This window comes from Leucoraja erinacea, chromosome 29, assembly GCF_028641065.1.
Source record: "Leucoraja erinacea ecotype New England chromosome 29, Leri_hhj_1, whole genome shotgun sequence".
Taxonomy (NCBI): domain Eukaryota; kingdom Metazoa; phylum Chordata; class Chondrichthyes; order Rajiformes; family Rajidae; genus Leucoraja; species Leucoraja erinaceus.
In genome coordinates, this window is record NC_073405.1 from 16,224,345 (window position 1) to 17,331,509 (window position 1,107,165).

A 1,107,165-nucleotide genomic window follows, 5' to 3' on the forward strand; every position below is an offset into this window, starting at 1 on the left:
AGTGAGAGCTAGATAGAGCTCTTAAACATAGCGGAGTCAGGGGATATGGTGAGAAGGCAGGAACGGGGTACTGAACGTGGTTGTTCAGCCATGATCACAGTGAATGGCAGTGCTGGCCTACTCCTGCACCTATGGTCCGTCTATTAAAAGGGTAATGGAGGAATATAAGAGAGGATCTGTTTAACATGGTATCATGTTCAGCATGGAAATTATGGGCTGAAGGGCCTGGTCCTTATTCTGTTTTATTCTGCCTGTGACCACTGAAGCTGCCGCCAACGTTCACCACCATCACAGCTGGTTCCAGACCAGGTCTACCGAACTGGCATAGGGACTGTTTCAATGCTGTGTGACTCTAATACACTGGGGAATAAAGCAAGAGATCAGACTTCACATCAGGGCTGTACCTTTCAGGGCCATGTGGCAATATTATATCCTGTGACTCTGCTTTTATTCACTTCAATGCCAGTGAGATACTTACCACCTCATTAAGATCTTGATGGTTACAATGATACCAAGGGGGTAGCCATGGGAATGACCTCATCAGACATTTTATTAACAATTTCCTCGACATTTTCCTTTTTACAATTTTTATTAATGAGGCCAGATAGAACAGAGTTTACGCGTTAATTGGAATGCAATTTTGATTACTTCACTGCAACCGGTATGGCTGTTATTAATCTGAAATATTCCTGCCTCATTAAATGTCAGAGCACAATTAATAAAATCATTGTTCATTTCTTTTTGTGGAAGGAAAGGAAAGCATGTGTATTTATACATTATACATTTATATGCACGTTATACATTTTCATGCACTTTTATCACCAGAGGTATAACACAGTTTATTCTCTTGGGCTACTATTTCATGAGGTTTATTTTGTTGGTCACACTTTGTTACCTTCTCCCACTGAGTTCACTCAGCGCTGCCTTGTTCAGCACAGGCAGATAGTTTGAACCAAAGATCCTATAGCGAGCAAGATAGATCACTCGATGAAAAAGACAAAGTACGGTCATGGGCAGATTCATGGGTAATTTTCGGCCCCGTTTCCATAACCGGCTTCCGTCTCCGCACCAAAGATCCCATAGGATACTAGTGCGGAGACGGAAGCCGGTTACGGAAACATCCTCGTAAAAATAAAAGTTATTTGGTAAAAATCTTCTCCTCATTTTCAGAATTTTAATTTATTAACACAAACTGTTCCCCGCAACGTTGATTACACTGCGAGTTGGGTCGGGTTGGGTCGGGTCGGGACGGGTTACTGAAGTGGATGGAAAAAAAGGCCCACGTTCCGTTCCGTTGCATACTACACGTCAGCCCATTTCATTTAGCCGGAGTGATCTATCTTGCTCCGCTATAGAATTTTTGGTTTGAACTCTTCAGCGCACTCCAAAATACATTAGAGTGCATTTGGCTGAATGACTGGTGGAATTGATCACTTTCAGAAAGGGTAGACACAAAGTGCTGGAGTAACTCAACGGGTCCCAGCATCCCGGGGGAAAAAGGATAGGTGATGCTTCACGTCGGGAGCTTTCTTCAGGTTGGGACTCTTCTTCTGAAGGAAGGTCCTGACCTGAAAAGTCTGAAGAAGTGGCCCTATCCTTTTTCTCCAGTGATGCTGCCTGACCCGGTGAGTTACTTCAGCACTTTCTGTCCATCTTTGGAATAAACCAGTCTCAGCAGTTCTATCTTTCTCACTACGTTCGGAAGGGAATTGGTGGCAAGGATTTCAGGGAACAGTTTGCAAGGCTTTCATCATGCCAGCAATGGTACCATAGGCCAAACAACTTACTTTTGAATTGCTCAATTTCATCTGCAAATTTTGTACACCCTATCCTTTCTCATGTAATCTCTGATGCGAAGTTTAAAGTAGGGTGCAGTTTTTGACTATTATAACACACATTAGCATTTACTAACAGTTCATCCCCTCAAACCACTTCATTAAAACAGGTCATCTGACTGAACATTAACAAAATGGTGTGTTGCAATAGAGTCAAACTCACACTGAACAACATAAAGTCGCAAGTCTTTATCAAAGGAGATGCACCTGCATTCTCAACAAAGGAAGGGTAGTTGAGGTTCTGGAAGGGCTAGGTTTGGATAAAGACTTCTTTCAAATGATTGGTATTTGAATCGGTTTAGGGTTGGGTGTACTGAGATTCAGTGACAAGCTTTGCTTAGCATGCTATCCAGGGAGAATGTCCATAAGTGATTACAATCAGACTGTTACAGCTACATCAAAAGTGCAGATGAAAGAAATAGCGTAAAGACCCCAACAAGGTGGATGGGGGGTGGGGATCGGGAATACATCTTTAGCTTATGAGAGGTCCATTCTAGAGTCTGATAACAACGGGGAAGAAGCTGTCCTTGAATCTGTGTACCACTTTCAGGCTTTTGTAGCTTTTGTCTGACAGGACCAGAGAGAAAAGGGAATGACTGGAGCATGAGTGGTCTTGTTTCATGTTTTATGTGTCATTCCTAACTATCACTGTATGTCATGTTGTCACTTGCAGGCAGAGCACCAAGGCAAATTCCTTGTATGTGAATATACTTGGCCAATAAACTAATTCATTCATTCATTCATTCATTCATGCATTCATTCATTCATTCATTCATGCATTCATTCATTCATTCATTCATTCATTCATTCATTCATTCATTCATGCATTCATTCATGCATTCATTCATTCATCCATTCTTTAATTGTGTTTAATGTCTGTGCCTTTTACCTGTCTTGGTAATCCAAGCACTTATCTACATGGTTTTTAAATGCTGTGAGAATATTTGCCTCCAGCCCCCCTCTGCATGAAAAGATTTCTCCTAGTATCCTCTGTCATTTTAAATTTTAATAATCAGTTCGACCCAGAGATGATACAGGGAAGAAGATACTTTGGTCACTAAGTCACAAAGTCACAGGGCGATACAGTGCAGAAACAAGTCCTTCAGACCACTAGGTCCACACTGACCATCGAGTACCCATGTATAATATTGGAACATTTATTCCATTGGCGATGAGTAAACAACTGAGAACCAGGCAGGTTAGCGCAGTGCAGGTTACAAGGCGATCAGGCGGAATGTTTCTAAATAACAAGGTTTTTTTTTAATAAGGTCAACTGGGAAAGTTATTTCCATTGTTTACTACATCAATAACTGGAGGATGAGGGACAACATTCTCCTGGGTCTCTTTTTGCTTTCACAGCAGTTTCATCTGAATACTTTTACCTTGTATCTCTGAATTGTCACAGTGTTGCATGGAAGAACCAGTGAATGATGCAGAAAGCCCCTGTGACAAGTCAGCCCCCCTCCCCCCATCCTTGTGCACATCATCGAGGTGGTGAAAGAAATATGTTGGGAATGTAGAAACAAGGAACTGCAGATTCTGGTTTAATGAAAAGACACACAGTGCTGGAGCAACTCAATGGGTCAGGCAGCATCTCTGGAGAACATGGATGAGAAGAATCAAATATGAAAATGTGACACACACGGCGACTGGAGGGGGCGGGAGCGTGCCCCGGGAGCAACTCAATGGATCCCGTCTAGGCAGCATCTACCAGAGCCGAGAGTAGATTACTGGGTGCCGGGCCCCCTTACTCGCGGGAATCAAATCGGTCCAATCGTTTAAGGGAATACTGATTCTACAGCATCCAAGCTGTAATCCCCTACACTTAACACAAGGGACAATTTACAACTATTACTGCAGCCAAATGAACCTACACACCTGAATATCTTTGGAGGGGAAAAAACGGGAGAGAACGTTGCCCCAGGCATCGTAGAGGGTTGACGAGTCCTGGCACTGTAAGGCAGCCCCTCTACCGCTCCCATTGCACCCCCCCCCCCCCTCCCCCCCAATACCCCATCCAAAAGGAGATAGAGATGAGGAATGAGATCAAGTGAGTCCCAGAGCTGCTATTTGTGTGGTGAGCCTTTGATAGTTTGTCCTGAGTCGCATTGGGCAGGCAGCACCCCATGCATTGGTGACATTTCAAGTCGGGACTGCAGCTTCTTTGTGTTTTCAGAAAGACATGATTAAACCCAGACCAACCCTGTTGCTAAAACGCACATCCCAACAATGTCAAATCCTTCACTGTTCCCATGAATGTGCAATCCCCAGGGTCAGTAAGCTGGCATCAGTAAGGGACATGGGACTAGAGGTGAGCAAAAACATGCTTCAGAAATATACGGCCGTCTCTACCTTTGTGATTGTTCAAATGAGAATGACTCATCCATAGGGAACTTTCATGGGCATTATTTCAATTCACTTTGTGTTCAATTTCAAAACACAAATTTACCAAATTCTGTAGCTTCATTTCATGTCCTTCCTTTTTGCTGAAACTTCACTTCAACCCAACTCTTTCTGCATTTCATTTCTCTCCGCCTGCTTTTGGCTATCTTGAGAATGTTTTTATTTTACTCTTAAAATGACACTGAATTATGTCATTCAGCCCATCGATTCCATCCCGATTCCCAAGGGAGCAGTCCCATTAGTGATATCCCTCCTCTTATTTCCCTGTTGCCCCTGCAACTTATTTTCCCTGACACACTCCCTTTTGATTATTTTTGCCATGAACCCATATTTACAGCGGCCAATTAACCTGAAGTTCACCAATGTGTTTGGAGTGTGGAGCACCCAGCGAAAACCCTTACTGTCTGTCACAGGGAGAATGTGCAAACTTCACACAGACAGCACTTGAGGTCGGGATTGAACTGAGATCTCTGGAGCTGTGAGACAACAACGTTAACTGATGCCTGCCTTTAAAGGGCCTGTCCCACTTGGGCGTCATTTGCTCGTCGTTTACGCGACATCCTAAAAATTGGTTGGCGTGTGGCTGGCGTGCATGACACGGGCATGGCGCATCGTGAGGCGTGGTGACCTACGCAGGAACACGCGGTAACGCCTGACACCCCAGGATTTTGGGATGCTCAAAATCCTCGCTCGCCACCTGCGTGACGTGCAAATGACGCCCAAGTGGGACAGGCCCTTAACTCCATCTGTTTGACTGCGACTGATCTGTACTACAGATCATTGGAAGGGTTTGCTTCCTTGTACACAAGAACAAACATTCTACGACAGTCATTGTGTGATCTGATGAACAGGAATGAGCTTCTATCCAAGCTCCTGGGAGTAAATATTTCCAGCATCTGATAATCAGACCTGGCTTCAGCACTTGTTTTGTTTAAACATCAATTAATGTGAAGCTAGCAGATTTATGCAGTATTGGGCTCGTTCCCCTGTGGCACGGATTTCTCTCAAATTAGGCTCATGTTGAAGATGTGAAGGAAGCTGGCAGGCTTCCAGCAGTGAACTGGCCTGGGGACATTGCCTGAAGGATGAATCTTTGGAAAAGGCCAAATCAAGGGATATGAGGAAATAGCAGGAACGGGGTACTGATTTAGGATGATTAGCCATGATCATATTGAATGTTGTGCTGGCTCGACGGGCCAAACGGCCTACTCCTGCACCTATTTTCTTTGTTTCTATGTTTCCATGTAATGTGTGAATCTCCCACACACATCTCCTTGTGAGCCCACAAAGAAACACACCATCCGAGTTGTGCAAGACGGATGAATCTGCATCTGCCTGAAATCTTCAAACAACAGCGATTCTTCAGTGACAGACATTTCTCAGGCTGCAACTCGTGAAGTGCAGCGTGACCTTCTGATGTTTGCTATCTGTAGGTGTTTGACCTCAATTTGCGAAGGCTTCTCAATTCGCTGGCATGTAAAGCAAAGATCAACCAATGCTGGAAATCTGAAGTAAAAGCAGAAAAGACTGTAAACATTCTGCTGCAGAAATAGGCCATTCATGTGTAACATAGGCTCAGCATGTCCGACTCGACTCCTGAAGTTTTGGTGCCATTGATGATAAGGGCCGTGAATTTATAAAGCTGTGCCTAACACGCTGTCATAACCACATCATTTGCTGAGTGTTGTATGATTCCTAATCGTGAAACTACTTCTGATCCAGAGCTTGGTGACACATTGTTGGTGGTTTGAGGGCAGCAGCAAACTGGCCGAGCCACTCAGCTTGGCTGTGGCCATCGGCAGAGAACGGGGTTCGATCCTGATCACAGGTGCTGTCTGTACGGAGTTTATATGTTCTCCCCGCGACTGCGTGGGCTTTCCCCAGGTGCTCCGGTTTCCTCCCACACTCTACAGAAGTAAAGGTTTGTAGTTCAATTGGCTTCGGTAAAAATTGTAAATAATCCCTAATGTGTGGGATAGTGCGGGATCGCTGGTCGGCGCAGACTCGATGGGCTGAAGGGCCTGTTTCCACTGTATCTCTACAACTAAAAAAAACTAAAACTAAATGCTTTTAATTGCACTTTGGTACAGGTGACAATGTTAAATCAAAACCTAAACTTTAAAAAAAAATTTAAATATTTTTATTAGAAGTGACGTACAATAATATAAGGCATGAATAAAATATTACATTTCATGTACAACTTCTTATTTTAGATTTAATAGTAGAAAGAAAAAAGGCAAGAAAAGCAAGAGAGAAAGTATTGTATAGCTTGAAAAAGAAAAACAGAGGGTGATGTGAACTAAGCAAAAAGAAAAAGAATAGGAGAGAGAAAAGAGAGAAGAAAAAAAAGAGAGAGAAATGGAAAGGGATATGCCTCCTTCATATCTTTACCCACCTCTCACCCGGTTCTGAAAGACTTAATTTTCAAGGTTGTGTTGCACCACATGCTTGTAATAGGTCGATAAATGGAGACCAAATCTTTAAGAATTGGTCTGATTTGCCTGATAGGACGAATTTCATATCTTCAAGGTGTAACATTTCCGACATGTTTGAGATCCACATTTTGAGTGTCGGCGTGGCTGCATTTTTCCAGAATCTCAACCTAAACTTGATTAACTTTCCAGCTCATCGTAACCAGGTAGGTTCCCAGTAGTTCTGGGAAGTGTGACAATCTCTGTCCTTGAGTGTCCCGGAGAGGCGAGGGTTAAAGTGTGTCATGGAGTACATCCTCCTCACATTGTGGTGGACGGCGAGATGGCAATGGCTCCCTCCACTGCTGCAGCTCACGCAACCTGCCCACAATTCGAGTGCTGCAGAGACCTGGCTCCCTGCCCGCTGGCATGAATGGCTGTGGGTGGCTTGAAAGGCACAGCAGCATCGACCAGAGGCAGGGCTGTGTGTGTGTGTGTGTGTGTGTGTGTGTGTGTGTGTGTGTGTGTGTGTGTGTGTGTGTGTGTGTGTGTGTGTGTGTGTGTGTGTGTGTGCGTGTGCGTGTGTGTGTGTGTGTGTGTGTGTGTGTGTGCGCGCGTGTGCGTGTGTGTGTGTGTGTGTGTGTGTGTGTGTGTGAGAACGCTGGCATCAGAAACAATTGAGATCGTAGGCCTGCGTGCCTTTGGCTATGTTGTAAATGAAACTAAGTGTTCCTATCGCTGGAACAGAAAGGATTTACAGCGGGAATAATGAATAATGAATGCGCCCTTTGAAGTTTCATTGCCTGGTTATTAATAGGAGGCAAGGTGGCAAATTGTTCCATATTTGCATTTCTGACCCACTTATATTCCAACACATTGGCTGGTAATAGTGTGTCACAGTTGGTGTATGAATCAACCACAAATCCTCTTTGCATTCTGCATCGTAAAGCTGGGAACAGGCTTCCAGCTCACCTCGAGAGTCCCCTTCCACTGTAGCTCCAGGCCAATCATCCTTTCAACATTATCTCAGAGAAGTAAAAGATGCTGAAAAACAGAAATGAAACTAAATCTGCTGGAAATATTCAACAGATCAGGCAGCGTCTAGTTAGAGTGAAGCAGAGTTAAGATTTCAGGCTTTTGACATTGTTTTTCTATCTATTAAGTTCCAGGATGTGGATGTTGCAAGCCGGAGATATACCTATTGTCCAGTCCTGAGTTAAAACGATGCAATTTTGTGACCTGCTGGGGTGAGTTGGACAGAAGTCACTACGTTAATATAGATATGAAGTCTGTTGTAGATCGAACAGGACTGTGGGGTTCCTTCCAGAAAAGGGCAGGATGACCAGTTTGGTTTTCACTGTAGTCTATCAGCCATGGACCCGTATTTACTGAGACCAGGTCATCTGGCAGGTCTTTTACAGTGAAGTTAAGGCCTTAAACTACCACAGTTGGTCCTGGACTCACCACCTCTGCAATGTAAAATCTTTCCAATGTTCCTAAAAAGCCAAAGCACTGCAAATGCCAGAGATATCTACTAAAAAGCAAGAGCCCTTGACTGCCAATCACCCCCCCCCCCCCCCCCCCCCCCCCCCCGGACACTTATTATTATTTATTCAAATCATTTGCTATGTTGCTCTTCCAGGGAGATGCTAAATGCATTTCGTTGTCTCTGTACTGTACGCTGACAATGACAATTAAAATTGAATCTGAATCTGAATCTGAATCTGAAATGCTCAGGATTTGGCTCAGGCCATTGTTCCCTCTTCAGAGGGTGTCCATTTTCTGTTCATCTGCAGCCACAGTGAGACAGTCCAGGTTTTGTATCAAGCCACTGAGTTTCAGAACCTCTGAGCGCCAGGGTCACTGAGTGCCATTGTCATTAATACCAGGGTCACTAGGATCACTCGGTACCAGGGTCACTGAGTACCAGAGTCACTGAGACTGAGTACCAGGATCACTCAGTACCACGGTTACTCATAGCTGGATCACTGAGTACCAGAGTCACTGAGTACCATTGTCACAGAGTATCATGGTTTCTGAGTAATAGGATCACAGTGCTCGGTCCACCGACTACTTGGGTCAGTTAAGTTCAGAGATACAGCATGGAAACAGGCCCTTCGGCCCACCGAGTCCGGGCGGACCATTGGTCAGCCATTCACACTGGTTCGATGTTGTCCCAAGTGCCCTACACAGGGGAAATTAACAAGTCAATTATCTTACAGACCCATCATTGATAACCTGGGTCACTCACTACCTGGGTCTCTAAGGTATTTTGTGAGACAAATGCAAAAGGAAAGTATACAGTAAATGACAGGACCCTCAGCAACATTGATGTTCATTGGAATCTGATGTGCCATAGCTTCTTGAAAGATGCAATGCGAGTGAACAAGGTTGTAAAGAAAACTCACAAACTGAATCAAATCAGACTGGCCTGAACTCTATGGCCATGGATTATAAATACATGAGATTCTGCTGACAAGTTACATGTAGCCTTGGGACACTGGCTCAGATGAATGTTTTGCTGGGACTGCCTGGTGTTTCCCACCAGTGCTGCATTCAGCAAGGGTTTGATCCCGACAGACATCGAGCCAGAATCAGACTGTGACCCTCATTATTTAACAGATGTTGAGGCACATTGTTGAGTTTCCCACGATAATTACAACAAAATGCTTGACCCTCCCATCCTCCAGCTCTTTGCCCTGCTGACTTTTTCTGCACAAGCCCCACACTGCCAGACTGATTGTCCTTTGTTTCCACAGGCAATGGCTGTGAATTTGTCTTGCTTCAACCCATCGATTACGCCTGTGTTTTGTGGCAGTGCCGGCAGCCAGCTGGGTTCACATACCAACAGTCACCCTGGGAGCTTGATTGCAGCTCTTTCATATTTGGATTCCCTTCAGCTCCAGATTATTCCCATCTGTTGCTCTCCTCAAAGGGCAACTGCTTACTGTTTGTATACATCATGTCCCATCTGACTGTAGCATCCAATGCATTCTATATGCACACTCACAGGCAGATATACATTTTAACACACTCCCATGCTCTCTCAATCTATACAAATTCTCCCTCTTTCTCTCTCATACACACATAATCACACTCACACACAGATACATCTACACACATTCACATTTAGACACATGCTCACACTCACCCGCGCACACACTGACTCATACAGCCATGCACACTCACACACACATACGCACACATTCACTACATATGCAATTCACACTTACACATGAAGCAATCCTAAAGTTAGTCCTGCACATGTCAGGCACATGTCATGGAAGATTGAGACAAGAGGTCGGTGGGACGGCTGAGCCTTGTTTGAATCCGCTGTGTTCTAGGATGAAGTCTGGGGAACCCTATGGTTACACTCACAGCTTTCATAAGGTGTGGAATGGTGTTGTGCTTCTGAGGACAGCCAGAATCCCTCTTGGTTGCTGGAGCTGTAACATTTTGTGACTTCAAAAAGGCTGTGAAACTCAATGCTCTGAGTTTCTCCAGCACTTCATCTTGTGTTGAGCTAAACCCAGTGAGAATAATACACACTGATTCTTTTTCCCACATAACTTTGCCTGCATTGATTTTCTGACCCTGGATTTATTTATAAGCAATAATCCACCAAGCATGACGAAAACAGACTTGCCTCAATGACATTTTACTAAATGAAAGAAATGTCATCCACTGGCTCTGATCCAAGCATTTATTCAGTTAACAATTTTATTTTATTTCTATAGAAACAAAATTGCCATTGAAAGTGAGGCAGAAATCTGGAACTCTCCTCTCAAACTGTGAATGCTCGGAGAACAAATGAAATGTTCAAGTCTATAATCAGTGGCTTTTCATTGAATAAAGGGATTAAAGTTGCAGCTAAAAGCAGGGTAGAGAGTTTTGAAATGAGAGCACTTTAGACTTACAGAGTGGAAACAGGTCCTTTGGCCCACCGAGTCCATGCTGACCAGCAATTACCCTGCACACTAGCACTACAGAAGCCAATTATCCTACAAACCTACAAATCTTCGGGATGTGAGAGGAAACTGGAACATCTGGAGAAAACCTATGGATGGGGGGGGGGGGGGGGGGGGGGGGGGGGAGGAGTGCTGAGAATTTGACTCTATACAAGCATCTTGTTCCAGTGACCAGGGTCTCAGCAAAATGAATGCAACACCCAGAGGAATTGAATCTCTCTCACTGAAGGGAATGACATTATTGCACCTCAATTAACTTGGGCCCCTGTCAGAATGGGGGCTGAGGCTGCTTTAACATGGCCACATTAAGTTGAAGTAATGTGTGGCCATTTGTGACGTCAGATTCACTGCTCAATGGAGAAGAAAGTGAAGGATTGTGATTCAACTATAAAAGCCTGCAGACTACTTGAGCATATTGTCTGTACCTTTAGAAAGTAGTCTCCCACCACCTCATCAGCACACACAGACCGCTGGCAACGCTGCCTTCAAAAAGCTATGTCTCCTTTTATAATGATGAATGAAAATAACCCAGCACCTGTGCCTCAATGAAATGGGATCTCTCATTATGAGCGGACTGATCTGGTGTTACTCGACTGCTGTACAATGCATCAGTCCACCTCTGCTGAGCAGCACACCACTCACTGTGCGACACAATCCTCTGCTTATTGTGAAATTTGAAGCTTATTCAAGCCCTTCCCTCGGTGAAACTTACAGACAACATAAATCCATTTTCAGTTGCAAAAAATTGAAAAAAATGGTAACGACTAAATGAAACTTCATCTTTGATGCAAACCCCAAATGATTCAGGGTTAAATTGAAGCTTTATTAAGCAGTAAAAATATAATATAACTGATATTTCAACACAAAAGCCCTTTAATTTTAGGAAAGATTTAACAGGATGGTAATTGCTGAAAGAAGCGGAATGATTCCCATTGCATGGATATTCCATGTCTCTCACTCTCTACCATTACATGATGCTTCCCCTGTGGTTGCTCCAGATAGCAGGGACAAAGGTCCCTTCCCAGCCCTCAGGAGGTGGAACTCCATGACTCCAGGCTGATCACACACTGAACTCCTCTCCTGGATTGAAGATAGACACATAAAGCTGGAGAAACTCAGCGGGGCAGGCAGCATCTCTGGAAAGAAGGAATGGGTGAAATTGATCGACCAAGCTTCTGATTTCCTGATTCCACCAGGAACCTGGCCTACTGGTGATAACAAGATACATGTTCCTGCATTGCTCAGTATTTCTCCACTTGTCACACCTGGACGCGAGTTCCACTGACCAGGCAAATCCGTCTCCTCCTAGATGGAACACGTTTCCAGAGAAAATGATGGAAGCGGCTACAATTATAACATTTGAAAGACATTTGGACAGGCTCACTCAAAGAAAAGGTGATGTGGGCAAAACACAGGTAAATGGGACTGGCTCAAGTAGGTACCCTCGGTAAACATGGGCGAGTTGGGCTGAAGGGCCTGTTTCCATGCTGTATAACTCAATGACTCAATACCAGGACACGGTGCCTTTATCACAGTTCCTTGCCTGTTTTAATGCTCCTTCTGGAAGAAAATGAATAACTGGAAATGCACTCCGTATTTAAAGATGGTGCACAGAAGGCAGTCCTTAATTTGTGACCATCTATTGTCTCAAAATGTTTCGACCATTTGTAATGTTAAGAGTGTGTCGCGGGTACTTTGTGGCTTGCCATTGTTTGTGCCGGCCCATTGTTTGCTAGGGTCGGATTTCACCTCAGTTTTCACGGGTATCTCTTGCACTGGGCTCCACTGTAGCACAATTATCTCCCCAGCCCCCCGCAAAACACACTTCAATGCAGCAAAACAGTGAATGGCACCCCGCGTCTTTATATTTTAGCTCGCAGTATCACAGACATCATTCTTAACGTGGTGTTCTGATGTCCCCCCCGGGGCTGTTAGTCGGCACTGCTGCTTCTCGCTGTTCTATCATTACAACATCTGACTGTGTATAGGAATGACATGTTTTGAATGTATGAAGGGAATTGATGCAGTTCTGGGTGAAAATATTTCCAGCACCACTCATCAATCCGTTGCCAAAAATATTCCCTACTCAAAATGGAAGGACCCTACACTGTAATCCAAGATTTAAAACTACAATACATGGGATAGCAACAGAATTTAAAAAAAGGTTTGCTGGAATTTGATTCAATTCTCGCTTTAATTTGTGAGCGGGTGTTGCTGTCAAGTGGCTCTGGGGTGATGGGGGGGGGGTGTGATAGCTAATTGACCTGTTCTGCTCAATACTTCCCCACACCAGCAGCAATCTGCCCTTATTAAATATTTAATGAGAGCCAGCCTCCCCACAGCTGTGGTTCTGCAGTCTCATCTTGCTCTGAAATGAGCTGCCTTGGTGTTTGTGTGATCTGCAGCATCGGGGCTTTCGCTGCAGGAGGTGCTACCATTTAGAGATGTAGCATTTTACCATTTTGGACATCGCATTTACCCAGCAACGAAAGCGCACCCAGTCTGACTTCTTCCTTCGCAGTGTGATCATAAAGGAATTGTTGGCTAATCACAGCAATGCGTTAACAGAGAGACTGCTTTATTGATACTGGTATTAGGTTATTAATGTCACAGGCAGAGATACAGTGAAAAACTATGATTGTTTTTTTATGTGTACAAATATATATATGTAATAAATGAAAAAGAAGTTCAGTGTACATATATATTATGAACTTGTTTTCATTTATTATGTATAATTTGCAGAGTACTATGCTTACATATTCTGTTATACTGATGCAAATAAGAATTTCATTGTTCGGGACAAGATAGAAAATGTCTTAAAACACTCTTGACACTTTATATTTAGTGTATTATGCAAGAAGATCATACTATATCCAAGTGCAATCATGAGTAGAGCAGGCAGTACAGAAAGAGAAAGGAAACAACGAGCAGAATGTAGCGTTGCAGCTACAGGGAAAGTGAAGATTTAAAAAAAGTGTAAGGGGCGCCACAAGGTAGATTGGAAGATCAGGAATACATTCTTAGCTTATGTGAGATGGACACAAAAATCTGGAGTAACCCAGCGGGACAGGAGCCATTCTTGGGTCTTGACCCAAAACGTCGCCCATCCCTTCTCCAGAGATGCTACCTGTCCCGATGACTTACCCCAGCTCTTTGTGTCCATCTTTGCTTTAAACCACCATCTGCAGTTCCTTCTTTCACACGTTTGTGAGGTCTGTTCAAGAGTCTGATAACAACAGGGAAGAATCTGTGCTTGTATTTAGTGGTTACATGCTTTCACATTGAACAATTCCCATTCAAAAGCACCTTGCAAGCAATTATGCTCTTGCAGTGGAATCACCATTGCAATATAGAACACACTGCAGCTACGAAGGCCATATAAACAGCAATAATGGCAGTTAATTTATTTAAGTGTTAAATGTTGTTTAAGTTAACTATTTATTGCTTATTGTCAATTTGTTTAAGTATTAAACTATTGGCCAGGAGACGAGGAAGAATGTACCCTTCTTCAAAGAGTATCTTGCTGCAACTTACAATCTTACTGTCACTCCTCCAACCACAGTACTGACAGTTCGAATCATGTCCTCACACCTGTAATCTCTCATAAATACCGGACTGTCAGCAAGCAAAAGATTGCAATTTCCCGTCACTGTCAGCTGCCCTGGCAGAATCCGAGCAGTAATTCAGTGATAAACAATCTAATCACATTTGTTTGGAAAGGTGTGAATGAGATTGATCTGTGAGCTGTTTCAGAGGACATCTGCCTTTGAGCTTCTCCAGAAAACAAAATTCAATTCTGGGGAAATCTGCATCCATTGTCAGTCAAGCCCAAGTCACAGGGAACACAAAAATGCATTGAATAATTGGACTGGAATTCAAACCCGTTTCCTCCTTGTTTTGCTGCACATTGTCTCATTCCACGTTTTTCCAATCTCTTCAGTGTCACGCTCGACCCTCGACCCTCCCCCCTCCCCCTCACCCCCACTCTCTTTATTCACTTCATCTCCCCAATGAAGGTGCGAATGTGGCACTGGACTTCACTCTGTGTGTCATCAAACGCTTCTGTTAGCACCATTGTGGTTGTGATATTAGCCTTCCAAATCTGCTGCAGTCTGTAAATGTTAGCAACATCATTAGCAAATAGAGCTGGCAACATGATTGCTTTTTTGGTTGTTAACTGCTGATTAATAGTGATTAAGTGCAACCTGTAGACGTATTTCTTTCCAATGTTCATTTAATGCAGCTATTAAATCCAGCTGGGTGACCTGAGGAATTGTGGACACTGTGGAGGACTGTGGGCTGTATAAGATTTGGACTTTACTTTTGAGATACAGAGTGAAAACAGGCCTTTTGGCCCATCGAGTCTGTGTCGACCACCAATCACCCCATCTACTTCATACTAGGGACAATTTACAATTTTTAACTGAAGCCAATTAACTAACAAACCTGTACCTCTTTGGAGAGTGCGAGGAAATAGGAGCACCCAGAGAAAACCAGTCACGGGGAGAACGTACAAACTCCATACAACAGCACCCGTTGTCAGGATCGAACCTGGGTATCTGATGCTGTAACAACTCTACCGTTACACCACTGTGTCACCCTAAGATGATGGGGGCTTGGGTGCTGTCCACTCAGAAGCTAGATCATGGACCTCAGCATGGACCCTTGCACCAGGAGGCTGCAATCTTGAGAGATTGTGCAAACTTGGCAGACATATCTGTCGCTTTGCCGTTTACAGCTCTTCAAACAAGCGCCCAGTTACTGTTGTAAAGGCAGCGCAGCGTAGATCCTCATCACCCTCTGGGTGGCAAACCCTTTCTTCACCTCCCTTGTAATCATTCCAAAACATATCCTAAATCTGTGTCCTATGATGACGGTGCCTTTGCAAAGGAAAACTGTTATTCTATCCGTGGTCCCCGACACTTCACAAAATTCAATGAATCTCACTCAGCCTTCCCACTTACCTATTAATAATATTGTGGGAATCCTTGGCTTATTTTGGGATGGATTTTATTGAAGGGAAATGCAGGAATGGAGTATTTGGGACTTTGGGCTGGAAGACATGGATGGATGGAAAGAATTGGCGTTGTCGTGACTCAGTCCCTTTGACGGTGATGCTTGGTCAGGAAGGCTGCTCTTTGTCCCCATCTGCTGAAGAGAGTCTGCTAGGATTACCTTGGCTTCCATCCACTTGTACTCATCCCTACAGGGGGTGTATTCTACACTGATACAACTCATCTGAATGGGGATTGGGAATTCACTGGCATCCAACTGCATGACTGAAGCTCTACAGTTTTCACAAGCAATGGCTCCAAGCATCCAGCTTTCATCATTGAGGGACTGTTGTTGGCTCCCAACTCCTCTCAGCGTTGCTTGGTTCTGCCAACCCTACTGTGCCCTTTAAGGTATTACACGCTTGCAATTCAATCCAGCAATGGCAACAATGTCCATGTTCACACAGAACATAGAATAGTACAGCACAGGAACGGGTTCTTTGGCCCACGATATTTGTGCTGAACGATGCCAAGTTAAACTGCCTGTATCTGCCTGTACATGATCCATAACCTTCTATTCCCTGCACTTTGACTTAAATGCCACTACTGTATCTGCCTCCACCACCACCTCTGACAATGCATTCCAAGCCCCCACCATTCACTGTGCACAAAAAACTTGCCCCTGTACGCTTCCATTAAACTTTCCCCTCTCACATTATAGCCTTGCCCTCTCATCTTGGCCATTTCAACCCACGGAAAAAGTTTCTGACTCTACCCTATCTATGCCCCTTGTGACTTTATATATTTCTACCAAACCTTCCCCCAACCCCTGATGTTCCAGTGAAAACATGTGGACATGGAGAGGATATTTCCAGTGGTGGGAGTGTCTTGGACCAGAGGGCACAACCTCAGAATAAAAGGACATACCTTTAGAATGGAAGAGGATGAATTATTGTAGCCAGAGGGTTGTGAATTTGTGGAATTCATTGCTACAGATGGCTATGAAGGCCAAGTAATCAGGTTTTTAAAAGTGGGTATAGTTGATAAGTTCTTGATTAATAAAGGCGTCAAAGATTATGGGGAGAAGGCACGAGAATATTGAGAGGGGAAAAATAGGTCAAACATAATCGAATGGCGGAGAAAACTCGATGTGCTGAATAGCTAATTCTACTCCTATGTCTTGTGGTCTTACATTTTACAAAACTGTCCGGTGATTGAAAATGCAATGTGAATTTCTTTTTAATACACTTACCTGCCAGATCTGCCATTTCAGACCTCAGCATCCATCAGGCTGTTTTTTGAGTTTAACCGGGATGATTAATCAGCATAATGAGCACCTTGGTAGAAGGCAACTTGTGCATCCATTAAGAACAAGGAAACACAAATACAGGTACAGACGATGAAGACAAACATTGGCAAAATTCATCAGCTTCGCTTATGTCGTTTCCATTCATGTATTTAATCAGTTCAGCACTGGAGACTTTATTTGGCTCTCACACCCTTCCGAAGCCTCATATCAGGGATCATATGTCATATCAGATCTGGATGTGGAGGTGGAGAGGGTGCAGCTCTCCAGAGGGTGATAAAAACTGCCCAGGGTATCATTGGACTCCCCCTGCCCCCTCTGGAGGACATTTACCACTCCAGATGCCGCAGCAGGACCTGTAATATCGTGAAAGACATTACACATCCTTGTCACCACCTTTTCACACTGCTGCCCTCAGGAAAAAGGTACAGGTCGCTAAAGTCACGCACTGCCAGACTCAAGAACAGCTTTTACCCATCAGCAATCTTGGAACTGAACTCTGTCTCGGGAGCGGGTTATGGGGAAGGAGGGTGGGGGGGGGAGACAGTGTTAATTTATGTACATGTGAATCCATGGGTGGGTTTGGGAAGGGAGGGAATGTAAAAAGTATGAGTATGTGAATGTTTTGAAGTTCTTTTAAATGGAGAGACACAGTAATCTCGTTGTATGTGACACATGCAATGACAATAAAGCATTCTGATTCTGATGAATGATTAATTGCAGGGCAAAAGGGTGGGATCATGGGAACATTTGACAAGGAGAAGGTGGTGAGGCAATTGAATGCGCCAGCAGAGTTTGTGATTAAACCAGCTGCCTTGGGAGCATTAAAAAACAAAGTTTAAAGGGGACCGAGCAGGAATATGCGATTGAGACCACTGTTTATATGGAGGATGACCATATAAGGCTCCTGAAGCAGAATAGTATAGAGAACTAGTCTAGGGAATGCAAACATCTACATATAAAGTATATTGATCAATTGCGGAATTTGATACGGATACTAAGAACACAAAAAATGTAATGGTCAGGAAAGGTGTGGTACAGAAATTCAATGCTAAAATTCCCCATAATCCGGCACAATCAGGAATTTGGTGGTGCAAAATAACAAATGTTCTGCATTGTTTATGTCATTCCTATTAATTCTTTTATTTACTTTTAAATCCCTAAGTGGTCTTGCCCCGTCCTACCTATCTGAGCTTCTTCACCCTTATTCGCCCTCCCGCTCTCTCAGGTCAGACGATCAGCTGCTCCTGATTGAGCCAAAGACTAAGCGGAAGCTCAGAGGGGACCGTGCCTTTGCTGTGTCGGCTCCGAGATTGTGGAATGAATTGCCTCTGCACGTTAAACAGGCCCCTTCTCTAGCTGTTTTTAAATCACTCCTGAAGACATATCTATTCTCCATGGCCTTTGTAGACCAGTGAGGTGTTGAATTGTTTATTAACTTTATTTGCTTGGTTTTGCTGCGTTGTTCGTACTTGTGTTTTATGTTTTTTTTTTTTAATTTATTGTTTGGATTTTTGTATGTAATTTATGCGCCTCGTGTTAGTTGTATGTTCTGTTGTTCTGCCTGTTTTATGATGTCTTGCTTGTTTTCTTTTTTCTGTACAGCACTTTGGTCAGCTTTGGTTGTTTTTAAGGTGCTTAACAAATAAAGTTATTATTATTATTATTATTATTAATAACTCAATACACCTTTCATCCACCTGCCTGCTGTTTTTGATGTTACACACTGAATATTCCAGTGAACTGGTTGAGCTTCAAAGGAGTGTGGGGGAAAAAAGGTCCTAATTTTAAAGGGGTGTGGGAAATTGAGCCCCAGATAGTTTAAAGAGAAAGGGGATGGTCGCAGTAAACATCGCCCATTGAATCTAAATACTGAACCATGTATGACTGAAAACTGTGGCCACCAGGTTCAAGAACAGCTTCTTCCCAGCAAACGTCAGGCTCTTGAACATTAACACTAACCACAGCAACTATGATCTCTTCTATGGACACTGACTGGTTGCACTACAGGCTTCAGTCTTTCCGCACTATTATGGTCACCTACTATAACGATTATCTCGTAACATGGTTATTTAGGATGCGGCAAGTAAAAATGTCATAGATCCATTGTCGGAGCACACGACAATTAAACGCTCGACTGCCTCACAAATTGGATTAACAAAACCACTCTGACCATTTTCCCCCCTAACACAGTCTAAAGAGTTTTCAACCCAAAACGTCACCCATTCCATCTCTCCAGAGATGCTGCCTATCCCGCTGAGAAACAACTCCAGCATTTTGTCTCTGTCTTCTGAACATATTGCATGTTGATCAATTCTTATCTTTCTATTTAACACCTAGGCTTTTATGCATGCCTTTGGAATCACCAGGGAACAGCAATAGAGCCCTTTGTTGAGATCAGAAACATATACTGGTCTATTGACACTGTGTCTCGGCAACCCATTTAATCATCGCTAATACACTTCTACTGTGTCAGTTTCAACCCTTAGTTGAAATTCTATTATAATCATGTCTTCCATCATAAACTGAATTGTTAATATTTTTCTAATCAAATATTTTGTCTTATTTTCTTACAAGTAATTTGTTATCTTCTATTGTGGCAGACCCCCACAATAATTTTGCTTGCACCTTTGTCGTACGAGTTCTCCAAACCTAGGTCCATCTCAGCAACATTAATAGTTTCACTCTTGCAGAGGGTTGGAATGTTTGCACACTGTCTCCAGAAAAGTGAGTGGTGGCTCAGTCATGTCGCCAATTGTCAGGAGAAGAGTAGCTTTAAGCAATCTTTGAGAGTATTAAGATAGACACAACATGCTTGTGTAACTCAGCGGGCCATGCAGCAGCTCTGGAGAGAAGGAATGGATGACATTTCGGGTTGAGACCCTTCTTCAGAAGTAAGCAATTAAAGAGAGAATTAAACTATGGTTATGGTCTTGTGACAGAGCTGCCGCTATTTTGAAAGCAGGACGTGAACCTGCTGTCAGGTGGATGTAGAAAGCAAATGACTGTTCAAGGAAGTTCTCCCTGGTGTACAGGACAATATTTGTGTCAATCAAGATGACTTGAACGGCAAATTCCCTTCCCAAAGGTCACCAGTGAACCAGCTGGATTTAAGTACCGGTAACTGGATTTAGATGTGGTGGGAGTTGAACTCATGACTCAGGATTGTGGGGGTGAGCCTTGGCATTACCAGCCCATAAATTAAACACTCTGCCAGCTCACTGTGACAAAGATGGACCATATCATGTGGTCGTCCCAATAAATTGAAAGGTTTCATTTCAAATGAAAAGTAATGTAAATAGCTCTTAGTGCTAATGGAATCAGTGGATTTGGGGAGAAAGCAGGAATGGAGTACTGATTTTGGATGATCAGCCATGATCACATTGAATGGCGGTGCTGGCTCGAAGGGGCAAACAGCCTACTTCTGCACCTATTTCCTATGTTTTTATATAATGAAATTATCTTGTTGTTAAGGAGCTCCAGTCAATAAACCCATCCTCACTCTCACCATTCCTCGAGCCATGTTGCTTTAGTAAAGGTGGAGAAATATCTGTGCAATGCCTTCCGACAAAGCTGCTTCAGTGGTTGTCGTGTTATTGTGTAATCCGCAATTCCAATGTGACTTGCATATACATAGTGCCTTTAACCTGGTATGAATGTCACAATGCAAGAAATGTGACTGAACTGCACGAGACCAGAAACTAGGCAATGTGTCAGAGGGAGTCAATGAGGCAGTTACAGGGAGAGTTATGGAGATAATTCATGCCTTGCAAAGGGAAGCTCATAAATACTGGAACATAATAAGGAATAACAGTGTTGTCCTTCAGAAACAGAAACCTATTTAATCCACTCCACAATTTTTTTTTCAAAATGACATTTATCGAATTCACAATTAATTTTAAAGTTTGTTTCTGTCCAAGTGACACCTTCCAGGTACAAAATACTTCAGAACAGTAGGAGCTACCATTAATATCACTGGCATAGCACAACAGTTAGCTTCACAAAATCAGGCGCGTTATTCCTCACAGTTAATAACAAAGTTACTCTATAAACAGTAATCATTCAGACAACCACAACCAGAAGAGGTGTTTGGAGCCAGCCTCCAATAAGTCAGCAAATGTCTATGTACACAACCATATATTTAAAAGGTGTGGGTTTCCAGGAGTGTGCCTGGGTTTAGCTTCCCAACACCAATGAGTTAGATTTAACCCTTTGTTTGCATTCTTCACCACCCGGTACTATGTTCGCCACCAACAACACCCATTAGACACTCAAATGGACACTCAATACTTTGTCTATCCAAATAGTCCATCTTGGCGAATAAACCCATTTCTCTTATTGTTGTCCTAACCCAGCATTGAAACCCAGTTACACCACCAACCAACCAACCCCCCCCCCCCCCCCCCCCCCCCCCCCCCCCCCCCCCATTCTGCTGCCCCACCCCATCCCTCCCACTATGTACCCTAGAATGAATAGCACTGAGGCCACGCAACCCTTCCTAAGGTCCAAGCAGAGGTCTAAGGGACAACTCTCCACTTCAGGAGAGCTGGCTTTACTGACTAATGCTTGAACATAAAACCGACCAGCCATCCTGTGCAATGTGAGCATCACTAAACATAAAGCAGGCTAATATTTTCAGAGTAAATATCAAGTAAACATTCTGTGTAGCTTTCGGAATAAGCCAGTGACATTCATAAAGATGGCTCTCGGTAGGTTTCTAGTCCTGATGATCAGGAATTTTACAGGAAGCCATTTCGTCAATGAATGGCCAATCTGAAAGAATCGAGGCGTCGTCTTAATTCTGTGCAGATTGGAAGAGATAAACAGCTGGTTCCTCATTTATCTGTCATCCTCATAACCGAGTCCATGCATTCCACCCCATCCAACCAGCAGCAAAAAGAGAGCACAATGGTGTCACTTGACTGAACGGCGCCTCCAGTTTCTCTGTTTGTGTCAATGGTGCTGGACACAAAGGTGGATCCGAGCGATGGCAAGATGCACCTTCAGTGGACCAGGCAGATTTGCAGGTGGCTGAGGATTGGTTCGACTAAATCAAACGCGTGAGAACATCACAGTACTGGCCTTGGAATGAGTTTTGCCACTTGGAATTGCTAAATTACATGGTGCAAAGTTCATATTTAACCTGCCAAAGAGCTAAACACTACAGACGGCAGCAATTGTCATTCCACATCCGGTTGGTGTGGGTGTTAACATAGACTCCAATAGTTAACATATTGCATCCCAATACATTGCTTGCATTTCAACATTGGACGACACCCGTCCTACATTAAGGCCGAATAACTTGTTCCCAGCGGATCTGTGTTATCCGTTTCATTTTTTTTAAAAACCATATCAGAGTGATCATTCGTGAGGAATAACACAATCATTCTTACATAAACTGAAGGTGGCTGCAAATACTCAGGGTTGTGCCACATCTGTAGTGAATTGTTACAATAATGACCTTTCAACAGGATTTGAACTGAAGCTTACTTGAATGTGAATTATGTTTCTCTCTTCTGAAGCAGCTTAAATTTCGAGGGAACAACCAGTATTAAATTCATTTGACACTTCCAGCACCAACAGGATTTTGATTTTGTTCTGGGTTCTAGATTAAGGTGTTGTGGAGCAAGGAAAGGGAGTCACTTTACTTGCTAATTTACAATCAATAATAGTGGTCATCAATAGATTCTAGCACCAAAGTATCCCTTATGTAACTAGACCATTAGCAAGGTCGCACCAAACATATTTTGTAAAGGTTGGCAGTATTTTGGCACAGACGCACCAGATCTTTCTCTCCACACGTATTCTGCAAAGTCCCACGGTTGACACAGAATGTTGACCAGTATATCAGGAAGTCACAATAAAACAAATTACACCATTGGGTGATCTACGTATTACACAACATTTCATTTCTTGTTTCCTCAACCATTGCTAATTTAAAAAACACATCTTAAACGCTGGGTGACAGATTCAAAAAGCCTGAAGTTTGATAAGAACAAAGTATCATGCGAGTTAAAGCAACCCATAGTATCCAGGCCTCTTAACTAATGAGCTGTGGGCCAGTTCTTGGGTCATGAAAGGTGCTATTAAATGCAACTCTTTCTAAACAATATCTCCAAAGGTTGACCTTGCTTTTGGACGTTTTATTTTGTTTGCAAGGGAAGTCAAACTGTAAAGAAACCAGTTTTGAAGGGGGCTGTGAATCATCATCTGGAAAGGTCTGACAGCAGGAACTCCATGGCAATAGTTCCTGTTAGGTTCAACTTGGGAACAAATGCATAGCCCAGATAACCAATTCTGAACGGTTTGGTACTGTGGCAAGTTATTGCTCCAAACGCATCACGAGTTATCACTCCTATCCAAGAGACCGGTCTAGTCTTTGAATCGCCGGTTGGCTTGAAGCTTCTTCAAGTAAGCATCCTGATCACCATCGGCGCTGCATTCACGTTCCCCAAGATACACGGTGTTGGGCTTTCTCCTAAGCGTCGAGTCCCGGCTGGAGCCAATGGTCAGCGTGTCCGAGTTGGCTTCGCTCCTCTCTGCTCCAGCGACATTGATGGTGGCAACACTGCAAAAACGCACGTCTTCCTGTTCAATGTCGCTGGCAGAAGAACTGGGAGAGTTGCTATTGTTTTGGGCTGATCGGTAATCTCTGTAGTCCCGATTCAGGTCATTGAGTTCGTAAGCCTCGTGGACATCCATGCTGCCCTGAGGGGACTTCCATTCCCAGGGCCCCCCACCGTTCCCAGATGAAACGTGGACAACCGGGTGGGCTCCGTGAGCGTCCACAGTAACGATGCTGGAGGAGTCGCGCTCGGAGGGGGACTTGTAGTGCGAGGAATCGGAGCTACTAGACCCATCGGAATGTTTTGGCGTGACGGTGATCATGCCTTGTTGCTTGGACATTGCAATGACCTGCATGATGCGGGGCTGGTTGTTGGGGCGGGGTGCTCCTCCCTTCTCCGCCATCAGCATCCACTTGGCCCGGGCTGAGTTACTCTTGGGGGAGGTGCTGGGGTTTCCTTGGGTCTCCTCTGGGATGTGGACCAGCTGGGAGGGTCCGGGCCTGGACTGGATCAGCACCCGGGCTCCGCTGCCTCTCTCCGAGTTCCTGGCCTGCACCGTGGGGTAGAGTGAGGAGGGGGCGGGCTCGTCCTGGTCAAAGCCCGCACCTCGCAGCTCCAGAGCCGTCCTCATCTGAGGCTGCGACTGACTGATGGAAGGGTCGTGGTCCAAGGACATGCCGTCAATCGACTTCTGCTTCCACTGGGAAATCAGCTGCTTGGACCGAGAGGCGTCCATGGAGACGTGGATGGTCATATGGCGACGGGCGGCCTCGTCCAGGTTCGGGGTGTTGACTCGGGGCAGGGTGTTGCTGAAGGTCACCATGTTCTCCTTCCCCATTGGGCTGCGCGGTGCCAGCAGTTCCACGTCAACGCTCGCCCGCTTCAGGCTGTTGAGGGAGTTCTTCTCTCGTTGCGCCAGCTGCTGTTCCAACCCATCGAGCCTGGGTTGTGGGTTCAGTTCGTCGGTGCTGAGGGATTTGCTCTGCTGGTAGACAGAGTCGTGGCGGAGGTGCGTCAGGGGCCTGAGCCCACTCTTGGGGGAAGGTCTGGTGGGAGAAGTGTCCTCCGATGCCTTGAAATTACCCACCGCATGGAACCCCTGTGAGGGCAAAATAAGGAAGAGCAATTACCAGTTTTCATGATCGAGAGTGACAACACAAATTTCAATTGAATATTTTAAAAAAATCTAAAAGTAATCCTTCTTCAAGTTGGGCAATAGAACATAGAGTACAGCACAGGAACAGGCCCTTCAACCCACAATGTTTGTACCGAACATGATGCCAAGTCAAACTGATCTCATCTCCCTGTACATGATCCATTTTTCTCAACTTCCTGCACTTCCATGTGCCTATCCAATAGCCTCGTAAATGCCATTATCGTATCTGCCTCCACCACCACCCCTGGCAACACATTCTAGGTTCCCACCACACTCTGTGTAAAAAAAACTTCCCTTGCACATCTACGTTAAACGTTCCCCCTCTCACCTTAAAGCTATGCCCTCTAGTGTTGGACATTTCTATCCTGGGTAAAAGGTTCCGACTGTCTACCCTATCTATGCTTCTCATGCATAGATACACACAATGTTAATGCCCACAATGTTAATGCCAGCCAGTGGAATCCTTTCCTGGAGCAATGATTGGAATCTTTCAGAATGTAACCATCCTCGTCTCTTCTTCCTCCCCACCATCCAAATGTCACAAACCTTTGACGTAAAGTTCCCAACCGACAGTCTGACGCTGAAGCAACTTATTGACCCCAATAGCCAGCGCGATCCCTATTACCAGCGGCTAAAGGAATTAGATTGATAGTCTTTGGAGGTTGGAAGAATGTGGGGTGATCTTATTGAAACATACAAGATCCTGCAGGAGCACGGCAGGACAGATGTTGAGGACTTTCTGCTGGTGGGAGAACGAGGTGATATTGTTACAAGATTGAGAGTGGTCATTTGAAACCGAGGTGCCTCATAAAAAAATTCTTACAGAAGGCAGAACATGTCTGGAATTCTCTACCCGAGAGGGTTGTGAAAGCCAGATCATTAGAATTATTTAAAGTGGAGGAAGATATATATTTTAGAAGACCAGGCAATAAAGGGCTCTGGCGAACAGGCACAGGAGAGGTGATGAGGCTTGGAACTGATTATATCGCCCAGTGGGACAGGCTTGAGGGGCTGACTGACCTATTCCTTTTAGACATGTTCCCACCTTGATTTATCATCCCATCAGTGCGTCCTTCTATTCAGGTCCTGGGACCGTTCTTCCAAGTCGATTAAAGCATTAAATGATGTGCTTACTCGGCAAAGTTTGTCTTATATTCCTTCAAGTGCAGAATTCCAGGGAGGTGAGATGAGTTCTTCAAAGAGTTTAAAATGGTGAAGGGATTCGACAAGGCAGAAAAAGAGATTATTTCCGCTCGTGAGCAAGTCACGAGGCATGATATTAAAGTTACAGCTGGACATTTTTGATAAGAAACCAGATTGTGAGTCTTCACTCTCGGCAGGAACGTGGCATCCTCTCCCCTGCATCCAGGAAGGCCGACACTGCTGAGATCTGTTGAGCGAGGTGGCGCCTAGATGGTTAAATGGAATTGAGACACAGAGCAGTCGTGATCTAAGGGAATATCAGAATAGCCTCTGCGGTCTAAACAACCTGCAGCTGTATGATCGCTGCAAAGGATTCTTCCTGAGAGTCTCACAGAGTGCACGCTTCTAATGAAGATCCGCAAATCCTTTTCAATAAGGAACTGCACTCATTCATAAGACACCCCGTACTTTTATGACTCCACTGATGTTTACAGAAGTGGGAGAACAAAGGTTTGGATGTCAAGTTATTATTATATTTACAGCTGTCAGGAGATCACGCATTCTTTCTCTAGTCCCATCTTAAAACATGGAGAAAGACTTGCTTCAGTAAACAGAGTATTGTTGTAACATTTGCTCAGCTATAATTATCTGAGAACGTTCATCGCTTGTCACAACCAGATGTATAATTAATGCCCATAGCCAGCACCGTGGTGGAGTGTTTCCCATGGGAACTGCTAGTTGACAGGCGTGTACATAGCCATGAATTATTTCATTCCAACTGCCTGTCACCTTGCTCCACGGCGCACCTTGGGAAGACGCAGCTCTTTGTTGGGCTGGTTTGTAATTGGACTTGTGCCTTGCAAGTCGGGTTTCAGCGAACAGGAATGGAGGTAAGAACATTAACCTGCAAAGCATCAGGCCCGCCATTAGGAAATAACCAGGCAGCAGATTTCTCTGCCAACCCTCTGCCGGAATAAGCTGCCGGAGAAGGTAGTTAAGGCAGGTGCTATCATAATGTATAAGAGGCATTTGGACAGGTACATAGATAGGATAAGTTTAGAGGAATATAGGTCAAGCGTGGGTAGCTTGGACCAGTGTAGATGGGGCGTGTTGGTCGCCGTGGGCAAGGTGGGTCAAAGGGCCCGTGTCCATGCTGTATGACGCTATGCCTCTGGGGGGCCGAGGGCCATGGGCCTCACATGGGTCAAATACAAGTTTCAACTGATCCTATTCCTGTTGGTTCAACACATGGACGAAATCCTCTCCTGTTCAATATTTCACCTTGCATTCGACCTGATCCAAGATTCCATTATTTATCTCCAATCAGCTCACGTTTTTCCACATACAAACCACCAACAAACTCAGCAAACATTCTGCACTAACATTTCAGATTTCAAATCGAACATAGACCAGTGAAGCATGGCAGCAGGCCACCCTGTCCACGCCGAACAGGGTGAAAAGAAAGCAAGCTTTAAAGTAACGTCAAGGTGACACGGTGGCGCTGCGGTGGAGTTGCTGCCTGACAGTAGCAATGTTACAAAATTTTGAGATTCTAAAAAATCAAGTCTGCAATTTATCCCATCAGATAAAGCATAACAATAAGTTTAATTTGACACCAAATTCACTTTCATATCTCAAGTATTAAAAAAGCTATGACCATTTTCATACTCGGAAATTAGCATCTTGTTCCCTATTGATTTTCAATTCCCATTTCTTAAGGAAAGATTAACATTTTTAAATAGCCTAAGTGTCAAAAGATTATTCACAAATAATTCACAATATAACATGATTTTTATATCTAATTTACATTAATTTATAGGCCAAATGGAAGGAATTTAGTGTTCAATTGCTGTAAATAAATGCCCATTTAAATCGGCTTTCTAGTGGGTTCATGTGGAACGCGCTGGTTTAGAACGTTGACATAGCGCTGGATTAGTGCCCTCAAATGCCGAGAAAAATACTGCGGGATATAAAAAGCCCAAAATGAACTATTCGTTATAGATAACTTGATATTCAGGGTTATATATATGCCCCATTTAATGTAAAAATAAGGTACATACCTTTAATTGTTTGCTTTATAAAACCCTGGGGCTGCGAGAGGTTGCGAAATCAGAGAGTAATTTTAAAACTATTATAACTATATTATCGAGGCCTATAAAACTAATAATACCTTTTGGGACCGGGTCTTGCAGCGATTTTTCGTTAATGATTTACTAGGCTGAACATGTGCGACTAGTACAGCCTAGTAAAAATCGCGTTTTAAACCCGCCCCCTCCAAACAGCGCCAAAATCGCGGCCATGGCTGAGGGCAGATTCCCAATGACGATTTAGGTAGGTTTTGTAACATACCTACTGACAGCACCAGAGAGCCTGGTTCAATTCTAACTATGGGTGCTGTCTGTACGGAATTTGTACATTCTGCCCATAATCGTGTAGGTTTTCTCCGGGCGCTCCGGTTTTCTCCCATATTCCAAGTGTGAAGGATAGAGCTCGTGCACGGGTGTTCGCTCGTTAGTGGGGACTTAGTGGGCCGAAGGACCCGTTTCCACGCTGAATCTCTAAACTAAATTCAACTAAAAGAGGATAGACAGGATCAAGGATGATAAAAGAGGATGGGTTTGAATCTGAAGAAGGGTCCCAACCGGAAACATTGCCTATCTATTTTCTCCAGCGATGCTGCTTGACCTGCTGAGTTATCCAGCATTTTAGGTCTATGGTATAAACCAGTTTCTGCAATTGCTTTTTATTAAACTAAAAGAGGGTCTGGGTAACTTGAATTCACACAGGAACCGATTGTCCACGTCTTTCTGGGGAGGATTTGTAACAACTCAATGAAGAAAACTCTCCCCTTATACAAGTACTAAATCTATTTGGCGGACACAAGATGCTGGAGTAACTCAGTGGGACAGGCAGCATCTCTGGATGGAAGGAATGGGTGACGTTTCGGTTCGAGACCCTTCTTCAGACCCGAAACTTCACCCATCCCTTCTCTCCAGAGACGCTGCCTGTCCCACTGAGTTACTACAGTATTTTGTGTCTACCTTCGATTTAAACCAGCATCTGCAGTTCTTTACGACACACTTTGTCCTAAATCCATTAGGTTGAAATAAGCTTCTTTGGACTCTCCTTGAGACGGCCTCTCAGTTTACACCCAGCTGAAGCCTGCTTGCACATCTTTCCTGTTCAAAGGGATAAATATCACTTTATCTAACCACAATTATATAAAGACCTATCTATGCAAGTGTTAAATATCTTTCCCCAAGTCCCTGGTCTTTACATGGAAGGATCCTGTGTGGAATAAACGTGGGCAAGGTCCTGTGGCATAAACCTATCATCAAGAGTAGTGTTTACAATGACCAGGACCAATGGTGCAATTGGAGGTGGCCCTTTGAAGGTGGGCATAATGTAATGGTAGACAAAAGTGCTGGAGAAACTCAGCGGGTGCAGCATCATCTATGGAGCGAAGGAAATAGGCAACGTTTCGGGTTCTAAAGCTTGCAAAAAAATGTCTATTGGTTCTAAAGCTTGCAAAAACAATGTCTATTGGTTCTAAAGCTTGCAAAAAATGTCTATTGGTTCTAAAATGCTTGCAAAAAATGTCTATTGAAAGGTTCTATTGAAAGGCACTACTTACTGCAAATGGTGGCTTGGGTGTTTTGGCTTGAAGTTGAAAGCACTACTTACTGCAAATGGTGGCTTGGGAGCTTTGGTTTGAAGTTGAAAGGCACTACTTACTGCAAATGGTAGCTTGGATGCAATGGCTTGAAGTTAAAAGGCATTACTTACTGCAAATGGTGGCTTGGATGCATTGGCTTGAAGTTAAAAGGCATTACTTACTGCAAATGGTGGCTTGGGTGCATTGGCTTGAAGTTGAAAGGCACCACTTACTGCAAATGGTGGCATGAAGTTGAAATGCACTACTTACTGCAAATGGTGGCATGGGTGCATTAGCTTGAAGTTGAAAGGCACTACTGTAAATGCACTTACTTCCTGTTTGTACTGTATATTGATTTTAGATAAAACACTACCACTTACGGCTGTGATTTTTGGCCATCTTAGTCCCCCCCCCCCCCCCCCCCCGCTGAGCAGGTGCAGAGAATTCTTCCCATCAATGAAAAATAAAAGTGTTATTAGTTTTTTTTTAAATGTTGAGAATCTCTCTCCTGTCAATCACTCAATGAAAGCCACAACTTTTCCGGTGTGGGGGGGGAGGGGTTATAAAACCTGGAAATGTGGGTGTGGCTCAGTGTCTGCAAGATGGACGAGGGAGAGGTCACGACTCGCTATCTTTAGTGGCTTTGCACCCTACTTCAAATGGTATGAAACTGCACTTGAATTTGGTGGCCTTATACCCTGCTGGAAATAGAATTTCATGGATTAGCCACGAGTCAACTACCAGCCGTGAGTGAGAGAGTTGCCAGCAAAACAGGCTTCATTGACTGAGACGCCAGCCCAAGAATCCATTTGCCGCACAATTTGCATACTAGCCCTCTGGAAACCAGTCTCTTCAACCCGCAGCACCCATACTAGCGCTCCAGAAACCCCCCCCAACTGGCCACCTATATTAGAATTGGTGGAGAGGTGGAATATTGCCTTGGATGACCAGCCCTCCTGTGTGATGCTGGGACCCAACGGGTCCCACTTAGTCTAGTAATACATAAAATTCGGAAGTGAAAGTTCCCCGACCTCTTTTGGTTTACATAAGTGCTTTTTTGTGATTCTATGTGATCTATAGTCCCAAATATAATTAGTAATATTAGAGTCTAATTTAAAAATATATATATTTTGGTATATATACCTGTATAGACTGAAATAGGTATAGTAATTGTGGTAGGAAGATCATTTTTATTGCATTTATTCTACCTAATAATGATATTTGTGTTTTCCAAAATTTAATCAGCGTATTAAGTATTTAATAAAGGTATGAAATTAGCGTTGAATAATGCTTTATTTCTAGTAATCTGAATACCCAAATATTTACATTTTTCTGTTGCGATTTTAAAGGGGAACTTCAATAATTGTGTAGGTTCTTGAGGTTTTAATGTCATGATTTCACTTTTATTCCAGTTTATTCTAAATCCAGAAAAAGACCCAAATTCCTCTATTAAGTTTAATAAATTTGGTATGCTCGTTTGTGACTTTGTAATATATAAAAATATATCGTCTGCATATAATGAGATTTTATTCTTTGAGTCCCTGGTATTATAGCCCTGAATATTCGGATGAATTCTTATACTTTCAGCCAGAGGTTCTATCATAAGGGCAAATAGCAGGGGTGGCAGTGCACAACCCTGCCTATTACGCCTTGATAGTTGACATTTTTGAGATAACATGTTATTAGTTAAAATTCTTGCCATCGGTTTATCATATAATAATTTTACCCATGTTATAAAATTCTCTCCCATATTAAATTTTTGTAGTACTTTATATAAGTATTGCCACTCTACCTGATCAAATGCTTTCTCTGCATCCAAAGAAATAATTGATATATCTTCTTCCTCTAGTTTATGCGAGTACATTATATTAAACAGGCGTCTCAGATTATTAAATGAGTATCTTTTGGGTATAAACCCCGTTTGATCAGGGTTTATCAATTTACTAATATATTTGCTTAATCTTCCTGCTAAAATCTTTGCAAAAATTTTCTGATCTGTATTTAAAAGTGATATAGCTCTGTACAAGCCCGGATCTTCTAAATCTTTATCTTTTTTTGGAATAAGCGTAATAGTTGATTCTGTTAGTGTTTCAGGTAGTTTGTTTTCTTTAAAAGCATGGGAGTATAAATTAAATAAATAAGGGGTCGTTATCTCATGAATTATTTTATAAAATTCATTATTAAAACCATCTGGTCCCGGTGTCTTACCATTTTTCAGCGATTTTATTGTTTCACCTATTTCTTTGATTGTAATTTGAGCTCCTAGTTCCGCTTGTTCCAAAAGGTCCAGTATTGTAAGATTACAGTTATCTAGAATTTTTTTTATTTTAATATCTTCTATTTTAATTTTAGATGTATATAAGTTTTGGCAAAATTGGGCAAATCTATTAATAATATCTTTAGGTAGTATTAGTAATTCACTTTTCTCCGATTTAATTTTGGTTATAGTATTATCCTTTTCTTGTTTTTCAATTGGCGAGCTAAAAGCTTATGTGGTTTGTCACCAAACTCAAAATGTTCCTGTTTTGTAATTTGGAATAGTCTTATTACTCTTGCCGATAAAATTCGATTAAGTTTAAATTTCAGTAATATTAACTTATTGTGTTTATCTGTCGTGGAATCTTTGGCATTATCCAACTCTAACTGTCTGATTTCTTGTTCTAACAACAATTGTTCCGTCTCATTCTTTTTATTTTGAAAACTTTGATATGAAATTATAATTCCTCTCATAAATGCCTTAAACGTTTCCCATAATAAAGAAGGCAAAGTACCTGGTATATCATTTGCATCGAAAAAAAGTTTCATTTGTTGTTTTAAATATTGATAGCCTTGCACGTCATTTAAAATATGTGTATTAAACCTCCAAAATTTTTTTTTACCCGGCATTCCCTCAAATTTTACTGAAAATGTCAATGGAGAGTGATCTGAGATACTACTAATGTGGTATGTTGGGTTGTTTGTATATGGCATTAATTTCATATCCACTAAAAAATAATCAATTCTTGAATAAGTTTTATGTACCGAAGAGTAAAACGAGTATTTAACTTAAGTATTGTGGGTTTAAAAAAATATATAAATTATGATGTTTATATGTGATATACCACGATTTTATATATATTTATGATATTTGACATGCAATGCATTTTTAATGTAATGTTGCCCCTTGTCTGGACCTTGAGTCCGTAATAAAGTATATTATTATTATTATTATTATTACAACATCATGTGCTGAGCAAAAATGGAAGGATTTTGTCACTGAGTATTGTTTAGAAAGGGTGGTGCTTCTGATTTTGCCTGCTAGCATTATGGTAATTTTTTTCTGTAAGTGCTCGCTGTCCAGTTAATGAAAATCTATCTCAAGAAACCCCACTCGATGCATCTCATGGATTCTGCAGAATCATCACCTGTCTTATTAATAAACAGTCAATTACCCAGGCTGGAACTAGGCTGTATTTAATCACAATATTTCAATACACATTTAACCCAATAAGGACCAAGCCACAGGCCTGCAAATGGCCCACTGGCAACAATATTGGGTCTTAGAGTGATTGTTTGATGCAACATCCTTATCCATTGCCACATTGCTCCCAAGCCCTGATCGTCAGTCACACATTCAGTCGCATTGTCTCACAATTCTCATTTTACTGGGCACACCTTGTGAAAAGATTCTCTCCTCACAGTGAGTGGTACATTTTCAGGGTCCGAAAAATCAGATTCAAGCATTTGTTCCTAGACATTGGCACTTAATCTAGACTGACATTTGAGGGTAGGACCAGTGGAGGTGTCCTCTTTCCGATGAGGCATTAAAATGAGGGGTTGATCTGTTTCTCCAAGGAAGACCCCATTGCATGGTCAGAAGGTTCAGGAACAAGGCTTGGGAACTGTTTGAGTCAACTGCATTACCCCTGATCAACAATTATGCCACTGTTAGTTAAAGATGCCAGGGAGAACTCACTGCCCGTTTCCCTAGTCATCAGAGCGTATACCCCAACATTGCTACATAATGCCTCAAACATCACTACATAACTATCTATCTGCTCATTTATCTTACTCTGACCGAAGAATCTGACTTGGACTGAAGAAGGATTTTGGCCCAAAATGTCACCTACTTCCCTTTCTCCAGAGATGCTGCTTGACCCGCTGAGTTACTCCATCATTTTGTGCCTACTTTCCCTGACAAGGGCACTCAATGGATGCCATGTTTCCATGGAACCATTGCCTGGGAAGCACTTTGGCCATTTGTTGTAATGAAAAGGACTGAATTAGAGCAACTAATTTTCCCCAGTGGGCCTTGGATCTCCAACAATGGGAGGCCTGTTTCCTAGAATGGGAAAAGTGAGGAGGACTTTCTTCTCGTTGTAATTAGTTCCCTATAGTACTGATGTCTACTCACCAGATATGCAGCGATCCCGGCCCCAATGATGAAGCCCACGTATACGTCCAGTGAGTGGCTTCTGTATTGGGTGATCTGGGTCAGGCCACAGATTCCAGCAGCAATCGCAAAGGCAAACACCAGAACTGGCTTCAGTAGCTTGGTACAGTCAGATATTGTAGAGTTAAAGTACATCTGAAAGAAAAGCATGGGAGATATCAAACTCTGTTATTCAATCAGATATTGCCGATCTATATATCAATTCTAATTCCCACATCTCCACACCTCTCAATCTTCAAAGCTCTAATATATCCAGTCTTCCAGGGTAGAGATTCCAGATGATGGCCATATTTTGTAGTAGAAATTGTTCCCTGATTTTTGTCCCCAATGAATTGGGGTTAACATTGCGACTTGTCATTCCCAATTTCCCAACCAGAAAACATAGTTTATTCACTGTATCAAATCCTTTGAAACAGGTTGTTCAGATAGGACAGGTTTGGAGGGGTATGGCCAAATGCAGGCAGCTGGGACAAGTGTAGCTGGGACATGTTGGCCGGTGTGGGGCATGTTGGCCGGTGTGGGGCATGTTGGCCGGTGTGGGGCATGTTGGCCGGTGTGGGCAAGCTGGGCCGAAGGGCCCGTTTCCACGCTATGACTCTATGAGATTTTCACTTAATGTCCAAATCTTGAAGGAAGTGGCGACGCTGGTGAATGGCTGCGGCTCGCCTGCAGTCCGTATGTTTTTACTTTTTTGTGGTTTTTTTTTGTTTTGTTCAGCTAAGTTTTTGGTTTTAGGTTGTGTTTATGTGTGTGGGGGGGGGGGGGGGGGTTGAAACAGGGCTTGCTGTCTCTCCCTTCGGGGGAATGCGTATCCCCCTTCTCTGCCTCCATCTGCACTGAGGCCTAATGGCGGAGCTGGCGACCTTGAGGCTCCGGAGGCAGCCTGTCAGGACTCGCCCTGGGCTCACTCCCATGGGGGCGGCCCGGCTCGGGGCTGGAACGGCGCTCCTGTGAGGGGCTGTGATGCTCCCATGAGGGGCTGTGATGCTCCCGTGAGGGGCTGTGACGTTCCCGTGGGGGCGGCCCAGCTCAAGGGTAACGGCGCTCCCGTGGGGGCGGCCTGGTGCGGGGCTGAGACGCTCACGTGAGAGTTACCCGGCTCGGGGCTGGAACGGTGCTCCGGTGGCTGAGGCGGCGTTCTGGCGGCGGCGGCCTGAGTCCGGGGTTTGGCCGCGGGCCAGTGGACGACCTCGTCAACAGCTTTGTCCGCTGGACTGGAGGGCAGCAGCTTTGACCACCCCGGGCCACGGTGTTTGAATCGGCCCGTTCGTGGAGCTCGGTGAGCCGCGGGACTGATTTTACCATCGCCCGGTGGGGTAACGCCTCAGCGCAGAGGGAGAGGGAGGGAAGAGACTGCAGCCCTAAGATGTTTTGCCTCCATCACAGTGAGGAGGTGCTTGGTGGACTCACTGTGGTGGATGTTGATTTGTGTTTACTGTCCGTTCTGTTGTTTATTATTGTATTATTGTATGTATGGCTGCAGGTAACGACATTTCGTTCAGACGGTAAGTTCTGAATGACAAATAAAGGATCCAAAGAAGATAACTTTACTCAATTTTTCTCTGAACCCCATTGAGAGATAGTGATATGGGGCTCCAGCCCAGGTAAGGCTTCACACCCAACACAGTAGTAGTGAGAGCAGATGTAAGAGATACTGTAGGTGTATGAGATCAAAGGGGTATGCTATCATTACAGCCCATGGGGTGGGGTGATCATCGATTGTCACATTGGATTCCATAACAGGAAGTTCTCAGGCCACCCTAAGGGTGTGCCAGTCTCTCCAAGCCAAAAGAACAGCGAAACACCTGGCAACATTTGTGACAAAGATTGGGATCAATGGGATTAAAATTTAAAAAGGGGAAAGACTGAAAAGACAGGGAACCAAGTCAACAGGGGCATGTGAGCAAGTACATCATGATCCAAAACAATGGAAGTGAACATAGTGTGATCCCACACAACAGGAGTGAGGGAACACTGGGATCCAGCACAAGAGGAATGATTTAAGACGTTGGAAAAGAAACTATAACAGGATTGTTATATTCCATCATTATATTATTATGACTGCACTGTGAAACACCAGATGCCCAATGAAATAGCCACTCCCTTGGTCCATGAGAGCCAAAGGGCAGAGAAACTCACCGAGATGTACACAGCGGCAAAGGCAGAGATTGTGGCGTGCTGGGATGGGAAGCTCTTCCTGTGAATAAGAGCACAGTGAAATGTTGAGCATCTTGAACAGTGATCTCACCCGCGTTCTCACCTAACCCACATACTGCCACATGCTGCTCCTCCAGTACAAAAAATGCAGATCAAGTGAGGTTTGAACAGTAGTATCTTGACCCCAGTGCTGGTGAACCCAGGGAATACATTAGTGTGAAAAGTGCTGGAGTAATTCAGTGTGTCAGGCAGCATCTCTGAAGAACATGGATAGGTGCAGTTTTGGGTCAGTCCATATGAAGAAGGTTCCTGGTCCGAAACATCGTCTATCCATGTTCTCCAGAGATGCTCTCTGACCTGCTGAGTTACTCTAGCACTTTGTGCCCTTTTGTGTAATCCAACATCAGCAGTTCCATGTTTCTACCAGGAAATACATTTATCAGTTTAGTTACGCCGTGGAGCCTTGAGATTTCTGACAACTAACGACAAAGATTTCTGAGCTTTGTGGAGCAGTGTGTTAGTGAGGGGACGTTTGTATTAGGATGCCAAAATCAATGGGTGGGAAGGGGAAACAATTGGCTACGAGATGCTGGAGACAGATATGATGGACAAAGGGGGAAGGAGCTTAGCCGACAGGGGTCCAAGGCTGAGGCCGTGCTGGTAAGATGGGAGTGTTGGGACACCAACACCCACATTTCTTCACAACAGGAGAGTTACACTGGGAATGGTGCCATCCTGTGCCCCCCCATGCACTAATTGGGTCAGACTCACAAGAAGAGTTCCTGACAAGCCAGAGGAGGCAGGATAAATTCCACGGCAAACCAAGCATGGAAAGCCCAGAGACACAAGAGACTGCAGATGGTGGAATCTCGAGTTAAAAAAAACAAAACCAAAACTGCTGGAAGAACTCAGCAGGTCAGGCAGCATCTGTGGAGGGAAATGGACAGACTTTGGGTTTGGGACCTTTCTTCAGATGGAAATTCAAGGCCAGTTTCACGTAATTTCACACACATCATTCCAATAAATCCAAGTGGTTCAGCACGTCTGAAGCAGACACGTAATGGATTGAACATTGTAACCTGATCAATTCCACCAACATCCCTCCTTCAGATCAATAAATATGAGAGCTTATCAAGCAATTCGGTTGTTATTCAATAGAAGTACTATTGGCGAATTGTAATCAGCATATAATGGCAAATTGTAATCAGATACATCCATATCCAAGGTGTGCATAATTCGTTCAAAAATAAATTTCACATTTTAAGGAATGAACACACAAACACAATGAAAGAATGGACCAGTTCCCACCTGGTCTAATCCATAACTGTGAGATAATGCTAACAGGCAGTCAGGCTGTCGATGAAACACCAACATACTGAGAGGGCCCAGACCAATTCAGACATAGTTAGAAGACTTAATTTCTCTATTACTACTGTATCCCCAATCTTCAACCCATTCACAATCACTGCTGTAAAGTCATCTCCCAAACCATTCAATGAACAATGCGACAATTTCCCTTAAAATAAAGATAAGCTTCGAGTTTATCCTTACTCCTCCGCAACTCCAGTCAGGGGTGTTTCTCACAACTGTAGTTTGTTGTGAAATGAACCTGTTATGATGGAGTGGATTCCTGGATGGTGCAGCTAAATGTTTCATTATATTTGTTACATTGACGGTGTAGAAAATAGGATTAATGTAGATGGGCAAAAAAGTCAGCATGGACATGGTGGACAAAAGGCTCAGCATTGACGTGAAAGGCCTGTTTCGGTGCTGTATAACTCTTATCTTTGTATATAATGGAGTACAAAAAGTCAGGAAAGGAGTTAAACTCAAATTTCACTGTACCTTAATTGGTACATGCGACATTAAACTGACCACACTGACAGCACTCAAGGTCAGGATAGAACCTGTGTCACTAGAGCAGGTGGGGGGGGGGGGGGGGGGTTGCAATGACTCTATTAGCATCACTGTGCCATCCACAGGGACGTCCATGGAAACAGAAGACCCTTTTCATGGAAGATAGGAGTAATTGGAAGAATTAGCACTCAGGGGGACAGGTTTAGTAAAAGGCTGATCCATTTCGTTGGAGTCTCGATCTTGTTGGAATGCAAGAAAGATTTCATTGTTATTGGCTCAAAGAGCGCTCGATAAAAAATCAATTATATTTAACTTGTACACGTCTCTTTCTCCAAGAACAAGAAGAATAGCCAGTGAGACTAACTGGCAGTGTACGCGGTAATTAAGCTGGTGGCTGGTGTGTACGCAAATGTAGTCATTCCTCTTCACTCTGACACAAAGTTGGGTCTCAATGCCAAGAGGCAAGAAGGAGAGCTGTGATCACTGCATCTCACCAGTCCTGTGGATCACACGGTTAGGAGCTTACAATCGACCCAAACAGCCTCAGAACGTAGGTGGCTGGGACAGTCAGTTGGGACACACTGAAGGGATAATCACTTGTATAGACAGTTTCAGCACACTCCGCCTCCCTCCCATCACTATACCCTCAAAGCCCTGACCTCCCCTTCAGATCTGCCAACATCAACCGCTCACTGAAATGGTACAAATGCCCTCTAGTCAGCCCATCTCCACCACCCCCACCCCCTTGCCCCTCCTCAAATGATTTATCACCTCTCCTATCCATGGTCAATACTCCACTATTCTGAAACAAGTGCCTTTACGTACCTTTACAAAGCAGATGAGGCAGATCAGATTTATGGAGAGGGGCAGAAGATGTTAGGCCTGTCAAGTGGGTGTTTTAGTAAAAATATGTTGTCCTTCTGACTCATGCCAAGTCCTTCTAACTTCTTATCCCAGCCCTAACACATGCCTGAGTGGCATCTTGATTTTTAAGTTCTCATCCTGGTGTTTAAGCCCCTCCATGGTCTCATGCCCATGAGGGACCGGGGGATGTGTATGGGATACGTGCCCTCGCAGAACAGTACAACATCAAATCTAATTATGACAAGTAATCGAAAGAACGGAGTTCAGATCCAGCTACTGCAATTTGATATGAACAAAAGCTGCTGTAAAAACCCAATCAGTCCCTTGGGAAGCAAGCACATTGTCATTATCTGATCAAATCTATATGCGACTCCACACGGACACAAAACGTGGTGCCTGCTGTCTTCCAAATGACTGAGGTGCATCAAACAGCTAGCCACTGATTTTGACAGAATGCTCAATGCCTCAATGAACGGACTGTTTTTATATTTCAACTAGACCAAGTGGGACGGTCCCTGCCAGACGGGACCCAAATTTTAGTGCTACCATGTACCGTTTTGGCGTAGATACAATCTCACGCATAGAGGCGCGCACACAGAGAAACACAGAGAAACAAGACAAGATTTTTAAAATAGTATATAGATGATGTGCCCTTAGCCCTTTGTACTTCCGGTGGCGCTGGTGCCAGCAGCCTCCACCTACAGCCCGGTATCTTTTTGTTTTTTTGTTTATTTAGTTATGTAAAAGTGTGTTTTTTTGTGTTTTTTTGGTGTCTTTATGTGGGGGAAGAGGGCACGGTGCGGGGGATACCGGAGCTCCAGCAGCGGCGCTGATGGACAGCGCTGGAACATCGCGGGGCTGGCGATGCCTTACCGGGGGTCGCCATCTGGAGCCGGAGCGCTGGACCTGCTGCCGACATCATGGAGCTGCGGTTGCAGAGCTCCCAACGCGGGCGGCGCTGATTACAACGCGGGGTCCTGCGACTCTGCCCGGCTCGGCCTGCGGGCTCGGGAGCTGCAGACTCCGGCAGCGGGAGGCGGCTGATCCAGGAGGTCTGGGCCGCTGAGGAGGAGGCTGTTCACCGTCGGGGTTCGGCGTCGGCGTCCCACCAGCCCGGCGTGAGGGCCTGAACATCGGGCCACCCGGGCCGGCGACTGCGGGTGCTCGGAAGGCCCCGACCACGGATGAACATGGAGGGGAGGCTGGCTGGACTATGGTGCCTTTCTCACCTTGGTGCCATATTTGTTATGTTGTGTTGTGGACTTTCTGTGTCTGTGCTTTTTTTAATTTAAATTTTAATTCAATTTCAATTTTATTTTTAATATGTTTTATTATTTATTTATTATTTATTTTTATTATTTCTTTGTGATTTTTTTTAATGATACTGCCTGTAAGGAAAATTCATTTCGTTGTCCCAAATTGGGACAATGACAATAAATTGAATACAATACAACAATACAATAGCATTCTAATTACTACATGTGATTGCTGTTATAACGGTATGTTGTATCGGTAACATTGACATTTTTTCCGTTTTATGCCAGGCTGTATGTAGCCTGTCCAATTGCTGTATGTGACCAAACACTTTGTGGGTGTATTGGTTAAAAAGGAATCACAAAGTGGCATTGATCCATTAGAAACAGAATATATTGATTTGTCTGTATAATTATTGTAAAGAGAACAGTTGCCTATTGTACCATGTCCATAAAAATATTAATTTTAAAAATCAATCAATGGACTGCTTGGGCTGTTCCCTGGGATGTGTTTGATATGCCGAGAAGCTTCATGTTGACTGCGATATAACCCACAGTTGCTTGATGGTCATATAAGGCTCTATGACAAACATAGAGGCTTGTACTCAAAGTTCAGCGCACAGCAGAAACAACCATTGGGAATTACCTTTTGTGACTATCCATAAGTTCATAGGTGAAAGGAGGAGAATGAGGCCATTCTGCCCATCAAGTCTACTCCGCCATTCAATCATGTATGATCTATGTTTCCCTCTCGGCCCCATTGCCCTGCCTTCTCCCCATAGCCCGACACCTGACAATGCCACCAGCAATACTGACGTTCACTGCACAACCGTGATCGATCACGGGTTGGTGGCACATAGGACCATTAAAATTGGGGGAATTAAAAGGATATGGGCTGTGCAATTCAGAGCACAGATACGGTTCTAATAACAGAATAATAATGTGCTGGGCTAACGAGACGAACAAGAATAGTGCGTTGCATGAATTCATTGATTGCATCACATCTACATAAGAAGGCAAGGGACCAGATCACTTTTCACAAGAGTTGATGATATGCTTCTAAAGAGACTGTAAGACATTATGGTAGTAGCATGTAGACAGAAACATACACAGGTTTCAGTCGAGCAGTGTGGGTCTTTTTGGTTTTACATAAGCACACTGCACACACATACTCACACACATACTCACGAGACGGATACATCACATGGCTCAAATTGCACCATCTGCTACTCGGTTCTTAAACGTACAGTTACCATTATATACAGAGACCATTAAACCATTCAGTAACAAAGGGGATGTTGAATGGGTTCCAACAATACCCAGGACCCTGGGTTACCTTGCGGACACGATGGCGTGTTGGTCCGGGCCAGAGCAGATGTCCTTGGTGATATAGGGGTCATGGTCACAGGAGATGCCATGCAGGGTGTAGTTGGGCTTGCACACCGTGAGGAAGAAGGGCGCGTGGTATCCAGTTGCCAGCTGAATGATGTCAGTAACCAGGGCCGTGGCACAGAGCCCAAATACATGAACACCTGGAAAACCAAAGTGACATTGTTAGAGAGGGTGACGGAGGCAGGTAGAGTCACAGCACAGAAACAGGCCCTTTGCCCCACCGACCATCAAGCAGCCGGTCACCTTAATCCTACCCCAGTCCCATTTCATTTTCCCCATTATCATTTCAACTCAACTTAAAGATTTAATCAATCACTTGCATACAATTTAGTTTAGTTTAGAGATACAGCATGGAAACAGGCCCTTTAACCCACCGAGTACACATCAACCTTTACAACAGGAAAGAATGTAATTGTTCTGGACCTAGTGCACATGACCATTTAATATTTTTGACTCTTGACCCCAACAGTGGATCAAAGGGAAAGGGTCAAAGAGCAACAGGGGCCATCAGAGAACACTTCACTGATGGCAGAGCCGTTGTCATGCAAGAGTAGGGATTCCTGGAGGCCTCATGCTCCCACTGGGCTTGACGAGAGAGGAAGATGAATCGAGGCCTCATCAGCTAACATCGGGGCCACCGAGGTGAACATTACCCAGTGATCCTGGAGAGCAGCAGGAGCAGGAGGGACAAGAGAGAAAAGGACTGAGTGCCCTGCCACCCATGCAGCTACTGCGGAGACTCAAGAGGTGGGATGTTGATAAGGACAGAGGGAAAGTGGAAGGTTTCAGCTCGGTTTTCCATCACTGATGGAAAATGATCCACCCAGAGATCACACTGGCACAAGAAGAGCTCAAATTAACCCTCAGCTCCTCCCAGGCCTGGACAAGATGTTTCACCTGCAATGATACTAGAGACTGAACATTTTAACGACTGAACATTTGCACGTTGGTTCCAAGGAGCCCTCGGTATTGAACTTGTCTCCCCATCCATCCTCATTGCCAGGCCCGGTGGTCACCTGGCTGAGATACCAGGGTGGGTCAGTCACTTAGAGGAAGCAGGGGAAAGACCTCAACCTCATAGGAAAGATGACAAATGCAGATTTTGAAATTCCAAAATGAAACAGGAGTTTTTGTAAACACTCAGTAGGTCAGGCGAATCTGTTCGGAGGAGGAGGAAAAACATAGAAATTAGGTGCAGGAGTAGGCCATTCGGCCCTTCGAGTCTGCACCGCCATTCAATATGATCATGGCTGATCATCCAACTCAGTATCCCTTACCTGCCTTCTCTCCATACCCTCTGATCCCCTTAGCCACAAAGGCCACTTCCCCTCTTAAATATAGCCAATGAACTAGCCTCAACTACCCTCTGTGGCAGAGAGTTCCAGAGATTCACCGCTCTCCGTGTGAAAAAAGTTTTTCTCATCTCGGTTTTAAAGGATTTCCCCCTTATCCTTAAGCTGTGACCCCTTGTCCTGGACTTCCCCAACATCGGGAACAATCTTCCTGCATCTAGCCTGTCCAACCCCTTAAGAATTTTGTATGTTTCTATAAGATCCCCTCTCAATCTTTTAAATTCTAGAGAGTATAAACCAAGTCTATCCAGTCTTTCTTCATAAGACAGTCCTGACATCCCAGGAATCAGTCTGGTGAACCTTCTCTGCACTCCCTCTATGGCAATAATGTCCTTCCTCAGATTTGGAAACCAAAACTGTACGCAATACTCCAGGTGTGGTCTCACCAAGACCCTGTACAACTGCAGTAGAACCTCCCTGCTCCTATACTCAAATCCTTTTGCTATGAAAGCTAACATACCATTTGCTTACTTCACTGCTTGCTGCACCTGCATGCCTACTTTCAATGACTGGTGTACCATGACACCCAGGTCTAGCTGCATCTCCCCTTTTCCTAATAGGCCACCATTTAGGTAGTCTGCTTTCCTGTTTTTGCCACCAAAATGGATAACCTCACAATCCACATTATTCATCTGCCAAACTTCGATTCTCACCCAGCCTGCAGTTCCCCTTGCAACACTCCTAGCACTTTCAATGACTGGTGTACCATGACACCCAGGTCTCGCTCATCCGCTTTTTAGATATTGCCCCCATTTAGAGCTGTATTCCCTCATCAAACTTGGGAGATCATTAATCTTATATTGTGCATCTGCCAAGATCCCACTCATATATATCCAAGTCACCTTGCAGTCCCAGCCTAGCATCCCACTAGTCACTGCCCGCCATTGTGGAAAGGACCCGTTTACTCCTACTCTTTGCTTCCTGTTTGCCAGCCAGTTCTCTATCCACATCAATACTGAACCCCCAATGCCGTGTGCTTTAAGTTTGTATACTAATCTCTTATGTGGGACCTTATCGAAAGCCTTCTGGAAGTCCAGATACACCACATCCACTGGTTCTCCCCTATCCACGCTACTAGTTACATCCTCGAAAAATTCTATAAGATTCGTCAGACATGATTTACCTTTCGTAAATCCATGCTGACTTTGTCCAATGATTTCACCACTTTCCAAATGTGCTGCTATCCCATCTTTAATAACTGACTCTAGCAGTTTCCCCACTACCGATGTCAGACTAACTGGTCTGTAATTCCCTGTTTTCTCTCTCCCTCCCTTCTTAAAAAGTGGGGTTACGTTTGCTACCCGCCAATCCTCAGGAACTACTCCAGAATCTAAAGAGTTTTGAAAGATTATTACTAATGCATCCACTATTTCTGGAGCTACTTCCTTAAGTACTCTGGGATGCAGCCTATCTGGCCCTGGGGATTTATCGGCCTTTAATCCATTTAACCAACACCACTTCCTGACTAACCTGGATTTCACTCAATTCCTCCATCTCCTTTGACCCGCGGTCCCCTGCTATTTCCGGCAGATTATTTATGTCTTCCTTAGTGAAGACGGAACCAGGAAGATGGGTGATGTATCTAAAGAAGGCTCAGTGAGCCAAAATGCCAACTCTTTCTATCTCCACAGATGCCACCGGACTTGCCGTGTATTTCTAGTACTTTCTGTTTTTATTCCATCTCAACTTAAATCGAGCAGGAAGTAGTTGTAGGGAAAAGATTCCAATAAAAGACGGTTGTCAAATCCCATCACCAGAAGTAAAGCATTTTAGGGAATGCCAATCCCAAACACTGATGGTTAAAAACTCCTACCCTTTAAGTTAATTATGGAGTATTAGCAGATCAGAGTCAGGCCATTCAGCCCATCAAGTACTGGCAGGATGATGCTCCCACCCTACCTCACCCATTGGAATATAGACAATAGGAGCAGGAGTAGGCCATTCAGCCCTTCAAGTCAGCACTGCCATTCAATGTGATCATGGCCGATTGTCCACAATCAATACCCCGTTCCTGCCTATCCCCCGACTCCGCTATCTTTAAGAACTGATATAATACCATTCATGGTACATCTCAGAGACACCCACTCTCCCCTGTATCTTAACCAGGTATTTTTGTCTCCTTCCCAGTTCTGATGAAGGGTCTGAAGTATTTACTCTGTTTCTCTTCCCTCAGATGCAGCCTGACCTGCTGAGCATTTGAATGTTTTTCTGTGTTTATGCTTGATTTTCAACATCTGTGTTTTTATTTCTATTTACCATTCCTCGTGATCTTATCCAGCTTTCCCTGAAACTTATTGATCCTCCAGTTTTCATTATTGATCTCAAGCAGCAAGTTACAAATGTACACTGGCATGAGGTTGGGAAGGCTGGGGATCGGATAAACCCCGGCGTTAAAGCACACCATTGTCCCATGACCACTCTTTTATCAGCACACTCCATGGAAATTTAACCGATCAAATTTGTGCTAATTAATGCTCAATATTGTGTTATAGACTCATCACAGTGAGAAGTTAATTAAACCCGTCAGAAACCATATCCCTTCAGGCTTTGGTGATCCCCAGAGGGCAATTGTGTTGCTTTAAATACTCAACACTGAATAGAAATGGCGATTCAATTATAAGCAGCACAAAGAATTTGAATTTGAAACCTGTTCCGACTCCTTTGGTTACGGATTTAGCTCTCTTTATCCGTTTTCTACAGGAAGAATTATTTATAGACGCAACTCTGCAACTCAGCAGCCAGATCTCTCTGGAGCACAGCGCCCAGATGGCATCAGGTTCAACACACAAAAACTTTCTTTGAAGTACGGGTTAAGGACACAGATGTTGCCTTTCACACTCATTACTATGCAACAAAAAAAAAATCAAAGGCAGGGATGACCTTTCATGTAACTGAATTTGAATTCAAGTCACAGTCAGCCAGAACAGGCTGCTGAAATCACCTCAAATGAAATACATTTCTAATCCATTCTGTTCTTAATTCAAACCAGGTTTCACAAGCATTAGCATCCTTCAAGCATGAGGATATGTCAGACTCCCACAGATATTTAAACAGGCCCTTTGGCCCATCACATCTGTGCTAATCAAAAATCACCCATTTACTTTATTCTTATTAAATAATACTCTCCCCCATTCTTATCTCATCCACAGATTTTACTCCTCACCTGCACTCAGGGCGACTGACCTAGCAAACTGCATTTCTACAGGATGTAGGAAGAAACCAAAGGAACCCACACACCACAGGGAGAACATACAAACCTACGAACGAACGCAGCAGAGGTCAGGATCGAACCTCGTTCACTGAGGCTGGGGGATGGGGAGAGGGGAGAAGGAGGGAGAGGGAGAGGGAGAGGGGTGGGGTAAGTGGGAGAGAAGTGGAAGAGTGGAGAGGGAGGGGTAGGGGAGTGGTGGAAGAGGGACAGAGGGGTAGGGGGAAGGGGGCGGAGGAAGAGAGGGAATGGGGTGGGGTAGAGAGGGAAGGGGGGGGGGGGGAGAGGGATGGGATGGGGTGGGAGGAGGGGGGGGGAGGGAGAGGGAGAGGGTGAGGAGAGGGAGATCGAGAGGGGGAGGAGAGGGGGGGGGGAGGGGGGAGGAGAGGGAAGGTGAGCGGAGAGAGGGGAGGGGAGGGGAGAGGTGTGGGGGGGGGGGGGGGGAGATGGGGTACCACCTCCAGTTTAAATTCCACTTGGAATATTTTGGAGGACCAAGAAACCAAGAACTAAGATGGTGGCTCTGTTGGCTTTGTCGTTATGCCCACAGTGGACATGACATGCCAGCTGCAGGTTGGCGTGAACACCCATTGTTTGCCCTGTTCCATCTCCCCCAGAGCTCGTACACAATTTTGAGGCAAACTCTGCATGGTACTACTGAAGCAGTGTTGCACTGCTTGCACTGGGCGGGCTTTGAATGAGAAGCCAACTAATCTGTACGGAGTTTGTACATTCTCCCCATGACCTGCGTGGTTTTTCTTCGAGATCTTCGGTTTCCTCCAACACTTCAAAGATGTACAGGTTTCTTGGTTAATTGGCTTGGTGTAAATGTAAAAAATTGTCCCTAGAGTGCGTAGGGTAGTGTTACTGTGCGGGGATCGCTTGTTGGTCAGTGCACATTCAGTGGGCCAAAGGGCCTGCTTTCCATGCTGTATCTCCAAACTAAACAAAAAAATTCTGTTGTCTCTCTCCCTCTCTCTCTCTCTCTCTCAGGGGATTCATGGTTCTGCATTAAATGAGACGTTTGTGATGTACAAGATGTCAGAGTTGTAAAGGAATGCTAGAGGGGCGAGTGCCTTTGCTGCCTGTCCTTGTTCGAGTGTCGGAAATGGTCCTTTGCCAGCCCAGTGTTCCAACGAACAAAGGCGATGAACGTTACAACCTGCGCTTGCTGCAGAGAACCTATACCGACTATTGCACAGGACAGGACATCTCCAAAACTGTCAACAGTGCCTACAGCCAGCTTCACTGTGGCATTACAGAAGGCTCCATCAATCTCACCACTGAAGTTGTTGATCCACGTCCACCATTCACTCTGTGATTCTGATGCCAAAATTCTCAAATTAGCTATTTTCAAATGTATATTTTTCCAACACAGGTGTCAGAGGTTATGGGGAGAAGGCAGGTGAATGGGGTTTGGGGGGAGAGATAGATTAGCCATGATTGAATGGTGGAGTAGACTTGATGGACCGAATGGCCTAATTCTACTATCACTATGATCTTATGAACACATTCATATCTCACCAATCCATTCCCTAGTGTTAAGTACAATCTGATCCACCACGCAGACCTTTGCCAAGGACTTTGTTGGATTGGGGATAAAGGTTTGCTGAAACTCTCCACTGTAGGACACTCTCATTGCATTAAACCCGGGCTTGTTGTCGGTTAATTGATGGGAATTGATTACTCTGGTCAGTCATCAACTTCAATCCCCGAACGATAGCCAGTGAGTGGGATGGAGCCTGGGCTTTCATGGTCTTATAATTCACGTCAAATGATGTATTGAGCAAGGTGCACAGCACTGCTGAACCTACCAACAAACCTTACTGTGCGACGCAGGAAGGAGTTGAAGTTGCAGCCCCCCGCATTAATGCTGCCTTCAGAACGCTCCTTGTTCTTCAGCTTTGACTGGCAGCAGTAGACAATCCCTTCACCAATCATAATCTGTGGTGGAAAAGCATGCAGCATAGGTGGGTTGAAAACAAACGACTGCAATATTAGTGACGCAGCATCGTTAAAAATAACTTTCTGTATGTATCATACGAACAAAACAACCACTTTGATGTGCACTGTGGTGGTGGGACTGGGTTGGGTCAGGAGGCCAGTTCTGAAGAAAACAGGAGAGATGGCAGAATGTTTCATTATGTCTGAACTTTATTGGCCTAAAGCTGTAGCTTCTCAACCTTCTTCATCCATGGCTGAAAATTGACCCAACAATTGGACTTATGGCTCATATTTTAAGATAAGCATTATACGAAAAAGGGTCTCGTCCCGAAATGTCACCCATCCGTCCTAGCCAGAGATGCTGCCTGACCAATTGAATTACTCCAGCACTTTGTGTCCATCTTCAGTATATACCAACATCTGTAGTTCCTTTCTAAACATTATGATAAATGAGTTCATCATTCTGTCAAAGTGATTCAAGTTTTTAAAAAAAAAATTGGCTTTGAGGCTTATTAATCACAAAATTAAAGCATGAATTAAAAGTCAAATTAATTAATTGACAACAAAATGAATGCACAAAATAATTATTTTAAAAACATTTTTGGCCCCCTACATGGCCCAGTTTTAATCCCTCATGGGCCAATTGTAGGCCGAAGCCAGAGGTTGGGAACCAGCGGGTAAAGCCTTGGCCCATGGTTGAAACCCCGGCATCTAATAGCGTTGGCAAACGGGGGAACATGCAGATTGCGTAGATGCGAATGTGAACAAGACGGAGATGCCAACAAGGGTTTTCCCAATCCCTGACATAACTCGAGAGGAAGATTCTCGAGTGGAAGATTTTCCCTGTCCCTCAGTGTTTGCCAGCACCGTGCTACAAGAGGACTCAGCCATGAGCAAGCCTGGGATTAATGGCACTTTCCCCTCGCTCAGTATTAATTAACACAGGTATGAGACAGACTTTGTAAAGTGCTCTTGGGTTTATAACTAAAACCCAGTAAACGGAGCTGATGCAGCCATGATTCAGTTGAATGGTAGACTAAGGAGAGTGGAGCTGAATGCTGCCATACCAATGTACGACCAAGCAGTACCTGTTGAGACTAGTCTGTCTGAGCTACTTACAGAGGCTGCTGGCCCAGCAAATGCCAGGCTGAGGAGCATGAGCAGCGGGATGAGTTCCTCACTGGGTTCCACATAGGGCATGCTGAGTGCTCGGTCATAGCACTGGAAGCCCACTTTAGCTGGTCTGAACAGGTCCGTCAGCTCCAGGAAGTAAAGAGTAACGATCGAAGAAGCCACAATGGGAAGCTGCAAGGTGAAGGTCAGATGCAAGTAATGTAATCTGAGACCACCCCCATCCCCATCCCCATCCCCCCCCTCTCCCCCCGCTGGCCCATATATCACTAAAACCCCCAAGACATCTCACATACCACTGATACTTTGCAACCCCATCCCATACATGCAGCACCATCAACCTTAATCAACCCATACTTCACCGACACCACCCCCCTTCCCCCACCACGTCCCATACAACAGCAACACCTCCCCCAACCACATCCCATGTTTCAGTGACAACTCTCCCCACCACTACTACTGCCCCAACAACACCTCATACAGGTGCACAACCTTTTATCCGAAAGCCTTGGGACCAGACACTTTTCGTAATTCAGAATTTTTCGGTTTTCGGAATGGAAGATTTTTAGCGTAGATTTTAACGGCTGGCTCAGTGGTAGAGTGCTCGGCTCGTATCCGTAAGGTCGCGAGTTTGCACCTTGATCCCTGCAGTTACTCGATCGCGAGTTTGAGTCTTCAATGTAGGTTTTTCTTGCAGAATAGGAGAGAATAGGGAGGGTTAGGCTGGGATCCTTCTCTGCGAGATGATCTTAGTGCGGGAGACAAGTGTAGGAGAGGTGTACTGAGAGTGTGGGCAGAACTTTGGAAGCGATTGCCCACCATTCTCAAAAGCCGCTGTGTCTTCCTGTCCCTCCAACTCCAGAGGAATCCGCTCCCCGATGGGCCGCTACGGCGACAAGTGGCAGTTCGCCCACAGCCCGAGCTGCGCCCCCTCATCCGCAACCCGGGTTCCTCTGGAGTTGGAGCGGGGCTGGGCTAGAGTTGTTGCTGGCTGTGAGTCTCTGGGATCTCCGTGCTTGCAGTGGGCCTGGAGGTCGGTGTCCCGATGAGGGGGCGCAGCTCGGGCTGTGGGCGAACTGTCACTTGTCGCTGTAGCGGCACATCGGGGAGCGGCTTCTGGTGGTCCTGACGTCTCTCAGCTCCTGTCCAGGGGGATGGCCGGAGACGTCAGGACCAACAGGAACCCGCTCCCTGATGCGCCGCTACAGCGACAAGTGGCAGTTCGCCCACAGCCCGAGCTGCGCCCCCTCATCCGCAACCCGGGTTCCTCTGGAGTTGGAGCGGGGCTGGGCTAGAGTTGCTGCTGGCTGTGAGTCTCTGGGATCTCCGTGCTTGCAGTCGGTGTCCCGTTGGTCCTGACGTCTCCGGTCACCTCCCTGGAATGGAGCTGAGACCGGGTACTGTACTGCCCTTGCCCCCTCCCTCTGCAACTGCAAACAACCCCACAGTTCCCAGTCTCAGCTCCTGTACAGGGGGGTGGCCGGAGACGTCACAGCCCGAGCCATCAGCTTCTGTCCCTACGGGGACAGTGGAGAGCGTGTTCCTCTGGAATTGGAGCGGGGCTGGGCTGCTGCTGGCTGTGGGTCTCTGGGTTCTCCGTGCTAGCAGTGGGCCTGCGGGTCGGTGTCCTGTTGGTCCTGACGTCTTCGGTGATTGGCACTGGCTCCGACGTGAAGACAGTGCAAAGCCCCCGCGCCGGTGCAATGAGCGGGGAGCTGGAGAGGGGAGGGAAGGGGTCACACACATGGCCGGGAAGCAGAGGGGTGTAGGTGGGGTGAAACTGAAGGGAGCGACAATTTGCTGCTGCCCGCTGAGTTAAAAAAGTTCCCACGCAAGACTCACGATACACTGTGTATCGTGAGTCTACCGTGGGAACTTTTTAACCTCAGCGGGCAGGCAGCAGAAGACTGTCAATTATTAACCCTCCCGCGCAATATACCCTCACCTTCTCTTTTATGAATGGGGCTTTAGTTCCCCTTTCTTCGAGGACCGACCGGAGGTTCCGCTGTCACCTCTGCGGGCCGCCCTCGGTGAACGTTTTCAAGGACCTTTCTTCAAGGACTGAAAAAATGTCGCTATTCGGAGGTTTTCGTTATTTGGATCTTCGGATAAAAGGTTGTGCACCTGTACATCTCTTCTGTATCGCCACGGCATATTGAACAGTGGAATTCCTCCGAGATGGCTGGTTTACATGCAATTAGTCTGAGCAAGCCTCACGCCCATTCAGTTGTTACCCCACGGTCATTGTGCAAATATGTTTCTCCTTAATCTTCGCAAGTGGAGAATTCCAACAAGCTTGGGTTTCTTATGTTAATATTTTAATGGTCTCGAGTCACAAAACTTTTATTTTCAAATGCAACATAACTATTTTGCCAAAATGCACGTGAAAGGAAATTTGCATTGGTCATAAAACATGGCAAGTTATTGATAAACCACGCTTCAACATTACAATGTGAATCTGTGCCTGCAATTTGCCATTCAACTCATTCTCATTCTCTCTGCTCGTTCAGGGTTATGATACAGAGCAGCAGGAGGGTGTGGATGCACCTGTGGGGTGGGGGGGAGAATAGGTTCAATCTTTATAAGATAAGACGTAAGAGCAGAATGAGGTCAGTTACCCATCGAGTCTGCTCCGCCATTCGATCACGGCTGATCTATTTTTCCCTCTCAACCCCTGCAGTCTCCCCGTAACCTTTGACACTCTTACTAATCAAGAACCTATCAATCTCCGCATTAAAAATACTCAAATACTTGGCCCCCTCGGGAGTCTATGGCAATGAATTCCAAAGATTCACCACCCTCTGGCTGAAGACATTTCTCCTCATCACCACACTAAAAGTAAATAATTTTATTCGGAAGTTGTTCCTTCTGTTCCTAAACTCTCCCTCGATTGTAAACCTCCTCTCCGCACCCACGCTATCTAAGCCTTTTATTATTCGTGGGTTTCAATGAGATTCCTCCCTCATCTCCTCTCCTTATGGTCGCCCACTCTTGAATATTCAGTGGTTCACAGTCTTCTTCCAATGACAATTTGCATTTGTATAGCACCCTCGAAATAAAGTGAATAATCCCCAGATATTTAACAGGAGGTAATGGTAACATTATGGTTAAAAGCAGCTGATGCAGGAGCCCAAGAACCCAGAGCAACTCCGGCACAGGCCAGGGTCCTCAGGAATCAGCAAGTGCTCGAGGTCTATTGCTCATGTCTGGTGACTTCCAGGGAGACATGGATATCGCAATGGAGACGCTTCAGTAGGCCTTGGGGTGGAAGACAGAACCAAGCACAACAGAAGCTTTTTGACTTTATTTCCTGAGAAATAGCAACATCTCAGCCTTGATAAACACAAAATGCTGGAGTATCTCATCAGGACAGGCAGCATCTCTGGAGAAAAGGAATGGGGGACGTTTCAGGTCGAGACCCTTCTTCACACTACCCATGTTCAAGACAACTCACACTCCCTTCGTCTTCAATTACTTCAATTTTCCAGGCCCCCACTCCCTCATCTTTACTAGCTTTTCGCAACTTCTCAGCCTTCTCAACCTGCTTTCCTCACTTTATACACAAGCCCACAAGAATATTGGAGTGGGTTCCTAGGCCTATTGGCTGCAGTTTCTCTTGAGCTTTCCCAGCATTAGCCCTACGATAGAATCTACCACCTCTACTGGGGAGAAGAGCAATGATGAGTCCATGCATCTCACTCACAGGGAAGGGCAGTGTCTCAGAGCACCCCACAAAGTTCACCTCATTCCATGACTGGAATCCCTTTCACAAACTGTTGCGAGTCTGTAATTGAGGGGAATGTTTTTAATAAAATTAATAGGGATCGAATCGGCTGGTCATCCATCAATGAATTCCTGTCAGCCAGGGCCAGGGAGCTAGGAGCCTTTGTACTCATTGCACGGCACAATTCCCTTCTCACGCAGCCACCCAATTTAACGTGCACCGTTAATTACTTCAGGTCAAGACCTACCCTCAGGCACATTCCTTGACTTATTTCCCAGCCATTCTCCAAAGGCTTTTCTGAGACACTGAGTCACAATTGTGAACCTAAAAATCTTCACAGAGAAAACTCTTATTGCCAGAGATAACTGTTCCATCAACACATATGTGGTACACACACACACACACACACAGTGGACTAATGTATCGCTCATGAATGCACACACACAATGGATCGTTGTACATCTCATACACAGAAACACACAACAGGGCGGAAGAGTGGCATAGACTTGCTGAGGCTTGATCCTGATCACGGGTGCTGTTTGTACGGAGTTTGTACATTCTTTGTGTGACCGCGAGGTTTTCTTTGGGTGCTCCGGTTTCCTTCTACATTCTAATGACTTGCAGGTTAATTGGTTTCTGTTATTTGTCCCAAGTGTGTACGATAGAACTAGTGTATCTCTCTACATCACCGTCTCTCGTTTCCCTTATCCCTAACCAGTCTGAAGAAGGGTCTTGACCCGAAACGTCACCCATTCCTTCTCTCCAGTGATGCTACCTGTCCTGCGGAGTTACTCCATCTTTTGTGTCTACCTTCGGTTTAAACTAGCATCTGCAGTTCCTTCTTAAACATTTTATTTTCCTTTGTTTTGTTGTTAACAATTTCTACATTTTCCCTGATCTCCATTCCCTTTGTCCTATTTTCACACCTCATACTTCCTAATCTAATGTATCTTTTCACACCTTACACTTCCTAATCTATATTTCTCCCTGTCCCCTGACATCAGTCCGATAAAGGGTCTCGACCCAAAACGTCACCCATTCCTTCTCTCCAGAGATGCTGCCTGTCCCACTGAGTTACCCCAGATTCTTGTGTCTATCGTCGGTTTAAACCAGCATCTGCAGTTCCTTCTTACATACTGTATCTCTCTCTCTCTCTCGTTCATTCCACTCACATAATTAAATGCAATGCAGTGGACTGGTAGCTCTCTCTCTTGCTCACACATGCATGCACACAAAGCAGTCCATTATTAATCAGACATTAATTAAGGAGATGCTTTCTGTAGGTTAAAGAAGGCTTGTTAATCTAAAGAGCACATCCCACAGATCCCATACAATGACCAGTTTCACACTGACAAAGCACTGAGATGTGATCTTAAATTCACCTGCAGAGTAGCTGCAGCTGCGTGCTTCTCTTTGAAATTCTCCCGTCTGAAAGCATCTTGCACCAAGATTGACAAATCAATGGAAAGTCTGTCAGCAGTTTTTGAACTGATGTACAATCCCACCGGGAAAAGTCCTGCAGAGCTGGTACTCCATTACCCGGCTATAAATGGAACTTCGGGAGATTGTTTTCCCTCTCCTGACACCCAGGGCAATCTGCGTTATTTATCGCTCGCTTGCCAATACTCTGCTCATCTCATCGCCCGCTACAGAGGAAACAATTTCTTACACAAATCTCTTTCATGAGCTTATTACTGGTGGGAAGTGCTGAGGTTCATTGATTTTCCACTGTAAAAGACAAGGGGAAAGCAGCATAATTCGGAGGTTGGAGGTGCTCTGCAGCCAATGAGGTAAGTTGTGGTGCAGTCACACTGTGAATGAAACAACCCCCACCAATGTCTGGTGCAGCAAACTCCTCAAAAAAATGCCAGCAAGGAAAAAACACGATCGGTTATTTTTAAAGCATTGGCCCTAAATGGCCATCGATATATTATAAATCTAACCTCTGTGAACTCAACAGGCCCGAGAGAACTTCATACTGAAGATGAAGGTGAGAGGGGAAAGAGGTTTAAAGGGACCCGAGGGTCAACATTTCACACAGAGTGAGAGGCGTATGTGGCACCAGCTGCCAGATGATGTGATAGAGGAGAGTATAATTACAACATATAAAAGTTACCAGGAAAGGTACATAGATAGGAGAGGTTTGGAGGGATATGGCTAAGCACAGGCAAGTGGGACTAGCTCTGTTAAGATAACTTGGTCAGCATGGGCGAGTTGGGCCGAAGGGCTGGCTTTCATGACTGTGTGTCTGCTCTATGACCATAACTGAGAGCAAGAGTGAATTTGAGAGGCTGCTATCCCAAGGCTGAATGTCAGTGGGCTAATTGGCCACTGTAAATCACCCTTTCGCATTGTGTAATGGCCGAAAGGGTCACTGGGAGTCCACGGACACGTGTGAAAGAGAATAAGATTCCAGGCGAGGTAGAATGGGACTGATGGGGTTGTTCCTCGTGGAAATGACAGCGGTCCAATGGGCTGAATTGGCTCCTACTACATTACGGTAGGAGCCAATGCCTAGGGGTGCTGCATGATTGGCAGCCCCGCCAACAGTCTGTCTGTTTTTTTGTCTATTTTTGTTATTTTTAGTGTGTTTAAAAAGTTTGTGTAAATGTTCCCCGGTTTGTTTTATGTGGGGGAAGGGGTGGGGGTCGGGGGAAACTTTTTTTCAATCTGTTACCCTGCCGATTGTTTTCGGGTCGTATCTCTGGTCGTTCTGTGGCCTAACATCGTGGAGCTCCGACTGACTTTGAGCCCCATCGCGGGGCGTGGACTTAACATCGGAGGCGATCCTTTCCCGAGATTGTTCCAACCGCGGCCTTCAGACTTTATCATCGAGAGCTCGCAGTCTTGGGTAGAGACTTTAGATGTTGGGCTGCTCCAACGACGCAGAAGGTTTGACCAGCTCCTACCCAGGGTGCGATCGCTTGGTGCGGGGAGCTGACATCCCCCCCTCCATGCGGGAGCTTGTTCACCCCAACACAGAGGGCCCAAACGCCGCCGGCTATGGGAGTCAAGATCGTCCCGTCAACGGAAGGCTTGAGGCCCTCAACCGCGGGAGAACAAGGAAGGGAAGAGATTGAACTTTTTTTTCGCCTTCCATCACAGTGAGGAATGTGGAGGAGTCACTGTGGTGGATGTTTATGTTAAAATGTATTTTGTGTGTTCCGTTGCTTTTTATTGGTATGACTGACTTGGCAAATTAAATTCCTCGTATGTTGCAAAACATACTTGGCTAATAAAGTATTATTGTATTGTAAGAAAAAATGTGGAGGGGAAAGGAACTGAAAGAAACGCGGAAATAAATTATGGATGGATGTTCCAAGTCAAGTGGCCAACAATTGGGCGGCACAGTGGCACAGGTGTAGAGTTGCTGCCTTACAGCGCCAGAGACCTGGGCTCAATCCTGACTATGGGTCTGTCTGTATAGAGTTTAAATGTTTTCCCTGTGACCGCGTAGGTTTTTCCCCGGGTGTTCGTGTTTCTCCCACACGCCAAAGACGTACAAATTTGTTGGATAATTGGCTTCTGGAAATTGTAAATTGTCTCTAATGTGTGGGATAGTGCTAGTGTACGGGGTGATCACTGGTCGGCATGGACTCGGTGGGCCAAAGTCCTGTTTCCATGTTGTATCTCTAAAGTCAAAAATTGCCATTACCCAGGCAGACCGATCTAATGTGTAGGAAAGAACAGCAGATGCTGGTTTAAATCAACGATAAGCACAAAATGGCAGAATAACTCAGCGGGGGGGGGGGAACGGGACAGGCAGCATCCCCGGAGTGAAGGACTGGGTAACGTCACCCATTCCTCTCTCCAGAGATGCTGCCTGACCTGCTGAGTTACTCCAGCATTTTGTGTCTATTTCAGACTGATGTAATAACTGGTTCCAGATGATGTTGCAGGTAGCCTTCACTTTGCATCTGTAACTTCAATCATCCAGTGAACCACTCAAAGGTCCCTTCAGGGGATCTGATGATCCCTGTCAGTCAATGTCCTCAGCCCACACAGCACAGTTACAGGTCTGAACAATGACTCCAGGATAGCATTCATCTCATCTACATTGAAACAAACACCTGCTCTTTATCCTCAGGCCCTTCATTAAACAGTATCAGCATGCTGCTCTATTTGACTAAAAATAAACAAATACTTAGCACTTCAGCAAGAGTTTGATAATTTAATACTGCATCTTTATAGTAGAAATTATACCAACACTTTAAATATTGATCTAAGTAAAAGTAAAGTAGAAAAATTTAGCTGAATGTAGAGGATTTTCTAAAATATAAGCAGAGCTTTGTTTTTTTATTTATTCATTTTTCATCATCAGGGGATCTCGGACAGGGCCAGGGTTCATTGCCCGAGGATAATTTCCCTTGAGGAGATGGTGGTGAGACACCTTCTTAAGCCCCTGATCTTGTTCTGGTGAATGTGGTCCCATAGTGTTGCTGGGGAGGGAGTTCCAGGATGAGACTCCATATAACCATATAACCATATAACAATTACAGCACGGAAACAGGCCATCTCGGCCCTACAAGTCCATGCCGAACAAATTTTTTTCCCCTTAGTCCCACCTGCCTGCACTCGTACCATAACCCTCCATTCCCTTCTCATCCATATGCCTATCCAATTTATTTTTAAATGATACCAATGAACCTGCCTCCACCACTTCCACTGGGAGCTCATTCCACACCGCCACCACTCTCTGCGTAAAGAAGTTCCCCCTCATATTACCCCTAAACTTCTGTCCCTTAATTCTGAAGTCATGTCCTCTTGTTTGAATCTTCCCTATTCTCAAAGGGAAAAGCTTGTCCACATCAACTCTGTCTATCCCTCTCATCATTTTAAAGACCTCTATCAGGTCCCCCCTTAACCTTCTGAAAGGATAATATGTCCGAGTTAGGACGACGTGCAACTCGGAGGGGAACCTGCAGCTGGTGGTGTCCCCATGCACCTGCTGCCAGTGTCCTTGGTGAAATCTGCTTTGTGAGGTGCTGACAGACTGGACGGGGTGAGAGTAAAATCAAAAAACAACTGCAGATGCTGGAAACCCAAAATAAAAAAAACAATAAAATGCTGGAATACCCAGCAGGTCAGGCTGCATCTGGGGAAAGAGAAATAGAGTCAATGTTTCAGGCCAAAGGCCTTTTGTCAGATCTGGGAAGGGGACAACAGAAGCTAGTTACAATACGGGGAGGATGAGGGAGGGAGTATGTCTCTGAATGGGAGAATATTCGCAGTGCACTTTGTAGATCTGTGCTGCATGGATGGAGATAGGGAAGATTGAAACATAGAAAATAGGTGCAGGAGGAGGCCATACGGCCCTTCGAGCCAGCACCGCCATTCATTGTGATCATCCCCAATCAATAACCCGTGACTGCCTTCTCCCCATATCCCTTAATCCCACTAGCCCCTGGAGCTCTATCTAACTCTCTCTTAAATCCATCCAATGATTTGGCCTCCACTGCCCTCTGTAGCAGGGAATTCCACAAATTCACAACTCCCTGGGTGAAAAAGTTTTTTGTCACCTCAGTCTTAAAGACTGTGGCCCCTGGTTCTGGACTCGCCCAACATTGGGAACATTTTTCCTGCATCTAGATGATGGAAACCACAGTTTTTTTTTTAGAGTTTTAGAGGCTTTTTAAAAGCAAGGGAATGAATTTTCTCCACAGCATACAAAGGGGCACACACACACGCACGCATGCACGGAAAAACTGTCTATAAACTGGATTTAAATAGGCAATGCATAGAGGGAACGGGCAAATGGGATTAAGATAAGATGGGTATCATGGTTGGCATGAATTAGGTGCATTGAGTATGTCCTTTACTCTGCCTGATTCTATCATTTGATAATTTCCACTATCCTTGTGTAATGCCCACTGTAAACAATGGAACCTGTGAGAAGAAGGGTTTCGGCACGAAACGTTGCCTATTTCCTTCACTCCATAGATGCTGCTGCACCCGCTGAGTTTCTCCAGCACTTTTGTGAACCTGTGAGAATATCTCTACCACACACAACCCTCATGCTGTGAATGTGAATGGTTCCTGAACTCTCTGCAAACTCAGACTAAGCTCAGTAATATGGTTCCATGCTAGTCTTCCCCCCATCCCCCCCCCCCCCCCCCCCCCACCCACAGAAGCTGTTGGTCCATTAGTCCCCCTGTCCTTTACCCTCTAACAACCTATAAGGAAGTGAATCTGACCTTTAATCCCACAATGGGCTGTTGACTCAGTGGGTGTTGGCTGAGCCACCTGCTCATCCCCAATTCCATTGATGTGAGTGACCCCGTGTACCGTCCCAGATTGACACATCTGCCTCTTTTGCCGACTGAACGAGTGGGTTATTACTGTCATCATTCACTGCCAGTGAGCCGTCCTCATTTGCGCTCAAGTAGTAGTTTTCAAACATCAATGCCCAGGGCCAGCTAATCTATCACCCATCTAATGGCCCTTATCATTCCCCCTCTGCCTGTGCATTGCCAGCTACTGGCCGCACACTAGCCTCTGAGCCTGAAGGCTGAGGATTCAAACACCCCACTCAGAACACCAAGCACAAGGTCTTGGCTGAAGATAGACACAAAATGCTGGAGTAACTCAGCGGGTCAGGCAGCATCACTGGAGAGAAGGAATGGGTGACTTTTGGTTATGGAGAGCCCTCCCCCTTCCTAGTTCTCCGACCAGTCTTACTGTCTCTGACTATATTTTACCTCTATTTGCTTTGTTGTTATCTTCTCCCAGCTAACAATGATCTAGTCTATATTTTCCTTGATAACCATTCCCTTTGTCCTGCTTTCACACCTTACACTTCCTTAGCGATGTATCTCCCTCTCCCCCGACATCAGTCTGAAGAAGGGTCTCGACCTGAAACGTCACCCATTGCTTCTCTCCAGAGATGCTGCCTATCCTGCAGACTCCAGCATTTTGTGTCTAGCTTCGGTTTAAACCAGCATCTGCAGTTCCTTCCTACATATGGGTATTACCCTCCCCACCATCAAAGGGATCTGTACGAAATGCCTCAAAATGGCAGCTAATATCATCGAAAACCCACATTTTGAGCTGCTCATTGCTAACATCAGAAAGATGGCACAGGAGCCCGAGAAATGTGCCTTCCATGTTTAAAAAAAAGCTTCTTCCCATCAACCATCAGGCTCTGAACCATATTGCAGAAAGCAAACCATAACTCTCTCTCTCAGCAACAGCCCATCATGGACTGTGGTGAGGGTGCATGATGTTCTTTGCTTTGTACTAATGGTCTGGTTACCTAGTACTACAGATAATTCATTATATTATTGATTATTGAATATTTGTGTTATTGTGCTAATGGTCCTGTCAATCTTGACTCAAATTAAACGTTGCAGCCTCGCGATAATCTCTTCAGTACCAAACTGTGAAGTACAATTGATGCCAAATAGGACTAGGCATCTTGCCAACTTGAGGATTATGAAGGGTCTCAACCCAAAACGTGATCCTTTTCCCTCAACATACGCTGCCCGGCCTGCTGAGTTTCTCCTGCACATTTTTGTTTTGCTTTATTAGGACTGTCATGTTTCCTAAGCTCCTGTGTGTCAGTTGTAGTTCAGCAGCTCGTGTTCTGCCCTCTGTGCTTGGAATCCATGGGTTCAGGTCCCTTTCCTGAAACTTTAGCTCCACCAGCACTAAGAGGATGCAACACTGTTGAAGCCGCCACCTTTCGGGTGACACATTAAACCATGGGCAGCATGGTGGTGCAGCGGTAGAGTTGCTGCCTGACAGCGCCAAAGACCCAGGTACGATACTGACGGCTGCTGTATGTACGGACTTTTGTACGTTCTCCCCATTGGGTTTCCCCCGAGTGCTCAAGTTTCCACCCACACTCCAAAGGTTTGTAGGATAATTGGCTTCGGTAAAAATTGTAAATTGTCCCCAATTTTAGTGTCAATGTAGGGGGATTGCGGATCGGCACGGACTTGGTGGGCCGAAGGGCCCGTTTCCGCGCTATATCTCTAAACTAAACCTCTTCAGGTGTGCACAGAAGATGCCACATTGCACTGTTTCAAAGAACAACATGGCCCTCGAACACTAAAACATCACTTACCTCTCAACCAATGTTGATGAAACTAATTATCTAATAATTGCAATTATGCTGTGCACCAAACGGTGTCGGGTGTTCCCCACATTACAAGAGTGGCGACACTTTGCTACACATAAACACTTAGTCCTGAGTTTGTGAATGGCACAGCATCAAGCCATCCCTTTCTTAGAGTGCCTGCTGCATATTAAGCAGGCTAGGTGTCGAGAATGAGAGCAGATTCGGTGCGTGCTTTGTGAGTGGCAAGTGGCAAGCTGGGCTGCTGGCGTGTGAAGGACTAGCCAGCCTCTGTAACGGCCAAGTGTAAACTAGAGAAGGGTATAATACTGGCACCATCTTCTCAGGTCCCTGATCCCAGCCCTGGGGCACATTATGCAGCCTGGACTCACCTCGACAAAGTAGAAACAGGGAAGCAAAGTCATGCTGTCTTTGGAGAGTTTCCTCTTCTGCCTTTCCTTCATAGAGATCATGCTGATGATTACGGTCAGTCCCACGGGAGCAGGGAGAAATCACATATCCCACTGCAGGAAGAGAAGAGGAGTTGCTTTAATACCATTCCAACTTTTCACCATTGATAATGCAGCTGCTCTGTGTAGAGTGCTGGGCATTCTGGAAAACTTTACTGAAAAGCAAACACCGTCGTTGCTGGAAGTCTACGACAAAAGCGGAAAATATGTGAAACAGCATCTGCGAAGAGGGAAACAGGTCGAACCTTTCAGATCAGTCACCTTCATTAACATAGCGCCAATGAAATGTTAACCGTTTCTCTCTCCACTAACACACAAGAGACTGTTTTTTGCACAAGATTTCAGTATCTGAAAAGTGTCAGATGAACTCAGCGAGTGGGTCAGGAAGCATCTACAGAATGAATGGGCAGACGACATCGAGTCGGGCCACTTCTTCAGACCCCGAGTTCCTCTAGCACTTTATTTTCTTGCTCTCTCTTCACAGAAGCTGCTTCTGCTGCTGACTATTTCCAGCAGGTTTTGTGGACTCTGTTGTAACTGTGCTAATCATTTGCACCATTGGTGACTCCTGCCGCAGAAGTAATCAAAGGCAGGAAGTAGCTACAAAACTTGTTTCACCAAGAAAAGAATAAAATCATCACTTATCTCAGTGGAGAAACAAACCACTAACTCCAACATAGGGTTTCAGAACATTACAATAACTTACATTTATATAACACCTTCAGCATAGAAGAGTTAGTCAGAGATATATGGCATGGAAAGAGGCTGTTTGGCCCAACTAGTCCATGCCAGCCCAGTTGGTTTTCAGGGCGATTCACATTTTTCTGTAACTGACCTTAAAAGCCTTCTTATCCATAGAACTGTCCAAATGTTTTTTGAAAATCCTAATTGTATCCACTTCTATAACTTCCTCTTGCAGCTCATTCCAGATACAGACTACTCTCTCAGTGAAAAGGTAGACCCTGAGTTCTCTCTTAATTTTACGCCCTCTAGTTTTAGAATCCTCTACCCAAGGAAAAAGGTGGCGAGGTGTCACTTTGTCTGGGAAAAAATCCCAGCCCTGCAACTCAAGCCCACGAATCCTGGCAAAAAGACCCAAGGTAATTCACAGAAAAACAACATTTGACGCAAAGCCACTCAAGCTACTGGTTCAGGTTTAAGAAGGGAATTCCTGAGCCGAGCGCCTTTGAAGCTGAAGCGCGACCAAGTTTGTTGGGACAAGGGAAATGGGGTTGACCGAGAAGATACTGTCAGAATCTCAGAGGGGGTGGGTTGGAGGAGATGGTTAGAGCCAGAGAGAGGAGAAGCCTCGGAAAGTACCAAAGGCAGGAATTTCTGACGAAATTGCTCAACCAGGAGTCAAGGATGGGGCTAGACACAAAAAGCTGGAGAAATGCAACAGGTCAGACTGCAATTCTGGAGAAAAGGAATAGGTGATATTTTGGGTCGAAACCCTTCACTGTTGGGCAATTAAGACAATGCAATTTTTGGCAGAGTCAATAGGTTTATGACTGGGCTGAAGTTTGCAAGAGGCACATACAGGAGCTCAGCGGGAGATGGGTACAGAGAAAACCCTTAGTGCACAGATTTGCTTTTATATAACATTTTTATAAACTTCATGGCATCATAAAGAATACACTACTGAACTACTTTTCCAAGTGTAACAATTTACCTTGAAATAGGAATAGATAGGGTAAATGCACAAAGTCTTTTACCCAGAGTAAGGGAATTAAGAACCATAGGACATAGGTTTAAAGTGAGGGGGGAAAGATTTAAAAAGAACCTGAGGGGCAACTTTGTTTACACACACGGTGGTAGGTATGTGGGTTGAGCTGCCAGATGGGTTAGTTAAGGCAGGTACTATCAAATTGTTTAAGGCATGTACAGTACACAGATAGGATAGATTTAGAGGGATATTGGCCAAACGCAGGTCGGTGGGACCAATCTGAAGAAAAGGGTCTTGACCAGAAATGTCACCTATTCCTTTTCTTCAGAGATGCTGCCTGACTGGCTGAGTTACTCCAGCATTTTATGTCTATGTTAGGTGGGACTAGTGTTGATGGGGCAAGTTATTCAGCGTGGGCAAGTTGGGCTGAAGGGTCTGTTTCCAAGGTGTACGACTCTATGACTCTAAATACAATGACTCGGACTGGATACCAGCACTTTCTCAGAACAGGCCACGTTACACACCGCCACCATTTGAGAAGGCAACAGTTTTATGTCTCGTCCAAAGGGACAGGACTGAACATCAAGCCTCTAGCTCAGAAGCAATAATGCTGCAGCCAAACCAAGGCTGAGACAGAGTGAGCAGATAGGCATCCAACTGCAATGTGCCCCGTCTACATTAACAATTCAACAGCAAGCCAGTCTGTTTCATCACCATGTTGGGCGATCCGCTCTGCCTGTTCCTGCTTTAGTCTCCTCTACTCGCAACTCCTACCCTTCATGTGAAGTCAACAGCCCTGCGCTCTGCTACGCTCCGCACTGCACCCCCAATTTCAATTTGCTTTGTTTTCAACAGGAGAAGCAATCTTTTATCTGAGATATAAGATATACGTTGTGACTGCTGGCACTGGATCACAGGGATGAAAACCAACTCTCCAAAGCTGCCGCTTTTATTAAAACTGATCTGCCTGCTGATCGCATCAGGCACTGTATTTGTTCAGCTCCAGGGTTGGTTGCTCCTTTAATTAATGAAGCTGCACATTTTCTGCAAAGGAAGCACTACATCAGACCAATATTCCAAGTTATTGTTTCTGGTCAGAATTCAATTTTAGTAATACAAAAAGTCATTGAAATTCACGATGATGTTAACAGCCCAAGCGAATGGGCTTTACAAAATGAAAGGCATACCACCTATATACTCCTCCCATCTCCAAGGTCCATTCTCAAGTTGATAGCATTACCCAACTGATCTAGGACTGCGATCTGATGAGATTCAAGTCCATGCTGATACTGACATGCATTGACTCACCATTGTAACAGAAGAGTGTGCACGTTTCTCAAGAGGGGTCCCGGCCTGAAACGCCACCTATCCATGTCCTCCAGAGATGTTACATGACCTACTGAGATACTTTAGCACTTTATGGGTATTTTTCCCCCAGAAGAGTGTGACAGATACTTCAGTGGGACATATCTAGACTAGTCATCTGAAGAAATGTGCCTCTTTGTGGAGGTGCGCAGCACTAATGGGATGGGAAATTGGTTCCACCGTGGCAGCTTGAGAAGTTACATTTTGTTTCGGAGACAAGTCTTGGAACGAAAGGCTGGACCTAGGAAAGGTGACCAGCAGTCAGGTGGAATTGCCTGAAGATTCACAGGTCATTGATATTTCAGGAACCCTCCCACCTTAGCGAACTGACCAACAGAGTCAAACCCAGTTCCATTAATCCATCACACCATCGACTCAGCAATTAGCTCTCCTGGTTTCAGACCAAACCCTGCCCCTCCACTTCATAGATATCAGGCCAAAGGTTTATTTCATTGCCCGCTGTATTTGGAGTTTTCTGGTCACCGAACAGCAGCAGGTATGGATTTTTTAGAAATACTGCGTGGAAATAGGCCCATCAGCCCACAGAGTCCGAGCCATCACATACGCTAGTTCTATCCTACACGCTAGGGACAATTTCTAGAGACCAATTAACCTACAAAACTGCAAGTCTTTGGAATGTAGGAGGGAACTGGATGTTTGGGCAGGTACTTGGAGAGGAAAGGAGCAGAGGAACACAGGCCTAATACAGGCAAGTAGGATTAGTGTGGATAGACATCAACATGGACATGGTCGAGGGATACCAGGAGGGTCCAATTCCGTCTGTCCCTTCTGCTTCAACCAACACACTCCTGTAAACTCCATGTTAGTGCCACTGGCCTCTTGCCCACCTCCCATCACCTGCCCCACTATTGATAACCATGCCTTCCACTCCCTTGATCTCAACACCCGCAATGTCCACACGTCACCTCTATTGCGTGGACGTTGCTCCTTGACATATATCTCTTTCATTCTCATCCTAATGCACAAGAACTTTGTTAATAGGAGTAGGAGGCCATTCAGCATTCGTGCCTGCCCCACCATTCAGTAAGATTAGAACTGATCTTTCTTACCTTAGTATGACTTTCCCGAACTAGTTCCCCGACTCTCGGTCTGAAGAAGGATCTCAACCCGAAATGTCACCTATTCCTTTTCTCCAGAGTTGTCCCGCTGAGTCACTCCAGCTTTTTGTGTCTATCTCAGGTTTAAACCAGCATCTGCAGATCCATCCTACACTAACTCCATGTCCTTTGATATTTAAAACTAATCGAGATCTTGTGCTGAACATTGGAGAATTTTTCTTGTCTTGAACATCTGAAGAATTCCAAAGAATCATTACCCTCTTCCCACCCCCAAAGGGGAAGAAACTTATTTTCCACACAACTCTTTTTTTGAGACTGTGATCCCTGGTTACAAATACCCAAGCCATGAGAAACAATATTCCAGAGTCTACGTGGTCAGGCCAGGTCATTGCATGTGTGGCAATTAGATCACAAGGGCCATTTTGCTATGGAAAAGGTGATGTATACATCCATACTGATAATTTTATCAGACACTATTTCTACGACAACATGGATGATTCTACACTACAGGGCATCTCCGGGTCATATGCACAGCCCATACATACACACAAGCATCTGGAAAAACGTTGGGATAGATTTACTAGCTGCATCAGAGCTACAGGCTTCTTCCACCCTGCAAGAACTTAGTTCACAGCTGTATTTCCGACTTACGGTTTTGGGACAGCACGGTGGTACAGCGGTAGAGTTGCTGCCCTACAGCGCCAGACATCCAGGCTCTAATCTTACCATGCGCGCTGTCGGTATGGATTTGTAGATTCCTCCTGTGACTGCATGGATTTTCTTTGGGTGCTCCGGATTCCTCCCACACTCCAAAGACGTACAGGTTTATAGGCTTCGGTAAAGGTTGTAAATTGTCCCTATTGCGTAGGATAATGTTAGTGTAAGGGGTGATCGCAGGACGGCGCTGACTCGGTGGGCTGGTGGGCCAAAGGGCCTGTTTCCTCACTGCGTCACACAATTAAAACTAAACAAACAGTTCCTAGGAAGGCAACCCTGCCATAACCCATGCAGGACCAGCAAAGGCAATACAACAATAGCCAGTCAGTGTCTGGAACAAATACCAAACTTTGCAACAATACTTGGACTCCAAACCAAAGCTTTAAAACAAGAAACTCTCCCTGTCACATACTCTTCTCTCTACCAACACTGCAGCAAGTGATCTGTGCAAAGAGAACCAAACATGTCAAAAAATGGAACAATAAGTTAGTTATCAGCATGACATTTAGGCTAGATTTCAAAATCCTCTTAATTTAGCCAGGATTGAATTTGTACCTTATTTTCATGAAATATATTATTTATTTCCTCAATAATATTTGCTCATCCTGTTCACATTGCCTTCAGAGTGCTGGAAGTTAACAACATTCCTGTCAACAGCCAAATGAAGATGTTCTAAGGCCTTCTCAGTGCCCCCAAGAGAATTCAGCCTCAACATCTGCTTTCCCATAGGACGTTGCTATTTACCATTTCAATCAACAGGCACAGAGAGTTTACCACTCAAGCATTATTTCCCCCAAGTCTTTCGGCAGAGGAAGGTTCTATAAAATGTGTTCTTGGATATTAGCTCCAATTCGTACTGGCTTCGATCATGCCACTGTGTCTACTGAGGACTCACAATGCAAGAATCAGATGTTTGGGCTTGCTTTGTGCCATAGCCTTAGTGCAGGGTGAATAATAAAAGGGGCACTGCTGGAAAATGACTAGGCTAACGCCAGAAATAAAGGCCGGCCGATGTTTTTACCCCACTCCAGTTACTCAGCCTTTGATAAAGTAGAGAGGAAGTGGTGTAATCTAACAATATTGTTGGTCACAAAAGCAAGAGCTTCTCCTGCCTCCAAGGTGAATATAAAAGATCCCACATACCACTGAGAAAATCCCAGTATCTTGGTCAATATGTTCCTATGGCCAACACTGCTAAACAAGATGGAGATGTTTCCTTGGTTGAAGGCACAAACCATGCTGTGGTGCAACATCTGCAAACTGTTTCTGCTGTAGAAATTCACTTTCAATAACTCCCTCAGATCCTTGTACCAAGAGTCAGTATCAGACCAACTTGGACAGTGAGATACAAGAGTTGGGACAACTTCCCGAAGCTCAGTTAAAGTGCATCTTGAGGAGGATTTTAAACAGGAGCAGAGCTAGGGAAGCTGGGATTTTGGGAGGCTTCACCACACATCATGGCCCAGGCAGCGCTACAAATGGACAGGTGAAAGGGGTGAGGCATTAAAGTGCTTGTGCCCTCTCCTGGTGCAGGCTGCTCTACACTGCCCTCATGAACATTGCTGCAGAGGCTCAATTACCCTCATTACCCTCCACCACACAACCAGCAAACATGCATGATCCGTCATAGAGTGATACAGTGTGGAAATAGGCCCTTGGGCCCAACTTGCCCACACCGGCCACTTATCCCGGATACACTAGTGCCACTCGCCCGCATTTGGTCCATATCCCTCCAAACCCGTCCTATCCGATGTACCTGTCTAACTGTATCTTAAATGTTGGGATAGTCCCTGCCTCAACTGTCTGTGGAAACAAGTTTGGGATCAACGACATGATCTTACTACCCCCTCTCACTGTAGGTGGCAAACCTTCACACACAAATAGAGGAAGCAGGTCAGCCAGTGAGGCTGTTCGACTTGTAGCCGCTTGCATCATTTGGTCACGGACGTTTGACAGCCATGGCCTGAGGGCTTTTCCAATTGTAGCAGCAACTCAGCAGAACAAATAACATCTACAGCACTGAGCTAATTGGCTTCTCCAGAACGCTGAGCTAATGAAGGAATGTTTTGCGCCTTGCGTTCTGCCTCATTACTCCATGCACATCAAGTGCACAAGAGGACGTCTTTACATGCAGCATAACAGCAAGGCAGAAATAACTCAGCAGCCTCCAGAAATTACAGTGATTCAAAGTTGCTGTGTGTAATATTAACCAAGCACATGGACAGGCTGAGGTTGAGCGTTACAGAGTAAGGCAGTGGCAATCGATTGCTTGGTGGACATTTATAATATCTTGCTGTCACTGCACTGAAAATGCTTTCTATTTATAACAAATCAATGTGTTCCCAGAGGTTAATGACAAGGAACTTCTACGACCCACTCCTGTCCATTCCGGTCCCATTCTCACCCCCAGCTTACTTCCAACTCAGTTCTCCCCGTAGCCAATGCCTACCAGTGGACTCCACTCCCACCGAAGATAGGCGCAAAATGCTGGAGTAACTCAGCCGGACTGGCAGCATCTCTGGAGAAAAGGAATGGGTGACGTTTCTTGTCGCTACCCTTCTTCAGGCCGAGAGACAGGGGAGAGGGAGACAGAGATATGGAAGGGTAAGGTGTGAAAATGAGAGATCAAAGGGGACAAAGGCCAATGAAAATCATCGTTAGCCGAGGGGAAGGTGACCACGAGGCATATCATCAGTAACATTTAATCAAGAGGGCAGTGAAACTTGTCGGAAAACGAGGATGGGGGAGGGATGGAGAACGAAGGAAAACAAGAGTTAGAGAAATCATTATTGCTTGAAGTTAGAGAAGTCAATATTGCTTGAAGGCCCCCCCCCCCCCCATTTACTCCGACCCCACCGTTGCCGATTTCTCGGGATTACCACTGCAAGGTAGGATGGTGAATATAAGATAATGAACAAGCCAGTGTTTGTGCAATCAAGTGACCAATTTAAAATCACAGTCCAAGATATTGGCAAGGCAACGTGGAGACAAGATCAGCTATGAACACAAGGAACCATGCAGCTTGGAAATAACCCCTTCTCCCTGCTTAACTGGTGTTCTCCCATTTTAACGCACCAGTGCCTCTTCCCTGCTGAATCAGTTTCCAAGTGACACGAGTGTTTAATTGGCCCATGTACTAGGGGCGGAACATTTAATTTCTTATTTCCTGCAGATTTGCAGGCACAGTAACGCCATAGCAACAACAAATAAATATATGATAAATAAGAGTACAATAAATTATCAGTTTTGTGAAATAATGAGACCTATGGATGAACAAAACATTCCAGTTCTCACACCCCCAGTCACATAAAAAAAAAAAATCAGGAAATACATTCCCTAAAAACTCATACTTAACAAGTTGCAAAAGCTAAAAGACCAGAGATAGTATCAGGCAGGAGCTGAAAAGGGAAGGCAGGTCAGGGAAGGTAGGTGAGAAGACATACTGGCATCTTTCTTCACCAGAATGAATGTACCCTCATAATCCAAGCCAGTTTAATTTCAGCAACAGTAAGAATGGTAGCAACCAATTTATGCACAGCAAGCTTCTACAAGCAGTATTATGCAGATTGGAAGAGCTGGTTTTTAGTTTGAAGCTGGATCTCATGACCCAAGTGGGTGGTGGAGACTGAGACTCACAATATTTACAAAGTATCCACGGGGGTCATGAACCACCAAGGAATAAAAGGTTATGGATATAGAGCTGGTGAGTGGGATTGGCAGTTGTTGGAGCAGAGGGCATGCCCAGTCCAATGTGACCTCCTGCTCTGCGTTTTGCAACCCCTGCATTCATTTTTCCGTATTATTTTGCCTTTGTTCCCACTCTACTTCCTTTACCCACTGACAAGACATCCTTGTTTGCAGCTTGTGTCCAAGGTCACCCCCCATGTTACCCTATCCGAGACAGTCTCCCCATCCCTGTAGGTTAACCAGTTTCCCTCATCTCCTTCCCAGTTCTGACAAAGGGTATTTGACCTGAAACATTAACTTGCTTTACTTCCCACAGATGCAGTCTGACCTGCTGAGTTTTTCCCAACTTTCTTTGTTTTTCCACACAAAAGGATACAATAACTCAGCAGGTCAGGCTGCAACTGTGGAGAACACGGATAGGTGACGTTGCAGTCTGAGGAAGGGTCTTGACCCGAAAGGATACCTGTCCATGGTCTCCAGAGACACTGCCTTACTTGCTGAGTTACTCCAGCACATCCAACACATAAGCAAATCCAACACAAATCGAATGGCCTCAGCCTGAGCGCAGTGCGAACAGATAGATACATCTCGGTGGTATCAATATGGCATCTGCTTGGACAAGATAACTGCCCTTTTTGGAAGAAAAAGAGAGTGCAGCAGGAGAAAGGAAATCAGGCAATTCCTGGCAACCTTCATGCTCTGAGCCACCCTGAAGTGTTTTACATCCAACGAGGCGCTCTTTGTTCTGTGTGCTGTGGAAAAGCTGCAAGCAGTTCATGCACAGCAAGATCCCACAAGCAGCAGTAATCAGCACCATTAAGCTGGATAAGGAGAAGATGCTCGGCTGGGCACAGAGAACTCCCCTGCTCTGACCTGTGATCTAAATGGTAGCGCTCATAAGGAGATTTCAAAACATCGCACGAGGGAATGTAACACGCATCCTTTTACATGAAGAAAGCCACAGACAATGCTGATCATACAAAATAAAGCAGCCAGCCAATGCTAAAACACACATGTGAGGTCCTTCAGAGCACCGAACAGCAGAAGACTCCTTTATAAGTGATGGTGGGGCCACAACTAGTCCATTAACATGTTGACATTGCAGTATTTCTCAACTAATAATCAGGACTCCATTAATTGTCACTTTACCTACAGACCCGAGTTATCCACTGCCTTCCCCAACTACAACCCTGAAGTGTTTAGATCCAATGAATGTGATCTTCATTCTCTCTCTCTCTCCATTCTTCCACATTCTGGCTTCCGCTTCCTTCAGCCAGTCCATCCCATCCCCCCCACCACATCATCCTTGCAGATGGTGTTCACAACATTGTAATTAAACCACACATCGCCAACTGCTCCCTGCCACGCGACTGTGGGAAGGAAACAGGGGAACACGATTTAAAATGAGCCACAGACTATAAAATGGGCAGCAGCACTCAGATCCTTCTCCTCCCGACAGACTCGCTTGGATTGAGTTCAGTGCCAATAGTGTTGGAGAGAGCTAACAATTACCCAACAATGATAACAATCAATGCAAAACCCACTCTGTCAATCTTCAAAGCTGCTGAAGCAGCTTTTGGCAATTCAAAGCTATTTTCTGAATCAACTCATTGGCAGTTGGGCGGAGTCCAAATGAAGTGATCTCAGTCCCAAGCAGAGGCCGAGCAGATGCAGCCACCTGTCAGCGATACACAACTCCCTCTCAGTGTTCATACTTCACCCCACTCTCAATAAATGCAAGCAGCTTTCAATTATTCAACACCAGGCGCGTTGGACTCAAGGCCCTTGGCATTCTTCTGAGCAGTTTTTCTATGTTCGAAACACCACTAGTAATCTTCATAGAGTCATACTGTTATAGTGATACAGTGTGGAAACAGGCCCTTCAGTCCAACTCGTCCACACCAGCTAACATGTTGCAGCTATACTAGTCCCACCTGCCAGCCTTTGGTCCATATCCCTCCAAACCTGTCCTATCCATGTGCCTGTCTAACTGCTTCTTAAATGGTAGGATAGTCCCTGCCTCAACTTCCTCCTCTGGCAGCTTGTTCCATAATCCCACCATCCTTTGTGTGAAATCTTTGTCCTGCTCATCTTTAGAAAAGGATCTTAAAACCAAATAAAAACCACAAAACTCATGGCCACAGTTCCGAGAATTCCCTTCTCGGGTATCCGCACTCTGCGAATGACTCGATTGTAATCGTGTATTGTCTTTCCGCTGACTGGTTAACAAAAGCTTTTCACTGCACCTCGGTTGTTATACTTGACAATAAACTCAACTCAACTGATAGTGCTGGTGGGCTCTCTTGTGTTCCAGGAGCTAGGAGCCAAACATTTATGTCAGGAACTCCTCTCCTCACAGCTCTGACCTCAAGGAGTGGCCGCAAGAGAGTAACTCTCCAGCAAAACAAGGGAATGAGCAACTGGGAGCATTGATATGGAATGAGATAGTGCCCGAATGAGGGGGATGGGGTGGCAGTGGCCTCCCAGAGGCAGAGGAACATGCCCAGGGTTCTAAACACTGAGGACGCAGGAGGAATCTTCTTGTGCAGGGGATACACGTGGCAGGAGGTAACTGGTCTGAGTCCAAGGGCAGGGGAGTCCTCGGAATGCCTGAACATTGGGATCCCCACACTGCATCCAAATACCCCCACTAGGGGGCGAGCGATAAAATCACAGTGATCACAGATTCCCCACGTCGGGGGTTGACATCCTGACCTCAGCATCACAGCACTGCGCAGCAAAGTTTCACAAGCTGCATCACATGCTGTGGCTCCAGAGGCTGAGTGCCCGAGAGCAGGGTTCAGTCACCCCGAGCTTGGCACTGAGGGCATTGCTGGCTTTGTGTGACCCTGTGCGAGGTTTTCAGAGGGCATGTGAGTGCGTGCATAACTGTGTTGCAGGGGGCAGTCTGCACCAACATCACTCCTGTGGGAAGTGTTGGTTAGAGGGTAGATCCTCGTGAACCCTGGGTGGGTGAAGGGGTTGTTGCCACTCTTTCTGTCAGTTTCCTACCCCCAGCTTTTCATCCTTCTGTGATCCAACGAACGCTTCTATTTCAGCAGAAATTCATCGAACATTTCTGGCCACAGTTCTGACAGAGAACCTAGTGAAACTACCGTGGGGGTGAGTGACTGGGACACTACTCTCTGTACAGAGCTTGTATGCTTTCCCTGTGATCTGCGTGGGTTTTCTCCAGGTGATTTGGTTTCCACCCACACTCCAAAGACATACAGGTTTGGTGGTTAATTGGCTTTGGTAAAATTGTAAATTGTCCCTAGTGTGTAGGATAGGATTAGTGTACGTGGATCGCTGGTCGACGTGGACCCGGTGGGGCTGTTTCCGCAATGTATCTCCAAACTAAACTATCTCCTGCTAGCTTACATCGCCTCTTCTCGTCCTCTCTACCAAAATGTACCATGTAACGGGTGATCGGTGGTCAGTATGGACTCGGTGGGACGATGGGCATGTTTCCATGCTGTACCTTTAAAACTGAAATTCGCATTGTTCACATCAAATTTCACCTGCCACTTATCCACCCGTGAACTCCATAATCATCCTCCTCTCCGTCACAAGCTTTGTGATTGCTGCAAATTCTGAACTGTGTCCTGGGCACTCTATCCACATCATCAATTTACATTGAAAAAAAATATTAACCCTAATACCAACCCCTGGAGAATTCTGCTCCATCCAGCAACCTTTTACCACCACTTCTATTTCCTGTAACTTAGCCATCGTTCTAACCTTAACTAACTTACTTATTATGGCACAGAATGTTCTGAAAGCCTTTTATTCCATGGCCTTCCATCTTATCAAAGGTCTGTTGGAAATCTATAGCAACCCGATTAACCAAATTATCCTCATCAGTCCTCTCCATTACTTCAATAAGTCTAATCAGTTTACCTATCAACAGTTTATTTGTGATTAATTTTAATCTGTAGGAGATTCAATTCATAACTCGTAACAAGATCAGAACTATTCCATTGCATAAATACTCCGGCTTCAAACTACAATCACCGACTTGGATCCACTATCATTCAATATAAACTATATCTGACACTCATAATTGCACTGTAATCTTGTATTATTTTCGGTTCATTCACACACCAGAATGTATCGACTTTGAAAAGGTGGTGGTGAGCCTCATTCATTCTTGAACCCAGCAGGCTTTCTGGTGAAGGTAAAACCCAGTGTTGTTGGGGAGGAAGTTCCCGGATGGAGTGACTGCATTTTTGGATTTGTCTTTGAACCTGTAGGTCTTCACAACAGATTGTGAAGGATCCCACAGAGCTATTGAGCAAGTTTCTAATTGCTGTACTGGCCACACCACTTTCATAGAACCCAGTTACCTTAGTCGCCCTTGCTCTCCCTCTCCATCCATCCATCCCATCCCCCTTCCCAGTTCTCTGACCAGTCTTACTTTCTTCGACTACATTTTATCTCTGTACCGCCCACTCCCCTGACATCAGTCTATAGAAGGGTCTCGACCCAAAACGTCACCCATTCCTTCTCTCCAGAGATGCTGCCTGTCCCACTGAGTTACTCCAGCATTTTGTGTCCATCTACCTTAGTCAATAGTCCATTGTGCTTTGTGGGACTTTTCTGTGGATATACAGTGTATTGATTGATCCATTTCCTACAACGCAGCATTGATATCACACCAGAAATACTTCATTGCCTGCAGAGTTCTTAGGGACACCCAATAGTCATGAAATGTTCAGTATTATAGCGTTCTTTATGTTGGCTTGGATCTCGGTGTAGTTTACTTTCTCCCCCCCCCCCCCCCCCCCCCCCATTCGTTTTGGCTTTTATTTGAGAATATTTCCTTGGTGCAATCTTCAAATGGATGTGCCAATGTGGTTTGGTGGCCATTTGTTATCACGGCCTCACTAGTCGAGATTAATGATCGGCAATTTCCTTCAGTCCCTGCAAAAAAAAAAAAAATCTCTCCTCAACAACAAACTGGAGAATCTCACTGACTCACAAGCAAAGAAGTTCACTGTGACAATAAAGCATTCATTCATTCACTCAATGTGAGGCAGCAGGTTATGGAGTCTGGATTTAGGAGGAGCAACCTCTCTATCCTCAAGATCACCTGAAGGACTACAAAGAAGTACATCCACTACATCCTCTCATAAAACAAGATATTTCAGCCCTGGTTTAGGCTGTAATCTGGTGTTACAAGTATATTGCCTAACCGAAACCTACTTGGAGACGGCTAGATAAACCAGCTCTCGAGAGGGATAACTTGGCAGCAAATTAACACTTGGGTTGACTGAGATTCTTTTAAAAGGGGATTAAAAGAAACATATTTTATATCTCCCAACTTCAGTATACCCAGAGCAACTTACAATCAATTAATACTTTCTGAAGTATGATGATAGTTGTATTGTAGGAAATGTATCTGGAATCTTGCAACAAACTCCCACAAAAGCAAAGTGAGTTTGGCCACAGCATCATCGCAGACACATAGACTCAAACCATGCTCAGAAACATAAATTATACATAACACAACGCAAGTTCTGCAAGGCAGTGAAATGAAAAGGACTGTGCATAAATTAAAGACATTAGTGCAAAATGCATTAATAAAACCAGTCTATGGAAGTGCATGAGGTGGTCTGTAGTGTTCTGCTGCAGAGGTAGTGTTATGGTTGGCCAGGTTGGTTCAAGAACCTGATACTTGTAGGAAAGAAGTTGTTCACACTGCAGGTAAGCTCTCTCATCAAATAAAACCATCTTTCATCCATGGAGTTTGCTGTTCAACAAACAGCCAGCGTCTCGAGTCAGCTTGTGTGCAAAGCGAATCCCCCTCCATTCTATTTCAGCTTTAATCTCTTCACACGGTGCCACATCAAGCCAGCGGGAGTCCATTTTGCATACATTTGCCAGTTTAGTGGCAGTTCTGTGCTGTGGATCTATGCTCAAGAGACCAGAGCTGCCAAACGTCATTTTGTACGGTAAACACAAACGTATCAATTGTCTTGGTGAGATTTGATCCCGGATTTTAGAAGACACGAGAAACCAGTACTCACTCCTTTACTTCTAGGTGGAGTTTAACCCATGACAGACTACAGACAATAGTGAACTAACACGTATGCCCAAGCATGAGAAGTGTGCGGAGAATTTTCACGGAATCACAGATCCCGCAACCTGACTTTCTCAGCCTTGAAAACACAGCCATTTTGGTACTATTGGGGTCTGGATAAACAAAAATATATTCTTACAAATTGCTCTCCTAATGCTAAAATCATATTCCTGCTTTAACAACCGCGGGACACAAGGGCCGCACTGCAAAGGAGCAGGTTTGAAAAACAGTCAGAATCACAGTTGTCAATTTGTGCGCCCAAAGTCCCGCAACAAAACTCTGCCCAAATCACATGTTTTGCTTGAAGTTGGGAGAGGATTAAATATTTCCGAAGAATGCCGTGTCACGAGTACCCGCTTGTGGGATGAGACAGAGTCTTAATGCACAGCTCATCCATAAGTCATCACAGCCAATGATGCAGCACCTTCAGTCTACACTCTCGGCTCAGGGACCAAGAATGCAAGTTTTGTTTTATTTCAAAATAGACTTTATTCAAGTAATAAATATATACAATACAGGAACCGTGTAAAAAAAAATACATCTGACATTTTCAGAGGCTATACAAGCATTCGATACCGTTAACACAAATTACACAAATTTATCCACCTCCGTTACCACTCATGTGGCCCACTGGCATGGAATCCTTTCCCTTATTTTTGAGGGGCGTCTACACTAGACCATGCCCCCTCCATGTCCAGCAGCGGAAGGACCTTAGAATGAAAGTTGAACCCACAGTGAAGTGACTCACGGGCAAGTGTGCTAACACAAAGCAACAGGATAGGAGAGATTTGTATGCAGTCTTGGTTGCTCCACTACAGGAAGGATGTTGTTCAGTTGGAAAGGGTTCAGAAAAAATCCATAAGGTGTATTAGTTTAGTTTACTATATTGTCATGTGTACTGAGGTATAGTGAAAAGATTTTTGTTGCATGCTGAGCAGTCAGCGGAATGACTGTACGTGATTACAATCAAGCTATCCACAGTGTGCTGCTGTTGGAGTAGAGGTTTAAAAGAGTGTAGCGATTGAATGAGTGATTGTAGATCCACTTCCGGGACCAGCACACACAGAGTCTCCTGGCTTGGGTGACATATTTGGCTGTTAACAGGACTTGAGTTAGAAGATGAGGCTGAATCGGCGGGGACTCTTTACCCTGGAGCTCAGTGCTGATGGGTAACCTTATGGACTTATACAAAATCAAGTGAGGGGGGGGGGGGGGGAAAACACAATTTAAATGAGACCCAAGGGATATTTTCTTCATGCAGAGGGTGTTGCGTACATGGAACTAGCTGCCAGAAGAGGCTGTAAAGGCAGGTACAATGGTGACATTTAAAAAACATTTAGATAGGTGTGTGGATAGGAAAGGTTTAAAGCGATATGGGTCAAATGCAGGCAAATGCCCATTTATTAAACCTGGTTGCCATGGACAAGTTGGGCTGAAGAACCCGTTTCCATGCAGTACGACTATATAACACGGACCAAAACCACCAGACTCAACCACAATCATAATGATCACCGTACACCCATTACCTTTACCTTAAGGGGATACAGACTGACCAAGCCACATGCAACTGGCACCCCAGGCAATGTGCACTTCACATTGCTTCAGATTCGCAAGAAATAAAAGGATTTACATTTCATGATCAGGGTCATGTTTCTGCGACCTACAAAGCTGAGCACAAGTAGAAAGATCTCCAAATCACAGTGAAAGATGGAAAAGGAAAATGTAGGCACAAGGAACAGTAGATCTTGCATAGAATATAGAGTGCTGGAGTAACTCAGCGAGTCATCAGGCAGCATTTCTGGAGGACATGGATAGTCAATGTTTGATTGTGACCAGTCTACAGACCTAGTCTGAAGATGTATAATAATATGACACATTTCCATTGGATGCCCCAAATATTTCACAGCAACACAGTGAAATATAAGGTACACAAAAATGCTGGAGAAACTCAGCGGGATACAAAGCATGTAAGCACATATAACACTGCAATGAGGTGACCCTCTTCCCCTTTATGGCAGGTGTACAGACACACTTTTGGCACTCCAAGTCAGCTTACTTTATCCACCGTCTACATCAAACGCTTTGATGTTCTAGAGGCCCAGTATGATAGCAAACTCATCTTTGTACTGGAGTGTCTTGGGGTCAAGTCCCACTCCACACAATTAAGCAGACTACTCCAGGCCAATGTGCTAATGTTACGATATGGGTAACACAGCAAGAGCCTACAAACAACAATAAAGTAACAGCTGAACTGCATGACCTTCTCTTTCTATTATGTTGACCGAGAGGTGAACAACTGGGAACCCCCTCCCCCACTTATATTTTAATTATAGCACAACAACCACAAAGCAAATGGAATTCCATTCATCTCAAATGATGGTGCCTCTGATGCTGCTGCATTCCCTCAGCCCTGCAAGGGAACGTCAGCATTCAGTTATGCTCAGTTTGCTGGGGTGGTAGTCAGTCCTGAACCAGAATGCCCATTGCAGAGGGCACCGTTCTTCAGACTGGAGCAGAGTGCCATCATCTGATCAAGTGGACAGAGAAGGTGTCAGGAGACTATATGAAGGGGGCAGAACTGAGGTCTCCTGTTCAGCATGCAGAAACCAGAACAAGAGAGAAAGTGCATAACCAACCATTGGTTGTGATATGGTCACACCTGAAGACAATCCAATAGAGATACAGTGAATGGCAGGTGCTGGAATCTTGAGCAAAGCACAAAGTACTGGAGTAACCCAGCAGGTCTGACAGCACTGTGTCTCCAATGGACAGACTCATTGAAATTTATGGTTTTAACTGCTATAATCTGAAGACACCAGCACATTACAACCGTATTATTTTTTCCTGACAAACACCATGTGGACAATAAGTGTCAACTGTGGAGAATTTACATTCTCCTTCATTTTGCTTGCAGAATCTACAGCTGGCTTTCAAACACTCACACTGACCGCTCTAGTCTGGGTATGTGAAGTGCTGGACAGTGCAGGGAGGGCGAGAAAGACTGGGGCCAGCTGTCGTGCAGAAGTGGGGCCAGAAGAAAAAAGGTGGTGTTGTTCCATCAGTAAATAAAAGCAATGATCCAGGCACAATCCGAACTCCCGTGTAATTGGTATTATTGCTGCTTCAGTTCAGTTGCACTGTATTAAAAGTCTAAAGTTGGGGCATTTCTCAACTGAAGTTCTTTAAATAACAGAAAATGTCAGATATTGTCATATAGAATAGTTTATTTATTGTCATTGTAACATGAACCATGTACAACGAAATTTAAAAATGTCAGCCAGTCAGTGCACCAGTCAAACATTTCTAAAAGCTAACGATACATACAAGGTAAAATATTAAAAAAAAGATAAACAACTAAAATAAATATCATGAAAATAGCACCCAACCCTACATCCTTCTGTCGATTTCACAGTGTACCACAGTCCCTTAGTATGTATCGCCCCTGCGTTCCTCGGCAGCTACATTTAGTGCCTTTATAGCAGTGGGGTAAAAACAGTTTTTAAGTCTGTTTGCCCTTGTCCTTGTAGATCTGTACCGTCTGCCTGACGACAACAGTTCAAACAGGGAGTATCCGGGGTGGGAAATGTCCTTTATAACGTACAACAACAACAAAAAGCAATCAACTGAAGCAAAGATAAAAAGCAAAAAGAAAACCCACACCATACGCAAACGCTTACAGGTAGACACAAAATGTAACTCAGCGGATCAAGCAGTACCTTCCTACACAGACACTTGCAGGCAATGATTTGGCAACGCACACACACGGTTGTCACTTGTAAGCGACTGAAGGAGATGCCTCGTTGCTTTTTTCTCGACTCGCCCCTGGCGAGGAGACTGTCGGTATCCCAGGGGCGCTTGGCCCCAAGACCACAGTCCTTCAGGCAATTAACACACGGGGACGCAATGCTCCCTCCGAATCGCATTGGCAACAGACATATCTAATCAAGTTCGACAAGACATGACAAGAATCAGGAACGGCGGCAGATTGGGAATGTTGGGATTCGTGCAAGCGAGTCTGCGCTGAAAAGCTTCCCCATTATAATGTCAGCAGAATCTCACTTCTGCCTTGCGTTAATTACCCGTAAACAAAGAATGGAGAAGGCTTCTCTTTATAACACAACGGCCTCAATACAAAGAAACTTCATTCAGCCTCCCCATCTCACTCCTGCCCTGTGTAAGTGGACATGTCCCAAGATTGGCATTGCAAAGAGCCGCTTACCTTTTTTTGGACGAGGAGGCGCAGAGGCGGGGAGGGTCGCTTTTCTGCAGTGTGCCTCTTCCCCTCTGCTCTGCAGACAGATGTTGGGAAGAAAATCCAACAGGGGGGGGGGAAAAGGGGTGTGTGCTCAGACCAGAGGCTGCCCGGCGACTGGGGCGGAGCTGCTGCGGGGAACCCAAGGCATTTCCAAAACCGACCCACCTGGGAGCTGGGGGCTAGAGCTTGCCGGCTTAACACCAATGCGCCTCGCACGCCCTGCTCACTGAGCCAGAGGGTGGCTCGCCGGCCGCTGGGCGAGTTAGCGGAGGGAAATCTCCGGGCTGGGGAGCGCCGTGCAGCCGAACAAAGGGAAGGGGGAAGGCGACAGCAGCAGCAGCAGCTTCCATCACATCCAGCGGGAGGTGGTGAGGGAAAGCACATCGGCCGGGTGCGCTGTCAGCACACGTGAGACACCTGCATGCAAACCACGGCTTCAACCTACAGCCCCAAGTCTCAGCACCGGCCCTCGGGGGCAGTCTCTACACATTGTGGCTCACTCCACGTCGAGCCATGCAGAGATGAGATCACTTTAACCGTTTCGTTGCCGCAGGGGGTTCAGGCTGCCCCCCCCCCTCTTTTCCAAACGCTCCCTGCCACAACCTTTCCATTAAATATATATACAGTCTGCATACAGATGCCCGATTCTATGTAACTGTTGTCGTGTGTGCTTCAGATGTTATGTATTTACCTGTAAATATAGAAACATAGAAAATAGATGCAGAAGTAGGCCATTCGGCCCTTCGAGCCAGCACCGCCATTCTATATGATCATGGTTGAGTACCCCGTTCCTGCTTTTTCCCCATAATCCCTTGATTCCGTTAGCCCTAAGAGCTATATCTAACAAAATACATTACACTTAACACATAAATACATAACATAACACTTAACATAACGCTGATATGTGTGTGTTGGTGAATGCAGTGAGCATGTATAGAAAGGTGCATTTTGCAGCACTAGCATAATCTCAGAATACCCTTACAGCAATGCTACATGGATGTGCAGTTACCGTTGTAATGTAAGTAATGGCATCATGTATGTGGATATACATGCACATTGGATCTCAAACGCACTTATACTCACACCTATGCATTGGTACATTAACAAATATATTTACACGTCCAGGCACAATGTCAAAAAAAAATCTCTGCTCCCCTGTGCTAATTGTTGGTGGAGTCCAGACGTGGACTTTCCATTTCTGCTGCAATGTGCAAAATGTGCCCACTTCAGCTAGGCAGCGAGTTAGTTTTGTGCGGGAAGGAACTACAGATGCAGGTTTATACCGAAGATAGACACAAAATATTAGAGCAACTCAGCGGGTCAGGCAGCATGTCTGGAGAAAATAAATAGGTCGAAATCCTTCCTCAGATTGGGAGTCGGGAGAGAACGGGTTCAAAAGGTACAGACTTACTCTGATTTGTTCTGTGCGTTTTCTCTCCCCCGACTCTGTTACTCCAGCATTTTGTGTCTTCCTACCACGTTAGTTGTATTGAGGTGAAGGTACATTCAATTTCTACAGGGCAAACTGATTGGCGTACACGCTTGAACGTAAAATCTCTCCCGAATCAGTGCAATCAAATAGCAGAATCGATAGTAATCGATTGGTGACTGAAGCACCACATTCTCAGGTCTCACAATGGAATTGTTGGGGAATGAACTCCTCCTCACGTGACAGATTCAACACCTCAGCTCCTGGCTATTCTTTAATTAGCTTCATTTGTTTGATTTGCTTTGCGTACCGTCAGCTGGTTAAAGCCACGCAGGTGTATCCTGCTCTCTGTCTCCCGGCAGAATTTCGGCTCATTTAAAATTGAAGTTCGGGTAATTGGTGGTGGTGTTGCTGCTACTGCTACAGCAGAAGAAGAAGAAGAACTCAGCAGGGTCGGCACCAGAAGCGACTGGTGATTAATGTAGTACTCGAATGAGCTTCTGGGCGCGGTGTGTTGGACGTCATTGGCATCGGAGCATTGCCATTCTACTCCAGATGTGTGTCAAGCCTCGCTAGTACGGGTTCCTTCAGATGGATGGACCCTTCAGCAAGCGTTAAGGAATGTGGCGGCCGAGGAATGAGTGTTTTTATAATCCCAGCTACCACATCGATAATGCTACAAACATTTACACTGACGATAGATACCTCTCCCTGATTAAAATGTATCTTTGTTTGCTTCGTTGTCAGCTTCCCAGAGCTAACATAGAAACATAGAAAATAGGTGCAGGAGTAGGCCATTCGGCCCTTCGAGCCTGCACCGCAATTCAATGTGATCATGGCTGATCATCCAACTCGGTATCCTGTACCTGCCTTCTCTCCGTACCCCCTGATCCATTTAGCCACAAGGGCCACATCTAACTCCCTCTTAAATATAGCCAATGAACTGGCCTCAACTACTTTCTGTGGCAGAGAATTCCACAGATTCACCACTCTCTGTGTAAAAAATGTTTTTCTCATCTCAGTCCTAAAAGACTTCCCCCTTATCCTTAAACTGTGACCCTAAAAAGCTTGTTCTGGACTTCCCCAACATCGGGAATAATCTTCCTGCATCTGGCCTGTCCAACCCCTTAAGAATTTTGTAAGTTTCTATAAGATCCCCCTTCAATCTTCTAAATTCTAGTGAGTACAAGCCGAGTCTATCCAGTCTTTCTTCATATGAAAGTCCTGACATCCCAGGAATCATTCTGGTACCAATGAACTATTCTACAATTTACTTGATCACCGTCCCCTTTGATGTCTCATTTTCACACCTTACCCTTCAATATACCTGTGTCTCCCTCTACCCTGACCCTCAGTCTGCAGAAGGGTCTTGACCCAAAAGGCCACCCATTCCTTCTCTCCAGAGATGCTGCCTGTCCCGCTGAGTTAATCCAGCATTTTGTCTATCTTCTGTGTAAATCAGTACCTGCAGTTCCTTCCTAAACATTTCCACTGCTTGGTTTCAACTAGCCCTGATACCACTTCAGTCTGAAGAAGTGTGCAGGAAGGAACTGCAGATGCTGGTTTAAACTGAAGATAGACACAAAAAGCGGGGCAGGCAGCATCTCTGGAAAGAAGAAATGGGTGATGTTTCGGGTTGAGACCCTTCTAAGTTCAGACTGGTTAGGGATAAGGGAAACTGGAGATATAGACGATGATGTAGAGAGATAAAGACCAATGAATAAAAGATATGCAAAAAAATAATGATGATAAAAGAAACAGGCCATTGTTAGCTGTTTGTTGGGTGAAAACGAGAAGGTTTTCACCCAACAAACTCCAGAGATGCTGCCTGTCCGGCTTAGTTACTCCAGCTTTTTGTATCCATCTTCAGTCTGAAGAAGGGTCCCAGCCCAAAACGTCATCTGTAGATTTACCCCCCACAGATGCTGCCTGACCCACTGAGTCCCTCCAGCAGTCCCCCCCCCCCCCCCCCCCCCCCCCCCTTCGGGATTCAAGGATCTGCAGCCTCTTGCGTCTCCTTGCACAACTATCTAGCTGGAAATCATGCATCAACTTTACTCTGTGATCAATACCATGACCAAATTAATCCATCTGTTACTTTTCTTTCTCTCAGGATTAACGTTGAAACTGTTATTTGCAAGACTAGACTTCCACATCAACTCCTCTATCTAGGACTGTCATTGCTGGCTTTATTCAAGCAGATCCCAACAATATCACAGATAAAGAACAGGTCATTCAAGTCAAGAATTAATTGCCATATGCACTATATAGTGAGGTAGAATGTCAAGGAAAAAATCCTGCTTGTAGCAGCCTTGCAGCAGCATCAGCCCATCACACTTCTCTGATTTCTAAACCTGAGACATTCCATTAATCCTACTCACTTAATTTTTCTCAAAATCCTCCAAATGTTCTCCTTCAGGTGTATATCCCAGTTTGGAAGATTGCTATTGAATCTGCGTCCAATTTTGAGACTGAAAAACCTGACTGATTAAAATAAAGCACATCACTTCACTTTTAAAATGCAATAACCTCCATTGATATTGGCCATTGTAATTTGTGCCAATACACTGTGCAAAACATTGTTTTGCTTACTGTCCAGGCAGATTGTACTATACTTGACTACAGGTAGTTCGACAGTGAAAATAGAGTGCAGGATATAGTGTAATTGCTGCAGAGAAAGTGCAGATAAAAAAAAGTGCAAGGGCCATGAAGAGGTAGAATGGAACATCCAGAATACATCCTTAGCATATGAAAGGTCTGTGCAAGATGGGAAAGAAGATCTTGTTATGGGATATGGACTGAACATGGCCAGTTGGGAATAGTGTAGATGGGGCATGTTGGTCGGCATGTGCAAGTTGGGCCGAAGGGACATTTTCCACACTTTCACTCTTGTTAAGGTTGCATTTGCATACGGTCCTTTCTTAAATGAGTTTGGGTTCATTCAAATGATTTGCTAAGTCAATTCACGAAGCATAAGCTTTCATCTAAACTATAGGATGAATATGAAAGAATTGTGGTTGAACTGTAGACAAGTTGAACCAAAACATCAAAAATAATGATTACCAAGTAGTCACCAAGCCTGCTGTGACGGTCCAAGAACATTGATGTTACCTGGATTCTTGCATTCACTGACATGCCCTGTCCTCTCCACTGCCTCTGCTCTCTGCAACTGGAAACATGCTTGTTTTCTCTGGCTATGATGAAAGATCACTAATCTGCACCATTCTCAATCTCAAATGTTAACTGTTTCTATCCCCACAGATGCTGCCTGACCTGCTGGGTTTCCAGGGTTTTCTTTTTTAGCAATAAATAATATTTTCTTTTATTAATAGGGGTAATTTGTCATAAAGTCAGTAAGGATATTCACGTGCAGAGGAAATTAAAATAATCATTAGAAACAATTTTTATTAACGCATTTAACCCAAGTCAATAATCTACATCTGTAACTGTTTTCCATCAATTACTATTCTTTGTTTAATGGTTATCCCTTGGTGTGCATAGTTCATTGATTTGGGACTTTAGCCTTTAGAGATACAGTGGAGAAACAGGCCCTTCGGCTCAACAAATCTCGGACGACCCTGTACACTAGCACTATCCTACATGCTGGAGATAATTTTACAATTTACCAAAGCCAATCAAGTACAATTTACAGCACCCATAGTCAGGATCGAACCTGAGTCTCTGACGCTGTAAGGGCAGCAACTCTACCACCGCACATAGTGTGATTGATTTGGTTTGTGGAGTTTGCTGTTGCAACAGGCGGGTGTAGATTTGGGATTAGACAGGAAGACAACAAACCCTGGGACTGGCTAAGAGGGAGGTTAGGGGCCTCTGGGAGTGACTGGGATGGTGGCAGGGCTCTGGAGGTGAGAACTAGTTGAATATATTGGCAAATTACCGTAGTGTTGATGCTGAGGATCGCAATTTCCACAAATGGCAATCCCGATAGATTTAATGATGAATCATGACCGAGGTATGATATACATTGATTTAGAAAAACAAATTATTCCCCTTTAAATGATACAGTTAAAATCTTACTCTTGTTTTTTGGATCTAACTGTGTTCAAATTGACTGCATGGCCCCCTGTGGTGATTATAATTTAGAAGTATTTCATTGGCTGTGAAGCACTTTTGTGATCATGAGGTTAAAATCGGCTTTGTTGGTCGGCGAGTGAAAGCATGAAGAGAAGGGATGTAAAAATGAATGAAATGGAACTGTAGTTAGACAGGCCCATCAGGGTTTATTTTAATCCTTAAATGAAACAGTGTTTCGTTGCCATTTAACTGTTAGACTGCTGTTTGAAGATGGTTCTCACAGTCGTGACTGCTGTACTCTTGCAGATGTGCAGACCAGCAGAATATCAATGTGCTCATTCAGCATGAAATTCTGCAGCAATTTTGTGCGCGTATGAATTTCAAGTTGGAATTTATAGTCCATTAATCCAGTCGGCCTCAGGCTTTCGAAATGTGAGGTGAGTAACAGCGTTTTGAACGTTGCAAGGTCTAGTGCTATAGTCTTTCATCCTGCAGACATCTCCAGTGCCCTGCTCTGCCCCCAGCTGTTCCTGGAATATCTTTCAGCATGACAGAGAGCAAGCTGTTTAGGGATGGCTGACTTGCGATTATTCTCTGGGAAGGAAAGGAGGCGATCAGAGTTGTGTCAGGAGGTGGTGGTGGGGGGGGGGGCTTAAATCTAGCCCACACCAGGGAGAGGAGAGGAATTGGGATGGTTTGGGGGAGGAGAGGCAAGCTGAGAGGCAGCTGATCTAGAAAAGTGCGGTTTAAATTTTTTATTTTCTCAGGTGAAACGGGCATTACTGGACAAGTTAGTGACTGTCGGCTCAATAAGAAGAATGCTGACCTGAGCGTTAATCCTTGTTATGTGCCCAGGTTGCATTGGGCTGCTGTGTGTTATAGTGGAGAGCTATTCATTTGGCTCAGACCACAGGTGGGATCAAGCCACTCAACTATGGGTAAAGGGTAACTACACAGATGGTTTGAGCACCACAGTAGAGCTGCTGCCTCTCTGCCTCCAAGACCCGGATTCAATCCTCGGGTGCTGTCTGAGTGGAGTTTGCCTGTTCTCCCTGTGACCGTGTGGATTTCCTCCAGGTGCTACGGCTACTTCCCACATGCTAAAAATGTGCGAGTTTGTAGGTTAAGTGGCCTTTATAACAAATTGATCCTGGATGTGTAGTGAGTGGATGAGAACGTGGGAATAGCAAGGAACCAATGTGAATGGGTGATGGATGGTCAGTGTGGACTTGGCGGGCCGAAGGGCCTGTTTCCAAGCTGTATCTTTAAAACGTAAAACTAGTTTAAAACTAAAACTTTGGTGATGCCATTTTGTTGATTTTCCACACAATTGGATGTTATTTATAATAATACCTAAACACAGTTTTTTAAAACTTGTTATCAAATGTTACAGTGTGGTAAATTATCAAGTAAACATGGTGAGTTTAAAAGGGAATTGGGAAATAGACACACGCACCAGGGCTTGGCTCCAGCAGCAAATCTACCCACGTTCCTGACCCCTGGGGTTCCAGACCCCAACCCCGGCTCTGACCCACACCCGATTAATTTCCGATTAATGAGAGATTTTGACACCAGACCATCAGACCAACAATTGAATATCGGGTTATCAGTTTTTATAGGAACAGATTCTTTGCTATTGTACTGACCTCCCCGCCATCAAAGAGATCTATAGGACGTGCTGCCTCAAAAAGGCAGCCAGCATCATCACTCAGACCATGTTCTCATGTCATTTCTGCCATCAGGAGGAAGGTATAGGAGTCTTAAATGCGTGACTCTAGGTTCAGGAACATTTTTGTTTTCAACAACCATCAGGTTATTGAACACTGCAAATACCAACTAAACTACCAACCAAGTACTGTCTTGGATGCGCTTGGGACTTAGGACTTTTGTTTTGTGCTAATATTTAAAAAAATATTGAATTTTCTTTTGTTTATTATGTTATTTATAAGCACTATATTTACAGTCCTATCATGCTCATGCAAGTAAGAATTTCAGTGTTCAGTTGTTGGTACATGTAGCAATTAAACACTTGACTCTTCACCCTTGGTAGATTTCAAAAGACAAAGTGGATGTTGCGGGTGGGGGAGAGAGTGGGAATATGGTGTTTGAAATGGTGGACTAACCATGACAGCATTGAATAGGGAAAAAGGCTCAAAGATCCAAACAGCTGTCTCCTGCTCCTTCTTCCTATTTTCCTATATTTACAACCTCAAGCCTGTGCAAGGGTTAAACCCAGCATAACAGCAGCACAATAAAAAACAGCATAGAGATTGGCTGCAGGGAGAAAGGCGAGGGGAGAAAGGGGATTTAATGAGGTCATTTTATGTTGTTAATAGTTTTTGCATGGTTTAAACTTGAACAGGTTCGGACTGCTCTTGGATGTTTGAAAAGCGACCCGTCCGTGCTAGGAGAGGCACTGATCGGGACTGCATTCTGCTGAGCGATGCCAGGGCACTGGGACCTGGATCCAAGTGCAACACGGCATCTTACACATCACCCACAGTAACCTGGTGATCTGGGGCAAAGGTATAGTTAGCTCAGGGCAAGTAAAGATGTTTCCTATCCTCTTAATATAAATTAGCATCAACACAAAACATCAGTTTAGTTTAGTTTAGTTTAGTTTAGTTTAGTTTAGTTTAGTTTAGTTTAGTTTAGAGATATAACACAGAAACAGGCCTTTCAGCCCACCAAGACCACACTGACCATCGAGCCCTGTGCACTAGCACAGTCCTACACACTAAGGTCAATTTACATTTTTTACCAAAGCCAATTAGCCTACAAACCTGTAGGTTATTGGAGTGTAGGAGGAAACCAGAGCACCCAGAGAAAACCCATGCAGTCACAAGGAGAATGTACAAACTCCAAGCAGACAGCATCTGTAGATAGGATTGATCCCGAGTCTCTGGGGCTGTAAGGCAGCAAGTCTACCACTGCACCCCTGTGGCACCTTCAAGTTTTCTTGACTATTTCCCCTAGTGTTTTACAAAGTAAACGCAGCAGACAATAACAGAAGGAGAAGACTTGTCTTGCCAGCCATTTACTGTAAGAAATTTCCTGGTGTGAAGAGCAGGGATGGGGGGAGGGGGAGGGGAGAAAGAGGATGGACTGGATCGTACAGTGAAGGACTCCGCAGAGGGTGTGGGGTCACATACGGGCAGACCAGGTGAACTTCACCTTTCTCTGGCAAATGACTAACACCAGGGCAAAGAAGACCAGGAATGTCCACACTGACAACTGTGCTCATATGGTATCATATGATGCAGTCAGTGGGCACCAGCGTGGGTAACGCCCCAGGTTTGGGTTAAACTCCCTTGTTGGGGTTCACCACACAGAGGTAGAATATTGGGAGGAAGCTCACAATAAGACGCAGTGGAGGGAACGTTGTGCCTGACCTTTGTCACAGTAATGTTGAGAGGGGGTGACACAATGGCAAGGGTGGTTGGTGGGGGTGGGGGTGGTGATTGTGGGGAAAAACACTTTGATCAAAGATCATTCTTTGAAACATACTGAGATGCAGATTAAATTAAGGAAAAGTCAGTGGGTAATAGCATAAAATGAAACGCACTACTAATTAGTGGCTTATGCACCGTCTTTTTATGGTGCACAGTTTGAATGATAATTAGCTGGTAGACATCGGCAGAAGAAGTGATAAATGAGAATGACTTGTGTGAGGCAGCAGTGATGAGTGGAGTCTCCCAGGGATGTTTCCGAGCCTCAGTCCCCATTAACGAGAGGAGAGATGAGAGCTGCACCGGCGTATCAGGAGGCGGTGCGGAATTATGTGGAAGCGTTCAAACAGATGTGCAGGAATGCAGCATCCAACCTTCCTCTCACTTGTTATCTGCTGGTGCAAGCGGTCTGCATTGGTGACCCATCAGTGATAATGTACACATGCTGTGAAACAGTGTCACCATAATTACAAGTAAACCCTGGTGCGATGATTTAAAACAAATCGCTGCCAATAGGCGGGCCTTGCCCAGTTCTCGTTGCCATCAGAGAGTAAGGACCAGCCCTTCTTCTCGAAGCGTAACGCCCACAGGATGAATGTCCCTCTCCTCTGCGATGAACAAAGGGGTCTCAGCATTCTGACCCAGAGATGAGGATCAAACGTTTCCAAGGCAGGAAGGTGCATGAATGGTAGAGGGAGAGGCCCGTGCTGGTGTCTTGATGTTCGTGGCTGCAGTAAATGGAGCTCTGTTCCTGCTGTCAGTCCACAGCTTTGAGCTCCTGGATCTACTTTGATTCCATCCTATTGAGCACGATGGCTTGCCACACAACACCAGATTCACAATGATTTTTCTTCAGGCCACTTCAAAAGATTGTAAAGGGTAACCATGCCAATTCTTAGGGCGGACAAAGCAAGAATAGCAGATCTTTCCTCTGAAAACCATTGAGTCTGTCCAAAGTAAGCGTTGTCTGCGGAGGGCACTCAGCATCGCCAAGGACTGCTCTCACCCCAACCATGGACTGTTTACCCTCCTACCATCCGGGTGGCGCTACAGGTCTCTCCGTTGCCGAACCAGCAGGTCGAGGAACAGCTTCTTCCCGGCGGCTGTCACTCTACTCAACAACGTACCTCGGTGACTGCCAATCACCACCCCCCCCCCGGACACTTATTATTATTTATTCAAATCATTTGCTATGTCGCTCTTCCAGGGAGTTGCTAAATGCATTTCGTTGTCTCTGCACTGTACACTGACAATGACAATTAAAATTGAATCTGAATCTGAATCTGAATCTGAGTTTAGAGCATTTCCAGCACCTTTAAGGACACTTTACCCAATACAGAATTGTTTTAGGCCCATTTTTAATTCTCAAGCTGTTATAATGGGACTTGAATCAATGTTTCCCGACTTGTTAGCCCTGTAACAACACTGCAGCAGAAAGGCACAAAATGCAGCATAACTCAGCCTATCAAGCAGTATCCACAGAGAACATGTATATGTAATGGGTCAGGACCCTTCTTGAGACAGCAGTGTTTTATATGTAATAAATTATATTTATTTGATTTGAATATAAAATACTGATGCCAGCTCCAATGATGCACACAATACCTGGCCGTTCATTGCATCCTAGCCAGGTTCACATCATTTAACCTGTGCAAACACCAAGGACAATTCTAGCAGCATCATACATCAGACCACTACCAGCATCTTACATCCATCTCCCTGACCTCCTGCAAATCCTTTTACACCATAAGTTTGAGTTGTAAATCTTCTTGATATTTTCAAATGACGCCACCCCCACCCATTCTCACCTTCCTCCACTCTCACTACAAGCTTTAGAGATTTCTCCTGCCTTCTGACCCTTATGCTGATATTAATCCGCTTACCATCAAAGGCTGTGCTAGGAGCCCTGGGTTCTTCATTCCCTCAACTTCTCCATCTCTTCCCCTCTCTATTCCATTTATAACCTGCTTTGATCCAGCATTTTCCCATTCGCATCAAATGCCCTCTACGTGGCTTATGGACAATTGTTTTTTTTTATTGCAAGTGCTCATTAAATGCCTCGACGTGTTGTGTTGTGTTAAAGATATTATTTAGTGGCATGTTGTCACAACAGATTCCAGTACTCCAAACAGACCAGATTGGTCCATTGTATTTGATAATGAGGAAGGTTAAGCAGATGGAATTTAATTGAATGCCACAGGAATATATATTCTTTAATTAGAGTGTTGCAAATCACTGTCTACCTGCCACATCCAACACACAAGTTTCTAAACAGATTTTGCTTGCTTTTACGCAGCAGTGCTTTGTTGCTCAGTGAGAAACATGGATGTCTAGATTAATTCGAGGCAGGAATTCTCCAAACAACCCATAGAATGCACATCAATACCAAATAAATAAACTTGTTACTCAGATGCTGTCACGCATTCCAGAATAGATATTCTCAGCACTACAATAAATTGAAGGTTCCATCCCCATGTGCACAGTAAACCATTGTGAATGCCACTATTTTCCCCAGAAAGACACGTCGCGGATGTTTGGGCTCATTTTCAACTGACACCAATGGCTGCAATGATAAAACACGTACCGCATTTGTTAATCTCTCTCCTTACAGACGAATAGCGGTCTGATGCTCGACCCATCTTAGCCGCTTAAGTTGCGGTTTCTACGGTCTGCAACTAAAACCAATTCTCTCCATAAACACAACCCTCCAAGCATCAGTTACTGAGAGCCCAGTGGTGCGGTGGGTGTCTTAGTGGACTAGTAATCCTGAGCTCCTTGATAAAGTCATAAACGCACAGTCATACAGCATGGAAGCAGCCCTTCAGCCCACCGAGTTCGCACCAGTATTACACACTTACACTAATCGTTCATTACATCCTGTTTTTTATTCTCCCCACATTCCCATCAGCTCTCTCCAGGTTCTCCCACCCACCCGCACATGAGGGACAATTTACAGTGGGGAGTTATAGAATTCAATTGTTGAAGTCTTCCAATTGCTGGAAAGCTGGTACCCAGTAAAGACCAGCACAACAAAACGTTTTATTTGGTTATGACAAAACAGGCTGGTAGATGATTGTTGGGTGAGGGTACAGGTGCTCCACCAGGTTATGAGTGCCCGACTTATGTAGAGCCCTAGATGTGAGCAAGAGTTTGGGAGATCAGCGGGTTGGACATGGTGGCTGCTGTGGGGCTGCAGGCATCTTCTGCTGCTCGGGTACTCAGTTTGCAGCTGTATTTCCGTTCTGTTTATGGACTGGCTGTGGGCAGAACCCTGCAGTGACCTGGGGAGAGCCTGGGCTGACAACCACAGACGAAAGGGATAGACCATTGAGGGATATGCTACCCTAAGCCGTGACCTTCTTGTGAAGGACTACAGCCGTAAACCCATTGACTCTATCTCTTGAAACTGACAATCAGAGGTCCCAGCACAGGGCCCTACGTTTTCCCCAAGTGTTTTGTCAGAGAGAAGTAAATTACTTTTCTCTTGAATTATTAACTGAATAGCCAACAAGAGAATCCATCCAACTAATAAAGGAAACCAAAATGTTAGCTATTTAATCAAGCAGACATTTATTTGTTTTTATCACAATAAATAGGATTCAAAGCTTATCTCCATCCCAGTTGTTCTCATATTAAACACCAAGATCACTTTCAATCACCCTCACTGGGGCTGGTATTTTCTATCTCATAATTATTGCTGCTCCAGTGAGTTTATGCAAATATCCATGCCTCTGGGCTTTTCCCCATTAAATCATACAGCTGCACTGGGTCCCCTGAGAACTCAGGCCCTACGCCACTCAATGCTCCAGACAGTACCTGCAGCTTAAATGGTGTGTGTGTGTGTGTGTGTGTGTGTGTGTGTGTGTGTGTGTGTGTGTGTGTGTGTGTGTGTGTGTGTGTGTGTGTGTGTGTGTGTGTGTGTGTGTGTGTGTGTGTGTGTGTGTGTGTGTGTGTGTGTGTGTGAGTGTGTGAATGTACATGTGTGTGTGAGCGTATATGCATAGGTGTTTGTGTATGTGTGTCTGTGGGTCCATGTGCGTTGGTGTGTATATGTGTGCATGTGTCTGCGTGCATATATTTTCCTGTATGAGTTTGTGTACGCACGTGTGTATGCATGTGCATACATGTGTGTATGTGTACCTTTTTGTGTAGGATAGCATGTTTGTGCAGGTGCTAGTGTTTTCTGTGTGCGTGCAAGTATTGTGTGTCTGTGCATATGAGTGAATGAGCCAGGCATGTGCATTTGCATTCATGAGTCTGTTGCCACCTTTCTGCGCATACATGTGAGGTATATACATGAGGTATGTGTAAAGGGAGATGCATACACATGAATGTGTTCCATGTGTATGTTTAAATCTCATAGTGTGTGTGGGGTGAGTGTGTACACGTGTGTTTGTGGTGCGTGGGCTGATATCGAGGGAGCAGCATTGCCACTAGTCTGATGGTCGAGTGGTTTGCTCCCTTGTTGTAGAGTTTTTCTCTCAATCCTGCGCATGTTACTTCCTGCAGATTTATTTTTTTCATGAGCAATAATTGCATTGAATGCTAGATTTAAAATGCAAACTCAACCTCCAGCCATTTATTCTCTCTGCAGTGTGTGCACCCACTGCACACTTTAAGCATATAATATTTTTGTTGTGCTACAAACTGGAAATTAAAACAAACAAAATCTGAAATAATTGAATGTCGGAAAAGAGGTCACTTAATTCCATGTGCAGTGGTCTACCTTCTGAGTGGACAACTTGCCGCTCAGGTCCAATTCAACTCTTTCCCTTAGGTTAAGAATACCCCACCCGGGAATAAAGGTTGTGACTATCAACTTATCCATGTCCCTCGTAATTTTATAAACTTCTACAAGGTCACTCTTTATAACAGAATGAGGTGCTGTTGAGATAATGATGTACTGCACATGACAGCTCCTTCTGGAGGTGATTGTGAAAGAGGTGATTATATCAGGAATCTTATAACCAAGGGGAAAAAATTGCTCCTTAAGTCTGGGTGTCGGGGCTTTCAAACTCCTGTATCTCCTGGCTGAAAGAAAAGGGTATGGTCAGGGTGGTAGTTGTTCTTTACGACACTTCCCTGAAGCAGTGCACCATGAATATGGACTGGATGGAGAGTTGACGAGACTGTGAACTGATTGGGTTGTGTTGACCACTCTCTACAGGTTCAGGCAGTCAAGAGCAGAGCAGTTGCCACCTCAGTGTTAATGTACGGGGAACGCTGGTCGATGCAGACTCGGTGGGTTGAAGGCCCTGTTGCTGCGCTGTATCTCTAAAATAACTAAAAATCAGGTTGAGAAGCATCCCATCAAAATACCTTCTACTGCACATCGGTAGAGATTCGAGGGAATCCTTGTGGACATGCCAAACGTGTGGAACTTGAAGCTGACCACCATCTCTACAGCAGTTCTGTTGATGAGGACGGGATTGTGTTCTCCCCTTTCCTTTCCCTCAGTCAACAACCAACTCTTCCATCTTGCTGAGTAGCTCAGTGGGTAGAGCCGGTGCCTCACAGCTCCAGCAACCCGGGCTCAATGCTGACCTCCTGCACGCTCTGCGTCAATTTTGCATGTTCTCTTAATGATAGAAAACAAAGAAACATAGCAAATAGGTGCAGGAGTAGGCCATTCAGCCCTTCAAGCCTGCACCACCATTCAATATGATCATGGCTGATCATCCAACTCAGTATCCCGTACCTGCCTTCTCTCCATACCCCCTGATCCCTTTAGCCACAAGGACCACATCTAACTCCCTCTTAAATATAGCCAATGAACTGGCCTCAACTACCTTCTGTGGCAGAGAGTTCCAGAGATTTACCACTCTGGAATGATTGCCTGGGCTTCCCCAGTGTGCTCTGGTTTCCTCCCACATCTGAAAGACATGCAGGTTGTTAGGCTAATTGACTGCTCTAAATAATAATAATAATAATAATAATAATACATTTTATTTGCGGGCGCCTTTCAAAGTCTCAAGGACACCTTACAGAAATTAATAAGAGTGAAAAAACATATAATCAGAGTAAAATAAATAATAAGGACATCACCAATACACAAATTAAAGACAGAATTCGCTCCAAAGACAAAAAAAAAATCAAAAATACAATGAGAAGAGAGAGCAGCGGCAGCTAAACCGCGCCTGCGTACACTCTCCCTTCCGGCAGCCATCTTGGACACAAACTAAAATATTCACTTACACACAAAAAAACAATCATCCCCCCACAATGGATACCACTGTGGGGGAAGGCACAATGTCCAGTCCCCTTCCCCAGTTCTCCCAAAGTCAGGCCTATTGAGGCCTCCGCTATTGCCTGTACGGAGGCCTGATGTTCCTGGCCGTTCTGGCCGGGTGCTGTTGCCCCGGCGTCGGGAGAGTCCACTCAGCGGCTGGGCCACCTGGAACGGCCACTTCCTAACTGGGGACCGCGGCTTCCGAAGCCGACAAGGCCGCGCCGGTTTGGAGCTCCCAGGCTCCCGATGTTAAAGTCGGCGCCGCCCGCTCCGCTCCGCAGACCCGCAGCCCGGAGGTGTTGATCTCGGTGGTCACAGCTCACCGGAGCTCCAGCGCGTCGATACAGCGCGGCGACCCAGGCTCCGCGATAGCGCTCCAGCGCTGTGCCGCCACCGAAGCCGAGGTGCTGGGCGGTCCCCGCCAGGAAACGGCGCTCCACGCCCGCTGGTAGGCCACGAGGACACTTCGACGGGGCAGCCCGGAGAAAAAGCTGCCTCACCGACCAGGTAGGGACCTAGAAATATAATTACCCTCTTCTCCCTGCATTAAAAAGTCTATTTCTCCCACAGACAAAGCACAGGACTCACTAAAACTACAAAAAAAAGTGAATTAAACGGACGTTTGCTGGTTAGCAGCCGTTCCCCAAGATGGCTCCTCCTCCAAATGACTCCAAGTGTGTTGGTGAGCGGTAGAATCATGAGAGAGTTGCTGGGGAATGCGGGGAGAATGAGGTAGGATTAATGTCGGATTAGTGTGAATGGGTAGTAGACAGTCATCATCGACTCGGAGGGCTGAAGGGCCTGATTGTACATGCCATTGATTCTTAAAGGATTGCCTCCATTATGAACAGTGGAAAGTAGAGTAGGCACAGAGCTGCAAGCTGTGTGCAGTGAACGAGTTAACAAGGAACATGTCACAATGAATGAACGAGACTTGTAATTGTCTGAGACCTGTTCTGTGGGCTCTGATATATTCATTGTTTCCTTCCATCTTATGACTATCAATTAATCTGGATGGCTGGAAGATAAATTGAATGACACACAAGAACAGGCAACAAGCACAAAATGTTATTAAGAAACAAAGAGAATAAAGGAAGCCAGCGCAGCAATAACCCAGCAGTGATAATGGCCTGCGATTTCACCCGGCTTTCAAATTCAGTTGGGTCTCATGCTAACCAACCCAATGGAGTCACAGTTGATTTATCTTCCACAGACTCTATCACTTCTGTTTCCCACTTTGGAAAGGTTCACAGACTGTATGAACTCGAGATATTTTGTGGAGGTGTATTGCCTCTGAGTAATTCTGCTGTTGAATACTCTCTTCCTACATCCAGAGAATTCTAGCAATACATCAGCACCAGACCCTCGGAACAAGAAACAGCACAGAAAGAGGCCATTCAGCCCTTTGATCCCACTCTGCTGTTCAATGGCTGACTTTCCCATTCTGCTGATCTGTTCTAATGACGACACACTTGTGGATTCAGAAGTCTTCCTTTTCCTCAACTGTGCCTTTTGTTCAACTATAGTTGTCACCGCTCTTAAGTACATCTCCCATTATTTCTAATGCTTTTACTCTCACTCCATCCACTGCAAACTATGCCAATGATTGGGTTCCCTTGGTATTCACCTCCCACCCCACTGGCCCCAATATTCAACAGACCATCTTTCATCGTTTCCAACACCTCCCATGGATTTCACCGCCAGATATTTCTTCCTTCCACTAACATTTCATCATTCCAATGGGTCTGTCCCCTCTGTAATTCCCTCGGTTGCCCTTCCATCTCCATCAAGCAACCTCCTTCCCATGGCACCTTATAATGCAACTGCAGGACTTGTAACACCTGCCTCTTCAATTCCTACCACCCCCAGAGACACAAACAACCCTTCCAGGTGAAACTTCCAATTCACTGGAACCTCTCTAATCTATTGCCCATGTGATGTTCTCCTTTTGCATTGGAAAACTAAGCCTTGAGGCCAGCCCACAAGTGAGCCGAAGCTTTGAATACCCTGTCACTTTAATTCTCTACACCACTCTCACTTCTGTCCTCAACCTCCTACAATGGTCTAAAGGTGCCCAATGTAAGCTCAAGGGACATCTTCCAACCAAGTAAGTTACAAACTTTGACACTTAAAATTTAATTTAATGACTGCAGGTAACCCATTTATTTTGTCTTCATATGGCTGAACCTATCGGCTTTGATTTCTCACTATTTTCCCTTCTTTCTCCAACTGCTGACCTTTAAAGAAATTGGTGCCTTGTCAAGTTCGGGCTGCAACCTATCACGGATATTCTCTCTAACATTCCCTCAACTAGAAGTGTTGACCCTACTCCTCTCAACATAGACGCTACCTGACCTACTGAATGTCCTAGAGTCATACAGCATGGAAACAGGCCCTTCATCCCAACTTGCCCATGACAACCAACATACCTCATCTACACTACTAGCCCCACCTGCCTCCGTTAGGCCCATATCTCTGTAAACCTATCCTATCCTTGTAACCATCTAAAGGTTTCTAAATATTGTGATAGTACTCGCCTCAACTACCTCCTCCAGCAGCTCATTCCACACACCCACCACCCTTTGTGTAAAAAACCCTCAGCTTCCTAAAAATCTGTCCCCTCTCACTTCCACTATTCTCTGTGCTTGCTTTGGGTTTGCACAATCTGCAGTTTTGTGTTGCTGTTTATACCATCTCACTTTTGTTTTTGATCAGTCATCCATCTTCACTGATAAATCATCCTCAATCCCAGAGCTTGTTTGTAACAAACAGCCCTGTGTCCAGTCCCCGATCAATTGTTTTATGAAAATCCTCATGCAAGCACACCCACTAGTTCTCAACATCTATCTCGCTAATTGCATCCTTAAGAAGCTCAATTTGATTGTCAAACTTAGGTTTCCCTCCATAATATTGTCGATTCTGCCTAGTTTATACTATTTTCCACATGGATTTTTTTTGCTCAGCATTTTGCTGACACCACTGATCTGACGAATTGTCCTTAGTTTCCTTTCCTTCATTTCTGATGCTGCAATGTCACTTCTCATTTGTCGGGGATATAGATTCATAGAGAGATGTAGCACGGAAACGGACTCTTTGACTTACGGAGGCTGCACCAACAGTCGATCAACTGTTGCACAAATCGTACTTTAATCCCATTATTCAAACTTTCTGCAAATGCTCATTGCTCATAAACCCCCCCCTGATTTTACCACTCACCCACATAATAGGATCAATTTACAGAGACTTATTAGTCCACCAACATGCAGATCTTTGGGATGTGGGACTAAATCAGAGCAGCTAGAGGAAACTCATGTGGTTTCAGGGAGAACAGTAAAAATCCACAGGCAGCACCAGAGGTCAGACATCATGGGCCAAAGGTCCTGTTCCTGTGCTATACTGTTCCATGTTCTATGTTGGGATTAAACCCAGGACTCTGGCACTGTGAGGCTGTAGCTCTATCTGAAACATCAATCCTACCTCCCCCTCTGCAGAGGCTGCCTGACCTGCTGTGTGTTTTCCTAACATTTATTTACCTGGACACAATATTTTCTTTTATCACGATTTCATACCTGACAGTTCGATGGAGGACTCTAACTTCTGTTTAATGAACAGCTTAATAGCTATTTAAGCCACTTATTCTACTGGATAATAACACTCAATATTACAGTGGGTGCTTGCTTGAATTCCGAGCTCAAGCACAGTGCTGGGACAAGGAAGTCTGTTGAGAAATTTGATTGTTTCAGCATTGCTCAGAATGGAGGGAATCTGTGAGAGAAACTTTATCACCCAGAGAGTGGTGAGTGTCTGAACACACTGCTGTAGACAATGGTGAAAGCAGTGTTGCCAACAGCATTTAAGAAGTACCCAAACAAACATTTGAATCACCCAGGCTTTAGACGTTAGAGATAAAGCATGGAAACAGGACCTTCGGCCCATCAAGTCCACTCCTATCAGCGATCGACCCATACACTAGCACTATCCTACACACTAAGGACAATTTACAATTTACAGAAGCCAATTAATCTACAGCCTGCTCATCTTTGGAATGTGAGAGGAAACCGGAGCACCCGGAAAAAATCCATAAGGTCACAGGGAGAACGTACAAACTCCGTACAGGCAGCACCCATAGTCAGGATTGAACCCGGGTCTCTAGTGCTGTAAGGCAACTCTACCGCTGCATCACTGTATGACCCAACACAGGCATAGAACCATGTGGCAGAGGATAGGATTAATATGGATGGGAGCACACTAGTTGGAATGACATGGTAGGCCGGATGGCCTGTTTATTTGCTCCATAATTCGATGCCCCTTGGTTCCATGACTGCATCAATCTAAAAGGGTTGCTTTTATAAAAGCTGCTGGGGTTGGCTCAGAACATTTCCCAGTCCATGGGGTTTGCCTTTGTTGTGTCATTGCTGCTGGAATGTAATTAAAGTGGCCGGCTGAGGAGATACACGGGAGATGATGGTCTGACAGCGTTGCGCTCCTTCAGCACGGGACGGGACTGCTCAGCCTCTGTCGTGTTCTGTGGGACGGATGAACAGATGACCTTCTCCCCCAGAGCTGACACTATTTCACAGAGCTAGCCCGAGCAGCACAGCACAATCATCACTCCGGATTCAAACCCTGGACCTTAAATGGGCCGGTGAGCTTTCGACCAAAGATCTTAGACCACGTCGCCAGTTCATTGTGAGACGAGATGGGAGAGGGCTGTTGGTCGGTGAGGGCACGGTGAAAGGTGCATGGATTGAGACACAACCCCAGCCTCACTGGGGACATGGGAGGTGGCGTCAGAGTTAAATTAACCCCGCGATGCAGCTTTGAAGAGAGAACTTCTTCACAGCTCAGCCTGCTGGCCCCATCAATCACCACGGTCGCTGTGACAAATTACATGTCAGAGTTTTGTGAGCCGTACACTTTGATAGTTGGCCGTGGCATTTAAAGCCGTTTGCAAAGCTCCCAGCTCTGTGCAGACGGAGAAAGCCTGAAACTACTGGGATACAGCACCCTGCACAGGACCTCAATTTACAACATGTTCTTTCGCTCTCCACATAAAGCAAAGACCTTACCTGGTGCAATGGTTTTATAATTACGGATCTGTATCCCAACCCGCTGTTCAGTGCAGTGAATGGTAGAGAGGGGAACATATGCCGGCAGGGTAATCTACTTTGGAATTCATGAGCGGGGAATGGCAATGGAACACAGCAGCACTGAGGCAAGACGATTAATCGTCAATGCATTAAAAAATAGCACAAAGTACCCGATAGAGCAATAGCTAACAGTTGCCTGTGATTTGGAATAGCATCATATCCTGAGATTATATGGAAACACTTGCTCAGTTGGGCATTGATAGCAATCAGGTGGGAAGATATCACCCAGGAAGGAAAGGGTGAAACGATGGTGTGGACAGGTCAGGTCAGGACAGGTCGAGTTTATTGTCATTTGCACAAGTACAGTGAGTTAGGAATGTAATGAAAATCTTGCTTGCAGCAGCATCACAGAATTGAACAAACACAAAATATACATACATCACACTTCTACACAAGGCATTGAAAAGAAAAAGACTGCAAAATACAAGACCGTCATGGAAAACAATTAGAAAACAAATCATTAAAAACCAGGATGCTGTGAGTAGATTTAGAAGCGGAATTGGAGGCTTCGGTCTTGGTTCAGCGGTAGAATCTCGGCTCTGGTTAGTAGTAGTAGCCCACTTCAGAGATGCAATATTATACACAGATGCTTCAGTGTGGGGGTACTCCATTGTTACCTGTTGGATGTAAAATAAGGAGCTCACATGCATTGTAAGTTCCCATGTCCTCTATAGAGAAGATCGGAGAGGTTCTCCTCGTTTCCTAGTGCAGTTTTTCTTCCTCAAAATACTATTTACTTTAGAAATACAGCATAGAAACAGTACCTTCGACCCACTGAGTCTCGCATACACTAGCACTATCCTAGACACTAGAGACAATGTACAATGAACCTACAAACCTGCGCGCCTTTAAAGTGTGGGAGGAAACCGGATTGCCCGGAGAAAATCCACGCGGTCCTGGGAAGAACATACAAACTCCGTACAGGATCGAACCCGTGTCTCTGGCGCTGTAAGGCAGCTCTACTGCTGTGCCACTGTGCCGCCCTACTCCTTGAAATAGATTGTCTCACAGCGGTGTGTGTGATTTTTCTGCGCTCTGGCTGACGAAAGCATTCCCTACATCACAACATCAGCTGCACAGCAAGAGAATTTCCCCGGCTTTGAAACTGAGAAGGTCTGTTTAAGAAGGTGCTAGATCAATGCCGAATCTTGAACTTGTTTTGCAATTAATAACCGTGGATCTGACTGCAGCCTGCACAGGCAAGTGCTCTTCATTCTGGGCTATCTGCGTGAAACGATGGGCTCTGGAATAAGCTCCTTGCCTGTGATTACAATTAATGAATATGGCAATTAGAGATTTTGTGCACCCTGCCAGAGGGATAACATGCTCATTGTATAACAAACTAATGGTTAAGGCAGAGGAGCGGTCTATCCTTTAGCCAGTATATTGGTTCCGATAGAGGCAAGGGTGACTTTTGATTTTTTTTGGGGGGGGAGGTAATTAACAGACTGAGGTTTGTGGTGTCATGCTAAGTGAGCAAGTAAATCTTGACTTTGACTGATTTAATGTTGAAAAGGTGCAACGGGAGAAAGGACCAACACACACACACATACTCATGAAGTCGCTCACACACACATAAATGCTCACACTCACACATTCTCATTGTCACTCTCCCACCCACATACACGCTCACACTCACACATCCACACACATTCTCCAAAAGTCACTCTCACACACACACACAGAAACTCACACATTCTCACATTTTCCAAAAGCCAAACACATACACACAAAGAAACACACAATAACAGATGGGTACATGGAAAGGAAAAGTTTATGGGACAAATGCAGGCAAAGGGACTAGCTCAGATACAGTCTGAGGAAGGGTCTCGACCCGAAACATCACCCATTCCTTGTCTCCAGAGAAGCTGCCTGTCCCACTGAGTTACTCCAGCATTCTGTGTCTAGCTCACATACAAAACCTGGTTGCCATGGATGAACTAGGCTGCAGGGGCCGTTCCTGTGTTGTATGACTGTGACTCTGAACATCAAAAGCAAGAGCGTTTGACGGCATGGCACCTGTATTCGATGCAGTTTCGAAGGAAGAGGGGGGACCTCATTGAAACTTACCGAATAGTGAAGGGCTTGGAGAGAGTGGATGTGGAGAGGATGTTTCTATTAGTGGGAGAGTCTTAGACTAGAGGTCATAGCCTGAGAATTAAAGGATTTTCTTTTAGGAAGAAGCTGAGGTGGAATTTCTTTAGTTAGAGGGCGGTGAATCTGTGGAATTCTTTGCCACAGAAGACTGTGGAGGCTGTCAGTGGATTTTTTTTCAAAGCAGAGATAGATAGATCCTTGATTAGTGCAGGTGTCAGGGGTTATGGGGAGAAGGCAGGAGAATGGGGTTAGGAGCGAGATATATTAATTAGCCACGATTCAATGGTAGATTAGATGATGGGCCAAATGGCCTAATTCTGCTCCTATCACATGACCTTATGAGGACATGGGGTTAAGGTGAGAGGAAGGAGTTTGAAAGATCAGAGAGGAAAGGTTTTTTTACACAGAGAGTGCATAATACTGTATCTCAAAATGCACTGCTGGAGGAGGTGGCGGAATCAAATGCAATCGCTACAACTAAGAGATAGTGAGACGGGTACTTGAATTGGCAATGCATAGGAGGATACAGAACATTGGAATTATACAGAAGGTAGACCAAGATGTCAGCGTGGATATAATGGGCCATTTCTATACTGTATGATTCTGTGACTCAATTCAAAGGGCTAAACTCTTCCACCAATTCTTCGGCAATCTTTGCAAAATTCACGTTAGACTGGCCGGGACAACTGCCTGTAAGAAAGGCAACATATAACTTTATGTAGGCCTTAAGGCCAAAGACAAGCTAATCATTAAACATTCACTACGGATCCTTCCTAATTGTGTAGGATATTATCCACTGAACAATCCTGCAGGACCGTCACAACATGTGTTCGCCACCTCTAATGATGTGTATGAATCTAATGCGTGTCAAACTCAGCAATAATTAGCTTCACAGGAATCCTCAATTTGAAGGAAACCTACTGTATGGTACTGAGATAAGTCAATTGGATCAATTGAAATATCAAAAGTTAGAGATGACAATTTAATCCCGGGTGTTTTATGTTTCAGCAACATTTATCCCATGCTAATTCCTTGCGATCGCACCCGCTGTCCTTTCCCCAGAAGTATTAGAGTTTGTCCAATTATTTAATTAAAGTAGGTGGTCCCCATGTCAGCACAACTCTTGATTCCTAGAACTGTGAAATCTAAACCCCACTGTAATTCAATAATCCAACTTCCCCCACCCTAGTTGTCTTGCTGGTGTCACTGTTTACATCCCTTCATTATCACCTCTTCCACAGCCAACAATGGACCATTGTGGACTCCACCTTTCTTGAGTCATCGGTGCTGGCTGTGATTTGTTCTGTACCTTTTCATACCTCTCGTTTCCCTCTCCCCAGTCTCTTAGTCTGAAGAAGGGTCTTGAGCCGAAACATCACCTATTCCTTTTCTCCAGAGATGCTGCCTGTCCCGCTGAGCCACACCAGCATTTTGTGTCTATCTTGGGTGGAAACCAGCATCTGCAGTTACTTCCTCCATACTGAGATGGGGCTTGGCATTTTATACAGCAGTTGACTGCTGGGAGTCAGTGAGCAGCATATCTCCTCCAGTGTCTGACTCCGCATGAGCTTTGACCTGGTGCAGTGTCTGAGAGGAAAAATTGTAGACTGTGCGATCGTTTCATTGAACGCCTTTGCTCAGTCCGATTGGACCTACCTCCCAGATTTGTCCTATATCTCTCTACATCACCATCTATATCTCTTGTTTCCCTTTCTCCTGACTCTAGTCTGCATCAGGGTCTCGACCCGAAACATCACCCATTCCTTCTTTCCAGAGATGCTGTCAGTGCCGCTGAGTTACTCCAGCACCTTGTGTCAATCTTAGGACAGTAGGTTTTCTCTTTGATGAATATTTGTGAACCAGATGGGGTTTTTACAATGATACAATCATTTTATTGTCACCATTACTGAAACGACTTCATATATTCCAGATGTTTGAGTTAACTGCATTTAAATTCTCCAGTTGCCGTGGTGGTTTTGATTTTTTTTTTGCCCAGAGCAGAGGTCCATGTTTCTGGGTTTCTTCTCGTCTGGTAATGAGACCACCATGTTACCATGTTACCAGGCACGATATCCCATAATCATGTGTATCTTTCAAACACATCTGATCTCTACATTTACAGCTACGACTAGGCGATATTGTCAACGCAAGACAGCACTACACTCTTTGAGAGCGGGCCTGGTACAAACCTTCATTTTTATGAGACATTGACATTAGCATGTGCATCCAATCACAGAGATGTGGGCCTTGTAATGCCACAGTGAGAGTGTAAGTTGGCAAGTCTGCAAAAATTCTTCCTCATTAGCGAAAACAGATCTTGCTGTAAATCACAATAGTCCTGGAACCATTAGCATTTATCCTTTAAAGTGGAAACACGTCCAGAAATTGTGAAATGTGGACGTTGTGGACTCAGAGAGCCATAGATTATTCAGAACAGTAGAGGAGGACATTCGACCTATCACTCTCATGCTGGTCAAAATATCTCCCCGACCGAATCTTATCCTCTCGCGTCAGGTCTGAGGCTCCACAGGTCATGATCTTCAAGTACTTATCCAGGTACTGATCTAACATCATGAGGGTTCCTGTCTTTATTGCCCGATTAGACAGTGAGTTGCAGGCACTCGCCATCCTCTAGCTGAGTGTAGTTTTCCTCATCTCTCCACCAATAATTTAAAAACCACAACTCTGGTTTTTGACAGCTCTGTCAAGAGGAATCAGTTCTTTGTATTGGACCCTCCTCATTTTTTACACCTCAATTGTTTCCCTTCAGCCACTTTTATTTGAAGAAAAATAATCCCAGTCCCTTCACTCTTTCCGCATATCTGCAGTTTTCCAGTCCCGACAACGTACTCGTAAATTATCCCTGCACCCTCTCGAGCGTGATCCTATCTTTCCTGCGGTGTCTTGACCAGAACTATAGACAGAGCTCAAGTTGTGGGTATAACTGGTGATGCACACAATTCTCCCAGCTCTTGTTCTTTATGCTTTAGCTAAAACAAAGTAACCCATTTACCTTTTTAAGCGCATCCTTAATTTCTCCTATTAACTATAAGGATGTATTCACATACATTCTAGATTCCTTTATTGCTCATGATCACTCAATATCCTCTCATCATTTACTGTACTCCTGCTAATCCTGTCGTAAACCCTCTGAATGAGTCACGTCACACATCCCTGGAATAAATTCCATTTGCCATGATGGTCCAATCAATCAGCCCATCAATATCTTCCTGCAGTTTAAAGCTTTCTGCCAACAACAACATGCGCAAATGCCTTTACTAAGCTGCCTAGATTTACAGTAGATCTAAATCATAAATCAATAGCGCAAAAAGCAGAGCACTGAGTAGTGCTTGTGGTGGAATCTCACTGGTAACCCTCTGCTTCTTGACACAGTTTTGGTTCCTATTTTTCTCCCTCCTTTAGTTTCCAGAGGGATTTTAATCATCTGACCAGCCTGCCATAAGGTTCATAAATGCATAGGTTATAGGAGCATAATTAGACCATTCGGCCCATCCAGCCTACTCTGCTTTCTATCATGGCTGATCAATCTATCCCTCTCAACCCCATCCTCATGCCTTCTTCCCATAACCCCTGACACCCATATTAATCAATAATCTGTCAATCTCCGCCTTAAAAATATCTGTTAACATCATACATTAACCCAATTATTCCTGGCATCATTCTGGTAAACCTCCTCTGGACCGTCTCCAAAGGCAGCACATCCTTCTTCACAAAATTCCAAATGTGGCCTGACCAGTGCCTTATAAGCTCCTTGTGAAACCCCTTGCTGCAACCCATGCAGTCTCTGCCTCACATGGAAAGACTGTTTGGGTCCTTGGATGGAGTCGAGGGGGGAGGTGAAGGGAGAGGTGTTGCATCTCCTGCGGTTGCAGGGGAAAGTACCTGGGGATGGGGTGGTTTGGTGGGAAGGGACAGGTTGACCAGGGAGTTTTGGAGGGAACGGTCTCTGCGAACCCCATCCACTCTATTCCCACCTGCTTGCGTTTGGCCCATTACCATCTAAGTCCATCCTATCCATTTACCTGTGTAAATATGGTTTAAATGTGATAGTGCCTGCCTCTCCTACCTCCACTGGCAGCTCATTCCATAAACATATCTCCCTTTGTTAAAAAAATAAATTACCTGTCAGGTTCCTGCTAAATCTTTGTCCCTCACCTTACACCTCTACCCTCTGTGTTCTAGCTCCCGACTCTGGGTAAAAGACTCTGTGCATTTACTCTATCTATTCTATTGGTAGCTTAATTGGCCATTGCCAATTGCCCCTAGTGTGTAAAAACTGGGGGGGGGGGGGGATTAATGATAATTTGTGGAGAATCATTTGTGGCCATCACCGATATTGGGCAACTTAACGATGAAGATAAAAAAGAGCTGGTGGAACTCAACGGGTCAGACAGCATTTGTGGATGGAAATGGAAAGATGACTTTTTTGTTGACTTTGGTATATTTTTTGATTTTTGTTTTTTGATGACTTTGGTATATGGACACACTGATCTGTTTTGATCTGTTTTGTGGTCAATGCCTACTATGTTCTGTTGTGCTGAAGCAAAGCAAGAATTTCATTGTCCTATCAGGGACACATGACAATAAACTCACTTGAACTTGAACTTGAACTTTGTTCGGGACCTTTCGTCATATCTTCAGTCCCAACCTGATGCACCGTCTGTCTATTTCCCTTCACAGTTGCTGCCTGACCCATCGAGAATCTCCAGTATTTTGGATTTTGCTCAAGATTCCAGCAGCTGCAGTTTCTTGTGTCTCTTGCTGATGGAGGTAATTTGGCCTGAACCCATCAGTGGGATAAAAGTAGGTGGACAGAACCCCTGTAAAAATGATCAGTATTGAGCAAACAATAGAAATAAAATAGAATAAATATAAGCACTACAAATAGTATACAAGAAGAATCTACTGAAAATGAGTGTACATGGTACTGAAAATATTCTTAACTCTCTACTCTTGGTCTTTCACTGACTTTCACCTCCCCGACTCTGAACATAATTTACTCCAGCAAGCACTCGGCTGCACAACTCTCTATCTGAACAAGTGATCACCTCTGTCCACTCTTTCATGCAGAAACTACAGATTCCGGTTTACAAAAATATATATGCATGGTGCTGGAATAATTTGGCAGGGTAGGCGGCATCCTGGAGACATCGATAGGTGACGTTTCAGCTTGACCTTTCTTCAGACTGAACATGCAAAGGTGACGTTTTGGGTTGGGACCCTTCTTGAGAGTGAAGAGGTATTTTGGGTCATTTTTCAGAGTTTCATGTACATATTCTCACATGGTGGGCCAATGGGCCTGTTTCCCTGTTGTATTTCTAAAACTAAAAAAACACTTCAAATGAGGATCTCACTAAAGCCTTGCATAACCTCTTACTCACTTGAAAACAAATGTTATTGTTCTCTTGGCTTCTAAATGATATGTTTATTGGTAACGGCCATGAATCTGCTTCATGAAGTCCTACACTCATCCCATAAAGTTCAACTTACTCAGAACAGATTCTTCTACTGATAAGATTAAGTTGCACCAATTGCAAAATTTGATCAGGTACTCCTGTGCAGGTTGTACTTTGGCTTGCCAGAACGTTTCATGATATCAGGCTGACTCACAATGACAAAATCGGTCAGGAGATGCCTATACCGACCAAGCACATGCCCAATATAAACAGGAGATCATCGCTCCAAACTATGACAGCCACAGAACAGTCTCTGCCAGAGACACGTTGAATTTTGCTGTTTTTATCTCGATCAACGATATTAGGAACATCTTTGGAACTGACTACACTCACATGTCCCATCCAGAGTGACCATGACCAACATGGGAGGATTTCTCCAACACTTTGCTGCTACAATGCCCATTCCATGGGGCTTCAGATGATGACACTACCAGCACCTTCTCAGTAATGCTAGTGGACATGACTGGTCACACAAGGTGTGTCTGGATATGCCCATCTACAAAGACAAGCTCCCGGAGAGACCTCAGAGGTAGCACATCGCACCTGGACTCCCATCAACAATGCTCAATCCACAAGCTTAGGGTTTGCAAGGCTGTCAATACTGAGTCAACACAGCACCAGAGACCCGGGTTCGATCCTGACCTTGTGTGCAGTTTACGTGAATTTTCTGCGTGGGATTCCTTCCACAACCCGAAGACACGTGGGTCTTTATAGGCCAATTGGCCTCTGTAAATTGTTACTAGTGTGTAGGGAGTGGATGAGTGGATGAAGGCCCGTTTCTATGTTGTATCTCAAAACCGAACTAAACTAGAATGAGGTAGGCTTCGTTCTGAGGAAGACATTTGTTTGTGCTCTTGTGCCTAAGCTGTTCTCCTGGAGGTCAGACGCATGTCAGTCCTCCGTGCCACAGGATATTTCCAAGCATGCTCAGCCGTTCCTATATTGGTCTCACGATTTATTGCTCCCTGCAGCATCAGAGAGGTCATCCGGGCACCACACTTGTGAAGAAAAGATTTTGTCTCCAAAACAAAATGCTGGAGGCCAGGCAGCATCTGTGGAGAGAGAAGGAGAGAAAACATTTCCAGTCAGGATTGTTCTTTAGACACAGTTCTCAGACTTGCTCATGGTTCCAGCATCTGCAGTATCTTGTGCATCAAGTGCTTTTGTCTTCTTTGAAATAAAAACATCAGGTCAGGTCTCAGATCTGAAACAGAGATGCTGCCTGATACGAGGAATATTCTCAGCATCTTTACTATTTTATTTCCAGCACCTACAGTGCAGAGCTTTCCATTTCAATTGCATCAGTGAGTAAATGGAAGGGCATGGGACGTGTGTCTTTAAGGGCTAACATATGGTTGCTGCTCACAAAAATGTTGTGACTTTGACTGCTCTCCGTCAAAGATGCCAGGCCCCACCTTGAGTGCTTGTTTCGGATTGCAATCATCAGGAGATTATTAGTCAGGAGATGCCCATTTCTACGATGCCAAAATAAATAGGAGCTCACAGCTCCACACTCTGGCAGGCACAGAACAGTCTCTGCCAGGGACACCATTGCCCTGGTTCAAATGTCTTTCTGACCAAATTTGCAATTTCAGAAGAGTCCTGACCGAAAACGTCATCTATTCATTTCTTCCATAGATTTTGCCCGACCCACTGAGTTCCTCCAGAACTTTGTGATTAGCTCGAGATTCCAGCATCTTTTGTGTCTCCCTCTTGCCTTTTTAAACACAAGTATTAAAAGCAACCACATTTAAATTCAGCAAAAAAATCGGCGACAATCCAATTTCTGGCCATTGTTCATGGAAACCAAAGATTTGCTTCTCTCAAGCATTAAAGTCAGTTCAATCAATTGAATAAAGTCAATTTACATTTTCATCCCAGATGGGCAATTTGCATTCTTTTTTTCCCCTCAGCAATGCAATGAGCCAAATGAATTCATATTTCCTCGTATTAAACATAATTGCAAGGGCTATTTCCTGAACTGATGCATTGCAGAAATTCTAGTGGAGCTGGCTATAATATTTGCATGTAATGAACAAAAGTATGCCTCTTTACGCCCCAGATGAAGTCACGGTAATTTAATTAAATTATGAATGAATAGGCCCAAGGACATTTTATCAGTCATCCTCAAACTAAATGCAAAATAGCAGAGAAAAATTCAAAACATGGAGACACTTGAAAAGTTGCAAATTAATGACTGAAGACGATGTAAATTGGACTTCCGCTGTGTAGTCTGCAGAATTATTGATCCCACTGTTTCTTTCAACCTAAAGGCAGAGTACGTTTTTTTAACCTGGTTATTGGGGTTACAGTAAATTCAAAACACATTGCAATTAAAACTCCAGACCAATTTTATGAGGCAATGATTAGCTGTTTAAGGCTTTGAAATGAACATCTGGAAAAACCTATTTTCCTATTCTTCCAAAATGTATCTAACTTTCAAATTATATTATGGCACAGAAGGAAGCCATGTACCCACCATGTCTGTGCCTGCTTCCAGTAGAACAATGCCAAGTGTTCTTTTCCCCATCTTATTTCCTTGTAACTTCTCTCCCTCACATGCCCATTGTTTGCCAGTTACCTACTCAAGGCGTACATTGCAACAACTGGCATCACATCTTCATGGGAAGAAACTGGAGCACCCGGGGGAAATATAGTGCCGTGAAGAGAACGTGCAGACTCCACAGAGACAGGACCTTAAAGCAACATTGAACCTGGATTGGCGAAACTGTGAGGCAGCTGCATCAATACCTGCGCCACTGTGTGATCCTGTGAGCTTTAATTCCTCAGAAGCTGAGGTCGGACGCAATTATTAAGAAGGAAATAAGCTAGGAATGTCCGCATTTGGGGCCATTGCCAAGCGAAGAAGATCCAGTATCTATCGACCAGTTCAGGTTTTCAACCGCGCTTTGCCTCCACACTTACTGAAGGACATGGAAGAAAAATAGTTTTAATGAGTGGTGGGGGGGGGTCTGGAACTCATCGTTTGATGGGGTGGTGGTATAGCGGGATGAACACTTGAAGAACCATAATCAGTAGGGCAATGGACCAAGAGTATATAAAATGTATATTGCGAGGCAGTAAACAGTCAGAACCTTTTTCCCAGAATGGAAGTGTCTATCACTACAAGGTACAGCTATAAGGTGAGAGTGAGAAAGTTTAATGGAGATATGCAGGGCAACTTAAATTTTTTTTAAACATTTTTTTAGTGTGGAGTGTAGGGGGGTAGGGTGTAGGGGGGACTGGAACACATTGCCAGGGATGGTAGTGGAGGCAGATACAATCGTGGTGCATAAGAGGGTTTTAGATAGGCGCATAAAAGTGCAGGCAAATGAGATCAGTTAAAGATGACATCACGGTCGGCAAAAACATTGTGGACCGAAGGGGCCATCCCCGTGCTCTACTGTTCTGCATTCTACAATCTAGTGCATGTCCTTCTTTGGCTGCTATTAACATGATGGGATGAATGGCCTCCCACTGTAACCTATCTTCCTCAGATTTTATGTTGTAGAATGTGAATAATCAAGGAAACTGAAACTCATCTTGCAGTGTGAATGAAAGGTAAATCGGTGACTACTGCATACCAGATCACGAGATACCATTCACCGGTGGGCGGCGCGACTCTCGTCAGCAGCGGCCTCTGCAGTCTGTCCGCGGTTTATTATTTTCTGTCTGTGTTTTAATGTAGTTTTTGTTATTTTTTGTTGGGGTGTGTGTGTGTGGGAGGGGGGGGAAACTTTTTAAATCTCTCCCTGCACTGGAGACCCGACCTTTTTTTTCGTCGGGTTTCCGTTGTCGTTGGGGCCGCAACGAGGAGCGGCCTCCAACAGGAAGAAGCCGGGGACTCTGGTGCTACGACTCACCATCGCCGTCGTGGGGCTGGCCGAGTCCGGAGCGGGTGGAGCGGTGGAGGAGCGCTGATGCTGCTGCTGCTGCTGCTGCTACCGGAGAGTAGGAGGCTCCAACGGCAGGTCTGTGGACGGCGGCACCGGGAGCCCGCGGGTCCCTGGAGGGAGACCGCTTTTCAGGGCTCTCGCAACGGCGACTTCCCCCGCCCGAGTTGCGGGGTTGAAGAGCTCCTGGAGCGGGGCCTTTACAGCACCACGCCGCGAGGCTTGGAATGGCCTCGGGACTCTGCGAGCGCACGCCGGGGGCTCTAACAGCAAGACCCGGTGTGCGACCTCGCATCACCCGGCGTGGCTTTAATGGCCGCGGGACAATCGCCATCGCCAGCCGGGGGCTTTGACTTTGACTCTGACATCGTGGGGGGGGGAGAGTGCAGTGGAGAGATAAGTGTTTTTGGCCTTCCATCACAATGATGTGATGGATGTTTATGTAAATTATGTTGTGTTGTTGTGTCTTGGGTCTATTTGTTTGTAATGTATGGCTGCAGAAACGGCATTTCGTTTGGACCTCAAGGGGTCCAAATGACAATTAAATGTATCTTCTTCTTCTTCTTCTACAGGAGGTGGTTGTTCAAGGACGCATATACAAAACCATGGGAAACCTGATAATAATGGTGGTTTGGTTTAGTTTAGCTTAATTTAATTTAAAGAGATACAGCTAGAAAACAGGCCTTTCAGCTTACCGAGTCTGTGCCATGCAATAGTTCTGTGTTAACCCAGCTTTGCATCCTACACACTGGGGGCAATTTACAAAGACCAATTAACCTACAAACCTGCACATACTTGGGATGTGAGAGGAGACAGAAACACCAGGTGAAAACCCACAGTCACATGGAGAATGTACAAACTCCATGCGGACAGCACCCATAGTCAGGATCAAACCTGGGTCACTGGCTCTGTAAGGCAGCAACTCTACCGCTGCGCCACCCATTATTACAGCAGATCACTGGAGAAATTAAAGTGAGTATTGAATTGAAGGAAGAGATTTGTAAAGTTGTAATTCAAGCACTAAACTTGTGGATTGAGGAACATTTTTCAGAATTCAGCAAAGAATGACCAAGAGATTGATAAAGAAAGGGAAAATAGAATATAGAATTAAATTAGGGAGAAATTCAGAACCAGGGCTACATGTACAAAAAGTAAAGATGAGCAAGTGAATATATGAGCTTCTATAGACAGGCAGAGAAATATATAATGAGGAATAAAGAAATGGCAGAGGAATTAAGCAAATACTTTCACAGAAGGCATTAAAATCCTTCTTGTACTATTGGAGAACTAAAAGTCCAGTGCAAAGAGGACGTAACATAAATTGTTTTTAATAGAGAAATGCTATCAGAGAAGACAATGAGCCAGGAATTTGATAAATCCCAAGAATAAAATGATGTAAATCTCAGAGCTTTGAGGGATGGTTCTGAAGACATTGATCAAACACTCCGATTATCCCACCACTCGCCACATCTTCCCATCTCCCCCCATGTCTGCCTTCCGCAGAGACCGCTCCCTCCATAACTCCCTTGTCAATTCTTTCCTTCCTTCCCGTACCAACCCTCCCTGGGCACTTTCCCTTGCAACCGCAAGAAATGCAACACTTGTCCCTTTACCTCCCCCCTCGACTCCATTCAAGGACCCAAGCAGTCGTTCCAGGTGCGACAGAGGTTTACCTGCATCTCCTCCAACCTCATCTATTGCATCCGCTGCTCTAGATGTCAGCAGATCTATATCGGTGAGACCAAGCGGAGGTTGGGCGATCGTTTCACCGAACACCTCCGCTCGGTCCGCAATAACCAACCTGACCTCCCGGTGGCTCAACACTTCAACTCCTCCTCCGACTCCGTATCCGACCTCTCTGTCCTGGGTCTCCTCCATGGCCAGAGTGAGCAACACCGGAAATTGGAGGAACAGCACCTCATATTCCGCTTGGGGAGTCTGCATCCTGGGGGCATGAACATTGAATTCTCCCAATTTTGTCAGCCCTTGCTGTCTCCTCCCCTTCCTCAGCCCTCCCGCTGTCTCCTCCCATCTCCCAGCCTTCGAGCTCCTCCTCCTTTTTCCTTTCTTCTCCCCACCCCCCACCCCCGATCAGTCTGAAGAAGGGTTTCGGCCCGAAACGTTGCCTTTTTCCTTCGCTCCATAGATGCTGCAGCACCCGCTGAGTTTCTCCAGCTTTTTTGTGTACCTCATAATTTGATTCACTGGCACCAGTCTAATCAAAGTGAAACTTACAAAATTCTTAAGGGGTTGGACAGGCTGGATGCAGGAAGATTGTTCCCGATGTTAGGGAAGTCCAGGACAAGGGGTCACAGCTTAAGGATAAAGGGGAAATCCTTTAAAACCGAGATGAGAAGAACTTTTTTCACGCAGAGAGTGGTGAATCCCTGGAACTCTCTGCCACAGAGGGTAGTTGAGGCCAGTTCATTGGCTATATTTAAGAGGGAGTTAGATGTGGCCCTTGTGGCTAAGGGGATCAGGGGGTATGGAGAGAATGCAGGTACGGGATACTGAGTTGGATGATCAGCCATGATCATATTGAATGGCGGTGCAGGCTCGAAGGGCCGAATGGCCTACTCCTGCACCTAATTTCTATGTTTCTATGTTTCTATGAAACTGGTCCTTGATAAATTGCTCCCTCTGGCTGTTCAGCAGATGAACTGCAGACAAACGGCAGACAGAGTGCAGTTCCTTAAGTCGCCCAAGTGGGACAGCCCCTTAATGGATTAAAAGTATTATATATGAATGCACGAAGTATAAGAAATAAAGTGGATGAGCTTGAGGCTCAGTTAGAAATTGGCAAGTATGATGTTGTGGGAATTACAGAGTCATGGCTGCAAGAGGACCAGGGCTGGGAACTGAATATTCAAGGGTATACGTCCTATCAAAAAGATGGACAGGTGGGCAGAGGTGGTGGGGTAGCTCTGTTGGTGAGGAATGAAATTCAGTTCCTTGCGAGGGGTGACATAGAATCAGGAGATGTAGAGTCAGTATGGATAGAACTGAGGAATTGTAAGGGTAAAGAGACCCTAATGGGAGTTATCTACAGGCCCCCAAACAGTAGCCTGGATATAGGCTATAAGTTGAATCAAGAGTTAAAATTGGCATGTTGTAAAGATGATGTTACAGTTGTTATTGGAGATTTCAACATGCCGGTGGACTGGGAAAATCAGGTTGGTACTGGACCCCAAGAAAGAGAGTTTGTGGGGTGCCTCCGGATGGATTCTTAGAGCAGCTTGTATTGGAGTCTACCAGGGAGAAGGCAATTCTGGAATTAGTGTTATGTAATGAACCAGATTTGATAAGGGAACTCAAGGTAAATTAGGTAGTTAGGAGGTAGTGACCATATGATAAATTTTAATCTACAATTTGAGAGGGAGAAGGGAAAATCAGAAGTGTCAGTATTACAGTTGAACAAAGGGGACTATGGAGCCATGAGGGAGGAGTTGGCCAAAGTTGACTGGAAAGGTACCCGAGCAGGGACGACAGTGGAACAACAATGGCAGGTATTCCTGGGAATAATACAGAGGATGCCGGATCAGTTCATTCCAATGAGGAAGAAAGATTCAACCGCAGTCTGTGGATTTCACCATCGAAGAACTCGTAGTCTTGGGTAGTGACCGATGGAACAACAATGGCAGGTATTCCTGGGAATAATACAGAAGGTGCAGGATCAGTTCATTCCAATGAGGAAGAAAGATTCAACCGCAGTCTGTGGATTTCACCATCGAAGAATTCGCAGTCTCGGGTAGTGACTGATGTCGGGAAGCTCCAAGTGGCACAGGAGGTTTTGATTAGCCCCGACCCGGGGTCCGATCGCCCTGCACGGGAGAGCCGAGATTGCCCCCCCCCTGCCCCCCTCCCCCCCCCCCCGATGCAGGAGCTTGATCGCCCCGACACGAGGACCCAAACGCTGCCAGCTACGGGAGCCAGGATCGATCCCGTCAATGGAAGGCACGAGGCCCGCGCTGGAGAACAAAGAAGGGAAGAGATTGAACTTTTTATTTTCGCCTTCCATCACAGTGAGGAATGTGGAGGAGTCACTGTGGTCGATGTTTATGTTAAAATGTATTTTGTGTATCTTGTTGCTTTTTATTGGTATGACTGTATGGCAAATCGAATTCCTCGTATGTTACAAAACATACTTGGCCAATCATACTATGATTATGATGATTTTGTATACCTCTATAAGATCTCCCCTCATCCTCCTAGGCTCCATGGAATAGAGACCCAGCCTACTCAACCTCTTCTTATAGCCAGTTTGTCGACTGGTTGGGTCTTTCCCTAATACCCACTGCATTTTCAGCATATAAGCAAGTAAAGGCAATCCTTTAAATAATTATTTGAAAGTGCCACTGCAGGCACAGTGCTAATGCCTGATGGGCAGGGTTTTGGAAATCTACCCATTGACCTTTGAATATCAGTGGTATGACCTTAGGGTGATTTTTGAAAAGCGCAGCTTGTTGTTTTTGAAGCAGAGATGTTGGACATAGAGGAGCTGTGCCAGTGCAGAGATACTAACTGATGCTGTTAGAAGCTGGAAGCCTGTCACAGTCTCCCACATGGGCATCTCTGATCACACAACTCAGATGGGAATTCATGGCCTGCTATATAAAGCTACCAAAGCCTAAAACCATTCCTTAACAGCACAGTGAGTAGAGACAAATAGCTCAATGAAAGATATTGAGACAGGGTTTCATTTAAAAATCATTCTGCAGGCATCAATTTTTAATGAAATGCTCACCTTCAACATTGAGAAGGCAAATGAAATACCATAGATCTGAGGCCAATTAAATATCACAGATTGCAACGAGTCAGTCAGCGAGAGCAAAATGAGCAATCAGGCGCTCATCTCCCAGGAGCAGGGCGAGAGGTTACAGGAACGAGAAGACAAATGAGCCCTTACCGGAGGCTAACTCTGAACTATACACCTCCCGCTTCATTCATTGAGCGGTTACTTCAGTGATTAGGTTCTACCGGGTTTGCCCTGTTGTTCGGTCAGACATGAACCTTCACACACGTTATGGTCGGGTGAGTGTCAGTTCACACAAAGTGACCGCTGCATGACCAGCATCACACGTCCTCCAGTCTGCCCCGTGTTTGACCATGTCAGCAGGTGTCCTGTGTGTCAAAGGATTACTCTTATCAAGCATAACACAAATGATAAAACGCAAGGACTGTCCCGTCATCGCCATCGCTGGGTAGATCCCTCAAGGGGAGTAAGCTTTTCATTGTCAATAAAGCATTAAGCTTTCTCTTTGTCAACCCAAGTCGGCGAGATTACCCTCTCCAACTCATTAAAACCAGCTGAGTAATTGTAGAATACTTCAGGCAACCCGAGTTACAAGGAAAGTTTTACATTATTTATTCCAGTATACATTGTCCTTCCCAAACAGCCCTTGAGAACAGATGTGTGGAATACCTTGTCTATAAGTTTGGTGATAGAAGATTCAATTGCAACTACGAATGGCCTAATTCTACTACAAAATTGCAAGAATCAAGAATCTGGAGAGAGCAAGGGCAATGGTTCAAGGGCAAATGTTTTATTGTCACTTGCACAGTTAATTTTTTTTTGCGTACAGTTCGGTAACAAACATGCTGTACATAGGCACAATCATACTTAAATGCAAGAGTGCAAGTTAATAGATTACATGGAGTACACAAGAGTTGCTACATTTCTGGAGCTATACTGTACCCTTCAAATTCAGAGTTGTTAAAAATGTTAAGTCTTAACTTGGTTATAAAGGCATGGGACTAATTGGAGCGCAATTCAAAGATTAGTAGTATGCTACACTGGTGTCTTTTCTAAAAGCCTTTGAAATTAATGACATGTTTACAACATGTTTCAGCAGTAAGAGACCCATCATGTCCTTAGCCCTGCTCTGCCATCTTTTATTTCAGCACCATTTTCCTGGACTGACCCCATATAGCCTTAATTCGACTAGTATCCAAAATCCTTCAATCTCTGTCTTAAACGTACTCCACAGCCCACTGGGAGAGAGAACTCCAAATATTTACCATCCTCTGGCTGAAGATATGTCACTTCATCTGTCCTTAATGACCACCCCTTATAATGAGTCAGTGACCCCCAGGTCTAGAGGAGGGAACAATCAGCTCTGCATCAGCTCTTCCAAACCCCAGGGGGAAGTGCTTGACACAATACATTAGCTCCATTCGATTACCCTCCCCCACCCCCCTCCCCATTTCTCCTCTTCATGAAAACCTAATGCATTTCCCTTGTAGTATTTTCCCCTTTTTGTTCTATATTTTCTAAGCCCACCTTTGTCAGTTACTAACCCACATGGTGGTAACTCATGTTCTTTATCGTTTTCTGGTGGAAGAGATATTGTCCTAATTCCCCATTTGTGTGATTCAAAAATAGCTGCTGCCGTCTGATTAATTCTTTCAGCTCCGCTTAGGGGTTGGAACAGGGAGATTCCTTTATGTTACAGTGACAGATGGCAAGTTGTATTTTGAGATAAATATTTGGATTACAATATATTTCGAGAGGGCATTGCAACTTTACTGCCTTGCAACCAGCATAGGAAGAAGTGGAGAGCGTGAAGATGGCGTGTATTGAAATCCTCAGAATGTATTCAACTCAATGCGTCTTAATGTTGTTACAAAGTTCTTCCTGAAGTAAAGCACCTTTAACCCAATCAGGTTGGTGGGGTAATTGGCCATTGGAAATTGACCTTAATTTATATAATATTGGGGCCAGGGTGGGTGTAGCGGTAGAAATTCAATGATATTGTTATGGAGAATGAAAACAAATGAGATTGATGCAGCATTAGTTTAAATGTGTAGGAAGAAACTGCACATCGCTAGTCGGCGTGGAGTCCGTGGGCCGAAGGGCCTGTTTCCACGCTCTATCTCTAAACTAAACCCAAACCCTACTTCAACAATGGAACTCTGTGGCCCATCTCTTACATTACTGCGGATTAGTTTATTTTATCTTCTAATAATGTATAATGGTTTTTTGTGTTGATGCTGCTGCGAGCGAGATTTTTCATTGTACTTGTATCTTGCTGTACTTGTGTAACAGACAAAATAAACTTAAAGTTAAGTTCTTTGGAAACTATTTTCATGACAATTTGCGTGCATATTTGTTTGCTCAAATATTATTTTTCCAGTGCAAAACTCTCCCAAATGGTAACAGCAGTGTTGTGAATGTGCAAAGCAAAGCACTCAGTGCTGCGGCAGGTGACCCAAACTCCAACAGCTGAAGGACAGGCTTCAGCCCATAGGAGCGGACGGAGTGGGGACAGGGTTTGGTTTGAACTGCAGGTTTTCCCAGAGTGCAGGCATTCATGGACTTCCAGAGGTCACTGTGTCAACTGCCTGTCCCACGTGCCTGCCAGGACTCTATCTATCTCAGCTAAGATCATTTCTCATTGCACTAATCCCATTCTTCATCAACAAAACCACATAACCATGTTTTCTATCCTACTTATTCTTATAAAATATCAAAAATCTGGGAAAATTTAGTTGCCGGCCTTGGACAACTTGAAATCATATTTTATAACGGCTATCAGAATAATTACTTATTTTTGCCATCGATTGATCAAAGTAAATACTTGGTTCATTGAGATACAATGCAACTACTTTTAACGTGTGTAGGAAGGAACTGCAGATGCTGGTTTAAATCAAAGATAGACACAAAAACCTGGAGTAACTCAGCGGGTCAGACAGCATCTCTGGAACAAATAGGTGACTTTTTGGGTTTTCCCAACTCTGATTTTACTTTTTATTGAGCCCTTATGTGTGTACACTCTGCCCTTCCTCGACACACTCTGGTTTCATTACCCATTTCAGTTCCTTGCACTATTGCATTGCCCTTTACTAGTGACGTTAAGTTTTACCCAACGTTTCCTTCCCCATCCTCTATTTAGTTTAAAGCCTTAGCAACGACCTTCATAATTTGATTCACTGGCACCCTCTGGCTGTTCAGCAGATGAACTGCAGGCACATAGTATGGGAACTTAGGAAGATGGGAGACAAAAATGCTGGAGAAACTCAGCTGGTGAGGCAGCATTTATGGAGCGAAGGAAATAGGCATCGTTTCGGGCTGAAACCCTTCTTTAGACTTCAGGTAGAGTGTTGGCATTAAACAACAGGGTCAGTTTAGAAGGGCAGCACTTACCTTCACAGAGCCAGGAGACAGAGCCCAGAGAAGATGCAGCATTCAAGAGTTGACATGTTGGGGAGGCTGCAGAGTGGGCAGGTATAATCATGTTGGCTTTTGTACCAAGTTTACTAGTTCAGCAACTCATTAGTTTAAGTGGATGGACTTTAAATTCAATATGCGAAGTGGTGTTTGCAGTGAAACAGAGTCCTTCATTAAATTAATATTACTTATTTGAAAATTAGCTTTATTTAAGGGTATTTGGTGGCCGGAGAGATCGGTCTTGTGGGTTGATCGTTCTAATCAACCTGGGGCGTCTTAGACCCTGCCTGGGTCAGTGGCAACTGTGTATCCAGTGCAGCCATGGACATTACGGCACTGGAGTTGTGGATGGATTCACTATGGAGCATCCTCCATGCTAATATGTACTTGGATAATGTTTTAATGTAGGCAGGTAGATAAAGGAGTCTTGTAGCGGCACCTAGTGGTGGCGCGAGGCAATGGGAACCCTCGCTATTGGCTGGTGCCGTCACGTGATCGCAGGTGTGTTTTTGCAGGTTTTTGGTTCCTCAGTTAGTCGAGCTCCACTTGTGTAGCAGGAGCTGGCCTGGTGTAGGTTTTGGTTGGAACCCAGCACAAGGTTTTGTTATACTTCTTTTGTTTGTCGTTTACAAATAAAGATTTATTTTACTCAACCTGCTCGTCTCGCCAAAGTCTTATATACGCACAATAAGAATTCTTATACACACAGAGCTGCTGGGTTAAATAGTTCAGCAGATGCCAATATCAGATCTGTGGGTTAAATAGTTCATCTGCAGTGAAGTAACAACATATCTGCCTGGGATGAGATTAATGAAAGGAATGTGCATATGAATTTCCAGAAGCAATCATGTGGTAGACAGAGACCTTCCAAATGTTACAAATCAGGAAATGGTTGAAAGTTCACAAGTGAACTGAAAGGCAAGACGAATCCAGGAAGCAGACTGTAATAAATACTTGTTATTTAGCTCAATTGCCATTTAATGAAGGACAAGAGTGTTTGGTTATACATAAAACCTTGCCGAGCATTCACCACTTGGGCATGAACATAGGCTTCCTCCCCACAACCAAGCTCTCCCCAGTCTCAGTAGTGGTGCTACACCAGGCCAAGAATATGGTGTAGTAGCATCAAGCACATTGTTTTTTGCTTCTTAGCTTCATGACGTAGGGTCCAAGGTCCTGGCACTTACATCTTGTGCACTCAGGGCTATCAGCCAAGGATGAATTTTTAGGAAAATATCATTGATATTTTGAAATATATATTGGAGTTACTTATGATATATACACATGAAATTAATATTTTATGGGTGAGAATTTGCTGAACATGTAATTATGATAGCACAACATTAAAAATGCACATAGGCATTAATCTAAGTAGGATAGGATTTACAGAATATTTTACAGTGAGACATTTGTAAATGTATTAAATGAATGTTAATGTAAACCATTTCTTATAGCTATCACTGGGGAAGGCTCCACCACTGGAGGAGAGTGAATCATGGACAGCAAACCTGGTGTTTCTACTCAGCTCTATCAGTCCATCATTCTCCCCCTCTCCTGATTCCACCCATCACCTTCCAACCATAACTCACCCCGTCCTTCTCACCTCTTTATGACTGGCTATCTCCCCTCTACACCCGCAGTCCAGGTGCAAGGTCTTGACCCGAGCCGTCACCCGTCTCTCTGCCTCCACAGTTCCTTAGCAGATTGTTTTCTGCTTGCAGAAGAAGGAAGATGATTAGCAAAAAGAATTAATAGTGAATGGGGGAAAAAGTCTTCATTCTGTGAGAGTTTGCGAACTGGGATTTACTGACAATGGGAGTAGTGTGCCATTCAGTCGGTACTTAAAGAGGAAACCTTTGTGGGGCTATGGACAGATGATAATGCGGTGGGACTGGCTCGATCACTCTCACATAGGCACAGCCAGTTTTGATGGGCCAAATGGCCTTAGTCCATGCTATGACCTTTCGGTCATTCTCACATGGAGAAGGCGGAGTTAATAAAGCACAGAAAGAGACAAGGAACAGCAGGTGCGAGTTGACAAAAAAATACGCAAAGTGCTGGTGTAACTCATGCGACAGAGTGTCGCAGCTGTAGAGTTGACACAGCGCCAGAGACCTGGTTTCGATCCTTACTACTGGTGCTATCTGTATGGAGTTTATACGTTTTCAATGTGACCATGTGGGTTTTCTCCAGGTACTCCGGTTTCCTCCCACATTCCAAAGACGTACAGGTTTCTAATTTAATTGGCTTCTGTAAATTATCCCTAGTGTGTAGGAGAGAACTAATGTAGGAGTAATCATTAGTTGGTGCAGTCTCCGTAGGCCAAGGGGTCTTTTTCTACATTGTATCTCTAATCTAAACTAAACTAAACTATCTCTGGAGAACATGGATAAGTGACGTTTCAGTTTGGGACAGCAGTCATGTGCCACGGAACATCAGATGTATTTTTGAAGGACAATACGAGAAACATATTTAAGACTTACTCGATTCTTCTAGTTCTCTGAGATCCCAATATCTTGAATCAGTAAACATCCCTCAAACAAATTCTTTCAAAAAAGCACTAATTACAGCTGACTGGTTCACAGGCATTTAAAATAATTAAATCTCTCCCCGATTGTCCGATAACAGATTAACATCATCTAATCTGCGGGGCTCAATGAAAGTGTTAAAGTATGAAAAGAAGTTCAATTTCAGTTTGATATTGAGGTGCTTTTATGGAGATTTCTTTTGACGATGAATTCCTTTTGACACTCTTTATCAGACATTGTTACCCCCTTTTCTGCACAGGTGAACTGAAATATTCTCAAGCATGAGAGCTAGCAAATATCTTACTTGAAACTAAAACTTCAGAAAAATTATTAAGAACCAAATCAATTCAAAGAATGCAAGATAAACACAAACATCTGGAGTAACTCAGTGGGTCAGACAACATCTCTGGAGAAAAGATATGGGTAATATTTCGGGTCAAGACCCTTCCCACTCAAAGAATGCAAGGGCTCGTTTTGGAAATCCTACCATGTATTTCTTGTTTTGTCTCAGGCTGACAGTTCGCCTGAGATCCATAACTGGAAAAGTTTGGAGTATAATCAATAATGTGGTTCCGGGGCAATCAGTGGGTTCACAGTTATGCTGCTATTCATTCTTTCCATAGATCTATCTCAGAATTGCCAATTTTTATTGCAAGTCATCTGCATGTGGTATTGGCTCAGTATTTTTTTTCTCTCCCTCTATTAAAACACCCTCCCGTACTATACTTAACACATTACAATTATTTGTCACTCTCAAATATCCACAACAACGCTGGCCTCCTGTATCACAAATATTCCCTTCATCCTGTCCATCCCTCTCCGCACCTTCTCTCCAACTTAAAACTAACTTTCTTTCACTCCTTCACAGTTCTGTCAAAGGGTCTGACCGGAAACCTTAACTCTGCTTCTCTTTCCACAGATAGGGCCTGCAATTGATTGCAACAGAGAATAAAGTATTGAGAACCGCAACAACATTGTCATAAAGTGAGCTGCTGATGTTGAAAACATTGAGTTATCATCATCATCATGGTTGAAAACATTAGGGACGCAGTGGTGTTGCTTTCCGACGGGCACGGTGACGGACTCACCACACATCTCTGTCCTCCATGCAGTTGGCGAGCTCCTCTTTTGTCTCTACACATGCGTCCTCACATCAACGTCTTCAGCATTGCCTTGATTGGCCGTCGCGGGTCACGACTTCCATGGGTGGGTTCCCACAGCACAACCTTGTCTGGGTGGCGGCGGCAGTGACCAGCGAGCCTCATCCTTCTCCACCTGATCTTCTCGGTCAGTGGTCGATTCTCCCCATCGAGCAGTGCAGTGGCGATGTGGTCCCTCCAACTGACATGTTGTACCTTTCTGAGCATTCGGGTGTAGGTACCATCGAGAGACTTGGACAGTGCTGTAGTTGCATGGAAGATTCTTTAACATTGAGTTATAGAGCATATGAACATTCTCTTTGATCCACTGCCGTGTCAAGGCTGAACGTTGACAATCATATGACTCCTCTCTGGTTGAGTGAATACAATGTAGAGCTGTAAGTTAAACTCTGACATTAAAGTGCTTAAAAACAAATATATGGGGCACAAATCACAATTTGAAATTCTTGAAATGCCTCATTCCACCCTGTCCTGCAGCAAGCAGCATGCTTTCCTCTCCTGCGTGGCCTGTATCTGACCTGGCCCCCACCCAGTCTTGCAGCCTAGGGCCCAGTTAGATTATCTCCTCCAACATTTGGCTTTCCATCCAGAGTCTCCATCGCTGAGTTGTCCAATTATGTGATCACTGTTGATTTACTGGCAACCTGCTAATAGATCAACGAGTGGAAAAACAAGGCAACACCCATCCCAAGGTTACAAATGTAAATAAACACTCTGATAGAAGATTTAACGTAAGCTTGCAAAAGATTCCAGAGATTCTCAATCAAATCAGCTGAAGCATCTTGTAAAGTATGTGAAAGTATGTTCGAGAATCCTTTCATCTACTTTTTAATTTGCCGACTGCATCTTGCCAGAAATGTTATCCCACACTCACTGAAATCACAAAAGCTTGAATCCCTGCTGTCCCATTCCAAAGAGTGACCAGCTCCCATTTTGTTTTAGTTTAGTTTAGTTTAATTTATTATCATGTGTACCAAGGTGCATTGGAAAGCTTTTGTTGCATGCTGACCAGTCAGCGGAAAGACTATACATGATTATAATCGAGCCGTCTACAGTGTACAGATACATGGTAAAGGGAATAATGTTTAATGTATGATAAAGTCCAGTAAAATCCGATTAAAGATAGTCCGGGGGTTTCCAATGAGGTATATAGTATCTCGTTGTGGATAGGATGATTCAGTTGCCTGCTAACAGCTGGGAAGAAACAGTCCCTGAATCTGGAGGTGTGCGTTTTCACACTTCTGCATCTCTTGCCTGATGGGAGAGGGGAGAAGAGAGAGACTTATCCGTGATTATGCTGAATTACGTTGTGACTTTATACAAAACAGACTGGAATTTTGGCGTGATTTTCCTTTTGCAAACTAATAAATTAAATGACTTAGCTGCAACCAACAAAACAGATCACTGTACTGAATACTCCTCTAATGGTCACTGCACCTAATTGCTGAACAAAAGATAAGGAATGTGATGGCTGGGAATTGAACCCAGGTCAATAGCTAGGAAGGCAGCTCCACTCACTGTTACAACACCATCATTCACCCGGCACCTACTCCTAACCCACAGCTCAGTAAATCTGCTCCTGCTCCAAAGCTTCTTCACACTAGCACTGGAGAATAAAATATTTGTGCACAAATCTAGGTTGGCAGCGAAAATAAAGCAAGCAATCAAAGGAACAATGTGTCAGCCCAATGATCAGTCCAATCAATGGAACATTAGTCCTCTGGGGATTCCTTTCACTCCGTCGTTGGGTTAGCTGCTTTTACCAGCTGATTTTTTATCAACAAAAATAAATGTAATTAATTATTGCAAGAATAATTTATACGATACAAAATAATACCAAACAAACCCACCAGCATAATAAAAAACCACACAATTATCTAATCAAATATTCTTAAATGTCAAATACACTCTTAAACAACTACCGGTGTATAACCATCCTTATTAAGGAAGCATTCCATCCCCCGCGATGCCCAGCGGTCCCGGAAATCACCCAGGGCGCCTGTGGACAGCGCACAGTCCATCTCTAAAACCACCCGGGTGCGGACGTCACCCCGGAAAAGGGGCAGGCAGCTGGCTCGGGCAAAGCCTTCTTCTGCCTGATGCCGTGACTTGCAAATGGCCAACTTGGCCAGGTCCCTTTACCAGCTGATGGGCAACTACCCAAACCTCAACTGGAGCGACCCACCGCTGTTGTCTGAAACTACACGGCCTTATTCTGAGCAGATGATCCCAGTTGCTCTTCTGGCACTTGAACAAAGAGCTGCTTGCTCTGGGGAAGTGGATGTTAGAGTGGGGTAGGTTGCCATTTGTCAACCATTGGCCATTGGAAAATCAGTCTGTGAAATTAAACTGTTGCCAAGTGCAACTAAAGCCTGGTGCTGATCCAGCACAGGCCCATGGTCAACTGAACAGGAGAAGACAGAGCTAATTACCCATGGATCAGATCAAGGCTGCCCTGGCCATTCACAAAATGGCAGAGTTGTAGATGTAGCCCAGTCTATCCCACAGATAAGACTTCCCACCATTGATACCATCTATGCTTCATGTTGCCTCGGAAAAGCACCCAGCATAATCAAATACTTTAGCCACCCCACTCATTCCTTCTTCTCCCTGCTCCTGTCTGGCAGAAGATAGACACAAAAAGCTGGAGTAACTCAGCAGGACAGGCAGCATCTCTGGAGAGAAGGAATGGTTGACGTTCTGGGTTGTGACCCATCTTCAGACAGGCAAAAGATACAGAAGCTTAAATGTGTGCACTACCAGATTCAGGAACAACTATTTTACTTCTGTTATCAGGCTTCTGAATGGACCTTCCATAAGCTAGGGTATTGTCCAATGCATTTAGCCCATTGGACTTGGACTTTGTCTATTGAACTGATGAGCTACATTGTGTTACAATGCTGAGAGCTACATCTGCACTCTATATCGTCCCTTTTGCTCTACCTATTGTACGAGTATGAATTGATTGTATTTATGTATTTATCTTGTTTCAGGCGACAATAATAAGCCAATACAACTACCATATGAACAGCATTTTTTTGTTGCTTTTACAGGTTCTTTCAGCATGAGAGCAACATGAAGGCTGTTATTTGCATCGTGCATGTTTCCAAACTTTGTTCAAACTGACACGTTATTCTCAACGTTATACTTCATGTAACACAGTCAATTCATTGCCCTTCACAAGGTGCAAAGCTGATCCGCAACTGTATCAGAGAGGCACTCAATCGCTGTGCTGAGTAGGTGGGTTGCCTGGTGTAATAGGTGGGTTGAGATCCATAACTGCACTGTCCTCAATCTGAACTCTTCGCAATGCAATATAAACATCAATGTATTTGCATCAAAATTGAAAAGACTGATTTCAGAGGGGTGATTTTGATCAGATCAACAGAGAGAGGGACAAAGAATTCCACTGCCCACTTTTAGTCCGAGAAGTTGATGAATGGTTCCTGGTGATTTTATTTCAAGCTCTCCTTGAGAAAGAAAGAATTCAAAATATCCAAGTACCCAATATCTGCAGCCGTTTGTTTCAATGAATCCCTTGGGCTCAGTTTATAGTTTGGCTCAATGTCATCAATCCTTTAACCTGCTTTAATGACTTTCACCAAGTTTTACAGATGTACTGCAGAAAGCAGGATGCATCACACCTTGGTATTGCAACTGCTCTGCCCGAGATCACAAGAGATTTCTGAGAGTTGTGAATGCAGCCCAGTCCATCACACAAATCAGCCTCCCACCACCCCCATCAACTCCATCTACACCACACTGCCTCGGAAAAGGGCAACATAATCAAGGACCATGCAGCACAGTCACTTTCCCCCGCTCTCCCATCAGACAGAAGATACAAGTGGTTAAAAGCACATACCACTAGAACCCCATTATTATCAGACTCCTGAATGGATCTCTCATAATCTAAGGTTGAATTCCCAGCCTTCAAATATCCCACATTACGGCCCTTGCATCTTTTTATCCGCATTTCCTCTATTGTCGTTCCACTTTATTGTTTTATTTTCTCTGTTGCACTGCCTGATGTACTCATGTATGAATCGACAGGATAGCAAGCAAAACAAAGTTTGTGGGACAATAATAAACCAATAACTGTTTTTATGACATAGGGACCAACAAAGTTCTTTGGAGCTCTTGAGAGAGGGGTTGAGGAGGATATTTAAGAAGATGAGGTGGGAGGGGAGTTGTCATGTAAGATGATTGTATCCCATTGTATTTGAGCATACATGTGCCTGAGCAATATATATGTATGTGTGTGTGTGTGCATAAGTATGTGAGTGTGTGTGTGCATAAGTAAGTATGTGAGTGTGTGTCTGTGTGCACTATGTGTATGCAGCGCACTAAGTGTGTACATGTGCCCGTTGTTTGTGCATGTGTGTAACAGTGGGCAGCCGGTATATTCGATGGATCTGAAGGGGATTATGAAGTCTATTCTGTCATGATGACAGTGGCTCCAACTTTCCCTTTGGTAAAATCCGGGGCCCAGACCAAGAGTTTCCAACAGTCTCCCTGGCTGGGGGTGGGGAAGTACCTGAAGAATCATGGTGCTGCTTAAGCCCGAGCCTGAGAACCTATCTGGCTCCGGACGCAATCTGAACCTGACCCGTCTTAAAAGCAGCGTCTGTGAGGTACTTTGGCCCATCAACAGCAGCCGATCGTCTAGGAATAATCTCAAGGCCTAGAGAAGGTATGAAGAATGGTTACTGGGATGCTACAAGAGATGTGGGAGTTTAGCTATCTGGAGACCGGAAACATTGGAAAAGATGGGATTATTCCTTATAAAGAAAGTTGAGGGTGATTTATTAGGATTTCTCAAATCCATGAAGGGGTTTGTAGAATAAATTATCAACTCTAAGCGATAAACTATTTCTGCTGGCATTAAGATTGGTAACCAGAAAGCTGGACATGAGATAATACCTCAAGGAGCACAGAGAGGAAACAGGAAGAAATTCCCAGCACACCGCAGTGATCTAGAACGCAGGCCCAGGAAATGTTTGACTCAGATTCAATAGCAAACATTAGAAGAAAAGATGATATTAATTTGAAAGGGTCATTTACCAGGCCTCTGGAGAATGGCCAAATGAATGAAATGATTTGGTGAGGTCAATCAAGGAGCCAATGCAGGGATGATCAGTTGAATGGGCTCTTTCCATGTCTTGTTGATTCTGTTTTTACCATGCGGTAATAATGGTGCCACAGCATTTAAATGTAATCTCCAGATTACAATCATTTAATGTGTATATAGGTTACTGTGCATATAGTCATTTAATGTGTATATAGGTTACAGTGAAGGGTAGAAACTGAAACTAGTTTTTTTTACTGAGTGATAATGATGTAGTTCTGCAGTGAAGATGCAATATGAGCTCTGATAAAAACACACACGCACGCACGCACACGCACACACACACATGTTAGAAACATAGAAACATAGAAAATAGGTGCAGGAGTAGGCCATTCGGCCCTTCGAGCCTGCACCGCCATTCAATATGATCATGGCTGATCATCCAACTCAGTATCCCGTACCTGCCTTCTCTCCATACCCTGTGATCCCCTTAGCCACATCTAACTCCCTCTTAAATATAGCCAATGAACTGGCCTCGACTACCCCCTGCGGCAGAGAGTTCCAGAGAGAACATGGAGAACATGGATAGGTGATGTTTTGGGTCGAGTCTGAAGACGGATTCCAATCCAAAATGTCACATATCCATCTTCTCCAGAGAAGCTGCCTGACCCACTGAGTTACTCCAGCACTTTGTGTCCTTTTTTTTTGTAAACCAGCATCTGCAGCTCCTTTCATCTACATGAGCTCTGTTATACCTTGGTGGCTTTGTAGCCTTGGGCCTGATGAGATTACCCGCCCCATTCAATGGTTTTGCAAACTTCTCCAACCCATGTTTTGGGAGACTTGTCTATCAATATGATTACAGATGATTGACGGCCTCCTGAATATCGGGTCATCTCAGTTTGGGGAAGAAAACCAATCATAGTTACTGCCTGCCTTAAGGCACACGTAAACAAACTATTTGAAGCATTTTCACATGTTCACTTTACAGGAATAAAAACCCTGGCTGACAGCCAGGTGAGCACAGATACTCAGCAGCACCGTATCTGGGCAAGCGAGGTGAGTTTGGAATCATTTTCCTTTATACTTATTGTTTTTTGACGTATTTTGTATAAACTGTGCACGTCATCGGCGTGTGTTAAATTTTGTTTCATTCTGGGTTAATCATTCTCGTTTCAATCTTTAGCGTTAATCCTCCTCATTTTAATATCAGTGTTTAAGTGAAATTGTTCTCATTGTTAATTCCTTTATTCTGACACTCGAACAGACTGGCTTCCCAAGCCAATACATGCTGTACAATAGTCAGATTGGGCAGGGGATGCTCAGTCATGCAGACTAGGGTTAGTTTGGGAGGTGGTAGGTTGTACAGCCTTTAGCGCCAGTTTCTGTGCACTGCCAGCGTGTGCACTCATGGGTCCCTATGCCATCCTGAATGCTCCTTCTATATTTTGAGTCATCCTTGGCCAAGAATTTCCAGGAGTGAGTGGGGATAGAAAAACAAGTACATTTTCTCAAGATGACTTTGAGATAACCTTGAATCTGTTCCCCTGTCCACCTAGTATCTCTTGCAGAGGTCGGAAAGAGTGTCCGTGCCTGCATTAGTAGTCGGGTGTCAGACATGTGAACAATGTGATCTACTCATAGGAGTCAACTGAATGTAATTGTGGCCTCAATGTCGGTGATGTTAGCTGGGAGAGCTCACTGACAATGGTAGCTTATCCTGCCAGTGGATTTGGAGGATCTTGTGAAGGCAGCGATTGTCGACCTTCTTCTGTGTCTCGAGGTGCCTTGGTTGTCCATGTCACAGAAAGGTATAGGAGGGCAGGGCCTCGTAGACTATATATTTGGTGGTGGGACCGAGGTTCTCAATCATCAAGCACTCCTTCCTTCAGAGAGCTAAAGGCTGTGTTGGTGCAGCACTGAATGCAATAATCCATTTCATTGACAATGTCAGTCCGCGCAGAAAGATGGCTCCCCAGAGTGTGGGGAACAGTCTCTCTTTCTCACCCCAGCCACACTACCAGTGCCAGTTGCATCCAATTACCAGGAGAACTGGCCATGATCAAAGGATTGACGAGGAATCACTATTGGGGAGGCGAAAATCATTGGAGCTATTATTGTGCTATATCTATGGATTAAATAAAAATTATCAAATAAATGTTTAGAGCGCTTCTGCTGATATAGCAGAGCTGCTAATAAGTGATGATGTGAGGCTGCGGGCTGTACACGGTGTATTTGGTTAAAAAAAAGAAAATCAAAGTTTGAGTTTCTATCCTTCAATCTAGTGATTATATTTAAGTGGTGTAGTAGTAATAAAACTCTGATTATTAATAACCTATTTTCTGTTATTTGCACTTTATCAATTTATTTATTCATGTGTGTATATATTTATATTATGGTATATGGGTACACTTATCTGTTCTGTAGTAAATGCCTACTATGTTCTGTGTGCTGAAGCAAAGCAAGAATTTCATTGTCCTATACAGGGACACATGACGATAAACTCACTTGAACTTGAACTAACACCGTAGAATGGTACAAAGAGAAAGAACCAAGTAATTAAGGAGCAGAACTGATGGAGACACTGCAACAGTGTAAAACAACTGTTGCACTCCTTTCGTATACCTCTTTATCCTTTCGTTTCAGAGCCATCACGAGGCGTTATTTGATCAGGCTTCAGATACTTCAGGATGAGGCCTTACCTGCTCATAGCCTATGTCCTGATGGTTGTCTCTGCTTCCACAACCACCCCGAGCCCGAATGAAGAATGGGAAGCCTGGAAGACCATGTACGGGAAGACATACAGTAGTAAGGTAAGATAATGGAAAATAAATTCCAGTGGGAAAGATCTAACCAGAAGATTTCCAATAATGCAGCACTTCACTTATCCACCTATCGTTGCGCTTACATCGCCAGAACTTGCATTTATATCGCAACTTTCATGCCCCAGGATATTCCAATGCATTCTACAAATTAAAACCTCTTACACTTGCAGAGCTAAGGGAGGCCATATTCATCCAGGTCTGGAGAATGATCCCTTGATGAAGAAGGACATTGAAAATGCTTTTGGCTCCTTACGGCAGTAGTTGAATTTGCTCAAGCCAATAACTTTAGTTTATCCAAAGGCTTCCCATCCATATGGCCATGAGAGTTTAATATGTGTGTGGAATGTCTCAGGATTTGTCCTGTCTCAACCATTCCTCAGTGCCTCTGAGGTGAAGCTTCACGTCCCAATCAATAACTAGAGCACACACTCCAGAGAGTTTCACCCCAGTAGGTCTGTATTGTCGTAGCTGTTCATTAAGTTTCAATCCAAGTTTGTCATCTCAGGAGCATATAAAGAGGGGGCTCTCCTTTGCTAACATTTATCCTTCAACCAATACTCTTGTAACACTCTGAAGAAGGGTCTCAACCTGAAAGGCCACCCATTCCTTCACTCCAGAGATGCTGCCTGTCCCTCTGAGCTACGCCAGCTACTTGTGTCAATCTTGTCATTGGGTTTGATGCTGTCGGTTGGACATCTCTTTGGGAAAGTTGGCCACAACTTCCCAACTTCCCAACTGTACAGCAATGCAACATTCAAAAGAACTTCATTGACACTTGGGAGCATTTTAAGGACACAATCAACATCATGAAAATATTTACTTTGCATGCACCTGCCATTCATTATGCAAACTTCCTCCAGTAATTTATCACTGTTCTGTGTTCAGAAAGTAGAGTCTCTCAGGCAAAAAATATGGCTCAACAACAAGAAGAAAATCCAGGACCACAATGACAAGCAAGAAAATTCAACTTTCACAATGGTCATGAATAGTTTCGGTGATTTGGTGAGTGAAATATATCAGCCTCTCGGTTATGGTACTGGGCTAATGGTTGAGGGATGTAAGTTTAACTCTTCTATGATTAATTAATTAAATGGGATTTCATGAAAATTGGTAATTGAACAATTAGCCTAGAAACGTACAAAATCACCAGGAACGGTTTTTTAAAGAAGAAACTTGATGCCACAATCCTGGTCTGGGCTATATATTAATCTATCAGATTATATATTGTTGCTTCTTAATGGTTTCAGAGCAATTAATGGTGGGCGATGAATGCAGGGCACTGTTCAGGTCCTGACAAATGATACGTTTGTTGTAACTGAATCACATAATCATATAGCACGGAAACATACCCTTTGGCCCATTGAGTTCATGCTAACCACCTATTTACACTAATCCCATTTTATTTTTCCCACAAACCCATCAACTCCAACCAGATTCTCCCTCTCAGTGGCCGATTTACCTGCCAACCTGCTCGTCTTTGGGTTGTGTGAGGAACACCCGGACGAAACTCACACGGTCACAGGAAGAACGTGCAAACTCTGCACGTACAGCACTGGGTCGTGATTGAGCCCAGGTCAATGGAACTGTGTTGTACTGCAGCAAAATAGAAAAGCATTAACCAAGTGTGTCCTTGTTTCTCTCTCTTCAGACGGAAAAGGAGTTTGCAGAATCATCGCACACTTATCCCAGTCAAGCGATGCCAGTGAATAACCAAACCGGAGAGGCACAAGTGAGGACAAAGTCACGGAATGCCGGTCGCCTCCCATTGAGTGTGGACTGGCGCAAGGCTGGCTACGTTACCCAACCAAAGTACCAGGTACCAACTTTACACCTGCCATTGTTTCACATTCAGTGAGGGCTTGTCAGCCAACAATGCTCAGTCCCTGGTTACACAAAAAAGCTGGAGAAACTCAGCGGGTGCAGCAGCATTTATGGAGCGAAGGAAATAGGCAATGTTTCGGGCCGAAACCCAAGGGTTTCGGCCCGAAACGTTGCCTATTTCCTTCGCTCCATAGATGCTGCTGCACCCGCTGAGTTTCTCCAGCTTTTTTGTGTAACCTTCGATTCTCCAGCATCTGCAGTTCCTTCTTAAACAATGCTCTGTCCCTGTCCTCTTGAGTAGGAGGGAACTCTTCCAATTCACTGGGCAACATTACACCCATAATCAAAGCCACCAGAGTACATCAGAACTGCCCCCTCCATCGACTCCTTTAAGTCTAGACTTAAAACGTATTTCTACTCACAAGCGTTTGTTGAGGTCCTCTGAGGGAGCGCTGTATGTATGTATGTATGTATTTATGTATGTATTGTTAGATCTATGTACCACTGTATGTAGCATGTTAGTACCTGCACGGATGTAAAGCACTTTGGTCAATGAGAGTTGTTTTTAAATGTGCTATAGAAATAAAATTTGACTTGACTTGACTTGACAGCAGTGGTTCAGTAATCTGATTGCTGTTTATGAGAAATCGGTATTGGTTTAATATTGTCATGTTGTACCGAAACAATGTAAAACCTTGTGAGTGCAGCTTCCCTCTACACTTATATATTTCACTCGAGAATATTGACAACAGGTGGTCAGCAAGTAATAGTCACGATGTGCCATTTGCAGTGTTGGGTGCAATTCTTGGAATTCCTGACTCAGCATAATTGTGGGAATGCCTTCATTAGTCAGACCACACTGCCATCTCACTTCCGCATTAAACTTCAAATGCCCATTTCACCAGTCTGATAAAATCTACTCTGTCTTCTTCACCTCTTTTGTATCATCCACCACTTTAAAAAAGTGTAGTTTGCACCTTCAAAGCTTGTTCATTAACATAGATTAAAACAAAAGATCAAACACTGATCCATGGAGAGGAACACCCTTATTCACTTTCCTCCAGTTCAAACGTCAACCATTCATCATGACCCTCTGTTATCTGTTGATGAGGCAACTTCATACCCATGCTACAATGAACAGATAGAGTAGACAGTCGGAACCTTTTTACCAGCGTGGAAATGTCAAAGACTAAAGGGCACAGCTTTAAGTCAGAAGGTGAAAAGTTTAGAGGAGCTGTGCCTGAAATGCACTGCCAGAGTGTTGTGGATGCAGATATGATAGTGGTGTTTAATAGGTTTTAAGATAGGCACATGAATATACAGTAAATAGTATACCTGTACACCTGCAAGCAGAGGAGATTAGTATAACTTGGCATAATGTTCGGCACGGACCATTATTCCTTTACTGCACAGTTCTTTATTCTGTCACTATCCTTTTTATAGCATGTTCCAACTTCCACTGATGCCAACTTATGGAAAGATTATGGAAGTCCATGTACACTACATCCATTGCATTACCTTCATCAGTTATCTCTGTCACTACATCAAAAAAATCATCCAATTTGCTCACAGGAATTTTCCCTGAAGAAATCCTTGCAGGTTAACCCGCTTGGGTGAGGTTTTCCCAACACTCATCCAGGACAAGATTAAAATCACTGACCTGTAGTTGCAGGCTAATTTTTATTCTAATTGTTTAGTACAAGAGAGCAACCTTCCCCACTGTCCAGTCCTCTGGCATCTACCCCGAGTCCTCTAGAGGTTCACATTGTATCTATTCTTCTCTTATCAACCTAACCGCTTCTTCCTCATGTATAGGAAGGAACTGAAGGTGCTGGTTTACACCGAAGATAGACACAAAATGCTGGAGTAACTCAGCGGGGCAGGCAGCATATCCGGATAGAAGGAATGGGTGACGTTTCGAGTTGAGACCCTTCTACAGGCTAACTGAGTCACCCATTCCTTCGACCCAGAGATGCTGCCTGCCCCCCTTCTTCCTTATTTTGGCTTGGGATGGATGCAGTGTGTAAAATGTCCGACAGGGCTTCCAGCTATCAGTTCTCTTGAAGCTTGTGACTCCCCACTGTGTTTCAGCAGGACTCTAGAGCTACAGTGTTCACTTCTTCCCCACCAGGGTCAATGTGGCAGCTGCTGGGCCTTCAGCACGACTGGTGTGCTCGAGGGGCAGCTCTTTAAGAAGACAGGCAAGCTGATCCACTTGAGTGAGCAGAACCTGGTCGACTGCGCAAAGCATGGCGGAGCCTTCGGTTGCAGTGGTGGCTGGCCTTTGAATGCCTTTAAATACATCAAGAAGAACGGTGGAATCGAAGCTTCATCAACCTACCCCTACACGGCCAAAGTATGTCTGCATTCCCAATTCATACATTGGCATTCACTGCATAAAGGGCCTACTATTGTGCTGCATGAGTCTATAACAACAACTCGTTTTAAATACAGGTAGTTCTGCTATAACGCTCCAGTTGCATTCTCAAGAAACCTCGTGTTAAAGGAAACTGCGATTAAAAAAAATTAGAGGATAAGAGGTTAGATGCAGAGAGCTTCAGATTCACAATAACAAGGTCATTTCTTCCATAGGATTTTCAGTCTTTTTAATAGCTATAAGTTTATTCTTGTTGCTGCAAGCTAAAATATTCAATGCTGTTTGTTACATTGTTTAATAGAGTATTGTTGAACAGGTGACGTTGAAAGCAATTGCTGGTTAATTTCTACGGCTGCCTGTGTTATAGAGTCATGGAAATAAGCCCTTCGGCCCAACTTGCCTATGCCGACCAAGATGCCCCATGCACACTGGTCCCACATTCCAGCATTTGACATACTCTTCTAAACCTTTACTTTGTTCTCTAGAGGCAATTGTGTCTTATTACTGCAGAGACAATAGACAATAGACAATAGGTGCAGGAGGAGACCAACTTTCCACTCATCTACCCACCAGAGGCAGTGTCTAAAATTAGACAATAGACAATAGATGCAAGTGTAGGCCATTCGGCCCTTCGAGCCAGCACCGCCATTCAATGTGATCATGGCTGATCATCTCCAATCAGTTCCCCGTTCCTGCCTTGTCCCCATATCCCCTGACTCCGCTATTTTTAAGAGCCCTATCTAGCTCTCTCTTGAAAGCATCCAGAGAACCTGCCTCCACTGCCCTCTGAGGCAGAGAATTCCACAGAGAGGATACATGGAGTTTTTTTTTCCCCCAAGATAAAAACAAGACAGTTTTTGTTTGATGTCAATTTTTGAAATAACTTTTAGGTGGTTCTGTAGTTCCCAATAGAAATTGTATTACAACCAATTCAGCCTGTGAATACAAAATATATTTCTAATTTATCATCAGTCTGAAGAAGGGTCCCAACCCTAAAAATTACCTATTCCTTCGCTCCATAGATGCTGCCTCACCCGCTGATTTATCAATCTCATTTTATACAATTTCACGATTACAAAAACATACATTGTAGCAGAACTACCTGATTTAGTCTGAAAAAGGGTTTCGGCCCGAAACGTTGCCTATTTCCTTCGCTCCATAGATGCTGCTGCACCCGCTGAGTTTCTCCAGCTTTTTTGTGTACCTGATTCAGATGTTGATGATGTGTTTAACAAGTCCAGGGAATGAATAGTGTTCAATTGTTTATCTGCTATCCATTGTATTGTACACCCAACTGGAATAAATATATAATCGATTAAACACGCAAGCGTTAACTGCTTGCATATTTAAGGAACATGATCAGATCTATGTGCAGACATATGTGCTGCCGACAATAACTTACAGCCACAGTCACATGGGGAAATATGACAGGCAGGGCAGGATACCAACTATCTGCTTGAGTGGGGTGAGCGTAATTTTCAGTTATGCCAGAGCTAGGGTTGCTACCCCTTTGCTGGGGGTGCTGGGTTGTGGCATCCCATGCAATACTTAATGGGACTCCCTCTATCAGCTCAGGGATTAACCGTGTTAAGCAGCCACCTGCATGGAAGCAGAGGGAAGTGACCATCTCAGGGAGAAGGTTGGGGGTATTTCAGGGATCCAGAGTCAATCCCCTCCTCACAGCCACTGGTGGCAATTTCTCCTCCGATTGTCATCCCTTCACCCAACAGTACAGGAGCAGATTGGCATTGGTGTCTGTGGGAGCTTGCTGGCTACAACTGGCTGCTGTGTTTTCCACATCGCAGCAGGCCAGCTCTTCAAAAGTTAGCCCAGTAGGTGTAAATAAGAGATCACATAGTGCAGTGAGATTCCCAAGAGCTGCTTAGCATAACCTGACAGGGAAGTTCAGTCTTAGGTTGAGTTTCATAACCACAGATAGTACCTCCAACACTCTAGCATGTGGAATTTGCCTGCCTGGCACTCACGACCCCATAACTGAGTACAAGTGTATCTCTGAGCCGCATGCACCCAACACAAGGGCCGGTCATTCGATGTCGGTAAATTCCCACCTGTCTCTCTTTCACACAGGACAATGCATCTTGCAAATACTCAGAATCGAAGAGTGTGACTTCCATCAAAGAATACAAGTTACTTCCCTATGGTGACGAAGAGGAGCTGACCAGAGCAGTGGCCGAGGTTGGGCCCATAGCGGTGGTGATTGATGCAGACTTGAAATCCTGGCAGTTCTACAACGCAGGTGAGGAGGAACACTCTGAACAACACCCAACTCAAGCCTTCACATTGCAAAGCCCCAGTCGGGTTTTACCAGTTTGCAGGAATGTAGCATGTTGGGCTGTGGCAGCGGTGGGGAGAATACTTGACCAAATGACCATTCTATGATCCCGTCAGGGAGGCCTTGGCTGATGCAGGCGGTGGAGGCAGCGGTTCCTTCGAGCCGCAAGGCAGAACGAGTGACCCCTCACAGCAGCGAGCTGTTAACCAGGTGATGGTGGTCAGCCCAGCACTCTGCAATCAGCAACAGCAAAGACCACAGAAGAGTAGGAGACATTACACGAGGGAAGACACAAAGCGCTGGAGTAACTCAGCGGGTCAGGCAGCATCTCTGCAGAACATGGATAGGTGATGTTTCAATTAGTTTGTAGTGGGGAGGGGGGGTGAAAGAAAGCTGGAAGAAAGGAGGGGGGGGGGGGGGGGGGGGGGGGGGGGAGAGTGGTTTGAGGCAGAAAAAACCCTGGCAAGTGATAGGTGGATATAGGTGATGGGGGGGGTTGATTGGTAGATGGTGGGACAGGCCTGAAATGAAGAGAGAAAAAAGTGAGATAAGAATAGGTGAGAATTGTGAAGCAAGAGGAAGGAATATGTGGAAGGGGATGTGGAGGGGGAGGGGGCAGGGACAGGGGAAGGGAGAAAATGGGCGTGAATCCAGGTGGAGCACAGGGAAGAGAGGAGGGAGTGGAGGAAGGGAAGGATTTTCTTTTAGGTTAGTTACCTAAAATTGGAATAAATAATGTTCAGACCATGAGGTAGTGTGGTGCTATTCTTCTAGTTTGCATGTGGCCTCGCTCCGACCTTGCTCAGGCAAAGGAGGAGGCCCAGGGCAGATAGATCAGTTTGGGGATGGGAAAGGGAGTGGTTACTAACTGGGGATTCCTTGGGTGAATCCCAGGAATGTGACCACAAACCCCCAGACAGTGGCGGCACGGTGGCGCAGCTGTAGAGTTGCTGCCTTACAGCACTTGCAGCACCGGAGACCCGGGTTCGATCCTTGACTACGAGAGCTCTCTGTACAAAGTTTGTACGTTCTCCCCGTGACCGCGTGGGTTTTCTCTGAGATCTTCAGTTTTCTCCCACACTGCCAAGGCGTACAGGTTTGTAGGTTCATTGACATAAATATAAAATTGTCCCTAGTGCGTGTAGTGTTACTGTGCAGGTATCATTGGTTAGTGAGGACTCGATGGGCCGAAGGGCATGTTTCCGCTCTGTATCTCCAAACTAAACTAAACTAAACATTCAGGGAATGGGGGTTTTCCCCTCCTCCACCATAAATGAGGCTCGCACCAGGGTCTCTTCCATACCCCGCAACACTGCTCTCTCTCCCCATCCCCGCACTCACAACAAGGGCCGAGTCCCCCTAGTCCTCACCTTTCACCCCACCAGCCGTCACATACAAAAAGTAATCCTCCGTCAGTTTCGCCACCTCCAACGTGACCCCACTACTCGCCACATCTTCCCATCTCCCCCCATATCTGCCTTCCGCAAAGACCGCTCCCTCCATAACTCCCTTGTTTCTGTAGTGGGCTTTCCCTTGCAAAAGAGATGTCCCTTACCTGTGTTCAAGGGGTTCCAGGTGGGGGTTTACCTGCATCTCTTCCAACCTCATCTATTGGGTCCGCTGCTCTAGATGTCAGCAGATCTATATCGGTGAGACCAAGCGGAGGTTGGGCGATCGTTTCGCCGAACACCTCCGCTCGGTCCGCAATAACCAAGCTGACCTCCCGGTGGCTCAGCACTTCAACTCCCCCTCCCACTCCGCCTCCGACCTCTCTGTCCTGGGTCTCCTCCATGGCCACAGCGAGCAGCACCGGAAATTGGAGGAACAGCACCTCATATTCCGTTTGGGGAGTCTGCACCCCGGGGGCATGAACTTCGAATTCTCCCAATTTTGTTAGTCCTTGCTGTCTCCTCCCCTTCCTCAGCCCCCCTGCTGTCTCCTCCCATCCCCCAGCCTTCTGGCTACTCCTCCTTTGTCCTTTCTTGTCCCCGCCCAACCCCGCCCCCGATCAGTCTGAAGGGGTTTCGGCCCGGTTGCCCATGCTCCATAGAGTGGCTGCACCCGCTGAGTTTTCTCCAGCTTTTTTGGTAACTAAACTAAACAGCTGTGTGGGGGCAAGCGACTGACGTCACAACGGCCTCTGCAGTCTGTCTGTTTTTTTTTGTTTTTTTTGGTCGTTGAGGGTATAGTTTGTAGTGGGCTTTTAAAAGTGTCTGTGTGGGGGGTGGGTGGGGGGAACATTTAAATCTCTTCCTTGCACGGAGACCCGACCTTTTCTCTGTCGGGTCTCCGTTGTCGTTGGGGCCTGGCGCCATGGAGTGGCCTCCAACCGGAACGACCTGGGGGCTCAAGTCATGGAGCCTGCGGAGCTGCGGACCTACCATCGTGGAGATGGCCAGCTTCGGAGCGTGGAGAGTTCGGAGCATGAAGAGCTGCGGTGGCGCGCGGCTGTGACCCGACTCCGGTGGATGGTAACACCGGGAGCTCGCGGGTCCCCAGTGGGAGACCGCTTGGCAACGGCGACTTCTCCCGCTCGAATTGCGGGGTTGAGAGTGACCTGGAGCAGGGCCTTATATCGCCCGGCGCGGCTTTAAATGGCCGCAGACTTGCTAGCGCCCGCCGGGGCCTCCAACATCAAGATCCGGGGCACGGCCTTACATCGCCCGGCGTGGCTTTAAATGGCCGTGGGACTTGCTAGCACCCGCCGGGGGCTTTGACTTTGACATCGGGAGAAGAATGGAGAGCAGGGGAGAGACAAGACTTTGCCTTTCATCACAGTGAGGAGGAGATTCACTGTGATGGATGTGTGTGTAAATTGTGTTGGTGTGTGTCTTGGTTCTTTTCTTGTATGGCTGCAGAAACCAAATTCAAATGACAAATAAATGGCATTGTATTGTATTGTTGAATGTAAGCAAGGCAGGCAAGAAAGAGCAAGGAATGGTTGGGAATGTAAAGTAAGATAGATGCCAGATGAGAACGGATTTACTTTCCTGATGTTCAGTTCCATTCTCATCTTTAAGAATTCCCCCTTGTATTCTGAGGAGCAGAAGGGGAGACTTTGACCAGGATCTCACGCACTTTGATCTCTGACTTGGATTCTACCTATGTAATGCGGCACTCTGTCTCCCTCTCTGATTCTTCCAGTTTGTGTAGGAAAGAACTGCAGATGCTGGTTTAAATCAAAGTTAGACACAAAATGCTGGAGTAACTTAGCGGGACAGGCAGCATCTCTGGAGAGAAGGAATGGGTGACGTTTCGGGTCGAGACCCTTCTTCCAGTTTGGTATTTTTGGAAATCAGATTAATTTGTGTTCCGCTTCTGAACCCAATTCACTTGTAATTTGATCGCAGCACCAAGCCCAGAGGAACTGCTGCTCATTGCCCCACCGGGACAATGGTACCAAGTGTGTAGCACATGTTTTACGATGAAAACCTTCCTCCATTCATCCTAAGCAAGCAACAAACTGCCCAAGGAACTCAGCATCAATAGAGGCAAAGGGATAGTTGACACTTCAGGTCGAGATTCTGCAATCAACCTTTGGGACAAAAGTGGCATGATCAAATTTTCAGAAGCAAAAGAATAGGAAGCTGGGAATATGAGACGGCTATTCTGTCCATTGCTGCTGTCCCACTATTCATGATCTGTATCTAACTTCCCACTTTGATCACATAACCCTTATTATAATTGCTAAACTGGTAAAGCTTTTAACTGTCATACGCCTACTATCTCCATCATGTAACTTACCAACAACCTCCATCCCACATCTGCCCAATACCTCCATCACCTTTACATCCCTGGTCCCCGCTCCACCATCCCAATTCTAATGACCTTCAATCTGAAGCATGAACACTTTTTCTCCTTCTACTGCCTGACTTGCTAACTGGTGCCAGTTGTTTTCTCTAAATACTTGAAAGACCAAGCTAGAATACCTCTTCATCTGAATTTACAACATTACAAGGCTTTGTGGGCGGAGTTCACGTTTGCTTCCTTCTAACAATATGTTTCATTTGCAGGTGTACATTTCGATAGCAATTGCAGATCAAACTCCTTTAACCATGCTGTCCTGGTCGTGGGCTATGGTTCTACAAATGGAACCGATTACTACATTGTTAAAAACAGGTAGGTTAAATGCCCGGTAAAATCGAATAGCTCTCTGGAGATTTCTTTGGCAAAGCAGAGGGATATTCCCAGGGGCTGTACGAGAACATTCTCAGGCAAAAACTGTCTGGAAACGATCAAAGAAAGCGCAATTAGAATGCCAAAGCTCCAGTCTATTTGGAGATTCTCTCTATTGTCCAAGTCAATAATTATCTCTTCAACTGTCATTACTAAAATGCATGGTAGCTACATACAGCACTGTGGGAGGCCACTAGTGGGCTGCGGTGCGGGACCAGGCTTCCCGTGTGACGGGGACCCAATGGGTCACACTTGGTCTAATCATTACTAAAATGCATGGTAGCTACATACGGCACTGTGGGAGGCCATTAGCACTGAATGAAAGCAAGCACATAAAGCAGAAGAGATACTTGAAAATAAAATGGCAACCAGTTCTTCCGTGCCCATCCCAGCAATCAGGAGGAGGAATTATGAAGTTGTTCACAGATTATAACAGCAATCATCTCTAGCTATTACTACACACACAGCACGTGCAGAGAGGAGATAACCAAGTGCCAATTATGAAGAGAGCGTGTACCAAAGTCACTTGCTCCTCCCAAGTATCGCTCCTCCGTGTAAGTGTTTCTCCCAATCTTCACTTACCACCCATTACTCATTACTCGATTTCAAAATGATTTTGACAAAGAATCATTCCAAACTGATTCCCTCATCTCCGGCAATCCTCTCAGGCAGTCTGAAGTTATGTCACATTGTGACCGAGTGCTGTTCAGATAATGAGGCAGTCAAAACTCAAGGATGGAATTATCTTATTAACTTGGGCAAACCTCCAGAACATTTACTCTCAAACTTAAAGATCCTTTCACTCCTATCACCACACATATTAAAAGTTAAGGCAAGAACAGAAGAGACATTATCAGATGCATATAATCATCCATATTTCTGTTTTTTTTACTTTTAAAAGTAATTTCCTGGGCAATTTTTTACTATTTGTGTTCAAAATATTGTTATAAGGTCGTTACTCAAGAAAACAAAAGAAAAATCCTGTCCAAATCAACAGCAATTATATAGTATATGCATTCGAAGTTAGACACAACATTGCTGGAGTAACTCAGCGGGACAGGCAGCATCTCTGGAGAGAATGAATGGGTGACTTTTTTGGGTCGAGACCTTTCTTCAGACTGATGTATATCAGTCCTGTACATCAGTACACTGTACTGATGTACATGAGTTGTACTTCAGACAGACATCACATAGTATATACATTCTGTTGACTCCCCCATCTCCACACCTCTGCCCAACTGAATCTGCACGATGTTCAGAGGAAGTGCTCAGCTCTGCAGATCGCCCAGCCATGAAACAGGGTTCTATCTGGGGTAATACACAGGGTCTCAGCCTCTCCCCCTCCCCTGACCACCACCCCGAGGGTCCACGGTGGCGAAGTTGCTCTCCTTTCTTTCCATTTGCTCCATCTTACTGATTATGTTCTTATTGCAGCTGGGGACAGAGATGGGGCCAGTCCGGCTACATCCTGATGTCCCGGGGAAGGAACAACCACTGTGGAATCGCAAGCTATCCCATATTTGCTCTGATCTAAGTGCCCATGTTTCCGGAGATTCAAACGTAACAGCTGTGGCAACTTTTAATTCAGCTTTTATTATAGATTGTGATTGTGATTGATCTACTTTCATTGCACAAAATCGTAGTCGTTTAGTCACAAGAATGTGCTTTTAATCAATAAAACTTCCGAAGGCTGTCAAACTATCTTGCCTGTGCAGTTATTTACATTGCAAACCAGCCGAACTGACAAAGAGAGTAAGGTTTATTTTCAGCAGCAGAGTACATGGGGAAGGAATTAGTAAAACGAGGAAATATCTATGGTTACACAAAAAAGCTGGAGAAACTCAGCGGGTGCAGCAGCATCTATGGAGCGAAGGAAATAGGCAACGTTTCGGGCCGCAACCCTTCTTCAGACCTTCTTCAGGAAATATCTATTGTGGGGCAGGACCAAATAACTTTAAAATGGCTATTATGCTTCTTTGTATTAAATGTTGCTCACAGCAGGCTGCTGGGGTATGATTAGCACGCCAGAATGCATTAATAGAAAGGGAAAAAACGGAACCAAGAGTTGCATTCTATAATGGACCATGGGGGGTGGGGGGGGGGGGGGGGGGATGGTCTCTGTCGGTGCCAATTGTCTCCTATAACATAGATAGGTGACATTTTGGGTTAAGACTTCTTCAGACTCAGTCTGGGACTAGGCCCTGAATCCATGTGAGTTGATGGCAAGCCTGCTGGTGGCTGCAATAGTGGGAAGAATTGGTGAAGTCAATGGTCGTGACCCGCAGGCTGCCGGAGTGCATGTGAGATGGCACATGTGGCCTGGAAGTGGCCGAGGACACTGTGTGGGCTGGCAGTTGCAGTAGTGGGTCCAGCCTGAAGTGATCGGGGAGGCAATGTGGGTCGGGGGTGGTGTTGCCAGCCATCAGTAGGTCCGTCCACTGTAACTAAAATCAGTTTTAAAGAGGTCAGTTGAAACAAGGGTTTACTGTATCATGGATTGGAAGGACAGGGAGGAGAGTGCACCAATCTTCACAATGACGCCCCCTACCTGTGATTTTATGGAACAAACGAGGATTTAATTCACAAACATGGCACTGCTGCCCACAGCATTATACCTCAACATTTTAAGAAGCTTTTGATTCACAAAGAAGAGATGTTCTAAATTGCGGACACTGTGCCTCGATAGGAACTCTTTAGATAAACGCTCCAAGTCTACACATCTACTCCTTCAGACTGTAGATGCTAGTAAAACTAAGTTACCAGCAGGAAGATGCATAGATTCAGAGGGGCCAGTGTCACTCCTTGGACCACAGGCGTGCAGAGATGGTCGGGCTCCACTCACTGGGTTGGCCATTGTCAACAAAATCCTTTGCTGCCACTTGTACAAAGTACACTGCTCTGGATCGCAGACCACTCAGAGTGTAGTTGGTGAGATTGTTGATCTCAATCTGTGGGACATAAAAGGAAGAATTAATCCAAAGTCCAAAGGCAATGTGGACACCAAGAAATAGGATATTGCTCGACGGTTTTAGTGTGGTTTAGTTTATTGTCGCTTGTACAGTGAAAAGATTTTGTTGCCAGCTAACCAGTCAGTAGAAAGTCAAAACATGATTACAATCGAGCCATTTACGGTGTATAGAAACATGATAAGGCAATAAGGTTTAGTGCAAGGTAAAGCCAGCAAAGTTGTATCAAAGTTGTATCAAGGATAGTCTGAGTGTCACTAATGAGGTAGATAGTAGTTCAGCACTGCTCTCTGATTGTTCTAGGATGATCGGTTGCCTGATAACAGATGGGAAGAAACGGTCCCTGAATCTGGAGGTGTGTGTTTTCACACTTCTATACTTTGCCTGATGGGAGAGGGGAGAAGAGGGAGTGGACAGGGAACATTCACTCTTGTTTATGCTGCTGGCCTCACTGAGGTAGCATGAGGTCAATGAGGCATTGAGTCAATAGAAGGAAGCAGGGTCTCAAACCCAAAACGTCACATATTCCTTTTCTCCAGAGATTGGACCTGTCCTGCTGAGTTATTCCAGCACTTTGTGTCTATCTTCAAGAGATGGGAGGTTGATTTGTGTCTGAAGTTTAAGTCTGAAGAAGGGCCCTGACCCGAAACGTCACCTATCCATGTTCTCCAGAGATGCTGCCTGGCCCACTAAGTTAATCCAGCACTTTGTGTCTTTTTATGTACACCAGTTCTACATCTGTAATTAACAGCTGATACAAAAGGGCATGGAGAAAGGTGATAGTTTGTACAATCATACGAGGTAAAGGTAGAATGGATAGAGTATTATGCTAAGTGGAATGGATAGAGTATTATGCAAAGTAGAAATGTCAGGTACTAGAAAGCATTAGTTTAAGGTGCAAGGGGAAAGTTTAAAGAAGATGTGTAAAATAGGTTTGTTTTAATGCAGTGGTTGGTTGGTGCCTGCTGCTCGAGCAGGGTGGGAGAGGAAGTGGTGGAAGCAAACACGATTATATTACTTAAGGGGCATTTAGCAGGCCACAAGAACATGCGGGGAATGGAAGAATTTGGAACATATGCGGGCAGTTGAAATAAGTTTAATTTGGCAATGTGATCGGGACAAGCATTGTGGGCCAAAGAGCCTGTTCCTGTGCAGTGCTCTAGGTGTAGGAAGGAACTGCAGATGCTGGTTTAAACCGAAGTTAGACACAAAAAGCTGGAGTAATTCCGTGGGAAATGTAGCATCTCTGGAGAGAAGGAATGGGTGATGTTTCAGGTCGAGACCCTTCTTCTTCAGGCTCTGAAGAAGGGTCTTGACCCGAAACGTCACCCATTCCTTCTCTCCAGAGATGCTGCCTGTGTCACTGACTTACTCCAGCTTTTTGTGTCTTTCTTCAGCACTGTTCTATGTTCTATATTTTATGAGACCATTCCCACACTATGTCGAGGGCCCACCGCAGATCGATGTGTGAAACCTAATCATTGTGGTATCCAAAAGTCAAAAGGAGTCAAGAACGGGTGGGGGTGATACTAATTAGACTGGCAGAGGGAGGTGGAAGCCTGGCGCAACAGTTAAAACTGATCCCTTGAGGTCGGGAACTGTGCAGGTCAAGTATCAGAGGGAAACCAAGTCAAGCAACTGTTGGTGAATGGGGTTGGGTCTATGCCTGTGGCTGGTGCAGTTGGATGAAATAGTCACTGATAACCTGCATGGTGTCCTCCAACTGCGCTTTGCTCAATCCTCTTCTTGCTCTATCCTACACACGATGGCCAATTTACTGAGGCCAATTAACCTACAAATCCGCACGTTGAGATGTGGGAGGAAACGGGTGCACCCGGAATAAATCCACATGGTCACAAAGAGAATGTGCAAACTCCACATAGACAGTACCCGACGTCAGGATCAAACCTAGAACTCTGTCGCTGTCAGGCAGTAGCTCGACTACTGCACTACTGTGCCACCCTGACATCCCTCTAAAGATGACAGAAAACATTGCTTTTACCATTCTGGGTCTGTTGGATCCTGCTTGCCAGTATCTTATGATATATTTCAGTGTGAATAGCTGTGGATTGGGCCAGGTTGCAGGAGGCTTCCATTGGAGCAGCAGCTTCTTACGTTGGTTGGGTACTGGAGAAAGGCTGACATCAGCCGGCGGGTCCGGTTTAACTGGAGGAGAGAGACACATTTAGGATTCTTGACAAAAGCCATGTCCTTCGATTTATACCCTGCTAAATGTAAATAAATCTTTTCTTCAGAGTGTCAACTGACTGGTTTATGTACATTGGCTTACGTAGCAATTTGTGGCTTTTTTACATACACACAAAACATGGATGTTACCGGCCATGCTGGAGGCCCTGACTGCTCTCCCTAATCAACATAAATGTCTCTAATGCAAGCATGAAACTTTCCAACCAGCTGGGGAATCCTGATATCCCAGGAGTGAATTATGTCCCACCCATCATATCACATTTTCTCATATTGCCTTTCGACACAAGAGCCATTCAACCCATCAGGTCTATGCTGGCTCTCAGAGGTGCCGCATCAGTCCTCTTCAAACAGTTGTTTCCCTGTAACTGATTTTCTCTCACATGTACACCAACTTTCCACTCATCTACCCACCAGAGGCAGTGTCTAAAATTAGACAATAGACAATAGATGCAAGTGTAGGCCATTCAGCCCTTCGAGCCAGCACCGCCATTCAATGTGATCATGGCTGATCATCTCCAATCAGTTCCCCGGTCCTGCCTTCTCCCCATATCCCCTGACTCCGCTATTTTTAAGAGCCCTATCTAGCTCTCTCTTGAAAGCATCCAGAGAACCTGCCTCCACCGCCCTCTGAGGCAGAGAACTCCACAGACTCACCACTCTCTGTGAGAAAAAGTGTTTCCTCGTCTCCGTTCTAAATGGCTTACTTCTTATTCTTAAACTGTGGCCCCTGGTTCTGGACTCCCCCAATATCGGGAACATGTTTCCTGCCTCTAGCGTGTCCAAGCCCTTAACAATCTTATATGTTTCAAAATTAATCATGTGGTATCGTTTCCCAAAACTGGAACAATAGATTTTTAACACATATGTGTTTGCTTGCGAAACTTGTGCCACATGGGTCAATATCTATATGTTTTGACACTGGAATAGATTGACTCTGCCACGTACTTATCTTCTCCACAATGAATTCTTTAATGGTGGATCGGGATCCCAGGGGGTTTGTTGCTGTCACTATCACCTTGTAGGGAATCTTCGAAAATAGTTTGATGTCCTTTATTGTACAGTTGCCCCGCAGCGGCCCGGCACTCGAGCAGGTTTTAACAACTTCTGTTCCATAACTTTCAGAAATATGGGAATGTTATTGTGCAAAATAGAACGAGAGAGAATGTTTAATTGTCATATGCGTCAGGAAACTTACAATTAAATTCTTACTTACTGTGGCGTTACAGGCACATTATTGTGACAACAGACAACACACACACACACACACACACACACACACACACACACACACACACACACACACACACACACACACACACACACACACACACACACACACACACAAACTAACACACACACATACACAAACACACACACACACACACACACACCTAACACACACCTAACACACACACACACACAAACTAACACACACACACACAACTAACACACATAAACAACTAACACACACACACATGATCTTGAATAATGACCTACCATCAGAGTTCGGCCATTGGACACTGTGCTCTGATTGGACTCACGATCACTTCCCTGGAGGTATTCCCAGCATCCTTTACAGCATCCTGTTTTTCCCGTGTTCCAACAATTCCCTCCATAAATAAGTTTCCCTTTCACCTCCCTCCTGCCAAGGACAGTTCTAAATTGATCATCCAGAAATGACCAGGTGGAGTGGATGTGGAGATCATGCTTCCAGTAGTGGGAAAGACCAGAGGGCACAACCTCAGAATAAAAGGACAAACCTTTGGAATGGAGCTGAGGAGTGAAGGCCAAGTCATTGGGTATTTTTAAAGTGAAGATTGATACGTTCTTGGTTAGTAATTGGTTAGGTCACAGGAGGAGGCAGGGCAATGGGGTTGAGAAGAAAAAATAGATAAGCCATGTTTGAATGCAGAGTAGACTCGATGGGCCGAATGGCCTAATTTTGCCCCTATGTCTTAATGGGCTAATTCTACCCCCATCTCTCACACACAAACAGATGTTCCCTGATTTGTTGTAAATCTATCACCTGTATGTGGTGTTAATCTCAGTGGGGAGGTTGGTCGGCTTCTCCAGATTCCAGGTGCAGACCACGTTCAATGGGTATCTGACTGACCAACAGCTGAGTTGGGGTTTTCCTGGGACATCTGCAAATAAGAATGAGGAAAATTGAGACGAGGAATGGTAGTGACCCAAATCCATCTCTGTGATCAGTAATTCAGAATCAGTGGTAGTACTGTAAACAGATTCAGAATCAGTAACAGATTGTAGGACCTTCTCCATTCACATAGGTTTAATTTACAACTTTTTATGGCAAACCGTCGACTCTTTAGGATATTGTCCTCAAAGTATGAAGGCACCATTCACTGTGACGTGCCTCTCTTTGCTTGCACTGTACAAAATAGCCATGGTGTATTTCACCCAGCTTGTTCCCTAGATCCACCGCTGTGACTATCTGAGATCATCCTACTGAAGTCTGAGGTCATCCGGCTCGGCCCCTCGGACTCCATAAAAACGATAGCAGGCAGCCTTGGAAGCCTTACCCCATTACTCAAACCTCACGTCAAAAACCTTGGTGTGATATTTGACTCCGCATTGAAATTTGACAAACAAGTCAATGCCGTGGTAAAAGCTAGCTTCTTCCAGCTTCGGATGATAGCTAAAATAAAATGGTTCCTCCAATTTGACGACCTCGAAAAGATCATCCACTCATTTATCTCCTCCCGCCTTGATTACCCCAACTCCCTTTACACTGGCATCAGCCAATCATCCTTGTCTGGCCTGCAATTGGTCCAAAACGAGACTCCTAACAGGCACCCGAAAAAGGGACCACATCACCCCGATTCTGGCCTCTCTCCGTTGGCTCCCAGTGCGGTTCAGAATCAATTTCAAGCTCCTCCTTTATGTATACAAAGCCCTTAACGGGCTTGCCCCAACCTACATCCAAAATCTGCTAACCCACCATACTACCTCCAGGTCCCTCAGGTCGGCCAACTTGGGGCTACTAACCATCCCGCGGTCTAGGCATAAGCTCAGGGGCGACCGCGCTTTTGCGGTTGCAGGACCTAGACTATGGAACAGCATCCCTGTTCCCATCAGAACTGCCCCCTCCATCGACTCTTTTAAGTCTAGACTTAAAACTCATTTCTACTCACAAGCCTTTCTTGAGGTCCTGTGAGGGAGCACTGTATGTATGTATTTATGTATGTATTGTTGATCTATGTACCACTGTATGGAGCACGTTAGTACCTGCACGGATGTAAAGCACTGGTCACCGAGAGTTGTTTTTAAATGTGCTATAGAAATAAAATTGACTTGACTTGACTATCGACCCTATCTATGCCCCTGATGATTTTATAAACCTCTGTAAATTCAATCCTCGGTCTCCTTTGTTCCAGCGAAAGCACTCAGCCCAGCCAACTCAAACACCCCTGTCCCAGCAACATGCTTGTGCGTTTTTCTACATGCTCTCCAGTTTAGTCACGTTGTGTCTATTGTGGGGCGACCAGAACTGCAGACAATATTCTAGGTAAGGTCTCACCCCCATCCTATACAGCTGTAACACGACAGTCCAACTTTTGTCTAGAAGGAACTGCACATGCTGATTTAAACCAAAGATAGACACAAAATGCTGTAGTAACTCAGTGGAACAGTCAGCATATCTGGAGAGAAGGAATGGGTGAAGTTTCGGGTTGAGACCCTTCTTCAGACCCTACTTTTCAACTTTTGTATTCAATCCCCTGTCTCATGACGGCAAATAATCTGTGTACATTCTTCATTACATTGTCTACCTGTGTCATCCCTTTCAGAGATCTGCTCTGTTCTGCAACACTCACCAGGCCCCAGTCATTTCCTACATATGTTCTGGCCCAATTTAATCTCCCAAAACACATCACTTTGCATTCGCCAGAGTTAAATTCCATCTGTCATTCCTTTGCTTGTTTTCCTAGTTGATCTAGAAACTGTTGTAACCCTAGACACCCTTCTTCACTGCCCAGCAAACCACCAATATGGTGCCTTCTGCAAACGTACATATTATCCTACTACCAACCTCCTGACTCCTTCCACAAAGGCAATTTTGTATCCAACTAGCTAATTCATCCTGGATCCCTTGTGATCTCACCTTCCAGACCAGTCTACCATGCAGGACCCTATCACAAGCCTTGCTGAAGTCCATGTAGACACCATCCACCACCCTGCCCTCATCAATCTGCTTTGTTACCTCCTCACAAAACTCAATCAAATTTATGAGACATGACTCCCACAAACGAAGTCCTGACTATACCTAATGAACCCTTTCGAAATGTCAATAAATCTTTTCCTCTTAATCTCCTCCAGCAATGTATTCACCAATGTTAGGTTCACCATCCTGTATTATTAAGGGTTTGGATATGAAAGAGGCAGGAAACATGTTCCCGATGTTGGGGGAGTCCAGAACCTGGGGCCACAATTTAAGAATAAGGTGTAAGCCATTTAGAACGGAGATGAGAAAATACTTTTTCACACGGAGAGTTGTGAGTCTGCGTAATTCTCTGCCTCAGATGGCGGTTCTCTGGATGCTTTCAAGCGAGAGTTAGATAGAGCTCTTAAAGATAGCGGAGTCAAGGGATATGGGGGGAAGTGTAAGGGTGAGCTTTACCAATTGACATTGTTGAGGTTGTGTAAATCGGTGAGCTATAAATTGAGGTGTACATTAAGATATATATTTTGAGTGGGTGTAAGTTGACTGTCAATGTTGCATATCCTGATGTTGTTGAAAGCGGTTCTCTCCATGTATATGAAGATGTCATAGAGCTATAGTTATATAGCATGAAAACAAGCCCTTCAGCCCAATTTGCCCAAGCTGACAAACATGCCCCATCTACACTTGTCCCATCGGCCTGCGTTTGGCCCATAACCTTCGAAACCTATCCTATCCATGAAACTGTCCAAAGTTGTTTTAAACAACGTGATAAAACCCGACTCAATTATCTCCTCTGGCAGCTTGTTCTATACACCCATCACCCTTTGTATTAAAAAGTTGTCCCTCAAGTTCCTATTAAATATTGCCCCCCTCACCTTAAAAGATTCTGTGCATCTACTCTATGTAATCCGCTTCTTACATCTCGATAAGATCATTCCTCATCCTCCAGTGCTCCTAGAAATAAAAATCCTAGCCTGTTTAACCTCCCCCTAGAACAGGCCCTCAAGTCCTGGAAACATCCTCATAAATCCTCTCTGTACCCTTTCCAGATGAACAATACCTTTCCTATAACAGAGTAACCAAAACTGAACACAATATGCCAAATGTGGCCTGAACAGTGTCTTGAGTAATTGTAACTTATCCTCCGTCCTGTTATACTCAATACTCTGATGAAAGTCAATGTGCCAAAAGCCTTCTTCACCACCCTATCTACCTGTGATGTCACTTTCTAAGAACTATGTATCTGCACTTCTAGATCCCTCTTCTCTACACACTCCCCAAAGTCCTAAGATATAGTGCATCTAAAAGAAGGACAGTTTGGCAAATGGTGTTCCACTGAATGTACTTACATCCCAGTAGCAAAAAGATTCTGCTGTAAGTGTTGCCTGTCTCCACGCTGTGGCAGCTGTACTCCCCTTCCTTGGATGGATGAGCACTGAAGATGGCGAGGTCGTTTCCAGTCAGATGAACCTCTGTGGTCTCATTGATCTGCGAGTTGTTCAGCCTCCACTCTGCCGCTTCACTGGCTGAGACGTTGCAACTCAGAGTGATGTTCCTCCCAATCTCCCCATAGTACGTGACAGCACCTTTAAATTCAACCAGGAAACACCACCAGCTTCAATGACAATCAATAATTAATGCATGTAAATCAAAAGTAAATCTGCATATAATGGAAATCTGAAATAAAAACAAAATCTGCTGAAACAAAAACAGGCCAGGCCACGTCTGTGGGAAGAGAGAAAGGATTAATGTTGTAGGTCGAAGATATGAAATTACATTCTTGCTATGTCGTCACAAAATGAGGAGGCTGATAGCGTTTGCATGGATGTAGGTAAAATGGGCATGGATCATTTTCTTTTCTTATTGAGTCTACATAAAGTATCAATCATTCATTCATCCATTCATTCATTCATTCATACATGCATTCATTCATTCATTCGAAAGGAACATAGAACATAGAATAGTACAGGACAGGAACAGGCCCTTCAGACCACAACATCCATGTTGAACCTAATGCCAAGTTATACTAACCTCCCCAGCCTGCATGAAATGCATATCTCTCCATTCCCTGCACATCTATGTGCCCATCTAAAAGCCTCTTACTATAAGATATCCAATCATCTTGTGTACAGACTGTCCAGTCTTCCTTTCTGGGAACAAGAACGGAAAATAATCTGCGACTACATTACCTACACCCATGCCGATGTTGAAAGTCCTCCTTGGTTCTCTACAGCATAGCAATAATGCACAAGCCATGAAGCATGCAACATTTCTGGTGTGCATGTTGGACGTATTAAACGGGTGCAGATAATTACTCACCAGCCATGATGTGTTGACCCTCTTTTGCACCACTGGTATTTAGCAGCACCATCACAGCACAAACGATGATGGGTAGCTCCATTTACAGCTTGGAGACCTATATGTGGATCAGCAGCCGAAAGATCCAAGTCACCAAATTAGCACAAGTAATACATTGTGGCAATCACCTGCACACCACTATTATGCTCTAGGGAGGTTGTAAGGTCGAGTATAGCCACTACTATAGTGAGGCGAATGGAACAAAGTTCCTCTGATCAGAGAGACCAGTGACAGAGTGTGGTACAAATGAATCGCATTGCCAGAGGCAGCTGAAAAACTGTTCTCAGTTCTAAAACCTAGTTGGCGTGGACGGATCTGGCCGAAGGTCCTGTATTTGTGCTGTATGACTCCATGAGCTGATCTTGCTGACATACACTGCCTCCTACTCTACCAGCTCCTCAGTTATAAAATCCTTGCCTTTATTTTCTGGATACAGCATCGTCTCACCCTCCCACCACAGTCTCTGTAGCCTGCTCCAGCCCCTCAAACCTTCAAGGTACATGCATCCTTGCCACTGTGGTTCTGTGCATTCCCAAGTGTAACCTCTCCACAACAGCAGACTTAACGCATTGACATTCCACAACTCAACCCCTCGATTTATTCACACACTCATATTAATGGTATTCCTTAAATTCTATCCCTTTATCCAAACCTTTGTAAATTTCCTCTGATATCCTCTTTTGCAGCTCAGTGTCAAATAATGGCACTTTGTTTCGGTATTGCAACTTGTGTGTTGTAAGGATGCTCTTAGCAAAACTGAATGGTATTAGTTAAGTTCTTAGTGAAAATGAGCAAACAGCATAAGCTGTCCTGACTTTCATATTGATGTCTGATGGCAGGGATGTTGGGGAGGAAATGTTACAATCACTTTTGTGGTATCCCGCTCTGATACATCTCTGAAGAGTAGTCAGGCTTCATTCGCCACCTAATTATTATTGGCAATGTTGGCAATGAAAGGCCAAATCAAACATTTCCTAGCAAGCACATTAAAGGGCCTGTCCCATTGTACGAGGTAATTCAAGAGTTCTCCCCTGATTCGAGCTTGTGTAATGTACGTAGCGGGTACGTAGGGGCTCGTACAAGTAAAAAGCAACAATTTTTTTCATCACGAGTATTTTTTTACTCGTGGACATTTTTCGCAGTGTTGATAAAACGTCACGAGTTTACCGGATTTCCCGAGTACCTACCGTTACTTGTACGAGCCGCTACGTGACATCCACGAGCTCCTGCGTACCCGCTACGTACATTGCACGAGCTCGAATCAGGGGAGAACTCTTGAATTACCTCGTACAGTGGGACAGTCCCTTAACTGCCAAGAAATTGTTAGTAATCTGGGAGGCTGTTTCTTCCTAAAAAAGATTTGTTGAATTGATTGTCTACCATTTTAGGTGCAGATAATTTACTACATTTACGTAGCCACATTGCACTGCCACAAGAGCTCACAATATTATTATTTATTGTCATGAGTGCAGAAATACTAGTATACAGCTGAGCACATTGTTAAACATATAGAAATACACTGAACATACCATATCCATTTGTACTGACTGGCTTAAGTAGTCTGAAGAATAAGCGCAGAGAAAACAATGTGCACCACTTGCTATAATCTGGAACAAGAAAAAATCCTTTCCAACTCACATCACTGCATCGTATCCCTGCACTAACTTCAATTCAACAAAACTCTCCAACATTTTCAGGGGAAGTAACACCTTCAATATTGCAGCTGCAAAGCTCAATTGTATTGAAATGTTTTAAACCATAAACTAGTCGGATCGCATTGTTTTACTTGTTCTTTAGAGTATACTTCATCTCCTCAATGCTTCAACTTCTTTTCAATGCTTAACTAATTGGAAAATTCAATTGCAAAAGCAAATACTTACTCTTTCAGGGAAAGGATTGGAAAAAGGAAAGTTTGCTGCAATTCTGCCCTTTATCCACTGTAAAAGGTTGAGTTCAAAATGCAGAATCAACCTAATTTTACTTGACAATTATTGACAAATTCCTAAGTAATTACAATGATTTTGTTTCCTTATTTAGTTTGTGATTAACCGGAACTCGAAAGAGGGAGCACATTACGCCAATTTTGGCCTCCCTTCACTGGCTCCCAGTGCACTTTCGAGTTCATTTTAAAATTCTTTTATTTGTTTTTAAATCATTGAATGGCCTCGCCCCGCCTTACCTCTCTGAGCTGCTCCACCTATATGCTCCTACCCGGTGCCTCAGGTCAGCGGATCAGCTGCTCCTTGAGGTACCAAGGTCTAAGCGGAAGCTCAGAGGGGATAGAGCCTTTTCTGTTGCTGCCCCGGCACTCTGGAACACCTTGCCGCTGCAGATCAGACAGGCCCCTTCACTGTCCATCTTTAAATCCTCCCTAAAAACTCACTTTTATTCACTGGCTTTCGACACTGGCTGAGACATTGTTCCTGTTTTAGTGCTTTTAATGTCTTTTAATTTTTACTGTTTTTATAGTCCTGTCGTCTTAATGGTTTTAGTAGTTTGTAATAACTTTTTGTTGACTTCCCATGTACAGCACTTTGTGGTAACTGATGTTGTCTAAAAGCGCTTTATAAATAAAGTTATTATTATTATTATTATTATTATTATTAACCATTGGAGTTTGCCTGGAAATTTACTGTGGCTTAATCTCTACTTTTACATAAACAGCTGTAAATTACTTCCTTAAGAAATAAACTCCACCTGAATAAATCGGCCCATCAAGTTCACCATTCAATCATGGCTGATCTATCTTTCCCTCCCAACCCCATTCTCCTGCTTTCCCCCTATAACCCGTGGCACAGTGGCGCAGCGGTAGAGTTGTGGCCTCACAGCATTTACAGTTCCAGAGACCCGGGTTCGATCCCGTCTATGGGTGCTTGTCTGTACGGAGTATGTACGTTCTCCACGTGACTGCATGGGTTTTCTCCGAGATCTTCGGTTTCCTCACACACTCCAAAGATGTACAGGTTTGTAGGGTTAATAGGCTTGGTGTCAATGTAAATTATCCGTAGTCTGTGTTGGGATCATGTCAATGTGTGGGGATTGCTGGTCAGCGTGGACTCGGTGGGCCGAAAGACCTGTTTCCGCGCTGTATCTCTAAATAAACTAAACTAAATAACCCTTGACACCCTTACTAATCAAGAATCTGTCAATCTCCACCTTGGAAAATATCCATTGACTTAGTCTCCACAAACGCCTGGGCTGAATTTAAATCTTCTGGGCCAGTCTATCATAATGGGCTTTGTCAAATATTTTACTAAAGTCCATGTAGGCAACATCCACCCCTCCTACCCTCATCAATCATCATTGTCACTTTCTCAAAAATCTCAATCAGATTTGTGGGAGTGGACCTCGTCGGCACAAAGTCATGCTGACTATCCCTAATAAATCCATGCCTTTCATGTGCGAATCAAGCCAGTTCGTAAGAATCTTCTCCAATAATTTCCCCGCTATTAATGCAATATTTTCCTCCCATCTCACCATCACCCACCTCCTCTTCTTTGGTGAATATCTATGCGTAGAACATTTTGTGTCTCACCTACTTTCTCTGGCTCCCGGCATAAATTCTCTCTTTCGTCCTTTTTATCCCTCCTAATCTCTCATTTGACTTTTAAATTTCGTTGTACCATGTGCAATGACAATAAAGAGATTCATTCATCCATTCATTAATTCATTCATTCATTTAAATCCTTTCCTAATTCCTTTGATATCACACAAGAGCCCTGGGTGATTTCACCTCCCTAATCCTTGCATATGCTTTCTTTTTCTTTTTGACTAATGATATCTTTGTCAGCAAAGGTTTCCAAACTTTGCCATCCTTGCCTTCCATCCTCACCGGAACATGCTTGCCTTGAACTCTAACCAAACTCCCACACGTCAATTGTAGATTTACCTCTAACAGTCACTCCCAAATTACTTTCTCCAGTTCCAGCCTAACACTGTAATTGGCTATACTCAATTTAACAATTTCACCTAAGGTCCAGTCTTATCCTTATCCATAACTATCTTAAAATGTATGGAATTATGGTCACTGTTCCCAAAATGCTCACTTCTGAAACTGATCACTGGCCTAGCTCATTCTCCAATGTAAGCTCAAATTTAGCCCCATCCCTAGTTAGATTGTCTATATGTTGTTTCAAGAAATCCTCTTATCTACACCTAACAAATTCTAGCCCATCTAATCCCCTGCACTAAAATCAGTAGTCAGGTTGGCTTTACGTCTTTCCATGAAATGTCTGCATATCTGATCTTCTAGCTCCTGCTGGCTATCGGGTTGGTCAATAGTATAATCTACTATTGCATCTACTGTATGCCCATATGGCCTTACTGGACGAGGCCTCAAAGATGTTCTCTCTTAGTGTAGCCACAACATGATCTTGGAACTAATGCTCCTAATCTGAGGAAAGACATTCTTGCCATAGAGGCAGTACAGAGAAGGTTCACCAGACTGATTCCTGGGATGTCAGGACTTTCATATGAAGAAAGACTGGATAGACTTGGTTTGTACTCTCTAGAATTTAGAAGATTGAGGGGGGATCTTATAGAAACTTACAAAATTCTTAAGAGGTTGGACAGGCTAGATGCAGGAAGATTGTTCCCAATGTTGGGGAAGTCCAGAACAAGGGGTCACAGTTTAAGGATAAGGGGGGAATCATTTAGGACCGAGATGGGGAAAACATTTTACACACAGAGAGTGGTGAATCTCTGGAATTCTCTGCCACAGAAGGCAGTTGAGGCCAGTTCATTGGCTATATTTAAGAGGGAGTTAGATGTGGCCCTTGTGGCTAAAGGGATCAGGGGGTATGGAGAGAAGACAGGTACAGGATACTGAATTGGATGATCAGCCATGATCATATTGAATGGCAGTGCAGGCTCGAAGGGCCGAATGGCCTACTCCTGCACCTATTTTCTATGTTTCTATGTTTCTAACTCCTACAATTCTACAGCCCTCTCTATCATTTCTGAAACAAATGTGCTCTAGAATGTTGACTGCCAGTCCTGTCCTTCTTTCAACCAAATTTCTGTCATGGTGACAATATCTAAGTTCCATGTACTAATCCATGCTCTAAGCTCCTCTGTTTTACATGTTAGACTCCTTATTTTAAAATAAAAACATAAAATAAATTCAGACTATCAGTCCTACTGTATTCATTATGTTGGTCCTGCCTGTTCTTTCTATTTGATTTAATTGATTTAACCTCTAACTTCCCCTCAATCTGTCCGTCTGCTGACTGACTGTTCAGGTGCAATCCCCCCCTCTCCTATACTTATTTAAACCCTCCTGAGTAGCACTAGCAAACTTCCCTGCAAGGATATTGGTACACCTCCAGTTAAGGTGCAACCCATCCATGTGCAGGTCTCACCTGCCCTGGAACTTAGAGATCACAATATCTGAAGCCGTTTCTTCCACACCAGAAGGTTAGCTAAACACTGTACATCTGAACAATGTTCATACTTCTTGCCCCTAGCAGGGTGTAATCCTGAGATTACAAACAGTCTTGTTTGTAACTTTCTATCCAACTCCCTAAATTTCTTTTGCAGGACCTCATCTCTCTTCCTGCTAATATTATTAGTGCCAATATGGATGCTGATCTCTGCTTGCTCACCTACCTACACCTCTTATAATATCCAGTGCCTGCTTTGAGGCATCCTTAACCATGGCATCAGGGATGCAACACACCACCCTGGATTCTGGCTCATAACCACAGAAACACCACTGTGCCTCTGATTACAGAGTCACTATCACTATCGATCATCTAGACCTTGACTTTCTCAGTCGCTGCCTCAAAAAGGCTGGCATCAAAGACCGACACCATCCTGGCCACACACTCATCTCCCTGCTACCTTCAGGTAGAAGGTACGGGAGCCTGAAGACTGCAACAACCAGGTTCAGGAATAGCTACTTCCCCACAGCCATCAAGCTATTAAACCTGGCTCGGACAAAACTCTGATTATTAATAACCACTTTCTGTTATTTGCACTTTACCAGTTTATTTATTCATGTGTGTATATATTTATATCATGGTATATGGACACATTTATCTGTTTTGTAGTAAATGCCTACTATTTTCTGTGTGCTTAAGCAAAGCAAGAATTTCATTGTCCTATACAGGGACACATGACAATAAACTCACTTGAACTTGAACTTGAACCAGTTGCAGTGCCACTGATGTGGCTGCTGCCATTGCTTTCCTCTGAGAGGCCACCCCCCAACAGTACCCTAAATGGTACACTTTATAGAGAGTGGATTGAGACAGAACACTCCTGCACTACCTGCTTGCCCCTCCTGATAGTCACTCATCTATCCTATCAGGCACAGATATCGTGAAAGGTTGATGGATGCAAAATCACACAGTTTCCAAAACTACATATGCCAATCCCACGATTCTCAATATTCTTCATGGTCAGCCATATTTTGCATTTGTCATTCGCTTTCAATCTAGATTTCAACTTGAAGATCTGATTCCTGTTGGCAGTTTATTTGGCGCACAATGGCTTATGCCTTCTTCGTTCTTTTATTGAGTTGCTTGTCTACATTCCAAGGTGCCGTACAAGTCTGATCATCCTTTCAACACCAACTTCTATGCCTGAGCCCTCTGTAACATGAGATCTGTGCTGGCTGTGTTATTTCACCACATGTGACATCTTGCTCTGCCCAGAGCTGTGAAGGTTGTTGGTGAGATCACACTTGCGAGCCCAAATTTCACCAGATCACAGCACAGTGGCACAGTGGGCCAGTTGCTGCCTTACAATGCCAGAATCCAGGGTTCGATCCTGACTATGGGTGTTGTCTAGATTTTAGATCTAGATTTTTCACGAGTGATTTTAAGTCTGTACAATGGTAGGGGAAAGGGGGCAAGAAATGGGAGGCGGAGAACAGAAGTGGTCAAATGACAAAGGTGACCATGGTGCAAAACAATGTGTGGTGATAATGGGGCAAGCAGATAAACAAAAAGGTGAACAGAGAACAAGTGGAAAATCATTTTATTGCTTTGCAATTGAAAGGCCTTTGATGTGAATCCCACCAGAAACAGAGGCACAACCATTCAGAACTGTAATTGTTTATTCAGAGAAAATGGGTGCAGTTAGTCAAAGGGATGTTGATAACATCTTCAAATGAAAGCAACAACAAATTGCCTTGTTGATACAGACATTTCCTGTTTTCCATGAGGTATCTGGGGAACAGAATTTTCATGCTCCTTAACAGTTTCAGGATCAATGACAGTATTTACAACATGACAAAGGAGCATCTTTGGTTTTTAACGTTGTGAATTGTGTAGTGGACTAATCTGAAATTTTAGTACAGGTCACTCTCATCGAAGTCCTTGCATATCATTTATGTACTGTGGAAAAATGTGCAATGATTCATGAATGTATTTATTAGGTGTATTTCAAATTTGAGCAGCATTAGGAAGTCATTATATAACTTCATTCTCTACTTCCCAACAGAGCTGCTGACATAGTGAAGAATTAGTTTGTACTATAATTTTAACCTGTATTTAGCAAAAGATGCCGCCTTGTCTAAAGATTTGAATCTTGGACCGAGAACTATTGCACTCAGGCTCCATAGAAGTCGCTAACTATAGCGTATTAAAGTGGCAACAGAGCATTTTGATGGCTAGCATTTGCCCTAACACCCTCTTCTAAGGGTAGCATCCCTCACATGGAGATGCGTGGATGCTAAGCTGGAAAAGGGGACAGGTTCCTATCCTTTAAAGATATTAGTGAACCATTTGGGTTCTTGTGACAATCTAATCCTTATCTGGTGTTTATTATGCAGTTAGATTCTAAATGACCCAAAAACATTACATTCAATTTACATTACATTCAGGTTGCCAATGTGGGATTTGAACGAAGGGATTTGTTTTCCCACGATATAGGTCATAAAAATAATCGAATTGGAGGATGTGGATGATCAATCGATCCTGACACTAGATAAGGCCAGGAATTATCTGAACTTCATTAAATATCATTGACTGGCAGCAAATTTGTTGTTTTGCGGGAGTGGTGGGAAGTCCCAGGTTGGGGTGAGAGACCTTGGGTTATGGAGATCAAAATGAAGGTGATGGATCATAGTTGGGACAAGAGATCATAGGAAAGGGAGCAGGTCACAGGATGGTTGGAGATGCAAAACTAGGGAGGACATTGAAATAGTTCACATGAGTGCATATATACTGGATCAAAACATAAGAAATAAGATCAGGAGTGGCCCTTAAGGCCTTTGTACCTGCACTGCCGATTTGATCTATGGCCTCAGCTCTACTTTTCTCGTAACTTTATACCGCTGTAGTCAATAAAACATTGATTGTATATCGTACAATCCGTGATCTCAGTCTCCAAGGCCAACATAGAAGATCCTTCTTGAGGGTGAACACTTGGAAAATGTCCAGCCCTGATAGTGCACCTAACCACATTCTTAAAACCTGGATGTATATTTTCAACCTTTCACTACTACTAAAGGACATCCATAACACAATCCATTCCAACATAGCCGAAGAAGAGCAATGTGACAATTACCAACTACTGATATTCACATCCATTGTGTAACAATGCTTCAAGAGGTTGGTTACAATGTAAATCAATTCCCAGCTGATGACGTGGAACTACATCAATATACTGTACCTACTGCCACTACAGCTCAATATTGGGTGCGATCTCGCCGGCTCTCCATTCTGCGCTGGATTACTTAGACAGTTGGAACATATATAATAGGCTGTTGTCACAAGTACCGAGTTTCCCACCATCGAAGGGATCTACAGGAAGCGCGACATCAAGAAGGCAGTTATTATCATCAAAGACACACACCACCTTGGCCACGCTCTCTTATCACTTGTACGGGAGCCTGAGAATCATTACCTCCAAATTCAAGAGCAGCTTAATCTCATCAGCCATCAAGTTCTTGAACTATCCTGCTCAACCAAAACCATAGCCCTACCTTAGCAACCAACCACCAAAGACATTGCGCTATTATGATTGCTACATTTTCTTTGGTTTTTGTACTAATATGGTCTAGTTTACGTAGAATAACTGATCATTTATTGCATATTTATTTATTTATTTTTTGCTGTTGTATTTAATGTACCTGTAAAGCTGCAGCAAATAAAGAATGTAATTGTTCTGGTTCATAGCTGCTGCTTATAACAAATAAGCACTTTTGTCTCTTTACTCTTGACACATCCAAGCAACATTTGCGCTCCTGGCATTATGCATGAGCACAACTGGAAGATAAAATGGCATGTTCATGGCTATTATATGTTTGGCTTGGAAAGTGTTTTCTAAACATATTTACTTTTATACACAAGACTCGTAACATCCCTCAGAACGCTGTTCATAAAGTCAATCACTCGAAAAGCCATCATTAAAGTTGTAGAAAAGACAACAACCATGTGACGCATCACAAAATTTCACAAGGAGCAATAAACTGAGTTTGCAGTTGCTATTTTGATGTTTTACATATTTCACCTGAAAGCTAAAGCAGGCAGGGCCTAAAAGGTGTCAGATGTGAGTTAGCAATGCACTTGGGTCAGGATGAGAGAGCAAGGGATGAGCCTGGATACTGAGAACAACAATCTGTGATAACCTGAGGGTCTGGAAGACACAAAGATAATCATCATCAAGGATTTTCCAGTTCCTGGAGCTCACAGGAGCCTCACTTTCACAATGTTTATGTATGGAATAGGAGGCGAGGCAGGAGTAATAGAAGGAGCAGGAATTGAGACCTGGCCTTCTGTTTGATGGCATTCAAAAGGTGCTTCCACTTGTAAGGATTACCAGTCCTGAGGACGATAAATAAAAGAACCAGCAATAATTCTGTAAGACATTCAGCAGAAACTTCTTCACCCAGAAAACGAATGATCCATGGAACTCACTACTCTTGGGGGCTAATGCAAATGGCATTTTAATGGAAGATACAAGAATGGAATAAAAAATAGATGGGTCAGGAGGAAGTGGAGGAGAATTGTGCAGAGTGTAGACAATGTTTGTAGCAGTTGGAGCAAATCTGTTAATTTGGATCTGGAATGAACTATGCAATTCAACGCTTGCCTTTTCCACCTTCATTTAATTCAGTTTAGTCTGGAGATACAGCACGGAAGCAGGCCCTTCGGCCCACAGAGTCCTTACCGACCAGCGATCCCCGCACATTAACACTGTACTACACACACTGGGGACAATTCTTTTTTTTAAATGAAACCCAGTTTCATTCTCCCATTGAAATTCTCCAATGTCTATTGTGTGTCTTGACTAAATATACCTTAACCGGCCTAATATTATTGTCCAATGGACACCAGCTTGCTACCTCAAGGATATTTTCGCCTTTAGTGTTTGGATGTGGAAGGGAAAAAAAAGAGTACCATTAATTGATTAGCATGAAGTATTTCCACTTTATTGTTTTGGGCTCCATATTATTATACTCTCAGTATGGGCCTACATCACCCATATTATTATACATCAGCATGGGCCAACTCACCCAACACACTGGTTTCAATTTCCCATGTTGGCCATTCAAGAAGATAGGCTCCATGCCACAGATCCTCTTTCCCTATTTCCCTTTAAATTGCTGTGTCCTTAACTTGAAAAATTAGAAGATAAAATGTACTAAATAGTTTTAACTGTGTCATTGTGAGCAATAAACAGCTCATTATCAATAAAATACTGAGACGTCTTAAAAAGCATCACAGGACTTGCTCATGATATTTGTGCATTTTTAAAATCTGAAGTAATACGTTTTGAACATCTTCATCCATTCGGCCCTGGAAAAAAAGGAAGCACAACAAATCAGCTCACTAAATCTCAACTTGCAGGTAGAAGTTCAAAGTAAAATCTCTCACACACAACCACAAACAAAGTTTTGGCAACAAACAGATGCTGGCTTACAAATAAGACATAAAGTTGCGGAGCAACTCAGTAAGTCAGGTGGCTTCACGGGAGAACATGGATAACTAACATTTCAGGTCAGGAGACTTTGTCAGACAAAAAAAGATTTGTCAGATATTCCCCGCAATTTTGAACATTATCAAGGGCTAGCAACTCATCGTGGCTCCGGAGTGTTTTTTCTTTCATCCAAGCTAGCTATGCATATCATTTGGACGTATGAAGTTATGAAGCTTTTGGAATTGCCATGTTACAAACAAAGCATTATTTACAGTCTGCTATCACAGGGGGAAGAAAATCCCTCGGCATAACTCAGTAGGAAAAATGCATTTTTCCCTGTGCCGTGGCCGATAAATATCCTTCAGCAATGGGGAAAAACTAAATAAAATCATTTTTCTTTGTAATTTGCAACAATTTTCTATGTTAAATTTCTACAATAGGAGTATTTGCAGTTATTTTTCTTTCTGAACCAGCACAGTCAGGATATTTATTCAACAATAAGACATCAGTTAGCCCTTGGAACAATTTTTCCAACTTCTTAAACTGCAGTTAGAAGCAATAGAAAATGATATTGGGAATTCATCATGGTCATCATTATTCACCTTCCAGGGGCCCACCCCATCTGACCAGTCAGAGTCAAAGCCTGTCAGGATGGAATAAACCATAAATCAGTAATAATTAGCATTGGAGGCTATCTGCTTCCAGTGGAGACTAAATCCCTGAAAGAGTTATGTTACAAAAGAACCATTCTAACAAATGTAATTCTGATTCTCAATCAATGTATCATGTAACTCCAGGTCAAACTGAGCTCCTTACCTGAACAGCATAAAGGAGATGTGATCTGTAAATGGTTACAATAGCTCTATGGTCACCCTCCACCTGCTGTCAAGAGAAAGAGTTTTATTGGCCCAGACAATTATATTTTACAACTAATTGGTTGAGAAGATCCGTATGTGACTAAAATTTATTGCTCGTCCTTAAAAGCTGGCTGGGAGACAAAAGAGTTCCGCACGTCTTGAAAAGGTGATCATTCTACCCCCAGGAGGCAGTGGAAGCAGCTGTTATTGATTAGTTCAAATACAATTAATTCATATTCATGCCAGAAAATAATCTTTTACAATAGAGTTCAGGGATAATTTGAGATATGAAGAGTGTAAGAAATTTAGGAGTATTAGGTCGCCTAAAGCCTCCCATTACTGAAATTTTTCCTCAGTTCCATAGAACAATAAGCCAGTTCAGTATTCCGATAAATGCAAGGAATCATGGGGTTTGTCAAAGGTCATTTGGGGGAAATAAAGCAAGGGGGGTGCCAGGTAGCGGGAGAGCGGGATGTAACAGCGAGAGAGGGGGCAGATGCGAGTGGGAGTCAGGAGGAGAGGCTGGACCAGCGGAGAGACGGTGAGAGAAGGTGAACGACGTGCATGGAGACAAGAGAGGGTTTTCAGTTAGACAGACAGAGTCAGATCCTCACAGATATGAAGGCACAAGCGACTGCAGGTCTCGATGGTGGAATCTTGAGCAAAACACAAAGTGCTGGAGAAACTCAACAGGTCAGGCAACATCTGCGGAAGGAACGGATAATGTTCGGGTATGCGCCTGTCTTCAGATGGGATCTTGCTCAGTCTGAAGAAGGGCCCCAACCCAAAACACCACCTGTGCATTCCCTCCACAGATGCTGCCTAACCCGCTGAGACCCTCCAGCTCTTAGTGTTTTTCTCACAGATGAGTTTAGTTTAACATTCCCCAGGGAGTGCCGGGGTTTGCATGTTGGTTGCGGAGGAGGGCAATGTCCCCCAGTCCCTCCCTCCAGTCCGGGGCTGGGCGATGGGAGGGGGGGGGGGGGGGGGGGGGGGGGGGGTGCGGGTGGAGGGATTGTCCTAGCGCTTCATGCTAGAGTTCTTGCGGAGACGGGTGAAGCCGCGATAGCGAGTTCCTCTCTCCCCATCTCTCGCCCCACCACCTCGCCTTTACAGGCGGCACTATTTTATGAACATTAATTCGATCTTATTTCTATCTCACTTCACAAACCCACCCTCTGGAATTCCGCAGAGCCTCCCCGGCAGCGTTGGAGGACTCTCTCTCTCTATCTGTCTCTCTCTCTTACTCTCTCGAGTTTAATCAATATTTGATAGGGTAATCGTAGGGTACCCCGTTTATTACCGTGTAGGAAGGAACTGCAGATGCTGGTTTACACCAAAGGTGGACACAACGTGCTGGAGTAACTCAGCAGGATCGGCAGCATCTTTGGAAAAAAGGAATCGGTGACGTTTCGGGTCAAGACCCTTCTCCAGAGATGTTACCTGACCCGCTGAGTTACTGCAGCATTTTGTGTGTATCCCCGTTGATGACTGATCCCTTTCTGTATACTTTGACAGCCTTCCACTGCAATCTCTGTGTTGTGTGCAAACTTACTAACCAACCCGCCAATGATCCTACTTGGCACCCTGAGGGAGTTCCGCGACCGCTGGGCACCGAGGGGGGTTGAATGTATCCTGGACAAGGATTGTAACATAGTTGTTTAGCAGTTGCTTAGCATATTTGTTCGTCTTGTATTATGGTTGTATTTTGTTTTATTGTATTGTAAATACTATTTTAATATTTGAATAAATATTTTTGATTAAAATAAAAATAAAAAATTTAAATGTTCCTACTTGGATGTTGGAGATACATTAGCAAAGATTGGTTGTTATGAATAACCAGGGGCCTGCCCTTTACCAGTGAAATTAGGAAGCAACTCCTTTCAGAGCAGGTGGGGAAAATTCTGAATTATTTCTCCGAATAGGCAAAAGTACTTGGTCAAATGTAACTACCAATTCTGAGAATGTTTGACTTTGTTAGTCGAGGGAATCAAGGGACCTGGAACACGAGTGAACAAACTTCACATGCAGATTAGCCATCGTGGAATTGAATGGTCACTTCCATTTCTCTTTAATTCTATGCATGACCACCAATGTTAGACCTCCTATGTCCCTGCACCATTGTTACTTTCTTCCATCCCCCAGAGTGGCGGAATGAATCACTTACTGCCAGCTGCTGCTGCAGCAGTTTGATCTGCCTCTGCAAGGATTCAGCATGCTGTTGGTTGTATGTGGAGACTGGTTTGGGAGGTAGCACAGCAGCGCTGGCCCGTTCCGACAGGCTGTTCAAAGCCTCCTTCAATTTGGACACCTCTTTCGAAAGTTCTATTATCTACAAAAACAAATATAACAGACAACCATAACATGATTCTAGCCTGGAAGACTGCATTCCTACTGGGATCATTCTGATTAATTCATCTCTCTCTCTCTCTCTCTCACCCAATTTTAGATTCACACCGGCCTAATGGGAATGGGGTTAAAAAAATGAGGCAAATGATTTTGGTAATGGCTGTTCCTATTAATAGCGATAGCACACTATTCATTATAGCAAAAACATAGATGTATATATTGAAGACAAAGAGAATAATATTATGGAAAAAAAATCATAAACTGACTTTGCTTATATCAAAGAACATTCATAAATTAAGTAATGGAAAATTTACTGAGGATTAAAAATTACATAAATATAGGAAATGACCTGGACTAAATCAGGGGATGATCACATAACAATCCCATGTGCCTGCCTGCAAAATGTAGCACATCATCAGATTAACAAATGCAATTTTAAAACCACAGTAGTTGGTTGCCAGTGGTAACACGGAACATTAATGATTCAATGATTAATGTGCAGGAATTTAAATACTACCACTGCGGAATTTAAATATGAATTATTAATTAAGTTTGGACTAGATAACCAACCCAATAATGATGGTAACTACCAGATTGTTGTAAAAGCACATCTTAGTGAAGGTAGGCAAAAATGCTGGAGAAACTCAGCGTCTATGGAAAGAAAGAATAGGTGACGTTTCGGGTCGAGACCCTTCTTCAGACTAGTTCACCAATGTCCTTCAGCGATGGAAATTAACCACGCTTACCCAGTGTTGCTTTTATGTGACTCCAGGTCAGGTAGTGTACTAGAATCTGTAAACCTGAATAGCTGGTCAGGCAGTAAGAGTTCAAATCTGACTTTGACATGTTAATAAATTGAAATCTTTGAACCAGACAATGTGCAGAATTGATTCACCAGGATGTTCCCAACACTGGGAAGGTTTAGCTATTGAGAGATGTTGGCTAAGCTGGGAGTTGCTTTCTTTGTTGGAAGAAGAGAGATTTAACGATCAGAGCCCCCCTCCGCCGCATGTGTGCCGAGGATTTTTCCCGTCGATGAAAATTGACAGAGATATTAATGTTTTTACGAAATTCCCCATTCTCTCTGCTGCCCCTGCTGGAGGGAGGGGGAGGGACTATAAAACCAGGAAGTGGTGTGCCTCAATCAGTCTCTGCAAGTGGTGTGCCTCAGTCAGAGCTCTGAATGACACTGGCAAATGTCTACAGCACTGTGAGTACCCTTAATTTGGTTTGAAAATGAAAATATGGTTAAAGGTAAAAAAAACACTGCCTGCAAATGGTTGTTTGGGTTTGGGTTGAAGTAAAAAGACACTCTCCCCCCCCCCCCCCCCTCTCCCCCCCCCCCCCCCCCCCCCCCCCCCCACCCACCCCCCCCCTCTCCCCCCCCCACCGCCCCCCCTCTCCTCCTCTACCCCCCCCTCTCCTCTACCCCCCTCACCTCTCTCCCTCCTCTCCTCTCCCCCCCCCCTCTCCCCCCTCTTCTCCCCTCTCCTCCTCTCTCCTCCCCCCTCCCCCCCTCCCCTCCCCCCCCCTCCTCCCCCCCCCCCCCTCTCCTCCTCCCCCCCCTCCTCTCTCCCCCCCCTCCCCCCCCTCCTCTCTCTCTCCCCCCCCCTTTCTACCCCTCCTCCCCCTCCATCCCCTCCCCCACTGTCCCTCCCCTAACCCCCCCCCCCCTCCTCCACACACCCCTACCCCCTTCCCTCCACCCTCCCTCCCCCCTGCTCCCCACCTCTCCCCACCCCTCATCTCTCCCCACCCCTCATCTCCCACCCCCATCTCAGCCCCCCTCTCTCCCCCCCCCCCCCCCCCCCCCTCTCTCTCTCTCTCCCCCTCCTCCCCTCCATTAGCGTGAGTGCGGGGGGGGGGGGGGGGTAGTTAGTGTGTGACGCTGCATGCCGCCTCCCCCCCCCCCCCCCCCCCCCCCCCCCACACCGCATGTTGGGGGAACAGAGGTCTGCACTTGGTCTAGTAATTTATATAATTCACCCAACAGTGGGGTTGCTGGAACTCACTATGTAAATAGAGGTGTAGATGCAAATCTCTCATAATACTACAAGGCAATTTGATGAACATTGAAAGTGCTACAACCTTACAAGGAAAAGACTGTTAGCTGAGACTTGGACACGGTTAAAGAACTCTTAGATGAATGGGCACAAGCGGCTCCTCCTGTGCAGTAAAGTTCTACTGTCCTATGTGTGGAAGAAGCTATTCCACAATATTGTTTAAAATGTGATAACCATTTCAAACTTCTTACTTTTAAATGATGGCATTACAGAAACATGGCAATGCAGACTGAGACATGAAAACAAAATCCACAACAGCTAAAACCGAGAGACCTGCAAAATTTTTCAATACCTTCTTATCCTTTTCTTTAACAATGGCAGCAGAGTCCTCGATGAGTTTATGCAATTTGATGATCTTCGTTGACTCAGATTTTAAGTCATGGAGTTGTTTATTCACTGCAGCTACCTGCTCCTCCGCCGCGTGTTTCTCACTCTTCATGAAGAGTGCTTGTCTCTGCACCTGGAACACCTCCGTGCAGGTCTTCTCATGCTTCTTGGTCAGATCATTTAATTTAATTACCAAAGAATTTACCTCGGCCTTCAGGGAGCACATGACCTTCTCATGCTCTTCTTTTTGAATGGTTTGTCCTTTAATTAGCTGCAGTTCCTCCTGCTGTTGGGACATCTCTTTATCCTTTAATGCCAGTTGCTCTTTCAGCTTATTTGCACTATGGAGGGATTTCTCAAGTGATTCCTTTGTCTTCTCGTGTTCACTCTTTGACACTGAATTCTTCCTTTGGTGATCTAGCTCATTTTGCAACCTTGCGATTTCTTGCTGGACATCACTGCGTTTCGCTTCTAAATCGGAGAACCGTTTCTGGGCTTCTCCGAGTGATCTACTTAACGTCTCCTTCACTTCATCGTACTCTTCTTTTGGAACATGTGTGGAGTGAACTAACCCGAGTTCTTCAACTTTATTTTTGTATTCTGCTTGAAGGTCTCTGCACTTTTCTTGCAATTCTACCTGGGCTTTCTTCAGGCCTTCGAGCTGCTCTTCAACGTCTCTGGATGATTTTGTGTCATCTTCAGTGGTCTTCCCAAAATGGCTTCTCCGCAGCTCCTCGAGTTCATCTTCTGCTTTGTTATATTTTTCTGTCAGCGAGGAATTCTCTTTAGAAATTTCTTCAAGTGAGATACTGAGTGAAATCTTCATTTCATCATATTCTTTCAAAGGAACACTGTCAGACAGAGTCGTCCCCATTTCGCACAATTTTTCCTCCAATACTTTTACTTTCTTTTCCTCCTGTCCTTTTGCTTCAAGTGCTTGTAGAAGCTTTATTTTAACATTCTCTAGTTCATGCCCATGGATAGATTTTGCACCGTCTGTGTTCATTGCACCTTCATTTCGTACCATTGAAAGGATTCCTAGTTGCATCCGCTCTTCGAGCTGATGAATCTCTGTCATTGCTATCTCGTATTTATCTTGAGTTTCTTTCAATTTTCTTTTGAGATCTTGAATATCGTGGCTTCCAATTTCTGCCATGTCTTTCAATTCTGAGGTCAGAGATTTGGATGAACCCTCTGCCTTTGCATCTATTTTGGCCTTGAACTCTTCAAGAATGTCTTGCAGTCTCTGAACTTCTTCCTCATGTTCCATTTTTAATTGCTCATATGCTTCCACTGGGACTAACCTTCCAGAGGTTGCTGAATTAACTCTCTCTAAAATTTTAACCTGCGGCCCTTCGTACCGTTCCTTCAACTTCTCAAAGTCTGCTCGTAATGAATCATAGAGAAGTACTGGAATAAAATCAAGGCTTTCTGAAGAATCCCTCTCATTTGCTCCTTTCTCCAAATGTTCCAACTCCTGAAAGAAAAGTTGCAAAATCGAATGTGCTGAATACTGGCTGGAACAAGTTAGGTAGATGAATGATTTTATTTAATCCCTTTTACACATTGGAAACATTACCACTGATGTGCCTATCCAAAGCAGTTCAAGAGACAAATCAAGAGTATTTAACTTGTCATATACTGACAATGGGACAATGAAATTCTTACTTAACAGGTCTGTAATACAGTACACATGGATAATACATAATAAAGAAAATTGAATAAATTAAGACAATAGACAATAGGTGCAGGAGTAGGCCATTTGAGCCATTCAATGTGATCATGGCTGATCATCCCCAATCAGTACCCCATTCCTGCCTTCTCCCCATATCCCCTGACTCTGCTATCTTTAAGCGTCCCATCTAGCTCTCCCTTGAAAGTGTCCAGAGAACCGGTCTCAGGCAGAGAATTCCACAGATTCACAACTCTTTGTTAATAACTCCAATGCTGGTGTAAAAAAAAATCCCACATCCTTAGTGCAACCAAAGACAATGCATAGTTCATAGGTTAGTATAGTGTCACGTCAGATGGTTGTGGGGAAGAAGATATCCTTGAACTTGGTGATCCCAGGGTTTAGAATTCTATGACCTTTTTCCTGATGGTAGATACAACTGCAACGGGATACAATTATCAATGGGAACTTCATAAAGGAATTGTGTTGATGCAGAATGGGGATCACATTCTCACCCAGACAGCTAGTTTGGTTCTTAGGAGTAGATTAGATTAACATTCTTCATTAATGGGCGTGCAAGTCTCTGGCAAAACCAGCCATTCAATTCTACAGCCTTCAGAAAGTACTCACTGTTTCACTGCCTATTATCACAGCAACACACTTTGAATTTAATTTAAATCCCCACACTGTCATAATGTTCCTTGTTCTCCCTTAGTTCCAGTTCTCTTGAATCTGGCTCACTAACATACCACCCAATATCTAGCTCACTAACATACCACGTCCCATCACCCCAAGTTAAACATAGTGCCTTCCCTCAACATCCCACATCCCTAACAGCCATAATCTCTTCTATCTCATCAACCATTAAGCTATCGAGAAGATAGACATGAAATGCTGGAGTAACTCAGTGAGTCATGAGCAGCATCTCTGCACAAAATGGATAGGTGAAGCTTCAGAATTTTTCAAGCTATTGAACTACACTGCACAATCCTAACCACAACCCTAACTCGACCTAGAATGGACTCTGTTTAGATTGCATGACGTACTTCAGTTTGCATTATTATGGTCTATTTACTTGGTATTTGCTGATCATTTATAGTATTATTGATTATTGTATATTTATTTGTTGAATTGTGGTGTTAATATGTCTGTGAAGGTGTACCAAGTAAGAATTTCATTATTCTGTTCCCTGTACATAGGCAAATTAAACACTGTTGACCCGGACAAATATGATGAGCAGACCCCACACTGCATTCTTTACAATCTACCCCCAACCTACAGGCAAATATTAGAATTATAAACCTGATAATAAGTATAATTTCCTCAATCATTTACTTACTAATGATCCAAACCTGTAAGCCACCAGCCATTGTACAAAGTACAGTGTGAATGGCGTGTAAATGTAGTGAGCTGAGGAAATAAGTACAGGCAGGAAAGGGACATCTCCCTCTGTTTCGTATTCACTTCAAGCAGAAAGTACTTGATTAAACCGGTGTAAATTAGGAAAAGGTAATAAAATATTGAAATGCAGACAAACTAAGAGTACTTGACCTTCATAAATAAACTAGTTTAAATGTTATCAAATACATTTGAGTGCATAAATCAAGGTCAATTGGAATGTCTGGGAAAGTGATTTGTTGGATACAATATGTGGAATTTGCTGGAGGTCAGGAAGAACTTCATCAAAACTCGATGTACTCTCCTGAGGTCTGGACAGCAGATTTTACAAGTGTTATTTGGATTAGTGGATCCAGAGGCAATCACAACTTTAGGTGATAATAATAACCTGGGTTTGAGTATTGGGCAGGAAAAAGTATGCAACTATGAATCAGGTGAGTTTGAAATCCAGGATGTGGTGACATATGAGCCTCAGTCTTTGACCAAGTCCAATAGGTACAAAGTATTTGTTGCCAGTATAGATATAAAAAAAGATGGGATGTTGGTATGCAAGACCATTCGGGATAGGGAAGTGAAAAGGAACATGGCAGTGGTATGTGAGTGCAGTGAAGGAGAGGGACATGATTCTCTGTGCTGACAGTGTGAGACCTGAGGGCTGTGCTGTCCACCCAATGCTGGGGTTAAGGACATTTCCTCAGGGCTGGGGGAACAAGAATTGGGAAGGCGAGTTGGCAGGGTCCGCTGAGAGCAGCAACATTGGAGCATTAATAAGAAGGTAATGCAGAGAAACTATGAAGGACCTAGTCAAGCAGAACCATAAAAGTAATAAGCAAGGATTGTTTACTGAGCAACATGCAAACGGCCATGAGGGCAGACAACACAACACAACACTAAAAGGGTGATATGATAAAAGGAGGTTTAGATTCATGGGACACTGGCATCAGTACCGGGGAAGTGAGTTGTTCTGATGAGGTTGGGACAATTTGCTGGCAAATTGAATAACTTGGGCTATTGATAGGTTCTAACTGGTTTCAAGAAAGGGATGTGGGAAAGGAGAGAGGTTCAGATGAGGGAAAAAATAGTTCTGATGTGTTGTGGATCCAAGCAGTGATCCAAGAAAATTAGCATGAAGGAACAGCATATTTAGGAAGGCAAATGGGATATTGGCAAGGGGCTTGGGAGAATATGGAATTCTTGATGCAGTTGTGCTGGTCTTTGAAGGAAGCACCCCTGGAGAATTGTACACATTTTTTGGTCTCATTTAAGGAAGAATTCACTTGCCTTAGAAGCATAGGGTCACTTGGTTTATTGACCCCCCATGGCAGAAGCATCCATGTCGCGGGGCTGGAAACTGGAAGTATCCTGAGCTAATTCTGCTACCATCATCATCTAATGCGACAAGTGATGGCTTCCACTGATTGTTGCCGGAAGCCTGTGTCCTTTTTAGGACAGACGATGACAGCGAGGTCAACATTTGTAACAAGATGGACTCGAAAAGAAGAAGAGTGGATTTATTTCTGATTTGTAGGACATGTGATTTTGGGAATGTAGGAGTTGTCTCATTCTTATAAACTCTCCAAAACATAAAAATAAAAGGTAATTTCATTAATAACCTTAAGGTTCTGATGGGGTTTGACAACATTAATACTAGGAGGATAGGTCCCTTGGTGGGGGAAGCCAGTAACAGAAGATGTTCTCAGGATAAATACATAGCATTTATGAATGAAGATTTGTTTTTGAATTTGCCATCCAAAAGAACTATGGATGGTGAGTCATTAAAAAATTATTCCAAGATTCTGCTAATCATCAATATTTTTGAAATGTAGTTGCTACCATAATTATAACAAGGCATTCCTTAACTCTTCCTCTGATCCTCTCACCCCCATTATGAGGTCAATAGCAAGAATCACCATCTAAATGCTCGTTACCTGGAGTTTTATTTGCAGCTCCTGATTTTCTGTTGTGAGACTCTCTACTTGGCTCTGCAGAGTTGCAACCCATTCCTCACTGGGATGGTCAAGACTACTTTCTGAAAATAGATTCTCAGTTCCTAAAAGAATGGAATAACAGTAAGCAATTGAATGGAAATGTTTAAAGGGTTGTATTACAGCAAAATTGCAACAAAATGAATGCTAAGAATGGTCATTCATCGGAAAGCAGCTGAATACTGATGGCAATCTATCCCGACAGCACCCGAGATCAGGATTGAACCCATGTCTTTGGCACTGTGCAGCACGGTTCTACCCGCTGTGTCGCTGTGCTGCTCAGGGATTAGTTCATAGGAAAATGATGGGAATTAGATTGTTCAAGAGTGAGAATATGGTGGATAAATAAATACATTTAAAATATTCATTTATATAGTTAAATAAAATTGACCGCTCGGAACAAATGGATAATATGGTAACTCTGTCAACAATTTTGTGTATTTTCAAAACTCCTAGAGGTGTTTTATTGGAGTAAAAATAAATCCAAAAAACTAATTGCATTCAAAAAGATGGTTTACCTGTAAAACTGGAGAGCATTTCATCCTCATCCGTTAAGTCATTCTCATGATGTTTGCCCTGCAAAAATTAGGAAACTGCTTAAATATACAAGGGACGTCTACTTTAATCTCAGCGTCTCAACTAATTCTCTCCTCGCCCAAATTAACTGATCAGACTAACTGGTTATTCCTTCTCTCCAGAGATGCTGCCTGTCCCGTTGAGTTACTCTAGCTTTTTGTGTCTATCTTTGGTTTTAAACCAGCATCTGCAGTTCCTTCCTACACAACTGGTTATTTATCTCACTTCTGTTTCTGGAAATCTTCTGGGCTGTAATATACTGTATTAGTATATTACTAATATGACTAATACTAATTGAGATTAGTATACAAACTTAAAGCAAATGGCATTGGGGGTTCAGTATTGATGTGGATAGAGAACTGGCTGGCAAACAGGAAGCAAAGAGTAGGAGTAAACGGGTCCTTTTCACAATGGCAGGCAGTGACTAGTGGGGTACCGCAAGGCTCAGTACTGGGACCCCAGCTATTTACAATATATATTAATGATCTGGATGAGGGAATTGAAGGCAATATCTCCAAGTTTGCGGATGACACTAAGCTGGGGGGCAGTGTTAGGTGTGAGGAGGATGCTAGGAGACTGCAAGGTGACTTGGATAGGCTGGGTGAGTGGGCAAATGTTTGGCAGATGCAGTATAATGTGGATAAATGTAAGGTTATCCATTTTGGTGGCAAAAACGGGAAAGCAGATTATTATCTAAATGGTGGCCGATTGGGAAAGGGGGAGATGCAGCGAGACCTGGGTGTCATGGTACACCAGTCATTGAAGGTAGGCATGCAGGTGCAGCAGGCAGTAAAGAAAGCGAATGGTATGTTGGCTTTCATAGCAAGAGGATTTGAGTATAGGAGCAGGGAGGTTCTACTGCAGTTGTACAGGGTCTTGGTGAGACCACACCTGGAGTATTGCGTGCAGTTTTGGTCTCCAAATCTGAGGAAGGACATTATTGCCATAGAGGGAGTGCAGAGAAGGTTCACCAGACTGATTCCTGGGATGTCAGGACTGTCTTATGAAGAAAGACTGGATAGACTTGGTTTATACTCTCTAGAATTTAGGAGATTGAGAGGGGATCTTATAGAAACTTACAAAATTCTTAAGGGGTTGGACAGGTTAGATGCAGGAAGATTGTTCCCGATGTTGGGGAAGTCCAGGACAAGGGGTCACAGCTTAAGGATAAGGGGGAAATCCTTTAGAACCGAGATGAGGAGAACCTTTTTCACACAGAGAGTGGTGAATCTCTGGAACTCTCTGCCACAGAGGGTAGTTGAGGCCAGTTCATTGGCTATATTTAAGAGGGAGTTAGATGTGGCCCTTGTGGTCAAGGGGATCAGAGGGTATGGAGAGAAGGCAGGTACGGGATACTGAGTTGGATGATCAGCCATGATCATTTTGAATGGCGGTGCAGGCTCGAAGGGCCGAATGGCCTACTCCTGCACCTAATTTCTGTTCCTATGTTTCTATGTTTCTATATGTTCTTAACAACAGTGGCTGCTCTTCAAAAGTATTCCATAGATTTTAGAGTTCCAAGGAGACATTGTGGAAAATAATGTGAATAAAGGTATTAGGAAAAAGCAAGATTACTTGGATAGCTCTTTCAAAAGCCTATTTCAAAGTCCAAGAGGTAGTCACAAAAGTTCCAGGAGCATGTGAACAGTAGAGGACACAGCTCTCAGATAGGAAGCTGGAGGTATTTCTGGGACAAATGCCCATTTAAACAATAGTCTGATTTTCTATTCTTCCTATCATGTTTCCTGACATTATATTCTATCAAACTTAATTTTTGTCCACTCAAGCTGAGAGATCATAATTTTGACTTTAAATACAAGGTTGCCAAAACACAGGTCCATTTTGTGACTCATTGAGTGCGAATGTGGGGATCCCTTTGTAAACTCATTGTATCCTCCTTACTGTGCCATGACTCCAAGACACTCCAATGTTAATGTAAAATATCTTTCTAAATGGACCGTTTACCTCATGCAAAGAAAGTTTGCCGTGCAGAATTTCAACCTGCTTGGTAACGTCTTGACGTTGTTGCTCTTTCTCAGATAGCTTGTTTGTGAGCTCCTGTACCTATTAACATTAGCATTGATTATGGAGAGACAAATACATTAGATTGTGCCTAACATAGAAAACATCATATAAGCTTGCTTCTTCAGAGTTGTAATATCACCACAGAATGTCAACTAACTTCAATGACTCAAATATTGAACCTGAATTTCCATCAGATCCTCCAAATCTCTTGCAATAATAAGGGACCCACTGATATTTGGAGATCAAGTCCTTGCATTCGATTAACGAAGGCTATCCAACAAATCAAGATATCGATTAAGAATATTGATTAAGAATATTGATCAATTTAGGATTTAATGGGATCACTAATAAGACAAAGCCCTTTTCAGTAGATAGTTTAGTAATTGAAGGATTGATGTGTTTTATCAAATACATAAATACATGATTCCGATGGTGTGCAGGTTCGCTGCTGTTTGTTTTGTCACAAATTCAATGTAGACTGCAATCACAATCTTAAAAGGTACACACACATTCCTGATATAATTTGGAAATATAGTATTCTCTGTTCATTTGGACTCAGTAATCGGCATACAACACCATTGGTAAATGTATTTGTGCAAGCAAATTTGAATTACCAATTGATCGGAATTAAAACATTTTGTATCAACAAAATGACTATGGCAAGTAATACTGTTGATTCGTTATATCCAACAGCTAAAAATCATTAAAACATAGATGATCATACCTGATTCTCAAGTTGATGAACTCCACTGTCTTTCGCAATCAGCACCTTCTGGAAATAGAAAAGATTCATGATTATTTTCTCTTTTGTGTAGAATCAGTCATGCATCAAAGCACAAAGAATGCCAGCACTCAGTTCAATTGTTAAACCACACAATTACCAGTGAACTTTATTGCCTGCCATCACAGTGAGAAATGTGGAATCCACTGTGGTGGATGTTTATGTTGCCTTTTATGGGGTTGTGTATCTTGTTGCTTTTCACTTAGTAAGGCTGTATGGTAACTCAAATTTCATGTGACAATAAACTGACCTTGAAAAATGGAAATGTACGGCTGTCAGAACTGCTAACTCTAAAAAATGAAGTTTTGAAGTCAAACAGAAGCATTATAGAGCACATTCAGTAATTCAAATGCATATGAGTAACTCCAGCCTCCATTTTTGTTTTTGTTTTTTTTTGCACTTTATCAGTTTATTTATCAGAGTAACTCCGGCCTCCATTTAAACGTGAATTCGCACATATGTGAGAAATGGCTCAGCTGTAGATCTTGAACTTGCACTTCTGAACTGCAGTTTCAGGATTCTTGGCTGGAGACAGCAAAAGTGAATAATGAAGGTAAAGTGGTTTGGACTGAGAGATGACAATGATCTGAGTAGCTCAGTAGAGTTTTGATGAAACAAAGACGCTCAGGTATTGTTGCATCTTCCCTTTACCAATCTATCACTGTTTAATAACGTCTTGCTATTTCTTGCAACCAAAGTGACTAACTTCACATTTATCCATGGTAAACTGCATCTGTCACACATTTGCTCATCACTTGATTTGTCTGAATCACAAGAACCATTTTGAATTTCTTCACGTCACATTCCCATCTAGTTTTGTACCTTTGGAACTTCAGAGATGTTATATTTAGTTCCCTTATCCAAATCATTGATCTATTTTGATCTATTAGATCTCTCCACTCCTTTAGGGCATACCTTGAAACCCACCTCTCTGACCCAATACTTGATCACATCACCTTATGTGGCTCAGTATCATTTCCTTTGTCTTACTGCAAACCCATGAAATAATGTGAGACATTTTCAGTTCATTGCTCCTCAATGTTGTTTTAAATTGCAAGTAGTTAGAATCTCCAAAGCAGAGCCGAAAGATTAGTAAAATGGGAACAAATTGTAATTGTCAAAAATGAACGCAATATATATGTGAAAACAAATAAAATGGTAGGTGGAAGAGTCTAACTGGATACATTTTTGAAAGGCTGGAATGATGTTCCAAATGCCTTCTTCTATACTACAAATTACAATGATTCTCCAGTCCAGATTTAAAATTTTCTGGCAATACATAATTTGGATTCCAAGTTGGACTCACTAATAGTTCAGTAGGATAATGTTAAAATGAAGTAGGAATCAATCAGTTGTCAATGTAACAGATGTTTGCATCTCTAGCAATATTGAGGGGCAGGTTGGCAATTAGACCACAAGGTATTATGTAGATTATCTTTATTATGCAAACTGAACAAGAAACTCTTAGAGAGTTAAGTAAGCTTTTGTCGGATTTTGTTGATACTTTCCAAAAGAGGACAGCATTTCTTTACTATAGACCAGAGGTAGCTGAACTAATGCAAGTTGTACACAGTCCACACAGTAAGAGACAAAAGGAATTACCTCCCGCTGGCACTTGTCCACCAGCTGCTCCAGGTTGCTAATTGTTTGTAGCAGGTCCTGCCGCTCTTCTTGAAGCTGGAATACCTCCTCACTTAACTTCTGGTCATTCTGTGAAACCAACAGAACAAGTTAAAGGTGGTTAATGTGCAATGGACTTTGTTGCTCTGCAATTGCTTCCCTTGTTATAGAGACTTACAGCATGCAAACAGGCCCCTTGGCCCAACTTGCTCACACCGTGTACATCCCATCTAAATTAGTCCCATTTGCCTGCGTTTGGCCCATTTGTGCTATTGAGTATGGCCACACTAAACAGGTTTGTTGGGCTCTCATACACAACAGGCCAATGTGCATTGTCCTGGTGCAGGATATTGTGAATGTACGGTAGTCCTGTGAGATGCCACCTCTACAAGATGCATTAATGACCATGTGTACCCACAGAATCTGAAGAGTCGGTCAGAGTCAGTTTGTAGACCTATTTTAAGGGGGAAAAATTACAAACACTTTGTTGTCTCTGCATCTTCCCGATTCTTTGTTTATTCTCATTTACTTTTATTCTGTGTTTCCTTTTTAACAAAGTTTATATTAAAATATTTAAAGAATTTGTGTTGATGTAGCACCAGAGTTTGTAATTGACAGATTTTGTAGCACCAAAGAAATTGTAGTTTCTGTTAACTGTTGCAATGTAGGAAAGCAAGGCAGCCAGTTGCACACAGGAATTTTCCACCAACAACAAATATACAAATGACGAGATGTTGGCCACGATATGTTCTCTGCTTTACCTCCTCTTCACTTCAGCATTTTAAACAATCTTGAAGTAAACATCCGATAGGAAAGAAAACACTGCCAGATGCAACACTCACTCAGTCCTGCACTGAGCAACAGTTTACTTAACTCTTAGAGTGTGGGTTCACTTGGTTGATCTGGGATGGAAGTGAATAATTAATGACTGGAGTTTTGACTGACTTTGTTGGACAAACGACTATAATTTTTCGTCACTCTAAAATAAAAATGATGAGCTCACCTTTGGTGTGAGTGTTTCCGTGGAAGAATAGGATGGGCTCGTTGATTCACCAGTGGAGAGAAATTCACAGGATTCCGTAGGGCTCTGTAAACAGCAGAATAAGAAATATTTCAGTTTGAAACTTAAACTAAAATGTTCAATCCTGAAGACCTTGCAGGAAAAGGAGCAGGTGAATCGTGTTGGATGGTTTTTCTTTCAATATTATTTCACAGAATTACTTCTTCATTGGAACTTATGAAGAAGCACCAAGGCCTTGGCTTGGCAGATGGTAAGAAAGGCCTTCCCTATCAAACCCTTCATATACAGTTGAAGTCTCAATCCCACCATATGCTGCCCTCCGGGGCACCTATCTCCTTCTAGATTGTGTGCTGGAAGCCCGAGGCCTGGAAAGAGATTAAATTACCTTTGTTCACATTCAAGCAGGGCAGAATTGACTATTATAATAGACATGTATGGTACCAGTAATCAACACAGTTTTGAGAACTAGTAGAAATTGAGAAATCACCATTGTTCCTCCCACCCCCACTTCTTGTTTGATGGCATTCACAAATATTGCAGAATGATCAATTCCTTGGTCATTTCTATACATTATTATGACAGCAAGTACTTCCAGTAGACTCTTTACTATGGGCATAATCACAGTGAAACCTGGTATTGTTCTCAGTTAATGTATACAAGGGTGTGGTTCACATATGCATGCTGATGAAGAATGAACCAGAACCTTGTCTATGTTTTTCACTGCTAGACTAAGGTAATATAAGTTCACTCAGTGTTAGCTCAATGCTACGGAATATTACACTTGTCCAGGTCTCCACCAGCCCATTCACCACACACAAGGATTGAGTCTGAGATCTGGGTCTTATTGTTCTGCACAGATTCTTGATCCAATAGCCAAGAACAACAACTGCATGAGATTCATTCTCAAGAATCATTAAGCACACATGTCTAAAATTTCCATCAGAGATATCACTGGGAGATTAGAATAACCCCCCTGGAGAAACAATTTGGTCACTTATGGCTTATGCAGAGGGCTTTCCACCCATCTAATGCTAAACGTTATTGGCTAAGATCGAGCCCTTGAGAATTTATCGTGTTAACTTACTCTCCTTCCATACAATCTAACTGATAATGAATTTTGGATGTACTGAAGGTACATTTTTCTATTGAACATAAAGTCACCCTTTAGGTTGGTACATACCATAATTACCAATCCCTCTGCTTCCTGCAACAGACCAAGTGCTGCTTTGCTACAGTTGATGTTGATTACTTACTAGAGTGGATTCCAGTTACCTGAGTAGACGGGGTGCTTGGTGGCAAGGGGGCTTGCCTCTTTCGGGGACTTGTAGTTTTCTCTTTTGCTAAAACCTGTAGAATTTGAGAATTAATCAGATGAAAGAAACCACCAGATAAGTAATATAACCAAATCTTAGGGTTGGAGGAAGATAGTAAGCATAAAGAGTGAAGATAAAGGACATTTATGTGCAGACAGACAGTAATGGTTGAAGCTCAGAGACATACAGCTGATACGAGGGTGGAATGGAATCTGGAGAAAAAGGGGACTCTTTACAAGCATGAGGTGCTGGGAAAAATCCTAGACACTTTCAGTATGGAAATAGTTATGGAGGAGAGGAAAGATTACCCTCCAGCCAATGCTTAGCCCATGTCTGGTCACTTCCACCTTCCCCACCTTGCCACAAGAAAATATTGCAGGAGATGAATGGCACTCTATGACCACGTTGAACAATAAATTCCAACCCTACATTTGAATCTTAGTTGTACATAGAGGCAGCAATCATTCAGTAACTCGGGTTTTTGAGATTAAAGCTGCTTTCTATGGTACTGAAACCTGCACTTCCTTGATTTCATTTTGGGCAGAGGTGGGCAATGTAAAGAGAGCACACCCAGTGTGGTTCTGATCATGCCATGGGATTCATGAAAATCAGAAGCCGAGTTCCTTTACCTGATGTTGCCTCCTCCTCAATTCCGGTTCGGCTAAAACACAAATTAAAAACAGAAATAAGATCCATGCAAGGTGGAAAATTATGCAATATCTCATAATGAATATTACACAGGAACCGTATGGTGGCAATCATTTTCTGCGGCTGGTGCCTTGGATAGTAGGATCCACATACGCCCCACTTATATTTGTATTTCCAAATTATTTATGCCATCACGGCAGGGTAACATATGGACAGAACTTCTTTCCAACATAGCAGCAAAAATATATAATGAAGATGTTTTGATGTTCCCATGGTACATTTTATACTCTACAATTGACTTACCTCTCTATAATCTCTGGTCAGACCTAGACTAATGTTCTCTCTCTCTCCTGGTGCCTAAAGATCTCCATTATCACACATCACTAATCATTCCTGGCATGGATGATGTCTTTATTTGAGCAACACAATAAGTATTTTCATTTCTATCACAATGGGACCATCAGATTTGTTATTCAAGCTCAATGTGATTTACAGTATATCTTTGTGATTGTGAATTAGGTCTTTACACAAATTCTGACCAGTTTCAAATTTAGCTTCAAAGCAGGAAATTTAGCTTTAGCTATAAGGAACCAAAGGAAAACATTTGTAGTGACCATCTCTCCCTTTGAAAGGACAAATTTAATCTGAATAATTTCTCTTGACATCATGCCTCACCATCTCTCCCCACTGTTTCCTCCTCACCTCCACCACCACCCCTCACCTCTCCACAAGACTACCCTGATTGATCACTATGCAACTGCTGGATCACTATGCAAGACTCAGTTGCCACCTTGGTGACTGCATGAAGAAGATGGTGGGAATAAAATAGTCCATGGAATTGCATCCAACACTGAAAAGGGGATGGAAATTGGTGGGAATGGGAGTGGGGTTTGGGTGGCATTGTGGTTGAGCCTAGAAGAAAATGGATGGTTAGACAAAAAACTTTAGCATGTTAAAAGGAAGCCAATATCTCAGCAACGGAATGCAGTTTTTCTAATGCAAATGTAGTCAATAATGAATTGTGTACACAACACAAAAAAAATGCTATTTATGCTTAAAATAGCTTTTAAAAGTTACTGCAGATGTGGAATTGCCCATCCTATCTCCATACCCCATAAGACTCGTGTATTGGATCAACTCATTGACTGTTAAATATATCCATTTGGAATGAGGAATGGAGGTGGAAGAAACTTATTCTGTAGCAATTGGAGGAGAAAATGAAGGGAACCTTTTTGAAGAGGAAAGGGTACTGTGCCTGAGAGAACACGGCCTACCATTATTCCAGTAGTTCCTGTGAAGTGCAGCATGAAGGAGTTGCAGGATTTCTGGATTTCCAGTCACCATACTGTAGTGTACAGCATCATGACCCAACGCATCCACTAGGCTGACATTAGCTCCACTCCTGACAAGAACATTGACCGTCTCCACACTGTTGTTTTCGCAGGCTAGCATCAAAGCTGTTCTGCGTTTAGAAAAGACAAGAGAAAATGAGCCTCATTGTTGGCAGTGAGAAAACCCTAAATATCATCCTGCATGGTATTTGAAGGAATATTCTCCTCAAGGTTCAAGATGTTAATGGTCATACATTTTCATGCTTGCATTTCTGTTGCTTCACCAAATCATGTGATGGTTTAGTCCTGCCATCATAAAGAATGAAGAAAGGATTTTCTGAAACATAATGCAGTTCATATGAGTTTATAACGAGTTATTCTAGGACAAACCCGTCTTATTCTATTGAACAATAATATGAAAGACAAGCACTGCAATAGATGGGGCAACTTCAGAAGTTCACTGCAGGAACAATGCCTCAGTTACAGAGCTGTCGATATTTGGACAGACTCATGAGTCAGATAGCAATGCGAACTGGGCAGATTTCCTTCAAGAAATAATAGAGTTTGATTCAATTGAGACTGTCGATAGTCACCAACATTTGCTATCTTGATTCTGAATTTAGGCAGGTTCAGAGCCTGCCAGTACTAGTGACATAGCTCTCCATGAGACACTAAAGAGAGGGAAGAATGTGGAATGAGAAAAAACATACTTGTTTGAAATGCACATTTTCTTGTCCTGTTTCAAGAGAAGCCCCACTCGTCACTGTCACTGCCTGCTTCAATCCAATTTATCCATAAAAGTACCAGAATGGCTCTTTTAGTAACTAAACAAAAATTAGGTGAGATTTATCTCACAAGACCTTGATTTTTAAATGTTCATACTTGTATTTAAAACTTCATTGCTCCCTCAGACTGTTTCCTATGACAAAATCATCACTCCTGCAGGACTAATTTGGATGGATCCACCATTTTCTTCAATCCGCTATCAGTAGCAATGCCTTCAGCTGCCTTGGTTCTTCACTACACTTCTCCTCAAAGCTCATTTTTTGCACCCTTGTGATTTGAAAAATAATTAAGCTACACTGCCATGAAGCCCCTTGAGTCCATTTTATAATGTGAAAAAAACAAGATTTTAAAAGTTGGTTTTGGTGACTGCAATAATAGTACCAGTTGCAGAGAGTTACCGCATGTCCTGAGAACATAACGCGTTATTGATGCAATGTTTTACTTCCTTTCTACTTACCACACTCTGCTCCCCTGCCTGTTGGCATACAGTTTCTGAGGTGACACACACAACTCACCTTCCCTGCTTGTCCCTGCTGTTGACATCTCCACCTCTCATTATCAGACATCTGCACATCTCGTAGTTGCTCATCTGTGCAGCCAGCACCAATGGAGTGCAGCCATCCTGCAGTGATGGAAAAGGGGTGAGAAAGTATACAACACCTATCATCAAATACTCTCCCCATGTTCCCGATAGGCTCCCATTCAGAGGCGATAGATCTGAATGCCAGTAATACCCTTGAGCTGGTAGACGCCAGCGACTGAGATCTTGCTCACGCAACTTTAACTCCAAAGACACAGCTGGTAGAGCTGTTGCTTCACAATTCCAACCACCTAGATTTCATCCTGACCCCCAGTGCTGTCTATGTGGTGTTTGCACATTCTCCCTGAGAATGCGTGGGTCTTTCTGGCTGCTCCAATTTCCTCCACATCCTAAAGATATGTGGAATGGTAATTTAGTTGGTACTGTAAATTGCCCTTAGTGTGTCTGTGATTGAAAATAGAACATAGAACAGTACAGAAAAGGGCCTTTCAGCACACAATGTCTCTACCAAACACAATGCCAAATTAAACTAATTAGTTAGTGGCACTAACGTCTGTGGTGATGAAGTGCTTTGAGAGGTTGGTTATGGTGCACATCAACTCCTACCTCGACAAGAACCTTGACCAACTACAGTTCGCATACCGCCACAACAGGTCAATGGTAGATGCAATTTTACTGGCTCTCCACTCCGCACTGGACCACTTGGACAATAAAAACACCTACATCAGGCTGTTGTTTATAGACTACAGCTCGGCATTTAATACCATCATCCCTTCCAAGCTGGTTACCAAGCTCACGGAACTGGGCCTCTGCGCATCCCTCTGCAATTGGACTCTCGACTTCCTCATCCACAGACCACAGTCTGTTCGAATTGGAGGAACCACTTCATCCTCAGTAACAATTAGTACGGGAGCACCTCAAGGCTGTGTGCTCAGCCCCCTGCTCACTCTATACCCATGACTGCGTAGCCAGTCATAGTGCGAACTCCATCATCAAGTTCGCTGATGACACCACTATGGCTGGATGAATCACAGGTGGGGATGAGTCAGTGTATAGAAGTGAGATTGACCGACTGACCAAATGGTGCCAGCACAACAACCTGGCTCTCGACATCAGTAAGACCAAGGAACTGGTTGTGGACTTTAGTAGGGGAAGGATGAGGACCCACAATCCTGTTTATATCAATGGGACGATGGTGGAGAAGGTCAATAACTTCAAATTCCTTCAATATATCAGAAGATCTTTCCTGGACCCAGCACACCGATGCAATTGAAAAGAAGGCACATCAGCGACTCTACTTCCTGAGAAAATTACAGAGATTCAGCATGTCGAAAATAATTCTCCTAAACTTCTACAGGTGCATGGTAGAGAGCATTCTGCCTGGTTCGGCAACTTGAACGTCCACAAGCGAAAAAGACTACAAAAAGTTGTGACCACTGCCCAGTCCATCCTGGCTTTGACCTCCCCACCGGCAAAGGGATCTATCTTAGTCGCTGCCTCAAAAAGGCAGCCAAAATCATCAAGGTCCCGCACCATCCTGGCCACATACTTATATCACCACTGCCATCAGGAAGAAGGTACAGGAGCCTGAAGACTGTAACGTCCAGGTTCAGGAACAGCTTCTTCCCCACAGCCATCAGGCTATTAAACACAACAAATAAGCTTTGAGCTCTGAACTGCAAAAGACTATTATTATTTGTTATTTGCACTACATTTGTTATTTATTTAGCTTTTTTCTTTTTTCCCCCATTATATACAATGTTTACATATTCTGTTGTGCTGCAGCAAGTAAGAAAGACATATGACAATAAAACACTCTTGACTCTTTTGACTCTTGCTTGAAATCCATATCCCTCCATTCCCTGCATATCCACAGCTCCCTGAAAGTGGCAACACAAGTGAGTAGGGTGACAGGACTCTTAGGAGAATTAACGTACAGAGGAAACTTGGGATGCAAGTCCATAGCTCCCTGAAAAATGGCAACACAAGTAAGTAGGATGGTAAGGAAGGCATACAGCATGATTGCCTTCGTTGGTCAGGGCATTGAATATAAAAGTTAAAAGCTATGTTGCTGCTTTATAAACTTTTGGTTAGGCCATGTTTAGAGCACGATGTGCAATCTCGGTTGTCCCATTACAATGCTTAATGGGCAATAATGGACATTTAGACGTGCACCCAGATGGGATCAGTTTAAATTGGCAACATAGTCAGCACAGACATCATGGGTCGAAGGATTATTCTTGTGCTATATTGTTCTATGTTCTATATTTTTACCTTCCTGTTATGTCGGGAAGTACAATTTTTTGAAAGCCCCACAATCTCCCAAAGGATGTGATTGGAAAAGGAGTTGTCAAAGTGGAGCAATTAGTCGCAATTCTTGGAAGAATCTAAATGAAAGCCTGCCAGGTCCTCTGCGTTTGGGCGCCCTTGTAATGCATTCAGCGGACTATCTGGGAAGTGGGCTTCATTTTTTGATCAGGACCCCTCATTGCCAAGACCTGGTCAGCTCTTCTATTTACTGTGGAAGCCTCTATATTGTTCATATTACATTCCTCTCTACACTATTTCTTGCACACAGATTCAAGTATTTAATTCCTCCCGGAACCATTTAAAAATGCGCAACAAACCAAACTAAGTTCAGCTTCACATTGTGTCTTTCAATAAACCTGCAAAGAGTAGGATAGAAATATTACTTACATCATCATAAACATTTATAGGGCCCTTGAAATCACACAGGGTCTGAACACAGGAAAAATTTCCACTTAGAGCTGCAAAAAAAGAGAAAAATTATGCAATATGCAAATGCACAAGTTAAACTTAACATTAAAGGTACACAACATTTTGTGTGTACCTTCGATTTTCCAGCATCTGCAGTTCCTTCTTAAACTTAACATTAACATGAACTATGTATAGGAAGGAGTTGCAGATGCCGAGAGTATGAGTCGAGGGCAAACTCGCCAGAACACGCGGATTAGGTCGGCCAAATGGGACAGGCCCTTTAGTTAGGTTGAGTGTTTTCTGAAGAGTCCCCAAACCTGTCGCATGGTCACTGCACCATGCTGTCATTCCATAGGTTCATTGTCAACACCACACGTCAGGCAGAAGGAAGAGATGGCAACTTTGAGAAACACTGACCTGCATAATGTAGTGCAATCCTGCCCATACAGTCAACTGCATTTACTGGGCATTTTTCCTAAAGAAAGAAAGAAAGATTTAGATTTATGGTTTTCCAGCCAATTAAGCATTTCTGACATTTTGCCATTGCTGTGCTGCAGAGAAAATCCCTTTATTCTCCGCGTTTCTTCCTCCTCTTTGTCCTTAAAACAAGCCACTATACTAAATATTCTCAACTCACACAAAAAAATGATCAACCTGAAATGTTAAGTTTGTTTCTCTCTCCATTGATACTCCTCGACCCGATGAATATTACCTACATTGTCTTTCTTATTAATTTAAGTGTTAACAATGGGCTCAGCCTAATGCCCCCTGCTGATTTCCAATCCTTCTTGATCCACCTGAAACATGTGAAGTATTGCCAGCAGGGATTTGCAAGCTGGTTGTGGTGTTTACCTGGGAGCTCCTGAACAGCATAAAGATTATCACAGGATAACCATACCTGTAGAAGTCTCTTCACACACTGATGGTGCCCGTGTTTTGTTGCCAAATGTAAAGCATTCATTCCTAGGTTGCAATCAGACACACACGTCAGATAATTCTTGTTCCCAAAAAACAATAACAACGGAAATATATGGGATTCCATTCATCCAGTATGATATTTTCATACACTACTAAACATGCAATAAATTCCTGAGTGCCATTTCAACACAGTCATTAATCTGTTTATTCAACACAATTCTTTAAGACCATAACAACCTGCTGAGGCGAAATAATTTCCTTTGATGCCTTTGTATTTATCTTAAATCTGGGTTCTTTTGCTACTGACCTTCCTGTCAGTACAAGTACTCTCTCATTAAAAAAAAACTTCCCATAATTAAAAAAAAAAATTCAATAAATTGTCATTGACTCATCGATGCTCTATGGATCATGAATATGGTTTGGTTGTATTACTATATCCTTAGCTCAGAATGCCGACACCAAAAGTGCTCCTGACTCATAAAACCAAGCTCTGAGGCTGGGTGCAAGCTTGGATCTCCTCAGACTTTCGTCCTCAGCAAATCGTCAGTTTTTGCAATTGAAAACACGGACTCCTTATTGTTTAGCCAAACTGCTGCTTAGGATTTCAGTGGGTACCTGATGTTCACATATACTGTAAAGTGCAAAAGCACCAAGCAATAGTCAGAACTAAGGAAGAATTAATAATGGCTCTTTCTATGTTAACACAAAGACTTAGTGAACTGAATTTCCACCAGGAATCTCCTGATCATCCACTAAAACTAGTGCAATGCCCTCCGAGACCTATAGCCCCATTCTGCTGGAAAACGGTCTTCCCTTAGAATGCAAGGCTATGACAGGTATACCTGAGCCATCCAGTGCAGTGACATCCACTCCATGGGCCAAGAAAACTTCCAGACAATCCACATGACCCTTTATTGCAGCCAGGTGATATCTGAGGGGCAAATGGACACAGCTCTTGAATTAATGGTGGAGGAACAGAGTACAGCAGCATGCTAATCATTTATTAAAAACAACTGGTTGGGCCACAACTATGTTCAGTTCTGATTAACATACTTCAAATAATCCATGGGGAAATTTCAGAGGAAATTGGCCAACTTGGTACCATGATGACATCTTTAGCCATGTGATGAGACTGGGGAGCTGGGATTAGGCTCTTTAGGGATAAGGAAGCCTCTAATAGTCTTCAGGATTATGAGGGATATTGATTGGGCAAATATTGTAATTAAGATGTAAATTAAACTAAATTTTGGATGCGATGTACGACACAGCCGTCATTATATTGCAAGTATAATGCAAATGTTTGTTGTGAACTTCTTCTCCACTGTTTCCACTGGCAGGAGCCTGGAGATTAGAGGTTAAATGGTAAAAAGTATGAGTGGCAATTGACGAGAAGTATTTTACTGTGGTGAATTCCTGTAATTTAGAATACATCATCTCAGAGGTTGGTACAAATAGATTTAATGGTAACTTACAAAAGAATAATGAGATTGGGAAAGAGTAGGAAAGTGGGACTAATTAGAGCCGGCATTATTGATGAATGGGCATCTCGTATGCTGCTTGATTCAAAAAAGTGCTTGGGATTGCTTGGATCAAAGGGTTACAGTTGGCAACGGCTTGACTTTGAGTAACTTACAAAACAAACCAAGTGGAGATCACCACTTGGAATCTTACACAGCAGTATTGCAATGCGTAATGCTGGTCTTCAGCTTGTACGAAAATCTAAAATATCTTAGAAACATATGTTTTATTTTAACTATGCAAACTTATTTTATTAACTTATTTGAATATTTGTCAAGCATGCTCCTATCTTTCCCTGCTTTCCTGTGAATTGCACGAGCAATTGCAATTCTATGTAGACTGCTTCCTTATGTAAATGTGACAGTGATTGAATATTGATGATTATCAAAGTCGAACAAGAAATAAATGGGCTAATTACATTTAGGGAAATGACAAACTATTAAACATTTATCTCAGAATCATTTTCTTGCACATGCTATGGATTTTCAGACCATTGCTAGAGTTTCCAAATACATCTTTGACAGGTGTTCGGTGTTGGCGTCAAAAGAGTGTTCATTTTTAATAATAAAGGCTTCATGACCTGTAATGTTAACTCTGTTTCTCCCCCCATCCTTGGTATCTGCAACATTATATGTTCTTGATGAGAATGAAATTGGTAAGTTCAGTTTCTTTTCCTAATAGTGATAGCAAAAAGCTTGCTACCCACCCAACACCTGTTGCCCTATTTTGTTCAACTGAATGCATAATAATTATCCTACAGTTTTAAAATATGTCTCTCCAAATGCAGGAAGTTTCAAACTCACGCTGACTGTCCCTCAATGTCGAGCTTTGTCGTGAGCAGGGTCCTTTTATTGAGGAGCGAGGCCACTTTCTCTGCATCGCAGGCCGCCACGGCCTGTAGTAGTTTCTCATCATATTTACTCCAGTCCTGGCTCTGAAAAGACAAGAGGCCCATTAAATGAACACTTGAATATATATATTACCTTGTACAACATCAAACATTCCAGAGCACTTTAGAAACTTATTTGCTCCTGTAATTCAGGAATTGCAGCAGCACATTTGTGTATAATAATTTTCCACACAGAAGATCCTGATCCTGAAACAGATCCTGACACCCCAAGAGAAGAATGCAGCTAATTAACCCAGGACTAACATAGAACTTATTCCATAGTTCTATCCAGCATGTTTCTGCATTGGTTAGTTCTCATAACTCAGAATGTAGAACTTGCAACCACAGCAGGGTGTAACAAATGGCAATGCTAATTTAGCCCCCACATCTAATATATTATTATTTCTGGGTACCTGACTATTGTATGGATGACTTAGACAGGATACCGAAAAATCCTCAGAGGGCAGTGGCACTGCGGTAGAGTTGCTACCTTACAGTGCCAGAGACCCGGGTTCGATCCTGATTACGGGTGCTGTCTGTGCGGAGTTTGTACGTTCTCCCTGTGACTGCATGGGTTGTCTCCGAGTGCTCTGGTTTCTTTCCCATGCAGGTTTGTAGGTTAATTGGCTTCCGTAAATTGAAAATTGTCCCCAGTGTTTAGGACTAGTATTAGTATACGGTGTGATCGCTAGTCGGTACAGACTCGCTGGTCCAAAGGGCCTGTTTCTGCACTGTATCTCTAAAGTACAGTCAAGAGTAAAGAAAATGTAAATATTATACCTGAAAGGGGGACCTCAGTTATATAGAGATCCTGGAAAAGATGGGATAGTTCTTAAAGCAGAGAAGATGAAGGGGAGTAAAAATAAAAAATGCTGGAAACATTCTGTAGGTTGGGCAGCATCTGTGTAAAGAATTCTGATGACGGATCTTCAGCCTGAAACATTTTTCTCTTACCAAAGATGCTGTCCCATCTGCTGAAAGTTTTTTCTTTCATTCCTATTTTTTTTTCGGTCAGACTCTCATCATCTGCAATTTTCATTTCAAGACGAAGTCGAGATTGGAAAGAGGTGTTCACTGCAATCAGGGGTAGGTCATTCCATATTTTTAATTTATCTTTTAACAGTGCCAATTTCCTGCACTACTACCATATCCCTTGATTCTTTTAAGATTCAATAAAAATCTATGAACTTCTTTTCTGATTATAATCTGCCCTGCTCTGGGTTATGGAATTCAAAAGATTCACTACCTGTGTAATGAAATGTCTTCTTCTCTCTGTGCTGAATAGTCATCTGTAACTAGGAGATACTCCAACTCAGAATCTACAATGTTTACTCCCCTAAAGAATACTCCATGTGTCCATGCTTTTGGTGTCCATGACTTCATGTAAGAGATCACTGAACGTCTTGCAGCAATGGATCCAGATATTCAGTGCTGGCAAGAGGGCTTTCAAAAGTGAGATGGCAAGAGTACATGGGGAGCATGTTCCTGTTAGGATGAAGGACAAGGCTGGCAAGTTTAGGCAACCTTCGTTGACGAGAAATATTGAGGCTCTGGTCAAGAAAGAAGAGGTATACGTCAGATGTAGGCAGTGAGGATCAAGCGAATTTCTCTGCGAGTATAATAAGTGTCGGAGTAAGCTTAAGATAGTAGTCAGGATGGCAACAAGAGGACAGTAAATGGAGCAGGTAGGCAAGGTAAAGGGAAATCCAAATAAATGATACAGGTATGTTAAGAGTAAAAGTGTGGCTTTGGAGAAAATACGTCCTTAGAAATCAGCATGGCCATTTTTATGGAACTGCAAGCGATGGAAGAGATATTAAATTAATACTTATTGCTCGTTTTTACTGACGAGAAGATCCCAAGGAATCGAGGCATAGGAGCGTGATGTCTCAGATCATATTCAAATTACCAAAGTGGAAGTTTAGGTAGTTTTAAAGCAAATTAAGATGGATAAATCCTGAAGGGCAGACCAAAATCATCTTCATATATTGTGGGAAGTTAGGGATGAAATTACAAAGGCCCTTGAAGAGATATTTGCATCATTGCTAGCCACAGGTGAAATTGCATAAGACTGAGGATGATTAACATTGTATCATTTATTAAGAAGGACAGCAAGGACAAGCCAGGAACCCATTGGTCGGTGAGCCCGACATCAGTGGTGGGTAAATTGTTGGAGGAGATTCTGAGGGACAGGATTTACCAGCAATTGGAAAGCCATATAGTAATTAGTGATAGTCTTTGTGGCTTTGAGCATGGGAAATAGTGTCTTACAAATCATTTTTGAAGGGGTCACAAAGAAGATTGATGAGGGCAATGCAGTGGATGTTGCCAAAGTGGACTTTAACAAGGCTTTTGGCAAGGTCCCACATTGTGGGGTTGTTTTTAAGATTAGATCGCGTGGAATCCAAGGCAATTTAGCCAATTAGATTCAAAACTGACTTGGAGGAAGGAATCAAAGAGTAATTGTGGAGGAGGAACTGCAGATGCTGGTTTATACCAAAGATAGACATAAATTGCTGGAGTAGCTCAGCGGATCAGGCAGCATCTCTGAAGAAAAGGAATAGGTGACGTTTCAGGTCGGAACCGTTCTTCAGACTGTGATGTTTCGGGTCGGAAACCTTCTTCTGTCCAACCCAAAATGTCACCTATTCCTTTTCTCCAGAGATGCAGCCGGACCCACTGAGTTACTCCAGCATGTTGTGTCTATCTTCGGAAATTGTGAAGAGTTGTTTTTTTGATTGGAAGTAAGATTATCTAAGTTTGCAACCAGATCTAGATCACTTGGGAAGAAGGTAAACCAAGGAATGGCAAATGGAATTTAATGCTGATGAATGTGAGGTTCTGCACTGTCAAAGCAAGGCTGGATTAACACAGTAAATGGTTCAATACAGGACATTGTTAGAGTGACCTGGGGGTACACGTGCATGGTTCTCTAAAAGTAAGGCAGACAATGTGGTGAAGAAGGTGTTTAGCACGCTTGCCTTCATGGAAAGCGAATTGAGTATAAAAGTTGGGACATCATCATGCAGTTGCACAAGTCATTGGTGAGATCACACTTGGAGAACTGTATGCAGTTCTGGTCGCCCCACTGCATGGGGTTAGGAGGGAGAGATAGATCAGCCATGATTTAATGGCGGAGTAGACTTGATGGGCCAAATGGCCTAATTCTACTCCTATATCTTATGACTTTATGACCTCATGCAGGAACCCAGTCACTAAATTGGAAAGATTGCAGAAGAGATTCACCAGGAGGTTATCTGGGCTTGCAAGCTTGAATTATAGGGAGCGGTTGGATGGACAGGGGATTTTCTTCTTTAGAGCGCAGCAATGACCTTATTGAAGTGCCTAAAAACATGAGTAACATGAATAAAGTGAACACACACAATCCTTTTCCAGGGTAGAAGATTCTGAATTGCAAGGGCATAGCTTTAAATGAGAGGAGAGCGATTTGAGGGGGACCTTTGGGGAGACCTATCTACTTTGAGGATATTCTGCATCTGAAGTGACTGGTCAGAATAAGCTGTAGAACCAGACAGAGTTATGAGTTAAAAAAAACACTTGGACAGAAATATGGATGGGAAGAGTTTAGAGGCTTATGGACTAAGTACAAGCAAATGGTTCCACCCAAATATGCCAACTTGGTTGGCACGGATGATTTGGGCTGTCAGGCCTGTATCTGTGCTGTACAGCTCTGCGACTCTATTCTGCATCACCTAGTGCAATCTGACCAAAATCCTCGGTTATCTCAGGGAAGAATTTGGCAGTTAATACTTGTACATTAAAGGATTTACTCCTCAAAAGGCTAGTATTATACTTTACTTGTTTTACATATAAAAAATAATTCCACCACGGAATAAAAGCTCATTATTAATAGCATTTGTACTCTACATATCATATACTGGAGATTATTTGTTCTCTGGCTATCCCCACTCTCAGCATCCACTCATCCCCTAGAACCCCAGGTAAAAGTCACACCTTGTACAAAATTGAATACACATTCAGCAGAACAAAGCTGAGCTTTAAAGGCAATGGCTTGGATTAATGCAGTGCAGCATCCGTGCTCTGTACACAGGTATGGCTGCATGCAGCAAGGGGAATGTGGAGGATGAATATATATACATATATATACACATATTACATATGTATATATATATATAAAAGAGAGAGAGAGAGAGAATGAGAGAGAGAGTGAGAAAGCAAACATACTGACAGAGAGGCAGCACAGAGACAGATGCGTTTCATAACCAATCGCAGACACTTGACTGCCATGCAGCTTCAGTGGATGTTGCCCCCACAGCCTTCCTCAGATAGCGTTCGGCTGCTGCTCCTCTTCCCCAGCTAGAGTCAGTCCTGCAGCACAGCCGAGGCTCTCCTTCACGAATGTCCATGCCTCCATTTCCCCAGCACTGCAAGCACACTGCAGTTTACTGCAGAATCTGGTCTCTAATCTATTCCGTCCGCAAGCTGGGAGATCACAGCTAGCTTGCAGGATAGCATACAACGTCGCAGGACGAGCTATCCTGTGTCTGGCTCCTAACAGCAGCTTGCGATTCTCAGGGTCATCAATCAACCACTCTGCATTTAAATACAGCGCCAGAAATTTATGCAGAGCTGCAATCAGCAGTCAATAAACGGCCGTCAGCTTGCCTGCCTGCTTGCTCACAGGACAGTTGGTAGTTGCAGGGCGTCACTCTGACTTTACACCTCTCACACGTAAACCTTGTGTGATTTATGTAATCAGTTTGTCACCTAGATACAGAGAACAGTGTAGCATAGGAACTGGCCCTTCAGACCATCGTGTCCATGCCAAACATAACGAGAAATTAAACTAATCTCTGCTGAATGTTTGAATGCACAGCCAGACTCCAGGCATGTCAGGTCTTCCTGCAGCCACAGGATGAATCCAATTCCATCAGCTAACACCTTGGATGAGAGACCTATAAATCTCTCCCGCCCTTGTGCTCCCCAAACCTACATCCGAGACACCTCACAAGCTCTTCACCACTTCAAAAACTTCCAATTCTTTGGCCCCCCCATCACTTCATCTTTACCATGGATGTCCAGTCCCTTGTACACAAAAACTCAGCGGGTGCAGCAGCATCTATGGATTGAAGGAAATAGGCAACGTTTCGGACCGAAACCTTTCTTCAGACTTCACCCTTAATACATCCATTCCCCATCCGGAATGCCTCCAGGTCCACCATTTCTTCCTAGAACAGAGACCCAAACAGTTCCCCTCAACTAACATTCTCCTTCACCTGGCTGCACTTTTTCAAATTTCTTTTGATTCCTCTCACTTTCTTCCCGTCAAATGTATAGTCATGGGTACTCGCACGGGCCCCAGCAATGCCTGCCTTTTCGATTGCTACATTGAATACACCGAGTTACAAATGTACCCCAGCACCATTCTCCAACTCGTTCTCTGCTACATCAATGACTGCTTTGAGGATGTCTCCTGCACCATGCGCAACTCTATCTCTATGCTCCCCTCTACTCCATCTTTGAGGAAGGTCCCCCTAGTCCTCACCTTTCAGCTAATCCTCCGTCAAACACCCCCCATATTGTCCCCCGGGCACTTTCCCTTTGCAACCGCAAGAGATGCAACACTTGTCCCTTTACCTCCCCCATCTCTTTTACTCCCCTCGTCCGCTGCTCTAGATGTCAGCAGATCTATATAGGTGAGACCAAGCGGAGGTTGGGCGATACTCCATTCAACTCCCCCTCCCACTCCCGCCTCCGACCTCTCTGTCTGAAGAGCAGGGTCCCAAGCTAAAAATTCATGTCCTTCTATTTCCTCTCATAGATGCTGCTTGGCCTGCTGAGTCCTTCGGCATTTTGGCTTTTGCTCAAGTTTCCATCATCTACGGTCATTTATGTCTCCATCAGTCAGGAAAATCTAGTAGGATTCCCAACACGCCCTTCCAGCAGCCCAAGTCAGCAAGGCACTCAGTCTGACACGGGAGGTGCAGAGAGAGGGCTAATGGGATTGCTTGCTTGGGAGTTTATCAAATACATATTTTGAAAACATTCCCTTTCAATACAGAGGTAATAAATGACACCATGTTTCAAACAAGGCATCGCCAGAGCTATCATGCCCAGAATTATTCAGAGAAACACAGTGTAACATTTTTCATTCCAAATTCATTGAAACAATAGACAGCAACAGCCCAACTAACAATATGCACAAAGTCCTTTTTTTAATTTCACCAGGCTGCTGATTCATTACTTCCCAATCTACACTGGCAGCCAAGGTTTATTTACCCTCACCCATTACTCACTGCCATCATGTTATGGTCAGGTGCCTACCATTATCAGACAGGCTCTTTTGAGGGCTCCCTCTCGTTCATGATGGCAGCATCTCGACAATAAGAAAAGCACAGAAAACAAATGCGAGCGAGTCACAAAACATTGGTGACGGCTAAACTGGTTTCCAAACCTCTCCCTGGAATCTTTGTTCTATTATTGCACGATCCAATCCAACTACCACCTCCCCCAACCCACACCTTCAGCTCTCTGGCGAAGAATACTGCTCTAATTTTAGGATAGCTTATTTTCAGTTCCTCCTCCATCTCTCACTCTATAGTTGGAAGATTTCAAAATGTCAGCAAATGTGGGGGAAAAAAAGTAAATTACCTGCATAAGATCAATTGCAAATTATAAACTCATCATTTATTCAATATTTCTGAAATGCGTGTCAAAACCAAGGATAAAATGCCACCATCTCTTTTAACTGACCCATCTCCCTCTATCTGCCCACTTTGAGGAGATTTTTCCCTGGTTAAAAGTAATCTGCCTCAGTGGAGCACGTCATTTCAGTGTGAGTGGGCTTAAGGAACTTAAGAAGTTACTTACCATGGCAGTCAGAACTATGTTCCTTTCATGTCCAGCAAAGCAAGGGTGAGCACACAGTTTACAGTAAGAGATTGAAAATAGATGTCCCCCACTATCACACAGTTCTACACTAGTCAGCTGCCGGTTGGGCTGGATTCAGTCTGTTCAATTTTTTAACATTATACTGAACATCCTGAAAAAGAGAAGTAGATTCTTGCTCCGCTCCAGCTAGTTTGTTCTCACAGGTAATTGAACATCACTATTCAAAGAGGCAGACTTTTCACAAGGAGTTTTCTTTCAAAGTTCCCCTATTGTTTGGAGAGGGGGAACCAAGGTGTCACCTGTGTAATGATGTAATACCGGATTAGGAGCTGCCTATTCCGCCCCTCAAATGCAATGCATTATTCATTTAGATCCACAGTTCTCAACCTCTTTGAATGAGATCTCCACTTGTTTACACATCAGTGATCCCCTCCCTAGCAAAAATATAACCACCAGATAACGTCACAGCCTGCACCTTTTAAGAAGCTGGGCCAATCCCAACAAACTGCTGGAGTAATTTAGCAGGACAGGCAGCATCTCTGGAGAGAAGGAATGAGTGAACTATCGAGTCCAGACCTTTCTTCAGAGTGAAAGTCAGGGGAAAGGGAAATGAAAGACATAGACAGTGATGTAGAGAGATATAGAACAAGTGAATGAAAGATATGCAAAGTTGATAGCCCTATTACTGGGGCCTAGATAGACACAAAGTGCTGGAGTAACTCAACGGGTCAGGCAGCATCTCAGGGGAAAATGTATAGGTGACGCTTTGAGTCCGGTCCCTTCTTTAGACTGAAGAAGGGTCCCAACCGGAAACGTCACCTTGCCATTTTCTCCAGAAAAGCTGCCTGACCTGCTAAGATACTTCAGCACTATGTGTCTATGTTTCGTGTAAACCAGCATCTGCAGTTCCTGGTTATTTCTATTGCTGGGGCATGCCATGCAAATGTTTATCTATTTTCGCATTTTAGTTTAGTTTAAATTAGAGATACAGCATGGACACAGGCCCTTCAGTCCGCAACTATCAGCAATCCCTGAACACCAGCACTATCCTGCACAAACTAGGGACAATTTACAATTTTTACTGAGCCAATTAACCTACAAACCTGTGCGTCTTCGAAGTGTCGGAGGAAACTGGAGCACCCGGAGAAAACCCACACGGTCACGGGGAAAATGTACAAACTCCGTACAGACAGCACCTGTAGTCAGGTTTAAACCTGGGTCTCTGCCGCTGTGCCACCGACTTTCTTAGATAGCTTTGATATTATTAAATCCTCACAAATCCATTGACAGAAAAGTGAAAACAAGCGATACTACAAATGCTGGAATCTGGAGCAAATAAAATGTGCTGCTGCTGGAACTCAGTGGGTTGAGAAGCACACGTGCATGTAAAGGGATGGTCAATGATTCGGGTTGAGACCATGTATCAGGGTCTTACTATCAACCATGTGAACAAACTGGCACTGAAAGATTGTCTGTGGAGATGGAGGACTTTTTTGAAATATACAATGTGTGTTGTGTATGAACACCAATTGTGAGAGGGAACAGGGAGTTCAGATTTAATGTGCACCATTGTTCCTGTGTAGTAAACATGTTACACAGCGCATACATCAAATGCCATATATTTTTCTCCATTATTTATCCTTTCCTCTCCAACTCCACCCCATTGCCAAACACATTTCCATAGAGAAAGGACAGGAATTATAGCCATTGCACTCCCTTCCACTCAACCTCACCTCCAAAGACCAAGCAACCATCATGTATCCATGCTTGAACTACACCCACAGCAGACAACAGATTACATTCAACCAACCTCAAATTTCCACTTCTAATGGAGATTAATAATTAGGAAACTTGCATATTTGACTTCTTAAATATAGGTAAGGTACCCCAGATCTCAGGAAACCTGCCAACAACAGGAAGGTGAGAAAAGCAGTGTAGCAACACTGACCTTCCTTCCTTGATACTTTGCTTCTCTTCCCATGATTTGTTCTTAACCCAAAGGTTACTGATTCTGCAACAGCCCCACCATCAGCTGGTTGCGATTTCTCTTTGGCTGCTTCTTCTCCAATCCCACAATAATTTTGCCCTTCTGCGTTCTCTGCTCTGCAGCAGAGGTTTTCCATCACACACCTTCATTCCCAACTGCTAGCCAAACCAAAAGGGGGAAAAGGATAGGCAACCAAGCCCTCATTCTGATGGGCAGCTTTGCATGTAGCAGCATCAAGCTGTGTGTAAAGCCAGGGTATAAAACTGTACGTGTCTCCACATATCGGTTCAACCCATGCCTGGTGTTGCGAAAGATGCCCCTGGCCTTGTTGCTGCACAACGTTCTCTGGTGTCCTGTACCTTCTTGTACGATTCATTCAAAGCTCTGCTCACTCTTCCCAATTCCAGCCGACATTGGGCTCAAAAGCCACATAAAACCAACAACAAACAGATAATGGTGATCGCTGGGATCAGTAAATCCATCTCACTCCTTCTGGTAACCCCACATAGCCAGCAGCTTTCAGACAACAGCCGAAAAATGTAAGAGCATCTATGGGCTGTTCCTATCATTAACACTATTAATCTAGTGCTTTTCCTGTAAGGGTGAGGAACCGTTTTCAGTTACAATTAGAAAGTAAACAGAGTTTGGAAGAAACTAAGCTGCTGAATAACCTAGTGGTGAGTTGAAGTGGAAGCATAATTGAAACTGAAAAGCAATGGAAGGCAATGAATTATTAATTATGAGCATTGAGTCATTCACAAAATTCTTCCAGTCATCACATTACCATTGAGACTGAGAAACCAAATTACATTCCTACCTGAGCCCTGCCGAGGGATGATTTGTATTGTGTGCTCTGAGTAGAGTATAAGTGATGCTACCTGATATGAAGAGATAGCAAACTTCCTCCTTTGATGGCCATTAATGCTCTATATATGCCAATGAGACTCTTAAGGTTGAAGTTAAACCCTCCATATTTGTGTAAGATTAATAACACTAGGGCAGGAGGCCATTTTGGTACCAAATACAAACAAATTATAGAATGGGAACAGGGCACGGTAGATACTGGTTTACAAAAAAGGATGCAAAATGCTGGAGTAACTCTGCAGGTCACACAGCATCCCTAGAGAACACGGATAGGTGACATTTCAGGTTGGGACCCTTCAGGTGACATTTCAGGTTGGGAACCTTCAATCTAAAACAGCTACTCCAATTGTTATTTGCCCCACCTACTTTCATTATTATAGTAAAACCGTTCTTGTCCAATTTTATAAGACCCCTCCAATCCTGACTTTACATCCTAATCCTACCATCAGAACCATCTAACCCCAATCCCACACCTGATGCCTCCTTGCCCTGATCCTACAGTCAGAAACCTCCCTTCCTAGAATCACTGAAATAATAAAGAAACCAATGCCAAGGTCCTCTCCTTGGGCAATTTCCCACGCATTGAGGTCCTAATTACACTCAGATAGCTCTGTTGGGCAGGTTGCACCATTCACAAGCCCAAGACCAGAATCCCAAGACAGACACTCCAAAAGAAGCTTGATCGTGATAAGTGATTACCTGATGGACAGAGGAAAACATTTAAGGATGACTCAAGTCTCTTTGAAAAAGTGCAATGTCCCCACAGAGCCTTGGAAGTGCCTGGACAATAATCTCTCAAAGTGGAGAAGGAGCACTTGGGATGGCATTCAGAACTTGAAGTTCATGCATCAGGAATACATAGGAGTCCCATTTATATGACATAAAACACCAACTCCCAAGTTATCTGCACACCTGCTTCACCATGCATTTGTCACAGCCCGAGAATCTACTTCCCATAGGTGTGCACTTAGCGAATCTCATCTGAAGCTTTAGATGGACTAATGATGTGGAAGTCACAGATTAGTAAGGCGGGATGGGGATATTGCACAGGAAATCAGCAAGTTTCCCATTTCTGATTTTCATGGACCCAAGTAATCTATGCTTGGGTATCTGGTAAGGACTGGATAAACCCCTAAAGATGTCATTCACAGTTAACGAGCCCACCAACAGGGCATATAGGGTACAAAGTGAAAGGTTAGCTGGTATCAGTGTCTTTAGTGTATAACTAGTGAATATTGGAAAGGGATGAAAATACTATTAATCGGAAAACAATTTACTCTATCAACATTAGATTTCCAGCTAACCTCTGGTGAAGGTGAGAAAGTAAAAATTAAAATACATTCATTTATTCATAAAAAGGCAGCAGACAGTAAGCTGGTGTCATCAGGGCAGCTTATGTTCCCTCTGCAGTTTCTATGGAAGCGGTTTAAAGTGTCACATTTAACCCTCTTTCAATTTGCATCTTCTGTATCAACAGATGGTGAGCTGAGGAAATAAACACTCACCTCACTTTTCTTGAATTTCGCTTTTAAACTTTTCATTTTTTTGAGTGTTTTAGTCCAACTCCTGCCTCTCTTTGGGATATTACGAGCTGGAAACTGTGGAAAATAAAACATACATCAGTAACCCAGCTGGTCAGAGATCAGAAGCTGTACAGATTGCATTTCAATAACAGTTGAACGCAAATTCCATGTCCTTGTTTAAATGGACAGTGATTACTTTAATGTACATGGTAGGAGTGGTCAATCACCCCATTAATATATGTGAGGGATTAGTTATTTTATAATCACATTAATGTGCAGGAGGCACAAATAACTCTAATATACATACAGAATCAATTTGTCTGCAATATACACATGGAATTTATTGGTCATTTTCTATTCTTTATTTTCAATACTGCATAAATATGTTCTAATATACATTAAGATATAAGCTACTTAGCATTGCTTGTAACATTAATAAGGGTATGTGCTCATCCCAAGAAGACACATGAGCCAGAGTGATTGCTATTAATTGATGCAGTGGTTCTTATTAATGCAATGAGTGTAGATGTTCGGATTAACTGCAATGTCATCCACATTCACTCTCTCCACAGTTGAATGGCTTGCTGACACTCACTGCATGCCACAGTTGTGTAACCTCCCAAAATGTACTGCCCTCTGAGTTTGGATACGATGCCTAAAAATAATTGCTTAATCTCAACTAATAGCCACTCAGGAAAATTGATTGGCATGATGCCCACTACTCATACTTAATCTCACGTGGGCTGTTTCTGCTGCTACACTTACTTCCATTGGCTTTGAATTGGCACTCAAAGCAAGGCCCTACTGCTACATCTGCCAACCTCAACTAGGCCACAAGCATTGCCCTAGAAACACAATAGGCATTCTTATTCAAGACCTTGCAGCATTTTAATAGTTTAATATAGGCTAGTTGGATATTGTATTAAATCTACTAGTTTTCTGTAGTAACAAAATCAGAAAATGCTGGAAGCACCCAGCTGGTCCGGAAGCATCTGTGAAAGGAGAAACAGAGTTAATTTTTCCATGTCAAATACCCTTTGTCAGGTCAGAGCTGAATTTCTTCAAGGTTGGTTTTCAAGGTTTCTAAGATGATTGGAATTCATTGGGAGTCATTGCAACCTGTGAAACAGTAATGTCCTAGCGCCGGGGAATTCTTACGGAGACGCGGTGTCCGGGACTTGCAGTGAAGCCGCGATAGAGAGTTCCTCTCTCCCCATCCCTCTCCCCATCTCTCCCCATCCCTCTTCCCGCCGCCTCGCCTTTACCCACAGCCAGGTGTCGCTCGGTAGAAAGGAACTGCAAATGCTGGTTTACACCGAAGGTAGACACAATGTGCTGGAGTAACTCAGCAGGATAGGTAGCATCTTTGGGGAAAAGGAAAAGGTGACATTTCGGGTCGAGACCCTTCTCCGGAGATGTTGCCTGACCCGCTGAGTTATTGCAGCATTTTGTGTGTACCCGCGTTGATGACTGATGCTCAGCTTTCGCCAGCACCGAGGGGGTTAACCGACAGCCACTGGATAAAGCGAGAGGTGCAGCTGACGTTCCCCGGCCCGTCGGGGAACTGGTTCCTCGGCAGTTGGAGCAGAATTGAGCTGGAGTTAGCCCTTTTTCCCTGCACTGTCTGTAAGCCTGGGGTCGCCACTGCTCCGGGCCGGTGTCCCATCAGTCCACAGTCACCCCAGACATCTCCGGCCGCCCTCAGACAGGGATGGGACACTCGGGAGGGGACGGCGACGATAGTGAGACTCAGCTCACAAATCTGCCTCCTGAGGTTATGTAAGCGAGGGGTGCATGGTTCGCCCCTGTATAATAACCCTGTATAACCCGGGAGGGCAGCCCGAGTGAGAATGGAACCCAAACACCCAGGCCGAGAGGGACTGGACCGTGATTCATTTGATTGTCACTGCTGAGATTTCTGCATGAACCAGTGGAGAAGGGAGAACTAGTGTCGCCAACTCCAGTAGCAATTCAACAGCGCTTGCAGCGCCGGATACCTGGTTCAATCCAGACTACGGATGAAACGCAGATCTGTATACACGCAGCAATTCAGCTGCCGAGAATATTTATTTCCAGTGACCCATGACCTGCGCATGCACAGTCAGAATACTGAACTCGCTTATTAGATTCCAGTTCGCATCACCATGTCAAAATAAGGAAAAACAGACTTTGAAAGCATTGTATTTACATAGCATCAGTCAATAATTCACTTCACTTTTTGAAATTTGGAAACATAACAATTTGTGCACAGACAGCTCCCATAAAACAGCAATGTGTTAATTAGCCAGTAATCTGTTTAGATAATGCTATTTGTTCGTCAGATCTCCAATGTTAATATCTCTGCTGATCTTCAAAATAGTCCACTGGGATCTTTTTTGTCTATACGAGAGAATAGACGTGGCCTCACTTCATCTGAAAATGACCCTTGACAAATTCTGCATTAAAGTGTCAGCCTTGTTTTTTGTACTCAGTTCCCTGGAATGTGATAATCTTCTGACAGTGCTATTCCTGAGCCACAGTTTAGTTTAGATTCCAGCATCAACTCATAACAATAATTTTTAATTACACACATCATCTCTGAAATTTGAGATGCAAGACATTGGATTAAAAAAAATCCCAATTCAAATAATATCACCAAAGCAAATTTAATTGCTTCAGGCTATGGAAGCGTGCCAATATCTTTTTCACAAATTTCCTAAACAGCCAATTATTCTTATTGGCACTGAATAGCTACTGGCAATATTGCAGGTAACTCCTACCTGTAGTCCAATACGCAATGCCTCCTTTATGAAACTTGATAACAGCTGGCATTTGTATGACTTCCTCAACAAGGGTGCATCTTTTAACTGTTGTATTTTGTCTGTATGCTGTGGAACTGCAACTGTGAGCATGTTGCTTCATGTCGCTTCATGTAGCCTGATACCCCCCCGATTGAATGACAAATAAAGGACCAATGAAGAGCAACTGTTTGCACTCTAAATATGGCTGTGTGAACCAATGAACTGAAGCTGTGGGTGAGCTCAACAACAAGGAGCCTAGAGTTACATTGCTTTGCTCCAGCCCTGGGAAACAATGGAAATCAATTTATACATTCACAAGCAACAGGTTCTGGATTCCAAAACAGCCATAGCAAAGTTCAACTACCACTTTCTGGATTAATTTGATAACAATTTTCAGCAACTTCCATGACATTAAATCACCTCATCTCTACAACCTCTTTCAGTGCTAAACCATAAAACATTTCTTCCTTCCATTTCAGGCATAACCCCCTTTCACTCATTCCACCCTCACCCGCCTATCCTTTCCGTTAAAATATTTAATAAAACTTTTTATCCAAGGTTCAAGTCGCCTAATACATAATCACCTAAGTTATTAATCTCAGATATAAAATAAGAACACCTCTACAACCCACCTTGCACCCATGGCATAATTTCACTTTGCTGGTGGACTTGCAGATTAATTATATAATAATTTGGACGGGGCATCTTGGCTGCCATGGACAAGTTGGGCTGAAGGGCCAAGTTTCATTGCTGTAGGACAGCAAGACTCAATTTTATTAAAGATGCCTGCTTGTGAATCCTGGGCAAGTTTTCCACATACACCAATTTGTATTGTTGTTATGTTCTCTAAATCCCATAATTCAGAGAACTTTTACCAGTGCTCTTCATTATGAAGAGCACTGGTAAAAGTTCTCTGAATTATACAATTAGACGCATAGAAAACTCTTCAGCCTAACTTGCCCATGCCGACCAACATGCCGCATCTTCACTAGTCCCACCTGCCCATGTTTAACCCATATTCCAATCATTTTTTCCTATCCATGTACTGTACCTGTTCAAAAGTGTGTCAAATGTTGTTATTGTCCTGCCTCAACTACTTCCTCCGGCAGCTCATTCCATATACGGCATTTACCAGCCTGTGTGAAAAAGCTGACCCTCGGGTTCCTATTAAATCTTTCCTCTCTCACCTTAAATCTATATCATCTGCTTCTGGGTAAAATACTGTGTGCACTCACCATACCTATTTCCCCTCATGATGTTATACACCTTCTATAAGATCACCTAGCCTGCCTAACCTCTCCCTAAAGCTCAGGCCCTCTAAAACTGGCAATATTCTTGTAAATCTTGTTCAAGAAGGAACTGCTTGTTCAAGAAGGAACTGCAGATCTGGAAAATCAAAGGTACACAAAAATGCTGGAGAAACTCAGCGGGTGCAGCAGCATCTATGGAGCGAAGGAAATAGGTGACGTTTCGGGCCAAAACCCTTCTTCAGACTGATTCTTGTAAATCTTCCCAGCTTCACATCGTGCCCATAGCAGGGTGACCAAAATTGAGCACAATACTGCAAATGCAGCCTCACCAACACTGCTTACACCGTCCCCTCATCCTTTAACATCTTGCTTGGATTCATGTATAATCAAGCTTTAATCCAATTGTACATGTTTCTGCACTCAATTCACTTTATATCAAGCCACTGAAACAACTTGGAATATTATTCTACAATTGATATACTATTTGACAGATTTACAGAAGCTTTAGTCCCCATTTAGAACTATTCAATAAACTCAGAAAAAAAGTATTCAAAACACTTTATTTGCTTGTAAAATACATTTCTTTAAACAACTCATTTAGAACGCACATTAGTAATTGCAAGTGATAATAATTGAAATGCTTACATTAAATGCCAGGAGCACATAAATGTGTGGGTTTATAACCTGTTATATTCAGGCTATTGCAGTTTATGAAAAACAGTCCAAAACGTGAAGGAAGAATTTCACTCACTCACGTACTGTTTAAATCCTTTAAAAAAAGGGACTGTTTTAATTTATTGTAATGATACCCACAATAGCACAACTGCCCCAATGACCCTGGTCTCCCAGTACTGGACTATGACTGGGGTAGCTCCGCCAAGCACAATGTCCATTCTTTTTGCGCGACTCTTGCCTATTCTAATCCCAGACTATATAGTCGGTGCATGCCAAATTGCTGCACTGTCCCTAGATGGATAGTGATCCATTTGCTGCTGTGTGCATGCTCCTCCTACAGCCTATTTCTGTCCTGTACTGATCCGTAGCCGCCTCCTTTGCTTGCCTGTTCTTGTCCTCAGTTGGGGGTCTGCTGAGCCCCATCTAGCCTGTGGCTTCCTAAGGGGCAGACTTGACTTTTTGTTCCTATCACGGATTGTGACTTGTTCCTATCACAGATTGTGGAATGCTCCTCTCGGACCACAGATTGGAGCCCGTTCCTGTCAAAGATTGTGGCCTGTTCCTGTCACTGATTGTATCCTGTTCCTATCACAAACTGTGGTCTGTTCCTATTAGATTGTAGTCTGTTCCTATTCAGCCTATATTCCTCTTGTTCCTACGATAGGCCACAGATCAGGTAGATGCACAGAGTTTCTTGCCCAGAGGAGGTGAATCGAGGACCAGTGGGCATAGGGTTAAGGTGTAGGGGGAATTATTTAATAAGCATCTGAGGGGTAACCTTTTCACACATAGGGTGGTGGGGGTATGGAACAAGTTGCCAGGAGAGGTAGTTGAGACAATAGACAATAAACAATAGGTGGAGTAGGCCATTCGTCCCTTCGAGCCAGCACTGCCATTCAATGTGATCATGGCTGATCATCCCCAATCAGTACCCCGTTCCTGCCTTCTCCCCATATTCCGACTCCGCTATTTTTAAGAGCCCTATCTAGCTCTCTCTTGAAAGCATCCAGAGAACCTGCCTCCACCGCCCTCCGAGGCAGAGAATTCCACAGACTCACCACTCTCTGTGAGAAAAAATGTTCCCTCGGCTCCGTTCTAAATGGCTTACTCCTTATTCTTAAACTGTGGCCCCTGGTTCTGGACTCCCCCATCATCGGGAACATGAGGCAGGGACTATCCCAACGTTTAAGAAATAGTTTGATAGGGACATTGGATAAGACATGTTTGGGGGGATATGGACCAAACTCAGGCAGGTGGGACTAGAGAAGCTGGGACATGCTGGTCTGTGTGGGCAAGTTGGGCCGAAGGGCCAGTTTCCACGCTGTTAGACTGTGGATCTGCCCCAGTCCTGCTCATTCTCCAGGGGCTCGACATCTCGCCGCTCCTGCACTGGTTGGGGCGGCGCGTGCGGAGCCCGAGTGACGCAATGAAGCCCGTGTGTGCTTCGGTGATGTCATCGAGGACCGTGCGTGCTCCCGTGACGTCAGCGTGGACCGTGCGTGCTCCCGTGACGTCAACGCGGCCGTGCGTGTGTTTGCGTCGCCCTCGGCCTCGGTGTCTGCGCCTCCTCAGGTCCGCCTCTCGCTGCTGCCTTTCCCCCGCCATGTCAGTCAACTACGCGGCGGGACTGTCACCCTACGAGCACAAGGGGAAGTGCGGTCTACCCGAGGTAAGGAAGCGCAGGTGGCGCAGCTACCCAGCTTGAGTTGAGTAGGAGCGGTGTCGAGTAGCTGGCCCAGGCCCCAATGCCCCGGGCCCCACTCTCGGCTCGTCCCAGCCAGGATCATTGTTGATGTCTCTGTGTAGTAGAATCAGTGTCTTGGATGAGCTGCGACGTGTGGAGATCGGTGCATGTTGATAAGCTTGGGGATGTGGGCATCACTAACTATTAACGTGCACACAGGTAGAAGGTAAATGATAACAAACACAAAATGCTGGAGTAGCTCAGCTGGTCAGGCTGCATCTGTGGAGGGTGCTGCTGTCTGGAAAATTCCCACCACAAATACTAGCTGACCCGGTGAGTTACTGAATATTCCAACATCTACAGTTCCTTGTGTTTCGGTTGTGCTAAAAAGATGTTGAAAGAGATCACGTTACACTGTCTGGGTTATTGTGTGATATTGGTAGAATAACTCCTAGGATAAGAAAGGTTGCTCTATGAGACGAGGTTGGATGGAAAGAAATTAAAACCGAAAATGCAGAATATAAAACTGAACTGTTAGAAAGAACGTGTGGAACGAAAAATGGTCAACGTTTTGATTCTGTGACTAAACGTTGCAGATCCAGAAAAAAGGTCAAAGCGCTGAAAGTTGGGCTGTTTTTCTTTCCACAGACGCTACGTTCCTTGCTGAGTTTTTCCAGCATTTCTGTTTTGATTTCAGTTTATCAGTATCTGTACTATTGTCATGACTTTTGGGGGATAAGGAGGACTTGTTTTGTCGGATGTTTAAATACATTAGAGGTATTCTTAGTAAAATGTATAGAATATGACTATAGATGGGCATTTACCCTGACTGGAGAGGCAAACAGGGCAAAAGAAGACACAAGGAACTGCGAATGCTGGAATCTTATGTAGAACACAAAGTGCTGGTGGAACTGAAGAAGGATTCCGACCTGAAACGTCACCTATTCTTGTCGTCTGGAGGTGCTTCTCCGTGGATTGTCACCTTGTCGTGGTGGAGAAGCTTGTGTGGACCTGAGATCCTGAGAGCGATGCCATCTGGAGCTATGATCCTGGTTGGGCCACCCATGGCGGTAAGGTCGAAGGGGGAGGTCTCTGACAAAGAGCAATCCAACCAAGACCTCAACGATGGAGCAGGCGGAGGACAATGGCTGACCTTAGTGGAGCGTCACAACGGCTGGGAAGGCGGATGAAGGCTGCAGCAAAAAAAGGGTCTATGGTCGTCTTGGACTCCATGCCACTGGATCCTGACCCAGATCTGTCAAGGACCGTGGGGTGGCTGTCTGTGCTCTAGTCTGCCCACGTTAAACAAAGTCATGCACAGGTGTCCTCCATATAGAGAATAGCACCCTAGAGACACCCATGGTCAGCCAATCAATCAATCAATCAATCAGATTTATTCATCACATACACAATAACGTGCAGTCAAATGAACTTGCCAGCAGCGGGACAATAAAAAAAAGCACACAATAAAAATTTAACACAAACATCCACCACAGCGTTCTTCACTGTGGTGGAAGGCACAAAGTACAGTCAGTCCTCCTCCATTTTCCCCCGTGGTCGGGGCCATAACCTCCGCAGTCGGCGCTGCGGGCGGCCAGATGTACAGGCCCTCTCGTCTGGAAGGTAAGTCCCGAATCGGTGCTTTCCTACCGGAGACCGCGGCTTCAGGATGACGTAGGCCGCAGGCAGGCGATCGGAGCTCTTCTCCAGGGATTCCCGGCGAGGGATCCTGCTCTAGATGATAAGTAAGTAAGTCCCCACCGTTCCAGTGGCTAGAAGCTCAGCAGACCGCGGCTTCAAGGTGTTGTAGGCCGCGGGCCGGCAGGTCGGAGCTCTTCTCCTACGGGGGTCCCCAACGAGGGAACAATGACTGAATGGGGCGTAAGAAGGAGGTGCTGCCTGACCCAGCATTTTGTGTTGTATATTGGAGAATGATCTTTATATAAAGAACTAGCCATGTTCTTATTTAATGGGGAAACACGCTCAAAGGCTGATACAGTCTTGAGCAAATGAACAAAGTGCTGGAGAAATAAGAAACAGGAGAATGCTGGAATTGAGCAAAACACAAAGTGCTTGAGGAAGATAGCGAGTCAGGGAGCATCTGCAGAGGGAATGGACAGGTGATGTTTGGGTTCGAGACCCTTCTTCAAACTGAAAGTTGAAAACTCTTTGGTGGCAGAACAATAAAAAGGGTCTCAACCCAAAACCTGTTCCTCTTCTCCAGAGATGCTGACTGACCCGCTACTCCAGCTTTTTATGTCTATTTTCAGTAAAAATGAAAAGTTGATTTAAGTTCCAGAAAGGGTGTGGGTGGTGTCTTTGGTTGATAGACAGTACAGAGGGAATACGAAAGGAAGAAGCCATGGTTACTATGATGATAAGATGTTGATGAAGTAATCTGTTGATTGGTTAAGAGGACAATACATAGAGCTGTAGGATATACCCAGCATGCCAAGCAAGCTGCGCAATAGGAGAGGAAAAATCTGAATCAATATTATAGACTGTCACACAATAAATACTGGACATTTCCTATAGCATTGCACTTTATATATTTTGTGTGCCTGTTTGTTTTCTCTCTCTCTAACTGATCTCATTAAGCTTTCAACCAAATGTCACCTTCAGCAGTTCATCACCATTGCAATCCTGATCAGAGATTCCCTTTGTCACGTATATCCCTGTGCCACCCTCTCTGCAACCACAAACCACAATCACTTTTCCAGTTGTGATGAAAGTTCGTCACCTTCAAACATCGACTCTGTTTCTTCCTCCATAGACTTGCTTAATATTTCCAGCACTTTCTGTTTTTTCTGCAGATTCCCAGCATCTGCGTTTTTATTATTTTCATCTTCAGTACAGGAATTAAGTGACATTCCAGAGTTGAACTGGCATCATTGAGCAACAACTGATCCAAATTGACATTTACCATGGTTTTATCTTCACAATAACCTGGAGCGGTTGTTAAAGCAGGTGCTATTTCAAAGCCACTTGATTAAGTTTCGAAATTAAACCAAATTGTACTCTTAACATTGCAGAATTTTGATTCCCCTGAGGAGTTAGAGAGGAAAGTGTTGGAGCTGGCTGATTTGGTACAAAATGCCTCGTACTTGGTTGTGCACACTGGAGCAGGGATCAGCACATCCTCAGGAATTCCTGACTTCAGGTACTTTGCCTTGGTCTACAAAACTCATTTTGAACAGTGTCCTGCATTTGCATGTTCCACCTTCATGTTATATCCGTCTAAAATATGAAATATCAGGCATGTTCTGTTTTCTGATTGCCAACAATTCTCTCCAGATCAGACACGTGCCATGAGAAATTATTCAGGGTAGGCAGTCAGTCGGCTTTTAAAATAAATCTTAAACCGCGCATGCGCAGATGTTCTCTCTGTAAAAATAAAGAATAAAAATAAAGAAAGTAACAATTCAATTTGCCCAAGGCTTCCAAATCTCCTTCATTCTGAATTACTGAATGGGTGGGGGTGGAAGGTGACGGCAGGTGGCGAGATGGTGGGGAAAAATGGGAGCACGCCGGGACAAGTTGAATCAGTTGTGATCTTATTGAATGACAATACTAGTTCAAGGGTCCAATTGGGGGGAGAGTTCCTTTCACAGCGTGTGATGAGTCTGGCCAGGGGTAAAGTTGAAGGGAAGGCAGGAGCGTTGAGAAGCAGTACACAGTCCACGCTGCAAAGGCAGGATTTCAGCTGCCTTTAGCTCTGCTTGAAATTGACAGCTTGAAGCAGCGTCCGTGGCACGTCAGCTGCACACACATTCCCGTATTACATGTACTGCACATGAAAGGCACGGAAAATTATATTTTCTCTTAGATCGATATCTTAGGCATAATTCTCCCTTGCCTTTACTATTTATATATAATAATTATCATTTTATAATTTTAGTCGGGGTAGGCAGTGCCTACCTTGCCTACCCTGACGGCATGTGCCTGCTCCAGATGTCTGGAGGTTCAGTGAATCACTCCAAGATAATTTGTGCAGTCCGCTCCTGATGCTAAATAATAAGATGCAAAGCACTAGGCAACAGTAAATCTGCATGCACTTTGAAATGTACTGAAACCTGCATCCCTCCCTCACCGACAAAACGGCTGGCATACCTGACGTCCATGTTAGGCTCATGGCCACACCTTCAACTTGGAGAAAGTGAGAGTAGTTGTGGAGGGTGAGGATAAGTTCCCCCAGATGGAGAAGAATGTTAGTTGAGGGAAATAGATTGGGTCTTTGTTCAAGAAAGAACTGGAAGGCCATGAGACCTTCCTGGTGGAGGATGGAGGTGTTAGGGGACGGGATGTTCATGGTAAAGATGAGGAAATGGGGCCCTAGAAATGGAAAGATTGAAGAGTTGTTAGAAATGTGAGGTGTCTGGGATCTGGGTTGGAAAGGACTAGAAGGAGAGGATGCTTGGAGTTCTTGGAAATGAGCTCTGTGGGGAAGACAAAATCAAAATTAATGGGTCGTGAATCTGGTGGAGAATAAAGTGATGTTGAGATCTACTGCGCGTCCGGGTGAGTGAGGCCCGGAGCTGCAGGAGATACAGAGCAAGGACCTGCGTGTGTCGACACATGGTGGAGACTGTAGAACGCATTGCATGGGAGGAGAACTATTGTGAGAAGTGGTGGATTGAGTACAGGTACCTGAAATCCTGGTTGGGTCCAACAGGGAGGCTGCGAACTTTAACATTTGTGTTTTTCCATTCAGGTCTAGAAATGTGCCTTTTGTTTAGAGCACTTTATTTTTTAATGGAAAACATACAGTCATTTACGCATTGTTGTATTATCATATTTTGAAACTATTGCTTAAGTGTTACACACTTGCCGTTCCTCATTTGCGTTTTGTGATCAGTGCAGAGCCATTAAATGTGAACCACGAAGCAGATACATTTATTGGTTTACCACTTTTCGATCTGATCAAAATGCAAGATCTGTTTGCAGGCCACCATTCCTCAGCACGCCTGTAATGACACACTTTACCTGAGTGGCATAGGTTTTGGCTCTCATAGAATAACTATATTGAGTCGTACAGTACGGAAACAGGCCCTATGGCCCAACTCGTTCATGCCAACCAAAAGGCCCCACATCTGATAACAAATACTCAAAATCCCTGCTGCCGTTGCTATTAAACCAAATGTAAAGTGTCAGTGAATAAATAAAATGCAATGAACAAGCAAACGTTGAACAATAGATTACATTAGCTAATTTGTTGACGCTATGTTTTGGGTGTATTACACTTCAGTACTTGTGGATCCCACAGGAAGCTTCAACGTGCAGCCTTGTGAGCCTCATTTGTAAACTATTGAATGGTGTTGTTGACAGGGGACCACGTGGAGTGTGGACGATGGAAGAACAGGGCCTGGAACCCAAATTTGATACCACTTTCGAGGAAGCCAAGCCTTCCAAGACGCACATGGCACTGGTGGCGCTTCAGAGGGTTGGCATTGTGAAGTATGTTATCAGTCAGAACGTGGATGGGCTTCATGTCCGGTCAGGTTTACCAAGGTAGGCATTTTATAGTTTCTGTAGCCAATGCAAATGTTCATTTTGCTGATTTAGTGTCTCACCTGTTTGTCATAATAGCACTGGTAAATATTGTTGTATATATGGATCTAGGTACATTTGCTGACAAGTGGCACAAATGTTATTTGCCAGACAATGGCCATCTTGTGACCAAGAGTTGCTAGACCTTGCTTGCATTAAATGAAATTACCATAGCTAAGCCCCCACTAATAACGTTCCGAGTCTTAAGTCCGAGTAATCCTTTCAAAGATCACTTACCAATAGCCTGTCACCACCCAGTTTAGGTTTCACAGGGACATAGAAATTACAACACAGACATAATCATTTGGCATCTGTTAAGATTTACACAGATCTTCTCCAAGACCTCGTAAGCTCATTCATATCACTTTATTCCTTGCCCAGCTTCCCATTAAAATAGTTTGTTATCTGCCTCAGGAACTTCATTTGATAACAGGTTCCACAAAGCTGGTGCATTTATCGATCATTGTCTAGTATTCATGATTTTGATCACTTCCAAGAGCAGACATATTTCTTAAATCCACCCTATTAAATCACATCATCTTAATGACTTCAATAAAACACCTCAGCCTCTCAGTGAAATAGTCAAAAGTGCTTGTTGCTTCCTAAATATTATCACCTTTCACATTAATTGTATTTTTCTCATTTCTGCAATAAAGATATTATTTCTCAATATTTTTGTGATATAGGGATCATAGCTGTTCAGGGCTCTAAAATATAATTTTCCCAATGATTTATATATTCACGTAACTTTTCTACATTCAAATTCTATTCTCCCGCAATAGTGGTTCGCAAACTTTCCCTACTGCTTCTCACCTTCCAGATTCATCAGATAAGCATCAACCCACATCAGCATTTTTACATTCAATGTGTGTTAACTATTTTAATTGCTAGTGTTGAAAGGAGGCTTTGAAAACACCTTGTCATTTCATCTGTCCAAATGATAACTTGATACCATGACGGAATTTGGAATAGCATATCTTTTCTAGGTTGTCAAGCATACAAATGAGGTAGTGGTGTTGTTTTGTTATTGCCATGTATACCAAGATACAGTGAAAAGCTTTGATGTGTGTGCTATCCATGCAAATTGTGCCACGTATGCGAATATTCATACTATACACTAGATAATGCAAAACAGATGGAAGCAGTACAGAATATAGTGTTCCATCTACAAAGAAAGTGCTTGGGGTCATGACATAATAGAATGGGAGCAGCAATGAGTCCAAAACCTTTTGTCATTTGGATAAAAAATGTTCCTCAACTGAGACGAGGAATTTGGGATAAACGACTGGACCTAGAACGTGTTCAGAATGTGGTACATGGTAGCATATGGAGTAAATTGAGTAATATGCTAACGACATATTTAAGGCCAGCTCATACATTAGGGAGAAAGGTTTCACATGACAAAAGGAAATAAAGTGGTTTATGGAGTGTAAACTCTGTGTACTAGCTGGGAATTGTTCTGAGCAGTAAATTCTGACATTACTATGTGATTGCCAATGCGTTTGCACATTTTCATTAAGTTGCTATTTGCAGGGACAGACTTTCAGAGCTCCATGGCAATATGTTTGTGGAAGAATGCACCAAGTGCGGCAAGTAAGTTTTCTACATTTTGTATCGCTCAATCCTGCATCGCATGCATAAATTAAGTGAATTGTTTGTTTTCCCCTTGTCTTTATTTAAGGTTTTTTTCCAGAGACTGAAAATCTATTACGCTATCGGAACTTAATCATAAGCAGTTTGTAAATGTATTGTGCGTCTCACTGGACATACTGCGCAATAGCTTTATTTGTGAAAGAAAAAATGGGTAAAATATTATGATTTTCCAATGTTTGACTGTAGTACATTGAAGAGTATATTGTGGGATCTTTTGTTTTCAAGGGAAATGATGGGTTTAAATTGTGCACATCCTTAAATGATGAACTGTTGCTACTGCACATAATTAGTATTTGGGTTAGCTACTTGCTCCTATTTACTGATCTGACGCAGACATTCATTTAAACAGGTGGCATTCTCAGTGATATTGAGGACTTGCCAATTTAATATCTCTGCAGCCTCTGGAATGTAGTGGTCACCATTCCATATTTTACCAACAGCTTTTTTTTCATTGTCCACCTTGGGTTGGGGCTTGTTCTCACCTCGTTTTGTGTTCATCAAATAATTGCCAAACTACCTGCATATTAGCTATTCAAAAATACACCGCATGGCCCACAAAGAATCTGTCCTTAGGAATCACCCTTTCTCATCTAGTTGCTATTCTGTGGCAACATCATCTGTCAATGTGGGCTCATTATCCACATATATTCTGCAACGGCTAACTCTTAACAACGGAGAACAATTGAAATAGATAACATTCTATTTAAGGTGCAGTGACTGAGTGCTGAGGTCCAGTTGTTATCAATGTATCTCAATGATTGAGATTACCAATTTAGGCTTGTATGTTTGAATTACTTCCTTAAACCCTACTGCCACCTCCATAGATTTGTCGTAAGTCAGTATGGCTGTGATCAGCGTACAGGTGAAACTCCATGCTTGTTTATTTTCAATGAACAGGTGTAGATGAAAAATAGGGAGTCAAAGTTAAGCTCTTTATGGCCATTGGTGGAAAATGGTATAGCAGTGAGAAGATAATTGATTATCATTGATTTTCTGGCTATAACAGAATAATGATAACGGGCAGACACAAGAGACTGCAGATGCTGGAATCTTGAGTAAAAAACAAGGTGCTGGAGGAACTCAGCAGGCCAGGCAGCACTGTGGAGGGGAATGGACATCCGACATTTCAGGTTGGGACCCTTCTTCAGACGGAATCATAGCTGGCAGTCGGTGTTCCCAAACCTGACAATCTAACCTCAGCAGACTGAGTTGAATTTTGGGATCCCGGGCACCACAAGAGTAATTGCAGGTTCTGTGATTGTATGCAAAATGGAACATCTATGTAGATTCTCATCAAAGAGCAGGGGAAAGCAACAAAACCATTTCCCATCGTGCAGCAACAATTTCTACGGACATTCCCAAAAACTGGAAGAAAAATCTTTCAATCTGGTACCCACTCCATCAGTAAGACTGCCGGTTTTCACCTATCAACATTGCTCATGTCAACCGTTCCCTTTTCTACTGTACTACCATAGCTCTTTTCTTTGCCTCGGTTAACTCCTATCCTTCACGGTTCCAACTGCTGTTTTCCCTTACTCTGTTTGCAGCAGAATAACCTCCTTATATTATATTGCACCAGCGCAACTGTGCTAATTAGCATGCATTGACTCTTAGTTAGTTGAAGTCTCAATTTTAAAATTCTATTCCTTGTTTTGAAACATCTTTATGACTTTGCAGTGTACCTTTATAATTTCCTGTGGCCCCTTAAATCTGTCTTTGTAACACTGGTCCCTCATTTGATGAACCAATTGCCTAAATCTCTGGGACTTCCAATGCCTCCAAATCATTCCCACATTGAGGGGACTAAAACTGAGCGCATTATTCGAGCTCAGTCTAGAGTAGTTTAGCATGATTTGCCCAATCTGGCCTTAACTGTTAAAGCCTAGAATTGGCTGTGTCTTTTTAACAATTTTCTCAACCTGCCCTACAGCTCACAATGACTCCTATACCCAAACCATATAACAATTACAGCACGGAAACAGGCCATCTCGACCCTTCTAGCCCGTGCCGAAAACATTCCCCTTGACCTTCTGTTTCTCCAGTCCATTTAGCACAGCACCCATAACTCTATCTTGCCTCTCCTCAATCCTTCTACCAAATTGCATCATCTCTCATTTCTCCACAATAATCTTCATTTACCTTACATCTACGCGTTCTATAATGATTGGTATCTTATGCAATTTATCACTATCCTTCTCGAATTCACATTACCGCCAAGAACGAAGATCTTTTGTGCACCCCCTGTTTTATCTGATCTGAAAGTAAGGTTATGTTAAAATGACAAAATGTACAGTTTATATGCAGTCGGATAAAATTACATTTGAAGAACATAGGCTACCCCACATATTTATTTTATCTTTCATTTGAATCTAACTTCCCTGTATCTTAACTCCATTTACATTGATATATTCTTGTTATTTAAGATTATTCAGTTTTCAATCATTCAACCTCTAACTTAATCATGCATAAGATTTGATATTTCCATTCACCTTTGTATTAAGAAGTGATGATGTAGTCTTGATTGGCCCAGCCCAAACTTGTGAATCTGCACACTTAGATTAGATTTCTTCAATGGATGTAGATTTTCTCTCCCTTTCAAGAATTATTTAATCAGAGTAATTTAATCCATTTAGAGCTGGTATAGATTTTTTGAGAAGTAACATGCCCAAGATGTTTGTTCATGGAATTATCACTTGCTTTACAATCCCATTGAATGGCAGATGGAAAGAGAAATGATGTCTGATGATTTGAGAACTAGTGTTAATATAAGTAACTTATTAACGTTTCCCTCACTGCTTTTCCATTATAGACAGTATGTTCGAGATTCAGTAGTAGGCACCATGGGACTAAAAGCAACAGGCCGCTTGTGTGATGTTAAAAAGGCCAGAGGTCTTCGAGCATGCAGGTATGAGGTCCTTGTGTGCTGTTTGTTACAGGTGGCATTTTCAAACTTTATTGTAGAACATTAACCATAGCCTTTCATAGCTCTGTCATTGCACATGATGACTTTGAGTGTTCAAACACATTTAATATATCCGCAGTAAAAGAACAATGATATTACTTACTATACACCGCAAGGCTCCTGAGGGAAGTAGGAGTCAGAGGGCAGGCACAAAGGAGGGCAATAAAATAACTTGTCAATGCCACCAAATGGAGCAGTCACTGGCTGTGGCTGAAGAGAAAAGATGCTGTCTGGGCTGCCACGTGACCATCTAGAGGCTAATCATAAGACACACACCCAGGGATGATCACCCTGCGGTGGGCCCGCCTCGACTGAGGGTGTCTCGTGATAAAAGACCAAAACACCCAGTGACGTTGAGGTACACAACTGAAGATGTGTCTGATTGGTAGCAAAATCACCTAGTGGTCATCCCCAAGAATGTCAATCGTAGTGAAAAACCTTTGGGTTTGTAACATCCAGTTCTACTAATCAATCTGTAATGTTACAGTTAGTGATATCATTTTGTTTTTCCTTTATAATTATGTCCCTGAAGACGTTTAATTTATGGCGCGAGAGTTATATATAGATACCATCCGGTCTCTGGTAACTAACAAAAAGAGCATATCATGAACTGGATTGAACAGTGAATATCAGCTAGCTAATAGATCAAAAGGGGAATCGTGGTCTACTGATCCAGCATTCCATTTGTCTTTCTAGCAGGAGCTGCCAGATGATGATCAGGAGTGGGTACTCTATTCCTGCTGCTTGTGATTTTTAATCAGTGTTTAAAAATAAACCTGGTGGGGATATTTTCTATTTGAATGCTCGGCCTCGCTCAGGTGCATTAAATCTTTTGCTTAGTCATTCATGGGAAATAGAAATTGCCGATGATGTCAACATTTATTGTTTATCCCTTATTCTCCCTGCATGGTGGAAGCACATTTATGTTGTTTGGTCTGAAAAGTGAACTGAGCAAGTTGTTCAAGAAGGAACTGCAGGTGCTGGAAGATCGAAGGTTGGCTTTTAGCCAAATTTAGTTTAGTTTAGAGACACAGCGTAGAAACAGGCCCTTTGGCCCACCGAGTCCGCACAGACCAGCGAGCCCCGCACATAAACAGTATCCTACACACACTAGATACAATTAACACTTATACCAAGCAGTCACGGGGAGAACGTACAAACTCCGTACAGGTAGCACCTGTAGTCGGGATCGAACCCAGGTCCCCAGTGCTGTAAGGCAGCAACTCTACTGCTGCATGCATTTCTTTATTTCATAGCAAAGTAATGATGCAATGCAGCCATCATGGTCAAACTTAATCTTCACAGTTAAATGCATGCACATATCTTTGCCAAGTAACCCAAATAAACAATTCTTCCCATGCCTTCATAAATGTGGGGCCATCTTGATTTATACCCGCTTCCAACAGGCTTCTTGAGTCTAACTCCTCACTGCATCAATAAATTTGGCCGTTTCATCTTAAAATAAATCTCTTTTCTGTCTTTCTATTTTCCTTGTCTCATTTCCTATGTTTTGGCTTCATTCCTAAATCTTCCACTCAGTCCGAAAGTAAGGTATGCCAATTAGCCTTTGAGAGCCTCAATAGAATATCTCTCTGACACAATGAATCAATAGAAATGATTCATCAGTGCGACAGAGTAGTTAAGTTACTGGGCAAACAATTCAAAGTACAAGATTGTGGATCCAAAAATGAGTTCAAATCCCATCACCACAACTGTCGCAGTGAAAATAACAGCTTGCTGTAAAAAGCCATTGTATTCACTAGGAAACCAAATATGCTCCACTTCATCAGATCTGGTCTACAAGGGACTTTAGAGCCATGGCAACCCGATTGACTCTCAACTGCTCTCAGCATCAGTTTGGCAAACCCCCCTAGTTCAAGGTGTAATTTAAATGCTGATCTTTGTCACAAAAACTCACATTCTATGAATAAACTATGAAATGAGTGTACATTTATGTTTGTCTCAGATCTTTTGAGGATGTGACTAAAATAATAGGTGTGGGGTAACAGTACATGTGTTATATTGGATTTTCAGGATGTTTTCACTTGGGCCGTACATAAGCCACATCTATTGCCACTAATAATCTATTAGTCATATCCTCAAAAGGTCAATCAGGATGGTAGGAGCATATAGAAATTGGGTTAATGTACTGACATTGATTCTGTATTGGTTATTAAACCGAAAATAAAGGGTAGAAATAAATGGATCAATCTCGGGTTGGCAGGCTTTGACTCGTAGTCTACTTGGGCCCCAGTATTTCCTAATCTACATCTGATTTGGCTGAGGGAGTCAAATGTCATATTTCAAAGTAGTTGGTAATCCTAATCTAGGTAGGATTGTGTGTGATATAAAGAGGCTGTGCTGGTATATGGACAAACTGCTTGAAGGGGCAAAGACACGACGGATTGAATATTACAGAAATAAAAGTGAATTTATTCACTTAAGTGCACACAACAGTAAAATAATGTTTTTATTAAATGCTGAAGAATTGAGTTGTGCTGTTGTTTAAAGGGACCTAGTGGTATTTGTACATAGATTGCTGAGGGCCAACTGCAGCAACTAGCGAGTTAGGTGTCATATGTTAAAGAAATCTTACTGCCATTGTATAGGGCCTCAGTGAGACCACACCTAGAGCGAGTGTGTACAGTTTTAGTCTCCTTATCTGGAGCCTGAAGGACTGTAGAAATGTAGTCAGTACAGAGATCAATAGATTTCTGGGCATTATGGGAATCAAGGGTTATGGGAATATTGCTGGAAATGGCATGTATAGAAGATCAGATGAAAAGCAGAGCAGGCTCAAAAAAATCCAGATCTATCTTGCTTGAATTTTTTTACATTATTGTATTTCATAATTGTGTGCACATGCAATATTTGAGAGAAACTTAGATGAATTGGGACAGCATAAAATAATTCAAATTATATTTGTACAGTTTAATAAGGTGGGGAATTAGTAACATTACTAAGATTGGTATGTTATATTTTAATCACACATTAAATTCTTTGAAAATGCCTTCTTTGTTACATGGTTTCCATTTTTGCATCAGAATGTGTGACCTTGACCATGCTGCAGTAGTGGTGGAACAGATAAAAGCCAAGAGGATAAAAAAAATGTGAAATTAGTATCTTAATGCAAGAGAAACTACTAAATATTTCTGGTTGCCAAAACTCATGGGAGTTGTAGGATTTTCATGCAAATTTGATGCACATAATTGGTTGTAGACTTCCTGCTGGTTCACATTCTCGTATGCAGTATAACTTTGCATCAGTGTTTCAGATATGCATATTTCTGTATGTATGCCACTGCAGGAGAAAAGCTGTAGAATAATACAAACTCATAACTCTGCAGCTACTTAACTTTGACGGCGCAAGGTTCATTAAAGTGAACTTCCAAGCAGCCTTTTAGTGATGATGGGTTGGGGATGCAAGCTCAGCACCAATGAGTGATGGACAGAGTGTTAACGAGACCACATACATGATGTACACTGATAATCACCATTGATATTTTAGTGACCCAATTTTGGGAATGGTTAAGAGATTATGCCTCTAATTTATAATTAAAACACAAGAGCATTTTGACAGTTTACCAAGTTATGTATCATTGGCAATATGACCCCCATCCTATCTTGCCTGTTACCTTGAAAATATATAATTAAGAAGCAATATGAAGTTCAGGAATTCTGAGAAAAGGATTTTGCTGGTAAATGCCATGGCTTCCACACATTATCAAACCCAAACCATTAAATTTAACTAAGTGTTGACTCAGCAATGGCTTTGTTGGACACTTGTGCTCAGTCCGTCAAGGTCTTTGGGGAGTTAACAGTCGCTAGCTCACCTTCCCATTCCCATACTATACACTGGGTCTCCTCCATTGCGGAGGCCATGCACAAACTGGAGAAACAGCACCTCAGATTCCTCTTGGGTAGATTACAACCCAATGGGATGAACATTGAATTTTCAACTTTTAAGTAACTAACCCATAACAGGCTCCTTCTCCCTCCCCATTCTCCCCAAAGAACCTCCCCCCTTTTCTAAAACTCCTTCCCCATCCACTTGCACCGTTTATAATGGATACACAATTAATAACTTTCCTATCCCCAAGCTTAACAATTCGCAATTCTTTATCCTTTTGGCTCACACCTGTCTCTACATCTCATTTGTGCAACAATCTGCCTGTCAAATACCCCTCATCTGTTTACCTATTACCACCCATGCTCTGTCCTGCCCCATATCTCTCAGCTTTCCTTCTTGCTCCCCCGCCACGCCATTAGTCTTAAAAAAAGCTTCTGACTCAAAACATCATCTATCCATTTTTTTCCAGGGATGCTGCCTGACCCGTTGAGTTATTCCAGCATTTTCTGTCTATTGCGAGGGATTATTTAATGGATAGCCAAGTGCGGCTTGATATCCCCAGCCTGGTTTTGCATGACCCCATCAAATGGACACGCCATAAAATATGCCCCCCCCCCATAAATACGTGTCAACGTGCCTCGCTAGCGAGCACCTTTAAAGCCACAAATCGTGGGCAGATTATTGACGTTGTGTGGGTCTTAAGTTCAAAAAGCATTAATTTTCCTAAACGATATTGTGATTGGAAAGACTCTTCAATCCTCACAGATTAATTTCTCAAATTCCTACAATTGTGGCGAAACTGAAAAGTGCAATAAGTAATATAACCTTGTTCCTATGCTTATAAAGCACGTTACTAAAATTTATTAACACAATCAATTATTGACTGGTAAGTAATGGTCAAAGTACACTCTTAAATTAAAAACATCTGCTAAGTATGCAAATGCATACATGTTTCATTCCTAATGCAAAACTGTCAGTAACAGAGACCTCATGCCAGAGTTGGCGTGTCTATTCCAAAGATCCGTAAACTATAATTCAACTTAACCAATTAATTCAGTGAATATATTATTTGACTTATGACTGTTAGTTTCTATTACAGAACAGCTACAATATTTATGCATTCTTTGATTTGCAGTATTGGAAAGGTCAGAGTGTAAGTGTAGGAAGATGTTTTCAGAATATTGCATAAACTGACTATTCAAAATTTTGAATCTAGAGGAAAATTGCAAGATACCATTTTGGACTGGGAAGATGCATTACCTGACAGGGACCTCAGTTTGGCAGATGAAGCCTGCAGGTATGTTTAAAACCATTCAGTCGGTATATGCTTTCAAAAGTTTCAAAGGTCTTTTACTGTCACGTGTACTAATTAAGGGACAGTGATATGTAAATTACCATACAGCCATACTAAAAAAAAAATCAACAAGACGCACAGCTACAAAAAAGTTAACATTAACATTGACCACAGGGGATTCCCCACATTCCTCACTGTGCTGGAAGGCAATAAAGTCCAATCTTCTTCCTCTTTATTCTCCCACGGTCGGGGCAGTCAAACCATCCGTTGGTGCGATCAAAGCTCCCGCAGTCGGTGGTCGAAGCCCCTGCGTCGATGCGATCAAAGCTCCCGCGTCGGGGAGGTAGAAGCTTCTGCGGCTTGGAGCTCCTGAAGTTGGTCTCTAAACAGAGACAGCGAGCTCCTCGATGTTGAAGTCCACAGACTCCTGCGGTTGGAGCTCCGAGGTCGATTCCACCCACCCCCCACATAAAAAAAGCTAAAGAACACTAAAAACATACATTTAACACATATTATTAAAACAACAAAGAAGGAAGGGACAGACAGACAGTTGGCATGGTAGTGGCATCGGTGAGAAAATATCCAGAGTCATTGAGTCAAACAGGTCCTTTGACCCAGCAGGTCCATATTGACCATCAAGCACCCATCTGCATTAATCCAACTTCATTCCCTCCATATTTCCATCAACTCCCCCAGATTCTACCGGTCACTTACAAACTCTCCCTATAGCTCACACCCTCTAGTCCTGGCAACATTCTCGTAAATCTTCTCTGAACCTTTTCAAGCTTGGCAATTTCTTTCCTATTCCACGGTGCCCAGAACTGAACACAATATTCTAAATGAGGTCTCACCAACGTCTTATACAACTGCAACATGACCTCCCAACTTCTATACTCAATACTCTGACTGATGAAGGCCAATGTGCCAAAGGCCTTTCTACCACTTTATCTACCAGTGACTCGACCTTCAAAGAACCATGCACCTGCACTCCTATATCCCTCTGCTCTACAAAACTCCTCAGAGGCCTACCATTCACTGCGTGGGTCCTGCCCTTGTTAGACGTCCCAAAATGCAACACCTTGCATTTCTCTGTATTAAATTCCATCAACCATTCCTCAGCCCACCTGGCCAATCGATCAAGAATCTGCTGCAATCTTTCACAACCATCTTCACTATCTGCAAAACCACCCACTTTTGTATCATCAGCAAACTTGCTAATCTTGCCCTGTATGTTCTCATCCAAATCATTAATGTAGATGACAAACAGTAAAGTGCCCAGCACCAAACCCTGAGGCACACCACTAGTCACAGGCCTCCAGTCCAAGAAGCAACCTGCCACCATCACCCTTTGCTTCCTTCCATGCAACCAATTTGCTATCCAATGCAAATAATCAAATGCCTAATAATTTATTTTTACACAGCAAAATCTTTCAAAAGCACCTTCTGCTAGTGTCTTCCTGTAATAGCCCTACCCATGTCATCCTTTTACCTCTCCATCACGAAGCCTGTGCACAACTTAGTCTCCACCACCTGTGCTCTTCACCCATTCCCAAAGTGCTTTCTTGAAGCAATGATGTGTTTATGCTGTATGGGTCTATATAATCTGGAAGTATATATTATGAATTGGTTTATGTTTGTTGCATGTTGAATGTTTGTTGCATGTATGAAGATACAGTGGGGGAAAAACATAATTTACATACTATCCAGGAAAAACATGAGAAATTAAACAGAGTGCAGAATAGACAGATAAAGTGCTGATTTTTTTTAAATGCAAGGGCTGCTACGGTGGAATGGAAGATTGCGAATTCATCCTTGATATATGAGAGGTCCAGTCTGATAACAGTAGGGAAGAAACTGTTCTTGAATCTGGTGCTACCTATTTGCAAGCACTTGTATCTTCTGCCTGACAGAAGAGGGATGAAGAGAGAGTGACTAGATTGTGAGTGACTTGATTATGTTGGCCACTTTCCTGAGGCAACATGAAGTGTCAGTGGCTTGGTTTGTGATGGACAGGGTTGTGTCACAACTCTCTGCAGTTTCTTGTGGTGTTGGGTAGAGCAGTTGCCAAGCCAACCTAGACTGCATCTGGAAGGATGTAGAAATTGGTAAGAGTAATCAGAAACAGGTTGAAAATCTTTAGCCTAGAAAGTAAGCACTAAAATTATGAAAACACAATGTGAATGAATGGATGGTATATGTTATTTTAAATGTATGTTTTCTGTTGTTATTTTAGTCTGAGCGTCACCATTTATATTTTAGTTATATACAAGCTATGAGGAATTCTAACCATCACCTGCAGAAACAATTTTTCATTTGTTTTCTCCAACCCCACAGGAAATCTGATATGGCCATCACATTGGGGAGCTCTCTTCAAATCAAACCGAGTGGAAATCTGCCATTTAATACAAAAAAGAAAGGAGGAAAGTTGGTTATTGTTAATCTTCAAGCCACCAAGCTGGTAAGTATGATTGGAGCTTGAGCTTTTGTTCAATTTTCTGCTTTTTATTTTTTTTAATTTTCATTCATTTTTCATTAGTGCTTTGAGCAGTCACTTAATGTCAAATTCTTGTGAAGAGATGCACTGACTTTTAATCTCTTAAGTACAGGGTGTTGAGAACCTTTCCAGGTAATGTTGCTGGAAAGGAGCAATGTGCATGCCATTTTAGTTTCTATTGGTGACATCTGTATTGTTCCAGAAGTTGAAAATAGATTTTTCCATTTGGAGTCCATCCATTTGTAGATGTTCTGAAATCCAACAGATGGTCTTGATGAAATCACGGTGATGCCAATTCAATGATATTTTTAATTACTTCTTCAGAAAGATCTATATATCTTTTCATATAAATGCATGTATCGTTTTTCTAACGCATATTCTGGGTTTTTTCCCACACTGAGGCACTATTTACAATTTTACCAAGCCAATTAAAATACAAACCTGTACGTCTGAGAAAACCCATGCAGATTACGGGGAGAATGTATAAACTCCCAGAGCACTCGTAGTCGGGATCGAACCGGCGTCCTGGGCGCTGTAAGCAGCAATATCTACCGCTGCGTCACCGTGCCGCATCCCAAAACTGCCCCAAGTGGTCTCGCCAATAATTTGAAACATGCTAATTAGTATAATGTGGGGTATGTGGCAACTGATTTACACACAGGTGTCTTTAAAATACAGTTTTGACCAAACATTGTGTTCTGCTGAAGTTTAACAGTGAATATTGGTCAGAATATTGATGTCCCGGAGATGCTGTCTCCACGGATGTTGTCTATCACTCAAGTTCATTATTTCTTCCATAGACCCCCCCCCCCCCATTCATTGTGTATTCCATAGTTTGATTGGTGCTGCAAAAATGCATCTCCTCACATTCATCGGGATTAATTTCCACCTGACATTTCTCTGCCCGTCTTATCAACTGAACAAAATTATTCTGCAGATGAAGCTTCCCTCCTCGCTATCAACATTTCAATCTTTGTGTCATCTATCAGCTTAATCAGTGGAATGATGAGTAAGTTCAGATCACATGAAGGTTGGGCTGGAATCTGCTCCACATCTCCATGCACTACCCTTTATTATTTATCAAAATCACTTAAATCAGATGCCTTTCTATTCTCATATTCACTTGGTTTGTTTTTACATCTTTTCTGACCTTTCTATATTCTGTTGAAACTGGCCTACGCTATTAATCTGACAGCAATCATATATTTCCTTTTTTGTTCATTTCACTATAATGCAAATCCGTTATTAACCCATTGAAGTTGACACACTTTGACAAATATTTTGCACTCTTTGCCATATTTAAATGAATCCATACAATAATATGATCACTTAAATGTTACTTCTCTTGTAAACAATGAGGAGAATAGTTTTAATGGTCATTGGTTATTCCACTTCAACCCATACTCAATGTGTTTTTATTATATTCCTCCTTATGTCCCCAGGATCGATATGCAGATCTCCGAATATTTGGCTTTGTTGATGAAGTTATTACTAAATTAATGAAACGGCTCGGTGTTGAAATACCTAAATGGGAAGGACCCCTGGTAGTGGAGACAGCAGAACCAATCAAGGAGGAGATAGAGAACCATCTTTCAGAGAAAGAAGATCTGGACAATAAACCCAAAATCGAGATCAAGCAGCAAAATGGAGACGCTGAAGAAGAGGGAACGAGTGGCCTGAAATCAATAGCGTCCCTCTCCTCAAAATCCAATGGCTGCTTCAAACAAGATTGCCAAGATGTAGACTGTAGTAATTTCGAGGCTAAACGTATCAAGTTCGAGCCGGTCATGGTGTGACACGTCACTATGTGCAATACCTTTGGGCAATTTTCTTCTCGCAAACATTGCTTAATTGTGACTACCGTATATCCCGGTGACGAAGACGCACCTGCGTCGAAGACGTACCGCCATTTTGAGTTGCTAAATTTTGAAAAAAAAACATTTGCCGTGGTGGCAGCCATTTGCATTTGCGTATTGTTTTGCATTCCGTATTGTTTTCATATAAAACAAAGATAATGTATATACCGGTAATAAAAAAAATACAGCGTTTGGAATAAATGAACATTGTATTGTGCACGAGACAAAGATTACAAAAAGGAAAAACATTCTAATCTTCAAATCTGAAAAATTCACTACTATCATCCGAATGTTCAAAACATGATAATTCATCAGGGTCATCACTGCTGTTCGAAATATCACTATCATCAAATAAAATGTCGTCTTCTGAGCCATCATTACTGATGCCACATTTATCAAAAGCTTTGACGACAATTTTAGTCTTAACACGGTTCCACGATTTTAAAACCCACTGGCACGCCTGAGCAATGTTTGGTCTTTTCATACGACCTGTTGGTGTTAGATCATGATCTGTGCTCCTCATCCACTGATTCCATTCCTCTTTCATAAACGATTTAAAGGGTTTGTTGATGGATACGTCCAAAGGCTGAAGTTAGCAAGTTAACCCACCGGAGATCACTGCAAGTTTCGACATCACTCTTTACCCTTTCTTTAGTAGCCGTAGTTAGGTGAGTGCGAAACTGGTCCCACACAAGTAGGGATGTTTTTTTAAGAAGGCCCTCGGGACGCCTTGACCAGACCTTATCCAACCATAGCTTCGTTCCATCCCCATCCATCCATCACTTTGGATGCACGTGGATAACAATCCCAGGTGGAATTTTGTCTTTTGGTATGGTTTTCCTCTTAAAAATAAGTAGTGGTAATTTAGTCCCATCCGTAAAACATGATAGCACTGCAGTGCAGTGGCTTTTCTCGTGTCCTGATGTCTTTATAGTTACGGATTTGGAGCCTTTGATATCCACTGTCCTATTTGAAACCACATCAAACGTTAACGACACCTCATTCATGTTTCCAATTTGTCCCAGTTCATAGTCAGTCTCTTTGCTTGCATTGATTACATAGCTATGAAATAATCTTCAGGCATTTTTTGAGCGATTCTTGTTTTAGTTCTCAGTGAAAGTCCATTTCTCTTCATAAATCTATAGCACCAACTTGACGTGCCATGAAAATCATCCAGAACTTATGCTGCTGCCCTCAACTTTGAATCGTTCATAATAGTTTTTGTTGACATTGATCTGCCCGCATATCACTTCTCAACTATCCAATTCTTCATTTCTTCCTCGAGTTCTGGCCAATTTGCTGCAGAACAATGCAGGTTATGTTTAATTCTTATCGCAGACTTCAACAGGTCCTCTTGCATCCTCCAATAACGTGTCATTTTCTTAGTTGCCGGTGGTCCAAAATGTTTCTCTGCAGCCCTGTTGCCATGTTCTTTCGCCTATTTAATAACTTGCAACGTAGCCAATGATGTAAGAATGCCTTTTTTTTGGAGACGGCATAATTTGGGCAGTGTTAAACAATTTAAACAGAATTACAGAGCTACATAAACCCAAGTGTTTGAAGTGGCGAACATCAATCGCATGTTGTCGCTTCCCCTTCAAAACAAATTATTGGCTTACCGTATAGTATCAAAATGCTTCCTATAAGCCTATGAACAACCTAACCTTCGGCCTCCAACGGGCAGGTAATTTTTCAGGCCTTATTTTAGGGTAAAAGGTAGCGTCTTCGATGCCGGTATACATTTCGATGCCGACATACATTTAAATATTTTTGATCTCTTTATAAACTGGATTTTTCATCCAAACTCCAACAAATCGGACTTTTTGTCTTCTGTATACCTTTCTTTAAGCAGGTATAATTTGGACTCTTAACTTAAAGGGTCCTGTTTAATTGTAGCTCTGAAGAAAACCTCCTGAAACTCTCGACACAGAGACATTATTCAGTCCATAATGAAAGCAGGATACAGTTGTTCTCCATTAATTTCTCATTGTGCAGAGCAGAAGTTGGGCCGGAGAGCCTGTTTCCATGCTGTACATCGCCGTGACTCTAAATACCAAGTGGACTTGGAATTAAGAATGCACGTGTTTAATATCTTTCTATCTTAAGTTAGATCACTGTTTTACTCTGCCCCAACGATGTTTGTCATGCATTTCTCAAACTCTTTATAATGCTGTATAAACAAGTGGAGTCGTTTTGCGAAGTTGAAATATGTTTTTTACTCATTCACAGAAAGTTGGCAAGGCTGGTTAAAAACATGAATACATTTTTTTCTGTTACGATGTTGCTGCTGAATATGAAGACCAAAGGTGGTGCCCTTTGTAATTTGCAGCGCCCAAATGTTCAGCCAGTTGTCCTTAGATCACTGAGGTCAATTGAGGTCATTTTTAGTCTAATAATCTGAAAATTATCCCATCAAGTGTAATCAGGCGACAATGGTTTTTGTATGTATTTTTTCCTTCACAGACGTAGCACAGTTGGAATTAAAACCGGTAATTATATATCCATTAGTCAATCTGCTATGATTGATGAATAATGCTACATTTACGTAACAGCTAATTATGTCAAAATGTCTCAAAGGGTTCCTCGCATCAGAGTGCAGTGATTATTGTGCAGCCGAAGGTTAACTAACACTGATTGCTTTGCCAAATAACTGAATCTTGTAATGCTAAAGCATTAAGTAGTAAGCAAACTTTAATGTCTGCAATACAGATGAACAAATTGTGATTGTATTGGTCTTGGGTCCCTGTAACATGGTAACACGAAATCATGATATCAGATTTATTCCACTGACAGCATCATTGCTGGTGGTTTCAAAATAGGTTGTGGCAAAGATAGAGAGCGTGCAGAAGAGATTCACCTGGATGTTGCCTGGAATAGAGGGCTGAAATTACAAGGTGGGATAGATTATGGTGGATTTATTCTTACTGGAACATTGGAGGCTGAGGGAAGCTCTTAAGTTTATAAAATCCAAAGCGAGGCATAGCATTGATAGCAGCTTTTTTTTTTAGAACAGGGAAGTCCAGAACAAGAAGGCACAGTTTTTAGGTGGGGGCCGAAATTTAAAGGAGACCTGAGTGGTTCTTAGTGGCTGGTAGTTATCCACTCAAGTTGCCAGAGGAGGTGGTGGAGGGGAATGCAATTACAATGCTTAAAAGGCATTTGGAGATACTTAGAAAGGAAAGAAGTTGAGGATGTGAGTCTGAATCCAGCAAATGGAATTAGTGTAGATATGCATCACGCTCAGCATGGGCAGAGTGGGCCGAAAGGGCCATTTCTATGCTGTACAAGTCTGTGGGCACATAATCCACATTGGCATTCCATTGCAGCACTAAACCATGCTGTTGCTTGAAGTAGAACCTTTAGAATTAGCTTTTAATTCAAGCCCCTCGATTAAAGAGCAGAGGAAGTCTCCCTTGTGTCTTGCTAATGTTTATTCATTCGCCAGCATTAAAGATGTAAATTATCTGCACAGTTTAACATGGGAGATTGCTGTGAAGAACACGTCAGTTACATATCTAATAAACAGCCATGACTTCACTTTACAGATACATAATTGGCTGGAAAAATACATTGACGTCTAACGGCTGTCAAAGGTGTTCTATAAAAACAGCGTTTTTCTCTTGAGAACTCGGAGAAGTTTTGATAAAATCATTCGACTTTAAAAAAACGTATTAAATAAAATTATTGAGTATAAGCGCACAAGCTACAGATTTTGTTTTAAATATTCCATACTCCCGCTATTCTATTTGTCTCATGTTGGCCTTTCAATACACCTATTTCTTTTAAAAGCAGTTGAGTATTGTTTCTTATGTGTTTACTGTGGTACCATGTTTCCAATCTTATCATTCTGTGGGTAAAGAAAATTCTCTATCTACCTCTATTGAATATATTGCCACATGCCTTATGTTAATCACAAGATTCTCCCACAAATGGAAACAGTTTTTGTAAAGAGAGTGAAGCATAGCTACAGTATTTTAAGCATGAATCTCCTTATCTTAAGTGTCGAGGTGCTCACCTTGGGGTGGCACAGTGGCACAGCGGTAGAGTTGATGCCTTACAGCGCTTACAGGGCCAGAGACCCGGGTGCGATCCCGACTACGGGTGCTGTCTGTACAGAGTTTGTATGTTCTCCACGTGACTTGCCTGGATTTTCTCCGAGATCTTCGGCTTCCTCCCACACTCCAAAGAAGTACAGATTCGTAGGTTAATTGGCTTGGTGTACATGTAAATTGTCCCTATTGTGTGTAGGATAGTATTAATGTTTGGGATCGCTGTTCGGTGCATACACAGTAGGCTGAAGGGCCTGTTTCCGCACTGTATCTCTGAAGCTAAAAACAAAATCCTTTTGATACTGATATACTTTGGTGAGATGTTCTTTGATTAATTTCTGACGATAGCACAACTATTGCTTCTAACATTGAAAGATCATTTTTAACTCGATGGACTACAGCCACAGCTGGCTACATGGAGGGCATGAATGATTTCACAACATGCCCCACTTTCACTGCTTTGGCGCTCTCTTAACTGCTCAATATTTTCAACATTTTGCATTGTCTGACATGTCCAACACCAGCAGTAGTTTTGCTTTTACTGTAGTCCCAACAATGGAAAAAAATCAGAAATTGGAGGCAGTGGGTTAAGAAGCATCACGTGATGCCTTTGTTACAAATTGTTTTGCTTCTGATAAATATTCATTTGTTAATGTATTATTTCTTTACTATATGCTATTTAACGTATATGACTAATACTTCATAGGATTCCTATGCCTTATAGCACTGGAGCCTTTGTATCTTCCACTTGTCAGGAGAGGGAATAACTGGAGTGAAAATGTTGATGTGAAAATCATTCTGTTGGCTGCAGCGTGTAGTGTAGATGCAGCCATTGGTGAGGGGTTGGGTCTGTGTGATGGACTGGGCTACATCCACTACTCTGCAAATTCTTCCGGACCTGGGCAGAAGTTTTTCCATGCCAAGCTGTGATGCAACACAATACTATGCTTTCTACAGCGCATCTGTAGAAGTTGGTAAGTGTTGTTGTAGACATGCCGACCTTCCTGAAATTGCAGATTGTGTGTTTTTTAGCCGTAGCTTCGAAACAGTTGGTGCAGAATAAGTTGTTGGTGACATTTACTCTCTCGACAATTTCCATATCAGCGTCGATGATGTTGATTGGGGACATGTACTCCACCACACTTCCTGAAGTCAATAACCAGTCCCGTTATCTTTGCCCACGTTGAGGAAGAGTAGTTGGCTTGACACCATCACTAAACCCTCTATCTCCTTCCTGTACTTCAACTCGACATTATTTGAGATCTGTCCCACTGCAGCGGTATCTCCAAACATAAATGGAGTTAGAGAAGAATTTGGCCACTGTCGTGAGTGTATAGGGAGTTGAGTAAAGGGCTCAAAATGCATCCTTGTTGGGCAATGATGAGTATTGTGTATTATGCAGGATGTTTTGTTGCCTTTTCTTACTGACTTTGATCTGTGGGTCAGGAAGTCAAGGATCCAATGGCAGGGGTGCCAATTTCTAAGTCCAGGTGTTTGGAGATATGTTTGGACAGAATAATGAGGTTGAAGGTGCAGCTAGAGTCAATAAGTAGGAGTCTGATGCAAGTGTCCTTGTTGCTTATCGATGTTCCTAGGATGAATGTAGGGCCAGGGTTACGGCGCCTGCTGTGGACCTGTTGCTACAGGAGACAAACTGCAGTGGATCGAGGCTGGCTGGGAGGTTGGAGTTAATGCGCACCATAACTGGGCGGCACTGTGGCACAGAAGTAGAGTTACTGCATTTTAGCATTTACAGTGCCAGAGACCCAAGTTCGATCCCGACTACAGGAGCTGTCTATGGTATTTGTACGTTCTCCCCGTGACTGTGTGGGTTTTCTCTGAAATCTTCGGTTTCCTCCCATACTCCAAAGATGTACAAGTTTGTAGGTTAATTGGCGTGGTACAAGTGTAAAATTGTGCCTAGTGTGTGTAGAATGGTGTTAAAGTGCGAGGATCACTGGTCGGTGCAGACTCTGTGGGCAGAAGGGTCTGTTTCCGTGCTGTATGTCTAAACTAAACTGCCCGCACAAAGCAGTTTGTGGCGGAGGATGTCAGTGCCACTGGACGGTGGTCATTTAGACAAGCTGCCTTACTTTGGCCCAGATATTATAGTGGTCGTCTTAAAACAGGTGGGGATCTGAGAATGAAGCAGTGAGAGATTAAAGATGTCTATGAATACTCCTGCCTTCTTGTCAGTACAGGGCCAGAGAACATGGCCAGAATGTACAAAATTCACTATGTAAGTTGTGAGTCATCCTGGAACTCATTTGCTGAATGACTTAATTGCAAATGCTCCAATAAATCATGAACAACATGTGTTTTGATTGATTACTGCACGGGTGCAGAGTGACTGAACTTCCACAGCTCTGCAAAGGAGTGGGGCTGCCAGCTCAAGAAAACAGTACACCAAGGTAAAACCAAAAGAGGAAGTTTAAATAAGACATTAAGAGCTTAATATGGTAGAAAGTCAGGAGATATAAGAAATATAGAGGTAAAATTAAACAAGAAATTAAGAAAGTGGGGAACATATAAAACAAATAAATTCAAAAATGCTCCAGGATTACATCGTGCAAGAGGATAACAAAGGAAAGGGTATGGCTTATTTGGAATTTAGTGATACAGCATGGAAACAGGCTCTTTGGGCCATCGAGTCCACACTGACCATTGATCACCCGTACACTAGTAATGTTCTCCCACTTTTGCATCCTACACACTAGGAGCCATTTACAGAGGCCAATTAACCTGCAAACCTGCACATCTTTGGAATGTGGGAGGAAAACGGAGACTGGAGAAAACCCACGCAGTCACAGGAAGAGCATACAAACTCCACAAAGACAGCACCCGCAGTCAGGATCAAACTAATCTCTGGAGCTGTGAGACAGCAGCTCTACCATTGCACCACCATGCTGCTTATTGGGGGACCAAAACTAATTTCTATATGGAGGCAGAGAAAGTAGGTAATAGTGTTAATAAATATTTTCCACCATGTAATATTATGAGTTGATGGGGTATATGTATAACTATTATATTTCAGTGTTGCACTCCCAATTGTTTTCATTACAACATCGTTGTGATTGTACACTGCTTGAAGACTCAGTAAAATAATGCAAATGAGATTTCACATGCTGTTTGATTAGATTCCTTTGTAAACCTGTCTGATAACATGCATTTTATGTTATATTTTCCTGTCCTCACATTTAATGAAGAATTGTCCTTGTACCTGTACTGAAGAAGGATCACCTGCCTTTGATAGCAGAGTGCCAGGCACAACTTCTGCCTTGCTGTGGGTTGGTCACCAAGGGTATATTTCTACTCAGTCTCTGGTTACTCCATTCTAAACAATTTTAATTTGATCTGTCAACTCGCACCTTATTCCAGTAGTTTCCCTTATCATGCCTTCTTACCTACTTGAGATTTGTGAGCCCAATTGCTGCTTTTTGTGATCATAAACTTGCAGATGCTGTACGTCTGTAATTAAATCAGAAAATGTTGGAAGTACCGTACAGGAAGCCAGCATCTGAAAACAGAATGGATAGTTGACATCGATGACCCTTAAACGGGAAAGATCTTTCAATATGTTTTTGACTTGGAATGTTAGCCATTTCCTTTTTCATGCATGCTGTCAGACCTGCTAACTGTTTCCAACACCTATTTGTTTTATATCCCTTTGGTGATCTGTTTTTACTGCTTCCAACTATGTGATCTCACACCGTTTGGTATTGTGGTAGCAATGCCTTAGCAGATACCTACCACAGGGCATGTCAGTATCAAGTGTAAATTGTGCATTACATCTCTGAAAAACAAAAAACAATCTATTTTTTGGAAATCTGATACAAAAAAATAGAAAATACTGCAAACGTTCAGTTGGTCAGACTGCTTCTGTAGAGTGAGGAGCAGAGTTAAAGTTTCAGGTCAAAGATCCTTCAGACTCGCATACTAAGTCTATATCTATTTTCACATATGCTCTACATTTTTGTTAATGTGGCTATAAAGCTCTAGTCCTTAATGTTACAACTGGAGCCCTTCTTCAGACCCAATCTGTTCTTGCCCACATAATGGTCAACCTTCTTGAGCGACTGATGATGATACTTCTATAATGCTATTGCGGAAAGCATGATCTGCAATTTGGAGGGGAAATTAAGCGTATACTCAGCTGCACCAAAACAGTTATTGCTTTGATTTTGCGTGTTTCCTGGTGTTTTAATTGATTTTGGTTTAGGCGATCGAGATACCTGTTGGATCTCATAGGTTCCAGCCTTCCCATCTATCTGCTGTTCTTGCCCGACATGCTGGTAAAGGTTGCAGGTTTGAAGATGTTGTTGGAATTCCATTCATGGGAAAATGCAGCACATTGTGTAGAAGAAGAGTCAAGACAGGAATCAAGAGTGTTTAATTGTCTTGTGCAACAGAACAATGAAATGTTTCCATGCTGCAGCTTTGCAGGTACATTAGTGCAGCAATACAACATATAAACATACAACATGCAAGCTTCTGTGACGTTTGCCTGTACGGCTATAAACACTGCATTAATTCATTGCATATAAATACTTTTGAGAGGCTTTAGATTGGTATTGTAGCTTTCTTTAATACAACCCATTTGGCGTATTTATTAAGTGACACAATATTACAAGATTATTAGAAGATAATCTGTTAATTGTGCTCTTTCAAAGAGCTCAACATTCTGCTTTCTCCCCTGGCTAATTTTCTTCACTCTGATTAAATTGCCTAAATTGTCAACTCAAATTAAGTTGTTAGTTGTTACTGACAAATCGTTTCATATTAATATGCTTTTGCTCCTCTGTTAATGTCCCTTAACAACTGCCTCTGAATAATCTTGTAACATTTTCAATTAAAACTGTGTTCCTCATATGCATTATTTACAGACACTACCTATCTACTCGACAGTATCCCATGCACAAGATGCTGATCTTTACTGCTACTTAACACTAATATTAACAAAAGCAAAGATCAATAGGCTTTCAGATATGAAGGGAAACAAGGTAAAACAAAGTGTTGGGCAAGACTGGTGCAGGAAAGCAGCATTGCTATATAAGCTCAGCTATCACCTAGTTGAAAGGTGGAACGGTTTATGAGGCTGAAGGTTCTAGGCCTGCTTCTATCTTTAATGTTAAACGCAAACGCTGGGCGGGGAGTGAAAGAAAACAACCAACACATCGACAGAAAGTATTTAAAAGTGATTGATGATCAGCGCTGCAAAATGATTTATTTGAATTTATGTGGAGCAATGATCACAGGGGTTTGCATGCGACATCTTTTTTCCCCACAGTGTAAACAGTGAGAGAGAAAAACCCCACAAATTACACATGTTGCTCAAATGTTCCTTCCAATTATGTCTATTTTACAATTATAATAGACATGTAAAATTCACATATTGGACTTATGCATACAACTGTAAAATGGTTCCAATTAATATTCTACGGTGGTTCCACTTACAAATAGTCAAACATAGCATTAAATGAAAGTGATCAGACTTCCTGTTATACATAATAACTGTTATGCAGGTACAGCAGGCATTGAAGAATGCTAATTGCATGTTGGCCTTCATATCGAGAGGATTTGAGTATAGGAGAAAAGAGATCCTTCTGCGGTTGTACAGTACCCTAGTGAGACCACATCTGCAGTTTTGTGTGCAATTTTGGTCTCCTAATTTGAGGAAGGACATCCTTGCTATTGAGACAGTGCAGCATAGGTTCACAAGGTTAATGGTTGGACTGTCATGTGAGGAAAGATTGGAAAGACTGGGCTTGCATTCACTGGAATTTAGAAGGATAAGAGGGGATCTTATTGAAACTTATACAATTATGAAAGGACTAGACAAGCTAGATGCAGGAAAAATGTTCCCAATGTTGGGGGAGTCCAGAACCAGGGGCCACAGTCTGAGAATAAAGGGGAGGCCATTTAAAACTGAGATGAGAAAAAACCTTTTCACCCAGACAGTTGTGAATTTGTGGCATTCTCAGCCACAGAAGGCAGTAGAGGCCAATTCATTGGATGAATTTAAAAGAGAGCTAGATAGAGCTCCAGGGGCTAGTGGAATCAAGGGATATGGGGAGAAAGCAGGCACGGGTTATGATCAGCCATGATCGCAAAAAATGGCGGTGCTGGCTCAAAGGGCCAAATGGCCTCCTCCTGCACCTATTTTCTATGTTTATGTTTCATCATTAGTTTAAGTAAATAGCATTAAAGCATCGGTGAGCATATGTATTGTGACTTACCAAGTAAGTTTGCCTTTTTTTTTAACAAACATCATTAGAGCTTTATTCTTATCATGAAAGTGATGCAAAGATGCTCATAACTCCTGCAGGTCCTTGCAATTCTGATTAATAGCTGGTTTCACAATGTAAATGAATCATGAAATTATTTGAATTAGACAACAATGTTATTCATTCAAGGAATTGAGAATTTGTAGCAGCTTCCAATTGATAACACTGATAACCAAATGTCACAGGTATTTGGACCATGGGTCCCCTGGAAGTAACATACGCATTATTAGATTGAAGACATTAACCACAAACTAGTAGATCTTGGTTGGAAAACAAACTTGTATGAGAGAGTTCAACTTTAATTTTTATTCTGGGATTGGAGCATCGCACATGTTATGGTCTTGTCTTTAATCGCATTCACTGAAGGAAAATCTCACTCTCCTGTTTCTGTGGCTGCGATTCCGCTGACATGAAACTTCCAAACCTGGTTCATATAGGATTCTTCTATTGCAGGAATCTCAGCCAGGTTTGCGCAGAGGCCCCAAGAATGAAAGGTTATTTCCTGAGAAACTGCATACCCCAAGTCATTCAGACTGATCAGAAAATTAGGAAATCCTTCGCAATCCAGTCCAACTGATTGAGTGGTATTTTACCATCTATATTGGGTAAGGGCAAAGGTATTATAGTCAGTATCAAGAGTTTATTTGGATAATGATGTTAGAATTAGGAAGTTCATACATCAGGTATGAATGTGACTACCATACAAAGGTATTGGACCTCAGAAAGAAAAAGCAAGCTCAACTCTCATCTTCGCCCTCCCAAAAGTTTTCTTTCTCATCTCAGTCCTAAATGGCCTATCCCTTAGTCTTAAACCATGACCCCTGGTTCTGGACTCCCCCAACATTGGGAACATTTTTCCTGCATCTACCCTGTCCAATTCTCTAAGAATTTTGTGTTTCTATAAAGTGTCCTCTCATCCTTCTAAATTCCAATGAATTTAGGATCCTTTGTTTGCCTCACAACTCCAGCGACCGAGGTTTAATCCTGACCCTAATGCTGTTTGAGTGGAATTTAAATGTTCACTCTCCTACCACATAGGTTTCTCCTGGAAGCTTCACTTTCCTCCCAGATCCCAGAGGCAAGTGGGTCGGGAGGTTAACTAGCCATTGGATATTGCCTCTAGTCTATGACATCTGGATGGTGGCCAGGGCCAGGTCAGTAAGGGCAGAATTGCCTTGTTCCTTTCCCCCACCTGCGCTACCCTGCAGTAGCAGTAACATCTGAAGCTAGATCCTAATCATTGAGAAACAGAAGACCTCCTCCACCCCCGGAATGCTTTAACTTCAAACTGAGCCATGCCTGCCGGTTTACTAGCCTTCAAAACGCAGGCTTTGAAAATGACCACAAATGAAATGTATTAATAAAAAACTGAAAATGAAACGGTTATTAGACTAAAAAGCTTTAAAACAATGAAATACATTTGAATTGCCAATTCATTAAATCATATAGAATATTTGAAAAATATCCATCTTCGGAGCGGCGATCCTTCATTGCCATGAATGGAATGACCGGGTCTAATCGATCGTGGGTTTAACGCTTGGATTTCCTGGTATAACTGCTAGCAATTCAAAGTTGGAGCTCTCGTGACTCTCAGATGTAATGTATATTGTCGCTCCGGTCCTCCCCACTCTGTTGTTGTGCACTGCTGTTTGAAAAATGACCTTATCCTTGATTTTGCCCATGGCTGACAACTTTGTTTGAAATCCAACAACATTCACTTTCAACTTCTCCTTCAGCTTTTTCAAAGCCTAAGAGGTTTAGTTGTTTGAGAAGCTTCCTCACAAAATGCTGTCAGTGCAAATTAGGTTATGATTACACCTCATGTCCTCCATTTGTCGCAAAATTAAGTTTGGCTTGCACGAGGCTCTGGCCAGTGTTGAGGTGGTGACACAGTGACCTCTTTGTCGTTAAGTGGATAGCTCTGCATTCCAACATATACAGTACTTGTATTTATATTTCTCACTTAACCAGCAACAGATTAGTTGCAATGCACTTTACAGAATTCAGTATCAAAACAGATATTGAGGCAGTTTGTTCGCTTGTGGAGGAGAACAGATTGAACCAGTGGGGCATCAGTTGAATGTTGAAATTTCCCATCGATTCAATCCGTAACCACAAGTTAAGTTTGGCCACTTGGACAAGGCCAGGTGGATAATTGTGGGATGCTACTTCAAATCCAAGGTGGTTATCTCCCTGGATGCTGAAGGATTCCATAGGTTTGCTTCATCATTTGGTTCCCTGGATTTAATCCACCACATCTTTGGTCTTTTGATTCCCGAGGTGGACCAGCCCTAAGAATGAGAAATGATACCTGTGTTTTCATGTATGGATGGGCAGTATGGTACATAGTAAGATCAGGAACTTAACGTAAATTATATTGCTCCACAAACACTACAGCCTGTAAAATGGTCACATAAACATCAACAGCCATGGTCATATTGAATGGCGGTGCAGGCTCGAAGGGCCGAATGGCCTACTCCTGCACCTATTTTCAATGTTTCTATGTAACAGTACGAGTCTGCAGTGAGCTTCAATTGTATAAAATATTGGGTCAGGTCTCAGCTGAAGTATTGCATGTGGTTCTGGTCCCCATGTCATAGGAAGGAGGTGCTGGCACTGGAAAGATTTATGGACGGGGAAAGAGATTTAGAGGGGATATGAAGAGTTCTTGTTCACTCAGAGAATGGTGAGCGTGTGAATTGGAATGCTGGAGTGGGTGGAAGCTGAGTCACTACTGCATTTAAGTAATTTAAGTATATAAGCTAAATACTTAAATGTATATCATTGTATATGTATATAATAAATAAATGTATATAATTATATATAAAAGTATATGTATCTAGATACTTAAATGCATTTAAGTATCTAGAGGAGGCTGTGAATCGCCTGGGCATAGAGGGCTATGGACCGCATGCTGGGCAATGGGGAGGTGCCCACTGGAGGAGTGTGAGCTGGGACTGATGGCCCGTTTCCATGCTGCACGATGCTACAATTCTATAAGTATGTACAATTTATCACTGCTCTGCTGAAGGAAAACCTTAAATCTTAAGCGACCGTCGCCCTGTAATCTCCCCTGACCCAGTTAACTATGGAAAGTAAATTAAGAACTCAAGCATTGCTGGTATGAGCCCCATGGCTCCCATTTAAACCCACAACTGCTCGGCGACAGAGTGTGTGAGTACACCGGAGCTCCGGCATCTCACCTGGTCATGGAGATAGTAACGGGCAGTTGCCTTGTGTTGTCGGGCGGGCGGATGCGCCGGACACAGGTGACTTTCAGCACCAGGTCGCGGACAGCGGCCCGGAACTCTCTTCTCATCAGGCAGTAGAGGACGGGGTTGAGGCAGCTGTTACTGTGGGCCAGGCAGACAGTCACGGGGAAGACGTAGGCCTGGGTGTTGTAAAAGGCCACGCTGAAGTGGACCACATTCAACTTGATGAAGGCACTCCAGAGCGTGATGGCTTGGTTAGGCAACCAACTAATGAAGAAAGTCAGCACCAAGATGGTGACGGATTTGGTGACCCTGGAGGTTCTCTTTGGGTTGTTGCCGCTCATTTCTTGGCTGTTGATGAAACGGAGCAGCAGGAGATAAGAGGCGGAGATGACGACCAGGGGCAGGATGAATCCGACCAACACTTTGAGCGCCTGGTAGAGCCCGAACCAAAACTGGGGGTTGTTGTGGAGTTCCGGGAACTTGGTGATGCAGAGCTCTTCGCCGGGGAGTACGATGGTGGTGGAGTAGGTGGCCTGGGGGAGGGTGGCCACGCTCGCCACCGCCCAGATGAAGAAGCAAGTCAACCAGTCCCAGTGTGGCGAGGAGCGCGTCTTCATCTTCAGCGACTGCGACACCGAGCTGTAGCGGGTGATACTCATGACGGCCAGGAAGAAGACGCTGGCGTACATGCTCATCACGGTCACCGAACTCACCACCTTACACATGACTCTGCCGAAGGGCCAACTGAAGTCCATGGCCGTGTCCACCGCCCAGAAAGGCAGCGTCAACACGAACTGGATGTCGGTCACGGCCAAGCCCATGACCAAGATGGTCATGGTGGACTTCTTCTTGTTGCCCTGCAGGAGATAGAGGACCAGCAGGTTGCCCACCAGACCCAAGGCGCACACCACGGCGTACACGATGGAGATCAGGATCCTGATCAGTTTAGATCCGTCATTCTGCACCTCGGTGCCGTGGAAAATGAGAGAATTCAGCAACTCTTCCAGACACTGGTAAGTTTTGTTCAGCGCAAGGGGCACTCCGTCTTCGTCCCAGTAGCAGTCTCGGTCAGACATGTCGGCCTCTCTCTGTCCCGTCACCTCGCCGCCGGCAGGCAGCGGCTGAAGGGGGGCGACTGGGAGCGCCAGCGAGTGTCGGGGTCTCTCTATGCCCCCTGGCCCCCAGGCCAATGACTCTTCCCCCCCCCCCCCCCCCCTTACTCCTGGAACTGTCTTCCAGTCACCCGTCCCAGGTCCCCCTCTCCCTGACCACCTTCTCCCCGAATCACCCTCCCCCAGACCCCCCTCTCTCAGACCCCCTCTCTCCCCCAAATCACCCTCTCCCCGCTGTTCCCCCACTCCCCAGGTCCCCTCTCTACCCACGTCTTTCTCTCCCCCCCGATCCTTCTCTCCCGAGACTTCTCCTGCCTCACCCCAGTCCCCGCTCAAGTCCCACGATTCCTCTCAACCCCCCACGATCGGTCTGAAGTCCGGCGATCCTTCTCTCGCCCGCTGCCCCCTCTTTCCCGCCCCTGCTCTCTCTGCCGCGCTAAGATCCTCTATCTCTCTCTAACAACACACTCCCATTCCACTCCCGGTCCCAGTCCCTCTCTCGGGTTCTTTATCTCGGCGATTCCTCTCCCTCCCCCCTTTCCGGATTTCCCCTTCTCCCCTTCTGATCCCTCTGCCACCCCTCCTCCCTCCTGCTATCTCACTCGCCCCTGTTGCACTCTCCCCGATTCTACTGCTCCCTTCCTTCTATACCCCCCCTCCTGAAATCTAACCCACTCTCTGACCTTATCTCTCTTTCTCTCTCTCCCTCCCTCCCTCCCTCCCGATGTCTCCTCTCTCACCGGCTGAACAAGTTGGTCCCTTCGCGCCCGTGTTCACCGCTTCCTCGCCTCTTGTTGTATCGGATGAAGAGCGATCGTCCGGCTCTTAAACCAAGTACGTCACCGACACCAACCCGGTGCTGGGCTGAAACGGTGCCCGTGGAGCGGAGCTGGGAAGCCTCGAACCGAAGCCGAGCTTGGGCTGGGTCGAGTCTGCACACAACCCGGTCACTTTCTGGTCATGCCAACGCTGCCTGTGCAAAGCCAGCGATGTCATTAATGGTTTCACCAGAGTGCAAGAGGATGCTGCCTTCATCTGTTGAATGTCCTCTCAATTTACACCCCAGTCAACGATCTCTACAACCAGTGATATATGTAGTTTGCAGCCCATTTTCAAGGTGGGGTTACAAGAGACTGCTGATACTGGAATCTTGAGCAAGAAAACAAAGTGCTGGAGGAACTCAGCGGGTCAGGAATCACGTGTGGAGGGGAATAGACGGACGACCCATCCGGGTGGGAACATTTGTCATTATGAGGGAGTGAAGAGGAGAGCTGATAGGGAGAGATGACGGAAAAGGGTGGGTGAGCAGCTGGCAAGTGATTGGTAAGAAGCGGTTGGACCACGGTAACGGAGGCTGGAGGTGATAAGTGGAGGACAAAATGGTGCAAATGGTGAAATCTGGTAAGAAAGGGGAGTGGGTTGAGTTGAGGAATTAAGGGGCCGCAGCTGCGTGCAGGGATGAATTATCCAGTTTCAAGTGATACACCTCTATCCCTTTCTCCTTGCTCTATTTTCACCTCTAGTTTTTATCACTTACACCACCCATCTGCCAATCATGCACCTCTCTCCCCCTTGCCTGTTTCCCCATTCACTTGCGGGGCTTGGCCCCACCTTCTTTCTCATCCTTTCTCCCCCCTACTCCATCACACTGAAGAAGGGCCTGATGTGAAAAATTGTCTGTCCATTCCATCCACAAATGCTGCCCCACCTACCGAGTTCCTCCAGCCTTTGTGTTTGATCAAAATCCTCAAACCACCCTGTATAACCCTATACTCAGCCCAATCTCAGCCCCAAGCTACTTTGGACTTTATATCAGGGTGGCACTATCTATTTTGGCTTGCACTATTATTGTCTGGTTATCTAATATAGCTGATAATTTGTTGTATTATCAGGGTGACGGAGGAACTGAAGGAAATCCACATTAGGCAGGAAATGGTGTTGGGTAGACAGGTGGGACTGAATGCTGATAAATCCCCAGGGCCTGATGGTCTGCATCCAAGGGTACTTAAAGAAGTGGCTCTAGAAATCATGGATGCATTGGTGATAATTTTCAATGTTCTATAAATTCAGGATCAGTTCCTGTGGATTGGAGGGTAGCTAATGTTATCCCACTTTTTAGGAAAGGCAGGAGAGAGAAAACAGGGAATTATAGACCAGTTAGCCTGACATCGGTGGTGGGGAAGATGCTGGAGTCAATTATAAAAGATGAAATAGCGGCACATATGGATTGCAGTAACAGGATCGGTCCGAGTCAGCATGGGTTTACGAAGGGGAAATCATGCTTGACTATTCTTTGGGAATTTTTTGAGGATGTAAAGGGCCTGTCCCACTTACGCGTCCTTGGCTCGCAAATTACACAACCTCGTGGTCGCTTGAGGCATGCAGGCACCATATGGCCGCACGGGGCCAGTCCCACTTAGAAGCACGGAGGGGTATGGAGTAGTGCGTGACATTGCGCGGGACTCCGAAATTCTTGCAGTGAACAAAATCTTTGCGCGCCAACGGCCTGTCGTGAAACTGCCAGCCAAAGTGAGACGGGCCCAAGACCTTGGCGCGACGCAACGTCTCACCTTCAACAGCAGCAGAAGCAGGCAAACGATCGCCGAACACGGCTTGGGGCTCACGGCCGTTGCGGTCCGGATCCGCCCCCACTTCTACTCCCGGAGCGGGGTCAAGAAAATTGAAGATAGACACAAAATGCTGGAGTAACTCAGCGGGACCGGCAGCATCTCTGGAGAGAAGCAATGGGTGACGTTACGGGTCAAGACCCTTCTTTTCAGACTGAAGAAGAGTCTCGACACGAAACATAACCCATAGCTTCTCTCCAGAGATGCTGCCAGTCCCACTGAGTTAATCAAGCTTTGTGTCCATCTTCAAATGACACCACGCGCGCACGCATGTAATCGCGCCCGACCTTCGCTCGACCTTCTCAGTTCAACGCGACCACAAGGTCGTGTAATTTGCGTACCAAAGACACGTAAGTGGGACAGGCCCTTACCTAGGAAAATGGACAAGGGAGAGCCAGTGGATGTACCCTTGCCTGTTTCCCCATTCACTTGCGAGGCTTGGCCCCACCTTCTTTCTCATCCTTTCTGCCCCCTACTCCATCACACTGAAGAAGGGCCTGATGTGAAAAATTGTCTGTCCATGGATTTTCAGAAAGCATTTGATAAGGTCCCAGATAGCAGATTCGTGGGCAAAATTAGGGCACATGGTATTGAGGGTAGAGTGCTGACATGGATAGAAAATTGGTTGGCAGACAGGAAACAAAGAGCAGGGATTAACGGATCCCTTTCAGAATGGCAGGCGTGACTAGTGGGGTTGCAAGGCTAGGTGCTGGGACCGCAGCTATTTACAATATACATCAATGATTTAGATGAAGGGATTCAAAGTAACATTAGCAAATTTGCAGATGACACAAAGCTGGGTGGCAGTGTGAACTGTAAAGAGGATGCTATGAGAATGCAGGGTGACTTGGACAGGTTGGGTGAGTGGGCAGATGCATGGCAGATGCTGTTTAATGTGGATAAATGTGAGGTGATACACTTTGGTAGCAAAAACAGGAAGGCAGATAACTATCTAAATGGTGTCAAGTTGGGAAAAGGGGATGTACAACGGGATCTGGGGGTCCTTATTCATCAGTCAATGAAAGTAAGCATGCAGGTGCAGCAGGCAGTGAAGAAAGCGAATGGCATGTTGGCCTTTATAACAAGAGGAGCTGAGTATAGGAGCAAAGAGGCCTTTCTGCAGTTGTATATGGCCCGAGTGAGACCACACTGGAGTATTTTGTGCTGTTTTGGAACCCTTATTTGAGGAACGACATTCTTGCTATTGAGGGAGTGCAGTGTAAGTTAATTCCCGGGATGGAGGGACTGTCATATGCTGAGAGAATGGAGGGCTGGGCTTGTATACTCTGGAGTTTAGAAGGATGAGAGGGCATCTTATTGAAACATATAAGATTATTAAGGGTTTGGACACGCTAGAGGCAGGAAACATGTTCCCGCTGTTGGGGGAGTCCAGAACTAGGGGCCACAGTTTAAGAATAAGGGGAAAGCCATTTAGAGACGAGGACACATTTTTTCTCACAGAGGGTTGTGAGCCTGTGGAATTCTCTGCCTCGGAGGGCAGTGGAGGCCGGTTCTCTGGATAATTTCAATAGAGAGCTCGATAGGGCTGTTAAAGATAGCGGAGTCATGGGATATGGGGAGAAGGTAGGAACGGGGGTACTGATTGGGGATGATCAGCCATGATCACATTGAATGGCGGTGCTGGCTTGAAGGGCCGAATGGCCTACTCCTGCACCTATTGTCTATTGTATTAGTATATATTTGTTTGTTATGTTGCATTGATGTGCCAGCAGAAAGTGAGAACATCATTGTTCCAGCTGACTGCATATGATAATTAAAGATTCGTGATTCTTGTCTCTTCTCTCCCAAACCCATCTTCCACCCAAGATGAGTGCAATAGGTGCGTAGAAAAATGCACACCTTCGGATGTCCTATCCTGACATAGACATTTATTATTCACCACTCATCAAAATCATTTTTAATTTTTAACATTTTTTAATTAACAGCATAGAAAAATATTTTTACTGTAGACTACTTCATTAAGAAGACTCACGACAAGCTCATCAAGGGTACTGTGGAAAGAGCTCTTAGCCCAGAATTGATTCAATAAAGGCCAAGTTCAACAAGTTGCCAATGGGTGTTCCTTTGGAAAGTTTTTTAGTTTTAGAAAAACTATGTGTTATGCAAGATACCAATATTCTGTGGTTAGGTTGAGTTGGTCAAGTTATTCTGAAGTTGAACAATTCATCAACAGCTGACAATTTCTCCTGTGATTTGTGCTCTCAGATCCAAAGATTTTTTTAAGGCAAAGTTTCAAGGCTGGTGATGGAAACACTCACACTTGGACCAGTTGAGTAAAAGGCGCTTACATACTTTATATGCCCAGTATGGCGTTGGGTCAGAACTTTGCTCATGGGTTAAAATGTGACCACTTCTAGAGGGGCATGTTAACACATGGATTATACTAATGCATGCACATCCTTTATGTGTTTCAGGAACAGGGGTGAACCTCGTGCCCCTTCCCTGCTTCCCATCACCACTCACTCCCCAGTGAGGATGAAAAAGAATGAAAAAGTTTAAAGATATCTCTGGGAAGACCCTAAACAACCCTGACAACCACCTTTTCCAGCGAGATAAATGTTGATGTGAAGCAGTGAAGTGGTGTAATGAGAAAATGTTACAGGTTTTCCATTTTATATTCTCTATTCATAGCATCAACCGAAACCGCAATTTTAATAATAAACGTGCGTTATCATTTTAATGCAATGCTTCCATTTAATGTTTAAAATTGAAAGTAATTTCATGCAGTCTCAATCGCACATATTTTTAACTTGGCACATAATATCAGTAAATTCATGGCATTATTCAGACAAGGTTTCCACATGCGGGCAGTCTTGCAACACCTTTCTGCCATGCACTAACAATGATTGGAAATCATTGTTGATTCTAACACTATGATGTTATGGCAAACTCTACAGGTTCGAATATTTCAGAAGATCTGTCTCAATGGAAAGACTTTGCCCCCAGAGTACATTCCATGTTCCTGTCAACTGGAACTCATTTGAGTACTTAAAGCATTGTGACGTTCAATCAGCAGGAGACAATGTATTATAGTGCCCTCCATAATGTTTGGGATAAAGACCCATCATTTATTTATTTGCCTTTGTACTCCACAATTTGAGATTTGTAATAGAAAAAAAATCACACGTGGTTAAAGTGCACATTGTCAGATTTGAATGAAGACCATTTTTATACATTTTGGTTTCACCATGTAGAAATTATAGCAGTGTTTATACATAGTCCCCCCATTTCAGGGCACCTGAAAATACCCTTTAAAAAATACCCTTTAATAAAATCTGACAATGTGCACTTTAACCACCTGTTTTTTTTCTATTACAAATCGCAAATTGTGGAGTACAGAGGCAAATAAATAAATGATGGCACTGTATATGTTCTTACAAAAATACAGGAACAGATTATGCCCGCCAATGAGTTCAATAACCAGATGACAATAACGCACTCTTGATTCCTGACACAGGCAACTGCCTTGGTTCCATGTCTCACCATTTCACATGCCACTGTAAGAAGGTCAAAGTGTTCTGTGGTGGACAATGTAATAAGAAGGAACTTTGCTTTGTACATCTACAATGCATCTTAAATCACTTGCTTTTCAGTCAATAAAGTTTAGATTCTCTTGGTACATGACTAACAATTTGTTCACCATATTGATGTAGATTAACTACTGGAGGGCTGGAGTAACTCAATGGGTCAGGCAACAACTTTGGAAACCATGGTCAGGTGACCTTTGGGAACTTTGTCTTCTTGCGTATGGCGTGCACAGCCTAAAGTTGTAGACCAAGGGTAGACATCCAGGCCAGGACAGCATCAGTTACTGGGTGGATGGTTTTGATGCCACCAGAGAAAAGCGTCAGTGAGTAGTCATTCATGACGTGTGGGATGGTCTGGATGTCCGCAGTCACAAGCAGGGCTGCCTGTCAACCCCCACTTATGCAGGTGATGGGCTGTTCTTGTATGGAGGGTGTGGATTCTGTTCCGGATTAGCCATTGCTTGCGATGGAGGTCAAAACCCAGTGGTATCACTGTGGGGTCTGTGATGGCTTCTCCGTTGTTGGTGTTGGCATCTTTCCAGGCTCTGCGCCACTCAGACTTGGAGTTAAAGTCTTCCAGGGATTTAACGGAAGACCGGAAGGGTTTGCGGGACTTCAGGCGCATGTTGGGCAGATTGTTCAAGTCGGCATGGAGGGGAAGATTAGGGTTAGCCTCGATGATGCACCAATCTATCCACATCCTCTCCCTTCAGCGTATGCGGGATATGACAGGGAGGTACTGCAAAGGCGTTGACTTAATCATCCCTGTGATGACCTGCATTGTAGTGTTAAGGACTGTGTCGTTTGGTGTGGCAGCTATTAGCACAAGCTGTTGAGCAAATCTTGGCTGTTGAGTAGCCATGGACTAAGCTTGCGTTACGGAGGGTGTGTGCATTGGATCCCCAGCTGTCGCCTGCAAGTTTCCTGATGATGTGCAAGTTTCCCTTGCTTTCAGTTTATCAGCCACCCTATTCAGGTGTTCACGATAGGTCCAGGGTGACTCCGAGGTACTTAGTGAACTCTTCATTTTTCATTGGCTTACCACAAAAGGACACTTTACGTTTCTGATCAAAATTCTTCTTCAGACCCTTGAAATCTCAAGGGAAACATCATCTATCCATGTTCTCCAAAGATGCTGTCTGATTCCACTTTGTGTCATTTTGTTGTAATCCAGCATCTGCAATTTCTTGTTTTTACTTCTATAGATTAATATGTAATCGGATCTTAATTGAGTTTTATAACACAGAAGCAGGTCCTGCAGGGGCGACACGCACACCCCCATCCACATCAACGAGGGAGGTGGAACGTGTTTCCAGCTTCAGGTTCCTGGGGGTCAACATCTCCGATGACCTCTCTTGGACCCACAATACCTCAACTCTGGTCAAGAAGGCTCACCAGCGTCTCTTCTTCCTGAGGAGACTGAAGAAGGTCCATCTGTCTCCTCAGATTCTGGTGAACATCTACCGCTGCACCATCGAGAGCATCCTTACCAACTGTATGGTATGGCAATCGCTCTGTCTCCGACCGGAAAGCACTGCAGAGGGCGGTGAAAATTGCCCAAAGCATCACCGGTTCCTCGCTCCCCTCCATTGAGTCTGTCCAAAGCAAGCGCTGTCTGCGAAGGGCGCTCAGCATCGCCAAGGACTGCTCTCACCCCAACCATGGACTATTTACCCTCCTACCATCCGGGAGGCGCTACAGGTCTCTCCGTTGCCGGACCAGCAGGTCCAGGAACAGCTTCTTCCCTGCGGCTGTCACACTACTCAACAATGTACCTCGGTGACTGCCAATCACCCCCCCCCTCCCCCCCCCCCCCGGACACTCCTCCCACAGGAAAAACACTATGACTGTATGCATGTAAATAGATTTATTTATTGAAATCATATTCTATGTCGCTCTTCCAGGGAGATGCAAACTGCATTTCGTTGTCTCTGTACTGTACACTGACAATGACAATTAAAGCTGAATCGGAATCTGAATCTGCAGTCCACTGATTCAATGATTACCATCTATACTCATTCAATTTATCAGCATTTTGTCATGGCCTCTAAATCGTGGTGTTTCAAGTGCTCATCCAGGTACATTACATTTTGCAAGAGTACCTCCATCACCCCAGGCTGTGAATTCCAGATTCCAACCACACTCTAGGTGAATAAAACCCTCCTCAGGTCCCCAAATTTGAATGCAGATATAAAGGAAAATGTCCCCAAAATACAGAGGCAGCATGAAGTGGAGATGGAGTTAATGGAATGGAGGTTAGTTTGTGTGACGGACAGGGCGGTGTCCACAACTCTCTGCATATGATACGACATGATACAATAGAACTTTATTTATCCCAGGAGGGATATGTCTGCCAACAGTCATAAAATACAACAAAATACACAAAAGATGAAATTAAAGTGACGAGTGCAGTCCAGTATTGTGGATGTACAAAGATTGAGGTGGCGGGGGAAGGTAGGGGGGTGGGAGGTGGAAGGGGGGAGTTAGTCTACCCCATGACAGAAGAGGGAGTTGTATAGTTTGATAGCCAGAGGGGGAAAGGATCTCCTGTGGTGTCCTGTGCTGTATCTTGGTGTAACCAGTTTGTTGCTGAAGGTGCTCCTCCGATTTGGAGGGGGTGAGCTGTATTGGAGGGGGTGACCTGTATTGTCCAAGATGCTCCACAGTTTGAGGAGCATCTTCCCCCCCAAGACCACATCCCATGAATCCAACTCCATTCCCAGGACGGAGCAAGCCTTCCTGATGAGCTTTTTAATTCTGTTGGCATCCACGGCCTTCGCCCTTCTACCTTGCACACAACACTGGCCACCACTGATTGATAGAACATCTGCAGCATCTTACTGTTAGACGTTGAAAGACGCATTTAATAGTTCTTAAATGTTTGGAACTGAACTTTGCCAGTATTAACAACTTCTCTGTTACATATGAAGGTGAGTCAAGGCCTTTCACAGGATCAAAAGTTGCTGGGGGTTGTTGGCAGGGGAGACAAATTATTTTGTTAATGGGGTAGCTTTCAAAGAGTCCCCTAAGGCACAAGAGTGGTTAACAGCATAAGATTAGAACAGTCAATAACACTCTCCTTGTTAGTCTACAGTTTGCAATCTGTAATGACCACTTGAGAACATAAGTAACACTGACATCTCAGTACAGCCCTGGGGCAATGTATTATACCAAAGGTTCTGATCTTTGGATAAGATGTCAAACTGGGACCTTCTGCTGTGGCTGACAAACCGATGTTACCTACATAATGAGAAGAATGTTCTCCTGGTCACTCTCTGGAATCGCTGCCCTCAGGAAATTCTAATTTAGCTGATTATCGCCATTTGGGCAGTTTTACTGCATATAAAATGGTTACTATAACTGCAGCAACCATAAATGTTTCATATAATTATTGCAAAATTATACGACTTTATGAATGGAAACACCCTGATGGATAAAGACTAGAAGCGTTTTGTTCAATTCTAAACTTGTCATTAATTTTTCAAAGTGCACTGTTTCCTATCCACAACCATCAACTCCTGTCTGCTGAAAGCTAAAGCTGGCACTAATGGGAAGTCACATTGCCAGTGGCTAGTCACTATCTATCTATCTATCTATCTTATATATTACTAAAACTCTGTTCTTGACCGGTTTTGGCGATCTGTGCTGCAATTTCCGAGAGAACGTCGCCACCTACGGACGACATTTTTGGCCACCTCGCTCAGAGCCCCCCTCCGCCGTATGTGTGCCGAGGATTTTTCCCGTCGATGAAATATGACAGAGATATTAATGATTTTACAAAATTCTCCATTCTCCCTGCTGCCCCCACTGGCAGCAGGGGGAGGGACTATAAAACCAGGAAGTGGTGTGCCTCATTCAGTCTCTTCAAGATGGAGGAAGGCAGAGGGTCACATTTCTCTGAGCTGTGAATAACACTGAACATATGTATACTCAAATGTAAGTGCCCTTAGTGGTTGAAGTGGGCGCATGTGCGCATGTGCGGAGCTCTTCTAGTGTGTGCGCATGCGCAGGACATTTCTAGAGTGTGCGCATGCACAGGACATTTCCGGAGTGTGCGCATGTGCGAAGTATTTCGGGCGGGAAAAGCCTGCAGAATCAGCCATGTTTGCCAGACGTTTCTGAGTTTGTGTATTGCAGAAATAAGTTGCTTAAAGCTTAAATAAAGTTAAGTTAATTACAAGTATTGAAAGTTTCATTTATCTCACAACAATTTAAGCAACTTATCTTCAGAAGTGAAACAGTCCGACTTGGGATGGAGAAGCTACTGAAACCACAACGCTTGGATCTGGATCCCAACTCACCTGCTGGTGCAAAGAATTGGAAGCACTGGCTTCGCATACTAAATAACTTCTTTGATGAGTGCAGCAATGATGCACCAGACAAACACAAAACATTAATAAGCTTTGTCTCTTCTGATGTATATGATTACATAGAGGAATGTACAACTTATGATTCTGCTATTGATGTACTAAGCAAACTCTTCGTTAAGACACCCAACATGATATTCTCTTGACACCTCCTTGCTACTCGGAAACAAAAACCTGGTGAGTCACTTGATGAATTTTTACAAGAACTTCAAAGACTTAGTAAAGACTGTGCCTTCAAAGCAGTTACGGCTGATCAATATCGACAGGAAGTTATTCGAGTGTCTTTTATCAATGGTTTGGCATCGCCTTTAATACGACAGAGACTATTAGAACACAAAACCTTGGATTTACAGTCAGCTTACAATCAAGCTTACTCTTTAGACTTGGCTCAGAAAAATTCAGATGCTTATGGCTCATCTAATGTGTATTCTGCTGCAACTACTACAAAAGAATTTCACCCACGTACTAATATGGAGCAAACGGAAACAATTTCTACTGATAAAGGTGCCCTTGCTGCAGCATATAATTATTCAAAAAGGAACTGTTACTTTTGCGGGGGTAATATTCATAAGAGAGAGACATGTCCTGCTCGAGAGGCAACTTGTAATAGTTGTGGCAAGAAGGGACATTATTCTAGAGTATGCAAGTCCAAAGCAACAACTAAAAGTGTGACTGCTGCCATATACACACCTTCTTTATGTGCAATTACAGCTGCATTTCCTCAGAGCTTGTCTCATGCAGCTACAAAGGTATCCATTAATGGCCATACACTTAATGTATTACTTGATTCTGGCAGTTCAGAAAGTTTTATAAGTGAACAAGTTGTGTCCCGACTAAATCTAACTATAATTCCTTCAAATAGAGAAATCTCGATGGCTCTGACAACTCTCAATACTCAAATTATAGGATCTTGTATTGTAGACTTTATTCTGAACAAAACTAGCTATAAATCTGTGTGTCTTGGTATTTTGAAAAAATTGTGTAGCGATATAATTCTAGGTCAGGATTTCCAGAAACTGCACAGATCACTTCTGAAATAATGTATGAAGGATCTATGCCTGATCTTGTATTGTCAAAGCCACCCGTATTGTGTGGTTTTTGTGCTGCATCTGTTGAATGTCCTTCATTATTCACTAATTTATCCTCCAAGTGCAAACCAATTGCTACAAAATCAAGACATTTTAGTAAAGATGATAGGAACTTTAGCAACACAGAAGTAACTAATCTTTTACAAGAGGGGATTATAGAACGCAGTTCTTCCCCTTGGAGGGCACAAGTTGTCGTGGTTAAGGACCCCTTGGAGAGACATAGAAAGAGACTCTGCATTGATTACTCTCAAACTATAAACCAGTTCACGGAGCTTGATGCATATCCATTACCTCGAATAGAAGAGATTATCAATACATTAGCTAAGTATAAGATATTCTCTACTTTTGACTTAAAAAGTGCTTACTATCAAATTCCTCTGAAGGAATCAGAGAAGAAATACACTGCGTTTGAAGCAAATGGGAAATTATATCACTACTGCAGAGTTCCTTTTGGGGTAACTAATGGCGTGGCTGTTTTTCAGAGAGAGATGGACAAACTTGTTGAACAGGAAAACCTTAAAGATACTTTCCCTTATCTTGATAATATAACTATTGCAGGAAAAGACCAAACTGAACATGATGAAAATGTACAATGGTTTTTAGATGTTGTACATTCTAAAAATCTAACATTAAATGAGGCTAAGTCAATAACATCAGTATCATCAATTAATATTCTTGGTTATTGGGTTGGAAATGATATAATCAAGCCTGATCCAGAAAGACTCCGCCCACTCCAAGAGATACCTGTTCCAGCAACATTAAACTCTCTACGAAGGGTTCTTGGGATGTTTGCATATTATGCTAAATGGATACCAAATTTTTCTGACAAAATTCAACCTTTGATTAGAGCGAAATCTTTCCCCCTTGACTCTACAGCAATTGGTGCCTTTACTTCTTTAAAGAAACAATTGGAATCTGCGACATTGCACGCCATCGATGAGGATCTCCCCTTTGTTGTTGAATGTGATGCCTCTGATTTAGCAGTATCAGCTACATTAAATCAAGGAGGACGACCAGTGGCTTTCATGTCTCGTACTCTCCAAGGTAGTGAATTGCACTACCCATTCGTCGAAAAGGAAGCTACAGCAATTATTGAAGCAGTGAGGAAATGGAGTCATTTCCTTGCTCGCCAGTACTTCACTTTGATAACAGATCAGCGTTCAGTGGCTTTTATGCTGGATAATCGGAAACGAACGAAGATTAAAAATAGTAAAATTCATGAATGGAGGATTGAATTATCCGCATATAGTTATTCAATTGAGTACCGCCCTGGTAAGGATAATGTTGCTCCGGACACATTAACTCGAGCATTTTGTGCCTCTGTTCATTCTTCTGCACTCACTGATCTTCACAATGGGCTGTGTCATCCTGGAGTCACTCGTTTGTTACACTATGTTCGTTCCAAAAATTTACCTTTCTCTACAGAAGATGTGAAGATGACGTGTGCTTCATGTAGAATCTGTGCTGAATTAAAACCAAGGTTCTTCCGTCCTGAAGAAGGAAGATTGATCAAAGCTACTCAACCTATGGAACGTTTGAGTATTGACTTCAAAGGGCCTTTACCATCCTCCTCTCAAAATGTTTATATACTTACCTTAGTTGACGAATATTCGAGGTTTCCATTTGCCTTTCCTTGTCCAAATATTTCAGCTGCTACGGTTATCAAATGTTTAGATCAACTGTTTTCATTCTGTGGATTTCCAAGTTACATACATTCTGATAGGGGCACCTCATTCATGTCAAAAGATTTAAAGGACTACCTTTCTAAGAGAGGAATTGCAACAAGTAAAACAACACCATATCATCCTATTGGAAATGGTCAGGTTGAGAGGTATAACGGAATCATTTGGAAAGCAGTGAAACTGGCTTTAAAGTCGAATGATATACCAGATCAGCAGTGGGAATGTGTTCTACCAGATGCATTACACTCCATCAGATCTCTACTGTCAACTGCTACCAATACTACTCCACACGAACGGTTCTTTAACTTCAAACGGCGTTCTTCTAGTGGTACTTCTCTGCCATCATGGTTGACTAGCCCTGGGCCTGTGTTGCTTCGTCGGTATGTCCGATTAAATAAGAATGAACCTTTTGTTGATGAAGTTGAACTGACTGATGTCAACCCTTCTTATGCAACTATCAAGTATCGGGATGGACGTCAGTCAACTGTCTCACTTCGTGACCTTGCACCATGTCCATCTTCTCCATCAGCTCCGTCACTTCCTGATAACACTAATCGAGAACTTCCTCCAACACTTCCAGCATCCTCTATGGAAACTTCTACAAGAAATTCTAAAATTGAAAATCTAAATAGCAATATGAGTGAAGTTGATGACCAAGCAATATATCTACCCTCAGCTATTGAAACACCGGTATCTCCTGCGAAGTATTTCGGGCGGGAAAAGCCTGCAGAATCAGCCATGTTTGCCAGACGTTTCTGAGTTTGTGTATTGCAGAAATAAGTTGCTTAAAGCTTAAATAAAGTTAAGTTAATTACAAGTAGTGAAAGTTTCATTTATCTCACAACAGTGGTTCTAAAATGCTTGCAAAAAAATGTATTTTGGTTCTAAAGCTTGCAAAAAAAGTCTATTGGTTCTAAAGCTTTCAAAAAATGTCTATTGGTTCTAAAGCTTGCAAAAAATGTCTATTGGTTCTAAAGTTTGCAAAAAAGTCTATTGGTTCTAAAGCTGCTTGTCAAAAAAAAGTGTCTATTGGTTCTAAAGCTTGCAAAAAAAAAGTCTATTGGTTCTAAAGCTTGCAAAAAAATGTCTATTGGTTCTAAAGCTTGCAAAAAGTGTCTCTATTGGTTCTAAAGCTTGCAAAAAAATGTCTATTGGTTCTAAAGCTTGCAAAAAATGTCTATTGGTTCTAAAATGCTTGCAAAAAATGTCTATTGAAAGGTTCTATTGAAAGGCACTACTTACTGCAAATGGTGGCTTGGGAGCTTTGGTTTGAAGTTGAAAGGCATTATTACTGCAAATGGTGGCTTGGTTGCTTTGGCTTGAAGTTGAAATGCACTACTTACTGCAAATGGTGGCTTGGGAGCTGTGGCTTGAAGTTGAAAGGAACTTACTGCAAATGGTGGCTTGGTTGAAAGGCACTAAGTTGCAAATGGTGGCTTGGGGGCTTTGGCTTGAAATTGAAAGGCACGATCACTGCAAATGGTGGCTTGGTTATTGGCTTGGGTGTGGGCACCACTTACTGCAAATGGTGGCATGAAGTTGAAATGCACTACTTACTGCAAATGGTGGCTTGGGTGCATTGGCTTGAAGTTGAAAGGCACCACTGTAAATGCACTTACTTCATGTTTGCACTGTATATTGATTTTATATAAAACGCTACCACTTACGGCTGTGATTTTTGGCCATCTTAGTCCCCCCTCCGCTGAGCAGGTGCAGAGAATTCTTCCCATCAATGAAAAATAAAAGTGTTATTAGTTTTTTAAAAAATGTTGAGAATCTCTCTCCTGTCAATCACTCAATGAAAGCCACAACTTTTCCGGTGTGGGTGGGGAGGGGTTATAAAACCCGGAAATGTGGGTGTGGCTCAGTGTCTGCAAGATGGAGGAGGGAGAGGTCACGACTCGCTGTCTTTAGTGGCTTTGCACCCTACTTCAAATGGTATGAAACTGCACTTGAATTTGGTGGCCTTATACCCTGCTGGAAATAGAATTTCAAGGATTAGCCATGAGTCAACTACCAGCCGTGAGTGAGAGAGTTGCCAGCAAAACAGGCTTGATTGACTGAGACGCCAGCCCAAGAATCCATTTGCCGCACAATTTGCATACTAGCCCTCTGGAAACCAGTCCCTTCAACCCACAACGCCCATACTAGCGCTCCAGAAAGCCCCCCCCCCAACTGGCCACCAATATTAGAATTGGTGGAGAGGTGGAATATTGCCTTGGATGACCAGCCCTCCTGTGTGATGCTGGGACCCAACGGGTCCCACTTAGTCTAGTATTCCAACTAAATGCTTATCCTCCACCTGTTTATGCTGAAGTTCTTCCAACAACCTTATGAACAAGTTAGTGAAAACCAAGAAAATAACTCCAGATGCTGGAAATCTAAAGTAAAAGCAGAAACTATTGGAAATATGTTGCAGGCCAGGCCACTTCTGTCGGTTGAAGAACAGAGTCAACATCTCAGATGGAAAATCTTGCATCAAACTGTTCTGCCTGTTTGTCCTGAAACATTAGCGCTGTTTTTCTTTTGTCAGATGTTAGCTGACCTGCAGAGTACTTCCACCATTTTCGGATGTCATTTTACTCTCATTAAAAAATCACCAGTGGTCCCCAGTTGGGATGGTTTGTGGCCTTTCTTATGTTCTGCAACCTCGCTGCACTCTTTCACCAAGCCAAACATTTCCAGTCTCCTCCAGGATCCACCCTCACTAACTGTACTTGTCCTGTCCCCTGTCATGTCACTGAAACTGAAACTGCCTCCAGTGTTCCCCAGGGCTCTGTCATTACTGCCTTCCATTCACCAGCTTCGTCCTTGCCTGTCAGGGCATCATGCCTAACTGTTGGATCAGCTTTGACATTGGTGCGCTTGGGTTCACCGTTGACCACAGTTTGAAGTCTCAAACAGACTCACCCAAACTCAAAAGCTGCAGCAAACATGGAATTAGTGAGGGTGAATCTGGCAGCTTCCTTTGTTTACTTAAAAAATATGTTTCATTCATCACATTTAGAGGAAATGCAATCAGTGCCTGTCTTTCTGTATATTCATTGTGTACAGCCTCCCCTACCACCAACTTTATTGATACTTCACACTGCCTTGGGTAAGTAGTCAACTTAATCAAGGATCACTCATACCTCAGTCATTCTCTCTTCACTCTCCCGCCAAGAAGCAAAAACAAAAGCTTGAAGGCAAGTACTGCTAGATTCAAGAATAGACTCTTCCGCGCTGTTTCTTAGCAACAATTACTATTTTACAACAAATGTATCACATGATGATGCTGAGCTCAAACTCGTTATCACATCTTCACTGTTCTTGTCACATCCTGAGTTCCACAGTGAATTCCATGCATTGGAGCATAAGTCCTGAAGTCACGGTAACATTGACCGTCTCAAAGCGATTCAGCCTTAAATCTAGTCTTTCATCTCATGTCCATTCTCTTCCTCACTTTTTCCAAGGCTCTTCTGGTGCCCTCCACAACTGTGATGGATTCAAGGTGTCCTGCCACCTACCTGCTCATCTTCAACAAGAGCATGTAATCCCTCTCCGCCTCCATCCGACACCTGGATGGCCTCTGCTTCTTCTTTGCTTCTTCCCTAATTCACCCCTCCAGCACCACGATTAAATTTGATGTCTGATGTATAACCCCATAAACTCCCAAAGCTATTTCTTGTCACGGGACTCCATGCAACTGGAGGAGTGTCAATGGTTAACGGTGAATGGTGGGTGTTTAAGACTGATGTAGGGTGGGGGGGGGGGAGAAGAAAGGAGAAAGGAAGAGGAGGAGCCAGAGGGCTGAGGGAGAGCTGAGAAGGGGAGGAGACAGCAAGGGCTACCGGAAATTGGAGGCCAATGTTTATGCCGCTAGGGTGCAAACTGCCCAAGCGGAATATGAGGTGCTGCTCCTCCAATTTGAATGGGGGGTAGTTGGAGTGGTTAAAAACAAAATGGTGGACATGTGAGATGCACATATCAGTTGTTGATAATGTAAATAAAAGAGAAGGTTGAAGTATTCAGAGGACCAGGCAGCATCAGTGGGGCGAGAAAGGCAGGGACTACATTTATTGTCTCATGGATAGGCAACCCTACTGAAAAATCAACACTCCCTCAATATTGCATTGAAGAATCAGGTCAGACTGTAGGTTTGAGAGTCTGGTATCTCTCGGGTGACCCCACAACCTTCTGAGTCAGTAAATTCACCATGAAGCCACAGTTGACCATTGACCTTGGGACCTTCCCAGTTATGTGGGAAATTTTCTCTTCGGCCTCTTAAAAAAATAAGAGAGTTCATCTTATTTCCAATGGAACCCACCCCGTTAAATCTTAAATCAATTCAACCAAGAAATTAATCTTTTTCAGATTCTGAGATTTTAAAGACTGTCAGATGCCCAGGAACCATTAGAAGCAGCAACAGTGAGAAGATTTCACAAGCCATAAAAATGATGAGTATTGTAATAGATTAGTTTCATCCATTAATAGTTTTATCTCTCTCAGGAGGAAATGGGAGTCTTAAAACCACTCCATGAAATCTTTTAATTATGATACAGAAAGGTTCAGTTCAAAGTATAAATTGCAGTGAGTTCTGTGATAAAATAACATATCATTTTCATCAACTAATCAGGCCATCCAGCTCAGGTAGTGTATTCTGTTTCATGTAAAACCTCTCTTGCTTAACTTCAGCTAAACGTACATTCATTGAGTCATACAGCACATCAACCATGCATTTAAACTAATCCTACATTAATCCCATGTTTTAAATCCTTCCCACATTGCCATCAAATTCCCCCAGGTTTTACCACTGTCCTCCACAATGGTAATGGTAATGGTAATGTACAATAGTCAAATAGTCTACCAACTCACGTTAAGGGAAACTGGAGCACTCGGAGAAAGCCAATGTGGTTACAGAGCGCACGTTCAAATTCTACACAGACAGCACCCGACGTCTGGATTGAACCTGGTTCATTTGTGGCTGTGAAACTGAAGGCAGCATGCATCCTGTATGTAACTCATATCCCTCTTTAAAAAAAGCCATTAGTACAAAGGATGTGTTTAAGAAGGAACTGCAGATGCTGGAAAATAGAAGGTACACAAAAAAATGCGTACCTTGCTGCGGGTGCAGCAGCATCTATGGAGCGAAGGAGACAGGCAACGTTTCGGGCCGAAACCCTTCTTCAGACTCAACAGACAAAGGGTGTAATTGGAAAACAAGTACATGGCAGTGCAAGAGGTGGTCTGCAGTGTTCTGTTGCCAAAGTAGGATTAGGGTTGTGTAGGCCAGGACAAGAACTGATACTTAATGTTTCATCTCACCTCAGAGCCCGAGTAAGATAATTTTGTGAATAAATCACAAATGGGTAAATGGTTTCATCTGCCACCTTTTCTCAGCACCTCGCACCAAGTGGCACAGTGGCACAGCGGTAGAGTTGTTGCCTCACAGCGCCAGGGACCCGGGTTCAATCCTGACCACGGGTACTCTGGTTTCCTCCCACACTCCAAAGACATACAGGTTTATAGGTTAATTGGCTTTGGTAAGAATTGTATCCTAGTGTGTAGGATAGTGCTAGTGTACGGGGTGATTGCCAGTCAGCGCAGACTGGGTGGCCGAAGGGCCTGCTTCTGTGCTGAATCGCTAAACTAACCTAAAGCTTAGGAAAGTTCCAAAAAAACATCTGGCTGAGTTTTGAGTGCTTCAGGTCAAACTGGCATGTGTTGCCCCATATTAGGATTCCACTACACATTTTCCAGCACAATGCAACTCCCATCCCCACCCCCATTGTGAGTGTGGGACACTATTCACCACTGGAAGCATGAGCTTGTCCTCTTGCTGTGGATCTTCATATCATTAACTGTAAAGTGTCAGGGCTCATAGATAAGATAGATACTCAGAATATATTTCCCTAGATGGAAAAAAAATCAAATACTTGAAGGCATAGCTTTAAGGTGAGAGCAGCAAAGTTTAAACTAAAACAAAACAGAGGGTTGTGAATACGTGGAGTGGCACACATAGGTTAGTGAGTTAGGACTTTTACACAGGCATATGGATATGCAGGGAATGGAGGGATGTTGGTTATGTGCAGGTAGATAAGTGATGGTCATGACAGACATTGTGGGCCGAAGGGCCTGGCCTTTTGCTGTACTGTTCTGTTTTATGTTTTATCCCTAGAACCTTGAGAATGAAGCCAAGGTCTTTGTTTAAGGAAGTGAAGCGTGAATTTATAGAATGAACTGACACTGAACACACGTTTCTGCAGTTCATATTTATTTTAGAAACTAATTCATTCCATCATGGAAGGGAATGGAGATGCCACGTTTCAATGCAATTTCTCTGTCATTGAGAGCCGCCACTGACACTGAGCACTGACACCGCGCAGCCAGGGGTAGAGTTGCCGGGGTTGGAGCTCCAACCGGCGTTTCCCGCGGCCGGACGGAGCCCCCAGCTCCGCGGCTCCAAATCCAGCGACGCTCCGCAATGTTGTGTGTCGGCGGCCACAGCGTTCCGGAGCTTGCCGCACGGCGACCCGGTAAGGCATTGCCCGCTCCCCGCTGGTATCCCAGCGCTGCGATGCTGCCGACTCCCGACATTCCCAGAGCTGGGACGTCCGGCCGCGGGCCGCGCTGGATTTGGAGCGCCTCGCAGCCAGGGGTAGAGTTGCCGGGGTCGGAGCTACAACCGGCGCCGCCCGCGGCCGGACGGAGCCCCCAGCTCCGCGAGGTTGGGAGTCGCCGACCAGGTAGGTAGGGGACTAAGAATTAAAGTTTCCCCCTTCACCCCGACTCCACCACCACCACATAAAATCCCTCCAAACTAACTAACTAACATTTATGCAATGATTCTCCCGGTCACCCGGGAGGAGGCAGCAGCTCCAGACTTTTCAAGCCGCCCGCGCTACCTACCTAATCTACGCTAAAAATCTTCCATTCTGAAATCCGAAAATGTCCGAAATCCGACAAGTGTCTGGTCCCAAGGCTTTCGGATAAAAGGTTGTGCACCTGTACCTGTACATGTTCTCGCTGTAGAGGAATTACATCAGGGTAAATCAGTTCAAGAATAAAAATAAAGAATCAACTGTCTGTTTTGGCCTTCATGAATTGAATTAAGAATCATATTCTTGTGATATTTAATAGATTACAATATGCAAACTAATCCACAACAGAGCACTTGCTCTTCAAGTAAAGGCAATGTCATTCTAAAACATATTTGTGCAAAGAAATAATGTTATCTTGTATTCATAATAAATGAGTGATAAATGTTTTATTTGCCAGGAGTGGAGAGGGTTGAGGAGACTAGTAATTATCTGGAAGCTACCAAATGCGTTGGGGCCACAAAGAACTGCAGATGCTGTTTACGAATAAAAAAATGAAGTGCCGGAGTAATTCGACATGTCAGGCAGCATTTCATGGGTAGGTGACTTTTCAGGTCGGGACCTTTTTTCAAACTGGTTGCCCAAATGTATTGAGAGGCACACTGGCGCAGCGATAAAGCTGCTGACTTACAGCACCAGAGACCTGGGTTCAATCCTGACTACGGGTTCTGGCTGTACGGAGTTTGTACATTTTCCCTGTGACCACGTGGGTTTTCTCAGGGTGCTCTGACTTCCTCCCACACTCCAAACACCTACAGGTTTATAGGTTGATAGGGTTCAGTAAAATTGCAAATTGTCCCGAGTGTGTGGGATAGTTTTGTTTAGTTTAGAGATACAGCGCGGAAGCAGGCCCTTCGGCCCACCGAGTCCACATCAACCAGCGATCCCCGCACATTAACACTACCATACGCACACTAGGGCCAATTTTACACTTATACCAAGCCAATTAGCCGACAAATCTGTACATCTTTGGAGTGTGGGAGGAAACCGAAGATGTCGAAAACCCACGCAGGTCACGGGGAGAACGTATTGACAGCATCCGTAGTCGGGATCGAACCAGGGTCTCGATACAAGCTCTGTAAGGCAGCAACTCTACCGCTGCACAACCGCGCTGATAGTGTTACTGTACAGGGTGATCACTGGTCGGCAGGGACTTGGTGGGCTGAAGGGCCTGTTTCAGCACTGTATCTCTAAAGTCTAAAAAAGTCTAAAGTGTTTTCGGAAAAAATGCTTGACACGTAGAATGGATTTGATTGAGCGACACAGGATGAATTGTACCAGGAGATCCCACAGCAATAAAATACCTTTTACACCTGGGATTTTATTGCCATTGGCGCTACAGGAGAGTAGATGACATTGCAGGACTGTGCAAGGGGATTCACACCTAGCCCATAGCATTAGTCTTTGGCTTGTGATTTCTGGACAAGTTCTCTGAGCAGAATCTTTCACCTGAGTGAACAGCTAATTAACTTCCACAATTGCTTTAACTTTAATAATCCAGCTTCCTTGTTAGGCTTTAGTTTAGTTTAGAGATACAGCAATGGATAAAGGCCCTTCAGCCACCAAGTGTATGCCGTATGCCGACCATCGATCACCCGTTCACACCAGCTCTATGTTATTCCACTTTTTCATCCACTTTTTCATACACATTAGGGGCAATTTTACAAAGATCAATTACCGTACAAACCCACCCGTCTTTGGCATGCAGGGAGAAGAAACTGAAGCGAAACCTTGTGAAACAGTCACATGGAGAATGTGCAAACTCCACACAGACAGCACCCGAGGTCAGGATCGAACCTGTGTCTCTGGCAGGTGGTGGAGGCAGCAAACCTTGGATGGAAACCAAAGTTGAAAGATTGATCAGAGATGAAAAGAAAGCTTATGACAGGTACAGCCAACCAGAGGCGGGTGAGGAATATTGAGGGTATAGAAGAAAACTTAAGGAGAGAAAAAAGTTGCCATGAAACATGCTGAGCAAATAAGAATAAGGAAAATCCCAAGGAATTCTTTAAGAATATCAGGAACAAGATGGTAGCCAGGGAAACAATGGGACAAAGTGGTAATCAATGTGTGGAGGCAATCCTAAATATATACTCCTCATCTGTACTCGCCAAGGAGAAAGATGCAGAAAACAGTGAAGGAAGGGGTTTGTGAAAAATCGGAGGCATGTCAGTATTAAGAGGTTCAAGGCATTAGAGGCCATGGAATGTATAAGGGCAGATAAATCCCCAGGGTAGGATGAGAGGAGAAAGCTGGAGGCAACGCACGTACGCAGGATGATGAAGAAGGTGTATGGCAAGCTTGCCTTCATAGGTTGAGGCAAAGAATATAACAATAGGGACGTTATGTTGCAACTTTACAAGGCATTGGTTACACCTCACTTGGAGCGTCATGTACAGTTCTGATTACACACTGTAGGAGGGATTTGATTGTGCTGGACATGGTGCAGAGGAGATTCTGAATTGGAGGGCTTTATTTACAGGGAGATTGGGTAGGCTGGGCTTGTTTTCCCTGGAGTGAAGGAGGTTGGGGACTGCCTGATAAAGGTATATAGATAGAGGTATATAAATTTCTAAGAGACACAGATAGAGTGGGTAGTCATATTTTTTCCCCCCATAGTTAGGCAATCAAAGACAAGAGGGCAAAGGCCTAAGGTGAAGGGAAGGAATTTTAAAGAGTATTTGAGGGAAAGCTTTTCTCTACACAGAGAGTGGTTGATATCCGGATCATGCTGTCAGAGGAAGTAGTGGAATCAGATTCAATAACTACATTTAAGAGGCATTTAAACGGTGATGTAAATAGGTAAGGCATGTGAGAGTACAGTTCTTATGTGGGCAAATGGGATCAGTGTGAATGAGCAGAATGGTTAGCAAGGATATGATGGGCCAAAGGGCCTGTTTTTATGCAGTACTACTCCATGAGTCTGTAAATGGGGAAGCAGGCACAAGGGGCTGAATGGCCTACTCTTGCATCTATTTCTAACACTCTAATGTTCTGAAGTGTTTTGACAAGTATCAAATAAAATCATTCACAGTATGAAACACAAATCCCTGTAACTTATTAATCTCATAAATACCAGTCCAATGGTGATTTATAGTTAGGCAGCTAAGATAGACTAATACAAATGGAATTATTTCCAGAATAAAATACTGAGGCTATTTGACACAGATCAAAACTAAAAGTACAATATCTAACATAAATAAAGATGGCATGAGACCATAAGGGATTAGAATAACATTTTCTAGAAATAGATTGCTTACATGTCAAGTTTTCCAACAACAAGGGCTGTGGGCACTTTGTGATGTATACAAGGGCTACATAGTCAAGTCCATAGAGTCCAGATGTCAGCTCAGAACTGGACTTGAATGAGGAAATAAATTCCAGCTTAGTTTATTGTCACGTTTGTCAGGTAACAGTGAAAAGCTTTTTTGTTGTGTGCTAACCAGTCAGCAGAAAGACAATACATGATTACAATAGATCCATATACAGCGTATAGATACATGATAAGGGAATAACGTTTAGTGCAGGGTAAAGCCAGCAAAGTCCGGTGAAGGATAGTCCGAGGGACATCAAAGAGGTAGATAGTAGTTCAGCACTGCTCTCTGGTTGTGGTTGGATGATTCAGTTGCCTGATAACTGCTGGGAAGAAACTGTCGCTGAAACTGGTGGTGTGCGTCTTCACACTTCTATACCTTTTGCATGATTAGAGAAAGGGGAGAAGAGGGAGTAGCCAGGGTGTGACTGATCCTCGATTCTGTTGCTGGCTTTGCTGAGGCAGCGTGAGGTATAAATGGAATCGATAGAAGGGAGGTTGGTTTGCGTAATGGCCTGGGCTGTGACCACAATTCGCTGCAATTTCATAAGGCCCTGGATGGAGCCGTTCACAAACCAAGCTGTGATGCATCCTGATAAAATAGTTAATGCAACAGATAACAAGACTTTTCCAGGACCTATTCAAATGGTGAACCTCTACCCCATCACTCAGAGCTGGCCAGCCCAGGATAACAGTGACGATTCAGGGGCAATCAAGTGTGCTGCTTCCAACTCGATGCTAACTAAGAACTAACTCGAACTAGGGTTCTAACTCAATAATGTCCAGCTTTGTTATTAGAGCTTCCTTCATCCAATGAAATGAGGATGTTCCATCACTCTCCACGGAGGCTACGAGGAATCAGTTGCCACAGAATACACAACTCTTGACCAATTTGTTTCATCCACATGATCATAAAACACGTTGATCTATGTTGACCTAGGACTTTGATGTAAGGGGATTTGGTGTTGGTGATAGGAAAGTGATTCGATTCATTTTAGTTGAAGCTGGACTTTATCAGGCACTAGACGGTCACAAATTTTACTCTGCACTGAACTGGTGTAAACTTCAATGCTTAGAATATCATGATGCGATATATAGGATGGCATCTAACATTAAGCAGCATGGACATGGCATCCAGCAAAAACTACAAATGCTTACAAGTCCAATGGAAAATAGTCATTCACTTAGCTGGAGAAAACAAACAACAAAACTTGTTTTTTTCAATTAAAATAAGATGTAAGTGAACAGCCTAAAAATAGATTCCTTAAAAAATGCAGAAACAGTTGATTTGTTGCTGCCCTGCTGCTGATTATACATTTGTGCATCACTGACCTGCATTACTCCAAATCTGCACAGCTATTCCCCAGCCACCTCCTCCATCCTTATCCTTGGCAACCACTTGAAATCAAACCACATTGCTTGTCACTTTGGAGTCACGTTATAACTCAAGCCGAGTTTTACATCACATTTCATGGCCATATCTAATTCCGTTTATCCCCCACCCCTCATATCGTGCTGAACCTGTCTCCATCTGAACATTTTTGCAGGAGAAATCATTATCCATATTTTGGTAACATCTGGACACTTTTCTAACCATCTGCCCCTCCTCCCCCATTCTACTCTTCTTAAGGTTAAAGTCACCCAAAACATTGCCCGTCCAAACTCACCTCAAATTCCAAGCATGCACTGCACCTCTTATTAGCTAACCACAATCACCTGATTAAACAAAGGCGGGATTTCAGAACATTTTTCCCCAGGTTGGAAGAATCAAATACAATACAATACAATACAATACAATTTATTTGTTATCATTTGAATCTCATTGAGGTTCAAACGAAATTTGGTTTCTGCAGTCATACACACAAGAAAAAGAACCAAGACACAACACAATTTACACAAACATCCATCACTCTTCACTATGATGGAAGGCAAAGTTTTATCTCTCCCCTGCACTACTCATTCTCCTCCCGATGTCAGAGCCAAAGCCCACGGCGGCCGATGGTAAGTGGCCCGCGGCCATTAAAGCCGCGCTGGGCGATGCATGGACTGGAGGATATCGTTTTAAGGTGACTGAGTCCAAGTTTTTTTTAAATAAATATTTTTATTAGAAGCAATGTACAGTAGCATAAACCGTGTATAACATAATAAATTTTGTGTACAACTTCTTGTTTTAAATTTAACAATAGAAAAGTAACAGAAGCATAAAAGAGAAGGAAAGAGAAAGTTAAGTAAAGTAGTGATATTGATAGTACGTGAAAGAATAGATATAAAGGACTGGAGCAAAGTTTAAAGAAGATGTGCAAGGCAACATTTTTACACAGAGGGTGGTACGTGCATGGAAGATATTGCCAGGGTTGGAGGTTGAGGCGGGTAAGACAGCGGCATTTGAGGCACATGAAATGAATATGCAGGGAATGGAGGGACATTGATCATGCGCGAGTAGATAAGAGATGGTCATAGCGTCATGGTCAGCGTGGGCATGTCGGCCAATGGGTCTGTTCTTGTGCTGCACTGTTCTCTGTTCCTCACGGGTTCAACACCTCCCCATCTCTGTAACGTCCTCTGGTCCTGTAACACATACCTGCACTCATCTCACTTTACCCTGTTGAGCATCTCCTGATTTAATTACTCCAACCATCACGTGTCAAAGCACAAAATAGCCAAATTCTCTTCTTAAACCCCTGAACATAGCTGCTTTGTATCCTTATGCCCCTGTCCCACTTTGGAAACCTGAACGGAAACCTCTGGAGACTTTGCGCCCCACCCAAGATTTCCGTGCGGTTCCCGGAGGTTGCAGGTGGTTGCCGGAGGTTGCAGGTACTGGAAGCAGGTAGGGAGACGGACATAAACCTCCGGGAACCGCACGGAATCTTTGGGTGGGGCGTAAAGTCTCCAGCGGGTTCCGTTCAGGTTTCCGAAGTGGGACAGGGGCATAAAGCTCACACGCTCTTCAACCAACCTGCAGACTAGCGATCTGTCGAATCTTCTCTGGTTATACCCCTCAGGAGGAGATGGGATTATTTAATTGTGTTATCAGCGCTGCAAAATACATTGTTATTTTATTTATTAAATGTTCAATACATCGCACTTTACTCAGCCAATCTTGGATTTATCTACTGGATCAGATGAACGGAGAAACTGTAGGAAACGCTAAATGAACCAAATTACATTGATCAGCCCTGAATTGTTTTCTATTATCTTCGCAGCTTAACCGAGTGCTTATTGAATAAAATGGCACATGGGTGGAAAGTGACAGGTATGGACAAAGGTCCATCGTATCGTATGGGAGTGGTTGGGAATTTGGATATTTACTGTAATTGTGAGCATTCTAAGAGAGCATGTTCGTCAGAAGACGCAAGTCGCTCAGTGACAACAATATAACCAGGTGCTTGTATTCATGTTAGTCCCTACACTCTCCAGAGCATCTGAGGTACCCACTGACCTCTGGGGGCATGCATCACTGCGGAGGAGACATCGCCTAAGGTGCATTGTCTGCATCCACCTTGCTGAGCTTGGAATGCGCTGCTCCTCTACGGCAGAGTGCCTTGCTGTTCCCAACTTCGCATCACCTTTTTCACTGGTGATGAGTTTGACACCTTGTTCACTGAGACGGAAACTGAGTATCCCCCAGCGTCTCCAATCTTTGCACATCCCCAATCCTTTCTACTCGTCACTTTAATTTCATGTTTCATGTGTTTTGGGTTTTTGGATTTTTATGACTGTTGGCAGATCAATTTCCCTCCTGGGATACATAAAGTTCTATCGTATGCATGAGACAGCAGCTGAGAACTCGACTTACCATGGCCATGCGAGTACCTGAGCTGGGGAAAGCCTCAGTGTGCAGCTACACGATACGTCTGATTGATGGAGATCCTGGATGAAGTATGTACTTAAATTATAATTATTGAACTAATATTATTATGCACAAGATTACCTTACATTCCCTACCGACTTTAAATCCAGGTGTGAGTGCAGTAAGTGGGACAACATTGAATGTAGACACCATCCCCCCCCCATTTCCCCTTGTAATGTGCGCATTGCACTCCAATCCTAAGTTGTCTCCAAACCTCCAGGTGTAAGAGATGCAGAGACATGAACGGTTCCCACTGGTTGTTGTTGTTGTTCGACTCTGATGTCCTGTGACAAACAAATTATTGCCGATAAATTCGTTGTCACAGCAGCCAACGAAATGATGCTGAGCAACTGAGAGTAGAACTAAGGAAGCCCACTCTGTGGGTTACCCTGCCTGCCCAGAAACCTTGTTTTCCCCCAGCAAGAGCATTCCCCACCTCTCCTCCCCACCTCTCCTCCCCGATTCAATGCATCCAAAAGTTGTCTCCAGCAAACCCTTCAATCTCACTGGTCGAATAAATGTTGGCTCATATTTACTCTGAGAATAATCACGCCTCACTGACCTTGATTCCCTGAAACTGCTATCTAAAGTGTCATAAATCAAACTATGTTTTGCCAGGATGCCCCAGAGTATTCTGCAGCTCTCTACTCATTCTACACATTGCTCACATTTTCCACTGAACTTTCCTGGTGTCTTCAACAACTTTTCCATCTCCAGAAGGACCCAATGTCTGAACACATCTCTTGCTGGAAGGCATTGAGATGGACCACGGCCATCAGAGACATCATAGACAGCAATGGGAGCAGAGAGGGGGCAAGGGAATTATTACTGAAAACCTATCCAACCTTAATTAATGTCCAAGTTCCAAAAGCTCCACCAGAAAGGTCGTAGACCACAGGTTAACTGTGTCTTTCCACAGCAGGCACGTGCCGTCAGTGTAGGCAAGGTAGGCAGTGACTACCCCGACTAAAATTATAAAATGATCATTATTAAATATGAATAGTAAAGGCACGGGAGAATGATGCTTATCTAAGAGGTCGATCTCTTAGGTAGGCATCATTCGCCGTGCCTTTCATACGCAGTACATGTAATACGCGAAAGTGAGTGCAGCTGATGTGCTGTCAATGCTGCTTCAAGCTGCCAATGAAAAGGGGAGCTGAAGGCAGCTGAAATTCTGCCTTTACACCATGGACTGCATACTGCACATTCGCAGCAGCCCACAGCGCATGCCCAGCACAAGTTTTTTGGCGTGTTTTTCAAACATGAATTGTCATAATCTTATGTTATCTTATCTTAAGAAATCAAGAAACAAGAATGGAGTAGGTATACAAATAATGTGGTAAGTAGATTTATTTGAGCTATTGAGTTCCTTTCACAGCGTGCGGGGAGTCTGGACAGGGGTAAAGTTGTCGGGAGGGCAGGAGCATTGAGAAGGATGGGGTCAGGGATCATGCCATCAACTAGCTCAAGAGCGGGTCAGCGGGCGATGGATAACAGGACAGCAGGCAGTGGAGCTTACTCCTGTGTCAGCGCGAGTAACCTCAATTGGTCCCTTTTTCGTGCTGACACAGGAGTAAGCTCCACCGCCCGCTGTGATGTTATCCATCACCTGCTGAAAGCTCCGCTCTATGATCTTTGCTCTTGAGCTGGTCCCCTCACTGTTCAGATGGAGAGCAGTGCTAGAGGTGAGCGGGCCGGCAGAAGGCACTGGGGTCCAAGCAGTCGCTTGCAGCCACCCGAGCTACTTCCCTCCCCGGCCACAATGCGGTGGCTCCACACCCGGAGCGCTGCGGCAGCGGTGAGTGAGTGGGTTACTGTCATGATCTCCGACCCCCTCCTTCTCAACACTCCTGCCCTCCCCGCAACCTTACCCCTGGCCAGACTCTCCACATGTTGCGAAAGTATCTCCTCCCCCAATTGGACCCTTGAACTAGTATTGTCATTCAATAAGATGACAACTGATTCAACTTGTCCCGGTGTGCTTCCGTTTTTCCCACCATCTCTCCACCTGCCGTCACCTTCCACCCCCCACCCATTCAGTAATTCAGAATGAAGGAGATTTGGAATCCTTGCGCAAATTGAATCGTTACTTTCTTTATTTTAATTTTTTTATTTTTACGGAGAGAACAATCTGCGCACGCACGGTTTAAGATTTTTTTTAAAGCCGACTGACTGCCTACCCTGAGTAATTACTCGCGGCACGTGCCTGATCCACAAAGACTGGTGAGGGCCTGGAACCCACTGCCAGGGGTGGTGGTGGAGGCAGATTTCATAGTGGTGTTTAAGTGGCAAAGTGGCACAGCGGTAGAGACCCAGGTTCGATCCTGACCTTGGGTGCTGTCCATAGAGAGTTTGCACGTTCTTCCTGTAACCACATGGGTTTTCTCCGATGCTCAGGTTTCCTCACATATTCTAAAGACACGGGGGTTCGTAGGTTAATTAGCTTCTGTAAATTGTTTCTAGTGTGGAGGATAGAACTAGTGTACGGGGTTCAGTGGCCGGCACGGCTTCATGGTTTCATGGTAATTGCCACTGGAGCTACCTTTCTTAATTCCAGATTAGTTTAACCTGCCCTCCTTGGATGACATATACAAGGCCCGATGCTTGCGCAGGGCCATAAATATCAAGAAGGACACATCCCACCCTGCCAACCACATTTTTACTCTGCTACCCTCCGGGAGGCGATTCAGGTCTCTGCAGGCTCGTACTGGTAGACTAAAAAATAGTTTCTACCATTGTGCGATAAAAGAGCTTAACTCCAATAGTGAACACTGGGAAGCAAGAAGTAACTTCGAGGAATACCGCTAAATTCTTTTAATCTCTTTTAAAAATGTATTTACATTCTACTATTAACTATACATATGTGCATTGGTGTCGTGTTGTATTTCTTTTAACGGAGGAGAAGCAAATGGAATTTTGTTGCTCAGTTTTGTGCAATGACAATAAACATATTCTATTCTATATCTATTCTATTAATTACCAATTTAAATTCCGGAGCCAACTCAGTTAGATTGATCAGGACTGACCTCTGGTTTACTCAGCCAGTAACATAACCAGCGGACTACTGTTTTTGTGCCTAGAGCCACATCACAAAGAGCAAATGACTGCAGTACATCTCTGAGGTGTTTGGATGTCATTGCAGATAACATTGTGTAAATGCCTGAGTTATTAATGTCAGTAGCCGCAGGTGGCTGGTCTTTGTCACTGACAAATATCAGAATGATACTGTGCTCTTTTACCCTTTCCAAGTAGGATATATCTCCTGCTCATCCAAATGTCAGAGCATCTTGATTCATTCTCCATTAAACGTGTTATGTGAATCAAAGTTAATGTAGACTTCAGTTATTTAACTGAAATAAACAGTGTCGAACTTTGAAATCATGGCACAAAACTAACTTTCACTGCCAGCAAGGCATGCCGTTTCCTCCAATGAATACAGGAAAAGATAAAAAGGTCTAAATGAAAGTTAACATTCACATTAGCATTTCTGACTCTGTCTCAACATACTCAGCCATGCAAGGCAGATTTCTGCTTGCAACAATATAAATTAAAGCTCAAAAGTCGCATGTAATGGCCCTTGGGGAACAATCTCAGTGGAGCTTGGAGTGGGTGGTTTTTCTCATCATTTGAAGGGATGGGGTTTAACGTCAGGGCAGCTACAGAACTGGCTGGGTGCTGATCAAACACTCCTGACAGAGTGAGCCAACTTACCAATGAGTGCTTTCGCAAGCATTTAACTGCTAGAATTTAACAGGGAAGCTGGGACTAGAGGCGAAGACAAGGTCATCCACGAAGAGCCTGCTCCTGAGCCTGTTCAATGAACAATGGATTCAACATTTACCAAGAGTATAATCAAAGAGGTATTTGACAGGAGGTGGTCACAAAATGCTGGAGTAACCCAGCGGGACAGGCAGCATCTCTGGAGAGAAGGAATGGATGAGGTTTCGGGTCGAGACCCTTCTTCAGACTGAGAGTCGGAGGAGAGGAAAACTAGAGATATGGAAGGGTTTCAAAGGGAATGTAAGGTGTGCCTGTGGGACAATCTCTGAGCCTACTCTCATGCTCCAACTTGTTCTCTCAATGGAGGTCAAGGTCATGTTGATTCTCTACATCTCGGCTACTGGATCATTCCAGGCGGCCACAGTACATCTCTGCCTCATTTCCCAATCTGTTGCTCAACACAGAATTATAGAGGACACCAAAGGAAAGGCTTTCACCTTTCTCAGGATCACGGAGGAGAAAGAGCATCTCAAGCATTGGTGTTACCAATGTTAATGGCTTCCCATTGCTCCGACCATTAGCTGCACTCCTTTCCAAAGGCCACTGATGAGGAACTAGGACCTCATCACCAACAGAAAATGTTTTCATTCCCTGAACGTCCAGCTGGTTGTGGATCATAAGAAGATCTTGAGGATGAATACCATGTTCTCATGACAAGTACCTCCATGGTGAGTTCCCTCTGCTGGACAGATTCAGCAAGGTGTACCTGGGAACTGTCTTCTGGTGAATGCAGGTAGGTGTCGAGACTTCACCATTGCCCCTGCCCAACAGACCGATGATAGCATCTGGCCTTGGAGGAAGAGTAGCAAGGAGATCCATTGGCTCAAGCCCAGGATGCAGAACCAAGTGACTAGCTGGAGAAAGAGGTGCAGGAAGACAATGAAGACTATACCAAAGGTCATCCCTGGCTTTACACAATAAAGGATCTATCTATCTATCTACACCATCAACCCCGTCTCTCAGATCAGCGGAGGTAGCAACCATTGCCTATTTGAGAACGTTGGGCTTTCCGACAAGAGATACTTGTCAAAGTCATTGACCCAAGGCTGAAAGTGGGCTGTGATCCAGTGAGAGCAAGGGGATGAATGTTGGCCGGGGTCTCTGTGTGATGTTGGAGGGGAGGTGGTGGGCGAGGGGGTTGGGAGGCGGGTTAAGTTGTTGAATTATGGTCGGTGACCATAAGAGAGTGTTGAAGGGAGGGGATGAATGGCAGGCAGTGACCCTGTGAAGAGGTGGGTAAGGTGAATGAATGTGAACTGGTTGATGTGAAGCAGCTCTCTATTCAGAGGTGATGCCAGCCATGCAGATGGCATTATCAATTGGTCAGTCATAGAGTCATAGAGTCATACAACATGGAAACAAGCCCTTCTGCCAAATTGCCCACATCAACCAAAATCTCCCATTTACACTTGTCCCACCTGCCTGCGTTTGGCCCATATCCCTCCAAACCTGTCCTATCCATGTACCTGTCTAATTGTTTCTTAAATGTTACCTCAACTACCTCCTCTGGCAGCTCGTTCCATATGCCCATCAGCCTTTGTGTGAATAAAGTTACCCCTCAGATTCCTATTAAATCTTTTCCCTTTTGACCTTAACCCCATGTCCTCTGGTTCTTGGTCAATGGTCCCTTCAACTTTCACACTTCCCCGAGGGAGGAGCAAAAGTAGAAAGCAGCACCAAGAACGGTGCATCTCACAGCACTGGGCAGCCCAAGGAACTCTAGAACAGGCCCCACTACCTCCTGTCGGAGCAAAGGCTGCAATTTCGCAGCTTTGGCCCCCGTGGCACATGTTGTCGACACCTTCGTGAAAGTGGAGTGAAAACAAAGACCAAACTCGTGAAAATTCCCTTTGCAAAGGATGTCAGAGTTATCAAGGTGAATGGCATCTTCTGCAGCTGTACACCCAAGCCTGCAAGGCCCAATTATCAGAGCTGGGAGCACGGCGTCTAATCTAAATTTCCAATTGAAATTTGTTTGGATAAATATGAATTGTTAACGTGCTGACTTATTAAATTTGAGGGTGAATCCAAGATCAACCAACGACTGCCTCAAACCCCTTTTAGTATGTGGAGGTATGGGGTATCACTTACAAATGCACCCTACATCCATTGTGCATTCTGCAAAAAAGGGCCACAAGGATCCAGGGACCTTAAATGGGAGGCCACCATTGACTCCACAGTCAAAAAGGCCCAACAAAGGATGTACTTCCTGCGGCAGCTCAGAAAACACAATCTGCCACATGCAATGATGGTCTAGTTTTATACTGCCATCATAGAGTCTGTCCTCACCTCCATCATGGTCTGGTTTGGCTCAGCCACCAAGGATGATTTGATCAGCCGAGAAGGTTGTTGGCTGCAACTTTCCACCCATCGACGAACAGTACACGGCAAGAGCCAGGAAGAGAGTGGGCAAGATCATCTCTGACCTCTCTCACCCTGGCCACAAACTCTTTGAAGTTTTTCCCTGTGGAAGGCGACTTCAGAATGTCAAAGCCGCCACAGCCAGACATAAAAACTGTTTTTTTTCCACGATCAGTAGTCCTACTCAACAGCCAAAAGTCTGCAGCCTCTTTGTGCTGTGGTATTTAATTTCATTCTTCACATGTTTAAATTATAATGTTTAATTTTTAATAATCTACTGTATATCGTGTTGTTACTTGCAAGCAAAGCACCAAGGCAAATTCCTTGTATGTATACTTGATTTGAGAATTAAGGGACAAAAGTTTAGGGGCAACATGAGGGGGAACTTCTTTACTCAGAGTGTGGTAGCTGTGTGGAATGAGCTTCCAGTGGAAGTGGTGAAGGCAGGTTCATTTTTATCATTTAAAAATAATTTGGATAGGTATATGGATGTGAAAGGAATGGAGGGTTATGGTCTGAGTGCAGGTAGATGGGACTAGGTGAGAATAAGTGTTCGGCACAGACTAGAAGGGCCGAGATAGCCTGATTCCATGCTGTAATTGTTATATGGTTATACATATATGGCTAATAAAATGTATTCAATTCAATTTATTCAATACTCATTAAAAGCTTTTTTGACCACCTTATTCACCTGCGACTTGACCTTCAAGGAACCATGCACCTGCACTCCTAGATCCCACTGCTCTACAACACTATCCAGAGGCCTACCATTTACTGTGTAGGTCCTGCCCTTGTTTGACGTCCCAAAATGGACCACCTCACACTTCTCTGTATTAAATTCCATCAACCATTCCTCCACCCACCTGGCCAATCGATTCAGATCTTGCTGCAATCTTTCACACCTATCTTCACTTTTTGCAAGACCACTCACTTTTGTATCATCAGCAAACTTGCCAATCTTGCCCTGTATGTTCTCATCCAAATCATTGATGTAGATGACAAACAGTAACGGGCCCTGCACCGAACCCTGAGGCAGACCACTCGTCACCAGCCTCCAGTCCAAAATGCAACCTTCCACCCTCTACTTCATTCCATGCAGCCAATTTGATATCCATTCAGCTACGTCTCCTTGGATCCCATGCATCCTAACCTTCCAGAGCAGCCCTCTGTGAGAAAGTGGTCTTGTTACACACACACAGCGGTGCATCAGATCAAAGCAGCAGCCGGCAAACATCTCTGCAAACTCAGCAGGTCAAAGCACTTTTCTTGTCCTTTCTCCACCGTGCCGTGCAGCTTCACCTTAATGGATGGCTTGCAATTCCAATAAGTCTTTACATGGGTCTATTGTTGCCTGCAGCTACTGAAGAGATTATTACAACACCCTCAGATTAATTTTAAGCATGACCAAATTTCATTCAATAACATTGCAAACTGTACAGCAACAGGAGGAGTCATTAGCCTGTCCTTCCTATGGGAGTATAGGAAGAAACTGCAGATGCCAGTTTAAGACATAAAATGCTTGAGTAACTCAGTGGGACAGGCAGCACCTCTGGATAGGCGGAATGGGTGATGTTTCGGGTCAAAGGTTTCAAAGGTCTTTAGTTGTCACGTGTGCTAATTAAGGTACAGCGATTTGCAAATTACAATACAGCCATACTAAAAAAGCAACAAGACACACAACTACATAAATGTTAACATCAACATCCACCACAGTGGATTCCCCACATCCCTCACTGTAATGGAAGGCAATAAAGTCTAATCTTCTTCCCTCATTTTTCCCCCGCAGTCGGGAAGTCGAACCGGAGGAGGCCCAGGACAGAAAGGTCAATATGGGAATTGGAGGGGGAGTTAAAGTGCAGAGATGCTGCCTGTCCCACTGAGTTACTCCAGTATTTTGTGTCTATCTTCCTATGGGAGTGTTGATTCACCTGCGTAGATATGTATTTTTAAATTGAAACTTGCATCTTCGCAAAAAATTCTTTAATTCTACACCTGCTTGAAAGACCGGACTTCTAGAATTAAGCACAGCTTCTTCCCCGGACTGGCATCTGAAGTCCTAAACCACCGGGAGGTCACACTTGCCTGACCGAACGGGTTTCGGCCCGAAACGAAACGCCCAATTTCCTTCGCTCACCGATATAGATGCTGCTGACATCTAGAGAGTTTCTCCATAGCTTTTTTGTGTAGAGATTCTAATCTCTTGGAACACTGCCTTCCTGGGAATTGGAGGGGGGGTACTGCCATATATGGGATTGGAGGGGGGTTAAAGTGCTTATGTTTACTCTTAATTTGTACCTCACTTCCTTTGGGAGTCATTTCACCTTCACATATGTTTTTTTTTTAATTGCTTGCAGGTTGCACCAAAAAATTCTTTAATTCGACCCTGCTTGTGGGCTTCCAGAATTAAGCACAGCTTCTTGATGGCATCGACTCCTAAACCAATCGTTTGGTCACACTGCATTCCTGGAGGTACTGCCTATTATATTTGTTCTTTCATTCTTTGCACCATTTCATATCTCTAGTTTCTCTCTCCAATGATTCTCAGTCTGAAGAATGCTCTCGAACTGAAGCGCTTATTTTCTCCAGAAATGCTGTCTGACCTTCTGAGTTAGTGCAGCACTTTGTGTCTATCTGCACCGTTTTTGCATTCATCATTGTGCTTATAGTTGTATCTTTCATTATCGTGTATACAATGTACTCAGAGAGCTTCATGCGAACAAGGAATTTCATTGCACCCTGGTGTATAGCAATAACTAATCTGAATTAGAATTAGATGAGTACTGCATGTGAACTCCAAGGTATTATTGATTTTCTGCAATTAATCTTATAAGAAGACAGCAATTATAGTTACCTCTGACTTCCTAATAGAGGCTTCAGAAATCCCTGAATGCTTTTTTAAATTCCGCAGTTGCCACAGACGAATTTGCCCCAGATCTATAGATGGTGAATCTGATAACCTAACCTCCGCACTGCCCCCACCCCTGTACTTAGTGAAGCTCATAAGTTCTAGGGGCAGAATTAGGGCATTCAGACCATCAAGTCTACTCCACCAATTAATCTTGTCTGATCTATATTTCCCTCTTAACCCCATTCTCCTGCCTTCTCCCCATTAACCACAATCTCACTGAGAGCTGGCCCTACAATTTCTCCATAAATTATATATTTTAACCCATGAATCTGCCTTCTAATGCGTTTGCCTCATCCTTCATTCCTTTATTCTCTCTCCCCGACTCTCCATCTGAAGAAAGGTCTCGACCTGAAACGTCACCTGTTCATTTTTTCCAGAGATGCTGCCTGACCAGCTGAATTACTCCAGCATGTTGTGCCTTTCTTCCTTCATTTGAAGTTTTGTTAATGGATCAATCATCCCCAGCAGTCAAGGACAAATCGGCCCTGAGGGAATGCTGTTCAAATGCCACTGGCTGAGCAAATTGCAGACAAGCACGCAAGGGTGCTATTTCCTACCTTAGAATACCGTCAGTATTGAGCAACTGGGCTTTGCTGTCAAGATGCAGTAAGCAAATTGAATTCTCTGGCCTGTGGCTGCTGGAAATACTCACACACTCCACTGGGTAATGCAATGGTAATGCATTTCAGCAACAAATTCCTGACATCCTGGGAGGACTCTAGAGAGTGCAGCAGCAAGACGCACAGAACAGGAAGTTGGTTCAGAAACATAGCCCCAGGCTTCACAACGAGTGCAGGCCATAAAGCATTTTGGATGTGGAATTTTTTTGCCGATGCTCGAACAGGTCTCAAAACAAATATACTTTAAAATTTGGTTTGAAATATGAAATCACAGAAAACAGCATTGAGGTGCAGGTATCAGAGCTCCTGTGTCTGGAGCTCCTGAGTTCCATCAGCCCAGGTTCAATCAGGTGTTAGACATTAACGGGGGGGGTATATTATCCCTGGTGTGTGTGGACAAGTGGTAGAATCAGCAGGGTGGAGGGGGGAAGGGAGTTGATGGGAATGAAAGGAAAATTAAATCCTGTGTCTGGAGCTCCTGAGTTTGCCATCAGCCCAGGTTCAATCCTAACCTCGAGTGCTATCTGTGTGGAGATTGCATGCTCTCGCTGTGACCACGTAGGTTTCCCCCAGGAGCTCCAGTTTCCTCCCTCATCCCAAAGATGTGCAGGTTGGGACATTAACTGGGGGGTTTATATTATCCCTGGTGTGTGGATAAATGGTCGAATCAGCAGGGTGGAGGGGGGAAGGGAGTTGATGGGAATGAAAGGAAAATTAAATTAATGAAAATAACGTGCTGTAATTCGATATGACGTTATGGCTCCATAGAGACACAGGGTAGTCATTTGGTCAGATCGAACCTCCTTTGATTGCACGAGCTGTGTGGGCATGTGTGTGAAAATCCCAAACTCAGGAGTTGGCTACAGGTTCTGGGCAGGAAGCAGGTGGTCACTCACATCCCTGAGGGGGTGAGGTAGGATCGGACCTGCCATGGAGATCGGGGTAATGGGGCTGTTCAGCCAGGAGTGGGGGAGAGGGGATCGAGGAGAACAGGGTCATGGTGGACGGGAAGGAATGGAGGTGGTCAACCCCATCAATACTGAACTTCTCTACCTCTTCCAATCCACTATAACCCTGGCTGAACCAAAGAAGCAGAAGCTGAGGGAGTTAACATACTTCATGAAATCAACGCCATCCATACTGATTTCAGTAGGTTTTTTACTCACCTGCGTATGCAGAGCTTTGAGGCCATGTTGTGCTGGACCTTCCACAGATACCCCCAGGAGAGGCTGGTGGGACTTAACCCACATAGCATTCCAGGCAAGAACCAGGAGTGCGATCAGAGAATATCTCCACATAGAACATTGTAACGTATATATGCAGATGCTGGTTTAAACCGAAGATAGACACAAAATGCTACAGTAACTCAGCGGGACAGGGATCATAGAAACATAGAAACATAGAAAATAGGTGCAGGGGTAGGCCATTTGGCCCTTCGAGCTAGCACCGCCATTCAATACGATCATGGCTGATCATCCTAAATCAGTACCCCGTTCCAACTTTTTCCCCATATCCCTTGATTCCCTTAGCCATAAGAGCTAGATCTAACTCTCTCTTGAAAACATCCAGTGAATTGGCCTCCACTGCCTTCTGTGGCAGAGAATTCCACAGATTCACAACTCTCTGGGTGAAAAGGTTTTTCCTCATCTCAGTCCTAAATGGCCTACCCCTTATTCTTAAACTGTGACCCCTGGTTCTAGACCAGTGGTTCCCAACGTGGGGCGTACGCCCCACAGGGGGGAAATTTGATTTTTAAGGGGGGCAATTGAGCGCGACTGAGGAGGTCTGGGTCCAAATTTTCGATTTTGTTTTTTTTGGATTTTCCATCAGGTAAACATATGTAGTTTATGTTTCAGATGTTATTTTGAGTAAATAATTTTTTTGGGGTAAAAAAGGTCTTTATTGTGTAGTTATTACATAATCACCGCGCCATCGCTCTTCATGCACGTCGCACGAAGCGCGCGAGGTCATGGGCGAACCTTATTTATTGAATTGGATTTAGAAATGCGATTCAAAGAGCTTTTGCTAAGTTACCCTTATAATATCTATTTCCTCTGTTTTCTCTCAAAGGAAAGCAAGGGGGGGGGCATCAGGATTTTAGAGGTGATTAGGTGGGGCATGGCCAAAAAAAGGTTGGGAACCACTGTTCTAGACTCTCCCAACATCGGGAACATCCCTGTTGTGGTATCAGGTCTGGGTAGGACTTACACTGGGACTGCTCATCCATACATCACCATTAGTGTACTTTATGTTGGACATGGCTACATGTGAAGTTTGCTTCACTCCAGGTTAGGCTAATTTTCTATCACACTGTGCCAACGGCAAACGGTCCCAGCAAAGTGTGAAACACCCGGTTGCTCCAGTCCTTTCACTTGGTTTTCCTGAGTAATACAGTCCCCCTGGCCTGCAGGACGAGAGCAAGAAGCAGACCCTTGCCCTGCCCACTGCTCACCTGTAGGTTGACATCCCTAATGTTCGGAGTCGGCAAAACCCTTATCATAAACCTGTATCTATGGATGGTGACAGTCGGTTAAAACCATTATATATTATTTCAGACACAAGTTAGGGCTGCACGGTGGCGCAGCGGTAGAGTTGCTGCCTTCCAACGCTTACAGCGCCAGAGACCCAGGTTCGACCCTGACTACGGGTGCTGTCTGTACAGAGGTACATTCGCCCCATGAACGCGTGGGTTTTCTCCGAGATCTTCGGTTTCCTCCCACGCTCCAAACACGTGTCCCTAGTGTGCGTAGGATAGTGTTAATGTGCGGGGAGTCGCTGGTCGGTGTGGACTCGGTGGGCCGAAGGCCTGTTTCCGCACTGTATCTCTAAACTAAACTGCAGATGCTGGTCTATAAAAACCTACCTAAAGTGCTGGAGTAGCTCAGTGGGTCCTGCAGCATCGTTGAAGAGCATGGATAGACAGGGGTGGAAATCTCGGGGGGGACGTGGGCGTGTCTCCTCCATGTTCTCAGAGGTGGGGGACGATCCCCCCACATGTTCCCATCTGACCGTGCGCTGCGGTGTTGCAGCCGCATGCATGGTCAGCTAGCTCAGACTCTGAAAAGAATTAGACTTTGAAAAGAAAAGACTCTGAAAATGTCATCCTTTGTTAATGATAAACTCTCATCCATTCCATATTTGTAAAGTATTGCGTCAGGTTTAATGAGGAGTGTACTGCAGAACGATTCGAGTCGTTCATCACTTCATTCCTCTGACTCACGTAAACGATGTATTAACTCTCACTGTTAACTGCGACATCAATATGCATTCCTTAATCCTTAGTAACTATAATTGTGTGAACTGACCCTGATTCAAGTATGACGTGTTCCTTTGAATAAAATTAATGGGAGAAGTTATTAAAACTGTCTGATGTGGGTACAATTATCATTTGAACTTTGGAGGTAGACAAATGCTGGAGGAACTCAGTGTGAATGATGGCGGCAGCTGAAGTTGTGAAAAAGGAATTGCAACACCTTCGGTCAGATGAAGTCTTCAAGAACATGTTTGCATCTGCTGAGCGAAAAGTGGAGGATTTGGGCCTCGACCTTTTTGTTGAACGCCATCAGAAAACGTGTACAAAGTACAGTAGTGGAACACCACTATAGTATGTTGCCCAGTCCAGTGGAGATCTGTGGCGAGTAGAATATTTTCGAGTCACAGACTCTGCTATGCACAATTTACATGAATACTTCACATCCACAGACCTGGTGGAACAAAATCAACTCGCCTCAATGCTTCTAAAGGGTGTCTTTCACCAGGATTTGGTAAACAGGTATGCTGAACATTACACTGAACTAAATAAGACACTGCTCCATGAACTTGACTTTTTCAGGGAACAGTTCCCACGGTCAACTATTGAGGAGTACAGACAGCTTTTCAAAGGGATGTCTCCAGAAATACGACAGATGTTCCCTCAAGTTGAGACACTGTTAAGACTTGTTCTGACATCCGCAGCCAGTTCATGCGAGGCAGAACGATCGCCCAGTGCACGACGTCGCATTAAAACATGGCTTCACAACACCATGTCTCAGGAGAGGCTGAACAATCTCGTGATCGGCAATGTGCACAAGGAGCGGCGATCAAACGTGGATTCTCGCATCATAGCTGAGGACTTTGTAAACAATCATTCAGATTCCAGATGGCACGTATTTGGAAGGTTTCACTTGGCATAAATATAACGCCATTGTCAATGAACGGAATAACCAAGGTTACATAATGGGTGGAACTAAATACCAGTGTTGCTAAATAAAGTGTTATACTACTAAGTGTTATTAATACTAATAAAGTGTTGCTAAATACCAATTCTTGTAAATCAAATTTTCATTGCAACCCTTTTTACATGTTTCTAACATTTTATGAGGGCAATGAAACCCTAGAATATGAATTTGTATGAACTACATTGCTAATTTCTTTATTAGAGAAATCCATAATTTAATTTTTTTAACTTGGGTCTCATTTATCTTAATGAATGTTGTAATCAGATACAGGCGTTACATGAAGGAATTGACAAAAATTGAGTACAATGTGAATTCAGATTGTGTCTTGAAGTTCTGAATGTATGATTTCCATCATGAATCATTTCCAAATAGAGGGAGGGAATCTCCACCTGTAGATCGAATTGAATTGAATTGAATTGAATTTCCTTCATTGTTATTCAAACAAGTTTGAACAAAATTCCGTGCATGACAGTAACAAAACACACAATCAAATCTACTTAACCTTACCCGCTGCCTCGGGGATATAAAGCGCTGGATGGCCCAGAACTTCCTCCAACTAAATGAGAGTAAGTCTGAGATCATCCTTCTCGGCCCCTCGGACTCAATCAAAATGATAGCAGGCAGTCTTGGAAGCCTTACCCCACTATTCAAACCTCACTTCAAAAACCTTGGCGTGATATTTGACTCAGCACAGAAATTGGACAAACAAGTCAATGCCATGGTTAAAGCTAGCTTCTTTCAGCTTCGGACGATAGCTAAAATAAAACAATTCCTCCACTTTGATGACCTCGAAAAGATCATCCACACATTTATCTCCTCCCGCCTAGATTACTGCAACTCTCTTTACACTGGCAACAGCCAATCTTCCCTGTCCCGCCTGCAACTGGTCCAAAACGCCGCAGCGAGACTCCTGACGGGCACCCGAAAAAGGGACCACATCATCCCGATCCTCACCTCTCTCCACTGGCTCCCTGTGGGGTTCTGTATACATTTCAAGACCCTCCTCTATGTCTACAAAGCCCTCAATGGGCTTGCCCCCTCCTACATTAAAAGTCTTCTCACCCACCACTCCACCTCCAGGTCCCTCAGATCGGCCGACTTGGGGCTGCTGAATATCCCGCGGTCTAGGCATAAGCTCAGGGGCGACCGTGCCTTTGTGGTTGCAGCTCCTAGACTGTGGAACAGCATCCCCCTTCCCATCAGAACTGCCCCCTCCTTCGACTAAGTCAAGACTAAAAATGTATCTATACTCCCAAGTCTTTCCTGACGTCCACTGAGCGAGGGCTATATGTATATATATATGTAGTTTGTTTGTTTATACTATTCTTATAACAAATGTAAAGCACTTTGGCCAACGAGAGTTGTTTTTTTAAATGTGCTATATAAATAAATGTGACTTGACTTGACACAAACACCCATCACAGTGAATCTCCTCCAGACATCTCCTCACTGTGATGGAAGGCAAATGGCCTTATCTCTTCCCTGCTTCTTCTCGTCAGGCAGTCAAACTGTTGCATCGAGGTGATCGAGGCTCTTGATGTTGAAGCCCCCGCCGGGCGATGGTAGATGTTACCTCTCCCTTCATATTACAGAGACCAAATGCTTTCTTCAGATTAAAAAGCAATTTTATTAACTAATTGACACCCTGTATTTTTACAGCTGGCAATTGGGGAAAAAAATGTTTAATACACCCAAGAATACAAAGTTTTAGGTTGTATAATGCAGATCATTTATATATTGCTTGGTTTTAATAGTTTAATGGTTTGGTTTCCATACAACAGCTTGAAAATGTCCTGTCCTATATTATGTTGTCCAGCATGTTGTCCAATGTATTTTAAACCTGTGGTACAGATCCGCACTAGTTAACTCATTCTAACGGCCCCATAGTACAAGCGTCCATGTCGCGGGGCTGGAAACTGGAAGAGTCCTGAGCTAATTAATGCACACAGGGCCCACAGCTGAAGCCCCCGAAGCCTCGCGTTTGTGTGTGAGTGTGCGCAAGCGTGTGCACGTGCATGTGCGCGTGCGTGTGCGCGTGTGCGCGTGCGCGCGCGGCCACCAAGAAATTGTGTCCCCCCCCCCCCCCCATGTTTTGATAGCAATTTCCGTGCCTGTTGCAACGTTTCAGGTCGGGACCCTTCATCAGAAATATTCTCTCATTTGTATTCAGAACTTCAGTGAAGATCACTGGGATCCGCATTGCGTTCCCCAGTGCACGCCCTACCCCACTGCAACACACCCTGACCTCCTGCTCCGCACCCCCCCGTCCCCCACTCCACATGGAAAGAGTATCCCATCTCGCTCCTGGAGAGACCAGGGGCCCAGAATAGCCCGGAGAGCGAGAGATTGGATAAGGCTTTCAGCAGGTCCTAGAGTCACATAGTCGTAGATTCATTGAATCATACAGAATGGAAACAGGCCCTTTGGTCCAACTTGCCCATGCCAACCAACATGCCCCACCTGCTTGCTTTTGGCCCATATCCCTCTAAACCTACCCTGTCCATTTTCTTGTTTAAATGTTTCTTAAGCGTTGCTGTTCTTAATACTTTTCAGTTATTTAACTTTGATATGATTTTTCAGTCTGCCTCAGACGTTGCCGTCCCTTCATCTAATTAAAGGCATTGATGTGTTCCTTCACTTGCTTTTGTCATTCTGCATCCGTTCTTTGTTTGTCAATTCTTTTCATTTGTTTTTCTGGCGAAGTAAAGAGCATCGCTTATAATTCATACCTTTGCCAATGATGCTCGGTTCTTAATGTCGAAACATTATCTTGGATGAAACATTTACCTTTTTTATGTCACCCACAGGATCAACACACTATGAAACTAATCAATAAGATAAGTGAAATATTATCGACATTTTCCAACCATCTCCGATACATACAACGCACGCAGGCTGAGATTCATAGAATTATTTTTATTTTTAGTTGGATGATGTGACTATTTCTTGAAATTAGTAATGATGTGTTAATGCCAAGTCCTTGTAGATTCATTAAGAATTTACGCGCTTGAATAGTTTACAACAGACACTGGAAAAACAAAATACGTTACTGCCTTGCATTCAAATGCCAAGATTAATCAGCTCCTTGAATCCATTCCATGACACCAATTTAGAGTTATGGAATCATAGAGTCACATAGCGCAGAAACAGGCCGTTCGGCCCAACTCATCCATGCCAAGCAATATGCCCATTTAGGACAGTTCCATTTGCCCACATTTCACCCATATCCCTCTCAACTTTCCTGTCCAAATTATGTATGTTAATTTCTGTTAATTATGTTAATAGATGTATTATTTTTTAAAATTATTTGGGGCTATTTCAGTATTAGAAGTAGAATAATAATATTGTATATTTTGTTAATAATATGTATGTCCGTAACGTCTACTGGGTAACAGTGATCCCTGTCCTCCTGCATACTTCTGAGATCCAACATCAGCAGCAAGCACCTTGCGACACTGAGGACAGGGATAAACCTCCAGAAAACGCTGGAAATGCCTCCAGATTCATAGGAGTGATAAGTGAACCAATTATACTTTCCTCTCTCACACCAACATCCACAGCATGGAGACCCATGCTACACACAGTCCAATCCTTTGGGCAGATAATGTTATTTGCAGGCCTGTCACCTGAGGCAGCTGAGAAGGCTGTGGAGGCCACGTCAGTGGATATATTTAAGGCAGAGATAGATAGAATCTTAATTAGTACGGGTGTCAGAGGTTATGGGGAGATGGCAGGAGAATGGGGTTAGATGGGAGAGATAGATCAGCCATAATGGAATGGCGGAGTAGACTTGATGGGACGAATGGCCTAATACTATTCCTATCCCTTATGACCTTATAAGGCACTCAGGAAACGCTCTCTCAGAGAAAGAGATGACCAGGAAGGAAGCAGAAAGATTTGTGGATGTGCTTCACACATTAAACCATTGAGCTCCCCAAGAAGTTTGGTTTCTGCTCTATAGTCCAGCATCTGTAGACGTATGTGTCTTTGTACAAATTTCAACTGTAGTAGACTATAAGACTATAAGACACAGGTGGAATTAGGTTATTGAGTCCACTCCACCATTCGACCATGCCTCGTCTATTTTTCCCTCTCAACCGCATGCTCCTGCCTTCTCCTCCTAACCATTGACAACCTTACTAATCAAGAAAATACCCGAATGCCTTGGCCTCCACAGCCGACTGTGACAATTAATTCCACAGATTCACCACTCCTTGGCTGAAGAAATTCCTCCTCATCTCCATTCTAAATGTACATTATTTTATTTGGAGATTGTGCCCTCTGGTTCTAGACTCCTGCTTCTTGACATAATTTGCAGAAATACTATTTCTATTCTTGGCAGCTAACAGTCTCTAGTATTTGGAGGTGGTTTCAGGATGAACATACCTGATTTCAAATGTATTTATATTTTAGTTTGAAGGACAATGAGCTAGAACAACCTGCCCAGGTGGTGGAGATGGAGACCACCACAGTTAAGAAATAACTAGACAAGCACTTGAATCAGCAAGGTACAATAGGCTACAACCCAAGCGTTGATAAATTGGGGCAGCCCGGTGGCGCAGGAGTAGAGTTGCTATCTTACAGCACCAGAGACCCTGGTTCGATCCTGACAATGGATGCTGTCTGTACGGAGTTTGTACTTTCTCCCCCTGACGTGTGTGTGTTTTCTCCAGGATGCTCCGGTTCTCTCCCACATTCCAAAGACGTACAGGTTTGTAGGTTAATTGGCTTGGCATAATTAAGTTGTCCCTAGTGTGTGTAGGATAGTGTTAATGTGTGTGGATCACTGGTTGGCACGGATTTGTTGGTCCGAAGGGCCTGTTTCCACGCTGTATCTCTCAACTAAACTACACTAAATGTGGTTAATTTTAATGGAGTATATCTCACTGACTCTATGATCAAAGGATGAAAATTGGCAAAATATTCAGCTCTTGAGTCTATGAGATGCTTCTCTCTGATGCCTGCTATTTTTCCTTTGAAATTTCCAGGTTATGTCAATGAGCTTGAATGCTAATTATTCCCTTTTAAATTGAAATAGGAGGGGGAATAGGGGTGACAGCATTGCTTATATTGCTGCTGCCTCTCAGCACCAGAGACCTGGGCTAGATCCTGATCTTGGATGCTGTCTGTGAGGGGTTTGCATGTTTTCCCTGTGACTGCATGGGTTTCCACTGGGTGCCCTGGTTTCCTCCCGCATCCCAAAGACATGTGGCTCTGTGGGTTAATTGGCCTCTATAAATTACCCCTGGTGTGTAGGGAGTGGATGAGAAAGTGAGATAACATAGAATAGTACAAACGGGTACGATGGTTAGCGTGGGCTCAGTTGGTTAAAAGACCTGTTTCCATGCTATATCTCTCAAACTAAACTACTGTAAATATCAGGGACTAGATTTATATCCTAGTCAATATCGTCTTCTGGTACTTTACTATAGCCCCGGTATCCACAGGGTGTCAGCTATTACACAAGCGAAGTGAGTGAGAAATGAATGAAGGTGACAGAAGCAGCAAAGATGGCAAATCCATTGAGCAACCTGGAGGTAGAATGAGTCTGATCAATCACAATCAGCCCCAGTAACTTCAATGTGCAGACTTGAAGCAATGAGATTCCTGTTCACACCAACCAAGATAAAATCTGCTGCAGTAGATCATTGGGTACAGCTCAGTCTCTACAAGGCTACTTTGGGAATCTTGGTTTTTCATGACGAAACATGAGAACCCTTCAGATAGAAACAAAATGCTGGAGTAACTCAGCGCGACGGGCAGCATCTCTAGAGAGAAGGAATGGGTGATGTTTCAGGTCGAGACCCTTCTTCAGACTGATGTCAGGGACGAAGGAGGTACATAGATAAGGAAGTGTAGAATGTGAAAACAGGACAAAGGGAATGGAGTAGGGGATAGAGTCTTTACAAGAAGCTATCTAGACTTCACTTCTTCCCACCCTGCATCCTGCAAATACTCTATCCCCTTCATCTAGTTCCTCCGTTTAGGCTGCATCTGCGCCCAGGATGAGGTGGTTCCATACCAGGACATTAGAGACGTCCTCATTCTTTAGGGAGCAGAGGCTCCCCTCTTCCATCATAGATGAGGCCCTCACTAGGGTATCCTCGATATCGTACAACTCCGCTCTTGCTCCCCCACCCCCTAGTCCCCCTAGTCCTCACCTTCCACCCCATCAGTTGTCGCATACAGCACATAATCCTCCAACATATTTGCCACCTCCAATGGGATCCCACCACTAGCCACATCTTCCCATCTCCATCCCTTTCCGCATTAGCGGAGACCGTTCCCTCCGCAACTCCCTGGTCAACCCGTCCCTTCCCACCCAAACCACCCCCTCCCCAGGTACTTTCCCCTGCAACCGCAGGAGATGCAACATCTGTCCCTATACCTCTCCCCTCGACTCCATAAGGACCCCAACAGTCTTTACAGGTGTGGCAGAGGTTCACCTGCACCTCCTCCAACCTCATCTACTGTATCTGTTGTGCCGGGTGTGGACATCTATATATCGGCAAGACCAAGCGCAGGCTCAACGATGGTTTCGCTGAACACCTCCGCTCAGTCCGTCTAAACCTACTGATCTCCCGGTTGGTTAACATTTTAATTCCCCCTCCCATTTCCACACTGACCTTCTCCCAACTAACAATGATCTATTCTACATTTTCCTTGAACCTCATTCCCTATGTCCTGTTTTCACACCTTACACTTCCTTATCTATACACTTCCTTATCTACGTACCTCCCTCTCCCCTGACATCATTCTGAAGAAGGGTCTTGGCCCGATACATCACCCATTCCTTCTCTCCAGAGATGCTGCCTGTCCCGCTAATCTACTCCAGCGTTTTGTGTCTAGAATGGATGGAGATGTTCCTCAGGATAAATAACATTGAGTATGAGCCTGTATGAGTGTGAGAGGGTTCCTACTCAAAATGAAGCCATGCAAGAGTGTATGGAAGCTCTTCTACTACCAGAGGCAGCCCAGTTGTATTTGCCACTTTGGCAAACCTCCTGCCACAGTTCAGGGGAAACAATACTTTATTTAATGGGGTGGTGGATCTCAGGATTATTTTAATCCAGCACCATCAGAGATCACAGGAAGCTTTACATTTGGAATCTAAACCTCTTCAGAAGGTAAGTGTAGTGACTCCTCGTCTTGTGTGCTGGTCCAAGAAGAAAATCTCATCTTACCAATTACAAATATTCTTTCCTCATTGCAGCCCTTGCTTTTATTTTGCCTGCATTTTCTCTGTAGCTGCAACACCATACTCTGCACGATGATCCCTATCGTGTTTCGCACTACCTGTTGTCCTCATGGATGGTATGTTTGTATTCATGCATGGTACCATTGGCCTCGACAACATGCAAAATGTTTTCACTGTATCTCAGTACAAGTGACAATAATAAACTGATAACTAATATCAAATGTCAGGCTAAACCATTAATACAGTGCCACAGACCCAGGTTCGATCCTGACTACAGATGCTGTCCGTACGGACTTTGTACATTCTCCCTGTGACTGAGTGGGTTTTCTCTGGGTGCTCCAGTGTTCTCCCACATTCCAAATGTGTGTAGGTTAATTAGCTCCTGTAAATTGTCCCTAGTGTGTAGGATAGAATGAGTGTAAGGGTGATTGCTGATTGGCATGGATATTGTGGGCCGAAGGGTCGATTTCAACGCTGTATCTCTAAGTTCCATAAGTAACTCCATTTAATAACTGCAATTAGAGTATTTGGGCATTGTTGGCATGCAAGCAGTTACTTGTATTTTTGTCCATAGACAAAGATCTTGAACACCTAGCCAGCAAGTGTACCATCTGCCTGGCCAGAGATCACACTTTGGTGAATCACTACAAGTATGGCAATGTCCCACAAGGTCTCTGCAGTAAGTACTACTTGGCAAAATATGCACCAACTCGCTGGTGTTAGTGGACAGCCACTCAATATGGATTGAGGCAAAGCATCAGAGGCACGCGTCACCACTCAACTCCCTGTAGAGGAGGCCAAATCGATTTTTACGACACGTGCTCTATTATACCGAACGATGGTGTGTCATGTCAGCCATTGCAATTTGAACAGTTTTGTGTTACGAATTGCGATCAAACACCTTGTCTCATCTTCTTATTCTACCAGTGTCAAGCAAAATAAAAAGATCAGGATGTAGATTGAAAGAGAAACTGAACAAGCGAAACATTCAAGCAGGTTGAGTCATGCCATGAAGCATCACCTCAGCGATATTCTTCTCATTACAGATTATGACAGGAAAACTTGCAGAAAAGCTTACATTTTGATGAATCACAGCATGCCTGGTTCAACTGAATCTGAAAGATAAAAGAGAAGCAGTTGAAATAAAGCAAACATTAGGACATGGGCTATAGAGGACACACGTTCAAATTACACGAGAAGGTTCATGTGCTGAGGCTACCATGAGTAGATAAAGTATTGTGTACCTCATGCAGGTAAACAGTTCCAAGAATAATGTCGGAAGGGTAAAATAATCATTTAGAGGGGATCCTAGTGCAAGTTTGTGAGTATTAGTGGTCTTGATCTTAGTTCAAGTTTATGAGTTTCATTGAATCCAGTGATTGTTGGAGAAGAATTGATGGCCAAGAAGAGTTGAACACTGGGACCTTCAATAAGCCCAGAGATGTACCTGTTGCGTCTACACAAGTAACACTTGTACAGTTACAAATGTTGGATAATTAAAACCCAATTAACAAGTTAAAGTGGTAAATTTAGAAATATTGCTGAAGTAGTTTCACTCATTCTTTTCTGTGAAGGAAAGAAAGTGGAGTTGTTTAAGTAAGCATAACATTGCCACATATCTGACCATGTGGGGTTTGTTCTGTACAATCTGCACAATTTGAGAAGAATCTTGAATAAAACAGACTCATTTTCAGAACTCCATACTTCCCAAATATTACTCTGTACACTGCACACAGTTGACACAGACCAACAACCCATGGGAACATGTGCATTTTAACCAACAGGCTAATCGTGGCCGACAGCACTACAACACTAAGAGATCAAAGATCAAGGTTAAAATAACAAGACTTGCAAAAATTGCAATCACAAACCAGAATAAACCTATCCAAAGATAGCTTTGTAAAATTATTGTCAGTGCGGTAACAGTTTTTTAAAATTGGAAAGTAAATACAATACAATAATACTTTTACAATACAATAATACAGGTATGTTTTGCAACATACGAGGAATTTAATTTGCCAAGTCAATCATAGAAATAAAAAGCAACGGAACACACATAATACATTTTAACATAAACATCCATCACAGTGACTCCTCCACATTCCTCACTGTGATGGAAGGCGAAAAAAAGTTCAATCTCTTCCCTTCTTTGTTCTCCCGCGGTCGGGGGGCATTGAGCCCTCCGTTGACGGGCCGATCTTGACTCCCATAGCCGGCGGCGTTTGGGCCCACCGGGTCGGGGTGATCAGCTCCTGCAATGGGGGGATGTCAGCTCCCCGCGCCAAGCGATCGGACCCCGGGTCGGGGCTGGTCGAAACCTTCTGCGTTGTCGGTGCTCCCGACATCAACGGCCTCTCCCGAGACTGCAAGCTCTCGATGGTAACGTCCGCAGGCCAAGGTTGGAGCGATCCCAGGCAAGGGATCAGCTCCGATGTTAAGTCCACGCCCCACGATGGGGCTCAAAGAGGCCTCCAGCTCCAGGATGTTAGGCCGCAGAACGACTGGAGATACGACCCGAAAACAATCGCACCTCCGGCAGAGTAAAGGGCCTGTCCCACTTGGTCGTCATTTCCACGACTTCATTTACACGTCACGACACATGACGCACGCACGTGGTGAGGCGTGGTGGCGTAGGCAGTGACGCGCGGTCGCACGCGGCGCCCCAGAATTTTGGGTTTCACAAAATGGGACGCGCAAATGACACCCAAGTGGGACAGGGCCCTTAAGAGATTGAAAAAAAAGTTTCCCCCGACCCTTTCCCCTCCCCCCATATAAAACAAATCGAACAACATTTACGCAAACTTTTTAAATACACTAAAAATAACAAAAAAAGACGAAAAAACAGACTGTTGGCAGGGCTGCCAATCATGCAGCGCCCCTGGTGGTATCCTTAAGTATTTATTTTTGCAAAGACAACCTTTTATTGTGGACTCCTGCTATGTGACAATATCATCAAAATAACAAGCCCAGAGACTCTGATGTGTTGAGTTTTCTCTCCAGACATTTATAAATGTGACTGTCAAGGGAAATGTGTAGGAAAGAACTGCAATGCTGGTTTAAATCGAAGGTAGATACAAAATGTTGGAGTAACTCAGTGGGACAGGCAACATCTCTGTAGAGAAGGAATGGGTGACGTTTCGGGTCGCGACCCTTCTTCAGTTTGTCAAGGGAAATATTCGCTGACAAGTTTTAGATTGTTGTGAACCATCAAAGCATTGTTATTGTGCTAATGGGTGGACTTCAAACATTCTCAAAATTGGACAAAGAGTTGGAAATGGTACTTCAAAAGGGAGGATTGTGTCAATGAGCTTGTCATGGTGTGATGTTTGGTTTCTCAGTAACGAGAAGGAGAGGCAACTTGCAAACAGCCATTAAGATGACAGCCTCCGTGGTCGCTCCATTCGGCCCATCAAGTCTGCTCCGCCATTCAATCATGGCTGATCCATCTCTCCCTCCTAACCCATTCTCCTGCCTTCTCCCCACAACCCCTGACACCTGTACTAATCAAGAATCTATCTTTGCCTTAAAAATATCCATTGACTTCATTGACTTGGGCCTCCACAGCCTCTGTGGCAAAGAATTCCACAGGTTCACCACCCTCTGACTAAAGAAATCCCCCCTTGTCTCCTTCCTATAGGAACGTCCTTTAATTCTGAGGCTATGACCTCTAAAGTTCATAGTGGAAACATCCTCTCCACATCCACTCTATCCAAGCCTTTCCCTATTCGGTAAGTTTCAATGATCCCCCCCCCCCCATCCTAAACTCCAGAGAGTACAGGCACAGTGACGTCAAACTCTCGTGTGAGTCTGTTTAAAATCACCCAGAGTTAAAGAACATGTATAGAACATTGGATACTGTTGGGGAGAGGAGAGCAGCAGCAACACCACCACCCGGTTTAGCTCAGTGGGGTAGGATGAATAGTGAGGGAAGACATTAGTTAGAGGGACAGACGGGAGATTTTGTGGAAGCTAACACGACTCCTGGATGGTGTGTTGCCACCCTGGTGCCAGGGTCCAGGATGTCTCAGAGCAATAGCAGAACATTCTCAAGTGGGAGGGTGAGCAACCAGAAGTTGTTGTGCATGTTGGCACAAATGGCTTAGTTGGGAAGAGTGTTGTGGTCCCGCAGAGTGAATATAGGGAGTTAGTAATGTCCGGATAACTCCTGGTGCCACGTGCCAATGATGATAGGAATAGGAAAATAAGGCAGATGAATGCGTGGCTGCGGAGTTGGTGCAGGGGGCATGCATTCAGATTCTCATACTGCTCGGATCTCTTCTGGGCCAGAAGTTATCTGTACAAGAAGGATGGGGTGCACCTTGAACTGGAGGGTAGGTTTGCGAGCGCTATTCCATCCTCCCCCCCGCCTCGTTACTACATTGGAACCCATCCCCCTAGCTTGGCAGGGGATGGGATCCAATGTAGGAGTGCGCAAAGGTGAGAGGCTGGAAGTCAGTGCCGAAGTCAATGACAGCAAGTTCAATAGACAGAGTAGGCAGGTGCACCGCAGGGAGCAAGAAAAGACAGTTGGGTTAAATGTCATTTATTTCAATGCTGAGGCCTGACAGGTAAGATGGATGAACTCAGTGTGTGGATAAGTACTTGCGACTGGGACATCATAGCCAAGACGTATCCTGCAGGCAGATGGAGATGTGGGTGAAAGAGGAGGGGAGTTCTGTATTGATTAAGGAGAACATCCTTAACCTCCATGACAGGCACAGTGTGGCTGGAGTGTCCATCATCCACAATATACACAGTCACTCGCCCAGGCTGCTCTGACAGCGTTTCTCAAGCTTGTGACCGTTACCACCTAGAAAGACAAGGCATGGAAACACCGTATCCTGCAGCACCTCCTCTCATTCACACACCTTACGGATTTGGAAATATACCATCAGCCCTTTATTGTCACTGGGTCTAAATCCTGGGGCTCCCCAATAGTGCTGTGGGAGTAACTTCAGAATTTTAGACTGTAGACTTTAGAGATGAAGCATAGAGGGAAGAAGATTGGACTTTATTGCCTTCCATCACAGTGCAGAATGTGGGGCATCTGCTGTGGTGGATGTTTATGCTAACTTTTATGTAGCTGTGTGTCTTGTTGCTTTTTTTTAGTATGGCCAAATGGTTATTCTAATATCACTGGACCTTAATTGGTACACATGACAATAAAAGACCTTTAAAATCTCTTCAGCCCACTAAGACCAGCGATCACCGCGTATACCTTGTACTATCCTACACACTAGGGACAATTTACAATTTTACCTAAGCCAATTAACTACAAACATGTACATCTTTGGAGTGTGGGAGAAAACTGGTGGCACCAAGAGGAACTCCACGTGGTCACAAGGAGAACATATAAACTCCATAAAGACAGCACCTTTAGTCAAGATCGGACCTGTAAGGCAGCATCTCTACTGCTGCGCCACCGTGCCGTGAAGAATAAATGCAGCCTCCAAGAAAACCGTTCAATACCAACGTCTCATAGCAATCAGTCTTATATAATTGTACCAAAGCTCAGTCCTGTAACTGTGGTGGCACAGTTACGTAGCAGTTGGTGCTGCTACCGCATAATAGAAGTGAGCCAGCTTCAATCTGATATCTAGTGCTGTCTGTGTGCAGTTTGCACAATCTTCCTGTGAATGTGCTAGTTTCCTATGGGCGCTCCAGTTTCCTTCCACATCCCAAAGATGTGTGGGTCGTTTGGTTAACTGGCCCCTGTAAATTGTCCCTAGTGTGTAGGTGAGTGGGAATGTCTGGAGGAAGCTGATGAGAATTAAAACATTGAATTAATGTAGAATTAATATAAATAGGTGGTGATAGTTGGCACAGATTTAGTGGGTTGAAGGGACTTCTTCCATGCTGGGCCCCTCAATGACTCTCTAAAGAAAACGATGTTGTTGCATTTATTTGTCTCGTTGACAGTAACTGTCTAAAAACTCTGCTGCACCGATGATTTCAGTTTCTAATGTAAGCTAGAGCTCGTTAAGGAATAAATTAGCAAGTTTAACTATTATTAAATCATGAGGCTAATGTCACTGCCCCTTGTGTTTATCTTTGCACAAAACTCATTTTACCTGTTACCAAATTCTTAAAGTCATAAATTAAATATGATATTTCGGTAAGTGTGTCTCCATCAACACTGCCTTGGAGGCTACATTCATACTTTAATCATCCTACCTTCATTGGCTTTGTAGATGATAGAATATATTAATTTAGTTTATTTCTTTAAAGACCAGAAGCCAGCCATTATATAATGAGGGCATTGGAGATTATTGCAGGCTTCATCAACCGGGAGTAGGAATAACTTCTGTATGTCCTGTAAGTCATATCCATTTCTCTACTGGGTTAGAGAAGATTGCTGAAGATTTGTTCCATCATCACATTGGCTTTTGGACTGCAAGGCATTGGTGTGGGTAGGATAATGACCGGGTATTGGGTGGGATGAATAACCGGGTGTTGGGCGGGTCTGTGGGGCTGGGTGGGAGTTGACTCATTCCGAGTTCCCTCGCACCATCCGATCAGGTCTCTTAGACTCTCTCGCACTCACACTGACTCCTGCACTCTTCAGTCCTCACTCAGACGCCCTCCCTCCTTTTTCATTCCCCCTCTTCCTCTCATTACTCAACCAGCCTGTCCCTCACTCCTTACTTGGCACCTTCCTGCTCAGTACGCCAGGGGTTGAGCTGCAGACCGACCTTTCAATTGATGCCATTTCCTGAGGCTCGCTTCCTTCCCTCCTGCAGCACGGACAACTTTCCACAGCTGGCTTTGCAATTCAAGAACAGACTGTTCTATTTCTTCTTAATATTATGGGACAGTGGGGTGATAATTATCCCACCGCTCTCTAGTAACAAGTTAGCAATTACACCACTGTTGTTGGACGAATCACAGATGGTGATGCCAGAGAATAGAAGTGAGATTGACCGATTGACCAAATGGTGCCAGCACAACAACCTGGCTCTCAACATCAGTAAAACCAAGGAACTGATTGTGGACTTTGGTAGGGGAAGGATGAGAACCCACAATCAATGGGACCATGGTGGAGAGGGTCAAAAACTTCAAATTCCTGGGCGTGCATATTTCCGAAGATCTTTCCTGGACCCAGCACAACGATGCAATTATAAAGAAAGCACATCAGCGACTCTACTTCCTGAGAAGATTACAGAGATTTGGCATGTCAAAGTGGATTCTCCTGATCTTCTCTGGGTGCACAGTAGAGAGCATACTGGTTTGTTGCTTCGTGGCCTGGTTCGGCAACTTGAATGCCCAGGAGCAGAAAAGACTGCAAAACGTTGTGACCACTGCCCAGTCCATCACCGGCTTTGACCTCCCCAACATCAAAGGGATCCATCGAAGTCGCTGCCTCAAAAAGGCAGCCAACATCATCAAAGACCCACACCATCCTGGCCACACACTCATTTCACCATTGCCATCGGGAAGAAGGTAAAGGAGCCTGAAATATGTAACGTCCAGGTTCAGGAACAGTTTCTTCCCTATAACCATCAGCCTATTAAACACGACAACAAATAAGCTCTGAACTGCAACAGACTATTATAATTATTGCACTATATTTGTTATTTATTGAGTATGTGTGCATGGGTATACTTTTTTCTTCTCCCGTTATGGACTATGTTCACATATTCTGTTGTGCTGCAGCAAGTAAGAATTTCATTGTCCTATCTGGACCATATGACAATAAAACACCCTCGACTTGACTCTTGATTTACCCACACAATCCAACTTCAACCGTCATGAGACTCCCACAATTACAATCCATTCACATCCTATTGGTAAATGGAAGGCAATTTGATGCTGAACTCTGTAAATATAGATTAGCATGCATGTGTTCTCATTAATCCCCCTTCTCCTCATCAGAAGCATTTTTTCAACATTTCACTTTAAAATTGAAGAACTCATCCAAAGTATCTTAATATAGGACATAGTTGTGCCCTTCGGCCCACAATGTTTGTGCCAAACATGATGGCAAGCTAAACTGGTCTCATCTGCCTGTACATGACCCATATCTCACTATTCCTTGCACTGCCATGAAAGCCTTTTAAACACCACTGCCGTATCTACCTTTACCACCACCCCAGGCAAGGTGTTCCTGGTCCCCATCACTCTCCATGTAGAAAATAGGCTGAGGGGCCCCACTCTTGTTCCCAATTCCTACATTGGTAGTCATTGTTCCATGGCTTTCTTATTTTATAATCTGCACAAAAACAATCTAAAGATTCATGTTCCAACTATTCCAGTTTGTTGGATGGTGCCTATTAAATAGCCAGACGCCTAGGACTGAATCGAAGGCTCAACAATTTATTTCTCATACTCCAATTACTGTACCATAAGCAGCAGTTACAGGTAACCGATCGATGTTCAGTAGGACACTGCAAAGCTGAGTGACCTCTGCAGAGTGACAAAATTACAAAACCTGGTGTCTTGTGAATGTGTTCCTCTGTATTAGTTGCTTGGTCGTTTAGACAGAAAAAAAGCCTGGTATAGTGTGATTCTTGACATCAATATAAGATTTGAAGTAATCCACAATACTCTAATTCCTCACCAATCAATGTTGACAAACAAAAATTAAATCACATCGTATCAAATGTTTCCAAAAATCTCTGCAATCATTTCACACAATGATATTGCTGAAAAGTGCAAAGAAATCATTCTGTGCCGGGAACAACCTGACACAAAGCCGTTAGGATTAACTTGTCTTGGCAGTGGCCCAAAGAAGTTCCTACTGTTGTTGATCACCTGAACATACAACAAAAAAAACAACAGTTTCCCTGTATCCCAGTACACGACAATAATAAATCAATACCAATATATTAATTTATTCTCAGACAGAGATGGGTTGGCACAGCAGTAGAGTTACTGCCTTACAGTGCTTGCATCGCCGAGTACCCGGGTTCCATCCCCACTATGGGTGCAAACGGATTTTGTACGGTCTCGCTGTGACCGGGTGTGTTTTCTACGAGATTTTCGGTTTCCTCCCACACTTCAAAAATGTACAGGTTTGTAAGATAATTGGCTTGGTATAAATGTAAATTGTTCCTCGTGTGTGTAGGGTAGTGTAAGTGTGCAGGGGTCGCTGGCCGGTGCGGACTTGTCTGGGCCGAAGGGCCTATTTCCGCGCTATATCTCTAAACTAAATTAAACTACGAGAGGATTGCCGAATGATCTTAATGGAGTGCAAATCTGGGTTATGAGCTGAAGTGAATAGGGACGTATTTACCATCAGAGCATTCCTGCCAGCTGAATGTTTGCGGGATAGGAAGGAGACTGCAGCTGATATGGGAACAGGCAAGGGAGATCATCCCATCATAACAGAAGGAGCCTTGCAATATTTTTAATTCTACCCCCATATGATGAGTGAATGACTAGAAGACCAAAAGGAAAAGTGATGGCAAGAGCTAAATCTGAGAATTGTTCCCCCTCCCCTCCCCCCTCCAATCCCCCTATTACCCCCAGGGGGTGAAAGGCCCTTGATTAGGAAGCGAGATTAGCCTTGACCTGCAGAGGGAAGAGGGAGTTCTCAAAGTTATCAGAGGAAATAGTTAAATGTGGGAGATAAAACTAGAATTAACTAAGTGTCAACATCAAAGAGATATGATATCTGTTAAATAAAAGTCTGCCGTTGCAAATATTTATGGAATAACGACAGATCTGGGAACCAAATCAAAAATTTGGAGTCATTGAGTCGCACATCACAGAGGCAGGCTCTTCTGTGTCGGTGCTGCTGAGAAGTATCAGCAGTACAAACCCAGCATCGAGCTCTCATCCTATAACCTGCCATGTCATGGCACTTCAAGGACATCAAAATTATTCTTCAATGTTGTGAGATGTATCTGCCTACACCACTTCCTCAGGGAATGTGTTCCAGATTTCAATCACTTTGGGTGAAAACATTTCCTCCACTAATCTCTTCTTATTTTCAAGTACCTTAACTTGAACATTCTTTCTGGTCATGGACACCTCTCCCAAGGCTAAATGTTACTAACTGCCTACTCTATCAATGCCCCTCATACTTTTACATACCCTCTATCAGCTATTACTGCTCTAAAAAATGAAACACAGCCTATCCCCAGCTTGTAACTGCAAGGCTAGATCTCAGGTAATAACCTGGGAAATCCCTTCTGTACCAGTGCAATCATTCTCAAAGTGGGGGGTAGGGGGGGGGGCTGCCACCAAGTGCAGCGGCAGGTAGTAGATCAGAATGTTCAGTGAACTTTTGTAAACTTGTTGGTGCACATGTACTGCCCAGGTGAGGTCTACTGTACAATTTTACCGGGTGTATGCAAAACAAAGCATTTCATGGTATCTAGTTACTTGTGCAATTATGTTTCATTAAATCATTGCTCAGCTATAAATCCTGTCCAGCACGGATGAATTAGTCCGATAGACCCGTTTCTGTACCGTATGACTCCATGACTCTAGCCTGTCCTGTACTTCTCCTGTTGGTATCACTTGAATGCACTTCCTCCTCCCCTTGCCTATCGATTGCCCACGTATCCCCACGCATGGGCATCTCAATCCTTTCACAGCGTGTATCTATGAAGTAACAGCATGTGGTGGTCCACAAATCTTCAATGTTTAAAAGGTCTGTGTTATCCAAAAATGTTGGGAACCACTTACCACAGTGAGAAAGTCTAAAGGTTGTGTTCTTGGCCTTCCAACAATCACGTTGTTTTGTGCAACACCAATCATCGGAGTGTTTCCCATTACATTGCCGATCATTTTATAATTAGATACGATGGTGGCATTTAAGACTCTTTTGGATAGGCATATGAGTACGCAGGGAATGGAGGGATAGGAATCATATGAAGGCAGAAGAGATTAGTTTAACTTATCATCATGTTTCACATAGACATCGCAGGCTGAAGGGCCTGATCTAGTGCTGTACTTGTCCATGTTGCCTTTGAACTCATTTTTAACGAGTGACTCAATGCCTCATGGTCAAGGGCATTCACTCTTACTCACCTCTGGAATTCGGCTTCAATTCCCAATAAATAATATATGGCACTGAGGCTAAAATGTGATGAATATCATTTTCCAGTTTCTATCGCCTGGTAGGAGGAAGAAGTTAATGCTTTAAAAAAGAATCAAGAATATAGTTTTAAAGAACTGCGGAATTTTAATGATTTACATTCAAGCCGATTGCGACACTGAAATAGTTTAAAGAAGGCCTAAAAGTAAATTCTAAAGTTAATTAATCAATTGTTTTCTTTGGAAAGTCACATTTATGGCAAAGTGACAAAAATCACAATTACACATGACAAAGCATGGTGAGGTACAGGTCGATAGCCTGGGAGATAGTATCGGTGAGATGGGAGTGGATGGTGGGGAAGGAGTTACGTGGGGCTGGTGGAGTGAATGATGAAGGGAGGTGATGGATTATGAGGTAGGAATGGAATAGTCGGTATACGGAAGTGGATATTGAGATTGGACACTGACAAGAATCTGGGGGGAAGCGGTGGATAGGATGGAGAGGGTGGATAGGGGAGTGGAGGTGAATAGGGGAGTGGAGGTGGGTGGGGGGGGATGGGGTGGATAGGGGGTGGGTTTGGGGTAATTGGGGACAAGAGAGTGAATAGGAAGGAGGGAGTGGATTAGAGAAAATGTTGGATGCGAGGATGAGGCTATGAGTTGGGGGAGTGAGGGAGAGGATGAGGGATGGGTGATGAGAGAAGGTGATTTAAGCCATGAGAGGTATGGATGTTGGATGAAGCTGAGGTGGTAGCGGACTGAGCTGGGAAGATCATGAATGATACTTTGATCATGAATCCGTGGAGAAGAAAAGTCAGGGCAATGAGATAGTTACAAGTAAAACACACAACTTAATCAGCGATTACTACATTGGAGGCAGCCCGTGCGCTTGTATTAAAAATGAGCAAGCAGTGGTGAAGGTGCTATCCCTCCTTACTCAGAGGGCCACCATGGAAGTGGAGAATTAAGCACCAAAAGTTAAGGATGGAATGAAATCATTGGAAGTGGCTGGGACAGGAAAACATGAAGCTCAATCTTACAGGTCAGAGGAAAGAGAGCACGAGAGAGGCCAATCAGTATGGCAACACTGTCACAGAATGATTTACAGTTCTCACACAGCTGACCTTGTCTCTATATCAAGAATGAGCAACTACAAGATCACTTAAAATCACACAATGTACCCCGCACACGAGATGTGATCAGCTCATTTGATCGCCTTGATAAGCTTAGAGATTAGTTATAGTACTGATATGAAGCTGAGATTGACACATTAATGTCATTACGACTAACGTTTACTTTTTTTTAAAATTTAAATATATAAATTGTGGCTATACAAAACCAAGAAATGGAAGGTCAACACATATATTTGGACTGCAAAATGGTTATTATGAAAATGTGAGGCTGTAAATATTGGAATATATTCTGATGGAAAGACTTAAATCTCAAAACCCAATCAGCCAAATTTAAATATCAATTAATATGACATTCCCCATAATTCAAAACCCACTACATTTCATCTCCATGGTTAGCGGTCTTTTCAGAAGAGCTCCGTTTAGTCCAGAGTGAATGCCCATGTTCTGTACTGTGCTCTTCAGGGTCGAGATCTTCAAGGATGGTAATGTCCTTGGGAGTGGTGCCATTCCTGAGCAAAGCGTCAGATGCGCCAAGAGAGAGACTTCCAAAGACCCCAGTGAGTTCATTGTCATTCACAGTTTGGACTTGTTCGCTGACCATGCCAGTATTCTCCAAAGTGAGCTGGTCTGTACGTTCCTCCTTCTTCCCTGCTGAAATGTCATGCTGAGGCTTGGCCAACATATGAAGCACACGGGTCGACTCCACATTGTGCAGAGACCTAGAAAATACTGTAAGGCAAATCCAATTTTTGGTTATCTGTACATGCAGGAAGAATTATAGTCAGTTTTATTACCAAATGAAAACTAGACAGGATGGATTGTGGAGTTTGTTAATGCTCCAAAATAGTTTACTGTTCACTATTGTTCATTTGATGAGTGATTTAGCTATTTAGAAGCCACCACATTCTCTATCACCGGCAATTGCTTTGGTTAGAAGCAAGCACGCAGGTGAGTTCAGATTTAATGCTTAAGGGCCTGCCCACTAGCATACGCCTGCATGCGGCAAGCGCAACCAATCCAGAAGCGGGAACCGCGTGGAGGTCGAGTGAGTGACGTACGGCGTCGAGGCGGCACGGAATTTTTAAACATGGTCAGTTTTTCGGAGCCCCGCGCGATGTCGGGACCAGCTCCGCACAACTCCATCGAGGCCATATGGCTCAAGCGACCACGTTAGGTCGCGCTTGCCGCATGCAGGCACACGCTGGTGGGACCAGCTCTTTAGGTCGCGCTTGCCGCATGGAGTCGCATGCTCGTGGGACAGGCCCTCTATTCCAGAAGTTTGGTTTAGTTCCCTTGGAACACAATTTTGCACAACATTGAGGGACTGCTGCAATATCAGTGGTGCCATATTCTGGATGAGCTTTAACTGAGGCTCCTTCATGAACATTAAAAATATCCATTGACCGAGTGGTTGGACGAGCAGTGAAGATGTCCCCAGTGTCCTGACCAATATTTACTTCCGCAACCAACATCACTAAAACACATCAATTTTTTCAACTAAATGAACAAATCATTAGACTGCTGTGGGACTTTTCCATGCACACATTGTTGACAGAATTTCTCATTACAGTAATCACTGTGCTTCAACCGATTCTTAATTGGCTCTAAAGAACTTTAGTACATTCAAAGCTGATGAATGGATTGTTTAAGTATGAGCTTTCATTCTTGTCATCTGTGGACGTTATCTAAGGTCAATTTAACTGCGTTTGCCAGATGGAATGTTAGTTTTTGATTTCAGTTCAAATTAATCTGCATTGATTTCAGTTTTCTGAAGACAGATGAGATAAAAATGCTCCTGCAGTTTCAAAATCTGTGAAACGTCAAAAAGATCAGTCGCTATCTTGTGCTGCTTTCTGTCATATTGGCGTCTGAAGACTTTCTTTCCCAAATGTATTTTGATTGTTTCTTTTCTTGTGACCTTTGTCCAATGCTCAGCCTAACTTTGCAGATATATCTTCTACCCTTCTACACCGTAAAATGCTCACATCATCGGCTGAGTGAATAAATAAATTTTGATTGAAGAATCTTTCTGCAGCCCAACATCAGTGCATGATGTTGGAGTGTTAACCAAATCAACCAGTGCTGACTTAGTGTGGGTACTGTTACTCACCTCGTATCGGAGTGAAGTCACCTTCATTTGCACCCTTATTGGAGCTGAAGGAGCTGAAGCTGGGGAATATGACCAGACTGAAGGACAACACCAGCACCTGGAGAGAGAAAAGATCCAAATTCATGGTTGGCATAGGGGGAAGGCCCAATGGTTTCATTATTCCTTGTTGGAAGGGGGACTCTGAACGCACTAATATCTCCACTGCCCCTTCCCATCCACCACATCCCTTCCTCTAGCATCAACATTTGCAACTTTTCTATCCTTATCTTCCACCTTTTGCCTTTTTAACTCTGGCCTTTGTCCGAACAATCTGCCTATCAACCCCCCCCCCTCCCCCCTCAACTGTATCCATCTATCACTTTCCAGACTTTGTCTTGCCCCTCCTCTCTTCCAGTTCAGTTTTCTCTCCCTCCCCCCAACACGATCAGTCTGAAGAAGGGTCCAAACCCAAAACGTCACCTATCCATATTCTCCAGAGATGCTACCTAACTTGCTGAGTCACTCCAGCTCTTGGATCTTTGTTCATAAACTAGAATCTGCAGTTCCTTGGCTTTAAAGGACATTGCCTTTGTTACAAGAGCAGGAAGAATGACCAGAATTAGTGAATGCCACTTTGTTTTTACTCTCCTCAGCTAAATAAGTTAATTCCATGATAACTCAGTACACCGTGGGTGACCATCTTTCAGGTGAGATCGTATCAAGGTTGCACCTGCCAATGGACATAGCACGCCTTAAAGAAATGAGACTCCGACTAATAGATAAATATGACCAATTCTTAAGGAGTTGGTCTCCTTTCATCGACTTTTTGGAATCATGTGATGCAGCAGTACCGTAAAGATTGCTGATTTCAGTTCATGCCGTGGATAGATCTACATCTCCGAATAAAGATTTGAAAATGTCTCTTTTAAGGGGCCTTCTCTCCTATTTCTACTTTCCACTTTTCCTTTTTTTTTATATACACACTTCACGTTTTTCTATTCTCAACCATCTATTTTTCCTCTTTTTCCCCTTTCTATTGTTTTCTTTTTCTTGACTTGCTTACTTCCTTCCCAAAACATAAAACTAGAGGTTGTACATAGAATGGATTACGGTATGACATAGTTGGCACCTAAAATTAGGTTCCACTGTACTGTTTTGTACTGTATTAACTTCTAATAAAATAAACAAAAACAAAAAAAAAGTTGCACCTGCCTTTCGTAGACATACAGTGCCATGGTAGTGTATTTGGAAAAAACAGGGAAGTTCTCACCCATTGTCATGACCAATATTAATTTCACCAAGCAATGTTACATAAAACTGATACAAAGAATTGGGAAATTCTTTTTAGAATGTATGAGGTTGGGATTGGGGAGGAATATTGTTGTTGGTTGCATGTATAACAATAAAAATAACAGAAAGATCACCTTGATGAATCTTGCTGCAAGCATATTTGGTATTTCCCAGTGATTTAACCTGAAATCCCAATAATATCAGGATCACCACCTTTCACCTAGTTTGTGAATTGAATAGTTTTAAGCTTGTGTTCCAGTACATGACAAGGTGTGAAAATCTATTCATATTATATGTGTGCATGCAGCATTTTCCTCATTGCATCCTCACTGCATTTTGTGGATTATAAGTACGGTGTACTGAGCTATCAAGGAATTAGTTCCTTTAGATGAGGAAAGTAAAAACAAAAGTGGAACTCATTAATTCTGGTCCTTAACAAAGGCAATGTCCTATATAGTCATGCAGAACCAAGGAACAGCAGATGTTAGATTACAAAAAAAAAGACTTTTTTGGGTGAAGGGCAGTATATTTTGGGGATTTTCTAACAATCTGCTCACACTTGGTTTGTTGGTTTTCTGAAGGATGAGTCTGATGCTTGGCATAAATTCTTCAGAAACCAGACTGGGTTGAGCTGGAATATACAGAATCTCACTGCTACGTGTACAGACCTGTCGACGAAGTGTTGCTGGTCATTTCACCCAAAGTTCAGTAGCAGAGTCAGCTCTAGAGGCTTGAGGGGCGAGGAGGTTTTGGAGGTAGGTGATGGGATCTCTTAAGAGCGAAGGCCACTCAGCTTATTGCAAGACATGTATGTATGGGCCATCATAATTGTAAGTGGAAAAAACGATTGCAGGGGACAGTATTTCCAAGCATGCTGCTTGTTAACGTGGGTGTACAATTAATACAAGTGTTAATTGAACACAGAGACTAATTGAATGCATCATGGGCCTAGTATTTGCCATGCACGCACCAAAAGTTGAATTCACAAGAGAGTGTGAGGTATAAGGCACTTTCATTCCTTAATTCTTATTGATGTTATCTTGCTTTGTCAGCACAGAGATCTTCCATCTTCAAATACCCCATAAAGCAACATGTTCGCTGACTTCTATTAACTGGCTCTTTCCCCCTTTCACCCTTTGTCTTCATCATTAATTCCTCAGACAAATGAATTTTCCTTCTAACACTGCTTTCATGCAAGTGACATCAGCTGGCAGCTCACTGCAAGGGCTATCTTCTTTTTTTAATATTCAATCCCCGCCTATAAATATGGTTAATCGCCCTGTTGTTTGGTATTCTGGGTGTTAAAAATTACACTAACAGACAACTTGTTTTTACAGATTAACATTCCTTGCCATCGCACATTTGTGGTGATTTAACATTCAGTTGCTCATCCCTCTTATCTTACTTGTACCTATTTTACTATACTCATGTATGGTATGGTTTGGCTGGAGTTTTATACTTGACAACAACAAACCGATTCCAATTCCATCCAAGCAGCTCATTAATCTTTACCAGACTCAGATTTCTACTTCCATGTGATCATCGTCTGGAAGTCACCTCAATTGGGACACAGACATGCCGCAGTGAGACGATCCTGATATATTATTGGGATTTCAGGTTAAATTACAGGAAATACCAAATATAGTTACAGCAAGATTCATCTAGCTGCATGTAGAGCTTTTAGTAGCAATGGCCTCTAACAAATTGCAGGTAAATTACAGGTAAGTGTGGCAACTCACTGACCCCAGCTGGTCCACTTACATCTATTGCAAATGTAGTTTACAGTTAATGACTAATCAGCCACAATAATCATAAAGCAGGCTGGCGCGAAGGGCCGAATGGCCTACTCCTGCACTTATTTTCCATGTATCTAGGCGTTGTGTCAGGGTGAAATTGAACATAGGCCAGTTCATTAAAGAACTGGGATCTCATGCGTTATGGGACAAGCCCACTGTTCACTCCATTGGGATAAATGGAACTGAATATTGAACAGAGGCTATTAATGTCCCCAATGCAGTTCCTCCTGTCTACACCAGCCATGTCTAATTTCACCCACCCTATAATCAACACACCAAAAGATGACTCTTCACGTGCACATGTTGTGAAAACAGGACTGTTGAAGTAATATGTCTGTCCATTTACCATAATGCATGTGCTTGTCTGCGCAGTCTTGCCTGTAGAGTGCATGACCAAGGCTTGGAGTTTTCTCAGCTGCTGCAGCAATGTCCTGTGGGAAGCAAGCAGTGTTTGAGATATTTGCATACTTTATTTAATCCTAATCCTTTTACAAATGATTAATGTTTCAGACTTTCAGGAACATGCTATGCCAGGGCAACATCAGCACTTACTGTACTGCCCAAGGGCAATGATTAACCTGTGCCTTAACCAGTAATCAACAACGCAACCCCACTGAGTTTTCTACACCCCCTGGGGTAAAGACACACACTCCACAATACAACCAGATATTTACATTATTTTTAACAAGCTGCTGTGATCAGTCCTTTTATTTTTTTTCCATTATTTCTCCAAAGATACAAACTTCCTAGTATTCTAAGTTCTATTCAGACATCACTTTAGCGAGGGTGACACTGACTCCTGAATCCTGCAGACATGCAAGTTAAAATTCTCACCCCTTCAGTTTAAATCCCTTGCTAATCTCTCACCTACCGACCTACATTTCCACCTGTAAACGCCTCTGCTAAATGTTCGAAATTCAGCAATGCTACCCACTTCTTTGATATTTTCATTAGACACAATGTGTTACAGTGTCGAGTTTTCTCCCAAAAATATTATTGCCCCAAGGCTTACAAATCCTTTAAGATCCTTCTTATAATCATAATCATGATTTATTAGCCAAGTATGTTTTGCGACATACGAGGAACTTGGTTTGCCATACAGTCATACCAAAAAAGCAACAAGACACACAACTACATAAAAATTTGCCATAAACATCCACCACAGTGACTCCTCCACATTCCCCACGGTGATGGAAGGCAATAAAGTCTTATCTTCTTTCCTCCTGTACTCCCACGGTCGGGGGAGTCGAACCATCCGCAGCCGGCGATCGAGCTCCCACATCGGGGCGGTCGAAACTCCTGCGGCTTGGAGTCCCCGAAGTCCGTCTCTAACCAGGGACCACGAGTTCCACGATGTTAAAATCCGCAGCTCCCGCAGGTTGAAGCACCAAAGGCTGAACACAGGCAAAGGGATCGCCCGCTCCAAGATGTTAAAATCCGCAGGCTCCGCGGTTTTGGAGCTCTAGAAGTCCCAAACAAGGGGCCGCCAACTCCACAATGTTAGGCCGCAGTGCGGACGGAGATACGAAGGTTTAACCCAACCCACCACCCCCCCACAAATACAAAACTAAAGATAAACTAAAACATACATTTTACAGCAAACTAAAAACACAAAGCAGGAAACAGACGAAAACAGATTGTTGGTGAGGCAGCCATCGTGCTTTCACTAGATGCTATCACCAATAACTTCAAGCTTTGATGTCCAAGCTCCCGTATCTTCCCCCATAAGGTAGAAGAGAGCAAAGAGAATGGCTAAGGTGGCAGGCATTCTTGACGATATTTCCATCCTTCCTGATACAATGCACCATGAAGATGGACTGGATGGAAGGAAGTGTGCATGTGATGCGCAAGACAGTGTTCACCACTCTCTGCAGGTTCAGGCAGTGTTCACCACTCTCTGCAGGTTCAGGCACACAAGAGCAGAGCAGTTGCCACACCAGGCTGAGATGCATCCCATCAGAAAACTTTCTATAGCACAACAGGTTACCTTACATTTCTTGGGAAATGGAATGATGGAGGTTTCCTTGAAGCAGATGAGGACAATAGGCTGCTGAAATGGGAGGTTGAAGATGTCTGTGAAGACTGGGGCCAGTTGATTGGCACCTGATTTCAGAAATCACTCATGAGCTCTAGCTGGATCAGTTGCTTTCCGAGAATTCACCCTCATGAAAACAGATCTGACCTGCTACCTACATGTACGCACAAAGCCAGTGGAGGATGGAGCTATGTGCCTTTGTGGAACTTTGTTTGCCTGTTCAAAAGGAATGTAAAAGGCATTGAGCTCAATAGGGGAGAGATAGATTTTGCCAGAGACTGTCCCCAATTTCATCTTATAGCCTGTGATGATATTCAGGCCCTGTCATGGTCACCTGGCATCTGCTTGATTGAATTGAGTGTCTAGCTTGTTTTGGAATGTTATTTTAGCATCCCTGACAGCCTTGTTTGGTCTCTTGTACAGTACTGGCTCATCCTTCTTGAAAGTCTTGGGGATCTGGCAGAGACTTTAAATCTACTAAAGTGCTATAATGGAATGACCAGTGAATCCCTCTGGTCATACAAAGCTTGAGGTTGGGATAAGCCCTAATTGCCTTGGTCGGAACACAGTCGTCAATGCATTTGTTGATGAAACCATCAATGCTAATGTACCACAGACTAAAGTAAAATACATTTAGCAGGATGGCTACTCACGTATTTTGCTTCTCCAAATGGATGACCTTCCTCTGTAGCTCATGGTTCTGGGCCGTGCAAGCAGCCATCCTGAAGGTGAAAAAAACATTTAGTGGTTCCGAAGTAGTATTGGGTCTACAAATTCAAACACACTGCCATCTCCTTGATCAGACACCGGGTATTGGGCATTTTAAATTACACCTGTATACCTGATGCCGGATCAGGTCCTCAGAGCACTGAATGTTCTTATTCAGACACTGAGCTCTGGGACTTCTAGCCTAGAAACAACCTTCTGCTGGGTATACTTTAAACAGGGAGGTTTAAGGCACTCTGTGGTTTTCTTTTGTCACCTATCCTAATTGGTATTTCTTTTTCACTCTGATAACTCCCTCTGAGAGACCTTGGAAGGTTTTACTCAATGACCACCATATGAACACTGTACAGCTAATCTGCTGTAATACAATAGTTGCTTCCTTAAGAAATCTCATATTATAGAAATTTGCTGTGTCAATGGGGCAAGGGGGTTATAGTCTTGCGTCATTCAAACTCGCAATAACAACTATTTTTCTTGAAGATTTTTAATAACCGTACATTTATTTTTGTTACTGCAAGTTAATAATACAAATAGTTTAATTGAGGTTTGTTGCACAAGTGCCATTAAAAATGATTGCTTGTCAATTTCAATGATTACTTGCAGTGAAACTGGCAGCTGTGTTCTGAAGAGACAATGCTTTCTATGGAAACTGTTTTTCCCCCAAGACAACTAAGACAGCTTTTCTTCTGTTTGTCAGTTTCCAAATTAACTTTTAAGTGGTTCTCTGGTTCATGCTCCGAATTGCGTCATAACCAATTCAGTCCACATAATACAACGTTTCCTAATTCATCAGTTACGTTGAACTACCTCTATAAATGTTCCTGTTATTTCCCACTGAAACCACAATCACATTCGAGAGTCAAATTTGTTTGCTCAGTTCCTAAATTCTGCATGCCCTGCACCCTCCTAAAGCCCCACTAAGCTGGTACAGGGATTATCTCTTGTGCCACCACATGTGCAATAGGTCCCGAGGTTAGTTGCTGTCTCGTGGCTCCAACAAACAGGGTTCCATCCTGAGCAGCATTTGCACATTCTCCCTGTGACTACGTGGGTTGACCAAGGATGCTCCAGATTCCCACCACTCATTCCAAAGTAGTGTGGGTTGGTAGGTTAACTGCCTATCATTGCACCAAGTGTGTGGATGAGTGATAGAATCTGGGGGAATTGATGGGAATTTGGGAAAAGGATTAGTGTAGGATTAGTCCAACTCAATGCTTGGTGCTGGCATGGACTAAAGGGCCTGTTCCACGAGCATGCGACCAAACCGGAAGCGGGGGCCGCGCGGTGGTCGAATGAGTGACGTGAAGTTTGAGCGAAGACCGCGGGAAGTTCGTGCGTGACGTACGGCGTCAAGACGCTGCGTATGTCCGTCGAGGCGGTGCGTATGTCCGTCGAGGCGGTGCGTACAGCCTCAATGTGGCTGCGGGCCGGCAGGCCGTTGCCGCGCGGAATTTTTGAACACTGTAGGTTTCCTGGAGCCCCGCGCGATGTTGGGACCAGCTCCGCACGACTCCACACGGTTCCGGCGATCGAAGTGGGACCGGCCCCGCGAGGCCGTACGGCTCACGCGACCACGTTAGGTCGCGCTTGCCACATGCTCGTGGGACAGGCCCTTAAGTCAGCTGAACGGTTTATTTCTGTGCTGTAGGACTTTATGATATCCCTCACCTGTTTTCTAAGCCATCGATATACTGCTTTTTCTTCTTGCGACTCTCCTGAGCAGACTGTTTATTCCGGATCTTTCTCCTGATCTTCTTCAAAACCCGTTCTTCTTGCTAGAGTGGGGCAAGAGCTCAACTTGTCAACCTGTCTGTCATAGCTTGATTCAAATACAGCTCAGAAGCTGAAGTAGAGGAGGATGAAAAACGGGTGGGGGTGAGGGAGAGAGATAGGGAGAAAGAGAACGAGTTGGATAAAGTAAAAAAGAGGAATGTGCGAGGGAAAGAGAAATAGTGAATATTGGAGAGACTGTGCATGAGAGGTAGAAATAGAAAATGAGAGTGAGATTTTTAAAAAACGGCTCCAAATGTTTGAACCAGAATGTGGCAACTCATCTAATGGCTCAGCTAGAAGGAGCTGTTATTTTATGCAGCAATCATCACGTGCTATTCCTGGCCATCCTTCATCACGACTCAGGTAGTTTCAACTCAGAAAATGAATCAGAATATGCTCAGAATGGAACAATGGCAACCCAGTGCAGTTACAATGAGACCTCTGGTGTTTCCATTGGGATTCAGGTCATGGTGGAAAATGTCATTGGTCTCCTGAAGATGGGATTCCATTGCCTGTGTCAGGCTGAAGGGAAGGGAAGGGAAGGAGATCCTATTGTACATGCAGAGTTTTTATGGTCTGCAGTTTGACATATCTCATGAGATCATGATGTCATTACTGAGGCAATCATGCAATGAGTACCTCAGCAGAAAAATGCTAGGGAAGATATTTACAACCAGGTTAAACGTACGCTGCACAATGAAAATTGTCTGAAGAGCCGGCAGTCAGTTCTGCACGGAAAGGTCTCAGTCTCAGTAGAGAGTCCTTTTAAATAGCCAGAGTAGCACAAAACCAGCATGGTTACTCCTTCTTCACAGGAGACTGTTTTCAGTGTGTGGCATTGAGCAGGGACAAGCTGAAATGGTCATTATGCAAGTATTACCATTGACAAGTCATCAGTGTTAACACAGATAATGTATCGTCCAATATTGTTATCATTTCCCCAGGAAATTATATCTGGCAAAATTCAACAGATAGAATAGATACTTGAGTATGTAACAGCCTTTGTCATCCAACTTCAAGGTCTGTATCTGAAGAAAACAACAAAGACCACTCCAATAACAAAACTCTCTTCACCCCACCCCCAAACATACAATTGTAATAGTGAGGAAATAGTTACAGGAATGGATCACAATGAATGATTACGCTTCGGAATTATACCAGTCAATACTGGAGGAAAATACAGATAGGGTGAGACTCGAAACAACTGGTATCCGCCCTGTTGCAAGCTATCAAGTCACATCTAGAAGCACAGACTTCCTTCCAATGACAAACTGAGGGAAATGCCATACTTGCCAGGGCAACCTTGGCCTGCCCTTCTCACATCCCTCACCGCAGATTGCTCTCTTGTTCGCCTATCATACAAGTCCCACAGGTTTCAATACTTTAGTTGCTTCCACCTCTAATCACATCTTCTAACACCTACTGATACTTCTTGTCCCTCCATTCTCCCCAATGCCTCTTTCAGTGCTGGAAAAGCCATGGTGGAAGGGAGTCATAGTTTTCCCTAAAACTAATACTGAAAAGTCAGGGGATCGAGTCACCATCTGAAAAATGAGGAGAGGCATTATTGGTTAAGCCAGATCATTATCCAAAACATGAAGTCACCTTCCCCTTCGAGATGATGGGGGATGTGTCATTGAAGTTTGGTTTACACTCTTGCCTAGTCATCTGCAGTGAATCATCAGAGCCAGCTACACAACCGAGGCAGGAAATTCATGTTAATAAGAGCAGATGGACCCTGTTTAGCCCATACTACTCACGCCAGCCCATCTGCCCTCCTGGTCCCATCATTGACATTTTACCTCAATAATATTCCGTTTTTGACGTTCAAGCTCTCCAGCATCAGCAGGACTTTTGGGAGTGTTCCGCATTCCCATGACACTTTGTGGCTCCACCACCAAAGAGCCAAGCTTTAATTCTGTATCTCCTTCTGGACTCTAACCCCCGGAGAAAATAGTTTATCTCCTTCATCCAACCAACACCTCTCCAATCGCTCAAATATTCAAGATAATCATCCCGCCTCGAATAACTCCACCTCCAAAGCCGCCTAATCTTTCTTGAGATGTAGTGTTGGGACTGAATGTTGTGCTGCACATAAATTATACATGCAACATAAATCCACCCCTTCGGTCCTTGAGATAAAGGAAATAGTTTTGAGAATCACTAGCCATGCATTGACTCACTCCCATTAATAACGTACGTGCTCTTGTTGGAATCCACTCAGTCTCCACAGCAAAGTATTGATATACCTTAGTCAACGGCAGCTGGGATGGAAGAGTGGTCCCTTCTTTCAACAGTAACTTCTTCTCATCTTCGTTGAGCACCAGCTCCCGGGCATAGAATGGCTGTGGTGGGTTCTGCAAAGAAACAGGAGAAAGTAAGGGGCGTCTAGGATGTCAGGGATGCCTCAGTTTTGAGGTGGGACTGGATAGGCATGACTAGTTTGCCTCAGAGTGGAGGTAGCTGTGGAGTGACTCAATTGGAGAAAGCTAATTTATGAGTGTCTGACTCTAGAGGGTATAGTTTTAAGGTGAAGGGCAGAAGGTTAAGAATGGATCTGAGGAATAATATTTCCACTCTTCTTGAGATCATCTGTTGCCAACCCTATTTTGTTCTGGCCTTTTTTCCTTCTTTCAGTCTGAAGAAGTGTTCTGACCCAAAACGTCACCTATTTCATTTCTCTAGAGATGCTGCATGACCCGCTGAGTTACTCCAGCGTTTTGTGTGTATCACCTGAGCTTTAATTTGATAATTTATCTGAAAAATAACACCTCATGCTGACAGCAGTCCCACAGTACTGCACTGTCCCATCAGCCTGAAACATGTGCTCAAACTGAATGCATTGGCTCAGAATTAGAGTGAGATGTTCACTAGTGATAACTCCTTCCAAAGGCTTTAACAAGAGAGTAGGAACATTGTCAATATATCTTATTAGGAGTTAATGCTCGCTGCATCACTAATTACACGTCTGTTTAAATTAGAACATGTATCAATATATTTATGTAGCAGGTATTTAACAATGTACTGATTAAGAATACATTTGGATTCAAACTGGCCTGGTTTGCAGTTGAAGTTTGTGAAAAAGTTTTGTAGTTATAATAGTAGCATGCAGCACAGGAGAACATTCAGCCCATCGTGCCTGCGCAAATTCTATGCAAAATTAATCCCTCGGACATATTCCACACATTCCGACATACATTAAATCTGTAACATCAAAATTAATTTCTCACTCAACCTCATCTTAAAACTAAATACGCCATGTAATGCAAAGTAAAGCAATACTGCACTCTTCAGGATAGAACATTCATTTGAAGCAACATGTTGACATGGGACACCCACAGACTCACCTTCTCCGACATGTTTGAGAGCAGTAGGTCCTTGACAGTGAGTGTGAGGAAATTGTTCGTAGCAGGCTGTGTTGGAATGTTACGTGCTCCTTCCTCAAGCGCCTCAGTATTCCAGTCACCTGACAGAATAAATAAAGCATTTACATTGGGATCTCAGTATCAGTTAGTGTCTGTGAATGCACAACGCAAATACAGCAGAACAAGCTAAAAAAAGTCTTTAAATGCAGCAAGGGTTGTCACAGAAGCATTATTATACTTTAAGTATTCATTCCTTTCACCACCAGTTCACAGTGGCTGTAGTGTGCACCAGCTACATAATGCAGTGTAATTACTCGCACAAGCCACTCCAGCAACATCTCCCAAACCTGCTATTCTCCCCTCAAGAAGGGCAAGGACAGCAGGTTCATGGATACGCCGCCAGCTCCCAGGTTGCGCACCATTTTGATTTGGAAATACGTCACTGGACTTTCATCATCACTTGATTTCATTCCTTCCACTGGGCGAGTACCTTCACCAGAAGTACCGCAGTAGTTGAAGGTGGCAGATCAGCACCAGTTTCTCAAGGAAAGTTACAGGTGGCAATAAATGCTGCGTTGGCCAGCAAACCCAGAAATGAATATATTTTAAAATGACATTGAGCACTGACTAAAGGTTTTGACAGAGTGGCAGATGTTACATAGAAATTAGGTGCAGGAGTAAGCCATTCGGCCCTTCGAGCCTGCACCGCCATTCAAAATGATCATGGCTGATCATCCAACTCAGTATCCTGTACCTGCCTTCTCTCCATACCCCCTGATCCCTTTAGCCACAAGGGCCACTAATTCCCTCTTAAATATAGCCAATGAACTGGCCTCAACTACCTTCTGTGGTAGAGAATTCCACAGATTCACCACTCTCTGTCTGAAAAATGTTTTCCTCTAAAATGTTAAAAGTGATGGAGGTGGGGAAGCAAGAGGAGTTAGGTTAGGAATGCCAGAGCAAGGCCAATCCTCAAATTCCAGATTATTTTAACATCCCAAAACCTCTCGGTCTCTGTTATGAATGACTAAGCTCCCACAGCTCTCCAGGTAGAATATTTCAAAAATACAGCAGCCTTTGAGTGAAGGAATTTCTCTCATCCCCTAGTTCAAGATTCCTCGGCATGCGAAAACATCCTCTCCACACCTGTACTGTGGAGCATCCTAAGAATTTTGTACATTTCAAAGTCATAGCTCATTGATCGAAATTAAAGAACAGAGGAACGAGAATTGATCTAGTCGACCTCTCCTCATTTGACACAGCTACCATTCCCGACTGACTCTGTCTCATACATCTCATCAGCAGAAGTCATATCTGAGGGTAAATTCTTGGAAAGTAACCGTCTCAGATGGTGTCCCTTGATGGATTCTGAAATTGTGCACCAATCAAAAGGCCACAGCCTTCATGGACATCTTCAATCTCCCACTTCAAGCACTCACGTTACCCATCTGTTTCAAGTGTAGCTTGCCCTCTTTGCCCCCTACATGAGCTGCGCCGCAGGTTCGTAAACTTTAATTCCCTTATAGGTGTTTTACTGGTGTTTCTCACACAGATATTCAAAAAAACCCAACACTCAATAAATCAATCTTTTATAGTACCTTTAAGTATTAATTACTATGTGGGCCCACACACTCACTCACACAAGCCGGCAACATTAAAAACAAAACAAGAATAACCCCACGTTGCAGGCCTGGTCGAAGCTGGAGAGCGTCGCGGCCAAATACAGTGGAAGCCGACAAGTGCACAGTGCAGAAGCTCACAAGATGGCGGGGAGTTGGCTGACCAGAGAGGACCCCATGTGGCAGAAATCTTCCTTCTCCCTCGTTGTCTCCAGGGCTCAGCTAACCGCTGCTCTCACTCTCCTCGTAATCACAAAGTCCAAACAACGACAGTCTTTAATCTACACCTCCGAGTTGAAGGGGTAGCAATTAGCCTAGGCTTCTTCTGGACTTCTTCTGGACTTCTCTCTCTCTCCTGGACTTCGATTACCCACAATTCCCAGCTCCCGCGCCCCAAACCAATCACCACACAGGAAAAATGATCTAACTCATTAACAACAAATCAAAATGCAGGACACATATTCACAGCAAAACTTATATAAATCTCTTAATGAGAAAAGCTAATATGAAGTTACACAGGGCTACACAAGGAAACCACCATCCTTCCAGTCCCCAAGCAGAGTAAAGTGACTATCTCAATGACTACCTCTGAGTATCTCTAACATCAATTATAATGAAGTGCTTTCAAAGATTGGTAATGACCCACAACTGTGCCAGCTTTTTGGACCATCTAGACACTCACAATTTGGATAAGGAAAAATATGTCTCAGGAGAATGCCACTTCCCATGCGCTACAGGCAGTACTCCATCCCCTTGACACTTTGACCGTGTTTGAGTACAAACATTGGCACATCATGTTGCAGCTGTACAAGTTATTGGTGAGACCACATTTGGAGGACGGTGTGCAGTTCGTTATTGTTGTGTTCACACTAAATCACCCAGATACTTCCAGAGTTAAAAGGCAGCTTACCACAGTTAATAGAGAAATCCACATCTGGGTATGTCACATCTGGAACTCCTGGACAAGGGTCTGGGCAGCAGGACACTGGGCCAGGATAAAAAGGCAGTTCCCCGTGGAAACTCTCGAAGTCTCGGGGGCTGTTGAATGGCTGCTGCGGGCTGTCCAACTGATCAGACAGCTGGTCTTCAGATATCCCACTGTCACTGCCAGCCGAGGACCAGAGCGGGGAGGAAGGGACAGCTTCTGCCAGAATGGAGGACAGGATCTCTTCATTACTTCTCCCATTGTGAATCTGCGGCAGAGTAAGGAGCTTGAGGTAAGAGACGAGATTAGTCACCTTGAGAGGTCCATTAACAGTTTGCTTCAGGTTATGTTTTGTGAAAGGGAAATGACCTGCATTTGAATATTCTGCATGTATGGGGTAAACCAGGTTACTTAGCTGTGTGTATGCGTGCGCATGTGTGTGTGAAGTTACCCACATTATAATATTCCATGAATGTGAGATGACGTAGGATAGAACACTTGTTGATATAAAAGCAGAAAATGCTGTTAATACTCAACAGGTCAGGCCACATCTGTGAGAAGAGAAGCAGAATTAGCATTTTGCATTGAAGACTTTTTATTTTTAATTTCCAAAATCTGCAGTTTTATTTTAAATTTTCACTAGAATGCTTCATTGGTGCAGTAACACAGGTTACAATGTGAGTGTGGGAGAGATAACCAGGCGCAGGATGCTCTGTGTGACCCGAATGACCCTGGGTTATGGTGTACTGTGTGCGGAGTGACCCTTGAGGTATGGTGCACCTGCATAACTGCAGTTACCCGGAGCTATAACCTGCAGTTACAATGTTACTTCGTAACCCTTGCTTTCCCTCTCTCTTCATCCCCCCCCCCCCACTTCTCCGACCAGTCTTGCTGTCTCAGACTACATTTTATCTTGGTTTGCTTTGTTGTTACCTTCTCCCAGCTAAAAATGTTCTATCTATTCTACATTTTTCCTTGATCTCAATTTCCCTTTGCCCTGTTTTCACACCTCCTTATCTATCTATCTCGTTCGCCCCTGAATCAGTCTGAAGAAGGGTCTTGACCCAAAATGTCACCCATTCCTTCTCTCCAGAGATGATCACTGTCCCGCTGAGTTACTGTAGCATTTTGTGTCTATCTTTGGTTTAAACCAGCATCTACATATATACGTTACAATGTTCTATGTGGAGATATGACATTACAATTCTCCTTACACTGGGCTGTGCCATCTCCCAGCACTCTGTACTCTCCCTGCCATTTGCGTGGAAGTTTTCATTGCGAAGAATCCCATCCTGCTGGTCAAAGAGTAGATCCAGGAGCTCCACGCTGTCCAGTCGATGGGTCAAGCATTCTCCTGGCACCTGGTGGAGGAAAATGCAGAAACTGTAATCCCATAGTGAAGGTAGGGACCCAAACGTCAAGCCAAGATAATATATATAGGTGATCAATAACAGCCATAATTAAAGGATATGTTATATTAACCATCAATACAAATAAGAACAAGCTCTCAAACTGCTTCCAAATGTAATTTATAGATGATAATCTGCTTTGAAAGTTATAGGCTGTGGGCCAAGGAGCTATTCCAGTGTTTCATGACCCAAGTCACAGAATTACATGAAATTTTCACATATTGTGTAAAAATATATATATAAATCACCCCTAAAACTCGTCATGAACAAGACTTGCACATTTTTATTAAATTAGAGAAAAACCGGAAAAATGTATCTGTATGGACTTTAATTAATTTAATTGCACCCTTTATAATGTGAAGAAATGAGATTTGGAGGCTGTACATTCACTCACTCACTCATTCACTCACTCATCACTCATTCATTCATTCACTCACTCACTCATTCACTCACTCACTCACTCACTCACTCATTCATTCATTCATGAAGTTGAGGGCCTAAACTATATGTATCAATAACAAGGTAAATTAAACATTTTCACTAATGTTGTAGAATAATAAGTCTTAATCATCTAATCTCGGAGCTGCCTGCGATAACTTACTGGGAAAAGGTGCTCTAATCGTGGGGCCTATGTATTTAACATAGTGAAGCCGCAGTCTCAATTAAAAAGCGTCCGATTCGTGAATGCGGAGCCGCGGATTTTCTCCGGGGGCGGGGGGGGGTTGTACATAGTGCCGTCCGTAGCGGCCGTTTCCAAGAAAACGGAGGAATATATCTATCTGGAATATATATAGGTATATATATATAGGTATAATAATATATTATATTATATAATAATATATTATATTATTGTATTATTAGACCTATATTACTATCTGGAATATATATAGGTATAATGATATATAGTTTAAATGGACTGCAACACGGAAAAAGGCTGCCCATCGTGTAATATGGGCATTGGCCATTAGATGGCGCTTACTTTCCCAATCTCATTTTCTAATTAGTTTAATTAATTAATGTGCAAATTTCGGCAATGACGAGTTATGACTTCCTTCTCAATTATATTTCATCTAAATCTGTGGAAAATTTCATGTAGTTTGGTGACTTAGGTCACGAAAACTGATTTCTAGACACATTTTTGATGCTCGGCCCACAGCCTATTAGAGGAGCTGCATAAATAAACACTGCTGTCTGTAAAAGGACCAGGCTGTTGTTCACAGCAGGAGACCATTTCAGCGAAATGCTTTGGAATCTGACAAAGAAATTACTTGGAGAACTAGCACTCACAATGCTGTGCGACAAGAGTGTTACCTTGGGAGTCTGTGGTTTGTCCTCAGCTGCAGTTAGAATACCAATGCAAACTACCATGCAAGCATGCTTTCTGTAAAGACAGGTACTTACACTACTGAGTCTGACATCAGCAATATTGATGAAATTTAAAAAAAAGGCATTTTAATATTCATAGTTGGTATTGTCAGTTAGGATGTATTCCCAATGTAAATATATAATTTAATTAAACCATTTGTCCTTACCCAAAATATTCAGGTGAACCAGACATTGAAACTACTGAAAATGTTTTAAATTAAGTGTTTACATCCACACCTCTGGTCTTCACATGGGTCATTCAAAGTCACAACAGTAAGTAAAAAAGATTTACAAGGATTTAAGTCTCAAATAGCATAATGACTGTAGCTGGTAGATTTCTCTCTCACTAACAAGTCTCTGGGCTTGTATATTTAACCCTACTTCAAGTGAAGTACTGAAGAACTGTTCAACCTAATCTGTGCCAGCTTTTGGCTGAGATATTGAAACAAATTCCTCTCTGGCAGGTGTACAAGTTCCGGGAGCACTAATCACAAAGAGCAAGGAAATCTGCCTGGTGTCCTGAACAATATTTATCCCTCATTTTATTTCACTAACAAAGCAATGGCCACTTGACATTGTGGGGATTCTCCACAAAGTCAAGTTATTGCTTTACCAAAGCAAATGTGTTTCAGAAGTAATTTATTGGTTGTAAAGTACTTTAGGATAGAGCTGTTGAGATTGCAGAAAATAATTGTACGATTCCTGTAAATGGGTGATTTGTGGTCAGTACAGTCTCGGTGGGCCAAAGGGCCTGTCCCCGTGCTATACCTTTCGCTGATTCCATAATTCAATTAATCTGATTTTATTTAATAATAGGTAGCGTGGCACTTTATTCCATCTGCAAGTAATTCAGATATAATACGTGCATTGGTTATAATGCGAGATAGGAAAAATTATTTGGGAGTCAAGGAAATGGCAAAGAAATTAGCTATTTAGTGCCTGCCTTAATAAAAGAGGAAACAAAAACATCTAGAAGTGGGGTATAAGACCAGGCCTGAGAGAATATGAAATAACATAGAATGTCGAACATAGAAAAGGACAGCACAGGAGCAGGCCCTGTGGTCTGATAAATATGCTGCATGTTTTTGACCTTGTAACTAGCAAAATAGATAAGGGGACCAGAACTCACCATGTATTTAGATTTTCAGAAGGTCTTCAATTAAGTGCCACACTACTTGCTATTACTTAAAATGAGTCATAAGATCATAAGTGACAGGAGCAAAATTAGGCCATTCGGCCCATTTCATCTACTCCATCGTTCAATCATGGCTGATCTATCTTTCACTCCTAACCCCATTCACTCCTTCTCCCCATAACGTCTGACACCTGTACTAATCAAGAATCTGTCTATGTCTGCTTAAATATATCCACTGATTTTGCCTCCACAACCTCTGTGGCAAAGAATTCCACAGATTTACCACCCTCTGACAAAAGAAATTCCTCCACATCTTCTAAAAGAATGTCCTTTAATCCTGAGGCTATGACCTCTAGTCCTAGACTCTCCCACTAATGGAAACATCCACTCCATATCCACTCTATCTAAGCCTTTCACTATTCTATACGTTTCAATGAGGTCCCCCCTCATTCTTCTAAACTCCAGCGAATATAGGCCGATTGCTGTCAAACGCTCATCCTATGTTAACTTACTCATTCCTGCGATCATTCTTCTAAACCTCCTCTGGATCCTCTCCAGAGCCAGCACATCCTTCCTCAGATATGGTGTCCAGAATTGCTCACAATATTCCAATGTGTCCTGACCAGCACCTTATAGAGGCTCAGCATCACATACCTGTTTTTGTATACAAGCACTCTCAAAATAAATGCTAACATTTGCATTGTCGTGCCCACTGTCCATGCTGACCATCAATCACCCCATTACATAAATCCTATACTGGATTAAGCTAATTTTTATTATCCTTGCATTCTCACCAACTCTTCCCAATTCCACCACTTCAGTCTGGGAACAATTTGAAGTGACCTACATGTCTTTGGAATGTAAAAGGAAACTGGTGTACCTGGGGAAAACCCATGCTGTTACTTTTGGGCAACTTTTAACAGATGGTACACATATGGTACAAGCTGCTGGAAGAAGTGGTTGAGGCCAGCGCAATAACAATATTTAAAAGAGATTTGGGCAGGTACATAGATAGGAAAGGTTCAGAGGTATTTGTGTCAACACATGCAAATGAGACTAGTTTAGTGGATATGTAGGTTGGTATGGCTCCATGCCTTTGAACCTACTACAGACCTTCCTATTTTTTTACTTTCCATCTGTCTCTAATTTAAAACTCACTTGTCTTTTTACTTTTACAGTTCTGATAAATATTCCCTGACCTGTAACATTAACCCTGCTTCTCTCTTCACAAATTCTGCCTGACCTGGTGAATGCTTTCAGCATTGCATGGTTTTGTTTAAAGCTTGGTCAAGGATTGCAATAGTTTTCATTCGAGATATCCATACTAAGTATTTTCATAGATTGTCCAAATAAAATCATCTGTGGTAACAGGTTGGACTATGTCACACAAAACAGGATTTTGTGGAACAGCATTGCACAGAGCATTTTGTGGAATGTGTATATTTTTTATTTAATGTGAATGCCTTTTTCAATATAATTCAGATTTTTTTTTTGTCCAAGTTCCAATATTATTATTATTATAACAATTATATTTCCCTGAAAGGCATATTTAGTCTTTTAAATGCGTTAATAGAAAATTATAATACTGCGGAGCGAAAGACCAGACTTAAATTAATCATGTTAAAATCAGCCAAACCAAAAGACGGAGAAATTTGCATAAATCTGAATATATTTGTGTCCGATTAGAATAGATTTACAGTATGTGTGACTAAACATGCAACCTAACCAATTCAGAGAAGCATGATAGAAAATGTGTTGCAGTAATTGTTGATGACACAAATTATTTGTAAATTACAATACAATAAGACTTTATTAGCCATGTATGTATTGCAACATGTGAGGAATTTCAATTGCCAAGTCAGTCATGCAAATAGAAAGCAACAGAACATAAAAAACATTTTAATATAAACATCCACCAAAGTGACTTCTCCACATTCCCCACTGTGATGTGATCTCAGCCCCTCCCATGTTGAGCGATCGGACCCCGGATCGGGGCTGGTCGAACCTCTGCGTCATTGGAGCTCCCGACTCTGCGAGCTCTCAATGGTACAATCTGCAGGCGGCGGTTGAAGCGACCCCAGGCAAGGGATCGGTTCTGATGGTAGTCCACGCCCCGCAGTGGGGTTCAAAGTCAGTCCCGAGAAGGCCTCTGGCTCCACGATGTTAGGCCGCAGAGTGACCGGAGATACGACCCGGATAACAATCGCATTTCCGGCAAGGTTTGAGACTTGAAAAAAAGTTTCCCCCGACTCCCTCCCCCCACATAAAACAAACCAGAGAACATTTACACAAACTTTAAAAACACACTAAAAATAACAGTAAAAGACAAAACAGACATGCTTTGTTAAGTCCAGATAATGAGAAATATACAAGAGAAATACATCTAGCCTCAAAAACAGACGGATTGTTGGTGAGGCTGCCAATCGCGCAGTGCCCCTGATGGTACCTGGTAGTACCTGGATATACTCAGTTATCATTCCAGTCAAAATTATTCTGGCTAAACATAAATTAGGGAAAGATATTCAAATAGAACAGGATGTTAAATAAAAAATGTACCGATGAAAGCCACTAATAAAAAAGCTTAAGTACTAAATTAATCTTCAAATATGTAATTGTTTTTCTTTTTACGTTTATTTTGTTACAAAATGGAGAAAAGGCGTATTGTGCCCATGCAGTTGCCTAATAATCATAACAATGTTTCAAGCATTCTGATCTGAAAAGCAGACAGAGAAAAGAACAGTTTAAGGTCTTGGGACACAATGATTGATGAAGAGAAAAACAATGTAAGTGTTGGTTCCGACAACATGAGGAACTCTTCAAGAAAAGCCACCCATATTAAATTTGAATTAAGAGACAAGATGTATTTCTCTTGTATATTTCTCATTGTGTGGACAAAGCATGTCCCAGCCGATTGCCTACTTTTGGTGTGTAGTCAATGGTATTTTGTACAGCAAAACCCCATAAACAGTCAATAATTACTAAATGATGGTCTGAAGATGGATCCCAAACCAAAACATTTGTCTGCACACAAACATTCACAAACATTGCCTGACCCGCTAAGTTCCTCCCGCACTTTCTGCTTTCCTCAAGATGTCAACATCTGTAATTTCTTGTGCCTCCGAGTTATGTTCTTGTTGGAAGATAAACACTGGCTAGGATAATTCCCTGCTCTATTTTAAAGTAATTCTATGAAATCTTTTGTATCCTCAAAGGTTAGATTGAGTCTTGGTTTAACATCTTGCATTGAAATTCATTCACAAAGCTTCAGGAAAAGTTATTGAAGAACCAAGAATAAAAAGTTCTGGGTGTCTTTTTACCAATCTGAAAATTCTCAGCTTAAATCACCTAATTCATCTGAGAAACAGGATTCTTATTCTCTCTCAGAACAATCAAGTTTCACTAACTCGGGTTCTCCTAAAACTGTGCCACTTTAAGCGTCAACAAGCAAACAGCATTCATGGTCCCCAATGCAATCAGTGGCCTGATTTCATTGAGGGAACAGTGCAACAGTAAAACAGGAAATTATAGACCAGTTAGCCCGACATCGGTGGTGTGGAAGATGCTGGAGTCAATCGTAAAAGATTAAATAGAGTCACATTTGGATAGCAGTAATAGGATCGGTCCGAGTCAGTATGGATTTACGAAGGGGAAATTATGCTAGAATTTATCTGGAATTTTTTAAGGATGTAACTAGGAAAATGGACAAGGGAGAGTCAGTGGATGTAGTGTACCTGGACTTTCAGAAAGCATTTGATAAGGTCCCACATAGGAGATAGAGGGCAAAATTAGGGCACATGGTATTGGGGGTAGAGTGCTGACATAGATAGAAAATTGGTTGGCAGACAGAAAACAAGGAGTGGGGATTAATGGGTCCCTTTCAGAATGGCAGGCAGTGATTAGTGTGGCACCGCAAGGCTCGGTGCTGGGACCGCAGCTATTTACAATATACATCAATGATTTAGATGAAGGGATTCAAAGTAATGTTATTTTTCAAAGTAACAGGAAGGCAGATTACTATCTAAATGGTGTCAAGTTGCGAAAAGGGGAAGTACAACGGGATCTCGGGGTCCTTGTCCATCAGTTATTAAAAGTAAGCATGCAGGTACAGCAGACAGTGAAGAAAGCAAATGGCATGTTGGCCTTTAATCAATAGTGTTTTATTATTACTGTTTAATGTTTTATGTCTCATTCCTAACTGTCACAATGTCGCTGTTACTTGCGGGCGGAGCACCAAGGCAAATTCCTTGGCCAATAAACGTATTTATTCATTCATTGATTCATTCATTTATAACAAGAGGAGTTGAGTATAGGAACAAAGAGGTCCTTCTGCAGTTGTATAGAGCCCTAGTGAGACCACACTTGGAATATTGTGTGCAATTTTGGTCCCCTAATTTGAGGAAGTACATTCTTGCTATTGAGGGAGTGCAGCGTAGGTTTACAAGGTTAATTCCCAGGGATGGCGGGACTGTCATATGCTGAGAGAATGGAGCAGCTGGGCTTATATACTCTGGAGTTTCGAAGGATGAGAGGCAACCTTATTGGAACATATAAGATTATTAAGGGTTTGGACACGCTAGAGGCAGGAAACATGTTCCCGAAGTTGGGGGTCCAGAACCAGAGGCCATAGTTTAAGAATAAGGGTTAAGCAATTTAGAACAGAGACGAGGAAATACTTTTTCTCACAGAGAGTTGTGAATCTGTGGAATTCTCTTCCTCCGAGGGCGGTGGAGGCCGGTTCTCTGGATACTTTCAAGAGAGAGCTAGATAGGGCGCTTAAAGATAGCGGAGTCAGGGGATATGGGGAGAAGGCAGGAATGGAGTGTTGATTGGGGATGATCACATTGAATGGTGGTGCTGGCTCGAAGGGCCGAATGGCCTACTCCTACACCTATTGTCTATTGGCTGAATCTGTGTGTGTTGGCTGCTTTGCCCAATGAAATCAGGATTACTTTTCCCTCTCAGCTGCTCATTGGGGGGGTCACGAACTCTATACTCAAGGAGAAAAGACCACATACTTATCCTTCAATCCATCAGAGCAGGTGGGTAAGGCATGGTACTTGCCGAAAGTCTAAACTTCTTCAAAATACAGGTATTCTTTGTCTTCCAACAGCCACCACCGCTGTAACCCGGAAAGGTCTCTTTGAGCCCTCAAACTAAGAATATGCCTCCTTCGGCCATTTTCTTCATCAGCCTGTCCAGGTCCTTGTAACCCCTTTAGCATTCTCCCACTTCCCTCCCATCAATGCAGCATCCATTCACATCGTAGCAATATTTCCCAGTGGCCGGAGTGTTTTCTACATGATGGCATGTTCTTTTGCCAGCTGGCTGTAAAAGCTGCACTCACAGTGCCACATGTACATCTACATAGTGCTGAGAACCTATCAATAGGGGACCTAATAATTGTGGAGTTGGTGGAGAACTGTGGGAGAGACAAAGGATCAGTTAGTGGGGTGCAGTTCATAGGAGAAATAAGGTAATGATAAGAGAGCACTGAGAATTTTCAAAGGAATGGAGAAACAAGGTTTGATGCAAGTAAAATTCTGATGTTTCTAAATACAGTCTGGTTAGTGGAATTTACTATCTGCAGGTGAAAAGCAGGTTTGTTTAAGAAAAAACTGTAGATGCTCGTAAATCGAAGGTAGACACAAAATGCTGGAGTAACTCAGTGGGTGAGTTACTCAGTGGGTGAGTTACTCAGTGGGTGAGTTACTCAGTGGGTGAGTTACTCCAGCATTTTGTGTCTACCGGTGAAAAGCAGCCTACAGATTAAGTCAATTGTCAGACAATAAAAGACCAAAGACCATTATACAATGCCAATGGAACCACTGACTAATTGTAGCTATCAATCTTTTATCAGTCAGATACAAAAGACTGGGAATAATGTGAGAATAAACCCAAAGTATTGAAAGTAGAAACTGATCCTTTTGCTCACTTGCACCAGAGTAGCAGCAATGGCGCTGGTCACTGCCACCGCCACCCGGAAATGCCAGCAAACAAGGTTGTGCTGTGGGAACCCACCCATGGAAGACGCGACCCGGAACAGCTTATGAGGATGATGCTGAAGATGTTGATGGAAGACGCATGTGTAGAGACAAAAGAGGAGCTTTCCAGCTGAATGGAGGACAGAGATGTGTGGTGCGTCCGTCACCGTGCCCATCGGAAACCAGCACCACTGCGTCACTACAAAGGAAACTGGCCATTGTTAGCTGTGTGCTTGGTGAAAACGAGTTGATTGATGATTTAGCAGCAGCAGTAGTATGCCATAGTTTAATCAGCGAGACTGAATTTTGGAAGCAATCTATGATATAAATCCCCAACCATATTACGTGCTTAGGTGAGAAAGAATAGGGGGGGCAGGGGGTGTAAGTAGGGGGATATTTTTTCTAGGATAGTTACCTAAAACTGGATAATTCAATGCTCATACCATGCTGGATCTCCCAGATGCTGATCATTTTAAATCCACATTCCAATAATGAGCTTTATGTCCTAGGCTCCCTCCATTGCCAGAGTGAGGCCACACACAAACTGAGGGATAGCACCTCATATTCAGCTGGGGCAGCTTACAACCTTAGGTAAGAACACATGTGAGGTAAAGATAGAAGAGATGCAAATTGTGAAACCAGAGGAAGGGGAGGGGTAATGGGTGTGAGTCCAGGTGGGACACAGGGAAGATGGGGAGGGAAAGAGGGTGGGAAGGAAGTGTGGGCAGAGGTTTTTGTTCAGCTAAAATTGGAGAATCCAATGTTCATACCGTCAGACAGCAAGCTATCCAAGCAGAATACAGGTGCTGTTCCTCCAATCTGTGTGTGGCCTCACTCTGGCAATGAAGGAGGCCCAGGACACAAAAGTTATTATGGGAATGGGAAGGAGAGTTATAATGATTAGCAACCGGGAGATCCAGCAGGCCTTGGTGGAACGTATTTGGATACCTGAATGGATTGGCCTTATGCATCTCTTTTCTGCATTTATTTCTGAGAATAAAGCTGGATTCTTTTGATGCTTATATACAACTATACCACGGTATGTTAGAGGTTTTTACACCGGTTCAGAAGAAGCATGCTTGTCTCAAACAGATGTTGGGAGTTCAACCCCTCCGGTGTCTGGACACAAGCACCTAGTGCAATGCAGATGCTCCAGTGCTGTACTAAGAACACAGGATAATAGGGACAGGAGTAGGCTGCTCGACCCATCAAACCTCAAATTTCAATATGATCATGGCTGACCTACCTCAGGCCTCAACTCATCCTCTGCACCAGTTCACAATCCCTAGATCTTTCAAAATTAAACCCAGGTTACAAACACCGAGGTGTACGAAGGAACTGCAGATCCTGATTTAAACCGATGATAGACATAAAAATCTGGAGTAACTCAGCGGGGCAGACAGCATCTCTGGAGAGAAGGAATGGGTGACATTTTGGGTCGAGACACTTCTTCAGAATAGTCATTCGCCACCCTCTGACCAAATAAATTCCTCCTCATCTCCTTCCTAAAGGAACGCCCTATTATTCTGAGCCTATGACCTCTGGTCGTGAAAACATCCTCTCCACATCCACTCAAACCATTCACTAGGCCTTTCACTACTCGGTAGGTCTCTATGAGGTGCCCCCTCATCCTTCTAAAATGGGGATATCAGTCCAATATTCCAAATAAATTCAATGCTTTCCCTAAATGTAAAAAATCCACTTAAAGAATCTGAAAAGGGAAGTATTCCCCTTATGTTTTGGTTACATGTATCTCCCCCCTCCCTCTGTGACTATATAAGATGTCCATGCTATTATCATACTGGTGCCTAAAGGACTTGGCTGTTTGTAAATTACCTGCCATGTTTTCCAAAAAATATATCATATTTCATTTACTGTGAACACTTTGTCTCATGTTGAGATTGTTAAGTCTTAAATTAAAACAAAAAAATATCTCAAAAGAATACAATTTATGAATAAATACACTTTAAAATGTCAGGGTATATAAAAGGTTTCAATCTACCACCCTGAACTGTGCTTTAATCTCGGTGTGAACTTTGGCCTGCTTTAGCGTTTAGTGTTGAAACAGATCTGATAAACAAATGATAAAATCAGATCTTTTAATTTCAAAAGGTATTTAAATTGAAATAAACTTACCCTCCCTGTGACCAGTGTCATTTTCGGAAATGTAATAATATGGAGTTCCTCGGTCCTTCTGCGTTTTGGAAGTTTTTTCTCCTCCACTCACCGATTCACCCTCGCTCTTCCTTTGATTTGAGCTGTGACTAAGTTGAAGTCCAACCAGGGAAAAATAGCTCCAAGTATTGCAACATCAGCTGCCCTTACGATTGGCTGGAAAGGGACTGTTATCTGAACCGAGTGTCATGGGAAGGCAGTGATTGATTGCTGGATATCACACAGATTGTTGAGAATGCCAGGGTGTCACGCAGTAAGTGCCAATTACCCAATAAATAGGGGAGGAGAAAAGGGCCTCACAAAGCTATGCTTTTACGTAAATCAAAGTACCATATTGAAATCTGAGATGAACTTTAGACCATGATCTCAACCCACTGAAGAAAGTGCATGTTTCTTTACTTGCTTGAATAATTGATCACAACAGCAGTACACAAGCATGTTTTATTAGATAATTGTAGATATGAGGACTCTCAAATTCTTTAGCAATGGAAATATATTGTTAAACTCGAGAAGTAGAACAGACCAATGTGTATTTTGCACATGGCCATATCAATAAAAAAATTGATTAGGAAAAAGTCTGAGGCATTCTTTTTGTGTTGTTTTTAGTTTTAGAGATACAGCATAGAAATAGTTGCCTTGGCCCACCGAATCCACATCAGCATTGATTACTCATTCACACTAGTTCTATGTATCCCACTTTCCCATCCACTTACTAAACAAAAGGGCCAATTAACAACAAACCAGTATGTCTTTGTAATATGGGAGGAAACCAGAGCACCTGGAGGAAACCCGCGCAGTCACAGGGAGAGCATGTAAACTCCACACAGACGTAACCCAAAGTCAGGATCGAGCCCAGGTCTCAGGTGCTGTGAAGTAGCAGCTCTAGCTGCTTTATTGAGTGCAATAAAACCAGCTTTTTGCAAATAAACATGTACAAAGTCCTTTCCAACAGATTGGGGAACACAGCTGAGTGTCAGATAATGATGCAAGGCATGAGGGCTGAGACCATGGAGGAAGTAGGTCCTCTGAATGGGGTGGCAATTGGAAGAGAAGTGGATTTGGATTTCAGTGGGTGAGGGATTTGGTGATAAACTGATGAAGATGATGAACAATCAGGTTCGATACTAGCTAACCCAAGCCGTCTTTACTGCCTCAGAATTTTGTCAATAATTTTTATACCACTGATATTGGACTGTACTTTCTTGCTGTTTGTGGTGCAACATTGGTAATCTTCAAGTACTCATTCACAGCAGTAAAGTCACGGTGAATGCCATAATTTAGATCATTTGAGAAGGTGATGAGTCATCTGCCTGAACTGTTACAGTCTATGAGATAGTACCTCCCAGCCCCCAACATTGCTGAAGGCTTGAGAGCTTCAGTAAGCCATCCACATGACAATGAAAGAAGAGCAATGAATCTCCAAGAAAACCTTGAGGTGATGTTATTCCAATATACCTGCTTCTTCCGTCTTTTGAGATGAAAGAGGTTGCAGGTTTGGGAAATATTTGTAAAGAATCTTACTAAGTTCTTGCAGTGCAAATTGTGAATGATACACCCCACAGCCATGTTGCACCACTGAGGGGCAAATTAATGGTTCAAGTGATGGATGAAATGCAAAACAAGTGGGTTATTTTATCTTGACTGAGGTTGAGTCTCTTGTGTGCCGTTGGAGAGCATATGCAGACAAATACAAAATTATCACAGATCATTCCTTTTGTTCTTTTCTCCTCTCCCAATATACCCTCATCCTCTCAGACTGTTTAAAACCTGCTACACCTCCAACCTTTTCACATTCTGATACAAATGAAATGAAAATGAAAATGATTCAATTTATTGTCATTCTGATACAAATCATTGATCTGAAAGGGAGACACCCTTGATCTGAAAGATTAATTCAGTTTCTCTTGTCACAATGCTGCCTGACCTTCTGAGTGATTTCAACCTTTTAATCAAATATTTCAGTAAACTCTTGAAGTGCCTTGTTGGCGATAGAAAGGTTTGAGGAAGTCAGGAGGTGAATGAATAGGATACTGAACGACTCAAGAATCCACAGTATCAATGTGAAAAATAAGGGGAAGATATAAAATTAAGCTAGTAGTGCACAAGGGTCAATCAATGTCAGAGGGATTTTGAATAGGTATTTGTCATCAGAAGTATCTTTAATAAAATTTGCACCAAACCAAGGAATAGAAAAATGGAGTCAAAGGATCTGGGAATCATTCTCAATAGTTAACGTCATACAGTATGGAAATAAGCTTAAGAAGGAACTGCAGATGCTGGAGAATCGAAGGTTACACAAAAAAGCTGGAGAAACTCAGCGGGTGCAGCAGCATCTATGGAGCGAAGGAAGAAGGGTTTCGGCCCGAAACGTTGCCTATTTCCGTCGCTCCATAGATGCTGCTGCACCCGCTGAGTTTCTCCAGCTTTTTTGTGTAACCATGGAAATAAGCTCGTCGACCCAACTTGCCCACATCGACCAACATGCCTCAACTACCTCCTCTGGCTGCTCGTTCCATACACCCACCACTCTTAGTGTGAAAAGGTTACTCCTCAGATTCCTATAAAATCTTTCCCCCTCACCTTAAAACATTCTTACGTTGGATCAATGGTTGGGTCATTCATTTTAGTTTAAAAGGAAATGTGCATTTAAATCAATCCTTGGAAATTCAAAGCCATCCTCTCTGACCAGCTCTTTCAACATTGCCCTGTTATCTTCAAAAGTTTATTTACTCTAATCTTAAAAGATGTAATGAGCTGTGTCTCAATCTGTGTCCAGGATAAACTGTTCTATGTTCGATTGACTCCCTGCACAAAGACCCCTACCAACCACCGTTGGTTTTAAATGAATGATCCCTTCAACTGATTTCCCCAATCAGAGGAATTACCCTGATTCTGTCAGAGTTCATCTATCTATCTATCCATCTACCCATCCATCTTACTAAAACTCTCATCCTGTTTGTTTGTTTGTATGTGTGCGCATGAGATCCCAAAACCCCGACAAAATGGTACACGATGGCGCTACATGTTTTGGCCCACCTTACTCACCATTGTCCTGTGATGTAAATCAAACAAGTTTTGTTCAGATGGTATATTTTAAACTTATTGACATTTTAAACATTACAAAAATCACTTTTCAAAGCACTTTTCCACTTGACCTGCCTGTCAGCCGCGTTCGATATCACAATGATTTCACAATGGAATCCCGAATCCCATTAAAAAATTACGATTTTCAGAAAATCTCAGTTTTAATCAAATTCATTAACAGCTAACATTTTAAAGAAAAAGCGCGCTTTTCATTGAGAATTTAATTTTTTTAAAACGATTTTCATTGTTGGGGTTGGAATGGGGGAGAGGTTTCATTTAAAAAAAAACATTGTGATTTTCATTGTGGGGGTTGTGACAGAGGGGAGGTGAGGAATGTGGGAGCAGGGGATAGAGGGAGAGGAGGGGAGTGGGGGGGGAGGAGGGGGGATAGAGGGAAAGGAGGCAGTGGGGGAGGTGAGGAGGGAGAGTGGGATGGGGGGGAGGTGAGGAGTGGGGGAGCTGGGAGATAGAGAAGAGGGGTGTAGGGAGGGGAGAAGGGTTATGGAGGGAGGGTGGGAGTGACTGAGGGTACGGGAAAGGAGAGGGAGGGAGAAGTGAGGAAGGGTGGGGAGGGGAGAAGGAGAGGAGAAAGAAGAGGGAGGGTGAAGAGGAGGGGGAAGGAGTGTTGGGGATTGAGGGGAAATGGAGGATATGGGTAGGAATAGGGATGGCGAGGCGCAGTTGGGGGAGGGTTGCCGTGACACGCATCACAACGGGGATCTCTGGCGTCACAATTGGAACCCGTCAGCCGTGCCTGCGCAGTTGGGGGCTATGGGTCAGTGGTGGAATATTGCCTTGGGGGACAGGCCCAACGGGTCTGCACCTGGTCTCGTAGTTTCTTAAAAATACAATGAAAGCTCATCTTCTTTTTCCACAATATTGAGGAAATACCCTTTCTCTAGTAATTCAAAATCTGCTTACTTCAATTGATAGTTCCTTTAGTAGATATTTTCTTTTGCTATGTTACTTAATTTGCTTTGCTTAGAATGGTAGATAATTAAATTTAATTGCTGCAACAGCAAGATTTTGAAGTACAAAATAAATTGTATCTATCAATGAATGTTTGCTTAAGCCGTTCCTCACAATTACTCCTTATTTAATCCTTGGTAATTTCAAACACCCTAAAACATTTTTTTTTAATTGTCGCCACTGCTTAATGAAGAAAAAGATGGCAACCAATTTACTCACAGCAAGTACTCATGCATACCAATGAAATAAATAACCAAGGAGTTTGTTATGGTGGATGAGAGAAGAATATTAGGAAGGAATTCAGAAACAACCCAACTGTTCTTCTTCAGATTGCTGCATGGGATTTCAGGCATTTACTTGAATGAGCAAGAGCTTTATGGGCCTGTCCCACTTAGGTGACTTTTTAGGCGACTGCAGGAGACTATGCAGTCGCCACATGGTCGCCACATGTTCGTGGGTAGTTGCCGGGGAGTCGTCTTCATGGTCGCGAGGAGTTCCCGCATTCTGGGAACTAGTTGCGGCCTCATTATGGTCGTTGGAAATTTTCCAACATGTTGAAAAATTAGCGACAACAAGAATGAAGTCGCCATGGAGAGTAGCGAGAATTCTCGTGCCATAGGTGGGTCGCCAGGAGGTCCTAGTGGGTTGCCAGGAGGTCAAAAGTTCTCGTAGGTTGTAGCCGGTGCTGACCTGTGAATTTCATTGGCTCTGAAGAAGGGTTTCGGCCCGAAACGTTGCCTATTTCCTTCGCTCCATAGATGCTGCTGCACCTGCTGAGTTTCTCCAGCTTTTTTGTGTAACCTTCGATTATCCAGCATCTGCAGTTCCTTCTTAAACAATTTCATTGGCTCATTGGGGGACAAAAACCGTAAGCAGTAGTTTTCAGAACCACAGATAACCGACCGGCAATGTTAATGTCTGCCGAGCTTCACAGCTGTGTATCTCTTTAACCACCCCTCTTCCCCCCCCCCCCCCCCCCCCCCTTCTTTCACCCCCCCCCCCCCCCCCTTTCTCCCCTCCCCCCCCACCATCCCCCTCTTTTAAAGGATTTACCGTACACTGGGGAAAAAAACGTATGCTGTAGTTATCGACCGGTAATGTTAAATGTCCGCCGAACTTCACAGCCGTGTATCTTTGGCTTCTTAAAAGTTGTCTCCACCCCTTCTACCTCCTTCTTCTCCATTCTCTCTTCTTCTCCCCCCACCCCTCTTTTAAAGGACTTACCATATATGTGTGTTTGTATCACCTTGGCTTTGCATCGTGCGAATTTCACTCAGACAGCGCTCCCCCTGCTTGCCCTGTCACTTGTAACAGGCCCTTGCCCTGTGTAACAGGCTGGTGAAGATAGCGATGTGTGTGTGTGTGTCCACTCTGGCAGTCGCCATTCCAGTTGCCAGTTTTTCATGTGACTGCCGGCAACATGACAGTCGCCAGCAGTCACCTGAAAAATCGCCCATGGGGACAGGCCCATTAGCATCCTACCCAAAGGCTGCCTGTTATAATGTATGACACTCTCAAACCCTGCTAGATTAAATGATCAGTCAAGATCATGTGCCTACTCACAATGCATCTACAAACATCTGACTCACTGGGAAGTCTGCCATTGTTAAAGGAGGGGCTGCTTATCTTCTACATTTAATAATCATAATTTAAATTAAATATCAACTCTCAATGTATCATCTTCTATGTCACCTGCTGTTGCAATCCTACATACCACAATGAATTATGAACACAAGATCACCAGAGCTGGCCTTAAGCCAATTGGACCAATTGCTCCCAATTAGGCCCCGCGCCTAAGGGGGCCCCGCGCCTAGAGAAGAGTAATCTACTCTCTGCTTATCAAGTACACACAACAACACATAGCAATACATATGTAACACCACATTGCAGGTTCTACAGAAATTCTGTAAATATGAGTAAAAGACTAAGGCACATCGGCAGAACATATTTGAGTGGCAGTAAGAAGAGGAGTGTAGCCAAGGCAAAGAAAGCCAAAGCAGAAAAGGAGAAAGGTGCATTAGATAAGTATTTCAACAACACTATCTCAGAAAATGCAGAAGAGCAAGTAGAAACAAAAAACACAGTGAAGATGATGACACCGAAGGAAGCCAGTCTGAAGAAGTTATGTAAGGCAATAAAAGTGGGAATTTATATACTGAAAGTGAGATCGGCCATTTCGAAAGTGTTGAATTTGACAAACAAGGAAACTCGCCTGTTGATATGACTGCTGGTGCCTCTGAGGCAAGGGAGAACGGGAATTCAAAATTTGCCAGTTTTGTAGAATTAACAGATGATCCTGCAACAAGGCCAGAAATTATAAGTCAGAGTGTTTAGGGACTATTTAGTGAAAAAAGGACCACCTACAATTATAGTAGATTTTTTTCCCCAAGAGAGTGGATCATGTTTTTCAAAATTTCACTGCAAAAGAAAACTGCCAAATGGTGAAATTGTAGATCATCCATCTGTATCGTGATGAAATCTTGTTACTACTGCAAGCTTTTTAATAATAACGCAGCAAGTGCACTTGCAAATTGTGGTTTTAATAACTGGCCGAACATTCATCCAAGACTAGCTGAGCATGAGAACTCAAAAAAGCATTTGCAAGCTATGCTCAGTTGCTGTGAACTGCAGCAAAGATTATCTGCTGAAAAAACTATTGATGAAGTGGTAGAAAAGCTAATCAGACAAGAACCAAAACGCTGGCATCAAGTTTTTGAGCGACTGGTAACCACTGTACAGTTCCTGGCAGAAAGAAATTTGCCATTCCGGGGATCTGAAGAACACATAGGAACACCACATAATGGAAATTTACTTGGTGTTATTGAGTTGCTAGGAAAGTTTGCTCCAGTAATGCAAGATCTGTGAAAAATCCAGAATATGGAAATACATGATCATTATTTAGGAAAAAGAATCCAGAATGGGCTTTTTAAGATAATGGGTCAAGCTGTTCTACAGGAAATCATTTTACGAATCAAGGCTGTTAAGTACTTTGCAGTAATTCTCGACTGTACTCCTGACATCAGTCATCAGGATCAAATGTCGATGGTAGTTAGAAATGTAGCTGATGGTGTACAATCAAATGCTCCAGCAGTAGTATATGAAAATTTCATCAAGTTTTTAGTGGTGGAAAGACACAGGTGAAAATGTGTGCAATACCCTTCTACATGAACTTGAAACATTAGGGCTGAATGTTGAAAATATCCGTGGACAAGGGTATGATAATGGTGCCAATATGAAGTGACACGCCTCAGGTGTGCAGGCACGACTTCTACAGAAGAATTCAAGAGCATTCTTTACACCATGCGCATGTCACAACTATAACCTAGTTCTGGGAGACATGGCCAAGAAATGTCCAGATGCAATGACTTTCTTTGGAACTCTGCAGTGTATTTACACCCTTTTTACATCACCTACTAAAAGATGGACTGTTTTTAGAAAACATGTGACAGATGTGTCTGTAAAACCTCTCTATGAAACACGATGGGAATGTAGAATAGAAAGTGCCAAAGATGTACGGTACCAAGCTGCTGAAGTTTGTAATGCACTAGAAGAGTTAGCAGAAAACACTGATGATGCTCAAGCAAATAGCGATGCTGAATCGTTAGTCAGTCAAATGAGATATTACAAGTTTCTGGCCTCACTAGTTTTCTAGGAACTTCAGAGTGACACTATGGATGTTGCTACAGGGCTTTCTTCATTTCAAAAGCTTTGTAACTGGTTAAAGACATACAGGGAAAAAGGTTTTGATGAAGCCTTGATTGACGTTAGTGAATTTGCCAAAGACCTAGATGCTGAGCCTGTATTCAAGACTCAGAGTAAGCGATTACGCGAAAATAGAAAATTATTTGATTATAAATCTGCAGATGAACCTTTGCCAGATCCCAAAACAGCCTTCAAAGTACAATGTTTTAATCAAGTGGTAGATAGAGCACTGCAAACACTTGAGCCACGGTTTGAACGCAATTATGTCCATTGAATCTGAAATTAGCATGAGTTTAAACTTAGACACAATTCTTAAAGACTTTGCAGAGAAAAAAGCAAGAAAGATAACTTTCTCATAATAAAAGGCAATAATAATATGACTCATTTATAGTTTATGAATTTGCCAATTTGCCAATTTAATAGAAATCCAAAAAAGATCATTTGTTTCCAACAATGCACTTAAATTCTGAATTTTATTTTTCTGAAAATAAAATAAATTAATATTTTTAATAAATCATTTCACAGTATGGGAGGATGGGAGGGTACCAGACAGTTGAAACTGAGCTGTTGCTCATAAACACCACTCAACTTTCAATATATGTCTGGATTTACCAGCTTCTGGAGAGAAACGGTCAAATGTAAAAAATATATATATTTGGTTTAAGCGAGCTCTCGTGGGGAAAGTTGGAAAGAGTCAACTTGGGAGGGAAACCAAGTAGTTAAATCATAAAATCCGTGGTTTTATAGCAAATCTTCCACTCAAATAGGTCTGCAGTAATCAAAGCCCAAAAGGGTAGGATGAGGCTGAAGCCCAAAATTTAATGCCTGGACTGGTTTTTCGCCAATGTTTATTGGTTTTCCAGGATCTAGTTAATTAAATTACTTTTTTTTCATTTCACAGTCAATAGAACAAGTGGTATTGTAACTATGTACTTTTCAGAGGTGATCTACACATTTTGTTTGTTGCACCTCCTAGGGCCGGCCCTGCAAGCAGATGCCTTTAATTTAAGGGAACTAAGCTTCTCACCTAACTACTAAGCTTAGAAATTGCTCCACATTATTTTCTTTCAATGTGGGTCACCCCATTATTGTTTGCGATTGGTTCATTGAAAGAGCAATCACAATTCTGAGAATCACCGAACAGATTTGTCAGTTTCCCTCCATAATGCTATGGAACTGATATTGTTGGTTTCTGTGTGATTTTCCCCATTGAGTGCTTGTACATTCTTGATGCTCTCAGCAGGTACAAACTTAAAGGAACAAAGCACAACACACGTAAAATTCCCCTATAGGGGTTGCGTTGTTGCTGAATGAATGGACAATGGTGAGAGTCTCTCAAGGGGTTAGAGAGATCTGCACAGGTTGGTGAAGAATATTGCGCACAGGAGGCAAGCGACATTGACTTTAGTTTAGTTGAGTTTATTGTCAAATGTACTGAGGTACAGTGTTAAAGGCCTGTCCCACTTGTGCCTCATTTGCTCGTCACGCAGATGGCGCGCGAAGATTTTGTACATCTCAAAATCCCGGGGCGCCGCGCGCAACCGCACGTCACTGCCTACGTCACCACGCACCATGCGCGCATCACGTGCACGTCACGACGTAAATTATGTCACCTAAATGACGCCCAAGTGGGACAGGCCCTTAAATCTTTTGTTGCTTGACTTCTTTCAGGACTTGAGTGCAGTCTGTACTTGGAAAAACATGCAATGCAGATAAATGCCTGAACCCACTTTGTTCAGTACTGTGGCTGAAGAAAACTAGGTGAAATCTCTCCTCAAGCATGGAATTTGCATATCTTGGATTTATGGCACAGACTTTAATGCAAAATTAATCTACTACAGATTAACCTGATATTAAACCACAAAGCATATTTTATGTTGTTATGTGAATGAACTTGTAGCCCCTGTTCTGGTGCAAGCCATGGTTTCTGTCAAATCACAAAACACCTTTACTAATATTATGCACCAACCATATTAAAAACAAATAATTACACTAATCCTACACTAAATTCATTTTTTTAAATTCTCACAGCTCTTCACTTGCCTGTTGAAAACTGAAGAGGTTTATTGCCTTCCAGCTGAAATATTAAGTAGTATTAATATTAACCTAACATTTTAATGAATTATGTAGCTGGACCATTAATTTTTCTTTGCATTTCCACAGTTCTAAGTAAAACGAATGATCATTCTCTTGTCTATGTTGAAATATGTTTACCACATTTTTCCCTATTTTATGAATCTATTTTGATTTAATACTTTCAACCTCAATATTTACAACGCCATCAAACTTTCAAGTCTTTGACAGGTTTGAATATATGGCTCTCGATCCACTAATGAAAGCAGTGAATAGTTGAACCCAATACATCCCCCAGAGGGCCACCTTTATAATATACTGCCAATGTGAGTACCTGCCCATAAACCCTATTCTTTACCTTCAGTTGTTCACATAATCTCCCAAGTCAGGTCAATATTGCACGCTACAGTGCCCCCCATAATGTTTGGGATAAAGACCCATCATTTATTTATTTGTTAAAGAAGAAACTGCAGATGCTGGAAAATCGAGTACACAAAAATGCTGGAGAAACTCAGCGGGTGCAGCGGCATCTATGGAGCGAAGGAAATAGGCAACGTTTCAGGCCGAAACCCCTCTTCAGATTGATTTATTTGCCTCTGTACTCCATAATTTGACATTTGTAATAGAAAAAAAATCACATGTGGTTAAAGTGCATTGTCAGATTTTAATAATTCCATTTTTATACATTTTGGATTCCCCATGTAGAAATTGCAGCAGTGTTTATACATAGTCCCCCATTTCAGGGCACCATAATGTTTGGGACACAGCAATGTCATGTAAATGAAAGTAGTCATGTTTAGTATTTTCTTGCATATCCTCTCATCTGTCCACAAGACCTTTTTCCAGACTGTGGTTGCCCTTTTAAGTACTTCTTGGCAAACTAAGCTGGCCATCCTATTTTTGCGGCTAACCAGTGGTTTGCATCTTGCCGTGTGGGATCTGTATTTCTGTTCATGAGGTCTTCTGCAGACAATGGTCATTGACAAATCCACACCTGAAGAGTGTTTCTGATCTGTCGGACAGGTGTTTAGGGATTTTTCTTTTTAATAGAGAGAATTCTTCTGTTATCAGTTGTGGAGGTCTTCCTTGGCCTGCCAGTTCCTTTGCGATTAGTAAGCCCACCAGTGCTCTTTCATTTTTATGTATAAAAATAGCCTTTATTAAAATCTGACAATGTGCACTTTAACCACATGTGATTTTTTCTATCACAAATCTCAAACTGTGGAGTACAGAGGCAAATAAATAAATGATGGGCCTTTGTCCCAAACATTATGGAGGACACTGTGAACCCATGAGACCGGATGAGGGTCTACATTGAATGACTTCTAGAAACCCATGGACATATCCATTTAGTCACTTCATCTTTACAAACATCTGCTGCCTCTGATTAAAATATTCGAGATGGTCAAACATCCTATCCTTAATTGTTTTTTTGTTTTTTTTTAATTTTTATTAGAAGTCGGTAAGTTACAATACTACACAACACATATGTCTTAATACATTTTTTGTACCGCTTCATTTTTTGAGCTTTAAGAAAAAGATAGAAGTAAAGAAAGTAAAGAAAGTGCGCAAGAGTCGTGAAGGTGCAGGAGAGTGTTGAGAAAAGAAAGCCCCTTAGAAAAGAAGTTAGAGAAGGAAGTAAAGAAAGAAAGAAAGGAGACCCTAGAAAAGAAGGAAAAAGAAAGGAGAAACAATCGCTCTATTATAACATTAAACTCCACAGAAAGGGGACTACCAACCAAGACTGTTTTTGTTGTTTTTTTTGTTTTGTTTTTTTACGCCCCGTTGCCAGATCCTGGTACCTTTTATTTATTTATTTATTTATTTGTTTGTTTTTTAAATTACTATTGCACCTTATGCTTGTAATAGTTCCAAAAACGTAGACCACATCTTTTGGAAGTGGTCTGGTTTGCCTGCTAAGAGGAATCTCATCTCTTCCAGCTGTAGTGTTTCAAACATATTTGATATCCACATTTTTATTGTTGGTGTAGGCGCATTTTTCCAGAATTTAAGTATGAGCTTTTTTTCCCATTATTAGCCCGTAATTGAGTAAATTCTTCTGAAACACGTTTAGTTCAGGGTTACCTTCCGATATTCCAAAAATAATCCATTCTGGTTTTGGTACCAGTTTTATTTTAATTAATTTTGTAAAGATGTCAAATATTTCATTCCAGAATTTTTGTATTTTTGTACAAAAAACAAAAGAATGCGCTATGGTAGCTTCTTGACACAGGCATTTATCACAGATGGGTGAGACATTAGGGAAGAGTTTATTTATTTTAGTTTTTGAATAATATAGTCTATGTAATGTTTTGAATTGGATGAGAGTATGTCGTACGTTGATCGAACATTTATGCACCTGTAATAAGTGATTATCCCAGCTCTCTTTTGAAATGTTTATAGCTAATTCTTGTTCCCAGTCTCTTCTAATTCCATCAGTTGTGGGTATTTCTATATTTAAGATGATGTTATATAAGTACGATATTAGATTAGCTGATTCCGCCTTTGTCTTCATTGCTTCATCCAGTAAGTCTGTAGGCATATTATGATAGTCTTTTGTGTATTTTTTCAGATAATCACGAATTTGAAGATATTTAAAATATTGATTATTTTTCAAATTATATTTCAGTTGTAGTTGTTGAAATGATAGTAATTTTCCCAATTCATACAGATCTCCGAGCATTTTGATTCCCATTCTTTCCCATTGTATAAATGATTTGTCTATAATTGATGGTTTAAACAATGGATTATTAACTATTGGTATTAAAAGAGATAGGTTTCTTAATTTTAGATTCTGTTTTATTTGTTTCCATGTTCTAATTGTGCTATGTATAATTGGATTTTTATTATAATTTTTGTTATTCAGATGTATTGGTGAGAGGAGAGTCGCTCCTATATTACACGGAGAGCAGTCCTCTCTTTCCATTACAATCCAGTCCACCTGCTGGGCAGAATTGTCCAGCAGGTGAATCATATTTTTAATATTTACTGCCCAATTATAATACATAAAGTTAGGGAGCGCTAGACCACCCAACTCTTTTCGTTTATTAAGGTGTGCTCTTTGTATTCTATAAAATATATAAAATTTGTAATGTCTGAGTCCAATTTTTTGAAAAACTTTTTTGGGAGATATATAGGTATTGATTGAAATAGGTATAGGATTTGTGGTAAAAAGATCATTTTTATAGCGTTTATTCTGCTATTTTATCCTTAATTGTAACCATTAGTAATTCCCCAAGAACAAATTGCAGGATAACTGAGCTATACTTGCTTCATTCACTCAATAAGAAGAGATCATCACCAGGCACATGACAAGAAATAATTCACTCTTCCATTCGCTCGTTTGGAACAGACATTGCATCAAACACTGTCTGCTGCTAAAGCTGATTCATGTTTGGAGGGCCCTGCATATCCAATAGCTGAAAAGTATAGTTACCAGCTGAAAATATAAATTTCTTTCAAAATGGAACAGTTACACTACAAGTATAAGAGACACAAGAGCAACTGTTGAGCAAAATGGACAGACAATGTTTTGGTTTCATAATCATAATCACACTTTATTAGCCAAGTATGTTTTGCAATATACGAGATGATACAACTGCTGATGGTAGTAGCATAATGAATTCTGAAGTGTATAAACACATCCTATCTGCTCACATTCAAACAAATGCCTCAAAACTCATTGGCTGGCGGTTCATTCTACAGCAAGACAATGATCCCAAACATACTGCTAAAGCAACAAAGGAATTTCTCAAAGCTAAAAATTGGTTAATTCTTGAGTGGCCAAGTCAACCACCCGATCTGAACCCAATTGAGCATGCCTTTTATATAAGGAAGAGAAAACTAAAGGGGACTAGCCCCCAAAACAAGCATAAGCTAAAGATGGCCGCAATACAGGCCTGGCAGAGCATCACCAGAGAGGACACCCAGCAACTGGTGATGTTCATGAATCGCAGACTTCAAGTTGTCATTGCATGCAAAGGATATGCAACAAAGTACTAAACATGACTATTTTCATTGACATGACATTGTTGTGTCCCAAACATTATGGTGCCCTGAAATGGGGGGTCGATGTATAAACACTGCTGTAATTTCTACATGGCGAAACGAAATTGTATAAAAATTGCCTTATTTAAATCTGACAATGTGCACTTCAACCACATGTGATTTTTTTTCTATTACAAATCTCAAATTGTGGAGTACAGAGGCAAATAAATAAATGATTGGTCTTTGTCCCAAACATTATGTAGGGCACTGTAAATACGACCTTGTGGAACTAATCAAAGCAAAGAAGAAGAATTCTCCCTGCTGAGGAACCCCACGTAGTCACAGGAAGAATGTGCAAACTCCACACAGACAGCACTGTTGGCTGCACCACCATTTATAAAGCAGCAAATCGAATCACTAAAATTGAATGTAAACATCAAGAATAATCATAAAACCATGTAAATGATTTTACCTTAATTGGCCGTAAACTAGTGAACGTCATTGTCACTAAATTATCTAACACCTAAGACTTTATGTTCATCTATTCCCCAACTGCGAGCAACATGTTGGGGATACTATTTGAGGATTCCTGTTGACACAATTTGGTAATACTTCCCTGAAAATTGTGGAGACAACGTTTTCCAATTCTCACCATCAGCAAGGACCATAATCTATCTAAAGGGCCTTAAGAAGCAAAAGTCCTGGGAAAATTGCATCATCAGTTAGTATCGTATGTCTAATGGTAGGCTCTGCCTATCATCATAAGGGAGTTCAGAACTGAGAATAACACAAACTCCCTGCAGTGTCCTCGACTGGCCCATCCCACAGGCTGGGTAATTTGAGCGACACAGCAGTGAGAGTTGGAAGTTTTGGAAAAAAAAGGTCCAATGTCCAAAAACCAGCTCAATAAAATCAACAGAGGCTGTAAACTAGTCGTTTATGATTAACCAATCTGAGCATGATGTCATTCTAAAACTGTCCAAAGAATGCCAAACCTGGTATTAAAATGTAAAAAAAATTAATTAATTTTGCCAGAAAGAAAATTTTTGGTTTAATTTCAAACAAATTTCTCAGGGTAAGTAAAGCCATTCAATATAGAACTGACAAAAGATTTTCAACCTGAATTATTAACCCCATTTCTCTTTCTGCAGACACTGCCTGATCTATAGTATATTTTATTGAATTTATATGTTAGACTTGTCCCCTTATCGAAATCATAGATATTGATAATGAACAACTTGGGACCCAGCAGTGATCCCTGCAACTCTTAATCAGATATAGCCACCCAACCCAAAAATGACCTTTACAGCCAGTAATCTTATGAAGCATGGATACAAAGAGCTCATGGGGTTAAATTGGTGGAGAAAATATTAATGAACAGAAAATCGACAATAGGATTTAATGAAGCAATTTCAGTTTGCCACAGCAAACAAGAGTAAAACATAATACTTGCCTCTCATAATTTGATATATGAATGTAAATGTATGGAACAACGTTGGTGCACTAGTTCATTAAATTAAAAAAATAAATATCCAAATAGTAGCAAGCAATTGGGAAAGCAATCATGACCTTTCCTGCAATGAGTCATGAGTACCAAAATATGTAAGTCTCATAGAAGAGAATTGGTAAGACTTCATTGGAACGCCATGTAAAATACTCTCCATATGTAAAGGAAGATATGGTTGCATTGGAGTTAGTACACTGTAAGTTTACTCAATTGATTCCTGGAATGAAGGGTTCATCCTCAGGTGGTGTTTAAGTATACTTAATGTAACTTAGAAAAATGGGCTATGATCTTACTGAGTAATGAATCTGAGAGGGGTAGACAGGGTAGATGCTCAAACCCTGTTTTCTTTAACTCAAGAGTCTTTGGAATTTTCTACCTCAGTGGGCTGTCAATGTTTAATCATGAAGGACATGTAGTCTTATTATAATGCGATCATTGTGATAGTTGCAATCCTAAGTCATCTTGTGTAATAGAAAATTGCATTATAAAAACAATTATGTCAATGGGAAAAGGGGGTTAGGGGCTGGAAAGGTTCAGACTTGCAATAGCAAATTGATAGCCCTGTCCCATGGTAAGAGTTCATTCCAAGAGCTCTCCCGAGTTAAAAAAAAAATCAAACTTGTGGTAAGCACGGAGAATGAACGTAGCGAGTACGTCAGAGCTAGGGGACGTCTCTTAGCGTCTCGTAACGCTAACGGCAGGTGCTCGGGAAGACTCGCTAATGGCAGGTAAGCACGGGAAGACTCGTGAAGATTTTTCAACATGTTGAAAAATGTCCATGAGAGCCCTGAGTACTGACGAGTGGCCATTACTGTAAATCTCCGAGTTCGAATCAGGGCAAACTCGGGAGAGCTCTTGGAATGAACTCGTACCGTGGGACAGGGCTTTTACTTTCCTGCAGGATTTTCAAAAATAAAGCTATAAATAGCCGTAAGTTTATGTTTGTTACTGCAAGCTAAAAATACTAAAACCTGTCTGTTACAATGTTGAATGCTGAGATAACTAGGTTTTTGGGCACTTAAGGAGATCAGACGATATTGAAACAAGCCAGAAAGTAAAGAAGACCACCCATGATCTCACTGAATTATGGAACTGCTCAAAGGGCTGGAAGACCTCTTTCTACTTCTATTTCCTATATTCTAATTTTACATCCAAGCTCATTCATTGATTGCCAGAAAACTCTGCAAGGTGTTATCCTTTCCATAAGCCCCCAGTTCCTGTTTATAAGAGTCATTTACACATGAGATGTAAGTAACATTTTCCATTTCATTTGAGCATTTTAATTATGCTGGCTATTAGGAGCCATAAAAATTCCCATGTCCTTTATAATGGGAAAATATGGCTAGGAAACTTTAAAAGATTTTAAAGTTTTGTTTATCAAGAGAGTACAAGTCTGAGGATGGCTGAGCTGGTCAACACTGCTCTGGTCAGATGATATTTTAAATACAGCGTCCTATTTCAAATATCATAAACAAGGGGAACATTCAAGTGCAAGAGGCAGTACAGAGAGCAGCTGAGCAAGGGTTTGAATGAGGAAAACAGAGCCAAAATGCAAGCTATTCCAGTAAAGTCTGAGGGCTGACCTTTATGAATAAAGTACACCCACTTAACAACTTTTGACACCTGAAGTATATTTAATGTGCAGGTACTGCATAATTTAAGGATATAAGCCAGAGAATTGCCTTCAATAATTGTTAATAAATTATATGGTATTAATTAATTTGGAATACCATTTTAAACATTTAGGAAGAGGACAACATACATGAAGCCATGGAGTATAAAAGCAAGGATGTGATGCTGAAACATTATAGAACTGGACCAAACCATCCTCATGTAGAGTATTTTGTCCAATGTTGGTCACCTAATTCCACAAAGTTTTGGAGAGGAGATTTACAAGAAAGGCGAGCAGCAGTCAGGAATAGGATTGTGGAATCGGATTTTTTCCCACCATAGAGCTTTAATCATTTGAATGTTTATATGTTAAGCAAAATTCCCATTCTATCTATGTCCCATTTAAAACAATACAGGCCTATCAATCTGTACAACGTTCATTACACTTTATTCCATTGTAGATCCCCATGCATTTACTTTCAATTGGATTCACAGCTTCAAGGGTCATCCTGTGCTTTCAAAACTGGCCACCAGATGGTACTATTGAGTCTTCTCCAGTCAACCTCTCTTGCATGTGCACTTTGGCAGCTGGAAAGAAGAAGTTTGGGTTAAGTGTCACATGATCAAGTGCACAATAACGCATTCCTCTAAATTAATTTCCCCTGCAACAAACCTTTGGTTTCATCCTTGGCAAAAAGCTCCCAATGAGCCAATGAACCACAATGCAAGTGTTTTAGTTCTGAAGTTTGAAAGGTATTCAATTTTTGATATTCTTTTAATGGGCTATTCTTTGGAAAATGAACCAAAATGTTACACACGTGACCAGATGGCATCACATAAAGTAATGCATTAAATAATTATTGTGAGAGGTTAATCTTATTCATTGCTATTTTCCTACCTACAAAACTAAATGCATGTCTGCTAAAGATAAGAACATTCAATTTTTTTTTAATTCACAAAGTTTGTAAGGGCCATTCTTTGGAAAGTGAACCAAATTTCACACACGTGACCAGATGTCGTCACGTCATAAAGTAAGACATTAAAAATTTATTGTAAGAGATTAATCTTATTAATTGCTATTTTCCTACCTATCGGACCATAAGGCATGTCTGCTAAAGATATGAACATCATGAGTTTGTAAGATAAAACTGAGTTATCAAAAAAATGCTTCAGTGTGAGATCACACACGTGACCGGCCATATATGATCTCTGACCCTAAACAAACATTATCAGCGTAACATAAAAATTTAACTTGATAAACTTCGAAAAACATATGAATTATATATACAGTACAAAACAATATACCTGTAATGCTTTAAGAATTAAAAGAGATGTATTCCACAATTTTTCATATTTTTGGTCACACATGTGACTAAGAATGGGCCGAATTTGTTTGCATTCCTCTCAGGCCAGAAAAAAAAAGATCTGGAGTGGGCCACTTTCTTCCTGGAGCCTGCACCTCCCCCCACTTTCAAGATTAGATTAGTTTAGTTTAGATTAAATTAGAGACACAGCAGGCAAACCGCCCTTTCGGCCGACCGAATCCACTCCAACCATCAATCACCCGTTCAAGCTAGTTCTATGTTATCTTACTTTCTCATCCACTCCCTACACACTAGGGCCAATTTGCAGAGACCAATTAACCTACAACGCGCATGTATTTGTGGGAGGAAACCAGAGCACTCAGAGGAAACCCATGCGGTTACAGGGAGAACATGAAAAAAATCCACACAGATAGCAACCAAGGTGAGGATCGAACCTGGGTCTCTGGCACTGTGAGGCAACAGCTCTACCAGCTGCACCACTGTGCTGCCCCAGATTTAGTTCTATCCCAATAGCCCTTCTAGTATAAATGTCTCTTAATTTCTGTCTTGAATATATTCTATTATGCTTCCACAGGCTTCTAAGGTACAAAATGTCTGTCAACCTTCAGTAGACTGTCAACCTTCAAAGACTGTCAACCTTCAGTAAGAAACTCCCTGTTTCTGAGTAATGTTCACTGTCTCTCCCTCTAGTCTGAAAAAGAGGTATAACCCAAGGCGTTATCTGTCTTTTTCACTCCGTGGATGCTGCCTAGCGTGCGGTTCCTCTAGCACTTTGGCCATAGCAAAGGATATCTCAGAGGAAATATTACAAATCCTTTTCCTGTATTCTACCCATCTTCCACAGCAACCAACACCTTCAGTCATCTTCCAAAGCATTTCCCCATCACATTCCAAAACAATACTCACACAATACTATAGCAAAACAATACTTACTCATTTGCTCCAGTAACCTGCTTGCAAATCTAAGAACCCCAATCCCTTCCATGAAGCAATCCCTTCCCTGAAGCATTCAGACTTCATCTCTGGATGTATTGGCCTCTCTTATGCCCGCTGTTAGGTTCAATGCTGTTGCCAAGAATGGGGATTGATCGGTTTTCTTTTTGCTTTTAGTAGTGGCATCTGAATGAAAGTCCATGAAGAACATAAGATGTATTGAAAGAGTTGCCCTCTAAAGTGCTACGTAACTGAAAGCAACATCACACTGAGCTGGAGAAGGACAAACCCTTCATAGATTGCAGCACTAGAGATATTTCACCAGGTGAAAGATCAATACAAGACAGATCCAAATCTCAACCCAAAACATGTAGTGCCGCTGGCAGGACAAACAGACCGACTGTATAAGGTGAAGATAAGACTCAATATTTTTTAACAACTTGATATTTGATAGCAGATGGTGCCAGAAACAAGGCGAATCATTGTGTGCAGCCTCAGAAGTATATTTTACACTACAGTGATTACACTCTTATTTATGTATAATTGTACTTATGTTTAGTATGATTTTACTGGATTATGTACGAAATATTTCACTGCACCTTGATAGGCAAAACAATAAAAGTACATATTGAATTACTGAATCAAATTTTCTATTCCTATTTCAGCCAAACATCTTCTTTTCTCCAAAAATAAGATACTGGAGGACCTTGTTTATTGCACATGATTCCAGCATCTGCAATCTCTTGTGTCTCCACCTTGCTTTCTCTGACCGCTGAGACCCCATTCCCAGCTCCACAAGTAACTGGCCCTCCTGCTCACGTCCACAGCAACCCAAACCTCTCCCATCTCCCAAACAGCCATCACCCTACCCATAACAACGAGGCATAACCTTTAACATAGCAACCAGTCACCACCTCCTCCCACAGCAACCAAGCACCAACCCTTCCCATAGTATTCAGGCACCATCTCTGCCATGGTAACTGACCCACCCCTGTTACTTCCACAGCAAGCAGGACCTTGCCCATATCCTAACAGCACCACTCTTCTCATAGCAATCAGACACCTTTGCTACGATAGCATTCAGACATCTCCTCTGCCATAGCAACCAGTCACATACAACAAATAAACCTGACATTTTCGCCACCTCCAATGTGATCCCACCACTTGCCACATCTTCCCATCTCCTCCCGTTTGCTTTCCGCAGAGACCGCTCCCTCCCTGGATTGTCCCTTCCCACCAGAACCACCCCCTCTACGGGCACTTTCCCTTGTAACCGCACGAAATGCTACATTTGTCGCTTTACCTCCCCCCTTGACTACATTCAAGGACCCAAACAGTCTTTTCAGGAGCGTCAGAGGTTCACCTGCACCTCCTCCACTCTCATCTATTGCATCCGCTGCTCTAGATGTCAGCTGCTGTACCATCAGCGAGACCAAGCATAGGCTTGGCGATCGCTTCGCCGAACACTTCCGCTCGGTTTGCAATAACCAACCTGATCTTCTGGTGGCTCAGCACTTCAACTCCCCCTCCCATTCTAAATCCGACCTTTCTATCCCGGGCCTCCTCCATGGCCAGAGTGAGGACCACCGTAAATTGGAGGAGCAGCACCTCATATTTTGCTTGGGCAATTTGCATCCCAGCAGTATGAACATTGACTTCTCTAATTTAAGGCAGTCCTTACTTTCTCCTCCCCTTCTCAGCTCTCCCTCAGCCGTTTGGCTCCACCTCTTCCTTTCTTCCTCCCGCCCCACATCAGTCTGACGAAGGGTTTCGACACAAAACGTTGCTTATTTCCTACGCTCCATAGATGCTGCCTCACCCGCTGAGTTTCTCAAGCATTTTTGTCTACCTTCGATTTTCCAGCATCTGCAGTTCCTTCTTAAACATTAGGCACCAATCCTTTCATGGTAACAAAGTACTCCACCTCCCATAGTAACAAGACACCACCACCTCCAATAGCAACCAGGCACCACCTGTAACACAGCAAACCAGACACCACCCCCTCCCATGGTAACCAGACACCAACCCTACCCATAGCAACTAGGTACCATCTCTACCATAGTAACTAGACACCACCCCTCCCATAGTAACCAGAAACCACCCCTACCCATAGCAACATGGCATCACCTTTACCATAACAACCAGACACCACCCCTCCCACAGACACCAGGTACCACCCCCTCCCATGGAAATCAGAATCTCCCTTGCCTATCAATTTCCCGCAGTAACCAGGCTCATGCTCCGCCCCGTCGTCTCCCATGGCAACAGCGGTCTAGGCTCTTCGCCTGCCTTGACAGGCCGCCATGAAAGCCCCGTCGCCCCGGAAGCAGTTGACGGCGCTGCTCCTGATCTTCCCTCCGTGTGTCGGAGTCGCTACCGCCAGTGAGATTCAAATGTGAGTGAGTGAGACGGCCGGCGGATCGAACAGGGGACGAGCAGAGAAGGCTGAGAGCACACAGCGACCATGTTCGCCAAGCGGAAGGCAGTGTTGCCTGCTCTGACCATCACCACCACGGTCGGGGAAGGACTGTCCCCCACCAGAGAGGACACTGCCGAGTAAGTGGGGGCCGGGACGGGTGACTGTAGAGCGAGGGAGGAAGGGAGGAAGTAAGGAAGGGGAGACCTGGAGAGCGAGTGGGGTAGGGAATTTTTAAGCGAATGGGGGTGGGGAGGGGAGGGGACCGGAGGGGGTTGGGATGAAAGGGATGGGGGGGGGTTGTTTGGAGGGGTTTGGGTGAGAGGCGAGGACTGGCGGGATTGTGGTGAGAGAGGGGGGACAGGAGGGGTTGTGGGGTGGGGGGACTGGTGGGGTTGGGGTTTATGGGGGGGGGCTTGAGGGGTTGGGGTTAGAGCGAAGGAACTTAAAGGGTTGGGTGAGGGCGAGGGGTTGGGGTGAAAGGGGGGTGAGGGGTTGGGGTGAAAGAGGGGGGTGAGGGGTGAGAGGGGGGCGAAGTTTTGGGGTGAGGGGGGAGATAATAGGGCAGGGCGAGGGGCTGTGGTGAGAGAGGGGAGTTTGGGGTCAGAGTGGTGTGGAATGGGAGGGGTTAGGGTTAGAGAGGAGGAACTGGAGGGGTTGATGTGAGGGTGGGAAGTGGAGGACTCTGGGGGAGGGGGGAAGAACCAGTGGGATCTGGGTGGGAAGGGAGGACGAACTGGAGGGGTCTGAGTGTGGTGGGGAGGGGATGAGAGAACGGGAGGAGGTAGGAAGGGGAGGGTGAGAGCCAGGAGGGTTTGGGGGGGAAACTAGAGATCAAAGGATGGAGGGGGCCCAAGGACTGGGCATGGCAATTGGGTGATCTCCCTGCTGCCTGCACTCCATTGCAGTTTGAGCCAATTCAGCAGTATGTGAATTTTCCTTGATTCTTACCTCTAAATTTCATAGAAGTTTCTCCAAAGAGACCCATGCAAATTGTGTTTATGTGGGTCCATTAACTTTGCAGCAGTGTTTTCAAACAAATAAACATTGGCATTGAATCATATTTGTGGTGCAGATGAGTAAAAGCTTACAGGAGAGACTCGTATTGCTGATGGCTGCCATTTGGCGAGAAATAGAAAGAGGCCAATAATGTATTCTTGGAGGATAAAGTGGAAAGGTTGTTTATGGAGGGAATTTCAGAGCTTTGGACCTTGGACTCTTTGAATCACTTCCCTCTGGAAGGCGACTCTGGATTGTCAAAGCTGCCACAGCCAGACATAAAAACAGTTTTATCCACGAGTAGTTGCTCTACTCAACAGCCAAAAATCTGTAGCCTCCCTTTGATCTGGTATTTTGTTGGTTCACATGCTTGATCAATGGTGTTTTATCATTAACGTCTTATTATTATTACTGTTTAGTGCTTTCTGAGTCATTCGTAACTGTCACTGTATGTCATGTTGTTACTTGTGGGCGAGCACCAAGGCAAATTCCTTGTATGTGAATACTTGGCCAATAAACTTACTTACTTAGTGAAAGGCACAGCTCGGGGATGGAGTTATTAAAATCTTGCTTGTGCTGGATCGAGAATAGCGATAAGCAAATATATTTTGGAGCATTGTAGTTTCAGAATAGGTACAATGGTAAGGAAGGGTGAGATTATGAATAGATTTGAAAATATGCAAATGTTAAAACTGAGGCATGAGCATATTCTGGTCATTGAATGTAGGGGTTTTGATGATTTGGATTCATAAAGTAGGATGTAGGCAGCAGAGTTTTGAAAGAAGCCCCCCCCCCCCCCCCCCCCCCCCCCCCCCCCCCCCCCCCCGTTAAGAGATTAGAACTAGCATGCGGATGAATTGAGTGATGTTATGTAAGTGCTGACAGGTGTTTGTCAATGGCTGTGCATTGGTAATGTAAAACAAAGGTATGGGTGACATATCCATAGTAGATACAGTACCCTCCATAATGTTTGGGGCAAAGGCCCATCATTTATTTATTTTCCTCTGTACTCCACCATGTGAGATTTGCAATAGAAAAAACCACATGTGGTTAAAGTGCACATTGCAGATTTTATTAAAGACCATTTTTATACATTTTGGTTTCACCATGTAAAAATTACAACTGTGTTTATACATAGTCCTCCCCATTTCAGGGCATCATAATGTTTGGGACACATGGCTTCACAGGCATTTGTAATTGCTCAGATGTATTTAATTGCCTCCTTAATGCTGGTATAAGAGAGCTCTCAGCACCTAGTCTTTCCTCCAATCTTTCCATCACCTTTGGAAACTTTTATTGTTGTTTATCAACACGAGGACCAAAGTTGTGCCAATTAAAGTCAAAGAAGCCATTATGAGACTGAGAAACAAGAATAAAACTGTTAGAGACATCAGCCGAACCTTAGGCTTAACAAAGTTAACTGTTAGGAACATCATTAAGAAGAAAGAGAGATCTGGTGAGCTTACTAATCGCAAAGAAACTAGCAGGCCAAAGAAGACCGCCACAGCATATGACAGAAAAATTAGCTCTGTACTAAAGAAATATAATAAAAATCCCCAAACACATGTCCAACAGATCAGAAACACTCTTCAGGAGTGAGATGTGGATTTTTCAAAGACCACTGTCCGCAGAAGACTTCATGAACAAAAATACAGAGGCTACACTGCAAGATGCAAACCACTGGATAGCCGCAAAAATAGGACAGCCAGGTTACAGTTTGCCAAGAAGTACTTAAAAGAGAAAGCACAGTTCTGGAAAAAGGTCTTGTGGACATATGAGACGAAGATTAACATATCAGAGAGATGGCAAGACCAAAGTACGGAGGAGAGAAGGAACCATCCAAGATCCAAAACATACCACCTCTTCTGTGAAACAGGGTGGTGGGGTGTTATGGCTTGGGCATGTATGGCTGCTGAAGGTACTGGCTTACTTATCTTCATTGATGATACATCAGCTGAAGGTATTAGCATAATGAATTCTGAAGTGTATGGACACATCCTATCTGCCCAAGTTCAAACAAATGCCACAAAATGCATTGGCTGGCGGTTCATTCTACAGCAAGACAATGATCCCAAACTTACTGCTAAAGCAACAAAGGGGTTTTTCAAAGCTAAAAAAATGTCAATTCTTGAGTGGCCAAGTCAATCATACGACCTGAACCCAATTGAGCATGTCTTTTATATGCTGAAGAGAAAACTGAAGGGTTCTAGCCCCCAAAACAAGCATAAGCTAAAGATGGTTGCAATACAGGCCTGGCAGACCATCACCAGAGAAGACATCCAGCAACTGGTGATGTCCATGAATTACAGACTTCAAGCAATCATTGCATGCAAAGGATATGCAACAAAATACTAAACATGACTACTTTCATTTACATGACATTGCTATGTCCCAAGCATTATGGTGCCCTGAAATGGGGGTCTATGTATAAACACTGCTGTAATTTCTACATGGGGAAACCAAAATGTATAAAAATGGCCCTTATTAAAATCTGACAATGTGTACTTTAACCACATGTGATTTTATTTCTATTACAAATCTCAAATTGTGGAGTACAGAGGCGAATCAATAGATGATGGGTCTTTGTCCCAAACATTATGGAGGGCACTGTATTTTGCTTTGAGCTGGGGGAGGTATGGAGTCAGTGACTAGGGAATGGAGTTTGTGATGGGAATCAAAAATGGTAATTTTGTTTAATTTGTGAAAACTTCTATAATTTTCCTTTCTGAGAATCTGACAACTTAAAAATAATTAAGGAGCTGAGAGAGATGATCTCTTGACCACCGAATACTAGTGCCATGTGGAAAGTGACATGCTTTTATGTGAAATAGAAAGAGACTAAGGGGATCTACTTGAAAATAAATGGTGATATGAATGATAGAGGTGAGTGTAATCCTATTCAGTTGATTAACAGTGGTGGGAAGATGTCTGAGTTTTTGTCAAAGACTGCAGACTGGTTGATAAGGTTTAGGAGAAGTTGGTTGCCTTTGTCACATTGTACAGGATCCCATAAGTAATCTTGATGAGAGGTTTTGATTCTGGGCCAAGAGCAGAAATGTTTTAGTTCTGTTGTTTGTCCATTTGAATGAACTTCAATGTAACCAAAAGTGTTCCTGAAAAGTAGAAACATGATGAAACTAGATAATCTGTGATTAAAAGTAACCAATACTGGAGTGAAGGTTTTTACTGGGGTGATCTTTGAATGCCTTCACATGAAGAAACAGTACATTCCGAGGTTTGACTACATCTTTGTTAATCTTGAACTGTTATCTCTTGGTGAGACATCTAATTGCAGCAAGTAGATACAAGGAACTGCAGGTGCTGGTTTACAAAAAAAGGCACAATGGTGGATTAACAGTGGGTCAGGCAGTATCTCTGGAGAATATCGATAAGCGACATTTTGGGTCAGAACCCTTCTTCAGACCCGTATGAAGAAGGGTCCCCACCCAAAAAAGCACCTAGCCATGTTCTCCAGAGATGCTGCCCGACCCGCTGAGTTACTCTTGCACTTTGTGTCTTTTTTTAAAAACTGCAACTAGGCTTGTTGTTTTTACATCTCTTATGCAGACAAGAAATAAATATGAAATTATTCTTCTCAACATTTTGAGTTCAATCGTATTAGCATTTGCATTGGCCGATGTTAGTTGAGGAATGGTTCATTGTTATTGAACAGTCTGTTGAAATATTGTAGTTTTGAAGAAGTGAGGCAAAACCTTCCTCCACCTCAATAGAAGTATTACAGCAATAGAAGCATTACAGCATTGTTTCAGATTGGTTTAGTGATTGTATTCTTGCCTCAAAGACAGAATGTTGCAGGTTCAAGTGCTTTTCCAGACCTTGGCCAGTGGACGACATTTCAGTGCAGTGCGTTTGACATGTATGCTGCCACACAAGTGAGAAGTTAATAGCAAATAAGGACACAAAGTCCTGGAATAACTCAACAGATCAGGCAGTATCCGTGAAGAATATCGATGGGTGATGTTTTGGGTCAAGACCCTTCTTCAGACTGATGGCAGGGGGAGGGGGGTGGGGGAGAAGAAACCTGGAAAAGAGGAAAGGCAGGACAAAGCATGGCAGGTAATGGGTCGACACAGGCAAGATTTTTTTTTGACGGGCAGATGGTTAGAGCAAAAAAACAAAGATGATAACAGTAGGTGTGAGGCATGTTTCAAGGGTTATGGATTGTGAAGCCAGGTGAAGGAAAGTAGGGTATGCGGAGAGGGGTGGGGTGGTTGGAGAGGAGAAATAGCTGGGAGTCCAGGTGGAGCACAAGAGAGGGAAAGGGAAGGGTGGATGAGAGGGAAGTGAATGGGGGAGGAGGTTAGAGGTTACCTAAAATTGGAGAATCCAGCTATTCATATTATTGGGTTATAAGCTACCCAAGCAGAATATGGGATGCTAGCAGATTTTTTCCTATTTTTGACACTATTCTGAAGTGATCAGACAATTGCAAGATACTATAATTAATATCTGCGGACCAAAATCAGACTTAATTGTGCAATCATATCATTATATGTGATATACAATTGTTAAATTGTTTAGTGTTTGCCCATAGAGTGACAGTTCTGAAGCAAGGCTTACACAATCCTTTCGGATGTCCTCTAAAGAGTTGTGTAAATTCAACGTCCTTCTTTTCACTTATTACTGTAGATCAAAAATTGTTTTGGTGGGATTGTCACTGAGCTGCAAAGTTTACGGACATTAAATGACTTGATGCTGCTGCTGTCGTCTAGAAGCACTTGGAGGAATATGATTTCCACTTTCTATTTGAGCTAACCAATTTGAATTATAAAGAAAATCAAAAATCTGCAGATGCTGCGAAACTGGAATTAAAAACAAAAAATGCTGGAACCGTCCAGGAGGTCGGGCAGCATCTGTGGGAAGAGAAACAGTTAATGTTTCAATCTTATTCTATCATCTTATCCTTTGACATTTTACTGTATCTGTAGGATTAGTATTTGTTTAAAAAAAGTTTCTTGATGATTAGCATGGACTCAATGAGCCGAAAGGCTGGTTTGTGTGCAGTAATATTCTCATGCTCTCTGATGTGTCTAAGACTTTGTACATTTGGAAGTCCTTCGCCTGGATAATCCCGATCTTTATCTGTATTCTTTCATGAAAACTGGGTTTATAATCATTTGCCTCCATTTCATTTGTTTGTTCCCTGTCTTTTCAAAGAGCATCGGTTATCTGTCCCTGTCTTTTCAAAGAGCATCGGGAATCTGTAACTCAGTGGATAGAAAACTTCATATTTAAAAGTACATAATAAACATTTGATATATGATTCTCTGCAAGGCTACAGATGCATGTGGAAGCATGGTTAGTCTGAATAGTTTTTTATGGCCGTTAAAGACTTGATGGGCTGAATACGTTCCTATGTCGTACAACTATTTTTGTATTTATATTGGCCCTATTGAAGTTTTTTTCTCCACAATCAAAATTCTGTTGATTATTTTTCAGAAGGTTTTTTGTGCAAAGCTATTTTTGTTAATGCTTAGCAACAGTTTTTGCTGCATGTGCAGTTGATACCAGCCTGCCAATTCTTGTCACGATGATCCACACGTTTTCCAAGATTTTTTTGTTTCTCGTGAATGTTTATAAACAAAGAAATTCGTCCTTTTTTGTCAGCCTTATCGTACTCCCCAGTATGTTACATTCCCTTTGTTGCTTTGAGCAGTGATTTATTGAAGTCTGTAAACAGTGAACATTTCAAATTAAAATTGTTTTAGTTTTATGCATTTATCTGGTCTGGGCGTTGACCATCAATGTCTAAATGCTAGTTCCTCCTTTTGATTTTGTAACACAAATACTGTTTGGAAATTAAAAAAAAAACTTTTATGACTGAATATAAAAGGCTCCAATTCAGCAGGGTAGTTAGCTTCTATCCTTGGTCAGTGTTTATCCTCAATTAGTGCTTCTACTTCAGGTAATCTTGGTCATCATCACATCACTGTGGGTGCTAACTCTGTAGAATTTGACTTTTTTCATTACATTAACAACTGCAAAAATCAAAATTAATTCATTGGACAAAATGATTTAATCTCAGATTAAAGTTATGCATCACGGAAATGGGCCCTTTAGCACACCATATCCATACCAAACCAATTGCACCTATGCACATTAGGTCAGTAGCTTTTAATGCCATGAAAAGATAAATATCTGTCTAGATGCCTTAAGTGCACATTTGGCAGGGTACTCCAGATATCAACCACTTTATTTTTTTTTTAACTTTTCCATCTGAACATCCTCTCTCTCTTGCCTTAAACTGATGCCATTCAACCTCTTATTTTGAATATGGGAGGAAAAATTATGCTATCAACCCTATCTATTCCTCTCATAATCTTATATGCTTCTCGGGTTACCCCTCGATCCCCTTCCCTCCAATAAGCCCAGCCTATTAAATCTTGCCTTATCATTAAAGCTATCCAATCTAGGCAAAATCATGATGAATCTCTCCAGCAGAATTAAATCCTTCCCTTGAAATAGTGACCAGAACTGTACACAATACTTTGTGTGCTGCCAAACCAATGTTTTGTAAAGTAATAACATGATGTCCCTTCCGTCTTATCTATTTGGTTCTTATTTTGATTATACTTCAAGTTTGTTGTCACTCCTCTTGTTCTGGGTCACCTTCACTTTTAGCTTGATGAAACCTGAAAGCTCTTGGAATGTTTTGTTGTTAAAGCTGCTACAATAAAAAGCTGATAATCTGGCACCATCGGGACATTATTAATACTGGGCGTAGATTTTCCAGAGTATTGGATGTTACTTGTTTCATTACACAAATGGGCAATTTTACTTTGCATTTGTTTTACACAATAGTATTTTCCAGTGAATTTTAAAATTATAGGAAGCATAAGAGCACTCCCAATCCTGGTTACAAACCTACCCACCTTCCAAACCCCAACACCAATTCTGGCCCCTCACTCGTCACTGTAAATTGCTCCTAGTGTATAGATGAGTGGTAGGATCTGGGGATTGTTTATATGGGAACATTAAAATGGCTTTGAGTATAGTTAGCTAAAATGTATGCTTGAAGGTCAGCACATACTCACTGGACAGCAAGGTTTGTTTCCATTCTATATCTCTCTGACTTTCTGCTACAAAGAACTTTGGATGAATATTAGGATAAGAATTGGAAGAGATTTTGATGTAATGACTGGATGAGGGATGTAAGGAAGATGTTTGAAATGGCTTTGTTTGAGACATTGTGTGGAAAGCCAACACTATAAACTAAACTCAAGTGCCCATGATTATTCAGAATTCATATTGAGGATAGGAGAGAAGTGAAATTGCAGGAGAGAAAATAGCATGATCTGTGATTTTGATTGAAGTTGCCAATAGATTACTCACCACTGAGGCTATGTGAGGGAAGGAGGAAGGAACTGGATCACTTTCATGTATTTGGGGTAAATGCAAAATGTAAAACGTAATTTAACTTTTTCAGTCTAAATTAATCTTTTGACAGATGATGAGTTCCGTCTATTCTCTGTACATCTGTTGCTATATTGTCATTTGCCAATCACGCATCCAATGTGACATGTGGAGTAATGCTGGACCATAAATTGTCCAAGAAAAGGTGAGGTGACACATTCTCTCCATTCTCCAATATTCTTCATCAGATCTTTTAAAAACTTTTCTGGCATGTAATCTTAACACCATGCTTCGGTCATCTAACGATTAAAAAATTGGAGGAAAGTGAGGGAGTCAGCCATGTCAAAGACTGCACATCATTTTATTACCGACGAAGAGGGATAGATTTGTAATTGGTGACTTTGGATCAGAGTTATGTTAATTACATGGCAGGGATGGAAACCTAAAAGGTTTGGGTTTCTGTGTAAAATCAATCACCACAGCAAGTTTGAGGATGCAGGCGAGAATGAATCAGTAAGTTGGATTTTTGTGTGTAAAGACTGCCTCAAGTGTTGTATCTTTGAGAGGAAGTTGAGTGAGGGAGTCAGCAGTATTTTAAAGAAACAACTCTAACAATTTATGTGACGAAGACAATAGAACGTGAATGACCAGAGGTGAAGAGTTGGATCGTCGAGATAGGATTAATATAGTATGGCAGGGATCTTGTGAATAAAATGAGCTTGAAGAGAATATAATGGGAGATAAAATGTTAACCTATGAGCAGAGTCAGAACCTTTTGGTCAAATCGCCTATGAGTTCCTCGAATTTGTTGGCGTGGAAGGAGAAAATGTTCAAAGAGAATTTGCAGTTCAGTTATTTTTGTTTTTTGTCAGTTACCAACTTTTAACGAGTTCTGTGCTAAGATTATACTCGAGTGCCGATCTAAATTACCAATTAATGGTAACTCATCTCAAACAATACAGTGCAGGGCAGGCGAGTCATTGACTGAGATGGTAATCTCCTACTGACATTTACACTGAGTTCCCCTGTTTACCCAATGCATGGGGTTTTCCAGTGCTGAATGTTTTGAGCAGTCATTAGCTAGAGACAGTGGGATTTTTCATGATGACTTTGGCACCACTGTAGAGTTGCTGCATTACTGAGCCAGAGACCCAGGTTTGTTCCTGACTACGAGTACTGTCTATACGGGGTTTGTATGTTCTCCATGTGCCGGCTTGGGTTTTCTCCGGGTGCTCCAGTTTCCACCCACATTCCAAAGACTAGCAGGTTTGTAGGTTAATTGGCTTGTGTAAATTGCCCATAGTGTGTAGGATGTGAAACTGGGATAATATAGAACTAGTGTACGGATGATCATTGGTCAGTGCGGACTGGATCGTTTGAAGGGCCTGTTTCAACACTGTATCTCTAAACTAAACTATTTCCTTTCCTCGCCTGTAAATCATTTGTCTGTCAAAGCTTGGAATTAAATATCTGTTTCAAAATTCTGATGTCAGGTATGTGAAGGATGTGGCCTGCATGGGCGGAAATCACTTTTAAATCATTTGGGGGGGGGGGAAACACACAATGAGGCCTGACATCTGGGACGGGTTGGCAACCTACAGCCCACGGGCCGGATTCAGCCCGTAACCCGAAATCATCCGGTCCGCAGGCTTCTTTTTCAATTCGTTTTCGCGAACTGTAGTCAGTCCCGGGGCACGTAGGCGACCTGGGTGCTACAGCCAGACCTGGGTCAAGCGAGCTGACCTGGGAACTACAGCCAGACCTGGGGAAAGCGAGCTGACCTGGGAACTACAGCCAGACCTGGGGAAAGCGAGCTGACCTGGGAACTGCAGCCAGTCCCGGGGCACGCAGGCGACCTGGGCGCTACAGCCAGTCCCGGGGCAGGCGACCTGACCTGACCTGGGCTTGCAAGCGACCTGGGAACTACAGATCCTTTGGCCCACCATGTCCGCGCCAACCATCAATCACCCCACACACTCGCACCATCTGACACACTTGGGACAATTTACAATTTACCAAAGCACTTAACCTACAAAACTGCACGTCTTTGGAGTGTGGGGTAAGCGAGCCGACCTGGTTCAGTCTTAGAAAGATTAATGCAAATGCTTCTCAATTGACCAGTGATATCTCACTATCTTACACAAGTTGCAACCTATGTGACAAACCAAATTATATTTTGTTTGCTCCAAATTATTTGTGAAATGTTGCCTTCGCTTTGGCTCTCTTTCACCACATTATTGTCAGTCCTTTTGTGGCCACGGTTGCAAATGCTGATGCAGAGAAAGATATTCAACAAGATGATTTGAATCGGTCTTCTGGTGATTATACCAGACCAATTTCTGAGAAGCGTGTTCATCAGTGGTCAAAAGACAGGAAAGTTATTTTGTCTGTGAAGTGTCACAATTCTCCCCCCCCCCCCCCCATCTGCCTTTTCCAGAGCCCTGCAAATTATCTTCAACATACTTGCCCAGCTCCCTTGTCTGCAGTAGATTCCATTCACCCCATATGCTAGAGGGGCTTAAATTTCGTCAGTGTTTGATTTGTGATTCGCAGTTGGGATTCTATTATGTTTGTGTCAAATAGACTCCACTGCCTCTCAATAAAAGGAGCAGTGAGGAAACTACCATCCCATAGGTGTGGCTGAATCTATGGCAAATTCTAAACATGCCTACTCCATCAAGCATTGAGTGCTAAATAAATGCAAGTAGGAACCTCAACTGAATGAATGTCAATTTTATTAGAAAGCAAAAAGCAGTTGCAAATAATATTAAAAAAACTATAGTGGAAACACCCATCAAGTCAGGCAATATCTCTGGAAAGAAAAAATGTTTTTGTTTCAGGTCAGAGATGTAATGGTGTATTCAAATTAAACACTTCAAAATGGATTATTAACTAGTCTCTCACTGCACAATAAATCTATCCATGGACAGCCATAATTTCACCAGCCTTTTTTCCTTCAATAACTTAGTATAGCATTTTGCAATTTGAAATTCTCCCAGAATCTAGTACATGATCCTTGGTTTAAATTTTCACTTTTCACTCATTGAGGTTTAATGTTTCATCTTTTAGTTAAAACTCACACATCATAATCTCAACATCATGATGGCTTTCATAAATGTAGGAGGAAATTGTTTTTCAAAAGAAATCCTCACCCAGAAACTTGCTATCAGATTATTACTAATTATTGTGTTGTATAATTGGTGCTCCACTCCCCTTCCTGCTGGACATATACAGGAAGAGATGTATCAGCAGAGCCATCTCCATCATTAAAGACCCTTACCACCCATCGCATGACATTTTCTCCATCCTGCCATCTGGGAAGAGGTACAGGAGCATTAGCTGCAAAACCAGCAGGATGCTCCTCAGCTTCTTCCCACAGGCTATAAGACTGCTAAATGGACTTTGCCCCCTGCCAAGTATCGCGCACAAACCCCCAACCTGGACACACTGCAGCAGAGCCACTGTTGTGCCGCTGCCGGTCGGAACGCCTGTTGAATGTTTAGTAGAGTGTTAAATTTGTTCATGATACATGTATTTTTTATTTCTATTTATTTTTCATGCACACTGAATGGACACTGGTTGAGAAACGTTTTTTTGTTTCCTCTGGGTATGCGAATACTCAGGAAATGACAATAAAGATATACAATACAATATACAATACAATACAATACAATAACCACAAATGGCCAATACTGTTTTAAGAAAGGAAGTGCTGCAATTGTACAAAAGAACATTGCTATTACAAGACTACTTGACTAATATGAGCATCGAAAATTCCTATTTTAAAAGATTATTGATTTCAAATGACCGTATAAACAAATGACCAAATTAAACAAGTGTGCAAGCCAGAAGGTTGTTCAATGATAAATGAGGAGAAAAAAAAAGTTCATACACAAATTGGCATGGACAATAAATACCAACATCACTAATGATACCTTTATCCTGTGAATTTATTTTTTAACAAAGTAAACCAGTGTACTTTTTGACAAATTGTCTTGTGAAACTACAATTGAGAAATATTAAAAATGGGTTTGAGAGCTAAACATTATGGGGAATAGGTTATTGAGCTGTTTGCAGAGAAGGTAAGTAATTTTCTAAAATTACAATTGCCACAAAAAGGTGTGTACAAATTTTCCTTTTCAGCAAACAGGCTTGTCGATAAATATAGATGTGCTTAACTTGTTTGCCTTTAACAAGATAGCAATTTCCTGTGCCTAGTGTGTACTGGTAAGATAACACTGACGTGCAATACGGTTTGAAGAGTAGACTCAGAATGAACTATGGCTAATGTAGATCTAAAAAAATTGGTTTCAGAAAAAGGAAGTTCAGTAAATACAGTGGCTTGTTAAGTGACCATTGGAATAAATTGGCCACTTCAAAGGCACCCGAGTATGGCTTTGGTTATAACTTGATGTCGTCCTGCACTACAACATATATTTACCTCGGGGTCTATGATGGAATTTATTGGTCCCGGAAGAAACAATTCCAGCTTTGAATTATCATCTTGAAAGTAAAGGACTGAACATGAAAAGATGAAATGAATCACTTTCCTCCATGGCAAACAAGCTCTTGACCATATAAAACAAGCATTCTCCCTTGTTTGAGGAGTTAAATCTAAATCATGACTGAATTCTATAACCAGTGGGTGGGTTGAGGCAAATTTTGGTACTGATTTGAAGAGTGGATATGTGAAATTTGTCGGCTACTCAGGACCAAGCAGGATCATTATTTTAATGGACAAAGTTATTTTGTGTTCTAGAGCTAACCTAGAAGCCCTACAAAAGAAGTTGGAAGAACTTGAACTTGATGAGCAGCAGAAAAATAGACTTGAAGCCTTTCTTACACAGAAGGCCAAAGTTGGTGAATTGAAAGATGATGACTTTGATAAGATCTGTGAGTTGGGTGCTGGTAACGGTGGTGTTGTCACCAAAGTACGTCATAAGCCATCGGGACTTATCATGGCAAGAAAGGTAAGCTATTATTACCAGAATATGTAGCTGCAACTTAGAATTCAGAACTTTGACAAAAAAATCAAGCATTGCCATGCCTAAGCACAGAAGGAAGTTTCAAAACTGGCACAAATTAAGTTATTTGATAACATTGACCTCAACAAATTATTTGAATGAATCTTGTTCTCTGTCTAATGAAATAATTGTATCGGAAACAATATGGTGCCATTTACATTATCCCAGCAAATATTCTTTAAGCGGCTCACTATATTGCACGCTGCATCAGAGTTGGGAAAATGGAATGCAAGCCAGTGAGTGTTTTGCCACAAATGGAAAATAAAGTGCCCTCTTAAATGTTTGGAACAAAGACCCATAATTTATTTATTTGCCTCTGTGCTCCACAATTTGAGATTTGTAATAGAAAAAAATCACATGTGTTTAAAGTGCACATTGTCAGATTTTAACAAAGGTCATTTTTATACATTTTAGTTCCTCCATGTAGAAATTACAGCAGTGTTGATACATACTTCCCCCTCATTTGTTTGGGACAGCAATGTCATGTAAATGAAAGTACAATGTTGCATATCTGCATGCAATGACTGCTTGAAGTCTGCGATACATGGACATCATCAGTTGCTGGGTGTCTTCTCTGGTGATGCTCTGCCAGGCCTGTATCACAGCCATCTTCAGCGTATGCTTCTTTTAGGAGCCAGTCCCCTTCAGTTTTCTCTTTAGCATATAAAAGGCATGTTCAATTGGGTTCAGGTCATGTGATTGACTTGGCCACTCAAGAATTTACCAATTTTTAGCTTTGAAAAACTCCTTTGTTGCTTTAGCGGTATGTTTGGGATCATTGTCTTGCTGTAGAATGAACCGTCGGACAATGAGTTTTAAGGCATTTGTTTGAACTTGAGCAGATAGGATGTGTCTATACACTTCAGAATTCATTATGCTACTACCATCAGCAATTTTATCATCAATGAAGATAAGTGAGCCAGTACCCTCAGCAGCCATACATGCCCAGGCCATAACACCTCCACCACCGTGTTTCACAAATGAGGTGGTATGCTTTGGATCTTGGGCAGTTCCCTCTCTCCTCCATACTTTGCTCTTGTATCACTCTGATATGTTAATCTTCGTATCATCTGTCCACAAGATCTTGTTCCAGAACTGTGGTTGCACTTTTGGGTACTTCTTGGCAAACTGTAACCTGACCATCCTATTTTTGTGGCTAACCGCTGGTTTACATCTTGCAGTGTAGCCTCTGTATATCAGTTTATGGGGTATTCTGCGGACAGTGGTCATTGACAAATCCACCTGGTCTGTCGGACAGGCGTTTGGGGAGTTTTCTTTATTATAGCGAGAATTCTTCTGTGGAGGTCTTCCTTGGCCTGCCAGTCCCTTTGCGATTAGGTAAGCTCACCAATGCTCTCTTTCTTCTTAATGATGTTCCAACTGTTGATTTTGGTAAGCCTAAGGTTTGTCTCAAACAGTTTTATTCCTGTTTCTCAGTCCCATAATCTCTTATTTGTCTTTCATTGGCACAACTTCGGTCCTCATGTTGATCAACAGCAAAAATGTTTCCAAAGGTGCTGGAAATACTGCAGGAAAGACTCGGTGCTGGGAGCTTTCTTATACCTGCATTAAGGAGGCAATTAAACATGCCTGATTAATTACATACGCCTGTAAAGACATGTGTCCCAAACATTATGGTGTCCCGAAATGGGGGGGGACTATGTATAAACACAGCTGTAATTTCTACATGATGAAACCAAAATGTATAAAATGGCCTTTAATAAAATCTGACAATGTGCACTTTAACCACATGTGACTTTTTTCTAATCCATATCTCAAATTGTGAGTACAGATGCAAATAAATAAAAGATGTCTTTGTCCCAAACGTTATGGAGAGCACTGTGGATCAGAAATCTGAAAAAATGTGAAATATAGCCAGGAATCTGGTTTTTAGAAAAATTGTAAAAGTCAGTATGATTCAAATGCAAAATATTATAGAAACCTTTAAAAATCTATAAATTCAGGTGATCATCAGAATCTTATTTTCCATTTCTCTAGCTTATTCACTTGGAAATAAAGCCTGCCATTCGCAATCAGATCATCAGAGAACTCCAGGTCCTTCACGAATGTAACTCTCCGTATATTGTGGGTTTCTATGGGGCATTTTACAGTGATGGTGAAATCAGTATATGCATGGAGCACATGGTAAGTGTTAAATGGGTAAATAGTCTTGGTGGATTTTTCCATTTAAAGTTTCAATATTGGAGTAAATGTATTGGCCTTTTCAGGGTATAAACCAGAGAGCTATTTAAAGGCTTTTTGAAAGGGGATGGAAGAATGTTTATAAACCCAGCTTGTATATTTATTTAATTCATTTTCCAGGATGTGGGTAGTGGGTAGGTTATGGATTTAGGAAATCCTGTTGAAGTGGCCTAGACAAGTAATTCCTGCACATTTTACAGACAGTTTGCAATTAAGTGGGCCACCTTATTTGTACGGATTTGAGTTTATAGAGTGTTGCTGGAGCTGCATGCAATCAAACAGTTGGAGAATATTATTTTGTGCTCCTGATTTATGCTTTGATGATAAATAATGCCTCCTGATTTACAATGCTAGAGAGGTGTGAAGTACGAGGTGAGTCAGTTTGTAGGATATGCAGTCTCTGACCTGCTTCTGTGTAAACTAAATATAAACATTTTTTATTCTGCTTAAATATAAAGGCTTATTATTCTGTTTAAATCAATTCTTTATCAAGGTAATGGATGCTTATACTTAAATGTATTTGAAAATCTTAACGTATTGTCAATGTTATGACTGTTCAATCTATGTTGATTTTCATCTTGTGTTTCTTTTTCTTGTGGATCAAGTCTTATTTTCAATGATAGACATAAAATGCTGGATTAACTCAGCGGGTCGAGCAACATCTCTAGAGAAAATGGATTGGTGATGTTTTGGGTTGGGTCCCTTCTTCAGACTCTTGTTTTCAATCTCTGTATTCTCTACTTGTGATTCATCAATCCTAATTGCACTATAAAGGGCATTTAACCCAATAATGTGTAAGACAAACCATTTATCTAATGAAAGATTCTTGTCTGCCTGCAGACATCAACTTTTCACAGTTTGCCCCCCTGTTGCTATAAGCTTTTTCCTGCGGATTTTATGATATGGATGACATAATCCCGTACTTTATTTTGATATCTGGCAGTTCTGTTGTGGACAATGTAATGTGCTGATCAGTCCAAGTGAAAATAGCTGCAAAGGCTGGAAATTTGAAATAAAACCTAAAGGTGCTGTTAATACTCAGTTTTGAAAAAAAGTTTATGATCTGAAACAGTAATTCTGTTTCTCTCTCTGTGGATGCTGTATTTTTGTTTCTCTTTTAGATCTGATTTTTTGAGTTTGATGATTCAGTACACTGAATGTATCCTAGTAAACATAGATTAGGTATGTGAGATTGCAGTGAAGGGATCTGAGTCAGTTTAAAAATACACCATGGAAACAGGCCCTTCAGCACACTGAGTCCATGCTGATTATCGATCAGCAGTTCATACATGTACTGATCGACTCGCAACATTTTGCAAGCAAAAAAAAGGCTTGTTATTGCCTTCCCTAAGCGTCCTGTTGGGCAGCCAAACATCTTGGGTCCAAGTCCATAATTCTCTGAAAGCATACGGAATGCTTGCCTTCATAATAATAATAATAATAATGTTTATTTATATAGCACTTTTCAACAAAACCAATATTTGAACCAAAGTGCTTTACAGAGATTGATTAAATTAATTGAACAGATCAAATGTCAATAAATCCATACAAAACAAAAAAGAGAAAGAGAAAAAGAAAAAGAAAAAAAAAGAAAGAAAAAAAGACACAGAACAGTACACTATAGAAATCAACATGAAACGTCCCCCCACAGCAGAATTCACTGTGAGGGAAGGCACTAAAAATATCCAGTTCTCCCCCTCATAGTCCACCCGAGGTCGGGGCCTATATCTGGTCTCCTCAGCCAACCCGGTGTTTTCAGGCCCTCTTGCCGTTCATTGGTCGAAGCATTGAGTATAAGAGTCGGGAGGTTGTGGTGCAGCTTTATAAGACTTTGGTTAGGCCATCTTTTGAGTATTGCACGCAGTTCTGGTAGTCCCAATACAGGAAGAATATGGAGACTTTGGAAAGGGTGCAGCGGAGGTTTACCAGAATAATGCATGATGTAGATTGTGGATGATCAACCATGATCACATTGAATGGCGGTGCTGGCTCAAAGGGGCGAATGGCCTACTCCTGCACCTATTGTCTATTGCCTAGAAGGTATTAGCTACTAGGAGAGGTTGGACATTTTTGGATTTTCTTTCCCTGGATCGCCAGAGTATAAAAAAAAATATGAGAGGCATAGAGTGGGAAGCAGCACTGTATCTATACCTTAGCATTTATACCTTATGTTCCTGCAGTTTTCTAATACTCTAGTTGTCTGGTATCTCTCTGCTGCTGTTTCTCCAAGAATGTCTGCATTGGAGATGGCAACACACAGCATTTCAGTTATAGTGCTGAAGCTCTGTCAACCATGTTCTGTTAGAAGCAGAACATGTATCGGAAAGGTTTAGAGGGGCCAAAAGTGGGTAAATTTGACTAACTTAGATGGGGCATCTTGGTTGGTATGGATGAGTTGGGACAAAGGGCCTGTTACCCTTGAGATCCACAACTCAGAACCTTGTCCTTGGCTAATTCTTTTCACTCTGATATCAGGGGAGCATTGGACACAAAGTTTATAGGATCAGGCAATATCCAGGCTAAAGACTTTCACTCCAGAACTAGCTGTTCCTATTGCCAAGCTCTTCAGTACATTATACATTCAGTATTTTATATATAAGTAATGTCTACAAACCTTTGCTGCTTGATGTAATAAGTGCCTGATCCCAGTTGATAGTGGCTATCACAAGGGGAGGTATTTGCCTAAAGTAAAGGAGAGTGGAAAGGGTTTAAAACCACATTTATTCTTGGTGTAGGATTGCATTTTCACGCTTGAAAAAGGCCGGAAAATAGAAAAGACTGAAAGCCAGTTCTGCCAAGATTAAATAATTGGAGAGGCTGCCATCTAGAGGTGTATAAGCATGTAAAGCAGCATTTTTTCACGATCAGACATTGTGGGAGAGGTTTGTGTAGGAAGGAACTACAGTTGCTGGTTTAAACCAAAGATAGACACAAAAAGCTGGAGTAACTCAGGGGGATAGGCAGCATCCAAGATGCGGACTCTTGTACATCAGTGAGACCAAACGGAGATTGGGAGATCGTTTCGCTAAATACCTTTGCTCAGTCCGCCTGAACCTACCTGATCTCCCGATTGCTAAATACTTTAATTCTCCTTCCCATTCCCACTCTGATCTTTCTGTCCTAGGTCTCCTCCATTGTCACTGAGGCTAAACACAATTGGAGGAACAGTATCTCATATTTCGCTTGAGCGGCTTACAGCCCAGTGGTATGAATATTGATTTCACTAACTTCAAGTAACCCTGGCATTCCCCCTCTCTCTCAAACCCTCCCTACCCAAGTTACACCAGCTTCTCGTTTTCACCCAACAAACAGCTAACAATGGCCTGTTTCCTTTATCATTGTTACTTTTTTGCATATCTTTCATTAATTGTTCTCTATATCTCTCTCTACATCATTGTCTATATCTCTCGTTTCCCTTTTCCCTAACTAGTCTGAAGAAGGGCCTCGACCCGAAACGTCACCCATTCCTTCCCTCTAGAGATACTGCCTGTCCTGCGGAGTTAACCATATAACCATATAACAATTACAGCACGGAAACAGGCCATCTCGGCCCTACAAATCCGTGCCGAACAACTTTCTTCCCTTAGTCCCACCTGCCTGCACTCGTACCATAACCTTCCATTCCCTTCTCATCCATATGCCTATCCAATTTATTTTTAAATTATACCAACGACCTTGCCTCCACCACTTCCACTGGAAGTTTATTCCACATCGCCACCACTCTCTGAGTAAAGAAGTTCCCCCTCATGTTACCCCTAAACTTCTGTCCCTTAATTCTCTAGTTACTCCAGCTTTTTGTGTCAATTGAGGGATAGGTTGATCTTTTTGTGTACTTTTGTCATAGGAATCCCATGAACCTTTGTCACATTTATCCTGGTGTACTGTTGTGATAAATAGTTAATTGTACTGATCTCTGGTCCTGTCTATGCTGTTGCTGTCTTGCTGTTATTTGTTTTTTTTTAATATTGCAAACCAAGATTGGAGTTCTACCTTACATTTCTTTTAAGCTTACAATTGTTGTCAAGGCAATTTTAAGCAATGATTTCAAATATAGAATCTTTTTTCCTCCCTTAGAATTATTTTGCAAAGTAGCATTATTCCATATGAGCTGCTAACAACTAAGTCAGTGGTGCTCACAATTTGTGAAACTGTAAACCGAAAGAGAGAGAGCCACGTGTGTGCATAAATGCACGCCTTTGTTAATTGATTTATAGGATGTATTTTATAACTTTGCCATCATTTTGATGTATGGCTAACTTTCTAAAACCTAAGCTCCGTTAATTTGGATTCTATGCTTGAGATAGCAATTTGAAAAGATTTGTTGTGTGGAGAAAAGTAGATTTTGTCAGTTGCTTTCAATCCTTGATTTTTCAAATTAAGTAATTGAATTATCACCAAATATGTTTGCCTCCACTACTGAACTCAGAAGAAAATAGTTTCCATCCCTCTTTAAAGATCCGCTTTTCTCTTTGCATTTCATATTTTACTTTGCGTTCGGTATGCTTGAGTTTGTACATACCTGTTGAATGGTAACACCCACCCACTTGGAATGTACCTGAATGTAGTAGAATTATAATTGTTATTTGAATTGATGCCCTGGTGTTGGCAGTGTATTATGGGAAATGTAGTATAAATGCTCTAATCACAAACAGCACCGAAATAATCCCGCCGAGTCCCCACTGACCATCAATCTCCTATGTTTGCACTATTCTGCCCAAGCCTATTTTCCTTGCATTCCCATCAACTCCCCACCCATCCACAGATTTTATCCAATACCTACATACAGGGAGCAATTTACAGTGGCAGATTAAACTACCAATCCACATGATTTTGTGGTGTGGGCAGGAACTGGAGCACCTCGAAGAAACAATACGATCAGAGTGTGCAGACAGTAAATGTTTCATTCCAATACAGAAATTAGTTCTTTAAGAGCCATAAACTGTATATTAAATAGCCACGCACTGCTTGAGCAGAGATCTGAGTATCTCCGCTCTAAGGGTTGGAACGTGACATTGCATTGTTGAATTAACATTTGAGTTGCACATGAAACAAATGTAGCATTGTATGTGAATATTCTTGTAGAACTCGCCATCTCAACAAGGTCTCAGCACATAAAGTAACTTTCTTTACAAGGATAATATCAGCACTAGGTAACATCTTTTCCAATAAAGAATAACATTACTGTACATACTTGGCAAACCCCAGTTTGTCAAGCTGAATGCTGTTCAAGTTGTTTAGAATGAGCATTCTTCTTGGTTAATTTAATTTAGATATGTAGATTGTTAATAGCAATTAGAAAGAACCAGTTTAACAATTTGCCATTTTAACCCTTTAAATTCATTAGATTTCTTTACAGAATAATTGCCATAGTCCCTTTTACTTGAGTGCACTTTGTCTTTAACAAATCTTTTATAGCTCTCCATTTTCAATCCAGTTTTCAGTATCTATTAATCTACATGGTTAAACCAAAATGTATAAAAATGGCCTTTATTAAATTGTGTCAAGTTGGGAAAAGGGGAAGTACAATGGGATCTGGGGGTCCTTGTTCATCAGTCAATGAAAGTAAGCAAAGGTACACAAAAATGCTGGAGAAACTCAGCGGGTGCAGCAGCATCTATGGAGCGAAGGAAATGGGTAACGTTTCGGGCCGAAACCCTTCTTCAGAATGAAAGTAAGCATGCAGGTACAGCAGGCAGTGAAGAAAGCGAATGGCATGTTGGCCTTCATGACAAGAGGAGTTGAGTATAGGAGCTAAGAGGTCCTTCTGCAGTTGTACAGGGCCCTAGTGAGACCGCACCTCGAGTATTGTGTGCAGTTTTGGTCTCCTAATTTGAGGAAGGACATTCTTGCTATTGAGGGAGTGCAGCATAGGTTTACAAGGTTAATTCCCGGGATGGCGGGACTGTCATAAGCTGAGAGAATGGAGCGGCTGGGCTTGTATACTCTGGAATTTAGAAGGATGAGAGGGGTTTTATTGAAACATATAAGATTACAAAGGGTTTGGACATGCTAGAGGCAGGAACCATGTTCCCGATGTTGGGGGAGTCCAGAACCAGTGGCCACAGTTTAAGAATAAGGGGTAAGCCATTTAGAATGGAGATGAGGAAACCACACAGAGAGTTGTGAGTGTGGAATTCTCTGCCTCAGAGGGTGGTGGAGGCCGGTTCTCTGGATACTTACAGGAGTGAGCTAGATAGGGCTCTTAAAGATAGCGGAGTCAGGGGATATGGGGAGAAGGCAGGAACGGGGTACTGATTGGGGATGATCATCCATGATCACATTGAATGGCGGTGCTGGCTCATAGGGCCGAATGGCCTACACCTGCACCTATTGTCTATTGTTGCTTGTGGTGTTCCAGGGAGTTACACAAATAGTAAAGACAAGTGGAAAATTAACATTGAAGCATTGCATGATTGGGAACTAACATGGGTCAGCGAGGATGGCAGATGGGTGACTGGGCTTCGGTGTCAATTTGAAAACCAGCAGAATGTTGGATAACCTTAAGTTTATTGCATTAGAATTAGGTGATCAATGTGGAGGGCTTTTAATAATCTGGAGGCTCAGAATATATGATTAGTGTTTCACCGATAGATGAACTTGGGCAAGGGAAGAGTTGGACAAGATTGAGGGTATGAAGATACGAGGTCCAAAACACAATGTGTGGTCAAATATGAGACCAAGGCTGCGAACCTTCTGATATTCCTGGCATCATTCTGAAACTGAGCGATGAACACTTGCTAAAAGCGACTGATTTTAGTTTAGAGAGAGAGAGAGCTTGGGAGCAGGCCCTTTGGCCCACTGAATCCACGCTGACCATCGATCATCTGCTCACACTAGTTCTATGTTGTCTGACTTTCTCATCTGCTCCCTACATACGAGTGGGGGAATTTAGAGGCCAATTAACCTACAAACCCGCACTTCTTTGGAATGTTGGAGGAAACCAGAGCATCCGAAGGCAACCATAGCGCCTGGGGAAAAAAAATTCACGTGATCACTGGGCAAACGTGCAAACTCCACACACTTAGCACAAGAAGTTAGGATCAAAACCTGTCTCAGCTGCTGTGAGGCACCAGTTCTGCCAGCTGCGCCACTGTGCTGCCCTTATATCCTTAAGTTTATTGCAGTGAAATTAGACTGGAGGGATCAGACAGTTGATAGTTTCTCAGTATTTAGTAAGGCAAAGGAAAGCTGTTTTCTAAATCATTTGATTTTTCTTCTTTCCATGTCTTGTTCAGGATGGTGGTTCTCTGGACCAGGTGCTGAAAGAAGCGAGGAGAATTCCAGAGGAAATCTTAGGAAAAGTCAGCATAGCAGTAAGTAATATGGAGTTAGAAGTATGATATGACCTGATATGTATTTAAAGTGAGAAACTATCTAATTCTAATCTATAATACATTGAAATTTGCTTTCTTTAACATGAAAAAATTGACATTTTGCCTAATGATTAGCTTCCAAATAAACAACTTTCTCTTTACGTAATAATAGCTGGTTTAAGATTTCTCTGAAAATACAAGTTATTTTGTTGCCCTTCATTCTTCTGCGCTATAGACCTTTCTCTGTAATCCTATGCACCTTTTAAACAAACCTCTGGAGCGTGAGATGAATGAAGCTTTATATATAGAATTCTTCACCTCTGACCAGAGTAGAGCACCTGCTCCACTTGGAGATGATGAGATAGGCATTTTGCTGTGGTGTATTTCTATCTTGTCACCTGAGTATGGACCATTTAATGGAAGCTATCTGTTTTGTGGACATCAGCAGGTTCCTGATTTTTTTTCAACGGGTCGGGCAGCATCCCTGAAGGACATGGATAGGCAACCTGGCTGAAGAAGGGTCCCGACTGGAACGTTTCCTATCCATGTCCTCCACAGTTGCTACCTGACCCGCTGAGTTACTCTAACACTGTGTTCTGCGCAAGATTCCAGGATCTGCAGTTCCTTGTGTCACTAAGGGCTATCTATCTATAGCTTCTATTTCCAACCAGTTTACATGGAGCTGCTCCAACCTTTCTTACGTACTTCAGGAACTAACTAAAGTAAATTTAAACCAGTATAAATTGTTAACACTCAGTGTCGCAGTGACTCAGTTCCACACTGCTGACTATATTTAGACAACGTGATCAGAATTATAAATTTGATTTTGAAATAAATAACTCGGTATAATATTTGATGTTGTGCTTATCTTCAGATCTGTAGCAAACATTTCTTGTTCGTTACACATTAAAGTTGCTTAATTTGCTTTAGTATACACTCTACTGTGGTACATGCAGTTGGGTCTTTTACAGCTTTGAAATGAGGATAACTGGCAATAATAAATGTTATGGTGGGTGCTGGGGGTTGTTATCTATTCCTTGCACTGTCCCTTCTTGATGCACCTGCTAGCTTAAGCTACTGTCTTCTTGAACAATGGTTTAAACATTGAAATATCGCATTTTCTGATTTCATCCTGGTTTAACAACTTGAATACAGTTACAATGAGTTGAGTGTAACCTACAGAATGTGGAATAAACTGGTGACTAGCTAGAATTTGTGGTAAACAATTCTGTGGCCTTGTATCCAAAGACTGTCCCTTTTGGGTGTTCCCAGAAAAGGGCTGCAATCGATAAAATGTTAAAGAGTTTGTACTTCAGAGCTTTTATGTTTTAGGATAAATTCCAGAATACAGATTTCCTGATAGTTATGCGTGGAAGTAAATATTCTTTTGCAACAAAGAATGAATACCAAATTTAATCCTACATCAATTATTTACAACTATCTTAGTAATAATCAATTTTCATCTGTTAAAATGTGAAGAATTTACATTATCATGAATTTCCAGGAAAATATCTTATTACTAAAATAATAAACCACCCGAATAGACCCATCATCAAACTTGTTCAGTGTCCCAATATGAAATCTGTGTGAATTCCATTTTTTTTTTTAAAGTACCAAGCTATCAGGTTTGTGGAAAAAACCCATAAATAAGCATGACAGAAACTCTACGATGTAATCCCCCATTCTAATGCTCGTAGTTCATGAAACATTGAGTTTCACTCTGAACACTGGAATTTTTTGGAATACATTCCCTTGTTTTGTCATTCAGTTAAATGGTTTATTGTACTATAGCCATGATAAAAAAAACTTTGAAAATTATAATAATAACATGTTGTTGTCCTCCTGCAAAAAATGTGAATTTTGGAATATTTCTGAAGATTGGTAATTGAACACTTTTCTGTTTTTAATTCCCATGTTTTATTGTTACATGGATATCTCTTATACTTTCCTAGTTATAATTTGCACCAGCATTAGCTGGTATTTTGCATGACTGAAAGGGAGGGTAAATAAAGTCGAGGGGAGTGATGGTGGCAGAAGCTGACCAAAGGGAGACTGAAATGCTCCTCCTGACTCCAGCAACCAGATCTGATGGACCTTTATGGGTAGCTGGTTTGCCTTCGTCTCTCCTGAAAAGGAGAACATATGAATAATATAAGGGGAAAAGTGACTGTGGATTAAGGACTGATTATCAGTTATCACTGTTGCTTGTCGGAAGAAATGTTGTTCATATCTGCTACCGGGTTGGTTTCAAGGGGGAAATGGAGGAGGACTGGCCAAATTTTGTGTCTTCCACCACAGTGATGAATGCTGTGGTGGATGTTTGTGTTCAATTTTTATTTTGTTTTTGTGTTCTTTATTGTACCGCTGCTGGCAAATTCATTTCACTTGTACTTTATGTGCAATTGACGAATAAAACTGATTTTATTCACAGTGGAAGTGGTGGAGGCAGGTTCGTTGGTATCATTTAAAAATAAATTGGATAGGCATATGGATGAGAAGGGAATGGAGGGTTATGGTATGAGTGCAGGCAGGTGGGACTAAGGGAAAAAAGTTGTTCGGCACGGACTTGTGGGGCCGAGATGGCCTGTTTCCGTGCTGTAATTGTTATATGGTTATATGATTGATCGATTGATTGATTGATTGTACTAAACTAAAAGGGCTTGAAAGGTTCTCACGTTTTTAGACCAAATAAAAACATGTCGTTTTAGATACTTCTGTAGTACTTTAACCAAGATGGTATGAACGTGAACTGATATTTACAGTTGCTTTTAATGACATTTTGTTCCGCAGGTCCTAAGAGGATTGGCATATTTAAGAGAGAAGCATCAAATCATGCACAGAGGTGAGACGGAGAGGAGATCGGAAACAGATGGCTTAATTTTTTTTCATGTTTGTTCATGTTACTTTATGAAATTGGGAGCAAAGTACGGTGCAAGTTTTAACAGATGTAGTAAACCTCTAGAATTCAGGCATGTCACAGCCATCATTGTGTAGTCCACTATGTGAGATATTCAATAATGCGGGGATAAAGCACACCAGCTGACTGGTTCCTTAATTATTTTTTATTTTTTGGTGCTTGTACTCTGGTAGACATTTTAAATGCCTGCAGGAACAGCTGAGGGAGAAGTTTTAAAACGGTTCCATTGAGAGCCAAGATGGTGGGTGGGGGAGTTTGTCACGGAAACTTTTTTTTTTTCCCCCAAGAGTAGATGGGAAGCATTGAATGTAACCGTTGTCTCTCCCTTGACCTATTAATTCTATAATTCTGGCACATAGAAATTTGATGGATTCAGCCTGAATGGTGGGTGGTCAGAGCTGCCCTCTGATCTTTAGACTATGCATGTCACGCTAAGGGCCAGGAGGATCCATTTGATGTTGAAGAAGCTAACAGATGATACAAAGAACACTTAGATTACCGCAGCTGCAAAGGGTAGCAGAATGATTCAAAGCCTTGGTTGGTTTAATGAGTTTTTTCAATGCAGAAAGAGAAAACATTAACCTTCATCTTGACATTGTTAATCAAGGTCCCTCAGCTCCTCCCTATTTATCCATATCCTCAGTTATCTGTCAAACCACCACCGACATTCAACCTTGTATGCAATATCATTTTTGTCCCTCCTATTTAAAATTATCAATATCCTCCACCAATTCATCAGCCTAATGAACTCTATGCCGGTACTTTCTCACTCTGATCTCTTTGCCCACAAAGGGATGAAGACAGAGAACCAGAGGTGGCTCTCCAGCAACCAGCCAAATAACACCTGCAGGCGAGATGGTTGTGGCTATCTCTGAAATCATGGCCAATTTATGTTCAGACTCTCGGCTCTCTGGAAAAAAAATCTATTTTGTCTAGCAATGTTGCATACAATATTCAGCTCGTCTGCTGTGGATATTAGTATCAAGTGGAAAATGATTGTGCATAATGGAAACCTTAACTTTGCTATCCCAGAATCGTTACTCTCCGCATTCGTGCAAAATTTATGGCAGGATGATAATTCCTTAATAGGAAGTCACATACTCACCGTCACATGGCACATACCTGTACTAGAATTCAGCAGTAAAATTCCTTGGACATGAGTAGGGCTGATAAGACAGATGAATGACTATTATGTGCATCTCTCTCATCACTTGAACAAGAACAAACATGTGGAGATGTTTGTGATGGAGAATCCTCCATGCTGTATAAGAGGAAGCTGAGGTCCAACAGGTTACCGCTAGTAGGAATGCAAAGAATTATGTACTGTGCTGCTACAGTGTGAGCCATATTTTATCCAACTGAGCAACACCAGAAGTGGCAACCAAAAGCACTTTACAAAGATGGCTTGGCCCATGTTTATGGAACCCAACTGCATGGAGTATGAAAGTGTGGCAATCCAACATGTGCATTTAGGCTGTTCCCCAAGTTACAGATTATGACTAACATTTCAAATATCATAAGGCCTCCAACAACATAGGTGGGCAGTTATATGCTTGGTAGTACATTGACAGCAGTATAGTGCAGAAATGCCAAGAAAGGGATTGGATTGAGGGCATGTGGAAAAGGAGTTGCAATCAAAAAGCTTCCTCCTTTGTTTTCCCCTCTTCCCCATCACCCAAACCATCTGCAAAACCAGTCAGGGACCTGCATGCTGACCAATATTCCAATGAGCAATTCTGCTTTTATACCACTGCAAATGAAGCAACATAACTACATACATTGCGGCTCCCCACGGCACCAAAGTGCAGAAGACATGTCAAGCATGTCTTCAATTGTAGCACGGATCTGAGCAACCTCCCTCTGTTCAAGCTACAGAATGGGGTATTCATTGCTATTCCAGGTTGTACATACTGCTCCAATTTGTTTGAACGTTGTACCTCTGAGTAAATGTAATGAATGGCAGCTAGCTGAAAGAGTGTAATTGCCTAACCTGGCTTTTATCTCTTAAGATCATGTCTGATCTATCTCCATATCTCGGATTTGCCTTAATGTCCAGATACCTATCGGACTGTATTTTCAATAAGCACAATAAGTCTCCATGGCCCTGAGGTAAACATTCAAAGGTTTGCCATCCTCTAAGTGAAGAAATGTCTCCCATCTCTGCCGAAACTGACCTATCCCTATAATTCTGAAATCTCCCCCCCTCCTCCCGGTCCATCCATCCTAGATTCCTCAGCCAGTAAAAATGCAAGCCCTGCACTTAGCTTAGCTTTACTAATTTTGTATTTTTTTAGTGAGTTCTCACATTCTTGTAATTTAAGAATTCAGTCCCAGTCTGTTTCTCCATACAGAAAAACAGTCTATTGTGCTCTCTCTCTGGCAAGTACATTTTTTATTTAAGGAGACCAAAACTGTACAGGTGTAGTCTTGCCAAGGCTCGATGTAATTGCAAAAACACTTCCTTGTATTCAAACCCTCCAGTAAGAAAGACTAAGTTACCACTAAAAAATAAACTGCTGGAAGAACTCCAATGGGTCAGCAGCAGGAAAATGAACAACATTTTAGGTCGGGGACCCTTTTTCAGAAGATTTAATGTATCAGAAAGAGTGATGAGCTGCAGGATAAAGGTATCATTCTGATTGCACCGCAATCTTGTGGTTGGAAACCAGCTAAATATTGATGGAACCCTTTCCAATTCAAAACCCCTCCAGGACAAACCCCTCCAGGTTTTCTTTATTGCCATGAGTGCAATCAGTGGCAACTCCCCTCCACCCACCTCGGGAACTGGTCACACACCTGAAAGACCCTTGTTTCCGAGTGCCTAAAAGGTGGATAATTGATTATAATGCCAGCCCTTAAACAAGTGGTGGTCATCTGTGTGAGACGATAAAATCCCACAAATTCCTCCACTAAAGTACAGTACTTAAGATGGCGTTCACTCCAGCAGCTGCTGATAGCCTAATTCCACCTATGAAACTGACATTTCAGCGTAGTGAACTAGCCATCCCATTTCTTGTACACTCCATGCACAGGCTATGTCCTCGTATCTCTCTATCATGAGATGCTTCCGTGTAGTTGCAGGTGGGCATGGAGATGTCTATGGTTTAGTTTTAGTTTAGTTTCCGAGACCACACCGACCAGCGATCCCCGCACATTAACCCTATCCTATTTATATTTATACTAAACCTGTACGTCTTTGGAGTGTGGGAGGAAACCAAAGATCCCGGAGAAAACTCAAGCAGTCACGGAGAGAACGTACAAACTCCATACAGTACTGCACCCATTGTTGGGATCTAACCCGAGTCTCTAAGGTAGCAACTCTCCGCTGCACCACTGTGCCGCACTGTGCATGAAGCTCCTGTGCTTGATCTTCCCTTTCCACCTCTGGATCTCGCGGTGTTGCTCCATGAGCATTAAACTAACTGCAGAAGATGTGGACAGGTTCAAAAATCTTGTAACTACATAACAAAGTTGATGTTTGCACTAATTCTCTGAAAACTTAGCCAAATGAAGATGCAATACTGCTGTGCAGTAAATCTTTCTTGGACTCGATCCAGATATTAACCATAAAACTGCAGTGTTTGTCAGGTTGAATTATCAACTCAGTTGATGTTCAGCTCCATTCTGCTCCTGCATTAGTTTCAAAGACAAGTTTCATGGAACTCAGAAACAAGTACACCCTGGCACTCAGTACTGTTAAATTCATTTTAATAACCAATTTTTAATTGAAACTTATCTCTCCCATGGGAGAGTTTCTTGATGCTGTCAGCAGCTTTGCACAGGAGCACATTTTTCCCTTTGAATTTCAACGTCCTGCTGCAAAGTACTTGCTCTCTGGTTAAGTTACTGCCTCTTGAGTGGGAGGGGGAAAAAAAGGGAAATTGGAAAGTTTTTAACCATAAATTAAATGGATCTACAATTACATCTGTGATTTGTCAAAACAAAAAGTGAGTTTTGGAGAATCATCTGGTTGTTAAGATTGAACATCTTACCACAGATGGACAATGGAAGGCAAATAAGTATTTTCAAACAAGGGAGAAGCACTGTGAGATGAGATTTGGTAAATAACGTTGGGAGCTGGCACAAATGTAAAAATTGTGCCACATTTTGTTTAGTAAAGGTCTACCATTCTGTCATATTCATAAGGCTGGTGGTGAAATATTTCAGGCGGTTAAATATTTGATATTTTGTGATTCTGAAGCAATGGCCACACCTACATGATTGGAGTGATAGATGCTTTTTGGGGGGGGGGGGGAAGCTAAAAAACAATTGAAAATCGCCAGGATTGTGTTTCTGGATGGAGACTCTTCCTAAATTTTGCTATTGATGTGTGAGAGAGAGAGAGAGAGATAGAGAGAGGAAAGGGAAAAACGGCTTTTCTATACTTTGTATCCTCCCATGAATAATTGAGAACATGCTGTTACAAAACTGATTACAACTGAACTGATTTTTGATAATTAAGCTTGTGTTAATGTGCCTTTACTCTGAAATTGTGATTTAAGACAAGATTATTCCTGGAAAACAATCTGGTTTGATGGAGGAGGGAAAGATAAAGCACATCCTTGCAGAATAAGTTCTAAGGACATTTTAAAACTAGGCTGTTTGCTAGCGTTTAGGTCTGTGTGTGATGGTGACCATTATTACCTGTAATCGGCCACTGGACTCACTGCTGTGTGGTACTCCCTATTAATATAGACTAATTTGGGTGATCTTGATTCTAGTATTTAGAGCGCAGGAGAAAGAGTACTTATTTTTCTATGCACTTATGCAAACGAGTTCTCTTTGGCATCATGTTCTTAACCAGATATGTACAGTGCCCTCCATAATGTTTGGGACAAAGACCCATCATTTATTTATTTGCCTCTGTATTCCACAATTTGAGATTTGTAATAGAAAAAAATCACATGTGGTTAAAGTGCACATTGTCAGATTTTAATAAAGGCCATTTTTATACATTTTGGTTTTACCATGTAGAAATTACAGCAGTGTTTATACATAGTCCCCCATTTCAGGGCACCATAATGTTTGGGACACATGCCTTCACAGGTGTTTGTAATTGCTCAGGTGTGTTTAATTGCCTCCTTAATGCAGGTATTCCATCACCTTTGGAAACTTATATTGCTGTTTACCAACATGAGGACCAAAGTTGTGCCATTGAAAGTCAAAGAAGCCATTATGAGACTGAGAAACATGAATAAAACTGTTAGATACATCAGCCAAACCTTAGGTTTACCAAAATCAACTGTTTGGAACATCATTAAGAAGAAATAGAGCACTGATCATCTTGCTAATCGCAAAGGGACTGGCAGCCCAAGGAAGATCTCCACAGCTGATGACAGAAGAATTCTCTCTATAATATAGAAAAATCCCCAAACACTTGTCCGACAGATCAGAAACACTCTTCAGTAGTCGGGTATGGATTTGTCAATGACCACTGTCTGCAGAAGACCTCATGAACAGAAATACAGAGGCTACACTGCAAGATGCAAACCACTGGTTAGTTGCAAAAATAGGATGGCCAGGTTACAGTTTGCCAAGAAGTACTTAAAAGAGCAACCACAGTCTGGAAAAAGGTCTTGTGGACAGATGAGATGGATTAACTTATATGTTATTGGCAAGAGCAAAGTATGGAGAAGAGAAGGAACTGCCCAAGATCCAAAGCATACCACCTCATCTGTGAAACACGGTGGTGGGGGTGTTATGGGCTGGGCATGTATGGCTGCTGTAGGAACTAGCGTACTTATGTTCATTGATGATACAACTGCTGATAATAGTAACATATTGAATTTGGAAGTGTATAGACACATCCTATCTGCTCAAGGTCAAAATTAATTGGCTGGCAATTCATTCTACAGCAAGACAATGATCCCAAACATACTGCTGAAGCAACAAAGGAGTTTTTCAAAGCTTAAAAATTGGTCAATTCTTGAGTGGCCAAGTCAATCACCCGATCTGAAACCAATTGAGCATGCCTTTTATATGCTGAAGAGAAAACTGAAGAGGACTAGCCCCCAAAACAAGCATAAGCAAAATATGGCGGCAATACAGGCCTGGCAGAGCATCACCAGAGAGGACACCCAGCAACTGGTGATGTCCATGAATCACAGACTTCAAGCACTCATCGCATACAAAGGATATGCAACAAAATATTAAACATGACTACTTTCATTTACATTACATTGCTGTGTCCCAAACATTATGGTGCCCTGAGATGGGGGGACTATGTATAAACACTGCTTTAATTTCTACATTGTGAAACCAAAATGTATAAAAATGGCCTTTATTAAAATCTGACAATGTGCACTTTAACCACATGTGATTTTTTTTAATTTTTTTTCTTTCCTATTTCAGATCTCAAATTGTGGACTACAGAAGCAAATAAATAAATGTCGGGTCTTTGTCCCAAACATTATGGAGGGCACTCCATAATTGATAAATATATGTGCATAAATACACTGTCTCCTTTATGCTTTGCATACCATAAATTCAGTGTTTGTGAAGCTTAAGTTATTGGAACTCTTTTCAAGAGCCCTTCTGTACTTCACCGGATCATACTGTTTACTTTTACCGCATTTGTCTATCACAAAAGATTTTCCTGGAATTGCATCAAACCAATTTTTTGTGAGTGTTAAATTTTCCATATATTTTGCAATAATCCATTGCGATTTCCACTTCAATTCGATCATTGTAACTCTACAAGTTTTAAGAAATATCAGCTGACAATTTAAAATGCATGAAAAAGTAAATGCAGGTCAAGGTAAGATTTATCAAATTAAAATTGTCATCTGAATTGATATTAGGAAGCATTTTTGATGCACCTATCATTAAATAGTTTACAACTCTATATCGAGACACATATGAAAAGTGGCAGGATAGGTGTTTGGCCACAGCCAGCATGTACAAGTGACACTGCAGAGAGGGGTGCTTTAAAAAATACTAAAGTACTACAGAAACTCTAAATGAAACTCTCTCATCATGCGGAAACCAACTAACTACTACAAAATAATCTCCTCATTTCCTAGGTGGGTCTCACAGTATTTCTAGCAAATGTAAAAATATTTTCAGCAAACCATTGAAGGCAGAAGAGATTAATCTTGGCAACAAGGCCTTGCATCTTCCAACAACCATCTAATAAGCAGCTAGTTTTCCCTTTTGTTAATGTCTTATACATCTGTGAAAGGTGGCAGAAGTATCAGACAATACAAGAATAGTTAATAGATAGATAGATGGATCCTTTATTGTCATTCAGACCTTTTGGTCTGAATGAAATTATGTTGCCTGCAGTCATACACAGTCATACACAGATTCAATAATAAGAAAACATACATGTTCTTTATGATCATTTCCTATGAGCAGAATTTTTTCCCTCCAATAAATTTAAAGCTTTTTTAGAACATTGTATGGCTACAAGTGAGTCATACAGTTATGGTGCTTCATGTAAAACAGACTTGATCGACCTAATATTTTTTTTCCTGGCTCAATTTTTATCTGTTGCATTAGTTTTCACAAGTGAAGTGATTGCTCAATCATGAGCAAAGGGAAGTCTGTGTGTAAGTAGCAATGTAGTAAGTAAGATATTCAGAGGATTTAACTTTTTACCTAATATTAATATGCTCAAAGGTGAGGTTTCCTATGTTAAAATAAATAAATGAATAATCAATTTTAAAAATGGGCACTGAGGAGGTTGCAGTGTATCGAAATGCTTGCACTGTTTGTATTCCCTGAATTATGTTGTCATCTATTTCAGATGTGAAACCATCCAACATTTTGGTTAATTCTCGTGGTGAGATAAAGCTCTGTGATTTTGGAGTAAGTGGTCAGCTTATTGACTCGATGGCAAACTCCTTTGTGGGAACTCGATCTTACATGTCTGTAAGTCTTTTGTTCATTTTTCCAGCTTTGCACAATTTTTTTTAAATGACTAGCCATTTATGAACAAGGGAAACTAACTGATAATATCAAACTCCTGCTTAAGATGTGGCCATTTGTGCGATGCATGTATAAGAAACATGTATCCTCCTAAAATGCTGTGGTTATTCAAGCTGTATTCTAGCTAGGTTAGCAGTGTAGCAAGATTGTGGTCTCTTATTTTAGAATTGCTTTGCCAAGAGAACTAGTTTGTTTACATTCTTCATGTTTTTTTAGACAGGAAAACATGGTACCAACCAATAGGTTCTGAGCTATTTTAAATTTCAGTTTCATTCTTACTATGAGGCCACTGGAGTTCTCTGTGGACTGAATTTTATTGATCATTTGCTCTCAACACAGCCGTAACCTTCATAATGAATCAAAGGTAATAGTACTGGTTCTCATCATGTTCTTTGCAATCAAAGCTCACTGGTGGCCCAGAAATAGTCTATGTGTAACCATTCCTCAACGTATTATTAGCCTGAAGAAGATCCTGACCCGAAATGTCATCTGTCCATTCTCTCCACAGTTACTGCTGCCCCGTTGAGTTCCTCCAGCACTTTATTTTTTTTGTTCAGGGTTCCAGGATCTGTAGTTTCATTTGTCCCAACACACGACCAACATTGAGTCTGAAGGCTAATTTACAGGAAGCAAAATCACCTTGTTACCCTCTTCTAAAGAAACATATTGCTAAAACATATCACTTTAAAGCACATTCAAACTTTTTCTAAAATGTTTTGGCTGTGACGGTGCAGTAATGAAATGGGGGGAACAATGATGGCCCTCTAACATTAAATTGTTTGGCCTTTGTACTAAATCATCTTCCTCCTCTTAGATTGCGCCTCTTAAATAATAGACGTATTTATATTTTGGCCCATTATGTAATTCAGTTATGATAACTATATACTTTTTCTTTCTTTGATTTAGAAAACAGGTTTGAAATGAATACATCTTAGTTAAAACTTATCAGTGGTTCATTTTAAAAAGGATAATTTTTATCCTTGACCAGTCGGGACCTAGAACAATGTGGCTAATGCTTAATCAACCTTGGGAATGGATTGGAAAGCCATTCTGTTTGGGGGCATTTCTGATTTAATAACAATTGCTGGTCTTGTTAAAAATGTCCACATCCATGAACACAGTTAGAAAGGTTTAAGTTGGTTATCTATTTATGATATAAATAGCTCTACTATACACTTTGTTTCCTGTTACTTGCAGCCAGAGAGACTCCAAGGTACCCATTATTCTGTGCAGTCTGATATCTGGAGTATGGGCCTTTCCTTGGTGGAGATGGCAATTGGAAGATATCCTATACCCCCACCTGATATGAGGGAGCTGGAGGCCATCTTTCAGTGCCAATCAATGGAAGGAGCAGGACGAGAGCAGCATAGCACATCACCCAGATCAAGGGCTCAAGGACGCCCCGTCAGTGGTAAGTACCAGTCAACTCTCCTGCTTAATGGTTTCCACAATATAATTCCATTTATTGATTGGTTTGTGCACATTTGTTAAAATGTTAATACAAGGAACTGCAAATGCTGGAAGTTTGAGCAAAACAGTGCTGGAGTAACTCAGTGGTTGACTGAGTTACCCCAGCACCTGTGTTTTGCTTGTTAAAATGTTGCTCTTTGCTTTGTGCAATTGCTATAATAAGCCTGCACAATAATCTCTTTGATTGCTGTGCTATGTTTAGCAATCCCAAAGAAAGTTCTTCATTTTAGGATTTGGAGGTAGTTTTTCTGTTCACTGTGCCCTTGCAGAGAACATAGAATCTTCCCAACCCCTTCACTGGTTACCTGCATTCTGACTTGCGTCAGGAAGGTACATTATCGTTAATGTAAAACAATTTTTTTTTTGAGGAAAAGCCATTTTCTTCCCCTAACTGTTTTCTTTTGCTGGCTTTCCAGTGCCAGAAACAGACAATATTGCAGGTAGCCACATTATAGGAAACTGTCGATACAACACAGCAACATTTTTGAGTTGCGTGAAAATGCAAGAAAGAAAACGCTTATTCGCTTTCCGGGCTTTATTCCCATCTTCTACTTTGATGTCGTTGTCCAAGTATGTAGCTACTTTTTAAAGAAAAACGTTGAAAGAAAGGTAACTGCTGATATGCTCAACAGGTCTAGAAAACAAGGACAATTGGGCCACATATTCAAAGAGTGGTGATACGGATATGCAGCGAGGAATCTGGCAGTAGGATCGTCAGTCACAATTCAGATCATTGATATGAAACACAATTTTGTATCAGCGTCTCTCCCTACAAATGCTGCCTAACCTGCGAAGTATTTACTTCATATTTTGTTTTTGTAGGTGTCCAGGATTTGCCTAGAAACAGCTGTAGTAATTGGTTCACAGATCTGCTCTTGCAAAATAGAATCATTGGTATTTGGGCTGATTTGTTCCCTTTCTATTATGCAGGGCATGGAATGGACAGTCGACCAGCTATGGCTATTTTTGAACTTCTGGATTATATCGTTAATGAGGTTTGTACTTGTTTTTAGTAATGACATTTTGTCAAATCTTATCAAATTTGTAAAATAAAGGATAAATATTGCATGATCAATAATTTATATGAAACATATAATTATTTTTATATATGGGGGAAAAAAATATATTAAAAAATGTGCCAGGTTAGAATTCTGCTTTCATACCCTGCCTGACATAGCCATATGGTGATGTATTTGGAGAATTAGAGATCTTTCCCACTGCATAATTAGAAACATTCCAGGTATGAAACATCATTTGCCTTTACTGCCAAAGCTGATATCTTGCAGTTCTGCAGATCAGCACCTTGAACAGAGCAAATCTTGGCAGAAAATTAACATTTTTGTAAATAGCTAGATTTAGTTTGATATTATTGTCACGTGATCAAATACCATAAAAAGCTTGTTCTGTTTGTTGTCCAGTCAAATCACACAATTCATGAGTACAATAGAATCTCCTCTAGAACAGCACACAGAGTTCCCATGTTCCAGCACCATCTTGCAACTTCCAAGTCTCTGAAAAGTCCAATTCACTAAGTCTGAGACGATATGCGATTTCTTATATTCTCATCTTATGGCCTAGTGCCCTGGCAGCACTGGATCGATGAATCGGAGGTCAGCCAGGCATTGCGAGATGCAGTTGGCTTGTTCTGCCGCCACTCTGTACAACTGTCACAGGCTGCACTCGATCCACTTTCTCACATGGCTGCTGCAGGGCTTCCCACAGCCACCTCAGCCACCAATCACACTGCAAATACGCCATCAGCAATCGCCCCTCCACTTCCGTGTATTACAGCCACCATGCTCCAAGTCCCAATGTATTCATGAAACTTTAGCGCCCACTCAGAGGATGCGGGATTTGTGAGCAATTCACAGCCGCTGACCTTCCCCATCACCTTTCACTATTGCCTGCCATCTTGAATTGGCTCCGTTAAGTTTCCCAGTGCCTTTAGGATTTGGATTCCTCTTCTCTCTTCCTTGCACCCTCAATAATGCTGAGAAATCCTGGCACAACTGGCAATACTGAATTCCATGTGGCATCCAACAGTGGATTGTCAGCAACTATTACTTAGCTGGTTCTAGACAAGGTGATAGAGGTCTGGGATCCACGTGCCTACAAACAGTTAAACACGGGGAACAGCTAGTGTTCAATTCATGTAGTAAACTCGAGGTGTTAGTGCATGTAAACACATCCAAACTTTTTCAATATTTTTAAGGCAGAGCTAGCCATTCTTGATAAGGGGCGAAAGGTCATTGGGGAAGATGGGAATGTGGTGTTTCGGATACATTCAGATCAGTCGTGATCTTATTCACTGGTAAAGTGGGTGTAAGGGGGCAAATAGCCACTCCTGCCTCATTTCATTTGTTTGTAACATACTCCATTATTCTTATTCTAAGATTATAACCCAGTGAATAAAAATCTGGAAATGCCTATTTAAAACTGTTTTTGCGTGACTGTTAATTCAAAGCTATAAGTTGAGACGGAATGCAAATATTGCTTTTCACCAACAATTTAGAGGTTGTCCAAAGTAACAGGGTCTAGAGGGGAACAAGGCCACTTAAATATATGACTTGAGTGAGTACTGGTGCGATTCAGACATGAACTAATTTGCTAAACTGCAGGTTTTTGTCTATCTGCCTGCTAAGTGTATTGAGTGGAAATGGCTGAAGCTGCTCACACTTCGCTACTTTTTCTTCCAGCCTCCTCCTAAACTCCCCATTGGTGTATTTTCACAGGAATTTCAGGAGTTTGTAAATAAATGGTAAGTAACTGCATCACAAGCCTGTGTTTTACAATTATCGGGCAGAAAGTGGCTAACAAAGCTAGTGGATCTCTTAAATGTACAAATTGCAAAAGGTACAATTCCTTACGGAGGTCCCACCCCATGTCTTGTTCACTAGATTCAATTCAATTCATTAAAAACCAGCTTGCAACAATTTAATTATAAAAATTGCTAGGTCTGATGTTTGACTCGGAATTAACTTAGTAAGTTGGTCATGTTTAACATCTAAACTTGTTTTCACAAAGGACAAACGTAAAATGGATGGTACTTTCTGTCTGTGCTCAGGACTTCACAGCTATGGAAGGCACTTTAAGGTGTCACCAACCTGATATCCATTCCTGCTTAGATAGACATGATGTAACCATTCCTGCTTACCAGCTAGCTTATCAGAACTGCCACCTGGGAATGCAGCATTTGGCAGTTTGATTAATTTTAGTACATTGCAATTTCTCAGTGTTTGGGCTTTGTGGAGCTGTTCAGAATTGCATGGGACTTGATGAGGTGAATAGGGGATTAATTATCTTTGTTGACTGAGTCGGTAGAGGGCATAATTTATCCAACAAAAAAAAAACCATGGTCAACTTTACAAGGTTGGTTTTATGGCAATGAGCTGGCTAAACAGTGTTAGGCCTCAAATATTTAAGGGGATTTGGAATGTCTGAGTCTGATGGGGAACTTATAAGTGAGATACTTTATGAAGTTTTGAGGTGGTTTTAAGTTTATGATGAATTTATAATATCTGTGTTCATTCAAAGGTGGGAAGGTTATACAGACAGTATGATGTGAATATTGGTGCTCGGTGAAAGGTTTAATGGTGCTTTTATAACCAACAGTTATTACTATGTTTTTTTCCATTAAAAAAAAAAAAAGCCACCTAGCATGGCAAAGCTCTGTAATTTAGAGTTTCCATTCACCATATTTCACTGGAGAGTTGTTCTGGGAGCAATTTTCTTTTTTAGATGTACGGTGTAGGATGACAGGCATTTTTTTGTAAGCTCTCAATTGCCTTAGATATATAAATTACTCTTGACTGTTATTAGATACAGTTAGGACAACCTATGATGTTTCAATAGCCTAATATAATCTTGCTTTGGCTTTTTCCATTTAAAATCATGTGAATGATGTTTTCATCACTGATTTTTTGGGAACATATGTTACCAAGGAGTTAAATCTGGGCATTATGTTCGGGACATCTATTACAAAATATTTTGTCGACCTGATATTTGTGGCTGAAATTTTCTAGTTTAAGCCGCTATTAAATTGGACTTTCATTTTCACCATAACACGTTAATAATGTTGGTTGTTTGATTAAATTCAATGAGCGTACGTGCACTTTTAGTATTGAGATTTCATGGAAATGCTCAAAATTATATGGGGCTTCGATGAGGTGAATGAGGCATAACTATTATTTTTGGTTAATAAATTGTTGATAGAGGGCATTTATCTGAAAGAGAAGTACTTGAAGCTAGAGGGCAATTTTTTTTGAAAGAAGACTGTTAGCAGGTTTTCTTGAGAGGCATTTGCTGTGCTAAGTCATAGGTAGACAAAAATGCTGGAGAAACTCAGCAGGTGAGGCAGCATCTATGGAGCAAAGGAAATAGGCAAAGTTTCGGGTCGAATCCCTTCTTCAGACCCAAAACGTTGCCTATTTCCTTCGCTCCATGGATGTTACCTCACCCGCTGAGTTTCTCCAGCGTTTTTGTCTACCTTCGATTTTCCAGCATCTGCAGTTCATTCTTAAACAACTGCTAAGTCATAACCACTTTTTAAAAATAAATATTTAAAAGGAAAATTATTATAAGGTGCAAGCTGCAATTTAACTTATCTGCCATTTTCTTGTGTGTAATTTTCCATTCTTGGCCTCCGAATCCTACACTTGCCTTGGCTATCTTAGTCTCTCGCTGCTGGTTGTTCAAGATAATTGCAGTTCCCATCTTGTATGCCTTTGAAATGTCTCCATTTATGTTTTGCCCAATGAAGAAGCAACATCTTAGACTTATAGACTTTTCACACTAGTGTTGTCTTCACCCTTGCTATTCATTATTTTCAATCAAACCTATTTCACGTTGCTGTCCATTGTATCTACATCGCAACTTGGTACCTCGCCTTGTGATTAACAAATCTAATATGCCATCTATTCCTTTTTGCCTATTCTTCTAAAATCGTAAATTGTTCTGGAATATTGAGTTCCCAGCGCTCATTGCCCTGCAACCATGCCTCTAACAGCTAATAGATCATGCTTGTATGTTACTGTTTGTGTTGTTCAGTCATCTATCTTGTTGCAAATGCAGAATGAGCATTCAGATAAAGAGCCTTTTTTTTTTAGTTTTTATGCTAATTATTACTTCAAAGTTTACTTTCTGCTCTTCTTGACATTTGGATTTTCATTTTGTTTGTCTCTCTCTCTCATTTAGTAATGATTGATTAAACTCGACATCACTAGAACCCAAGGCACTATAACCCCGATTGTGCAGTTCTCCAGAACATTGGTCCCCACATGGTGAAGCCCACGCCAAAGGAACAGTTCCTGCAGCTGCCATGCCCATGAATTGCAACCCATTTCACCCACACCAAGCAATGGACCTATTTTGTTTCCTGCTAGGGGCCACTTTTTATTTGTTGCTAGCATCCCCAGCAGTTTACTAATTTAGGGACTTGAATCACCTCATTTTTTTTAACAATGTAAGAAATCTGCAGCTCATCAAGTCTAGAAGGTCTGAAACATAGAAACATAGAAAATAGGTGCAGGAGTAGGCCATTCGGCCCTTCGAGCCTGCACCGCCATTCAATATGATCATGGCTGATCATCCAACTCGGTATCCTGTACCCGCCTTCTCTCCATACCCCCTGATCCCTTTAGTCACAAGGGCCACATCTAACTCCCTCTTAAATATAACCAATGAACTGGCCTCAACTACCTTCTGTGGCAGAGAATTCCAGAGATTCACCACTCTCTGTGTGAAAAATGTTTTCCTCATCTCGGTCCTAAAAGATTTCCCCCTTTATCCTTAAACTGTGACCCCTTGTTCTGGACTTCCCCAACATCGGGAACAATCTTCCTGCATCTAGCCTGTCCAGGGTAGGGTCTCGACCCAAAACGTCACCTATTCCTTTTCTAGAGAGGCTGCCCGACCCGCTAAGTAACTCCAACATTTTGTGTCTACCCCCGCTCATCAACTCTATGCTGATTGCGCATCTTCATGATTAGAGTTAAATTGGAGGGGTGGATTGGAGTTAATTTAATAAGTTTTTTTTCCTCGCCACCACCACCCTACCCCCACATCCCCACTCTGTAAATGATCACTTTGCGCATGTTGCAAACACGGTGGCTCTTCAAGATTGCTGCCGGATATATTTAATAAGAATTTCCTGGCTTCCATTCGGTGTATTGAGATATTGGTAGTTTTAAACAGCTCATTGGAAACTAACTATTGTGTAATTATCATTTTAATATTGACATTCATACTTTTAAATAAGTAATTGTGCGAAATCTGTTGCATAGTTTTCATTTTGAATGCCATTTTGTTTATAAGCAGACTGTCATGCAAGTTTTGCAGATTTACCACTGCTTGTGAAGTTGTTACATCAAAAGAAAACTTTGGTGAATGTAATTAACTGTATGCTTTCAGTTATTACAGTGCAAGTGTACAACTGGTCACCGAGATATAAAAGCTGGAAATATTCAGCGGGTCAGGCTTATGTTAAACCAGCTGCTGTTTCAGGTTGCTGACTTTTCATCAGAATGGTCATAGCTAGGAGTCTATGTTTTCTTGCTGCCGAATAATGAATTAAATTGTGTGTTATTTTATTTTTAATTGTAGTTTATTCAAGAATCCAGCAGAACGAGCAGATTTGAAACTACTTACGGTATGTCGGCATCAGCACCTTCATTTACTCCAAATTCATTTATTTATGGACTCATTGGGGTCTTTTAACATGGTTGCAATGGCACCTGTCATTATTCAATTAAAGATGTCACGAGCTAAAAATGATAGCAACTTGCATCATGATGTCTCGTTTTGGAGATGGGTTATAACATGTAGTATGGGGTGGGGGGATAAATATTGACTGCAAAAAGTTTGGCGAGGGAAGTTTTTGATTGTGTTCCACTGTTACTGCTTTCATGCAGGATTTTCTATTGATGTAAATGATGGCCACATTTCCTTACCTAATAGTAAACATTTTGGGGCTATGCAGTTATTGTGTGCAAGGTCTAATTCAGTGTTGCTTTTGTAAATCAGTTATGCCGCATTTGACCAGGTTCTATTTCTGTGTTAAATGGGTGGTAGTCTTTCATACAGTTAAGATGCAATCATGGCCTATCTTCACTTCTGTGGTGAATCATGTACGATGAGTTTACAAAGACATGTATTGCTCATTTCATCAACACAAGCACTTCACAGATCAAGGTTCTGCTCCTGAGAACATCCTTTTTCTATAGTTGCCCTTATCGCATCACTCTACTTGCTATAATTCTTTTATTTCATTAAAGCTTGACATTTTCTTGCTTATTCACAGAGCCACATGTTCATTAAGCGATCTGAGGTAGAGGAGGTGGATTTTGCTGGCTGGTTGTGTAAAACCATGGGGCTGAACCAGCCCAGCACCCCGACACGCATCGCAGCGTGAGCAGCAACAGAGAGCCGCCGCCCTCCTTCCCCCAGAACTCCCATTCATCTCTGCTGATGTCAACCACTACTGTCGTGCCTGTGGCGTAAAAAGGACTCTCCCTGCACTCAGAAACCGCATGAGGAGGTTTGCATTCAGGCAGCATTGGCACTTCTTTCAAAAGAACCTTTGTCTTTCTTTAGCTGGTTAATTCTTAGTTGGTCATGGGTGTTGATATTAATGGTGACGGTGATTTATACCTGCTCGCAACTTAATAGAAATCTGTCATCCAAAGTACAAAATTCTTTGTCAATGAGTTCCATTAGTTCTCAAATCAGCTCATTTCAAAATATTGCATCACTGCATCTATCATTGAATGATTTTAATGGAATTGAGTGTGTTTGATAGTTTTTTTTCTTAATCACAGTAGTGCCATGTGGAATTGTCTTCATAGTGGAATGCAGCTTGAAGCAGCATATTCAGAATTTGTTCAGGATATAGCTCTTGGGTATTGGCTAGGTGCCAGACAAAGTAGGAGTATTCATGAACAGATTTATTCCAGGTGTTCTTATATATGATGTCCCAGAGCTTCTGAATTACTTTTTAAAACTGAATGGTATCTTAAACTAGTTGAAGTTTTCAATTATGGTCATTTTTCTTATACAATATTTATTATAGCATTCGGCCAGTGATCAAGCAAGTGATTTAAATCCCTATTTTTTTTTTTCTTGAATTTCTTCCAAAGATAGTTTAAGTTAACTAGAATTAGGGGCTTATCCTTTACAAACAACCAATACTTGCATATAATATGTTAAAGGTGTTTATACTTTACAAATAAAAGCAGAGTTAATCAGATTTCCTGTACAGATTTCCTGTACAGATTAGTGGTGTTTCACTGGAACAAATGTATGTTTTGAGAGCCAATTTAAATGATTTGCCAAAATACTGTCCTGACTAATAATATACAATTAATATTCTTTAAATTTAGTTATAGATCCTTGTTGGTTATAGGTAGGTGACAGTATGTTTTTTAAAGTCTTTACGAGCACAGATGCCTCAAAGTAATGAACCAGGCGAGATGGAGGGCGTCCTTTTATTTGTTTAGTTCGAGGTGTGGCGTAGAAGACTTAATTCTGCATGTTATAAATTGAAGGTGTTGCATTCAGATTACATATTTCATTTAGCATTTTTGATACCTTTCAAAATGCCAACAGGGCTAGGAAATGTATTCGCAACTCAAACTAAAGGGCAGAGAAATGTACTTGTGTTTGAATTGGAATTGTTTCAACAAATGAAGGCTTGCCCACAGATGATACAAAAGGTTTCGAAACACTATCAATGAGCTTGAGTAATATGAAGAATTGGTTGAAAAATATTCCCAAAGGAAATAACATTTTGGAATAAAATAGGTACAGTTTAACAACTTCCTCGGTCTTTAAATGGGCACTGTCCTTCAGACCATACATCAATATTAAGATTTGTTACTTTGAGGGAATGATGTTTAAATTAATCATCTAAAGGAAGACACACTTTTCTTTTTAAATCCAGCTTGGCCTCTGAGGTGTAAATTGTAATGTCTTAGTTTGTTTTGTTTTAAAGCAAAAGATTTTACCATTATTTCCTTTCTCAGGTCCACTCTTTAGTTCATGTTTATTAAATGTTTAATTTTGCTGCTTCTCTGCTAGACATGGCTTGTTTGCTGGGTAAGAGCTTGTTTCTGATGAATAATGGTTTGGTCTTTGCAAGCATTGGCTTTCTAAATATTCTTAATATTGCAGGTAAAATATGTTCACAATGCTCCCCCCCCCCCCCCCCCCCTCACCATATCCAATAATATTCATGTTCCTGAGAGATTATCCTGTCTTTTTGTTATCAAGCTTCATGGAGTCTTACAGTTTCAGTCACTGTATTCAGTGAAACGTTCTGTAATGACGAAATCTAGTTCATATGTGAGGTATGCTTTTGGTAGAGTTTATTACAGCTTAGAGTTGGGTTGTGGTGGTGTGGAGTTTGGTTCAAGGATGTTATTCACAACTCCATGGCCTATTAACTAACCTATTATTGTGGTTACGATATAAGCTTCTGCATAGCAACTAAGCCTTCAACTTCACCATCTAACCACTCCAACAGCCAGTCTACCAATCAAAGCAACGCACGTGATTGCCAACATCTACAGGAAAAGTTAAATGATAAATATCGATGAAGTATTTCCTTGAATAATCATGCCATGATTCCCAAAACCCATTTGTTTTCTGGATTGCACCTTCCACTGAACGTAATATACAGCCAGTCTGATTCTTTCGTATTTTCCATTAGAACACATCCAGTTCAGAATCATGAAATATAATGAGGACGTTATGAGACAAAAAGAGCAAAGTTGGTGTTGTATTTTACATACTAAAAACAACTATTGAAATAATTAGGTGAGGATTCAGAGGTTTTTTTGCCTCTGGCTTGCTTAATATTTTTGACACAGCCATGTTTTTGACACAAACTGCACCCCGAATGTACTTCTAAGGGAATGCGAATCCATTTTAAGTGCCTGGGGGAATAAAAATTAATTTAATTTAAGAAAATACATGTGAAACCAGTTTATTACACTGAGGCGTCGAAGGTAAAAGAAACGCACTGTGATTAGAATGATGGAGTCGATTTTTGTGTTGGGATCTCAGTTGTCTGTGTTGTGCTCCTGTATTGTCAATGGATTGTATATGCCTATGCCTTTAAATAAATAAAAATACATGTAAGCTGTTGTTGTTAAGGCACTTGTGCATATTGGTGTATGTCACTATTATCAGGTTTATGATGTTGGTCTGATGCACTTGTTCCCTTTTGTGAAGCCTGCCGGCATTTTGTGCTACTGGTTGTGTTACACTCTTCAACAAAGAAAGTACTTTTGCAATGTGTAAAATAAATCTGGCTTATTACAAGAAAAATCACCAATAGCACAAGGACTGTACTGATTGTTTTGAGCTTTTTTTTTTTTAAATTGCAAAATAAATTGTGAACTGAATGTATAATTTAATCAACTGTTGCAAAAACTTATTAAAACTGAAGTGGCAATTGTTTTGTGTGAATTAGAACCAATGTACCATTTTGTCTGAATTATGTGTACCAAGGAGAAAGAGCTTTTCCCTTTTACTGAAGACCAGCACAGACTTTGTTTTATAATGGACTGCTTCCAATGAGAATAGCCGGGTTTGCTGGAACTGATGTGCTTGATCGTAAAATGAAAGTGGCATGTTCACTTAAAATATTCTGTCGGCGCATATTTTTAACTCGGAAAGAAAACATTGTAAATAAATGGCACTTTATAATACATTTAATTGTTCTATTGTACAAAATCCTGATTAACAATGGTTAGCAGCCATTCTAGTTAAACTTGCACTCAAGCTTTTAATTGTTACATCTTTCCACACTGCACTTTATTATCTAAGTGAGGTGTTAAGATTTCCAGAGAAGAGACGGGAAGAGAGCCTAACCTGTCCCTTGAGAGAATACACTATATTATAATTCCAGATTGCCCGACCTGCGCTGTTCTTAAGACAGTTTGGTAAGCAATCCTGCACCTCCCACAAACTGAAATTTGAATGTTGTGGATGAGTTAAGGAGTAATTATCATGTGCTCAAGTTCCATTGAAAGGATATGTGGGATTCTAAATATGCTCTCTGAATTTCTTTAGTACAGGTAGTTCAGCTATAATGTAATAGTTGCATTCCTACAAAACCTAATATGAGAGAAAATAGGGTTATAAAAACAATTGCATCATAGGGGGAAAGGGGGTGGTTACGGATTAGAGTCTGACTTGCAATAACGGTTCTTTTTCCCTACAGGATTTTCAAAAAAATAAAGGCTTTTTAATAACTAAGCTTATTTTTGTTACTGCAAGCTAAAATACTAAAGACTGTATAATATGTTGTTTGATAGCATCAAGTGTAAATGGAAGTGATTGCTTGTCGATTTCAATGGCCTCCTGTAGTGAAAGATGCAGTTGTGTTTTTCAGAGATAATGGTGTCCAATTACTACAGGAAGACGATAACCAATTCATCACTTGCATGATATCAAGTTTCCGCCTGTGGAAACACGAATAATAGGAGAACTACCTGTAGGCAGGAAACCTTAAATATTACTTTTCAATCCTTTGCAATCAAAAAATAATCCTTTTATTTTAACCTTTTCCCAAATAAATACAACTTGTCTTTTTAATGCTTTGTTTATGATTTTGTTTCAAGGTTATGAATACTAATCTTAAGGCAGCAGCAGCTCTAACAGTACAGACTGTTATCTCACTTGCTGGAATTGGAATCAAACCCACATTCCTTACTGGAGGGGAAGAGCTTATTTGCAAATTTTAATCAAAATCTATTTTATGTGGCAAAACATATCATGCATTTGGGTAAAGCCATAATATTCTAAGAATCCTCCAATCAAAATGAATGGGGACTGGTAGAATCCTATCAATGTTTTCTAAGTGATTAAAAAAAATCCAAATATTGTGTCAGAATTTCAACTGCTCCCGTGATTTGGAGTCTATAGTTGTGATCATTAAATTTGACCTTTTTCTAGTTTGTCACTGCCCCAGATTACTAACTTCACAACTCCTAGTTGCATATATTGTGTGCTACAATTGTAATGTCGTGGAATTGTACAGCTTGTGATGTTCAGAACGTGCAAAATTGACTTAAAATTGGCTGAATTATTTTAGAACTGTTCTTTATTGTCACACAACTTGAGATGTGTTCAGCAGCAGGAAGAAGCCACCTTTGGTGCTTTGTATCGAGATCGTCAACCACATTCCAAATAGTTAATTTCTGCCTCCCATTGCTATAATTATATGAGGGCTTTAATGCTTCACAGAATATTTGGTGGTAATATGGTAGTTGTGGTAATGTTTGGTTCAAACTGTGACTTCTGCACAAATCAGTCATTCTCAGACAAAACTGTATCATTAGTAATGACTGGGAAAACTGGCAGAGGGTAAACTTTTGGAAGATCAAGGAGAGGTAGAAGAAGAGTTTTCAGCAAGAACTCATTCTACATGTGGTTTAATATCCCGCTAATGCTTTGAGATCCAAGTAGCAGCATGCATGATTGATCACATCATTAGTGACTGTCATATTGGCCATGGATTCCATCCAGGCTGAAGGAATGCACAGCATCACTGTTTGCTGGCTGGGGTTAAAGTTTGTAAAGCTTGGAAACAATCCCCTCAGCTGACCATGTCTGTGCCAACCTTGTCATTCACAGCAATCCCATTTTCTCATTTTAGGATCATATCCTTCTATGCCTTGGATAGACACAAAAAGCTGGAGTAACTCAGTGGGACAGGCAACATTTTGATGCAGCAGTTCCGAGTCTGTTGTCACTTATCTGAAATGCTCCCTTTAGTTTAGTTTAGAGATACAGCACGTATACAGGCCATTTGGCCCACAAAGTCTGCGCCAACCACCGATCCACAGAGAAGGAATGGGTGACGTTTCGGGTCGAGACCCTTCTTCAGACTTGCCTGTTTAAGTATTTGTATAAGTGTCTCTGAAACATAATAATTGTATCAAATTCCTACGCCACATTTTGGCTATTAGACAATTTCTGTGCCCTTTTTAAATTCCTCCCTTTACACTTAAAACAATGCCACCTTGTTTTTGATACCCTTACCAGGAAATAGATTCTGACTACCTATCCCACCTTATAGAAAAACAAAGTGCTGAAGGAAACCGGCAAGTCAGGCTGCATCTGGGGAGGAGTGTTTCGAGGCAAGACCCTTCTTCAGTCTGCAGGATAGGAATAGGGCGAATACTTTATTGTCACATGTGACTAGGCACAGTGATATTCTTTGCTTGCATGCACATTGTATACAAATAGCGGCCACCTATGGCATTGACAAAGTTACAAAGCACGCTGGCTCCCTTTGTCCCAGCGGTTCACCCCCGCCGGACCCTGAAAGGTCCAGACCCAAAATTTCAGGTGCTTGATAAGTCTGTGCACCATGATGTCATAATGCAACTGTTCTAATGAACAGGTATTCTCAGATGCAGCTGGATAATCTGCATTTTCTGTTCATAATTCGGATTTCCATCAGTAGGATTTTGCTAACCTACATATTAGTGTTTTCACTTAAATACAGGGACAAAAAGAGATTGCATTTGCATAATACTTCAGGCCTAGACAACACAATTAAGTACATAGCCAACCACGTGGTTTTGAAAAGTAAGCTGAAGAAGGGTCTTGACCCGAAATGTCACCATTCCTTCTCCAGAGCTGCTGCCTGTTCTGCTGAGTTACTCCAGTCTGTGTGGTTCTGAAATGTCATTGTGGCACTTCTTTGTGGGGTTCCTGTTTTTGATCGTCATTTCTTCACGCAGGAAACTTGCTTAATCTATTGTAGAATAAGAGAAGTCGAAGAGGAAATTTGCTCTATCTATTCTTGTTTTTCAAAACTTAAATTAACAGGATTGAGTGAAGTCAAGTGTTTGTGGTTTGTTTAGCAGTGCAACTGGTCTACGAAACAATATTATTTCACTCGCTCTTGTCTTGACCTAATTTAAAAAATGACATTTCCAACCTTGCTTTCTATTTTTTCCTTGCATTTCCCATCCAAGCACTTGTCCAAATGCTTTCCAAAACATTGTAATTTTATCTGCAGGCAGACACAAAATATCTGCCATCTCTTGCAATTTGTTCCAAATATGTTTACCAACCACAGTGTGAAAACTTGCCCCTCAGATCTCTCAACAGTCAATAGATAGAAGCTGTTTGCTGGAGAGTAACTAAAGGACACAGACAGAAGATAATTGGCCAAAAAGAACCAAAGGGCTGAGGAGAAGTAATTTTATGAGACACGTTGTCATGATCTGGGATTCATTGCTTGTAAAATCACTGGGTGTAGATTCAGCAGGGAATTGGATGTACCCTTACAATGGAAAAACACTAAAAATATGCATGGCATTCGGGGAATATGGCAGGATTAATACTAATTAATGTCACTAACAGATGCAGACATGGGCACAGTGGGCTGAATGGACTCGTGCTTGGTGGCAAAGCTGAGCATTTGCAGATTTTGGTTTTTGTTGCCAAGGCACTGTTAAGTCAGCCATGAGCATCTACCATCTGTGTTTGAACTATGAGGGAAATATTGTATTTGCAAAACATTTGGTTGTAATTTAACACCGATCCTCTGAAACAATGATAGATTGAACACGTGCATAGAATCCTTTCACGCCTGTAGAATTTGTCCACACAAAATGTTTTCATTTGATCTAGTACTTGAAGGGGGAAGGGTGCACAGGTGAGGTGGTGGGGACTAAATGCTTTCAATGCTAAATGCTAAACTAATAAGACGACAGAAGTTAAGACAAACAAGCGATATTTGAACATCTTTCTCTTTCTTAAACTAGCTGTTGTTTCTGATGAACACAAGACTACACTCACAAATAGCTACTGCTTCCTAGTAGCACCACAACTTTCAGTAAAACAGACTATAACTCCCCCACTGGAGAGACACAGAGCTGCAGCAATTATTTTGTGTTCCAATTGATGTGTGGATATCACTGAAGTATTGAAAGAGGCACCTTAAAAAATAGTATGGTGTAAAAAGTAGTAATTAAGATTACAAAAAGATTTTCACTGTACCTCGGCACACGTGACAATAAACTAAACAAAACTAAAAGATGAAAACATTAGAAGAACTTCATGATTTATCTCCAGTGTTTGAAGAGGTGAGTATTGACATAATGAACTCTGCTTATAGTCTTCCATAATTCCAATAATTCTTGAACAGTTCCTGCAATTGGAGGGCAACTAATGTGATCACACTTATTTAACGAGGAAGGGAAAGGGAACACAGGAAGCTACCTGCTTTTACTCCTGCATCAGCACTGGAGAAAATACGTAATTCTGTAAACAAAAATGTTTTGTTTACAGAAGCACTTAGAAAACAATGGCATGACTGAGCAGAATCAGCATCAATGCATGAAATTGAAATCACATTTGTGATCTATTGGAGTTCTTTGAAGATTTATTTAGTGCAGTAGATCAGGGGGTTCCAGTGGATGTGGTGTATTTGGACTATGAGAGGCTTTGAAAAGGTCTCACTTAGACGATTGGCGAACAAGATTGCAACACATATTTCCAGGCAAGTATTCCATCAGATATCGGTCTTGTTAAAGCTCTGTATAATTGAAACTAAATGTCAAATTCACTTATGATATAAGGTAATAAAATCCATGTATTAATTTTCTTCTAATTATCTATGCAACCTGCATGTTAACTTCTAGTGTCCAGGACACCCAGCACTGAATACCAACACTTCTCTCCATTTAAACAAAATCTAATTTTTGCTTCTCTATAAATTATATGTTTGCTTTTCTGAGCTAATGTCCTTTCTCCATTCAGTATCACAGGTACAATTAAAGGACCAAGTGCTGGAATAACTCAACGGGTGAGGCAACATCTCCGGAGAACATGGATAGGTGACATTTTGTAGAAAGGTCCCGGCCTGAAACATCACCTTTCCAGGTTCTCCGTTGATGCTGCCTGACCCGCTGAGTTTCTCTGGCACTTTGTGTCCTTTTGTGTTAACCAGCATCTGCAGTTCCTTGTTTCCACGGCCACCATCGCCTTTTTTCCATTTCTCCAACATCTTCTAACATCTTGTACCTGCATGCTTATTGAAAGTAAACATGCAGGTACAGTAAGCAGTGAAGAAAGCTAATGGCATGTTGGCCGTCATAACAAGAGGATTTGAGTATAGGAGTAAAGAGGCCCTTCTGCAGTTGTACAGGGCCTGGTGAGACCACATTTGGAGTATTGTGTGCAGTTTTGGTCTCCTAATTTGAGGAAGGACATCCTTGCTATTGAGGCATTGCAGCGTAGGTTCACAAGGTTAATCCCCGGGATGGCGGGACTGTCATATGAGGAAAGATTGGAAAGACTGGGCTTGTATTCACTGGAATTTAGAAGGATGAGAGGGTATCTTCTAGAAACATAAAATTATAAAAGGACTGGACAAGCTGGATGCAGGAAAAATGTTCCCAATGTTGGGGGCGTCCAGAAGCTGGGGCCACAGTCTAAGAATAAAGACAAGGCCATTTAAAACGGAGATGAGAAACTTTTTCACCCAGAGAGTTGTGAATTTGTGGAATTCTCTGCCTCAGAAGGCAGTAGAGCCAATTCACTGGATCAATTTAAAAGAGAGTTAGATTGAGCTCTCAGAGCTAGCGGAATCAAGGGATATGGGGAGAAGGCAGGCACGGGTTACTGATTGTGGATGATCAGCCATGATCACATTGAATGGTGGTGCTGGCTCGAAGGGCCAAATGGCCTCCTGCACATATTTTCCATGTTTATGTTTCATGACGTGCCCCTGAAGATCTGCTTGCCGACCTTGGTTGCTACGGAGCAATATCCTCGTGAGGGCCTGGAGATTGTACCCAGTCACACATGAACCTACTCTATGCCAATTCCACTTAACTTAAATTGTAGAAGTCTTAATATTACTGTTAATATGACATATTTTGCTCAGTAAATAGATTACAGTGCGATTGAACACCATAAGACAGAAGCCCATAAAATCCAGCACTACAGTGTGTGAGATAGTGACGTGGCATCTGACGCATATGTTTGAGGGTGTGAAAGCTGCCAGACACATAAATTTGCAGATAGTGGTTAATCAATATACAATGCTGATGTGATGCTACTGGGCTCAGCATTCAAGTTTATACCATCTTTTAACCACGTTAAACTGTTGGAAAGATTCTTTGCTAGCTCTATGTAAAGGGATGGTTAACATATTTTCAAGTTGGTCACTGATGATTCCACAAAGACGTGGTGCTTTCTATTGTTCTTTAAAATTATTAAAGTCTGCAACGAGTGATAGAGTAATGCAGCATGGTAACAGGCACCTCAGCCCGACTTGCCCATGCCGACCAAGACGTCCCATCCAAGCTTGTCCCACATCCCCGTTTTTGGCCAATGTCCCTCTAAACCTTTCCTATCCATGTTCCTGTTCAAATGTATTTTAAATGTTGTTAAAGAACCTGCCTTAACTATCTCGTCTGGCAGCACATTCCCTATATCCACCAACCTTTGTGTGGAAAAAGTTGGCCCTTGGCTTCCTATTAAATCATTCCCCTCTCACCTTAAACCTATGTCCTCTGGGTTCTTGATTCCCCTTGACACCCCTATATATTCCCCTCATGATGTTATACAGCTCTATAAGATCACCCCTTGGCATGCTGCACTCCAAGGAATAAAGTCTGATGTGGCAAGTTCGAAAGAATATTTCTTCACAAGTAAGTTTGTATTCCCAGACAGTAAATCTGAGCCATAAAGCCCAGAATAACTAGTAGAGAGTTGAGGGAAAGAGTTGGATGGAGAAGTTCAAGAAGGGAAGGATTCTCAGCAGAAACTCGTACCCATCCTGTCTTTCATGGTGCGGTTATCCACCACGAATCTCAACAAAGAACACTGTGTGAGAGACATATTTACTTCAGGATGGGTAACATCATTGAAATCTGATCCAACCGAAGACCTCGGACTAAAAAGTAACTAACTAAACTAAAATTGACAGCAAGGCAAGAACGATTTAAAGTGAAACTATTTGCAATCTAGAATTTTAATGCAAATGTCTCCTGTCAAAAAGAGGTAAAAGTCTTCACCTGCATTCAGGTTGATACCTCTTTTTATTCTCGGTGCAGTTTACATTCCGCCCCCCCCCCCCCCCCCCCCCCCCCCCAAGCCTATGTACGCGAGGGGCAAACGTAACTGGCTGACCAGGTAATGAGAGAGTGACTTCACGGACTCCATGGTCATTGTTTTGGGGGACTTTAACAAGGCTAACCACAGCCGCGATCTTCCAAAGTACAGACTTCATGTTACCTGCCCCACCAGAGGGCAGAGAACACTCGATCACTGTTACACTTCAATCAAGAACGCATATAACTCGGTTCCCTGGATGGCTCTGGGTCTCTCTGATCATTGTTTAACCTCATTCCAACCCACTGGCAGAAACAAAAATCTGCTAAGTCTGTGGTCAGAACAATGAAAAGGTGGACAAGCGAGGGCATTGAAAACCTACAGTCCTGCTTTGACTGCACTGATTGGAACATAGAAACATAGAAAATAGGTGTAGGAGTAGGCCATTCGGCCCTTCGAGCCTGCACCGCATTCAATATGATCAGGGCTGATCATCCAACTCAGTATCCTGTACCTGCCTTCTCTCAAGGGGTCATTAACGCCTCTTGGTGCTTGTGATAACTGGCCTGCTTTCAACTCCAATTCCCCAGGTTGCCGTGGTACTCAGGTTTGTTATACTCATCTCTCAGATCCCTTTTGCGTTTATTCAAAATGGCCAGAGGCAACAACAGGCAAGACTTTAATCATACATCATCACTATTGGTATTTGTTTGTTATTGTTACATGTATCAAATTACACTGAGAAGCTTTGTTTTGCATACTATCCAGGGAAATCTTACCATACATGAGTACAACAGGTAGCACAAAAGAGTAGATAATGAGTTCAGAATATAGTTTTACTGCTACAGAGAATGTGAAGATTAAAAATGTGCAAGAGCCACAACGAGGTAGAATGGGAATTCATCCCTAGCACTTGAGACATCAAATCAAGAGTTTGATAATAATGAGGAAGAAGCTGTACTTGAATCTGGTGGTACATCCTTTTATAGAGGAGAGATGAGATTGGGGTTTAAGTGGTCCTTAATTATGTTGGCTGCTTTGCTGAGGCAGCGTGAAGCGTGGATAAAGTTCATGGGGAAGTGGGGGGGGGTGGTTTCTGTAATGCACTGCACTGCGCTGTGCTCATAACTCTACAATTTAATGAGCAACTTGATAATGGATGCGGTGTCTGGATTTCCCAAAGGCTTTTGACAAGGTGCCACTTTAGAGATAGTATACATGGTTTTGAGGGAATTATATGGGTATAGATAGAGGAATGGTAGAATCAAAGGATAAAGGATCATTTATATGGATCAATGTTGGGGTCTCATCTTTATTAGTAGTTTAGATTTAGATAGAAGGGAATACGTGCATTGTAGGCAAATATGGGGATGATTGGTGGGAAAACAAGCTGCAAGTAGAATGCAAGGAATCTGCAGTGCCTTTGGTTCAGCCTGCCTTTGCCCCACAAATATTTCATGCATTGATAAATGTTTTCAATCCTTTCTTTCACCAGTCCAGACTCCTGCCACCTACATCTGTGAGACTTTGGATGCCCTCTGCTGCATCAAGTTTCTAATTCCCTGGTCATAACTGGTTCCTCTTCACTGTGGATATACAATCTCTCTACATCCATCTCACATCAAAAAAGTCTGAAGGCCTTCAGTTTCTTTCTTGAACAGAAGTCCGGAACAGAAGAAAAATTTGGTTTCCTCCCACACTCCAAAGACGTACAGGTTTGTAGGTTAATTGGCTGGATATAAATGTAAAAATTGTCCCTACTGTAGGATAATGTTAATGTGCGGGGATCGCTGGTCGGTGCGGACTCAGTGGACCGAAGGACATGTTTCCGCGCTGTATCTCTAAACTAGACTCTTTTTCCCAGTACATCAATTACTTCATTGAGCTTCTTTCTGCACATACTGAACACAAAGATTTCATAACTTCTGCTGCCATTTTTCCCTTGCCCTCACCTTCACATGGTAGATCCATGACACTTCCCCTTGCTTTCTAGATCTCTCTGCCTTCATCCCTGAGGACAAGTTAGCCACAAACATCCACGCATTCCTACAGCGCTTTCAAATATACTTCCTCATATCTATCTATCTATCTATCTATCTATCTATCTATCATATCTATCTATCTATCTGTCTATCTGTCTATCTAACTTGCAATCACCAAGTTTCATTCAAATTGATGTTATATTTTACAAGTTATTGACATTTTAAACTTTACAAAAAACAGTTCCACTTGCCCTGCCCGTCAGCCACATTAAATTATATCACAGTGGGATTCTGAATCTCATTTACATTTAAAAAATCGCGATTTTCAAAATGCTTCAGTTTTCATTAACAGCTAACATTGTGTTTAGGTTATTTTAAAGAAAAAACACAATTTTAATTGAGAATTATTTTTTTTAAATCGCGATTTTCATTGTGGGGGCGTGGGATAGGGAGGAAGTTCCATTTTTAAAAAACTTCGCAATTTTCATTGTGGGGTGGTAGGATATGGGGGGGAAGTTTCATTAAAATAAACATTGCGGTTTTCATTGTGGGGGGTGGGATAGGGGGAAGTGAGGTGGGATAGGGGGATGGAGAGGAGGGAGAGGGGAAAGGGAGGGTAGGGAGGGGGAAGTGCGGGAGGTGAGATGGGAGAGTGGGGATAAGGCGGGGATAGAGGCAGAGGAGTGGGGGAGGTAGGGAGTTGGGGATGGAGGGAGAGGAGGGCAGTGGGGGAGGTGAGGAGGGAGAGTGGGGGTGGAATAGGGGGAGGTGAGGAGTGGGGGAGCAGGGGGATAGAGGGATGGGCGGGGGGCATGGAGGGGGTAGTGAGGGGTTATGGAGGGAGGGAGGGAATGACTGAGGGTGGAGAGAAGGAGAGGGAGGGAGTGGGGGATGGGAGGAGGCAAGAGGGAGGGTGAAGAGGAGGGGGAGGGAGTGCTGAGGGTGAATGGAGGATGGGGTAGGAAGAGGGATGGTGAGGTAATAGAGGAGGGGAGGGCGAAGGAGGGGGTGAGGGAAGGAAGTAGAGGAGGGTTGGGGAGTGAGAGGATAAAGGAGGAGGGTAATAGTGGACTGAAGAGTGAGATGTGTTCACATTGATCATATATTTCACAGGTTATTGCCATTTTGAACTTTAAAAACGTCGTAGTCGCACTCCCACTTGCCGGCCGCTCCTACACAGTTGAGGGAAGGTTGCCGTGACTCGCATGACAACGGGGATTTCTGGTGTCACAGCGGGAACCCGTCAGCCGTGCCTGCACAGTTGGGGGCTATGGTTCAGTGGTGGAATATTGCCTTGGTGACAGACCCAACGGGTCCGCACCTGGTCTAGTAGGTATATCAAAGCGTGTTACTGCTTGCTGAGGTTTTATTTGTTCCCTTCTCTGGTATATCTGAGTTTGGCCAGTAAGCTGATTTCGGATACTGCAGAATACTGGACCATCTCCCTCTACCCATCTCTCCCAGGTGCAAAAGCTGTTGAAGTTCAGGTCCTTGACCACAAAGCTGTCAAGCAATGATCAACAAATTTCAAGAGAAAATTAATTTATTGTAATGTTCTACTTGTGACCTTCTGGCCAAGTGAAAATATTATGGTTGATTGTAACACAGGTATTGTGGGAAATGGGCCAGACATAAGCCATCTATCTCATCTCTTATTACAAATGTTCACATTGTTATGGTGAGCATGTTCCACCCTCCTAACCAGGTCTACCGATGCCACAAGTGTCAATCAGGTGATGGGTGGGATGGTGGGGGTTGGACTGGGGCAAGGAAATATGGTGAGGTAAATTTATAAGTCTATCGATTGTCTTTGTGCTGGTTAGGCATTTCTGTAAGTTACACTAAAGCAAGTGTTGCACTGTGAAATCCTGATATTGGATGTGTGTTCAATGCTATTAATAAACTGTGCACGAGCAAATATATTTAACAGAAGTATCCAGAAAAGCATTGGAGAATATCGAACATGATTACCCAGAAGATAGACACAAAAAGCTGAAATAACTTAGCGGGACAGGCAGCGTCTCGGGAGAGAAGGAATAGGTAACATTTCGGGTCGAGACCCTTCTTCAGACTGGTTAGGGATAAGGGAAACGAGGGATATAGACGGTGATGTGGAGAGATGAAAGACCAAAGGAATGAAAGATATGCAAAAAAAGTAAGCTGTTTGTAGGGTGAAAGGAAGGAAGAATAAAGAAAAAATGGCAGGAAGAATAAAGGGAGGCAATGTCGAATGAAAGATACCAGTCGGAAAGGAGTGCAGGAGAAAAGGAGGCTGGGCAAGTGGGAGACTGGTTATGAAAGTGGTTAATAAACTATACACAATTTGGCTTCATTGATACAGCACAGGGTGTTGTTTATATTCCACACATTCTTTATGCTCTCACCCCATTTCAAATAGCCAGTTCAGCAAATTCTTCTGTTCCTTTCCCCTATGTACTTATCTACTGTAGCTTTTTTTCAAACACTGTTTGTCTTAACTGTACCACACAACAACAATTTCCACATTCCATCTACTTTCTAACAAAATCTTAAGGAATATATCACATTTATAACATGGCTACTGAACAACTTTATAATCTGAAAATAATGAAGTATTCTTTACACATAGCATATGAAAGCTATTCTTTACACATAGCATATGAAAGCAGAGAAACAAAAGGCCTACAGACCCTTTGAGCCTGCTTTGCCATCAAATTGGGTCAAGGCTGATCTGATTGCAACCTAATGTCTACACTCCTGCCTATCCCCAGTAATCTTTCACCCACTTACTTATCAAGAACCTGTTATGGCTGTCTTAAAAAAAATTCAAATGCTCTGGTTCCAACACTTTTGAGTCTTGCAAACCTTAGAAAAATATTTACTTTAATTGTCTTAAATTATAGACCCCTTTCTTTTAACCAGTGACCCCTAACTTCTGTTTTTTTGCACACGTGGAAACACCCTTTTCACATCATCCTATAAGACTGGTCAGAATCTTGCGTTTCAATCAGGTTGCCTCTCCTAACTCCTGCGGATACGAGCCTATCCTATCCAACCTTTTGACATAAGACAATTGACTCATTCCAGATATTAATTGAATGTTTCCAATGGAGTTATATTCCTCCGTAAATAAGACCAACACAGTACCTTACTACCCCTCTCACTAATGCCCTAAAAGGAAGCATAACCACCCTCCTCTTGTACTCGATTCTCCTTGCAATGAACAATAATATTGTGAGCTTTTAGAATTTCTTGCTGTATCTTTTGGTCTCCTAATCTGAGGAAAGACATTCTTGCCATAGAGGGAGTACAGAGAAGGTTCACCAGACTGATTCCTGGGATGTCAGGACTTTCATATGAAGAAAGACTGGATAGACTCGGCTTGTACTCGCTAGAATTTAGAAGATTGAGGGGGGATCTTATAGAAACTTACAAAATTCTTAAGGGGTTGGACAGGCTAGATGCAAGAAGATTGTTCCCGATGTTGGGGAAGTCCAGAACAAGGGGTCACAGTTTAAGAATAAGGGGGAAATCTTTTAGGACCGAGATGAGAAAAACATTTTTCACACAGAGAGTGGTGAATCTCTGGAATTCTCTGCCACAGAAGGTAGTTGAGACCAGTTCATTGGCTATATTTAAGAGGCAGGTAGATGTGGCCCTTGTGGCTAAAGGGATCAGGGGGTATGGAGAGAAGGCAGGTACAGGATACCGAGTTGGATGATCAGCCATGATCATATTGAATGGCGGTGCAGGCTCGAAGGGCCGAATGGCCTACTCCTGCACCTATTTTCTATGTTTCTATCTATAATCCAGCCTTAGCAAATCGACGCCAGGTCACCTGGGTGTAAAGGATCCCACAGCAACATCTCACCACTTAGATAAGATCATTTTTTATTTTATATGCAAAATTTTTTTCCATGCAAAATTGCTAACTCTACATTTTGCACATTATCTCCTTTTGGCAGATCTTTGCACACTCACTTAATCTAGAGCTTTTTATTTCCTTTTTATGTCTACTTCACAACTTATTCTTCCACTTTTGTGTCATCAGCATTGTTTTCCACCAGAAAAAAACCCCTCCGAGACTCAGATGTTTTCTTTTCCCCAATCATCTTTGATGTGGTGTCTTATCAAGTGCCTCTGAGAATCGTACGGTACATTCACCAATTCTGCTTTATTTCATCCTTTTACATGCACATTACCTTTTTAAAAGAACTGCAATAAGCTGACAACACATGTTTTCCCTATCACAAAGCAATGTTGACTCTGCCTGATCAGTTTGAATTTCTTTAAAATCTTTAGTAATAGCCAAATAGCTGAATTCCCTACAACAAATATGTAGCTATTTCGTTTTTTCAAGAAATGTTGATTTTGGGACCTGAATTTATGTAGAGTGTGTATATATTTGAATGTTGTCTTATAAAACCTTTACATAATCGATACACATTTCTAATTTTAAAAATGGACGATTTTCAACGTTTTTTCCTCCTTTCCCTATGCCCAGTGTACATCTTTGGCCTCTCCATTTTAGACGTGTTTTAAAAAAAACTTTGCAGAGCTTGGCTTTCTTCTTTCGTTCTAAGCTAGCAAAAAAATCGGCCAGTGTTGGAATTTAAAAAAAAAATCTATTTCAGTTTATGTTCCTTGATTTGGTACTATAGTCACATGTACAGAAAAACAGTGAAAAACTTTGGTTTGCACGCTATCCATTTAGGTTTTTAACATTGCCATTTGAAATATTACCACAGAAATATGTTAGTCTCTCAGAACAAAAATAATTAGCAGCAGATATTGCCATTAAATCTGACTTATCTGTACACTTTTGCAAACTCCAAAATAATTTAGCCATGCATGGCCTGCAGATGTCAGTCTTGATTCAGTGATGGCACTCATATCAGAAGATTATGTGAACAAGAACTACTGCAGAGGCTTGAGCATAAAATCTGGCACGATGCCTCATATAAGGGTGTGCTACACTAGTGATATTAGTAGGGTGTTCCAAAGATAGTCAAAGCTGGGTATTAAGATCAAATGGAACTATTTTGGAAAAATAGGTAGAGTTGGTGTCATAAGTAATTTTTAGCTCTGCATTGTTATTATCGTATAGCTATTTGTGCAAATTGGTTGTCACATAAACTACATCAAAGAAGGGCCTAGAATTCAAAAGTAATTTATTGTCAAAAATGTGTTTTGCAACATCCTATGGTCACAAAATATTATTTAGAAATGCAAGTCCTCTCAGTTATTTTACTATGGTGGGGGTATTGTTTACTTCACATTAATCAAATATATGAGGCAACAGAGATAAGATTTTCCTTATAACAGGACTATGTAACGCTTTCAAATTTTAAATGTAAATGTTGTAGAATAAACCAAGACATCTTTCAAGGAGATCCGAGGCAAAGTGCCGATCCCAACCATCTTCAGTTGCTTCATCAATGACCTACTAGCCTGTCTCACCCCTCCCTCTCTCCTCTTTATACCAGCTATCATCCTTTAATACTCTCAGTGCTGATGCAGGGATCCAAAGTGAAATGTTTACCTTGTATTTGCCTCCACAGATGCTGTTTGACCCACAAATTCTCTCGGCAGTCTGTTTTTTGCTCTATTTGACTACCTTCGACATACAATGGCAATATCATCGCTAATTTCCCTCCCATCGACATTCTGGGGGGCCTATTCTCTCCAGAAACGTGACAAGACCAAGCATAAATACTGTGGCAACAATAGCAGATCATAGCCAGGTATTTGAAGGCGATTGTCTCATCTCCTCAAAGGCTTTCCATCATCTACAAGACATTTCAGGCATGTGATGAAATGCTGCCAGAATAAAAGGAGCACTAACAACACTCAAGAAGCTCTGATAATAAAGCCTGCTTGTTTCACAATTGATCTAACACCCCGACTATTCATTCTATCCACCATCAGTGATGCTATAGGGTCATGGCATAGCACCATATACAAAATCAGTTGCCATGATTCACCTAGGATTCTCACAACCTCTACCAGCCACCAAAACAAAGGCAGCAAATGCATGGAAACATTTTTACTTGTATGTTGCACAACGGCCATTCATCCTCACTGGTACATAACTCTGAATCTCCCTGTGTCGTAGGTGTTGCTTCACCAGAAGGACTGTAGTGGTTTAAGAAAATGCACTTTGCAAAGGCAATTCAGAATGGGCAATTAACGCAGGCCCTGTCAGCGACACCACATCCTGAAAAATAATTAACAAAATGGTAGTATCTTTTCATTTATCGCCATGGGTACATGCGAATGACACAATTTGGGGTTATCATTTTTAACAACATACACTTTGGTTATATATTAACAGGTATATTGGTTGTATTTTGTGTATAATTTCCCTGATAAGATATAAATAATTAAAATATGTGACTTAGATAATACAATTTAAAAATAAATATTTTATGCACTGGGCATCAGACATTCTCAGCATTTCAGGCTCACTTTGCCCTTTCACAAGGGCCAAGGACATTTTATGCTTGCAATTTCTGACAATTGACTGAGTTGGGACAGGTGCATCTCCAGAGACCAGTATATCAATGAAATGATGTTAACTGAAATTAGTATAGTCTAAGCCAGGGGTCAGAGTTATGCTTGCAAAAACACTCCCTCGTGCTGATTAGATAAGCTTGTATTAATCCTGCAAATTCCATCCTATGGAAATGCAATGCTACTAATCCTTTTCAAGTTGCATTGATGAAGGATTGGGAGATTTCAAATGTGTATGCACAAAGCAATTCTTCACTAAATTAAGGAATGAGAGAGAAGAACCTCTCAACACAATCGTCACCTGATTACCACCTTACTCACTACTGTAAGCAATCACTCCTGCCACCAGCAAGATAGCATAGCTGCAGTACATACCATTTAGACAATACACTGCAGTAACTCAATGGCGGCTTCAAAAGCATTATTTGCACCTAGGACAAACACAACAGGCACATATCTGCTTTGATAGCTCTCCATAAACTTGCATTTGATTTAAAGATGCATGTATTTTTTAATTTATTAATAACATGCAGATCAGCTCAATCTTTTCCCAACTCTGCTGGTTATCACTGACCTGTACTTTCAGCAATCCAGCAAAACAACCCAAACTGGACATCTCATTTATGTTGGAATCAGGAATCAGCTGATAACATAAAATAGTAAAGAAAGTGGATGCATTCTCTATATACAGTAGTTCCTAAAGAATGGGTTGGAATGTGGGAGTGAGAATGCTTCACATAAATTCAGCAATAGATAAGTGAAGATAGCTGCAGAAAATATCACAGCAGTTAGTACTGTAAGGTAATTATTCCCTCTCAAACCAACTATTGCATAGCAATACTGCTTTCATCTGAATAAAATTTCAGTCCGACACACATAACAATCTGTTAGCCTTTCATTCATCAAAGTCCATGGTGTTGTTGTGAAAATCTGAAAGTACCAGTGATTGTTTATTATGGTGATTTTTTTTTCCATTATATTTGTATTTTCAGAATCACATAGCAAAACTTTAAACAGAAATGTCTTGATTTTATTTGGCATCTTTCATGTCTTTTGAGGTTATTTCGACTACGGGTGCTGTCTGGACGGAGTTGGTTCATTCTTCCCGTGACCGCGTGGGTTTTCTCCAAGAACTTCGGTTTCCTCACGCACTCGGGATGTACAGGTTTGTAGGTTAATTGGCTTGGTAGAAATGAAAATCGTCCCTAGTGTGTGTAAGATAGTGTTAATGTGCGGGGATCGCTGGTCGGTGCGGACTCAGTGGGTCGAAGGGCCTGTTTCCGCACTGTATCTCTAAATTAAACTAAATGTTGCAATTTTTTAAGTGTATAAGATCATGAGAGGAATAGATTGGGTAGATGCACAGAGTCTCTTTGCCCAGAATAGGTGAATCGAGGACCAGAGGACATAAATTTAAGGTGAAGGGGAAAAGATTTAATAGAAATCCGAGGGGTAATCTTTTCACACAAAGTTGCCAGAGGAGGTAGTTGAGGCTAGGACTATCCCAACATTTATGAAACAGTACATGGATAGGACAGGTTTGGAGGGATATGGACCAAATGCAGGTCGGACTAGTGTAGCTGGGACTTGTTGGCCTGTTTCCACACTGTATCACTCTGACTCTATGACCTTACACATAGATAAACTTAACACTGAGTTAAGATTGAAAAGTCTTCCAAATCCATTTGAGTTTTCTGTATGAGAAAAGAGTCAGTAGACTAAGCATATAGTGTTTAGAATTTATTAGAATGGATGATGATCTTATTGAAATATTCAAATTTCTTGTCGGCTTTTTCAGGATGCAAGGAGGGCGCGCCTTGTTGGGTAGTCTAGAGCCAGGGTTAGTCTAGAGCCAGGGGTCGCAGACTCGGAGCAAAACACAAAGCGTTGGAGGACCCTTCCTCAGACTCCAGCACTTTATTTTATTCAAAATACCAGCACCTTCAGCTTCTTGGGTCGTCGCAGATTCAGAATAATGGGTCACCAATTTTTGACTGAGTTGAAAATAAATGTCTTCACTCATAGGATGAAGAGATCCCAGAGGCAGTGAAGGCTTGATTATGGCATATATTGAAAACTGAGATTGATTAAACTAGAAATGAGAGGAAATGGGGATAGTTGAGCACATTAGAGTTGCAGTAAATTCACCATATTCGTACTGAATTGTAGAGCGGGGCAAATGGCCAGGTGACCTATTCTTAATTTTAATATCCTGATATGATTCAGAAGCACACACACAGAAAACTCAAATTGCAAATTATTTATGTTTTTTTTTTCCCTTGATAAAATAAAAGTCTTATGTTTACCTTGTTACTATAAAGACATGGCATCCCAAAAGTGTTTTCTACCAATTGAAGTAATGTTTTGCTGAAGTACAGAAATCAAATTCTTTGTGCCATGATCCCATGAGATCATTCATGCCGGCTGAGATAGTAAACTGCTCTGTGCTTTAACATCTCATCCACATGACAATATTTCTAATAGAATGGGACAGAACTATTTTGCTCCTGTAGTGGAGTGTCAGCCTAGGTTTAATGCTCAAGTCCCTGGACCCCATAACTTTGTACCTCGGAGACAACCAAGGATGAATAGTTTATTTATTGTAATGTGACAGTTAATGGTGATACCAAGTTGTTCCAATATCTCCCAAAATAATTTAGAGCCATGTGATTTATTTTAAATACACCATGCATAATAATCTAAGGTAGATAGAAATGCTGGAGAAACTCAGTGGGTGAGGCAGCATCTATGGAGCGAAGGAAAAGGTGACGTTTTGGGTCAAGACCCTTCTTCAGACTGATGTGGGGGCGGGAAGAAGAGGCGGAAACATAGGCTGTGGGAGAGCTGGGAAGGGGAGGGGAAAGAGGGAGAAAGCAAGGACTACTTGAAATTGGAGAAGTCAATGTTCATACGGCTGGGGTGTAAACCACCCAAATGAAATATGAGGTGCTGCTCCTCCAATTTACAGTGGGCCTCACTCTGGCCATGGAGGAGGCCCAGGACAGAAAGGTCAGATTCGGAATGGGAGGGGGAGTTGAAGTGCTGAGCCACCGGGAGATGCAATAGATGAGGTTGCGAACTGAGCGAAGGTGTTGGGCGAAGCGATCGCCAAGCCTACGCTTGGTCTCACCGATGTAGAGCAGCAGACACCTAGATCAGTAGATGCAATAGATGAGGTTGGAGGAGGTGCAGGTGAACCTCTGTCGCACCTGGAAAGACTGCTTAGGTCCTTCGATGGAGTCAAGGGGGGAGGTAAAGCGACAAGTGTAGCATTTCCTGTGGTTGCAAGGGAAAGTACCGGGGAGGGGGGTGTTTTGGGTGGGAAGGGGCGCATTGATCAGGGAGTTACGGAGGGAGCGGTCTCTGTGGAAAGCCGAAATGGGAGGAGATGGGAAGATTTGGCCAGTGGTGGGATCCCGTTGGAGGTGGCGAAAATGTTGGAAGATTATCTGTTGTATGTGACGGCTGGTAGGGTGGAAGTTAAGGACAAGCGGGACTATGCACCTTGTTACGAGTGGGGGGGGGGGGGGAGATGGGGGTGAGAGCAGAGTTACGGGGTATAGAAGAGACCCTGGTGAGAGCCTCATCTACAATCGAATGTAGCCTCATTTACATTCCCTAAAGAATGAGGATATCTCCGATGCCCTGGTTTGGAACACCTCATCCTGGGTGCAGATGCAGCTAAACGGGAGAATTGGGAGTAGGGGATGGAGTCCTTGCAGGAAGCAGGGTGGGAAGAAGTGTAGTCCAGATAGCCATGGGAGTCAGTGGGTTTATAGATGTCGGTCAGTAGTCTGTTACCTGCGATGGAGATAGTGAGGTCTAGAAACGGTAGGGAGATGTTGGAAATGGTCCAGGTGAATTTGAGTGCCGGATGGAAGTTAGTGGTGGAATGGATGAAGTCAGTGAGTTCTGTATGGGTGCTGGAGGTAGCACCAATGCAGTCGTCAATGTAGCGGAGGTAGAGTTCGGGGATAAAGCCACGGTACGCCTCGAACAAGGATTGTTCAACATACCCTACAAAGAGGCAGGCATAGCTGGGGCCCTTGCACGTGCTTATAGCTACGCCTTGGATTTGGAGGAAATGGGAGGCATCAAACAAAAAGTTCTTGAGGGTAAGGACCAGCTCCGCTAGGTGGAGAAGAGTATCGGTGGATGGGGATTGGTTGGTTCTGCGGTCGAGGAAGAAACGGAGGGCTTTAAGACCCTCCTGGTGGGGGGTGGAGATGTAGAGTGACTGGACATCCATGGTGAAGATGAGGGAATGGGGGCCTAGAAAATGGAAGTCATGGAGGAGACGAAGAGCATGTGAGGTGTCTTGGACATAGGTAGGGAGGTATTTAACCAGGGGGGATAGGATAGAGTTGAGGTATGTGGAAATAGGTTCGACACAAACAAGCAGAAACAATGGTTCTCTATATCTAATATGATTCAATCAAATTGAAAAGTAATATAAAAGCAGCAAAGTCCCTTTTCAAAATAAAATCCTAAGAACATTTATTTAACTAATAAACAGTTATTGCGCGGTCTATTGTTTCATTGTTCACCAGTATTGAAGATCAGGAGTTGCAGGACAGTGAGCAGTGATTGGATTGAGGAGCAGACCTGCAGCCAATTTCCTAGTAAGGCGTTCAATCGTAAACTCAAATTGGCTGCATAACTGTTCCTCATTCTGTTCCTAATCAGATCAAAACTCAGTTAGTGATTAAGGACGTGATACAGATGGTCTCAAAACTTCTGGATTGGAATAGATAGAAAAATCTGCCAGAGTGCACATCCCTGACTACTGTCCTGCAACCCTTGGAAAATCCTAAGAGATTATACTGATTTAAAGAATAAAAGTGTGCCCTGGGAAGAATAGGTCCCCTTAAAGATCAGCATGGCCATCTTTATTATAACCACATGAGATGGGGGAGATACTTAATGAAAACATCTCATCCATTTTTTCCTGATAAGGGGGGCATGAAAGCTAAAGAAATGAAACATAGTAGTTGCGATCAGAAATGAATTACCAAAGAGCAGGTTTCGGCAGTTTTTAAGTGCACTGAGGTGGGTAAATCCCCACAGCCTGTCCAAGTACATCCTTGGAATTTGTGGGAATCGATGGAGGACATTGCAGAGACCCATGCAGATATACCGCATCATCCTTAACCACAGATTAAGTTCCGGGATACTGGAGGGTAGTTAATGTTGTACCATTATTTAAGAAGGGCAGCAAGGACAAGCCAGAAAACTACAGGCCAGTAAACCTGGCATACGTGGTGTGAACATTGTTAGAGGCAATTCTGATGGATAGGATTTACCAGGATATAGATAGTCACAGACTGATTAGGGATAGTCAGCATGGAAAATTGTGCCTCACAAATCTGATAAGAGTTTTTTGAGTAAGTCACAAAGAGGATTGAAGAGGGCAGGGCAGTGGACATTGTCTTTGTGGACTTCGACAAGAGCTTTGACAAGGTTCTGCAAGGGAGGCTTGATTAGATTGCATGGAATCTGATGTGATGGGGCTACCCACTGAATGAGCTAATTCAAGAGTTCTCCCGATTTTCCCCCAATTCGAACTCTGAGAATTACGGTGATGGCCACTCTTAGGTACTCGGGGCTCACGTGGACATGTTGAAAAATCTTCACAAGTCTTCCCGAGCTTAACTTCCGCGTTTCCCGAGTACCTGCCGTTAGTGTTATGAGCCGCTAAGAGACGTCCTGAGCTCCGACGTACCCGCTCCGTACATTCTACGTGCTTACCACGAATTTGATTATATATATTTTTTAACTCGGGAGAGCTCTTGAATTAGCTCATACAGTGGGACAGCCCCTTGAGCTAGCCAATTGGATTGAAAATGAACAAAGAAAGAGTCAATGGGTAGTTGTAGAGGGTTGTTTTTCCAATTTGAGGCCTGTGACTAATGATATGCCATAGTGGCCGGTGTTGGGTCCCATGCTATTTGTTACATACATTAACGATTTGGGTGATAATGTAATTAACATTCTTAGTAAATTTGCAAATGACACCAAAATATATGGCATAGTCGACAGTGAGAAAGGTTGTCTAAGTTTACAGCATGCTCTAGATCAGTTGGGAAAGTGGGACAAGTAATGACAAATGGAATACGAGTTGTTGCTCTTTTAGTATGTCAAACCAGGATAGGACTTAAACAGTAAATGATGGAGCATTGCAAATTGTTGCAGAACAGAGATCTGGGACATTAGGTGCATGTTTCACTAAAGGTTGTGAGTCAAGTGGACAGTATGGTGAAAAGGTGTTTGGCACGCTTGCCTTCATTAAGTTGGACGAGCAATCTAACTTTCCGCAAGACCTATACATGTAAAGTGTGCAATAACAGATCCAATTTCTATGGTGTAATAGTTAGCATATCTAACAGTGCCGAGCCTGGCTTAACCAAGGGAAGAGTCTGGAGCTGTTGGGCCAAAGCAGGTTGAACTTATCCATATGGTGTTTCGGCCAAATGGTATCTGGAGTATTGTTGTCAGCTCTATCCGCTAAGACTCAAGCAATCAATTAGAATCGGATGTCCAATGTCAAAGTAAAAACAGAAAGCGCTAGAAACACTCAGCAACCTAGACAGCATCTGTGGAAAGAGAAACAGTGATAACATTTCAGGTCAAAGATCCTTGATCAAAAACAATGCCTGGAGTCCAAGGTTTGGGTTATGACTGGAGAACTATGGGTTTTTTTTATCAATCTGAATAGAAAACATCTCATATACGATAGTTTGTGGGACGCAATAGGTTAATATCCATTAAATTACAAAACAATATAGCTGAAATTAGACTAGTGTACTGGTATCAACCATAAATTGCATTTACAAAATTGAACAGATGAGTCACAGAAATGTAATATAAAGTAGAATTTTCTGATGCAAAAATTTGGAAAGGACTGTGCAGAATAGTGGAAATAAAATCACAGAATTATTTAAGATTCAGCAATTATAGGTGTGAACTGTTTATCTAGATGGATGAGTTGTGATTTCATGCAAGTATCTTGTGAAGAGCAAGACCTTTTGTTCTTGCTTCAGCATGTTCAAACAAAAACTACAACCACCCATTTAATAATGGTATAATTCATGTATCATTTTGAATCTTCTGATTAAAATCTGTGAGATGCAATTGGACAACCCCAATAATAAACCTTGCAGCCAACACAGTGTCCCACTGGTTACCCCTTTGTTTAAAATGATATTTTACCAAATATCACAGTCTAGCCCCAAGAAGGGAGTCATGACATTTTAGATGTTGGGAAAGCTGTGGGTCACAGCAGGGAGACCCATTATTGCACCTGCAACAACACACAAGAAAATCAAATGTATTTTGAGATAAATTGATTCTAGTTTACTTAGTAAAGGGAGAGGCTAGGACCACGACAACGGGAAGGATACTTTACAGCTTTAAGAGTGAGGGTGGGTGTTGAGGGGGGGGGAGGGTGAGGGGGGACACTTGAGACCCTTATTATAGAAAAAAGGAGATAGTAATGATTTGGGATGCGAAGCTGTTCAGTTTATTGGTTCACTGCATTTTGTTTTGTAAAGAGAACATCATGCTGAGGAAGTAGGACCCTGAGACTCGGAGGGAGGGCACAAGACCGCTTTAAGAGGGGGGAGGGCCTGGGGAACCAGGAAGGGAGTGAGTTACATACGGGCTATTGGCAGATAGTAACAGTGAGAGGGAGGGAGTGAGTGTGGGTGACACATCTAACCTGGGCCTGAACACAACCAGACTCGAGACCACCAGGTACCTGCTCAGCCTTCGCTTCTACCTTACCAAGGCCGCCTGAACGCCTCAGACCCGAGGTAATAACGACGTTTAAAGCGTGTTGTGATGCGGAAATCGGCGCACCAGCCGGCTTCTCGCTACCTACTGTACTCTATACTGTACATTTGCTTACGTTTCGCCCCCCGACTGACCGTGGTGGGGGAACGCGCAGGCGCGACGCGGCGGTTGCCGGGAGCTGTAGTTCTGCGGCTGCCGTACGGTTGCCTGGCAGCGCGGAGCAATGGACTGCAGCCCCCATAATCCAAAGCGCCGAGAGGAAGTGATGGGAGGCGCGCATGCGACGCTGTGCAACCAAACCTATTAGCCGGCCAGGGTTGCGCGTGCGACAGGGCTATTGGCCAATGAGGAGCCAAGGATCGGATTGAATGTGACGTAGGTGGTAAGAGGCGGGACAAGTGTCCAATGAAGTGTGGTTGAGTCAGCAAGAGGGCGAGCGCCTTCAAAGACCCTAATGTTAAAGGGAAGGTGGGCTTAGACTACATGACGCTGTAACAATCGCTCAACAACGCAAGTTCCTGTACCTTTACGAGTTAAATGGCGTTAATTTTCCCTTTTTTTTAATGATTGACTAATTGGTGTGTTGTTGGGCCACTTTTATTTTTGCCTTCAGATGGCAGCAATATAATGAAAGTCAAAAAAGGAAGAAGCTTCTGGGTCTTTCTCAGCCTCCCCGACCTCCTCGTGTCCACGGTCATGGTGTCATCAAATCTTGCCGATAATTTGCTCCACTTTTCATTAACACCGTAAACGTTTGGCACTGAATGCAGGCCATGTCCTTGTCGGCCAAGGTGACATCTCAAGGAGGGACCAATTTTATTCCCAGATATAAATAATTACATTTATTCAAAGTATTATTTATTCAAAGAATTCCTTGGGGCTAATGTCAACTGGTCGGTGTGTTTATTGGGGTTGTCAGGAAACACCAACTAAAATGGAACCTTATGTAATATTCCCTGGCTGTTTAAATTTCAGGTGCAGATTAGTTCACGCTTGCTGCAGGCCAGAGAGAACCTATTTATTGAATACTTGCTTCCTGGTTTGAGATGTTGAAATTGTAGTGGTGTAGTTTGCTGACTTCTGTGTTTAACATGAACACATTTATGAAGAATTGATCTACAACAAAACTTTGGTGTATATTGAGAGACTTATTCCAAGTGAAATTCAAGAGAAAATTCAAGATTTTGGATTTTAAAAAAAAGAACATTTTGCAAACTAATAAATGGCACCAAATGTGTTGTATTTTCTAATCAGTATATCCGAGTGAATACCTGTTTGGTATGCTGCTGTTAGTGTTGTAGTTACCTTCATTTTTTTTTTAAAGTGTGATGATTTGTGAATAATTGTATCAATCTTTTATGGGAAAGAGGAGCATGCACAATGTTGTTTTAGAATTTACAAAACGATGATGTGGGGTTCGATTAGTAATTTACTGATTTGCTTAGAGAAACCATAACCACATGAAAGAAAATATATTCCTTATAAATGCTGGCCTAATAGAGTACAAAACTAAACACTGAGGATACTGAGTTGCATAGATTCCAGCAGGAACTGGTGGGGAGATAACAAGAATAATTCCTAAATGGGTATTTTGTTTACAATGATGAGTTTACAAATTTGCGGATTATCATATTAAATAAGTGAAATGTTTGGGAAATGGAGGGTTTTTTAAGCAGTAAGAAGAAATTATTTGAATATAGTTTGGAATGTGTTACTATTTTGCTTGCTTTAAACTGTTAAGCAGGTTAGAAATGTGTCTTTAGATAGTTCATCTTTTTGGCATGAGTATATCCCTGCTCATTAAGAAAGGTATTGATAAAAAGATTAAATCAAATGTATATTCATAGTTTCAATTCTTTTGCATTTCAATTGAAGTCAAATATAAACTGGTTTAGCTTGGATGGGCGTAGTGCTCTTGTATTGTTTGCGATTCCGTGTGGGGGTTGGGATAATTGGGACGGAGAGGAGTTAAATATACTGCTTAACAAAAATACTAATTATGTTTGAGTAACCAACTCACTCAGTCACAAGGCCATGTGATATTTTGCCTACCGTGGGCAAGATAGCGGAGTTATAACTCATGTGAATAAACTCTGCTGGGTATTTTTGTTTATCAACTGTGTGCCGTGTAAACTGGAAGATGGGATCTGTATCGCAACAAGATAATTTTACAACCGACTTTCTTGTAAAATTGCAAATATACAATTTACCATCATCTTTCTTGGGTATGAATATTGGATTGTACTTTCACCCCGGATTTTGCATGCCTCGTACGCCTTACATGGTTTCTAACTGGTTGTTTTTTTTAATATGATTTAACGCGCTCGCCCCATGGTAGCGGAGTTATAACTCATGTGAATAAACTCTGCTGGGTATTTTTGTTTATCAACTGTGTGCCGTGTAAACTGGAAGATGGGATCTGTATCGCAACAAGATAATTTTACAACCGACTTTCTTGTAAAATTGCAAATATACAATTTACCATCATCTTTCTTGGGTATGAATATTGGATTGTACTTTCACCCCGGATTTTGCATGCCTCGTACGCCTTGCATGGTTTCTAACTGGTTGTTTTTTTTAATATGATTTAACGCGCTCGCCCCATGGTGCACTTGCCCCCCAGTTGCTGAAGTCACTTCCCACGATGACTAGTCAAACTAGTGGCTCATTTTAGTATATATAATTTTCGTCCTCTGGTTTAACAACTCCTTTCCCCGAAAACGTCCTTCATGACGTCCATAGCATATCCTACCTATAGTTGTCAATACTCCCACCGAATCATTAATATTAGAGATGATTGTTACTCTTCAGCACTCATCATAGTAACTCGATCTGAACCGTGGTTCAATCGGGAAAAGCTGACAGCATCCTGTTTGTATGCGATAGCTGCCTGACCTTTGGCCTTGACTCCCTGACAGAAGTGGCTTCCTGCTGCATTTCTGTTGATAACTGGCCACGTTCTGTGATAAAATTGCTGCCGCTGATCTTGGATACCGGCGCCAACGTGTTGCTGACGATGTAATAACGAAGGGGAGCACTGACCATACGCTGTGCTGTGCCTTAAAAATAAAACTCTGCTGCCGGGTCAACCACTTCAGGTTCTGTCAATCTTTAATGAAGCTAAACTACGATAAAGGGCAAGTAGACTTTTCTTCACGTTAAAATGTTCCACTTGAGCGAGGCTTCCAGTCTGTGGCTTTTGACCAGCTGAGAACTTTATGTTTAGTGACGCGCCCAAATCCACCCACAGATATAGAGATTGATACTATGTGTTGTAAACATTCACAATAACTCACTCTGGTCAGCAGGGAATATTGAAATAATTACGCAATGTTGCAATAGGGGAGTTGATATTTGAGAAAAAAATATCCACAAGTCTGTACTCTGGGGTGTTATATATAGCTTACATTCTCAATCATCTGGCAGAAACATGCAGGGTTTGAAACACAGCTCATTGACCTGGAAGTGGGATGCAGACTGGTTGGTATTAGCAGTAAAATATGGCTCTTTTAATATTAATTATTCCAAAATTTGGACATCAGTTTTGCAGTATTTTACTAGCAGAAGACATTGTCAGTAGTTGATCTTAAGTAGTGTTGTAATATCACTGCCCCTGTATTTAAATGAATAGTTCTTCTTAATTTAAGTATAACATTAACATTTTCAATAAGCTCCAGAAACCGCTACACAGAGTATTAAACACAGATTTATTACTTGCTTTATCAGCAGTAACATCCACTCGGACTGAAGCCGGTATTTAGAAATAAGTAAGTTGAATAGACATAATTTCACACATGGGTCATCTTGGTCTCCCAACTTGGGTTGCAGTCCTTCAGTGACAATTTAATATTTATAAAGGGCCTTTTTATGTAATAAAATATCCAAAGATCCTTCAAAGGAGTCTGGTCAAGCAACAGAAATATATGGTAGACACAATGGACTACAGCTGCTGGTTTACAAAAATATATAATAAACAGATAAAGTGCTGGATTACTCAAGGAATCAAACAGCATCCCTGGAGGTTATGAATAAGATAAGTTTGGGACCCTTTCATTAATATTAGAGATGATTGACCCTGATTGGAGTAGGGGGGAAAGTTGGAAGAGAGGGAGGAGCAGTGTACCTCAACCCCTCTTCCAGCATTTTCCTCGCTATAGGATCTTTGTTCCTCACTACTGCAATCAGTCTGAATACGGGTCTCAACCCAAAACATCACCTATTAATGTCCCCCAGAGATTCTACTTGACCTGCTGAGTTAGTCCAGAATTTTGTGTCTTTTCAAAAAATAAATATGCAAGGGCTGGTCACCAAAATGGTCAAAGAGGCCAGTTTCCAGGCGCATCCCAAGAGAAATTCCAAAGCATTGGTTCTGAACTGAAAAACTAGGAGCCTATTTTGGATAAAGGAAATTGGGATTGCATTAAATTACAGGGCCTGATTTAAAACGGGTGATCTTAAAATTGACTATTTCAGATGGAGGCATGTTATTTATGTAAACCTGGTTGAGAGGAATCCTTCCTAGGTTTTGCATTCATAAATAAATTTCTTGGAATATTCAAAAAAGCTTCATTTGCAACATATTGTTGAATGTATCAGACCATTTCCACTAATGATGTCTAAAACCATAAAAAAAATGCCAAATTGCTGCTAAATGCAGCAAGTCATTAAATCTTGATATATTTCTGACCTAATTTTGAATAAATGTAAATATTTTGCATTAGACAATCTTAGTTGAATCCTTGGATTATCTTTGGAATATTCCACAATGGTAGCTGATTTGTGCAGTCGTGTTTGTTCGGAATCTCTCTCTAGGTTAACCCTGATTTTGAACCACCTGCCTTCGTTCAAGATGAAGAAGAACAAAATCATTAAGATCCAATTTAATGGCATCAGTTCTTCTCAATATCATTAGTAGATGTCTGTATTAAATGCTAACTGATGGGTCACAATGCTGAGAACTATATTGTGTCATCTCTGTCTTCCCCTTGCTCTATCTATTGTACTTGAGTTTGACTTGATTGTATTCACAATGCCCTCCATAATGTTTGGGACAAAGACCCATCATTTATTTATTTGCCTCTGTACTCCACAATTTGAGATTTGTAGTAGAAAAAAATCACATGTGGTTAAAGTGCATATTGCCAGATTTTATTAGAGTATTTTTATACATTTTGGTTTCACCATGTAGAAATTACTACTGTGTTTATACATAGCCCTCCAAATTCAAGGCACCATAATGTTTGGGACACATGACTTCACAGGTGTTTGTAGTTGCTCCAGTGTGTTTAATTGCCTCCTTAATGCAGGTATATGAGAGCTCTCAGCACCCAGTCTTTCCTCCAGTCTTTCCGTCACCTTTGGAAACTTTTATTGCTGTTTATCAATATGAGGACCAAGGTTATGCCAATGAAAGTCAAATAAGCCATTGTGAGACTGAGAAACAATAAAACTGTTAGACGTCAGCCAAACGTTAGGCTTACCAAAATCAACTGTTTGGAACATCGTTAAGAAGAAAGCGAGCACCGATTATCTTACTAAACGCAAAGGGACTGGCAGGCCAAGGAAGCATTCCACAGCTGTTGACAGAAGAATTATTTCCATAGTAAGAAAAATCCCCTAACACCTATCTGACAGATCAGAAACACTCTGATCATGAGTCAGGTTTGGATTTGTCAATGACCACTGTCCGCAGAAGACTTCATGAACAGAAATACAGAGACTACATTGCAAGATGTAACAAAGGAGTTTTCAAAGCTAAACAATGGTCAATTCTTGAGTGGCCAAGTCAATCACCCGATCTGAACCCAATTGAGCGTGCCTTTTATATGCTGAAGAAAAAATTGAAGGGGACTATCCCCCAAAACAAGCATAAGCTAAAGATGGCTGCAATACAGGCCTGGCAGAGCATCACCAGAGAAAACACCCAGCAAATGGTGATGTGCATGAATCACAGACTTCAAGCAGTCATTGCATGTAAAGGATATGCAACAAAATACTAAACATGACTATTTTCATTTACATGACATTGCTGTGTCCTGAACATTATGGTGCTCTGAAATGGGGGAACTATGTATAAACACTGCTGTATTTTCTACATGATGAAACCAAAATGTATAAAAATGGCCTTTAATAAAATCTGACAATGTGCACTTTAACCACATGTGATTTAAAAAAAAAAAATTTCTATCTCAAATCTCAAATTGTGGAGTACAGAGGCAAATAAATAAATGACCATTTTTTGTCCCAAACATTATGGAGGCACTGTATGTATAGTATATCTGATCTGTTTAGATAGCATGCAAAACTGTTTCACGGTACCTAGGTAATAATAAGCGGTGACAATGATAAACCTAAACATATACTTTCAGGCTAGAAATAATATAAGAAGTGTGAGAGAAACCAGGATGCACAAATTAGTAGTTAATCAAAACTATCTATTAACATGCCTATGGTTTAAAAGATGTTCTCACTTTTCTCGACCTATCTTTGAATGTTGACCAGATGCTGTCAGGCACATGCAATTATGGGTAGGAAAGAACTGCAGATACAGGTTTAAATCAAAGGTAGACACAAAATGCCGGAGTAACTTAGCGGGTTTCTCCAGAGAGGCTTTTCTCCAGAGATGCTGCCTGTCCCGCTGAGTTACTCCAGCATTTTGTGTCTACATGGAATAATGTGATTGGCTCTTCATTTATTTAAGAGCAAAGAGGTACAGTTTAGATACAGGCCATTCTGCCACGCCAGGTATTAATTGCCCATTTTCACAAATCCTAAAATAATAAAAACAATTATTGTCTGCACATTCCCATTAATTTTACCATTCACCTACACACTAGGCTCAATTTGCAGTGGCCAACTAATCCAATCATCCACAAAGGTTTAGTGGCATTTTTTTTAACATTGAGAAACATCCCTTCTATGTCTTAATCAGACAAAAATGGATGCAAGAATGGATTGACTGAGCTTATATTCACTGGAATTTGGAAGGATGAGAGGGCATCTTATAGAAACATATAAAATTATTAAGGGGTTGGACAGGCTAGAAGCAGGACAAATGTTCCCCATTGTTGGGGGGGGGGGTCCAGTTTAAGAATTTAGTTTAAGAATTTAGGACTGAGATGAGGAAAAACCTGTTCACCCAGAGAGTTGTGAATCTGGAATTCTCTGCCATAGAAGGCAGTGGAGGCTAATTCACAGGTATTCAAGAGAGAGTTGGATATAGCTCTTAGAGCTCATGGAATCATAGAATATGTGGAAAAAGCAGGAACAGGGTACTATTTTCTGGATGATCAACCATGATCATATTGAATGGCGATGCTGGCTCAAAGGGCCGAATGGCTTACACCTGCACCTATTTTCTATGTTTCTATTAGGTAGGATAATCAAAATTTTATTTAAAAGGACATGTTTTAAGAAGCTAAGATAGGTAGTGGGATTTCAAGCTCACATGGTAGAAGCCATATATGCCAAAGGTAAAATGAAACTATGGCGAAAGGGAACAAAGACACAGGAACAGAATTGGCCCCTTGAGCTAGCACTGCCATTCAATAAGATAACAGACAACCTAAATGTAAAATTATGCATTCCTGCCTACCCCCAGTAATCTTAAACACCCTTGTTTATTGAGATCCAATTTAACATTGCATTAAAAATATTCAAAGATTCTGCTTCCATTTCTCTTGAGGAATAGTGTTTCAAAAACGCTTAACCCTCAGAGAAAATCCCTTCTCTGTCGTAATTGAGTGATGCCTTATCAAATGGTGTCCTCCAGTTCGAAATACTCCCACAAGATGAAACATCAAGATCACCAAACCCCCAAAGATAGTCAGCTTTCAGTCTTTCAAACTTCAGTGAATACGTATTTTGCAAATCACACTAGCATAATTAGATCATTCTGCATTCATTCACAATTTAATATTCTAAAATAGGTGCCAAGTGGTTAATTTTGCATGTTCCCATAGAATATTCAATTTTCCAGATCTATGACTGCTCAGCGGATCTATCTAAATCTTTTTGCAGCTTCCTTATGATCTCTTCACAACATAATACTTACCTTTGTGTCATCAGCATATATAGCATTTATACCTGCGTGCCTTCATTCGATTCATTGATATAAATTTAATCCCTCTGGCAGACCATTTGTGACATCTCCCCAACTACAAGGCATTCTTGCAACTCATCAATATAATTCGTCCCTTGAACTTTATCTTCTGCAATAATCTTTGATGTGGCATCTCATCAAATGCCTTCTGGAAATCTTAAGTCTGATACATTCACTGGTTCCTCTTTATCAATGGTTTGTTATTTCTTCAAATAGCCTACAATTATTCAATCATGATTTATTTTTCATAAACCCATGTTGACTATCTAATGACCTTAATTTTTTTCTAAGTGCTGTGTTAGAACACCTTTCATTATGTATGTTACAGGGAAAATTGCGTTCATTATTTTCATTACCTCTAACTTTGCTAATGTATTCATAGATTTGTACTCTATATTCCTTGTTATTATAGACGGTTTATCAATTCCCATATTAATAACATTTGTTCCAGCCGTATGTTGATTCCATGATTTGCTTTCCTTAACCAAAGTTTCTATTATTTTCTTACCATGAATGTAAATATGATGGTGGGTCGGTAATTCCCTAGGCACATTCTGTGTCCTTTCTTAAATATAATTTTTAAATTGGCTCTCTGCCAGTTGTCTGGTGCCTCATCTTTTTCTAAAAAAGTATTACATGTGTTTAGCCGTGCCTCCACTGTCTCCCTTCAATTCTTGTAAAAAAATCATGGTTCAGGTCCATTTGAACCAATGGTTTTATTCATTTTAAGTCTGATTAGACCAATCTAAGGTTTCCCCATCTACTTTAAATACAGTAATTTCAATACTGTATTAACTCATTATGCAATGTCACTTTTTCCCCATATAAACACGCACAATTATTTCTTTTCTGCCATTTCCCCGTTGAAAGGGCTAACTGCAAATGAGACACTAAGTTCATTGGTGAACCAGGTGCCAACCTATCTCAGTCAATAAAAAAGAATAGCGGATCAGTAATATGATATGGGACTAACACATCATATTGTGTTAGATTATTTGTGTATGGAAAGTTAATTTAGCAGAGCATTGGATAGTTGAGTCTCAAGGTGACAGATAATAGTGAACACTTACAAAGGGGCTGGGGTTGAGGAGGATGTGTATGTTTTTGCTAAAGATTCTACGGGATTGGATGATGAAATGTGGTTGAATAAAGTGTTGATATTTGACAATGAATGGGGAGGAGATTAAAGCAGTGGTAGCGTTATCAAGATTGTGGTTGAGGCCAAATATTAGTCTTCCTAATACTTAATTGGAAGAAAATGTGACTCCAATGACCAGTCTGACTGGATAGAAACATTGGGTGAGTTAAAGCTGTTGAGCATGAACCAATGATTGGATGAGATGCCAGTAGACAGCATAAAGTGGAAGCTGAGGATGTATCATGAGAGAATATTTTGGATAATGATGTTTGGATGGGAATGGAAGTAGCAAGCTATTGCCTGATGAATTACTGCCTACTTTTATGTAAGAATGGAACCAAGTAATGGCAGCCCCCCTGAACACAGTAGCGGAGAGAATGGTGTCAAATATTGAAGAGTGGAAATATGAAATACAGCATCAATATCAAAGACCAGGCTAGTAGTTAAATCAACTTGGCAAAGAAAGAAGCTACCACTGACTTGTGGGAAAGATTACATAGGTTTCAGTTTGGGTAAGGCCGGGAAGGGATATTTGGACATCAACTGTCTGGGAATGAAGTTAAGATGACAACAGGTGAGGTCTCATAGGCTAATCAGGTTTCATTTCAAAACACGGAGCTTAAGTTGTCCGATTTAAATCTTGGAAAGAATATAAGTGGTTGGAAGATATTATGAAAATTAGCACTGATGTTTTTAAAAAAAAGATAGCATTTTTGGTTAACTAAGTGATATGGAATTCATTTTACTGCACCTTCGGGTGCATGTGACGAATACAATTGACTTTGGCTTTGGAGATGTATAGTAAATGCAAAAAGCCAATTATTCAAGGTAAATCTTTATGTTCCGCCCAAAGAAGGAATGATGCTAATATTAGATATTGAGTCATTCCACCAATGTTCCATCATTATTAGGTCGTGTCTCGGAATGTCCTCTGGAAATCACAATGCATATTGTCTGCATTCCCCAACAATGGAGTGTTTCACTAAATGTTATGCACTTCATTTTATTTTAGCCCTAGCAACAAGCAGCTGTAACTTGTCCGTAGGTATAATCTGAGCACCATGGGGATTATTGTTGGTGTGCCTCAGATCAACCCCCTGTGCAGCTATCAGTAGAATCATGAAAATTACAATTATCAAATATTTCTATTTTTGAGTTATTATTGAGAAATTGGCCTTGTGGTTAATTGTAATGTTTTGTGTAGGATTAAGCTATGCGAATGCCCCAGATTCAATTGCTAGCCAACAGGGAGTGATATATCCCATCTAGACTACTACACTTGGCTGCAGTGACCCAGGACTGGGGAGGGGATAAAATGCATTCAAGCACCCATGGACGCACTGTGCATGATTAACATCCAATATAAAGAGTGATGAACAAAAGCAAAGCATGGCAGCTCCCATTTCCCACCCCCCTACCAACTTTGCCACAATTGTGGAAGGCATAGAAATAATTTAATACATAATTTAAGTAAATCAATGTCAGATGAAATGATCCACAAAAACAGATGAGTTAACATTTCTCCTGTACCTGCTGTGGAAACCAAACAACCTGCCTAAAGAAACCTGATTTTCCAATGAATCAAATATACCTGGAAAGACATAAAAACAAAGATGATGTTTTGAGAGTTAAGGGGAATGCAATATGAAATGAAAGTCAGGGCTAAGAACTGACTTTCAATAACCTGATAGCAGTCTTCCTTGAGAATGTGGGACTGATTATCTTTTTGAAGAGCCAAATGTGCAGAGATTTGTTAATGATTCAAATTTAAGCTATACCATTTTCCCAAAACTAGTAGCAAAGTAGTACCTGGGAAAGAAATGATACAAAATGTTTCTTGGTCCTCCAAAATATTCCAAATGGAATTTAAACTGGAGGTGGTGAAGGGAGGGCTTAAGCCAGAAAGGGTTATTGGGAAGAAAGAGCTACTTTAAATTTAGTTGCATCTGGTTGGGTAACTATAGTTTGGGTGGAGATTATTCCATGTTTTAATTGTGCGGGAGAAGAACGAATTGCTGTATACATCTGTCTTTGTAGCTGGGATCACAAATTGGATCGAATGCTCTCGTCTGCTCCTAATTGGTTTGGGTTTGGTGTAGGTCTTGTAGTCTATGTCGAGCTGACCATTTAACATTTTGTAAAAACAGGTCAAACGGTGAGCTTCACGTCTGTCTTGGAGAGGGTTCCACACCAGAGAATTCAGAAGTTTGGTGGCACTCGCTTCGCTCTCATAGGTGTTAGTAACAAATAGAGCTACCTGTCTTTGGACACGTTCGATGGAAGAAATGTTTTTATTTGTGTATGGGTCCCATGCTGCAACTGCGTAGTCCAAATGAGGTCTAATGAGGGTGAAGTATAGCTTCTCCTTGACAGAAGTTGAACAATGATGAAAGTTGCGCCTCAGAAAGTTTAGGACACCTGTTGCTTTCACCGTTGCATGCTGAATCTGACCATTCCAACGCAGATCATTCCGCAATTTGATGCCAAGATACTTGGTTTGTTTGGATTCTTCAAGGGTGGTACCAAGTACATTGTAAGATGTTTCGCCTGGATTCCTCTTTCTGGTGACACGCATAGTTTCACATTTGGAAGGGTTGAACAGCATGCCTCATTGTTGTGACCACTCAACCATAGTATCGAGATCCTTTTGGAGAGCATCTTCATCATCAGCTGACTTAATTGGACGGTACAGCAAACAATCATCAGCGAAAAGTCTGGTCATACTTGTTAAATGTTAACCCCAGTCCTGCAAAATAACGGGTACTAAGAAAATACCAAAGCATTTAATTTCTCAAAATTTGTCAATCGAACGTCATTATGTGGATTAGCGCAATCTATTTTAAGATACTGATAGGTTTCATGTAATAATTGCAAGAAATCACACTTCATTTTATATTCATATACAGTGCCCTCCATAATGTTTGGGACAAAGACCCATCATTTATTTATTTACCTCTGCTCCACAATCTGAGATTTGTAATAGAAAAAAAATCACATGTGGTTAAAATGCACATTGTCAGATTTTAATAAAGACCATTTTTATACATTTTGATTTCACCATGTAAAAATTACAGCAGTGTTTATACATAGTCCCCCTCATTTCAGGGCACCATAATCTTTGGGACACAGCAATGTCATGTACATGAAAGTAGTCATGTTTAGTATTTTGTTGCATATCCTTTACATGCAATGACTGCTTGAAGTCTGTGATTCATGGGCATCACCAGTTGCTGGGTGTCTTCTCTGGTGATGCTCTGCCAGGCCTGTATTGCAGCCATCTTAGCTAATGCTTGTTTTGGGGGCTAGTCCCCTTCAGTTTTCTATTCAGCATATAAAAGGCATGCTCAATTGGGTTCAGATCAGGCGATTGACTTGGCCACTCAAGAATTGACCATTTTTTTAAGCTGTGAAAAACTCTGTTGCTTTAGCAGTATGTTTGGGATCACTGTCTTGCTGTGGAATGAACCACCGGCCAATGAGTTTTGAGGCATTTGTTTGAACTTTAGCAGATAGGATGTGTCTATATACTTCAGAATTTATTATGCTATTACCATCAGCAGCTGTATCGTCAATGAAGATAAGTGAGCCTGTTCTTCAGCAGCCATACATGCCCAGCCCATACCCCCCCCCCCCCCCCACCATAGTGTGGTGGTATGCTTTGGATCTTGAGGTAGTATGCTTTGGATCTTGGGCAGTTCCTTCTCTCCTCCATACCTTGCTCTTGCCATAATTGTGATATAAGATGATCTTCGTCTTATCTGTCCACAAACCTTTTTCCAGAACTGTTGTTGCTCTTTTAAGTACTTCTTAGCAAACTGTAACCTGGCCATCCTATTTTTGTGGCTAACCAGTGGTTTGCATCTTGCAGTGTAGCCTCTGTATTTCTGTTCATGAAGTCTGCTGTGAACTGTGGTCATTGATAAATCCACACCTGACTCCTGAAGAGTGTTTCTGATATGTCAGACAGGTGTTTGGGGATTTTTCTTTATTATAGAGAGAATTCTTCTTTCATCCGCTGTGGAGGTCTTCCTTGGCCTGCCAGTCCCTTTGTGATTAGTAAGCTCACCAGTGCACTTTATTTTTAATGATGTTCCAAACGGTTGGTTTTGGTAAGCCTTAGGTTTGGCTGATGTCTCTAACAGTTTTATTCTTGTCTCATAATGGCTTCTTTGACTTCATTGGGACAACTTTGGTTCTCATGTTCTTCTTCTTATCGAGTCCACACACAAGATTGGAAGTTGTTCAGCCCCAGAGCTGAACACACTTCTCGGCATCTGCATACAATGGTGTCTGTCTTTCGCTTCTTGTGCGTGGTGGTGGAAAGATTGGTGAAAACAGGGCCGCAACATGAATGGTCTTTCCTTGACCCCGGTCCTCTTGTTGATAAACAGCAACGGAAAGTTTCCAAAGGTGATGGAAAGACTGGAGAAAAGACTAGGTGCTGAGAGCTCTCTTATACCTGCATTAAGGAGGCAATTAAACACACCTGAACAATTACAAACACCTGTGAAGCCATGTATTCCAAACATTATGGTGCCCTGAAAAGAGGTATAAACACAGTACAGGTAGTAATTTCTACATGGTGAAACCAAAAGGTATAAAAATAGCCTTTATTAAAATCTGACAATGTGCACTTTAACCACACATGTTACATGTTACAAAGGTCACATGTGACCTTTTTTCTATTATAAATCTCAAATTGTGGAGTACAGAGGCAAATAAATAAATAAATGATGGGTCGTTGTCCCAAATATTATGGAGGGCACTGTACATTTTAGATTATGAAGGCTAAACAATGCTGTATGGTCCTGACCTGTGCTTTGAAAATTGCCATCTTTGCATTTGACAAATCACTTAATTCTGAATATCTTGAGGTTTTGCATACTTAAGAAAGTTTGAGTATAGTCCTACATCAACAGTAGAATTATAGATTTTGGATTTCCTACATATATGCTCCTGTCCGAGTGAAACATCATAATGTCTCCATGTTGCAGTGAGTTATGTTAACAGCATCCTTAATCTTTCATGCCATTCATTTTTTTTTCCTTGTTAAAATTTATTGTATTTATAAAGATGTATAAATTAACGTTTCCTTGTACAGGTACTTAAAACTGTTCTTGGGATAACTGAAGGTCATTGCTAAGACAATGAGAGAAACCAAGCCTGTAGTAATTTAGAAATAATAATAATTAACCTGTGATCCTGAAGTCATTTTATACATCTTTCTAGTTACATCAGATATCTGGGCTAATTTAAGAGTTAATGATTACATAGTCATGATAGTGTTCTACAAATTTGATCAATAATTGTAAGATTATGTCTTCCTATAAATGTTTTCAGGCAACTATAATTGCTACTTACCTTAGAGTTTTATTTCAAGAAACTCAACACTGAGGTGGATGTGAGGTGGATTCATGATTTTACAAGGATAGAAGAATTGAAATTAAGAAAAAAAAGTTGTGTGTGAGATGGAATAGATAGTGCAAGTGGATTGAAACCATAATTGTCTGATGCACCACATTTACAAAAGATAAATATTAACGGCAGGGGAAAAATCATCAAATGTCAAAACCACACAATCTATGCAAGTCTCACTTGTGTCTGGCTGAATTAGTGACTCCTATTAATTTTAGTACAATCTAACCTTTCAACTATAATGGTGAAATAAGCATTGTTTAAGCACACCCAAGTCACCCTTCGGAAGATCTGTGCTCAGAGACTACAGGGACTAATCCATTTAAGGTATTATTATTAAAAGGCTGATTTTTTTTCTTTCTTTACCCTCTATTGTTAATGGAACTGGAATCAATTCAATTTGGAAAGAGAGAGCATCCATCTTTACAATTTCGGGCAAATGAGCTAAAATGTTCTTTTGGAACGATCCAAACGATATTATTTGACACGGTTCCCAAACTTCAAAAACTCTACTTGAGACACAAACGCAGGTTGATCAATGGCAAGCAAAATGTATATGTTTGCAATTTTGTTGCCTCCCTGTTAGGTTGAATCTGATGATGCTCAAACCTTCACTTATTCAACAATTGCTAGCATTTGCTATAGGGAAGAAGCAAGTGAGTGTGGCCAATTGAATTGCTAGCCCAGTGATGGGCTTAATAGCTCCCCTGTACTATGTAATTGAATATCTAAATGTAAGACTATCGTACCACTTGTAGAAATAGTTAGCACCACTGCATTCTACTTGTGGCCTATGGAAGTACCTTGAACGTTTGATAATCATTAACAAGAATTTGAGCTACATTTTTTCTCCACTAATATTTCAGTTCTTGCAGCCTCTTACTCAGGGACTGCAGTCTGTATAATGGCCTATTCACTTAATGTATTAGAAATAACATACTGTAAAGAATTAGATACCTGCTTTTAAAAGCAGATTAGTCCAGTGCCCTCCCCTCTTCAACCCTAAAAGGGAAACAATTGACGTATAATCTTTGTTAAAAGATCACGCTGCTTCTTTTGAAGCAGTAACTCACAAGCTAGACTGGTCTTCAAATTCAGTTGCAGAAGGCATTTAAAGCATATTGATATACCAGATTGGATAAACGTTCAATTGAAACCCTCTGTGCCCTTGTGGGTAAATGTAAAAAAAAACCCAGATGCTATGTGGGGGAAGGGTGTTCTCTAATTATTCTGGACAAATTATATCCCTCAATCAGCACTTAAAAGCTATGATAATCACTTTGCTATTTATGGGACACTGCTCTGTGACAAGCAGCTGATTTGTTGTACAGCAAATGGGAGATTGCATAGTTTCACAAGTTGCAAGAATGAACTGAGGTTCACTGTGGAATCAATGATTCTTTTTCGTATCCATGGCCAGCAATGCCCATATTCCTTAATTTAATTCCCATCCCCAGTTCTTCTTTATGAAAATGATTGACAGCTGTTTACTTAATCCTATATAGGCTTTATTGGTGAAGGTTCTCCCAATGTGCTTTTATTGTAGGGCATCTCAGGATTTTGAATCTGTGTGGTGAAAGAACAGTGCCATAGATTATAAAAACTGCGTGAGGGAGGTACTATCAAAGGCGCAACTTGTAGTCACAGTATAAAGGTAGTGGATGACAGAGTTAACTAGACTGTTTCATCGTGGATGGAATTCAGCTTCTTAAGTGATGCTGGAGCTTCACTCCATTTGGATAACAGTTGCAGTCAAGAAATGATGAGACATCTATCACTTTCCTGACTGATGCCTTTAATTAATCATGTAGCCTTAGAAGTCATTAGGTGGTTCTTCACCACGGGATATCCAGCCTCCGACCAGATCAGTTAGCCACAGTTTTAATATGCTTGGTCAAAGGGGAGCGCTGTCATATTGGTTGTTGTGGCAGAGCAGCAGGGCATGGTTATGTGAATGGCAAAGCCATTGAGTGCCAATAGGCAATGGTTACATTTTCTTGTTGGAAAAGCTTGGCACACAAAACATGAATTATGCTTGTTACTTATCAACATGCAATTGTGTCCGAAGCAAGGTCTTAAAAGTTCGGGAAGAATGTAGAAAGATTTTGCAAACCAAAGGCTGAAGCTTGCTGTTCATTTGCCCTGCATTCTCATAATAATTCACAGTAATAATTCTATAATGTATACAACACCAGATTCAGTCTTTTTTCAGATTTTGATTAATAGAAAGTTGGAGACATTTCATAGATGTGCGATATCTCTCTTGCACAGGTTCCCTGGTAGCTGAGTCATCTCCTATAACTCCTTCCTCCTTCTCACCATTCATGAATACTAAGTTGCTCTCTCGTACAGTGGACCAGTTCTTGTTAAACTGTTGTGGATGAGGTGGAATCAGATTTTGAAATGTCACAAGACAGCAGATCCTGTGAATCTTTGCTGGTTTTATTTGAAAAATCAAAAACGTTTACTATTTTTTTAAATCTTTTGTGCAAAATGTCTATCCAATTTTTTTTTTGTTGTAACAAACCATGCAATTGCACAAACCTATAAATGCCAATAGGAAATAAGCTGCATCTGATAAAACTGATATGTAATTACTCTAGATGTTCTCACGACTGTAAATTTCCAGTCAACTTTTGTTCTAGAATAGGCCACACCCCCTCCCAAATGTTTTGAATGCTTCCATTGGCCTGAACTTGGTGCCACCTATAAATTCATAAAAAAGCAAATATATTTCTCACCACAGGAATAAGACTGCAGACCCAACAAGGCCATTCCTTTTTGATATTAGTGTATTGCTCAATCCACTCTTTGTGCCAAAGTACGCCCTATTGCCTCTTCAATCCATTTGAGGTATTTACTTTAAGTTCATGACTTTGGATTCTTGCTGCACAAGCCCTTATTGTACATCTTTAATCTAATATTACTCAAAATATTTTAATTGATTAGCTGTCTACAGAAATGGATATAAAAGGGAGACAGCTTTTGAAGAATAGAGGATCCCAACCATACGGCATGTTAATCACTCAATTTCCATAGAATGTCCCTTTAGATGGTAGAATTGGAAAAACACACTGGCAAAAAGCTGCTGAGTGGTATAATCTCCCTCACCGTATATCATAGTATCCTTTTGTTTTCATTTGCCCTTGCTGTTCATGCAATTTGCTTGGAAGCAATTGCTTTCTGATGAATGGATAGTTTTTTGTTTTCTTTGTTTCTTTGCCTCTTTGTTTTCCCCCCGAGTATTATGCAAGTCTTTTTTTTGGTATGCACAGATGAGAAAGCCTTGAGGAAAGTGTCTAGAGAAAGCCTTGAGGAAAGTGTCTAGTGGCTCTAGACATGATGAAAGATAAGAAGACCTTCAATTTTTTAATTCACAGCAACTAGGCGCAGACAATATATGTGGGCTTATTCATGGCCGTCTTGTCCCCGTAATAAATGTTGACAATTTAAAATGCAGATAACTAATATTTAGTTTCCAATTATAATTTGGCTACCCAGAAAAGTTAGTTTCAAAATATAAGGCTTTTAATTGCGAACATCCAACAGTCAATTGGAGTAGCCATTACCAGCCAGTAGTCACCATATGATGATGTCACTGTTAGTTGACGGCATCTGAGTTAATTAAAGAGCTCTTATTTTGCTTTAAGCAACGAATAGATGTTATACAGAACATGCTCCATTTAATGTTCAAGAAGGAACTGCAGATGCTGGAAGATCGAAGGTACACAAAATTGCTGGAGAAACTCAGCGGGTGCAGCAGCATCTATGGAGCGAAGGAAATAGTCTTCCTTCGCTCCATAGATGCTGCTGCACCCGCTGAGTTTCTCCAGCAATTTTGTGTACCTTATGCTCCATTTAATTACCACTGGAAGGTTGTTTTTATGGAGTCTCCCAACTTTTTTTAGTAAAGACAAAAATGCCCGATGTTGATAGCAGCAATTTCCCTGTGTGACATCAGCTGTTGGATCTTCATAAACAATGTTGGTTTTGGAACTTGATGCTATGCGGACAAAATGAGTTGCAGCTGGTAGCTGTGTCACGCAGGGACATTCTGTATGTGCATAATACAAGCTTAGATTTTATCTTTTTAAAATTCAAAACTGGATACAGAATAAACTTTATGAGCATTTAGATTCAATTTTATTTGAGGCATTAAGATTCTCATTTATGGGACACACGGTGCTGGAGTAACTCGGCGGGTCAGGCAACATCTCTGGAGAGCATGTTCTCCAGACCTGCTGCCTGACCATCCATGTTCTCCAAAGATGCTGCCTGACCCACTGAGTTACTCAAACACTTTGTGTCCATTTGTGTATTAACCATCATCTGCACTTTTTGTTTCTCATTTGTGGGAATTGGATCAGTACATGATAGAGCGTACAGTCTACAGATGTGCACATTGAAGGTGTAATGATTATTAGGTGATGAATATGCTGCTGATTATGTGGATGTTCTATTCCTGGATAGATGATTTATTAATGTTGTTACCCATTGCTGCCATTTGAATGGACAGTATTCTATGGGTTAATCAGCAATTTGAATGTTTTGGAGCTGTGAATCGGGCGATAAGTTTGGTGGGTGACCAGTTGGCTTTTGGACCTTAAGAAGCAACTGAAGTCTTTGCTTGGCTTGGCTTTGCTTGGCTTAGCTGGCCACAAACCTCCACCAGCTTATGCAGAGCACCAATTGACTGACTACTTCAAGCTCAGATGTTTTTCAGTTATTATGGAAAAGCCATTTCCCAGCTTTCTTAGCTTTATATTTTGTTAAAATAGCTCAGTGCTTGTTAACTGTATGCTTGGGGCATGTTGCCAATGATTTTTATGGACATTGATATAATCCAAGTTTTGTGATATCTAATTAAATTTATGAATAGAATAAAGAACAGGAGTATGATTTCAAAATGAGTCCTTTTAATTTTAAGCATCCAATTGTTCCCCAAGAATTCAAGGAGGATCTTGATATCAAATCACTAAACTTTACTTATTTAAAAGTAATGGGCATGTCCCAGTTAGGCGATTTTTTGGCGACTGCCGGCGATTGTCAAGTCATAGCAGGTCGCTGAAAAAACGGCGACTGGAACAGCGACTGTCACGCACACATACACACATCGCTTCCTTCACCAGCCAGTTATGCAGGAGGGGGACAGGGCAAGCGAGTGGAGAGCTGTCTGAATGAAATTCACATAGTGCAAAGCCAATGTGATACAGACACACACCACGATGAATAGGAAGGTTGGTGCTGCAATTAAGACGGTGAAAGCACAGTGTATGAGAAGGGTCTCTTAAGTCCTTTAAAAGAGGGGAGGGAGAAGGAATGGAAATAACTTTTAAGAAGCCAGAGATACATGGCTGTGAAGCTCGGTGGACATTATCATTACCGGTCGGTTATCCCTGGTTCTGAAAACTACTGTTTTTTGTTTTTTTTCCCCAATGAGCCAATGAAATTCACCGGTCAGCACTGGCTACAACCTACGAGAACCTACGACCTCCTGGCGACCCACTACCGCTGCACCTACGGCACGAGAATTCTCGCTACTCTCCATGGCATCGAAATTCTGGTCAGAATGAAGCCGCGACTCATTCTGAGAATGCGGGAATTAATCACCACCATGCAGGCGACATCTCGGCAACCTCCGGCGACCTTGCGGCGACCTAATAGTCTTCTGTAGTCGCCTACGAAGTCGCGTACATTTTTGTGTAGGAAGAGTCTCAACCTGAAACGTCACCAATTCCTTCTCTCCAGAGATGCTTCCTGTCCTGCTGGGTTACTCCAGCCTTTTTTGTTACATATTTGTTATATAAGCTACTGGAGCTGAGTGGGCCAGGCAATTCTTGAAGAAGGCTTCTAACCCAAAATGTCGTCTGTGTATATCCCTCAACAGATGCTGCCTAACTCATTAAGTTCCTCAGCGTTTTGATTTTGCACATGATTCCATCACCTGCAGTCTTTTGCATCATCTGCATTGCATATTTATTTTCTGATGGTTGTGATTTCCCAAATAATTATTCCCACTCAGACTTTTTTCTCTCTCCTTCTGAGTAGACCATATTTTTTATTGGAGTCTTAACAAACACATCTCATAATTTTCCTCAAAGCAGCCCACTGTGTGATTGTTGACTTTAACTTGTTATTTCTTCTATTTTCTTCTCAATTCTTTCTGTGAACTGACAGTATAATCTCTTCTATTTTGAAGACTTACCATGTTATTTTCCCAGTGGAAAATTGAGGCAGTTTTCTCATTCATTTTTGCCTCTTTAGTTTATCTGTGCCATTTTATTCTTTAGTGCTTTTTATTTTCTGATTTTTTTTTGCTCTGTATAACCTGGTCCTTCAACTGTGATGAAACCTGTTTTCGACACCCTACCCCCCCCCCCTCTCCACCCCATTTACATTTTTACTGCCTCACAGTGAGGAGGCAACATTTTAGATACATTGATCTTTGCTTGTTTTTCTCTCCCTACTGCTCTCTATTTTGTTCTGTTCTATAAAGAGACTTGTTTATCTTTCTAACCAGATGAAGGGTCTACACCCTGTTAAAGCTGATGCTAATAGAACTGTTTATTTACTGTGTCAGCTGGGCCCACCACTGTTTGAGTTAGGCTGGGCTAGAGACTCTCAGCCTGGGCCTGGTTTGGGCTCAGGTCCCATAGGTAAAAACATTTGTATGTGACTCTCATTGACAGCCATACACTGTCCCTCTTGGCACTAGATCAGCTTGTTTTTAAATTAGATACTAAGCAACTCGTCATTCTCGAGAGGTAAACTATTTTTCCTATTTAGGCTGTTTACTTTACACTTGCGTGCTAACTGGCAGATACCCTTTATAAAGTATTGTGTAAATCTAGCTACCAAATAGGCAACGGTTATTTGTTTGATGGTAACAAGGGCATGGGCAGAAATCCTGGAGGGGAGGGGGGGGGGGATCCCCATGTTTTGAGAGGTGGGGGACAATCACCCCCCCCCCATGATTTGTGAAACATGTTGCAGCAAAACCAAAGTCGAGTCGTAGCCACAACGCCACCACAGCCTCTGAAGTCAGCCAGCTCCATGATGGTATGTCCACAGGCTCTGCGATCAGAGCCCTCAAGGTCGATTCCTGTTGGAGGCCGCCAGCTCTTAGAATCTAGCAGCCCGGGACTAGCTGCAGTTCCTAGGTCGGCTCGACTGCCTGGGACTGGCTGTAGCGGCCAGGTCGGCTCACTTGCCCCAGGCCTGGCTGTAACGCCCAGGTCGCCTGCATACACTGGGACTAGCTGTAGCGCCCTGGTCAGCTCGCCTGCCCTGGTGGTTCGCATGTACCACCTCTAATTTCATCTACTGCATCCCGTGTTCCCAATGTGGGCTCCTGTACAACAGCGAGACCAGGCGTAGACTTGGCAACCATTTTGCTGGACACTTATTCTTGGTCTGCTGAGGCCTACGGGATCTCCCGATTGCCAAACATTTCAACTCCCCTTCCCATTCACAAACTGTGCCTTTGTGTCCTGGGCCTCCTCATTGCCATAGTGAGGCCATACGCAAATTGGAGGAGCCCTCCTTGGAGGTACAACACCTCATATCTAGCTTGAGTAGCTTATAGACGAGTGGTATGAATGTTGAATTATCTCATTTCAAGTAACTGCTACCTACCTTTTCCCCCTCCTCCCAAGTCCCCTCCCTCCACACTAGTCGTTTAACCAGTTCTGCAGTTCACTACATTGTATCCCGATTTAGATCACACCTTCCCTAGCCAACAATGGGCTTGCCAAGGCACCACCCTGCCTGAGGTAATTTGTGGCCTGCCCTGATTGGTCCTGTTTTTTTCTCGCCTCGAGCTCTTCGCTTCACTTCCTCATCTTCCCACCTCCTACTTTCAGTTTGAAGAAGGGCCCCGATCCAAAACCTTATCTATCCTTTTTTCCTGAGAAGCTGGCTTGCCTGCCAGGCTACTCCAGAACTTTATGTCTGTCTGACACTGAGTCAACGGGATTTGCAGACAGTTGGGCAAAGTTTGATCTGCGCCTGTTTTATTGACAGCATTGTGATATTTGCCTCGGGGTCAATTTGTGACATTTTTTAAAAACATCTCGTATTTCCAAAGGACAAGTAGACATATTTTCTTTAGATTATCCAGGTCCCACAAAAACTCATTGAGGTGAATAAGTTATTTATTTCAAGAGGGAATTCTGATGTTGGGACTCGCTGCTCTTCAAAATGTCTTGATCATCTTTGTTCTTCAAATAAAATAAACACTTCCCTTTCTATTTGTATATGAGGATACATGCAGATCCTGTTGTCACAACTGCCATCAAGGTCAGAACAGGTACATCTGGTCACAATTTAAGAGAAGCTTAAATGAACCAGCTGCATTGCAACAACTAATGTTGTGCAGTAAGTATCAGAGTGCTTTTGGCCATGTGCGTGCACATAAGGACTGAAATATTTTCCTGATTCCACACTCAATGTCAGTGTAGAACCCTTGATCTTTTCTAGTAGGATTTCTAGAGCAAACTTAATTTTTATAGTCCTTCTCGTTCCACACCTCTTATCATAAAGATGAGCTGCAGTGTTCTGGGGCATCGGTGAGTCTAAGTTTCCTTAAAAGTCATTATTTTCCTACTTAGGCAATTATTGTTGTAAGTTTGCTGTTGTTGAGTCTCTGGCCAGGAGTTTCCCATCCAACACCATTGCAGAAGCACCAACACTGGTTAATAAACGAATTATAAAATTTATGGGTATATATACGATCCCGAAGTATTACAACTGGGCCATAAGGAGCCATTACATTGGAACCAGCTGTTTTGCAATGCAAATAGGTTGTAAATTGAAATGTCATGAGAGGCAGATGTGTTACCCAGAACCACAGCACAGGAACAGACCTTTTGACGCACAATGTTCATGCCGAATATCTTAAACTAATCTCTGCTTTTAGCATGTGATTCATATCCCTCCATATCCATGTGCCTATCCTAAAACCTCTTAAATGCCACTCAATGCCCTGACTGATAAGGGCAGACGTACCATATGCCTTCTTCACCACTCTATCTACTTGTGATGCCACTTATAGGGAACTGTGGACTCAGACCCCAAGATCCCTCTGTTCATCATTGCTGTTCTCTTAAATATATACTTCCCCTTTGCATTTGACCTCCCAAAGTTTAACACCTTGTACTTGTTCAGATTAAACTCCATTTGCCATTTATTTTTCCATTACATGTGGCTGACGTATATCCCACTGAAAATCTTCCTCACTCTCCAACTTTGTCCAATTCCGCCAACTTTGTTGCCTGGAAATTGATTAACCAATTCAACCCTTACTAACTAACCCACATTTGCATTCACGTTGTTTAGATGTATCAAGAACAACAGAGGTCTTGGCAAAGATGCGTAACTTCACTGGGTCACAGACCTCCAGCTAGAATAATACCCTCCCATCAAAATCCTCTGTCTTCAGTCAGTAAGCCAGTTCTGAATCTAAATGACCAAATCACCATGGATCCCATGAATCTTAATCTTCTGGATCAGACAACCATGAGGTACTTTATCAAGTGCCTTAAAACCCATCTAGACAACTTCCACTGCCCAACCTCATCGAACACCTTTGTCACCTCCACAAAAAATTCAATTGTTCATAGGACATGAGCTACCACGGTCAAAGCATTAGTGCTGACGATAAAATAAATGTCGGAGATGAAAGCCCTCCATGATTTTGGATAATGCGAGTGGTGTTGTAACTAAGCCATTTAATGATTCAGGTAAATCATAACCAGTATTGGATTTGGAAGCATTCCAATAAAGTTAGGTGGATCTGACAGTCTAAAGCCCAAACCACCTACAGTACAAAAAGTGAGAGATGCTGTGAATAGCAGGGCGGTCAAACCTGTCTGATTTTCCGGTTCTCATTGTAATGTAGAGTGGTGTGTTTTCTATAATTGTCAGACTGCAACAATCTTAACCTACCCACCCCTCAACACTCATTAACTGTTTATTGCTGATTTACCAAAGTTATGAGCCTATCTTTTCTACTAAAAGAAAACTTGGCAAACAATAGATAGAATTTGCATACTTCCTAAGGACGTGCGCCATTTTGGCCCATCGGGCCTATGATGGAACTAGTCCCACGTGTAAAGCACATACACGCGACTCATCGACAACCTTGCACAATCCTTCTACAATGTGACCAATAGGTAGGTATGGCATCTGTGTTTGAGTTGGAAGATTGTCAATTATGTTCTACTGTCAACACTTAAAAGATATACCTCAGACTGGAATGTAAGTGCAATACTAAAGGAACATTGCACTTATAATGTCTTGTCAATATGATGTTAGTCTTAAAACCATCAGCCCCAAGCACAATTTTGGAGAAGTATGAAGTTAGAATCATAGAGCAATACAGATGGGAATAGGCTCTTCGATCCATCTGACCATTCGGCATTTATTTTAACACTGGCTCTACTTTAACCCATTTGATTCTCTTATTAATTCTCTAATTTGATGGAAGCCCATATGGTCACAAGGTGAATGTGCAAACTGCACAGACTCCCATCTGTCATGGTTCACATTTTTGTATAACCTCAAATATTGGTGAACCTAGATCCTCTTTTTGCTGCAGTACAGAAAGTTTATAGTCTGTGACACCATATAGTCTGCTCCTGCTGAGGACATAGCCCGTCTGCCCAGCACATTTGTGTCTTGTATTACATTTTTCAATAATCACCATTAGAAAATCAAATCACTGACTAATTAATTAATTCGAACAAAGCAAATGTTTTGTGAATTTTTTGCCAGGTTATAATTGGTGTTCAACTAGATATAGACATATTATTTGTTTGGAATAGAGATTTTCATATTTGATTGCTTGAAAATTGTGATGTCAATAAAATTATTGAGCAAAGGCTCCATTGTTAGATCCCTAGGATACTTTGAGTTTTATAATCAAAGCGATGGCAGCTATGATTTGAGCATCCTGCCCAAATCAGATTAAACAAAAAAAACACCTAAAATTCTTCAAATTGGTGAACATGACTCCAGCTAATATTGTGTAAGAATGAACTGCAGATGCTGGTTTAAACCGAAGATAGACACCCTTTCCTCCTCTCCTAAGATGCTGCCTGTCCTGCTGAGTTACTCCAGCTTTTAGTGTCTATCTCCAGCTAATATTGTATTAGGTTGTAATTTCGTTGAGATAGGTTTCCATTATGCCCCCTTTTTACCAGGATCGAATATCATCTGATATTTATTCCTTCACTAAATACCATCTTCAGACAAAATGCCAAAAGGAAGAAGCTTTTCTGTAAAGTGTCCAGGTATGTGGCACACAATGCACAAACATACATACGAGACAGGAGTATCAAGGGTTGCAGTGAAAAGGTGGATAAATGAGTGACTGCACCTGAGATAAATGGCTTACTTGTGTTCCTTCCATAGTTGGCTGGTCATTGACATCGATAAATCATTCCAGTCATTGCAATAATTACACCATATTATCTTTAAAATGAACAATGTTACAAAGCAATGTTGGAGCAGACACTGAGGCCATCACTAAATTAATTTGAACCATTTTTGAATTCTGATTCTACATTAACTATCTTTTGTTGGATTATACAAGGTCCACAAAGTGTTCATATACAAACTCTGAACACTTTCTCAGAGCTGTTGCAATGAGCTTCTTCCTTTTCTTTTCCAGCCCCTCTGTGACCCTTTCAAACAGGACCTTTTTAATATATACTAGACCAGGGGGGACCCGTTGGGTCCCGTCCCTTCAACGTGCGGTTGCGGGGTGGGGGCCGGCCTGCAGCGTCACACACACACTAACCACCCCCACACACCCCTTGATATTATATTAATATTACTCATTGGCTCCTTTTACCCCATCCCTGCCCTATCTTGAGGGGCAGAGAGAAAGAGAGAGGGAGAGGGGGGTGATGGAGAGGGGGAGATGGAGGAGAGGGGGGAAGGTGGAGAGGGGAGGGAGGGGGGAAGGTGGAGAGGGGGGGAGAGGGTGTGGGGGAGAGAGGGGGGGAGAGAGAGGGGAGAGGGCAGACTTGAACTCGGTGGTTCTCGGGACCAGTGAAGCCCTCGGAAGCCCAACCAAATTACTGCGTGTTCAGCGGCTTCAATCCAGAGCCCTGGGCTGGAGGGCGGCAGTGCTGCGGGTGGGGCGCTGCGGACAATCGGCCGAGTGCGAGTGGGGGGGTAGGGGTGGGGGGGTTACGTAACTCGCAGCTCATGGAAAACAGTGGCCAGCAGGCTGCGCGTTAAACTCGGCGCAGTTGGCCGCGAGGAGAGGAGCCGTTGTGACGTTATCAACTTGGGCAACCTTAATATTTTTTTTTACATGTCAGTTTGGTGATAAATTTTAGTAAATATCTCGGGAAATAATCGACCAAATTTATAGATGATTGGATTTTTGAAATCATAAGGAAAATTTCTACCAGAAGATGTAAACATTTCACTATTATTGTAACGTCAGCAGCTGGGCAGCGGTCAAATTTTTTAAAAAAGGTCAAATTGGTCAACAATTTTAATAGAAAAGTCAGGAAAATAATGTACCAAAGGTACAGAGGAGTGGATTTCTAAACTCGCAAGGAAATTCTCTACTGAAATATGTAAACATTTTCCCGTTTCGGCGTCTGGTTTTCGAGGAGATACGTTTCACATGCAAGATGACACACACACACACACACACACACACACACACACACACACACACACGCACACACGCACGCGCACACACACACTTTAATAGATATATGATATGATATGATTGCATATCATCTCACATTGCTGGAAGCAAAGAAAGAAGATTCTGAGTGAAGAAAAAACTTTCTCCTGAGCCCATATCCTTTATTCCAGACTCCATGCAAGGGGAAAAAAACTATTTTCACAAATCCTGTTCAAGCTTTGCATAAATCAATGTGATTACACATTGTGATTACACATTGATTATAGATATTTTGTCTGAACTAAAATGCATCTCCAAATGGTGTGTTTCCACTTTTGAAATGTTGTCAATTTCAACTCTTCCTTTATTCCTCCGACCATGCTTGTCACATATAATGAACGCAAATGGTTCTGCTTGTATGTCTGACTATTTACAGTTTTTATAAGCTGCGGCAATACCTTGAGCCTCTATTGGCATTTTGTATCTCATCATATCAGATTTAGGTCCCCTTTACCCCACATAGAAAACATTGTTGGGTCTTTTTTCCCATGCTACATTCTGAACATGTTACATGCAAATTTGTTGCTGCTTGTTTCCTGTTTCACAAGGGCCTGTTATTTTCCTGATTTCTACCCAGCCCTCTGGAGTTTTCTACTGAAGGTTCTTTGTCCAGCTTTCTTACCTCCCCCATGCATGTCATCTTCCTCAAGGTCTTCAATGTTTGAGGAGTGCTATATATAAATGATTTTGAGCTGTAGAGAAAATATTAAAGTGTCTGCTTGATCTTGGAATAGCTGCAATAAAAATTGGAAATATGAACTTGACTAAGAGGAGGCAGTTCCCAATTTATGTGAAACCTTTAAAATAATGCTAATTTGGATTTATTGTACACAATTATCATAAAGTCCAAGGTAGACAAAAATGCATCTATGGAGCGAAGGAAAGAGCCAACGTTTCGGGCCGAAACCCTTCTTCAGAGGAGCTATAGTACAAGGTTATATTGCAGTTATGCAGATTTCCAGTTGGACCCCATCTATGTTGATATTGTAAACAGCTCTGAGCCACACACCTCGGGAAGAATAAATTGACCTTGGAGAAGATGGAATGCAGTGCAGATTGACCAGAATAGTACAAAAACTACAAGGATTCAATCACGTTGACTTGTTGCATAAATCATATTTGTATACACTTGAATGAAGAGTGATCCAAAATAATTAAATGACTTGATATTCTAGATAATGAGAAACTATTTCTTCTGGTGGGATAGTCCAGAACAAGGAGAATAATCTCAAAATAAAACAAAACTGTTCCTTGATGGAATCATGGAAATCTATACTATTTCACCTGTTGTGCCTATGCCAGCTAAAGTAAAAGCTATTGAAACTAATCCCACTGTTTGTCCCCAGGTCATGTGCTTATTATCCAAGTGCCTTACAAATACTTCTGTGTGTACTTGTTTTTAAGAGTGTTAGACCTCACTATTCATTGGATGAAAATATCTAATGCCTCTAAATCCATTCATCCTTGTTTTTTAACTTTGCTGCCAAGGAAAGTAGAACTGTCCTTTGCACTTTGAGACCTCTCATAATTTTATACCCATCAATTAAATTCCTCTCTAGCTCCTCTATTTCACGAAAACAAACAATGCCACCCTGGTAAATCTTACCTCGTAACCAAACTTCTCCAGCCCTAACAACATGTCGATCTTCTTTGAACCCTCTGTAGAGCGGGAATGCACTCTAGTTGCAGCCTAACTGTAGTTTCTTAGATCTTTCTGTTTTTGTATTGTGATTTGGCCAATCCTGTGCTGCCTTAACAATAAGCCGGGGTGACAACAACTTTTTCACACAGAATAATGGGATTTAATAACTCTTTCCAAATGCTAAGACCAACTGGAAAAGTTTTAAACATCGAGATCGATAGATCATTGTTAAATAAGAGTTTAAGAAACCTAGACTAGTGAAATGAATTAAGATGGAGCTAAACAATGATCTAATTGGGGATCTTCACGATATTGAATGGCTTGTTCCATTTTTAATTTTTACAGTGTCCACCTGTCTCCCATTCTCATCTTTCTCCTGAAGACATTATCAACTGGTAGGGATCAGCGGCAGATACATTGTGGAGGGCAATGTAGCCAACATCCTCTTCTAAAGAAATGTAAACTCTCATTGTTTCCTTAAAGTAACTTATCACTTTTGCAAGCATTTGTTCGATTCCTCTTTGTAACTAATTATTTGTTTTACCACATTTTCAGAACATTAATCCAGGATCATAATGCTCTCAGTAAAAATGTTTTTCCCCTTCATATTCTGCAATCTGTGGTTATTGATCTGTTTCTCACTGGATAACAAAACATTTCAAAATCTTGCACTTTTCCATTAAATCTTCCCTCAGCATCTCTTATACGAGGAGAATATTTGGCCTCTCCATTTCACTGAAATTCTCAACACTGGTGACCTGGTATATCTCTTTCATTCATTCTAAAGCATTGACCTTTTTCTTCCCACAATCCTCTGAACTGGATAGCCAAGGGTAAACAAAGTTGTTATAAATTTGTTTCTTTGGATTCCATAAGCCTTTTTCACGGCTTTCTGGATATTCAGTCACTTACAGAAGATGTTTTGTAAGCATACCCTGAAATGAATCCTCTTTCAAATTTTATTATTTAGTCTTGTATCATTCTTTCTCCCAAAATTAATGACTTTACTGTTCGTGTACCTTTTGGAAATTTTGCCTCAAAGAATTGGGATGTCTCTCCACATTGACAGGATTGAATCTAGTGCTTTGCATTACAATGATGAACTACAGTTTAGTGCATTTCTGTTGCACATGATCAATGGTTCAATGGTTTCTCTATTGTCATGTGTACCAGGTACAGTGCATTTTTGCATTCAGCTCAGCTAGACTATCCCCGTACATAAGCACATTCACCGCAGTCAGTACAGTATGCACAGAACTGCCCACTGAGTATATATGCAAGATCCATTTTACAGTTCCTGCTGCAGCTGGCCATAAAGACCCGTTGCAGTTGTCGCCTCCATCAAGTCGTCCCTCTCTTTGCACGGCCATTCAATTGTCTGAACAGTCCCCTTGCATCACTTCTGATTTCAAGGTTAAATTGAAGTGCTTTATTAAACAGTGAAAGTCAAATAAAATACAGAGATTTCAACACAAATACCCATTAATTTTAGGAAAAATTTACACAATGGTAATTTGTGAAAGAAGCTTATGTAACACTGAATGATTCCTCATTGTATGTATATTCCATGTCTTTAACTCTCTAGCACTACACCATGTTTCTCCTGTGGTTTCACCAGGCAGCTGGAATGGACATCCCTTCCTGGCCCTCAGGCGGTGGAAGCTGACATCCAGGCTCATCTCACATTGTGAGCTCCTCACTTGGAATGATCAGCTTCCGATTTCTACATTCCAGCAGGAAGGTTGCTGCCATGTGCAACTAGCTATAGGGTACGGGTGATGGACTGGGCTACATGCACTATTTTCTGCAGATAGTGCTGTTGCCAAACCAAGCTCAGATGGATTCTGAAAGGATGCTTTCTATGGTACATCAGTAGAAGTTAGAAAGAGTCATTGAAGGCATTCTGAACCCCCTTTAGTCTTGTTATTGGTGTTGGTATTGGTTCATTATTGTCACGCAGATCGAGATACGTGGCTGTCCAGTCAACTCATCCTATATAAGAATATAATCAAGCCACACACAACTACAACAGGAAATGTAAAGAGAAAAATACCAGTGTGTGGGATGTAGTGTTACAGCATCATAGCATTGCAGTTACAAAGAAAAAGTGCAATGTCTGCAATGAGATAGTTTGGAAGATCGGGACTACACCCTAGCTTAAGGGAGGGCCATTCAGTGGTCTGGTAACAGTGGAGAATACATTTTTTTCTGAATCTGGTGGTGCGCGGATTCAAGCTTTTGTATTTTCTGCCCGACCTAAGAGAAGAGGGAATGACCAAGGTGAAAATGGCCTTTGATTATGTTGGCTGCTTCCCCGAGGCAGTGTAAAGTGTAGATGGAATCGATGAGGGGGAGGCTGTTCTGTGTGATGAGATGCATGGCTGGGAACTGCCCATAGAGCACACAACCCTGTGTTGTACAGTTGCTTGAGGAGAACTATAAGGGCCACTGCTTCTCCTTCTGGACCTTGGCAAAGGCACAATCTGCAAGGTGATGGTTAATTGTCCCATCTGTACCACATCCTCTTCAAGGGCAGCATTAGACAGGGTTGAGGCCTCAAATGTGCATGGTGGATTTGACCATCTCACTGCCAGCCAAGCAAGTTCTTAAATACTTTTTTGACACTGAGTTCTGGTGATGAAGCATTCTGTCAAATAACATTGACAGTCTGCTCTGAGATTCATCACACAGGATCCACCATCTCCTTTGCCACAGAGCCTCGAGAACATGCCATGCCAATTACTGCCTGGTAGACTTGTGTTGTTTTCTGCAGGAATGTTTCCACAAAGGACAAGTGGTGCAGCAGAACCCAACCCTGCAATATCACCATCAGTGGTGATATATTTGCATTGCAGTCACATTAAGTGCTGGAACTCTGATATAACAAAATTCAATTGGTGATCTTTTTCTAGGACAAGCCATTTACCAATGAGATTTTTTTTTAAAGCACTTTTAAAGTTCCTCTTTGAGAACAAATGAATCTCTCGAACAATTTGCTCTTCACAAGTCTTTTCCAGCTTTGATTTGTTTTCACTGGTTATTTTCTAAATGCCAAATAATTTTAATGCCTCAAGATGGTCCCCTTATCCAACAGTAAACCAAGAAACCTTTGATAGTTGTATTTATGTCCCTCTCCATTTTAGAACAGATTTTAATAAATTAACTTTGCTTTTCAAACGCACATTGTTTGTCTATATATTTCCTGGGAATTCCCGTCTGATGAAGGACATATGTTTCTCTTGTGTTTCTTCTTATGGCTGAGTTTGAGTTGTGGTGCTGCCTTGCCTTTGGGGGGTTTTGTGTCTCCCATGTGACTTGCATAAGCAGTGGAAATGGAATCAAATATTAATTTAACCAAACATGATATTGTTTGATCACAAGTCCCTCTAACTTGTAATTTATGACTTGTCCTTTATAACATTCAGTGCTATAGCTGTTGCACAAAATGAGTTTCAGCTTTATCTTTCACTATTTCAATCGTGAAAAGAATGAGGAGAAAATGTAACTGATATCCCTGCTTCATCACTTCACTCTCAAATCCAGAAATGTTTAATGAAACTGGTATTCAGTGTTTGCACAGAACGGTCAAAGATCTTTCTAATTCTCAAAGAGAATTGGAAGTAGGCTGACTTCAATAGGGTGTAAAACAAACCACCAATTTATTTGTCAATTTTATGTTACTGATCAACAAATTTCACACCCACTGTGTTTAATGCAATATGAATATAATGCAAATAACTAATTTGTTCCTTCTGTTGAAACTTATTTACAATGTTTAAGAATTCCTGTTTAATGGGGGATAAAGTACCATAAATACTTTATTTTTATTAATTTAATGGGTTTGAACAATGATTTTGAAAAGTTAGAAGACTTAACATAAAAGACGTCAGTGTTACCGTCGAAAAAGTACTGAAGGTACTATCGTGTATGAAGGTAGACAAATCGCCAGGCCCTGATCAGATATATCCAAGGACATTGTGGGAAACTAGAGAGGAAATTTACACGTCGTCCTTAAATACAGGAGAGGTGCTGAAAGACTGGAGGGTGGCAAATGTTTTTGCCTCTATTCAAAAACAACTGCAGGGAAATTGCTGGGAACTATAGGCTTAACATCTGTGGTTGGAAAGTTACTAGAGAGTATTCTAAGGGAATGGGTTATACTGGCATTTGGATGGGCAAAGGCTGATTAGAGATAATCAGCATCGCTTTGTACATGGGAGGTCGTGTCTCACAAACCTGAGTTTTTTGAAGATATGACCAAAAAGTTTGATGAGGGCAGAGCTGTAGATGATGTATCAATCGACAAGGTTTCACATGATAGGCTGCTCTGGAAAGGAGAGAGAGCTGAATGGATAACAAATTGGCTTCATGGAACGAAGCAGAGGATGATGGTGGAAGGTTGCTTCTCGGACTGGAGGCCTGTGACTAGTGGCGTGCCTCAGGGTTCAGTGCTGGGCCCATTACTGTTTGTCATCTGCATCAATGATTTGGATGAGAACATACAGGACAAGATTAGCATGTTTGCTGATGATACAAAAGTGGGTGGTTTTGCAGATAGTGAAGATGGTTGTGAAAGATTGCAGCAGGATCTCGATCGATTGGCCAGGTGGAATGATTAATGGAATTTAAAATAGAGAAATGTGCGGTGTTACATTTTGGGATGTCTAACAAGGGAAGGACCTACACGGTGAATAGTAGGCATCTGGGGAGTGTTGTAGAGTGCAGGTGCATGGTTCCTTGAAGGTCGAGTTGCAGGTAGATATGGTGGTCAAAAAGGCTTTTGGCATTCATCAGTCAGAGCATTGAGTATCGGTTGGGAGGTCATGTTGCAGTTTTATAAGACGTTGGTAAGACCGCATTTAGTGTATTGTGTTCAGTTCTGGGCACCATGTTATAGGAAAGATATTGCCAAGCATGAAAGGGTTCAGAGAAGATTTGAGCTACAGGGAGAGATTGAGTAGGCTGGGTCTCTATTCCTTGGAGCACAGGAGGATGAGGGGTGATCTTGTAGAGGTGTATAAAATCATGAGAGGAATAGATCGGGTAGATGCACAGAATCTCTTGCCCAGAGTAAGGGAATCGAGGACCAGTAGACATTGGTACATGGTGAAGGGGAAAAGATTTAATAGGAATCTGAGGGGTGACTTTTTAACGCAAGGGTGGTGGGTGTATGGAACAAGCTGCCAGAGGAGTTGAGGCTGGGATTATCCCAATGCTTAAGAAGCAGTTAGACGGGTACATGGATAGGACAGATTTGGAGGGATATGCACCAAGCGTAGGCAGGTGGGACAAGTATAGCTGGGATGTGTTGGCCGATATGGGCAAGTTGAGCAGAAAGGCCTGTTTCCACACTGTATCACTCTATGACTTCTATTCATATAAAGCCGTTTACAATCTCTGGATTTGTTTCACCTTTCCAGACTATGAGATACTTTTAAAGTAACCGTAGTGTAACAAATATGTCAGTTGCTATGTACACAAACATCAATGTATTAATAATACCAGCTGATCAGTTTTAGTGATAGAACAATAAATTGGAGAATTCTGCTCCTTTGTGAAAGTGCACCATTGGATTTCTTGCATCCACCTGGCACAGCACTAGTTTAATGTCTCATGAAACACCAGTTTTCAATGGTTTAGAACTCCCTCAGAATTTAATTAAAGAGTCAGTTTAGATTATGCAATCTGGTCAGTGATCTAACACTATTATTCCTGCAATTTTAGTTTTGTTATTTTGTGATGTGTCCTGGATTAGAATGATTATTATGACAGGTGTGAAATTTATGGCAGTGGTGCAACAAAATTACAGGCTGGTAATTTATAACATGAACATCCTCCTGACAACGTGTTGTTTCTGTTTGGGTCGCAATAAAGGGCGGTAGAGGTGGAGTGGAAAAAGGAGCTGTGTTGGATCAGAAAGGAAGACGATATTCCCCCAATCCCATTCTCAAGTCTCCAAATGTTTAAAGCACTTTTAGGCATGAAGTATATGCAGGAAACGATGAATTTTCTCTTCACTATTTACGGAATATGAAACATAGAAACACAGAAAATAGGTGCAGGAATAGGCCATTCGGCCCTTCGAGCCTGCACCGCCATTCAATATGATCATGGCTGATCATCCGACTCAGTATCCTGTACTTGCCTTCTCTCCATACCCACTGATCCCTTTAGCCACAAGGGCCACATCTAACTCCCTCTTAAATATAGCCAATGAACTGGCCACAACTACCTTCTGTGGCAGATAATTCCAGAGATTCACCACTCTCTGTGTGAAAAATGTTTTTCTCATCTCGACGAAGATGGCTATGGTAAAGAAGGAACTGTAGGACAACTGCCTGTAGCATACAACCGGCAACATGGTGCCGTAGTTCTCAAAGCAGGTTGATCCAAGAACTGAGCTTGCTGGAAAAGTCCTCATTGCGGTGACACTTCTCCTTTAAAAGATGGGGGCGGTCGGAAAAAAGACAGTTGAGCTTTCTCACACTTTAACCACAGCGGTGAGGGAATTGCAAGGAGGGGCTAAGTTAAGTAGCACCAATTGCTTATACTGGTTTATTTTTGGGCATGAGCCCACCCTACTTGTTGCTGAGGAAATATATATTTTTAAACCCTGAGCATCGTCATTATTCGGCGCCAGTGTTTCTACTCTGACAAATCTGGTCAAACAGTTGATCATCTTTGCGCTTCAGGTCATGTTGTAACTATAGCAATGTTTCTGGATGATTTTGAACCAGCCCACCGATCAATAACAACCTTGGCAGCCAGCAGCAAGCTAGTGCTTGCCACTTTAACCCACGGTGCAATTTTTGAGTAAACTGTCTGTCTTCCCACAACTACTCACAAGATTATACACATCTTAAAAATAACTTCCAGTTGAGACAGAATGGGGCTCTCTATGTTTTTTGAAAAAATGTTTTGGACTTCAGCATGGGATTGTAGTTTTGTTTAGTTTTAGTTGTGAAAGAGAAGGAAGGCTTCCTTGTGCTGAAGGGTGTTTCTGTGTGCTTGACTGGGAGGAGTCACTGAGCTTCGTCAGTAAAATAATCCTAAATTAACCCCAGTGGAGATACAATCATTAACACGCAAGGTGCTGGCTGGGAGGAGTTACTGAACCTTGTAGTGCAAGGAACCTGAACTGGCACCAGAAAAAAAGGTCGTCCTTTTTCCTCTTGGATGCCTGCGAAGTTTTGTGATGTTTTTGGTTAACGTCAATTTGTGTCTGTTAATTTAGCTTCCTCGCACTGCCAGGTAAAATTAAACTCCTCTGGCTGGTTCACGATGATGTCTTCGTCCATGTTGTTGAAACAGAAATATTACAAAAAATACCACTGCAAAAGCCAGCAGGGAAAACGAAATGTCAGTCGTAAAATGTGAGTAGTTCTGTTTTTACATTTCTTTGCTCTCGAATGTTACTTCCTACTCCAATCACGTCAGGTGACCGATTCTAGACAGTTTCTCAGTGTTGCTCTCGAATCAACCAAGAATAGGTCTGCAATTCGTGTTTTGACTTTGCATTTCTGTTCCGTCCCTCTCAGCCGACTATTTGAAGGAGCACCACGGTGAGAGTTTCCTGTTCACGATCCTTTCCACTGATCATGATGAGCCATTCCCTCACATTGGTGCCCCAGTCCTGCCCATTTTCTACTATTGTGTCGTAATATTTTCGTACACTTGAACATTTCAAAAACTTTGAGCCGCTGTCAACTAGCTTTTGTCATGGAGCTATAAATGTGCATGTTTATATAGCAGGTGGATATGTTTTGTTTGGATTATGCATACACTGGACTGAAAAGATTTTTCTTTCAGCATCATAATATGTTAAACATAATGTTGAACTTGCCATCAGTTTAGAGGAATCTTCTTGATGTGTTGATTATTGACCTTGTATGGTTGGCTATTTTTCAAATGGAACTCGTTTTTAACAGCAAAAGATGTCTTACAAACGCATTAATCCTGTTTCTACACAGAACAGGGCACCGTGACCTTACTGGCAGTGTGACAGTGGTTTTGGTGAGCATGTTTGGTGCTGGTGTATTTTTTCCTGAGCTTTTAATTAAATTGTCATTAAACTGCAAAGAGATCCAGTGAATAATTGGTGTGGAACTAAGCCAAAACCACACGGTTGAGGAAGAGGAATCGTTAGGATCCCCTCTCTAGATGTTCATTTACTGACTGACTGTGGATTTGGGTGAAGGCATCTTTCTGACATCTCCCCCACAGCAAGTCTGCTAAAGGATGGACAATACTCATATTGGTCGTAGAGCATGGGTTGCTCCAGTGAAAATGGTTTAGTTATTGCTGTTACTTCAGAGTGCTGTTGAGCAACCATGTTAACTGCAGTAAAGGCTCCAAACTTTTCTTTCACCTCCTTCTTCCCCCACCCCCACACGGATAATTTGACTACACCAGGCAGTTAAACCAGGAACTTCATCTGCCAGAAAAAACTGAAACACACCCCTTTTCAGAAACAGTACAGCAACTGCCACTTAATGCAAAAGACCCAAGTAGAAATGACAAGTTAAATATAGAGAAGGCAGTGAATAAATGTATGGATTAAAAGCAATGTGGCTGATAGGGTGGGGTTACAGATACTAAGGGGTGATACCATTGACACGCAATGCTGAATTATGGCATATTGCAACACTAATGCATTTGCATTCTTTTGTGTTATCAACTCATTATAAACACAGTGTACTTTATCCCTTGATATATTCCTAAAACAGTATGGCTTGTAAAGTAAGTCTGACCTCCGTGTGTTTTGTTTTGAGCATTCAGACTTGCATTGCATGGCAATTATTGTTTTCTACAGTAAGTCTGCCAGATGCTAATGATCATCTCTCCATTTTGGTCTGTTTTAAAAGAACAAAACTGTAACTACTTTTAAAGATGGTAAATCAACCATATTTACAATCTTGAAAAAATATACTTTGTAGATGTCACCAAACTTTTCACCATCAATTGGAACTGTGTGACGGAACAGTTGCCACGATGATGTTGTACCCTTCTGGTTAATTTGCACGCTGCAAAATTCCGCAAATGCCAATGAAGTCAATTAATTGTTGAGTGCCAAGTAAATATCAGCCGGAACGTTTAAAAAAAAATTCCCCTGCTCAAATCGTGTACTACTCATCTGAAATGCACCTGAGCATCTTTTACTTCCACTGGAGAGAGCACACTTGCCTTTCCAAGTTATCATACGTGAAAGGCAACGTGGCACTCCCTTAGTATTGCAATGAAAATGTCAGTTTCAACTATGTACTGAAGTCTCAAGTGATTGGACTTGACTACTTTTGAAACCTGGAGAGACGAGAGGCACTGAATATCAGTTGACTTTTGAACGTTGTTTGCCTATTTTGGTGCAGTGAGCTTCTCTTATTTTGAATTGGGGAGGAAAAAATATTGTTTAATTTTCTACTACAATGTGGGCCAAATCAATTCTGTACTCATCCAGTATCCTGCTGGGCCATCAATATCTCAGTAGCATAAATTCTTCTATTTTGTGATTAGGTATGAGAAGTTTAACTGTCCAGAAAGGTCATCCTGTCCTGAAGAAGTGGGGGCAATTATTTTGTGCAACTGAGGAGGGCAAGAATGGGAGACAACCACCTGATATAACTCGCAATGTGCTTTCAGAATTGTGTTACCTTGAGCTACCTGATGTGCCATTCCAGATTTTTTGCCACAGCGTATTGGTGGCCCGTTTCCATAGCAACCATAAATATCAGCATTTAAATGACTATGCTCAGACTGATTTACTTCAGTTTTATGAACCTATTTGTTTTTCAGCTTGGCTTCATTTGCTTTTTACAGCATTGGGTGCATTCTCATTTGTGTCTGTGAATTCTCTCCCCTCCCCCACCGCCCACTCACTTGCTGGAGTTCTGGCAATCCCCTCCTGCATAATGCTTGACCTGCCAATTAACTACATGCACATCTGATCTTCGCCCACTAAGTCAATGAAATTGCTGGGACACGGGTAGGGCTATATTACACATTCTTAGTTGTCTTCGGGAAGATGGTGGTGGGCCTCAGTCTTGGATCACATAATTGTTGGGAACAATAAGAGTGGTTTTGGAGAACCTGCATGGCTTATTAGGCCACGTGACTGGCCATAGAATCATGGAGACATTCAGCAGAAAGAGACTCTTCAGTCCAGAGTCCCTGCCGACTATATCAACCATGCACGTGCATTAGGTTCAGGTTTGCTATTGTCCCATGTAGTTTTAGTATTGTCAGCTATAAGAGCTGCTGCCTCGCCACCAGAGACACAGGTTCAATCCTGATCTCTGTGTTGACTGTGTGGAGTTTGCATGGTCTGCCTGTAACTGCATGGGTTTCCTCCGGGTGCTCTGGTTTCCCCCCAAATCTCAAAGACGTGCGGTTTGTAGGTTAATTGGCCTCTGTAAATTACCCTCATGTAAATAGTTTGTAGGGAGTGGATGGAAAAAGTGGAACTACTGTGAATGGGTGATTGATGGTGGCTGTGGATGGTGGGCCAAAGGGCCTGTTTCCAGCTGTATCTCTAAACTAAACTAAATCGAGGTACAGTGAAAAGCTTTGTTTTGCATGCTGTCCAATCATATCAGGTAATACTATACATAAATACTGCCAAGTCAAACTCCAGTACAATAGGTAGGGCAAAGCGAGAGTGCAGAATATAGTTCTCAGCATTGTAGCACATCAGTTCCTACATCAATCCCATCCCATGTTTAATTCTCCGCTCATTGTCATTTACTCACCACGTATTCTACAATTCACCCTTGTACTATGAGCAATTTGTAGTGGCCAATAATCTATGGGATGTGGGAACACTTGGAGGAAACCGACAGTCACGGGGTGAATGTGCAAACTCCACACAGATAGCACCTGAGCTCAGGATTGAACTGGATCTCCAGGCAAGAACTCTTCTAGTTGTGCCACATTGCTGCACAGTTAAGGGAGCTCCCATGCTAATGTGAGGATGAGGTCCTATATGGGCCTGGCTGAATAAGGACTTCTATTAAGAATGAACCATGTGGAATTTTCTTTAACAACAATCTGACAAGTTAAACAAGCTTTCTGCCTCTAGGCATTTTAAACCAAATTCAAATAGCAACATTCAATATTCAAACCATCCTCCTATTCTCTGGATTATGAGTCCAGGCAGATTTATTAGTAATCAATATGTACCATACATAGTTTGACAAAAATCTTTCTGAAAAAAACAGATACTTTGCCTATTATTCTAAACTCCAAGCATTTTGCTGTCTTCAAACCATAAAGACAGTAAAGATTCAACACACACTATTAATAACTGCACACATACATTTACCCGTGTTCAAGATTGTCTTCAAATGTCTTCACATTTCTTTGAAATCTGTGCTGTTACCTGGAGCGTTCCAGCCAATGCATTCGCCAATGGAATGATTGCCTCTTGTGTACAGTAATTCTTCAAATTATGCTTTATCAATTTGTAACTCTTTGAACCATTGACTCTGGGTAGGCATCTGGTTCAGTTTTACTAGCAGTGCGCCACTCTCTGTGATTAGGACGACAGATAGCACAATGGGCTAAGAGTTCGGCTGGCGACCGGAAGGTAGCCGGTTCAAATCCCGCTTGGAGTGCATACTGTCGTTGTGTCCTTGGGCAAGACACTTCACCCACCTTTGCCTGTAATGGAATGTTACGGCGGCAGGCGCGGGCACACCGCGACGCCCTGTGTCTCCCTTTCAAGGGAGATGCTAAAAATGCATTTTGTTGTCTCTGTACTGTACACTGACAATGACAATAAATTGAATCATTTCATTTCATTTATTTTTACAATGAAGAAAAATACCTCCAATGCCATTCACCCAGCCTTTTTGAGTCATGACATTTTGCTTGGCAAAACATTTTCCTGGATGCATTCCTGACATAAATTGAGAAAATACTTTCATAGGAGGGTAATTGTAGACTTGCATCTGCTATATTAACCAAGTGCAGTAAGATTTTATCAGGGATCTAATGAAATGTGCTTCATCACCTGCCCCATGATTCAGAAGGCTGAAGGTTTGTGTTTCACCTGAGAGATTGCATAATTCTGACTTACACCTTGGATGAGATGTTGGTCCAAGGTTTGGGCTGCTTCTGCGGTAGACAAAAGATTCCATTGCACCATTATTAAGAACAGGATAATTCTCCCCAATATCCTGGATAATATGAACCCCTCCACCAGCATTATTAAAATAGATTATGTAATTATGAAATTATCTATAATAGTGTGAGCTTATTTTGCACAAATGAGTGCAGAATTTCCCACATTACAAAAGTGACTATACTTTATTATTTCATGGGTAGATGCTAAATCTATCTGTAAATCATGAAAAGCATTGTATAAATGTAAATCTTACTTTATTTCTCACACTTGCCGCCAGATTTTGTCTTGGTTGTTTTCAATGTAGCACTTCTCATAAAATGAGATTGGTCCGAACATTAATGTTAATGACATTCTATTGCTGCAGCATTCAAGGCTGGTGTTTGTTTATTCTTTATGTCATAGATAGAACCATTTGAGTCAAGGATGTTTTATTGTCATACGTAACGAAACGGAACAATACAATTCTTACTTGCAGCAGCACAACAGGTTTACAAACCTGTTGTGAGTCTGGAGTGCACCTTGTTTTCCTAACAACTGGATTGGTGAGGGGAGGAGGCACCGCATTTCAGCGATTTACAGTGAACCAAACAACTTGACGCATGAATGGTTAAGCTGAACTACTATGATTAGGATAAAAGTGTTTAAAAAAATATATAGTAAAAACACTCCAAACGTCATGTTAAGAAGATACGTAATTCAATTCTTAATTGTTGTCCATTTCCTGTGGTTCAATTTAAAATAATCATTGGGAGGTAATGGGCTCATATATAATTGGGCAAGTTAGACACAAAATGCTGGAGAAACTCAGTGGAACAGACAGCATCAATGGAGAGAAGGAATGGGTGACGTTTTAGGTCAAGACCCTTCTTCGGACAGAGTCAGGTGAGAGGGAAACTAGAGATATGGAAGGGTTTCAAAGAGAATGTAAAGTGTGAAAACAATAGATCAAAGCAGACGATGATCAAGGAAATATAGAATGATTCATTGTTGGTTGAGGGGAAGGTGATATCGAGGCATACAAATAGTAAAAATAATCAGGAGGACAGTGAAACTAGTCAGTGAACTAGGGGCAAACTGTGCTAAAATGCCACAAACTGAAAACCATATGGCATCCTTGCAGGTGTGACCTCTAACAATGAGGCAAAAAGATTATAATCCAATAGTTTTGCAGTTACAGGCCAACCACAATTAAATCAAACATTTACAAAACATTTAGACAGTTACATGGACGGATTTAAAGGGAAATGGGCCAAATACACGTAGATGGAACTAGTATAGAAGGGACATGTTGGCCGGTGTGGGCAAGATGGGCCAAAGGGCCTGTTTCCATACTGTAAGACTTGTATTTGTGTGTAATGGATTGTAATGTACAGTCGGGAAGTATGATGGAAACATATTCAATGGTAATTTTCAGAGGTTTGGATAGAAGTCATAGAGGATCATTTCGTAAGGTCGTTGGTGGAATAAGTGACTGAATCTAAACACCAAGCAATGACATAATTTTAGAATGATCTTCTTCGATCGCCTCATTATTTTCCCCCCTTGCTATCACTGTGACTTTCCTGCCCCACCAAGTTTGGATCTCTGCACTGTTACAGGTCAGGGCTATTGTGCATCCCTATTCTATGGTGTTCTAACATTAATCATTCTGAGTCAGGTTTCTGGGTGCCATAGGATTCCTATGGTCAAATCCAATGCTTTTCAACTTTTTAAGGCCTTCCTTAAAAGTTACGTCTTTGATTATTTGTTATTTCCCCTAACATCTCCTTGTATGGGGCATTTTGCTATGTATAAATATTGTTCAGCTCCTGTTGTAGAATATTTTTTGAGTAATAGCTTAATTCCAGGTGACATTTTCTCTTGATTTTTGAAATATTTTGGCCTGGTGTTTGTGTCTTATAAGCAAAAGGTATTTCAAGCAATGTGACGTCAAACCAGGAAGCTGTGCAATGTTTCTCCAACTCTGGTCAAAGGGCATTGCCATGGTGCTGTGGAAAGATAGGGATGATTATTAGTTGCACCAGCCCTAGAGGTCGAGAAATTAAAGATTTATCTCTTGAACACTGCAGAAAGCAAGCCAGAAACAAAATCAGAAGCAAAAAAATGTGTTTTTGTCAAAAGCTTTAGTTTATTTCAGGTCCCCCCCCCCCCCCCCCCCCCCCTTTTTGAGTGTTTGACTAATGTATAGCCCATACATGCCAACTAGCATTTTGGAGACCAGTGGGGTGAATGTGGATGGATTTTCTAGCTGGCTCACCACTATCCCACAGCTGAGCCACATTTTCAAGGACTGGGGGGCAGGTTGAGCAGCACTGAACAGACTCTTTCACTCAATGAGTCAGTGAGGCAGGCTGGCAGTTAATCTTCCCACGCCCACTCACTCTCCCATCACAGCTATGTCTCTGATCCCCTCCCACTGCTTGTAACCCGACATGCTCGTTTCTGACTTGGGAACAAAGAGTTCTCAGGAATGGAACCCTGTCGTTAGCTTGGGACATCCTGTAAAATATTACAGGTGCAGGGCTGCAAAGTGAAAGGATAGTTGTGGACACATGGTCAAGTTAAAAGTTAGGAACGAAAGCCCCACTGATAAGTTCTCATTAACCATTAAATTGGGACAGGAGATGTAAACTACCAAATCAGGCTTAAAAAACACAAAAATCTCTTCAATCATCTTGAAGTCCATATATTGACTCGTATTTGGTATTAAGCAATTAGGGGGTATTGCAGTTGGAGGGTTTGGGGGGATTTTTTCTGCATCATAGTGAAAACACTTTCCACCCTTGGAGACATAATGTTATAAAATGCCACAACTCTTCCATGCTGACCAATATGCCCATCTAAGCTAGTCCCTTTTGCCCACTTTAGGCCTATTTCCTTCGAACCCTTTCCCCTCTCTGTATCAGTCTAAATGCCTTTTAATGTTATTATTGTACTTGCGTCAATTACTTTCTCTAGCAGCTTGCTCCATATGTACGGCATTCTCTGAAGAAGGTGCCCCTCGGGACGCTTTAAAATTATTCCCCCCTCACTTCAAATCTATGCACTCTCATTTTTGATACCTCTTCCCTGGGGGTAAAAATACTGCATTATCTATGTTTAGTTTAGTTTATTGTCACGTGTGTTGAGGCACAGTGAAAAGCTTTTGTTGCCAGTCAACAGAAACACAAAGCATGATTACAATTGAGCCATTTACAGTGTGTAGCCCCTCATGATTTTGTACACCTCTATAAGGTTACCCCTTGGTCTCCCGTGCTCCAAGGAATAAACACCTAACCTGCCCAACGTGGTTGATGACTCATCAGATTAGGAAAAGGGGAGGTGCAACGAGACCTCGGTGTCATTGTACATCAGTCATTGAAAGTAAGCATGCAGGTACAGCAGGCAATGAAGAATGCAAATGGCATGTGGGCCTTCATAACATGAGGAGTTGAGTATAGGAGCAAAGAGGTCCTTCTGCAGTTGTACAGGGCCCTAGTGGGACCACACCTGGAGTATTGTGTGCAGTTTTGGTCTCCAAATTTGAGGAAGGACATTCTTGCTATTGAGGGAGGGTAGCGTAGGTTCACAAGGTTAATTCCCGGGATGGTGGACTGTCATATGTTGATAGAATGGAGCAGCTGGGCTTGTATACTCTGGAATTTAGAAGGATGAGAGGATATCTTATTAAAACATATAAGATTATTAAGGGTTTGGATCCGATAAAGGCAGGAAACATGTTCAGAGAGTCCAGAACCAGGGGTCACAGTTTACGAATAAGGGGTCGGCCATTTATAACGGAGATGAAGAAAAGTGGAGGCCAATTCACTGGATGTTTTCAAGAGATAGTCAGATAGAGCTCTTAAGAATGTGGCTCTTAAGAACATGGTACTAATTTTAGATGATCAACCATGATCATATTGAATGGCGGTGCTGGCTCAAAGGGCCAAATGGCCTACTCCTGCATCTATTTTCTATGTCTTCGTGTTCTGGTAGTGCTTTTGTAAATCTTCTTTGCACCCTTTCCAGTTTAATGACGTATTTCCGAGTACTGGCTCATCAATGTCATACAACTGAAACATAATGTCCCAGCTCCTGTCCTAGATTCCACTACTGATGAATACCAGCCTGCCACCACCTTCACTACCCAGTTTACCTGTGACACCACTTTCAGGGAAGTATGTGCTTGTACATTGTGGTCCCTCTGCTCTACGATACTCCCCAAAGCCCACAAGATTCACAAGGATGTTGGCGGTATTGGAGGGCTTGAGTTGTAAGAAGAGTAGATAGACTGGAACTCTTTTCAATGGAGCTGAAGGGGGACCTTGTAGAGGTGCAGCCAGGGACGCTAGTGCAGTTTGGGCACAGATTCATGGGTAGTAAAGGATTTCTCACAAATGGGTTTGATGGAGATTTAGACAAAAAGTATGAGCATTTCATGAACTGGATTGAAAGACAACTGTAAAAATTATAGTTTCTTTATTTATGGGTATAGTTAATTTTGGGGGAAGGAATGAACTACCGAAATGGGTACTTGTGTTTCTGAATGTGCCAAGGAAAATCTCAGATGTTTTGTGCAGTCGAGCAAACAATAGAATAATTGATTGCCTGTACAGAGATGTGTACCCTTGTGCAGAAGTATGACTTTTTACATGGAGTGCCCTCCATATTGTTTTGAACAAAGACCCATCATTTATTTATTTGGCTCTCTACTCCACAATTTGAGGTTTGTAATAGAAAAAAAATCACATGTGGTTAAAGTGCACATTGTCACATTTTAATAAAGGCCATTTTTATACATTTTGTTTAAATTTATGCATAATGTCCCAAACATTATGGAGGACACTGTAATTACAACCAATCTAATTTTATCGCCAAATGTGCTTCAATGGTCAGCATAGATCAGCCATGATCATATTGTAAGGCAAGGCTGGTTTGACAGGCCTGGTGACCTACCCTTGCTATTTTCTTGTGTTCTAGTAATTTCAATGAGTAGGCCAACTGATGAGCCCAAAGGCAGCGTGAACTAAACATGTAATGTTCAATAAATCGCATCAGTTTGGCAACATGACAAATGTATGCAGAACTGTTCCTCTGTTATACTAATATCATCGCTCGTCCCCTGCCTCTCAAGCTCTTCCCCAGACCTCTCTCCTTCCTTTGCCACTGATTGAACTTCTGTGTTGTTCTGAACCAGAGATTTTCTGTGCAATCACCCCTTCATTCTTGGATGTCAGCATCAAGATGAAGTAAATTCTCCTTTATCCAACATTTTACATCCGGAATTCTCATGCAATCAAAAAATTGTAAGAATATTAAGCTTTTGAATTTGACTCTCAAAAGTTCTGCTGAGCCTGATGAAAGTATCCAGAACACAGTGAATAAATTGCACCATCCTTTTCACATAGAGAATTAAGTGATTTTTAGTTCAACAGCACAGCCCATGTTGGGCTATGCGTGAAAGTCTATGCATAGCCTACACAAGATTGTTTTATTGCTATGAAAATAGGCTCCAACTCTGAATTGTATATCGAGTGTTGTGTAAAAAAAATGTTTACGTTAATTCTGTTTTATGAGAAAGGTTAATGCAGCTGAACACACAGTGTGCTGGACCAGCTCAACGGGACATACAGCATCTTCAGGAGAACATGGAGAGGCAATGTTTCATGTTTTGACCATTCGTCAGTGATTGGAAAGGAGGAGGGGGGAGGGGGGGGGCGGGATGCTGGAAGAGAGGAGGGGCAGGACAAATCCTGGCAAGTAATAGGCCGACATAGGTGAGGAGAGTTATTTGGTAGGCAGATGGTTGGACAAAAACCAGAGATGAAAAAACAGAAGGTGTGAGACAACAGGATTGAAGAGTTGACAGTTGTGAAGCTAAAGGAAGGGATGTAGGTGGGAGGCGAGAATTGGGTGTGGGTCCAGGTGGGGCATGAGGAGGGAGGGGACGTTAAATGGAAAGGGGGAGGGTTATATTAGGTAATGCAGGTGCAGGTTGAAAACAGCAACATCCTCTTTGAAGGCTTGGCACTTCACTTAATGATTATGATTTATTTGCTGTATTTAACATTGATAAAACATAGAATCGTACAACATTTAAAAGGATAAGGAGAAGACATGTAGTTTGACAATTTTAGTTGAAGATTTGTGTGTGATGTATAATATTTTTTGGAACACCTCTCGTGCAACTAGCACCATCCCAGTGTTCCCCATGGATACCAGACATCATGCAGTGAACATGCAGTACCTTTCTTAAAATTTTCCTCCACTTTCTCAAATCACCCAGTCCTTTCATAAGGCCTCTGCCCCCAAATGGTTGGATGAAAGTGGACCCCCCCATGACTTCAAATGAAGGTGGATTCAAGGAAAATAGACACACTGCTAGAGTAACGGCAAGAATGGCAGCCTTTCTGGAGTACATGGATAGATGATACTTCAGGTCGGGACCCAGAACATCCATGTTCTCCAGAGATGCTGCCCGATATCCTGAGGTACTCCAGCACTTTGTGTCCTTTTTTTAGCATGAAGGTGGCTTGGTTCATTTAAGAAAAAATCAAACAGCCTTCAGTACCCGAGATGTTTAATGCAAGGCCTTTCTTTGGGGAAAGTTCAATTAAAGAATTTCCACAGTTGAGAAATTGAGTATTTTACAAAAAATGAAGAAATCTTTGATAAGAATCTCAGAAGGTTAAAAGAAGAAACTCCTTTGCATTTTTGACGTAAAATATATTTGGAAAATGGTAACAGGAGATTTATACATGTTAGTAAAGATGTAGCTGAATCGGGGGTGTAGCAGAGTCCGTGCCAAATGGCCCAGTCAGGGTGTGTCGGATGCCAATCCCTCTTTTAAAATATTTGATTGCTACACCCCACCCAGTGTTCAGGGTCTGGTGTGATTCACTGAGTCAGTTTTATTTTCTCTGTAATATCTTTTCTCCATGAGCCACTGATCTTGCAAACTCTGGGCTCGAACCCAAGCATGGTCAAACATATTTTGTGGTCTTACACACCTGGAGTATGGTCTCCATGGTAACAGTAGTCTTTCAGCACCTCGCCCAAAAATGCATGCCTTCTGTTCGCAGTTTACCTGTACCATAGCCAAACTTGCCCATGTCGCTCTACGTAATAGTCTAGATAACAATCAGGTGAAGGGACCTGGCTGTTTTTGTTGTTTTTCTCATTAAACAAAAATTGAAATTATTTATTTTAATGTCCATCTTTTTAAATTGCACAACATGAGACCCAAGTCACAATAGTTCACAATTCGGTCTGCTGATTAAAGTCAGATTGGTGTTCTACAGTGGTCACTGATAGGTCATAATGCTTGATCCAGATCATATCCAGTGAGCACTATAAAATCCCTGCATGTGACAAGATCAGATTCAGCTGGGAATGCCTCTTTTATTTGAATGGGATCAATGATTCACACTTGAATGAGATGACAGAGATGTAGGATAATAATGCAAAGTGATACCCATGTGGCATTGCCTGAAATAATGCATCTTAAGTTTAGCAAGTGTGTGACAGCATGTATCCCACAAGCCCAAATGCCACTGTCTCTGCGAAGTCACTTTCAACAATCACACCAGTGCCCATGGGTTCACTGGGTCCCACTCTATCAAAACCTCCTATTTGAAATCCTTATCGTATTGTTCAGACCCCTCCTTGGACCCATTTCTTGCTATCTTTGTGACCATCTTCAGCTTCACAACCTACCGCAGAACTCTGCAATCAGGCCACCTTTGTCACTCCTACATTCAGTTTCCAAATCAGTTTGTGATTACAATGCAGGCTTGAAAGCTTTTCACTGTACCTCAGTACACATGACAATAAACTAAACTCAACTTGAGGAGGAGGCCATTTACCCCATTAAGTCCATGCCATTTCTCAGTGGAGCAATCCCACTAGTCCTATTGCCCCTCTTTATTTCGTGGAGCCCTGCAAATTCTCTCTCAGATGCCCAACAACTCCCTTTTGATTCTTTTGCCACTTATTTACATTAAGGAGCTATTTACAGTAGACAATAAACTCACTAATACAACTTTGGGATGTAGGAAGGAACCAGAGCCCTCAGCGAAATTCTACGTGGCCAAATGCAGAGCGTGCATGCTCTGTGCCGATGCCAGTCCAGGTGGGAACTAAGATCCTGGAGCCTGAGGCAACAGTGCTGATTGCCGTACCATGTGGTGTAAGCCTTGCTATTCAACTACCCCAACTCTCTCCCATCCTCCTTCCTCCCCTCTTGGAGGACATTGCTTAAAACCCCTATCTTTCATTTAGCCCCTTCCAGTGTCTTCTGTTGCGATTTATTGTCCTTGTATTCTGTTTATGCTCTGGTGAAATTTCTTGAACGTTTTGTTACATTGGATGTAACTATTGTAGTAGTGAGCAAATATAACATTAATGACGACAATAAAGAGAATCGGGAAGTAGCGGCGCTGTGAAACGGCTGCGGCTCGCCTGCAGTCTGCCTGTTTTTACTTTTTTGTTTTGTTCAGTTAAACGTTTGGTTATTAGGTTGTGTTATGTGTGGGGGGGGTGAAACAGGGCTTTCTGTCTCTCCCTTCGGGGGAATGCGACTTTCTTGTCGTATCCCCCTTCTCTTCCCCCATCTGAGCTGAGGCCTAATGGCGGAGCTGGCGGCCTCCAACCTGCGACCGACCTCGAGGATCTGGAGGTAGAGCCAGCCAGGACCTACCAACGCGAGGCTGGCCGTCTCCGAGCTGCGGCGGCGTTCGGGCAGCGGCTCGACTCGGCGCTCCGGTGAGGGTGGACGGCACGGGGCTGGAAGGCGCTCCCGTGTGGGCGGCCCAGTGCGGGGCTGGAAGGCGCTCCCGTGGGGGCGGCCCGGTGCGGGGCTGGAAGGCGCTCCCGTGGGGGCGGCCCGGCTCCCGGCTGGAAGGCGCTCCCGTGGGGGCGGCCCGGTGCGGGGCTGAGACGCTCCCGTGTGGGCGGCCCGGTGCGGGGCGGAGACGGTGCTCCGGCGGCTGAGGCGGCGTTCTGGCGGCGGCGACCTGAATCCGGGGCTCGGCCGCGGGCCAGTGGATGACATCGTCGGGAGCTCGCGGGTCACAGGTTGATGCCCTGTTTTCCGGAGCTCCCGTGGCAACAACTGTGTCCGCTGGACTGGAGGGCGGCAGCTTCGACCACCCCCGGGCCGCGGAGCTTGAACCGCGGGACTGACTTACCATCGCCCGGTGGGGTATCGCCTCAGCGCAGAGGGAGAAGAGGAGGGAAGAGACAGCAACCCTAAGACTTTTGCCTCCATCACAGTGAGGAGGTGCTTGGTGAACTCACTGTGGTAGATGTTAATTTGTGTTTATTGTGTGTTGTTTATTATTACATGTATGGCTGCAGGTAACGATATTTCGTTCAGACCGGAAGGTCTGAATGACAAATAAAGGATTCAATAAACCAGACAAAATGCTGGAGTAAATCAGCAGGTGAGGCAGCATCCCCGGAGAAAAGAAATGGGCGACGCTTTGGTCCGAGACCCTTTTCTGCAGAGATGCTGCCTCACCTGCTGAGTTACTCCAGCATTTTGTGTCTACCATCGATTTTAACAAGCATCTGCAGTTCATTCTTACACAATCTGTTTGAAGAAAGTTCTCGACTCGAAACAGCACCACATTCTCCAGAAATGCTGCCTGACTGACTGAGTTACTCCATTACTTTGTATCCTATCTGGAACTCATACTTGGTCTGTGCTTGCAAAGATGCTACATACATGTAAGCCTTTATTTCTTGATAAATAGAATTTTGCTTTGTCATATTTTTTTTTCATGAACCAAAACATAAAATAACCTATTTCTAATTGGCAAAGGAAAATTCGTTTGCAAAACACTGTATAAGCTTTGATTTTCCTTAAACTGTCAAAAGATTATTATTGAAATCGGCAACAGTGGAATGTTTTCATTAAACACTGTCATCACAGCATGTAACTTCAGTGGAATTGCAGCCCTTTGAGAATTTTGATAGCCTTCCTGTAGCAATTAAATATGTATGTAAACATGGAGTGAACTAATGAATCATTGTATGAAGTTGCCATAAATTGTACTAGCAGTTATCTGCAAATAAAAGTGTCTTTAGCAGACAGAGAAAAAGGCAGGCACATTGTGTTATCAATCATCTTTCCTGTAGAGCATCACTTAAACCTATGGCTATTTGGAGCAGACGGTGTCCGATCCCCTCCCAATGAAGCTGGCCAATCTTGGCCTGTGTAACCATTCTATATTATTGCTTTTAGTCACAATGATTCCGATTTAAGGAAGTTCTGGAAGGGGAGCTAGTGAGAATCAGATTGTTTCCACTCCTTATTCCCACTTTATGACTCTTGCTTCTCGCACTAATGTGTACATGCTTATTTTGTTGAAAAGCTGAGGATGATTGGATGCACACCATGTGGTTACTATAACGGCATCAGATAACATAGATGATGTTGTATTGAGACTTAAGACACTGAGCTGTGCTTGAAGTTATCACCTTTGGAAGAGCAGCAGGGAAAATTGGAGGATGGAGGTTGGGGGGAGGGTACTATCAGGGGCTGTAGAGCGTTTTTGAAAGTGGGAGGGTGGGGGGCTGAGTAATCACTGATCACTGGGACTTTTTGAAATTTGGCAGGGACTTTTTAAAATTTGATGTATTCAAATCATCTTTTAGTGCATTGTAGAAGTATGATTTTAATGTTTTTTGTTTGAAATATTTTTAAAATAATGTAGGGCCTACATGAAAGATAGGAGCAGGTGATTATTATTTTTGTTATACTGGGGGATAATAATAAAGTGGGGGATAATAATGCAGGCTACCTTGCAGGCGACCTCAAAATGTGGGGGATATATCTCCCATTCCCCACCCCGGATCGACGCCTGTGCCTTCCACGGTACAGAACATTTGACAAAAAAACATTTAAATGTGTTATAATTTCAAGTGCTATTTTTTTTGTTTGTATTTGGAAAAAGGGACAAGAAATAATCATAACTTTTACTGATTTTGCAAAGTCATACAAATTATGTTTTGCTCGAGGGAAACAAATCAGAGTATTTTCAAAGTATGCGTTCTCCTTTTGATGTATATTTCATTTTGATTTGAATTTAGAATCATCAAACCATGACATTAATACAGGGGGGTGTATGTTTGTGGAAACGTTACTTTTTTTAAAGTAAGACTTTAGAGAAATCACTGAGTCTCTTGCCCAGAGTAGGTGAATCGAGGACCAGAGGACAGATTTAAGGTGAAGGGGAAAAGATTTCATAACTTTTTCCACACAAAGGGTGGTGGGTGTATGGAACAAGCTGCCAGAGGAGGTAGTTGAGGCAGGGACTATCCCAACATTTAAGAAACAGTTAGACTGATACATGGATATGACAGGTTTGGCAGGATATGGACCAAAAGCAGTTAGTATAGCTGGGACATGTTGGCGGGTGTGGGCAAGTTGGGCCGAAGGGACAGTTTTCACACTGTATCACTCTATGACAACATTATACCTCCACCATGCATGAATGATTCAAAATCAAGTGGTCGAGTTTTAATGCCAAATATTAAAGCATAGAAACATAGAAAATAGGTGCAGGAATAGGCCATTCGCACCTTCAAGCCAGCACTGCCATTCAATATGATCATGGCTATTTATCTAAAATCAGTACCCCTTTCCTGTTTTTTCCACCTTTCCCTTGATTTTGCTAGCCCTTAGAGCTAAATGTAACTCTCTCTTGAAAACATCCAATGAATTGGCCTCCACTACCTTCTATGGCAGAGAATTCCACAGTTTCACAACTCTGGGTGAAGTTTGTCCTCATCTCAGTCCTAAATGGCCTACCCCTTATTCTTAAATTGTGACCCCTAGTTCTGGACTCCCCCAACATTGGAAATATTTTTCCTGCAGTTACAGTAAGTGAAAGTCTAGCAGGCAAGCAGGATGCTTTCTCCAGCCACCCCCATTTGAAGGCCACTATCTTCCACCGCCTCTACCCAGTGCTTGGTACCTATTTCCAGCAGCCACTAGTTGTCCTCCAGGATGCACCGAGCCGCATCCATGCCGGTCACCTGGGCAAATTTGGCGCAGAGACTCTTCACGGCAGCGGCGCAACGCTTCCGACGCCTCTGATGCTCGGGACTCTTGCACTGAGGCTGCTCTATTATTATTATCTTTCTGCCATTTAGTTCCTATTTTAGTGGAAGTGTTGGCAGTATGGGGTTGCACTGTTATAGTTGAAACAAAAGTTCCAGAGAGCTCAGATTTGTAGTTAAGGGCGAACTTCTCAGTAAGTTGTTTACTTTAATATTCCATAAACTTGAGCGCTGTTACAGCCTTTAGACCTTTCATATGTCATTTTTATTTATGATCGTACGATATTTCAAAATTAATTTCAAAACAAATTTTTATATATCAATCATTTGTGACATTGAAATGGAAAAAGGTGAAGGTATAAAATAACACGGCACCATTATTCATATATTCTTATGCAACATAGGAGTTCTTTTGTCCTATTGCGTCTATGCCGACTCTCAGAATAGTCCCATCATTCCCATTCTCCCACTTATTTACTTGCAACCTATTTTCTTTAACATGTCCAGAAATTCCACCCTGAATCTGCTACCACGCAGCTACCACCAGGAGTAATTTACAGTAGTCATTTAACCAAGCAACCAGCATTTTTTTCGGATGTCGGGAAAAGTCAGAACACTTGGGGAAACCCCAAGAAGTCACAGAGATAACGTGCAGACTCCACAAAGACAACATTGAAGATCATAATCGATTACACTGTTGTACCACTGTGCTGCCAAGAACAAAGAAATCACCCCAATGTCCTGAATTACTTAACAAAATATATTATCTGTCACTAATCAGACTGCTATATATGAGCATTGGTTATTTACATTTCCTACATCACCATAGTGATCACATTAAAATATGTTCTGTGCAAGAAGGAACTCCAGATGCTGTTTTAAACCGAAGATAGACGCAAAAAGCTGGAGTAACTCAGCGGGACAGGCAGCATCTCTGGAGAGAAGGAATGGGTGATGTTTCGGGTCGAGACCCTTCTTCAGAGCAGTGAGAGAAGATGTTGCAGAACTCATCGGAGAGAGGAGGAGAACTTCTTCAAAGTAGACATAGATGTTCTCATCGGTTGTCAACCCCTTGGGGATCCCAAGGCCGAGTTGCTGTAGAAATTAGTTACTAAAGAAAGTTCTTTCAAGCTCTGAGAACAAAGGGCAATATGATGTGCCACAAGCTTCCTCACCGATACCACATCTGTTCTGAAACTGTAGGATGAAATTTTTATGACAAAATATGGTGGAAGGATTTCTCCACCTAGCCCATGAGAGGAATTGAAGTCGGAAAATATTTGTGGAATTAAGAGCTGGATCACTTGAGTTGGGATTTTCAGCTCTCTTTCAGCAGACTGTACGTCATCACATATAAAGAAAAACAAACCTGAAAGCTTTGTGCCTTAATGCGTGGAGCATTTGTAATAAGGCGGATGAATTGAATGAGCCATTAGTAGTTAAGGGATATGATATAGTTGGAATTACAGAGACATGGCTCCAGGGTGACCAAGGCTGGGAGCTAAACATGTAGCGGTATTCAATATTCAGGAATTTAATGCAGCAGTAAGGACAGACATTAGCTTGGATGCGGTAGAATCGGTATGGGTAGATTTGCAAAATAGTCAAGGGCAGAAAACACTTGTTACAGACTACCAAACAGCAGTAGAGAGGTTGGGGTTAGCATCAAGCAGGAAATTAGGGATGAATGTAGCAAAGGTACCGCAGTTATCATGGGTGAATTTAATCTACATATAGATTGGGCCAACCAAATTGGTAACAGCGTGAGGAGGAGGATTTCCTGGACTGTATACAGGATGTTTTTTTATGCCAATATGTAGAGGAACCGACTAGAGGGCAGACCATCCTAGACTGGGTATTATGTGATGAGGAAGGATTAGTTAGCAATCTTGATGTGCAGAGCCCCCTGGGTAACTGACCATAATATGGTGGAATTCTGCATTAGGATGGAGAGTGTCACGGTTAATTCAGAGACTAGGGTCCTGAACAAAGAAAGAAGACTCTGAAGATATGAGACGGGAATTGGCTAGGATAGACTGGCAAATTATATTTAAAGGGTTGACGGTGGAGATGCAATAGCAAAGATTTAAAGACCGCATGGATGAAATCCAAAAATTGCTCATCCTGTCTGGTAAGGCGGCTCAACCGTGGCTAACGAGGGGAATCAAGGATAGTGTTAAATCCAAGGAAGAGGCATATAAATTGGCCGGAGGAAACAGCAAGCCGGAGTACTGGGAGAAATTTGGAATTCAACAGAGGGGGTCAAAGGGGTTAATTAAGAGGGGGGGAAAAGATCATGAAAGAAAGTTTGCGGGGAATATAAAAACTGCGGGGAAAGCTTCTTTAGGTATGTAAAAGGAAAAGATTAGTGAAGACAAATGTAGGCCCCTTATAATCAGACAGCTGAATTTATAATGGGAAAACAAGGAAATGGCAGAAGAGTTAAACGAGTACTTTGGTTCTGTCTTCACTAAGGATGACACAAACAATCTCCCAGAAATACTAGGGGACCGAGGATCTAGTGGGAGGGAGGAACTGAAGGGAATCTACATTAGTCAGGAAATGGTGGTGGGACTAAAGGCAGATACATCCCCAGGGCCTGATGGCCTGCATCCCAGAGTACTCAAGGAAGTGACCCAGGATATCGTGGATGCATTGGTGATCATTTTCCAATGTTCTCTCGATTCTGGATCAGTTCCTGTGGACTGGAGGGTAGCGAATGTAACTCCACTTTTTGGAAAGTAGTGACAGGATCGCAAGGATTTATGAAGGGGAAATCATGCTGCTTGACTAATCTTCTGGAATTTTTTGAGGATATGACAAGCAGAATGGATAAGGGAGAGCCAGTGGATGTGGTGTATCTGGACTTTCAACAAGCCTTTGACAAGGTCCCACACAAGCGATTAGTGTGCAAAATTAGAGCACATGGTATTGGGAGTAGGGTATTGACATGGATAGAGAACTTGTTGGCAGACAGCAAACAAAGAGTAGGAATTAACGGGTCCTTTTCAGAATGGCAGGTAGTGATTAGTGGGATGCCACAAGACTCGGTGCTGGGACCCCAGTTATATATATTAACGATTTAGACTAGAGAATTAAATGTAACATCTCCAAGTTTGCGGATGACACAAAGCTGGGTGCCAGTGTGAGCTGCGAGGAGGCTGCAAGGTGACTTGGATAGGTTGGGTGGGATGGCAGATGCAGTATAATGTGGGTAAATGTGAGGTTATCCACTTTGGTGGCAAGAACAGGAAAGCAGATTATTATCTGAATGGTGCCAGATTAGGCAAAGGGTAGGTGCAAAAAGACCTGGGTGTGCTTGTACATCAGTCAAGCAGGAAGGTACAGCAGGCAGTGAAGAAAGCTAATGGCATGTTGGCCTTCATTGCGAGAGGGTTTGAGTTTAGGTACAAGGAGGTCATACTGTAGTTGTGCAGGGCCCTGGTGAGACTGCTCCTGGAGTATTATGTGCAATTTTGGTATACTAATTTGAGGAAGGACATTATTGCTATTGAGGGGGTGCAGCGTGGGTTCACCAGGTTAATTCCCAGGATGGCAGGACTGACATATGATGAAAGAATGGGTTGACTGGGTTTGTATTCACTGGTATTTAGAAGGATGAGAGGGAATCTTATAGATACATATAACATTCTTAAAGGATTGGACAGGCTAGATGCAGGAAAAATGTTCCCGATGTTGGGGGAGGCCAGAACCAGGGGTCACAGTTTAGGAATAAGGGGTAGGCCATTTAGGACTGAGATGATGACAAACTTTCTTCACCCAGAGAGTTGTGAATCTGTGGAATTCTCTGCCACAGAAGGCAGTGGAGGCCAATTCACTGGATTTTTTCAAGAGGGTTAGATTTGGCTCTTAGGGCTAAAGGAATCAAGGGATATGGGGGGGAAAAACAGGAGCAGGGTATTGATTTTAGATGATCAGCCATGATCATATTGAATGGTGGTGCTGGCTTGAAGGGCCAAATGGCATACTCTTGCACCTATTTTGTCTGTGTTTCTATTTATGTGTTGCAGACTGGATCAGATATGACTTTGAACAGCTTTTACTGAATTACTTGCTGAGCTTTCTGCTGCTGTTGTGGGTAGGAGAGAATAACGGTGGTTGGGAAATCGGCGCACTCTAATAATATTAGCACACCTCAGAGCTGCCCAAATTTCTGGAATGTAACTTATTTCCTTTTGTATTTGCACGCATAAATATAAACACTGACGTAAAGCCTAGAAAGTTCTGACACAAAATGTAACGTTGATAATTGCACTCAGCTTTTTTTATTTCATTTTGTCTCTATTTAACAAATTTGTTGAATAAACATCCTCATTATAATTGCTTTGATTCAGGGGAAAGAGTCCAATGTTCAAATTACAATTATTCAGTAACCACATGAATTTTTTTTAGGCATAGCAAAAAATAGACCCATGTTCCCATTGTTTTATGGGTGTTTTTGAATATGTTAGGGTAACCCCCAATAACCTTCTTTCCACCTGTACCAGGGACGTGTGGTCAGGAGGGGCAGGGGAGGCAGAGCCTCGCCTGTCATACTCCCAATGAAAATAACTGTTAAGAAAAGTAAAGAATAATAATAATAAAATAAAAATAAATATAAAGATTTTTCTACTGATCTGTTATAAATGTCATTTCTATATGAATCATTTTTTATAGTCAAAATCGCCAAATTTGCACAGCTCCGCTTCAAATACAGGAAGAGATGAGAGGTGAGGCAGCAACGAGCTGAGCCTCCCCTCTGCGCAACCCCTCAGAAACTGAATGGAGCACGAGCAATAAGCGTGTGCCTGTTACTATCTCTCTGTATGTCACCAATGTAATGTTTGTAGACCCCTTCATCACATGTCCTCGCCTTCCATAGTCCAGGCAGCTTATTTCACGTATAAATATATTAAATTTAGGCTCGCTGGTCTCGTCATAAAACTGCAATGAAAAAGCACCAGGTGAGGCAACGATCACATCTGCCTCACTGAGGGGGCGTATCTTGAGGCCAGTGGAGGGAAAGCGAGCGTCAATTGCGTAGGCTCAGCCCACGTAATTGACTCTACCTCACTCGCCCTCCACGTTAGCTAGCTTCAGCAGCGGCGGTGCAGCACTGGATTCCACCACTGCCAGCGCTGACTTTCCAGCCACAGGCGGCGTTGACTGGTAGGTTGATTCGCTGATTTGTAGCGGCCGATTCAGAGGCTCTGGGCCCCAATTGGGCCCCGCACCTACGGGGCTCCCGTGCTGGAATAATGTACTCTCGGCTCGGGTAGATCTACCCCGGGTGGAGGGGAGAGAGAGTGGTGGAGAGAGAGTAGAGGGGTGGAGGGGGAAGCAAGGGGTAGACGGGGAGGGGGTGTGAGGGGGAATGGAGAAGGGGGAGAGGGGGAGGTGGGTTGTTCCTTCACGGTCCCGGGGCAACGCTCCCGCCCCTCCAGTCGCCGTGTTTCACGCACACAGCCCCGGCTCCAACACTCTCTCCCCCCCGGGGAGACGCGGTGATCAATACAGGGAGGGCCGGGTCACTGATACTAGCCATGCCTCCCCAACCATTGACCTCACCACACATCACTGACCTGTACCACACATAGACTCGACTCCCCTTCCACTGACATTCCTTCCTCTAGCTTCACGATTTGCAACTCTTCAATCCTTTGGCTTGCACTTTACAAAAAAATCAGGTCTTTGTCCAACCATCTACCTAGCAACACCCCACCCCCTCCCCCACCCACCCAGCTGCATTCACCTATTACCAGCTCTTTCCTTGGGCTTTTGATTCCTGCTTTTGTTTACGACCATTTTTTGTAGAATTCGGCTGAAGTTGACAAAAAATCTGGGTGCACATGGTCTGGCAAAATTTGACAACATTTTGGCTGTAATATCCTAATTCTGCCACAGGACGTTTACTCCACAACATAAATGATATCTGTCACAAAATGCATTTCTTGAAGGAATTACAGAAAGCAGTAACATGAGGGGCAAGTAATCGGTGTATGTTCCAAAATCAAAGTTGGTCTTGGAGAACCCACCATAGACAAGGCACTAGAGGCTGTGTAGACCTGGTTGTCCACGTCCCTACCATTTGTACACTTTATTTCTGTGGCTACTCCATGACTGGATCAAATCCAACTTTAAAGAAGCAGTTTTATTTTTACATTGATCAAAAAATCTGCCTTAACCTGTCTCCCAGGACATGGAGTTCTGAGCAATTAAAATGTTCTGAAGTGGGGGTGGGGCAGGGGGAGTGGGGAAGAGAAGGAAGGAGGATGTGAAAGCTGAATTAAACTGTAAATTGGGGAACTTGCATTAAGTTTGCACACTGATCTGAGGGTCCTGAATTGGGCTTGTGAACCCAAATTAGATTGTTATTCTGAGAAGATTTGATTCTGAGAAGATTTGATTGAACCAGAACGTTGCCAGTCGCCATGATAGATATTGAGAAGGAGTAAAGTGGGCAGGATAATGGAGATCATAGCCAGTGCAGTGTTTATTTAATGTGGCAGTGTTAAAAAAAAATCCTGCTTTGTGCTTATTTTTATAGTGAGATTATTGAGGTGTGTAAGGAAGTGATTTTTTTTTTGGTTGGTTACTGAACAAACTTTTCACGAGTTCTCTGAAAGTTGTGCAGGCTACGGGGAAGTGGGAGGGTTAAAATATGCTGGTGGCTTCTCAGTTCATTATATGCCAAGTCTCATTACGTATTTCAATGGTTAGCATTGGGATCACAGCACCAGGGCGTGGATGATTAGCACAAACTGGAAAAGCAGCTCCTTTGGTATTTCAACTGGCACTTTTCTGAAACCAGCATGTGTTTATATTAAATATAAGAAGATATTATTTATGTTAAAAGACTGAGAATAAAAACTTTTACCATCTCTTTTTTTTAATGTATTGTCATCTAAGCAATGATTTATATAGCACCGAAGATAGACACAAGAAGCTGTAGTAACTCAGCAGGACAGGCAGTATCTCTGGAGAGAAGGAATGGGTGACGTTTTTCGGGTTGAAACCCTCCTTCTGACTCGAGACTTCAGTCTCGACCCGAAACGTAACAGCTCCTCCTTTCCAGAGATGCTGCCTGTCCCGCTGTGTTATTCAAGCTTTATGTGTCTATCTTCTGTTTAAACCAGCATCTGCAGTTCCTTCCTACACATTTACATTGTAGCCTTTGCTAATCCAAAGATGCTTTACAGCTATTACTCCTGGAAAAAATTGTCTTCAGACAATTTGATTAATCTACATGAAACCAAGGAAGAACTGGAAGCACTGGATACACAAAAGGCTTTGAGATGCACTGTAGAGCAGACTACAAATCCAGCCTAGCTATTCCAGAACAGTTACTAAACTAAACTGAGATGTCTCCAATAATGTCGGAAATTGGCCAGACATGTCTTGTTCACACAATGGACAAATTCACTATTTATCACCAAACCAGCCTACTCTCACTCATCAGCAAAGTGAAGGTAGATGTTGTTAATAGTGCTCTTAAGTGGCACTTGCTGATCAATGCCCAGTTTGGGATTTGCCATGACCACTTGGCTCCAGACTTCAGCTCAGCCCTGGAATCACAGAACTGAATTTCAGAGGTGAGATCATGGTCATGCAAAGTACCACTGCAACCGTGCAGGAACCATCCATGCGGAATCCTACAATTTAGATCCTAATGTTTTGGGATATGACATTCCTTCGTCTCATTAGTTTGCCTTAGTTTAATGAATGTCCACCACTATTAGTTTTAGTTCAGTGATAAAGTGTGGAAACAGGCCCTTCGGCTTACCGAGTCCACACCGACCAGCAGTCCTCGCATTCTCACACTGTCCTGCACACACTGGGGACAATTTACAGTTTTAACAAAGCCAATTAACCTACAAACCTGTATGTCTTTGGAGTGTGGGAGGAAACCAGAGTTCCCGGAGAAAACCCACACAGGTCACGGGGAGAACGTTCAAACTCCAAACAGACAGCACCTACAGTCAGGATCGAACCCTTTTCTTTGGGGCTGTAAGGCAGCATCTCTACCGCTGTGCCACTGTGCCATCCTTCTGCCGTTCTGGCACATCAAACCAATCAAGTCTCCGAAATTAAATTAGAATTCGCACTCTTCTGTCTCAGAGATTGTTACCTACTGAACCTGCATATTGGACATAAAACATTTGAACAATACAGCACAGGAACAAGGCCTTCTGCCCGCCATGTCCGCACTAACCAAGATGCCCATCTAAACTATCCCATCTTCCTGCACAAGATATGCCTACTCGCTGCCGATCCATGTGTCTGTCCAAACGCTTCTTAAACTTAGCTATTATATCTGGTTTAGCTACTTCCTCTGGCAAGGTGTCCAGCACCCACCAACTTCCATGTAAAAGAAAACTGGCCTTATAAATATTATTTGAACTTTCCCCTCTCCTCTCCATTAAGCTATGCCCTCTAGCATTTGAGGGCATTCTGGCGAAAAAGACTCTAGCTGTTTGCACATTGAATGCTCTGTAATTTTATGTAACTCCAGCAGATTGCCCCTCAGTCCGCTCATCGGTATCGTTAAAATAATCAATAATTAGATTTTAGCTGAAACAATGCCCAAATCTGGGCAAAATCAAAGATCCTATAACGGAGCAAGATAGACCACTCCTGCTAAATGTAATGGGCTGACGTGTAGTACGCAACAGAAGGTGAGCATTTTTTTCATCCAATTCCGTAACCGGACCCGACCCGACCCGACTCGCAGTGTAATCAACGTTGCGGGGGAACAGTTTGTGTTAATAAATTTAAATTCTGAAAATGAGGAGAAGATTTTTACCAAAGAACTTTTATTTTTACGAGGATGTTTCCGTAACCGGCTTCCGTCTCCGCACTATTATCCTATGGGATCTTTGGTGCGGAGACGGTAGCCGGTTACGGAAACGGGGCCGAAAATTACCCATGAATCCGCCCATGACTGTACTACATCTTTTTCGTCGTGGACTATCTTGCTCGCTATAGGATCTTTGGGCAAAACACTAAGGATACATAGGTAGAGAAAAATGCTGGAGAAACTCAGCGGGTGAGGCAGCATCTATGGAGCTTCTCCAGCATTTTTGTCTACCTTTGATTTTTCAGCATCTGCAGTTCCTTCTTAAACATTTTAACGAATCTATAGTTGAAAGGTTCAGAGAAAATTTTAAAGCTGTTCAAAATTATGAAGTGTATTGACAAAGCAAATTGAGGGACATATATTTTCTGTGGCTGGCAGACCATCTTTCTTCACTCCAAGGGGTATGATGACCTGGAAGATCCTGCCTGAAGGGAAAGTGGAGTTAGATTTGTTTGGAAACTGATTCTTCTCATACCCGTACTAATCACGAATCACTAACTATGACACCCGTACTAATCACGAATCTATCTAACTCTGCCTTAAATATATTCACTGACTTTACCCCCACTAACAAAGAGTGGGGCAAATTGACCTTTTAAAGTTTTGGGACAGACATGATGGACTGAATGTCCTCCTATCTTGTAAGACTCTGGGACTAGGCTGTAAATCAGATGCTACATCTCAGCGCACTGACACCAATACCACGAACAATGTACTCTGTTCTTCAAAGAATCGGTACTATATTTGGTAAATATTCCTCCGTTGAGATATCTTTTCACATTAAATATGGTATACAAATGAAAACTGTAACAATTCTAAAAGCCTCCAGAGATTAAATTCAGCTTCTAAATAAAAGCTTGTAACAATGATGTCAATGCCCCCAACGATATCTGTGGAGAGCTCAACACCTTGAATTCAAGAAAAAAATGAAATTTAAAACTCCAGTCATCCCAACCATTTTAGTATAAATTTTAAGTGTAAAACAAAATCTGGAATCACTGACAGGACTTTGTTTTCCATCCATTTCCAAAATGCTACATCCCCAATGGACATTTGCTATCAGAGGCTCAAGGGCATAAAGAGTCAGAACAGCAACTTATTATATTCATGAATAAGTGCTACATTTTGTATTAATGTGACCTAGAATCAGGAAACCAGATTACATAAATTCAAGAAGGGGGCTGGTGTCATGCAGGAGCATTTCACAAAGCTGCATCCAAAGGATCTGAGCAGTTTTGCTTTTTGAATTGAGCCTGCCTTAAATCTTTAAACATGCGCCACTAAGCATTTTTTGCAGAAAAAGTAAATTAACCACTCAAATGGTTTTCACCAGTGGCGGACTGGCCGATGGCAAGTGGGCCCCTGATGAAGTGGGCCCCCTATATCAAGTGGGCCCCTGATGAAGTGGGCCCCCTCTGTCTCCTGGCAACCAATATTTTTAAACCCAGTCCGCCACTGGTTTTCACTCATCTTAGAGTCTCGATTTGGATACCATCCCCTCAATATTAATTTAAACAACACAACGTTCCAGGCGCCATCTAATACCAATTGAATAGGTGACCAAAAGCTTTGAGAGATTTGGGGAGTATCTTTAAAAAGGAATGTGCGTTATGTCATGTTAAATTATATCGTGTATTGTGTTCTTTTTATTTGTATGGCTGTATGGTAATTCAAATCTCACTGTACCAATTGGCGCATGTGACACTCTCTTATAGGTTTAAGGAAGGAATTACTGAATCCAAGGCCTTTTCAGCTAATGATATGGCCATTAATGTTGGAATAGTGAAAACTTATGGTTGCCCAAAAGCCTGGATTTCATTTGGACCATTGAGGAATAAAGACAAAGCCCCAATTCCTGTTGATCCGTTAGTTTCCTACCCTCAATCGAAACTAAGGCAACAGGAATATATACAGCCTAATAAAACTACAAACAATGATATTGGAAACGATTGATGGATGTGGATATATCCAAGCACAAACCAGCCTTTGAATAGTCAAGTCAAGTTTATTGTCAGGAGGACAGGCAGCATCTCTGAGAGAAGGAATGGATGACGTTTCAGGTCGAGACCCTTCTTCAGACAGAGTCAGGGGAGACGGAAATTTGAGATATCGAATGGTTAGGTGTGCAAAAATGACAGCAACTCTGGGCTTAAACCTGGTTGTTGAGCTGGAGGGGAGCAGTGAGAGAAGATGTTTCTCAGAACGTTTGTCGGAGAGAGGAGGAGGCATACCTTGAGGAGATCTTGTAACGCAGCAGACAAAATGTGTAGGAAGGAATTGCAGAAGCTGGTTTACCCCGAAGATACACAAAATGATGGATTTTGTCTGCTCCACTGTGAAATCTGGGGGACTGTAGTTTTCCAATGTCGAGGTAGCAGTAGGGTTGTGCAGGTTGGTTCAAGAACCTGGTATCGTACAAAAGTAATATCCAGCAGAGAAAGTCATGTGGCCCATCAAGATTGTGCTATCTTTTGAAAGGTCAGGCCAATTCCTTCACAGTATCTACATCACTGATAAGCCCAACATATATTGCCCATCCCCAATTGCTGTGTGGTTGAACTGGTCACTTCAATAAATAGGTTAAGTATCCAGCACATCACTATGGATTCACAGTCCTGCCACTTTACTCCTCTCCCTCTTTACTTCCATCAAAAGAATGAAGTTTTCTTTTTACAACAATCCATCCGTTTAATTGACCTGTGTGTTGAATCTAGATTTTTCTTGCTGCTTTGGTCAGTTCATTGAATTAAAATTCCCTAGTTGTCAGAGTTATACTTGAACACATCTCCACATTATTAATTTGCTTAAATAATATTTAGACTACTGTAACCATGCTTCCCATAACCAGACAAACTGCTGCTTTTCATGGGGGAATTGGATGTGTGCATGTAAGTTACTATTGAATCTGCTCCCACCACCATTTCAGACAAGTGAATTCTAGTTATGTTGCCAAGTATTTTGTTTCTATGTCCTCCAGTTGCTCGCCGCTCTGTCAATGGAAAGTTTGGCCTAGCTGTAGCAAGAGGGTGTGGAAGCTCATTAGAAAAGTATATTTGTTCTTTACATTCTTTTCTTTATATTTTCTTTATACATCTGCAGAATTTGCATTGATCTTATTATGCAGAGGAAGCTTTACTCTTGATCTTAGTGCAAATAGAACGGATTCTTTCATCGAGCAACAGAAGGTTGTGTGAGTAACAGAAAGGAGTACCAGAAACACAAGCTATTATTTCCTTCTCAATTATTTGCTGTAAGGAAAGTTCAATTTGTAAGCTTAGATAACTCGAGTTAATCTCATTTCTCTTGGAAGGTCCCTTGTCTTCTACACCCAATAGCTCCCAATTTGATCTCCAGTCTTGGGGTACAGTACCACAAAACCCACGAGCTGTCACAGTAAGCAATGACAAACTACTGAAGGCTGCATTACTAAAAGCCCAACACCGTCTCACTGGATGCAAACCCTGCAGAAGGTCTCAAAACTGATTGAAAGGAATCTCCTGACCGACATCCTTCCTTGACCTCACCATCTCCATCGCAGGTGATAGACTCCTGACCGACATCCCTTGACTCCATACTATCCCCCTTGGTCAAATCCCTTCCTACCTATGTTCAAGACACCTCAGATACTCCCTGCCGTCCTCCACGCATTCCACTCTCTAGGCCCTCACCCCCTCATCTTCACCATGGACGTCCAGTCACTCTACACCTCCATCCCCCACCAGGATGGCCTCAAAGCCTTCCGGTTCTTCCTCGACCAGAGGAGCAACCTATACCCAGCCACTGACACTCTCCTCCGCCTAGCGGAGCTTGTCCTTACCCTCAATAACTTCACGTTTGACTCCTCCCATTTCCTCCAAACACAAGGCGTAGCTATGGGCACACGCATGGGCCCCAGCTACGCCTGCCTCTTTGTCGGGCACGTCGAACAATCTTTGTTCAATACGTACCAGGGCCCCATCCCCGACCTCTACCTCCGTTACATCGACGATTGCTTTGGGGCCACCTCCTGCACCCACACACAACTGACTGACTTCATCCACTTCACCACCAACTTCCATGCGGCACTAAAATACACCTGGACTATTTCCGACACTTCCCTACCACTCCTTGACCTCACCATCTCCATCGCAGGTGATAGACTCCTGACCGACATACATTTTTGTGTACAATTGAAAGGAATCTTAATTCATTTTGCAATTTAAATCAGAAAGCCATTCAGCCCCTTCAGTGTGCTCAATCATTTAACCAGATCATGATCTGCTCCATAAATCAATTTGTCCACCTTTGTTGGAAATCACTTAATACCTCAGACAAACAAAATTCTAATGATCACAGATTATCCACTGCTGAAATATTTGGAAAAGATTTCCAGTTTTCCATTATAGTTTGTGTGAAAATTTGTTTCCTGATTTGCTTCATAAGCATGCTTTTCTTATAGCACTTTTTTTGCCTAGTAAATGAAGATTCAGATTCATGCAGCCAATATTAACAAGAGAGGCTTTCAGGTAAACACATGAATATGCAGAGAATTGAGAGATATGGATCATTTGTGAATTTGCGCCCACCACCTTCCCTGGAAACTACACTTGAAGTGGCTTTTAAGTGCACAAGTTTAGGCCTTCATCAATAACAGCTTATTATCTGAGACCAGCAGTGATATGTAAGGAAATTGCCATTCTGATCCTATACCAGGTCAAACTTGGCCCAGAGTCGACAAAACCATGATTTCTAGACCTGTTGTAAAAAGCAAACAGAAGGTAAACATATTTTAAATTATGTTGCCTCACTATTTCTTTTGCAAGTGCTTTTAATTAACTTTAAATTCTTTGAATTATTATTTTTTATTTTTCTGAAGATGCTTCGCTGATAAAGCCCCACCTCTAGCTTTGGATTGCACTGGGGGAATCACTGCACCTGCTCACCCACAGTCCAGTCACCTCTCTGATCGCGCCACTGGATGTGTGGGTTTGGTGCTCCAGTGAGCTGGCCCTTTCTCATCTGACGCAGCAAAGTGTAGGCTCCAGCGATCCTATGGGGTAAAACGATCCATCCTTCTGCAGACTTTCACGCATGCCTGCTTGTACACTGATTGCTGAGCCATATTGTGAAGCAAACCGTTTTGCATTCCACCGCAAATGTTTATTCTATATAATTATTGGGAGTAACGAGGTTACTGGGGATGTACTTTATGTTGAAGCGATCGTGCAGAAACCTAATGGATATTGAAAATCCACATTGATACAGTAAATGAGGAAAGGCTGTTTCTTCAGGCAGAAGTGTCAATTATTGCGTCCTCAGTAATTGGCAAAAAAGTTGTGATAGATCAGAAAATCTTAATTTGTACATTCAGTTACGATCTGGAATCCGCTGCCTGAAAAGTTGGCAGAAACGAAGTCAGCAGCACTTAAAAGCAAAAGCAACATGTTGAATGGCTTTGGATAAACAGCAGGGGAGTGGAGCTAATCAGTGGCTCTTTCAAAGAGCTAACACATGCAATGCATGGAATGGCCTCATTCTGTCCTGCAGGGATGTGTAATTGAGATCGTGAAGGAGACTTTTCCTTGTTATTCAGGATGCTTTTACTGGGAGACATTAGAACAGAACATGGCCCAGCATGCAGCACAACTGCCTGATTCACTCCCCTGGCAGATGTGATGGGAGTGGGGCCTGCTCGAGCAGTCCTGAATTTAGACACCACCCTTTAATTCCCCTGAGGCACAATTTCTAAATGAAAACCTATATATGTGCTATTGTCATGGGTACATCTTGCTCATTATGTTTATGACAAATTACATACAGAAATGTGGGTAAAGTCACCAAAGCCAAAGGATTGAGTTTGCTAACCCTGGCCCATCCCCTAGTTTATGAAGTAGGCAGGACTTTGGGAAGCAACCACTTGTCACAGAGTCATACATCATGAATAAAGACCCTTTGGCCCAAGTAAGCTTATCCCAATTGCAGCATTTGACTTGTATCTCTCTATATATTTCCTGTCCATACACTGTCCAAATGTTTGTGTAAAGTCTTGCATGTATTTAGGATATCCCAATATCCATCTCTGAAACACAACACCTGATTATTTCAGCACATTAGAGCATCTTACTCTATAAAATGTGGCTGTCAGATTTCCTGCTTTACAACTGTGCCTGTGATCAAAATACTTAATTGATCAAAATGAAGTAATCTGGGAAATTGTGATGTTTAAAATGAACGTTCTTTGGGATCAATTAACACAGAAATAGGTCTTCAGCCAACTTGTCCATGCCGACCAAGATGCCCCATCCATGCCTGGCCCATATCACTCTCACTCTTCTATCCATGTATCTATCCAAATGTCTTTTTACATGTTGTTATTGTACCTGCCTCATCTACTTCATCTGGCAACTTGTTCCATGTACCCACTGCCGCCTGTGTCAAAAAATTTCCCTTGTGATGGAAATTAAATTTCTCCAATTTCAGCTGAAATATGGCCCCTAATATTCGATTTCCCCTAACCTGGGAAAAAGACTGCATTTGCCCTTTCTATTCCCCTCATGATTTTATACACCTTTATAAGATCACCCTCGGTCTCCTGCGCTCCAAGGAAAAGGCTTAGCCTGCCCAACCTCTCACTATAGTTCAGGTCCTCGAGTCTTGGCAACATCCTTGTAAATCTTCTCTGCACTCTTTGTAGCTTTCCTACAGCAGGGTGACCAATACTGAAGTACTCCCAAGTGCAGTCTCACTAACATCTTGTACAGCTACATCATAATATCCCAACTTCTCTACTTCACTCTCCAACTGATGAAGGTCAACGTGTCAAAAGCTTTCTTCAGCACCCTCTGTACGAGTGACACCACTTTCAGGGAACTATGCGCCAGTACACCTAGGTCCCTTGTCCTACAACACTCCCCAAGGTCCGACCATTCATTATGAAGGCCCTATCCTAGTTTGACTTCCAAAAATGCAGCACCTCGCACTCATCTGAAGTAAGCTCCATCATCAGCTCACTGCCCAGCGATCAAGATCCTGCTGTAATTTCTGTAACCATCTTCACTATCTACAATACCGGACATTTCAAAGAGTTTACCAGCCAATGAAGTACTCATTAAATTGTCAGCATTGTTTATAATGTAGTCAAAAGTGCCAACTTTTCATTGTGCAAGATCCGACAAATACTATTTCATGAATAATTTGTTCTCTTAATATTAATTGAGGGATAAATATTGGCCATATTATTGAGAGAGTCCCTGTTTTCAGAAAATGCCACGGCAACTTAGTCATACATCACATACAATGTTGTTTCATGTATCTTGTGGTATTTCGTGGATCGTGTGTGTTTCATGAATCTTGTTTCGTGCATCTTGTGTTTTATGACTGTTGGCAAATCAATTTCCCTCCTGGATTAAATAAGGTTCTATCGTATCGTATAATGTCAGCCAACAGTATGAGTGTGCATGAGGGGTTTGGGGGATGTAGTTTACACACTGCATCAACTGTGGTGCAGTTATCAATGTATGCCTGTTGGTCCTTGATGATGCTGGCTGCCTTTTTGAGACTGTTTCTCCAGTGGTGGGAAGGTCAATACCTGTGATGGACTGGGCATGTTCACCACTTTATATTAACTCCTTCGTTCCTGGGCGTTCAAGTTACTGAACCAGGTCGTGGTGGAAACAGTCAAAATGCTCTCTACCGTGCAGCTGTAGAAATTCAAAGGAGCATTTCTTGAATGAGAGTAACTTCCCTCTGCTCATTCAGAGGAGCCTCAAGTTAGTTCACAGGAAATTGGTGATATTAAAACAGAAATGCTTGAAATACTCAAGGAGCGAGAAATAAGATGACCTTTCGTGGTAATTGTAAGTAAGTTAATGTTTAAAGTGATATGGCAGGTTGCTTTTGGTAATTGTCCCGACTCATTGCATTGTGCGATTACCCAAGCAAAAAGAGAATGATATCCCTGAATTGCATTTTCTATATTATGGGTTTGGAAAAAAATCCAAAAATTGTAGATACCAATATCTGAAATAAAACAAAAAATATCAATGTTCTAATTCCATAACCCTTCATCGGATGTTGCTGGATTTGATGAAGAATCGTCAACATGACACATTCTATTTTTCTCCCCATAAAGCTGTGGAGGCCAGGTCAATGGATATTTTTAAGAGAGAGATCGATAGATTCTTGATTAGTACTGGTGTCAGGTGTAATGGGGAGAAAGCAGGAGAATGAGGTTAGGATGGAGAGATAGATCAGCCATGGTTGAATGGCGGAGTAGACTCGATGGGCCGGCTGGCCTAATTCTGCTCCTGTCACGTGACCTTATGATAAATGCTGCCTAGCCTGTTGAAGATTGTTGGTGTTTTCTGTGAATCCTTCTCTATTGTATGTATTTATTTTGAGCTGGACTAGTCGTGTGGTTCTCGCTGAGTGACTCAATGACTGAGGTAGTGAGCATTGATTTATTTTAAAATTCAAGATATGGGTGAGTTAGCAAAATAAGGCTCCTTGTCCATGCCAAATTGCCCAAGCATTTGGATATAACACGGTGTTTGCCAGGTAATTCTGTTCAGTATCCAGCATCACTTAGTTTTATTGAAGCCTTGTGTGAGCCAACATGGCACGTTTCCTTCCCCAAAACAACGTCCATGGATCATGTGGATCTTTTACGACAACATAACATTGATGTGGTCACTTATTGACTACAGCTTTCTATATATTTCTTTCCCTAAACATTTTAATTGAGTTCTCAACTCAAGCTGCCATGGTGAGATTTGAATTTGGTTTCTTGGATGACTGGTCCAGACTCCCAAAGTGATTCCACTTGTTTAATGCTGCAAGGATACTTGCAACCATTCAAGGATTGTTGGAGCTAATCTTTCTCCAATCTACGAAGGCAAGTCCACAGAGTTGCTGGCAGCCGGCTGAACCAACACTTGGTTGACTTCTTGGATATGATGATTGGGTGCACTGCTTGGTGATCTACTCATGGACTGCCATTTACAGCAGGCCGCATGTAATTGGGGTGTTTGCTAAGGAGCATCTGACATTTATTAATCATTTATGTAACATGTAATCCGAATCAATTTGAAATAGGTATTAATTATATGGCAAAAATGATATGATGTGCTTATCCGTGTAGGTACCAAGATACAAGATACAAGATACATTTAATTGTCATTTGGACCCCTTGAGGTCCAAACGAAATGCCGTTTCTGCAGCCATACATTACAAACAAATAGACCCAAGACACAACAACACAACATAATTTACATAAACATCCATCACATCATTGTGATGGAAGGCCAAAAACACTTATCTCTCCACTGCACTCTCCCCCCCCACGATGTCAGAGTCAAAGTCAAAGCCCCCGGCTGGCGATGGCGATTGTCCCGCGGCCATTAAAGCCACGCCGGGTGATGCGAGGTCGCACACCGGGTCTTGCTGTTAGAGCCCCCGGCGTGCGCTCGCAGAGTCCCGCGGCCATTCCAAGCCGCGCGGGGCGGTGATGTCAGGCCCCGCTCCAGGAGCTCTTCAACCCCGCAACTCGGGCGGGGGAAGTCGCCGTTGCGAGAGCCCTGAAAAGCGGTCTCCCTCCAGGGATCCGCGGGCTCCCGGTGCCACCGTCCACAGACCTGCCGTTGGAGCCTCCGACTATCCGGTAGCAGCAGCAGCAGCAGCAGCATCAGCGCTCCTCCACCGCTCCACCCGCTACCAGCAAGGCACCCCCTGGCCTCCACTATGTTCCTTCTACTGCTGCCTTCCTTCTTTCCAACAAACCTTTCAACTTGATGCTCCTTTCAGCGTGCATCATCGTGCTGAGGACACAAGTAAAATGTTGAGCAAATTATACAAAAAAAAATGTGGCTTGCTTTACCAGTTGTCTATCTGGCATCAGATACCAACCATCGTGTGCTCTTTTCAATTGAGGATCAGCTGAAACCAAATGACTTGCAGGACGCCTGGAAACCACCCACTCTTTCCTGTCCACCTGAGATGGATAACTCCCCTTGTGGGTACAGAGGTGAAACCTAAAAATGGGTCAAGTTCCTGTTAACTATATTTCTAGCAACTGCAACCCTGTATTAATCCAAACTGATTTATAATGGAAAAAGCATGATTTCATTCAAAGAATGGAAGTTTTGATAGAGGCTTGTTTTTCCAACAAGAGCCCACTCATTTCCAAGAAGGAGCTGAATTTTGATTTAAAACCTACATGTCTTTGATCAAGGAAATAAAAATGACAGAGAATGTAATGATGATTAATCTGTCAGTAATCTGCATTGGGCAGATGAAGCTTGTGGGTGTCATGATAAAATTAAGAGGTTACTGCCTGAATGAGAGTGCCTTCTGCCTTAGTCATAGAAACAAGCCAGAAAGGTAACTCGTGCAATAAATTATATCCTAAAACACCAAGCGCACATACTCACATAATGTTGGGGAGGATTTTCACTGACAGTTGAATCTCGCAAAAATCAGCAGGGGATGTTTTATACTTTTTCTACAGTTGGCAAACAGCAACAGTGCTCCTGATATGACACAAGAACAAGGCGCCTCTTTCCTCCAACATACAATATATAGTAAAGTCATAAAGTAAAAAAAGGCAGAAGTTTGCAGCTATTATACAAAGTATTGAGCACCAAATCCTCAGCCAACTCTCCTGCTCCATTTGAAGAAGTGCTGCAATGTTTTTCTTTCTGATGAAACATTGCAACAACGCTGTGATGGAAATAGGCTCTTTGCTATTGCTAGTCTTTATTTATCCATAAAATCAGCATTACTGAGTACAAATTATCTACCTTAGTGCTTCTCAACTTCTTTCCTCGCCTGATAAAAGCAAGATATGTGGATACTCAGCAACTCAAAAGCAATGCCTTCTGGTGTCATTTTCCTAAATAAAAAGAAGTCACAATCACAAACGGCAGCTTTACTTACTGCACAAAATGTGACGTTCTTACTTGTAAAAACACTTAAATACAAAATGTTCAAGTTGTTATTATAAAGTTGCAAAACATATTTGTGTGTAGATGGTGGAAAGACTTTGGACAGAGGCGACCCACTTGTGAATGGTCTGTCTTGTAATCACAGAATGTTTGGCTGCTCCAGTTAAGTTTTTGCAGTGACCCCCAATATTGATGATGGGGATGCCGCAAAGGTAATGCTACTGGAAGTCGAGCTTAGATGTTCTGACTCTCTTATGGGAGATGGTCATTGTCTGGAACTTTGGTAACTTCAATATTACTTGCCTCATATTGGGTCTGCTTCATTTGTTGAGTCGTAAACGCAATTAAGCGTTGTGTAATCAAAAGCAAACTAATTTGACGATGAAAGTTGGTTAGTTGATGAAGCAGCTGATGTTAATTGGGTCCAAGCCATTGCCCTGTGGAACTAAAGGTCCCTTGAGTCAGATGATTTTTAAAGCCACTACCATCTGTCCAAGCTTGTGAAAATGCTCAGCCAGCGAGGAGAGTATCCTTTTTGATTCCCACTGACTTCAGTTTTACCAAGACACCACATTCAGTCAAATGTTGTTGACCTCACTGGCAGTCCCCACTTTGTCCCTAAGGTTTGGCTTTTTGCTCTATAACTTTATTACGACACAATAGAACATTATTTCTAATAAGGGGGGGGGGGGGGGGAGTCAGTCTCGGTCTACCCCACGACAGAAGGGGGGGGGGGAAGGGAGAGTTGTACAGTTTGATAGCCACAGGGAAGAAGGATCTCCTGTGGCGTTCTGTCCTGCATCTTGGTGGAACCAGTCTGTTGCTGAAGGTACTCCTCAGGTTGACCAGTGTGTCATGGAGGGGGTGTATTGTCCAGAATGCTCTGCAGTTTGAGAAGCATCCTCCCCTCCAAGGCCATCTCCCATGAATCCAACTCCGTCCACTAGCCTTCCTTAGGAGTTTGTTAATCCCATTGGCGAGCGAGGCCTTTGCCCTGCTGCTCCAGCACACGGCAGCGAAGAAGATGGCGCTGGCTACCACCGATTGGTAGAACACCTGCAGCATCTTACTACAGATGCTGACGGAACGGGGCCTTCTCAAAATCTACAGCCGGCTCTGTCCCTTCTTGTTCAGGGCCTCAGCGTTCCTGGACCAGTCCAGTTTACTGTCCAAGTTCACCCCAAGGTATTTGTAACTCCTGGTAAACAGCACATCCACACCATTGATGGAGACAGGGGTGTTCCTCTCCTCCTAAAGCCCACCATTAACTCCTTAGACTTGTCGGTGTTGAGTTGCAGGTGATTCAGCCCACACCATTTAACAACGTCGTTGACTACACTGCTGTATTCAGCTACCCTCCCCTCACTGATGCAGCCCACAATTGCAGAGTCATTTGAAAACCTCTGCAGATGGCAGGAGTCCAAGTCCGAGGTGTATATGGTGAACAGGAAGGGAGAGAGGACCATCCCCTGTGGGGCCCCTGTGTTGCTCACGACCATGTTCTGTAGTCATGTGACATGGCTCATTAAGGCATGTGCTCATGACAATACCCAAACTGAGCATGTGTTTGGTTGTGTCACTCAATTGCGCAGACAACAATACCTTCCTTACTTTGTGGCTGATTGAGATTTGTTCTGCTTTCCACGAACAGGATGTATGGGAACAGTCTTATGCAGAGTTGGCTAGCTGCCAGTATTTTAACCTTACTGGAATAGATTGCATGTGTCTTGGATACAAGTCTTGAACACAAGGACGTGGTCCCATTGCATTCATTGTATCCAATGAGCTCAGCTACCATACTTCTTGGTCACATAGAATAATTCATACTCTTTGAACATTGGCTTCTGTGATTTTTTTTTTTTTTGGTTTCCCAAAGGAATTACAGGTGGAAATTACTACTTTGACTGGTGATGACTGCAAATCTTTTAGCAGTGCCATTCTAGGTGTTAGCATTATTGAAGATTGATATAATTTTGGCGCCTTCTTTTGCTGTTTGGGGGGGGAGAGGTCCTTGGGTTGAGATCAGGTTATAATTGTTTACCCGAGCAGTTTACTAATGAGCATAGTTTACTTACTCGAAGGTATTAGTGAACCAGTTAGACCTGATCTATGCAAAAAGACACAGAGTGCTGGAGTAACTCTAACTCAGCAGGTCAGGCAGCATCTCTGGAGAAGATGAATAGGTGTCATTTTGGGTCGAGATTCTTTTTCAGGCTAATTCTGTGAAAGGAGGGGTGGGAGGAAGAAAGCTGGAAAAGGAAAGAGTCAGGTCTAGGTGTGGTCTGTAATCAACACAGGCGAGGGCAGATGGTTGGAACAAATGCAAGAGATAAGAACAGTATGTGCGACACAGGTTTGAGGAGTTGCAGATTGTGAAGGGGGCGGAATGTAGCAGGGAGTGGGAAGAAAAAGGTGGGAGCCCAGGTGGGGCCTGAGAGGGAGGGGGTGGGGGAGAAAAGGGGGGAATGTTTAGTTAGAGGTTATCTAAACCTGGAGAATTCAGCATTCATACCACGGGGTTGTAAGGTACCCAAGCAGAATACGAGGTGCTGTTCCTCCGGTTTCCCTGTGGCCTTACACTGGCAATAGTGAGGCCCAGGACAGAAATGTGAGTGTGCAAATGGAAATGAGAGTTAAAATGGTTAGCAACCGGGGGATCCAGTAGGACTTGATTGTCCAAACACAAGTGTTTTCAGCAAAACGGTCGCCGAGGCTATGTTTGGTTTCATCGATGTACAGGTGGCCACGTCAGGAACACCGGATGCAGTAGATGAGGTTAGAAGGTATGCACGCAAACTTTTGTCTCACCTGGAACGTCCTGGATGGAGGTGAGGGAGGAGATATAGGGACAGGTGTTACTTCTGCAGTTGCAGGGGGTGGTTTGGGTGGGAAGGAATGAGTGAACCCAGGAGTTAAGGGAGTGGTCTCTGCGGGAAGGGGTGGAGATGGGAAGATGTGACTGGTGGTGAGATCAGTTGGAGGTGACGGAATGTCAGAGGATGATGTTTTGAATGCAGAGCCATGTGGGGTGAAAGATGAGGACCAGGGTAACTCTCTCCTTGTTCCGTCTGGGGGAACAAAAGCAGAACTACGGAACACAGAGGAGATGCGTGTGAGGAATCCACAGTTACTAAAGGGGAAAGTCAAGTCAAGTCAAGTTTATTTGTCACATACACATACGAGATGTGCAGTGAAATGAAAGTGGCAATGCTCGCGGACTTTTGTGCAAAAGACAAACAACCAAACAACCAAACAAACTATAAACACAATCATAACACACATATTATTTTACATAATAAATAATGGAAGGAAAAACGTTCAGTAGAGTTAATCCCTGGTGAGATAGACGTTTACAGTCCGAATGGCCTCTGGGAAGAAACTCCTTCTCAACCTCTCCGTTCTCACCACATGGCAACGGAGGCGTTTCCCTGACCGTAGCAGCTGGAACAGTCCGTTGCAGGGGTGGAAGGGGTCTCTCATGATATTGTTGGCTCTGGAGTTGCACCTCCTGATGTATAGTTCCTGCAGGGGGGCAAGTGAAGTTCCCATAGTGCGTTCAGCCGAACGCACTACTCTCTGCAGAGCCTTCTTGTCTTTGGCAGAGCAATTCCCAAACCAGATGGTAATGTTCCCGGACAAGATGCTTTCCACCGCCGCTGCGTAGAAGCACTGGAGGATCCTCGGAGACACTCTGAATTTCCTCAATTGCCTGAGGTGGTAAAGGCGCTGCCTTGCCTTACTCACGAGTGCTGAGGCGTGTGATGCCCATGTCATATCCTCGGAGATGTGGACTCCCAGATATTTAAAGCAGTTCACCCTATCCACAGTATCCCCATTTATCCTCAATGGAGTGTACGTCCTCGGATGATGTGCCCTCCTAAAGTCCACGATCAGCTCCTTCGTTTTTTTGATGTTCAAGAGGAGGCTGTTATCCTGGCACCAGAGTGCTAGACCAGCCACCTCCTCCTGGTAGGCCTTCTCGTCGTTGTCTGAGATCAGGCCCACCACCACAGTGTAATCAGCAAACTTAATTAATGAGTTGGAGCTGAATCTAGCCACACAGTCATGTGGGTACAGGGAGTACAATAGGGGGCTGAGGACGCAACCCTGGGGCGATCCTGTGCTCAGGGTGAGGGACTTCGATGTATTCCCTCCCATCTTGACCAACTGGGGCCTGGCGGTGAGAAAGTCCAGGACCCAGGCACACAGGGAGGTGTTGAGCCCCAATTCCATTAGCTTCCCGGCCAGTCTGGTGGGGACTATCGTGTTGAAGGCTGAACTGTAGTCTATGAACAGCATCCTCACGTAGCCCCCCTTCTGGCTGTCCAGATGGGAGAGAGCGGTGTGCAAGACCTGGGAGACCGCATCGTCCGTGGACCTGTTCGGACGGTATGCGAACTGCAACGGGTCCATGTTCCGAGGGAGGAAGGCGCAGATGTGTTTCTTCACCAGCCTCTCAAAGCATTTCACGACTACCGAGGTAAGGGCCACCGGACGGTAGTCATTCAGACAGGCTGGGGAGGCATTTTTTGGTACCGGTACAATGATGGATTTTTTGAAGCAGGCAGGGACCACAATTACTAAAGAAAGAGGCCATCTTGCATGTCCTAGAATGGAAAGCCTCATCTTGGGAGCTGATGCAATGGAGATGAAGATATTGTGAGTAGAGAACAGTGTCAGCAAGAGGCAGGGTGGGAGGAAGTTAGTCCAGGTAAACTGTGGGTGTCGGTAGTTTTATGATAGCCATCAGTCGATAGTCTGTTCCCTGTTATGGAGACAGAGAGATTATGAAAGGTGAGAGAGTTGTCTGAGGTAGGCGAGGAGAATTTGAGGGCAGGGTGAAAGTTAGTGATGAAGTTAATGAAATCCATGAGTCATACACAGATGCAGGAGGCCACCTAGATGCAGCCGTCTATGTGGCGGAGAAAGATTTGGGGGATAGGGCCAGTGTATGCCTGAAACAAAGACTGTTCAACGCAATCGACATAAAGGCAGGCATAGCTGGGGACAGTTTGGTCACTTTTGGTGATACCAGTTTTCTATTCTCATTGGTAAATACTGCTCCCGTATTCAGGTTGACAAGACTTGTCGGCTCATGAAAAAACTGAAACATTGAGTCTGCATTTTGTTGTGTGAGTGACTGAAAACAGACCGCAGATATTATCCTCCAAAAACGCACACTGAAACAATGGCAGGAAGAACCCCAGAGGCAGAGGCCTGAAATTATACAGTGTACCACCCCGAGGGTGGAAGTTGACTCATTGTGTGCTGCATTCTAAAGTAAAACTAAAAAGAAGTGGAAATATCTATACTGCCACAGCTAACATTCAATTTAAAATCAACATGATCTTCATTCTCTCTTTTGATCCTGTAGTTGTAAACAGCAAACATCGGGGGAATAACTGATCACCCCCGCCCCTCAGTTTTCCTGTTGCATCCCATAGATACTCTTCTTTAAATACTTGTCAGTTGAGTTTTATTAAAAGATATACTATATCTCACAGTCTCCCTGTGACTGTGTGGATTTCCTGTGTGGATTTGCTCCGGTTTCTCCCATGTCCCAAAGATGTGCGGGTTTGTAAGTTAATTGGCCTCTGTAAAATTGCCCCTTATGTTTGCGGAGTGGATGAGAAATTGGGATAACATAGAACTAGCATGAATGGGTGGCCGGTGGGCCGAAGACCCTGTTTCCAAACCTCATCTTTAAAGGTAGCTCTTCTAATTACCAGGAGCCAACACGCACTTTCACAATTAATTGTTGGGGTAACGTGCCGCAAGCAAGTCTGATGTTTCAGGTCTGTCCCTCGGTTGTATGACTAATTTGATCAGTTCAAAAGGCAATGAAGAATTGGCCACAGAAGGCTGACTTGCTGGATGAGCCCCAAATTTTGAGTCAGATTGGGCACGGAAATGGTGCTTGGTTCAGGTTGAGCACAGCTGGCTCTGTACTTTATCATGCTTAAAAACACCAACTACATCTCAGCAAGTCTTTTTTCTCTACATGCAGGGAGGAGTGCTGCATGCTGCATGCCTGGGATAGGATTCTATGGATAGTTGCCCCGTGGCAAGAACTGGGGAGAAAAAAAGAGAAGTCCTTGGGTTCAGTTCAAGTTAGAATTGTTTACCTGAGCTGTGTACTAATAGGATAGACCAGGTACTATCCCTAAGAGGCATTGTGAAAAGTTAGGCCTTAATTATATAAAAAGAGACAAAGTGCCAGAGTAACTCAGCAGGTCACACAGCATCTCTGGAGAACATGGATAGTTAACGTTTCTGGTCAAAAAATGTGCCATATCTCATTAAAATTGGCAAGTTGATGATATTTTACATTAATAACATTCTCTGCAGGAGCAATCCTTTTTTCGTTTGTATGCTGGCATTGAGCTTCAGAAGTAGAGATCGACACTTTAGGACCAGTTGAAAACTTCCAATGGAAAGTGCTGTTGTGAAGATTCCCTTTTAAAAGGGAAAGAACAATGGCCTCCTCTCTCCTCTCAATGGTCACCAACCACAGGTGGAGTGAAAAAATTGATTGGCGGTTAGGGAGAGTCACTTTTGAAAGTTTATAACTTGCAAACTTCAAAAATGCGAGTAACTAAGTTTGGCGACCTCACCAAAACATCCACAAGGGAATGTGTTGGTTTATATATTTTGATTAGCTTCACAATTACAAGATCATTTAATGTGATGCATCAGCTACATAAGCAAACCACCATATATTCCAATCCGCCTGGTAATAATCAGATTAGGTATCAATACTTTGGATTTCCATGGATGACGTTGGCTAGTGAACAACCTCCTGAGGTTTAGTTCCTCTCAGCATTTTACATCATACTGTTGCTGTTATAAACTCTGATTATACATCGCCTGCAAGCTCCTGCCCCCAGTTTTTAAGGAACATACTGAATTTTGTGCTTCAAACTGTGTCTAATGGATGAAAATTGATGACATTTATGAATATTATCATAAATATTAATACTGTGAACCCAGGTTGTAGAGGATTCTCAAGAAATCTTATTGGATTATTGGCCAATTCAATTCAATTCAATTCAACTTTAATGTCATCGCACAAATACAAGTATCAGTACAACGAAATGCAGTTTTGCGTCAGTCCGTAGTAGTTGTACATAAAGAGAAAAAAACAAGAAAAAAAAATAGAAAGAGAGAAGATACAGAATAATCAGGAAATACAGAATGATTAAACAAAGGGGGACGGAGGGACCAGAGAAATCTATCGTCGGGACTCCGAGTTCAGCAGTGTGATTGTGTTGTTATAGGAGCTTTTCCTCATCCTGCTGGTACGTGACCTGAGGCTCCTGTACCGCCTCCCTGATGGGAGGAGGGCAAACAGTCCATGGTTGGGGTGTGAGGGGTCTTTGATGATCTTCCCAGCCCGTCTCAGACACCGTTTTCGGTGGAGGGCATCCATGGCAGGGAGTGGGGCACCGATGATGTGCTGCGCGGTTTTCACCACCCGTTGTAGTGCTTTCCTGTCCGCAGCAGTGCAGCTGCTGTACCATACCGTGAAGCAGGTGGTCAGGATACTCTCTATGGTACAGCGGTAAAAGTTGGTCAGGATCTGGGGGGACAGGTGGGCTTTCTTGAGCCTCCTAAGGAAGTAAAGGCGCTGCTGTGCCTTTTTGATCAGCTTGGAGGTGTTGAGGGACCAGGACAAGTCCTCCGAGATATGCACTCCGAGGAATTTATAGCTGGAGACCTCAGTCCCGTTGATATGGATGGCGGTATGACTGCCTCCTCTGGTCTGCCTGAAGTCGACAATAATCTCCTTCGTCTTTTTGGAGTTGAGGATGAGGTTATTGTCGGCACACCAGGTGGTCAGGTGCTGGATCTCATCCCTGTAGGCTGACTCATCGTTGTCGCTGATCAGTCCTACTACCAGTACCAGCAATTAATGCCTCACTGGTGTTGGTTGTTAATATTTGATCCACACAAAGGGAATTCTGCAAAACCTTTTAGGATAGTTTTAGCAGGAAGAAAGTATTGGCACTTGGGAGAATTCCAGAGCGTCCGTGCTAGGTTGAGAGATCTGTGCACTTCAGTGGCCCAGCCCTGAGCATAGCATCCCATCACGTATTTTAAATATTTCACTTGTGTTGGATTTAATGTTAGCTTCACATTATACATTTGCGTTTGTTTGGGATTGAACATTCTCCTGCCATCTTTGGGTCAATGAGAATGAACAATCAATTTGCAATAATAACATGCATTGTGTGACTTCCAAATATTTCAAACCATCCAGTTGTATCATTTTTAGTGCCACTAAATATGTCCACAATAAGCTCTCCTGAACAGACTCAGCGGGATGATCAGATGGTTGGTTCAAGAGATGTTGGCTTACATTAGTGTTGGGAAGGACACCAGGAGATGTTAAAAACAAAACAGTCCGCTGGAGGAACTCAGCAGGCCTGGAAGTACCTGTGGAGGGAAATGGAAAGTCAAGGCTTCGGGTTGAGATCCTTCATCAGGACAGCCCAGATTTATGTTATTTTTTGTTTTATTTTTTAGCATTTTAGTTGCTCCAGATTCCAGCATCTGCAGTCTCTTGTGAATCCAGGAGATTTATTTACTTAACTTTTTCAGTAGTTCAAAGGGACGTATCCAGGAGTTAATGGGGCCTCCATTTAATGTCTCATCCAAAAGGCAGTAAAATGATTCTGTAAAGTTCCAATGTTAACAGTTTTGAAAAAAAAATTAGCTTTCATGCAACTGGGAAAGTCCAATCAATTTCCCCAAGGTCAATTCAATACTTAATTCAATACTTAAATTCCACATGCCAGAGCAATGCTGCTATCTAGGAAAAATAATAACTTGTAATATGCATTGTTGCACTGTTGCTAATAAGTTGTGGAACGTGTTCACCTCGGTGCCCACTGAAGTAATCTCAGCAAAATTCAATCTTGCCCTTTACTATTGGAAGAAAGTAACAGAAAGAGTACGGAGGAAAGTGCAAAATAATGGAGCAAATCCAAAAGAATATTCTGTTCTGGGTCACTGGAGACAACTTGTGTAGCTCCGCAAATAATCTTGTCAATGAGTGTGTACTTCATGTGCAGTGAGTAACTAAAAAAGGTGGCCTCGAACAGCCCAGTGCATAATGTTTGAGAAAATGGTGTGGTGAGTAGCAAGATCTATCCATTCATGGGCTGTGATTCAGAACTACTCCCACCCTATAATCAGATGCGATTTTGGTTCAGGACCACTTTTGTCCATTAAAAGAATGATTTTCAGAGAGTAATTAAAAAAACCTGAGCTTGCATTTTCAGCCAAAATCACAATTAGCAAATGCTGCTAATCAAATGTCAAGGTTTGATCTTTTAAAAAGAACCTCAACAATGGTGAAGCCCAGTACATAAGGGCTGAAGATAAGGCTGAAGATTCTGCAACCATGTTGGGCCTTTCATGTAGAGTGGTTAGTCCACCTCGCTTTTTTCCTGAATCCCCATGAGACGAGATACCAGTCTTCCACCAACTCACTTCATGTGCTGTCAATAAACAACTGGGAACCCTGAATGTACTAAATGTTATCATACGGTAACAACACCCTGGTTATAATAGGTTGTAAATGCTCTGTCCAAGACCATAAGAAACTGCCTAGAGTATGGATGTAGCCCAGGCCATCACACAAACCAGCCTCACCCCCTACCCGCCCCCCCCTTCCCCACCATCAACTCCATCTAAACTGCCCTAACTTGGAAAAGCAGCCAGCTTAATTAAGGATTATTTACACTCCAGCCTTTCCCCCTTTTTCCATCTCCCATCAGGCAGAAGATATAAAAGCTTGAAAACATGAACCAACAGGGGCAGCTTCTTCCCCGCTGTTATCAGACAACTGAAAGGATCTCCCATAAACTCACGGTGTAGTCACAATCTCCCACCCTACCTCATCGTAGCCTTTGCCCTTTTTTTCCCTACACAAGTTTCTCTGTAATTGTAACGGTATAACACCGTAACACTATATATTGCACTCTGGTATATTTCACTTTGCACTACTTGTACTTGTTTAATGGCTTGATTATGCTTGTGTTTAATGTGATTTGACTGGATAGCATGCAAACAAATGTTTCCACTGTATCTCTGTGCACATGATAAGAATATACCAACACTGAATGCATGATTCCCAGTACCAGTGAAATTCTAGCCAGTCAGTTCCAGCACAAATACAACACGAGCATATACCTAGAATGTGGAAAATTGCTCATATAAATTCCCTTTACCAAACAATAAAAATCGATAATTTCAAATTGGTTAATTAATCCCAATCAGTCTACCTCAGTTACCAAGTGATAAGATATCAATGGCAATGCAATCAAGCAACTTATTAACCCACCGATGGCCAGTTTGGATTTTATCTCATCACAGTCTTTATCCAAACATGGGCCAAAGAGCTGAATTCTAGAAACGAGGCAATAGTGACTGCCTTTGATATTTAAGGCAGCATTTAAGTTGATTTTGCATCAAGTATCTTGGTCGAAAATTGCCCTTGCCCCAGGAGTTTCTCAAAGCCTTGTCCAACCATCTCCATCTGTTCCATCAATGAAAGGCCTTCCATTCGTAAGTTCTCAAGTGAGGTTGTTCACTGATGAATGCACCCTGGCTCTTCCTTAAGTTTCTTTGACAACGATAACAAACTTGTGACATTTACCATCAAATAAGACGAGGGTGGCAGGTGTATGGAAGTGCCTGCAGGTTCCTCCCCTATTCTGACTTAGAAATAAATTGCACTTTCGTCATTGAGTTGAATTCCTGGAACAACCCAACACCCTTGATGATGGAAATACCTTAACCAGAAGAAATGCAACAATTCCAGAAAGTGACTCACCATTACCTTAAAGACAATTAGGGATGGACTATAACACTAGCCATGCAAATGATGTTCACATCCTAGAAATGTATTTACTTTATGCATGGAAATAAAACAGCAGATACAGTAAATCTGAAATTTGAAAGAGAAATTGCTACAATTTTTCAGCAAGTCAAGCAGCAACTGAGGAGAGAGAAAGAGTTAAGTTTGCTGATCTCTCATCAGAAACTCGTGTTGCTTTCTTTCCCCTTTCATTTAATAAAAAACATCTTCCGAGATCTTGATGTTTCAAAGCATTCACAACCAACAAAGTACTTCTTAAGTCCAGTTGCTGTTGAAATGCAGAAAGTATTTATGCAGAACAAGCTTCCACAAAAAGGTGTGATAATGGCTTTTAATGGCGGTGACTGGCCAGAGATCAGGGCGAGCTCACTGAATCTTCTTTGAAATCATATGAAATCATACTGATGGATTTTGTTAATATTCACCATCAAAAATAGGACCTTATCTTAATGTTTTATCTAAAGATTTGTCATCGAGTGAGAATCAGTCTCACAATGCTACACTCGTGTTTGGCTGCAACTCTCAAGGTTCAAGGTCTTTTGGTGTCATGTACCAATTAAGGTACAGTGATATTTGATTTACCATACAGCCATACTTAAAAAACTGTAGCCTTCTGATTCAGCGGGATTTCTCCACTCAGCCATAGCTGGAATGTGATATTGAGAGAACAGATGGCAGTCTTTTAGTCATCTCTCCTAATATTTGTACAGTATCTTGACTTTGTACAAGTATCTTTGACTTGACTGTGAGTCAGGATGTTTGACAAAATGGTAAAGAAAAGTGCCATCTAAATGCACGTTATAGTAACAATCGCTAATCAAGTTGGCACAATAACTATTTTACTGGAAGCGTGCGTTTACACCACTGGCATTATATTTAACCCACTAGAATTGTGACTCACTATCATTTGCTGCGTCTTGGATGTAGAACACCAGCTGATTATATTCACAAAACAGGAACATGTATATTTGCTTAGGCAGAAGTAGGCCTTTGACTGAATATCACACGCATAACTGTTGGAAAATGGGATTTCTGAAGAGCCTGCATCGGATATGATTGCTCTACACACACACAGCGGTAGCACAGTTCAAATCATTGTTTGCAAAATAGTGTCTTGGAGCGAGAGAAAATGGAAATGGGCTCTTCAGCCCAACTAGTTAATGCTAACCAAGTTCCTTAACCAAGCTAGTCCCACCTTCCTGTGCCTGGCCCATATCCCTCCAAATTTTTCCTATCCATGTACCTGTCCAAGTGTCTTATAAATGTTATAATTCTACCTCTATCATTTTCTATGGTGGCTAATTCCAGATAAGCATCGCCTACTGTGTGATAAAGATGCTGTTCAGGTCCCTTTTTAAAGCAGTTAATGACATCCATTCCATAGAAGGGCAACAAGAACTGTACACAGGACTTCAAATATGGTCATAACAACAACTTGTACAGCTGTAACACAATGTCCAAACTCCTGATCTCTTTAACCTGGCCGATGAAGGCAAGCAGGCTAAACACCATGTTTAAGAAGGAACTGCAGATGCTGGAAAATCTTAAGGTAGACAAAAGTGCTGGAGAAACTCAGCGGGTGCAGCAGCATCTATGGAGCGAAGGAAATAGGCAACGTCTCGGGCCGAAACCCTTCTTCAGACTTCTGTACTAAACACCTTCTTCACCACACTGTCCACTTGTGTCACCATTTTCAAAGAACTATTTACCTATCCCCCACACCCCACTCCATCCGCCCAGGTCTGTCTGTTCCACACTAAGCAAGGCTCTATAAGTTACTGTACAAGTCCTGCCCTGGTTTGTTTTGCCAAAATGCATTTATCTGATTCCTCTGCCATCGCTCGGCCAACTAGCTCAGTTGAACAAGATACCATTATAATCTTAGACAACCACCTGCACTATCCACTACAGCACTACGACTTTAGATTCATCCACAAACTAACCATGCCACCCACATTCACATCAAAATTGTTAATATGGCTAATGGACTCAGCACCGATCCCTGTGGCAAACTACTTGTTACACACCGCCAGCCTGTTCCTGACTCTTTTGAGTGCATGCTGCTCACCAGTTATAATGTGTGCTGTAGTGAGGTGGTCCCTGGAGAGAACACCACAATCAAAGTAAAGCCTCTGTCAGTAGGACATTAAAGGCTGATCACAGACACAAACTGCCATTAAAGGATATATAGCATGAAATATTTAGTAGGCTCTAATGGACATAATTAGGGGGCTTTTATGATTTCCATTACTGTAGCTAAAAGCAAAAGCTGCTTCAGAGTAGGCTCAACGGAGATTTATTTTGAAAGTCAGCAATTTTCTGTCTTAGTTAAACTGAAACGTTCTTCCAGCTGAAAGAAAGCAATCTGCATTCTGGCCTCTCCAGAGGGATTTTTGTTTGTTTAATTCTGCCAACCAGTGGCGCAGCCCAGGACCCAGAGGAACTGACTAAATAAAGTCATGACGATCTTGGCTTGCAGGATTCAGTTCCATGCTGGACAACTGGGTCATGAGGAGAACCTCCCGGATTGACACAGGTTGAGTTTTGTGATTTAAAAGGGCTACCCCGCAGCACTTGTGTACCAAATAAACTTCAGCTGCACCCCAAGAGGAAAAGCTACGTGTGCCCCCAACGTGGATTTACCAACTTTGTCACCAAAGTTATTTTTGACCCACAACTGAGTTGGATGTAATTAATGTAAATGCAACAGGGAGGAGCTCTTCACAACTGGAATTGGACTGATGGGCATTGTCCATATTTTGATGATGCTGCATTTTCTTTAGCACTTTGGCATCCAAATTGGCTCGGCAAAAAGGTGGTCTTGAGAGCAATGGCTAATGTAATGCAAGAAGTGGATCGATTTGTGCATGAGCTCTCCGAGGTAGCAATGAAATGAACAATCAAGTTATCTGTTAGAGGTTTGGTTGATAAATGAATGGAATTCAGAGCCAAAGGAAGATTCCTTGCTCATGTTCAAAAATTGCCACGTAACTTTCTTGTGTGTCGACCCAAGAGGACGGTGATGCCCTGGGAGATTTGCAGGTCCGCTGGGCACCGCGGGGTGTGGAATGCATCGTTAATAAGGATGGTGAAATAGTTGTTGAAGAGTGTTTGATATTTTGATATTTGATATTTAAGTATATTTGTTTAGGCCAGTGATGGCTGTAGTTGGTACAGGTCCGTTAGAAACGGATATCTTGGAGAATATAAATTGCACCTTAAATCCACCCCAGTGTCTCGATTTGTATTTGTACATTATGACTCCAATGAAAAATACCATCTAATTATTATGTATTTGCACGTATTGTAAACCAAGCGACATTCTTTGTGACTAAATGAAGCTGGCAGAACCCACTCATACACCTGAGGTAGGGTGGCGCAGTGGCAAATAGGATAGAACTAGATCATTGGTTGGCACGTCCTCATTATTCAGGGAACGGGGGTTCCCCTCCTCCACCATAAATGAGGCTCGCATCAGGGTCTCTTCCATACCCCGCAACACTGCTCTCTCTCCCCATCCCCCCACTCAAATTCCACACCAGGACATCTGAAACTGCTCCACGGATGAGGCGTTCCACACCAGGACATCTGAAATGTCCTCATTATTCAGGGAACGGGGGTTCCCCTCCACCACCATAAATGAGGCTCGCACCAGGGTCTCTTCCATACCCCGCAACACTGCTCCCTCTCCCCATCCCCCCACTCGCAACAAGGGCCGAGTCCCCCTAGTCCTCACCTTTCACCCCACCAGCCGTCACATACAAAAAGTAATCCTTCGTCAGTTTCGCCACCTCCAACGTGACCCCACCACTCGCCACATCTTCCCATCTCCCCCCATATCTGCCTTCCGCAAAGACCGCTCCCTCCATAACTCCCTTGTCAATTCTTCCCTTCCCTCTCGTACCACCCCCTCCCCGGGCACTTTCCCTTGCAACCGCAAGAGATGCAACACTTGTCCCTTTACCTCCCCCCTCGACTCCGTTCAAGGACCCAAGCAATCGTTCCAGGTGCGACAGAGGTTTACCTGCATCTCTTCCAACCTCATCTATTGCGTCCGCTGCTCCAGATGTCAGCAGATCTATATCGGTGAGACCAAGCGTAGGTTGGGCGATCGTTTCGCCGAACACCTCCGCTCGGTCCGCAATAACCAAGCTGACCTCCCGGTGGCTCAGCACTTCAACTCCCCCTCCCACTCCGTCTCCGATCTCTCTGTCCTGGGTCTCCTCCATGGCCACAGCGAGCAGCACCGGAAATTGGAGGAACAGCACCTCATATTCCGTTTGGGGAGTCTGCATCCTGGGAGCATGAACATCGAATTCTCCCAATTTTGTTAGTCCTTGCTGTCTCCTCCCCTTCCTCAGCCCCCCTGCTGTCTCCTCCCATCCCCCAGCCTTCGGGCTCCTCCTCCTTTGTCCTTTCTTGTCCCCGCCCACCCCCGCCCCCGATCAGTCTGAAGAAGGGTTTCGGCCCGAAACGTTGCCTATTTCCTTCGCTCCATAGATGCTGCTGCACCCGCTGAGTTTCTCCAGCTTTTTTGTGTACCTTCATTGGTTGGCACGTTCAGTGGGAGGAAGTGCCTGTTTCCAAGCTGAGTCTCTAAACTAGACAAAACTAAACCAAAGTACATTATTTGTTCTGCACTACAGCTATAAGTGGATTATCCCTGACATCTGAATGTATTTGTTGACAGTACAGTTCAGAAGTAATCAAAAAGTGTCTAATGATGATGTGATAGGTTGGCAAACACTAGGGTGTTTGGCAAAGAACTGATTACTGTTGCAACGCAGCCAGACGTCACACCATAGAGGGTGGACCAGTCTGACAGCTTCGAGCACAAAGGGTGCCATGATGCAGGACGTGCAGCTGGTGGACTGTTGCTGCTAGGAATGGCACCTCGCTTCAGCGATCTGTTTGTTGCAATCCACCATCTATCCTCCTTCGAGATGCGATGAGACGGATATCTTATAAATACACATTGGATCCCTGCCAGTACCCAGAGAAGCAATCTCATACCTCCTCTTCTTCCCTGTTGGTGATGGAATGTGTCAGAAAATGTCTTACAAAGTTGGGTTGACGACACGGGGTCTTAAAATAAGCAGCCAGCATTAGGACATCGATGCTCATTGTGATGTGTATCTTTAAAGTAATACCTCACAAAATGTTGCAAACTTGAAATGTTGCAAATATATGCATACATTCATGTGAGCTTGTACACACACGCACACACACACACACCTATATATACATACACACACACACACACACACACACACACACACACACATCTATATACACACACACATACACATATATATATATATATATATTTATATACATATATGTTTGTGTGTCCTTCTGTCCACCTGTCAATCTCCTTCTGTGACTGAGCTTGAACGGTGTAACATTTAATAGATTGAACCCGCGTTTTGTTTTCAGTTGTGTGCACTGGGTTGCTGAGTGCGAGGCTGTGCCTATTGACTGGTCCCACCGCCATTGACCGGCAGTAACCTCCAGCCAGGGGGAGGAGCGCCGGATCTCTGGTGGCATTGGGTATGTGAGCGATGTGGCTTGCCTGGTGTAACTGAATGTGGCTAGGGGCCTCAATACTGGCCATGTTGGTCTGGGACAGGACACTGACATTGACTTGATCTTTCCAATGAATTTGGAATATTTGTGGAGACGGAATTAGTGGTATTTTTCTTTCACCATGAGATGCCTATATTATCTCTGATCTGAGAAGATAGAGGAGGGCAAGGAACGCTATTGCCCAACAGACCAATGATTTTATGCCAGGAACTGTGGTCTTGATCTTCAAATGTCTTTTCAATCAACCAAAAGCTGTGTGGACACATTTAGGATTGTGAAAAGTCTCATCATTAATGTCTGCCTTAGTAGAAGGTGGCTATTGAGTTGTCTATATTTTCCTGCATCTCACCGTCAACTTTTATTGTCAGCGAGCAATGTGGTGTAGGTTGGGAGAAGATCTTGTGTCTGTTGGATGTTGAGTGTAAGGCCGTATGCTTTAGTGAGAGCATCAATGATAATTGACGTGGAGCTACCGATAATACCAGTCTGCATATAACCACATCAGTATAACTATTCCAGTATCGGTATATGTTTTTCTTTAAGGGGAAAGGAATATTTTTCAAAGTGCCAGCCTGCTCTCTTTATTCTGAAATCTGGGTCTACATGTGCCTGCTTTTATTTTGTCTGCGCTAGAACAGACATAGCGTCATAGAGTACTGCAGAGTGAAAGAGGACCTTCGCTCACTCAGACCTTGACCGTCATCCATTAGTTTACATGGACCCCATTTTTATATTCTCCTTACAATCTCATCAATTCCCTACTCAACCCTGATTCCACCACTCACCTACATCTCAAACAATTTTACCAAAGCCAAATAACCCAGTCACCTGCATGTCTTTTGGATGAGGCTCTCTGATGCTGTGAGGCACTAGCTCTACTAGCTTCACCATTGTACCACCGAATCAAAGATCAGTGGACTCACTCCCATCATGGAATGCACCCATTAGCCTTCAAGAAATGGACAATTTTTGACAGGCTTCACCAGGAGAGTTTCCAGAGTTAAGTAGAATAAGTAACTGGCTAAAAAATTAGGTTTCTGATTTGTTGATGGTCTGGTTTCCATCCAAAGTTTCTCTTGTCCAGACTCTGGCAAGGTATAGGGGCAGCACAGTGGCGTAGCGGTAGAGTTGCTGCCTTACCGTGCAAGAGACCCGAGTTTGATCCTGACTACGGGTGCTGTCTGTACAGAGTTTGTACATTCTCCCTACGACCGTGTGGGTTTTCTCCGGGTTCTCTGGTTTCCTCCCACATTCCAAAGATATGCAGGTTTTTAATTGACTTCTGTAAATTATCCCTAGTGTGTTGGACAGAACTAGTGTCTGGGTGATTGCTGTTCGGTACAGACTAGGAGGGCCGAAAGGCCTGTTTCCACTCTGGATGGTTATTGACTTAAAATGAAGCTCTCTGAGGGTCTATGATCCCAGGGTAGCTGAGAAGGTTCGACTGTTAAAGATTAACTTTAGAATGAAACCCATTTCTCTATTACAGGCCTAAACTTGTATTGTAGTGAGGTGATGAGTATAATCACAGAAAATTCCACACCTCGTATATTTATTCCCATTTGAAGCCTATGGGGAAAATAATCTGTAGCCACATTGCTTTAAATGAATATCTTTTTTTTTAATGGTTTATGTTGTCGGGCTATTATATTTATTTATGATACAACTTTAATAAGCTGAACATCTAGTAAAGCCGAGTTCTGATTAACTATATAAGCTACCTGAGACACTCACCGTCTGTGCACTGACATCCTTGTTTGCTTTTCCAATAAGAAGTTGTCACTGGATTGGTCTCAGTGTCTCTGTTTAGAAGCCACCTGCCTGGCTGTCAGAAAGCCACAGGAAAACTGACTGTTCGAGAAGGCAAGGGGATACACTGTGAGCTGCTTCTGCCATTTAATCTGCCTGTGTCCTGATGCATAATATGAGCATTCCCAGGTGTCGGGGAAACGTTGCAGTGGTTTTTTTAAGCACAGGAGTTTGTATTTCTTAATTGCCAGCAGTGCAAAAACAAGTTGGTCCCTAAAGCACCACATCATCAGGTGCGTGTGGCAGCAGGTGGGAGCGTATGGCCTGGCAGCTTTAGTACATTGGAGGGCATTGGATGACACCACGCACCACAAAATCAAAGGGTGGGCAGTTCCGGGCTCCTCTGATGTGTGACACGGGCTTATTTTTGGTGTATACCTTTTGATTGGGAACAGGAGACTAAATGGTGACATTTACAAGAGAAATCCCAGCGTCTAATTACCTGGGGTTTCTCAAGGAAGATGGAGGCCTTGGTAAACTGACCTGTTGCAAACTATCAGAAATGAAAAAAAGATTTGAAAATCAATTATGGACAAAGAAGAACGAGATCATTGCAACTATTAAATAAGTTCATGATATTTTACTTTTAATGCATTTTATTAAAAAAAAACTATTTTCATCTGGGACTAGTACCGATAGTCTAGGGAGTCATCTTGATGCAGGCTCAGGATTCATCTTCTTCTTGTGTATGGCGTGCACAGCCTAAAGTTGTAGGACAACTTGTTCTATTTGATCTTACTTGATTGTGCACGCCAGGTTGATTGCATTCATCGAAACAGGGCGGACCACGTGAAGGTTGCAATCTCCCACCCCAGGATCATCTGAACAGTAGCGGCATCTCATGGCAGATGATGCAGCAAGATGATTCTTGATGATTATATACAAAGTACATTGAACATGAGATTTTTACTGCAAGAACACTCTCAAATTACACTAGACATATAAAAATCATGTTTGTGAACTAAATATTCTTAGTATATTGCTATTATTTTACTATTGGATATCCCAGGCACTGATGCAATTTCAAGGTTATCTTTTTTAATATTTATCAAATGCTTGGGTACAATATATAAATCCCCAGAGAATGTGTGAGCAGCACAGCACAGTGATGCAGTTAGTTAGAGTCACCGTGCCAGCGACCTAGATTTAATCCTGACACTGGGTGTTGTCTGTAGAGTTTGTGTGTTCTCCCCACAACAGTGTGAGTTCCCCCAAAACTCAATTGGCCTCTGTTCTGCTGTTGGGTGATAGAATCTGGGATGTTGATGAAGTTATGGGGAGAATATAACAATGGGATTAATGCAAATAGATGGTCAATGCAGGCTTCGTGGATCAAAGGGTCTATTTCCGTGCAGTATCTTTTGATGACTCTTTAAAGCAAAAGGACTTTGCCATTGAAAATGTGTCAAGAAAGTGTAGCTCAAATGTCTCCAGATTCCACTACAAGATAAAACCATTACATTCCTGAATAATGCCTGATGCTCTGCTTCCCCCGTGAGTGGTTATTTAAGTCCTACTGAATAAAATCAGCCAACCCTTATACCCTGCATTGAGGTTAGTTTAAAGACAAAAGCTGAAATAAGCAACACATTGGCACAGTGGCTATCTCCCAGCTCCAGTAACCTGGGTTTCAGCTGACTTCCTGCACTGTGGAGTTTGCATGTTCTGTGATTGTATGGGCTTCCTTAAGATGTTTTGGTTCTTCCTACATACCAAAGACAATATAGGTTAAGAAGTTCATTGGCTACTTATGACGTCAGAGAGTAATAGAATCTGGAGGGAGGAATTGATGGAAATGTGAGAATAAAAAAGTGCTTATAGTACAATTAAAAAAAGGGTTTAGTGTAAATAAATACTTGATGGTACGCACAGTTTCAGTGGATGAAGGGCCTGTTCGTTCTTTGTGACTATGACTTCTATAACTTTAAAAATACACATCACAAAATACTTCCTGAATAAATGAAACCAACTGTTCTTTTTTCAAAAGGCCTAATTCCACATTTCAGCAGAGCTAGTTTGGCAGGTCTTACTATTTTGTAACCAAAAATAATTAAAATGAAAATGACATCTTTAATGGGAGTGAGTGTGTGCAATGGAGTACACTGGTGGTCAATACTCTTGGAAGTTTAATTCTCCCGGTAGTCCCTGAGACTTCCCTAATGTACTACTGGTTCTGTAGTACACATTATACTTGCACCCTCATTTGTGGCACTGATGATTTATTGCAAGCCAATATTTTGTGGAACATCTCAAATATGGTGCTGTTCTGCTTGAGTGCAGAGATGTTGAAGGGTATTCAAAACAATGATAGGGAGAAACCATTTCCGCAAGTAGGAATCTAATAACCAGTGACTGTCGTTATGTAGGATACCATGAAGTTTAATTACCACGATGCTCTGACCGGGAAGAAAGGAGGAAGCAGATTCAACAATAATATTAAAAGGGGAATTGAATATCCACCCACAACTATATTGATATTGGTTTATTAGTGTCACATGTACAGAGATACAGTGGCAAGTGTAGTTTTCATGCTACCCAGTCAAATTATACCATGCATGAATACAATCAAGCTATAAACACGAACAACAGGTAGTGCAAATAGAAAATGACCAGACTGCATATTATGATGTTTTTGCTTTACAGTTACAGAAAAAATGCAGGTTCTGAAATGGGACAAGGTGGGGGATTAGGACTACACCTTAGCTAATGTTCAGTAGTTTGATAACAGTGGAGAAGTTACTCCTAAATCTGATGACACATGGTTACCAGTTTTTATATCTTCTGCCCAATGGTAGAGGGGAGAAGTGGCAATGACCAGGCTGAAAATGGTCTCTGCAAGGTAAAGAACAGATGCAGTCGATGTGGGGAAGGCTGCTTTGTGTGATGCACTGGGCTACGTCCACAATTCTTTGCAATTTCTTGTAGTCTTGGGTAGAGTTGTTTCCAAACCAAGCGTTGATGCATCCTGATAGGATACTATCCACAGTGCATTGGTGACATCGGTTAGAGTCTTAGGACTATGTATTGTATTTTAGGACTATGGAATGTATTGTAGGACTATGGGAAAAGAACAAGGAGAACGGAACTCATTGAAAGTTCCTTAAAGATCAAACAATGTGGTATGGTTCAACCAATCGTATTGCTTTAACGCCGTCATCTTTTAAGGTTTGTGTTTGTTATCATCTGCCCTCTCATTTGCGATATGGAAATAGAAAATTCCAGAAGCAGTGGACAAAGATGCTTGGAATAAACTACACCAAACATTTTGGAGTTTCTTGGGTCTCCTGTATGTCAGTTTGTAAATATATAGAGCAACAGACTTTATTAAAGGTTAAAACCTTTATAGTGGCTTCGAGGAAACATCAAAATCAACAATGAACAAAGATATTGAGTTACCATAAGATAGTTATATCCTGTCAAAACAGTGTTATCGTGGCAGGTATGTGTGTGAAAAGAATACTTGGAGTATGTACATTGATGAATAAGGCTAGATTACTAGTCCCACAGTGCAAGTAAGTTTGTCATGTCTCATTTAGTAATGTAATAGACAAGCTACAAAACCATTTCAAATCTTGCCATGGGAAATTAAGTCATAAGTTGAAACCTATATTCTGAAATCAAAAGAGATAATTTATAATTACATAGTCATTTAAAAAAAAAATCTGTAATAACATTACAACTTCAGCACATTCTTGAATGGTATGGTGTAAGATAAGATTGTGTGTAGTCTACCAGCTGAACATATTTAGTTCAAGTTTCTCAGTAGGGTCATTCCAACATAAACAGACATACAATGGAAATGGCCCCGAATTACTGAGGCATTATAATCAACATAGAATGTTAGGACAAACACAGCATACTGATCAACGATAGGAACTCCAATGTCGAGACCAGATCTAGTAGGTTAGATTTATTGCCGTGTACACCAAGGTGCAATGAAATTCCTTGTTTGCATGAAGCTCACAGAGTACGCAGTATGTGAACAATAATGATAAATATGATAATGAGCTCAAGCAGCAGAATGATGCATAGATCGTTGTGCAAGTTGTGCAAAAGAATACTAAAATACTGTAATGGAATAACCAATTGAGGTAAAGCACATGGCAGCACCTCTGGGAAGACAGTGTGAAAGGTGATTAGTTTGGGAGTCTAACAGCAATGGGGAAGAACCGGTTCTTAAGTCTAGATGTCAAGGCTTTCAAGCTTCTGGATTTTCTCCCAGAAGGTAAAAAAGATAAAAAGGAATGACCAGGGTGGCAGTTATCCTCAAAGATACTTCCAGCTTTCCTAATTCAATGCAACATGAAGATAAACTGCATGGAGGGAAGTGATGAGCCTAATGGATTGGGCTGTGTTCACCACTCTCTGAAGGCACTCTCTTTAGGTGGTCAAGAGCAGAGCAGATACCATACCAGGCTAAGATGCACACATTAGAATACCTTCTGTAGCATATCTGTGGAAGTTGGAGAGAATCTTCTCAGATGCCGAGGAAACTAAATACACTGAATACATTTTCTTCATCACTGCATGGACCCAGTAAATTTGCTGAGGATATGAATGCCAAGGAACTTGAAGTTGTCAACCATCTGAGCAGCAGCGCAGTTGATGAGAACAGGGTTGTATTCACCTCCTGACCCCCTGGTTTCTATAGGTTAACAATCAACTCTTTCATCTCAGAAAAACCTAAGCCAGGTAGTAGCACTGCTACTATTGTAATGAGAGTCAACACCAGCGTACAAGATGTTGCAACTGGAGAAAGAATGACACATAACCAGTATATGCAGGGCAAGACAGAATAATGGCTGAAGTAATGTTAGTCAAGCTGCCTCCCAAAGGAAGAAAATCAATTAGAGTGGAAAACCCATAGCAATCTGAGGAGTGCATTTTAAATATCAAAAATGCTACTAAATTAAACAACGATTTCAAGGTTAAATAAAATATAATAATCAAGATGCTATTATGAGACAAGCTGCTCCATTAAGGGAAGGACACATATGATAAGAAGTTTAGGAAAGAGCTGTTAATACTATAGACCTTAAAGTTAAGAACATATTCTGGCAAGACTTGGGAATATTAATTCTGTTGGAGTTTATGGTCTTCCTTAGGGTCACAAGGCAAGGCTGCCACTTTTGGTGATTAAAGAGGTATATGGTATAGAAGAAGTCCTTTGCCCCATGCATATTTGATTGGGGAAGACATGGGTGGAGGGGTTTAGAATGTGTTGGAAACATATATTTAATAAGAATACATCATGCCAACTGGAGGAATGTCTGGCTGCGTAACGATTTATTCACAGGGATAAAAGTGAAAAAGCCCATGCAGGAAATTAGATGCCAAACCAATCTATTATAAGTTGAGATTTATACCTTGTGCAATGAAGGTATAGGTAACAGAATAGTGCAGAACTGGTGACAAGGTACTGGAGAAAGAATCACAGAGTGATTGGCGATAGAATTCTGGTGATACCCAGGAGTGATAAAACTATCCATCTTTGTGGAGATAATAAAATCTGAAGAAGAGTCCCGACCCGAAACGTTGTCTGTCCATTCCCTCCATAGATGCTGCCTGACCCCCCTGAGTTCTTCCACCAGTTTGTTTTTTGCTCAAGATTGAAAAGTAACCCCAATTAAATTGATTTACGATTTATACACTCAATTGGAAGGGTGAAGGTTTTCATTCAATTAAGTCCACTTAAGCTATGTCCAGTTTAATGTTGACGAAGAAAGTCAACACTGCATGACCAAACTATCCACAGAGGATTGTCTTTGTAATCCAAGCTAGTGTTCAAGATAAAATCATTACCTACATTTGGACATATGTTAAATCAGTTTTATGTCCCCTTTTTGTTTGGTAAAAAAAGCAGTATAGTATAGTAACTACAGGGTCTGTTGCTCTAAGGCTCATTAAAGATTGTGTCAAGCGAGCAACTGCTCTCCAAGCAATAAAAAGTTGTATAGATTATTCCAATGAAGATTTGCACACTATTCTTTGAGTGGCTTATGTCAGTGTCTATACAGCACAATAAACTTCATCAGCGGGCAATGAACCAGACACCACATAATTATCATGGGCTAAAATATGGCCTCCTCTTGTGAATGGAAATTCATTCTCCACCATCAGTGTATGCATAGCACAAGATGTTAACTGCACATGTTACCACATCATGCATTTAGCCCAAGAGAGATATAAAATGCTTGAGTAACTCAACAGGACATGCAACATGTGTTTAAGAGGGAACTGTAGATGCTGGAGAATCGAAGGTTACACAGAAAAGCTGGAGAAACTCAGCGGGTGCAGCAGCATCTATGGAGCGAAGGAAATAGGCAACGTTTCGGGCCGAAACCCTTCTTCAGACCCTTCTTCATGCAACATCTCTGGAGAGTAGGAATAGGTGGCGTTTCGGGTCAAGATCCTTCTTCAGACCCATTTAGCCCAGACATGTTTCTATCCCATGATATAATGCAATAATGTACACTGCACAATTTATGCTGGCCTGGCTTCCCTCAGGGATGGGTTAGCTAAAGTACAACTTGTAGAGTCATGCATCACAGAAACAGGCCTATGGCATCCTTTTACAACAATCCAATGCTTATTCTTCCCATGTTCCCATCAAATCTCCCTAGAGTCTACCAGCCAACTGGACAAGGGGCAGCAATTTACAGTGGTCATTTAACCAACCAAATCCGCACATCCTTGTGATGTGGGAGGAAACTTGCAATGTGGATTTTTCGGCCTAATACCAGAGTGTGAGGTGCTGCCATGTCTTCAGACAGAGAGTGAAATCAAATAAAGCTCTGAAGCAGCAGAATCAGCAAACCCTATATTTGGCCAAACCCCTGGGGAGCTTTATGGCCCTGTCCCACGGTACGAGTTCATTCCAAGAGCTCTCCCGAGTTTAAAAAAAATCAAACTCATGGTAAGCACGGAGAATGAACGTAGCGGGTACTTCGAAGCTTGAGGACATCTCTTAGCGGCTCGTAATGCTAACGGCAGGTACTCAAGAAAACTCGCTAACGGCAGGTAAGCTCAGGAAGACACGTGAAGATTTTCCAACATGTTCAAAAATGTCCACGAGAGCGCCGAGTACCGACGAGTGACCATTACCGTAAATCTCAGAGTTCGAATCAGGGCAAACTCAGGAGAGCTCTTGGAATGAACTCGTAACGTGGGACAGGGCCATTAGGCGCAATATTATCTGGGTGAAGAGTTGGACCTTGATTTGGAAACGCTCATTGCCTGGAATTTATGTGCTGGAAGTTGCTTGTTACTCATTGCCTCATGAGAAAGTGTTGACAAGATCCTGTTGCCTGAGTCTGCTTGTTATATGATTCACAGGCACTGCCCAGATGAACTCCAGCAGTAATATCCTGGACTACAGCTCCCTGGCAGCGTATTGGATTAATTTCCTATGTTTTTTAGATAATTGATAACATTGCCATTTATACTATAAGTAACACCGGCTTGTTGACTTAATGGTGTTCCAAGCATTAGGTTAGTGTTATCCGCAGTTGCTGTCCTATGTTCCAGGCAGATCTACCTCTTGCTTGGCCATGTTTCCATGGAAGTTGTCAAACCTCTATTATCTTCTAGTCCTTATTTGGAACCTGGGTAATAATATTTGGCCGTATATTGGAAAATGTCACACTTCAGCTTGATTCAACACAGAGCGAGTGCGTGTGCTTATATTTTCTTATTATAGAAGGAAGTATTGCAATGAACATGATGATGGAATAAATACTAGCTCTTTGGACCTAGGTTCATTTGTACCAAAGATCACCAATGTTTCACGGAATGGCAAGCATGAGCAATAACAAAACCTTCACAGAGGAAATAGGGGATGCCTTCCAAGGTTGGAACTGAGGCATGATTTTTGGAGAGTTAAGGGCCTGTCCCACGAGCATGCGACTGCATGCGGCAAGCGCGACCTAATGTGGCCTTTTGAGCCGTACGGCCTCGCAGGGCCGGTCTCACTTCGATCGCCGGAGCCATATGGAGTTGTGCGGAGCTGGTCCCGACATCGCGCGGGACTCCGGAAAACTGACAGTGTTAAAAAATTCTGCTCGGCAACGGCCTGCCGGCCCACAGCCGCATTGAGGCCGTATGCACCGCCTCAACGGGCATACGCAGCGTCTTGACGCCGTACGCAGCACCTTGACGCCATACGTTACGCGCGAACTTCCCGCGGACTTCGCTCGAACTTCACATCACTCACTTGACCTCCGTGCAGCCCCTGCTTCTGGTTTGGTCGAGCTCGCCACATGCAGTCGCATGCTGGTGGGACCGGCCCTGCACGGAGGTCACTCGACCTCCACGCGACCCCCGCTTCCGGTTTGGTCGCGCTTGCCGCATGCAGTCCCATGCTCGTGGGACAGGCCCTTTAGCTGTTGACAATGGATGCCTAAAATTAGGAAAGAAGAGTGGCCACCAAAGTTTAGATGATCGACCATTAGACATTGATTAGAAATAAGTGGCACTGCTCAGCTTTTTGTTTTAACTTCTACATTGTGACTGCAGCTCATTTGAACTCCACAGCCAGCTAATTTATTTGCAACGTGTTGAATACCACTGGACCACAGTGAGAGTCATCTACGATTTCCTGCACATAATTTCCCAATCACTACGAGAATCACTCAAACCTGTCTAATCAAATGCACGCGATAGTAAAACCAACTGAAGTACTTTGGGTTGTAATAAATGAAGACTAGATTTTGTTGCCAAGACCTCCGCCCCAAATTTCGCACTCTGGTTACCAAGGTGATGCCGGGCAAAGATCAACAACTGCAACACTATATTGGAGAAATAAGGTAGCAAAGTATGACAAAAAGGAATCTGTACCAGGGTAATAAGTAACTATATCCTTTTACTGATTTATTATTGTCACGTTTTCAGAGATACAGTGAAAACTTTCTTTGTGTGCTTTCCAGGCAAGTTATACCACACAGCAAAGGTCATGCAAGAGAGCAAAATAAGCAGTGCAGAATATAGCGTTACAGCTACAGAGTAAATGTAGATAAAAGCAATGCAAGAGCCACAATAAAGTAGACTGAGAGATCAGGAATTCATCTTTAGTATATGAAAGGTCCGTACAAGTGTCTGATAATGGCGGGGACAGAAACTGGTGGTGAATATGGTGATACTTGCTTTCAGGTTTTATTTTTTTCTGCCATATGTTGAGTGGGAGAAGAGAAAATAACCAGGGCGCCAGTGGACCCTGATTAGCACAGTTGTAAATAACTTTAGAAGATATTGCAGTAAAACCTTCCATGGAGAAGCATGGTTTTGGAATGATCCTCCAGTCTTCCTGATCTAGTGCTTTGGAAACAGGTTACCTTCTTGGCAGGCCGACCTCCTCATTCTACCTCCGCATTTGACTCCATCCTCATTCTACTCTCAGCAGACTCGAGGCTATCCAAAACACCAGTACTTGCGTCCCAATTCACTCTAATCCATTTATATGTTCACCTTCAAATTTAACATTCTCATTTTATTTCCCCCGCCCCCCAAGTTTTGGAAAGTATCACCCCCTATTGTACCTTTTGTAATTATCTCCATCCCTGTAACTACCACTAAATGCCTGCATTCCTCCAGTCCTTGAATTTAATCAGTCAGCCTGGGAGGCTGTGTCTGCATCTGTGGAAATTGTTCTCCAAACCTCACCACCTTTCCCTTTGTCATTTCACTTTTTAATGTGATATAATGATGGGCATCATTGAACACAATGAACATCTTTGCCAAGCCTTTGCTCTCCTAGTCTTGGCTGGGTTTCAGGTTGTGCTTGCTAAACTTCCTATGGACATTTAACCATGTTAAAGAAACATTGGCGCTGCCTTGTAGCTCTGGTGATCCTGCCCCCTTCAGTGTTTCTGGGCAGAGTCTGCATTTTTAAAATATTTCAAAATAGACTTTATTCAAGTAATAAATATATACAATACGTGAACCATGCGAAAAATTCATCCGACATTTTCGGAGGCTATACAAATTGTTCAATACAGTGTAAACATTTTTCAAATTTCACAAATCTGTCCCCCACGCGTGCCGCTCATGTGGCCCCCTGGCGTGGGATACCTTCCCTTATTTTGAGGGGCGTCTCCACCATACCGTGCCCCCCATGTCCAGCAGCGGAAGGACCCTAGACTGTGGCCCTCCCCCCACCGAGCCTTGGCGTTGGCTGCACCAAGCTTCAGTGCGTCCCTCAGCACGTACTACCGTCTGCATGTTCTCCCAAACCACATAGTTTCCCCCCAGAAGCACCAGTTTCCTTCCTCTTTCCTAAGATGTACTGGGCGTTAGGGTTAAGTACCTGTCCTCTAAGTGGTAGGAGATTTAAGGTGGGGTGATGAGTGTTTGAAAGAGAATGGATTGCAGGCAAATAAATGAGGGACGGTGGTTGATGGATTGCTTTGAGAGCCAGCACAATGGACTTAATAGCCTCCTATGTCACAGGAAAATGTGAGAGAAATAGATAATATGAGAGCATGTTGGTTATTAAAAGCTCAGGAGTTTTACAAAATGTGTCCATTATCTTCCACTCAGAAAAATACATTAAACTCACCAAATAACTTCAGTAAAAAGTATTAGTCAATTATTAAAATCTTGTTCCCCATTTCTCATTCTGCTGAAAGTACTTTTTATTACATCATACAACATTGCACAAAATAATACATTTTTCCTCTGCAGCCATTAGGTATTTAGATATTTTAAAAGTACCGGTATATCCTTTTTTTTTAACTGTGGGTGTTGCTGGTAACACCAGGTTTTATTGCCATTCATTGAATCCCCCCTGAGAAAGTGGTGGCGAGTCATCTTCTTGAACTGCAGCAGCTCTTATGGTGAAGGTAATTCACCATGGTGCAGGGTTGGGAGTTCCAGGAATTACAGGTAGTGACAATGAAAGCCTGACAATATATTTCCAGGAGAAACTCATCAGGACAGGCAGCATATACGTTTTGGGTCGAGACCCTTCTCCACGAAACATCACCCATTCCTTCTCTCCAGAGATGTTGCCTGTCCTGCTGAGTTACTCCAACATTTTGTGTCTATCTTTGGTTTAAACCAGCATCTGCAGTTCCTTCCTATATATTTCCAGGTCAGGATTGTCCATGACATGGAGGGAAACCTGCAGATGGTGAGTTCCTTAGCATCTGAAGGCTTTGTTCCCAATGGTGCTGGACACCCAAGATTGAGAAGTGCTCTCAGAGTAATCTAGGCAGGTAGGCAGTGAATGTTGTAGATGGTGCACACTGCCATTCAGTGCAAACATACATTTTCCCACAAGGACAAAAATTAATTGGAACAACTAGAAATGATAAACAAACTTTTAGATGCTGGAAATCTGAAATATAATGTAGGAATGAGACAATAATAGGAATGAGGAATAATGTCTGGAAAGTGAAAGGTAAGACTGGTATTTTGGCAGTTTGGACTCTGGCAGAATTTTGACATACAACCAAAACATTAACAATTACATTTTACAAATCTGCTGTGATTAGTATTTGCTAATTGATTAATCAAATCACATTGGTGTCCTGTGTATTTTTGGGGAGTCTGTAATGACAGTCCATAATGTCCATACATTGGTGAGACCGCATTTAGAATATTGTGGTCAGTTCTGGGCACCATGTTATAGGAAAGATATTGAAAAGATTTACGAGGATGTTGCCAGGACTAGGGGGTGTGAGCTATGGGGAGAGGTTGAGTAGGCTGTGTCTCTATTCCATGGAGCGTAGGAGGATGAGGGGAGATCTTATAGAAGTATACAAAATCATGAGAGGAATATATCGGGTAGATGCCCAGAGTCTTTTGCCCAGAGTATGGGGAATCGAGGTCCAGAAGACATAGGTTCAAGGTGAAGGGGAAAAGATTTAATAGGAATCAGAGGGGTAACTTTTTCATACAAAGGGTGGTGGGTGTATGGAACAAGCTGCCAGAGGAGGTAGTTGAGGCTGGGACTATCCCATCGTTTAAGAAACAGGTGGACAGGTACATGGGTAGGACAGGTTTGGAGGGTTATGGACCAAGCACAGGCAAGTGGGACTAGGGTAGCTGGGACATGTTGGCCGCTTGGCGAGTTGGGCCGAAGGGCCTGGTTCCACACTGTATTATTCTATGACTATGACTGGGAGCAATGAATGCATATTTTTTCATTGGGAGGAGAATGTGGCCAGGCTCAGCCTTAATCTCTGACATTGCAGACAAATATTTTCCTGAAACTTATGGGAAGAGACAAAAAAAACATCCAGCATTTCTCTCAACTTCACCCTGCAATTTAATCCATCTATTAAAGTGATGTATAACAAGGTTAAGTGTCGCTGCCAATCGTTGAGCTGTTACCTCGTCCCTCATCCACATACCCAAGCCTGTGTGGGTCCGATCTCCTGACAAGGGCAGGCTCGACGCAGTACAGAACCTGTCCCTCTCTTGTTTATATTACACTTAATTTTGTAATGCCATTCCCTCAGCTCATGTTACATTGCTCGCTTTATTGCAAAGATTAACAGTGTAGCTGACACGTTAATGGGTTGCATTCTTAAATATTTTACATCTTGGCATTCCTGACAATGTGGAAAAACTGCCAACGGCAATCTCGGAGTAAATCATCAGAATATTTTTTGCAGCAGTTGTGATTTGCAACGCGATCTTAAAGCATGAACAGTATTAGCGGAGATTTCCTGAGTTAAATCACTGGGGCAAAAGGCCTCTAAAGATGTCCTATTTTGAACCATATTTTATGCCCCTGTTCAGTTTCTTCCCCTCCATTACCAAGCCTCCGAACAGTCCTTCCACAAGCTAAGGCTCTGTCCAATTCACCTCTATCCCATTGAGGACATTGGTCTGAGGAAATGAATGCGCTACAATGTGCTACACTGCTGAGAAATATATTCTGCACTCTGTGTCTTCCCCTTTGCTCTATTGTATTGGAATTTGAACTGTTTGTATTTATGTATGGCATATCTGATCTGTTTGACTGCATGCAAATCAAAGCTTTTCACTGTACCTCGATACATGTGACGATAATAAACCTAAACCAGTAATCTCAGAACCATCTCCACCCATGTTGGCACTTGAGAGCAGGAGAAGTAGAACTAACTCAAGTTCCATCTTCAAGCTACAGATTTTCAATGCACTGAGGATTTCTCTTTTCTTCAGATGTGACATGTGGGGTCATGATGATTTACACAGACGCAAGATAGCAAGATGATCAGATGGTCTTTTTCCTGGCTTGACCAAGCAAGAAATTAATCATTTGTCATACTTGTGGGATGCTGTTGTGTGGAGAAAAAAAATAGCGGTGTTGTTTACTTCCACTTAAGTAATTGGGTCAAAGTAATTCAGTTCTGAAGGTATTCAGGACTTTACTGAGATATAGGAAACCATAGTATAGAAATGTTTTTAAATTTGGTTATATAAGATTATAACAGTCTGGCCTGTATACGCCAGTGAAAGAAATGATGGCTTTAGATTATTTTTTTAGAATCATAGAAAATTTACAACACAGAGAGAAATCCTTTCAACCCATTTTTTGTCCACCGGATGAAAGGACGGTCGCCTGTAATTGAAATCCACCTGCAGGTGAGAAATGTGGCAAATAGTCATTTAGCGCCAGACCAATTTAAACAAAGAAATGTTAGCGAGACAGAAAACTGGAGAAAAAGAATAGGTGACATTTTGGGTCGAGACCCTTGTTCAGAACCCGTCAGAAGGGTCTCGACCTGAAATGTCACGTATTCCTTTTCTCCAGAGATGCTGTCTGACCCGCTGAGTTACTCCAGGTTTTTGATTCTATCTTCGGTTTAAATCAGCAGCTGCAGTTCCTTCCTACACAAATGTTAGCGAGAGTTGATTGGATTTAAAAAACAGTCCACTTGCTGAGCAGTTGCTGCTGATATTTTGCAGCAGGCATGCATACATAGTTGCCTTGAGATTAAATTTCATGTCACTGTATTTTTCAGCATTATGGGATTAAAAATTGACTTTTTTATTGTCAGGGTGAAAGCAATAACCACCATTTCTGGAACTTGTCATGCAACTTTTAAAAACAGGGATTACCGTAAGATTAGTATAACATTTCTGTTGATGGTTAGGATGGACTCAGACTGAAAGGCCTGTTTCCATGCTGATTGATTCTATTACCACTAAATTATTGTGCCATGGTACTGGATTAGTACTAATAAGTCCATTAACTTACCTTTCATCTTTCGACTGACACCCCCGCACCTCTGCACCAATTGTTCGTCCCATTTCACAATGTTGCTGCTGCCTCTCCGATTCTGCTAGCTCGTCCTCTAAACAAGTCACCTCCGATTCTCCCCTCTCCAATATGGCTTCCATTCCTCACCCGCTGACTCCTAACCCAACCAGCAAGCATGCTTATGGATCCCCATCCTCAACAAAACCCCCACCCACCTGAACCTGCCCTCTGTCTCGGTTGGATCATTCTCATACACAACAATTTGGGTGGCACAGTGGCGTAGTGGGTGAGTTGCTGCCTTACAGAACCAAAGACCCGAGTTTGATCCTGACTAAGGGTGCTGACTATACGGAGTTAGTACGTCCTCCCCATGTCCTGCGTGGGTTTTCTCTGAGATCTCTGGTACGTGCAGGTTTGTAGTTTAATTGGCTTCAGTAAAATTGTAAAATTGTCCCTAATGTGTGTAAAATAGTGTAAGTGTGGGGGATTGCTAGTCGGTGCAAACTTGGTAGGCCGAAGGGCCTGTTTCCACGGTGTGTCTCTAAACTGAAGTAAACTAATTTGTAACAGCCATTTGACTCCCCCAGAATTAGCAATGGAGGTCCCTCCAACAAGATCATCATTAGCACTCGTCACCAATACTACGCACCATTGTGTATGCATGCGATCTTTTAGGCAATTTACGTGCTTAAAATAGATTTCTTCTTCGGCTAACCTTCTGGCTACATCTTTCAATGTTGCATGCATTCCTGTCTATTCGCACCCCTCCGAATCTCCTTGGTTTTTGCTTAGATAGACAAAAATGCTGGAGAAACTCAGCGGGTGAGGCAGCATCTATGGAGCGAAGGAATAGGTGACGTTTCGGGTCAAGACCCTTCTTCAGACCTTATGTACAATCCGTGAAACACTGTGGGTTGTTTACACTGCATTATGTAAATGCAAGTTCTTGTTGAGAATTTCTTTCAAAAGTGGCCTTCACAGAAATATACTGCGTGCTGTTAGTGAATGTGAATACTTTCTGACTTTGTTATGTCACACTTTCACTGATCCAAGGCAAGCCCAAGCTACATTACTCCACAGTGTTCAGTACTATAAACCTCACTTCCACTGTGAATTGCCCACTGTGTGGAGGTGAGTGAACAATCAGGAGGTCCGAAGCAGAGGGGACAGTAGGCAGAATAAAGTGGGATTAGTGAAGATGGGTGCTGCTTGATGATTGGTACAGAATTGGTGGGCTGAAGGGCCTGTTTCCATATTTCCTGTAGCTATTCAATGGGATCATGGCTGATCTTTGGCCTCAATTTTCCTGCCAGATCCCCATGCCCCTCGATGTCCCTCATAACTCAAAGATCTACCACAACTTTGAATGTACTGACTGAGTTATATTTCACTGCACCAAGGTACAATGTGACATAAAATATAATTGAGTCAGTATCCAATTTACTGTAGGGTAGAGAATTCCAAACGTTAACAATCTTCTCCAAGAGAATAATTCTCTCATCATTTCCGAATTAAATGCCTGGCCCAGGGGTGGGGAACCTGCGGCCTTAAGTCCGTATGCGGCCTTCTAAGCCATTAAGTGCGGCCTTTTGAATGAATCCAAATTTTGTCGAATAAATCTTTATTATTATTAATATGTTTTTGTTCATTTTATTATTTTTATTTTAATCTTAAAATGAACGTATTTAAAATACCAAAGAGTAAAAGAAGATTCAACAAAATAATCCTCCCCGACTGACGGCCACAATTAAAACATTAGTAAGTCAAGTCATGAGGGCTATTTTAACAAAATAATGTACATTTTGAAGTATATCTAATTGAAGTTTCTTGGATGCGGCCTTATTAGATTTCAGCGAACTTAATGCGGCCTTCCACAATGTAAAGGTTCCCCACCCCTGGCCTGAGACTGTGGCTCTTGGTGTTGGATGCCATCTACCTGTGAAAGCTTGCTTACAGCACTAACAGCATTAAGCCACATCTCAATCTGCCAAACTGTGATTAGCAAATAATGGGTACCTTATCTTCTGAATTCAAGAGGGCAGGGGAGGCAAGATTTTAATATCTTAGGAAGAGAAGGAACAGCAGGCAAATCGAGCCCTTCTCCTTTAGACTATGGGTTGTGCATGGTGTACATCAGCTATGGCTCAGTGCTTGCACTCTCACCCTAGTCAGAAGCTTGTTGGAAGGATAACATAGTGCATTACTGAGGAAATGTTTACTTCAGGAGTTAAACCAAGGTGTTCTCAGATGGACATAACTTATCTTCTACACCAAGACTCTATGGGGGAGGGTGACAGTCTAGGGTCCTTCCGTTGCTGGATATGGGGGGCAGGATGTGGTGGAGACAGTACTCAAAATAAGGGAAGGCATTTCACGCCAGTGGGCCACATGAGTGGCAAGGGTGTTGGGTAAAATTGTGATTTAGCTAAACAGTGTGTGACAAAATTTTTTGCACGGTTCCTGTATTGTATATATTTATTAATTGAATAAAGTCTATTTTGAAATGTAAATAACTTATCTTCTAGGCAATAATTTGAGGAAGAGTTGATGCATTATCCCTGGTGTGATATCTCTGTGGCAAAACCACTTTCAAAATCAAAGGGCAGATATCTGATTGTCATTTGCCGTTTGTGGGAGCTCGCTGAGTAGAATCGACATGTGCATGAGCATATGTTATAGCACTGACCAAAGTCCATTGTTGCCGAGGGTTCTCTCTATTATAAATTCAACAAGATGGTGAATTTTGTAAAGAGACATTCATAAGGAATTTCATCCACCAAGGGCATGCACTTACTGGATAGTGATCCAGGCAGGACCCATGGCTGATGAATCCATTCCACACCACCACCTTCCCCAGCATGGAAAGAGATCAAAAATGAAATTATTTGCAGTTAACTCTTGTCCCAATTTAGTTTTGGATTGTGTACGAACGAACTGCAGATGCTGGTTTACTCCGAAGATAGACACAGAATGCTGGAGTAACTCAGAAAAGGAATGGGTGACGTTTCGGATCGAGACCCTACTTCAGACCCGAAAAAGAGTCTCGACCCGAAACGTCACCCATTCCTTCTCTCCCGAGATGCAGCTGATTTGCTCCAGTATTTTGTGTCCATCTTAGTTTTGGATTGATGTATGCATATAGCAGATTTAATTTAATCGAAAGGGACGTCTACAATGCTACATTAACACTGCTTGGGTTTAAAGCAGCCTAGAGGAGAGGATGAAAGCCCCCATCCTCCGGCAGCCTTCAAACCTACTCTGCAACTTCCTGTCACTGGTGACGACATACCCAGGGGATGGGACCACAAAATCACCAATCACCAAAACTTTCCATTCCCTTGCTGCTCCATCAGCTACTCAGAGACCACAGATCAGCGACCAGGCATTGGTGAAAATTAGTCAGCAGTGAAGAAGAACACCTTCTTAGTGGTGTTTAATGTCATCAAATTTTCCATGACTCTACACATCAGGGCTTTTTTAAACAGAGGTTGACACCAATTGAAGAGGTTAATATTAGAACAGGCAATTGAAGAGAGAGCTTAAGGTGCCATCAGAAAATGATTTAAACATCTAATTGAGGGCCAGCCATTTTGGGTTAAGGGTTTCTTGCATTATCCAAAGTTGCATGTGATCAATCAAATGTCATAAAATATTATAATAGGCAGCTCTGTAGAGGGAAGAAGAAAGATTTAAGGAGGAAATGACAAAACGAGTATGTGGACAACAAAAGGTAGGCTATCAGAGGTAGAGCAACAACTTGACTCCTACACCAGCAATAATGAACTCCAAGCTTGGCCAACAGAGACCAAAATCCGCAAACCTGACTGTTCTGGCAGACCCATCGTTTCTGCTTGTTCGTGTCCTACCGAACTTGTTTCCACATGCCTCAACTCTATCCTATCCCCCCTGGTTAAATCCCTCCCTACCTATGTCCAAGACACCTCACACGCTCTTCGTCTCCTCCATAACTTCCATTTTCCAGGCCCCCATTCCCTCATCTTCACCATGGATGTCCAGTCACTCGACACTTCCATCCCCCACCAGGAGGGTCTTAAATCCTTCCGTTACTTCCTCGACCGCAGAACTAACCAATCCCCGTCTACCGATACTATCCTCGGCCTAGCGGAGCTGGTCCTTACCCTCAATAACCTTTCGTTTGACTCCTCCCATTTCCTCCAAATCCAAGGCGTAGCTACGGGCACGCGCATGGGCCCCAGCTAAGCCTGCCTCTTTGTAGGGTATGTCGAACAATCCATGTTCGAGGCGTACCGTGGACCTATCCCCGAACCCTACCTCCGCTACATCGACGACTGCATTGGTGCTACCTCCTGCACCCATGCAGAACTCACTCACTTCATCCAGTTCACCACTAACTTCCATCCGGTACTCAAATTCATCTGGATAATTTCCGACATCTCCCTACCGTTTCTAGACCTCACTATCTCCATCGCAGGTAACAGACTACTAACCGACATCTACTACAAACCCACTGAATCCCATGGCTATCTAGACTACTCTTCTTACCACCCTGCTTCCTGTAAGGACTCTATCCCCTACTCCCAATTCCACCGTCTACGCCGCATCTGCACCCAGGATGAGGTATTCCACACCAGGGCATTGGAGATGTCCTCATTCTTTAGGGAATGGGGGTTCCCCTCTTTGACTATAGATGAGGCTCTCACCAGGGTCTCTTCTATACCCCATAACTCTGCTCTCACTCCCCATCCCCCCACTCATAACAAGGGCAGAGTCCCGCTTGTCCTCACCTTCCGCCCTACCAGCCGTCATATACAACAGATAATCCTCCGTCATTTTCGCCACCTCCAACGGGATCCTCACCACTAGCCACATCTTCCCATCTACTCCCCTTTCTGCTTTCCGCAGAGACCGCTCCCTCCGTAACTCCCTGGTCAATTCATCCCTTCCCACCCAAACCACCCCTCCCCTAGCACTTTCCCTTGCAACCACATCAAATGCTACACTTGTCGCATTACCTCCCCCCCTTGACTCCATCCTAAACAGTCTTTCCAGGTGCGACAGAGGTTCACCTGCGCCTCCTCCAACCTAATCTATTGCATTCGCTGCTCTAGGTATCAGCTGCTCTACATCAGTGATTTGCTCCAGGCTTGGCGATCACTTCGCCCAACACCTCCGCTCAGTTCACAATAATCAACCTGATCTCCCGGTGGCTCAGCACTTCAACTCCCCTTCCCATTCTGAATCCGACCTATCTGTCCTGGGCCTCCACCATGGCCAGAGTGAGTCCCACCGTAAATTGGAGGAGCAGCACCTCATATTTCGCTTGGGCAGTCTACACCCCAGTGGTATGAAAATTGAGTTCTCCAATTTCAGGTAGTCCTTGCTTTCTCTCTTTCCCCTCCCCTTCCCAGCTCTCCCACTGCCTCCGCCTCTTCCTTTCTTCTTCCCGCCCCCCCCCCCCCCCCCCCCCCCCTCCCACATCAGTCTGAAGAAGAGTCTCGACCTGAATCGTCAACTATTCCTTCGCTCCATTGATGCTGCCTCACCCGCTGAATTTCTCCAGCATTTTTATCTACATTTGATTTTTCCAGCATCTGTAGTTGAGAAAAACAAGCTAGTTTACACTTACTTGAAAATGTGACAGTCCTGAGGACATCCAGGCTGCTTCACAGTTATTTTCACTGGTTTATTTTGAAGTGCAAGATCTTGTAAACAACAACATAAATCCTCAACTAAGCTTGTGGGCTCTGGTCACGTCATAAACCCATGATATGCAGCGAGGAAATCAAACATATTTGCATTGTTAAGAATACAAAGTTTGTATCTTCACCCCGTGACCACGTGGGTTTTCTCCGAGACCTTCGGTTTCCTCCCACACTCCAAAGACATACAAGTTTGTAGATTCATTGGCTTGGCATAAGTGTAAATTGTCCCTAGTGTGTGTGTAGGATAGTGCTAGTGTGCAGGGATCGCTGGTCGGTGTGGACTCCTTAGGCCGAAAGGCCTGTTTCCGCGCTGGATCTCTAAAACTAAAAAACTAAAACTAAATTTAGGCAGGTAACCAGACGCTTCATAGGCTGCATCTTAACACATGCCGTAAGTGAGCAAGCTCAGTTGTCCTTCTCTCCTCATGTCCTTCAACCGATTGTGCCGGAACATTTGACCGACGGTTGCAAGGTTGTTACTACAGTAACGATGACAGTGGCTTTAAGGCTTGCTTAGGTTCAGTGCTTCAGCTAATTAGGAACCAGCATTTCCAATCATGGAAAATTATAATCATTTCTTGCTGTCATTTTCAAAAATCATTGATAACATCAGTTTGACCTAAGGAGAAACAGGTGACCTGCCCAGAATCATTCTCTGATATAATCCTCATATCAATATATATAAAATCTGATTTTATCAATCTAGATGGAGCTGTGGCAGTGGTGTTGTCAGTTAAAATGACAGTAACATTCTACTTGCTAGGTGGAAGGTATTTGAGTTGGTTACCCCTGAGCAACTAAGAGCCCCATTTAGATGCTTAAATCACCAGTCTGATGATATCATTCAAACCAGCTTCTATTTTAACTTTGCATCATTGTTTAATGTCAGACTAGCCAAGATCAGTCAGTGCACAAGGAACAACAGTAAACTAAAGAAATTTGTTTTTTGTTCAGAAAGGTTTCTTTGTGGTCAGGTGAAGCAGGATTGTCCATTCACTGCCTGGACCTGACTCCACCAAACTTCCAATGGCTTCCAGGCTTGCCTGTCTCTGAAGAAAGGCCTCGACCTGAAACGTCACCCTTTCCTTTACACCAGAGATGCTGCCTGTCCCGCTGAGTTACTCCAGCATTTTGTGTCCATCTTTGGTGTAAACCAACATCTGCAACTCCTTCCTACACATTTCCTCTGCATTATTCCTGATGGATTCGGCCGAGATCTGGCTCCACCTCTTGGGGCCTAGGAAATAGTGGCCAAAGTATATTGGCAAGTTGGGGCAGGGCTGCACTTGCAATCCCCCACAGTCAAGTTTAAAGCAAAGCTCAATACATTAGAGCATCGGAAAGAAACATTTCAATAATGATTATGTGTTATATTTCTCCTTTGAATGGAAATTGTTTTTTCTCGTCTCTGTTCTTCACTTCAATTTAAATAGTATACAGGTCCGCCACTGATTTTACGGCACCTCCTTTTAACCCGGATAAAATTATGAGATGTGAAATCCCCCCTGGAAGTCCCACTGCAAATGTGCCACCGAGGCCGGGTGAGGCAGCTCATCTCTACCTCATCGGGACTTCCGTGGCCGATCGGTGGGTGAAATTTGCCCCCTGTAGTTGGGGGACTTGATCTGCCAGAGCCGACAGCTGCGTTTGCATAGACGACTTCTGAGGCCGACTTTGCATGACGATAATTCGGCGCCCAGGGCAGACTGTTCAGGTACCGTTTGACTCCTATCGGAGGTTGTGACCTCTGTTGGTCTAACAAAATGGATAATTCAGAAAGGCTCTAGAAGCAAAGGTACCGGAAACTCTGTGATGGACCTATACTAAATTTACTTTACATTTCTGGGGAAAAAGGTGGAAAGATTATCCCAATTATCATATTTCCCTGTTCGGTTCTGGATGTGCAAAGGTTTGTGGAACCATCTGGACAACCTGCCATGGGCCTAAATGTAGCTTAATAAAAACAGGCAATGCGAGAAATACTCAGCAAGTCCGGCAGCATCTATGGGGAAAGAAACAGTCAAAGATTTAGGTCGAAGACTTTGACCTGAAACATTATTTGTATTTCACTTTTCACTGTCTGACCCGCTGAGCATTTCCACTATGTTGTGTTTTATTTTTAATTTCCAGCATCTGTAGTCTTTTGATTTTCTAAATCTGGGTTAACTCTAAAAGGACACCAGGTACTACATCAATAAAAAACGCACCTTCTTCTTCCTTGGCCCATTTCAAGGCTTGAGAGGTTTTAGTATTGTTTGGGAGGCTGCGTAAATGCAGTTTCCCGCGTGAGTAACCTGCCTCACGTTGTCTTAATTTAATTATTTAAACTGAAGATACATAGATAGGACAGGTTTGGAGGGATATGGAACAAATGCTGGCAGGCGGGACTAGTGTAGCTGGGACATGTTGGCCGCTGTGGGCAAGTTGGGCCAAAGGGCCTGTTTCCACGCTGTATCACTCTATGACTCTATGAAGCATTTTAAACATACCTTGAGGTACAGTACAAGTTGCTTGGATGCTGCAACAGTGCAGTGCTAAACCTGAAGGAGAGTACGGTTTGTATCCCAATGACTGACTGTTCGACTGTTTGAAGCGGCGTTTCAGAATAGCAGGAGTAACAAAAAAAAACAAAGTGCTGGAGGAACTCAGCGGATCAGGCTGCATCTGTGGAGGAGAATGGACAGATGATGTTTCAGGTCAGGATCATTCATCTGACCGATTCGCTTATCAAATAATTTCAACATAGGAGCTATCTTAAACTACGAACAAGCGACTGATATTAAGAGACCCATGTAGTAGTGACTGAAGTCAGGAATTCACCTCACTAGGATCCCCTCTGGCAGTGATCAGAGTAAAGTCATCATCCATTGTGGTCTGGTTGTTTTGAAACATGCTGTGCCACTGCTGTCAAGTAACTAAATGATGTGATCACTGACATGGTGCCGATGGCACAGTATAGGAGCAGAGAACAGTTAAAGCTGCTCTTTCAGGGCACAAACCCGGACGGACATCCTTTGTTATCTTCACACATAAAGCACATTTTTTTTAACGGCTGTAATCACATCTCGCTGCAACCGCTACAACCTCCAATAAGCTTTGAACTACATGGACTATTATTGCTATTATTGCACCATTATTGTTTGTTTTTGGGTGTGTGTGTGAGCGTATATATATATATTAAGTCTGAAGAAGGGTCTCGACCTAAAACGTCACCCATTCCTTCTCTCCAGAGATGCTGCCCGTCCCGCTGAGTCGCTCCAGTATTTTATGTCTACCTCTATGATTGATATATATGTGTATTTGCAAGTACGTGTATATATACACACACACTGAACTTTTTTTTTCTCTTTAGAAATTAGGTGCAGGAGTAGGCCATTCGGCCCTTCGAGCCTGCACCGCCATTCAATATGATCATGGCTGATCATCCAACTCAGTATCCCGTACCTGCCTTCTCTCCATACCCCCTGATCCCCTTAGCCACAAGGGCCACATCTAACTCCCTCTTAAATATAGCCAATGAACTGGCCTCAACTACCCTCTGTGGCAGAGAGTTCCAGAGATTCACCACTCTCTGTGTGAAAAACGTTCTTCTCATCTCGGTTTTAAAGGATTTCCCCCTTATCCTTAAGCTGTGACCCCTTGTCCTGGACTTCCCTAACATTGGGAACAATCTTCCTGCATCTAGCCTGTCCAACCCCTTAAGAATTTTGTAAGTTTCTATAAGATCCCCTCTCGATCTCCTAAATTCTAGAAAGTATAAACCAAGTCTATCCAGTCTTTCTTCATAAGACAGTCCTGACATCCCAGGAATCAGTCTGGTGAACCGTCTCTGCACTCCCTCTATGGCAATAATGTCCTTCCTCAGATTTGGAGACCAAAACTGTACGCAATACTCCAGGTGTGGTCTCACCAAGACCCTGTACTACTGCAGTAGAACCTCCCTGCTCCTATACTCAAATCCTTTTGCAATGAAAGCTAACATACCATTCGCTTTCTTTACTGCCTGCTGCACCTGCATGCCTACCTTCAATGACTGGTGTACCATGACACCCAGGTCTCGCTGCATCTCCCCCTTTCCCAATCGGCCACCATTTAGATAATAGTCTGCTTTCCCGTTTTTGCCACCAAAATGGATAACCTCACATTTATCCACATTATACTGCATCTGCCAAACATTTGCCCACTCACCCAGCCTATCCAAGTCACCTTGCAGTCTCCTAGCATCCTCCTCACAGCTAACACTTTAGTTTATTGTATTGTTTACAGTGTAATATGTTCACACATTCTATTGTACAAGTAAGAATTTTATTGTTCTACCTGGACATATGACAATAAAACACTCTTGACTCCCTTGACTTGCCCATCTTCATTTTGTGTGACTAAAATGAACTTTTAGTTCAGTTCAGCTTTCTCTGAAATGGTCAGAGTTTAGCTTTCACTGCTGAACCAGAGAAGCAGGTTCTTCTGGTTCCTGTTTTCACCAAAAAAGCTACAAACCCCAACACGCCTGTGACAAGATAAATCCCTGTCCCTTTGCATCTTTTCTATGTCTTTATCTTGTCACATCTGCTCTGATGATGCCACCATTCACAATGGTGCTTCTGATATGTCTTCAGTCCTCAGCTGCGTCTTTCCCTCCAACGTAGTAAACATTTCCCATGCTTCTATCTCTTCCCATCTAATTTCACCCAGAACAAGCAAAGGGTTCCCTTGTCTTCACCTTCAATAGACAATAGACAATAGGTGCAGGAGTAGGCCATTCGGCCCTTCGAGCCAGCACCGCCATTCAATGTGACCATGGCTGATCATCCCTAATCAGTACCCCGTTCCTGCCTTCTCCCCATATCCCCTGACTCCGCTATTTTTAAGAGCCCTATCTAGCTCTCTCTTGAAAGCATCCAGAGAACCTGCCTCCACCACTCTCTGAGGCAGAGAATTCTACAGACTCACCACTCTCTTGTGGGAAAAAGTGTTTCCTCATCTCCGTTCTAAATGGCTTACTACTTATTCTTCAACTGTGGCCCCTGGTTCTGGACTCCCCCAACATCGGGAACATGTTTCCTGCCTCTAGCGTGTCCAAGCCCTTAACAATCATATGGGTGTCATGGTACACCAGTCATTGAAAGTAGGCATGCAGGTGCAGCAGGTTGTGAAGAAAGCGAATGGTATGTTAGCTTTCATAGCAAAATGATTTGAGTATAGGAGGAGGGAGGTTCTACTGCAGTTGTACAGGGTCTTGGTGAGACCACAACTGGAGTATTGCGTACAGATTTGGTCTCCAAATCTGAGGAAGGACATTATTGATGTAGAGGGAGTGCAGAGAAGGTTCACCACACTGATTCCTGGGGTGTCAGGACTGTCTTATGAAGAAAGACTGGATAGACTTGGTTTATACTCTCTAGAATTTAGGAGATTGAGAGGGATCTTATAGAAACTTACATAATTCTTAAGGGGTTGGACAGGCTAGATGCAGGAAGATTGTTCCCGATGTTGGGGAAGTCCAGGACAAGGGGTCACAGCTTAAAGATAAGCGGGAAATCCTTTAAAACCGAGATGAGAAAAACTTTTTTCACACAGAGAGTGGTGAATCTCTGGAACTCTCGGCCACAGAGGGTAGTCGAGGCCAGTTCATTGGCTATATTTAAGAGGGAGTGAGATCTGGCCCTTGTGGCTAAGGGGATCAGAGGGTATGGAGAGAAGGCAGGTACGGGATACTGAGTTGGATGATCAGCCATGATCATATTGAATGGCGGTGCAGGCTCGAAGGGCCGAATGGCCTACTCCTGCACCTAATTTCTATGTTTCTATATATGTTTCAATGAGATACCCTCTCATCCTTCTAAACTCCAGAGTGTACAAGCCCAGCTGCTCCATTCCCTCAGCATATGACAGTCCCACCATCCCGGGAATTAACCTTGTAGTCTTCTTTGTAGTAACCTTATCTTCACCTTCAATCCACCATGTCTTCGTTGGGGAAACTATGCAGATTGGGTGGACACGTTGTGCAACACCACCTTTCAGTTGTAAGTGCGAATCCCGAATTACAGTTCTCTATCATTTTAATGCTTCATCCACTCCCTCTCTGATCTCTCTGCCTTCAGCTTTGTTTTTTTTTCCGAACTTGAGGAGTGGCGCCCTGTCTTCTGACCTGGCATCCACAGCCTTCCAGATCCCACATTGAGATCAACCATTTTAGATAATCAGCTTCCAGTTTTTGCTTTTTACATTTCCACTATCCAGGTTTTTTTTGTCAGATAATTTCACAGAATTATTCTGTTTCAACGATTTATACCTCCTCTGGGTTAATTAACCTTTTGTTATTCACAAAATCCCTTTATCACCCTCCTTCTCTCTGCACAATCGTCCTATTGATATTTAATCTCTCCCTGTTTTCCATGCTATCACAGACCTTCTTTTGTGCTCCCTCTTCCCCTCCCCTTGCGTCTTCATATCAAAACTTGTATTATCCTTAGGTCTTCCCGGCTCTGATGAAAGGTCATTGACCTTAAACATAGCTCTGTTTCTCTCATTGCCGAGGCTGCATGGCCCCTGGGGAATAGGTCCAGCATTTTATGTTTCATTTCATATTCCCAGCAGATTTCTAGCTTTTGGGCAATTTCATGTGATTAGCAAATTTCCAGATATAATGTGAAGAAATGTCTTCATACAGTGAAGACACACGAGACAGCAGAAGCTGGAATCTTCAACAAACTGTTGTCTGCAGGTCCTTGTTTCTACATCTGCATGTTGGGTTGCGACCCTTCTTCAGAAGGCCAATCCTCCACGGATGCTGCCTGGCCCATTAAATTCCTCCAGCAATTTGTTATTTTGTTCTTAGAACAATGGGTTATTGTGAATGCATTGTTTGAAATGGTGATAGAATTCGATTCAATAGAATCATTGAAAGAGAATTGAATAAATATTGGAAGGGCAAATTGCATTGTAATGGGGATAGATTGCTGATGTGGGCCCATTGGACGGAATAAGCTTCTCCTTTGCTATATCTCTCTATGATTGTACTTGTTCAGGTTTACCAAATGGCTGCACCATAACTGACCACTTATTGTTGCGAGTGAGGGGTTCTGTCACAATATGTCTCCCATTCGTGTCCTCCTGAGATGCTGCCTGATCCGCTGAGGCTCTGAGACCAGCACTGTGTGTCTTTACTCATTGTTGTTGCTCTATCAACTACCATGATGTAGTAGTAGGATTTGACCATGAGGTGACTCTGTGGAGCAACTTTCTGAAGACCCTCTGCACTATTGTGGATACATAAACAGCTCGTTGAGGCTGTTAAATGCAGTATATTGTGCGCTAAAGAACAACAAAAGAAGATTTGTATAATCATTGGTCCATTTTAAGGTCACAAAATGAAATGTTTAGCAGAATTTTCAAACTGCCCACTACTGCACAGCTTTAGTCACCAGATTGCACATGGGAGGTGATTATGGTGGAAGAGGAGAGCAGAGATCTGCTTGAATGTTGCCATCATTGCAAAATTGTGGCAGTGAGGGTAGATTGCCGGCTAGTTGGTTTCCGTTAGAATGGTGGAAGCTGGAAAAAAATTAACTGAGGTATATAAAATGAAGAGCGCTTAGAGAGAGAGTAACGAGGAACACGCTGTTTCCTGGAGAAGAGTCAAAAACCAGGGACACAGAGTGAAAATAATTTGTGGAAAAATTAGAGGGAAGATTGTTTTCATGCAGAAAGTGGTAGGAATACAAACCCTCACCACCTTAAAAAGGACTTGGATGTTTAATTAAAGACCCATACAGGGCTACAGACCAAGTTGTGAGAGTAGATTGCACAGCTCTGCCTTGATCAACACAGACACGATGGGCTGAATAGCCTCTCACTGTGTCTTGTCTCAGCAGGCAGATAAACCATATGACTGGTCGTCCCCAGTGGAAGGACGATTATTTTCTAATACAGGAATCATAACCATCACAATCTAGCCAGGTAACTGCCTTCACCGACTGGCAGGTTTGAGGGGTGGGGTGAGGAGGCATGCGGCAGGATTGAAATCAAATGCACCATTGGCATCAGCTGCAAGGCTCCAGAGTGTTTCAGGTGGGCTATGGTTCCAGATTCCTCTAATCTCTTGCTTCTTTAAGGTGTGCATGTTAACTGGATTCAGAGATTGCAACTCCTTAGTGCTGGTATCTGCTCTAAAGCTTTTTATTCTTCAGTACTGTGTTTTGTGACACATATCAACATGTCAGTGTTGACGACTGCTTTGGAGCCACCTCCTGCACCTACACACAACTGACTGACTTCATCCACGTCACCACCAACTTCCATCCGGCACTCCAATACACCTGGACCATTTCCGACACTTCCCTACCATTCCTTGACCTCACCATCTCCATCGCAGGGGACAGACTTCTGACCGACATACACTACAAACCAACTGACTCACATGGCTATCTGGACTACACGTCTTCCCACCCTGCCCCCTGTAAAGACTCCATCCCCTACTCCCAATTCCTCCGCCTACGCCGCATCTGTTCCCAGGATGAGACATTCCATACCAGGGCATCGGAAATGTCCTCGTTCTTCAGGGAACGGGGATTCCCCTCCGCCACCATAGATGAGGCTCGCACCAGGGTCTCATCCATACCACGCAACACTGCTCTCTCTCCCCATCCCCGCTCTCGCAACAAGGGCAGAGTCCCCCTGGTCCTCACCTTTCACCCCACCAGCCGGCAAATACAACACATAATCCTCCGCCATTTCCGCCACCTCCAACGTGACCCCACCACTCGCCACATCTTCCCATCTCCCACCATGTCTGCCTTCCGCAAAGACCGCTCCCTCCACAACTCCCTTGTCAATTCTTCCCTTCCCTCCCGTACCACCTCCTCCCCAGGCACTTTCCGTTGCAACCGCAAGAAATGCAACACCTGTCCCTTCACCTCCCCCCTCGACTCCATTCAAGGACCCAAGCAGTCGTTCCAGGTGCGACAAAGGTTCACCTGTATCTCCTCCAACCTCATCTACTGCATCCGCTGCTCTAGATGTCAGCTGATCTACATCGGGGAGACTAAGCGTAGGTTGGGCGATCGTTTCGCCGAACACCTCCGCTCAGTCCGCAATAACCTACCTGAACTCCCGGTGGCTCAGCACCAACTCTCCCTCCCATTCCCAATCCGACCTCTCTGTCCTGGGTCTCCTCCATTGCCAGAGTGAGCAACACCGGAAATTGGAGGAACAGCACATCGTATTCCGCCTGGGCAGCTTGCATCCTGATGGCATTAACGTTGAATTCTCCCAATTTTGCTAGCCCTTGCTGTCTCCTCCCCTTCCTTAACCCTCGAGCTGTCTCCTCCCATCCCCCCGCCCTCGGGCCCCTCCTCCTCCCTTTTTCCTTCCTTCTCCCCCCCCCCCCCACCCCCCATCAGTCTGAAGAAGGGTTTTGGCCTGAAACTTCGCCTATTTCCTTCGCTCCATAGATGCTGCTGCACCCGCTGAGTTTCTCCAGCAATTTTGTGTACCTTCGATCTTCCAGCATCTGCAGTTCCTTCTTGAACAACATGTCAGTGTCATTTGAAGCTCACAGGTTCTGAAGAATTTGAAGGAGCAATCCTGGTGGTAGTTATTTGCAATAACAGCTCTCGAGAGGCACCTCAACAATTCCCAGAATTATGTTATCTATCTCAGCCTTCTGCTTTATCTGGTATTATTTCTATGAAGTTGGGCTCTTTGGAACAGGTGCAGCACTGTAGCATGCCAAAGGTCTGCTATCTAGGTTTTAGACAAGGCTCGGTTCATAGCAATAGAGCACTTGATTGAGAAGGTAGACAAAAATGCTGGAGAAACTCAGCGGGTGAGGCAGCATCGATGGAGCGAAGGAAATAGGCAACGTTTCGGGCCGAAACCCTTCTTCAGACTGATGTGAGGGTGGGAGGGGCGGGAAGAAGACAGGAAGAGGAGGAGCCAGTGGACTGAGGGAGAGCTGAGAAGGCGAGGAGAAAGTAAGGACTACCTGAAATTAGAGAAGTCAATGTTCATACCGCTGGGGTGCAAACTGCCCAAGCGAAATATGAGGTGGTGCTCCTCCAATTTACGGTGGTCCTCACTCTGGCCATGGAAGAGGCCATGTGCTTAATTTAGAAATGTTCAGGTTGCCATCTTTGATCTGGAAATATTAACCTGCTTTCCCAGATGATGTAAAAGATCCCAAAAGTTACAAGAGTAGGGAAGTTCTTCCTGGTTACCAGGCCAACATAATTTGGGAAAAGGAACATTATTTGTTTTTTATCACAGTGCTGTTTGTGTGACCAACTTCTGTGCAGAGGAGCCGAGTTCTTCACAACCATGTGTTCACTCCACAATTAATTCATTATCTGTTAAGCATGTTGACATTTTATGTTAAAAGCACTGTATGATTGCATGTCATATAGATATTAATACTTTATTAATGTTTGTAACATTGCATATGATCACAATTCTGCTGCTAATTTTTTTTCTAATTTCTCTCTCTTCCAGACTTTTGTCCATGAAAATGGCCAATGGAGTAGATGGCCCTATAGGTATCCCATTCCCTGATCACAGCAGTGAGATTCTCAGTTGTCTTAATGAGCAGAGGAACTATGGTTATCTCTGTGACGTTATCATCATTGTGGACGGTCAGGAATTTCGGACCCATCGATCGGTCCTTGCGGCCTGCAGTCAGTACTTCAAGAAGCTTTTCACACTGGGAGCTATTGTGGACCAACAGAATATTTACGAAATAGACTTTGTCTCGGCAGAAGCGCTTTCCGCACTCTTGGAATTTGCGTACACGGCAACCCTGACTATAAGCACTTCGAATGTAAATGAGATTTTAAATGCAGCAAGACTACTGGAGATCCAATGTGTGAGCAACGTCTGCCATGATCTCCTTGTATCGAATGCCCTGACCAGCAAGGAGATGGCAGATTACGTAGATCAAATTGATCAGCAAAACCTCCTTCGAGCAAAAGAATATCTAGAGTACTTCCAAAGCAGTCCAGCAAATGGACATGTTGACGGCCAATGGGCAGGTCTAGAACTGAAAGACTTTCCAAGAGTGCACTTTAAAAACGGAGTTAGTGAGGAGCTGGGGCATAAGCCTGAAGGAGCCTACGATGAAATGACGGAAAATGAGCAGCCAACGGAAATGGTGGACAAACCGGTGGCGTGGCTCAAGAGAGAGGATGTCACCGGCCCTTCATTTTCCCCCTCACAGAATGGAGACTATGGTGAGTTCCATGTTCCGGAGGAAGAAGGGCTTCTGGATCACCCAGCTATGCATCCAAACTTCACGCCTGCTGAAGAGGTAAAACCGGAGCTCATCAACGAAGACGACGAGGCCCTTTCCTCCAGAGCCATCCTCGAGCAGATCATAAACTCGGTTGATGAAACATACGACACCAAGAACTTGCCAAAAGATGAGAATGAACTTGAATCATACTTGAATTATTCCCTCGCGGTTGAAGGCTACTCCTCCTGGTCTAAAAAAGGCGAGAAGAAAGTGAGAGCAAAGGCATTCCAGAAGTGTCCGATCTGTGAGAAGGTGATTCAGGGAGCTGGGAAACTGCCACGTCACATCAGGACTCACACAGGAGAAAAACCATACGAGTGTAACATATGCAGTGTCCGCTTCACAAGGTATTGCTTTAAGAATTTGTTCTTAAACTTGGTGTTTTTTTTCCCTTCATCTCCTCGTGTGGTTTATGATAATTGAAAGCAGGAACCTTGCCACTTTTAATCTCTCATTAATCTAAACATCGAGACAATTTCCCAGACTAACTGGCTGAGGTTACACACTTCACTACTTCAATGGGAAGCTGATCACTGGGTCAGCTTAGTAAGAGCATTAAAAACAGAAGCAGGAGGGGGGTCATTTGGCCCCTTAGGCCCGCTGTGCTATTCAATAAGATCTTTTACCTCAGCGCCAATATCCCGCATTGACACTATATCCTTTGAATCCCTTAATGCCTAAATGTGGCTTGATCTTAGTTTTGAATATGCTCAGTGACAGACCATCCATAGCACTCCTGCATAGTACATTTCAAAGATTCACCACACTCTCGTGAAGAAACTTCTCAACTACATCCTGGATGATCAATCCCTTATTTTCCAATTATGCATTAAAAGTTTGCTTTCTACATTCCAGCCAGAAGAAACGTCAACTTCATATCTATCCTGTTGAGTCCAACAGGAAGTTTGATTGTTTCAATGAGATCACCTCTCATTCATCTAAACTCAGAAGAGAAGGGGGAAGGTGTGGACAAATGGGACTAGCTTGATTGGCCTGGATGAGTTGGATTGAAGAACATGTTGTCCATGGTATATGACGCTGTAGGTCCAGTTTGCTTAATCCTTTTCCCATACGACAATCCTGTTATCCCAGGAAATAATCAATTAATCTGGACAACTACTGCATTCCTTCTATTGCAAGTCTTTGGAGCGACACGCTGGCACAGCGGTAGAGTTGCTATTTTACAGTTCTGGAGACCCAGGTTTAATCCTCACTATGGGTGCTTTGTGTACGTAGTTTGTACGTTCTCCCTGTGACCGCATGGGTTTTCTCCGGGTGCTCTTTCTTTCTTTCCTCCCACATCCCAAAGATGCAGGTTAACTGGCTACTGTAAACTGTCCCTCGTGTGTAGGATAGAACTAGTGAATGGGTCATTGCTGGTCGGGGCGCTGTTTCCATGCTGTGTCTTTAAACTAAACTAAACTTTTCACCCTTAATGATCTCTCAGATTTCCACACTGTATTCCTTCTGTCATATTCTTGCCCATTTACTTAATCGGTCAATATCCCCCACCTCCCCCTAAACCCAAAGCTGCTCATGACTGACATTCCATCCCATTTCATGCTCTTAGCAAACTTGGATATATTACACTTGATCGCATCATATAGCTTATGAACATTCGCACCCAACTAGTCACAGCCTCCCAATTCGAAAATGATCCAGTTACACACTCGATTTCCTGTAGAAATAATCAATCAGCAGTCTATACCCACAAATACGTATATGCTTTAATTTTGTGCAATGAAATTGATTTATTATTCTCACGTATATACTTTTAAAAAATGTGTTTACATGTTATCCAGCCAAAACAAATGATACTATGCATGAGTACAAACATGTACAACATGACTAACACAGAAAAAAACCCAGAGTGCAGAACATAGTGTTAAAGCAGTTTGTGTTAAAGTTACAGAGAAAATGTCCGAGGTCCACACAGAGATGGGTTAGATGATCGGGACTACACACTAGGTTAGGGGAGAACCTTCCATCTGTTAGAACGTGCTTTCAAGCATTTGTATCTTCTGCCCAACGAGAGATATGGGACGAGGGAATGACCGTGGTGAATATGGTCCTTGATTATGCTGGCTTTCCCCAAGGCAGCTTGAAGGGTACATGGACTGGATGGTTGGGAGGCTGGTTTATGTGATGGACTGGGTCACATCCATAACAATCTGCTATTTCTTACAGTCTTGGGCAGAAATGTTGCCAAGCCAGGCTGTGATGCTTTCTATGAGACATCTGTAGATGTTGGCAAGTTATTGGAAACATCTGTAGTCGGAAAGTTATTAGAGAGTGTTCTGAGGGATAGGTTATACAGACATTTGGATGGACAACGGCTGATTAGGGATAGTCAGCATGGTTTTGTACATGGGAGGTCGAATCTCATAAATTTGATTGATTTTTTTGAAGATGTGACCATAAAAATCGATGAGGGCAGAGCTGTAAATGTTGTGTACATGGATTTCAGTAAGGCATTTGACAAGGTTCTGCATGGTAGGTTGCTCTGGAAGGTTAGATCGCATGGGATCCAAGGAGAGATAGCTGAATGGATAGCAAATTGGTTCCATGGAAGGAAGCAGAGGGTGATGGTGGAAGGTTGCTTCTTGGATTGGAAGCCTGTGACTAGGGGTGTGCCTCAGGGTTCGGTACTGGGCCCGTTAGTTTGTCATCTTATCTACATCAATGATTGGGATGAGAACATACAGGGCAAGATTAGCAAGTTTGCTGATGATACAAAAGTGAGTGGTTTTGCAGATAGTGAAGATGGTTGCGAAAGATTGCAGCAGAATCTGGATTGATTGGCCAGGTGGGCTGAGGAATGGTTGATGAAATTTAATTGGTGAGGTGTTGCATTTTGGGACGTCTAACAAGGGCAGGACCTGCACAATAAATGGCAGGCCTCTGGGGAGTGTTGTAGAGCAGAGGGATCTAGGAGTACAGGTGCATGGTTCCTTGAAGGTCATTGCAGGTAGATAAGGTGGTCAAAAAGGCTTTTGGCACCTTGGCCATCAGTCAGAGTATTGAGTATAGACGTTGGGAGGTCATGTTGCAGTTGTATAAGACAATGGTGAGACCGCATTTAGAATATTGTGTTCAGTTCTGGGAACCATGTTATAGGGAAGATATTGTCAAGCTTGAAAAGGTTCAGAAAAGGTTTACGAGGATGTTGCCAGGACTAAATGGTGCGCGCTATAGGGAGTGGTTGAGTAGGCTGGGTCTCTATTACTTGGAGGATGAGGGGTGATCTTAGAGAGGTGTACAAAATCATGTGAGGAATAGATCGGGTAGACGCACAGAATCTCTTGCCCAGAGCAGGGAAATTGAAGACATAGGGTTCAAGGTGAGGGGGAAAAGATTTAGTCGGAATCCGAGGGGTCACTTTTTCACACAGAATTGTGGGTGTATGGAACAAGCTGCCATAAGAGGTAGTTGAGTCTGGGACTAATCCCATTGTTTAAGAAGCAGTTGGACAGGTATATGGACCAGGCGCAGACAGGTGGGATTAGTACAGCTGGGACATGTTGGCCAGTGTGGGCAAGTGGGATGAAGGGCCTGTTTCCACACTATCACTCTATGACTCTACATGCCGAACTTCCAAAGCCTTCTGAGGAAGTAGAGGCAGTGGTTTGATATCATCGTGGTAGATTCAATGTGTGTGGACAAGTTGTTGGTGATATTTAGGCCTAGGACCCTGAAGTTCCAAACCAGCTCTATTTCATCACTGGTGATTAGGGCCAATTAACTTGCACCTTCATCTTGCTGACCTTGAGGGAGTCATTGATGTGTTGACACCATGTTACTAAGTTCTCTAATACCTTCCTGTATCAGTCCTCTCATTGTTCAAGATCTGGACCACGACTGTGGTGTTATCTGTGAATATGTAGGAGTTATAGACAATAGATAATGGGTTCAGGAGTAGGCCATTCGGCCCTTCGAGCCAGCACCGCCATTCAATGTGATCATGGCTGATCATCCCCAATCAGTACCCCGTTCCTGCCTCCTCCCCATATCCCCTGACTCTGCTATCTTTAAGAGCGGAGTCAGAAGCAGAGCGGAACAGAATTTGGCTGATTGGTCATCAGTGCATAGGAAGCATAGTAAGGGACTGAGAACACATCACTGCAGAGCACTGTTGTTGAGAATTATCCTGGATATTGTCTATAATCTCTCACGGCACCATTTCAAAGGCCTTATACAAATCCACAAACGCAATATAAATTATTAGCTCTTATCTGCCCCACTAGATACAACCTCACAAAACTCTACCAGATTTGTCAAAGATGGTATCCCTTTCATTAATTTGCACTACACTAATCTTTCCCAAGTATCTTGTTACCTAATGGATTACGGCATCTTCCTGCAACTGATGTCAGGCTAACTGATCCATAGTTCCCTGTTTCTGCTCTCCTTTCTTAAATAATAGTTACATTTGCTGCCCTTCTAATCTTATGGGATCTATGGAATTTTGAAAGGATTCATCCACTCATCATCATCACTTGAAACGAGTATGACTGTCCTCTCATGGAGGATGCCTGTGCGTGACTTTGTTTAACGTGGGGAGACTGGTGCACAGACAGCCACCACACGGTCCTTGACAGATCTGCTTCAGATTCCAGTGGCATGGAGTCCTAGATGACCGGGGACCCGTTTCTGCTGCAGACCTCATCCGCCTTCCCAGTCGTTGTGACGCTCCACCAAAGTCAGCCATCATCCTCGGCCTGTTCCACCGTTGATAGTACATCCACTATCCCCATGGCCACCAGTGCCTTAAATCCCGAACAAAGTACTGGAGGAACTCTGTGGGTCAGGCAGCATCTGTGGAGGGAAGGAAGAAGGATCCTGATCCATTCCTTCCTTTCACACGTGCTGCCTGACCTGCTGAGTTCATCTGGCACTTTGTTTATTTCACATTATTATCCAGATCATTTATAACACAGGTCCCAGCACCGATCCTTGAGGAATAAGTCACAGACCTCTAATCAGAGAAATGCCCCTCCACAGCTACCCTCTGTTTTCTATGACCAAGTCAATCTTAAATCCAACATCAACCCGCCATAGGCGTAATCATCTGGACCGGCCTTCCATGAACCCCTCTTAAACAAAAGAACAGAATTGGCTTTCTCCAATCTTTTTGGACCTTGCCTGTGGGATCTTGGTCACCCCCCCCCCCCCCCCCCCCCCAACCAAGCAATCCCCCTTGCGTCCTCAATCATGGGATTCCATTAGCCCTGGGGACCTCCTTTAGACGTCACTCAACATCATATGGGCATGTACCCGTCCCTGATCTCATCTAGCCCTGGGTAAGACCTATCCACCTTATGCTCTTCAGGAGGACAGATCCATGTGGTCAAGAGGAGCTGGAGCTCGACACATTTCCTACAAATGTAGTCATCAGCAACACTTGGCCCTCTCTCATCCCCCACATTTCACAGGGGAAACATATCACTCCACTGACTGTCATTACTACACCTTTAGTAACTAGTGGATTAAAAGAAAATGAAAGACATTTAACTGCAGATGCTGGTTTACAAAAAAAGACACAAAGTGCTAGAGTAACTCATCAGATCAGGCAATATCTCTGGTGAATGTGGGTGTGATGTTTCAGGTTGGACCCTTCTTAAAAATGATTGTGGTTGAGTGGGAGAGGTGGGGGACGGGTAAAGAAACCTGGAAGAGAGATGGGGCAGGACAAAGCATGGGGAAAAGCCTCTGACTATTCATCTTATCTAAGCTGCTCATGATTTTGTACACCTCTATAAGGTCATCACTCAGCTTCCTTAGCTTCAAAGAAAATACTCCTGGCCTAACCAGTCTCTCCTCATAACTCAAGCCCTCCAGCCCCGCTAACATCCTACATCCTACCCTCCGACTGCAAATGTTCGTGGCCAGATCGTGGAAGACGAGGATCATTGTCTATACCTCAGAAGACACTTACAAGTGAAGGCAGCACAGCTTTTGGTTAACTGAGGAATATATTTTTTGAAGATCCAGTCCTTAAACCTGGCACAAAATCCGTTGTCTTTCGATCAGCAGATACCTCTGCCCTCCTTGGATTTCAGTCTGAAATGTCGCCAATCCACATTCTCCAGAGATGCTGCCTGATCTGTTGAGTTACCCCAGCACTCTGTTTGTTTGCTTTTTGTTGGCAAGTTTCCACTTTCAGATCAGAACTGATATTAACGGCTGTGGATTAAAAATGATCTCTCAAACTATGATGATGGGTACTTCAGGGGGAAGCTGAAATAAAGCAGCAACTCGGATCTTTGGCTGAGAATATTTACAATGGAATCAGCCTTGTCTTTTGCTTCAAGTACGCATAATTTACTTCTTTGGGCCACTTTTTAAGACCCCTCCTTTATTTGTTACGTTGAATATGATGTTCTGTGCATGTTCATGTTATGTTGCCTGCCTATTTCCTGGATTTATCACGCCATTTTGACCTTATCTCTTATGGTTCATGTGGATGCCATGTTGAGTGTGCTTTCTGCAACAGATTAGTCCAAGACCAAAAGTGAAATACCTGTTGAGTCGTTTCCCATCGGACAACATGAATTGATTTCTCCTCTTTGCTTAAAGTGAAAATGGATGAGGTCTTCAGAATTTGTTGCCTTTTCAGTCATCCCAGAATTATTGAAATGTCTGCAGAAAACGACTCCACTAACATTGTTCTTTCAATCTTAACTCCATCCTGTATTGGGACCTTTCTGTCATTCCCTTGCCTAATGTCTGACCTTGGCTCTCTAGACTACGAATGGGTTAGCGGGTGACTTGTTTTGTGATTCACCATTATGTGACCTGTACTGTGTCCATGTTGTTTAAGAAGCTTCCGTTGTGGAAGGACAATTATTGCCAATGTTGTGGACCGGACGGACCTTCTCATTCATCCAAATATTGTGTACTATTGAAAATCAAAATGCTGCAATGCTAGAAACCTGAAGAAAATGCTGGAAATTCTCAGTGGGTTGGGATGCTTCTGGAGAGAGAGGAACAAAATGTCAGTTTTGACAAAGGGTCTTCAACCTGAATGTTAACTCTATTTCTCTCTCCACAATTGCTGACTGACTTGCTGAGTGTTTCCAGCATTTTCTTGAATCATTGAATCACATTGATAATGGTCGCAATGGAGGATTCACAGTCAAGACTTTCTGGGGAATTGCTCATTCAATGCATTAATTGGGAGCAGAACTGAATGAGAATATCATTACTAGTGTTAGCATTCTACCGAAAATAAACTTTTAACTGGCACGGAGGCATGCCAGTAAAGCTGCTGCCTTACAGCACCAGAGACCCGAATTAGATCCTGACCACGGGTGATAGTTGCATGTCTGTACGGAGTTTGTACATTCTTCCTGTGACCTGCATTGGTTTTCTCCGGGACCTCCGGTTCCCACCCACACTGCAAAGATGTACAAATTTGTAGATTAATTGGCTTGGTATAATAATAAATTGTCCCTAGGATAGCGTCAGTGTGTGGAGATTGCTGGTCGGTGCGGACTCGGTGGGTCGAAGGGCCTGTTTCCGCTCTTTCTCTAAACCTCATCTTATTTTCATAAATCAGTGAAGCATGTGTCATATTATCGGAATATCTTAGAATTCTTACAATCATGCCTAAACTATATATCTTTGAATGAAAATTACATGATCTTTAACATACCTGGGAGGAGGGGGGGGATAGAGAGCATTGCTATCTCCATTGATCAATCTCTACTCTGAGTGACGGTCCCATTCAGTTCAATTCAAGATTTTTAGCTGTAATATGCAGGCAATAACGGTATTCAGATTATTATGGAATGAGTGGAATAAGTCATGTTTTCTCATGCTTGTATTATTTTGTATAGTGTGGTCTTCATCTGATGAATAGATTTGCTCTTATTGGCGTGCTTCTTGTCAGATTTGTTGTGGTAAACATAAGCTGCGTGAGGTCTAATGAAAGTGGCAACAATCAGAAAACTGTCTCGCACAACCCCAGAGAAGTTGCTGATTCCCGTTAGTGTTTATAACCAGCAGTCGGAGTGGAGATGGATTTGGAGCAGTTGGTTTTATGGTGTGTTGTCCTACACTGATCAAGGGATTATGTTGCATTCTACTGCTCATACTGGAGGGAATTCGAGTATGGTTTGAAGAGAACTGGTACTTCACAAGATAATTTTTTCCCTAAATGTCCCATTGAAGACAAACTGGACAACTCCTCCCCCTTCTGTCGTGGGGTAGACTGAGACTGACTCCCCTCCCCCTGACCCCAATCTTTGCACATCCCAATCCTTTCCACTCGTCACTTTAATTTCATCTTTATGTATTTTGTGTTTTTATGACTGTTGGCAGATCAATTTCCCTCCTGGGATGAATAAAGTTGTATCTTATCGTAAGACACGTAGCCAAGAGTAAGCAGTAACGTCACCCATTCCTTGTCTCCAGAGATGCTGACTGTCCCCGCTGAGTTACTCCAGCTTTTTGGGTCTATCTGAGATTTAGCAGTGTTGTACATAGAGAGAGAGCATGGAAACAGGCCCTTTGCCCACCGAGTCCATGCCGACCTTCGATCATTAATTCTATAGGAGGAAACTGGAGCACTCAGGGGAAACCCACGTATCACAGGAAGAAAGTGCAAACTCCACATAGACAGCACCCAAGATCAGGATCGGACACAGGTCTCTGGCACTGTGAGTCGGCAGCTCTACCAGCTGCACCACCGAACCGCCATTTACTGGTAAATTAGAACATTTTCGTGGGCACCGATTTCACCAAACAAGTTGAGCAATAAAATTTAATGAATTAAATAGTTTTTTTTTCTGGAGCTTTATTGAAGACAAACTGTACAACTCCTCCCCCTTCTGGAGACTCAATTGTTTATTCAACATGATGCCCAGAACCAGAAATCCAGCAAAATGAAAGAAATGATCTAAAGAATATTTCTAATGTTGTCACACCAACAGCTGAACTTTTGAGTCAAGACAATGTGGGAGTAAGGATCTTAGGCAGGAATGTGTGACCGGTTTGGTAACATAACACAATGTTTACTCCCATGTGTTGAGAAAACGTGCCTATTAGAGGGTAGAGTGGGTGGAGACGAGGAACAAGCCATTGTATTGTTCAACCGTGTTTGCAGAAGTCATTGGACTACAGTCAACTGTAAAATGTTACTGAGAATGGGCTATGTACAAATGGCTTAGATTAATTATCTCTACCCACAGGCGTCTCCAGAAATTCATTTGGATCTGCAGCTTCTATTTATCCTGACAGCTTGAGTTTTCATTTACATGTGAAGAGAGTTCCTGACTTAACTGTGCTGATCTGCCAGTGTGTTGCCTGTGAACTGGTAGCTGACTGCATGCTGCATTTCTCCAGGAGACTTTACGTTGCTTAAAAAAATCTTCAGCCCACATAGTCTCCACCAACCATTAAACACCCACTTTTCCACAAATTCTACCCCAACCTGTTTTATTCTCCGCACATTCCCATTAATGCCTCCCTTCCCTCAAATTCTATTAGCCATCTGCACACTGCAAGGAAATGAAAGTGACTAATTAATCTAACCAACCCACATGTTTATTGGGATGTGGGAGGAAAGCCGGGAAATTGGGCTGACTCCATACAGAGTGGACCCGAGTCAGGATTGAACACTGGTCACTGGAGCTGTGAGGCAGCAGCTCCAGTAATTCTCAAACTGGCAAACATTTTTAAAGGGCCAGATAAAACTTAAAAGCCTGAGATCAAGAATATTCAGGTCAAGTGGAAGAAATATGGGCAGAGATCTTGCTTACTGTGCTGTTGGAGGCTTTGCACAAGCAGTCAATTGTAGTTTCAGTAATTTAGTTTTTAGAGATAGAGCATGGAAATAGGCTGTTCGGCCCACTAAGTCCAAGCCAACCATCGATCACCCATTGACGCTAGTTCTACCTTACACATTAGGGGCAATTTTACAGAGGCTAATTAACCTACAATCCCGTACATCTTTGGGATGTGGGAGGAATCGCATGTGTCATAGGTAAAATGTGCAAAATCGGCACAACAGCACCCAAGGTCTGGTTTGAACCTGGATCTTTGGTGCTGTGAGGCACTAGCTCTATCAGCTGCACCACTGTAATGTTCTGTGTGAACTTGTTGTCAGAATACCTCTCCCCATTCACACATTGAGATGGTGGTCCCATCTCAACTTTGCCCTTCTACTCTGAATATTAGTTATTGTCTATTAAAATAATTTTCTTAAATCATTATTATCTGGAATTTCTGGTATTTTATCAAACTTTTATTAATGTGATGTCGTCCTTTAACGGGCCCAACAAACTTTATTGTTCAGAAAAGCCGCAGAATTTAATCATCTCATGTAACATGCCTCAACTCTGATGCTGAGTCTGCGGAATTGGGTTAAAGGGAAGACTGAAGCCCATCTTCATGGTGTAAAGTAGGAGTAAATGGATCAAATGAAACTTGTCAAATAGATAGTCCAGAGATTTGATCACTTTCTTTTAGGTTTGTGTTGAAAACTCTTTGCTTTTCTAACCTTTCTGTTTTGTTACACAGACAGGACAAGTTGAAAGTTCACATGAGGAAGCACACGGGAGAGAAGCCCTACTTGTGTATTGAGTGCGGGGCTGCATTTGCGCATAACTACGACCTGAAGAATCACATGCGCGTCCACACAGGCCTCCGCCCCTACCAGTGCGACTCCTGCTTCAAGACCTTCGTGCGCTCAGACCACCTGCACAGGCACCTTAAAAAGGATGGCTGCAATGGCACCCCCTCCACACGAGGGCGCAAGCCTCGGGTGAGGGACACCAGCGGCCTTGTGTCCGAAGGATCAAACGATCCTGGTTGCGGAGAGGGCACCCTGGAAGAGGGCGCCAACACAAGCATGGAGTTGGAAGAAAACAGCAACCCGCCGCACTTTGACAACCAACCTGAAGAAAATTGTTCCAAGGTTTTGGTGAATGAAGAGTCTGAGAGGCTGAATGTAAATGAGGATTTATTTGCGGAAAGCAAAAGCCAATTGTGTGAAAGCTAAACCAAATGATGGTAACAGGAAGATGGGTGGGACGGGCAAGGTAAAGGGGCACAAATCTTCTTCTATTAGTAGTTCCTCATCCTTTTTAAACGAAAATGGGCAAGAAGGATATTTTTTTTTACTTTAATTCAGAAATAGCTTAGTAGAACAGTGCTAGACCTCTTGTTTTACAGTTTAGACAAAGGAAATCACTGCTAGAATCTTAAGTGGGAGTTGATCTATGCTACACTCTTCAAGCACTGGTTACTGCTGAGTATTGATCCATGGTACAAAGTGAGATGCTTGCTGACTGTCAGTGCAAATTCTGTTAATTGATAAATGTATCAGCGACGAAGGCTAATACAGGTACTTATCTCGACAATGCCATAGGTTCCCAGTATTAGCATTGGTCAACTTCTAATATTAATCAACTAGAAAGTAACGTTAAATTATGATTTTTAAAAAATTCATAGTTTGGTGTAAGTAACTCTTTTTAATGTTCAAATGTATGACTATACAGTACAAACACAGGACAGGAACAGCAGTAACGAGAACAATGATGGTGAAATAAGTTTCTTAAGAATTTTTAAAAGAAAATGTAGCTTTTTGTTTCAAAAGTCAGGTTCCAAGTCATTTTTATTTTTAAAACAAAAACCTTTTGCTAATTTTGCAAACTGTTTGAAATCTAAGAATTTAGTCATTTTTAAAAGAGCGTTTACTGAATGTATGGTGTGTGTGACAGTAGCGAATTTGAAAGGATTCGGGAGTGAGATGGTATGGGAAGGGCTTATACCTTTTCAGGTGAGCAATAAATTTGGAAGGCCTAGCACTTTTATACAGAGGGTTCCACCATACATGGATCAGGACCCTTTGTAAAAATGTTTACAAGAGATATCCCTAATCAATCAAATATGGAGAAAGGGAAAGGGTGAGAAAACTACTAATTCTATTTTGTAACATAATAATTATATAGACCCTCTAAGCTCATTGCACTTATAGCCGAGAGCTTAATTTGGGCTGGGTCATACAAAGCCCTCGCCCAGTGTTGATCAGTTTGGTCCATATGAGAAAGGAGGAAACAATAGTGAGATTGCAAAGTGACTTTAAGAAATCAGGTTTTATTTAAGTTTAAGGCAGAAAATGTACATTTTATGGTTTTCCCTCTTTAAAATCATGAGATACTGAGAAATCCTAAAGGCCCAATGTGTTATGAAAAAATATATTTAATCCCAATTCATCATTAATATTCACATGGATTTTGCTTTCAACTAACTGAAGTTAGCCACACAATACACTTGCCTGGACTGACATCCCTCAAACAATTTTGGTTTTGTCAGAATGCACCCAGCCAAGAAAAGGTGAAGACCATTGTTGAAGTTTGATTGTGACCCTCCAAGATGAAACATATTTCTGTAATGACTACTCAAATTCTCGTAAAACAATTTACTACCAAGTACAATGCCAAAGGTAGCCAAACACACCCTACAAAAGTATTTCATATCATCCTAGCACAGTTGGATTAGGAGAGTTTACTGACCCTTTATTGAAAGTTGAGTTTTAACGATAAGTGGGCATTTAGAAGGGGAGAGTTCGAACAAGATTTTTACAATTATATTGTAATTAAACCCTTAACTTTCAATAATAGAGCTTATAATGGGAGGAAAGCTTCCAATCTCTATTGAGTAATCAACTGAATGACCTCTTCATCTGCCTGGTATTTTGATTGTTTAGCTGTGGCACCAAACCTGCTGTAGTAGGGCTATTTCCCTTCGAATCATATCTAGTCTCATACGGCGAACTGAAGCAACATTGGGTGTATCGTTCTGGCTACCAAGTCCTAGTGTGGGTTTGTAAATAATATGTATTTCACTTAATGAGATTTTATTTAATGGATTGACCTTTACTTTTTGATAGTGAACTTGTGGGGCAGGTTGTGTATTTCAGCACTGTATGAAAAAGGAGGTGTTAGAGCTTAGAGGGAAAAGAGTGTTAGACACCACTACAGGCAATCTTTACCACATTCCTTCCTTTTGCACTAAAACAGATTTCAGTGTGCAGTAGCAGGCACAGCTAGCTGCAGAATATGCCTTCTGCATGCATTTCTGGTTAGTGAATAGTCCAGCAAGGTCAAAATACCAAGTCAAAGCTCAATTTTATGTTGGGTTCAGAATATTTTGTCATTTTCATACACGGCATAGACGCTCTCCAATACGCTATCTTTGGGAGTTGTATAAAATGTGTTTGAACAAGGTGTGTGCTATGAACGGGGTTGGTAGCTCTCTTTATATTTAAATTTTTGTTTTAAAATATGGTTTCTCAGTTATAGGGAAACTACTTTGGAATTTTTTCAAAAAAATAGATGCATATTTTATGCAGGAATGTGGTACATTTGAGGGTGTTCAAATTAAAAGGCCCGTTATGTAATTGTAATCTTCCATTTATCCCAATGAGCAGTGATGAATTGTCATATAAATCATAGACTAACATTGTATTTGGAATTCTCATGAAACACAGCATCAGTTTTTCTTTCTTTTGTACTTGTGGAGGTCTAGAAATGTATGCACCATTAAACTGGACTTGCTGAGTAGCTATAACTTGAAGTCAGGATGAGAGGCATATCCTTTGCAGATACTTGTGCCCCTTGGCCTTAGTAGATTTTAAATGAGCAGAGAGTTTAGTGGATAGCCACATAAATGGGGGTAATTAAATACAAATGTACATATAATATATTAAACCTCTCCTTTTCTACTTTCCTTGACCTAATCCATCCAATCTCTATCCCTGTGGAGCTATGTCAAATCACTGGATTATTATAAACTGTTCCGCCTGCTTTCCTTCCTGTTCTGGCAATTTGTTTTATTTGATCTTGATTTTATTATGCTCTCCTATCATAACCATCCCCTTGGTGCGTTCAACCTACTGAAGCCATACACTAACATTTAAATTGTCGGTTGAACTTTTTGTTTCTTGATAACGGAAGGAAACCAAAAATTGGGTTTCTGGTGCTGTTGAATCCCAGGTTGTGAATGGCTTTTCCTCTTTAAGCACAAGACGTGTATCCTGAGGAAGATCTACATATACCAGACACCTAGCTGTTGCATCCACTTTTGCTTAAATGAAGTTGGGGTGTTTACCTTCTCCACTGTGTGTGGTGATGGATTCCAGTGTGTTGAGGAAGACTCCGCCAATCTCAGTCCCAAATCAAAACCATCTTTCATTAGTTGGAACATGGGTCTCACTTCAAACACTGTAACTGCATAGACTTAACATAAACAAAAAATTCTGGCAACTAAAAGTGATGGTAATGACGAAAAGATTTATTTAGAGAAATGGAATCGTACAGACTGAAAAAGGCTCTTTAACCACTGTGTGGAATCCACACTGACCACCAAACAACCATATACCCGGATCCTACATGAGTCCCATCCTATTCACCTCACATTCCCACTATTTCTCAGCCCCAGATTCTAACAGTCGCCAATACGCTAGGGACAACTTGCAGCAACCAATTAACCTAGCACTCCCCTCATCTTTGGACTGTGCAAGGAAACAAGAACGCCTTGGAGACACCCACGTGGTGACAGGGAGAACATGCAAACTCCCTGCAGACAGCACCTAAGGTCAGATTTGAACCAGGGCAGCTGAAAAAAACGAATTGAGGCAGCGGCTCTGGTGGCTGCAGATTCTACTTCCTCCTCTCCCTAAATATGTAATAAATAATTAGATTCACCTATACATTGCAGGAGCTATTTCATCCAAGTATCTATCATTAAATCACATTTACCCCAGCCAACTCATTTGATTTGCAGACCATGAGATGAACTTTCAGATATCTGTTGATCAGCTAGCACCGCACTTGTAGCAGATGCTGTGACAGGCAACTGCCTCAGTCTGTCTTGGTGCTTCTTTGGGTATAGGGTCACCAAATTGGCCAAGCATGCTTTGGAGAGTTTCTTCATACCAACTACCACAAACTGGCCAAACAGATCGTCTCAACTTGCATTGTATAGCACCTTTCATGTGGTAATCTATCCCCACCCCAGCACACCCATGCGTTTTGTAACCAGACAAAATTTGATTGTAGATTATTTGGAGAGATGTTAGGATACTAAGACATTAGGATACATGAACAAGGCTTGACTAATATGTTCAGTTTTGCTCTCTGACTCCTTGAACATTTTAAGGATGTGATAAAGGTGGAGATACATCATAATGCTCAATGATAACAATAAATAAAATTACTCAAGAAAATGAAAAATGCACACTTTTTATCGTTAATCCCATGAGACGTAAGAATAGTTTTGAAAAGTTGACGGCCCTATTTCAAAAATGGGTGGATACAAGTCAGGGCAGTGCCAATTACAATTGGGCTCCCGGGGGCTGGAACCCACAAGTCTGTGCTGGAGGAAGTGACGAATGATGATCATGTGGTATCCACCAGTGCTAATATCACATGATCCTGAATACATCCCCTTCAGCTAAATGTGGTCAGGATTGCTTTACCAGCACATGCAGCCGCTTTCGGTTTAAACATTTTAAATCTATGCCAATTCATTTGATCAGATGGCTGAACAAGGCTTGCCCAGGCTTTGGGAAAACTGAGTTTGATGTCACTTTATATTTGATCAGCATCAGATGGGAGATTGCCTCCTCCAGGGTATTTGAATGTTTCTCTCCAGAATCAGATTGGCTCCAACTCCAGAGTTATATTTCACCTTTAAAATTAAGCTGTAGTGTAAACATGCTCCATAACTATTAAAAGCCTCTGTTTTGGCATAGTTTCAGCTGTGGTTCCTTGGAAGATCACTAATGAACCCGTTTAGCAGTTGTAAGTAGTTGCTAGGTTTTATTTACTGGCGCCACATGAATAGTAATTCAGAAAACATTTCTGTTGAGGAATTTTTATTATTTCTAATGAGTTTTAGATGGATTAACGAAAACATTTTTTTGCACACTGTTAAGCTAACCTTTTCCCAATCCTGGTTTACCATATTGTACACTGATAACGACTGACATTTAATAACCTTTAACAATGTTTGATTTGTTAGAATCCAGAAACTGAAACATTACAAGCTATTTCCAAGTATTTTATACTAACATTGGCACAATACATTGGAAATATTATAGGGTTGATCTCCCCCTGTTGGTCACTAAAAGCACCAAGTGTTGCTTCATACTCCCTAACACCAAGTGAAAGAATGAGGTTGATTTGATCACAAAATAGCAATTAATATAATTAATTTCTGTTTCAATTCTGAAAATAGTCTAATCTTTTAAAATGTTGTACATTTTACCCAATCCTGGGAATTGAATCTTGCCCCTCCACTTCATATCCCAATGTAATCAAACGTTGGAAATGCTACCACAGTTTAAAATTAATATCTTATTCCTTATCACGTTCATTTAGAATCTCCCTCCAGCCTGAAATGTTTTCTTTGACATACAGTGACATGAGAATTTGCAATCACAAGAAATACTGTCTAGTGTATTGATATCATATTTTACAATGAATACATTTAATTCACATTGACAGTTTATCATTTGGAAGTTTCACTGAAAAATCAGCTTGAATGATCTGAAAAAACCAAATGGGGCATTTTGCAGGGGGTGCAACAAAACTGACTACACGTGAAAAGTGGACAGGCTATTAGGAATGATTAGAAAATCTTAGTGTTTGCAGTCTAAAGTCACAATAAAACGCATAATAAATAAATCACTAAATAGAAAATGCTGAAAACATCCTGCAGGTCAGACAACATCCATGGAACCATGTTTCAGATCCAGGACCCATCGTCGGAACAATTTCATCATTTAGCAGTAGAAACTGATGAGTCGTCATTTTATTTTTGACCAGAAAATAAAGCTATTAGCTCAGAATGATAATGTTTTGTAAGATCCTGTCTGAAGCAATGTGAGAGGTAGAAACTACTGAGAGATTTTGAGATACAGTTGGATGCAACACCAGGAGAGTCAATGTATTTGGAAAATGATCTTTATTGGGATTGATGGCATTGCTGCACCTCCTGTGTTTAAAGTTTCTCAGCCTTCCTAAATGTTATTTAACATCTGAGAAAGTGTGGAAGCTACACGGGATTAAAAAAAAATTAACTGTTGTGTTTCATGAGTTTCCCTTTATTCCAAAATCCAAGCAAAGGAGCTTAGTTGTAAGGTGGCATGGTGTGCGTAATACATTGCCAAAGCACCGAGGGAACATTCCATACTTTGTGTGCATCGAATCTGAAGCTGGGTATAGGGAAAAAGATAATATAAAAATTGCACTTTGGGCTATTGGTAAATCATGTTGTAAATAAAACCACTAAATTAATCAGCATAGTCCAAAATACATAGTTTTTTTTATACTGAAAAATCCAAAGAAATTGAGAACTGTTATGCATCTATTGTACACTTTGAAATTTCCTGCCCATTATTTTGTTTCCAGTTTTAAGTTTCATATCTTTCATTTGACTGCTGCACAACCTTATAAATTTTACAACAAAGAAATCCAACAGGCAACATTTAAATTATAAAATACACAAGCAAAATAGGGAGCATGTGAAGATTACAGGATTTTACTCTACACAATTGGCAGCTTGGGAATGTTTGGAGACTTGTATTTATAATAATGCGCTTTGGAATAAAAGCAGGGCTTTGGGAATCTGTGGAAACTGTTTCTGTCAGTTCTTGAAGCTAATTTTGTGAGAATCATTCTGATGAGTGAAATTCTGAATTATCTGTAATATATTTTTGATTTTAAAGTTTTTTTTTACCTTGATGAATGATGTTATTTACCATATTCATTAGCATAATATTTAATCCTTTCAAAAGCAGAATATTGCGTTTATGTTGGACTTTCTGCGTTTCCTCTGTGGGGGACCCTCCTGCATCTTACCTTCCCCTCCTCCCAACATAAATTCCCCAATCTCTCTGCCAACTTCCCACTCCCCCCTCCCTAAAATAATGCAGCAGGATTAACAAAACTGGACACACAACCTTGGACAGAATCCCATGATCTGACCGCACTGTTCTGTGGCTCCCAATAGCTTATACCTAGCAAGACCACGGAATATCTCAGAAGGCTTCTATGTGGAACAGAAAAACAACCAACAGAAGTCTGTTGAAGTCTGTAAGAATTACCTTAAAGGCAATTAATTTAAAGCTAGAAAGAAATTCACAAGCATGGCTGGATAATGCTGACCTGATTCTTGTGTTGGCAGCTCTGTGAATTTTTCTTAAATCTCTTGAAATACCTTGTAGACATGTATAAGAGAAGGGAGTGTGTGGTACAGCGTCTGTTTGGAGACTGGAAACAGACATATGACCCAGCAGTTCTGTCAGCACCACTACCTTTTGTAGTTATGCAGGAGGAAGGGTGGACCCTGGCTCTGAGTATGAGTCTGTTTGAGAATGTCTGTCCACAATCCAACATATATCCCAAGCTGTTTAAGAAGCAACTTTTTGGCATTTTATGTGATCTGTGATGTCAGTGTTAGTGATCAGATGCTGAATATGTTTCACATTCCTGTTTCTTTCCTATTTTAACATGGGCCTATGTTAAATTACTACAAATGGATTAACGCCTCTGCTAAAGACATAGAAGAAAGGAGTGATGTATGAATGCATAAAATCTTTGTCCCCAAGAATCTCATTCCCATTCTACAGTCATAGTTGCCCTCTCTGGCATTGCTACCTGCTGCCCTGGTTGTCTGCATAAATACCTTTCTTGTTCAAGTATCAAATATAAAACAACAAAGTTCTGAATTTGAAATTAAATAACTGGGATTTTTAAATTATTTTTAAACTCTTCAACATGCTAGATTCTAGAGACTGTATCTGCCCTTTCTATTTTGTTTCTCCAATGTCATTTGGAGCTCAAGTACTGGAAAGAAAACCAGGTCAAGTAGATCCCAAAGCCTTGTGTTTGCTTGCTGTGGCTGAATGATGCAATGCCTTACTGTTATCATTGTGTAATGACATGCTGTACTGTAATAGACGATGGGTATTTTCTCAGGTTCTATCATAGGGTGGGATCCAAGGTTTGAAATTTGCTCGAGAAATTTTGATGAGCATCCCATTATCGCCCTCTCCTCCACCACCCTCCCTAAAACCGCCCATCAAAATAACTCCTGCACGACAAGAACTGTCTGCAACTATATTTATTTTATTAATTTGGTTACTCCGATTACCAATCCTGCATCTCATCTTTTAAAAAAATATATGATTTAAAAAAAATAATAATTCTGTCATAGAGCTTAAAGAAATATTCCTTGGGTGTAGCCTGAAAGTGTAAAGTTTTTTATTTAAATACGTTGAATGTCTTTTTTTAAGTTACTCCAAATTTAGTATGAAAATAAAAGCTGTATTCTGTATATTGTGATAATATGAGTACGAACTGTGTAATTACTTTTTCTGATTTGTTTGGGATGTTGCTCCAGGCCATTCTCTTTCCTCTCTCCTCTCTTTCTCTCTCCCTCTCTCTCCCTCTCCCCCTCACTCTCTCCCCTCACTCTCTCCCCTCACTCTCTCCCCTCACTCTCTCCCCCCTCTCTCTCCCCGCTCTCTCGCGCTCTCTCTCTCTCGTAACACGTTTCACATTTCTAGTTGCTAGAATCACACAGCAAAATTTGCTGCACTTTGAGTTCAAATGTGAACACTGCATGATTAAAAACATTTTTCCTTCTGTCTGGTGAATCTGATACTTTCCATTCACAACCTACAGTGATCAGTCCCTGAAGACTGGAAATACATATTAAGACCCCTTCCCTTGGTTCTTCCTGCCTCCTGTTTGTACTATTGTCTCCTTCTGGATTAACTGTGTACATGTCCGTGCCCTGCATTAGAGCCTTGATGTAACCTTTGGGTGGTCATTAAGTCCCAGTCTAATTCTATTCATAATGAGGGAACTACTTGCTGTAAATTAGGTTCTCTACAACTCTGCCTTCCTGACACTTCCTCGCCAAATTCCTCACCACCAGCAGAGCAGCCAATGTGGACTCTAAGCCATTGTTTCTTTGCTGATTGTTGGCATCACAATAGCACTGAAACGTGGGGGGTTCCCATTCATTTACCTCAGCCAACTTGCTGCAAATTTCCCGTCTCTTCTCATTTAGCAAGTGATGTGTTGGTGCCAGGCTGATGGCATCAGCATAATGGAGCGAACAGTGACACGGATGCTGGAAGTCATGGACCCAAGCTGATCAAGATCCCCTGTTGTAAATGGAGGTGTCTATCTGCTGGGACATTGGTTCGATGAGGCAGCCACATGATCGTTCATCTGTTCACACAGGAGAGTGTTAACACCAGTCTGAAGATATGCAAATGTACAGTTTTTCAGTTACCTACAATCCATTGAAATGTTCCTATTTTTTACCAGTTTCACTCGATTATTCATTCATTTATTGCAATATCTGTTTCACCCCCTAGTTTTCACTTACTGTCTCTGGAGAACAGACATAAGGGATTAGTTTAATTTGGGTTTGTGTTCAGCACTGACATTGTAGGCCTGTGTTGCACTTAGTTATGTAAACAGTAACTGCACTCTACTCCCCTCTTGTGGCTATTTTGCAGATTTAAGTTGATTCACCAGTGTCCCAGCAGATACACAACCCCCCCTTCCCCTGACTCTCAGTCTGAAGAAGGGTCTCAACCTGAAACGTCACCCATTCCTTCTCGCCAGAGATGCTGCCTGTCCCACTGAGTTACTCCAGCATTTTGTGTCTATCTTCGGTTTAAACCAGCATCTGCAATTCCTACAGACTTATATTGAGCAGTGAGTGCTGATAAAAGTAGTCTTTTATTGGCATGTTATATGGTGGCTGTATGGTAAAGCAGCCATCCCTTGAGCCAGGAACTCATTTACATCCTAAGTTCTTCCTGGACCAAGGTGGGAATGGAAGACAGAAAGGAAAGGTGGATTCTTTAATGGAGACTGCGAGGTTGTGGTGGGTCAGGTTGGTTGAGTCTGGGATTTAAGGGGAGCATTGATGATAGAAGCACAGGATCGGAGTTGGTGTGGGTGGGGGTGAGTGCTGTCACTGATTAGGTGAAGGGGCTGTCAGTCTGGGCTTTTGGGAGACTTGAATTAGAGTAAATGATCAGAAGCTTACTTGGGTGCAGGGACCAAGGCTTTCTTGGGGCTTCTGGCAGTTTAAGGCAAAATTGAGTCAATGAGGGTTCAGTTGAATGCAGGGAATAGATTCTGGGCCAATTGGAGGATTGAAGTGTGAGATTTGTTGTGATCCCAATCCAGCATTAAACAATGAAAACATCCTGGAAACAGCAAAGATAGTCACCCTTAAGCAACATGATCCAATCTCCCTGGAGACTTCCTCCAAGGAGCGTCGCACTAGATGTGCCATCACTCAATGTACATCTGACTCTGACATTGCATCAGAGAGGCAGGCACAACTCATGCCAGGAAATGCCTGGTCACATTTTTAGTGTGCCGCATGAATGACCGTCACTCCGTTGTAATTCCAACCAAAGCTTGTCTTTCGAATGGGTAGACTGCAAACTGCATGAATAAACTTTACACCCTGAAATAAACCACCAGCAGCACATCATCTTATTCCCAAGCTGCCGTCCATCACTATGAGAAACGTGAAAATTAGACTTACAGCTACCCCCATCTGACATTCCATTACACCCACAAACTTCAGCACAGATCACTGCCTCTTCCTGATCCATTGGTGCTAACATTAATCATCCCATTGCCCAAGCTTCAAGTACTAACTGCACAGGCATAGAGTTGAATTGGGACTTGCAGTGTCTCTCTAGTTAAATTCCCTTGTCGAGCATGAATCTACATGGGTTAGTAGAGACAAAGAAAAAACAAAGTGCATGGTCCTGATTTGCAGTGGATTTCACAGTCACTTTGCTGTTTAAACATTTGCTTCCCTTCAATTAATGGATTGCCTTCATCTTGATACTGCTGAATGGGGCTTGATACTACTGGTGGGGCACATAACGAGTCTAGCCCGGATGTTTGATCACGGGCCAACATCTACGTGTGCAAACGGGCCAGCAGCAGCCATTGAGGGAGGGAGGGGACGTGGGGGCTTGTCCAGCTTTCCTGTACCTAATGGAAAATGTGAAATTATGTCTCCCAAAAGCTGATGTCAATGATTCGGGTGGGAGCGAGAACTGAATATCTCAGATAATCATAAACTCTCAAGAAACATTTTATGTAATCCTTCAAAGAAATCTAATACAGATTTGTGAAGGCAATTAGAATGGATGAACATTGGCATTTTTTTAAATTTCCGTCATGAGGCTGACAAGTTTTTATGTATATTTTTAATTCATCCTTAAAATGTTTAATTCCTAGTTGCTTTTGCTGGCATTCAGTGCTCCCCAGTTCAGTGGTTCCTGTCTGATTGACTCCAAGCCATCAAGGTGCCGAGGGTGTAACAGAGGAAACTGAATCCCTGCAGACAGGGTCAAAGGCTCATTAACAGGCACCGAGCAGATTTCAAACCCATTCATAAAGAAATATAATGTTTTCACTCCTCTTCAGGGTTAGTTTTGCAAAGCAATCAAGGCTCAATGTTACTTTTTGAAGATTTGTACTGTAACTTGTTAAATGAAATGTTTTTTTTGCACTAATAGATGACTTGAGTTTCCTCAAGCTGTGGTTGTGTGATTTTTAAAAAAATGTTTTGATCTTGTGTGGCTCCCACTTTTAGTTCATGTTTTGAAATGTTCCAGATTGTGCTGAAGTAATTGGGTTAATCTGCTTTTCCTGTCGTCCTTGTGTGATTGAATATTACATATTACAACACGAGGGACATTCAACCCATTGTCCAGGCCAGCTCCCGACAGTACAATCCCATCAACTCTATTCCCTCTCCCCTTACTTCCCTGGAAGCCTGCAGTTAATACTTCCTTGCTTTCTCATCAACTCTCATTGATTCTTTTGTCACTGACCTACTATGCGATAGGTTGCAGTGACCGACATAACTTTGGGATGTAGACGAAAGTGGAGCACCCAGGGAAGTGCATGGTGCAAATTCCTGTAAGATAACAACTGATATCAGATCGCTGGAGCTGTAAAGCAGCAGCACTAACTGCAGTGCCGCAGCACCACTCTGCTTCCAGCACATTCTCCCAACATTTACAGCAATATCCAAGAAATCAGCAAGGATTTTGCTAGTCAGTGGACACAGATCATTAGCAACCATGCAAACTTTAAAAAAAAAACTAAAAATAGGCTTTATTCTAGAAATAAATATATACCATACATCTTCTATACTATTACTAAAACTCTCATATTGACCACTTCCGGTTTGCTTTTGAAAAGAATCTGCACAAAAACGGTGCCCTTTATCGCTAGGGTTTTTTCGCCACCTTACTCACCATTCTCCTCTCCTCCAAGCACACCAAGTTTTATTCAGATCGGTGGAAGATTACAAAGGTTATGAAGGTTTAAAAAATCGTGAGATCAGCAGATTGGTATTCTCGCCTGTCAGTCACCATGCAGGTCATGCCCCTTCCGGCACCCGCTGGAGAATAAAGCCCCGGAGGCGGGGCTGAGTCCACAAGTGCTGAGTGGAGTCTGGAAAGTCTCTGTGTGGTCGGGAGGTGCTGTATTGTGTCGGGAAAGTCGCTGTGTGGTCGGGATGTGCTGTGTGGTGTCGGGAAAGTCGCTGTGTGGAGTCGGGAAAGTCGCTGTGTGGTGCCGCAGCCGGTGGCCGCTGAGTGGAGTCTTCCCCCCTCCCCCTGCAAACCCCCCCTTCTCACCTCCCCCCCCCTCCCCAAACGCCACCCCAGCCCCCTACAATGCCACCCTACCCCCCCATGACACCCCACTCCCACCAATGCCACCCCCGCAACTTTTTCAGTCTTCAATGGTCCAAATTTGGTCTTAACTAATTTTTTTCCTCTTTACATACCTAAAGAAGCTTTTACTATCCTCCTTTATTATCAGAACTGAACAAGGAGGAGGACACAAATGCAGGCTCAGACACAGGGCAGATCAGCCTTCAGAGTTTAATCGGTCCAAGTCGGTGCACAGGTAAGCAAAATAGAGGCAACAGTACAATCTAGGAGCAGGCAAAAAACAGAGGTCGAAAAAACAGGCAATGGTCGAGGTCACAAGATTTCTAGAGCTGGAACGAGGTGATACCAAATAGCATACACAACAAACTGGCAATGAGAACTAAAACACAAAGGGCTTAAATACAGACTAGCAGGGGATAATGAGACACAGGTGAAACACATCAGGGCGGGGCCAATAATCACATGAGGGTAAACGACCTGACAGGAAATGGGACCTGAAACAAGAGGAGATGCGAGACACCAAAATAAAACAAGAATGCACACTCTAATACTAAAAAACAATAAGAAACAGAAACTAGATCAAACCCGAGACCTGACATTTATATTCTTGGTTAGCTTACCTTCGTACCTCAACTTTTCTCCCCGTATTGCCTTCTCAGTTATCTTCTGTTGCTCTTTAAAAGTTTCATCTTTGTTGCTCATCTTTGCTATGTTATACTTCTCTTTTATTTATACTGTCCCTGACTTCCCTTGTCAGCCACGGTCGCCCCTTACTCCCCTTGGAATCTTTCTTCCTCTTTGGAATGAACTGATCCTGCACTTTCTGATTTATTCCCAGAAATACCTGCCACTGTCATCCCTTCTAGGGTCTCTTTCCAGTAAACTTTGGCCAGCTCCTCCCTCGTGGTTTCATAGACCCCTTTGTTCAATTGTAATACTGACACTTCCGATTTTCTCTTCTCCCTCTCAAATTGTAGATTAAAACTTGTTATATTTTGGTCACTACCTCCTAATGGCTCCTTTACCTTGAGTTCCCTTATCAAATCAGGTTCATTACACAACACTAAATCCAGAATTGCCTTCTCCCTGGTAGGCTCCAGTAAAAGCTGCTCTAAGAATCCATCACGGAGGCACTCCACAAACTCCCTTTCTTGGGGGCCAGTACCAACCTGATTTTCCCAGTCTACTTGCATGTTGAAATTTCCCATAACAACCGTAGTATTACCTTTGCGACATGCCAATTTTAACTCTTGATTCAACCTGCACCCTATATCCAGGTTACTGTTTGGGGGGCTGTAGATAACTCCCATAAGGGTCTTTATACCCTTACAATTCCTGCTCTATCCATACTGACTCTACATCTCCTAATTCTACGTCCCCCAGCGCAAGGGCCTGAATTTCATTCCACACCAACTGAGCTACCCCACCCCCTCTGCCCACCTGTCTGTCTTTCCAATAGGACGTATACCCTTGAATATTCAGTTCCCAGCCCTGGTCTTCTTGCAGCCATGTCTCTGTAATTCCTACAACATCATACTTGCCAATTTCTAAATGAGCCTCAAGCTCATCCACTTTATTTCTTATATTTCATGCATTCATATACAACACTTTAACTTTGGTATTCACCTCCCCTCTCACACCGGTCACTATTGGCCCTGACCTGACTCTCTTATCCCTTCTCGAACTTTCCTTCCCAATAATTCGGGTGTCTTTTGTAACTTTTCCTGTACACACTTCCCCTTTAACTCCCATCTTTATACTCCCAATTTGTCAAGCCCTCCCCCCCCACTATTCAGTTTAAACCCACGCGTGTAGCACTAGCAAACCTGCCTGCCAGAACGTTGGCTCCCGTCCAGTTAAGGTGTAACCCGTCCCTTTTGTACAGGTCACCCCGACCCAGAAGAGATCCCAATGGTCTATAAATCTAAATCTTTGCTCTCTGCAACAGCCCCCCCAGCCACACATTCATCCTTGTTCCTGCCCTCACCAGCACAAGGTACTGGAAGCAATCCAGGAGTCCTGTATCCAATCTGGCAATCTGAGAAGTCCTGCTTTTCAGTCTTCTTCCTTATGCCCCTGTCCCACTTAGGAAACCTGAACGGAAACCTCTGGATACTTTGCACCCCACCCAAGGTTTCCGTGCAGTTCCCGGAGGTTTTTGTCAGTCTCCCTACCTGCTTCCACTACCTGCAACCTCCGGGAACCGCACGGAAACCTTGGGTGGGGCGCAAAGTCTCCAGAGGATTCCGTTCAGGTTTCCTAAGTGGGACAGGGGCATAACTCTCTAAACTCACGTTGTAGAACCTCCTTCCTCTTCTTCCTGATGTTATTTGTGCCCATGTGCACAACTACTTCTGGCTGTTCTCCTTCCCTCTCGAGGATGTTCTGAAGTTGGTTTGTGATATCTTGAACCCTGGCACCAGGGAGGCAACAGACCATCCTTGAGTCTCGCCTGCCGCCACAGAATCTCCAGTCCACACCTCGGACAGTGGTGTCACCCATCACTATAGCTCTGCCTGACGTCGGTCTCGCCAGACGAGCCTCATCGCTAGGATTGGAGCCATCAACCTGTCCGCCACTTGGACTGGAGGTGTCATCTGCTCCGACAGCTCCCAAAGGGTGTACCTGTTTTCATTTGGCACAGCCACTGGGGTCTCCTGCATCCCACGGTTACTCCCCTTTCTCCCAGTCACCCACCTTCGCTCTTCCTGTATCCTTGGCGTGACTACCTCGCATTCATTCAGGAACTGCACCTGGACACAATTTCTGCAGGTGCAGTCTCCAGAAGCTCCAGCTGTGTCCCTGACTTCCCACATCCTGCAGCAAACACACTGCACCAACATGCCTGCCATTTCTTCAGTGGACAAAAATCACAAATTTCGATCAAGTGTAGCCTCCTTGCCTCAGCCTCCTCGCCGAAGACTTGAGCTAAAAATTCGCATTTTGTCTCAGGGCACTTCCCTCGACAAGGCCACTACCCAACAGGCTGCTCCCCTAGAGCAAAACGTGCTTATATTGACTGATTAATTGCCTAATTTGCCAATTTACCAATTGGCGAATTAAATTCCACAGCCAATCCCTGCCCTCCTTCACCTGCCGCTCCGCTGCCGACTAGGACCGGGTCTTGGCGCTCTTTATAAACGGTCTTTCCCTGTCACTCACCTTCTTTCTCATGGACTTTCAAGCCAATAGTCTATTTTCTCTGCTTCCCCTTGCTGCTTCTCCGAGCTCCGCTTAAGGTCAACAAAGCTCGGGCAGACCAAAGAATGTCACTCACCGATTCAGTCGATGACCTTCCAGCAGCACTTGATGTCAGTCTCTGAATGCGTCCCTGGTAACAGTCCGTAAATCACAGAGTCCTCCGTGACAGAGCAGTTCAGAATAAATCGTGACAGGGACCCTGGCAAACAACTCCAGACTCTCTTTGCAAATCCACACTCTGAGAAGAGGTGGGCAACCATCTCCTCTCCATAGCAGCCATCCTGAGGGCAGTGTGTGGTGGTAGTGAGGATCTGACAGTGCAGGAAGGATCTGATTGGGAGGGCTCCCCTCACCGCCAGCCAAGTCAGGTCTTGGTGCTTGTTGGTGAGTTCTGGCGATGAGGCATTTCGCCAGACAAGCTGGGCTGTCTGCTCTGGGAACCATGTCACGGGATCCATGGAGGCATTTCCGACATTCCGTGCTGACCACCGCCTGATGGACTTGTGGTCAAAGGTTTTGGACCAAAGAACCTTTCCACTAACGACAGATGGTGTGGCTATGTCCAGCTGACTGGCACATTGCGTGGCAACTGCGCCAGGCCCATCCTTCGCAACACCGGGAACAGGTAGAACCTCAGCAGGTAATGACACTTGGTGCCCACATGCTTTGGCTCTACGCTCCGCCAGATGCAGCCACACATGAAGGTGGCCATCCATCAGGGTGAGGGCGACGTTGGGCACGCTTTTACCCCCGTTGTCAGCCGACTTGTGCATTGTGGCCCATCGCACCGTCCATCCATGATCACCGGACGGCCTGGGTGATCCCTGTGGCGTAGGAGGGGGGTATGGATCACACTTGCGCCAAGTACAGCAGCCCTGAGAGCACCTCACACCAGATGACCAAATGTTTTCCTTGTTGTATAGAAGGAGCATTGCTTCCACAGCTCCCATTTCATCCCCACCTTGGCTGTCTCCTCCAGCCTATTCTTGCCACATACCTCAAGCCCCCCGAACCAGTTCCCCAGCACCTTCAAGAAGTCGGGCTTGATGGTGAAGGGCTCTTCCTGCAGTTCACCCTGGCTCCCGTGGCCAACTCAAACTGGTCACAGACGCTAATCAATCTGCGGACCGACCCTGGATCCGAGCAGAAGATGGCGACATCGTCCATGTAAAGGGAATGCCTCCACTGCCTGTCAATGTCACTCCTCTTATGCTCACATCCTTCTTGATGCTCGGCAAAATGTTCTATGCAACAGACGAGCAAGACGGGGGAGAGAAAGCAACCCTGCCTGACTCCAGGGTTACACAGAAAAGCTGGAGAAACTCAGCGGGTGCAGCAGCATCTATGGAGCGAAGGAAATAGGCAACGTTTCGGGCCGAAACCCTTCTTCAGACTGATCAGGGGTGGGGGTGGGTGGGGACAAGAAAGGGAAAGGAGGAGTAGCCGGAAGGCTGGAGGGTGGGAGGAGACAGCAGGGGAGCTGAGGAAGGGGAGGAGACAGCAAGGACTAACAGAATTGGGAGAAGTCGATGTTCATGCCCCCGGGATGCAGACTCCCCAAACGGAATATGAGGTGCTGTTCCTCCAATTTCCGGTGCTGCTCGCTGTGGCCATGGAGGAGACCCAGGACAGAGAGGTCGGAGATGGAGTGGGAGGGGGAGTTGAAGTGCTGAGCCACCGGGAGGTCAGCTTGGTTATTGCGGACCGAGCGGAGGTGTTCGGCGAAACGATCGCCCAACCTCCGCTTGGTCTCACCGATATAGATCTGCTGACATCTAGAGCAGCGGACGCAATAGATGAGGTTGGAAGAGATGCAGGTAAACCTCTGTCGCACCTGGAACGATTGCTTGGGTCCCTGAAAGGAGTTGAGGGGGGAGGTAGCCTACCCTACCTCCCCCCTCAACTCCTTTCAGGGACCCAAGCAATCGTTCCAGGTGCGACAGAGGTTTACCTGCATCTCTTCCAACCTCATCTATTGCGTCCGCTGCTCTAGATGTCAGCAGATCTATATCGGTGAGACCAAGCGGAGGTTGGGCGATCGTTTCGCCGAACACCTCCGCTCGGTCCGCAATAACCAAGCTGACCTCCCGGTGGCTCAGCACTTCAACTCCCCCTCCCACTCCATCTCCGACCTCTCTGTCCTGGGTCTCCTCCATGGCCACAGCGAGCAGCACCGGAAATTGGAGGAACAGCACCTCATATTCCGTTTGGGGAGTCTGCATCCCGGGGGCATGAACATCGACTTCTCCCAATTCTGTTAGTCCTTGCTGTCTCCTCCCCTTCCTCAGCTCCCCTGCTGTCTCCTCCCACCCTCCAGCCTTCCGGCTACTCCTCCTTTTCCCTTTCTTGTCCCCACCCACCCCCACCCCTGATCAGTCTGAAGAAGGGTTTCGGCCCGAAACGTTGCCTATTTCCTTCGCTCCATAGATGCTGCTGCACCCGCTGAGTTTCTCCAGCTTTTCTGTGTAACCTTCGATTCTCCAGCATCTGCAGTTCCCTCTTTAAAACTGCCTGACTCCAGACCTGACAGGGAAAGCTGTCTGATTCCCACCTATTGATTTGGACTGCACTACAGATATTGACCTCTTTGGATCGTTTACCTGGTCGTGGTGAAGAGGGTTGCATGACCCCATGATTCCAAGAGCGATGCCGTCGGAAGCACCAGCTTCTGGTAGGACCACCCATGGCGGTAAGGTCGAGGATGAGGGTCCAGACTAAGAACAATCCAACCTACAAGACCTCAAGGGCAGAGCTGGCGGATGAAGGTTTCTTGAACTAAACGGCTGTGAAGGCTGCAACAGATCTATCAGCTCCAATCGTCTTGGTTCCCTTACTATTGGAATTAGTTGATTGATTTGTGAAGGACCGTGTGCTTCTTGGAGTGCAACATCAAGTACACGTTAAACAAACACACACACAGGCGCCTTCATTCTGTGAGCTGCAAAGCCAGGATTGGACTCATAAGCCACCTGAGAGTCCATAAAAGCAACAGAACGTAAACCATCATCCTCGACCTCGAGGGATAGCCACGACGACGACAGATATCGTGTAGAGCAGTTGGATCCAATTCCTGATTCCTTCCCCAAAGCCCATTTTGGAGAGCACGTCCCTCATGTACGTCTGCGCTATCCTGTCAAAGGCCTTCTCCTGGTCCACGGCAACCCTCCCCCAACTGAGCCTCGCCATCACGGCAACCCTCCCCCAACTGTACCTCGCCATTCTCTCTTCCTACCCCATCCTCGTCCATTCCCCCTCATCCCCAGCACTCCCTCCCCTTCCTCTTCACCCTCCGTCTACTTTCCCCTGTCCTCCTCCTCTCCCCCCTCCCTCACCTCTCCCCTCCTCTCTTTTACCCTACCCTCAGTCACTCCCCCCCATAACCCATAACCCTTCCCTACCCCCTTCTCTCCTTCTATTCCCCCACTCTCCCTCCTCACTTCCCCCACTTTCCCCTCCCTCTTCCCTCGATACCCCCAGCCTCCCTTCTCACCTCCCTAGGATCTCGATGTAAACCACCACCGACCCTTTTTTCTCCAGCAGGGCGGCGATGAAGTTCTACTCGAGGCAGGGGCTGTCGTGGGGGGGGGCAAACGTTCTGGGGAAGGGGGAGGGCTTGAGGTGGGGGCTGTCTTGGTGGGTGAGCGTCCTGTAGCGGGGGAGGGCTTGAGGAGGGGGCAGTAGGGGGGGGGGCGAGTGTCCTGGAGCCGGGGAAGGCAGAGGGCTTGAGATGGGGGCTGTGGGGGAGAGCGAGCGTCCTGGAGCAAGGGGAGGGGGAGGGGGAGGGAGAGGCCGAGTGTACCTGACATGGCCTCTCCCCGCCCCCGGTCCACGCACCGTCTCCGACCCCAGCCCAGGGCTCGGGGGGGGGGTCTGGACCAATCGCTGACAAGTCCCACCCCCCGGCAACGTCATATCCGTTATTTGACTTTTCGGTTGAGCAGCATTCGGTTCGTTGGTTTGTAGGCGACGCCGCCTTTCGGGTAGGTTGCGTTTCGGCAGAGCGGCCATTCGGTGAGTTTGCTTTTAGGCGACACGGCCTTTCGGTTAGCTGGGTGTTGGGCGTCCCGCCCTTTCAATTAGTCTGCATTTAGGCGTCCCACCCTTTCGGTTATTTGGCGTATCGGCTTTGTTTCCATTTGGTTATTTGGCTTCCACTTCTTTGCTTCGGCTTCTCGTCCATCAGCGCCACATCCGCTGCTCACGGGGATAATAGCATTGAAAGCAGCACTATAGTCGATGAACAGGAGTCTGACTTATGTGTCCTTATCTAGGTGTTCCTGAGATTATTATAGGACCAGAGATGGTATCAGCCATGGACCTGTTGTAGCGGTGGGCAAACTGCAGTGGATCAAGGCTGCTTGGTAGGCTGGAGTTTATTTGTGATGTTGAGGTACACAACTGAAGACGTGTCTGATTGGTATCAAAATCAAAATCAAACCAGTGACCGCTACGAAAGGGCAGCTGACAACCAGGGAAAGATCTAGTGACGGCCTGGAGAGACTGCTAACCGGAGGGAATAGACCCCACCGGGGCTAGCATGGGCTAGCTCCTCATACCAATAGGATCCATCGCTAATCAGCGTTTTGGATCCACCCTTATATTGCTACGGAAGGAATCGACTATGAATAAGAGAACTTGCACAGCAATTGACAGAGCAGCAGCCCTGGCAGGACATAAGCTACGAAGCTGCATCTGTGGCTGGGAAAAGATAACATCAGAGAAGGGACTCAAGATCCACCAGGGCAGGGAAAAGTGCCTGGGAGAGCTTGGTGTGGGGCCTGGCATTGACCATTGCCTTCTAAGAGGTAGGCCAAATCAGGCCAGGGTGAAGCCCAGTGGCAGGTTAACCACCACAGTCCACAGGGTTTCAGCACCCCAGGCGAAGCTCTACCAAGTACTGTCCCTGTCAACGGTAGAGAGGAAGATGGAAGGAAAAAAGGAGAATGAAGCAGTCACTGGCTGTGGCTGAAGAGAAAAGATGCTGTCTGGGCTGCCACGTGACCATCTAGAGGCTAACCATAAGACACACACCCAGGGCTGATCACCCTGCGGTGGGCCTGCCACGACTGAGGGAGTCCTGTGATAAAAGGCCGAAACACCCAGTGATGTTGAGGTACACAACTGAAGATGTGTCTGATTGGTAGCAAAATCACCTAGTGGTCACCCCCAAGAATACCGGGTGTCAGTTTTGGTGAAGAACCTTAGGGATTGTAACATTCAGTCCTACTAATTAATATGTGTCATAATCATCCTCTCGAAGCATTCCATCTTATGTGAAATTCTCTCCCCAAGAGAACTGTGGAGGCTCAGTTACTCAGCATTTTTAAAATAGTAATAAAGAGCTCTTTAGATATTAAGGGAATCAATGGATATGGGGTTAGTGCAGTAAAGTGCTGCTGAGCGAAAAGGTCAGTCATGAATTTATTGAATGGCGAGACAGCCACGAAAGACTGAATGATCTCTTCCTATTTCTATTTCCACTTCTTGTCATATTCGGAGATGAGAGAACATTAGCAGTCTGCCGATTGCTGTGGTGCACAACAAATTATGAGACGAGGCATTGATCAAAGTCTACACTGCTTGGAATAATTTGGAGGCTGAGAAGTTCTGGGTTGCAGTGGCCTTTGCAAAGAGTAGAACTCTCCAAGTTTATGTTTATGGCTGTAACTCTCTCCAGAGAAGGTGACAGTTCTCACAACCCCTTCTTTCCCTCTTTCTTGGAGTCACCAGGCCATAATTGCTTACCCGGGTCTCTGGCGCCGTGAGGCAGCAGCTCCCCCAGCTGTGCTACGATACCATCTAGAATATTTATCTTTCAATCAACATCAAAACCAATTATATGCTCATTGTTATATTTCTGTTTGTCAAACATGCTCCATACAAGTTGGTTGTTGTGTTTTTTATATCACATTGTTATGTTCTTATATCACATTTTTGCAGCATCCCAGGTTTACAAAAGACACCCTATAACTGGGAAATATTCTAATGAAGCCAGGGAGACTGGCAAGATTGTTGTGACTTTGGAAGAAGAAACCAATAAAGTTATAAATATAATCACTAAGCAAAGAGGTAGATAATTGGTAAATTACCTCAAGAGAATAGAATTGGATGGATTGCAACTGTGCCCATTGAAATGTTGGGGAAGTGTAGCACATAGGCACAGAAGCGTATCAGGAAAATAAATCAAACTAGAGGACATACAGACAGCTGATGTTGTTCCTATTATTAAAATAGGTACTAGAACAACCCAGAGAACTACATATGTTAATTCAACAACACTGGTGGGGTCAAGGAAAGAACGTTCACATCGCCGCCCTGTTTCCATCAGTCTTTACACCACTACACACAAGAACCGCAAGACGCCATTGTATGCGAATGCTGAGAAGTGTGTTCAGCTCTGGCTGAACAATTTCTAATCTTGTAGAACTCAAGAAGTAGACTCAATAAGAAGAACAACACTGGTGGAAAGGTTAAGGGAATCTTTACTTTAAAATATAATAGAAAAACATTTGGGGAAAATAAACAATGAACCAAATTGTAGAAGAATCAAAGCTAAGACGAGGGTAAGGAGGATGTAGATATATCTTTAGTTTAGTTTATTGTCACGTGTACTGAGGTATAGTTAAAAGCATTTGTTGCGTGCTAACCAGTCAGCGATAGGCCAAAACACATATTGTTCATGTGTACTGAGGTACAGTTTTCCTAAAAGCATTTGTTGCGTGCTAACCAATACAATACAATACAAATTTATTATCATTTGCGATGAGAACAAAACATGATTGTTTCCACAGCCATAGAAACAGAGACACTGTACAGATACATAATTATAACAGGAATCAAGTGAGCCATTGATAGAAGTTTCTCTAAAATGATGCCTTTAGAATTTATTTGAAAGTCCATTGAACCCCCACGGGCGATGGTGACACGGTTGCCGGGTGAGGTCCCGAACCCCGTGACACCGGGATCATGGGGAGCTGGAGTTTTGATCTCTGTCACAGTCCACCAACCTACTGAAAGTCGAGTCGCACTGGAGTCTTGGTGGTCAGAACAGCCTTCCCGTTTCACTTGGTTTCCACTTCTGGGATACAAATTGTCCAATTATTTATTTCTAAATTTACTTGCCAATAATCTGCAGACAAAAAACTAAATTGGATTTCCCCCCCCTGCAGATTTAAAAATCATTAAAAACTGACCTTAGTCAAAAAATCAGTATATGTCCGCTGAGCAAACTCCAATAGTGAGTTCCTAACTTGGTTTACATACAAATTGTCCAATTATTTTTTTCTAAATTTGCTTGCCAATAATCCAAGCAACTTAAGCAGATCTTCTGATCAATGATGGCAACAATGGGATTTATCTAGATTGGGATTTATCTAGTTTCCTTCTTCCAGGTCACCTGGTTTTGGCTGGATGCAGTACATATATACTGTAATGTACAATGTTTCTGGATTGAGCAGTACATGGCTGATGGACAAGGTTTTAACAGTTTGAACGGATTTAATAATCCCACTTTACTGATGTGCCTTCAGTATGACATCTCATCAAACCATCACTGGTTCTGTGCATTTGCCAGTCTCATTGAGCTCAAATCCCTGGAAAAGAGCTAAAACCAACAATCTCCTGTCTTTCAAATACTCCATTCTCTTCTCCCTCGCATATCCTCCATTATAAATATAGGAAATAAGAATAGGACCACACCTGAAGTATTGTGTGCAGTTTTGGTCCCCTAATTTGAGGAAAGACATTATTGTTATAGAGGGAGTTTACAAGGTTAATTGTACAAGGTACAAGTATGGCGGGACTGTCATATACTGAGAGAATGGAACGGCTGGGTTCATATACTCTGGAATTTAGAAGGATGAGAGGGATTCTTATTGAAACATATAAGATTATTAAGGGTTTGGACACGCTAGAGGCAGGAAATATGTTCCCGATGTTGGGGGAGTCCAGAACCAGGGGCCACTGTTTAAGAATAACGGGTAAGCCATTTAAAACGGAGATGAGGAAATACTTTTTCACACAGACAGTTGTGAGTCTGTGGCATTCTCTGCCTCAGAGAGCGTAGGCTGTGGGCTGAGGAGCTTTTTCGTACAAGTTTGTGACCCAACTCACGGAATTACCTGAATATTTAACATGTTGTGTAAAAATATTATATAAATCATACCTGAAACTCATCAAGACCAAAACCTGCACATTTTTTTTAAATATGGGAAAAACTTCCAATTTTCCGAGTAGTAATTGTCCAATCAATGCCCGTTTGACATTGAGGTCGGATGCAAATTGACCAATCCCGCACTTTGTTTTATGGTCACTAGACAGCTAGGACCCTGGGATCATGTCTGCCTTCTCATTACATCAAAACAATAACAGGGTTTCGAAGGAATAAAGGTAATGCTAACCTTGTTGATAATTTTGTTTTTCAATTGATTTATCTTTATAAAGTTATTATGTGAACTGTTAAATAAAAATGATAAATAACAAATGTAGACCTCGGGTTACGATTAGGGTTAGGGTCAGTCGGTTATTCAGTCAGTAGGTCGAGCTTGTCGGTAGGCCAATGGATGCTGTGGAGGATCGGTCTGGTCATCGGGCCACCGGTGGGTGGTGAGAGTGGCTGGTCCGCCGGTGGGTGGTGAGTGGTAGGCCGGGCTGAGCCGCCAGTGGATGCTGCAAGTGGTCGGATGGACGGTGGGTGCTGCGAGTGGTCAGTCGGGTTGTCGGTAGACCGGAGTTGCAGCGAGTGAGCGGGCGGACTTACGGAGCCGGCGCTATGGGGGTGCTGAAGGCGGCCCTGGCAGCGTGCAGGGCAGTTCTGCTCCCCACCATCATCACCACGATGTTCCAGAAGGGCATGCTGGCCGAGGTGGACGCGCTGCGGGGCCACACGTACGGAACCCGCAGCCGGTCCCAAAACGGCTCCAGTTCCAGCCGTGGGCAGCTCTGGAAGGGGGATGAGTTAGGCATTTTGCTGTCAGTGGAAGGTGCCTTAGCCTTCCCCCAGCCTGACACTGCCCCAGTCCCACTATGGCTGTGACCCCCCACTCTGCACACTGGCAGTCAGTGGGGTTCAGTAAATGGGGGAACCCAGAGGAACTGCCCTCACCCATTAATTAGGCTGGTTCAGGAGCCGGACCTCTGCGGCAGTCTCATTCAAAACACACACTCACAATTATATTCATTATATTATTTTTATATAATATAATTATACGTCATTATATATGATTACAGTCATATTCACAAATCATATATATATATATATATATATATATATATATGTTCTGGTATAATAATATATTATAGGAAATATAACACGGAAATAGGCTCCCCATGGTGTAATATGGGCATTGGACACTAGATGGCGCTTATATTTTCGATCTCATTTTCTAACTAGTTTAATTAATTAATGTGAAACTTTTGGCACTGACGAGTTATGACTTCCTTCTCAATTATATTTTATCTAAATCTGTGCAAAATCTCATGTAGTTTTGAGACATGGGTCACGAAAGTTGATTTCTAGACACATTTTTGATGCTCGGCCCACAGCCTAGCAGTGGAGGCCGGTTCTCTGGGTACTTTCAAGAGAGAGCAACATAGGGCTCTTAAAGATAGCGGAGTCAGGGGATATGGGCAGAAGGCAGGAACGGGGTACTGATTGGGGATGATCAGCCATGATCACATTGAATGGCGGTGCTGGCTCGAAGGGCTGAATGGTCTACTCCTGCACCTATTGTCTATTGTCTATCAGTCCCTATAACCTGCTCTGCCATTGAATAGGATCATGGTTGATCTCCTACCTTAAAACATTTTCCTGCCCTGTACTCAAACCTCCTTTAACATCCTGAATTTGATTTTAGTAATTGAATGAATTCAAAATACAGTCTCCACCAAACTGCAAGGTAGAGAATTCCAAAGATTCATGACACTCTGAGGGAAATTTCTCATTTCGATCTAGCATGTCTTGAACCTGTTCTGGTATTAGATTATTTAACAGGGAAAGATCATCCGTACATCTACCTGCCAAGGCCTCTAAGAATTTTGTGTGCTTCAATGAAGCCACCCTTAATTTTACTATTAAGGCTTGGACTACTAAATTCCTCTTCATATAACAAGCTTGTCATCCAAAGAACTATGATGGTGAACTAATACTGAACCCATTTTATAAACTTCCTTGGGAAAGGAGACCAAAATTGTCATTATTACCTGTCCATCTCCAAAATGTATGCACAAGTGATTCAGGGTCCCATCTATTTAATGCTCTTATCTTCTATTCGCTCTCCCGAGTGTCATGTTGATTTAGTCTTTCATCAGGCATACCCTTTGCCAGTCACCTGGCAGTTGGAGCACTTTCTGTCCAATTTGAGGATCTTTAACCGCACGGTGCTTCCCAGTTAGCGCCATCCCTCCCCCTCATGAAGCCACTGGGGAGAAGGCGCATCATGTTAGTCGGTCATGTTCAGCCCCTATGTCAACATTAGCGTGGCACGCTGTAGTTGCAGGCCTCCGGCCGCCCGGGGACGCTCCCCTCCCCTCCCCGTTACTGGGCGGCGCTGCGACCACGGATAGACTCCCCGGGCATAGCGGCTGGCTGGCCGGCAACCTACACATGAAAAAACCGTAAGAGAACGATTTAACATTTAAATCCGCTCCCTGCTCTCGCTCATCCGCAATGTTCCCCAAAATTAAAGCTCCCCATCCCGCGCTCAGAAAGTTCGGGCGACTAGGTCACTGTGGGGCCTGCCAGCGTCCTGGCGCCGCTCCTGACAGGAGGTGCGAGGTTCTCGGATCTCCGACTGCTTTTGCTGCTCCGACGTCAGTGTAAATTCTGCTGATGGTTCCAGAGGGCCAGCAAGGGCTTATAATATCGCAGTCACGGTAGAGTTGCTGCCTTACAGCAAAATGCAGCACTGGAGACCCGGGTTCGATCCCGACTACGGGTGCTGCCTGTACGGAGTTTGTACCTTCTACCCGAAATCTTCGGTTCCCTCCCACATTCCAAAGACGTACAGGTTTGTAGGTTAATTGGCTTGTAAACATTGTCTGATATAAAAGGCCTCCGGAAAATAACTCCGCCCGCCAACCCGTTCCACTGCTACCGTAATAAAAAATGTCTGTCTTTTCGCCATCCTCACATTTTTTTACAGTTGTTATTGAAATTATCATCCTCCAGTCACATCGTGTGCATATTTCATTATGATATTGGAGTTTTGGTGTAACTTCCATCGCCTGATACTCAGATGACTGCCCATGAGCAATTTTACAGAACGGATGTGAAACTAAGTGGATAGATTTCTCCAGGTCCCATCTGGACAATGTCGGCGGGAATACGGGTCGGTACCTTACTGAGAAAAAGGTCAAATCAAACTTGTTCTCGGGTACCTATTGACTAATGTATTGAATCTTGTGTGAGCTCTTGTGCACCGAGCTTGAAGAGAAGTGGGCAGTTAAATGGTCTTTAAGAAGGAACTGCAGATGCTGGAAAATCGAAGGTTAGACAAATGTGCTGGAGAAACTCAGCGGGTGCAGCAGCATCTATGGGGCGAAGGAAATAGGCAAGCCTTCTTTAGACTGATGAGGGGTGGTCGTCTGAAGAAGGGTTTCAGCCTGAAACGTTGCCTATTGCCTTCGCTCCATAGATGCTGCTGCACCCGCTGAGTTTCTCCAGCACTTTTGTCTACCTTAAATGGTCTTGTCTGGCTACCATGGTTAGTGGACAGTTGTGCTGACACCTTCAAAAAAAGTGACGCGAAAGACTAAGCACCTGTAAAATAATTGACCTCAGTAAAGTATTATTTTGAAGACAAATTTGTGAGTTAATTGGTTTGAATATTTGTACTATAAATGTATCAGGCAATAATTTATCAAAAAGTAAAATAAACCTTGCAGATGCTGGACATTAAATTAAAACTAAATGAAAATAGTGGAGGTATTCGTCAGATCTGTGTGGAGTCAAACACAAAATTAATGTTTAAGGTTCACAAAAAAGCTGGAGAAACTCAGCGGGTGCAGCAGCATCTATGGAGTGATGGAAATAGGCAACGTTTCGGCCGAAACCCTTCTTCAGATGTTTAAGGTTGATGACATTTATCTGTTCACATCAAGGCCTGTTGCGAGACCAGGCAGGTAGAGCGAAATTATTTTTATTAACGAAACAACACACAAACTACACATGTACTTGGCCAGCAATAAACGATCTAAGTTCCTGTCGTTGTGAGGAGCACTAGCTACTGAACATACTGAAAAGCCCGCGAAAGAACCCCCAGCCACATGACAGTCCCGACCAATGATGAGGGTTCTGAATACCCAGCTTCACCACTAGATGAAGAAAACGAGCGGGAGTCCGAATACGGGGGCCAGACCGCGTGGACACAGGGAGAACAGGCACAACAGGCAAAGGCGGCGGGAGGGCCGGCGGTCGACCTCTACGACTGGGCTGGGCCACCAACGGTCGACATCGAGGTGGGCTGGCTTAAGGCGGGCCACCGAACCAACCTCCTGTCGGCCCCCGACATCCAGAACGAAAATCACGGCGCCAGGTTGCAACACCCGGAAAGGACCCTTGTAAGGGCGCTGCAGCTGAGACCGGTGTGAGTCCCTGCAAAGAAAAACAAATTGGTAGTCTTTGAGGGCAGGTGGGACATAGGAAGGGGCAACCTCATGGCGAGAGGTCGGGGCTGGAGCCAGATTGCCCACTTGCTCACGGAGGTGCGCCAGCACAGACAAAGAGGGTTCCTGCTGCTCCCGTCCCGCTGGGATAAAATCGCCGGGTACTTTAAGCGGGGAGCCATAAATCAACTCTTGGCCAAATCTTCCTTCTGGGCCGTGCGGAGTCCCAGCAAACCCCACGGCAATTCGTCCAACCAATCAGACCCCGTGAGCCGTGCCTTCAAGGAGGACTTCAGGTGCCAGTGGAAACGCTCTACCATGCCAGGATGACGCACCATAGTGTGGTGCAGCTGAGCGCCGAGCAGCTGGGCCATGGCCGACCACTAGGCACTGAGGAGATGTCGGCGGGAACGCCGAAACGAGCATCCCAGTGGGCAGTGAGAGCTCGTGCATGTCGCGGCAGAGGTGTCAGGAAGTGGAATGGCCTCAGGCCACCGCGTGAAATGGTCCACAATGGTGAGCAGGTGGATGACACCTCGGGACGGCGGTAGGGAACCCACAAGGTCGACGTGGATGTGGTCGAATCGGTGCTGAGGGTCGACAAAATCCTGCAGAGGCGCGCGCACGTGGTGCTGGACCTTCGAAGTCTGGCAGGGGATGCAGGCCCTGGCCCAGGCACCGACCTGCTTGCGGAGGCCATGCCAGACGAACTTGGCCACCACCAACGCAGTAGTTGCATGGATAGAAGGGTGGGCTAAGCCGTGGACTGAATCGAAAATGCGACGTCGCCAAACAGTAGGGACGATAGGTCAGGGTTGCCTCATGGAGACATCACAGAGGACAGTAACACCCGAGGGCCCTAGTGCGACATCCTCCAGTATCAAACCCGAAACGGCGGTGCGATAGGGAAGCATCTCATCTCCGTCCTGTTGCGCAGCGGCCAGGACAGAATAGTCAATCCCCAGAGCTAAAGTCAGAACAGCATTAATGGCAGGGCGAGATAAGGCGTCAGCGACCTGGTTATGCTTACCCCCCACGTGCTGGATACAGGTGGTGAACTCCAATAGGAAAGCCAAATGCCGTTGTTGGCGTGCTGACCGGGGATCAGACACTTTCGCAAAGGCGAAAGTGAGGGGCTTGTAGTCGGTGAAGGCCGTGAAGGGTCTGCCCTCCAGGAAATACCGGAAATGCCGGACAGCCAAGTTGAAGGCCAGGAGCTCGCGGTCAAACGCCCTGTAATTCAGCTTGGGGGGGGTGCAGGTGCCGGCTGAAAAAGGCCAGTGGCTTCCAGCGACCGTCAATGAACTGTTCAAGGACCCCCCCAACGGTGGTGTCAGAAGCGTCTACGGTGAGGGCAGTAGGGACAGTAGCCCGCGTATGAACGAGCATAGTGGCATTGGCCAGTGCCTCCTTGGCCCCGTCAAACGCGGCCGTGGTTTCCGCATCCGAAACCAGGTCCCGCTGTTTGCTTGCCAGACACTGGAACAAAGGTCACATAACCTGGGCCGCCGCTGGGACAAAACGATGATAAACATTAATCATGCCCATGAACTCTTGAAACCCTTTCACTGTGGCTGGCCGGGGAAACTGCCGAATAGCCTCCACCCGGTTGCGCCCTGTTGGGTAAAATGATGGCTGAGAAATGAAATGGAGTCAAGGCCGAACTGGCATTTGGCGGGATTAATAGCAAGGCCATGGTCCCTGAGGTGCTCCTGGCGGGAGCGACTGGCGACCAGAATGTTATCGAGATAGATGAACAAAAATACGAATCCCCGGGCGACCATGTCCATAAGCCGCTGAAAGGCTTGGACGGCATTTTGGAGGCCAAATGGCATCAGCAACCATTCGTACAGTCCAAAAGGAGTAATAATGGCGGTCTTAGGCACATCATCGGGGTGGACAGGGATCTGGTGGTATCCTCGCACCAGATCAATTTTAGAAAAATATTTAGCCCCGTCCAAATGGGCTGTGAAATCCTGTATGTGCGGGACAATAGACAATAGACAATATGTGCAGGAGTAGGCCATTTGGCCCTTCGAACTAGCACTGCCATACAATGTGATCATGGCTGATCATCCCCAATCAGTACCCCGTTCCTGCCTTCTCCCAGGGACGGGGTAGCAGTCAGCAGTTGTGGCGTTGTTGAGGCGGCGGTAGTCCCCGCACGGTCTCTGCCCGCCGGACGACTTGGGGACCATTTGGAGTGGGGAGGCCCATGGGCTGTCGGAGCGCCGCACAATACTCATCTCCATGCACTGGAATTCCTCCTTGGCAAGCCGCAGCTTGTCAGGCGGGAGCCTGGCGCCCGTGCATGGAGCTAAGGGCCGGTGGTGGGGATGTGGTGCATGACACCGTGTCTGGGGTTGGCCAATTTAAACCGGGGGGTCAGGATTTCAGGGAATTCGGCCAGAATTTGAGCGTACGCATCGTCCGCGTCTGACAAGGCTGGTGACCATAAGTCGTCTGTACTGATGAGCGAAAATTATTTCGCTGATGGACGGTCACCAGCCTTGTCTGCTTTTCGAGCAGGCATTCCTCGAGCAGATGCCCGACGATATCCACCTGCTCCTCGCCGGTAGCGACTTCGCCGACTCCCTGCAACTCGCCGAGCGAGCGGTACAGACGGCTTGCAGTCACCAAGGCCGTCCATGTGGCGGGATCGCGGCAGCTGAGCCCGAAAGTACGCAGCAGCAGTGCCTTGAGGCCCTCATACTTATTGTCAGCAGGTGGATGTTGAAGGTAAGGAAGCAATCGGGCGGCGATTTCTTGGTTCAGCGCACCGGCCACATAGAAATATTTAGTCGAATCCGCGACAATTTGCCGAATTTGAAATTGGGCCTCGGTGTGTTGAAACGCACATGAGGTTGCACTGCCCAGAAAACGGGTAGTTTTAGCCAAACGGCATTTTGCTGGGCCGGGTTGGTGTCGAGTTTCTCGGCGGTGTTCATAATAATGAATCTGAGAAACTTTCGGATCGATGGAGTCACCAATGTAGCGACACCAGGCAGGTAGAGCAAAATGTTCTTTAGTAACGAAACAACACCTGAACTACATGTGTACTTGGTCAGGAATAAACGATCTAAGATCCTGTCGTCATGAGGAGCACTAGCTACTGAACATACTGTAAAGCCCGCGAACAAACCCCCGGTCACGTGACAGTCCCGACCAATGACGAGGGTTCTGAATACCCAGCTTCACCACTAGGTGCCGCTACAACCCATTCCTTCTCTCCAGAGATGCTGCCTGTCCTGCTGAGTTACTCCAGCTTTATGTGTCTATTTCCAGGAATGATGTCTGACCTATTTGATTGACTTTTTAATATTTGGTTTTTATATTAAATTTCAGATTGTTTGATGTTTATACATTTGTGCAACTCAGTTTGATTTGGTGAAAAGGTTTAATTATTTACTTTTTTTTATGAAAACATGATTGTGGTGGGACATAATCGTATTCCATTAGTTATACTTTGCAGCAGGGCCAATCTGGTGCCAAGAACTGCAGTTCTTCGAATTCCAATCAATCAATAACATTTCGCACAAAGCATCTGAATTCTGAAATACATCGCATTTCACATATACGGGATTCCCTAAAGCATTTCACACTAAATTAATTATTTCTGCACAGAAGTCAGTCTTTGTTGATGTCAGTCAGCTCCTCCGCTTCAGAATTTTGGCTAACCTGAGATAGCACCTGTGACAATGTAGTATACATTAATATCAGTCGTGATCAAAGAATAACACTAAACCCATGTTGGAAGTTCATGGGTTGAAGGTCTATCCTAGGACTTGAACACAAAATCTCAGCTGACAGCTGAATGAAATAGCTGAACAGAAAAAAACTGCTTAGCACTGTTGGATGTACATGGTAATAGTTCTCCTTGTGTTTCAGCCAACTACAGTGAAACGATTAACTACTAGTTAATTTTATTGCTGATTTGTGGTATCATTCATATCTTTCCCTGTAAATGAGGCCATTTAAATATGAATTAACTCTATATTGACAACAAGGTGTCTGCCAATTATTTGAAAGTATGCTTAACAGCCTATTGTGTAAACACAAATGTTAAGAGCAGAGAATGGATTCATGTATGGCAGTAATTATCCTATAATTTCCACGCTGGTCGGCAGTTGCTGTTAACATTTCCATGAAATAATTGCGCAGTTATTATTTTGAAAGACAATATGTGCACACACATTACACATTTGATTCTGGTAGTTTTTAGTTCATTTTAATATTTTGCGCATCTTAACATAAATTGTGGAGCATTTTCTCTTTCTGCTTTCAAGGTATATCCATGCTAACATTATGTAAGAATACACAGATCTCCAATTTTAAAAAAAGTGCTTTAAGTCAAGTGGTGCCTTTCGACACTTCTCAAAACATTTCAAGCTTTATTTTCTAATGGTGATATTTGTTGAACCCTGAATTATCCCCAGCCCATTTTCCAATAGTGCTAAGAGATTTTTAGTACTTGTCTGAATGGGCAATTATCAGCTCATTATCATCATGAAGGCAGCAGCTATGACAATTTATCCCTCCAAAAATATTGAAGTGTTAATTAACTTGCATAATATCACATCCAGTGACACGATTGTGTGAAATACTGAGCTACCTTAATGCAATGGTGTGCTGTATAAACAGTACTGCAATCTCAAGTGGTGCCTTTCAGAACTTCCCAAGGTACTTCTAGCCAAGTCACCATTTATTGAAGTGTTAATATTGTAAGAACTGTCACAGCTAATTTGCTCATAGCTTGTCCGTAAATATTAAAATTCTGACTAGATAACCTGTTTTCGTGATCCTAATTAAGAAATAAATGTTAGCAATGATATGAGAGATGATCACCTGCTCTTTAAAATAATGCCATTAAGTCTTTCACTTTCACATAAGTACCATTAGGCAGAGTGCGAGCTCTGTTTGTGAAAGAGTTAATTACTATTATCGGTTGCTGTCATATTTAAGCTTTCCTGTTGTAAAAAGGCAATTGCTATTGCATTGTGGGACACTTGGCCGAATATCATGGCAAGGTTTTTTTTAGCTGAGTTGAATAGTTTAATCAGATAAGAAGGGGCCGGTGGGGTACAGCTAAGGCCATTGGAACCAAAGATCTTTGATTGGAATGGCTAGCTTTTGGCAGAGATTGAAAAACAACTCCATATTTGGAGGTGGCTGATGTTTCCTGGGACATTACCTCATGCAATTGATACTGAGTCTGGGGGTATATTAACCACGGTTTTCTGGTATTTCTTTGTGTGTTGCTGGAGAACTCAGACGCACACTGTTGCCTCTGGGTCTCTAAAATCACACCCATCCGACGTTAGAATTAAAGCTTTGAATGGTCTTAACTGTTGTCTTTGTCTGTTTCTAAGTGAACTTTTTCAATTGATGTCTCATTCCCTCCTGAAGTATTAGCCTAGATTTGTGTACTCCAGAGCAGGTTTGGGTGGTGTTGATTTTAATGGTGGATTAATCCTTTGTGTCTTTCTGTATGATTATACCATTTTAATCTTTTTTACTCGCTCCTTACTGCCTTTTGATTTGTTCTTCAATGTTGACATGGTTTGCTCTTTTCCATTAACTCTGCTGGTGCATTTGACAATCAAAACTGTTCTCTGGCTGACTATCCCGAATCGCTTACATTTATTCACTGGATGTAGTGACTCTGTGTGTTTTCACTGAGTATTCTAGATGGCAACATGTGCCTACTTACATCTATCTGAACAAGTAATCATGCTCTTGGAGTAAAACACACTGATAGTCCTTGATATTTGTGCATTAAAAAGATATTATTATTGTGCCATTTAAAATCTTTAAATGCATCAAAACACTTTACAGCCATTGTAGTACTTCGAAAGTGCAGTCACTTTACAGTGGAGAAAATTATCTATTATACCTGCGAGTGGACAGGCTTTTGTGTGCCATCATTACTGAGCTAAATGGAATAGATTAAGGATGGATACTGTAGCTCTAAACTAGGTATTCATGAGAGATTGAGGAATGAGAGGAATGGAAGTACCAAACTATAAAGAAGAGTCAGTGCAACACAAGGCAAGAGAAAGAGAGAGTTGAGGAGTTATAGATAGATAGTGAAAAGAATAATAACACACTGGAATACTTTTGAGAGGAAATTTCAGACAGCATAGTCTAAAACGGCTGAAAAGTGTTCTGGCTATTGTGATAAGTCTGGAAGAAGTTGCAGACCTGGAATAGATCAAACTATTGAAGAAATTTGAAGAGAAGGACAAGGATTTTGAATTTAATTAATTGGAAAAACATCTAAAAGAGAAATATGCTTGTACAAGACCTGCTTGTTTCCCACAATTTTGGAATATGTTTTTTCAATAGTGTGTGACATAATAACCCAAGAAAATTGATAACAATGTAGCTGGCAATTAATATTTCTGTAATGAAAGGGTTGTTGTTGGAACAGAGGAGGATACAAGTAGTCTTGAAATAGAGTTAATATAGCTAGGGATGAAGTGTGATCCAGAACAAGGGATCACAGTTTAAGGATAAGAGGGAAGTCTTTTAGGACCGAGATGAGAAAATCATTTTTTACACAGAGAGTGGTGAATCTGTGGAATTCTCTGCCACAGAAGGTAGTTGAGGCCAGTTCATTGGCTATATTTAAGAGGGAGTTAGATGTGGCCCTTATGGCTAAAGGGATCAGGGGGTATGGAGAGAAGGCAGGTATGGGATACTGAGTTGGACGATCAGCCATGATCATATTGAATGGCGGTGCAGGCTCGAAGGGCCGAATGGCCTACTCCTGTACTTATTTTCTATGTTTCTATGTGATGACTCAATCATGCACAGTTTATTTTGTAATGTGAGTAAAAAATTAGATGAAGATAAATGCTCATGCCAAGGGAGTATATAGTTTGTTGTAAGTGATGATAACTTTTGTAAGTTTGTGAAGAAGTTGTGATTTATCAAACCTTGTCTCTATTCTAATGACTTTTCCTCAAAATTCCATAAGAGAGTAATAGATTGAATAATTCGGGTACGGGATATTCAGTAACTTGAAAAACTTTCAGACTCTTCTAGCTCATTGATGTATTTAAAAGGAACTATAATTTCTCATGATATATGTCTCAACACCCTATGGAGATTGCAGTGAATCTCTTTTTCAACTTTCCTATAGCTCAGACATTATTTCCAAAGCTGTGTTTCCAAAATGGATATAATATTCAAATTGCGATTAGTTCAAAATTAGCCTGCATCAGATTTAGGAGCAGGTGTTGCCATATGGCTACTCAAGCCTCAAAGATCATGGCTGATGCGACCTGTGAGTTTACCTCCAATGTCCTGCTCAATCCAAAATATAAATAGTCATGTTCATAAATCTATTTCAGCATTCAATATGCTTGATGACTAATTATTTCCAATGAGAATTACAAAGAATTACAGTCATCAAACATATTGAATGCCAAGTTCCCTCTCACAGGAAAAAAAATAACAAAGCATTCAACCTGTCAGCCCCGAAGCAAATTCTAAGTTTCAAAAAGTCACCTCGCATTCCTCTAAAGTTAAGAGTTAAAGGACCATTATGCATAACCATTCAATTTCTTCATCCTGTGGATCAATCTACTGAGCTTTTATTGTGTGCCCATTAAGACTAGTATATTGTGTTGATATTTTGGGTGTGTTCTCACCAAAGCCTTGTAATTATAGCAAGACTTCATTACTCATACTCAAGACCAATTGCAATAAAGGCCACCATTCCATATGCCTTTTTAATTGCTTGCTTTACCTGCATGTTAACTTTCTTAGTTTCTTGCCAAAAACACCCAGATTCCTGTAAATATCAATATTAAATTATCTTTGCATCGTTTAAACAAATATAATTTCGCTTTTGTAGTTGACTTACTAATTTATTGAAGCTAATATTTAATTTATTCTACTACTAGTTTTCCAATTTTTGAATTATTTAACTGAATCTTAATGCTTTGGCATCTGTTCTCCTCTTTAGTGTACATCCCATGATTCTTACCAAAATATTTTCTGCATTAAATTTCAACTTATTTCTACGAAGTAATTGTCCTCTTACATTTTGACACTAATTTTATTATACAAATTTTGATTTTGTCTTTTATGTACCAGTCCCCAATGCCGATCCCAATGAGATACCTGTAGGTTTGTATTTCCTGGTTAAAATTGTAATTTATTCTTGTTCTGTTTATCAGCCAATAATTAATTTTCTATTAATATTGTCATATTTTGTTTACCCCAAAAACTTCTAATGGTGCCTTATAAAACACTTTTCAAATGTGTTTTGTGTTCGATACATTTACCTTAGTTTGTTAAAGTATGCTACTTATTCTTCCTTGCTAGATTCTCAAATGTCTGTGTGTTGCTTTTTAAAATATCTTCTATGTGATTACGGGTGATTTACTGGAAGAGTCATTGATTTTTATGAAATAAGATAAAAGCTAATGAATATTCTCAAAAACTATGGTGTAACCTATGGTACATCTGATCCATTTACTTCATCTTGATCATATTAACTTTATTCTTCTTTCGTGTCCATCTTGCTACAAATGTTGACCTTGCTGTCATCGTTCGTCCTAAAAAGGACGCAAGCATCTGGCGACAATCAGTGGAAGCCATCACTTGTCCCAGTAGATGATGGTGGTAGCAGAATTAGCTCAGGATACTTTCAGTTTCCAGCCCCACGACGTGGACGCTTCTGCTATGGGGCCATATTAACTTCAGGCTCTAATTTCTCTGTCGACTTTTTTATCATAAAATTCTGGGTCAACTTTATATGTTTAATTATATCTCTGGCACTGTCCTGCATATTATTCAGTCCAGGATGTTAATGTTTGCTTCTATTGCTATTTGCATATTTTTGTACTGCCTGTGGACTTTGAGAGTTTCTGCTGTGCAGGTTATTTTGTAAACTCAATCTTGATTTTGTTCAGAGCTCCTAATATCTCTTTCAATAAACAGTTTTCAGAATGGATGCCTCAATGTCTTCAGATCAAGAGATTCCATCTGGTGCAGAAGAACATGTGGAAGTTGAAGTATCTGTTTTCCAGATAGAAAGAGAAGAACCAGAGGATACAATCATACGAATTAGACTGGGTAATCGTTTACGACAACGAAGACGTCGTCAGCGTCTTCGTGCTTCTAGAAGTGAAGCAGAGAGAGTGGAACCATCACAAAATCAATGTCCATTACAGGATACTGCAAATGAAATGGAACAACGTGAAACTAATTCAGAGATTTTGCAGTTGAACCAAGGGGGACAACTCGAAAGCCTTCCTAACAGTAACAATGCTGAGTCTTCCACTGTTGAGGATACAGCTGATCAACTGGAAAAAAATAGAGAGACTATCGATTTACATGATTTTGAGCGAATTCTGAGGCGTCGAGAGAGTGTACGCTTGAGCCAGAGAAGGCGGCGAGAACGTCTTCGTAACTTGAGTCATAGTCTAGAATCTTCTGATCCACTTGCAAGATGTCGAGTGAGTGTAAAGTTATGTGAACAATGGAGCAAAAATTTTAAATCTGTAATCATACAGTGCTGATTTAGGTTCAGTTTGTGTAAAATATGTAATACAACTTGTTTCCAGAACATCTTGCAGGTAATTTTGACTTTGGGTGATGATTGTACGAAATGTGCAATGGACAGCTGAACTGATGGGCCTTGTACAGTGTTACTCAAATGCAAATGTATTCTCTCCCATAAATATGATCGAATTTTTGTTTCACATTTTACTATAATGATTTTCTCTCTTGAATATTATTGTGGGCCTTACCTCTACGAGTATCATCACGCAAACAGGAAATCCCACTTTCATCTGCCACTGGACCCAGTTCTCTCAGCAATTTTCTCAATCATTTCCCCAAATTATACCATCAAAAAATGGAGTTGCATACTGGACAAAAATGATTAAACATATAAACTGGATGTCCACAAATCTTTTAATATATTTATAAAAATCAACTATTGATCCATAAGTAAATGTTAAAATATTAAGTTTCTACCAAGGCAGTCTTTGAGGCTCGTGCTATAAAATGTTTATAATTCCGGATTCCCAAGAACTTGAACAGCAAAGAACAACAAATTTGATAAATGAGACTGTGGCCACTGCACGTGTCCTTAACAGTCTCTTCTAGATGTCTGCATTTGTTCGGTTTCACGATGAAACCTGCCCCCAATTGAAGTTGTTCTCGAAATGAACGGAGACATCCACAACTGCATCTGCTCCATCTTTGACGATGACAGCATCCAGTATCCATGTACCCCTGGCCCCGTTGAGTACTCACTGTTCTTAGAACACGGTGAGTCCTGCAGATCTGGCTTCCACACATACAAGGTTCAATTCCTTGTAACGACGAAGATCCTTGGGTTTTACACAGCCAGGCATCTTCGCCAACATCAATGTCTACGCATTATGTTCAAGGTGGGGTTATGGAGGGTGGGACGCGGGTTCGGCAGTGACCACACGAACACTCGCAGTAGGGTGAACTTGCGTGATATTTATTTACAAAGGTAAGAAAGTCCAGGACTACATAGGGGCGCTGTCCCTCACCATCAGAGTGCACATGTGATGACGCTGGCGATCTTGGGGTTGTCCCAACAGCTTGAGAGGAGAGGAGGCTTCCCACACTCACACACGGAGCCGTGTGGAAGCGAGTGACGGGAGGAATGCACTGCAGGGTCTGAAGGCACGAGGTCAAGGGGTCGGACTAATGGAGAACGCTGCTGAACAACCCAACCTTCCTGCTCCTATTTATAGAGGATCAGGGACAAAAAAACAGAGAGCTGCCATGTCAAACACTGGCTAACCCCGGATATATTCCAGGGTCAGCTTTGGTCTCACACCAGGAAGGATGTCAAGAATGGGAAGCCAGAATGGGTGAAAGGTCTCAGTCATGCGTAGACTCTCAGGCCATTTATATTGAGGGGGGAGGGGGGGGGGGAGAGAGAGAGAGAGTAGGAGACTGACAGCATGTTCACAATCCTGTGGTGGAACAAACAAGGAGAAGTTCCAAGAGACGTACAACATGACCCTCGGTGATCACAGAGGCAATTGGCAGAGAGTGGAGAGACAGCACTTCAGGAGACCCTTCACAAAGAGGGCTGGGCCTTGCACTGAAGGGGAAACTTTGTAAAAGTATGCGAGGAAGGGCAAGGCAAGAGGGAAGATAGACACAAAATGCTGGAGTAAGGCAGCATCTCTGGAGAAAATGACTGGGTGACGTATCGTTTCGAATCGGGACCCTTCTTCAGAGATGCTGCCTGATCCACTGAGTTACTAAAGCATTTTGTTTCTATTTTCGGTATTAGACAAGCATCTGCAGTCCCTACACAAGGTAAAAGATAAGAGGGTGCTCATTCAAATAGACGGGCTAGGCTCAATGGGCCAAATGGCCGCCATCCACTGCATCCATCAACCCCAGCAGCAATATTAGTGCCAACCATACCTCCGTGCATGTCAACATCTCCAGTGCAACACAACCCCTCTTACCCAACACCACCCTCCCGCCCCAATACCCCTCTTCCCCCCCCCCCACCACGGCGTACCCCACCCACCCGGGGCGTTCTGCCCTCCCCCGGGTCATGAGTACCCTGTCTCACTGACCCTGAGCTCCGCTCCTGGGGCAGTCCTGCCGTCACCCCGTCCATATACACGCCCGGAAACAGCGATATACGGAGCGGGCTCAGGTGCCCGATAACCAGTACCTCAGTGACCTGTCGCCCGGATTACCCGGTAACCGGTTCCCCTGATATCTGGTACCCGGTGTCCCAGGTAGGTGGGGGATATATCCCCTCGCACTTTTGTGGGGGATATATTCCCCCATTTTTTGAGGTGGGGGATAGCCTGTTTTATTATCCCCTAGTTTTTGGAGGTCGAGCAATAATAAAATAATAATCTCCAGCACCTATCTCTCATGTAAGCTCTACATTATCTTAAAAATACTTCAAACAAAAAATATTTAAATCATACTTCTACAATGCAATAAAACATAATTTTAATACATCAAATTTCAAAAATTCCTCTCCCACACCCTCCCCCCGCTGGGTCACATCGCTCCCTCGCCAGGTACCCCCGAGGCCGGTGATCAGTGATCGCCCTGCCCCTGCATTTTCAAAAATGCACCGCGGCCCCTGCAACTTCTACTGGGGGCGAGTTTCATCGAAAAATAGATCAAAACAGACATCTAGAAGACTAATGATTCTTGTTAATCAATGATTATAGAGTAGAAAATTGCTCCCCAAACATTGTACATAAATGTAATTTCCTTTTGACAGCCCCTCTCTCTATTTTTCACCCTTTGTCTTACTTTATGTAGCCTTGTCTTATCTTCTCAGTCATGCTGTATTTTGGAGTGTCTCCAAATGCACCCTTGCCTGAAAGCACCTGATTAGAGCTGAATCTTGAGTACTCATCACAATATTCCCTTTTAATTGAAGTAATCATTGAAAGCACATACATAGAATTGTAAATCAATCAACAGCAACCTATAAAAATTATTGATTACTTTTAAATGGCGATTGAGATTTTGTTCTTGATGCTGAACTTTTTAGTTGTGTGAGGTTAATGTTGAACTGCAAAGGGTTAGCTTTTGCTTTAAGTCAGCATTGAACGCTTCGCCGTTAGCTAACTTTGTCTGCCTTGTATGCATATATTGCAGACATGTTCCTGTGAATAGGGCATCCATTGTGATTTATAGCTTTGGTTTAGCTTAAAGAAGGAAAATGTGTAATCTGCATCACTTTCTCAGTAATGCATTGATTCCTGTTAGCCCGTTTAAACCCTGATTCTTCTGAAATGGGTAACTAAAAGCCTATATAAATATCACATTTCAAAACATTGAAGTCCTATTCAACCTACAGTTTGAAAATGATCGGGGTAAGTAGCTTCGTGTGGTACATATGTAGCTCAGGAACAATTAGTTAATCAGTTACTGAGTCCATCTGTGTCACCAGATGTAGTTGCAAAATATCTTTGTCCCAAGCCACCATTACCAATACGACCACAATGCCTGGGTAATAGCAGATTTTAAATAATCACTCTTTATTATTTTTTCTCATATTGATATTGTGTCGGGATAAAATAGCATTCCTGCATCCTTCATATTCCTCAAATGTTTGAAGTCTTTGACACTACATGGGATTGATTTTTTTACTCCGACCCAAATGAACAACTATTCAGATCCCGTTCAAATACATGAACTCTTCTAGTTGTAAATATGATATAAATGGCATATCAACAAAAATAAATAATAGAATGTATGTAATTTAAAAACAAATGCTATAAAATCTTATGACCAAGAGGGTCAAATGGGTAAAAGGGCTGTTTCAATCCCTCTGTACACATACTGGGTTACACATTCTCCTGACCTAAATAAAAAGTGTTAAATCAACACTGCATAGATATCCTTCCTGTCTATCCCTGCATGGTTAATGATTTTTCAGTGCTCCGGCTTCATTGAATCCCCAAGGAACTGTTTCACTATATTTTCCTTTGATTAAGCCATTTAAACACAAAGTTTTATGTCAAAACGATGCAGTCAACACAACAAAAATATACATTACAGCATCTGTCAAGCATCCTTGTGACCCCAAATTGATTAATGCGCACAAGATTATCAACTGCTGATTTAAGCTGCAGGGCCAGTAGGTATGCTATATTATTTTTGGGGAGGCAGGTTGCTGAATTCTTAACCCAGGGAAATGGATTTCTGTGACATATATCTATCACTAATAGCATTGTGGTTATGCACATTTTTTTGGGATCAAAACATAATTAACAAGGCAAGCATTCATTGCCTATCTCTAAATGTCCCGGGAATAGTTGGTAAGCCCCGCCTTGAACTACCACAATTCCCTCTGGTGAAGTTACTCTTTTGTGTTGATGGATAAGAAATTCCAATATTTGGAGCTAGCGACGATGAAGTAACTGATTATGTTTCCAAGTCAGGATAGTGTGCAATGTTGAGTTTGTTGCCAAGCACTTGAATCATTGTTCTTCTTGCATGGACTTGCATCCTAATGCAAGTCCCTTCAAGTCAGGTAGATGCAATTGGAGAAACCCAGGTGAGTGAGTATTACAATGTTTTTTTATTATACCACTAGGATATAATGGCAACCACTGTTAACTGATGGAGAAAGGAATTAACATTTAGGATGGTCGATGGGATATCAATAAGTGGACTGCTTTGTCCAGAATAGTGTTGAGCTGCTTGAGTGCTGGAGCTGCACACATCCATTAGTGGGGAGTATTCTGTCACACTCCTGACTTGTGCTTTATTGATGAAAAGGCTTTAGAATGTCAGGAGGTGGGTCATTTGCAGTAGGATGCTCAACTTCTGTGATCTTCTGAGCCAGTGTTTCTATAGATAAGATGAATTCCATGTCAATCGTGAACATATACGGTATTGATGGTGAGAGATCTGGTAATTTAAACATATGTCAAAGGTAGATTCTCTTGTTGGAGACCGTCGTTATCTAAAACTGATGTTATAAAAATGTTATTTGCCAATTACCAGCTCATATCTTCATGGTGTCGAGGTTGAGCTACATTCAGATGTGGATTGTTTCACTTTTTGATGAGATTAAACTGCCAAACCAGGAACACATACATGCACACATTTCTGCAACTAATTAGGATTGAAAGATGAACTCAAAGTGAAGCCAATAGAACTCTAGCTGTTTTAAAAGGAGGAATTTCTGTCAACTATGGAAGTTGGGTTCCTGGTAATGGGAATTATTAATATACATCCATACACTGGTAAGTCCAACACTTGAGAGATTTACTGTTTGGTTGATTGAGAGGTAATAATATTCAGTCACAGTATGGAGATTGCATCGCTTTGAGATGATCCTGAAGCTGCTTTCAGGGGGCATTACAGCTACGACTCTGACATGTAACTGGTTGTTTCCAAGTGTGAATATCTGCAAAACCCATAACGGGGTCTTAAAAGGCACAGTTATCAGCTTTGATATGTGCCATGATGTATGTTCCCAAAGCTCACCTTTGGAATGAAGAGATAGCACTCTCCTCAGGGGATTCTTTGGTTTGAAATCTTATGTAATTTGTCCAGATGAGCTGCACTACTGCCTTACATAAAAAATGATTAATTGAACGAATGACCAATGAGACAAGAGATGTGACTCGTATGCCACAGCTTAATCCAAGACAACCTCTACCTGGGAGTCAGAGACTTGCACTTATTATAATAGACATGAGAGATTTACTGTCAATGTTTTCCAGCTGTGAACAATGTAGATGAGTGTTGGTTGATAGTTACCTGCCAGAGACCTATTTACCTGGTGCTATTGTTCTTTCAAATTCTAATGTATACAAATGGTGCACTAAATAATGTTTGCATCCAGATGTCAATGGGCATTTCCGTAGTGGTACCTTGCTGCAAGGTTGAGGCTATAATGGCTTAGCCAATACTGAAAGCATTTGTTTTTAATGGTTGAAAGTAAGTTACCGAAGATCAAAGGATGAGTTTGATGAGGTGAAGGAAGACTGGCAGATGTAGATCAATGCCTGGAGAATTGGGTCAGGATGGCTAGCCAGGTGAGTGGCCAGAGGATTAGAAGAGATCCTTAAAAATAATTGGAATCAGGAGAGGGGGGGCTGGGAAGGTGATATTGAAGGTATCAGTACCTTCAGGTTTCCTTCGTTTGGATTTGCATATCAATCCTTTTGATAATGAAAACAGGAAGGCAGATTACTATCTAAATGGCGTCAAGTTGGGAAAAGGGGAAGTACAACGGGACCTGGGGGGTCCTTGTTCATCAGTCTATGAAAGTAAGCAGGTACACAAACATGCTGGAGAAACTCAGCGGGTGCAGCAGCATCTATGGAACGAAGGAAATAGGTAATGTTTTGGGCCAAAACCCTTCTTCAGTAAGCATGCAGGGCAGTGAAGAAAGCAAATGGCATGTTGGCCTTTATAACAAGAGGAGTCGAGTATAGGAGCAAAGAGGTCCTTCTGCAGTTGTACAGGGCCCTAGTGAGACCACACCTGGAGTATTGTGTGCAGTTTTGGTCCCCTAATTTGAGGAAGGACATTCTTGCTATTGAGGGAGTGCAGTGTAGGTTTACAAGGTTAATTCCCAGGATGGCGGGGCTGTCATATGCTGAGAGAATGGAACGGCTGGGCTTCTACACTCTGGAGTTTAGAAGGATGAGAGGGGATCTTATTGAAACATATAAGATTGTTAAGGGTTTGGAGACGCTAGAGGCAGGAAACATGTTCCCGATGTTGGGGAAGTCCAGAACTAGGGGCCACAGTTTAAGAATAAGGGGTAAGCCATTTAGAACAGAGTTGTGAGTCTGTGGAATTCTCTGCCTCAGAGGGCAGTGGAGCCCAGTTTTCTGGATACTTTTAAGAGAGAGCTAAATAGGGCTCTTAAAGATAGCGGAGTCAGGGGATATGGGGAGAAGGCAGGAACAGGGTACTGATTGGGGATGATCAGCGGTGCTGGCTCGAAGGGCCGAATGGCCTTCTCCTGCACCTATTGTCTATTGAAAAATTGGACATTTCATAGGACTCATCAAGAATAGTGATCCACTTTTTAGGTTAAAAAATTGTGTAATTGGTAAAGACACTTAAGAATTTAGAGAATAGCTTCCTATGCCAAAACAAGAAACAAGTTTTTCTGCAATCTAACAGATGGTGAATTAACTGTATTGTACAAAATGATTTTATTTATCTTGTGAGTCATGGAGAAACCAAATTATTATGGTACAAATACTGTAATTAATGGCTCATCTGATATGTACACTCAGTCATAGAGCACAGAAACAGGCCAAGTCAACCTTTGGATTTTGATAGAAACAAACTTATTTGTGTGCAGCTACAATAGTTTATATCCCATTTTAAAATCAAATTCTCATTCACATAATGAAAATTACTCATTTTCAGTAAAATAGGAAATTTAAGGATAAATTGGGAAAACACATATTAAAAGTAATTTTATATTCCACTGAATATTTAAAAAATAAAATATTGGCCCAATGTAAAGTAGAGTTGATGTAAGACGTTATCATTATAATGCTACTGCGATGGTAAATACGTAGGAAACTTTTATAGCAAATATATCATATAATTTTATACTGAAATGAATAGTTAATTCAAAGCAATCTTTAGTTTAGTCAAATTTAAATATCAATTTCAGATTAAGTGTAATTAGATTCTGGGTTAATGAAATCAGATTGACCAATTAAATCCTCTTTCAAAGTCATACATCCTACCCTAGTTTTATCTTCTGATTTTATTGAATTTGTGATTAAGTTCTGAGGGATCCAATATCATTAGCTGGAAGTTCAAGTTTACATTGAGAACCGACGTACCAGAAATACCAGTAAAGGACGACCATGCTGTCTGAAGAAGGGTCCTGAACCAAAACAGAATAAAGTTCTTACTTGCAGCAGCACAACATACTGAATAGGTAACATATATAAACTAACAGAAAAAAAACTATGATGATAAAAAACCCAAGTGTGCAAAAACAAAAAAAACTGCAACCCAGGCAGTTTAGTTCACAGTTTAATTTAAGTTCATAGTGAATTGGCATTCATAACCTGCTCGATATTGGGAAGAAGCTGTTCCTGAACGTGGACGTTACCATTTTCAGACTCCTATACCTTCTTCCCAATGACAGGAATGAAAAGAGCGTGGTATGGGTCCACGATGACATTGGCTGCCTTTTTTTGAGAGAGCGCCTCTAATAGATGCCTTCGAGGGTGGGATGTTGCCTGACCCGCTGACTTTCTCCACTCACCATCACTCTTGCCTATTTTTTGTTGTTGTAGTAAACCAGCAACTGTAGTTTTTTGTGTCGCCACACGGTCCTTGTCCGATGGGTGCACCGAAACAGTGCGCGTGACCTCACAACCCCGTCTCGCGGTTCTCCTTTAAACCGCCGCGATCGTTGGCAACCGGTGCACGTGCACGAGCGCCGCCGCCACCACCTGATTGGCTCCTCGGCCGGCGGGGAATGAGTCTGCGCGGGGCTCACTTGGGGAGCAGGTTCTCAGGGAAGAGACGGGAACCAAAAATGGCGGAACAAAGCGCGGCCAAGGTAACAGGGTCAGCGTGCTCACGCAGTTGTCGGTGTCGGAGCAGAGCCAGCGGTCACATCTTGAGGGTAGCAGGGATTTGAATGAGTTCCGGTTTTCATTTAAAAAAAAATATATAGTATTCTACCTGAAGGTGCTTCGGGCTGAGCGTCCCTCATCCCGTTACTGAGCATGCTCAGAACCGGTTCTTTTTCTGTTCTTAAATTTCCCGCCAAAGTCTCTTCCCCAGTTGTTTTGGGGAGGGGTGAAAAAAAGAAAGAGGCCGTCGTCTTCCTGAGGGGGAGAATTACCTATGTGTCAATGCAGTGCACAATGGGGTATTGCAATGTTGGAAACACGACAATCCGTTCGCCAACAGCAAAACTCCGGAAATCCGGCACACTCTGGGTGGTGCCCTAATAGCCGCTCATCCGCAATATTGGGTGTTATTCGATATCATTACCCCAAAACGTTTTTAATTCACAAGAGTATCACAATTTATCTGTGAATTCCGTAAGTTTAAAGGGGGCGTGGGCACCTGAGACCCGGTACATTAAATGAGAGCCCGTGGGAATTGATGCTCCGGCAAGTCGGGTCGGGGCGAAGAGTACGGCAAACATCTAGTGAACCGGATGCTGTTGGGAATTCTGAACGGTTGGGTAGGATATTCTCCGAGTTTTCGAATACAGCTCTGAGATTTTTCTGAAAATATCAGACACTGTTTTATGTTCAGTATCAGAGTAAGTTCCAAACATAATTATAGTTGAGAAATAAAACATTAATTGAGCGTGACTTTACCATGTCGCTTAATAATTTTAAACGTTATTTTGCATCCATTTGATGAATCTTAATGTAAAGTTTTATTCAAACAACGTTTAAGTTGCGGTCCTTCAAACTCACTGTAAACTACACTCAGGGAATAGCCTAAAATGACTGTTGTGGAAAAATGGAGCAATTATGACTGCGTTAGTTTCGAATCTATAGTACCACAAGCGAACACCTAGTGTAAATGTCCAAAGTTTGTAAAAATATGTATTTCATTAAATATTTTACATTAGCGTCATACAATACAATCCTTGCTGACCTGATTTTATAATTGAAATAGTCCAATCTGCGTGCATTTTGCCAATGTCCCTCTAAACAATTCCGATCAATGTACTTGTCTAAATATTTTTTAAAGATTGCCATAGTAGTTGCCTCTGACACCTTGTTCTATTATGCACTAGCCTTTATATGATGAGATTACCCCTCAAGTCTCTTTTAAATCTCTTTCCTTTCACCTTAAAACTATGCCCTCTAGTTTTGGTCTCCACTCTGGGAGAAAGATTGTCCTTATCTATGCCCCTCATAATTTTGTAAACTTTAAAGGTCATCACTCAGCCTCCTGTGTTCCAGGGGAGAGTCCAGCCTCTCCTTACAATGCAAGTCCATGAGTCCTGGTGAATTTTATTTTTACCCTTTTCAGCTTGATGACACCCTTCTTAATACAGGGCAATCAGAAATGCAGACAAGGCTCCAAATGTGGTCGTGCAGCTGTATTATAAAATCCACAATCCTTCACTCAATACTCTTGCCAACAAAGGCCATTTTCAAGAAACAGTGGACCTGTACTTCCTGTTCTCACTATTGTACAATATTCTCCAGGCACCTACCATTTATTCTGCCAGTCCTATCTCACTCTTGTCAGAGTTAAAATTCCATCTGATTCCTTGGCCTGTTGCTCCAGTTGATCCAGATCCTCATGTTAATTTTGATGGCCTTCCCTGTTGTTTACTATACCACCAATTTTGGAGTCATCTGCAAATGTACTAACCATGTTAGTATACAAAACATTAATACAAATATCAAACAACATAGGACCCAGCACAGATCACTGTGGCACACCATTGGTGACAAGCCTCCAATCAGGAAAACAACACTTCACAAGCACCCTCTGACTCCATCCACATTTAATTTTGAAACCAATTGTGAATTGTTCTCTTCACCACAACTCGCTTCCAGAGACCCCAGTGGCCTTTCCAGATGAGACAAAGGTTTACGTGCACTTCTAACTGTGCCTGCTGCATTCAGTGCTCCTAATGTGGCCTTCTTTACATTAGCGAGAAGAAGTGTAGTCTAGGCAACTGTTTCACAAAACACTTGCACTCTGTCCATAAAGTAGACTGAAACTCCCTGTTGCAAACCATTTTAGCTTAATTTTAGCACATTCCCATACCCACTCCTCTGTCGTGAGTTTCCTCCATTGCCAGAGTGATGCCACACGCAAACTGGAAGAACCGCACTTCATATTCAGCCTGGAAACTTACCGCCCAACATTATGAACATTGAATTTTCTAATTTCAAGTAATTCCCCCACACCCCATATCTTTAATCCTTATTTTCTCCCATTCCCCCTTAGGTGTGCGCATACCTCTCACTATTTACCATCATCTCAATCACCCATAGATGTGATGTCCCATAGGAATGAGCTAATGCATTTGGGAAGGTGCAAAGAAGGGAGAATTTGCAATAAATATTGACCAATATGGAAGAGCAGATGTAACTTGAATATCTACAGATCCTTAAAGTGGCAGTAAAATGATTAAAATATTATATGTATGGGATGCTTTCAGCCATTAGCTTAGATAGCAAGAGCTAGCACAAAATCAGTAGGCTGATTGGCCTCTTTTGTGTAATGTAGATATATGGAAGGAGTTAAGCTAGAGTAGCAGATAGACCACAACTCGAATACAATGTAACATTCTGGTCACTTCCGGAAATATTTCGTAGCTTTGGATAAGCAGAGGAGAGGAGATGTTAGGCAGAGGAAATTTATGAGATGTTGCCAGTGCAGAAAAAAAAGCTTTAGGTAAGATTAGATAAGCTAGGGTTGTTTTATTTTTCCTTCAAGAGGTTTGAGGGCCATGATACGATACGATAGAACTTTATTTATCCCAGGAGGGAAATTGATCTACCAACAGTCATAAAACACAAAATACATGAAACATGAAAGTAAAGTGATGAGTGGAAAGGATTGGGGAAGGGAGTCAGTCCACCCCACGACAGAAGGGGGAGGAGTTGTATGGTTTGATAGCCACAGGGAAGAAGGATCTCCTGTGATGTTCTGTACTGCATCTTGGTGGACCCAGTCTGTTGCTAAAGGTACACCTCAGGTTGTCCACTGTGTCATGGAAGGGGTGAGATTTATTGTCCAAGATGCTCTGCAGTTTGAGGAGCATCCTCCCCTCCAAGACCAAGTCCCATGAATCCAACTCCACCCCCAGGATGGAGCCAGCCTTCTTCATGAATTTGTTAAACCTATTGCCGTCTGCGGTCTTCACACTGCTGCCCCAGAACACGACAGCGAAGAAGATGGCACTTTCTACCTGCAGAACATCTGCAGCAGCTCACTGCCATGTCCGAGACATAGTTCTGTAGCCTGACATATTGTGTTCGTCCAGTGAGGTAGCTGGTCATCCAGGATACCGATGGGGCGTCCACTCGCATCTTCGTCGGTTTGCTCCTGAGCAGTGCAGGCTTAAAAGCACTTAGTAGATAAATCTAAAATTATGAGGACCTTGGTGTAGTAATTAACTAAAGATAATCAACCTCAAAATCACGGGTATCTTGTTAGGTTTTGATGCCTTTTGCAAATCATCAAATGTTTGGGGATTTTTTTAAATTAATGCCATCTAAGCCTTTGGTTGAAACCATTTACTTACATGCCATCTCTTGTTTGTATATTTTATTTTGCAATTTCAATGTGCTAATAATCAGAACATCTTAAATAGCCATATTAATAATCTTGTTTATTCTTTTTGTCCCTGCCTGCAAAAAAGAACATGATCCTGGGCTTTAGGATATCTGAGCTTCAAGCACTTCTAAGGTTTGCAGGACGTAACAAAAGTGGGCTGAAACATGAATTGGTATCACGGGCATTACAGCTCTTAAGGACTAGCTGCTCAGCGGAGATTTTAAAGAAGATCCAAGATTTACATGCTCAACGGAACGGTTTAACGCCAACAAATGCACAGAGTCAACAGCTTCTATCTGCACCAACGTTTCCTTTGCATTCTTCAGAAGCAGCCCTAAATGCAAGAACATCAGTTCCAATTTGCCACACAGGAAAAGATGATACAAAATCTAAAGTGAGATTAACAAAATTGCCTTTCTACGAAATATTAGATGATCTCATGAAACCTACAGATCTAGGTAGGTTAATGTTTTATTAGATTTTGAACAGGCACATGATGGGTGGATGACTTCCGGTGTTTTACATTTTGTCTGATTTGCAAGTATGACATTCTGCATGCCAACTTGCATTTGATTAAAAAATAAACTGCCACAAAATCAGAATGTTGTATTAAATTTTTGATCTTTTTGATCTAATAAAACTTTTTTTGGGTTGTATTTCTAAATTTGCTTTAGGAGTGCCCAAAAGAGTGCTTGGATTAACTGGGAGATGACTGATTATTTTCAAAATTAACTCTTAACAAAATATCTGAGTTGTGTCGGTACATAAAAATGACTCATTTTAAAATGTCAAAATCCTTTTATTTTCATACTGTGAACCTGTTAATTTAATTCGTGGTTTAAATAAATGTTTCCCTCTATCAAAACAGTTTGCAATTTTACATTTTCATTCTTTTGCTCCTTACTAAAGGTGTTGATTCTTATCAGCTTTGAGATTTGATCAATACTGTGTCTTAATTTTTTTTAGGCTGCTTATATTTGCTAATTACTAGTTATTGTCAAGTCCATAATGGTGTAGGAAACTTCAATGTGGTCATCTGTTAAGTCTCAGCTAGTTAATACTTTGACTGGTGAATGAATAATGCACGATAAATAGTGGTGCAAGATGCTATAATGACTCTGTTTCCAAGCTCTTACAGTCATTTAGAGAAGATATTCCTCCTCACCACAGTCTTAAAATGGGCAACATCTCCTGAGGCAATGCTGTCTTGTAAATTCTCCCACCAGATAAAACATTCTCTGAATCCATCTGTCACGTCTCCTCAGATTCTGTGTGCATCATTATCTTGTTGGTGAAGAGCATAAACCTGTTGGGGAAACTTTAAAATAACAATTCAAGATGTTCGACCAAGCACGCCTAGCAGCAAGTTTGTATTCAAAGTGTAGTTACTTCTCTGAATGGTGTGAATAATTCCAGCATAGTTCTCCAAACTTTGAGATTAATTCTTGCTGACTCTTAGGAATCCCTGGTCCATGACCATTCTGTCTGGTGAAGGAGCATTTCAGATGGTATTGATAAACTCAAGTTCATGCATTAGGAATACAAAGAAGCTCTATGTAAACATCAGAAGGAATATACAACCCCACAAATTAGCCATTCACTACTCCACCATGGACCAGTCTTTTTTTTCCCCACATTGCATTTCAGGAAAGCCATCTTAGATGCAATGTGCCAGAGTAACTCAGCAGATCGGGCAGCATTTCTGAGCAACTGAGTTACTCAGACTGAAAAAAGGTTTCCAACCTGAAATGTCACCTATCATTGCTCTCCAGAGATGCTGCCTGGCCAGCTGAATGACACCAGCACTTTGACCTTTTGTGTAAGCCGGCATCTACACTTCCTTGTTTCTACTATCCATCTTGGGTGGAAAGAAATGGAATGTTATGCCAATTGTGCAATTTAAATTAGGGCTGTAGCCGAAATAACGAGTCAATTTTTAAAATATGTATAAAAATCTAATTCCCTTAAATAAGATGCTGAATGTATTTCTTTTCTATTTGACTTATCAACTGCCATATTTCATATTTGGCTTTATCTTGAAATCTCTCAAGTTCATGTTCATGTTTTTTTAATAAGAATAAAATCTGAGAGGCAAACCATGACAGGGGTGGTATTTAAAAAAAAAACAAAAAAAAACAAAACAACCCATGCTGGTCATTTTAAGCCGTGTGAAATTGCAGTTAATGCCAGGGGAAGACCTGCATGCACAAGTACTTCAATGGAGATAAGAGACTGCAGGCGTTGGAATTAGGAGCAAAAAATAATCTGCTGCAGGAAGTCAGTGCTTCAGCATAATTTGTGAAGAGAAACGGACAGGTAACATTTAGAATCCTGAGCACGGATGCTGTCTCACCCATTGAGTTCCTCCAGCAGTTTTTTTACTCAAGTACACCAACGAGCACAGGCGTGTCACTATAGAACTGTCATAAGGGATAGGAGTAGAATTAGGCTATTCGGCCCATCAAATCTACTCCGCCATTCATTCGTGGCTGATCTATCTCTCCCTCCTCTCACCATTCTCCTGCCTTCTCCCCAGAACCTCTGACATTTGTACTAATCAAGAATCTATATCTCTGCCTTAACAATATTCACTGATGGCCTCCACAGCCTTCTGTGGCAAAAAATTCCACAGATTCACCACCCTATGACTAAATACATTTCTCCTCATCTCCTTCCTAAAAGAATGTCTTTAATTCTGAGGCTATGACATCTAGTCCCAGACTCCCACTAGCGGAAACATCCTCTCCACATCCACTCTATCCAAGCCTTTCACTATTCTGTGTGTTTCAATGAGGTCCCTCATTCTTCTAAACTCCAGCGAGTACAGGCCCAGTGCCGACAAATGCTCATCATAGGTTAACCGGAAACCCTGGATGAACAAGGAGGTTCAGGATCTGCTAAGGGCACGCAACAACGCCTTTAAATCCAGGGACACTTCTGCCTACAGTGCGGCCAGGTTGAACCTGAACAAAGGCATAAAAAAGGTCAAAGACATCCACAGGCAAAGGGTGGAAGACCACTTCAATACCGCAGACACCAGAAGCATGTGGCAGGGTGTTGGGGACATCACTGAATACAAGAGCAGCCCCGCCTGCCCGCACGGTGATATCACATTGGCCAACAAACTAAACACCTTCTTTGTCCGCTTCGAAACTGGCAACACCACCAGGAGTGGAATAACCCCGGCCATGGCGGAGGGACAGGCCTTAACACTGAGCACTCAGGAGGTACAGTGCGCTCTGCGTAGGATCAATCCACGCAAGGCTGCAGGCCCGGATGGAGTCCAAGGAAGGGTACTAAAGGACTGTGCTGTACAGCTGGCGGAGGTATTCATGAGAATCTTCAATCTGTCTCTATCTCTGGCAACGGTCCCCAAGTGCCTGAAAACAGCCACCATAGTGCTGGTGCCGAAAAAGTCTAAAGTCACCAACCTGAACGACTACCGCCCGGATGCCCTAACTCCAATCCCAATGAAGTGCTTCGAAAGGCTGGTCCTCTCCCACATCAAACCCAGCATCACTGCCTCACTGGACTCTCATCAATTTGCATACAGGGCAAATAGATCAACAGAGGATGCCATCTCTCTGGCTCTTCACACTGTCCTGACTCACCTGAACAGACAGGGCACGTACGTGAGGATCTCTCCATTGACTATAGCTCTGCATTCAATACGGTCATTCCCACCAAGCTCACCACCAAACTCCATCAGCTAGGCCTCAGCTCGCCGATATGCGATTGGATTCTGAATTTTCTGACGGAGCGACCGCAGGCAGTGAGACCTGTCCTCCACTATCACCCTGAGCACCGGCACACCACAGGGCTGTGTACTAAGCCCCATGCTCTACTCCCTCTTCACTCACGACTGTTCATGCATTCGACAGCAACACCATCGTGAAGTTTGCAGACGACACAACAGTGATTGGGCTGATCACCAACGGTGATGAAACAAAATACAGTGCGGAGGTGCAGAACCTGGCGGACTGGTGCGCACGTAACAACTTGTCACTAAACACCTCCAAGACCAAGGAGCTGATTATTGACTTCAGGAGGTCCCATAATGGAGAATACGCCCCAATCTCCATTTACGGGGAAAGTGTGGAGAGAGTGTCCAGCTTTAAGTTTCTGGGCACTCACATTTCTGAGGACCTCACATGGTCCACCAACACCGCTGCGCTGGTCAGGAAGGCACAGCAATGACTGTTCTTCCTGAGGACATTAAAAAAGACTGGTCTGCCCCAACAGCTGCTGACAACGTTCTACAGCTGCACCACAGAGAGCATATTAACGTATGGCATCTCTGTGTGGTATCTCAGCTGCACGGAGGCGGAGAGGAGAGCTCTTCAACGCGTCGTCCACAGAGCGCAGAGGATCATTGGGACACAGCTACCAGCCTTGGAGGGCATCTACCACACACGGTGCCTCAGGAAGGCCGTCGGCATCCATAAAGACTCCTCACACCCTTGTAACGGACTGTTAGAACTACTTCCCTCCGGCAGACGTTACAAGGCCTTCTACGCCCGAACCTCCAGACTCAGAAACAGCTTTATTCCCAGAGCTATAGCAGCTCTGAACCGGCCCTGCTGAGTGCCCCCCATCCCCCCTGGACTGTCTCCCTCGGTTGGTCATGTCACACAGCTTATTTATTTATTTTACTTTTCTTTTACATCGATTGGAAGCTGCATACTAAATCTCGTTGCACTGACGTGCACTGACAATAAAGGATATTATTATTATTATTATTATTATTATTATTCATTCCTGGGATCATTCTTGTAAACCTCCTCTCTAGAGCCAGCTCATCCTTCTTCAGATATGGTGCCCAAAATTGCTCACAATATTCCAAATGTGGCCTTACCAGCGCCTTATTGAGCCTCAACATTATACAGGTGCACAACCTTTTATCCGAAAGCCTTGGGACCAGACACTTCTCAGATTTCGGAATTTTTCGGATTTCCGAATGGAAGATTTTTAGCGTAGATCAGGTAGGTAGCGCGGGCGGCTTGAAAAGTCTGGAGCGGCTGCCTCCTCCCCGGAGACCGGGGAATCATTTTAAATCATTGCTTAAATGTTAGTCAGTTAGTTTGGAGGGATTTTATGTGGTGGGGGGGGGTGAAGGGGGAAACTTTAATTCTTAGTCCCCTACCTGGTCGGAGAGGCGGGGAGCGGGCAATGCCTTACCGGGTCGGCGTGCAGTAAGCTCCGGAGCACTGTGGCCGCAGACTCCCAACATCGCGGAGCTGCGGGCGTCCGGCCGCGGGCCGCGCCGGTTGGAGCTCCGACCCCGGCAACTCTACCACTGGCTGCGCGGCGCTCCAAATCCAGCGCCGCCCGCGGCCGGATGCCGCAGCCACAGCTCCGCGATGTTGGGAGTCGGCGGCGTCGCAGCGCTGGGATACCAACGGGGAGCGGGCAATGCCTTACCGGGTCACCGTGCGGTAAGCTCCGGAGCGCTGTGGCTGCCGACACACAACATCGCGGGGCTACGGGCGTCCGGCCGCGGGCCAAGCTGGATTTGGAGCGCCGCGCAGCCAGGGGTAGAGTTGCCGGGGTCGGAGCTACAACCGGCGCAGCCCGCAGCCCCCAGCTCCGCGATGTTGGGAGTCGGTGGCCACAGCGCTCCGGAGCTTACTGCACGGCGACCCCGTAAGGCATTTTCCGCCCCCGGCCTCTCCGACCAGGTAGGGGACTAAGAATTAAAGTTTCCCCCTTCACATAAAAGCCCTCCAAACTAACTGACTAACATTTAAGCAATGATTTACAGATGTTTAAGGGTCTCCCTGGTCTCCGGGGAGGAGGCAGCCCCTACAGCAGTACAGACCTGGGTTGACCGCGGGTCGTTTCGGGTCAAGTTTGGCGCCAAACGCGAGCTTTGGTGTGCAGACGACATCCTGGAAAAAATGTCTGGTTTTCGGAGCTTTTCGGTTTCCGGAATTCTGGATAAAAGGTTGTGCACCTGTATTTGTGTCTCTGTTTTTGTATATAAGCCGTCTTAAATTGAGTTTGCTTTCTTTACTACCGATTCGACTTACCAATTACCTTTTTGGGAATCCTGTACCAGCACTCCCATGCCTTTGCACCTCCAATTTCTGGATTCTCACCCCATTTAGAAAATAGTCTAACGGAAGATCTGGAAAACAGTCAGGGTCAGCCTGATTGACCTATATTGACAGTAGGGGGGATTGGTAAGAAAGATGCACCCTGCTTCCTTTCTTTGGCTGCCAACATACACCTCTCTACTTTTGAGGCTGCTTCTTTTATTTTAAGATTTGGGGTTTCCTTAGAATTCATGGGAACATAACACTATGTCAGCAATGCTATGCTCAATGCACCGTGTGTAGCAAGTGGCTGAACAGGGCAGAATTGAACATCATGTGGCAGGTGGTGCGTTGTAGGTTACTGTTCAAAGGGGTATCTGTTCGTCAGGGTTTTGGAACTGCATGAAACTTCATAAGGCCACATGCAGCTCCTGAACCACAGATTGTTATTTCCAGAGTTGGTTGTAATTTATCAGCTGATCTGTACATTTAGTCATCTGTTTGAACATCTCCATTTAAATTTGTTAGGTCACAATTCACAATCCAGGATATGCTGGTTACAGTTTAAGCTTTTTTGAGGTTTTTGTAAAGAGGTTTTGTTTCAATCATTTTCAAGTAATCATCTAAAATATTAGTAGAGGTTGGTTTTATGTAAATTCTGATTTTATGTAAGGAGTTTTGCAACAGTGCAGAAATAACTTAAATGGGTTTGTTTTTTACAATTATTGGCAACTGCGGTCGAACGGACTAGAGGAAGCAGCTGATTGGCTTATATCCCGGGTAAGGCTTTATTGTATTCGGATAAGGGGGAGAATGAGGGCCAGGGCAGTTTACTGTTCTGGATGTCAGATGTGGGAGGTCATGGAGTCTGAGTGCCCTCCTGACGTCCACATCTGCGCCAGGTGCGTCGAGATGGGGCTCCTAAGGGACCGTGTTAGGAACCTGGAACAGCAACTCGATGACCTCTGTCTGCTCAGGGAGAGCGAGGAGGAGGTCATAGAAAGGAGTTATAGGGAGGTGGTCACTCCAAGACCACGGGAGACAGAAAACTGGGTCACAGTTAGGAAGGGCAACGGGCAGAGGCAGGGACTGGTGAGTACCCCGGTGGCTGTACACCTTGAAAATAAGTACTCATGTTTGAGTAAGGGTGGGGGAGACAGCCTACCTGGGGGCAGCGACAGCGGCCGGGCCTCTGGCACAAAGACCAGTCCTGTTGCTCAGAAGGGTAAGGAAAAGAAGAGGAGGGCAATTGTAATAGGGGACTCTATAGTCAGGGGGTCAGATAGGCGATTCTGTGGACGCAGACAGGAGACCCGGATGGTAGTTTGCCTCCCTGGTGCCAGGGTCAGGGATGTGTCTGAACGTGTCCAAGAAATCCTGAAATGGGAGGGAGAGGAGCCTGAGGTTGTGGTACATATAGGTACCAACGACATAGGTAAAAAAAGAGAAGAGGTCCTGAAAGAAGAATTTAGGGAGTTAGGTAGAGAGTTAAGGAGAAGGACTGCAAAGGTAACAATCTCAGGATTACTCCCTGTGCCACGCGACAGTGAGAGTAGGAATGGAGCGAGGTGGAGGATAAATGAGTGGATGAGGGACTGGTGCAGTAGGTATGGATTCAAGTTTCTGGATCATTGGGACCTCTTTTGGGGAAGGTGCGACCTGTACAGAAAGGACGGGTTGCACTTGAACTCGAGGGGGACCAATATCCTGGCGGGGAGATTTGCAAAGGCTACTGGGGAGACTTTAAACTAGTATGGTTGGGGGGAGGGACTCAAATTGGGAAAGCTAGCAGTCAGTGTGTGAGGCAGGAGGCAGAGAATGGTAGCACTCTGACTCAAAATGTAGGGGAGAGAGAAGAAAAAGACAATAAACAGAGAATAAGAGAGGGTGGGTTTCTTAAATGTGTATATTTTAATGCTAGGAGCATTGTAAGAAAGGTGGATGAACTTAGAGCCTGGATTGACACTTGGAAGTATGATGTTGTGGCGATCAGTGAAACATGGTTGCAGGAGGGCTGTGATTGGAAACTAAATATTCCAGGATTTTGTTGCTTCAGGTGTGATAGAATTGGAGGGGCAAGAGGTGGAGGTGTTGCATTGCTTATCAGGGAAGATATTACAGCAGTGCTTTGGCAGGATAGATTAGAGGGCTCGTCTAGGGAGGCTATTTGGGTGGAACTGAGAAATGGGAAAGGGGTAGCAACACTTATAGGGGTGTATTATAGACCGCCAAATGGGGAGCGAGTATTGGAAGAGCAAATATGTAAGGAGATCGCAGATATTAGTAGTAAGCACAAGGTAGTGATTGTGGGAGATTTCAATTTTCCACACATAGACTGGGAAACAAATTCTGTAAATGGGCTGGATGGGTTGGAGTTTGTAAAATGTGTGCAGGATAGTTTTTTGCAGCAATACATAGAAGTACCTACTAGAGAAGGGGCGGTGCTGGACCTCCTGTTAGGAAATGAGACGGGTCAGATGGCAGAGGTATGCGTTGGGGAACAGTTCGGGACCAGTGATCACAATACCATTAGTTTCAATATAATTATGGAGAGGGTCAGAACTGGACCTAGGGTTGAGGTTTTTTTTATTGGAGAAAGGCTAACTTTGAGGAGATGCGAAAGGATTTAAAAGGAGTAAATTGGGTTTTATGGGAAAGATGTGGAAGAGAAATGGAGTACATTTAAAGGTGAAATTTTAAGAGTACAGAATCTTTATGTCCCTGTTCGGTTGAAAGGAAATAATAAAAATTGGAAAGAGCCATGGTTTTCAAGGGAAATTGGACACTTGGTTTGGAAAAAGAGAGAGATAATAATTATAGGCAGCATGGAGTAAATGAGGTGCTTGAGGAGTATAAAGAATGTAAAAAGAATCTTAAGAAAGAAATTAGAAAAGCTAAAAGAAGATATGAGGTTGCTTTGGCAAGTAAGGTGAAAGTAAATCCAAAGGGTTTCTACAGCTATATTAATAGCAAAAGGATAACGAGGGATAAAATTGGTCCATTAGAGAGTCAGAGTGGACAGCTATCTGCAGAGCCAAAAGAGGTGGGGGAGATATTGAACAATTTATTTTCTTTGGTATTCACCAAGGAGAAGGATATTGAATTATGTGAGGTATGGGAAACAAGTAGAGTAGCTATGGAAACTATGAGATTCAAAAAAGAGGAAGTACTGACACTTTTGAGAAATATAAAAGTGGATAAGTCTCAAGGTCCGGACAGGATATTCCCTAGGACATTGAGGGAAGTTAGTGTAGAAATAGCAGGGGCTATGACAGAAGTATTTCAAATGTCATTAGAAACGGGAATAGTACCGGAGGATTGGCGTACTGCGCATGCTGTTCCATTGTTTAAAAAGGGGTCTAAGAGTAAACCTAGCAATTATAGACCTGTTAGTTTGACGTCAGTGGTGGGCAAATTAATGGAAAGGATACTTAGAGATAATATATATAAGCATCTGGATAAACAGGAACAGTCAACATGGATTTGTGCCTGGAAGGTCATGTTTGACTAATCTTCTTGAATTTTTTGAAGAGGTTACTCGGGAAATTGATGAGGGTAAAGCAGTGGATGTTGTATATATGAACTTCAGTAACGCCTTTGACAAGGTTCCTCATGGAAGGTTGGTTAAGAAGGTTCAATGGTTGGGTATTAATGGTGGAGTAGCAAGATAGATTCAACAGTGGCTGAATGGGAGATGCCAGAAAGTAATGGTGGATGTTTGTTTGTCAGGTTGGAGGCCAGTGACTAGTGGGGTGCCACAGGGATCTGTGTTGGGTCCACTGTTGTTTGTCATGTACATCAATGATCTGGATGATGGTGTGGTAAATTGGATTAGTAAATATGCAGATGATACTAAGATAGGTGGGGTTGTGGATAATGAAGTAGATTTTCAAAGTCTCCAGAGAGATTTATGCCAGTTGGAAGAGTGGGCTGAAAGATGGCAGATGGAGTTTAATGCTGATAAGTGTGAGGTGCTACATCTTGGCAGGACAAATCAAAATAGGACCTACATGGTAAATGGTAGGGAATTGAAGAATGCAGGTGAACAGAGGGATCTGGGAATAACTGTGCACAGTTCCCTGAAAGTGGAATCTCATGTAGATAGGGTGGTAAAGAAAGCTTTTGGTGTATTGGCCTTTATAAATCAGAGCATTGAGTATAGAAGTTGGGATGTAATGTTAAAATTGTACAAGGCATTGGTGAGGCCAATTCTGGAGTATGGTGTACAATTTTGGTCGCCTAATTAGAGGAAGGATGTCAACAAAATAGAGAGAGTACAGAGGAGATTTACTAGAATGTTGCCTGGGTTTCAGCAACTAAGTTACAGAGAAAGGTTGAACAAGTTAGGGCTTTATTCTTTGGAGCGCAGAAGGCTAAGGGGGGACTTGATAGAGGTCTTTAAAATGATGAGAGGGATAGACAGAGTTGATGTGGATAAGCTTTTCCCAATGAGAGTAGGGAAGATTCAAACAAGGGGACATGACTTGAGAATTAAGGGACAGAAGTTTAGGGGTAACATGAGGGGGAACTTCTTTACTCAGAGAGTGGTGGCTGTGTGGAATGTGCTTCCAGTGAAGGTGATGGAGGCAGGTTCGTTTTTATCATTTAAAAATAAATTGGATAGTTATGTGGACAGGAAAGGAATGGTGGGTTATGGTCTGAGCGCAGGTATATGGGACATGGGGAGAATACGTGTTCGGCACGGACTAGAAGGGTCGAGATGGCCTGTTTCCGTGCTGTAATTGTTATATGGTTATATGTAGCAGTCACCAAAGTATAATCTCAGTGGTTGCCGCCATAGCCAGCAAGATCATGGTTCTGCAGGCAGGACTATAGGGCCTGTCCCACTGCGGTGACCTAATTTGCGAGTTTAGAAGAGTTTGCGCTCGACTCAAACTCGCAGCATGGTCAACACGTGGTCCTAGTAGGTCACTGTAACTCTCCTTCATGCTTGAGGGAAGTTCCCGCCTACTTGCGGTCTCAGTATGGTTGAGAAAAAAAATTTCAGCGTGCTGAAAAATTTTCCACGAGTAAAAAGTGGTCGGCATGGTTCTTTTGAACTCGTACTGCAGTGGAGTGGGGTCGCTAGGCAGTCGAGGTAGCCGTAGGCAATCTCCTTTGCTGACTGGCCATTTTAATTGGCTTATTGGAGTTTTCAGAACCAAGGAAACCGACTGGTAATGTTAAATACGCGCTAAACTTTCTCTCTCCCCCCCCCCCCCCCCCCCCCCCCCCCCCCCGCGCTCTCTGATGGACTTACCGTACACTGTCCCAGCCGTCTTTAACCTTCCTGAACCATGTGTATAGGGAGCAGTAATAGTAATTTGAAAAATGACACGAGACACTGTTGTTGAAAAGCATTCTTTTGAAAGACATGTCACCAATTATTTCCTGTCCATCTCCAAAATAAAAAATGATTCTAAATTCATGCAGGTTATCAATGTTCAGCAGGTCCGTTTAGTACCATCCTCTTGTATTTACATCAAGTACAGGAAAGTAACAGCAACAGAGAGCTTCGGCACTTAGCAGGCATGATTTTACATTCATTGATTTTAATTTTGAGAAAAGTGTTCAGGGGTATTAGCTATAAGGAGAGATTGAACAGACTTGGATTGTTTTCTCCAGATCATTAGTGGCTGACAGGAAATCTGGTAGAATTATATAAAGTTCTGGAAGTTTAAAGGAGATGTGTGGGGCAGGTTTTTTTAAATTTTACACAGAGTATGGTGGGTGCCTGGAATGTCCAGAGTGGAGGCTGATCTGATAATGGCATTTAAGAGGCTTTTAGATAGGCACATGTAGATGTAGGGTATGGAGGGATATGTGCAGGGAGATCAGATTAGTTTATCTTGGCATAGTGTTTGGCACAGACATTGTGGGCTGTAGGTTTCTATGTTCTACAGTGCCGTCCATAATGTTTGGGACAAAGACCCATCATTTATGTATTTGCCTCAACTCCACAATTTGAGATTTGTAATAGAAAAAAAAAAATAACATGTGGTTCAAGTGCACATTGTCAGATTTTAATAAAGGCAATTTTGATTAACTTTGTTTTCACCATGTAGAAATTACAGCAGTGTTTATACATAGTGTGTGTCCCCCCCCCCCCCCCCCCCCCCCCCCCCCCCCCCCCCCCCATTTCAGGGCACCATAATGTTTGGGGCACAGCAATGTCATGTAAATGAAAGTAGTCATAGAAACATAGAAAATAGGCAGGAAGAGGCCATTCGACCCTTCGAGCCAGCACCGCCATTCATTGTGATCATGGCTGATCGTCCCCAATCAATAACCCGTGCCTGCCTGTTTAGTATTTTGTTACATATCCTTTGCATACAATGACTGCTTGAAGTCTGTGATTCGTGGACATCGCCAGTAGCTGGATGTTGTCCCTGTTGATGGTCTGCCAGCCTGTATTGCCGCCATCTTCAGCTTATGCTTGTTTTGGGGGCTAGTCCCCTTCAGTTTTCTCTTCAGCATATAAAAGGCATGCTCAATTGGGTTTAGATCGGGTGATTGACTTAGCCACTCAAGAAATGACCATTTTTTAGCTTTGAAAAATTCCTTTGTTGCTTTAACAGTATGTTTGGGATCATTGTCTTCCTGTGGAATGAACTGCCGGCCAATGAGTTTTGAGACATTTGTTTGAACTTGAGCGGATAGGATGTGTCTATACACTTCAGAATTCATTGTGCTACCATCAACAGTTGTATCATCAATGAAGATAAATGAGCCGGTACCTTCAGCAGCCATACATGCCCAAGCCATAACACCCCCACCACCGTGTTTCACAGACGAGGTGATATGCCAGGGGTCGGCAACCTTGTTCCTCATTGGGGCCAAGGACGCATGTTTGTGAGCAGATGGCGGGCCACATCTATTACGTGTACACATGGATCCCGCCCCAGATGGCAGGCATCAAATCACGTGTTTACATAGATCCTACCCCTTCGAGGACACCACCCGGAGCACTAGCCCCTTGTTACAGGCGCTCACGAACATGGCGCACCTACGGACCATTGCCTTGGCTCTGTTCCTGAAGACGGAAGCTCAAATATTCACACTCACTCGTCCCCGGCCTATTGACAACCCCGATCCTAACAGTGAAGCCCAGACACAGAAGGTGCGCGGCCGTGCCGGCGGCTTTATGCAGGATGTGGTACAGTAGGAGCACGGCGGTCGGCCCTCAGGGCTGCTCAGCAGCTCCACCGTTGCGGTCGTCAACGCATGCGTCCTTGCGTCACCGCGTCTCAGGCCCGGGTGGTACCGGAGATTACGGAAGTCTGCAGGTTGGATAATTACTGGGGGAAAATCCGCCTGCGGGCCGGATGATTTCAGGTTACGGGCCTCATTCCGCCCAGGCGCCGCAGGTTGCCGACCCCTGTATATTGCTTTGGATCGTGGGCAGTTCCTTCTGTCCTCCATTCTTTGCTCTTGCCATCACTCTGATATAAATTAATCTTTGTCTTATCTGTCCACAAGATCATTTTCCAGAACTGTGGTTGCTCTTTTAAGTACTTCTTGGCAAACTGTAACCTGGCCATCCTATTTTTGCAGCTAACCAGTGGTTTGCATCTTGCAGTGTAGCCTCTGAATTTCTGTTCATGAAGTCTTCTGCGGACTGTGGTCATTGACAAATCCACACCTGACTCCTGAAGAATGTTTCTGATCTGTCAGACAGGTGTTTGGGTTTTTTTCTTTATTATAGAGAGAATTTTTGTGTCATCAGCTGTGGAGGTCTTCCTTGGCCTGCCAGTCCCTTTGCGATTAGTAAGCTCACCCGTGCTCTCTTTCTTCTTAATGATGTTCCATACAGTTGATTTTGGTAAGCCTAAGGTTTGGCTGATGTCTCTTAACAGTTTTATTCTTGTTTCTCAGTCTCATAATGACTTCTTTGACTTTCATTGGCACAACTTTGGTCCTCGTGTTCACAAACAGCAATAAATGTTTCCAAAGGTGATGGAAAGACTAGGTGCTGGGAGCTCTCTTATACCTGCATTAAGGAGGCAATTAAACACACCTGAGCAATTACAAACACCTATGAAGCCATGTCCCAAACATTATGGTGCCCTGAAATGGGGGGGGGGAGAACTACTATGTATAAACACCGCTGTTTGCAAACACGGATGCAAAAACTACATGGTGAAACCAAAATATATTAAAAATGGCCTTTATTAAAATCTGACCATGTGCACTTTAACCACATGTGATTTTTTTCTATTACAAATCTCAAATTGTGGAGTACAGAGGCAAATAAATAAATGATGGGTCTTTGTCCCAAACATTATGGAGGGCACTGTAAATACATAGAAATGTGAATAGGCATTCAGACCTTCAAGCCTGTCCTAACATTCAATAATATTTGATACAAAAGTGGGCAGAGAAATGGGAGATGGCATTTAATCCAAGCAAGTTGCACTTTGGAAGGTCAAATGTAAGGGAAAATATACTATTAATGGCATGACCCTCACTCAATAGCATTGATACACAGAGGGATCTTGAGATTCAAGTCCACATCTTCCTGAAAGTGGCAACACGGCTAGATAGAGTGGTAAAGAAAGCTTTAATTGGCTGTAGCATTGAGTGTTTGAGTCAGGATGTCATGATGCAGCTTTATAGGAATTTGGTTAGGCCAATATTGCGTGCAGTTCTGATTGCCCCCTTACAGGAAGGATATGGAGGCTTTGGAAAGGGTGCAGAAGAAATTTACCATAATATTGCCTGGTTCAGGGGGTATTAGGTACAGGAGTTGGACAAACTTAGATTATTTTCTCTAGAATGTCAGTGATTGTGGGGAGATCTGATAAAATTATGAAATTTATAGATAGGGTAGACAGAAACCTTTTTCCAATATGGGAAAACCAAATACTAGAAGGCATTAAGTTAAGGTAAGAGGGGCAATTATTTTACACAGAGAGTGGTGATTGCCTGGAATGCGCTGCCTGTTTTAGTGGTTGAGTCGGATATGATTGTGGCATTTAAGAGGCTTTTGGATAGACATATAGATAGGCAGGCAATAAAGGGTCATTGATTACGCTCATGTAGATAAGAGATGATTTTGGTATCATGTTCTGAACAGCATTTTGGGCGGAAAGGCCTGTTGTTGTGCTGTAGTGTTCTACGTAAGATTTGATTGATCTGAAAATAACTTCCTTCCCATCTACTTGTGGCTAACTTTCCTCAAAGGCTTTCTTCTTCAAAGAACAATGTTAGCAGAGTTCCAATGGCCCACAGTCTTCTAGAAGAAAACATTTCTCCTTGTTTAGTTTAAATAAGCACCCTCTTATTTTTTTAATAGTAATTCTCCCACAATATATTTCCACATCACATGTTAAGACTCCTTCAGGAACCTATGCATTTAAATCAAATCCCTCCTACTTATCAGAATCATACTGTATTCGCCAAGTATGTTTTGCAACATATGAGGAATTTCATTTGCCAGGTCAGTCATACAAATAAAAAGCAACAGATCACCTAAAAACACATTTTAACATGAACACCCACCACAGTGACTCCGACACATTCCTCACTGTGATGGAAGGCGAAATAAAGTTCAAGTCCCTTCCCTTAGTTCTTCCTCGGTCGTGGACATCGAGCCCCCATTGACGGGACGATCTTGACTCCCGCCGCTGGCGGCATTCGGGCCGTCCGCGTCGAGGCGATCAGCTCCCCTGCGCCGGGCGATCGAACCTCGTGTCGGGGCTGGTCGAACCTTCCGCGGGGTTGGAGCTTCCCGACTAGCCTCTCCTGAGACTGTCAGCTTGATGGTAAAGTCCGTGATGGTCGCGATGGGAGCGATCCCAGGCAAGGGATCAGCTCCGATGTTAAGTCCGCACCCCGCAATAGGGCAAAGTCAGTCCGAGGAGGCTTCCAGCTCCGTCGATGGAAGTCCGCTGAGCGCCCGGAGAATGTGATCCAAAAATTAATCACATATCCAGCGAGGTAAGAACCTGAAACAAAGGTTTCTCCCGATCCCCTCCCCCCTTCCCCATAAAACAAACTGAACAACATTAAAACAAACGTTTAACACACTAAAAATAACAAAAAGAATGAAAAAACTAACAGACTGCCGGCAGGGCAGCCATCGCCCCGGCGCCCCTGGTGGTATTATCTAAGCTCTGGCAAATATATGTTGAGTGTTTAATTTTTTGCCATGAGATAACCTGCACATTCCTGGTATTAGTCTTGTAAACCTTCTAAATTTGTTGATGCAGTCCATTAAAAATGAAAAAAATACTGTTGATTATAGGAACTTCTGAAGTTATGAATAACCTGACTTTTGGAAATTTGATATTACATAAATTTGCCTATACATTTTTAAATAGTAATAATGTTATTCATTAATGATGGGATATAATATATAGCATTAGTTAATTTTGAGTAGATGTAGTGATTATTTGAAAGTGAAAGAAAGATTAAATGTACATAAAAACATGCAATATGGGTTATTGTAGAAAATAAGTTGTGGAGAAATTAACTCACAAACAGTTCTCAGGAATTGAAACCTTGTGTAATTATGTGTCTAACTAGATGTAATCTCATCAATGTTCTATATATCTGAGGTACAACGTTTTGTATTCAATTCCGCTAGCAATAAATCATAACATTCTATTTAGCCATTATAATTACTTGCTGTAACATTTTATCAGACTTTTATGAATCATGCACTAGGATACCCAGATTCCTCTGTCTGGTAGACAGTCATACTTCATTTAGAAAGGATATTTTTTTGGCAAAATGGACAATCTCATATTTTCTATCATGGTTCATTAGCAATATCTTTGCTCCCTCAGTTATCCCATTGCTATTTCTTTGTCCTGTGGTCTTGTGATCTATTTATAACAATCTCCTTTTGCTGATGATACAAATTAGGTACTTTATCCAACTCAATTACATATATTTTTGTCACTTTTTACATTTTGCCAACCAGAAAAAAGACATTTCTATTTCCTGTTAGCCAATTCATCTTCCATCCCTCCACTGTCACTTCCTGTACCATGCATTTTTATTTTCTACAATCATCCTTCATATTGAACCTTATCAAATACTTTCTGGAAATCTATAAATAATAAAAATAATAATAAATAACAGGTTTCCCTTTATCACTGCACCTGTTACTTTTTCAGCGAATTCCGACATTTTGATCAAACAATCGTTGATTTTCTCTGATTTTTGTAACAAAAATAGTGAACATTAGTATAATGACTTTAAATTTTTCTCAGTGACAAATGTTAAGCTAACTGGCATGCACTTTCTGTTTTCTGTCTCCCATTTTGAATATATTTACATTTACAATTTTGAAATCTCCTAGAATCTTCCCTATGTCTAGAGTGTTTTGTAAAATTTAAAATGTAGATTTTTTTGAATTAATTAAATTAACAAATTGTGGACTGGATCCAAATCGGGTTTAATCTAGCGTAACTTCAGTTGTAGGAAATGGATGGTAGACACAAAATGCTGGAGTAACTCAGCGGGACAGGCAGCATCTCTGGAGAGAAGGAATGGATGACGTTTCGAGTAAAGACCCTTCTTCAGACTGATCAGTCTGAAACAAGGGAGACGGATGCTGCCTGCACCGCTGAGTTACTCCAGCATTTTGTGTCTACCTTTGATTTAAACCAGCATCTGCAGTTCTTTCCTACACATTTTGTTGGAAATGGATGCTCCATACTAGGACTTTGATGAATCTAAAGTTTAAGCCTAATGGGATTGACAGCTGCGGAGACTGCTCATGGAGTTTGAAACCTCTGCACTCCCATGAATGTTGTATTTTTAAATTCACTGATCTCAATATCCCTTTGAAAATACATTGGTATGAATACATTTGGCAGCATCTCCTGTGAATCCCCATCTTTTATTTGATAAGTTAAGAGTGTGATGGATTATAAGAATGATTTAATGCAGCTCCATCTCCAGTGATCCACTTGCTGATGGCACAATAACATTTATTGGCATTTCTGATTGATTACAATGTATTTTATTTCAAATCGTACACATATTTAAACAATATCTCTGAACAAATTTGATTAATTTTAACAATGAAGTGCTTTTTAACAACCTCAATTCTAATTCTAATAACTATAAGTGGCCTATTTTAAAATATAATTTTATGTCCTTGTATAATTTATAGGATGTCTGAAATGGTGCATGCATCTTTACTTTAGATCTTTAGACTTTAAGGATACAGCATTGAAGCGGGCCGTGAGGCCCACTGATCAGTGAACCCCCCGTGCACTAGCACTATCCTACACACTAGCGACAATTTATAATTTTACCGAAACCAAATTTTGATAAAACTTGAGGAAATTGGCATTCTGTTGTTTCTTTTGAAAATAACTAGAATCCATTTTGGCTAACAATGTATATACAAATGAATGCTAGATAATCCATCCAATCATGCCCTTTTTTTAGCTTTGATTGCTGTATGAAATAATTTAATTACTGTTTATTTTTCTTAAGTCCCAACTAGCAGTGAGAGAATTCAGGAGAATCAGTTCAGTTTTACATTAACTGAGAAGCAGAGAGAACAGATTATTGCTGGGTAAGTAGAAAAGTTTCCAGATCTGTATATTTTTCAAATTGCCTCTTGTTACCATGTGCAAGTATAGAGTCATATGGTGCGGAAACAAGCCCTTCGGCCCAACTTTCCCACACTGACTAACATGTCCCATCTACGCTAGTCTTACCTGCCTGCATTTGGCCCTTATCCCTAAATATATTTTCAAAATGAATTCTCTCTCTGGCATCAGCCACTTCACTCCTCTCTGACCTCTTTCTCCTGATGCCCCTCTCATTCTGACCTATTTCCACATCCTCCTCCTTTTTCTCTGTTCCTCTGACCCCTTCATGTGCCACCCTCTGTCCTCTTCACCTCCCCCACTTACACAACCTCTCTCTTTGACCCTTTCACCTGCCTTCCCCCTTCTGCCCCTTCCTCTTGCTACGACTCCCTTTCATACTAACCCATTCTCACAGAATCTCTTTCCACAGCCCCTCTCTCTCTTTCTGATACCTTCTCCCAGCCTGTCTCTCTCACTGATCCTTTCCCTTACCCCCTCTCCTCTCTTAATTCTGCATCCCTCTCCCCCTCCCAGAACGCCCCGTGACCCCCTCCCTCTTGGTCCTGCTCCTCCTTCCTATCTGGGCTCCTCTCTCCCACACTGCATTCACATTCATTCTCTGCCTGACTGCCAATTGTCCCCTAATCCCCCCCCGCCCCCCCCCGCTTCAGCTGTTGAGCTCCATCCTAGTTGACCTCCATTTTAAAAAAAAGGAATCTGGAAATCAATCAAATTATGGTAACTTGCGAAGTAATGAGTCATAATTAAGATAATATAGTTACAGTGACTCACTACTCATTGTTAAGACTCTTAGGTATAGGTATGTTTAAGAAAGAACTGCAGATGCTGGAAAAGTCGAGTGTAGACAAAAATGCTGGAGAAATTCAGCGGGTGAGGCAGCATCTATGGAGTGAAGGAATAGGTGACGTTTCGGGTCGAGACCCTTCTTCAGACTGATGTGGGGTTGGGGGGGGCAGGAAGAAGAAAGGAAAAGGCAGAGACATTGGACTGTGGGAGAGCTGGGAAGGGGAGGGGAAGGAGGGAGAAAGCAAGGACTACCTGAAATTGGAGAAGTCAATGTTCATACCGCTGGAGTGTAAACTACCCATGCGAAATATGAGGTGCTGCTCCTCCAATTTGTGGTAGGACTCACTCTGGCCATGGAGGAGGCCCAAGACAGAAAGGTCAGATTCGGAATTGGAGGGGGAGTTGAAGTGCTGACCCACCGGGAGATCAGCTTGGTTAATGCGAACTATGCGGTGGTGTTGGGCGAACGATTCGCCAAGCCTGCCCTTGGTCTCACCGATGTAGAGCAGTTGACAGCTAGAGCACCAGATGCAATAGATGAGGTTGGAGGTGGTACAGGTGAACCTCCGCTACATTGACGACTGCATTGGTGCTACCTCCTGTACCTATGCAGACCTCACTGACTTCATCCATTTCACCACTAACTTCCATCCGGCACTCAAATTCACCTGGACCATTTCTAGACCTCACTATCTCCATCGCAGGTAACAGACTACTAACCATATAACCATATTACAGCACGGAAACAGGCCATCTCGACCCTTCTAGTCCGTGCCGAACACATAATCTCCCCTAGTCCCATATACCTGCGCTCAGACCATAACCCTCCATTCCCTTCCCATCCATATAACTACCAATTTATTTTTAAATTATAAAAACGAACCTGCCTCCACCACCTTCACTGGAAGCTCATTCCACACAGCTACCACTCTCTGAGTAAAGAAGTTCCCCCTCATGTTACCCCTAAACTTCAGTCCCTTAATTCTCATGTCATGTCCCCTTGTTTGAATCTTCCCTACTCTCAGTGGACTGAGCGACATCTACTACAAACTCACTGACTCCCATGGCTATCTGGACTACACTTCTTCCCACCCTGCTTCCTTTAAGGACTCTATCCCCTACTCCCAATTCTTCCGTCTACGCCACATCTGCACCCAGGATGAGGTGTTCCAAACCAGGGCATCGGCGATGTCCTCATTCAATAGGGAACGGGGATTCCCCTCTTCGACTATAGATGAGGCTGTCACCAGGTCTCTTCTATATCCTGTAACTCCACTCTCACTCCCCATCCCCCCCCACTCGCAACAAGGGCAGAGTCTCCCTTGTCTTCACCTTCCACCCTACCAGCCGTCACATTTAACAGATAATCCTCTGATATTTTCGCCACATCCAACGGGATCCCACCACTGGCCACATCTTCCCATCTCCCCTTTCGGCTTTCCGCAGAGACCGCTCCCTCCGTAACTCCCTGGTCAATTCGTCCCTTCCCTCCCAAACCACCCCCTCCCCGGTACTTTACCGTGCAACCGCAGGAAATGCTACACTTGCCGCTTTACCTCACCCTTTGACTCCATCCAAGGACCTAAGCAGTCTTTCCAGGTGAGGCAGAGTTTCACCTGCACCTCCTCCAACCTTATCTATTGCATCCGCTGCTCCAGGTGTCAATTGCTCCACATCGGTGAGACCAAGCGCAGGCTGGGTGATCGGTTCGCCCATTACCTCCGCACAGTTCGCAATAACCAACCTGATCTCCCGGTGGGTCAGCATTTCAACTCCCCCTCCCATTCCAAATCTGACCTTTCTGTCCTGGGCCTCCTCCATGGCCAGAGTGAGTCCCACCGCAAATTGGAGTAGCAGCACCTCATATTTTGCTTGGGTAGTTTACACCCCAGCGGTATGAACATTGACTTCTCCAATTTCAGGTAGTCCTTGCTTTCTCCCTCCTTCCCCTCCCCTTCCCAGCTCTCCCATCAGCCCACTGTCTCCGCCTCTTCCTTTCTTCTTCCTGCCCCCATCCCCACATCAGTCTGAAGAAGGGTGTCGATCCGAAACATCACCTATTTCTTCGCTCCATAGATGCTGCCTCACCCGCTGAGTTTCTCCAGCATTTCTGTCTACCTTGGGTATGGGTATTATCTGCCCCAACTTGGAATCAATCTTTCTTTCCAAATGTTGCTTTCTATTGGCAAATTTGAATTTTGCAAAGAACTTGTCTCTCTTGCTATGGAGTGTACTTTAATTATCAATTTATTTTACAGTTAAGGTAAAGCATTGAACTTGCAGCTGTTGCCATGATATAAAATAAAATATTGCTTCATCTGCACTAGTTTTATCTGCACTGGTTTAATGCAGCCATGTTCAAGGTCATAATCTTAAATGAATTGCACAATTGCTCTGGCAATATTTAGTTTACCAAGGTACAGTGAAACACTTTTGTTGCATGCTATCCAGCCAGCAGAAAGTCTGAGAGACCTGCGACAGACACCTCTGCTGATTATCGCTTGTATAAAATGAATGCAAGTGAGTGAATCATACACAGTTGGTAACTTAAACTATTGCCTTGTATATTATTTGCTTCTTTGAGATGAACTCTGTATGCAGAAATAAATAGGCTGTTTCTTGCAATAATGAGTGCAATTTATTTAAAAAAACACTTTAACACAAACTTAATTTTTTTTCTCTCTCCAGGTGCTCTAAGAATGGTGTGCAGTCAGTTCAACTTCAGTTAAGGTAAGTAATACACAATTTCCAGAACATAGCTTGGAATTGCAAGGAAATCCAAAATATAGCAAAAAATAATACTAGATATAGGAGCCCTGCTCTCTTTTTTAAGGCGCACATGGCATCTTAAGGTATCTCGACAATTGGAATGATGATGGCCTTTGAGCATATATTTTGTTTAATTTAATGTTAGTTTTAAATGCAAAACACCTGTCTAAAATCTTTTGAAATTTGGATTAGCTTTGGGTTTTGATATTAAGGCAGGAATAGCAGCAAGTTCTCTGGTCAAATAGCATTTGTGGAAAGAAATAGATTTGACATTTCAAACATCTTTCATCTAAGCATTTTCTGCACTTTTCTGTTTGCATTTAAGATTTCCAGCATTTGTAAGTTTGCATAACACCTTGACATAAGAATAGAATTATTTAATTTTGGAGGGCAGTTGTGTATTTCAGCCAAGATAATTTTCAAAATGATTGAGAGATTAATTCTAAGAATCAGATCATCTAAAGCATGATGACTCTAACTCTACTGAATGTTTTTCCTTCCATTATTTATTATGTAAAATAATATGTGTGTTATGATTGTGTTTATAATTTGTTTGGTTGTTTTGTTGTTTGTCTTTTGCACAAAAGTCCGCGAGCATTGCCACTTTCATTTCACTGCACATCTCATATGTGTATGTGACAAATAAACTTGACTTGACTTGATGAACTGCGCATCCCCTTGTGTACAGAACTAGGATTTTTTGAATAGGTTGAATTCATAATTCATCTTCAGAAATATTTGAGTGAATAAATTGTCAAACTGTAGAACCACGATTCCAAGGGCAATGGTAGAAACAAGAATTCATTTAAATGCAAATAATATATTTAACTTGGTAAATTTTGTGTTAAGTAAACGGAGAAGTAAAATATTGTGGGCTGAGCATATAACTTCAGCACCATCACTGGGACTTCTTTCCTTTCTGTCTCTGTTTCAGACCAATTGATAAAGATTTGTTTATATGGTTAGCCAGCAACATTACATTATTAGGCTTCCAGGCCGATAGAGGGAAACTCTTCTTGGACTGAAAATATGCTACCATTTTTTGGGGGTAGTGTAAATTGGTCTCAGATTTGTGCTATAATTTCACAGATGAGTCAACGTTCCATCTCCAATAGAACTAAAACGGTGGAATCAACTGAATTTGTTGTAATAATGTTTCAATTGTTAGAAATTATCATGGTACAACTGTAGAAGACGTCGGTGAGACCATATTTGGAGTATTGTTTGAAATAGAACAAAGATAACTATTTGATCTGCGTCCAAGATGAGGTGTTCCATACCAGGACATCCAAGATGTCTGCATTCTTCTGGGAATGGGGCTTCCCCCCTTCTACCATAGATGTGGCCCTCACACTTGTGTCCTCGGCATCCCGTAGCTCCACTCTTGCTCCCCCTCCCCCCCAAAAAAAATGTTACTTGGTAACCAGTGGTAAGGCATGGGCTTGTCAAGTATAAAATGTGCTTGCAGTTTTGTCTTCTAATCGATATATTTATCTTGTTGATTATGATTCCGGAGAAAACGGGTCATCATACTAACATACCGTATTTCCCAGCAGCGAAGATGCACCCCCAATTTAAGTTGGTAAATTTTAAAAAAAGGATGGCGGGACAGGATCAAGGATTTGGTTTAGTCCGGGGGGGGAAACAGCGCCTGCGTGACCCGGGACTGGCTGCAGTTCCCAGATTCCAGCGTCCCCGGGACAAGCTGCAGTTCCCAGGTCGCCTGCGTGCCCCGGGACTGGCTGTAGCGCCCATGTCGCCTGCGATCCCCGGGTCTAGCTGCAGTTTTCAGGTCTCGTGCGAGCCCCGGGACTAGCTACAATTCCCAAGTCACCTGCCCGGGGACTGGCTGTAGCGCCCAGGTCGCCTGCGAACCCCGGGTCTAGCTGCAGTTCCCAGGTTGCCAGCCAGCCCTGGCACTAGCTGCAGCTCCCATGTCCCCTGCGAGCCCCGGCTCTAGCTGCAGTTCCCAGGTCGCCTGCCCCGGGACTAGGAAAGAGAGAGAGAGAGCGACGTCAGCCTTCTGCCCAGTAGCTACCCGCCAACAACCACCTCCACTGGTTGCGCCTGTGCCGAAGGACACCGTGGCTGGCTGGCGGACCGGCAGAAGGCGCTGAGGTGACGACCGGTTCCGCTGTCCGGTCCTGGCACCCGAGCTATTTCCCTCTCTGGCCACAAAGTGGTGGCTCCGTGCCCGGAGCGCCGCGGCAGCGGTGAGTGAGCGAGTTTCTGGCATGATCCCCGACCCCCTCCTCTTCTCACCGCAACTTTACCCCTGGCGGTCCAGCCAATTTGTGCAGCCTGGGCCGTGCTGACCTGAGCCAGACTTCCCACACGCCGTGAAAGGATCACTCCCCCCCCCCCCCCCCCCCCCCCCCCCCAGGAGCGCTGTCCTCTTACAGCCGCTTCCCATCAGCTGCCAGCAATGAGGGATAGACTTGGCTGAGGGATAGCCAAGTCTATCTTTCTTGGCTAACAATCTAACCTTCGGCCTCCAAGACGCAGGTAAATTTTCGTGCCTTATTTTTGGGTAAAAAATAGCGTCTTCATTGCCTGGAAATATGGTAATTTGAATCCTAGCAAAGATGGAACTAATTGAAACAGCACCATGTGTCACCTGACAGCAGCGTCAAAGTGTGCTGAAGGGTAAAGTTAATAATTAATGCTCTTGAACAAAGGCATGATAGTAAAATCTGTTGTAAGGTTTTTTCTTAAGTAACAATGAAAATATATTACTTTGTTTTTAAGGATATGTCACACAGATACAGAATTTATGCAGGAAGACCAGTATCCTCCCTATCTGTCAGTAAAAGTAAACTCAAGAGTGTGTCCTTTCACGGTAAGCTATTGTCATCTTCTTGCACGGGAGAAAAGAGAATTTCACAAATGGCAGTGGAACTTTAACAAAGTAATATTGTTTGACATTGCAAGTCTGTTTACTTTATATAAGTAATCAAATAAAAAACATTCTGCCACTAACTGGAATGAAATCTAACAGATTCTGAAATAAAGTCATAGCCAGGTTATAACTGTACCTTAAGATGCTATCTTCCCTCTACTTTTTTAGTTCATATTTATCCCCTGGATTTCTTCAGTATGTAGCCAGGCAATTTTACACACTTTCACTCCCTCCTCTGCCACTAAAGGATGGTGCAATATGTACCATCAACAAAATGCACTGCAACTACATCTGAAGGCTCCAAGCACTTTCCAAACTTGCATCCTCAAATACCTGGAAGAGCAAGAGCAGTGGGTGCCTGGGAAGCCACCACCTCATCGAAGCTCCCGATGAGCTCCATGGGAACGTCCAAGAGAGGACATGGCGGTGGGTGGCCGAGGACGAACCCCGGTCGGTGAGGGAGCCAGAAATTGGATGGGCCCCGCGGAGGGTGTCGGAGGTCGGTTGAGGATGCGCCGTGGAGAACAAAGGTGGGCTTGGCCTGGGGGAGCTGCCAAGAACAAAGGGGGACCTGTCGAGAACAAAGCGGGACCTGGGGTAGGGGGGCTGCCAAGAAGAAGGAGGGACCTTTTGTTTGAAACAACATTTGATTGTACAGACATTGAAGGTGCATAAGTCATGTTTTTTTAAATCTTCCAATGTATCAAAATTGAATAGAAATCGATGGTCTTGGTAAGGAACCTGAGTTTTCCATTAATGTTTATCATCAATGGAGTGCGAATGGATGAATTCTAATATTACAATAAAAAGTGCTTATGGACTATTACTCATCAAAATAAATCTGTTGAAGCAACTTGATAACTCAAAGCTCAGTGTTAGGCATAATTGAGATGAGGGATGAAAAGTCTGTTAAAATGTCATAAACATGTATTGCAGACTGAAAGACAATAAGACAAATGTGAATCAAAAGAAGAAGTACAGAAGGAAAGCTGAGGAAGGAAAGAGAATTGGAAATGGAATTTAGAAAATTCAATGGATAATTTGCATGTTCTTTCATCGTTATGAAAGGAATCAGGGTTGTATTACTGAGAAACAACGCAGGTGAATCTTTAAACCATCAAAACCTGTAGGCTCATGCATGAAAAATTATGGAGTCGGTGAGATATCAAGTGAATACCTACATTGTGGAACTCTGACCGAGCAAGAATCAGTGCCTGGCGAAGAGAGAAGTAGTAAAAATGAAACCGTAGAAGTTGTAATTAAAATGCATGAGTATGTTATCCAGACAATAATTTGCAAATAGTGGCTGGACTGTTTAATTTTGTAACTATATGCTACTTCCTTAAAATATTGCTTTAGAGGGTTATTATACACAATTAAATAAAAGTAAGTCATTGGGGTTATTTCTAGCAACTAGGATTGTAATCATAATTGTCATGATAACAAATTATCAGACGGTTTTAACTTTCTGATGTTATTTGCTATAAACTATTGTTATTTTCAGTACGTAGTATATTGTAGAGTTTTTATGGTAGGGAGAAAAGATACAATTACTGGAAATGATGGTATAGGAGATGAAATCATTGATTCTCGGCTACTGTTGATTATATTCTAAGTTTGACAGTAGAATTGAACTTGCTGGGTTTGTAAACAGATGCTGCTTATTGATCTAAGTTATGGGTATGAGAAAGAGAAACTTTTCTCTGGTGACAAATAAGGTTTACATTGCTACTGCTAATGAGAATCATAATCCTGGTGCCAGACCCCACCACCCTCCCTCCCCCAAACATGCAAATAGTTATGGTACTTGGTTTTGTTTTGCAAGTGCTTAGAAAAGGGAAGCCAACGCAGTCAGACAAAACTGCCATTTTATCTATGATTGGTGAATGCTGATCTGATCAACTGGATCTGTTACAAGTCAGAAGTGCCGCCATCAAGAACATTCTCCCCACACGTTCCTACCACAGTGTGGACTGCGACACAGACCACTCCTTGGTGTGTTAAAAGATCAGGCTGCAACTGCAGATTGGCTATAGCATGTTAGCCAATTAGAATGCTTAATAATTATAACCCCGCCTAATTATAACATTCATGGTGTAAGATCCTACCCACTGTCTACCAGTACGAGTAGCAGTGTGAACGTGTGCTTAGTAGTTAATGACCTGAACAATAAAGATGCTTGTGCTTCAACCTGTGTGAGTTTGAGCTCTTTACATGGTGTCAGAAGTGGGATTACTTGCGATACATCCCAATATGGACTTGGCGCAGCATGCTTGCAGACCTCTTTCAATGGCGATGTCATGCCGGTATCCTACGCCTACGCCTCGCACACACTAACGGCTACTGAGCAGCGTTATGCACAGATAGAGAAAGAACTGCTTACCATAGCTTATGCCTGCTATAAATTCAAAGTTTCGGAAAAACTTTTACGGTAGAGACTGATCATCAGCCGCCGTTGGTCACCATCCTGAGCAAACCGATCCATGCTGCCCCAGCAAGACTTCAACGCATGATGATGCAGCTACAATGGTTCGATTTTCGCATTGTCTACAAAAAAGGTAAAGACATGCACATCGCAGACACTTTATCTCGAGCACCGCGAACAACACCCATTCGTACAAGACCAATTCTCCATTCTCAAAGTTTTGTACGTTCCAACTGACCGCTTGCGCCGCCTCGCCGAACACACCGCTGCTGACAAAACCTCCCAGCTGCTAACTTCAATCATCAAAGGCAGATGGCCAAACAAACAGTCCAACACTCCTTTTGAACTATGAGCCTACTTCCTTGTAAGTGACGAACTTGTACTACAGGGCGGAGTGATAGTAAAGGGTCACAAGATGGTCATGCCCCCTTATTTGCGAAACGAGTTCTACGAGGAGATCCACGGTGGCCACCCAGGCATGGAAGCCACCCTACAGCATGCAAAAGAAATGACCTATTGGCCCGGAATGACCAAGTACATTCGGGAAAAAACAGAATCATGCGCGATCTGTAACAGACAGGCACCAGTCTCTGCTGTCCCAACCTGCTCCTTCTCTATTCGTTTGAATTCGATTTTCTGCCATCCATCTCCTCAGAAATAGTCGTTCAGAAGCTCCGACAATACTTTTCCGTACATGGCATTCCAGCTCGCCTTCAGACCGACAACGGAACACAATTCACCAGCCAAAAGTTTAAAAACTTTGCAAAACGGTGGAACTTTCAACATGTTACCAGCAGCCCAAAATACACAAAGTCTAACGGACTTGCCGAACGCGCTGTTCGGAGCGCCAAACAACTCATGGAATGCTCCTATCTGGCGAAATCTGATGTCTACCTAGACCTGTTGAACTTGGGAAATATTGCGAGAGACAATGTTTTAGACTCTCCAGCCCAGCGCCTGATGTCCCGCTGAACGCGACCTCCACTGCCCGTGACACAGGATCACTTGAAGCCCAAAGTTTTCAGCCCTGTTGTAGTTCAAAAACGCGTGCAATCCAGTCGAGACGCGCAGAAACATGCTTACGATAAAACCAGCAAACCACTTAAGCCACTCATCCAAGGCCAAGTGGTCCGACTACAGACAGACAAAGGACATACCAAACTGGGGTACGTCCATGGCCCCGCAAAGGAACCACGTTCCTACTGGTCGATGTCGGTGGTACCATCTACAGACGCAACCGTCAACATCTCCTTCCAGTGAAGGAACGACGCCCGGCGCACCAGGGTCCTGATGCATCTCCACTCAATTTTAAAGTGATCGCTGTTCCAGCACGTTGCAGCACCTGCAGCTGCTACTCCCGCATTCTCCCCGCATAGGTCTGTTCCCCCTTCCCTTTTTGTAACCGGTTCACCGTTGCCTCCGCGACGGTCTTCCCCGACGGTGTCTCCCCAAAGTCTCCTGGGCTCACCGAAACGCGTCCTCACTTTTCGGAAGAAAAGGTTGATGAGGCAGCTCCTTACCGTACGAGGACCGGGCGGGTTAGCAGGCCACCTGTTAGATATGGCGATTATGTTTAACCCCATTATTAATTAGATGTGGCAATTTGCATTTAACAATTTATTTACTCAATGTAGTGATAACGCTTTATCTACTTTTCATTTATAGAAGAAGAGATGTAGATTGGCTATAGCATGTTAGTAATGCTTAGTAATTATAACATTCATAGTGTAAGATCCTACCCACTGTCTACCAGTATGAGTAGCAGTGTGAACGTGTGATGAGCTGCTTAGTAGTTAATGACCTGAACAATAAAGATGCTTGTGTTTCAACCTGTGTGAGTTTGAGCTCTTTACAGCAACCAACGAGGTTCTACCGTTCCAAGAAGCAGGAACCCTGCATCGATGTCAGCAAGATGCCCCGTCCTGACCTCGCGCAACAGTTTGCAGAGGCATTTGAGAGAGAACTTGGCACCTCGTGTCCTGGAGACTCTGCAACAGAGAAGTGGGAAATTCTGCGGAACACCACGCACCGCACAGCCTTGGCTAGCTTTGAGAAGAAGACCTCGAAGACACACGACTGGTTTGAGGACAAGTCGACAGAGATGACTCCCGTCATCGACCGTCCTAGCCGAGTGCAAGCAGTCAGCTAACGCGAAGAACCAGCAGAGCCTCAGGTCTGCAGCAGCAAGGTTTAGCAGACTGCCAGGCGTTGCGCCATTGACTACTGGACACAGCTTAGTGAGGACATCCATACGGCCGCCATAATAGGGAACATCAGGGGAATGTACGATGGCATTAAGAAGGTACTAGGATCAGTCCAGCCCCCCTCAAATCCTCCACTGGGGAAGTAATCACTGACGAATGCCAGCAGATGGAGAGATGGGTGTAACACTACTCTGACCTCTACTCGAGAGAGAACACTGTATCCCCCTCAACCCTTGATGCCATCAAGTGCCTGTGCACGTTGGATGAGTTAGACACAGAACCGACGGTAGACGAGCTCAGCAAGGCCATTGACAGCCTGGCCTCAGGCAAGGCCCCAAGCAGCGATGGGATTCCCCCTGACCTGATCAAGCATTGCAAGACTACCTAACTGCTTCCTTTGTATGAAGTCCTCTGCCAGTGCTGGCAAGAAGGAGCTGTACCACAGTCATGACCGAGGGGAGCCAACTACTGTGCATGCTCGTTAGCTGAAAGTGTGCAGCTATCTTTTTGAGGAGCAAACACTTTTTTCCCACGCTATTCATTTTATTAAGTTAGTTCTCTCCTGTCCAGGTCTCTGATCATTAATGCCGTCTTCTTGAAGGATTGTTTATATTGTTGAATTAGAAAATAGGATGATCCATTTTAGTTTAGGTTTTCCCCCTTCTCCCTCGCCTTCATCCTTAGGAACAAACGTATAAGACACTGTCTCAATAATTTGAGAAAGTATTACATGACATACAGTCTGGCTTCAAAACCTAGAAGCAATTTGAATGTCAATTGTTTAATAATTTTGATTGGCTTTGAATTTTATTGCCAGATATTTAATCCTCTGTATTTTTCATTTAAGAGTTACTTTTCATCAAATAAGCCTGGAGTAGAACCAAAAAGACCATGTCGGCCCATTGATGTTACACCTCTTCTCAATTTGACATCTCGTGGAGCTAACTACTTAAATGTGTTTTGGGGCCATTTTACTACGGTATGATTACACACTATGTATCCATTTAGAATTAGTACTTTGCTTATAGTACTATCAAACCCTTAGTACTATAAGTGATACTTTGCCTTATTCATAGATTCATAGAAAATAGGTGCAGGAGTAGGCCATTCGGCCCTTCGAGCCTACACCACCATTCAATATGATCATGGCTGATCATCCCTCAGTATCCCGTATCCGCCTTCCCTCCATACCCCCGATCCCTTTAGCCATAAGGGCCACATCTAACTCCCTCTTAAATATAGCCAATGAACTGGCCTCAACTAGCTTCTGTGTCAGAGAGTTCCAGAGATTCACCACTCTGTGTGAAAAATGCTTTTCTCATCTCGGTCCCAAAGGATTTCCCCTTTATCCTTAAACTGTGACCCCTTGTCCTGGACTTCCCCAACATCGGGAACAGTCTTCCTGCATCTAGCCTGTCCAACCCCTTAAGAATTTTGTACGTTTCTATAAGATCCCCCCTCAATCTCCTAAATTCTAGCGAGTACAAGCCGAGTCTATCCAGTCTTTCTTCATAAGACAGTCCTGACATCCCAGGAATCAGTCTGGTGAACCTTCTCTGCACTCCCTCTATGGCAAGAATGTCCTTCCTCAGATTTGGAGACCAAAAGTGTACACAATACTCCAGGTGTGGTCTCACCAAGACCCTGTACAACTGCAGTACAACCTCCTTGCTCCTATACTCAAATCCTTTTGCTATGAATGCTAACATACCATTCGCTTTCTTCACTGCCTGCTGCACCTGCATGCCCACTTTCAATGACTGGTGTACCATGACACCCAGGTCTCGTTGCATCTCCCCTTTTCCTAATCGGCCACCATTTAGATAATAGTCTACTTTCCTTTTTTTGCCACCAAAGTGGATAACCTCACATTTATCCACATTATACTGCATCTGCCATGCATTTGCCCACTCACCCAGCCTATCGAAGTCACCTTGCAACCTCCTAGCATCCTCCTCACAGCTAACACTGCCCCCCAGCTTCATGTCATCCGCAAACTTGGAGATGTTGCATTCAATTCCCTCGTCCAAATCATTAATATATATTGTAAATAGCTGGGGTCCCAGCACTGAGCCTTGCGGTACCCCACTAGTCATTGCCTGCCATTCTAAAAAGGACCCGTTCACTCCTACTCTTTGCTTCCTGTTTGGCAGCCAGTTCTCTATCCACATCAATACTGAACCCCCTATACCGTGTGCTTTTAGTTTGTATACTAATCTCTTATGTGGGACCTTGTCGAAAGCCTTCTGAAAGTCCAGATATAACACATCCACTGGTTCTCCCTTATCCACTCTACTTGTTACATCCTCGAAAAATTCTATAAGATTCGTCAGACATGATTTACCTTTCGTAAATCCATGCTGACTTTGTCCAATGATTTCACCACTTTCCAAACGTGCTGCTATCCCATCTTTAATAACTGACTCTAGCAGTTTCCCCCACTACCGATGTTAGACTAACTGGTCTGTAATTCCGTTTTCTCTCTCCCTCCCTTTTTAAATGTAGGAACAACATTTGCATTTGATTGAAGGAGGTTTGTAACAGTTAGGGACTAATTCCATCCTTTATTTCTTTTAGCGATATTCTATGGTATTACACCTTGTAAGGCAGCACAGAGTAGCAGAATTACTGCACAAACTTCAAGCAAATGAGACTAGAGCCTCTGAAATTTCCAGGGAATTAAGTAAGTACTTAAGTAAGTCACAATATACCAGGTTTACAAATTGTTGATTTAAGCTATATTGAAACTTGATTGTGTTAGAAGGTTTTTTTTAACTGGGAGTACTGCTGCAATAAATTATCAGTTTGTTAGTTTAAGCCAGGATAATTACAGTTTGGAGTGTGGTTTTGGTAAAAATAAATTATCCTGTTTTTCATTAAAGTTCGCAAAAAGCTTCGATTGGAACCTGATAATGATGTGACCACAACTGGCCTTCGTGTCTCTCTTATGTGTAGCGTAAGTATTCCTTCCTGTGATAACATCTTTTAAAACTAGTAAAAGATTTCTACGCATTAAAATCATTCTTATAATTTTAAACACTGGAGACAAAATATTAAACAATTAGATTTTTCTAATTAAAATCTAAATATTTTCTCATTATATAAACAACATTTGTAACAATTAACAGCAGTGCTAGACCTATTCCTAGGGAAGTGGATGTAGTGGTTCAAAAATGTTTTATTGAATCTTACATGTGTTTTGAACAAGAACCCCGTTTCTAATCTTGTTAATTTTGTTGCTAACAGCTTGGCAAGATACGCCTATCGGTGCCCTGCCGTGGTATTACCTGCACACATTTGCAGTGTTTTGATGCAGCCCTTTATATTCAGATGAATGAAAAAAAACCCACTTGGATGTGTCCTGTGTGTGACAAGCCAGCTCCTTATGAACTGTTATTTGTAGATCAGTGAGTATCGTTTGCAGATTTATAGTGCTGTTTTTAATGCTATTGTTGATGTGACTATGGTTTCACACTGGTTATTTGATTGGACTAGCTGATGAAATGGATAAACCAAGTTTTCCCTCCACCTCCCCTCCGCAAAAAAAGAGTATGTTAACACTTCTATGTGCATCTTCTCATTGTCCAAACAGACTGTACCTCTTGCGTGACCAGCTTCAGGTCGGGAGGCAGTTGGACAAAGCATCTCTAACCCAACAGCACCAGGTGGGACTTTTGTGGCTTTATTTTCCACAAGCACTGATTTAGTGGGGACTTGTCAGGAAGAGCGAATCAGTGGAAATCTGGGAAGCAGTGGTTCAAGCTGCATTACATTCAACTCAGTTGAAGTGAAGCTTCTGCTGTATGTGGTCATCCGTTTATCATGATCTATCTCACTGCATCCTTATTGAAAATCCAACAGAAATACTAGAAAAAAGGAAAGACCAAAGTACATTATTAATGGAAATTGGACACGATCCTTTAAAGGTCTGCCAATTTTTCTCCCTCTGATTCATTCCACCAAGGTATCCAGTTTGACGAATTCCTAACATTTTTAACTCTGCATCGCTTGAACCTATAATTTATGGAGCATTGCTGCGAAAGTAACTAACATACTCGTGGCTCATGGGGTAAAAGGAATACCGAAATGTATATCCATTAATTGCAGCATTGTTTAATTTTCCTTTCTTTCACTTAAGAGGTATTCATCCAGGGATTAATCATTTTACCGTGATTTTTTTGTCAGTTTTATAAATATTCATCTGTTTTGTGCATGAGTGTGAAAAAAATATTTAATCTATGTCCTTCTCCAGAATATTGAAATCCTTGTGAGTCACCTGCAAACTTGCTGCTTATTGTCTATGCTGGATAAACTGAAAATGGTATTTTATAGGGCTAAACCTTTTTACTTTATTAATACAGTGTTTGGACGGCTGGCAGAATTTATTAATTATAAAGTTGTTGCTCCTGAAAAAATTATGAATCATCTCTGCTTTCGTACAATGATATTATTCTTCCAATGTTGTTTACTAGGTAAACAGAAGTTTTGGAGATTTTGAAACAATGACTATGAACTCAGAGCCCTGTTTAACTTGGGAAGAATGACTGTAGCTTGTTCCAGAGTTCCACCATTATCTGAGAAAAGAACCACTTCCAGGCATTTAACATGATTTTACATTTTATCTCTGGATATCCATTATCTGAAAAGAACCACTTCCATGTGTCTAACAATTTTAGATTTGATCTCTTGATCTCCCGAGCTGCTTAGTTCAAACAAACACTTGTCTGCAACTACATCAGGGCTGAATAAAAAAACCCGAAGAATATTGTTGTATAAATAATGAATATGCAGACCAATGCAGAAACTGAATGATGCATCTTACCCGAAAGAGGTATTCTAAAGCTTCGTAACCCTCTGAGCAAAGTAACCTCATCATATTTGCCCTTTTTCTAAAACTGAGCTCACCTGGCCTAAATTTATAAACCACGAGAAACTGTCCCCTTGCATCCACCCTTTCAAGCCATCTAATATTTGTTTAATGTTTCGATGCAATTGCCTCTACTAAACTCGAGAATACTGATTCTTTCCTCGTATAAACCTGCTTAAATCAGTTTAGTGAATGTTCTCCTCTTTATTTTTGCCAAGTATCCTTTCTTAGGTAAGGAGACTAAAGCTGTACACAATACTCCTTGTGTGGTTTCAACAAGCATAGAGTCTTAATTGTTATACGACTTTATTCTTGTATTAAAATACTCTTGTAATAATATTGCTATTGTACCAAAATAGGTAAGCTCGTAATTTTCACAGTGTATTCCATCTGCCATGTTCTGATCCACCAACTCTACTTGTCCACAACCCCTTGAAGTCTCTTTACAATCTCGTCTGTCACTAAATTAAACTGGTTTCATATTGTCAGCCAACTTGGAAATATAATGTTTTGTTCCTCTCAGTCAAATCATTGATATTGAAAGCTGAGATTAATTATAGCTTGCCAAACTTGGAAAACGTCATTTATTCCCATCCTTTGTTATTTGTCTAATAGCCAGAACTCAAACAGATTATTAGCATCAATTCCAAGTGGTCTAACTTGGCTCAACAAACTCATTTTTGTGACCATATTGTGTAACTTCCAAAAGTCCAAAAAAACACATTCACTTGCTCCCCTTTATCTGTTCTTCCTCTCAAAACCCCTGCAGATTGGTCAATGTGATTTATCTTTGTGCTCAGTTCGATTCTGCTTTCCTAGCTATTTCCTTACTATATCATTGATTTATTTGCCATTGTGCCACCATCTAGGGTGGTTCTATTTTCTTATTGAAACGAATCATTACCAAGAATAATGATTGAAGATTTGTTTTTTATCTGTAAAGTGCAATTTTCCCATGTATATTGGGCATATGCCTGACTAGCCTGAACGGTATACATAGGATCCAGGTAAAGGTAAGGAGGTCATTGGAGGGTTGAATAGGTACAATATTCACCAGACATGTATCGTCATTAAATTGAACCTGGTCAGCCACCCTTGTTATCCTTGTTGTTGTTGTAGTGGTTTGATATAGGTAAGTGAATCAATTTTAGAGAACACTGGATTGTGTTGGGTCTGGAGTTGCATCCTAGCTGGCCAACTAAGGATGTAAATTTCTTTATATGAAACACATTAGTGCACTTGATTACTTTTTATAACAGTACATGGATTTTATGTTCATGGTTACTGATTTTTTTTTTTTTAATTTCTGATTTGTTCAATTATACATTGCACAAAAATGGTGATGGGGGAGGAGACCCTCGTCTTTCTCACCAGTCCCACATCATTTCAGTGTCAAAGGTAGACACAAATGCTGGCGTAACTCAGCGGGACATGCAGCATCTCTGGAGAGAAGGAATGAGTGACGTTTCGGGTCGAGACCCTTCCTACTCATTTCAGTGTCAATTGTATCATAAAATGTAGATGTTATAGCTCACCAGAAACCTATGTGATCTCCAAGAAGAGGAAAAAAAGTAGCTAAAACTTAAGCCCTATTCTGGTGATGTGGTGGAGAAAGCAGACAAATTTATTTTGACCCCTCCCATTCAGACTTTGAAATAACTTCCAGTAATCTTTAGAAATAAAGAAATTCAGCTGCTGATTTACAAAAAAAAATCACAAAGTGCTGAAGTAACTCTGGTTCAGGCAGCATCTCTGGAGAACATGGATAGTTGATTTTTCTGGTCTGTCGTTACCCTTCGTCAGACAGAATGTAGGAGGTGGGAAAGAAAGCTGGAAGAAAGTGAAGGGCAGGGCAAAGCCTGCCAGATAGTACGTGGATCTATTACCTGAAACGCTTTGTCCTGGCTCGACTCTCTTCCAGCTTTCATTCCAACCCTCTGCAATCTGTCTGAGGTAGGGTCCCGTCCTAAGACATCACCTATCCATGTTCTCAAGAAATGCTGCTCTGTCCGCTGAGCTATTTCAACACTTTGTGCCTTTTTTCCCCCCCAGTAATCTCTCTCATCCCAATCTTGTCATTTTGTCTCTGGATTGCCAGCCCAGCCTTCCAGGTTGCTACCAATATATTTGATAATTGTAGCATTATTTTTATTCTGATTGATGGTGATGATGATGGTTTTCATTTGACTTTTGTAACTCCAATCTGAGCATTTCAAAAGATGGAAGTCAATATAGAATATGACTTGGTGATGATCAGTTACAATTTTATATAATTGAGGAAAGAGCAACATTTTACATAGTGCAAAACTAAGTAGTAATTGTTTGAAGACAAAAAAGACCACAGATGCTAGAATCTTGAGTAAAAAAACTACAGGAGGGATTCAGAAAATCTGGCAGCATTCCGAAGAAGCGTCCTGACTAGAAATGTCATGTGTCTATTTTTCTACACACATGCTATCTGGACCACTATGTTCTTCCATCTGTTTTGATATTACATGTAATCGTTCAAAACAGTTTTTAATTAAAAAATTCTGTTGAAAATGTCACTATTTCATTTGACTTGCCCTGCCTTGTTCAGGGTATGGAGTGATCTATGTCGCAAAGAGATGAGTCTGCATATGCTTTTTACTTTTCTAATTGCATCCTCAGAATGGCAGCACCTGTACCTGGCATCATTCTAAAAATTGTGCACCTTGTTATGTGCCCGGTCATGATTTTTTTTTAACCACTTTACTCTCTCGTCAAAGTAGAGTTGAGATGATGGCAATGATAGCTTTAATATGTTTTTATTTCTCAGGCTGTTTTTAGATATATTGAAAGAGTGTGAAGATGCTACCGAGGTTCAGTTTAAGGATGATGGTAGCTGGTCTCCAATAAAGCCAGATAAGCAGCCACAGAAGAATTTTGGACACAAATATTCAATAGTGGAATTAGAAGGTTTGTTTGTTTTTTTTTTAAACAAATGAGCACACACTGAGTATGCTTCGGTTATCTCGTTCAGCTGCCTATTGTGTAGGACCTAATGACATTCCAAAATGAAAAGTTGTGATTTTGACACGGAAGCCAATCTTTGTCATCCTCATGAATCCAATATTTTTTTTTTGTTTCTCTATTATAAGCAAGATCTTCACACTAGGACAAGGAGTTGTGACCCGTGCTGCAGAATCAACCAGTTTAGAAAGTAAATTGAACATGTAAAGTGAACATAAGGATTTTCAGTTGATGGCTTCATTTTTAGAATTTGGTAAATTCACTCACATTCATCACATTCTGAAAAGGATCAGCACTGAAGCATTATAACAACCACCTTTCATGTCACGAAGTTTCAAAGGGCACTTCACAGGAGCATTATCAACAAATGTTCAAAGACTATTGAATCTTCATCCAGCACCCTTTCTGGCAATGAATCCCAAATTCTAACCATTCATGACGTTTTTAAAGGTACAATTTCTCAATATCATGCCACATTAGCTAATCTTGCATTTCTGCCTTCTGACATTAAACTGTTAAATGAGTGATTCATAGTTTTAATGCTATACCAAAATTGATAATTGATCATGTCTGGAAATAAGGGCAGCATGGAGGCACGGCGCCATGGAGGCACAGCAGCAGTGTTGCCGCCTTACAGCGCCGGAGACCCGGGTTCGTTCCCGACTACAGGTGCTGTCTGTACGGAGTCATTGTGACCTCGTGGATTTACCCAGAGATCTTCGGTTTCCTCTCCCATTCCAAAGACGTACAAGTTTGTAGGGTAATTGGCTTGGTATAAGTGTAAATTGTCCCTAATGTGTGTAGTTAATGTGCGGCGATCGCTAGTCCGTGCGGACTCGGTGGGCTGAAGGGCCTGTTTCCGCGCTGTATCTCCAAAATAAAACCTTTTTGTTGGTTGCTGGGCTTCCACTTTATATAGGATACTAGAATAAAGATATTTCTCCTGTTAAATATTTATATCATGATTTCTTTAAGGAAGACTTTGCAGAGACATGTATGCAAAACTCCACATGACCTTGCTTCTATATTTGTAACTTTTTTATTCTAAGAACCCAACATTCTTTCAATTATAGTCATTAGTTGATCCAAAATATTCCTCACCATTGGTAGCTGCCTTGAACTGCCTAAGATTCTTCTTACCAACTTCTCTAATCAAGATTTTGAGTACCAGTTTTAAATGTTTCCTCTTTTGATTTTATTTCAATTATACTATGACTTTGGTTCACTGAAGTGCCCTTGTGGTAGAATTGTATAATATTGTTATTCATCAGATCCTATCTGTTCTATTTAATTATTAAAAATAAAGATGTATCTAAAACACTGCAAGATACAATGCATATTACAAGAAGCAGCATCGGTAAGGCTGAACTCAGTCTGAAATTGAAATCCAAGTTGTTGAGCAAGATTCACAATTGATACTGTCAGAAACCTGGGTTGGAATGACATTCCTTGGGAATCCAATTGAAGACAGTCTCTAGGCTGCATTAACAGTGCTGCAATCCTCTTCTTAGTTTAATTTAGAGATACAACGTAGGAACAGGACCTTCTACCCACTCCATCTATCACTGGTTCCATGTTCTCCCACTTTTTACATCCTACACACGAGGGGCAATTTACAGAAACCAATTAACCTAAAAACCTGTATGTCCTTAGGATGTGGGAAAAAAATAGAGCATCCGGAGGAAGGCTACATGGTCATAGGGAGAATGTACAAACTCCATACAGTCAGCATCCCTAGTCAGGATCTAACCTAGGTCTGTGGCGCGCTGAGGCTGCAACTCTACTGCCACCTGTGTAATGTGTAATGGTGATTTTGAGAAATCACAAAGCAGGAAAGGGAACTCATTTGTTAAAGCTAATGTTTCAGATCCATGTGTATACATATTACAATGTTCCATTGTCAGAATTTCAAGGCTTAATGGCTCTCATATTGCATATGTGTTAAGTCGAGTGGAAGCTCACCAGTTTGCCACCTTTCACCCTCTATGCTAATTTGAACGATTTACTCTGGAAATTGAATTCTTTATTCACATTATTTTGTATGTGGCTGACTAGTTTTCAATTGTGAATTTTACAGACTCCAATAATCAGTTTGGTAATCCTGCGAATGGCAAGAGTGACATGGACGTTATTGACCTGACTGTAGACTGTTAATGGGGAGGATTGGCTTTCCAAAAACAAATGTTGCTGTGGATGTTGGAGAGAGTGCACCAAGCGTGCAGGACACATTGTGGAAATATCCATCGAAAGAAGTCTACCTCTCGCATTGTAGGCATTAATTTCTCTTGGCTCTCCAGCCACGTCTACCTCTTGAAAGGATTGGCACAGTAAAAGAAGACAGATAATCTGTTTGGAGAAATGCTGCTCTTCAAGAGTGCATTCTTATCGACGTGAAGAAACAATGGATTAGTTTTAAACTGTGTGGAGAAGTAAGGACAACACATCGTAGTAGGGTTGTTTTTAAACTCTGCTCATGACTCCTGAATGGGTATAGATACCTAACCACATCCTTGTTCTTGGAGTGCAGCATATAGAAACAAATCAAAGCAAGTAAAAATTGTAAAATAAAACTGGCCTCTTGTTTATTGCTTTTACTTTTTGATTTCTAAGCGAGCGCCCATTGTCAAGCAAGCCAGAGTTTATATGCTGATTTTAGGAGTAAAACATCTTGGAGTTCTTCATCTTACTGTTTGATTCAAAACACCTAGCAAGTATATTGTTAGTACTGCTTGAAGCTGAAGTACCTGTAGGCAAACAGTGTTAATCACAATTCTCTTTTATGTGCTTAAGTTTAAGGAGGTAGCTTGGAGAAGTAGGTTGGCTGAGGTGTAGAATAACACACTAAGAAATATGGTAGGTCTCCAGTAAAAATATGAAACAGCTATAAGCCCCGTTCTCAAGGTGGGAAAATTCTTGAGAGAGAGTGATGTTTTGCATTTGTACATCTCCAAGCAGTTAAGAAAATGGAAGGACTGGAATATGGCTGCTTCCTCTATTGCTAATGCTAGAAAGATAGTAATATAAAAATAAATGCTACAAAGAATATCCAAATTCAAAGATTGGCTGTTCAATCCATTTAACTTTTCCTGATTGAGGTGCCAACACAGATGTTCTATGAGCTTGTCCCATGTACGTGACTTTGTCGGCGACTGCCGGCACCCATCATAGGGCGTTGCGGGTCGACGAAAATGTTCAACGTGTTGTAAATTCAGCAGTGACCCGAACAAGATACGACTCTTCGGGCGACTACTCACGACCATACAGGCTTCACCCCACGACATGTCGCCAGGGTGTCACCAGCATGGTCGTGAGTAGTCTTCTCGGTCGCCCAAAGGGTCGTACCTTATTCTGGTCGCCGTTGAATTTTCAACATGTTGAAAATTTTCGGCGACCTGCAACGACCTATTACGGGTGCCGGCAGTCGCCGAAAAAGTTGCGTAAGTGGGAAAGACCCTTAATTGTTTTGTTTTTTCCAGAGTGGTATTCCTTAGCAACTATACTGTGCCCTGATTTATTTTTTTTCCTATCTTCTGTCTTTTGTTTTTAGACCTGTGGTCACACACGCCCCCCCCCCCTCCCCCCCATTACCACCTGTCGAGTTAAGTGTCTCAACATTTAGAATTTACCAGTGCATTTCCTTTACTCTACCACCATGAATCATTATATAGTTAAATGGGAAAACAACCCATTTCTTCTTTTCTCCCTTGGACAGGGAAAATTCCTGATTTTTGGAATCCAAATATACATTCTAATGCAAGATTGGCTTGAACCTAATAGAGCGTGGTACTAGCTACTGATGTACCAATGGTTTATGGTTATTATTCCTTTACATTAATATGAATTTATTGCTGTATAAAGTTGTACATATTACATAGTTTATTTAGTTTATTTTTAATGCTTAAGTTAGTCATTATGTTACAATTCAGGTTTCCAATTTACCAAAATCAGATGTATTTGAGCACTAGTCGATCTTGAGGATCTTTGATGTTTCAGGCGCATCACTGATTCCAATAGTTTGCAATTACTGTGATGTGAAATGGTTGAACATTTTTAACAATTAATAAATTTCCCTAACTGCTGAAAAATGATCCTGGCAAATTTAGATTTACTGCATAAAGATTTAAGATAAATTATATACATTCAAATTATTTTTTGCTTGTCCCAGATTCTACATATGACACTTTTTCTGGTGGAAGCATAAATCACTTTAGATGTGTTTTTTACTTTCACAGAAAAAGGTTTCATGTCATCTGATTATTAAAATGACAATATTGATGAGCAAATTTAGTTTGCAATACCCATGGTATTGTTCCATGATTTCCATGTGATATCAGTGTCTCTGCTATGGTCTCTGACATTAAATTAAAGATTTGCATCACTAACACTACTGGCTAAAGTTTTTATTTTTGCTTAGAAAAATTGGACGGTCTCGGTGGAAAGTAGGCTGAATTAAAAAGAACTAATATTGAACGTTTGTGAATGTTGAAATTAGACAGCTAATCAAAGCATTATTTTTTAATTAGCCAATGTACTTTTATTGAAATCCCTGCTGCAAAACAAAATTACTCTAGAGAAGTTATCAAGGTAAATCCAAAGTACAGCAAATTAAAACACGTTTCATAATCAACACTTCCAAGAAATTCCACAATTGGAAAATTTGAAAGTTTGTTGCGACATTGAGTAAAGAAAGTTCTGGAGGTTGTCGTTCACCTGTTACATGTACTTTTCAACTGCATACAATATACAATGAGACCAAGCAACATTGCAAAATCTGAAATCTTCTACCAATTCTTGTGGACTTTTTAACATTCGGCTCAAATAATTATTTGGAAAAACAACTACAGCTGAACTTCAATACTCTGCAATCTGATTGTTCTGAAATCCCAGTAGTTGGGGAACTGGTTTACCAAGACCACAGTTCCTGCGCTTCCTTTCACGCCCAAGGCTATGGTTACCGCACTCCTTTTACATTTATTATACTGCTCTGTACATCCTTTTTTAAAATAGTGAATTTATAGTGTGATAGAGAATTAATTCAAATAACATCGAATAGTGTGGAAAATCTGCTAGTCCTGAGTGTGTTGGATTAATGGAGTTTTACTGTAGATCTTTTTTTTTAATTTAATAGAACATTGTTTAATGGGTTACATCAACCAAATGCACTTTGATCTCCAAATTAAACAAATGCTGCCTTACCCATAGAGTTCTTCTAGCATTTTGTGTTTTTCCTCAAAATTCCAGCATCTGCAGTCTCTAATGTCTCTGTTTATGGATGGACTATGGACCGGGTTGTGCTTTGTCCAGACTGCTGCGCACACTTACCCCACTGAGATGATATTCAGACCCCTTTACTTTTTCCACATTTTGTTACGTTACAACTTTATTCTAAAATTGATTTTTTTTAAATCATCAATCTATGCACAATTTGAAAAAAGCGAAAACAGGTGTTTAGAAATTTTTGCAAGATAATTAAAAAGAAATAACTGAAATATTACATTTACATAAGTATTCAGACCCTTTTCTCAGTACTTTTTTGAGGCAGCGATTACAGCCTCAAGTCTTCTTGGGTATGACGCTACAAGCTTAGCACACCTGTATTTGGGTAATTTCTCCCATTCTTCACTGCAGATCCTCTCAAGCTCTGTCAGGTTGGATGGGGAGTTTAGATGCGCAGCTATTTTCAGGTCCCTCCAGAATGTTCAATCGGGTTCAAGTCCGGGCTCAGGCTGGGCCACTCAAGGACAATCACAGACTTGTCGAGAAGCCCCTCGTGCGTTGTCTTGGCTGTGTGCTTAAGGTTGTTGTCCTTTTGGAAGGTGAACCTCCGCCCCAGTCAGAGGTCTAGAAAGCTCTGGAGCAGGTTTTCATCAAGGATCTCTCTGTACTTTGCTCCGTTCATCTTTCCCTCGATCCTGACTAGTCTCCCAGTTCCTGCTTCTGAATAACATCCCCACAGCATGATGCTTCTACCACCATGCTTCACCGTAGGTATGGTATTAGCCAGGTGATGAGCGGTGCCTGATTTTCCACCAGACGTGACGCTTGGCATTCAGGCCAAAGAGCTCAATCTTGGTTTCATCAGACCAGAGAATCTTGCTTCTCATGGTCTGAGATTCCTTTAGGTGCCTTTTGGCAAACTCCAAGCGGGCTGTCATGTGCCTTTTACTGAGAGGTGGCTTCCATCTGGCCACTCTACCGTAAAGGCCTGATTGGTGGAGTGCTGCAGATATAGTTGTCCTTCTGGAAGGTTCGCCCACCTCCACAGAGGAACTCTGGAGTTCTGTCAGAGTGACCATCATGTTCTTGGTCACCTCCCTGACCCAGGCCCTTCCCCGATTGTTTAGTTTGACTGGGCAGCCAGCTCTATGAAGAGTCCTGGGGTGGTTCCAAAGTTTGTCCATTTAAGAATAACGGAGGCCACTGTGCTTTTCTGCAATGCTGCAGAAATTGTTTTATACCCTTCCCCAGATCTGTGTCTCGTCACAATCCTATCACAGAGGATTATGGACCATTCCTTTGTCTTCATGGCTTGGTTTTAGCTCTGACATGCACGGTCAACTGTGAGACCTTATATAGACAGGTCTATATTTGTGCTATACCAAATCATGTCCAATCATTTTAATTTACCACTGGTGGACTCTACTTGATTGAAGTAGAATCATCTCAAGGATAATCAATGGAAACAGGGTGAACCTAAGCTCAATTTTGAGTGTCATAGCAAAGGGTCTGAATACTTATGTAAATGTGATATTTCAGTTATTTATTTTTAATTACTTTGTAAACATTTCTAAATGCCTGTTTTTACTTCTGGGCTTTGTGTGTAGATTAATGATAAAATATAATTTAATCCATCTTAAAATAAGGCTGGAACAAATGTGGAAAAGGTGAAGGGGTCTGAATGCACTGCAGATGTCCTGGTGGATGCAGCAGTCTGTGACTAAACTTTAGGTAAGGGATCCTGATGTACTGTCTCTAGCCCATGCTATTCAAACTACTTTTCAAAATATCTAAGTATTTATGAGTTTGAATTTTTATTTTTAATACATTCATTTAAACTATATATATATATTTCAAAATAAAGTAAAATATTGTGGGGGGGAGGTAAAGGATTACTATAGCTACCTTTTCCATGCAACTCAGTGCCCTATTGAAATGAATGGAGTCACGTGAGTTATATTGAGTGGCTGAATGCAGTGATCTCCATAATGTTTGGGACAAAGACCCGTCATTTATTTATTTGCCTCTGTACAATTTGAGATTTGTAATAGAAAAAATCACGTGGTTAAAGTGCACATTGTCAGATTTTATGAAAAGGACATTTGTCACAAATCTCAAATTGTGGAGTACAGAGGCAAATCAACAAATTATGGGTCTTGTTCCAAACATTATGGAGGGCACTGTATGTTACCTATCCATTCAGCTCCACACATCTGAGCTGCACCTGACCCAGAGCAGTGTTCATCAGCAGAGAGGAGATTTTTAAAAATGGCTTCAATTCTCCAATGTACTGTATACGTACCTTCTGTAATGCAGTGACCCAGTGTGAGTCACCTGCGAAAGGTGAGTACATTCCACTCTATTGCTCAAGATTCCAACATCTGCAGTTTCTTGTATCTCCCTGTATTTGCTGCCAACACTTGCATCTGCGACCAAATAAAAACACATTTCTAAGAACAACTGGCTTTTCATTACTTTGTGTGATTCTACACAGTGGGGTTCAGTTGCATTGTGACATTATATTCATGCCCTAACTTGTTCTCCTGCGGCCTAGAGTTTAGATTACATAACTATTCCGGTTAGTGCTATGCATTTGACAATGTACTTGCAAATGAGTGGAATGTGATCATGGATCAAATTACACTTGTCTATACAGTTCAAGGAAAATTAGGCTTAACCTTAATTGAGCATTCTCAGAACAACATTGGAGAAGGGTTTCGGCCCGAAACGTCACCTATTTCCTTCTCTCCATAGATGCTGCTGCACCCGCTGAGTTTCGCCAGCATTTTTGTGTACCTCAGAACAACATTGTCTTGTTGTGCACCTCCTTACTAAACTAACTCCCAAACCTGCTATTTATCCTTCAGACAACCCCGCACCTTACTCAACCAGGCCTCTGTCCCAGAGAGCACGTTTTGTCCCAGGAAAATTATAACAAAGGTGATTTTTAACAATTGTAACTCAAAGCATTGGAAGGGAATGGTAAAGATGTTTTCTTTATTTCTAGAAGGTCTTTGGAAAATTGCAGGCAGAATGTTGATTGAGCAAATATGACCTTCAAATTTGAATGCTTCTACCTCATAATAAATCAGTTTAATGTGCGCATCACACAAATATACCTTGCATTCAAGTTGAGTAAAGATCTCTAGATTCCATCATTTATGGGTGAAGATTGTTGAACGGATCTGTCGTGAGTAAGCTATGAACTCAGTTGTACAACATAAAAGAAGAAACACTGGCCAAACTGCTCCCTGTGCGATTAGCATTGAATAAATGATATCAAATAAGGAGAGCGGGGTAGGGGGTGAGGGGTGAGAGATGGGGAGAGAGATGTGGGGGGGAGGAGGGAGGGATGGGGGAGGGGGGAAAGAGTGGGGAGGGAGGAGGAGAGAGGGTAGTGGGAGTGATGGAAGGGGTGGGGGGAGCGAGGGAAGGGGTGGGGTAGAGAGGGAAAGGGAAAGGGTGGGGGGAGAGGGGATAGGAGAGGGGGGAGAGAGTGGGAGAGAAGTGGAGAGTGGGAGGGAGGGGTAGCGGGAGTGGTAGAAGAGGACAGAGGGGGAAGGGTTGGGGGGGAGAGAGTGGAAGGGAGGGGAAGAGATGGGTGGGGGTGGGAGAGGCGTGGGGTAAGGGGGGTAGAAGTGGAAGAGTGGGGAGGGAGGGGTAGGGGGAGTGGTGAAAGAGGGATAGACGGGTAGGGGGAAGGGGGTGGTGGTAGAGTGGGAAGGGGGTGGTGGTAGTAGAGGGAAGGGGGGTGGGGGAGAGGAGAGAGATGGGTGGCAGAAGGAGAGGGGTGAGGAGAGGGAAACAAAAACATAGAAATTAAGTGCAGGAGTAGGCCATTCGGCCCTTCTAGCCTGCACCGCCATTTAATATGATCATAGCTGATCATCCAGCTCAGTATCCTGTACCTGCCTTCTCTCCATAACCCCTGATCCCTTTAGCCACAAGGGCCACATCTAACTCCCTCTTAAATATAGCCAATGAACTGGCCTCAACTACCTTCTGTGGCAGAGAGTTCCAGAGACTCACCAATATCTGTGTGAAAAATGTTTTCCTCATCTCAGTACTAAAGGATTTCCCCTTTATCCTTAAACTGTGTCCCGCCTGTCCTGGACTTCCCCAACATCGGGAACAATCTTCCTGCATCAGACAAATGCAATTCTGGACTTTTCTCTTCACAAGCAAAGTCAGAATGATGGTTAGTGAAGAATTCGAATAATCGCTGAGCGTTCAGATGCTGCGCGCATATCCTGCACCAAAGGGGGGGTGGGGGGGGGGGAGCGTTGTGTCGTCACACACAAAGATCCTGTAGTGGAGAGCTCTGCTATAAGATCTTTGGTCACATACTAAGCACGCGCCTCCACAAACAGATGAGCGTCTTCTTGAATGGAGAGCGCGTGGCCGCCTCCACAAACAGTCACACACACTGTGGACCCGCCCCCACAAAAAATATTGTGTGAGGAAGGGGAGGACGAGGGTGGAGAGGGAGGGGGGGGAAGAGAGGATGGGGGAGAGAGGTGGAAGAGTGGGGAGGGGTTGGAGCGGGCGTGCATGAGTCGAGAGAAGAGAGAAGGGCAGAGAGAGAGAGAGAGGCTTGTACAACAACAAAAAAGCTGCATAAACTCAGCGGGTGCAGCAGCATCTATGGACTGAAGGAAAAGGGCAACGTTTTTGACCGAAACCCTTCTTCCGGGTTTTCGGCCAAAAACGTTGACCATTCAATTCGCTCCATAGATGCTGCCGCACCCGCTGAGTTTATCCAGCTTTTTTTTATGTCTACCTTCGATTTTCCAGCATCTGTAGTTCCTTCTTAAAGACAAAGACTGCACGGTAAGGGAATGAGGAGGGAGAGGGGGAAGAGTGTGGAGGGAGGGGGAGAGTGGTAGGGTGGAAGAGGGACAGGGGGAGGGGTGGAAGAGGGACAGGGGAGGGGGAAAGAGGAAGGGGGGGAAGAGAAGTGGAAGAGTGGGGATGGAGGGAGGGGGAGAGGGGTAGCAGGAGTGGTGGAAGAGGGACAGGGGGAGTGGTGGAAGAGGGGACAGAGGGGAAGGGGTGGGGGAGAGGGGAAGGGAGGGGGAGACAGGGGTGGAGGAGGGAGGAGACGGGTGGTAAGGGGAGAGGGGAGGGGTAGGGGGAGAGGGGAGGGAGGGGAAGGGGGAGTGGGGGAAGGGAGGGAAGGGGGAGAGGGAAGGGTGTGGGGGGAGAGGGAAGGGGGGGGGTAGAGAGGGATGGGAGAGGGGGTGAGGAGAGGGGGGGAGGATAGAAGGAGGAGAGAGAGAGAAGTGGAAGAATGGGCAGGGAGGGGAGGGGTAGCGGGAGTGGTGGAAGAGGGACGGGGGAGTGGTGGAAGAGGGACAGGGGTAGGGGAAGGGGTGTGACAGGGAAGGGTAGAAAGAGGGGTGAGGGAGGGAGAGGGGTGGGGTAAGAGGAGAGAAGTGGGAGAGTGGGGAGGAAGGGGTAGAGAGACTGGTGGAAGAGGGACAGAGTGGTAGGGGAAGGGGGTGGGGTAGAGAGGGAAGGGGGGTGGGGGAGAGAGAGAGATGGGTGGCAGAGGGAGAGGGGTGAGGAGAGGGACACATAGAAACATAGAAATTAAGTGCAGGAGTAGGCCATTTGGCCCTTCGAGTCTGCACCGCCATTCAATATGATCACGGCTGATCATCCAACTCAGTATCCCGTACCTGCCTTCTCTCCATACCCCCTGATCCCTTTAGCCACAAGGGCCACATCTAACTCTTAAATATAGCCAATGAACTGGCCTCAACTACCTTCTGTGGCAGAGAATTCCAGAGACTCACCACTATCTGTGTGAAAAATGTTTTCCTCATCTCAGTACTAAAGGATTTCCCCTTCAAGAGTCAAGAGTCAAGAGTATATTTAATTGTCATTTGGACCCCTGGAGGTCCAAATGAAATGCCGTTTCTGCAGCCATACATTACACACAAATAGACCCCAGACACAACATAATTACATTTTACATAAACATCCATCACATAGCTGTGATGGAAGGCCAAATAAACTTATCTCTCCACTGCACTCTCTCCCCCCCCGATGTCAGAGTCCCTTTATCCTTAAACTGTGTCCCGCTTGTCCTGGACTTCCCCAACATCTGGAACAATCTTCCTGCATCAGACAAATGCAATTCAGGACTTTTCTCTTCACAAGCAAAGTCAGAATGACAGTTAGTGAAGAATTTGAATAATCACTGAGCGTTCTCTATGGCAACAATGTATTTGAGCATTGGGCATTGTGACATCACACGATGGAACGTTCACCATGGGCTGGGCTCCTGCAAAGGCATATGTAAATGAATCCATTCCGATTGGACATATGTGAACATCGGGCATTGTGACATCACACGATGGAACGTTCACCAGGGGCTGGGGCAGGTGCTGCTTCTATGGGTGAGAAGCCAGTTTATTTTTGAAATATTGTGGTGGGGGGGGGGTGAAGGATTTGATTAAAAAAGTGTACTTAAACACGACGAAATGTAATGAGGAGCGGATACTTAGAAAGAAAAGTGAAATCTCTACCGAAATGGAAAATATGTCGGCGATTCTGCGTCCGGTTTCGGAGTTGCGGGGAATCAAAGGAAGAAACGCGGCCGGAAGCCGTACATGCAAATGGATCCATTCCGATTGGACGTCTGCGAGCGTCGGGCATCGCGATTGGACGTCCGCGAGCATCGGGCATTGTGACATCGCACGGCGGGAACGAATCGAAAGGCAGGAAGGGCGCCGTACGGCAGGCGGTCGGATGGGGCGAGAGTTTTATATATATACTAGACCAAGTGCAGACCCGTTGGGTCTTCTCCCCCAATGGTGTGATCCCCCAACCCAATATTCCACCATGCACCCGTCTCCTCCAATGGAACTGAAGCCGTTCTCAAAAGTAAGATTCCTGCACTGCCCTGCCTCCCTCAGCAGTAGATTAAAAAAAAATCCAATGGCACCTACCCTGCCTGCTGCAGCAGTGAAAAGTTCAGAGTGTTCCTGTCTAGCAACTTTGTTTCGAAGTGTGTTGGAAGCTGACATGTAAATGGAGAAGCCAGTTTATTTTTGAAAAACTTGGGGGTGGGGGGGGGGGGAGAAGGATTTGATTAAAAACGTGTACTTCAACATGGCGAAATGTAATGAGGAGCGGACACTTAGAAAGAAAAGCGAAATCTCTACCGAAATGGAAAAGATCTCGGAGATTGAGCGTCTGGATTGGGCGTGGCAATGAATCAAAGGAAGAAATGCAGCCGGCAGCCGTACATGCAAATGGATCCATTCCGATTGGACATCTGCGAGCATCGGCCATTCCGATTGGACATCTGCGAGTATCGGGCACGAATCAAAAGGCAGAATAGCCCCAGAGTTTTATAGAATCCGGACGGCAGCCGGATGGATAGCCCCAGAGTTTTATATTTTCATAATACATTTTATGATATAATAGATAATAGATAGATAGATAGATAATAGATAGATTGCACATCCATGCTCTGCACCTTTCAGACTTCAACAATCTGGTCGTTAGGTTTATCTAGCTCCATCTTAAGTCTTATTTTGCCTTGTATCATCTCTTCAACATCCACCACAGACCTCTCCATAGATTTCCCTTTTGTTCTCCCCTTCCTCAACTCTTGAATCATTATGTCTAAACTTTTTCCAGCTCTGATGAAAGTTCAACACCATTTCCCTATCCACTGATTTTTCTTACCTGTTAAACATTTCTACATCTTTGTTTTGATTATCACTGAAAGAAAGAATTGTTAGTTCCCAAACATTGAATAGTTACAAGATAAAAGGTGGTTATTTAAACTGTGCATAGGAATTTCTTCTTGCAGAGGGTGGGGAATCACGGAAACTTTCAGTTCCAGAGGGACAGTCACATAGCAAGGAAATAGGCCCCGTCGGCCCACTCTCCATGCTGGATTTCCAAGCAACCCCTTGTACTCATCTTACTCTAATCTTTCTTTATTCTCCATGCACTCTTCTCCTCGTACTCCTATCAACTTCCTCTAAATTGTACCACCCATTGAGACCAGAGGCAATTTACAAGGGCCAATTTGGTATATGTAAATAAACTGAAATGTGCAGACTCCGCAATAGACACCACCCGGTCAGGATCAAACCTGGGTCGCTGTTACCGTGAGGCACAGCTCTACTAGCTATGCTATTGTGCCACCATGCCTTAGCTTTGAAAATTATTGGCCATATTTAAAGAGGGGGTAGATAAAAAAAATTTTAATTGGAAAAGTGGGGAACTGCGTAGAAGCGGCATTGGGGCCAATGCAGATAGTCATCATTGAATGGTAAAAGAGGCTGTTCTATTTTTACATGTTCTTATGAATCGTAAGTCGTGAATAAAAGTCTTTCAAGTTTAATTTAAGGTGTCCTATAGAAACATAGAAAATAGGTGCAGGAGTAGGCCATCGGCCCTTCGAGCCTGCACCGCCATTCAATATGATCATGGCTGATCATCCAACCTGCCTTCTCTCCATACCCCCTGATCCCTTTAGCCACAAGGGCCACATCTAACTCCCTATCTTTTCTAATTTTCAATATTTTTTAACATTTTAAACTTAGAGGGTTTAAATGCCCTGGTATTGGAGTCATACTGGGAGTTATTAATGTATTTATTATATATTATCTAGGTGTATTGTGATACAAGGGCCTATTATGATGCGGCAAGTAAGAATGTCATTGTGTGTAGGAAGGAACTGCAAATGCTGGTTTAAACCGAAGATAGACACAACATTCTCCAGAGATGCTGCCTGTCCCGCTGAGTTAATACTGAATTTTGTGTCTATCTTCAGTAAGAATGTTATTGTTCCGTTGTCGGTGGGGTGCAGCATGCCCTCCCCGGCGCTAGTTGGCGATATGTCCGGGAGTTCAGCGCTGAGGGCGGATCACGTGACGCAGCTGCGGCTGGTAAAAAGCCGGAAGTTGCTGTCAGAAGTCCTTTCTTCATCCGCCCGTCCTGCGAGGCGGATAGAAGCCGGAGTCTCAGCGCGAAACAAAATCCACCTCCATCCGGCAAGATGGTGAGTTGATGTCGGCCGTCCAGACTTGGGATGAACTCGCCTCGTCACCTTCAGTCTTTCCACCGGGATATTGACGGTCGATGCACTTACGGTTGCCACGTCCACCCGCCCGCCGACACGGGCCACTGGCGCGGGACAATGGGCGCCAGTACGGGGCTGACGGCCTACCCTGCGCCGCCGGCCCGCTTTCCCGTTCCGTGTTGTCGCCGGCTGCGACTACGGTGCCGGCTGGAGGAGCGGGGCCGGTGGGTGCGGTCGTGCGTCACTGGGAGGCCTCTACCCCTGACGCAGCCGCACTGCCGCCCAGGTTGGGGGGGGGGGGGTCTCGGGAGCGCGCTCGGTGTCGGTAACGGCGCCGCTCGCCACGTGGAGCGCGCCCCCGTGCCGCAGTCGGCGCAAATCTCGCAGTGTTTGTTCCCTTGTGACGGGGAGGGAGAAGGAGGAGGGGGGGGGCGACCGGCGTTTCCCCGCCCTCCCCGCACTGCGGCCGCCTGATGCTTCGGGCTGCGACACCCACTTTGACTTTGCTTTAAGTCTGAGTCACCCTCCCTTCCGCTCGTAGGATTGATTGCAGCATCTAATGCCAGTAACCGGGCCGGGTTATGTAAACCTGCAGTCGATCGCGTGTGAAATATATATTGACCGGCAGTCCCGGATTTAATCCTAAGGATCAATTATGGTGCGTTTTACCATGAACCTGTAATGTTTATTATCAGAGAGGCTCGCATAATATTGTGTTTGACCTTTTTAAGATGTGGTCTGAGCAATTCTGATTCCGATTGTGGATAAAACACAAAACGGACAAATTAAAGTGCGTTTTGCCATGGACCTGTATTGATTGTTTCGGAGAGGCTCTCAGAATATTGTGTTTGATGTTTTTTATAATATGAACTTTCAGCAATTCTGATTCCGATTGTGTATAAAACACAATGTACGCGAGAGCCATTGCAAATTTCCAATTGGACGAGGTATTGGGAAAATGAATAAGGGTTTAGGAATCTGATTTGGATTGTGTCTAACCATCCGTAGAGTATGGTTAGACACAATCTGCTGAAGGGTTGATAGGAATTTGTATTTTGGTCTCTGTCTTTGGGAATGCAGCTAGTAAAATTCTGGGTGTTTATTTTCTCATCCTTCAGGTGAACTTCACAGTAGACCAGATCCGTGCGATCATGGACAAAAAGTCCAACATCCGTAACATGTCTGTGATTGCACACGTTGATCATGGCAAGTCTACCCTCACCGACTCCCTAGTATCAAAGGCTGGAATCATTGCCTCCTCGCGTGCTGGTGAAACCAGATTCACGGACACGCGCAAGGATGAACAAGAAAGATGCATCACCATTAAGTCCACGTAAGTAATTTGGATTTTGGTTATTTGTTTTTTCTTAAACTCGTAGTTTATGACCAAAAACCGAAGCTGAAGCCCTTTTTCAGTTGCATTCCCCTTTCCAGTTTTTTGTGTGTCAGATCCTGGAAGCTGGATCATGACCTTGCGATCTCTGGGGGAACATTGTTCTCCTGTTTTATCCTTGTGGCATTGTACTTGCCAATTCTACTCCACAAAGAATTTGTAGTAATCATCAAAATTGATTCAGATGGGGATCAAGCCACAGGCCTCTTTGTCTCCATTTTGCTGCATAATTGCTGCTGTCATTTTGCAAAATAGATGACAACATTGCTGTGTTAATAGAGAATCTAACAATTGTGATTTTGTCTTGTTCAGTGCTATCTCCCTATTTTACGAGCTCAAAGAACAAGATTTGGCTTTCATTAAGCAGAGCAAGGATGGCAGTGGCTTTCTTATCAACCTGATTGACTCTCCTGGACATGTTGACTTCTCCTCTGAAGTGACGGCTGCTCTGCGTGTAACTGATGGTGCTTTGGTTGTGGTGGACTGTGTTTCTGGTAAGTGCTGCATGTGACATTTTGTTACTTTGAACATCTGTGGGGTTGAGGCATTCGGACAAGAAATAAGTAAAAAGTAAGCTTGTCAAGTATGTTTAAGAAGGAACTGCAGATGCTGGAAAATCGACGATAGTCAAAAATGCTGGAGAAACTCAGCGGGTGAGGCAGCATCTATGGAGCGAAGGGAATGGGCAACGTTTTGGGCCGAAACCCTTCTTTCTCAGCCCTTCTTTCTCAAGTATGTTTATGGTTATGTTTGAGCATTTATCTTCTGTGAGCATGGGATGCAATATGACCGTGACTTCTGATGATTCTCTGGTAGCTGAAACCCACAATTGAATTTGAAATGTAGGTGCACTCATCCTTTAGTGTTAATTGCAATGGAATAATTTCAAACTTGCGATAGTGTAGCTGATTTCAAAGCCAACCTTCAGCGGGTAAGAATTTAAGCCTGTGATTAAGTTGCCATTGCTTCTTGTTCCCCAGGGGTTTGTGTTCAGACTGAAACTGTGCTCCGTCAAGCAATCGCTGAACGTATCAAGCCTGTGCTGATGATGAACAAAATGGACCGTGCCTTGCTGGAGCTACAGCTTATCCCTGAGGAGCTTTACCAGACCTTCCAGCGCATTGTGGAAAATGTCAATGTCATCATCTCCACCTATGGTGAAGATGAGAGTGGTCCCATGGGTAACATCATGGTAAGAGTAATTTAGATGGTATTGTGAGATTTTTACTCATCTATAATGACTGCCTCGTGGTTATCGCCATTCATAAAAGACAAATGTAATCATGCACTATTCCAGTTCTGCATGCATAAATGGGATAAAAGGACTATAATTAACAGCTAACATGTGATGGCCTTTAATCCATTCCTCTTTAAAGCATCCAATTCATTGTAGTTTTTACCTAATCATTCCCTTGTTGTCCAATAAATCTATCAAAGATTACAATACCAGAACAGGCCTACAACCTTTGTGCCAACCATGATGGCAGGGCCATCTCTTATCCATGTCCCTCTAATCCCTGCATATTAATAAGTCTCTCCAAAAGCCTCTGAAACTCCCCTATCGTATCTATATCAATTGCTTCATCTGTGAGCTTGCTACTGCCATTATTGGTGTTCAGGGGACATTTTGTATTCCTGTATTCTGCAGAAAAGCAGCGTAGGTGCTCTAACCTGAATTTTTCTTACAAAAGCTATTATGAAATGGATAGTCAATTGAGCTGGTTTGAACCTTTCACATCAATCTTCCACTCCTGTTCTCGCTGTTTGTTCTACAAATGTAAAATTTTGAAGAGCTTAGCTGCTGAATATTGTAGTCTTGTCTACATTCTCCTTCCTAGCTGGGGGCAAAATAAATTGTAGCATTGCTCTGGGTTGGGAGTTGGCACTTTTTTGTGCCTGTTGTAGTTTTGCAGAGTTGTACATAGTTCCTACACCATAGTACCATTCCCATCATCTGACTTGTTATAAGCAAGTACATTCTACCACTGCAATTTGTATTGCAATTCTTCCAGCGCACGTCCATGTAATCTTTTCCCATCTGCACTAATCACATTTGTCATGCACTGGGTCAATATCTTTACCCCATGCCTATTTCAGTATTAGCTAAATATCTATTTATCACAATGATTGTCTCTGGCCTGTGGCAGCGTTCCACTCTGCTTAAAAATAAAATCTGTCTTTCTCAAATCCATTTTTAAAACTTCTTCATACCAATGTTCTCTTGCCCTTTGATGACTTTGTCATCAACATGATAACTGTCCTATCAGTGCCTCATCTGTCACTAAATTATTCTGACATATCCCATATCTTTTAGGTGGAACCAATTTGTGGAACAGTTGGTTTTGGTTCTGGTCTTCATGGATGGGCCTTCACCCTAAAGCAGTTTGCAGAAATGTATGTTGCCAAATTTTCTGCCAAGGGTGAGGCTGCCCTCTCTCCAGATGAGCATGCCAAGAAAGTAGAAGACATGATGAAAAAACTGTGGGGTGACAGGTGAGCTTGTGCAATTATTATTGAATGTTAAAAGCACAGTGCAAAGCTTAGTGTCTTGATGGTGTCATGATGTTGGAACTGAAGGGTCCTGTTGCTTACTTATCCTGTTGAATACTTTAGATGCTGTCTCTGTTCATTTTGGGTTCTTGTCTGCATTTTACATCGGTATTTATTTTGGTTTGTCTCACAGAAACCTATGTAAAGCCTTGGCTGAGATGTTGCAGTTTCTGTTTTCCATTGCCACCTTTTAGCCAAGGTCATTCATTAGAGAGACTTCAATGCTATGGCCGTTATCTGGTCAGCTCAATAAAACTAAAGGAAAAAAACATTTATTGGTTTTTAAAACTGAATGCATTCCTTTGGTAGGGGAATTATTTCTGAAAGCTGTATGGGCATCTGTTCTGGATGGGCTGTACTACAGATTGCATTTTCTTTATATTCCAGATATTTTGATCCAGCTGCTGGTAAATTTAGCAAGACTGCTAACAATGCTGATGGCAAGAAGTTGCCTAGAACATTCTGTCAGCTTATCTTGGATCCCATCTTCAAGGTAAGATTGGAAACCAGAGCATTGGACAAACTAAGCTTGCATTGAGCTGTGTGTGATGACTTGCTTTTTCTTCACTTTGACCTGACTGTTCAGTGATGATAACAAATGTCTGAAGCTCAATTTTATTCTTCAGAAGTTTTGTAGCCGACACAATAAAGCAGATTGAATCTATAAGTATTGAAGCTGACACTGCACTGGTTCTTTTTAAGAGCATAATACCAATTTCAAGTAACAATGGGTGTTTTCTTCTAGGTCTTCGATGCAATTATGAATTTCAAGAAGGAAGAAACTGAAAAATTGATTCAGAAGCTTGACATTAAGCTGGACACTGAAGATAAGACCAAAGAGGGGAAACCTCTATTAAAGGCAAGTAGCTCTTCCTGTGAAGGGATTTTTGATGGCAGACTGAAGTTTATGGAACTCTTATTTAGTTTCAATTTGAGTGTGATCTTATAATTTGTGCCCATAGCAAAAGTTATTAACTTTGGGTGGTGTCTTCCTATCTTTGGGTTTAGTTTAGTGATGAAATCGGTTTCATCTTCTTAAAAAATTGGAACATGTTTATTGCCTGCTGGATTTTAAAGTGTTATCTTGTGCAGGCTGTGATGCGTCGCTGGTTGCCCGCAGGAGAGGCTCTCCTACAGATGATCACCATTCACCTTCCATCACCTGTCACTGCACAGAGATATCGTTGCGACCTTCTGTATGAGGGACCTCCTGATGATGAGGCTGCCATGGGTAAGACAAATATAGTTGCCAAAGCTGTCCCGGTGTTGTCCATTACCAAGTGGTCATATGTAAATTGTCTATGAGTGGTTTTATGGTCATATGGGAACTAATTAATATTTTAAGTGGTGTGCTGTCCAATTCTGAAACTCTTTATGCTAAGAATCCAAATTACACCAGGACCATGGGTTTCCAGGAGTTGAAGCCTAGTCTATTGGGTATCTATCTTGGTTGGTGGGGGGGGGGTTTACCTGTGAATTTGTATGTAAAAGATAACCTGGTGTCATCATTCAGTTCTATATTTGGAAAAGCTCTCTGCAGTGGGTGTCAAGGAGGAAAGTTTGAAGTTGGCAATTTTGATTGTTTAGATGATGGAGGAATTGAACTTTCTCTTTGAAGGTATCAAGAACTGTGATGCAAAGGCCCCCCTGATGATGTACATCTCCAAGATGGTGCCCACAACTGACAAGGGTAGATTCTATGCCTTTGGTCGTGTCTTCTCTGGTGTTGTCTCTACTGGTCTGAAGGTCAGAATCATGGGACCTAACTACACTCCAGGCAAGAAGGAAGACCTTTACTTGAAGCCAATCCAAAGGTTGGTCATTTCAGGTCTCCTGTTTGTGATGAAACTATGGTTCACTATTTTTTTGCTTCTAAAGCTGGCTTATATTAATTGCTGATGTTAAAGGCAACCTATCATTAGATAAGACTCTTTAAAACTTGCTGTAAGAGGTTGGGTTTAACTAGGGTAACAGACACATTTGAGTCTGGAAATGTAGCTATTCCAGTGTATAATAATTTTATTTCATATTTCTGAAAGAACCATACTGATGATGGGTCGTTATGTGGAACCTATTGAGGATGTGCCTTGTGGAAACATTGTTGGGCTTGTTGGTGTTGATCAATACCTAGTGAAGACTGGTACCATTACCACTTACGACCAAGCTCACAACTTGAGAGTGATGAAATTCAGCGTCAGTCCTGTTGTGCGTGTTGCTGTTGAAGCCAAGAACCCAGCTGATCTGCCCAAATTGGTTGAAGGTTTGAAACGTCTTGCCAAGTCTGATCCAATGGTGCAGGTAGGTCCTTTGCATGATTTAGTTTTTGTTCAGAAATAATTTCAATATACTAAGCCTTTCCCTGTCTCTTCAGTGTATCATTGAAGAATCTGGTGAACACATCATTGCTGGCGCTGGTGAACTTCATTTAGAAATCTGCCTAAAAGATCTTGAAGAAGACCATGCTTGCATTCCCATTAAGGTAAGACATGTGGGTTAAAGTTGTAGCAGGTGATCCTGATTTGCTTATTCTGGCCTCCCTGTAAAATATACTTTCATTTTCCAATAGAAATCTGATCCCGTTGTTTCTTACCGTGAGACAGTTACTGAGGAGTCCCACGTGATGTGTTTATCAAAGTCTCCCAACAAGCACAATCGACTGTATATGAAGGCACGGCCATTATCTGAGGGCCTACCAGAAGACATAGATAAGGGTGATGTAGCTTCCCGCCAAGAGCTCAAACAGCGAGCCAGGTATCTTGTTGAGAAATTTGAATGGGATGTCACCGAGGCTCGTAAGATCTGGTGTTTTGGACCTGATGGCACTGGTCCAAATATGCTGGTTGATGTGACTAAGGGAGTCCAGTATCTAAATGAAATAAAGGACAGCGTTGTTGCTGGATTTCAGTGGGCAACCAAAGAGGTGAGCTTATTTCAGACTTGTATGTGCAAAGTTGTAAATTTCTTTATATTGGGCAAGCAGAACTTTGCTCTTCTTTGGGATGAGGGGGGAAATGAATGGTGGGAGTTATGTGAATGGCATGTTTTGAACTTCATGGGTTTTAATAAAATGTAAGGGTATGAGTTCTAACCCTATTTAACTAGTTGTGCTTTTGTTTTGTGCAAGCAAGCTAAAGTGTAACGTTTTCCATTCTTAGGGTGCACTTTGTGATGAAAACATGCGAGGAGTACGATTTGACATTCACGATGTGACCCTACATGCTGATGCTATCCACCGTGGTGGTGGTCAGATCATCCCCACTGCCAGGAGGTGTCTGTATGCCTGTGTACTGACTGCCCAGCCAAGACTCATGGAGCCTGTCTATCTGGTTGAGATTCAGGTAGGTTTGACAATCTTGTGTTGAGGATGATGAATCAAGTGCGGTGCAATTGGAGATCATTGTGACTTGGAGATAACTTTTTTTAATATTCATGATTCCCTGGGAATTGCAACGGTGGGCTTGATACTCAATAGGAAATTATGCCTATTACAGTGTTAAATTTGTTAATATCATCTAGACTGTTGATATCATCATCTCCCTCGTCCTACATGAAAACTGCATGTTCCTCGTCTAGCTGTTGAGATTATCTCCATTTGTATTTTCAATATTGTACAGTATAGTGAAATTCTAAGTGTATTGATTCTTTTCTTTGCAGTGTCCTGAGCAGGTGGTCGGTGGTATCTATGGTGTACTGAACAGGAAACGTGGTCACGTGTTTGAAGAATCCCATGTTGCTGGCACACCCATGTTTGTTGTTAAGGCCTACCTTCCTGTAAATGAATCATTTGGTAAGTTTTTTTGTCGACCTGAAGGCATTGTAAAATCGATAATGGGATGCCTGTGGGAGCCTCACATTTTGTGATCTACTTGAACATTTTTCTTTTTCCATGGTCATTTGTCATTGTTCCTAGCTGCATCACTGTCCTCTGGGGCCCCTTCTGTGTCACTTGTTGAGGTTTGCTCAATTTTGGGGAGCTGTTTGCTAATAATGACAAATGGATAATTGTATAATATGCTGCACTGGATCTGATAAAAGAAATTAAACTGAGTATGGCGGTACTGGTTTCTGCTTTAACGATGCATTTAATTTTGAATGCTGAGTGTCTAAAACAAATTAACTTGTGCTTATTTCCTGCACAGGTTTCACCGCTGACCTGAGATCCAACACAGGGGGGCAGGCATTTCCACAATGTGTCTTTGACCACTGGCAAGTCCTACCTGGTGATCCATTTGATGCCACCACCCGCCCATTCCAGGTTGTGGCTGAAACACGTAAGCGCAAAGGTTTGAAAGAAGGCATCCCAGCTCTGGACAACTTCTTGGATAAATTGTAAATTTCAACTACACATCATTGAAAATCTGACCAACACACGCCATTGGGTGGCTTTTTGAACTAATTAGTGAAGTTAACATTGCCAGATTAGATATGGTGGTGTATTGTATTGTACTCTTGCAATAAGATTCACTTTAAACAAAAAATGGACATCATAATGGTATAAATTAAAAGAATGTTTACCTCATATTTGGGTTCTTCATTGCATTGCTGTGTCAAAAATCATCTTGTGCCATGCTAGCTATATACTTGTTTATTACTCTTCTTTTCAGACGGTAACAGCTTGTTGCCTGGTCTGATATTTATTCAGTGCTTGGAATATTAAACTCAGTGCTTTCAGTTGGAGTGTTCCAATTCAGTCTACATTTTGAACACGAAACACTATGCCAGTGTGTATGGTATGCACAGCAAGTTTATGCAGCAGTGGATTACACAAAATTGAAGGTCATACTCATCAGTTTACAGGCTGGAGGCTAGTGTTGTTTGTAGCACCATGGAAGTGAGTTTGACTGTCATTAACATTGTGGAAGATAAAGATGCAATACATTGTATTGGTGGTATGTAAACAATAAACTTTGATATAATTTCAGTGACCTACTTAATAGTCAGCTTTGCCCAACTTTCATATCTACATTGTCCAGCTGTTCTATCTAGTTTTCCCATTTAGCTTGTGAACCATTTAAATGTGCTGCTAATATCTATACAATTTATTTTGATGTAACACTTATTCTACTGCTGTTCATTTCTGTTTTGTTTCCTTCCTCAAAACTCACCCCTACGTTTAATATTTTGGATTAGTTTACTAGTCCTGCTTTTACTGTTCTCAGCATGTGTTGCAATTTTCTTTTCACTTTAAGCTTGCGTTATTCTCGAGTTTCCAAGTATGAAATTTGAGTTTAATTTTAATGGGGTGCTTTCAACTCCGGGGCAGTAGATTTTCTTTTAGTTGGCAATACTGTCTACGTTCAATCTTTAAGCCAGATGAGTTCAAGTGCCTAACAACAAATCATAAGTGATTCAAGGGTTGCTGCACTGTTGGACAAGGTATTAATGAGTGACGCTGTGGAAATTGGGGAACTTTTACTTCAATTAATTGTCTATCACTGTTAGTGGGAACTTGCTGTGTATAAATTGGCTACCATGTTTCCTAAATTAGTGTTTCATTGGCTAAATCCTTTTGACCTATGTGGAGATGAGAAATTATATAAATGGAAGTTCTAAAGAAAATTAAAACATTTATGGCATTTATATTTATGGAAAGTCTTAATTTTTCTTTCAGTAAGATTTACTTGTATTGAAGTCAGTAGGCTGGGTTTTTGCAATTAACCAGGTGGGCTCCTATCCGGATCCCAGTCTCTTAACAGGAGTGTGCAATCATTCAAACTCTCATATTACATGTTGTTACTGGGTGTGAATGTAGAACATTTGTGGATGGAGTGCAAGAGGATTACCAGTGCGATTCCAATCAAATCTTAATTTAGATAATTCACAACATAGATATAAACTAGACAAAGCAAATGCAGCTGTTTCCAACTTCTTGCCTTTCAGAATGGGGTCCACTCTTCAGCCCTCAGTGTTATCAACATCATTACACAAGCATTCTTTTATGACATTCCAAGGAGATTATTCCCTGTTTGCTCTGGTTTACTTATCAATCCTTGCTAACGCCCACTTCCACAATCTCTGCCTTGCAGGAATTGTCTTGCCTTTCCTTTTCCCTATTACCCACTCCACATAAACAGAAATTTGTAATTTTGGGCAATAATTGCAGCACTGTTACTATCCTGGAAAAACAATTGTGTAACTGCTGATTATTGATATCAATAGTTTCTCTAATCTCTTGCACCCTTCTGATAAAGCATAATAAACTTCTAGGCACATTGTACCCTGAAAAGTGAAACTAAGCTAAGTGCTGCAAAAGTATGTTCTGTTTTTAATAATTTACCAGTCACAATTCGGTACTTGCTAGGATGATGGTTCCCTTCATCAGAAGCAACTGAGTATTAACAGCATTTGCTGTTTACAATGTACATGTCTGGACTTAAGAGACAGACTTGCTGAACTCGATTAAGTCCAACATTTCTGTCTTGCCTGGTGGTAGCATTTGGTTTCTTATGTTTGCACCCCCCCTCTTCTCTCCTCCCCTCTTCCACATGACCATCCTTTTGTGATTTAATTTGTCTTGAACAAAGGTAATTGGAGGTATTATGAACCTGTTTTAGATCTTTTTTTGGGGGAGAGGGTTTGTTCTTTCATGAATGTACATCAGTAAATACATCATTTACTGATTATTACTCATTACCTCGAGGGAAGATGTGAGGCATTGTTTTGAACTGCATTCTCGTGGCAGAAGCATTATAAAAATGTGTTGGGGCTTGATTCCATGGCATAGCAATGTTGAGAATGATGACCTGCAAGGGTGATGGTTCCCTTTGTCTGCTGGCTTTAAGCATGGGATTTGTTGGTGGTACTGAAACTGGAATGCTGTACATGGTGCTCAAATGTTAGGAGTGGTTGTTTAAGGTGAAGGATGGGGGTGTGAATTAAGCAGGAGGCTTGGTGCTTGATTGAGTTGAGGCAAGTGAAGAATTTTCTGTTACATTTTAAGAGCGGCATGGTTTGGGCCAGTCAAGATTAAGTGCTAGGATTAAAGAGGATGATGTCCAATAGCCACAGGATGTGAATATTTGAAGGTAGCAAGATGCTGATGAAGCAAGATGCTGATTAAAACAAAGCAACCCTACAATTTTTGAGGAAATAATTTTGACAGGATAATAAATGTAGATTTGGAAAGGTTTCAAGAGGTTTGTAATTAAGTGTAGGATGGGAATGTGTTTTAAAACTGAACAGTTGGAGGGTAATTTCTTGAAATGGGAAGAAGTGGTAGGCGCATGTGCTGTATTGTGTTCACGTGGAGGTGACTGCTGCGGGTGAAGTGAATGAATTGTAGCCCACAAAAGATTTTACCAGAGTGATTGAAGCGGGGATCATGTTAACGTTACAGAAATGATGTCAATGTTTAACATTAAGATTAAGTTTAACATTAACATTAAGATAGCTGGGTGGTTAAATGTATTGCAAAGATAAATAATGTTTGAGAATAAAGATTGGGATGAACAGCTCATTTCATTTTGGTGATTTCTATGTAATTCTATTTAACAGATATGCCTTAAACTTCAGATACTGTTTCTAATTATGTCTGATATTTGCTTATTATTGGAAGTCGGCCATATGAAGTTTAAAGTTGATCAGTTCTTAAGTAGAAAATATTTTGATATCTGGTTAAAAACATATCTCAAATGGAATGTGGGTGCTCTCATAGTCTGATTAGTGTAACTTGTGTCTGCCTTGTACTCTGGCCCTCTGTTCTTAATATAGCCATATAGTGTTGTAACAGGCCCTACGTTCCCACACTGACTAACATGCCACATCGACACTAGTCTCGCCTACCTGCCTCTGTTTCTCTTTAATAACACCCATGAGATTATAATAATCTCTGCAGAATAGCTGAATGACTTTATTAGATCAACAAACAAGGATATTGAATGAATGGTGGGAAATGGGCAGTAGAGTTTTGCCTGATGACAAGTTTACAGAGGAATGAATGAGGTTGGTGGAAAAAGTCAATAATTTGGCAATTAACATTTTTCAAGATGCAGTTGCCACTGGCTAGGCCAAAGCTCATTATCAGTCAAATCTTCATTGAGAAGGTGACCATGTCAGTTCCCATGTGTCTGCTGTCTTTGTGCTTGGTGCTAGATGTCACAGGTTTCAGAGATGCTGGAGGAGTAACCTGGATCAGTAACCGCAGTGCCATTTTGGAGATGTGCACAGTGCTTCTACTGTGTACTGCAGGTGCAAGAGTGATGGCGTACTGTCGGGAACCTCCAGCAAGCCATGGCAAGTGGGTGCATATTACATCGCCAAATTTTGCGATACCATGAATCACTAATAAAGGACAGTCAGTAAGGATTTGTCGGAGGCAAATCATGTCTGGTTAGCCTAAAAGCAAAACAAAAATCCAGATGCTGGAAATTAGATTAAAATACTCGGGAGTTCCAGCAACATCTATAGTGAAATAAGTAATGTGAACAAGAGTCAAGTGCTTTATTGTCATATGTCCTGAAACAATACAATAAAATTCTCACTGGTTGCAGTACAATAGATATATAAAAAACAGTACTCTGTAAACACTATGTTAAACAACAAAAATAGTACAACAACAATGTCCCAGAGTCCATGTAGTTCAGAACATGTTGGGAAGAAGCTGCTCCTGAACTTGAATGTTTTGGGCTCTAATACCACCTTCCTCATGGCAGGAGTGAAATGAGAATGTGGCCAGGGTATTGTGGGTCTCATGATGTTGGCTGTCTTTTTGAGTTCATAAGTAATGGGAGCAGAATCGGGCCATTTGGCCCATCAAGTCTATTCTGCCATTCAATTATGGCTGATCTATCTTCTCTTCTCAACCCCATTTTCCTGCCTTCTCCCCATAACCCCTGACATCTCTACTAGTCAAGAAAAATATTAATTGACTTGGCCTTCCCAGCCTTCTGTGGCAATTAATTTTACGGATACACTAAAGGTTCAAAGGTCTGTTTATTCTCATGTGTACGAATTAAGGTAGTGAAACTCGAATTCACTGTGCCATCACCATTTGACTCTAGAATTTCATCCTCATTACTAAAGGAATGTTTTATTTTGAGGCTATGACCTCTGGTCCTAGACACTCCCATCTAGTGCCTTTTGATATTTGGTATGTTTCAATGAGGTTCCCTCTCATCATATTTAAACTAGATCCCTTGATAGATAAGAGGCCAGTACCTGTGATGGACTGGGCAGTGTTCATCACTTTTTGCAATCTTTGTTCCTGGGCATTGGATTTGCTAAACGAGGCCACGATACAACCAGTTGTTATGGACTCTACTGTGCACCTGCAGAGGTTCAATAGAGTATTTGACAACGTCTTCGAAGGAAGTAGAAGTGTTGATGGGCTTTCTTTGTGATTGCATCAATGTGCTAGGTTCAGTTCAGATTTTTAGTGATATGCACGACCAGGAATTCAGTGTTTAACTCTCACCACCGCCCATTCGATTAAGATAAGTTTGTGATCCTTAGAGGGAAAGGCACATCAATGACCATCATCTATTGCAACAAGCAATGGCTCCTGCTGATTGTCGCCGGAAGCTTGCGTCCTTTTCAGGATGGACGATGACAGTGATGTCAACGTTTGAAACATGGAAGATGGACACGAAAGAAGATCAGAATGAGGAAAAGTGAAAGATAAAATGTTTTCAATTACAGAGCTGGTGGAGGAGAGAATAAAAAAATAAGGCAAGAGTAAATAAAATGTACTGGTGGTCTCAGCCGTTGGAAACCATTCACCCATTCTTGTTCTTGTGGCACTTTATTGTGCAATACCAGGAGGTGCAACATCTTCCCTCGGATCTCTTCTGTCATCCAGGCATCCACTCTTAACTTCCAGGTGAGGCACTTTTGTAATGATTTCCAATTTGGTGTAATGCAACAAGAAGTCAAGAGTCCTCTTCCTACACTACAGAAGCAGGCCCTTCAGCCCAACTAAGCTGGTCCTACCTGCCCATGCTTGACACATGCCCCTCTAAACATTCCCTATCCATTTACCTCTTTTTTAGAAAAGCAAAACCGTAACAAACATTCCGAAAGGCTTGAACAAAAAATTGCCAGATGCACTACTATATAAAATGTGTGCATTTTCATGTTGCCAACCTCTACACAAAGCAAAATATTGATAAGAATCTTAAAAATAAATGGAAAATGTTGCACAATATATATATTGGGTCACTTTGAACGCTCTTTGACCTGATCGTGAAAACAGCTCTCCCCAAGAGGTTGCAGATGCTGAAATCTTAAGTGAAAATAAAACAGTTTAAACCACTCGCTGGGTTGGGCAGCATCTGTGGAGGTGAGAACCAGTTTGAAGAAGGGTCTCATCTCGAAACTTCATGTATCTATTTTCTCTTAATATCAGAGTCGTCGATCCCTTACCTGGGATCGCTCCAACCGCAGCCTACCATTGCTAGCTCATAGTCTCGGGAGAGGCCTATTCGGGAGCTCCAACATTGCGGAAAGTTCGATCAGCCCCGAAGTGGGGTCCGATTGCCAGCGCGGGGCAGCTGCCATCCCCCCAATGCAGGCCCAAACTCCGCTGGCTACGGGAGTCAAGAGGCCCCCGACTGGGAGAGCTAAGGGAAGAGATTTGAACTTTTTCTTGCCTTCCATCACAGTCTTCTTGCGTTTGAGACAGTAGAGGTTATGTAAAGTCCTCTAGGCGCTGTAGACAGTTCAATGTGCTGTTGTCGAGGGCCATGAGGTCTAGCCCTCCACCGGGAGGGGGAGGGGCAGCAGAGGACAGTGCAGTCGAAAATGACGTGCTGCGCTGTTTGCTGGTCTGCTCCACACATGTAGGCTGATAAACGCAGCCCCCAGCGATGCCTTTTGGCGTTGAACCAGCCGACCCCTGTATAGAGCCGGTTCAGGGTGACCCACTCTGCGGGGCAGGTCCGAGCTGGGTGGGGCTGTGGTGTTCGGTGCAACAGTGAAATGAGGATGTCACAAAGTCTGTTCCCAACTGGTTCTCCATGCTCCTAATGTGTTGAAACCGAAGCCACGTAGGGTCGCTGTCGCTGTGTGACGGGAGAAGGCGATAAGATGACAGGCGCTGAGATCCCAGTTGCTGTGAGTCCTAGGCGAGGTGGTGCAAATGATGTTTGGCGTCCCATGGGACCTTGCACACCAGCCTGTGGGTGAAGTACCCTCTGCGAAGCTTGAGGGGTCCGGCGCCTGTGAGCACCAGCAGGTGATCCGTCGGAGTAGGACGTAGGCAGCGTGTGATGATCCGCATGGTGTCGTTGAGGATGGCGTCTAGCTTGCTAGTATGAGCGCTGCGCCCCCATCCTGGGGCAGTGTACTCAGTGGCGCTGTACACGAGTGCAGGAGCACTGGTTGGGAGAGTAGATGCCCTGGCGCTCCATGACGATCCAGCCAAGCAACGCCGAGACTAGCACAGAGAGCTTCAAGGTGTTGCCTGTAGGTCAGCTGACGATCTAGTTTCACCCATCACAGTGAGGAATGTGGAGGAGTCGCTGTGGTGGATGTTTATGTTAAAATATGTTTTGTGTGTTCCGTTGCTTTTTATTTGTATGACTGACTTAGCAAATTAAATTCCTCGTATGTTGCAAAACATACTTGGCTAATAAAGTATTATTGTGATTAATTCCACATTTCCTATGATCACACCTTGCACTTCCACATCTATAGTTTCCCTCTCCCCTAACTCTCAGCCAATGAATGGTCTCGACTCGAAAAGTCACCCATTCCTTCTCTCCAGAGATGCTGCCCAAGCTATAGGATCTTTGATGCTGCCTGTCCCGCAGAGTTACTCCAGTATTTTGTGTCTTATCTTCAAACAAGCCTCTTCCTGCAGCCGCGGGGTAGGTTTGATTGACATCTCAGGCCGGGTTCCGGAGCAAACGCGTGACATCATAGCCGGCCAATCAGTGAGCGGTATCATCCTCCAATGCGGCCAATTAGAAGGGAGGAAGGGTAGACCCTCAACCAATCATGGATCTCACTCTAGGAATGACGCGGAATAGAAACCAATCAAAAGAGGGTAAGCCCCTCCCCCGCATTACGTCATGCTACCGTGACGGTTTCGGTTGATTGACACACTGGGCAGACAGTAATAACACTGAATGAATGGGAAGGCGGGACCAGCGGGCATGGCGTCAGTTCCGGCCGGTTATCTCGGCGCGGCCGCCTCTGGCAACGGTGAGTGAGCGGTGCGGCCTTTAACTCGCTCTTGGCACAAGCTGCGGGGGACGGGACGGGAGTTCAGATCGACGGCGACCGCCGGTAAAGTAGTAGGCTTCTTCTTTAGGCGAGCAAATAAAGTGGAGGCGACGAAGAAAAAGGTGGCGGGGAGGATGGGGCTGCCGGCTCCCTACCCTGTCCATCGTCCCCATTTCATTGTCTGTCCCCCGTTCTTCCTCCCCATTCCGTCCCTCCTCCCTCCCACTCTGTCCTCCCTCCCCACCCTGTCCCCTTCTCAATAGACAATAGGTGCCTACAATAGACAGTAGCCCATTCGGCCCTTCGAGCCAGCACCGCCATTCAATGGCTGATCATTCCCAATCAGTACCCCGTTCCTGCCTATTCCCCATATCCCCGCTATTTTTAAGAGCCTATCTAGCTCTCTCTTGAAAGCATCCAAAGAACCTGCCTCCACCGCCCTCTGAGGCAGATAATTCCACAGACTCACCACTCTCTGTGGGGGAAAAAATGTTTCCTCGTCTCTGTTCTAAATGGCCTACTCCTTATTCTTAAACTGTGGCCCTTGGTTCTGGACTCCCCCAACATCGGGAACGTGTTTGCTGCCTCTAGTATGTCCAAAACCTTAACAATCTTATATGTTTCAATGAGATACCCTCTCATCCTTCTAAACTCCAGAGTGTACAAGCCCATCTGTTCCATTCTCTCAGCATACGCCATCCCGGGAGTTAACCTTGTAAACCTACGCTGCACACCCTCAATAGCACTCCCACCCGTCCTCTGTCCCCTGCCCACCCTCTCCACCCCTCATCTATTTCTACCATCCTCCTCTGTACCTCCCGCCCCACCATCCGTCCCTCCCCAACCCATCCTCTGTCCCCACAAATACAACTTGACATCTTGCCCCATTCTCTACAACTGTATGGGTATCTATCTCAGGAATCATCCCTCAGTTGGTCATTTCTGTTAAATCTTGCAGTGCTTTAAATTACTGTGATGCTTGCCGTTCATAATATGATAGGCTTTTTTTGCCACATGGTGTTGAATGCTTTTTATAAAAACGGTGATGCAGCATGTATTCAGATTAAATTATTGTAATGTACACCAGAGTGCAATGAAGCTCAGAAAGTAAACAATAAGCTTAACAATAAATGGAACAATTGAATGTGAACCAGTAGAATGGTGAAAAGATTGTTAAATGAGCTCTTCTGAGTAAGAATGTTTTTTTCTCAGGAGCTTGACAATAAAATAAAACACGATTTAGCATGTTTCCTTCCGAAGCTCCACTGTGCTAGGGAAATGTTTTGCTAGTTTCTTACTGGGAAGATTACAGTTTGAGACGTCACTTAATAACTACTAAGGTTCCAGTAGTGGCTTGAATTTCAAGATGGAGATTTTTTTTTTCTGGGCTAATTTATCCACCTACCTGGGTGTAGGGATATCCACCTATACTAGCCCTCCACTGCTGCCTGGCCAAGATAAATCGGTGCACCATAGATCAGGATTTGAAACACCTATTTTTAATACAAAATTTAGTTGATAATTGGCTTAAATTGACACACCATTTTCATGGGCATTCTGGTTCAGCACTATGGAGCATAACATTTCCTGGTCTGCCTCTACATATGTAGCAAATATGTAGTTCAAAATCTTTTGTATAAATAAGGTTGTAATCTCTGGTTTCGAAGATATTGGAACTGAAAATTGGCAGTGTACTGTTGAGTACATATTCAGCTTAAAATATAAAGGATAATGGGGTTAGAAGTTGGTCTTCCTTCCTGGTATTGGCTTGTTAATGGACTGTGGTATTGTGATTCTACTGTGGAATGTGTTTACTTTGAACATTCTCTACAAATGAGTAGTTGGAGGAAAATTGGTTCCAGAATTAGTTGGAATGTGATGTCAGATCAGAGAAGTGGCCATAATGTATAAATTGCACATCTCCTACAGTTCTTTACATGTTTCACTGCATATTAGGATGGTAAGCTTAGATTCAGTTAGGATGCTAGAGTGGGTGAAAGCAGCAAATGGCATTGCTAAAACTTATCACTTGGCGTGGTTAATGTAAACAGCTTTAACTTCCATTCAAAGCTTCTGGAACAACAGTAAGTTTGATAAGAGACTAGAAATAGTTTAGTGGTTCAGGAATATAAATAAATTTGTTTTTACCTTTCCGACACAAAGCAGTGGGAAGTGAAACCTGCAGTGGTACTTGACACACTCCACAAATGCAGGGATATTTGATGTTGTTAGTTAATAAAGGGACTGACTGAAATGGCTTGCCTTTGCAAATAACATTTACTCTTTTACAAATATGAGTGAAGTGCACCTACTTGGAGAAGTATCTGATCATTGAGTTGCCTCACTGATTGCTGTGGCAACCCTATTATATAGAGGGTGAACAATCTTAATTGATAGGGTGTCAAGGGTGTGCTGTATAGGATTTTCTTTAGAACATTCCAATTCAGTCTATAGAAGAGCATTTGACCTTGACCAACACATCTTCCAATTGCATTTGGATCATCATTTTTTTTCTTTCACGATTCCAAGCAAATTATCCCAACCATTTATATTTGATTAATGTTCTTCTGTTTTTTCTTGGTTCTTGCTTTGCTATAGTTAAATTGTGGTTTCTAACATTGTATTAATCTCTATGGTCAGATTTTTGGTGCTGATGCATTATAGAGTGAAATAATGTATAATAGTCTTCTCTGGATTTCATTCATGTTTGTGTTATATAAGAGCCTTGGGTTACCTGATGGGTGCATTTAAAAAGTTTCATACTGAGCCAATAGAACATTCAAACTTCACTGACTGGAATAATATATTTAAGGGTAATCTCAGGGGAAAGAATGGGAGAAAGATAGATAATTGAAAAGGTTTATAAGACGGACTAATGAGTACAATTGATGAAAGGATTTAACTTTGAATAAAAGCCAACATTAGAACTATGAAGATGCATATTTATTTTACTTTAATTTTTTAATACACTTTTGCATTCTAGACTTTTGAAATTTGAAGGATTTACTCAGGCGACATCTCCTTCGACTGATAATTCTCGTGGATAATGACATTGGGTCTGACATGCACAATGGCAATTTTCAAACAAGACAACGTGGAGAAGTACTATGAGATGGGCGAAGAGCTAGGAAGGTGAGATATCGTGGTCTGTTGATTGTGCTAGGTTTGTTTGTTTTTTCTGGCCTTAACTTTTGTAGCTATTATGCATTTTTCTGAAATAGTCCCATAACTTTCACTGAACATCAAACAAACCAGATGAAGAGAGAAATTGTGCAATTGATGAAATCAGTAGGATCTATTTCTGTATCTGTTCCCATTGTTCCTGTTTTGTAAGTGTGCCAACTGGTCTTAATACACCTGATTGCGTGGCCTCAAATTGTACATGTGCATCTTGAGTGTTGATGAGTTCTGTGTTTATAAACACAGCAATTATTTTTACTTGTATTAAAATTAATATTAAGTGAATACTTAAGTGACATAAAGACACAATTCCTTTTGTCCTAATCTCAGTGGTTTGGTTTCAATGTTGGTGTCTAACATTCCTGTGAAGGTCTTAGAAAGTAGAAATTATTAGTAAATCAAGTACAACTATATGCAACCAAAGAATCTCACATGCAAACTGACTAAGATTATTTAAGTGTTTGAATCATTCTTGGTCAGCGAGTCATTGTAATTTAGGCTAAAGTGTAGACCTTTGCCTTTATAAGGATATATTTTCTGTTGCATTTAGTTTCTCATTCCTTATTTACATTACAGATCTGCATAAAGGGATCATTACATAATTAGAATTAGATCCTTTATTTGTCATTCAGACCTTACGGTCTGAACGAAATGTCGTTACCTGCAGCCATACATACAATAATAAACAACAGAACAGACAGTAAACACAAATTAACATCCACCACAGTGAGTCCACCAAACACCTCCTCACTGTGATGGAGGCAAAAATCTTAGGGCTGCTGTCTCTTCCCTCCTCTTTTCCCTCTGCGCTGAGGCGATACTCCACCGGGCGATGGTAAGTTAGTCCCGCGGCTAACCGAGCTCCGCGAACGAGCCAGTTCAAACTCCGCGGCCCGGGGGTGGTCGAAGCTGCCGCCCTCCAGTCCAGCGGAGGGCATAAGATGAATGTTTTCTGGAATATCAAAACACTTCCAAATTGCATTTTTAAACTCCATATCTTAAATTGAACTACTTCTTCCCCTACTGTCATCAGACTTTTAAACAGACCGCTTGTGTGAAGGATGAATTCCAGATCTTCCAATATACCTTGTCGCAGTCTTGCACTTTCTTAAATTTGCACTCCCTCTTTAATGGAAATGCCATATTGCACTCTGTTTAAATTTTTATTTTTCTTGTATCCTATCTGATGTACTTGTATGCAGAATGATTTGCCTAGATAGAACATAAAACAATTTTTACACCATCTGACACATGACATAAACCAATACCTACTGGCCAAGCGAGTGAGGCTCTGATGGATGTAATGCTGTCAAGTTGTATTTGTGGCACATAATAAAATCCTATTGTGGGGATAAATGTACTTGACATGGGCCTTGCCACGAAGCAGCCAGCATGTTATCATTGGATGAGTCATGTTATTACTGAGACTGAGACAGGTTGGAGGCTGACTGCCATGTGATTAGTTATTTGACTCCTGACACTTACAAAACCACTGTCCTTCTAGTCAGGACCATGATGGAATACTGGGCACTTGCCTACTTGAGTTTAGGCATATCATATTCGGAAGCTGAATCCCATCTAGGCATCTAGTGATCGCTCACCTTGTCTAGCAGTCTTAATGCTCACTTACTTCCTGGTGCTCTGTGACTGGAATGTGTGCTACTTACAAAATATGCTGCCACCCTGCCCCTGCACTGGTCACGGGTTTTGGTGGTGCTGTTGGTCCTCCACCACCAAAAAGAACAAGAGATGCTAGCACTCAAGAGCACCATTGCTGACAATTTTCTCCTTCAAATAGCAAACTATCCTGACTTGGAAAGATCACCATTCTTTCAGTGTTGCTGGGTCTACAAGGTTTAAGATGTTTTGCATATCAACACTGGGTTATTTTTACCATAAGGCTGTATCTTTGAAGTGACTCACCACTGGCTACTCAGGAACAACTAGGAATGGGCAATACATACATATCAGTTACAACCACACCCTAGAAATTAGTTAATTGGATACAGGTTATACCTGTCTCCATCTTGCTCTTCCACAATTAAAGGCTGTGTTGATAGGCAGGTTGTGAATTATTACTATTTTCTGCTCGTTGAATACTGTGATCCCCTGTGATATCACTGTTCTTTGCAGCTTAACCTTGGTGCCATATATGTTATGTTGTGTCGTGGACTTTCTGTGTTTGTGCTTTTTTTTTTTTTTTTTAATTTTAATTCAATTTCAATTTTATTTTTAATATGTTTTATTATTTATTTATTATTTATTTTTATTATTTCTTTGTGATTTTTTTTAATGATACTGCCTGTAAGGGAAATTCATTTCGTTGTCTCAAATTGAGACAATGACAATAAATTTGAATTACAATTACAATTACAATTAATCACCGCCATTCTGTTTATTCCCATAGCGGCCAGTTTGCCATTGTGAGGAAATGCCGCGAGAAAAGCACCGGTATTGAGTATGCGGCCAAGTTCATCAAGAAGCGGCGCCTGTCTTCCAGTCGCCGAGGGGTGAGCCTTGAGGAAATCGAGCGGGAAGTGAACATTCTGAGGGAAATCCAGCACCCAAACATCATTACTTTGCACGATATATTTGAGAACAAGACTGATGTTATTTTGATCCTTGAGCTGGTGTCAGGAGGCGAGCTTTTTGATTTCTTGGCTGAGAAAGAATCATTGACTGAGGAGGAGGCAACTGAATTTCTCAAACAGATTTTGGATGGTGTGCACTATCTACACTCAAAGAAGATTGCTCATTTTGATCTGAAGGTACAGTTTCCGTGAATCGTTCTACATAAATAATTGAACTATAATCAATGTTATTTTAAGGTAACATCTTACAATCTGCTATTTGCTTCTCCGCTGACCATTTCTGCAAGGATGATCCTGAGTTGCCTGTGACAAAATCTCAATCTGATCCAGACCTCTCCACATCTGGCCTTGCCTTCCAACAAAGCTCAAGGCAAACACAATGAGCCAAATTTCCTGACGTGGCATATTATAGCCTTCAGGGCACCAATTCTACAATGTTATATTAGCAACCAATCTCGTCTTGTGTCTAATTTCCAGCTTGTATTGTTTATTCTCTCTAATTTCAATTTCATTTATTTATTCATGCAAGCTCTGATTATTTGCTAACTTTAACTGCCTATTTAAATTGGAGCAGCCCCAGTTTGTGTCATTCAATCTCTTAGTGTCCATCCCATCTTGATCTTTTCTTTTTATTTCCACTGCACTCTTTCTCTGCTATTTTTAAACTTTATTCATTTCTAAGATTTCCCAGAATAGTCATCAACCAGGGATGTTATCTCTCTACTGATGCCTCTTAATCTAATATGTATTTGAAGCATTTTCTATTTTTTTGTTTCGATTTCCAGCATCTGTTGTATTTTGCTTTTAACCATACCCTTTGTTCCATTTTGGTTTGTCTCACCATGTAATATAGATGATACACATGGATATCTAAATACGTTTGAAATTATGATCTGCATGCAGGTAGTTCTGCTATAATACGATAGTTGCATTCATAAGGAACCATGTGATAGAAAATTGCATTATAAAAACAATTGGTGGGGTTAGTTTAGAATTTCAGACTTGCAATATCAGTTATTTTCCTGAAGGATTTTGCAGCCCTATTGCCTTTACACCCTTCTGCAATCTGCCTACTTATCTGTTCAAATTTCTGCCCGTTTATCATGCGGCCTTTATTATAACCCATTAGTGACTGCCCCTTATTTCTGTGTTTAACCCATGTTGCCTCTGGCTGATCCCTCTAGGAAATCTTAAGTAATGTTGAAACACACTCTCTGAGCTATGCAACATTCCCTATTTTTAGCACATCCCTCTGTCTTGCCTGAAACGTCTATACCTCAGAACACTGAGTTGTGCCTTTTCTCAATAATGTTGCAACAATATCATAATCTATGCTCTAAGCTCCTGTGTTTTACCTGAGGGTCTTCCAATAAATGCAGTTAAACTGATTTGCCCTCTCGTGCTTCCCTTCCTGTCTCTGACAACATATTCCATATGCCCACTGACTTGCAGTGGTTTGCTCTTGCCCTTACTTGTTTAAGCAATTAGTTGTCTTCCAGTCCCAGCACTATGTCTCCAGTTCTGTCAGTGGTATAAGATTGCAGAATATTGTGTTAGTCAATGCATTGTTAATTACACAAAATTGATTCCACCATTTTTCCTTCTGGCCTTGTTCTGCAGTGCACAACGTTTAGTGGAAGGGTTTGTGCTTTTACAATGAGTGTAATTAACATGGTATGGAAAAATAAATTGGTGGTATTGTATCTGCAATGTACGGAATTTGCTGAAATTCCCTGCATCGTGTTTGCATCATGAGAAAGCCAAGTTCAAGACCCACATTCCAGGCAGCCAATTCTAATAGCAGCCTTAATTTGAACAATTGTAATGGATAGCTGGAGTTGGGCAAGTATGGGAATCCTGAATGCAGCAATTGATTGTGGGCTGCCTGTGTGCAAAGCATGTAAAGGGGATGTGAGAACTGATTAAAGCATCGTGATGTAGGAAATGATTCGAGTGTAAAGGAGTGTCAAGGTGGCAGATACTGTGGGCAACAAGGAAAGATTGTATATTGCCTTTACTGTAAGAATTTGAGTGCAAGTAATGATTTTTTCTATCATTATATAAGACCTTGCAGCATTACTGGAGTTTTGTATATGTTTTTCACCTTCCTTATCAAAGGTTACACTTGCTGGAAGGCACCATGCTTTCATCAGACTAATTCCTGGGTGATGAGCGTGCTATAAGAGGGGGGACTGGGTTACACCTCTGTTTCCTAGAGTTTAGAGAGATTAAATATCACTTGCCATTTACTAGAGATTCACCTAAGTGAATATTGGAGGATGGTTTCTCTTGGCTGAGGATTGTAGAATTATTCTCAATCTGGGGTAAGCCATGTAGGACCAAAATGAGGGAGATAAGGTGGTGAATATTTAAAATTCTTCAAACTCTGTATGATCGAGCATGGGTTGCGTTCAAAGCATGAATCAAGGGACACGAGGCAAGAAAAAAGAGGTTGAGGTAGAAGATCAGCCATGAACTTGAATGGTGGAGCAGGCTTGAAGAATGGCAGCACAGATTTCCGTTCAGTCCGAGTAGAATATCCTGACATTACAAAATTTCAAGCTCTAAGTAAGGATTTAGAAATAAAAGTGGGGTGGGTGGTGCACTTTCAGCTTGAGGAAAATGTTGAAATACAGCAAGGAAAAGATAACAGCACAGCTGCAATATAAATAATGATAAACACAAGGGACTGTACACAAAATGATAAGCCACAGGAGTATAGGTCAAAGAGAATATTAAGCTTGTAACTGAACGCGATAAAATTTGCAACAAGAATGGTGAATTGGAGTGCAAATATATATAATGGATTCAATCTACAGCATTCCAGAAATAGTTTGATGGTAATTCAAGGCCGCAAACTGAGTATTTGATAAAGGGCTGAATGGGAAAATGTTGACGGGAAATCAGGGAGGGAAATTTGTCGTTGAGCAGGTAGCTATAAAACTACAGGATAGCAGTAGGTCTGTCGTAGGGAAGGATCTTTGTTTGGAGGTGAGGCAAATGGGGTTATCTTAAACAGAGATGAGACCAAAGGTTGATCATTTGTGATCTTGCACTTTAAGAGACTGTTTAGCCTAGCTATGATTTTTTATAATTGACTTTCTTTAAGAGGATTCCTTAAGAAAATAAATAGTACATTAATCAGTGCCAAATGCAAATTTATTATGAGGGTTCTGTGCTTAAGAGCATTGAAAATGAGGGATACATGATGAAACAATTGTTAATGATGAGATTGGAGCATTAAATTCGGCTAAAAGAACACATTGCCAAATGAACACACCTTTCAAATGAACTCAAACATCTTAAATTTTCTGTATGGTTAGCAACCTACTTAAACCTAACTGTGTTATTGTGTTGGTCCTACTGTATTTGTTAAGACAAGAGCTTTTAAGGTTTTGGAATTACCTGAAGAATCTGGATTTCCCAGGAGAGTTTCAGAGAGATGAATAGGAAATTTGATTTTGATGTATACATTAACCTGGATTGTATTTAGATTAACTTTCAAGTTTACTTGTTATCAGGTAAACGTTTGCTTTCAAGGCATTATATTCTCTATATACAACATAAATCTTTATCCTAATCGATCTTTTAATATCTTTTCCAGCCTGAAAATATTATGCTTCTGGATAAAAACGTTCCCAATCCCCGTATCAAGCTGATCGATTTTGGTATTGCCCATAAAATTGAGGATGGGAATGAATTTAAAAACATCTTTGGAACCCCTGAGTTTGTTGGTCAGTACATTTATTTGTTATCTGAGAGTCCTTTAGCTATTGAAATGATTGTAATGCAATCGTAGTTTAAATTCTCAAATTTAGCCACCCTATTTCTGAGGAGAAAACTTTATAATTCAGGTGTTAGTGACACTGATGGCAGGGGGGTTGATTGAGATGGTGGTGAGTTACTACTTTGAAGGCTATAAGGTCCCAGGGAGTTATCAGCCAGTAGCACAAACAGTTTGCTCAGTATTTGTAATTGTATTTTCCTAGGTTAGTTCTTCCAGATTCTGAATTTACAGCTAATTTCTGGTTACTAGTCCGCTCTCTAATGCAAATAACTAGTTTGATTCATCTCCCATCTCTTTACTTTCCATTATTAATTCTCAGATTCATTTTCTATAGGACCAAAATTCTCTTGTTAACACTAAATGGCTGCAGAAACTTTTGACTGCTGTTGCACTTCTATTTTGTGCCCTTAATTTTCCTTTCAGTAATTCTTTTATATTTTGTCCAAATTTTTTAATTCCCCGATTTTGCACAATTGTATGTTTCCACTTAAAATTTAGTACTATTTTTTAATATGGTTCCTAAAAAAACCATTGTCTATTTGAAACAAGTAATTTATATAATTTCAATAGTGTGTTTAAGTCTTATAAAAATCACATTTATTTTGCAAGGTTTCCAGAGCCACGTGTAACTGTAATTTCAGCACTGACCACTAGAGACTGCTGTTTTATAGCCCCTGTCCCACTCAGGAGACCTAAACAGCAACCTCTGGTGACCTTGCCCGCCATCCAAAAAAAACAATCAAGGTCGAGGTGACCTGCAACCTCCTACCACCTCCCATGCATATGAATAAAAAAACTTCCTCGACTATGAAGAAACCCGGCTTTGACTAGACCTGCGGCTAAAGAATTGTTGATTTTTAAAACTGAAACTTATTTTTAGCCGAGGCCAGTTTTAAACATGATGAAAAGATAGCAGCAACCTAGATGAAGCCTCAACCATTAGGGAGAGTGACCAAAACCTCCGGTAACCTCATGGAAACTTTGGGTGGCGGGCAAGGTCACCAGAGGTTGCTGTTTAGGTCTCCTAAGTGGGACAGGGGCTTAAGAATGCAAACAATAAAGTGAGAGAATTTTCTTGAGGGTTCAGAGGATGGACTGGGTAGAGAACCTTGTGTAATAAGTCAGTTGTGTCAAGTGCAGTCTATGTAAGCTGGTCCGTTAGCTACAAATTCATAACAATTTTATGTTGGCTTTTGGGTGTTATCTTTTCTCTGAGTATGGAGTATGGATGTCTCCTCTCCTGCACTGCAAGCAACAGATTCTGAGATCTGGCCTAGGTCAACAGCCTCGGCCTGTAATGATTGAGGTCTGGACGTTAAGAGAGACTGAACCAGGCCTCCAAAGATACAGCAGTCCAGGCATGTGTGAGGGGCTGTATTTGAGACCCTAAAGAAGCATTCATGTGATTATTCATCATACGATTCACATTTCCTCCTTTTCCTCTCCCTTTCCAGCCATTGCAGCACATGGATAGTTTGTTGATAAATAACAGCTTATTGAGTATTATCTTTCTTTTTAGCCCCTGAAATAGTTAATTATGAACCATTGGCTTTGGAAGCAGACATGTGGTAAGTTCAACAACTTAGTTTATATTAATAAAGATTTATCGTTTACTCCTCTGCTCTTAAATGTGTCAATATATGCTGCAATACAGTTCTATTGGGTACCGATTAAAGGTAATGGCTCTTGCAACTAGTGTGCGTGCGATGGGAGCAGTGGGTATCCAACTCCACAGCCTCATTTCTAAGTCAAGCCATGACCTTGGCTTACTTTCAACTGTGCCATTCTCTAATAGTTTACAAGAAGAATGGACACTTCTGAAGACGCTCTACATGGCACTGTAATAACCTATATTCTCAAACTGGGCCAGTTTAAACATCCTTTCTCCCAATAAGTTAACCCTTTTGTCTCATTTTGCTGCTCTGCTTCTAAATAGATAGTCTTTTTTTTTTTTAATGCTATCTTTACTGAGTACACATTTACATTTACCATGATTTTTCTGACTAAATTAACCTTGCATGTCATGCAACCTATTGTTGATTATACATGTGTTGAGATTTATTCAGAATATTGTAAAACTAACCAATATCTTTTTACTTTGATGCAGGAGCATTGGTGTTATCACTTATATTCTGTAAGTATACCACCTACATTCCTTTCTCCAGCTTCACAATTTTCAACTCTTCAATATTTTTGTCATACAACTTTGGTCTTATTCATCTCTGGCCTTTAACCAACTATGTGTCTATCAACCCCCACCACCTGCCCTCACCTGTACCCACCTATTGCCGGCCAGGCTTTGTCCTGCCCCTCTTCTCTTCTAGCTTTCTCACCTCACACCACCACATTCCCCCCCCCACCCCCTTCAACAATGTCTGAAGAAAGGCCCCGACCTAAAACATCACCTATCCATGCTCTCCAGAGATGTTGCCTGACCTGCTGAGATGCTACAGAACTTTGTCATTTTATATACTAATCAGGTCTTTTGTTTATAACTAGTTTTAAGGTGATTCCGAATTATGTAAAAATCTGATGTGTTAGGATTTACAGAACGTGACCTTCCATTGGGAGTGTCTGTATATTTCTCCTTAAATCATATCTGTCCTTTGATAAACTATCTTGGATTCTCTCATCACCCTATGTAATTGAATCTCAAAGTAATTTCCAAATAATTTATCAATGTCCTGCTTGTAAATGTATTATTTTTACTGCTGGGAATTATTGTGGTTAAAGTATTTCCTTGTGTCTTCTGTCAATGAGGTAAACTAATGCAGTCAATTTCTATTTGTTCTGCTGACCTTTAAGCTGACATATGATTCAGATATCTGCCAACTTTACCAGACATGTAATTCCCAGTTCAATTCCCTGAAAATTAGCAATTAATCCGAAACATTTCCGCACTACGTTTAAATTAGTTGCATTTATTATGATTCAATGGTGTACTTTCCTTTAGAAATATGTCTTCAAAAGAGATGTTTGATGGAGTGATGTGCTGATAATAAGTAATTTTTTCTCCTAAATTTCCAGTTTGAGCGGTGCCTCTCCATTTCTTGGTGAAACTAAACAAGAAACCCTAACAAACATTTCTGCTGTGAACTACGACTTTGATGAAGAGTACTTCAGTAACACCAGTGAACTGGCGAAGGATTTCATCCGCAGGCTTCTGGTGAAAGACCCCAAGTAAGAAATGCTTTTTGCCAAATTAGTGATTAATGATAGGAAATTGGAAAAGTAAAACCTGCTTGTACTGAATAGAGTGAACGCTGATTTATCGTTCAGATTTTATTTCCCAGTTGACGATTTTACTTAATTATTTTATTGAAAATTATATTCTGTGAGGGGCTTGCGTGTCTACCCAAATTAAACATTGCCACCACCCGTCAATTGTTCATTTCATGAATCGGGTGCACAAGCAGTTGATATTTGCAATTACTAGATGCTTAATTTTCATGACATTTATTGCTTGTAAAATAGGTTAGTGGTTTGAGGTTCAGGCTGATGTAGGCAATCAGATGATCAGAAACGGTGATACTCTAACCTCATAGTCTGATAACCTCCATCTGACTGGTAGAAGAAACCATGAAAGATGGCAGCCAGTGAGTGATGTGAGGTCAGCGGTGATGGAATACAGGGACTTGCCATCCATCAATGCTTGTGTGATTTCATATTTCTCACTTTTCTTTCAGAAAAAGAATGACCATTGGTGATAGCCTTGAGCATCCATGGATTAAGGTAATCCTTTTTATGCAGCTGAGTTACAGAAGTCGCAGAAGAAATCAACTTCTGTTGACATTTTGTGAGAAAGGCACTTGGTTGTGCTGGTGCAAAGTAGATATTGAAAAGTGCTGCTAAAAAAGAGTTCAAGCAGTGAGATTCACTCTGGAGCACCATTATCTCCATCTACCGGGGCCAGTTAAGTACTACAACAGAGCAAACATTTGTACTATTTTACCCATTTAATATGGTAAATCTTCTTCCTACTGTTTTTGAAAATATGATTTCTGACGCCACGGATATCAAGATAGTTAGCCAAAATGTTCTGTGTTAAAGGAGCAGTGTCAAAGGTTAACTGCTGAAGGGTGAATTCCAGAATTTAATGACCAGGTATCTGAGCGTCATAAAAACTTAAAATGTAGGAATGCAATCTTGAACGTTTGAAGTCCTAGCACAAGCCCTAGAAATGGGACAAAAGGGATTTGACAATATAGATAGAAGTTTAATATGGGTACTGTGGAACTTGAGGCCAGAGTTGATTAGCAGAACAAACTAAATTGATGTAGGTATAGAGATTGTTTACAAAGGATGCAAGATTGGGGGTTGGCCAACATTGTCAAGTTTACAAATGTGTGTGTGTGTACCCAGTACATGCAAGCTGCATTCAGCTGCTTTGCCTACAGCACAGACTGGGCTTAATTAATTCAGAAATGGACAACCTAACAACTTATTCCTCTTCATCCCGCTAAAGGTGATCAAGAGAAGGAATGTGAGGCGGGAGGATAATAGCAAGAAACCAGAGCGCCGTAGACTGAAGACGACTCGACTCAAGGAGTACACAATCAAATCACATTCCAGCATGCCTCCAAACAATACCTATGTCAACTTTGAAAGATTCTCCAAAGTCCTTGAAGAAATCACTGCCGTCGAAGAAAGCATTCAGGAGCTGGTGCGAAACAAGAAATCCTTCAAGGAGGACATTGATGCTCTCGTTTCCATTTATGATGAGAAGGAATCTTGGTATAAGGAAGAGAATGAAAGCATCAGCCAAGATCTTGGGCACATTAAAAATGAGTTACGCAAGACAGAAACCCTGAGGAAACAGGCACAGGATGAAGTCAAGTCAACCATGTTGTCCACCAACATCTTAAAGCGGAAATATACCAAACTAGAAAATCGTTATGATGCATTAACTGCAGAATTGAAGTGGGTTGGGGAGCTCCTGAAGTCTGTAGAGCAGGAGGGAATGCAAGGAGGGATTGGTAACAACGGGCGACATGGAGGAATGCGCTAGGTGCCATTACACTGAAAAACTTGAACCTCTTAGCTAGTTCATCAAATGGAATTATGCCACATTGGGAGCTGGCTTCAGCTGCAATTCACAAACTTTGGTGTCTGAGATTCAGAACTGATTGAATCTTTATTTCTAGTCCTCTTATTATGGGGTTTTGTTGAATGTGAATGAAATTCACCTTGTAATGGATTCTCAATCACACAAGCAGTGCATGTTGCTTTTGACATTGCCTTTGCTATACTTGTGTACCTCTAATGAACCCCATTTACTTCCCAACACTATTGACCATCATGACTCTAGAGGTCATGGCCATGCTTTATTTCAGCACTTCTAAATTGTGAATGGCAGGGTGGGTATTGACGTTTGGAAAGATGTTCTTATTTTGGATAAGATTCAATTCCTCTCTTCCATCCTCCTTCCCCTGCCCCCAAAAAAACTCTTCACCGTTATGCACTAAGATTTTAGAACAAATTTGTAGCAAAGGAATACTAAGGAAAATGTTATTCTCACTTCCCCACTTTTATCGTTACCGTTGTTAAAATTATTTGGATCTTGTTGAAGGGAGTGGTGGCTGTGTCTATCAACAGATAATCTGTGGATAACTGGGTTACTGTCAGTGCAGACTCTTGTGAAGAGACCTTCCTAATAATTAGTGTAAAATTGTTACATAGACCAGATTAGTGTTCCCTATTTGCATGAGTTGACATTCACTGGAGAAATTTTCAGAAGACCTGTATCAATGATTACAGTGATTTTAATGGGCACAGATATGTGAATTGAAACTTATATTCTCTGAGCAACTTTGTTCTTTGCATTGAGGAGATGATGTTGGGTGTTTGGCAAATCTCGTACTGCTCCTGTCTTAACTAAGTTAAGCTGCAACTTTCAGGAGTCCAATGGGCAGGTCTTGTATTTCCTTTGAGACATTCTGACTTTGGGTTTATTTCAGTGATGTGGACCATTTTTATTGCCTGCAGGTAAACTACTGTATTTCTGGTTTGGGTGCCATGACAAGGATGTGGTGTTGTAATTTGGGAAGAATGAGATGAAATGGGACTTCTTTTGAATCTCACTAGTGCAATATATATTCTTTTAAATTGCTGCACAAAGACATCAGGAAAACACGTTTTAGACATTCACATAGTTATGGGCGGGTTTTGGTTTGAGTGGCAGGTTTCATGTGCCTGTAGATAGAATTAAAGTCTTACCTGTTGTTCTACTTGAAGACGTCTTACAAAACTAACAACAGAGATACCAGGCTCAAACTGAGTCAAGACTGCCCTAGAACCAAGTTTTGAACTTTTACAATTGTCAATATAATGTGAATATTTGATTTCAAACTAAAAGGGTCCTTCCACTTGTCCTGCAAACTCAGCATTCACAAGTTATTGAACCTAACTCGACCTCTTGCAGATGACTGTAGACCATTTCACTAGTTTTCTTTTATTTAAACCAATTGGAAAGCTATGTATTCTAATAAGGCAAACATTGCTTATTTGCAGATTTACTTTAAGTTATGTCATGTATATCCAGGAGTTGCTCTTAAAACCTGACATGGTGTCAGATTTAATTGCAATGATACTTGCCCTCTCCAATCCTCTCCCACTTCCCCCACCGACCTCTGCCAAACCAGCTACATGCAAATAGGTCTTCAGGATCTTAAATATAATGCATGTCATTGTGACGTTCAGGATTATCCCTCCTGTTTGTGAAAGGAATGGCCACCAAATAGAAACTTTCTAATGCCAGCTCAAAATTTGGTGTAGTTTTTACTAAAGAGTTTGAGGATTACTGTTGCGCAAGTTGTGTTAAAGTAGGTTCAGTGAGATTTCATTGTGCCAGAGGATCCATTGCAGTCTATGGTACCGTATTTCTCTGAAACTGCTGCTGCCTCTTCCTCCACCGCCATGATCCCTTGTACCATTTGCAGCTAAAGTATTTCACTGGGTCTTTGCATTCCAATTTTGATACTGCAATAATGTCTTAATCAAATTTAAATTAAATGTAACCAGAATTAAATGTAACATTATTTTCTTTGAGCTTTGTTATAAGGAAAGTTACATTTTTGTTTTTGTTGTAATGTGTAAAGAGTTTCTATGTCATGCACCATGCGACTTCACGTTGATGCTAATGCTTAATGCTAAGCTGAAATGTCCATTTAACACTATTTACGTTAATAATTGCATTATTTTCCATGCAATAATAAACATTAAAAACATTTCAAGGCTTTCCAGTTAGGAAATTAATTTTGTTAATTGGTTTGAAACCCCAATTCACTTGGGCATTAACTATTCTCGGGCTGTTTGGGTACAATACTATTCCTATAGCAAGGCATCCAAGTGTAAAAAATCCACTGAACAATTAAATACTATGCTCATATAGATCCACTCTGATCACGTGATTTGTTTTTGCTTCAAGCAGATTTTGTAATACTTTGCTTTTAGTCCTGTTACGTATTCAGGACTTATTTGCATTGTCAGCAAGATTGCCATGTCATTTTGCCATGATGCATAATAGAGAGAAAACGCTTCACTACGTTCTGATGGTCAAATGTCAGGATTTGCTTTTTTCCTACCCTACAATATGTTTAGCAAAATATTAACTTATCCTGTGAGCTAGATCATTATACAAGCCATTATGCAAACCAATCTTATTGCTTTAAGACTTGAATCTTAAACAGTGGATGAGACAGATACTGGACAAAATGTACTAGTAAAGTGGTTGCACTCAATGTTTGCATTTTAAGTATTACATTGTGTCGACACACATTTCAAAACCCATGATTGTTCAGCTGAGCACTCAATGCACCTTTAAATATTCTGCTTATTTATCAATTGACAATACCAATTTTTAAATACAATGCATTTCTGGAGAATATCAAACATGTGGTTTAGATGGCACAGTTGGACACGGGTACATCTTCAACCAACGTGAACAGATTCAAATGAGTTTAATGTGCCAACTGTCCGTCCCCCCCCCCCCCCCCCCCCCCCCCCCCCCCCCCCCCCCCCCCCCCTTCAGGAGAATTGTAGCATAACAATGATTGTTCAGTCTTAGAGTACTCATATTTCGCATTACTTGCCCATTTCTGTGGATCCTCTCCCCAACGCGACGACCATTGTTGCATTGCTGACTGTGGAAACTTGTATACAAATTGGCTGCTGCATTTTCTACATTGCAGCACTCACTAAATTTGTACTCCTATCTCTCACCTATTGTTTATCCTGTAATCCAACCTCTGCAATAAAATGGAGTACACTAGCAAGCTAATAGCTTATCAACTTAGAGCTGAGCACAGTAGTGACAATGATTAATATGATTTGAATTTGGATGAACACTGCCTTGCATTACTTCAGCTTGTGACTACACTTATGGCACTTTGTGCTACAATTCCTGGCACTACTTGCAGGTACAGCAAGTCTTACTGTGGGATAATGTTTAAACTGTCCAGGGGTATGTTAAATAATTTTGGTTATTCATAAGTCTAGTTGTTTGTCCTGTTCCATTTTAAGCTGATTGTTTTGGTACAGCAAAGATAAGCTCTTTGGAATGACTTTTTCAAACTGATATTGTACGCCATTCCGTGCAGAACTCCGGAGATTGAGAATTAGGAAGTCATAACTAGAGTTCAAAAGACTTGAAATGCACATTTCCACTGAATATACTCCATTCTTACAGCACTCAATAAAGTATGGGAATTGGTTATTTAGGCAAAAAATACACCCTTTCCACCAACTACTCAAAATGTGTATTGGTCTGCTAGAAATATTTCTTGCCTCATACCCATAGACCGCCCAACATACGTGAATAATAAGGGCATGGAAAAGGAATAATGTTGCACAGCTCTCCTGAAATTCATTTCAGGCAATTCAGTTATCTGTTCTATATATCTGGAACCTCACTGACGTGAGCTTACATTATTCACCAAACAGCCCCGTTTCTGGCTTATACCTTGCGTGAATGTCAGGAGAATTAAAAATAAGCATTGACCCTGGAGAGGACATGCACAATTTATTTAACACCAGCCATCTTCCAGATTTGAAGAATGTAATCTTAATGGGATGGAAGTATAGCATGTGTTTAGAAGAACAAAAGTTATACGATTCTGAAAGAAAATGTGGGCCAACCTTTAACCAAACCAGCCTGAGAAAATATCTGTAAATTAGTGCACATAATTAAATTATTTCACATGCACTGTGAGAGGCTAAACCTTTCCAAACCAACAAAATATGCTGCAAAATATTAGCCTTTTTATGGGCTGTTGTTTGATCCATCATGCCTTTGGTGTTTGTACTCCAAATTGTCCGATTTCATCAAGCATTATCAATGTGACCTGTTCCTATCTTACAGTAATTGGCATCCTTTTTAAATATACATCTCATGGTGTTAACCACTCTGTGGAACAGCAAGTTCCACTTCCTGAGCTTTGAACTTTCATACAAATGCAATCTATTAAATTCTGAGGTATTTATATTTGAAGGATAATTTGAGTAAAATATTTTTTTAATCGTCTACATGTATTTGCTTCAGAGGAGAGGTTAAAACTTGAGGTTCACCAATTTAAAGTCATTTTCAGTGGGTGCAATGCCTCACTTTGGGGTAAGTGGTTACCCTAACCTGTATTTGGATGCTTGTTGCTACCTGGTTTCCTCACCTAACCACTGGATCCTGTTTTTTACTATTGTGGTGCAACTGAACTCATCAGTATATTGTTTCAAGAAGCTTTTGAGTTATATGAGAAAAGCTATGGTATGTTTTTAATATAGTTAAGCTGATTAATGAAAGATGCCATATTTTTGTGGGGCAAGGTGGGAGAGGTTGAAGTCCATCTTTTATTTATCAAGTGTTGTATTTGCCTTAACATTGCAATGGTTCCACTGATTTCTAATGCATTTGGTAATTATCTATTATAGTCCACTATTATTATGCATATGATGCATGTATTTAAAACACTTCTAATATTTTTTTGTAATCTTTGAGCATTCATTGCTCTTTGTTTAGTCTTCTCACACACTAATATCTTAATGTTGTTAACAAAGGATTTTATAACCATACAATTTAAGGTGATCAAGGCCTGTTTCTTTAACATTTATAATAAACTTTTTAAACCAAGTTTTGTGGTATTTTTAAGCTTGCTTGCTAATGTCTTAGTGAACCATTATAAAGGCCACTGCAGCTGTTCTCAGTTTCAGCAAAAGTGAACCACAGAGCACTTGTTTAGCTAAGAAGGTATTGGTTTAATATTGCCATGTACACTGAGATACAGTGGGAAAACTTTGCTCGCTATGCAGTCAAATCATACTGTACATGAGTACCATCGAGCCATACACAAGTACCACTAGTGGTGCAAAGAGGAAAATACCAGGTAGTAGAATATATTGTTCAACATTATAATATTACAATTGGAGAGGGTGTGCAGGTAAAAAAAAAAGTGTAATGGCCACTGAGGTAAGTTAGGATATCATATGAGATATTGTATGAGATTGGCAAATGAGAGGACCATTCCATATTCTTAACAACAGCAGTGGGTAAGGTTCCTGATTCTGGTGGGGGTATCGAAGCTGTTCCTGAATCGTGTGGTACATGCTTTCATTCTTTTGAAGGCATACTAGGCATTGATCAAACAGACTTGGAGTACTGCCTTTGATTTCAAGTACTGGAGCCATCTTGTACCATCTGAGTCTGGCTTTATGAGTATTTTCTGAAAGTCAACTAACTGAGTGAATAGCCTTTTGGCGGGTATCAATGAATGTTGCAGGTGGGTAGACATGGAAAGTGACAACTAATGATGCTTTTGAAAAATTTAGTTCAATGGGGTGCAAGTGAAACAATGTCAAGGTAGGTTTAGGTTTATTATTGTAATGTGTACAGAGGTATAGTGAAATGCCCTGTTTGATATGCCATTAAATCAGAAATACTATATGTAAATGCAATTAAGCCAAATTCAAAAACAATAGAGGAAAGGGAAAGATGCAGTGCAGAATACAGTTCTCAGCATTGTAGTGGACCAGCTCCAATGACAGTCCATTGTCCACATTGAAGTAGAGGTGAATCAAACTACTGTAGTTTATAGAAGGACCGTTTATACAGCACAAAAAAAGGCCCTTCAGCCCAACTTACCCATGTTGACCAAGATGCCCCATCTACACTGGTCTCACCTGCCATCTTTGGCTCATGTCCCTCTAAACCTTTCCTATCAAATACCAGTCCAAATGTATTTACAGATATAGTAAAGATAAAGATACAGTCACAACTACTTCCTCTGGCAGCTTGTTCCGTACACCCACCATCCTCTAGGTGAAAAAATTTGCCCCTCGGATTCCTATGAATTCTTTCCCCTCTCACCTTAAACTGGTGTCCTCTGGTTCTTGATTCCCTGACTGGGTAAAAGACTGCATTCACTATTTCCCCTCATGGTTTTATACACCTCTATAAGATCACTCCACGGCCTCTTGTGCTTCAAGGAATAAAGTCCTAGCTTGTCTAATCTCTCCCTATAACTGAGGCCTTCAAGTCCTGGCAACATCATCATCTCTGCACTCTTTCCAGCTTAACAACATTCTTCCCATAGTAGCGTGATCAAAACATCATTAACATCTCTACAACTGTAACTTAACATCCTGATTTCTAAACAATACCCTGACTGATGAAGGCCATTGTACGGAAAGCCACCTTGGCCAATCTTTTTTTTTATATACCAGTAACGCCACTTTCTGGGAACTATGTACCTGTTAAAGTTCCAGTGTTTAGCAAGGGAAATAGAGAATCCAGAGAATTGCAGGCCAGTCAAGATAGGGAAAAAATGTTGGAGTAACTCAGCGGGACAGGCAGCATCTCTGGAGAGAAGGAATGGGTGACGTTTTGGGACGAGACCCTCCTTCAGACCGACTCTGACTCAGCCCTGATTAAAGATTAGCCTCTATAATCTTTGGCCCCGACTCTCAGTCTGAAGAAGGGTTGTTTGTTGCCCCTTTCTGACACCATCCTGCTTGAAGCAGCCTATTTGACTGACACCATGAAATTAATTGCGGTTATTAGCTTGGATTGCTATGATCTCTATCGCAAAGGAAATACCAGTCACTACACGCTCCCCTTCATGACACATATTATTGGATTTGACTATGTAGTCAGTCATTGGAATTCCTTACAGAAAAGCGCCACCTATTCTGGGACAATTATGGATGGGATAGACGCCTGGCCACACCCCTTGTTCCTGCTCCTCCATTTCATAGTATGATCCATTTCCTGCATTCCCCATGGCCCTTGATTGCCTTGTAGTTTGAACCAAAGATCTTATAGCGTTTGGTTTGAACGGATTCAATGTCTCCTTGGTAGGGAATAAGTTATTTCTCACTCCATCTTAAATAGATCTAGGTATCTCCTCTCATCATCCACCCTGTCAATTTCCTCTAGAATTATATGAAATAGCATAATTGTTCTAAATTCCCACATTCAATTTATTAACCTCCTCTCAGACGTCAACCCAGAAATCAACCTAATTCCTGAAGACAAAAGGAGATCTAACAGGTACAGATCATGTTGAAGAGGTAATGGGAGACGATAAAAAGAATTAACGTTGGCAGCTGCTCGCATTTTGCATTCTTCTGGCCTGCATAAGTCCCTTTATAATTTTTACTGTTGGAAAAAAAGTACGTTTCTTCGTGACATCTTAAAATTAAATGGGGGTGTACAGCATAACATTCTCACTGTAACATTGTTACGTGTGTGTCTAATGATGTAAGGCGCGTTTTCACTCTCCCTTCCAGCGCTGCGATGGTGGTATAGTGGTGAGCATAGCTGCCTTCCAAGCAGTTGACCCGGGTTCGATTCCCGGCCATCGCATCTGTTTTGAAGAAAGGACTAACTGGGTGTTTCCTCTATTTTTAGTCGCTGTGGATACTGATGGTGTAATGCACATTGTCACAGCTTCAGGGGCGAAACTGAGCGTCCGCCGGCTGCGGGAACAGGCAGCGCAATGAGTTTAAAACAATTATTATTCGGCCCCCTTTTATATGTTCTCCCACCTATAGGAACATAATATGTGTCAGGTGCCCCTTCCCCCGCCCGACCCTCCCCACGGCAGCGGCCCGGGCTGAAGACGAGCAGCCGCAGGCTCGGCGGTGCCTGGTATTGCCGGTGGAATGAAGCGGCGATGCTCCCCGCCCGCCAGAGAAATAACAGCCCGGAGAGGAGAGGAGGGCTTCGGGCAGGATCACCCAGTAGTTGCGGTGCTCTCTCGCTGGTGGGGTGGGCAGACTAGGGGAACCCTGCTCAGTGACAGTCGGCTCGGGGGCTCCGGACCAGGTTCCACCTCTCCCTGTCTGATGGACTGACCACCCGTGACACCCGTTAAATGACATGAAGGATGGTTTGGCCATAGCGACTTCACCTCAACACTATCTTGTAAGTGAAGTCAAGTCGAGTTTCTTGTCATATGTACGAATTTTCATACTGTACGATGACAATCTTGCTTGCAGCAGCATCACAGGCAACACATAAAATATAAATTCTACATAAATTAACAGACCCTATAACTGGGACAGTGAAAAGAAAAAGATAGCAAAGAAACAAGACGTCAGTACAAACATACTAAACTAGGAAACGAGTCCATAGTATTCATTTGTCGAGGTAGGATTAGGGTTGTGACGGTGATGATAGGTGAGCCTCTGAGGCAGAGGCTCATTGATGCTTTCAATGATGTGGAGGGCTGTGCCCATAATGGACCGGGATGAGTCCACCATTCTTTGCAGCCTCTTGTATTCTTGTGCATTGGAATTATAGGGCCAGGCCATAATGCAACCAGTCAGGATACTTTCCACAGTGCATCTGTGGAAGTTAGATTGTTCAGTGGCATGCAGAATCTTTTCAAACTTCTTAGAAAGTAGAGACATTATGTGTTTTCTTTGAGATTGCTATTAAATTGTTGCTGGCTGTGTCACCTTGCAGCCAGCTATTGAATGACTGTACTTGCATGAAATTTTTGGGGAGAGCATTCTCTGTTTGACTCACTACATTCTCAGGAATTTGTAAAAGCATTTGAGTCCCCGACAGTTAGTTCTGGAGTTGCCCATTCGAGCCTCCAGATGTCAGCAGATACTGTAGTCCTTTTGAATACTGTTCAACTCCGATAATCCATTGTATATAAATCCCAATGATTCAGCATTGGACTAATTAGGCCTCATTCCACATCCCCTTTAAACTTACATGGTTGACATGAAAATGTATTATACTACCATGTAACATCTAAAACCATGGCAAATAGATATGTGTTGATGCATTAAAGGGAGTAATATCTAATAATCCAATAAATCTAGAAATCAAAGTAATTGCAAATGCTGGAAATAAAAACAGAAAACGCTGCAAATATTCGATAGATCAGGCTGTATCTGTGGGAAGAGAAACCAAGAACAGTTCTGGTTGGAAACCTTTAATTGGAACTGAAATTGGAGACAAAAAAATTATCATTAAGTTGCAGGGAAGGTGGGGCGGGAGGATGTTTCTAATATGATTAAGTGGGGGTAACCAAGGGGAGAAGCTTTAAAGAAGATCATCTGTTGAATAGGAGCACTTGGATAGTTGGAACATAGACAGAAGAACATGGACAAAAGAATGTGGGAATTGCAAAGTGCAGAGCAGAATCTGTCCTTGGCAGGTCAGGCTGAGCGTGTCTCGTGCTCCCAGAGAGAAAAAAAACCCATGTGGAACAAAATCGGGAAAGTTTACTTTAGTTTAGAGATACAAAAAGTCTGCCAGTCCAGCATCAGCAAAGCCCTGGGGATGCAGGATTCTCTTCCGACCTCCAATTTACAGGCAGTAAAGTGCTGGGTCATGATAAATGGAGCTAACTGTTCTGGTGTCTAAGCTCTAAAACCTCAACCCAATGTGGAGCCCGCCCTATTAATTGGTATTACCACTATACTCTGCACTATTTATTTTCTCTTTTGCACTACCTTAATGTATTCATGTAAGTATTGTCTGCATACCAAATTACAGTGAAATGCTTCACATACTTTCTAGGTAACTAAAAATAGTGCAGAATAGTGTGTTATAGGCAAAGAAAGTGCAGATAAAACAAGCACAAGAGCCGCAACAAGATGGTTTGGAAGATGGAGAATATATCCTTATGGCCAACAAAACACACAAGATACAAAGACTTGAAAGCACATACCACCCGATTCAAAAACAACTTTTTTGCTGATATCAGAACTCTCATATGCTGATGATGAATGCTGATCTTCCGATCTTTCTCATTGTAGCTCTTGCACTTTAAAAAGATCTGCATTTTCTCTGTAGTTGTACACTATATTTGCAACTCTGTTTATTTACTCTTTTGCACTACCTTGATGTAATCATGTATGGCACAACGTGCAGGAGTAATTCAGCGGGGCAGGCCGCATCTCTGGCGAACGTGGATAAATGTTGTTTCAGGCTGGACCCTCCTTCAGACAGCGAAAGCTGGAAGAGGGTTTGCGGTGGGACAAAGCCTGGCAAGTGATAGGAAATACAGGTGAGGGGTGTTTTTGATTGTCGGATGGATGGACCAAAGCCATAGAAGGGAAGAAGACAAAAGGTTGTGAGAAGAGGTGCAAAATGTGAAGCTAGAGGAAGGAATATAGGGGAAAGTGTGCCTCCAGTTTGTGGCTGATCTCATTCTGGCAGTGGAGGAGGTCCAGGTCAGTATGGGAAGGGGAACTAAAATGGTTAGCAGCAAGGAGATCCTGCAGGTCTTGGTGGACCGAGTGCAAGTGTTCAGCGAAACAGTTGCCTAATCTACGCTTGGTCTCATTGATGTAAAGGAAGCCAATTCGGGAGTATCTATCCATGTTCTCAAGAGATGCTGCCTGACCTGCCGAGTTCCTCCAGCATTTTTTTTGTAAACCAGAATGAACAGTCCCTTCTATCTACTCGTGTAAGGTGTGATTTGCTTGCATAGCATGCAAAACAACGTTTTTTTTTTAAACTGTAAGTTGCTACATGTGACAATAATAAACCAAAACTGAGATGAAGTAATTCTTTTTCAGCCAGAGAGTTGTGAATCTGTAATTCTCGTCCACAGAAAACAGTGGAGGTCAATTCATTGGATGTATTCAAGAGAGAGTTAGATATAGCTCTTAGGGCTAACAGAATCAAGGGATATAGGGAGAAAGCAGGAACAGGGTACTGATTCTGGATGATCAGCCATGATCACATTGTGCTGGCTTGAAGAGCCGAATGGCCTACTCCTGCACTTATTTTCAATGTTTCTATGTCAACACTAAGATGGCATTGCGCTTCTAGGCATTCTTTGTTCACTGCATCCCTTCCATTGCAGGACTGTTGATGAGAGAAAAGGGGGCTTTTGTCATTTGAAGATGGCATGTGAACGAGAAATTTACCCAGAAAAAGCACCAGGAGATGTTTTCCTCAGAACTTTCTCTCCGTCGCCTCTTGTAACTTGGAGCAAAGGTCCCCCTCCTAATGACACGATTCCTGCTGAACAAGGTAAGTTGTGAGAAAGAACTGCAGATGCTGGATAAAATCGAAGGTAGACACAAGATGCTGGAGCAACTCAGTGGGTGAGGTAGCATCTATGGAGAGAAGGAATGTTTCGGGTTGAGACTGAAGAAGGGTCTCGACCCAAAACGTCACCCATTCCTTCTCTCCATATGCAGCCTCACCCACTGAGTTGCTCCAACAAGGTACGGTCACGGTGGCGCAGCAGTAGAGTTGCTGCCTTACAGCAAAAATGCAGCGCTGGAGACTACGGGCGCTGTCTGTATGGAGTTTGTACGTCCACCCCGTGACTTGCGTGGGTTTTCTCCAAGATCTTTGGTTTCCTCCCACATTCCAAAGACATACAGGTTTTTAGGTTAATTGGCTTGATATATGTAAAAAGTGTCCAGTGTAAAAATTGTCCAAATTCCAGTATAGGTTCAAGGTCACCGATTGCCGGAGTGCTGTGCTCGTTATCTCCACTCGAGGGCAGCAGACCCAGAACTGTGAACATGTTAAATATTGAAGATAGACACAAAGCGCGGTATAAAGGAGAGGTGATGTTTCAGGTCAGGAAATCAACAGACTGTTTTATGGATTGAAAGATATTGCAGGCCATTTGACCCACCAAGTCCACGCCGGCCACTGATTACTGTTTCACATTAGTTTTATGTTATGGGCCTGTCCGACTTAGACCTCCTGGTGACCCACCTACGGCTCGAGAATTCCCACCACTCTCCACTGTGACTTTATTCTAGTCGCCGCAAATTTTCAAACATATTGAAAAATTCACGGCGACCATAATGAGGCCGCGACTAATTCCCAGAATACGGGAACTCCTCACGACCATGAAGGCGACTCCCCGGCAACCACCCGCGAACATGCGGTGACCATGTGGCGACTGCATAGTTTCCTGCAGTCGCCTAAAAAAATGCCTAAGTGGGACAGGCTATTTCTTCCTTTTGCATCCACTCCCTCCTCACATTGTGGACTATTTACAGAGGCCAATTAGCTCTCAAACCCACACGCCTTTAGGATGTCGGAAGAATCCGGATGAAATTGTTTTACACAGAGAGTGATGAATCTCTGCCACAGAAGGTAGTTGAGGCCAATTCATTGGCTATATTTAAGAGGGAGTTAGATGTGGCCTTTGTGGCTAAAGGGATCAGGGGGGCATGGAGAGAAGGCAGGGATGGGATACTGAGTTAGATGATCAGCCATGGTCATATCGAATGGCGATGCAGGCTCGAAGGGCCGAATGGCCTACTCCTGCACCTATTTCCTATGTTTCTATGAAATCCATATGTTCACCGAGAGCACATGCACATGTTGGTCGCACCCAAGGTCAGGATCAAACCTGGGTCTCTGGTGCTGTGAAGCAGCTACTCTACCAGCTGCACCACTGTTCCACCTTGTTATCTTGTTCTTCTCCCATTTGGAAGTTGTGGTCACCCTACCATAAAAGGAAAGTTCACCTTGCAGAACATTAGTCAGTCGATGAAACCTTCCCCTATCAGTTTAGAACCCTCCACTCAAATTACATGAGATTAGTTTAAGCAAAGTCCTCTCTAACATGTGTCTTCCCACACCACGCGTGATAGTAACCTCAGTTCTTTCACCGCATCACTGCTTGGCTAATGTGTGAGCTAGTTGATTAACCCACATTTCCTGCTGACCAAACTATTGTCTAATCATCAGCACAAAACTTCTGCTTGGCTACAAAGATATAAGCTGAGCTGAACCAAAGCCCATGGGTCCCATTCAGGCAGCATTTTGGTCAACCTCTTTAATCTGAAGTGTGATTCTGTCAAAACATCACCCAGCCATTGCCTCCAGATGCTGTCTGACCATTGAGTTACTCTAGTGCCTTCTTTTTTGTTTCTGGTAAACCTCTTGTGTGCCATTTCCAAACTCTTCACATCCTTCCTGTAATGGGGCGATCAGAAAACTCCAAATGCAGCTTAACCAAAGTCCTGTAAAGATGCATCATGACTTTCTCAATAATGCCTCAACTGATAAGACAAGCATACCTTCTCCACCACTCTATCTACTTGTGTTGTTCCTCTCAGAGAGCTATGAACTTGGACCTCAAGATCCCTCTATACATCAATGCAGTTAGGTTTTCTGCCATGGACTGTATACTTTCCCAACGTACAACACCCGCACTTGCCCAGATTAAACTCCATCTGCCATTTCTCTGCCCATATGTTCTCTGCCCATATTTGACAGTCTTCATCATTGTCTGCAACCCCGCCAATTTTTTTGTTGTTGTATTGTCTGCAAACTTGCTAATCTATCAATCTACAATTTTGTCCAAGTCATTTATAAACATCACGAACAAGTGACGTGTTTTTGCCCTGGGGGAAATTTTACAGGGGGGCGTTGTTCCTATATAAAATGTGCCACCGAAAGAAGAAGAATAGGGGATTTTCCAGGTGTTTTGGAAAGCAATGTCGCAACAAAGGGCAGCCAATAATTATCCTGCAATTGGCCTCTTCACAAAGGGAAGCCAATTATTTCTCCATCTTAGCACAGAACTCTTTATAGGGAATTCACAAAGAAGGGACATTGCTCCAGGAACTCTGGTCTGTAGATTTGTTTTGATATGGGAGAACTGAAGGGGTTACTGCAAAAGGAAGTTGTGCAAAACGGAAAGATTATCCATGATCTCATTGTATTGGTATTGCTTTGTTATTGTCACAGTGGTCACAGTAAAAAAACATTGTTTTTGTGCTTTGACCAGATCTTACTGTAGCAGCACAATGACTATACATGAGTACAATCAAGCTGTTACACAAGTATACCAGGTTGTGCAAAGAGATAATATCAAAATGCAGTATATAGTGTTACAAAACTATTTCATTACAGTTACATAGAAAGTGCAGCTTAAAAGAAGTGTAAGGACAGCAGTGAGATAGACTAGGAGATTAGGACTGTACTCTTAGTTTATAGGAGGGCCGTTCAGTGGTCTAATAACAATGGGGATGTAGCTGTTCTAATACATGCTTTCAGGCTTTTGCATCATCTGCCCGACAGGAGAGTGGAGAAGAGGGAATGATTGGGATGTAAATAATCCTTGATTATGTTGGCTGTTCTCCGTGTAGATGAGGTCAGAAGAGAGGGAAGAGAGAGGTTGGTTTGTATGATGGACTAGGCTACATCCACAACCCTGCAATTTATTTCAGTTTTGGGCAGATTTGTTGCCAAACCAAGTTGTGATGCATCCTAATAAGATGCTTTCTATACATCTGTAGCAGTTAGTACGAGTAGTTGTAGTAGTACATGCCAAATGTCCTTAGTCTTCTGAGACTTCTGACATTTCATGCCAAATGTCCAAGTCTTAAACAATTTGTTCAGAGCTGATGCTTTAGATGTCAAGGAAAGACTTTGAAACCACTTCCTGGCTTGAAGTCATGCAGGACTCTTTCTGGCAGTTTTTGGTGCAGTAGGCTTGTACATTTAGACAGCAGCATGTCCTGAAACGTCCCCCTTATTGTGAGGTGTTGATGTGCTTTCTTAGCCGTAACTTCAAAGTGGTTGGATCTGGACCATCAGTCGGAGATATTTACACTCAGGAACATGAAGCTCTCGACCATCTTGGTGGGAATGAGTATGAGGAACTCCTGGCTCTTGCTTCTATTTGTTGTGTTCTTATAGAAACATAGAAACATAGAAATTAGGTGCAGGAGTAGGCCATTCGGCCCTTCGAGCCTGCACCGCCATTCAATATGATCATGGCTGATCATCCAACTCAGTATTCCGTACCTGCCTTCTCTCCATACCCCCTTATGTTGGAAGGTGACATCATAGTCGGTATAATCCTTTAGTATTGGTTTCTTCTACATTTCCTCTTCTTCAGTTCCTGTCCTGTCTTCATTATAAGTCATTCAGTCTTTCAATCTGAAGAGGGGTCTCGACCAGATAGTCATCCATCTTTTTTCCCCAGAGATAATGTCTGACCTACTGAGTTACTCCAGCACATTGCGTCAATCTTCATTATAAGGCAATGGCAGTGTATCCGTCAATGCATCCTCCTTAGTTGCAGAGTGGAGAAATTTATTTTTAATCGGTTAGTTCAGAGCTGATGCTTTAGATGTGGAGGAAAGACTTTGAAACCACTTCCTGGCTTCACGTCATGCAGGGCCCTGGCACTTCTTTTCTGACAGTTTTTGGTGCAGTAGACTTATACATTGGACAGCAGAATGTCATAGACTTGTAGAATATTACTGTGTGGAAACAGGCCCCTCAGCCCAACTTGCCCACACTGGCCAACATGTCCCATCTACACTAGTCCCACCTGCCTGCATTTGGCGCATCTATCTATGCTATTACTACCCATCTTGTCCTCTTCTGGTTTGCGTTGTTTTTAAATTTGTGAAAAAACGGTACCCTATATCGCTGGGATTTTTCGCCACCTTTCTCACCGTTCTCCTCTGCTCCAAGCGCACCAGGTTTTGTACCGATTGGTGAAATATTACAAAAGTTATTGGTCTGTTATTCGCTGGGACGGCGATGCCCCTTCCGGCACCCGCTGTCAATCATCGGCCCCGAGAATAAAGCTGAAGGAGCGGAGTGTGGGCTGTGTTCGTGGGCGGGGGCTGGCTGTATTGTTTTGTCCTGGTCTCCACCATTCTCTCTCCTGAAACTTCCCCCCTTATTGTCAGGCTCATCCTCACCCAGTAGCCAATCCCACTGGAATGGAGCAGGTACTTGGAAACATTGTTACTGATCTAGCATCTGTGGAGAGAGAAGCAGAGTAAACCTTTCAGGTTGATGAACATTGAACGGAACAGGAGAAAGTTAAAGACATAAAATTGCTTAAAATTGCAGAGGAAGGGGAGGAGGTGGGGAGAACAGTAAGATCTGTAAAAATCAAAAGCAAAGCTGTAGATGCTGGAATCTGAAACAAATGGGGAAAACTAGAACAAAGGGGAAAACAGACCTTTCTTCAACCAGTGTTAACTGTTCCTCAACTGTTGCCTGATCTGTTTTTTCCCAGCATTTTCTGCTTTTTGTTCAGATTTCCAACGTTAGTTTAGTTTTAAATCTGGCTGGAAATCAGCTGGAAATTTGAAACAAACTGCTGTGGGAAAAAATCAGATCAGCCCACATCCGTGGAAAGAGAAACAGTTAACATTGCAGATTGAAGAAAGCTCCGTGTTGGGTGATGAGCAAGTAAGATCATTGACATAAGTGGTGGTGAGTATTAGTCACACCTTTTCTCTTTCAGGCAGATCCACCATTGCTTGTCTCACTACATCATCCCCCCCCCCCCCCCCCCCCCCTTCACCGTACTACAGAGGAGCAAAGTAAATGTGGAAAAGATGGCATGTCTGCTTTTCTCTCCAGCCCAGCCAATCTCCAACTTTTCCCAGTGCTGATGAAAGGTTATCCCCTCTCTAACAGCTTTGGATACCGTTGCGGAAGGGGATACTCTCTCAAGAAAAGAAACAGCACCAGCCAGTATCAGTGGCACCACAGCTGCCTCTGTGGTGGAGCAGGGAGGGTCAAAGGGTAAGGCAGCGGTGGTGATCGGAACTATATAATTAGGGCCACAGATGGGTGTTTCCGTGTCAATAACTGGACGTCAAGATGATGTGTTGCCTCCCTGGTGCCAGGGTCAAAGATGTCTCTGACTGTGAAAGGGGAGGCTGAACAGCCTGATGTCATGGTCCACAGTGGCATCAACGCCATAGTCAGAAAAAGAGGCAAGATCCACCTATAACGAATGTTTTGGAAGTAGATAGAAAGTTACAAAGTAGAGCCTCTGACATTTTAAATTTCAGGATTACAGCCTGTGCCACATGCAAGTGATTTTTAGAAATAGGTTGAGAGTGTCGTACAATCCACGGCTAAAGAACTGCGTGGGAAGGAGGGTTTCATTTAGCTGGATCATTGGGCTCCTTTCCAGAGCAGGTGGTACCTGTTCAAAAGGCCAAAGGGGATAATCCTTGAAGTTATAGGCTACTGAGTCGTATATCAAGGGTAGGATCAAGTGGATTGAGTAGATGTGCAGTATGTTTGCCTTCATTGATGGGTCATGGGATATAACGGTTGAGAAGTCAGGTGCAGCTGCAGAAAACTTTGTTTACGCCACCTTTAAGGTTTTATGTGATCGCCCTACTACAGGACCAATGTGGAGGCTTTGGAGAGATTGCAGAAGAGATTTACTAGGATGTTACCTGGATTGGAATGTATTAGCAGTAAGGAAAGCTTGGACAAACATGTTTTCATTCCAGTGTCAGAGGCTGAGGGGCGTGCTGAATGAAGTGTATAACATTATGAGAGGCATATGTAAAATTCCCAGGGTAGAAATATCAAATGCTGCAAGTCATAGAGTTAAAGTGAGTGGGACAAAGTTTAAAGGAGATTTGTAAGGCAAGTCTTGTTATACTCAGAATGGTTTGTGCCCAGAACATGCTGCTAGGGAAGGCAATGGGAGCAGATACAACAGCAATATTTAATAGGCATTTAGCAGACACATGGACAGGCATGGAGTAGAGGGACACGGAGTACATGCAGGCAGATGGGATTAACTCGAGTGGAATCATGGTCATGGCAGACATAGGGCCTTTTCTATGCTTTATTATTATATATTATTTAACCTGAAACATTAACTCTGTTTCTCGTGCCACAGAAGTTGCCAGATCTGCTCAGTATTTCCAGTGCACTCTGTTTTCAGTTCAGCTTTTTACAAGTGTCTTGTGGAGAGGTGTAGAAGTTGTGAGGTTCCACAGTGATGGCAGCAGTGGTGCAGGCTGCCAATATTGAGTGTTGATGTTGGGTTGTGGAAGTAGTCAGAGGTTCAGGATGCCATTTTCCCCAGAAATTGTGGACCGAGCATGAAACTGGTTGCACTTCCTCGTCAGAATCTCAAATTCATCAGCTTTCTCGCATGATTTTCAGTAAAAGCTTAAAAAATCTGTCACTGTAAACATTGGGAAAAATTGTCTTGAAGTTTATTTTCAGATTGGTGAATGTTAGAGCCTGGCCCTCTCTGGGCTCAGAGTTGGAGTGCCTTTTGTTTTAATCAATAGCTGAGAATATTGGTGTACTGAGTGAAATGTCATGAATTGTCAATGATACCAATCATGGAGTCTCGGCATGTAGTGAGGTTGATATCAATCAACTGTAACGTCACAAATGAGCAAGTGTGTGGAGAATTGCATTGAGAAGTGTGAGGTGGATACTTTGGTGGATGCTTTCCTTCTATGAATGTGCAGAGTCAAAGATCATCTGCATGTTTTTTTAGGACGGCATGGTGGCGCAGGAGTAGGCCATTTGGCCCTTCGAACCAGCATTGCCATTCAATATGATCATGGCTGATCATCCAAAATCAGTATCCGGTTCCGGCTTTTTCCCCATATCCCTTGATACCGTTAGCCCTAAGAGCTAAATCTAACTCTTGCATGAAATCCAGTGAATTGGCCTCCACTGCCTTCTGTGGAAGAGAATTCCACAGATTCACAACTCTGGGTGAAAAAGTTTCTCCTCATCTCAGTTCTAAATAATAATAATAATAATAATAAATTTTATTCATGGGCGTCTTTCAAGAGTCTCAAGGACACCTTACAAAAGTTTAGCAGGTAGAGGAAAAACATGTAAGGGGAATGAAATAAATAGTAGAGACATGACTAGTACACAAAGTAAATACAGAATTCAATACAAAACACAGTATGAGGCAATTAATGCACAGATGAAAAGGGAGGGGGACGTGGGGCTAAGGATAGGCAGAAGTGAAGAGATGGGTCTTGAGGCGGGACTGGAAGATGGTGAGGGACACGGAATTGCGGATCAGTTGGGGGAGGGAGTTCCAGAGCCTGGGAGCTGCCCTGGAGAAGGCTCTGTCCCCAAAACTGCAGAGGTTGGACCTGTGGATGGAGAGGAGACCGGCTGATGTGGATCTGAGGGACCGTGAGGGTTGATAGGGGGAGAGGAGGTCAGTGAGATATGGGGGGGGGGCAGATGGTGGAGGGCTTTGTAGGTGAGGATCAGGATTTTGTAGGTGATCCGGTGGGAGATGGGAAGCCAGTGAAGTTGTTTGAGGACTGGAGTGATGTGATGCCAGGATTTGGTGTGGGTGATGAGTCGGGCGGCTGCGTTCTGGACCAGTTGGAGTCGGTTGATGTAGGTGGAGCTGATGCCAAGGAGAAGTGAGTTGCAATAGTCCAGTCGGGAGGAGATGAAGGCATGGATGAGTCTTTCAGCAGCAGGAGGTGTGAGAGAGGGTCTGAGTTTGGCGATGTTGCGGAGATGAAAGAAGGAGGTTTTAATGACATGGCGGATGTGAGGCTCAAGGGAGAGGGTGGAATCAAAGATCACGCCAAGGTTGCGGGCCTGGGGAGATGGGGAGACAGTGGTGCCGTCGATGGTGAGAGTGGGGTTATTTGGCCAACCCCTTATTCTTAAACTGTGACCCCTGGTTCCGGACTCTCTCAAAATTGGGGACATTTTTCCTGCATCTACCTTGTCCAATCCTCTACGAATTTTTTATGTACAGCCCTTGCAGCACCCGAGACCTGGGTTTGATCCCGATTATGAGTGCTGTCTGCACAGAGTTTGTACGTTCTCCCCGTAATCGCATAGGTTTTCCCTGAGATCTTCGATTTCCTCCCACACTCCAAAGACGTACGGGTTTGTAGGTTCATTGGCTGGGAATAAGTATAACATGTCCCTAGTGTGTGTAGGATCACTGGTCGGTGTGGATTCGGTGGGCCGAAATGCCTGTTTCCGCACTGTATCTCTAAAACTAAAACTAAAATGAAGAGAGTCATTAGCAATAAATAGGGAAAGAGTAAAACTCTGTTATCTGACTGTTTGCCATCTGGTTCACCAACAAATGTTTTTTGGAATTCTCATCCTCTCTCCGGCTCCCTTGTTACCCCGTTCACCATCCTATGATGTCTGAAGGATCCCGACGCAAAACGTTGTCTATCTATTTCCCTCCAAAGAAGCTGCCTGATCCACTGAGTTCCTCCAGCATTTTTGTTGCTTCCCTTTAAACTTACCTTGTCTACTGAACTGTTACTGTGCAACATCTTTCAACATCATTAAATTTGTATAACATTATTAAAAGTGTGCTGAGGTATTACTAGAATAACATCCAATAATCCAGAAAATCCACCCACCCAACAACACAAAAGTGCTGAACATTCCAGATTAATGGAGTTTTACAAAAGTTATGATGAACCTTTATAAAGCACAATGAGAGTACAGTGTCCAACCTTGGTCACATCATGTAGGAAGACATGACGGTCCTTATGAGGGTGCAGACAAGGTAGTTCGTAGAATGGATCCTGGGATATCAGCCGCAAGGTTAGACTGAGGGAGCAAAGGAGGCAGAGGGAAGATTTGACAGGGGTGGACAAGATTATAACAGGTTTAAATAACGGAGACAAAGATGGTGCAAGCACGAAGGACAGAGATTTTTGGGTAAGCAATGTGGAGAGGGTGGGTGGATCTGAAGAACACTTTTACACTGAGTGGCGGGCACTGCCTTCTAGAGTTATGGAAGTAAACACCTGGCTTCAATGGGAAATTGCAGATACACTTGAGGTAATTGGGCTAACTGGTTTCCTTCATCGTCATGATGACTCATTGTGTCAGGGATTCTTCACATGATTGAAAGTTAGAAGTGCAGTTTCACTTCTGACACAAAACTGCCTTGGTAGCAGGATATTTTTCGATTAACTGATATATTACAAAACCGCTTGTTCCTAGTTCTGGTTGCTAAGGTTGCAATTGAGCAAACTGCGTGCGGCATATTGATATTTAACCTCCAACTTCCTCTCGTTTTCAGTAAGCCGGTCCCGAGACCTGAAATAGTTACTTTAATAAGTCGAAACCTCGATAGGAGAAGTTGCAAAAGTCATGTGACAGGAATTGCAAAATACTGGGTGGACGTCTCGGGTACATGATTTCGAAAGCAAAAATAACAAGTGCATTGGATCCATTTGATTATTCAGCTGCACAAAGATCCAATATGTTGACTCAAGTTATGTGTGGTCAGAAAGTTTGATAAGGGTGCGTTGGTGGTTATCTGCACAAACTGTGCTGCTTGCTGCCTGACTCTCATGGAAAATAATTTTACATTACATTTTATACACCCTAGCAAACTTCAGAATAGAGTTGTGGTATGTTTGCATGAGTGAGGAAATCTTACAATGACAAAAATGAACAGAGAGTTTCAATGCTATGGGTAGGCCTTACAATGAGTCTTTAGGTTCCAAAAGTCCAAGTGTCACTTCAAGAATTCTTTAGGATAGAGTCCAGGCCCGGCCATAGAATTGATTGGTTCATTTATTGAAAGATATAGCTTGCAAACAGGCCCTATGGCCCAAAGATAGAAACAAAAAGCTGGAGTAACTCAGTGGGTCAGCCAACATCTCTGGAGATAAAGGAAAAGGTTATGTTTTGGGTCGAGACCCTTCTTCAGACTGGCCCACTGTGTCCATGCCAACTATCAATCACCCATTCACTCCAGTTCAACGTTGAGGTCAGGAGGTAGATATGTCAGTTATTGGGATGAGATACTCTCCAAGTTATGGATTGGTTTTCTACATGTCAGCGGATCAAACTTCAACACTCTGGGCTCACCATTGATCAGAAACTGAACTGGCAGCCACATATATCACGTGGTAACAAGAGGCTGGATATTCCATGATCCTCAACGTAGAGTCAACAGACCAGTCAGCTCACTACACCTTTGCCAAGCAGCGGCATCATCCCTATTGACACCATCTTTCAGCACTTGGCCTGTAGACTTCTATGGTGAGACCATTCAAGTGCTCGTTTACACACTTATTAAATGCTGTCAGTACATCTGCCATCACCACTCTTTCAGGTATTCCCTTCGGGGTAAGAGCTCCCCTTTCTTTTCCCCCACCTACAAGGCACGAGTCCATTGTGTATTAGAATGCTCTCCACTTGCCTGGATTAGTACGGGTCTCATTCAAGAAACTCAATACTATCCAGGGCAAAGCAGCCCAGTTGATCAGCGCTCCATCCACCAACCTGAACATTCTTTTGATGTACCATCATGATGAACATCATAGCTTGCACCATCTGCAAAATGCACTCCAGTTACTTGCCCAGGCTATGACAGCAACTCCTAATTCCTGTTATCAAGAAGGACCCAGAGAAAGGCAGTGGGAACACCGCCACTGATGGGAACACTGAGGACCAGCATGGAAATACCAACACTTCATCAGTGTCCTGATGCAGGATTTCGACCCCAAACATCAACAGCCTCCCCCTCCCCCACAGATGCTGCTTGATCAGCTGAGTATTTTTATGGGTTCCTCTTCAAATCACTATTTATCCTGAGTTGGGATTTTATCGCCAGAATAAATCCTTGAGCTTCTCCCTCAACAACACTCTGGGGACACCTCCAATCCGTGGACTATAACGGTTCAAGAAGACAGCCGACTGCCACCATCACAAGAGCAATGTGGGATGAGCAAGAAATGTCAGTGTTAGCCAGATACTGAAAAATGATTTTTTTTTTTAAATTACCTAATACAAAGTTAATATTGATTAAACTGTTGATGTACATCTTCAATCTTTACATTTACATTTAATCTTACTCTCTTGGTAAAATGTTATCATATGTTGCCTGGTTGATCATAGCAAACATTGAGTCTGTTCGGTACAGTAGAGAGCATATTGACTGGTTGCATCATGGCCTGGTTCAGCAACTTGAATGTCCAGGAGCGGAAAAGACTGCCAAAAGTGGCGAACACTGCCCAGTCCATCACCGACTCTGACCTCCCCACTATCGAAGGGATTTATCGAAGTTGCTGCCTAACATCATCTAACATCATCTAAGGCAGCTAACATCATCAGAGACCCACACCATCCTGGCCACACACTCATTTCACCACTGCCCTCGGGAAGAAGGTACAGGAGCATGAAAACTGTAAAGTCCAGGTTCAGGAACAGCTTTTTCCCTACAGCCATCAGGCTATAAAGCACTACAACCTCAAATAAGCTCTGAACTACAATAGACTATTATTATTATTATTATTATTATTATTATTATTATTATTATTATTGCACTACTATTGTTTGTTTTTTGAATATGCGTGTAAGTGTGCTTGTGAGTATGTGTATATATGCACTGAACTATCTTTTTTCTTTGTTTAAGAAGAAAAACTGCAGATGCTGGAAAATCGAAGGTACACAAAAATGCTGGAGAAACTCAGCGGGTGCAGCAGCATCTATGGAGCGAAGGAAATAGGCAACGTTTCGGGCCGAAACCCAAGGGTTTCGGCCCAAAACGTTGCCTATTTCCTTCGCTCCATAGTTGCTGCTGCACCCGCTGAGTTTCTCCAGCATTTTTGTGTACCTTATCTTTTTTCTTTTTTCCTTTCTCTTGTTTATCATTTTGTTTACAGTGTACTATGTTTACATATTCTGTTGTGCTGCAGCAAGTAAGAATTTCATTGTTCAATCTGGGACATTTGACAATAAAACACTCTTGGTTCTTGACTGGGGTCTGTTTTTCTGCTTCTTGACTTGTTGAATATGTCCACCATTATCTGCTTTTATTTAAACCCTGGAAAAGCATTCCTTCAATCTCTCCGAACCAAAGGTTTAAGGTGGGTTGGGTGAGGATTTAATGGGAATTTGAGGGGTAACTTTTTTATACAAAGGGTTGTGGATATATGGAATAACCTGCTGGAGGAGGTAGTTGAGGCAGGTACATTCGCAACGTTTAAGAAACTTTTAGTACATGGATAGGGTAGGTTTATAGGGATATGTGCCCAAAGTAGGTAGGTGGGATTAATGAAGTAGGGACATGTTGGTCGGTGTGGGCAAATTAGCCGAAGGGCCTGTTTGATTCTATGATTCGATAAGGTCACCCACTCCATCTCACCAGAGATGCTACCTGTCCCGTTGAGTTACTCCAGCATTTTGTGTCTATGATTATATAACTTGTTTCCAGAGATCAGCACAGACTAGAAGGGTCGAGATGGCCTGTTTCCGTGCTGTGATCGTTATATGGTTATATTTAATGAGTTCTTGCCTGAGGTTGATCAGTGGAAACTTAGTAACAAAGGGGAGAGGAGGAAGTTCAGTCGCAAAAATGTATCGTCAGTTTGCTGTGAATAAACACCATAAGGATAGAAAAATAGGCGGTCACATCTAGTGTCGACCGAGGAGGAGCCAGTGTTTTGATAAGCGGCGAGAGCGATTGAACTCTGCCAGTCTGTGCAGCCGTCGTGTGTGGAGGGCGAGGGCGAGGGACCAGCCGCTGTTGGTGAGGATCAGACCAGAGATCTACTTGCAACTGGAGAGAAGGGTTCCTGCAGGCACGCAACAACCGGAGCAGAAGGTGGGGACCTCGAGAAGGTTAGTGGACACTGTGGCCCCGACTATGGGGCAAATGTCAGATCACATCCAGCCTGATGGGACGGAGAAATTAAACAAGTAAGAGATGTACGCGGTTCTGCTCCACGACTTCAGGAAGGGCTGGGGATTGTGAGCTGGGGGCTTTTTGTTTCCGTTTGACACAGGTTCACGGTGGAAATGTAAATGGTTAATTTGTCATGCTTACTCGCCCGTCTCCCTGAGCCCGGTTTATTGACTGCAGCGAAGATAGACACAAAATGCTGGAGTAACTCAGCGGGACAGGCGGCATCTCTGGAGAGAAGTAATGGGTTTTACATTTCAGGTCGAGACCCTTCTTTAGACTGAGGCAGATCCACAGTTATGTTGTGCACTTCCTCCCACACTGAGTGAGTGGGGGTGGGGAGAGGAGCGTGTGGTAATACATCACTGGGGCATCTACAGTCAACTATGTCCACCAGGGGTTTGATTCCCTGGGTGCCAAAAGAACCTTAAACAGCATTGAGCATTGATGTACAAAGCGATCCTGGGGTCCAAGTCCATAACTCCCTAAAGGTAGCAACCCAAGTAGATGGAGTGGTTAAGAAGGCATATGTAAGCTTGCAGACAGACACAAAATGCTGGAGTAACTTGGCGGGCCAGGCAGCATCTCTGGAGAAAAAGACTGGGTGACGTTAAGAAAGGTTTCGACCTGAAACGTTACCTATTCTTTTTCTCCAGAGATGCTGACTGACCAGTTGAGTTATTCCAGCATTTTGTGTCTATTTTTGGTACAAACCAACATCTGCAGTTTCTACCTACACATTGTGTATGCTTGCTGTCATTGATTGTATAAGAGTCAGGAAGTTGTGTTGCAGCTATATAAATCTTTGGTGAGTCTGCATTTGGTGAATTGCATGCAGTTCTGGTTGCCTCATTACAGGAAGGATGTGGAAGTTTCGGTGATGGCTCAGAAAAGGTTTACCAGACTGATGCCTAGATTAGAGGTATTAGGTATAAGGAGACGTTAGGCAGATATGGTTGTTTTCTCTGAAACGTTGAGGCTACTGAGAGATCTGACAGAAGTTCACACAAAGATGAGAACCTTTTTTCGAGGGTGGAAATATCAAAGACAAGAGGGCATAACTTTAAAGTGAGAGTGGTAGAGTTTAAAGGAGGTGTGTGGGGCAAGATAATGGTAGGTGCCGGTCTGGAGCGTGCTGCCAGGGGTGGTGCATTAGTGCCATTTCAGAAGTTTTTTTAGATAGGCAAGCGATTCAGGTGTGTTTAATTGCCATGGGTACCACCAGCAACACAGTGAAACTTTTATTTGCTGCAGCTTTGTAGATCCATTGATGCAATTATACCCAAATAAGTGCACAATAATACAATTAATTAATTAAAAAATGGTTTAAAAATGTATGGCAAAATTTGCATAAAATTGGATTTTTGCAAATCAGGTCATTCATAATTGGGAAGTCCCTGCGTAGATTCATAGTTTAAACATAAATGCTGGGGCAAAGAGGATCGAAGATGTTGCAGAAGATACCCATGGTTGACAGTGGTGAAAGCTCTAAGTTTCATCACCTTTGGTTTCACGCTGGTATCACTTTCACACGGACCATCGCTGACACTGGCTAATGAACATACAGACTTCTGCAATCATCTTTGTTACGCCTTCTCCCACCCTGTCCCTGTAATAACTCCATTCCCCTACCTCTATGCCCCATTTTGTTTTTGTTGTTATCACCATATATACCTGTACTTTAAGGTTTCTGTCACTATCTCCCCCCCCCCCCCCCCCCTCCACCAAAGCCGATGGTGCTCTCAATCCTATCTGTTCTGTTTCCTTCATTTTTGCTCCCACCTCCAGAGAAAGCTCAAGGTATTTTTTGTCCTCACTTGCACCGTGCTATTTTCCAAATTTAGAGGATCATCCATAATTACCAGCATCTACAATCTGCTACCATCACCAGTCTCATTTTGCCCTTCATTCTCCCTTCAGAGTTCTGAAGGGACTTTACCTTTTGTGACTCCCTGCTTGCTTCTCCCATCTCCCATCAACACCCACTGCCCTTCTCACAGCACCTTCCCATCCAATTTCAGAATAAATCCTTTCACCTCTTCCCTTTCCACCACCTTGGGACCCAAGCACTCCTTCACAGTGATGCAGCAATTCACTTGTACTCCTAGCATTCAATGCTCATAATATTGGCCCCTCTATGACAGAGGGACCTAACAAGGATTAGGCAATCACTTTGCAAAATACATCTTTTCACTCCACAAGGATAACCCTGAACTTACAGTTGCTTAGTACTTTATTTTATCATCCCATTCCATTTTCTAGCACCTTTGTTTTTGTCTCTTGCCCTGTTCCAATGAATCCCAAGGTAAGTCAAAGTTTCATAGAACTATTCAGTACAGAAATAGACCCTTCAGACCAACCTGTACATGCTGATCAAGGTCCCTAACTCAGCTAATCCCATTTACCTATGTTTGGTCCATATCCCACTCCTTTTCATGTCTAAATGTTGTAATTGCTGGTGCCTCTACCACTTATTCTGACATTGGTAAACTTAAGAAACAGCAGCTGACCTATAGACTAAACAAGGACAGGTGTCAGAGGTTATGGGGAGAAGGCAGGAAATGGGGTTAGGAGGGAGAGATACTGTAGACCAGCCATGATTGAATGGCGGAGTATACTTGCTGGGCCGAATGGCCTAATTCTTCCCCTATTTCTTATGACCTTTTGCAGTTCTCAGGAATTCAACAATTTCAGATAAGCTGCTTTTCCAGTTTGTACTAATTCGTACCAGAAATTAAAAGACCCTTGAACAGGTATATGGATAGCAAATGTTTAGAGAAATAGTGATCAAACGCAGGCAAATGGGACCAGCTTAAATGGGGGCATCTTTGTCAGACTGGGTTGAGTTGGGCCAAAGGACCTGTTTCCTTGCTATATGACTCTGTGACTCTAATCGGCCATTTTTGGGAAAGGTTGTCAGCCTGTAAGGTTAATTCAATCTCCACATATGCTGCCTGACCTTGTGTATATGTTCAGCATTTTCTTTTATTTCATGTTTCCAGCAACTGTACTCTGTATCCTACAATTATCCCAACATTTCCCCTCTCTTCATTCGACTCCTTTCCATACAAAAAGCAGAACGCTGGGAAATCTCAGAAGTTCAGGCAGCATCTGCAGAGACCAAAGGTACATGATGACATTTCTGGTCAAGACCCTGCACCTGGCATAAATACAGATGCCCAGTCCTGACCCACTCTGTAAACCTCTGTGGTTCTTTGATTTTCCACTGTACCTTTGTACCTTCGATTTTCCAACATCTGCAGTTCCTTCTTTAACAACATGTAAACCTCAGACTCACCCCTCACAGGAGCAGGACGGGTGAGTCTGATGACCCTATTCAAGGGAGAAGGGGATCATTGAATTTGACCAGAGTGTCCTGCTCGGGGTGACACAACCAACACCACAACACATGGTCATAGAGAGTCAGTTATACAGCGTTTGGGCCAACTAGCCCACCTTGACCAACATGCCCCATCTACACTAGTCCCACCTGCCTGCTTTTGTCCCATATCCCACTAAACCTATCCTATCCATGTGCCTGTCTAAATATTTCTTAAAAGTTGTGATAGTACTTGGTCTCCCACCCTCACAGATATTCCCCTTGTTCTTTCCACCCCCCCCCTCATCTCTGCAACTGATAACATGTTTTATAGTTTGCATTTTTTTTAAAACCTTAATTAAAATTTCTGACATTAGCAGTTCCTTTCCCTTTTGATTGAAAATTGGTTGTTACCTTAAACTGCAACCAACTACGTTTCAGGAAGTGCAAACCAGTGTGTGGTGATCTACATTACAGTGTTACTGTTAATACATTAATTCAGATTGTATCTCATTCACACGTCATCCCTGTTATTTCCGACCTGCATTGACTGCCCACCAATGTTCAAAATATTCTCAACTTCGGATTTGTTGTCTCTGTTTCCTGATTCGCTTCAAGCTTCTTTGCAGCTACTCTTATGCTCAAGTTGTGCACCCCCTGCGTCTTTGCACCATTGCCAAACACTCGAGGTCCCGCCCCAAGTCTTTTCAACTCTCCTTCCTGCTTAGAAACCTCATTGGTGAAGTGTTTGATACAGCGTCAGTGTCAGCTTTCCTCTAAGTCTAGACCTGGTTGAAGGAGCTACAGGCCATTCTGGCTGCAGAAGGCACTTTTTTTTCGAGGTGGGGCAAACACTTTAAATTAAGGATGTATTTCAATTACAGGTGTTGTAACTTTCTGTTGTAACAATGGACAGACACTTGTAAACAAAGTTGCACCATGGTAAGCTTAGCTTAGATATACAGCGTGGAAACAGGCCCTTCAGCCCACCAAATCCCCACCGACCACTGATCACCCATTGACACTAGTTCTATCCTACACACGAGGGATAATTTACAGAAGCCCATTAACCAACAAATCTGCACGTCTTTTGGATGTGGGAGGAAACTGGAGCACCCAGAGAAAACCCATACGATCATAGGGAGAATGTGCAAACTTCATACAGACAGCAACCACAGTCAGGATCGAACCCGAGTCTCGGGCACTGTAAGGCAACAATTCTACCGCTAAGCCACTGTGCTGAAAAGCATACAATAAGTGAGAGTGTGGAGATAGTTTGCATTGATGTGTGGGCAATTTCTAATACTAACATAATTCTGTCAAACCTGAGGAAATTAACGTTAGAGAGGTTATCTTGTACTAAAATCGCTATTAAAAGGAATCACTTGTGGTAAAACAGACATGGTTTTAATGACTCCAGTGGTTAAACTGAAGCAAACCATTTAGTCTGTCAACCACTAGTCACTTAATTGTTTTGTAATTCTTACCAATTTTGAAAGTGCTAAATTGTCCGGCAGCCTTACATACTATAACAGACAAACAATGTGCACAAGAAGGTTTTCGTTGAAAAGTTGTTGTTTGGGTGCCTTTTCTTGACTTTTTATTTTCAAAAATTGACTTTATTCATAACATGTACAGTAAATACAGTACATGTTTTTCTGTATTTTTACTGTACATTCAATTAAATATATTATCGTAAAATCCATCAGCAGCATGTTTTCTCCTCAAACAATACATGCATGGAACATTTGAGAGACTGTGACAGAGGGCCCATCCTTCCAGAGTCCAGAGGTGGCAGGATGTTAGATAGCCTGAGCTGTTGCTCAGAATTGCCCTTTGCACTATTCTATGCCGCTCAGAGGTATTTCCTGTACTGGCCACTTCTGCACACTCTCCACTTCCTTGCCCACATATGCCATAGCAACACACTATGGTGGTTTGTTCTGTTGTCTGGCAGTGACAGGACGGAGGTCTTTCTAAACAGGAATCTTCGTCCCTTACATTGTGGACCTGGGGTGGAGAGTGCTGTGCAACAGGTTTTAAATTGGTTTGCAGACTCCCAGATTGCTTTCTAATTCTGTCTGCATGTGTATATTGCGTGTGAGAGGTTGCAGCTTCTGAATATCTGAAACCTTAGGAAGAGCATAAAAGGATGTGGCAAATGGGATTAGTGTCGGAGGGCAGATAGGTTAGCTTGGATGTGGTGGGCAGAAGGGCCCATTTATGTGCTATACTGATGTAGCTATAGAGCTGTATAGGATGGAGATGGGTTCTTCAATCCAATGTCCATGCCAACTAAGCTGGCATTCTGAGCTAGTCCCATTTACCTGCATTTGGCCCACATCCCTCTGAACCAAACTCATTTCCAAACTCCTGGACCCAGGAGTCAGCAACCCCCCTCTGCCTTTTGGATTCTTAACTTTTTGACCATAGACTACAGTCAGTGACGACAGAAGACAAAACATTTTCATCAATAATTCTCAACAATGGTACCCTGCAAAAATATGTTCTCAGCTCCTTACTGTATACCATGCAGCTGCTGCAGCCAACTCCTGCTCTTACTCCTATTTACAAGTTTGCAGACAACATAATTGTAGTGGGTTGGATCTCAAACAATGAAGAGATAGAGTAAAGGAAGGAGATAGATAGTTTTGTAATACGGTATCAAGCCACCAACCTCTCCCTCAATGTCAGCACTATGGACAATCTAGCTATTGACTTCAGGAAGCACTGTGGAGTACATGTCTCAATCAGCATTGATGGTGCTGAGGTGGAAATGGTCAAGAGCTTCAAGATCCTGTGCGTAAATGTCACCAATAATCCGTCTTGGACTAATCACATTGAAACTACAGCCCAAAAAACACACCAATACCTCTACTTCCTCAGGAGATTAAGGAATTGTCTGCTGCAATGAATGACATGTTCTGATTTTATTTTTTGTAAATAATATGATTAGGAGAAGCCACCTCGTGGATATTAATCTGTCATCAGCTCCCGACCTCGGGTGGACTATGAGGGGGAGAAATGGATATTTTTAGTGCCTTCCCTCACAGTGAATTCTGCTGTGGGGGGACGTTTCATGTTAATTTCTATAGTGTACTGTTCTGTGTCTTTTTTCTTTTGTCTCTTTTTTGTTTTGTATGGATATATTGACATTAGATCTGTTCAATTAATTTAATCAATCTCTGTAAAGCACTTTGGTTCAAATACTGGTTTTGTTGAAAAGTGCTATATAAATAAAGATTATTATTATTATTATTATTAATTGCAAATGCGACAGAAAGGGGCTCTGATTTCTTTACTGCAGAGAATTAAAAGGACTGTGTCATCTCATTAGTTAAGAAGCATCCCAAGTGCATAATTTGTCTGTGGGTCACTGTCCAGCAACCTTCATTGACTGTGATTTGTTTGTTCACTAGGTAGTACATGATGAAGCCATCCTTCCTTTCCATTTGCTTGTGGGCACCCTTCCTGGCTGTAGCCTTTGGCCACATGCACAATCCCGCATTGGATGGGGCCTGGCTGAACTGGAAATCGTTTCACAAGAAGGAATACATAGAGGTAAGAGGCTGAAGCAAGCCAACGCAGGTCAAATTTCAATTAGGGAGCATCCTGCATCATCATCTGTAACCACAAACTGTGTACAACTCCCCATATGTTTCTTGCGTAGCCAGTGATGGCATCAAATTGTGCATATACACCTATGTACAGTATTCTGCTTTAGTTATTTTACAGCATTATTTTAGGAAAGACTCAGCTTCCTGTGGCTGGGAGAGTGGATGTGGATTCAATATCCTGTTGGGTCAGACCAGTTCCCAATACAGCAAGTATAGAGAGCCTCACATTGTGGGAGACCAATTTTATTACACACATATCAGAGAACTTCTGTGTCAGCGTATGTTTTCTAAGCTCTTTGACGATGAGGGGGTGATCTTATAGAGGTACACAAAATCATGAGAGGAAGAGATCGGGTAGACACACAGTCTATTGCCCAGAGTAGGGGAATTCAGAAGCAGAGGACATAGATTTAAGGTGAGAGGGGAAAGATTTAATAGGAACCTGAAGGGGTAACTTTTTCACACAAAGTTTGGTGGGTGTATGGAGCAAATTGCTGGGAGAGGTAGTTGAGGCAGGTACTATCGCAACATTTTAGAAACATTTAGACAGGTTTATGGTTAGGACAGGTTTGGAGGGATATGGGCCAAACACATGCAGGTGGGACTATTATAGATGCAACATGTTGGTCGGTGTGGGCAAGTAAAGCCAAAGGGCTGTTTTCACGCTGTATGACTATGACTCTTCAGTTCCTTGCACAGTCAGGATTTGTATGGCCTATACTCCTTACCTCCCAAATAACAAACAGGTAGATACAATTATCTCCAGTTAAAATCCCCTCTAGGATTACAGTTTCAGTCCTTTGGAATTCGATATCAGGATCTAGACCTTACCACTGTAGCCTATAATTCTCAGCTCTTTCAAGGCATTGTGGTGGTACTTGCCAGGCACTTGCCACATTGCCCTGTAAATTTATTGTGATGTGATCTCAGTGGCTTTAATGCAAATTCTATCTGGGATATTGGCCATTGTTTCAACCTAAATTTTGGTTGTTAAATGGTTTTCACTAATTTTACCCACTCATTCTTGTCATGTCAATTAAGACATTTTTTAATTAAATGATTCCCTCACCTTGGTGCGAGAGAATCAACCAAGAACGGAGCATGCTGTTTCCCCAGTGAGCATTATTGCTACTCAAGACCATACAATTCTGGATAGAAGAAATGTCCTTCTGAGGATGTAGAGACATTGGTGTGCTTTCTTGACCATAACGTCAATGTGATATGACCAGGATAAACGTTCAGTGATATTTACACTTAGCAACTTGAAGCTCTTGACCCTCTTCACCACAGTAATGTTGAAGCGGACTGGTGCATGTACTCTACCATGCTTCCTGAAGTTGATCACTCACTCCTTCATTTTGCTGGTATAGAGGGAGAGGTTGTTGTCTTAAAACAATGTTACTTGGCTCACTATCTTCTCCCTATACTCCTTCTTCTCACCATTGTTTGAGATCGACCAACTATGGTGGTGTCATGTGCAAACATGAATAGAGTTAAGGGGCTGTCCCACTTGGGCGACCTAATTGGCGAGTTTAGAAGAGTTTGAAAAAATGACATGTTGAAGACCTCGTTCAATTATGTTGAAGACCTCGTTCGATTATGTAGAAGACCTCCTTCGACTATGTTGAAGACCAGCTTCAACTAGCTACGACTAGCTACGACTAACTTCGGGAAAATTGGACACTGAATAATGGACAGTGAAGACGACCTCCTTCGATCCCCTTCGACCTCCCTTCCACCTCCCTTCAACTATGATGAATACTATCTAACACTTCCTTTGACTACCGTCGATTACCTACAACTTACATGCCGACCAACTACGAGTAAAAAAAGTATCGATTTTTTCCAAGGCGACCTTATTTTTTTTTCCGGGCATTTTTTAACATATTGAAAAAACGCCGCGACCTAGCTGAGGCCTCGAGTACGCGGAGACCACTCTCGAGCATGAAGGAGAGTTACGAAGACCTCCTACGACCTCATGTCGACCATGCTGCGAATATGAGTCGAGGGCAAATTCGCCAGAACTTGTGGATTAGGTCGCCCAAGTGGGACAGGCCCTTTAGAGCAGCATCTGATCCTATGGCAGTATATGGAGTACAGCACGAGGCTGAGAACACAGCTTTACTGGGCCCTGGTATTGAGAGTTCTGGTAGTGGTCATGTGCAAATATATAGAATAGAATAGAATAGAATAGTTTCTTTATTGTCATTGTAACATGAACCATGTACAACGAAATTTAAAAATGTCAGCCAGTCAGTGCACCTTTCAAACATTTCTAAAAGCTAACGATACATACAAGGTAAAATATTAAAAGACAAACAACTAAATAAATATCACGAAAATAGCACGCATAAACACCCAACCCTCCATCCTTCTGTCGATTTCACAGTGTACCACAGTCCCTTAGTATGTATCGCCCCTGCGTTCCTTGGCGGCTACATTTAGTGCTTTTATAGCAGTGGGGTAAAAACTGTTTTTTAGTCTGTTCGTCCTTGTCCTTGTAGATCTGTACCGTCTGCCTGACGGCAACAGTTCAAACAGGGAGTGTCCGGGGTGGGAAATGTCCTTTATGATGCTCTGGGATTTTTTGGTGCAGCGGGAACTGTGTAAGTCCTCCAAGGTAAGGAGAGGGCAGCCGACAATCCTCTGGGCGTTGTCAATGGCCCTCTGGAGCGCTTTCCTCTGAGCCGCTGTGCAGCTGGTGTACCACACGCATACACAGCAAGTTAGTATGCTCTCAATAGAGCACTGATAAAAGGACAGCAGCAGTCTCTGAGTGATGTTATTCTTCCTGAGCACCCTCAGGAAGTGCAGTCTCTGCTGGACCTTTTTCAGCAGCGCAGTGGTGTTCACGCTCCACGTCAGGTCCTCCTCAATATGGATTCCCAGGAAGCGGAAATCCGCCACCCTCTCTACACAGTCCCCTCTGATAGTCAAACAATCATGTTTTCTTCTTTGTTATTAGCACAATGTTCTGAAACTCTCTACCCACCATGTGTGCAGGCAGTTTTAAATAAATGGTTGTTGACAGTCACAAGTTCAAGGAGTAGAATTAGGCCATTCGGCCCATCGAATCCACCTGAGGAAGAGAGTTTCAAAGATTCATGATCCTCAGAGAGAAAACATGTTGCCTTATCTATGTCTTAAATGGGTTGACTTATTTTTAAACAGCAACCCCTAGCTCCTCTCATCAAAGGAAGCATCCTCTCCACACCCACCCTGTCATGACCCCTCTGAATTTTACATCTTTCCATCAATTTCGTCCACCGCTCCACTCTTCACTAGCAGGAGATACGGAAGCAGTGGGCATTCCAAGAGTGGTAATGACATTTTTCAAGATAACTTTACATTTGACTCTTATCATGTGACCAATTTGCTTTCTCTTCTCTCTGTAAGATTGAAGGTAATTACAGGAGATCGGTGTGGGAGGAGAACTTGCAGTTAATTGAACTCCACAACCTGCAACATTCCATGGGACAGCACTCCTTTCAGATGGGAATGAACTACTTTGGAGACCTTGTGAGTGGGAACGTGTTGCGCGCGGTGCTAAACATGCTCTGCAGTGGGTGTTTGATGTTCAGTATAGACTGGGTGGGCTGCACAGTTCCGTCCTGTACGGCTCCTGAGTGCAGACCCCATAGTACAGAACAGTGCAATTCCAATAATCAGTTATCCGATTGTTTTGAAATTCTGGCCCATTGCCACGCTAATTATAAACTCACCAGGGATCCCATAAACTAATCATGGACCTGTTCCCATATTCCTTATAAACTCACCAGGAACCCATTCCCACTCTCCTTATCAATTCACTGGAGATGCATTTTCTGTTCCTTATAAACTTACTCGTCACCCGTTCCCATGCTCCATTTAAACTGACTTGTCACCCATTCCTACATTCAATATAAACTGACTGGGCATCCATTCTCACGCTCTTTATAAACTCACCGGGTACGCACTCCCATGCTCCTTATAAAGTAACTGGGATCTCTCCCAAAACTTAGACATTCACTTGGGGTCCCATTTCCCCCGCACTCTAACTCACTGGATTCAAGGGAAAACAATTATACCACCATGTAATATCTAAAGAAATGTGAATTAAAATTGTGCTGGTTATACGAGTGATATCTGATAATCCAGAAAATCCACCAGTCCAAAGTCGCAAGATGGCTGGATTATCAGACATTTACTGAATATATGCTGTTGTGAAAGGTGCAATGCCCAAATCCTAACCAAAACTCGATGAACCAACTGTTAGGGAGGAGTCCTTGGATTCAGAAGACTTAACTGATCACTACCCAGTGATCTCCCCAAGCAACGTTTGTATATGTTGCCAGAGAGTTGCTGAATGCTTTAGTGGTCAAGCCATATTCAGATACAATTGCCATGCTTGGTTCAGCGCTTATGCAGAGTTTGCCTTTGGTGTGATGAGCTGCGTTTCTATGACAGGGCAAATGCCCAACACAGGGAGGAACTTGGGAGTGAAACGGGATGACAGGTTGCCAAACTGTAGCGACAGCAACAGTCAGGACACGAATTAGTGGAAGCTTTTTTAAAAATCATCCCCCCCAAACTCAAGGGAATGAAGACAAATCATATATATCCAACCTTCCCAGTTTGCAGCCGACACTTCAATGCAAGTAATTAACTTTAGAAGAAAACAAAAGTGGGGAAGTCCAAGGCTAGGATGAATTCCATTGTGTTTAATTGCAGAATGCAGGCAAACTAGTTTTAGGAGATACAAGGAACTACAGATGCTGGAGTAACTCAGCAGGTCCAGCAGCATCTCTGGAGAATATGGATAGGTGACGTTTCACCTTTAGGGGCTCCAGTTTCTCCTACTTCCCAAAGAGTGGGCTTGTCCTTAGTAAAACGGTCCTGGTGGATATAGGTGAGAGGGAGGATCTGAGCAAGGGAGGTTGTTGCTTCACATCTGCTGATTCTGGTTTGGGAGGATTTACTTTTGGGGGGGGGGGGGGGGTGCTATTGTATGCGTGAGTCTAATATTAATTATCTACTGATCATTATAGACGGCCAAGGAGTTCAATGAATTTTGGAACCGGTTCCACGCATTTGAAATGAAGGACTTGATCAGGAAGGAGGCAGCTTCAGGTGGTCCCAAGCCTTCCAAACTCCCTCAGAGTGTTGACTGGAGGACCAAAGGTTACGTGACCGGAGTAAAAAACCAGGTAAGATGGTGACGAGGATCATGATTAAGGCATCTGAAGAAACTATTAACTACTTAGAAAACGAAGGAACCAAAACAGGGTCATTGGGTCACAGAAACAGGCCCTTCGGCCCATCAAGTCCCTGCCAACCATCAATTGCTCATTTAACTAATCCTGCATAAATCCTATTAGTTATTCTACCCAGATTTTCGTCCAACCTCCCTCACCCTAGCTCAGATCCTCCATCTCACCTATATCCACCAGGACCAATTTACTAAGGACAAGCCCACTCTTTGGGAAGTGGGAGAAACTGGAGCCCCTAAATGAAACCCACGTGGTCACAGAGAGAACATGACTCCAGGCAGACAGCACCAGAGGTCAGGATTGAACCTGGCACTCTGGCGCGATGTGAGGGAGCAGTGCCACTGTACTGTCCCAAATTTGGAATTGTTAAATCATGACTTAGCCTTCCGGAGGAGGTTGGTGAAAATTGGAGGCAACATCTCAGAATAAATCTGTATTCCAAGAAAGAGATCACTTTTTTTACTTTAATATCCATACGTTTTGTGTTTACACTAACTTCACTGTAGTCTCTGATTCGTCCAGATAGAATGTTTAGCATATAGCTGCGAGAACTTGGAATTTGCATGGGAATAAGATCCCAGTATTCCTTCAGGAGCATCCATGCTGGTCCCTGCTTGCACAAACAGGTGCAAGAGCAATAGGTTATAGGTCTGGAATGGGGGGATAACTTTGCCAATGTTGACTAGGATTGCCTTGGGCAGTAGCGGACTGGGTCTAAAAGTATTGGTTGCCAGGAGACAAAGGGGGCCCACTTCATCAGGGGCCCATTGCCATCGGGGAAAGCTGACACCCTGGCCAGTCCGCCACTGGCCTTGGGGTAAATTGTTTAGATAGGTGGAATTTGTTAAATACATCCAAGATAGATTTATGAAGCAACAGGAAGAAAGCCCCACCAGAGGAGGGGCTGTACTTTACCCAATCTTAGGAGATGAAACCAGGTAAGGGGTGGAAGTCTTGCTTGGGGAACACATTGAAAGCAACAACAAGTTTCAAGGTTGTTGAAAGGGATGAGTATGGTCCTCAAGTTAAGGTTCTAAATTGGGGGAAGTTTGAGTTTGACAGCTTAAGAGGGAATCTGGCAAAAATAGATAGGAAGCAAATACTGTAATCGTAGATAAACCAACATCTGAAAAGTGGGAGTCTTTTAAAAAGAGAATTAGCAAGAGTTCAGAAACAGCATGTTCATGTAAGAGTGAAGGGAGGAGATGGCGAGGTGAGGGACCTTTGGATGGCAAAGATTGTTGAAGATTAGATCAGGTTAAATAAAAGGTATGTCTAGGCAACTACATTCAAATGTGCCCCTTGAGAAATACAAAGGGTGTAGGAGAATACTTAAGGGCAAAAAAAAAATAAACATGAAATATCCTTGGCATGAAAGGTTAATATAGAACATTGAGAGTACAGCAAGGCAACAGTCCCTTTAGTCCACAATGTCTGCGCCGAGCGTGATGTCAAGTTTAAATAATCTCCTCTACCTGCACGTGATCCAAATCCCTCCATTTACTGCATATCCATATGCGTATCCAAAAGGCTTTTAAATGCCATTATTGTATCTGCTTCTACGACCAACCCTGACAGTGCATTCCAGTCACCCACTACTCTCCACTCACCCTACATTCGAAAGCCAAGAATTCCTTGTCCCTCCTGTGGTCTGATATCTGCCCAATCCCTCTCGTGTTAACACACTGTATCTAGGGAGGATCAGGACACAACACTGAAGTTACCCGTTTCTTCTCTCCAAATTGAGCCCTGCTCACAATATTATCCATCACAGGACCTGAAGCCAACAACAAACCTTCACCATTCCTCAGGCCGATTGCTTGGCACTGGCTCTGCCATTGGATTTTCTCTGCCCTTCTGACCTGATGCTTCTCGCTAGATGTTTATTTGTCTCAATATGTGATATTATGGCTAGAAACAAACGTCAGAGCAATTCTCGTTCACGCTTCTTGGAGTCTTTGAATTGTTTATTGTTTCATACTTTAATCGCTGTAAATCACTTTCCAACTCAAAGTTGGACTTGCACTGCAATTATTACTGTATCAATTACATCAATTACTGCGATCACTGTTCCAGGGTCGCTGTGGTTCTTGCTGGGCATTCAGTGCTGTTGGCGCCCTTGAAGGACAAACATTCAGGAAGACAGGGAAACTCATCTCGTTGAGTGAGCAGAACTTGGTTGATTGCTCCAACGCAGAGGGCAACCATGGATGCAATGGTGGCCTGATGCAATATGCTTTCGATTACGTACAGTCTAACAACGGGATTGATGCTGAACAATATTATCCTTATATTGGCTCCGTAAGTTTAACTTCTGCAGGTTTTTTTCACGTTGCTTTCTTTCTTAAAATTATTTCTTCAAGCTGTGTTCAGTTCCACAAGTTTCAGCTGACCATTATTATAGTTATTGTTCTATACTACTATAATATAGCTAGACAGCAGATAGCTTTGGTACAGTCTAAATAATTGTTCTTCATCTTTCTCATTCCACTGCAAAGCAGCAGAGTCAAGATTGTTCCTTCAATAGGAATTAAGAGCCGGAGGTACAGCAGCTTTAATTTTTGTAGACTAGATAAAGTGGGGAACAGAAACGTAGCTCATCATTTTGCCGGCCAGACCTGGTTGAAACCGCAAGAGTAAGGCTTTACCTGATCCCTGCTGGTCTACGTGGAACAGTAACACATAAGATGTTTCATCTACAAACTCAGTCAACAGCCCTGAAATTGAATGGCTTTCCGAGCTTGAAATGGTTCCTCAATGGGTTGATGGTTCCTCTATCAACCACAAATAAAAAGAATTCAACCAAAAACCCATGTTCAACGTTTGCATAATGGGACTTTATGGCTTTAAAGGAGTGGTTCCAACTAGGGTCATAGAATCATACAGTACAGAAATGGGCCCCTTGTCCCACCTTGCCGACCTATTTGCCCATCTTCATCAATCCCATTTGTCCGCATGAGAACTGTCCGTAATGTTGCTGACAAACCAAGGTTATGAGGAGGGAGAGAGTGGGTTTGTAGAGTTGTGTAGAGTAGCCTAGTTCAATCCCGATAAGAGATAATCATTTAATCTGTTTAAGTAATGTTGATGAAGGGATAAATATGGCCCAGGACATCAGAGATAATCCACTGCACTTCTTCATTGAATTAAACAACTTTATAGGGTTGAAATTACGAGAGAAAAACAACTTGCACTTGTATAACTCTCTTTACGACATTCCATCCCACCTCCGACCCTTCCCACAGATTATTTCTCTGTGTGTTAAGGGTCTGTACCACTTGGCTATTTTTTCGGCGACTGCCAGCGTCATATCAGTGTCGCCAAAAGATTTTGAACATTTCATAATCCAGCGGCGACAAAAAATTTGTTGCAACACTTGAAAAAACACCGCACGCCACTACCTCATCACGCCTCAAATTCTTCGGTGACCTGATAGGTCGGTCAATGATAACAGCAGTCGCTGAAAAAATCGCCAAATGGGACAGGCCCTTTAAAATGTAAATATTCTCCACTGAACTACATTTCATGATTCTTCAGAACTGATTTCATTTTATTGTCTTTGGGATAAAGGGTCTCTTTGGAAGAACACAGAGAGGAGAACCAGACATGGGGGATTTCAATCATCGGATTAGTCTCTATTTATCTTTTAACCTGGATGTTCATCGGGAAATCTGTGCCACGGTGTGATTGTTCGCATTGTGTTTTGTAGTGTTCTGACTCCAGGGTTTCATTTAATGTCAGCTACAACCTTTAGGTTGATCTCATCCACCATCCTAAGCATTAATTGCCTCCATCACTAATGCACAATGGTTGCAGTGTGTGCCCTGGATTACATGCACTGCAGTTACTCACCCAGGCTGCTCTGACAACACCTCCCAACATATGACCTCCACCATCATCCGGTAGGCGGCGCAGCTCTGGCCAGCAGCGGCCTCTGCAGCCTCTCCGCGTTTTTATTATTTTTTGTCTGATGTAGTTTTTGTTATTTTATGTTGGGGTGTGTGTGTGTGGGGGGGCGGGGGTGGGGTGGTGGGGGGGGGAAACTTTTTGAATCTCTCCCTCCACTGGGACCCGACCTTTTCTCGTCGGGTCCCAGGGGTCGTTGAGGCCGCAACGGGGAGCGGCCTCCAACAGGAAGAAGCCGGGGACTCAGGTGTCGACTCACCGTTGCCGTCGCGGAGCTGGCCGGGTCCGGAGCGGGTGGAGCGGTGGAGGAGCGCTGCTGCTGCTGCTGTCGTTGCTGCCGCTGCTGCTGCTGCTGCTGCTGCTGCTACCGGAGAGTCGGAGGCTCCAACGACGGGTCTGTGGACGACGGCACCGGGAGCCCACGGCTCCCTGGAGGGAGACCGCTTCTCAGGGCTCCTGCAACGGCGACTTCTCCCGCCCGAGTGCGGGGTTGAAGAGCTCCTGGAGCGGGGCCTGACACCACTGCCCCGCGCGGCTGGAGTGGCCGCGGACTTTGCGAGCGCACACCGGGGGCTCTAACACCAAGACCCGGTGTGCGACCTCGCACCACCACCCGCGTGGCTTTAATGGCCGCGGGACAATCGCCATCGCCAGCCGGGGGCTTTGACTTTGACTCTGACATCGGGGGGGGGGGGGGGGGGGGGGAGGGGGGGGGGGGGGGGCACCTTCCATCACAGCTATGTGATGGATGTTTATGTTAAATGTAATTATTGTTGTGTCTGGGGTCTATTTGTATGTAATGTATGGCTGCAGAAACGGCATTTCGTTTGGACCTCCAGGGGTCCAAATGACAATTAAATTGACTCTGACTCTGACTCTGACTCTGATCTAGAAGCACAGGGCAGATAGCAACACTTACCCTCCAGGTCACCACCATCCTAACGTGGAAATCTACTGCTGGTTCTTCATTACTGCTGACTGACTCTAAATCCTGGAACCACTTCCCCAATACCAGATCCCCCAAAATAAATGTAATTAATGTCATAGTGGTGACACAGCCACAGCCTCACAGTTCCAGCCACATGGGCTCAATTGCAATTGGTGTTGTCTGTGTGGAGTTTGCACGCTCTCTCTGTGCCAGCATGGGATTCCTCTGGGTGCTCTGGTTACCTCCCACATCCCAAAGACATGTGTGTTGATAGGTTAATTGGCCTCTGTAAGTTGAATCAAGCTGCATAACCTAAGGGGGAATTGATGGGAATGTGAAGAGAATGAAATGGATTCATTCAGGATTCATGTACATGGACTCAGTGGACAGATGTGTCTGTGCCGTATGCTGTATCTCTATGACTCTGGTGGTGAGTGCATGAAGTGTGGTTTGGATTCAGTGGTCTAAAAGACCTGATACTCTATTATATGACTCTAGGACACTGATCACATTTTTTCTGTACTTTTCCAGCGGCATTATACACTCTTATTAGTGATGCTCTCATGTGTAACGTGTTTTAGAAGCTCCAGCGATAATCAGAATTGACTGAAGGGCCTCAATGCCAGAACTAAACAGGAAAGATAATTGGCTGTCATTTCTACGCGTTTTGTTTAAAAAAAAATTATGCATAAAAATGGTGTTTGTCTTCAAATTGAGTTGAAAGTTGTACCGTGCTCTCTGTGTGACTGAAGGCGTTAGCAGTTTTGTGATTTATTACAAAACTACAAGTCAAATGTTCAAGATGAAATTGTCACCTCCACACAGTTGAATGTTTTCTTTGTGATTCCCCCTCGTGCAGGATGGCATCTGTAAGTATAATCCTGGTGGGAATGCAACCTCTTGCCACGGTTCGAGGTATGTACGCCAAGGTAATGAAACGGCGCTGGCAGAAACAGTGGCCATTGTTGGACCGATTTCTGTTGCCATTGATGCAAAACATAGTTCGTTCCAGTTTTACCAATCAGGTAAGAGAAAGATATCCAATGATTTCATATTTTACATCTGTAAACCTCTTATTTCCCAGCTACATTACCCCTGGTAACATCGTACAAAAACATATCGTCTGTTTCTGACTCTTCTTTAGACCCGTCTCGACCCAAAAGGTCACCTATTCCTTTTCTCCAGAGATGCTGCCTGACCCGTTGATTTGCTCCAGCTTATTAGGTCTATCTTCAGTATAAACCAGCATCTGCAGTTCCTTCCAGCACAGAGATGAAGCAAAGTTTAATTGATGAAGGCATCAATGTGGAGTCGCTGTGCCAGTCGGTTCAGGAGAATAGGCTTGAATAGCTGCTTGGAAACTCATTAGTGTGCCTGTGTGTAAGGAACCACTCAATCCTTGCTGGATCAGTGTCTCAGCTCTGGAGTTGGACCTTTGTCATTTCTGTCAGTGACAATGGGATCCCACCACTCATCATATCTTCCACTTTCCACGCCTTTCCACTTTCAGAAGGGACCACTCTTCCTGTAACTTCCTGGTCTGGTCATCTGTCACCACCCTTACCCTCTGTACTTTCCCCTGCAACCATAGGAGATGTAACACTTGTGGAAGCAGACCCTTAGGGCCACCAAGTCCGCGCGGACCAATAATCAGCCATACACTAATTCTATCCCATACAGTAGGTGCATGTTTAAAGAGGCCAATTGACCGACAAACCTGCACGTCTTTGGAACGTGGTAGGAAACTGCACCCAGAGAAAACCCATGTACCAACTCCGTACAGATAGCACCTGTAGTCAGGATAGACTCTGGGTCTCTGGCACTGTAAGGCATCAACTTTATTGCTGCACCACTGTGCCTTTCTTTCCAGTCTCATTTTACTTCCCTTTCAACGCACCTCCATCCCCAACCCCCTCCAACCCGGTACATTACTTTCCAACATTTGAATGTTGTGCAGGAACAGAGGGGGGAGTGTTGAAGGTGGTAGGACAGCATTCTTGGCTTCAAGGACAGCAGTGTAGTGTACCATAACTAGGAAGATGCATTAAACATTTAGAAGCCATTTCCAAGCAGCACTTTTAAGGAAGGATGATGAGATTGTGGAGATTTACTGGAATGACTGCAAGGACAAAAAACTCTGCACGGGGAGACTGTTGAAACTGGGACCAAAGAACAAAGAGGCCTTGGAAATAATGAGATGTTTGTAGAGGGTGAGGAGAAACCTTTGTAGACTTGTGACAGCTCAATAACCACTGGACACAGATCCAAGAAACATAAAAATAATGTCATCACCTGAAAGTGGAATGGGAGCAGCTTCAATTAGAATATTCAAATGAATTTGATGAGTAACTGAAGGGGAGAATTTGCTAAAAAGTACAAGAACAAGATTAATTCGACCGCTCTTCCAAAGAACTAACACAGGCATGCCATGCTGAATTTTGAGAACTTTCATTCACTTATTTTATCTGCAGCTGCTGCAAGTTATACGAGAACAACTAGAAGGAAATTCTGAAATAAAGTCCCATATCTAAGAATGTTCATTTGAGTTTAGCCATGGTTCTTTTGGAGAGATATTGAGTAAAGAAGCAAAGATTTATTTGTTCCTTGAGAAGCATTTGGCATTTGATTCTAGGGTTTTCACTTCTTAAGGCAGCGTGCTGATTAAGGACTAACATAATACTCACTGAGCTTGTGGCTTGTAATGGCTGTCTTGTCATTTTACACTGTTTTCCATTGTAGGAGTTTACTACGAGCCAAGATGCAATGGTTTTAAGGTCAACCATGGAGTACTAGTAGTGGGATATGGAAGCGAAAATGGACAGAAATATTGGAATGTTAAAAACAGGTACTCCAGAACCTAGTCATGAAATCATCAAAAAGTTACAGACTGCTGCGTATGTAGAGATAAAGATCTATTAAGTCTATTAAGTTCTGCAGCACAGTGGCGTAGCGGTGGAGTTGCTGCCTTACAGCGCCTGCAGCGCCGGAGACACGGGTTCGATCCTGACTACGGGTGCTGTCTGTATGGAGTTTGTACGTTCTCACCGTGAACACGTTGGTTTCCTCCCACACTCCAAAGACATAGACAGGTTTGTAGGTTAATTGGCTTGGTATAATTGCCAATTGTAGGATAGTGTTAGTGTGCAGGGATCACTGGTAGGTGCAGACTTGGTGGGCCGAAAGGCCTTTTTTTGCACCGTATCTCTAAAAAAACTGTAGCTCTAAAAAGTTATTTCTTTGATTTGTTAGAAATGTTTTGTAAGAAATATCAAGTCAAGCCAAATTGAGTTTATTGTCATATACACGAGCACAGGTACAATGAAAACCATGCTAACAGCAACATCACAGGCACATACACAAAGACAACGTGCAAAAATATAAATTATACAGAAATTACACTTATTCTGCAAAACAGTGAAAAGAGAAAAACTGAAAACCAGATGTTGGAGCAAAACACAATTAGAAAACAAAAATGGTTGAACAGATGCAATTTATATTTCCTCCTTATAATAAAGGGTGCAACAGAAAAGTTATGGAATATTAATCACTAAATGAAGCTCATTTTATAAGAGGGTGAGGATAATTTTCAACATTGGCAGGCGGGAGATGGGCAGTAATGTATCAGCTGAGCCCTATCTGCACTGCCTTGGTCAGAACTATTTGCCATGTATTTGACTTGTTTCTGCTAGTTTGATTTCTTCCTCATGCACCACACACTCCCTTCACTTGCATAGCTTCATGGCTCCTACTAACGCCAACCTCATTAGAGATACGCAAAGAAGCTCTGGGCTTGTCTGACCTGATGTCCACCCCTTCCTATTGAGTATACACTTCGCTGCATAACACCATTCACTCTTGTGTCATGATCAAGTCTGAGAACTCAGTCCCAATTGGGATTCTGAAGGTTAATGGCTGTTCTGTAGTTTAAACAGGCTAGGTCTTTGTCTTTGAGTCAATAATGGCCAAAGAAACATAGCTGTGGAGTCGCAGCCACTAAAATCTTTCTTTCCTCAGCCTGTCCACATCAGGAAGACCCTTGGACCAGGACTGTACTGAGAGAGTGACTTGAATAAATTTTTTCTCAGTAATTGCACCCCAGCTTTGCATATATTTGGAAGTCTTGTATTGAATGTTTTGTAGACACCAGCTGCCATTTGTCTAGATTGTATTCAAATGTAATATTTTGTCCTCAGCTTTGGAATGAACTGGGGAGACCATGGCTACATCAAGATGGCCAGGAACATGAATAACAACTGTGGAATAGCTACCTATGCAATCTATCCTCTGGTTTAGGATAGCACCGATTATCATCTTTGCAAAACAAAACGTATGGCACTTTCTACAACATTAAATGTTTCCACATTTTGTTTTATCGGTGTTTGTTTATTATGGACTTTGAATCTTGAATAAATTCTAGTGTCTACCAAATAACCTTTGAATTATGATGTCGAAGCATCTCAGATGCTTGTTTCAATTTTGGTCGCTCTTATTGTGTCCATCATTAATTTAGACATTAAATATTGTGAGTCCAAGAACCAAGTTACTATTAAATTTGCAGATTGGAAGAATGCTCCTTTGGAAATATTCTACGATACCAAGCTCATCAGGTGTAAATTTTAAATGTCTTTTACACTGACAATATTACTCCCATGCGGATTAGAGAGGATTGGGTAATTCAGCTATTAAACAAATCTACTGGGCACACTGCGGTGGCAAACCAAGATAATTTTATCTACGTAGTTTGAAAGCCACTACCCTGCACTTTCTGCACAATCTACTGCAGAAATAACCTTATTTTGTACAAGAATAGAAGGTGAGAATAGTTACACTCATCAATATTCCAGAAAAATCAGAATGGGTCTTTGGTAGATTTAAAATGGAAAATGAGAAATGAAATGTGTGGCAGTTGGGGAAAAAAAGCAAAGAATTGTAACAAGTCAGGATGTAGGAGAACTAAACTAATTAACCAGTTAGCCTGAGGTCCTTAAATTAGCAAGGATTTGTGCTTTTTCAAAAGCACAAATGGCACATTGGTGCAGCAGTTGAGTTGTTGCCTTACAACGCCAGGTTCGATCCTGACTGTGGGTGCTGTCTATATGGAGTTTGCACGTTCTCCCTGTGACTGGGTGTGTTTCTTTTAGGTGCTCCAGTTTCCTCCCACATTCCAAAGACGTGCAGGCTTGTAGGCTAATTGGCTTCTGAAAACTGTCCTTAGTGTGCCGGATAGAACTAGTGTTTGGGTGATCACTGGTCGGCAGGAACTCGGTGGGCCAAAGAGCCTGTTTCCACGCTGTATCTCTAAAACTAAAACTGTCCCAAACTAAGTTTCTGCTCTGTCTGATGTTTCAAACAACTTTTCTCTCGGTGAACAATGTACATTTCTTTGTTTATATTGTACCTTGAAATAAAAAACATGAATAAAAAGCAATTGTCTCCTTGCTTTAAATGTTTATAAAAAAAACTAATTGAAAGCTCCTCGGGAACAAAATATCACCTTTATGTTTAATATGCTTGTTTTTTTTTAGTATTTGGTCATAAGACATGAGTTGCTGCCCAACAGCCCTCTGCTTTGAGTATGTACTTGGAACTGCCCCATCCTAAACCACTGCCATTAGTTTGGTAATGGTGGAACCACCATGTTTTCTGAATTTTGGATATAGACCCACAAAGCCACGATGTGTGTGAGTTGGAAGGACGTTTGCAGGGTGATGGTGGCCCCATGTGCCATTATCCTCCCTTGTAGACAGCAGTGGTCAAGAAAGTGCTGTTGAAGAAGCCTCTAAGTTGATGCAGTGCACTCTCGACAGCGCACGTTGCACCCACAATACATAATGGGTGAGGGAGTGAAGGGGCATCTGAACTAGTTTAATGCACATGATGGAATGGCATCAGGCTTTTCGTCCCACCCTGCCTCTACCCCCTCTGTTCTGCTGTGTGTTACTGGACAATGGAAGGAAATTATAACTCCGGTTGATTGATATTCATGCTTCAGTTTCCATCAGCTCCCAAACTCCCATGGGTGAATCTGCATTTATCCACATACACTCCCTATCTACTTAATGGGTTTGTTAACAATTTGCAGCTTATTTGCTTTCTTTTTTGTGCAAATTCAGCATTTAACTGCTTTGAGGAAATGGTTAAAGTTTCAACAGCCAACAGTGAGTGGTATGAACACGAGAAGACCACGCACACATCACACCAGTCCACATTTTCTCAGACAACACAGGTGGGTGGTGGGTTGGATTTGGTCCAAACAATGAATCCAGGTGAGGTTCACTTGCACTTCTTCCAATCCACTCGACTACATTCAGCGTTCACCAACTGTCATTCTCTACACTGGAGAAACCAAACACAGAGTGGGGGATTGCTACATGGAACATCTGTGCACAGACCGCAGGAGTGATCCTAACCTTTGTGCTGCAAATAATGTTACTTCCCATTCCCACTCCCATTCCAATCTGTCTGCCTGCCGCCTTCTCCACCACCATAGTGAGGACTAATGTAAACGAGAACAGCATCTTATCTTCTGTCTAGATACGTTTCATCCTTCTGGAATGCACATAAAATTTGCCAACTTGAGGTGCTTGCTCCCACATCATTTCCCATTTTGTTCCTTTCTCAGCCTGGTTCTATAAACTGCCAATGGTCAAACCTCATGTTCATTATCATCTGATCGTTCTTAACCTAGCACCATTATGATCTTTTGCCTTACTCTTTACTCCTCCTTACAAAGCTCTGCTTTGAAAACTATAAACCTTCAACTCTTCCCCCAGAATGGTCACTGAAAGCATGTGCAGTTTAATTATTTTTCTGGCCATGTATGATGATGCCTGAGCTTCCACTGCAGCATTCAGCATGTGCGTGTGGGATGTTGCTGTTGTGGTGTGCTTAGTTTGGCCGTCTAAGACCGAGAACAGGAAGGGAAGAGTCAGCAATTTACCGTGAGAAGGTGAGCCAGGGTGAAAATATGTACCAAAAGTAATAGACTTGTTGAGTTCCATGTGAGTGCAGGAGGCAACACCAATGCAGTCATCGATGTTTCAAGGGAGAGCTAGATAGGGCTCTTAAAAATAGCAGAGTCAGGGGATATGGGGAGAAGGCAGGAATGGGGTACTGATTGGGGATGATCAGCCATGATCACATTGAATGGCGGTGCTGGGTCGAAGGGCCAAATGGCCTACTCCTGCACCTCATGTCTATTGATATACTAGAAAAAGCATTGAGGGAGTGAGCCTCGGTATGACTGAAGTACGGCCAGGCATAGCTAAGGCACATGTGAGGACCCACAGCTGTACCTTTGATCTGGTGAAAGTGAGGTGAAGTTGAATTGTTCAATGTGCCAGCCAAATGAGGCATTGGTGGGAGAGAACCGGTTGGATCTTTGCCCCAGGAAAAAGCGGAGGGTTCTTAAACCATCCCGACGTAGGATGTTGGTGTAAAGGGATTATATGTCCATGGTAAAGATGAGTTGGTTGGGATCAGGGAATTGGAAATGGTGGAGGGCTTCAGGGATGCCACAGATATGTGGGAAGGGCCACAAGAGAAGAACAATAGTCAGGAATAGATTTGGTGGGGCAAGAGAAGGCTGACAGAAGTCCAAGTCGGACAGTCGAGTCTGCCTTTGAAAAATGGGCTGGCAGACGCTGTGGTAAAGACATAGACAGCGAGATTTTTTAAACTGCTAATCGCCATGCCCTCGCCCTCTGTTCCGAGGTTGGCCGAAGGTAGTCAGTCATACAGAGTGTAACAGGCCCTTTGCCCCCACCATTTCCAACTTGCCCTCACCGACCAACATGTCCCATCTACACTACACCTGTCTGCGTTTGACCCATATACCCCTTATCCTGTCCTATCCATGTACCTGTCTAATTTGTTTTTAAGTCCCTGCCTCAACTACCTCCTCTAGCATCTCCTTCCACATACCTACCACCCTTTGTATGGAAAAAATGACCCCTCGGTTTCCTTTTAAATCTGTCCCCCTTCACCATATGTCATCTGTTTCTCGATGTCCCTACTCTGTGCAAGAGACTCTGTACAAGAGACTCTGTACGTCTACCCGATCTATTCCTCTCGTTATTTTAAAAGCTCCAATTTCTAACAGCAGTGCGAGAAACGCCCGGAATTCAGTGAAAGTGCCCAAGTCAATCTCAGCTGGAGTGATCACACCCGGAAACCGCAGCCAGCGTAACTCTAATTTCCGCACCTACACACACACACACACACACTAAAGTACATGATCGGTTTTAATTTCAGGTTGGGGTTTTTTTGCGGAGAATAGTTCCACTTCCACCGTGGGGAATATCACATGTTGCACAATCATTCTGGGCTGCTCGGGTTTACAGCTACATGAGAGCGGTGGAAGGAAGCGGTTGCATCTACCGGCCGGAGGCAGCGAGGTAGGTCTGTCTGTTCGTCATTGTCTGTCGGTCCGGGCTCGGTAACTGTCTCCGGAGCCTGAGCCGCCGGTGGGCTGTCAGGGGTTCTGGGCACGGCTGGAGGGAGATTGCAGCAAAACCAGGGGGTTGGAGACTTTGAGCCGCTTCAGGTTTCAGTCTGGAAAAGTTGCCTGGAGGAGAGGAGCAGAAACCGCGGGGGAAGGGGGGAGGGGGTGGAATTGGGACAAAACAACAGGGGATAGGGGCAGAAAGGGGTGAAGAGGGAGGGGGAGAGGAACAAGGGGGTGCGGGGCTGGGACCGACAGCGGGCAGAGACGGAGGTTGGGGGAGAGCAGGATCGAGAGGAGAGGGGCAGAAAATAAGGATATGGGCAGGAACATAGAAAGGAACAGTACAGCAACGGGCCCTTCTGCCCGTGATGTCTGCCCTAAACTGGCGCAATGTTAAGCTAATCTGTGCATGCGATTCAAATCCGTTTAGTGCCCATCCATGTACCTATCTAGAAGCTCGTTAAATACCATAATGGCATTTGCATCCACGACTACCCCAGGTTCCATTCTCTCTTTGTAAAAAAAAACTTGCCTTTCTGATTTTAAAGCAATGCCCTCCATTCTTTTATATTACCACATATGATTAAAAAAAACTTCTGCACCCTCTCCGAAGCCCCCACATCCTGAGATTGGGCATCCAGAACTGAACACAATGCTCCAAATGTGACCTGACCAAAGTTTTATCTAGCTGGAAGAATGGAACTGAATGAAGAGTGGTGGTGGCAGATAAGAACATCTACTTCCCTCCGTCCTCTCCCTCTGCCACTGCACCTCCTCATTCAGTTCCATTCAATTTGAAGAAGGGTCCCAATCTGAAACATCGCCTGTCCATTCCTTCAGAAATGCTGCCTGACCCGCTGAGCCATTCCAGCACTTTATGTTTTACTCATGGTTCCAGTACCTGCAGTTCCTTATGTCTTTGGTTCCATTCTGCACCCTCCTTTTCTATCAGATTCCAGATTAAGCAGCAATTAGTTCTTCCCTTATCACCTTCCAACTTCTGTTGCTATCTCACCCCTTCCCTCTCCCGCCTGACCGCTATCTGCCAATCCATCCCTCTTCACCCGTACCCACCTATTGCTTACTGGCTCTTGTCCCACCCTTCTTCCACTTCTTTCTATTGGGATTTTTTTCCTTAACTCGTTTAGTCTAGATTAGTGGTTCCCCAGCATTTTAGCTGATCATTTAGCTAATGGAAGTAAATGGGATTAATGTAGATGGGGGAAAAAAAGGTCATAATATACATGATGGACCAAAGGGCATGTTTCTGTATTGTACGACAATATGTCACCATTAATGTAATGTTTATCCAGGCTGATTGGTTATCAGATTTATAATGTCATTTTTCAACATGCCCATCACTGAATGTCACAGTTTACTAACGGGTAACATTTTTTTTCCACACCACCACTGATACTGTAGATAACATCTCTATTAATATGTTAGGCCATTGGTGATCAAGTCGCTACTTTTCTAGACTCAATTGATATTGATATTGTGAAAAATTGGACCACATATCCCAATACCATTTTTTCCTGAGCAGCCGTTAGCGTTAAATGTATTACAGTAGAATACATTTCTTCATGAAGGCAAAATATATAAATTGAGGAAAAAGTAATTGAACTTTAGGCCCAATTCAGAACTTTTGTCTTGGGGACAATTCATCTTTACACAGCCATTGGAGCTGGCAATTCCAGTCGGACTTCTTAAAACCTAAAAAGCTTAAACACTTCTGCTTTCAGATCTAAGGGTTGGACTCGCACAACTTTGAGGCAAACAGGAATTTCTCAATAGTTGCATTTAGTATTGCATGTGATTTAATGGATGATAACAGAAGTAATTGGGAGTTGTGGACCTTTTGAAATAGAAATGCTGGTTTATAGGAAAACAAACCTCTAAGCCCTAGATTGGAATGTGAATGAGGAATCACCTTTGTATTTGTACATTCTGCACAGAACAGAAATATGCTTCAAGGCTTAAAAACTAGGAACTAGATTAAAGCCAAAGTTAATATTGTTCTGAAGACTAAATGCATAAACAAAGGCTTGAAATAATATTGCTGAACAAAGAAAAACTTGATCTACTTCCTTTTTCATGGTGGCTAGGAAATTACATTGTGTGCATTTTTGATGCTAAATTGTGCTTTTACGTTTTTTGTCAAATCAGTGAAAAAATTGGGGAATTTGATAATTTCTAAGCTTTATGGCCCTGTCCCACAATACGAGTTCATTCCAAGAGCTCTCCCGAGTTTGCCCTGATTCGAACTCGGAGATTTACGGTAATAGCTGCTCGTCGGTACTCGGGGCTCTCGTGGACATTGTTCAACGTGTTGAAGAATCTTCATGAGTCTTCCCGAGCTTACCTGCCGCTGGCAAGTCTTCCCAAGTACCTGCCGTTAGCGTTACGAGCCGCTAAGGGACGTCCCCGAGCTCCGACGTACCTGCTCATTCTCCGTGCTTACCACGAGTTAGATTTTTTTTAAAACTTGGGAGAACTCTTGGGAATGAACTCGTACCATGGGACAGGGCCATTAAAGAGATGTTAGAACTTGGCCACACACACACACACACACACACACACACACACACACACACACACACACACACACACACACACACACACACACACCCTCTAGAGCAGCAAAACACTTTCCAGGCAGCATCCTCTCCTTGATCTTTACCAGCATCTAGTCAGAGTACAGTCAGAGGTCCTATCTTGATCTGTACTGAGACCTGCGGCAACAAAGGTTTGTGAAAGTAAAAGTTATACAAAATGGCTGTCGATTAATAAAAACTCTATCCCAAAGTTGTGTGCTATCATGTTTGCACATCCAGGACAGGGCAAGTTCATAAGTTATAGGAGATGAATTAGACCATTTGGCCCATCAAGTCTACTCTGCCATTCAATCATCAATGATCTACTTTTCCCTCTCAACCCCATTCTCCTGCCTTCTCCCCATAACCACTGGCAGCCTTACTAATGAAGATCTGCCAACCTCCACTTTAAAAATATCCATTGACTTGGCCTCCACAACCTTCTGTGGCAATGAATTCCACAGATTCACCAGCCTCTAAAGAAATTTGATTAGATAAATTCCTTCTCATTTCCTTTCAAAAAGTATGTCCTTTTATTCTGGGTATGGCCTCTGGCCCTAGACTCTCCCACAAGTGGAAACATCCTCCACATATCCACTCTATCCACGCTTTTCACTATTCGGTAGGTTTCAATGATGTCGCCCCCTCATAGTGGAATTTTTATAATCCTGGGAATAGGCTTTCACTCAAATCCATTCCAACTTGATGAGTAAGATATTGATGCAAAATATATTCATTTATTTAAGAGGCTACAGTAGTTAAGGGAGGGTTGTTTAATGTTGACACTTTTGAGCAGACCTAGGAAAGCCATATCTCTACCCTTTCCAACTCTGTGCACTTAGTTACACCTTTTGCTGATGGTCCCTTGGCCTCAACCCAGGCTTATGAGCACATTGCCTACCTCTTTAAGCCATCCTCACAATAGGAGAATGGGTCTGAACACAGAAATTCTGCAACGACTGCTCTTTTGTGATAGACCTGTGATGAAGCCGAATTTTAGTTAAAAATATAAGAAGATATTAAATTGGTTTCTGGGCTAGCTTACAGCTTATATTTAGTGTCAAATTAGGCTTGCCTTAGGTTGTGGGTGTGTGTGAGATAATAAATCCTATAACATTGTCTCCCAAGTGAAGGAGCTAGAGAGATATCTTTGAAAGTAAGATGCCATAAACCAAATGACCAATGTTTATGGGGGAGGAGGCAATAAAGGAAGAGAGAAATAGCCAGTCACATCTTTGTAAACAAATGACCTATGTTTATGAGGTCAAATGACAGAGGAAGCAGCGAAGAGAGCTAGGGTGGTCTATTTGGAGATAAAGCAAATAGCCAATGTTTTTAGTATATCTTGTACCATGTAAACAAAAGGTTTGATGTGATGCATTCTGTGGAAACCTTTTCCTGTACCTCTGACATGATTAATGTCTGTGGAAGGTGTTAAGGGGACAAAAAAAACCCTATTTAAGGCAATGTAATTCTGTTGTTCAGAGAAGGTGACTGAGCACAGTCAAGTGTCTGTGTTGGTCACTTGACTGGAGTTCTCCCTCCCTTCCATCGGCCGATGTTAAGTAAAGTTTTGAACTGGTCTACCAAACAGTTTGTGTGGTGTCTGTTTATTAAGAAGCGAACCTGGTTTAGCAGTTAAGATAAGTAGCTTTTTCATCTGTTGAGCTTCAATGCAAGAGTCAAGTCAAGAGTCAAGAGAGTTTATTGTCAAATGTCCCAGATAGGACAATGAAATTCTTGCTTGCTGCAGTACAACAGAATATTGTAAGCATAAATACAGAACAGTTCAGAGTCTGTTTGTTGGCGAGTTTAATAGCCTGATGGCTGTGGGGAAGAAGCTGTTCCTGAACCCGGATGTAACAGATTTCAGGCTCCTGTACCTTCTACCTGATGGTATCAGAGAGATGAGTGCAAGGCCAGGATGGTGTGGATCCTTGATGTGTTGGCAGCCTTTTTGAGCCCTCAATGGTGGGGAGGTCAGAGCCGATGATGGACTGGGCAGTGGTCACAACTTTCTGCATTCTTTTCTGCTCCTGGACGCTCAAGTTGCCGAACCAAACCACGATGCAACCAGCCAGCATGCTCTCTACAATGCACCTGTAGAAGTTCGAGAGAGTCCTCTTTGACATACCGACTCTCGGTAATCATCTCATGAAGTAGAGGCGCTGATACATTCTTTATAATTGCATCAGTGTGCTGGGACCAGGAAAGATCTTCGGAAATGTGCACGCCCAAGAATTTGAAATTTTTGACCCTTTCCACCACCGTCCCGTTGATATAAACGTGATTGTGGATCCCTATCCTACCACTTCCAAAGTGTATAATCAGTTCCTTGGTTTTGTTGGTGTTGAGAGACAGGTTATTGTGCTGGCACCATTTGGTCGATCGGTCGATCTCACTTCTATACTCTGACTCGTCCCCATCTGTGATTCGTCCCACAACAGTGGTGTCGTCGGCGAACTTGATGATGGAGTTCGCACTATGTCCGTCTACGCAGTCATGAGTATAGAGTGAGTACAGCAGGGGGCTGAGTACGCAGCCTTGAGGTGCTCCCGTGCTAATTGTTATCGAGGATGACACGTTTCCACCAACACGGACAGATTGTGGTCTGTGGATGAGGAAGTCGAGGATCCCAATTGCAGAGGGATGCGCAGAGAATGTTAATGCAGTTGATCAATGAGCAAATCACTCAATATGTCCATTAATAATGTCCATTATATCTAATTACTGGTGCCAGTGGATATTGGTGTCCTAATTTAAGATTTCAGTGAACCAATTAACTGATACAGCTATTTCCAAACCATATGACCAATACTGTTCAAAATGGGACAAAGCAGCAAGTGATAACCATAAGTATAATTAGAAATGAGACTCTGGCCTTTAGTTAATTTGATTTACCATCTACCTCTCCAATGCGGTAGATGATAGCTCTGGACTTCTCTCTAGTTGGTGATAGGATGGTTTAGTTGCCTGATAACAGCTGGGAAGAAACTGTCCCTGAATCTGGAGGTGTTTTTTCACACTTCTGTGCCTCTTGCCTGATGGGAGAGGGGAGAAGAGGAACTGACTGGGGTGAGACTGGTCTTTGATTATGCTGTTGGCCTTGCCGAGGCAGCGTGAAGTGTAAATGGAGTCAATGGAAGGAAGAAGGGTTTGTGTGATGGTCAGGGCTGTGTTCATAATTCTCTGCAATTTCTTGCCAGTGGCAATGTGATTATTTCCCGTGTTGTATCATAAGCCCAGGCGGAATTGGAGGCAATGGACATCAGTATGGGTTGGCAAAACCTCCAACATCAGACTCCCATTGCATTTTTGGCACTGATTTACAATGAGGGAGGGAGCACAAGAGAGTGTCTGGATTACAGTAAACCATAAACCTTAGTGTGTGCCTCAGCAACTCTTACTGTAACATTGCCACCATCTGGTTCTCATTTTGGTTTGGCTGCAGTTCCAGGAATGGGGAAACTTGAAAGAACAACAAACGTCGACTATGCTGTGTCTTAATTTTATCAGGTGACCTATGATGAAGTCCGTCCTGTTTATGGAGAGTTTGCTTGCGTTGGTACTGACTGTCGTGGCCGTCCCACCAATTGATCCAACCCTGACAGAAGACTGGGAGAACTGGAAGCTGATATACCAGAAGCAGTATGCAGAGGTGAGGTCATGAAAACAGTAGGCAGACTCTTTTGGTTCAGTTAATTTAAAAGAGAAGTTAAAATTTGCATCAAAATAGCACCTTTCTTAACCGCAGACATCCCAATATTCTTCATGCCCAAATCAAAGGACTGGGATTTGATCCTGATCTCGGGTGCTATCTATGTGGAATTTGCATGTTCTGCCCTAGAGTCATACAACATGGAAACGGTCCCTTCGGCCCATCTTGCCCATGCTTATTAAGATGCTACAGCTACTCCAGTCCCGACTGCCCATGTTTGGCTCATATCCCTCTCATCCAAGGGTTCCCAACCTGGGGGAAATTTACCCCCCAGGGGCTAAATATGTTCTGGATTTGTACATTTTTTTCCCATGACTGATTGTGTTTGGTTCTGGTATGCCGGTATCTGTTCATCATTAGTTGTTCATAACTAAGTAAAATAACATTGTTTTGTGCTATTAACGTTGCCAGGGGTGAGCAGGACGAAAAAGGTTGGGAACTCCTGCTTTAATCCTTTCCTATCCATGTACCTGTCCAAATGTATTTTAAAATGTTGTCATAGCAAGACTCCATAGATTTTTGTGGGAGAAAAGTCAAAGGGGATTTGATGGGTCTGTGAGGGAGAACAAAGTGAAGGCTACAAGGTCTATGGCAGGGGAATGGGACTGCTGGATTCCATTATGACCCCAATGAGATGGATGTGCTCCCTGTGTGTCATGATAACTAGGAAAGAAGTACTTTTGACCAGCAAAGAACGTATCGGAAAGTGCCAGCTAGGCCTGGAAACAGATCATTTTGCTTCAGAAGTTAGTTTGGGGTTAAATGTCAACAGCAGCACAACGGGTTCATCGACCAAAACTTCTCCAGAATATTGTTGTGGGTTATCTCATCACCTAACAGAGAACCCAGGGTGTCATCTGAAGGATGGCTCCTCTGACAGTGCGGCAATTCCTCAGTACTGCATAAACCTGTCAGCCTAGCATATCCGTCTTGGCATTCCCACAGACCCATAGCTTCACCTCATGATATGGCGTAATAATAGACGAATAAAGCATCTGAGTACTGATGGTTCAGCAACTTTAACACTGAATGAACGGCTGAATGTGTAAAAGATACCAAGTCTCACACACCTTGTGATTCCAGTGTCTGGATGGACACAGAATCCTACACCAGTGCTAAACATTAGATCCATAGGAATTAGCAGTAGGAGTAGACTTTTTGGCCCAATCTGGCTCATCTTTTACTTCAACACCTCTTTCCTGCACTAACTCCATTATCATTTGATTATTTTAATAGTCACAAATCTACCAACATCTACCCCAATTAGTGAATGAGCCTCTGCTGCCCACTGAATTCCAAAGATTCAGTGCCCTCTGGCCGAAAGGATTTAATTTGTTTTAATGCAAAGGAGGTTCATGACGTTTTTTAAAGGGCGAGCAGTGACACCCTGGAACATGGGCCAGGCTGTGTCGGGGATTCGGTAGCCTGTCTTGTCGGGTTGTCTTGTCTGGTCAAACTCCGCAAACCACAACCCAGTGTGAAAACTCAACTAACTGCGTGATTGGTATCAGCACTGAGGTTAGTCTCACCAGGTCAGACCAGTTTAGGCAGGAAATGTCAGAGGCAGAACAATTTATTTATAAAATATTGTGATCTATTTCAAGCTATGCAGCAAGCTGATATTATCGTTGGTAACAAACAGCTCAATAATCACTCGACAACTTCTGGCTTAAAAATACTTCACCCCCCACCATTTGGTCACACTCATAGTGTTCTGGCCAATTATGGAGGCGGTCAATGCCCTTGTTCTTCTGGGACCTCGTAGCTGAAACAAGCGTTTAATGGTCAGCCTAGTGGGTGCCTATTGTGGACCTGAATATTGAATAGGTACACGTCCCGCACTGTGTTTTGTCCATTATGACCTCAATGAGATGGATGTGCTCCCTGTTTGTCATGATAACCAGGCAACATGTACTTTAGACCAGCAGAGAACATATGGGAATGTGCCAGCATGTTATCGCAGGACTACTTTTATTCTTAAACCGTGACACTCCCCACCCCTACCAAAGTGCCATTGGGCAGCACGGTGGCGCAGCGGTAGAGCTGCTGCCTTACAGCGCTTGCAGCGCCGGAGACCCTGGGTTCGAACCCGACTACAGGAGCCGTCTGTGCGGAGTTTGTACATTCTCCCTGTGACCATGTGGGCTTTCTCTGAGATCTTCGGTTTCCACCCACACTCCAAAGATGTACAGATTTGTAGGTTAATTGGCTTGGTGTATGTGAAATTAGTGTGTGTAGGATAGTGTTAATGTGCGGGGATCGCTGGTTGGTGCCGAAGGGTGGGCTCGGTGGGCCGAAAGGCCTGTTTCCGCGCTGTATCTCTAAAATAAACTAAACTAAACTAAGCTAGAGGTAGAAATGTAAAACCATTAATGAGAGTTTTATCCCATGTGATTCTGGTGGAAATGACAGCATGCACTCGCCAAGCGGCATAGTGTATGGTTAAGTGTCGCCTTGAACGAAGAACGGGAATAATTGAAACCTTACCAAGGCATTAAGCAGCAGGCTGCAATGGTGCGTGACCAAGGCTATCGGTGGAAGTGAGTGTCATGTCCTTATCTCCGAGATCAGAAAGCTGCCTTGGGAGTGCCTGCTCATTTAGCAGAACTCTGATTTTTTTTTAAATTTTCCTTCAGGAAGGAGAAAGTGTCCGAAGAATGGTGTGGGAGAAAAACTTCAGGTTCATTGAGTATCATAATATGGAATATCTGAAGGGTAAACACACCTATGATCTTAGGATGAACCAGTTTGGAGCTTTGGTAAGTGAGATTTTTTTTTAAGGTAGAGAAAGATTAAACCATAGATAGACACAAAAAGCTGGAATAATTCAGCGGGACAGGCCACATCTCTGGTGAGAAGGAATGGGTGACGTTTCGGATCGAGACCCTTCTGATAGAATTCTTTATTACACTGGAAGGTGAAGTGGATTCTGCAAAGAGGACCATGGTTGGCTCTGAGACTGAGAAACATTACTCCTGTGTTGACTGTCAATTAGCAGTGGCATATATATATATATATATATAATTAAGGAACACATGGGAGAATTGGCAGCAGGGTTGGTGGGAGACTCGTTTTAAGTTGATTATAAGAGAATGAGAGGCAAGTGATGGAAAATATTTTTATTCAGTGAGTCGAACTGAACTGGGACATGTGGCTTGAAAGGTCCATGGGGCAAATGAAGCAAGATTTGACAGTAACTTTCTGAAGGGAATTGGAAAAATCCTTGAAAGGGAAGAAATTGCAGGTGTGCAGAGCAAGGACGGAGGAATAAGTCAGATGGGAAAGCTCTTTCAAAGCGCCCAGCACGAGCCTAATGGGCTGCAAGGCCTCCTGTGCAATGTATCTTTTGGTTGTGGTGATTTGGGGGGCGTTTTGTAGCCTTGTCTAGTAAGTGGGGGGTGGGGATTGCTTTCTGCATTTTGGGAGTTCTTCCATTTGTTCTGCTGATGTGACTCTTCCTGCTTTATTACCAAACTGGTTCACCTTTCAGACCGTGGAGGAATTCAATCAGCAGATGAACGGGTTCCATCCTCACAGTCCCAGAAACTCATCTCAACACCTTTTAAGGATTCCGGACTTGGATGAGATTCCAAAGAGAGTTGACTGGCGCAGCAAGGGGTACGTCACTCCCGTGAAGAACCAGGTAAAATAACTTTGCTGAAAGAAACAAAGTTAGTGATGAAGTTGCTGGAGAGTGTTCTTCTGGAGAAGCTGAGACCGAGGCTTGTCTTGGGCCTCCAGGCAGTCAGGCAGGGGCGGAAATCCCGTTGTTTTAGAGGCAGTACAACAATGATTAAGTACATGGGTCGATATGTCAGTACAAATTCACATTGGAAGTTTAGTTTAATTTAGAGATACAGTACAGAAACAACTCCTTACACCCATTGAGACCACGCTGATTACCCATTCACACTAGTTCTATGTTATCCCATTTTTGCATCCACCCCTTACGCACTTTATGGGGCAATTTATGGAGGCCAATTAATCTACACCCCTGCATGTCTTTGAGAAGTGGAAGGAAACTGGAGCACCTGGAGGAAACCCACCTGGTTACAGAAGGAAAGTGCAAACTCCCCACAAACACACCTGAAGTTAGGATTGAACCCGAATCTCTGGTGCTGTGAGAATGCAGCTATACCAGCTTCAGCACCCTGCCGCCCAAAATGACCTCTAGCCACCCATTGTCCACCTGAATATGAGACGCAAGGCCCCATCTTTCAATTCATATTGCACTGCAGTGTGAATTGGAAAAATAATACCATAGCCTGTGAGGAGCATCCTGCTTGAAGATTCACAGAGGTTTGAGTATTTGGGAAGTTTTTTTTGCAAAGAACATCGTAAGAGTTGTACAACTGAGCCCTCACCCTCATGCCCTTCCCTTGCTTCATGGGTAAACTGGAAGTTTGTGGTCGAAGGTGCTCATAGGTTAGGAGTTCCCAGAACATAGAACAGTATTGCACAGGCCCTTCGGCCCACAATGTTTGTGCCAAACATGATGACTAGTTAAACTGATGTCATCAGCCTGTATGTGATCCATATCCCTCTATTCCCTGCACTTCCTTCTGCCTATCCAAAAGCCTCTTAAACCCCTCTATCATATCTGCCTCCACTACTACCTCTGGCAATGCGTTTCAGACCCCAGCCCATCATGTTATGTATTGTTCACCAGCTGGAGAGCTTCACTCCTTAACTGATACTCGATCGGTTTCAATGCCTGTTCCTTTTCAAAGTGGGACTCTGCAATATTGAGCAAATGACATTGAACCTTCCAAGTTTTGCAAAAAGCGAAGGAACTTCCAAAAGTTCAACTCTATTTGGGGTTGTGTGTCCTCAGGGAAGCTGTGGATCGTGCTGGGCCTTCAGTTCAACTGGAGCGCTGGAAGGACAGACCTTTAAGATGACAGGAAAACTCATCTCGCTGAGCGAGCAGAACCTGGTCGATTGTTCAACTAGCCAGGGGAATTCAGGATGTAGTGGTGGATGGATGGAAAATGCCTTCTTGTATGTACATGATAACGATGGAATTGATACTGAGGTTGGATATCCCTACACTGGCAAAGTTAGTAAATGTCTTCATAGCTACATTAATCATGAGATATGGAATTTTTCTGTGGTGATGCAATGAAAGTAACTTACAAATGCAACTTACAAAATATCTTCATTGGGGTTTATTTGACAGCATGGTAGCATCGTATTTATTGTAAGTTTTGTTTTTATTAAACAGGATGACCCCTGTGCTTATAAACTCAAGTACAAAGCTACCAATTGCACCAATTACTATTTTGTTGACCAAGGCAATGAGAGGGCTCTAGCTCAAGCTGTGGCCCGCAACGGACCAGTATCTGTTGCCATCGACGCCACACATTCATCCTTCCAGTTCTACCATTCAGGTAATTTGCGGTGGACCGTTTAAATATCCAGAGAGAGTTGGTCACATGGGATGGATGGTTTCACTGCATGTCCCGTGAAAGTGAGTGTTTAAAAATGTGTGGTTGCAGGACAGGCTGCCTATTCTGTATAATGATGGTTCCGAACTGAGATGAAATATGCTGGAATCATTTGTGTTGATATTAATGACAGTTAGGAGAAGATTTAAGGAGTGTTAAAACTTAAACTTAATGAATTCATCTCACCACAGTTCTACAGCTGCCCCTGTAATAGTCAGCAAATTTCTGAGTTCTGCATTTACATTTTAAAATTGGTTTCGAATATTCAGTTTTGATTTGAGGTTCACTGTTTCTGTGAATTTCACAGCAGATGAAATTCAAGCAATAAAGGCCCTGTATTTCTGGAGTAGATTTCGAATTTCTGGAGATTCAATAGGGGAGCAAATATTGCAAATGTAATTATTAATAACACACTGGAATACAATTGCAACTTGTTAAATTGCCATTTCATAAAAAGTGATGAGTGAAAATGGAAAAGGGTGGAAAAGCTAAGCAGGCCAGGCAGCATCTGAGGAGGGATGAAGAGTTAATGGTTCAGAAGAGTTAATGCTTCATCAGATCTGAGAGCGAGAGAGACAGACAAAGACAAGGAAAGAGGCACAATCACAAAGGGAGATATAGACACAAGCACAAGTTAATCCAGGCAGCATTGAAGTGCAGATGGAACAAAAGGAATTTAGTGTGAAATCATGTGGCAACTGGGATCAGATGACCTGTTCAGGCTACGTAATATGTTGCTGATGAGGTTCCAATCTAAGCAAGAACGATGGCAGACAGAACTGGTTCTTATACAGACAGCAAGTAATTTGTCTAAAGTTAGAGAATTTAATATTGAGTCTGGAAGTTTGCAACGTGTCTAGATGGAGGATGAGATTGAAGTAAGAGTTGAGTAGGGAATTAAAGTGGCAGGCAATTGGAAGCTCGGAGGTGGTTGTTTTGATTGTTTTCTAGGAATACAACTCCCCATAATGTCGGGGTGCCTGTACACTAGATTGGAAGGAGTGCAAGTGATTCATTGCTTTGCCTGGAAAGAATGTTTGGGTCCCTGAATGGTGGGGAGGAATGAGGCGATAGGACAGATGATGCATCTCCTGTGGTTTCAAGGGAAGGTACTGTATGGGAGTGGCAGGCCTAGGGGCAAAAGGGAGCAGCGGACCAGAGAGTTGTGAAGTGAGCGATTCCTAATAAGTCTGATAGCGGAGGGGGATATGTGTCCGGTGGTGGAATCTTCTTCAGTCACAATATTTAACTGGTGCATCAGTACAAACTTTCTTTATTAGTATTGAGTTGTGAGTGCCATCAGCAAGACAACATTTATTACCTTTGTGAAGATGGTGGTGAAACACTTTCTTGATCTGCAGCAGTCCTTCTGGAGCAGGCATTCCCCCGGTAGTTTGGGAAGTTGCAGGTTAGACCCAACGTTAATGAAGGATAGGTGATGGACTTTCAAGGTGGGTGTCTGGAGGGGAGTCTGCAGCACTGGCTTTCCCCTGCAATCACCATGTGATCTCTTTGAAATAGTGCCGGGGATTGTTTACTCCCACTGAATGAACCAGTGGACCCTTGGTTTCATACAAGGGCCAAAGTCTCTGCCGCAGAAGGCAGTGGAGGCCAATTCACTTGATATTTAACGGAATCAAGGGATATAGGGAAAAAGCAGGAACGGGGTACCGATTTTGGATGATCAGCCATGATCATATTGAATAGCGGTCGGTGCTGGCTCAAAGGGCCGAATAGCCTACTCCCGCACCTATTTTCTATGTTTCTAAAGAGTAATCAGATGAAGCTTTGTTACACAGCCTATGGTATTGATCCAATTTACCTTCTGGAGTGGGGTTCTGACTCTGAGAAGAAAGCCACAGCCCACACACACAGTGTATCGAGATGGATTTAAAATGCAATCCGTAGTAGATGCTCTTTATTCAGGAGCATAATTCAGTTTATTTATTTTGTAGATAAATATGTGTCCTGTTGTTGAGATCTTTGAGGAATGTGTTATCTTGCTCCAGGTATTTATTATGAACCGGAATGTCAAACTGAACTTATGAGTCATGCTGTTCTGGTCGTTGGCTATGGAAGAATACATAAGCTGAACTACTGGATTGTTAAAAACAGGTACACCTCTAACACGGGATGTTTCAATATGAATAATTTAATTCCCCTTGCCACGTAGGCTCTTTATTACCATTAAAGGCATTTCAGAAAATATTGGCAACTTGCTAAGGAAGAAGGCAGCTGGTCGGGACATGGGTGCTTTCTCTCGTTTTTCTAAGACTGATGTTAACGTACATTGTCAAAGTGCCAATTGGTACCATGTAGGTTGAATTAAAAAACAAGAATGCGGGAAGTATAACAGCCAGGCTGCCTCTGTGGAAAGAGGAACAGTGGATGTTCCAGGTTCTGCAGGCATATGAGACCAGTTTAGATGGGCATCTTGCTCGGCATGGATGAGATGGGCCAAAGGGCCTGCTTCCATGCTGCATGACTCTATGTGAACGAACGAACTGCAGACGCTGGTTTAAACCGAAGATAGACACTAAAAGCTGGAGTAACTCAGCGGGACAGGCAGCATCTCTGGAGAGACGGAATGGGTGATGCTTCGGGTCGAGACCCTTCTTCACACTGAACGTTCATTAGATTTAGGAAATATCAGATATCAAATGTATTTAAGTTCCAGAGATAGAGGAGCAGAGAGAACCTCACAAAATATCTGTGATAGGGTTGAAAATCAGTCACAGAGTTATGCAGCATGGAAATAGTCCACTGTGTCCATGCCGACCATCAAGGACCCATCTGCACTAATTGTACACTATTCCCATGTATCATCACTTGTCCCCATCAAATCCCCACATCTACTCGAATTTACAGGATCTTGTGTTCTTAGCTAGACTTCTCCAAAGAGCAAATTCTAAGAGATAGACGTAATCAAAACAGTCCTCCTTCCCTGCTGTGACCCCAAATTCAGCTCACATGTGTTGCTTTACCATTGAAGCTACCATAGCTTTACCATAAGCTGCTGCACCATTGGAGCTCGGGATCACAGTTACTTGGTCGTGGCTTCTGGACCATTGCACACTCAAGGGGAAACAACCATGAGTATATTTCCTGGGGCAGGTGGAGCAGGCAAGGGAATTGTCTGCATAATGTGTTTCTGCAAAGTACAGGAGTTCACAGACTCTGCTTGTAATCTTATTCCCTACAGAAACCTTCTGGACAACCCCTTATCAGTGCTCTGCACCCTCTTAAAAAAAAAAGCACTGGCCTTCCACAGATATTATTTTGCATCAGCCCGTCCAAGTCTCTATGACCCCTGAGCACTCTCTCTCTTTCATTTTCCATCATTGTACCATCCATTCTTAAAGAACAGCACACTCCAGAAGCTGGAACAGTGCTGTTTATTTTGTGATACATCTGTTTAAGGGTTGGCTCCCAGATGTTCTTTCTAAATTGTACCGGACAGTGTACATGCCAGACCGTGTACTCGACTGTACCAAACAGTAGTATACAGGACAGCATATATAAACTGAACAGCATATATGGGCCAGTCGACATATGGGAGAACTGGGCCAGTCTACATATGGGAGAACAGCGTAAATAAACTGAACAGCTTATATGAACTGAATATATACATGAGAACGTACTGAACAGGATAGTTATAGAAAAGTTTAATGAATAAATTAATATACAGCTGGGTACATGTAGGACATATACTGAATGGCACATACATGACAATGTACATAGTGCATTTGAGAATGTGTATGCAGGAGTACACTGGACAGTATGTACAAGACCGCATGCGGGGCAGTGTTTATCAGGGACAATACAACATTGTAAATATATAGAACTGTATATTTAGAATATGTTACAGACATCTCAGGAGGTATAGAGCAGGAGAGTCCAGGGCAATACAGACCATAGTAGCCGTTACAACAAAATTACTAATTGCAACCCATGTTACCTAATAATGAGTCATGATTTTAATGTTTTCTAGCTATGGCGTTGACTGGGGAAATGAGGGCTACATTTTAATGTCCAAAGACAGAAGCAACAATTGTGGAATCGCAACACACGCAGTCTTCCCAGTGATTTAACGTCTGTTCCACAGTCCGAAACGCAACCTGGGTGTTGCGGCTCCCACTGTGTGTGTGTGTGTGTGTGTGTGTGTGTGTGTGTGTGTGTGTGTGTGCGTGCGTGCGTGTGTGTGTGTGTGTGTGTGTGTGTGCGTGTGATACTGAGAGATTGTTACGTTGTTTTAATTACTGTTGCTTCAGTTTAAATTGAATCACAACCTATAATTGTCTGTGGTGATATTAACATAACCTGTCGTTCCTGGAAGTGGAAGCTCAGTTCTATCTAACGGGTCTTGATGATGTAATTTGTGTGACCACTTTGGAACAGAGTACACAGCCCTGCCGGCCAGGGCATTGCTCATCTCTCTCTCCCTTAAAGGGAGCAGCTTGCCTGGTGAACTTTGACACAGAAGGAGGCCATTTGGCCCTTTGGGTCTATGTTGACTCCTAGTGGAGCAATTCCATCAGTCCCATTCCACTCCTAATTTTCCCTGCAACCGACTCTCTCTCTCATGAGCTCACAAACCCCTTTGATTTTTTTTTTGTTATTTTACAGCACTAACAGTAATTTCCAAATAAGCCACTAACCTACCAGCAATAAAAACAGAACATGCTGGAAAAACTCAGGAGGTTGGGCAGCATCTGTGGAGGGAGAAATAGAGATACACTTTCAGGAATACATGGTATATTATTGGAATGTGGGAAGAAACCCATGAGACCACAGGGAGCAAAGGAGGTCCGGATCAACTGTGGGACACTGGAGCTGTGAGGTAACAGCTCAACCAGTTGAATTCCTAAGGCCAGCTTTATAGGAGGTTCTAACTCTGTCAGTCCTCCAGTTGTCTACACGCTGCCTTTTACAATGTTTACTCTATACGTATTAATAAACATGATTACCCAAAATTATTGTTTTTTATTGTTTCTGTTTATTTTTGAAACCTCCACGTCTCTCAGAAAGGCAAGGGTTCAAGTCACAACCTGAGACCCAAACACATCAAAACATTAAGCAAGATAGACACAAAAAGCTGGACTAACTCAGTGGGACAGGCAGCATCTCTGGAGAGAAGGAATGGGTGGCGTTTCGGGTCAAGACCCTTCTTCAGTCAGAATGGTTGAAGTTTCGGGTCAAGACTTTTTCAGACTGAAGAAGGGTCTTGATCCAAAATGTCACCCATTCCTTCTCTCCAGAGATGCTGCCTGTCCCGATGAGTTACTCCAGCATTTTATGCCTAGCTGCTGTTTAAACCAGCACCTGCAGTGCCTTCCTACACAAAACATTAAGCAAATTAGGAGCAGGAGTTGATAATTCAACCCCCGTCAGATTGCTGCATCATTCAACTAGATCATGGCTGTCAAAAAAGGTAATCTAGTCCAGTGATTCCCAACCTGGGGCCATATGGCAAATTTCAGGGGGGGCACAGAAAAAAAAATTGGGATTTAGGGGGCCATAGGTTCAATGAAGGGGACCACAGAGCTACCACCCTGTTGCCTCCTAAATTTCAGTTCTAATAAAGTTAAATCTATGCAGTTGAAATATTTTTGATGTTTGTGGAATAGAATAAAAGAGAATATATGTGTAATTAATAGACACTGATATTTTTATGGAAGGTATAATATTGAAGTACTTTTTTTCTGCTAATAAGGTCGGGGGGGGGGGGGGGCCACAGAAAAATTAAAAGATCCCAAGGGGGCCATAAGCTAAAAAAGGTTGGGAACCACTGCTCTAGCCAGACCAGACCAGTCCAGTACCAAAGGGATATTGCAATGGGAAGAGGAGGAGTTTTCCCATTAACAGAACATGTATACATATATTTTGTATAAAGCCTATACACATTGTGCTCTACAGTGTACACTATATAAACTCCATGTAAATTATTTGTGCCATGGGCCTCAACATCAAATAGTAAGATTAAATAAACAATTTACTGGCCATCAATTACCATTTGCAGATGAGAGTTCTACATTTTGGGAATTAACTCCTGGATGGTTATAAGCAACACAAGATTTAATCACATGGTACCAATGTAGGTGGCTTTGGAATCAAGCACTGAGGACAGGTAATAAACTATCCATATCAAATAATACGCTGGCTGTGACTATATCATGAATCGATATCATTGCACTAAGTTTGCAATGTCAAATGGGAGTTAATGGCCTGGCCTAGGGGGAGAGGCCGGTAGAAGCTGTGCTTGAGGCCCTGTTTCCACGCCAGTCCTGGGCAAGTCTAGCAGCTCAATCAGACCGAGTGTCACATTTCATGCAGGAAGTTGGGGTATGGGAATGTTTCCGCATGCTAGGGAAACCACCTGGTATAAGTTGTTGTGTTCAGGAGAGGAAGGGAGAAAATAGCAACGCATTAAAAACACAGAGCTGTAATAGATTGTAAATCTCTAAGAATACTTTGCTCATGACCTTTCCTCCCTGTGAAACCCGTTCCCAAATATATGGCACGGTAATTGTATTCACAACTTTGTTTCTGAAATCCCCTAGTGTGAATTTTCTTATTGAAGCCTCAGGCTCCAGGAAGTGAACCGGAGATGGGGATTTCCAGGGCCACTGCCCAGCCCTGCCAAAGCCCAGCCATTGGTAATTGTAGAACACCACACACATACACATTCCTCTCAGCCTGCCCTCCCTTTACCCGCTTAGTTCCACACCCTAAAGCATCAGCTCTGAACATTACATTTCTCTTGTTAACCCTTTGGTATGTTTGGTCACAAAGCAAGGAGCGGTTCCTGTTGGAGTAAATCGGCAGTGAAATTGGCCTGGTTTAGTGGAGGGGGTTGATTAAGCAAGATAGGTACAAAGTGTTGGAGTAACTCAGCAGGTCACGGGGCATCTCTGGCGAAAAAGGATGTGATGTTTTGAGTCGGGACTGGGATGTCAGCACTTTCATATGAAGAAAGACTGGATAGACTCGGCTTGTACTCGCTAGAATTTAGAAGATTGAGGGGGGATCTTATAGAAACTTACAAAATTCTTAAGGGGTTGGACAGGCCAGATGCAGGAAGATTGTTCCCGATGTTGGGGAAGTCCAGAACAAGGGGTCACAGCTTAAGGATAAGGGGGAAATCTTTTAGGACCGAGATGAGGAAAACATTTTTTACATAGAGAGTGGTGAATCTCTGGAATTCTCTGCCACAGAAGGTAGTTGAGGCCAGTTCATTGGCTATATTTAAGAGGGAGTTAGATGTGGCCCTTGTGGCTAAAGGGATCAGGGAGTATGGAGAGAAGGCAGGTACGGGATACTGAGTTGGATGATCAGCCATGATCATATTGAATGGCGGTGCAGGCTCGAAGGGCCGAATGGCCTACTCCTGCACCTATTTTCAATGTTTCTATGTTTCTATGACCCTTCTTCAGACTGGTGAAGGGTCTCAACCCGAAACGTCACCTATTCCTTTTCTCGACTGCCTGAACAGTAACTGCCTTAGTTACTGCATGTCGTTCTTTGATTGCTTTTAATTCATACATTGACATTAGCAAGGAGGTTGTGCTGATTCTTTTTTTGGGAGCAGTCCCATGTACAGATGTGATTCTGTTGTTATCCACTCCATCTAGTGGTGAGATGGCAGAACAAAAATAAGTGGCTTTGGTACAGTGTTGGCAGACTGTGAGATAGGATTGTTTTTAAACTCCTTGGTGGCTCCGTGAGTGGCAGCCTCGCCAACAGTCGTGTTGTTTTTAGTCTGTTTTATTTGTAAGCTTTAGTTAATCTTTAGTTTTTGTATTATGTTGGGGGGGGGGGGGGGGGGGGGGGGGGGGGGGGGGGGCGGGGGTTCGGGAAACTTTTTCTTATCTCTTTCCTCGACGGAGATGCGACTTTTTCCGTGTTGTATCTCCGTCTGCACTGCGGCCTAACATCGTGAAGCTGGCAGTCTCTTTGTTAGGGATCGGCTACGGGAACGCCAGCCGCTTCGACTGCCCCATTGTGGGGGTTTCAATTGCCCTGTTGCGGGGGCTTCGATCGCCGACTTCGATCGCTGACTGCGGATATTTCGATCGCCCCGACCGCGGGAGAAAAGGAGGAAGAAGGTAAAAGTTGTTCGCCTCCATCACTGTGAGGAGTGCGAGGTCACTGAAAGCAAGATGGATGCTGCCTGTGCTGATGGGGACTCGGAGGGATTGCCTTGAGTGTGGTGGTCTCGGTGTTGAGGGGACGTCATGCCACGGGAGCGCCCTGGAGTCTGGTGCAAGTGCAGACGGTTTTCTGACTGTTCGGGCGGACAGGGACTGCAGAGAGAGGGACAAACGGTCGTTGCAACTCTGGTCACATCACAGTGTAGTGTGTGAGTGGCCCAGACATTGGACTGATAGCTGTGGGTCTCCACATGTGCTGTGTGCTCTAGGGATTCTCACACGCCGCTGTGGTGGCTGTTTATGTTTAATTTTTAACGTAATTTTGTATCTTGTTGCTTTTTTTATATGACTGCATGGTAAAATCAAATTTCACTATGCCTTCGGGTACATGTGACAATAAAGAACTATTGAACTTTTGCATGCACTGATCAGTGTCATTATGGTGCTCTGAAAAACCTTGTCAATTATAAAATACCATTGAACCATTGGACACCATTTAGGTTCAAAGGACTTGGGTTCACATCACAAATACACGAGGCACAGCATTCATCCAACAAAGTTGAAGAAGTTTACTTACAAGATTTAAACTATTTAAATAATTAGATTTTATACATTTTGCTGCAAACAAGCAGGATGTCGGTGTAATTGTTATCTTGTCATGAAACAGCAATGCCATGGAATTCTCCTGACTAAAGACAATCCTAATATGAACACAGACATTGATGCAGAAAGATCAATTGTTAGCGCTTTAAGATATATCTCTTCCACTTTAAAACACAAGTACACAAAACATCATTAATATAATTTCTCCAATGTTAAAAAACACAAGTACACAATTAACATAATCTCTCCAGTTTTAAAAACACAAGTAGGTAATCTACATGCAATTTAACTATTATATGAATTTAGTTGTAGCAGGTTTTCAGTTTTCTGATCCTTGCAGAAGAGGCTGCTCTCCTCACAGACTTTGGAGCAACCGAAAATCACTTTAATCTTCTCCTTGGAGGTTGTGACTTTAGGATTACGTCTACCTTAAATTACAACTCTGATAACCTGAGAGATCTAAAGGGAAATTCAAAAGGCCAATATTCTAGCGGTGAGTGATCTACAAAAGATACCGGCATTGTGGCCCAGCTCTTCCAAGATTCTCGACGTTGCGTTTTTTATTGTCTTCGCCAACAGATATTTTACGAGGGATAAACAGGACAATGGAGCCTCACTCATCATCAACATTTCCTCTGGACATCTGGTTTAATTGAAGACATAGCTGAGCATCTTGGCCCCAAACACCAATCTCGGTTGCTCAAAGTCTAATGGATCTTCATTGGTTGATCCTCCGCCTTGCAGTCGTGGTCATATTTGTCTAATTCATCAAAACCCAGCCTCTTTCACCAAATTGGCACCAGCTTTTGGGATATTCTTCAGTTTCTTAAACCCATGGGGCTGAGTGGTGCTTTCCGACTTTCCGATGGTCTTCCACAAGGTGCCACATGGGAGATTATTGGGCACAAATAGATCATGTGAGGTTTGGGGTAACATATTGGCACTGCGTGAGGATTGGTTAATGGATAGAAAATAGTGAGTTGGAACTGATGGACCAGTTCTCAGCTTGAGGGGTTGTGCCTAGTGGGTGGGGTGTTGCATAGATCTGTTTAAGTGTTTCAGCTGTTTACCAATAATATCAATTATGTGGTGAAGCTTCCAATGTAACACATCCAAGTCTGCAGCGACACAAAACTGGTGGCGGTGTGAGTTTTAAGGAGGATGCAGAGAGCATTCAGTGGGAGTCAGGCAGGGTAAGTGAATGGTTAAAAAATGTGAAGTAGTCCGCTTTTCTTGCTGGAGTGATTTTGACTTATTCTGGTACATTTTGTGCCGAGATTAATCTTCACAGCAATGCACTTGTTGCTAATCAACACTTTTATTCAAAACTCTGCCTGTTTGTTGTTATTGCTTCTTATGGCCTTCACTCTCTGAATGAGCTGCCAGATTCGTCTTTCCTTTCTGTTTTATTATGTTTGTTGCTTGTTTTGGGCTTTGGTTTGCAGTTTAGTTTAGTTTAATTCAGTTTAGAGATTCAGCGTGGAAACAGGCCCTTCAGCACCGACCAGCGATCCTCGCACATTAACACTATCCTACACCCACTAGGGACAATCTTTACATTTACCAAGCCAATTAACCTACAAACCTGTACGTGTTTGGAGTGTGGGAGGGAACTAAGGATCTCGGAGTGAACCCACCCAGATCACGGGGAGAACGTATGAACTCTGTACAGACAGGATCGAACCCGGGTCTCCAGCACTGCATTCGCTGTGAGGCAGCAACTCTGCCGCTGCGCCACCGTGACCGCCTGTAGGAGGTCAAAATGTGAGGGTTTTTTTCCTCTCCCGTCTCCCACTGAAACACTTGCCAGCCCTGAACCAGAGAGAGTTAGATAGAGTTCAGGAACGGGGTACTGATTGGGGATGATCAGCCATGATCACATTGAGTGGCGGTGCTGGCTCGAAGGGCCGAATGGCCTACTCCTTCACCTATTGTCTATTGTCTATTGAATCGACAAGACTAAGCTTATTGATACCAATTGTAATAATAGCACCAACTGAATGTATCTCACAAGTATGTTTTGGACACTGCCTTAGTCCTTACATATTGCTATGAACATGAGCTGTTGTCGTATGTCAGTTCATATGAGACCAATGACCTTCTCTATCATTTTTTTCTGCGTGACGTATCAAACAAGCAAGTTGGTTATTGAAACAATATTGGTTGTTTTGAATGGGTCTCATTTGTCATTATCCTGGATGATGGCCATGTGATGAAGTCTCATTTTCATTGCCTTGGATTTTGCTTTGGCTCTTTGACTGTGGACTATAGGATTTACTTGTGTTCAATTAACATTCTCTGGCATTCTTGTATGCGCTTTCCATCAATACAATAACTTGACTTGTAGGTTCACTTGCCAGGTTTTCCATTTGAACTAGTTAATCTACCAGTCCAAACGGAAGCATAATCTAAAAAGCACCAAAATTGTAATGCCAGAATAGGTTTTTGGTTTAGAGATACAGCATGGAAACACGCCGTTCTGCCCACCAATTCCATCCTGACCAGCAATCACTTGTTCACACTAGTTCTGTATTATTCCCCTTTCACATTCATTCCCCGCATGCTAGGGGCAATTTACAGAGGCCAATTGACCGACAAATCTTTGGAAAGTGGAAGGAAACCAGGGCTCCTGGAGAAAACTCACCTGGTCACAGGAAGAACTTGTAAAGTCCACACATACAGCACCGGAGGTAAGGATCGAAATAGGTCTCTAGTGCAGTGAGGCAGCAGCTCTACCAGCTGCACCAGTGTGCTGCCCTGTAATGTAGTCATACGATACAATAAAACTTTATTTATCCCAGGGGGGGAATTTATATCACTGATTGCTCCATGTTTAATGATAAATTACAAGCTTCAGTCCCCGATTTGGTCACTGCTGTTCATAGAGTTGTATTCTAAGCTTTTCATATGGACTAATTGCTAAAATTCTGCTCATGGATTAATGGACAAACTAATTGCTAAAATTCTGCTCATGGATTAATGGACAACTTCAAGTCAATAGAGTTTATTGTCATGTCTCCCAGATAGGACAATGAAATTCTTGCTTGCTGCAGCACAACAGTAAGCATAAATACATAACGGTTCAGTGTGTCAGAGCACAGACCATATATATACACATAAATAAACAGATGAAGTGCAATAGGCTGTCACTTCCACAGAGAGCAATCATTTCACAATACAAAATTCATAAACTGCTGGACAGTCATGTGTTAATTCTTACAACATGCTCTTTACTTTCTTCTTTCATTAACGGCTGATTTAAATTTTCTTCTTTCTTTTAAATGTTTTAACTGAGTATCAACAGAGGGCGATATTGCTGCTTGAATATTACTATCAGAAAGTTTGGGGAACTCTGTAGTTCCTTGTTGGTTGTGCTCATTTTCTCAGCATAATTTGGCTACACCCTGAACAATGGGTACCGTGTATTGTGGTGAATAATTAACCCACAGCCATTGATTCCAATGCAGATTTTATTACATCTGGCCGTTAGTGTTCAGACAGCACTAAAAGCATCGCTGATTGGTACACACATAAACTTTTCAACCAGGTATAAGACCAGTGAAGTGTTAAAAAGAAAATCAGCAATTTATGCAGCATTTTCCTTGTTTAGGAAAACAAAAGACCTGACAAGTAATACGTGTTAAAGCAGTGTGTGGTCACAGAAGTGGACATGTTTACATCTTTGTCAACATACAGAAGACAATGACTGGGGACTCAATGCCCGTGCATTGACCAGTTCTCTTGCTCTTGAGGAGCAGAGGAGATTGGAATTAAGAGCCAACTTCTTCTTGCGTATGGCGTGCACAGCCTGAAGTTGTAAGACAACTTGTTCTGTTTGATCTTCTGTTTGTGCATGCCAGGTTGATTACATTTGTTGAAACAGGGTGGACCACGTGAAGGTTGCAATCTCCCACCCCAGGAGCCAACTTGTGTCAGTGATAGACTCCAATCCTAAGGTGAGCATTATATGTTCACAAGTGCACGTTCACAAGTGATAGGAGCAGAATTAGTCTATTCGGCCCATCAAATCTACTCCGCCATCCATTCATGGCTGATCTATCTCTTCCTCCTAACCCCATTCTCCTGCCTTCTCCCCATAAACCCTGACACCCGTACTAATCAACCCGTGTTGAATGTTGTCCTTTTTTTTTTACTATCCTTGGCCTCCCTGTTGTGTGATTGTTGCCCTAATGTAACACAGACTAGTTCATAACATCAATCGTTAAATAAGTAAGTGAACCACCTGAAAGAAAGAATCATCTGGCTAGATAGAGTCATCGCTCTATTCCCATCTTGCTCAAGTAACGCTCTTACTAGTCAGCCAGTATCCATTGGGCGCCACAATTTCTGATTCTGGGAAGAGACTTCTGGTATGAGGCACACTCCTTCTGAAACTATTTTAGGTTCAAGATCAATTTGAGAAAAATGACTTTGTAATATTAGAATCTTCTGCATTGCAGAGGTAAAAAAACTTCATATCAGCAATGCTCACTTTAAGTAAACTTTGGCAAGCATCAACAATCCATCTCAGTAGATAACTAGAGTCTCACCTTGTTCAGCAGGATCATGTGATACCCGCACTCCAGATTGACCACAGCCCTGTCGTGTTTTATCAGGACAGTTGGACAAGCTGAGGCCAGGCTCTGCATGGGTGTAATCTGCGGCTTCACGAATAAAGGCTTCGAGTGTGGGAGTCACGGATGATGAAGGACTCCAACGGGATATCTGAGCGCTGACAAACACTCACTTGTTCAGCTGTGGTGGAGAAAAGAAGTCACCCTGAAAGGCACGGACCAGTTGTAATGGAGCTTTGAATGTCAGAAAACACTGAACTCAGCATCACTGCATCATAGTTAATGAAGGCTCAGAGTTTTTACTAATGATTTTGGAAGCTGGCTATTGCTGGCTGGATTTCAGTTTTGTGGCCATTCCATATCGCACTGGCTTCACAGACTATTTTAGATAATAAAAATTATTATTAAAATTGTATTGAAAACCGGAGCCGTGTACCCCGAGCAACTGGAGTACATATGGCAGGCTCCTTTACTTGTAGAATTTTATCCACCATTTGGATTTTTATCAGATGCCTATTTCTTTTGAGATTAGCATGTAAAGGTATTAACAGTAAAGGTAATACCTTGTGCCGACTATTGCTGGTGGTTTCAATAGGTAGGAATAGATAAAGTTCAGCCATTTGAATTGAAGGAATTCACAGGCTTGTGTGCATGCAGTGTTAGTCAGACAGTCATTGACAGATCTGGGATTGGGGGTGAATCTGTCATTACGTTCACCTACTTAAAAAATATTGACTTCGATTTTAGTAGGTTTTACACGTCTCATTGTGTAAGAGACTTCAAACAACGTTTTTAATTCATGGCAACATTGAGAGTAGGCAAAGCTACAGCCCAGGCGTTGCATTCTGTTAAGGTCTGCTCTGCCGAGGACCCCTGCACTGATCCAGCTGCAGCATTGTGTCTTTTGACCTTATTGTAGGCCTCGAGGGAGTGCAGTGTCAATGGGATCAGCACTCTTCATCAGGCCCTGGTGGCTGTGTGTGTCAGGGACATTGGACTGTGATTCTGGGTAGCCTGCCTGATCCATCCAGATCAAAGCTGTTGGGTGTGACTTGCTACAATTATAGCGAGGCATCAGTTTGCACTTTGAGTTCTCCACCCTAATAATTAACTCTCGTAAGGAGTTCTTTAATATAGGTTTACATTTCCTCACTTCAAGTTGAAAGAGAAAACCAACAGAAAACTATCTATCTCTGTGTGGATCTCCAGGAGTTGGGCAACGTCCTGGTCAGCTTGACATAGGTTACCAAACCTACACCAAACCCAAACTTATTAGGAGCAGATGAGGGTATTCGTTCCAATTTGAGATACCAGCTATCAAGACAGATGTGTACAGCAATTCATTCTTCCCCCGTACAATTAAAGCATGGAATTGTCTTCACTCTGCCATAGTTACTCAACCAAACGCAAGTAAATTTAAGGTAGCTCTTCTTCTCCAATAATCCTTTTTTGCTTGTCCACTCTCCGCCACCTCCAGTTAATTTGGAATATTTTGGAGGACCAAGAACCAAGAATGAATATTTCTGTTTTTTTCAAACTGCGGCAAATGACTTGTAGATTAAAATTGAGAAAGTTAATGACGAATGCTGAGAACAGTCTGTATTACAGTTGAGGAGATAATAAATATCCCAAAACATATAAAGGTAGATAAATCTCTTGGGCCTGATCAGGTAGTTTCAAGGACACTGTGAGAAGCTAGAGATGAAATTGCAGGCATCTTGGCTGAGATGTATAATTATCAGTAAATATGGGTGAGGTGCTGGAAAACCAGAGGGTAGCTAATGTTGTGCCTCTATTTATGAAGGGGTGCAAAGAAAAGCTTGAGAACATTAGACCAGTAAGCCTAACATATCTGAGAGATAAGGTAAACGTGCGTTTGGAAAGACGGGGATTGCTTTGGGTATACAGAAATAGCTTAATGATGGGAAACAGAGGGTAGTCAGGGCAGAGGACACTAAATTAGGTGGGCATAGGTTTAAGATAGAGGGGAAATTTTAAAGGGTCAAAATGTTCTCACACAGGTGGTGGGTATATGGAATGAGTTGCCCGAATTTCATTCCTCCCAGGTTAAAATCTCCACTCTTGGACAACTTGCTCGTACATTTCTTTGTGAATGCCATGGAAAGCTTGCAACGATGAGATGATGAGGACATGGAGTGCTCTGGATCACTGTAGGATCTGGTGGCAACAAGATTAATGGGAAGCCTCAAATGTCACAAGCGAATTCCAAGTCTGCTTTACCTGGGGATAGGGATTCCAGGGCCAATCGGCATTTTAAACAATAGAGAGGAAAAACATCCTGAGTACAATATTTAAATTGCTCACACACAGGATATGAATGGTTATATATCAATGCAAAGCTTGGTTAAAGACTGGGATTCCTGTATTTATATAGCATCTTAGCACGATTCTTGGTGCTACTTTTTGAAGTGTAGTAATTGCCCTCTGTACTAGAAAGGAAAAAAAACCTGTCTATTCAGCAGCATCTGCAGAATATGTTCATCCATAACATGTGGAAGCTAATGTTACTCATCAGATCAGTGACTCCTTAACTTTCCAATCAGTTTTGTTAGAACAGCATCACTGGCAAGGGAAGGATGGGGAAGAGTGTATATATACAGTTTAGACTCTCTCGGGTACATTCACAGCTAAAGAAACGGCAGCCCAAAGTCTGAAAAACTAGAAGGTAAGCTCACTATCCCACATTTTCTTTCTGATTCTTTAAGAATTAGTACTATTTTTGCAAGCAAAATACAAGCTGTTCTCTTTTACCCAGATGTTAAAATCACATTCACTTTAACACTGGTACAAAATTAAAAATCAAAAAACTGCAGATGGTAGAATTCTGATACAAGAACAGAACGTGCTACAAATATTAAGCATGGTAGGTGGCCTCGGTGGCTAAAATCACAGTTAATATTTCGGACCCAAGACTGTTCTGAATGAGGGAAAAAGAGAAGATCTTGTTTAATTCTCTCTTCCGGTTCAGATTGAAGGTCCCATAGACTGCTCCTCTTTCTACAGATGCTGCCTGACCTATTGGGGGGGTGGGGTGACAATCATTTTCTGTGTTTGTTGCTGAGGAATTCAATGGGATTATTTATGCCTCCTTAGCAAGGTTCACTGAGAAGATGGCAGAAAGGTTTAGAGAACGTGGGGTAGCACAGTGGTAGAGTTGCTTTACAGGGCACGAGACCCGGGTTTGTTCCTGACTATGGGTGCTGTCGGTACGGAATTTGTACATTCTCCCTATGACCGCATGGCTTTCCTCTGGGTGTTCCAGTTTCCTCCCACATTCCAAAGATGTGCAGGTTTGTTGGTCAGTTAGCTTCTGCAAATGATCCCTAGTGCATAGGATAGAACTAATGTACGGGTGATTGTTGGTGAGGCTTGGACTCAGTGGGCAGAGGGCTTGTTTCCATGCTGTATCTCTAATTTCTAAATCCTGAAAAGGGTGGAGGCTGTGTCCAAGAAGATGAAGGCTTCCCCCATTTGGCGATGAAAATATTTTGTTGAAGTAAAATAACCCATGCTAATCCAATTATTCCAATCCATGCTTCTGAAATAAATTTTCCAGAGTGATCTATGAACTTCATCCCTGTAAACGTCACACCAATGGTTTTCTTCTACCAGTTTGAGCATCATGAAGTTGCTTCTGCTGTTGGCCTGTGTGATGGTCTCTGTTTGGGCAGAGGTCTCCAACTCTATGTTTGACTCATCATTAGATGAAGGTTGGAAGAGCTGGAAATCATTCCATCAGAAGCAATATGAGAAGGTAAGATGTTGTCCTTTTACTGCCCAAGCTCTTGACTCAGAAACACCACAATGAGTTTAGTTTGCTGATAATCTGCTGCTTCTTTGCTTTGGTTGCTCATCAGAGCATGATTATTATCAGTGCCGAACTAACTGCTTGTTTTACTTTATTCCCAATGTCAGTCATGGAAAGGAAATATAGTTCAAAATAAGGTAGAATAAGGCAGTAAAGGAACCTAAGGTGACTTCTGATACTTTTGGTAGCCACCACTATTCTGACTTCGTAAATGATGCAAGACTCTCTAGCTCTATTACTCACTCGGACAGTATGTTCCAGATTCCAACCACCATTTGGGTAAAAAGGTTTTTCCTCAGATCCCCTCTCAACCTCTTATTCCTCACCCTAAACTTATGTTCTCTGGCTTTCTTCACCTCTGCTATTTGGGCAAAGTTTCCTATCTTCAACCCTTTCTCTGCTCCTTAATTTTGTATATCCCAGTCAGAACCGCCCCAGCTACCTCTGTTCCAAGAAAAACAAACATAATCCTTATCTCTTAAAATTAAAATGCTCCATCTCAGGCAACATGCACCTTTCCAATGCAATATCATCCTTTATTGTGTGCAGATCCAGAAACTGGATCTGCACACAATATTGCAATTGTACCTAACCAATGTTTTATAAATGTATTGCAACACCCCTGTTTTTAGAACTTATGCCCAGCTAATGAAAGCAAGGACCCATATGCTTTCTTGACCACCATATCAAACTGTGCTGCCATTTTCAAGAATCTTTGAACTTGTACACCGAGGTCCGTCTGTCCCTCAATACTTCCTCATGCATTGTGTATGTTCGAGCCTTATTAGTTCTTCCAAAGTGCATCACCTCACTCTCTTCAGAATTCAATTCCATCTTCCATTACCTGGCCCAATTTATCTACTGATCAGAACCATCTAAGACAACCACTCTCAACCCCAGTAATCTTCATCTTGTCTGTAAACATACTAAACATACCATATTAGAATGGTATTCATCTCATTAGGCCCTGTGGATTTATTTAACATTAAACCCATGAATACATCCTCCTTTTTAATGATCTAGTTGTAGAATTTCACTGCCCCTCCCTGAATTGCCCAACTATTATATCTTGGTTCCTTGGTGAACATATGTTGTAACTTTAAATTAACTTGTGTTTGCCTTGATTGTATTTATGCAGATTGTATTTATGCATTTGATTGCAAAGCGTGCAAACAAAAGCATCTCCGTACAACTCGATACATATGTAAATATACCTCAACATTAATGTTATGGAGATGTTATAATTGGCCAACGTGTTCTTAGTTAGTCAGAGGTAAATAATGATTGCCTGATCTAATGGCAGAATACTCTGTTGTCCAACTGAAGTATTTCCCTACCAATCTCCATGAGAATCTCAGCTGCACTGAGGAGCATGGTTTAAAACTGTTGCAATGTCGTAGCTCCACACACACATATGTATCTCGATGGAGGAGGATATTTTAAGGTTATTTTTCCATTCACTAGAAATCCAAATATGAATTTTGATTTAAGAAATGTTACAATATAATTTGTTTGTAGATTGTGATGTGGCCAAAGAACAGTTTTGCTTCAGTACCTTTTATCTCTAAAATAAAGCTTAAAATGAACCTAATTGATAAAATGAATTAGAATTTAACTTTGTTGTTTTATGTTTCAGAATGATGAAAATGACAGAAGAAAGATTTGGGAGAAAAGCATGAAATTCGTTACGAAACATAACCTAGAGCATTCAATTGGAAAACATACATTTACTGTGGGAATGAATCAGTTTGGAGACATGGTATGTACAGAGCCACCTGAAGTAGAATTAGCAGGAGATAATAGACCATTTGGCCCATCTGGTCTGTGTCAGCATTCATGATCCATTTGAGGATCCTTCCACCCCTCTTTTTCTAGTCTTAACTGACACTTCTTCTAAACCCTTCCTGCTCAAACTGATCTCTTAAAGAGATCTGTGTTTACCCGCTGACACTGAGCAGGAGCATATTCCACATACTAAGCTGGTAAATAAGTCCATGACAAATTCTTCCCTGGGTATATGAGTTCCTAGCTTGCATCATTGATTTGAATGCCCATTAGTGGAATCATTCTCTGTATTTCATAATTTCAAAATCTGTAATTTGCATCATAGGCTTCCTTTCTGCGGAAGGGAGAGGTCTAACTTGCCCTTTAATAGCTAATTATAAAGATCATATTTCACCTTCTTGTCCTCCTTCTTGAAAGCCGCAGATCTGGACCTTAGCGGAGAGTGAATCCCCTTGTTCATCGAAGGTTTCTAGTTCATATAAACCCTAATTATCTTTGCCAGAATGCAGTCTTTATGAAAATTCACGTGTAATACAATTTGAATCTATCTCTGCAGATATTAATAGCAGATTTAATAAGATCTCTGGTTTATTCATCTTCTAGACCATGAAGGAGTTTGCACAACTTCTTAATAAATTCAACAAAAAAGAAACTGGGAACTCGACTTATAAAGGGTTTACAGCTCAGGCCAACACTGAACTTCCATCCTTTGTTGACTGGCGTCCTAAAGGCTATGTTACTCATGTGAAGGATCAGGTAAGAAGGGATGAAGGACTCCATTGATTATTAAGGTGTGAAAATTTGAAGAATTGTTGGTGAAAGACTTTGTCGCAAACCTAACCATTACACATTGCAAAATGTTTTCCATTCAAGTTTATCGAGACATTTTAGGTAGTCAGACATCATTTTCAATGCATAACAGTGACTTGCAAATAAATTGCATTTTGAATGCAGTGGTACAAACCACTTCTGGTGTAAAGTTCACTGTGAACCATAGCAGGGTTTACGGAGCCCAATGTTGCTGTTGTTACGGATGGTTCCTCAGGATGAACTGGCAACCAAGGAGGAACAATTCTTGGAATTAAGTGTACCCATAATCAGGCTTCCTGACAGTTTTTGGGGGCAGAATCCTCCGCATGCTTTAGGAAATGACCCTTCAAAACCTTCAAGGGTCAGACTGCATGGGATCTGAAACATTTAACATTTCAGCAAGGATTTCAGTCGGTGACTAGGAACATGGCCCGTTTTATCATAATCAATTTGATTTATTTTTTAACGTTTTAATTATTCACTAATGTGATTAAGCAGTTTTAAGTAACAACTTCACTAATTCTTTTTTATTCTCCCCATATTCTCATCAACATCCCTAAAGAGTTATGCTGGGGACAATTTTCAGTGACAATGAAGAAACCTTCAGCTCTTTGGGATGTGGGAGGAAATTGGAGCACCTGGAAGAAACCCACCTGGTCACAGGGAGAACGTGCAAACTCCACACAGGCAGCACAGGAGGCCAGGATTGAACCTGGGTTGTTAGGAGCTGTGAAGCAGTAGCTCTACAATCTCTGCCACTGCACTGTCCTGGTGGCACGATTAAAATTAGGATGGCCAAGAATTGGAACCGGGAACTCCTCTCAGAGTTATAGACTAGAGATGTCACTCAGGGGCTGGGAGGAAAGGCAAGGAAGGCGGTCTTAAAATGGAGGCATTCCCCGTATGTGTATGACATAGGTCAGCAAGAACATGAGTGATGAATGCATGGTTTTCCATTGAGCATTGGAGACTGTTGACTGAAAGATAGTAACCCTATGGTTATATTCATCATTGTTGAGAGTGGGTGAGAAAGAAGACCATATGAGATGAAGCAGTTGGCAGTTGATACTATGCCCCTACTGATCAAGTCAAAGTCTCCTCTGTGTTTTCATCTCCATGATACCCTGAGCTCCAGTTGTTGGACTTCGACAAAGGTTTCAAAGCATCGCAAGCATCTTTATCCCAAAGTGATTCTTTATTTTACAGGGACAATGTGGCTCCTGCTGGGCTTTCAGTACAACCGGTGTTCTCGAGGGGCAGGTGTTTAAGAAAACTGGAAAGCTCATTTCCCTCAGTGAGCAGTACCTGATGGACTGCAGCAGAGAGGTGGGAAACCATGGCTGCAATGGTGGATACAAAGTGCAATCCCTTCTATTTATCAAAGAAAAAGGCATCAGTTCAGAGCAATCCTATCCTTACACTGCAAAGGTAACTTTCTTTCCTTTTTAAGGTGCCCAACAATGTTTGTGTTTCTGAGAATGAGGACTGGCCTTCCAATGGCAGAGAGGACTTTCACCTCATAGTCAAGCTGGGATTACTTTCCTTACCAACATTAAATAATGTTCATAATGTATACATTAACACACAAATAGGCCTAGATAGTGAATGTAGAGAGGATGCTTCGAGTAGTGGGACAATCTATGATCAGAGGGCACAGCCTCGGAATAAATGGATGTACCTTTAAAAAGGAAATGAGGAGGAGTTTCTTTAGTCAGAGAGTGGTGAATCTGTGGAATTCATTGTCATAGATGGCTGTGGAGGTAAGTCGTTGGGTATTTTTAAAGCGGAGATGGGTAGGTTCTTGATTAGTAGGGGTATCAAAGATTACGTGGAGAAGACAAGATAATAGGGTTGAGGGGGAAAAATAGCTCAGACATGTTTAAATGGTGGAGCAGAGTCGATGGGCCGAATGACCTAATTCTGATCCTCTGTTTTATGGTCTCTATATATGCACACAATTATAACATTTAGATACAATATTTAAAAATAATATCTAGTAATGATATTATTGTAATCAAAATAATTAATAAGGATTTAAGCTGCCGGAAGGTGAAGGACATGGTGTGCCTAGGATTTCCTTGGCATGAGTGTTCTTTGACTGCTATGGAGCTGTCCACAGCTGCTCTGATTTGACCTGTTCCATGGAAACATCCTTTAATCTTAATTTCCAAAGACGATGTGATCAGAGACGATATCCCAATTCTTTCTACTGCTGAGGTGACCTAAAACGTCGCCGATTCCTTCTCTCCATAGATGCTTCCTCACCTGCTGAGTTTCTCCAGCATTTTTGTCTACCTTAAATAGAGAGAAAAATCACTTGTGTTACTCCATGGTGATAATGAGCTTCCTTTAAATTGTTGGATTGGTGATTTGTGTGAGAGCACTTTGCTCTGATTGCATTTAACTTCAAAGACGAATCTCGCAGGACTGTTAGCAAATGTAAAAAGAATCACACATGGTGGTTCTCCTATTTGTGCAGCATGATGCCATGAACAATCAGTGATAAGTGTGTGTAAGGTGATGGGATTTACTGACCTAATGCAACCAGCAGTGTGTAGTTAAAGAATAACAGAAAATTTAGCTCACGTTGTGCTAAACTCCTTTTCCTCCTCTTTATTGCACAATCTGATTCCACTAGACTTGCTCTCTTATTATGACACAGGAGGTGGCCAGTCAGTGCATTATGTCGGCACTCCTGGACCCATCTTTCCCACTCCCTATCCCCGTAGCCCTACAACTTCTCTTCCACGTGATCATCAACTCCCATTTGGTTACTCGGGGCCATCGGGAGAGCTGTATGTGGACTTTTGAAGAATTTATTACAAAGATGCAAGGTGGACATATTAAGGGAGTAGGATTTTAGTTTTAGTTTTTAGTTTTAGAGATACTGCGCGGAAACAGGCCGACTAGCGATCCCCGCACATTAATACTATCCTACAGACACTGGGGACAATTTATACCTTCACCAAGCCAATTAACCTACATACCTGTATGTCTTTGGAGTGTGGGAGGAAACCGAAGATCTTGGAGAAAACCTGTGTGTTCACAGGGAGAACGTGCAAACTCCGTACAGAAAGCATCCATAATCGGGAGTCGCTGCAAGCGCTGTAAGGCAGCAACTCTACTGCTGCGCCACCGTGCTGCCCACAAATATTGGAATGCATGCTTCAATTAATAAGTATTTAGGCATTGAGAAGGTGAATAACATTGATATGCCTAGAGTTTCCTCAGGCCCTGAGAGATGTTTTCTTCATTGCCTGCTGTAAATTTGTCCATGACTGTTTTGCTTGGACATGAGAAAATTCAGTCGTGTTCGAAACCCGAGGCTGAACCGAGTCCAGATGAAGGGAGGGCCCTTCTTTGCACACAGGATGTTGGGTAAATCGGGTGTTCTTTGTGGTGTGGAATGGGAAGGAGTTATGGGGACTGATGTGGGCCAAAGAGAGAGACCTGGTTGGAGAGGGCCCTGGACAGAAAAGAAGTTGGTGAGTCTCAGATTCAAGCGATGGGTAGTAATGCAACCTATGACTGTGGTTGAGGGGAGACGTTGAGTCTGGGCAGGGTTGTGAAAGGCAGTAAGAGGGGCGTCAGTTTGCTTGTGGTTGGAACCTCATGTTGGGTTAATGAGGGGTGAGCACAGCAGAGGAGGTGGGTCTGATGTTTGGAGAGAGGGGCAAGGGATTGGTACCCTAGTGTGGATGTTGATGTGCCAGTTAATAAATAACAAAGAGAACCTACCGTGTTAGATTCCCAATGCTGGGCTTGAACTTGCCCATGGAAGCCCCCTTTGAATCGAGCAGCCACAGAACACAGTTGGGTTGTGAGTGACCAACAGAAGGTGCAATTGACATCAACAGGCTTTGCATTCTTCCTGCAATACTTCAAAGCCACGCTGCTGCAGGAATGAACACCATTTATTGTTGAACCCACACAGCATACTGCTCAGAAGAACTGCTAATTGTTATAGAGTCATCAAGTGATACAGCCCTGGAATAGGCCCTTCAGCCACCATGTTTGTGCTGACCCATTTACTAATCTCACTTTATAACTCTCCCATTCCAATCAGATCCCCCAGATTCTACCACTCACCTACACACTGGGGCCAATTTACAATGTGATTAATTTACTAATCGGCACATCATAGGAGGGAATGGGTGAATGTGCATACTCCACATAGACAGCACCCAAGACCAGAACTGAACCTGGATCACCAGGAGCTGCAAAACAGTAATCCTATGATTGTCCATAAAACATCAAATTTCACGCAGTGGTGAAGAGGGCAGCATTGTGCCAGTAAATAACTTAACAGTAACCCCCTGGCCAGAAAGAGAGGAGATTGTTATCTGACAAATCTGCAGTTGAGGAAGGTTTTTAGGTGCCAGGTAAATGACAAATTTGCTGCAAGTGCATTTCCTTCCTGAAGCAATTTAACACACGTGGAAACACCAACTCTAAATGAGATGGTGACAAAGGATCATTGAATTCAAAACCTTGAAGCGCTGGGATCTTTTTCTTCTCAAACAGTCCTCGTGGTTTAAGGATAACTTGTTTCCAGTCTGGTCTGTGGGTTCTGAGGTGGCCCTTTTGGGAAATGTAGACTCTTTCTACAGGTGAGACCAGATGGGGCCAGATGGGGCCACCCTTTCTACAGGTGGGCCGAACTAAATGGCATGAAAGAAAAACATATCAATATCTTCACGAGGCAACTAAAAGCAGCAATGGAATGTGCTGGGTTTGGTGGAGTAACCTCTTGCACTCTGTTTCCTAAAAAGCTTGAAATCAAATGTGCATCATCGGCTACTGATTATTTTTCTTTCAGGACGGGGAGTGCAAAGTCAACAGAAACGATAATGTTGCCACATGCAAGGGTGTCAGGATTATTCAGAAAAATTCGGAGACAGATTTAGCCGCAGCAGTGGCCACAGTGGGACCGATCTCGGTTTCTATCGATGCAGAGCACAGGTCGTTCATGCTGTACAAATCAGGTGAGAGCCAGGGGCCAGGAAGTCCCGCTGCAGGGCACACCGCAGGGCATCTTCCAGTGGAGATGAATACAAATATGAGGCCGGCGGGCTAGTGCCGTGTTTGATCTAACATTAGAGATTGTTCTGCATGTGTTAGATGTGTTAAGGGCTCTCTTAGTATATAGCGGCAGGTCTCTGTCACAGGTCCAACCTCCTTCAGTGCTGTTGCTAAAGCAGCCTCTACCTTGCCCTGCTGCTGGGAACTCTGAAACCCCCATCCCAAAGGGGCCAGATCATGCTGGCCAGGCCCTCTGCTTGGCCCTGAAGTGAATAGTCCTGTCTTATCCCTTGGATCCAGTGGCCTGGTCTGGGCAACGGTTGGGTTCAGGTGGCAGAGCTGGAGGGGGGCTTCGGCAAGAAGCCTCATTGATTTAGATAGGTTTAAAATATCTCCAACATCACTTAACAACTGTTAATATTGAAATAACTATATAAAAAGTTCTAACTATTTAGAACTATAAACACATGTTGAAAACTACAAATGTAAATAAACCCAAAATGATTTAAAGGTAACTATCCTCTGTCCAGTCAGTCCAAAAATCAGTAGGAATTCAAGTGGATCTGGCCCGGGATCTTCATAAGTTATGGAGCAGAATTAGGCCATTCGTCCCAATGAGTCTACTCTGCCATTCAATATTGGCTGAAGTATCATAGTCCTGTCTTATCCCTTGGATCCAGTGCCTGCTCTGGGCAAACGGTCACAATAATCTTGGGGGGGGGGGAGGGGGGGGCAGGAAGCCTCATTGAGATTAGATAGCCGCACTATCTCCCAGCACGAACAGCCCTTAAGTGGAACCCAACAGTGTCCCGGAGGTGTTAGAGGTCCTGGACCCGTGTCTGCAACAGCAAATCTGTGGGTGTTGACCAGCTGCAGCCCCAGTGTATGGCACTGGAGGTGCTGCTGCAATGGTGGGTCCCAGATGTTTCTCTGAGAGCTCCCTCCTATCACCCATCCTTCTAGAATGCAGATAATATTCTAAGCCACTCCCAGTGCTTTCCCAAAGGGTGCTCCCCATTTGTTTAACCCCCCCCCCCCCCCCCCCCAATCCTTCCCAACATTTTCCCAACAATTTATTTCCCCTGATCAACTCCTTGAAAGGATCAGTTGCTAATCTTCTCCCCCATCATCTTCACAAAGGAAGACATCCAAGCTGCTGGCCAAGTGCTCTGCTCTCTGCATTGTTTCCAGCGCATGGATGAAAGGATGCATTAAGAGTGCAAAGGCTGTTCTATCAGGCTAAACATGGTGGGCCTCATGGACAATAGGGTATGGCTGTAGTAAGGGTTGCCACTCCAGTGTAACAATATCTTCTCCTCTCCAGGTATATTTTATGAACCTCGCTGCAGCTCTGACCAACTGGATCATGAGGTGTTGGCCGTTGGGTATGGGACTGAAAATCAGAAGCCCTATTGGATTGTTAAAAACAGGTACATCAATGAGGACAGCTTTGGTGCATTCAATGCCCAACAACACCTCCAAATTCAAGCTGTAGTACTACACCACTGCAACCTTCCATTCATGTATAGTTAAAGGGCGGCACAGTGATGCAGCTAATACTGCAGCAGCAACTCGGGTTCAATTCTGACCTGTTTGGAGTTTACAAGTTCATCCTGTGATTGCGTGGGTGTCATCTGGTTGCTCCAGTTTCTCCCCATGAACCAAATTGGCTACTGTAAATGACTCTTGTGTAGGTGAGTGCGAGAATTGGGTGTGGGTTGGTAAATGTTGAGAAGAACGGGGGGTATATTAAATACAAAATGGTGTAAGTATTGGACGTGTAAAGTTGGGCATAGACTTGAGCTGGGAGCGGAAGACTGTGAACTACAGTACTATCTCCCCAGCATGAACTCAAGCAATCTGTCTCCATATTACCTTAAATAGTTCCAATTCTGCAGCGGTTAATATCTCCACCACCTTTTTGACCTCCGCTCTCTCTGCCCATTATCTAAAATGTAACCGATTTAAAAAATGTATGACAATCTGTTTAACCAGATCATTAATGCATAGTTTTTTGTTCCATTTAGTTGGGGAACCAGTTGGGGCATGGAAGGATATGTCCACATGTCCAAGGATATGGATAACAACTGTGGAATTGCAACCGATGCGATTTATCCTGAGGTGTGATGCTTGCACGTGGTGGATGGAGACAGCGAGAATCAGAATCCAGTTACCAGACGCTATTGAAGCAATGTATTATTGATAATCGCATAGCCATGCCTTGCCTATCTAATTTTAAGCTCTATGAGGATAAAATAAAGTGCATGTAAACATTCCCGTTGGAAGAATTGTAAACAGTTTTTAGAATCAGTGTAATAGTTCCTGCATGTGCTTCAATTTCTTTGTATGTTTTATACTCAGTTGCATTTAATATTATTTTAATACAGTTCATAACCCTTAATTGCAGTAATCTAATAAATGTTATTACTTGTCAATTGGAGACTGCTTGTTTATGTAACCACAGGTAAAATAAGTTGCACCATTCAAACTTTTCCCAGACCCCTGGCTTTCGTCCAGTGTCAACATAGAACAGCACAGCTCAGGATAGGGCCCTTTGGCCCATAATGTTTGTGCCAAACAAGATGCCTAGCTAAAATGATCTCATCTCCCTTTATATGATCCATATCCCACTATTCCCTACAGTTCCTTTTGCCTATCTAAAAGACTTTTTAATGCCACTATTGTATCCTCCTCCATCACCACTCCTGGCAGAGCATTCCAGGCCCCCACCACTGTATTTAAAAAAACCTGCCGCGCACATCTCCATTACGTTTTCCCCCTTGCATGTTATAGCTATGTCCTCAATTGTTGGACATTTCTACATCTTTTTACAAATCAATAGGGGTGGCACGGAAGTGCAGCTGGTAGTGCTGCTGTCTCCCATAGTCAGAGTCCTAGGTTCAATCCTGACCTGGGGTACTGTATGTGTGGAGTTTGCACGTTCTTTCTGTGCCTGCCTGGGCTTCTTCCAGGTGGTCACATTTCCACTCTCATCCCAAAGACATACAGGTTTGTAGGTTAATTGGCCTCTGTATATTAGAATAAATGCCTCTAGTATGGAGGGAGGATGCAAAAGTTGGATAACATAACACTATTGTGAACATGTGATTGATGGTCAGCATAGAATTGGTGGGCCGAAGGGCCTGTTTGCATGCTGTATCTTTCAATCAATCTGTATAAAACAGACCCAATTGAAGCTCTAAAAGTGAAGAATGCATTAACATTTTAAGGGGCCCTTTGACTTTCCTGCTGGTTAAAGGCAACCGTCTATGAGATGAATCTTTCACCCCCAGAGCCTACAGCGTGTTGCTAGGTTATGAAGTTGCCAGGTTATGAGGTTGTCCGCCCCAGCTACAAGGTGAAGGTGCCAGTTATGTCAGATAAACCCGATTGTTCTTGAATGAGCCGCCATTTGGCCGGGAAACTTGCTGGGACATTCAGAGCCAATTACAATGGCTGGTCTACACTAGGCAATGGCACCCACACACCCAGAATGGCATTAGTGAACCCGATAAAATAATTCACTGGTTTCAACATTATTGAAACAATTTCATTTTTATTGAATCCATATTATTAATTAACTAAATTTTAGCGTCAAGTCTGCCTTGGGGGAATATATTTTAACCACTGCTCTGCCACGAATATATTGATTGGAGATTCATCAACGCCAACATGATATGGCGTTTGCATGTATATTTAGTGGCACAGTGGTGTAGCTGGTAGAACTGCTGCCTTGCTGCTCCAGTGACTCTAGTTCTATCCAGGTCTCTGATGTGGAGTTTACGTTTTACTTTCTGAATGTGTGGGGTGCTCCAGTTTTCTTCTGCATCCCAAGGAGTGCAGGTTGGTAGGTTAATTGGCTGTTGTAAACAAAACCCAAGTGATGGTAGATGGCAGGCGTTGATGAGGCATAAAAGAAAGGAGGGACGTGTTGGAAATACACAGCAGGTCAGGCTGCATCTGTGGAAGAGTTAATGTCGCAGGTCAACAAACCACCATTGTGTACTGGTGCTCAGTCTCATGACTCCCTCCCTGCAGATCGTTTCCATTTCTCTTGTGAAGGGCAAATGGGAAAGAGCAGGAGATGGGACTGATGGGATGGATCAGCCAGCACCAAGTGCAGAAACAAAAGCCTCCTTTGCCAGAACAATTTTATAAAACATGTGAAATTTCAATTTAGATCCCATTCTCTTCCAAGTTAAAGAGGGTGGGGTGTTGCAAGCTGATATTGAATTCACTGTGAATGTTGAGGTGGTGTGGGGACTAATGCTGAAAGACTAAAATTGGTGGAAAGTTGTTCCAACTCATCAGCGGAGTTCACTCCACTGTGATTGGCGGGTAGTGCACAATCTCTCCAGGGAGGGGTCTTCGATTAGTACATCTTAACAGTTCAAAGGAAAGGTGTTGACTGATTCACATGGATAATGGGCCAATATATAAGATGGACTCTCTTATACTTCAGCGAGACCAAACGTAGACTGGGCGATCGTTACGTTGAATACCTTCGCTCAGTCCGTCTGAACCTACCTGATCTCCTGGTTGCTAAACACTTTATTCTCCTTCCCATGCCCACACAGACCTTTCTGTCCACACAGATTGGAGGAACGGCACCTCGTATTACGTTTGGGCATCTTATAGCCCAGTGGTATGAATATTGATTTTTATCTAACTTCAAGTAACCCCGGCATTCCCTCTCCCTATCCCTCCCCCATCCAAGTCGCACCAGCTTCTCGTTGTCACCCATCTAACAGCTAACAATGTTTAAGAAAGAACTGCAGATGCAGGAACAATTGAAGGTAGACACAAATGCTGCAGAAAGTCAGTGGGTTGCCTTACCCGCAGCCTCACCAGCTGAGTTTCTCCAGCATTTTTGTCTAACAGCTAACAATGGCCTGTTTCTTTTATCATCATTACTTTCTTGCATATCTTTCATTCATTGTTCTTTATCTCTACATCATCATCTATATCTCTCGTTTCCCTTATCCCTAACTAGTCTGAAGAAGGGTCTCGACCTCAAACGTCACCCATTCCTTCTCTCTGGAGATGCTGCCTGACCCGCTGAGTTACTCCAGCTTTTTGTGTCCACCACTGTATTGAATGTACATATTGGCCCGCTTTAAGGAAATTGACAATTAAATCTAAAAACAAGTTAGGGAGCTCACTTATTTCAACAAAAACAGAATGTTATAGACTCATTCAGCATGGAAACAGGCATTCGGCCCAACTTCTTCATGCCAACCAATTGGTATCTATGTTAATCTCTTAAACCTGCATTTGACCCTATCCCTCTAAGCCTTTCCAATCCATTACCTGCCCAAATGTCTTTTAAATATTGTCATTGTACCTGACATCAAAACTTTCCCCTAGGAGGCCATTCAATATACCCACTACCCTCTGCATGGAAAGACTGCCCTTTAGTTTCTATTAAATCTCTCCTCTCACCTCAAACCTATGTCCTCTGGTTCTTGATCACCAACGCTGGGAAAAAGATTATATGCATTCACCTAATTCATGATTCAAGATTTTGGGCAGCTCGATAAAATCACAGCTCAGTTTCCTACTCAGCAGGGAATAAAGTTCTAAGCTACACAACCACTCTTTATAACTCAGTTCCTTGAGTCCTGGCAGCAACATCCATGTAAATAATATAGAAGCAAGGAATTGCAGATGCTGGTTTACCAAAAAAAACACAATGTGCTGGAGTAACTCAGCGGGTCAGGTAGCATCCCTGGTGAACATGGATAAGTGAAGTTTTGGGTTGGGACCCTTCTTCGGATTGATTGCATGTGGGGTGGGGGAAGAAAGCTGGACAAGCATGGCAGGCAAAACGTACACAGAGGGGGAGCAGTGAGACAGGGGACAAAGCATGACAGGTAATAGGTGCACAGGGGGAAAATCCTTGTAAATCTTTAAAGCACTGTAAAGCACTTTTTCCAGCTTAATTACATATTTTCTGTAACAAGCTGACTTTTGTTGAGTCGTGGATAATCACCCTACCCAGGACAATGCTAAACAAGATCCCCAGGGCAGGTTCAATGCTGCAATAATCCTCCATTGCCACATCAGTTCCCCCATTGTAAGTTCAGAAGAGGAGATTATCACTGGTGAGTGTGAAGTGTTCAGCCTCAATATCGCTACAACAGAGACCATACATAAGTGTAGCAAGGCCGGGACAGCATCTAATAAGTAAATCTAATTTGAATTGAGAAGTGGCAAGTACCACTCTCAGCACACAAGTTTCAGATAATGACCATCAACAGTCTAAACAACTCCTAAAGTGACTGGAGGTAGCAGGCCCCGGAGTCTGTGGAACTGTGCCAGGTGTGAATGTGCATCTTCAGAAGAGAAACCACTCCCCCTCCCCTCAAAAATAGCTAACTGTGGATTGTGAATATCATAAGACCGTAAGACATAGGAGTAGAATTAGGCCATTCAGCCCATCGAATCTACTCATAAGATCATAAAACTGATTAGTTGCAAATGGTGCAGATGAGCACATTTGGCAGGAGAAGGATGTCTCCCTGAAAAATATACCCTTCCGCACCACTTGATATCTGCTATCACTTGCCAGCATTGTGACTGCTTCACCTGTCAGTATGGTGAGCTGTAGCAGCATCTTGAGCAGGGAAGGACGCTGAAAAGGTTTAGGGTATATAATACACCGTCTCACCTTCTCACTCCACAGAGTTGCACAGACAACAGAACGCTGGAAGGTAAGCTCATTGATATCATTTTTCCTTTTGATCATTATTACAATCTACTGCGTCCACTTTTCAGAAATTATCTAGCTATTGGTGCTAAATATCATTATTTCCACAGGTAAATATGATCATTTCACATAAATATCACAGCTTCCACAGCTAAATTTTGAACTGAAATTTTGAAATTTTGAATTTGAAATTTTGAAAATTTTAACCAATTTCGGTTAGTATATTTATCTGTAAATATTATTAAAATGGAAGGAAGATCATGATCTATCTTGTTTGTGCAGGTCAACTTCGTTTGAACTTCTGTGTTCAAATGACAACAAATAAAATCTAATCTATCTAATCTAATCTAATCTAATCTAATCTAATCTAATCTAAATATCATCTTTTCCACATCACTTCCACACACTCGCATAGCTTTTCAATATTCCAGAGAAAGAATATCTTTGCCTGTAATAGACCCACAAATATACACTTTTGGATATGTTGGCAACAATTGCACAGACAATGCTGTGAATTGAGTTAATCTTGTTGTTAGGATTTGGATGCTCATTCAATTTAACGTCTTGCGTTCATCCTAATGAACTAAAATCAACTTGAAAATGATGTGAGTATTTGGTGAATGGTTATGCAGCACATTGCTGAACCCAAGGAATATCTACTGTAAAGGCCAGAAAGATCTCTATGGCATTCAAGGCAAGAGCATGAGTGGCTTCCACTGCATGATAGTTCTGCACCTATTGCTCCTCAGACCCTCTCTCTTGAACCTAATCCTGTGAGACAAACTTGTCAAACCCAGGTCTTTTGCAGGTGATCCATTCACCAAATTAGTTTCCTGTGTCTGTCCGGGAGTTCATGTTGACTCTGTATGTCCAAATGAGGTGTCTCTTTCTGTATAAAACTATGGCCTCTGCATTGTGAGAAATATTTCTGTCAGGCCTTTCTATCCTGGGCCTCCTCCATTGCCAGAGTGAGGCTACACATAAACATGAGAATCAGCACCTCATATTCCACTTGCCTAGCTTACAACCTAATGGTATGACAATTGCATTTTCTAATTGTAAGTAACTAACCTACACCAATCCCCACCTTGCCAGTCCTGCCCCCACCTCTCTTCAAGCTTTCTCCCCACTCTCACTACAGTCAGTCTGGAGAAGGGTCCCAACTCGAAATGTCACCTATCCATGTTCTCCAGAGATGCTGCCTGACCCGCTGAGTTACTCCAGCACTATGTCTTTTTGTAAGCCGTCGTCTGTGGTTCCTTGTGGCTATATTTCTGTTTCATTACCTTCTATGTTGTCCTTTGTTGAGTTGTCGAACATCACCTTGGGTTTGAATTCAGGACTCATTGTCCCTCCTTTTCCCGCTGTGCACATTCTAACAGGACTGTGTTCGACTGAACAGCATCACAGCCTTAGTATTCCCCAAGGACTATTGCTCCTGCCAATTTCGGTTAGTACATTTATCTGTAAATATTATTAAAATGGAAGGAAGATCATTATCTATCTTGTTTATGCAGGTCAACTTTTTAGAAATATTTAACAGTGTTGAAAATAGGAATTTTTCACTTTGGGATCTAGTTTACTAATAATCTTAATCTTAGTTGTTGAGTGATAATAATGACTTGCTTTTTTCTTGAAATGGAGTCCTGGAGCCATACAACACAGAAATGGGCCCTTTGCTCCATCATTTCCATGCCGACTTAGCTCAATTACGTTAATCTTATTTGCCTGCATCAGGACCTCATCCTTCTTTGCCTTGCCTATTTATGTGCTGCTAAACATTTTGACATACACGAAAATCAAAATAATATTCTGCAGATGCTGGAAATCTAAAATTCCAAGGTGGCTGTCTGACTTGCTGAGTGTTTCCAGCTATTTCTGTTTTTATTTGACACATTCAAAGGCCTTTCAAAGGGCAAAACATTGGTCTGAAGACATAATGGCCCAGTTAATCCACTCCCCATTCCCATCAACTCCCCATAGAATCTATCTCTCAACTACGAGAAACCTACATGCTCACAGGAAGAACGTGCAAACTCTATCTCACGATATCTGGACTGCATCAAGCCAAGGGTGCTATGAGGCAGCTCTTCTAAATACTCTGTCACCCACATGGTCACGTTTACCAAAGTCAGCTCTTCATTTGCAATTTGCTTTGAGTTCTAATTACCAAATAGGTGAGGTCCATTTCAATCAAGTTGTCATGATTGTTAACCCAGGGGTCTGGTTTGTTGATTTAATAACTAAACCAATGGACTAATATACCTATGTTCATGAACATTTAGATATGAAATGGTCCCTCAACAACATAGGAATGTTATTCACAATTGCTGACTAATTTCAAAGGCCTTGCTCCATCAGACAATCCAAAATGAAGTTCCCTCTGTGCGTGGGCTACATAGCCATCTGGATTCTGACTGTAGCTTTTGGCTTCCCTCTTGATCCATCACTAGATGAAGCCTGGATCAGCTGGAAATCATTCCATCAGAAGCAGTACCAAGAGGTAAGAGGCAGTAATTCTTGTTGTTCCTTCAAGCCACTGAACTAATGAAGGCTGGAGAACTTTCTCACAATTACTTTGCAGCAATAGCTGGCATTTTCCCGGTGTTTTAAAGTTGTAAAATATCTCAAGATACTTTGGTGTAGAGAAGGGGGAAATTGATACCGCCACTAAAGGAGATAATGTGACATAACCAAAAGCTGGAAGGAGAAGGCACTTTTTAAACATCACTTTGGAGGAGGAGATATGTGGAGGTGCAGACTAGTGCAAGACTGGTACATCACACAGAACAGATTTGCACCTATACTTCAAGGTGCCTTTGAAAAATAGCCAACATAATCAAAAACTTGCCCAACCCCGGTCATTCCTTCTTCTCCCTGCTCCAATCTGGCGGAAGGTTCAGAAGCTTGAAAGCGCGCACCACCAGACTCAGAACCAACTTCTTCACCCCCCCAACCCCGTTATCAGTCTTCTGAATGGTATATCCCCATGGGCTAGGGTACTGTCTGATTCACATCTGCCCCATTGTGGACATTGACTTTGTCCATGGAACTGATCCACTACAATGCGCTACAATGCTGAGAACTATATTCTGTACTCTGCCCCTGCTCTATCAATTGTACTTGAGTTTGACTTGATTGTATTTGTGTATGGTATATCTGAACTGTGTGGATAAAACAAAGCTTTTCACTGTACTGAGCTAAACGTAACTCTAAGGTTCATGGGGAGGAATGCATCATTAATTTAGCGTGTACCATAGACCGATAAAGAAGGAGAGTGGGATCTCGGAAGGTTGAGCACTGGGAAAGGTTACAGGTACAGAGAGGAATGAGGCCACAGAGGGGCGGCAGAGCAAGGAATACCAACTTCAGAATAACACATTGCCAGATACGGAGCCAATACAAGTCAACAAGAGAGGTGTGATTTAGAATGTGTGCACACAGTTTTGATAAACACAAGGTTATGAAAGCTGTAGGGCTGTTCAATGGAAGTTCAAACCTGTAGTGGGAATGGTGAAATGGGAATATTGACATGGATTGTGGAATCTGTTCATTCCTATTTGATTGGGCTGATGGTGTAATAACAAATACTCGGGACATTGGTGAAATAAGTTCAAGTTAACTTAAGGTATAATGTTGCTTTTAGGATGATGTGAATTACAGAAGAATGGTTTGGGAGCAGAACGTAAGATACATTGAACAACATAACCTGGAGCATTCAATGGGGAAACATACATTTACTGTGGGAATTAACCAGTTTGGCGACATGGTACGTACATCGTGGAAGTGAGGCATTTTAACTCCCATAGATATTCTCAATGGATCAAACATAATGTTATATCATAGATGAAATGTAAACCATAACAAATATCCATTTTTATTTTCCGACAAGAGACTGTTTCTCTTTCCACATATGCTACCAGACTCGCTACAGACTCCAATATTTTATGTTTTTGGATTTCAATTTGTTTCGTATCTAACTGCCTGATTCTGTTGGAAATGAACATCATACATCATAACTAATCCAGTATAAAATTCTGAGGAAGTCATACATTCTTGTTTTCCCTTAGGGAGATTACATTTACTTCCAAAAGTATGGAGTGAGGGTGGGGTTACGTAAAGCACTCTTACATGGTAAGCAATTAAATAATTAAGGAGTGGATGGGTATATGAGATAGAATACGGTGTCGAGGCCACAGGGAAATAAGGAGAGAGGGAATGGTATACAGCATGGACCTTATCAGAGAAATGGCTTCCTTCTCTGCCATCAGACTAATGGGCACCAACACTGAGGAAGGATGTGTTCAAGAAGGAACTGCAGTTGCTGGAAAATCGACTGAACCGCAGTCTGAAGAAGGGTTTCGGCTCGAAACGTCGCCTATTTCCTTCGCTCCATAGATGCTGTTGCACCCGCTGAGTTTCTCCAGCAATTTTGTGTACCTGAGGAAGGATGTGTTAGTTCTGGAGAGGGTCCAGCGGAGGTTTACAGGAATGATCCCAGGAATGAATAGGTTAACCGATGATGTGCGTTTGTCGGCACTGGACCTGAACTTGCTGGAGTTTAGAAGAATGTGAGGGGACCTCATTGAAACATACAGAATAGTGAAAGGCTTGCATAGAGTGGATGTGGTGAGGTTGTTTCCACTAGTGGGAGAATCTAGAACCAGAGGTCATAGCCTCAGAATTAAAGGATGTTCTTTTAGGAAGGACATGAGGAAAAAATTATTTAGTCAGAATTTGGTAAATCTGTGGAATTCTTTGCCCAAGAGGCTGTGGAGGCCAAGTCAGAGACAAATAGATTCTTGATTAGTACAGGTGCCAGAGGTTATAGGGAGAAGTTAGGAGAATTGGGTTACGACGGAGAGATATAGTAAATCTGCCATGATTGAATGGCGGAGTAGACATGACGGACCGAATGGCCTAATTCTACTCACTTATGACCTTATAACCTTATAAGCTTTGAGAGTGTCAATGAGGGAGCAAAGTCACAATTCCACTTCCTCAACTGCACACAGGGCTTCCTGCAGTGCTCTTCAGAACGGTCTTACAATTCATCTGAAATTTTGCAATGGTGAAGAGCAATTCTTGCTTGTCGCATAGGAGTGGGAGGAAGAAGAGATTGCGGAGGAAGAAGGAGTAGTTGTGTTAAAGAGAGGTCTTTCCTAGATATTTTTTATAGCCCCGGCAGCTCGTTCGATGTACACGCCACCCTCCACATCAACAATGAGAGTCCTCCTTGTGAAGAAACAGTGGCAGGTTTCTTGAGCAAAAAGTAATCTGTTGGAGGAACTCAGTGGGCCAGGCCGCACCTGTGGAGAGGAAATGAACAGGTGATATTTTATGTCAGATGGGCTGAAGAAAGGTCCTGACACGAAACATCCGTCCATTTCCCTCCATAGTTGCTGCCTGATCCTTTGAGTTCTCCATCAGTTTGTTTTTTGGGTCAATGTCCTAATTGCTGTCATTTTTTACAGGTGCCTTGTCTGGTGAAGTCCACCATCTCTTTTGTAAATGTTCCTCTGGTGGTTGCATAAAAGGTGCAACTCCTTATGAAGTTATGACATCCCATTTATGGGATCACTTATATATACAATGTATATCTGATATCTGAACCACTGGCGTTAGCAGCTCTGATTTGCTTAATTAATAAACTTCCATTGTTGATGGTGATTCTCAAAAACACCCATTTTCAAGACTGATAATTTAATGAACAGTTTTATTGCAATGAACGCTCATGCTAATGTATAGAAACATACTGTTGAATTGTAAAGCACTACGATTGAGTCTTCTCACTCCAAAACAATAACATTCTTGACTTTCTAGACTCCAGAGGAATTCAGGCAACTTCTGAATGCAAGCAGGATAAAGGAAGCTGAGAACTCAACTTGCAAAGTATTCACAGCACAGGAGAATGCCCAGTTGCCTCCAAGTGTTGATTGGAGGCCTAAGGGCTACGTTACTCCAGTGAAGGATCAGGTAACTATTGATTGCTCTGTAGTTTTAAAATGAGTAGTTTATTGATGGTGGGCAATATTAAAAATACAGAGACAGATCTTGAATTTGGGACAGTTGTGAATGGGTAATTTGTTATAATTGACTGAAATCTGTATAAACATGCAATTATGGTCATAGAGTCACATGGTACATAAACAGGGCCTACAGTCACATTCATCCATGCTAAGATGCCCATCTAAGTGAGGCCCATTTACATAAGGCATATATCACTCTAAGCCATTCTTATCCATGTACCAGACCAGACCAACTTCATTTTGTTGTCTCTGTACTATACACTGCACAATGACAATAAAGTTTGAATCTGAATCTGAATCTGAGAGGTCTTTTGAATCTTGTTAATGTACCTGCCTCAACCACTTCATCCGGCAGCTCGTTCCATTTACTTAACACCCACTGTTCCTATGATTCCTAATACACCTTTCTCCCCTAATTTTTCATCAGATCCATCTTTACAGGATCTGCAGTTTTTCACATTTTAAAAGTTTCAATATGTTTCTGAATGTTGGAGCTATTTAAAAATTGTGCATGTCCATGATGGCCTTGACAGCTGGCAGAGTCCTGCTCCAAGCTTTGCCTCCTATGAAAGGCTATCGGGGGTGTTATGGAGACGGGACCTCTGTACTGCGATGCTCTTGGCCTAATCATTGTTTAACCCCCAAAGACTGACCTTTGATGGTGTGGATTGCCAGTTTGACTGACCTTCCACACCTGACCCAGGTAAGTACAGGTGTGCCGAGATTGTGAGTGGCCATACCAGCAGGTGGACTTGTTCTGCCCAATCTGGCCCTTTGGGAAAGCTGAGCAAAATCTTATTCCCAGGGACAGGTTTCAAAAGATCCAAATAATAACTCTGTATCTCTTTCCTCAGCTGCTGACTGACTTGCTGAGCATTTCAGCTTTTATTGAAAACGGAAGTTTAGTGACCTAAACCTTGAACTCTAGAGAGTTTCCCCTCCTTGGTCCAATGAGTGGATTGAACAACACATCTTTCTGAAAAAGGGTCTCAAAATGAAATGTCATCTATACCTTTTCTCCAGAGATGCTGCCTGACCCGCTGAGGTACTCCAGCATTTTGTGTCTATCTTCGGTAGACACCAGCATCTGCAGTTCCTTCCTACACATTCTATGGACTAACTTTGGTTGCGCTAAGAAATTTGCTTTTTTTTTACACCAGTAAGGGAGTTATTAATTGAATTTTTAAAAATGATATATTATTTGTGTCTATTGCATTTACGGGTATGTTAAGCTGTTGCAAGTAAGATTTCTAAGTGTGTCTATCCTTTATTTTTCCTCTCTTGTCTCGCCAGTTCGTTCTTGATGGTGTCAGGACTCTGAGCTTCTCAATGCTTCCTCAGTGAGGCCAAAGATGGCTCTGCACTTCACCTTGAATCTTTGCTTATTCATTAGGGCCAGTGTGGTTCCTGCTGGGCATTCAGCACCACCGGAGTACTGGAAGGACAGGTGTTTAAGAAAACGGGAAAGCTTATTTCCCTGAGCGAACAGTACCTGATGGACTGCAGCAGAGTTGTAGGCAATGCCGGCTGTGGTGGTGGATCTGTCATGGCTGGCTTCTTATTCATTAAAGAAAAGGGTATTGCTTCCGAGCAGTCCTATCCCTACACTGCTAAGGTAAGACCTGTCTTCCATTGACTTCATTGGCTGCACTTGTCAAATCATTGTCTCACCCTTCTTCAGACTGAGAGTCAGGGGAGAAGGACACTAGAGCTATGGAAAGGTACAAAGAACAAATTAATGAAGGGTATGAAAAGAACAAATCAAAGGATCAAACCCACGATCAAGGAAAGGTGGAGCCTACAATGGTCTGTTGTTGGCTGTGCAAAGTGTGATAATGAGGGAATAGAAAAAGTGAAATTAGTAGGACAATTAGGGTGGGGGAGGGACAGTGAGGGATTTGATTTCTTAAATTGCAAGTAGCCCTTGCATCCCCTCTCTCTCCGTGGGCTCCACCTTTCTTTAGTCATCAGTGCTGGCTTTGATTTGTTCTTTTTCATACCTTGCATTCATTTGTTCTTTGTACCTTTTCATAGTAACATAGAAAAACATAGAAATTAGGTGCAGGAGTAGGCCATTCGGCCCTTCGAGCCTGCACCGCCATTCAATATGATCATGGCTGATCATCCAACTCAGTATCCCGTACCTGCCTTCTCTCCATACCCTCTGATCCCTTTAGCCACAAGGGCCGGATCTAACTCCCTCTTAAATATAGCCAATGAACTGGCCTCAACTACCCTCTGTGGCAGAGAGTTCCAGAGATGCACCACTCTCGTGTGAAAAAGGTTTTCTCATCTCGGTTTTAAAGGATTTCCCCCTTATCCTTAAGCTGTGACCCCTTGTCCTGGACTTCCCCAACATCGGCAACATCTTCCTGCATCTAGCCTGTCCAACCCCTTAAGAATTTTGTAAGTTTCTATAAGATCCCCTTCTCAATCTCCTAAATTCTAGAGAGTATAAACCAAGTCTATCCAGTCTTTCTTCATAAGACAGTCCTGACATCCCAGGAGTCCCAGGTGAACCTTCTCTGCACTCCCTTTATGGCAATAATGTCCTTCCTCAGATTTGGAGACCAAAACTGTACGCAATACTCCAGATGTGGTCTCACCAAGACCCTGTACAACTGCAGTAGAACCTCCCTGCTCCTATACTCAAATCCTTTTGCAATGAAAGCTAACATACCATTCGCTTTCTTTACTGCCTGCTGCACCTGCATGCCTACCTTCAATGACTGGTGTACCATGACACCCAGGTCTCGCTGCATCTCCCCCTTTCCCAATCGGCCACCATTTAGATAATAGTCTGCTTTCCCGTTTTTGCCACCAAAATGGATAACCTCACATTTATCCACATTATACTGCATCTGCCAAACATTTGCCCACTCACCCAGCCTATCCAAGTCACCTTGCAGTCTCCTAGCATCCTCCTCACAGCTAACACTGACCCCCAGCTTAGTGTCATCCGCAAACTTGGAGATATTGCCTTCAATTCCCTCATCCAGATCATTAATATATATTGTAACTAGCTGGGGTCCCAGCACTGAGCCTTGCGGTACCCCACTGGTCACTGCCCGCCATTGTGAAAAGGACCCGTTTACTCCTACTCTTTGCTTCCTGTTTGCCAGACAGTTCTCTATCCACATCAATACTGAACCCCCAATGCCGTGTGCTTTAAGTTTGCATACTAATCTCTTATGTGGGATCTTGTCGAAAGCCTTCTGGAAGTCCAGATACACCACATCCACTGGTTCTCCCCTATCCACGCTACTAGTTACATCCTCGAAAAATTCTATAAGATTCGTCAGACATGATTTACCTTTCGTAAATCCATGTTGACTTTGTCCAATGATTTCACAACTTTACAAATGTGCTGCTATCCCATCTTTAATAACTGACTCTAGCAGTTTCCCCACTACCGATGTTAGACTAACTGGTCTGTAATTCCCTGTTTTCTCTCTCCCTCCCTTCTTAAAAAGTGGGGTTACGTTTGCTACCCGCCAATCCTCAGGAACTACTCCAGAATCTAAAGAGTTTTGAAAGATTATTACAAATGCATCCACTATTTCTGGAGTTACTTCCTTAAGTACTCTGAGATGCAGCCTATCTGGCCCTGGGGATTTATCGGCCATTAATCCATTCAATTTACCCAACACCACTTCCTGACTAACCTGGATTTCACTCAATTCCTCCAACTCCTTTGACCCGCGGTCCCCTGCTATTTCCGGCAGATTATTTATGTCTTCCTTAGTGAAGACGGAACCAAAGTAGTTATTCAATTGGTCCGCCATATCCTTGTTCCCCATGATCAACTTCATACCTCTAGTTTCCCTCTCCCCTGACTCTTAGTGTGAAGATGGATCTCGACCCAAAGCATCATCTATTCCTTTACTCCACAGATGCTGCCTGACCCTCCGAGGTACTCCATCAACTGCTATTCATTCCTACATGTCATTTTCTGAATTTATCTGCTCAACATGTTAAGTCTGGAAAGAACATGGTGCAGATATGCCGCCGCCACACAGCTCGAGTGACCCGAGTTCAATCTGGACCTCTGGTACTGACTGTGTGGAGTTCGCACGTTCCCTGTCAGATTTGTTGATTTCCTTCGAATTGCTGGGTTTTCTTTGACATCCTGAGGCTGAGCTCCAGGAAGAGGTTGGGTAGGCTAGGACTTTATTTCTTGGAGTGCAGGTGGATGAGGGGGTGATCTTATAGAGGTGTATAAGATCATGATGGCAATAGAGGGGTGAATGCACAGAGTTCTTTACCAGGAGTAGGGGAATCAATAGCCAGGCAGCATAGGTTTTAGGTGAGAGAGGAAAGATTTAATAGGAACTTGAGGGGCAACATTTTCACACAAAGGGCTGTGAGTGAATTGAATGATCTGTGAGAGTTAACCATAACTCCATTAAAATAAATCTGGACAGGTACATAGAATGGAAAAGTTTAGAGGGATCTGAGGCAAAAGCAGGCAGGAGCGACTAGCGTAGATGGGCATCTTTGTTGGCATGGGCAAGTTAAGCTGTTTCAATGCTGTATGCATCTATAGCTATCCCTAAGAGGAACAGGTTGGAAGTTCATTGGCTGCTGAAAACAGCCCCTCAGGAGGATATGAATGGTATAATCTAGCAGGAGCTGATGGAATGTGGGGAGAATAAATAATATGGGAACTGTGTTCGGAATGGTCGGCACAGACTCGATGGGCCAAAGGGCTCTTTTGGTGCCGTATGGTTCTATGCTAATGTCGCCTTTTCCAAAGAGGTAGCAGGTTGGTGATGAGCTTCCAGCAACGTTGTCTCATCAGCGAATGGCAGTTCCTGGCCATCGATGGGTCCCATGTGTACTCTCTTTCCTCTGGTGTGTTTTGCTTCAGGATGGGGATTGTAAATCCAAACAAAGCGACATAGTTGCCACTTGCAAAGGAGTCAAGCAAATTCCGAGAAACTCTGAAACGGATTTAGCGGCAGCAGTGGCCACGGCTGGACCAATCTCAGCTGGCATCGACGCAGAGCACAGGTCCTTCATGTTGTACAAAGCGGGTAAGGAGATGCAGAAGAGGTTGCTAGGGTAAGACAAGAGAAGAAAATAGCGCATGGATTTACTGCCGTTTCAAGAATGAAAACCCGCTGTAGTGAGTGGCTGGGTGAATTGTGCACTCCTCAGATATACCCGACCAACTGGATTTTACTATAATACAGCAAGATCTTTCTTATGGTAGACAAAAATGCTGGGGAAACTCAGCGGGTGAGGCAGCATCTATGGGGCGAAGGAATAGGTGACGTTTCGGGTCGAGACCCGAAACATCACCTATTCCTTCGCTCCATAGATGCTGCCTCACCCGCTGAGTTTCTCCAGCATTTTGGTCTACCTTCGATTTTTCCAGCATCTGCAGTTCTTTCTTAAAGATCTTTCTTATGATTTCTGAGGCAGGAAGTTGAGACGTGACATATTTACATCAAGTTTTTAATCCACTGGGTTCTTCCCCCACCCCACCCATCCCAAACCTCTGCAGTTCAGAGGTTTATCCTTTGGTTACCTCACCACGGCTTTTGGATAATTCCCACACAGAAATTCAATCCTCAATTGTTTTGAAATGCCACAATATGGGCAGCACAATGGTGCAGATGGTGGAGCAGCTGCCTCATAGTGCCAGAGACGCGGGTTCGATCCTGACATCAGGGGCTCTCTGTGTGGAGTTTGCATGGTCTCCCTGTGATTGCATGCGTTTTCTCAGAGTGCTTCAGTTTCCTCTCACATCCCAAAGACATGCAGGTTTTTAGGTTAATTAGTCTCTGTAAATTGCCCCTAGTGTGCAGGGAATGGATGAGAAAGTGGGATTACATAGAACTAATGTGAACAATTGATCGATGGTCGGCATGGACCTGGAGGGCTGAAAGGCCCATTTCCATGCTGTATTTCTAAAATAAACTAAATAACATGGTGATTCAAAAACATTTTCTGCAGGAATTTTTTATGAGCCTCACTGCAGTACTGTGAATCTCGATCATGGAATTTTGGTGGTCGGATATGGAATGGAAAATCAGAAACCATATTGGATTGTAAAAAACAGGTAAATTACTAGGCGGGGGGGGGGGGGGGGGAGGAAGGTTGTATTTAACATGAGTTACAAATTCTGATTTTATTTGTAATGGAAGCAATAAAAATGTAAGGTCATCCTGATATAAAAAAACAGAAAATGATGGAAGGACTCAAAAAGTCAGGTAGCATCTGTTGAAATGGTCAACATTTCATGTCTGTGTGCCTGTGTCACACTGATGAGTTAAAAAAAAAATCCTTCCCCTCCCCCCACATCTGACTGGAATTTGTAGCTAAGTTTCACAAAAGTTGCTTTCCAATTAGGGTTGGCTGTAGCTCTCTGTTGAGTCACTCTTCCCAAATTTACAAGTCCCATACGGAGCATTTGGGCTCATTCCCTCTGGAGGAAATGCTGCTCTGGCAGATGTAATGACCATTTAACTGAGGTCCCATTTGCCACCTTGGCTAAGGAGCACCAATAGTCTATTCAAGGAAGAAGGATGTTCCTGGTCAAAAATAGGTTCTCACTGTCATTGTAGAATCACTGAAGTTCAAACACATGAAGAAGCCCTTTGACCCATTGGATCCATGCCTGTCAACCAGCCTTTGGGTTAATCTACCATTACCTGCGGGAGATAAAGTAAAAAGAGGAACTTTACAAATACAAGTTGCATTGTCCTTTAATGGGAATGTTCAGGCTTATTGATTAGTCTGTAATGCAGTCTGAGTAATGAATGGGCTATATCCACAACTCCCTGCAATTTCTTGCTCTCTTGGGCAGAGCTAATAACAAACCAAGCTGTGACGTTTGATGTGGTAAAACATGTTGCAAAGTTAACCTCCATTTCTTTGAGAAGTTATTCAGAAATATCGCTGCCACACAGATCCACTTGAAATGAAATAAAATCCCTGCCGAGAATCCCCGTTCCGTCTTGCCAAGTATTCCTTGCATTGCACACATCACATCCTTAATCCTTTGTACTGAGCCTCCTTGATGGGAACCAAGGATGCCTCCTTTTATTTTTATTTATTTATTTATTTTATTTTTAAATTACAACAAAATTAATTCAATTATTAAAAATAATATTTACACTATAATAAAACAAGCCAGAACCCACCACCATAAATACAATACAAACATATATCCATAATAAACTATTATACAATTATGATAAAATCCTTATTGAGGATACATTCAACACCCTGCGGAGCCCAGCGGTCCCGGAACTCCCTCAGGGTGTCCACAGACAGGGCGTATTCCCTTTCTAATCCCACCCGGGCACGGACGTAACCCCGGAAAAGGGAAGGATGCCTCCTTGGTAGGCATCCAGCCCTTTGCCACACGGTCCCTTCTTGCAATTCCTGTACATCATTCAATTGAGAACACGGCAATGGTACTGAAAGGAGGTGGTGCTTGTTCTAGTGAGCACTGGTTGTCTCTCCATGGATTGGACTTGGTTCTGACGCTGGACCAGTGTGAAGGCAAGAAATAGATTTAGATGAAATGATTCCTTGTTGGGTGGAATTTGATTGTTCCTGAACTACCGATCATTTTTGCCGAAAGGACAGTTGAGCCTGGAAGATTGCTACCAGTACGGTTTACATACAATTGATTTCTATTCGCTACACTTTGACAAATGAAAGATCTTACTGATCTGTTTAAATAAAAAAGTGACTTAAAAGGGCATATCTACTGAAAGTGCTGCTTACAAAGCAGGGTAAGAGTGAATCAAAGGTAAAAACATCAATTCAGTGGCATCTGCTGAATTATTCTATTTTATTAAAAGGGTGGTGGAAATATGGATCTCTCCCCTACAGAAGTCCGTGGATACTGAGACAATTGAAGCTTTGATCACTGGAAGATTGGATATTGTGACCAAAGATGTGGTGACAGTGAATGAAGTTGAGGTAGAGATTAGCAAAGATCAGATTTAAATGATAGAACAAATTCCTGGGCTGAATGGTCTATTTCCAGTGTTCCTTTCCTAGTGATTGTCATCTCTCCACTTGCCTTCATTGTAAAGTCAACTTTCACTTGGAAACCTTATTTATATGAGATAATTTTTGAAGAAATGGCTCATTCGACCATTCATGCAAAACTCTATTGATTTGTTCCAGTTGGGGACCAAGTTGGGGCAATGAAGGTTACGTCCACATGGCTAAAGACATGGATAACAACTGCGGAATAGCTTCAAATGCAGTTTATCCTGAGGTGTGAAGGTTGAGGTGTATTGCACGGAAAAGATAATCATTCACTTTGTGTCTGTCTGGAGCTGCTGCTTTACATCGTTGTTAATGCTGTTTATCTTCATTTAACTTTGTCACTGGTAGTTATTGATCCAAAATGTTAAAAAAAAAAAATAATCTCTATCAATGAAAGGGTTGAAATCCATTGCATGTGTTCCAATATTTATATAAAAGATTAAGGGATTTGCTGGGCATAGGTGATTCTGCATTGATATGTTAAGTGATGATGTTGCCCGGTGTAAAGCCTATATTCCGCTTATTTTGGCAGTACAGAACTATATAATAAAGTTTATTGGCGTTAGCTGTTGTGTCTTTTCTTTGGTCATCTCATCAGATTCCCTGCACATCCATTCATAACACAAATCTAGTTATAACACGCCTTGTTTTGTCCACACAACAATATCACTGGACACCCCAAAGTTCTATCAATTTCCCTATCTGTTTGCACAGTTGATAGACGTGGTAGAGCTTCTGTCTCACAGCTACTGCGGTTCGATTCTGACCTCGGGTGATGTCTGTGTGGAATTTGCACATTCGCCCTGTGACCAGGTAAGTGATCCAGTTTCCTCCCAAATCACAATGACAGGTCAGTAGGTTAATTTTCCACTATAAATTCCTCCTAGTGGATAGGAGATGGGCAAAATTAAAGTGGAAATTTATGGGAATTCGGGGAGAATAACAGGGGATTACAGTAAGATAAATGTAAATAGATGCTTGTGGGGTGCTGAAGAGCCTGACTCTATCTGTGACTCCATCTGCTTATCCTGGTTGGATTCCCTGTGCACAGTGATGCCACCCAGCTCTATTGCAGCTCTGAACCCTCTCAGCCCCTCTGATGCCTCTGCAATCGATCAATGTTTGGTTCTTAAATGAGCCACATTTCTTGCAACAAAAGACTGAAGCAGGACAATTAAAAGAGTACTTTGGTTCTGCCTTCACTAAGGAAGACACAAACAATCTCCTAGAAATAGTAGGGGACCGAGGATCTAGCGGAACGGAGGAACTGAAGGGAATCCACATAATTCTGGAAAAGGTGTTAGGTGTAATCTATTGGGACTGAAGGCAGATAAATCCCCAGGACATGATGGTCTGCATTTCAGAGTATTCAAGGAGGTGGCCCTAGAAATCATGGATGCACTGGTGATCATTTTCCAATGTTCTCTCGACTCTGGATCAGTTCCTGAGGACTGGAGGGTAGCCAATGTAACTCCACTTTTTACGAATTGAGGGTGAGAGAAGACGGGGAATTATAGACCAGTTAGCCTGACATCGGTAGTGGGGAAGATGCTTGAGTCGATTATTAAAGATGTAATAGCAATGCATTTGGAAAGCAGTGACAAGATCAGTCAAAGTCAGCATGGATTTATGAAGGGTAAATCATGCTGCTTGACTGATCTTCTGGAATTTTTTGAGGATGTAACAAGTAGAATGGATAAAGGAGAGCCAGTGGATGTGGTGTATCTGGACTTTCAAAAAGCCTTTGACAAGGTCCCACACACGAGATTAGTGTGCAAAATTGGAGCATATGGTAATGGGGGTAGGGCATTGACATGAATAGAGAACTGGTTGGCAGATAGGAAGCAAAGAGTTGGAATTAATGGGTCCTTTTCAGAATGGCAGACAGTGACTAGTAGGGTGCCGCAAGGCTTGGTGCTGGGTCCCCAGTTATTTACAATACATATTAATGATTTAGGTGAGTTAATTAAATATAACATCCCTAAGTTTGCGGATGCCACAAAGCTGGGTGGCAGTGTGAGCTACGAGGAGGGTGCTATGAGGCTGCATGGTGACTTGGATAGGTTGGGTGAGGTGGCAGATGCAGTGTAATATGGATAAATGTGAGGTTATGGCAAGAACAGGAAGGCAGATTATTATCTGAATGGTGTCAGATTAGGAAAAGGGAGGTGCAACAAGACCTGGGTGTGCTTGTACATCAGTCACTGAAAGTAAACATGGAGATACTGCAGGCAGTGAAGAAAGCTAATGGCATGTTGGCCTACATTGTGAGAGGATTTGAGTTTAGGAGCAAGGAGGTCCTACTGCAGTTGTACAGACCACACCTACCTATAGAGTATTGTGTATAATTTGGGTCTCATAATTTGAGGAAGGACACTAATGCTATTGAGGGAGTGCTGCGTAGGTTCACCAGGTAAATTTTCGGGACGGCGGGACTGATATAAGATGAAAGAATGGATCGACAGGGCTTGTATTCACTGGAATATAGAAGGATGAGAGGATATCTTATAGAAACATATAAAATTCTTAAGGGATTGGACAAGCTAGATGCAGGAAAAATGTTCTCCATGTTGGGGGAGTCCAGAACCAGGGGTCACAGTTTAAGAATAAGGGGAAGGCCATTTATGACTGGGATGAGGAAAAACATTTTCACCCAGAGAGTTGTTATCCTGTGGAATTCTCTGCCACAGACGGCAGTGGAGCTAATTCATGAGATGTTTTCAAGAGAGAGTTAGATTTAGCTCTTAGGGCTAAAGGAATCAAGGGATATAGGTAAAAAGCAGGAACGGGGTTCTGATTTTGGATGATCAGCCATGATCATATTGAAGGGCGGTGCTGGCACTAAGAGCTGAATGGCATTCTCCTGCACCTAATTTTCTATATTTCAATGTTTCTATGTTTCTAATTGAAGGTTTGTTGTTTATTCTGGATCCCCTGTTCCTTTGCAATCAATTGTCTCTGCTCCCCTGGTCATTCTCTCAAACTTCTGATCTCAGATTATCTCCGCTATACAATGCACCCTCATAATTTCACCCCTCTCCGTCCTGCCTCAGTCCAATATAGGGAAGGGGGAATATGGGATAAAAGGCTGTGCAAAATTAGCTGTTCCGACCTGGAGGTCACCTTGGACACCACCCTGAAGACACAGTGCAGACATAAGCCCTTTGGCTCAGAGTCCATGCCGCCCAATGCATCACCCTGTACAATAACACAATCCTGCACACTAGGGGAAATTTACAATTTTATCGAAGCCAACTACCCTACAAACCTGTATGTCTTGGAGTGTGGGAGGAAACTGGAGCATCCGGAGGAAACCCATGGGGAAAACTGAAAAAGCCCGTTCAGACAGCACCCGCAGTCAAGATCAAACCCGGGTTCTGGCGCTGTAAGGCAGCAATTCTATTGCTGCAACACTGTGCCAACCTTCAGAAACGTCTGGAGTCGTGGAGGGATCCCAGTGTAAATTTACAACGTGAGATGATCAAAATCCTGGCAATCCTCACCCAACTGGGATTTAGGGAGTTAAACATTGATTTGTTTGAAGTTAGCAGTTGAAGAAGGCAACTCACCAACGCTTTCTCAAGAACAATTAGGGTGGGAAATTAAGTGATGGCTCAGCCTGCAAAGCCAACACCCAATGAATGAATAAAAAGGTCTGAAGTTTTAAAAGTGACTAGACCAAGTGGGACCCATTGGGTCCCGTCCCCTCAACGCAGGGTTGGGGTGGGGGTGCCCTGCGGCATCACAAACACACTACCTACTCCCCAAACACACACACATACACTAACCAACCCCCCCCCCCCCCCACACAAACACTAACGACCCCCCTTGATATTATATTAATATAATTAATTTGCTCCTTTTACCCTATTCCCTCCCTATCCACTCACGCATAACCCACAACTCGCAGGCGTGCCTAGAGAGGGAGGGTGGGGGGGGAGTATAGAGGGAATGGGGAACATGGGATAAAAGGTAGATCAGAAAAGGCAGAGTCAGAGAGAGGCGGCAGAGACAGAGAGAGAGGGGCGGAGACACAGAGAGAGGGGCAGAGACAGAGGAGAGGCGCAGAGACAGTGAGAGAGGGAGAGATGAGAACCAGGGCACTGGCTGAAAATTGTAAACCGTTATTCAAAGTGAATTTTGAAAACATTCTTACAAGCAAAAATTAGGGGTGGCATGGTGGCACAGCGGTAGAGTTGCTGTCTTACAGAGTTTGCAGCACCAGACATCCGGGTTTGTTCCTGACTACTGACGCTGTTTGTACAGAGTGTACGTTCTCCCCGTGAATGACCGCATGGGTTTTCTCCGAGGTCTTCGGTTTCCTCACGCACTCCAAAGCCGTACAGGTTTGTAGGTTAATTGTCTTGGTATGAATGTAAATTGTCCCGTGTGTATGTTAGGATGGTGTTAATGCGCGGGGATCCCTGGTCGGCACGGACTTGGTGGGCCGAAGGGCCTGTTTCTGCACAGTACCTCTAAACTAAACTAAACAAAACTGGTAGAATTGTGGAACCTTTTTTACTGAAAATGGAAGTTCAATTATTAAGTTTAATTGATCAATCTTGGTTGCTAATTGTGGCATTAAGCAGCAGTTATCCTCAGATAACCTGCTCACTGATGATCAGCACTGGTTTTCTCAGGGCCACTTGATCCTGACCTTATTGAAGCTGTGGTGAAACATGAGCCACAAAGGTCATTTCTAGATGTGAGATGAGAGTGATTGTCCTTTACATTGAGGAGCCCTGGTAAAACCGAAGCCAATGAGCGCCAAGAAAAATCAATTCAATATTTGGAATCGATCTTCACACGGGCGAAGATGATTGCATTGTTCCAATGTTATCATGTTATGGTCAATGTCAGCCTGACCTTGAGGTTCCTCAGGTCAGTGTCCCAGATCTAATCATCTAACCAAAAATGCATTTTATTGTCACATCCGTTAATTGTTGACACAGTGAAATTATTTTCCTTACGAACAGTCCAGTCGTGTATTACAATACCCTGATCCCCGATTAGCAAGTGTACAGGAATAATCTCCTGGACCATCTTTTCATCACAAGATCAGAAGGGGAAAATATTCAACTCCTTTTGCAGCTTTTCAGCAAATAGCCCTGCATTTACCAAGACCTGGGTTTACCAAGGAGGGTGACACAATGGTGCAGCGGTAGAGTTGCTTCCTTACTTGATCCTGACTCCAGGTGCTGTCTATACGCAGTTTCTGTGATCGCATGGGTTTTTGCCGAGTGCTCCGGTTTCCTCTCACACTCCAAACACCTACAGGTTAAAATGTAAAGAAACATAGGAAACAATGGGCATGTTGCCTGTCAATCCCAACCCGGTAGAAGGGCAGAGCAATGTCCTGGAGTGATGAGCTCCCTGTTAATGTTCTTATTGTCTCTATGCACTATTCCCCTCTGGCTGAACTTTAGAATTATTTTTGTGATGTACGGTTGGCTTCTTTCCCCACGCCGTGCAAACTTGTACCACTGTGACCACCAATGAATTCTACTATCTACAGAATGGATCCATTAGCACCCATTTCTAATTCAGAAATAATGGTGCACCAGTTTCTCCCTTAGCTCAGGATGTGTTCCCAGGAATGAGATGGGCCGAAGGGCCTGTTTCCATGCTCCATGCTAGCATGACTATGATTTCAGGACAACCATTGCTCACACACATCTAACTCATGCCCATGATAATTACTCCTGTTTCTTCTCCAAACCATATGTGGTCTTCATATTCATAACCGCATCAAAGTCACAATTGAGACACAAGACAATTTCTTGAGAAATCTTTACCATAGGCAGGAGATCCATTGATAAGAGATCGCAACAGAGACTTGGTGAAGCCATTGATGTAAAATGAGGCAATATTGTTTCTGTTACATGATCTAGGATACATCAACAAGCACTGTAATGACAACTAAAATAGGGTTAGGTTTAAGTGAACTGTGAGATTATGAATTATTATGGTTTTATGAATCTACGCTGAAGCAGTATACGTGATCATTCACCGTAACATCTGAGTAAGCCTAACAGTGAAATATAGAAGCCAAGCTGTTAAATAAGTGATGGGGAACAGGGGAAATTAACTGAGCAATTAAATCAGCAGACAGTATGATGAGCTGCAGATAACAATGCATGCCAGCGTCGAGAGAACCAAGCCAATGCACCGTGGCTGCACTGAAGCAGCAAGCTACAAAGTAAAGTACAGTAACAGATATTTCATTGTTACAATGAATGAAGGTGGACGCTAATATGATGCGGACCAAGATACGTGTGATGTGGACTGAGGAATCACAAGCCAAAAAGTATAAGATCATATCCCCATAGCTGAGGTGACATTCAAAAGCTGTGCAGAAAAATTGCTGATCACAATTTAGACCCTTGTTGACTTTAGAATGCTATTGCATTCAGAGTTTTCATGTGTCTGCTGTCCTCAGCTGTTCTGCCAAAGGAACATCATCTCAGTCGCTGAGCTCATCAGTTCAATGTTCTCGACTTAACAAGATTTGAGATTAAATACAAAACAACAAGATTCTAACTGATGAACACGGGGTGAACTATCAGGCAGAGGTTGGCATGGAATGAAAGAGAACGTAAGGAAATGAAGCACTAGATGTACTCTGCCAAGAATCTCCTTTCAATGAGACATGGATTGATCTTATAATATATTTAATAGTCATACAGTCCTAGAGCTAAGCAGCATGGAAATGGGCCCTTTGGCCCAACAAATCCATGCAGACCAAGTTGGCATTCTGGACTAGTCACAATTGCCCTCAAAACCATTCTTATACATAAATCTATTTAAAATAGGGATATCTATTTTAAAAGTAGTGATTATATCTGCATTTATAGCTTCCCCAAGCAGCTTGCTTCAGATAGAAAAAGGCATTATTTTAGGAAGGAGGTGAGGTGAAATTTCTTTAGTCAGAGGGTGGTCTTCTTTCATGTGGCGTGCACAGCCTAAAGTTGTAGGACAACTTGTTCTATTTGATCTTCCGTTTGTGCACGTCAAGTTGATTGCATTAGTCGGAACAGGGCTAACGACGTGAAGGTTGCAATCTTCCACCCCGTCAGAGGGTGGTGAATCTGTGGAATTCTTTGCCACAAGACTGTGGAGGCCAAGTCAGTGGATATTTTTAAGGCAGAGATGGATAGATTCTTGATTAGTACATATGCCAGTGGTTATGGGGAGAAGGCAGGAGAATGGGGTTCAGAGGGGGAGATAGATCAGCCATGATTGCATGGCGGAGTAGACTTGATGGGCCAAATGGCCTAATTCTACTCCTATCCCCTATAGAGACTACTTTTGAGTGAAAAAGTTAACTCTTTCAAATCTCCCCCCTCACCCTAGAAATTGCCCTCTAGTTTTAGAATCCTTGACGCTGGGGGGGGACAAGACTGTAAGTGTTCAAGTTATCCATCCCCATCATTTTTGTATGCTTCTATAAGGTCACCCCTCAGCCTCCACCCTCCAAAGAGAAAAATCCCAGCCTATCCAACCTTTCTCTATAACTCAAACGAAAATGATGACAACTTTGCCAAACACCACCTTCACCACCCTCTCCACCTTCATTCTCAGAGAACCATGCACCTGTTCTCCTCGATCTCCACTGTCCCTGTCCAGGGCTCTACCATTTAGGTAGTGTAAGTCCTGCCCTGACTTGACATATCAAAGTGCAATGCCTCACACTCGTAGCATTTCTTGGTTTCTTGGTTTCTTGGTCCTTCAAAATATTCCAAATGGAATTTAAACTGGAGGTGGTGAAGGGAGGGCTTAAGCCAGAAAGGGTTATTGGGAAGAAAGAGCTACTTTAAATTTAGTTGCATCTGGTTGGGTAACTATAGTTGGGTGGAGATTATTCCATGCTTTAATTGTGCGGGGGAAGAACGAATTGCTGTATACATCTGTCTTTGTAGCTGGGATCACAAATTGGATCGAATGCCCTCGTCTGCTCCTATTTGGTTTGTGTTTGGTGTAGGTCTTGTAGTCTATGTCGAGCTGACCATTTAACATTTTGTAAAAACAGGTCAAACGGTGAGCTTCACATTTGACATCTGTTGGCCCAACTGATCTAGACCCTGCTGTAAACTTTGATGTCCATCCTCACTGTCCACTTATACCACCAATTTGGCTGTCATCTGCTAATTTACAAAACAGTGTTAACTACATTATCGACAGAAGGAACTGCAGATGCTGCAATCTTAATGCCCCTGTCCCACTTAGGAAACCTGAACGGAAACCTCTGGAGACTTTACGCCCCACCCAAGGTTTCCGTGCGGTTCCCGGAGGTTGCAGGTGGTTGCTGGAGGTTGCAGGTAGTGGAAGCAGGTTGGGAGACTGACAAAAACCTCCGGGAACCTCCAGGAATCGCACGGAAACCTTGGGTGGGACGCAAAGTCTCCAGAGGTTTCCGTTCAGGTTTCCTAAGTGGGACAGGGGCATAACGCAGAACATGAAGTGCTGGAGTAACATGGATCACGAGGGGAATTGATAGGGTGAGTGGGTGAGAGTGAGTGCACAGAGTCTTTTACCTAGACTAAGGGAATCAAGCAACAGAGGCAATTGGTTTAAGATGAGCAAAATATTTAAATCAGAACCTGAGAGGCAACTTTTTCTTTCAGAGGTTGGTGAGTATAAGGAACAGGTTGCCAGAGGAGGTAATAACAGCATTTAAAAGACGCCTGGACAGCTACATGGATAGGAAAGGGTTAAAGGGATTGGGGTCAATTGCAGGCAAGTGAGACTTGCTTAGATGGGGCATCTTAGTCAGCATGGCCGAGTTGGGCTGAAGGGTCTGTTTCCGTGCTGCATGACTCTAAAACACTGAAAATCCACTCTCCGATTATCTGGAAATCTGATAATTCAGCATGTGTGACTGGTGAGGTAATGGAATGAGACAAATGGTGCAGCTGCCCAACTGATGCATTTAGAAAAAGCACATTTCATTACCTGTGATCCACAAGTGATGTTTGTTACACTCCCCATCCACTTGCCTCCTCCACTGATCACTCCAGCCTTGGTTACCATCTCCACTCTTCTCTTCCCCACCCCATGCATCTGCCTCCTTACCTGGATTCAACTATCACCTGTCTGCTTTGCTCCACCCTCTGCCTCACCTCATCCTACCGGCTATTTCCCCTCATTTCCATGTCTGAAATGTCATCTGTCCTTTTTCATTTCCTTCCACTGATGCTCACTTCACAGAAGAAAACTGGTGAAGGACCTCAGCGGGTCAAGCAGCGTGTTCAGTTTTAGTTTATGTCACCTGTACCGAGGTACAGTGAAAAGCTTTTGTTGCGCGCTGACTAATAAGAAAACAACAAAACTTTTCACTGTGTCTCAGCATGACAAGAAACAAAACTGAACATGCTGCCTGACCTGCTGAGTTCTTTCAGCAGTTTTCTTCAGTGGAGTACGTGTGAAACTACAAAATGACAGAATCGGATTACTCTTTTCTGGAGAGTTAGCACTGTTTGATTTAAAAAAATGTACGCCTGGCTATAAATTGTTCTGGTATCAAAAGGTGCAGCCTTATTTTTAATGAATTGTGGGTTTTTTTTTGTGCAGTTATAGGACACACATGGTTTAAATTAAACTAGGCCATTCATGGCCAAAATGAAATGCACAGTTGTTTATTGAGAATATTGAAATAAAGAGACAGATGAAAAGATTGCCAGCAGCTTTTATTAATTTCCACAATCCATTGCCTCGAAGCCATTTGATTAATATTGTAATTTAGAACTGCTATTAACAAGGCACAATTAGATTGCCTTTAATGTCACACTGCAGGTTTTGTAGAAGCTGATACCCCCCCCCCCCCCCCCCCCCCGCACAGTTTCATTTTGAACAGACTGCTAAAGCAACATCATAAAATGAATAAGCAACTGCAAAAGAATTTGCACCATTTTTCAGGCCGTGTTCTGAAGTTCTGGTTAAATGCTGGTGCACTTACATTACTGGATAGACCATATAATTGGTTATTCCACAAAGATTGCGCCTGTTCCTTTGCATTTTAATGTAGCCCTTGTCACCCCAGCTCAATCCCCAGCTGAAAAAATGAGAAATAACCTGGTGTTAACATCACAGTTTTGTTAAGATGGTAAACTCAAAGAAGTTGCACAAGATGTTGACGAGGTTGCATTTTGACTATTTTAGTTTAGTTTAGTTTAGAGATACAGCGTAGAAACAGGCCCTTTGGCCATCCGAGTCCGCGCTGACCAGCAATCCCCGCACACCAACACTATCCTACACACACTATGGACAATTTACAATTTTACCAAGCCAATTAACCTACAAACCTGTACGTTTTTGGAGTGTGGGAAGAAACCAAAGTTCCTGGAGAGAACCCACGCAAGTCACGGAGAGGACATTCAAACTCCATACAGATAGCACACTTAGTCAGGATCAAACCCAGGTCTCTGGCACTGCAAAACAGCAATTCTACTGCTGTACCACCATACTGCCGTTGTTTTTTGGTACCTTGCTTGGTCAGCTTGCTATAAGCAGGAAAGTGTGCAGAAAAATGTATGAGGATGTTGCCCGCCCTTGAGGGCGTGTGAGCTACAGACAGAGGTTCAGCAGGTTAGAGCTTCCTGCCTTTGAGTGCAGGAGGCTGAGGGATGTCCTTTATAGTGGTGAATAAAATTAAGAGGGGAATAAATTGGGTGAATGCACAGAGTCGTTCTCCAAGGATAGCAAATTCAATAACTAGAGGGCATAGGTTTAAGGTGAGAGGGGATAGATTTCTTTGGAAACTGAGGGGCAACATTTCCACACAGAGTGTGCTGGGTATATATGGAGCAAATGCCAAATGAAGTGGTTGAGTACAATAATATTTAAAAAAGTACTTGGATAGGTATGTAGATAGGAAAGGGTTTGATGGGTATGAGCCAGACATGGGCAAATGGGACCAGTTTGGATGGGGCATCTTGTTCGGCATGGGCAAGGTGGGCCACTGGGCCTGTACCTGTGGAGTATGACTGTAAGTGGTCTTTTATACATTGTATGTGAGGATTTTGACCGGCTATGATTGGGATCTTAAAAATATTGTCAAGGCACTTTTGAGTTATATTGCTGGTCAGAGCTAAATAATTAGAACAGATGTGTCTGTGGAGGCAATATACTGTAGTTGCAACATGTGGGAGCTGGTGACCCCAGTGTAGTTTCACAATGACTGTATCTGCAGTGAGTGTTGGCACCTTGTGGAATTTGGGCTTTGGGTCAATGAACTCACGTCCAATCTTCATACGCTGTGACACATCAAGATGCGGGACATGATATGGGCGATGCTGAGGTTTCCGTGAGTGGGAATGTTGCAAATGAGGGAACAAATTCCAAAAATAAGGGAACTGTCTTTAAAACTGAGGATCTGCTTCTTTCATAGGATGGTAAATCTGTGGAATTCTCAGAGGACTGCGGAGGCTAGGTCAATGGAGGTATTTAAAGATGGGGTAGATATATTTTTGACAGAATGGGGAATCAAAGGCAATAGGCACTGCACAGAATGCCTGGGCAGGTCAACCGTGATCATATTGAATGCCAGACAGACTTGAAGGGGCAGGCGGTCGACTCCAGTAACAATGTCCTTGTGTTTTTGTTTCAAATGTTACTGCTCCATTCAGCCCTTGTTTCCTGGACTTCAACCAACAATTATAACACAAGGCAAGAACAAGAAGGCAGATTATTATCTGAATGGTGTCAGATTAGGAAAAGGGGAAGTGCAACAAGACCTGGTACATCAAGCATTGAGAGAAAGCATGCAGGCCCAGCAGGCAGTGAAGAAAGCTAATGGTATGTTGGCCTTCATAGCGAGAGGATTTGAGTATAGGAGCATAGAGGTCCTTCCGCAGTTGTACAGGGCCCTGGTGAGACCACACCTGGTGTATTTTGTGCTGTTTGGGTTTCCTAATTTGGGGAAGGACATTCTTGCTATTGAGGGAGTGCAGCATAGCTTCATGAGGTTAATTCCCAGGATGGTGGGACTGTCATATGAAGAAAGAATGGAATACTGAGCTTGTATTAACTGGAATTTAGAAGGATGAGAGGGAATCTTAGAGAAATATATAAAATTATTAAGGGGCTGGACACGTCAGATGCAGGAAACATGTTCCCGATGTTGGGGGAGCCCTGAACCAGGGGCCACAGTTTAAGAATAAAGGGTAGGTTATTTAGAACTGAGATGAGGAAAAACGTTTTCACCCAGAGAGTTGTGAATTTGTGGAATTCTCTGCCTCAGAAGACTGTGGAGGCCGATTCACTGGATGCATTCAAAAGAGAGTTAGATAGAGCTCTTAGGGCTAGCAGGAACAGAGTATTGATGTGGATGATCAGCCATGATTAGATTGAATGGCGATGTTGGCTCGAAGGGCTGAATGACCTGCACCAATTTTCTGTGTATCTATGTACATCACATATTTGTACTATCCATCTCATCCAACCTTGCTACCTCTCGGTGACCCTTTCGATAACTTACAGTACTCAATCATACGGTAAACAAAAATGCTGGAGAAACTCAGCGGGTGAGGCAGCATCTATGGAGAGAAGGAAATAGGCGACCTTTTGGGTCGAGCCCCTTCTTCAGACCTTCGCTCCATAGATGCTGCCTCATCTACTGAGTTTCTCCAGCATTTTTGTCTACCTTCGATTTTCCAGCATTTGCAGTTCCTTATTAAACACTACTCAACCATACTGTGACTCTCTGTGATGCCAATGATTATTTCCTCCATTCCAATCCAATATTGACAGCACAAATCCATCCCTAAACTAAAACAGAAAGTGATGGGAATACTCAGCCAGCCGTATCCATGGAGAGGGAAATACTCAGCCAGGCAATATTCGGCTTGTACTCGCTAGAATTTAGAAGATTGAGGGGGAATCTTATAGAAACTTACAAAATTCTTAAGGGGTTGGACAGGCTAGATGCAGGAAGATTGTTCCCAATGTTGGGGAAGTCCAGGACAAGGGGTCACAGCTTAAGGATAAGGGGGAAATCCTTTAAAACCGAGATGAGAAAAACTTTCAGGACCAAGATGAGAAAAACATTTTTCACACAGAGAATCTCTGGAACTCTCTGCCACAGAAGGTAGTTGAGGCCAGTTCATTGGCTATATTTAAGAGGGAGTTAGATGTGGCCCTTGTGGCTCGAGGGGCCGAATGGCCTACTCCTGCACCTATTTTCTATGTTTCTATGTACCCATGGAGAGGGAAATAGAGTTAATATTTCAGATTGATGACATCAGAAAAGGTTTGTGATAAAACAAGTTTTAAGATGCTGAATAAATGGAGAAACCAAAGAGAGAATAAAAGGGAAGGTTTTAATGGAGTGGAAGCTAAATAAATGAAAGATTGCTATTGTCATGGGAATTGTAAATGCTGAATAATGATCTGAGCTTACCAAAGAAACACTGAAGGATTGCTGGAAATTTGAAATATAAATCCAATAAATGCTGTTATCTGAAATTGTTGAGTCTGGCAAAACTGCTCGAACCAGTTAATGTTTGTTGAGTTTACATTGAGCTTCATTGGAAGAGTGCAGATGGTCAAGGATAGAGGGTTTAGGGGGGGAGGGGAGGGAGGGGGATGGGAGGGGAGGGAGGGGAAAAAGAGGGGAGGGGAGAGAGAGGGAGGAAGAGAGGGGAGAGAGAGGAGGGAGAGAGAGGGGAGAGAGAGGAGGAGGGGAGAGAGAGAGGAGGGGGGGGGGAGGAGGGGAGAGGAGAGGGGAGAGAGAGAGAGAGAGAGGGGAGAGAGAGGGGAGGGAGAGGGGGAGGAGAGAGGGGGGGAGAGGGGAGAGAGAGAGGGGAGAGAGAGGGGAGAGAGAGGGGAGAGAGAGGAGAGAGGGGGAGAGAGAGGGAGAGAGAGGGAGAGAGAGGGGGAGAGAGGGGGAGAGAGGGGGGAGAGAGGAGGAGAGGGGGGGAGAGAGGGGAGAGAGGGGGGAGAGAGGGGAAGGAGAGGGGAGGAGAGAGGGAGCAGGAGAGAGAGAGAGAGAGGGGGAGAGGGAGAGAGAGAGGGGGAGGAGGAGAGGGGGGGGAGGAGGAGGAGGGGAGGAGAGGAGAGGGGGAGAGGAGAGAGGGGGGAGAGGAGGGAGAGGGGGGAGAGAGGGGGGGGGGGGGGGGAGAGAGGAGGGGGGGGGGGAAGGAGGGAGGAGAGGGGGGAGAGGAGAGGGGAGGGGGGAGGGGAGAGAGAGTGCACTTTTACTTCAACCCAAACAATCATTAGCAGTGCATTTTACTTCAACCCGAACAACCATTAGCATTGCGTTTTTACATCAACCCAAACAACCATTTGCTTACCATTTTTTCTTCAACCCAAACAACTATTAGCAGGGGGAGGGGGGGGGAGGGAGGGGGGGGGAGAGAGGCGGGGGGGTGAATGGGGGGGGAGAGAGAGAGTGGGTGGGAGAGGGAGGGGGAGAGGGAGAGGGAGGGGGTACAGTGCACTTTTACTTCAACCCAAACCCAAACAACCATTTGCAGGCAGTGCTTTTTTTTTACCATATTTTCATTTTAATTTACTAACATATTTTCATTTTCAAACCAAATTAAGGGGGGGGGTGAGAGGGGGGAGAGGAGGAGAGGGGGAGTAGAGGGGAGAGGGGGGGGAGGGGGAGGGAGGAGGAGGGGAGAGGGAGGAGGAGGTGGGAGGGGGGGGAGAGGAGGGAGGTGGGAGAGGAGGGAGGGGGGGGGGGGGAGGAGAGGGGGGGGGGGGGAGAGGAGCAGAGGGTGGGGGGAGGAGAGGGGGGGGGGGGGGGAGGGGGAGAGGAGAAGGGGGGGGGGGGAAGAGAGAGTGCCTTTTCACTTCAACCTAAACCCAAACAGCTGGTCAAGAACAGAGTTTTAGTAATATCGATTATCCAACTTTATCATTGACTCTTTACATCCACAGAAACATATTTCCTGGTATTCTTCATATTGTTACATAACCTATAACACCATTTAGCCCAAATTATTTATTTTATGTTTAATGTTCTATAAGAGCTTCATCTGTTTAAATATATATATTTCCAGTACCTCACATGCGTATCCAACTTCCTCTTAACTATAGATATTTAGGCATTCCTAAAGAGTGTACAGACTACTATTTCCATGCTTTAGATGAAGAAGTCCCATAAAATTCCCAGGATATATAAGTGATAAAACAATACTAAAGACCCTTAGATTTGTACATTTCCACAAAATGGAAACATATGCTCAGTCCTGATCATTCCTTTTACGTTCTTAAAGATTGCTTTCAGATCACCCTAATTTCTGTCTGCTATTCAAAAGACCTTTGCCAGCTTCTTCTGATAAACATATTTCATAGTTATTTTATCATGCCGCTGAATCCTTTCTCTGCTGTTTCAGAATGCTAATCAGTTTCCCTCCAGCACGAACATTAAAGGGAGTTTAGCCACTGACCCCACAGATCATTGATCTTGCATCTGTGAGGGTTCATACCTGTTTTTAATAAGCCAAAATCTTTTTCCCCTCTGTCTGCCATATCCAACTGCTAGCACAGCATGGTTCACATTTCTGTTGCTACATCTTCGATCGAAGTAGACTCCTGAAAGGAAAGATATATTTATTTAATTGAAACACGTATGATTGACGGCACATTGCACAAGTGATTGTTCGTTGTAATATCTTGGCATGCAATTATCATCCACTCTACAATTCTGTTAGTTTCTGAAGATTTCCATTATAAACCACAATGTTCATGTTTGTAATGAGGAATCCCAATATACATTTGCTGTGTTGAATCTGTGCCCTCCAACCTTTGCTCAGTATTCCACTTCCACTTTCCTTGGCCAATGCTCTAAGGGTTACCTTCTCCCGTGCACCTAACCAATTTCCAAATCACTGCAAAATTTGAAGACTGAAGGTGAACATATTTTTTCAATCTTTTTCAGGGGATTAGCCAGTCGGGGGATCTCAGCAAAGAAGCCAGGAATGAGAAGGCCGCTCAGTGCCCAGCTCATACTCCAGCTGTCTCATGCACCATTTGACCTGCATTCAAACAAGACAATTTGTGGAAAAATGAATATTCTTTTGGACTCTTTGCAAAATGCTTGACCCTGATAATGTTTTTTTTTTCAAAATCTAGAATGTGAAAAGGCCACTCGCTATATTGTTCCGTGATACATTTATTGTTTAGATTCATTCTGGTTGATGTACATGTTGGTGAAACACAGGAGAAACCTTTCAACCTTTTCATAACTGTTAGTGGCATGAGCAAGGGGTGATAAACCCTGAAGGGGTGTAAGGGCAATATGATTTCCATTAAAAAATATTCAACAGAAATTGTTAATGAAATGCAAGTTGACAGAAGAAGTATGTGCCAATGTATGATATTTAATATTAAAAAAAGACAAAAGTGCCTGACTAACTCAGCGGATCAAGCAGCGTTTCTGGAGAACTTGGATGGAGGGGGCGTGGGGGTCGGGAGATGAATGCTGGAAGAGAGACCACGATCAGTCTGAAGAACGATCCAAACCCATGTTCTTTAGAGATGTTGCCTGACCAGTTGAGTTACTCCAGCACTTTGTGTCTTGTTCCTTGTTTCTCTGATATTTAATATAATGCTTGGAATGGATAATATAAATTTCCTACCTTGTTTGTAATATTGGAAGGATCGGCGACTTGCATCAATGGCAACTGCAATTGGTCCAATTTGCGCCACTCCACGTGCTAAACGACTTTCACTTTTTGCGAGTGAGCGGTATTTACGAATTTTGGCAGCTATCATATCACCCCTAAATCTGCAGGTTCCTTGCTAATTGATAAATGGATCATTAGAATGTCAAGTTTATGCACACCCACGACAGTTCTCAAAGTGTCAGACATATTTACTTTAGAGATACAGCGTGGAAACAGTCCTTCAGCACATCGAGTCTGCATCGACCAACGAACACCCGTACATGCTATGCTACACACAAGAGACAATTTACAGAAGCCAATTATCATACAAATCTGTATGTCTCTGGAATGTGGGAAAAAACCAGAGTAATCTGGATAAAACTTATGTGTTCACAGGCCGCATGTACAAACTCCATAAAGGCAGCACTCATTGTACAGGCGTCTGGCGCTGTACGGCCCAGACTCAACCTCTGCGCCACTGTGGCACCCCAGTTGCAAGGAATTTTATGAGGTCTTCAGCTTTCAGGCTGATGAGGTTCTTCAGAAATTGAATGTACAACTTTTGTTAGCATGTTCAATTGCAATGGGAAACAGTGCCAGCCTTAATCCGATTGGACCGATTGCTCCCAATTGGGGCCCGCACCTAAGGCCTCAGCTCACACCCGTCTGCCCGGACCCCGCTCCTGCCGCCGGCCCTCTCCCTCTCTTCTCTCCTTCCCTTCCCTCTCCCCCTTCCCTCCCTCCCTCCCGCCTTTCTCTCCTTCCTCTCTCTCTTTTCCCTTCTATCCTTCCCTCCACCCCTTCTTTCTCTCCTTCCCTCCCTCCTTTCTCTACTTCCCTTCTCTCCTTCCCTCCCACACACACACAGACATAATGCACAGAAAACTAACACACACATCATGCGCGCGCGCGCACACACGCACACGCACACACACACACACACCTAAGTTAGGAAGGCGTAGAAGCCCAAAGGGTGGGATGGGGCTGAAGCCCAAAATGTAATGCCTGGACTGGGTTTTCGCCAATGGTTATTGGTTTTCCAGGATCTATTTAATTCAATTCGTGTTTTTTTTTGTCATTTCACAGTCACTAAAACAAGTGATATTGTAACTATATACTTTTCAGAGGTGATCTACACATTTTGTTTGATACTCTGGTAGGCTTACATGTATACAATTTTATATTAGAATGTAGCTTAGATGTGTTTGGTCCATTAATTCGCATGCTCTTTTTAAGCACACATTTTGATTACTTTCCATTCTACCATAGAGATTTAAAGTCTATAATTGACTTTATTTATATTTCTATGATTCTACAGATCTTGGCTGGGGCTCACCAAAGTTGTTCCCAATTGGGTCCCACACCTCCTAAGGCCGGCCCTGATGGGAAAATTGAGAACAAGGCAAAAATTTAAGGGGCTCCTTATAGAAATATATTGGCCAACATGCTTCCTAGGATTCCCCAAAGTTGCTATTAGTATAGCTCAGAATCGCAGAGAGGATTCAGTGCAAGGAAAAGCACATTCAACAACTTATGGATACAAGGTCATAAGGTCATAAGGGATAGGAGTAGAATCAGACCATTTGGCCCATCAGGTCTACTCCTCCATTCAATCATGCCTGATCTATCTCTTCTTCCTAACCATATTCTCCTGCCTTCTCCCTATAACCTCTGACATGTGTAGCTCTACAACAAGAGGAGCTCACTCATTTGATTGCATATTTTACATACAATCTGGAAAGGACATGGAGCAGATAGCACTCTGATCTCAAAGTCTCCCTTGCAGTTGTGAGCTCAGTTTGCCTCTATGAAATCAGGCTGCATATCAGAGTATATGACAAGTTCCACAACTCACAAAATGCTGGAAACACCCAGCAGGTCCAACAGTGTCTGTGGAAAGAGAAACAGAATAAATGTTTCTGGTTCGAGACCATTTATTCTGATGAAGGGTCTTTGATCTGAAATGCTAACTCTTGTTTTTCTTTCCACATGCTGCCTGAATGCTGAGAATATGTTCTGAGTATTTTCAATTTTTTTAAATCAGATTTTCAACAGTTTTTTGATTTTTCATTTAGTGCTTATGCACACAGACAACAGTTAGTGCTTCTTCCATACATTCTCAGCAACCCAAGTTTGATCCTGACCTCTGATGCTCTCTGTGACCTGAATTCCCCTTGAGTGCTCTGGTTCCCTTCTACATCCCAAAGACATGCTGGTTGGTAGATGTTGCGAATTGCTCGTCAAATATGGTGCATTCAAGAAAAGTTGACCTTAAGTGACTGATGCACCACAGATCAAGGAATGTGGTGGCAGGGGAAATAAAATTTAGCAGCCGCAGTACCGGGCTGTTGAGCTAAAGTCCTGAATTCAAATCCCACCACAGCAGCTGGGGAAGTTAGATTTAATTAAAACATCTGCAACTTAAAGAAAATACTGACTTAGTTTGCAAGGTCCATGAACCTATAGGACTGCTGTACGATTGCAGCTGGGTCAAATATTCCTCAAGGGAAGAAATCTATCCTGACCCAGCAAAGTCGCCCAATGTGGTGGATTCATGGCAGTCTTCTCAGTTCAGTGACAATGAGAAAAGGGCAATTGATGTCAGAATTGGCAGTGACATGCTCATTGCATGAAATAATCAGTAAAAACAAAATATGTTATTTATCCCTCAACCAAGTAATGTATCTGATTAGAGAAGGTATTACTAGTCGGCCAAATGTAATGCTCTACAATCTAACACCATAAAATGTAATATGTTTTGAAAAGAGACTTACTCTTGCGGTGTATGGATACGTTTGTTCAGAGTTTATGCCACCTGCTTGTATCATCCAATTGTAGGCATTTCCCATAAGTCCGCCACGACATCCATGAGATCGACGGTCACAATCCAACAGGTTCTGCTCACTCAGAGAAATAAGTTTGCGATTTTTTCCCAACTGCCCCTCGAGGGCTCCAGTTGCACTGAAGGCCCAGCAGGAACCACATGCTCCCTGGTAATCACAAACACAGTCACACCAACGACAGTCCAATGTTAAAATCACATTAATGCCATCTCTGTTGAGATGGATTATAGAAATATACTGGTCCTCTTTCTTGGAAATGTACGGAGACCACCAAAGACAATGAGCATCAAAGGTCTGTGGGCAGTTCTTCATTGCTTGTATATTAGTAGTAGTAATAAAATGGTTTGTGATATTCATTAATGACTGGATACTTTGTATATTCCATTAGTTTAATTCTGGGAAGAGTAAAGGGCCTGTCCCACTTACGCAAATTTTTCGGCGACTGCGGCACCCGTCATAGGTCGTTGCAGGTCGGCGAAAATTTTCAACATGTTGAAAATTCGGTGGCAACCAGAAAGACACTACGACCCTTAGGGTGACTGAGGAGACGACTCACGACCATACAGACGACACCGTGGCGACATGTATGGTCGTGAGTAGTCGCCCAAAGAGTCATACCTTGTTCTGGTCACTGCTGGATTTTCAACGTTAAAAATTTGGTGCCGGCTGTCGCCAAAAAAGTCGCGTAAGTGGGACAGACCCTTTAGAGTGAAGATTCGATAAATTAAAATGATTATTCTAATGTATGTAGAACAATACGATATGTGTCACCAGAAAAGGGGCGTTTCTGTTTTACGGAGAAATTAATTTATGTGATTCTCAGCATTGTAACCCTTACAACACCCGAGGACTACCTGTATGCTACCAAAATGGTAAGCGAGAAATTATATTTAAGGGTCAGGTCTTTAATAAAATCTCAATATGTAGTCTAAAAAGTTATGATTTTTACTCTGCATGGATACTGGTTTTTATCTGTACTGACCATCAATCAGCCATTTACATAAATACTACGTACTGATGGTGCCTTGGGAGAACTTAGTGGATGAGGCTTATGAAAGGAAAACGTTTAGATATAGAGTTGGCAGCAGAAGTTGAGCAGCGAGGATGGAGAGCAAGAGTACGCCCGGTTGAGGTGGATTGTAGAGATTTCATAGCGAGATTGACTATGTTGCTATTTGGAGAGCTAGGAATTTGTGGACATAGTGTGAGTCAGGCCATAAAACAGATGTCAGAGGCAGCAAAGCAAGGCAGTAGGTGGATTTGGTGGAGAAGAAATAATGTCAGTTGGGGGCAGAAAGGAAACATGTGACATGCGGTGTGTGTATTTCTTTGTAATTGTTTGTGTAAGTGTATTCCAGGGTGGAAGATTGCAACCTTCACGTGGTCCGCCCCGTTTCGACGAATGCAATCAACCCGGCGTGCGCACTCAAATAAGATCAAATAGAACAAGTTGTCCTACAACTTTAGGCTGTGCATGCCATACGCAAGAAGAAGGAGAAAAAGTGTGATTCCGGTCTTATGCAAGGGTGATATGTGTGGTTTTGCAAGCTTATAGATGGGGTAGGATGTTGGAAATAGAATGCAGGTGTTAGAGGTGTTAGCATTTGTTAGAGTGAGCTATTTGGCTGCAGCTTCCTTTATTTATTAGATACATGTAGCATAGGTGGTGAGAGCTGGTATTGAGGAGGGTTGTTCTGGGATGTTAGAGCCAACTGTTGAGCCTTCTCGAAGTGTTGTGGGCTGAACACAATGAAATACCAGTGAAGGGAGGTGCCCAATTGATAACCCCAATGATATACTTGCATCAACAGGATTTTTTTCTTTTTAAACTAGTTAATATGCAGGTAGCTGTTTTTTGCATACAGAGTTATTTATTGTAAATTGGTTTATTTAGTTAGATAATACTTTGACTTTGGGCTTGGCTCTCTTAGTTGAGTGCTCATCCTGGAGTTGTAGCATGTATTTTGTGTTTTATTTATAATTTAAATCATTTATTCTCTCCACACTCTTATCAACTTCTCCCAGATTTTACCACTCACCAACACGCGGGGAAGTTTACAGTTGCCAATCCACATGTCTTCAGGATCTGGGGAGAAACCAGAGCACCCAGAGGCAATCCATGCAATAACTGGGGGAATGTGTAAAATTCACATTAGCAGCACCAAAGGCCAGAACCCTGGTCTCTAGTGCAGCAGTGAGGCAAAGGCTGAACTAGTCCACTGAAAAGTGTCAAGGTTGAGAACATAGATTCAGCCGCATTGAAGGTACAGACAAGTGTGGTAATTAATGATAGATTAGTGTTAAAGCACAAAACACTTGTGCCATAACACCAGGATAAGTGCTCAGCCAAGAAAACTAAGCCCAATGCCAAAGTAGTATCTAAACTGCCTGTACACACTCATGCTATAAGACAATAACCACCTCCATATTCAGTGATAAATTATCTGCATGATAACAAGCACATAAAATATAAGCGTGTAGATACCAGTATAATCATTGAGGTTATCGTGTGCTCCTCCCTTCACTGGTTGTTTTGTTGAAAGTGGTAGCACAAGTACATGAAGTGGCGAAGAAGACTTATGGGGACAATGTTGGAAAGAATAAAATAACTGGGATGTCATTTTACTGATTTATAAAACATTGGTTACACTAGAGTGCTGGTTTCTGATATTTACCTGGTTCTTTACTGGTGTAACTGCACCCTTTTTAATCCAATTGAAGGACTTAGGTAATTTGAAACTAATTTCATTATCATCATCATCATCATCATCATCAAGCTCATCGCGTTCTTCAATTTCTTCAGTGGAGTTTTCAGCTTCATTCATGACAAATCCATTCATTTGTTTATTAAACTCTTCGTTGGTCTAGGAAGCCAATGACATGGAGATTCATTACTGTAATGACTTACCTTGGAGAATATGTGCAAGGTGGATAGGAAATCTGCTGGGGTTACATTTTACCAGTATTTAGTTTACACTATCAGGAGAGGTTGGAGTATCAAACACACTCTGCACTCTTGATTAGTTCTAGACTGGAATCACATATTGTGATATTACATTGAGACAGACTGCAGAATCCAAAACAGGATCTATAAATTTGTATTATTGGTTTTAAACTAGCATTCATAATTCTCTTAAAATTCTCTTAAAACTATTTCAATAAAATGTGAAATTTGCAAGCAACTTTCTATATTGGCACTAACAAGCTTCCTCATGTCACACCACTCTGCGTCAGGAAAGGTAGTCATTACTGGTTGAATTTCTTGCATTATCACCACCTTTCCTTACAGATCTGCAATCAGGAATTTGCGTTTAATGGGCCGAGAGACAATCAGCTGCTGGGGGGGGGGGGGGGGGGGGGGATTCTGCTTCGAAAACTTAATAATTTATGAATTCCTGGGGAGAGGGTGGTGGTGGTGGTGAGGCACAGAGGGAGGAACCTATCCATGCTTATGATGTGGAACTGGGGTGCGGGGGGGGGGGGGCAAGAGCTGGCACATGAAAGGTGGATGTTGGTACTGAGCGAGGACATATGGCTGTGGGGTTGAGTCTTGGTGAGAACATGGTTGGAGAGCAGTCAAAACCTGAGGGTGAGCAGTGAGAGAGGCTCACACAGAACACCTGTTGAAGAAGAAGGCATACATTGAAGATATTTTGTAGTGCAACAATAAAATAGAGACACAAGAAAGTGCAGTTGCTGGAATCTTGTGCTGGCCAAATCTGACCGGAAAGAGACCCAATTGTGGAGGGAAATGGACAGTCGATGTTTTGAGTCGACTTTCTCTGATAGAGTAGGGGGGAGATGACCAGTAAAAAGAGGGGTGGGATGTGATAGGTACTGAGTAAGGACACATGACTGTGGTAGCGATTCTGGGTCAGACCATGGTCAAAAAGCAGGGGGGGGGGGGGGGGGGGGGGGGGGGGGGGCTGGGGGGGGGCTGGGGGGGGGGGGGGGTTGGAGGTGGGTGGGTTTTTTTGCAATTATAAATAATGTCTGCCATGGATCTGTTGCAAAGGTAGGCGAATTGCTGTGGATCAAGACTGTCTGGAAGTCGAGTGTTAGTCAGCCATGACTGGCCTCTTGGAGCACTTTATGACTGTGGATGTCAGTGCCACTGGATGGCAGTCATGATAAATAAGGCATATGGTACGCTTGGTTTCATAGGTCTGGGCATTGAATATAAAAGTCAGGAAGTCATGGTGCAGCTTTATAGGACTTTGGTTAAACCACCTTTATAATATTGCATGCCGTTCTGTTTGTCACATTAGAGGGAAGATTGGGAAGCTTTGGAAAGGATGCTGTGGAGCGTTGCCAGAATGGTGCCTGGATTAGGGGGTATTAGCTACAGGGAGAGGTTGGACTGAATTGAATTATTTTTGCCGGAAATCTGGAGGTTACAGAGTGAACTGATATAAAATGATGTAATACAGCTCTCTCAGTAATAGCATCACAGTAAATGACACCTCACACACACTTTTCGCGGGTTGTACGCACCAGATCTCCAAATTGGTTAATTCCCACAGTAAATGTGTGCTTCCCCATGGCGTACTCTCGGTTGTGCTGTTCAATGTAACTCAGAGCACTTTCCCAAATCATTCTCCTGCTGGTCTCCTCACCCTGAAAAAGAGACATGAAGGTAAAGTCATGCTTTTTCACCTTAATTGAATCTCACCTGCTGACCATTGCCCCACAGCCTCAGTGCTGTTGCAACACTGCCACATTGAGCTGTGCAGAATGCCAGTAATTCATCTCTGATAGCTGCATTGCCCAACAGGATTGCACGGCACTCACTTGTACACTTCCCTTTCTCTTAAAGCACAAGAAGACACAAGCAAAGACAGCCAAAGAGACGGGATCACATCATTCCAAAAGAGGAGACAGCAGCTGCCAGGCACTGATGAGTACATTGTGGAAGCTGTATCTGCAATGCAGTGGAAACTCTCACGTTTCCACAACTGCTTCTTCTCTCATCCCACAATCTGTTCTGATTTACAAGCAGCAGGTGTTGTAACCAATATCTTCTCACAATCTGCCCCCTCCACCCTCTTTCTTTCAGCAATGAAACTAGGCCAGGCAATCATAAAAGAGACAGTGGAAAGTTACAGTGAATTTACACTGTTACTTGATGTAACGTTTGGAGCTCCAGGCTCGGATGCTGATGCTGCTCCAAACCAAATAAACATTTTCAAGATACGATTGCTACCGGGAATAAAAGGTGCTTGTGGCTTCATTAATTTATTTTTAAGGATGTTGGCACCGCAGGCTTAGGCAGTGGTTATTATCCCTGAGAAGATGCGAGTGAGCTGTAGTAGTCCTCACACCAGCCAGTGCCGACTTATCCTGAACAGCTTGAGTCCTGTTAGTTATTTAGCTCAGATTTGCTCCGTTGTGTTCTAACACTCTCCGTGATCCTCTACCTTCATGGTCAGGTAGAACCTTCCACTACTGAGCCTATCAGGGATGTAATGTGTGTAAAGGAATGTAGGGCCAGCACAAATACAGCACAAACCCATTAATTGAGTTTAAATCCAATTTGGATTTTTTGATTCAAGTTTGATTTGGAGTGCTGAGTTTGACAATGAGCCACTGTGGTAATTGGCATCAATGGGAAAGGAGAATGTTAGACCAGTGGTAAATGGAAAATGAGAGCAGTACATTTCAATGAGTTGGTCACTGACAAACTGGTTTGAAAGAGACTGACTAAATTGCCTTTTTCCTCCTGACATACATCAGAGTAGGTTTGTGTTTGAAACCACATTCTATTTTACCTCTGCATACTGCCTGGAGTACTGTAATTTCCAGTTCTCCCATTCTTCATCCAAATTTGAATTGAGCTTGTCGTCTGAGGCAACGACCAGAATAGACCCCACCACAATTCCCAGAAATAATGGGAACTTCATTCTGGACCACCTAAAGGAACAAAAGAAATAGCATTATATTTTGACTGAGCCATGTTCATTAATAATGAAAGTAGTTGTTTGTAAAATCACTCTGAATGGGGAGCAATGGTACTGATATCATTGCTTCCATAACTCTCATACATTTGCTTCTGAGTCCTATTAAACAGAAAAATATGAACACATGATTTCTGGATTAGCATTAACTTCCCTTCCACTTTACTTAAATACTGTCCAAATTTAACATTATTTATCCAAAATAATAAACTATGAAGAAAACAAAAATTACTTACTAAATGTTACTTATTATTACTTACTAAATTACTTACTAATATGGAAACCCCAGCATATCTTTCAAGGGGCAGTTAACGGGTGAATTAGGAGACTTCCCATGACTATTTGACATTGAGCTCTCAACCCTCTAGTTTGGGTAGACATGAACAAGAAGGACTGAGGTTGGAGGGATATTAAGATTGCCCCCGGCTAGAGATTGTGGGGAGGAGTTTTGGGAAGTTGATGACCAATGCCCCTGTCCCACTTAGGAAACCTGAACGGAAACCTCTGGAGACTTTGCGCCCACCCAAGGTTTCCGTGCGGTTCCTGGAGTTTGCAGGTAGTGGAAGCTGGTAGGGAGACTGACAAAAACCTCCGGGAACCGCACGGAAACCTTGGATGGGGCGCAAAGTCTCCAGAGGTTTCTGTTCAGGTTTCCTAAGTGGGACAGGGGCATTACTTACCTGGTTTCCACCATACCATACACCAAGTCTCCCCAGTCCTGTACTACATCTGCCAAGCAATTGTATATGTTTCAGTTTAATAGTAATAGCTTACTTTTAGAGATGCCGCATGGAAACAGTGCCTTGGCCCACCGAGTCCACCTTGACCATTGGTTACCCCTTCATACTTGTTCTATGTTATCTTACTTTCTCATCCACTCCTCACACACTGGGCACAACTTTGCAGAGACCCTTTAAGCTACAAACCTGCACGCCCTCAGGAGGTGGGAGAAAACTGGAGCACCTGGAGGAAACCCATGCTGTACCGCACAGGGAGAACATGCAAACTCCACACAGCGAGTACCTGAGGTCATGATTGAACCCAGGTCTCTGGTGCTGTGCAGTAGCAGCTCTACTAGACGTGCCACTGTGCCAACCTTGAGAAATCTTATTACTTCCAAAACTGTGAAACTCTGGCCTCGTTGTCTGATTGCCATAGAACAGTCAGTTCATTTTTTTCATCTAATATCATCCTTTTCTGACTTTGTTTCATGTGATTCTAGTCCCAAAGGAAGTGGGCAATATATATGACTTCATCCTGAGAATGCGTCTTAAAAAGCTTCCCCAGGGATGAGAGAAAGGAATGTGTCCCATAAACACTGGATAAGCCTCCATTACCAATGACTACCTTTGACTAGAATCTGGAACCAGCCATGACAATATCACAGATAAAGGTTTAAGGTACAAGCTGGGCACTTTGAGACGAATTACTCACTTTTTGACCCCTCAGCCTTTCCAAATAATGACCATAGCCATGGAAGGTGCAGCATGTAGCTGCATCAAGAAAAAGGCCCCAAGGAAGGAAGGCTTTGCATGATTGTTTTGCTCACCACTAGACTCAGCTTCACATCACTCCATCTGGTCATTCGCTGCAGAATAAAGTATAGCCAGGACTTGCAGACAATTACCAAAGTTATGGGAATTCTAGCATCAAGATAGATTGGGCAGCAATATCTTAGATTCATAGAGTCTTTGACCCAACTTGCCCACACTGCTTAAATGTTGGGATAGTTCATGTCTCAACTATCTCCTCTGGCAGCTTGTTCCATACACACGCCACCCGTTGTATGAAAAAGTTACCCTTCGGATTCTTATTAAATCTATTCCCCTTCACCTTGAACCTATGTCGTCTGCTCTTCGAATCCCCTACTCTGAGCAAGAGACTGTGTATCTACCAGATCTATTACTCTCATGTGTTTTATACACCTCAATTAGATCACCCCTCACCCTCCTGCGCTCCAAGAAATAGAGTCTCCAGTCTACATAACCTCTCCCAATAGCTCAGACCCTCTAGTCCTGGCAATATCCTCATAAATCCCTGTACCCTTTCCATGACAACATAAACAACAATACTTCCAAGCCATATTCCACCTCCATTCTGTGTGTTTGAATTGGTGCGTGACCCAACAGCATTCTGGAAACATCTTCATCCTAAGCAATTCAAATAAATGACCCTTGAAAGCAGTCTTAAGGCAAGCATTAGCAAACATTAGCATTGGATTAGCAAACTCACCTTGGTATGATGTTGCCCTTGATGAAGTTTCTACAAACATTGGGCGTATCCCCATTTATATACATGTGCCGCATCCCTGGATCCGCCCCCACTTCCTCACTGATTGGGAAACCTACAGAAGTAACGTCACATTTTTCATGACTTGCAAAGCAATCCTGAAAACTCAAATTCCTCTTCGTTAAGGGAAAACTTTAAAAAAAAGTATGAGATATTATCCTTTCTTTTACATATTAATTGTGAATATTTTTTTTGTTTTCCTTGATATCAGGGCAGGGCATATTATAGAAGTGCTTGGGTATCATTGCCAATTGCTCAGATCTTCGATACGCTTTCAGTTGACCTAGATGTGCTCCTGATGTGTCCCATACTAACGAGGAGATTAGTAGGAATAAACATTAGAAATCTCGCTCCTTTCCACCATTCTCTGTGCTATGGGTCAATGCTGGGTTCCAGGTGTTTGAGAACATGGTTTTAAAATGTTCCTCTTTTTATTGACTTACCATTTTGCAGCACTGGAGATTGGAGTAATCCAGACAGCCCCCCCATTGCAATTCTCAACACTGAGAAGGAAAAGTTGCTGAAATTATATTTACTTCAATGTCCCCACTGTTCAGGTTTATTGTGGACTAAAACACCATACGCTATCTCCCATTCATTAGAGCTTGACCTGGATGGCAACATAGAACATAGCAAAGCCCAAGAACAGGCCCTTCAGCCTACAATGTCTGTGCCAATCAGAGTACCAAGACCAATACTTCAGTCTGAAGAAGGGTTCCGACCTGAAAAGTCAGCCATTCATTTTCTCCAGAGATGCTACCTGACCCGCTGAGTTACTACAGCATTTTGTGTTCATCTTTGGTATAAACCAGCATCTGCAGTTCCTTTCTACACGTTGCTTGGATGATGATTGTCAGTAGACAGATTAGGCTGTAATTAGCCTATTTAAATTTCGCCTACTTTTTGCCGACTAGAAATAACTGGGCAGGTTTACACAATGTTGGGTAGTTGACGGTGTTGTAACTGTAAAGGAACAGCATAGTTGTAAGTGCAGCTCGTTCTAGAGTGTAGATATTTATTGAAGCACTTGCTTATGGGATATTTGGTGAGAGGAGACATGATAGGGTTTGAGGTAAATGTTGAGCACTTCAAGGTCAACTCCTTGCTGCTTATAAACCACAACGTGGTCACTTCTGATGAATCAATCTTGGCAGTGGGACTAAATATACCCAGGGATTGTGAAGGGGTAGCCTGGTATGTTGTATTTAAAGAATGATTCTGAGGGAACAATGAGGTCAGGCTAGTCCGTGTAGATCTATAGTCCCCTAATGGTTGTAAGCTGGACTTTGCAAGGTTAATTGTGTTGGGAGTGACTTTGCCATGTCTGTATTTGGGTCAATGCAATGTGATCTGTTTGGTTTTATCTATTTTCTGCAGCAATAATGGTACCAATATGTGACTTATGCCCTTTAAGAGTCAAGACCATTGCAATGGGTCTGGGGTTACATACAGATCAGGGTAAGGATTAGAGTAAACTTTATGAATGTTTAATGTGTTTAAATATTGGGAAATCATGACCAAAATTCCAATTCACTCTCTTACAATTTTTACCTGACCACAAAACCAGAAGATATGAATTTGCTCAAATGTGTTTCTCAATCATTGTTACCAATAAATGAAATGGAGAAGCTGAGGACAGTTAAGAAAGAAACAGACTTTGTGGGATCATGGAATAATACACCACATAATACATATGATTAAAGATATGAAATGAGAATGCTCATCGATTCTAACTTAATAGAAACAAGGCTTAATAGAAACTGACTCCCATCTAACAAATCATCATGTGATATTTGCACACAATATTAATGCTGTTCAGGATTCACGGTGTCATAGAAAAGGCCCGAGCTTTGTTCTGTATACCCATATCTACTTGACAATAAAGCAGAATGTGCTTCGCTTATCGTTTAAAGTACATAAAGAGACCGCCAGCAGGATTATTGGTGCTCCACTCCCTTTCCTGCTGGACATATACAGGAAGAGATGTATCAGCAGAGCCATCACCATCATCAAAGACCCCTACCACCCATCACATCACATATTCTCCATCCTGCCATCTGGGAAGAGGTACAGGAGCATTAGCTGCAAAACTAGCAGGATGCTCCTCAGCTTCTTCCCGCAGGCTATAAGACTGATAAACGGACTTTGACCCCTGCCAAAGTATCGCGCACCAACCACCAACCTGGACACACTGCAGCAGAGCCACTGTCGTGCCGCTGCCGATCGGAACGCCTGTTGATGTTTAGTAGAGAGTAGTGTTTAATTTGTTCATGATATATGTATTTTTATTTCTATTTATTTTTTACTGCACACTGAATGGACACTGGTTGAGCAACGTTTTTTTGTTTCCTCTGGATATGTGAGTACTCAGGAAAATGACAATAAGATATACTATACTATACTACTATACTATTTGCTTGTTCAATGTTCATTTTTAATACCTCTCTATTTAGATCTACTGATAGGTTAGAATACAGAAATGCATGGTTGATTCTGTAGGGTTGCTGACTGAGCATACAAATCAGGAACATGAATAGGTCACCTGCCCCTCTAACTGAATAACGGACAACGGTTATGCAACCTCACCTCTGCAATCTCACTTCTCTACAATATCCTTTCACCTCTTAATATGCATCTATCTACTTCTACCTTAAAACATTGAAAACTCTGCTTCCGCTGTCCTTTGAATAAGATAATTAAAAGAACAATTTTACTTCGGAATCACGTGAATGACTACATGAACACCCCGCCAGCACGCATGCGCGACATAGCGTCTCATGTAGTGCAATGCGACGAACAGGAGTACGAGCTCTCCCGCAACAAGTTTAAAAACGTGACCTCCAGGTAAGTAAACTTACTCTGAGGTCGTGTTTTGCAACCCTTGGTCTGCTTTACTTTAACAGGAACATGAACAAGGGAAAACAACCAAGGAAGGTCGTATCCCGTCCGACTGCAATGGACCAGGAGGGTCCAAGCAGTGGGAGGGCGACCGGCGGAACCTGGACCGCACACGCTGCGGTCCTCAGTCACCGACAACATTTCCGAGTCAAGCCCTATGCCGCTAGTACAGCTCGAACAACCACAGCGGGCAGGAGGTAAGGCAAAACGGAAGTCGGACCGGCCGGTTTACTCGGATGAGTCCGGTGCGGAAAACTCACCACCCGAGAGTGGCAGAGGTAGCCGTTTGAGCCGTATGGAAAGGCTCATGGAGCAAATGCTCCAGCGGGTCTTGCTCCGGGAGATGGGGCAAGCTCGCCAAGGGAGCGCAAGCACTCCCGCTCCAGTGCACTATCACGCACTGGCCATCGCATCACCCTCAGTAGAGGGGAGCGTTGGCGACCAGGACTGGGCTGGTCAAGAACAGGAGTCAATGGCTGAAGAATCCGGGAGTATGCAGGGTGTACAGGATAAGGAAGAGCTGCTGGGAGTGGGGAACCGCTACGCGGCAACACCGCGAGTGGGGGGGCCGTTACAGCCTAAACTGGTGGCCAGCATTGACTACCTGTCCTTTAAAACACTCCAAGAACAGGTAGTCAATGAGGCATTGGACCTTTACACACCTCCCGAAAATTGCATTTCGCTCAATGTACCTGCCGTTAACAGTCAAATCTGGGGGTACATTGGCCAGGGTATCAGAACCCAATAACTTAAATTGCAAAAAATATTGACGCTCCTGATGTCGGCTATCACTTCCTATGCTCGTTCCGTGGACGGGGTTGACATGACAACAAACCAACAGGACACCCTGGCTCTACTGTGCAACACACAGTACGAGATTAACAAACTCCGGAAGGAGGCCATTAGACCTGCCCTCGTCCCAAAATTCGCAGGACTGTGTAGAACGTCGACCTCGGAACCACAGATCCTGCTATTTGGCAAAGACTTACCAAAGCAAGTCAAAGATCTGGATGATGAATCCAAGGCATTTGGTCTCACGAGGGCAGGGCCCGGAACGAGCAAAACCACGCAACCCAGATGGCAGTACCCCCACGCATCCACCAGTAGGCATCTACTTCATGGTACTGGTGAAAGCTCGGGGCCCGCATATCATCCCCGGAAGTCTTTTTTAGGACAGGGCCCAGAGCGGGGCCACATGGAAAATGCGCCACCCCCCAACAGCACCACCCCGACAAACAAGGAACCAGAAACCGAAGAAGCAAACATCACACCAATAGCAATGGAGTTAGATGGGTTGGTTCCTACCAGTACATAAAAGGTGGAGGGATTGTGCTATCAGGGGGGAGACTACACCTGTTTTTGGAAGCATGGAAGTCTATCACATTTGCTAATTATATACTAAAAAGTATTCAAGGATATAAAATTAAATGTATTCAAGAAAACATGCCACCAGTTCAGCATGCACCCCAAAGGGGCTTTACCCTCTCTCTAAAAGAAAAACGTGAGGGACAAGCAGAACTGGTGAGGTTACATACTAAGGGAGTCAGAGAGAAATCTAATCATGAACCTTTGGAATTCGTATCAAATATATTTACTAAAACCAAAAAAGATGGTGGATGTCGCAAAATTTACCTGGATGGGGCAATTATGGCAGTACAAATCATTGCCTAATGGTCTAACATCAGCCCCGAGACTGTTTACCAAGATATTAAAACCAGCCCTGGCAATATTAAGAAAACCAAAACATATTGTCATGGCATATCTTGATGATATTTTGATAATAGGCAAAATCCTGGAACTAGCTAATTCAGCAGTATTAGCTACAAAACATTTATTTGAAGCTTTGGGCTTTGTCATACATCCAGATAAATCTAAGTTGATGCCATCCACAACTATGAACTATCTGGGATTCACAATTAACTCAGTCCACATGGCTGTAACGTTGCCAAAAGAAAAATCAGCAGAATTGGCACAAACCTGTAACAAATTAATGGTTAACAATCAACCAACCATTCGGCAAGTGGCAAGAGTAATTGGGAATTTAGTAGCAGCATTTCCAGCTACCCAATTTGGACCTTTGCATTATTAAAACTTACAAAGAGCAAAGGTGCAAGCGTTAAAACAACATGCAGGTCACTTTGACCAAACCATGAAATTGCCTATCGAAGCAATATCAGAGTTACAATGGTGGAAAGAGAACGTTTGGCATAGTTCCAGTCCCATCATAATCAATAACCCAACATTAACTATACAAACAGATGCCAGTGCTCAAGGCTGGGGAGCAACTAATACCATATCCAGTACAGGTGGTAGATGTACTAATCTAGAATCATCACTACTACAAACATTGGTCATAAACTATTTGGAAATGTTGGGTGTGTTCTATGGTTTAAAAGCATGTTGTTCAAATATGCACCATTTGCATGTTCTAAAAATACCTTTGCTGGACCTGGGGTTGTCAAATAGCACCATGGACATGATGACAGCATCTCACCGTCTTTCCACCAAGAAACAATATCTCTCCAGTATCAGAAAATGGGAAACATACTGCTCGAGAATAGGGACAACCTACAGATCAACCTCCATAACAAATGTACTGGAGTTCCTGGCCAGCCTTCACCACGATGAAGGTCTGAGCTATAGAACTATCAATTGTGCTAGAAGTGCACTGTCAGCCTATCTAAGGCAGGCACCAGGTCTCATTCGCTGGTGGCCAAATTAATGAGAGGGATCTTCAATTCAAACCCCCCTAGACCTAGGTATACCAAGATCTGGGATGTCAGCGTTGTCCTGACATACCTAAGGGGATGGCCACCAGCTAGATCCCTCACTCTGGAACAGCTAACCCTGAAAATGGCCATGCTGATGGCATTAGTCTCAGCACAAAGGGTCCAGTCCCTTTATCTACTCAGACTGGACAATATGGTCATAACATCAGACCAAATAACATTCACCATTCAGGAGCTGGTAAAACAGAGTAGACCAGGAACTTCAGGACCCATTGTGGAATTCCGGGCGTACCCACCTGACCCCCGTTTATGTGTCATGACTCACCTACTACTATATATCAACACAACCAAAGATTCCCGAGGGAGAGAAAAGGCACTATGGGTCAGCCTCAAAAAAACCTCATGGTCGGGTGTCGAGTCAAACCATCTCTAGATGGCTCAAATAGGTATTGGGAGCTGCTGGAGTGGATACTGATATTTACACATCTCACCACCAGGGCAGCATCCACGTCGGCGGCTAACAGAATGGACTTGCCATTGGACCATATCCTGGCAACAGCGGGGTGGTCCATGGAAATAACTTTTCAATCATTCTACAACAAGCCATTAGCACAACCTGTTTCATTTGCAGAGAGAATTTTAGACTCTGCAAATATATAATTTAAGCCCGGGGGAGCATTATTTTCTTTGTTATTGTTTCAAATAAATACCATTATTGTTTTATAAACAGATTCATGTTTGATTACGATAACACACTTCCTCCCTTGGATGACTTCGGCAGTGAGTGAAGCATGGACTGTTACACAGTTTGAAATCACAGAGCTTTAAAATCTTCACGTAGTCACTCACGTGACTCCGAAGTAAAATAGTAAGATTAAACAAGAACTTACCAGTTTAGATAGATAGATCCTTTATTTGTCATTCAGACGTTATGGTCTGAACGAAATGTCATTACCTGCAACCATACATACAATAATACAATAATAAACAACAGAACAGACAGTAAACACAAATCAACATCCACCACAGTGAGGCCACCAAGCACCTCCTCACTGTGATGGAGGCAAAAATCTTAGGGCTGCAGTCTCTTCCCTCCTCTTCTCCCACTGCGCTGAGGCGAGAGGGAGAAGAGGAGTTTGATCTTTATTTTATGAGGAGTTACGAAGAGGGATTACATGCCCTCCGCTCCCACCCTCAATTATAAAGGTCAACTGGTATCTTAGTTCTCTTTATCTGTACTATGTTTCAATTATTGTGTTGTTTCTGTGATTCCACACCGCTGCTTTGAGGTATGTCGCGCATGCATGCTGACGGGGTCTTCACGTAATCTCTCATCGTAACTCCTCATAAAATAAAGATCAAACTTCAAACTGGTAAATTCTCATTTAATCTTACTATTTTGCTTCATCACTGTCATCAATTGGAGACCCCTTTTTTAAAGAATGACTAATAATTTCAGATTTCCCCAAAAGAGGAAACTATATAGCAGAGGCATTCATGAGGCAGGTGGGTGACTGCAAGACAGCATAGTCAAACTTTTATACTCAAGTGATCGACTCATTCCAGCAATTACAAAAACAGACAAATGTTGTGAATACTTGGCAAGTCAGATTCAGATTCAGATTCAGATTCAGATTCAGTTTTAATTGTCACTAGACCAAGTGCAGACCCGTTGGGTCTGTTTCCCCAACAGCGTTTGCGGGGGGGGGGGGGGGGGGGGGGGGGGGTGGGGAGAGGGAGTAGGGGCTGCGGCATCACACTCAAATTAACCACCCCCAAACTCACAGGTGGGGGGAGGGGGGGAGGTTGGTGAGAAGAGGGGAGGGGAGGGAGGGGAGATGAGGAGGAGGAAACATGACAGATTTGGGAGGGAAAGGAGAGCGCGGTGTATGGGGTGAGAGAGGGGGATGGGGAGAGAGATGTGGGGGAGGGGGGAATGGGGAGGGGGGGGGAGGAGGGGGAGAGGGGGGAGGAGGGAGAGACAGGAAAGAGTGGGGGAGTGAGAGGGAGGAGGAGAGGGATAGGGGGAAGGGGGCGGGTGGGAGAGAGGGAAGGGGGGGGGGGGTAGAGAGGGGAAGGGGGGTGAGGGAGAGAGGGAGAGGGGTGAGGAGAGGGAGAGGGGTGAAGAGAGGGAAACATAGAAATTAAGTGCAGGAGTAGGCCATTCGGCCCTTCGAGCCTGCACCACCATTCAATATGATCAAGGATGATCATCCAACTCAGTATCCTGTACCTGCCTTCTCTCCATACCCCCTGATCCCTTTAGCCACAAGGGCCACATCTAACTCCCTCTTAAATATAGCCAATGAACTGGCCTCAACTACCCTCTGTGGCAGAGAGTTCCAGAGATTCACCATTCTCTGTGTGAAAAAAGTTCTTCTCATCTCGGTCACAAAAGATTTCCCCCTTATCCTTAAACTATGACCCCTTGTCCTGGACTTCCCCAACATCGGGAACAATCTTCCTACATCTAGCCTGTCCAACCCCTTAAGAATTTTGTAAGTCTCTATAAGATTCCCCCCTCAATCTTCTAAAATCTAGCGAGTACAAGCCAAGTCTATCCAGTCTTTCTTCATTTGAAAGTCCTGACATCCCAGGAATCAGTCTGTTGAACCTTCTCTGCACTCCCTCTATGGTCTGTTTCCCCAATGGCGTTTGCGGGGGGGTGAGAAGAGGGGAGGGAGGAGGAGGAAACGGGATAGATTTGGGAGGGAAAGGAGAGCGGGGTAGGGGGTGAGGGATGGGGAGAGAGAGCTTTGGGGGAGGGGGGGGATGGGGAGAGGGGTGGGGGGAAAGAGGGGAAAGAGTGGGGAGGGAGGAGGAGAGGGGGTAGCGGGAGTGATGATGGAAGAGGGACAGAGGGATAGGGGAAGGGTGTGGGGGGAGAGAAGGTAGGTGGTGGGGTAGAGAGGGAAGAGGGGGGGTGGGGGAGAGAGGGATGGAGAGGGGTGAGGAGTGGGGGAGGAGAGAGTGGGAGAGAAGTGGAAGAGTGGGGAGGGAGGGAGGGGTAGAGGGGTAGCGGGAGTGGTAGAAGAGGGACAGAGGTGTAGGGGGAAGGGGGGTGGTGGTAGAGGGGTGGGGGGGGTGGTGGTAGTAGAGGGGAAGGGGGGTGGGGGAGAGAGATGGGTGGCAGAGGGAGAGGGGTGAGGAGAGGGACACAGAAACATAGAAATTAAGTGCAGTAGTAGGCCATTCGGCCCTTCGAGCCTGCACCATTCTCCATTCAATATGATCACGGCTGATAGAAAAACATAGAAACATAGAAATTAGGTGCAGGAGTAGGCCATTCGGCCCTTCGAGCCTGCACCGCCATTCAATATGATCATGGCTGATCATCCAACTCAGTATCCCGTACCTGCCTTCTCTCCATACCCCCTGATCCCCTTAGCCACAAGGGCCACATCTAACTCCCTCTTAAATATAGCCAATGAACTGGCCTCAACTACCCTCTGTGGCAGAGAGTTCCAGAGATTCACCATTCTCTGTGTGAAAAAAGTTCTTCTCATCTCGGTCACAAAAGATTTCCCCCTTATCCTTAAGCTGTGACCCCTTGTCCTGGACTTCCCCAACATCGGGAACAATCTTCCTACATCTAGCCTGTCCAACCCCTTAAGAATTTTGTAAGTTTCTATAAGATCCCCTCTCAGTCTCCTAAATTCTAGAGAGTATAAACCAAGTCTATCCAGTCTTTCTTCATAAGACAGTCCTGACATCCCAGGAATCAGTCTGGTGAACTGTCTCTGCACTCCCTCTATGGCAATAATGTCCTTCCTCAGATTTGGAGACCAAAACTGTACGCAATACTCCAGGTGTGGTCCCACCAAGACCCTGTACAACTGCAGTAGAACCTTCCTGCTCCTATACTCAAATCCTTTTGCAATGAAAGCTAACATACCATTCGCTTTCTTTACTGCCTGCTGCACCTGCATGCCTACCTTCAATGACTGGTGTACCATGACACCCAGGTCTCGCTGCATCTCCCCCTTTCCCAATCGGCCACCATTTAGATAATAGTCTGCTTTCCCGTTTTTGCCCCCAAAATGGATAACATCACATTTATCCACATTATACTGCATCTGCCAAACATTTGCCCACTCACCCAGCCTATCCAAGTCACCTTGCAGTCTCCTAGCATCCTCCTCACAGCTCCCCCCCTCTCCATACCCCCTGATCCCTTTAGCCACAAGGGCCACATCTAACTCCCTCTTAAATATAGCCAATGAACTGGCCTCCACTACCTTCTGTGGCAGAGAGTTCCAGAGACTCACCACTATCTGCGTGAAAAATGTTTCCCTCATCTCAGAACTAAAGGATTTCCCCTTTATCCTTAAACTGTGTCCCGCGTGTCCTGGACTTCCCCAACATCTGGAACAATCTTCCTGCATCAGACAAATGCAATTCAGGACTTTTCACTTCACAAGCAAATCAGAAATGACAGTTAGTGAAAAATTTGAATAATCGCTGAGCGTTCTCTATGGCAACAATGTATTTGAGCATTGGGCATTGTGACATCACACGATGGAATGTTCACCATGGGCTGGGCTCCTGCAAAGGCATATGTAAATGAATCCATTCCGATTGGCCATCTGTGAGCATCGGGCATTGTGACATCACACGATGGAACGTTCACAGGGAGCTGCTTGTGTGGGTTAGAATCCAGTTTCTTTTTGAAATATTGAGGTGGTGAGGGGGGGGGGGGGGGGGGGGGGTAGGATTTGATTAAAAAAGCGTACTCAAACACGACGAAATGTCTGTTTCCCCAACAGCGTTTGCGGGGGGGGGGGGGGGTGAGGTGTGAAGAGGGGAGGGAGGAGGAGGAAACGGGATAGGTTTGGGAGGGAAAGGAGAGCGCAGTAGGGGGGAGAGATGGGGAGAGAGAGATGTGGCGGAGGGGGGATGGGAGGAGGAGGGAGGGATGGGGAGAGGTGTGGGGGGAAAGAGTCGGGAGGGGAGAGTGAGGGGAAGGGGGAGAGAAGTGGAAGAGTGTGGGGGAGGGGAGAGGTGGAGGGGGGTAGGCGGGAGTGATGGAAGAGGGGCAGAGGGATAGGGGGAAGGGGGGTGGGGGGGAGAGAGGGAAGGGGGTGGGGTAGACAGGGAACGGGGGGGGGAGAGAGAAGGATGGGAAAGGGGTGAGGAGAGGGGGGGAGGAGAGAGAGTGGGAGAGAAGTGAAAGAGTGGGGAGGGAGGGAGGGGGTAGAGGGGTAGCGGGAGTGGTAGAAGAAGGACGGGGGAGTGGTGGAAGAGGGACAGAGGGGTAGGGGATGGGGTGGGGGGAGAGTGGGGAAGGGAGGGGAAGAGAGAGGGGTGGGGGTGGGAGAGGCATGGGGTAAGGGGATAGAAGTGGAAGAGTGGGGAGGGGGGGGGAGGGGGAGGGGGAGGGAGAGAGGGGGGGGGAGAAAGGGGGAGAGAGGGGGGGGGGGGGGAGAGAGAGAGATGGGTGGGAGAAGGAGAGGGGTGGGGAGAGGGAAACATAGAAATTAAGTGCAGGAGTAGGCCATTCGGACCTTTGAGCCCGCACCACCATTCAATATGATCATGGCTGATCATCCAACTCAGTATCCTGTACCTGCCTTCTCTCCATACCCCCTGATCCCTTTAGCCACACGGGCCACATCTAACTCCCTGTTAAATATAGCCAATGAACTGGCCTCAACTACCTTCCATGGCACAGAATTCCAGGGATTCACCATTCTCTGTGTGAAAAATGATTTCCTCATCTCGGTCCTAAAAGATTTCCCCCTTATCCTTAAACTGTGATCCCTTGTTCTGGACTTCCCCAACATCGGGAACAATCTTCCTGCATCTAGCCTGTACAACCCTTAAGAATTTTCTATAAGATCCCCCCTCAATCTTCTAAATTCTAGCGTGTACAAGCCGAGTCTATCCAGTCTTTCTTCATATGAAAGTCCTGACATCCCAGGAATCAGTCTGGAGAACCTTCTCTGTACTCCCGACATTTTTCCAGTTTTCTCTAATTTAATAAAAATGTGCAAGTCTTATTCATATCGAGTTTCAGCGGTGATTTATATAAATATTTTTACACAATATGTGACAATTTCATGTAGTTTGGTGACTTGGGTCACGAAACTGCTGAATAAAGCTCCTCGGCCCGCAGCCTATTCTCTGTACTCCCAATATGGCAACAATGTATTTGAGCCTTGGGCATTGTGACATCACACGATGGAATGTTCACCGGGGCTGTGGCTCCTGCAAAGGCATATGTAAATGAATCCATTCCGATTGGCCATCTGTGAGCATCGGGCATTGTGACATCACAAGATGGAACGTTCACAGGAGGCTGCTTGTGTGGGTTAGAATCCAGTTTTTTTTTTGAAATATTGAGGTGGTGGGGGGGGGGGGGGGGGGGGTAGGATTTGATTAAAAAAGCGTACTTAAACACGACGAAATGTAACGAGGAGCGGATACTTAGAAAGAAAAGCGAAATCTCTACCGAAATGGAAAAGACGTCGGCGATCCCGCGTCCGGTTTTGGAGTTGCGGAGCGTCAAAGGAAGGAACGCGCGGCGGACGCCGTACGGCGGCAGGCGGACTGATTTGAGTTTTATATATTACTAGACCAAGTGCAGACCCGTTGGGTCTGCTCCCCCAATGGTGTGATCCCCCAACCCAATATTCCACCATGCACCCGTCTCCTCCATTGGAACTGAGCCCGTTGCCAAATGTAAGTTTCCAGCACTCCCCTGCCTCCCTCAATTGCAGCCCTCCCCTGCCTGCTGCAGCAGTGAAATGTTCAGTGTTCCTCTCTTGCAACTTTGTTTGGAAGTGTGTTGGAAGCTGATGTAAATGGAGAAGCCTGTTTATTTTTGAAATACTTGGGGGGGGGGGGAGAAGGATTTGATTAAAAACATGTACTTCAACACGACGAAATGAAATGAGGAGCGGATACTTAGAAAGAAAAGCGAAATGTCTACCGAAATGGAAAATATCTCGTAGATTCTGCGTCCGGTTTCGGAGTTGCGGAGCGTCAAAGGATGCCGCCGTACGGCGGACGGATGATTTGAGTTTTATATATATACTAGACCAAGTGCAGAGCCGTTGGGTCTGCTCCCCCAATGGTGTGATCCCGCAACCCAATATTCCACCATGCACCCGTCTCCTCCATTGGAACTGAGCCCGTTGCCAAATGTAAGTTTCCAGCACTCCCCTGCCTGCTGCAGCAGTGAAAGGTTCAGTGTTCCTCTCTTGCAACTTTGTTTCGAAGTGTGTTGGAAGCTGATGTAAATGGAGAAGCCTGTTTATTTTTGAAATACTTGGGGGGGGGGGAGAAGGATTTGATTAAAAACATGTACTTCAACACGACAAAATGAAATGAGGAGCAGATACTTAGAAAGAAAAGCGAAATGTCTGCCGAAATGGAAAATATCTCGGAGATTCTGCGTCCGGTTTCGGAGTTGCGGAGCGTCAAAGGAAGAAACGCGCGGCGGACGCCGTACGGCGGCAGGCGGACTGATTTGAGTTTTATATATATATATAGATAGATAGATATGATATGATTGTCAGTGTACAGTACAGAGACAACGAAATGCATTTAGCATCTCCCTTGAAGAGCGACATAGCAAACGATTTGAATAAAAAAATAAATAATAAGTGTCCAGGGGGGGGGGGGGGGGGGGGGGGGGGGGGGGGGATTGGCAGTCACCGAGGTACGTTGTTTAGTAGAGTGACAGCCGCCGGAAAGAAGCTGTTCCTCGACCTGCTGGTTCGGCAACGGAGAGACCTGTAGCGCCTCCCAGATGGTAGGAGGGTAAACAGTCCATGGTTGGGGTGAGAGCAGTCCTTGGCGATGCTGAGCGCCCTCCGCAGACAGCGCTTGCTTTGGACAGACTCAATGGAGGGGAGCGTGGAACCGGTGATGCGTTGGGCAATTTTCACCACCCTCTGCAGTGCCTTCCGGTCGGAGACAGAGCAGTTGCCATACCATACTGTGATGCAGTTGGTAAGGATGCTCTCGATGGTGCAGCGGTAGAAGTTCACCAGGATCTGAGGAGACAGATGGACCTTCTTCAGTCTCCTCAGGAAGAAGAGACGCTGATGAGCCTTCTTGATCAGAGTAGAGGTATTGTGGGTCCAAGAGAGGTCATCGGAGATGTTGACTCCCAGGAACCTGAAGCTAGAAACACGTTCAACCTCCATCCCGTTAATGTGGATGGGGGTGTGCGTGCCACCTCTGGACTTCCTGAAGTCTACAATGAGCTCCTTGGTCTTCTTGGAGTTAAGGGCCAGGTTGTTGTCAGCGCACCATGCTGCTAAGTGCTGGACCTCCTCCCTGTAGGCCAGCTCATCGTTGTTGTTGATGAGGCCAATCACCGTTGTATCATCTGCATACTTGATGATGGTGTTAGTACCATGTACAGGTGTGCAGTCATAGGTGAAGAGGGAGTAGAGGAGGGGGCTCAGCACACAGCCCTGAGGAACGCCGGTGTTCAGGGTGAGGGTTGAGGAGGTGTGCTTGTCTAACCTCACAGACTGGGGTCTGTTGGTTAGAAAGTCCAGTATCCAGTTGCAGAGGGAGGGGTCGATGCCCAGGTTACCGAGTTTGGTGATCAGTTTTGATGGAATAATGGTGTTGAATGCTGAGCTGTAATCGATGAACAGCATTCTTACATAAGTGTCTCTGTTGTCAAGGTGGGAGAGGGCGGAGTGAAGTGCCGTTGATATGGCATCCTCCGTACTCCTGTTCTTGCGGTAGGCAAACTGATAGGGATCCAGTGTGGGGGGTAGGCAGCTTTTGAGGTGTGCCAGGACCAGCCTCTCGAAGCACTTGGTGATGATGGGGGTAAGTGCAACTGGGCGGAAGTCGTTGAGGCCTGCCGCAGTGGAGTGTTTTGGCACTGGCACGATGGAGGTGGCTTTAAGGCAAGTGGGGACAACTGCTTGGGCAAGTGACAGGTTGAAGATGTCAGTCCAGACGTCTGTCAGCTGCGCAGCACAGGCCCTGAGCACGCGCCCGGGGATGCCGTCAGGGCCAGCAGCCTTACGTGCATTAGTCCTACTCAGTGCCACGTACACGTCGTAGGGGGTGAGTGTGAGGGGTTGGTGATCGGCAGGTAGCACAGCCTTGATGGCTGTCTCTAGATTGTCCCTGTCGAAGCGGCCATAGAAGTGGTTAAGCTCCTCAAGGAAGGAGGCGTCGCTGGATGTGGGGGTGATGTTGGAGGGTCTGTAGTCCGTGATGGCCTGGATGCCTTGCCACATGCGTCGGGGGTCGGAGTTGTTGTTGAAGTGCTCCTCAATCCTGAGCTTATGGCAGTGCTTGGCCTTCCTGATGCCCCTCTTCAGGTTAGCCCTGGATGAACTGTAGGCTCGAGCATCGCCTGACCTGAAAGCGGTGTCCCGTGCTTTCAGCAGTAGCCTGACCTCGCTGTTCATCCATGGCTTCTGATTCGGGTATATGGTCACCTGTTTGAGGGAGGTGACACTATTGATGGTGGAGTTTATAAAGTCCAGAACAGAGGATGTATAGGAATCAATGTCCCTGTGAGAGTCAAGGGTGGCCTGGGCTGCAAACGCCTTCCAGTCAGTGTTTCCAAAACACTGCTGAAGTGTGAAGTCCGCTTCCTCTGACCAGACTTTAATTGTCCTTACAGTTGGTTTAACCCGTCTGATGAGTGGGGAGTACTTAGGGAAATAGAGGTAATGGGGTTACCTCAGGAAAATAGAGGTAATGGGGTTGTTCTGTTAAGGGCCTATCCCACTTGGCCGCCATGTACGCGCCATTTACGCTGCCTTGTCGTCACGTTGAGACGCACGCACAGCGTGTGGGCGGTGCAGGACGGTGGCATGGAGAAGCGCGGAGGGGTATGGAGTTGCGCGCAGTATTGCGCGGCGCTCCAGGATTTTGTAGTGCACAAAATCTTTGCGCGCCTCCGGTGTGATGTATCACGTACACACGCAGACATATTGTGGTCGCACGCTGACGTCCTGGCCTCGTTGGTGCCGTACTGAAGTATCAACATTCATGTATATCTTGATTGTACATGCTTTTGATGATGGAATGTAGGTGCATTTTGCGATGGAGTATGAAATCAGAAAGTCCCCAGAGAATGTCATCTCTATTGAGTCATCTCTATTGCCTGTATACATGTAGGTGGCATATTGCGGTAGGCAGATCTGTGACGTTTGATGCTGATGATGATTCATTAAAAATTGCGAATATTCAGACACTTGACACTCTTTTATAGAGTTTAAAACATTTTGTTCAACGGGCAGCTGCTTCGACAATTGAGTTTGCGGCGCAAGGCTCAATGTTAATGCAAGGTCAGGGAGTCAAAGAACAATATTCGGTATTTTGCTTATACGCTGACTCGGCTCTGATTATTTTACCTGTTTATTTATTTTTTGTTCCAGCTTCACTCACAACGTGTCAAGTTCTCGTCATTTCGAACCCCCATCCCACACCCCGAAGGGAACACGCAAAAACATTTTTTGGGGGGATTTGTAAAACAAAACTTTTAACAAACTAAAAATAACAAAAAGAAATAAAAAACGAACAGACTGCCGGCAGGGCTGCCATCTCCCCGGAGCCACTGGTGATACCAACTGGCTATACTTATAGCTAATGTCTAAAATTAATATAGAAACATAGAAACATAGAAAATAGTGCAGGAGGAGGCCATTAGGCCCTTCGAGCGAGCACTGCCATTCATTGTGATCATGGCTGACCGTCCCCAATCAATAAGCAATGCCTGCTTTCTACCCATATCCCTTGATTCCACTAGCCCCCAGACCTCTATCTAACTCTCTCTTAAATCCATCCAATGGCTTGGCCTCCACTGCCCTCTGTGGCAGGGAATTCCACAAATTCACAACTCTGGGTGAAAACGTTTTTTCTCACCTCAATCTTAAATGGCTTCCCCTTTATTCTAAGTCTGTGGCCCCTGGTTCTGGACTCGCCCAACATTGGGACCTATTTCCCTGCATCTAGCTTGTCCAGTCCTTTTATCATTTTATATGTTTTAATAGATGAATGAATGACTCCAATTGCTAAGAGGTACACAAAACAAACTTTTGGAGGAATCCAGTGGACCAAGCAACCTCTGTGGGGTAAAAATATTGGCCATGGCTGGAGAAGGAAGACAGCCAGTATAAAAGAGGGGGAGAAGTGAGATAGAGGCCAGCAGGTGATAGATGGATTGGGTAGGGGTGAAGGGTGAAAGCAGATGGAGGCAGGTAAGGGAGAGGGAGGTGTGGAGTTGAGGCAGGTGGTTAATACGTGCCATAGCGTAAATTGCAGTAAAAAATATGGGCTTGGGCTTTTGTCTCCAAGAAATAGGCACTACATAATTTAATTTCATGATCGTAATTTTCTTTAGTGTATGGTTTTGAGCACAAGGTGTAGAGGTTGTAAAGCGTTTGCAGAAAGGTTGGATGGCACAAATGGAGAAATAGCAACAGAAAAGAAAGATGTTTGGAAATTGTGGTTAGCGGTTATAACGAACTAACCCGACTATTGGTAAGAATATTAAGGAACTATCTGAATTGTGGCAACTCATTTTCCCAATTCTTCCAGATGCACTACTATTGCAGAATGAATTGCTAAAGATTTACGTGGTGCTTCATATAGAACTAATGCAAAAAGCATTGTTTGCCAGAAAATAAGTGATCTAGCTTTCAACAAACTTACAACTGCAGCAAATACACTATTAAAATTCAAGTACACTTGAATGAAGCTGTGTGCAGGGATAGTTTTGCAAAAGATAGAGAGAGGTGTAGTATGGAATCAGGCAATTAGGCCCATCAAATCCACACTGACCTGTGAGCAATCATCTGCACAAACCCCATTTTCTCAGATACTCCCACGGCTGAGCCAACGGTGCTCTTAATAATAATAATAATAATAATATTTTTATAGAGCACTTTAAAAACAAACATAGCTGCAACAAAGTGCTGTACATCACTAATCATTGACAAAAAAGTTAATACACACCAAAAATAATAATCAAAAGAAATAGTAGGAAAAGACATGTAAAATAAAGAAACATCAAAAACACCAAAAACAGAAGCAAAGCCTCAGGCATGGTCAAAAGCCAAGGAGTACAAATGTGTTTTAACACTGGATTTGAAGATGGACAGTGAGGGGGCCTGTCTGATGTGCAACGGCAGGGTGTTCCAGAGTGCCGGAGCAGCAACAGAGAAGGCTCTATCCCCTCTGAGCCTCCGACTAGACCTCGGTACCTCCAGGAGCAGCTGACCAGCTGACCTGAGGGACCGGGCAGGAGCGTATGGGTGGAGCAGCTCAGAGAGGTAAGGCGGGGCGAGCCCATTCAGAGATTTAAAAACAAATAACAGTATCTTAAAATGAACTCGAAAGTGCACCGGGAGCCAGTGGAGGGAGGCCAGAATTGGAGATATGTGCTCCCTCTTTCGAGTCCCAGTTAAAAGGCGAGCAGCAGCATTCTGAACCAACTGGAGACGAGCCAGTGAAGAACGAGCAACACCAAAATAGAGCGTGTTACAGTAATCCAGCCTAGATGTAATAAAGGCATGGATTACTGTCTCAAAATGCTGCCGCTCGAGAATGGGCTTCACCTTCACCAGCTTCCTTAGGTGAAAGAAGCTGGACTTAACCACCGCGCGCATATTTGGCGATCTAATTTAAAGTCACTGTCCATCCTAAAACCCAGGTTCACAACTGTTGGCTTCACATATCTTGACAATGGACCTAAATCAACAAATGGAGGTTCACGGCAGCCATTGGGATCAAATAAAATCACCTCTGTCTTCTTTTCATTAAATCCAAGAAAGTTTAGGGCCAACCAGGACTTAATGTCATCAAGACAAGACAGAAGCGATTTTACAGAAAAGGCGCCTTCCCCCCTCAGCGGCAAATAAAGCCGGGTATCATCTGCATAACAGTGGAAAGAGATGCCATGCTTTCTAAGGATGGAACCCAGAGGAAGTATGGACAGCGAGAAAAGCAGGGGCCCCAGAATCGAACCCTGTGGAACCCCATATGACAGGGGAGCGGAAGAGGATTCAAACCCAGCAAGGCTAACACACATGGTTCTGCCCGCCAGGTAGGACCTGAAGCATGACCTGTCCCGCTTGGCCATCATACGAGGCAGGCTGGTGGATACAAAATTAATTCCACATACTATGAATCCTAAATACCACATTAATGCGATTTCAGATAACCTGCGATTTCAGACACTCTCCGTTAACCTTTGTTTTAAAATTAGAAGGAATGCCTATGAATAAATCGTTCTGGAGGTTTAATTCGCAACTTTTAAAAGACCCACAAGGGAGTATATATCTAAAAAAAACGATGGACTTATTTTTTGAGATAAATGATACACCAGATATATCCCACACGCTATTATGGGAATCCTTTAAAGCATTTATTAGAGGAGTCATTATTTCATTTCAAGCTTATCAAAATAAAAAGAATAAGAAAGAACAAAGACATTTAGAAGAACAAATAAAACAATTAGATACATTTAATGCTAAAGATCCAACTATGGATAAACATAATAAAATTCTATTATTGAAATTCAAGCTAAATAAATTATTGCCAGAGAAAGTTATAACACTATTCCAAGTTACAAAACAAGAACACTTCGAATTCGGGGACAAACCCCACAAACTTTTAGTACGCCAATTGAAAAAATGGGAAAAAGAGAATGCAATACTAAAGATTAAATCAGATAGAGGGGAATTATTAACATTACCCAAGGATATCAATAAAAGATTTGCTCAATTTTACCAAAATCTATATACATCTAAAACGTCAATAGATAATAATAAAGTTTCAGAATTTCTGGAAAATTGTAACCTCCCACAATTAGAATTGAGGGAACAAGAGGAACTGGGAGCAACAATTACTTCTAAGGAGATAGAAGACACAATAAAAACACTAAAGAATGGAAAAACACCAGGACCAGACGGATTCAGTAATGAATTTTATAAGGCCTTTTACGTCATAGTTACCCCACGATTACAGAAAATGTATACATACGCTTTTAAAGAGCAAAGCTTACCTGAAACATTAGCAGAATCAACAATCACATTAATACTTAAAAAAGATAAAAACAGAGAAGAACCAGGCTCATATAGAGCTATTGCTTTGTTAAATACGGATCAAAAAATAATAGCGAAAACACTAGCCAGTAGACTAAGCAGTAGGTTAGTAGACTAATAAATGGAGATCAAACAGGATTTATACCTAAGAGACACTCATTCAATAATTTGAGACGTTTGCTTAACATAATGCACTCACATAAATCTCATGACCAAGAGTCATGATCACTGGACGCAGAAAAAGCGTTTGATCAAGTAGAATGGGATTATATGATTAAAGTATTGCAAAAATTCCAATTGGGAGAAAACTTCATCGCATGGATAAAACTATTATATAACAAACCTACGGCTAGAATATTAACTAATAATATATTATCCTCGAAATTTGAACTATCAAGGGGCAATAGACAAGGATGTTCATTATCACCGCTGTTATTTGCTTTGGTAATTGAACCCCTTGCTGAAAAAATAAGAACACACCCGGATATTTATGGTTATAATACAAAATATTCAAAGAATAAAATATCCCTATATGCCGATGATGTACTACTGTACATCACAAAACCACAAATTAGTATACCAAACATATCAAATTTAATTAAGGACTTTGGATCCTTTTCGGGATATAGAATAAATTGGAACAAAAGTGAAATTATGTCGATAAAACCAAAAGACTCAACACATCTCTGGAAATTTCCCTTTAAAATAGCTACAGAAAAATTCAAATATTTGAGAATTGAAATTACTAGAAATTACCAGGATATGTTTAAAGCCAATTATAATCCCTTACTCAAGAAATTGAATAATCTGATTAAATTCTGGAAAACACTGCCGATGTCCTTAATAGGCAGAATAAATGCTATTAAAATGATTTTCTTACCACAAATCCTATACCTATTTCAATCAATACCTATATATCTCCCAAAAAAGTTTTTCAAAAAATTGGACTCAGACATTACAAATTTTATATGGGATTATAAATCCCATAGAATACAAATAGCACACCTTAATAAACGAAAAGAGCTGGGGGGTCTAGCGCTCCCTAATTTTATGTATTATAATTGGGCAGTAAATATTAAAAATATGATTCACCTGCTGGACAATTCTGCCCAGCAGGCGGACTGGATGGTAATGGAAAAAGGGGTCTGCTCCCCGAGTAATATAGGAGCGACCATCCTCTCACCAATAAATTTGAATAATAAAAATTATAATAAAAATCCAATTATACATAACACAATAAGAACATGGAAACAAATAAAACAGAATTTAAAATTAAGAAACCCATCTCTTTTAATACCAATAGTCAATAATCCATCGTTTAAACCATCAATCATAGACAAATCATTTATACAATGGGAAAGAATGGGAATCAAAACGCTCGAAGATCTGTATGAATTGGGGAATTTACTATCATTTCAACAACTACAACTGAAATATAATTTGAAAAATAACCAATATTTTAAATGTCTTCAAATTTGTGATTATCTGAAAAAACACACAAAAGACTATCATAATATGCCTTCTGACTTATTGGATGAAGCAATGAAGACAAAGGCGGAATCAGCTAATTTAATATCGTACCTATATAATATCATTTTAAACATAGAAATACCCACAACAGATGGAATTAGAAAAGATTGGGAACAAGAATTAGCTATAAAAATCTCAAAAGAGACCTGGGATAATCATTTACTACAGGTGCATAAATGTTCGATCAACGTACGACATACGCTCATCCAATTTAAAACATTACATAGATTATATTATTCAAAAACTAAATTAAATAAAATCTTCCCTAATGTTTCACCAATCTGTGATAAATGCCTGTGTCAAGAAGCTACCATAGCGCACTCTTTTGTTTTTTGTACAAAAATCCAAAAATTCTGGTATGAAATATTTGATATTTTTTCAAAATTAATCAAAATAAAACTGGTACCAAAACCAGAATGGATTATCTTTGGAATATCGGAAGGTAACCCTGAACTAAACGTGTTTCAGAAGAATTTATTTAATTACGGGCTAATAATGGGGAAAAAAGCTTATACTTAAACTCTGGAAAAATGCGCCCACACCAACAATAAAAATGTGGATATCAAATATGTTTGAAGCATTACATCTGGAAGAGATGAGATTCCTCTTAACAGGTAAAGCAGACCAATTCCAAAAGACGTGGTCTATGTTTCTGGACCTATTACAAGTATGAGGTGCAATAGTAATTTAAATAAACAAATAAATAAATAAGTGGTATCAGGACCTGGTAGCGGGAGGTAAAACAACAAAAACAGACTTGGTTGGTAGTCCCCTTTCTGCGGAGTTTAATGTTATAATAGAGCGATTGTTCCTATTTTCTTTTTCTTTCTTTTCTAGGGTCTATTTTCTCACTTTACTTCCTTCTCTAACTTCTTTTCTGAGGGGCTTTCTTTTCCCAACTCTCTTGCACTTCACGACTCTCGCGCACTTTCTTTACTTTCCTTACTTCTATCTTTTTCTTAAAGCTCAAAAAAAAAATGAAGCGGTACAAAAAATGTATTAAGATATATGTGTTGTGTAGTATTGTAATTTACCGTACTTCTAACTTAAAAATAAAAAAATAAAAAAAAGATTTACGAGGCAGGCCGGTAGTGACTGACGCGCTAAGGTTGCGCGCGTGATCATGTGTCTGCACAGCCATCTGTAGCGTGTGACATCATTTGAAGATAGACACAAAATGCAGGAGTAACTCAGCGGGACTGGCAGCATCTCTGGGGAGAAGGAATCGATGATGTTTCGGGTCGAGACTCTTCTTCATTCTGATAGGTAACAATAGGTAAAGCCACACTATTGTTGTCTGAAACCTCAGTATGGACAGACGGAGCATCTGAACAACACTCGACTGTTATCTGAACCAATGCCTGTCAATGACATCAGTGACTGGGTGCCTCCATTTTCTCTGCCTAACTTGCCAGGGCCAGAGCAGTTAGTTGGACCAGGTTACCTGAAGGGTGGACATGCAAGTGTTGGACATGCAAGGAAGATGTGCTTAAGTTTGGCACTCCTTGCGAGGCAGAGTAGACTCAGCAGAAACAGAAACCATCCAGTGAATGAGGGCTGCAGTGGAAGTTCTGACTTTCCACGTGCAACCTCAGTTCATTGCAGAAACACACTCTACAATTAAGATGTCGGTATCAGACATGATCCTGCGTCAAGAATGAGATGTCATCAATCCCTCTCCCCTTGCTCAATGTTGCTTGACCCATTGAGTTCTTCCAGCAGATTATCTGTTGTTCTAGATTCTAGCACTTAGAATCTCTTGTGTTTCCACATCACTACTCCACTGTAAAATAGTTAAACGCAAGCCAACTTAAAGAAGTTTTCCTTCAGTCCTGAAGAAGGTATCAACTCTTAACATCGACAATTCCTCTCCTCTCAGATGCTGCTTGACCTGCTAAGTTTCTCCATCATGTTGCTTGTTCATTGCAGATTCTCGTGTTTGCAATTTCTTGTGTGCTAGTATCAATAATTCCGGACCACAAACTGTTGAATTTTCAGTGAGAATTAATGTTCAGTGAAGTCCCACAAAGCAAAATCAAGTGGCAGCTCAAAAGACAGTGAGTGAGTCATCGCTCCCAAATGAGCTCCATGCTTTCTATGCACGTTTCAATAGAGATGACACTGATGTGGCTTGCTGGGCCCCAAAAGCAACTGATGGTATTGCAATCGTAAACCCCTGTCTCACGGTGCAAGTCGATCCACGAGTGATCCCGAGTTTAAAACAAATTAAACTCGTGGTAATCACGTACAATTAACATAGCGGGATCGTCGGCACTCGTGGACGTAACTTAGCGACTTGTGGCGCTAACGGCAGGTATCCGGGAAACTTGTTAACTTTTGAAAAACTTTAAACATGTTTAAAGATTTCCACGAGTCAAATTTACTCTTCAAGTTAAAATTTGAAACATTTAAACGTTGTAAAAACGTAGTTGCCCGTGGGTTTACCTTAATGACTCGTGATTCTACCGTGGGCACTCTTTAACTCAGCGGGACAGGCAACATCTCTGGAGAGAAGGAATGGGTCACATGATGACATTTCTAAAAATCTGCTGCATCTTTGTGTTACTCCAGCACCGTGTGTTAGTTTTTGTCAACCAGCATCTGCCCTTTCTTGTGTATGACATTATTTGTATCCATGGCAGTTGATTGTCACTCCCTTCAGTTTCCCAGACGGGAGTTGAGTTGGGAGGGAAAGGGGGGGGGGGGGGGGGGGGGGGGGGGGGGGGGGGGGGTGACTTAGTACGGTAGGCAGGTGTATGATAGGTGTACTGACAGTGTGGGCAGACAATTTGGTAGTGATTGCCCATGGGAAGAGAGGGAGGGGGAGAAGGGAAAGAGGAGGACACGAGAGAGAAACACAGAGAGAATCAGAGGAACAGAAGAATCTGAAGCAAGCACCTCTTATTTGAAGAAACACTGTTCTTATTTATGGGATAAAAATATTTTATCCAGGGTAACAAGAATAACAATGCGCAAAATTAAAATGATGATTGTGACGAAATGGAGAAGAAGAATTTAAAAAGCTGCCACCTGCAACCTCTGTGCTGTTCCCGGAGGTTGCAGGTGGTTGCCGGAGGTTGCAGGCAGTGGAAGCAGGTAGGGAGACTGACAAAAACCTCCGGGAACCGCACGGAAAACTTGGGTGGGGCACAAAGTCTCCAGAGGTTTCCATTCAGGTTTCCTTAGTGGGACAGGGGCATTACTCAGCCAAGCCGACAGCATCTCTGGAGAGAAGGGTCGAAACGTGATTTTCAGTCTGAAGACGGAACTCGACCAGAAACGTCACCCATTCCATCTCTCCAGAAATGCTGCATGTCCCGCTGAGTTACTCCAGCATTTTAAGTTTATCTTTGGTGTAAACCAGCATCTGCAGTTCCTCCCGACAAAAAAAAAAACAGCCTATGATTGATGCCAGACCTTGAACAAATGCAGTTCAAATGGACTTTTGAATGCAAATTTGGAAGGATTGTTTCTTGAAACAAACTGCATTAAAAGTTTGAAGGAAGGAATTGCAGATACTAGTTGAAACCAAAGAGAGGCACAAAATGATGGACTAACTCAGCTGGTCAGGCAGCATCTCTGGAGAAAAGAAATAGGTGATGTTTCGGGTCGAGATCGTTCTTCAGGCTGGGCCATTTTATAGCATTAAAAATAACTGTATGACATCACTTTTACCATGTGATGATTTTTCCACACGCCGGTAGACGTTGTTGGCTCAAGAGTAACTCGGGAGAGGAACTTGGAACATCGCAGAAATGGGAAGTAAACGTCAAACTTGGACATACCCGTGGGAACTCGGTTAAACTCTTGAACATTAACTCGTACACAACCACGATTCTGATTTTTTCTTTCACTCGGGGTCACTCATGGGTGAACTTGCACCGTGAGACAGGGCCATAAGTCACCAAGGCCAAAGTCAGAAGACCCTTTAGGAGGCAAAACCTGCACAGACCAACTGGCTGGACATCTTTCACTTCACTACCGAGATCTGACATTTTCACTTGCTTTAAAAGGGCATCAATAATACCAAAAAGGGTAGGTTGACGTGCCCTAACGGCTACCGACCGACCAAAGTTTATCTTGGGTAGCTAATGGTATGGACATTGAATGCTCCAATTTTAGGTAACTTCTAACAACCTTCTCCCCCCCTTACTCTCACACAATCCCCTTTCTCTTGCTCCCTAACTGGAATAGAGAGAATATTGGGGAGACAAGTCGCAAAATAAATCAAACTGCATGACAGGGGAACCATGAGATGGTAAGAACAAAAAGTTGCCAGAAAATGTAATAAATTTAAGATATATTAATTTATTATTTGCTTCAATATTTATCAGGGCGTACTCCTCTGGAGAACAAGTATAGGTGTCAGTACCCTCCTTCAGACTGCATGGGAGGAAGAAAACTGGAAGAGATGAGAGGTTGGACAAAGCCTGGTAGGAAATAGGTTGATACAAGTGAGGGGGGTTTTTTTTGATAGACAGATGGTAGAACAAAGGCCAGAGAGGAAACAAAAAGGATTGAAGTGTGAACTGTGAAGCTAGAGGATGAGATGTAGGTGGAAGGGAAGGGAAGGGGGGGGGGGAGAGAAAGGTGTGAGTCCAGGTGGACACAAGAGAGGTGGGGGGGGGGGGGGGGGGGGGGGGGGGGGGGGGGGGGGGTGGGGGGGGGGGGGGTGGCTGGGAAAGAGGATGGGTGATGTAGTTACCTAAAATTGGGGTTTTTAATGTTCATACCATTATGTCCAGATAATTGGTGGCCGGTCTATAGACAGCATGTAAAATAATTGATCCTTACTGAAGAAAGCTAGAAATAAAATGTTTAATAGTGAATGAAAAGGATTTCAAAAGGAAAGGTCTACCTTGACGAAACTTAATACATTTTTGAAGTGATAATGGTGAATTTGGACAAAGGCATACAGTAGAATAGAAACATAGAAACATAGAAAATAGGTGCAGGAGGAGGCCATTCGGCCCTTCGAGCCTGCACCACCATTCAATATGATCATGGCTGATCATCCAACTCAGTATCCTGTACCTGCCTTCCCTCCATACCCCCTGATCCATTTAGCCACAAGGGCCACATCTAACTCCTTCTTAAATATAGCCAATGAACAGGCCTCAACTACCTTCTGTGGCAGAGAATTCCAGAGATTGGCCATTCACCAAAAATGTTTTTCTCACCTCGGTCCTAAAAGATTTCCCCCTTATCCTTAAACTGTGACCCCTTGTTCTGGACTTCCCCAACATCGGGAACAATCTTCCTGCATCTAGCCTGTCCAACCCCTTAAGAATTTTGTAAGTTTCTATAAGATCCCCCTCAATCTTCTAAATTCTAGCGAGTACAAGCCGAGTCTATCCAGTCTTTCTTCATATGAAAGTCCTGACATCCGAGGAATCAGTCTGGTGAACCTTCTCTGTACTCCCTCTATGGCAAGAATGTCTTTCCTCAGATTAGGAGACCAAAACTGTACGCAATACTCTAGGTGTGGTCTCACCAAGACCCTGTACAACTGCAGTAGAACCTCCCTGCTCCTATACTCAAATCCTTTTGCTATGAATGCTAACATACCATTCGCTTTCTGTAACTGAAACTTTTCACTACATTACCCTGGTGTAAGATCTGGGAACAGGCAGTCAGATGACAAGCAGCAGAATGCAGTTTTGGCTGGTGTAAAGAAATTGAAGCAAAGAGTGGGAGCCATATAGCCATATTAAAGAAGAAGGAAGATAGTAGCATTCTAGGATGATCAACATTGAGATAGCTGTGGTTCATAATTTACATTAATAATATAGACTCTGAAATCAAAAGCACAATTTATAATTTTGCAGATAATCCAAAATTAGGAGACAATGGTGAACACTGAAGAATAGCAAATTGTTGGAAGATGAAATTGCATTCAAAAAATTGTACGGTAATACATTTTGAAAGTAAGATTAGGGAGGTAAGCTACTACCTATTGTGAGTTTAGGTGGCATAATTTTGAAGTACGTGCATAGATAACCAGAATTTGTGACATGGATATCAGAAATAATGTTATATTTTTCAGCTCTGTACAGAAGTCAGTTGGTGCCAAAATTTCTGTTTAATCATTGCTCCACTCAGAGTTTCTTCCAAACAGTTCTTGCGAAAAGTGATTAAGAAATTCACTCCTATTTGGTTACAGCGGTCGTTTTGAAAGAGCAAAATGTGAAATTGTACCATGATTTCCCAAAATTTTGAACAATGCAACTTCCCAAAACGTGACCTTAATCAAAACTTTTTGCAATTATATCACTCAGGCTTAATAAAATGTAAAAATTTTGAATATTTATTTTCTCTTCCCCACAAGTAAATATTACCTTTCTGTATCCGATGTATCAAGGAAATAGAAAGGAGTGTAGATGCTGGAATCTGGAGCAAAAAACAAACATCTGGAGGAATTCCAGCCTATCTAGATCTTTTATCTCATCAAACACTGCTAATCTAACATCCCTTAGCCATCACTTCGAAAGAAAAAAAAATCAGTATTTTCCTAATGTGTGTATGCTTGCATTTTTGTCATCATCCTTGTACATCTGCTCCATCCACCATACGCAGGCATCTGGGAAAGGGAGAGGAGGAGGCATCTGCCTCATGGTCAATTCTGCGTGGTGCTCAGACGTGGCAGTTCTATCCAACTCCTGCTCTCCGCACTTGGAACATCTGGCGGTGAAGTGCCATCCTTTCTACCTACCGAGGGAATACTCCTCCATCATCCTGAACCCTCGGAAAGCGCCTGGACCTGATGGTATACCCGGGCGTGTTTTAAAAACCTGTGTGGACCAACTGGCTGGAGTTTTTACGGACATTTTCAACCTCTCACTTCTGAGGCCTGAGGTTCTCACCTGCTTTAAAAAGGACATCAATTCTGTACATGGATAAAACTGTTATATACAAATCCCACGGCTAGAATATTTACTAACCAAAGGTTGTCATCTAAATTTAGCCTATCTAGAGGTTGTAGACAAGGATGCCCGTTATCTCCATTATTATTTGCGCTTGCTATTGAGCCACTGGCAGAAAGAGTTAGGGGGCATCCGGAAATACATGGGTATAACACAAAGGACACAGTGAATAAAATTTCTCTATACGCAGATGACGTATTAATTTACATTACAAAACCAGAAATTAGTATCCCAAACTTATTAAAGCTAATAACCCAATTTGGTTCACTTTCAGGATACAGAATAAATTGGAATAAAAGTGAAATTATGCCAATAAGGGAACATAACAAACAGATAATACAACAATTTCCATTTAAAATAGTAAATGAAAAATTTAAATATCTAGGTATTTATGTAACTAAGATATATACATCATTATTTAAAGCAAATTTCCCCCCATTACTGAACAAACTACATAAGAACATTCAATACTGGAAAACACTTCCTATCTCAATGGTTGGCAAAATTAATGCCATAAAAATGATTTTTTTACCGCAAATATTATACCTTTTTCAGACGATTCCGATATATCTGGCAAAAAACTTTTTTTTTAAATTGGACTCTATTGTTAATGATTTTATCTGGGATTATAAGAATCATAGGATAAACAAAAGACACTTGTGTAAATCAAAAATAAATGGAGGCTTGGTTTTACCTAACTTTTTGTTTTATTTCTGGGCAGTTAATATTAAAAATATGAATTTCTGGTTGGAAGAAATAGATCATCAACCAGACTGGTTAAAAATGGAAAAGGAAGATTGTTTACCTTTTGATATCGGTTCGATATTATTTGCTACGTCTAAATTAAACAAAAAAATTTATAGGGAAAACCCTATAATATTTAGTGCTATACGAATTTGGAAACAATTAAAAAAGACATTAAAATTAGATAATTTATCACTTTTTCTTCCAATTGTGAATAATCCTTTGTTTAAGCCTTCATGGTTGGACGGGGGTTTTACACAATGGAAGAATTATGGAATTAAAAATATGGGACAACTTTACAAGGAAGGCACTTTTCTGACATTTCAGGAGTTGCAACAGACTTATGGACTTCGAGGAAATGATTATTTCAGATATCTTCAATTTAGAGATTATGTAAAATCGAACTCTCAAAATTTTCGAATTAGAAACTCAGAAATTCTTGATGAATGTTGGAACAAACATCCTAATACAGAAAAATTAATATCTTATATATATAATATCTTATTAGACAGTGACATTCCTTCGACGGACTTACACAGACAAACATGGGAAAAATAATTAAATCAAGTAATAACGAAAGATACTTGGGAAGAAAGTTTGCAACACATACATCAGTGTTCACTAAACGCCAGACATTCTCTAATACAATTTAAAGTAATACATAGGTTACATTATTCAAAAACAAAACTACATAAAATTTTTCAACATATTTCACCTAAATGTGATAAATGTCAACATTTAGAAGCTACATTATCTCATATGTTTGCAAACTGTATAAAAATTAAAAAATTCTGGGTAAATATTTTCAGTATAATATCTAAAGTAACCAACACACAATTGGACCCAGATCCAAAATTAATAATACTCGGAATATTAGAATTAAATCAAACATTTAGAATAACACAAAGAAACTTTATTGATTATAGTTTAATAACAGGAAAAAAATTAATTCTAAAATTTTGGAAAGGCCCTACGGCCCCCACAATCAAAATGTGGATTATAGAAATGACGGAGACCTTAAACGTGGAAAGAATCAGATTTTCCCTGTTGGACAAACAGGAATTATTCGTTGGAACATGGTCTCCTTTTATTGATTACTTAAAGGGTCAGAATAGTTCAGCACAGGAACCTGACTAGCACTCGGGCTAAAGAATGGATGAAATGCTATACTCTGAAATGTACGAACATATCTCGAACGATGTTTTTTATTTTAATAAATTTTTCCATTCTTCTTTAACTATCTTTTTCCTTTTTTATTTTTTTTTATTTTTGTTTTTTTTTGTTTTTGTTTTTCTTCTCTTTCTTTTCTTTCTTTACTTCATCTATCTCTTTAGTTCTATTTAGTTTTTAAAAAAAAGGAAGAAAAAGGCAAAAGGTATTGGAGACAATGTAATAATAACTGACAATATTATCAATTTTAAAATGTAAGACAGTAATGATGTAATAGTTTATGTACCTATCTCCAATAAAAAATATTTTCAAAAAATAAATAAATAAATAAAAAGGACATCAATTATACCGGTGCCCAAGAAGAGGAAGCTGACGTGCCTCAATGACTATCGACCAGTGGCACTAACGTCGGTGGTGATTAAGTGCATTGAGAGGCTGAACATAGCGCAAATCAACTCATACCTCGACAAAAACCTGGACCCACTGCAGTTCGCTTACCGCCACAACAGATCAACTATGGATGTGTCACTGGCTCTCCACTCTGCTTTGGACCACTTGGACAACAAAAACTCATATGTCAGGCTGTTATTCATTGACTACAGCTCGGCAATTAATACCATCATCTCCTCCAAGCTGGTTGCCAAGTTCTCAGATCTGGGTCTCTGCGCATCCCTCTGCAATTGGATCCTCGACTTCCTCATTCACAGACCACAGTCTGTCCGTATAGGTGGAACTGTGTCATCCTCAATAACAATCAGCACGGGAGCACCTCAAGGCTGCGTGCTCAGCCCCCTGCTGTACTCACTCTATAGTCATGACTGCGTAGCCGGACATAGTGCGAACTCCATCATCAAGTTCGCCGACAACACCAGTGTTGTGGGACATATCACTGATGGGGACGAGTCAGAGTATAGAAGTGAGATTGACCGATTGACCAAATGGTGCCAGCACAATAACCTGGCCCTCAACACCAGCACAACCAAGAAACTGATTGTGGACTTCGGAAGGGGTAGGATGGGGACGCACAGTTCCGTTTATATCAACGGGTCGATGGTGGAAAGGGTCAAGAAGTTCAAACTCCTGGGCGTGCATATTTCCGAAGATCTCTCCTGGTCCCAGAACACCGATGCAATCATAAAGAAAGCACATCAGCGCCTCTACTTCCTGAGAAGATTACGGAGAGTCGGTATGTCAAGGAGGACTCTCTTAAACATCTACAGGTGCACAGTAGAGAGCATGCTGACTGGCTGCATCGTGGCTTGGTACAGCAACCTGAGCGTCCTGGAGCGGAAAAGGCTGCAAAAAGTTGTAAACACTGCCCAGTCCATCATCGGCTCTGACCTCCCTACCATTGGGGAGATCTATCGCTGGCGCTGCCATCAAAAGGCTGCCAGCATCATCAAGGACCCACACCATCCTGGCCACACACTCGTCTCTCCACTGCCATCAGGTAGAAGGTAGAGGAGCCTGAAATCTGCAACATCCAGGTTCAGGAATAGCTACTTCCCCACAGCCATCAACTTCAAGCAAACTCTGAACTATAACAGCCTATTGCACTTTATCTGTTTATTTATGTGTGTATATATATATATATATATTGTAAGGTATATGGTCACACTGATCTGATCTGATCTGTATTTATGCCTACAATATCCTGTTGTGCTGCAGCAAGCAAGAATTTCATTGTCTATCTGGGACACATGACAATAAACTCTCTTGACTTGACTCTTGACGACCTGACTTGACCTTCTCTCCTGATCAAGAGCCATCTCGAGGCCTTCTCCTCTTGCCTCTGTGGTGTCCTTGATAACTCTTCTCCTTCCCATTCTGTTGATGCCCAGTGCACTCAAGGCTTTGTAGAGCGATTGCCCTGCAAAACCTCTGCAGCCAACCTCGATGGGCATACACCTTGCCTTCCAGCCCTGCTTACGGCAGTCTATGACCAGCTCTTTGTACTTGGTCATCTTCCTCTCGTGGGCCTCCTCCAGACGGTCCTCCCACGGCACTGTCAGTTCAAACAAGACAATGTTTATGGTTGCCTCTGAGACCAGGAGGATATCTGACCTCAGGGTGGTCGTGGCAATGTGCTATGGGATCTTCAGCTATTTCACCAGGTCTACAGAAAACTGCCAGTCCCTCGCAGTCGCCAGGATTCCTGACTGATTCCTGGCTGCTGTGGTTCTTGGCAGCTGCACTCCGGCCTTCACGAAGGTGATCATCTGGGTGGTGGGGTGTGCTCGTCTGCAGCTGCTGATTCCCATGCTGATGGCTTCTGCAATGGGTTTAAGAACATAGTCATGACGCCAGGTGTACCGGTCCTGCCCAAGAGCCTTTGGGCAGCAGCTCAGGATGTGTTCCAACGTCCCCTTGCCTGAGCATTGCGGGCAATCCGGAGATTCCGCTTTGCCCCAGATGAAGAGGTTCGATGGGTTTGGCAGGACATCGTACACAGCCTGGACCAGGAACCTTATGCGCTGTGGTTCAGCCTGCTAGAGCTCAGTCCATGTGACTTTTTGGTCCATGGCCTGCTCCCACCTTGTCCAGCCCTCCTGCTGCCTGAAGCCAACCCCTCTGGTAGACCTCTCCTCCTCCACCACTGCCCTCACAACCCCCTGGACCAGCCTTCCCCTTGACCTTGTCAAACTGGGGACGGGTAGATTTCCAGACCCCGAGTCACTGCTCCCACCAGGATTCTGTGGCGTATCCGAGACTCCGCTTGCAGCACGGCTTCGCCGGCTCTCCACTTCCTCCCAGTTTGCAACTCCACCCCTGCCTGAGCCACCTTGAGGTCACTGGAGTCCCTGTACAGCATCACCTCTCTGGCCCGAGTCACCTTAAACTCCTCCTCCAGGGACTTCAGGGGCAGCTGGAGCTTGGTGTTATTTCCGTAAAGGGCGATGCTGCTAAGGCTCCTGGGCAGTCCCAGCCACCTCCTGAGAAAACTGCTGACTTTCCTCCCCAATCTCTCTGTGATGGATATTGAGACTTCGCAGCAAAGCAATAGACAATAGGTGCAGGAGTAGGCCATTCGGCCCTCCGAGCCAACACCGCCATTCAATGTGATCATGGCTGATCATTCCCAACCAGTACCCCGTTCCTGCCTTCTCCCCATATCCCCCTACTGCTATTTTTAAACCCTATCTAGCTCTCTTGAAAGCATCCAGAGAATCTGCCTCCACTGCCCTCTGAGGCAGAGAACTCCACAGACTCACCAATCTCTGTGAGAAAAAGTGTTTCCTTGTCTCCGTTCTAAATGGCTTACTCCTTATTCTTAAACAGTGGCCAGAGTATCCTTGGCAGGATACCATTTAGGTAAATCCACTGCTCTCAACCAGCTCTCCAACTCCTGACAGGTTGCCTGGACTGATGCCTTCAAACTATAAAGCTCCCTTTACCAAAAGTCTATCTGCACTTAAAATATATTCAAATATTCTATTTCCGTTGCTCTTTGAGAAAAATGCTTTCAAAGACTCATGATCTGAAAGAAAATGTTATCTCATATCTCCCTTAAATGGGTGATCCTCTATTTTTAAACATGAAGACATAACAGTAAATCACAGACTGAAGAAGGGTTTCGGCCCAAAACGCTGCCCATTTCCTTCGCTCCATAGATGCTGCTGTACCCGCTGAGTTTCTCCAGCTTTTTTGTGTAACCTTCGATTCTCCAGCATCTGCAGTTCCTTCTTAATAGGTAACTTTAATTTCCCCAATATTGACTGGAACCTGTTCAATACCAAAAGCTTAGATGGAGCAGAATTTGTTAGGTGTACTCAAGAGTGTATCTTGAAACAGTATATGGATAGCCCAACAAGAAAAGGGAGTGTACTAGACCTATTGGGAGATGAGTCAGATCAGGGAATTTGTATTCCAGTGGAAGAGCATTTTGGGGACAGTGATCACAACTCCATAAGTTTTAAGATTGCTTTGAATGGGGACAAGGCTGGACATTGCAGGAATCCACTAAATTGAAGTAGGGCTAATTACTACATTATTAGGCAGGAACGAGGCAGTGTACTCTGGGAGCAGTAAGTTCACATCTGGCATTTGCGAGTCATTTCAAGGCCAGTTGATCGGTTACGGATCGGCACATTCCAGTCAGGAGGAAGGATAAGGATGGCAAAGTAAGGGAACCTTGAATGACCAAAGAGGTTGCAAATTTGGTCAAAAAGACAAAGGAAGTGTTTAAGAAGATGGAATGAGGCAGGGCACTTGAGGAATATCAGGGAAGGAGAAAATAACTCGTGGGAATTAGAAACATGGAAACATAACAGTACCCTGTTCCTTCTTTCTCCCCATATCCCTTGATTCCATTAGCCCTAAGCCCTAAGATTATTATCTCAATGGGTTTAGGTTAGGTAAGGGGGAGGTACAACGAGACCTGGGTGTCCTATTCACCGGTCACTGAAGGTTGGCGTACAAGTACAGCAGGCACTGAAGAAAGTTAATGGAATGTTGGCCTTCATAACCAGAGGATTTCAGTATAGGAGTAGAGAGGTTCTTCTGCAGTTGTATCGGGCTCTGGTAAGACTGCATCTGGAGTACTGCATACAGTTTTGGTCTCCTAATTTGAGGAAGGACATCCTTGTGATTGAGGCAGTGCAGCGTAGGTTCACGAGATTGATCCCTGGGATGGCGGGACTGTCATATGAGGAAAGATAGAAAAGACTGGGCTTGTATTCACTGGAGCTTAGTAGGATGAGGGGGAATCTTATAGAAACATATAAAATTATAAAAGGACTGGACAAGCTAGATGCAGGAAAAATGTTCCCAATGTTGGGCAAGTTCAGAACCAGGGGCCACAGTCTTAGAATAAAGGGGAGATCATTTAAGACTGAGGTGAGAAAAAAACTTTTTCACCCAGAGAGTTGGGAATTTGTGGAATTCCCTGCCACAGAGGGGAGTGGAGGCCAAATCACTGGAAAAGTACAGGGAGGTGAAGTGGATGAGAATGAGGAGAGGGCAGACTGTGATAATTTCAGGAAATATTTCTCTGTACAATGTGACGTTTATACTCTGCCATTGAATACATTCAAGGCTGGGATGGCAGATATTTGTAATCAGAAGAAATCGATATACGAATTGGGCAAAATTACGTTTAGCCATAATCTTGTTGAATGTTAAACAAGGCTTTAAGGGGATTCTGCGCTCCTTCTCTCACTTATCCTGAGGATAGGTGGCAATTCCAATCCAATCCAAATGTTTGCTGGACTGCCACCTAACATCTGGACAAGAATAACTTTTTGGGTCCATGCAAATCTTAGTTTTGTGTGACATCCACATGTGGATTTCTGAGATAGATCCCGGACTATTAATTAAAGGTGTAAAACTTAGCTGTGATTTATTTCGGCATGAACCAAATCAAATAAGAGCCTATTTATTCTTTACCAAGAGCTGACAATTCAGCAGAGAGAGAGGGGTTAGTATTGGTGCCTAGCAGTCATTTAGTGCAAAATTGATTGCAAATCTCATGGTTACAGGAAGAGTTTTGACTAAACTTTGAACAATGAAGATACCATTGAAGTTAGTATCTAAAAACAGGGAATAAAATCTTTGATAAATTGTTACTTGGTAGAGTATATTTTAGCTTTTCTCCCTTATTTTGTTAAAGTTGCATCCGCCCCATGATTACGTAGCACCTAAATTCTTCAGCTTCCATAGTAAATCTGGATTAAAGCTGTAAAACCTCACAAACCTCACAACCTGCAGTCACCTCATAGGCGCCCCATGGTGGAGGACAACAGGTAAAACAAGTCTTGCAAGACAAGTAAGACAAGACACTTAAATGAGGAAAAAACATTATTTTAAAATAAATGCAAATATAAACTTTGAAGATAATTAAACAAAACATTTGTTGAAATCAATTTTAGTTGTGGTACAATTGTTTAATTATCAATTGACATTTCTTCCTCATAGTTCTCGATGGTGGGGTTGGGATATGCTTTTGAATCTGTTAGATTTCCATTGAATGTACTCCCATGTTGTTAGGTGGGATGTTCCAGGATTTTGATGGTGACGATGGAACAGTGATTTATATAGCTGGATATATATCCAGTCTGGATATTTTTTAAATAATTTTCTTCTAGGAATGATTTATTTAATTATGTTATGTATTAAGTGTAATGATATTACTTTGGGGATGAAATCAGGTAAATCTCCTTAGAATTTAGATAGTTCCTAGATCATACCGGGCACAGAGGTTCACTGCCAAGTTCACTGTCAATACTCTGAAATACTAGCTGGACTGAAACTGTGTAAAAAAGGTGGATGCCACTGCAGTTGATGCTGCAAATAGTTTGGATCATGAATAGAATCATCTTCCACCCGATAAATCTACAGCCCATTATTTTAGTGCAAATGGCACTTTCTACTGGACAAATGGCTAGCACTTTCCACTGTTCATGTTTGACTGATAATATCAACAGCAATTCTGTGTATACATTAGAGTTTAGAAGTTTGTTTGGCTAAGCCAAGGGTAGCATGAGGAACATTATATAATGATGTCTGGAAGTGTGGTGGAAGCAGATTCAGTAAAAATGTTAGAAAGGAATTTAAGGAATCAAAGTTTAGAAAAAAGGTGCAGACTTATATTTAATGCACCTTGTTATTTGTTAGTAATTATAGGACATTCAGTTTTTAATTAAACCAGGTCATTGATGGAAAGTGAAAGGCAAAATTGATCATTAAGCTTGAAATGACGATACAGTTGAAATGATTGCCAGTAGCTTTTATTAATTGTTCAATGTTGCAACCCATTGCCTCGACACAGGTTGAATAACATTGTCATTAAGTAATGTTTGATTAGTTTGCCCTTAATGTCACACTGCAGAATATATAGAAACTACTTTTATTCTCTTGAACATGTGTATGCATTTGCCGCAGACAGTTAAAGCAACGGTATAGAAATTAATAAGCAACAGCGGAGAACTTTCCAAATTTTTTCAGGCCGTGTTTGGAAGGTCTGGTTGGTTACAGGTGCTCTTCCTCGCGTGGATAGACAATATAATTGACAATTCCACAATGATTGCCCCTGTCCTTCGCCAGTTTCAAGTAACCAAGGTCACCCCATGTTGTGCCCCAGCTAAAAAAGAAGAAATAAACTGGTGTCAATATCACAGTTCCGTTCAAGTGTTAAGCTCGAAGAAGTGGTGCATTGCAAAAGTGGATTGTGCTTGGGATCTTTAAAATGTCAAAGCACAAAGTTCAGTAGAATTATATTGCTGAGCAGAATGCGCATGTATCAATACACTTTGGAAAACATAAGGTTAGGTTAAGAGTCAAAAAGTTCTCTTTGACCTCTGTCATAAGTTGTTTGTCAGAGAGTTGAGTATGGATTTGCCACAAGCTTTCAAATCAGAGTTGGGTGAGAATGAGAAGCATCTGAAACTAGGTGGGGTTAACAGTATGAATCAACATGGTATCCCGGAGCTAGCCTGGTTGCCTGGGGACTTTTTTGTCCATTAGCGAAATGTCACAGTGGTCACTGTGGTCAAGGAAGAAATCACAACCCCTTGAATTAATTTTCCTCTGCATTGATGCAAAAGAGGCCAAGGTCAAGAAATTAGTTTTGGAAGAACACAGCAGATCAAACAGCGTCTGTGGAGGCAAAGATATCACGGATGTTTCAGGTTGAGACTCTGCATTAGGAATGAGAATGTCTCGGTCTCCCAATTCCACTTATGCTCCTCCCACCATCTAGCCTCATTTGCCTGTTGTCCCTCACCCCTCCTTGGTCCATCTACTGGCCCCTATCTCACTCTTCACCCCCCTCCTCTTTGTACTGGCTATCTTTCCTTTCCACTCTCAATCCTGATGCAGGATCTCTACCTGAAATATTGGTCATTACTCCCCCTCCCCATCAATTCTGATAGACTCGCCTAGTTCCTCCAGCAGATTGTTCTTTGCTTAGATAGAGCTCTTAAAGATAGTAGAATTAAGGGATATGGGGATGGCAGGAACGGGGTACTGATTGTGGATGATCAGCCATGATTACAATGAATGGCGGTGCTGACTCAAAGGGCCAAATGACCTACTCCTGCACCTATTGTCTATTGTCTATATTCCAAATTTTTCAATATCATGAATCTTCATGAAACCCAAGTACACTCTCCATATGACAGAGAGTAAATGAATGGAATACAAAAAAAATCTAGGTGTTCTGTATGACTTACACAATGTTCACAGGCAAGTATACAAATAATTGGGAAAACAAATGTCTATTTGTTTCTCTTTACAAGGGGATCGGAGTATAGAAAGAGGAAAATATTAGTACAACTAGACAGGTGAAGCCTGGAGTACTGTGCACAATTTAGATACCCTTAATTAAATAAAATAGGATAAGATTAAGCAGTGAATATTGAACGAAGAACAAGGACATAACTGATTCACATCTTCTGCATGTTTAAGAGTTTGGAGGGTGAGCAGGGAAGAGGTGCAGGCACAGGTGATGTAGCACCAGTTGTGGGAAAGAGAAGGTATGGATTGAACAACAGACTGTCCTGGAATGATGAAACGGAAAGAGGAGGAACATGTTGGAGAAGTTGATAATCCAATGAACGTGAAGACTCGTGGGATGGATGGGAAGGTCAAAAGGAATCCCATCCTAGTTCTGAGACTAGGAGAAGGCCAAATGCTGGAAATGGACTGGATACAGTCGAGGATCTCGGCAATATCATCCAACTTTGCCATTGACACTTTAAATCACATAAACATATTATCTGATGTTCAACATATTGTCTCAAAGTTTACAATGCCATTTAGTACAACTGATCTGTGTCATGTTTATGTCCTACAAGAGCCTCTATTTAAATATATCTTTCTGGTACTTTTTCCCTTGTGAGATTATCCAACTATGTCTCAGGTATCTGTAATGGCAGCTTATTCTACGTGTTTCCATGCATTAGATAAAGAAACTCCTTTGGATTCCCTGGATGTATAAGTGATAAAACAAAACCAAGGACCCTTAGATCTGCACATTTCCACAAATGGAAACATATTCTTTTAGGGTACATACCTGTTTTTAATAAGCCAATAATTGTTTCCATCTTCTGTGCCATATCCAATTGCCAGCATTGCATGGTTCACATATTGATTGGAGCAATGTGGATCATAGTAGATTCCTGGTAAGAAACATTCATTTATATGATTGAAGAACATGTATTGACAAGGTTTAAGAAGGAACTGCAGATGCTGGAGAATCGAAGGTACACAAAAAAGCTGGAGAAACTCAGCGGGTGCAGCAGCATCTATGGAGCGAAGGAAATAGGCAACGTTTCGGGCCGAAACCCTCTGAAGAAGGGTTTCGGCCTAATCTTTTTCTGGGGATTAGGCAGTTGGGGGATCTCAGCCAAGAAGCCAGGAATTAAAAGGCCCAGTTCATACTTCAGTTGTCTCAAGCACCATTAGCCTGCATTCAAGCAAGACAATTTGTGGAACAATACATATTCTTTTGGATTCTTCCCAAAATAATTGATTTTCATAATGTTTTTTTATAATCTAGAATGTGAAAAGGCCACTCGCTATATTGTTCAGTTATACATTTATTGTTTGCATTTCTGTTTGGATACATTTTGGTCAGTGCAATGTCAGTTAAACACGTGAGAAACCTGGGAACCTTTTCACAACTGTAAGCACAATGTTGTACTTGATCATTCTGTGCAACTTGTCAATAGTTAATTCTAATCTATATATGATAAATAAAGTTGCCTATTGTTCTTTGCACAAAATATCCACAAATAATGACACGAGTGGAATTGATTTTACCTCAAAAAGTCACGAAATGATTTTGAAAAAAACAATGAAACTGATGGTGGTCCTTTGAGTCAGATTTTCATCACTCACAGTGTTCTACTACATGAGCACAAGGGCAGGCTGGAATGCAAGCACGTGCCAATCCTTTTTACTGAACCCTTTCTCTGTATCTAGTTAATACATTTCTGTTGTGTTTTCTATCCCCAAGTTTGGTTTAATAACAACAAATTCAACCCTATTGTATTTTTGAATATTCTAATCATATGTTAGTTGAAGTCTATGTTTTACCAAACAGGAATACAAAAATTGATAAGAAGAGTGACTGGTCACAGAAGTTAAAGTGCTATTTCAATGATTTGATGCAGGAGTGGAGGATATTTTTCCATCATGGCAGTGATAGGAAGAAATGGTTGGGTTGTATTTTGAGTGCAAGTCTTGTGAAATCTTTATTCAGGGCGAGGGAAATATAGTAAGTGCTACCATGAAAGGGACGCTATGGAAAATGTGAATGCTGGAATGGACAGGTGGCTTGTGGCAGCACAAGATAGCAAGTGCCAAGCAGTGATAAATCCTGACTGTGATGGAAAGTTAATACGGTTTGAATTATAAATATTCAACAGAAATTATTAATGATAAACAAGTTAGCAGAGGAAGTGTGACATTTAATACAATTCTACTTTCTATTAAACATAATCCCTGGAATGGATAATTTCTGTTTCTTACCTTCTTTATAATATTGGAACGATTTAAGGTGTGCATCAATAGCAATTGAAATTGGTCCAACATTAGTCACGCCTATTGCCAGAGCTGTTTCGGTTTTTCTGAGCGTGTAGTACTGACTGACATTGGCAACAACCCTGTCGCTCCTAAATCTGCAGTCGGACTTCTAATTGATAAATCAATCATTAGAATACAAAGTTAATTTACATCCACGATGTATCGCGAGACGCCAATGATATAGTTGCGAGATATTGTATTAGCCCCTCAGCCTTTAGGCTGATGCAGTTCTTCAGAAATTGAATGTACAACTATTGTTGGCATGTTCAAATGGAAAGGGAAAATCGAGAACAAGGTAAAAATTGAAAGCGCTCCTTATATAAATATATTGGCCAACGTGCTTCCCAGGATCCTCCAAAGCTGCCATTAGTGTAGCTCAGAATCGCAGAATGGATTCAAAGCAAGGAAGAGCACATTCAAGAAGCTGTACAACAATAGGTGCTCACTCGTTCAATTCCATATTTTACACACAAGGTGGCAAATCTGGATAGGACGGAGTCAGACAGCACGCCGATCTCTTGTAGTTGTGAGCTCAGTTTGCCTCCATGAAAACAGGCTGCATATCAGTGTCTGACAAGTACCACCACACACAAAATGCTGAAAGCACCCAGCAAGTCAGGCAGTGTTTGTGGAAAGAGAAACAGGCTTAATGTTTCAGGCTGCAGACCATTAATAATGATGAACGGTCTTTGACCTGAAATGTTATCTCTTGTTTTTTCTTTCCACAAAGGCTGCCTGACTTACTGAATGTTTGAAGTATTCTCAGTTTTTATTGCAGATTTCTAACATCAACATTTTTTAATTTCGAGGCAGAAGGTGCATGCCAATGGTAAAAAGTTAGAAGGTTGTCAAACAGACAGACATAAAAATCTGCTTGTATCCGGTAGGCGGCGCGACTCTCGTCAGCAGCGGCCTCTGCAGCCCGTCCGCGTTTTTATTATTTTTTGTCTATGTTTCTATGTAGTTTTTGTTATTTTTTGTTGGGGTGTGTGTGTGTGGGGGGGTGGGAGGGAGGGGGCAACTTTTAAATCTCTCCCTGCACGGGAGACCCGACCTTTTCTTGTCGGGTCTCCGTTGTCATTGGGGCTGCAATGAGGAGCGGCCTCCAGCAGAAGAAGACCGGGGACTGTGGTGCCGATGACTCACCGTCACCGTCGGGGAGCTGGCCGAGTCCGGAACGGGTGGAGCGGTGGTGGAGCGCTGCTGCTGCTGCTGCTGCTGCTGCTGCGGCCCGACCTCCGGAGATTCGGAGGCTGCTACTGCGGGTCTGCGGACGGCGGCACCGGGAGCCCGCGGGTCTCTGGAGGGAGACCGCTTTTAAGGGCTCCTGCAACGGCGACTTCTCCCGCCCGAGTTGCGGGGTTGAAGAGCTCCTGGAGCGGGGCCTAACAGCACCGACCCGTGCGGCTTGGAATGGCCGCGGGACTCTGCGAGCGCACGCCAGGGGCTCCAACATCAAGAACCCGGTGTGCGATCTTGCACCACCCGGCGTGGCTTTAATGGCCGTGGGACAATCGCCATCGCCAGCCGGGGGCTTTGACTTTGACTCTGACATCGGGGGGGGGAGAGTGCAGTGGAGAGATAAGTTTTTTTGGCCTTCCATCACAGCAATGTGATGGATGTTTATGTAAAATGTAAATTATGTTGTGTCTGGGGTCTATTTGTTTGTAATGTATGGCTGCAGAAACGGCATTTCGTTTGGACCTCAAGGGGTCCAAATGACAATTAAATTGACTCTTGACTCTTGACTCTCTTGACTCTTGAAAAAGCTGGAGCAACTCAGCGGGTCAGGCATTTCTGCAGAAAAGGAATAGGTAAGGTTTCAGGTCAAGACCCTTCTTCAAACTGAGAGTCAGAGGAAAGGGGAAGAAGACATACAGACGGTACATAGGACAAATAAATGCATGATATGCAGAAACGAACGATAATCAAGGAAATGTGGATTGTATTGGGCTCATCACAATGTTAATTCTACGAACATCTGTCAATAGTTGCTGAAGAAACAACATCAACAAAAGTACCAATTGTATCAATATTTATCTGAGAACAGCATTATATTCCTAGATAAAATCTAATATTCCCTGAATTACTCTGAATTTTCCCTTGTATCAAAGCTTGTATCAAAGCTTAACGTCTTCTGTGCAGAGTGCCCAAAAATTTAATCAAATTGTGCTGAAGCAGTAGCACAGCTGCTGCCACACAGCCAGAGTAACACAATTATGATCATCATCTTCATCCCAAGGACGTGCTGGTTGGGAGACGTGCTTACGGAGCATACATGACCTGTGGACTCAGGCGAGTGATACACCAGCACCCAGCATCACAGATCAAGGGATATGGTTACATTCTTGGACTAGCAGCCAAAAGAGTTGGCTGATGACCCGATGTCCTGAGCTGAAATCTCATCGCAGCAGCTTGGGGAATCGTGAGCAAAACACAAAGTACTGGAGTATCAGGCAACTGAACCATCCTATCAACAACTGGAGCGCGGTCCTGAGCTACTATTTACCCCATTGGAGACCCTTGGACTATCTTTAATCTGACTTTGTCTTGCAATGAACATTATTCCCTTTATCAAGTACCTATACACTGTGGATGGCCCGATTGTAATCATGTACAGCCATTCCGCTGACTGGTTAGCATGCAACAAAAACTTTTCACTGTACGTCGGTACACGTGACAATAAAATAAACTAAACTGGTGACGTTAAATTAAAATAATTTTAAAATCTGCAAGTGAAAAAAATCTGACTCAAGTTGCAAAGGTCATGAACCTACAGGGGTGTTGTAAAGGTCATGAACCTACAGGGGTGTTGTAAAATTACAGCTGGTTCAAATATTTTTCATGGTAGAAAGTCTTCCATCCTGATCCAGCAAATGACTGCCTTCTCAGTTCATGCTGTTGGTGTGACAATGGGGCAATGAGAGAAGGGCATCAGGTACCAGCAATAAAATGTTTTATGAATCCCCTAACCAAATAATGTATTTGAACAGAGAAGATATACGCTGACTGGTAAACACATAGCAAAAGCTTTTCACTGTACCTCGGTACACATGACAATAAACTCAACTCAACTCTGCTATTCAGACAAATGTAATACTTTTCTATCTAACACTGCAAATGAACTTAAAAAAATCAAGTACAGTTTGAAAAGAGACTTACTATTGCATTGTATGGATATACTTTTTCAGAGTTTATGCCACCTTCCGTCTGAATCCAAAAAAAGGCACTTTCCATATATCCACCATCGCATCCGTTAGATCGAATGTCACAATCCAGCAGGTTCTGCGCACTCAGAGAAATAAGTTTATCTCTTTTTCCCATCTGTCCCTCGAGGGCTCCATTTGCACTAAAGGCCCAGCAGGAGCCACATTGTCCCTGGTAATCACAAACATTGTCACACCAACAGCATTCCAATTTAAAAATCACATCCATTTCATCTCTACCGAGATGGACTACTATTTGTATTGATTCTGCTTTCAGAATAAAATGTCTTTGCTTGCTGAACTATTGCTTGTTTATTGTGAGCCCAGGTATCACAAGCCAACACCGAGTTGAATGATGAGGGGTCAGAATCTAATCTAGATTGCATATGTAACACGTTTAGATTAGGTGAGCTTTGGTCTACAAACAACATAGACACTCCTCAGTTAGGCATCTTAATAAATTGGCATGGAATAGCAAAAAATGACTAGCTGTGGATCATGAAATGGACATGTTAAGGACATAGGAACAAGAAGCAAGCTATTTTGTCCCTCAAGCTTACTCTGCTATTCTTTGACATCATGCGATCTAATTTCATATCATTCCCTGTTCCACATCTTAATTGATACCGTTATCTACCAAAAACCAAGATGACCCATCAAAGTTAGTGCCATTCCCCAGGTTTGGCTCATATGTCTCTGAACATTTCCCATCCATGAATCCATCCAAATGTCTTTTAATTGTTGTTACTTTACCTGCTTCAACCACTTCCTCTGACAGTTCATTCCAAATGCATACCATCATCTGTGTGAAATGTTACCCTTCAAGTTCCTATTAAATCTTTGGCTTCTCATCTTAAAAAGTTTTCCCTCGAGACCTTGATTCCCCAACCCTGAGAAAAAGACTATGTGTCTAACACATAGCTTCTTCAACTTCAACAGAACTGGGGTTTGGGGCACAAGGGATAGAATACATTGTATGCAGTATATTGCATATATACTTTCAATATTTGAGGAAGAATTTTACTTTAGGTGTGCGGCTAAACTCAGTAGACATCAGCAGTAGAAGCAAGCAGGAGTAGCATTTTCTGACAAGTAAGACATAAAACCAAATACTCATCCTCCTTACTGCTACCTACAAGTCATCAATGCCTCAATAGAACATCACATTTATCACTGGGGGGGGGGGGGGTTCCTCCAATTTTTACCTGGTCCTTTATTGGTGTGACTGCACCCTTTTTCCTCCAATCGAAAGACTCTGGCAATTTCAGGTCATTTTCATTAGTTTCATCAAACCCATCACATTCTTCAACTTTTGCAATTGGGCTTTCACCTTCTTTTATGAGGAATCCATTCATCAATTTATTGAACTCTTCATTTGTCTAAGAAGCCAATGATATGGACATTCATTAATATAGTGATTGTCCTTGGAGTATATGCACAAGGAGGATATCAAACCTCCTGAGGTCATATTTCACCAGTATTTCATTTACAAGATCAGGAGAGGTGAGAATATCAAACACTCTCTGCAGTATTGTTTATTCTTAGACTTAAATCAGGTTTATCACACAAGCACATTCCAATGGGTACATTAGTCTAGAAATTTGTAAAATGGTTAAATTTCCAGGCAACTTTTCAAATTGCCATTATCGAGCTCCCCCATGTCTTGCCAAACTGCTTCAGGAGAAGAGGGCATTAGGGGTTGAATTTCTTTCATTAGAAGCACATTTCCTTACAGATCTGGAACCATGAAGTTGCTTTTAATGGGCCAACCCACAATACAGCCAAGGTAAACTGAAACCACGTTGACAATCAGCTGTTCGATGTTTCTTTCAGTTTCTCAGCAGATGATTGTCGGGGAGATTTTAAGTACAGGAAATCTTCACACAAGCACTTCCCTATAAAGTCAGCAATTTAAATAAATAGTTACAGCCAAGGAACCTCCAACCCTCAACACTTAAAAAAAAATTCTGAACTACTGTACTTAACTACTACATCAACTGTAAATGAATAACTGTGCAGGAATGTGCTCACTTCTTCCACTTTCATTTTTATGCATTTGACCGCAAAACAAAACCGAAACACTGTATAGAAACCATCACATGCTTCCTACTCTTCTTACAACCCAAACACCAATCCTCGTCTGAAATGCAGAATCTCTTCTCCCTTCCGAATTCTCTTCCCATTTCCGAGGATGTTGGCTTTTAAGACCTCAATGTTTCCATCAATACTGGAAGCCATTATTCAACCTTATTCAAATGGGCCGTATCTCAAAAAACAGTATAGTGAATAGCAGTTCACCTTGTGTGGGTCACCTTGTTCAGACTTTGGAATTTAGCACCAGAGTTGTGACATTTCAATTACTAACCTTGTCTATCACTTCAAGAATAATTCTTCATTTGATTTTATAAAAGGCAATACATAGGTATTACCAATGGCAATCCAAGTTACATGAGTTTTATATTCATGAATGCAATTATAGATCAACACTTTTATATGCAGAATGCCACAAATATCTGAATATAATTAATACCCAGAACCAAAAATCATTTAGAATATAACATTATGAACAACAATTCCTACTCTAGCCCCATACACTTCAGTAAGAATCACTGAACAACAAATAGGAGTAAGGAAAGATTACCCTGGAGTGTTTATGCTTTGATTGTGGTCCAACTGCTAACCTACAGAACTCAACTAACTCAGCACAGACTAATGATCTATCCCAAGATAATCACTGCATTGTTCAGGGAAACCCTATACAAATTAATTTGCCACTTGAACACACGCTGTACAAAACAGAATATTTTCTTGAGGAAAAAAAAAGTTTCATAGTCAGAACACTTACATCCTACAAATTTTAGCAATGTGATCAGAGCACATCCACAAGATGTAATGCAGGAAGCTGTGCTTATTTTTAGTTTTGTATATTGGCACCAAGGGAAAGTGGAATCACATTGCTCTCCAATATCATTTAAGCCAGGCGCTAGTCCAAGGTGTGGGTTGTGTTTATATTGCAAATGCAGGTTAAGTGCAAGGTGAAACCACACCTTAGTCTCTCAATCCAAAAAATGAATGAACATTGCATGTCCAAATGTTAGTCACGGACAAGTAATATCAACGGTTAAAGACCATCAGCAACAAGTAATTGATAGCAGCAAAAAAAAGCACAGTACACACCACATTTCATTTGGCCCATGTGTCCAGGATTATTCATGTGATGAAATGAACAATGCATGTGCAGAAACCCCAATTATTGGCAACTACTTTACAAAACATTACAACATGCTTCTGGATTGCAATTTGGGATATCTGGTCATAAAAGGCATGATAGAAATACAAACCTATATTCCACTCCTGCTTTCAGCAAAGTTAAAATGACAAGTTAACGCTAAAATAATTTGAAACAAATAACTTTGAAGTTATGAGCAAACTGCATACTTCCCAAGATAACAAATCAATCCCTCGTCCCTGCTACACCATTCAAGATTATGATTGAGCTGTAACCTCTGCGTCATTTTCCTAACCTATGATTCTCTAAATAGCTAAAATTCTCAGTCTCAATATGCTCAGTGACAGAGCCTCCATTGCTCTCTTGGGTAAATAACTTAAAAAGAATCAGTGTTATGGGTGATGAAATTCCCCTTCATCTCTGTTCTAAGGTCCAATTCCTTAATTTGAAGTTACAACCCAATCAGAGGAGACATCATCTGCCATACCTTTGCTGTCAAATCTGAAACCTGAGACTCCTCCACGATGACATGCTTGCCACAGTAACATGGCCAACAACAGCAACTGAGAGCCGTTTCAAGTCAGATCAGGAGTGAAACAGGGATGCATGATTGCCCCAACACTGTTCACCATCTTCATTGCGACAACCATCCACATCATCTAGAACGACCTACCCCCAGGAATCGAAATCGTCTACAGAACAGATGGCAGACTTTTCAATCTTGCCCATCTCAAGTCCAAAACTAAGACATATATGAGCTCCCTCATCGAGTTCCAATACGCAGACGACAAATGTTCTCTCAGAAAATCATCTGCAACAGATCCTGACTGCCTTCAACAGTGCATACACGAAACTTGGACTTACCAGCAACTCGAAGAAAACTCAGGTTATCAATCGTCACCAATTGGGATAAATCGGAAAGAACCATCAATTCAACTTGGTGAAACAACCCTGGAAAATGTGGATCACTTTCCGTACCTTGGAAGTCACCGCTCCTCCAATGTCGACCTCGATGACGAGATCCAACATGGTCTTAAGTGTGCTGGAACAGCTTTGGGACGACTTCGAACGAGTCTTTCAAAATCGTGACATCCAAACAGATACCAAAATGTTAGTGTACAAGGCAGTGGTGATTCCAACACTCCTGTATGCATCAGAAACCTGGACAAAGTACCAGCGTCATCTGAAAACACTTGAAAAGTTCCATCAACAATGTCTTCGGAGCAGCTTAAATATCAGCTGGGAAGACAGAAGAACCAACGTCAGCGTGCTGAATGAAGTAAAAACATCTAGCATCGAAGCCTTTGGCATCAAGAACCAACTAAGATGGGTCGGTCATGTTGTTCGGGTTTGAAGACGAGTGTCTACCAACGCAAGCCTTAAACTCTCAGCTTAAAGAAGGCAAACGTAAAAGAGGCGGATAAAAGAAGAGATTCAAAGACGCCTTAATAGCCAGCATAAAGAAATGTGAAAGCGACATCGACATTTGGGAAACCAATGCAAAGGACAGGAAACTCTGGCGAACCATCATCCAAGAAGGAACAGTGACCTTCGAAGCCAAGAAATGCGCAGAATTAGAAGAGAAGAAATCAGAAAGCGAGGCAGCAACAACCATAGCCCGATCTGCCATCTGGAATTACCTTTTCTGAATGCCGAATAACTTTTAAAGCCAGGATTGGACTCATAAGCCACCCGAGAGTCCATAAAAACAGAATGCAGACCATCATCCTCGACCTCAAGGGATAGCAACAACGCTGTCAAGCGCCACAAAAGTTTTTAATAATGTTTAATTAAAATTGCATCTACTTGTTTAAAACTCAAGAAAATATGAGCCCAGTCTACTTAACCTATCCTCTGAGGAACCATCTCTTGAAACAATCTGGTAACGTTTTGTTGCTCCCTATCATAACAACATTCACCGTGGGTGGTGGGACTAGATCTATACACAATATCCCAGACCACGTCACTCTATAATTTCAATTTATATAGTTTTAATTATGTACTCAACTAGTCTTTAAAAGCAAACACGTCAATTGTCTCACTAATCATTTAATCTACTTGCAAAGTAACTTTAATTAATCAGTTTGAAAGGCAATCTAGGATTGTCAGAATACCAGCACTCAATCAATTACCATTATGGAATGGAGACCTCTTCTCTTTTTTCCCCAACTTTTGTGAATGACCATATTTTTCCACGTTAGAAACCATCTTTCGACATATTGCAGAGTGGCGCAGCTGTTAGAACTGATGCCTCATAGTGCCAGAGATCCGGGTTCTGTCTGTGTGGAGTTTGCATGTCCTTTCTGTGACTGTACGGTTTCCTCTCACATCCCAAAGACATGCAGGTACGTAGGTTCATTGGCCTGCTCATCATCACCGCGAGTGTACGTATATCAAATCAGTTTGTTATGCCTGTTGCCGAAAAGGTCATCTCCAGGCAGTGTGTCAATCCGTAGGAAAGCCGCAAAAGGGCAAGAATGACCAAATCGCGGAGACCATTTCTATTGAAGTGCTCGATGTGCCCATGATCACTGACAAGACAAGGAGTTTGTTGTGGGTCTCGAACATCAACCTACAGTTCCAGGTGGACAACGGTGCAGCTGTGTCACTAGTGTGTCAGGACATCAGGGAGAGGATCGGATCGGATCGCCAAAACTGAAACCAGCCAACATCCGCCTTTTCGGATACGGACGATAGCCCATTCCCACAAAAGGCAAATGCACTGTCGCCGTTTCCTGTAATGGTATGACACAGATGTTGCCGCTGATCGCCGTTGGTAAAGAAGGTACATCCCTGTGTGCCATTGACTGGATCATGCTTTCAAGCTTGACATGAACGCCTTGATCTACGATGGGTCAACTATGGCATTGTCATCGACCACGGATTGCAACATGGTCAGTAAGTACGAGAATAACCTGCAAAAACAGGACGTCAAATGGCACTGGTCCAAAGAGTGTGACCATGCATTCACCAGGTTGAGGGAGATGCTCGCCCAGAAGACGTGTTTGGTCCACTATGGCCCAGCGAAGCCGATCTCGCTGGCCGCTGATGCATTGCCATATGGTCATGGAGCTGTAATCTCACAAATGGCACCGAACGGCAAAGAACCAATCGTGTTCACATCCAAAACACTGTCGATCGTCAAGAAAAACTACAGCCAAGTGCAGAAAGAACAGCATATAGATAAAGCAAATACTGATATCTCTTCATAAGAGAACACGGAGGAAAACTGTTGATTCTGAGCCTTTAGCAAGAGTTGTGAAGCACAAAAGGCTGAAAAAAAAAGTGAAGTGAGGTCCAGCTAAATGGAGATGTTCAAACTGGAAAGGGGGAATGTGATGTTTGGTGGACTGTTTGGGGTGGGAGGACCCGTTGCTCCTCCCGTACAGCAGGTGGCGCTGCACAGGACAATGGGATCCTGTCTGCAGACAGTCTGTGTGTGCAGCCATTTTGACTTGTCTTCCTGCCAGCATTGAGTAATGTAATAAAGATCTCTAAACTAAACTAACACCATGCCATAAGCCTTCCTCAACCCCCTATTTACCTGTAATGCCACTTTCAGGGAATCACATACTTGTACTCTTAGATTTCTCTGCTCAACAACTCTCCCCAGTGCACTGCGAAGATCCTGCCCTTGTTTAATACCCAAAATGTAACATCTCACACTTAACTGAATTAAACTCTAATAGCCATTAGTTCATCTACTTGCCCAGCAGTTCTTAATGCAATTCTTGATAATCATTTTCACTATCTACAATACCACCTACTTTTGTGTCATCTGCAAACTTACTAGTCATGCCTTGTACAGTCTCATCCAGATCATTATTCTAGAATGACAAACAGCAATGGACCCAGCACCGATCCTTGAGACACACAACTAAGCACATGCCTCTAGCCCAAAAAACAACTCTTCACCACCTACTACTATAAAGCTAATTCTCTATCCAGTTAGTAAGCTCTTCCCAGGTCCTATGCCATCAAACCTTCTAGAGCAGCCTACCCTACGGAATCTTATGAAAGGCCTTGCCGGAGTCCATATAGACTACATCTACGTCCCCGCCCTCATCAACCTTCTTGGTTAATTCCTCAAAAACTCAAATCAAATTCATGGTACATAATGGCCCACACACAAAATCTTGCAGACTATTCCTAATCAAGCTGTGTCTTTTTAAATGTATATCTTATCTCTCAGAATCCTCTCCAGTAACTTTCCTACCATAGATGTTAGGCTTTCTGATCTATAATTCCCAGGTTTTTCTTTGCAGACCTTCTTAAATCAAGGTACATTAGCCACGTTACAGTCTTCCAGCACCTGAACAGTGTCTAACAATGATTCATATGATTCAGCCAGGACCCCTGCAATTTCTGCTCTAACTTCTCAATGTCCTTGGATATATCTGATCAGCTCAGAAGAATTATCCACCTTCATATATCTTAGGATATCCAGGACCTCCTGAACTGTAAAATGGAGTGTCCTCAAGACATCTTCATAATATTCCTAAGTTCCCTGGTCTTCATGTCTTTCTCAGCAGTAATGGGGAGCGAGAATTGGAAAAGCAAATATGTAAGGAGATCGCAGATATTAGTAGTAAGCACAAGGTAGTGATTGTGGGAGATTTCAATTTTCCACGCATAGACTGGGAAACACATTCTGTAAATGGGCTGGATGGTTTGGAGTTTGTAAAATGTGTGCAGGATAGTTTTTTGCAGCAATACATAGAGGTACCTACTAGAGAAGGGGCGGTGCTGGACCTCCTGTTAGGTAATGAGATGGGTCAGGTGGCAGAGGTATGCGTTGGGGAACAGTTCGGGTCCAGTGATCACAATACCATTAGTTTCAATATAATTATGGAGAGGATCAGAACTGGACCTAGGGTTTAGATTTTTGATTGGAGAAAGGCTAACTTTCAGGAGATGCGAAAGGATTTAAAAGGAGTAAATTGGGACATTTTGTTTTATGGGAAAAATGTGGAAGAGAAATGGAGGCCATTTAAAGGTGAAATTTTAAGAGTACAGAATCTTTATGTCCCTGTTCGGTTGAAAGGAAATAGTAAAAATTAAAAAGAGCCATGGTTTTCAAGGGATATTGGATACTTGGTTTGGAAAAAGAGAGAGATCTACAATAATTATAGGCAACATGGAGTAAATGAGGTGCTTGAGGAGTATAAAGAATGTAAAAAGAATCTTAAGAAATAAATTAGAAAAGCTAAAAGAAGATATGAGGCTGCTTTGGCAAGTAAGGTGAAAGTAAATCCAAAGGGCTTCTACAGCTATATTAATAGCAAAAGGATAACGAGGGATAAAATTGGTCCATTAGAGAGTCAGAGTGGACAGCTATCTGCAGAGCCAAAAGAGATGGGGGAGATATTGAACAATTTATTTTCTTCGGTATTCACCAAGGAAAAAGATATTGAATTATGTGAGGTAAGGGAAACAAGTAGAGTAGCTATGGAAACTATGAGATTCAAAGAAGAGGAAGTACTGACACTTTTGAGAAATATAAAAGTAGATAAGTCTCCAATGGCAGGGGCTATGACAGAAATATTTCAAATGTCATTAGAAACGGGAATAGTGCCGGAGGATTGGCGTACTGCGCATGTTGTTCCATTGTTTAAAAAGTGTTCTAAGAGTAAACCTAGCAATTATAGACCTGTTAGTTTGACGTCAGTGGTGGGCAAATTAATGGAAAGGATACTTAGATATAATATATATAAGCATCTGGATAAACAGGGTCTGATTAGGAACAGTCAACATGGATTTGTGCCTGGAAGGTCATGCTTTACTAATCTTCTTGAATTTTTTGAAGAGGTTACTTGGGAAATTGATGAGGGTAAAGCAGTGGATGTTGTATATATGGACTTCAGTAAGGCCTTTGACAAGGTTCCTCGTGGAAGGTTGGTTAAGAAGGTTCAATTGTTGGGTATTAATGGTGGAGTAGCAAGATGGATTCAACAGTGGCTGAATGGGAGATGCCAGAGAGTAATGGTGGATGGTTGTTTGTCAGGTTGGAGGCCAGTGACTAGTGGGGTGCCACAGGGATCTGTGTTGGGTCCACTGTTGTTTGTCATGTACATCAATGATCTGGATGATGGTGTGGTAAATTGGACAAATCAAAATAGGATGTACATGGTAAATGGTAGGGAATTGAAGAATGCAGTTGAACAGAGGGATCTGGAAATAACTGTGCACAGTTCCCTGAAGGTGGAATCTCATGTAAATAGGGTGGTAAAGAAAGCTTTTGGTGTGCTGGCCTTTATAAATCAGAGCATTGAGTATAGAAGTTGGGATGTAATGTTAAAATTGTACAAGGCATTGGTGAGGCCAATTCTGGAGTATGGTGTACAATTTTGGTCGCCTAATTATAGGAAGGATGTCAACAAAATAGAGAGAGTACAGAGGAGATTTACTAGAATGTTGCCTGGGTTTCAGCAACTAAGTTACAGAGAAAGGTTGAACAAGTTAGGTCTTTATTCTTTGGAGCGCAGAAGGTTAAGGGGGGACTTGATAGAGGTCTTTAAAATGATGAGAGGGATAGACAGAGTTGACGTGGATAAGCTTTTCCCATTGAGAGTAGGGAAGATTCAAACAAGTGGACATGACTTGAGAATTAAGGGACAGAACTTTAGGGGTAACATGAGGGGGAACTTCTTTACTCAGAGAGTGGTAGCTGTGTGGAATGAGCTTCCAGTGAAGGTGGTGGAGGCAGGTTCGATTTTATCATTTAGTGGAGGGTTATGGTCTGAGTGCAGGTAGGGGAGAATACGTGTTCGGCACGGACTAGAAGGGCCGAGATGGCCTGTTTCCATGCTGTAATTGTTATATGGTTATATGGAAATTGGAAATGATTTAAAAAATCTCCTGGGCCATCTCTTTTAAAGTCTGAGGATTCAGATCACCAGGCTCTATTGTTAATAGAGCCCCATTATTTCTGCCATCTTTAATGCGGATGATTTCAGTATTGATGCAGGGCTTCGATCCGAAATATCGACTGTCCATTTGCCTCAACAGACACTGCCCGATCGGATGTGTTCCTCCAGCAGTTTGTTTTTTATTCCAGTTTACAGCATCTCCACCACTGCAATAGAATAACAGTGAAAGGAAACTTGCTCTAATTAACACCACTAAGTCTGTTGACTGGTGTGAATTAGAGCAAGTCATCTTTCACTATCAAGTTGCTCAAAAGAAAAGTGAACCAATCAAGCTGGTGCTTTGTTATTTATATTTAGAAGTATCCCATACAACCTTGTAAATTAAACCCAAATAAATACATCTCCAAAGAATTGAGTTAGAAAAGGGATGCGGAAATACCTAACAGCAGCAGTTTTAAAATTACTCCATTATCTCAAGCTTCTTTTTTATACAACCTTGGAAACATACCTTGCTCACATACACAATTCTTGCTTTATATTTACGTTGCATCTGCTACGTGTATATTCACAGCAATAGACTCTTTATATCTGCCTGCTTTAACCCTGGTAAATGTTTAGAAACTGCTGAATTTCTATAATCTCCATCAAAACATTATGTTCTACATCCAAATCCAGTTCATTTAGATAAAACAAAGGAATATCATACCAATCACTCAGTGCTTCTTAAACCCAGTGGTTCGCCCAAGGGGGAATGAAATTATTTTGGGGTGACTGTTAATTTATGTTTTTTGCTCATGTAACAAAATAAATTATATATAAAATTATACACAAGGGAGAAGAAGATGAAAATTACGAAAAAAACATAAGAAAATTTAGTTGAGGCTGAATTAAATTTTGTGTTAAAGACTCGAGGGTGAATGACACTGCAATAGTTTAAGAAACAATAAATTATACTTTTCTCCAACAAGGAAAAAAATATACAATCACTTCCATTCTTGTCCTCCTTCCCCTTCTGCTCATTCATATTGAAGCTACCAGTCCATTTCATACTATTGCATTTCTACTTTCAAAGAATGAGAGACATATTTTGAAAGTTCATAAGCAAATCTATTGCCCAAGGTACAATAGCCTTCTCTATAACAAACACAACAGTTAGTCAGAGGTAAACAAATCTGTAATGATTATCCCTTATTCAAGTGAGAATTTGTCATTGGTGGGTTGACCAACGTGTTTGACAATGTCAGTTATGCAGTCTTCATTGATGAGCCCAAGTGTGGCTGTGAAGACTCGTCCAGGAGGTGGGAGCACGGGAAAGACGCTGTTGCAGGTGCTGAGGCCGTCCTGTGTTATCTAGCTCTGCTGAATTGGTTGCCTTTTAAGTTGATACCAGCTCCTTTTGGTCAAAGCCCCCCGTTCTGTCCTGGGCACGAGATTCCAGCTCTTGCAGGAATGCCAATTAATTGGAGACTGTCTTTGATCTTTGATATAATCCTTGTGACACATTCTTTGATGTCCGTGATTCGGACGGCTTTATGCAAGACACCCATAGAGGAGCTGGTGACAAACGGGAACTGTCCAAAGGAGTAATTCTATTGCCTAATAAATGATGAACAGCATTAATTTAACACTTATAACTACTGTTGTTCATTCCCTACTGTAACAAAATGCCATCAATGAAGAAGCCACTGAGAGTGAAGGGAATCTCAATCGTGGGATTATCAGCTTTTGCCTATCTTATTCCTTGTGCTTGCTTGATAGAATTTTCACATTTCAAATGTTCTGATTTTCAAGGGAAATCATCAGCCAAACATAATGATCGTTTCTCTTTTATAATTGAAGTGAAATCTGACCTGCTGCATGATTTACAGTTCACGTATTGATTTTAGTTTTCTTTTGCATGCAACTTTTTACTCCCACTATTTCACCTCTGGTGCTTTGAACCGATTCAGACTTTAACATTTTAACACAATGATGTCCCATTGGCTCTTAGGGCTAAGGGAATCAAGAGATGTGGGGGAAAAGCTGGAACGAGGCACCGATTTTGGATAATCAGCCATGATCATACTGAATGGCTCATAGGGCTGAATGATCTACTTCTGCACCTATTTTCTATGTTTCTATGGCCTGTCCATTCCCTCCACGGATGCTGCCTCACCTGTTCCTGACATCAATTCCTCTAGCCTGTTTTTTGCTAAAGATTCCAGCTTCTGCAGTTTTTATTGAGTCTCAGCTTTTTACTTACAGGTGCTCCTCAACTTACGATGGGGGTTACGTTCCGATAAAATCATCGTAAATCGAAAATATCATGTCGAAAATGCATTTAATACACCTAACCTACCAAACATTCTCTCTCTTCTGCTGTGCCGTGTCCATGCAAGCAGCACGATCTTGATGTTGGGCACTTCTGCTAACATTTTGTTTAGCAATATGTTTTTGAGATGCTTTTCTAGGCACTTCTGGTTCTGGTTGATTACTGCGCAAACATCTCATCAGTGGTTATCTCGCGCAGGTCGGAGTGAGCACACAGTAATCCTTTTCATTAGAACATCGTAGTTTTCAAGTGAACGCAGCTTTCTTGTCACTTTGAGAACTTTACTCCGGCAGCAGCAGCGTGAGAGAAGTTTATTTCTCATTTTTAGAGAAACATTCATTTTCTAGCACTACGCTGTCAAAGTGACACAAATGTTGTGGGGTGTTGGGGAGAAGTTGGGGCTGTTGCTCCATATCATGATGTGCAGTGAATGCGGCTTTGTTGACCCAGAGGCAAACTTCAAAGCCTGCGATGCCTCGGTTGCGACAATGCATTGGGATCGATTTAATTATGGAAAGTTTTATGTCAGTAACACAACGGGTCAGGCTGCTAAAGAACCCAACATGAAGGACTAAATTCTAAATTCGAAGTACTGTTTCTACTGAATGTGTATCGCTTTTGCACCATCGTAAACAAGAAATATTGCAAGTCAAAGCATCGTAAGTCGAGGAGCATCTGTATATTGTATAACTTCCCCAATTAATAGTGACCCAAACAGCTTGTTACAGGATCTGCTTTTTAAAAGCACGAGTCAGGTTCTTCACTGCAATATCCAAGAAATGAAATCGGATTTTAAAAGGCCTCAAAAACTAAGGAAAGAAGTATTGCAACACATTGCAAAAGCGATACACCATGGTTAAAGGTACAATTTTCTCTTCAACTCTGAGGAATGTAAGGAGGAAAATATTTTTTCAGGATAATTTTATATGAAGAATTATATTCAAAAAATGTCTACAGTTTCCCATTCATTTAGCTGGAGGATTCAGTTTTTTCAATTAGCTCCCTTAGCATTCCAGCATTAAACATGAAAGGAAAACACATTCAAAGCTGAAATGTAATTTTTGCACCATTACTCGATCATTTCAATTTTGGCCCATCTTGCAGCTACCAACACTTGAAAAGTGTTTTATAGAAATTTCCACGTTCACCCATTCATATCTCTGATGCTGCACTGACATTGGACATGTCATCTGCATTCTATAGGAGTTGACATCGCCTGGCATCAGAACCTGACCCTATATATAGCATTTGGACTCATACTTTACCCCAAATATCAACCCTTGATTGTGGACATATGCTCACACTTGCTCTACTATTCACATCAAAATTAGATAATTATAGAGCGAATAATCTACGCCCAAGCACTTGAACTGAAATATATCAGTACACACATAAAAATAATAAAAAAGACCAGTGGAGCTTAGCCCCGTTTCCCACTCTGCATATATTTGCTTGAAATGAATTAAGTTATATGCACTTAGTTCTCAATCTATAGTTCAATGAAAGGATTAAACAATGTATGTGTAAAAACCTTTGCTTACATAACAGCGTTAACTAGTTTCACAGCTTTAAGGTTATGTAACTTAACTATATGATCCTTGCGCACCTCCTGCAACTTTGCCTCTGTGTCCTGAATACATGTGATAACCTAACTTCTGACGTTGCTTCTGAAGAGTTTGCCTATCCTTTTCGGACTCATGGCTAGCCAGCTCCAACCCTCCGAACTTTTGCCCTCGCTTATCAGGCCATGCCAATCGATCCACGTGTACATTCACCATATGCACGTTATATGCAACATCTTGCTTTATTGCTCCGCTCTGGAAGAGAATGCAAGAACTGGATTCTTAATTACTACTCTCCACATACTTTTCCTAACATTAACTTACATGAAAAAGATGTCTTCTTGTCAAAGCAGTGACTATTCTTTCCCCAGAAGGAAAGAAATACATTAAACTGAAAAGTAATAAATACCAGAGAAGAAAATCGGTAATCATCTGCGGGTTATCAAAGTGCCAGTAATTATCTTACCTAAAGTTCCTTAGAATACACCTGATACAGCAACAATATAAAATGCCAGGCAAAGATGATAGCTACTACATCAAATGTACACTGCATATTTTTCTTAAAAGAAAAGATGCAATGCGTTGAATTAATTTTCTTAGATTTCATATAATGGTCATAAACCACTTGGTTTCATTATTATGATTCCTTCCATTTTCTGAACCACCTCACTTCCCACCCCACCAACTACCACTGGATCAGATTACCTGGTAACTGTAATCAGTGCCCCTGTAATATTAGAGCATGGGCAAATCTGTGTGGTTTACCAACTTTAAAAGTTTCCACAATTAAGATGTGAAATTTTCTTGTTGAGCCACTGGATGCCACAACAATTCAGTAGATATATAATCTGAGGCTCAATATTGCTTAACGTCTCAGAAAACTACTGTTAGCCTGGCAGAATCCCAACAATGTTAAAAGCCAAAGGTTAATATTTAAGTGAACAGAGGTGGGGCAAGCGTTGAGATCACTTACCTTTTGCAACTTTCTGTAGTATCTTCAAGTTTAACTTTCTTTACTTTATGCATTAACAGGCTAAGAAGCCTTCCACCAAATCAGTGTTCTACAAAAATAAAACAAGTTTTTTAATATCTCAATATTAACAGGATCATAGCCATCTTATTCAGCTATTCACAAATCATAATTATTTGCATTTTTCATATTCTCCCCAGCTGCTCATTTAAGATTAATTTCCAAACCTATAGTCACATCACATATTCTAATCATCAGCAGAATAACATTGAGCTGACATATTTTGGTGTACTCGAGTTAAATACATTTTTTTTAGCTCAGCCAGCAACAGAAGACAGTTTTCATGTTCAAGATCTTGAATGGGACTTGATAGTTTGGGGCAACATTGTGTTAGTTAGGTGCTCCAAGTTAAGTCAGGTCAGAACTTGTACAAACCCGCTGCATCCATCACTGGACTTGATGAGGAATTACAACAGTAGAGCTCCTCCATCCTACTGGGATTCTTCAGCATAATGCAGTGGAATCTGTCTGTCCATTCTGGTGCAGAACACAGAACACAGCAGAGGAACAAGCAGTTCAGCCCACATTGTCTGAACATGATGCCAAGATAAACTAATCTCCTCTGCCTGTATGTAATCCATACCCTTCCATGTATATCCATCTTCCTGAAAGACTCTTTAAGTGTCACTATCGTACCTTCCACCTGGCAGCACATTCCAGGCACCCATCACTCTCTGTATAAAATGTCTTGAACATTCTCCCACTGACCTTAAAGCTAGTCTTTGATATTTTCAGCCTGAACATAAGGTTCAGATTATCTAACCTATCTATACCTCTCATAAATATATTTTTTTTTATCCAGTTTCTCAAGCTCACATTTCAGAGAAAATAGTTCAAGTTTGTCCAACCTCTCTTTATATCTAATACCCTCTCATCCAGGCAGCATTTTGGTGAACCACTTCTGCACCCTCTCCTAAGCCTCTCCATCCTTCCTGTAATGGGGTAATTCGAGCTGTACATGATACCCAAAATGCAACCTAACCAAAGTCCTATAAAGCTGCAACATGATCTCCTGATTTTTACTCAATGCCCTGACTGATGAAGGCAAGCATACCATATGCCTTCTTTACTACTGTCTACTTGTGCTGCCACTTACTATAAGCTATGGACGAATCCCAAAATTCCTCTGTACATCATTGCAGTCCAGTCTTGCCATTAACTGTACACCTTCCCCTTATATTTGACCTCCCATAGTGCAAAAACCTTGAACTTACTTGAATTAAACTCCATCTACTATTTTTCTGCCCACAACTGTAACTGATCTGTCTTTCTGTATCCTTAAGACAGTCTTATTCGCTATCTGCAATTTCAGTGTTGTCTGCAAACTTAGTGCAAGCAGCAGGGACTGTGGCTGATGAGCTGAATTTTGCTGGATTCAGCCCATAAGCTAGATTGTTATTTATGTGCACTACTAGAGAATATCACGTTTGAGGACCTTTCTTTCACCCATGTTAAAGCTAGTTCTCATAGCAAAAAAACAGAGTTTGTGGTAAAATCAACATAAGAAATTTACCTCCTCCAATAGACAATAGGTGCAGGAATAGGCCATTCGACCCTTCGAGCCAGCCATTCAATGTGATCATAGTTGATCTTCCACAATCAGTTCTTGCCTTCTCCCCATATCCCCTGACGTCACTATCTTTAAGAGCCCTATCTAGCTCTCTCTTGAAAGTATCCAGAGAACCGGCCTTCACTGCCCTGAGGCAGAGAATTCCAGAGACTCGCAACTGTCTGTAGGAAAAAGTGTTTCCTCGTCTCCGTTCTAAATGGCTTACCCCTTCTTCTTAAACTGTGGCCCCTGGTTCTGGACTCCCCCAACATCGGGAACATGTTTCCTGCCTCTAGTGTGTCCAAACCCTTAATAATCTTATATGTTTCAATTAAATGCCCTCTCATCCTTCTAAACTCCAGAGTATATAAGCCCAGCCTCTCCATTCTCTTAGCATATGACAGTCCCGCCATCCCGGCAATTAACCTTGTAAACCTACGCTGCACTCCCTCAATAGCAAGAATGCTTCCCACTGCATATTCCTCATTCAATATTTGGCCTCTAATTTTAAGATTCCTTTGTCTTCTGTGTCCTAATTGGACTTTGCTAAACGTTCCTGGATTACTTCCTGGCCCCACGTAAACTCTAACATTAAACTATCCACCTTCCCACTTCCGCCCCATAAAACCCCTGCTAAACATAGCTCTATATACTTTCATAGATGTTCCTATTACTGGTCATCTATTTTTGTCTTTCCCTAATTTGGGATATTGAGTAAATTGGCTTCACAAGTTCCAATTCTAGCTCAACAGGACAATTCTTCTTCAGGTGAAAAATAAAACAGAATGCTCGTCTCCTGGTCCTGAAAGTCACAGACAGATCCTGACCATTACTGAAGAACAGTTGCAGTGAATATTCTTCCCTCATTCACCATATGGATAAAGAACGGATTATATGATCATTCCCAATATACAGAATTCTGCTATGTTCAATCTTTATGATTACCTTGCATAGATCATTTGGTTTGTGAGCGAAAATAAGAACTCAACTATAATCACTCGTCTTTGATTTAGAGCAAGTAAATCACAATTTTAATCATCCAGGAGTATGTGGTTGTAACAAAGAGCGAATGCCAGACATATTTAAATATTTTGTCAACGAAATGTATCAAGCGATACTGGAATTAAAAACCCTGGTCACATCTCAAATTCTTCAAAAACACATGAAGTTAGGACTTCAACCAAAATATAGAAATAGTATATGTGTTAACATGTTTAAACAACAGAATACACTTACCAATGACTATCAAGCATGAAATGACTGAGTTGGAACTATGCCTTTAACGTCATAGTCAAAAACAACTAGATGGTGCAACCCATATTAATATTAGTCTTCTCAGATAGAATCTGTATCAAAAGAAATGAGAAATAATGAAGTGCCTAATGATAATGCTTTACTTGCCCAGCTTTCAAACTACGGTACTATTTACAGTTGGTAGAGAGATGCAACCTATTTAGTTCCTCTTACTTTAGATTCACCTAGGGAACTTAAAGCTGCATTTTATTTACCAATGCTAAGAAATATATACCCCTGCAAAATATTCTACACAGCCACCACTTAATTTAAATCTAAAGTGTTCTCACAACTGAAATGTGTTTCCTTGAGAATGGTTTCTTAAGAAAGACCACCAGAACCTTTAATATCTCTCCGTGACAATCAGAATAATTATTTCAATAACTATTCAATGACTGCAACTCTACACGTCTGCTTAGCAATCAGAAGATTCAACAGATGCTAAAACAGGCAAATAGTTGGTATTCTTCTTCTAATGCTGCCTGTACATTTGAAGGAAAATAATACGTTTTATCCCCACAACAGCTTATTCTACAAATATGTTGTTGTAAATTAGTTCTCCCATAACCCCACCTCCCCCCCCCCCCCCCCCCCCCCGAGAATTCTCAAATAAACTGCATTCGAGGTAGCTTAAATCATGGATAATGGAGGTGCAGTGGTTAAATGATCAAACTAAACTCAGAGGATATGTACCAATCATGAATTTGGATGCATTTTTGAAAGTTTAGAAAAAAATCTTTACTATAAGTGATCTGGTTCACAACAGTATTTAACTGGTTTAATGATGGGAACTTTGGAGATACGAGCTGTTTGTGTGGAGTTTTTACTGTGACGGGCTTCCTCTAGTTGCTCTGGTTTCCACCCAAGATGCGTGGGTCTGCAGGAATGCGTTGTTGTAAATTGCCTTATGTGAAGACAGGCGATTGAATCGGGGTAGATTGATGAAAATATTGGAAGGATAAAAAAAATAAGATGAATGTAGGATTGGTGTAAACGGGTGATTGATGGATAGCATGGACACTTGACCAAAGACTTGTTTTCATGTCTGTACATTTATGTCTATCCTTACTTGTGCAACTACGAATAGGCAACAAATGTCAGCCATGCCAGTGAATTTTACAACCTCAGGAAGAATCAGCATGAATTTTCACAAATCAGAAATCTCTCCAGAATCAAACTTTCATTCGTTGATGATATCCAGGGATAGACTGAAGGTTGGCTGGATGTTATTGGGGGTGGGGTGGGGGCAGTGAAATATCAGTTTAAGAAATTACTAGAGGATATACAGGAATTATTGAAACCTAATGTGTGCTGCCAGCACTTTCTATTTTTTTATGCTATTATCAGCATTTGCTTTTTTTTCCCATTGCTAGCTTGCATAATTAGCTATAACAGCTGCAACCTAGAAGCTAAAGAATCTTGTTGACAGGGACGACATGCTGCAGAAGGGAACAAATTCAGAATTTTAAAGGTAAACCAAGGACTGTCTGGGGAAACGGCAGGGGTAATTAATTGCTGATGAAGTCAGGAAAGGGGCATGCATGGGGACTTTCAATTATGTATCTAGCATTAACGCTGCATATTTGTGGCAAGAACTTCAATAAGGAACAAAAGCTCCAACTAAAAAGATCAACATTTCTTATTCTATCCCAAATTATCTTTCAAACACGGAGCAGAACAACAGACAGCCAACCATGTCATCTCTGAGTGCCCGCTCTACCATCCACCAAATGGAGCTCGGGGCGTGGCACACATTGACGCAGAGACAACAACCTGGCTGCTCAACACCCGGCTTGAGATCTAACTATTCCTTTGGTTTATGTTTCATTCGCAAGAAGAAATATTTGAAACTCATGATAATCACTAAGATTAATTTGCATAATCATATTAAAAAAAACTGCTGAAAGGGAAATTATATGAATCTTTGGATTAAAAAAATATCCAAATGTAGTTTACAACATTTACAACAATTATCGCCCTCCTTTATGATAATGAATGATTTGATTGGTCAATTTCAACAGTATTAAAGTAAGTCCCCATTTACCATAAACTGCTAGTTTCAGATCAATATCTCCAAACATATATTCAAGTGAAAGAAGTTACATCAATTATTGCCAAAGAGAAAAACAATAAAACCATATTTTTCTTGCTCCTTATCAAACCAGAACAACTAGCAAGCAATTTGTTCAGGGAATTCCAACATTGGTACTCCCAGCAGATCCTCAAGAGTGCAAACACCCCTAGGTGTTCGACAAGAATTACCACAATTAGCTATTTATGGTCACATGGTCTAATTGAGAAGTTTGTAGAAATATGTATAGCCTGCCTTGGGTCCAACAACCATTAAAAACAGAATATAAATATTTATATGAGCTGATCGTTCGTCATTTAAGTTTAATTGGAATGAGATTTGAGAGTAACTGTAATTAGAGGACTGTGTAACAGTGGAGACTGAACTAGAACCCCAGCCTTTACCTATCTGAACTGAAAAAGTCAGGTCGGCTATTGATTCCTTCCCAATTTTAGTCTACCTGATCATTTCACCTCATGTTCACAGGCTATGATCGACTAGATAGGTTATGTCTTGGACCAGAGGTTCCCAGAAACCAGTGGGGACTCCATTCATCTTTACAGAAACTTTTAAGCATAACCTTGAATCTTTTCCACTATTTAGTAAACACCTCCAATGGCAGATTTCAAAATTGAGAATTTCTGTCAGGATTCCACTGTTGACAGGCCCAGCCCAACATAACCAATTAAAAGTAACTGGGGAACACTGGGGATATTAGCTTTGGAGAGGATACTGATGTTGGCTCGCTTATCAATCCATCAAATTTTCAGGATTTTGCATCGACAGTTTTCTAATGCTTTGAGATGCCTGCTGTATGTTGTTTTCATCTCTGAAGCATATAATTGGAGGGGAGAAATTGTTGCTGCCTGGTAGACCATTGGTTTTGTGCCGAGTCAGAGTTGTTTATCTGCCTTTCCCTCAATCAACCAAGGTTATGCAACCGCATTTATGTCAGTACCTTGTCACCACTGATGTCTGCCTATGCCTAGAGTGGTCTCCCAGGATAAGAGCATTTTACAGGGTCATGTCATGACCTTTATTGTCATAGGGCAGGTGGTGCACAGAAGAAAGCTTGATTTTGTTGGTATTAAGGCTCACTCTCTCATGCTTCAGTTGACAATGAATAATTTTCTATCAGTTCTGAACATCAGGATCACTCCCCTTGGGAAATTTGTTGAAGAAGTGGTGCATTATTGCAGCAAGAAAGATTGCGAAAAGTGTTGGGGAGACGTCACCAGCTTATTTGATACCAGTCTTCACAGAGAGTAATACTGTTGTAGAACCATTCAGCATCATCGCTTAAACACCATCGTGAAGTAAACACAGAAGGAAATAATAAATGTCGTGGAGCACCAAATTTGAAGGTGTTCCATTATCTACTCATTCCCCCCATCTCACAAATTACCACTATACTTCGGTACATTTGACAATAAATTAAATTAAATAGTGTTGAAAATGGCCATATACCACAACTGGTGCCTGCATTTTTGTTGGAGTTGTTGCACAGTGACGATTATGTCCACTCCGACTCTGCATAGACAAATCCATAATGTGATTTACCCTATTTCCTTTGACAAGAATAAGGTGAAGTGGAAATACGGCTCCGGCGATCAAAGTGGGACCGGCCCCGCGAGGCCGTACGGCTCAAGCGACCACGTTAGGTCGCGCTTGCCACATGCAGTCGCATGCTCGTGGGACAGGCCCTTTACTTCGTAACAGTGATTGCTTCGATATGGCAGTCTTAATGGGGTCTCATAACCCTCAATTCAAAGTGGGGAAACCTATATCCTTCAGATACAACTATTCTTCTAGAAGTAAACCCAGTGTTCACAGCTGAAACTCCAGTTGCCAATCACTGGTACTACCCTAAAAGGCCTGTCCCACTTGCGTGTCCTTGGCATGCAAATTACGCCACCTCATGGTCACGTTGAGCCGCGACGGTCCCACGAAAGTCGGGCACGATTCCATGCGACGCACAGCTGTCGGAGCATGTGACGTCATTTGAAGATGGACACAAAGCTGGAATAACTCAGCGGGACCAGCGGCATCTCTGGAGAAAAGCAATGGGTGATGTTTCGTGTCGAGACTCTTCTTCGGTCTGAAAAGAAGGGTCTCGACCCAAGACGTCACCCATTGCTTCTCTCCAGAGATGCTGCCGGTGCCGCTGAGTTACTCCAGCATTTTGTGTCAATCTTCAATTTTCTCGGCCCCGCTCTGGGAGTAGGAGTGAGGGCGGATCCGGACCGCAACGGCCATGAGTCCCAGGCAGAGTTCGGCGATCGTTTGCCTGCTTCTGCTGCTGTTGGAGGTGAGACGTTGCGTCGCGCCAGGGTCTTAGGCCTGTCCTACTTTGGCCGTCAGTTCCGCGACAGGCTGTTGGTGCGTGAAGATTTTGTTCACTACAAACATTTCGGAGCGCCGCGCGATATTGCACACAACTACATACCCCTTCTCGCTTCTAGGTGGGACCGGCCCTGCGCGGCCATACAATGCCCGTGTGCCTCAACGCGACCATGAGGTCACGTAATTTGCGTGCCAAGGACACGCAAGTGGGACAGGCCCTTTACTCTCCATCTTTGAACTCAATGGGATGTCCGCACCACAAGCCAAAAGTTTCTCCCTCTGCTTGGTGAAATTTTTGCCATGGTAACCCATTGACACATACAACTCTTTACTAAATCTTGTGTTTATATACGCTTAACAGAAAAATGGGCCAAGATGCTTCACAAAGGCATGATGAGACAGGAATGGATGCCAACTTAAAGCTGGAGTGCAGAAGACCTAAAGCTTGTGTCAAAGAGCTACGCGTGAGAACTTTACCTTTTTTTATTTTTATCAGAGCATTTAGCAATTAAGCATAGGGACATAAAGACATTTATATAGAACCTCAAGATAGCTACTTGTACTTTATTGTCAATTACATCCATTTGGAATTGCCTTTTTCAAAACTTTGGAAATGCGGCAGTTGCCACCGCAAGGTTTTAATTTAATAATGATAAATCATTGTGATATTTGCTAAAGGATACATATTTTCCGTAAAAGTCTAATCTGCATTTGGTTTATTTTCTCTTTTGCACTATCAAGTGTACTCATGTCTGGTATGATTTGTCTACATAGCACGCCAAACAGTTTTTGACTGTATCTCAGTACACATGATAATAATAAACCAATACCAGGAACGCTTACACTGCTCTTTGAAATGGTGCCATGGGATCTCTTACATTCACCAAAGGTGGCAAACAGACTGTCTAATCAGGGACACAGCATTACCAAAAATGCAGCATTCTCTCATTGGGAGTGACGGTCTAGATATGTGATCATTTCTCCAGAGGAGGATTTTAAGTCCACAATTGTGTGCCTCCTGCTGTGGATGTTGTCACAGAGCCAATAAAGGGAATTCTTATCCCACGCAAGTACAAGTTTGGGTCTCTCTGAAATTGATTCTACCAAAGATAATTAACAAGAAGCAACCTAATGGTTGTGACAGATCACTCACACTTCCATCTACACCAACATCCCTCCCCAGTTTTCAGGTCTTAAGAACCCACTGAAATAGTTATTGACTGCCATTGCAACAAGCACTGTACAGTTGTCACAAAACAAAATCCCCAGATGTAATTAAACAACTTGAAATTGAACGGTCCCTTTCAACATAGAAAAATGTCCAAAACTGCATAAAAAGCATAGTGAAACAAAAGGAATTGAAAAGTCAAAATTATTGTATGAAGGAAGGGAGGTGAAGAACTGAAGATATTTAAGAAGGGACCAAAATTCCATCTCACAACAGACAAAACGTGAAGAGGCGCCACCTAGGGCACCATACGATTGACAGCCTCGCGACCAGTCTGTCTGTTTCTTCGTCTTTTTATTTTTTATTTTTAGCATATTTTAAAAGTTTGTGTAAATGTTCTCTGGATTGTTTTACATGGGGGAGGGGGAAAGAGTCAGGGTAAACTTTTTTTTCCAGTCTCTTACCTTGCCGGAGAGGAGATTGGTTTTCGGGTCATCTCTCCAGTCGTTCTGCGGCCTAACATGATGGATCTGGAGGCCTCCTCGGGACTGACTTTGAGCCCCACCATGGGGTGTGGACTTACCATCGGAGCTGATCCCTTCCGTGGGATCGCTCCAACCGAGGCCTGAGAATTTTACCATCAAGGGCTCGCAGTCTCGGGAGAGACAGAGTCGGGAAGCTCCAACGACGCAGAGGTTCGACCAGCCCCGACCCGGGGTCCGATCACAGGCGCGGGGGAACTGAGATTCCCCCCCGATGCAGGAGTTGATCGCCCTGATGAGGAGGGCTCGACGACCGGCTACGGAAGTCAAGATCTTCCCATCAACAGAAGGCTCGAGGCCCCCGACCGCGGGAGAACAAAGAAGGGAAGCGATTTAACTTTCTCGCCTTCCATCAGTGAGGAATATGGAGGAGTCACTGTGGTGGATGCTTATGTTAAAATGTAATTTGCGTGTTCTGTTGCTTTTTATTTGTATGACTGACTTGGCAAATGAAATTCCTTGTATGTTGCAAAACATACTTGGCTAATAAAGTATTATTGTTTTGTATTGTATGGTTGACAATTAGAAATTAAAAAAAATGTGGAATATATAGAAATCGAGTATGAAGCAGATTGAAAAAATATACAAATACTTAAAATACTGACACAAACAGAACATTTTAGAAAGATTCAACAGATTAGGCAATATGTGTTGAAAGATAAATATTTCCATTTTTACAATGTTGTCTGAGTATTTTCTGTTCCTATTTAAGGGCTAGCTAATAAGTTTGAAGTGCATTGGTCCAAACTGCTGCCCCCTTTGCCTGGACAATCTATTGCAAATGATTTACTAAAATTCTGACACTTAAAAGTCTATCACTTACCTATATATTGACAAATAAAAACAAAGAAGTGATGCGCTGATGATTCCTATTAGCAATGCCAACACCAATTTATATACACTGCCTTAAAAATAACAGCCAACAGTGGAAAAACTGTTGCAAAACTGCCTCTTTTCATTCTCATCAAAAATTTCCTGTAACCTTTCAAACTTATGAAGATGTAACAGAATGAGCCATAAGCTCTATCTGACAGTCTTAATACAAAAAATTGAAATATGACGTAAGCATGCTCATCATTTTATCCACATTGACACGAGATCAGTCTATCCAGTTGACAGGTGTTCCATATGGCTACTGACCCGTATTCTCTGTATCAGAGGCTCTTGTCCAAGAACTGAGTAATACAGATTCAGTAAAAATAAAGTCTAATTCTGTTGAGAAACAAGACGAGTGCACTATTTATTGGACCTATCATGTTCCTTGATTGCAGAAAAATCAGAATTAATGGACAAATTACACAATCTCCAAGCAAAAACCTACAAGTGACCAGAGGCAATTTATTTCACTCTGGCACAAACTCACTGCATGTCAGCTGCTTGTCATCTGAATATTTGCCAAATAGTGCAATGTACTACAGCTGCTTTCCCTTACAATGACCACAAAATAATCTGTGAAAATTCATAGCATAGATTAAAATTTGCATCACCCTTTGACACCATAAATTTGAGGATGACCTAACTTATGTAAATTGCATAAACAAGTAAACTCAAATACATTTAAATATGGTGAATGGAAAAAACTTTTGTTATTTCAGATCATCAATAGACTTAGGCTTGGACTTAATGCCTACCCTATTCACTGGCCCCTGATTTCAATCCATGCTGAATGATTACAAAGAGACAATTCTGGGCTAAATTCCGTTTGTGTGACAAAAATGTAAACGTATATTCATAGAATTGGCATGAAGAATCATCACAAGACCTCTCACAAAGAAAATCCCCTCAAATATGTTGCCTAGTCTGAATTAAAGGCATTGCAGTTTACCGAGGGAGAGCAATTAACAAGGCACTGGTCGCAATCTTACAATCTTCCATAGATACAGGGTTTGTGAGAAAATGAAAATTTTACACTCTTATTCAAAACTAAAATGATGCAAGTTTAAACCCTGTAACTACAAGTCAGCCTGTGTAACTTGAGTGATGGGAAAGCTACTACAGACATAATCATAGCACAAAATTTGCAATTGGACGTGAATAAATAAAGGAAAAGTAGAAGGGATGTGTCAAAGGAATCTATTAATCAACATTTTTAATGAGGTTATAAAGGATTCCGCAGAGCACGGTAATTGGCAATTGTATGTCGAACATTAAGAAGGCATTTGACAAAAAATACCAGCAAAATACTGCGGATGCTACAAAACTGAAATGAGAATAGGTGTTGAGATGCACTTGGCATTTGCTGAAGTGCCACCAAATACACATCAGGAAAATTGAGTCATGGAGCACAGAAAGTGGGGAAAGTGAAATTAAGGATTCAAAACCAACAATGGTGAACATATTTTTAATCTGAGATGATTGGTGCTTGGTTCACTACTTATCCAGAATACAAAAGGAGTGATGAAGACAAATGTGCAGGACATTATTTCAAAATTTGCTGAGAACAAAGCCTGGAAGCAGAGAAACAGCAAGAATTGTGACATAATTCACGTGGACATTGAAAAGGTTGGTGAAACAGGCAGACACAAAGCAGATTGACCTGACTGTAGCCATTGCCATCTTACTTTACTCTCAATCAAAATGGTGATGGTATCATGACAGTATTGGCAAAGAACATTTACCAGGAAACTATTCAAAGCTTGTCTTGGCTGTTTGTTTTTTTACCAACTCTACACCTTACTACAGCTTTGATCCAACATAGGGAAGAAAGGCAAATTCTGGTGGCATTGACAGTAGTCATTCTTATCCCCCAAGGAGGCTCCTGACCAAGTGTGGCATCAAAGAACACGGTAAAACTGAGAAAATGGCAAAAAGGAAAACTACCCCATGGTCAGTGATAAATCCAAAGATGGCTGTCAGCCGTGGAAATCAGTCACATCAGCAGAACTGAAAGTAACCTTTGTGTCATGTGGCTGTTGGGAAATGAGCATATTGAAGGAGGAAAAATACAATGAACCATCTGGGCAATCAAAAGCATGACATCACCCTCCTATTCAGCCTCCTGCTGGGGTTACCATTAAGCATTAATGTAAATGGATCATACCATGACAATAGCAAGTCAGAAGATGCGATCAAGCAGCTATTGATTCATCTCCTGGCACCCCAAACCCTTTCCACCATATTGAAGGCACATATCAGCAATGTGATGGAAAACTCTCTGTTTGCCTGGATGAGCGCAGCTTCAGCAAGAGTCAGGAAGCCTTTTACAATAGAGGAAACAAAGCCATTTAGCTGAAACCCCATCCCCCATCGAATATTTCACTTCCTCCACCACTATACACAACGGCTGTAATGCCTACCATCAACAACACATTACAGTTACTCACCATAGCTATTCCAACAAGAAGGAAATGTGCATTCACTCAAGTGGGATTATTAAAAACCTCCCAGTAGCTAGTGGGAGGTAAAGAAACAGAAATGTTGGCAGATTGTATAAAGATGTGAAAGCGACAGTTGTCATAGTGGGCGACTTCCCCAAAATCAACTGGTGGAAAAGGCTTATTTGGGGCATAATTTATTGGGTATATCCTGGAGGGTTTCTTGAAACTATGTGTGGATAGTCCAACTCAAGCAGGGACAATACTGGACCTAAAAATGGGAAATAAGTCTGACCAGGTGACTGGTGTATCAGTGGAAGAGCTTTTGGGGAGCAGTGATCACTACATAGGTTTTAAGATAGTTATGAATTAAGGATAGGCCTGTACATTTCAAAGAAAGTACGAAATTGAGGCAAGGCAGATTACAATATTTGGCATGAATTAGGGAGAGCAAATTGGAAACAGCTGTTATCGAGTAATCCACATCAGACAAGTAATTTAAAGACTAGCTGATCAGAGTTCTGGAATGGCATGTTCCAGTGAGGAAGAGGGAAAGGGATAGCAAGGAAAGGGAACTGTAGGTGATCAGAGTCGTAAACTTAGTTGAAAAGGAAGAAGGTTCAGGAAAAGAACTAGGACAGAGGCATTGAGGAATATAAAACAAGCACAAAAGAACTCATGCAGGAAATTAGATGGGCCAAAAGGGGCCCTGAAGAGTCATTAGCAAGTCTGATTAAAGTAAATCCTATGGCTTTTTAGTACATTAAAAACAGGAGAGTAACTATGGAGGAGGTAGGACCACTTAAGGATAAAAGGAGAACATTTATTCTTGGAGTTAGAGGATGTAGGTGATTTATTAAATGCGTACTTTGTATATGTATTCACCAAGAAGGACAGTAGATCAGTGTGCTAATATGCTAGGGCAGTTTGAGGTCATGATGCACGTGGTGTTGGCTGTCTTGAAGGGCTTGAGGGAAGATAAATCTATCATGGGTTATTGTGAGACGCAAGAGAGGAAAATGCAGGGGCCTTGACAAAGAACTTTGTATCTTCTCAAGCCACAAGTAAAATCCCAGAAGACTGGAGAGTAGCCAATATTGTTCCTTTGTTTAAGAAGGGAAATTGAGCTAATCCAAGAAATTATAGTTCAGTGAGCTTCATGTCCAAGGTAGGGACGTTATTGGAGATAATTCTTCAGATAGGATTTACTCTCTTTTGGAAGAAAATTTCATAATTAGGGACAGTTAGCTTGGAGCCTTTTTCTGCAGCAGATCAAGGCTCACTATTGATTGGGTCTTTTTTTGAGGTGATTGTGGAAGGTAGAGCAGTGAATGTTGTCCACATGTATTTTAGTAAGGATTTGATAAAGTCCCCCATGGTAGGCTGATCCAGAAGATTAAGATGCATGGGATCGATATATTGCCAATAGAAGGCCGAGGGCAGTGGGTTATTCTAGCTGGAGGTCTTTGACCAGTAGTGCTCTGCAGGGTTCTTTGTTAGGGCCTCTGATTGTGAGATATAAATGACTTGGACGTTAATATAGATAGGTTGGTTACTAAGTTTGCAGACAATACCAAAATGGTGGAGTTAGAAATAGTGATAAAGGCTGTCAAATAATAGAGCAGGATATAGATCAATTACAGATGTAAAAATTAAATTTAATCAGAACAAATATGAGGTGTTTGCACTTTAGGTGGTCAAATACAAGGGGATAGTATATAATTAATTGTAAGACCCTTGACAGTATCAATGTACAGAGGGATCCTGGGGTCTACGTCAATAGCTTCCTGAAAATGGCAACAAATAGATAACGTAGTCAAGGCGGCTTATGGTATGCTTACCTTCATCGATCAGGACATTGAACACAAGAATCAGAAAGTCACATTGCAGTTTTATAGAACTATGGTTAGGCTGCATTTGCAGTATTATGCAATTGCAGTCCTGGTCACCCTAAGGATGTAGAGGCTTTGGAGAGGGTATGGAGCAGTTTTGCAGGATGCTGCCTGGATTCGAGGGCATTAGCTATAAGGAGAGATCGGAGAGGGAACTTGCATTTTTTTCTCTGGAGCATCAGAGGGCGAGGGAGAATTGTTAAAAGTGTATTACAGCATGAGCATCATAGATGGGGTAGACAGAATCTTTTTCCCAGGGTGGAATTGTCAAAGTTAGAGGCTCCAAGGTCAGATAGGAGAAGTTTACATGCAAGGCATGTTTGTTAAAATAGTGGTGGATACCTGGAATGTAATGTCAGGTTTGGTTGAAGCAGATACAATACAAGCATTTAAGAGGATTGTAGATGGGCACATGGATAGACAGGGAATGGAGGGATAGAGAGCACGTGTAGGCAGAGGAAATTTGTTTAACTTTGCATCATGTTCGGCACAGACATTGTGGGCTGAAGGGCCTGTTCCGTGCTGTACTGTTCTTGAATTTTCATAAACACAACCCCAACACAAGGGACAAGGGCAGGTTGAGAACGCTTCCAACAGATTCCTCACCAAGGTGCACACTACCTGAAGTAAACTGCCATTCATTCAGTGAAACTGCATATTATAGATGGGATTGCGATGGTTAAAAAAAACAGCTCCTCCCCATTTTCTTAAGAGCATGTAGGGGATAATAAATGACACTCTTGCTGACAACGCTCATGAAAGTAGAGTGTTTACTATGGAGGAGCAAAGTCCTTAAAAGAAAAAAAAAGGCTATAAACTGATACGAGAACAGAGTGGCTGCTAAATCTGTGTACAGAAATCTTTTAATGTGGCAGGGCAGGTCAAGAAAGCACATATGTTGAATAAGTGGAGGATTAATTTCAGACATAGCAAATAACAGTGCAAATGCCTGGGAAAGAGTTCCCAAAATGTTACCAGAATCATCCCTAGTATAAGTGACTGAAGAAACAAAGATTGTTTTTTGCAGAAGAGGAAGCCAAGCAGTGAAAGATCTCAAAATCACAAAGGATCTTAATAATGTAAATACAAATAAGCCATTTCTAATGGCAAAAGGGTCAAGGAACAGAACGTACAGGTGTATAGATTGATTACAGGGATCCAGTGATGACAAAGAAAATGGAGTCAGTGATGCAGCATAGAAACAGGCTCCAGACACCATCTGCATTATCCATCAAGCACCTATTTACACAATGCACATTATTAATTTCATCCCTAACCATCTTCTCTCCACGTTCCACATTTCCCCCCCAATTCTACCACTCACCTGGACAATAGGGGCAATTTACAGTAGCCTATTAATCTCCCCACCATGAGGGACATGAGATGAAACCACAACACCCAAGGAAAACACATGCAGTCACAGGGAGAACATTAAATTCTACACAGGGAAAAATATAGAGATCAGCATTGAATTGTGGTTGTCAGTGTGATGAGACAGCAGCTCAACTTGCCACTGTGCCATCCCAAACCCGTTCCATGCCAAGAACAGTTATGAAGGGCAACTTAGATATAGACAAGCAGATTCAGTTTTGACCAGACATGTAGTTGAAGGTAAAAGCATCACAGGGTTTCAGGGAAAGATATGGAATGGGTGCAGCTAAGTAGCTCTTACAAAAGCCAGTTTACGGTCGTCGGTGTTATAAAATATCACGTTCACGTGGGCACATAAATCCAATTCAAAAATCACTCTTCAGACCTGTTTTCTGCGTTGCACAATGCTACACAATTTACACATTATATACTTAAAGCACATAAGAACACGTGCAGGTAAATCTGCTTTACGGCTAACGGTATAGTACAAGATTAGTAGATTAGCAAATCCCAGTTTAAGGACAATTGTGGAATGAAAACTCCCGTCAACTGCTCATAGGTTTGAGATGCAGCCAAATTATCTGGAGGCGAGGCCTTTCCCTCCATCGATCTTTCAGTTTAAAAAAGGGTGAAACTGTCGATGCTGATAATTTATTAAAGATGTATGATATCGCCTGGACCCGAGAGTTCCTTCAAAACCCACCAGACAATGGTATGGGCGAACACTCGGTGCGGACAGCTGGCTCCCTCGGGCTGTTCTGAGAGAAGTGCCCCCGAACCCTCCTCCTACTTCACATAGGGTACCGGTGATGAGAGGGGAAGACAGCGGAACGGCCCGGTCGGGTCCCGGTCATTGACCAGTTACTGGGGTCAGGTTTCCATCGCCACAGAACACCTTCCACTGCCCGTGTCGGGCCCAGCGCGGTCGCTTCAGCCGCCGGGGTCCCGGAGCCGCAGGACAATTATGATGCGCAGGTTCCGGCCCCGGGGTCTGCGCGCCTGCGGCCCACAGGCTCGGCCCGACGTCGTGCCTCAGCAGCACCGGGGTGAAGAGTTTACCGCCGCCCACTCACCTTCTACAGGGCCCTATAATAAAGCCGGCTCCTTTCCCCAACTTCATTCAAACTCACTGCGGGACACGATGCCGGGAACCCGCACTGCCGCAACCTCGGCCTTTCATCCCGCGACAAGGCAGCCGCGGCCGCAGGTTCATCCTTAACCCGCAGATAGGCGACGCCTTCCTGCAGCGCCCTCAGTGGCTCGGAGTCGCCTGAAGCGCCTTCAGCGGTTCGGAGTCGCCTGCAGCGCCCTCGGCGGCTTGATGGTGAAAGTAAAATAAAAGCAGATGCTAGAAATCTGAAATGAAAATGTAAAAAACACTCAACAGGTCAGACAGCATTCACAACTCACCCCACGTGGATTTCAATTTAGAATTTCATCTGCACAATTCGGGCCCACCAGATCACATATATGCTGAAATTATCTAGCATTTGTCAAGGTAGAGCCTCGTCTCATCCTGAGACGACCTTAATCATTAAGTTAAGGCATATATATGCTCTCTTTACAATAACACAGACTCACTTGATCTCAAAATTGCCATGTTCCGCAGTTCTATTTATATTTACTCAGAAGAATATTTCCTATTATTTCTTCGCCACATTTAGTGCTGTTATCGGTGACTTTTCCCTTCCTTCTGACATGAAAAATCACAAACTTCAATTGTTCCTTATGTCCACATTACCTTTGCTGCTGCCTCGCTGGTCTGTTCTTCAATTCCCACCAACCACCTTATGACACTGAGTACACGTTCCTTTGCAACGGCCTGAGGTGCAACACCCATCTGTTGAATGGTAGGGCACTGTCCGAACAAACAAAGAGAACAGTTCCAATCTTTTCTGGCACATCATAGGAGTTGATTGGTTATCAGTTTAGTGTGATCGTTTCGCTGAACACCTACGCTCAGTACGATTTGGCCTACATGATCTCCTGGTTGCCATTGTTGCCAGATCTGATTTGTTCTGTACCTTTTCATACCTCTAGTTTTCTTCGCCACTGACTCTCGGTTTGAAGAAGGGTCCCAACCCGAAACATAGAAACATAGAAACATAGAAATTAGGTGCAGGAGTAGGCCATTCGGCCCTTCGAGCCTGCACCGCCATTCAATATGATCATGGCTGATCATCCAACTCAGTATCCCGTACCTGCCTTCTCTCCATACCCCCTGACCCCCTTAGCCACAAGGGCCACATCTAACTCCCTCTTAAATATAGCCAATGAACTGGCCTCAACTACCCTCTGTGGCAGAGAGTTCCAGAGATTCACCACTCTCTGCGTGAAAAAAGTTCTTCTCATCTCGGTTTTAAAGGATTTCCCCTTTATCCTTAAGCTGTGACCCCTTGTCCTGGACTTCCCTAACATCGGGAACAATCTTCCAGCATCTAGCCTGTCCAACCCCTTAAGAATTTTGTAAGTTTCTGTAAGATCCCCTCTCAATCTTCTAAATTCTAGAGAGTATAAACCAAGTCTATCCAGTCTTTCTTCATAAGACAGTCCTGACATCCCAGGAATCAGTCTCGTGAACCGTCTCTGCACTCCCTCTATGGCAATAATGTCCTTCCTCAGATTTGGAGACCAAAACTGTACGCAATACTCCAGGTGTGGTCTCACCAAGACCCTGTACAACTGCAGTAGAACCTCTCTGCTCCTATACTCAAATCCTTTTGCAATGAAGGCTAACATACCATTCGCTTTCTTTACTGCCTGCTGCACCTGCATGCCTACCTTCAATGACTGGTGTACCATGACACCCAGGTCTCGCTGCATCTCCCCCTTTCCCAATCGGCCACCATTTAGATAATAGTCTGCTTTCCTGTTTTTGCCACCAAAATGGATAACCTCACATTTATCCACATTATACTGCATCTGCCAAACATTTGCCCACTCACCCAGCCTATCCAAGTCACCCTGCAGTCTCCTAGCATCCTCCTCACAGCTAACACTGCCCCCCAGCTTAGTGTCATCCGCAAACTTGGAGATATTGCCTTCAATTCCCTCATCCAGATCATTAATATATATTGTAAATAGCTGGGGTCCCAGTACTGAGCCTTGGGGTACCCCACTAGTCACTGCCTGCCATTGTGAAAAGGACCCGTTTACTCCTACTCTTTGCTTCCTGTTTGCCAGCCAGTTCTCTATCCACATCAATACTGAACCCCCAATGCCTTGTGCTTTAAGTTTGTATACTAATCTCTTATGTGGGACCTTGTCGAAAGCCTTCTGGAAGTCCAGATACACCACATCCACTGGTTCTCCCCTATCCACGCTACTAGTTACATCCTCGAAAAATTCTATAAGATTCGTCAGACATGATTTACCTTTCGTAAATCCATGCTGACTTTGGCCAATGATTTCACCACTTTCCAAATGAAACGTCACCTATACCCTTTCTCCAGAGATGCTGCTTGACCCCTAAGTTGCTCCAGCATTGTGTGTCTGTTTTCAGTGTAAACCAGCATCGGCATTTCCTTCCTACACAATGTTGTGTGAATATTCTGTGAAACAGTGCCTGCATCTTATGGGGTTCAAGAACTCAGAGAGAGTGTGGACAGAAATGCAGTTGACATCATGGGATTCACTTCATCCTGCATTGTAAAATTTAGTAAAGCAAGATTTAGTAAAACCGCCAGCGACATTACGGTTTCAATCTAATAGAAGCCGCTCCAAATGTTGTCGTTCACTATTCCTTTTAACCCTCTCACAGGGCAGCAAGGGAATAATAACAAGCCCCGACGAGACAGTCAATGGACAGCGGCTCTGAAACATATGGAGTGGTGCGACCAAGGTGAACCGATGGACTGCATCAAAGTGTCAGGGCAAGGTGCAAGCAGGGTGTCAAGATAAAGTTGTTCGGCACGGACTTGTAAGGCCGAGATGGCCTGTTTCCGTGCTGTAATTGTTGTTAAATGGTTATAAAAGTAAAAGGTTTTGAATCATGCACAAACATAAAAGCAACATTGTATTAGGGGAAGGTACACAAAAATGCTGGAGAAACTCAGCGGGTGCAGCAGCATCTATGGAGCGAAGGAAATAGGCAACGTTTCGGCCGATACCCTTCTTCAGACTGGAAAGTCGTTCGCTTTTGTTAGTTCATGGCTGATCGGTGATTCGTCTCCATTTAGTTTGGTTTAGTTTCGAGATACAGCGCGGAAACAGGCCCTTCGGCCCACCTACAGCCACTTGGGACATTTGTTTTTTACATTTACCAAGCCAATTAACCTATAAACCTGTACGTCTTTGGAGTGTGGGAGGAAACCGAAGACCTCGGAGAAAACCCACGCAGGTCCCGGGGATAACGTACAAACTCCGTACAGACAGGCAGCACTAGTAGTCGGGATCGAACCCGGTTCTCCGGCGCTGCATTCGCTGTAAAGCAGCAACTCTAACGCCGTGCCACCGTCATCTGCCTCTTTCCCACATAAATTCACACAGCACATAAATGCACCCTTTGCCCCCCAAATCCAACCATCAAGCACGTCTGTACACCAATCCTTACACAGTCGGGATCGAACCCGGTTACACTAATCCCATTGTTTTGTTGCAAGGTTCCCATCAACTTCATCCCCCTTCGCACAGATTCGATCACTCATCTGCACATTAGGGACAATTTCCTGTGGGCAATTAACCTACCAACTGTGTCTTTGGGATGTGGGGGAAATCCATGCAATCACAGGGAATCCATGCTATCTCCCCACAGACAACGGCACACTGGTGCAGCGGTAGAGCTGCTGCCTCACAGCGCCAAAGACTCGGTTTCAATCCTGACCAAAGATCCTATAGCAGAGCTCCGCTATAGGATCTTTGATCTTGACTGTGCAGAGTAGGTTTTCTCCGGGTACTCCGGTTCCCCCCCCACATTTGACATACGTGCAGGTTTGGAGATATATTGGCTTCTGTAAATTGCCCCAAGTGTGTACAATGCGAAAGTGGGATTACATAGAACTAGTGTATGGGTGGTTCCGTGGACCCGGTGGGCCGAAGGGGTTGTTCCCACGCTTGATGTCTAAACTAAACTGACCCAACACCACCCTCTTGTTTAAGAGGGAACTGCAGATGCTGGAGAATCGAAGGTTACACAAAAAAGCTGGAGAAACTCAGCGGGCGCAGCAGCATCTATGGAGCGAAGGAAATAGGCAACGTTTCGGGCCGAAACCCTTCTTCAGACTGGGCGATACAGTCCAGTCTGAAGAAGGGTTTCGGCCCGAAACGTTGCCTATTTCCTTCGCTCCATAGATGCTGCTGCACCCGCTGAGTTTCTCCAGCTTTTTTGTGTAACCAACACCACCCTCTGTTGGGATTGAACCTAGCTTGCTGGAGCAGTGAAGCAGCAGCTTAACCAGCTGCGCCACTGTGGCTTTGACCTGTATCGCCCTTGTTACCTCAACCTAACAAAATACTATACCTGAATAATCCTGTTCACAAATCCGCAGCTTCTGAAAGATAATCACAATTTTTTTGGACGGAGAAAATATTTCCTAATTGTATTCCTTAATTTACGGCAATGGCATTGGTGCAACATAGACGCAGTAGGGTCGATCCTGACTACGGGTGCTGTCTGTGCGGAGTTTATACGATATCTCCGTGAACGCATGTGTGCTCCGGTTTCCTTCCTCACATGCCAAAGACGTGCTAGTTTGTAGTTATAATTTGTCCCGAGAGTGTAGGACAGTTTTAGTGTACGGGATCGCAGATGTGCGCGGACATCAAAGGTGGAGTAACTAAGCGGATCAGACGGCATACATAGCATCTCAGGGGAAAAGGAATAGGCGACGTTTCGGGTCGAGACCCTTCTCCAGACTGAAGTCAGACTCCATTTCCTTGTCTCCACCCACCGACTACGTTGCTCCAGCTTTTCGTGTCTATCTTCGGTTTAAACCAGCACCTGCAGGTTCTTCCCATAAATTAATAAGGTTTCCCTCTGACTTTCAGTCATGGAATGGTGGGAAATTCCTAGCGCATAAGAAGGTGTTTAAAGCAAAGGACCAGGCTACGAGTAAAGCGAAGGTAGACAAAAATGCTGGAGAAACTCAGCGGGTGAGGGAGCATCTATGGAGCGAAGGAAATAGGCAACGTTTCGGGTCGAAATTCCCATCTAGTAAAACTATATAGGAATTTATGTGATCGGAATGCTACTCAAATTGATCATGTGTAGAGTTACTAAATTAAGCGTGTATGAAGGAACTGCAGATGCTGGTTTAAACAGAAGATGGACACAAAATGCTGGAGTAACTCAGCATCTCTGGGGAGAAAGAATGAGTAACGTTTCGGGTCGAGACCTTTCTTCAGACTCTCTGGGCAGCGTTTCGGGTCGAGACCTTTAATTAGTGTAAATGGGATTAAATTGAGTGACTTGCTTCGTATGGTAATTACAGCTGGACAGGCTCTCAACCTTATCAAAGAGGAGGTCAACACCATCATTAAGTTTAATAGCCACGCTTAGAACTCAGGGAACACTTAAAAGCTTATTAGCAAATTGGTTCTAGCACACTAGAAAAAAAACGCCCATTTTCTGTGAATCAAGTGCAGCAGTGTAAATTGAAGCAGAGAGACATTTCCCTCTGGCTGGAGTGACTAAAACTAATGAGTACTTATTTCAAGGGGTCGGCCATTTAGGACTGAGATTAAGTATAATTCTTCATTGGGATGAATTGAGAATATTTATAATTTCCAACCTCAAGAGGCTGTGAGTGTTCAATTGATCCCTGTTCAAGGCTTGAGAGTGATAGATTTTAAAAAGGGATGTGGGAATCAGGATGAGCAGAGTAGAGCTAGATATGATATTATTCAGTCTTCGGGTAGGCTTGAGAAACCACTTGGATTACACACAGCGTGAAGTGTTGGCTATGCCTATGAGCACTTTGTAGTTGGATTCTGACACTGTAACTAAAATTAGTTGAAGGCAAAGTTCATTACAACTAGGCAAAAATTGAGGAGTTAAAATAAACTCCCCACCCAAGTCTTTGGACCTTAAGATCAATCATTACTATCCCACAAAAATAATTACAGGCGTTGTTGACTTTCTGCTCTGATTGGAATAATTACAGCAGGTGAATTCCCTTGTGTCTGAACTTTTTGCATTTTGTTTTCACAGAAAGATGAAATTTCCCCACCAATCTTAACTGTATGGAACCCCAATAGAGTGCGCTTAAAACAATAATGATTTTGGAAACTGGGGAGAGGCTATGGATGACTAAACATTTGTCCAGCAGCTTCTGTGGTCAGAAACATTTATATGGATCTTTAACGTAGGAAAACATATTAAGGTCCATCACTGTACATTGAGCCACATAAGAAATGTTGAATGCGCACAAAAAAAAACTGTCATAGAAGTAGATTCTAAAGGGTGTTTAAGCAGTGGTGCCTACACATACTTGAATTAAATAATAACTGATACTGTGGACTGGGAAGCTGATTGTAGTTACAAATACAGGGAGGAATTAGACTATGGAGAGGCATTCAAACATAAAAAAATGCTTTTCAAGCCTGCCCTGTCATTCAATATCATCATGGCTGATCTGCTGCAGGCCTCAACTCCTCTTCTGTACTAGTAACTGTAGCCCTCCATTCCCTGATCTTTCTAAAATGTATCATTTTTATTTTTAAATAAGCACCATGGTTTATTCCAAAAACAACCCTCTGCAAGAAGTTCCTATGCTCCTCAGTTTGAAATGACTACCCCTAACCTTGTAATCATGTCTACTCATTCAAGATTTCCCCAGTAGTGGAAACATCTTGGCATATACTTTGCCTGTGAGGATCTTGTACATTCCAATTCATTCTTTTAACATTTTGGATATTGTTCTATTTTCTTTAGCTGCATGAGATAATTCAAACTTGGAGATAGAGGAAGTTGACTCCAGCGTTGGAAGTGAGAACATTAAGGAATTTGGGAGAGGGATAGAACCGATGGGATCAAGAGTTGTTTGCATTGATGGAAAGGGTGATGACAGCTGGATTGAAGAGGACATTGAAAAGGATCCACCAATAATATCAGCTAACGTGGAAACTGAGCAGAGAAGTTGGGTGTCAGAGGTTTTGTAGAAACACATTTGAGGAAGAATGAGGGAAGACAGGAGTGAGACTGGAGAAAGATGCATGTTCAGGGCTGGGACAGGTAAAGTCCAATACAATGGGTTAGGAAGAAGAGGTCATATCAGAAACCGTTTCATCTCAATTAGAATGAAAATGTATGGTCACAATCTACTTGCTTTTATGGTGGAGGTGCAGGTACAAGATTTTGTGAAGAGAGATTTAAGCAGAAACTATGCAGAATAAATAATTTAAAAAACAGGTTTACCATCACATTCCGAAATGAGCATGAAACAACAGTTGGAAGGGAGAGTTGGACCTATTGTGTTCTATGTGGCCTGTCCAGCTCTGGCAGTAAGCAGCTCAACCTCATAGCTTACACAACAAATTGTGGATTGTGTCCAGGAGAATGATAAGGGTGAAAGAATAATAGTCTTGGTGTATTTGATGGCCCCTGAAATCTCGAAGATCTTTAGAATTAAGTATTTATAACATCTAATCCATGTTGTTTAAGAGGAAATGCAGGAGTAAATGTGTGACATCTTCCCACAATGGCACTCTCATAATGACCAGATTATCTGCTTTTGTAATGTTGATCAAGTATAAATATTGTTCTGAATTTTGGAGAATATCCCTCCCTGGTTTTAATCCAATTAATTGAATTTAGATTACATGTCTACCTGAGAAAATTGAGGGGGTTGTTTAGTTCTCATCTTAAAGACTGTACCTAGTGTCCCCATTGTACTGCACTGAAGCATCAACCTAAATTTGATGCTCAACTGCACGAGTTGGTCATGAATTCCTGACCTTTCCACGGGGAGGAGCAAATTGGAGGTTCGAGGCTCTCGGCTCCAGACACTCAAACCCCACTGCCGCCCCCCCCCCCCCCCCCCCCCCCCCCCCCCCCCCCCCCCCCCCCACGTGATGAAAGGGCACAGACCACAGACTATTTATGCTATTTTTATTCCTTACAGATATTACTGAGATAATTGAATATCTCCGTACTTTCTCTCCTTTATTTAAAATATCCTCACAATTTGCACTTTTTTTTAAACAATTTATGGAGAGATTGGCATTTTTAAAAGTCAACTTGATTAACCACATGAGAAGTTACAAGGCAGTGAATGAGTAATTTCTGGGGTGTGGACTTACCATCGGAGTCGATTCCTTGCCTGGGATCGACCCTCAAAACTTACCGGGGACTTTAACATCAAGGGCTCGCAGCCTCGGGAGAGGCAGAGTCGGGAGCTTCAAAACCACACGACGTTCGACGAGCCCCGACCTGGGGTCCGATAGCCCGGCGCAGGGGAGCTGAGATGCCCCCGATGCAGGAGCTTGATCGCCCAGACATGGAGGGCCCGCCGCCGGCTACAGGAGTCAAGATCATCCCGTCAACGGAGGGCTAGAGGCCCCCGACCGCGGGAGAACAAAGAAGGGAAGAGATTGAACTTTTTTTCACCTTCCATCACAGTGAGGAATGTGGAAGAGTCACTGTGGTGGATGTTTATGTTAAAATGTATTTTGTGTATCTTGTTGCTTTATATTAGTATGACTGTATGGCAAATCAAATTCCTCGTATGGTACAAAACATACTTGGCTAATAAAGTGAGTATGAGTGAGTATGAGTATGAGTACATAAGGCAGCCCAGTTACTATTGACAAGTCATGAATCTTTAATTGTGATATAACAAATGTACTTCAACGTACATTGCACAGTTAATTCCACAACGCAAGATTTAATCATGTGAGTGTAAGAACTAATCTATTGTTCACAGTTCAGGTTGCTCAGGTGATGATCTGCCCTGTGCTGTATGGCAGACTATGACTTGTTGTTAAACCAATAGATAAGAAACAACAAAATCACTAGTCTTCCAAACAGAAGTGAGCCATAGATCTCGATCCAACGGGACATAGTAAGAAAAATCCCTTGCTGCAGAGAAGTCACGTACAAAACACAGAGGGTCACCAGACAAAGAGCTCAGTCGCTCATCATTATTACAGCACAATATCATCTGATTAAAATACTCCTTTCAAGGCTACACCTTGTTATCCCATTCTGGATTTGAAAGATGATGATGATGAGATGTGTTGTTTGACTGGGATGGAGCCCGATCGTGTCACCTCCTCTGTATTGGAGATACAATGCAAGTGTTTTTGTTCTTGCAGCTCAGCCTTGTCCCTGCACTCACAATATTTTTTATTTATTTATTTTTTAAATTTTATTTTTATTAGAAGTACAGTAAATTACAATAATATACATCAGATATATCTTATTACATTTGTTGTACCACTTCATTTTTGAGCTTTAAAAAAGATAGAAATAAAAGTAGTAAGGAAAGTGAGCACTCACAATATGATAGCGTTGTGATTTATCTGCTGCTCCTTCTGCAGTATCAATAGCATTTTTTCTATTACATTGATTAATACATCAGACCTCTCAAAACAGCTGCCATCCAATTTTGTTGAGGCAAAGTTATTATGAAATGTCTCTTCTGCTTAGATTTATCTTTTTATTCTTTTCTCCGGATAAAGCAACTGGAAGTGGGCCCAGTACCAAGTCACTGACTACAAGCCAGTGGTTTGTTTGATTATAATATCTTGGTTGTGGTTGTAATCACGTTACTGGTTGAGAGTGATCACCGAGCAGAGAGGGAGAAAACCATGGAGCAAATAAAGAGAAAATGTGCCCTTTGATGCAAACCTGGTTGCAATAGAAAAGTTTTCAAAAGATCAGTGTTACTTTCTCTATTGACCATTTCTTCTTGTGCCAAATAACTAGATAGGAGCCCGCCTTGTGCCCATCGCATTATGTCTACATGCATGCTGCAGAGTTGTGTCTATGTGCTTGCATGTACTATGTGAAAGTGATTTTGTGCCTCCAGTCCCTTTTACAATTTGCAGTTATTTGTAATTTACATGTTACAAACAGCCACCTAGATCGATCCTATATTTACCCTAAAGTAGGTGCTAAAGTACATAACTGTGTGTACAGTGCCTATATTATCTCATTCTTGCACAATGATTGTGCAAGTGTGCTTGTTTGTGTACACGTACACATTTCTCAATCTGTGTGCCCCCATGTTCACTAATGTTATTTCTGTGAGTGGATCACTCATGCAGAGGTACATTCATGTTAACACACTTTTACTATTCACTATTTTAATTTGCAATACACAGTTTGATCCCTGCTCCCCACGTGTTTAAGTTGAACCATGGAATGAAATTAGATTGCAGAGCAGTAAAAAAATATAGATTCTAACAATGTATGCTATGGAATACATAGAAAGTGACCAAAGTCCAGAGTGGTCAGAACATTAATGAGGAAGGTTGTAGTTAAATTTAGCCATTAGGGCAAGTATGCTTTTCCCTGCAGTGAATGGGGGCAAATAACATTCATTTTTCATTAAAATATTATGGAAAGGTTTGTGATTTTATCAGATCTGTGAAGTAAATGACAAATCTTTAGTCATTTATCCTTTTTATAGAAAGAAGCAATATCACTCGACTGAAGTGAAGCTGTGCTTATGAAAATGCAAAAAAAAAAAACTGATACTAGCTAATGACCAGGATCAAATATCAACATAGAATTATTGACATGTGCAAATTATGTTGTTGAAAATCAAAAAAACTGTAATATAGGATATTTTTGTCAGTCATGTCAAGAATTAAAATGTCGTCTTTTTTAGTTTAGTTTAGAGATACAGCGCGGAAACATGCCCTTCGGCCCACCGAGTCCGCACCGACCAGCCATCCCCGTACACTAACACTATCCTACACACACTAGACACAAGTTATTTTACATCCATAACAAGCCAATTAACCTACAAACCTGTACATCTTTGGAGTGTGGAAGGAAACCAAAGACCTCGAAGAAAACCCACGCAGGTCACGGGGATAAAGTACAAACTCCGTACAGACAAGCACCAGTAGTCAGGATCTAACCCGGGTCTCTGGCATTGTAAGGCAGTGGCTCTACCCTTCCGCTACAGCACAGTGCCGCCTTTTCACCAAATAACAATGCAAATTTTAATTGCATTTTATAATGTGCAAACACATCTTAAAAATCAATTTAGCTTGCTCCTGCAAAAAAAAAAAATCATATACATTTAACTGAGAGCAGATATGTTGGATACATACATTACTGATTAAACATGCATATACACTGATGTTTTCATACATCTGTGTTCATAAACAGGACCAAGCTTGGTGTGATGCTTCCAAAGCTTGATAGTGTGACAATGTATAAGGCTCCAGGTGGAGAAACACTGCCAACATCTGTGTATCTGTATCAAAAAAACAATAAAGCTTTTGACTTTGAGTTTGTTTTGGACCAACCCACTTACAATCAAGATAAAATCTTGAGCTTATGTGCTTCATTGTTCTGTTAAAAAAAACCATATTAGATTAACAAGGATTAATTTAAGGATTTATACCTAGAAACAACCATAAGTAGCTCTGCTAAAACGATAAGTATGATCATACTAACAAGTAAGAAAAGTGCACCATGCCTATTATTCCAGAAATACTGTCACTGTTGCATTACCATCCTCGCTAAAATTAGACTGGTGCAATTTCCTGAAGAATAATTGTGGGACTTTGGCTTTGAACTGTCTTCTCTGCTTTCAGAAGCATTGACTGAAGACACAGATATATCAGGATCATTATGGAACATAAAATGTTTCGGTAATTACAAAGTCAGTAGGTGTCCAGGGGAAATCACATTTCTCAGCATGACTGGAGGTGGGATTGTGAGGAAAGGCTAAATAGGAACTGATGCTCTACATCACCGTTTCAATGTTCACACATCTGTGTCACGCCAGCTCTGCTGGAGTGCTGTCACACAGTCATTAGAGATCCTCTGGACCATGGAATAAACAGCGGCAAAGGATCCAATTTAATGACAAGACTACCTATACTTGGCAAATAATAGCTGTCACATTCAAAATTGGTTCAGTGTCTTTTTGTAAAATGAAAATTCACATGTTCTTTCCACTCTGGGTTAGGGTTTCACAACAAAGAACAAAAGAAACAAAGCTTGTACATATTCTGCATTTTAAAACCTGTTGAAACAGGGCAGCAAGGGAGGGAACATATGGCAGTGTTGCTTTAGACCATGTGGGGTGGGGTGGGTGGGGGGGGGGGAATTGATTTTCTGACATCTACGATGAATACTACTGCATTGATGATCTTTCGTTGCATATCCTTGCATCTGCAAAGCAGAACTACCAATTCAGTGAGTGGGGTTAATAAGCGCCAACTTTGCATGGTGTCTGGGACTGGGAGTCAAGAGAAGGCACCATGCATTTCCCATGATTTATGCGATTTAGTGTCCGTGACTACGTTTTCCGGACTGGTGAGGATTCCAGACCCCACTTCACTTTTGGTGAAGACCTCCAGCAGCAGTAACATTAATAATACTTTACATGCTCAATGAAATCTCTTATGATGCCTGTGGCCTCCATGCACAAATATATCATTGGCACTGTAAACTGCAATACAATTTACCCAGAGGTTCCCATTGCTATTACTAATCATATTTTTCAATCAAGACCAATTATATTGCATGTAAAAGTTATGTGCTACAATATATATTTTTTTTACATAGTCTCCTCCTCCCTCTAAAAAAATGGAAGATCTTAATGTTATCAATAGATTTCACAATTGGCCTTGTAGCACTAATCCTGTAATTCACAATGAATCACACCTTGAAGCACTTAAAAATTAGGAAGTCACTAGACAACCTTGCTGTTTAGCTCAGCAATATCATATCGCTGACGCACATTGGAGAGTCAAACACTGTTTAAGCAATTACTATTGGCCTCAACGCCCTGGGCAGGAACTCCTGTATGGGTCATAGTGCAGTGAATATGAAGGACAGTGACCATGGGCAGGATCTACCAATATAATGATATGCCCCCTTGTCAGAGTATCATAGTATCATCTGGAGCCAAATCAGTGTGATAAAGGAAACCAATTTGTGATTAGGGCCAGTGTTGGATCTGTGAAAAATCCTCTAATAAGTTGCACTATGAAAGAACAATGACCTTTGTACATTTGACAAACTTATGTCTACGCTGGTTTCAAGGCATCCCACATTAAGTTACTTAGTGTTACTGATACAAAACAAAATAGAGAAAACAAGTGAATTTCTACATATTACCAATGTCTAGCTGTAGGTGGTAATGGAGGATGGGTGGGTTATAACCATAGGGAGTGAAGGATTTGTGGCTTATGCTTGGTGAGGACCGCTGTAAATACATAAGTGAGATGGCCCCACCCCTGCAGTCAATCCATCTCTTACCATTTCCAAGGCCGCATAGGCCTTCTTTTGTCAGACGTTGACACTCCCACCTCTGCTATAGGATCTTTGTTTTCCACCTCTTGTACGTCATTTGTTTCAGCATCTTATTTTGCCTCTTCTTTGCCGCTGTGAAACTAGGCAACCGGAGACTAAACAATGGGATCATAGTAATCTGAAATATAATTGGAAAATATGTTGTTAAATCTGCAGCTTAAAGGTTTACGCATTGGAGGGGTGGCTCTTCAAAAACACCTGCAAGAAGTGTGTATATAGTGGGCACAGGAAACTGCTGAGAATGTATGGTATAAATTTAGGGGATGTGCCATAATAATTGGGTATGTACAGTATGTAACATTTACATATTTGGCCCAAAATTGGCTCCCTGCTAGAGTGTAGGACCACAAAGAAAATCTCACAAGCTCCAAGCCGTTGAGGTGGTTCTCCCTTTCCGACGTCAGAGTTCCATCATCCCGGCGAGTGGGTCTGAACATCGGGCAACCCGTAGTGGCTACTGCGAGGGGTTCGGGAGCCCCCCGACCGCGGGTGAACAACAGAGGAGGATGACTGAATTTTGAAGCCTTCCCAGTGGGAAACATTGATTACGCTGTGTGGAGATGTCTGTGTTAAAGACTATCGTGTTCTGTGCTCTTTATTATTCGCATGGCTGTATGGCAACCACACATTTCACCGTACCAATTGGTAAATGTGACAAATAAATGTATCTTCAATTAAGATGTCTCAAATTCACCAATTCAAAATAAGTTTGATGTTAGCTGAACCACATCAGGAATGAGCTTATCACTACTCTTGTATGAAACTGTTCTGCAAGCTAATTTAACAATTAGAATACTGTGTTTTTGCCTTCATTACAATGTGGTAGAAGTTCTTCTCTCCTAAGTTCTTCTACTCCTTTCCAGATATTGATTCAAAGCAAGAATTCCAGGCCTGTGTGACAGGTTGGTTGATACAATTTGTATTAATATAGCACTTTAAAACATGTCCCAAGAAACTTAACAAACAACTAATCAAGCAACGTGATGAGTCTTAGAACTATTAAAGTATGTGACCAGGTTTGCTAAACAATATACTGTAAAGTGGGGGTGTGGAAGAGGAGTAAGGAAATAGAGACTTTGGGTGGGGTGTTCCAGCAAAGAGCTTATGTAACTGTAAAAAGTGAAGATGTTAAAGAAAAATGGGATGCAGAAAAGTTATTCAGAAACAGTGGAGTCCTAGGGCACAAGGAATTTACACAAATTGAGAGGAATCTTGGAAATGAAGGTTAAAATTTCAATGTAGACTCTCTGCCAGATTGTGAGTGTGGTGATGAATGAGCAGGACTGGATTTGAATCTGCATTCTTGAAATGAATTATTGTTTACAAAGAGTACAAAGTGGACCAGAGAATCAGGATACATTGGGAGGTGCAACTGTGGGAGCCTGCAGGACTTATCATCGTGGAGTTGGCGATCCCTGTCGGGGATCAACCTTGGAGCTCCAACCACGAGAGCGTGCGGACTTTAACATCGTGGACCTCGCGGTACCTTGTTAGGGACCGACTTCGGGAGCTCCAAGCCGCAGGAGCTTCAACCGCCCCAACGCAGGAGCTTTGATCGCCCCGACTGCAAATATCTCGACTGCCCTGACCGCGGGAGGATAAAGAGGAGGAAGATAGGACATTGTGTTCCATCAGTGACAAATGTGGGGAATCCACTGTAGTGGATGTTTATGTTAAGTTATGTAGTTGGGTGTCTTGTTGGGTTTTTTTTTAGCATTGGTAATTCGAGTTTCACTTAACCTTAATTGGTACATGTGACAATAAACAGACCTTTGAACCCTTGGATTCTTATACATCAGCAAGACCAAACGTAGACTGGCCGATTGTTTCGCTGAACACCTTTGCTCAGTCTGCTTGGACCTACCTGATCTCCCGGTTGCAAAACACTTTCATTCCCCGTCCCATTCCCACACTGACATTTCTGTCCTAGGTCTCCTCTATTGTCGGAGCGGCCAGACGCAAATTGGAGGAACAGTATCTTATATTTTGCTTGGGCAGCGGTATGATTGTTGATTTCTTTAACTTCAAGTAACCCCTGCATTCCCTCTCTCTCCATCCCTCCCCAACCCAAGTCATACTGGCTTCAAAGTCGTCTTGTTGAGTCTCATTGTCTGTACTCATTCTCAACTAATGAACAGCTAACAATGGCCCGTTTCCTTTATCATCGTTACTTTTTTGCATATCATTCATTCATTGTTTTTTAATTCGCTACATCTCACCTTCTATATCTCTCGGTTCCCTTTCCCTAGACTTTGTCTGTGAAAGGATCTTGACCGGAAAATTCATTTATTCCTTTTCTCCAGAGATGTTGCATGACCCGCTGAGTTACTCCAGCTTTGTGTCTATCTTTGGTTTAAACCAGCATCTGCATTTCCTTCCTACCTATTATACCCCTGTCCCACTTAGGAAACCTGAACGGAAACCTCTGGAGACTTTGCGCCCCACCCAAGGTTTCCGTGCGGTTCCCGGAGGTTGCAGGAGGTTGCCGGAGGTTGCAGGTAGTGGAATCAGGTAGGGTGACTGACAAAAAACCTCCGAGAACCGCACGGAAACCTTGGGTGGGGCGCAAATTCTCCAGAGGTTTCCGTTCAGGTTTCCTAAGTGGGACAGGGGCATTACATATCCAGTCTGCTCTCATACAGCATTATCTGTCAGTCTGTGAAGAGGCACCAAATTCAGGTTGTACACTCATTTTTGTCTACATGTGTGCATGTACCTTGCTATTTGGTATGTGGATGGGTAAATTAATTTAATAACAATATCTCAGTGCCTTTGCAGTAAATCCGACTTCACATATTGATGGCTTTAATGTAGGGTTACTATGACATTGTTACTTAGCAACAGAGAATGACAACATCGGGAGTTTGGCCTTCTAGATTGCAAGCGTAGTCTGCCTACACCCTCCGGCAGGTCAGTGACGGTAGTTAAGATTCTAAACCCACACACAAACAAGGATTCTAATTCTGTTACACAGCCCAGGAAACAAAATGTGCTCTCGACATAATTCACTACTCAAGGCTTGCCCAAATTCACCTAGGTTTAGCAGTTGCATCGTATTACTCCTTCATGTACCAATTCTTCAGCTACAATGTGCCTGTGCCTTTGCATGCTCTTCCCAATCACCTCGGTTATGACCCTTAATCCATTTTTCCAACTGTACTTAGTCATCTCCAGCCCTAATCATTTCATTACATTAATCCCCTTGACTGGCCTTCTTTGTATGTGCTCTGGGATGTGTTTCTAGTGAGAGGTGCTCTGGCAACACAAAGCTGCAGCTCAGGCTGGAGGTGAAGCGTGATCTGTTTGAGGATGAACACCTGGAGACCCTCAGTGTGCTGAATGTATTCATTGATGTTGCCCTCCCCCAACCAATCCTGCCCCATACCAATGGATCTAGAAAGGGCAGCAAACAGCAGGAAACCGAACGCATACCCTATTGATCTTTGCTCTTGAACTGCCTCCCACTTCAGACGGCTAATCAAACACTGTTACCTGCTGCAGTCATGTTCATGCAGTAAACTGCCATGACAACAGTGCTGTGATTCACACCCAGAATTATCTACTTTTTTTTTTTAAAAGCATCTTAATGAAAAATATTAGGGAATCAGTAAATTAGAGTTCAGAGTTACAGGGATGGTAACTATTCTTGTTGAAACAGCCTTTTAAAAAATATATATATTGATCAAAGTTAATTATCCAAAATAATTTTTTTTTTTTTTTTTTTTTAAATACTTCCGTCCCTGCTCCTTCAAACAGTGCTCACATAGACACTGAACTTTGCTAAAGTTTTGATTCATAGCTTTTAGCTGGACAACTAATCATGGAGTCAAGTTTTGACAGGATACAAAGGGATTTAGACACAAAATTAAAAATGGTCAAATTCCTATTTCACTACCTTTCTCATTAAAAATTTACGACAGTTTCACCTCATCAGTTCAATGAGGCAAGACCATTTCACATTCTAAAAATTCTCTCATGTGCCCTCCTCATTCACAAATGTATATTATTTTAAAATTACAAACTAGTGGAAAATACTTTTTTCTGTTCACTGTCAAATTGTTTTCTAACTTTCAAAATCTCAGGTCAATGTTTGGTAGCTGTGGTTACCCTGCTATAGGAAGGATGTCATTAAATTAGAAAGGGTGCAAGAAAAAGATTCACAATGACGTTATCTGGACTACAGGCTTTGAGTTATGAGGAGAGGAGAGGATGGGCTAAGTTTTTTGTCGCTGGAGTGAAAGGGGTTCAGGGGCACAGATAGGTGAATACAGTCCCCCCCCCCCCCTTGGAGTGTTCAAAACTAGACTAAAACATGAGGGAACATTTTTTAAGGGATCTGAGGGGCAACTTTTCACACAGAAAGTGGTAGAGGCAGCTACAATTACAACATTTAAAAGATACTTAGACAGATATGTGGTTAGGAAAGGTTTAGAGGGATCTGGCCATGTGCAGGCTAGTGCAACCAGCTTAATTAGGTCAGGTGGACGAGTTGGGCTGCAGGGCCTGTTTCCATGCTGTTTTGCTCTATGCTTATATTAATGATCTTGTAATCCAGAAGTGGGAGTTCAAATTGAATTCAACAAATCTGGTAATTATTCTTTGAAAATAAAGTTATTCGTTTGCAGGGAGAAGCAGTTCTTAATAATCCAGTCCGACTTTCAAAAAACATTATGATTTGCACTAGGTTAAATAGACCATTTGCTTTTAATTGCTCTTGGGACATGAGCAGTCACCTGCTTCTCTACTTCAAAATAAATAATCGCAATAGGTACACAACCTTTTATCCGAAAGCCTTGGGACCAGACACTTCTCGGATTTCGGAATTTTTCGTATTTCGAAATGGAAGATTTTTAGCGTAGATTAGGTAGGTAGCGTGGGCGGCTTGAAAAGTCTGGAGCGGCTGCCTCCTCCCCGGAGACCGGGGAATCATTGTAAATCATTGCTTAAATGTTAGTCAGTTAGTTTGGAGGGATTTTATGTGGTGGGGGGAGGTTTGAAGGGGGAAACTTTAATTCTTAGTCCCCTACCTGGTCGGAGAGGAGGGGAGCGGGCAATGCCTTACCGGGTCGCCGTGCAGTAAGCTCCGGAGCGCTGTGGCCGCAGACTCCCAACATCGCGGAGCTGGGGCTGCGGGCGTCCGGCAGCGCCGGTTGGAGCTCTGACCCCGACGAACTCTACCCCTGGCTGCGCGGCACTCCAAATCCAGCCGGACGCCCGCAGCCCCGCGATGTTGGGAGTCGGCGGCAGCCACAGCGCTGGGATACCAGCGGGGAGCAGGCAATGCCTTACTGGGTAAGCTACGGAGTGCTGTGGCCGCCATCTCCCAACATCGCGGAGCTGGGGCTGCGGGCGTCCGGTCGCGGGCGGCACTGGATTTGAAGCACCGCGCAGCCAGGGGTAGAGTTGCCAGGGTCGGAGCTACAACCGGCGCCGCCCGTGGCCGGACGTCCGCAGCCCAAACACGAGCTTTGGTGTGCAGACGACATCCTGGAAAAAATGTCCGGTTTTCGGAGCTTTTCTGTTCCCGGAATTTCGGATAAAAGATTGTGCACCTGTATCCATGCCATTTTTCATTGATAGTCACCACTGGGATTCACTGTGGCGAGAGCCTGAGTGTAACTCAGATCTTCATTTACTAGGGCAGTAATTTCCACTCGAGTTTAAAGAGGCATCAAAATTGCACACTTCATCAGCACTGGAGTTTATGCCTGGTGGCATGACTAAGCCAGTGCGAAACATACCTACGAAAGACCAAATAAGATTTGAACCTATGATCGGTGACCGAATGACTCCGTCCTTGCCCCATAGGATGCCCAAATCATCCTATGCAATCTGGTGCTTGCAAAGGAACAAGGATATGGCGGACCAATTGAATAACTACTTTGGTTCCGTCTTCACAAAGGAAGACATAAATAATCTGCCGGAAATAGCAGGGGACCGCGGGTCAAAATAGTTGGAGGAATTGAGTGAAATCCAGGTTAGCCGGGAAGTGGTGTTGGGTAAATTGAATGGATTAAAGGCCAATAAATCCCCAGGGCCAGATAGGCTGCATCCCAGAATACTTAAGGAAGTAGCTCCAGAAATAGTGGATGCATTAGTAATAATCTTTCAAAACTCTTTAGATTCTGGAGTAGTTCCTGAGGATTGGCGGGTAGCAAACCTAATCCCACTTTTTACGAAGGGAGTGAGAGATAAAATGGGGAATTACAGACCAGTTAGTCTAACATCGGTAGTGTGGAAACTGCTAGAGTCAGTTATTAAAGATGGGATAGCAGCACATTTGGAAAGTGGTGAAATCATTGGACAAAGTCAGCATGGATTTATGAAAGGTAAATCATGTCTGACGAATCTTATAGAATTTTTCGAGGATGTAACTAGTAGCGTGGATAGGGGAGAACCAGTGGATGTGGTGTATCTGGACTTCCAGAAGGCTTTCGACAAGGTCCCACATAAGAGATTAGTATACAAACTTAAAGCACATGGCATTGGGGGTTCAGTATTGATGTGGATAGAGAACTGGCTGGCAAACAGGAAGCAAAGAGTAGGAGTAAACGGGTCCTTTTCACAATGGCAGGCAGTGACTAGTGGGGTACCGCAAGGATCAGTGCTGGGACCCCAGCTATTTACAATATATATTAATGATCTGGATGAGGGAATTGAAGGCCATATCTCCAAGTTTGCGGATGACATTAAGCTGGGGGGCAGTGTTAGCTGTGAGGAGGATGCTAGGAGACTGCAAGGTGACTTGGATAGGCTGGGTGAGTGGGCAAATGTTTGGCAGATGCAGTAAAATGTGGATAAATGTGAGGTTATCCATTTTGGTGGCAAAAACAGGAAAGCAGACTTATCTAAATGGTGGCCGACTAGGAAAAGGGGAGATGCAGCGAGACCTGGGTGTCATGGTACACCAGTCATTGAAAGTAGGCATGCAGGTACAGCAGGCAGTGAAGAAAGCGAATGGTATGTTAGCTTTCATAGCAAAAGGATTTGAGTATAGGAGCAGGGAGGTTCTACTGCAGTTGTACAGGGTCTTGGTGAGACCACACCTGGAGTATTGCGTACAGTTTTGGTCTCCAAATCTGAGGAAGGACATTATTGCCATAGAGGGAGTGCAGAGAAGGTTCACCAGACTGATTCCTGGGATGTCAGGACTGTCTTATGAAGAAAGACTGGATAGACTTGGTTTATACTCTCTAGAATTTAGGAGATTGAGAGGGGATCTTATAGAAACTTACAAAATTCTTAAGGGGTTGGACAGGCTAGATGCAGGAAGATTGCTCCCGATGTTGGGGAAGTCCAGGACAAGGGGGTCACAGCTTAAGGATAAGGGGGAAATCCTTTAAAACCGAGATGAGAAGAACTTTTTTCACACAGAGAGTGGTGAATCTCTGGAACTCTCTGCCACAGAGGGTAGTCGAGGCCAGTTCATTGGCTATATTTAAGAGGGAGTTAGATGTGGCCCTTGTGGCTAAGGGGATCAGAGGGTATGGAGAGAAGACAGGTACGGGATACTGAGTTGGATGATCAGCCATGATCATATTGAATGGCGGTGCAAGCTCGAAGGGCCGAATGGCCTACTCCTGCACCTAATTTCTATGTTTCTATGTTAAGGGTTTGTGTTTGTGCTCAAATCATCATGGCACTGCAGATCCCAGCATGCTGGTGCTTGGACTAGAAACATCCCTCATCTTGTATGTTATACAAATGCAAGAGCATTTGCATTCTTTCTGGTAGGTTTCCTAACTTCCCCGTGTGGTTTTTAACCACTAGTAAAGGTCAAACTCTTTGAATATTGAAAGAAGACAGGAGACATCAAAAGGAGGATCACGGGGTCAATGACAATCAACAGACCCCGTCAATCAACTTCAAATGTTTCTCTCGAAAAACTATTACGGGTGACACCAGGTCCGAAAAATGAAAGCAATTGTATTGAACAGTCACTTACAGGGGTTGGCAACCTGTCTGCTGCCCACATTGAGGAGATCAGCCAAAACAAAAGATTCCTTGCCCTTGCCAATCATTCACCCACTCTCACAGTGAACTGTCAACTAGCTTGGCACTGCTAAAACCAGGGATTGACTTAGAATCAGAACACAGTACATTCACCTTCCCCTAGCTGACAATGATCCATTCTACGTTTTCCTTCAACTTCACCTCTTTTGATGTCTCGTTTTCACACCTTACCCTTCCTTATCTTTGTGTCTCCCTCTCCCCTGACTCTCAGTCCGAAGAAGGGTCTCGACCTGAAACGTCACCCATTCCTTCTATCCAAAGATGCTGCCTGTCCTGCTGAGTTACTCCAGACCATGTTCGTCGGTTCACGTTACACAAGCCAATTTGGAAGCCCGACTTCAAATGGCAAACGCCATTCAGGACCCATTTTAAACAGAAGCAGTGCCCAGTCCATCCAACCCCGACAGCTCCAACCAATGTTGGCATTTATTGAACCATTCAGTACCTTGTCTCCGCGTCGTTTCAAGGTGGTCTCACACCTTCCACCAGCCAGCATGCCGTGTCCAAAGTTTTCCTCCGGCATTGTCAGTAGCGGTGAGAGCGGACATCCTTTGTAAAATGTGTCTTCGCGAATGATTACATCTCTGCAGAGAAAAGGAAAGGGATAATAAATGGGGCAGGACGAACGAGATGGAGGGAGCGCCGGAGAGAACAAGCGGGAGAGAAAGAAAAAAAAACCCAGCGGGGGGAGCAAAACCAACAATGGAGAGATGAGAGGGTGCAGAGGTAGCGGCAGTGAAAGGGAAAGCGAAGGAGGAGATATTAAATGCCTCGCACCTTGTCACTGAACACCCTAACACGCTGGGTCAGCAGGTAAACTGCCTACGCCTGAGATTGACAGGGTTATGACCAGGCAATCATTCACAAAGACGGCGAAGCCAGTGCCAAACATACCTACGAAACATTAAATAAATGTCATCTCTGCAGCAACAAGGCAGAGACTGGATTGAGTTTTAACTCCTTGAGATCTGAGCTGCGGAAAATCTGCAATTCAACCAAAATATAGCAGGTCTGAAGAACAGGGCGGATGCGTCCAAGTTTAACTCCAAGTCTTGTGCCGCTCAGTGAAACCACTAGCGAAATTTGGTGCAAGAATGTCGTGCGAGGTAGGAGCACCCGACCCCAACCCTGCCGTGGTTCCAATGATGAGTCCCAATTCGGTTCGCTTTCACGTCGGGAGAGATGGTTCTGTAAATGATGGTTCTGTCAGAGGAGGAGCTCTGGGTGGAGACCGAATGAAACTCACGGTTCTCATCAGAAACAGGTTCACATCTCCCTTCACACAACCCTCGCTTGCAGTTTCAAGAGGCCACACGGGTAGCTTTGAGTATTAGCGCTGCTGTGTTACAGGGAACGTGGCAGTCCAAGTGTGCACATAAGGATCTCACGGGGAACGTCAGCCTCTCAGTTGCTCCGGTCCCTGACACTGCCCACGGGCAAAAACTTTCACTCACTGTGTCCCAGGTGGTAACACATCGGGCACAAGGCACATAGTATTGTGCCTTTCCCACACTGGCGAGGCTGCGAGGAAACGATGAGCGTTTCCCTCCAAACAACATCTTTCCGCAGAAATCTCCGCAGCAAGCCGCGCATCCCATCCCATTCCAGCCCAGCCCGGAGAACGTACGTCAAGCTCCAGTATAGGGCGATTTCACGAAAGGTCACTGGATCATAGATCCTCACCCACGTGGCCGCAAAATTCAACTGGGGTACAAACGTCACTTCCAGTACATGTTATTGATGCTGAAAACGCCAACTTTCAAACCCGTTAAAAACCGCGGAAAAAGTTAGTTTTTGAGCTGTAAATAACTGTGCCAGTCGGGGTGACCGTGAGACACAGCTATCTTACTTTAGAGTCCAGAAGATAAAGAAAAACGAAGGTAAAGAGAGAGCTGAAGGGAAAATAACAGCGGATGTTGTTGGCCGTGCAGATATAAAGATCGAAAATATCGGGAATTATCGCGTTTGCTCACTGTGAGCAAACTCGATAATTCCCGATATTTTCTATCTTTATATCTGCACGGCCAACAACTTCCGCTGTTATTTTCCCTTCAGCGCTCTCTTGTCTTTACCTTAGTTTTTCTTTATCTTCTGGACTCTAAAGTAAGATAGCTGTGTCTCACAGTTTCGCGGTTTTTAACAGGTTTGAAAGTTGGCGTTTTCAGCATCAATAACATGTACTGGAAGTGACGTTTGTACCCCAGTTGGATTTTGCGGTCACGTGGGTGAGGATCTATGATCCAGTGACCTTTCGTGAAATCACCCTTAGGAGCGAGCCCGCCAACAGGCGAGATCAGAATACTACGCGCATTATTTTAGCCAAGAAGTATTCAACATATTATAACTTAGTGCGAAATAAAGATACAAATCTGATCACAAAGTAATCCCGAAACTTGGGAGGACTCATATTCATTTACAAGTGGACCAGGGCACCCAACATCCAGGCCAGCCACGGGGCTTGTTTATTTATCCACCTTCTAGTTTCCTTCAACACCCCACCCCAAATAAGTCTGAAGAAGGTTCCCGATTCAAATTGTCACCTATTCATGTTCTCTCAACGATGCTGGCTGACCCGCTGAGTTACTCCTGTATTTTGTGTCTTTTTTTCCCGTAAACTAGTATCTGCAGTTCCTTGCTTCTACCCTTGGGGCGTTTTTTGTTTACAAGCCATCAAGCCAAACTTTAAGCGCAATATTAAGACTATAGGGTGATTTCACGAAAGATCACTAGATCCTAGATCCTCACCCACGTGACCGCAAAATGTAACTGGGGCACTAATGTCACTTCCAGTACATGTTATTGATGCTAGAAACGCGGACTTTCAAACCTGTTAAAAACCGCGAAAACGGCCCGTTTTTGAGCTGTAAATAACTGTGCCAGTCGGGGTGACCGTGAGACACAGCTATCTTACTTTAGAGTCCAGAAGATAAAGAAAATCGAAGGTAAAGACAAGAGAGCGCTGAAGGGAAAATAACAGCGGAAGTTGTTGGCCGTGCAGATATAAAGATCGAAAATATCGGGAATTATCGCGTTTGCTCCAACAAAAAAAATGGCGGGACCCACTATCTCACTACAAATGCAAGTTGACAATTACAGCTTCTCTTCACTTGCTGTCACAGTCTGGTGATAGTTTTGAACTTTTCAAATCCTGTCTCCTCACTGATAAACAAAGTATGCAAACAAAATCATTTAAAGCCATTTCTGACATCTGTTCATGCTGCCTTTGCTTGTTATTCACAGAGATGCACAATAATGGATTAGCACAACAAGCCTCTGTTTTATCTATCAATGCAGCATCCTTTAGGTAAAATAGTAATAATTAACCTCAGCAATAAAAAACAAATCTGCCCTGATCTCCTGGAAATGTGTAAAACACAATTGTGCAACATTAGCTAATTTATCCCCCATGGCATTACTAACAGTGAGCCATAGAAGTGTAAATTGATAGACTTACAGTTAAAATCTCAGTTGAAATAGCAAATGAATTGCATATGGACATATTAAATTCAATTTCAATTTTCGTTTTTGGGATGTAGCAAAACTAACAAATCAGTTTACTGCCCAAACCAAGTTGCACTGTTAGCAGTAAGATCACCTTTTGTGAACTGTGTTTGTGATATCAGGCAAGGTAGTAGCCCCTTCCCCTCTCAAATCACATTAGTTCAGTATTTATAACAATTTATCAGGTCATTTTCTATTCTACAAATCCACAGATTTAAAAGACTTTAAAGTTAATTGCGCATCTCAAATTTGTGGAATTTGAACTCTCAACTCTAGAATAGCTGTGACATAGCAACGATGTTATGATGGACTAACAGCAATCTAATTTTCCAAGCCTGGATAAATTTATGAAGAAATCTGAACATTCACCAGTATACACATCCTAATTGTTTAGTAAATTAGGGCATGTTAAACAATCCCTGAATATAATCCTCTCCAAGGAGTGGAATGTGTTTTACCCAGTTTGCTTCTTTAGACAACATTTATACCCTCTTCAAGAAGATTGTTTTTCACCTCTGCTGTACTGAATTACATACACACATATTTTACCTAATAAAACAATATTTGTGTGGGTCCTTAATGCATCTATTGTGATGAAGAAACTCACCCACTGCTGATCAGTACCATGGTGTTGATGTTCCTGCCACCAGTCATGCCTCCAGTTGTAAAGGTGCTGAATAAGTTCTTCTCCCCGCTGGCTGTGGGCCTGGGGTCGCCGCTGCTCTTGGTCGGAGCCCAGTCGGCCCAGGGTCGGTTCGGAGTTGCCACGGACATCTCCAGCCGTGGGCAGCAGTGCAGCTGCCGAGAACGCTTCTTCGCTGGTCCAGTCCCTCCCCGTCTCCCATTCGCATCTGCTCCCCCCCCCCCCCTCCCCGTTTCTCTCTCTCGCGCAGTTACACCCCGCTGTCCCACTACCTGGCACCCCCATTCCTCAGATTAAATATATTTTTACACATAAATTATGAATAAAGATAAGAATTTATACACAGCCAGCGCTTAATTTGCTTATTCTTGATCACGAATGACCTTTAACAAATCCCATGATTCCCTGCGTTTTTCGGAATACCAAACTTGCTTATTGTCACTCAGTGTCTCTTTGATGCGGTTAACAATGAATACTATGGGCCACAAGGCTTTTTTCACTGTTTGCCCAATTGCTCCCTGTCATACAAATTGGAGTAACCCGCTGATGGCTGGGATTGGCATCTTGCCATTTTCAAGATGCAATTTGAACCACCTATAGTGCCACCTCTCATCTCAGCAGCTTCCTGTTCCACCGTAAAAAAAAAATAATTTCAGCCCTTTGCCCTCACTCTTCATCCCGCCAAATGACAAAGACACCTCTGCCTTATCTTTTGAGTTTCGGGAACAAAACGGCCAGAATTTCAGGCAACAGCTTTTGTCGCCTGACCCAAAGGAAATTGTATTTCCTCAGCCTGGCATTCAGCCAGCACAAAGAAAGCAAACCATACGATTAGCAAGAGTAGCGACAAGAGGTGATGGTAAAGTGCCGGAAGTACTGAGCAATCAGACTGCAATAGGGGAGAGAGAAATATAGATGAGCTTTTAAAGAAAGACAGACGGTGTTTATCACAGTCATTTACCCACAACATTAACCCGTTCTCTCTCCACAGATGCAGCCCAAGCTTCTTCTGAGTATTTCCAGCAACTGCAGTGTTTTGCTTTGTGGAAGGACAAACAAGTTGTGCAAAATGGTGAACAGTTCATCGATAAGTGTGGAAGAAAAACATTGATATCCTATTATCCCAAAATACCTTTCAGATTAATAGAATCTCGAAGAACCCAAATGTATGTGGCGGCCATTAGCAGCACAGAAAAACCTCAAACAACAGCAAACTAATTGTTCAATTTGATGGTCTGAGGATGTGTGACCTGGACAGAATGCTTCAAAAGGCACATGATTTCTTATATTTACTGGAAGGGGAACATACAGATAAAGCCATTAAGCCACACAGCACAGAACCAGGCTTGCCCATGCTGCCAATCTACACGTTCCAGTGTTTGGCCCACATCCCTCCAAACCTTTTCTATCCAATGCATAATTAAACTGTATATCTATAACTTGTAGAATAGTTCTGTAAAATAGGGCAAAAGCTTTCAATTTAATATGCACCCAACTAATGTCCATTAGTTGAGACTTGTACCATTGCCACGTTTCTATGATTTATTCCGAGCACTGCAGTGTCAGGCTAAAATTATTACTTGCAAATGATCTCTATCACGGCTTATACAGAAAATGGAGGATATATATTTATCACGTAGAATAAGTCAGAACTTAGATCCTTCTCAGTAGTTTCAGCCAACATAGTGAATTGTGTTAAATATATACAAATAATGGGGAAAGTCGAGGGAGAGAGACAGAGAGAGAGAATGTTCAGCGTTGGTGTTTTATTGAATCATTTATTCCAAACCCACATACTCTCAATCGTTAATGCCAGCCAATTGTATCTGCAAAACAATAACTAACTCACCTGTCAGAACATCTATTGTTAACCAATGCCTTTAACCCACTACTGTGTTCTTTAAAGTTTCCACAGGTGACTACTGCAGTGCTGTTGGTGATGTGAATCACAGAAACAAGTTATTTGGCCCAACTTTTTCACACCAACCGAGCTTTCATTCTGGGCCAGTCTCATTCACCCGCATTTGGTCCATATCCCTCGCAGCTCTTCCAATCCCTATTGCTTGTGTGTCTGGTTTATCATTCACTCTCAATAGACTCAAATGCACCAAAACTCTGCCCTTAAACTCACAGGGCTTCATTCACTAGTACCCCTGTGTTGCTGAACTACACAGGCTCCTGGCACCAATGCGACATTAAATAATTTAACTTACTCCTTGGCCTCGCCTCTCAATCTATATTTATGTACCCTCCTCCTTACCAAAAACACAGTTCCTCCATTCTCGCCTTTGTGTAACTAATTTGTTCAAGATTGGCATTCATTCTTTGAGTTTTCAAATTCCAAAGCTCTGGAATTTCTTCGAGTTTCTCTCTACAACATCCATCAACTTTAAGCTGCTCCTTCAAACCCAGCTCAGTCTCGGGCTTGGCATCAAGCATGAATTACAGGCATCAATCTCCCTATTATTCAGCAGACGGATTGTATAATCTTTAGATTAAGTGGTATTAAAGAATGGAATTAATTAGGTCAGAAATTCAAACATTTATATTCTCACGTCTCATTACAAACTCCTGCCTAAATACTCTCAACTACACCTCATCTTAGGGCTGATTGGGCATGCCAACAGAATAAAATGCATCTGTAAAAGCAATCAGTTCAGACCTGGCACTATGAAAATAGACTCTGTTCCTCAAGCCTGCTCCATAATTAATATCCTGGTTGATCTGACTAACGTCAACTCTGCATTCCAAACTACCTCTGCCAAAATGTTGCCCTTTGCTTATCAATTAATCCATTTATCTCTTCCTTACAAGTCACATTCTTTAAATAAAAATGTGACTTTCCAAAAAAAAGACCCAGCAGAAGGTCACGTGGCAATACTGAATTGGACGCCGATGCCAACTCTTCCATCCTATTCCCCTCCAATACCGAGCCGAGAATTTACATAATAACAGTAACAATAAGTAATGTTGTAACGTGAAGATTGACAAGACACCATTGCATGGTGCTAAAAGGAGAAACTTGCATCTCCACTGCTCCTTTCATCGCGTGAATTCATCGCAAAGTGCTTTACCAAAGAAGAAGAAGGGTCTCAACCTGAAATATCACCCATTCCTACTCCACAGAGATGCTGCCTGTCCCGCTGAGTTACTCCGGCACTTTGTGTCTATTTTAAGATTTATTGCCTGCTCTAATGTGGAAAGTATTTATTGCAAGCAATCTTCCACAATTTATTAACCAGAAAGCTCTATTTTAAGGATGGCATAAAGATTTTATATGAGATCTTTACACTCGATCTGAGACAGAGGACCTAAAGCACCTCATGTGAAACAGCTGCGCCAACAGAGCCACAGCTATGCTATGCTTTATAGTGATAAGATTATTTTAAGTTGCAGCTGCAAATTTTACCTCTAGAGCACGGATTTCTCGGAAAATAATGCCAGTAAAATAAACCTCTGGAGAAACCGAGCAGGTTGAGCAGCATCTGTTGTGGGTGGGGGGGGGGGGGGGGGGGGGGGGGGGGAGGAATTTATTGATGTTATCGATCAAAACCCTGCATCAGGATTGGAAAAACCTGCAGACAAGCCAATTGGATTTTATCCACAGGGTACTCACTGTTTCAGAAGGTCCAGACTTTCCTCATTACCCTGGATGATCAAAAAAAGTTTTGGGTGCAAAGGAGAAAAATGTTATTGGCTAGAAAAAGGGCAATTGAACTGTACACCATACGAATAAATTGTTTCTATCCCTCAATGTTTAAAATGTGGTCATGTCCTACGAGTACAGGTAGCACCAATCCATAAATGTGATCTCACTTCTCCCTGCATATGATCTGCTTTTAACTCAGAGGCTGTTGCCATGGCTACAATGCACATCTTGACCATGCACAAGATTTGGTTAATGCATTAGTGGTCAGACCAGTGAACACTGCCACTCATTTACATCAAAGCAAGCCTTTCCTGGAGTGTTGACTCCCGATTAGGTGTCTGATGACTTTCAGGCATGTCCTCCTTCACTCCAAGGTCCTCCATATCCCACATTGTCTTTTCCTGATCTGGTCCAAAGTAGCCCCCCATGAAATCAGACCCCACCCTGATACTATCCAACCTCCCTTTCACTCACTTAGGTGCTCCCTGTCTGATGATCTCCAAATCTCCCATCATTCCTACTTGGTACCAACATGTCTTGTCTGCTGTATCTGCTCGACTTATTCAGTGGCACTGACTCAAGACAGGTTAGAGGTTTAAAGTTTTATGCCAGGGCATGTGGACAATCTTAACTGCCATGCCAGCGAATAATAAGAGTTAAAAGGTCCCACTTTTTTGTTTAACATTCTTCTCTGATTAACTGGCTGATTTAACTTGTTTAAGAGATCTTGTGTTTAAAATCCTGGATAAAGGTGGTTAGTGTGGCGTATAAATTCAAACCTAGTATTTTCTCATCACATCCCTGCTCAATGTGTCCAATGTTTTGTTGGCGAATGTGATTTTTTTTGGTGAAAGAATAACCTGGGCTAAATGATTTGTTTGGGCCGAGTCAAAGCTTTCAACTATAGCTGCACAAACAAGAGCACATTAGTGGAAACTTGCTACATTTTAGGTCGTCTTGCTGCAAAACAGATTCAAGGTCAATTGGGGTAAGAAAAACAGCAAAATTATCCTTTGAGGCCCATTTCTCTCACACGAACCTAATGGCAGGCGATTTTAAAACGTGGCATCCCTTGCAATCCATATAAAAATGACTAACCTACTCTCACTGTGCAGGTTTTCAAGTGCCAGGACTCAGCATTGATTAATGCTAAGAGTTCCAAATCCAGTTAACAACACCTTCTCGTCTTCTGACAATCAGTGACAATTACAGCAAAGTAGTCTGCCCCGTCAGTTTAGAGATTCAGAAACATTGCATCTGGTCAGTTGCACACATTCAAGCATTGGTACTGCCAAATGACTGCCCCAATCAATGCAACCATTACCATCAACTAGCACAGAAAGTAGTTGAAGGTACACTACTAAACAAGGTAGTAAATGTCACAGGGCAATTCAACTTTGGAAAGCTGGAACTAAAGAATGGGTTTCAGTAAACAAACTGCACAATCTATAGCAAACAAGCTTCCATCAAGTGGAAATGCAAATTACTTTATCCTAGCAACCTCACTCCTGCCATAAAATGGTTCAGCTGATGATGGTAAAGAGCAATGAGGCACAAGACTGCAGACTGTAGGAGTAGCTGCTGAGGGACACACTGAAGCTTGGTGCAGCCAACACCAAGGACCTGTGGGGGAGGACCACAGTCTAGGCTCCTTCTGCTGCTGGACATAAGGTGGTTAGGGTGTGGTGGAGACGCCCCTCAAAAAAATAAGGGAAGGAATTCCACGCCAGTGGGCCACATGAATAGCAAGAACAGAGATAATATGGCATTTTACTTAAAATGCCACTTTGTGGTAAATGGAACTAAATTCACAATATTGACAATGATCCCACGGGAGCTGAATGCCCAGTGTTCAAAGCTCCCAGGCAAAGGTTAGCTGGTGTCCATGCTCAACTACAATTGGCCTCAGTACCCACAGCCTAGGAGGAACTGTATCTCATTGTGACTTTCTGGGTCTTCAGTTTTGCTGACCTTTCTGCTCGCATGGTCTATATACCGAGGCCACAGGAGACCTGGCTGTCACATACGTTGTCATTTAACATGAATATTGCTGGAGCTTTAGAAGCAGCATGGTCCTCAGCAAGAAAATCAGGATGAAGAGAACTTTGAGTGCGAGTTATACCTTACCTGGGGGCTTAAAAGTGGGCCGTTGATGAAAACTATGGAATCTCATGATATGCTGAAGGTCTCCGTGTACGTGTGGTGGAGGAGATCCAACTGCTGTCCAATTTTGCTGCCTTCTAATGGTTTGCAGAAGTGGTTGCATCTGCCTTGGCATTCCAAGTTGGCCCAGCTGCAGGAGGAGTGGGTTGTCTAGACCGCTACTGTTTTAGTTAGCTGGACAGTTACTGTTTCATCAGGACTAGGAAGTGTTAGATAGTCTGTTTTAAGGTCTGGGCACCACTTTATTCTTTATTGCAGAGATTTGATCAACTGATGGCTTGTTGGGACATTTTACATGTCAGTAACAGGCAATTTAGCCAGTAAGTTTAGAGTCTTTAAGGCAGAGCTGTCAAGCCTAAAGACTAGTGGTCAAGATATGTTTGCCGAGTCAGTTATTTCAATGCAGACATTTATGAATTGACTGAATTTAAAGCCCACAACTGCTGTGATGCCATTTACACAAGTGAGTAGAATAGTTGCCCAGGGCTCAAGATAACTACCTTGACACCGTAGTCACAGCACCATTGACATTGCAAAACTGGGGCAAATAGATTTCACCCAAGATCCATATCTATCAATAAAAACCAAATCCTTCCTGACAAATTTTCCATCCTAATCGGGTTACTCCTGCATGTGCTTCTGGATAATCTGGAAGATGTCCAGTTATATCAAGGATCACTGCAAGAAGTCTTTACCAGATATCTATTGTTTCCACCATTTCTGAATACACAGCTGCTCTCACAGCACAAAAGCTACGCAGTCTTTCCATATCACACCCGATAGGTGAATACAGCATTCGCTTGAACAGCATCAGCCTAAAGACATGGGAAGGTTTAACACTTCAAATGCTGGCTCATAATTGAAGTAGGATCCATCTAAGGAAACAAGCAAAATGAGAATAACACTGACTGATGCCCATATCCCCATTCCCAGGTATTAACCAGGGGGGAATTCCGTGCCTCAATGTACCATTCTAAGGGCTTATCTAAATAGTTTACCTTGGTTACAAAATCTCTGTGCATCTATCTTTCAACTGCAACCTGAAATGAAGCTAATTGCACCCAAAGCTGCAGCCTCAAGGCAGAGAATACCACATTTCTAATTTCTCTCAGAAAAGACAATTCCTAATTTCTTACTTTTATGATGCAGCAATACTTTTAATACTTACATTTATATGGTACCTTCATCTTATAGAACAAGTTGCACCATAGATATATTGTGAAATTTGATACCATCGCATCAGGAAAGGAAAGTTAATGGGAAATTTGGTTTAAGTGAGCTTAAGGAACCTTAGAGAGACTAGTCAAGGCAATTGCTGTGTAGATTTGCTTCGTGGGGCAAATTTAGAACTGGGGGCATTCTTAAGATACGAGTCCACTATTTAAGATGGAGATGAGGGATCTCTCGGAGGTCTGCAGTCCTTTGGAATTCTGTTTCAGTGAACTGTGAACGCAGAGTTGTTGGAAATAACTAATGTTAAGATCGCTTCCTCTATAGTCCAAAAATCAAACAGGCAGCTGGGGTCAGATCAGCTGATACCTAGCCTACCCTTGCAATTTATATTTGAGCTACAATGTCGAAATGAACACTCAATAAACATACATTACACTTGGAGCTATAGGTGATAAAACACACTGGAGCACCAGCTGCATAGAACAGCTTTGCATGGTATTCCTCATCCCTCCCTGGAATGTCACACGAAGGCCTAAAGGCCTAAACAAAACAAGACCTCAACAGGAAACATGAACATCAATTTTGCCATAGCTCCATTTTGTCTAAATCACCTTGAACCTTAGGTTTCAATGTTTTATACAAAAATCATTCAACCTCACACTCTATATTGATGTGAAGACAAGAAAATGAGAGCAGGAAAGAAAACCATATTAGTGGAAATTTGTAATTAAACTCGAAAGTACATGAAGACAACAATCGACTAAAAGTGAAAAGCAGGGGTACACTTTAAATGTTCAATTGTCCTCTTCATCAGACTCTAAACTGAAGGGATTGTGATCAGTGTACAATGGTCTCATGCCATTTCCCAAGGGGAGAGTCGAGTAGAGATAAGACAAGAGTGATAGTCACAATTCTAGCTGCCTTACCTCCATTTGGGACTAGACTGCATAAAGACAAAGAACCTCTAATTATAAAGTGCCCATCACAATATTTAGACAAACGTACTTTACAGCTAACAATGCACAATGCAAGGCTTTAACTCATACACCAATACCAATGAAATAAGCAAATGTTTCAGGTTATCTATTTGAGCACTCAATTTTCATGCTTCTTTGAAAGAGCGGCACTCAAGCGTATGGAGCCTAGCTTACCCAGTAGAGCCATCGATAATGAAATCAGCCAGGACTCTTCCTGCTATGGTTGGGCAAGAAATCGATGCAGAATCGGACCAGAAATGTATGGACAATTCAACAACAGTTCAGAATTACTGGAGGTTCCTTGAACGGCAGAGAAAATTGTTCCAGCTCATAACCCAGTGATATGTAGCCGCGCTGTTACCATAAGCAACAGTGATAAATGATCAACTGCACCAATGTGCCAAAGCTTGCTGAGCAGAATCCCCAAATCCACAACCTTCCAATCTGAATTGTGGAAGGGCAACTGGTGCACGTGAATAGAATCACAAAATGTTTCACACACTGGTTTGGTCTAGTCCTTCTGTTGTGCCAGCTCAAAGCTCTCACCACTCTGCCCAACAGCTTTCAAACGGACAGGTTCAAGGCGAGGGGGAAATCAGGCACACAAATCAGGCCAGCAACAGCAAAATGCAAAGAACAAATTAAATTTTGCTAGAGAATGAAATCAGAACAAATCGTGTTTGGTCCCCAACGTGTTGACATTTAGCCGATTTAACCCGCTGAAAGGCATGGCTTGAAGAAACAATCATTTAAAGAGCGCAGTAGCACTAGGTCAAATAACAGTGTTTGGCTGAAGAGAACAGAATGCAGCATTGATTACCGTGTGCTGATCCTCTGCGGCAGCTTTGAGGCGGATTTTGAGATCTTTTAATGCAAGATAATCCTATCACAGTATTTGTCAACAAGTCGGAGTGCACGCTGGCTGTTATCACGTTGGGTGGTTTAACCCTTTTGGTACCATACATCCACAACATAATAAATTAATAGTTTCACGTCGTCCGAAACATCCGATAAATATTTCTCTTTATCCACCCCGCGTTTCTCCAGCAACGTACAGTGCATGAAAATTAATTTTACTTTCTAGGAGCAAAGATAGTGCAAATGTTCTTAGTGGTATTTCTAGTTTGATATTATGCAGCACTTTCCCAAAGGGTCCTTTACATGCAAGTGCTTTATTCTCAGATCAAAAATGGAAGACTCAAACTTGCAGGTACAATCTGCTGGAATAAATCAGCAGGTCAGGCAACATCTTTGGAGAACATGGATAGGTGACAGTTTGGGTCGGGTGCCGAACACCCACTCATGTTCTCCAGAGATGCTGCATGACCTGCTGAGTTACTTCAGCACTGCTTATGTGTAAACCGACATCTGGGTTTCCTTATTTCTACATTTAGACACACTTGCATTTGCTTTCAAGGTTTAGTCCTTCATAAGGTCAGGAGGTCATAAGTGATAGGAACAGAATTAATCGTTTAGGTCTATCAAGTATACTCCACCATTCAATCATGGCTGATCTACCTCTCCCTCCTAATCTCATTCTCCTGTCTTCTCCCCCCCATAATCTTTAACACCCATACTAGTCTATAATCTATACCTCTGCCTTCTCCACATCTCGGTGCCTTCAATCACCTCTAGATTTAAATACCCCCTCAGAACATATTCCACTTATTTTTTGATACCCCACAAATGCCTACTTTACATCTGCAACCCAGGCACCGAGTGTTAACGGTCTATTCATTCATGAACAGTATTACAATAGTTCCAGATCCAATCTATATCTAATGCAAAAATGAGCATCTTCTAATGGAGACAAACCATGAATGAGACCACAGGAGCACCTTCCTTTGACCTGCACCAACTGTAGAAACCAACTTTTACCTGGCAGTGATAAATTGATCCAACAGACTGGGGTTGTATCAAATATCAATCACAGGCTTAAATTAGTGCCTTATCTATCCCTGCAGTGAACTTTATATTTTTGCAGCATGCTAGACAATGAATGGACGTGGAACTTACTCCAAGTGGCAATAATCAGAATGTGTTCACGCATAATTGTCCAGAATTCTAACTTTTGATAAGTGTTCAATATTGATAATATGCAGTTCCATTGATGTTTATCCTCAAGATGTGATTATTCTTCATGCTAGCCCTGCCCATTACATTAAGGTTATTCCACTAAGGCTAGTTCAATTGAGGCTGGCCCCATACTCAATGCTTGTACACAATCTCTCAGCACAAAGTTTTCGGGTCCGTAACCCATGAGCATTCAGGCTTGTTGCACCCCTGTCACAGGGCCTGCCATCAGTTTAACTCTGCACTGAGTTGGGATAATTCCAACGCCCATGATCATATTGAATGGCGGTGCAGGCTCGAAGGGCCGAATGGCCTACTGCACCTATTTTCTATGTTTCTAATTCATTTATTGATCATTAACCAAGGCAACATGTGAGCCATGGGGCTATATATAATCGAGACATTGATACCATTTAAAATCTCTCAAAAATCCATTAGTTCTCTCCTGCTAGGGAGTAATCCCACTTTATTACTGAGATGCATTGAAATGCACAAGAGGTGTTCACTTTAAGCTTTTAAGGTGAACTTGGACAGTTCTCTGGCCAACAAATTACACTGTAATGTACTCAAATTACTATGTTTTAAAACCACTTAGCCACATGGCTTTTACTGTGCTGGTCAATTTGGATTTGTGGGATCTTACTGGGTGGCTGATTTCTGGACTATGAAAACACGCAAGAGCACATTTATCTGAAGACACATTTAAAGTGAGAACAGTTTGTGCTTTAAGATATTCATTTATACACAGTATATGAAGGAAATGCAAGGAGGCAATGATTTGCTATTTAGTTTAGAGATACAGGGCAGAAATAGACCCTTCGGCCCACCAGATCCACCACGACCAGCGATCCATGCACATTAACACTATCCTAAACCCACTAGGGACAATTTTTACATTTTCTAAGCCAATTAACTGTATGCCTTTGAAGTGTGGGAGAAAACTGAAGATCTCTGAAAGAACCCACACAGGTCACGGGGAGAATGCACAAACTCCATATAGACAGCACCCGTAGTTGGGATCGAACCCGGGTCTCCGGCGCTGCATTTGCTGTAAGGCAGCAACTCTACCGCTGTGCCACCATGACCGCATTTAAACTTCATGTTGTATTGGCACTTGGCAGCATTTCTGGGCATGAGATTTTCAGTGTTTAATTCTTTTAGGTATTCTTTATGCACATAATACGTTATGATTAAATGGTTTAAATCACAGATTGTGGACATTACTGTCAAGGTCAGCATTTACTGCACATCCTAGCTGTCCAGGAAGACGTCTTCCTGAACCACTGCCATTCGTGTGGCACAAGTAGCCATACATTGCTATCGATTGAGGCATAATTCCAGAACACCCAGTCATGACGGAAACAAACTACATTTGAAGACAAGTTCATGAGAAACTTGAAAGAAGCTTGCAGGGTTCTCATGTACTTCCCGATTGTGGAAGCAAAGGTTTGAATTAGTTATGGTGGAATGAGGAGCATTTCAACATAGCTCCTTTCTGCACTTTTGAATCAATTTGATGCCAGTCTTTAAATCAATTACTTTGACAAAACATATTTTCTGACAGAAAGATTTCTGTGACAGTGACTTGAGCGGGAAAAAAATATCATACAGGAAGGTGACATTTCAAATAAGCCTAAAAGATCCTTTTTTTTTGTTACAATAGTGCAATGTTTCATTTTACTGATCGAGTAACAGACTTCAACAGACTAACAAATTCAAATCCCAACAATTTATATCCAGGTTAATTGTAAAAACTAATTTTACACTTTTTCTTACAGCTACTTCATTGTGAAGTTTATTGCCACAACTTCACTAATATCCATACTCGGGAAGGGATCGGCAGTCCTTACCCTGACTGTACTATACCGTTCCAGATCCATGCCAATGCCTGGAAATGGTCCATGAAAACCTTTATAGCAAAACTGCTAGAAGGGAAACAAAACTAAATGGATGACCCAGCATTTATCCAAGCACCACACTGTCAAAGCTCAACCAATTCTGCACAATTCCTCTTAATGAGGGGGGAGGCCAAAATTGAGGGAGACAACAGTATGATATTGTTGAAACGAGTAACTGCAGGTGTTGCTTTACGAAAAAAGACAAATGATACAAAAAAAGTGCTGCGGTAACTCGGGTCAGGAAGTATTTCTGGAGAATATGGATAAGTAATGTTTCAGGTCAGGACGTTTCTTCAGACTGAATGTGGTGGTGTGGAGGGAGAAAGCTACAAGATAGGAGGGGCAGGACACACCCTGGCAAGTGATGGGTAGATAGAGGTGAGGGGTGGGGGGGGGGGGGGGGGGGATTTTGAAAGGCAGATGATGGAACAAAGGCCAGTAATGAAAAGAACAGGTTGTGCGATAAGGATAGATGAGCTGTGAAGCCAGGAGTGGAGTCTACATTTAATCTTGTCGATTTACAGGAGGCCAAATCGGGAACATTGGATGCAGAAGATGATGTTATAGATATTGTCATATGTACGGAATCCCACTGTTGAGACACTGTACCTTGTAGCAGTCAGATAAAGTCAGAATGCTGCGGCTTTGAGACTCTACTCTGGTCCCATAAAATCTCATGACATCAGATTAAAACCAGCAAAGGATACCTTCAGCAACACATACACCACCAGCAGATGTATTCCAACTGGGTTCAAAGCAGCACGGAGTATGCCCAAGTTAAGAAAGTATTTTGGACCGGTGCCTTCATTGTGTTGCCAGGGTTTGTTCTGTAGCACAACAAATCCTGGAAACACCATGAAGGCACCTGTCCAAAATAACACAGCCCTAAACATCACGGCTTTCAAATTGACCAATACAGGAAATGAAAAAAAGCACTGAGGGGAAGAAATAATGATCCTAATCTATTTATTGCCATTGCATCAATCACCTCAACACAGCTGTGCCCAACGGCTCCCACGCCCAATTTTGGCACATCTTCATTAGTGAAGACTGTGCTGTGTGATTGGCCCTAGGCTGCATGTGGTGGATGGATAAATGCTGATTTAGTCCATACAGATGGCTATTTCTGAAATTTGGAGAAAAACTCCAGGTTCACATTGAGGATACCCTTTAACTTGAAATCCCACACAGATGTAGGGCAGAGAGTTCCGGGATTTATCTCCAGTGAAGGAAGGATTGTTCCACGGAAGGAATGTCAATATACTTCCATGTTAGGATGATCCACAACTTTGATGAGAACCTGTAGGTGATGATGTACCTTGTCAGGGGTTTGAATAGTGCTGCCAGTGTAGTGAGAGACATATTCTGAACTGTATTGTGAGGATAACAGAAACTGCAGCAACGGAGCAGTTGCTGGAAGGAGCGTTCATGGTAGAAGTGTTCAAATAACTGCAGATGCTGGTTTTCATAAATGGACACAAAATGCTGGAATAACTCAGCTGGTCAAGCAGCATCTATGGAGAACATGATAGGTGATGTTTCGAGTTGGGGACCATCTTCAGACTGAAAGCTTAGAGTACATGGGAGATCAATCAACTGACTATTTTGCCAATACACAATTCAGAGGCTCATCCAAGAACTGGGCAGTTTTTCAAAACAATTTAACCTAAAGGTCACCATTATCAACAAGCTTTTCCCTGCATATTTGATACTGTGGTAGGAAACAAATACATAATTCTAGGTCACAAATCCAACCTTTCAATTACCCACACAGTCATTTAACCACAACGCTACCGCGTGCTTGGTTATTTTCTGCATCCTCGCATCAAAAGACAGTTAAGCCAATTGAATTTCATATGACATCAGGCAGCAAATGAATACAACAGAAATAGCAAAGATTCTTCAGCCTCAACCACAATCCAAATGCAATACCTTACAACTGCTCACTATAACAGTGGGATGTTGTTGAGAACACAGTCAAGCAGTCCTGTTTGTCCCACTGAGTTCCACCAGCAGTTTGTTGCTTACTCACCCATTGACTTGTTCACGGAAGGTCAATCTGTGCTAGGCCACACCGCTCTGGGCTTCCATTGCCCAATTGATAGATGGACAAAGGGATTGAATTACCCAGATGAGTTGAGAGAGATTTCCTTTGGCGTCAAGACAGCACTTGATCAAATGTCACATCAAGATGCCCTGGTAAAATTTAAAGTCAATACAAATTAGGAGGAAAAACTCAGCATCAATCGGTTAGGTTGATTTGGTTTCTTGGTGGTACTTTGTTTATATGTGTAGACCCAGCCAACAGTCTCTGCCAGTGGGAATGCAAAAGTGAGGGAAAATATTTTTTTAAGTTCACTCAATGGTAACATGAATCACTAAGTAAGATCTATAATATGTTCAGTCTACAGCCACTGCTCCTGACTGGTGAGATTTAATGCCAGGAGCTCAGCAGCAATCATGTTTCCTACCAGTATTTTATGAAGTGTCCCATACCTCTCAAGATGGCGATCCTGCAGTTGATTCAATGCGTATCCTCCGACAGCCTCAAGCCCTGGAACTCTACCACACTTTCAAGGTTGAAGGAATAGTCCAAACAGTTTTGGATATGGAGTATCGTTCTGTTGTCAATTTCCTCAATCTGATTAATGAACCCACAAGAAAAACAATTCAATAAAACCTTTATTCAATCTTTTATCGTTGATGGAAGGACATTTTCTACTTGTACCTGTTGGTGTATTAAGTTACATCCCTAATTTTGTACAGCTGTCTTGAATGCTAAATTGAATATTGAACTAAATTCAATTTGGTTAGAGTTGTCTTCCAAGCTAAGTCATGTCAAATTAAACAAAACATTCTTCATCATCATTATTGCAGCTCCAGGGGAATTTGGTTGGAAAAGGACTCTTATAACAGACAATGATGTGACACGAGTTCTTATTAGGTCTCTTCAAAGCATCCCAAATTTGAGGTACATCTACTGATTACAGCTGCCGGTGTATACAATACCTATAAATAAGCAATAGCTGTTTGTACTGCCGGGGATGAACTTTCTCCTCCTAGGCAGAGCAAGGAGATAATTCCCTGGTCCTCACTCTCCACCCTACCTGCCTTTGTATTCAATGGTTCATCCTTCACGATTTCCAACAGTTCCAACCAAAAATCGAATAGGATCTTTGGTTCCAACAAGATTTCACCGGTCACATATTGCCCCTAGTCGCTAAGCATTGTGAAGAGAGTTCTAGGTGATTCTATGGTCTGCTTGTCCACACCAAGTACTCTGCTCCTTATATAACTTTTCCCCATGCATCACAAGAGATGCAGCACCTTTTGTTTCATTCTTTCCACCATCTCAGGAAGGCCGCATTATGAACGCAGTGCAAATGCAGTGCATTCATTGGAAGAAACCAAACGCACTTCAGGTGACTGTTTTGCGAAGCACCTAAGCTTAGTCTGTAGAAGTGACCTAGCTTCCAGTTACCTGCTGTTTTAATGTTCCATCCCATTCCCATGCTATCCTATGGCCTCATGCATTGTTACAACAAGGGCCAATGTAAAAGGTGCAGGAAATAAGCGAGATGCATTCTAGCGCTCAGTCAATCATGGAAGAAGGGAAGGCACCTCAATTGTGATAATGTTGCAGCCAGATTCATTGCTTTCTGACATCCAGATCTGGCCATTTCTGCTATGAAACATCCATCAGTCATTGGCCCAGTTTTTCCTCTGCCCATTAGCAAAGCCCGTCATGCTAGGCATGACTGGTGGCCCAGCATAATGCAACAATTTATGCTGCTCTCTCTGCTTTTTCTAACTGTTGCCAATAACACATCAATCACTGGTACACAAAAATGCTGGAGAAACTCAACGGGTGCAGCAGCATCTATGGAGCGAAGGAAATAGGCAACGTTTTGGGCCGAAACCCTTGTTCAGACTTACATCATGCAGTTATATTATCGATCTTACTTAGTGATTCATGTTACCATCAATCACAATTGTTCGTTAGCAACCCTTCCTTTATCCTATCATCTTTATCTTAGCCATTACTCTTCCCATCTTGACAGTAACTTGCTATTCCTCTTTTCCAGTTTATACGGAGGGTCTTCACCTGAAACGTTAACGGTTTCACTTTCCACAGGCATGACCTAATGGTTAAATGTTTTCAGATTTCTGTTTTATTTCGGATTTTCAGTTTGTGCAGAAGCGGGGATATTCACACTCATTGATCATCATGCACGTTTGCTTGTAGAACATCAGCAAATTAAACATCACATGATTCAACACAATATGACCTAAACATTCAGGCATGTGCTAATAAATGGCATGTAATGTTTGTGTTACAAATGCCAGCAATGACCAAGTGCAACAACATTCTAGCCACTTATACCGTATTGCCATTGCCGAATCCCCCACCATCAACATCTTGGGGAACTCAGTAATTGATTACAAACTCAACTGGGCACGCCACGAATAGTGGTGACAAAATACGATCATTTTGGTGGTTAGTGACTCATCTCTTGACAGCCCAAGGTCTAGCCACCATCTAAAAGCACAAGGCAGGGGTGAGGGAACATTTCACATGCCTAGGTGTATAGCAAACACAACTCAAAATGTTCTATATTAGTGGCAAGAAATTATATTTTCTCTATTTCTCCAGCTTTATGTGAATTAAGTTAATCCTGAAAAAAACAAAAATACTACTGGGTATAAAAACCCGCTTTGGCAATAAATCAAATCTTGAAACCTTGTCCATCTTTCCTTTGATCAGCAAAAAGAAAATTGAACATGAAATATAATGAGAGGCAGTGTTGTTATCAGTGTTGCAATTCTAGCAAGGGAAATTTTGCCTTGATATTTACAGCAAGAATTAAATCAATGCTGTTATATAGCGCTTGTTAAAATTCTCACCAGGCAGTAAAGCTCCTTACCTAGATAGTCAGGCTTGTTCCATTCTGTATTGCGGCCTGCATAAAACGGTTTAAATTGTAAATAAAAGGATCTACTCTTTTAAACATGTTCAACTTATGGTTTACTCATGAACAACCAAAAACAATAGAGTCATAGAGTGATGCAATGTGGACAATCAGAAACAATAGTCATAGAATGATACAACATGGGCCTTTGGCCCAACTTGCCCACACCAGCCAACATATAATAATAATATAATACGTTTTATTTTCGGGCGCCTTTCAAAGTCTCAAGGACACCTTACAAAAATTAACAAGAGAAAAAAAAACATATAGTCGGAGTAAACATATCCCAGCTACACTGGTCCCACCTGCCTTTGGTCCATATCCCTCCAAACCTGTCCTATTCATGGACCTGTCTAACTGTTCCTTAAACTTTGGGATAGTCCCAGCCTCAACTACCTCCTCTGGCAGCTTGTTTCATATACCCACCAGCTCTTTGTGTGAATAGTCCGACCAGAAATCAAATTCAGTAACTCAGTTCAGTTCAATTGCTCATGCTATAACCAGGAACACAAGTTGGTTCGGACTGCTAAGGGCAGACTAGTTTGCCCTCGTGATTTATATAAATGTTATACTAATCCTGCAGGGTTCAACCTATGTTGTTTTTGTGACTCCAAAGGCAACCATTTGTCAGGAAGATGACAAGGTTTTGAATTTTACAGCATAGAGAAAATAATTTTCTATCTCGGTCTTAACAAGGTATCCGCTCAAACTGACTTGCCTCATCTTCACCAAACAATTTTTCATTTATTTTAATCAATGCAGTCACCATTTTTTTTACACCAAAATGTTTTGGTCCTGAGCATGAACTAGATTTTGAAATGAAATTTGCTCTAGTGTCTCTCACCTTGTCAAATAAACACAAACAGTACCCTTAATTTGTGGCTTCAATTGCATTGCATTCCTTCCTGAAGCACAACCTTAAATTAGATGCATTTCTAACAAAACCTAACACACGAGTAGTATGGATACAATTCAGCTTTCTGCATTCAAAGGTTAATCTTAAATTCTATTCTGTATATTTTAGCAAGACAGCGTCATCAATGGGATGTTATTTACTACCTTTAATCAGCAAGCAGGCTGTGCAGATTAGGTAAAACAAAGCAGACCACAGTGAGATGTACCCCCTGATTCTCAGTCTGAAGAAGGGTCTCAACCCAAAACTTCACCTATTCCTTTTCTCCAGATATGCTGTCTGACCAACTGAGTTACTCCAGCATTTTGTGTTCATTCACAGTGAGACTTGTTTGCATAATGTAGGTTCTGCTCTCACTCCATCACATGTTCTATTTTCCACCTTCCATCACTTTACCTGGCAATTTTCAACCCTTCCCTTCCTTTTGAATTGTAGTAAAAAGGAGAAGGAAATTTGTTTTAGTATTTCTAACAATTCTCTTGAAACCCCAGTCAGCCATGATCATATTGAATGGCGGTGCAGGCTCGAAGGACCGAATGGCCTACTCCTGCACCTATTTTCTATGTTTCTATCATGTTTAGTTCAGATTTCTATAACGCCCATGTTTTTGTTACCGTTGCCAATATTTTATTTGGCCTAGTTTTTACCAAACAATTGCAGGTTGCTTGAACCGTCGAATTCGCCGCATGACCCTCCTGGGACTCGCTGCAAACATATTTGCTACAACTTCTCCACCACTCGCCCATCCACCCGGCACTGCAGCGCTAGAAATATCCGCTTGTTTACCGAGAGTTGCACTACGTTTGAGCTTCATGAAAACTATCTTAAATGAGCTTACCATATATCTTGAAAATCTAAAAGCAGCAGGAAATTAGTCGTGCGAGCGGGAGCGGGTGATAAAATTGAATATTTTGTCGGAAGGAACTGCAGATAGACACAAAATGCTGGAGTAACTCAGCGGGTGAGGCAGCATCTCTGGAGAGAATGAATGGTCGACGTTTCGAGTCGAGACCCTTCTTCAGACTGATCAGTCTAAAGAAGGGTCTCGACCCGAAATGTCGTCCATTCCTTCTCTCCAGAAATGCTGCCGCACCCGCTGAGTTATTCCAGCATTTTGTGTCTACTTTCGCTGTAAACCAGCATCTGCAGTTTTTTCCTTACACAAAGGAACTGCAGATGCTGGTTTATACCGAAGGTAGACAGAACATGCTGGAGTAACTCAGCGGGACATGCGGCTTCTCAGGAGAGAATGAATGGGTGACGTTTCGGGTCGAGACCCTTCTTCAGTCTTCGATTTAAACCAGCATCTGCAGTTCTTTCTTTCGCTTTTAATATAACGCCGGAATTAGAAATTGTAAACAGTGATGTGCAGGAAGGAACTGCAGATGTGAGTTTACACCGAAGATTGACATAAAATGCGAGAGCAAATCATGGGGACAGATCGCATCTCAGCAGAGAAGGAATGGGTGACGTTTCGGGTTGAGACCCCGCTTCAGACAAATAGGGATGTTGTGTGGGAAGTAATTGGAGAGATTGTAAATCATTTCATTGGCTGCTCTTTATGCGATGTGGAAGGTGACAGCTTCATTTTTATTTTACGGTTATAAATCTGCAATAAACCACGAGCAGCTTAAAAAAACACAGCTGAGAAGCTAGCAGTGGCTTCTCTAAACACCTGCTCCCACCTGGTCACTTCCGCCTTTTCATTCACTACCCTTTAACGCCAAACCCGTGTGTAACATCTATTGGAACATTTGACGTCAATTGCTAAACCACAAGCAAATAACAAAAATCAGATCACATGGGACAAGAAACTTACTCTTAATGTTTCGATTCATATTTATAACATGCACGTGTTCATTCTACTGAACAATATCCTCAGCTATTAATCAAATAATTAAACAAGTTATATGGGACAGTAAATGTTTACATTTTCGGTTCAATTTAAGTCATGTTACATTCTATTCCACAAATGTTAACAACACGTACTGAAATCTAGTTTTAGTACCATAAATGTTCAGTTTCCTCAATTTCGCCAATTTAAGATTGCTTTTAATAACTGCCCCAAATTGGGGTGAGGGCATTTATAGTCGATTCTCCCACAATTTTGCCACGATTATTGCCTGGAAAGATCAGCGAAAGTCTCAGTTGTAAATGCGAACAAGAAATAAAATCGAAAACAGTCGCCAAACCGCAGCTGAAAGACCTGGCTAGAGACCTCTAGATGCTGCAGAATCCGTTTTGCGTATCCAGAATTTCTCACTCGGTTTTAAAATAATTTGAATTGAATGCACTAAACGTATACACAATGCGTGATATTTAGAACAACTAATTTGAAGGTCAAATACATCAATGTTCTATTTTGATATGACCATGTATATTGGAAATATTATTCCCACATCATTAAACAGATGCAAACTTGAAGTGTAAATCCCGGACTCAGCGATAACTACGACACAGAAGCAAGCCTTTCGGTCCGTCAAACTTGTACTAGCTCTGTGTTAGGGTCATTCAGTTAGTCTCACCATAGAGAGACGCTAAATGCTGGAGTAACTCAGCGGGGCAGGCAGCACCGGATGGAGAGAAGGAATGGTTGACGCTTCTTCAGCCAAACAGGGATGTTGCATGGGATGCAATTGATCAGATTGGAAATCATTTCATTGGCTGCTCTTTATGCTATGTGAAATTTTACAGCTTCATTTCTATTTTGCGGTTATAAATTCTGCAATAAACCACGAGTAGCTTAAAAATACAGCTGAGAAGCTCGTAGTGGTTTCTCTACACACCTGCTCATGTAGCCTTTCAGACAACTTCCGCCTTTTTCATTCACTACCTTTTAACGACAAACCTTTGTTTAACACCATTTGCAACTTTTTACGCCAATTGTTAATATATTTCGGTTTAAACCAGCATCTGCAGTTCCTTCCTACACACACACACACAGTCTCACCCCGTTTGCAGATCGCTGCACTAACAACTTGCTGTGCAAGTAAAATAAAATCCCTCGCCTCGTTGCGAATTACTTGTTCTATGCCCTACTTTTTGAACGATCCGCTAATGGGAACAATCTCTCTCCATTTACTCGATCTCCACCTTCTTGATCGAGCTACGTCTCCGACCTTAATCTGTCCCAAGAACAACTCCAGCTTCCCCAGGTCCCTCCTCCCTGTAAAGATATTTACCAAATGTTGCACCTTTAAAGTCTTTCCATCTTGGCTAAATGTGATACCAAGAAATGAATACAGTGTTTCGCAACGCTGCACGACTTAATTGTGCATGACATAAATATGCATGACTTCCTTGTAAGGAATGATTCCCAGAATCTCACACTTTCCATTTACTTTCCCACATTCTACAATCTATGCACATACACCCACAGATCTGTTCTTGTCCTCTGAATTGGGCATTGTTCCATGTATTTCCCTTTTTTTTTTAAAACTTCGCCATACCCGGCATTAAATGTCATCTGCCACCGATCCACCCATTCCATCTGCCCAACTTTCTCTCTTCGTTCACCAGGCCTCAACTTTTGTTTCGACAGATACATGTTATAGTACTCTACTTTCGCGGACAGAGTACTCGGTGAATTTAACCTAATGAAATGCAGATTCACGGTTCGAGCTAAATAAAAATGAAACACCGCAAAGTATAAGTTTTTTTTCGTAGAATCTATTTTCCACGTTCAAAATTCATAAGGACATAATTTCTATGTATCTAATGCATTGCGTTTCAAAACGCTTCAAAACAGGACATCTGAAGTATGTGTCGGTAGGAACTGTAGAAGCTGGTTTAAACCGAAGATAGACACCAAAAAACTGGAGTAACTCAGCGGGTCAGACACATCTCTGGAGAAAATGAATAGCTGAAGGGTCTCGATTCGAAACGCCACCGATTCCCTTTCTCCAGAGATGCTGCCTGACTCGCTTAGTTACTCCAGCTTTTTGTGTCTATTTGAAGTATGTGCTCGTTTCTGAAATTAACTAGAATTTGACCAACCCGGTATCAACATTTGCTGCCGCGACTCCCATCCGCCTGTCCGCTGTGCTCCATAGAAACGGCTCCTCTGGTCTTGGCTCTGGAGACAGATTCACGTCGACAGCATTTGGAATAAAAGAAACAAGATATATACCAAATATGTATATTTCTCACATGCAACAGGCATCATTGATACAGGTGAATAGATCGATAAGAAGGGCAGCATGGAGAGAGAATGGAAGATGCAGATGCACTAAAACATATTAGCGAACCAGACAACATCTCTGAACATGGATAGGTGACGCTTCGGTGGGGTATGGTGGCGAGGCAGAAGGCTGGAAAAGAGGTGCGTGATGCGAAGCTTTGTCCTGCCCCTCCTCTCTTCCAGCTTTCTCCCCTTCCCTACCATAATCAGTCTGAAGATGGTCTCGACCCTAAACGTCACCTATCCATGTTGCACAGAGATGTTGCCTGACCCGCTTAGTTACTCCAGCATTCAGTGTGATTTTTTGTGTGCTAAAAATGGGTCTTATTTTAAAAGCAAGAAGCCACCGGGCCAACGTGTTACAGAAACCAATAATACAAACACAACCTGTCCTGCAGAGCTTGGTCATGCTCAGGAAATGCCACGTAGGTGGCATTAAAACAGCCTATAAATTGTATCGGAAAGATGCTCCGAGGCCCTCGGGAAGAGATGGAGATCAACAATTCGTACCCAAAAGGTCTAAATTATCTACAGCCAGCTCAAGGGTAAGGTGACGTGGCTTAAACAGTCGGCAAGCAACTCGTGAGACTTTGATAGTGGAACAATGTGTGCAATTTCACGTCAGATTTGGGCAACTACCTCAAATCGATTGAGTTGCCTCACTGCGGGTGGGATTCATTCCTCCGTTAATACACTGAACGCCCAATCCTTCATCCCAAGACCCCACTCCGGGCGCCAGCACACGCGGACACAATCAGCAGGCGGTGGTCTTCCTTCGCTCCTGTGATGGAGAAGGGGGACAAATGATGGAAACATTCTTATTTGTTAAAGCATTTCTTTAAAGCAGTGTTTTAAACAGCCATTGCTATTGGCAATAACCTTGACAATAGCAAACCTCAATAGCGGAAAGGTTAAGAACCTGGCTGCACATCCGCTAAGGGAATAACTTGCAAAATATTAGTAGTACTTTAGTGACCATTTAACACAAATCTTTTCAGATTGGAAATTATATTTCTCAGAAATTGAATTTGGATAGAAAATTCTCTCACCATTTGTCATGCCCGTCCTTGATGTTACATGCTGCAATGTCTTAACCCGTTTTTAGTGAATGATATTCGGATTAAATTGCCAGGCTCTTGGCCGGCGGCTGTGCAAGTCTATAGCCAGGGTTTCACATGTTACCCCTTAGGTTTTATTCTTAAAACTAAGAGAAGGTCCGAGGACGTTTTCAGTCGGGATCTGTCAAAATGAGTGACCCCATTAATCTGTTTCCTCCGGGATTCAGTTTACAGCAAACTTCTCAATTCACTTATTTTACCCGAGAAATTTCCAGTGGTAATCAGCATCAATAATAATGAGGGCTTCTTGAAAAAACCCCATACCCTACTCTCCCACCCAATACTAACGTAAACTTATAAAAGTCAACACATATAGGAAGGACACGTACTTTAAAGGCCCACCCTACTGATTTTTAAAGTTAGTTATATAATTGAATCACAGCATATTCACTGATGATCAGCTTCCTGGCTACTGATTTGTATGTTTCCTCTCACCTCGTCTCCAACCATTTTCAGGTCATTTTTTAAACAAGTGTTATGTTTTTAATTTGCAGTAAAAATTAAAATAGGATTGTTGCTTTAACAAAATATTCATTTGGATCAATAAAACCTGAACCAAACTGCAATCCTTCAAAATAAATGTTGACGATTTATTATTTATTCACCCATTAAAGTATTTAAAAGGAAAGTTAAGAAAACTCGTGCAGGCATACTGACCTGAAACGTCAACCTTCTCTCTCCGGAGAAGCTGCCGGCGCATACACAGAATATCCCCCTCTTCTTATTTCATTGCAATAGCTTTCTAGTTTGCTGACAATTTTCCATTTTAATTTTACTGAACATCACGTAATTATTATAATCAATTAAAACCAAACCAAACAATTTACTGAAACAACAATTGTTGATATATCTGTTAAGGAAACATTCGGTTTTACCCAGGGCTCTCCGGGCAGTTTGTACATCCAATTTTCGTTTAGAATCAAATTTTACAATGGAAACTTAATTTGAAAAAATCCAATCTCACCTGAAGCAATCTTTCAGCTTGCAAACTTAAATAACGAGGACCACTGCAACGCTGTGTGCGAGTCCACCTAATTGAGGGGCGGGAACTAGTCGAGGCGTGCGAACATGCATTACTATCAGGGTAGGATGTGTGATGGCTTTATAAGAAATCAATTAAAAAAAAAACAATTCTAATTGGAAGAAACGATTGCTGGAATTGGAAATACCTGTTTCTTTGGTGAAGGACTCTGCTGTTGTAGACGTCGCGCCTCATTTCCTTCATGGCGATGTGACAGGGAGCAGCCCTTTTCCAGCTTTTTATAGCTGCAGGTTGAACTAAAGGGAGGAGCAACCGGGAGGAGCCAACCTTCTTATCCTTCTCACTTATCCATTTTAGAGTTACATAAAAAGCAACTGCATCTGTTTAAAAAATAAACACAATTATAGAATCACCTTTCGCATCACCTTCGATTTATTTTCGCAAAGCTTTTTGAGGGGGAACAACTGCCATCAAAAGCAAAAATCTTGAACTTTAAGCGTTCAAGTAGGGGCTCTTGGATGGAAAAGATCTGTCGGAAAGCTTTGCAGGGAAGGGGGCCAGGGATAGCTTTGATCAGGCGAGGGGTTGATTGAGAAGCGAAACCATCAGACAGATGTATTGAAGAGGGGCTGGCGGTAGGGATGGGCATTCTGAACTTAGAATTGTGAGTGAACACAGGATTGATTTAATTTTCCAGGCAAGCTAGGTGGCCGGGAAAAGACCAGGTGGGCCAATTTACCCCATGCGGTGGTTCTGTTTTGAAGATAGAACAGTTTGAATATTTCGACTGAGAAAGAGGAACGAGTTGGAGCGAAATTTAAAGAAGTTTAATATTTTAAAATAAAGAAAACATCCAAATCGCACAGGAGTATTCACATTTATTTTTTCTGTGCTACCTTATATGTTATCCTTTACATTGACCATATATGTTATCCTTTACAATGACCTGAGTGTTCACAATCTACGCGTAGCTGTAGGCTATTTCATGTTGTCTATTTACTGTGTAAAGTATTTGTTGTTTACTTGTTTTAACCGAGTGTTTTTTTTTCCGTCTGGATCAGACATTTATCGGTTAAGATCCCACTCCAAGCTCCCATATTTTGATCGGGCTCCATTATATTACTGAGAATGCATTGACATCAAAGCCAGCAATCTGGATTTACATGACGCTTTTATATGACAGCGATATTACCCATGGAAAATTGTCACGCTCATACCACACGACACGAAATATGAAAAAGAACACAGATATCGATTTTCTGACGTTAAAACAGAAAATACCGAAAACACACGGCAGGGCAGACAGACATTTTTGAAAAGATAATTAGAGTTAACAATTCAAGTCAGGGGCCCGAGAATGGACATTAAGCAGCATAAGGAGATATCAGGTCCAAAGAAAGCGCCGGTGAAGCGGAGAGGCGCAGTGAATGAAGTTCAGACCAGGCATGGCCATCACTGTCCGGGTGATCAATTGACACTGGAATGGCAGAGAAGGCTGGAGTGGAGGAGCACTGATATCCCACAGCGATTGCAATGTTGGAGGAGGTTCTAAAGGGACAGAACAAGAGACCAGCATGCCTCGACAGCTGTTTTTTTTTTCAAGATCACGCAATCCTATTCTGAATGTAGGCAGAGAATACTCCTGATGCAAACAGCGAAGGGTCAGTCTGAATACGTCAATCCCGTTTCTCTTTCCGCAGCTGCTGACTGTTTCTAGCATTTTCTATTTTAATTTCCGGCAAATGTAGTTTATTGGGAATAACAATAAAGAAAAAATATATAATCGTCATTAAATGAATCTTGTTGGATTGGAAAATGGGAAGTAAAAGCAGAACATGCTGTCATATATTAGGAGGTCACATCTCATCATCGGGTTAAAACGTTCACTCTGTTTTTTCCACAGTTGCTGCCTGACCTGTTTTTGCTTTAGATTGTTTGGGAGAATGTTTAGCGTGTTGCATTGGAGTGCAAATGGAATTGGAAGTCATTAATTGTTGTGACATTTTGGGGATTTTTTTTGGTGTCAGTATATGGCAAAATGGGCAGCCACATTTTCCTCAGAAAGTAAATACAGAGTGTAGCTGAATGACAAGCCATATCTTTGGCTGAATCCTTGAATATTTTAAGATGTACTGTCACCCTTTCCAGTGATACTACAGTATATACAGCTGTGTGACAACCCATTGCGTACTCTGAATCCCTCCTTTCACTCTCTTAGGCGTTATGTTTTCATGGATAGTAATCATTCTACTCCTTATTCAGTTGGTGACTATTCACGTGTAAAGGTTTGTAGTGGTGTGTTACTTGACTGTAGGGGGCATCACAGCCAACCCTATCTGATCTCTGCTCTCGGGAATGAAGCTGAATGAATGAAGGCAGCTTTAAAAAAATATATATTCTTTTAGCGACAATTTACAAGTCCCTTGGTACGCCATTATTCTCCCTATTCGAGGTTCATACTTACGAAGATCTCAGTTAGAGCCCTTTTAATGGTCCACTGAAATAGGTCAGTGTTTTCACCCTCTGTTCATGTGTAACATTCTCATTTCTGATATCATATGAGTGACTCCATATTGTGGACTTTCTGTGTCTAATGCAGTAGGAATGACACTCAAGTCTTCCAGCTATGTACTAAAAAAGCAATTTATAGAAATGCAACATCATATTCTTGTTTTTGCATTCAATACCATATTATAAATCCTGTTACTCCGTTTACCTTTGAATGACAGTAAGTTCTTATACTTGCACTTTTACATCATGTGAATTCTGTTCTTTCAGTCTTAAAATACTTAAGACATATGTTTACGTCAATTTACTATCCATTTACACTTTTTTGCCTGCTGGCCTTCAGCCTTCTTTCAACCCAAATGTCTGCGTTCTCTTTAATACTGTGGAAATGATTGCCAGTGGCTTGCCACTTTTTTCTTGTCAGAAAAAAAGGGAAATAGGCATCCAGTGACTTCTGCTGATCCAAGACCAACCGGTTTCATTTTCACTGAAGCCATTAAATAAGGAACACCAGACTCCTGTCCAAAATGGGAGCGCAAAGCAGTTTAAATGTGCAGATCAGCAAAGTATATGTTGTACATCTAGGTTAAGTTTAGTTTATTATAACCTGTACCGAGTTTCAGTGAAAAGCTTTTTTGTTGCGTGCTATCCAGTCAGCGGAAGGACTGTACATGATTACAATCATGCCATCCACAGTGTGTAAGTACAGGAAAAAGGGAATAATGTTTAGAGCAAGATATAGTCCAGTGAAGTCCAATTAAAGACAGTCCGAGGATCTCCAGTGTGTGTGTACTGCGTTTAAGAAGGAACTGCAGATGCTGGAAAATCGAAGGCACACAAAAATGCTGGAGAAACTCAGCGGGTGCATCAACATCTATGGAGCAAAGGAGATAGGCAACGTTTCGGGCCAAAACTTCGCTTTCTGAAGTCGATCACGATCTCCTTAGTCTTGTTCCAGAAAACCTTGCTGTGTTTAAAGGGGAGTGCTGCAGAAGGTTCAGAAAAATAAACTTTCAAGAATTCTGTTGCACCAAGAAAATCACGAATTCCCCTCTTCCCCCTGCAAAACTCCCCTGACCCAGGTTATGCCCTCCCCCCTTGTCCCCCCAAATGGTCCAAATACTCCAAAATGCCCAGTCTGATTAAGTTTAAAAGTATTGTTGTCTAGGTATTGAATCACATGGCGATGGTTTCAAGTGTTTTGCGATTGGGTTCCAATGTACAAACGAGTAAATTATGACAAGGGGGGTTAATATGCTTGTGTTGCATAATTTGTGAATTCAGCCTGGAATCCAATCACATTAGCATTATTGCACCATAACACCATACCATTACCATAGCACCATAAAAACACAATTGACCATTGAGTATGAGCTAGCACAAGTCAGACATTTTGCTGTTGCATGCACATCAAAAGACTCCATGCATTGTACGATATATTTTTTAGATTGCTGCCATCTGGAACTGGGACATCTTTTCCACTCCTGAATCGTTGGGCAGTTAGTGTTCCATTCATTGATCTATTTAAAGAATGACTCATCCACTTGATATATATTTCTGCAGTCAGTTGCACTCTGGAAGCTTGCTGGAGAATGAAGGGAGGATTCCACAAATTTGTACAGAACAAGTTGTAAATTGCAATGCCATTTCTCCCCATTATCTCTTTTGTCTTCTGTGGTGATCTCATGAGATAATTGCATTAACTGGTTTCAGGAGGGGTGTCAGATTGGGCAGCAAAGCCAGTGGTTGTCATCAATAAACTCAATACTCTGCTTTTCACCTAGGAAAGCTCAGAGGAAGACCTGAACTCTTCACCCTCGTTCCTCTGGCAACTCATCTTCAACTGTTTTACATGGGTTTCTTTGCCTTTACGATAGCACTTGGCATTGTCAATCAAAAGAGCTGTGGAGGTTTCTTCCCAAATTGTCTGCCTGTAGAAATATATCACTATTCTATATTCACAACATGATGCTAAGCCACCATTCTAATCAATGCATCCTCACAGGCACAATCTTAGAATAGACTGCGGCAAGCAAAGCTGTGTCATCATTGCAAACCCAACATCTCCAGATTTAAGGTTCGACCTTAAGCTCATCTGGTGCCACAGGAAAGGCTTAATCTTTCACATGCCTATCACCAGAGAAAATTTGCCCACTTTATTAAAAACAGGCAGTAAAAGTTTCTCTGGAAATATAAAGAGGAAGAGGACAGCTAAGGTGAATCTGGAACCTCTAGAGAATGAGGCTGTTGAATTAGTAACAGCAAATAGCCACATGATAGATATGTTGAATAAATGTTTTGTATCAGTTTTCACCAATTATTACATTGGTGATATCCCCAAGATATCAGTGGGGCTAATTTAAGATAACACAATAGAATTTACAAAAATCCCAATTACAAGGGATAAAGTTTGGAAAGATTCGGGCAATGAAAGGCACACAAGTCACTGGGACTGGATGGACAGCGCACCAGAGTTTTAAAGGAAGTGATTGCAGGGATAGTGGACCTATTGGCTGAAAATGTTCACAACTCGATGAACACTGAGAGGGTACTGGTTGAATGGACAATGGCCAAAATGATTCTCTCGTTCAGAGAAAGGTTGGAGGCAGAGAATTACAGGCCAGTTTGTTTAACAGCTATTACTGGCACAATGCTACAATCAATAATTAAAGAGCAATTAGTTGATGTGGACAAGCTTTTCCCTTTGAGAATAGGGAAGATTCAAACAAGAGGACATGACTTCAGAATTAAGGGACAGAAGTTTAGGGGTAACATGAGGGGGAACGTCTTTACTCTGAGAGTGGTAGCGGTGTGGAATGAGCTTCCAGTGGAAGTGGTGGAGGCAGGTTCGATGGTATAATTTAAAAATAAATTGGATAGGTATATGGATGAGAAGGGAATGGAGGGTTATGGTATGAGTGCAGGCAGGTGGGACTAAGGGAAAATAATTGTTCGGCACGGACTTGTAGGGCCGAGATGGCCTGTTTCCGTGCTGTAATTGTTATATGGTTATATGGTTAATTATAACCATTATATGGTTATAATTAGCTAATCATATAGGAAAGTTAAATATACAAACCTAATCAACATGGTTTTGTGAAAGGCAAGTCAACTTTGATATATTTGAAGATAAAGCAGAGAAAGTTAATATAGGGGAACCTGTAGATGTAGTGTACTTAGACTTCCTAAATACAATTGCCAAGTGTGATATGGGAGACCATTGTCCGTGAGCAGGAAGAGGCATTGGGGTCTTAGGCTTGCCTCGGCCACTCTAGGCTGACGAGGTTTAGGTAGCCAAGCCAATATCAATTGATTGGATCTCTTGGCTCTTGTTTTGGCCTCTCTTAGCCTGTTAGCCAATGATAGGGAACAGAGTAGCATCCAATGGCGGGGGGGCCATTGGACACGGCTCGGTGGGAAAGTGGCTGGGTGAGGGGAGCTCCCGTGTGGAACAGAGAGGGGGACTAGGAGTTGGCGGTTGGCATAAACTGGTTTGTGACTGGATCAAATGGCAACTCAGGTAGGATTAGAGGATGACGAAGACCAAGATGATGGGGCTTTTGGTGACTGGACGTCAGTATCTAGTCAGAGATCAGGGAGGAATCAAGGAGAAGGAGGAGTCAGGCAAAACGAGCTCAGCCAAAGCAGCAAAAGGAGTTTTGAAGGGAACAGTTCAGAGGAGGGTAGGAGAACGGTTCGGAAAAAGGTTGAAAGGAAGGAGGTTAAAATAATACTGAAATTTAGAAAGGAAGATGAGCATGTCAATTTAAGTCCGATAGCTTTATCCAGGGAGCTAAAGAAGAAGGTAGGAGAGGTGGAAACAGCTAAGATTTTGAGAGACGGGAACTTGTTAATAATATGTAAAACGGAGGAGCAGAAAAATAAGGCTCTGAAGATTGAAAGTGTTTGCAAGAAGATGGTCAGTGAAAGAAAGACTCTGGGTGAGAGTAGAGTGACAAGGGGAGTAATAACAGGTATTCCTGTAGATGAAGACCTGGAGAAACTCAAAAGGAGTATTTTTGGGGGCCAGGTGAGTGTAGCTAAGAGATTGTTAAGGACAGTGGAGGGTAAGAGGGTAGAGAGCTTGTCTGTGCTTCTGGAGTTTCAGCAGTGAACTACCAGAAAAAGTGAGAATCGGATGCATGAGTTTTCCAGTGAGGCCTTATATCCCTCCACCGCTCCGATGTTATAAATGCCAAAGGTATGGACATATAGCAGCGGTGTGTAAGGGGAAGCAGAGGTGTCCCAAGTGTGGAGGAGAGCATAGATTTGAAGAGTGCAGAGAAAATATGCAGGATAAATGCTGCAATTGCGGAGGACCGCACAGGGTAACGTATGGGGGATGTGAAGTCAGGAAGAGGGCTGTGGAGATTCAGCAAGTGAAAACAGTAAGTAACATAAGCTACTCAGAGGCAGTGAAGAAGGTGCAAGGACAAAGGGGAAGAGGAGATATAATTGGGAGAGAGAATCATCCGGTTTTGAGATTAGAGGAAAGTCAAGCAGTCAAAACTCACACAGAACTGACAGCTGATAAGCTTATTGTTTTCATTGCATATGTAATCAACTGTACTGATCAGGTTAAACACAAAACAGAAAAAATAAAAATCATTGTTAAGGGAGCAGAGAAGTTTTTGGGTTTAAAAGAAGTATCATGGGAGAGTATCAATAAAAAGCTTGAAGCAGATGGAAGGCAGGAAGGTTCTGGTGATAGGTCAAATTGATTATATTACAATGGAACGCAAGGAGCATAATAGCAAATGGACAAGAGTTTAAAGGATTCATTAAAGAGTTAAAGAAGAAACCAGAAGTCATATGTATTCAAGAAACCTGGCTTAAGCCTTCATTAGACTTTGTCATCAAAGGTTATGATAGTATCCGTAGAGATAGGGGGGAGGGGAGTGGAGGGGGGTGTGTAATATTTATAAGGCAAGGAATACATTATAGATTGTTGGTGAAAGGAACAGAATTAGAATATTTAGTGGGTGAAATTTGGACAAGAGAAGGTAAGGTTAAAATTGTTAATTTTTAAATGTGTAAAAGGCTTTCAATGGAGTTGATGGACGAACTTGCTGGGTATTTAGGGGGGGAAGTTATATGTTGTGGAGATTTTAATGCTCATAGCACGTTGTGGGATGATTCTAATGATGAAAATGGGATGGTGATTGAGGATTTAATGGAGAATAAAAACCTTGTGTATCTTAATGATGGAAGTGGGACACGAATCAACATCAGAACAGGGTCAGAATCAGCCATAGACCTCACACTAGTGTCAGACTCATTGGCGGGTGTTTGTTCATGGGAAGTAATTCGAAGAACAACGGTAGGAAGTGACCACTACCCGATAGAAATAGTAGTAGGAGTGAGTTTAGAGGAGTATAATACAGAGAGAATACAGAAGTGGTCTTTTAGTGGTGCTGATTGGGAGAAGTTTAAGATTATTAGTGATCAAGAAATGGAGAAAATTGATATTTATGAAGATGTGGATAATTTAAATATTTCTGTTTGTGAAGCCATTTTAGAGGCAGCAACGAAGTCCATTAAAAAGAAAGGAGGTAAGCACAACAAGAAGAGTGTACCATGGTGGACTAAGGAGTGTGACAAAGCAATTAAGTGTCAAAATAAAGCTTTTAAAATTTTGAAAAGAAATCACAATTTTCAGAATCTTATTGAATACAAAAGGTTGCAAGCAAGTGTAAGAAGAGTAATAAAAAAATGCAAAGAGGGAATTTTGGAGGACATTTTGTAACTCAGTGGGAAGGGAGACAAAAGTAGGTCAAGTTTGGGGAATGATAAGGAGAATGAAAGGAATTAAAAGAGAATACAAATATCCAATCCTAACTGACGGTGAAATTACAGCAGTGAAAGATGAAGAGAAAGCAGAGATGTTGGCAAAATCTTTTGCTAAAATTCACAGTTCAGACAATGTTAGTGAAGAAGGAAGAAAAGGAAAAGAAAATACCATAGCAGAGAATATACAGTTAATACGATATGAGGAAGACACTAACGATGTTCTTAACAAACCATTCACAAAGACAGAATTCAACCGAGCACTTAGAAAAAACAAGATGTCAGCACCAGGTAAAGATCAGATTTGTTACACCATGTTAAACCATCTCAGTGAAACATCCAAGGATTTTTTGTTAGAATTTTATAATAAAGTGTGGGAGGGTGGGAAATTACCGCAAAGCTGGAAGGAGGCAGTAGTAATCCCAATAGGAAAACCAGGTAAAGATCTGACAAACCCAGGGAATTATAGGCCTATTGCGTTAACATCCAACATATGTAAAGTAATGGAAAAAATGGTAAATGAAAGGTTAACATATTATGTAGAAAATAAAGGATATTTATCCAATTACCAGAGTGGTTTTAGGAAGGGGAGAAACACCATGGATCCAGCTATATGTTTAGAACATGAAATTAGGAGAGCACAAATTAACAGAGAAAGTGTAGTAGCTGTATTTTTTGATATTGAGAAAGCATATGATATGATGTGGGGAGAAGGGTTATTAGTGAAACTAGGTAAATTGGGGATTAAAGGTCGTATATTTAAATGGATTAAGGATTTTTTATTTGGGAGGGCAATACAAGTACGAGTTGGAAATCACTACTCAGGAACATTAGATATTGAAAATGGAACACCTCAAGGGAGCATAATAAGTCCTTTACTATTTTTCGTAATGATAAATGATGTATATGAAGAAATTGTAAATGAAATGGGAGTTTCACTGTTTGCGGATGATGGGGCAATCTGGAAAAGGGGGAGAAATGTGAAGTTTATTGTGCAGAAACTACAGAGGGCTATAATAAAGGTACAAGAGTGGTCATATAAATGGGGATTCAAATTTTCTGTGGAAAAGACAAAGATAATGTTTTTTACTAGGAAGAAAATTGATAGTGAGGTGAAACTAAAATTATATAACCAGGAATTGGAGAGAGTAAAATACTATACATTTTTAGGTTTATGGTTTGATGAGAGGATTACATGGATGGTTCATATTCAGAAAGTAGTGGACAAATGTAAGAAGATACTTAATGTAATGAGATGTTTAGTTGGATGTGATTGGGGGGCAGATAGAACAGCTTTGAAGGCTATATACACTGGGTTAATTAGATCTGTGTTAGATTATGGTTGTGTGGTGTATGGGTCTGCATCAAGTACTTCTCTTAAGAAAATAGACAACATTCAATATCGGGCATTGAGAATGGGACAATCTGGAAAAGGGGGAGAAATGTGAAGTTTATTGTGTAGAAACTATGTACAGGTGCAATAAAAACAACTCCAACAGCAGCATTACAGGTTGAAATGGGGGAGATGCCTCTAGAGATGAGAAGGATACAGCTTTCATTGAATTACTGGATTAACCTACAGGGCCACAGTCAAGAACACCCAGCACAAGTTACTGTCAAACCATGTTGGGAAAAGGAGAGAAGGGAAACAAAAAGTTTTGGATGGACAGTGACCCAGAGAGCATTACAAATCAGCATAGCACAATTAAATGTGGTTCCAACGGTTCCATTACCTTCAATTCCACCTTGGATACTTCCAGATGCAACAGTAGACTTTACAATATTAGAACAGAAAAACAAGGATAAACAGCATATGTATAATTCAGTCATCATACAGGAATACATTGACAGATACTACAGTTTTGTCCAAATTTATACAGATGCATCAAAAGATTCAGTAGATAAAGTAGGAGTAGCATTTATTGTACCAGAATTTCACATCAAAGTAGGGAAGAGGATCAATAATGAGGTCTCAGTATACACAGGTGAAATGATTGCAATATTGTTAGCAGTACAGTGGGTCGAGGATACTAGGCCTTTAAGGACAGTTATTTGTTCAGATTCAAGTTTAGCAATAAAGAGTTTACAGCACAGCCATTCAGACAGTAGACCAGACATTTTGATAGAAATACAACAAACACTATTCAGAATTCAAATGATGGGGCTTACAGTCATATTTTTATGGGTACCAGCACACATTGGCATTAGAGGAAACAAAATGGCAAATAAGGTAGCAAAAGAGGTAACAAAAAGAAGTAAGATTGATTTAAGTATTAACATAGGTAAAACTGAAATCAAAGACATTATTAAGCAAAGACTGAAGGAAAGATGGCAAAAGCAATGGGAGGAAGAGCGGAAAGGACGGTGGTTCTACAGAGTCCAGAGGAAAGTGGGAGAGATGAGATGTGCAGGAAAGAACAGAGAAGAGGAGACAGTGATTTCAAGAATTAGATTTGGACACACTGGTCTGAACAGTACACTTTTTGTAATGGGCAAGCATAATACAGGCAGATGTGAATACTGTGGGCAAGAGGAAACGATAGAGCATGTCATTGTACATTGTGAGAGGTATGAGGAGGAGAGAGAACGGATGAGTGAGCAGTTCAGAAAAGAAGGAGCACAATTTGATTTGGTAGATATTTTGCAAGGGAGTTCAAATAAGTGCTATCAAATCCTGTTGCTTTTTCTTAGGGTAACCAATTTGTTCGGAAGGATATAGGATATTAGTATATGTAATGGTGTTGTTTGATCCACACTCCATGCCAGTTGGTGGCGGTAATGCACCAAAAAAGTTGTTTGCCAACCGCCAAAAAAACACTATATAGAAGAAGAAGAACAATGGCGGGGGCGCTGTCACACACCTTAGAGCCAACAGAATTGGAGAAAAAACAAGTTATCCTCAACCCTGGGGAACACAGAGGAGGAAAGGATTATATTGGTCCCCAGTTGTGATATAACCCTCATCTCCCACAAGATTCACAAAATACCCAAAGAGTATAATGTAAAGCCTCACCAAAAATACTTTAAATAATCCCTACCTGACTAGTTGGCAAGAAAGAGCTCTGTACATAATATTGCACTCTTTCCATGAATTTTAACCAGAGCCCACAATTGATAATTTGTTCTTGTCCTGTTTTCAGTAGTGAGTTCCAGGAAGCCTGGGAAACCAAAGCTGAGATTTTAAACTGTGTTGACATATCTCTCGAGCATGTCCCTACCAAATAGTGTTAACCACTTGAGTTAACTGAGGAATTAGATTACTAGTGAGTTTAGAAATTCACAAGAGGCTGCAGATCCTGGAATTTTGAGCCGAAATCAAGTTGCTGGAGGAACTCAATGTTTGGAAACTGAAGCGATAATTATCCAAATGAAGAGTCCAAACCTGAAACATCAACAGTCCATTTTCCTCCACAGATGCTCCCTGATCTTAGTTTAATTTATTCTAGTTTAGAAATAGAGAGCAGAAACAGGCCCGTCAGCCCTCCGAGTCTGTACCAGCCAACGATCCCCGCACATTAACATTATCCGACACACACTAGGAACAATTTACATTTATAGCAAGCCAATTAACCTACAAACCTGCACTTCTTTGGAGTGTGGGAGGAAGCCGAAGATCTCGGAGAAACACACGCAGTTCACAGGGAGAATGTATAAACTCCAGACAGCACCCGTAGTTTGGATCGAACCCTGGTCTCTAGCGTTGTAAGGCAGCAACTCTACCGTTGCACCACCCTGTCACCCTGAGTTCCTCTAACAGCCTTTTTTTTTGTCAATGAGCTTGCATTAACACCAGTTTTAATCCCTTGTTTATGCAGGCTAAAAGGTTCCTCAAAGTAACTCCCAATTATATAGTCAAAAACAAGTTTAGAATAAAGACTTGTTTAAATGAACAACTCTGCTTGTATCATCAAATGAAAGAAACACATTTTTTCAGATGTTTCTTCTAAATTCTGTTTTCAGGCCATACTCTCATCTTCATGAAATATTGGATTTAATATACTCTGCACACTCTCAATACCCACACATACTGGTGTCTCATGATTATTTATGTAATTCATGTTTCTGGGTGGAGAGGATTGAGGGGTATTCCGCGCGTTGAGGGTACGGGACCCAACGGGTCCCCCTTGGTCTAGTGTTACATAAAGTTTATGCTAGTAAGAATGGCTTATGAAACAGATTCTAAAGACCATTTTGTTATCTCTCTCCAATGCTTCTAATTCTAAGGCTCACAATACTGCTGTAGAATATATACTTCTACAGATGGTTTGTGATTCTATCTATAGGATAACAACAACAAAAGATAATATTCAAGGTTGCTGCTATGTTCTGTCAAAAGTTTGTCTCCAATGTACAAGGTCACAACAGTAAACACATTTGATTACATTTTAATTGAAAGTCAAATAAGTTATCAAATTTCAGACTTGCATTGAACTAATTTAGAGACTGCAGTTCTGGCATTGTGCCAACAAAAACGTTATTCACCAGCTCCTGTTGTTATTGGAGTATGGTCAGAACTTAGCAGCTAAATGTCTTTCCATTGCTGAGGATGGGGCAAGAGGGGATCTCTGCATCTTTCCACAGTGATCACAAACATGTTTACTTCTCCCATTTATAGTTAAATTAGAAGTTGATTAAGTTTATCCAATGGGAATAAAAGGACAAGAAAAACTTGAGCATAAAGTGAGGCACTGAGATACAGAATATAACATTGGAGTAAAAATGTGCAGAGACATCAAATTAAGGGGGTGATCATAGCCTACATTGGCATTAATTACATAGGTAGAAAGAGGGGTAAGGTCCTGCAACATGAATTTGGAGGGCTGGGTACCTGATTGAAGAGCAGAACATAGGTTGCAGTCTTTGGATTACTTCAGGTGCCATTTACTAAGGAGAAACTGTAAAAGGATTGCAACCAAACAGAAATTACTCTAAAATCCTTGCAGGGATGCTTCCTGGTGCTGGCAAGGAAAGCTTAAACTAATTTAGCAGGGGAATGGTACACACTGTAGATGTACAGTGGATATACAGTTGAGACAGATGTATAGTCAAATGAAGAGGGAAACTAAGTCCAGTAGACAGAACAGAGGTAGGCAAAATATTGAATGCAAGGCTAAATTACATTTATTTTAATGCAAGAAGTCTACCTAGTAAGGCACGTGAATTGAGTGAGCTGACTGTCAGATGTTGCAGATACAACACTGTTACTATGATGTAAATATGGGTGAAAGAAGGGCAGGATTGCTAACTCAGAAGGCATTTCATATGAGGCCAAAGAGATAGATCTTAGAAACAAAACAGAGTGATTACTTTGTAGTTAACTAAAGGGTAGGCAGTTTAGAGAGGATCAGAAGAAGATGTTTGTCATGCCTTGAGCAGAGAGACAGAGGGGTGTCAAATGAGGGTAGAAGCAATAGGTAGCAAGGTGAAAAGTAAAAGTGGCAGGCAGACAAATCCAGGGCAAATATCAAAAGGGGCCACTTATCAACATAATTGTATAAGAGGTAAGAGTGTTGTAAAAACAATCCTGAAGGCTTTGTATCTCAATGCAAGGAGCATGCGTAATGAGGTGGATGAGTTGAATGTGCAGATAGTTATTAATGAATATGATATAGTTGGGATCACGAAGACATGGCTCCAGGGTGATCAAGGCTGGGAGCTGAACATCCAGGGATATTCAATATTTAGGAGGGATAGACAGAAAGGAAAAGGAGGCGGGGTAGCGTTGCTGGTTAGAGAGGAGATTACGCAATAGAAAGGAAGGACATTAGCTTGGAGGATGTGGAATCGATATGGGTAGAGCTGCGAAACACTAAGGGGCAGAAAACGCTAGTGGGAATTGTGTACAGGCCACCTAACAGTAGTAGTGGAGTTGGGGATGGCATCAAACAGGAAATTAGAAATGCGTGCAACAGTTATAATGGGTGACTTCAATCTACATGTAGATTGGGTGAATCAAATTGGCAGGGGTGCTGAGGAAGAGGATTTCTTGGAATGTATGCGGGATAGTTTTCTAAACCAACATGTGGAGGAACCAATGAGAGAGCAGGCTATTCTAGACTAGGTATTGAGTAATGAGGAAGGGTTAGTTAGCAGTCTTGTTGTGCGCGGCCCCTTGGGCAAGAGTGACCATAATATGGTTGAGTTCTTCATTAGGATGGAGAGTGACATTGTTAATTCAGAAACAAGGGTCCTGAACTTAAAGAAAGGTGACTTTGAGGGTATGAGACGTGAATTGGCCAAGATAGACTGGCAATTGATTCTTAAAGGGTTGACGGTGGATATGCAATGGAAGGCATTTAAAAACTGCATGGATGAACTACAACGATTGTTCATCCCAGTTTGGCAAAAGAATAAATCAGGGAAGGTAATGCATCCATGGATAACAAGGGAAAACAGGGATAGTATCAAAACAAAATAAATTCAGAGTCCAGCAGAGGAGGACAAAAGACTTAACAATTAGGAAAGGGAAAATAGATTATGAAAGAAAACTGGCAGGGAACATAAAAACTGACTGCAAAAGTTTGTATAGGTATGTGAAGAGGAAAAGATTAGTTAAAACAAATGTAGGTCCCTTGCAGTCAGAAACAGGCGAATTGATCATGGGGAACAAGGACATGGCAGACCAAATGAATAACTACTTTCTGTCTTCACTAAGGAAGACATAAATAATCTGCCAGAAATAGCAAGGGACGGGGTTTAAATGAGATGGAGGAACTGAGTGAAATCCAGGTTAGCCGGGAAGTGGTGTTAGGTAAATTGAATGGATTAAAGGCCGATAAATCCCCAGGGCCAGATAAGTTGCATCCCAGAGTACTTTAGGAAGTAGCCGCAGAAATAGTGGATGCATTAGTGATAATTTTTCACAACTCTTTAGATTCTGGAGTAGTTCCTGAGGACTGGAGGGTAGCTAATGTAACCCCACTTTTTAAAAAGGGAGGAAGAGAGAAAACGGGGAATTATAGACCAGTTAGTCTAACATCGGTGGTGGGGAAAATTCCGGTCAGTTATTAAAGATGGGATAGCAGCATATTTGGAAAATGGTGAATTAATTGGACAAAGTCAGCATATGGATTTATGAAAGGTAAATCAAGTCTGACGAATCTTATAGAATTTTTCGAGGATGTAATTAGTAGAGTGGATAAGGGAGAACCAGTGGATGTGTTATATCTGGACTTTCAGAAGGCTTTCGACAAGGTCCCACGTAAGAGATTAGTATGCAAACTTAAAGCACACGGTATTGGAGGTTCAGTATTGATGTGGATAGAGAACTGGCTGACAGACAGGAAGCAAAGAGTAGGAGTAAACGCGTCCTTTTCACAATAGCAGGCAGTGACTAGTGGGGTACTGCAAGGCTCAGTGCTGAGACCCCAACTATTTACAATATATATTAATGATTTGGATGAGGGAATTGAATGAAACATGTCCAAGTTTGCGGATGACACAAAGCTGGGGGGCAGTGTTAGCTGTGAGGAGGATGCTAGGAGGCTGCAAGGTGACTTGGATAGATTGGGTGAGTGGGCAAATGCATGGCAGATGCAGTATAATGTGGATAAATGTGAGGTTATCCACTTTGATGGCAAAAACAGGGAAGTAGACTATTATCTGAATGGTGGCCGATTAGGAAAAGGGGAAATGCAACGAGACCTGGGTGTCATGGTCATTGAAAGTAGGCAAGCAGGTGCATTAGGCAGTGAAGAAAGCAAATGGTATGTTAGCATTCATAGCAAAATGATTTTAGTATGAGCAGGGAGGTTCTACTGCAGTTGTACAGGGTCTTGGTGAGACCACACCTGGATTATTGCGTACAATTTTGGTCTCTGTGGCTCTTGTGGCTAAAGGGATCAGGGGGTATGGAGAGAAGGCAGGGATGGGATACTGAGATGGATGATCAGCCATGATCATATTGAATGGCGGTGCAGGCTCGAAGGGCCAAATGGCCTACTCCTGCACCTATTTTCTATGTTTCTATGAAGGTAGGTTGGAGATGGACATTCTCATAACTTTTAAGAAGTATCTAGATGATCATTTGAAATGCCAAATATAGAAGGCTAATGATTAAGTGCGATGAAGGGGGAATAATACAGATGGTTGCTCATTGTTGGTATGGACATGGTGGGCCAAGGGGGCTGCTGTGCTGTGTAATTCTAGCACTTTATGACTCTAATAGTACCCATTTAAGAATGGAACCAACTTAACACCTAATTTTTGGAGCAAGTTATATGGGAATCTAGATACACAGAACGATTGAAGATTGAAGGATTATCATTGAGAGAAATGGGCAATGTGAACAACTGGACATTGACAAATAACAATCTTCAGTAACTAGAGATGGATGACATTTTTGCCCACGGTTACTTGGAATCAAGCATGTTGTTTTTTAAGTAAATTAGAAAGTAATCCCAAGCCAGATGGTGAGTATAATTTTTCAACCTGTGAGTTAACATCTGTTATTAAATGCATTAAATCCAGGAGGATCTTATGAACTTTACTGAAAATCATGCATATATCATTTACTTTTAATCATGATAAATGGAGCTGCGAGCAAGGCTTAATCTAACATTGGAAGGACTAGGACAGAGTGCCACATCCACGATTAGAAAGAAGCTCAGCCGTGGGGTGATACCTGGTATGGAGCAAAATGTTCAAAGGAAGGGCAGATGGAATGAAATAAGTCAAGAGTGTTTTATTGTCTTATATACCCAAAAGACACAATGAAATTATTATTTGCAATAACACAACACATTTGTAAGCACAGTATGCATTAGATAATATAATAAACAAACAAAAAACAGGTCCAATATATAAAAATCCTAACATAGTGCAAAAACAAAACAAAGCCCGAACTCCCTAGTACAACCATGGCATTTCGTAGTTTGGAGTTTAATTGGAGGTCATGTTGTTCACTAGCCTGATGGTTGCTGGGAAGAAGCTGTTCCTGAACCTGACAGCCACTGACTCATATAACCTCTTCCCTATGCCAGGAGTGAAATGAGAGTGTGGTTAGGGTAGCCTGGGTCTTTGATGATGCTGGCTACCTTTTTGAGCCAACTCCTCCAATAGATCCCTTTGACAGATACCCAGTTCCCTGAGCTTGGTAACAAGTTTGGAGAGGGTGATAGTTCATAAGTTCATAAGTGAGAGGAGTAGAATTAGGCCATTAGGCCCGTCAAGTCTACTCCGCCCTTCAATCCTGGCTGATCTATCTCTCCCATCTAACCCCATTCTCCTGCCTTCTCCCCATAACCCTTGACACCAGTAGTAATCAAGAATCTATCTATCTCTGCCTTAAAAATATCCATGACTTGGCCTCCATAGCCCTTCTTGGCAATGAATCCCACAGATTCACCACCCTCTGACTAAAGAAATTCCTCCTCATCTCCTTCCTAAAGGAACGTCCTTTAAATCTGAGGCTATGACCTCTGGTCCTATACTGTCCCACTAGTGGAAACATCCTCTCCACATTCACTCCATCCAGGCCTTTCACTATTTTCAATGAGGTCTCCCCTCATTCTAAACTCCAGCGAGTTAAGGTACAGTTGAATGCTGATCATATTTTAACCCACTCATTTAACCCAGCCCCAGCACATAATTCCTCAGATATGCCTAGAATTGCTCACAATACTCCAAATCCCTGACCAGCACCTTTTAGAGCCTCACCATGACATCCCTGTTTTTGTATTCTAGTCCTCTTGAAATAACTGCTAGGATTGCGTTTGCCTTCCTTACTACCGATTCAACTTGCAAATTAACTTTTTGGGAATCAATGGCGTTGAACATGATTTGTAGTCATAGAAACATAGAAACATAGAAATTAGGTGCAGGAGTAGGACATTCGGCCCTTCGAGCCTGCACCGCCATTCAATATGATCATGGCTGATCATCTAACTCAATATCCTGTGCTTGCCTTCTCTCCATACCCTCTGATCCCTTTAGCCACAAGGGCCACATCTAACTCCCTCTTAAATATAGCCAATGAACTGGCCTCAACTATCCTCTGTGGCAGAGAGTTCCAGACATTCACCATTCTCTGTGTGAAAAAAGTTTTTCTCATCTCGGTTTTAAAGGATTTCCTCCTTATCCTTAAGCTGTGACCCCTTGTCCTGGACTTCCCCAACATCGGGAACAATCTTCCTGCATCTAGCCTGTCCAACTCCTTAAGAATTTTGTAAGTTTCTATAAGATTCCCTCTCAATCTCCTAAATTCTAGAGAGTATAAATCAAGTCTATCCAGTCTTTCTTCATAAGACAGTCCTGACATCCCAGGAACCAGTCTGGTGAACCTTCTCTGCTCTCCCTCTATGGCAATAATGTCCTTCCTCAGATTTGGAGACCAAAACTGTACGCAATACTCCAGGTGTGGTCTCACCAAGGCCCTGTACAACTGCAGTAGAACCTCCCAGCTCCTATACTCAAATCCTTTTGCTATGAAAGCTAACATACCATTCGCTTTCTTCACTGCCTGCTGCACCTGCATGCTTACTTTCAATGACTGGTCGGCCACCATTTAGATAATAGTCTGCTTTCCTGTTTTTGCCACCAAAATGGATAACCTCACATTTATCCACATTATACTGCATCTGCCAAACATTTGCCCACTCACCCAGCCTATCCAAGTAACCTTGCAGTCTCCTAGCATACTCCTCAAAGCTAACACTGCCCCCCAGCTTAGTGTCATCTGCAAACTTGGAGATATTGCCTTCAATTCCCTCATCCAGATCATTAATATATATTGTAAATAGCTGGGGTCCCAGCACTGAGCCTTGCGGTACCTCACTAGTCACTGTCCGCCATTGTGAAAAGGACCCGTTTACTCCTACTCTTTGCTTCCATTTGCCAGCCAGTTCTCTATCCACATCAATACTGAACCCCCAATGCCGTGTGCTTTAAGTTTGTATACTAATCTCTTATGTGGGACCTTGTCGAAAGCCTTCTGGATGTCCAGATACACCACATCCACTGGTTCTCCCCTATCCACGCTACTAGTTACATCCTCGAAAAATTCTATAAGATTCGTCAGACATGATTTACCTTTCATAAATCCATGCTGACTTTGTCCAATGATTTCACCACTTTCCAAATGTGCTGCTATCCCATCTTTAATGACTGACTATAGCAGTTTCCCCACTTCCGATGTTAGACTAACTGGTCTGTAATTCCCCGTTTTCTCTCTCCCTCCCTTCTTAAAAAGTGGGGTTACGTTTGCTACCCGCCAATCGTCAGGAACTACTCCAGAATCTAAAGAGTTTTGAAAGATTATTACTAATGCATCCACTATTTCTGGAGCTATTTCCTTAAGTACTCTGGGATGCAGCCTATCTGGCCCTGGGGATTTATCGGCCTTTAATCCATTCAATTTACCCAACAGCACTTCCCGCCTAACCTGGATTTCACTCAATTCCTCCAACTCCTTTGATCCGTGGTCCCCTGCTATTTCCGGCAGATTATGTATGTCTTCCTTAGTGAAGACGGAACCAAAGTAGTTATTCAATTGGTCTGCCATATCCTTGTTCCCCATGATCAACTCACCTGTTTCTGACTGCAAGTGACCTACATTTGTTTTAACTAATCTCTTTCTTTTCACATATCTATAAAAACTTTTGCAGTCAATTTTTATGTTCCCTGCCAGTTTTCTTTCATAATCTATTTTTCCTTTCCTAATTAAGCCCTTTGTCCTCCTCTGCTGGTCTCTGAATTTCTCCCAGTCCTCTGGTATGCTGCTTTTTCTGGCTAATTTGTACGCATCATTCTTCGCTTTGATACTATCCCTGATTTCCCTTGTTATCCACGGATGCACTACCTTCCCTGATTTATTCTTTTGCCAAACTGGGATGAACAATTTTTGTAGTTCATCCATGCAGTCTTTAAATGTCTTCCATTGCATATCCACCGTCAACCCTTTTAGAATTAATTGCCAGTCAATCTTGGCCAATTCACATCTCATACCCTCAAAGTTACCTTTCTTAAGTTCAGAACCATTGTTTCTGAATTAACAATGTCACTCTCCATCCTAATGAAGAACTCAACCATATTATGGTCACTCTTGCCCAAGGGGGCACGTACAACAAGACTGCTAACTAACCCTTCCTAATTACTCAATAACCAGTCTATGAACAACAGCCTGACATATGTGTTTTTATTGTCTAAGTGGTGCAGTGTAGAGTGGTGAGTCAGTGGAGAGAAACAGGTATTGAGAATGCAACCAGGTACACCATAGATCCAGATGATTTCCAAGGTTTCAGCCTTCTGAAGGATTTTCTGAGTGACTGAGATTGCAATACCATTGGGATCTATGGGCCCCAAGAAGGGACATCAGTGTTTTCCCTATTGAAGCAAGCGTAGAATGCCATTCAGTTCATCAAGTAACCATGTAGCAGGATTCCTTTTGTCTCAGAACGTTACAAATTCTTGATCCTCACATACTTATTCAATTCTCTGTCAGGTGGATGCAAGCTATCCACACAAATGCAACATATTATTTTCATTGTCTTATAACTTTGATCTGACCTCTACGGGAGGATGTTCATTCTTTGAGCACACCATAATAACTAAATTGTTTACATATTCAAAGTAAAGCCATTAGTGTATTGTCAGGGGAATGGCACACAGAGTAGATGTGCACCTTTGTGCGACATTCAGTTCCATTTGAAATTGTTCATAGTTAATTAAGGTTCCTTGTAGCCACATGACACTTGTGGCAAGACTTGGACTACCTTTGGGATGGATTGAAAGTAGCAAGTAGCATTCTTGTTGCACAAATATCAGACAAACCATCATGAACAAGAAAAAGCCTAACTTCTCCGTGACATCATGTGGCATTACTTTAGTGAATCTCGCAGCAAGCGAGCATTGCCTGAAACTCCAATGGAACAGTTTCATGAATGATGTGGCTAATTGAGCAGATTGGAAGCTGCAAATTAGAGGAAAGTGCCTCACCTGACTCTTGGCTTTTACCAAGGTCAAGAATCAGGTGAGCCTCTTTCTTCAAATTCCCAGCTTGCAATCTTGGAAAAAGCCAAGAGTGTGATGGGATAACCTCCACGTTCCTGATAAAACAGTACTGAAGAAGTTATTTTCCATTTAGGACAATGTATTTTATTGATCAGATCAACAGTGACTGGCTGAAATGACCATTGAATCTATTGTGTAGAAATGAACTGCAGATGCTGGTATATACCGAAGATAGACACAAAGTTCTGGAGTAACTCAACGGGTCAGGCAGCATCTCTGGAGAAAAAGGATGGGCGACATTACAGTTTGGGATCCTTCTTCAGACCGCTGTCCATTTAATCTATTGTGACAGACCATTGAATCTATAGTGGCTGCTTTCTGAATTAGATGCATATCACCATGATTTCTTTGGAAACGACTCCCAAAATGTACAAATTCAAACACCTAGAAGGACTAAGTACACTAGGTGCATGATAATATTATCAATTCCAAATTCCTCTCATTATCTACGATCTTAAGTTGAATATACGCTACTATTCTCTCATTATTGTTTTGTTAAAATCCCACAACTCGATCTGGAACCACGTTGCTGGTGGTACCTGTGAGAACAGCGGTATCGTGAAAGGTTGAGGGCATCATACCGAGGCAGAGGAAATGATTGATGGGCAAAAGGTGTCAGGTTTTTCACAACAAATTGAGAGTAGCAAGATGATTTTGAGAGTTAGACAATGAATGGGTGAAAGCAATCATTAAATTGTTCCTTTTCAGGAATTGTTAATGGCATTGTGATTGGAAGTAGACTTGAAGACATGAACAGCAAAGTCAAGGGCCTGTCCCACTTCCACGACCTAATTCATGACCTCTGCCGAGTTTGCTCTTGACTCATACTCGGAACATGATCGTCACGAGGTCGTAGGAGGTCGTAGGAGGTCATAGGTAGGTCATAGCAGGTCATGATGCTAGTCGTAGGTACTCGTGGACTGGAGTCCGTTTGCCACCCAGGCCACCTTTAACTCCCAAGTGGACATTAACTCATACACCTCAACCGTTTTGGACTATATAAAATTCTGCATTGACAACGTCACTACCCACAAAGAGATAAAGACCTTCCCTAACCAGAAGCCGTGGATGAGCAGGGAGGTCAGACTCCTGCTGAAGGATCGCGATGCTGCTTTCAGATCTGGCAACGCTGAGGGATACAGCTCATCCAGGGCCAATCTGAAAAAGGGAATTAGGAATGCTAAACTCAATCACAAACGGCGGATTGAGGAGCATTTCCAAAACAACTCCGACCCCAGGCGCATGTGGCAAGGAATCAAATCCATTGCCGATTACCATAAAGTTAACACCCCCCCAGACAACGCCTCCCTTCCTGACGAGCTAAACCATTTCTATGCTCGCTTTGACCGGGACAACAAAATTCCAGCCATCAAAGTTTCTCCACCCCCGAATGAACAACCCCTCAGTCTCTCCACCTCTGCTGTACAAGATGCACTGAGCAAGGTGAATGAGCACAAAGCTGCCGGCCCCGATGGCATCCCCAGGCGGGTGCTCAGGGCATGTGCTGGACAACTATCCTTGGTCTTCACTGACATTTTCAATCTGTCACTGGCCCAGGGTGTCGTCCCCACTTGCCTCAAGACATCAACCATTGTGCCAGTGCCCAAACAATCAGCTACAGGGAGTCTCAACGACTTCCGCCCAATGGCACTCACCCCTGTCATTGCTAAGTGCTTTGAGCGGCTGATCTTGGCTCACCTCAAAGCCAGCCTCCCCCCCACACTGGACCCCCATCAATTTGCCTACCGGACCAACAGGTCTACAGAGGACGCCATATCGGCGGCCCTACACTCTGCCCTGACCCACCTGGACATCAATAACACCTACATCAGGTTGCTGTTCATTGATTTCAGCTCTGCCTTTAACACTGTCATCCCCGCTAGCTTGATCACCAAACTCAGCGGACTTGGCATCTCCACCTCCCTCTGCAATTGGACACCGGATTTCCTCACCAACAGACCACAGTCTGTTAGGGTCAACAACCTCACCTCCTCCACTATAACACTGAACACCGGCGTGCCACAGGGCTGTGTGCTCAGCCCTCTCCTCTACTCCCTCTTCACCCATGACTGCATCCCTAAGAATGGCTCCAACGCCATCATTAAATTTGCCGACGACACCACGGTGGTAGGGCTGATCAGTGACAATGACGAGTCAGCCTACAGGGATGAGGTCCAGCACCTGACAACCTGGTGTGCCAACAATAACTTCGTCCTCAACTCCAAGAAGACGAAGGAAATTATTGTTGACTTCAGGAAGAACAGAGGGGGCAGACATACCCCCATCCATATAAACGGGACTGAGGTGGAGCGCGTCTCCAACTACAAATTCCTCGGGGTACACATCTCGGAGGATCTGTCCTGGTCCCTCAACACCTCCAAGCTGATCAAAAAGGTGCAGCAGCGCCTTTACTTCCTGAGGAGGCTCAAGAAAGCTCACCTGTCCCCCCAGATCCTGACCAACTTTTACCACTGTACCATCGAAAGCATCCTGACCACCTGCTTCACGGTATGGTACAGCAGTTGCACCGTAGCTGACAGGAAGGCACTACAACGGGTGGTGAAAACCGCTCAGTACATCATCGGTGCCCCGCTCCCTGCCATGGATGCCCTCCACCGAAAACGGTGTCTGAGACGGGCCGGGAAGATCATCAAAGACCCCTCCCACCCTAACCATGGACTGTTTGCCCTCCTCCCATCAGGGAGGCGGTACAGGAGCCTCAGGTCTCGTACTAGTAGGATGAGGAACAGCTTCTACAACAACACTATCACATTGCTGAACTCGGAGTCCCGCCGATAGATTTCTCCAGTCTCTCCGTCCACATTGTTTGCTTATTTTGTATTTTTATTTCTATATTGCACTATTACTACGGACTGACGCTAAACTGCATTTCGTTGTACCCATACTTGTATCTGTGCAATGACAATAAAGTTGAATTGAATTGAATTGAAGTAGGTCGGGCCGTTTTTCTAGCATGATGAAAAATGCCCACAAGTAAAAATGGTTGTGAATTAGGTCGTGAAAATGGGACAGGCCCTTAAGAAGGGGCATGACAAACGCTTACCATATCAGTGATCAAAGTTTTACAAGAGGCATAACCAATAGTGCAGCTATGAGAATAGGAGGTTAATATAGAGGGCAGATCAAAGGTTAATGGGCAAATGAGAAGACAGACCGATGTAAAGTTGAAAGGAGCAACTAAGGTAGAGGTCCAAGTCAAAGTGCTTCATTGGATACGGTGCAGAAGGAGCACATCTCAGTACTGTGGGTCGTAAAGACTTGAAGCGATAAAGTTGTGAAGCATGGAGGAGTATAACACACTTGAATTAGGAAATGGAACGTGCCAATGACATCTTTGCAGCCACTGCATTAGTTTGGCAAGTACAATATAAGGAAATAAATCTCATGAGAATATTGGAATTGCTGGACCTGAGTTTGTCACAGTCTGCCTAGTTATCTTGCACCGTCATAACTATTTCATTGGAGATATTTCAGTTCAACCAAAATGACCCCGTACACCATTCACAGTAATCAATTTATAAATTAATGTTCTCAGAGCAACACACAATGTGGCATCCCAGTGATGGTGGACCCGGGAACTATAGGTTTCAAGTCGCGCACTCTTCCAATTATGCTAGAGTTGTTATTTTTAAAGTCTGATATTTATGCATTTTGAATAAACTTTGTGGAATGAGGTGAATTAAATGATTGACTTAACTCCAACTCATCTATTCTCTCCCTTTGGATCTTGTTCCACAATTTGAAAACTAGCACATTGAAATAATATTTTAATATAGAATAATAACAATATTTTCACATTTTGAAGACCAAAACTGCACACATTACTCCAGGTGTGGTCTCACTTGTATAGGACCCTAATGAGAGCACACCTGGAGTATTGTGTGCAGTTTTGGTCTCCAAATTTGAGGAAGGATATTCTTGCTATTGAGGGAATTGCAGTGTAGGTTCACAAGGTTTATTACTGAAATGGCAGGACTGTCATATGTTGATAGAATGGAGTGGCTGGTCTTGTATAGTCTTGAATTTAGAAGGATGAGAGGAGTTCTTGTTGAAACATATAAGATTATTACATGGGGAATTGCAGCGTAGGTTCACAAGGTTAATTCCTGAAATGGCGGGACTGTCATATGTTGATAGAATGGAGTGGCTGGTCTTGTATAGTCTTGAATTTAGAAGGATTAGAGGGGATCTTGTTGAAACATATAAGATTATTACGGGTTCGGACATGCTAGAGGCAGGAAACATGTTCCCTATGTTGGGGGAGTCCAGAACCAGGGGCCACAGTTTAAGAATAAGGGGTAAGCCATTTAGAATGGAGATGAGGAAATATTTTTTCACACAGAGAGTTGTGAGTCTGTGGAATCTCTGCCTCCAAGGGCGGTGGAGGCAGGTTCTCTGGATGCTTTCAAGAGAGAATTAGATAGAGCTCTTAAAGATAGCGGAGTCAAGGGATATGGGGAAAAGGCAGAAACGGGGTACTGATTGTGGATGATCAGCCATGATTACATTGAATGGCGGTGCTGGCTCGAAGGGCCGAATGGTCTACTCCTGCACCTATTGTCTATTGAATTTAGCCCCACTTTATTATTCTAATCAAAATAGAAAGGCTTGTCATACTGTTCAAATATCTAAATCCTGTACAAAATATTCACTTCATCTCCCAACCTTCTTTGTTTTGAAGTAATATTTTTCATACAGGCTCAGCATAATTCAGTTCTTCCAACCCTCAATTATCCTGGTTGTCTTCTTCTTTATCCACTATGTAGCTGCAATATATTTTCTTTATTGCAGCAATCAGAATTATACCCAGTACCACCTTAATAATAACATAGTAATTACATCTTTTGATTCAAAATTGACCTTTTATTGTATTCCAACATCTAATTTACTTTCCTCATTTCAGTCAAGATTAACCCAAGCCTGCAATGATGATTTAATAAAACATTGGCTCAGCATTGCATTTGGGAAAGGAAACAAAGCTAGAATAGTGAAGATATTCAAATCTGTAAAATAACATAATAACAGATGAACGGTCACCAACCTGAAACATTAACACTGTTTCACTCTTCACTGATGCTGCCTGACCTGGTGAGACTTTACAGGTACAGCATTACACAGCTTGGATAATGGCCCTTCCAACCACCTTGAACAAAACTAATGGTCTCAGTGATCCCTGCCCTCTGAAATGTTTCAGTGACATGAGACTATTTACCACATACGTCCCAGGTTACTGGATACCACCAACACTCTCTCTGCAAGACATCTACTGGAATGATAAGTAAACCAACAACAATATTTTTTCCAGGCCAAAATCCACACTATTGATAACCTAGTTACACCTAGCTCATGAAGACCAACACCAGACGACTGAAACAGGCACTCTGAGATCTGACATGGGAAGAGATTGCACTGGTGGACAGAGTGTATTCATGTGTTCAAACCTTCCTGAAAAACTGCAAAATCCGAATTCAATTCTAAGAATCTCCAGCCCAGGATCATGCAAAATGGAGCTGAAGCATTCAGGATAATATCAAGAGCCTCAAAGTCATGCATGTAAAGACCACAGATTCCAGTGCAAACAATGGAAGGAGCAGATCACCTCATAAACTACCTGCCAGCGGTTCCCATATTGGCCTCATTGGCCATCACAGAACTCACAAAACTGAGGTGAATGCAATCTTCAAACTCGAGGCACTCTCTATCAAAGTCAGAACTGCAACCATTCAAAAGAATGAGATATTATTGCTGATCAAAAACACCAGATACTGCTATTATCCAGATTTAGTAAATACTGTATAGAAAGGAACTGTAGATGCTGCTTTTTACTGAAGATTGACATAAAGTGCTGGAGTAACTCGGCAGGTCAGACGTTTTGGGTCATGTATAAAGAAGGGTTCCGACCCGAAACATCAAAAAACAAAAATACACTTTGTGTCTATCTGTAATAAGTACTGCTTCTATAAAGGACCTGCTTATCATCTTCAGCAGGACTAGATGTTTTCACTTGTACATGTCTGTCCAAAAACACCAGATATTATAGCTGTCTGACAGTACCAAACACAATTTACTCCTTTTAATGAAAAATTGTTTAATTTAACTCAACTGTAAATTTTATTTCAGTATTGCTGATTTATATTATCAAATTTAAATTAATCAATAATTCTAATTTCAGTGCAAAAGCGACTGATACATTTACTGGATCTAGTGGACACTGTTATTTATTTCATTGAATGAATCATATTTATGCATCACAATTTGGATGACCATCCAATGCATGGGCTGTGGGGCCACTGTTTATTTCACACACAAATGTAAGGCTAATGGTGTCACTTCATTTTACAAAAGAGGGGTTGTTAATTGTTTCTGGATTCAGCTTTCTGTAAAAATATATATTAGAGGAAGAATAGTCGTTTAGAGGATGTTGAGCTTCTTGAGTACTTCATCCAGATAAGGGGTGACATTTTTATGGTCTCCCTGGATGAGGGGTGGAGAAGCATTGCGGAGTTTGGAGGTGAACCTGTCATTGCACAGTAGCTGGCTCCCACCGTGCTGTGCTGCCAGTCTGCATTTAAATGGTACAGTTAAGATTTAATTCATATTGGTCAATGGCAGTCTCAATGTCCAGTGAGATCCAACTAATCTTGGTTCTGGCATAAACTTCCTCTAAGCAAGAGGAAGTTTTTAAAATATGAGTATTATGGGACATTGGCATAGAAGAGAAGTTGAGGTATGGGTCGGAGAAACCATGATCATATTGAAGAGAGGGGTAGGATGAAGGGCCAGGTGCTCTATTCCTGCTCCTACTGCGTTTTACACCCTCAACATTTCCAGCCCTTTGCATAGTCAATTAATCAATGTTCATGGGTTGAAATTGGGTCATTACAGCTGGTTTCACTAAGTTTGGAAAGGTAAAAAATAAGCATTAGAATTCTGAATTATTGATTCTTTCAATGAAACTGTTTTGCAAGTGCCAGTTGCTCTCCCTACCAAACCCAGATGGCTATTTGACAAAGTAGGGCTATGCACAGGTGGCCTTATTTGATCTTGTGAGCAATCACTTGGAAACAGTTGTTATCATTAATGCGTACAAGATGATTATTCATTAACTGTGATTAAGGGCCTAGGCAGCAAAGATGGGGAATGGAATAGAATATGGAGATGGATATAGTGCGAATGTGAACACCTTTCATCCTTACTGCTTGCAGTAAGTCACAATGGCAGGTGGCAACTTACACCAGATACAAGTCCCATTTAATTAAATTTAGAAGCGCTTGGATTTCTGAGAAGAATTGACCGTTCATAGCAGGTGGCTGTTTAATTGAGGCATCGGTAGATGCACAGGGTGTTGTTATTCCTGCAAATGCTGTTTCACTATTAGGGATGATAACTAAGCTTATTTGGTTTAATACACAGGGTTTATATAGAATGGGACATTTGTTAACACCAAAGTAACAATTAATCAGTCACTAGAAGGATACATTGAGAGACAGGTTTTGTGATACCTGCATGTTTGACTGTGTTCACAAAAAATATATAATTTTTTATAAGATAATTACAAGCAGTTGAATAAGGGGTGGGAATTAATAAGCTTTGACTTCTTACTGCTCCTTTTCTGACACATACAATTTCATTTATTTATAGATATTGTTTATGACACTTTATAAATATTCTTGTTTTGTTTTTTTGTATGCTGTTTCACACTTGCTTTTTATTCTTTTATTCTGTTCAAAATAAAGAATTAATTAAATAAATAAATAAATAATCTAAGTCTGTGACTTTTTTTTAAATAGTAAGAAGATATTGCAAAATCATCCTTACCCAAAACCATGCATGAAAATGGCATTAATAAGGAAACTAGTGAGAAGTTGATCTTATTCATTTGTGGAATAATTGTTGTCAAGGGCTCTAGATATCAGTAATGCATTTTGCAAAATTATGAAAAATCACACCAACTAATGCATTGTTTCAGAATTGTTCTGCAAGTTCTGAGCTGACTGACAAGGCCACAGTGGGATCGGCAGACATTACCACAGGTGGGGCAGGAGATGCCTTAAAGAATGGGTGGGTTGGTAGTTTGGGAGGTGGTGCACCTACAGTTGTTGGTACTGGATTATTTCCCAAGACAACACAGAAAGAAGCCACCTGCACCTTTGGACCACATGGGGTGCGATTAGAAACATAGAAAATAGGAGCAGGATTAGGCCATTCTAGCCATTCAATATGATCATATATCTAGAGCTATATCTAACTCTCTCTTGAATACATCCAGTGAATTGGCCTCCACTGCCTTCTGTGACAGAGAAGTCCACAGATACACAATTCTCTGGGTAAAAATGTTTTTCCTCATCTCAATCCTAAATTGCCTACCCCTTATTCTTAAACTGTGACCCCTGGTTCTGGACTCCCCCGACATTGGGAACATTTTTCCTGCATCTAGCCAGTCCAATCTCTTAAGAATTTTATATGTTTCCATAAGATCCCTCTCATCCTTCTAAATTCCAAGGAATATAAGCCCAGTCAATCCATTCTTTCATCATATGTCAGTCCCGTCATCCCGGGAATTAACCTGGTGAACCTACGCTGCACCCTCAATAACAAGAATGTCCTTCCTCAAATTAGGAGATGAAAACTGCACACAATACTCCAGGTATGGTCTCACCAGGGCCCTCTGAACAACTGCAGTAAAACGTCCTTGCTCCTATACTCAAATCATCTCGCTATGAAGGCCAACATGCCATTTGCTTTCTTCACTGCCTGCTTAGCTTAGTTTAGTTTAGTTTAAAGATACAGCGCAGAAACAGGCCCTTCGGCCCACTGGGTCTGCGCCGACCAGCGATCCCCGCACATTAACACTATCCTATAAACACTAGGGACAATTTTTACATTTACTAAGGCAATTAACCAACAAACCTGTACGGCTTTGGAGTGTGGGAGGAAACCGAAGATCTCGGAAAAAACCCCTGCGGGTTACGGGGAGAATGTACAAACTCCGTAGTCGGGATCGAACCGGGGTCTCCGGCGCTGCAAGCGCTATAAGGCAGCAACTCTACCGGTGCGCCACCACTCTGTACCTGCATGGTTACTTTCAGTGACTGATGTACAAGAACACCCAGGTCTCGTTGCACTTCCCCTTTTCCTAATGTGACACCATTCAGATAATAATCTGCCTTTTTCTTGGCATGAAAGTGGATAACTTTATGTTTATCCTCATTACACTGCATCTGCCATGCATCTGCCCACTCGGCCAACCTATCCAAGTCACCCTGCAGCCTCATAGCATCCTCATCGCAGCTCACACTGTCAGATTTATGTCATCCGCAAAACTTGGAGATGTTACATTTAATTCCTTCATCTAAATCGTTAATATATATTGTAAATAACTGGGGTCCCAACACTGAGCCTTGTGGCACCCCTCTAGTCACTGCCTGCCATTCTGAAAAGGATTTGTTAATTCCTACTTTTTGCTTCCTGTCTGCCAACCAGTTTTCCATCCATGTCAATACCCTACCCCCAATACCATGTGCTCTAATTTTGCACACTAATCTCTTGGGTGGGACCTTGTCAAAAGCCTTTTGAAAGTCCAGATACACCACATCCACTGGTTCTCCCTTATCCATTCTACTTGTTACATCCTCACAAAATTCCAGAAGATTAGTCAAGCATGATTTCCCCTTCATAAATCCATGCTGACTTCGACTGATCCTGTCAATGCTCTCCAAATGTGTTGCTATTACATCTTTAATAATCGACTCAAGCATCTTCCCCACTACCGATGTCAGGCTAACTGGTCTATAATTCCCTGTTGTTTCTCTCCCTTCTTAAAGAGTGGGGTTACATTAGCTACCCTCCAGTTACAGGAACTGATCTAGATTCTATAGAACGTTGGAAAATGATCACCAATGCATCCATGATTTCTCGGGCCACCTGCTTGAGTACTCTGGGATGCAGACCATCAGGCCCTGGAAATTTAAAGATAGATTTAAAGACTTGATTAGAGCAATCAGTCCCACTCCCCCTCTTCCAATTTCCCTGTTGTCCTGAAGCTTACTCTTGGTCACATGTCCAACAGCTCATGTTTGATTCTTTATGCCACTTACTCATACTAGGGGATAATTTACTTTAACAGCTTAACTTACCCCCATGTCTTTGGAATATAGGAAGAAACCAGAGTATCTGGAGGAATCCCACTTGGTCACCGTGCGAATGTGCAAACTTCACCTAGATAACAATTGGGTTTGTACAGCACCAACAGTTGTGCCTCTGGGAACCCATCACACACCTGAGGTTCGCAATATCAGCTCAAATTCTCCTTGGGCTAATTTTCCACTTTGAGTGGTCATGGACCAGGGATCCTCAGTCTGTCAGAAGAAATGTTACATTTCTTTAAACAAGCCTTGAGAACATAATTTTTTCTGTTTGTCCAGTATTCTCTTCCCATGACCGAGGTTGGAATAGAGTGCTGGGACTGACACAGGAGAGGGTGTCCAGCTTCTCAGAGACTGCATTAGTGCTCATTCTGGCAGAGGTGGAGATCTGGAGAGAGTGTCAGAGCATTCATCACTTCTCCTGTACTAAAAGTGCAGATCTCATCTAAATAATTATTTGTTGCATCTGAGCTGAACCTGGTATTATGGTATAACAGACACAACAAAGTTTCTGGCTAATTCTACCTTTTTCGCATAGAGCATGTGCAAGCCAAAATGTAGAAACAAAGAACAGAAGATGCAGATTGATACCAAAGATAGACACAAAGTGCTGGAGTGAAAAAGGATGGGTGACATTTCATGAGTCTGAAGAAGGGTCCTGAACCATAACGTCAGGCATCCATTTTCTCCAGAGATGCTGCCAGATCAACTGTTATTCCAGCTCTTTGTGTCTATCGTTGGTGCATCAGCAAGTAGTGTTCAGGCTGCTTTTCTATTTGCGGTCCAGTTAGATATTTTTCCACATTTTTTTTCTTTGATGTAGCAACCACAATGACACGCGTCATTGTATAGAGTGAGCAGAGCAGTGGGCTGAGCACATAACCTTCAGGTGCCCCTGGGCAGATGGTTATCGAGGAGGAAGTGTTGCCAATTCATATTGATCGTGCTCTGTTGATAAGGAAGTCAAGGATCCAGTTACAAAGAGATGTACAGAGACCCAGTTCCTTGAACTTGGTAACCAGGTTTGAGGGGATGATGGTGTTGTATGCCGAGCTGCAGTCTATCAAAAACAGCCTGACGTTTTTATTGTCCAAATGGTCAATTGCACACTGGACAGCCAGCGAGATCTCATCCCCCATTGATCTATTATGGTGGTAAGCAAATTGTAGGGGTCCGGGTTCTTGCTGAGGTTGGAGTTAATGTGCGCCATATCCAGCCTCTCAAAGCACTTCATCACCATGGACCACGGTAGTGTTACCGGTCAATAGTCATTGAGGCATATTACCTTACACTTCTTGGGAACCGATATTATTGATGTTCTTTTAAAGCAGGTGGAAACCTTGGACATCAGTAATGAGAGGTTAAAACGCTGGACAGTTGGTCCGAGCAGAGTTTGCAGAATATAAATTAGACCTGTTCCTTTTACATTATCAAACTGGCAAAAACTAATCATCAGCGACTTATCCATTAGTTTCCCAAAAGTGAAATACTGCAGTTCCAAAATAAAAGCAGAAAATGCTTGAAATATTCAGCAGGTCTGGCAGCATCAGTGGAGAGAACAGAATTATCGTTTCACAATGATGGACTTTTCAGTTGTTATTATGTCTTTCCCAGTTTTGTCACACATTGTTATCAACTCTCCTCAAGCTCTATGTTTGAATTTTCTTCAATCAGGTTGGAATAGTGATGAGGTGGGCTGAAATTAACTCACAAATTAAAATGCTGCAACTGTGGCCCTGATGTATTTATTGCCTTTCCTTAACTTTAGCCTTTTGATGTGGTCAATCGCGACATTTCTTGGAGTGGGAGATTGCAACATTCACGTGGTCCGCCCTGTTTCAACGAATGCAATAAACCCGGCGTTCACAAACAAATAAGATCAAATAGAACAAGTTGTCCTACGACTTTAGGCTGTGTACACCATACGCAAGTCGAAGAAGACAACATTTCTGCTTAAATCTGCCGTTTAGTTGGACTATTGACTCGGTTCCTTTCTTTGTTTATTAAATCATATTGGAAATATCCCCAGCAACTTCCCTTCCTGCATCACCTTTGATACTATTCCAAAACATTAAGTATATTTAAAGGTACACAAAAAAGCTGGAGAAACTCAGCGTGTGCAGCAGCATCTATGGAACAAAGGAAATAGGCAACGTTTTGGGCCGAAACCCTTCTTCAGACTCGTCAAAGTATATTTAAAGGTCTGGCCATCATCATACACAAGGTCAGAAAATTCCAGACATTCATTACCCACTGAGAGAGGAAATTTATCTGACCCTCAGTTTTAAATGACCAGGCCCATAGATAATGGCCAAATCCCCTTGTTCGTGATTCCCCGACTCTGGAAAACGTCTCGACATCTATCCTGTCTAGTCAGATTAGGATCTTATACGTTTGAACAAGGTCACCCCTCTTCTTGACTTTAAGGGACGTAAGCTGTCTAAACTCTCTTGATAGGACAACCCTATGATCCTAGGAATTAGCCTGGTGAATCTCCTATGCATTGCCTCCAATGCTAGCATGTCTTCTTATCTTGGAATGGGATCAAAAATGTGCACTCTATTCTAGGTGATGTCTCCCCAACATCCTGTACAACTGGAATAAAACCTTTTATTCTTCAACTCCAACCCCTCACAATGAAAGTCAAGATGCTATTTGCACTGTTAAGCACATTTTCAGGACACCCCCTCTATTGTTTTAATCTTCTCCTGGCACATCTTTCCATATGTTTCACCATAAATAGCTGCTACTATTCCATCCTACTTTATTCTCCTATATTCCTCCCAATTATCGCATATTTTACCACTCACCTGCACACTAGGGGCTATTTCCAATGACCAATTAGGCTTATTATTGTCATGCGTAACAAGGTTCAGTGAAGGGCTTTGTTTTGCTATCCAATCAAATCAGATAATACTGTACATAAATACAAGCTAAACACAATAGATAGCGCAAAGGAAATGATACAGAGTGAAGAATATAGTTCTCAGCATTGTAGTGCAACAGTTCGAGAGACAAAGTTCAATGTCTGCAATAAGATAGAAGACTGCACCCTAACGTATGGAAGGACCTGATAACAAAGGGGAAGGATCTGTTCCTGAGTCAGGTGGTGCGCACTTTCAAGCTTTTGTATCTTCTGCCCAATGAGACAGGGGAGAAGAAGGAACGGCTGGGGTGAGATAGGTCTTTGAGGAATCTAACAGTTTGCATAATTGTGGGGTGTAGGAGGAAACTAGAAGACTTGGAGGAAACTGGAGAACATGCAAACTCCGCACAGACAGCACTGGAGGTCAGAACTGAATGTTGGGTACCACAGTTGAGAGAAAGTGGCTCTATCAGATCCACCACTGAACTGCTGCTAATTCCTCATAGTATTGTCTATTTGTCATATAGGAATTGGAATGATTTTTGTCCTTTTTAATGGAGCTATTACAGATAGTAGTGAGAAATGGCAGAGACAGGGTTGAAATAGAATCAATATTATATGCTACCTCAATCCAAGGACCAAGAAAAAGAAACAAGTACAAGTTTATTTTACAGGCATTGTACATTACAAGTTTTTTTTTGCCCAATTAAGTACATTAGGAGTGTGGTGTCCAATGTAGTATTGAAAAATGTGGGTACCAAGTATTGCACAGCAAGAACCAAAGAAACAAAATAACAATAAAGTTTAGATTATCTGATCGTTTACTTGCTAGGATACAAGGGAGGGATCCCAGTCCTAGTTTATATAATAACACAGGATGGCATTTGTCACAATATGAAGGGCTATGGTTTAACATCGCCTGTGGAGAATAACAGCTCTAACAGTCCGGCACTTCCTCAGTACTACACCTACAGTATGTCCAAGCGATGGGCTTCAACATCCAGAGTAAGCTTCCAAAATTGCAAGAACTGCAGATGCTGAATATACAGACAGCCCTGCCTGACCTGCAAATACTCAGCTGGTCAGTTCTGAAACGTTGACTCTGTTTTTGTCTGACCTGCTGAGAATTTGCAGCATTTTGTGTTGTTATTTTAAGAGTAAAACCTCAACTTTCAGGTCAAGAGCAAAAGTACCATCATTGACTGTGACTGAGGAGGGTTTCACCACTAAGCCACCGACCACAGAACAATCAATTGGGAACTGTCCTGGAGATGCATTTTATATTGCATTGATGACTTACAGTGCAAGTTTCCAAAGTAATGTTTGTATTAACACCAACATAAAACTATTCATGGACCAGTATAACCAGGCACTGTAATCTTTCTATTAACAGGTGTTCCTTAATGTACCTAGTAGTAACCTGTTCCAATTTCATCCTATCATCAGATTAAGTAAGCATTTTTACTCCAGTATTTTGTGTCTATTTTTTTTTTTAAAGGATGCACACTGATATCGGTCTGCTGTGAGAAATGGGAAAAATATCAAGAGCCAGAACCAACCGAATGATAAAAGTTACAATTTTGACCTGGGCTGGTTCCAAAACCAGCGTAAAAGATGGTGGATGTCACCACCACTGGAAATTTGGACTGATTTTGTTTTTTGCATGCAAGTCAAACAAAATTTAAGGTTGTCCTACATTTTACACCCTTATTTCTGTAAAATCTTTGAGAATGGGGCTAATATTGCAAGTGGAAATGAGTGTAAATTTGCACTACAGATTGGAGCCTATTGTTGCATGGGCTGCGCGTTTTGTGCGAGATGATTAACTCCATGTGGTGCACACTTAATATGGCTTTTTGCTCTGATATGTTTACTCTGATCTGTTGACGGTCGGCCCAGCTGCTGATTATAACGCTGTCAACGTGACATTTTGCTGGGATGAGGAGCAGCTGCCACTGCCCTGACTGATTACAGCAATGCAGAGTCTGCCGTGTCACAGTTCACTGCCATGGAAACCACAACCTGCTTCAAGGATGAAGCTTGCTGCAGCTCATGCAAATGTTGGGGAGAAGGCTGTGAGAGGGACTATCTTGCACTGAAATAACAAAGGGAGCAGAATACCAAGCTTTCATGGCTTTTTGTTTTGTTAAAAGTATATAATAGAAGATAGAAAAAAATACTTCTATAACATGTTGTCAAAATGTCATGAAATGACTGGCAATTTTGGTAGTGGGTGGTTTTCACACTTCTCATTGTAACTTCTGTCAGAAAGCAGGGAATGAGGTGAGTGGAGTCATTAAGCCAATGTGATAGAACAGTCAACTTTGAACACAAGATGCAGCTAATGAGATACGGGAAGTGGTTCACACATTCCAGGGAACTTTTCTTGTTAGAGGTGCAGTGTGGAAGAGGATGCATGTCTTGCAATGGATTTACAACAAACTATTGGAGGAACTCGGGTCAGGCAGAATCTGTGGAGGTAATTAGACAGACGCTGTATTGAATTGGGACCCTTCTTCAGGCTAGACCCAAAACAACATCTGTTCATTTCCCTCCACAGATGCTGAATGACCTGCTGAGTTCCTCCTGCAGATTTTTTTTTGGTTTCACAATGTTGACTGTAAAGCACATCCGCTCATATGCTAATGGTGACCATAATGATGATGAATTGGAGTTTGACATCTGTGCAAAAACAAGCATTGTCTGCACACTGTAGTTTGATAACTAAAGTTCAGGTGACTTTAACTCTGGAGTGTAGTCAGCCATTATTCTGAAGATTAACTGTACTGCAGTAAATTTGTTTGAGGGAAAGTGCAGAATTATTGTAAAATAGATTGAGGTAAATGTTGGGAAAATGATGGGATCCCACTGAACCCATTCTTGGAGACCAAAACTGCACACAATACTCCAGGTGTAGTCTCACCAGAGCCCTCTACCAACTGCAGAATGACCTCTTTGCTCCTGTACTCAACTCCTCTTGTTATGAAGGCCAACACGCCATTAGCTTTCTTCACTGCCTGCTGTACCTGCATGCTTACTTTCAGTGACTGATGTACAAGGACATCCAGATTTTGTTGTGCTTCCCCATTTCCTAACTTGACACCATTCAGATAATAATCTGCCTTCCTGTTTTTGCCACCAAAGTGGATAACTTCACATTTATCCATGCATCTGCATCTGCCCACTCACCTAAACTGTCCAAGTCACCCTGCGTCATCATAGCATCCTCACAGTTCACACTGCCACCCAGCTTTGTGTCATCTGCAAATTTGCTAATGTTACTTTTAATCCCTTCATCTAAATCATTAATGCATATTGTAAATAGCTGCGGTTTCAGCACTGAGGCTTGCGGCACCCCATTAGTAACTGCCTGCCATTCTGAAAGGGACCCGTTAATCCCTACTCTTTATTTCTTGTCTGCCAACCAATATTCTATCCATGTCAGTACCCTACCCCCAATACCATGTGCTCTAATTTTTCCCATTCATCTCCTATGTGGGACCTTATCAAAGGCTTTCTGAAACTCCAGGTACACTACATCCACTGGCTCTCCCTTGTCCATTTTCCCAATTACATCCTCAAAAAATTCCAGAAGAATAATCAAGCAGGATTTCCCCTTCATAAATCCATGCTGACCTCGTCCAATCCTGTTACTGCTATCCAAATGTGCTACTATTTCATCTTTTATAATTGACTCCAGCATCTTCCCCACCACCAATGTCAGGCTAACTGGTCTATAATTCCCTGTTTTCTCTATCCCTACTTTCTTGAAAAGTGGGATAACATTAGCTACCCTCCAATCCACAGGAACTGATCCTTAATCTGTAGAACACCAATGATCACCAATGCGTCCACAATTTCTAGAGCCACCTCCTTAAGTACCCTAGGATGCAGACCACCAGGCCCTGGGGATTTATCAACATGCAGTCCCATCAGTCCAGCCAACACCATTTCCTGCCTAATGTGAATTTCCTTCAGTTCCCCCATCACCCTAGGTCCTCTGGCCACTAGTACATCTGGGAGATTGTTTGTGTCTTCCTTAGTGAAGTCAGATCCAAAGTACCTGTTCAACTTGTCTGCCATTTCCTTGTTCCCCATAATAAATTCACCTGTTTCTGTCTTCAAGAGACCCACATTTTTCTTAACTATTTTTTTCTCTGCACATACCTAAATAAGCTTTTACTATCCTCCTTTATATCTTGGCTAACTTACCTTCGTACTTCATCTTTTCTTCCCGTTTTGCCTTTTTTGTTATCTTCTGTTGCTCTTTAAAAGTTTACCAATCCTCTGGCTTCCCGCTCATCTTTGCGATGTTATACATCTCTTTTATTTTTATACTGTCCCTGACTTCCCTTGTCAGTTACGGTCGTATCACACTCCCCTTAGAATCTTTCTTCCTCTTTGGAATGAACTGATCCTGCACCTTCTGTATTATTCCCAGAAATTCCTGCCATGGTTGTTCCACCGTAATCATTGCTAGGGTCTCTTTCCAGCCAACTTTGGCCAGCTCCTCCCTCATGGTTCCATAGTTCCTTTTGCTCAACTGTTATACTGGTTTTCCCTTGTCCCTCTCAAACTGTAGATTAAAATTAATCAGATTATGGTCACTACCTCCTGATGGCTCCTTTACCTTGAGTTAAAATCTGGTTAATTCCACAACACTAAATCCAGATTTGCCATCTCACTGGTAGGCTCCAGTACAAGCTGCTCTAAGAATCCATCTTGGAGGCACTCCACAAACTCCCTTTCTTGGGGTCCAGTACCAACCTGGGTGAGGCTGCTCTGTGCGTTTTCCTTGGAGTTGTTGCACAATCATGTGCTCTGTGTCTCTGAATGGATCCAATCTGCAATGTGATTCCAGGAGCAATTTTGTGATCACTGGCAGGAGGAGGCTAAGGTGGCCCTGGTGATGACATTACTTTTGAATGGTATGTTAGCTTTCAGCGAATGGTATGTTAGCTTTCAGCGAATGGTATGTTAGCTTTCATTGCAAAAGGATTTGAGTATAGGAGCAGGGAGGTTCTACTGCAGTTGTACAGGGTCTTGGTGAGACCACACCTGGAGTATTGCGTACAGTTTTGGTCTCCAAATCTGAGGAAGGACATTATTGCCATAGAGGGAGTGCAGAGACGGTTCACCAGACTGATTCCTGGGATGTCAGGACTGTCTTATGAAGAAAGACTGGATAGACTTGGTTTATACTCTCTAGAATTTAGGAGATTGAGAGGGGATCTTATAGAAACTTACAAAATTCTTAAGGGATTGGACAGGCTAGATGCAGGAAGATTGTTCCCGATGTTAGGGAAGTCCAGGACAAGGGGTCACAGCTTAAGGATAAGGGGGAAATCCTTTAAAACCGTGATGAGAAGAACTTTTTTCACACAGAGAGTGGTGAATCTCTGGAACTCTCTGCCACAGAGGGTAGTCGAGGCCACAGTTAATTGGCTATATTTAAGTGGGAGTTAGATGTGGCCCTAGTGGCTAAGGGGATCAAGGGGTATGGAGAGAAGGCAGGTACGGGATACTGAGTTGGATGATCAGCCATGATCATATTGAATGGCGGTGCAGGCTCGAAGGGCCGAATGGCCTACTCCTGCACCTAATTTCTATGTTTCTATGTTTCTCCAAGGCAGTGATGTCTCTCACAGAATCTGGGGTTTTCATATTGGCTTCAACAGTTATCCTCCTTCACTCCAGTTCAACAGAACCTGAGGAACTGGAGTGAAATTCCATGTCCTCAACCTTGAGGAGAAGAAAGAGAGAAAAATAAGGCTTGCCAAGGCATGGATTTTTGTGGTGCTGGGGAGCAGGTGTGGGGTTAGAGTGAAGGAGCTTGTGATGTTGAGGGACATCTGCTGTGTGTAAAGGGCTTGCTGTGTGGAGGGGATTGATGTGCATACGTGAACGTTTGTCATGTTGGGGATAGACTTACGATTACCGTGTGGCTGAGATCAGAGGACTGGGGACAATAGACAATAAACAATAGACAATAGGTGCAGGAGAAGGCCATTCGGCCCTTCGAGCCAGCACCGTCATTCAATGTGATCATGGCAGATCATTCCCAATCAATACCCCGTTCCTGCCTTCTCCCCATATCTCCTGACTCCGCTATTTTTAAGAGCCCTATCTAGCTCTCTCTTGAAAGCATCCAGAGAACCTGCCTCCACTGCCCTCTGAGGCAGAGAAATCCACAGACAGGGCTGGCTTCCATGGGAAAGATTCCAACTATGCAGAAGTTCTCCCTGTGAGGTAAGTTTTAATTAACTCTTGTACTGCTTACCATTGACTTCACAAACCCTAAGTCCCAGTTGGGTGACACTTGGACAAAATGTTTCCTCAACCCATTCAACTCGGTACCAACATGGGGCTTGAAATATTTAGGTTGGTTAGAATAATTGTATAAATAATCTGCGGTTCACACCAATGTTGTGCAGGGTGACCACCCTACCCAGTTAAATACATGGCTACATGTAGGTATGTTACAAAGCCTACCTGAAGCGTCGCTGAAAATCTGTCCCAGCCCGTGTGCTTGATTTTGGCGCCGTTTAGAGGGGGACGGGTTTAAAACGCGATTTCCCCTAGGCTGTTCAAATCGAGGATGTTCAGCCTAGTTAATTATTAACGAAAAATCGCTGGAAGATTCCGTCGCTTTAGCTATTATTACTTTTAAGGGCTTTATATAATTGTTATAGTAGTTTAAAAATTAACCTCTAAACCCTCGACCGCCGGCAATGGGTCGGATCTCATACAGGGGACAACAGAAGGTAGGCTGTTTATTTTTACATTAAAAAGGGCTTCTTAAGATCCCTTTATACAAAGTTTAAAGTTGCGAGTAGCTAATTTTGGGCCCATTATATCCCGCAGTATTTTTCTGGGCATTTGAGGGCACAAATCTAGCGCAATGTGAACGTTCTAAATCAGCGCGTTCACAGGAACCCACTAGAAAGCTGATTTAAATTTACTTTAATTTACAGCAATTGAACACTAAATTCCTTCCATTTGGCCTATAAATTAATGTAAATGAGATTTAAAAATCATGTTTAATTGTGAATTATTTGTGAATATTATTTGGACACTTAGGCTATTTAAAAATGTTAATCATTTATTAAGAAATAGATAGATGTTTAGATCTAGTAATTGAAGTTTGAAATTCCAATTGGGTAACTAACTAATTATATGCTTTAATTTCAGGTCATCCAAGTAAGATTGTTTTATATTTGTTTCAGAATGCTTCAATCTATGATAACTGAAAATTTCATTCAGTTCTCTTAATTTTTAAGAAAGTCATGGGCTTTTGACTGTCCACGATCACAGCTTTTTTGCTATGTCCACAGAAAATCAATAGGGAACAAGATGCTAATTTCCGAGTATGAAAATGGCCATAACTTTTTTAATACTTGAGATATGAACGTGAATTATGTGTCAAATTAAACTTCTTTTTATGCTTTATCTGATGGGATAAATTGCAGACTTGATTTTTTAAATCTCAAAATTTTGTAACATTGCTACTACATGCCACCCCGGACACCTTATCCTCCAGTGCTCTCTCTCCCTATCCCTTTCCCTTTACCCCTCTTTCATTCTGGCTCTCCCCTTCCCTACGACATCTCTCTACAACAGCATAAGGAGGCCATTCTATCCACTGTGTCCATGCCGGCTCCCAGCAGACCATAGAGTCATAAAGTCACAGAGCGTGGAAACAGGTCCTTGTCAACACCGACCAACATGTCCCATCTACACTAGCCTGCATTTGGCCCATATCCACCTGCCTGCATTTGGTCCATATCCCTCTAAACCTGCCTCTCCATGTACCTATCTAAATGTTTCTTAAATGTTGCGATAGTACTTGCAGACCAATCCCACCAGTCCCCTTTCCCCTCCCGGTACTTACTCTCTCACGCACGGCATCAACGAAAATCAAAGCACCAGGGGGAAACCTATAGTTACACTTGGAAAATGCAAACACCACACAGTCAGCAGCCAAAGTCAGGACTGAACCTAGCTGCCCCTAAGCTGTAAGGTAACATTGCTAACTGCTGCACTACCACGCTCACCACAAAAAATCACGTTTATTTTTTTATTTTTCTAAAGAATATTAGTTTACTAAATTCCATGCTACATAATTTGAATTCAAATATTTGATGACTTCCCAATGACTAGCTAGCACCGTTACTACTAAACAAGCATTATATGTCCTGCTCCCTCTCAATCTACTCTCAATCCCTCTTTCTTCCACTTCCTCCCTCCCTTTCTCCCACTCTCAGCCTCGGTTCCACCCCATTACTTTCTCTTTCTTCTCACTTTTCTCACTACTCGCTCCTTACCTCTCTTCTCCCTCATCCCCATCTCTTTTTTCTCATCCCTTCTTCCCTCCTCCCTCCCATTGCCTTCTACGTTCCTGCCTCTTCTCAATCTGTCCTAGTTTCTACCTACCTTCCATTTTTCCCTCTACCTCGTTCCTCCTTCTTCTCTCACTTCTCGGCTTTCTCCAACCTCCTTCTCTTGTCTCCCACTCTTCCCTTCTTCTTTTCCCTTCCTCTCTTCAAGCCAATTTAAACAAGTTGAGAGGAAGAGGCAGTATGACATGTAAATGTATCCACTCAGGATGGAAAAACAGAAATGCGGAGTATTATTAGCATGGGTTTAGATTGGATATGATGTACAAAAGGGGCTGTGGGGGTCCTTCTACACCAATCACTGTAAGCAAACATACAATTAAGTACAGATAAGAAAACATTCAATTGGTGTGCCGGCCTTCATTGTAAGAGGTTTTGATTACAAGAGCAAGGATGTTTCGATATAATTATTGTGGACCTTGATGAGAGATATCTGAATTACTGTGTGCAGTCTTAGTCTACTCACCTAAGATATACTTGCCTTGGAGACAAATCATTATCAGATGGATTCTTGACGTTGCAGAACTGTTAGGTGAGGAAAAACTGGGTCTACTTCGACTGTATTCAATAGCATTTAAAAGAATGAGTGAAATTTCACTGCTAGTCCAAATTTATCACAGGGCTCTTCAGGTTGGATGCAGTGAGGATGCTTTCCTTGGCTGTGGTGGCTAGAATAAAGGGTTAGAGTCTCAGGATATTGGGTTAAGGCACTTACGACTGACTTGAGAAGAAATTGCTTCACTCAGAGCGTTGTTAACCTGTGCACTTCACACATGCATATGATTATGTGTGTGTGTATACATGTTTGCGTACACTCTTGCTACCTTACAGTTAATCCCTGGAATAAAGTCAGAAAAACAGAAATGATCAAATCATAACGAATACCAAGGCAAACGGCCTTGTACTCACTGCAAATTGAACATTATCTGATCTTTGGCATGGTTTAATTTACAGCTCAATGTGGGACGGAGAGCAGGAAGACCTCAGTGTGTAGCACAAGTAGAGGGCAGAATACTGGAAGTCCATGAGTTAAATCCTCACTAATATGCAAGTTTACACTAAAACTCACTGATTTGAATGGCAGGCTATAAAAGCAGTAATCACAGACACACTACAATCTAATGCAAACATCACCATGGTAACCATGCAATGTCCTTCTGTGTGATTATCGCACAAGTGCTACCAGACAGATGGTGCCTGTGGCCCACCTGAACTGTGATATTTTTGTAATCCTGTATTGTTGTTCAGCTGGGGTGGGGGGATCTGAAAGACAGCAGGGGTTCCCTCAACCAGCGTACAATGGAGGCAGAATAGTGAAGTTCCAGTCAACCTGAGGTAAGGCAATGTGTAGCTGGAGAGAGTGGAAGGCACCTTAGAACTGAGTTCTACCCATGTACCAAGATTTAGCCCTCCTCCTCTAAATAACAACCTGCAAGCAATCTAAAACTATTGGCTGGGATATTGTGCTCTGACTTTTCATTGTTGAATAGCCTGAAACCAACCAAGGCAGGATTTGAGGCTTACACATAACCACAATCAAGGTATGGATCCATATAAAATGGTGACAGGTATTGCCTATTCCCTCAGTGCCAACCTGAAATGCAAGAACCAACTGTTCACCCAGCACAGTGAACTCTTGCTAGAGCGATTCAGAGTGAACACTCAAAAAAATCTGTCTATCTCTGAATTCAGGTTCTCCCCTATTGCAAACCTGTTTGAAATGGTGCTGAGGAGAAACTGAGCTTAAGCATCAGCCCTCCAGCAGGATGTTTCTCCCCGTGATCAATTGGACATTTAACTTGTTTGCTTTCTGTGTGCAAATCATCTCTCACGTTTCACCATCTGGTACCAGTGACTCAATTCATATTTTGAGTCACAAACCATCTGCTGGAGGAACTTAGCAAATCAAGCAACATCTGTAGAAGGAAATAGACAGTTAATATTTCGGGTTGTGGCACTTCATCTGGACTGAAGGAGTGCAAGAGAGCGTGATGAGGTGGAGCAGGAGTGGTTGGTCAGACAGGCAACAGGTGGATCCAGGTGAGGACAGGATAAGTGACAGGAGGTGCAGGTGAATCTCTGCCTCACCTGGAACGGCTGTTTAGGTCACTGGATGATGGTAAGGGAGGAAGTGTAATGGCAGGTATTATTCCACTTACTGTTGCAGGGGAAAGTACCTGGGGAGGGATGAGTGATCCAGGGAGCTATAGAGAGAAGGACCCATATAGAAAGAAGAAAGGGGTGGGAAGGGGGAAGATATGATTTTGGAATGTCTAAGAACATCCTGAACTCATGAGATATAAACACAGTGTTTAAGAAGGAACTGCAGATGCTGGAAAATCGAAGGTACACAAAAATGCTGGAGAAACTCAGCGGGTGCAGCAGCATCTATGGAGCGAAGGAAATAGGCAACGTTTCGGGCCGAAACCCTACTTCAGTCTGAAGAAAGGTTTCGACCCGAAACATTGCCTATTTCCTTCGCTCCATAGATGCTGCTGCACCCGCTGAGATATAAACACAGTCTCTACCCACCGTCCACTCTCCTCAATCTCTTGCCTACTGCTCATGTAGAGCACCAAATTGAATGCTTTATTGATGGAAGGTTTAAATAAGATTTGAAATGGAGGCCTTGACTTCCTTTTCGTGGTACTTATTTAATCGCGCAAGGCCGCAAATACAATGCCTGCCATAATGTTTGGGACAAAGACCCAGAATTTATTTATTTGCCTCTGTACTCCACAATTTGAGATTTGTAATAGAAAAAAAATCACATGTGGTTAAAGGGCACATTGTCATATTTTATTAAAGGGTATTTTTATACATTTTGGTTTCACCTTGTAGAAATTACAGCTATGTTTATACATAGTCCCCCAATTTCAGGGCACCATAATGTTTGGGACATATGGCTTCACAGGCATTTGTAATTGCTCAGGTGTGTTTAATTGCCTCCTTATTGCAGGTATAAGAGAGCTCTCAGCACCTAATCTTTCCTCCAGTCTTTCCATCACCTTTGGAAACTTGTATTTCTGTTTATCAACATGAGGACCAAAACTGTGCCAATGAAAGTCACAGAAGCCATTATGAGACTGAGAAACAAGAATAAAACTGTTAGAGCCATCAACCACACCTCAGGCTTACCAAAATTAACTGTTTGGAACATAATTTAGAAGAAAGAGAGCACTGGTGAGCTTACTAATCTCAAAAAGACTGGCAGGCCAAGGAAGACCTCCACAGCTGATGACAGATTTCTCTTGAAAATAAAGCAAAATCCCCAAACACCTGTCGGACAGATCAGAAACACTCTTCAAGAGTCAGGTGTGGATTTGGGGTGGAACATTGCAACCTTCACGTGGTCCGCCCAGTTTCGACTAATGCAATCAACTCGACATGCACAAATGGAAGATCAAATAGAACAAGTTGTCCAACAACTTTAGGCTGTGCACGGCACACGAAAGAAGAAGAAGGTGTGGATTTGTCAATGACCACTGTCCGCAGAAGATTTCATGAACAGAAATACTGAGGCTACACTGCAAGAAGCAAACCATTGGTTAACTGCAAAATAGGATGGTCAGATTACAGTTTGCCAAGTAGTACTGAAAAGAGCAACCACAGTTATGGAAAAAGGTCTTGTGGACAGATGAGACGAAGATTAACTTATATCAGAGTGATGGCAAGAGCAAAGAATAGAGGAGAGAAGGAACTGCCCAATATCCAAAGCATACCACCTCATCTGTGTAACACGGGGTGGTGGGGGTGTTGTGGCCTGGGCATGTATGGCCGCTGAAGATACTGGCTCACTTATCTTCATTGATGATACAACTGCTGATGGGAATAGCATAATGAATTCTGAAGTGTATAGACACATCCTATCTGCTCAAGTTCAAACAAATGCCTCAAAACTCACTGGCCGGCAGTTCATTCCACAGCAAGACAATGATGCCAAACGAACTTCGAAAGCATCAAAGGAGTTTTTCAAAGCCAAAAAATTGTAAATTCTTGAGTGACCACATCAATCAACCGATCTGAACCCAATTGAGCATGCCTTTTATATGCTGAAGAGAAAACTGAATGGGACTAGCCCCCAAAACAAGCATTAGCTAAAGATGGCTGCAATACATGCCTGGCAGAGCATCACAAGAAAAGACACCCAGCAACTGGTGATGTCCATGAATCTCAGACTTCAAGCAGTCATTGCATGCAAAGGATATGCAACAAAATTCTAAACATGACTACTTTCATTTACATGACATTGCTGCCTCCTAAACATTATGGTGTCCTGAAATGGGGGGGGGATTATGTATAGACACTGATATAATTTCTACATGGTGAAACCAAAATGTATAAAAATGGCCTTTATTAAAATCTGGCAATGTGCACTTTAATCACATGTGATTTTTTTCTATTACAAATATCAAATTGTGGGGTACAGATGCAAATAAACAAATGATGGGTCTTTGTCCCAAACATTATGGAAGGCACTGGAATTGACGGTCCCTTAAAATAGCATTGGAGATAACATTTCTTGCTGCACAGATCTGATGTCCTGAGTATCGCCATGACAGCATATGAGCTGTGGATGAGTGAAGCAGTTCGACAGGGCAGATGGCGAATGTACTTTGGGCAACAATTGACGTCACTCTTAAGCACCATGAAGGCTGCGGTGACTCAGACAGAAGCCTAGAATTACATTGTTCTCTCTACCAATCCCCACTGTCTGTCAAATTCTACCATTTACCTGCACACTTGGGACAATTCACAGTGAGCAAATAACCAATCGAATGAAGAAGGGTTTCGGCCCGAAACGTTGCCTATTTCCTTCGCTCCATAGATGCTGCTGCACCCGCTGAGTTTCTCCAGCTTTTTTGTGTAACCAATCGATACATATGGCTTCGTATTGTTCACCAGCACATGACAAATAATAACAGATTTTGTGATCTTGCAATGAAACAACATCTTCTTTGAGTAGTAATCATAAAGTCAAATAAACGGCTGATGCTGGAAATCTGAAAGTAAAAATGAAAAATGCCTGAAGCACTCAGGAGGTCCGGCAGCAACTGCTTATAGAACGGAGTTAACTTTTCACGGGTGAACGACTTTTCATTTTATGATGAATCATGCCACTCTATTAATTTTCTAGATCACTGGGGGAATGTACATACAGTGGCGGACTGGCCAGGGTGTCAGCTTGCCCGATGGCAAGTGGGCCCCTGATGAAGTGGGCCCCCTATATCAAGTGGGCCCCTGATGAAGTGGGCCCCCTATATCAAGTGGGCCTCTGATGAAGTGGGCCTCCTTTGTCTCCTGGCAACCAATATTTTTAGACCCAGTCCGCCACTGTGTACATACGCCATTCAGATAACACCAAGGATCAGAATTGAACCAGGGCTGCCAGAATTGTGGTGCTGGAATACTGATTGTGTGCCACTGTGCTGTCCGTGCATCAGAATGATCGTGGATTTGTGAAAAATTGTACAGCAAGCAACATCTGTATTGTTATCAACATATACTAAATGGTTCCATCAAATTGAGGATCTGAAATGTTATAAAGCAATGTGGCATTAAACAAAATAATTGTTCGGATCTGAGCACCAACCATCCTTGCAGTGGTGATAGTTATTGTGGTTATTCTGGAAAATATTTTCATCACCGACGCACTGATTGCGATCTTCGAGTGAAGGAGTCGAAGATCCAGTTGCAGAGGGGAGTGCTCATTCTTATGTCCAGGAGTTTAGAGATTAATTGATTGGAATTAAGGTCATAAGGAATTAGAGTAGTATTAGACCATCAAGTCTACTCAACCATTCAATCATGGCTGATCTATCTCTCCCTCCTAATCCCATTCTCCTGCTGTCTCCACATAACCTCTGATACCCATTGTTATAAAGGCTTTGTGTCATATTGCATATATATTTTATATTTTTGTATAAGATAATTATATTGCAATTTCCTCTCTTCATAGGAGGCCTTTCAGCCCATTGAGTCCATCAGCTCAGAGTAAGGTAGACACAAAATGTTGGAGTAAAATGCTGGTTGCTGGAGGCAGCATCTCTGGAGAGAAGGAATGGGTGACATTTCGGGTTGAGCCCCTTCTTCAGTCTCGACCTGAAACGTCACCCATTCCTTCTCTACAGAGATGCTGCCTGTGCCGCTGAGTTACTCCAGCATTTTGTGTCTACCTTCGATTTAAACCAGCATCTGCAGTTCTTTCCCACACAGCTCTGAGAGTAATCCAGTCAACAGATTTTCTCAATTATCTCCCTACAACATATTCTCTCTCACATGTCTATGAACTCCCCCTTGATTCTACCACCCATCTAAATCAGGGGCATTTAACAGTATACAGGTAAACTACCAACTTATCCTTGAGACATGGGAGGATACAGGACAATCTGGGAGGAACCCACACAGTCATGGGGGAAATATACATACACCATTCAGACAATACCAGAGACCAGAATCAAACCAGGGCTGCCAGAATTGTGATGCTGGAATACTAATTGTGTGCCACCATGCCGCCAATACATCAAACTGATTATGGAATTGTGAAAAGTTGTATGGAGAGCAACATCTGTACTGTTATCAACATAAATATAATGGTCCCACCAAATTGAGGATCTGAAATGTTATAAGGCAACTTGGCAACATTTTGCAAACTTTCCTTAAACTTTGGACCAAAGCATTCTCCTTCTTGTTAAAGGAACTGGGTCATTTAACAATATCTCACCTGGTAGGAAACTGGCAGGATTTGATCATGCAATTCTTTTACACCCATCTCTGGACCTGTGTTTAAATTACACTGTTTTCCAATGAAAGTATAATTAGGCATGGGTCTGAAGTGTTGGCATCCTATGGTCACTGCTCGGTTGAGCAATTTTAAATTAATCCCAACATTAGCACCTTTTTGTAGCAGTTAATGGCTACCATTTAATTTTCTGCTGATTTGGTCAATTATGGTTGTAAGTCTTTAGTAGAACTACATTAGCATTTTTCAAACAGCAAGTCAATCAATTAGAAAGTACAAAATTATGTAAAGTTTTGCAGTACAGCATGGAATGCACCTGAGTGGTATATAATGGGTCAATAGAAATGGGAATGAAACATTGAGCTAGCTAAGCTCCTCAAAAAAAAAAAGATTTCAAGTGTAATGATTAGTGTGAAATTTAGAAGAATTATAAAGGGATCACACTGAGTCATCTTATAAAGGTTTTTGAAAATGTAATGAGTGACATTGAAATCCACTGCAAAAAATGTGGTTGACAAGCCCCACTGAGCTGAGCTGTTAATTGCCAATAGTTCCTGTTGAGTTTTTTTCTAATGCATTCTGTGCAAATGCAATATTTCAACCTGCTTGCAAAATGCTGCAGTACGACAGTACAAAATAGCATCAAAAACATTATTACCAGCTGGCTGCCTCCATAAATATTTACCTCACAATTACCTGTCAATATAAATTCTGCATCTGGCTTTGGGATTGACAACATCCTTCATACCCATTGCTTAGTGGCATCAAAGAGCTTTTATCAATGACGACCGAGTAGTTCAGGTTTGCAACACATCTTTTATGAAGCGTGCTTGATTGATTCCAGCAGTAGAATGGAACTTTCTGCATTCATATCTGTACTCAAGGCATTTAAGATTTTAGGAATGAGCATGTAAACAAAATTTATATGAAGGTTCAATTGAGTGGGAGGCCACCTACTCATTATAAACAAATTTAAGAAGACCAATGGGACCTGGAGACAGACATTAACAGTTCATTAAAAATAGTAAAGGTAAACAAAATTGCTGGAGAAACTCAGCAGGTCAGCCCGCATGTATGGAGCAAAGGAATAGGTGACGTTTCAGGTCGAGACCCTTCTTCAGACTGATGGAGGGATGTGGGGGGGGGTGGGGGGGGGGGAAGAAGAAAGAAACAGGCAGAGGCAGTAGGCTATGGGAGGGGGAGGGGAAGGAGGTGTAAACTACCCAAGCCAAATATGAGGTGCTGCTCCTCCAATTTGTGGTGGGACTCTGGCCATGGATGAGGCCCAGGACAGAAAGGTTGGATTCGGAATGGGAGGGGGAGCTGAAGTGCTGAGCCACCTGGAGATCAGGTTGGTTAATGCGAACTGTGCGGAAGTGTTGGGCGAAGCGATCACAAGCCTGTGCTTGGTCTCACCGATGTAGAGTAGTTGACACATTGTAAAATAGTTGACACCTTGTAAAATAGTAAGATGGAGTGAGGAAGAAATAGGAGTCATTTTTGGAGGAAGTCAAAAACAGATACATTTTAAACGTTAAAAAAATAAACTACAGATGCTAGAAAACAGGAATATTTTTTTAAATGCTGGAAACAGAAGGACAGATAGCATTCATGGGAGAGGAAACAAAATTAATGTTTCCGGTCCAAAACAGTCAGAACTGGGTACATGGGGAAATAAGTTAGATCGAAATTGCAGAGAAGGTTGAAGGGGGAATGTTTAATGAGGGATATAATGGATGGAGGGAACATCTCTGCTGAATCTCTCTGAGATTGTCAGTTGGATGCAGATTTGTCTGTGCTATGTGTTGCTAAGAGTCAAGTAGTGAGTCATAGCCAGTACATTGGGCGGTAAAATAGAGAGAGTCAATCTGAGCCAAAATCACTGGCACAAAAGGGATATAGAAACATAGAAATTAGGTGCAGGAGTAGGCCATTTGGCCCTTCGAGCCTGCACCGCCATTCAATATGATCATGGCTGATCATCCAACTCAGTATCCCGTACCTGCCTTCTCTCCATACCCCCTGATCCCCTTAGCCACAAGGGCCACATCTAACTCCCTCTTAAATATAGCCAATAAACTGGCCTCATCTACCCTCTGTGGCAGAGAGTTCCAGAGAACTGGAATATGAACTGGAATAAAGAACAAGTTATCTAAAGATGGAGAATCTGATTTTGAGTTTGCACCCCATTATTGTACAGATTGCTGGTGCTTATTGAGGAGACATACCTGCAGATGCTCTCACCCTGGAACTGCTTGCCATTCACACGGCCTCAGGGACTCAGCAATACAAAAGATAAAGGGAAACGAAGATACAAAGAAATGTGGACACCAAAAGTCCTCATGGATTTTGCTGAGGCATAAAATCACAACCATAAACTTAGAACTGATAGTTGTGGAGCCTCGTTGTCCAGTGATTGCTGCACTTGGGGTCTACAACAATTTCAAATTAATCATGGATGCTAATTTATCAAAGTACTTGAGAAGTTGCAAGGACCATTACTCATAAATTCTCCTCTCATTCATAAGACTATCTTGATGGTGACAGCAGGTATCAGGCTTTTCATTATCATTCATCACCAGCAGGCTTTATTAGGCACTACTGCAGATTCCGATTGAAACAGAGTGTTGATATTAGAATAAAATAAAAAAAGATAAAAAGCCACATGGGTCTTCGGATTAGTCTGACACAACTTTCTCTGAAATTTAATTTTGAATGTACAGCCTGGACCTATTGTCATATTTGAACTGAGGCCGACTAATGTTTGGCCTAGGCAGGCTTAGATACACCGAGGTATTATTTTGCCTATCTACACGCCAATCCCTGAATGGCTTCCCATTAAAGGGAATGTAGGATTGTCATTAATTAATTATGAACTACTTGACATCATTTTCACCATTGCACCATGTCAGGTGTACATTATTGACCACACTCGTAGGAGAGCTAAATAGAATGGGCTAGCAGCTCAATAGAGGATTGTCATGCTTTTCTAATTGCGGATCCCAAACCTTAACATCTGAAATGTAGATAGTAAGGGTTGTATGATGCATGGTGTGGTCTACCTAGATGTGCACGATATCATTTGGAAAGTGGAGCACACCAAAATCTTAGTTCTCTTTCGCACCCCAACCATTTTCAGCACGGCCCTGAGGAATTCCTGCGGCGATGTTCTGGTGCTGGCATAATTGGCCTCCAGCAATCACAATCAGCTTTCTTTTTGAGATTTGTGGCGACAACCATAAGTATGTTTTTCCCAATGACTCGGCCAGCGGTATCACCGAAACACTAATTTCACATTCTCTCCCCCGGCTGCTCTTCATGTTTCCTCCAAGTATTTTTCAACATGAAGTACTGATTCAGCAGCTGAGGAATGACCACGGTTTTAACCAGCAAATGTGTTTCTTGGCTGTGTTAAACATGAGGTGGGAATTACTTCCTCCTGTCCAAATGCAATATCTTGGCTGACACCAGGTGGATCATGTGGCTTTATTATTAACCCTATTACAACCATGTTGCTGGACCATTTCAGAGGGTGGTTAGGAATCATTTGCATCACTCTGCATATTGGGTAAATGAAGGACACTTTGAACAGATTTTTATAACAATCTGATAGTTTGGACACTGTTGCTGAAGTGAGTGCTTTTGCCCACTGAATTTTTTAGATTAAATTAAGAGAATTTAATGTCTCCAGTCGCTGTGGTAGCATTTGACCTTGTACCTTACTTATTCAGTCATCTAGATTATTAGTTAAATAATGAGTAACCACACCTTGTCTGGTGCAGAATGAGGTTACCAGCTTGAAGTAGCAGTTCTATTATTTGAGAGCATTATAGGAAAATCAAATTTAGTTAATTCTTTGTACCAATCTAACCTCTTCCTCCTCCAACTGAGACTTCTTTTGTCACACAGATCTCATTTTCACTTCAGTCATATCACAGTTTTAATAATTTGCACCTCTGAACATTCATTGTTGAGGGAATAGATTGTAGAACATTATAAAAAAGTTGAAAAATATTCAGGTTCTTTCGGCTGTCAGATATTGAGGTTAAAAATATTTCTGTTGTGATCGTACGTTGTCCTTAATGTTTGGTTAGTTCTCACCCCACAATTCTTTAAAATTGAAATTCTGAGGTGTGACCTGTCACGTACCTGGTACTGGAAACCTGGCCTTTGGGTATTCCCTTCTTTGCTGTTTCTTTAACATATGTCATTTTATTCCGTATAGATTAAGTCCATGTTATCTACCGATTTACCATTGTTCTAATCCCTGAAAATCTGGAACTTCGGGGGTCAGGAAATAGGGCGGGTTTGCAGCAGGAGTCGAGACCTGGTGTTGAGATCTGGAGGAATGGGGAACAGCAACATGTGTGAGCTTACCTACAAACTGAAACTTACAAGGTGAAACTTACATTGCAGTAGCTATACCTGCTGAAGGATTGACAGCTGAATACCATTGCTGTATAAATGTCAAGACCTTAGTGATAGCTGTTTCTTTTTGTTATCTGTGCCAATATTAAATATTATTATAAAAAGGAGTCTGCATCATGGATTTGCGAAATGACCTTGTTGTATATTGGAGTTACTGAGGTCAAGAGTAATTAAGTTAACATTTGTATAAGGTAGCGAGTTGGTCCAGTCAGATATATCAGTACAGGTTCACAATCTCTTGTCCGAAAACCTTGGGACCAGACACTTTTCGGATTTCGGAATTTTTCGGATTTCGGAATGGAAGATTTTTTAGCGTAGATTTTAACGTTTAACGGGTGGCTCAGTGGTAGAGTGCTCGGCTCGTGGCCACAAAGTCGCGAGATTGCGGCTCGATCCCGGCAGTTAAAAATGTTCGGTTTTCGGAGCTTTTCGGTTTTCGGAATTTCAGATAAAAGATTGTGAACCTGTATTCAGTTTCAGGTATAGTTCCACAAATTAAGATTTGGCCCAGAAGAAGAAGCTCGTGTATATACCTTGGCAAAGGTGAATGATAGAATTTCAGTTCTTTTTTTCCCATTCCTCACTTTTACAGCTACACTTCTTTCTCTTCCTTGGAAGAATACCTCATGATGAAATGCCCTGCCATGATCCCCAGACTTCTGAGCATTGCTATTCTTAACCAGTGCGCCCAAATATCATGTCAAAAGCCTGTTTGAATGTGAGTGGGTGAAGGGGGGAAAGATTTGGTGTAATGAGTGCCAACGAAAACTGACTGAACCAGGTCTTAACTTGACATATGCACTTCCACAATTTCAAGACTAGAATCACAGAGTTGTGGAGTCATACAGCATAGAAAAAGGCCTTTCACCCTATCATGTTGTGATGACCATCAATCACTCATTTATACTAAACCTACACAAATTCCATGTTATTCGGGACGACAGATGGCGCAATGGGCTAAGTGTTCGGCTGGCGACCGGAAGGTAGCCGGTTCGAATCCCGCTTGGAGTGCATACTGTCGTTGTGGCCTTGGGGCAAGACACTTCACCCACCTTTGCCTGTGTGTAAATGTAATGTAATTATGTGAAGCACTTTGGGGTCAATGCAAGTTGACTAAAAATGTGCTATATAAATAAGATTATTATAAGATTATTATTATTCTACCCACGTTTACATCAAATCTCTTCAGATTCTACCACGTACCAACACATTTTGTGTAATTTACAGTAGCCAATGGTCTCACTGGATATTGGGAGTAGAATCAACTTCCCAACCTGATTCTCTTTGTAATTTATATTTGAACCAGATGATTTTGCTATTTCAAATCAGGAGGGATCAGAGTGGAGATAACTTGCAATCCAGCAGATTTTAATAGTCAGGTTTCAACTCCCGCCCAGAGTCAACAAGTCAGTGCTGATGGTAGGATTGTGAGAGTTGGTCAGGTTGTCAGTTGTGTATCATTGAAAGAAGTCCGCAGTGAGTATGAATTATCATTACGTTCACAGTTCCCTTCCAACATTTTTATTTCCCTAATTTTGGCTTTCCAACAAGGTGTGATGATAATAGGATTTGTACCGTCTGCAATCTGGGGATTAAGGACCCAAGCAAGGAAGAGTCCAAATTATTCTTGTGTTCCTATATTATTACAACCTCCAGCTCCTTGCCAGGTTTCTTTACATACGATCATTCCTGCCATCTCCACCCTACCTCCTGCCCTTTCACCATGGATTTATTGAAGAGGTCCCATTTCACGGCAGCCGTTGTCACGGCAACACCTTTGATAAGAAGATGCCACGTGATCAGGTGTGGTGAATGGAGTGGACTGAATTCTCACTTCAACAACGGGGGGAGTGGCTTCAGTTAAATTACGCTCTTATTTAATGTTCGCTGTATTTAAACAGAAGGCTGAATGATGGGGGAGAATATTCACCAGGAGAAACAGTGTGCAGAGAGAGTTAATATGATGTCGGTAGGTCCAAGCTACATTCACAATGAGCCCTTTCAAACTGCAATTGGCCCATGTTTACAATGAGAAAGGCAAGTTAAAAAATGCTTCTTAAATCTGGTTCTTGTTGTTCTGAATCAGACTTTGTTCTTTACCTAGAGTCAGGCAAATTAAAATGTTGTTGGAAGGGGACTGTGAATCCATTGATAGTTTGGCAAGGATCCCAATGCCTTATTAATTCCCTTCTCACACTGTTCCTACTGGTTAACTGTCTCCCTCAATTTTCTGCCTTCTGTTTAAATGCAGCAAATAGGAGCACCGTGCATCTGAAGCCTGTTGTAGAATTGAGAATCCATCCATTCCATTCATCACACCTGATCAAGTGGCATCGCCTTATCACAGGTCTGGGTGTTGCCATGACAACGGCTGCCATGAAGTAGAGCCTCATTAACAAATGTCAGGTGAAAGGGTATGAGGTGGGGTAGAGATGGCAGGAGCCATCTCATGCAAAGAAACAGAAAAAAAAGACAATGTCAAAAGATAAAAGACTGTGTACATCAATATCTATGCAGGCCTGAAACTGAAAAGCTGCATTCAATTTCAAATCTTCACGGCTATTGTGAAGTGGTTGTCTTTCACTGTTCCTCTTAGATTATTTTGAGGTTTGTTAATAGGATTCGAAGAATATGCTTCCCACCTTCTTTTATGTGGACTTTCAATCTTAGCCATAAAATGTCCTGGAAGAATAATGTGCGAATAATTCTCTGCACTTATTTCCTCAGAAGGATATTAAGAGATATTGAGGCTATGGATGATAATTATTTTTTTTTCATTGAATGGGGTAATTTCAAGTTGTGAAGTGAAGGATAATAGGCACTATTTCTTATCTTTTCCTGCTTTTGTTGCTCTCTCATCCACTTCTGTGCTACCATTTAGCACATCACCATATCACTGAGTGTCAGGTCTAACAAGGTAGCTCTTCCATTATGATGCATCTCTATGGCTACTCTCTACGAAGAACTGCTGTCCACATATTTGTTGTAGCATTGAGACTGACAGAGTGCCCGGAAACAGCGAGTGTAATCACCGTGTTGGTCTCCCATTGAGAGTTGCATTTGTGTTATAGATAGCTTCTTTGCAGTCAGGAGAAAGAGGAACAAGGTAGCCATGGGTATCTAGATTAGTGGAGTGAAACTCAGCTGCATCCAGGATAGTTGAAGAGGAGTTTTTAAAATCCTATCCATGGCTACAGTCACAGTGAGTGTTGGGCACCAATTGATATAATTCCATCTTTACATATAAAATTATAAAAGGACTGGACAACCTAGATGCAGGAAAAATGTTCCCAATGTTGGGCGAGTCCAGAACCAGGGACCACCGTCGTAGAATAAAGGGGAGGTCATTTAAGACTGAGGTGAGAAAAAACGTTTTCACCCAGAGAGTTGTGAATTTATGGAATTCCCTGCCACAGAGGGCAGTGGAGACCAAATCACTGGATGGATTTAAGAGAGCTCTAGGGGCTTGTGGAGTCAAGGGATATGGGGAGAAGGCAGGCACGGGTTATTGATAGGGGACGATCAGTCATGATCACAATGAATGGCGGTGCTGGCTCGAAGGGCCGAATGGCATCCTCCTGCACCTATTTTCTATGTTTCTATGTTTCTATGTTTACAGTGAATTTGCTTGACATATTTCTCAGAGATTGCAGAAGTGATAATGGGTGGAACAGCTAGGGTCTCTTTAGTCTTGCGAATGGAATTGTGAGGAATAATAAAGGAATAACAGAAAGTCCAGTTCCTGTATTTTACTGTTCAATGCTTCTGTGACCAAACAGATCAAATATGCTAATTTCTTTCTTCAGTATGTCCATTTGCTGTAACCACATCCAATTGATCCAATAGGTCTCCTGGTTTTTCCCTTTCTCAATGAAATCAGCTGCATTTCAGTTTAAAGGCGAACTTGAGATGCTTAATCACAGTGTGAACAGGACGCCATTACAATCAAGACAACAATCAGATCTTGGTGCATCAAGTGATAAGCTCAAATTTTTACATTTGGAGCAAAAAAAAGATTTTCTAAAGTAAAATGTCTTACCTATAATTGATCCCTTCCCCTTGACCAGCACATTCTGACTCACTTACAGAACACACGTCAAAGATGTCAGTGGGGTCTACAGACTCATTTAAACTGCTGTACTTATCACTAGGGCAGTGAGGGTGGACAAGCTTTTTGATACATAAGCATTGTGAATAGGGAGGCAGGTGTGTGGGTGTTGGAAGCTTGGTTACTTCCCACTTCCAGGGGGGTGTACTTGTTAGCACTCAGGTTGCAACCGATTATTTTTCCCTATGACAGGAGTGTGATGGTGTTTGGTGTGTTGCTGCTAATGGCCTGGCCACGAGCAAGTGACTCAGCGCAGACTGAGGCCTAACCGCTTTGTACAGCTAAATCCTTGCAACTGCTGCCTTGAAATTCTTAAAGTGAATTCTGACATTCTTTCAACCTGACTTTCAAGATGGTGGCAGCAGCAGACAGGAAAGAACAATGCCAGTGAGGGGGCTGGGGATTACTTCCCGTGCATGCCCAGGCGCTCTGGGATGGCTGCAAGAGGCGCTATGGGTCATTGGAGGCAAGGGACGGCACGTTCATGGGCCGATGTCGAGGCTTTGGAGTGGTGGAGTCTGCAGAGTGGGTCGCTGGAGGCCCTGAAGCAGCATGGTGTTTCATTAGATCGGGCCAAGCGTGCACAAATTGGGCGCGGCCTGCAGCAGCATGGAATGGCGGAGCAGCTGTAGAGGACATCGCATATGGCCTGGCCAGGAATGATCACTGCAACTCTGACCCAATGCTTCTGCCAGGACAGGTTGACTCCAATATTTAAAAAAAACTTTGGACGCGAAGGGTACAAGATGGTGCCTGAAACCTAGTGAATCTTGTGCACAGACTCCGCATAGTCTACTGTTTACTGTCTGACACTCTTGTACTTAGTTTGATTGTGCCAATGGTAGAGTAGGGTTGTCACTGAACCATGCAAAAAAATAATTTCACTCTACTTAGACAATAAAGTTTATTGAATAATTATTACAAAAGCTCATTCAGTCCTTTGGGCTCAAGCCAGCTCCTTCAGGAGCATTCCTATTACTCCCACTCCCCCCTCCTTACTTCCCATGCATCTTATTCTCTCTCACGCGTATGCTCATTAACCTGCCTTTGAAATTTTTTGCCATAAATGTATACCATGGGCCATTGTACAATGGCCATTAAACATACCTGCACATCTTGGGATAATGATGGAAAAAGAGTACCTGGGGGAAAGCACATAGCTAAACATAATAAGTAAAAACAGTGCAGGGACAGCACCTGTGGTGCTGAAGCCGGGTCTGTGGAGCAGTGAGCTAACTAAACTAACTGCCATACCAACATATCACCCTTGGCATGAATAAAAGATGGGGGGGAAGCTTTAGAAACACCCCTTTTCTTCTTGTTGATGTTCAGAACCTCTGGGGGCGTGGTGTGGTGATTTGTGGTGTCAATTGGGAGGGGAATCTTGGGAGAAACCAAAAATAATCCTTGGTGCAGGAAAGACCAGCAGAAGTAATGTGTAATCGAGAGACCACAGCAACAGCAGATCAAGAAGAGTCATGAAAAGTAAAAACCATAATAGGTTAATAAAGAGGGTGAAAGGAGATGTGACAATGACTGATGCACAAAAAATTCAGTCCAATACAGTTAGAGAGGCCGAAGAGATTTTTTTCAAGTACGTTAATCTAAAAGGAAGAATGACATTTGAAAGACTGAGAAGGAGGTAGTGAGGATGTAGTGTTCTCCAAATTTTATTCCCCCAAACATTTACACTGGGCTACACTGGTCCCATATGTTTGGGTTCAAATCCGTATGCCATTTCTCCACCCATTTCTGCAGCTGATCTGCTGCTGTTTCTTCGGACAGCCTTCCTCATTCTCTGCAACTCCTCCAATTTTGGTGTCATTAAACTTACTCATCAACCCATCTACATTTACATCTAGATCATTTATATATTACACATACAGTAGAAGTGCTAGCACAGATTCCTGGGGAACTCCATTGGTCACAGCCCTCCAGCCAGAACATCTACCTTCCACCGCAAACCTCTGTCTTCCACGACAATCCAGTTCCAAATCCATACGACCAAGTCATTGTGGATCCCATACATCTTAACCTTCTACCATGAGGAACATTATGAATGAATTAATTAATAAGTTTATTGGCCAAGTATTCTCATACAAGGAATTTGCCTTGGTACTCCGCCCACAAATGAGAACATGACATACAGTGACAGTTGGGAATGACACATAAAACATTAATAATAAAATATTATTGATTAAACATTCAAATTAAATAAAATACCAGAGAAAAAGGAGGCTACAGTTTTTTGGTTATTGAGTAGAGCTACTTCTCGTGGGAAAAAAAGCTGTTTTTATGTCTGGCTGTGGCAGCTTTGACAGTCGCCTTCCAGAGAGAAGCGATTCAAACAAGAGGGAATCACTTCCAGAGGGAAGTGATTCATATCAAATCCCTTACCAAAATCTATGTGTATAACATCCACTGCCCTAATTCCATCAATCTCCTATGACACTTCCTCAAAAAACACAATCAAGTTAGTGAGACACGGCCTGCCACCTTTCTGGCTCTCTCTAATTAACTAATTCACTTTCAAATGGGCGTAAATCCTATCTTGAAGAACTCTCTCCAATAGTTTCCCTTTCACTGATATCAGACTCACTGGCCTATAGTTACCTGGAATCTCTCTACTTCCTTTCTTAAATAAAGGAACAACATTGACCACTCTCCAGTCCTCCGGGCCTCACCTGTGGCTAGAGAAGAAATAAAGATGCTTCTCAAGGAGCATCCCCTGCACTCTCCTCTCGTGCCACGTTCAATAACTTGGGATAGATCCCATCAGGCCCTGGGGACTTATCCACCTTATCGTTCTCCAAGAGCCTCAGCATCACCTCCTTCTCAATCTCAAACTGCCTGAGCATAATTTATATTCTCCACATTGACCTCGCTGTCTTCCAAGTCCTTCTCCCTCGTGAATACCTCACCTACATCCACCAACTCCAAGAATAGATTCTCTCCTTTACAGAAACATAGAAACATAGAAAATAGGTGCAGGAGTAGGCCATTCGGCCCTTCGAGCCTGCACCGCCATTCGATATGATCATGGCTGATCATCCAACTCAGTATCCCATCCTTGCCTTCTCTCCATACACCCTGACCCCTTTAGCCACAAGGGCCACATCTAACTCCCTCTTAAATATAGCCAATGAACTGGCCTCAACTACATTCTGTGGCAGAGAATTCCACAGATTCACCACTCTCTGTGTATAAAATGATTTTCTCACCTCGGTCCTAAAAGACTTCCTTCTTATCCTTAAACTGTGACCCCTTTTTCTGGAATTCCCCAACATCGGGAATAATCTTCCTGCATCTAGCCTGTCCAACCCCTTATGAATTTTGTAAGTTTCTATAAGATCCCCCGTCAATCTTTTGAATTCCAGCGTGTACAAGCCGAGTCTCTCCAGTCTTTCTTCATATGAAAGTCCTGCTATCCCAGGAATCAGTCTGGTGAACCTTCTCTGTACTCCCTCTACGGCAAGAATGTCTTTCCTCAGATTAGGAGACCAAAACTGTACGCAATACTCCAGATGTGGTCTCACCAAGACCCTGTACAACTGCAGTAGAACCTCCCTGCTCTTATACTCAAATATCTTTGAGCAGTCCTACCTTCTCCCTGGTCTCCATCTTATTTTTAATGTACCGATAAAAATCTTTAAGATATTTCTTCCTTTAAAATCTGACTCGCCAATGACATTTCATGCCCCCTTCTGGCCCTTCTACTCGGCTTGAGTTATTTTCTCCTCATTTTACATTCCTTGTCATGCCACCTTCTTAAATAGACATACGCTTCCTTTTTCTTTCTGACTAAGTTTACAACGTCCTTGGTCATCCATGGTTCCCTTACCTTGCTGTCCTTATCCCTCCTCCTAACTGGAACATGCTGATCCTATACTTTGAGCAGCTGGTCTTTAAACAAGTTCCACGTGTCCTTTCCCAATAACAACTGATACCCAATCTATCATTCTTGGCTCCTGCCTAATGGTAGTGTAGTCTGCCTTGCCCCAATGAAGTACCTTCCCCCAACATCCAGACCTGTCACCATTCAAAACAACCTTAAAACCTATGGAGTGGTGATCACTATCCCTAAATTCATTTTCCACAACACAACACCAATCACCTAGCCAGGTCCGAAGATAGACACAAAAATCTATCTGAAGAAGGGTCTCTACCACTTGACCTAAGTCCAGTTGATATTGAGGAAATTAAAGTCACCCATTACAACAACCCTGTAGTTCTTACATCCTTCAGCAATCTGTCAACTTGAAATACTAATCGATTTGGAAATATGTCATACTCCCCTCCAGGTCAGTGAGGCTATGAAAATTGCTTGCCCGATCCAGTTTGCTGCTGTTGGTGGTGAATGGGTGCCTTCTCCTTCATGAGGACAAAGTGTGTTTGATATGTTCAATGGAATTGTGAGTGCTGGAAATTATTGATATTAACACAGGCTAGTGATAGATCAGATAGCATTGAAGATGCTGCCTGTACTTAACCAGTCAACATTCAAATCCTCATTCCCCCTCATCGTGGACGCATTGGTGATCATTTTCCATTGTTCTATAGATTCAGGATCAGTTCCTGTGAATTGGAGGGTAGCTAATGTTATCCCACTTTTCAAGAAAGGAGCGAAAGGGAAAACGGGGAATTATAGACCAGTCAGTCTAACATCGGTGGTGGGGAAGATGCTGGACTCAATTATTAAAGAAGTAATATCGGCGCATTTGGGTAGCAGTAAAATAATTGGTCAAAGTCAGCATGGATTTATGAAGGGGAAATCCTTTTTGACTAATCTTCTGGAATCTTTTGAGGATGTGAAAGTAAAATGGATGAAGGAGAGCCAGTGGATGTAGTGTATCTGGACTTTCAGAAAATCTTTGATAAGGTCTCACACGAGATTAGGGGTCAAAATTAGAGCAGGGGGTAGGGTATTGACATGGATAGATAATTGGTTGGCAGACAGGAAACAAAGAGTAGGAATAAACGGGACCCTGTCAGAATGGCAGCCTGTGGCGAGTGGAATGCTGCAAGGCTTGGTGCTGGGACCGCAACTATTTACAATATATATTAATGATTTAGATGATGGGACACTAGCAAATTTGCAGATGACATAAAGCTGTGCGGCAGTGTGAAATGCAAAGAGGATGCTAGGAGGCTACAGGGTGACTTGGATAGGTTGAGTGAGTGGGCAGATGTATGGCAGATGCAGTATAATGTAGATAAATGTGACGTTATCCCACTTTGGGTGCAAGAACAAGGAGGCAGATTATTATCGCAATGGTGTCAGGTTAGGAAAAAGGGAAGTGCAAGGAGACCTGGGTGTCCTTGTACACCAACACTGAAAGTAAACATGCAGGTACAGCAGGCAGTGAAGAAAGCTAATGACAGGTCAAAGGTCAAAGGTATTATATTGGTCACATTCACATACACCTAGGTGTAGTGAAGTGAAATGCCTTTTGCCATTTTGCAGCACACAAAAAAAAGAATACCGACATAACACCAATGAGAGTCTTAAACACATACATCCCCCCACAATGGCTCCCACCATGAGGGAAGGCACAAAGTCCAGTCCCCAACCCCAGTTCACCCATAGTCGGGCCCATTGAGGCCTCCACAGTTGCCTCTACGGAGGCCCGATGTTCCTGGCCGTTCTCGCCGGGTATGTTGCTCTGGCGTCGGGAGCGTCCTCCCAGCGGCCTGGGAACCCTGGAACGGCCGCTTCCGCACTGGAGGCCGCGGCTTCCGAAGCCGACAAGGCCGCGCCGGTTGGAGCTCCACAACTGGCGATCTCGTCGCGAGATCCCAGGCACCCGATGTTAAGTTCAGCGCCGCCGCCCGCAGCTGGTCGCTCCGCAGTCCCGCAGCTCCGCGATGTTGTTCCCGGCGGTCTCAGCTCATCGGAGCTCCAGCGCGGCGACCCGGGCAAGGCATCGCCCGCTCCGCAATAGCGCTCCAGCGCTGTGCCGCCGCCGAAGCCGTGGCCACGAGGACCGGTCGAAGCTGCAGCCCGGAGTAAAGCCGCCTCTCCGACCAGGTAGGGACCCTGAAAGGTAGTTTCCCCCTTCCCCCCCCCCCCCCCCCCCCACATTAAAAAGTCTAGACCTCCAACAAAACACTTTAACTAACTTAAAATAAAAATAAAAAGATGAAGAGACAGACAGCTGCTAGCAGGGCAGCCGTGCTTCATAACAAGAGGAGTTGAGTATTGGAGTAGGGAAGTCCTTCTGCAGTTGTACAGGGCCCTGGTGAGACCACATCTGAAGTATCCTGTGCAGTTTTGGTTTCCTAATTTGAGGAAGGACATCCTTGTTACTGAGGTAGGTTCGAAAGGTTAATCCCCAGGATGGCGGGACTGTCATATGAGGAAATATTGGAAAGACTGGGCTTGTATTCACTGGAAGGATGAGAGGAAAACCTATGGAAACATATAAAATTATAAAAGGACAGGACAAGCTAGATGCAGGAAAATGTTCCCAATGTTGGTGGAGTCCAGAACCAGGGGCCACAGTCTAAGAATAAAGGGGAGGCCATTTAAAACTGAGATGAGAAAAAAACTTTTTCAGCCAGAGAGTTGTGAATTTGTGAAATTCTCTGCAATAGAGGCTAATTCACTGGATGCATTTAAAAGAGAGTTAGGTGGAGCTCTAGGGGCTAGCGGAATCAAGGGATATGGGGAGAAGGCAGGCACGGGTTACTGATTGTGGACGATCAGCCATGATCACAATGAATGGTGGTGCTGGCTTGAAGGGCCAAATGGCCTCCTCCTGCACCTATTTTCTATGTTTCTATGTTTCTATCTTACAATTCCGACTGATTTGACAGTCCTCTGTTGCTGAATAGCTGGAAGTTGTGGTTAGAAGTGGTGTCGTAGTGTTTGTTTGGCGATATTTTCTATCATTTTCACGTTAGAGGTGTGTCGAGGCTTGTTTGGTGTGTAAAGGGCTATTTTGAGGCTGATGATACAAATGTTGAAACACAGGATTTGCTTGGATTTTTCTGAATTTGACCATGTGGGGAAAGTTATTATATTGTTTTCAGAACTGTGTTCTGAGTGCTTCAATTCTAGTACTACCCTGTTCACAATCTCTCCTGGCTATTAAGAATCTGGGTATCTTTCGGATATTTTTCCTCCTTAATGAACAATATACCCAAAGCCCCTCCAGTAACCAAGAACCACTTCCACCATAGCTTCTGCCAATCTACCGAAAGCTACAGATTGAATTTGGACAGTGATGGAAGACACATCAACATTAACGCATATGCACACACACACACATGCTTGCATGTGCATTGCTGGTGAACTCCAAGCATAAGTGGCATCACAGCCGCATCTTTTCCTCCGTATATGGCTAAGTGGTGCTGATGTTAATTCTACATAAACAGCATTGGCCAGACAATAAATCTGAAGTTATGAATTTGGTTTAAAAAAAGAGTGGGACAGTAGCGAGGAGAGAGGTGGGTTTGTTCTTTCCTATTGTCAAACAAGATGTAATTTAATAACGGAGCCTACACTACATGTTTAGGGATAATTACTGTGCAAACTGAATTTTAGTTATTGTAAGATTTGTCTTGCTGATTTCACAAAACTTCTTGTACTTCAACTACAATGATTGTGAGATAAATTACATACTAGATAATGGTTCACATCTGTAGGAAACACAGCAAACCCATTATGAGGTAACACTGTGTGAAAAAAAGATACATAGGTACAGATACATAGATACCTGCAATCTGAATGTATTTGCATGCAGATATTAAGGCTCATTTGCCTTATTATACCAGTAGCTAAACCCAGCATTAGCTACAGAGGTTACTGCCAAAATAAGAGGTCTGTGCAGACTGTCCTGCTCAACTACAGTGCATTCAGAAAGTATTCAGACTACTTCACCTTTTCCACATTTTGTAACGTTACAGCCTTATTTTAAAATGGATTAAATTCTTTTTTTTATCATCAATCTACACACAATACCGCAGAATGAAGATACAAAAATAGGTGTTTAGAAATTTTTGCAAAGTAATTAAAAAGAAATAACTGAAATATCACATTTACATAAGTATTCAGACCCTTTGCTATGACACTCAAAATTGAGCTTAGGTTCATCCTGTTTCCATTGACTATCCTTGAGATGTTTCTACAACTTGATTGCAGTCCACCAGTGGTAAATTAAATTGGTTGGACATGATTTGGAAAGGCACACACCTGTCTATATAAGGTCCCACAGTTGACAGTGCGTGTCAGACCAAAAACCAAGCCATGAAGTTGAATGAATTGTCCGTAGACCTCTGAGACAAGATTGCATCGAGCCATAGATCTGGGGAAGGATATAAAACAGTTTCTGCAGCATTGCAGGTCCCAAAGAGCACAGTGGCCTCCGTCCTTCTTAAATGGAAGAAATTTGGAACCACCAGGGCTTCATAGAGCTGGCCGCCCGGCCAAACAGACCAATCGGGGAAGAAGGGCCTTGGTCAGGGAGGTGACCAAGAACCCGATGGTCACTCTGACAGCTCCAGTGTTCCTCTGTGGAGATGGGAGAACCTTCCAAAAGGACATCTATATCTGCAGCACTCCACCAATCAGGCCTTTATGGTGGAATGGCCAGATGGAAGCCACTTCTCAATAAAAGGCACATGTCAGCCTGCTTGGAGCTTACCAAAAGGCATGAGAAACAAGATTCTTTGGCCTGATGAAATCAAGATGAACTCTTTGGCCTGAATGCCAAGCGTCATGTCTGGAGGAAACCAGGCATCGCTCATCACCTGCCAATACCATACCTACGGTGAAGCATGGTGGTGGAAGCATCATGCTGTGGGATGTTTCTCATCGGCAGGAACTGGGAGACTAGTCAGGATTGAGGGAGAGATGAATGGAGGAAAGTACAGAGAGATCCTTGATGAAAACCTGCTCCAGAGCGTTCTTGACCTCAGACTGAGGTGGAGGTTCACCTTCCAACAGGACAACGACCCTAAGCACACAGCCAATACAATGCAGGAGTGGCTTCGTGACAAGCCTGTGAATGTCCTTGAGTGGCCCAACCAGGGACTGGACTTGAACCTGATAGAACATCTCTGGAGGGACCTGAAAATAGCTGTGTATCGACGCTCCCCATCCACCCAACCGAGCTTGAGAGGATCTGCAGCGAAGAATGGTATAAATTACCTAAATATAGGTGTGCCAAGCTTGTAGTGTCACACCCAAGACTTGAGACTGTAATCGCTGCCAAAGGTGCCTCAACAAAGTACTGAGTAAAGGGTGTGAATACTTATGTCAATGTGATCTTTCAGTTATTTATTTTTAATTACTTTGAAAACATTTCTAAACACCTGTTTTCACTTTTTTATTATGGGTTATTGTGTGTAGATTGATGATAAAAAAAATTTTTTAATCCATTTTAGAATAAGGCTGTAACGTAACAAAATGTGGAAAAAGTGAAGGGGTCTGAATACTTTCTGAGGTAGACAAAAGTGCTGGAGAAACTCAGTGGGTGCAGCAGCATCTATGGAGCAAAGGAAATAGGCAACGTTTCGGGCCAAAACCCTTCTTCAGACTGATGGATGGTGGGGGGGGGGGGGGGGGGGGGGGGGGAGGGGGGGGGGGTGCAGACTGCCCAAGTGGAATATGAGGTGCTGCTCCTCCAATTTCCAGTGGTGCTCACTCTGGCCATGGAGGAGGCCCAGGACAGAGAGGTCGGATTCGGATTGGGAGGGCGAGTTGAAGTGCTGAGCCACCCGGAGGTCAGGTTGGTTAATGCGGACCGAGCGGAGGAGTATATCAATGTTTTTCTACTGTTTATTCTTAGGACAGTTGTCCAACCATGGCCAACATTTAGTGCCTGTTCCTTAAGTTGATACGACCATGCAGAATATTGGATCACAACAGAGGCAACAAATTGCTGTAAGGTTTAAGTTACATGGAGCAGGCAAGAATTGTAAATCTTCCCTCAAAGATAATGGTACACCTGTTAGATTTTCCATTAATCAGAATGCTTCACAACCACTTATTCATGTCAACATTTTGACACCAGATTTTTCAACAACAGAATGCTATTGTTCAAGCTGTCATGGTAGGATTTGAAGATATGTTCTTTGGATTATATTATTTGACTTTTTGTCCAATATCAAAATACCCTTCTCATAATGTAACTACTGTTCCCGACAGGAAACAAAAAGAATGGTGATGAATGGGATGGAATTCAATTATTGAATATGAAACAAAAAACAATTGTGAGCAATTTTGGGCACCATATCTGAGGAAGGATGTGCTAGCTCTGGAGAGGGTCCAGAGGAGGTTTACACGAATGATCCCAGGAATGAGTAGGTTAACCTATGACAAGCGTTTGTGGTACAGTACTGGGCCTGTACTCGCTGGAGTTAGAAGAATGAGGGGGGACCTTATTGAAACGTACAGAATAGTGAAAGGCTTGGATAGAGTGGACGTGGAGAGGATGTTTCCATTAGTGGAAGAGTCTAGAACTAGAGGTCATAGCCTCAGAATTAAAGGAAGTTCTTTAAAAAAGGACATAAGGAGAAATTTATTTAGTCAGAGGGTGGTGAATCTGTGGAATTCTTTGTCACAGGCCAAGTCAGTGGATATTTTTAAGACAGGGACAGATAGATTCTTGATTAGTACAGGTGTCAGAATTTATGGGGAGAAGGCAGAAGAAGATCAGCCATGATTGATTGACAGAGTGGACTTAATGGACCGAATGGCCTAATTCTATTCCTTATGGGCTTATGACACAAGAGAAACACAACAGCACTGTAAAGAGGTGGAAAAAAATCAGTCAAGGGTCCCTTTCTTGATTACTATTCAAGATGAAGGCAGAAAAAGGGGTGAACAAGATTAGATCTGACAGTTGTGTTTTTACCGTTTGATGCTGTCAGCATTTAGGGAATTCAACTAGAACTAGAAGCATGACTTACTTAGTAAGGAAAAGAAGACTGAGATGTGCAAAATTCAGACAATTTGAAGCGTTACACACATCGATTAAGGATCTATTAAACTGAACAAGGACAGATTTGTAAAGTTTTCTAACACTTCGTATCACACATTGCTGATATTGTAGCTGTGAGGTTTTTTCAGTCATATTGGTTCCCATGGCGCTTGCTGTTCTTCCTCTATCTGTTGAAGGTTAATGAAGCAGAATGCCATTTGGGGACATCGTCATTTTTTGTGCACCTTCCTCATTTTGAGCCTTTTATTACTGGAGCAGTGCTGCAGTCGAGCCAAAGTCTATCTACCATGACTGAGTATCCTTAAAAGGTATCCTTTTAAGGAATATTACAACGAATAGTCAGTTAATTCAGTCAATCACTGGGCACTTGGAACTTACCAGAATGTTTCTCCAGCTTAGCCCACCTTCACATTGTACACTCTCTTTTGAATAGTGAGTGCAAACTGTAAAGACACTTAAAATTTCCCTCTATACTCCCAATTGGTTTGGTAATGCTATTTATGTGGAAAACTACCACCATTAACCAAACCAGTCAAATTGTAACTTTAGTCCCACACAAACATATTGACATGGTCTAGCAAGGGTGATATTAAACCTCGAACAGGTAAGGATTGGGACATATTATCTGATGTTTGTCAGCAGTGCCCTCAATAATGAAATAGGTATTGATTGGCATGCCTTTAACCTCTCCATACTCCATTCCAAGGTTCCCCCTTGCTTTAAGAAGACTACTATCATTTCCATACCAAAGAAAAACAAGGTAGCGTGCATTTATGATTATCGACCAGTCACTCTGATATTGATCTTCATGAAGTGCTTCGAGAGGCTTGTCATGGCGCACATTATCTCCAGCCTCACAGATACTGTAGCTCTTATCCTGCACTGCGCTGCTAGGGAGATGCGGGTGGATGTTCCATTGGTGTCCTGGATCACCAACTACCTGACTGGACAACCACAATATGTCAGGCTACCGAACTGTGTCTCGGACATGGTTATGAGTCGCACAGGGGCCCCACAAGGGACGGACCTTTCTCCCTTCCTGTTTACCATCTACACATCGGACTTCGGATGTAACTCCATCTCCTGACACCTGCAGACGTTTTCAGATGACTCTGCAATTGTGGGCTGCATCAGTGAGGGGAGGGAAGCTGAATACAGAGGTGTAGTCAACAACGTTGTTGAGTAGTGTGGCTGAATCACCTGTAGCTCAATACCGACAAGACTAAAGAGTTGATTGTGGATTTTATGAGGAAAGGAACACCCCTGTCCCCTGTCTCCATCAATGGTGTGGATGTGCAGTTTACCAGGGAGTTCAAATACCTTGGAGTGTACCCGGACAGGAACGCTGAGGCCCTGTAAAAGAAGGGACAGAGCTGGCAGTACATTTTGAGAAGGCTCCGCTCCTTCAACGTCTGCAGTAAGATGCTGCAGATGTTCTACAAATCGGTGGAAGCCAGTGCCATCGTCTTCGCTGCTGTATGGGGCGAAGGCTGCCGACGGCAATAGGTTCAACAAACTCATCAGGAAGGCTGGTTCTGTCCTGGGGGCGGAGTTGGTTTCATGGGAGGTTGGTCTTGGAGGGGAGGATGCTCCTCAAACTATGGAGCATCCTGGACAATACAGCTCACCCCCTCCATGACACACTGGTCAACCTGAGGAGTACCTTCAGCAACAGACTGGTTCCACCAAGATGCAGGATCCTTCTTCCCTCTGGCTATCAAACTTTACAATTCCACCCCTTTTGGCATGGGGTAGACTGAGACCGACGCCCCTTCCCCCCCTCCCAAATCTTTGCACAACCCCCAAGCCTTTCCACTCGTCACTTTCATTATATGTTTCATGTATTTTGTGTGCTTCTGACTGTTGGCAGATCAATTTCCCTCCTGGGATAAATAAAGTTCTATCATGTCATATCGTATCGTATCCACTGCACTATCCCTATTATTGGAACGGATCCATGACAGCCACCATTTCATAAGTTTATACGTTACAGGAGCTGAATTGGGCCATTCAGCCCATCAAGCCTACTCTACCATTCAATCATGACTGATCTATCTTTCCCTCTCAACCCCATTCTCCTGCCTTCTCCCCATAACCTCTGATGCCCTTATTAATCAAGAATCTGTCAATCTCTGCCTTAAAAATATCTATTGACTTGGCCCTCACAGCTGTCTATGGCAAACTGACCAAAGAAATTCCTCCTCATCTCTTTTCTAAACGTCCTTTTATTCTGAAGTTATGGCCTCTGGTCCTAGACTCTCCCACTAGTGGAAACATCCACTCCATCTTCCCTGTATCCAGGCCTTTCACTATTTGGTAAGTTTCAATTAGGTTCCCCATCATCCTTCAAAACTCCAGTGAGTACAGGCCTAATGCCAACAAATGCTCATCATATGTTCACCCAATCATTCCTGGGATTATTCTCGTAAAACCCCTCTGGACCCTCTTCTGTGCCAGCACATCCTTCTTCAGATACGGTGCCCAAAACTGCTTATAATACGCAAAACGCGGTCTGACCAGTGCCTTATAAAGCCTCAGCATTATAGTCTTGTCTTTATATTGTAGCCCTGGCTTTGTACTTTTCCCTGGACATCTGGATAACAATATTTACCTAATACATGATTTGTAGGGCTGTAAATCATAATTGAAAGTTAAAAAATTGAGAGGTAATCCTACTGAAATATATATATTAAAATATACTGAAATCATATATATACGTACTGAAATATATATAAAACCGTACTGAAATATATATACTATTAAAAGTCTCAACTTGTTTGGCTGTCTGTCTGTCTGTGATCTCAGGACCTACGCCAAAATGGTACACAATAACCCAAAATTTTGCAGAATCTTACTCAGCTTTTTCCCATGGTCGTTTGTATCAGGTTTCTTCACATTTGATGTTATATTTCACAAGTTTTTGATATTTAAAGTTTTTAAAAAGCCAACTATGAGAATAATAACTGACTGAGAGTGAGACTTTTCTAGCAGTTTACAGTGATGATATCACAATGGCATCTCACACTCCTCCAATCAAAATGGGACCTAATTTACACAAGCTGCCGTGAACATTCCGACATCCGAAAATTACATCATAATGTGAACTCTGCTGCCAATACACAAGAATAAGAATAATAAGAATAAGAATAAGTTTATTGGCCAAGTATTCACATACAAGGAATTTGCCTTGGTACTCCGCCCGCAAGTGACAACATGACATACAGTGACAGTTAGGAATGACACATAAAACACTAAACATTAATAATAAAACATTATCGATTAAACATGTGAATTAAATGAAATACCAGAGCAAAAGGAGGCTACAGATTTGTGGTTATTGGTAGAGCTACTACTCGTGGAAAAAAGCTGTTTTTATGTCTGGCTGTGGCAGCTTTGACAGTCTGGAGTCATCTTCCAGAGGGAAGTGATTCAAAGAATTTGTGGCCAGGGTGGGAGGGGTCAGAGATGATCTTAACTGCTCGCTTCCTGGCCCTTGCATTGTACGGTTCGTCAATGGAGGGAAGGTTGCAGCCAATAATCTTCTCTGATGATCGGACGATCTGCTGCAGCCTCCGGATGTCGTGCTTGGCAGCTGAGCAAAACCAGATCATGATGGAGAAGGTGAGGCCAGACTCTACGATGGCCGTATAGAATTGGACCATCATTCCTATGGCTGATTGTGCTGCCTCAGTTGCCACAGGAAGTGCATCCTCTGTTGTGCCTTTTTGACTGTGGAGTCGTTGGTGGTTTACATCGAGATGCTGGGATGGTGAAGAGGGAGAGTGGGGGGAATGACGGAGAGGAGGGAGAGGGATGGGAAAGTGGGGATGGTGAGGAGGGAGAGTGGGGGAGGAGGGGGGAAGAGGGAGAGGAGGGGAGAATGGGGGAGGTAGGGAGTGGGGGATAGAGGAAGAGGAGGGCAGTGAGGGTGAGGAGAGTTGGCGGGTTGGATAGAGGGAAAGTGAGTAGTGGGGAAGGAGGAAGATAGAGGGAGAGGAGGGGGGTAGGGTGGGGGGAGGGGTTATGGATGGAGAGAGTGACTGAGGGTAGGGAAAGGAGAGGGTGGGGGGTGAGGGAGGGTGGGGGGGGGGGAGGAGAGGGGAAAGATGAGGGAGGGTGAAGAGATGGGGAGGGGTGCTGGGAGAAGAGGGGGAATGGAGGAGGATAGGGGTAGGAAGAGGGATGGCAAGATAATGGAGGAGAGGATGGGGAAAAGAGAGGTGGGGGGAGGGGGTGAGGGGAGGAAGCAGAGGAGGGTTGGTGGAGGACGGGGAGAGGGAGGAAAATGGAGGAGGGGAATAGGGGACTGAAGAGAGAGAGTGAGATGTGTTCACATTGATCTTATATTTTACAAGTTATTGCCATTTTAAACTGTGAAAACTTCAGCCTCGCCTACACAGTTGGGGGCCATGGGTGAGTGGTGGAATATTGCGTTGGGGGAACGGCGCCCAATGGGTCCCACTTGTTCTAGTAAGAATTTAAAAAGCCTTGTTTGTTAGATGTTGAGGAGAGGTTTGCCCTTGTGAGAGAACCGAGAACCAGGGGACATTATTTTGGTACAAGGGTTGCCCATTTAAAGCAGTAGTGATAGTTACAAATGTTATAATCTAGATAGGTATGACTTCTGAATTATTGAATATTGGTATTGATTTATTATAGTCATGTGTTCTGAGATGCAGTGAAAAGCATGCAATCCAGTCAAATTAAATCGTACCATACATGAATGCAATCGTCATAAACAAACAGCTCGCGCAAAGAGAAGAATACCAGTGGAGAATATAGTATTACAGCATTATAGCGTTACAGTTATAGAAGAATAGTCTAAGGTTAGCAATAAGCGAGTTTAAAATTTCAGGACTACACTAGCTTATGGGAAGATAATGCAATAGTTTAATAACAGTGGGGAAGAAACTTTTCCTGAATCTGGTGCTATGTGTATTGCTGTTTCTTGTGCCTTCATGAGTGTTTGCTAGTTTGTATATTACACACATCTCTGTTCTCTCAGAACTGTAGTTTGCATCAGTTGGTTATATTCACACCATTCAGTCAGTAAGTCGTGATTACACTGTAATAAGAGAATAGCTTTGTGTTAAAGATGCCAACCTTTGGAGCAAAGTTTTCTCCTGGATTTCAGGCCAACAATCCTCCCTCAAACAAGAATGCATAGAAATAGACTCTGATATTCTCAGTCTGTGAACTTACAATTTACAAGTTTTTGCTATAAATGCCATTAACTCTTTAGGTTTGGGTTTTCAACTTGCAAAGTAATTTTTTCCGATAGTGAAGAGTATGCTACCCTTAATGCACGTGAATACATTGTTTTTAAATACTCTTCATGCACTTCATCCAGTCGTTTTGATTGATGAGATGTCACTTAAGGAAACCTTCTCCAGCAACTTGCCCCTTTCGTAGATTGAGGAATGGCTGTTGCTAGTTATTTATTTATTGCTATGAGGATTACAGTGCAAAAAATGGTTGTTGTGTTTGCTTACATTACAGTTGTACTACAAGTGAAATCTACCTTCAGGCATCCTGGCAATTTAATGACATGCTTTAAAAATGTACATACTTTCTGTCAATATAAAATAATGAACTATCAAATTATAGTAAATTTTAAGACAAAACCCATAAGAGCCACTAAAAAAAAATGTATCCTTCAGTGGTCATGCACCTTTCCCCCAACACATAATCCAGATCAGTTTTGCAGACAAGCTAATAATAAATCTTTCGAAGCAATTATTGTATTGTTGGTTATTCTAAAGTAAGGTTTTATTCAATAAAGGAGTGAAAATGTTCTTTCGCTTAAAGGATTCAGTGCTTATTGTGAGAATTGATTGCTTGACTATTGTGTTACTAGGGATGAGCACAAAAGGGTGAGAGTTCCTCTGGTCGCTATGGGAACTGAAACTGTAAATGTATCTTGGGAAGATTTTGTATGTTCAGTGCTACTAATGAAATTGTGGATGTCATGTTTTAGAACATTTGAGATTTTTCTGGAAAGCTCAGTTGCCACAATGACTGGATGTAGGTAGCCTTTCCACCTCCCCCACCCCCCACCCCCCCTCAAACTGAGCTTATTTGGGTGTGCTGCTCCTGATCAGATCTTAATATTTTCTAAAGTTCAATCCTTTTAAAATATCCAAACAATGGAGCTTAATCAATATTTCTATCCAAGGACATTTCTATCCGAGGACATCAGTTCTGGGCACAATGTTATAGGGAAGATGTTGTCAAGCTGGAATTGATTCCGGCTGGTGCTGATGATGGCTGCCACGGTGTACTGCTTCTTGCTGTTTTGTATGTGTTTGTTCGTTTGTGTGGTCTGTTAAAACCCCACAAAGATCACTTTCATGAGAGAGGTATTCATTAACATCAGACATATGGTACCTCCAAACATCGTTCCGGATTTCTCTCACTTGCTGGATTATTTGAACATACTTGTCGCTGTGGCTGCGGCTGTGTTCAAGGTCTTGAGAAGGAGGAGGACCCATGGGAAGGACTCTGGAGCACTCACCCGACTCCGACGAAGAGGATTACACACACGATCCCGGGTATATTCCTTGCAAATCTACGTTCTCTCAACAACAAAGTGGACAAACTGCAACTCCTGTGCCAAACAAACAAGGACTTCTCTCGAGCCGCCTTCCTGTGCTTTACTGAGACCTGGCTGTGGGAGTCGACCGCGGACAATGCGCTACAACTGGCTGGCTTTCAACTACATAGAGTGGACCGCGAAGCAGAGGCTGCGGGAAAATCAGGAGGTGGTAGAATTTGCTTCTATACTAACCAGGGCTGGTACACCGACATCACGGTACTATCTAACTTCTGGTCTCCCTATCTAGAATCCTTCTTTATCAACTGCAAACCCTTTTATTCTCCGAGGGAATTTACCTCTTATATTCTTGCTGAAGTTTATATCCCCCCCTATCCAACCCCTCCCCCCCCCCCCCCCCCCCCCCCCCCCCCCCCCCCCCCCCCCCCCCCCATGCGTACATGAGGCGTTAAAGCAACTCGCTGACCAGGTAATGAGAGTAGAGAGCGACTTCCCAGATTCCAAGATCATTGTTTTGAGGAACTTTTGATAATTCTCGACAAATTGGAGAGGCCAGAACACTAAAATTGAGTAAAGGCTTCTGGGCTGCTAGGCCATTTGGTCAATTTAAATGTGCCTTCTGCAGAAAAAGGACAAGTTACAGAATGATGCCAGTTCGTCTAGAGCCTAGATAAGAGCTGCAGGAAGAGAATGGAACATATTCAGATCCTGAGAATTAGGTGCAAATTGCATAGAAACATAGAAACATAGAAAATAGGTGCAGGAGTAGGCCATTCGGCCCTTCGAGCCTGCACCGCCATTTGATATGATCATGGCTGATCATCCAACTCAGTATCCCATCCCTGCCTTCTCTCCATACCCCCTGATCCCTTTAGCCACAAGGGCCACATCTAACTCCCTTTTAAATATAGCCAATGAACTGGCCTCAACTACCTTCTGTGGCAGAGAATTCCACAGATGCACCACTCTCTGTGTAAAAAATGATTTTCTCATCTCAGTCCTAAAAGACTTCCCTCTTATCCTTAAACTGTGACCCCTAGTTCTGGACTTCCCCAACATCGGGAATAATCTTCCTGCATCTAGCCTGTCCAACCCCTTAAGAATTTTGTAAGTTTCTATAAGATCCCCCCTCAGTCTTCTGAATTCCAACGTGTACAAGCCGAGTCTATCCAGTCTTTCCTCATATGAAAGTCCTGCCATCCCAGGAATCAGTCTGGTGAACCTTCTCTGTACTCCCTCTATGGCAAGAATGTCTTTCCTCAGATTAGGAGACCAAAACTGTACACAATACTCCAGGTGTGGTTTCACCAAGACCCTGTACAACTGCAGTAGAACCTCTCTGCTCTTATACTCAAATCCTTTTGCTATGAAAGCTAACATACCATTTGCTTTCTTCACTGCCTGCTGCACCTGCATTCCTACTTTCAATGACTGGTGTACCATGACACCCAGGTCTCGTTGCATCTCCCCTTTTCCTAATCAGCCACCATTCAGATAATAGTCTACTTTCCTGTTTTTGCCACCAAAGTGGATAACCTCACATTTATCCACATTATACTGCATCTGCCATGCCTTTGCCCACTCACCCAACCTATCCAAGTCACCTTGCAGCTTCCTAGCATCCTCCTCACAGCTAACACTGCCCCCCAGTTTCGTGTCATCCGCAAACTTGGAGATGTTGCATTCAATTCCCTCATCCAGATCATTAATATATATTGTAAATAGCTGGGGTCCCAGCACTGAGCCTTGCGGTACCCCACTAGTCACTGCCTGCCATTCTGAAAAGGATCCGTTTACTCCTACTCTTTGCTTCCTGTCTGCCAGCCAGTTCTCTATCCACATCAATACTGAACCCCCAATACCATGTGCTTTAAGTTTGTATGCTAATCTCTTATGTGGGACCTTGTCGAAAGCCTTCTGAAAGTCGAAATATAACACATCCACTGGTTCTCCCTTATCCACTCTACTAATTACATCCTCGAAAAATTCTATAAGATTCGTCAGACATGATTTACCTTTCATAAATCCATGCTGACTTTGTCCAATGAACTCACCACTTTCCAAATGTGCTGCTATCCCATCTTTAATAACTGACTCCAGAATTTTCCGCACCACCGATGTTAAACTAATTGGTCTGTAATTCCCCGTTTTCTCTCTCCCTCCCTTTTTAAAAAGTGGGGTTACATTTGCTACCCTCCAGTCCTCAGGAACTACTCCAGAATCTAAAGAGTTTTGAAAAATTATCACTAATGCATCCACTATTTCTGCGGCTACTTCCTTAAGTACTCTGGGATGCAACTTATCCGGCCCTGGGGATTTGTCGGCCTTTAATCCATTCAATTTACCTAACACCACTTCCCGGCTAACCTGGATTTCACTCAGTTCCTACATCTCATTTAACCCCCGGTCCCTTGCTATTTCCGGCAGATTATTTATGTCTTCCTTAGTGAATGGAATGGAATGGATGAATGCAAACCAGACATATACATTGTAAATAATGTTGCAAAGCTTTACTTTGCTAGATGTTGATTGGGTTAAGTGTGGAGCCTTGTCTGGGTTTCCTGCATTTTAATGCTGCGATGTTTGCTTCCTTTCAGAAGCTCCATTTGAATACATTGCATTTGACACTGAATTATTGGGTTGGGGAAATGTCTATCATGTACTGGGTTAATCGATATCGATTATTGGACTGTAAAGAGACCACCCCTATGTGGTTCCGCCCCCTCAAGGTTCAGGGACCTATAAAAGGCAACTCCCATGATGTCCTGTGCCGATCTTCTGGGAGAATGCTTGGGACTGTGTGACCTTCTGGAGTGTCTCTGCTTGAACTAGGCTAAGGAGGGCTTGGCCAGGCAGATGCGAGGATCGAACCCACGGTGGTTAAGTATAGTAGTGGGAAGTGTAATTGTGTTTTGTCAAAATAATGATTAGTTGCGCAAGTGCTTGACTCAGTGATTTTTGACTGAAACTAGACTGGGGAAAGCTTAGAATGAACTATATACACTTTAAGGCTAACCTCAGACAAGACCTTCCAAAGTACCGACTTCATGTTATCTGCCCCACCAGAGTTGAGAGAACACTCGATCACTGTTACACTTCAATCGAGAACACATATCGCTCATTTCCCTGCGTGGCTCTGGGTCCCTCTGATCATTGTTTAGTTGACCTTATTCCAACCTCCCGGCAGAAACTAAAATCTGTTAAGCCTGTGGTCAGAACAATGAAAAGGTGGACAAGCGAGGGCATTGAAAATCTACAATCCTGTTTTGACTGCACTGATTGGAATGTGTTCAGGGAAGCAACCACTGGGACTCTATTCCTTGGAGCGCAGGACAATGATGGGTGATCTTATTGCGGTGTATAAAATCATGAGAGGAATAGATCATGTAGATGCACAGAGCCTCTTGCCCAGAGTAGGTGAATTGAGGACCAGAGGACATAGGTTTAAGTTGAAGTGGAAAAGATTGAATAAGAATCTGAGGGGTAACATTTTCACACAAAGGGTGGTGGGTGGATGGAACAAGCTGCCACGTAAGATAGTTGAGGCTGGGACTATCCCAATGTTTAATAAATAAGTAGGCAGGTACATGGATAGGACAGGTTTGGAGGAATATGGACCTAACGCGGGCAGGTGGGACTAGTGCAGCTGGGACATTGTTGGCCGGTGTGGGCAAGTTGGGCCTGTTTCCACACAATATCACTCTATAACTCTAAGTCTAATTGCACAAAAGTATAAAAATATAACAGCAACATTATTTCTGAGGCAATAGAGGTTACAGGAGCAATCTCATCAAATACTTTGATTTATCAGGGTTGATTAGGTGGTCAAGATGAAATGGCTGTGAGCTATATATGAATGTGAGGGTAATATTAAGAACATGGTCCCAAATGGTACACAGGTGATAAGAGTTTTGATATGCTGTTGTAACAGACATTACTGTTAGTAGAGAGATAAGTTAAAAAAAAAATTATTAATTACTTTATTTATTTTATTGGTCACAATAAACAACACCACAAGAGGGCTGACAGACATAATACTGGCCACACAGAAAGGAATTGCTCCTTGGGAGAGTAACATCAAGTTACTGCAAGTTTAGCGAGATCAAGGTTCTTTAAATAGATGATACCTAGCCTGGTACGTATGTTAGCGAGCTCGAGGACATGAATGGTGTGAACTATGGGAACAGGTGGAAATTGTTCCGAATTCGAATGATGTCATTGAGGTCTCAAGGGAGGACAGAAACCAAAGGAACATAGCTATTTGAGAAAGGAAATGAACAGATTGAACCATGATTTATGAGACATTGGTAAGATTACGAGTTCCACAAGCTATTGAAGAGGTCTACATGAAGACATTATAATTACCCAAACAAGAAGGGTCTTGACCCGCAACATCACCCATTCCATCTATCCAGAGATGCTGCCTGTCCTGCCGAGTTACTCCAGCATTTTGTGTCTATCTTTGGTGTAAACCAGCATCTGTAGTTCCTTCCTACACAACATTTTAGTCTCCTGAGATTTTCAGGAGTTGCAAATTTTTAATACAGTATTCAACAGAAGCAGTTGGTGAACACATAGATAGACACAAACAGCTGGAGTAACTCGGCGGGCCTGGCACTGGCAGCATCTCTGGAGAGAAGTAATGGGTGACATTTCGGGCCACATAGTCAGCGATATGGCATTCAGTTTTCAGAAGAGATAATGCGATCACAAATGGGAAAACTCAGATGAAACTATTTGATATTTTTGATTTTATGTTCGAGGAAACATGAAAAACATTTCTCAGTATGGAGATAATACATGAGACAGTTTTATTCAGGATACAATCCCATAGGAACTGTAATAGGCTTTTTCACATGTATGCTATATTGGTGCTGTAAATGGGTTCTGCAGCAAACCAGAAGGGCACATGAGAACAAAAAGTGGGAAAGCTACAGGTTATTTGGGCAAGCTAAGGTTCTCCATTAATATTACAGGAATTATCCAACCTTAAGTTCCCATTCAATATGGCCCAGTACTATAACGGGGATCTGCTGTACATGCAACCCAGCAAACAGTCTAAAGAAGGGTCTCGACCCGAAACGTCACCCCTTCCATCTATCCAGATATGCTGCCTGTCCAACTGAGTTACACCAGCATTTTGTTTCTATCTACGGTGTAAACCAGCATCTGCTGTTCCTTCCGACACTACGCAGGGAGCACCAGAAACTAACAGCCCACAGAGACAGCAGGTTCTGTTTTAGGTTTGTTATTGTCACATGTATGGAGGTGCAGTGAAAAACTTTGTTTTGTATACTAACCCAGCAGATCAGATATTCAATACGTAGATACAATCACTTTTCGAGCCTCTCTGAATAGGAGTATTAAACACTCTACGCACTGCAGCTTCTGAATAGTGTAAATCCTCCCTCTTCTCCATCCCCTGACTCAAAAAAAATGTGCGTAACAGTCCACTGGGCCCATGAATGGGAGTAAAGTACATGGGGATGGATATATCAAGCCATTCTAGTGTGACCTTTATTAGTGTTTTATTTTTTATCATCAAATGTTCAAATATCTTTGTTTCCTACAGCATTCATTATCTATTCTTCATTTTCTCTCGGGATAATAATAATAAATTTTATTTAATGGGCGCCTTTCAGACATCTCAAGGTCACCTTACATAGATTAATCGGAATAAAAACATATAATCGGAATAAAATAAGTAATAAAGACATCACAGAGACACAAATTAAAAACAGAATTCAATCCAAAAACAGAAAATCAAAAACACAATGTGAAGAGAGAGCAGCGGCAGCCAAAGCGCGCCAGCGTCCACTCTCCCTTCACGGCAGCCATCTAGGACACAGACTTACAGGATTACAATTAGACAAAAAAAAATCATCCCCCCACAGTGGATAGCACTGTGGGGGAAGGCACAATGTCCAGTCCCCACCCCATGTTCACCCCAAAGTCAGGCCTATTGAGGCCACCGGAATTGCCTCTACGGAGGCCCGATGTCCCTGGCCGTTCTCACCGGGTGGTCTTGCCCCGGCGTCGGGAGAGTCCTTTCTGCGGCTGGGCCACCTGGAACGGCCGCTTCCTGGTTGGAGACCGCGGCTGCCGAAGCCGACAAGGCCGCGCCGGTTTGGAGCTCCCAGGCTCCCGATGATAAAGTCGGCGCCGCCTTTCTGCACTGCCGACTCTCCACACGCCGCCTCTCCACACGCCGCCTCTCCGCTCCGCAGACCCGCAGCCCGGAGATGTTGCTCTCGGCGGTCCAGCTCACCAGAGCTCCAGCGCGTCGCTCCAGCGCGGCGACCCAGGCAAGGCATCGCCCGCTCCACTCCGCTCCTCGGTAGCGCTCCAGCGCTGTGCCGCCACCGAGGCCGAGGTGCTGGGCGGTCCCCGCCAGGAAACGGCGCTCCAAGCCCGCTGGTAGGCCACGAGGACGGGTCGACGGGCAGCCCGGAGAAAAGGCTGCCACACCGACCAGGTAGGGACCTAGAAATAAAGTTTACACCTACCCCCCACATTAAAAAGTCCATATCCCCTACAAACAAAAAACAGGACTCACTAAAAACTATAAAAAAAACGAATTAAAACGGACGGCTGCTGGCTAGCAGCCGTTCACCAAGATGGCTCCTCCTCCTCATTTCACTTTGTTCAACATATGCAATGCAACGTGACTAAGATCTTTATTAAGTTCAGTTGATGGTTGGTTTATTTATTTCCTGAGGCAGCAAGCCTATAATCACCTGTGCTTCCGTGTGATCTCTCTTCAAAGTGCAGACCATCTCTTTGAAGCACAGACCAGGCCTGAGTCTGATTAAAACTCAAAATGCTGGAGGAACTTAGCAAGTCAGGCAGCATCTTTGGAGGGAAATGGGCAGATTATGTTACGGATCTGAAGAAGGTTCCCAACCTAAAATCTTGTCTGTCCATTTCCTTTCCTCAGATGCTGCATGACTCGCTGGGTTCATCCAGTAGTTTGCTTTTTGCACAAGGTTCCAGCATCTGCAGTCTCTTGTGACTACTGAAACTGATTGTTTTAGTACTCAGAGGGAGTTCAGTGAGAATGGTAACCCATTTCAATAAGGCCACCTCAGTTGAATGAACAATTGATTCTGGTTACCATAAAGCTTGCAAACCATCCCATAAGCATCTGGGAAATTATCACATTTATTAGAAATTTTTAATAATTTAAAGAAAAGGTGTTCAATTCATTACAGTGCTTGTGGTGAAGTGAACGGTGTAATATTTTCCCATTTTACCTATATAAACTCTTATTCAAAATCCTGTTGACATAACAAGAGCTAGATACCGGGTTTAATTTTGCTGACCCTCTGAAAACCGATTAGCTGCGGAACTAAAAAGCCACTTACCTGGGTATTTACCTTTCTGGACTTCCCAGGACATATCTTCAAATATTGTTTTCACTCTTTCCCACCCAGAGCCCTATCCCAAGCCCACCCCCACCAGTCTCAATCACTCCTTTCCCCACGTAACAGACATCCACTGCTTGCACATACTGACAGAACTGAACATTTAGATTCCAGGCCATGCAGCCAGCCTACAAAATGTAACACCAGGAAAATATAACAAAATGGAGGGACCTGAGACTGCAGGTGCTAGAATCTTGAAAGATACAACTAGAGAAATTCAGCAGGCTATGCAGCACTTGTGAGAGAAATGGATAGGCAACTTTTCAGGTTGGAATCCTTCCTCAGACATGGATTAGAGGAAGAAAGCTGGGAGATAGAGAGGGGGTAAAAACAAATCCTTGTTGTTTTACATCTGGAACTGGCCTGCTGTTATCCAGAAGGACTAAAAAGTCTTCAATATTTACACAATGGAAAGTGTATACACTGCTCATAAAAACAAATCATGTCATTATCAAATAGCACCTTCCAAGGTAATAGGAGATGTGCGCAGAAGTCTATGATGGGGGGAGGGAGCTTGCATGATAGATTCATATGTCTCTGTAAAGGTTGAGCCAATCCATGTTTCCCAAAGAGAGTTTATGTGTGCACAAGATAATGACTGAAAACAAGCATAGCATGATACGCTGGAAGCTGGCATTGTCTTTTGAGTTAGTCTGCTATGGCAGATTGTGAATTGTCACTTAGGAGAGATGGCCAAGGAAGGCCAGTGCTGTGCAAGTGTACCCCAGGCACAAATCCCCATCAGGTTTATTGAATTCATTCGAACATATTGTGTCATTAATTTTGTTTCTAATTATTTTGATGATATGAGCAGTCCACTGCAGACATGAAACAGATAAATAGTGCTCAGTGAATGGGAGGTAATGATGGTTGAATTGAATAGTTTTCAGTTTGTCACTAACATTATTAGAACCCGGTCCCTTAATGACATTTTATCCAGGAACTGGTAGCTAGGGGCACCTTCTCCAGTCAGGTCTTTAGACAACAGATTCACTGTTATGTTAATCTGTAGCAGGGGATGAAATAACTTGTTCACCCGACAAGTTAATCGCTGGAATGATTTTAAAATCAGCTTCTGAAGCCGTCAATGCCGAAAACAGGGACGGATTTGGCAGGTTGTTGTCAGCAGCATGGTGCGCTGACAACAACCTGGCCCTTAACTCCAAGAAGACCAAGGAGCTCATTGTAGACTTCAGGAAGTCTAGGGGCGGCACGCACACCCCCATCCACATCAATGGTGGAACGTGTTTCCAGCTTCAGGTTCCCGGGGGTCAACATCTCCGATGACCTCTCTTGGACCCACAATACCTCAACTCTGGTCAAGAAGGCTCACCAGCGTCTCTTCTTCCTGAGGAGACTGCAGAAGGTCCATCTGTCTCCTCAGATTCTGGTAAACTTCTACCGCTGCACCTATGGTATGGCAACTGCTCTGTCTCCGACCGGAAAGCACTGCAGAGGGTGGTGAAAATTGCCCAACGCATCACCGGTTCCTCTCTCCCCTCCATTGAGTCTGTCCAAAGCAAGCGTTGTCTGCGAAGGACGCTCAGGATCGCCAAGGACTGCTCTCACCCCAACCATGGACTGTTTACCCCCCCCCCCCCCGGACACTCCTCCCACAGGAAAGACACTATGACTGTATGCATGTAAATAGATTTTATTATTGAAATCATATTCTATGTCGCTCTTCCAGGGAGATGCAAACTGCATTTCGTTGTCTCTGTACTGTACACTGACAATGACAATTAAAGTTGAATCTGAATCTGAAAAGAAAGTAGTTTATTTTTATGTATAAAAGTGTTTCTTAAGATGTATTTAATTCACATTTTAAGTTGCGAAACGGTGATTTTTCCCCCGAAGAACCGGCAGGGTTTTTGCTGCCGATACGGGGGACTAAATTCACTGCAGCCTGAACGTTCCAAATGGTCCCGTTCCAGAAAATCCCACTCGCAAGCTGATTTAAATGGCCTTTTATTTACAGGTATTAAACATTAAATTCCTTCCATTTGGCCTATTAAACCTATGACAATGAGATTTTAAAATTATGTTATATTCTGAATTCTTGTGTGAATGTTATTCGGACACTTAGGCTATTTAAAAATGTTAATCTATTCTTAAGAAATGGATAGATGTTTAGATCTAGTAATTGAATTTTGTAATTAGCTACAATTAGGTAACTAACTAATTATAACTAACTAATTTTGGGGAAGGTGGGACCTACACAGAAAGGATGGGTTGCACTTGAACCCGAGGGGGACCAATATCCTGGCGGGGAAATTTGCAGAGGCTACTGGGGAGACCTTAAACTAGAATGGTTGGGGCGAGGGACTCAAATAGAGAAAGCTAGTAGACAGAATGGGAGGCAGGAAGCAGAAAAGGGAAGCACTCGGACACAAGGGGAGAAAGAAAAAAAAGGAAATAAACAGAGAATAAGAGACGGGGGTTTCTTAAATGTGCATATTTTAATGCTAGGAGCATTGTAAGAAAGGTGGATGAGCTTAGAGTCTGGATAGATACCTGGAAGTATGATGTTGTAGCGATCAGTGAAACATGGTTGCAGGAGGGCTGTGATTGGAAACTAAATATTCCAGGATTTTGTTGCTTCAGGTGTGATAGAATTGGAGGGGCAAGAGGTGGAGGTGTTGCATTGCTAGTCAGGGAAGATGTTACAGCAGTGCTTTGGCAGGATAGATTGGAGGGCTCATCTAGGGAGGCTATTTGGGTGGAACTGAGAAGTGGGAAAGGTGTAGCAACACTTATAGGGGTGTATTATAGACCGCCAAATGGGGAATGAGAATTGGAAGAGCAAATATGTAAGGAGATAGCAGATATTAGTAGTAAGCACAAGGTAGTGATTGTGGGAGATTTCAACTTTCCACACATAGACTGGGAAACACATTCTGTAAATGGGCTGGATGGTTTGGAGTTTGTAAAATGTGTGCAGGATAGTTTTTTTGCAGCAATACATAGAGGTACCTACTAGAGGAGGGGCAGTGCTGGACCTCCTGTTAGGAAATGAGACGGGACAGGTGGCGGAGGTATGCGTTGGGGAGCACTTCGGGTCCAGTGATCACAATACCATTAGTTTCAATATAATCATGGAGAGGGTCAGAACTGGACCTAGGGTTGAGATTTTTGATTGGAGAAAGGCTAACTTTGATGAGATGTGAGATGATTTAAAAGGAGTGAACTGGGACATTTTGTTGTATGGGAAAGATGTAGAAGAGAAATGGAGGACATTTAAAGGGGAAATTTTAAGAGTACAGAAACTTTATGTTCCTGTTCGGTTGAAAGGAAACAGTAAAAATTGGAAAGAGCCCTGGTTTTTAAGGGAAATTGGACATCTTGTTCGGAAAAAGAGGGAGATCTACAATAATTATAGGCAGCATGAAGTAAATGAGGTGCTTGAGGAGTATAAGGAATGTAAAAAGAATCTTAAGAAAGAAATTAGAAAAGCTAAAAGAAGATATGAGGTTGCTTTGGCAAGTAAGGTGAAAGTAAATCCAAAGGGTTTCTACAGCTATATTAAGAGCAAAAGGATAACGAGGGATAAAATTGGTTCATTGGAGAGACAGAGTGGACAGCTATCTGCAGAGCCAAAAGAGATGGGGGAGATATTGAACAATTTTTTTTCTTCGGTATTCACCAAGGAGAAGGATATTGAATTATGTGAGGTAAGGGAAACTAGTAAAGTAGCTATGGATACTATGAGGTTCAAAGTAAAAGAAGTACTGACACTTTTGAAAAATATAAAAGTGGATAAGTTTCCAGGTCCTGACAGGATATTACCTAGGACATTGAGGGAAGTTAGTGTAGAAATAGCCGGGGCTATGACAGAAATATTTCAAATGTCATTAGAAACGGGAATAGTCCCCGAGGATTGGCGTACTGCGCATGTTGTTCCATTGTTTAAAAAGGATTCTAAGAGTAAACCTAGCAATTATAGACCTGTTAGTTTGACTTCAGTGGTGGGCAAATTAATGGAAAAGATACTTAGAGATAATATATATAAGCATCTGGATAAACAGGGTCTGATTAGGAACAGTCAACATGGAATTGTGCCTGGAAGGTCATGTTTGACTAATCTTCTTGAATTTTTTGAAGAGGTTACTAGGGAAATTGACGAGGGTAAAGCAGTGGATGTTGTCTATATGGACTTTAGTAAGGCCTTTGACAAGGTTCCTCATGGAAGGTTGGTTAAGAAGGTTCAACTGTTGGGTATAAATGCAGGAATAGCAAGATGGATTCAACAGTGGCTGAATGGGAGAAGCCAGAGGGTAATGGTGGATGGTTGTTTATCGGGTTGGAGGCAGGTGACTAGTGGGGTGCCTCAGGGATCTGTGTTGGGTCCTTTGTTGTTTGTCATGTACATCAATGATCTGGATGAAGGTGTGGTAAATTGGATTAGTAAGTATGCAGATGATACCAAGATAGGGGGTGTTGTGGATAATGAAGAGGATTTCCAAAGTCTACAGAGTGATTTAGGCCATTTGGAAAAATGGGCTGAAAGATAGCAGATGGAGTTTAATACTGATAAATGTGAGGTGCTACACCTCGGCAGGACAAATCAAAATAGGACGTACATGGTAAATGGTAGGGAATTGAAGAATACAGTTGAACAGAGGGATCTGGGAATAACCGTGCATAGTTCCTTGAAGGTGGAATCTCATATAGATAGGGTGGCAAAGAAAGCTTTTGGTATGCTAGCCTTTATAAAACAGAGCATTGAGTATAGAAGCTGGGATGTAATGTTAAAATTGTACAAGGCATTGGTGAGACCAAATCTGGAGTATGGTGTACAATTTTGGTCGCCCAATTATAGGAAGGATGTCAACAAAATAGAGAGAGTACAGAGGAGATTTACTAGAATGTTGCCTGGGTTTTGCCCAACCACCTTATCTGTCTCCTTGGTTTAAACGAAAGCCAAGTGTTTGGTTAATATTTCTACCATCTTGGTCTTGTTGCCTGTAACTTTATTCTCTGCCTTCATTTGTGGCTGTGCTTCCATTTTGACATTATCCTTCCTTTAGAATAGTTTACTTTTTTGATTTAGACTTCGTGATTATTTAATTTCACAAAATCTCATGCTACCCAATTTGTTGTTATTTCTCTCTAATCTCTTAGTATTTTCTCTGGTCATGTTCTCTTCTGCTGTCCATGTGTGTCTTCCCTGTCTTCATCAATACCCTCAGTTTTCTTTTGTTTTTATTAACCCATGCGTTCTCTTTAATGCTTAGTTTGTTCCTAACATTTATAAGATTATATATATTTTCCTGGACTCTAAGTCTGCTAACATGCGTCGCTCTCTTTCCCAGTTACAATGAAGGATCGCAGACCCTGAATGTTGTCTGTTTCTTACACACATGCTGCCCTAGGACATAGAACATGTAGAACATAGAGCAGTACAGACAGGAACAGGTCCTTCAGCCCACAATGCCTGTGCTGAACATGACGCAAAATGAATCTCCTCTCTTAATATGTATCCCATTCCCTGCATTTCCATTCGCCTATCTAAAATGCCACTATCATATCTGCTTCATTCACCATCCCTGGCAGTGTGTTTCAAGCATCCATCCCATTTTATGTGAAAAATTTGACTTGCACGTCTCCTTTAAACTTATTCCCTCTGACCTTAATGCTATGCCCTCTAGTCTTTGTTATTCCACCCAGGGAAAAAGGTTCTGTTTACCCTATCTATTCCTCTCATGATTTTAGATACTTTTATAAGGTCTCCACTCAATTACCAGTGCTGCCCAGAAAATAATCCAAGTTTCTCCAACCTCTCATAGAGTCATAGAGTGATACAGTGTGGAAACAGACCCTTCTACCCAACTTGCCCACATCGGCCAACAATGTCCCAGCTACACTAATCCCACTTGCCTGTGCTTGGTCCATATCCCTCCAAACCATGTACCTGTCTAACTGTTTCTTAAACAATTGGGTAGTCCCAGCCTCAACTACCTCCTCTGGCAGCTTGTTCCATACACCCACCCCCCCTTTGTGTGAAAAAGTTACCCCTCGGATTCTTATTAAATCGTTTCCCTTTCATCTTGAACCTATGGCCTCTGGTCCTCGATTCCCCTACTCTGGGCAAAAGACTGTGCATCTACCCAATCTATTCCTCTCATAGCTAATACCCTCCATTCCAGGCAAAATTCTTGTAAACCACTTGTAAACCCTCTCAAAAGCCACCACATCCTCCCTGTAATGGAGCAACCAAAACTGCTCACAATACTCTAGCATTTTTATTTTTATTTCAGATTTCTAACTTTTGTAGGTTTTTGAGTTTCAGAGACATCTGTGGGACACCTGAGAATTAGAGCATTAACCCAAAAAACTAAAATGTGGTATCTGGTAACTCTGTTTCTCTAAACTAAACTAAACTAAATCTATATTTTGAATGAATCTAAGTAAGAAAAAAGATGTTACATACAACATTGATAAGATACGATAGTACAGGTATATTCAATGTTTTGCCTTTACATTTTGGAAATGGAAACAGCTTTTGCAATCCACAAAACCACCAAGATGCATTTTAATCCATCTCTGCAGCCAGTTATAGCATGGAGCTTATACATCCATTTAGACAAGTAGCAAGTTCAATTGCTCTTCAGTGTGATGTTATTTGTTCTATTAATCACGACATCAATATAACGAGTTCCTAATACTGACAGTAAAGCTGCAGTATGCATGTCCTTGAGATTAATCCTTGCCCTGTATGGGAGGTGAACCTTACATAACAGGAGAGGTTCACAGGAGGACCAATAAGTGAATGCCCAGAGTGCCATTTAATGTATTAAACAAGGCATGCTGCATCTCTAGTGGCAGATATTATGGAGAATGAAAGTTGCATTATGAAGAAACAGCATCCTTATTTAATACACTGAATTAGGATTCTACAATGCAATTCAGAAGCTAGTTTGAAGTCATGTACTTCTTTAAGACTTTTCCATGAGCTGGAGGAAAGCTGCTGGATCTTGAAATTGAAAAATAAATGCTTTCTCCCAGCCCTCTTGGAAGTCATCCACTAATGCCTCATTCCTTCTCCCATTAAACTTTCCTCCAACCGCTGATCCCATCAAAAAAAGGATGATATTGAGTCTTCGAGTATCACAGCACGGAAACAGGGCCTTTGGCACAATCCACTCCTGTCAACCAAGATGCTCATGTTAAGTTATTTGGCTTTTGTAAATCATCCCCAGTGTGAGATTCGGGCAAGAGTTCATGGTCATGTGAATGAAGGCATGTCTCTATCAGCATAGATTCAATAGGCAGAATGAACTCATTCTATACAATGAGAAAATATGACTCATGAGACCCTATGTCCTCTTTTGTTAGAGTTGGAATCCTTTCATATTTATTTTTAATTCATAATGGCCTTTTTCAGTCATTATTGTTTTGGCAAAATGTAATGATTTTGTTTCTATAAAAAAATCAATAAGATGCATCATCATTTGGTCTCTTTCCATCTTTATAAACACAGGTAAATCATTTAAACAGCAAAGTAATTGCTGATACAATATGTTTATTCGCTAATTGTGCAAGCTATATGATCACACTGTTCTATGATCTGAAATGAGTTTGTCCTGATTTCAGAGGAAGGCAGTGCAAGGGTCCCACCACTTCCTGGACACAGTGATACAGGCTATCTTTAATTCTGCCTTGCTACAGAAGGTATGGGTTTTGTTGCTGGTGCTTTATTCAAACATGTATAGAAACTGAAGTGAATCAATTTTGCAATCGGCAAGGAAATGTGTGTGATCCCAAATATAATCTCATCTGTGTCATTATTTTACGGAGCATCTATTAATGAGGTGATTCATTACCTGCTTGTTTTAATAATGGGAACCAGTCCCAAAATTTATCCAGGGCCACATGGGCGCTAAAGTAAAAACCGTCAGATCAAACAACTTTAACAAAACCTGGACAACAAAATCTTCCTTATCTTTCACGTAATCACCCTCTTTTCTGTTCTCACCCCAGTGCTGCCTGCAGTTTTATGCTGCCAGTTTTCTCCACAATCATCATGCCACTGACAGACACATCCCACAAACAAATGGGAGTGGTCAATTGTCAGTCTCAATGATTTGAAACCAATGCAACGTATTTTAAAGGTAAGTGCAATATTTGCAACTTTACCGTTCATTATCAGCACAGAGGTATATTGGGGAACTAAGTTCCCAGCAGCAAAGATTCTTTCTTTGTTTTTCCTATTGATTAAAACCAAAAACAAAATCAAGCCCTGTCTTATCTATTGTTGAGCTTCCTGTTCCCTGATGATCACCCACTGATGACTTGAGCCCTCTTTGGTCTCATTGGGCTGTCCATCTGGAAACAAGATGTTCGCGAGATTCCGTTTAGATATTGAGAATCTCATGTCTCCAGCCATGTCAAGATTTTCCAGCATTTACTTTGTTGAAACAAGATTCTGTATCCACAAAGATAAATGCCAGAAGCAATTGGCAAGTCAGGCAGCATATGTGGAGAAGGAAGCGGCCAATGTTTCTTCAGAGCTTGACGCTGTTTGACATGAGCCCCTTTTAAAAAAAACACAAATAGAGAGAAATGGGGCAAAGTTGATTAAATTCCAAAATAGATCTTCTTCTTATCGAGTACACACACCAGATTAGAAGTTGTTCAGACAGAGCTGAACACACTTCTGCATACAATGGTGTCTGTCTTGCGCTTCTTGTGCGTGGTGGTGGAAGGATTTGTGAAAACAGGGCTGCGACGTGAACGCTCTTTCCTTGACTCCGCCAAAATAGATGAAGGTGATAGACAAAAGCAATGTGGAAATAAAAAAATAGGACAATTAAGTGACAAAGTGGAGAAAGTTCCCACGGAATATAAAGTTCCCACGGGATGATCCCGGGGGACCGGACTTCCCGATAAGCCTCATAAGATAGTCTCCTCCATGCCATATGACAGCCTGCATCTCCTCCATTCCCAGCAGCTCTGCTGCAGCCATCTCCATTACGTCTTACTGTTACAGAAGAATCACAGGGCACCGTGCAGAGTAGCTGCTCCAAGCTCTTACAAATTGAACAATGCTCTAGTCATAAAAAGAATGAAAACAAGGAAGTTTATGTTTTTTGTGAGGAAAGTAGTGGTTTCTGTGAGGCCAGAATTAAAGCCGAGGATGAACCTGTACTTTGTCTCCACTGTTGTGTTAGTACCACAGATTTAAGCTGTGCCTTATACCATCTGCTAATTAAAAGCAATTTTTTTCAGACTGAAATAAAACCTACTCGAAGCACATGAAATAAGGATTGTAGGATGGATGGAGGTCCATCTCACTACATTTGTTGCTAAGTATCTTTGATAATGAAACAAAGATTAACATTTGAATAGAACGTACAGGATCCAAGCAGTCACTTCAGTCCCAGCTGAATCTGCAGACTATCTGATTAGAAACGTATGACATTTCAAAAGAAGGAGCTGCAGTGTAAGCATGCACCTATAATAACAGAATTTTAAAAACCTCTTGTTACAAGAATTCAACTCTCTTATCAAATACTACAATTAGAGGGAGAGAGGACATTGTCAATTAGTTCTCCAATTCTCTCCCTGTTCTTGGTTGAAAATCTTCCCTCCCCCATCACCTCCTCAGCTTTTGCTGGATGCATTACCACAAGCTATTGTTGCTCTGCAATATTTCAACCAATTTGGCCTCTCTCATGTCTGGCAGTGGATAGTAGAGGGAAACAGTAGTGTAGGGAAATCACGGAAAGTTCATGAAGAAGGAAAGAGGAGAATCACTTCGTAAGTCAGAAGGTGGCTGTGGAGTCAGATATATTCGCAAGTGGGACTTGGTGGCCGTATCTCTCGCCCTGAAAAAAAAATCAATGAACATTGAGTTTTTACAAAACCCTGGCATGTTTTGTGATTATTTTAGCCAGGGTCGGTCAACAAATATTCAGATTATGAAATGATCTCATGGTGGAATTTGAACTCAATTCACATTAACTGTTCCGGCTCTGTACCCTAGCTTTAATGTCATATTTTGCCAGTGCTTCTGAAGGATCACTGGCGTGAAATATTATCCCTGTTTCTCTTTCCACAGATGCTACCTAATATACAACTCTATCGGTTTCATTAGATTGAACTATTTCCACCAGTTTCAGTATGGAAAAACGTAAGGTAATGACTCTGTCATTTTCTTTTAATTTGCCCAGGGGAAGAACTTTCACAGGGAGCACAATGGAATAAAATTAACCCTATCCTTGCAGTTTTTGTAAAATAATTTAGTGGTTTATTTGCTTTGCTGACTGCTGCTCTGCACTGACTACTTACATTACTCGATTAAACCTATTGATCATCCTCATCTTTAGTTAGCATTGGCATATTGTCACATCAATGGAAAAGACTGCATAGCTTTTAGAGCCATCTGAGTTTCATAACCTAACAGGCTACATCTCCTTTAGACTCATAGATAACCTAATAAAATGATAACACAAAGCTGAATCCATCCAGAACTAAATATACAAGCACTATTTTTAATATTTATCAAGAGCAGAACAGAAAATCCTCACCGAGCCCTTTAAGCCCAGTCACTCAGTTCAAGGTTAATCTGAACCCTGTTGTTTCTTCACATATTTTTATACTTAAAACAACATGTGCAGTCAATCAGCCCACTAGGTGCATGCCAGCTCCCAGGGGAGCAATCCCTTTACTACAATTCCCCTCTTTTTTCCCCAGCACTCCTGCTACTTAATCTCCCTCACACTTGCCCATCAGGTCTCCTTCAAATCCTTTTGCTGTTGATTGATGCCATGTGGCCATTGCCTGCTCAATTACTTCCCTTCGTTCTTTTAATATCTGGGATATATTTCTTTCAAGCTTGGGGATTTGTTCACTTTCAAAAATGTTAAACTTGTTAATGCTTCCTCTCTTACGACAGTTATATAGTTATCCCACTTAGTATTTCATTACTTATCTTACCAACGTCTTCACCTCACACTAAGGCTATTTTTATGCTGCCGATTTCACTCTATTTTGTCATTGGGTTGCTCTTACTCTTTATGCGATCACAAAATGTCTGGATATTTTTGATTTTGTGACTCTGTCTGCAAAACGTGTGCCCAGTTGCAGTTCCCCTCAGACCATGTAGATTGGTTAGAACAGCAGTTGGACACGGTGAACAGGAGGCAGACAGGATTACAGACAAGTTTCAGGAAGGAGGCCACACCAATTGTTCAGCTCGATAGATTGGTGATGGCCAGGAAAGGCAGGCAGGCAGTGCATGAATCTCCTGAATCTGTCTTCCTCTGACCACTTGGATACTATTGAAGGCCAGGGCCTCTCAGAAGCAAATAACAGGAGCAAGAACAGTGACACCAACTCTGGTTCTAATGAATAACAGGGTAGGATTAAGTGTACGAAGGAACTGCAGATGCTTGTTTAAACCAAAGATAGACACAAAATGCTGGAGTAACTCAGTTAGGCAGGCAGCATCTCTGAAGAGAAGGAATGGGTGACGTTTCGTGTCGAAGCCCCTTTTCAGACTGACGTCAGGGGGGAGGGAGATAGATAGATAAGGAAGCGTGAAGGTGTGAAAACAGGGAAAAGGGAATGAAGCTCAATGAAAATGTAAAATAGATCATTGTTAGCTGGGAGAAGGTAACAACAAAGCAAACAGATAAAATGTAGTTGGAGACAGTAAGACTGGTCGGTGAACAGGGAAGGGGGAGGGATGAAGAGATAGGGAAAGCAAGGGTTACTTGAAGTTAAAGAAGCCAATGTTCATACTGCTGGGGTGTAAGCTGCCCAAGTGAAATATGAAGTGCTGTTCCTCCCATTTGCACCGGGCCTCACTCTGACAATGGAGGAGGCCCAGGACAGAAAGGTCAGTGTGGAAATGGGAGGGGGAGTTAAAGTGTTCAGCAACCGGGAGATCAGGTAAGTTCAGGCGGACTGAGCGGAGGTGTGCAGTAGAACGATCGCCGAGCCTGCGCTTGGTCTCGCCGATATACAGGAGCTCACATCTGGAGGTTGGAGGAGATGCAAGTGAACCTCTGCCTCGCCTGAAAAGACTGTTGGGGTCCTTGGACGGAGTCGAGGGAGGAGGTATAGGGACAGATGTAGCATCTCCTGCAGTTGCAGGAAAAAATACCTGGAGAAGGGACGTCGACCAGGGAGTTGCGGAGGGAACGATCTCTGCGGAAAGCGGAAAGGGGTGGAGATGGGAAGATGTGGCCACTGGTGAGATCCCGTTGGAGGTGGCGAAAATGTCGGAGGATTACTTGCTGAATGCGACAGCTGATGGAAAGTGAGGACTAGGGGGACGACTGGGGGTAGGGGGAGCAAGAGCAGAGCTGCAGGATATCGAGTGGACCCTAGTGCGGGCCTCATCTACGATGGAAGAGTGGAACCCCCAAGAATAAGGATATCTCCGATGGCCTGGTATGGAATTCCTCATCTTGGGAGCAGATGCAGCGTAGACAGATTAATTGGGAGTAGAGGATAGAGTCTTTACATGAAGCAGGGTGGGAAGAAATGTGTAGTCTAGATAGCTGTGGGAGTCAGTGGGTTTTTAAATAGATGTCAGTTCAGAGTCTGTCTCCTGTGATGGAGACGGTGAGATCAAGAAACGGTAGGGAGGTGTCAGAGATGGTCCAAGTGAATTTGAATGCAAGATGGAAATTAGTAGTAGAGTTAATGAAGTCAGTGAGTTCTGCATGGGTGCAGGAGATAGCATTGATGCAGTCGTCAATGTAGTGGAGGTAGAGTTCGGGGATAGGGCCAGTGTACGCCCGGAACAGTGATTGTTCGACGTACCCTGCACAGAGGCAGGCAGATCTGGGGCCCATGTGAGTGCCCATAGCTACGCCTTGGATTTGGAGGAAGTGAGAAGAGTCGAAGGAAAAGTTGTTGAGGGTAAGGATCAGCTCTGCTAGGCGGAGGAGAATGTTGGTGGAGGGAAATTGTCTGGTTCTGCGGTCGAGGAAGAAACAGAGGGCTTTAAGACCTTCCTGGTGGGGAATGTATTAAGTCTTGGTGAGCAATAGTGACCGGGCACTCTGTAATCATGGGCACAGACAGGTGTCCCAGTGGCCACAAGCAGATTCCAAGATGGTGTATTGCCTCCCTTGTGGCAGAATCAAGGGTGTCTCTGAGCAGGCATAAGACATTGTGAAAGGGGAGGGTGAACAGTCAGAGATTGTGGCCCGTATGGGTACCAATGAGGTTGGTACGAAGAGAGATCAGGTCCTGCAAAGTGAAATGAGGGAATTAGGTCATAGGTTAAAAAGCAGGACCTCCCTGATTATTAGGGCTGATTGAAAGAAGGGAAACTATTTCTTCAATCTGCTAAATAATTTTTATCATATGTTTTTGTACATAAGCTTGGGTTAAATAATATCTCATAGTTTAACATTTACTGGATGGGGGAACAGGTGGAGCCAGTGCTGCTCTGTACGCAAGAGAGTAGAGAATCTAAACCAGGAGACCAGCTCAATAACCCATCTGAAGGTTTTCCTGCTATCTTGTGGCTGTAGCTGCCTTGTGGATACTGCCCCTAATCTCTGCATGCCTTAGTCTCAAGTACCTTTCACTGATTCAATGAAGTAAGTTACATCAATCTAATATACGTTTTGTTTTCCAATTTTTATCTATGACTATTAGAATTTTTAGAACAATGATTGTACTCCTTTAAGATAACGGTTACCTGGAGTATAATGGAAGAAATTAATCATTTTGCTTTTCAATGCTCTTTCCAGCCTGCACTGCACACCACAACAATCCCACTGTAGTATTACTATAGCTTGAAAGCTAATTGTTCCTTTGATCTGATTCAAATATCTTATTAAAATATCAAAGGCAAAATGGGGATACAGTCTGTGGCGGTTCATAATGAATGCCTGCAACACAATTAGTGCAGCAATTATTAGAGGCGGTGCATAGGTACCAGTGGTTACAAAGGCTCCATAGTAGAAGCGTCCACGTCGCGGGCTGGAAACTGGAAGCATCCTGAGCTAATCCTGCTACCATCCATCATCTATTGCGACAAGTGATGGCTTCCACTGATTGTCGCTGGAAGCTTGCGTCCTTTTCAGGACGGACGATGACATTTGTAAACGCCATACATCACAGAGTACATAAAGTGAACACTGCATGGAACACAGTATATGAAATTGGTACAGAAAATAGAATGGAGCTATAAAATAGAATAAGTCAACATTTGTAACAAGATGGACACGAAAAGAAGAAGAAGTGGTTACAAATTGTTGAATCCAGAGGTCCAATTTTGTAAGTGTGTTCCACACAGTGCACACCTCCTATGTGCTGTGTTTATCTCGACTCAGCATTTCATGCCCCTCATTCCATACTGTGTATGTCTTCAGTCTTCCACATGCACTCTATTCCATGAGGTGTGCTCTATTAGCTTTGTTTATTTAGAGATACAGGTGTAGAAACAGGCTCTTTGGCCCACCGCATCCGCACTACCAGCGATCTCCATACCCCAGCACTATCCTACACCCGAGGGACAATTTATAATTTTTACCAGTCAAATAAACCCACAAACCTGTACAATTTTGGAGTGTTCTTTGAGTATATCCCATTTTGTGTTCAATACTGTTGTAGCCTGTGTGCGTCATTCTGCATGCTTTGTGTTTAAAACTGTGTTCCATGCAGTGGGTTCAAAGCCCTCAGCTATATGGAAGATGTCGGGTTTATGTATACTCCATATTATGCATTCCATGTTCTATGCTCTATGTGAACAGTAACAGGCTGCTTCCATGTTGAATGCTTATGTGTGCTCCAGGCTGTATGCTTCATATGTGTTCCTATTCTGCATTTAAAACTGTGTTCCATTCTGCATATTCTATTAATGCTCCATTCTATTTTCTGTACCAATTTCATATACTGTGTTCCATGCTGTGTTCCCTTTATCTATTCTGTGATGTATGGCGTTTGTATGTTATTGGCCGTGTTTTACATTGAATCCACTTCTTGTGTTCCATGTTGTGTACATTCCAAATTGTGTTTTGCATTAAGCCAATTGTGTTTTAAGTCTATATGTGGAGAACCAATGGCCTGGACAAAGGGGCTGTACATGTTTGGGTTCAGACCCACACCGTTACTAGGGTGCCGACTTTCTCACTCCAAAATAAGGGACTAAAGGTCAAAAGAATGGACAAATTCACAACGGCAATTCATTGACCAACTCGGCCGTGGCTGGGTGAATGAGTTGGCCCGGGTGCTGGACCGCACACAAAGCCCAGCCAGCGGGCCAGCTGAGGAGCTTTGGCCAGGCCGCGCGACGTCACATGCAAAGCCTGGCACCCCATCAAACTCATAGGCCGATGATCGGCGGTAAGCGAAGGTCCGAAGGTTGGACAGCTGAACGCGGGGCTCCAACCCGACAGTCCCCTCAACCAGAGTAGTAGCAGTCAAATACGGGACAAGGGCGGTCGCGTTTGGGACAAACCAATTTGGTCCAATATAGGGAAGGTGCACGCAAGGTCATCACGTCAAAGGGCGTGACGCACGGAGTAGCTCAATCCTTTCTGGAGTACAAGGCAGCTTCCAACATACACTAGTAACACACAAAACACATACATTCTTACCGGTTAAAATTTGCCAAAATGGTCAATTATTGCGCTGCAAAAAAAATGTGGAAATAGGGGTAACCGTGATAGATATTTTTTGTACTTCAGAATTCCAAAAGTGAGGAGAAATTATGCTAGAGAGAAACGAGAGCTAAAGAGACAACAACAGCTAAAGTGGATGACTATTGGCCGTGCAGATATCAAGATTGAAAATATTAGGAATTATCACGTTTGCTCACTGCATTTCATCAACAGTAAGGCATTCTTTGTGTTTTTTCTTGATTCCTTTGATATTTAAAAAGTTTTAGAAGTGATAAATCTGGCTATAAAATTGTAAAATTGCCCATGGTTCTCAAGTGGGTTTTTACATGCAAAAAGAAAACGCTTCTGAAGCTAAACTTATCATTAAAAAAATCGCGAACCATACATAGGTTTTGAATTACATTTTACTCAGATGCAAGCCAAAGAATGGCGTAATTGTTAGCTGTTAATTGGAAATAACGCATTGTGGCGCTATTTCATTTTCTGACTCCAAAATCTGCGGCATATATCAGGGGGGGGGGGGGGGGGGGGGGGGGACACAGAGACACAGATAAAACAATGACACTTTCATCTAACTTTTTTGACAACCTGCTCCCTGGAGATGTCATTTTAGCTGATCGCGGTTTTGACATAAAAGATGATGCCGGATTTTACAGTTGTGAAGCAGAAATTCCTGCATTTACACGACAGAAAGCCCAACTATCTGCACTGAATGTGGAAAAAACTTGTGAATTAGCACATTTATGCATTCATGTAGAGTGTGTGATTGGTGGTGTCAGGCAAAAATATCTAATTCTAAGTAATACTGTACCACTGGAGTACATGATGACCAACTCTAAAAGCCAAGTACCCAAAATTGATAAAATTGCAAGGATCTATTGTGCACTTTTCAACTTAAATGAATCCACAGTCCCACAGTAGGTGCAGATAGTTGTGATTTTGTATGGGGCATATAGGTACAAGAAAGTTACTTGGCTCGTCAACATTTATTATGGATGAATTTGCAAGTACTGGTAATTGTCAAATCATTGAATAACAAACACAGAAGTTAAAGTGCACTTCAAAATCTTTAACAATAAACTTAAATTTAACAGTTTGAAAAAGAGACTGTTGAGTAAAAATGACCGCAAAATGTCCCATTATGTGGTTTTATGCAGTGCAAGGCTAATGTGGTATACAAATGCTAGTCTTGGTATTTATGAGAAACATGTTCAGCACAACACTTGCAGTTCATTTCTTTTTAGGAACTTTTCTTTTTGATTTTGGGAGGTGCCTACAATCTGGGCATAACCATTTTTTTGCTAGATTGGAAGCATACCTCTACAATTGAACGGATGCAGGGAATGAAAACGGGCCCGCTGCACTGGAAGCCACAGGAAGTAAATGTTTACCTGCAGTTCACCGCTTGTACTCCAGAAGGCATTGCATGGCAACAATGCGGGTCATGGGTCATGACCTCGACTGCCGTGCAACCTCCCTATAAGGCATGTCCCGGCTAATACGGGACAGTTGGCAACCCTAACCATTACACCAAGGATGACTGATACAGATAACCCGAATCCAGTCACTTGTACGAACTTAGATAAATGCAGGTCTGTTTATTTTCCTTTATTTTGCTTATTCTTAATGTTCAAAAGTTATTATTAAGTACATTTACAATCTTTTAAATGTATTTTAATAATTTAAATTAATTTGAACTATTTTTAAGTATTGCATTTCAAAGCCCTGTCACAGCAGAGTGCCTTCTAAAGGCTGTCAGAAGCAGTGCCTTGGGCTCTGCCACCTGAAGCCTAGTTGATGCTCGGCTTCATAGCAGAGCTATGCCAGCCAGGCATCCGGGACAGTTAGACCAGCAGGGGCGCACATAACATAAATGAGATGCTGGGAATAGTGTAGGACTAAAAGCGGCAGTGGCCCAGACCAGGGTCAATCTGACCCAATAAGGTGCAATTATAAGACATATTAAAGCCGAATTTGTAACTCCAAATCTGTTCATTTGGGTGGATTCTTATTTTCCGGGTTTCCTACTTTTGATAAACAAGGAAAATATCTTCAGCGATTCTGGAAAAGTTGACCAAACAGAAGCATCTTAGTAATTATCCCAAATTTGAGATCATCTGCTTTTGTTAAAAATTAAAATGTGTTCTACGATCCTTGTAGCTGGGATCCACACAGCATGCGGAAGGATGGAAATCAGCCTGTCCTTTGATCTTTCATGATGGTGAAGCTGAAGAGAAGAATGAAGCTTCAGCTAAATACAAATATATGAAGTGGTTATTGTGGCTAAAGTTAATTCACATAATTAAGCTCCTTGAGCATCTGATCTCTATGTTCCTCATGAATTATCTATGAACAGTAAAGAGAATGTTCTACAATTGCAATGGCAAATTAAAGAGCATGAATGAAAACCATAGGAAAAGCCCATTGATTTGGAAAGCCATACAGTATTTTCCAAATGGCTATTTTGACCAGAATGAATGTTCTTGGAAAAAACACAAATGGCTATATTTGCAGAAACTTTAATGTTGAAAACATAGAAACATAGAAAATAGGTGCAGGAGCAGGCCATTGAGCCCTTCGAGCCAGCACCGCTGTTCAATATGATCATAGCTGATTATCTGTTTCCGGCTTTTCCCCCATATCCCTTGATTCCCTTAGCCCTAAGAGCTAAATCTAACTAAGATTCCACACCTGCCATGCTAACTCGAATTAAGGACAATTATATTACTTTTTAATCTGATTTTTTTTTTTAAACAATTTCTTTTTTCATCCCTGATCAAATTCCTATAAATTAGAAACAATCAGAAAGGAAGGGAGATCCCAATTTCCCGGATTCACGAGAAATAATTTTACTATTCTCAATTATCCAGTCCGCTGCTTTAAAACCATTATTTTGAAATGCTACCATTACAATTGCTTTTGGAGATTGTCACCTTAGAAAAGTGGTCATGATGATTTCTACATGCGTCATTCTACCATATTCTACTTAATGCAGCTGATGTGAGAGAGGTTCTCTGACATGCATTTCCCAGAAAAAAGCACCACAAATCAGAGCTTCCATTCTATTCTATTAAAACCCTCAGGCATGAAGTGCTCGTGAAGTATGAGACTCACAGTTCCTGAAAGGAAAATTAACTTTGAAAGAGGAGATGTTGAGCAGGATATTACAAAAATGCCTTTAAGATCATTAAGCATGACCCATGGATGGATGGAAACAGGCTGCGTTGAAAGGTGGTTGTTTCCTTGTCACCAAACAGTTTTTATGTTCAATTTACATAAAATATCCCATTTTGAGAACCATTTATGGAATTCTAAGTGTTTTCCATGTATTGTTGGCATTATATTTGGTCTATGTGTGTTCTGTGCAATGTTCTGTTGCAATGCCCTGTGTCCTATGGCAATTGTTTCATTCTGTATTTCCCATTCTACATGTTTCATGCCTTGTATTCCATTTTGTCTGTGCACCCATTTTGTATGTTCTATTACCTGGAAATTCTTTGATGCCAAAAAAGGATTGTTAAACCATGGAAGACCATGTATATTTCTGTGCTGACACAGTAATATTCTTTTGCACTCAAGTCTCATGGTGTTGTGTTTAATTGATGCCAAGCAATTTCTTGCATTAACTTCATTGGCGTACTAATTTTGGATGATCAGCCATGATCATATTGTATGGCGATGCTGGCTTGAAGGGCCGATTAACCTATTCCTGCACCTATTTTCTATTTTTCTATTAGAAAATTAACAGAGGAAAGGGGGACAATACAGATTCCTGGTCATGCATCTGATGTAGCAGACAGCTGAGATGGTTGGTCAGGAAGACTGACATTGATCCATGTATTCTTTGCATCTCATGTATCTGCTTCTGTACGAGTTATGTCTGCTCCAAGTATATATGTTGTGTGCTTTGTGTTGTGTTCCGTGTGCGCACTATGCTATATCTCTGTGATATTGTGTGCTCAATGCTGTATTCCATGAGACCTCTTTGATGTGTGCGATGTGCTCTTGTGTGTTCAGTATTATACTCCATGCGAGCCATTTGCTGTGAGCACTTGGTGTTCCATGTCATGGGTTCTTTTAATGGTCCATGCATTTCAGTTGAAATTTCAATGAATTAATAAGAACAGCTTTTATTTGAATTCTCACATTTCTACATGCTGTTAGTCAGTGTGCATTTCTTTGAGTTCCACTGAAATAGTATTAACCCATGTCAGATCAACCACAACAGTAATACATTTAACTATCATTGTGACAATACCCCCTTCCTCAGATGCCGCTCTGATTGCTATCATCAGCAGACAAGCAGGGAGAGGCCAAATATCAACACCACAGAGCTGAGACCACATTTAAATCAGTCTGAAGAAGGGTTTTGACCCGAAACGTTGCCTATTTCCTTCGCTCCATAGATGCTGCCTCACCCGCTGACTTTCTCCAGCATTTTTGTCTGCCCTAAATAAGTCACAGTTGTGTCCAATTATTTGATATTGGATTGGCCTACCTGTACCTTGTCAAGCCCTTATAAACCCAGGCATTCCAGCCAGAGGGGAGAAGGAGAGAGAGTGACAGAGAGGAACGAACAAACAAACAAACAAAAGGAAAGTGGGGAGCCACCCTGCTAGCTGTGTTGCCTTGTTGCAGGTTTGGAGGAAGACTGACCCACTGGCAACAAAGCTGAGACCACCAGCACCACCTTGTGGTCAAGACTGAACAGCCTGGACAAGCCCTTGAAAGCTTGCACCCCCCCCCCCCCCCCCGTACAACATACAGAGGCAACGACTGAGCTACCAGGGCAAGCCTCTTGATCAACAGCACCTCCTCTTGAGTCAAGGATGACTTGCAGGAACAAGCTTGATATCACCGCACCGCCATGTTCAAGCCCAAAGCCGATTTGCAAAGACAAGCAGGACGAGACTGCCATTCCTCCTCTCGAGGCAAGGGTGAACTGCCGGGACAAGCCTGAGATTGCCACGCCTCCTGCTTCAAGACCACGACTGAGCTGCCGAGACAAGCCCAAGATCGGCAATACCACCTCACATATACAGTGACCCACATGGACCTGGATGTTGTAGTAACTATAAATAAACAATTTCATGTGAGTTTAACCAATTGCGAATGCCAGTGGAGTCATTGTTGACCGGGTGTCATCGCTAACACCACATAATTTATTCTCCAGTTAACTATCCTAATTGTTAACTTTGGGTTACCAATCCACAGAGAGTAAATACAACTGTGTCACCAAATTAGAAGAGCGATAGCAAGTGCAAAACTAAAACAATATTTGGTTTATTGAAATGAACAGCAAAAGAAGGAAAATACCAATGAAGGACATAAATAATTTGTTTGGATGTGATGAGCCATCAGAATCAAAATGGTTTCCCCACATAGTATTTCACAATCTAGTTGGCACAGTGGTGCAGTAGAGACCCGGATTCGATCCTGACTATGGTGCTGCCTGTACGGAGTTTGCATTTTCTCCCACAACCCAAAGACATGCAGGTTTGTAGGGTTAATTGGCTTCGGTAAAAATTGGTAAAAATGTTTAAATTGTCCCTAGTTTGTAGGTTAGTGTACGGGGATGGCTGGTCGGTGCACACTCAATGGACTGAAGGGCCTTTTTCTGTGCTGTATCTCTAAAGTCTAAAGACTAAATCTAAAGGTTGATTGGAATTAAACGTGATCCAGAAATACAGGGATATATTTCCCCACTATTTTAAAGAGTGGCATAGGTCTCATTTTAGTTCACGTGAGAACTAAATGGGGATACAGTTTAACATCCCTTTCAAAGATGGTGTAGCAGCACAAGTTGCAAACGTAACACACTGCAGATGCTGAAAAGCTTAAATCAAAACAGAAATTGCTGGGAATACTCCTGGTACCAGTGAGACCAGTTGTTGTGGGGAGGGAAACAGAGTTTAACCTTTTCCAGTATCCACATGTTGCACACAACCTTCTGGCTCAGACTGCTGTGCTCTATTGAACCGCGATAAAGAGGAATGTTTCAAAAGTAGGCTGTGTGAGTTCATGGTGTTGTCTGCTATGAAATCATTTTTTTTCCAAAAACATAAATGGGAAATAAAAAACAGGAATTGAATGTATTCCATGGAGTCACAGTGACATAGTCACAGAGAGATATCTATCTATCTATTATTATATAAAACTCTGTGGCTGCCGCTTGCCGTCCGTCCGTCCGGCTGCCTTTCTGCCTTTTGATTCGTTGATGGCTGCTCCTTCCTATCAGCTTCCAACACACTTTAATACAAAGTTGCAAGACAGGAACACTCTGAACTTTTCACCTCAATGGGATATCACACCGTGCTTCAACAGGAGGGGGAGGGCCAATTGGTATTGCAATTGGAACTGCTGCAGCAGGCAGGGGAGGTGCAATTGGAATTTCTTTTCAATCCACTGCTGAGGGAGGCAGGGGAGTGCTGGAATCTTACATTTGGGAACGGCTTCAGTTCCGTTGGAGTAGACGGGTGCATGGTGGAATATTGGGTTGGGGGATCACACCATTGGGGGAGCAGACCCAACGGGTCTGCACTTGGTCTAGTTATTATATAAAACTCTCGTGCCATCTGACCGGCTGCCGTCCGACTGCCTTTCTGCCTTTTGATTCGTTCCATCGTGTGATGTCACAATGCCCAATGCTCACAGATGTCCAATTGGAATGGCCGATGCTCGCAGATGTCCAATCAGAATGGATCCATTTACATGTACGGCTGCTAGCTGCATTTCTTCCTTGCCACGCCGAATCCAGACGCACAATCGCCGAGATCTTTTCCATTTCGGTAGAGATTTCACTTTTCTTTCTAAGTATCCGCTCCTCATTACATTTCGTCATGTTTAAGTACACGTTTTCAATCAAATCCTTCTCCCCCCCCCCCCCCCCCCCCCCCCCCCCCCCCCCCCCCCCCCCCCCCCCCCCCCCCCCCCCCCCCCCCCCCCCAATATTTCAAAAAGAAACTGGCTTCTCACCCATAGAAGCAGCCATTTGGGTAGACATTTCACTTTTCATTCCAACTATCCACTCCTCATTAGATTTTGTTATGTTTATGTCCACATTTTTCATTAAATCCTTCTCCCCCCCCCAACTCATTTTGTCGCCTCCTGCTGGCCAGTGACCATAACGGCTGCTGGCGCCCACATCTCGCCTCAAAGACGCCATTTAAAACCAGCCGCACTGCTCATTCCTGAGCCGCTTGAGTTGGAGGACTACGTCTCCCGTGGGGGCTTCGGGTAGGGGACGGCGGCGTTGGGGGAGCAGACCCAATGGGTCTGCCCTTGGTCTAGTAGCACATAAATATGTCCTTCATTCTATTGTCCAACATCAATAACTCAATTGCACCAATCCCACTTTTTTCATTTTCCCCACGTCTTCATCAAACCCATGATCCTACCATTTATCTGAACACTAATATAGACTATTTAACAGTATTAGATAATTTAGATAACTTCATTAACCACATATCTTTGGAATTGTGGGAAACTAGAATACCTGAAAAGATTCCCAAGTGATCATGGGGAGAATGTACTAACTCCACACAGACAACAAAGGAGTTAAAGAAATAACTCATGTGGATAGTGCTGAGGCAGTGGCTGCATTAGCCGGATTGCTGTGCTGCCCACCACAGGGAGAATGTACAACTCCACACAGACAACATCCGAGGTCAGGATTGAACCTAGGTCTCTGATTTTTATTCTTTGAATAACATTCCTTCCTGCACTGGAGCTGAGTTGGAGCTGAGCAACATGCCCTTCAGGATTGGCATGCCATGTCTGGGATTTTTATTCACGTTGGAATGGCCCACACTGTCCCACAGGGTAGTCTTGCATATGGTAGCCATCTCTGGCCAGTCACCTTTTTCACTTACAGGCTTTCTTTTATGTGTGAATTTAACCCCACCCACACCCACCAATCATCCGGCCTTCAATTTCAGGTTCTTCCACACTTCCAACCCCATTCATCACAGCGGATCCACTCCCCTCTGAACCCTGTTCTATATCCCTTCCCTGGACCCCTATGCCTTGTTTCTGAAACCCCAGACTTAAGTGATTTTTACCTGGCTCAGGCACTATACAATCTCCAAGCATTGGCTCAAGACCCAAATAATTAATGGTTTAACCTTTATCCTAATCTTTAGAGTGTCTCTGCAAACATTGAGCAAATTTTATTATTTCAAATATGATCTAAGATGTACTAGGCACAAGACAGTAATATATAGGATTTGTTTTAATTGTTATAGATAAATGTTGCAGATAAGTGGGAAGGAGGCTGGGTCAGAAAACAAATAAAACCGACAATATGTTTGTAAAACAAGGTCAATGTAGGAGATTCAAGTTTGTTCTGACCTTCATATTACTGGTGCATCAAACAAATTATGTCCATTTAGCACATCTCAGGAAGATAGCCTTCAAATCTCAATGAGCTGAACTGAAAGAATAAACAGTGACTAATTTGTTGAAGAACAGACATATCTACTCTTTGCATGACAGATGGGGCTTGGAAGCTTAATGACGATTCGCTGCATTATCAAAACGAAGAAAGTCTGATTATCCTGTTCATAAGCGTCTTATTAGATGTTCCATTATCAAAATGAGCCCTATTTTTCTGTATTGTAGACAGTACAGAAAGCTATTACAGAGCTTCCGCAGTGGAATTTACGTCTAATGGGAATGAAACAGCAAAGCATCAATTGAATTTTCTTAAAGGCAAAGTTGTTTTCTTGAACAAAGTATTCATTTTTTTTCTTTTTCTTTTCTTAATGCCTCTTTCTCTCCCTTTCTTATTTTCTTTCAAACTACCTTTGACATTGAGACACAAGCAAGTACAGATGCTGGAATCTGGCACAAAATAAACTGCTGGAACAACTCAGTGCGTCAAGCAGGTAGGAAGTGGCAAAGGAATATATACTCGATGCGGAGACTAGTGGCGTGAAAGGGGATGTCCCTCCATACCTTTGGTGTTCCTTTCTCACTCCCAACAGTTCACTCAGGTTCTCCCTCCGTTGTTCAACTTTTTCATTCTCTCACTCCCACTTATTACCTGAACTAATTGCCTTCTCCCATCGGGTTCCTTTTGCCCATCACCCACGTACCTGTATGCGTATGTTTCTTCTCACTTGGTTCATCATTCCTATTTCTTCCCCAACCTAGTTGCACCTGCCAATTATCCCTGTCCTTACCTAGTTTCGCTTATCATCTACCAGCCTCTGACTCTAACCACCCCCCTCCTCTCGCTCACCTGGTTCCACCAGATTATTTTTTCCTCCTTCTTATGTTTCCACATATAACCAACCTGCCTCAACACTTCCCCTCAGTCTCCTACAAATTGCTATGTCTGCCCATCAAACGCACCCCATCACTGGATCATGGCTCTGGTGGCAAATCTAACCACGCTCCCGATTCCAGGTGGTCTGGACCATAGCCATGGTTCCTATGGCATTTCTGGCCCACAGTCTGGAACCTGGCTCCCCTCTGGATCCTTGGCTTTGGTTGCACAAAGCAACTTACATTCCCGATTAATGAGGAAGCCAGTATTTAGATCCAGTGACAATCATGGGATTGGGGGATATGCTAATTCTGCTCCTATTCTCACCCCATTAGTCTGGTTCAGTAAAACACCGAGTCAAGCACTGGATCAACTCACTTTATTGCAACATGCAACCCCTACAAACCAATCATAAATAAAGGTCATACTGTTAATCCTGGCTAAAACAGAGCAGCCATAGCACCAACATTTAGTAAGGATTTGTGTATTGTTAGGCCATTTTGGTCAAGTGTGATATTCTCTGCAGAAATAAGACAAGCTTCTGAATGGTGCCAGTAGGTCTAGGGCCCAGATCAGTGCTGCATATTCAATTGACAGAATTAATGGGATTTCTGCAGAGGACCTCCAAGGAAGTGTAAAATGCGTGAAGTTGATTGGATTAATGCAAACTAGGTGTACATATTGTAAATAATGTTGCTAGATGGTTACCCTGCTGTTTTTGATTGGTTTAAGTGTTGAGCCCCTGACAGGTTTGTTTAGATTCCAGAGTAAATGTTGCATTATTCAAGTTAAGTTAGCTTCTTCTGGAAGCTTCTCCATGTGAGGGAGATACTGTTATTGGCCTGTGAAACTGTCAATAATGTGTTGTTGTAATTAATATGTTTGATTGAATTGTAAATAGACCACCCCTGCCTTTTACAAAGGCAGCCCCCACGAGGTCCTTTGTCGATATTCTAGAAGAGCGCTTGGGACTGCGTGACCTTTTGAAGTGTTTCTACTTGCACAAGGCTGAAGGGCTTGGCCAGGCAGATACAAAGATCGAACCTGCGGTGGTTTAGGTATCTTATAATAATAATAATAATAATCTTTATTGTCATTGTACAAGACAACGACATTTTGTTGGAGCAGTCCTCCAGCTGCACAGGAATACGAGTATAAAAATACGTTTAAAAAATAACTATTAAAAAATTAGACTATAAACATATAGGAGTATGGGTGGGTGTGTGAGAGAGAGGGGGGGGGGGGAATCAGTGTGGGAGGGGGGTAGAGTTCAGTGGTGTCACAGCTCTATGGTAGAAGCTGTTTTTTAGTCTTGTCGTGCGGGCGCTCAGTGTCCGGTATCGTCTTCCTGAGGGCAGGGGGGTGAAGAGGCAGTGTCCAGGGTGTGTGCTGTCTCTAATGATGCCCTTGCCCCTCCGGATGCAGCGGGTCCGGTAGATGTCCTCCAGTCTGGGGAGCTGGGCGCCAGTGATCCTCTCAGCAGTCTTAATGACGCGTTAGAGAGCTTTCCTGTTCTCTGCGGTGCAGCCAGAGTACCATACTGTGATGCAGTATGTGAGAACTGACTCGATGGCTGACCTGTAGAAGCTCACCAGCAGCTGTTGTGGGAGACGTGCCCTCTTCAAGCACCTCAGGAAGTGAAGCTTTTGAAGTCCTTTCTTGGCCGTCGCCGTGATGTTGACGGTCCAGGTCAGGTCGTGGCTGATGTTGACCCCGAGGTACCTGATGTTCTGCACAGCCTCCACTGTCTCGCCGTTAATGGTGATGGGCTGATGGATGAAGGTCTTCGGTCTCCTCCTGAAGTCCAGGATCATCTCCTTTGTTTTTGCTGCGTTGAGGATCAGGTTGTTCTCACGGCTCCAGCTCACCAGGTTCTCTACCTCTGTCCTGTAGGCGGCCTCGTTGTTACTCGTGATCCTGCCTACCACGATGGTATCATCTGCAAACTTTAATATGGTGTTGGCCTCCTCGGTGGGTTTGCAGTCGAGAGTGTAGAGGGAGAAGAGGAAGGGGCTCAACACACAGCCCTGTGGTGCACTGATGTTCAGGGTGATGCTGGAGGAGACCTGCCTCCCCATGCGCACAGTCTGTGGTCGGCCGGTGAGAAAGTCCAGGACCCAGCTGCTCAGGTGGTCCAGCTTGGTGACTAGTTTATGGGGGGGGGATGGTGTTAAAGGCGGAGCTATAATCTATGAATAGCATCTGCACATAACTGTCCCGCTGGTCAAGGTGTGTCAGGGTGAAGTGGAGGGCCAGTGCCATTGCGTCCTCCGTTGACCTGTTTGCCCTATAGGCAAATTGGTGGTGGTCTAAGGAAGGGGGGGGATGCTGTTCTTCAAGTGTCCCAGTACCAGACGTTCGAAGCACTTCATCACCACCGGTGTCAGCGCCACTGGCCGATAGTCGTTGAGGGACCTGATGGCTGATTGTTTTGGCACAGGGATGATTGTGGCTGTCTTGAGGCATGTTGGGACGGAGGCCTGCAGCAGGGAGGTGTTAAACAGGTCCGTGAGCACCGCAGTCAGCTCCCCTGCGCAGTGCTTCAGAACCCGCCCTGGTACTCCGTCAGGTCCGGTGGCCTTGTTGGGGTTGATGTGCTGCAGGGTCCGTCTCACGTCGTGGGGGCTCAGAGTCAGCACCGGTGGTGAGGGTCCCTGCTGTGCCCGTATGTTGTCACTGCTGTCGGCGCAATCAAACCTGGCAAAAAAACAGTTCAGGTCGTCAGGGAGGGATGAGCTTTGTGCGTGTGTGGAGCTGTTGTAGCCGGTGATGGTTCTGATGCCCTGCCACATGCGTCGAGAGTCTGAGCTGTTAAAATGCTCCTCGATACGCTTCGTGTAGCGGTGCTTTGCTTCCCTGATGCCCTTCCTCAAACTGGACCTTGCTGTTCTGTAGGCCTCTGCATCACCTGAGTGGAAAGCTGCATCCCGGGCCCTCAGCAGACCAGTTACAGCGCCATTCATCCATGGCTTATGGTTGGGGAGTGTCAGTATTGTCCTCTGTGTGGTGACACTGTTCATACAGAAGGTGATGTAATCCAATACTGATGAGGTGTAGGTGTTGAGGTCTGTGTGGTTGTTGTGAGTGGCAGCCTGTTTAAAGATGTCCCAATCAGTGTACTCAAAGCAGTTCTGTAGCCTGTCCATGGCTCCTTCTGGCCAGACCATGATGGTGCGAACTGTTGGCTTTGTCCTTGCAATGAGGGGTCTGTATGCAGGTGTTAAGTACAGACTGATGTGATCGGATCGGCCAAGATGTATTTACAATACAATACATTAATTGACAGTTCCCTAACTCAATCAGAACATATCTCATTACATTGTTTCTACATAAAGTTCCCAATGGAAAACAGTTCCCCAAAGTAAAGAAACATTTCACCAGGTAATATAAACAACTTGGGCAAGGCCCCTTGCCATGACCAATCACAAATAACAGTGCAAAGACCATGCAACATAGTTATGCCTGCCTCTTTGTAGGATACGTTGAACAATCCACCAACTTCTATCCGGCACTCAAATACACCTGGACCATTTCTGACACTTCCCTATAATTTCTTGACCTCACTATCTCCATCTCAGGTGATAGACTTCTGACCGACATCCACTATAAACCCACTGACTCCCACGGCTATCTAGACTACACTTCTTCTCACCCTGCTTCCTGTAAAGACTCCATCCCCTACTCCCAATTCCTCCGTCTACACCGCATCTGCTCCCAGGATGAGGTGTTCCACACCAGGGCATCGGAAATGTCCTCATGTCCCCTCCCCTACAATAAATGAGGCTCTCACCAGGATTTCTTCAATACCCCATAACACTGCTCTCTCTCCCCATTCCCCCACTCGTAACAAAGTCCCCCTAGTCCTCACCTTTCACCCCACCAGCCGTCACATACAACAAATAGTCCTCCATTATTTTCGCCACCTCCAACGTGACCCCACCACTCGCCACATCTTCCCATCTCCCCCCAGTCTGCTTTCCGCAAAGACCGCTCCCTCCGTAACTCCCTAGTCAATTCTTCCCTTCCCACCCGTACCACCCCCTCCCGGAGCACTTTCCCATGCAGTCGCAAAAAAATGCTACACTTATCGCTTTACCTCCCCCCTCGACTCCATTCAAGAACCCAAGCAGTCGTTCCAGGTGCAACAGAGGTTCACCTGCACCTCCTCCAGCCTCATCTATTGCATCTGCTGCTCTAGATGTCAGCTGATCTACATCGGTGAGACCAAGCGTAGGCTTGGCGATCGTTTCACCAAACACCTCCGCTCGGTCCGCAATAACCTACCTGATCTCCCGGTGGCTCAGCACATTAACTCCCCCTCCCATTCCAAATCCGACCTTTCTGTCCTGGGCCTCCTCTATGGCCAAAGTGAGCACCACCGGAAATTGGAGGAGCAGGACCTCATATTTTGCTAGGGCATTGACTTCTCCAATTTATTGTCTCCTCCCCTTCTCAGCTCTCCTTCAGCCCTCTGACTCCTCCTCTTCCCTTCTTCTTTCCCCACCCTACATCAGTCTGCAGAAGGGTTTTGGCCCGAAACATTGCCTATTTCCTTCGCTCCATAGATGCTGCCGTACCCGCTGAGTTTCACCAGGACTTTTGCCTACCTTCGATTTTCCAGCATCTGCAGTTCCTTCTTAAACAACATAGTTAACAGTGGTATTATAACATACCATTCCCCAACCAATCCTGATCATGCATTTGCAGCAGGACTCAGTTCCTTCTGCAAAACCCTCATACATATTAACAATTAAGAGGACATCTGGACATCACCCTGTATGTAACTTCCTCCCAGGCCCCAGACATACTGGAACCACGATCCTCGTGGTCTTTGCAGCCTTTGCAAAAAGATGCCAAGTAGGTTTCCTCCATTTTGTCAGACACTGAAATGGCCAATATTATCAATATCTCCAAACAAGGATGACATGCAATTTGAAGGGTTCCATGCATCTGGTGCCTTTGCCCTTGGTGGTAAAGTTCACGGGTTTGAAAAATGATTTTGGAATAGAGTAGGCAGGCATCACCGATAGATTTGGTGCAGGGAGCACACTGTTGCCATAGTTAACAAATGATAAAGGGAAAGAATGTCTAAAGTATTTGGGGTGCCAGAAAGGGCACAACAGGAATAGCATTAGACAAAATATCTATAAAATAGTAAGTGATATAATAGAACAATTGGAGCAGAATTGAAAGAGAAATTGAAAGAGGGCAGATACTGAAGGGCAGGGGCATGGGAAAAGATAAAACAATGTGAAAAGAATAGACTGTTAGTATAACATAGTTCGCATAAGAGATTGCCCACACCATGCAGCTGCAGTTAATATGTAACATGTGACAGTCAGGCGGTGGCTGAGGTCTCTGCATGAGATTTGGGCTGAACAACAATCAGAAGAAACCGCTGGGTCAGGGACAAAAGTGACAGTGGAGTTTGTGAACAATCTCTGGAGGAGATATAATATTTCCTAGTGCATCCGTCTCCTGGACAATGGATTTTGTTGCTGAGCCAACAGAGCAACATTATGTGCTTATTTTTGAAAACTGAGTATTGAAGGGAGTGAGACACTGGAACCAGCATGATTTTCATTACGAGAAACAAATTAGACTTTATCTGAACATATCAGTGGAATTACATATACCCTAAAAATGTGGTGCAAATTCAGCGTGTTAGTTTTTGATCTCTGATACACTTTGTCTCTAGGCTATGGTTTGTACCTCCTGCAATTTCTTAATTTTTGCGATTCCTTGGCTTCTAGACACCTCTATCTCTACTCACTGCTATCTTCTATCGGCCTTGATCCCAATAAATTAAATATGGTGACTAGCACGATATGATGATCTGCAGGAAAGTGTTACACTTGGATACGGGCTTATAAATGGGTCTACTAGCTGCTATTAAATTATAACGAAACTTATCAATCCAAAAGAACAAAATGTCTTTTTCTAGTTTCCATATCATTGCATTCCCAATTACTCATGCACGCCAGCTAAATGTGTTCTTTTCCGACCGGATCATTACCCTCATCAGTATCTCTGCCCCTTCCCTTTGGAATTACTCCTACATTGAAATTTCTTCCTTTCCCACCTCCCCCCTTTTTCTCTCTCATTCCCACGTCCTATATTGAAGAATTATTTGCTTTAAGAATTAAATGTATTTTCTTTGATAATACAATTCAAGATTTAAGAAAGACACTTTATTTGATGGCATTTCTCAATCTTGCTAATTCCCTCTAATTCATATAGACTAACTATAGTGCATTTATAACGACTATATTTGAGGGGGAATTGTGAAATGATTAGTTGGTTTCACAATACAACATTAATATTTAAAATATTCTTCCTTCCAGCTTAAAAAATGACGATATATAAAATCAAATCAATAACAATACAATCAGATTAGGAGTGCACAAATTATTAATGATACAGACGTAAACACTTTCAGACACTTCACTTCTGTTTCAAAATAAAACACTTGAAACCCATCTTATTCTTTTCTCAATTAAATTTCAGATGCAAATGGACAGAAATTGATTGACATTAATGAAGAATGGGTTATCAATACAACAGTCTAACAGCTTTTGAGGTATTCTTGGAAATCAACGCACATACAGTACGTACACAGTTGTGAGCAAAGATTATGTCTAAGGTTGGGATTATAAGAAAATTTGAAGCCTGTAAAATATCATTGAAGGCGTTAATAGACACAAGGGATAATCTACTAGAAAAATCTAATCATGTTATTTTTTCATTGTATGTGCTTTCTACATCAGAAACTTTGTTACTGGGAAAGTTATTGTCGAAAATCTTTCTGATTACGAATTTTCACCAAACCTTTTGATAGGTTTTAGAGTCATAGCCATAGAGTGATACAGTGTGGAAACAGACTCTTCAGCCCACTTGCCCACACCAGCCAACATTGTCCCAGCTACACTAGTCCCACTTGCCTGCGCTTGGTCCATAACCCTCCAAACCTGTCCTATCCATATACCTGTCCAACTGTTTCTTAAACGATGGGATAGTCCCAGCCTCAACTACCTCCTCTGGCACCTTGTTCCATACACCCACCACCCTTTGTGTGAAAAAGTTAACCCTCGGATTCCTATTAAATCTTTTCCCCTTCACCTTGAACCTATGTCCTCAGGTCCTCGATTCCCCTACTCTAGACTAGAGACTGTGCATCTACCCGATCTATTCCTCTCATGATTTCATACACCTCTATAAGATCATCCCTCATCCCTCATCCTCCTGCGCTCCAAGGAATAGAGATCTAGCCTACTTAACCTCTCCTTATAGCTCACACCCTCTAGTCCTGGCAACATCCTCATAAATCTTTTCTGCACCCATTCAAGCTTGACAATATCTTTCCTATAACATGGTACCCAGAACTGAACATAATATATGCGGTCTCACCAATGTCTTATATAACTACAACAACACCTCCCATTTGTTTTGATTTGAGGGAATGGCCAAGATTTTATATGCAGCTTCAACCGCTCTGACGCGGGAGCTTCGACCGCCAGCTGCGGGAGCTTCGATCACCCCGACGGATGGTTCAACTGCCCCGACCGTGGAAGAATAAAGTGGAAGGAGATTGGACTTTTTTGCCTTCCATCACAGTGAAGAATGTGGGGAATCCACTGTGGTGGATGTTTATTTTAACTTTTATGTAGTTGTGTGATGTGCTTTTTTTTCCATATGGCTGTATGGTAATTTGCACATCACTGTACCTTAATTGGTGCAATGTGACCATAAAAGACCTTTGAAACCTTTGAAGTCAACAATGATCTCACTGTCTTATGTGCTCAAAGCCATTATATGATTTCCCTCAAGTAGCTGGACAAAAGAACCAAATCCTTAAGTAACAAAGGTACGATCAACATAAATAAGGCATCACCTAGAGAGCCTTAAGGGCCTGTCCCACTTGGCCGTCATTTGCGCCTCATTTAGGCGTCATATGTAGAATAAGTCAACGCGTCATTACGTGCAACATCGCGCACAAATCACGCATCATCATGCCGTCTGGTGCGTGACTTCATTAGAATACCATGCGGCGCACGGTATTCTAATGGTTACGCACGGTGACGTAACCATGCGTCACCACGCAGTACACGCGAGACGGTGGGATGCAGCGTGCGATGCCAATGCATCAGCGTGCTTACCCAATGCGTCAGCGTGCGTACGCGATACGTCGCACAGGTGGCAGGCGAGGATTTCATGCAGCACGAAATCCTGGAGCGCTGCGCGATACCACACGCAACTCCACACTCCACGCCTCTCCATGCACCCGTCCCGCGCTACCCTCACGCTACCCGTGCATCACAACGCGTCAACCTATTTTACATATGATGCGTAAATGAGGCACAAATGACGGCCAAGTGGGACAGGCCCTTTAGGTGAGTTCAACACAGGAAACATACAGCTGCTGTCAAACCTCTCTATAACAGTGAAAGATTGAGAATTTCCCTCAGAATCATGAAAAATCCATATCAAAACAATTAAACATTTTTGATAAGGTTAAAAACGATAATAACTGGAATTACTGGAGAATCGTTTAAAGCAAGTAAAACGTTAAACAACTAATATTAAAAAATGTAAATTACCTGATGCTTTTTCGCTGCAATTGTCCATCTGCAGTCAGATGATCAGAAGTCCTGACTCCTTAGTAAATTAGAATTGGCACTGGTTATTCGTGTAATTGCCATTGCAAGATTCCATGTGGAGACAAGCTTTGGAGCCCAGTCAAGAAATTGTCAGCAAAATTCTGCCACGATGTTTGGGAACTATTGGCATTTTCTGTAAAATCCTGGTTGATGTAATGCTGCCCTGTGGCAAGATGGTAAAATTACAGCATTTTGAATATTAATAATCCGATAGAGTGTCATAAAATCATGTCAAGGATGACAGCAGTAAGAAAACAAATATAGGCTGAAAATATATGCAAGCATAATACCTTTAACAAAATATAGGCCCACAGATAAATTTAAATTAGTTAATCTAATATTGTTTACTATATTTCAAGAAAATTGTGAATGATATAATTTAACTACTAGACTAAGTGGGACCCGTTGGGTCCCAGCATCACACAGGAGGGCTGGTCATCCAAGGCAATATTCCACCTCTCCACCAATTCTAATATTGGTGGCCAGTTTAGGGGGGGGGGGGGGGGCTTTCTGGAGCGCTAGTATGGGTGTTGTGGGTTGAAGGGACTGGTTTCCAGAGGGCTAGTATGCAAATTGTGCACCAAATGGATTCTTGGGCTGGCGTCTCAGTCAATCAAGCCTGTTGTTCTGGCAACTCTCTCACTCACGGCTGGTGGGCTGGTAGTTGACTCATGGCTAATCCTTGAAATTCTATTTCCAGCAGGGTATAAGGCCACCAAATTCAAGTGCAGTTTCATACTATTTGAAGTAGGGTGCAAAGCCACTAAAGATAGCGAGTCGTGACCTCTCCCTCCTCCATCTTGCAGACACTGAGCCACACCCACATTTCCGGGTTTTATAACCCCTCCCGCCCCCCCACCGGAAAAGTTGTGGCTTTCTTTGAGTGATTGACAGGAGAGAGATTCTCAACATTTTTTAAAAAACTAATAACACTTTTATTTTTCATTGATGGGAAGAATTCTCTGCACCTGCTCAGCGGAGGGGGGGACTAAGATGTCCAAAAATCACAGCCATAAGTGGTAGCGTTTTATCTAAAATCATATCAATGGACTCTAACCTGCTGCTGACCTTCTACCGCTCGTCCATCGAGAGCCTGCTGACATACTGCATTACAGCATGGTATGGCAGCTGCACCATGGCAGACAGGGAGAGGCTTCAGAGGGTAACTAGGACAGCGCAGAAGATCATTGGTTGCCCTCTCCCCTCCCTGATGGATATCTACACCTCCCGCTGCCTTAGCAGGGCAAAGAATATCATCAAAGACAGCTCCCATCCTGTGTTTGGACTGTTCGACCTGCTGCCCTCTGGAAGGCGCTATAGGTGCATCAAATCCAGGACAAATAGACTCAGAAATAGTTGCTTTCCGAAAATTATAACTACTCTTAATTCAAATTCACACATGCACTGACTTCACAGCCCAACACCCGGACTTCCATCTGTATATATGTATATAGCGCCGCAGAATTGTGCACCTATCCCCCCCCCCCCCTTCTCCCTTCTGTTTTTTGTTTTTCTGTTTCTTGTTTTTTGTACTAAATTATATGTATGCACTGAGTACGAGCAGCTTTCAATGTACATGTATAGTGACAATAAATGGCATATCTATATCTATATCTATACAGTGCAACAGGAAGTAAGTGCATTTACAGTAGTGCCTTTCAACTTCAAGTCAATGCACCCACGCCACCATTTGCAGTAAGTAGTGCATTTCAACTTCATGCCACCATTTGCAGTAAGTGGTGTCTTTCAACTTCAAGCTACGCCCAAGCCACACCCAAGCTACCATTTGCAGTAAGTAGTGCCTTTTAACTTCAAGCCAAAGCAACCAAGCCACCATTCACAGTAATAGTGCCTTTCAACTTCAAGGCAAAGCTCCCAAGCCTCCATTTGCAGTAAGTAGTGCCTTTCAACTTTGTTCAAGCCACACCCAAGCCATCATTTGCAGTAAGTGGTGGCTTTTAACTTCAAGCCACACCCAAGCCATCATTTGCAGTAAGTGGTGTATTTCAACTTCAAGCCACATCCAAGCCACCATTTGCAGTAAGTAGTGCATTTCAACTTCAAGCCAAAGCAACCAAGCCACCATTTGCAGTAATAGTGCCTTTCAACTTCAAGCCAAAGCTCCCAAGCCACCATTTGCAGTACGTAGTACTTTCAACTTCAAGCCAAAACACCCAAGCCACCATTTGCAGTAAGTAGTGCTTTCAACTTCAGGCCAATGCACCCACCCCCCCCCATTTGCAGTAAGTAGTGCCTTTCAACTTCAAGCCACACCCAAGCCACCATTTGCAGCAAGTAGTGCCTTTCAACTTCAAGCCAAAGCAACCAATCCACCATTTGCAGTAATAGTGCCTTTCAACTTCATGCCACCAGTTGCAGTAAGTAGTATCTTTCAACTTCAAGCCACACCCAAGCCACCATTTGCAGTGTAGTGCCTTTCAACTTCAAGCCAAAGCAACCAAGCCACCATTTGCAGTGTGTGCCTTTCAACTTCAAGCCAAAGCTCCCAAGCCACCATTTTCAGTAAGTAGTGCCTTTCAACTTCATGCCACCATTTGCAGTAAGTAGTGCCTTTCAATTTCAAGACACACCCAAGCCAAGCCAAGAACCAATATACATTTTTTGCAAGCATTTTAGAACCAATAGACATTTTTTGCAAGCTTTAGAACCAATAGACATTTTCTACAAGCTTTAGAACCAATAGACACTTTTTTGCAAGCTTTAGAACCAATAGACATGTTTTGCAAGCTTTAGAACCAATAGACATTTTTTTTACAAGCTTTAGAACCAATAGACATTTTTTTGCAAGCTTTAGAACCAATAGACATTTTTTTTGCAAGCTTTAGAACCAATAGACATTTTTTGCAAGCTTTAGAACCAATAGACACATTTTTTGCAAGCTTTAGAACCAATAGACATTTTTTGCAAGCTTTAGAACCAATAGACATTTTTTGAAAGCTTTAGAACCAATAGACATTTTTTTGCAAGCTTTAGAACCAAAACACATTTTTTTTGCAAGATTTAGAACCAATAGACGCCAAAACCGGTCAAGAACAGAGTTTTAGTAATATATAAGATAAGAAATGATTGCGAACCTGCCCTGTCTCATCAGAATTACATATTGTGGACATTCAGAGAAAATCATATCTATGTACTATCCAGATTATTTCAAGCTCAGAAAAAGCCAACACTTTTCATGTTTTTTTTGTAAAGATTATTGTTGCAGTGCAAAAATTGTAAAGGTTGGAATATAATGGAAACTTTCAAAGGTTTTATAGGTTTGACTGCAAAAGCATGAGGTAATTTGGAGTGCAGTGAGCAAGAAGAGACAGCAATGAGAGGCAGGCTGTTGCCTGCAGCTAAAGATTTGTCCTTGGTAGAGCACCGTTGACTCCAATAGTGGAGCCTTTTGCTAAGCAACTTCCAATGTCCTTTAATTTCAGGTTAAGTAGTTCAGGATCCAAAATAATCAAAACAATGTTGGCAGAAATGAAGTCCAAAAGCTACATTTCAGTTCAGAAGGAAGACTGGGGACATTCAGGTCTACCTGGGCAGTTATTAAAATGCTCCAAACCATTTAGCAATGTCTCAAAAGCCATGGTTCTTCACTGCTAAATTGATTCTCTTTGAACACAGTTTGGAAATGGAAAAAAAAGTTTTACAGTATTGCAATAGTGATCTTACATTCATTTAGTGAACTTCACTGAGTCTCAGAACTTTTGTAAATCAGTATCAGTATCAGTATTTCTTTAATATCATTTTCACTGAGTACTTGCATACACAGAGGAAATGAAAAAACGTTGCTCGATCAGTTTCCATTCAGTGTAGTTAGTAAAAAAAGGATAAATACATAGAGCTTTAAAAACAAATTAAAATTACCATGTCTAAAAACAGAAAGTGGGCCTAAAGTTTACAATAGAATACAAACAGACATTCCGACCGACAGTGGCTTTACTTTGACAGGTGCCTAGCTGTCAAAGTATGGACGAGGTTGAATGTGTTGGTGAACGATATTTGGGGAGAGGACACAGTCTGTTAATCAGTCTTATTGCCTGTGGGAAGAAGCTGTGGAGCATCCTGCTGGTTTTGCAGCTGATGCTCCTGTACCTCTTCCCAGATGGCAGAACGGAGAAGATGTGGTGTGATGGGTGGTAGGGGGTCCTTGATGATGGAGATGGCTCTACTGATGCTCCGCTTCTTGTAGATCTCCAACAGGAAAGGGAGTGGGCACCAATGATCCTGCTGGCTGTCTTCACTATCCTGTTGAGTTGATATTGTTCATAAGCCTTGCAGCTCCCAAACCAGGAAGTGATGCCGTAGGTCATTATGGTGCCCCTGTAGAAGGTCCTTAGATGAGCAGTAGGGAGACCTGCTTTCCTTAGTCTCCGGAGAGGGTGGAGCCGCTGCTGAGCTCTTTTGATCACTGCTGTGGTGTTGGTCGTAGAGGTCAGGTCATCCGCCAGGTGGAGTCCTAGGAACTTCACACTGTTGACCCTCTCCACAGCAGCTCCATCAATATGCAGCGGAGTGTGATGTTGTTTTCCAGCCCTCCTGAAGTCGATCACCATCTCCTTAGTTTTTTCCACATTGAGAGTAAGGTTGTGGGATCTGCACCATTCTGTGAGCAGATCCACCTCCAGTAAATCAGTTGCCTCATGAGTTTTAATTCTCTGACTGTTCAGTTGCGTGCATCAATACCCAAGACTAAAGAGCGCCATTAGGAAACCGCAGAGTGCTATATCATGACAACCCACCTCACTTTTCATCAAATCACAATGTGGATTTTTAAGGCCCATTTTGAGAGTTATTGGCTGTCACAGACCAATTGATTTCCTCACTATTGCAGTTAAGGGGAGGGTAGGGGGTAGGCCTGAAAATAAGCCATCTTGTCAGCTGTGTCCAAAATTGAGAGGGCAATAAGAGGAGATGAGATTGTCTTTACAGATAAGGTAAGGTAGAATCGTACAAAATTATATCAGTTTATGAAGAGCCAAAGGGTACCTGTGGCCCTTTAAGGGTCAATGTTGTCATTTATATGTGGATCTAGTCTTACATTAAAATTTCTCATCTGTATTTACTGTGCATAAGGTTATGGAAGCTAGGTAATTCAATAAGGAGAATAGAACATAGAACAACAGAAGAACAGGCCCTCGGCCGACAATGTTTGTGCCGAGCATGATACTTAGTTAAACTGATCACATCTGCCTGTACATGGCTCATATCCCTCGGTTTCTGCACATTGATATCTATCTATCTATCTATCTATCTATCTATCTATCTATCTATCTATCTATCTATCTATCTATCTATCTATCTCTAAAACTGTCATCTTGACCACTTCCTGTCTGCATTAAAATTAAATTTGCGCAAAAACGATCCCCCATAGCGCTATGATTTTTTGCCACCTTACTCACCATTCTCCTCTGCTGCAAGTCAAATAAGTTTTGTTCCGATCGGTGTGAAATAGTACAAAAGTTATGAAGGTTTTGAAGGTTCCCCCTCCCCCAACCCCCCCCCCCCCCCCCCCCCCCACACTCCCCTGCCCCACACCCCCACCACACACTTTAATGTAAGACTGTAGACCCATGTAGATTACAACATTGACCCTTAAAGGGCCACAGGTACCCTTTAGCTCTTCATAAACTGATGGACTACATATCTACAAATACACCTAGCCAAAGTCATATACAGAAGTATCATGACTTCCTGACTCATATTTGCAATACCCCTAGCAATGAAGGCAAGCATACCATATGCCTTCTTTACCACTCTATCTACTTATGCTGCCATCTTTAATGAGCTATGAATTTGGACTCCAATATCTCTCTGTAAATCATTGCTGTTAAGTGTCCGGCCATTAACTGTATAGTCTCTCCTTACATTCAACCTCTTAAAGTGCAACACCTCATGATGCATTGGGTTAAACTCCATCTCCCATTTATCTGCCCATTACTGCAACTGATCTTTCACCGGACAGCATTCCTCACTGTCTGCAACTCCTCCAATTTTGGTGACCCCAGCAAACGTATATCACAAACAACAGAGGTCTCAGCACAGATCCCATGTGGAACTCCACAGGTCACAGATGTACAGGCAGAATATCTACTTTCTACCATAACCCTGTGTGTTTTATGAATAAGCCAGTTCCAACTCCTACGACCAAGTCATCATGAATCCCGTACATCTTAACCTTCTGGATCAACCTGCCATGCGGGATCTTATCAAAACCCTTACCAAAATCCATGTACATGCCCCACCTTCATCAATTTCCTTTGTCATCTCCTTGAAAAAAACTAAGTTATGTGTCATGCCATGTACAAGGCTAATTGGCCCATTATTTTCCAAATGGGAGTAAATTCTGAAGAGTTCGCCCCAATAATTCTCCTACCACTGATGTGAGACTCACCAGCCTACATTTCTTTGGATTCTCTCTTCATCCTGTCTTAAACAAAGGAAAGACATTGGCCGCTCTTGAGTCCTCTGGGACCATGCCACATTGGTCTCGGTATTTTGATACATTTCCACATTACAAAAGGGGAAGAAGGACATTAAGGTGGATAAATCCCCAGGACTTGACTATGTATATCTTTGTACATTGTGGGAAGGTAGGGAATAAATTACTGGAGTCCTGGCAGAGATATATGTAACTTTATTAGTCACGGGTGGAGAGGTATGTTGTTCAAATGTTGCCTGTTGGCTACTGTTCCTTTATTTAAGAGGTGCTGCAAGTACAAGCCAGGAAAGCAACAGGCCTAACATTAGATGTAGGAAAATTACTGGGGGAATTCTCAGAGACATGAACTACCTGTATTTGGAAAGGCAAGGACTGATTAGGGATGGTCACCATGGCTACAAGTAGGGGAAGTTGTGTCTCATGAATGTGACCAAGAGGATTGATAAAGGCAGGGCAGTAGATGTTGTTTTCATTGATGTTAGCAAGGGCTTCAAATGCTTTTCAGATTGGAGGTCTGTGACCAGCGGTGCACAACAGGGATTGGCGCTGGTTCAGTTGATCATCGTCTAGTTTGACAATATGAATAAAAATGTAGATGACATGGTTAGTTATTTAAGATAAGAACGGGATCCAGAACAAATGGGGAAATGGTCCAAGAAATTACAAATGGAATTTCTCAGACACGTGTGACGTGTTTTGGCTGGTACAACCAAGGCAGAGTACAATTAATGGCTGGGCTCTTCACAGTGTTGTAGAACAGAGACACCTTGGGGTACAAGTATATAATACCCTGAACATGGCAACATATATAGACAGGATGATGAAGAAGGCATTTAGCACGCTTGCTTTCATTGGCCAGATTATTGAATACAGTAGTCGGTCGTCATGTTGCAACTGTGCAAGATGTTGGCAATAGCACAGATGGCATACTGGGTACAGTGCTGGTCACCGAGATATAGGAAGGGTGACATTAACCTAGAAAGGGTACAAAAAAGCCAGACAAGGATGTCTGGAGCGCATGAGTTATAAGGAGAGACAGATTAGTCTGGGACTATTTTCCCTGAAGCATTGGAGGCTGAGTAGTGACCATATAGAGGTATATCAAATCATGAGAGGCATAGTCTGTGAGGCATAGGCAAAGACTGTTCACAGTCTTTTCCCCCCAGAACACAGCAGAATACAGTGCGTAGATTTAAGATGAGAGTAGAAAATTTTAAAAGAGACCCAATGTAACTTTTTCGTACGGAGGGTGGTGAGTATGAGGAACAAGCTACCAGATGTAGTGATAGAGGCAAGTACAATTATGTTTAAAGGCTTTTAGTCACATCCATGGATAGGAAGGTTTAGAGGGATATGCCCCAACAGCAATGTATAAGCGCCAGCAGGCAACTTGGTCAATGTGCCGTATTATTCTATGGCTCTATGACTATTAACATGCTCGTCATGTGTGGTGTCCACTTGAAACCACCAGACAGCAAAATGGATCATTAGCACTCTGTGACCAGAAACGATACGATCAATTTACTGACCGCACCAACTATCAAAGTCAGTAAGCTCCGAGCTGAAGAGGTTGACAGTTTGTATGACTCAGGACCCAATGCGCTCATTCATTATAAATTAATTTATCGTGCTGTTATTTTGAGGTTTTGTACACTGTTCGTTGCTCCCAGACAATAATCAGTTTTATTTATGCAAAATGACCTAACCCAAAGTGTTTATCAACAGGTAACTCTGAAATTCTGTTTGCAGATGGCAGAACTCACAGTAATTCAGTAATTAGATAGCTTTACATAATGCCACTAAATGCAAATACATGATTATGCAGTGAAAATGGAGCAATGTTTAACATCAATCTCTTCAAGACCACAGAAACTTGTTTCTATAAATAGGCACATTCTGTGGTCAATTAAAGGGTACAAGTGTTTGGCGAAAAAGCCACCTAGACTATGTCTGGTCTTGCTGACGTAGAGGGGACCACATAAGGTGCAGCAAATGCAGTAAACGAGGTTAGAGACTGGTGGGGTGTAAACTAAGGATGGGGGGATCTCTATCCTTGTTCTGTTTGGGTGAGAGTGATGTGAGAGCAGATCTAGAGGAGACTTGGGTGAGGGATCCATCTAAGACAACCAAGGCCAATCTACATTTACTCAAGAAAGAGAACATCTTGGATGTCCTAGAATGGGAAGTCACATCGTGGGAACATAGATTGTCTGTTGCCTGTAAATCCCCACATGCATCAAGAGAAACATTAATGATTCAACGTAAGAATTTCCCTTTTATACTTACTCATTCTTTGGATTTGAGTATCATTGGAAAGGCCAACATTTACTGCTCATCCTTAATTGCTATGGAGAATATGGTAATCAGCTGCTTTCTTTGATGACTGCAGTCCTCTGGTAAACATATTGCCACGGTGCTATTATGGGGGGAATTCCAGGATTAGATTCACTTAGATGAAGGAGTTGTGATATATATTTTCAAGTCATGATGCTGTGTAACTTGGAGGCAGTGGTGTTCCCGTACAGTTTGCTCTGAAGCACTCTGAAGTTTTCAGCCACAATATTGTCTGATCCCATAGCCTTTGCTATATTCTGTGGTCTCATCTTTTCTTGCTATCTGGTATAGTGAATTAAACTGTCTTGTCTGGCATCTGAATTGGTGGTGGAGGGATGGGGGAAATCTACACAGAAAGCCCTTTGGCACGTGTTTGAATTAGGTCAAAATTGCTTCAGGCCACCATCACTGGTTGTCTTCGGGAGAATCCTCCTGCTCTTGTTCGCTGTTTAATAACCTGCTATATTAGTTGTGGCAGTACTGTACAGCTTTGATCTCATCTTTAATGAGATAACTTATGGGCATGTCCCACTGCAGGAGACTATGCAGTCACCACATGTTTCTAAAGCAAATACGTTCATCTCTTGTGTTAGTTCCCCACTACCTTCCACTGACCCAATCTGGCAGCTACCTCTTAGGATTCAGCAGATTGGGTTTGTGGAAGATGGTAAACCTCCTCCCACCACCATTGCACTGTGCCTGCATTACACCAAAGGATCAACAAAATTCTCATAACCTTGACTGCTATTGTCTAGTAGGACAAGGACATCAGGCACATTGAAAACGACCTCATGCAAATTCCTTTTAAAGTCATGCACTATTTTGACCTTAATGTCAAACACTGTCCCTCCCTTTTTTGAAATGTAATTCGTTGGTTTGAACTTCCAATAGCATTTGGTCCTAACAGAACTCGAACTGAGCTTCAATGAACAGTTATTGGTGCCTAACTGCTAGTTAACTAATATCTCTGTCACTAAGATTTACCATCTTTGAGTCAGAATAATTTGTTGGGAGAGTCATGTCAGATTGGATTGGTCGTTCTTTTTTTGTGATCAAAATATACCTAAGCCAGCAGATGTAAAAGGTGAAATAACGGGTGGTGCCAGCAATGGCTGCTTCGCCAACAGTCTGTCTGTCCTTTCTTCTTTTGTGTTTATGTGGGGGATAGGGGGGAGGTTGGGGGACTCTTTTCTAATCTCTTACCTCGACGGAGATGCAATTACTTTCCATATCGAATCTCTGTCCGCACTGCGACCTAACATCGAGGAGCTGGCGGCCTTTGCTGGAGACCGATTTTGAGAGCTCCACCGCGGTTGCCTGTGGACTTTAACATCGCGGAGCCCATGATCTCTCTGCCAGGGATCGACCTTGGAGCTCCACCCATTGCTTGCGGACTTAACATCACGGAGCCCGCGGTCTCTGGTTAGATGCCGACTTCGAGATACAGGAGCTTTGACTGCCCCGACACAGGTGCTTCGATCACCCCAATGCGGGAGTTTTCATCGCCCCAACGGATGGTTCGACTGCCCCGACTGTGGGAGAATAAAGAGGATGGAAGAACTTTTTTGCCTTCCATCACAGTGAGGAATGTGGGGAATCCACTGTGGTGGATGTTTATGTTAACTTTTATGCAGTTGTGTGTCTTGTTGCTTTTTTTTCATATGGCTGTATGGTAATTTGCATATCACTGTACCTCAATTGTTACATGTGACAATAAAAGACCTTTGAGACCTTTGAAATCTTTGAAACCTTTGAAATGCTATTGCTGAATGACTGCAGAGGCACTGCAGGGAAAATGTAACCAGCATTGTGTTTTTTTACTGCTGAGGGAGGGTTGGGGTTTCAGTCCTGTGAACAAATGTGAGCTCCTCAGGTAGTGGGGAGGATCAAATTGGCACAGAATAAAACTGGTATTTTCAGAAAAACACTTTATTTACAGCTTTCTGAATGCAATATCAAATTCTATGGAATTTGGAATTTACATTAGCAATGCAAATGCTCCAGCAGCAGCACCATCAACTTGCATTATTTACTTATAAAGATATGTAACAAAATGTAACATGTAGCAGTTTCAACCTTGCCCCTAGTTGATGAATGGGATAGAAAGACATTGAATTATTGCCTCCCTTGAAATATGTTTTTAGCCAATAGTTTGGGTCCCTGGATCTTCCAAGTTTTTTTGCTCCTCTTTTGCACCCACTTCAAATCCCTGTAATTTTTTTCTCTCCATGACTTTTCCATTTCGTTGAAGGTTCTGTTTAAGCCAGCTTCATTGGCTGTGTCAAATTTTGTCTAATTATGTAGCCATGTAGTGCTTTAAATGATAGTAAATGCCTACATTCTCCACCATGACACCATGTGGACAATCATTACATCAACACACCCGTGGTGGGATGCGCTCACGTAAAAAGGTTTATTTACAGTAAAGGAGGATGGTGGGGAGAAGGTGTAGGTACATCTGGGGGTGCAGTTGCTCATCATCTGCGGGCAGCTGAGGATGCACTGTCTGTCTTAGGCTTGTCCCTGGAGCTCAGTCTTCCTCCGTGAAATGATGCTGGCAGTCTCGGGCTTGTCCTGGTGGCTCAGCCTTGCCTCTACAAAATGAAGCACAGCTAGTAAGGAGGTGCCCCATTTTCTCACCAGACTGGCTGGAACAGCCTTGGTTTTAAGGAAGAGGGTTGATGAGATGTAGAGGATTTAATCCAATCCTGGCTAATTGAATGCAGCTGTTGCGCCTCTGGCTGTGGCTTTAGTTTAGTCGGAGCACTGTCCATGGTGGCAACGTTTTCTGGCAGGCAAGCGCTGTCTTTGGTGCTGATCCTCAGCTCCTCCTGGCCTATCTACCGGCAACAGAGATTGGAGCAGCATTGAGGGAGGGACTGTATCACCACAGCCTCTACTTCCTCAGAAGATTGAGGAAATTCAGTGTATTGCTGAATACTCTATAAAACGTCCACAGGTGTACGGTAAACTGCACATTGACTGGTTGCGTGGTGGCCTGGTTCAGGAACGTAATCCACGAACGACGGAGGCTGCAGAAAATGGTAGACATTGCCCAGTCCAGCACGAGTACTGACCTCACCACCGCAAAGAGATCTAACAGGATGCACTGCTTCAAAAAGGCAGCTAATATTTTGAAAGGCTCACACCACACATGCCATACTGTCATGTTCCTAATGCACAACACTAACCACACCCCTACTGTAGATGATATGTGCATGTACCTTTAATATAGTTACCTCACCACTACTAACTACTCCCCATATCACAAGTATAATTACAACCTCCCCACCCACTGCTCTCTCTCTAGTTCCCGTGACGGACCACGTACAGCTAGTGCTCATTGTAATGTTACAGTATGTTACAGTATGAATAAAAGAAGTCAAGTTACAGTGTGGTGATGACACTTCTTTACAACTACCTCAGCAATTATGATCTACTATGGAATTTATTTTCGATACACCATGGACTTCAGTTTTACTCTGTTATGGTTTGGTTATCTAGTATTACTGATTATTAACAGAGTTAGGCCATTTGGCCCATCAAGTATACTCTGCTATTCAATCAAGGCTGATCTATCTTTCCTACTCAACCCCATTCTCCTTTCCCACTCAACCCCACATTCACTATCCAGGCCTTTCACTATGCATTGTTCCATTGCCAGTACATCTGACAATTAAATACTCGATTCTTGAATATTCAAGGCTGAGACGGAATGGTTTTTAGATAAGGAAAAGTGGGTCTGAGATGAAGGATTAGTCATGATTTTACTGAGTGGCAGTGTGAGCTTGAAGAGCTAAGTGGCTTACTCCTGCTGTTATTTTTTTTTGACAATCTTACATTCTTAACTGCTACTTTGACTAAGATCAGCTGACTCAGCAGACTGGAGTTTGAATCTGATATCTCAATGGTTTGCATGGCAACAGTAGCTAATAACAATTTCCAACTGAAACATGGGGAGATAGTCTGGTGAAATATTTCATTATCAGCCAATAATATAATCTAAAAATATAAATAGAATTGAAAAAAAGAGTCACGGAGGAGTTAGTGCAGAGGTTGAGTGATACTTTACATTTTATGAAAAGAATATGTTATGAAGTAGGTTGGTGTTTGTGCTTTTTTCATTCATTTCAGGATGTAGATATCTCCAGCATGGCCAGCATTTATTATCCACCCTTAACTGCACTTGAGAAGGTGATGGCGATCCACTTTCCTGAACAAGATGAAGATATTGTCAGAATGCATTGGATAATGGATTCTAGAACACATAACAGTGATATATTTACAAGTCGAGCTGTACTTTTCATGATTGGATGTGGCCGGGCTGTAGACCTTTGATCTAATTGCTTCATTAATGTATCTTACACGATGCTTCTGCTGCTTGGCCAATATGTAATAACTAATTCTATTTTAGGTATGTCTGGTGCTCCTCAATTATGGTTGATTCTATAGTTTCAAGTTCAAGTTCACATTTATTGTCACATTCACCAATTAAGGTGCAGTGACATTTGTTATCATACAGCCATATAAGTACAAAAGAACACAATACACAATAAATTTAACATAAACACCCACCACAGTGGAATCAAAATTCCTCACTGTGATGGAAGGTAAGAAACACATGCCAGACCATGGGATTACAGATTGCACTGGATGTCCAGTTTGGAGCAGGTACATCAGTTTGTAATCAAGTTTACCAGGATGGAATGCCACATGACTAAATTTTTACCCACAGAGGGAAGTAAGGAATTTGTCACTAAAAGAACTATGCAGTGGCCACTCCAACCAGCGTGTCATGGCAGGTGAGGATGTGTTCAAGCAGATTTATCCCTCATGCGGCTTCTCTCATTGCCCAACCAGAGTAATGATGAGAAAATCTGAAATCCACCATGATTGATGTGTTCTCGACATTGCCTGTTCATGACTGGATATCTTTTGTATTAATATCATATAGAGATGCACAGCAATGGATTATTCATTTGGTAATGTTCTTGTACTTGCAATTCTGTCTTCGTTTAAACTGCATAGTGAACTGATGCATGGTAACATATACCAAGGTATACAGCATAACAATTAGCAGTTGGATTTCACAAGGAAACAAAAACTTAGTATGCTCATGAAGGTTCTTTTCTTATATCCACTGAATCCTGAATTGCAAGGACAGACTTAAGATCACTATAGATCTAAGGTATCTTCTTCCGGCATCCTGTGTTCTAACAGCTTTTGTTTTTGTTGCTTATGTATTTTCAATCATTTTATAGTTGAAAGCAATTTACCTCCTACTGCCAAATAAAAGAGATGTGTGATCTTCCTGAACTTATTTACTAATAGTTCTGAATCCACCAAATTCAAGCACCATTTTCCATATCCATCCTACCCATAATTATGTAACATGCTAGTGTATTCATAAAATGAAAAAGCAATTACAAAAATTAATTGATGATTAAGTCAACTTAAAACTTTGGCTCAATGCACGAGTCACACACAGAGAGAAAACTTCCCCCGTCTCCACCCCTCAGAATTGTAATACTTGCCAACAATTTATTGAGTTATTTAGTCATTTGAATTTTTCCTTGCACATTAAACAAATTGAGATATTTCTGGCAAATATGATAACTCTGTATAGGAACACATAACTGTTTTATGCAACTCATTATTTAAACAATGTACACCCATATAACATCTTTGCTGGGTCATATTATAAAATGATTTCTTGGCTAGATGGGGAGATGGTGCTTTCAAAGAGCTAACACAAGTAAAAATTCTACGGATGTTTTTGGCACCAAGTAGTAAGCCACCCCTTTGATTACACCACAAGAAAGAGAATGGTAAGAAACGTGATGTGTGTCATCATCTCCCTTGTAATGGAACACATTAGATTATATGGTGTACAATAAAACTTTGTTCATGTTTGGTAATGTTACTGAAGAACTGGAGAAAATTCCTTGCAACATTTATGTTGTGACAATGCAAGAGATGGTGGAATCATTGTCCAGTAATCATATTGTTTTCTTCTGCACAGGGATCATAATTGCGTTTTTGCATAGAATATGTTCTGAATAGGTTGATATAAAAAGATCGTAAATGTTCTTGTACAGCATTGATTCTCATCATTCTGTAATTCATCCTCAGCTACAAGCCCTCTCAACTTTGAAATGTCTTTCCTATCCCTCACCACTTCACACATTTCCTTTCAGATGCTGCAAACATCCTCCTCGCCATCTGGCCTGATGTGGATCCATGGCAAATTTTGTTCAGAAATGCAAAGCATTTTGAGCTTATTTTATTCAATTAAAGGTGGTAAACCTTTCCATTCTCCTTCCACGTTTCCATATTCTCCTAAATATTAATATATTGACCCATCTTTCCTGGCATGGCGACTTGAAATTGAGACAAACTCTGTACCTCCAAAGTTTACCTGACTGTAGATAGGCACAAACTGCTGGAGTAACTCAATGGTCAGGCAGCATCTCCGGACAAAAAGGATGGGTGAGTTTTCGAGTTAGAACCCTTCTTCAGACACTCCCCTACACAACCACGTCCTTACTTTATGGTCTATGAAGAGTTCTGGAGGCAATTAGGAATGTGGCCCGTCTTCTTTCGACTCCCATGAATGCAAGATGAACCTATTACTCATGTATTGCCTTCATGTATTGATGCCATCTTTGAAAATTCAAGTCTGAAAGTTGTTACAAATGTTGAGTTCTCAACTTGGCCACAAACGCCCCGCTGTCCTGGTGGCATTGCGGGGTTGGTCTGGCCAAGCAAAGTTGTTGGTAGTCTCCACCGCTGCTCCACCGCTCCGTGCCACTGCAGGCCATGTCTGATCCCTGTGCCCCCCTGGAGCGGTGCCCAATGCAATTGAACTGCAGGTCCTGCAGCAGCTTAGTCCACCAACTGCTCAATCTGGAATTCATTTGGGAAGAATCCATTTCTAGAAAATCTTCAGAGATGCCATGTCATACCCAGACCTACAGTATCTATGCAGCAATGTATTTCCAGAATAAGTTTTCAAACTGTCATTGCTGTATGCACAAATTCAGAAGGAGAAACTTTGGCCATTCTCCAGCTTCTAATCTGTTGAGGTCAAGGTGATGGTGACTCTCTGAAGATGCTGGCCACTGGATCATTCCAAACAATTTATTTCTCATAATGACAACAGAGAGGGTACCATATCTTAAACCTAAATAATGCAAACTAAGAATATGTGAGGCGTGGTTGTACCGATGATTTAAAAGGAAGGACAGTAAACCAGCAAAAGCTATCATGGGATCAAGTATAATATATCCAAGCAGAAAGACTTCAGGGTGAATAGATAGGTTAAGTGAATGGACAATGATGTTGCAGATGGAATGTAGAATGAAACAAGCAAAATCATACAATATTGCAGAAAACAAATAAGGATACATAGTTCTAAATGGTGAAGAATTGAAAGGTGCTGGCAATCAGATGGTCCTGGAGGTAGATTAAAAAAATGCTGGAGAAACTCAGCGGGTGAGAGCATCTAGGGAGCGAAGGAAAGGCAAAATCCCTAGATGCTGCCTTCGCTCCCTCGATGCTGCATTACCCGCTGAGTTTGTCTGCATTTTTTATCTACCTTGACCAAGGCTTTTTTCATCAAACCTTATATTAATTTCTATGACAAAGTTATATTGTCAACATATTTTGCTTGTTTGTACATCTGTGAAGTATTTTGTGTGTGCGGACATGGCACCGACGGACAAGAAGCTGAAGCAAAGAAGTGGAAGCCAAATAACCGAATGGAAACAAAGCCGAAACGCCAACTAACTGAAAGGGTGGGACGCCTAAACGCAAACTAACCGAAAGACTGCGTTGCCTAAAAGCAAACTCACCGGATGGCCGCCCTGACGAACCGCCACCTACCTGAAAGGCGGCGTTGCCTACATGCCAACAGACCGAATTCCGTTCAACAGAAAAGTCAAATAACGGACATGACGTTGCCGGGGGTCGGGACTTGTCAGCAATTGGTCCAGACTCCATCACATCACTGTGGAGGGATGAACATTGACCCACACCTCCGCTCCACCCGACCCACAGCCCGTGGAGGTTGGCCATGGGGGAGTGAGGGCTGTCCCGAGCGGCATTCGGTCCGTTGTCTTGTAGGCGATGCCGCCTTTCGGGGTAGGTGGCGTTTCGTCAGAGCAGCCATTCGGTGAGTTTGCTTTTAGGCAACGCAGTCTTTCGGTTAGTTGTCTTTTAGGTGTCTGGCCCTTTCGGTCAGTTTGCATTTAGGCGTCCCACCCTTTCGGTTAGTTGGCGTTTCGGCTTTGTTTCCATTCGGTTATTTGGCTTCCACATTTTTGCTTCGGCTTCTCGTCCATCGGCGCCACGTCTGGGTACCTTATTTTGGGAGTCTTTGCATTAAATATGCAATGTAAATTGTTGTAACTTATAGGAATGTCAAGACTTTTTTTTCGCTGGAAGGCTGTGAGCTAAACAAGCTCCTTCATCCTGTGGCCTTGACAGCTTTTTTGTACCGTCTTCTAACTGCACCAGATAATGATAGATTATTTTGCCGTGCAGTACTGCTGCCATCTGAGGTACATGCCCAGTAGGTAAAAGCCCTTTGTTCAGATGTGAACTCATCAAAATTGTAGTAAAATCAGTAAAACTGACAGAGGTTAAACATCAGCTCTGGGTTATTGTCAGATATTTTCACGTTAAATTTTCTAAAAAGAAACAATCTCAAAGAGAGAAAATGTCATGTGCATGTCAATTTTAGTGGGTCCTCATTATGAAACAACATAGACCCTTTTCTTATTATCTGGAGAAAATTAAATAAATGGGTCACCTCTCCACTTTCAAAAAATCACGATAAAAGCCTCTTGCATATAACAGAAAATTAAATGCAAGTTATGTTTAAAAGCAAGAAAAAAAATACAATCCCAAGGCAAATTTCATTTGCTTTTGGAATCAGAGATTTACTCTTAATTACACAGCATCAGGCAAGCACTCTTAAAAAACAAAAGGCTGCTCAAGTATCGCTGGAGAATACATTAGGAATAATAACAGTAATTGGCAAACCGTGTATGGATGCTGGTGCAGTTTCCATGGTTGCAGTGCCATTATGAAAGCATGAAGCCTGTTATAGGAGGTGGGGAGAACATGGAAGAAAGTTCCTACGTGGTTTGCTGCAAGTAGGTATTCTGAAAATTTAGATATTTGGTGGGTTTTTTATACGGACTTTCAGTTCACCACATACTGACGCTAAGATGGTCAGACTGCAATTGGTCAGATTGAAAAAAAGTATTAAAAAACATGTCAGAAACCAAAGAAGCAAACAGGCCATTCAGGCTGTGATTCTAGCAATCTTCCCATTCCTATCATCTGACTGTGATGCAAGTTGGAATGTATAGGAAGTCTCTGGAGACTGAGATATTTACAAAAGGTATTTCAATGCTCTGCATATCATTAACACTGCTCATACCTTTATGATTTAATATTTTATGTACACCAGTAAAAATCCCACAGTTTTTGAGACTTCTGTACAGTTATCCTTTTGCTGTTTCTTGACAATTTTGCAGCAGAGCAAACAGAGCTAGGGATGGATGGAAAATCATGCGAGATGCACCTCTAGGATGGCCAGACTCTATGCTTGGGAACCAATATCGATTAATTACATTTACAAAATATATTTAGATTTGCTAACAACTCCCTCGCCTGCACGTTATCCCAGATCAGGGAATAAAATTGGCATTGAACAGGTGACAGAGCAATATAAGTAAGGGGTAGTTCCAAAGAGACCATAAGGATGTCCAATACGACTACAATAGATACAGATTTGTGGTGCATGTTCCACCAGATGTTAGATTGGTAAATGCTTGCAGAATTAATACCTACCACAATTTTGCCAATTTTGCAGATCATTAAATCAATTAGTTTGCGACAAAGAATTGATGAGAATCCTGCTATATAAGAATTCAAGTTTCCAGCAAACCCTCCTCTTGATCTCACATGGTACAGCAGTAATAAGGACAATCTCACTAATATTACCAACTCCAGTATTTTCTGATTACCTGTAGGTTGATTGTTCACAAGAACATTCGAAAGTAGGAGCGAGAGCAGACAATAAACCCTTCAAGCCTGTCCCACCCAATTTAATTTGATCATGACTGATATATGCTGACCACAGCTACTTTTCTGAGTTATTTCTCCTTACTCCTGCATTCCTCGATCTATCAAATATTTATTCACCTCCACCTTACATACTTCTAATGATCCACCTTTCACCACCAGCCGGGGCAGAGAATTTCAGAGATTCATCAACATCTGCAAGAGGAAATTTCCTCAGTTTTAAGCGTTCAACCTCTTATCTTTTCATTATGATCACTTGTTTGAGACCCATGCCAGAGTAAAAACATTTCAATACCTATCCTATCAAGCCCCCTTTGCATCTTATATGTTTGAATAAGGTAATTTTTCTAAACTTCAATAATACAGGCCCAACTATTTAATCACTTTGCATGATTATCCTCTCATCCCAGGAATTAGCCTGGTGAATCTCCTTTGTACTGCCCACAATGTTGCTCTATGTTCTTTCAGGTCAAGACAGCAGCAGTATCCCAGGTGTCGTCTCACCTGCACTCTGTACAATTACAACAAAACATGTCTATTTTTAAACTCCAATCTCTTTGCAATGAAGACCAAACAGCCATTTGCTCAACAACATGTTAGACTACCTACAAAGCCCTCCACCATATGCCCCCCCCCCCCCCCCCCCCATATCTCACTGACCTCCCCTCCCCCTCCCAACCCTCACGGTCCTCAGATCCACATCAACCGGTCTCCTCTCCATCCACAAGTCCAACCTCCGCAGTTTTGGGGACAGAGCCTTCTCCAGGGCAGCTCCCAGGCTCTGGAACTCCGTCCCCCAACTGATCCACAATTCCGTGCCCCACACCATCTTCCAGTCCCGCCTCAAGACCCATCTCATCACCGCTGCCTATCCTTAGCCCCACGTCCCCCTCCCTTTTCATCTGTGCATTAATTGCCTCATATTGTGTTCTGAATTGTATTCTGTCTTTACTTTGTGTACTAGTCATGTCTCTACTATTTATTTCATTCCCCTTACATGTTTTTCCTCTACCTGCTAAATTTTTGTAAGGTGTCCTTGAGACTCTTGAAAGGCGCCCATAAATAAAATGTATTATTATTATTACCTGCAAGTTTTTTGTGATTCGTGCACAAGGAAACTCCAATTCCTCTGAACTTCACTGATTTCCAGTCTCCCATCATTCAATTAATAATCTGTCTTTTGATTTCTCTTACCGAAGTGCATGACCTCAAACTTTCCCTTACATATTGTTCCTACCTCCAGGTTATTAATGTCGATAGTGTACAATTGTGGGCCAAGACCTGATCTCTGTGGTACTCCACGAGTTACCTCATTCAGTCTGTAAAAACCCATTTATGCCAACTGTATTTTCGAAGGCGCAGACAGGTTTCAATGCCTTTTGGAAATCTAAATAGATATCATCTACAGGTTCCTCTCTATCAATTCTCCCTTTATGATTTCCAAAGGGCAAGGCAAAGGAGATTGTGATCGATTTCAGGAAGCAAAGTAGTGCACATATCCCGGTATACATTGATGGTGCCGAAGTAGAGATGGCTGAAAGCTTCAAGTTCTTAGGAATAAATATCACCAGCAATTTGGCCTGGACCAGCCGAATCAGAGCAATGGCCAAGAAAGCACACCAATGTCTCTATTTCTTTAGAAGACTGAGGAAGTTCAGAATGTCCCAAACAACCCTCAACAACTTCTTTAGATGCGTTGGAGAAAGCATTTTATCAGAATGCAATACAGCAAGGTTTGAAAACAAATCTATCTAATACCGTAAAAAAATGCAGAGTTGTGGACGTAGCCCAGATCATCAAGCAAATCGACCTCCCTTCCATTGACTCCATCTACACCTCATGCTGCCTCGGCAAGGCCATCAGCATAATCAGGGACCAGTCTCACCCCAGTCATTCCCTCTTCACAGAAGTTTCAAAATGCATACCCCCAGATTCAGGGACAGTTTCTTCCCAGCTGTTATCAGGCAACTGAACTGTCCTCTCACCTAGAGAGAGGTCCTGTTCTTCCACATATCTCATTGAAGACCTTTGAACTATCTTTAATCGGATTTGATTGGACTTTATCTTGCACTAAACATTATACATTTTATCCTGTATCAGTATACTGTCGAAGACTTGATTGTTTAGTTTAATGTAGAGATATATCACGGAAATAGGCCCTTCGGCCCACCGAGCCCATGCCGACCAGTGATCCCCGCTCATTAACACTATCCTACACACACTAGGGATAATTTACAATTTTACCAAGCCAATTATCCTCCAAACCTGGATGGCTTTGGAGTTTGGAAGAAAACCGGAGCTCCTGAAGAAAACCCACGCAGGTCACAGGGAGAACGTACAAACTCCGTACAAGCACCCGTAGTCAGTATCAAATTGGGCCTCTGACACTATAAGGCAGCAACTCTACTGTTGCGCCACCATTCCACTTTATTGTGTAACCATGTTTTGTCTTTTTGCTGACTGGATTATGGTCAGGTCTTGGCCCACAATTGTACACTATTGGACTGGACTGAAGCTTTTCGCTGTACCTCAGTACACTTGACAATAATAAATTAAACTAAGAATTCAAGCAAATTTTTCAAATGCAAATTAGCTTTCATTAAACTATGTTTCATTAAACTAGATTTTATTATGTTCAGATTTCTGAAATGATTACCTATTTCCTCTTTGATTATTGACTCTGGCATCTTGTCAAAAATAGCTGTTAAGTTAAATGGCCATTAAATGGTCATTAAAGTTCCTTGTCTTCAGTTTTGCTCCTTTTTTTGATCAAGTAAGTCCCAATGGATGTTTTTCATTCTTTCAATACGCTCTCAGAGTTTAGTGAGGTATGAAAAAATCTACTAATGTGTCCACCGTTGTCACAGAGAATCAGAGTCTTACAGCGTGAAGCCTGCTCTTGAGCACAACTTGCCCATGCTGTCCAACATACCCCATCTACACTAGTTCCACCTGTCTGCATTTGGCCCATGCCCCTCTAATCCTACCCTAACCATGTACCTAGCTAAGTGTTTCTTAAACATTGCAATAGTACTTACCTCAACCACTTCCTCCAGCAGATCGTTCCATACACCTACCACCTTTGTATAAAAATGTAACCTCTTAGGTTCCAATTAAATCTCCCCCCCCCCCCCCTCACCTTAAATCGATGTCCTCTGGTTCTCGATTCCCATACTCTGGGCAAGAAACTGTGTGTTTACCCGATCTATTGCTCACGATTTTATATACCTCTATAAAGTCACCCCCCATCCGCCTGCACTTCACGGAATAGAGTCCTAGCCCGCTCAACCTTTCCCCATAGCTCAGGCCCTCAAGTCCTGGCAACATCCTTGTAATTCTTCTCTGCACCCTTTCCGGCTTGACAACATCTTTCCTATCACATGGTAACCAAAACTGAATACAATACTCTAAATGTGGCCGCACCAATGTCTTATATAACTGCATATGATTTCCTAACTTATATACTCAATACTCTAACTGATAAAGGTCAATGTGTCAAAAGCCTTTTTGACCACCCTATCTACCTGTGATGCCACTTTCAAGGAACTATGTACCTGCACTCCTAGATCTTTCTGTTCTATAACACTCCCCAGAATCTTCCCATTCACTGTGTAGGTCCTGTCCATGTTAGACGTCCCAAAATGCAACACCTCACTTTTCTCTGTATTGAATTCCATCAACCATTCCTCAGCCCACCTGCCCAACTGATCAAGATCCTGCTGCGATTTTTGACAACCATCCTCACTATCAAAAAATACCACTCACTTTTGTCCCATCTGCAGAATTACTAATCATGTCATGTAGTTTAGTTTAGTTTAGTTGATTGTCACGTGTAACGAGGTACAGTGAAAAGCTTTGGTTGCATGCTAACCAGTCAGTGGAAAGACAGTACATGATTACAATCGAGCCATTCACAGTGTACAGATACATGATAAGGGAATAATATTTAGTGCAAGATAAAGCCAGTAAAGTCCGATCAAAGATAGTCCGCTGGGCTCCAAATGAGGTGGATGGTAGTTTGAGACTGCTCTCTAGTTGTGTTCTGATAACAGCATTCTCATCCAAATCATTGATATAGATGACAAACAGCAATGAGCCATGCACTGAACACTGAGGCACACCATGAGTCACAGGATTCCAGTCCGAAAAACAACCTTCACTATCTCCCTCTCTTCCATCGACATTTATCCTACTGGGTTTCTCCAATATGTTATCCCTTGAAATTGGGATATTTGTAAATTCTACCATGTTATTTGCAATTAGTCCCATCTAATATCTTAAGGACTTTAACAATGTCTTCACGGTGAAGACTGATGTAAAAAAAAAGATTCAACATATCTGTCATTTCACTGTTAGCTATAACCAGCCTCATTCTCCGGAAGCTCCCGATTTATTTAAGCCCTTTTCCTATCAATATAAACTTTTACCGTTTACAAGTTTTTTCTTAAAATTAATTTTCTCCCTTCTTCATTTCTGCTGCTGGATTCAAAGAACAATCCAGCCCTTTTTTCTACCAGTAGACCTTGGCACTTTGTATATTCTAGTTTTCAATTTAACATTATCTGATTGTGTTTCTTTCTCATAGTATCCCTCTTTTTGATGTTGATAAACTATTGCTGAGCATTATTGGCTCAGATGTGAACTTGTAATAAGCATTATATTTTGAATACTATCGTATTATAGTCTGTACCTGCTATTCATTTTTTTAAACTACAGGTTCCATAATGAATTCTTCCTCAATATCCTGCTCTGTAAAAAGCAATCTCTGGTGCATTCCACAAATTCTTCTTGCCAGATTAAATTCTCCCATGACAATTGCCGTTTCCTTCAAATTTCCTCATTTATGCCCTTGCCTATTTTGAGGTCTGTGTCACGTTTTTTCATCTACATCTTCTACCCAGGCCAATCACACTATGAATGAAAGTTTCTCCTCGAATATCCTGTGCCATTGCTCTTTCATTTCTTCCTGAGTTATTAAACCTATCCTTAGAGCCCTCACACTCCTAGTCAGTTTAAACCCCCAACTATGACCCATCATGTGCAGGTGGAGCCCATCCCAATGGAACAGCTCTCTCCTTCCCCTGTACGGGTGTCAGTGTGTCGTGAATTCTACCACATCCAACTTTGAGCCACACATTTACTTCCCTAATTTTCCGCCATTTTGCTCGTAACTCTTGGAATAATCTGGAGATTATCACCTTTGTGGTTCTGCTTTTTAATTTTGCCCCCAGCTCCTCATAATCCTTCATCAGCACCTATATCAATGTCCTAGCAATGCTACAAGAGCCCACATAAACCATGACCACAGGATCCTCCCATTCCAGGTTTCTTTCCAAGTCCAGTACAGATGTTCATGCTAGCACCAGGCAGGGAATACAGCCCAGTGTAGGAAGGGACTGCAGATGCTGGTTTAAACCAGCATCTGCAGTCCCGAAGATAACTGAAGATAGACTCAAAAACCTGGAGTAACTCAGCGGGACAGGCAGCATCTCTGGAGAGAAGGAATGGCTGACGTTTCGGGTGGAGACCCATCTTCAGACTGGTTTGGAATATGGGAAACGAGAGACATAGACGATGATGTGGAGAGATAAAGAACAATGAATAAAAGATATGCAAAAAAGTAGCGTTGATAAAGGAAACAGGTCATTGTTAGCTGTTTGTAGGGTGAAAACGAGAAGCTACTGTGACTGAGTGGGGGAGGGATAGAGAGAGAGGGAATGCCGGGGCTACCTGAAGTGGGAGAAATCGATATTCATACCACTGGGCTGTAAGTTGCCCAAGCAAAATACGAGATGTTGTTCCTCCAATTTGCTTTTCGTCTCACTCTGACAATGCAGGACACCTAGGACAGAAAGGTCTGTGTAGGAATGGGAAGGAGAATTAAAGTGTCCGGCAACCGGGAGATCAGGTAGGTTCAGGCAGGCTGAGCGAAGGTGTTCCGCGAAACAATCGCCCAATCTGCGTTTGGTCTCGCCGATGTATAACAGTCCACATCTTGAACAACGGATACAGTAGATGAGGTTGGAGGAGGTGCAAGTGAGCCTCTGCCTAACCTGAAAGGACTGTCGGAGTTCCTGGAAAGAGTCGAGGGAGGAGGTATAGCGACAGATGTTGCATCTTCTGCGTTTGCAGGGGAAGGTACCTGAGGAGGGTGTAGTTTGTGTGGGAAGGGATTAGTTAACCAGTGAGTTGTAGAGGGAATTCCACAAAGCTTTAATTCCATAGTGGGGTTTAAGGGACTTTTAGATAGGGCCATGAATAAGCAGAAAAAGCTGTGATTTGAATCACATGCAAACAGAAGAGATTAGTTTAATAATTGTTATGATCACCCAAGACATCATGGGCCAAACGGACCATTCCTATGCTGCATTGTTCAAAGTTTTATGGTTCAGAGCAACACTCTCCTATGGTGGTGCAGCTTCTCCAACTAAGTTTCCAGGATTATGCATTGATCTTTGACAGAATGAGACAATCATAGTTAATGCAATGGTCACAATCACAACAAAGGTATAGTTGTGAATTTCTTGAAATAACTTTATTAATGTCGTCTTTCCTAGGAAATCACATTTTTATTCACTCTTTCCCAATGGCTTCATAAAACGATTTAAAAAAAAATAGGAGTGAGATGAGCCAACTTACCCTTCAAGGCTGCCCTTGTTTAGAGTAAAACCAGGGTTGATCTTCTACCTCAGCAAAGCCAAGAGATATTATATCCCCATTCTTTACGTAAACGTTTTTTTCACTCTGATGTTCTTATGTATACAACCCATAAAAAGGCACAGACACAATTTAATTGTTTGCTGCATTCACCTGTAATGCATCCACTTTGGCTTAGGCTGGCATTTTGGTCCACGGCAATAATGGCAAATCTTACATTATATTAGAATAAGAGAGCCCATAACAGTCAGCTTCTGTAATGTTCCAGGAGTGGAAAAAGTAGGCATGATCCAGCTATAGCTCACTTTAAATTAAATTAGGACTAACTATATTGCAATCATTGCTCTAGGCAGCTGTAGCATGCTTTCAATGCATAAATTATGTGCAAAAATCTTCCACTGCTTTTTGGAGGAATCTTGTATCAGTGCTGAGTTCATGTTCTCCAAAATCAGCAGGATATGATAAAGAACAAATGAAGGGCCTTGATGTCCAGTGACTTCTGTAGACGGACACTGTGAGAAGTAACCATTGGTACGAAATGGTAAAAATCTACTTCCTTGGTCAATATCATGACCAATGATAACAGCAAGTTTCAACTGTTGGATAAAAAGGTCTTACCTCACATGCTGAAAAAAAACACATGATAAGCTGCCATTGCCCAATTGCTTCTGTATGACTTATTGTTCTAGATCAAGGAGTAATGTGTCCACACAGTGAATTTTCTTTTCATTATCGTTGGCAATGACCTTGGCAAAGGAAGCAGATGGATCTCGTTCAAAACAGAAAGGTGAAGGCAAATTTCTAACAGGAGACCCCCAAGTCTTCTGTGAGTCGGGGGATATGATTTGAGTAGAATATCAACACCACGTCAAATATCAGTCAGATATTGAATTAGCTGGGAAAAAAATTAAAACTTCCAGAAAAAAATGTGACTAATTCATAACAGAATGCTCGGACAGTTGAAGGGTCCTAAACAAGCAACAGCAAGATAGTGCTCATCCTGTTGACATGACAACCACTGCAAATCGTTCAACATGCTCATGTTGCTAGGAAAAGGAACACGTCTTTGGAGTACCGCACTCATAATCACAATAAATTGATGAATAATATGTTGTTTTAAAGCTTTACTTGCAAGCATGAGATAAGGAAAAGTAAGTATATAGAACTACTGTATGCTGTGTAAAATATGACAGAAAAGTATTGAACCTCAGCTTGAACTAGATCATGGGAGATAAAATGTTGCCAGACTAAGCCCGGAAGCACACAGACTACAGAATTGCTTGAAGATTCAAGTCAGGTAAGTATACTGAGATTAAAGTAGGGGTTTGTTTATTTTTAATGCAAGCTTTACAGTACTTAGTACTCTACACAATTCAAAGTTGGATTTTAAAAGAGCCTTTCTATTTCAAATAAAAGCCTGTAGTTATTTGATAATCATGCTCTTCCAGATAGAACCACACCTTGCAGCTTCAATAATCTTGGAACTCATGCAAAACAAAAATGTTGTTTGTATCCTAAATCACACTCAAGCCTCTTGTAGCACACTCTGTTCCTCAAGTCTGCTACACCATTTATTTATTCACGGCTGATTTGATTGTAACTTCAACTCCAAGTTTTTGTCATCTCAAGCGATCTTTCACCATCTTGCTTATCTAGTACATGTCTCCCCCACCCCCACCCCCGCCCCGCCTTAAAAATACTCAAATATTCTGCTTCGTCCAATCTTTGAGAAAGAGAATTGCAAAGATTTGTGATCCTATGAGAGAGAGAAAAAAATCACCTAATCTCTGTCTTCAATGGACTTGTCTTAGTTTTAAATACTGACTGACGCTGGTTCTGAATTTCTTTATGAGATGAAGCATCCTCAACCCACCCACAATCTCAGGACATATCAGGAACCTATATGTACCTAAACTCTAGTTGATAGAAGCCCAGCTTGACTCCCTGGGACAATCTTTCCTGGGACAACTTATCCATTACAGTAATGTAACTTTTCTCTGAATGGTTTCTGAAACATATGCACCCTTCCTTAGATAATGAAATCAATACTGTACATGATACTCCAGATTCCTTCTCACCAATGCTCTATATAACTGATGTATAAACTCCCTATTTTAAAATTCACTTTTCTTAGTGATAAAATATGTGTCAGAGTGGGCTGCATCCAGAATCATGCGCTGGGTCTTATGTAAAAATGCTAACTTTGTTTAGACTGTGAGCAAGTAAAAAGAACATTCAGGTACCAAGCTACATAGCAGCAGTTAATCCAGCGATTATTTCTGGGTACATCTATGCTATGAATGGCCACTGCCACTGAGAGGCAGGATGACCAATGAGACAGAGACGGCATATGACTTTCATGTATGAAGTATGCAACGGCTGTAATATGTGATGTAACAATTTGTTTCGAGCACCAAAGATCCACAAGATCCGGCAGGATCTGAAGTCCCTCAAGAAGCAGTACAAGGAGGCCAGCGAAGAGCAACGTTCCCCCATTGGCTGAGCTGCGAACCATCCTGAGGAAGAAGCTGATGACCCTCCATAGAGCTGAGTGGCACCGAAGATGCTGGAAGGAAAGAGCCAGGAAGCGAGCATCCTTCATAGCCAACCCCTTCGGCTTCACCAAACAACTGCTAGGGCAGAAGCGCCGTGGGAGTTTGGCTTGATCTAAGGAGGAGATCAGCCGGCACATCCAGACCACCTACAGTGACCCCGTCAGGCAGCAGGAGCTGGATGTTTTATCAGGATGTTGCACTGATAAACATCCTGATAAAACCACCTCCACCCATCAAGGAGTTTGATAGTAGAGAGCCACTCCTGAAAGAGCTGCAGGACGTTGTGAAGAAAGCAAGATCTGGCTCAGCCCCTGGCCCGAGCAGAGTCCCCTACAGGGTCTACAAGAACTGCCCCCCTTGTTACTGAAACTGTAACGGGTATAACTTGGACCCAATAGCAACACAGAATCAGGCAGGTATAATTGGTCATGAACTTTATAACGATACTGTAACACAGAGTAGTAACACAGGAATGGGTACACCGTACTCGCACAGAGGCTCAGGATTGAGCGAGGGTTCCGAAGAGGGGCAGGCAGGAGACGTAGTCGGGGTAGCGGAAGGTCCGGTAACCAGGAGATCCAACACACGATGCAAACAAACCAGCGAGCGACAGACGAAAGGAGAGTCGAAGCCAGGCAGGAAGTCGAGGAGCCGTTGCAGGGATACACCAAACAGCCCAGGAGAGAGGCAGACAGAAACCAGGAGGTACGGGACGAAGGCCGTGGTCGGGGACAGAAGGCTGATGTGATATCCGGGAAGACGACAGAACAACTGCAGTATAACCTCCCTGCTCCTATACTCAAATCCATTTTGCTATGAATGTTAACATACCATTCGCTTTCTTCACTGCCTGCTGCACCTGCATGCCTTTCAACGACTGGTGTACCATGACACCCAGGTCTCGTTGCATCTCCCCTTTTCCTAATCCGCCACCATTCAGATAACAGTCTACTTTCCTGTTTTTGCCACCAAAGTGGATAACCTCACATTTATCCACATTCTACTGCATCTGCCATGCATTTGCCCACTCACCCAGCCTATCCAAGTCACCTTGCAGCCTCCTAGCATCCTCCTTACAGCTAACACTGCCCCCCAACTTTGTGTCATCTGCAAACTTGGAGATGTTGCATTCAATTCCCTCGTCCAAATCATTAATATATATTGTAAATAGCTGTGGTCCCAGCATTGAGCCTTGCGGTACCCCACGAGTCACTGCCTGCCATTGTGAAAAGGACCCGTTTACTCCTACTCTTTGCTTCCTGTCTGCCAGCCAGTTCTCTATCCACATCAATACTGAACCCCCAATACCGTGTGCTGTAAGTTTGTATACTAATCTCTTATGTGGGACCTTGTCGAAAGCCTTCTGAAAGTCCAAATATAACACATCCACTGGTTCTCCCTTATCCACTCTACTAGTTACATCCTCGAAAAATTCTATAAGATTCGTCAGACATGATTTACTTTTCATAAATCCATGCTGACTTTGTCCAATGATTTCACCACTTTCCAAATGTGCTGCTACCCCATCTTTAATAACTGACTCTAGCAGTTTCCCCACTAACTGGTCTGTAATTCCCCGTTTTCTCTCTCCCTCCCTTTTTAAAAAGTGGGGTTATATTAGCTACCCTCCAATCCTCAGGAACTACTCCAGAATCTAAAGAGTTTTGAAAAATTATCACTAATGCATCCACTATTTCTGTGGCTACTTCCTTAAGTACTCTAGGATGCAGCATATCTGGCCCTGGGGATTTATCAGCCTTTAATCCATTCAATTTACCTAACACCCCTTATCGGCTACCCTGGATTTTACTCAGTTCCTCCATCTCATTTGACCCCCGGTCCCCTGCTATGATCTAATAGAGGTGTATAAAATCATGATTTGAATAGATATGGTTGAGTCTTTTGCCCAGAGTAAGTGAATCGAGGAGCAGAGGACATAGGTTTAAGGTGAAGGGCAAAAGATTTAATAGGAATCTGTGGGGTATATTTTTCACACAAAGGGTGGTAGTGTATGGAACAAGCTGCCAGAGGAGGTAGTTGAGGCAGGGACTATCACAACATTTAAGAAACAATTAGACTGGTACATGGATAGGACAGATTCGGAGGGATATGGATCAAACGTCGGCAGGTGGGACTAGTGCAGATGAGACATGCTGGGCCGAAGGGCCTGTTTCCACACTGTATCACTCTATGACTATCTTTCCCTCTCAAACCCATTCTTCTGCCTTCTCCCCATTACCTCCGACACCCGTATCAGTCAAGAATCTATCAATCTCCTCCTGATAAATGTCCATTGACTTGACCTCCACAGCTGTCTGTGGCAATGAATTCCACAGTTCACCACCCTCTGACTTAAGAAATTCCTGCTCATCTCTTTCCTAAAGGAATGTGTTTTAATTCTGAGGCTGTAGCCACTGGTCCTAAACTCTCCCACTAGTGGAAACATCCTCTCCAAATCCACTCCATCCAGGTTTTTACCAGGCTGGGACAGACGGCAACAGCTTCACACACTGTCCCAAAGCTTGTGTCCTGTCCTGCATCACCCAAGGCAGCAGAGACGTTATAGGAGAGGGCAAGCACTGTAACAAAGTAGCTCACAATGGTTTGGGTAACATTCAGGAATGTCTATGCATGTCACATCATGGATATTACTGAAGTAGGGTCTTGACCCAAAATATAATCTCCAGAGATGCTGCCTGATTCACTGAGTTACTCCAGCACTCTGTGACATGTCATCTATCCATGTTCTCCAGAGATGCTGCCTGACCCGCTGAGTTACTCCAGCACTCTGTGACGTCACCTATCCATGTTCTCCGGAGATGCTGCCTGACCCACTGAGTTACTCCAGCACTTTGTGACTATTTTCCCTTCACCCATCTGCCCAAGCCCACTCTCCCCCCTCCTTTCTTATGTTCCTTTCCACCCATAAACCTCTCTCTGCCTTTACATTTCACTCCTCTTTCAAATCTGCTCTACTTATCTACATGCATTTTTCTTCTTCACTTTTTAGTCATAGAATGATGCAGTGTGGAAACAGGCCCTTCAACCCAACTTGCCCACACCGACCAACATGTCCCATCTAAATTAGTCCCACTCACACGCGTTTGGCCCATATCCATCTAAATCTGTCCTATCCATGTACGTGTCCAAATGTCTCTTAAACATTAGGATAGTCCCAGCCTTAACTACCTCCTCTGACAGCTCGCTACATACACCCAGCATCCTTTGTGTGAAAAAGCTACCTCTCAGATTCCTGTTAATTTCTGAAATATTGGTCATAAATTTGGTGCATAAATGCAACAAAATAACTCAGAATGCATCAGAAAGCATCTAAAACCCGTGAGCTTCCAGCTTAAGCGGGCCCTGGACCCTGGCATCGAGGGACTCGTGATGTGCACAGCGCGCACACTATTTCACATTAAGTTTTTTGTAATCCTGTCATGCCACCCCCCTTTTTGAAAAGCTTTGTATGGGCCTGATTTGGCATTTTGGCTTTGTTTCTATTCAGCTATTTGGCTTCCACTTCTTTGCTTCGGCTTCTCGTCCTTCGATGCCACGTCCGGGTACCGAATGGCACATCTTTTGCCTTTATGGTCGCAAGAAGATTCACGGGTGTGCCGTACACTTCAGGGTCAATCTCCGTGAGCAGAATCGCTTTCATGCGTTCGCAAACGGCCTTTTTTTTTCAGTCACTTTCTTTCCTTCACCACTAATCTCCATTATGTTGTTTGCCGTGAAAAACATGTCCGCTCTCTCCATATAGGAGCTGAACGGCTCTCTACTCTTGTCAAAAGTGCCAAGGTTTCCGATGTAGCCCGTGGATGCTGCCATCGTGTTGTTCTCTTTTTTGTTAAAGTCCATTCAAAAACCCTGAATTCCTGTCTGTTCTGGTATAACAATTCACCTAAAACTTAGCTGTACAAAGGCTATTCAGCTTGAAGAACTCGACAAAAAAAATCTTATACAATCCCAAGGACGGCATCTTGCCACGTAGACAAAACATAGAGATAGCCTGACAAATTCTTGATGATTTGTCCACCTGCCGTTTTAAACCACAGTCCTGCATAGAAGGATCTGAGGCCTATCGTATCCAGCTCGCAAACAACTGCGACACAGGTCCGTATTTACTGTTTAAAAAGTTAAACAATACTGCATGTTGCAAAACAGTCCTGCACAGTATTTAAAGGATGAGTTCACAAACTCTATCCCATCCTCGTTGCCAATTTTGTTATATTCCGGACGGCAGAATGAATAACAACTTACACGCAGGTTGCCTGGATCACAAGAGAGAGATTTATTACCCAACATTCCCTGCTTATATTGAACACAAACTCATTGACATATGCATGAATATGTATGAATACATTACAATCCAAATAAAAGAAAAATGACACTGCATTTTACCACTTAAGCAATACGCCTACAAACCTCAACTAGAGCTATTGGCCACCAGTGAACAAAAATACCTTTTATCTGACATGGGACTGCATGACACTGTTTCAGCGGCATTTTCCAGGAACCCTTGATGAATGTACAAGAATTGTACTGGACCCCAGATGAAAGAAAATGTATCTGAGTGGCACTTCAGAGACTATACAGGCAAGCAGCTAAAATAAGTGTGTGCTTTCAACTCAGCAGATTGTATTGATGATCAGGTCCAATAAGTCTAGGCCTTAGTGAAATATATTTTTGAATTTTAAAAAAAGTCACATTCTATGGTTTGTGATAGCATTAGCTCTATTGAAGCTTCCAATACCACTGGCAAACTAATAAAGTAAGAGGGAAGATGATCAGTATAGGACAGATATGGGATGTACATATCCAATCAAAAGATATTTGACAACATTCCACAAAATAAAATTAGTACAAAATATTCACAGGAAAGTGCCGAATCAAAAAGAAAAACTGGCTAGTAGCAATTAGAAGAAATAGAGTTGCATACCCAAAGGACCAAAACGTTTTTTCGAAGGTTTCAAATGTCTTTTATTGTCACATGTACCAATTAAAGTACAGTGACATGCGAATTACCATATAGCCACACTAAAAAAAGCAACAAGACACACAACTATATAAAAGTTAAAATAAACATCCACTAAAGCGGATTCCCCACATTCCTCACTGTGATGGAAGGCAATAAAGTCCAAGCTTCTTCCTCTTTATTCTCCCACGGTCGGGGCAGTCGAATACATTGGGGCGAACGAAGCTCCCACAGCCGGCGATCGAAGCCCCCGCGTCGGGGCGATCGAAGCTCCCGCTTCGGAGCGATCAAAGTTCCCACGTTGGAGCGGTCGAAGCTCCTACGGCTTGGAGCTCCCGAAGTCGGTCTCTAACCAAAGACCGCAAGCTCAATGATGTTAAAGTCCGCAGGCCCCCGCGGTTGTAGTTCCCGAAGTCGGTCTTCAACAGAGGCCACCAACTCCTCGATGTTAGGCCACAGTGTGGAGATACGATACAGAAAAAAATCGCATCTCCATTGAGGTAAGAGATTAAAAAACGTTTCCCCCAACCACCCCACCACATACAAAACAAGATAAAGAACATACATTTAACACATACTATTAAAACAGCAATGAAGGATGGGACAGAGAGACAGGTGAGGGTTGTTGGGGACATGCCAAACTTCCTAAGCCTTCTAGGTAACTAGTTGTTGTGCTTTCTTGGCCATAGCTTCAATGAAGCAGGTCCAGGACAAATTGCTGGTGACATTTAGTCATAGGAACTTGATGCTTTTGACCATATCGACCTCGGTGCCATCAATGTATATTGTGTGTACTACTTCACTTCTTCAATTTAATCACAATCTCCTTTGTCTTGCTGACATTGAGGGAGCTGTTGTTGTCTTGGCACCATGTTACAAGGTTCTCAATCTCCTTTCTGAACTCCATCTCGTCATTATTTGATATCTGGCTTACTATGATGTGTCGTCTGTGAACTTGTAAATTGAGTTAGATTGGTATTAGGCTGCACAATCATGAGTGTGTAAGGAGTACCGTAGGGGGCTGAGTACATTCTTACAGAGCACCAGCGTTGAGCATTATCGTGCAGAATGATTTGTCACCTATCCTCACTGATTGGGGTCTGTTGGTTAGGAAGTCAAGGACCCATTTACATTGGGGTGCATATGAAGAATTAATAGACAGGGCACAATTTGAAAGTTCACATGCAACAACTTCAGGAATGTATCAAATAAAGAAGACATTTCAGGTGGATGTGGCAGGCAGACACATGCCAGGTAAACAGTAATACAGAAGTAATGTGTTCTGGCAAAAAGAATATTGAAATGCAGCTTGAACTAAATAGTACTATTTTAAACCATGTAGAAGAACAGAGACTAACAATGTATATGACGCATTTTGGAAACGGGCAAGACACAGACCCAAGTAAGATGTAAAATCAGCAAATGGGATCCCTAACTCTGTGAACAAAGAAAGAGAATAATAATGTAACTTACTTACAGCAGTTAGTTAGGCCAGAGCTGAAGAATTATCTAAACACTCCGTGGGCATCCTTCTGAAGGAGTGGGCTGGGTCTCCGACTCTGGGCTGGGTTGGGCTGGCTCTCCCACGCTGGGTTGGGCCGGGCAGGGTCTCCGATGCTGGGCTGGGTCGGGTCTCCGACACTAGGTCTCTGATGCTGGGCTGCTTGGGGCTGGGCTGCTTCGGGTCCCTCCGAAAATTGTGTCCGGTTGGAAACCTCCGTTGGCCAACCTCAGCTCCAGTAAAGATGCGTAGGCGCAGGAAGGGGTGGACCGTCCCGGTGAGGAGGACGAGACTAATCCGCGAGGCGCTGAACGGCAGAAGATTTTTTAAACCTCGCTAACTTTTATGACATTCAACCGATCGGAACGAAACTTGGTGCACTCGCAGCACATGAGAACGGTGAGCGAACTGTCAACAAATCGTAGCGCTATCGCAAACCGTTTTTGTGCAAATAGAAAGACCGCACAAACCGGAAGATAATAAGATCAGAGTTTTTGTTATGTATAGATAGATATAAATAGAAGATAGATATGCCTGGCTGGAAAGAGTTTCACATTTTTTTAATGAGGTCATTACATGATAACACTGCAGTGGCGCTTTGGCCCATTTTGTTGTGTGAATATTAATATACTGATTGCAGTTTAATAAATATTCTATCTCCTCAGATTTCCTCCTAATTATTATTTTACACAAAATGGTGCCAGCACAACAACCGGGCTCTCAACATCAGTAAAACCAAGGAACTGATTGTGGACTTTGGAAGGGGAAGGATGCAGACCCACGATCCTGTTTATATCAATGGGATGATGGTGAAGAGGGTCAAAAACTTCAATTCCTGGTCCCAGCACACGAATGCAATTATAAAGAAGGCACATCTGTGCCTCTACTTCCTGCGAAGATTACGGAGATTCTATATGTCAAAGAGGATTCTCTTGGTCTTTTTCAACAGGTGCAGAGTAGAGAGCATACTGACTGGTTGCATCGTGGCCTGGTTCGGCAACTTGAACGTCCAGGAGCGGGAAAAGACTGCAAAAAGTTGTGACCACTGCCCAGTCCATCACCGGCACTGACCTCCCCACCATCGAAGGGATCTATCAAAGTTGCTGCCTCAAAAAGGCAGCCAACATCATCAAAGACCCACACCATCTTGGCCAAACACTCATTTAGCCATTGCCATTGGGAAGAAGGTACAGGAGCTTGAAAACTGCAATGTCCAGGTTCAGGAACAGCTTCATCTCGACAGCCATCAGGCTATTAAACACAACAAATAAGCTCTGAACTACAACAGACTATTATTATTATTGCACTATATGTCTATTTATTGAGTTTGTGTGTATATATGCACACTGAACTTTTTTCTCCTATTATGTCCTGATTACATATTCTGTTATGCTGCAGCAAGTAGTAATGTCATTGTCCTATCTGGGACATATGACAATAAAACACTCTTGACTCTAGGAATCCTCAATACTGCTGTAATTTGCTGTGTATATTTTCAATTCAACTTTCAATAATGAGCACTAAAATACAACCACTGCTTCACTCATTATAATCATAAGTGCTTTGAAAATCCATTTTCTATTAATACAATCAGAAATACCAATCATCCTTGTGAATTTATTTGTTCTGAGCTTGACATATCATGTATATTCCAATCGTTGACAGCTTCTAGGTTATATTTGTGTAGGAAGAACATGTTGATCAAATGAATATTTAAAAATATAATTCATTCAGAGTATATATTATTTTGACCTTATCCTCACCTTTGAATCCATTTGCATTATTTTACTTTTCACTTCTGTGATAGCTTATATAAGCGTAAATAAACTAAAAATATGTTTTTGCACGTATGTAAATTAAGATTTTAAATAAAGTTCACCGTTTGAGCATTTTTAAAATAAAAACAAAACAATCTTAAGCAGCCTATCGAGACTATTACACAAATTAAATTTAGTGTAGGCTAAATTACCACTTGAATTAAAATCAGTTAATTCTACATGTCAAAAGGAAACTACAAAATATTTAGGGTACTATGGCATTTCATCGAATTCAACAGAGCTTTAATTCTGTCAAGACTGAAGAGAATCAAGCTTACTAGCCTTAAAAAAATCATTTTATGTTTGCTTGTTTGCATGGCTTCCTTCTCAAGCGAATAGTGTGAATGAAGGATGTGAAACTACAATACATTTTTAGCAGAAAAACAATGTTGTTGCTCAACAGGTTTTCTTCAGATGCAATGTTTCTCTGGCTCATCATCACTTTCCTCATCGTGAACTTGAGAAATATTACTATTAAAAACATTCTCTCTGAATTCATCAGTATTTAATGGGTCTATAACGTGATTCTCTTGTTTTCAGCACTAACACCATAGTTTCATCAGTCACAGTCACCCTCTGCTTGCTTTTACACATACAATGCAAGAGAATTGCGAATGCATAAATGTCAAAATTCAAAATAATTTCAGATCTCCAAGTTGTATAAAGTCTCCAAGTTTATTAATGTGATAGTATATTCTTACAATATTCATTGAGCAAATTATCATTTCTTGCTGATGGCAATTTGTACAATGAGCATTGACTTTTTCATATAATAAATATTTAACAATGGTTCAATTTGTCACAATAGACACTAAACAGGTGCAAGAGTAGGCCATTTGGCCCTTCGAGCCAGCATCGCCATTCATTCATGGCTGATCATTCCCAATCAGTACCCCGTTCCTACCTTCTCCCCATATCCCCTGACTTCGCTATCTTTAAGAGCCCTATCTAGCTCGCTCTTGAAAGTATCCAGAGAACCGGCCTCCACCGCCCTCTGAGGCAGAGAATTCTACAGACTCACAACCCTCTGAGTGAAAAAGTGTTTCCTCGTCTCCGTTCCAAATGGCTTACCCCTTATTCTTAAACTGTAGACCCTGGTTCTGGACTCCCCCAACATCGTCCAAACCCTTAATAATCTTACATGTTTCAATAAGATCCCCTTTCATTCTTCTAAACTCCAGAGTATACTAGCCCAGCTGCTCCATTCTATCAGCATATGACAGTCCCGCCATCCTGGGAATTAACCTTGTAAACCTATGCAGCACTCCCTCAATAGCAGTCTCTTACTGACTCCAATGAGATTAACTAATGTCATTGAAGTACATTTAGGCAACACCACCTTTTTTTTACCCAGCTTCAATTCTGAACATATTGTGGCCGTTATGGTTAACTTCAATTTACTTCTGTATTTTCCAAGTCACCAATTCAATATTTCCATTGAAATCAATGCCGAATAAAAGCATGCTGAGTAGGAAGCAGCAAGGCACCCTGAACCTACAGTACATATTTATTCTGTTTCTAATCTTGTTATATGGTCTATCTCGTCTGGGATCATTTTATTTCCTACCCTTATCCCAAGTTTAATTTTTAACTTTCCAATCTTTGATGTCAACAGTCAATGTTTGTCATAGCTTTTCCATTTTGGACTTCCACTAAATCAAGGCCCGATGTGATGGACTGAATGTCCCATTTTGGTTCAGTGCTTTATCACGTTCTTTACCAAGGGCCAACTAACTCTTTCTAAAAATTGTAGCACTCAACAGGAGAGAGGGCGCCACACTGTTAATTTAATTAAATGTGCAAAATAATAACATTAATGCACAATGCACCCCCAAGATATTTATAGGAATATACATAAACAATATAAAACAAATGGAAGAAAGCTGTGACATTTTACTCCAGGAATGCGGTAAGGTAAAGCACCTTTAAAATCTATTTTGTCTGTTGGCTAGGCCAGTTGAAAATACAACAATATAAAAACCTACTGGACCACATTTTAAATACCAAACACGTTGTGCATTTGAGTATTGCAGGGACAGCCCCATGCATTCCCCCAAAATAAAATGAAATGCATCTGCAATTTAATTCAAGCATGATTTAATCAAAAAGATGCCTGACCTTCTGAGTATTTCCAGGATATTCTGATTTTATTATTGAAATAACATTTTTTTCTCAATTGTATTGACTGCCTCTCAAGCACTGTGGAACTGAGCTGTGAGTGGTCCTTGAGGCTGACCGGAGATGGAAGAAGGCTCACGTTCACCTACATGTGATAGGCTCGACACTGACTCACGGAGCTGAATGACATATTTTATGCAGTATGTACGCCACAGTGACTGAAAAATGTAAGAAAGGTTTCTTTAATTTGTGACAAAAAAAAATTCTGAAATGATAGAAATATTCACCATTATCATCTTCTTTTACAATTAGTTTAATCCCCATTTATAAGAATGTTATGTTAATTCTCTGCTTGTAGTTACATAACAAAAATTATCTTTGAGCTTCCAATGTAGCAGAACTTACTGTAAGTGTAAAACTGAGCTATACAACAGCAATGAGTTCTGAAAATGAGTTTCCATATTCTAGAGAACCAGGAAAGATGGATAATCTTCATCTGTTTCAGTCTGCGCCTGAATGGCAGTGCTGGCTCGAAGGGCCGAATGGTCTACTCCTGCACATATTGTCTATTGTCTATAACTTCACCTTCTTAGCAGCTTTGGGAAGGGACTAAGGGCCATTACTGGGACAACCGCTGGAAATTCCATGGAGAGGCATGGAAATCAAAATGTATGATGGTACAGCTACATTGAATCCTCTTTGTTGTCTCGCATTCCCTTCTTACTACGATACGATAGAACTTTATTTATCTCAGGAGGGAAATTGGTCTGCTGACAGTCAGAAAACACAACAAGTTACATGAAACATTAAATTAAAGTGATGAGTGGAAAGTCTAGGATTGGGGATGTGCAAAGATTGGGGGGGTAAGTCAGTCTACCCTATGACAGTGGGGGAGGAGTTGTACAGTTTGATAGCCAAAAGGGAAAAAAGGATCTCCTGTGGCATTCTGTGCTGCATCTTGGTGGATCCAGTCAGTTACTGAAGGTGCTCCTCAGGTTGACCAGTGTGTCATGTAGGGGGTGAGCTGTATTGTCCAAGATGCTCTGCAGTTTGAGGAGCATCCTCCCCTCCAAGACTACCTCCAGTGAATCCATCTCCACCCCCAGGAGCCAGCCTTCCTGATGAGCTTGTTAATTCTTTGCCCTGCTACCCCAGTACACGACACGGGCCACAACCGATTGAAAGAACATCTGCAGCATCTTACTGCAGATGGTGATGGAGCGAGCAAGCATCCCTATAAACTAATCATCCAACAGTATGGCCAGATCCTTCTGTCTTTTGTTTTTATAAAATGCAAGTGCACTCTAATTTGCTTGCTCCAAATGCAGACCAGGAGAAGCTGAGGAAGAAGCCACTTTCCAAATTTGTTGTTCCAAACTATTATAGTTTCCAAGCAAGATCTACACATTGAGTCAACATACAAGAGCGGCCTGCAGCTAAGCCAAAGGCTAAAGGTATCCTTGTTGCCAGCTCCACAGAGGCAAGGTTCCACACGTTCAGCTGTAAAGTATCAGGGTGGTCAGTCATAGGGAGAAAAGCAAGGCAGACAAATGTACACAGAACCCAGGCACCAAACGTCTGGCTAAGAATGATCAGTGAATGTTTTCATAGTTCTGTTATTGATTAGATATAATAATATAGCTTGAACTATTGCTTTGGCTGGGTTATGTATTTATGATTGTGTTCATGCAGACACTGAAGTGATCAACAATTGGAAATATATAACTCATCCATTTAATTGTTGGGGTTTTGACTCCTCAATTCTTCTTCACTTTTAGGCGAAATGTCAAGGGCAAGTCAGTATTTAGTGATTACCAATCAAGGCCCTTCAGGTGCTGGCAAGAAGCAGCCTTCTTGTCTTGCTATCGTGCTAGAGTTATTGGAGCTCCCACAGAGCTGCTGGATGATGGTTATTAAAATTATGATCCATGCCAACTGTGGAATACTGATATTTAAAGTATTCAGGGTATAGCTCGTACTGAGCTTGCTTGACGGTAAATTCTGACATAATATCAACAGAAACAAGAGCTTCAAAAAGTGGGTATTTCCGTCTAACAGCAAGAAACACCAACATACTTGCTATGTAAAATATATATTTATGATGATGTCATT

The 1,107,165-nt window shown here is 42.7% G+C and overlaps 19 protein-coding genes, 4 long non-coding RNA genes and 2 other non-coding genes across 39 annotated transcripts; 13 read left to right on the plus strand and 12 right to left on the minus strand.

The window, feature by feature from the left end:
- Positions 1-21,370: 21,370 nt before the first annotated feature.
- On the minus strand, positions 21,371-81,299 carry LOC129711237 (phospholipid phosphatase-related protein type 3-like). 2 transcript variants are annotated; one of them, XM_055658749.1, is made up of 8 exons: positions 80,093-81,299; positions 61,200-61,331; positions 49,016-49,201; positions 47,767-47,896; positions 41,337-41,532; positions 36,009-36,066; positions 33,831-34,004; positions 21,371-24,582 (listed from the first exon to the last, which is right to left on the minus strand). In XM_055658749.1, the coding sequence occupies exons 2-8, from the start codon at positions 61,278-61,280 to the stop codon at positions 23,290-23,292; spliced, it is 2,118 nt and encodes a 705-aa protein (XP_055514724.1). In that variant the 5' UTR covers positions 61,281-61,331; positions 80,093-81,299; the 3' UTR covers positions 21,371-23,289. The 2 variants fall into 2 exon arrangements, with proteins under 2 accessions (XP_055514724.1, XP_055514725.1); XM_055658750.1 differs by lacking the exon at positions 80,093-81,299 and adding an exon at positions 79,590-80,086.
- A 48,424-nt stretch (positions 81,300-129,723) lies between these two features.
- Positions 129,724-144,000, plus strand: LOC129711248 (procathepsin L-like). The gene is made up of 8 exons (XM_055658770.1): positions 129,724-129,866; positions 131,454-131,620; positions 132,518-132,634; positions 133,281-133,448; positions 135,585-135,809; positions 137,919-138,087; positions 142,137-142,242; positions 143,734-144,000. Exons 2-8 carry the CDS (start codon positions 131,498-131,500, stop codon positions 143,831-143,833), a joined length of 1,008 nt encoding a protein of 335 aa, XP_055514745.1. The 5' UTR covers positions 129,724-129,866; positions 131,454-131,497; the 3' UTR covers positions 143,834-144,000.
- A 75-nt stretch (positions 144,001-144,075) lies between these two features.
- Positions 144,076-667,555, plus strand: LOC129711242 (elongation factor 2). 2 transcript variants are annotated; one of them, XM_055658760.1, is made up of 16 exons: positions 144,076-144,085; positions 658,989-659,072; positions 660,212-660,426; positions 660,799-660,980; positions 661,467-661,678; positions 662,801-662,979; positions 663,424-663,529; positions 663,782-663,895; positions 664,129-664,267; positions 664,655-664,850; positions 665,076-665,334; positions 665,408-665,515; positions 665,603-665,956; positions 666,192-666,374; positions 666,691-666,823; positions 667,176-667,555. In XM_055658760.1, the coding sequence occupies exons 1-16, from the start codon at positions 144,080-144,082 to the stop codon at positions 667,367-667,369; spliced, it is 2,664 nt and encodes an 887-aa protein (XP_055514735.1). In that variant the 5' UTR covers positions 144,076-144,079; the 3' UTR covers positions 667,370-667,555. The 2 variants fall into 2 exon arrangements, with proteins under 2 accessions (XP_055514735.1, XP_055514734.1); XM_055658759.1 differs by having other exon boundaries at positions 144,077-144,085; positions 658,983-659,072.
- On the minus strand, positions 144,109-155,981 carry LOC129711250 (interleukin-27 subunit beta-like). Its single transcript, XM_055658775.1, has 7 exons — positions 155,892-155,981; positions 153,973-154,069; positions 153,003-153,239; positions 149,500-149,617; positions 148,419-148,588; positions 147,268-147,431; positions 144,109-145,247 (listed from the first exon to the last, which is right to left on the minus strand). The coding sequence occupies exons 2-7, from the start codon at positions 154,052-154,054 to the stop codon at positions 145,095-145,097; spliced, it is 924 nt and encodes a 307-aa protein (XP_055514750.1). The 5' UTR covers positions 154,055-154,069; positions 155,892-155,981; the 3' UTR covers positions 144,109-145,094.
- LOC129711241 (ankycorbin-like) lies at positions 163,129-206,375 on the minus strand. 3 transcript variants are annotated; one of them, XM_055658755.1, is made up of 21 exons: positions 206,223-206,375; positions 203,446-203,538; positions 192,131-192,261; positions 190,652-190,740; positions 189,790-189,854; positions 189,309-189,366; positions 188,871-188,941; positions 186,148-186,254; positions 184,790-184,977; positions 183,497-183,528; positions 182,827-182,901; positions 181,537-181,620; positions 180,516-180,623; positions 178,857-178,904; positions 178,073-178,171; positions 176,050-176,107; positions 175,475-175,596; positions 170,442-171,953; positions 167,905-168,069; positions 165,697-165,762; positions 163,129-164,759 (listed from the first exon to the last, which is right to left on the minus strand). In XM_055658755.1, the coding sequence occupies exons 1-21, from the start codon at positions 206,352-206,354 to the stop codon at positions 164,682-164,684; spliced, it is 3,381 nt and encodes a 1,126-aa protein (XP_055514730.1). In that variant the 5' UTR covers positions 206,355-206,375; the 3' UTR covers positions 163,129-164,681. The 3 variants fall into 3 exon arrangements, with proteins under 3 accessions (XP_055514730.1, XP_055514732.1, XP_055514733.1); XM_055658757.1 differs by lacking the exon at positions 178,073-178,171; XM_055658758.1 differs by lacking the exons at positions 203,446-203,538; positions 206,223-206,375 and adding an exon at positions 196,423-197,615.
- sirt6 (sirtuin 6) lies at positions 209,705-229,708 on the plus strand. Its single transcript, XM_055658769.1, has 8 exons — positions 209,705-209,837; positions 212,885-213,012; positions 215,178-215,360; positions 216,933-216,992; positions 219,862-219,957; positions 225,080-225,160; positions 227,492-227,615; positions 229,094-229,708. The coding sequence occupies exons 1-8, from the start codon at positions 209,772-209,774 to the stop codon at positions 229,445-229,447; spliced, it is 1,092 nt and encodes a 363-aa protein (XP_055514744.1). The 5' UTR covers positions 209,705-209,771; the 3' UTR covers positions 229,448-229,708.
- On the minus strand, positions 242,975-244,131 carry LOC129710950 (relaxin-3 receptor 1-like). The gene has a single exon (XM_055658254.1). The coding sequence runs from the start codon at positions 244,129-244,131 to the stop codon at positions 243,040-243,042; it is 1,092 nt and encodes a 363-aa protein (XP_055514229.1). The 3' UTR covers positions 242,975-243,039.
- On the minus strand, positions 303,701-334,104 carry LOC129711244 (cyclic AMP-responsive element-binding protein 3-like protein 3). The gene is made up of 10 exons (XM_055658763.1): positions 332,347-334,104; positions 321,535-321,681; positions 320,306-320,588; positions 317,759-317,877; positions 316,661-316,768; positions 314,307-314,413; positions 312,566-312,634; positions 310,224-310,308; positions 306,813-306,909; positions 303,701-305,431 (listed from the first exon to the last, which is right to left on the minus strand). Exons 1-10 carry the CDS (start codon positions 332,365-332,367, stop codon positions 305,076-305,078), a joined length of 1,392 nt encoding a protein of 463 aa, XP_055514738.1. The 5' UTR covers positions 332,368-334,104; the 3' UTR covers positions 303,701-305,075.
- Positions 343,371-353,563, minus strand: LOC129711249 (uncharacterized). Of its 3 annotated transcripts, none has more exons than XM_055658773.1 (2): positions 353,426-353,563; positions 343,371-349,906 (listed from the first exon to the last, which is right to left on the minus strand). In XM_055658773.1, exon 2 carries the CDS (start codon positions 345,218-345,220, stop codon positions 344,222-344,224), a length of 999 nt encoding a protein of 332 aa, XP_055514748.1. In that variant the 5' UTR covers positions 345,221-349,906; positions 353,426-353,563; the 3' UTR covers positions 343,371-344,221. The 3 variants fall into 3 exon arrangements, with proteins under 3 accessions (XP_055514748.1, XP_055514747.1, XP_055514746.1); XM_055658772.1 differs by having other exon boundaries at positions 353,396-353,540; XM_055658771.1 differs by lacking the exon at positions 353,426-353,563 and adding an exon at positions 353,069-353,366.
- Positions 353,869-399,688, plus strand: LOC129711246 (dual specificity mitogen-activated protein kinase kinase 2). The gene is made up of 11 exons (XM_055658768.1): positions 353,869-354,132; positions 367,125-367,335; positions 369,388-369,534; positions 376,827-376,904; positions 379,695-379,746; positions 387,569-387,693; positions 388,948-389,161; positions 390,151-390,215; positions 391,917-391,978; positions 395,821-395,866; positions 396,518-399,688. Exons 1-11 carry the CDS (start codon positions 354,041-354,043, stop codon positions 396,626-396,628), a joined length of 1,203 nt encoding a protein of 400 aa, XP_055514743.1. The 5' UTR covers positions 353,869-354,040; the 3' UTR covers positions 396,629-399,688.
- On the minus strand, positions 417,504-424,114 carry LOC129711252 (uncharacterized). Its single transcript, XR_008725797.1, has 2 exons — positions 423,532-424,114; positions 417,504-417,867 (listed from the first exon to the last, which is right to left on the minus strand). It is a non-coding gene; the product is annotated as an uncharacterized LOC129711252 (long non-coding RNA).
- LOC129711243 (zinc finger and BTB domain-containing protein 7A-like) lies at positions 423,449-563,584 on the plus strand. Of its 2 annotated transcripts, none has more exons than XM_055658762.1 (3): positions 423,449-423,586; positions 545,151-546,293; positions 556,468-563,584. In XM_055658762.1, the coding sequence occupies exons 2-3, from the start codon at positions 545,161-545,163 to the stop codon at positions 556,946-556,948; spliced, it is 1,614 nt and encodes a 537-aa protein (XP_055514737.1). In that variant the 5' UTR covers positions 423,449-423,586; positions 545,151-545,160; the 3' UTR covers positions 556,949-563,584. The 2 variants fall into 2 exon arrangements, with proteins under 2 accessions (XP_055514737.1, XP_055514736.1); XM_055658761.1 differs by lacking the exon at positions 423,449-423,586 and adding an exon at positions 456,873-459,944.
- Positions 583,431-647,799, plus strand: LOC129711245 (E3 SUMO-protein ligase PIAS4-like). 3 transcript variants are annotated; one of them, XM_055658767.1, is made up of 12 exons: positions 583,491-583,516; positions 594,465-594,975; positions 607,359-607,731; positions 625,765-625,846; positions 629,361-629,402; positions 632,190-632,280; positions 637,817-637,948; positions 639,547-639,652; positions 639,852-639,925; positions 640,216-640,376; positions 644,634-644,773; positions 646,905-647,799. In XM_055658767.1, exons 1-12 carry the CDS (start codon positions 583,506-583,508, stop codon positions 646,979-646,981), a joined length of 1,800 nt encoding a protein of 599 aa, XP_055514742.1. In that variant the 5' UTR covers positions 583,491-583,505; the 3' UTR covers positions 646,982-647,799. The 3 variants fall into 3 exon arrangements, with proteins under 3 accessions (XP_055514741.1, XP_055514742.1, XP_055514739.1); XM_055658766.1 differs by lacking the exon at positions 594,465-594,975 and having other exon boundaries at positions 583,431-583,516; XM_055658764.1 differs by lacking the exons at positions 583,491-583,516; positions 594,465-594,975 and adding an exon at positions 604,251-604,280.
- Positions 599,563-603,653, minus strand: LOC129711251 (uncharacterized). 3 transcript variants are annotated; one of them, XR_008725796.1, is made up of 2 exons: positions 603,264-603,653; positions 599,563-599,854 (listed from the first exon to the last, which is right to left on the minus strand). It is a non-coding gene; the product is annotated as an uncharacterized LOC129711251 (long non-coding RNA). The 3 variants fall into 3 exon arrangements; XR_008725794.1 differs by having other exon boundaries at positions 599,563-599,914; XR_008725795.1 differs by lacking the exon at positions 599,563-599,854 and adding an exon at positions 602,739-602,876.
- LOC129711380 (small nucleolar RNA SNORD37) lies at positions 663,578-663,644 on the plus strand. Its single transcript, XR_008725836.1, has one exon. It is a non-coding gene; the product is annotated as a small nucleolar RNA SNORD37 (small nucleolar RNA).
- A 7,513-nt stretch (positions 667,556-675,068) lies between the features above and the next one.
- On the plus strand, positions 675,069-691,991 carry dapk3 (death-associated protein kinase 3). 2 transcript variants are annotated; one of them, XM_055658777.1, is made up of 9 exons: positions 675,069-675,177; positions 678,182-678,330; positions 680,786-681,146; positions 684,574-684,703; positions 686,276-686,324; positions 686,864-686,890; positions 687,784-687,936; positions 688,443-688,488; positions 689,222-691,991. In XM_055658777.1, exons 2-9 carry the CDS (start codon positions 678,245-678,247, stop codon positions 689,762-689,764), a joined length of 1,395 nt encoding a protein of 464 aa, XP_055514752.1. In that variant the 5' UTR covers positions 675,069-675,177; positions 678,182-678,244; the 3' UTR covers positions 689,765-691,991. The 2 variants fall into 2 exon arrangements, with proteins under 2 accessions (XP_055514752.1, XP_055514751.1); XM_055658776.1 differs by having other exon boundaries at positions 675,114-675,261.
- Positions 691,992-697,534: 5,543 nt separating this feature from the next.
- On the plus strand, positions 697,535-697,606 carry trnag-ucc (transfer RNA glycine (anticodon UCC)). Its single transcript has one exon. It is a non-coding gene; the product is annotated as a tRNA-Gly (tRNA).
- Positions 697,607-701,116: 3,510 nt separating this feature from the next.
- Positions 701,117-737,093, plus strand: LOC129711254 (procathepsin L-like). Of its 2 annotated transcripts, none has more exons than XM_055658779.1 (8): positions 701,117-701,245; positions 721,389-721,530; positions 724,983-725,105; positions 726,614-726,772; positions 728,912-729,136; positions 732,529-732,694; positions 734,409-734,514; positions 735,863-737,093. In XM_055658779.1, exons 2-8 carry the CDS (start codon positions 721,396-721,398, stop codon positions 735,960-735,962), a joined length of 1,014 nt encoding a protein of 337 aa, XP_055514754.1. In that variant the 5' UTR covers positions 701,117-701,245; positions 721,389-721,395; the 3' UTR covers positions 735,963-737,093. The 2 variants fall into 2 exon arrangements, with proteins under 2 accessions (XP_055514754.1, XP_055514753.1); XM_055658778.1 differs by lacking the exon at positions 701,117-701,245 and adding an exon at positions 714,414-714,589.
- A 2,768-nt stretch (positions 737,094-739,861) lies between these two features.
- Positions 739,862-756,847, plus strand: LOC129711256 (procathepsin L-like). Its single transcript, XM_055658780.1, has 8 exons — positions 739,862-740,065; positions 746,226-746,367; positions 749,064-749,186; positions 749,918-750,070; positions 751,262-751,486; positions 751,652-751,817; positions 753,884-753,989; positions 755,866-756,847. The coding sequence occupies exons 2-8, from the start codon at positions 746,233-746,235 to the stop codon at positions 755,963-755,965; spliced, it is 1,008 nt and encodes a 335-aa protein (XP_055514755.1). The 5' UTR covers positions 739,862-740,065; positions 746,226-746,232; the 3' UTR covers positions 755,966-756,847.
- An 8,865-nt stretch (positions 756,848-765,712) lies between these two features.
- Positions 765,713-779,069, plus strand: LOC129711257 (procathepsin L-like). 2 transcript variants are annotated; one of them, XM_055658782.1, is made up of 8 exons: positions 765,713-767,887; positions 768,835-768,976; positions 770,667-770,789; positions 771,419-771,571; positions 772,832-773,053; positions 776,445-776,610; positions 777,972-778,077; positions 778,675-779,069. In XM_055658782.1, the coding sequence occupies exons 2-8, from the start codon at positions 768,845-768,847 to the stop codon at positions 778,772-778,774; spliced, it is 1,002 nt and encodes a 333-aa protein (XP_055514757.1). In that variant the 5' UTR covers positions 765,713-767,887; positions 768,835-768,844; the 3' UTR covers positions 778,775-779,069. The 2 variants fall into 2 exon arrangements, with proteins under 2 accessions (XP_055514757.1, XP_055514756.1); XM_055658781.1 differs by having other exon boundaries at positions 765,714-767,887; positions 768,779-768,976.
- A 5,883-nt stretch (positions 779,070-784,952) lies between these two features.
- Positions 784,953-797,749, plus strand: LOC129711258 (procathepsin L-like). The gene is made up of 7 exons (XM_055658783.1): positions 784,953-785,859; positions 787,003-787,125; positions 789,180-789,332; positions 790,779-791,000; positions 794,256-794,421; positions 795,347-795,452; positions 797,537-797,749. The coding sequence occupies exons 1-7, from the start codon at positions 785,728-785,730 to the stop codon at positions 797,634-797,636; spliced, it is 1,002 nt and encodes a 333-aa protein (XP_055514758.1). The 5' UTR covers positions 784,953-785,727; the 3' UTR covers positions 797,637-797,749.
- A 9,320-nt stretch (positions 797,750-807,069) lies between these two features.
- On the minus strand, positions 807,070-825,150 carry LOC129711259 (procathepsin L-like). The gene is made up of 8 exons (XM_055658785.1): positions 825,044-825,150; positions 822,626-822,767; positions 821,352-821,474; positions 819,533-819,721; positions 816,789-817,004; positions 813,988-814,150; positions 812,836-812,941; positions 807,070-807,452 (listed from the first exon to the last, which is right to left on the minus strand). Exons 1-8 carry the CDS (start codon positions 825,115-825,117, stop codon positions 807,353-807,355), a joined length of 1,113 nt encoding a protein of 370 aa, XP_055514760.1. The 5' UTR covers positions 825,118-825,150; the 3' UTR covers positions 807,070-807,352.
- Positions 825,151-861,839: 36,689 nt separating this feature from the next.
- Positions 861,840-870,630, minus strand: LOC129711260 (procathepsin L-like). The gene is made up of 5 exons (XM_055658786.1): positions 870,066-870,630; positions 868,817-869,032; positions 865,601-865,763; positions 864,141-864,246; positions 861,840-862,208 (listed from the first exon to the last, which is right to left on the minus strand). Exons 1-5 carry the CDS (start codon positions 870,213-870,215, stop codon positions 862,097-862,099), a joined length of 747 nt encoding a protein of 248 aa, XP_055514761.1. The 5' UTR covers positions 870,216-870,630; the 3' UTR covers positions 861,840-862,096.
- A 20-nt stretch (positions 870,631-870,650) lies between these two features.
- LOC129711261 (uncharacterized) lies at positions 870,651-900,670 on the minus strand. The gene is made up of 3 exons (XR_008725798.1): positions 900,478-900,670; positions 883,805-883,892; positions 870,651-870,755 (listed from the first exon to the last, which is right to left on the minus strand). It is a non-coding gene; the product is annotated as an uncharacterized LOC129711261 (long non-coding RNA).
- A 7,788-nt stretch (positions 900,671-908,458) lies between these two features.
- Positions 908,459-922,629, minus strand: LOC129711262 (uncharacterized). Its single transcript, XR_008725799.1, has 3 exons — positions 922,303-922,629; positions 913,791-913,962; positions 908,459-911,772 (listed from the first exon to the last, which is right to left on the minus strand). It is a non-coding gene; the product is annotated as an uncharacterized LOC129711262 (long non-coding RNA).
- Positions 922,630-1,107,165: the final 184,536 nt, after the last annotated feature.

What these genes read in the sequence shown, in the direction of transcription:
- LOC129711257 (XM_055658782.1), top strand. Translation starts at nt 768,845, where the DNA reads ATGAAGTTGCTTCTGCTGTTGGCCTGTGTGATGGTCTCTGTTTGGGCA. An exon ending in TGAATCAGTTTGGAGACATG is followed by an intron (nt 770,790 to 771,418) that starts GTATGTACAGAG and finishes TTCATCTTCTAG; the next exon opens with ACCATGAAGGAGTTTGCACA. An exon ending in TATTGGATTGTTAAAAACAG is followed by an intron (nt 778,078 to 778,674) that starts GTACATCAATGA and finishes TGTTCCATTTAG; the next exon opens with TTGGGGAACCAGTTGGGGCA.
- LOC129711260 (XM_055658786.1), bottom strand. Translation starts at nt 870,215, where the DNA reads ATGAATGGATTCCTCATAAAAGAAGGTGAAAGCCCAATTGCAAAAGTT. An exon ending in TATATCCATACAATGCAATA is followed by an intron (nt 865,764 to 868,816) that starts GTAAGTCTCTTT and finishes TTTATCAATTAG; the next exon opens with AAGTCCGACTGCAGATTTAG. An exon ending in GTTCCAATATTATAAAGAAG is followed by an intron (nt 864,247 to 865,600) that starts GTAAGAAACAGA and finishes GTTTCTTACCAG; the next exon opens with GAATCTACTATGATCCACAT.
- LOC129711243 (XM_055658761.1), top strand. Translation starts at nt 459,853, where the DNA reads ATGATGTCTTCGTCCATGTTGTTGAAACAGAAATATTACAAAAAATAC. An exon ending in CGAAATGTCAGTCGTAAAAT is followed by an intron (nt 459,945 to 545,150) that starts GTGAGTAGTTCT and finishes TCTCTCTTCCAG; the next exon opens with ACTTTTGTCCATGAAAATGG. An exon ending in TGCAGTGTCCGCTTCACAAG is followed by an intron (nt 546,294 to 556,467) that starts GTATTGCTTTAA and finishes TTTGTTACACAG; the next exon opens with ACAGGACAAGTTGAAAGTTC.
- LOC129710950 (XM_055658254.1), bottom strand. Translation starts at nt 244,131, where the DNA reads ATGTCTGACCGAGACTGCTACTGGGACGAAGACGGAGTGCCCCTTGCG.
- LOC129711242 (XM_055658759.1), top strand. An exon ending in AGGGGAAACCTCTATTAAAG is followed by an intron (nt 663,896 to 664,128) that starts GCAAGTAGCTCT and finishes TATCTTGTGCAG; the next exon opens with GCTGTGATGCGTCGCTGGTT. An exon ending in TCCTGTAAATGAATCATTTG is followed by an intron (nt 666,824 to 667,175) that starts GTAAGTTTTTTT and finishes TTTCCTGCACAG; the next exon opens with GTTTCACCGCTGACCTGAGA.
- LOC129711244 (XM_055658763.1), bottom strand. Translation starts at nt 332,367, where the DNA reads ATGACACTGGTCACAGGGAGG. An exon ending in GGATTTCTCTATTAACTGTG is followed by an intron (nt 317,878 to 320,305) that starts GTAAGCTGCCTT and finishes TTATTCTGTCAG; the next exon opens with GTGACTGGAATACTGAGGCG. An exon ending in TCTCAAACATGTCGGAGAAG is followed by an intron (nt 316,769 to 317,758) that starts GTGAGTCTGTGG and finishes GTTTCTTTGCAG; the next exon opens with AACCCACCACAGCCATTCTA.
- LOC129711258 (XM_055658783.1), top strand. Translation starts at nt 785,728, where the DNA reads ATGAAGTTCCCTCTGTGCGTGGGCTACATAGCCATCTGGATTCTGACT. An exon ending in ATCAGAAGCAGTACCAAGAG is followed by an intron (nt 785,860 to 787,002) that starts GTAAGAGGCAGT and finishes TGTTGCTTTTAG; the next exon opens with GATGATGTGAATTACAGAAG. An exon ending in CCTATCCCTACACTGCTAAG is followed by an intron (nt 791,001 to 794,255) that starts GTAAGACCTGTC and finishes GTTTTGCTTCAG; the next exon opens with GATGGGGATTGTAAATCCAA.
- LOC129711256 (XM_055658780.1), top strand. Translation starts at nt 746,233, where the DNA reads ATGATGAAGTCCGTCCTGTTTATGGAGAGTTTGCTTGCGTTGGTACTG. An exon ending in ACCAGAAGCAGTATGCAGAG is followed by an intron (nt 746,368 to 749,063) that starts GTGAGGTCATGA and finishes ATTTTCCTTCAG; the next exon opens with GAAGGAGAAAGTGTCCGAAG. An exon ending in GATATCCCTACACTGGCAAA is followed by an intron (nt 751,487 to 751,651) that starts GTTAGTAAATGT and finishes TTTATTAAACAG; the next exon opens with GATGACCCCTGTGCTTATAA.
- LOC129711249 (XM_055658773.1), bottom strand. Translation starts at nt 345,220, where the DNA reads ATGTATTATAATTGGGCAGTAAATATTAAAAATATGATTCACCTGCTG.
- LOC129711246 (XM_055658768.1), top strand. Translation starts at nt 354,041, where the DNA reads ATGTTCGCCAAGCGGAAGGCAGTGTTGCCTGCTCTGACCATCACCACC. An exon ending in ACCAGAGAGGACACTGCCGA is followed by an intron (nt 354,133 to 367,124) that starts GTAAGTGGGGGC and finishes TTTGTGTTCTAG; the next exon opens with AGCTAACCTAGAAGCCCTAC. An exon ending in CAGATTTGAAACTACTTACG is followed by an intron (nt 395,867 to 396,517) that starts GTATGTCGGCAT and finishes GCTTATTCACAG; the next exon opens with AGCCACATGTTCATTAAGCG.
- dapk3 (XM_055658777.1), top strand. Translation starts at nt 678,245, where the DNA reads ATGACATTGGGTCTGACATGCACAATGGCAATTTTCAAACAAGACAAC. An exon ending in TGGAACCCCTGAGTTTGTTG is followed by an intron (nt 684,704 to 686,275) that starts GTCAGTACATTT and finishes CTTTCTTTTTAG; the next exon opens with CCCCTGAAATAGTTAATTAT. An exon ending in TTGAGCATCCATGGATTAAG is followed by an intron (nt 688,489 to 689,221) that starts GTAATCCTTTTT and finishes ATCCCGCTAAAG; the next exon opens with GTGATCAAGAGAAGGAATGT.
- sirt6 (XM_055658769.1), top strand. Translation starts at nt 209,772, where the DNA reads ATGTCAGTCAACTACGCGGCGGGACTGTCACCCTACGAGCACAAGGGG. An exon ending in GTCCGGTCAGGTTTACCAAG is followed by an intron (nt 215,361 to 216,932) that starts GTAGGCATTTTA and finishes TGCTATTTGCAG; the next exon opens with GGACAGACTTTCAGAGCTCC. An exon ending in AGAGGTCTTCGAGCATGCAG is followed by an intron (nt 219,958 to 225,079) that starts GTATGAGGTCCT and finishes TTTTGAATCTAG; the next exon opens with AGGAAAATTGCAAGATACCA.
- LOC129711245 (XM_055658767.1), top strand. An exon ending in ATCCACTTGCAAGATGTCGA is followed by an intron (nt 594,976 to 607,358) that starts GTGAGTGTAAAG and finishes CCTGCAAAAAAG; the next exon opens with AACATGATCCTGGGCTTTAG. An exon ending in TTCAATAGTGGAATTAGAAG is followed by an intron (nt 644,774 to 646,904) that starts GTTTGTTTGTTT and finishes TGAATTTTACAG; the next exon opens with ACTCCAATAATCAGTTTGGT.
- LOC129711241 (XM_055658755.1), bottom strand. Translation starts at nt 206,354, where the DNA reads ATGCTCACAGTTGCAGTTCCACAGCATACAGACAAAATACAACAGTTA. An exon ending in CATTGCGTATTGGACTACAG is followed by an intron (nt 203,539 to 206,222) that starts GTAGGAGTTACC and finishes TATTTTCCACAG; the next exon opens with TTTCCAGCTCGTAATATCCC. An exon ending in TTAAAGAAAAGGATAAGAAG is followed by an intron (nt 168,070 to 170,441) that starts GTATTGAAAAAT and finishes TTGTTTTTGTAG; the next exon opens with ATAATAGAACTTTCGAAAGA.
- LOC129711237 (XM_055658749.1), bottom strand. Translation starts at nt 61,280, where the DNA reads ATGATCTCTATGAAGGAAAGGCAGAAGAGGAAACTCTCCAAAGACAGC. An exon ending in CACGCCATCGTGTCCGCAAG is followed by an intron (nt 36,067 to 41,336) that starts GTAACCCAGGGT and finishes TCTTATTCACAG; the next exon opens with GAAGAGCTTCCCATCCCAGC. An exon ending in CCGGGATCGCTGCATATCTG is followed by an intron (nt 24,583 to 33,830) that starts GTGAGTAGACAT and finishes TTGCCCTCACAG; the next exon opens with GGGTTCCATGCGGTGGGTAA.
- LOC129711259 (XM_055658785.1), bottom strand. Translation starts at nt 825,117, where the DNA reads ATGCGGCACATGTATATAAATGGGGATACGCCCAATGTTTGTAGAAAC. An exon ending in CTTCCAATATTACAAACAAG is followed by an intron (nt 812,942 to 813,987) that starts GTAGGAAATTTA and finishes CTTTCCTTTCAG; the next exon opens with GAGTCTACTTCGATCGAAGA. An exon ending in TTTTGGCTTATTAAAAACAG is followed by an intron (nt 807,453 to 812,835) that starts GTATGAACCCTC and finishes TCATTTTTTCAG; the next exon opens with CTGGGGATTGAGCTGGGGTG.
- LOC129711248 (XM_055658770.1), top strand. Translation starts at nt 131,498, where the DNA reads ATGAGGCCTTACCTGCTCATAGCCTATGTCCTGATGGTTGTCTCTGCT. An exon ending in TGAATAGTTTCGGTGATTTG is followed by an intron (nt 132,635 to 133,280) that starts GTGAGTGAAATA and finishes CTCTCTCTTCAG; the next exon opens with ACGGAAAAGGAGTTTGCAGA. An exon ending in CTGGCAGTTCTACAACGCAG is followed by an intron (nt 138,088 to 142,136) that starts GTGAGGAGGAAC and finishes TTTCATTTGCAG; the next exon opens with GTGTACATTTCGATAGCAAT.
- LOC129711254 (XM_055658779.1), top strand. Translation starts at nt 721,396, where the DNA reads ATGATGAAGCCATCCTTCCTTTCCATTTGCTTGTGGGCACCCTTCCTG. An exon ending in GTTCCAGTTTTACCAATCAG is followed by an intron (nt 732,695 to 734,408) that starts GTAAGAGAAAGA and finishes TTTCCATTGTAG; the next exon opens with GAGTTTACTACGAGCCAAGA. An exon ending in TATTGGAATGTTAAAAACAG is followed by an intron (nt 734,515 to 735,862) that starts GTACTCCAGAAC and finishes TTTTGTCCTCAG; the next exon opens with CTTTGGAATGAACTGGGGAG.
- LOC129711250 (XM_055658775.1), bottom strand. Translation starts at nt 154,054, where the DNA reads ATGGAGCTACCCATCATCGTTTGTGCTGTGATGGTGCTGCTAAATACC. An exon ending in GAGATTAACACCACATACAG is followed by an intron (nt 148,589 to 149,499) that starts GTGATAGATTTA and finishes TATTTCTGAAAG; the next exon opens with TTATGGAACAGAAGTTGTTA. An exon ending in GATCCAACAGACCCAGAATG is followed by an intron (nt 145,248 to 147,267) that starts GTAAAAGCAATG and finishes TATGTCCCACAG; the next exon opens with ATTGAGATCAACAATCTCAC.